Source organism: Macaca thibetana, chromosome 6 (genome assembly GCF_024542745.1).
Source record: "Macaca thibetana thibetana isolate TM-01 chromosome 6, ASM2454274v1, whole genome shotgun sequence".
In the NCBI taxonomy this organism is placed as follows: domain Eukaryota; kingdom Metazoa; phylum Chordata; class Mammalia; order Primates; family Cercopithecidae; genus Macaca; species Macaca thibetana.
Genome location: NC_065583.1, coordinates 90,034,501 through 91,187,933, shown reverse-complemented (window position 1 = coordinate 91,187,933; position 1,153,433 = coordinate 90,034,501). Strand labels below are relative to the sequence as shown.

General features: G+C 37.8%; 6 protein-coding genes, 2 long non-coding RNA genes, 1 other non-coding gene and 3 pseudogenes across 31 annotated transcripts; 6 read left to right on the top strand and 6 right to left on the bottom strand.

The window, feature by feature from the left end:
• Positions 1-75,564: 75,564 nt before the first annotated feature.
• On the bottom strand, positions 75,565-91,316 carry CETN3 (centrin 3). The gene is made up of 5 exons (XM_050795507.1): positions 91,150-91,316; positions 89,192-89,327; positions 87,176-87,290; positions 81,184-81,375; positions 75,565-75,966 (listed from the first exon to the last, which is right to left on the bottom strand). The coding sequence occupies exons 1-5, from the start codon at positions 91,164-91,166 to the stop codon at positions 75,923-75,925; spliced, it is 504 nt and encodes a 167-aa protein (XP_050651464.1). The 5' UTR covers positions 91,167-91,316; the 3' UTR covers positions 75,565-75,922.
• A 51,310-nt stretch (positions 91,317-142,626) lies between these two features.
• On the bottom strand, positions 142,627-161,322 carry MBLAC2 (metallo-beta-lactamase domain containing 2). The gene is made up of 2 exons (XM_050795496.1): positions 160,869-161,322; positions 142,627-145,973 (listed from the first exon to the last, which is right to left on the bottom strand). The coding sequence occupies exons 1-2, from the start codon at positions 161,320-161,322 to the stop codon at positions 145,588-145,590; spliced, it is 840 nt and encodes a 279-aa protein (XP_050651453.1). The 3' UTR covers positions 142,627-145,587.
• POLR3G (RNA polymerase III subunit G) lies at positions 161,265-206,845 on the top strand. Of its 9 annotated transcripts, none has more exons than XM_050795501.1 (8): positions 161,265-161,348; positions 172,926-173,085; positions 175,426-175,555; positions 183,144-183,200; positions 185,148-185,198; positions 189,361-189,443; positions 194,271-194,417; positions 200,195-206,845. In XM_050795501.1, the coding sequence occupies exons 2-8, from the start codon at positions 172,969-172,971 to the stop codon at positions 200,279-200,281; spliced, it is 672 nt and encodes a 223-aa protein (XP_050651458.1). In that variant the 5' UTR covers positions 161,265-161,348; positions 172,926-172,968; the 3' UTR covers positions 200,282-206,845. The 9 variants fall into 9 exon arrangements, with proteins under 9 accessions (XP_050651458.1, XP_050651459.1, XP_050651456.1 ...); XM_050795502.1 differs by having other exon boundaries at positions 161,272-161,348; positions 172,936-173,085; XM_050795499.1 differs by lacking the exon at positions 161,265-161,348 and adding an exon at positions 161,540-161,659 and having other exon boundaries at positions 172,936-173,085.
• LYSMD3 (LysM domain containing 3) lies at positions 206,845-218,175 on the bottom strand. 2 transcript variants are annotated; one of them, XM_050795494.1, is made up of 3 exons: positions 217,903-218,175; positions 213,189-213,454; positions 206,845-207,596 (listed from the first exon to the last, which is right to left on the bottom strand). In XM_050795494.1, exons 2-3 carry the CDS (start codon positions 213,441-213,443, stop codon positions 206,931-206,933), a joined length of 921 nt encoding a protein of 306 aa, XP_050651451.1. In that variant the 5' UTR covers positions 213,444-213,454; positions 217,903-218,175; the 3' UTR covers positions 206,845-206,930. The 2 variants fall into 2 exon arrangements, with proteins under 2 accessions (XP_050651451.1, XP_050651452.1); XM_050795495.1 differs by having other exon boundaries at positions 207,271-207,537.
• A 23,314-nt stretch (positions 218,176-241,489) lies between these two features.
• ADGRV1 (adhesion G protein-coupled receptor V1) lies at positions 241,490-835,168 on the top strand. 5 transcript variants are annotated; one of them, XM_050795446.1, is made up of 91 exons: positions 241,490-241,736; positions 289,481-289,665; positions 292,457-292,606; positions 293,740-293,835; positions 296,015-296,119; positions 298,554-298,667; positions 300,329-300,894; positions 301,573-301,843; positions 302,216-302,545; positions 308,093-308,269; positions 310,725-310,948; positions 313,785-313,817; positions 315,591-315,717; positions 315,810-315,995; positions 316,765-316,945; positions 317,650-317,813; positions 318,917-319,040; positions 320,429-320,695; positions 324,700-324,826; positions 325,440-325,657; positions 326,291-327,034; positions 330,975-331,348; positions 339,199-339,375; positions 349,626-349,806; positions 350,785-350,987; positions 351,619-351,748; positions 355,093-355,170; positions 356,867-357,006; positions 359,137-359,746; positions 361,312-361,527; positions 363,244-363,459; positions 364,185-364,429; positions 365,988-366,169; positions 367,302-368,113; positions 370,381-370,590; positions 377,456-377,586; positions 378,171-378,270; positions 379,197-379,376; positions 380,030-380,193; positions 382,456-382,549; positions 384,621-384,699; positions 384,811-384,949; positions 385,904-386,045; positions 390,113-390,375; positions 392,554-392,729; positions 393,468-393,592; positions 396,994-397,151; positions 397,248-397,394; positions 397,713-397,820; positions 400,882-401,146; positions 401,862-401,984; positions 417,013-417,232; positions 417,564-417,768; positions 422,553-422,699; positions 425,583-425,838; positions 426,971-427,173; positions 428,445-428,621; positions 428,989-429,171; positions 431,131-431,310; positions 435,315-435,479; positions 446,226-446,343; positions 448,506-448,629; positions 449,950-450,088; positions 450,449-450,631; positions 457,077-457,309; positions 460,133-460,281; positions 462,141-462,342; positions 462,853-463,072; positions 467,085-467,324; positions 468,729-468,878; positions 469,911-470,384; positions 481,086-481,229; positions 483,817-483,991; positions 486,141-486,276; positions 488,443-489,548; positions 493,500-493,617; positions 494,500-494,671; positions 501,088-501,330; positions 512,734-513,141; positions 519,287-519,471; positions 523,902-524,151; positions 524,682-524,821; positions 526,352-526,512; positions 535,146-535,246; positions 633,677-633,793; positions 649,167-649,345; positions 741,478-741,635; positions 770,083-770,204; positions 821,538-821,729; positions 824,222-824,399; positions 834,732-835,168. In XM_050795446.1, exons 1-91 carry the CDS (start codon positions 241,715-241,717, stop codon positions 834,848-834,850), a joined length of 18,951 nt encoding a protein of 6,316 aa, XP_050651403.1. In that variant the 5' UTR covers positions 241,490-241,714; the 3' UTR covers positions 834,851-835,168. The 5 variants fall into 5 exon arrangements, with proteins under 5 accessions (XP_050651403.1, XP_050651402.1, XP_050651405.1 ...); XM_050795445.1 differs by having other exon boundaries at positions 355,090-355,170; XM_050795448.1 differs by lacking the exon at positions 313,785-313,817 and having other exon boundaries at positions 355,090-355,170.
• Positions 694,822-695,319, bottom strand: LOC126957014 (transmembrane protein 251-like; annotated as a pseudogene).
• Positions 835,169-945,546: 110,378 nt separating the features above from the next.
• LOC126957844 (U4 spliceosomal RNA) lies at positions 945,547-945,687 on the top strand. Its single transcript, XR_007726989.1, has one exon. It is a non-coding gene; the product is annotated as a U4 spliceosomal RNA (small nuclear RNA).
• A 30,173-nt stretch (positions 945,688-975,860) lies between these two features.
• On the bottom strand, positions 975,861-987,975 carry LOC126956435 (uncharacterized). 8 transcript variants are annotated; one of them, XR_007726339.1, is made up of 4 exons: positions 987,575-987,975; positions 985,800-986,694; positions 977,568-980,352; positions 975,861-976,703 (listed from the first exon to the last, which is right to left on the bottom strand). It is a non-coding gene; the product is annotated as an uncharacterized LOC126956435 (long non-coding RNA). The 8 variants fall into 8 exon arrangements; XR_007726343.1 differs by having other exon boundaries at positions 975,861-977,733; positions 979,605-980,352; XR_007726346.1 differs by having other exon boundaries at positions 975,861-979,673; positions 980,245-980,352.
• A 40,220-nt stretch (positions 987,976-1,028,195) lies between these two features.
• LOC126956152 (40S ribosomal protein S18-like) lies at positions 1,028,196-1,028,699 on the top strand (annotated as a pseudogene).
• Positions 1,028,700-1,041,876: 13,177 nt separating this feature from the next.
• ARRDC3 (arrestin domain containing 3) lies at positions 1,041,877-1,056,907 on the bottom strand. 3 transcript variants are annotated; one of them, XM_050795776.1, is made up of 8 exons: positions 1,056,366-1,056,907; positions 1,052,308-1,052,389; positions 1,050,203-1,050,350; positions 1,049,097-1,049,199; positions 1,048,116-1,048,372; positions 1,047,315-1,047,477; positions 1,046,881-1,047,035; positions 1,041,877-1,044,622 (listed from the first exon to the last, which is right to left on the bottom strand). In XM_050795776.1, the coding sequence occupies exons 1-8, from the start codon at positions 1,056,643-1,056,645 to the stop codon at positions 1,044,566-1,044,568; spliced, it is 1,245 nt and encodes a 414-aa protein (XP_050651733.1). In that variant the 5' UTR covers positions 1,056,646-1,056,907; the 3' UTR covers positions 1,041,877-1,044,565. The 3 variants fall into 3 exon arrangements, with proteins under 3 accessions (XP_050651733.1, XP_050651735.1, XP_050651734.1); XM_050795777.1 differs by lacking the exon at positions 1,041,877-1,044,622 and having other exon boundaries at positions 1,046,915-1,047,073; XM_050795778.1 differs by lacking the exons at positions 1,050,203-1,050,350; positions 1,056,366-1,056,907.
• On the top strand, positions 1,053,847-1,145,959 carry LOC126957665 (uncharacterized). The gene is made up of 3 exons (XR_007726857.1): positions 1,053,847-1,054,483; positions 1,091,917-1,091,979; positions 1,145,104-1,145,959. It is a non-coding gene; the product is annotated as an uncharacterized LOC126957665 (long non-coding RNA).
• A 4,019-nt stretch (positions 1,145,960-1,149,978) lies between these two features.
• LOC126956151 (ras-related protein Rab-5C-like) lies at positions 1,149,979-1,151,363 on the top strand (annotated as a pseudogene).
• Positions 1,151,364-1,153,433: the final 2,070 nt, after the last annotated feature.

Here is a 1,153,433-nt window from a genome sequence, read left to right as displayed (position 1 = left end):
TCTCTATTGTAATCCATAATTCCTCTAGTTCTAATTTCAAGTTATTATTTCTGTTTTCTTACCTTGTATTATCCAGGAGACTTCAGAATAGTTTGATAAAACTTAGAGCTAGATCTCTGGAAGATTGTAGGAAACTAAGGGAAGCATCTATGCCCACACATGTGATCAAACAGAAGGTATGGAAGAGCCCTTAGCAGGCTGAGGGAGGTCAGCCATCTGACACCAGAGAAAGCATTATGAGTGGAAGGAGACTAGACTCAGAAAGTTTATCTGCAGTGTGGAAACAGACAGCTGAAAACAATACAAGATGTGTTATTTATAAAATTAGTAGGCACACTCAGGCATTCACTCGAATTCTAGTGGAAGAGAATAATAACAGCAACAACAGTTAACACAGAGCACCTCTATGTGCCAGGCACTGGTCTAAGTGCCTTACACACATCAACTCATTTGTGTCTCACAACAACACTATATGATAGTTACAGTTTTTATCCCTATTATACAGATAAGGAAACTGAGGCGTAGAGCTTATGAGTAATTTGCTAAAGGTGAATAGCAAGTGAACAATGGAGCTGGAATTCAAATCCAAACAATCTGCTCCAGATTCCATGCTCTTAACTAGTAAGTTATTTGTATTCATCAAAATTTTGAAAGAAGTAAGTCATCTTCGGAAAAGCTGACTTTTAAGGTGTTCTCAATATAAGACTCTATGTTCTTTAGTGTCTTGATACGCATGCTCAAAGCCACCATAATTTGAGCAACAATGTTAATCTGACCTCATGTGTGCCATAAGCCATTAGGTCAGGGAAATTCTGCTTTGTACATATATATTAAGAATAAGTATTACTTTGGTACTTTAGAAATCAATGGGTGAAAAATTCTAATCTGGAATATAGTTGTTTAAGTAAGAAAATATATGGTTTACTTCAAGATGGCAACGATTTCATGTGATCCACATTTTAAATAGAAAAGCTAATTATTTTAATTTTGAAATCAAATTAATATAAAAAATAAAGTGTCTACAAACTGAAAGCCATATCTCTCCTGCTTATAAAAATGGCAACTTTTATTTGTGTTCTACATAAGGTAGAAAATCTTGCTTCCTTGAAAATGGCCCCATATTGAAAAATGAGGTTTTGTTTTGTTTTTTTGGTTTTTGTTTTTTGTTTTTGTTTTTGTTTTTTGAGATGGAAGTCTCACTCTGTTGCCCAGGGTGGAGTGCAGTGGTGCGATCTCGGCTCACTGCAACCTCCACCTCCCGGGATCAAGTGATTCTTCTGCCTCAGCCTCCCAAGTAGCTGGGACTACATGCACGCACCACCACACCTGGCTAATTTTTGTAATTTTAGTAGAGATGGGGTTTCACCATATTGGCCAGGGTGGTCTCAAACTCCTGACCTCGTGATCCGCCCACCTCGGCCTCCCAAAGTGCTGAGATTACAGGTGTGAGCCACTGCACCTGGCCAAAAAAATGAGACTTTTTAAAACAACCACTAGTATATAACAAGTACCACTGAATAATTAGTGTCACAATCACTGGAGATACAGACATTGCACAGATAACTAATGTTCCTTTTTCTTAATTTTTTAAAAACTTTTAGGTTCAGGGATACAAGTGTTGGTTTGTTATATAGGTACATTGTGTGTCATGGGGGTTTGATGTATAGATTATTTCATTACCCAGGTAATAAGCATAGTACCTGATAAGCAGTTTTTTGATCCTTTGCCTCCTCCCACCCTCCACCCTCAAAGGAGCACCGTGTTTGTTGTTCCCTTCTTTGTGTCCATGTGTACTCAATGTTTAGCTCCTACCTATACATGAGAATATGCAGTATTTGGTTTTCTGTTCCTGCATTAGTTTACTTAGGAAAATGGCCTCCAGCTCTACCCATGTTGCTGTAAAGGAAATGAACTTACTATTTTTTATGTCTGCATAGTATTCCATGGTGTGTTTGTATCACATTTTCCTTATTCAATCTACCATTGATAGGTATTTAGTTTGATTCTATGTCTTTGCAAATATATATATTTTGTTATATACCTAATAATGAGATTGCTGGATTGAATGGTACTTCCATTTTAAATTCTTTGAGGAATCATAACACTGCTTTCCACAATGACTGAACTAATTTACACCCCCACCAGCAGTGTATAAACATTTTCTTTTCTACTCAACCTCACTAGCATCTTTTATTTTTTGACTTTTTAGTAATAGCCATTCTGACTGGTGTGAGATGGTATCTCATTGTGGTTTTGATTTGCATTTCTCTAATGATCAGTGATGTTGAGCTTTTTTCCATATGTCTTCTTTTGAGAAGTGTCTGTTCATATCCTTTGCCCACTTTTTAATGGGGTTGCTTGTATTTTGCTTGTTAATTTGTTTAAGTTCCTTACAGATTCTAGATATTAGATCTTTGTCAGATGCATTGTTTGCAATAATTTTCTCCAATTCTGTAGGTTGTCTGTTTACATTGTTGGTAGTTTCTATTGCTGTGCAGAAGCTGTTTAGTTTAATTAGGTCATACTTGCCAATTTTTGTTTTCATTCCAATTACTTTTGGCATCTTAATCATGAAATCTTTGCCAGGGCCTCTGTCCAGAATGGCATTCCCTAAGTTACCTTCCAGGGCTTTTACAGTTTTAGGTTTTACATTTAAGTCTTTAATCCTTCTTGAGTTTATTTTTGTATGTGGTGTGAAAAAGGGATCCTGCTTCAATCTTCTGAATGTAGCTAGCCAGTTATCTTGTCAACGTTTATTGAATGGAAAGTCTTTTGACTATTGCTTGTTTTGTTGACTTTAAGATCAGATGGTTGCAATTGTACAGCTATTTTCACTCTGTTCTATTCCATTGGTCTATGTTTCTCTTTTTGTACCAGTACCATGCTGTTTTGGTTACTATAGCCTTGTAATATAGTTTGAAGTCAAGTAATGTGATACTTCCAGCTTTGTTTCTTGCTTTGTTTTGTTTGTTTGTTTTTGTTTTTGTTGTTTTTGCTTAGGTTTGCCTTGGCTGTTAGAGCTCTTGTTTTTCATTCCATAAGAATGTAAAAATTTTTTTTTTAATTCTGCAAAAAATACCATTGGTAGTTTCATAGAAATAGCATTCAATCTGTAAATTTCTTTGGGCAGTATGGCCGTTTTAACACTATTGATTCTTCCTATCCCTGTGCGTGGAATGTTGTTCCATTTGTTCGTGTTATCTCTGATTCCTTTGAGCAGTGTTTTGTAATTCTTATTGTAGAGATCTTTCACCTCCCTGGTTAGCTGTGTGCCCAGGTTTTTATTCTTTTTCTGGCTATCGTGAATGGGATTGCATTCTTGATTTGGATCTCAGCTTGGGCACTGTTGGTGTATAGACATGATAGTGATTGTCTTACATTGGTTTTGTATCCTTTAACTTTGTTAAAGTTGTTTATCAGATCTAGGAGCTTTTGGGCAGAGACTATAGGATTTTCTAGGTATGGAACCATATTGTCTGCAAATGGAAATAGTTTGACATCTTCGCTTCCTATTTGAATGATCTTTATTTCTTTCACTTGCCTGATTGCTCTGGCTAGGACTTCTAATACTATGTTTAATCAAAGTGGTGACAGTGGGCATCATTGTCTTATTCTGGTTTTCAAGGGGTATGCTTCCAGCTTTTGCCTATTCAGTATGATGTTGACTATGGGTATCTCATAGACAACTCATTATTTTGAGGTATGTTCATTCAATGCTTAGTTTGTTAAGGTTTTTAACATGAAGGGATATTGAATTTTATCAAAAGTATTTTTTGCATTTATTGAGATGATCATGTGGTTTCTGATTTCAGTTCTGTTTATATGGAGAATCACATTTTTTTGATTTGCTTATGTTGAACCAACCTTGCATCCCAGGGATCAAGCCCACTTGATTGTGGTGAATTACCTTTTTGATGTGCTGCTGGATTTGGTTTGCTAGTATTTTGTTGATAATTTTTGCATCTATGTTCATCAAGAATATTTTTACATCTATGTTCATTAAGGATATTGGTTTGGAGTTTTCTTTCTTTGTTGTGTCTCTGCCAGATTTTGGTATGAGAATGATCCTCATAGAGTGAGTTAGGAAGGAGTCTCTCCTTCTCAGTTTTTTGGAATAATTTCAGTAGGAATTGTACCAGCTCTTCTTTGTACATCTGGCAGAATTCAGTTGTGAATCCATCTGGTCCTTGGTTTTTTTTTTATTGGTAGGCTATTTATTACTGATTGAATTTCAGAGCTCATTATTAGTCTGTTCAAAGATTTGATTTTTTTTTTTTCTATTCAACCTTGAGAGGCCATATGTTTCCAGAAATTTATTCTTTTTTTCTAGATTTTCTAGTTAGTGTGCATAGAGGTATTCACAGTAGTCTCTGAGGGTTTTTTTTAATTTCTGTGGGATCTCTGGTAATGTCCTTTCTGTCATTTCTGATTGTGTTTATTTGGATCTTCTTTTTTCAAAATTAGTCTAGCTAGTGGTCTATTTTATTCATTCTTTCAAAGATTCTACTCCTGAATTTGATGACCTTTTGCATGGTTTTAGGTTTCTCAATTCCCTTCAGTTCAGCTTTAATTGTGGTTATTTCTTGTCTTCTGCTAGCCTTGTGGTTGGTTTGCTCTCGTTTCTTTAGCTATTCTACATGTAAAGTTAGGTTGTTAATTTGCGATCTGTCTGACTTTTTGATGTGGGCATTTGGCACTATAAAATTCCCTCTTAACACTGCTTTATCTATATCCCAGAGTTTCTTGTATGTTTTGTCTTTGTTCTCATTAGTTTTGAAGAATTTCTTGATTTCTGCCTAATTTCATTGATAACTCAAAGTAAACTCATTGTTTACTCATGTAAGAGCAGGTTGTTTAATTTTCATGTAATTGTATAGTTTTGAGTGATTTGATTAATGTTGATTTCTATTTGTATTGCCCTGTGGCCAGGGAGTGTGGTTGATATGGTTTCAGTTTTGTTGTTTTTTTAATTTGCTGAGGATTGTTTTGTGTCCAATTTTGTGGCTGATTTTAGAATATGTACCATATGGTGATGAGAAGAATGTATATTCTGTTGTTTGAGGAATGGAAAGTAATGTAGGTATCTATTAGTACAAGTGTTGAGTTCAGGTCTTGAATATCTTCTGCCTCAATTTTATGCCTTGATGATCTGTCTAATACTGTCAATGGCATGTTTAAGTCTCCCACTATTATGTGGAAATTTAAGTCTCTTTATAGGTCCTAAGAATTTGCTTTATAAATCTGAGTGTTCCTGTGTAGGGTGCATATATATTTAGGATAGTTCTTTTGTTGTTGTTGTTGAATTACACCTTTTACCCTTATGGAATGCCCTTCTTGTCTTTTTCTAATCTTTGTTGATTTAAAGTCTGTTTTATTTGAAATTAGAATAGCAACCCCTGCTTTTTTCTGTTTCCCCTTTGCTTTCTAGTTTTTTTCTCCATTCCTTTACTTTGAGCCTATAAGGGTTATTGTATGTGAGATGGGTCTCGTAGAGACAGCATGCCATTGGATCTTGCTTTTTATCCAGCTTGCCACTCTGTGCCTTTTAATGGGAGCATTTAGCCCAATTGTATTCAAAGTAAATACTGATATGTGTGAATTTGATCCTGTCATCGTGTTGTTAACTGGTTATCATGCAGACTTGTTTACGTGGTTGCTTTACAGTGTCAATGGTCTGTTTACTTAAGGTGTTTGTGTTTTTGTTTTTGTTTTTGTTTTTGTTTTTGTTTTGTAGTGGCTGGTAACAGTCTTTCCTTTCCACATTTACCACTCCTTTCAGGACCTCTTGTCAGAGAGGTATCATGTAATGAATTCTCTCAGCATTTGTTTGTCTCAAAAGGACCTTCTATTTCCTTCACTTATGAATCTTAGTTTGGATGAACGTGAAATTCTTGGTTGAATATTCCTTTTGTTAAGAATGCTGAATATAGGCCCCCATTATCTTCTGGCTTGTTGGGTTTCTGCTGAAAGATCTGCTGTTAGCTTGATGGAGTTCCCTTTGTAGGTGACCTGTTCCTTCTATCTAGCTGCCTTTAACAATTTTTCTTTCATTCGACTTTGGGGAATCTGATAATTATGTGTCTTGGGGATGGCATTTTGTATAGTACCTTGCAGGGGTTCTCTGCATTTCCTGAATTTGAATGTTGGCCTCTCTAGTGAGGCTGGGAAAGTTTTCATGATGATATCCTGAAATATGTTTTCCAAGTGGCTTGCTTTCTACCCATCTCTTCCAGGGATACCAATGATTTGTAGATTTGGTCTCCTTTCAAAATTGCATAATTCTCAGAGGTTTTGTTCATTCTCTTTTATTCTTTTTTCTTTATTTTTCTCTGGCTGAGTTAGTTCAGAGAACCAGTCTCCAAGCTCCAAGATTCTTTCCTTACCTTGATCTATTCTGCTGTTAATAGTTACAATTGCATTATAAAATTCTTTTAGCATCCTTGTCCACTCTATCAGATCAATTTGGTTCTATCTTACAATGGCCATTTCATCTATCAGCTCCTGATTCATTTTATTGTAATACTTGGATTCCTTGAGTTGGGTTTCAACTTTCTCATGAATCTCAATAATTTTCATTCCTATCCATATTCTGAATTCTATTTCTGTCATTTCTGCCATTTCAGCCTAGTTAAGAACCCTTGCTGAAGAACTAGTACAGTCATTTGGAGGAAAGAAAACGCTCTGTCTTTTTGAGTTGCCAGAGTTCTTGTGCTGGTTCTTTCTCATCTGTGTAAGCTGATGTTCCTTCACCGTAGTATAATTTGAGTACAATCAGCTGACTTCTTTTCTGGATGGTTTCAGAGGGCTGAGGCTTTGTGCAAGACCTTTATTTGTAGCTGAGTTCTTGTCCTTGGTGTCACGGGGGGGTATATTAGCAAAGTATTTTTGGTGTTGATGTTTGGGCCGTGATCCAGCAGATGGTGCTTAAGCATAATGGCCAGTAGGTAGATTCTTGCTCAGTCACATGACTCCTCTGTATTTCTTCTCAGTTGCAGCCATGCTGTCTCTTAGTGCTCTGAAAGTGTGGGCTCCTCTCCCACTGGAATTCTGGCTGTGCATCTCAGGTTGGTACTCCCAGACTGCACACCACAGACATGGTGCAAATTCAGGCTTTCTGTTCCCTCCCCATCTTGGAGCAGCAAGGGATGTGACTGTGACTGTGGCTGAGAGCCTTTCACTTGTCTCTTGGGATTTCACCACAGAGAAATGCAGAGCTCCTGCCAGTCAGTGCATTTGGCCCAGGGTGGGGCAGCTGTGTTGTGGGCCCCAGTCAGGTGGCCCTGCCTGGTAATGAGCAAGGATGGCAAGGGGCTTATTAAGGAGACAAACTGGTCTCTTACCCTTAGGGTGGCTGTGGCTCGCCAAAAGTGTGGCTAACGTACTAGGGTCTTTACTCCTTTCCCAGTTCAAGGGCAGTACCACTGCAGTGGCAGTGGCAGAGGGGCTTTCAGTTGCTTCTGGGAGCTCCACCTCAGAGAAGCACAGAGCTGCTGCTACTGAGAATGTTCAGCCAGAGGATGGGTTTGCTGCCCTGCTGGCTCAGGCTGTGGGTCCCTCTTGGTGAAGAGTGGGGAGATAAGGACTCACAGGGAAGACAGAGGGGGCTCCTCTATGTATGGTAACTATGCTGTGCTAGCAGTGAGAGTAAAGCCCTCAGGCCCTTTGTTTCCTCTCCAATCCTTAGGCAACAGGGAGAACCACTGCCATGGCAGTGGATGAGGAGTTTTTGATTGCCTCAAAGAGCCCCTCCCCAGGGAAACACAGAGCCACTAACAATGGGAATGCTCAGCCAGTGTTGGGGTGGCTACTCTGCAGTCCTAAGCTGACGGTCCTGCTTGGTGAAGAGTCAGGGATGGAGGCTTACATGCAAGAGACACTGGGCTCCTCTCCAAATAATGGATGCGGTGTGCTGGAGCTTCCAGCATAGTGACAAGGCTCTCTGTTCCTTCCCCAGCCCCAGGACAGTAATAAAAGTACTACTGCAGCTACAATTGCAGAGGGGTTGCGGGATGCCTCTGTGATTTCCTCCTCAGAGAAATGCAGAGGGTCATTGACTGAAGTGTTCAGCAGGGAGCAGGGTGATTATGTTGAGATCCCAGGTGGAGAGGGACTGCCCAGTAAAGAGTAGCAGAGGTGGGGACCCATATGGAAAACAGTCTGGCCACTTTTTCATAAAGCACCTGCACTGTGTTGGGGGTTCACATTGGTCCGCAACTGCTATGCTACCTTCCAAGCACAGAGGAACAAGGGCTGTGGGCAGCAAAGATAGCAGCCTCCCTGCTTCCTCTAGGACCTCCATCCCAGGGAAGTGCAGAGCTCAAGAGCTCAGGCAGGGAGTAGGTGGAGTCCTTTCTCTATCAGGTCCCCTTATCCAGAGAGCAATAGTAGAAGTGATGACCCACGTGAAAAAGTCTGGCCACTTTTCTGAAAGGCAGCTGCATGGTACTTGGGGTCCAAGATAGTTCCTAGTCACTGCGCATACTCCTGAGCCTGAGAGCAATGGGAGTGATAGCTGCAGAGCACCAGAAATGACAGCCTATCTCTCCCTCTGGGAGCTCCACCCCAGGGAAACTGCAGAGCTGCTCCCAGCCTAGGAATGAAGGCAGAACTGCAGTGGCCTCACTAGCATCTCAGGCCAGTAGGTCTTTCCCTGTAATTCTTCTTATAGAGATCATTCACCTCCTTGGTTAAATATATTTTACTTTGTGTGTGTGACTATTGTAAATGAGATTGCTTCTTGACTTGGTTCTCAGCTAGATTGTTATTTGTGAACAGAAACATTACAGATTTCTGTATGATAATTTTGTTTTCTGGAAATTTACTAAATTCATTTTTAAAATCTAAGAGTTTTTAGTGAAGTCTTCAGGGTTTTCTAGATATAAGATCATATAATCAGCAGATAGGGATAATTTGACTTTTTTTCCAATTTGGATGCCTTTTTTTTTTCTTTTGCTTGATTGCTCTGGTGAGGACTTTCTGTACTATAAGAGTGGTAAAACTGGGCATCCTTGTCATATTTCAGTTCTTAGATGGAATGCTTTCAACTTTTCCCCATTAAGTATGATGTCAGCTGTGGGATTTTCATAGATGGCCTTCATTATGTTGAGGTAGGTTCCTTCTGTGCCTAGTCTGTTGAGGAGTTTTATCATGAAAGTTGCTGAATTTTACTGAAGGTTCTTTCTGCATCTAATGAGATGATCATAGAGTTTTTGTACTTAATTCTGTTTATGTAATAGTAATATATCATATTTGTTGACTTGCATATATTGAACCATCCTTGCATCCCTGGGATAAATCCCAACTGATCATGGTTTATTATCTTTTTGCTGTGTTATTGGATTTTATTTGCTAGTATTTGAGGATTTTTTGAAAGTAAAGAGGTGGAAAAAGAGATTCCACACAAATAGAAACCAAAAGCAAACTGGAATAGCTATATTTATATCAAATAAAACAGATTTAAAAAAAAAACTATAAAAAGACAAAAAAGTTCATTATATAATAATAAATATATATGTTGAGGATTTTTGTATCTGTGTTCATCAGGATATTGGTCTGTAGTGTTCTTTCTTTGTTGTGTCTTTGTCTGGTTTTGGTATCATTTGGGCCTCATGGAATGAGTTAGGGAGAATTCTCAACTCTTTGATTTTTGGAATAGTTTCAGGAATATTGGTATTAGTTCTTCTTTATATGTTTCTTCTTTGCATGCACAATTCAGCTGTGAATCCATCTGGTCATGGGCTTTTTTTTTTCTTGGAAGTTTTTTTAGTATTGATTTAAAATTATTACTCATTATTGGTCCATTCCAGTGTTCTGTTTCTTCCTAGTTCAATCTCAGGAAATTGTGTGTTCCCAGAAATGTATTCACTTCCTCTAAATTTTCTCGTTTGTGAAAGTATAGTTGTTCAAAACAGTCTCTGATGATCTTTTGTATTTCTGTGGTATCAGTTATAATGTCTCCTTTTTCATCTCTGATTGTGTTTATTTGGATCTTCTCTCTTCTTGGTTAGTCTAGCTAGTGACATATCAATTTTGCTTAGGTTTTTGAAGAACTAACTTTTCATTTTATTGATCCTTTGTGATTTGTGATTTGTGATATATTTCACTTAGTTCTACTCTGATCCTTGTTTCTTTTCTTCTGATAAATTTAGGTTTAGTTTGTTCTTCTTTTCCCTATTCCTTAAGGTGCAATGTTAGGTTGTTAATTCATGATCATTTTACTTTTTTGATGTAGGCATTTAATGCTATAAATTTCCCTCTTACCACTTTTGCTGTATTCCACAGCTTTTGTGGAGTATTATGTTTTCATTTTTATTTACTTCAAAAAATTTTTCAATTTCCATCTTAATGTCTTCATTAACCTAACCATTATTCTGGAGCATGTTGTTTAATTTCCTTATATTTGTATAGTTTTGGGAGTTCCTTTTACTATATATTTCTAGCTTTATTCCACTGTGGTATGAGAAGATACTTGATATAGTTTAGATTTTTTTATGTTTGTTGAGACTTGTGTTGTGGCCTAATATATGCTCTATCTTGGAGAATGTTCCATGTGCTGCTGAAAATAATGTATATTCTATAGTTGGGCAGAATGTTCTGTAAATGTCTGTTAAGTTTATTTGTTCTATCTCATGAGGCAAATTGAATTTTTTAAAAAAGTGTTGTTCAAAAGTCCAATTTAAAACCAATGTTCCTTTGTTAATTTTCTGTCTCAGTGATCTGTCTAGTGTTGTGAGCAAGGTGTGTTAAAGTCCCCTACTGTTATTGTATTGCTATCTATCTCTTTAGATCTAGTAATATTTGTTTAGTAAATTTGGGTGCTCTGATGATGAGTACTTATATATTTATTATTATATAATGAACTTCTTTGTCTTTTTATACTTTTTTTTAATTTGTTTTATTTGATATAAATATAGCTATTCCTGCTTGCTTTTGGTTTCTATTTGTGTGAAATCTCTTTTTCCACCTCTTTACTTTCAAAATATATATATCTTTATGGGTAAGGTGAATTTCTTGTAGGCAGCATATAGTTGAATGATGTTTCTTGATCCATTCTGCCAATCTGTCTCTTAAGTGGAGTATTTAATCCATTTATATGCAAGGTTAATATTAATATGTGAAGCTTTTTTCCTGTCATACTGTTGATTATTTTCAAGTTGTTTTATAAATTCTTTCTTTCTTTTTCTCTTTTTGCCTTTGTGTTTTGATGAAATTTTGTCATGTTGCCATTTGATTCCTTTCTCTTTCTCCTTTGTGTGATGATTTTATACAAACTGTTTTATATGTCCATGTGTTTTCATGGTGGTGAATATTAACCTTTTGCTTCCACATTTGAGATCATTTAGAGTATTTCTTATAGTCCCAGTCTAGCGGTGACAATTTCCCTCAGCATTTGCTTATCTCAGAAAGACTTTGTTTCTCCTTTATTTATGAAGTTTCTTCTGGAAGGATACAAAATTCTTGGGGGATACATTCTTTTTCTCAGCACTTCAAAAATGCCATTTTCTTCTGGCCTTTAAGGTTTCTGCTGAAAAGTCAACTGTTAGTCTGATGGGATTTCCTTTATAGGTAACTAGGCACTTTTCTCTTGCTGATTTTAGAATTATTTCTTTCACTTTGACTTTAGACATTCTGAATATATGTTGTAGTGGGGTCTTTTTTCAATGTCTTTCCTTGGGGATCACTGGGCCTCTTGAATCTGAATGTCTCTCTTAATAGACTTGGGAAGTTTTCATTGATTGTTTCTTTAAATGTGTTTTCTAATCACTCCCTTGAGAACACCAATAATTCATAAGTTTGGTTGCTTTTTATAGTCTCAGATGTTTCAAAGGCTTTGTTCATTCTTTTTATCCTTTTTATGTTATTTTTGTCTGATTGGATTATTTCAAAAGTTTTGTCTTCAAGGTCTGAGGTTCTTTCCTCTGCTTGGTCTAGTCCATTATTGTAGCTTTAGAATGTATTTTTTATTTCCTTCTGTGAATTTTTTAGTTTCAGAATTTCCACTTGGTTGTTTGGGTTTTTGTTTTTGTTTTAAATATCTTCATCTCCTTGGTAAATTTCTCATTCATGTCCTAGATTGATTTTCTGATTTCTTTGCATTGGTTTTCAGATTTCTCTTGTATCTCATTGAACTTATTTAAAATCAATATTTTGAATCATTTATCTGGCATTTCAAGGACTTTTTAAATTGGTATCTGTTGCTGACAGTTGTTTTGTTCTTTTGATTGTATATTGGCCTGCCCTTTTTTTTTTTTTTTTTTGAGATGGAATCTTGCTCTGTCACCCACACTGGAGTGCAGTGGCCGGATCTCAGCTCACTGCAAGCTCCACCTCCCGGGTTTATGTCATTCTCCTGCCTCAGCCTCCTGAGTAGCTGGGACTACAGGCACCCGCCACCTCGCCAGACTACTTTTTTGGTTTTTTTAGTAGAGATGGGGTTTCACCATGTTAGCCAGGATGGTCTCGATCTCCTGACCTCATGAGCCACCCGTCTTGACCTCCCAAAGTGCTGGGATTACAGGCGGCCTGCCTTTTTATGTTTCCTGTGTCCTTCTGCTGATTTCAACCTCTGCCTCCTGGGTTCAAGCTATTCTCCTGCCTCAGCCTCCCAAGAAGCTAGGATTACAGGCATATGCCACCATACCCAGCTAAGTTTTGCATTTTTAGTAGAGACAGGGTTTCACCATGTAGGTAGGCAAGGCTGGTATCAAACTCCTGATTTCAAATGATCTACCCGCCTCAGCCTCCCAAAGTGTTAGGATTGCAGGTGTGAGCCACCATACCCAATCTTTATTCCAGTTTCTTGAAATTGCTTTTGTAGGAGAGAATTTTTTCCTCAGGATGTATGTATATTGTTGATTAAGATACTTTGGCTTTGATTTCGGGTGCCTGAAGTACTGTGATCTTTGTATGACTTCTTCAATAGTACATAGGGTCACTGGTCTGTGTGATTTCCTTGGCGATTTAGGTTACAGTTATTAGTTGAGGTTGTGATGAAGTTTAGCTGAAGACTTGGATGAATTAGCCTTCAGGCCCTAGTGGTGGCAGCAGTGGGTTGACTATGCCTGTTTTTAGGCCTCAGGTCAGCCTCCACTGACTCTGGTGTTAGTGGGTCCTGGAGAGCTGAATTTTAGGCCTCCAGGTGGCTTTCTTAGAACCCAGTACTGAGAGTGGTGGGCCCAGTATGTGGTGTGAGTTCTAAGGTTCCTGGACAACTGGTATTTCATGTGGATGATGGCAGTGGAGAAACCCACTGGGACCCAAAAAGTCCATGTTGGTGTTGCTGGAAGTTGCAATAGGTTGGGCAAGTTAGTGCCCAGTCCCACAGACACCTGGAGCATGGCAGAGTGTATTGTCCTAAGAGTGCTTAAGAGAGCTTCATCTTCCCTGTCCCTCCCTGAGCTGGGTGGTGACTGCAGCTTAATTGCCTCAAATTCAGCCCAAGGGTGGGGCACAGCCCAGCATTAAACTCTCAAAAAGGTACCAGCTTGTGACCTGAAAGGGCAGGGCCTATCTCAGGCCAATAGCATGAGCAAGAAGCTGTGGGGAGTGTGATCCTCTTGAGTCTCAATCTTACAGAAGCCAATCTTACAGACAGCCTGGCTTCCTTGTTTCACCTCAACCAAGTGGTGGCTGCAGCTATGTCAAGTCAAACTTGGCCAGAGGGTGGGATGTAGCCCAGCATTAAACTCTTAAAATGGCACCTTGGGCCTGTGACCAGGGAGGGCAGGGCTCCTCCCAGGCAGACAGTGTGGGCAAGAAGCCTTGGGGAGTACGGTCTACTCATGTCTCAGTCTCAACAGTAGCCAGCAGGGGTCCTTCCAGGGGTGAGTGAGAGTGTTTGTTCTCCCTTCTCCCTCTTTGGAGCAGCTCAGCAGCAGCAGCAGCCATGTCTGTAGATTCCCTGATCTCTCGGCTCAAAATGACTCCCAGCTGAGATGCTCCAGGCTCAGATACCTACAAGATTCTGTGTGGGTTACTTTTCTGGAGCAACATCTCTGTGCAATCTTTAGGCAGCTCTGTACGTCAGGCCCATTCCCTAGTAGGTCAATGATTTCTCCCTTGGCCAAGATCACAAAACCCCATTTTGGAGCCCTGGAGTTTTCTCTCTTACTGTTTCCTCATGTGCAGGAGCCTCTCCCAGCTCTCAGTCAGTTCCCAGCTGAGCAAGCTGCCTTAAACCCTCTACTTACTTACTTTGGGTGCTTCCCATCTCTTCTCTTCTCTGGCTTATCCTAGCATTCTTTTCTATGAAATCTGTTCAAAATGTGTTGAGATTAGCATTTAAGTCAATAGACTGAATAAAGCATCTTGCCCTTCCCAATGTGGGTGGACATTATGCAATATGTTGAGGACCTCAATAGAACATAAGGAAGAGGAAGGAGGCATTTATTCCTTTTATCTGTCTCACTGTTTGAGCTGGTACATCTCATCTCTTCTGCCTTGCAGCTGGGCTTTACATCATGGGCTGCCCTGATTCTCAGGCCTTCAGACTCAGACTCTGAGTTATATCACCAACTTCCCTGGGTCTTCAGCTTACAGATGGCAGATAATGAGATGATGGGATTTTTCAGCCTCTATAACCATGTGAGCCAATTCCTATGTGTATTAACTTACGTGTGCTTATATGTGTGTGTATATTTGTATACATATATGTATATCTGTATACATATATGTGTATATTATATGTATAGCTGTATACATATATATGTATATGTATAGCTGTATACATATATATGTATATGTATATCCTATCGGTCTGTTTATCCAGAGGAACCCAATATATAACCTAATGCTGTTCAAAGCATCTGCACTCCTATTTGGAGTTTACAGCAGTCTAGTAAGGTGAGTGAAACTTTAGCATTCTCATTTCCCAGATGAGGAGATGCAGGTTCTAAGAAGTTAAGTGATTTTCCAAGGCCACATGGAGACTTAAATTGTTAAAAGAGATGAGGACCTAGGGCTTCTGCCCCCCAAATCTAGTGTTCTACCCACAGCACCCCACCAACATGGACATGTGAGAGACAACTCAAACGCTTGCAAATAGTAGACAACTCTGTCTACTATTACAGTACACAACTCTGTCAGGCTCCCCAGGTTGTGTCCAAGATTAATAAAAGTCAGACACCCAAGAATGTCACCCTAAGTATCTGGAAGCCCCTGACTTCTGATTTCTTGTCCAGTAAAGATACTATAATTGATTTGGTTTTCTGTATATTTGCCTTCTGAAGTCACTCAGCTATTCATTCAGTCAATAGTAACTGAATATTAATAGAAAATGTGTTATGTTTGTTGATTAAACATATGGCTACATTTTCTTGGGGCAAATAAGAGACTTACATGGATTAAAACTATTAAATTTACATTTACAAGTATATGCCAGTAGATTAAAATCAGTTGACCCAAACCCACACAAGTTATCCACCAACTTGATATCAAAGTATAATACTACATTCTATTCTAGTAGTTTATTTTTACAAACATTTATTTTTAAAATAAATTAAATAACTCTTAGATTTTAAAATATCAGCAAAAACATTGTTTAAATTTCCTGAGAAATTAATCATCATTAGGAAATAATACATTTCTATTTAGAGTCAAATTACATTTGACTAAGACTTTATGGATTCAATAACCTACTTCAGGAAATACTATCCCACAACATCGTTTCTTCACATATAATTAATGTTTTCTAAAGTTCTTATTTGTTTATTTATTTTTTTTTTAAATATATTATTGATTTCCTGCCCTGAGCCATGCTGGACACTGGGGACACAACAGGGAATAAAACAAATTTAAACAATTTTTAGAATCCCCCCTCCTCATGGAGATAACATTGCAGGAGGTGGCACAGGGACAGATACTGAAAAAGATAGGTAGATAAAATGTAAAGTATGTTAGATCGTGATCAATACTGAGAGGAAAAGTAAAGAGGGCAAGCCAGATAGAAGGAGCTGTTGTTTAGATAGGGTGACCAGGGCTTCTCATTTGTCCAGAAAAGTTTCATGTCCTAGGAATCCTCAGTCCCAGGCAAAATAGGATCTTTGGTCACTCTAAATCTGTATTGAGAGGCAAGGGAAGACATACTATGAAAATATTCTTTCAGTGAAAAGAACACTTCCAGTAGAGGAAGCAGCAAGTGGAAAGACCCTGAGGCAGGAATAGGCCTAGCTTATTACTTGGGCAAGGGCAAGGATTAATGGGGGTGGGGCAGTAGTGAGCAAGATATGAGATGAAGAGAAGTATGAGGCTGCAAGTTGCTTCAGAGAAATGCTCAGTGTCCTCCACAGGAAGAAGGAATACCCTCAGTACTGCTAGCTTTGGCTGGGAAGAAACTTACTCTGAATTCTGGCTGTTCCTAGTTCTTACTTCTGGTACTTCTGGAGAAGCCAAGGGGCAAAAGGGATCAAGAATAATAGTTTAGGAAAAAAGGGAAAAGAAATGAGCCCAGCCACAAGGAAAGACTCCCTCCCATAAATCCATCTCCCTTTGGAAAGTCTTAGGTTAAATCCTTGAAAGTGCCTGCCTATTTATCCCATCTCTCCATTTTTTCTTCTCTGATCTTGCTCAACTGGGCTCCTTCTGTTTGTTGACAACTCAGGATTTTAAAGTTAGTACTACCACCAGGCATTCCTGCTAATGGAAGAAGTCCAAATTCTATTTGGCCATGAATACAATTACACCCACAGAAGTGTATTTTTGCTCCCAGCTTCAGTCTTCTTTTTGCCAGGTAGATAATTTATACAGAACTAGAAAAAGATTGTTTGGGGGCAAATGACACAATACATTTGCCACAGATAGACACAGCCTCCTATGTGAAACCACGACAATGAGCAGTTCACTTAACTTTTCAACTCCCGTTTCAGCATCCTTTTTAATTTAAATGGAGTTGATATTTCTTTACCACCTACTAGCACCAGAAGGGTGTCATAAGGACACTTTTAAAATGCTTTCAACTACTCAGATGAAAGATACTTTATGAATATTATGTGATGCTGTCACTGAATCTTCATTCTCACTAGCCTATTTATGTGTCTTTCTTTTTTATTTTCCACAAACATAATCATGCAGTATACCCATTGTCTGCATACTTTGCAAATTTGCTAACTAGGCATTCGTGTGCTCCTTCAGGTGTTTCATCCATATTTATTGATATTCATCAAATAAGCAGGGATAGTAGTGTAGCCTGTTTGCTTTTTTTTTTTTGTTTTCTGCTACTTTAGTTGAAGACAAATTAAATTGTCTCTCAGATGTTATCAGCAGCTGTCAAAAAGCATCCCTTACTCAAAGATCTATTTTGTATTCAGAAAACACAAAATCACATAACGCAGTCACTCCAGCAGCAACCTCAGTAGCTATCTATAGTTGTTTATTGAGGGCCAACTATGTGTCAATCATCAAATTTTTTATTGCATCTAGGAGAATTCCAGAAATGGGTAACCACCATGTGACATGTATGATTTCAAAGACTCCCAGCAATAACCCCTTCCCTTTAATGTACTTTCCAAAACAGATTCCCTCTAAATAATGTGAGAGGGCACATCAGTGGTGCCCAAGGCTTTGCGTAGAGACTTCACAAGTAATGTGAGCCCTAAACACTGCCATGTGAGGAATAACTTAGGTTAGGGAGGGGTAAGAGTATGAAATAATAAGCATAAGAAATGCATTTGATGGAGATTACACAAACTATCACTGGGTATGTAAGACTTCTGCCTGATAGGAAATAAAGTGCAAAAAAGCAAAAACTATATTTTTAAAAATATTTCAAGTCATTTGATTTCTTTTTTTTTTTTTTTTTTTTTTTTTTGAGATGGAGTCTCGCTCTGTTGCCCAGGCTGGCATGCAGTGGCACAATCTCGGCTCACTGCAACCTCTGCCTCCCGGGTTCAAGCGATTCTCCTGCCTCAGCCTCCTGAGTAACTGGGATTACAGGCATGTGCCACCATGCCCAGGTAATTTTTATATTTTTAGTAGAGATGGGGTTTCACCATGTTGGCCAGGCTGGTCTCGAACTCCTGACCTCAAGTGATCCACCCTCCTCGGCCTCCCTAAGTGCTAGGATTACATGTGTGAGCCACCATGCCAAGCCAAGTCACTCCATTTCTAAAAATTTACAATTACTACCTTGGGAGAGCACTGAATCTGGCAAACATCTATTCTTTAGAAATTGATCACTTTGTGTGTTTAACATGGCAGGGTTTTTGTTGTTACTGTTCAACTCTCTTTTTCTTTTTTTCTTTTTTCTTTTTCATATTTATTGTTCTCTTTTTTAAAAAAAGATGAAGTGAAATATTTTACTAGAAAACACACACACACACACACACACACACACACACACACACGGGGAAACAAACCAAAAGTTTGAGTTCCTAAGCCTGGTTGTGCTACTTGAGATTCATATAACCTCTATACATTTTAATTTCCTAATCTGTGAAATGCTTATATTACCAGCCCTTCCTCATCACAGGGTTACTCCATTATATGAAATAATGTATACAAAAACAGTTGGAAAAATATGTCACTGTGCAAATATTTGGTAGAAATTATTATTTTCTAGTATTTAAGCTACTAATTTTATCTCCTGTTCTGGCCATCAAAGGTTGCCCTGAAGAAACTTAGAAAAAAAAAACCTTTTGCATTTGCTTATGCAGTTCCACTCTGCCACTCCCATACGGGAATGTGTTTATCTTTGTCCAGCCTCTGGCAAGCACATCACTCCATCCTGTGTAGCCAGAGGGAAAGAATAGTGCTGAATAAAAAATAAGGGTCAATCATCCAATTGACATTCACTTCTTCTGGTTCAATCATCTATTTGTCATGACGAGAAGCCACAAAACTGTACTTGCATATGAAGTACAACAAGAAAATACAGAGAGATAAATTAAAAAGAAAAACCTGAGCAATCATCACCTATTTTTCCTTTGAGGGAATATTCCTCAGTCCGTGTTTCAAGAACAAGGTATTTTTATTAAGAATTTTTTTGTCATTGCCCCAATATGTAACCTTTTAATGATGTAACCTGTATCTCTATAAATTACATAGCATGTGTCAAAATCAAATATTCCTAAAATATTATCAAAAGTTGCTAAATGTATTTTGCACATTCCTTCCTAACTCTATGTTATATGATAATTGATACACAGGCCACAAAACATCTAAAAATACTTTTACAGCAAAATAAATGCCTGCAATTTCTTTCTACTCTATGGTAAATGTTGACCACAGAAACCAATGTAGAAATTCATAAGTATAATTCAGGAAGTAAAAGGAAGGAAGAATAAGACAGCGGTCTCCACAACTCAACGTTTACTTCATCTCTCTTTGTTTACTAATTCACACATAGTTCAAGGAGTTAGAGCCCATTAGAATTATGCCTTTTTCCCCCAGTGATATGGAAGGGTTTTTTGGGTTTTTTTACTGTCTGAGTCAGGAGATTGCTTTCTATTTGAATTTAACGAATATCAAGAAACGGCAAACAACTTGGCTTCACACTGTTACCCCTCCCAAAACCATTTTTCCGTTCTCCTTCCAAACAGAGTGATGATTTCCTTAGGTATCTATGCCTTTCCCCCACAATTCAGGGGGAGGATATTCCGACCTCTTGCCCTCTCTATATGTTATCTCTCCATTGAGCAAACAAAACGTTGTATAACCTTGAAACTGCTTTTGGGCCAAGGTAGGAAATGACCTAAGTCATACCAATCTGACTGAATGGAACAATCTGATTTCATACTTGAGCTATGGGATCTCAGTCTCTCCTGTTGGATGTGAATATGATATCGCTTAGACGTGGAAAATAAAAAAATCAAACCCGTGGAAGTTAAGAGTAGAATGAATGATAGGTATCAGTGGCTGGAGGATGTGGGTGGATAGAAAGGGAAGATATCCATCAAAGAGTACAAAGTTTTAGCTATACAGGAGGAATAAGCCTTAGTAATCTATTGCATGGAATGGTGACGTACTTAATAATAATGAACTCTATACTTCAAAATTGCCTAAGCATTACATTTTAAATGTCCTCACCAGAAAAGTTTGATAAATATGTGAGGTTGTAGATATGTTATTAGTTTGATTTAATCATTCTAGAATGTAAGCATATATCAGACATCATCTTATACATCATAAATGTATGTAATTATTATTTGTCAATTAAAAAGAAAATACAATTTTTCCAAAAAGAAAGAAAAATATGAGAAATAAAAAGAATCATGTAGACCCAATGGCTCTAATGGCAACTGCAAGGGGAAGCAGGATGGGATGAAGTTGTTGCTGAATACGGCAGAGCATAGAGGCAGAAAGAACCTGAGACTTTAAAGACTTACCTCCAGCTATTATATGACAAGAAGCCTGCCTTACTCCTGGCAATTATGTGAAGTGACTTTCATAATTGTTTCATCAATTTAGATTGTGTTGTCATTGTTACTTGCAGCCAACACCATCCTAACTTATCAATCATGTTCCTTACAATTTTTATTTTATTTTCCACAGTTTAATAATGAGTAGACCTGTTCGGTATATATAAGTAAGCTCATAGACATAGGTTTGCTTTATTGTACTGTATACGAATGATTAGTCCATCAACGTGTCCAAGTTGCTGTTACTAAGGGGACAGTCAGCAATGAGAAAGCTTCATGCATCTCGGAGTATCAGTTTTAGCACTTCTTTCACGAAGAAGAGAAAACCCGGAGAGTTTAAGAGTGTACATGCTGTTTCATCTTTGCATGGAAGAATCTTTGCACTCTTCTTCTCTACCTGATCTGGCTGACCCCTATTCACCCTTCATGGTGTCCCTTCTCCTGAGAAGCCCTTTTTGATCTACAAGGACGACTAGACTAGATGCCCTTCCTGTGTGTTCCTACAGCACTTTCATTTTGTCTCAATCCCAGCTCGTTAGCATATGGTAATTACCTTTCTCTTTGTATTCCCCACTAGCCTATAAGTTCCCTTGGGGCTGGGATGGTTTCTATTTTGCTGTTATATCTATAGTCTTTGGCATAATACCTGTTCCTCATAGGTTCTCAATAAATACTTACAGAATGAACACAGGCCCAGAATGCTTTGAATAGACTAAGACAGAATTTCAGCATAAAATAGCCATTGCTTTTAGAAAATTTAGTAGAAAATATTTTGGAAAAAGCAAAATTTCCAAAATAAGACTTTATGTGGGGTAAACTTTGAGCATTTGTAATTACACACTTCAAATATTCTAATAAAGGTCCTATGCAAGAAAAAGATATGCTAGAAAAGATGCTGCAAGATTCTTTAAATTCAGTAAACTATGAAAGGAAAAATAATTCAGGCTGATAGCAGAGAAATTACCCTTTGTCACACTCTGAGTATTATCACCAGTTTATAATGAGAAATAACTGAAGATCGAGATCAGAACTCATTCTGTGTCCTTTATAGTTGTTCTAAAATATGCTTCAGTCATTCTCAACACTTTTGTGGTGTTCATGAAACCCCAGATTTTAGAATCCTTTCAAGTCGTTTCATATGGGACAATCCTGCTTCACGACTTTACAGTCAAGATTCTGTTGCCCGGAAATGACCATTTCTATTACGTAAATGACTTTAATAATTATCTTTTTATATTTCCATCACAAGTAGCATTATTCTGGATGCATACCAATATAGAAGCCAATTACTACTTAAATTGAAAGTAGGGACTACCAAAATTATTTTATTACACCATAATTTTTGGTATCAGATAATAAACTACAAAAACTCAAGCATCACTAGAACTTAGAAATCTCCTGAAAGCATGTTCCTAATATAAGACTTTGTTAAAAATAGAACTTGCTTTATGCCATTAGAAAATGTCAAAATTTTAATAATATAAATTGTAACAGAAGGCTTTCAGTTTGCCTAATTAGAGCAAAGAAAGTTTTGTTTTGTTTTGAAAGTAATATTTTTACTCATGAGCACCAACACTCCAAAGAGGCCATAAAGGGTGTGAAGAGCAGATTTTAAGAGAATAAAGCAGAGTCATACTACATCTCCAGAGTATTTGCATTTTGTTTTTATTTGATACCTATTTTCATGTATTTCTAGTTTTCTGGTGATAACAAGATTTTCCAATTTTACTTCTGTTGAAAGATAATGATTTCAGTTGTATACCTCAAGATGACACCCACAGAAGTTTTTAAAGCCCAGTAAAGCTACTCCTAGAAAGGAGTCCCCATGTATAATTTATTAAAAGCAAACAAGCAACCCAACCAAGTTAATTGAATTCATTTTGCAATTTTACTTACCTATCTATAAAGTTTTATTGGAAATCTCTTGTGATTATGACTCCGCTCCTTGGGTAGAGGGTTGAAGAAGTGATAGTTAAAGATTTTCACCTTGCATCCTAGCATCTAGGGCCTTAGCTTATGCCAATAGAAAGAAAGAGCAAGAGAGATCTAAAAAGGAGAGATGACAGAGTTAATGATCAGGGGTAGCCTAGTAAAGTCCTAGAACTCTGATCCTGGCATAACTATCATGAAAAGTCTTGGTTCACCTTTATTGGCCATGTACCCACTGAAATCTGAGCTCCCTTAATTGTCACAGTCTATTCTGTTATTGTGTGGTTGGTTGATTGACTGACTGGTTGATTTTTGTTGATAGTAATGGAGTAGTTCCTTATTCTTTATGCCATTATATGTGCTACCATGTTGCCAGTTTGTTGCTTTACCAGTATTTACTCTGAAATAGTATTTTTCTATGCCACCTTAATGCTTCCTCCCATATAGATTATATTTGCCTTGCAGTCTCTTGCTCTAGCTTTCTGTCTCTCCTTTATTCTCCACAAGTAAGTCACATTAGAAGAAAATTGCTAAGCATATTAAATATGAAATGATATACCCTACAGTTATATGTAACCTGTTTTAGAGGAGAGGTATAGATAGGAAAGAAATCCAAAGGCAGCCACTAGATTGTACCTACATAACAGAATAGAAAGAAGAGACTTGGGAGGCTGAAGCAGGAGTATGGCATGAATTCTGGAGACGGAGTTTGCAGTGAGTCGAGATCATGCCACTGCACTCCAGCCTGGGCGACAGAGTGAGACTCCGTCTCAGAGAAAAAAAAAGAAGAGACTTAAGATTATCAAGTCTTATCTAGTCTTGAGATTAAATTATCAACTCTTACCTAGTCTTGATAAAAAGACTATGTAAGGTTCCACGAATGATGGCATTTGGGGCCTAAATGTCCATGAAACTATATTTCATGGTGTACCACATAGACCAAAAAGTTCATGTAAGGGGAAAAAACGGAAAGATTAGAAACCTGACCTCTGAAAGGGAGGGAGAAAGGTAAAAGCTGGTTACAATCCAGATATTAAATAGGAGGAAAGTAACATTAAGAAGCATGAAATGGAAGTAGATGGTAATTGGAACCAAAAGAGAAGAATTTATCTTAGAAAAGAACAATGTCATCATCAAATGTGGAAAGAACAATAAAGGAAAAAATTAAGGTGATTGGAAGAGCAAATTATAAGAGTAATTAAATGGAATTTTGAACATTTAGATACACATATATATGAAGTGTCTGTTTAACAAACTGAACACAGAACAATGGAGAAGAGGGTCACTTCAGAGCACCTCTATTGAGTGGAAGTGAATCTTAGGTTCGCACCTCCATGTGCTTGCTAAGACATTAATGTCAAAACCTAATATTGATATTAAATAAGTCACTAAATCTTTGCTAAATTCTGCAATATGTAACTAGAAATAATGATCTAAAGATGTGTGGAAATGTGAATACTCATAATAGTATGCTGTGAGTACTACCATAAGCACTTTTTCCTTTTCCGATATTTCAATATCCAGCAGTGTATAATTATATAATGTCAACCTGTTATGTTTGAAAATAATACCCCCACAGGGGTTGGCTTATATCACAAGATCTTTGAATATGAATATGGTTATAAGAATTCCCCTTTTGATTATACCTATGTTGAAGTAGTTTGTTGCTATAGGTTGTGGTAATAATACTTCAAATTTCATAGCCCGTTCATCCAAGGATTTGGGGAGATGTTGCTAAAAATAGGAGAGCTAAAATTCAGTAACTAGAAAGCCTAATGTTGTTCTTTCTCTACTTATTGTGAAACATTTTAAAGGTAAGGATTTGAGGGGTTTCTTGTTATTTCTCAAATTTTGCTTTGCTATCACAGAGAAAAATTATGCTAATATAACTGTAGAGGCAATTATAAGATGCATACAATTGCATAATGAACCAGGTTATATATAGTTGAAGAAAAGTTTGTATCTAGAGCAAAGAAAAAACAGCAAAGATTGCTCTGAACTCTAATGAAAGCATGTCATATTTAAAAACATAACATGACTGAGCTTTTTGAATTGCCTTCTGAGAATGTAACTGGATTCATGTTTGCAAAACAGCAGGCTATGTATGGAGTGCTAGGGTAACTCACGTCTTAGAAGTGAATCTACAACTAGTTCATAAACATAACCCACTAAGCTCATCTATGACGCACAAAGGCAGCATATCTGCAATACAAAGGGTAGACCAAGGGGAAGGAAGCCTTTAAAACCAGCAAAGGAAGAATATGATTTAATCTGCGAAGCACAAAAACTGTTGTACAAATGTTGGTCAATATATTGATTTGTAATGAAAATTATAACTCTAGAGTAGTACAGCTCTTATTTTAAGAATGAAAATATCATATTTCATGTCAACTTCTGTGCATCTCAGTTTGAAATTGATAATATGTTTTCTTCTCTCCTCAGTTGTCAACCTAAAATGTCTCATGTAATTCCGTATGTTGATGGCTTTCTTTTAGTTGTGTTTTGTTTTGGTTTAATAATACATTTGAGTGGTAGAAAACTCAGAGTACCTGAGAATTCAAAACCTCAATTTTGAATTTATGTTTCCAATTCCATTACTTAGCTCTCTAAGTAGCTCTCAGAATAGCTCTCTAAATGCTCCATAAGTATTTAGAGAGACCCAAATGTGGCCCAAGCATTGGAGTAAGGGCTGAGGCAAGAGCTGTGAGTTGGACAGGTGCAGTCCTGGCCTTCATGGACCTGATGGTGGGGAGATGAAGACAGACTCCAAAAAAGCAAGTGCTGTGAGTTTCATGAAAAGAAGTGCTGGAGCCATGAAAGCATTGCACGGGGTAGCTGGGGAAAGGGCAATATAAAATAAACCCTGAGGGATAAGTAGGAGGTAAGGATCAGCTATAGGCAAAGAGGGGAGACTGAGAGAGGGACCAGCATACTTAAGGGTCCTGAACCAAGAAATAACATGTAGATTCAAGCTAGGCCAGAAGGGCTTCTACTAAGGAAGGAGACCACCCCTCATATTGTCTTATGCCCAGTTTCTGCCTCCAAAGAAAAAAGAAGTAAAAATTAAAAGTAGAAATGAAATCTGCAAGCAGACAGCCCGGCACCACGCCCTGGGCCTGGTAGTTAAAGATCAACCCCTGAACTAATTGGTTATGTTATCTATAGATTACAGACATTGTATAGAAAAGCCCTGTGAAAATCTCTGTCCTGTTCTGTTCCGTTCTAATTACTGGTGCATGCAACCCCCAGTCACGTACCTCCTGCTTGCTCAATCAATCACGACCCTCTCACGTGGGCCCCCTTAGAGTCGTGAGCCCTTAAAAGGGACAGGAATTGCTCACTCAGGGAGCTTGGTTGTTGGGAATGTGAGTCTTGTCAAAGCTCCCAGCCGAATAAAGCGCTTCCTTCTTTAACTCAGTGTCTGAGGGGTTTTGTCTGCGGCTTGTCCTGCTACACTACTACTCAGTCAGCACTGAGGGCAGTAGCTGTGTCCATTGCCTGTGTTCATTGATACATCATCGTAGTGCCTAGCACACAGTAGTCACCCAATAAGTATTCATTGGACGAATGTGGCTGAAGGATAGATAACTAGAAGAGTAGAACAAAATGATCCTACAGAGGTAAGCTAGGAACCAAACATGCAAAGCCTAGTAGGCATGTTAAGATGTTGAAGTTTATCTTAAAAACAATGGGATATTATCAACGGTTCTATGTAGGGCATTAGCAGATACAGAAAGACTGTTTTTTCTATTATTGTATTTCATCAAATCTAAGATGTCATTGATTATAAAATATACCATTATTTTATGTGTGATTTATTTAAAGCAAACACTGTTTATTAAACCAGGATACAAAATAAATTGTAATACATATTCCAATTTTAGAAAAGTTAAAGTGGAAAATAAAAAATGCATTTGAAGTTGACAAAATGTAATATATGTGGAAAGAAAATAAATTAAAAGTGGGAAAACTGGGTGCAAAGTGACTAGTTAGGAGGGTATTATTATGGCTGTCTGTTGCTCAATCTGTTGCAGAAGTTCAATACTGGACTAAAGCAGAGACAGCTGGGATGGAGAAAAATGGACCGAAATGAGAAATATTCAGAATGCAGAACTGCCAGAATTTGCAACTGGTGTGTATTAGAGTGAAAAAGTCAGAGGTATTGGGTGGATGCTGGTATTGTTTATTGAGTTGGAAAGATTAGTGTGGAAGCTCTGAAGAGAAATCTGACTAGAGATATAAATTTGTGATTTCTCAGCATACAGATGGTGAATGAGGTCGTGAAAGCAAAAGACATTTATTTCTCCCCTAGGGCAGCAGTTTTTTAACTGGGGCAATGACTCCAGCTGCATTGCAGAAGTTGCTTTGGAGATGGCAATGATGGGAGACAATTAAACAAATCAAAAGGTTCTTGAAGTAGTACAAGAGAGGAAAATGAGTGCCTGACAAAGGCATCAGAAGCAGGAATAGAAAGAGGATTCAGACTCCAGAGATATTGTAGAGGTGAAAGTTCAGGACTTACTGACTAAGTTGGCTGTGGAGGCTGTGGGACCAAAATAATTTACAGGTTCCTGGGTCGATTATGCTGCCATTAGCTATAATAGAGGTGAAAAAAGGAAGTGGCAGCAAAAAAAAAAAAAAAAAAAAAAAAGGTTTGCAGGCAGGATAGTGAGCTCAGTTTCAGGCTCTTTAATCGCTATCACCTATGGAGCATACAGATGAAGATGTCCACTAGGCAGGTAGAGCACTGACAGAAAAAAAAAAAAAAACAAATTCTATGCCATGCTACAGCAGAAACTTGTTCATTTTATAGGCAGCAGTAGAGAAGTTCTGCCCTTACTCATCTTGTTCAAGAAGAGGTAGAGTCTTTTTGCCTGACAGCTCAGGCTCTACAGTTAGAAGGACTCGAATTTTAGTCTTAACTCTACTGGTTACTGACTGGAAGATTGTGGGGTAGACACTTAACATCATTGAGCTTTGGTTTCTTTATCAGTAAATTGAGAAAAAAAAATATTTAGCTACTGAAATTAATTTACAAATTAAAGAAGATACAAAAATTCCCAGAACAGGGCTGGGCATGTGAAAAGGACTTGATAAATGATAGCTATTTTTATTATCCATTTTGTTGTGTCTATCAACTCTGGGACAGTTCCTTCCAGCATTTATAATTGTATTCATTTGTTTAATTCTTTCATCAACTATTTATTGGATCCTGCTGTATGGGAGGGACTGGTGACCATTTGCTTGCATCATACCTCTCCATGTCTTATTCAATCATCTGAGTTCCTATCTGCTATTTTAGTGTTTGATGTTTCACCCAGCAGGCTGGGCTAAAATATCAAGTCCTCACACATGCCAGCAGAGGGTCATATGAGTTTTTTCCTCACAGACTAAATGAAAGGACATGAGGAAGACACACATGAAGCAAGGGAGAGCAAACCTAAGCTTGAACAAAGAACTTGTATTTCTGAAGAACTTATGTATTTAAAAGAGAAAAGTAATTTCTACATCAGAAAGAGACAATTCCTCCAAATGATTTACATCTCTTTTTCTGCAACACTTAGGGAAAAATTATATCATTAATTTGTAATTCTCTTTTTCTAACATTTGTAATTTTAATCATATTTGTACCTTTCTTCCTTCAGGGATTTATTCCTGTTTGCTACTCTTTTGTTATCATTACAAGGCTTTGAAACGGAGTCATTTTGAAGCTATTCTTGCTTACACTCTTATTTTTCTCTACTTGGCTTTAACGCCAATTTTTAAATTCTACGCAGAGTTACCTGTTGGAAACTGCCCTTGTTGTAGAATAGGTCACCATGATTTATAATACATCTATATATGTATTCATTTGTGGTTTCTAGATTTCCCTTTGCTAACTTTCTTAGAAAATTCCTCAGTATGCCTCTTTCTGCTAATTGATCACTTAATGACCTAGGATTTCATTACTCTACTTTGAAATGGCTTCTTTTTATTTAGTTAGTTTTTATCTTCTTCTGGTCTGTGTATATCAATAAGTTATTAGAGAGAATGCCCTAAATGTCACTCTTCTATTTTACAAGACTCCCGACAGACAGCCACCTGTTATCTCTTCACTCATGGCTGACCATGAGCAGACATGGGAATCTTTCATCAGTTCCTTCACTAAAGAACACACACTATAAAATTAAAACAAAAACATACATTTTCTATATTTAAGGGAACTTTTTTTTATATTTAAGTTCTAGGATACATGTGCAGAATGTGCAGGTTTCTTAAATAGGTATTTATGTGCCATGCTGCTTTGGTGCATCCATCAACCTGTCATGTAGGTTTTAAGCCCCATATGCATTAGGTATTTATCCTAATGCTCTCCTTCTCCTAGCCCTCCACCCCTCAACAGGCCCTGGTGTGTCAATGTCTGCTCCCTGTGTCCATGTGTTCTCATTCAACTCTCAATTATGAGTGAGAACATGTGGTGTTTGGTTTTCCGGAGAACAATATTTTTCAAGAATATTTTTATGTGATGTCAGCATGGCATTTTTTATTAACTGTAAGAACTTGTAATCTAGCTGGGGATACAGAACTTCATGGAACATTCAGGGATCACCACAAAAATAATGAAGTGCCAGTTTATAAGAAAACTCAGTAGAGCAAACTGAATACACAAATCACTCAGTAGGGATTTGAGCAAGGGAGTGTTTCTGACCTGATAGGGTGAAAGAGTTTCTAGGGAGTAGAAATTTGAAAAATAAGTGAAAAACTCTACTGGACATTTAACAAAAGAAAATCATTTTTATTCCTTTAAAACAGAAAATGATGCACAGGTTTCAGAGTACCAAGAAACCTAAAAGACCAAAGAAATAATTTGACTCAGGCTTAAGTTGTTCTCAATCCAAACAACATTACACATCTGATGCTTCTACATTGGTTTCAGCTCCCTGATTATCTGGATATTTGTCCTATAAATGTTTAACAGATATAAACCGCCACACCTCTTGAAAGTAGGCGAGAGGTGGGGGAGGTCAAAGAAAGGTTTTGCCTGAAGTTGATGACACCTTCAAAGGGGGAACACATGTTTCTTTAAAACTCTTATGGGACAAAGATGTTTGAAAGTGAAGACAGCCCATCATAACTCCATTTCCTCATGTGAAACTTTCCCATAAGCAGAGAATTCTGCATTCTTTAATAGAAATATGAAAGCATATAGCCAGGCACAGTGGTGTGTGCCTGTAATCCCAGTTACTAAGGAGGCTGAAGCAAGAGGACTGTTTGAACCCGGGAGTTCAAGACCTGTCTGGGCAACATAGTAAGACTCTCATCTCAAAAAAAAATGAAGAAATATGAAAGTACAAGCCAACACAATTTTGAGTTGGGTATTTCTTACAGAAATTTTCCAAACATTATATGTTCCATTTGTTGCAAAATGTATGAATTATCTTTTGAAAAAGCTCTTACTAGTGTCACACAAATTTAAATTGTTTCTCATAAGAAAGAGTAAATTATTAATTTATGGTGAGTATGTGGGGAAAATTTTATCATGAATCTCCAGAAATAGGGCCAAAGATATGCTAAGAGGAAGCAAAAGGGAATTCCTGAACAGCCCAAAGGAAACGGAATAAGAAACTTTCTGTAAATTTTCTACCTTTAGCAAAGAATATGTCAAACCTCAAGAAAGGAACTTTATTCTCTGTAAAATAAAAGAGAGGTAATCTATTGGGAAATGTAATTATGACATAGAGAAAGGTCTCAACTAGGGAATAATTTCTCCAGAGTTTGGTTTTAGTAATTTCAAGTATAAGACAAAAAGCTACAATGAAAAACATATGAGTAAAATTACAATAGGTTTTCAAAAATGTATAATTCATTATACTGTGATAAGTGTATAAGAATTTATACCATTAAATCAAGAAAATAATGGCATGTTGTAAAAATGCCTAAATTCATAAATCAGTTGGTTTTGAAAATACTGAATCTTTTCATACTTGTGAGTAAAACTTGGAAATTGCAGTTTAAAAAAAGTCATTCCAAAATGAGGGTTTTAATGCCAGATAGACTGAGTTTTAATTCTCACTCTGTCATTTACTATGTTACTTCAGCATTTTCCTTATCCGTAATAATATCAACTGTGGAAATTTCTTGTGATGTACATAAGGCACCTAAAACTTCCTGTTAACTATGGTGAATTGAACACACCTGTTCTCTGCTTCTTCTCCTAAAATTCTAGATTTTTTAAAAAAGAAAAGGAAAAGAGAAAAATTAAACGTAAATCCACAAGGACAACAAAAATGGGAGAGAATATAAGATACAAAAGATTACAATGATTTTAAAATCTGAAAAATAAATGGATAAAGGGTAAGTGTCATAACATATTACAGAAAGCTGAAACCTAAGTCTGCAATCTAGTTGTGCCACAGAACCTGGAAAGTCTCGAAAACTGACAACAGAAGTAATTCCTGAAGGATGGGGATAGAGTGGGACCGAAAACAAAATTTTAGACAGATCTCCCTCCTTCATCTGTGCTGAAGACTGAGATTTACTCTCTGCAGGGAATGAACCAGACTTCTGCATTCAGGAACAGAAGATACAACTGAGTGTATAGGCAAGGTACCCAGCTGAACACAGGGGCATAAAGTAGAAGTCTACATTCTGAATAGCCTTTCTCCCTACTCCATCCACTACTTACCTCTCAAAACACTGGCAGCCAAACTTAAGCCCCTAAGGCATAAGATTGGAAGATTCTTCTCTTAATAAACTGAATAAGCTGGCTAAAGGGAAAAGACATAGAAATGGAAACAAGGGAAAAAAACTGTTAAAAAAATTAGAGGTGCTATGTCAAAATGTCAGGAATTGCAGAAAAAGAAAACAAATAAAACAAATAAAAAATTGAGAGACACAAATCATTAAAAAACTAATACAAGAACAATTTTCAAATACCAAAAGTCATGGGTTTCCAAACTGAAAAGATCTGTTGAATTTATCATATAATAAGTGAGAAAGGGCCTACACCAGGATACACTACCACGAAAAGTATACCGTCTATAAATATAAATTTAAAAAAATTAAAACTTTCCGGAGAAAGGAGAAACAAAAACATCATATATGAAGTAACAATTAAGGTCCACTTCCATTATGTATCTTTCCACCTAAGCCTGCTACCTAAAACAATTATAAAACCTGGGTGAAAACAGCTACTTTAAGGCATTGGAAATAATTAAGGCAGCCAGGACTTGGAGAGCCAGGATCACAAAGAAAAGGAAAATACATTGAGGTGAGTCTCATATTCACCAGTGCTTTTTCTCCTCGGGGCATTTGCTGATTTGCACATCTTCTAACTGCCTACCAGAGGAAAAAAATTCTTTCTGAAAAAAGATAAAATCATCCAGAGCTTCTATAATTTTTAACTTACAATGTCCAGCATTAAGTCAAAAATTATCAGAAATGCCAGGATGACAAAAAATAACTAAAAACAAAAAAATAAAAAATAGAATCCCACGCCTCATGAATAGATAGTCCAGATATTAGAGTTATGAATACACATTTTTAAATAGCTATAATAATATATTCAAGGGAGAAAAATGACAAGATGAAGAATTTTATCAGAACTGAAATCTATGTTTAAAAGGCATGAAATGAAAATTCTAGAACTGAAAAACAAAATAACTGAGATTAAGAAATCAATAGATGGGTGTAACAATAGATTAGCAAGAGAGAAAGGATAATGAATTGGAAAACAGCTCTTTAGAAACAAATAATTCAAACTGAAACATAAACAGAATAAAAGAACATAAAAGCCAGAAAAAGCATGAGCATCAAATGGAGAATAGTAGAAAGGTTCAACAGGAATTAAGTGGAAATCTCAGCATGACAGCTGTGTGGCCAGCATAAAGAGCAACCAGTGTGGATTAGAGCAGGAGACAGAGGGCTCTAGAAGGGATTTCTACACTGTCAGAATGCCAGTTCTATTCAAGAATTGGGATGGATTAATGATACTTATGTAGAAAAGTAAAAAACAAAAAAAGAGGAAATTTTTAATTTTAGAGAAAGCATACTATAACCAGAAATGAAATATAGTGTATGGTTCATTATTTATACATAATAGTTATGTAGTCATAATAATGTAAATAAATATTAATTTAAATAAGAATGATTATATAATTTTGGAAGCATGAGTGAAGGGCTAAATATCTACATGTTAGAGAGATGAGTATATAAGAGAACTAAACCATATCTTCCATAGCAGGACGTACAAGAAACAATATTTAAAACTGTCAAATGAAGAAATAGCAGTATTTCTATTTAGGTATATGAAAGCAAACATTAAAATAAGCAGCTACAAATAATTTTAAATAGTAGCCATTGGAGAAAACAAGAGAAGAGAGAAATAAAACAAGAGCTAGCTTTTTATGAGTCTTGAAGCATTATTTGATTTGTTAAGCATGTGTAAGTATAAATTGTGTAAGAAAAATTTACCTTAAGAATAAAAAGTAAAGAGAGTCTCTAAGAAAGTGACTGATACACATTAGGTTTTCTATAAATATTTCTTATATAAATTATATGATTTCAAGGAATGTGGTGAAGGTAGGTGATCAATATTTGTTGGCCCAGGATCTTTTTGAAGGAAGAAAGCATTGCCTTGTATATTCCCTGAGTGTGTCTTCTGCCTCCATTTGCTGGAGTCTCTCTGACAATTATTCAGCAGAGCTATGCCTCCACAATACAGAGTGGGCAGCTGCATACATAAGGCTTGTGATGGCTAATATTGAATGTCGTCTTGATTGGATTGAAAGATGCAAAGTATTGTTCCTGGGTGTGTCTGTAAGGGTGTTGCCAAAGGATATTAATTAACATTTGAGTCAGTGGACTGGGAGAGACAGACCCACCCTCAACCTAGGTGGGCACCATCTAATCGGCTGCCAGGGCAGTTAGAAGAAAGGAGGCAGAAGAAAATGGAAGAGAAGACTTGCTGAATCTTCTGGCCTTCATCTTTCTCCTGTGCTGGATGCTTCTTGCCTTCGAACATCAGACTCCAAGTTCTTCAGCTTTTGGATTCTTGGACTTACACCAGTGGTTTGCCAGGGGCTCTTGGGCCATTGGCCACAGACCAAAGGCTGCACTGTCGGCTTGCCTACTTTTGAGGTTTTGGGACTGGGACTGGTGCACCACTGGCTTCCTTGATCCTCAACTTGCAGACAGCCTATCGTAGGACTTCACCTTATGATTATGTGAATCAATTAGCCTTAATAAACTCCCTTTCATATATACATATATCCTATTAGTTCTGTCCCTCTAGAAAACCCTAACTGATACAAGACTGACTACGCTAAACTATTACTTGCCTATAAGTAATAACCACCTAATGACCTGCCATAGGCCTTATGAGCTTCTTCCAAGCTCGTAGTCCGGCTACTGGTCAAAAAATGAGGTCTGTTGGCTTTATTTAGCTGATAACTAAATCCTAGAGAAATCTCAATCCTCAGATGATTATGCTGAGTGATCCAGAATTATGGGGGCAGGCAAGAAATCCTCTGCAGCAAAAAGCTGAGATCATTTATCAAAAAAACAAACAAACAAACAAACAAACAAATCCTAGCTGAGTGCAGCGGCTCACACCTATAATCCCAACACTTTGGGAGACCAGTCTGGGGAACATGGCAAAATCCCATCTCTCCAAAAAAAAAAATTAGCCAGGCATAGTGGCATGCACCTATAGTCCCAGCTACTCAGGGGACTGTGGTGGGAGAATCACTTGAGCTCAAGAGGTCAAGGCTGCAGTGAGCCATGTCCATACCACTGCACTCCAGCTTGGGCAACAGAGTAAGACCCTGTCTCAAGAAAAAAAAAAAATCCCATAACACTCATATTTCACTTCCAAGTAACAATTAAGTTTCCCTAGGTGATCATATAGGGATCACCTTAGTAATGACATTTGTAGTGTGATTATTTATAGTTTTAAATAGCATGGCAAATCAAATATGTACCTGAAGAAACAAAGCTAGTATATAATAATGGTTGGGTGTTTGTTCTTAGGATGGATGGATAGATGGGTAAATTTATATTAGAATGAATAATGACTCAGATGACAAAATATAATATAATACAGCATATAACAACTTAATCATAAACATAAAGGATCTGAAAACATGATAGTGAGGTAATATTTCATGTACTTCTTCCTCCACAATTTTGGGTCTTGTTAGGCCAAATAGCTACTAACAGTTGGAAGGGATATTAGGAAATCATTCAGTTCTCTTTATTTTAACAGATGAGGAAACAAAACTATTACTGAACCAAACTTGGATCCACTCACCCGGCACAATAAAGCCAAATACCAACACTGAGGTTTGCAGGAAGAGAAAGAAGGACATTTATTGCAGGGCACCAAGTAAGAAGAACAGGTAGCTAACACTTAAGACCCAGCCTCCCCAGTCACTTACAATAGCAAGGGTTTTTAAAGACAGGGGGACATTTCAGGAAAACAGAAGTAACAGGCAAACTCATAAATCAATACGTGGAGGTTATACATTGACTTGCTCTGCAAAGACAGGATATCTTAAAGCAGGGGCTAACAGGTCCGAGGTGGATTTAGAGATTCTCTGATTTGAATTGGCTAAGGGAACAAGACTTTGTTTAAAACCTTGGGGTCAGCAGAAAGGTATGTTAAGCCTTGGGGTTAACACATATTCGTTAAGATGAGGAAACCTGTTAATCATCAAGTGGTGCTATGTCAGACTCAAGTCATGAGAGCAAGTCACAACAGACTGGGTCAGTGTGATCAGTCTAGCAAGATTGGTTGCCTGCACGTGTGACTCTCTCCAGGCCCCTTGGGAAGAAATTTAAAACAGCCTGAGTTCAGTCTTCAGTTTCTTTTTGCCTGAGGTCTACCTGACAGTGGGCAGCATTCTCCATCAATGGGGATCCTGGTTTCTGGAAAACAAACCAAGAAAGTATGTTAATATGTTATCTTTTCGTTTCTATGGGGAACCAAACACCTTATGGCCCTGACTTGCTTGGATGATTACTGTTTAGGTTATTATTATTCTCTTCTTACTTATCAGGCTATTCATTTACTTCTCAGGGCTAGCTAGATGCCTGGAATTTCCCTTGAAGGGACTCAGAATTTTCCCTTTATTTCCATGCTTGGGTGATTGCAGCAGGCCCCTAAGATTGGTCCCTTTTCCATCTCAAAAGCTTTAAGAAGCCAAGGTAGGGGCAAATTCTGGAAAGACAATGGTGGCAGTTGGGTAGTAATGAATGTTCCCAAAGTTCAACATACAAACAAAAGACAATTATGACAGTAAAGCAAAAACACCCAGATCAACATCTAAAACAAGATAGGCAAAAGAGGTATCCCATTGAGCCCCCAGATCCAGATGCAGAGAAAATGTCAACAGTTACAATGTGTGGGATCAGCATTTGTGTGAAAAGAGGTGGAAGAGTGTCTGATAGACCTGAGGACAGCAAAACCTTCAAAGCATCAGAAAGTGTCACCAGCTAAAACAAAGCTTCTTCCTAATAAAAATTAAAATGCTGTTTTAGAGGTATATGTTGACTTAATTGACATCACAAAAGATTCATGAGATATTCTTATGCCTAATCTGGAGATTAGGCCACAGAAAATTTAAATATCATTAAGTAACCAGGTAATAACTGTCTATTAGTTGCCAGTATTTTAAATTTTGGTGAGAAAATAAATAGCAACCCAAAAGACATTGCTTGTGTGTATGTAATATTATCTATATCAATATATCAATATTTTAATATAATCTTTCTTTTAAACAATTAGTTTCATACTCTTTCTTGGCACTAAAGCAAATGATTCTAGAAAATCACTGTATTTTAACTTTGAAATTGTTTGGAACTGTAAAACTGACCTTTCAAAACACTAATCTTTTGGCTAAATGCTAAAGTATCCTTTTAGCATCAGGAACATTTTCTGTCATCTTGGGGATATTGCAACTGCTGTTTCCCCCTCAAAATGTATGAGAAGACCCTCTAGTATACATTGATATGGTGCCCCAAGGACATCTCTGTTTATAATGTGAAGTATCTCAGGAACAAATCTGTTTTCAGGCCATAGTGCTCCAAGGCAGAACAGTGTGGTCTGTCCCAGGTGAGTTTCTTAGGTGGCCCCCTACAATGCAAATTGAGCTGCCCTGAAGGCACTCTATAAATTTATTATAAAAATCTAAAATAAAAAAACACAAAATAGCAAAAAAAAAAAAAAAGTTTGCCTTACTAAAATTAAAACTATTCCCCTCACTCAATGCAACTTTAAAATAGAGTAGAGCAACAGTTACCATAAGAAACAATGGAAAGGCCTCTAGCACTCCACAAAACACCTTCTTATATATAACTGACTAAAGTAAAACATTCTGATTCAAGGAGCTAATGTGGTTACAGTGCCCTATGTGCTTTACAATTATTACATTGCTTTGTGATGGGATAATATGCATTAAAAAATTTTACAGTTAGTTGTGTCCAAACTTGTTTTGATAACCTTCTTATTACTTACTTTCCTGTCTCCAGACACATCTCTTGGCAAGAATGTTGAGTAAACAGTTAAAATAAAAACCTTAAACTACCTTTTAAATTCTAGCTATTTAACACGTCAGTTCTGACCATGATAGAGTAACAGGGAGATATCCTCCTTAAACAATGAGAAAACTTTATAAAAATATTGGAAAGAATAATTTGCCCCAGCTTACTACCTAAAGATAGTTTCCAGTCCTCAACAAAAGGAAGCCCTGTGGTCTCATGAGGAGAAGAGACAGAGGATGAAATTTTGGGAGGCTGAGACAGCTAGAATTTGTGATCAAAATACCAGAAAGGAGAGAGCTACAAAGAAATTTCCAGAGATCTGTGGAGGGTTCTCCTCAAATCTTTGGCTAGCTGATCTGTACATGCAAGAGAAGGAAGTAACTCTGGCCACATAAGGAAGCCACAGAAACCATAAGGCCAATCAATTCCCACAGTTCCTACAGGACTGGAAATAGTCCGTGTTCCTACCAGTCAGAGTGGAAAGACCACATAATTCACAAAGCATAGGAAGGGTCTTCGAGAGCGTACTGCTTAGTAGTGAGGCCAAATTAGTCCCAGACTAAACCCTGCTCTGGATCTACCTAACAAAGTTTTAAAACAAGCTTCAAACGAATCTAACTGATTCCTAAGAACTTAACTGCATTCCAGGACAATATTCAACAATATTTAAAGGAATACCAAAAATTCCAGCACCCAAAACCAAAAACACAATATCCAGTATCCAATCAATAATTAGCAGACACAAGAAGCTGCATGCACAACAGAGATGATGGAATTAGTGACGGTGAATGTAAAGAGGGGACAAATGGAAGAAATTTTTTTAAATGATACTTTTTTGACATGAAAAAATTTAGTAGCCGAGATTTAAAATATGCCAGATATGTCTTAGCAGCAGATTGGGAAATGCAGAGGAAAAAAAAAATCAAGGAATTTGAAGAAACAATAAAAACTATCCAAATGAAGCACAGAGGCAAAAATAAAAACAGAAAAAAGTATCAGTGACCTCTGGGACACTGTCAAGTTGTCTAATGCATGAAGGAAAACTGAGAGAAGGGAGGAGAGAAAAAATATTTGAAGAATTGATGGATAAAAATCTTCCAAATTTGATAAATTCTTCCTACTTTTTAAATTTATAATATCTTGGAGAATAGTCCACTTTCCAATGATTGATGAGCCTAAGACTTGGCTTGGGCAGGGAAAAAGCCAAAAATTCAAAGCTGTTACTGAGAAATTCCACGTGACATCTTAACTATTTTACTAAAAAAAGAGAAAGAAAAAGAAAAGAAATAACAGCCCTAAGAAGTGAATTAAGGCTGAAATGTCATGTGGTATTTTAACCTTAATTCTGAATTTCCTTGTTCTAATCAATCTAAATCAGGTCCTAATGATATTTAAATGTAGCTACTTACAATTCCCATAATAGGCAAACAAAAGGGAGGTTAAAATAATTCTATTATTTCACAATGATGAAACAGACTGAATATTTCAATTATTCTACTTATTATAGTACACATAGAACAATGTTCTGTAATCTGCTTCGATATATATAGGCTCTTTAACCGCACCACAGTGGGACTAATACAGTCACTTTGGTTGAGCTGCACTCGCTGATTCAATGTTGAAATAAAGTACTTCACAGATTAGCTTAGTCTGCAGCACTTAAAGGTCAGGATTTATTGTAATGTAAATCACAAAGCAATTTTATCTTGACAGAGATTACATACTGTTACAATATTTCTCGCTGAATCTAGTGATGCGTTTGCTTTTTCTTTGCAACTGCTGTGCAAATTGGACCGTAGCCCAGAAAAGAAAAAGAGATGGCAGGCTGCTTTGGCTTTTTAGAAACAACTTAATTCTCTTCATTTTTCAAAGTTCCATGAGAAAAAATAACTCCGAAAATACACATAAAATCATACATAAATACTTGTAAACCTTTATAAACTCTGAGCTCCAGTGCACACAGATATCTGTAAATGACCATCTCTCGAATATTTTGATGTGTTTTAGGAAAGGATATAATTGCTAATGACTCACTTCTGATCATTCATACCAAGTAGCTTGATACATTATTTAAATTATCTCCATTTTAAGCAAACAAAAACAATAAGAAGCGCTCATGTTTTTATTAGCAGAAACCACAAACAAAAATAAAATTGAGTGTAAACAAAGAAAGGTGATGATTAGAATGTCCACTGCTGTCATTGTCTCTATAACCAAATATGAAGAGGTGGAATAGCAAAACCTTCCCAATTTTTCTGTTTCTTCAGAGATTGTACTTAAAGTAGGAGGGATTGGGGCCAGAAATCAGAAGAACTTTTTGATTACCACAGAATCAAATGAACTACTCAAAGAGTTTGAGGAGTCTTTATTTCTGAAATTCTCAAGACAAGGCCAGCTCATTCTTTGTCCTGCACCATGTCTCTCCAAGAATCATGCATGCATAAAACATCCCCACAAAGAATCAACTGGCATATATAAGAATTCTGCCCATTTTTATCAATTCTTCATATATAGTTGACATTAATAATATACAAAAATGATGGTGAGTCCCAGGACCTACCAGGAAATGTAACCGAGGCTAATCTGAAGTTGCAATTATTTCATTTCATTTCTATTTCTCTAATTTGGGCCACAAATAGGTTTGTATTTCCAACCCTGGCAAAGCACTTTTCCTTGAATGAAAGTCGTAAGTTATTGTGTGTTTTATTCAAATATTAAGCAGCGTGTTCTTTCCTTCTGGCTGTGTCTTATAAAGCAGGGCTTCCCACATATCAGTCATTCCAGGTCAACCTTTATACATCTATAATCCAATTATTGCGTGATTTGCTCAATTTTTTGTTTTTGTTTTTGTTTTGTTTTGTTTTTGTTTTTAAAGACAAGGTCACTGAGACAGGAGTGCAGTGGCACAATTATAGCTGACTGCAGCCTCTGATTCCTGGGTTCAAGTAGTCCTCCTGCCTCAGCCTCCCAAGTAAATGGGACTACAGGTGTGCACCACCACACCTGGGTTTTGTTGTTGCTGTTGTTGTTGTTTTGTTTGTTTGTTTTTTGTTTTTTTGTGAGACAGGGTCTTGCTGTGTTGCCTAGGCTAGTCTCAAACTCCTGGGCTCAAGCAATCCTCCCACCTCAGCCTCCAGGATTACAGGGGCGAGTCAGTGTGCCTGACCTGCTTAATTGTTTTCTTTAAATTAATTCAAAATTTTACTTAGGTAAACTTATTTTAAAACAAAAATTTTCACTTTAAAATTATCAACTTGACATGATAGATAAAAAAGTTAATGTTTGCTGTCTACCACTTTAAGTGGTTTCATGTACCACCAATTGTCCACATTATCACATTTTGGGAAATGCAAACTATACATGGTATTGAAAATAGGAAGTATGTATTACAGATTCCAGTGGCATGTGGACAATAAATGATATTCATAGAATGCAAGCATTTTAATAAATTGCATTTATTCTTACAATGCAAACATCCCTGTCCACAATACCATGCACAATTAGGCACATACACTTCCCATCCAAAGGTTTCCTGTATATGTCGGATGAGCATACATCCTGGTTTACCTTGGCGTTGGTATTTATGGGAGGTTTAATGACTTATGCAGTGTTCCTACAGCTATTACAGGACACAGCTAGGACTCACATTGAGGTCTCTGCTCCATATCAAGTGATCTTTTCTAGGGAATTGGGAGAAGCAAGGGTCTTGGAAGGAAAATGATGGGGTTTGGGAGGGAGAATTATTCTGAGAATGAGCCATTCCCTTTCCCTGTGTGGATCTGGAGAGATTAGGGCAGGCAACGGCATGTTTGCAATGTTCCACATTCCCGTTTTATAAGAACCCATTTTCCTTTAAAACTATATTATAAATACTGATTAGATTGCTGGGATTATAATCAGCAGACCTTGTGTTTTAAGTGGACTCTCATTCTGTCCTAAAAATCTAACCAGACTCTTAATTACAAATTAAGTTTTATAACTCAGTTTTCACTTTTGATGCTGAAAAGAAAAGAATGAGATGGAAGAATAGGAGGCACCCCTGTGTGGCCTTGGAGACATGAAGAGAAGGGGAGGACACATAACAAAATAGTCAGCCTGTCTTTTCTGCACTACCCTCCTTTCCCTTTGCGCCACTGTGAGTGTTATGCCAAGCACGTCTATCCTCCCAGCTCGCATGGGGGAGGGCCAAAAGCTTTACATTACACCACTGGTTTACACCCTGAGAAACGTCTCGTGAGCTGCAAAATACACTTTGAAGCAACTTTCTAAAAGGCACATCTATATTTACCAATGTGTTCCACATGATTAAACTGTGAAATTTGTCTCCAGTTTGGCAATACCTTAGAGAGATGTTGTGAGGTTTAGAAAGAAAATGCCTGTGAAGTGCTGTAAGTTCCATACAAGGAAAGCACTCTACATCTAAGGTGCTGTTACACTCCTTGATGCTATATTGGTGCAACAGCAAGTAAAATAGCGTAAGCCATGATGTCACAATGTTGTCATGCAACATCATCCACAGTGAGAGCAAGAAAAATCTGTTTTTAAAATGCCTCTTTCCCCCCTCCTCTTCAGCTTGTTAAAGCATATGGTATCCAAAACTAGTTCACAGTGAACTTCATTTCTGCCACTGCTGTAAATGAAGTTTCTTCTCAGGCAGATGTCAGTGCTAAAAGTTTGGTGCTCATAAATACCAAATTTACATAAAATCTATATAGCTTTTTTCAAAAGTCTTTCTTGGTTGATGTAGGCTGATTGGCTGGGATACACAGTTCACTTACTTATTCCTGTAACCATAATACATTTCTAGATTCACTAATTGGAAAAACAATGATTTCGACTGAGCCACACAAATGACATTCCCCAAGGCCTCTCTGGTTGTAAATGCCGTGTGTCAGATTGAAAGAAAGAGACGAATTTAGAAAGTTAACTGAGATATTCTTGGACTGTTAATTTAGGCCTATGTCTTCAAACTATAGGTTATCATTTATGCAAAATGCATCGTTTGTTGGTGGAATAAGAAATGAATTTTATAGGTATTTTACTGCCTGCAAACACCATCAAACCAACCTGTCGATAAAGCAGATCTGAGTTACTGTGCTTGCCACCTTGACAAGAATCTTTATGGTATCTCAGAAGAGGAAAGGGCAAAGAGAGGGTATTTATGAGATTTGGGGCATCTGGTTTAAGGTGGGTCTCTTGCTGTGGGATGTGGGGGCTTGATTATGATTGGTCAAGTTTGTAATGTTTTAGTATTAGTAGACATAGAGAGGGAAGGGTTTTGAAAAAAGGGTTTTAACACAGTCCTTGAAGAGTAAACAGCTGTTTGATGCTGCTTTAATTTGAGTAGTTTAATATATGTTTAAATGGATTTCCGGGAACGTTTTGAAATGAACGATAAAGTTATCAGCAATTTTATCTCCCTGGGCAAAACTTTTCTGAAATAATAAAACCAAGCTTATGAAGATAGTGAAATAATAATATCACATTAATGAAGCAACATAATAGTAAAATCAAGTTAATGTAAATTTTAAGCTGTGTAAGTTTAGACAGCTTTGGATCCCAACACATATACTACGAGTGTTCTTCAAATTCAGCTGAAAAATCTCAGCATACCAAAAGCAGCTCCTTTTCTCTGAAAAAGATTCATTTTCAGCCACTGAAGCAGACAGTCTACCGCTAAGATATCCCCCCTTCTTTTTTTTATGGTGATTGCTGACTACCTTTCTTAAGATCACTGTAGAGCCGCTATTGGCCACGGCCCATCGAAAAAAAAAAAAAAAAGATCACTGTCCATTTTTGGCCTAAGCATCATTCCACTTTTCTAATTGATTTAGCATATTTCTATGTATACAATGTAGTTTAATGATTTGAGGACAAACCTTGAGTTCCTTGGAAACACTGAATTGTCAGTCTCACAATAAAAATTCTAATCATAACACTACTCAGCTTAAAACTTTTTAGTCGGATCACAAGGTCAGGAGATCGAGACCATCCTGGCTAACACGGTGAAACCCCGTCTCTACTAAAAAAATACAAAAAAAACTAGCCGAGCGAGGTGGCGGGCGCCTGTGGTCCCAGCTACTCCGGAGGCTGAGGCAGGAGAATGGCGTAAACCCGGGAGGCGGAGCTTGCAGTGAGCTGAGATCCGGCCACTGCACTCCAGCCTGGGCAACAGAGCCAGACTCAGTCTCAAAAAAAAAAAAAAAAACAAGAAAAAAAAACAAAAAAAAACTTTTTAGTAAATCTTTTAGACTTCTGGATGAAGTTTAAGTTTCTATACATGCTTCTTGGGTCATATTTCCTTCTGCTTCTCTCTCACTTCACCCTATCTATGAGTGCATACATGAATGTTATACACCAATTACACTAAACTCTTGACAATTCCAGAATGTATTTGTCTCTCTCTTCCTTCACTTGAAGGTCTTGTACATGCACAGTTGTGTGTATCTGGAAAGCTTACCAATTACTCCTTTCTTCTTTTTTCCACTGGTTAATTCCATTAAAGATCCTCTCAGAAAAAAAAAAAGAAAAAAACAAAAACAAAAACGCTTCCCCCAGGACACCCCTTGCAAATAGGAGGAAACTCTTCCCTTTTGTGCTTCCTTAATACTTTATACTTATTTCCATCAGCCCACTCCCTCTCAAATAATAAGGTACTTATTACATTGTATTATAATTCTCTATTTATTTACTTACCTTATCCTATCTGTTAGTAAGCTTCTTGAAGGCAAGTGTATTGTATGGGAAATAGAGAGCCCTCAAATATATATTTTGAATAGTCAGTGAGTTAATGAATAGATAAAACCTTAAGATTGTAACAAAAAAATTATAAAACTTGACAGAATCTCAAAGAAATTACCTGACAGATCCTAAAAAGTAAAGAATTCTCAAAGTATTTGTCTAATAACAATAAAATTTAAAGGAATTAAACTTAAAATCTTCACAAATAATATAAAAGTGTGAGAATGTATTCTGCTAGTGAAGCTGTGGGGAGGTAGGCACTTTCAAACATTACTGGTACAACCCTTTTGGAGAAGAATTTGATAATACCTAACAAAATTAGATATGCACTTACCTATACGCACTTACATTTTAACCCAACAATTAAACTTTTAGGAAGTTACCCTGAAGATGCACTTACCACAAAAGAGAAACATATATGCAAAAGATTATTTGTTGCAAAATTGTTTATAATTTTAAAATACTGAAAGCACAGTAACCAAATCAGGAAGGTACTGGTACAGAAACAGACACATAGACTGATGGAACAGGTTAGAGAACCTAGAATTAAAGCCACACACCTACAACCATCTGATCTTCAACAAAGTCAACAATAACAAGCAATGGGGAAAGGATTCCTTATTCAATAAAATAGCGATGGGAAAACTGGCTAGCCATATGCAAAAGATTGAAACTGGAACCCTTCCTTTCACCATATACAAAAATCAACTCAAGATGGATTAAAGACTTAAATGTAAGACCTAAAACTATAAAAACTCTAGAAGAAAACCTAGAAAATACCATTCTGGTCATTGACTGTGACAAATAATTTATGACTAAGCCCCAAAACCAATTGCAACAAAACCAAAAAGTGACAAATGGGTCCTAATTAAACTAAAGAGCTTCTGCACAGCAGAAGCTAGCAAGAGAGTAAACAGATAACCTACAGAATGGGAAAAAAATTTGCAAACTGTACATCCAACAAAGGTCCAATATCCAAAATCTATAAGGAATTTAAACAATTCAACAAGCAAAGAACAAGCAACCCCATTAAAAAATGGGCAAAGGACCTGAACAGACACATCTCAAAGAAGACATGCTGAGACCCCAAAAGCAAATGCAACAAAAACAGAAATAAATAAATGGAACCTAATTAAACGAAAAAGCTTCTGCACAGCAAAAAAAAAATCAGCAGAGTGAACAGCCAACCCACAGAATGGAAGGAAATATTTACAAACTGTGTATTCAACAACAGACTAATATCCAGGACCTGCAAGGAACTCAAACACTCCAGCAAGAAAAAAAAAATCCCATCAAAAAGTGGGAAACGACATGAATATATATTTCTCAAAAGAAGATATACAAATAATAGCCAAGAACCATAAAAAGATGCTCAGCATCACTAATCATCAGGGAAATGCAAATTAAAGCCACAGTGAAATACCAGCTTATTCCTGCAAGAATAGCCATAATTAAAAAGTCAAAAAACAATAGATGTTGGCATGGATGTGGTGAAAAGGAAACACTTCTACACTGCTGGTGGGAATGTAAACTAGTACAACCTCTATGGAAAACAGTATGGAGATTTCTTAAAGAACTAAAAGTAGATTTACCATTTGATTCAATAATCTCACTACTGGGTATCTACTCAAAGGAAAAAAAGTAATTATATGAAAAAGACACATGCACTTGCATGTTTATAGCAGCACAATTGACAATTGCAAATATATGGAACCAGCCTAAGTGCCCATCGACCAATGATAGATAAAGAAAATGTGGTGGGTATATATATATGGAGTATGACTCAATCATAAAAAGGAACAAAATAATGTCTTTTGCAGAATCTTGGATGGAGCAGGAGTCCATTCTAAGTGAACTCAAGAATTGAAAACCAAAAACCACATGTTCTCACTTATAAGTGGAAGCTAAGCTATGAGAATGAAAAGACATACAGAGTGATATAATGGACTTTAAAGACTCAGGGAGGAGTGGGTGGGAAGGGTGAGGGATAAAAGACTGTATATGGGGTACAGTGTATACTGCTCAGGTGATGGGTGCACTGGAATCTCAGAATTCACCACTATAGAATGCATCCATGTAACCAAAAACTATCTGTACTCCAAAAACTACAGAAATTCTTTAAAAGACATAAATGTGGCCAACAAATATATGAAAAAATGCTCAACATCACAATTAATTAGAGAAATGCAAATCAAAACCACAGTAAGATACCATCTCACACCAGTCAGAATGGTTATTACTAAAAAGTTAGCCAGGTGCAGTGGCTCATGTCTGTAATTCCAGCACTTTGGGAAACAGAGGCAGGTGGGTCGCTTGAGCAAAGGAGCTAGCTAGAGAACAGCCTGTGCAACATGAGGAGACCCTGACTCTACAGGAAACTACAAAAATCAGCTGGGCATGGTGGGTCAGTCCTGTAGTTCCAGCTACTCAGGAGACTGAGATGAGAAGATCATTTGAGCCTATGAGGTGAAGGCTGCAGTGAGTCGTGATCACACCACTGCTCTCCAGCCTGGACAAAAGAGTGAGACCCTGTCTAAAAAAAAAAAAAAAGTGTTAGCGAGGTTCTGGAGAAAAGGGAACACATACACTGCTGATGGGAATGTAAATTAATTCAGCTACTGTGAAAAGCAGTTTGGAGATTTCTCAAATAACTTAAAACAGAACTCCCACTCAACCCAGCATTCCCGCTACTGGGTAAATACTCAAAGAAAAATAACTCATTCTACCAAAAAGACACATACACTTTCATGCTCATCACAGCTGTATTCATAATAGCAAAGACATGGAATCAACCTAGATGCCCATCAGCAGTGTAATGGATAAAGAAAATGTGGTACATATATACCATATAATACTATGCAGCCTTAAAAAAAACCAAAATCATGTCCTTTGCAGCAACATGGATGCAGCTGAAAGCCATTATTCTAAATGAACATATCCTTCTTCTCATAGTGGCAGGAGGGAGAAGAATGAGAGTTGAACAAAGGGTCCTTATAAAACCATCAGATCTCATGAGAACGTACTCACTATCACAAAGATAGCATGGGGTAAACTGCCCCCATGATTCAATTACATCCCACTGGTTCCCTCCCATGACATGTGGAGACTATGGAAACTACAATTCAAGATGAGATTTGGGTGGGGACACAGCCAAACCATATCAATAGGATTCAGAATTAGATCCTGGACTAGAAAAAGAACATTAATGGGATAATCTGAGAGATTTTAATAAGGCCTGTAAATTAATTACTAGTATTTTTTAATGTTAATTTTCTGATTTTGATTATTATACTATGATTATATAAGATTTCAGGAGTTTAGGAAGTGAGTATGAGCAAAAGTGACTTGTGTGTAGTCTTCAAAATTTTATTAAAATTTAAAATTTAAATATGTGAAAACCAGTTTGATATCCTAGTAAAAAAAAATCTATTTTAATGAGACTACTCAATATATCTGGAATATTCTGTATACCTTAGAATTTCATGATTGTTTTTTCAATTGCTAAGGCAAAATTTCAAAATCCCAAGGAAAATAGTTTTCCTTTCTATGATTTTCTAATATAATACCAACAATAATTACACTCCACATTTTGTAGTGCTTTAAAATTTCTAAATAATAATTACTTATATATGAGATTATTGTGTTGCTTCCATAGATAATGTTTGGACTACCTAAGATATTTTATATGGTATTTTATGTTAACCAAAGTATCTTCTACACATTAAGTGATTAATAAATTACTGTTATTATTACTATTATCCTCTTCGCCTTTTGTTCTAAATCACAACTTTATAAGGTTTGTAGTACACCTATTATTTTATCCATTTTGGAGAATAGAAAAAAGAGTCATGTAGGTAATAACAGGGGATCCAGGATTAAAGCCAGATATTCTGATTTACACTGAATGTCTGATCTCCCCATGACATCTGCAAGGCAGTGACCAAGCCTTATATTTCACTTCTATAAATCTTCCTCAGAGTCTAACACATAGCCAAGGTCCAACCAAGACTGCCTTTTAAAGAGACACAACTTAAGTGTAGATTAATTTCTTAGAAAGAAAAAAATATTAAACCAAAAATAGAACAGAGGTTCCCTGATTTCAATGGTTATACACCCCTTATATATGTGACCGGCATCAGAGTAATTTAAAAGAAAAATGTTGTTATAAAATATTAGTACTAGGTTATAAAGGAGTTGGATATATTAATCAATTAACCAAGAAGGTTTATTTTCTGTAAGTAGTAGCTTGTGACATAGGGTGGGAATAGCAAGGTTGAGTGGGAAAGCATAGCAAGGGTGTATGAATCAAAATGTCTTAGAGATAATTTTCAGATCATTTTCAAATGCATTCTCCTAGGACCTGCCACAATCTGTAAGGGGTTGGACTCTACTTTGCAAGGATGTCTACTTTAAAAAATCTCCAGTTTATTCTATGAGATTATTTTCTTTCATTTGTTTTTGTATTCCCTTTTCTTTCACTGTTTCTTTTATTTAATTTAAAATAATTATATAAAATGTGCATCTATTTTAACATGTCAAACAAGAAAATACCTTTTTAAGTTAATAATCCCCTTTCTCTCTCATCCTCCTACAAATCCCAACCCCTTGTATTAATTAATGTTAATATTTTAGACTTTCCTCATATTTCTCTGGTCTTATATAGGTAATGTTGATAGTTCGTACAAGCACACATATACAAATCTCCCAAAACCTAAGTAAAAAAACAAGATGGGAAATACGTAAAATAAAATAAATTACTAGTGGCAAGGTAGAACACAAAAAATTAACAGGCATATTCAAATTAGTTGACTAAAAAATTAGTTAATTTAACTTTTACTTGACTTTTGATTTTACTTTGCCTGGGTAAGCATATTCAGTTTCCTCACCCTTTTCTGAAGGGTGTTTAGTATCAAAGCATACACATTATTTTATATCATATACTCTAATACCAGAAGTGGGAAAAAAGGAATTATTTCATCTGCTTCATTATTTAAGTCCTTTTTCTCTTTACCTAGTATGACCATTACAAATAAAGATTAAATACTGCATACTTCAATGTTATTCTCAGGAATAATTTCCAACATAATGAAGGAAGGTACAGTTTTCTGTTTTATGACCTTGTAATAGAGATTGGTAAATAACTAGAGACAGCATTCCTTTGCCCTCCATGGGTTGCCCTGGAAACAGGAGGGGAGAAATGTAATTCTGGGCTCCAGTATCAGCTTCAGATGAATTCCTTTATTTCACACAAAAGTTGACCATTCTTTAGAGAGTTACATTAGTGCATACTCATGCTAATGGTGGTGTGACAATTACTCAGGTGCTACCTGGAGCAGCTCTTCTAAGGTTGCTTTGCATATTATTTAAATCCCCTGTTTTTATTTAACTTTCTATTTGTTTATCATCTCCCCAGCTAGTGAATCAAAGTTACCTGAGGAAAAAGATCATATCTTCTAACCTTCTTCTTTTCACCTCTGGAAGCATGTGCCACAGCTCTTGCTTACAGAAGGAGATATGGTTTGAGTAAGATGTGCTCCTTACCTTGCAAATTTAATGCTTGTTTCCTTACAAAGGAAGATAAATCAATATTACATACTACAAAAAGAAAGGACAACCAATTAATCAGAAAAACACCTCTTTGATTCAAACTGCCTATTAGAAAAATGTAAACGCAAATGGGAATTTGAAAATGATAAATACCTTTAGTCAAATTGAATTAATACACACAAACTGAAATTAGTTGAAAATGTTATAAGAAAAAAAGTAAACAAGAATGTAAGCATTTATTTGTTTCATCCTTACAATTACCTTATAATATAGGCCTTATTATCCCTATTTAACAGGTGAGAAAACAGTGAGATTCAGAGAACTTACTAAATTTGCTGAGACATTTAGCTAATAAGTGGCAGAAATGGAATTCACATTCAGGTTGATCTCAAAGCTAGTGACCTTTCTACTACACCACAAAAAGAAACACCCCTAATAAAATCTGAAAATAATAAAATCAAAATATTTGAATGAAGCTTTAATTATATTAGAACTAAAAACCGCATGAAAGACACACGCACATTAAAAAAAAAAAAAAATTGGCAAAACGAACACGAATTACACTGTACTAAAAGTAAGGGTGCCTGAGTTCTAGACTATATTTATCATTCTATACTGTTTCATTCTTAGCATAATGCCTGGCTTATAAAAAACAGTCATTAAATATTCATCATCACTCACCGTATGACTAAAATGTACAAATAGAATCTTTAAAATAGAATCAATCAACCAAACATTTTACAATAAAGCTTCAATCAACAAAACAATTAGAAGATTGTTTGTTTTAAATATGATTCTTGGTTAACTAGTCATGAATGAGTAAATCCTTTTTGTATATTCAAGGTTGCCACTGGAAATCTTTCAAACTCTGTTTTACTATATAGAGCAAACTTTATTGTATAGAGGAATCAATTAATTCACTTGCTACAAGACAAACTCTTATACTCCACTTCAAGAAATTTCACTCAAATTTAGTATATATGCCTAGGGTAGAACTCTGGAGTGATTCTGATTCAGGAGAGCCCAAGACGAAGACAAAGCTTTGAGAAGCATTAAGTAAAGAACTTACTATATTGCGTTCCAACTGCTGTCTAAAGCATATACATTCTACTATGTCAGCCTCCTTCTTTTAGAACGAATATTCCATCTCATTCAGAGATGGGTCATATCAGCCATATGTTGTTCAGTGACATGATCACATGGGCCACAATTAATTGGATCAGGTAATTGTGGCCAAAGCTTCTCTTTTCAGGAAATCAGATTCTCTTTTCAGGAAAGTGTTTTTAGAATTAAGTAATTCTAGTTTCTCTCTTATGGTGGTAAAAACTGAGGACATGAATGCAAATACTTGTGGATGTGACTATGGGACTCTATGGATGTTCTCTTCAACTTTTTCAGTAAGGTAGGAAGAAAAGTCTTTAGCTGAGAAAAAGTATTAGAAGTATGATATGAGAAGAAGTGTGAAATAATCATCTGTTTGTTCTCCCACTTTCTGGACTAAGGATATATAGCATGGTTACTAGGCAGTATTAGGGTTCCACTTGAGGTTTGTGATCATAAGTTAAAATGAAACCCATTAATAAGACTGTGTGATTTTTACTAACCACATTCAGCTTCACGAGTGCAGGCATGGAACAAGTGGAAGGTTGGATAAACTAGGAATGTGGCTTTGGCTCAGCAAGGACAATGAATCAAGAAAATCAAAATGGTATCAAGGGTATGTGCAAGGGAGAATTATAATTTATTTAAGCTAAGTAAGGAAGGGAGAGAGGATATGAAGATGTTGAGAAGTGAAATGGTGAAAGATCAATGGATTAAATGGATTAAAGTTCGTAATGGGGTTAAAGAATTATGATTATTGGATACTCCGGGTACTAGAGGGAGAAAGATGGAAATTTAGCACATGATGGTTGGACAGTGGGATGCATGAAATTGAAATTATGAAGAAGTTGTAGTAATTAGTCAAGATCTAAGTTATGACTATGGGGATTAATGATTAAGGTAAGTTGGAAGGCAAAATCACTGAAGGAGACAAAGTCAAAGAACTGAAAGATCAAAATGTTGAAAAAGTATGTGACTGACATTACCAAGAATTAAGATCAGAAATAGTATTGATGAAGGGGGAAAGGTGATGTGAATTATGTGTAATAAATAATTTGGCTGGCTTTTGTTTTCTAGAAGGTAGTCCTTAAAATTTCCCAAGTGATAAGAATGTCTTTGTTATTCACGACGGGCTCTGATAGTTTATGCTAATGAGGTGACTTATGGTGGGTTTCTAGATAGTTTGTGCCAATGAAATGACTCAGGATACAGCTGGCTACTCCAGAAAGATGAACCATGTGATTACAGGGTTAGTGATTTGAGCCATGTGATATCACCTTTATGAGGGAGAGGATGAGCCCTGGAGACTGAGTTCAATGTTGGCCAGTGATTCAATCAGTCATGCCTACATAATGTAAACTCAATAAACACTCTGAACACTGAAGCTTTGGCAAGCTTCCCTGGATGGTAACACTCTGTGTATTGTTACACATACATAGCAGGAGGATGCCAGGAGGGTGATGTATTCTGACTCCATGAGGAGAAGACACCAGAAGATTTATGTTTGGGCGTCTCTTAGACCTATACATTGCTTCTTTTGGCTAATTCTAGTTTGTATCCTTTTGCTACAATAAAACTATAAACATAAGGAAAAAAACAAAACTGAGGCCATATAAATTCTGGAACTTTGGAATAACTATTAATATATTGTATTAGTCCACTTTCACACTGCTAATAAAGACATACCCGAGACTGGGCAATTTACAAAAGAAAAAGTTTTACCAGACTTACAGTTCCAAGTGGCTGGAGAGGCCTCACAATCTTGAAAGAAGGTAAAAGGCACATCTTACATGGCAGCAGGGAAGAGAGAGGGCTTGTGCAGGGAAACTCCCATTTTTAAAACCATCAGAGCTTGTGAGACTCATTCACTCTCATAAGAGCACAGGAAAGACCCACCCCCATAATTTAATTACCTCCTATTGGGTTCCTCCCATGACACATGGGAATTGTGGAAGTTACAATTCAAGATGAGATTTGGGTGGGGACACAGCCAAACCATATTATTTTGCCCCTGGCCCCTCCTAAATCTCATGTTCTCACATTTCAAAACCAATCATGCCTTCCCAACAGTCCCCCAGAGTCTTAACTCATTTTAACATTAACTCGAAAGTCCACGGTTCAATGTCTCGTCTGAGACAAGGCAAGTCCCTTCTGTCTATAAGCCTGTAAAATCAAAAGTAAGTTAGTTACTTCCTAGATAAAATGGGGGTACAGGCATCGGGTAAATACAACCATTTTAAATGGGAGAAATTGGCCAAAACAAAGGGGCTACAGGCTTCATGCAAGTCTAAAATTCAATGGGGCAGTCAAATCGTAAAGCTCCAAAATGATCTCCTTTGACTCCATGTTTCACATTCAGGTCACACTGATGCAAGAGGTCAGTTCCCATGGCCTTAGGCACCTCCACTCCTGTGACTTTGCACAGTATAGCCCCTCTCCTGGCTGCTTTCATGGGCTGGCATTGAGTGTCTGCAGCTTTTCCAGGTGCACAGTGCAAGCTGTCGGAGGATCTACCATTCTGGGGTCTGGAGGACATGGTCCTCTTCTCACAGCTCCACTAGGTGGTGCTCCAGTAGGGACTCTGTGGGACCTCTAATCCCACATTTCCCTTCTGCACTGCCCTAGCAGAGGTTTTCCATGGGGGCCCTGCACCTGCAGCAAACTTCTGCCTGGACATCCAAGTGTTTCCATAAATCCTCTGAAATCTAGGCGAGGTTCCCAAACCTCAATTCTTGTCTTCTGTGCACCCACAGGACCAATACCACATGTAAGCCACCACCAAGGCTTGGGGCTTGCAACCTCTGAAGCAATGGCCTGAGCTGTAAGCAACTGGATGCAGGGCTCTAGACCATACACAGCAGAGGGACCCTGGGCCCAGCCCATGAAACCATTTTTCCCTCCTAAACCTCCAGTCCTGTGATGAAAGGGGCTGCTGCAAAGGTCTCTAACATGCCCTGGAGACATTTTCCCATTGTCCTGGGGATTAACATTTGGCTCCTCATTACTTATGCAAATTTCTGCAGCCAGTTTGAATTTCTCTGCACAAAATGGGATTTTCTTTTGATCACATTGTTGGGCTGCAAATTTTCCAAACTTTTATGCTCTCCTTCCCTTATAAAATGGAATGCCTTTAACAGCACCCAAGTCACCTTTTGAATGCTTTGCTGCTTAGAAATTTCTTCTGCCAGATACCCTAAAACATCTCTCTCAACTTCAAAGTTCCACATGTGTCTATAGCAGGGGCAAAATGCCACCAGTCTCTTTGCTAAAACATAACAACGGTCATCTTTGCTCCAGTTCCCAATAAGTTCCTCATTTTCATCTGCGACCACCTCAGCCTGGACTTTATTGTTCATATTGCTATCAACATTTTGGGCAAAGCCATTCAACAAGTCTCTAGGAAATTCTAAACTTTCCCACATTTTCCTGTCTTCTTCTGAACCTCCAAGACTGTTTCAACCTCTGCCTGTTACCCAGTTCTAAAGTCGCTTCCACATTTTTGGGTATTTTTTCAGCAACATGCAATTCCTGTTACCAATTTAATGTATTAGTCCATTTTCATGCTGCTGATAAAGACATACCAGAGACTGGGCAATTTACAAAAGAAAGAGGTTTGATGGATTTACAGTTCCATGTGGCTGGAGAGGCCTCACAATCAAGGAAGAAGATGAAAGGCATGTCTTACATGGCAGCAGGGAAGAGAGAGAGCTTGTGCAGGGAAACCCCCATTTTTAAAACCATCAGAGCTTATGAGAGTCATTTACTTTCATAAGAAGAGCACAGGAAAGACCCACCCCCATAGTTCAATCACCTCTCACCAGGTTTCTCCCAAGACACATGGAAATTGTAGGAGTTACAATTCAAGATGAGATTTGAGTGGGGACACAGCCAAATCATATTATACATGGAAAAAAATCAGACTGCAGAGAAAAACAGTAAATCAGACATATCAAGGAAAGTGTGTCCAATCTTAGAAAATTGCTTCATAATTATCCTTTTTATAAGAGCATGACATTCCTTAGTAATAGATGCTTTACAAATTAACAAAGAATAGTCTTTGCAGTTTGTGACAATTTACCTGAAATACAATAGGATAGTAGGTAAACCATGAGTCACAGAATCATACTTGGAAACTTCTAGCTAACATAAATGAATTAATTAGTTTAATAAAAATAAGTAAAGAAATAAGTAAATAAAAACACTAAGTATTCTCCATTCTCCAAGGTCAATGTTTCAAAGATCCTTTATCTACCGACCATATGTAAAGCAATGACCCTATTTGTAGATGGCTTTTGTGACTGTGGCACAAAAGTGTTCAGACTGTTCTCCATGTGTCTATTGGTAGTTCTGAGTATAGAAGTTGCTGAAGCAACTTCTATTGTCTTGTGAACTGCATGTGACAATAAGGCCCATATAGAATGCTGACGTTAAAACTTAGGCACTTGCTACTCTAGAAGGGGTGGATATTGAAAGTAAAAACTATTTGATGTCTGAGATTTTAAAGATTAGCATCTCTTCCTAACTCACCACTGTATGATAACCTATCACATTAAAAAATAAATCAAACTATTCACCTAAAGACCAACTATTCAGTGAACCATTTGTGAATGAAAGTCTGTAGTTATGCTATCTAAAAATCATAATTTTTGCTTTTTTAACTTTTTTTTTAATTTTTTGCTTTTTTTGATCCAACAAAATTAGACTATAATGTGATGATAAACAACCTCTAAAACATAGCACTTTAACACAACCAATTTAATTATCTCCATGCTAAATATTAAAGGTGAATCACAGGAGATTTCAATCCTAAGTCCCTAAGAAATCAAGGCTGTGAAAGCTCCATTTTAACACATAGATTCATGATGATCACAGCAAGGAAACTTAATAGACTACACACAGACTCTTCACACTCACTCCCACCTCTGGTTGACACAAAGCACTTCTGCTCACATTTTATTAGCCAAAACATGTGACATAGTCCACCTAACTTCAGAGGGGGTAGGAGTTAAACCCTTCCACATTCCTGGAAGAGGAATGGAATACTTGTGAATACATAATGACATGTTTTGCATTTGAGCACCTGACAATTTACATTTCTCAGTGAGAAGTAGGAAAATGCTCCTGCTCTTTCTCTCTAGTCTCTCCTCACTTAAGACTCAATTCTAGCCCAAACATATTCGGCACCTAAAACACTTTGAGCTAGCTTCTTATGATATGGAAGAATCCAGTCAGGTATTCTGGCACAGGAACTGGCAACCTCTCAGAAATCAGGGGAAGACAATTTGTATAGGCAAGAGATATAGTGAGCCCTTGCTCTTCACAAATATCTTCTACAGTCAGTCTACCCACTTTACATTTTTAGATTAAAACCACCAGAAAAACATTTTTAATTTTAAAAAGCTTTGTGTGATCAGAAATTTCAGAAAGGGCAGAAAAGCTACAAGACAAAAATAATTCAGATTTCACTACCTAGATATATCCATTTCTTATTGCAGAGAGTTTCCAAATACAGTTGACCCTTGAAAGACGCAAGGGGTTTGGAGTACCTATTTCCCATGCAGTTGGAAAATTCATATATAACTTTTGACTCCCTGTATTAGGCCCTTCTTGCATTGCTATAAAGAAATAGCTGAGACTAGGTAATTTATAAAGAAAAGAAGTTTAATTGGCTCACAGATCTACAGGTTTTGAAGGAAGCATGATGCTGGCATCTGCTCAGCTTCTGGTGAAGCCTCAGGGAGCCTTCAATCATGGCAGAAGGTGAAGCAGGAGCAGGTATTTCACATGATGAAAGTAGGAGCGAGGGGCAGGGAGAGGTGACTTTTAAGTGACCAGATCTCGCAATAACTCACTATCACAAAGGCAGCACCAAGCCATGAGGGATCCTCCCCCATGATCTAAACACCTCCCACTAGGTGCCACCTCCAGCAGTGGGGAATTAAAATTCAACATGAGATTTGTGCAGGGAAAAATATCCAAACTATATCACTCCCCAAAATCTTAACTACTGATAGCCTAATGTTGACTGGAAGCCTTCCCAGTAACTTATACTCAATTGACACATGTTTTATATGTTATATGTATCATATACTGTATTCTTATGATAAAGTAAGCAGATAAAAGAAAATATTATAAAGAAAATCATAGGGAAGAGAAAAATATTTACTATTCATTAAATGGACTTGGATTGTCATCTTCACATAGAGTTGACCGAGGAGGAGGAGAAAGAGAAAGGTTCGTCTTACAGTCTCATGGATGGTAGAGGCAGAAAAGGTGGAGAAGGTGGAAGAAGAAGCAGGAGAGGTAGACACATTTGGTGTAAATGTATAGAAATACATCGTAATTTCTGTCTGATGTTTTGCTTTTTCATTTCTCTAAAAATGTTTTTATACAGTACCAATCCTTCTTCCACCATTTACTTTAGTTTCAATGTCTGTATCATTGAAGAATTCATGTCATTAATGAAATTAAAAGTAGTCTTGAATCATTTGTACCCTTCTGCCAAATTGTCTAACATCGATTTGTTTTCTGGCACTGCTTCTTCCACATCTTCTGCCTCATCATCTGGCACTGGTCTGGAAGCACTTATCTTCATCAAATCATCTCCTGTTAATTCCTCTGATGTGATGTCTATTAGCTCTTGAATTTCTCCAAGATCCCTATCTTAAAACCCTTCATTCTTGACCTATTTTGCCACATCCATGATCTCTTTCATGATTTCCTTGATGGACTCTGTCATAAGTCTTGTGAAGTCATGCACAACATCTGGACACGGTTTTCTCCAGCAGGAACTTAATGTTTCAGGCTTGATGGTTTTCACAGCTTTTTCTATAGCAACAATGGCATCTTCAGTGGTGTAATCCTTCCAGACTTTCGTAATGTCCTCTTTATCAGTGTTCTTTCCCAAAGCCTTGAAAATGGTTTCCACAGAGTATTGCATATAATGAGCCTTACAGGTCCTTATCACCCCCGATTTAGAGCCTGAATTAGAGACACTGTGTTTGGAGGAAAGTGGACCACTTTAGCACAGTTGATGTTGAACCCATGGGGTTCTGGGTGGCCAGGGGCATTGTCCAATATCAAAAGAACTTCAAAAGGCAGTCCCTTACTGTCAAGGTACTTCCGGACTTCAGGAGCAAAGCATTGATGGAATCAGTTCTAAAAATGGAGTTCTTGTTGTCCAGGCCTTCTTGTTCTACAACCAAAAGATTTCCAGCTGTTTTTTAACTTCCTCTTCAAGGCTTGGAAGTTAGCAGCTTTATAACTAAGGGCAGTCCTCATCTTAAACCCAACTGCATTTACACAAGAGTAGAGTTAGCCTATCTCTTCCTGCCTTATATTTCGGTACTTGTTTCTCTTCCTTACTAATGGGTGTTCTTTATGCCATTTTTACCCCAAAATAAGGCACTTTTATCTGTATTAAAAACTTATTCAGGCAGATAAACTTTCTCCTCATTGATTTTCTTAATGCACCTGGGAATTTGTATGCTGTCTCTTGGTCAGCAGAAGCTACTTCTCCTCTTATCTTGACATTTTTTAAGCCAAACCTCTTTCAAAATTATCAAACCATCCTTTGCTGGCTTTAAATTCTGCAGTTGTAGATTCTTCACTTGCCTTTTGCTTTCTGTTGTCATATAATGACCTTGCTTTCTCTCAAATCATATTAGAGTCTGTAGATGTGCCTTTCTTATAGCAATCCTATAATCACATAAAAGTTGCATTGTCAATACTACATAAAAAGGTATTTCACAATAAGTGAAAAGTTTTCACACTTGCTAACCTAGCTGTAATAACAGCTTCATGAATTTCCTTTTCATTTATTATAGTGGTGCTTATGCTGGACTCATTTATTGAAATGGTACACAACTGCGGCTGCAGACCTCTATCTATGGCACACTTTAAGCAATTCAACTTTCTCTTGTAATATCATGATTTTTCTTGGCTTCTTGGGAGCACCTGCAGCATCACTAGTGGTACTTCATATGGGTCCCACGGTGTTATCCAAAGTTTACAGTAGTGCAGAAAACATGATGAAAAATACACAAGGATCACAAGAGATAACTTTTTACTTCAATAAGCAACTTACTGGAGAGAGGTACTGCTCACGTGGAGATGATTGGTGTCACATAGCATTTTAAGCAGATACTTGCAGCACTTCAGCTCACCACAATACCAAAAGATGGGGGCTAAAATATTATTAATAGTAGTACAATATTATTATAGTTCATTGTATACAGTTATGATTTAATACTGCATCTTTATGTTTGTTTACATTTCTTTTTTTTTTTTTTTTTTTTTTTGAGACGGAGTCTCGCTCTGTCGCCCAGGCTGGAGTGCAGTGGCACGATCTCGGCTCACTGCAAGCTCCGCCTCCTGGGTTCACGCCATTCTCCTGCCTCAGCCTCCCAAGTAGCTGGGACTACAGGCGCCCACAACCGCGCCCGGCTAATTTTTTGTATTTTTAGTAGAGACGGGGTTTCACCGTGGTCTCGATCTCCTGACCTTGTGATCCGCCCGCCTCGCACCACACACACTCTGTGTGCATAAGTTCTGATACATTTTAACTTTCTATAATAGATTAGTATGTATTTTTTGGCCATTAATAATAAAACAGACTAGTGTTTACATGTATTTTATGCATTCGTGGCATATCTTACTTTTTCTAATATTTTTATATTTCTAGGCAGTGTGGTTGGTCTAGGAGTTTTTTAAACTGTCACAAATGTCCAAAACATTTTCCAGTATATTTACTTTAAATTACTCATATAAGTGGACAATGTTCAAATCTACATTTTTCAAAAGTAAACTGTGCATGGAAAAATGTCTAGGCATTTGATACATGCCATTCTATTATGCATTTGAGATTATAGTTTTTCTGGCTGAGCGTGTTGGCTCACACCTGTAATACCTGCACTTAGGGAGGCTGAGGTGAGTGGATTACCAGAGATCTGGAGTTCAAGACCAACCTGGCCAGTATGATAAAACCCCGTCTCTACTAAAAATACAAAAAATATTTGTATTTGTAATCTGTAATCCCAACTACTCGGGAGGCCTGAGGCAAGAGAATCACTTGAACCCGGGAAGTGGAGGTTGCAGCAAACTGATATCACATAACTGCACTCTAGCCTGGGCAACAAGAGCGAAACTCCATCTCAAAAAAAAAAAAAAAAAAAAAAAAAAGATTATAGTTTTTCTTCATTATGCAAAAAAACCATAATGATGCAATGGGAATTTATGTATATAAATCTTTATATGTATTTCTAAGATTAAATTAATTAAAAAAATAACTAAGTCAAAAAGTATGGATTTTTTTTCTTTTTTTGAGAAAGACTTCCTCTGTTGCCCAGGCTGGAGTTCAGTGGCATGATCTTGGCTCACTGCAACTTCTGCCTCCCAGGTTCAAGTGATTCTTGTGTGTCAGCCTCCCAAATAGCTGGGATTACAAGTGTACGCCACCACACCCAACTAATTTTTTTTTTTTTGTAGCAATGAGCTTTTGCCATGTTGGCCAGACTGGTCTCAAACTCCTGGCCTCAAGTGATCAGCCCACCTCAGCCTCCCAAAGTGCTAGGATTACAGGTGTAAGCTACCATGCCCTGCCAAGTATGGACATTTTTAAAGTTCTTAATGGATATTGCCCACTTGCAAAATCCATGAGTTTAGGAACTTTATCTTATTTGCCTCTGGGTCAGTAGAACCAGAAAAGTGATGAACATATAGTAGACACTCACTGAGAATGTACTAAATTAATGAATTAATACATTACCCAAGGGCTTTACAAAATAAATAGCACTTTCAAATACAATCATTCCCACAGGAAGTTAAGTCTATCACTTGTCGCCATCTTGGTCTGATTCATTATTTAGCTGATTTATTTCTTCCTAATACTCACTAAAGGAATTGCTATGTTTAATAGGAAATATTTCCCGGGAGGTAACTGAGGGGAGGACACAAACTTACTTTTCCCCGCAATTCCCCAAAAGCTTCTCTTGGGACTTCAAGATTCAACAATTTATTTGATAATCTGGCAGTAAGAAAAAGAAATACATTCAATAGGCTAGAAATAATTGTAGTTTCCTAAAGCCTGGGTAGGGAATAGATGCTTATAGATAAGTATAAGTAGTATAAGTAACTGTGTGTATGCCCATGCCTAGGGGTGTGTGCATGCTTGCTAGTGGCTACAATAACATCAACTACATTTTGTTGCAGATTAAATACTGCTCATATTTCTCAAATTAATCCACATCCGAAATGCATATGTAGCTTCCCATTTCTACACAGGACCATAATCCCAGAACAATCTTTGACAAAACCTTCAACTTTCCTGGTTCACTCTTCTCTAATAATAGACAAAGTATACATGTAGTAGTTTGATATAGAACTTCTATATCTCAGTTCCTAAATTAAGGCCTTTCACAGAGCTTTTAATAATACAGTCCCATGCTCCTGGAATTATAGGCAAAGTTAAAAATCATTCCTCCTTTGCCTTTCAACAAATTTCAATTCTCTCCTCTATGTGCATGTAAATTCTATTAATGCTAATGGAGGCGATGTACATGCATACAGAGTGGAATATATCTCTAAATCACACTTTAATCTTTAGCTACATAACTCTGGCACCTGTTCAAATGATACATGTGCCTCAAATACACACTGTATGTCTGTTGTTTCCTGTCTGGGTATTAAAATTTATTCATGTATTTTTAGTAGCTATTACAACATTTTGGCCAACAAATTTTGTTATTATTGTTATACATGTGTTGAGTTTTAACTGGGTGAGAGATGTGACCATAAACATTCCTGATTTATTATAATGCAATTAGAATGTAAATTTGATTCCTGACCAGGTTATATTTATTTTTTAAAATGGAAATTTTCTGTTGTTTTCCACCTGGTTAAACATATGTAGTAAAAAGAAAACATAACGCAAACAAAATAAATATAAGTAACCTGGTAGCTTGTTTCTGTACTGAATCATGGTTATCTTTAATTTAAAAAAAAAAAACATTTTAATGCATGCATTTTTAAAAACCCAGTTGAATGAGGTTATACTTGGTTTATTTATACTAAAATATATTTTATTAACTGTATTAATGTTTTAGAGAAAAAGTGGATAGCTAAACCATTTTACATTATTTTTACGTGTTTGATGTTCTCTGGACACTTGGAAATCTAGTTTTAGCCACTTCTCAGGAGGGCCTCCTGCACCTCCACCTTCACAGTCTTTCTTTCCTTTTCCATCTTCCCACAATGTTCCCTCAAAAAGTCAAAAAGGTAGATAATACTGAAACATGTACACTATAGCAAGGTCAGAAGCTGTATACTTTGAGGTGAAAAAAAAAGGTCATATTCTTCCTAACTGATCTCTTACTCTGGAGCTCCAAATCAATAGATACAGAAACTTGCCAATTAAATGCATTCAGTCTCTTTGCATTTAAAACTGTAAATATTCAGTCAATGCAAAGTTCAAAGTCCCTCCCAGGACTATTTTCACTTTCTTTTCCCCTTTCCCCTTCCTGAGAGAATGGGGCAGGGTGTAAGCCTTGAATCCTCAGGCAGTGGCAGTACAGATGCTCCCATGTGGTGCCACAGATTTTGTGAATTTGTTTGAATGTAACCCAGAGAGCCCCTGGCCTCTGCCATATCCTCTAGGCATAAAATCCACCTTTTGTATAAACTTTGAATTATATAGAACCTGAACCCTAGGCCAGACCCATTCACCTATCCCCATCCTTCAACCATCTTATCCTCTACTCAGTGGCATGATTGGATGTGGTTTCATTCCAATTTCTGGACTTCTCTGAAAGACTTGCAACTTCCCGGGCTATGTCTCAAGAAACTAGGACTAAGGATCCCATCACTTGAAATTCAGGTGTTTCTATCCTCCTCAATCCCTCCCTACAATGCTCCTCCCCAGGCTTAAACCTTAAGTAGGGAGCCAGGCAGGACACTCATCTCTGACCCCTCCCCTTGTCTCTCTTCTCCCAGTAAAATAATGTTTTACTTTCCCTTCCTATCTGACCAGAACTGTCTCTAAAAACTTCTATTTCTTCTTCCCTATTCCATGGCATTTTCCCCTTCTCCTCCACATTCTCTACTGACGTAATCCTGACTTTGTTCAAGTATGGATCAGAGGTGTGTTTAGGGGAGCCTGAGCCCCTCCTCAATTTCAGAGAGTAAAATACAATTCAGATTAAGCCAAGCATGGCAATTTAATTTCTCTGGCTAGTTGGTTTAGGAATGGCATGTGGTATAATTATGGCCACTGGGATATGAGGAGAAGCATGCCGGGGGCTTCTGGAAAAGTGTTTCTTTTGTTCCGGCAAGGGTCCTGATTCAGACACCAAAAGAGGGTTCTTGGATCTCGAGCAAGAAAGAAATTTGAGGCGAGTCCATTGATTAAAGTTAACGCAAGTTTATTAAGAAAGTAAAGGAATAAAAGACTCCACAGACAGAGCAGCCCCGAGGGCTGCTGGTCGCCCCAATTTTTTTTTTTTTTTTTTTTTTTTTAGACAGAGTCTTGCTCTGTCGCCCAGGCTGGAGTGCAGTGGCGTGATCTTGGCTCACTGCAACCCTCACCTCCCGGGTTCAAGCAATTCTTGTGCCTCAGCCTCCTGAATAGCTGGGATTACAGGCACATGCCACCATGCCTAGCTAACTGTTGTATTTTTGGTAGAGACAGGGTTTCACCATGTTGGCCAGGCTGGTCTTGAACTCCTGACCTCAGGTAATTCTCCCGCCTCAGTCTCCCAAACTGCTGTGATTATAGGGTTGCCCATTTTTATGGTTATTTCTTGATTATATGCTTAAAAAGGCATGAATTATTCATGTCTCCCCTTTTTAGACCATATAGGGTAACTTCCTGATATTGCCATGGCATTTGTAAACTCTCAAGGTGCTGGTGGGAGTGTAGCAGTGAGGACAACCAGAGGTCACTTTCATTGCCATCTTGGTTTCTGTGGGTTTTGGCTGGCTTGTTTACTGCAACCTGTTTTATCAGCAAGGTCTTTATGACCTGAATCTTGTGCTGACCTCCTATCTCATCCTGTGACTTAGAATGCCTAACCTACTGGGAATGCGGCCCAGCAGCCCCTATTCAAGATGGATTCACTCTGGTTCAAATGCCTCTGACACTTTCTTAAAGAGAGACATGAAGACAAATGACCTCTTCTCCCACGCGGCCTTTGGATATTGTTTATGAGGACCAAGGCCTGCGACTGCTGCAGTCATCTTGCAGCTATGAGGAGAGTAGCCAGCACTCTAAGGATGGCAGCCAAGACTCCAGAAAAACACCTGGTCCTTAATAATGTCATTGAGTCACTGAGCTAGACACCCTACCTAGAACCACCCACCTCAAGGTTTCTTTTCACGTGAGATAATATTTACTTATGGGTAAACACTTCTAGTTGACTTTCTGTGGCTTGCAGCCAAAAGTATACTAACTTCCCTGAGGTAAAAATGTTGAGAGGGCCACAGGGAGATAAGACAGAGGTCAGATAAAGGAAAATATATTGAAATATAATATAAAAATACTACTTCCATAGCAAATGTAAAATATTTCTTGTCAGATGATATGAGAGAGGTGTGGTATTACATCACAGTTTTTTTCAGAGGTGGCTTGGCTATGAGAGTTACTGGTGAATCCGGGTTCCTGTCCATGAACAATGAGTCTCAAGTAGCTACCAGGATATTAATAAGCTAGACTAAATGTAGCCTGCATTTATAGAAAGTGCCTAATATGCCATTAGTCCCTATCGATGGCTCCTCTATAGAGCCCCCAAATGTCCACAGTGCTTGAGAGTCTCACCTGAAGAAACTTCACTATCCAGATGAAAGAGACAAAAAATAATTCTCATTTATCAGACACTACCTTTTTGGTTTGTGTTTTTATCAACATTATAAATATACATAGTTTAGGCCGGTCACAGTGGCTCACGCCTGTAATCCCAGCACTTAGGGAGGCAAAGGCGTGCGGATCACTTGAGCCCAAGAGTTTAAAACCAGCCTGGGCAACAAAGTAAGACCCTGTTTCTACAAATAATCAAAAAATTAGCTGGGCATGGTGGAGCACACCTGTGGTCCCAGCTACTCAGGAGGCTGAGGCGGGAGAATCATTTGAACACAGGAAGTCAAGGCTGCAGTGAGCTGTGTTTGTGCTACTGCACTTTGGTCTGAGGGACAGAATGAGATTCTGTCTCAAAATAAATAAATAAACAAACAAACAAACATAGTTTAAGGAGTCAAGTTTTATAAACTTTTTATTAAAACAACAACAACAACAACGACGATAACCTCTTTCCCTGCCCTTATAATCTGCTTCCCAGAAGCAACCTGTTTCAGTTTTTAAAATTTAATCTTTTGGTATTCATTTCCAAATCTTTCCACAATTTAATACTGTATTAGATTTCAAGAGCTGCCATAACAAAGTACCATAGACTGAGTGGCTTAAACAACAGAAGTTTATTTTCTCACAGTTCTGGAAGCTGGAAGTCCTAGATCAACGTGTTCTCAGGTTTGGTTTATCCCGCAGCCTCTCTCATTGGCTTGGCGATGGTTCCCTCACTATGTCCTCATATGGTCTTTTCTTTGTGCTCAGGCATCTGTGGTGCCTCCCTCTGTACTCATTGCAATTCAGGACTAATCTCCTTTTCTTACAAGGACAACGGTCAGATTGGGTTAAGGTCCATCCTAACAGACCAGCCTTTGAATATGGGCTGCTTCGGAGGAGAGGATGTAACCTCGGGCAAGGTAGCACTTTTTTTCGCCATTCAGCTGTGACCCCTCCACTACAGTCTTTAACTTTTGTATTAAAAGCTTTCTTCACGGCCAGGCACAGTTGCTCATGCCTGTAATCTTAGCACTTTGGAAGGCCAAGGCAGGGGGATTATTTCAGACCAGGAGTTTGAGATCAGCCTGGCCAACATGGTAAAACCTCGTCTCTACTAAAAATACAAATATTAGCCAGCCATGGTGGTGCATGCCTGTAATACCAGCTCCTGGGGAGGCTGAGGCACAGGAATTGCTTGAACTCAGGAGGTAGAGGTTGCAGTGAGATCACTCCACGGCACTCCAGCCTGGGCAGCAGAGCAAGACTCTGCCTCAAAAAGAAAAATTGTAAAATAAAGCTTTCCTCACTTACTTGGTGAGTTTTAACTTTTTGTGAATTACTAAAAAGTTATCTGAAAGCTCTGAGTGCAACGTGGAGCCTGTCAACTGTGATCTATACTATGGGGGGTTCTGGCTGGTCATTTCATTGGTCCTTCAGTTGTCTTTTCTCTTGACCAGTCAGATTTCCCAAAGAAGCACCTTTTGCCTCAACTGTATTGTGGACACTCTGAGAGCTGAGTGGAGAAAGAAAGATTACAGAGAGAGATCTGAATATTCAGTATGCAAATGTTCAATTAATCCCTTTTTTCCGCAAGTTATTGCTCCCCCGACCTCCCCAACACCCCATCCTACCACCACTACTCTTGTTGATACATCTCAATGCAGAGAAGTTTTGTTTTATCTGCTTTGGAGACTAACCCCATCAAGTTGGGTAAAGGAAGTTGCCCACCTGTGCAATTGGGGATTTATTTAATGGCCTCTTAAGGAAGCTTTCAACCAATCTTCCTATTTTTAGCTCCATTTTCAATCTCATTTTCAGAGGTACCTGGAAATGCCAATTCCTGAACCTTCTGGATATTCTGCAGTGTAAAAGTTTCTCAGCTTTTCCCACGTCAGCAAAAAAGAATCTGGCTTTCTAGGTTTGCTGAGTCAGTATTATTCATTCATCTGCCTTCAAGCTTCCAAAATTTTTGCTATTCCTTTCTCCTCCATTCTTTTTGTCCTTGCTGGTACGTACCTTTTAAAAAATAGCCCTTTACTGTCATCTTAGGGAGTAAAAGTATATGTGTCTACTTGAACTCGACTTATACATTTTCTCTTTCCCTCTCTCTCATTTTCACACACACATACTTTTTAAAATGTAGGTAGAATATTCTACCAAAAGAAAATAAGTGTCTTTCCCACCCCTGTCTGTCAGCCATCAGTTGCCTCTTTGCCTCCAATCCCAAGCAGGTAATCACTTTTATTAGTTCTCTATGTGTTCTTCAAGAGTTTCTTTATGTACATAAGATGAAATATAAATATATATTCTTATTGCTCCCTTTTTACACAAATAGATTATTATAAGACTGTTCTTCATTTTGCCATTTTCATCTAATATTGCTTGAAGCTCTTTGCATATCAGTATAGACCTCTTTCTCATTCTTTTTAATAGCTGTATAGTATTCCAATTAATCAGCCTCCTATCAAGGGACATTTGATTTGTTTCCAATTTTTACTATAAAAAACCTGTAATGAATAGTCTTAAACATAAACAATTTTGCATGTATACAAGTATATCCATAAGCTAAATTCCAAGAGATCTGTTAGATCAAGTGGTGTAGGCATTCATAATGTTACCAATTGCCCTCCGTGGGAGTTGTACCAATTTGTAATGCCAGCAGTGGATGGATTCTGGTTTATTTCCCCTCCTCCTTGCATTTAACAGAGTATATTACAAAAATAATTGAATAAGTAAAAGTGGTACCTCAGTGTACTTTAATTTTGCATTTCATTAGTATGAGTGATTTCATATGTCTAATATAAACTTTTATTTCATTATGATTGAACTTTATTCAGTTCTTCATAATATAGAGTTAATAATTTTATTTGGAGAAAAACGTAGTGTGTGTATTTATGTATCTGTGTGTGTGTGTACATGTAACCAAAAGTTCAAAGGCATTATTACACCTTGCTTGGCCAAATGTGTAACTGCAGTATATATATTAAAAAATCTCTTGCTACATCTAAAGTATTGTATTACGTATTTTAGTGTTTATTCAGGACAAGGAAAATTATCCAAACAAGTTATCTGGAACAAGGAATTTATCATGCAGAAGAACATGTCTGGGATAGAAGGCCCATTAACACTCAAATTGTGAGTTCACTAGTCTGGTCTAGGTTGAGAAAGTATGTTAGGAACAATAGCTTGCTCATATCTGAGATGTGTTAAAATTAACTGTGTTTAATAATATTGGGTTTAGAATCATATGGTAGAAAACACTACATTAGCTGAGTAATGTAATCATTCTCAGCATCAATTTCCTGATCTGAACAATGGACATGGTAATATCTGTCCCACAACGTTTGTAAATTTTGTTCACCACTGACACCCGTTAATATAAATCACTTCTAATCAATGAACTCAGAAAGGAGGTAGTCATATGAGTCAGATAAAAACATCTAGAATTTAGAAAATTATACAGCTCTCAGAAAGAGAATATTTGAAAAATAAAAAATAAGGAATTTTGAGATATATATGACTATAAATAAATAAAATAGCATCTGATGCTAAGAAAGCATGCATAATCTGAAAGCACAAAATAGAATGTCCTCACAACTAGATGTGAGGCAAAAGGATAGATTTACTAACTTTGTGATTATAGAACTTACCTATTTTGTAATTATAAATAGTATGGTACGAAAATGTTTCATAAAAACTGTAAGCCTTTAAATCTTAGACAAAGCCAGTGGAGTAGGGAATAAGATATATTGAATTAGCAAAATTTAGAAAGTTATGTTTTCATGAAAAAGAGTTTTTCCTGCTTTCTGTAGGTAATTATGTAGATATATTAAACAGAAATTCTTCTCAAATAAAGACTGAATTTATATTTTCACTTAATAGTTACTCTACTTAAAAAAAAAAGCTTAACAAATCAAGAAAACCTCATCTTTTATTTCTTTATTTTTATATTTTAATTACTATATATAATGTAAAAATAAAATTATACCATGAGAAATACCATTATGTGGAATCTAAAAAGCACTTTTTTCAAACAGGTGTATACACTTAAAAAAAATAAAACTCTAACGTCATGGAACTGTTGTGTAAAACAAATGTTCTTCCTCAGATTCATTTTTTTTGTTGCAGCAATAGGTCCCCCTGCTGGATATTGAAAGTATATTTTGTCCTATTTTTCTTTTTCCAAGTCACTATCCTAATTTGAGTAATTAAGTGCCATTCTTCCTTGAAGAAATGAATAAAGAAGTTTAGAAGGCCTGTGGATTGACTGTCATCCCTTCTACAGATGAATTCGTACCTAGTAACATTCATAATTGCAGGAATTAAACGATTCTGCCTAAAAAGAACATTCCCCAAAACATAAAGTCTTAGCTGATAGAGACTAATAAAATTAAATATGCAAAATAATGAAGCTTTTAAAAATCACACTTATAGATTATAAGAATCTAGTTAATAATTCCTCTTATTGGTCTATATATATTCATGTATACAAGGCAAATGGCTCCTTAACTGGGAAAGAACAATCGTCGTTCATTGAAGACTCACAAGAAAATTACCATATGGAAGTATGAAGAGATACACCTTTCATTGTTGGGTTACATGAGATGATACCTTAACAAGTGACATGTAATGGAAGGAAAAAGTGTGCCAACTTCTATGCATGAATAAAACAGGAGTTCTTGAAGAGAAACCAGAACCACGTGTTCCCAGTCAGTTCCACCAGTGGATGCCCACCCAGAAGCCTAATCACCTTGGAACAATATGGAACCCAGATTTCATTCCATACCCTCTTGAAAAGGAAAGTTCCAGCAGTGTCAGCCTGGGGCAAAAACTGAAATTTAGATGATACTATCTTTTTTTAACTGTTTCCCACACTGTTGAGGTCCTGGAGATCCCAGAACATCCAAGATCTAATTACAGAGTTGCAAATCACTTGAACCTATAGGTCAATAACCACTCCATGGGTCATTTCTCTGGCATCAGTGTCCCACTGCCGCTCACCATTTCCCTGTGACTCCCATAAGTTTCCCCTGCATTAGCCCTAAATCTCTGGCTTCCCTGAGGCTTACGAACAACTAAGCAGCTATTGATATGGATGGTGTATTCCTCAACACTTAATTCATCAGAATCCTGTGCAATGTTTTCAGATGGTCAAACACTACAGCAATCTTAATCTCTTTAATTTCATGTTTCTTGATTTTTTTTTTCAGTAAGTAGTATATGGAGTATGTCATTGAACTGATAAGGAGTATGTGAATTAATTTACACTTCAGAAAACTTCTACATCCATACTGTAAGCTGTATTCTAAATCAAGCTCTCCTTTACTTCTAGGCCCTCACTCACCTTTTATTTCATCCTGGGTTCCTAGAACAAATTTCTTGATTATACAGGAGCAATTTGACTGGTCTGTAGACTAACAATATTAAAGTACAGCAGATGTCTTAGCATTTTCCTTCCCCTGTAGTGGTGGGAAGGGCTCCTTTGGGTTCTCATTCTTACTTTAACCAAACATGCTTCTCAGTTAACTCAGCACTTCTCTAATCTTGTGGGAGACAAGGGGGAGAAGGTGAGAGCAAAAGTGGTAAAATGCAGCAATTACTTGATTGGGAGATGAGCCTTGTCCAGGTCTCTGCTATGTTTAATATGGTTAATCCGAACACTCCTCCATCTGACCCCAAATAACTGAAGTTGACTGCATTTGTCTCTTCTTATTTCTATATAGTTTGTGATCTATTATTTCTAATTTAATAATCTTACTGAATTTGTGTTGGAGAAGTCTGCTACAATCCTTTTTTGGGAAAAAAAAAGATGTTACATAAAGTATAAATAAAATAGAAACTAAGAACTCTTAAAAAGATTTGCCTTTTCTCTTTTTCACAAGAATTAACTCCTTAGACCCTAAAAGCTGCTAGCAATCAAGTTTAGCATTTTGAAAACAATGTTTTAAAAACCATTGACTTCAATATAACTTAGGTAGAAATATAAACCATGATTTTTAAGCTGATTTCAACTAAATGTTAATAGCATATAATTTATCCATGCTCCCTAAGAATATATTTCCTCCAAATGGACTGAACACTGCCTTGCTCACCTGTTTATGAATACTCCAAAGAAACTAATCTGAGTTTAGAATTTACCCCCAAGCAATATCCTAGCTACCTAGGTCTGGGTACAACCAACAGCTCCTTAGAGGCCCTGAAGACCCCAGAACTTCCAGGATCAGATTGTAGAACTATAGGCACTTGGGCCCACAGGCCAATAATTCAAACTACACAAGAAGTGTAACTATAACAATTAATTTTAATATAACTTCGCAATTCACAAAACACTTTCACAAACATAATTTCATTTAATTTTTCCCCAAACCATATGAAATACAGTAGATTGTTAATTTTCTAGTTTTTAAAAATCTTCTCCAGTTTTGTTTTTCTTGTATCTTTGCTACCATAGTGAAAGCAACCAATTAGATATAAACAAAGTTTTCTTTCACAAGGAAAATTCTTAGAATCCAAATCTTGCTTCTCCCTCTTTGAAAGAGTTATTTTGTTTTTATTGCCAGTGTTGAAAAACATCCCACTATCCCTTAGGACTTAGATTAGCAACAATTATTTCCCAGCAAGACCGGTATAGAGAGTCTCCTGAAAAGCTCAGTTTTGGCCAGCTACTCAGATTTAATGGAACATTTTTAATCTTGATAGGAAAAGGAAAATGTAATCTAGCTTAAAGTATGGTTATATCTACCTGTTTGGCAGGAATCTTAAATGTATAAACTTTCAAAACAATCAAAATGTATATTTTCTTAAAAAATAATAAGCCAACCCCAAACCTTTAACCTGCTGTTAAATTTAAGGAGGTCCTAAATGGTAGGAAATATAATTTGAAGATATTTTTGTCACTTAACATTTAGTTTATGTATATTGAGTGGTCTTTAAAAAGCTTCGTATCAGAAATAGGCTTCCATCAATAAGTCTCTAGAATTTATGCTCCACAACAGTACACGTCTCTGTGCTGTCAAACATACACGGACCTTTTGGAAGACCCTGGAGATAGGCAGTCTAGGTAATACCATACAGTGAAAAGGATCGCCCTTTTCAGAGAGCACAGTGGTGTGTTAGCAAATGTTACAAGCATATTAAAATCAGAAATGTTGGACTCCAAGGATTCTATTAAGTATCTCTTACTTATTTTATTGTAGAATAAAGAAAACCTATTTTAAAATATTCTTAATGAAGTATAAAATGGAGGTAACCCTGCTGCTGTTTGATTCTATAAAATGTCAGTAATATTCCTAAAATCATTATATAATGAAAATATATTTTACATAGTCTCAGAATAGCACAAGACATATAGGTTTCCAGAGTTCTCATGAAAGAGATAATTTGGATTTCTGTAGACAATTAGATAAAATTATTAATAAAAACACCTAGTATTTAGAGTATACCTCACAAAGGTAACTTTTAACATACAATCATAAAGTTCAGATAAACCAGAACCTGGTTTTATTTTAGATTTCATTTGGCAATTTTTCATAGCATCTAGGATGAAGTTTTCAATGCATGGTTTAACTACAGTATATTCTGAATTCAGAATCAGGAAAGGTAAACAAATTATGTATTCCAACTGCAAATCTATTCCAAGAACTCCAAGATGCAACTAAGCTCTCATCCAGTAGGCTACCATATTTCATTCTGAGATGTACTGCTTACAACCCAAATTCTGCACAATTCTAATATTAAAATCACCTTTACTGACCACCCCTCTCCTCCAACCAATGCACCTCAACTGAGACCTACAAGAACTTTGCTTTAAGACTATCAGCTTCAGGTCCACAAACCTTGCTCCCTCCTCCTCTTTGGCTTAATGCTTAAGACCACCCACACAACCTTCTATCAACCATACTTCTAAATCTAAAGTTCCTTTCATTTTAAACAGTCCCTAAAATAAAATCTTCTCCACAAAAATTAAGTGATAAAATGTTTCCCTAAATTTTACCCTCAAAATGAAAATCGTTTGCAAGTCTTCACTACTCAATAATGTGTACTTTCTCAGTAAGTATTTGCTTAACACTATTTTTAATGTATTTCTTTTCCAAACTGATTTATTCTTTCAATATGTTGTCTCCACGACTATATAATTATCTAAGATTATAAGCTTTCAGAGGTCTGACACAAAACACTAACTTACATGGAATAACACATAATATAATGCCATGCTAACTTAAACAAACATGTTTCACAAATGTTTTTCAGCTGAGCTCTGAAGCTCAAATTCTCTTTCATGTTTTGTGGTTCTAAAGGTGTGATGTATTACATCTTGAGAGAGTACATAAAAGTCATTGTTAAGAAGACAGCATCAGTTATGAGTGGGCTCTAGAGTAAAAAAACTTGGGATCATATTCCAATTAAGTTACAACCTGTTACCTTCAACATGTTATTTAAACCCTCCAAATGTTTGTAAAAGACAATCCTACAGTATCTACCCCAAAAAGTTATTAAGGTTAAAATGTGTAACTTCTCTAAAATAACAGTGGTTACTATTCCCAGAGATCAATCATATGATTTGCCTAGGACAGTTCTGGTTTACATCTGTTATCCTAGTGTAAATAATAGCTCCTCCCTACCCTCTAGCTCCTTCGTTCTCAAAAGTAACCTGGTTCAGATAATAAAATACATAATTAGCTGTGCTAGTTATTGAACTACTTTTTCTCCCCACAACTCCAAACCACTATTCTATACTCAAACTGTGTAATACTAGGGCTAGGACTATGAAAACTACATTTCTCCCTTGCCACCTGAATTTTTGTTAGGCTCCACTAATAGCAGCACTAGAAGATAAAGACATAAAGGCAGGAGAGGGAAAGAATCTTGCTGTTTCCTGTTTGCTTGTTATTCCTGCCAGCATTCCCAGAGCAACAGCTCTTCATTCCAGTAGCGACACTTAGTTCGTCTCCAGCTTTTCTCAGCATTCCCCATACCAGCCTCATCATTCCCTATCTACACTACTACCACTTACCAGTGGCCCCTCCTCAGATGTCTGAGTCCCTGCTCTGCTGAAGCTCTCCCCAAAGTGTCTAGTAACCACAACCTCTATCTCGGTTCCCTAGGCCTAGGGGTGGTAGCTGCCACCTGAAGTTATGTGTCCTTTCTGCTTTTGTTTTGGTTCTCCAGTACCAATGTAACCCATTCCTTATATTACACTGTTAAAATTGTAATACGTTACACATCGTGGTTTTTTAAATTATTTTTTCTTTTTCACATTGGTCATCAGAACATTGTAAATGATCTTTAAAAAACACATCACTATTAAATCCCTAAGAGATTTTATTTCCAGTGACTAGCATCAAAGCTTACCAGGAAACCAGAGTAGCAATGCACTAAGCAAGTTTAGTAGGTAACAACTTTCTCACATCATGAAATGCCACTGCATAGTAAGCAGGATCATAAGGATAAATATGACAAATACCTACTTCCCTCTTTTAACAGAAAAAAATCACTCTTCATACAGTCAACTGCACTAGCCAGGATTTTTTCCTTTCCACTCTATAGTTACTGATTATGAATACTAGAAGAAACAACAATAATTCATATCCTACTGTAAGGCAAGTCTTCCACAAACATAAAGAGCCCAAATGAGCACTCTTCTCTAACCCACAGTAAGAGAAGAAACAAAGGTGCTAGTATCCCAAGGAGAAGTATACTAAGAAAAAAGATGGCCGGGTGGGGTGGCTCACACCTGTAATCTCAGCACTTTGGGAGGCTGAGGCCGGCAGATCACCCGAGGTCAGAAGTTCAAGACCAGCCTGGCCAACATGGTGAAACTCCACCTCTACTAAAAATACAAAAATTAGCTGGGCGTGGTGGCAGGCGCCTGTAATCCCAGCTACCTGGGAGGCTGAGGCAGGAGAATTGCTTGAACCCAAGAGGCAGAGGTTGCAGTGAGCCAAGATCACACCATGGCACTCCAACCTGGGGGACAGAATGAGACTCTGTACCCCCCCCAAAAAGAAAAAAGACAAAATATCTATAAAGTGGCAAAAAATAGCTTCACTATTCCAATAAAGTCATAGAAGACTCGCAAAAGTAGATTTACTTTTACTGTTTTATTTTTCACTTTCCTGGAAATCAATATATTTCATGATCAAGACAGAGGCAACTCATCAGTAAGTGTGATAAAAATGTTTTAATTTCAAGGTCTGTTGCCCTGAATGTTGTTATGACTGTGACCATTGAATTTGTATTCAAAATTAAGTTTTACTCTAGTTAACTTGCTGATATAGTTTGTGTATCTATCCCCACCCAAATATCATGTTGAATTGTAATCCCCAGTACTAGAGGTGACGCCTGGTGGGAGGTGATTAGATGTCCTCACAATAGTGAGTTCTCACGAGATCTGGTGGTTTAAAAGTGCTTGGTATTTCTCTTACTTGCTCACTCTGGTTTTCACCACGTGATATGCCTGCTCCCCCTTTGCCTCTACCATGATTGTAAGCTTCCTGAGGCCTCCCCAGAAGCAGATGCTAGCACCATGCTTCCTGTAAAGCCTGCAGAACCGTAAGCCAATTAAGCCTCTTTTCTTTATAAAATACACAGTCTTGGGTATTTCTTCATAGCAATACAAGAATGACCTAATATATACTTGCTTTCTAGATAACTGTTTGAAATGTCACTACTGCTGTAGTGTTCCCTACTGATTTTGTGTTAAATTTCTAGTGGACAGCCCTTAATGTAATACTCTTAAAAGGCTCACGTTTAAAGTGCCTCAAATTATACTGTACTTTAAACTTAAAATTTAAAACAAGAATTCTAAAGAAAGATTGCTGAAATAGACAACTCAATTCCCTTCCTGGGACAGCCCATAACACCAAGTACTAGATTATGAGTGAAGGATCCATATAGGTACTATTTTTCCTATGATCCATCTCCATAACCACTTGTTTCCCCCTAACATACACTTCTACAAGGCAGAAGAGCCCACCAATGCTTGGAAAGTCTGTCTCTACTATTTCCTGGTGAATCACAGACTGTTCCTTTATATAGGTTAAACATAGACTTAAATTATTTCTGTGGCTTACAGCTTTCTATTTTCACCACTGTGACATTTAATTGAATGATAATTATCTTAACAAATCAAAATTCCAAAATTTAAATCTCTCACTTAGTCAAGAAGTTAGAGAATTCAAATTGTATTCATTCAATTCCTTTGAGGAAATATTCAGAAAAAAATTAACTTTCATACTTACATTGATACCAAAAGAGTTAAGAAACATAATACACAAGGATAAATGGGTCTATCTAGACAATACTTATTCCCTCTAAACTCAAAGACAGGACTCTTAAAAAAGGAATTAGGCTTATATTGAGTCATCTTGTATTAAAATATAGACTGTCAAAATTGATGAAATGTTAGGTAATGGAAAAATGTGCCATTCTATTGCTATTTGTATTTCAATTTTTGTTTCAGAAACTAGTAAAATTATAAAGAGGAGATTTAAGAAATACACTCTTGAGGGTTAACAGATACTAGGAATAAAAACAAATTTACCAAACTTTAAAATACTAATAAAATAAGTATTTTATTAATGAAAGTCTGGAAAACGTGTGCACCAAAATAAAAGTGACTATTAATGTTAAATTAAAAAATCTTCAAAGAACACATATCACATATTCAATTTTTAAAAACTTTATATAAAAGCTCTATTATAAATACAAAGCTAAACTATCTGAGTACTAACAACATACTTCATACAAAGAAACTTAACAGTAATAAAATACAAATACATAAGATGCTTATTTTTGGTCCTTTTGGATAAAAGAACTAAGTTGGTTTTTTTCAAATGGCTCCAGGCACAAAAATAGAATATAAGATGATAACTGCAACATTCTTAGTGTTTATCCTTGTAATTCTTTAAATGTCACCAGTCATAATAGCAATGAACTCCTCTTGGTTTACTGTGGTAAGAAAGAAAATGAAACAGTCAGAAATATAAACATTTTATTTTTTCAGAGTCCAGGACTACCATTTTACACTAAGTATTTAAAAATTTTTACATTATGCAAAATTGTTACATCAAGACATGGCTTTTTGCTTTTACTTCGTTAGGCAGTGGAACATGTTTATTAAATGTAACTTCTTGAATGCAAAAGTACATATAATGTGATAAACATTATAAATTAGTATTCTATAATATTAACTGGGGAAAAGATAATGTTACCAAAAAAGTCAATCACAGTCATATTTGTATATACTTGCTAAAACATTTTAAATGCTTGACATTTCAAAGTTCTTTAAACAATCTTCTTTATAATCTTTATTCTACTAGTTCATTTAGCAAATTCTTCCTTTACAAGTAAGCTTGAACATATCATGCATGTAAATTAGATTTCTAAAGAATGAAAATATATTAAAATTATAAAAATAAGAAATTATTATTTTTTGAACTTTTATATGCTTAAAAGCCTATGTTAAAGAATAATTAAAACCAGGTCACCATACCTCAAAAGTATCAATAAAAATGGCAATTTGAAAAGATTACAGATTTAATCTTAATCGCCAAGGTAATCCAGCAACTATATAGATGTAAATGCAGAAAATAATCATGGATAAGGACTAATATTTAGTTTGCCAAAATTATAAATATAGTAAGAATCTCCAATTTATAAAACATAATGTTTAAGACAGCAACCTAGAAATAAGAAATCAGATAATCTTATTGAATATAATTTTGAAAACCCAATATATGCACACCTATCAATTAAGAAAAATGTTCAGAAGATACTTCTACTAAGTATTTAGCATTTAGCCCTAAGACTTAATACATACCTAAGCAAGACACAAGTTATGAATGATAATTTTGATAATGCCAAAAGAAAACTACAGACATTAAGACCTGGTTTCTAGTCATAGCTCTGCACAGAACAGTTCTGCATCTCATTTCCTTCATCTCAAAACACTGAACTATGAGATGATGTTTTAGATTGTTTAACTCTTATTTACCATAGAAGGTATTATATGAAAATACTCCATTGAATCAAACATTTTTAAGTGGCTAGTGAATGCTAACACCACAATAAGTGTTGTGTAATATACCAAAACAGACACCAGGCTTCCTATTCTGGTACACATTAAAACTGAAATGAGAAAGATACTATATGATATTATAAAATTATTGTTAACTTTCTTAAGTGTAACATTGGTATCATAGCTTTATGAAAGATATATCCTTGTTCTTAGTAGATGGATATGCTAAAATATTAAAGGATCAAGCTTTTTTCTGTTTTATTATTAAAATTTAATTAATTAATTAATTAATTTATGAGACTGGCTAACTTTTGTATTTTTGGTAGAGACGAGGTTTCACCATGTTGCCAAGGCTGGTCTTGAACTCCTGGGCTCAAGCAATCCACCTGCCTCAGCCTCCCAAGGTGCTGGGATTACAGGCATGGGTCATGGTGCCTGGCCTAAAGGATTGAGTTCTTAATATATGAAATTTATTTTCAAATGATTGAGAAAAAAACATACACACGACAGATAAAGCAAATGCAGTAAAATACTAATTATTGAATCTAGGCAGAAGGTACAATGGTGTTCACTGTAGTAGTCTGACAATTTTTCTCTACGTTTGAGAATATTCATAATGAATAGTCAGAAAAAATTAGCCAATTAAAAAATGTTGAGGAGATAAAACATGGTCACAGGGAATGGAAAGAATATATACTGCACTGGTTTTAGAAACCACATAGAAAACCAGTTTCGATAACTATGTTAGTTTTTATACTTGAAACAGAACAAATGTTTTATAACACAAAATACTATTTATTATTAAAATAAAGACTAAATCAGTGTTGAAAAAAATCCTTCACAATGGTAAAAATTATTACTAATGAGAAAAATTCAGGTGAAGGTAAGTCACTACTTGGGCTCTAAAATAAAAATACAGAATTTGGAAAGGATGTAGAAAGGGAGCTGGGGTGGGAGAATACCATCAGAAATACAGTCAAGAAAGAGAATAGTGTATGCCTCACAGAAATAAGCTACGAGTTAGGAAAAATGCACCCTCCAGAAGCTGACAGGGAACTACGAATCCATGCAATCAGTATTTAACATCTATAAAACACTATGACAGACATAGAACGTAATACAAAATCTATAATACTCTCAAACTACTTTCAAGAATCTTACAAATTGAAGTAGTGATCTTTAACCTTTGCAGTTAAATAGCCATGTCTGCATATCTTAGGAAAGCTATGATCTCTCTCTGTTTCCAATAAATAAAGCTCAAATATATAAAATTATTAATCAATTCAGCCAGTGTGCACCTTCACTGAAGAACCCCCGATTTAGACTGAGACATCTAGACCAAATAGGAAGCAAGAGTATGTTCTTAAGAACTGTATTAAGAGAAAAAACATAAAACAGTCTTAGAATGATTTGATTACAAATCATTTTAACAGTGTAATACAGCCATGATTAAAATATTCAAAATCCAAAAAGTACTTGTTACTTAAAGATCTAGAACTTTTTCTTGATCTGTAAAATTTCAATACTCAAACTGCACATTTTAAGCTTCATATAGAAGTTTGAAAAACACAAAACACTTAATTTTTATATTGTTTATACATAAAAACTTTAAATTATAATAGCATTTGAAACGTATTTAAAACTACAGTCAGTCTTCTGTAACCACAAGTTCCTCACATCTGCAGATTAAACCAACTGCAATGAAAAATATTTGGGAAAATAATACAATAAAAAAATACAAATAAAATAAAGTATAACTATTTACATAGCATTTACATTGTATTGGGTATTATAAGTAATCTAGAGATGATTTAAGGTATACAGGAGGATATGTGAAAGTTATATGCAAATACTATGCCATTTTATACAAGGGACTTGAGCACCATAGATTTTGTCATCCTTAAGCGACTTGGAACCAATCTCCTGTGCTCATCAAGGGACAACTGAATTCCATGATTCATACCTAAAAACATAGTACTTAAACCCCAAAAAGTAAAAATTAGAAAGTGGCTCAGGAAATTAAACTAGCTACTTTACTATCAGAGAGTCTTGTAGGCAGTTAAAAAACAATCTCCTATACCTCTGTATATTTGGTTTTATAACCTTCTCTATTAATATCTTAAATCAAGTTCCTATATCTAATAAATCTACCACAATGCCTAGCTTAAAATAAGCATTTGTTAAAACATTTATTGAATCAAGAAAATATGACACTTTGTTTCCTTTTATATTGCCTTCAACAAAATTTTTCATAAATCAACCATTTCATAGAGCAAATCTTATTATAAGTTGCTAACAATAGGAATTTTAGAGAACCAAGTAGATTAAGTACCTTAGAGACCATCTGGCTTTGAAGGGGAAAAGCAAATCTTAGAATTCAAAATTCCAACTGAGTATGTTGCTAATACACTGCTTCCTATAATAGTATGTAATTTTTAAAACTCCATAAACATAGAAGTCTAGTTAATATTTTACTTCATAGCCCAAGAGGCAATACAATATTATATTTAAAAGCACATTCTTTGCCATTATGGAGATCTGATTTTGAGTTCTGGCTCTACCATGTACAGTATTAGCTTTGTGATAACCTGGGACAGACTATTAATCTCTCAAAGCTTTAGTTTCCTCATCTATATATATACATCTATTACACGCATGTATAGGTTATTATATCTACTTTACAAGTTATTATGGAAATTAAGTGACATAATTCATGCTAATATCCAATACAGTAACTGCTAAATAAATGTTAACAAACATCATCATTATTTAAAAGATGATCCATTCTGGCTTTTCAAAACGTTCCTTCCATTTTTTCCAAAAGATGTGCTGTGTTTTATTTTATATATGTTGTGGGCGGGGGGGGAAGTGACTCTTTCTGTATCATTATTACAGCTTTATGTCTATCTTGTAGTACATCTTATTTATCTTTAACTTCACATTCGCCATGTTTATTATTTTATATACCCAGTATTTTTAAAATTTCATTGCTCTTAGATACCAAAAAGCATGAAAAAGTCACAAAGACAGAAGAATACTAAAGTTCACAAAAAAACAGCAAGGTCTAATCTTTAGCAGTTTAACATACAAATAAAGTGGGTTTTATCTCAATAAAACTTAAGTTTCCAGCCAAAAGATTCCATATTAAGTGTATGAAAGTATCAAAACAATCTGTTTCTCTAAATGCTATAGGCCTTCAATGGAAGTCTCATGATTCATACACAGAGTGTTATGGGAAGCTTTTGAGAAAAAGATGGTGTTTAATACGTACCTGAGAGAATGAATCACATTTCAGCAGGCAGAAATTAACAATTAGAGCATTCTTAAGAAACAGCATGATGAAATGAATAGCATAAAAATGTGTTTTCAGGATAGAGTATTTTGACAAAATGTGTACATACAGGAGGTGAGGGTTAAAGAAGAAAAGTGGAAGAATACACTGGGAAATAAAATTACTCAAGGTGGGACAGATGATAGAAGGCTTTGAAGTTTACTCTGTAGGCACTGAAGAATCGTTCCAAGTGTTCGAACAAGGAAATGGCATTATCAAATGTATATTTTAGGAAAAGAATGAGACCAAGAGACTGAAGAAGAGATTAGAGACTTTTATATACCTGAAGGGCAATCAGGACACTACAAGAGACTGCAAAGTGAAAGCAGGAACCACATCTACCTTTTTCATTGTGTAGCACCAGTCAACACACAGGACACTGCACCCAGTAGGCAGCCAAGGTAAGAATAAATGAGGCCATTATAACATTCCTAATTAGAAATTAGGGCCTGAACTAGGACAGCCACAGTGGACAAAGATAAAAACAGATTCAAAACATTTGAAGGGGAAAATCAATAGAACTTAGAACTTAGCATGTAGGTTGAGGGAGAAGCCATTAAAGACTGAAATTTTATTGAAAGGCTGAAATTTTGGTGATGTTTCACCTTCAGAGAAAAGTGAGGTACCTTCTTGAAGTGTAATTGGTTTTAGAGATCTGCTTCATTCTAAACTGAATATGTGAATTATTTAGACAGAAGGCCCATTACAAGAAGCGGTAAGTTTACAAAAAAATCTTGCAAGTCATTTGTTTTTAGAAAAATGTATTACATGTGAAGCATCAGGAATACTTGGAACATATGTTTCACTTAAAACTTACTTTCTCCATCACCATCTTTGTCAAATTCTTCTATCATAGCTCGAAGCTCTTCATCACTCATGTTTTCACCCAATTCTCTAGCAACACGTCGCAAATTCCTCAAGCTTATTTTACCTGAATCATCATCATCAAATAGTTTAAATGCCTTGAGTATTTCTTCATGGGGATCTCTTTCCAATATCCAGTCTGTCACTACAATTTAAAAAAATATATATTTTAATAAACCTGCATAGTCACAAAGGCATTCATTTGTGATATCAACTAAATATTAGATGAGAATTAAAGCTGTGACTGTCAACATTTAGTCTGACAATAAAATGTCAAATGAGATCCCCAAACCCCGAGATAAACCTGAAATTAGAAAAACCAAATCCATATTTTGAATGTTAACCTTTTTATTATGAGCAACTTGTCTTATTAAAAAAGTAAGCAAAACTATATCACATAGAGCCAAAATTAAAAGACTACATTTATTCCATATTTATTTAAGATCTACTATAATCAAGAATTGTACTAGGCTCCACTGACATCAAGCACACAAGGAGTGTGTCATCTACTTGTGGAGAGACATACCAACAAAATAACTGGAGCTAACTAAATAAAAGCTGCTTGCTAACTAAATGTCATACTAACACTGATTCTTCCTCAAATTTAATCCAACTTCAAAACAAGAAAAACTGCAAAAGACAAAAAGTACTGCCATCGCAGACACAGGCACAATCTCAAGAGAGCAGATGAAAATTCCACTAATACCTTCGTGATTAGAAGAACAGCTTGGTTTTCCAAAATTTAGAAAGTAGTAAATAGGATCAAATCTGACTATAGCAGGAAAGCCCACCCAAAAAAAAACCTCTGGAAAGAAGGTCTCCTTAAAGCTTACCCGTTTTGTTTGGATAAATCACTCTCAGACAACTAACTAAAAATAAATGTAGTTTCAAACCTCAATGGTAATTGTGTATTTTAATACACTAAATATAATCATATATAACAACATAGTAATAAGCTTAAGTATTTTCAATTTTACCAGTCTTCAATCAATAGCCACAATAAAAATTAAAATAAAAATCTGTGGCATAAAAATTGTTAAGTTACTAAATAAAATTCTAACAATATCTAAATAAATATCTCTGAAGTAATTATATACACTACCTGCCACTACAAGAAAAGGTATTTATGGCCTTTACTATGCTATTAAAAATAACTCGGTCCTGTTAAAGGTTACAGAATCATTAAAAAAAAAAAAAACAAAAAACTGCTTATAGATGGAAAATACTGGAATGTTTAAAGAACCCAGAATGAAAAAAATACAATCAAAATCTCCAACAAGTTATTGTTTTGTAGCTGTTTCACCTATATTAGGTTCAATAATCACCTATTCAAATGACTATTATATCATCTACACATATTTTCAATAGTTTCCTTTTATCCATTAATTTTATCCCAAAAGGCTGCCAAGTAACTAATTGAAGTATATTACTGTAAGTATGCAAATCATCAAAGCTCATAAATATTCAGTCAAAAAGGAGCTGGCATATCTACAGCCATAACACCAAAATAAAATACCACACTTAACTCTATGGCACATACTCAACTTATTTTGAATTTAGTCCCAACAAAAAAGCAGGACAAGGAAAAAAAGTGTTAAGAAATTTTCTTCACCAATTAAATAATTTACATGACAGGTGAACCAAAAAAGCAGCTTGCTGAAAGTATTAATGTACTTAAAGAAGCAACAGGGTGATTGGGGAACAGATGGGGCTCCAAGATGTATAAATTCTTATCCCACTGGTACTTTAATTGTGTTAGTTATTTCAGAGCTATGTGTCTATATATTCTTTTTATCAATATTCTTCCTTAAAATGCAGCTTTTCTTGGGAATTATAAATGCTCATCATTTTGGACAGCAAAAACATTACCTAATATATAACTTTATAATGATTCTCCTCCATGCCTTCATGTTCTATTCTTGTTCCACAAAGTAGAATTTAATTACAAGAAATATATTTATTTTCAATGAAAATATTAGTAAACTGATATAGAGGCAGTTAAGGTGGGTTTCATTTATTTCACAAAACTCCAAATTTCTGTCCATGTAACTGTATTTTCAAATGATTTAATTACACATACTATCAGAAATGTACTTCTTCAAAACACTTTCTTAGACCTTTCATGTGTAAAAATCACTTAAGAATACGGCAAATCCAAAAACATCACATCAAAAGTAAATTAAAAATCATTGTAGGTAATGCTAGAAATACAGCTTTAACTGTATTTCTCAATGTCTTTTGGAAATTTCTATCCAAACACACCAGTGAGACATGTTGGACTCCAAACTCATTCCACTACCACCACAGTAACTGTAGCTGCCTCCTCTACCCCCACCAAAAGACAACAGCAACATTTACAGCCAGATTCCATATGTGAAAAGTATAAATCATTTTCGGTCCCATAAACTTAATCAGGTCCTATAGTACTGAGAATACTATTTTTTTTATTTTTATTGTTTTGAAACAAGGTCTCGCTCTGTTGCCCAGGCTGGAGTGCAATGGCATGATCCCAGCTTACTGCAGCCTCAACTCCTGGGCTCAAGCAATTTTTCCACCTCAGCCTCCAAAGCAGCTGGGACTACAGGCATGTGCCATCACATCTGGCTAATTTTTTTTTTTTTTTTTTTTTGTAGAGACAGGATCTCACTTTGTTGCCCCGGCTGGTCTCAAACTCCTGTGAGCAAGCAATCCTCCCGCCCTGACCTCCCAAAGTGCTGGGATTACAGGCATGAGCCACCAAGCCTAGCCTCTTTTTTATTCTTAAATGTATTTTCTTTTCACGCTCGCCATCCTCAGCATAAAAAATAGTATTTTCTGTCTGCAGTCTCTCTTCCTTCCAATGCATCATCAATAATACTCTCATCAGTTTTCTTTCTCAAATATATCATATCCTCTTCCCTTAAAAATTGTGAATGATCCTCTGCTAACTAAAATTCAAAATCTTTTAAGTTTTGCAAGACTTTACCAGTCTGGCCCAATCCTACACTTCCAGCTATTTCCCTATCGTCTAGCCCAGAACACTATCTAGTTTCCCAAACATGCTATGCTTCTAGTACCATTCTTTGTTGTTGCTGCTTTCTAAGCCTAGAATGCTTTTTCTCTACTCTTCCTGGCAATCTTGGAATGAAATCCTACTCACGTTTCCAAAGGCCTAAATTTAAAATCTCCTCTGCAAAGTCTTCAAAATTCCTCTATATCAGGGATTAACAAATCTTTCCTGTAAAAGGCCAGACAGTAAATACTTTAGGCTTTGTAGAGGGGCATAAAGTCTCTAACTACTCACTCTGCCATAGCAGCACAAAAGCTGCATAAAAGAATGGGTGTGGTGGTGTACAAGCAGCAGCTGAATTTGGTCCAAAGGCTATAATTGCTGACTTCTGTCCTAGACAAAATTACAATTTACCACATAGTACTATAGCCTGTTGTCGTCACCTATATGTACACTGTAAACTCCCTGAAAGAAGAACCTCTTAGTAACTTTTAATTACGTCTTCTTCCCAACCCCAGTACAGTACCTAATACCAAAAAATTCAGTGTTAAATAAGCAAAATGAAGACAATAATACACTATTATAATCTGAATCAGCAATAAGTAGTACATGTCAAAAATAGTGTACAAACGTTTGACTTATGTTGGTGTTAAAGACAGAATTCCTAAAACATCTATGTTACTCACTAGCCTCAGGTTGTCTTGACTCTAAACTTACATTAAATATATTTTAAAGCTTTTTTCCAGTACTAGGAAGAATCTATAATAGTTAACTGCCAAACTTCATCCAGATATATCTGTGGAACAGTATCCTTGAGTAGTTCATAAAACTAGGACTCAAATGTTAAGATTTAGAATCATTTGTCCCAAAGTACAAAACATATTAATCTGTGGTCAGTGATTAGTTAAAAATAATCAACAAAAGGGGAAATACATAGTTCTTGACTGATTCCCAAACAGTAATAAATTTTTATTTTACACCTGGTACTCTCCATAGGTAGCCTTAAGATAGCTAAGATAGGTGTTGACCCTGTCAAAAGGTTAATCTTTGAGTGTCAAAGCTGAAGTTTAGCCACATCTATTTATTCTAAAGGAACCCAGTATTTCTGCTCTGTTAATAACATAGAACAGATAAGGCGTCAGGAAAAAGTGGAGGTGGCATGGGATTCTGGTCCCAACTGCCAATAAAAAATCACAATTTCAAAATTGTATTCATTTAAGATGAAATAAAATATTTTGTAAAATTATTAGTGATGATATAGTGCTTACAATAGCCTTTATGAAAAAAAGTCAATAAAAAGTATACACAGAGTCTATTTTATGTCCCAGTGATGCATATATGATTATTTTGAGCCCCTGAAACAGAGACAATTTTTTAAAGTAATAATAATAACAAATGCTTAGTAGCACTTACAACATGCTAGGCCCTTTTCTAGGTACTTTACATGTTATTAACTTAATCCTCAGAAGAATCTCATGAGACAGTACAATGATCCCCACCTTATAGTTGAAAATGAGGCACAGGGTATTAAAAAGACCAAGTTCCAGAGCTATAAAGTGGCAAAACCAAGGTATGAACCAACAGAATCTGGTTCCAAGTGCTAAACCACTATACTGTACTAAACATACCTGGATTATAGCTCCTTCCTAATAGTATCATTTCCACTGTATCCTAACATCTTGTTTCTACAAATAAACAATCTAAGGTAAAACTAGGAATACTACGATTATAAACTTCAGGAGAGTGTCCATTCTGGGAGAACAAAAGGTGGCTCTCTCCTTCTCCTCAAATAAAAAATTCTACAAATTAGAGGAAAAAAGGAAAATGTCCCCAACAGACAAGTTGCCTCTCTAAACAGTCATATATTAGTTCGTAAGTTGAGTATCTTCTGTGCTGTATTTTTTCTCTTAGGTTTATCATTTATTTTCCATCTCAACTGCTTTTGACTTGAGCGTTTGGATTCAAAAAACTGACTAATGACATGAATCTAAATTTTCTCTGCGTATACTAATTGCCATTTCTTTTTGCTTCCCATATTGCTTCTTGATGAATATTTAAAAGAAGGGGTTTGTGTATATAACAGAATTTGTTTCCAAATATCTTAAAATACTTATATGATGTGCTTATATCGTGACCCATTGGTTTAGGGGGAAAAAAATAGAAATAAACCTGAATATTTATATATTTTGTAGGTAATATCCTAGACAATAGTAACGCCCTTGCCTTCCAGACTCTTCTATTTTGAAAAAGCCTGCTCTATGTATGCTATAAATAATTCACTAAAATCAACTACACAAAAATTTAGCCATATTAAGCCTATGACACATTATCTTCAGTTGGTGGTACCAGGATGTTTTCTCCTGCTTGCAGTATGCCCACTGCCTCCTTTACTACTACCCTCTAAACAGATGACTTTATCCACTAAGATCAAGGTCATCCAGAGGATGTAGCCTCTCATAAACTTTGTCAACCTGAAGTCATGCATTTCATCTACGGCCAAAGATACCAACTACTACCAGTTCCCTCTTCTCCCACTTAGCCAGCAAAAATCACATACCAGAAAGGTCTTGGGAAACATTTTCCAAACAGCAGGATATCAAATTTTCTGTTTTACTGAGCAAAAATAATTTTTTGATCACCCTTCAAGTTTTATCACATAATATAAATACAAATAACTTGGAAAAGCATCTTTCCATAAAAAGCTACACAGTAGTTCCTTGGTTAGAATCTTCACAACAAAACAAAAGACAAAACTATAAATCTCAGAGCAAAGCCATATTTTTTCTTTGAAAATGAAAAAAGTAAAATAACCCAAACAAAACTGAGTAAGAGTCACATTATACACCAGTGTTCTATAAGAAAATTCCATAACCTAGAGAATTTAAAATTTAAAAAGTCATATTAATCAGACAATTTCCTAACAGCTGCTGATTACAAAGACTATTAAAATACACACCAACTTCATTAAAATCTTCAAAGGTGATTTTCCCTGTGGCTTCTCTGTCATAATCTTTAAGAATCTTCAGTACATCAGCTTTTTTTACATCAAACCCCAAGGCTCTCATTGCCACCTTTTGGATTAAAAGGGAAAAGCAAATTATAAAGCAATCTTTACAAAAGAATTTCTAATTATTAAGTTTTTACATCTTAAGAGATAAAAACACATTAGTAAAATATAACTTTTTTGCATGTTTTACCTCTTTAAAATAGCAGTGACAGTGTAATTGTTCTTCACTACTGAAATTACGTATAAGTTTTTTCATTTATAAATTGCATTTTTATATGACAAAGTAACCAACAAGTGTTTACTATATAAAATGCACTAACTTACTGCACAGATAATTTGACTGCTATTTGTTATCACGGGATTAACAACCAAAATGAGAAAAAGGCATAGCATAAATATTAAAGTTATATGATAGAAGAGATAAAACATTAAAATAAGAATTATCATCAGTATCTCCATGATTAGTTATTAGGTTAATAATAGGGCGAAGGACCCTGAGTTTAGCCAAAAAAGAGACTTTGTTACTAGTAACAAGGAAGGAAACATGTTACTGACTAGATAAGTCTTATTTGGAAAGATTCAAGTTGTTCCTTGAAGGACAGATGAAGAGGAGCAGTAGGGCATTTGGGAAGGATGACTAGTATTAAAAGAAACACTGAAATGAACAATAGGTTTGAAGGACAACGAACAGAGCAGTTTACCTCACCTGAATTAGAAGAGTTCAGGTGAGATAAACTGCTCACCTGGATTAGAAGGTGAATTCCACGTGAATTAGAAGAGTTTGGGAGGAAGAAAGCAGTTAGCAAATGAAAAAAGTAGTTGGCGGCAAAAGTGTAGAGAACATTCAGTAGAAAGCAAAGGAATCTGAACTTTAAGTAGTATATAATGAGGAGTTATTAATAGTAAAGGCTTATGAGCAACGAACAATTTATAAGCAATGGTGAAAGATTTTTTAAACTATCTAAATTCAGTGGTAGTAGTATACAAGGTGAACTACAAGTAGACAAACCATTTAGGAAGCTCCAGGTATGAAATAAGGTCTGAAACCAGTCAATGGTTACTAATGGAAGAGACACTATAAAGGAAGAATTGATCAAATCTGGGTAACCAAAAACAAAAAACAAAAACAAAAAACAGTGGGAAAAGAGAGCTAAAGAGGACTGCAAGATTGAGAAAGCTAGACTTACAGGCCTATTAATTGTTTTTATACATTCTATACTGTCACTGCATAGTTCGTATCCCTACTTGGAATTCTAATGCTTAAAAATCCCTTAAGAAATTACAAAAATTAAAACTATCAAATAAACACTTACATTCACCTATCCATTAAGGCTATTAAAAATCTCAAAATACTATATTTCCCACTGTGCTGAAAGTAAGTCCCATTCTACCCTAAACCCAAATCTCTCCTTATACCGTGACAAATAATAATTTACAAATCCCTCTCTACAACTTGACATTCTAGGTCTTAAAGTTGACATTTTTACCTATTAGCATGTGTCAACATCAAATAGCACTGAAGTTGTTTGTACCACAGAAAGTGGATTGAGACTATGTTACTAACAAATACAAATTATAAGATTAAAAGACAACAATCCCACAATCTGAAAACAGTATGAGTCACCAAGAAACAAAAACAAAAAAAACAGTGAAAAGAATATGGTAATAGTTTAAATTCCAGTTTGAAATCCTTTAATTATGTCAGTGAAAAATAAGCACCTTCCCTAGGAATGTATTGTTACATTTAAAATGCTATTCGTTTTATCACGTGAAAAAGATTTTCTAAAAACTGTGTTAGGAGTTCTATTCAGTATTATTATAGAATCTAACTATGAATGCTTAAAATGCCTTCATAGTTCCAAAACCAATTTAGTTAAAATAATTACTTAGAAATGTAATGTAAAGCAACTGTCAAAATGCAAATCATTTTAACACAGAAACAAGTATTTTAAAGTATACCATTACCTTTAATTCATGATAATCTATTGCTTCATCTTTGTCTGTATCAAATAGTTCAAAAGCATCTTTAATTTCTTGTTTCTGTTCCTCAGACAGTTCTCTTCTTTTTTTCCTCTTTGTTTTGTCTACTACAAGCTCACTTCTATGAAATGGAAAGAAAAAGCCCTTAGTCCACTTTAATTCTCTTTACTAACAGAAATTAGCCAATCAATAATTATTTTCTAAATTTCAAAAAAGAAAGTACTTTGGAGAAAGACAGGGAAACTTTCCCTTTATGAGTCAATGCCCTGTTTATTCCATAGTCTAAATTGCTATAAATATGAACTTCCCAAAACTAAAGAGTGTTACAGATTATTAAAAGAAATGAGGACCAAACTTTTCCTTTTCCCAGCTTTTTATTTATTCCCACTTTCCCTAACTTTTTATTTATTCAAGAACTGTGAATAAGCAACATTACTTTTATGTCTGAAACTCCAACCAACTCCAACCAAAAAAAAACAAAAACACATTATTCTACAAGAATGTTAAAGAAACCAAAAAATCTCCAAATGAAACCAAAATTCGTAACTGACAATCACCATATATCGGTTTACTTTTGATAGTTCTGATAATTAAGTTCATAAAATTACTACAAAAAATACAACTGGATTAACTTATATTTTGGGACTGTTGGTTCAAAATGTTTTTAGATTACACGTTTCTAACAGTTTGGCAATTTATGTGTCATTTCCTCCACTGATATTAACAAATCACCCAAAATATTAATGAGTCTAAACATATGACAAATATTAGATGTCAAAAAAGTATACAATATTTGTGCTTCATAAGTCTTGTCTCACTTAAGATGTAAACTGGAGGTTAAACTTCTCATAAACTCTGGAAACGCTTAAAGAAAAAAGCAAAAATTACTTTAAAGCCAGAAATGTTTTCCGTAAGAGCTGCCCATCTAAATGTGCTCCAAGTTTTCCAATGGAGCCGCAACACTGGTATAAGAACAAGTTTTGAAACACACAATCTGGTAACACATTAACACGTCAAAACCAGTTGACTGTATTTAAAACACGTATCTAGCTGCATTTGAAAGTCGTTTTGGTCTCTGAACAATACAAAAAAAAAAAAAAAAAGGCTAGGAAGTGACCAGTAGATGCAGTATGACAAAGCTGAGGAAGATCTTCCTTTCATGAGACCTGACTTGACACAAACTTGGGTATTCCTGGGGTCAGTCTTTTCCTTCCTGAGACTTTTAGAGGCCAAGTCCAGAACCGACCCACCCCTGACCCCATCCAAGGGTACCATGATTATCCCTTAGCAGAACATGGAACATTTTTAGAGTGTCCTAAGTATATGTATAGTTTTACGGTACAACGTCTACGTAGGGGGAGCGGGCAACAGACAGAGGGTTAGAGGTTAGAACTGAAAGGTAAAGAAATGAAAGAAACAGGAAATCCAAGAGACAGTTTGCCAATTAGTCACTAAAATGGGTTTCTAATTACACCGTAAAGCAGGACCTTGGGAGAATAGCAAAGAGTTTTTTGTTATTTCCAAAATTTATAGGTGGATGATTGCATCAGCAGCAGAGCAGCCGAGGTGGGGCCCTGGCCAGGCATACGAATTGAATGAAGGGATGTTCCGCGGCCTGATCTCTCAGAGCAACAGAGTAGAAGCCTCGCGATATTTCATTCCCTCCTCCTCGCTCGCAACTAAGCCCATTTTTTTGGTAGTCCAAAGCCCTACGCGCTGACAGAAATAACCTCCTTAGTAGAAATGCACTGGAAGTCTCGTTCCCTGCAGGGCACCGGAGCCCAGAGGGTGAGTGATCCAGACAGGCTGCCCTAGGCTCCTTTCCCGCATCCCAAACAGCATCCCCTGCCTCGCCACGGCCCCAAACGGCCTCCCTTCCACACACACCCTCCCTAGGTCCCGCTCCGGGGTGTGGAGAGCACTGCCGCCTCCTTATTACCGACCTCAGAGCTAAACTCATTATCTCTTCGGACAGAGTCGTTCCTCTCAAGAAACGATTTTAACCCCCTACCCAAAGCAGCAAGACTCCCACAACCGTTCAACAGACACGAACGACCTAAGCGGCCTCAGGGACCTCCCACAACATAGACACTTTTGAGCTGGATTGGTTGAAATGTCGCTATGGTTCTACCCATTATGGCGGAAGCTTTACCAATTTTATTTTCATTGGGTACGCTTTACGTCAATCAAGGAAAAAAAAAAAAACTCTCTCTCCCCGCCCCCCCCCCCCCGCCACCCACCCCGCCCCTCCATTCCTAGGGCCGCTCTCGCCCTTCGGATTGGCCTGATGCCTTTTTCCCCGAATCCTTTGCGGGTCCGGCCTCCGATCCCTGTGTGGTGGTTTGCGTAGTGGGAGCTCCTAGTCTCTCGCGTATTGTCCTGCGGTCTGTGGGCCGACGTTCGAAAACTGGATAGATAACTTGGACGGTGGGAAGGGAAGGGACACGCTGCAGGCCACCCTCCGGCTAGAAGGAAGCAGTAGTTGAGGAACAAGGTCTGCGAAGCGTGGCTCTGCTCTGTTCTAAAACTTTGGATGGCTTCAGTACCTGGGGAATGTGTTTAAAATGCAGACTTAAATGCCCCTTTCTCCATTCTAATTTCAGTAGGTATGAATCTGCGTTTGTATTCCTCACAAGCCTTCCAAGTGATTCTGAGGCAGGTGCTGTGACTATACTTGGATTATCACAGGGTTAGATTATCAGGCTATTTATGGTGATGCTGTATCTAAACCGCCCTTCCCTCTCCTTTTCCTCCTTTGAACTGTTTGAAACGGATTTGTTGGCTTCTGTCTCTTATTTTACGGTGCTGTAAATTGTTAATACACGTGAGACTGTATTCACTACCAAACCAAGTCTCCTAAAGCTCTCTTGAATGTCTACTTATTCGTTTCCCTTACCAGGTTCAGTTTCTTGAAGGCCATGATTATATCTATTTAACGCTTTTCCTTGTACCTAATAAAATGTCTGGTGCATAGGTGCTCGGTAAATTGAGTGGAATCTTTTGAAAACCCACAAAATACTGAGCTAAACAGCAAATCTCATAAACGGGAATAAAATAGCCTGAGAATGGGAGTTGAAGGCGGAGAATATGTAAACATATGTTTAAGGGATGTATATAAAATTTTAGAGAAGGGAGAGAGCACAAGATAGGCTTCCTAAAGAGGTGGCATAAACGTTAGACCTACAAGGATGGGCTAAATTTGCACAAGTAAAGATAGTATGATAGAACAAGCTAAAAATTAGCTAAGGAATAGCACCCCTAAAAAACAAAAGCGGAACTTTTATTTTGTTCGTATTTTAAATTTTAAAGTACCTTTATAAATCACCTTTGAGTCTAAAAGGAAAGAGAAATTGTAATTACTAGAACATAGTGATATTGAAAAAAACTATATGTTAACATTTTAAGACACAGACCAAACTATAGGAGAACATTATTTTAAATAAGAAAGAATAAAAATAGACCAGGCATTTATTTGAAGATGTTAGAAATGAAGAACAAAATTGTATAATTGAAATTAGGAAGAGGAAATTAGTAAAGTTTGAGAACAACGTTTTAAAAGGAAACTGGTCAAATTGATAAAGTGCTCATAGTCTGGTATAAAGCTGCTTTTTGGCAATACCAGTGAAATTCAAAGACAGGAAATGTAACAAGAAAAGGAATAGTGCCACTAGTAAGGTTAGTAATTTAACAAAAGGGAGGTTTAAAAATTATTAAAATATTTTATACAATTTTATACTGCCAATAAATATTAATAGAAAATGAAATAGTCACTTTTCAAGGAAAACATAACTCAAAAAAGATGGAAAACTGAAATAAGTCAATAACTACAGACAGGACTGAAAAAAAGATGCCAAATTTCTGTACCCTCAAATAAAAAGCCTCCAGCCCACTCAGATTTATGGGTAAAAATCATAAGAGCTAAATCTTGTGCTTTAAACTCAAGTAATAGAAAATGATGGAGAGCTTCTTAGCTTAATTTTTGAAGCTGCCATAATATTTAACATCCTAAAAGAACATTTAAAGTCACTCAGTGTAAGCTTAGTGATGATGAAGGCTATACATGTTGCTCACCATTGTATCCCCAGTGCCTGACTCATATTTGATGTTCATTTGTGAATTTAAGTGCAAAATTCCTAGATGTTAGCAAAATCAGTTTGATACTGTCTTAAAGGAGCATTTCTCTATAACCAAATTGAGTTTTTTGTTGTTTTTGTTAAGTGCAAAGATAATTCAAAATATAAATCTGTGTTAAATATAGTGTTAAGGAAATCATCTCAGTGTCAAAAGGGCACTGAATAATAGGCAACACTTTTTCTACTAGGATATAAAGTGGGTTTAGAAAATACTTTTTAAAATATGATCGGCAAAATACTTAAACACCAGTGTTTCTCAAACCTCATTCCTGAAACACTAGAATTTTGTGAGATGCTTTTGGTCTCAGAGTGAGTTTTATAAGCAAATAATTTGGGCAAACAGATTTTAACATGTTTTCAATAGGGTATCCTTTTAAGAGTGACAGGGAATTTACACGGATCACTTTTATTATATTTAGTGAGAACTAGTGACAACCACTTCTTGCTTCACAGGAGTCAGACAAATCTCTAGATGGAAAACTGCTCTGCTGAAATTTGGGGTCGGATCATCTATTTCTAAAGATAAGACAGGTGATTACACGCATTTAAATCTAAATTCGATGCAATCAAAATTCTCATTTTTCTTGAACAAAATTATTCCAAAGATCCAACAACAGTTGCATAAAAATAGCTTACTAAACTGTGAAAAAGAATAATAATACAAAAATTCCTCTATGGGACAGTAAAATGTATTTGGTACAATGGTAATCAGACCAGAAATTCCAGAGACAGCAAATGTAAATAAAAATTTCTGCTTTGAGAAGGTAGTGACATGAGTGTTTAGTCTGCCTCCTAAAGCCGTAATAAAGCAAGAGTTCCTCTATCACCCACGCTGGTGTACAGTGGCATAGCTCACTGTAACCTCGAACTGGGCTTAAAGGATCCTCCCGCCTCAGTCTCCTGAAAAGTTAGGACTACAGAAGCATGCCATCATGCTCAGCTAATTTTTTTTTAATTTTACACTATGTTGCTATGTTGCCCAGGTTGGTCTAGAACTCCTGGTCTCAAGTGATCCTCCAGCCTCAGGCTCCCAGAGTGTTGAGATTACAGGAATTAGTTCCCATGCCTAGCCAATAAATTTGTTAAGCTGAAGTGACCTGGAGAGGGGCCATCAGCAGACTAGGTATTTCAAAAATTATTGGAAAGATCAAAAGAAATGTGGAAACTTGTTGACAAATGAAACAGATCACGGAAGTGGCATCCCATAATTTTTCCGGAGGTGACTGATGTTTCACAGAGAGTTGATCTGCCTGGCAAAGTCCCAGAGGGACTCCAGGAATGGAGTTCTCTTTTACAGTAGAAGGTGAAATGAGAAGGGGGCTAAATACAAAATGTCAATTTAAAACCTCTTTAGGAAACCACTGTACTTCCATTCCTCCAGATTCCTCTCCCCAGTATTTTGTCTCTACCTCTATCTAGAACTCCACTCTTTTTTTTTTTTTTCCTTTTTTAGAGACAGGGGTTCTCTCTGTTGCCCAGGCTGTAGTGCAGTGACATGGGCATAGATCATAGCTCACTGCAACCTCACTCAACCTCCTGGGCTCAAGCAGCCTCCCACCTTGCGTCTTGGCCTCCTGAAGTGCTGGGATTACAAGTGTGAGCCACTGCACCTGGCCCAAGTCTTTAAAATGAATGAAGAATGAAAAACCATCAGAGATGTGAAAATCAACAACATGAAAGATGAAACTAAAAACTATTTCAGGAAGACTCTGAGTCAGCTAAGGAACCAAAATAAAATAATAAGAAATTAATAATAATAAGCTTCCTAAGAAGTACTCAAGAAAATATTAGAGAACAAAATACTCTGAAAAAGGAACATCAGATAATAAGAAAAGTCTGTTGAAAATAAACATATGAATGTAAAAATTAAAATGGCAAGATGATTTAATTGAAAAAATATCACAGAACCTGCAGTATTCAAACAAAAACATGGAGAATTTTGGAAAAAAATATGGAAGACTAATTCATTATTTGACTAATAATTTCTGAAAGAGAACAACAAGAGGAGGAGGAGAAAAATATCAGACATTGAAAAGATATTTCAAGGAACTGAAATACAGGTCTCTAAATTGATAGAACACATTTAATACTGAGCAAAATAATAGTAAAAGAACACACCTAGACACATAAAGAAGACATTTCAGAGCATCAAAAATAAAAAGGCCTAAAAGCTTCCAGACACAAGAATCTGACCTTTTATAAAAGAATAAGAACTGAGCTAGTATCAGATTTCTCATCAGAAACTTTAGATACCAAAAGATAATACCTTTAAAATTGTAACTGAAAATTATTTTGAACTTAGAACTCTATTTCCTGTCAGAACAAAAAATAAAGTGTGAGTACATAATAAAGAGTTCAGAAAGTTCAATTATCATATACTCTTTCTGAAATATGTACTTCAGAAAAGTAAGAATGAAATCCAAAAATAAGGTAGATGTAAAATACAAGAGTGTGGCATAGAATGACTGACTCATCAAAAATGTCCATGTCCTCCTAATCCTTGAAATTTGTTAATGTTACTTTGCATGGAAAAAAGAACTTTGTAGGTGTAATTAAGGTTATTGAATGGTTTTACTAGGCTTTGGGCTTTTAGGTCCTTAACAATCTTTTGGAGTCCTTGTTGGGCCTCAGGTCTAAGCAGGTACTGGCTTTGGTAGGGAAAGGAGGCGGAATCCTTTAGTTTAACTTGAATGGGACAGGATTCTTTGCTCGTCCATATTGTCCTCCTGTTGCCCAACTTCCGGATTAATTCCTTCCTCACGTAGGGGACAATCAACTGTGTTCCTTCTCTTATGTTCAGGTGTATAATGGCCCCTGCTTTTGCTAGGATGTCTTTCCCTAACAAAGGAGTGGGCTTTCAGGCATAATTAGAAAGGCATGTGAAAAGAGTAAAGTTCCCCAGTCACAACTTAGTGGCTGGGAGAAGTATCTAGTGACTGCCTGTCCTAGGACCCCTTGGATAGTGACAGATCTGGAGGACAGTTGTCCGGGACAGGAGAGTAAGACTGAGAAGGCTGTGCCAGTGTCCAGGAAACAGTTAACCTCCTGGCCCTCAATGGTCAAGCATACCTGGGGCTCTGCGAGGGTGATGGCATGGGCTGGCGCTTGCCCCAGGCACCCTCAGTCCTGCTGCTGGATCATCTGGTTAGTGGCTTCTGACTCAGAGGACCTTCATCCCCTGGGGTAGTGGGCCTTCCAGTGCTTCCCTTGACATAAGGGGCATGGACAAGGGGATGGCTTATTTCTATTCGGACAGTCTTTTTTAAAGTGTCCTTGTAGACTGCACTGGAAGCAAGACCTATTAGGCATTCGATTTGCCCAGCCTTTCCCTTTTCCAGAGCCTCCAAAGTCTGCCTGCCTGAGGGTCATAACTAAAGCAATGGCTTTTTTTTTTTTCAATTCCATTTGTCCCATCCCGCCAGCTCCTCCTGATCTCTATTATAAAAACCGAGGTTGCCAAGTTCAATAGGGGTTCTAAGTTTTTCTCTGGGCCCAAGGTTTCCAATGTCTGCAGCTGACTGAGTGATAAACTTATCCTTTAAGGTTACTTGGCCTTCAATAGAGTCAGGTGACAGAGAGGTATGCTTCCTCAATGCCTCCCTTAGTCTCTCCAGAAAGGCAGTAGGATTTTCTTCCTTTCTCTGTGTTATAGTGGACATCATTGAATAGGCTTCTTCCAGGTTTTCCTTAGTCCTTCTAGCACGCAAGTTAGCAAACGTCTGCTGCACCAGTCTCCATGTTCTGATTCTGTGTCCCAGTGAGGATCTATACTGGGAACTGCCTGCTGGCCTGTGGGGAATTGCTCACATTCTTCTGTTGTCATCCTATCACTGACCTGACTTAGACACCAGAGATCTCCAGACTCTCGGGCTGCAGTTATGGTGGCACTTCTCTCATTTGGGGTTAGTGTCTGATCTACCAGTAACATAATAGCTCTCCATGTCAGATCAAAGGATTGTCCTAACCCTTGTAAAACATCAATATAGCCATCAGGGTTATCTGAGAATTTACCTAGGTCTGTTTTAATTTGCTTCAAGTCTGAGAGGGAAAAAGGTACATGGACCCTGACTGGGCTGAATTCTCTAGAATACATCTTAGGGACGTTTTAGCCTTGAGGGGAACGTTTCCCATCTGAAAAAAGAATGTAGGGATGCCAGCACCCCTAGTGATTTTCCCATGAGCATCAGTCCTAGAGCTTCCTCTATGGTCCTAATGCTTATTCCTTTCCAGGGTGCATAACCACCCATGGACCTCTGCTTATCAGATTAGTTACGCTTACTAACGTAGCAGTCCTGCACCTGTTTTCCCACCTTTCTTGACCACAAAGAAAGGGGTATGGGCTGCTGGAGTCTAGTGGTCCTTTACAAGCGTGCCCAACATTGCCTTTACACTCACGGGGGAGTTCTAGAGCTAGGCTGGGTTCCTGAGTATTTTATAACAACCCAGTTGCCCCATCAAGATGCATTCCCATAAACAACAATTCTTACGCAAATTTGCTTCAGATAACCTTTTGAGTCAGGATTGAGATAGAGTTTTTTTGAAGATGATAACCATTTTTTTCCAAAGCGAACTTCCTTTATGTCTGTAGACTAGACTGTGTAAGGCCACAAGATTAGAAGTTAGGATAATACAGGTTACACTGTTAACTTTTAGCAAACTTTACTTTTGTTGAAAACCTTGTAAGTTTGGGATTTCAATTATTCTTTGCTATTAATAACACCTTGTTTAGTCTAAATTAACTTAGAATTGGTATAGATGGTTTTTTTGATTCCGCAAGTACTTTAAGGCTTGGCTGAGTGCAAACAGCTTGCACATTTGAACGTTTGAACCAATTATTAGGCAATTTTCCTAACTCTGCTCTTACAGGAGTTTCCCTATCAATTACGGAATACCCATTGTGTTTTCTCCCTCAATCACCTGGGAGGAACCGTCTACTGTCCTGTTCTGAAGAGAGTTCCTCTTAGGTCTTGGTTGGACCTTTGTATGATAATTAAGATTTAAATCCCCTGTTAGGAAATTTGCTGGGTTAAGGGAATTTTCAGTGGTTAATATTAAATCATCTTTTTCTAACAGAATAGTTCTATACTTTTAGATTTTTGAGTTAGTAAGCTGCTTTTTTGCCTTTTTTTTTTTTTTTTTTTTTTTTTTTTTTACTTAGGATACTTCTGAACTGGTGAGGTGTGCTCACAATGAGGTTTCCTCTAAAAGTTATTTTTCTACTTTCTTCTGCTAGCAAAGCAGTTGCCGCTACAGATTGGATGCATTTGGGCCATCCGCAGTTTCCTGGGTTAAGGATTTTTGATAGGAAGGCTATGGGTTGTGAGTGGCCTCAGTACTTTCGGGCTATGCCCTTGTTTGCACTGACAAGCAGGTGGTATTGGAGTGTTACAGGGTCACAGAGAAGACCTTCAATTATAAATTATAGGTTTTAAATTTACCCTGGCTTTTAAAGGAATAGGGTACACTGTTTTTTCTTTACTACTTCTATCCTCTCTCTCTCTGCCTTCTCTCTTTCCCCTCTTTTCTCTCTCTTTCTCTCTGCTTTCTCTCTTGGTAGATGGATTTTGGGAACACAGTGGAAAGACATTCACTCGTTGCCCCCCTTTGCCACTATAGGAATATGCGTGCCTCCCTGGCTGGGCACAGTGGCTCACGCCTGTAATCCCAGCACTTTGGGAGGCTGAGGCGGGTGAATCACAAGGTCAGGAGATTGAGAGCATCCTAGCTAACACGGTGAAACCCTGTCTCTACTTTAAAAAATACAAAAAATTAGCCAGACATGGTGGCAGGTACCACTAGTCCCAGCTACTCCTAAGGTTGAGGCCGGAGAATGGTGTGAACGTGGGAGGCGGAGCTTGCAGTGAGCCAAGATCACCTGCGCCATTGCACTCCAGCCTGGGCAACAGAGCGAGACTCTGTCTCAAAAAAAAAAAAAAAAAAAAAAAAAAAGGCACCTCCCTTTAATTTACTCAATTTGCTTTCATCCTGATCTATTATGTTGTTGTAGACACAGTTCCAGTTGTTAAAGTACTGGGTCATCAGTTCTAAGGCCCTGGCCAAAGAGCTGAGGCTTGGAGATTGTATTGCAGCGGGGGTAAGTTGGGTAGAAAATGGGGGAGGAGAGCATCTTACACAATGGGAGAGCAATCCTCTTGCCATTTACAAACTTGGGACCCTGGCAAGGGTGGTGGGGAACAGGTCCCACATAACTGCCCATGTCGAGAGCTATATACCTAAATTGGGAGTGACACTAGGGGCAAGACTCCCTGGGTTCATAGCCTAGGTGCGTAAGGATGCAGCGTAGAGCTTCCTTAGATCCCTTTGGAGATACAACTTGCTCTGATACTCGGGAGAGGAAGTGAAAGTCTGAAGCATTAGTACCTACGAGGCAGGGATTGGAGGAAGTAATTCAGAGGTAAGCAGAATTTTGGGGCTACACTTTCAAGAGAGTGGTGGTTGGGACCCAGGAGGTATGGGTCAGAAGGAGAGGTAGGGGCGTACACATGGGTGACCATGGAGTAGAGACTTCTGGCTGTGCCATGATCTCAACCAGCCAATGCTGGGAGTTCAGGATGACAGCTTTCTACCTCTAGTCTGGCCCTCGGCTTCCCCAGGAAAATTGTGAAAGTGGAAGCTGCTTCCAGACAGACCATGCTCCCAACCCAGAAGGGTTGGCGATAGTTGGAAAGCCTGTACCCAGAAAGCCTCACACCTGAGTCTTAAGTCCAGTGGCCATGCTAATCATTTTTAAGCAGCTGATAGGTGCCTGGTATTTTCCTCCAATTCTAAGAATAGGACAGAATAGCAAGTGAAAGTGGTCCAGTATTACTCACCGCTTTGGAGAATCCCCATGCAGGCCACCAAATGTTACCAGCGCGTCTTTGTTCTTAGAGCCCCCAAGATGGTGGCGGGCCGCTCCCAAGATGTCAGCAAGCCTTTTGCTCTCTGACCTGGGGTTCTTGGCCTCACAGATTCCAAGGAATGGAACTCTGGGCCATGTGGTGAGTGTTATAGGGCCATGTGGTGAGTGTTATAGGGCCGTGTAGTGAGTGTTATAGCTCTATTAGAAGCTGTGGGTCACGGAAGAGAACCATGGAACCCAGTGACTAATGTTCAGCTCAATTAGGATGAACCTGGGCACTTAGCTGCGCAGGAACAATGGCGAGCCTTTAGCCCAATCAGGAGTGGCAATGGGCACCTCACTGGATCAGAAGCACAGTGGACACCCTGCCAGATCCAGAGGGGTGGAAGTCAGCGGTGGATCTGCAATGATGGCGATCAGCAATGGTGGATGACGAGCAAAAGTTCACCTCAAGCCAGAACAAAGATGGACCGGAAGAGTGTGCAGTTGCAAGATTTAACAGAGTGAAAACAGAGCTCCCATACAACAGGAGGGCACCCAAAGTGGGTAGCCACTACCGGCTGGAACACCTGGATTTTTATCCTGATCACTGTCCCTTCCCCTGTGCCTTCAGGCGATAGATGATTGGCTATTTTTTGCCTCTTGCTTTTAGCCTAATTGGCATTTTAGTGAGCTGAGTTAAAAGCCCTGTGTTTGAAGGTGGGTGCGATCACCTTCCCCAGTTAGGCTTAGGAATTCTTAGTCGACCTAGGAAATCTAGCTAGTCCTATCTCTCAAACATCGGTTCATCAGTTGCCATAAATATACCTGTCTCATGCAAGATGTTGATAATAGGGGAGAGGTTGCACAAGTATAGGGGCAGAGGATACATGTGAGCTCTGAAATTTCTGCTCAATTTTGCTGTGAACCTAAAACTGCTCCAAAAAAATGGTCTATTTTCTTAAAAAGATGAGACTGTTGGAGTATTTAAAATGGATTACCTCTGGGAAATGGGAAATGAGATACTGATTTCCTATTCCAACTGAGACCAGTTGCTTTTTAGATCTGTCAAACAATAGTTGGGTTCCTTGGTTAAACCCACCATTTCTCATATTTCACATCTTCATCCTGTTACTATGTTTCACTCTTACTTTGCTGGAGTGTATCTTTAGGAACTCAGAAATGGTATATGACAGGCAAATTTTCTAAATTCTGTATTTTGTCCCCACAACTGCTTTCACAGTTGAAATGGAAAATGGAAAAGAATGAGACAGGTGACTTTTACCCTTATGAACTATATTTAGTAAACCACACTCATGAAGTACTTTGATAAAAATGCAGAATGGAAGGAAAAATTCATCTGGTCAAAATGTATTCTACAGTCCATTAGGAAAATAAAGTTAGATCCACATTTCAGATTTTGTATCAAAATACAATCAAGACAAGTTGAAAGTTTAGCTATAAAAAAACTTAAAAGAACATATACTTAGTTTCATAATCTTAGAATTCAGAAAGACTTCCTCAGCATAATTATCAACATTAGAACCCATAAATAATGATAGATCTGACTACACAAATGTACTTTTTTTTTTTGAGACAGAATCTTGCCCTGTCACCCAGGCTTGAGTCCAGCAGTGCAATCTGAGTTCACTGCAACCACCGCCTCCCAGGTTCAAGCAATTCTCCTGTCTCAGCCTTCCAAGTAGCTGGGAGTACAAGCCCATGCCACCAAGCGTGGCTACTTTTTGTATTTTTAGTAGAGATAGGGTTTCACCACGCTGGTCAGGCTGGTCTCGAACTCCTGGCCTCAAGTGATCCACCTGCCTCAGCCTCCCAAAGTGCTGGAACTATAGGCGTGAGCCACCACACCTGGCCCAAGTGCACATTTTTATATAAATAAAATATCCTTATATAAATAAAATACACACCAAGCTATATAACCAGTGTTTAACTCTGGAGAGAACAATGGCAACTGGAGAAAGGGATTAGGAAAGATCTTCAGTGGAAAGCACCGAAACAACAAAACAGAAAATAATAAATTGGGCTTCACCAACAAAACAGAAAATAAATAAATTGGGCCTCACCAAAGCTAAAAACTTTTGGGCATCAAAAGATACTATGAAGAGAGTGAAAAAGAAACCCACGTGGGAGAATGGGAGAAAATATTTGCAAATCGTATATCTGATAAAGGGCTGATATTCTGAATGTATAAACAACTCCTATAACTGAACAACAGAAAAACAATTCAAAAATAGGCAAAGGACTCGAATAGACATTTCTCCAAGAAGACATAGGAATGAACAATATGAACATGATAAGATATTCAACATCACTAATCACTAGGGAAATGCAAATCAAAATCATGATAAGATAACACTTCACATCCATTACAATGACTGGTATAGAAACAAACAACATCTGAAAACAGCAAATATTGGCAAGGATGTGAAGAAATTGGAACCCTATGCATTGCAGGTGGGAATGTAAAATGGTAGAGGTGCTGTGGAAAACAGTATGGCAGCTCCTCAAAAATTACATGTGATTCATATGATTCAACAATTCCACTTGTGGGTATATACCCAAAAGAAATGAAAACAGAGACTAGAACAGATAGCTGTTTACCCATATTTGTAGCAGCATTATTCATAATAGCCAAAAAGTAGAAACAACCCAAATGTCCATTGGATAAATCAAATATAGTCTGTAAATACAGTGGAATATTATTCAGCCTTAAAAAGTAATGAAATCCTGATACATACTACAACATGGGTGAACTTTGAAAACATTGTTAAATGAAATAAGCCAGATACAAAAGGACAAATATTATATGATTCTACTTATATGAGGTACCTAGAATAGGGCAATTCATAGAGATAGAAAGTAGAATGGTGATTATCAGGGATTGGAAGAAGGGGAGAATGGAGAGTTATTGTTTAATGGGCATAGAGTCTCAATTTGAGACTATGAAAATATAGGAGACAGAGGAACCACTTTCAAAAAAAATTTTAAAGGTACACTGTGAGGAAACAATCAGATGAATCCAGAAAGTAAAACATTCCTTGGGAACTGGCCATTCCCTTCAGTAAGCCAGTGCAAGAAAAAAGGCAGTAAATTAGGTTGAAAAAGATTGAAAGGATATTACAACCAGATAAAATGTCTTGCCCCAGATTAGATATTAGTCTGGACAAAGCTGCTGTAAAAGGCATCAGGGAGACAATTGAGGAAATTTGAATATGAATTAGGAATTCGGGGATATAAATAAAATATTATTAATTTTTTTCAGGCATTATAAGAATACTTTGCTCACGTATGAAAATGTTCTCTTTTTAGAAATGCAAACTGTGTTAAGAGGTGAAATGTCCAAAATCTCTATAATTTACTTTAAAATAATATACAAAAATACTTTAAAATAGGGATACAATGATAAATAATGTTATGTCATCTAATTCCTAATTCATATTCAAATTTCCTCAATTGTCTCCGTAAGACCTTTTACAGTAGTTTTGTCCAAACCAATATCTAATCTGGGACAAGACATTTTATCTGGTTGTAATATCCTTTAAATGTCTTTTTGAGTTGGTGCAAAAGTAATTGTGGTTTTTGCCATTATGAAGAAACTAAGGGGAATTACATAGGAGGTGACCACGGATTGAGTACTATAGACTTGCAGTCTCTGAGAAAGTGACATTTGAGCTGAGATATTAAGTGATTGCCAGCTATGTCAGTTAAGGTCCTCCAAGGTCTAGATGACAAGACAGGATTGGTTTTAAAATAGATCAGAAAACACCTGTGAAGGATAAAGTTGTGGCAAGCAAGAGAAGGCAGGAGAGTCTTCAAACCGCAATGCAGTTCTGGCACCTGGGAAAGGAGAGCAGGAAAGAAAGAGCATTGGATAGGAAGAGTTTTCAGAGTGCAGCACAGTTGTGAGAAAGTCTCAGGCCAATGGGAGCCCCAAGCAGAAATTGCCTATCAGAGGAGTCCTGCCTTGAGCAAGAATGGCCCAGCTCTGGTGTCCCCACTGACCATCCCATTGTTAGTGCTCAGTCCTTGGCTGGATGTAGTTAGCCTCAGTATGAATGCCAAGGTGGATCACAAGTTATGGCCACTAGAGGGTGCCAACTCTGCTCTTCACAGCAGGTTCTCTTGAAGGGAAATCTGAGCCGCACACCTTCTTAGCTGTCTTTCCAGCCAAAGATCTGGAGGAAGAATCTATCAAGAGGAGGAAATGGCAAAGGCAGAGTCCCTAAAATATAGGAAAATTGTTGGTATATTTGAGGAAAAGAGAAAACTGAGTAAGTTTGCAGCATAATGAGAGTGGCAAACTGGCACAAGAAGTCAGATTGATAAGCAGAGGCCCCATCATATGGAGCTGAAAAGACTATGATAAGGGGGTAAATTTCATTCCAAGTGTAATGGAAATCCATCAACCAGTTGTTTTAAGCAGTGACTTATTATGATCTGATTTAGGTTTTAGATTCAAACTTCCTAAAACATTAATCTGTATTTATAGCATTCATTTCTTCATATTTCATTTTCTCCCAACCCACAGCAAGTCTGATTTACATCCTCACCTCTCTATTGAAAATGCTTTTACTAGGTTACCAAAGGCTTGTTAATTGCTAAGTTCAATTGCTTCTTTCTAATTCCCATCCTAGTTGTCTCCTGGGTCACATCTACACATTAGCCACTCACTCCTTAAAATTGCTCTCATGGCTGCTTTTCACTACTCCTTTCTAATTTCCTTCTATGGCTTTTTAAAATCCATTCCCTAAATTTTTTTATTGGCAATTATGTCTTTAATACTTTCATGTTATCCCTAGGCACCCTCACCTGCTTAATTTCACCTACATGCTGATGACTCCAAAATTTCTAACTTTTTTTTTTTACCTCTAGCCCTCTATTCTCACTCTTCAAACCCATATTTTCATCTGTGACTCATGCATTTCCACCTCAGAGCATAATATACCAAAACAAAAATCATTACCTTCCTTAAAAAATGCTGCTTATGGCCTGGTGCAGTGGTGCGCACCTATAATCTCAGAATTTTGGGAGGCTGAGGTGGGTGGATTGCTTGAGCTCAGGAGTTTGAGACCAGCCTGGGCAACATGGCAAACAAAACCTTGTCTCTACAAAAAATACAAAAATTAGCCGGGCATGGTGGCACAGGCCTGTAGTCCCAGCTAGTTGGGAGGCTGAGGTGGAGAATCACTTGAACCCGAGAGGTGGAGGTTGCAGTGAGCTATCATCATACCACTGCGCTCCAGCCTAGGTGACAGAGTGAGACATTGTATCAAAAGGAAAGAAAGAAAGAAAATTCTTATATATTCTCTTTCTTGGATAATGACATCACCAGTCACACAATTCACATAACTTCTTGGAATAACATTTAACTCCTCACTTATGGTCAAAGTATAATTTTCAAAATGTAAAGACATGACTGTCATATAATTATGGAATGAATAGGTCTCAAATGTCTGTCTCTTTGATGAGAAAACAAGCATTATGGTAAAGCTGGCTTAAAATTAGGGAAATTGAGTATACATAGCGAGTCACAAAAGATGTTTAAACTTATAAGCTGAAATAAGTTTGCTAAATTACAATGTCATACAAGTTACTGTTCTATAGGTCAAAATAAACTATAGCCTTTGGAGTTATGTTCTCTGCTAGATAAAAATGATTTGCATCTCTGTAGGGCAAAAATCTACGAGTTAACTTTTTGCACACTATAAGTTCTAATAAATGGCATATAAATCAAACAAAGGTATATCTCCTGGAGAATAAAATAATCATTGGGGAGATCTATTAAGCAATGCTCCAGTATGACATGCAGTCATTCCTTGGCCTTATTTCCAAGTTCTGGATGTTTTTTTTCTCATACTTGCCGTTGATCTTAAATCGCCATTATGTGGTGATGGAGCTATATTTTAAAGACAAATCTGTCTGACTTCAATGCCTATGTTTTTCCCCACAAAGAATGAGTTGCTGGCTAATTCAGATACCATACATAAGATGAGAAGTAAGGACTGGGAAGAGGTCTCTGCTTTTCAAAATCAGTAGGACACAGTGATTAAAAGAGTATGGCATTAGACAAAGAGAGAAAAATATATCAATAGATAGACCTATTTATACAGTCCATATGATCTACTACAAAGGCAACAGTACAATTCAATGGGAAAAAGAAGACCTTTACAATAAATGGTGCTGTAGCAACCAGATATAACACATACAAAAAGATATGAATTTTGATTCCTGCCTTGTACCACACACAGAAATTTACTTGAGAATAATCATATACCTATATGTAAAAGAAAAAGCTATAAAGATTCTGAAAGAAAGTATCAGGGAATATCTTTATGACTTTGGGTCAGGCAAAATTTCTTAAACAGAACTTAAATAGCTCCAATCATGAAATTGAAACTTGAAAAATTAGACATTATCAAAACTAAACATTTCTGGTCATCAAAGACACCAGTAGAAAAATGAAAAGGCAAGTCACAGACTGGGAGGAAAAATTTACAATATACATACCTCACACAGCATTACAAATCAATTATAAAAAGACTAAACATCCTATAAGAATAATGGATAAAAGATTTGAACAGCACTTCACAAATGTGGCTACCTCAATAAACACATGAGAAAGTATTTAACATAATTAGTTAAATACAAGTTAAAACAAGTTAAAACCACAATAAATAATGTCATGCAGGCACCAAAATGGCTAAAATTAAATTTAAAAAATTTTAGGTCAGATGCAGGTTGCTCATGCCTGTAATTCCAGCACTTCAGGAGGCCAAGGCGGGCGGATCATTTGAGGTCGGGAGTTCAATACCAGCCTGGCCAACATGGTGAAACCCCAACTCTACTAAAAATAAAATTTGCTGGGCGTGGTGGTGGGTGCCTGTAATCCCATCTACTCAGGAGGCTGAGGCAGGAGAATCACTTGAGCCTGGGGGGCAAAGGTTGCAGTGAGTTGAGATAGTGCCACTGCACTCCAGCCTGGGTGACAGAGCGAGACTCAGTCTCATTAAAAAAAAAATAAATAAAGACTAATGATATCAGATGGTGGCAAGAATGTGAATCAGCTCTCAAAATTGCTGGTATCAGTACAAAATGATACAACCACTTTGTAAAATTGTCTGTCTTTCTCTACTAATGTTAAACATTCAGTTACCTTATGACACAGCAATTTCAGTTGTAGGTATTTACCCAAGAGAAGTGCATGTGCCCGCAAAAAACTTTCACAAAACTGATCATTGCAGCTTTATTCATAATAACCCCAAACTGAAACAATTGAAATGTCCACTGACAGGCAAAAGAACAAATAAGTTGTGATATATTCCTACAGTGGAATAGTATTAGTGATAAAGAAAAAAAATAAAAATAAAACTTCTGGTATAGTCTACAACCAGGTTGCCCCTCATGCATTGTTTTGAGTGAAGTAAATCAAGTATAAAAGATATATAAAAGAATACACACAACGAATATGTAGTATAGGATTCCATTTATAGAAAGTTCAACAACAAGCCAAAGTAAACAATGTTTATAGAAATCAGAGTAGGGGTTACCTCTGGACAGGCAGGGTTGGAGGTACTCGTGATAATATGTTCTGAAAAGAAACACAGTGGAGTTTTACGGGGTGTTGGAAATGTTTTGTGTCTTGATCTGCATGGTAGTTACCTGGGTGTATAGATGTAAAAATAATCTAACTGTTCATTTAAGATTACTGCACTTCAGCAAAGGAAAATGTCAACAGAGTGAACAGACAACATACAGAATGGGAGAAAAATTTTGCAACTATGCATTTGACTAAAGTCTAATATCCAGCATCTGTAAGGAACTTAAATTTACAAGAAAAAACCCCATTAAAAAGTGGGGAAAGGACATTAAACAGATACTTTTCAAAAGATGACATACATGCGGCCAACAACCATATGGAAAAAAAGCTCAACATCACTAATCATTAGAGAAATGTAAATCAAAACAACAATGAGATACCATATCTCACCAGTCAGAATGGCTACTATTAAAAAGTCAAAAACCAGCAGAGGCTGGTGAGGTTGCAGAGAAAAAGGAACGCTTATACACTGTTAGTAGGAGTGTAAATTCGTTCAACCATTGTGGAAAGCAGTGTGGCAATTTGTCAATGACCTAAAAACAAATACTATATGACCCAGCAATCCCATTGCTGGGTGTATACCCAAAGGAATATAAATCATACTATTATGAGGGCACACGCACACATATGCCCATTGCAGCACTATTCACAATAGCAAAGACATAGAATCAACCCAAATGCCCAACAATGGTAGACTAGATTAAAAAAATGTGATACACATAGCCCATGAAATACTATAAACCCTGTGAAATACTATGCAGCTAAGAAGGAATGAGATCATGTCCTTTGCAGAGACATGAATGGAGTGGGACGCCATTATCCTTAGCAAACTGACAGAGGAACTGAAAACCGAATACCACATATACTCACTTATAAGTAGGAGCTACATGATGAAACACATGGACACATAGAGGGGAACAACACTGAGGCCTGTCAGAGGGTGGAGGTTATAGGAGGGAGATGATTGGAAAAAATGACTAATGGGTACTAGGTTTAATACCTGGGTGATGAAATAATCTGTACAACAAACCTCCATGACACAAGTTTACCTACATAATAAACCTGTACATATACCCCTTAACTTAAAATAAAAATTAGATAAATAAATAAGGATTGGCACACTTTATGCATTTTACTAGATATGTTATCCATCAAAAAGTCTTAGTTTTTCATGGGGCCTTGGTTTGCAATTTTTGTAGAACCAGGGAAAATAGTCTAGATTATAAAGGATCAATGAATAATGATGTAATGAAAATTAACTTCAGTTTCAAGAAATTTGATTTGAAAAGAAGGAGAAAATTAAGGAAGTAACAAAAGACATCAACAAGTCAAAGAAAAACGTTTTCAAAATTCCTTTAGAATTGGGAATGACTATGAGGGAGAAGAAGCCAGTGGAGAAGCGTAAGTTAAAGATGGGAGCAGAGAGAAGAGAAAGTTGATATCTTTGAGTCAGAAATGGAAGAGTTACCTAAATAATGAGAAGGAAGCTGTCTACCTCATCAAATAGAGCAAAGGAAGAGAGTAGGTAAAGAAACATAGACACTATGCATCTGACAAAAGTCTAATATCCAGCATCTATAAGGAACTTAAATTTGCAAGAAAAAGACAACCCCATTAAAAAGTGGGCAAAGGACATGAACAGACACTTTTCAAAAGAAGACACCTTTCAAAAGAAGACATAATTTAGGGACTTTTACTGTACCTGGCCTCAACCTTCTTACTAAAATGGGAAGTAAGAATATCTACTAAAATTCAGGAGGTGTAGGGAAAAGAGGACTGGAGGTAGTGAGCTTGATGAAGTCAAGTAGCTATGTCATTATCTGTGAAATCCTAGGCAAGTTACTTTGCTTTTTGAGTTTCCTGACTCATATGATGGAAACTACATTCACTTCACAGAGTTGCTATGAAGATGTAATGAGCTAATGTCTACAAAGTGTCCATATAAGGCAAACAGTGAATATTAGTTCCCCTTTTAAAGGAGCAGAGATGCTGAAAATTACCCTTCCTGAATAGTTTGGTGAAAACAACGAATAACCTGGAGTCAGCATAAAAAAGACCCAACAGAGAAGGATATAGAATCTAGTGCAAAGCACTTTCCTAACATTTGTGAGGGACAGTGCAAATGAAGTCCAAAAAACTTTGTCTAAATATTTACAACTTATAAATCAAGCTAGCAAAGTATTCAGTAAAAGATGTTCTGTCCTCCTCCTTTCATAAATATAGCTTAGAAATGACTTGAAGTCCAGTTTCGAAGTTAGAATCTCCAGATTCCTTGGAGTTCACACTGAGTCTTGGTGATGTGAGAAGAGCCAGAACAACTCTGCCTTCTTCCACCTCTGTCCCACACTGAAAGGGGTCTCCGGTGTATGTATGAGGATACTCCAGCCTGCAAATCCAAGCTCTGTTCTCACCGTTGGCACCGTTGGGTCATTTTTGGGCTTAGGGTTATACATTCCTATGGCATGGTCTTTGCCTTACAAAAAGCCCTACCAGCAAGCTCAGAGCCATTTGGGCAGAAAATTCTGAGGGTCCGAGTACCTGGAGCTTTCTCTGGAAGGGAGCACTGTGGGCTTTGGGTGCTCATTAGGCCCCAGAGGCTCCTCACCTCATAGTGGAGGAGTGTGGCTGAGGAAGGGCCAGAGTGGCTCCAAAGTATGGGCCCCTGAGCAGGCGCCTCTCATGCCCAGAGCCAAGAGCTATGTAGCTAGTCACATTTAACTCTTAAGATTACTCACACTTCGAGTCCCAATAGTAAATACAGGTAAACTCCAGTACTCTGACTAGAAAGAGCAAAAGACTCAAAACCAGAATATGCTAAAAAACAGAAAGAAAATGAAGTACAACCTATAAATCTTTATTAAGAAGCTCTTTTCTACTTAAAAAGTAAGCAATGTAGCCTTCTGAGTTATTGTGATCAATTGAAAACTTCCCTATAAAGCACTGTGTAAAACTGAAAATGATATCTTAATCTCAGATATGCTCTGCAAATCAGGATACTTAATAGCTAGCAGTGACCTGAAAATGCTTTGTGAGCCTTGGCTGGAGAAAAAGAAATTTTCTACCCTGTATTCTTTGTCTGGCTTTATAGTTCTTAAAATCAAGCAAGTTGTATTTACATATGCATATTTGTACATTCATAGGATGTCTGTGAACTCAAATGGTGTTCTTATTACAACAATCAGAAACAAAGAATTTTGCATTTTTTTGACAAATTCTCATTAGTAATGAGGCACTAAACATGCTAGTGAATACAACATAGAGGAGAATATTAATCAGGTTATTTTTAGCTACCACCTACATACACCATCAAGGCAACATCAAGAGCAGGAGGGAAATAATGATTCTTTTAGTTTAATAAACCATGATGTTTCTGAAAATTTCCTCTTTCCTTTCCAAATCAGGCATCTAATTATATAAGTTATTACTGTGGCAACAGATTAGATACAAGGAGAAAGAGAAAGAGTTGGGGGAAGAATGAAGGAAGGAAGAGAGGGTGAAGGAGAGAAAGTGAAGGTGGGAGGGAGGGAAAACTAGGCTATGAAACAAACAAGAAATAATCATTAAAAGAAGAAAAAAAGTATTTTTACTGAGGAGTAGAATGTGGGAACTAGTAACCAGAAGAAAAAGGGAACACTGAAAAAAATGTGTTTAGGATTCAAACCAGTCAATATCAGAATAAAGTAAAGGTAAACTTTGTGAATGTTGATAAAAGATGCTACAAATCACAGTAGTAGCTTGCAAAAGATAGGATGAGGAAATATATACATACATTTCAAAACTATGTAATAAACCCTGCAAGTAACATTCAACAGAAGATACAAAGATTACATATTTTATATAACATTTTATATAACATATACATTATATATTGTTACACATAATATGTGTTAATTTTACAATTATTTGAGAAGACAGCTCATATAAAAAGATCTACAAATCCTTTTTAAACATAGAACTCAAACAACATCTCTAAAAATAAGATGAAAACAAACTACTGTGAGATAAAAATTTTTACCCAATGAATTTGCAAAGACCTCGGTTTGGTAATACAAATTTACTATAGAAAGTGTAGCAGGACAAAACTTCCTTAAATATTGTAGATGGTTAAATCATTTGGGGCAACTTTTTTGGAAAGCCTTGGAAACAGTATGTATCAAAATTTAAAACGCACATACCCTTTGAACTAGCATTTATACTTTTGAGAAATTATCCTTTAGATATACCTGTACTTGTACAGAGAGTATGTAAAAAGCTATACATGTAGATTATAAGAGGAAAAAGACTTGAATGTTCATTAATATAAGGCAGGTTAAATATATTCATTTACATTCATATTGTACAATTATTATGCCCTTGATAAAAGGTAAATAAGGTAAATCCTTAGGCACTAATATGCAATATGTTTGAAATATATCATTAAGTGAAATTTTAAAAGTGCAGTGTATGTAACATACTATCATCTGAGTTAGAAAACAGTAATAAAAAGGGGTTGGGGCCACTTCATATTGTCAATGCTCTTCAGCCAAAGATCCCCAGAAGTACTTAAGTTAAACAAGTTGGGTTTAATATTTTGTGCCGCAAGGGAGAAAGCAAGGAATTGTGTGATCTCTCAGCGAAAATGTGTAAAAAGAACTTCATAAGGATTTGGCTTTGGTTTGGGTTTATGGAAGTAAGGGCAATTTCATGACTGAATATCTTAAATTTTATCTACAGAGAGGAAAGACTATAGGGGGACAAAGCTAGAATTGGGTAAAGTTCAAATTTCTCCACTTGGCCTTCACTGGTACGAGTGAGGATGGAGCCATAGTTTTGATGTTTGGCAGCAATAAGTTTGTTATTTTTCTACAAAGTTTTCTGTCTTGCTAGACTGCCTTTATCCTTGTCCTTTGACTCGAAGGAGCAGACTTTTGCTGGGACATTTTTTTTGTCTGTGGCCATTGGCATTTCCAGGTTGCCAGCTTTGCAATTACCGCCTGTGACATGTAAAGGGAAAACAAAGACTAAGGAACTCACTATCATGTCATTCTTCAGATTGTGAAGTTCTCACCTCTTCTGCCTTCTCTATACTAATCAGAATATTCATGTTTGTTTTGTATATTATGCCCAGGGTTTTTTGTTGTACTGGGAAAAGTATATCTATTGCATCTTCCTGGAAATGGAAGTCCTCCTGGATATACTTTTGTTTGGTTTGAATTTTTTGTCATAAGCATGAATGCCATAGATTATTACATGCTTTTCGAGGACTGATAATTGCTCAATCTTAATGAAAAGAATAATGGGATAAAGTTGGGGTAAGTAAAACTGCTTAGTTTAGGTGATCAGGAAAGGCCCCTCTACAATACTTGAGCTGAGATTAGAATCTAGGCTTGTGAAGAACTGCAGAGCAGAGGAAGGGTAAAAGCAAAAGTCCTGAAGTAAGAACAAGCAAAGTATAATCCGGGACAGAGTGCTAGTGTCAGTGAAATGCTAGAGCCAACTTGTGTCAGCTCAGAAGAGCCAACTGTTAAAATTTTAGGAATTTTGTGAGCTGATACACAATTATTATTAAAAATTAAATTATATAAACTTATAATTAAATATTTGAAACAAAAGCAATAAATAATTAAAAATTTATGATTTTTGGATTATTTTACATTTTCCTATTATCTATGTTTTTGAAATTATTTATACCTAATACACACACACATTGTGGAAATACTATATAATACTATAATACTACACTGCTGTGCAACTTCAGTGACCTTATACTGATGTATTTAAGTTGGTGAGAGTATTTACACCTCAAATACTGGCAAATGTTACAAATCAGGGCTTAATTTGTGGTTTTTCCAACTGTCTAGATTTAAGAACATGATGAAGAAAATGTTAATAATACAGATTAAACTTAAAAGTATGTCAAGTTAGTAACCATTACATTATGCATAGCATGAATAAACAAGGAAATAGCCTTCCAGTATTTAAAAACTATCATTTGATTCAGCCAAGAAGTCACTCAGATCATCGATAAAGGCATTAAGTTTCAACATATGTCTTCATTGTTTTACTTTTATCTTACTTATGGAGGAAGGAAAAAGAGGGGAGCAGGAAAGAATAGCACTTGTAAATTTTATATTACAAGTGCAAAAATTTATAGACATTATCACTGCTTGCCTTATTTATTGTATCTGTGTCAGATGGGCACCTGTAACTGTAAGGGAATCTGCGAAACATGCATTTTAAACATTGCTGCCTCTAAACAATGATTCTGTTAATAAGGAAGGAGAAGAAAGTAGTTGGCTAGAAAAGTAGACAAGGCAGATGGGGCAAGAATGGAAGCCCAGAAACCAGTAGAGGCTATGCTAGTGGCCCAGAATACAGAAGATGGAGGCTTATACTAAGGTGGGGGTCATGGGAAGGGAGAAGACTGGACAGATTCAAAGTAGCATTTGGAGACTAAATGAATAAAACAAGATTGGAGGAGACTGAGGAAGGAAGAATTAATAACTTTCTTAGGTTTGGGGTTAGAGCAACTAGGTGGATGGTGGTGCCGTTTACAGAGATGAGAAAGACTGGAAGGAAAGTATGGGTGCAGAAATGGGGAATGAGTTTGAACTTAGAGACAGTAACTTTCAGATGCCTTTTTAAAATCTATGTGGGGCCTGACACCGTGGCTCACGCCTGTAATCCTAATACTTTGGGAGGCCAAGGCGGGTGAATCACCTGAAGTCAGGAGTTTGAGAGCACCTGGCCAACATGGCAAAACCCCGTCTCTACTAAAAATACAAAAAATTATGCCAGGCGCGGTGGCTCATGCCTGTAATCCCAGCACTTCGGGAGGCCGAGGCGGGCGGATCACGAGGTCAGGAGATCAAGACCATTCTGGCTAACACGGTGAAACCCGTCTCTACTAAAAATACAAAAAAAATTAGCCGGGCGTGGTGGCGGGCGCCTGTAGTTCCAGCTACTGGGGAGGCTGAGGCAGGAGAATGGCGTGAACCCGGGAGGCCGAGCTTGCAGTGAGCCGAGATTGCGCCACTGCAGTCCAGCCTGGGCAACACAGCGAGAGACTCTGTCTCAAAAAAAAAAAAAAAAAATAGCAGGCATGGTGGCTGGTACCTATAATCCCAGCTACTCAGGAGGCTGAGACAGGAGAATCACTTGAACCCTGGCGGGGAGGCTACACTGAGCCGAGATAGCGCCACTTCACTCCAGCCTGGGGGAAATTGTGAAACTCCGTCTCAAAAATAAATAAATAAATACATAAATCAATAAATATGTGGAACTGTTAAGTAGGAAGTCATTTATAAGAATCTAGAGCTTCAGAGAAAAGTGAAATCTAGGAATAAATTTGAATAATCAATATTTAAATAGTATTTAAAGTAATGTAACTAGACAAAATCAACTAGAAACAGTGTGTATGTGATATATATGTGTATATGTGTGTGTGTGTATATATATATCTCTATAGTTCAAAACCGCAGCTAGCATATTGTAAGAGGTATGACCAATGTATTAGAAAGAAAACCAGGAGAAAAAAAGATATATATATATGATGTGTCTACATATATATAGATGTGTCTATATATTTATGTATGTGTGTGTGTATATATATATATATAGAGAGAGAGAGAGTTCAAGACCAAAGCTAGCATTTTGTTAAGTGATATGACCAATGTAGTAGAAAACCCAGGAGAAAACCAGTCATGCTGAAAACCATATAGGAGAAACTGGTCAACTTAGCTGGGCTTGGCAAAATTGGTAACCTCATCAAAAGCACATTTTGTGAAATGGTGGCAGCCAGAATGAATTAATTAAAAGTAGTCCCAGCATGTCTGTTATCAACCAAGATTTATGTAAAATGTATTCTAAAATTTTTTTCTAATTATGAGAGCTCTAAGGTGGAAACCGTTTTAAACTCACAAGTTTACCTGGCAATTGGAGACCGAATTCCTTTAAATTGACTCTATTATGAGTCTAACCCTAGTTGATTGCCCCTTTCCCCATTTATCATTTATGGCAAAGGTTGCACACTTATGGCCTGATGTCCAGATTGTGCCCACATATTTTGTTCAAGCTGTATAGTATTGGCTTATGCAGAATTTTTAAATTTTTAAATCTTGGAAAGAAAAGAATCCTCATCTTTGTAGGATATATATTACTAGTCTGTCTCTCCTGCTTGCCCTCTACCTCCCCATTATCATTAATAATCTTTCCACAGTATCTTTTTGTTTCTCACACATTCCTTAAAAAGCTGTGTAACTATTGAAGTATTTACACGTGAGATGATGTGATGTCTTTAACAGGCTTCAAAATAATCCAGTGTCAGGGGAAATTGGTTAGTGAGGGTGTAGATGAAACCAAATCGGCCATGCATTGAAAATTGTTGAGGGACCAGGCATGGTGGCTCACATTTGTAATCCCAGCACTTTGGGAGGCCAAGGTGGGTGGATCACCTGAGGTCAGGAGTTCGAGAACAGTCTGACTGACATGGTGAAACCCCATCTCTACTAAAAATACAAAAATTAGCTGGGCATGGTGGCAGACACCTGTAGTCCCACCTACTGAGGAGGCTGAGGCAGGAGAATTGCTTGAACCCTGGAGGCGGAGGTTATAGTGAGCCGAGATCAAGTCATTGTACTTCAATCTGAACAACAAGAGTGAACTCCGTCTCAAAAAAAAAAAGGAAAGAAAAAATGAAAATTGTTAAGGATGGGTCAGTATGCAAGGGTTGATCCCTATGCTATTCTCTCTACATTGTATGTGATTGAATATTTCCAGAATAAAACCGTTTTTTAAATGAAGGAGGGGAAGAACTCGAGTAGTCTTTACCATCAAGAAATTTATACTCAACTTGAGAAGGCACATTACTCAACAAGTTAAAACTCAGAGGCTGCGGGGAGAAGAGTGTGCACTGGCAGAGGAGAGATGGCACAAAGGTGTTTAAAGGTATGCCATCTTGATGCAGAAAGCCAGATCGCAGTATGGTTGCAGCAGAGCAGGAGCAAACATTTGTGGAGTACTTTGTGTTAACTTCTGTGTACCGTGTTTTACAGGATTTTTCTCATTTACTGTTTACATACATCCTATGAGGTTGATGTCATAGGGAAGAAAGCTATGATACTCAAACAAGTTAAATTATCTGCCTTGGGTCACAAAGCTGGTGTAGGATACCTTTTGGGAAAGTAATCTCACTGGAAAAGCCAGACTGCAATTTGCTAAGGAAAACTTGTGGAACAGAGACCAGGGGTCACCTACAAGCTAAATAAGATGTATGGAAAGTATGCTTAAAATGTTTCATTTTGTTGCTAACATTTAAAAATCAGGAACAAAGACTTTAGATTTCTGACTTTTCTTTAATAACTGAGAACCTATCAACATGGTTGCTGTACCCCCTTCACAGTCAAGGCACTGCTGCCCCCTTTAGGTGGGACTTACGCTCTCTTTTCTGCATGAGTTCCTCCACTCATTATTGCAAACCTACTGCTTCACTTTATGCAGTATGGCCTACATAGGTATTTGAATTCATTTATATACTAATTATATTCATCCTGGAGTGTTATGACATGCTGGCATGGGTCTGATCAGTGAGACAGAAAGGAGTGCAGTCTTAGAAACTCAATGTGATTTGACCACCACATGTTGAGAACTACGCTCCAAACCACTTCTCTGGCAATTAATCGTGTCCTCTATGCCTACTATAATGTCTCTTGCAGTGTTTTCTTGTGCTATAAATGCTAAGTGCCATATGATGAGTGGTGTGATAATAAACGCTTAGGGTTTCAGAGGAGGGCACAATTATTTCTGCAATCATTAAGACAAAAAGTTATAAAAGTTGAATTGAAATTTTGTAAGAGAAGACAAACCATTACATATGGAAGGAAAATCAAAGGAAAAAGCCTAAACTTAGGAAGGTGCAAATATGTGCAGAGAGTAGAAAGTGGACCAGTGTACTTGAAGCTGAGGTTCCCTCATCCAAGCAACTGTAACTCAGGACTTGATAGAACCACAGAAATGTTTAAACTAGAAAAGAACTTACAGCCCATCTATACTTGAAATTATTCTTACAGATGACAACCAAGATTTGTTTTTTACAATTTTTTGTAGAGGTGGGGTCTTTCTATGTTGCCCAGACTAGTCTTGAACCGCTGGCCTTAAGTGATCCTCCTACCTCGGCCTCTCTAAGTGTTCATATTATAGGCATAAACCACTCTGCCCAGGCACGATCTTTAGAAGTTAGGTGATTTGCTTAATGTCACATCGCTAGTTCATGAAGGAATTGAGATTAGATTTTCTGCTTTCCATTGTTCTCCTCTGTACTTCCCTTCAACATGAATCATTTACATTATAGACAAGGAGAGAAAAGTCTGAGCTGCTGCTGGGTTCTGGACACATTATTTTTCTTGACCTCAAGTAGCAGTTGCCCTTTGCCTTTCATCACTCAATTTCGCTTCAAATTCTTAACCAGGAACTGAACCAAGAAAATACTGCGGGCAAATCTGACAAGCAGAAAAAAGAATTAAGAAGGGTTGATGCATCATACCACTTTTTGCCATTATGTGACTACATTTGACCTTCTTCAAAAATGACCTGGCCAGCTTCTAATTCTATATTACTACCAGGCTCAGAAAAGGGGAAGAAACTACACAGTGAATTTTTAACCAACTAAAGTGGGCATGAGGAAAGGGAAGATGTGCTGGCAGGCAAGTCTCAGGCTCAGCATTTATAATAATAAGAACTGAAATCTGAAAAGAGTAGTCAGCTTCAGTGCTGTCTAAAAGGCACTCAGGTTTCCTCTGGCTTTTGCTCCACAGCTAGTGATGCCTAGTTTGTATCTTGGAATTCAGGACTGGCAGTATAGCCTAGTGTTAAGATCACAGCCTTTGGATTTGAATCCAGGTTTTAGCATTTACCAGCTAAGTGATAGGGATAATTGATTTAACCTCTCCAAGCATAAGTTTACACACACATAAAATGGTGACATGAATAGTTCTTACTATCCTCATTGGGTTGTAATGATGATCGAGTACCTTAATTTAGGTTTCCCCCAAGGCACAATCTGAGATGAAATTTTGAATGCAAGTAGTTTATTTGGGAGGTGAGAGTGTGATGATGTGAGACAGGGAGAAGCCAATAATGGCTGAGTTAATAAGCACATATCCCCTGTGTGAAGAAGAGGCCAAATCCTACCAAGGATTCTTCATCACAGGGCTAGGAAGCTGGGAAGGTTGGTTATCCTTAACTTCCCATTCCTTGCTGGTTGAGAATTTCTCCTGGGCAAGTGTACCAGACACTTCTGGCCTCCCTGAGCACAGGTCAGGTATAGTCCAGAACACAGAGAAAGCCCTCTCACAGAAAATCCATGGCTTGAAGTAGAAAGCATTGTTTTCACAGGAACTGTCCACTAAGGCTGCAGATGACTTCTAGATGGGGCCAAGGGGATATGGATAGGGCATTGACAGCATCTTCTTTAGTGAGATAATGTATTTATCATATTAATTCCTGGAACACAGTAAGCACTCAACAAATGATACAGCTACTTAAAGTACAAGGTGCTCAGCACAAAGATGGCAAAGGGAAGGTCTTCCCAATTAAAGAGGAAACACTGTCACTAAGGAGATGAGATGAGTAGACTCAACCCAGAAACCTGGAAGTCATCCTTCTCTCTACCTTCTTCTCTTCACCCGGCTCCCCCGCTGACCCCACCTTTTTCTCCATGTCTCATCAGTTTAATCACTTTAGCATCTCTCATTTCTCTCTTCTCCATCCAGCAACACTACCTTAAGGTAGGCTTTCACGTTCCTTGCTTTAGGTATCATATCAACCTTCTATCTACCTGACCTTCCTGTTATTCTCCCTTTCTTGAATTAACCAACCCATTCATTCAGTACTATCAGAATGCTTTTTCTAAAACCCAATTCTGACAGGGTCAAACTCTACCTCAAATGCTTTGATGATTCGCCATTTATTTCTGGGTAAAGTTAAAACTCTTTAGTTTAGGACACAAGACTCCTCATAACCTGGTCCTGCTTATTTACTCAATCCCATCTGCACTGTACTTTACCCTCAACTTCCACACCCAGACATAAGATTTAGTGCCTAATGTATGGTACATTTTCTCATCATTCACTGCCATTGCCTGACTCCTACCTTTTTTCATCTAGAAAGCTCCTTGTTTTCATTAAGGAATTCAAATCGGTATCATCTTCTACAAAAAACTATCCCTGATATTTCCCCTTCCCTCTTGATCTGGATAGGTGATCAAATGACCATCTCTGTATATCTTTTTTTTTTTTTTTGAGACAGTGTCTCACTCTGTCACTAGGGCTAACGTTTAGTGACACCATCATGGCTCACTGCAACCTCTACCTCCCAGGCTCAAGTGATCCCTCTGCCTCAGCTACCAGAATAGCTGGGACTATAGGCATGCAACACCATGCTCAGCTAATTTTTGTATTTTTTTGTAGAGATGGGGTTTCATCATGTTGCCCACGCTGGTCTCGAACTCCTGGGCTCAAGGGATCCTCACACCTCTGCCTTGCAAAGTTCTGGGATTACAGGTGTGAGCCACCATGCCCAGCCTGTATATCTCAAAACCTACCACTTGTATTATAAGTATTGGCTTACTTTGTGTCTTACTAATTAGACTATCATTCTTCATAATCAGATACCAAGAGTCTGCATTCATAAAAAGTATGCAAAGTGATTTTTATCCACACTGAAGTCTAAAAACAATTTTTTACAATAAGTGCTTCCTAAAGGGAAGGATCTTTTTTGCTTGTAATTCCAGTGCCTAACATAGCTCCTAGCATGTATCTGATGCCCAGTATGTAACACTTGAATTAATAAATAAAATTGCTTCTCTGGAATATTTCCACTCTTTCACAGAGATTTTATCAGGTTGCTACATGTGGTAGTAAGACTTATTAAAGAATGCTTCCCTGCACTGATGGTATTGTAATTTGAGCATCTCATTGTTGATCTGCCAGTCCTCCAGCTAAGTGGTTATTAAATAAGACCTGTTGTTCTACTTTTTCACCCTTGATTGCCTTAAAATCTTTTTAAAGTATTTAGTCTTATCAGTTTTGGTAATGAAGTCTAGAAGACTGGTTCTTAAACTCAGACACATCAGAATGACCTGGAGAGCTTGCTAAAAATAGAGTTGTTTGAACCTCAATCCCAAAGATTCAAATTCATTATTTGAGCGGGAAGGAGCCATGCTCCGTATTTTTAATGAGATTTTGAAGAAGAAAGTATCCCCTATAATAAACAGAACTACAGATTGTATAATTTAGAGAAAAGGATGGCATTTTTACAAACAGATACACCTTTATGACTTATTTCCTCTGGACAAATACCATGACCTGTTTCAAAAGAGTTTATCAGCACACTTTACAAATAGCTCTTGAAGTTTGGCAGTGTTACAATATTTTGCCTTGATTGACTTGCCTAGTAACTTAACATACCTAAAGAAAAATCCACTGTCTATTTTTTTTTCTTGTGAATGTAAAGGTAGGTTGCATATTTAACCAAGAAATTGGGAGTGTGGTCATCCAACTTTGACTTGTGTGTGCTCACATGTTGCATGTTGCCTTCTTACTAGATGACAAAATCGAATCTTACTCCAGACCTTGTGTCTGTTCTCACTTCCCACAACAGGCTCTGTAGTTACCTGAACCCTGACAACAACTGAGGGGGCTGCTGGGTGAGGACAAGTATACACCTTCCTCCCTTTACTGTAAACTATCCAGGGTATCATGTTAGTCTCTGCCCCAGACTGTTTTCAGAGTAAAGGTTTTTATTATTTTACACAGGAATCATAAAGTGAGCCTATTTGTTCCTCTGTTTAGTTCATCTCCCCTTTAAACTTGTATATCTACTCTAGAAGAATACTAGAAAATCTAGATTACTCTAGAAAAGACTTGGCATCTTGTTTGTCTCAGGCTGTATATTATTCCACCATGGTACTCTCTAGACCAAGGATGAGAATTAAGCTCTATTCTGTTTAATTCAGTTTAAGCTATTATAGTCTCCAAAGTAAAAAAATTGCTTTAAAAGTGGTATCAGAATACTCAGGAATTGAAAAAAAATAGTTTCCTCTTGACAATACTTGAGCTAATGGTGATCTGAAATGTCCAAGGAGAACCTGGGAAAATCTTTGTCATGGTCAGATGGAGTCCAAACATCTATGGGAGCTTTTGTCTCTCATGCTGTTATTAGAAATAAAATCGCTCTATAGACTAGAGTGATTCCATTTTACTTAGGACTACGAAAACATATACCCATGCAGAAAGTAAATGATGCCTGTGAATTTTCTGAGTTTACCTATAAATAAAATTTTGCTGGACTTACAGATGTAATTTTTATAAGTATAAACGTCAAAGGTTTTTGGATTGAATAGTGTTACAGAAATACATTTTAAATTTTGTGATAAAAGTCAATGATAAATTAATATTTAATAAAATATACTTTTGTAGCCAATTTTGCTATAATAGTGTATTTAACAAAAGCAAGGGACTGTAGCTTTAGACTATACTTTAGAAAACATCACTATATAACTGTATATAACATATACCTATTTATTTTATAAGGCTCCTTCTAAAATTTTGTTAGAACTATTAATTTCACCATTAATTTAATTTTGGTTTTGGTTTTGGCTGTCTAATATCTGTCAATTTCTTCAGTGTAACATCATCTTTCATTAATATTTTCTTCAATTATGAGGTTTTTGTGTGTTTTAATTCAAATCCTACTTAATAGAGAATATAACTTGAAAAGAAAAAGGTAAGTGGCCAAGTCTGAATCCTTAATTTGAAAAAGTGTATTAAGAATTGCTTTCTACAAACAAATGTTTTTATATTCAGGGCCACACGAAAATATTAATGTGAAACTTCATGGGAAAAACTTGCTTTACTGAATGTCTTCAATTAAACCACTAGATGGCAATAGCTTTGTTTCTTTGTGAATGAACTAGACAAATGGCTCGTAAAACATTTGTTTTGTTAAAAGCTCTTATTTCAGCTACCAAATTGCAATTCCTCAATTCTTAAAAAAGAAAATTACAAACGAGAAAACCCTAGAACAGTTAGAGACTATTATATAGTGTTGAGTTGTAGTAAATTAATGTCCTTCCTTAGTAATCAGAAAGTCGCTGGGTCACTGAGGTGGAAAAAGAACAGCTGGCTTCACTTTGGAGCCCGCAAACTTCCAAGATTTTAGGCCTGTAAAGATACTTCATACAGGAAGACACAGCTGAACCAGGGATCATGAATATGTCTTCATTACTTTCGACTAATTTTTTTCCTTTCTCATCTAATTTCACCTACTCTAAAACTTATTTTTGTTCTTTGTGGATGTAAAAAACACAGCCAAGGGTAGAACGAAGGTTTTCAGAGCAGACGACTCTGATGGATTTCCTCTACCATAGAAGATTTTACACACTGCATGGAAAAACTATAGTCACTGTACCCAAAATGCATTTTCTACCTCAGAATTACTACCAAGTTTTTATCGTTCCCATACCATGTGATATATTATATCCAGCTAGCTTTACTCATTTTACTTATCTGTCTTCATCTTCAAAGCATTTGAGTTTGCAAACTTTGACCTTTTCACAGTTCAAAAGTGTACTGTGTTCTCTTATTTATTTCCAAATCTAGTCTCTGGAGAAAGTAGGACACATTTCCAGATTTGAGAATATTGAGTGGCACCACATCCCATTTAGAATAGTGAGCCAAGTCAGAGATAATTTATTTCTATTCTCTTTTAATTTAAAAACAATTCTTCACTCATCTTCTAGGACATCTACTTCTTTTTTTTTTTTTTTTTTTTTTTTTTTCCTTGAGATGAAGTCTCGCTTGGCCACCCAGGCTAGAATGCAGGGAAGCGATCTCGGCTCACTGCAACCTCTGCCTCCCAGGTACAAGCAATTCTCCTGCCTCAGCCTCTGGAGTAGCTGGGACTACAGGCGCATGCCACAATGCCCAGCTAATTTTTGTATTTTTAGTAGAGACGTGGTTCCACCATGTTGGCCATGCTGGTCTCGAACTCCTGACCTCAGGTGATCTGCCTGCCTCGGCCTCCCAAAGTGCTGGGATTACAATTTTTGAGCAACTTAGGTTTACATATTTAGTAACCTATCTGAGTTTTCTTTTTTTAATTGAAACTGCTGAAATATGATCATCAAAACTTTAAGCATTTTACTGCTAAATTATAATATTCAGAAGAAGCAAAAAGATATATATAATTTTTACTGTCATGCAAATATAAAATGAACTAATATGAAAGATTTTATTCTATTCATTGATTAATGAATCAATTTAAAGAAAAATCTCAAAAACATATACATACATATACACAATTAAAAATGCTGAAAAAAACTAGCTAACACAAACAAAACTGGTAATAGTCTGTAGGGCAATAAAAATATTTGTGGTAAACTTTTCTACAAGGCAAAAATCAATTGTATCTCTAACAGACAGAATTAATTTGCATTGCTATAGATAATAATTACTTCCATTACTATTAATATTAGTATTGTCCAAGTAAATGTCTACCTATATTAAGATGTAAAATAGCCTTTTTAATAGAAAGTCGGTCAAAGATACATAACCTTATATAATCAGATAATTTCCAGAAGGTCTGCTAAACTCAGTAATCTCATTTTGCCCATTTCCAAGTGGTAGACAATTTTTCCAACACTGCCATTTTTAAAAGTTATTATGTTGTGGAATGAGCAATATAATCTCAGAAAAGAGCCTATTCCATGTGCTGCAACAGAGCAAACTACAAAGAGAAATTTTTTGTTCTAAATTTCCTGCACAAATGATGAATATGACTAGTGATAAAATCAGGGATACTGTCATTAAGCTTTGGAACAAATTAAGCAGGCAATGAGTTGCCTTAACTCTAGAAGTAATGTCCAGGCCAGGTGCAGTGGCTAATGCCGGTAATCCCAGCACTCTGGGAGGCCGAGACAGGCAGATCATCTGAGGTCAGGAGTTCGAGACCAGCCTGGCTAACATGGTGAAACCACGTCTCTACTAAAAATACAAAAAATTAGCCAGGCCCGGTGGCAGGTGCCTGTAATCCCAGCTACTTGGGAGGCTGAGGCAGGAGAATCGCTGGACCCTGGGAGGCAGAGCTTGCAGTAAACTGAGATCGCGCCACAGCACTCCAGCCTGGGTGACAGAGCGAGACTTCGTCTCAAACAAACAAAAAGAAGTAGATGTCCTTGAAGATAAGCAAAGAATTGTTTTTAAATTAAAAGAGAATAGAAATAAATTATCTCTGACTTGGCTCACTATTCTAAATGGGATGTGGTGCCACTCATTCTCAAATCTGGAAATGTGACCCACTTTCTTCAGAGACTAGATCTGGAAATAAACAAGAGAACACAGTACATCTTGCAAACTGTGAAAAGGTCAAAATTTGCAAACACAAATGCTTTGAAGATGAAGGCAGATAAGTAAAATGAGTAAAGCTAGCTGGATATAATATATCACATGGTATGAGAACCATAAAAACTTGGGAGGCTCAGGACTTATCTAAGAGAGAGACCACTATTCAGGTCCAGCCTCATCTAAAGAGAGAGACCAATATTCAGGTCCAGACAATTGATAATGTGGGGAAATACATGCCCTAAATTGCCAGATTTTCAGATTTCTCAAGAGAAACAAGAAAACCAAATTTTGCGTTCTTTTGGTTTTTTAAGACGGCCTTAAAAAAATTCAACCTCCCAAACAGGCAACTATGTATCTTGCCTTGCCCTCACAAAAATCTGCCTAAGGAGCCGGGCGCGGTGGCTCACGCCTGTAATCCCAGCACTTTGGGAGGCCGAGGCGGGCGGATCACAAGGTCAGGAGATCGAGACCACGGTGAAACCCCGTCTCTACTAAAAATACAAAAAATTAGCCGGGCGCGGTTGTGGGCGCCTGTAGTCCCAGCTACTCGGGAGGCTGAGGCAGGAGAATGGCGTGAACCCGGGAGGCGGAGCTTGCAGTGAGCCGAGATCGCGCCACTGCACTCCAGCCTGGGCGACAGAGCGAGACTCCGTCTCAAAAAAAAAAAAAAAAAAAAAAAAAAAAAAAAAAAAAAAAAAATCTGCCTAAGGAAGTTTTCTAGAAGTCCTCTTCCATTTAAAGTCAGTTGAAAGGGAAAGTCAGTTGAGAAGTAAGAGTGTAATTGGGGAAGTGGCAAGAATTGAGCAGCAGTAATGAGCAGGCAAACAGTAAGAATATATAGGCTATAGATAGAATATATCTATGAGTCAATTGGGAACCATCACAAGCGGCGGGTCCTTTGGGAGTTGGGAATTCTCATGACTTAGGAAAAACTTGAGTATTAAAGAGTATCAGTTATCAATTTTATCATTTGTTTATTGACACTCAAAAAAATTGAGTATCAGTTTCATCATTTGTTATTCTCATCCTCCACTCCAATGCTGTCAGTGCTGAGCTCACTTAAGGGAACCAATAAATATTTGCTAATTGGGTTCTCATTCTTATAACAGGTCAAGGATTAATATAACAACTTTAATTTTCTGTCCACTGTTTTACAACTCAGACATTGTGCATGTGTGTATGTATGTGTGTGTGTGTCTTAATTTCTTAAAATCAGTGGAGAAGTAAAGGTGTGATTAAATTATTAATGATAAAATTCCAGAAAGGAACTGGGAATATATTATCACCACAGCCTGCTTTTACTCCTTTACTCCCTAAGGATTTCACAAAACTTTGGATAATAGAAAGTATATTTTAACTGGTCACAGTTTCTGTAAAGATGTATACCAAAGTCTCTACCACTATCACTGTCTATTAGACCACTTGGAGAACTCTGACCTAAACTGAACCAATCAGATTCTTTTTCTTGAGATGCTGAACATGGATATTGAGCCGACTAGTCAGACAATGCTAAGTACTTGAACTGAAAGGTCAGGGCAAGACCTGACAAAGGACAGCAAATCAAAGCCAAGTACAAGATAATTTGGGGGGGGCAAAGAGATGCCCAGAAGTACAGAGAGAATCAGGGCCATGCCACTTGGAGAGAGATGAAAGGAAGTATTGGGGTTTTAACACTTTTTTTTCATTTTCCAGGTGGACCAACTATATTTTATTTCTTCAAATGCTTTTGAAGTGACCAGTTTTGTCCTCTTGATAAACTCTTCCTTTATTGGTGCTGATTTGTGTATATTTGCTACTTATAATCATGCAATGGATAATCCCTGTCTACTAGCTGCAGCACTGCCAGATGCAGGAAACTCTTGTTTGGCAGAATGGAGAGACCTCATTTTTGTGACCTGAGAACATGCTGTGATCTCTATGGTGATTTTTACAGCTGATTCTCAGTGCTTTTTACCATCATGATGCTGAAGGTTAAATTAAAATGTTGCTAAAAATAAGATGAAATGGAACGTCAGGGTCATGTTGAGTCTTCCTTGGCATTTCTGATGTAATTATCTCCACATCATATATTTCCATTAAAAATATCAAAGTTGTGGTGGCTCCTAGGCCTACATTTAAAGGTTGCAGGCTGGGCGTGGTAGCTCATGCCTGTAATCCCGGCACTTTGGGAGGCCAAGGCAGGCAGATCACCTGAGGTCAGGAGTTCGAGACAAGCCTGGTCAACATGGTGAAACCCCATCTCTATTAAAAATACAAAAATTAGCTGGGCATGGTGATGGGTGCCTGTAATCCCAGCTACTCGGGAGGCTGAGGCAGGAGAATTGCTCGAACCCGGGAGGCGGAGGTTGCAGTGAGCTGAGATGGTGTCATTGGCACTCTAGCCTAGGCAACAAGACCAAAACTTTGTCTCAAAAAAAAAAGGTTGCAATTTTTGCATTTTTAGCTATAAGAAATAGTATCATTTTAATATTTAAAACGATCTCATTTTATTGTCTATTTAATGGGCAGTTTTTTAAAGCTTCAAATAAGATAACTAGCTCAATGGAAACAATTTACCTCAATATAAACGTGTTTTTCTTCGATTCATTCATCAATGATTCAGTTACCTTTTTTTCTTTTCACCACTTTGTATTTATTTATTATAAATAAATAAGAATTTAAATTAATTATAGAAGATACATATATAAGTATAAAATATAGTTTATATTTAAAAAATCATCTTTTTTCCCACAATCTTCTACTGGCAACTAGCTTTGTAATCATATCTAATTATTATCAACTGCATGAACAATTATGGTACAGATCATTAAATTTCATTATATTTTGCTATGAACTTAGAGTACAACAATAAGAACAAATAGACTCTTCAACTTCTCTACCTCTAATAACAAGTTTCATTTCACATTAGTTTTTTATCATCAGTAAATAAATATATAAATGTTAAAGTATACTGAGCTGAAGAATATCTGTTAAAACTGGTATTTGAGGGAAATTATTCAAATGGTAGTGTTCAGGATTAGAGAGATGAAGAGAGAGGAGTCAGAGAGAGAGACAGAGAAACGATATGAAGCATAGTAGGAGGTTTCTATTGTAATCCATGTGTGAGATGACAGAATCCTGAAATAGACTGAAGGTAGAGTGATGCAAAGTAACAGACAAGCTTGACAGACATCGGAAAGATGATGACATTTTTAATAGGAAAGAGTCAGGATAACTGAGCATTCGGCTCTGGATACCTATGAGAAAAGTGGTGAAATCAAGAAAGCTATACCATAGACTGAATATCTGAGTCCCCTCCAAAATTCTTATGTTGAAATCTAACCTCCAGTGTCATGGTATTTGAAGATAAGGCCTTTGCATAGTGATTAGGTAATAAGGGTGGAGTCCTTATGAGTGGGATTAGTGATTTTTCTACAAGGGACACCAGAGAGCTCTTTTTCTTCCTTCATCTTGTGAGGTTACAGTGAGAAGATAGCAGTCTATAAACTAGGAAATAAACTGTCACCAGACACCAAATCTGTTGGCACCTTGATTGGATTTTCCTACCACACGATTTCATTGCTGGTTCACCCTCCTCTCCTCTCCTCTCCCCTCCCCTTCCTTCTTCTTTCTTCAAATGCTCTTGAAATGACCAGGTATTTTTTTTCTCACTCTGTTGCCCAGGCTGAGTGCAATGGTGCCATCTTGGCTCACTGCAACCTCTGCCTCCTGGCTCAAGCGATCCTCCCATGTCAGCCTCCCAAGTAGTTGGGAGTACAGGCACACACCACCACACCTGGCTAATTTTTTTTTTGTTTGTTTTTTTGTAGAGACAGGTTTTCACCATGTTTCCCGGCTAGTCTCAAACTCCTGAGCTCAGGTGATCTACCGGTTTCAGCCCCCCAAAATGCTGGGATTACAGGTGTGAGCCACCATGCCGGGCCTCATTGCTGATTTCTACAAAACATTAAGGAAGAATTAATACCAGTCCTTCTCAAATTCTTCCAAAAAGTTGAAAAGGAAGAAACTGGAAGAGGAGGGACCAAAAGTTTTAGCCAGAGCAATTAGGCAAGAAAAAGAAGGCATCCAAATAGGAAAGGGAAAAGTAAATTTGTCTCTGTTTGCAGATGACACAATTTTATATATAGAAAACTCAAACAACTCCACTGAAAAACCAAACTAATAAACAAATTCAGTAAAGTTGCAGGATACAAAATCAGCATATAAAAATTAGTTGCATTGCTGGGCCAGGCGCAGTGGCTCAAGCCTGTAATCCCAGCACTTTGGGAGGCCGAGATGGGCGGATCACGAGGTCAGGGGATCGAAACCATCCTGGCTTACCCGGTGAAATCCCATCTCTACTAAAAATACAAAAATTAGCCAGGCGAGGTGGTGGGCGCCTGTAGTCCCAGCTACTCGGGAGGCTGAGGCAGGAGAATGGCCTAAACCCGGGAGGTGGAGCTTGCAGTGAGCTGAGATCCGGCCACTGCACTCCAGCTTGGGCGACAGAGCGAGACTCGTCTCAAAAAAAAAAAAAAAAAAAAAAAAATTAGTTGCATTGCTATACACTAACAACCAACTATCAAAAAAAACCACAGAAATTAAGAAAAATCCACGTACAATAGCATTAAAAATAAAATACTTAGGATTAAATTTAACCAAGGAGGTGAAAAATCTGTAAATTGAAAACCATAAAATATTAATGAAAGAAACTGAAGAAGACATCAATAAATAAAAACATATTCAGCCTTCATAGATTGGAAAAGTCAACATTGTAAAAATGTCCATACTACCCAAAGTAATCTACAGATTCAATGCAACCTCTATCAAAATTCCAATGGTACTTTTCACAGAAATAGAAAAAATAATCCTAAAATTCATATGGAACCACAAAAAAACCCTGAGTTGCTAAAGCAATCCTGAGCAAGAACAAAACTTCCTAATTTCAGATTATATTAGAAAGCTCTAGCAAACAAAACAGTATTGCACTGGCATTAAAACAGATTCACAGACCACTGGCACGAAATAAACCCATGCCTATATGGTAACTAATCTTTGAACAGGCTTAAAAAATACATTATGGGCTGGCTGGGCACGGTGGCTCACGCCTGTAATCCCAGCACTTCAGGAGGCCGAAGTGGGCGGATCACGAGGTCAGGAGATGGAGACCATCGTGGCTAACACGGTGAAACCCCATCTCTACTAAAAATACAAAAAATTAGCCGGGCGTGGTGGCAGGCGCCTGTAGTCCTAGCTACTCAGGAGGCTGAGGCAGGAGAATGGTATGAACCCAGGAGGTGGAGCTTGCAGTGAGCTGAGATTGTACCACTGCACTCTAGCCTGGGTGACAGAGTGAGACTCCGTCTCAAAAAAAAAAAAAAAAATTATGGGAAAAAAAAAATCTCTTCAGCAAATTGTCTTGAGAAGACTGGGTTTCTACATGCAGAAAATTAAATTAGATTCTAATCTTTTTTTTTTTTTTTTTTTTTTTTGAGATGGAGTCTCGCTCTGTCACCTAGGCTGGAGCGCAGTGGTGTGATCTCGGCTCACTGCAACCTCCACCTCACGGGTTCAAGCAATTCTCCTGTCTCCAGCTCCCCAGAAGCTGGGATTACAGGCGCCCACCACCACATATGGCTAATTTTTTGTATCTGTAGTAGAGACGGGGTTTCACCATATTGGTCAGGCAGGTCTTGAACTCCTAAGCCACTGTGCCTGGCTCTTCCCTCCCTCCCTCCCTCCCTCCCTCTTTTCCTTCCTTTTCTCCTCTCTTCTCTCTCCTCTCTCCTCTCTCCTCTCTCCTCTCTCCTCTCCTCTTCTCTTCTCTTTCTCTGTCACCCAAGCTGGAGTGCAGTGGCATGATCTTGGCTCACTGTAACCTCTGCCTCCGGGATTCAAGCAATTCTCCTGCCTCAGCCTCCCAAGTAGCTGGGACTACAGGTGCACACTACCACGCCCGGCTAATTTTGTATTTTTAGTAGAGACAGTGTTTCACAATGCTGACCAAGCTGGTTTCGAACTCCGGACTTCAGGTGATCTGCCTGCCTCAGCCTCCCAAAGTGCTGGGATTACAGGTGGGAGCCACCGTGCCCAGCCTAGATTCTAATCTTACACCATACACAAAACTCAACTCAAAATGGATTAAAGACTTAAATATGAGTACTGAAACCATAAAGCTTCCCATTTCCCCAATTTTCTTGTATGGTTATTTGTAGTAACTTTTCCTTTCCTAAACATGGTTTTTCCTTAAGTTTATAACTATTTTTTTTTATATACTCAATTTTCTTCATTTATCACTATTTCATCATCCAAATATTCCCCAGGTATGTAAATCTCTTCTTAATATGGGTAAATAAATATATTAAGTAGTATTCTAATAGTTTTATCATCTTGAAGAAGTTTCTTCAAGAGCCATTTGAACTGCTCCAGTACAACTGGGTTGGTTTCTAGATTCCTGTGGATTGAGCAGCTCTTTCAACATTATATTGGGAATGCCTTTGTCTTGCTTTTGTGTTGAAACCATGTGCTTTAAATCATATTTCTTCACATTTTAGAGTTTACTCTCTTGTTTCAGTAGAAGGCATTCCAGTGTATAAAAAAGTTTTTGTTCTAAACTCACACTTGACTAATAGTTTGGCTGGGTATATAATTCAAAGTTGAAAAGCATTTGCCTCAATTTTTTTTTTTTTTTTGAGATGGAGTCTCACTCTGTTGCCCAGGCTTGAGTGCAGTGGAGCGATCTCGGTTCACTGCAAGCTCCGCCTCCCAGGTTCACGCCATTCTCCTGCCTCAGCCTCCCGAGTAGCTGAGACTACAGGCACCATACCCGGCTAATTTTTTTGTATTTTTAGTAGAGATGGGGTTTCGCCGTGTTAGCCAGGATGATCTTGATCTCCTGACCTCATGATCCACCCGCTTCGGCCTCCCAGAGTGCTGGGATTACAGGCATGAGCCACCACGCCCGGCCTCAAATGTTTAATTAATCATTCCTCCATTGTCTTCTAGCATCCAGGGTAACTTTTGAGGACTCTAAAGTCATTCTGATTCCTTATCTTTTAAATAAAGTCTAATTCTACTCCCACCCCCACCCCCCCGCATCCCCACCCGCCCACAAACTGGAAGCTCGTTGAGTCTTTTGTCTGTATCTAGTATTCTTAAACTTCATGGCTTGTATCTTGGTGTGTATCCATCTTCATTTTGTAAGCAGTCCTTTCAGTCTAGAAATTCATATTTTGTACTCTCATAAATCCTGCTGAATCATTTCACTGATAATATTTTCCCCTTTGTTTTCTCTTTTCTTACTTTTTAGGATACTTACTATTTGAATTTTAGGCCTCCTGGACTGATACTCTGATTTATTTATCATCTCCATCCTATTTTCCATTCCTTGGTTTACTTTCTAGGTTTTTTTCAACCATATTGTCCAAAATATCTATAAAGTTTCTACTATCATCTTTTTTTAAGAGTTATTTTTTCTTCTTGTTGCTTATTTATACCCCATTCTATTCTTTTATGGATGCCAAGTTTTGTCTTACCTTTGAGGAGATTAATGATATGTTTCTTAAAGTATTCCTTTCTTAAGAAATTTAAATCCATGCAAAAGTAGAATAGTATAATGAGCCCACATGGATCTATCATTCAGCTTCAACAATTATCAACTCACAATTTTGTTTTATCTATACCCCCAGTGCTTTCCCAACTCCCCTCCCCCTTTGAATAATTCTGAAGTAAATCCCAGACCAGACATTACATTATTGTTTTTGGTATAGTTGTCTAAAAAATACGTACTGTTTATTTTTGTATAACCGTAATATCTTTATCTTGCCTTAAAAAATTAACAAGAATTCCTTTTAATCTTCATGAAAATAATACTCTATTAAAACATCAGTCTTACAAGACTAATAACAATGGCAAAAATGAAAAACCAGCAACTCTTTGCCTTATTCCTGCCTACCCATAAATCTTACTTTCCAGAAGAAACCAGTTTAGAGTCCTTAAGACATTTCTTCACATTTTAAGATATTTAGTTATCTTGCAATTTATGGTTTATGTTTTTAAAGGTTATGTGTTGATATCCTATTGTAATAGATGTAAATTTAGCACTCATGTGACAACGCTCCCTACTATTTTCCCCAGAGTTACATAAAAATTTCTGGTTATATCAGTGTTTGATATATACTTTTTTGCTATGTACATTTTTCAAAACTTATTATTATTGAAAATTTCAAATATATGTAAGAGAATGTAATGTAATAAATCCCATGTATCTATCATCCAGTTAACATTTACAACTGCATAGCTAATTTGTTTCTTCTTTGTTACACCGTTTTTTAAATTTTTTTTTCCTGAAACAGGGTCTCACTCTGGAGTGAGTGCTGGATTGCAGTGGCACAATCACAGCTCACTGCAGCCTCGACCTCTAGCCTACTGAGTAGTTGGACCACGGGTATGTGTCACTATGCCCACCTAATTTTTTTTTTTTTTTGTAGAGATGAGGTCTTGCTATGTTGCCCAGGCTGGTGTTGAACTCCTGGGCTCAAGCTAACCTCCAGCCTGGGCCTCCCAAAGTGCTGGGATTACAGGCATGAGCCATGGAGCCAGTCTGTTATACCCATATTTTGTAGCAAATCCCAGAAAGATATCCTTTCATTTGTAAACAATTAATATGTATCTCCAAAATGACTTTTTTTCCAAAAGTGTAATAGTTTTACCATGACTAAAAAACACACAAAAAAATACGTTTGTAATAGTCTCAAATGATCAAGTCAGCATTGGCATTTCTCCACGTTTAATTTGTTTCTTTCTCTTTCCTCTGCCTCCTCCTCTTCTTTTGTTGTTATACTGGTTTGTTTGAATCAGGATCTAAACACTCTCTAAACCTGCAAGATTTGCATTCCATTTAAATGTTTCTTAAGCCTTTAAAACTACATAGGTTCCTGGCTGGGTGCGGTGGCTCACTCTGTAATCCCAGCACTTTGGGAGGCCGAGGCGGGCGGATCACGAGGTCAGGAGATCAAGACCATCGTGGCTAACACGGTGAAACCCCGTCTCTACTAAAAAAATACAAAAAATTAGCTGGGCGTGGTAGCAGGCGCCTGTAGTCCCAGCTCTCAGGGAGGCTGAGGCAGGAGAACGGCGTGATCCCGGGAGGTGGAGCTTGCAGTGAGCCGAGATCGCGTCACTGCACCCCAGCCTGGGCGACAGAGTGAGACTCTGTCTCAAAAAAAAAAGAAAACAAAAACAAAAAAAACTACATAGGTTCCTTTTTCTTCTGTCCTTTTTTTCCTCTAGTTTATTTGTTGAAGAAACCATTATGTTTATCTTATAGTTTTCCACATTATGAACTTCGCTGATTACATTTTGATGATGCCATTTAACATGTTACTCTATGCTTTATGTTTTCTATAAACTGGCATTTAAATGTAGAGGCTCAAATCTAGGTATTAACCCTTTGTGGCATAAGCTGAAAATAATCTTTTCCAGTTTGTTATTTATATTTTTGCTTTGTTTATGGTCTTTTTATCATGCAAAATTAAAAAATAATTTTTAATGTATGCAAGTGTATCCATTTTTTATTTTATTGCTAGTATTTGGAATAAGGATCAGAAAAATTTTTCGTATCCACAAGTTATACAGGAGTTTGCTTCTGTTTTTTCTGAAATATATATGGTTTTATTATTTTACATTTACATCTCTTGAGAAGAATGAATCTGATTTTATCTTTTTCCATTTCACTGCTACCCCAAGACCACATATTGAAAAATTTATGTTTTCTTTTGCTAATTTAAGGTACCACCTTTATTGTACACTAATCAATATAATAATTGTATCTATTTATATAAATTTTTACATTTTGTTTGATCAGTTCTGTTCATGCAACAATACCATAATGTTTTAATTTTACAGAATTTGTAATATGATAGGATAGGACTCCTTTTATTTATTCTTCCTTAGCATGGTGTTTCTGGCTATTTTGTTTGTTTGGTGTTTGTTTGTTTGTTTGAGACGGAGTTTCGCTCTTGTCGCCCAGGATGGAGTGCAGTGGCACAATCTTGGCTCACCGCAACCTCCTCCTCCCGGGTTCAAGCGATTCTCCTGTCTCAGCCTGTCAAGTAGCTGGGATTACAGGCGTGCACCACCATGCCCTGCTAATTTTTGTATTTTTGGTAGAGACGGGTTTCATCACGTTGGCCAGGCTGGTCTCGAACTCCTGACCTCAAGTGATCCACCAGCTTTGGCCTCCCAAAGTGCTGGGATTATAGGCGCGAGCCACTGCACCAGGCCATTTTTCTGGCTATGTTTGCTTGCTTGCTTTTCCTAAAGATCTTTATAATTAACTTGTTAAGGTCTAGAAAAAAAATGGTAGGAATTTTATGGTATCATGTCAAATTTAAAGTAACTTGGGAAAGATTGATATCTTTATAATACAGAACCATCCTTGTCTAAACCTATGAAAAGTATGAAATTTTGCCCTATTTACAAGCTAACTAGTAAGCCTACCACAGTTTATGGATGCTGGTAGAAAATATGAAATGTCTGGGTCGGAGACAAAGGATTTCATTATAGCAATGTTAGTAGCTAGGGTATTAGAATGTTTTTGCACTGTTTTCCCAAATTCCAGTTGCCACAAGGTGATGTGAAGAGGGCAAGGTGACAGTGGCGCAAGTAGGGAGCTGTTAAAAAGAAAAAATACATATATAAGCTTAGGAAACCCAGTGTTTTTATACTGGACATTAAGAAGATACACCCTTTGCTCTGGAGGGAGACACCATCTGTATTTTTGAAAACTTTTCACTATACAGACATCTTTGAAACTATGAATTTTTTTCCCATTTTTATTTTAGAGACAGTGTCTCGCTATGTTGCCCAGACTGGCCTTGAACTCCTGGGCTAAACAGATCCTCTTCCCCTCAACCTCCTAAGTAGCTGGGACTTCAAGTGCTTACCATCATGCCTAGCTAAAAAATTGATTAAAAAAATTTTTTTAGGCTAGGCACAGTGGTTCATGCCTGTAATCCCAGCACTTTGGGAGGCCAGAGCAGGCATATCACCTGAGCTCAGGGGTTTGAGACCACCCTGGGCAACATGGTGAAACCCTGTCTCTACTAAAATACAAAAAATTAGCTGGGTGTGGTGGCACATACCTGTAGTTCCAGCTACTCGGGAGGCTGAGGCACGAGAATTGCTTGAGCCCTGGAGGTGGGTGTTGCAGTGAGCCAAGATCGTACCACTGTACTCCAGCTTGGGCTACAGAGTGAGACTCCATCTAAAAAAAACTAAAATAAATAATAATAATAATAATAAAAATTGAGGTAGGGTCTCATTGTTTCACCCAAGCTGGAGTGCAGTAGTGCAATCACAGCTCACTGAAGCCTCAACTTCCCCCAGCCTAGATGATTCTCCCACCTCAGCCTCCCAAGTGGCTGGCACTGCAGGCATGTGCCACCACACCCAGCTAATTTTTTCGTAGAGATGGGGTTTCGCCATGTGCCCAGGTTGGTCTCAAACTTCTAAGTTCAAGCAATCCATCCACCTTGGCCTCACAAAGTACTAGGATTACAGGCATGAGCCACAATGCCCAGCCATAAAAAACTGATTTTTGCCTAGGGTATAAAGACAATAATGAGAAAGAACACTTTCAAACGAATGAAGATTGGACAACTGGATATCCTTTTGCAAAAGAAGGAAGTCAAACCCCCTACCTCATATCATATACAAAAAATAACCCAAAATGGATTAAAAAACTAAATGTAATGGCTGGAACCATAAAGCTTGTAAAAGAAAACATAGGCATAAATCTTCATGACTTTGCATTAGACAACACTTTCTTAGATATGTTACCAAAAACACAAGTAGCCCCCCAAAATCTAGATAAATTTGACTTCATCCAAATTAAAAACTTCTGTGTTTCAAAGAACATTACCAAGAAAGTGAAAAGATAATCTGTACAATGAGAGAAAATATTTTAAATCCATATATTTGTAAAGGGCTAGTATGCAGAATGTGCAAGAATCTCTTAAAATGCAACCAAAGACAATCCTATTAAAAATGGGCAAAAGATATGAATACTTGTTCCTTCCAAGGGAAGACACAAATAGCCAATGAGCATATAGAAATGCTTGACATTTTTAGCCAATAGGAAAACGCAAATCAAAACTACAATCAAAATCTCATGCTCAATAAGATGGTGTCTTAATATATTTTTGCTGCTGTAACATAGTACCCGAGACTAGGTAATTTATAATGCACAGAAAGTTATTGACTAACAGTTCTGGAGGCTAAGAGTTCAAGATCAAGGGGCTAGCATTTGACAAGGATCTTCTTGCTGCATCATCCCATGGTGAAAGGTGGAAGGGCAAGAGAGAGTCAGAGAGGGGTGAACCCTCCCTTTTATATGGGCACCGATCCTGCCCATAAGAGTTAGTACTCATTGCCTAATCATCACTTCCTAAAGTCCCACCTCCTTTTTTTTTTTTTTTTTTGAGACTTCCTGTTCTTCCTGCTGCCCAAGCTGTAGTGCAATGGCGCGATCTAGGCTCACTGCAACCTCCACTTCCTGAGTTGAAGCAATTCTCCTGCCTCAGCCTCCCAAATAGCTGGGACTACAGGGGCATGCCACAATGCCCAGCTGACTTTTGTATTTTTAGTAGAGACAGGGTTTCACCATGTTGCCCAGGCTGGTCTCAAACTTCTGATCTCAGGTGATCTGCCTACCTCGGCCTCCCAAAGTGCTGGGATTACAAGTGCGAGCCACCTTGCCTGGACAAGTCCCACCTCTTAATACTGTGACCATGGCAATTAAATTTCAACATGAGTTTTAGAGTGGACAAATATTCACATCATAGCAGATGGTATAATAAAGAAGATGAAAAATAATGGAGAAATTGTAACCATCATACATTGCTGGTGGGGAATATAAAATGGGACAGCCACTTTGCAAAAGAGTTTGGCGAGTCTTCAAAAAGTGAAAGGTAGAGCTGCCATATCCAGCTCCACTTCCAGGTATGGAACTAAGAGAATTGAAAATATATGAATACACAAAAAATTATTATTGAATGTTCATAACAGCATTATTCATAATTGTTAAAAAGTAGAAACAATTGAAATGTCCATTAATTGATGAATGGATATTCAAAATGTGGTATATTACACAAGGAAATATTCATCAACAAAAAGAACTACTGATACATGCTACAACGTGGATGAATCTTGAAAACATTATGCTAAGTAAAAGAATCTAAACTCAAAAGGCCATATGTTATATAATTCCATTTATCTGGAATTCCCAGCATAGGCAAATACCTAGAGACAAAAAGTAGGTGTGGTTTCCAGGAACTGAGGGGTAAAGGAGAATTGGTAGTGATTACTAATAGGTACAGGGTTTCTTTGGGGGCAATAAAAATGTTCTGGAATTAGGTGATGGTGCTGGTTGCACACATCTGTGAATATAATTAAGACCACTAAATTGTACACTTTAATGGATGAATTTAATGGTGTGAGAATTATATTTTTATAATTTAAAAAAATTTAACATATGGAACAAAAGTAGTCAGTGCTTGTTTGCAAGGTGCACAGAAATGTGAGAGACCCCATGGAGAATTGTTTCTCAATATTCCTATCCAAATATTAATACATAGTATTTGTTGTTTTTCTTGACATAGTTTTCTGTAAATAATGTTGAACATTTTTTATTATTTGTGCCTAGGTATTTGAAAAATTATTTATTGTAAGTATATACTGTATTATATATTATAAATAATATTTTGGGGCCGGGCGTGATGGCTCACACCCGTAATCCCTGCATTTTGGGAGCCCAGGCAGATCGCAAGGTCAAGAGATCAAGACCATCATGGCCAACATGGTGAAACCCTGTCTCTACTAAAACTACAAAAATTAGCCAGGCCTGGTGGCGCACGCCTGTAGTTCCAGCTACTCGGGAGGCTGAGGCAGGAGAATCCACCGGGTGGAGGTTGCAGTGAGCCAAGATTGTGCTACTGCACTCCAGCCTGGCGGCAGAGCGAGACTCCATCTCATAAACAAAAAATACCTACATAAATAAATAATATTTCTGAACTCGTTGTATGTATAAAGGAACTCTCGATTTTTAATGTTAATTTGATGTCCTGTTACTTTATTCTCATAATGCTTTTAGTGTTTGTTTTCCACTTATTTCCTTCCCCTTCCCCCGTAGGTTGTTTGCTTTTGACATAGATACTTATTATCAGTAGAAGACTTTAGAGTTTCTGGGGTAGGAGTGGCAAGAAAAGGAGTCTCAACTGTGAGCTGCCTTACAGGGTAATCTCTCTGGGCCCTTTCCTTGGGGACTCCAGATTCAATATCATGAAGTTCTTTCTCTTGAGTCAAATTTCTACAAAAAGACTCTTTCAGCCTTCTGCTGGGAGGGTGTGATGCTACCTACATGCATTCTTTGAACTACGTCAAAAGAGTCTGGGAATGGTGGGTCTTTAGTTTGTATACAGACTTTTTTTTTTTAGATAGTTTTGCTCTATCGCCCAGGCTGGAATACAGTGGCGTGATCTTGGCTCACTGCAATCTCCATCTCCCGGGTTCAAGGGATTCTCATGTCTCAGCCACCCGTGTAGCTGGGATTACAGGCGTCCGCCACCACACCTGGCTAATTTATGTATTTTTGGTAGAGACAGGGTTTCACCACGTTGGCCAAGCTGGTCTTGAACTCCTGACCTCTGGTGATCCACCCACCTGGGCCACCCAAAGTGCTGGGACTACAGGTGTGAACCACCATGCCAGGACTTTTGTTGTATATTAACCTTTGCCAAATTTCTCTTTTTTTCAATATAGGGCCCAAGTCTTAATAAAGTTTAGTCTCCTCAGAATAAAAATCCACTGTTTTACCTTTCTAACTAAAAATCCTCTAGCCTGGAGCAGATCTCAGTTTTATGGGCCCTGAAGCATATGGAATTTGGGGGCTTTGAGAGAATGAATACAAAAATAACTTACCTTTGCAAATTAAAAAAAAAAAAAAAAAAAGACTTACCAGGCATGGTGGCTCATGCCTATAAAATCCCAGCAATTTGGGAGGCCAAGGCAGACAGATTGCTTGAACTCAGATTTCGAGGCCAGCCTGGGCAACATAGTGAAACCCCATCTCTACTAAAACTACAAAAACTAGCATGCCTGTAGTCCCAGCTACTTGGGAGGCTGCAGCGGGAGGATCACCTGAGCTCCAGAGGTTGAGGCTGCAGTGAGCTGTGATCAATCCACTGCACTACAGCCTGGGTGATAGAGTCAGACCCTGTTAAAGAATAAAAAAAAAGACTATTTTAACACATATCTCAGGCTCTTCCTGGGTTCTTGGAAGGGGCTCATCCAAGTGCAGTGGCCTGAAACTATAGCATATTTTACTTCATGGCAAATCTGTATTGACTCCCAATAGTCCCTGAAGTTGGGGAGAGAAAATTGCTTAATAGCGTAAGGGAGGAATTTGGTAGTCTAAATCACAAACAAAATTTGAATCAAGATCTTTAACCTCCCTCTCACAGTCACCTAGTAATATCAATTTCTAAGCTTTTTATGGGGTTTTGTGCTAGAGGATCAATTCTTGGCTTTCCTCATCCCTGGCCTAGTTTTCAGCTTTCTTGGGTTTGTCAAATCAGTTTTCATTCATCCATCAGCTTTTTGGTGTCCAGAAATGTTGTTGCTGTTGTCTCCTTTGCCATTCTTCTTGTTCCTGTGAGTTTATGCCATTAAAAAAAAAAACTCTTTCCTGTCATTTTATTAAGTTTTAGAAAAGAGCAGAGGGCAGTGTGTATACTCAAACTGCCCTTCTTAAGGCAAAGTCTGATGGTGCCAAATCATACTTCAAAACTGCCCCCCAAATGGTGCAGCACTTTATACTTCTGGCAGCACAGCATGAAATAGCCACTTACTCTTACCAGTACTCCATATTCTTAAAATTTACCAATCTGGTTAAACTATCTCATTTACTTTAATTTGTATTTCCCTGGTTACTAGTGAGGTTCAGTGTTATTTTATATGTTTATATATTTGTTTTTCCCCTTCTATGAGTAACCTGTTCATACAATTTACCCCAACCCATCTTTTTTTTTTTTTTGAGATGGAGTGCCACTCTCTCACTCAGGCTGGAGTACAGTGACGTGATCTCAGCTCACTGCAACCTCCGCCTCCCGGGTTCAAGCGATTCTCCTGCCTCAGCCTCCCAAGAAGCTGGGACTACAGGTATGCACCACCAGGCCTGGCTGATTTTTGTATTTTTAGTACAGATGGGGTTTCACTATGTTGGTCAGGCTGGTCTTGAACTCCTGACCTCATGATCCACCTGCCTCAGCCTCTCAAAGTGCTGGGATTACAGGCATGAGTCACCGTGCTTGGCCCAATTTACCCATTTTTTATAGTATGTAGTGAAGGGGATCAGAACATGCTGCCCCCAAATATGCCATTTTGGTATACTGAATATTTTGAACTGAAGGTAACTGAGAAAATGCAGATGCCCCCTTACTACCCAAAACCAGGGCATACACTTCCCATGAGAGAGGTACCCTTCTCCACCATACCATAAAGAGGACATTCTTCTCACTAGAGATGAAGAGTTATGCCAAAATAAATCTGCATAAACAAACCTAAAGTAATCCTTATCTTCCATTGGTTTCTCCCATATATTTTCTGTTCACTTTCCCACAATTTACCACCCTTAGCCAAAACTCCACTTTCCTTTGTCTTGTCATATCTCCACAATTTGTCATTTTTTGTTGAAATGGTATATAAGTGCTCAGGCCTATCTGCTTCTATGGGTCATGAAGGCCTGTGTGTACACATAAAAATATTAACATTAAATAAAATTTGTATGCTTATGCTTTTCTCCTGTTAATCTGTCTTTTGTCAGTTTAATTCACAGCCACAGCTATAGAACTGAAGAGGGGAGAAGAAAGGTCTTTCCTCCCTTACAGTAGTTTATCTTTTGCTTACTGATTTGTAGGCATTCTTTATATTTGTTAAATTATGTTATACAAATTGTGATTTTTAAAAATCTCTTTTATTTCATCTAAATTCTAAGACATTTAAAATTTTGATGTAATTTTGCTTTTTGTGTCTATGTAAGGCAGATCTTCCCCATTCCAAGGTGTTTAATATGATTTTCTTTTAATACATGTGTGGTTCTGATTTTCACATTTAGGTCTTTAACCCATTTGGAATTTACTTTTATAATGGCAGGGGCCATTTTTCCCACATCAACAATGGTAACATTTATTGCACAGTCTATCTTTTACCCATTGATTTGAATTGCCATATTTCTTAATTACAAAAGGCTTATATGAGTATTTTTCTGTTTCTGGGTTCTCTATTCTTTCTCACAAATTTAGTGTCTTATTGACCATAAGCTTCTCAAAACTGCACGTTGTACAGGAAATATCCTTGCAAGAAATTAAATGGAAACTTGCTAATGTTATAAAAATATCAATTATAGATTGAAATAAAATGACTACTTTAATATTTATTACACAAATTCTTAGTTACACTTATCTGAAAATTATAATAGGACAATTGGTGCATGTCACATTCATATTACTATCCATATAAGAACAAATACAGTCATTTAGTCAACTATATCAGGATAACACACAAGGTTTTTGTTTGTTTTAGGCTTCCCAGTTGAAAGAAAACATCAAGTAAGGAAAATGAATTTCCAATGATTAAGCATTAACAATATAAATAATAAAATTACTTCTAAATGTCTTAACATTTTGACAACTTTGTATTATACTTACATACTAGTATTTCCAAAATCGTAAGTTACAAGGGTCACTGTCAGGATGAAAATATATTTTGAAAAGCTTTTTAAAGATATGTTATTATTATGCTTTGTTTGATTTATTCTTGGCACATGTGGCATCTTGGAAAGTAAAAATACACTTTGCCAATTTTCTGCTATTGTGCAGATATAAGAGAAAGAGAAGTGTGGGGTAGACAGACCTGTGTTCAGTTACCAGCTTTGTCCAAAATTGTGTTGTCTGAGGCTGGTCAATTACCTTTTGGTGCTGGGAGTAGGATTAAATTAAATAAAGCATATTTTAAATGTACAGCATGGGCACTCAATAAATGATACACTTTACCCAATTTATTCACATTGAAGTAATAGTAAAATATCACAGTTCCATGTTGTCGTACAATTTGAAAAACTGAAAAAATTGGGAAATTTTAAAAAAATCAATGTGTTTTGAAAAATTGCCCTTTTTATAAATAAATCCTTCAGCAGGTTTAAATATTTCCTAATAAAACTTAGTGCCTACTATACCCTGATTTTTTTTAAAAAGGCCTAAAATATGATAAAAATGATCAGTGGTTAAGGACTTTTGGTTTTCCTTTGTGCTACTGATATAAAAATAATGGCTTTATTTAAGGCTTAGTAAGTGATTATTTGTAGTTGCCCTGAACCAAATCATTATTCTCAATGTTGCACTCAGTTGAAACAGACCTACTGCCTTGAATGACCATCGTAGAGAAATGCCCATGATATCCTATTAATATAATTGAACCAATCATATCCTCCTTTTTGATTGAAGTAAAGGTTCATTTGGTGGCATGTGGCAGTTCAGCTTGTCTCCCATTAAGAATGACTCATATACACAATCACAAATCAATTTTTCTCATGCTAAATATCTGGTGTTTGGAATATACTGGATTCCTGAAAATTAAATTTATATTTTCACAAGGAATAGACTATTCTAGACTAGCAATGCTTATATCCTTGTTCTTGGATTGTTTTGTTTCCTACCCTGAACATCTAACAAGCTCATCCTTCCAAATTTGATTCAAAAACCCCTCCTCCAGTAAACTTTGCCTAACCAAAGTTCACACCCCTCTATTTATGTCCCTTACATGCACATATAATGTACATTAACTTGCATATACTATTATTTATATTTTGTGTGCTTTCAACTTTTAGCTATAATGTTGTCTTTGACTTTTTTAAGCCTCCACAGTGTTTAGCGCTGTGCTACACATGTATATATGTGACTGTGTGTGTTTGCATGTGGGGTTGTGTTTGTGTATGTATATGTTTATGTGTGTGTGAGTTGAATGAATAAAAAACTAAAGAACCTGGGCATCTGTAGGGTAGAAAAGTTTCATAATTTTTCAGAAACCAAAATTGCTGGATCTTCCTAACATTAAAAAATCTGATTTCCAAAGCGATTTCAGTTTGGTTTTAGTTATGTCAGTAATAAAAAGGCAGTGGGAAAAAACTGTTTAAAACCCTTTATGAAATATTCTAAAAGGCCTTTTAACAAATTATTAGGAGCATCGAACTAAAACATTTTACTAAATAGTGGTATAACCTTTTCTATGACTTTACGAACGTAGACTTCTCTATTCAAGACAAAGAATACTGAACAGGAATAGGTGTTGTGAATCAGGATACAAAAGGCAATTCACTCTAAGTCAATAGCTAATGCACATTTTGCAATTAATTTAAAAATCCCTCTGTAGTACATATGCATGTTAAGTAAAAGAATAGTTGCAGATCTTCATAGTAGTTTTAATACTGTAAAACATAACACAATACTGAAGTCGCTATTTAACAGGAAAAATTTTGTTTATAATAGCTGTTAATATTAAAATAGGATATAATAATAAAAAATTATTCTCAATGTGTATATTTTCAAATTTGCCTGACAGTGTCCTTTTAAGAATCTGACAATTTGTAGTTAGATTACAGACATTTGCATTTCACTTTCATAATTGAAAATATTACTTACACAATAACAAACAACAACATATAGTAGCTTTATACTGAAGCACTCTGCAATTTATATTTAAAGCTTTGCAATAAAGCAAAATTCACTGTACTTTTCATAAGTTATATTACATGTCATGTATGCTATAATTACACAAAGAATAAATAAATGAAATGAAGCATAAAAAATTCAGAACGATAACAATGGAATGTTTTAGCTGTCATTCTCAGTGTTACTTCATATGTCTGCATTAAATTCTGATGTATTTTAAACCCAAGAACCTTTATCTTTAAATAATACACCAAAAATATCAAGTTTAACGTATAAACATAATACTCTATATGCCTTTTTTCCTAGGTCATCTAGGAAATAAAACAAGACAAACAGAGGCAAGAGCAGTTCTTTCTCTTGCCACAGAATTTCTCTTTACTTCCCCATAAACCTTTATGTCATTTCTAGAGCATACATTACAAGATGACAGCTTTGGCAAAGTATAAGCGTATTAAATGGCTTCTTTCTTAGGAGAAAGAAAACAATTTAAACTAACAATTTTCTTTTTGGCTTATTCATTCTCAATCTTTCTCTGATATATAATAGTGGTATAAAAAGCACTTCATGAAATGCTCACTATTAATCAGTTAAATAGTACAGAATGAATTAATGTATGTAATTAATCAAAATATATTATCAATATAGATACTACGGTGAGGTCCTAGAATTTGTTACACGTAGAGCTAAACTTGCAAGAGATCGCACGGCAAAAGTAGAAACTTTGTGACATATCCCAGCTTTTGAAATATAGTTAGAAGCCAATCGAAAAAGCCTTTCAGCACCAAAGGTATTGAAGTGCCCGGGAAGCACCTTCTCTACCAGACCTCTGTCCACTAATTCTATTAGACGTTCACAGGTCCCAACATAGTCACTTATCCTGCTGTATGGGAGCCAGTCAATCAGTGATCCATCATACACGACGTCTCCACTGAAGAGAATCTTTCGGTCTTTGTCATGTAAGCAAATACTGCCCCTGGAGTGACCTGGCATGTGCATAACAGTGAGCTGTCTGTCACCAAGGTTGATCACATCCCCTACAAATGGAAACACAGTTTACAGATAAACATGTTGTATACTTGACTTAGCATTTGAAGCACAGAAGAGCATTATATGCTTCCAAAGAAATTGGGAAGGATGACACTTTATTTCATAAATACTATATTTCTTAATGATGATTTAAAAATAAGCTGCCTATGGTTCATTCCTATTGTTTGCTAGACCAGTGTTTGCCAAAGCAAGTAATGTGGAACACTATTTCTACAGGCTATCATGAGACATAAATGAAAAGGAGGTAATTATGTGGTCAAATAATTTGAGGAACTCTCAGTTTAAAGAAAATTCAGCAGCTTTCTTTTCAGAAAGACTTCTTTGAGCTTTTATTATATGAATGTATACTGTGGATATACACAAAGTAGATATAGTTGTACAATTTCTCAAACTTATTTGATCATGAAACTTTTAATTTTCAGAACATCTGTGGTACCAGTATCCTGTTGACACAATTAATGAATGTTGCTCTAGGGAATTTTGTTGTATTTTGCCTCTTGTTGTATCACCCTGTCAGAATTAGGGCTTGAGGAATTGATATAAATGATGATGCTCTAATATGTGAGTAATAATCTCCATAATCTCTGACCCAGGAACCTCAAGTCTTCTGTCAGAATACATCAAACTCTAGCAGGCTAACTTGCAAAGAGGGTTAAATCTCAGACTTCAGTTACCGACAGCAGAGAGGAAATGGAGCTACATGGGTGCAAAATCGCTCTGTTTCACTGGAATTACATTAGTATAAACTTGAAGTAAATAATGGCAAATTAAAAGATTCATACTGTAATCTCTAGTGCAAGCACATACACAGGAAAAAATTTAAAAATATATAGCTAAAAAATTAATAAAGGAATCAAAATGGTGTAATAATCAGGATTTGGTAAACATAAAAAGGCAGAGATTATCAGACTGGATTAAAAATCACGATATATGCAGCCTACAAGAAAGAAACTATAAGGCCAAAGACACAAATAGGTTGAAAAGCTTAACCATATTAAATATTACTTTAAGAGAACTAGAGCAGCTATATTAATGTAAGACAAAATTGATTTTTACATGAAGAATGTCACTAAAGTAATTGTATGATAATATACATTAAATCAATACACTGACAAATAATTATAAATGTACATGCACCTAAAATATCACCAAAAATACATGAAGCAAAAACAAACAGAAATAAAGAATAAACAATTCAACAATTATATTTGGAGAGTTCAACATTCTTCTCTGTGTAATTCATAAAATAAGTAAACAGAAAATCAAAAAGGATATGGAAGACCTGAACAACTCTATCAACCAACTTGACCTGACAAAAATAAAACACTTTACTCCAAAATAGCAAAGTACACATTCTTTTCAACTGCAGTTGAAATATTCAGCAGGCTATAAAGCTAGGCCATAAAGCAAGAATAAATAAATGTAAAAGGAATAAAATCATACAAAGTATGTTCTCTGACTATAACACAATTAAATTAGAAACAACAAAATGAACAGAAAATTGATAACGTGTAGTCTTTGTGTTTGTTTATTTTCTGAGACAGAGTTTTGCTCTCTCGTCCTGGCTGGAGTGCAGTGGCGCAATCTTGGCTCGCTGCAACCTCCTGCCTTCCAGGTTCAAACAATTCTTGTGCCTCAGCCGACTGAGTAGCTGGAATTACAGGCGTGTGGATCACGCCTGGCTAATTTTTATATTTTTAGTAGAGATGGGGTTTCACCATGTTGGCCAGGCTGGTTGCCATGTTGCCAAGGCTGGCCTCAAGTGATCCTCCCTCCCGGGCCTCCCAAAGTGCTGTATTACAGGCATGAGCTACCACGCCCAACCTTATTATGTGTTTTTAATAGGCAAAAAATAACAAATTAGGAAGAACAAAAATAAATATGGGCAATATTCAAATATATGTAAAGCAAACATCAAACTTCTATATAGTTTATGAATCAAAGAAGAAATCCAAGGGAAATATAAAAATATTTTGAATGAATGAAAACAAAATCAAAACATATCCAAATGTATAGAATACAGCTGAAGCAGTACTTAAAAGAAAATTTATTGCTTTAAATGCTTATTTTATAAAGGATTAAATGTTTAAAATCAATAATCAAATTACTATCTTAAGAAGTTAGGAAAAGAAGAGCAAATCAAACACAAAGTAAGTGTTAATGGAAATAATAAAGGACAGGGCAAAAATAAATGAATACAAATACCAACAAAGAAAAACAGATGAAACCAACAGTTATTTACTTGAAAACTACAACAAAATTGGTACACCTTTAGCTAGACAAATCAAGAAGAAATTAGAGAAGATACAACTTGCTAAAATAGGAATGAAAGAAGGAACATCACTATAGACCCTGAAGAAATTAAAAGGAGAGTAAGGGAATATTATGAACAATTTTAAGCCAACAGATTTGACAACTTACTTGAAATGAACATATTCTTAAAAAGAGACAAATTATCAAAAGTGATCCAAGAAGAAATGAAGTCTAAATAAATGTATATCAAACAAATAAATTGATTAACAATTTAAAGTTTCCCCACAAAGAAAAGTCTGGGCTCAAAGAAGACTTCATTGATCAATTCTGTTAATCATTTTAAAACGGGACAATTTCAACCCTAAATAATTTCAACCCATATAAAGACTTTCAGAATATAGATGAGAAATCTAACTCAGTTATTACTCTCATAAATGCGAAAGACAATATATTAAAATAACAACAACATCAGGCCTGCTGCAGTGGCTCACTTGTGTAATCCCAGCACTTTGGCAACATGTGGGAGGACTGCTTGAGGCCAGGAGTTCGAGACCAGCCTGGGCAAGATAATGAGACCTCCGTTTCTATAAAAATTAAAAATAATAATAATAATAAAAAGCCAGGCAGGGTGTTTTGTGCCTGTAGTCCCAGTTACTTAGGAAGCTGAGGTGGAAGGATTGCTTGAGCCCAGAAGTTTGAGGCTGCAGAGATCCATGATGGCACCATTGCACTCCGGCCTGAACAACAAAAGGAGACTCTTTCAAACAAAACAAAACAAAAGCCTGTACACAAATATACCTAATGAATGCAATCTTAAAATTATTGACAAAATATTGGCAAATCAAATCCAGCAACTTATAAATAGGAAAATGACAAAGTGGAGTTTATCCCAGAAATATTAAGTTTGGTTGAGCTAGTGAAAATAAATTAGTGTAATATACTGTATTAATAAAGGAGAAAGCCATATGATTATCTCAATAGATACATAAAAAGCATATGACAAACTCCAATTCTCATTCATGATAAAAACTTCCAGCAAACTAGGAATAGTTGGGGAAGGTCCTGAACTTGATAAAGGTCACTTATGAACACCTATAGGTAATACCTCTTTGAATAGAAAGTCTCCTAAGATAACAAGGCAAGGATGTCTGCTCTTACCATTTCTATTCAACATTATACTGAAGATCCTAGACAGTGTAATAAGCCAAGAAAAAGAAAGTAAGGTCACACAGATTAGAAAAGAAAAAGTAAATCTGTTTTTATTTAGACATAATCTTACGTACAGAAAATCCTACGTAAAGTAGGAAAAAGCTAGAGAACTAAAAAACAAGTTGAGGAATGTCACAGGATACAAGATCAACATACAAAGATAAACTATTTCTACATGCTACAAATTACTATCAAAAATGAATTTTAAAACATTCGACTCAAAATAGCATCAAAGAGTAAAATACTTGAGAAAAAATTTGGCAAAAGATGTTTTGTAATATATGAACACTGTATAATGAAAACTACAAAAACACTGTCAAGAGAAATTAAAGAAGACCTAAATAAAAGGAGAAATAGGCTATGCTTACTGACTGTCTCAGTATCACTAAGACTCAATATTGCTATGATGGTAATGTAACCCAATTTTTCCAATAGCTACAGTGCCTAAGAAAACTTTCTGCAATGACTGAAATATTGGTTCTCAATACTGTTCAGTATGGTGTGGCTAATGGTGCTTGAAATAAAGCTAGTACAATAAAGGAATTAAAATTTTAATTCTAACCAATCTTAATTATCTTTTTTAAAGAGATGGAATCTCTGTCACTCAGGCTGAAGTGCAATGGCCTGCTTATAGCTCACTGTAACCCCTGAACACCTGGGCTCAAGGGATCCTTCCAAGTAGCTGGGACTACAGGTATATGACACCAGTCTAGCTAACTTAACAACTTTTTTTTAGAGACAAGATCTCACTTTGTTACATAGGCTAGTCTTATACTCCTGGCCTTAAATGATCCTCCATCCTCAGTCTCCTAAGTAGCTGGGATTACAGGTGAGCCACCACATCTGGTAATCTTAATTTAAATTTGCTAGTCATACATGGCTAGTGGCTACTGTAATGACCAGTAAAAATTCAACATAATCTCAATCAAAATCTTGATCTTTTTTCGAAGAAACTGAAAGTCTGACTCTAAATTTCACATGGAAATGCAGCACAATTTGCAATTGCAAAAATATGGAACCATCTTAATGTCCATCAATCAACAAGTAAATAAAATGTGATACACACACACACACACACACACACACACCCACACACACCATAGACTACTACTCAGCCATAAAAAGGAATGAAATAATGGCATTCATAGCAACCTGGATGAAATTGAAGACTATTACTCTAAGTGAAGGAACTCAAGAATGAAAAATCAAACATCATATGTTCTCACTCATTATGTGGGAGCTAAGCTATGAGGGAGCAAAGGCAAAAGAATGATACACTGACGTTTGGGGGCTTGGGGAAAAGGGTGTGGGGTGGTGAGGGATAAAAGACTACACATTGGTTCAAGACCAGGTTGGTCAACATGGTGAAATCCTGTCTCTACTAAATACACAAAAATTACTTGGGCGTGGTGGCGGGCACCTGTAATCCCAGCTACTTGGGAAGCTAAGGCAGGAGAATCACTTGAACCCAGGAGGTGGAGGTTGTAATGAGCCAAGATCATGCCATTGCACTCCAGTCTGGGCAACAAGAGCGAAACTTCGTCTCAAAAAAAAAAAAAGACTACACATTGGGTACGGTGTATGCCGCTCGGTAATGGGCACACCAAAATCTCAGAAATCACCATTAAAGAACTTATTCATGTAACGAAACACCCACTTGCTCCTCCAAAAACCAATTGAAATAAAAATGTTTTTTTAAAAGAAAAAGATTTGGAAAAATTGGAACCCTTACACACTGTAGCTAGGAATATAAAATGGTATAATCACTTTGAGAACCAGTTTGGCACTTTCTTAAAAAATTAACGTACATTTACAATATGACCCTGGAATTCTGTTAGTAGGTGTCTACTAAGGGAAATAAAAACATGCATCCACACAAAGACTTGTATGCGAATGTTCATGGCAGTATTATTCATAGTAGTTCCAAACTGGAAAGATTTAAATTTCCTTTAATAGGTGAAGAGATACATAAAATGCTATATTCACACAATGGAATATTTATCAGAAATAGAAAGGAATGAATTATTAATAGATGCCACAATATGGATGAATATCCAAAAGAAGCCAAAAAAGACTCTATCTATCTATCTATCTATCTATCTATCTATCTATCTATCTATCTATCTATCTATCTACGGCATGATTGTATTTATAGAAAATTTTCAGAAAATCAAAACTACAGCAACACAAAACAGATCAGTGAGGCCAGGGGTGGGAGTAGGTGACTGAAAAAAAAAAAAGCAGGAGGAAACTTTCAGGGTTAACAGAAGTGTTCTTGAACTAAATTGTGGTTATAGTTGCATGTATGAATACATTTCCTAAAATTCATCAAACCATACACTTAAAATGGGTATATTTATGGTGTGTAAATATACATTAATAAAGCTGTTAAAAAGATTTAAGTGGAAACAATCCAAATGTACATCAATGGATAAATGGGTATTAAAATATGATACATATTCATAAAATGAAATACTATTTGGTAATAAAAATAAATGAAGTACTGATTCACCCTTCAACATGGATAAACCTTGAAATCATAATGCTAAGTGAAGGCAATTGTGAAGGTCCACACGTTGTATTTTTCCACTTTAATGAAATGTCCAGAATAGACAAATCTGGGGTGGGGATAGGGGGCTGGGGATGTTGAGGGGGATGATGGCTAAAAGAAGGGGCTATTTGTTTCAGAGGTAAGAAAAATATTCTCAAATTGACTGCAATGGATGTACAACTGAAAAGATTAAAACCACTGAATTATACATGTTAAATGGGTGAATTTTATGGTATATGAATTATATCTAATTCATAAAAAGCTATTAAAAGGGATATAATAGAACTGAATGCAAAAAATTCAGTAATTTTAAAGATAAGCATAATGCTTCAAATACATTTTCTGAATATGCTGGTACTTCTGGCTTTTGCTTTATAAGCCCAGGGATTCACATTATTTCTTTTCTGAATTTAGGAGTAAAGAAATTCCTTGTTATTTGGGAATCATTAGTACTTAAATAAGATGATTTAAAACGAACTGAATTTTTTGGGGAGGGGGTAGAAAGGACTAAAATTTTACAGTACATAGTGAGAAATGGAAAACAGTTTGGTTAGAATTTCATTTTAAAGTTTTACTAAATTTAATCAGTAGAGAGTCTCTTTGGTAGTTTGCTAATCTACCGTGGCCACAGTTCCTAGTGAGATGAAATGTAATAATATTATGCCCTGTAAAGTGCTATTTTCTTCTCATACAGAAGGTCCTTTGGGCAAAAGTCAAGAGCCTTAACAATTTTCCAAACGGCCTTTCTTAATACTTTGAATTCCCAATTATTGGCTTTTGAAGAGCCATTTGTGTCATTATCTGTATCATTTTCCCCTTCTTCCATTGTGAACTGATCTGTCTCTACAACAGTACTGCTCAAAGCATGATCTGAAGACCAGTAGCAGTAGCAGCAGTAGCAGCTTTCCAGGTGTTTTTCATGCATGCAGTAGTTTGAAAAACAAATCTAATCCAGACTTCTAGAATTTGCCTGTGATAACGGTCAGGCATAAGCAGGGCAGGAGAGGGATCTCCGCAACCCCACACACACATCAGGAATGTCAGGTGATGGTCAGGTGGTTGCTGAAACGCTCTCTCTAAAATAAGAATCAACTGCAGCTCATGCCAGGTTAAAGCAGTCTCCCAATAGACAGAAACACCTGAAACTGGTGATCAGCAGCTTCCCAATAAGATTTTAAGAGGTGGGTGAGTGGGCTCAAGCATGTGCATTAAGAGGCAAAACGGCGTTTAACTGGTATGTGACCTTCCAGGGACATTCAACTGGTAAGGGAAGAATGCCTCAAGTGAATATGTATAAAACTCCAGTAAACACATTGCACACACTCACCTCCCAAGCACTGGCAGGCCACTGCACATGCAGAAAGCCCACCCCAAGGGAAGAATTAGGGGAGAAGAGATGCAAGACCCCAGAAGTATGAGAACATATAAAACCCCAAAGCAAAAAGTCAAACTGCGCACTTGATCTCTCAAGTTGCCCGCCTGGCCTTCTTCCAAGTGTACTTCCTTTCATTACTGCTCTAAAGCTTTTTAATAAACCTTCGCTCCTGCTCTAAAACTTGCCTCGGTCTCTCCTTCTGCCTTCTGCCCCTCATTCGAAGTCTTTCTTCTGAGGAGGCAAGAAGTGAGATTGCTGCAGACCCATATAGATTCACTGCTGGTAACAATAAGAATCACCTGTAATACATGTCAAACACACACGTTTCTAGACCCACTCCAAAGTTTCTGAATTAATCTTTTGGGGAAGAGTCTGAAATCTGTATGCTGAACAAACAACCAAGGTGATTATGGGAAAGAAAGTTTGGGAAGCAAGGAACTATGCTAGTAGTTTTCAAACTTTAGTGTGCATCGGAATTCCCTGTAATGCTTGTTAAAACACAGACTGCTGGGCCCCACCCCCAATTACTGCACTGATAAGACTAGTGCCCGAGAATCTACATTTCTAACAAGCTCCCAGGCAACACTAAAGCTGTTGGTGAGGACCATGCTTTGAGAACTACTGCTCAGGCAGCATTGCCTCTTCAGTTATGACAACATGTAAAGAAGGATGAAGTAAAATACTGCATAGCCATAACTGCACTATACAATGCTATGCAATGTAATTCTGTAAAATAATATATCTCACAAATTATGGTATGCAGAACTTCTGCATCAGAATCACCTGGGGACTGTTAAAGGATTCCTTTGTCACACACAAGCCCTACAGCATCCAAACTTAGGTGTTAAAGCCTAGAACTTGCTATTTTTAACAAGCTCCTGCATACCAAAGATCTAGAACCACTGTCATCATGCCTAAATGACTTTTCTAATGGATGATGCCAAGCACTGTATAATCATAGGGCTAAATTCTCTGAAAGAATTTTTGTCCTGATGGTACTGCCAGGACACAAGAGCAAAAAGCCAGCTGGCATCTGTCCTGGGTAGCTGAAATCTACGTCAGGGCAGCGCCTCGTTTGCTGCTTCATCTGCCCATTTTGTCTTGTCTGAATCCCAGTAGTGACATTAAGATGGTTTCGGACACTCCCAGAGTTCTTCACATTCCAGTCGTAAGGGACCAGAATTCCTTTATAGGATAATTAGTCCAGATTTAAGGCACCTCTAGTGATTACAAACCACTACCATTTCCTGTATGACTGGCAGGTAAGGCAAATAAATTATTGCTAAGTTGATTTAGTAATAGAGCTACTGGAGACCAACTGTTTAATAAACGTAGAGAAAGGTTAAATGTAAGAGAAGACTGATCCTAAAAAGAAGCTATAGAGAATTACCAATTCAGGGACAGAATCATATTGATCTTTGGTTATATCCAAGTGATATTAAAATATTTAGCAATAGATAAAATGTAAGTACCCGCCCATCAAAATAGATACCAACTATAAGCAATCAATAAGGCCATGGTTGCTGAATATCATTAGTTCTGCCATTATCCTGTGGCTTTAAAAATGCTTTCAATATGCTGATAATGCTCACACATAGAATTTCATGAGCACCTCTCTTACAAGAACCAGAAATGCCTACGAAGTGTATCATAAACACACAAGCACACACATACACAAAATCCTTCCAACTTCATCCTGATTTAATTGTCCAGATTCCAGTCCTTCTAGACTTCTCTTATACCCTCTTCCAACACAGCATCCTCTATCTTTTAAAATTTCAGTTTATACACAAAAATATTTATGTGCATATTTCAAATAAAATATTTCAGAGGAGCTTAAAATGTATTTCAGAGGGGCTTAAAATGTAAGAAAAAAATTTACTTGCCCCATTTTTGCTCTATCTCCAATCTTGCTTCCATGATGCACTCACTTTTAACAATCTCAGCTATTTCTTCTGGTAGTTACCTCTCCCAGATACAGTTATCTCTAAATAATGGTTATACTCCATTTCCATATTTATCAATTGGGTATACTCTGATTTTATGCATGTATTATATCTTGGTTTTAAAATTTTGTTAGCCATTGACTTCACTGTGAAATAGGATTTTTAGTTCTCTTTACTCCCCACTCTCCACATACCATCACATCCCCCTGAGAAAGAATTATGATTCAACTGCTCCGATCTGGACCCTCTAAGTCTGGGGTACTATCATTATTAGAGTGTCATCTGTTGCATCTTCCTGATGCTTTCTTTTGAATTCTATTTCCTGTTTACTATAGTACTTCTTTCTTGGTTCACTCCCTTATTTTGAAGGGGCATATCCTAGTAGCTTTCTAAGTAACAGTATGTGGGAAATAATTTGAGAACTTGATTAATAGTGGGATATCGAATTCTAGATTGGAAATCATTTTCATTCAAATTGGAAGGCAAGATTTCTTCTTTGCTAGCTCCAAAACCATTCTATTCTGAGTATATAACTCTTTTGTTTACATTTCTTAAAGCTTGTAAAATCTTTGATCTCAGTGTTCTGAAATTTTACAGTAACATGCTTAGGTTTGGATGTGTTTTCATCTATTGTCCTGTGAATTCTGTGGGCCCTTTCAATCTGGAAAATTTATATCCTTTAATTGTGTGATATATTACTGGATTACCTCTACCTCTACTATTTTTTTTTTTCTTTTTCTTTGAGACAGAATCTAGCTCTGTTGCCCAGGCTGGAGTGCAATGGCACGATCTCGGCTCACTGCAACCTCTCCCTCCAGGGTTCAGGGGATTCTCCTGTCTCAGCCTCCTGAGTAGCTGGGATTAGAGGCATGCACTATCACACCCAGCTAATTTTTGTATTTTTAGTAGAGACGGGGTTTCACCATCTTGGCCAGGCTGGTCTTGAACTCCCGACCTCAGATGATCCGCCCTCCTCGGCCTTTCAAATTGTTGGGATTACAGGCATGAGTCACTGCACTCGGCTGCCCTACTATTTCTTTTCTTTCACTGTCTCTGTCCTCTCTCTGCATCCATTATTCTAAGGCTGGATTTTCCAAACTGATCCTCCTACTTATTTTAGTCTTTTTCTCTCCTGGTTTCTATTTTCCTTTATTGCTCTTTAGTAAGTTTTTCAACTTTATCTTCCAGACCTACTGCTGCGTAATTTCTGATGTTTTAAATTCCGAGAGCTTTTTTTTGGGGTGAATATTGTTCTACTATTTATTTTTAAAGCATCCTTATTGACTCTTAGGTATCTTGAATGCAATAGCTTGTCTTATCCCCTGATGATATTGATGATAGTTCCCCACTCTCGAATTGCTTTATGCTGTTTAATAGTTGATATCATGTTAGAGAATTTTCTCAGATTTTTTTTTATAATGCTTGGTTGCCTATTTAAGAGTTCGGGGGCATGAGTAAAAATGGCTATTGTCAAAAAGACAGAAAATAACAGATGCTGACAAGGATGTGGAGAAAGGGGAATGGTTGTACATTGGTTAGTGGGGATGTAAATTAGTACAGCAACTATTGAAAATAGTATGAAGGTTCCTCAACAAACTGAAAATAGAACTACCGTATGACCCAGCAATCCCACTGCTGGGTATATACATCCAAAAGAAAGGAAATCAGAATACTAAAGAGATAACTGCATTCCCATGTTTATTGCAGCAATATTTACAATAGCCAAGATGTGGAATCAACCTAACTGTCCATCAGCAGATGAATGGATAAAGACAGTGTGGGACAATATACACAGTGGAGTTATTCACTCATAAAAAATAATGAAATTCTGTCACTTGCAGCAACACGGATGGAACTGGAGGGCATTACGTTAAGTGAAATAAGTCAGGCACAAAATGACAAATACCTCATGTTCACACTCATATGTGGGAGGTAGTGCTAGTATGGTGGTTACCAGAGGCTGGAAAGGGTGGGGGAAGGGAATGAAGAGATTGGTTAATGGGTACAAAAATACAATTAGATAAAATAAATAAGTTCCAGCGTTTGATAGACTAGAGTTAATAAGGATTTATTGTATGTTTAAAAATAGCTAGAAGATTTGGAATGTTTCTGATACAAAGAAATCATAAACGTTTGAAGGGTGGTGGATATTCTAAATAACCTGATTTGATCATTACATTGTATGCATTTATCAAAATATCACACGTACCTCACAAGTAATTACAACTATTAGGTATCAATTTAAAAAAAGAAGGGGGGACAAGAAGGCTGCTTGCAGCACATGCATGGGGCCTGGTGACTGAGGCTTCACAGTAGAGAAAGAGGCCAGGATTTCTTAGGTATTCCTCTACATTGGTATCTTCGTCTTTCCTCTAGGAGGCAGATTCCCTAGATAACATTTTTCTAATTTCCTACCTGGGTGGGGAAAGGCCTGGCTCTCATCCTTCTGGGAAACTAGTAGGACGGACACACACGCACACAAACACACTCTTTCTCCTGTTTTCCATACTGAGCCCTTAAGCTCAATAGTAATTTGGCATCCTTCAATCAAGAAACTCCTTTGTTTTACTATCCCTAGAGAATAAACTAATTGGATGGGAAAGGGAGGGGCATTCACTAGAGTTTTAAGAGCTTCTTAAAAGGTTTTCAAGAAATTCTACTTACTCTTCTTCCCTTTGCCGCCACTGAGGTACTGCCTATTGCTAATTCCTGTGTTTTTTAAGGCTTCTGCGGTGGAAACTGAATTGGCTCTTAATTTCCCTTTGCTGGCATAGTATAAAACTGTTAACTTAGTCACCACATCTACTTTCTAGCATCCGAAACAGTTCCCCCAGCCAATGGGGATTTACATTTAAATCATGGTTTCTTTACAGTACATTAATGGTGCTTCGGAAGAGAGCCAAATTAGATGTGTCTGTTCAATTCACCACCTTCCTACAACCTGTTTTAGCCTCTGCAAATGACTTAAGTCCGCCTGAAATCACGCCTCTGAGATATCTTGGTGACACTGGGCATATGGTTTAAACATGTATGTAATAGGGATCAAAATGCCAGAACTTTGTATCACTTTAGTGAAAAATGGGCAAAATGATGTTTGCCCACTCAAGAGGTATGTGCTATGTCAATTTAGGGTCTACTGCTATCTTAGAGGAAGATAACCATTTCACTATTAATAAGGCGAGTTGCTTTTTCATCCAGATAATGCACTGGATTATATGGCTATTCTCTCCTTGTCCCTCATTTACAAGTTGGCTTTTGGGTTAGAGATACAGTGCACAGATTTTTGCTTCTCCATGACAAGCAATCATCAATTCATTAAAGGAAATGTAATAAATGATTTCAGCTCCTTGCATTCTACCAAAGCAATGAATACTTTATGCTGTTCATGTGTGTAACTGTATACAAATTTTTAATACAAATATTTTATGTATCCTCCCAGGCATCTGGATTATGTTAACAGCAAGTTAGCAGGCCACATCATTCAGAAGATATGGGAAATTAATATTCTTGAGAAGAGAGGAAAGTAGACACTGCTTGAGAGGGTGGGGCATCCAGCTCCTCATGAAAAACAACTTTTGATAACACAGTACTATCACCTTCAAAGTGTCTGGTAAACATTAAGCTTTCTTTTCACCCTTTTAAAGGCTTAAAGTACCACACAAGTAGTTTGCAGGCCCCTTTCAGCTCCCAAAATGTTAGGATTCTACCATCAACTGGTAAACCTGGGTTCTAGTCCCAGCTCTTTCCGAGATGGGCGATGTGACCTCTTGCATGATACTCAGGCCTACATGGGTTCTTTCTTCATCTATAAAACAATCCCTATCATTCTTTCACCTTTGATTTCCCATTGCTGATACAGAATCAAAAGTCAATTTCAAAAGTAATTTATTCTTTTCAATAATTTAAGTATATTTTAATACTAATGTAAACATTTTTGGTCTGGGTGTCAGAATTTAGTCTGAATACCCATCAACTGCATGGAAATCTTACCCCTAAAAGTACCCATTTTTGTCAAGAAATACAGTAATTAGGTGTGACTTTAATGTAAATTAAAATTTAATGTACATGTACTTTCATCTCATATTGTCAGATAATGTAAGACTCCCATCTAAACCAGTTTTTTTTTTTTTTTTAAATTTTAGATTTAAAACTTTAATGAAGACTTTTGTTGGGTGGGGTTGAGGTACAGAATCTTGCAATTTTTTTTTTTTAGCACCGATAAGTAATACAATATAATACTGCAATTTTTAAAATATCTCAAATGAGTAAGATGTCATCTGTGAGATAAACTGATTTTTGTAAAATATTTCATTATTTGCCATATTGTTTGGTCATAAAGTGAGCTTCACTATACTGCAGCAACTGGCTTTTTCTACTATATAGAGGCATGTTTTAATAAACCAAATTGGTAATTAAAATAGTCTCACACTAAAGGAAAGAAGGGGCCTTTCACATTCTACTCAGAATTATCATCATATATTTATGAGGTAGGATTTATGTACGTTCTGCATGCCTTGATCTATTGTGCCTAGATTCATATCCTAGCTTTTATCATGATCTGTCTCAGGCAAGCCATTTAACTGGGAGGTCAGTGGCCTCACTTTAAATGTGTTGTGAGGATAAAATGAAATCAAAAGTATACTAAAAAGAAAATAGAAAACTAATATACCAAATATTGCTGATGTGGCAAATTAGCTCAATTATTTAAGTCCTTGCGTAGGGAAATGGGCTGAGGCCCTAATCTATTTATTTTCATCCCATGAATTTCTCTCTGAATTCCATATTTGTCTTTCACAGAGCCAAAGAGGACCATGGCTACCTATGCATTAGTCCACATAATTTACCTCTAACGAAAATTACTTCCTTATTGATCATTCTCAGGCTTTGCTTTCAGCCGGACCAGATATCTGTCATAAAGTTAGACTCAGACATATTCTACGTTTATGATTACTATTAAGCTTTTGCAATCGTGAGTCAACATCAAGAACAGAAACCTATCTGAGAGGTTTCCAATCGCATTAGCGGATTGGAATCGCTGCTCTGATGACTTTCTAAGGCTACAGGTGGGAACTGCCCATACCCGGTGGTGACCAAGCTGATGAAGTCTGCAGTTCTCAAAAGCACAGATCATGACATGCACTCCCCGTGGGGCGTCATTCCTTAAAAGTCTACTCACTACGAAAGCTCCTGGAAATGTCGGGTAGGTGCTTAGGGAAAGAATAAGAAATCCCTAGTCAGTCACAAGTCTCTGTAGTGTTACTACTACAGCCGACTCAGGAAACTGGCTAGGGAGGGGTAGTGCCGGCTTTCAAAGAAGTACTTAGAATTGCTATACGGTGCCAGAGCTGGCCTCTGGCAGGGAAGGCTGTGATGGCTTTGGCTCTGGTCAAGTAGGTTTTTACTTAGGGAAGGGTGTAACAGAAGTGGTTCTGCGAGGTGCCAAAATAATCCCCTTTATGGCCACGCAAGTCTGCAACATGCGGCACTCGGACAGTCTCTTCCCAATACCCTCCCTTAACGAGAGCGCGCGCCCGCGGGGGCCCATTACCATCCTGCAGGATGAGGGTGGGCTGCACCGCCTGTACCCGGAACTGTCTGGCCCTCCAGCCGGGGCTGGGCGCCCGCACCACCTCGCTATCGGAGAGCCAGGTCACGGTCTCAAAGTTGTCCCCGCGAGCCAGCGCCTCGGCCTCGGCGTGGTGCACGGCCACCCGGTCGAACTGGTAGAGGCCGCCGGAGTGGTCGAAGTGCACGTGGGTGGCCACGGCAAGCAGCGGCCGGCGCGCCGCGTCCTCTTTGGCCCCGCGGTCCTGCAAGAGGCCGGAAGAGTACAGGTACTCCGGGAGGCTGCGCAGCCCCAGGCCTGTATCGATCACCACGTCCTGCTCGGAGCCGCGCACCAGCCAGATGTTGGCACGGTTGCCCGACTCGTAGAAGCGTTCTTGAATCCAGAAGATACCATCGCCTAGAGACTTGTGGGCGTACCACTCGAGCGCCGACATGCTTGGCAGGGATGCAGCCAGGCGGGGTGAGTGGGGGCGTGCGAGTCTCCCACAGGCTGTGTAGACACCGGGCGCTGCGGCTGTGTGGAGCCGTCTGCCTGCAGCCAGGGAGGAGGCGTTGAGTGAGGCGGGGGCGGGGGATGCGGGAGTCAGAATAGGAGGAGGAAGGACGCAGACCGACGCTGCCAGTAGCGTGCGCTCTCGCACCCTCCCGCCAGGTCGGCAGCAAGCAGAGACTGCGCCACCAGCACGGGGGCGCAGGAGCTACCGCAGCCTCGGCAGGCGCACCACGAGGGAGCTGTAACGCAGGGACCACTGCAGCAGAATGGAGACTCAGGTGGCGACCCTTTCGCCACCCCGGGCGTGTGACAGCAGAGGCCCGGAGCAAGGGTGGGAAGCGCTAGGACCGCCCACCCACTGGCTCCCCACGGCGCGCACTCCTAGCTGGCGCGGAAAGTGTGGGGCCTAGCAGGTTGTACGGAGACTACGGAGCCTGCCAAGGGCAAAAAAGCTCTTTGCCGAGGGGGTGGGGCCTGCCTAGGGAGTGGGCGGGGCTAGTTGGTAGGGCTCACGCCGCGGTCCTGGGGCCGCGTGGAGGGCGGTGCGAGTTTCTCCTGAGGTGGAACGAACGGCACTCGAGCGCCGGTGTTCTCTGCTAGCACCCCTTACTTGCCGGCTGGCGCTTCGGCTGCAGAGTTTTGCCCAAGCTTCGAGACTTAGGGAACAGGTAACCGAGGAAGCAATCGAAGACTTGGGAGGGGTGGTGAGGGTAGAGGGGAGTTAAAGGGGCATGTGGAGAAGTTGTGGGGGAAGTCGGGGGTAGAGATTCATTAAAGCGCCTCTGGGTTGAGGGGTGTTTGGAGATAGCTTGGTACCTCCCCTCCTTGTCCTGCTCCCTTCAGAATTTTTTTAAGTCGAATTTCCAGATCTTACCCAGTCTCCACTCCTGGGACTGTTTGCAGTGAGTTAGAAGGGTATTTATGCTCTTACTGATAGTAGGTTATTTTCCAAATCCAGTGACTTTATGATTTGTTGAGGCACTAGTCATTGCCGCAGATTGCAGCTAAGGACCGACTGTTCAGTATCTGTTTTCGTAACTGTTGGCATTTTGTATCGTAGGGAAGGAAGTTGTTAATATGGTTTGTCTTTTCTTCTAAAAAATAAAATTCTGTATCCACCCTCTTTTTTTTTTTTTTTTTTTTTTTGATTTGGTCTGTCCTTGGAAGAGAGAAACGCGAGTTGGTAGAAAGGCTCAAATAGAGAAAAGGAGCACCTGGTAAGGACGGGAAAAGTGAATAATGACTGGGTGTGGCCCCGCCAGCCTCTTAAATCATCCGCTCTGTTAACATCAGGTCACTGTCTCCACTCCCCACTTCCCAGCTATTGAAGCATCTATTTAGGTTTTTTTTTTGTTTTTTGTTTTTTTGAGACAGAGTCTCTATTGCCCAGGCTGGAGTGCAGTGGCGCAATCTCGTCTCACTGCAACCTCCGCCTCCTGGGTTCAAGCGATTCTCCTGCCTCAGCCTCCCAAAGAGCTGAGATTACAGGCGCCCGCCACTGCACCCGGCTAATTTTGTATTTTTAGTAGAAATGGGGTTTCACTATGTTGACCAGGCTGGTCTTGAACTCCTGACCTCAAGTGATCCACCTGCCTCGGCCTCCCAAAGTGCTGGGATTACAGGCGTGAGCCACTGTACCCGGCCAGAAACATCTATTTAGGCTTCAGAAATTCCCTTGAGAACTTGACTAACCTCCCAACTTAGCCAGGAAAAATGATAAGGAGACTCATGAGACAGCATTACAAAAGAATTATGAAAACCGTTACTGTGACAACTACTAATAAGCCTTCATGGAAGGAGAGGTATACGCTCTTTTGCTACCCTCCTGAAGTCTTTGGTGGGCATGCAGCTTTTCTAAATACTTTGCTAATCTTGGTAGAGATTATTCGGTTACTCAGTTGGGGGCTATCCTTATGCACAAGTCGCTGAGCTAGATAATTCATGAGAGAATTGTGTAAAAAGGTCATAATCTGGATTCTCAGGAGTTTGAAGGAAGATAATGTCTGTACACAATTACTTGGAAGATAAAGCATTACAGGGTATGTACCACAGAGACAGTAAAAACTAGATTCAATAAGAATACAGATGGAAGGGATTCTTGAGGAGTGGCTTTTGAGCTGGCCTTAAAAGACTACTTTTAGGGCATTCTCAGCAGAGTAATATAGGGCCCTCAGTAGTCTGGGTACTTTTTCTCTAGGCAGAAGTGAGCCATTAGTGGTGAAATGGAGTGATATCTCTACCAGGCCATGAGCTCAGCAATAATTTGCACAATAATCATTGGCCTTTTGCCGGGCTTTGGTTAGTAATGGGGACATAAAAAGGAGAATAAGTTTCCAAGGAGACTTTCACACTTCCAGGTCCCTCTGCCTGCATCCCACATCTCACTGGATATCCTTTTTTAATTCTCTGCATGGCTCTTTGCTTTACTTTTGTCAGGCTTATGCTCAGATATCACTGAATAAGAGAGGACTTCTTCAGCCACCTTTTCCACAATAGCATCCATGTTTCCTGTCTTTATTTTTCTTCTTGTCACTTCCTGACATTTCCTATAAAATATATTTTGTCAGTTTCTTACCTCAGACTCTGAGCTTCATGAGAGGAGAGATTTTGTTTTGCTCACTACTGTATTCCCAATTCATAGAAGACAGCCTGATGATGAGGGTGCTTAATAAATACTTGATTGGATTGAAGAGCCTCCCTGGGAGACAGATAAGAGCTGACAGTTACAACATGATTGTAAATGGGCTTAAAAGCAGAGTAGTACTTGGGAAACAGAGAAGGGAGAGGCCTATCTCCATGTAGGGTGGAAGAAATTGTCATGGAGAAAGTGTTATTTGCATGGCATCTGAAAAGAACCTGGGGCTTAGGTGGATGTGGCAGGAAGGGCACTCCAGGCATGCACTGGTTGATTTGGCCACAGCGTGGGGTGCATGTAGTGAGAGGCAGAAAGACTCCAAAGCTCTTTTAAGGAGAGTCACATGTCAAGATTTGTATTCCAGAAAGATACCCTAGACTGCAGAGTGGATTGAAAGGGAGAGTCTGGCCACAGGAAGTTTATTTGTTCTGTTTTAGAGGTCCAGGTGAAAGATGAGAGGGTCTGAACTGAAGCAGAGGTGGAAGAAACGGAACATGGGAGAGAGAACAGAGCTGGTAAACCTCTACTTTTAGATGGGGGATTGGAAGTAGACAGGTCAGGATACCTATCCTGATTGTAGCAATTTAGGGGTCATTCATCAGGAATAATACTGTGACTTAACTTTCACTGCCTCCTCTAGCTTCTGTGTCTGCTTCTATCTGTTTGTGCATTTATTGATGGAGCTGATGTTGTTACTGGTGGAGGGTGTCCAGGTTCTTGGCATCTTGAACAAAGAATTGGACAAAATGCACAAAGCAAAGAAAGAATGAAGCAACGAAAGCAGATATTTGTTGAAAATGAAAGTACACTCCAGTGAAGGAGTGGGTGGAGCATATGGGCTCAAGGGTCCCCTTACAGAATTTGTGGGGGTTTAAATACCCTCTAGGGTTTCCATTTAGTTACTTGGTGTACACCATGTAAACGAAGAGGATGAAGTAAAGTTACAAAGTCATTTACTTGGCATATGCCCTATGAAGAGGGTATTTCCTGTCATAGATGAAGTGTGAATCAGCCTTTTTGTTCCCTGCCTCCAGACCCTGTTTTCCTGCCTCAGTGTATACAAGGAACTGTGTAAAACGTGGAGGACAAGACATTTCGGTTACATCATAACTCATAAAATGTTAGAACTAGGAGGAATTTCAGAGATTAGCTCAGCATCTGCTAGGGGTTGTTTTTGTAGTTGATTAAAATTGACTTTTTTATTTCATCTCTTGGATGCTTAAACTATACCCATTTTTAAGCCTCTCAGAACAATTCTGAATAGGAATTTTCAGGAGACATCCTGAAATGGAAGGGGCAATGCTACTGATTTTACATTTTTAATTGAGTCTGTTTTGCAGTTATTAATTCACTTCATTGAATAAAGACCTCCCTGGGATTAAAAAAGTCTTCTAACCAGCCTAGACTATGCTTCCTGAAGTGTAATGCAAATGAAAGAATAGTGGAAAGGTTTTCTGAGGCCTTAAAGCTGTCCTGCTTTTGTTAGGAATTAGCTTTGCATCCTTAGGTAATCAAATAACCGCTTAGGGTGTCACTTTCCTTTTCTGTAAAATGGGAGGTTTAATCTGCAGTGGTTCTTTTTTTTTTTGAGACAGAGTCTTGCTCTGTCGCCCAGGCTGGAGTGCAGTGGTGTGATCTGGGCTCACTGCAAGCTCCACCTCCCGGGTTCACGCCGTTCTCCTGCCTCAGCCTCCCAAGTAGCTGGGACTACAGCCGCCCGCCACCACGCCCGGCTAATTTTTTGTATTTTTAGTAGAGACGGGGTTTCACCGTGTTAGCCAGGATGGTCTTGATCTCCTGACCTCGTGATCCGCCCTCCTCGGCCTCCCAAAGTGCTGGGATTACAGGCGTGAGCCACCGTGCCCGGATTTATTTATTTTTTTTTTGAGAGGGAGTCTCACTCTGTCACCCAGGCTGGAGTTCAGCGGCGCAATCTCAGCTCACTGCCATCTCCACCTCCCGGATTCAAGTGATTCTCCTGCCTCAGCCTTCTGAGTAGCTGGGACTACAGGCGTGTACTACCATGCCCAGCTAAGCCTGTAATCCCAGCATTTTGGGAGGCCGAGGCGGGCAGATCAGGAGATCAAGAGATCGAGGTCATCCTGGCCAACATGATGAAACCCCGTCTCTACTAAAAATGCAGTGGTTCTTAATTTGGGTTGCACACTGTAATCTCCTGGAATGCTTTAAAAAGTCCTGATGCTTAAATAGTACCTCTAGAGCTTCTGATTTTATTGTTCTGGGGTGAATCCTGGGTTTTCTTTTCTTTAAAACCTCCCAGTGATTCCAGTGTCCAGGTAGGTCCCACTCAAAGAAAGGGGGAAAAAAGCCTTAATAATGGGCTAACTGAATTGTACTTCTGTGGGTAGATTTGCTCCTCAAATCACAGTGCACAAATAGGGTAAGCTTGACATTAATTGTGGAGCTGTTGCTATATAGGAAGCACTGTGCTAGACAGTAGGGAGGATAAAATCTCCACTTAATAGACAGTAGGGAGGATAAAATCTCTACTTAACACAGTCAGAACCAACAAACAGCCAGGTGCAGTGGTTTATGCCTGTAATCCCAGCACTTTGGGAGGCTGAGGAAGGCACATCACCTAAGGCCAGGAGTTCAAGAGTAGCTTTGTCAACATGGTGAAACCGTATCTCTACTAAAAATACAAAAATTAGCCGGGTTTGGTGGTGGGCACCAGTAATCCCAGCTACACTGGAGGCTGAGGCAGAAGAATTGCTTGAACCTAGGAGGCGGAGGTTGCAGTGAGCCGAGATCGCGCCAATGCACTGCAGCCTGGGCGACAGAGACTACATTTCGAGGGGCGGGCGGGGGGAGGGAAACAAACAAACAACAAACTAAAAACGTAGGTGAAACTCCTCTCCTTTGGAGAAGGTCCATTTCCCAAAAGTGGTATTCTCTTTATTTCTTTAAAAACTGATGAGTGTGGTAACATGTATCACCTGATTTTTTTTTTTTTTTTTTTTTTTTTTTTTTAATCTATGTGTTTTAACAGGAGGATCTTTCCAAGAGCAATGTGGGATGAAGTGACTGTTGTGGTTGCTGGGGACTTAAACTGGCTTTTATGGTAAAAGGGGATGTAGCAAGTCAGGGAGGCAGAGGGAAAGACTGGTATTCAAGAAATGACTATAGACTAGTGAGTCAGGAAAATAGGGTGCAACCATCTTAAAAGGGCTCTGAGTAAATAGGGAGTTTGGATTTAATTCAATTAGCGAAGAGGGAAGATGAAGAGAGTAGCAGAATTAAAACTGTGCTTTAGAATGAGTAATGTGGATCCATAAATTAAACAGGAAGAACAAGGGATACCACAAAGTTTGCAGTTAATCAGAAGTGAGGTGAAAAAGGACTGAGCTGGATTATGGTACAGAAATTGCAAAGAAAGTGACATTTAGAAGGAAGGCATTGATCAGTGCTCTCTGGCTCCTAGCACAGTGCCTAGAATGCTCAATATTGGTTGAATGAGTGACTCAGTGAAATTGGGCCATATGAAGTAGAGAAAGATTTGGAACATGAGGAAATATAGAAAGCACTAGAACTCAAGAGTTTTTTTTTTTATTCAAGAGTTTGATGTATTGAAAAAGGAATGAGGCAGTGTGAGTTAACTCAACCACAGTCTCACTTGTAGGTCGTTTCTTTCATGATGTATTTACCAGGATCCAGGGACTCTCTCTGAGCTCTGCAGGAGAAGAAAATGAATTTATCAGCTCCTCTGTGTACAGGGGAATGAATTCATGAAAACTAAACTTAAAGAGATAGGTTTGTAGACTGGAATGCCATATAATTATTAAATGTGTCAACAAACTAGGAAACTTTTCTGTCAAGGGTGGTACATTCGCTAATGATAGCAATTCATACACCCAAAGATTGCTTGATTAAAAATGGAAATTTAGAATCAGTAAAGTTTGTTATTTTTCAAGAGCTATTCCATGAAGCCATGCTAGCTGGTATCCTCTTTTTTTAGAGTGAGTTTTCCAAACTTTTCCAGGGCCCACCTCCAAAGATTCTAGTATAGTAGGTTTGAGGGCTTGAAGAAAGCCTAGGACTGTGTGTTTAGCAGATCCTCCGGTTAATTCTCATGATCAGGAAAGTCTGGTAAACTTTACCTGGAATTGTTTTTAATCTTTCAGTAGTGGCAGATCCTGGACTGGAGTGCAGCCCAGTGGTTTTGAGTAGGGCTAGTGGGCTCTTGTAATTGTTTCTTAGAGTGAAAGGTGTGACCCCTTCTGCTCAGCAGTTTGGATACTTGGGAGATAACGCTTTCTCTAGGCTCAGCATATGTCTTGGTGACTCAGCAGTTGAAACAAGTCCATTTGGATATTTTCCTGCTTTTTTAATGTAGAGAGCTGGAATAAGCTTGGCTCTTAAAATAAATACAGTTACTGTATGAACTTTATTTTAAGGTAACTAAATAATAGATAAGAGAAATTGATTCCTGGTGGAATTCCAATTAATAAAACAGAAAGAATGATAAAATTTGTATACCACCATTTTGCAATTCATAATGGAAAAATGGATGTAGGTGGTGATCATCAGTGACTGCTAAAATCATTAGGTGAAAACTGATGGACACTTTATACTTAATGAAATAGACCAACACCTGAACCCATGACCAGCCTGATCAATACCAAGAGGGAGACTTTATGTTCATCGTGATATAATGCAGAAGGAAAGAGAGAGCATCCTTTTAAGTATTCTTGAAAAAAAAGAAAATCAAACCCTAATCTAAGCCTCTAGTTTACCTGTTTATTGGAAATACACCCAGTGAATAGAGGAATATGTTAAACCATATCTCAGGTATAAATCAGTCAAATCCAGAATACGGGAAATTGTATAGCTTTGCTACTTTCAAAGTATGGTTTACAAATCAGTTGATGTCTCCTGAGACCTTGATAAAAATGCAAATTCTCAGATTCTGTCTGCGGCTAACTGATTCAAAATCTGCATTTTAACAAGATTCCTAGGTAATTCTCTTGTACCTAAAGTTTAAGAAGCATTGTACAGGGCACTGACCTAGTTTTTTAGACAAATAGACAGAAAAAAGAAAAAAAAGGAAAACGATTACAGTTTAAAAGAAAGTAAAATGTCATGTATTTTTTATATCTTGATTTGAACAAATTAACTGTAAAAACATTTATGTGATAAGTAAAAAATGTGAATGTTCTATATAAGATGATGGTATAGAGTTATTGTTAAAATTATAGATGCAATGTTACTGTGATTTTTTTTTAAAAGCCCTTAACTCTCAGAGAAGATACATACTGAAGAGTTTAAAACAATCTGAAGCATGGGAGTAGAAAAGTATAAAGTACAATAGTCATATACTGATAATTTTGAAGCTGAGTAGTGGGTATATGGGGATTTAGTATACTGACTTTTGTGTATGTAAGTATAGTAAATGTAAGTATTAAAAAAAGGCATGGAGTTGTAGTTTAAAATGGCAGCATTAAAGATGATAAATCAACTTTTAGTGTTCAAGCAGCTATGAAGGAAAACTCAAATATGGAGGCCTGCAAGGATAAATTTACAAAATGAATAATGTAAAACTATGAAACCCAAAGGGAGGGATTGAAACCAACTTTGCAAAAATCATAACTGAGAAAATTATGACAGTGAAAGATATCAGACCTAACTGATCCCATCTTGCTTCTAACCTCTAAACTGTCCTTGTTCATTCTTGGGCGTGAAACCACCTTTGCAAAATTATGACTGAGACAGCGAAAGAGATCTAAACTAACTGTGACTCCATCTTGCTTCTAACCTTTAAGCTGTCCTTGTTCATTCCTGGGCATAGACTGAACTAACTTTGGGAGGAACTTAGTTTATGGTTTAAAACAAAGATGGTAACAGACTTTCCCAAAACAAACCTCCTCCTTGCTTGGGGACTAGACTGCCATTGTAGGACTAAGAAATTATTCACAAGATTAGAAATTATAGTTTAGGAGTCATGCAGCTGGAGGCTACAAGATTCTGACCCTCCCTAAACCGAAGATCAGTGCTTGAAATATTTTGCAGACCCTGCCCTCCCTAAAGCGAAGATCAGTGCTTGAAATATTTTGCAGACCCTGCCGTTGATGGATCAGGGGGCACTACCCAGAGTGATTAACTGACTCTTCTGATCTTGTGGCCTCCACCCAGGAACGGACTCCGCAGAAGAGAACAGCTTTGACTTCCTATGATTTCATCCCGGAGCCAACCAATCTGCACTTCCAATTCACTGGCCCCCTACCCACCAAATTAACCTTAAAATCTCTGATCTCCAGCCAGGCGCAGTGGCTCACTCCTGTAGTCCCAACACTTTGGGAAGCCAAAGCAGGTGGATCACCTGAAGTCAAGAGTTCAAGACCAGCCTGACCAACATGGAGAAACCCCGTCTCTACTAAAAATATAAAATTAGATAGGCATGGTGGTGCATGCCTGTAATCTCAACTACTCGGGAGGCTGAGGCAGGAGAATTGCTTGAACCTGGGAGGTGGAGGTTGCAGTGAGCTGAGACCGCACCATTGCACTCCACCCTGGGCAACAAGAGTGACACTCCATCTCAAAAAAATCTCCAAGTTTTCGGGGAGACTGATTTAAGGAGTAATAAAACTCCGGTCTCCTGCACAGCCAGCTCTGTGTGAATTACTCTTTCTATATTGCAATTCCCCTGTCTTGATAAATCAGCTCTGTCCAGACAACAGGCATGGTGAACCCCTTGGGCAGTTACAAAATCATATCTGAAAATGTTCTCAGTATCATAGCCATTATGTCAAATCAAATGCCATATATTCTACTTGGGTAATTCACAGAAAACAGGAAACAATGTTTCATTACAAAAAGATGTTGAATATATGATTTGCTTCTGGGGCCTTAAATGTAGAAGGACATTAAAATTGGCCATCATTGGCAGTGTGTCATTGGCTGGGCGCCGTGGCTCATGCCTATAATCCTAGCACTTTGGAAGGCTGAGGCAGGCGGATCACTTGAGGTCAGGAGTTTGAGACCAACCTGGCCAACATGGTGAAACCCCGTCTCTCCTAAAAAAATTCAAAAATAAGTCCTATAATCCCAGCTACTTAGGAGGCTGAGACAGGAGAATCACTTAAGCAAGGGAGGGAGGTTACAGTGAGCCACAATTGTGCCACCTGGGTGACGGAGCAAGACTTCATCTGAAAAAAATAAATAAATAAATAAATAATTTTAAAAATTAAATTGGCTGTCTAAAAGTGCAGTACCTTGTTACTGCTATTCCTTGTAAATGAATTAAAACTTGGACTGCCACATCCTGAGTGTTACGTAGATTTACAGCAGTTACAGTTATCTCACCTTTAAGGCAAATATTTTTAAGTTGCTAAGGCTAGTTTGTATAATTTTAAACCTCAAAGATGAGACCTATGAAGTCCTTGATTCTACATGTGTATTTTAACTCAACTACTCCTTAGTTGCTAAGACTTCCACCAGAACGGTTCTCTCAATACTCTTAACATTTGCTGTTAGAATCACCTGGGAAGCTTCTAAAACTGACTCTTGCCCAATCCTCACCCCAAGAGATCTGGATTGATTGGTTCAGTTCAGTGATTCTCAGAACTTAGCATACATAAGAATTATCTGGAAGGCTTCTTAAAACACCAGTACTGGGCTCACCCACAGTTTCTTTTTTCTTTAGGTCTGTGGTGGAACTCACAGTTTGCATTTCTACCAAGTTCTGAGTGATGCTGCTGCAGACAGCACTCTTTGAGAACCATTGCTCTAGGTTTTTAAGCTACCCAAGTGATTCTAATGGCAGCCAGGGTTGAGAACTGAGAGGCGCTTGCTTTGTAGTTTGGCCCTGTGATAAAGTGAGCTGGGAGTTTTCAGCCTTTTGGTCCAAAGAACTGCATATATTCAAATTGTAGACAGTAAAATTGATATAAAGAAGTAGCACCTTGTTGGTTTTAGGTGGTGTTCCTTCACCATTAATGTGGCAGACTAAGAGGGGTGACATTAATGACGAGGCAAGAAACCCTGGTGAAGAGTAGAGCAGCTGTGTGAAGTACTGTGACTTGCATAATTTTGTAAGGAAGGCAAGTGAGAGTGAGTGGATTCAGAAATGAGACTGAGCTGATGGAGCCAAAACCAAAGCCACTCCTCTGACTTCCTCCAGGTGGACTGGAGGACATATAGTTTCTGTCTTGGGTTCACAGGCTTAAATGAGGCTCAGTATTACCAGCGGGAAAAGAGATGTAAAGAGTGTGCATTATAATCATCACTACAGTTGAATGCAGACTTCTGTTGGAAGAACTCTAGCGTAGGGAACCCTGTTTTTACATTGCCAGCTCAGTTCTCATAGTATAATCAGAGGATTCAAAAGTTCATTACAACTTGCATGTATGATGTCACTCCTGTCCCCAAAATTGAAGAGTACAGGTTTATTGTAACTTTAATGATTTCAGCTGTTTTCCTCTGAATTTTTTTTTCTTGGACAGGCTTCTTTCGAGTCTCATCAAACGACCATTCCCATTTCTAAAAGGGAGACATTAGACTAGATCTCAGGGATTCTTCCTAACACTCACATGCTAAGATAAATCATTTAAAGTCTTAAAGTATATATGACTAATGATGATGTGAAAAAGAAAGATTTTTTTTTTTTTATGTTTTTATGTTGATATGAAAAAGAAAGATTTCTTCTCCTCATCAGTCTGGATGTGGGACAGTAGTAGTGGGTGAGGGAGTTGAAGCCATCATTATCTTACCTGCCAAAGATGTGTGTGTGTGAGAAATTCAACAGTTACTTGTCAAATGTTTATTTCTCCATGTTTTGCTTTCCAAAAGTATTTTAAATCAACTATGCTACTTAAGGGATGCAGTTTTATATTTTGCTTTAAAGTGTTGATTTCTTTTTTATGTGTGATCCAGTAAATCTTAATCATTAATAGTGCCTTTCAGAATTTGGCTACTCATCTGGTATAACTATTTCTGATGGCTGGGAATAAAGGAAGAGGACGTGCTGCTTATACCTTTAATATTGAGGCTGTTGGATTTAGCAAAGGCGAAAAGTTACCTGATGTAGTGTTGAAACCACCCCCACTATTTCCTGTAAGTATATGAACTGTTGAATTCTCATAGTGTGTTTTTTCATTTTTCAGAGAATATTAAATTCTATATAGGACTTGATATATGATTATAGTATCCTCAAGTATAAGAAAGTAAAGGAGAGTGTGTTTCACTTACCTTTAAATATTTTCATGATCTGCTTTCTTAAAATATAGAAAACAAAACTGTATACATCTTTCTATTAATATATTTAGTACTATGTGAACCACTAAAGAATTAGTTTTCAATTCTTACAACTCCTGTTGGTGTTACTGATAAATTCCAATATGAAAATAATAGTTTTAAAAGTCATTAGGTTTTATAATGGTTCTAAGTTCCCACCCTACCGCACCTTCACTTAATGATTTTCTTCTCGTCTTGTATCTATAGAACTTAAGTTTGCTCCTTAGTATGCCACTTGACTTTGTCCCCCACTGAACTTTTTTTGCTTATTTTAGTGTTGTTTTAAAATTTAGTGAGTATGCTGCAAGCTAAATTTGCATAATATGTAATGTTTTCACTTTATGTTTAGTTTAGAATGTATCCAGGGATCTAGATATCTCACACAAGGGGTCTCCGCTTTTTGCTGTTGATATTTTACCTTTTTGATATTCAGCGCAGCATAAAAACAAAGACAAATATCTCAGGTATTGGCATAATGTCACTTTACAGTGATTTTTAAAACAAGCTCTTTTCCATGTGTGAGATTACTTCTAAACACTGGGGATGTTAGTACATAGTATTTCTTTATGCTTGGAATGAAATTAAAATTCCTTACTACTGGGTAAAAGGCTCTTCCTGATCTCTCCGTTCTGATGTCTCTCTGACTCTTTCTACCACTGTCCTTCTCATTCCCCAGCTACGCGGGCCTCCTTGTGTCCTCAGGCCTTTGGGCCTGCTGGTTCCCTACCATCTCTTCTCTTTGCATGGATGGCTCCCTGATTTTATCCCAATCTCTACTCAGATGTGACTTCCCCAAGAGGCCACGCGTGCTCACCCTGTGTAGACTGCACCTCCATCCTCCCTGCACTGTCAGTCACTTTTCCTTTACGCACCTTCGTTTATTTTTATGTCATTTATCACTATGTGAAATTGTATGTCACCTCATTTGTTTACTAATTTGTTGTGTGTTTCTCTCCTAGAATGTAAGTTCCCTGTGGGCAGGGACTTTGACTTGTTTATCATGGTATCTTCTATAGTCTAACCATGTTGGGTACTCAATAAGTAGTTGCAGCATGAATGTATATATTCCTAATCAAATTTTGAAAATGTACCTTATCTTTATTCTCTGAAACCAGAAATGTCTTTACTATGTACCCTAGAGATCCACTTGTTAATGAATATATTTGTGTAAATATATACACACATACAAATGCATATTTGTGTATATGTATATGTGTGTATAATTTTAAAAACTGGAAATGCAGCTTCAAACTCCATCTTGCCATTTATTCATTCTATGGGCTTATAAATTACTCACTTCTCAATTTCTTCACTGTAAAAGGAGAAATATTGGTAGTCCTTTCAATGAGATAATGGATATTGGATATTGAATATATCATAGTAACCATACACTAAATTATAGCTGCTGCTTTTTTATTTATTTTTTCCCAATAACACCACCACTAGTTGAGGTTAATAAGGACCTAAAGCAGCTGCCCTCATTTGGGTACCTTAGTTTTTCTTTTTCTTTTTCTTTTTTTTTTTTGGTATGTTAATTTTTTTTTTTTTTTTTTTTAATTTGGTGAGACGGACTCTCGCTCTGTCACCCAGGCTGGAGTGCAGTGGCACGATCTTGGCTCACTGCAAGCTTCGCCTCCTGGGTTCACGCCATTCTCCTGCCTCAGCCTCCCGAGTGGCTGGGACTACAGGTGTCCACCACCACACCTGGCTAATTTTTTTTTCTTTGTATTTTTAGTAGAGACGGGGTTTCACCGTGTTAGCCAGGATGGTCTCGATCTCCTGACCTTGTGATCCGCCTCCTCGGCCTCCCAAAGTGCTGGGATTACAGGCGTGAGCCACCGCGCCTGGCCTGGTATCTTAATCCTTAAAGTAGATAATCACATAGGTCAACAGACTGTATGACAAAATGATTATTGGTGTAGTTTTCAGGGCCAATAGGAAAATTATGCGTCTTTTTTACCTCTAATATGAGAGCAAAGTAGGAAATGGGTTAACAGGTTAAATAGACTACAGAAGTTCATCTTTTAAGTTGATTGTAAAACTTAGTGCCTGTAAAACACAGTATTTCAATAAAACTGCTCTTTTCTACAATACAGATAAAAGGGATATTAGAATACATAATTGATTTGAAAAAAACCCTTTGTGTCTTAATTTAAACAGGATACAGATTATAAACCAGTGCCACTGAAAACAGGAGAAGGTGAAGAATATATGCTGGCTTTGAAACAGGAGTTGAGAGAAACAATGAAAAGAATGCCTTATTTTATTGAAACACCTGAAGAAAGACAAGGTACCATATTGGAGTCTTTGATTATGTGTCTTAATGTGTACAGATGAAACAGTGTTTAAGCACAAGATATATAATCATTGAATGTTGATTGATTCTATTCAATCAAAAATTATCAACCACTTTGAAAAAGCATATTTATGTTGCTTTAACAGAAAAAATACTTTAAACTTTGATATTTTATTTTTAGAAATAGCTTTCACAATAATTTTATATGTTCAGTGAAAATTATGAAAAACAGGAAAATTTTGAAAAGTAAAAATTACCCATGCTTATGTCTAGAGAACCACTATTAATATTTTGTTATATAGTCCAGATTTTTTCTTATGCATGCATATTCTCTTTACAAAATTAGATTCATATTACTTTGTATCTTTTTTCAATCAGTAGCATATTAGCATTTTCACATATCCTTATTATTCTTGGCAAACATGACTTTTAATGACTGGTAGTCTACTCTGTGGATATAATATTAATTGTAACTAATTTCCTGCTTTTTAAAGATTATTTCCAGTTTTTTGCTTGTATATATAATGCTGTGATTATTATTATACATAAACCTTTATGCATGTCTCCAATTATTTAATATTTAGGTTAAAAAAATTTTTAAGACTTGATTTTGTTTGGTTTTTCATTCAGGTATTTGATATGATGTAAAATATGTGTTCATTAGTGCTGCTTAGTGAAGAAAGGGAACATTATAGTTGGAGAGGGCTCAACAGTCTCAGACTAGAAGTGGGAAGTGGTTTTATAGGAAAGGAAACGATTCCTGCGTAGCTATTTAGCACAGCAGTACTATATTGATTTTTTACTTTCTGCCCTTGATTGTTGAAATTAGAGAGACTGATACCATCTTTGAGTTCTCAAAACAACATCATTAAAACATGAGAAATTAATAGTGTCATCTCATTCTATTAGTATTAAAAATACATTCCATTTTTCCTCTCTCTAGAATAGTTTGAATTGGCTGAGTCAAAAAAGGAAGCCTTGTGTAATGATCTTAGCATGTGCTTATAATTATAAGAAGCATTTTAGACAAATTCTTTTAATTCTCAAAACATAGCTGCTTTGAGTTATATAATGGTTTGATAAGAGATATTTTATCTCAAAAATACTTAATTGTTTTTGGTTTTTTTTTTGTAATAGAATGGAGTCTCACTCTTCTCACCCAGGCTGGAGTGCAGTGGTGCAATCTCGACTCACTGCAACCTCTGCCTCCTGGGTTCAAGTGATTCTGACATCTCAGCCTCCTGAGTAGCTGGAATTATAGACGTGAAATACCGTGCCCAGCTAATTTTGATATTTTTAATAGAGACGTTTCACCGTGTTGGCCAGGCTGGTCTGGAACTCCTGACCTCAAGTAGTCTGCCCGCATCAGCCACCCAAAGTGCTGGGATTACAGACAGACGTGAGCCACCGCGCCTAGCCTAATACTGAAATTTTTAACTTCCATGAATATGTTGTATGCTTTCATCTGTTTGAGTTCTAAAATAAAACTTTTCATTTTAAAGATTTCAAAAAGACCAAATGAACTAATCAGTATTCATTCTTACTAGAAAAAATAGTAATGCAGGGTATACTTTAGTGCTTTTAAAATTGATCTTTTCTCTATGGTACAGATTTACTTAGCTGAATGTGGTTGTTATTAAAACACATGTCTAATTTAAAAGTACATCAAATTAGACCAGGCACAGTGGCTTACTCTTGTAATCCTAGCACATTGGGAGGCTGAGGCAGGCGCATCACCTGAGGTCAGGAGTTTGAGACCAACCTGGCCAACATGGGGAAACCCTGTGTCTATTAAAAATACAAAGATTAGCCAGGCGTGGTGGCCCGTGCCTGTAATTCCAGCTTCTCAGGAAGCTGAGGCAGGAGAATCGTTTGAACCGGGGAGGTGGAGGTTGCAGTGAGCTGGGATTATGTCACTGTACTGCAACCTGGGCAACAGAGTGAGACTCTGTCTCAAAAAAAAAAAAAAAAAAAAAGTGTATCAAATAATTAAAGCATTTATGTGAGTGTTTTAGACAGGGATATTAAAAACATAATTTTGTTGGTGGGGCGCGGTGGCTCACGCCTGTAATCCCTGCGCTTTGGGAGGCTGAGGCAAGCGGATCACAAGGTCAGAAGATCGAGACCATCCTGGCTAACACGGTGAAACCCCATCTCTACTAAAAATACAAAAATTAGCGGGGCATGGTGGCAGGTGCCTGTAGTCCCAGCTACTCGGGAGGTTGAGGCAGGAGAATGGCGTGAACCCGGGAGGTGGAGCTTGCAGTGAGCCGAGATCGTGCCACTGCACTCCAGCCTGGGTGACAGAGCGAGACTCTGTCTCTTAAAAACAAACAAACAAACAAACAAAAAACTATAATTCTGTTGTTGGTCTATGGGAATGGTTGGCTTGTACTTGGATTAAGGGGCACTTTATCTTTGATAACTAGGCAATAAAGTATTTTAAAAATAAGGGTTTTTTTTTGCTTTTATTTCTTTCAGGGGAAAACTCTTATATAGAAATTTCCAGATTGATACAAGTACATTCTCCCTGAGATCTTCATGTTTACTTCTGTCTTTTTTTTTATTGTTTTATTTTGTATTTTAGAGATGAGGTCTCGCTCTGTCACCCAGGCTAGAGTGCAGTGGCACGATCACAGCTCACTGCAGCTTCCAAACTCCTGGGCTCAAGTGATCCTCCTACCTCAGCCTCTTGAGTAGCTGGGACTACAGGCACACACCACCATGCCTGGCTAATTTTTTATTTTTATTTTTTTTGTAGAGACAGCGGTCTCGTTTTTTTGCTCACAGTGGTCTCGAATTCCTGGCTTCAAGCGATCCTCCCATCTCGGCCTCCCAAAGTGCTGGAATTACAGGCCTGAGCCGTCACACCCAGCTTACCTCTCTTTCCTGATATAGTGTTTAAAAAACACTCATGTTAAAAATAAAGGTTTTTCTATAAAATATATACATTTATATGTGCGTATATAGGTTTATATAATATGTGTATATATGTGCATGTATAAATTTATATAATATCCATGCTATGAGTGAAAAAGAATTGGCCAGACTGAACAGAACCACCCTACTGTCAGAATCATATTCCGGATAGAGATACTGCATGACTGTGCCTTCGCCAGGTGCATCACTTGCCACTTGTGTTCTTTAGGAAAGAGAGACTTAAGGGCTACTGTAAAGAACTAAATCATTAGACACTAGGACAGACAAATAGGGTGGGAGATCTCAAGACTTCCTGATAGTCAAGTGGCTGGTGGCTCAGGGCATTGAGATCAGTCCTAAAGAACTGAAGGCATGGAATGAACATTTTTCATGTTGCAATGTCTTCAAAGTTTGTTTTTAATGTTTTCAGGTAGAATTATAGAAATGATTAGTATTTTGCATCAAAATTTGTTATATAATAAAGGAAAAACACCAATGAATATTATTTAGTGAATTTTAGCTGTAAGAGGATGTAGAGATCGTCCAGTCCAGTGGTTTCTAGCTCAAGCTCCTGAACTACAGAGTCCTTTGAGGTAGAAACATGATTCTGACAGTGGTGATGGTGTCATAAGTCATTTTCAGAACCTCACAGCTTAATGGAAATAATACGTTTACTTAAATACGTCCATAGGTTTGTTACTGAATAAATGGAATTTGGCTTACTAATTCTTGCTATACCATCCGTGTCCATGAGACTCAATATAAATTTTTGACGGTATTTTTGGAGCAGTTCTTATTGTTTGTGTGATTGATATTCATAACTTTTATTCTTGCGTAGAGGTTTTCTAAAGAAGAAACAGAAATTTACTTAAAAAGGAAAACTCGTTTTATCTTAGAATACCATATCAGCCCATTGAACCCTTTTATATATCTAAGATAACTGTGGAATCTGAGTGATCTTATTTTTTCTCTATCTTGAAATACCTTCCTATTTCATCATCATAGATATTACCTTATCATTATTCATCAGACATTCCCCACTATACTGAAAAAAAGAATAAATATAAAAAATGGGAGAATGATGGAATTGACTGTGCAATTGAAATAAATTATCAATATTATGTCATCATATAGTTTTCCTGTTGCATTGTCCAAAGTATTATATCTGTGTTTTAAGAAGACATAAAGTCTTCAGAGACCTTCATATTTGTAGTTGCTCTGTTTTAATTTTCATTTAATACAATTGAAAATTTCAAAATTTTTTAATTTTCTGCTCATAATGTCCAAAATTGACAGTAAAACATATTCCACAGTTCTTAGATGAATCAGAAGACAAATGCAAAGAGATAGATAGCTCTCTGGATGCTAATGATGATGATTAAATTGATTGTATAAGCAAAATCTCAGACTGAGTCTTCAGATGATATTGTCTTCAGTGAATTTTCTCAAATTCAAGAATCAATGAGTAAACACTCTCTCCAAGAATTAAAAAGGAATTATGGTGACCTTGTACAGTCAATCTTTGAAGAAGAACTCATTGTGTAATACTTCGTATCAAAAACCTGGAACATCCCATTTGCTAAAATGAGGTGATCGTTTTTGTTTTGTTTTATGATATTTATGCACCAAAATTAATTTGTTGTGTTTTGTAACTGGCAAATGTTCAACATAAAGGCAGAGACAATAATGATCAAAAGGAAATTGATTATATAGACATGAAATTGTTTTTTTGATTGATCATGTTAATTGGTGATTTTAAATTTAATAATGAAAATATTTTGCAAGTATAGAGCAAAGAAGATGGCTGGGCCATCCTCTCTTCAATAGAAATATGAGACATGAAAGTTTTTTAAAATATTGCATTTTAGATATGTAAGTACAAGAAGACTTGGAAGTAGTGATAAGCTAGATTGTACTAGAAATGCATTTGTAATATGAAATTATTTAGATGATACACCTATGAGAAAAAGAACCAGAGGAAATGATAAGTTAGAACCTATTAAAGATGCATTTGGAATCTGGGATCAGGAAATACAGAAGGCATATATTCTAGGTTTGTGTGTGGCAGCTGATGCACAGAAAACTGCATTCAAATGACTTTGCCCATTTTGGTTAAATTTACCTTCAAAACCAGTAAAACATGTAATATAAATTTGGATTTGCTATAGTTAATTGCTTAGTAAAATCTCCAATAGCTTTATTTATTTTTATTTGAGACAGGATCTTGTTCTGTCACCCAGGCTGGAATGCAGTGGCATAATCTCAGCTCACTGCAGCCTCCACCTCCCAGGCTCAAGCCATCCTTCCACCATAGCCTCCCAAGTAGCTGGAACCACTGGCATGAGCTACCATGCCTGGCTAATTTTTGTATTTTTTGTAGAGATGGGGTTTCACCATATTGCTCAGGCTGGTCTCAAACTCCTGGACTCAATCCACATGCCGTGGCCTCCCAAAGTGCTGGGATTACATCCATCCTGAGCCACTGTGTTGGGCCTAGTTTTATGATTTTTAAGTAACAGCTTTACTGAGACACAATCCACATGTGTAAAATTTACTTCTTGAAGTGTACAATTAAGTGACTTTTAATATAGCTACAGAGCTATGCAGCCAACACCACTATTTAATTTTTGTTTGTTTTGAGACAGAGTCTTGCTCTGTTACCCAGGCTGGAATGCAGTGGCATGATCTAGGTTCACTGCAACTTCTGCCTCCTGGATTCAAGTAATTCTCTTGCCTCAATCTCAGTACCTGTAATCTCAGTACCTGGGATTACAGGCACACGCCACCACACCTGGCTAATTTTTTTTGTATTTTTAGTATAGATGGCATTTTACCATGTTGGCCCAGCTGGTGTTGAACTCCTGACCTCAAGTAATCTACCTGCCCCAGCCTCTCAAAGTGCTGGGATTACAGGTGTGAGCCACTGCACCCAGCCACTCTGGGATTACAGGTGTGAGCCACTATGCCCAGCCACTATCTAAGTTTTTAGAAGCTTTTCGTTATCCAGAAAAGAAATTCTGTAACCTTTAGTAGTCAGTCCCTACTCTTCCCTCCTTCCAACCCGTGGCACCAGAAATCTGCTTTCTGTCTGTGGAGACTTATCTGTTCTGACCATGTCATATAAGTGGAATCCTGTAATATGTGTCTTTTTGTGACTGGCTTCTTTCACTTGCCATAATGTTTTCAAGGTTCATTCATGGCTTAGTGCATATGAGTGCTTCATTCCTTTTTATGGCTGAATAACATTCCACTGTATGGATATATGCCACATTTTGTTTATCCACTCATCACTTGATGGGTATTTGGGTCGGTTCACTTTCAGGATTACATAAGTTATCCTGTCATGAACATTCCTGTACATGTTTTGTGTGAACGTATGTTTTCATTTCTGTTGAGTATGCACATAGGATCATATGATAACTCTGTATTTCACATATGGAGGAACTGCCAAACTGTTTTCTAAAGCGGGTGTACTGTTTTACATTCCTATCAATAATATATGAGGGTTCAAATTTCTCCATATCCTTGCCAATGTTTCTTATTGTTTTTTTGATCCTAGCCATCCTAGTGGTTGTAACACAGTATCTCATTGTAGTTTTGATTTGAATTTCCGTAATGATTAGTGATGTTGGTCATCTTTTCATGCTTTTTGTCCATTTTTGTATCTTCTTTAGAGAAATGTCTATTCAAATCCTTTATACCCCTTTTTAATTGGGTTCCAGTGATTAGTTTTCAATAGCTATTCTTTTATCTGTTATCTTTTTTATTTATTCTCTGTATTTCATTATTTGAAATTAACCTAAAAATATTTTAAAATATAAAAAATGGTCTATTGTACCCAGAGGAAAAAGGCTAAAAATTGTTTTTTCTGGTATACTGAAGGTTAAAATTATTTAAAATATGGAATCTGTTTTGGAGAAAATTCTTCAAAAGAAGTCGTTGTGTTACAAATGCTAGGAATCTCTCATTTGTGCTGACTTCATTTTACAGGTGAAAAACTTGGCAAGATTAGTTAAAACATTTGACCTGAAGTCAAGCAGTTAAAATACCTAGAAAAACCTGATCTCTTGGTCTCTGATCTACTGCTTATTTTAGTTACCTTTCTGTCATACGTGGTTGTATTATTTGGAAGCATATTTTTAACATAGAAGAAAAATCAGTACGTATTTGGTCCCTGGTTTTTATCTATTCATCTTTAGTATTACCTTTCGCTTTTCATGACTAACTCCTGAACTACTTTTTATGATGAACATGGCTTCAAGCTTTTGTGTGATAGTGTTGCTTTCCAACTTGTGCTGCTAGGAAAGAGTTTGTGCCCTCCTTAAGGGTGTTTCTTGTGATAAGGTGGACCAGTCTGAAGCAAGAGCCGCAGTTGTGGCTTTACTGGTTTTGGCAAGCTCAGAGGATCCCTGTAGAGTTTTCAGCAGTTGGCATGTAGGGCTTGCAGGTTACTCATTTATGCCTCACATTGGTAACCCCTCACCAAGTCCAACCTTGCCTACCCTTACCCTTTTTCCCATTCTCTTATGTACAAATATAGGAAACTCCCTGCATGTGAAATAAAAAATGTTATCTCTTGTTTTCAGTTATCTTAAAGGAATGGCTTAAGTTCAGGGTTACTCTTGATTTTCCTAATGAGTTCTTTATTCTTTTTTTCTCCTAGATATTGAAAGGTATAGTAAAAGATACATGAAGGTATACAAGGAAGAATGGATACCAGGTAACTGCAAAACACACAATATGGAAACAATTTTTAAAGGCTGTCTCTCTCACCTCATATTTTTTTTTAGGCTAAGTTTTCTATTTTTACCATAGGAAAATTGAGTCTGGTTCTTTTATTGTGATTAATTAGTAATATAAATCTGTTAGAAACTAAGGTGAAAAGATTTTTATGCTAAAACAAGGACGAGTTGAAGTGCTTTTGTGGAAGTTCTTAAACTATATATATGTGTGTGTGTGTGTGTGTGTATATATATATTTGTTTGTTTGTTTTGTTTTGTTTTGTTTTGTTTTGTTTTGTTTTGTTTTGAGATGGAGTCTCGCTCTGTCGGCCAGGCTGGAGTGCAGTGGTGCAATCTCAGCTCACTGCAAGCTTCACCTCCAGGTTTTCATGCCATTGTCCTGCCTCAGCCTCCCGAGTAGCTGGGACTATAGGCGCCCACCACCACGCCCGACTAATTTTTTGTATTTTTACTAGAGACAGGGTTTCACTGTGTTAGCCAGGATGGTCTTGATCTCCTGACCTTGTGATCCGCCCACTTTGGCCTCCCAAAGTGCTGGGATTTACAAGCGTGAGCCACTGTGCCCAGCCCTTAAAATATATTTTTTATAAAAATAGGACAGGCCAAACAAACCATTTGGATTTTCCAATTTAATTAGCCACAATCACAATTTTAATTTGTAGTACCAAGAAGCACAAATACTATGCTCCTGAGCAATTTTAGAGCATTTGAAGAGAAAACAAAATTCTTGTTTTAAAGGTATTTTAAGCCAAGCTCATGGATCTTCCTTTCTTTTAAGCAGACTAGTTTTAGTTGTTAGGTTTCTTTTTCAAAAGAACTATATCTAAAAAGAAGCTTTACCTTGAGTATGGACAAGTTAGAAGGGGCCGTAAAGGAGATCTCATCCCACTCATTCATTTTGCAAATAAAAACAGTTGTCATAGAAATAAAGTGACCTGTCAGATACTGTTAGAACCCAGGTCTTCTCATTTTAATTCACATTCTTTTTATGTCTCTGTCCTTGGTCTTTTATGGAAACTGCCCTTATGTAAAAACATAAATGGCATTAATAGCATTATCGTTTTCACAGATTATAGTACTATCTTTTCAGTGTTGGTAAGGTTGGAAACAACTTAGGTCTCTCATTTCTTCCGTTTCATTAGTATTCATCTCTCAAATGATTCTCTTTATATATTCCCGTCATGATCTAAAATGAATAGTTTACAAAAACTAAAATATATTCAAAGCAAAATTTATTTTTCAGGTAAAATGACTTGAGATTTAAATGCTTTGTAAAAATGCTCCGAAATTTCTTTATTAGCAGGCAGTATTTTTAAATCAACTTTTATGTTGCTTCAATTTTCTGTTTAACTCTGTGCTTAAAAATTAAAAGAAAGTGACACATTGGAGGAATTATTTAAGTAATATAAGCAAAATTATTTATTGGAGGAAATTTATTTTTGACAGCTATTTATATTTTTAATTTTAAAGTTTTCAGATGTTAGAATTGTTTATTTCATTTTGCATATGTTGGGATTGTGGTAACATACTTTTGAAAAAAAAATTTGTTGCATAAGAAATATATCAACTACAGAAAACTTATGAAATACAAAGTAGTCAAATAAATAAATATAAATAATACTTAAGAAAAACTGTCATAATTCCAGCACCCACAAATAATTACCGTAAGATTTTCTTCCCCAAAAAATTTTATAGCACTGTTTCAAAGCTATTGTGATAAACTTTTCTTTATAGGAGAAAATATATCATTGTCTGTTATGTTTGGATTTTGTTTTTTTATGTTTCAAGCTAAATTTGTAAAGTCAGATACTAAGGCACTTTATTGTCATTTCCTGGACAACTATTGTGTCCTTCACATAGTTATATTCAATGCCACTAATTCCTAGAGGAAACTGCAATTTTTTTATTTTTTATTTTATGTACAGATTGGAGAAGACTTCCAAGAGAGATGATGCCAAGAAATAAATGTAAAAAAGGTACATTCACTAATATAATAGTAATTCAGGTAGGAAAAGGTTATTTCTTACATTCTGTTAATATGGACTTGTCAACCCAAAATTATACTCAACTGTTCTTAATGCTTTTCTTAAAGTATTTTGTGCTAGACAAGAGGGCTCATGCCTGTAATCTCAGCACTTTGGGAGGCTGAAGTGGGAGGATCACTTGAGCCCAGGAGTTTGAGACCAGCCTGGGCAACATAGTGAGAACTTGTCTCTACGTAAAGTTAAAACAAATATTAGCCAAGTGTGGTGACATGCATCTATAGTCCCAGCTCCTTGGGAGGCTAAGGTGGGAGGATCACTTGAGCCGAAGAGGCGGAGGCTGCCGTTAACCCAAATTGCACCACTTCACTTAAACCTGGAAGACAGAGCAAGACCTTGACACTCTAAGACCCTGACTCTCTTTCTCCCTCTCTCTGTCCCCCTGTATATATAAAAATGCATTATAACTATTTGGCTAAAGCTTGTTTTTTGTTGTTTATCTTTTGGGTGTTTTTTTCCCTTAGTTGTTGCCTTTTCTTTGTGTCTTATTTTTTAATTTTTAAATTTTATATCTTTTTAGAAATTTCAGTGTTTATTTTACATACAGGGGTACATGTGCAGGTTTGTTAACATTGGTATATTGCACCCAGGTAGTCAGTGTACTACCTAATAGGTAGTTAACCCACTCCACCCCGTCCTCCCCTCCCAACTTTAGTAGTTCACTATGTCTATTGTTCCCATGTTTATGTCCATGTGTGCTCATTAGCACCCACTTATAAGTGAGAACATGCAATATTTGGTTTTCTGTATTTATTCACTTAGGATTTTCCTTTAGTTGTGGAATCCTGGAGATGCTAAGAAAGACTCTTCAATTACTGTGGACCTTTTCATTTGCATAATTGCAGATTTTTTATTATAGTGGCTACAGTATGAATTATTACTAAAACATTTTAAAATTGGGAAACCAATAAAATAGAGTTTTATGTTGTATAGAAGAATGCCAAAGTGAATGTTTGCAGTTTGTTTTTCTTTAGTAATTTCATTCAGTAAATAGGTATCTGTTATTGCCAGACATTGTGTTGACAGGAATAAAACTGAGCAAAGTGGGAATAATCCTTGCCCTCATGGAGCTTGTAGTCAAATGGGGTAACATCATTAAACAAAAACACACTGTCCTCATTGGGAAGGGTTCTTTGAGGAAATGGAACTGGAGTTGAGATTGAAGGATGAGTAGGAGTTTACTGAGACACAGTTGTGGAAGAGGAAATAGGGAAATAACAGGTGTGTGAGAGAAAATCAGAAGTTCAGTTCAAAGGTGTTACTTATGGTTCCTTTGAAATATACAAATAGAAATGTTAAATATATTGTTGGACACAGGGGAATGGACTTCAAAATGGAGACTGTAGTCATTATCAGAGATACGATCATTGAGACCAAAAGAAAGGGTAAGATGGTCTAGGGCAGAATTAGATAATTAGAAGAAAGGAGGGCCTAAACCTGAGCTTACAGGAATGCCAACATTTAATGCGCTGGTAGAGGAGACTGAATGGCAAAGAAGGAAACTGGAAAGAGGGAGGGAGGAGGAGAACCAGGAGAGCAGAGTTACACAAGGTAGTCTGGTATTTCGAAAGGTGGTCAACAATGTTAAAAGATGTTAGACATTGCTGCTAAGAGGTCAAATAGGATGAAGACTGGAAAATGTTCGCTCATTTTTGGCGTGTCAGTTATTGGTGACCTCAGTGAGAGCTTTTTGAAAGATTCGCAGAGGTAGAATCCATATTGGAAAGGCTTAACCGGTAAATGGAGCTTAGGAAATGGAGACAGCTAGCATACATGAGTCTTCTTAGAATTTTGCTATGAAGAATGAAGAGTGAAAAAGGAAGGTAGCCAGCGAGGTTAAGAACAGTGGGGTTATCAACGAACAGAAGAGAAGGAATTCCCATTCCCTGTTTTAACACCTTTATTGAGATATAATTGACATACAATACAATGCACATATTTGAAGTACATACACAATTTACATGTTTTGCACGTGTATTTTTATTTTATTTTAAAGATACAGTATATAATCATATTTAGCTTGCGTGTAGAATATTTTGAAATATGACAATTTATCTTCTGTCTTTTATACTGTTGGTTTTTATTGGGCAAATATATTATTTTCATAATAAAATACCTGTGCATGAATGATACTGGTCATGTCCTAGAGGATCACACATCTGTAGTTGACTTTAAAGCTGAAAAGAATGTGCTCATTTTGGAGGAGTTAACGTTTTCAAATATGTCATCCCTGGGATTTTATACCCACATTAATCATTAGTAAAAGCTCCCAATGTATCAGGATTTCCATTTGTTAATAAACAAAGCAACAATGAAACTTTGTTTCTCATGTTGCTCTAGTATTTTTTATTACATATGGTGTAATTTTTATGTCTTGTTTCTGATAGGCTTGGACTCTCCTTTTTGTTAAGATGCTCTCCATTGATTTACATAGAAGTGAACAGTAACAATAGAGTCAAAGGCTGAAAACAGTTGTTTCTTGAAGAACCAGCTACTGCCATGTGTTAAAAGAAACTATTCAAATATATGCAGATACTTGGTCAAAGATGGGAAAAAAAAATTAGTTTACTTACCTGACCATATTCTTTAGTATCCCTTTAACAAAGGTTTATGTTATGAAATTAAATAATTTGATAAAAAGTTCTTAGAAAAAGACTTCATGATGTAAGTAGAATACATTCTTAGCTAATGTTTTTTGGCATTAATATTATATTTCTTGAGATCTTGTTCATATGTGATGCTATATTTTATTTGTTACAGTTCATATTAAACAGTCTTTGCCCCCAAGGGGGTCAGAGAAAGTTACCCATCATTAAATTTAACTACTACTTTTGTTTGAGGAATCACTAATACATATGTTTGGGAGCTCTGAGCTCAGTAATTCCCTGAGGGGCAATTCAGTATAACACAGTAAATTGTAATTCCATCAGTTATGGGTCATCTACCACAATCTAAAAATTTTCTTTTGTAGGTTAAATGTTAATCTTTAACAAAATTACATCTTCCTGAGCCACATTTTCCTCTTGCAAAGTAATTTCTAAGTGTTTAGTTTTATTTTGGAAAAGAACTGTAATACTCTCTGACCACAATGGGACAATTTTGTCGCTTATCATATTGCTTTGGTAACTGACTGGCAGAATTTATATGTGAAATAGTTCTCTAGACCCTGCACTTTCAGAAGAGCCTCAAAATGCAATATTTTTGATAGGAGTAGAAAAAAAAATTATGTAGCCCAAAGCCATTACAACATTTTATTTCACTTATATGCTTTTGAGTTTTCAGATTCATATGATGAGTATATTCAGTTTAACTATTGTAATCTTTATTCCAAAGATACTGTGTGTTGCATTGTCATCTCTTTCACCATTGGCAAATGCACATATTTGAAGTACATAAACAATTTACATTTTTTGCACATATGTATTTAAGGCAGACATATTTTTATTTTATTTTAAAGATACAGTATATAATCATATTTAGCTTGAATGCAGAATTTTGAGATATGGCAATTTATCTTCTGTCTTTCATACCATTCATTTTTATTGGGCAAGTATATTATTTTCATAATAAAATACTTGTGCCTGAATGATACTGGCCATGTCCTAGAGGATCACACATCTGTAGTTGACTTTAAAGCCGAAAAGAATATTTATCCTGCACTTCCTTTTTATTTTGCACACCTGGTAAGATTCCTCTGGTTAGAATGAAGTACACTTATCAGTGAAGGAGAAGCCAGTGCAGGTGGATTTGTGGGAGCCTTTCACTATACTCTTGGTACTTCTCTATCTGAGGCAACATTTTAGCAGTTTTGGCCCTAATGATATTAATTGCCAGTACCAATTTTCAGTACTAGTAAAAAATATACTTCAGTCTTAAGAAAAGAAAAATCCTATTAAGTGATTATCATTTATTCCTTATCATTGGAAAATTGGTAAGGTGTGATTTGTTTATTCTTTGAGAAAATTAATTTACTCTGGAAACTATGTGACTGCCTAGGATGCAGTAGCACAATGCTGGACAGCATACACAAAGACAAGGAAATATAATACATAGTTGCAGTTGCAGAAAAATGTGTTAACTGGTAGTTTTACTTCAGCAGGCCCAAAACCCAAAAAGGCAAAAGACGCAGGCAAAGGCACATCACTCACTAATACTGCAGATGTGTTGAAAAAAATTGAGGTAAGGTTTTCTTCTTACTATACAAGTGAACTGAAAAAATGTAAAAGATCCTACCTCCTTTTGCTTTCTTGTCTCAACCTTTCAGCATTCTCTTACTTTTTAATAATGAAAATTTGGCAGAAGCGAACCCAGCGTTTAAGGTAACTGGGAAGGTTTGAACTTTGTGGGCTGGGAGATATGGAGGGTCTGTCCTGTCCTTCGTTACCACTTGCCTGGCCACTTACCTCATCTTCTGTCACCTCTTTCTTTTTCACTGTATCCCCCTTTCCGCTTGTATTTGAATCATGCAGGGGGAGAGAAACATGAAGGCCGGGCGCGGTGGCTCAAGCCTGTAATCCCAGCACTTTGGGAGGCTGAGGCGGGCGGATCACGAGGTCAGGAGATCGAGACCATCCTGGCTAACACGGTGAAACCCCGTCTCTACTAAAAAAAAAAAAATACAAAAAACTAGCCGGGCGCAGTGGCGGGCGCCTGTAGTCCCAGCTACTCGGGAGGCTGAGGCAGGAGAATGGCGTGAACCCGGGAGGCGGAGCTTGCAGTGAGCTGAGATCCGGCCACTGCACTCCAGCCTGGGCGACAGAGCGAGACTCTGTCTCAAAAAAAAAAAAAGAGAAACATGAAAAAGTTTTACAAAGAGTTACATATGTAATTCTTTTAAAAACTTCTCATTTTTCCTCCTGTTGGTTAATATGTACTGTTTTAATGCTTTTTTTGGTCTTATGTTAAGTATTGAATATTGAGGGAAAACTGTATTTTTATAGAACTTATTTTTATAGCTTTCTTTATCTAAATATTTCACAAATAAAAATGTAAGATTCAGAAGGTTAAAACACAGAAAATTTTAAAAATTTAAATATTTCAAAAATTTAAAAATGTAAGATTCAGAAGGTTAAAACACTGAAAAATTTCCCTCCTATTCCTTTCTTTAGTCATCCAGTTCCCTTCTTATAGGCAACCAATGTTACTAGTTTCTTATATGTATTTTTCAGAAGTATTTCATACATAGCAAATACGAGGCTGTTTTTTTTTTCTTTTTAAAGACAGAGGTAGCGTATTACATTCTGCATTTTCATTTTATCACTTAACAAAATACCTTGGATGTGGTTCCATATCAGTCTGTGTAGAGTTACCTCATCCTTTTTTTTTTTTTTTTGGCTGCACTATAAAAATGAACTGTAATTTATTTAATTAATGTCCTACATAATTGGACATACAGACATTATGTTTCATCTAGTGTTTTGCTGTTATTAACAGTGCTGCAATGAATTTATGTTAAGTATGTCATTTCACATGTGTAGGGTAGCTTTCTACAATATTTGTTTGGTCAGTACTTCCGTGCACTGTATGAAATGGATAGCTATTGTTACATTGCTCTTTATGGAGATTATACCAATTAACTACCATTATCAGTGCATGCATTGTCTTGCTTTGATGATGATGATGACAGTAACAGCTAACACTTTATTGAAACTTATTCTGTGCCAGCCTCCTTGATGAACATATATGTTATGTTCATAAAAGTTCGTAACAACAAGGAGAGGTGGGTATTATTCCTTCTTTACAGATGAGGAAGTCAAGGCTTTAAATTTTTTACTTGCCTGGCCAAGTAGGCACAGCTACTTGGTAGTGGAAACTCATATTTTTATTTTATTATTTGACCAGTACTTGAGTTAGAGATAACATGTCTGAAAAATAAAGCCAGAGTACTGACGAAGGAGCAGTGATAACTGTCAAGTTTAACTATACTGGAATGATGGGACTGCAGTTCTAGCCAGTTTGTATTGATTGAACTCAGGTTCTGGCTATGCTTAAAGCTTCCTGGAGAAAACTTACTAAGATGACATGTGCTGTAAGGAAGATTGATCTGGACCTCTGGGTGTGGTTTCTCCTGGCAACAAATTGTGTTTCCATATTCTCTACATTTAAACACCTTTTTCAGGACACATACTGGTAAAACTGGAAATTTAAATCTAGAAATACCAATGAGTTTAGTAGAGCAAAAGTTGTTCCCAGATGACTCTCTTATTGCTGATTTTTTCAGCAAAAACAGTTCCAAATTTTTTTATAATAGTACATTAATGGATGGATAGGGAGTGACATACATTCAAATCTCATGATTAATCTGTGAGTAATTAGTGGTAAACTAATATCTGAGATTTCTTTTTTCTGCATAACAGGAGGCTCTGTATGGTGGCTGTAAGGCTGTATAATATTTAAACCAGAAGAACTGCTCTCTGTCCGTAATTGAACACTGTTTTCAGTGTCTTTATATTATTCATTTTATTCTTAAATCTGTAAAGTAGTAAGGTTAGATGGTTAAATCTCAACAGGAGAGAAAATGGAGACTAGTAAGTAGAAGAGCTGAAACTAGTAGCTTAATGCAAAAGGAATGAAGCAGTGAGACAATGTATGTGACTTTGAGATCAGTTTTTATTAAAAAGTTGTATAAATCTGCTATTTTTAACCTATTTTATGAGTCTGATTTAGATCTCTATGGTGGAAATAAAGATGAGAATTTTTTTTAAAGATATTTGAGATAGCAATAATAGAAATATAGACTTCCTAGTTCCTATGTGGCACTGAATTTAAAAAGTACTTTTGGCCAGGCGTGGTGGCTCATGCCTGTAATCCCAGCTCTTTGGGAGGCTGAGGCAGGTTGATCACGAAGTCAGGAGATCGAGACTGTCCTGACTAACACAGTGGAACCCCGTCTCTACTATAAATACAAAAAAATTAGCCGGGCGTGGTAGCCGGCACTTGTAGTGCCAGCTACTCGGGAGACTGAGGCAGGAGAATGATGTGAACCTGGGAGGTGGAGCTTGCAGTGAGTCGAGATCGTGCCACTGCCCTCCAGCCTGGGTGAGAGAGCAAGACTCCTTCTCCAAAAAAAAAAAAACGTACTTTTACATAACTGGTTTAAATAACTATGTTCTTAATTATAAAATAATAGCATGATTTTTTAGACATAGTGTGTACCCTGCACAGAGCTAAATAAATATGGCACTACAGTTTCCTATTAACTACACAAACTTATTGGTTGCAGGTCTTTTTACTGTGATCTGATTAAAATATAAAAAAAAGTTATAATATTAACATAGCATCATATATGTGTGTCTATCTTATTATAGATGCTGCAAAAGATCCATAAGCACGCTTTACTTGCACTTTTCCAAAAGGATTTCCATTTGGAAAAATTGCACACATTATATTGTAGTAATAACTCATGTAAGACAACATATGAGTCAGTATCAAGATAAATCATCTTATGTCTATTACCTTGGTGTTATTTGTTCTGCCTGAGTGGGTTAAGCAGACAGGAAAGGTAGAGTTTGAATTTTGATTAGAAATTGAGCCTATCTAATGTAGTCTCTCTATTGTCTTTGGTTTCCTTAAATTCAAATTTGAATTAATTACAATTTTTAAAGATACGCATTTAAGAACCAATAAAGGAATAGCTAAGTTGTAGTTACTCCAGATATAAAACCTGTTTTCTCTCTATATGTAATCTACAAAGCAAATACTTTATAATAGAGATGGAGTGTTTGCAGATTCATGCATTAATATTCCAATTTCTGTTTAGGGGACTAATCACATTTTAGCTGAGGTGATTTATGCCTTAATTATGAGTATTAATATGTGAAATTATTGACTCCTGGAAAACTTGTGAAATTCTCTCATATGTGCAAATTGAGCATAGTACAATTTAGTGAACAGATAATGACAGTAATGAACATAGGTCACTTTTTATTAAATGAAAAAAATTGTTGGTAGTCCTAATAAAAATACAAAGATGTAATTTTAAAGTTAATTTTGTGTACTATTCCCTGATGGTTCCACTTGTGGATAAGTGGAACTCTCATGGAATCAAAGCTTTCCAAACTGCATCTCTCTTTTGTCTTCTCTTTTAGAATTTCTAATAATTGCTGGTATTGACTGTGATTTGAGTTTTAATTTCTCTCTTTCTTCTCCATCTGCCAGATATATTAAGAAACAAGAATTCCTGGCAACAGGAAGTAAATAATGAGAGAGAAAAGAGATAAAGACACAGATAAAATGCAACTAGGATAATCTAGCCCAGGATGACTTGCTATTATAATAATAGTGTTAAATGGTCTCATGTATAAAGTGAAACATAGACATTTTGAAATAATACTATTACCTTATTTTGTTTCCTTTTATGTTAGAAGGAAAACGAAATAACATTCTAAAAGTTCTCCATAAACTAAGTCACCTCAAATATTTTAGAAGGAGGTAGGGTAGACCGCGAGGCACTGTGGCTCATGCCTATAATCCCAGCACTTTGGGAGGCTAAGGTGGGCAGATCTCTTGAGACCAGGAGTTCGAGACCAGCATGACTAACGTGGAGAAACCCTGTCTCTACTAAAAAATTAGCCAGGCTTGGTGGTGTGCGCCTGTAGTCCCAGCTACTCAGGAAGCTGAAGCAGGAGAATCACTTGAACCCAGGAGGAGGAGGCTGCGGTGAGCCGAGATCGTGCCACTGCACTCCAGCCTGGGTGACAGAGCGAGACTTTCTCTCAAAAGAAAAGAGAAGGTAGGGAAATTAAGCATTGTGCATTAGAGCTGATAAGCCCAGTATTAATCTGAAACCCAATTATTAAGTAACAAAATCAAAGAAAATGCTGGTTTCATGGTGAGATAGTAAATTCCTTCTTTCTTGAGTTGACTGATAGTTTCCTAGTGGTGACCTGGAGGTGGTGTTAAGATGGGATTAGAATAAGGTGATAGATAACTGTTCCCTTAAGGCTAAGCAGGGAAGTCAGCAGTCTAGTGGTTTCCATACAAATTAATGAAACATGCTTATACCAGGAATTGGAAAAAAGAGACGATGGTGAAAAATCAGATGAGGAAAATGAAGATAAAGAAGGCAGCAAAGAGAAAAGTAAAGAAGGTGATGATGACGATGAGGATGATGCTGCAGAACAGGAGGAATATGATGAAGAAGAGCAAGAAGAGGTAATGGTTCATTTGGGGATGGCAGCAAAATAAATAAGGTTTATCTAATAAGGAATCATATATATAGTATGTACTAAAATCAACAAACAGAAACCAAGATGATGGGAACCAGAAGTATATTATTATCAATGGCATCAATTCCTTGCTATCGAGAGAACTATTATAGCATTGAAATTATAATGATGTCAAATTGAATATAGGAGATAAAAATAACTTGATTGGCAGCTTTGTAAGTATAAATCTGCAAGTTAAGGAGATTGATCAGATTAGTGCAGTTAAGATTTAACAACATAAAAATTTAAGTCAGCAATTCACGTAACGGAGGGCTTAACCACATAGGTCTAGAGGAGAATCCCTGCAGTGTGTTTCAGATTCCAAAGTGCGTGTGGACACTATCAGAGAAGATTGATAATTTAACCTCAGGTATCTGGCTGAGTCAGGACCCTGTGTTTTCGATTTGGGATGCCTAACTTTTAGAATGAAATGCACATAGTACATTTCAGAAGTAGCTTGAGTCAATCAGGTATTTTTAGCAGGGTAACTTTGCAGACCACAGCCTCATTGGGACTTTGTAGACACCTCAGACAGTAACCCTAGGTGGAGAGTTTCTTCTGTATTCTGGTGACCTTTGTCTTCATTTCATTTCAGCCTCTTATACCACATTCTCAAATTTTGCTTCTCCAGAAACTGTTCCAACTATGAAATCTTTACTATATTTATTTTGCATTAAATTTGCTATCTTTTGAAATTTATATTGATATAAACAGAGTAGTGTGGATACATTTTTTATCTGTTTCCGAGTGGCTAGCCAGCTGCTAACCTCATTTCTTCAATAATTTGCTTTCCTCATTGATTTTGAAATTCTTCCTGTATCAGCTATTAGATTCCCATTTCTACCTCTGTTCTCTGTTCCATTGATCTATTTTGAATCAACACTAAGCTGTTTCAAGTAGTGGAAGCTTCTGATTATTTGTTTATGCTTGTAGAGCATATCTTCTGTGCTACTCTTTTGTTTTCACAATTTTCCTGAATATTCTGTCTACTCTTTCAGATAAATTTTAAGTCTAAACATTTAAAAATTGAATATGTCACATTTGTGGTAGATCACATTTGTCTCCAGCCTTCTTTTCAGATCATTCATGTTTTTATTTCTATTGCTCTCTGACACGATCGAGACTGTCAGTACTTCTGATCATCTCTTTCCCCTTTACTGGTTCTCTGTTTTAATTTTCTTTTCTAAGAAACTTAGACCCTTGCTCACCCTTCATCTTCTTTTTTGCCATTATTCTTGTCTCTTGTCCTCCCAGCGCACACTCTAGACCAAAGCCAACTTTGATCATATCCATTCTCTATCTCTTTCCCCTTTCAAATCTGACCTATTGAGCATTTCTTGGGAATCACAGAAATAGATGCCCCTCAAAAACACTAGCCCTATTTTTCTGGCTAACATGTTTTCTGTTTCTCTTTTTAAGTCAGCTCTTTACAGCAATTATTTTAGATCAACTTCTTTCTTCTTATTTCCCTTTGTTTACTACCTTTTCTTTCACTCTTAGCAGGTGATAGTACCTCCATACAGGAAATGAAGTCATCAAGAGGAAACTCTATTAATTTCATGTTTTCTGCCTGCAAACTCAGTGTCTTCCTTCCTCCTCCTCTTTTTTTTTTTTTTTAATCGAGGGAGGAAATCCCCTTTATCCTATTTGGGGCTAATGGTCCTATCCTTTTTTGGAACCATAGTCCTCAGGTCATTTCCCTTTCCATATTTTTGACCTCTTTTTCTGTCTGTCTCTTCCATTCATGAATTAAAATATGTTCATTTCCCATTGTAAAATATGGTGTCTACATTCTCCTTCATGCCATCTCTTGGAAAGCTGCTTTAGCTGTCATCACCCTCCTCCTCCCCCACCATTAGCTCTTTTCAATCTTAGTTTCACCTCCATCCTATTCAAATTATTGCTTTTGACAAATAGAAGTAGCTTAAAGAAAGAAATTATTGCTACCATGCTCACCATAGACAAATTTTAGCCTTTATGTCACTTAAGTTTTCTGTAGTATTTAACACTTCTGATAGCTCTATTATTAAAATACTATTTCCTGGCCAAGCACAGTGGCTTACTCTGTAATCCCAGCACTTTGGGAGGCCAAGGCAGGCAGATCACGAGGTCAGGAGTTCGAGACCAGCCTGGCCAACATGGTGAAACCCAGTCTCTACTAGAAATACAAAAATTAGCCAGGCATGGTGGCAGGTGCCTGTAATCTCAGCTACTTGGGAGGCTGAGGCAGGAGACTCACTTGAACCCAGGAGGCAGAGGTTGCAGTGAGCCGAGATTATGCCACTGCACTCCAGCCTGGGCAACATATATATATACTTATATATATAAATACATATGTTTATAATTTCCTTTAAATTCAACAATTTTCAGCAATTATATGCATCTTCTGTATGTCAGGGATTGTGCTAATTGCCAAGTCATAGACAAACATGGTAGCTTCCCTTCATGTTTGTTACATGATGCTTCTCATTTTTCTCCTATTTCTGATACATTTTTGTAGTCTTTTGAGTTATTTCTAGTCTTTAAATGTCAGTGTTCTTCAGGGTTCTTCCCTTGGGCTTCTTTTTCTTGCCATAATCTCTCTGATTGATTGCTTCCCTCCCCATAGTTACCCTGTATAGACGTGTAACTCCTCAGTTCTTTTTCATTCAACCTATAGTAAGTGTACACTAAGTATATGCTTGGAATTGTACTAGGCAATGGGAATATGAAGATAAGATACAGTTCTTCTCTCAGGGAAATCACTAGAGAGACAAGAAAGGTAACAGTTAATACACAGTGAATAACGCTATGATATGTTAGTACAGGATGCTATAGCGGCACATAAGAGATGCTATGGGCACACCAAAGTCTATTTTAGGCATATCAAAGATGATATTTTAAGGAAGACAATTTAGGTGATCTGAAGAGCTAATCACATCAAGATAGAAACATGGAATGGAGTGGACACTTACAGGGAGAAAAAAGAACATGGAGAGAGGCTTGCAGGTGATGAGAGTGTAGCATCTTAATTTAACTGATAAGATAAATCGGTATGGCTGAACTAGAGGGTGTAAGTGGGCTTATGTTAAGAGATGAAGCTGGAGAGATGAGCAGGTCATTAAGGACTTTGAATGTCAAGCTGAGAAATTTGACTTTATCCTGAGCACTGTGGGGAGCATTCAGGGGTTTTAAACAGTGGAATGGTATAATGATGTTTATATTTTAGAAAGCTCAGTTGCTTTGAATGGAAGAGCCAAGTTTGGGTCATATTTGAAAGCTTATTGCTGTAAACCAGTGATTTTCAATACTCTTGAAGGGATATTTAGTAGTGTCTGGAGATACATTTGGTTGTCACACTGCCATGGGGGTAGTAGAGTGGTGGTGCTATAGGTTCTAGTTTGTGTGGTCAATATTCTAGACAAGACTGGCATTTGCAATGCTCTGTTGACAATGTCTGCTTGCACTGAGTTGAGTTGGAACTATATCTGTGTTGAAATTAAGATCTCCTCTAACAAAAACAACAAACATTGGGATTCTAGTAGTTTTAGAATTCTTCATTTAGCCTTAGCAGAATATTAAACAACACCAGTGGGTTTATTATAACATTTCATTTAAAACAAACAAAAAAAAAACAAAAACAAAACAACCAAAAAACTCCCCATTTTAATAGATGTGTGTTCTGCATGTATGGCTGAGTGAGGGTTGGAAAGGAGATCTTCATTAACACCTTTCTACATTTAAAATTATTCCTCTCTGCTCTTTTTAGCAATTATTAATTAAAATTTGTGGTAATTTATCCAATGTATTGAGGATTTGATGGCGCATTTTCATTTGAAGAATAAAATGCGGCAAATTATCTGGTAACACCTATTAGTAAAATCAAGGAAATAAAAACTTGTCTTCTTCAATCTTTTGAATGTTGTAATTGAAGAAAAACACAAGGGCTCAAATGGGAGCCTAGAACCATTTAAGCCATCAGTTTCACTACTGAAATTATAGGTTTCACTACTTTGTACCTGTATCAAGATTACTAACATTACACAATTACCAAATTTGAACCACTTAAACAGAACTTGGAGGAGGTACTCATGTCTAAAACACAAGTGACATATGCTTGATTTAGAATACTAGAGTATCATTTCCTTATTCATCTCCACTTTATGTACAAATCGGCTTACTTTTATTTCTACACAAGTGTTTTTACCAAAGGTCTCCTTTACGATGAGACCTCATTTGAACTCTCAACCATGCCACCCTCCCCTGGTATACAGGCCCCAAGCTTCACCCAGATGTCTAAATATTGCCAAATTTTTTGGGCACCAGAAAAGCCAGGCCAACTTTCCAGAGATGGGAATGGTCTTAGCTGGATGCAGAAACTTACAGTATCTAGGGAAGAAAAAGTAATGAGATAACTATCTAAATAATGCATATACAGTGAATAATACATGTTACTTTTCTTGCATTATGTAAATACATTTATATTAAAAATCCCACTATCCAGATAGTTAAAAAAAAAAAAAAAAAAATCTTTGGAAAAAAGTCAATAAAATTGATAGGAGAAATAAAATTTATTTAAAAAATTAATAAAATTTGAGAATAGTCTGTATTTCTTACTATAGATAGTAGAGATGTGGAGATTAATCTCTTTTTATAGCAGATCTCAATCATGTGCAAAAATGTACTGACTAGTAAAAGAAACACCCATGGTCTTATCACTCAGCTTTAACAATGGTCAATTCATAGCTAACCTTTCAACCACTCATTGATCTACCCAATCCCTCCCTGTCCACCCATCCCATTCCCTGTGCCCCATGTGCCTTGGATTGCAAAGAAAATCCTAGGCATTGTATCATTTAATCTACAAATATTTCAGTATGGATTCAAAAATAAGGGCTCTTTAGCAACATCACTGTATCATTATAACATACATACAATGAAATGTAATTCTTAATTTCATCAAATACCAGGCCAGTATTGAATTTTCTTGGTTGTCTCAAAAGGTTGGTTTGTTTCAAACAGAATCCAAATACAATCCATACATTGCAACTGATTAATAACTCGTAGGTTTAATTTATATCCAAAGTGGATTTTTGATTGCAAGATACTGGAGGCCCAGAAAAATAAATAAATAAGAAAGTAAGATTTTGAATTTTTGATAGAAAGCACAGATATTTTCTGAGTTATTTGCATGGACGATAGTCTTATTCAGCCACAAGAAAAAGAAACTAAGAAGCCCTAAATAGTGTATAATATAGGCATCTTTAGGATTTGGTTTGGTATCATGAGGCTTTTTTTTTTTTTTTTTTTTTTTTTTTTTTTAGGAAGTAAAAGTGTCTCTGGCTTATGCTCAGTTATGCTTTGTGACTAAAAATCTCAGTACTGGGGTAGTCTAATGGATGTTAATGTAAACTGGCTTTTTTTCTTGAGTGTCTGTGCATTTTTTGGGTAAGTGTTTAGAGGTTTAGCTAACTAAACTATGTATCATCCCAGTAAGCTGTAATGTGTTAGTAGCTATATTATCCTATCGAGATGGTATGGGCAACCGTTCATGTTCTCTTAGCTAGTTGGTGCCTGACAAGAGTGGGAGGTGGTGGTCTTAAGGAAGAAAGTAGCACAGGTAAACACAAGCGAAAACTGTTGTGTTTTTGAAGCTGATAAAAAAGCAGAGACTTTTAAGCCTGGAATATTTTCTTACTACTCATTCATTTTAATATTGACAAAGGAATGTATCATTTCACTTAGGAAAATGACTACATTAATTCATACTTTGAAGATGGAGATGATTTTGGCGCAGACAGTGATGACAACATGGATGAAGCAACCTATTAGGCATGAAATTTTTCAAAAAATATTTTTATGACGCAGCTTCTGAACATTTGGACAGACTTGATTTGTATTTTGTCTCTGATGAGGAACAAACATTTATTTTTGTTTTGTTTTGTTTTGGACAAATATTTGTTACCAAAATATTCAAAACCACTTTGAGTTTACATACTAGTTACCTTACAAATTAGTCCCTGACATTCTGACATTCCTTTTAAACACCTCTGCCATCTCTCTCACGTACTCTCATGGATTTTTTTTATTATTATTTGAATATGAATGTGCCTAAAGAATTTTTGCTCTATTATAATCTATGTATATGTACTTGAAGAAATCATTCTTGCTTAACTGCCGATCTTTTGTAAAACTACTGCTAGTCATAATGGATTTCTATAACCTGAAAGTTGATATAATACAGCACATGGAGCACTTTAAAAACAAAGAAACTTGAAAATAATTTTATTTTTTACCTTTACGTGGTGTGTTCTAGACTACTGCATTATGACTACATAAACCTACCTGAGCTCTTACAAGTACAGAATTGTGAGATAGAGATTTTGTGATGGAAAACATACACACAGGGAAAAATACCAAACTGAGCAATATAAATGTCACAACTCACATCTTAGCCAGTACAAAGAAACTCTCACATGGGGTGAATATTATAAATACTTGAATTTGGGACTAACTTAATACTATATGATATATGAATTAATCATCCCACTGTAATAACTGACATCTTCAAATAGTTGGGCTTATGAAAAATTTGACTAAGACATTTTATTTAATTTTATATCTTATGTAAATGTGAAGTAAGTTCTGGTCATATAAATATCATGTAGAATGCATGTGTGTGAACTCTATGAAGTGTGGTGGCCTTTTATGTTTCAGAGTACTCAAGCTGTACAATTGATTTATATAAAAATGCAAAGTGAACTCAGGTCATTTTGAAATTAATTTTTTTGTTGTTTAACTTCAAAGCTAGCTCTCTTAACTTTATATTTTGGGAAAAATACCTAAAAACCTGAGCCTACAAAGACTCTCACAAATGCCAAAGATTTTCAAGGAAATTCATATTATATATTTCAAAAATGATTTATCAATGTTATCTACCAAAAGAAATAATTTTATTTTTCCCTTTTGGGAAGATATTATTATCCTCTAATGTGAGAATCAGATCCCTAGATTCTGTTTCTACCTGTACTATTAAACTCAACCTTGAACCTGAGCTTGGTTGTTTCTGTGCCTTAGTTTCTCTACTCGTAAACAATTTCCTATAAAAATTGTTTAAACACCAACCAAAATTTACCATATGTATTCATTCTCTTGCCTTAAAGATCTGTTCTTAATTTACATTTGGCCCTCACCCTCTAAAAATTTGTAGTTTGGAGAGTAACTGAAAACACAATTTTAAGAAACATGTTTTCCTCACAAAATATAATCTTATTTTCCTATCTTGTATTCATGCAGAAAATTGGAGAAAATGTGTATTGTCTTGCGCCATTTTGCAACATGAATTTCTCAGGAAAAAGATCACTTTCAATGGCAATACTTTCTTAAATAATTCAAGATGGGTGTGAGGACCTATCTTATTAGTTTAGAGCTGTGTTAACCATTTGTGAATTACTTCTTGTTTAAAGGAAGTTGTCAAAAAATTTTTAAGATTCTAAATGGAATATATGAATAAAGTAAGCTGTAGAATAGAAACCTCACAAAAAGTTGTCATTTGCGGTTGGTAATTAACATAGGTGTTTTATTCTTTCAACTCCTTAGTACCAGAGCCAAATACCATTTAGTTCTCGGAAATCTTATCAATATTGTTCTGTTTACTTATTATAAATCTGCAGATAACCACTTGAACCAGGCAAATACACTGAAGATAAAGGTTATTTCTTTTTTTAGCTTTGAATTTGTCATGACCGTTTTAATCTTGCAGATAGTAGGGCAGCCCCTTGGGGCAAGGATTTACTCTGGGAGGTACCAGCCATACCCTTTAAGAGCCTTCTTTCCCCCTTTGAAAGATCTTTTTACAATGTTAAAGTATAGTAGTTGTGAGAACAAGCAGGATTTGCAGGTTGCTTTACCAGCATGAATCTCATTTTTCTGGCTTAAAATCTGAGACTGTGAAATTATTCCATAGGAAAGTGAATGTTATTTTGCAGAATTAGCCTGTTACATAAAAGTATTTGTTGAAGTGTCTTTAAAATTGCTATCATGAGCAAAACTGTTTGGTTGCTGTAATGCTTATTTTTCTGTATTTATTTACACATTAAATTCTTACAAAATTGCGTTCGTTTTATAGTAAGATATTTTGTTTTGAACTTATTTAAATGTTTATTTGGTAGAGAAAACTAATTTGTTAATACAGATCTTACCTAGTAACTATCTATTAAGCAGGAATGCTTGTTCCAAATATTCTTGAATAAACAATCACCACAAACAACAAAACTCTGGGTAATGATTATTCAAAAAAGTTGTGAGATGGGCATGCTGGTCTGTGCCTATAAGTCCCAGCTACTCGGGAGGCTGAGGTGGGAGGACTGTTTGAGCTCAGGAGGTCAAGGCTTCAGTGGGCCAAGAGGAAGCTGAGGTGGGAGGACTGCTTGAGCCCAGGAGGTTGAGGCTTCAGTGAGCCAAGATGGCAACACACACACACACACAGTTATGACAACAAACTTAAGAGATTTGGCAGACAATATAATTTAGTGTGATCATTCGTGCTTGGGCTGACTTATACTGGATACCAGAGAATGTTAAGACATTCAGAAGATTCTTGTTAAACTTTTCACTTCACTACCTTCAAATGTACAATGTCCATGGCTTTGCTTTTACATGGTTAAAATCTCAAGCCTGTGTGGTGGCATGTGCCTGTAGTCCCAGCTACTTGGGAGGCTCACATGGGAGGATCAATTGGCCCCAGGAGCTCGAGGCTGCAGTGAACCATCATGCCACTGCACTTCAGCCTGGGCGACCAAGCAAGAGTCTGTCTCAGAAAAAAAAAGAAAAAAAAAATTAAAAAATAAAACCCCTGTAGTAAAAATTTCCATTTTATTTAAAAAATACAATTTTAAGATCAAGATGCATTTGAAAATGGGAAAAAGAAAAAAACAGGGTTTATACACATTCCTCCATTAAATAAAAGCTCCAAAGACCTTTCTCAATTTTTCTGCTAAGAATCTTTTAAACAGTATTCTTGAGGTTGTTTTATAATAAATTAAAACTACATATAAATAGAGCAGGTTATAATCTGTAGATAATGACTCATCTACAACTTCATAGCAATTCCTGGACCATGCCTTACCAGATCTTACCCTGAGGAAAATCCCCCAAAGAACATTCATCTAAAATGTTTTATCTATGTCTTAGAGATAATCCAGGGTATTCTGCCTCACTGTAGCAAATAGGAAATCTGAATTGGTAAACCTCTGGCAATTTGCTGTATCTTACATAACATCTCTGTATTAGTTTAAGAGTAGAGGAGAAAAGCTTTGCTTTATTCAATTAAATTCACTGGCTTCCATTTTAGATTGAATAATAGAAACTTTATTACATGTTACAGATCTTTCAAAATATGAAAAATAAGGGGCAAAAAATTTTAAAAACATTTTACAGATGTACATGCTAACATAATGTTCTAGTTACATTTGTATAAAATACATTATACAAAAGATTTATAGATTTTACATACATAAAAATTAAAGCATTCAGATATTTCTATGATCTAACAGTGCAATATGCACATACATGGAAGAAAATACTGATTACCTGAGCAACATTTTTGTAATTCAAATAAAAAATGAATCCCATCAGTGCACCATTTAAATACAGACTTTAAAAGACTCCACTTTTATCCTGTAACACTGACTAGATCCTTTCTTCATGATATTTCTAAAACTAAGCGTATCCTTCATATTTCCAACTAGGTAATTTTAGAAGTAAATACTTTAAATAAAAAAGAACTAATTACTAAGTAGTGGTTCATTTAAAAAAAACTTCAGGACACTGAGCCAAGCAGGTAGAGTCCAGCAAAAGAAAAGCTGTAAATAAAAAGTCCTTTGGAGAAGATAATTTAACATGAGTCTTCTAATTTTTAATGTGGCCAGCAGAGTCTATAACCACTTTTAACATACCTTTTGAAAACAGGAACCCCATAACTTCCTAGGAGTGGGATAGCAATTTTATTTTAACCCAGACTTCATAAAACTATCAGCTTTTTCTTTACTTGCTAACTCCAAAATTTTAAGTGAACCAAATGCAGTAATTCTGCTGTTACTTTTACATTGCATACAAGTGCATGCGTGCACACATGCAGACACACACACAGGCCACATGTAAAGCAGCAGATTCAAATAAGGGTGTCAACACAATTAAAATCACAATGTTAAACAATAACTGTGCTTGTTAATTAGTTATACAAGGTAATTTGCATTTGATACAAACTTAACTTACATTAGTACTTTTTAGAAACTAAAATTATTCCAAATGTTTTAAATGCTTAGAAAATTCTTTTCTAAACGGATAAGAACTGTAATTCAATAGGTAACCTTTATACAGAATTATATGTAACTCAAATTATATTCAATTAATTCAAAAATATATAATTTAAATATAGAAAAAAGAAAACTACCTGATGTGTTATAAGGATGTATATTTCCTTCAAAAAAGGATACTCTGCAAGACAAATGGTTTTTAATCAACAAATACACAGCACACCTTATTCCTTTAAAAATAAATAACATATTTTGGAAATCGAACCCATAACAATTTCAAAGTACAACTAGCAAAAAGGTAAGGATCACTGACTGTAATTTCATCAATTTGATGTAAACAAAGTTCTTCAAAGGACACCTGGCCTGTTTACCCTAAAATAATCTGCATTTTCTTCCTTAAAACCTCATTTTTCAGCAGGCTTAATAAATACAATGTAAACTGACCAGTTAACACTGAGCATAAATTATATCACACTCTTCCTTTCAAGATGCCCAAGGCACATTAAAACTATTTTTTTAATGTTTAATTTGCTAAGAGAACCAATTTGTAACTTCCCTATTAAATACTTGTTGGTAATTGTCTAAGGTCCTCTAATATTTGCAAAGGCTTTAATGTTTGACTTCTTTGTCCTGTCTTTTCCTGATGGTCTTCTGAAAGTACATAAAACTCCACTTGCCATAAATACTTATTCCAACTGAAATTTGAAATATATAAAATGACTTATCAAAAGCCTGAAACATCAACAATTAGGAAATAATGCCCAGAAAATGAGGTGGTATTATATATCTTAAGTATATATTATATACAAAACAGGCAATCCAGACTCCACCAAATCTCATTTCTATTGAAGAATCATTCTGGTTACATTTTTAGAACACATACTTTCAAAGATTAAATGATGGAATCAGTATGCAAACGCTTCTTCCTTAGCCAGACTATAGCCGACTCAACAGATCTTAAAAAGAGGCACTATCACGCCCTTTCAAGCAATCTATACACCTTTGGCCTTTGTTTCCCAATTTGATGCTATATGTATAGTTCAGGAAAAAAGTCTAAATTGGGTATTTTCTCTTTGAAAACAGAGGTTAAGGGATTACTAATTTGTCTGTTACAGTTAATATAAAAGACCTCTACTCATTTTTGCCTAATGAACCGTTTTCTTCAACAGACCTCAGACAGTTTTGACCCAATTATTTGTGCTTGATGGTGAAAATGGAGACAAATTTATATAGCCTATGTAACGCATCTGACTGGACCATCTGAAATAATGCTTAATTTTAATTCTGAAACTTGGATGTACTTATATAAAGCAGTAAGGCATTAAATATAATTAAGGCATGTTACTGTATGTAACAGCAATGATTTATCACAGTATGTAAGGAATTATTTCTTAAATAATGGTAATATGTACATGTTTAACATTTTTCATCATCAAAACTACAAAAGTGCTTTCAAATATCAGAGACAAATATAATCATTTTAAAAACAGATGCACAGAGGTGAGGTTAAAGGGTCTGTCCTAAAGAAAGCATTCTTAAGACAAAAATTACTGTCAGGTCTTCACCTATTCCAGTGTTCTACTGACTTCCCAACCATAATACATTATTTTGGGGTCTTGAAAATATTTTAATCTATTTCTTGGCCTCTGTTGTAGGAATTATAAATCACTTTCCCCTTTCTCTTTGTATGTATGCTTTCATAGTACATGTACTAAATGTAATTTTTAAAGGTTTTGAAGTGGTGTGTTACGTATGCTACCATGAATAATTTTAGAATCAAAATTTCTTGCAACTGAATATTTTGGGGGTTCATAGTAGTAAATTTTTTTCAGCTGCAGATAACTGATGCTATCATTCTGCATCATAAATTTAACATTAATAAACTTTTTAAAAATTACCATAAAAAAAAAATTTAAACATACATCTTAAGAAAAATGATACATCTTCCAAGTTAAGAACTTCCTAAACACACGTTTAAATTAATTTCTGCTTGAAACATTGACACACCAGATTTATGGATCAACTGCTCTCAACATCAACTAGTTGCTCAAAAAATGTTCAAAGTGTGAAATCCTTTTGTGCCTTTGAAGTGATTATTGGATATAACTGATTCACCACATTCCAGATGCACATGTGACTACTAACGTTTGATTACGAACTAATTGCTATGTTTCGTGTTGAGCAGCAGGTGACTGAGAATCTTGACTATACAGTTTATTATCATCTTGTTGGCCGAAATGTATTCCTTTAGTTGGCACAATTCCATTTTCCATTTCTCTCTGCTGTGATGGGGGTGTGATTTTTGAATGTAAATGTGAAGAGTCCACTGTTGAATGATGACTAACATCCACCTTAGCTAAAATTTCATAATACAACAAATAAAACACTGGTGTTATTATACCTACTATCAACATTATCACAACAGCTGTCCACCACCCTATTCCCCAGTCTGCTCCATAATAGGGATCTTTACGTTGAGTGTTTTTGTTATCAGGTTCAAAACGTATTTGTTGTGCTGTTAAGGCCGATACTACCTCATTGAGGTTCTCTCTCTTATTGTCTGTACACTTTACTATTTGTTCTATGTCTCGGTCTACTTCTTTTAAAAAGCTACCAGCTGAGTCACTGTAAGCAAGAGAATCATTAGCTGGCAAAATTTCCTGTTGTTCGGAAGAGTATTGAACAGATGAATGACGTGAAGTCTGTCTTCCTTTTGGAGGACAAAGCGTTTCGGTCAAGGAACTGAACTTTTTTACTGGAATTTTGATAGACCTAAGGGCAAAAAAGTCTTGATCACTGATGAGATTGTTAACTCTCTTGATATCTGCTACCTGTAAAAAAAAAAAAAAAAAAAAAAAAAAAGCAACATACAACTGAATTCTAAATCAAAATAAAGGTAGCAATAGTCATTCATCCTAGTTACTTTTGGAGGAAAAAAAAAGTTGAACTTAATTATTAGTAGTATTAAGTTGCACCCAGAGAAATTTTAATTTTAGTTGTAGATGAGAATTCTACACCACTTTAGATCTACCAATCTTAGGAAATCACTACTTTCTACTATCACCCACATATATTTGTAACACTAATTAATGCTATTTAAGTAAATCCTAGAATCCTTTGCTGCTTCCCTTTGTGCATCATGCATAAATACCACAGTCCTTCTACTTGTAAACAATTTGTGAAGGAAGGATTATGGGTAGTTATCTTCTTTATTCCCATTTGGAAACTGGAATATAGACAAATGCTACCCAACTAAAACTACCATATTTTATCAAAACTAAGATGCCATAACTCTTAAGATGCAGCATTATTTTATGTATATCTAGGGGGAAAAAAAAGCTTCACCAAAAATTGAAGACGCCACCATTCCAAAAAAAGATGCTAAAATGTGTGGAAAAGCATATATACCTTAGAATTTAAAAAACTGGTAATTTATCCCCCTTACTTCTGAAGCCATTTCCACTCCCCCCCCCCCACAAACTTCTCAGTGTAAATGCATTATTCAACTACCTTCAAGACTAATCACATAAGCTTTTTCTCTATATGTTATCTATTCCTCAACCTGTTTGTATTATCCCATCCACTCTGAGATAACCTGTCTGTACATCCTATTCCACTGTGTTGGGGGAAGAGGGGAGTGTCTGGCAGATTACCAATTGGTATGCCAGGTTCTCCCACCATCTATTAGTCCCATTCATTTCCATCAATGCTTTAATCTAAAACCTAATCATGTAACACCTGATTGATGTCAGAGAGATAAAGTGGGTCTAGTATGAAGCTTAGATTTCTGGTTTGGTCAACTTGAGGGATGATGGCATTCATTAAGAAATGGAACACTGTGGAGGGTAAGAAGAGGATGAATGCAGATTTTAGACATGCTGACTTGGAGCTGCTTGAGATACACAAGTGGAAGATGTTCAGGACAGAGTTGTAGATATATGTCTGAAACTCAAGAATGATCTCAGCTGGAGACACAGATTTGTGGACTATCAGCAAAAATGTAATTGAAGTCGGCCAGGCATGGTGGCTCATGCCTGTAATCCCAGCACTTTGAGAGGCCGAGGCAGGTAGATCACTTGAGGTCAGGAGTTCGAGACCAGCCTGGCCAACATGATGAAACCCCATCACTACTAAAAATATAAAAATTAGCCAGGCATGGTGGTACGTGCCTGTAGTCCTAGCTACTCGGGAGGCTGAGGCAGGAGAATTACTGGAACCCGGGAGGTTGTGGTTGCAGTGAGCAGAGATTATGCCACTGCACTCCAGCCTGGGCAACAGAGCAAGACTACATCTCAAAAAAAAAAAAAAAAAAAAAAGTAATTGAAGTGAAAGAGGTCAAAGAGTAGACAGATTCACTAGAAAAAGCCTGGGAGAAAAAAACAAGATCCCTAAGGAACTCCAACATTTGATGGGTATGCTGAGTAACAGAAATCCACAAAGGAGATGAAGAATGGCCAGGAAGGGAATATACAATAGTGGTTAAAAGCATGGATAACTGGGTTTGAAGCATGGCTTTGACACTTTCTAGCTGTACAGCCTGGGGCAAGTTGTTTAACCTCCTTGCCATTAAGTTTCCACACCTGCAATAAGGCAGTAATAATACTACCTACATTATAGGGTTGAGGTGAACATTAATGATTTAAATTTTGCAGGACACTCAGAACAGTGATATATAGTATGCCATATAAAAGTTAGCTATTATTAAATGTTAACAGTAGGAAAACCAGAAACCTGAAAATTCAAGGTGGTCAAGCAGAGAGGGTCTTTATGAGGGAGTAGTGAACAGAATCAACTGTAGATTCGTGATCAAGTACAATGAAGACTAAAAGAGGTCAAGCTGGAAAAATTATCTTGCAGTGTATGTGTGGGGGGATTAGAAAGGGTTGAACAATAACTAAAAGATGAAACAGTAAAGATAAAGGGTGTTTTATCATCTTACTACCTTCACACTGTTTTGTCTTACAGCAAATGAAGATTCACTGACAAATCCCAAAGTTTGACCCCATTCTCTTTAAATGCTCTTTTGCTTGGTATTGTGTACTCCTACTAATCTACTTAATACTCTTTTTGAATTAGAGTTCCAAGGTTTAGTATCTACCTAAGTTATCTCTCTGAATATCCCTATAATGATTTCTATGCTATGCCAACTTCCTTGGTTGCATTCAAGATTCCAACCTTGGACTTTTTATTCTTCTCATCAGTTGTATAACTGACAGATTTTTAATAATTCTTAAGATTATTTCTAAGTGGAATATACCACTAACTACTTACTGTATTTTTTAAATGATAAATCCTTTTATAATAAATTTTTTAATTTTTTTGTTGCTCATGCTCCCATCAAAAAGATGCACTGCTTATCTTAACTAATTCTGTTCATCACCTTTCCCACTATAGTGGCTGATATGGTTTGGGTATGTGTCCCCACCCAAATCTCATGTCATCTTATAATCTCCAGTGTTGGAGATGGGGCCTGGGGAAGGTGATTGGATCATGCAGGTGGATTTCCCCCTTGATAATGTCCTGAGTTCTTGTGAGATCTGGTTGTTTAAAAGTGTATGAAACCTCCTCTCTCACTCGCTCTTCCTCCTGCTCCAGCCATGTGAAAATGCCTGCTCTGGCTTTGCCTTCTGCCATGAGTAAAAGCTCTCTGAGGCCTCCCCAGAAGCAGATGCTGCCTCCTTTATGTAAAACCTGCAGAACCAATAAACCTCTTTTCTTATAAACTACCCAGTCTCAGGTATTTTTTTATAGCAATGTGAGCACAGACTAATACAGAAGCCAATGCCATCTCTCCATTAATGTTAAGCACTTTTCATCATTCTCACTTCACATAAGCAATCAGCTGATATATCCTGTGATTTTCCCCAATACATTTTTTAACACTTCTTTATCCTTATCACAAATATTTTAGTCTAAGTCCTGATCATCTTTATTATTCTAGTAATCTCTTTATTGGATCCCCTTCAATTCATCAGCAGGCCCCTCTGTTGTTCTGCATCAATCCTGTTAAAACCCTACAATAACTGTATTCTCTTACTATATGGATCAAACTTTTCCATTCTGTATCACTCCTGTTAAAATCTTACAATACGTATTCCCTTACTGTATGGATCAAACTTTTCCTCAGTGTCTCAAAGCATTTCATCCCAAATAGTCTGTGCCACTCATTTCTGAAATACCTACAAAAATTCCCTTTGTTGTTTACCATATTTCCTCCTTGAAATCTTCACATCACTGTTGAATGCCTGAAACATCTTTGTACCTCATTGGAAATATGACCTATTTTTAATTATTCAGATGGTATGTTAAATTTTCCTAAGATAATTTTCTAGGTTCATTAAAAGAAAGCTAATATCTTATAAAACCTCTGAACCACAAACTCTCCTCTTGGATCTGTACCTTGATGTTTTTAGCCTTGTCTCTCATTTTGAAGTCTATTCCACCATCTACCTTCTATGACATATTCTGTAATTTATTTATCAATGGTCTTATTTCTCTACAAAACATTTACTCACATATTTATTTACATTTAGAAATAAACTTAGATATATTGTGATGTAATAATGGCAATAATTGATGTTGCCATACATGAGCAAGGTAGGAGGAAAAAACTACCCAGCTCTTTTACATCAAAAAAATTCATTTTAATAAAATATTTTAATAAATTTTAAAATCAAAATTTGTAATGTTTTGATGAATTGTGAATTGTAATAAGAAATGTGAATTATTGCAATAGTTGCAAATGTAGAAAAAAATACAACCTCATGACCATAATTTTTTTAGAATATAAATATATATAAATACATTTATATAATATAAACTTATAGATGTGTGTTCCTATTGGAGAGAAGTATTACAGGTAGTCAATAAGAGGTTTTTCAAGTATAAAAATACTTTACATCATGAAAAATTTGGGGGGAAGATGAAAATATTAATGAGAAAAAGGGATGATATAAAATCTCATGCTATTAATAAAAGAGCTCTCATATACACACTTTCCACTTTTTAAAAAAATACAAATTTCAGGTAGCAAATCCTGGAAGTACTTCGAATTCTGTGGATGCATTTAAAGAGCACTCTAATAGTCTTATTTTTAAATGTTAATACAACATTCTGAAAATTATACACTTTGTAACTATTTTAAGTCATGAGGAAGAATTTAAGTTCACTTAAAAATGTGCAAGGAGGTACACAGTACATATATTTCAAAATTCTGTTGGGAGTATAAGAACAAAAAGTTTGAAACAAAATATTCTAACCAGTTTCCATATCAATGTGTATATAAAAATATCCTGCTAAGGCCTCAAGATGGACATAACAACACAGAAAAAGGGTCCAAATAGAGTACAGTATCTATTAAAATTAAAAATACACCATTCCTCTTATCTGGCAATCCCACTTTTGGGATCTATCCCACAGAAATAAAGGCACTGCCATTTAAAGATACAGTTGTGATGATATTTGCCACATAAGGTAAAACACCAAGAAAATCCTGAGTATTAATTAATAGGGCAATGGCTTAAAAATACTGGAACATTGATACTACAGACATTATACAACCATTTAAAATAATAAGTTAGATCTATAAGGCTTTGAGGGATGGTCATGAAGGTGTCCATGATACACTAAAAAATGAAAAATGCAAGTTGCAGAGTAAAATGCGATACAATCCACGTTTAAAAATACAAAGATTACTAACTCCCCAAAACATGAATATATACTTATGAGCACAAAAAAAGGTACAGGAGCATGCCAAAGTGTTAACACTGGTTCTCTCAAGAAATTGGGACAGGGAAAAACTTTTCCTTATACATTTCCACATTTTTTTTACCACTTGAATAAGAAGATAACATAGTTAAGTGTTGATTTCAATACTGAAATCTGTGGATTTGGAAATACACAGAAATTCAAGTATTTGTTAAAATTTTAAAAAGTAAACATTTACAAATGTGACACACACACAGATTTTTCTCTTTTTTTTTTTTTTTTTTTTTGAGACGGAGTCTTGCTCTGTTGCCCAGGCTGGAGTGGAGTGCAGTGGTGGGATCTTGGCTCACTGCAAGCTCCACCTCCTGGGTTCATGCCATTCTCCTGCCTTAGCCTCCCAAATAGCTGGGACTACAGGCGCCTGCCACCACGCCCGCCTAATTTTTTTGTATTTTTAGTAGAGACGGGGTTTCACTGTGTTAGCCAGGATGGTCTCGATCTCCTGACCTCGTGATCCACTTGCATCAGCCTCCCAAAGTGCTGGGATTACAGGCGTGAGCCACCACGCCCAGCCCATGTGATACAGATTTCTATGCAAAAAATAATAAGAGCAAAAAATGGAGAAAGGAATAAACAAGGTAAAAAAGGACATGGAATTTATTTCAGTGTGGGTAAACAATTTCTTATGGATTGCATTATGTGATATTAAAACTTACCGTACAACAGTACTGAAGGGCTATTGCATTTAGTGTATCTCCTTCTTGTATATCTTTTGTTAATACTATAATGTCATCAAGTCTATCTCTTGATGTACTTCTTCGGACCTTCTCTTTTCCTCTGGATCGAAGCTCATACATTTCAGCATCCTCTTCCAACATATCATTGTCTGAACAATTTCCAAATGCATGTACTTGACCACTTGACTGAACTCCTGGAAGAGGAAAACTACGATTCTGATGCCTTCCTGCCATAATGTTAAAATCTAGAGGAAAAAAAAAGCAGAGAAAATTTTGGAATGTAGCTGATCCAACTGACTGACTGCATGTATCGTACATTCAGGAGACAATCTTTTGTTTTTGTTTTAATAGTATTAGTTATTTAAACATTAGGTTTAAGTTTTTTTTTTTTTTTTTTTTTTTTTTTTTTTTGAGACGGAGTCTCGCTCTGTACCCCAGGCTGGAGTGCAGTGGCCGGATCTCAGCTCACTGCAAGCTCCGCCTCCCGGGTTCAAGCCATTCTCCTGCCTCAGCCTCCCGAGTAGCTGGGACTACAGGCGCCCGCCACCGCTCCCGGCTAATTTTTGTATTTTTTTAGTAGAGACGGGGTTTCCCGTGTTAGCCACGATGGTCTCGATCTCCTGACCTCGTGATCCACCCGTCTCGGCCTCCCAAAGTGCTGGGATTACAGACTTGAGCCACCGCGCCCGGCCTTTTTTTGTTTTTTGTTTTTGAGATGGAGTCTCACTCTGTCATCCAGGCTGGAGTACAATAGTGCCATCTCAGCTCACTGCAACCTTTGCCTCCCAGGTTTAAGTGATTCTCCTGTTTCAGTCTCCCGAGTAGCTGGGATTACAGGTGCCCACCATCATGCCCAGCCCATTTTTGTATTTTTAGTAGAGGCAGGGTTTCACCATGTTGGCCAGGCTGGTCTCGAACTCTTGACCTCAGGTGATCCGCCGACCTCAGCTTCCCAAAGTGCTAGGATTACAGGTGTGAGTCACCACGCCTGGTCTAGGTTCAGGCTTTACAACTGTTAAAGTACAACAAACATATTTGGCAGTGGAGGCAAAGGTATGGGAAGAAGAGGTAATCTCCTCCTCCATTAGATCATATATCACTAAATACATGGAGTAATTACATACTAACAAAGGCAAATTGCTATAATTTTTTTGGTAAAAATAGAACTTATAAAATTAAACACTATAAAATATTACATTAAATATAATTTATAAATATAAAATCTTAAATTCCCCTTATTCTGAGTATGTGAAGAAAATCAGAGAAATAATTGTGTTATGTATTAAAAACTTGTGACTATACAACTTATAGCTCTGATGGAATCAAAGCACGTTTTACATACACATACACTTTTATGAATTCAAAACTTTCCGGCTTGTTCTGCATTTTAAATTCATTCAGATTTGGAGTATCTTTTGTATTACTTCCTCCTGGACTTCGGTATTTATATTTAGTGCAGATATGCCAACTATACAGGTTATGATTCTGCTTCCCTGGAAGCCTTTTAGCCAACTTAAGAGTCCTCATCAACTTCAATTGATGGTCCATAAAGGCTGTGAACAGATCTTAGGTCACTGTGTTCATTTATACTTTAGAAAAAGCATTGTAGGACTGACTGGGAGCTGACCTAAGTTAAAAACATGCATCAATGAATACTTTTTGTTTACTTGCATACTCACTCTCAACTCACCATCATCAAGTTGATCTACTCTCATTAGGAACACAAGAACCTAAAAAACTAATCCCACATTCAGTTTTGGCTTCGTGTTAATTATTCACATAAGAAAGGGAAGATTGCTTTCTGTTCTTGTTGGGAAAGATGGAGAGAAGTAGTAAGAAGCACTTTGGAGATAAAATACTTTGCACTTAAGGTGGTTCAGACATGAAGAGAGGGAGTAAGTTAAGTATCACACCAAGATTTCTGATTTACATAACAAATTGTGGTGCCATTCTCTCAGATATGGAAGAGGAGCTGGGGCAGTAGGTGCATGGCTATGACTATGAATTCCTCTAAGATAGTAAAAAGGAATGGCAAATAGACAAATGGGCTATACAGTCAAATTCAGAGGAAAGGTCTAGGTTAGAAATAAAATTTCATGACCAATCTGCACATAGGTGAAAATGAATCTGTGAGTACATATGATATTACCTAGAGAGTATAGAAAAAGAAAAGAGGGCCCAAGACTGAGCCTTAAAGAAGTCCAACATTCAGTATCTTGGTGAAAGGAAATCAGCCTGAAAATATGGACAAGGAGTGTCCAGAAGAGGGAGAAACCATGGAAGTGTTATGTCATGGAAGCCAAAGCAAAATAATATCTCAAAGACTCACTATTTTTTAATACTATGGATGAGCACCAAGTGAAACAGGAAAAAACAAACAAACAAAAAACAGAAAAGACCAGCTCCAAAAATCTGAGTACATAAAATGGATGACAATAAATTACAAAGGCTGAGGATCCCTAACCCAAAAATCTAAATTTTAAATACTCTGAAATTTGAAATATTGTGAGTGCTGACATGACGCCACAAATGGAAAATTCCACGTCTTATATTTCAGATTTCAGATTAGGAATGCTAAACCTGTATAGGTATTCTGGTGATGTGCTTAAGTACCCTGAACACATCATTTTTTCACTGTATTAATGGTATGTCTTTTTTTTTTATTTTATTTTTCCTGTTAAGCGCTTATGTGTGAGTAACTGTAAGAAAATGATTGCTTACTAGTAGCACATAAATTCAGAGTTAGGAATGATGGTAATGCCAAACCACAAATTTTCCATAAGGGTGGCTGAGATAGTGACACTTTTGCCTGCTGATGGTTCCAGGTACAAAAACTTTTGTATACGAATTATATAAAATTACCTTCCGGCTATGTGTATAAGTTGAACATGAAACACAAATTTCATGTTCAGACGGGTCCCATCCCCAATATATCTTATTATGTATATGCAAACATTCCAAAATCCCAAGAAATCGGAAACACTTCCGGTCTCAAGCATTCCAGGTAAGGACTACCCAACCTGTACTTTCTATGTAGGCGTATACTTATCATAAAACGCTTTAAAACCATTTAATATAGTTGAATCCAACTCTTGAAAGCCAGTTTCTGACCCTGCTCAAAGGGCAATATTGTAATGCTTTAAAAGCTCAAGATTTCCTATTAAGATAACACAGAGAACTAATAGCTATATGTTAAGTAGATTATTTCAACTGTTCTCTTAAGTGCTACATTACCACCAAGAACTAGGATTCCTAACTTGACAGCTATCAAACTAAAGAAAACTATCACATTTTGTATCTCCAAAGTAGTTTTGAAGTCATGACCACATCTTTTCCTCCAAGGATAACAGTTTTATTTCCACTCATTTAACCAAGTCTTTTTTTAATCTTGTGTCTTTAATCTAGGGAAAGTCTATGAACCCTGTAGATTCCAGGCAAATTTTATACATATGTATATTTTTCTGGGGAGAATTTTTATTGCTTCATATTCTCAAAAGGCATCCATGATCAAAAAAGTTAAGACTTAATATACAGCAATTTACACGTGGCTATACCGAACTACTTATGCTGTCCCGTTAGACACTTTCTCCCTAATAATTTGTTCTTAGAACTTAAAAATTGGTTTAGTAGTACAGCTAACTGAAAATCACTAAGCAATGCCCCAAAGCCATTTTAGCTATTTGTTTCTATCAACCTCTCTCCATGATATATTTCTAAATAATAATTTAAAGGTCAGAACTTCACCTGTCTCACTATCTCTCCACTCCCCTTTATAATGAAATGCAGGCAGCTGGCTATACCTAGTTACAAAACTGGGTATTCTGAATGATCAAGAACTGGCTGTGTCTCCAACCGAAGTGAATAGACAGACCCAGGCAATCACTCCAGTCTACTACTCAGAGATTAGAAAGTACATAATATTTAACTCATCCGGCTCAATTCTATTCACTTCTCTTAATTCTCTTAGTGCAGGAAAAAGGCACGAATTCCCTCTTCAGAAACCTGGAACAAGCCAGCGCGCTACGTAGATTACGAGGGGCCACAAAACAGTGTTAAAGCATTCATCAGCTCAGTCTGTAACTGAAAATGGTTTCCCAAACACCTTCGTACGGTAGAACGGCTGCTTCTGGGTGTTTCGCCTTGACCTTCTTTAAGCAAGAAGCAATAAGAGGGTCACAGGGCACAAGTTAAAGTTGCAAAGGGACAGAATCAAAGGCGCCTTATCCGCTGCCAGGGCCAATTTTATTTTTTAAAACTTAACTTCCTCCCCTCTGTATCGCACGCCTCAAGTTTTTCTTTCCCTGCTATCGTCAGCGAGGATTACGTCTCAGATTCTTCGGTCACGGCATGACACTTAAGCGATGTGACAAGATGCCGTCAGCGAATACTTCACGCCAACATAAAGTTGTGGGAGAAATGCTGTATTTGGGTGGGAAATGAGCTGCCCCAGTAATAAAGCCGGTAGGTGTCCTTCTGAGCCTCAGTTTCCCCGACAGTGTGACAAGAGGGCCTGGCAGGGCTGGTCTGGAAGTTCTTCCCTTTCTCGGGGGTGTCCTCCCTGCCGGCCGAGCCCCGCCCTACAGCACCCACCACACCTGTGGCCGAGGGCTCAGCCCCTCCAGTGAGGACGCAGGTGGGGCCCAACCCCGCCCTCCTGGACCGGGCCACCCTCACCTCCTGCCACCACCTTTACCTGTCCTCGTTAGCAGGGGACACACTGCGACGAGATGACCAAAAGGTCCGTCGCCCCCGCTGTCCCGGGCAAGTTCATGGTCCAGCCTCCGCCTTGGGCTGACCCAGTCCGCCTCCGCCTCTGCCGCCAACGTCTCCGCCTTCCGGGCCGTACGCCGCCGCCACGTCCGCAAACCTGAGGTGCGTCATCGCGTCAAGTGGGCGGAGGTGGGAAGGGGCGGGGGAGGAGGCGGAGGGCAAGCCCAGAACGGGGGAGTCCAACCACAGGTCCACGCCCAGCACGCAGGCGCAGGGACTCCGCAGGGGCCCGGGGGCAGGTCCAATCACCGGGTCCAATCCCCAGCCCTGCCCTTACTTAACTCCTCTCCTTCTTCCCCGTCACCTCACTCCCAGCGGAAAAGATCTGGTGGTCAAGTCAGCAGACCGAACCCGCGACCCCCAGCGACCTACTGGCTGCGTCTTTGTCCAGCGACCACACGGAGCTGGCAGAGACTGTCGGAGGCACACTGAGGACGAGCCGTGGCTCAGGATGTGTCCGGGAGCTGTCTTGCATTTTTTTCTTGCTGTGCATCTCGAATTTTCTTTAGGGTGGGGAAGGACACCTCAAAAGCACTGTTGACATCACAGTTTCAGAAAATTGCACCATGCTTGTTACCCTTTTCATGCTGAAGACTCCAGACTGTTGCCGAAGAAGCAAAATACTGGAGAGAAACCCTTGGGGGACCAAGGACGAGGGTTGGAGGGGGGTTGTTTCAACTTTTGTGTTTTTAGGTGAGGAAAGTGAGCCACCTAGAGTCAGGCCCCAGGAAATGTTTTCCCTGGCTGGAGGAGTCAAGGGAGTCAACAAATTGTAATGTAACTTATTTTGGTTTGAAAATTAACTGAGTCATTGGTAGTCACCATTGGACTCTATGAGATGTTACCTTGTTAAATAACAAACTCATGACTTCATACATGATTTTTATCACAAATGTATTAAATGAGTATGATAATGTGTTTGAATTTATGTATTTGAATAGCAAAACCCGCAATTACTTTTGCACCAACCTAATGAATGTAAAGCATTTTAATGAATCTGATGTCTCTCAGTGTTGACATTAGAGATGTTGCACTTTGACGACCATACTAACTGTTAACGACAATACCCATTTTAGGCACAAATAGCTGGGGTGCAGGGTGCACAGCAGTGCTTTTCAGAATGTCTGAATATTTATACATTAGAAAGCCTTTGAAGCTTGGTTTTAAATTGTTTTTCAAAGGGTATGTTTTTGGTTTTCTGGTAAGTGCCTCTGCAAGGTTAGGAGTTTTGCATTGCAATAGTTTTCTTTTATTTGCAGGGATAGGAACTGTGCTCCCCAGCGCCACAAAAAGAACTGCAGGAGAAGACGACTTTTGAAAAAAGATTGTCTGAGTTGTTCTGTGTGTTGTTGCCCTCATGACATCCCTGTCTGTAACCATTTATCACTGAGACATTCTCTCATCAGCAGACAAAGGATATATTCCCTACTTGATATGTAGGACTTCGGCTGCTTAGCCCTCATGAATGTTAATGGGAATACAACCTTCTTTCTGTCTATAGGTTATTTTTCTTATTTTAATGTCAATAGACAGCGGAATTAATGTGAGTCAAAGTGATAAGATTTCAAGCACCTCTATAGGACCAATACCTGTATCCTTCATATAAACAACTTTCTCAAAGATATCTGCTTGAATCGTTATTTGTATTTAACAAGGATGCAAATATTAAGCTTTTTATAAAAATGCAAGAATAGGGTTATATTTTATTATTAGAATATACAAAAGAAGCGGTGAGCGTGAATTTTGGCGAAGTTCCAGAAAGCTGGCCAGTAGGAACAAGCATTTTGTCTTTAAGAAAAAGGATGTCCCCAGTGCTCAGCAGAGCCAAAAGGATTTTTAGTGCTTCAAGATCTCATCTGACACAGTTTCTGTTAAAAGGCTATAGATGAAATAATATGTAATTTCTAGGAATATGTTTTAGTGACTAACGTTTAGTTTTTGTAAGTTGCCCCAGAATAGAAGTTGTACTGAAGTGAGAGTGTAAATTGATGCATCCTGTTAGGCAGTATGTATCAAAATTAGAAATGCAATTGACTGAACTATTACATTGCTAAGTAATTACCTTAGATTTACTTACAGATACACGTGTAAGATTTAACAGATATGTTCAGGAATGTTTGCACAGCAATAGCAAAAATCTAAAAACATTCTAAATGTTTATCAGTAGTTGACTGATACTTCTGGTACATTAAAACAATATAATGTTATACTTGGGTTCAAAAGAGTGAAGTTAATCTGGCATTTGCTGATTTATTCATTCATTTACCTAAGAAGTTTTTGTTGAAGAAAAACAGTGCTTAAAAAGACAAATTCCACTTACTTGTGGAGCTTGAATGACTAAAGCATATAGAACTTTAAAATGTTTTTAGTCTATTTTCAGAAGAAAAGATAGGACAGGAGGTATGATGTTATTTCTATGGAATAAAATTTTAAATAAGCATCTCCCATCCTACCCCCCGTACCCTGCCGACACACACACATACACATTCACACACACACACATGCAGAGAGATGCATTTAATTTTTCCATTTGGAAAGTTACTCAAGGAATTTTAACAGTGGCTGAAAAGGACTAGACATGGCAGGGGAGTAGGCAGGAGATTTTGCCTTTTCCTCTTAGAACTTTCTATATAGATTGAATTTTTATTACTACATGCTTTTATTATTATATTAAGAATTAACGCATTTTATTTTTAAGTAACTGGACTTGTTTATCTGGAGCTAACCTATAATTAACCATCCATCTCTTAGTCATTCCTGAGTCTGTTTGTACTTTGTATTCAAGTGGCAAATGTCTGGAGAAAAGAACCAGATCAATTCTCTCATAAATCAAAAAATGAAAGGGTAACAAAACATTGAATTCTTTTTACATGTCTTCTTGATTTTCCTCTTTCTGATTTCTTTCAACCCTGCTCTTTTACTCTCTCCTCCTTCCTATTATTCCTATTTCTATCCTCTTAGCAGCCTTTTCTGTCCAGTTTCTACTTTTCAGAAGCAGAACTAGAAAGAACTGTTGGACAATAAGGAAATACTGTAAGTAATCTGAAATGAAGTTAAAATTGGATTATGGAGTGAAACTTTTAAAAAACAAACAAACAAACAAAAACCTCCTACATCTCTGATCTTCAAATAACCTATGTAGAGAGAAAATTATTGTGTCTTTTCTCTCGAAGTCTTGGAAAAAACCAGACTGGATGATTTGGATATGTTCTGCTAGCATATGTACTACGTGACCTCTCTAGCTGCCTTTAATCCTGTGATTTTTAAACATAGTGATTATTGTAATCATGGCTTTGCCATAATGTGGATAAAAGAAGAGTCACGTATGCTTCAGGAATCCAAAGCTGTTTATAAATGCTAGTAATTAATTCATGGATCCTAAACATGACTTGAAAACAATCATCTTCACATCTTCATCCATGCAGACACGATGAAAACTAGCCTCACAAATACTATCCTTACACTCTTTAGCTAGGTGATTGGTACACATAGAAAGGAACATTACATATTTATATTTAAGTTGACTGTAATTTGAAATGCTTTGTTTCCCATGGTCTTTATAATCACTACTGTCACATAGATCAGTGCAGGTGAATTCCCCCGGAACCTTCATCCTGCTTGTTTCTGTGCCTACTTCTTCAGAGATTTAAGATGATAAGACAGAACGTAATTAAGTTCACTAAACCAAAGGAAAACCTGAGGCATGACCCAGTCTATGGAATTGGGTAATGGTAGATAGTGATAACCCAGAAGTGGAGAGCAAGTCAAAATGGAGTACAGAGAGTAGACATCCAGTTTGATTTCTTAGGCCTTCAGCACTGCATTCACAGAGACAGGAAAGCTAGCGAGTGGGGAAGAATAAAAAGAATGGAAGAGGCAACAGCATCTTCTCTTTCTAGTCTAGGCCTTTCCAGATAGAGACCACTTCTGTGACCATCCTCAGCTTAGTCAACACTGACAAAACCAAAAAAGAATTTCAAAAGCAAAACTTCCATGCTCAAAAAATAATAATAGTGAGGTGTATATGCATACCTAAAATGAAGGTAGTTGCTTATCTGACAAAATATAGACAGAAATTACATCTATTCATTCAACAAATGTTAATTAAGCAGCAACTGTGTTTCAAATCCTGCTTTAATAAAGCACTAGGGACATGCAATGAACAAACCCAAATCTTTGCCCACGTGGAGCGTATATTCTTGTGATGAAAGATAAATAAATGAAATTGTGTTAGATGGTGGTAAGTGAATGGAGGAACACTCAATAGGGTAGGAGCTGCAGTGTTTTGGGTTGGGGGAGAGTCTCCACCCTATGAAAATTCTCTCTCCCTGAGAAAGGAGCTGTGCCTGGAGTATTGGAGGAACAACAAAGATACCAGCATGGCTGGAGCAGATTGCCGAAGGAGGGAGCCTTAGGAGAAGAGGTCAGAGGGAGCCAAATGGGATAGGACTCTATTGGCCATTGCAAGGACTTGAGCTTTCGCCCTGAGCAAGACGGGAAACCACTGGAGGGTTCTAAGCAGAGGAGGTCATCATCTACCTTTTAAAAGGATCCCATAGGAAAGTGAGGGCAGCAGCAGGGAGATCAGTTAGGAGGAAATTGTAGTAATTCAGGCAAGAGGGAAGATGTCTCAAATTAGAGAAAAACATCAAATATCACATTGATGTGGATTAAAAATACTTGATTTAAGAATTTTTTTTCAAAGCCCCCGACTCTATGAGGATGCTCAATTTTAGTTTTAAAGATATTTTTCACTAGTTCCTTCTTGCATACTTTGATTAATGACTCTATACTGGGGCCTCTTTTCCCCATTAATTCTAAATAAGCCAGATTTACCACTGTAGCAATTGTTGGATCTAAGTAAAGTTTCCATTCCGCCCTCTCACCATGTTTTCTTTTATTTACAGTTAAGATTGAGCTGAATTTTTTCCCCTTCTTCCAAGCCTTAATCCTATCTGGCTTCTAAATCCCTTCAGAATTATTTGAAGCAAAGAATGCCTGCTGATTTCAAAGAAGATTTTACACTTGGACTTACTCGGTGGGGTATATAGCAAGGGTCGTGGAGGCTTCCTTCCTTTCCATCCAGAACAATGTGTTTGGCAATGATACACACTGATCAATGAGCAATCTGTTAGTAAGAAACATACAAAAGCTCATTTCTTTGATTTGTTGTTTTGAAAAGTACTTATTTTTGTTTGGAGTATTTTTCAGTTTAAAATCTAATCTGTTATTTTGTAGAATAATCAATTTATATTAGTTGAAACTTGATTAACTTTTCTTTTATTACCCTGTCCTTAAGCTCATACTACAGATTTGGTTATATATCGCATAACAATATAAATGAACACTTGTTTTATAAAGATCTCAAATTCTATTGTCTCAATCATTTCATTGAAAGATAAATATTACTACACCAATCTTCTAAGGAAAATTTCTTGTGTGTTATTCCTGGCTTTGGACAGGATAATGTTTATAGGCTTTGTATTTAATGCTGATGCAATAGAAGGCATATTTTAAAAGAATCACTTTTCTGTATACAAATATTAGGATTGCTTGTAAGGCAAAGACATAAAAGCATTACATAATCTATTCTAGTAAAATAGAGATGTTAGCCCTTTGACTGTATTTGGTTTTAGCAACTGAACAGAATAGAGTTTCAAAATGAGTATGGTGAAAATAGACAAAGGATTTATAGTAAATTTTTTCCCCCTACTCTGGGTTACCTCTCATGAGCCTTGTTCATTTTTTTCTCAATATCTGCCATTACTCATTAAAATTCTAGTTTCATAAAAACTACAAGTAGAGACTGCTGTTGCTGGTTGTATGTGTGTAATAAGAGCACTCAAATGCATTGCTAAAGGACTGGAAAACAACAAGGAGATTATGATAAGAATGGTAACCACCACTTCCAACATGTGTAAAGTTAAGGCAGTCTGTGCAAAACTGACATTTTGATAACTATACAAGCTGTTGTCAAAGTATGATCTCAGGACCCCTGCCAATCCTCAAGACTCCTTCGTAGGGTCCTCAAGTATTTTCACAATAATTCTAAGAAGTTATTTGCTGCGTTCACTGAGTTATCACTTGCGTTCAAGTTATTCTTGTACAGCCATAGGAGATGAGCCCATAGGGAGTCAAATGGAATAGGACTTTGCTAGCCATTGTAGGGACTTGGGCTTTCACTCTGAGCAAGACAACAAACAACTGGAGGCTTCTGAGCAGAGGAGATTATCATTTACCTTTCAAAAGGATTTTATAGGAAGGTTAGGGCAGCAGCAGGGAGATGAGTTAGGAGGCAACTGCAGGTCGGGTGCAGTGGCTAACGCTTGTAATCCCAGCACTTTGGGAGGCCGAGGCGGGCGCATCACGAGGTCAGGAAATCGAGACCATCTTGGCTAACACAATGAAACCCCATCTCTACTAACAACAACAACAAAAAATGCAACAAAAAAAAACTTAGCTGGGCGTGGTGGCGGTCGCCTGTAGTCCTAGGTACTCGGGAGGCTGAGCCAGGAGAATGGCGTGAACCCAGGATGTGGAGCTTGCAGTGAGCCGAGATCGTGCCACTGCACTACAGCCTAGGTGACAGAGTGAGACTTTGTCAGAAAAGAAAAAAAAAAGAGGCAATTGCAGTAACTCAGGAAAAAGGGAGGTTGATTCAAATTAGACAGGAACACCATATACCACTTTAAAAATGTTACTCGATTAAGCAGTAAATATATATTTATTGTATTAAGTCTCACTCCTGGAGGCAGGATACAGTGGCTCACACCTGTAATCTCAGCACTTTGGGAGGCTGAGGTGGGTGGATCACCTGAGGTCAGGAGTTCAAGACCAGCATGGCTAGCCTGGCAAAACCCTGTCTTTTCTAAAAATACAAAAATTAGCTAGGCATGGTGACACACGCCTGTAGTCCCAGCTGCTCGGGAGGCTGAGGCAGAAGAATCGCTTGAACCCCAGAGGTGGAATTTGCAGTGAGCAGAGATAGTGTCACTCCACTTCAGCCTGGGTGACGGAGTGAGAGTCTGTCTCTCAAAATAAATAACTCTCAGTCCTTGAATATATGTTTTATTATTCTTTCTTACGAAACAGGAAATGCACATGAAGTTCTTCTGCTGCATATCAAAGTAATACGGTTGTCTGAGAAAAAAAGTCTGGTGGCCTTGTTTGAGTTGGGAACTGAGCAAATCGTTTTTGTCAAACGACACTGTTTTTAACATAAAGAATGACTGACAGAAAAACTATGGTTGGCTGGGAACAGTAGTTCATGCCTGTAATTTCAGCACTTTAGGAGGCTGAGGTGAGAGGATCAATTGAGCCCAGAAATTTGAGACCAGCCGGAACAACACAGGGAGACTCTTCATCTCTACAAAAATAAAAAATTTTAAAAATTAGCTGGTCATGGTGGCGCATGCCTGTGGTCCCAGCTACTCGGTAGGCTGAGGCAGGAGGATTGCTTAAAGCTGGGAAGTTGATGCTGCAGTGAGCTGTGACCATGCCACTGGATCCCGGCCTGGTTGCTAGACCTTGTCTCAAAAACAACAACAAAACCAAATATGATCAATAAGACTTGGATATTTGATGGACATTTTCTTGAAAATGAGCAAAGCAAGCCAGTTACTTCCAAAAAAAAAAAAAAAAAAAAAAAAAGACCATAGTAGCTACCATTGATAAAACTCAAGTTCTCAAGCAGAAATTAGATTTTTAGAAAATGTTTATTGCCTCTATGAGAGTTGGCAGCTTCCCAAAACTATAAGGATTTTGTGATGAGATTAGCGGTGATATTAATAATGTAATTTTTCAAATATCGTATATATTGAAATTTGTCAAGACTTGGAACTTGTGCATAACTCAGGGAACAATATTTTCCAAATAATGTAATGTAAAATGCTAAAAAATCATGCACAGATAAAAGATCCATTCAAAGTGTTAAGGCCAAGGATTTTAATGTGGCTGATTTGAAGCATAAAAGCTTACTGCTATGGTTTTATAAACCAAAAATTGACAGAGGTAAATCTAATTGAATAGAGGTTTATTTTGCCAAGATTGAGGATGTGCCTAGGAAAAAGAAACACAAGTTACAGTAAGATCTGTTACTTGTACTTTTTCCAAAGAGGGTTTTGGAAACATCAATATTTAAAGTGTAAATAACAAGCAGAAGGGAAAGAAAAAAGAAAAAAGAGGATGGATAGGCAATGAGGGAAGTGGTTACATTGTTATAACCACTTTGATTAGCACTCAGTGAATCTGTGTTTTACATGCAAAAAGGAGGAGGTAGATGAAAAGTCAGTTATGCGTTCCTCTTGTGCTCCCTAAGTTTAAATTTTACACAAGATAAAGTAAGCATGCGAAATGACAGCTCTCTGTTGGGACAAAAAAGGAACGCAGGTTTTGTGTCACTCAGTTCCCTAACTTTGCCTTGGGCATAGTGAGTTTGGGGTCCTGAAATTCCTTTTTTCCTTCACAGCTTCAAATGCTACATTGCAACTTACCTTTAGGAAGCTATCAGTGAGTCTTGGTATAGTATCAAAGAAGAACATTCACAGTTTTCTGAAAAACTATTAAAATATTTTCCCTTATCCCAACCATGTATCTGTATGAGGCCAGATTTTTTTTTTATCTACTTCAGCCAAAACCACATATAGCAACAGACTGAATTTGGAGCAAATACAAGAATTACTGGTCATTGCAACTAATAAATGACTTAAGTAAAGTTGTAAGATGCAAGATACACACACGCACAAAATCACTAGTAGTTCTGTACACTAACAACGAACAATCTGAAAAAGAAACTAAGATTGTAATAGCATCAAAAAATACTTAAAATATACTCTTATCAAGAGGTGTAATATTTGTACGCTGAAAACTACAAAATAATGCTGTGGGAAAATAAAGAATATCTATGGAAATGGAAACACATGATGTGTTGATGGATTGGAAGAATTAATATGCGTAAGATGGCAATGCTCCCTACAAATATTTACAAATTCAATGTAATTCCTATCAAAATCTTACTGGCCATTTTTTTATAATTGAAAAACTGATCCTAAAACTCGTATCAAAAGCCGAAGATCCTGAATAGTCAAAATACTCTTGAAATAGAAGTACAAATTTGGAGGATACACACTTTTGAATTACAAAACTACAATAATCAACAGTGTGGTTCTGTGTCCGGCATTGGTGGGTTCTTGGTTTCACATACCTAAAGAATGAAGCTGCAGACCCTCGCAGTGTTACACTTGTTAAAGACAGTGTGTCCAGAGTTTGTTCCTTCAGACGTTCACCCAGATGTGTCTGGAGCTTCTTCTTTCTGGTGGGTTCATGGCCTCGCTGTCAGGAGTGAAGCTACAAACCTTAGCGGTAAGTGTTAAGGCTCCTAAAGGCAGCGCGTCCTGAGTTGTTTATTCTTCCCAGTGGGTTCCTGGTCTCATCGGCTTCAGGAGTGAGGCTGCAAACCCTGCGGTGAGTGTTACAGCTCATAAAGGCAGCATGGACCCAAAGAGTGAGCAGCAACAAGACTTATTTCAAACAACAAAACCACAAAGCTGCCACGGCCTGCAAAACCACCCAAGCCTGTTGGGATGGCGGGGGGGGGGGGGGGGGGGGGGGGGGGGGGGGGGGGGGGGGGGGGGGGGGCGGGGGGCTGCTTTTATTCCCCTATCTGGCCCCACGACATCCTGCTGATTGGTCCATTTTAGAGTGCTGATTGGTCCACTTTACAGAGAGCTGATTGGTCCATTTTGACAGAGTGCTGATTGGTACCGTTACAATCCTTGAGCTAGATACAGAGTCACAGAGGCCTAGTTAGCTAGATACAGAGTACCGATTGCTGTATTCACAAACCCTGAGCTAGACACAGAATGCTGATTGGTGTATTCACAAACTCTGAGCTAGACACAGAGTGCTGATTGGTGCATTTACAATCCTTGAGCTAGACACAGAGTGCAAGACCGAAAAGTTCTCCAAGTACCCACTAGGTTAGCTAGATACAGAGTGCTGATTGGTGCACATATGATCCTCCTGCTAGATATAAAAGTTCTCCAAGTCCCCATCCAGTTCAGGAGCCCAGTGGGCTTCACCCAGTGGGTCCTGCACCAGGGCTGCAGGCGGAGCTGCCTGCCAGTCCTGAGCCATGCCTGCACTCCTCAGCCCTTGGTCTGTCGATGGGACTGGGGGCCACAGAGCAGGGGCGGCGCCCATCAGGGAGGCTCGGTCTGTGCTGGAGCCCGGCTGCAGGGACTGAGCCCGGCTGTGCCGGCGGGCTGGCACTGCTGGGGGACTCTGCGCAAACTCCGTAGCTGCTGGCCCGGGTGCTAAGCCCCTCACTGCTCTGGGCCGGTGGTGCTAGCCGGCTGCTCCGTGTGCTGGCCGGCGGAGCGCGTACCCACGCCCACGCACACGCCCGCCGGAACTCGCATTGGCCCGCGAGTGCTGCGCACATCCCAGTTCTCGCTAGGGCCTCTCCCTCCACACCTCCCCGCAAGCTGAGGGAGGCGGCTCTGGTCTCAGCCGGCCCAGAGAGGGGCTCCCACGGTGCTGTGGCGGGCTGAAGGGCTCCTCAAGCGCCGCCAGAGTGGACTCCGAGGCCGAGGAGGCGCTGAGAGGGCTGCTAGCACATTATCACCTCTCAGTTCTGTCATAAGGGTGTTCCATGGTGGCAGGTTTATGCAAGACTACCCTTAAAAGTCTGAGGAAGCTGAAAGGCCGAAGAAAGAAAATAAGGGCCAGTTTTTCAGAAATGAACATTTATTAACGATTTATGAAGATAACCATGTCTGTGTCTCAGGTGGTGGTGAGACAAGATGGTGGATACCAGCACCTTCACTCCTCAGGCATAATATACCATAGGGAAGGAATGTATAGGACAACTGTAGAGAAAGGCAAGAATACCATAGTAATATCCTGAGGCACAGGATTTATGGTCAAGGTTGTTTTGACCTAAGGATGGGATTTATGGTAAGTACATGCTCTTACACATTTGACCATTTTAACATAAGAAAATACCAATTTCATGTGGTTCAGCCTAATGATGTTTTAAAGACATTGCTGATAGTATTTCTTTGCTGTAATGCTTTTCTACTTAAATGATACTATACGTTAGTCAATTTTTCTTTTGTATTATTTTTAATTACTTCACACTGCCAGTAGAGTGCGTTGGCTGTGTGGTGATATCAATTGAAATTTAAAAATAAAATGTAGGCATATACTCATCTGGTTATGATTTGCCTTTCTGGCTCTCCAGTTGCATAATTCAACTTGATACTGCATAATTCTTTTTCCTTTTATTCGATTCCATGTGGTGGCAGAACTACTACTAAAGATGAATACTTTCAGTACCTTTCATATCAAAGCTGCAGCTTTCACATTCTGTTCTATTGATACTGCATTTTGGCAGTGGATAAAGGGATACAGTTAAAGTCTCTGCTCATAATTGGTTTTATCTGGGAAAGATTTTCTTTGAACTAGTGGCCACCCGTGCTTTTATAATTATCAGAAATTAACTAGCTCAGCATTTCTTGTAGGAAATATTCACAATTCACTTCCTTGCTTTTGGAAGAAGAGAAAAAGAAAGACAGAAAAGGAAAGAACTAAGGAATATTAGAGAACTCCATTTTGTTTGGGAGTATTCCATGTGGGATTGCTCTAATGCAATGCTAAAACTCTTTTTCTGCATGGTACTCTTTGAAGCACAATCTTAATCTTTTTTCAGAACCCTACAAAAGAAGAAAACTTAAAAAGAATTTTTATTTTCTGAAAAGTGAGACAATTTCAGTGTAAGTTTTCTGATATGACCTGACATTTACAAGCCACAAAGTATTAAAGCTTTGTAGAGTATGTATATGCATTTCAATATGATTTGAAAGGTAGAGCACTCCTAACTTCAAGTCTAAAACTGTTAGCAGAGATGTCTGTGTCAAGTGGACCAGGCACCCACACATAAGATGTAAACTTTGCAAGGTCTTGCATGATCCCCAGACACACCATAAGTCAACCCTCTCTTCCCACTGGGCTTGATTTTCCCACCCATGAGGGAATAGACAGTGGGAGCTTTGTTTGCAGTGTCTTTGTTTACTTGCAGCCACTGGTAAAATAAACATTACTTCAGATTGAAGAAGTCCTTGGTTGAGCTTGGGGGCTCTGGGAGAACTTTTCCTATAACCCAACACAGATGACTTCATCAGGTTATCTGGTTTAGACTTGCCCCACTTGGGAAAATTGGATTGCAGCATCCTGTGCATATCCATGTAGGACTGGATGTTAAGTGAGAGACTCCCCACCCACTGGAAGGGATCTGAAAGAGGAATATTGAAGAGAAACGCCCTCTTTCACTTTAGCCTGACCCTATCTGTCAATGAATCTTCAAAGGCACTTCAGGGTCTTGTCAGGCAGCATTGTAGTCTAAACATTTCTCGTAATTTCATCTTTGGACAGTACTGATGAGCTTTGCACTCGACATAGCCCACTGATAGCTGAAAATGTACACAATGAGTGCTTAAACTGAGAAATCAGTCTCATTTTGTGACCCAATCTACTGGAAACTTGTGTGATTATAAAAAAGTATTTGAAGAAATCTCAGTATTTTACAATAGGAAGGGTCAGTTTTATAAATTTAAATTTATTGAATGATGAAGGCATTAATGTGTGGAAGTGATTATTAATAAATAGATTTGGTAGATAACATGCTTCTTGTTACTTCTGTTTCCAGATAGATTATATATAGAAATTGAATTTAATATGTTTTATATCAAAGATTTAAAGATTTTATATCAAAAGATTTATACTGTCCCCTCATTTCCATCCCCCCTCTCATATACCTCCCAGGAAATTAACTATTTGAATTCATTGTTGGATAAGTTTACCATGGCCCACAGATGATTTCTGGAAAATGTTAAATTCGTTTTTACTGTAGTATCTGGAATGTAAATGCAAACTTATTATAAGATAATTATGCAAGGAGTGGAAACTTTATATTCTATCCTCATAAATAAAGTGTAGACAGAAATAATAATCTTGGTTCAACTGGAACTCGAAGTTAGGAATGAAGGATTTGTTTGCCTTGTCTTCTCCCAAATCTCAAGTAATAAATCTCAAAAGCTTCAATATTGATTCAACAAAATGAATGGCTGAGTCATTTCAGAAGGACTCTGACAAGTGGACAAACGCTGCCATGGCAACGTTTTGATATGCAGCTTGCTTACTGAGCCTGGCTGGCTTCCTCCCCCTGCCATTAAAGCAAAATGACAAACCACGGGAAGTGCCACACACAGCGTGCCTAAACCAGAGGCAACTGGAGGAGAAAAACAGATTTAATTAGCTGTTCTCAAAAAGTTAAAAACTTGATACACATTTATGTTTGATTTATGGAGGAATTCCTTTTAAAATATGAGAAAAACTGCTCTGAGACATGCTTCTTGCTAAGAAATAGAAACTATTACTGATTTTTAAAAGTCTCAGACAGCATTCTCTGTAAATGTTTTGTAAACATACTTTTGAGGATAAAATATTTTTAGCTTGGGAAGATAGATTTAAAATATTTCCCATAGGAAATAAATTCTACTCAATTCATCTTTTACTAAATAATGTAGTAAAGTATTACATATGGCCAGTAAAAAACTAAAATACAGTATGTGTAATCACAAACGATTACTGCTGCATATATTTAGATTTGTAAGGAAATAAATGTCAGAAAGTAATATGTATACTTGGATATTAGTTGATCTTAATACTCATTTGATGGAGCTAATTAGGAATTACATATGTGTTCTTTATTAGTATAAAGTATATCAAGATATATTAAAAGCAGGTGCAATTCACATCAATGAAAAGATGTTATTTTAAAATTTTTAGTGGGAAATTGCTGTTATATATGTGATTATGAATTTGTTAACTTTATGTATAATTAACACTATAGTTTTTTTGAATAATGAATTGGTTAACTGAGAAGAAAAACTGTCTCAATTGCATCTAAAATACAGCTAGAGTAGGCAATAACTGTTTTGTTTTATTTTACTGTTTTTCTGTTTGTCAATTATTAAAATCTCACTATGTAGCAGGCTTCATTATATTATTCAATCCACACACAAGCCTGAGCAATGAGTCCTGGGAGACTCTCTATTTTGCAGATAAGGAAACTAAAATGTGAAAGGTTAATTAATTGATCTAAGTTCACTCCACCTGTCTACACTACATGATCTCTTGATATTATCTGGACCTAACCATATTAAATATTTTGATTTTTGCTATTCTGTGGCTTTAAAAATAGAAACCGTTTTAGTGACTGACATCACAAAGTCTCAGACATCATGTTCTATAAATAGACTTCTTGAAAAAAACATTTTTAACTTAGGAAGGTCAAGATTTAAAATATTTGCAGTAGAACATGAAGATCATACTTAATTTATCATTTGTATTTTACTTATTAATTTTAGGACATTTCATGAGAGTATAAAAATTTAGAAAAGAGAGAGATAAACAAGTACAAAAAAGTGAAGTATTAATTTCACATGAAGAAGCAAAGCGAAAAACCTTTTTTGTTGCGTTTGTTTGTTATCACGTTTGTGGTTTAAAATTATAAAATGCCACCTCAACTTTTGTTGTCTGTGAGGATCTGGGTTGACTACTGGCCTATCAAACATCTCAGTCTTAAAGAGGAACTACTTTTTGTATACTTCATCTATATAGGGAACAACTCATTTACAGAGAAGGTTTTGTCACATCACATTAAAGATTTCAAAATAGTCATAATAAATTACCATAAATTTGTCACCGCTAGATAACCCACACATAGTCTAAGTAAGATCCAAAGGCCTTGTCAAGACAGGAAAATGTGGAGACCAGACTTCTAGACGCACTTCAGATTCTTTGCTCTTGGTCACTGCATGAAGCTTTCTGAGAAGCAGCTTTCAGTGGGCCTACCTTGTCCAAACAGAACCAACCTAGGCTTGAGATGCTGCTCACATCTTAACTCCTTTCTGGGAAAGTGTGGTGTCATGTCTCACTGGAGCTATTTTTGAGCTCTTGAACTCTTTCTGCTGTTCTGCTTTATACCTTCCAGAAGGACTTACTCCTGTCAATTTTCCAAAATCTTCCCCTGCTTTTCTTTTCTTTTTTTTCTTTTTTTTGGGGGCAGGGGGAGGGGATGGAATCTCGCTCTTGCCCAGGCTGGAGGGCAGTGGTGCTGTCATGACTCACTTCAACCTTTGCCTCCCGGGCTCAACTGATCCTCCTATCTCAGCCACCCAAGCAGCTGGTACTACCGGCCTGCACCACCACACTCTGCTAATTGACTTTTTTTTAGAGATAAGGTCTCACTGTATTGCCCAGGCTGGTCTCAAACTACGGGACTCAAGTGATCCTCCTGCCTCAGCTTTGCAGAGTGTTGGGATTACAGGCGTGAGCCACATGCCCAGCCTTTCACCAGCTTTTCAATCCCCTCATAAAGTACATATTTTCTTATGTAGTCTTCATTGGAGAGACAAACTCCAGGAGCACCAGTCACATAGATTTCCACGTAAATGGGAATTACATGAACAAGAGTTGCACAACTCCTGCACCCATGAAGGGACTGACATGGACAGGCATGGCCCTAAGCCATAAGGATGCCAAACCCCAAGGAAACTCAGTCCCTTTCCATTAGCTGCCACACTGGAATTCATATGACTTTGATGTTAGACCCACAGTAAGGCTTTAATACTTCTTTAAAACAGCACTTCCAAAGTCTATTTTGAATATTAATTGGAATAAGATAGAAAAAAAGGTTTCTATCTTGCTATTTCATAAATTTATTTATGCAATAGCAAGTTAAACAAATTTAAACTGATTTTAAGAAAGCACTTTTATTTTATTAAATTATTAATTTATTGATTTTCTAAGAATGTTTCCCACATTTGTGGTTTGAGGCTTTTGCCCTTTGCAAAATTGGGGAACTGAAATTCGTAGTAACTTTTTTTTTTTTTTTGAGGTGGAGTCTCGCTCTGTTGCCCAGGATGGAGTGCAGTGGTGAAATCTCAACTCACTGCAACCTCTGCCTCCTAGGTTCCAACAATTCTCCTGCCTCAGCCTCCTGAATAGCTGGGACTACAGGGGCATGCTACTATGCCCATGTAATTTTTGTCTTTTTAATAGAGACAGCATTTTGCCAGGTTGGCCAAACTGTTCTTGAACTCCCGACTTCAGGTGATCTACCCACCTCGGCCTCTTAAAGTGCTGGGATTACAGGTGTGAGCCACAATGTCCCACCTCATAATAACATTTTTAGAAATAGTGAGACAACTGGTTTACTGAGGAATTTTAATTCAGTGGAGTTCAAACATGAATCAGCATTGTGATCTCCAGTATCTTCTGTAGGTGTCCTATGCCAAATCATTCTTTCTCATTGGGTAGCAAATCCCTTGGGCAGATTTCATAACTGCAGTATAATTTAAAGCATCAATCTCAAACCATATTTAAAGCTTTCCCCTCCAAGAGACCAATTTGAAGAGAGAGAGAGAGAGAGAGAGAGGAGAGAGAGAGAGAGAGATTGTGTATGGTGATTCTGGTTTTAGGAAGCCCCTTTTCTACCTGTTCCTTTTCAAAGCCTAACTCTTCTGGATAGTGAGGGAATATAGGAAAAGGACAAACATCCTTTTACTTAACATGCTTATAGGAATAGTGCCTTTCTTTAGGGTTGTGGTTGCTTCTTTTGATAACAGACTAGCTCTTGCCTGTGTGAACAGCACACTAACTTTCCCAAAAGCACACAGGTAAGTTAGGTTGGCTTCTGCAAGCCTAACCCATAGTATGGTTGCTTGAACTGTGTTTTTCCTTAACTACCTCCTTCAGCTATTGCCCAGCAGTACACAGTCTCTTATTCCTGGGATCTTCCCACTGCATAGGCTGTTTTCTTGTCAGGTATTGGCAAGATTTTGCTCATAAGCAGCTTACATGGTATCACAATTCATGGGAGATCTATACATCCTTATACAAAGGTATGAGTGAGGCTTCTCCCTTGCAGTCCTTCTCTGGGTCCTACCATCTTTCTTTCTTAAATTCTCTTTCCTCTTAGTGGTAGGCTTAGGGCAGATAAATAAGTTATTGACATCCAATGAGAGAATGAGTTGCTGTTTCTCACTCTCTAATACAGTCTCCAATCTCTACCACAAATTTTCTGGGCAAGAGAGAAAAGCCAGAACCTCCCCACTAGGTGAACTACTTATGACTTTTTCCCTTCTCCTTGGCGTGACTATGGAGGCCTCTTTCCTTTTTCCCTTCTCCTTGGGGTGACTATGGAGGCAGGTAATTGTCCTATATTCAACCCTTTCACCTCTAAGAAAGCTCTGGAAGTAGATTCTGTTCTCAGTGGTTGGCAGATTTCTTTAGAAGTCATGTACTTGTTTCTTTGGTCCTAGCTTGTACCTAATCACCAGTTCCAGGGGAGCAGAAGATGGCTCATTTAGTGCATTGGTTTATAATATCATATAATGTTCATAGCAGTTGGACACAAAGTACCAGTGGGTGCAGATGCTGATCATACTTGTTTGACTTTTTTTAGAGGTTGAGAATGAGGAATTTGGCGTAAGTCTGGTAAGAGTCAGAATTTTAAGTCAGATCAAGCAAGAAGTTAACCAGAATCTGGAGATATTACAGGTTTGAGAGTAAGGTGAAAATACTGATCAGAAACTAGGCAGAGAAAGAAGAAACAGAAGATTACAAAAATGAGGACCTAGAACAGAACAGTGCAGATTTTTTTTTTTTTTTTGCAAAGTATCAGAGCTAGAATGTATTTAACATGTAACACATAGAGGAACCTTGTGGGACAAGCCAGCAAATTCTGCTACAGAAAGCTTCTTGTTGGCTGGGACCATGTCCTTACTCAGCTTTACATCTCTGAGGCATTATGCAATATTGGCACTTAGTAAATGTTTGTTGAATGAGTTAGTCAATTTAGGACAGACACCCGTATCAAAAAACGATTTGATAATTAAGTAATTTTTGCTTCTGCAGAGAGTAGGCATTGGTACACTGTGACCCTAGGGCCCTTTCTGACTGCCACTTTTTGTAGATGTTCTATTAGCACACAGTCAGGCTCATATGTTTACATATTGTCTTTGGGTCCATTCACACTACAATGAATGACAAGGCTGAATAGTTGCCACAGAGACTATGTGGCCTATGAAACTGAACTGAAATACTTATTATCTGGCTCTTTATATTAAAGGTTTCCTGATGTCTAAGCATAGAGGTTTAAAACTGTTTTTACATGTTTCCTGGCAGCTCAGTTATAGCATGGCTAACCCAGGTCCTACAGGTAGAGGTGATTGGGAGCACCTGGCTGTTCTGTCCGAAGGATAACAGTAGATCCCGGAGCTGAAACAGGGTGGGTGTGAGAGTTCTCTCTGAGCCAAGAGGGAAGTCATCTTGATTCAAACAAGTAATATCTTCCCTCCTTTCTCTGAACCATCTTTCCTTGTATATCTCTGATAGTACTGTTCACATTGTACTTTGAACTATGTCTTCTTTCACTTACTTGAAGTGGACTAGATGAAAGCGGAGATCATATTGTGCTCATGTTCATATTCTGAGTGACTAATGATGCTTCTGAATAAATAGGTACTCATTTAAAATATGCATTGCAGCTAGCTGGATTATGATACTATTGGAAGAAGAGGAAAAGCAAGGTCTGGCAGCTTGGAGGCAGCAGGCTATTAAGTATTATTAAGTAAGAGATCAATTAAATGAAAATCAGTTTGGAGCAGAGTGTCTAAGTGGCAGTACCAACACATAGCTCTGTGTGAAAGACTGTTTAGGAACTTCCTCAGACTTGCGGAGGCTTTTTATTTCCAAAAGGCCCAAGAATACTCATGTTTTTCTGACACTGGAGCAGATGCTCAGGCTGAAAGTAGTCTTAGTTGTTAAACAGATTCTCTGATCCTTTTGGGACAGGAAATTCTTTGACTCACAAAATCTGAATCAGGTTCTGACAGTGGGCCCTCCTCACTTTTTTGCCCAGTCATATCGCTCATTCAAAGAAAGTTAAGAGCCTATTTATGTGCCTGACTCTTTGAGATAACTTGGATTTAAGTTCTGTTTGTTTTTTCATTATTGCTATAGTTTGGACATTTGACCTCTCCAAACCTCATGTTGAAGTCCGATCCCCAGTGTTGGAGGTGGGGCCTAATGGGAGGTATTTGGGTTCACCAGGAGGTGGATACTTCATGAATAGCTTGGTGCTGTCCATGAGTGAATTCTTGCTCTATTAGTTGCCGAGACAACTCGTTGTTAAAAAGAACCTGGTACTTCCCAGTTCTCTCTCTGGCTTCCTCTCTTGTCACATGAGTTCTGCACTTGCCAGCTCTGCTTTACCTTCCACCACGAGTGGAAGTAGCTGAAGCCCTTACCAGAAGCAGATTCTGGCACCATGCTTCTTGTACAACCTACAGAACTGTGAGCCAAATAAACCTCTTTTTTTTATTATTAATTATCCAGCCTCAGGTATTCCTTTAAAGCAATGCAAAAATGGATGAAGACAATTATAGCGTTCTAAAATGACAAACACTAAAATTTATTGAGAATGTTACTATATATTAGTGTGCAAATGCAGTGGGGGTGGGGGACTGTTGAGGTGACTGGGTGCCTTCTTTTATCTTTTTTTTTTTTTTTTTGAGACGGAGTCTTGCTCTGTCGCCCAGGCTGGAGTGCAGTGGCCGGGTCTCAGCTCACTACAAGCTCCGCCTCCCAGATTCACGCCATTCTCCTGCCTCAGCCTCCTGAGTAGCTGGGACTACAGGCGCCCGCCACCTCGCCTGGCTAGTTTTTTTGTATTTTTTAGTAGAGACGGGGTTTCACCATGTTAGCCAGGATGGTCTCGATCTCCTGACCTCGTGATCTGCCCGTCTCGGCCTCCCAAAGTGCTGGGATTACAGGCTTGAGCCACCGCGCCCGGCGTCCTTCTGTTATCTTTAGATTCTAGGTGGTTCTGAACTTAAGAGTGGAGAGAGAAAGAGGAGTTCAAGTCTGTGTCTCCTGACAATCCCAACTTTTTCTTTTCCCATCTGGGACCTAGGGCCCAAATAGAAAAAGCCTTTGAGAGGCAGATTCGGGTACTCTTGACGTATTATCCTATTTTTACTTTTGAGGGGTAAGAGGGAGTAGATACTGCCTAAGCTTGATTTTGCTGCTTTGGTGAAATTCCTTTATGCATGCCTAAACTTAGATATGTGAAACCTAGGATATGAGAAATACCTTTTTCAAGGGAATAAAAAGATTCTTTTCAGACGATTTATAAGGTTTACTTAGTATGCAAGACTAATTAAATTGGAATAGGAAGGAAAATTGTATGATATTAGTACTTTTCTTACTGGGTTTAAGAAAACTAATTTCTCTTTACAGTGTGAAATTTGGAGCTATTGAGTTGATTTTGACAAAGATTACCTGTAGAAGAAAAGGTTACATTCTACCAATGTTGCTTTTCGGCAGAATTGGGAATTGGGCTAACTTTGTCTTTAGAACCTTCAACTTTCCTTTCAACACTCTTATCTCTCAGTGGCACCTGACACCTCCCACCTCCAGGTGCCTGGTAATATGCTTTTCCTTTCTTTCTTTTTTCTTTCTTTTTTAATCAAAGCCTTTGAAGAACAAAGGCTCTCTAAGTTGTAATGATGGGTGAGGTTTAAAGTATCTCTGATTCAGGCATATTTGTATTTTACATGGGATCAAGTCTTATGTTTTGTAAGGTTGGATTGTGAAATATAAATAAATGAAAAATGAGCCCTGGGAAACTTTTTAATATGATAGGCTCTCAGGTCTGTCTGTTCTTTCTTTCTTCCTTCCTTCCTTCCTTCCTTCCTTCCTTCCTTCCTTCCTTCCTTCCTTCCTTCCCTTTCATTGCTTCCTTCCTTCCATCCCTCCCTCCCTCCTTCCTTACCACTTCCCTCCCTCCTGCCTTACCACTTCCCTCCCTCCCTTCCTCCTTTCCTTCCTTCCTTCATGTACTGAGTTTCTACTATATCCCAGAGACTATTCTTGCTACTGAGTATAGAGCAGCAAATGACAGACACATGCAAGCTACCCCCATGGAGCTTTCATTTTTATGGGGAGACAAAAACACCTAAATATCTTAATAAGTAAACAGGGTATTTATTAGGGATAAATTATGGAAAATAAATAGAAGAGTGTAGTGGCTGCGAGTGGTGGTGAAAGTTATCAGGGCAGGTGCTTCCAAGGAAGAGATAGTTAAGCTACCCCTCAAATGAGGTCCATGATAGAAAGAGCCAGCCATATGAAGCTCTCCAGGAGCAGTGTGCCTGGCAGAGGAAAAAACTTGTGCAAAGTCTTGGAGGCAGAAATGACTTTGCTGTGTTTGAGCCAAAGAAAGGAGTGTCAGTGTGATAGGAATACAGTGAAATAGGGGGAAAGTGGTACTAGATGAGGTTGGAGAAGAAAAGAGAAATAGAATTATGTGAGGTCTCTTGTTCCATGTTAAGAAGTTTGGATTTAAGTTCAGTGAGCATTTGTTTAATAACTTCAGCATTTGAGAGCATCTACACTACTTTGTCAAGTATTTGTACCACAATTACCACCTATGTTGTTTCTTGTGGTTTTATTCTTCAAAGCAAAGCTTTTTGGAGAAGCCTTCAGCAATCCATACGCTCTCTTCTTCCTAGGGATTTCTAGCACTCTGAGTGGCTCGTTTTTTTGCATGGCATATTCTGCTTTTTGGTTGATTAACTTTCACCCCAGAAAGAGTGCAAATCAATGAACTTAGAGTGGTTTTAGAGATCACTGTTTTTCCCACAGTGTCTTCCAGAGTCTTCTGCTTCCTAAACACTTAGTAATAATTGTTAATTACCTAGTTCTCTGAGGTAGATTGGGTGAGGTTGTACATTTTCATTTACTCATCACAGTGCCTAGGGTAGTGTCATACACTAAGTAAATATGCAAGCTGAGTAAGTCCAGTTGTGGGGAATGTGTTTAATCATGAGACTTGGTGAAACAAGAATTAAGATGGAATATTTAGTTGGTAGACGTTGACTCTGCCAGGGTCTTAATCAACTAAAGTAATATTTAACCACAAATAAAGCCTTTACAAATGCTAATAAAACAACACTGTGGGTTGAATATTCATTTTAGTAAGATGTTTTAAATAATCTGTAAGAAAACATTTTTCTGTTACTGTTTTCTGTTTTACATGTGACTACATGGATAACTGATTCACAATTTTCTCTTTAAGTTGCTTTGAAATTATCGTTCATATACGGCAGGATTTAGTAAGGATGTCTGTCTATGTCTACTCTGTTAAAATGCTCGTGGATTTAAAGCTTCCAGACCCAGGTCTGACCTTTGTAGTTGCCTCACAGGAAAGCTGTTCAATCTCCCAGATCACCTAGGTTGCTATTCTCCCTACCTTTTGCAGCGCCTTGATGTGCCATTTGCATTCCCACACGGTTTCTGTATAAGAATCATTTAGTCTGAACAAACTTGCCCTTTGATACCCAGCTGTTTGTTGAGTATTGTAGCTTTCAGAGGAGGTGCTCAGCAACAGCTCATAATAGCGCTAAATTAGTGCCCCTGGACGGCAGTATGTAACACGAAGTATCTAGTTATTCCTATTCCAGTTAGGAAGAGTACTTGTGTGAGCTGCATTTAAAATGAGGAGGCTGAGAACCCATTTTTTTTTTTTTTCTATAAAAAGCGGTGAGTTGGTGTGGGAGTGCTAATCTTTCTCTTTGCTCCCAGTTTGAAACTTCCGTGATTCGAATAATGCTGCATTTGCTTTAAAAATCTCTGGTGCAGGTAGGGATGTGCACATTGCTGATGGTATGGTCTGACATTGGGCCTTTACCTTTGTGCACTGGGAAAGATAAGCAACATTTGCTGAGGGTTTACCACCTGCCAGGTATACTGTAGAGTTGCACTTCACACACAGTCTCATTCAACTACTCCTAACAGCCTTATGAGTTAGTAATTAATAATCCTGTCTTATGAGGAGACAGACAGTTCATCTCAGATGTTGACCTCAATCCCTGCTTTATAAATTCAGTTGAGGGTAGATCCTTCCTTTCTAATATTTCATCAATTTATGCTCAAATTCTTATGGGGTAAACTTAGGGAGTGCTTCGGTCAACATGCAAAGAAATACTCTCTTAGGAACGGAACAAGACTAGTAAATGGGTTTTCTTCCCAGAAAGAAAACTAGGAATTGCTTACAGTGGAGTACCCAGGGCGGTGTGCACCGCTGTCCATGGTGAGTTACTTGTGCCCAAGGGGCAACTAGAAAGTTTAGCCAAACGAGACGATTAGAAAGCTCTGACCGCGCACTCTGACTGGGACGCGCAGGCGGAGGCGGGACGCGCAGGCAGAGGCAGGACTCGCGCGCTCCTAAGCCCCGGCAGGTCAGCTTAGGCGCCTCGCTGATGGAAGAGTCCATTAGGGATGGCCAAGGCAGGGTGTTCCCGACGCCGGAGCGCGGACCTGGCTGCCTGCTGCGCAGAGCAGTGTGCGCTGCCCTGGGCGGCCACCCCCGCTCCGTTGGTCAGGTGAGCGCTGCCTGGGGAGCCATGGGGTCCTATTGGAGCAGAGGAAGGATGGAGAGGGAGGAGGCAAGGGACGGGGAGAAAGGGGAGGAGAATGGAGCCCTCCTCCTGATCGCGTAGTGGGAGTAAGAATCAGCAGCCCGAGCAGGGAGTACGGACGGGACGGGAGCGAGAGGCAGAGCGAGGGTGTGTGGAGGGCCGGCGGGGACCGCTGGGAGCGCGCGGATGTCGGTGTTTTTGCGGCCAGGTAGGCTATGACTGAGGAGTGGTGCTGCGAGCATCGCGGTGCCCCAGGGGAGCGCCTCAGCACCAGCACCTGTTGCTGGAGGTGGGCGGCGAGGGCGGCCCGGAGGGCGGGCCACAGCCGGACGCAGGGAGGCTGGGCGCGCAGCCGGCGCCGCGGCCTGCGGGTAACGGGGCATAGCTGCCCGTGTCGGTTCTGTCCAAGGCTGCGGCTTTGCAGGGAGCGTTAGGTTCCTGCACCCCTTATCCGCCCGTTCCAAAGATGCCTGATCTCAAGAAGGTGAGAAGTGAATGAGCAGAGTGAAAAGTTTCCTTTCTTCTTTTTTCTGCCTGTTTGAAACCCGAACCCTAGCTTTAATTTTAAAAAAGTCTAGCTGAAAAATAACCGACCAAGAACGGCGCGCCATAGGTAATAATTGATAACGGGAAGGGTGAGATAAAGAGTCTTGTTTGTGTTCCAAAATAGCCACTGCGTCGAAAAATTTCAGCGAAATATATTGATTTTAGGGAGCTTGGGATTAACATGGAGCTATAGCATAACATATATATGTATATATATTTAAAAGCTTATACTTTAATTTTAAAAACTATCTCAAAATTGATTTTTTCTTAAAACCAAGAAATTATAGCTGTGTTCGTCAGGGGAAAATTGATTTTAAGGTGTGTTATCTTATGTAACTTGTTTTAAACCAACTTTTCCCACTTCATGAAATCCACAGCCTTTGAAATGTGTGTAATATATTTATTAGTATGCTGCACACTCTTGTAGAAACTGATACCAAATTTTAAAGATGCATAATTACTGAGAATTAGGATGAAAGTCAAAAATATACCTTAACTAGTACAGCATGATTAGAAATTCTTACTGAAGTTATGATTACTTTAAATTACTAAAGTTTTTTTTCTCCCTTTTTGTGTAGTTGATCAAAATAATTATATCAAACAACAACAACAGAAACCCAACGGATCATAAGTAAGAGAAAAAAATGATATCTTAGGCAGGATACAAATGAGCACCAATAATTTATTCTGGGTTAATTTCATAGAGTAAGTGGAAACTATTCCCGCCTATGAAATTTGAGAAAAATGTAGGTTACAGGGAGATGTCAAAAACACTCTGAACTATGTTATGATAAAATATATTAAATATATGTGATTAGATATAATGTTCTAGCTCTGCCATTAACACACAATGACTTTGGACATTCACCCATCCTTCCAGGCATTAGTTTCTTCATTTATAAAATAAAGTAATTGGACTAGGTGATTGCAAAGGTTTATTTCAGCTAAAAATATTATCTCTCTCAAATTATTACTTTTAGAAGAAGTAACCAAGATGTACACACTTTAAAAATGTACAGCTGAAGTACGACTGAATCTTATGTCCATTTTCTCATTTCCATGAAGAATAAATATAGCAGTCATTCGTTAATGAATGCCTGCTAGGTAGTGAATTCTTAGAAACTCTTTACATAGATTATCTTATTTAACACAGTGCCATCATAAATTGAATAGTAGTATATCCCAATTTATAGATAATGATACTGAAGAATGAAAAGTTTAAGCTCCTTGCCCAGAGTTGCAGTTTATAAGAGCTGGGTCAAATATTTTTTCGGAATGCTCTTAGGACCTTATTCTATACTGAATGTGATGATTAAAAGCTAAAATTGTCCGTAAACTGAAGTAATCTTGGACTACTATGAGAGTCCATAATGGGGCAAAGGTAAGTTATGTAACACTGAGTCTTGATACGATTGAATATATAGGTGCTGTATCAGTCTCCATTTATTATATCTTAATAAGTTACATATTTATGCTGTATATTTATGGAATGCCAGTTGTATTCTAAGAAAGTGATAATATGAGATATATTTGGAACACAAATGGTTTTATGGTAATATAACTACTAGAAAAAATGTGAGAGGGCAGAAACTAGTATTAAGCAAATGCTATTATTAAGTATGTCAGATGTCTTTCTACTTGAAGGTAGTCATGCTTGAGACAAAAATGCTTACACCCAAGGGAAAAGGGTGTTGAGAGCGGAATTAGCTGCGACTAAACTCTTTTGTTCATATCCCATGATGAATCATAATAGTATGTCACATTTATTGAATTGTATGCCAGGAATTCTCTTAAGCCCTTTATTAGTGTAATTTTATATTGGATCATGAATTAAATTGTTTTATCCTGATTTGCAAATGAGGAAACTGAGGCAGAAAGATCTATGTCCTGGGAGGACCCACAAAGAAAATACTTTTTATCTTAGATTAAATGTGTGATCATTCATTGTTCTGAAATTCTTAGGCTGTTAACATAACATGAAATCTTGAAGCACTGGAAGGAGACTTGGAGCCAAACTAAACCAACCTCTTTATTTTATGTTTGAGGTAACTGAGACCTAGAACAGTTAAGAGACACACTTAAGGCCACATGTTTTAGTCACCTATACATTCTTGTATACTGCTAGGTAAGAAGTATCCTAATGGGTTAACTTGGTCATTAATTGTTTGATTTATTGTCACTCAAACAAATGCCACCTCGTGCCGTTTCTTATATTGCTGCCCTACTTTTATTTAAAATTTCAAGGTTGCCCCAGTTAGGATGCAAAATCCTTGAAGACGATGACTGTATTCTACATTTCTCTTATATAGTGTCTATATATATGTGATTATATCTATAGGGTTTAGCATAATGGTTAATCTATTGAATAAATTGCCTTGTTGCCTATTTGCCTTTGATAAGTCGTTATTTTATGCACCAGGTCTGAAATCTACACAGTGGAAGCACAATGCCATCACCATTTTTCACTTCAAGTAGAGGGCAACTAGACAATTTACAGATGCTTACAAAGTGTAATGAGCTTCTTAGAAAATTGTTTAATTTGGTTATAAAATGCAGTGTGTTACCATGGAGAGATTTGGATGTGTATTTACCTGATTTTGGTGGGGCGGGGAGGAATCACATAGCTGAGTATCACACACTGTTCAATTTACCTCCCCACCATTCTGGAAATAACTTTTTTTCTGAGTGCAAAGATAATGCAAAGTCATGCAGGAAATTTAGACAGTAAAGAAATAATGAAAAATCACCAGAACCTCCCCAGTCTAAAGGTTTTGGTGAATATCCAGCCAGAGAGGTCTTTCTTCTCTTAATTCCTGTCGAATCAGGGTGAGAGCTGAATTATTTATTGAAACCATGTACAGTAAAGTTCTATTTAGTCTTAGTATTCCATTACTCCTGGGTAGTTCAGACTTTATGTAAGTAAAGATATTTGTTGAGCAATGAAGGTAAACATACTACTAATAAACTAGAGTCTACTCCATGTAGAATGGAATAGTACAGAAAAGTTGATTTCCTCACATTGCATGCCTAATTTTTTCCTTTCACAAGGTAGGATTGGGAACACAGGGAGCATCTTTTGCATGCATGGAGGGTTCCCCAATATGCCAGGATGTTAGGCCACACATGAAGCCACAGCACCCCAGCTCTGTTGCCCTGAGTGAGGTGTGGCAGAGGAGGAGAAGGGTGGAGCTGAGGCACAAGCGACTGTGGTAATACAAAGGCTTTGTTTTCCGATTCTACTGTGACACACTATACACTTAAAAATGTACCAGACCAAGTCCCTCCCCCAGCTGCTGGGCAGGTGGTCACGGGGCCCTTTTCTGGTGCAGTCGGGCGTAAGTCTGGCTTTACCCCAAAGCGAGGGCAAGATGCTGATAGGGCATTTCTCATTCATTTATTCAGGATTCTGAAAACGTAGAATGGACCCTCTTTTATATTAAAGGGAAACACTGGCTGCTGGAATCATTGTCCATAAATGAGTTTTGAAGTAATACTCACAAAATTATTAAGTGTAAAGAAAAGTTGTGGCATTTCTTTGAGAGAAACGATAACTCTTTCTGTATGCATTTGCATGTAATTACACTGAAAATAGTTGTTTTGAAGATTATGTTTTCTGGTTATTTTAATTTCATAAATCTATTTGTTATTCAAAACTTACTTCCCTAGGCATATTTTCTTGGTTTAAACTATACGTTTGAGCGTAGAGATTTTTCATGCTTCACTTTATTAGGGGCTTAACATGGCTTTAATCCAACCATCTGTTCTCATCTTGGCACATCAGCACGTCTGAGGTGCTGGCAGGGGCCAAATAAATTTCCCACATTTTAAAGGTTAGGGAAAGAGCTACCTTTATGAATAGATTCCAAATGATTCTCAGCAAGACAATGGTATAGAAGTGGAGTAAAAATGCATTTCATTCTCTGAAGCACAAGGTCCCCCTGTCTGTCTTCAGTTTTGCTAAAAGGCAATTAGCATTTCAACTAGCCAATTTGGTTACATGCAACGAAGTACTTGGGTTTATAATTTGCTGCTCTCTGTCTGAGGCTGTTGAGTGCTAGGTCTTATGTAATCCTTTCCAAGTAGTCTTCTCTCCAGCATAGTTATTGTTGCTGGTTTTAAATAACTAATCAACAGAGAGTTTTCCTTGCCTTCAACTGTAGGGTGCCATAGGGCAAGAAAAATGAAATACCAAGCAAATAAGGGGATGACTGTAATTATAAATAGTCATTATTGAAATGTGGCACAGGTTGAAAGACATAGAATAGCTTCAAATAAAATGCAACTCCAAAAAAGTCATTGTGTGCGCTGTTAATGGTTTATTTCTCATGCAGTATGCACAATAAGCATAGGGCATACATACTGGGATTAATTCAGTTACCATGACTCACAAAATTAACAAAGAAGGTGCAATTCCTTTATGCCAGAAAGAATTCTGTGGGGAATAAGTTTAAAAGAGAAAAGATTCTTAAGTGTTACAACAAATGAATAAGTGCTCTGAGGCATGTTGTGGAAATAAAGGTTTTGTACTGTGTGCTGATTGAAAATAAGATTTTTGTCAGCTTCTTTAGTCATGAATTTTGGCAATTAGGTAGTATTAATATGCTTCATGTATACACTCATATTCCTCTGAAGGAGCCACTGTATGGTATGGTAATCCTTTTGTTAGGATAATTAGGATGATATTATCCTGTAATCCATGTCATGGACCAGTAATTCAGTGTAGCTCTATCTTTTAGTGCAATACTGTTTTTGCATAACTGTACTTGTGTAAATATTTGGAAGTAAAATAATACATTTTTCATTCTTCAAATAATGTTTAACCAAAAGAAGGCATAATAGAAGTGTTTTAGATATGTCTTACAAGTGATCAGTATAGTTTTGAGAACATATGTGAAATAATTCATTTTCATCTATATTTCCAATCTGTGATTATAAAGCTTTTATTACAGTTATAGTTAGAATCATTCGTTTTATTTAACTAAATTCAACAGTGTTAATGAGCAGGAATGAAACGAAGAGAGCTTGTTGGTTGGTTCTCTGGCAGACTAGTAAGCTAAGGTTGGAGAGTGTTCTGGAAAAAGTGGGACTTCATTGGGACTTTGAAAAAATAGTGGAGGAGAGGGAGTGGAAAGAGGTAGAGAGAATTGGGACTACCTTAGATTAAAGTTGCAGAAGCATGAATAATACAAGTGCCTTGTCCCAGACCCATATTAGATTAACTTGACTGGAAATGTTGAAGGAAGAGAAAGAGATGACTGGAAGTACAGAGAAGGTTTGATTGTTTTTTAAATTGATAATTCACATATGAAAAAAAAATCACCTTTCAAAGCGTACATTTCCGTAACATTTAATATGTCTGAAAAGTTGTGGCTGGGTGTGGTGGCTCGCTCCTGTAATCCCAACACTTTGAAAGGCTGAGGCAGGAGGGTCACCTGAGGTCAGGAGTTTGAGACCAGCCTGGCCAACATAGTGAAACCCTGTCTACACTAAAAATACAAAAAAATTAGCTGGGCGTGGTGGTGGATCCAGCACCTGTAGGCGGGCCTGTAGTGCCAACTACTTGGGAGGCTGAGTCAAGAGAATTGTATGACCGCAGAGGCAGAGGTTGCAGTGAGCTGAGATTGCACCACTGCACTCCAGCCTGGGCAACAAGAGCAAAACTCCGTCTCAAAAAAAAAGTTGTGCAGCCATCACCACTGTCTATTCCAGAACATTTTCATCACCTCCAAAAGAAGCTCTGTACCCATTAGCGTTTGCTCTCTATCTCACCTTTCTCCACCACCTTCCAATTCCTGGAAACCAGTAATCTATTTTCTATCTCTATAGGTGTGCCTATTCTGGGCATTTCGTATAAATGGAATCATACAATATGTGGCCTTTTGTGTCTGCTTTCACTTAGCATGATGTTTTAAGGATTCATCCATGTTATACCATGTAGCAATACTTCAATCTTTTTGTAATTGCCAAATAGTATTCCAGAGTATGGATATGCCACCTTTCATTTATGCATTTATAAATAGATGGGTGTTTGCATTGGTTTTACTTTTTGATTATTATAAATAATGCTGCTTTAAGCATTTGCATACAAGTTTTTTGTGCAGACATACGTTTTTTGTTCTTGTGGTTGCACATCTAGGAGTGGAATTGCTCGGTCATATTGTCACCCTGTGCCTCATTTTTTGAAGAATTTCCAACTGTTTTCTAAAGTGTGTTTACCATTTTATATGCCCACCAGCAAGTATGAGAGTTTCCATTTCTCTCTTTTTTATGTTAACCATCCCATTAGGTGTGAAGTGATGTCTCATTCGGGTTTTGATTTGTATTTCCTTAAAGACTAATGATGTTGAGAACCTTTTCACATGCTTGTTGGTCATTTGTGTATCATTTTTGGAGAAATTTCTATTCAGGCTTTTTGCCCATTTTTAAAATAGTTTTAAAAAAAAATTTTTTTTTTATTCAGTTATAAGAGTTCTTCCCATACTCTAAATACTAATCCCTTATCAGATATATCATTTGCAATTGTTTTTCATTGTGTGGGTTGTCTTTTTACTTTCTTGATGGTGTCATATGAAGCAAAATATCTTAATTTTGTTGAATTAATTTATTTAACTTTTCTTTGGTTGCTTATACTTTTGGTGTCACAGCTAAGCAACTGTTGCCTGATACGAGGTCACAGAGATTTATACCCGTGTTTTCATCTAAGAGTTTTATAGTTTAAGCTTTTACATTTAGGTTTTTATTCCATTTTGTGTTAATTTTTAATATGATATAAGTTTCCTTCATTTGCGCATAGATATCCAATTATCCAGGTTCCATTGGCTGAATAAATCATTCTTTCCTCATTAACTTGGCTTGGCTCCACTGTCAAAAATTAATTGACTATAAATGTATGATTTTGTTTCTGGACTCAACTCTATTTCATTGATCTAGTTGTCTTTCTGCCAGTACCTCACAGTCTTGATTATTTTACATCTTTTGTTAAATTTCTTCCTAAGCATTTTATTTATTAATAATATTGTGAATGCAATTATTTTCTTAATTTTATTTTTGAATTCTTCATTACTAATGTGTAGAAATAACAATTGATTCTTGTATATTGCTTTTGTATCCTGTAATCTTGCTGAACTCTTTTATTTTTTATGTGTGGAGTTTTTAGGATATTCTATATCCAATATCATGTCATCTGTAGATAGAGACAGTTGAATTTATCTTTCCCAAGGATACGTTTTATTTATTTTTTTCTTGCTTAGTTGTCCTGCCTAGAACTTCCAGTAAAGTGCTGAATAGAAATGGTGAGAGCTGAGATCCTTGTCTTGTCCTGTGATCTTAGAGAGAAAACTTTTGGTCTTTTAGCATTAAGTATGATGTGGATACCCATTATAGACACCCTTTGTCAGGTTGGAGAATTACCCCTTTATTCCTACTTTGTATAATAAAAAGATGTTGAATTTTTTCAAGTGCTTTTTTTGTGTCTTTTGAGATCATCATGTGATTCCCTCTGCTTTTTTTCTATTACTTTGGTACATTGCATTAATTTGTTCTGGATGGTGAACAAGTGTTGCATTCCTGGATAGATCTAATTTGGTTATATAGTGTATATTTTGTTTTATATGTTACTGGATTTGGTTTGCTAGTATTTTGTTAAGAGTTTTTGTGTCAATATTCATAAGGAATATTTGTCTTAGTTTTTTTCTTAGTTCTTTTTTGCCATAATGTCTTTGTCTGGTGTTAGTATCAGGGTAATACTGGCCTCACAAAATAGTTTGGGAAGTCTTGTTCTTTACATATATATTTTTAAGTTTGTGAAGGGTTGATGTTAATTATTCCTTAAACATTTGGTAGAATTACGAGTGAAACCATCTGGTCCTGGACTTTCTTCATGGTAAGTTTTGCAATTACTAGTTCAATCTGTTTAATTGTTGTGGGCATATTCAGATTTTTAATTTATTTTCGAGTCAATTTTGGATGTTTGTATCTTCCTAGGGATTTGTTTAGTTTTAGGTTATCCAGTTTGTTGGCATATAATTGTTCATGGTTATGCTTTGTATACTTAGTTTTATTTCTGTAAAGTTGGTGGCAATGACCCCTTTTGAATTTGTCATTTTAGTAATGCAAATATTCTTCCTTTTTTTCTTAGTCTAGCCAAAGTTTTGTCAGTTTTGTTATCTTTTTTTTTTTTTTTTTTTTTTTTTTTTGACAGAATCTTCCTCTGTTGCCCAGGCGGGAGTGCAGTGGTGCGATCTTGTTTCACTACAGCCTCTGCCTTCTGGGTTCAAGCGATTCTCCTGCCTTAGCCTCCTGAGTAGCTGGGATTACAGGCGCCTGCCACCACGCCCAGCTAATTTTTGTATTTTTAGTGGAGACAGAGTTTCACCATGTTGGCCACCTGGTCTGAAACTCCTGATCTCAAGTGATCCACCCACCTTGGCCTCCCAAAGTATTGGGAGTACAGACGTGAGCCACAATGCCCAGTCACTTTTGTTACCTTTTCAAAGAACCAACTTTCACTTTTGTTGATTTTCTCTATTGTATTTCTATTCTATATTTTATTTATTCTCACTCAAATATTTTTTCTTTGTTTCCTTCTGCTTGATTTGGGTTTAGTTTGCCTATTTTTCTTCTACTTTCTTAAGGTGGCAGTTTAGGTTCTTTATTTGAGATCTTTCTTTTTTTAAATATATGCATTTATGCCTGTAAATTCTCTTCCAAGCATTGCTTTAGGTACATCCCATACGTTTTGTTGTGTTCTGATTTTATTTTTATTAATCTCAAATTATTTTCTAATTGACATTGTGCTTTCTTTTTTGATCCTTTGGTCATTTAGTAGTGTGCTGTTTAATTTCAACATGTTTGTACATTTTGCAGTTTTTTTCTGTTATTAATTTCTAATCTCATTCTCTTATTGTTGGAGAATATACTTTGTATGATTAAAGTCCTTTAAGTTTATTGAGACTTGGTTTAGGGCCTTCCATATTATCTGTTCTGGAGACTGCTTCATGTGTACTTGATAAGATGTGTGTCTGTTGTTCTGGGGTGAAGTGTTCTATAGATGTGTATTGAGTCTAGTTAGTTTATAGTATGTTTTAACTCTTCTCTTTTCTTGTTCATCTTTTATTTAGTTGTTATATTCAGTATTGAATGTGGAGTACTAAAGTCACTAACTATAATTGTTCAATTGTTATTCTCCTCAATTTGGTCATTTTTTAATTCATGTGTTTTGGGATTGGATTTTTATGTACCTGTAGATTTATGATTGTTACATCTTTCTGATAAATTGAGCCCTTTATCTTTATAAAATATCCTTCTTTGTCTCTAGCAACATTTTCTGTCCTAATGTCTATTTTGTCCAATATTAGTGTCTTAGTCCATTTTCTGAATACCAGAGATTGGGTAATTTATAAGCAATAGAGGCTTATTTAACTCACAGTTTTGGAGGCCTGAAAGTGCAAGAACTTGGCTCTGGTATCTGGCAAGGGCTTTTGTGCTGTGTTATTCTAGGATGGAAGGTTACAGGGCAAGCAAGCATGTGAGACAGAGAGGGGAAATTAGACCAAACTTATCCTTTTATCAGGAGGCCACTCCTGTGATGACTAACCCACCCCCCTAATAGCAGCATTATTCCATTCATGATGGCAAAGCCTTCATAATGTAATCACCTCTTAAAGGTCCTACCTCACAACACTGTTAGTTACAATGACAATTAAATTTCAATACGAGTTTTGAACAGGTCATTCACACCATAGTAATGAATATAGTCACTTCAGCTTTCTTTTGGTTTCTGTTTGAGATATATATATATATATATGATTATTATTTTATTTTATTTTATTTTATTTTGAGACAGTTTTTCTCTGTTGCCCAGGCTGAAGTGCAATGGCACAATCTTGGCTCACTGCAAGCCCTGCCTCCTGGGTTCACGCCATTCTCCTGCCTCAGCCTCCCAGGTAGCTGGGACTACCGGCGCCTGCCACCACACCCGGCTAATTTTTTGTATTTTTGGTAGAGACGGGGTTTCACCATGTTAGCCAGGATGGTCTCGATCTCCTGACCTTGTGATCTACGCGCCTCAGCCTCCTAAAGTGCTGGGATTGATTACAGGCGTGAGCCACTGCGCCCGGCCTATATATATATTCATTCTTAGTTTCAACGTATTTGTGGCTTTGAGTTTAAAGTGCATCACTTATAAAGAGCATATAGCTGGGTCATTTTTTCCAATTCATTCTGATGACTTCTGCCTTTTAATTGGAGTATTTAATGCAGTAATATTTAATGTAAGTACTGATAGCATAGGATTGATGTCTGCCATTTTGCTATTTGTTTTTTTGCATCTATGTCCCTTTTCATCCTCTGTTCCTCTTTTACTGCCTTTTATTTTACATAGATATTTTCTAAGGTATCAGTTTAATTTTGTGGTTGTTTCTTTTATTATATTCTTTTCATTAATTTTATTATTGGTTACCCTGGGGATTACATTTACTATCCTAACCTATAGTAGTGTAGCTCAGATTAATAACAACTTAATTTCAATAGCATGCAATAATTTTGCTCCTATATAGTTCCATTTCTGCCCCTGCTTTTTGTTATTGTTGTACAAATTACATTTTTATACAGTATATACTCTTTAGCACAGATCTATTATTATTGCTCTATGTAGTCATCTTTTAAATCAGAGAGGCTAAAAGTAGTTATAACGAAAGTACATTTATGCCATCTTTTATATTTATCTGTCATGTGACTTTTTCTGGCATTTTACATTTTTTTCTGTGGATTCAGATTACTCTCTAGTGTTCTTTCATTTCACCCCGAAAGACTTCTTTTAGTATTTCTGGAAAGGAAAGTTGCTAGCCACATGGTCTCTCACTTTTTGTTTATCCAGGAATGTCTTAATTTCTTCTTAATTTTGAAATGACAATTTTGTTGTATATAGTATTCTTAGTTTATTGTCTTTCAGCACTTTGAATACATCGCTGCCTTCTAGCCTCCTAGGCTAGAGGAGAAATCAGGTATTAATCAGAATATCACTTTTATGTGATAATTTTCTTCTTCCTTCCTTTATGATTCTCTCTTTGTCTTTTGCTTTGGCAGTTTTGTTACATGTCTACATGTGGATCTCTTTGTGTTTATTTTACTTAGAGTTTACTGAGCTTCTTAGATATGTAGATTAATGTTTTTAAATCAAATTTGGGAAGCCTTCAGCCATTATTTCATCAGCCATATTTCTTTAATTCCTTTCTGTTTTTAGTCTTCTTCTTCTGGGACTTCCACCAAGCCTATGTTGGTATATTTGGTGGTGTCCTACAGGACTCTGAGACTGTGTTCATTTTTGTTCCTTGTTTTGTTCCTCAGCCTGGATAATTTCAGTTATCTTCATGTTCACTGATTTACTCTTCTGGATGCTTCAATCAGCTGTGGAGCCACTCTAATGAATTTCTTAATGTAGTTGTTTTACTTCTCAACTCCAGATTTCTGTTTTTTTTTTTTTTTTAAACAAACAGCTTTTTGATATCATTCATTTGATGATAAATCATTTTTATACTTTTTATTGTTTATATAGACGTGATTTCCCTTAGTTCTTTGAAAATACTTAAAACAGTTTGTGCAAAGTCTTTATCTAGTAAGTCTAGCATCTGGTATGTTCTCCAGGGACAATATTTATCAATTACTTTTTTGCTGTGTATTGCTCATATTTTCTTGTTTCTTTCCATGCTTGGTGTTTTTCTTTTTTAAGAAACTGTATGGCTTTCAAGTTCAGATTCCCCCTATTCCTAGGTTTGTTGTTGTTACTGCTTTTATTGTTGTTTGTTTAGTGAATTTTCTGAAGTCTGTTTAAAGTATGCACTCTTTGTTATGTGTGGCCATTGCCTTCTCTGCTTGATTAGCTTAGTGATCAGCTAATGATTGGACAGAGATTTTCTTAAATCCTGGGAAACAGTAAGTCTCCCAGTTTTTGCTTGGGAGCTCCGTGTGCATTTTGAAGAATACCTTTAGCATTCAGCCAGAAAATTTTCAACTTGGCCTGACCTTCACTTCCTCTTTGCACACAGCCTCAAAGCCAGCCAGAGGTGAGAATGTAGGGCTTTTACAGGTTTTTCATGAACATGTGCACAGCCTTATACTTGTGTGTCATCTTCTAGGTTCTAGGAATATGTCAGAAATTTTTAAATTTGCAATAAACTTCTCATTGCCCAGTCTTTCCTTTTAAGCTTTTAGTTAGCTTATTGTTTTTCCCAGCGGTTATCTACTACCTCTGGCAGCTGTTATGTTACATAATTGCCTATAAATATTTTTGACAAGTGCCTCTAAGGAAAAGCCTTTCATATACTGGGCAAACTTTGAGTCAGGGCAAATAAAGATACCGTGGTGAGCGAAGTCTTCAAGAAACCACTAGATAGATCAAACAATGACAACTCTGTGAATTGGGCTTTGATGGCTTTCCTGCCCCATTCTGTTCCCTTCAGTGGCTGCCAGGATGCTGGTTTTAGCTGTGATTGCAGGCTGTTAGTTTTTAAGGTGACTTTGGAGGCTGGGAGAGTTGTGTGGGAATAGGTCAAGTTTAAATATAATAAAGTACACTGATTTCCTGGAGATTCAGCTGTTTTTCTTTAATAAATGCTCCTTGGAATCCTGCAAGCCCTTGGTTAATTTCCAAAGTTCTGCCAGCATGGATTCTGACAATTTTTGCTAGTGTTCTCATTTTTATGGAGCAGAGGATTTTAGGAGGTCCTTACCCTGACATTTGCATTGGTTTGGATTTTCAGAGCAAGAGTTAGGGTTTCTCCTACCTCTTGTTAGACATTATGGAATCTCTGTCAGTTTTTGTATTACAGACTGGTATAAAAATAGTCTTTTGAAGACTATTCTCTTGGTAATGTAGAGAAGGCTTATTGGAATGGGCAGAAGAGAGCAAATTCATAAAGCCAATAACAATGGATGTATGTTGATAAGCTCTTGTTTTGGGTAGCAGCAAAACAATGTTAAATGAAGAATAAAGGAGGCATTTAAAGAAAGTGTCGGAAGTACGTGGTGACCTTTTGCATGACTTTTGTGTTTAAGCAGGTTTGATGTCTATAAAATAAAATAAGATAAAAAAGTTCTTCTGAAGAATATGCCATTCATCCAGTCATCCATTCATTCACCAAATATATGTGAATGAACTGGTACAAAAGCAGAAACCAAGACCAATGGAACAAAATAGAAAACAGAATAGAAATAAAGCTGCATACCTACAACTATCTGATCTTTGACAAGGCAACAAAAACAAGCAATGGGGAAAAGACTCTCTATTCAATAAATGGTGTTGGTATATACGTGCACACATGATCACATGCACGCATGCACACACACATGAATTAACAATGACAAATTATGCTTTGATGGATGCAGAGAAAATAGTGAATAATTTTCAAAGGAAAAAAAATTGAGACCATAGGATATGTGTTTTAGGACTAACATTGGAAAAGGGAAGGATTTCCTGTACTGAGAGAGAGGAGAAAATAAAATAATTGGGGGAAATTGGAATTAGAATGGACTAAATAGGAGCAAGGATGCATCAGAGAATGTATTCATGCCCTTCCTCACCTACCAGGAAGCGTGGATAAAACAGACAAGTGGCATTTAAAAGGAATTTGTCCCCATTCTTCTATATATCTTGTTAAACTCAGGATCAAGTTATGGGGCAAATGCATCACAGATGGCTTGAAGGTTTCAGTTAGATCTCTCCGTGTATAGATCTACTAATTAAGTAAGAAATTTAAGGCCACCAAATTGTGAGGAAACACAATAAAGTAATGCTTTCCAATTCACAGTTTTCCCCTCAGCACTGAATGTAGGTTTTCCTAAGAAAGGAAGTGTGGTATTGGCCAGCATAATGATTGAGTTCTCCAGGATATTGCTGAAATCAGAAATGTGATTGAATATTATCTGATTCCCACTGAATCCATTCCCTGATGGCTTCTGTCTTTTTGGTGGAGACTTATCTAAATTACAGTCATGCATTACTTAATGATGAGGATATCTTTTGAGAAATGTGTTGTTACGTGATTTTGTCATCATGCAAACATCATAGAGTGTGCAACACAACAAACCTAGATGGTATAACCAACCACACAGCTAGGCTATATGTATATCCTGTGGATCCTAGGCTAAAAACCTGTACAGCATGTTACTGTATTGAATATTGTAGGTAATTGTAAAACCAAGGTAAGAATCTGTGTATCTACACATACCTAAACCTAGAAAAGGTATAGTAAAAATACAATATTATAATCTCATGGACCACCATTATATACCTGGTCCATCACTGACTGAAACATCATTATGCAGTCTATGACTGTATGTTAGATGAACTGCCAAAATGAGAAATAATTATTATTTATATAATAAAATATTATTATTTTCTTCTGAGACAAATTATTAAAGTTTTAAAATGTTGTTTTTTAATGAGGGAAATTTAATAAATCACTTGATTGAGAACTGGGCATTAAGTAAAAATTAAGTCCCAGTTACCAAAGCATAATTTGTCAGATATTGTTAATTCATGTGTGTGTGTGCATGTGAGCATGTGTGCACATTTATACCAACACTATTTATTGAGTAGAGAGTCTTTTCCCCATTGCTTGTTTTTGTTGGTCTTGTCAAAGATCAGATGGTTGTAGGTATGCAGCTTTATTTCTATTCTGTTTTCTATTTTGTTCTATTGGTCTTTGTTTCTGCTTTTGTACCAGTAACAAGCTGTTTTGGTTACTATGGCTTTATAGTATAGTTTGACATCAGGTAGTGTGGTGCCTCCAGCATTGCTCTTTATACTTTGGCTATTCAGGCTCTTTTTTGGTTCCATGTTAATTTCAGAACAGTTTTTTTTTTTTTTTTAAATTCTGTGAAGAATGATATTGGTAGTTTGATAGGAATTGCATTGAATCTGTAAATTGCTTTGGTCAGTGTGGACATTTTTATGATACTGTTTCTTTCAATCCATGAGCATGAAATATTTTTTCATTTGTGTCATCTGATTTCTTTCAGTAATGTTTTGTAGTTCCCCTTATAGAGATCTTTCACCTCCTTGGTTAGCTGTATTCTTAGGTATTTCATTTTCTTTGTGGATATTGTAGGTGGGATTCTGTTCTTGATTTAACTTTCAGCCTGAATTTTGTGTGTAGAAATGCTACTGATTTTTGTACATTGATTTTGTATCCTGAAAGTTTACTAAAATTATCAATTCTAGGAGCCTTTTCATGGAGTCTTTAGGATTTTCTAGATACAGAATCATATCAGGTTGATGCCAACTTCATAGAATGAGTTAAGGAGAAGTCTATTCTCCTAGATTTTTGGGAATAGTTTCAGTGGGATTGGTATCAGTTCCTTGTATGTCTGTTAGAGTTCAGCTGTGAATCCATCTGGTCCAGGGTATGTTTTGGTTGGTAGGTTCGTTATCACTAATTTAATTTCAGAAGTTGATATTGGTCTGTTCAGGGTTTCAAGCTCCTCCTGATTCGATCTTGGGAGATTTTGTGCTTGCAGATATGTATCCTTTTCCTCTAAGGTTTTCTAATTTGAGTGCGTACAGTTGTTGATAGTAGGCTCTGAGGATTTTTTATATTTCTCTGGCATGAATTGTAATAAAACTTTTGTCATTTCAGATTGTGCTTATTTGGATCTACTCTTTCTGTTTCTTTGTTAATCTAGCCAGGGGTTTATCAATTTTATTTATTTTTTTTTAAAGATCCAATTTTTGGTTTCATTAATCTTTTGTATGAATTTTGCATCTCAATTTTGTTAAGTTCTTTAATTTTTAGTTATTTCTTTTTTATGGGTAGCTTTGGGATTGGTTTGTTCTTTTTCTCCTAGTTTTCTTAGGTACAAAGTTATATTGTTGATTTGAGACCTTTCTAACTTTTTTTTTTTTTACTTTTAAAAAAGACATTTTGCTATGTTATGTTATGTTATGTTATGTTATGTTATGTTATGTTATTCTTTGAGACAGAGTCTCACTCTGTCGCCCATGCTGGAGTGCAGTGGCATGATCGCAGCTCACTGATTCTCCACCTCCTGGGTTCAAGCAATTCTCATGACTCAGCCTCCTGAGTAGCTGGGATTACAGGTGTGTGCACCATGCCCAGCTAATTTTTGTATTTTTAGTAGAGATACAGTTTCACCATGTTGGCCAGGCTGGTAAAAAGGGACATTTGAATACGAAGGAAGTAATCAAAGAATTCTGATCTCAGATTGCAGGCTGGCCCTTTTCAAACAGAGGCAGCTGGCCATTTACCTTGCCTTCATTTTCCAGGGGTTTTTCCTCCCATTAATGCACAGTGAAAGTTTCATCCTAGACTAATCCTGTCTGCACGATGGCTTTAGGGACCTGCCTTGCCCCAGGGTTTTGTCTGTGGATGTCCTTTCTGTTTGTTGGTTTTCCTTCTAACAGTCAGGTCCCTCATCTGCAGGTCAGTTGGAGTTTGCTGGAGGTCCACTCCAGATCCTGTTTGCCTGGGCATCACCAGTGAAGGTTGTAGAACAGCAAATATTGCAGAATAGAAAATATTGCTGCCTGATCCTTCTTCTAGAAGCTTCGTCCCAGAGGGGCACTCACCTGTATGAGGTGTCTGTCCGCCTCTTCTGGGAGGTGTCTTCCAGTTAGGCCACACAGGGGTCTGGGACCCACTTAAGGAGGCAGTTTGTCTATTCTCAGAGCTCAAATGCCATGCTAGGAGAACCACTGCTCTCTTCAGAGCTGTCAGACAGGGCTCTAACTTCTTGATAAAGGTGTTTTAAGGCTATTAACTTTCTTCTTAACACTGCTTTGGCTATATTCCAGAGATTTTGGTAAGTTGTGTCTCTATTTTCATTAGTTTCAAATAATTTTTACATTTCTACTTTAACTTCAATGTTCACCCAAGAGTTATTCAGGAGTAATTTGTTTAATTTCCATGTATTGTGTTATTTGGAGAGATTTTCTTGGTATTGCTTTTCATTTTTATTGCACTGTGGTCCAAGAGTGTACTTGGTATATGATTTCAGTTGTTTTTTATTTATTGAGGCTTGCTTTATGGCCAAGCATGTATTTTTGTTTGTTTGTTTGTTTTTGGAATATGTTCTGTGTGCAGATGAGAAGAATGTACATTCTGTGGTTGTTAGGTGGAGTGTTCTGTAGACATATATTAGGTCTGATTGCTCAAGTGTTGAGCTTAATTCCAGAGTTTCTTTGTTAGTTTTTTGCCTCAATGATCTGTCTAACACTGTCAGTGGAATGTTGAAATCTCCAAAATCTCCCACTATTTTTGTATGGTTTTCTAAAGTCTTTTCTTAGGCCAAGAAGAAGTTGTTTATAAATCTGGGTGCTCCAGAGTTGGGTGTGTATTTATTTAGGATAGCTAAAGCTTCTTGTAGGATTGTACCTTTTATCATTATGTAATGCCTTTCATTGTCCTTCTTAACTTTTATTGGTTTAAAGTCTGTTTTATTTGAGATAAGAATAGTGACTCCTGCTCTTTTTAATTTTCTGTTATTGGTAAATCTTCCTCCACTCTTTCACTTTGAGAATTTTTTGTAGAAATGGGATCTGTCTCTCTCACCCAGGCTGGAGTATAGTGGGTATCATCATAGCTGATTGCAACCTTGAGCTCCTGAATTCAAGAGATTGTCCTGCCTCATTCTCCCAAGGAGCTGGGACTATCGGTGTGCACCACCATGCCCAGCTAATTAAAAAACAAAACATTCTTTTAAGATATAGGGTCTTTCTGTGTTGACCAGGCTTGTCTCAAACTTGTCTTCAACTGATCCTCCTGCTTCAGCTTCCCAAGTAGCGGAGATCACAGGCTCAGTCCTCCATGCCTGGCTTAGTTTAAAATGAATTCACTTTGTATCTTAAATTTTCTAATATAAATAAGTGCATAATCACAAATACATCTGTATTAGGTATTTTCATTGGATAGTGTTACATTGAAAACATCACTATAATAAAATATATTTCTAAAACGTATCTAGGATTTTTTATTTTGCTACCAGAAGTATAAATAATTGGAAATAATCTTTGAGTATTACTGTAAAGCAATTTGATCATTGTGTGGCAGTTTTATATAGTATTTAAGTAGTAAAGTCAGGAAACTTTGGAAACTGTTCATGCTTTCAGGTGACTAGAATGCCCTAGCTTTTATGAGTCAGTAGCATACCTAGTAGTTGAGACCTTAGTATAATATATGATTAATAGACTTTCCTGAAACTGTTTTAGCTTCCAAGAGATTTTACTTCATCACATTTTTTATTTCTCAGTAATATTCGTGAGTGTTATATATTGGGAATTGGTCATTAATTCATTCTTTTTTTAACTGAAGCACTCTAACATGAGTTTGAAAAAAACATTGAGCTGGTGATTTCTGCTTTCACATTTTATTACAGCCTCAAAACTTGTTTTATAATGATTTTTAGTGATATTTTAACATCTTTGTGATTTCATGGCTCTGTACATCTGGAAGTTCCATTCCTACTCTTGTAGCTACCAAAAACCTTTCCCTCCCTCCCCTGGCACACTTCTTTCAGCACAGGAGATGAATGTAACCATAGAATTAGGGCCCCATACTTGCATTTTTTCATTACTTTTGTTCTATTGAAGTATCGTGATAGCCACAAAAAACATCTGGGCCTACAACTAATTACCTTGCAAATGGTAAATCACTGTGGGTTTAAAATTGTTTGTAATATGACCATTCTTATTACATAGTTAATCGCTAGATGTAAGGGTTTTTCTATTCATTAGTGCTGGAAATAACAGACTGTGCTGCCCATAAGAGACTGAGTTTGATTATAGAGAAAAGAGAGTAAAATGTGAACTTTTCATTCAATGGTATTTTTAATATGATAGGTGCTATATATATAATGACTTTGAAAATGATCTTTCTTATGTGACTATTTGTAAGATTTCTTTGTTAATAGAAAATGTGTATTTAGAATTTTGGTAAGAGTGTAAGATCTGGACTTCGATGGTTTGGGTTTATATCCTGGCCATTTCCAAAGTACAATTTGGCAAATATATTTAATCCCTCTGTATCTCAGTTTCCTCATTTCACAATTGGCATACTAATACAATATTTTAGATGGTTATCAGGAGGATTAACTGAGTTTAATGTAAAGCAGTTAAAACAGCATGTAGTGCTTGGTAAAGTTAGCTGCTATTAGTGAATACTGTAACACATAAAAATTCAAATTATTAATGATTTGGGTGCCTAAATGAAACTTTTTTTTCCCTTAGCTCCTGTTTCTCCTTCTAGAATCCTGAAGAATGTTTAAATTTACCTTGAAGCTGCTAGAGCTCAAGCTTCAGCCCCTGAGCATTTTGGTTTTAATTTTTACTTTTCTGCTTGAAGCGGAGTCCCAAATTATATGTATGTGCTTTAGGCGTAACCAGCTTCTCTAAAAATTAATGACTTAAAATAACCACTTATTTTGCTCATGAATCTGTAATTTGGGTCGAGCTTGCAGGGGACTGCTCGTGTGTGCTATATACAGGGTTCCTGGGGCAGCCCACCTGGGGCTGGAATACCCTTTTCCAAGATGTCTCACTCAAGATGGCTGGCCGGTTGATGCTGGCTGTTAGTTCTCCATGTGAGCCACTCTGTGGGGTGACTTGAGCTTCCTCACAGAAGTGGATGCTGACAGTTTTTAAAGACTTGGGCAGGAAAGCCAGCCTGTCTTTGCTAGAAGTAAATATAGTATTAAGTTCTACTATATTTTATTATTCAAGTGGCTATAGAACCTACATTTAAGAAGAGGGGACAAACAACCCACCTTTTAATGGAGAAGTGTCAAAAAATTGTGGTTCCATATTTTAAAATCACCACACTGCGTTTGCTATTAATTAAAATAATAACAAGCAAGGTAGCTATTATGGACTACTTTGTTGGAAGTGTACCCATTTGACAGAGGATGTGGTTTCTGGGTTACTTAAGGAAAAAGTCACTTTGACCTCCTGATGATGATATAGTCATACTTTTTTTTTTTACACTGGAAGTTTCAACAGAAGCACCAACAAATATATCAGAGGTCAAAATGAGTTGTGAGAAATTATCCAAACACAAAATTTCAAAGAATATAACAAAACCAATTATGTAACTTTTGAATTCTCTCACTTACATCGAGTATATAAAAAATTCAAGTGTAAAATCTGAGAGAGAATTTTCTGAGGAGAATTTATAGTGGGAGAACTGTAGGGGTGCTGTGAGCATCCCCTGACCCTCTGCCCCTCATGTGTATCTGTGCATCATCTTAAGTGTGGTGAGAAGGGCTTCAACAAACCCCTTGGAGAGTATGATGTTTGCTTCAAGACAACAATGACGAAAGTCCTGATCAGTTTCTGAGGGATCGAAGGAGGCCTGTGGTTGTAGGATGGAGGGCAGAGTCTGGATGAACTATATCATCTCCCACAGCAAGGCAAATGGAAGTGAGCCCCAGGGCTGGCTGTGAAACCCGTGGTAAAGATGTTAGCCTGAAGTCATTTTAAAGGGATCCTGCCCAGAGAGCAGCCTGTCAGGGAAACGGGAGCCCAGGAGTACATTGCTGTGGGCATACTGTCAGAAGCTGAAGTTAAAGGAGATCTAGTTTAGTCAGCTGAAAGAGAAGCAGCCCCTGCATGTTGGGATTGAAGTTGATGGGTCCTGCAGTGAGACCTCGGTAGAGACTTAACATGCCACTAGAATGATTCAGCCAAGGACATAGAGAACAAAGCCATCTTGTGGCAGTCCAGTCAAGTAAGAACCTTTCTAACCACTTCTCAGTTCTGACCTTATTCAACCCTCACCTTGCTCTGCCCTTAGTGGGGATGGGAAACCAATTGGCCAGCTGAGGGAGGAATAAAACTATTGACAGGCAAAAAGAAAAGATGGACATTAACTTTCTCCAGCTGTAAGCCACCAGCTTGCAGCAGTCCCTAGTTGGGGCAGAAGAAGGGTTAATGTTAAATTTAAGTTAGAGCTTTGATTATTATGTGGAGTGTGCCATTAAATATTTTTATTATAAAAGGTTTTCTACATGCACAAAAGTAGAGAGAATAGTAAAATGAGCCCCTTTTTACCCCGACTCAGAATTAGCAATTATCAAGATTTTGCCATACTTGTTTCATGTATGTCTACATAATATAGAGTACAGCTATAAAATGTATGGATATTTTCCTACATAACTACAGTGCTTTTATCCTACCTAACAAAACTAACAATAATTCCATGGTGTTGTTCAATAATAAGTCCACCTTCAAATTTCCTTGATTGTCTTGAAAATGTCTTTTTATAGTTGATTTCTTCTAATTAGAATATAATTAAGTTGTAGATATTCTATCCGACAGCAGTCTTCTTGCATCTCTAACCCACCAACTGTGATTTGTTGAAGAAATGTGGCAGTTTGTCCCATAGAATGTCCATGTTCTGAATTTGTTTGTTCTCTTTTTTGGATTACTTCACATGCTTTTTTAGCCCCCATTTTTCCTGTAAACTGGAAGTTAGCTCTAAAGCTCCAATTAGATTCAGGTTCTGCTTTTTTGGGCAAGAATGCTACGTCGATACGGTGCTGTGAATTTCATATTGCATTACATCAGGAGGCACACCGTGTCTGGGTCTACCACTTCGGTGGCATTGGGATTCAGCAGTGGGTTCAGGTGGTGACAGCTCAATCCCTTCATTGTTAAGTTTCCCATTATCTTTTTATCTCGTTGTTTCATCCACGCATGCTGGCTTCCTTGATTATTTTACTAAGAGTTACAAATAGGTGCTTTTCTAACTCTGTCATTCTTACCTCATTAGCTGGAATTTTTCTGTAAGGAAAAACTTTTTCCATAACAACTTGGCTATTTGGTTACCTGGAAAAGGAGTTTACCTAGGATAGACAGGATAAATGTTTAATTCTTTCCCTTTAAATGTTAATTTCAGAGTAAGTAGTTTGTGCCCTAGTTACCTTCAGTGGTGGCCATTGAACTGACTTTCTTTCCATCTTTCTTTTCATCCCTATGAACATATGGATTTATATATTCAATGTGTTTCAAACAGTTACATTCATTATCCCTTTAGATACTCAAAAATTTTAATCTTTAGCCAATGGGAACACTTTCATGTTTCTCTTGTGACGTGACCCCATTACTCTTACATAGTTTCCTTGCTCAAGATGTTCAGTTTGTTTTGCATATTTCTTTCCCCAGATACCAGTCGTTCCTCTAAAGAGTCCTTTTTTCTTGTAGTGGGGAATGATGGTTAGAGTCTAAAGTCCGGTCCCTTATGATCCTTATTGTTATTGAATTGTTCATTACTTGGAAGTCTTTTTAGTGGACAGAGCCAGGAAATATGTATTTTTACCAAGAAAAAAAGTCGTGATGTGATACTGATATTTCCAGTTTAAGTTTAACCTTACAGAAACTTTACATAATTTCTTTGATTTTATTGTCATTTCTCTTTTCTGTCTCTCTTCTTTTTTTTAAAAAAAATGGAGTCTTGCCCTGTCATCTAGGCTGGAGTGCAGTGGTGCAATCTTGGCTCACTGCAACCTCTGCCTCCCAGGTTCAAGCTATTCCTCCTGCCTCAGCTTCCTGAGAAGCTGGTACTACAGGTGCACACCACCATGCCCAGCTAATTTTTTTTGTATTTTTAGTAGAGATGAGGTTTCACCGTGTTGGCCAGGCTGAACTTAAACTCCTGACCACAAGTGATCCTCCCACCTCAGCCTTCCAAAGTGCTGGGATTACAGGCATGAGCCACTGTGGACGGCATGTTTTCTCTTAAGTAATTATTATTTGCTGTATCCTACAAAATGTATAGTTTCAAAATGTATATCCTACAGTATATAAAATATGGTTTCAAAATGTCTATTCTGCAGCATAAAAATTTTAATTTCAAATAATTATACTGATATTACCACTGAGAATATTTAATGAAATATAAGCTTTCTTTACAGCTGTATTTGTCTTTAGAATTTATTCTGCTAGGTATAGACAGTCAAAATACTGTATTCTATAGCCACTAGAATTAATTTGTGTGTGTGCTATTATCACTACTTTATATTCAGTAGCTTTATTTCAGTTATTTGCCAGTATATATGCTTTTATTTATAAAAGAAACATTGGTGACTTAAAACCTAGTAGAAATGATTATACAGGGAGGAAAAGAATGGGTAAATGAAAGTGAGTGTTCTCTGAATATACATTCTTATATAGGTTTAACTTTGGATTCATATAAATGTGTTATGTATTTAGAAAATAAAAATTAGATTAAACAATCTTCACCTGGAGATGCCCAATAGTCTGATGGAGATAATGAGTTTGGAATTTAGGGGAGAAGTTAAGCTGGAGATGTAATTTTGGGAGACAGTGTTTTAAATTACAGATGAGTGAATGAGACCAGAGTGAGTCTGAATGTGGATGAAGCAGTCTAAGCCTGAGAAGTGATATGTCTCGTCACGTAGAGGTCAGAAAGAAGGCAAGAGTTCAGCAAAGGAGGTGGAGGGGCTTCTAGTGAGGTGAAAAGGAAACTCAGAGGAATGTGGTGTCAGGAAGCCACATGAAAACGTGACTCAAGAAGGAGGAACTGACCATGTGCCCTTCCAGTCACTTTTTGTATTGCTATCCTTTCATATGTTCTAAACCACAAATGAATATCTAAAGAGTCGAAAGAGGTAGTTGAAGTTAGGGAAGCGGGAGATATTTAGAGTGGGAGGGGACTGCTCTGATAATGGCAAAGTGAGTCCAAGTGAGAAGTTGAAGTAAACCAATTCATTGAAAACTTTAATTCGGCGCCTAACTACCTCCTTATAACCTCAGAATTCTCAGCAGATTTTGCAGCTTAGATGGAAGTCAGGAATTAAAAGAACATCAAACTTAAATTTTAAGTCAGAATAAGAAGAAGCTAAAAAGTATTATCTTTCATGAATTGTATGGGTAAGAAACAAAAGAGAAAAATAAAGGTATCTTCTATTTTTTTAAAAGTCAATTGATTAGCCTACATTTTATGATTGAAGGAAAAGACAATTATCTTGATAGAAAGTGAGGGCGGAGTGGGTGGTATAACTTCAAAGTGTTCTGCATGCTGGACACATTGATCAAAGGCAAAATAATAAAAGAAGCAAGTCTGAGGAGTCATTACATTATTACAAAAAGACTCCCTGTGTTTCAGTTTATGACACCAGAGTTCCTAAGGCGAAGTCAAGAGATGAAAGATACCATAGTTGATGGACTCAGTGAATTCTGTTAATGGCTTCCTTTTCACTTGTGAATTTTCTTCAAAGGTAAGTTTTAGGTACAAAGGATTTCACAGAAGGATGTGAAATACATGTATATGGAGGGAAACTGGCTTCTCTCCTCAAGCAATGTATTGTGGCTGAGAAGGAATGTGGGGAATGGAAGAAAAGGAGAAAAACAGCTTGGTAGAAATACAATAGATGATCTGTTATTTGTTTCAATGTCTGTATGCTTGTGTTGACTAAATGATATTTTTGCCTTTTCTTTTTATAAAAACATTTGACATGTACGAAACAAGAAGTTCCCTGTTTGCTTATGGGTGGAGAACACATTCATCTAATTCTCACTATAAGGTTGTAATTAAGCCCTGGGTGTTTATACTCACAATTCAGGTGCTAGATTATGGGTATTCAATGATCTTAGTTTTAAGGTTTTGGTTCAGAGTTCTAATTTTTGGAATTTTGCTTTTCGAAAACAGCATCAGAAATGACCAAAAGTAGAATATATTCAATGTAGAAACTATGGAAAACGTAGAAAAGCACAAAGAAACACCAAACTTACTGAAAAAATTACCTAAAGATTGACTACTGTTCTTCCAGTGCTTTTCTATGGATATACTCACTTTTATACATAAATATATATGCACATTTATTCTATTTTAATGTAAAATATTCCATTTTAGATTAACATGCTGCATCATAAAACTCATTTAAAATATACTCTGATATTTTGTGATACCACTTATTATTTTAAATAATTATATAGTAAGTATTAAAACGACACATTTTGTTGTATTTCATTTGAGGAATTAATGTGTATTCAAACAGCAGCATCAGAAACAGAGATGTTTCATTATCTATTGCTACGTAAGAAGCCATGTCCAAACTTCGTGGCTTAAATTAATTTATGATAATCTTTCACAGGTCTAGGGTTTGAAGGACTTAGCTGGGCTCTTCTTCCTTGGGATGCGTCATAGAGTTGCAGCCCAATAATGGCTGAGGCTGATGTCATCTGTTTAATCATTCATGTGTCTGATGTCTGAGTTGTGATGTCATGTCTGGACATGACATGTATGGATGGCTGGAGGCTAACTAGGTATGTCTCTTTCCATATAGCCATTCCATGTGGCTAGCTCTATCAGATCCCTTATACTGTGGTGTCTTCCTCTGGGACAGGCATTCCAAGAGGACTGGGCAGAAACTTCAAAACAACTTAATGACGTAGCTTCAGAGACCAAGAATGTCACATTTCTGCTACATTCTTTTGATTAAGCAAGTCACCAAAGCCCAGATTCAAGGGGAGAGGACTTAGACTCCATTTTCAAAGTGAGGAATACCAAAAAATTTGCAGTTCCTGTTATATATTAAAAGTGGCCCCATCCAATTTGAAAGTATAATAATGCACTGTTATTTTAATGTTCTGTAATAACAGACGTATCAGTCATGTTATATTTTCATTTAAATACTATTATGGAAAAATGGCACTTGTGTGTTTTTTTTAATAAAAATGCTGTCATAGTATTTTTGTATTGTATTTATCCTACTTGTTACCCTTGAACACTTCCCAATGTCTATAGTTTTCGTAATTTTTTTAATTTTAATTTTGTGGTTATATAGTAGGTATATAATTTATGGGTTACATGAGATTTTTTTGATTCAGACATGCAATGCATAATAATCACATCCGAGTAAATGGGGTGTCCATCAGCTCAAGCATTTATCCTTTGTCATAAAATACTTTTAATGAGGCTGAGCATGATGGCTCACGCCTGTAATCCCAGCGCTTTGGGAGGCCAACGTGAGTGGATCATTTGAGGCCAGGAGTTCGAGACTAGCCTGAGCAACATGGCCAAACCCCGACCTTACTAAAAATACAAAAAATTAGCCAGGCGTGGTTACAAGCCATACTTGTAATCCCAGCTACTTGGGAGGCTGAGGCATGAGAATCGCTTGAACCCAGGAGGCGGAGGTTGCAGTGAGCTGAGGTCACACCACTGCACTCCAGTCTGGGCAACACAGCAAGACTCTGTCTCAAAAAAAAAATATATATATATATATATTTTATATATATATTATTTTTTTCATATTTTTCTGATATATCACTTCTGAAATTATGTAAAGATTATCCACTGGTTAGATAAAATAGTTACTATAATAATGACAAAATAATTGTTCACTTTAAATTGAAGTGGGGTTAAGCAAACCAGTATACAGTATAAAGAGCTAAAATAACTAGAGATTTGGTAAAGGAAAGGCATAATTGCTGATGGCTCAATGCTTAACTGACCACTAGGGAATTGTAAATGATTGAAAAAGTCAACCAATCCGGGACACTTAAAGTGAATTATTGTTTTAGTAGCTAAAAATACTTTGAACCTGAAGTCCCACTTGTTGAAGCATTCTTTTAGTAGCAATGGTTTTGTTCATGTAAATGGGGTGAATTAATAAAAATAACACAAGTTATTGAATGGTTAACATAAGTTAGGCATTGTGCTAAGTATATTACATAATTATTTCAGTGAATCCTCACAACTGCTTTTTGAGGTGGATTATTTAATTTCACATTTTCAGATGAGAAAACAGGTTTAGAGACACAACTGAGATTTAGAGATGCTAAGCCACTTGCCAAACTAATATAGATAATAAGGAGTGATTCAGGATTTAACTTAGGTGATGTGAACTCAAATGTTTGGAGTATGAAAAACAGTGTGGAGATTCCTTAAAGAGCTAAAAGTAGGTATGCCATTTGATCCAGCAGTCCCACTCCAGGGTATCAACCCAGAGAAAGAGAAGTCATTGTACGAAAAAGATACTTGCACACGCATGTTTACAGCAGTACAATTCACAATTGCAAAAATATGGGACTAGCCCAAATGCCCATCAGTCAACGAGTGGATAAAGAAAATGTGGTATATATGTTCCATGGAGTACTACTCAGCCATAAAAAGGAATGAAATAATGGCGTTTGCAGCAACCTGGATGGAATTGGAGACCATTATTCTAAGAGAAGTAACTCAGGAATGGAAAACCAAACATTGTATCTTCTCATTCAGAAGTGGGAGCTAAGCTATGAGGATGAAAAGGCATAAGAATGATACAATGGATTTTGGGGACTCAGGGGAAAGGGTGGTAAGAGGGTGAGGGATAAAAGACTACACATAGGGTTTAATTAGATCCTGTTTGTCTATTTTGGCTTTTGTTGCCATTTGTTGCTTTTGGTGTTTTAGTCATGAAGTTTTTGCCCATGCCTATGTCCTGAATGGTATTGTCTAGGTTTTCTTCTAGGAAAGAGCTTCTGCACAGCAAAAGAAACTACCATCAGAGTGAACAGGCAACCTATGGAATGGGAGAAAATTTTTGCAGTCTACCCATCTGACAAACGGCTAATATCCAGAATCTACAAAGAACTTAAACAAATTTACAAGAAAAAACCCAACAATCCCATCAAAACGTGGGCAAAAGGATATGAACAGACACTCCTCAAAAGAAAACATTTATGCAGCCAACAGACACATGAAAAAATGTTCATCATCACTGGTCATCAGAGAAATGCAAATCAAAACCACAATGAGGTACCATCTCACGCCAGTTAGAATGACAATCATTAAAAAGCCAGGCAACAACAGATGCTGGAGAGGATATGGAGAAACAGGAACGGTTTTACAAGGTTGGTGGGAGTGCAAATTAGTTCAACCATTGTGGAAGACAGTGTGGCGTTTTCTCAAGGATCTAGAACTAGAAATACCATTTGACCCAGCAATCCCATTACTGGGTATATACCCAAAGGATTATAAATCATGCTACTGTTAAGACACATGCACACGTATATTTATTGTGGCACTATTCACAATATCAAAGACTTGGAACCAACCCAAATGTCCATCAATGGTAGACTGGATTAAGAAAATGTGGCGCATGTACTCTATGGAATACTATGCAGCCATAAAAAGGATGAGTTCATGTGCTTTGCGGGGACATGGATGAAGCTGGAAACCGTCATTCTGAGCAAACTATCATAAGGATAGAAAGCCAAACACCACATGTTCTCACTCATAGGTGGGAATCGAACTATGAGAACACATGGACACAGGGAGGGGACGTCACATTCTGGGGCCTGTCATGGTGTGGAGGGCTGGGGGAGGAATAGCATTGGGAGAAATACCTAATGTAAATGATGAGTTGATGGGTGCAGCACACTAACATGGCACATGTATACCTATATAACAAACCTGCACATTGTACACATGTACCCTAGAACTTAAAGTATAATAATAATTAAAAAAAGACTACACGTTGGGTACAGTGTATATACACTGCTTGGGTGAGGGGTGTATCAAAATCGTAGAAATCCCACCAAAGAACTTACTCATGTAACCAAATACCACCTGTTCTCCCAAAACCCATTGAAATAAAAAAAAAAAATACAGTATTCAAAGAAAAACTTTTATCATTAACTATGATCTTGATAGGAGTTTTTTTGATACAAGCTTTTTGTCAAATTAGCAAATTCTCTTGTATTCCAAGCATGCTAAGAGTTTTGTGTTTTTTACATAACTTTATTGATATATAATTAAATTAAAATAAACTTCATGTTTAAATTGTTTAAATTGTACAATTTGATCCACTATTACAGATGTGTACATCTATGGAAACATTACTACAATATAAATAATGAACATTTTTATAATCCACCCCCCAAAAAAACACAAGTGTTTGTAAGTCTGTGTAATATGATTTCTTCTTAAAATAAAAAAGTATAAATTGGTAATTTGGAATATGATTAGGTTTAGGGTAGAAGAGGATGCAAAGGTAAATAAAATATGACACTCTTTGTTATGGTTTGGCTGTGTCCCCACCCAGATTTCATCTTGAATTGTAGATCCCATAATCCCCACATGTCATGGGAGGGGCCAGATGGGAGGTAATTGAGTCATGGGGGCAGTTACCTCCATGCTGTTCTCATGATAGTGAGTGAGTTCTTATGAGTTCTGATAGTTTTTTAAGGGGCTCTTCCTCCTTCGCTCAGCACTTCTCTCTCCTGGGACATGTTTGCTGCTGCTTCTGCCATAATTGTAAGTTTCCTGAGGCCTCCCCAGCCATTAAGAACTGTGTGTCAATTAAACATCTTTCCTTTATAAATTACTCAGTCTCAGGCAGTTTTCTATAGCAGTGTGAGAACAGACTAAACACCCTTCTTAAAAAAAAAACAAAAACAGAGTAGTGGGTGATCTATGTAGTTATAAGACAAAGAATAATATTACAGATGATTTATAGAAAAGATACGATCAACTCGTCTTCACTGTGGGGACACAGGACAGAGGCAGAGGGTAGTTGGGAGGTGTTAAACTTAGTTTTGGTTTGATACATGTTTGAGGGACTGGTAGGACGTTTGTTTGGAGATATGCAGAAGTCAGTTTAAAGTGTGAGCATGATTGGGAATTTATTTCTTTAAGAATAATTATTGCCACTATAATCAGAATAGCTTGCCAGAAACTTCGAGGTAGCTCAGTGGAAGTGTCTTGATAGCTGACAATATGAGTCTTGTTCTGCAAGATGTAAATATCAATGGGGAAAGTTGTTCTGTGGCTATTATAGATTTTGGAAATGTTGAATAAAAGTTGTATTCTTTTAGGCCTTTTTAGGGTTTGTTATAGACTTTAAGTATTTTGAATATTTAAGAAGGTTGTTTAGTATCTGCACAAATGTGTTTCCTATATGTATTTCTGACAGAATTCTTTCATGTGATCAAAATGTGGGCATAGCATTGCATAGACCACACTGGGAAATATTGGTTGGAACTTAAATGAAAGGATAAGAGTTGTATAGGGAGACTTTTACAGGGACCAGGCAAAGCTGAGATTGCTCAGAGGACAGGGTTAAATCTGATATTGAAGGGAAGGAGGGAGTTGAAGTGGAAGCTTGAAGAGGAAACCAGGTGAGAATGGGAAGCTTTTTGTAGGTAAGAACAGTGCATTTGTGAGATAGGGAGCAAAGGAGAGAGAGAAGGAGGGAGAGAAAAGAGAGGAAGAAGATAAGAAGAAGATAAATTAATAGAGGTAAAATCTTAAGTATGAAAGAATGAGGTCAGAAGCATAGATGGTGGGTTGCTCTTAGAGAAGAGTATGGGTGTTCCATGTTTGGAGACAGTCTATGGAGATAGAGGTGGATAATTTTGAGGGAAGGGAAATAAAATCTTTTAAATATTTGAACTATTACAAAAATTTAAGGGTGGACAGTTAATATTGATGGGGAATCTGATGCAATAAAAAGCAAATAAGAATAAACATTCTTATTTTAAGTGTATGAAGATATACTAATTCATTTTTCAGTAACTGTTCATGCAGTAGTGTGGAGGGCATAGTTGGGAGGCAAGAACAGATTTAAAAAGGATTTACTTTTTCTTAGGAAAAAACTCACTCAAGATGGGATCCGATTTAAATGCCTTGATTTTAGTCATGTTTACTGCAGTGTATCCACGCCTTCAATTATGCCTGGCAGATAGTAGAGAGTCAGTGAGTACTTTTGGAATGCCATTGAATGATGAATGAATGTTAGACACAGCCACAGCACATCAATAGTGCCCACATGCCACACATGGCTTTCCTTTAAGCTCTTTCAAACTTGTGTCCATGAACGAAAAGACTAAGCTCTTGAAAAGACTTGGCACTAAGCCCTGTAGCCAGAGGGAGCTGCTTAGGGACCCTGTGGGCTAAAGATAGCACTAAAGAAGTGGCATAGGCATCCAGCAACATGACACAAGTATACATATGTAACAAACCTGCCCGTTATGCACATGTACCCTAGAACTTAAAGTATAAAAAAAAAAAAAAAAAAAAAAAAAAAAGAAGTGGCATAGGCAGTGGAGCATTTCTCCTCTGAAGAATTGTGCTGACCTGTGCCAGGAGTTGGGGCTAGCGAGGCACAAGGGACACAGCCTGAAGTAGCAGACCTGGACAGATGGAAGAAGACTGACTTAAGACAGGGCATCAGGTACCGGAGGTTAGTGGCAGCTGAATTACTGTAGTCTGGGAGACACCAGACATCCTTTAGGAATGCATTAGCCACTGAAATTCTTAGAGCATACAAGTAGGGGAACTCCAAGTGGTAAAAATGGATTTCCTTCCAGCATGATGCATGGCATCTTGAGTAGGATTTAATTTAATTTGGAAAATAATGGAGTGCTGACACATTTGCACTATGGGTGTTGTGGACTAGTTCATACTTGTTACATGCTAGGTATTCCAAGGAATTAATAATCTTTGTTACATCACAGCTATAAGACAATTTTAATCAAATGTATCAATCTAACCCTATTATCCCTCCAATCCCAGCAGAGTAATGAAAGAGGGTTTTGGCTGCATTTAAAACAAAAAACTCCACCAAATCCTTTAAGAACAGGAAAAGAAGAGAAACATTTAATTTTGGAATATGTGTAGGTAGTAGCTCGTGGCCATAAAAAAGCCCAAAGAGTAGAGGTTTAAGGTAAGAAAAGAAATTAGAGGGTTAGAGTAAACTTACGAAGTATGTTCATGAAAGTCAGAAAAAGTAAAGCTAGTATAGTATTAGGCATTCACTTCTCTACAAAGATGAATTTAAATCAAACCTAATGAATACCTTATTTAAAATTTTAAATAAAAAGTTTTACAAAATGTTTTGTACAGCTCTGACCCATCTAAATGATCAGTTGTTGATAAACTCTTAGGCACTCCCTAAACTGGAACATTTTCATCCCTTGACATGGAATTTTTAAATGTTCTGACCGATGTTATTAACATTTTTATAAATACATCAGTCTGAAATGAGTTTACCCTGGAGTTAGTGTCACTTCTAGAGGGTACTTAACAATCTTCAATGGATTTAGCAAAGAGTATTTTCACATTTGGTTTTTACCTGATTGATAAATGCTTTTGTAATCTTATCAAGCATTATAGAAAGTCATTAAAAAATTGATTTCAGGCTTTATCATCATATTTTTTATTTGTAAGCTTCTGTGTAACTGAGAAGTCAGAGAAGCCCAATCTCAGAGATTTTTCCTTAGAGATATAAGCATATCAAAACATTGTAGCATACTGAGATGACATGAAATCTCACAAGTTCAATGTGAGAAATAGTACTGTAAAGTCATTGGCTTCAAACTTCCTGGGATGGAAATGTTTGTAATCCAGGCTTAGGTTTTACAAGTTTGAAATTGGTGGAGGATTGTAGAAGTTGGGGGAATTATAGAGCATGTTCAGGTATTTTGGTTACAAATTAAGGTTCTTATTTTAATAGAATTTTGTACAGTCCTTGAGGCCCTGTGGAAAATTGTTAGTTGAAGGGATTGAATGTCTATAAAATACTAAATATCTTGTTTTAGTTTGGTAAATGGCTCCTGGTAGTGACAATAGATAATATGACACGCAAATACCTTGCAAATGGGAAAGAGGTAGTACTTAGCTGGACCATAAGTGATCTTCCAGAGCTTTACCTAATTCATTTGAGCATCAAATATATATTTATTATTATTATACTTTAAGTTCTAGGGTACATGTGCACAATGTGCCATTTTGTTACATAGGTATACATATGCCATGTTGCTTTGTTGCACCCATTAGCTTGTTATTTACATTAGGTATTTTTCCTAATGCTATCCCTCCCCCTTCCCCCCGCCCCACGACAGGCCCCGGGGTGTGATATTTCCCGCCCTGTGTCCATGTGTTCTCATTGTTCAACTCCCATTTGTGAGTGAGAACATGCAGTGTTTGGTTTTCCGTCCTTGTGATAGTTTGCTGAGAATGATGGTTTCCAGCTTCATCCATGTCCCTGCAAAGGACACGAACTCATCCTTTTTTATGGCTGCATAGTATTCCATGGTATATATGTGCCACATTTTCTTAATCCAGTCTATCATTGATGGACATTTGGGTTGGTTCCAAGTTTTTGCTATTGTGAATAGTGACGCAACAAACATACATGTGCCTGTGTCTTTATAGTAGCATGATTTATAATCCTTTGGGTATATACCCAGTAATGAGATTGCTGGGTCAAATGGTATTTCTAGTTCTAGATCCTTGAGGAATCACCATATATTTAGCCAGAATAATAAAATGTTTATTTTTCTTCATATCATTGGTAAATTCACACAATTCCATTTTGTGTCAAAAGTAATAAATGAAAGTGAGAACCAGAAAACCACACATTTGTGAACAAAATTAAATAAAAACCTACATCTTTTTAAAAACAAAAATTTTAAAAAAGATGCATTAAAAAACCAAACAGACAAAATATCCTTTCACTTAGAAGCAAGGGAAAACCCGGCCGGGCGTGGTGGCTCATGCCTGTAATCCCAGCACTTTGGGAGGCTGAGGTGGGTCGATGACCTGAGGTCGGGAGTGCAAGACCAGCCTGACCAACATGGAGTAATTTTGTCTCTACTAAAAAATACAAAAATTAGCCGGATGTGGTGGCGCATGCCTATAATCCCAGCTACTTAGGAGTCTGAGGCAGGAGAATCGCTTGAACCCGGGAGGCGGAGGTTGTAGTGAGCTGAGATCACGCCATTGCACTCCAGCCTGGGCAACAAGAGCGAAACTCCGTCTCAAAAAAAAAAAAAAAAAAAAAAAAAAAAAAAAAAAAACCACAAGGAGCAAGGGAAAACCAATTTTTCTAAATAAGCCTTGTGTTAAATAGGAAATCATATCTGTGGCAGTAGGCTTTTTAGAATTTCATAATATAACAGACTTTTTAGAATATCATAACACTAGGAACTCCACTTACCAAACCTGAGATGCAGCCAAAACTATACATGAAGCAAAACCATATCTTTTAAATAATAAAAAGTAACTTGGTTTTCAATTTACGAATCTTAAAAAAATACCATACTAAACCAATCAGGATAGAGAATTGATAAAGATTAAAAATGAAATTGATGAATTAGAAAACAGAAAAGCATTGGACTTAATCCCAGATCAAAATAACCAAATAAAGTCAGTAGTCTTATAACTTCATTTTACCCTGCTGGTAAGTGTCAGAGTACTCTAAGGGCATAGATGCTAGACCCTGCTGCATTTTCTTCAGTGTGAAGGTTGGAATTATCCAACTGGCCAATTAGTCTAAATTCTGGGTAACAGTTTATATCTTTAATGGCTAGAAAGTGGTTTGCAGGTGATACTGCTGGAGACTATAATTGCTTGAGGAAGCCAAGGAAATGGAGTAAAGACCATCAGTCTGTTGGGGATTGCTGGAGGCTTGGACAATAAGGGTGTGCAAGCATCACTACAACCTGGAACATTATGATCAAGAGCCTTATTAACAGAAGAAATAATGAACGTAAACACATGATTTCAGAGAGTATTTGAAGACGAAAATCTGCAATTGTCAATTAGCCTTTTGGCAACATACCTCCATAAACATATGCTGTAATGATCCTGTATTCCATAAATTCTTTTAGGCTACCATGCATGTATCCTGTTCATCTTCCAATTAGATTCCATTCCCAAGTTCTGCACATTTACAATACAACATCCTGACAATGTTTCGATGCCTGGTACAGTTTTTAATAAGTGGGTAGATGGATGGGAGGAAGTAAGTTTGTTTGATTTAACGGAAAGCAGTAAGAGATTTTCAAAAGGGGTGAGGGGTGTTATACATAATGACTTCCTTCCAAAGTATTTGATATGGAAAAGAGGGAAAGAGTAACTTTGCAGTGGAGCACCCTGACAAATACTTCCTCGGCCAGGTAACCAAGCTCAACATCAGTAGTGATAAGTTATGTTGATAGTATGTACCTTTTCTGTAAGTGATGAGAAGGTCTTTTTGCCTTTTTTGGTCTTCCCCAAAACCAATAACCCCAGTCTAATCATGAGAAAGTTATCAGACAAATCTTAACTGAGGGACATGCTCCAGAATACCTGACTGCATTCCTCAAAAGCGCCAAGGATCGAAAATAAGAAAACTCTGAGGAAATGTCACAGCCAAGAGGAGCCTAAGGAAACATGACAACCCAACGTAATGTGGTGTCCTGGATGTGATCCTGGAACAGAAAAAGAAAATTAGCTAAAAACTAAAAAAACTGGAAAAAAGTGTTGACTTTAATTAGTCAAATTGTATTATACTTTGTATTTCTATTTTGTTATAGAAATGATTAATAGACATTAAAAAATCGAGATAAAAAGTAATGGTGGTAGCTCAGCAGAAGATGGGTGGTTAAAAGATTTGTGGTGTTTAAGCCTGAAGACAGACTGGGCACGTGCAAAGTGGTGTGGCAGTGGTTTCCCTTTCAAAACACTTTCAGGGCCTCTTGATCTAACTTTTGGTGTCTATCATTTCTTTTTCTTTTTTTTTTTTTAACCTGGAGGAACCACCAATTATTACAGATGAAATACAAACATTTTTTTTCTAACCATGAAAAGTACTGTTCTCCTTCTCTGAGGTCATACATGTAGCTGGGAGGATAGGCATCTGCAAAGTTCCCAGACCTCTACCTGTGCTTCCCATGCCAGTTGCAGTGTGTAGAGGTGGCAGATACTGTGGTTCAAACTTTGGGGGTCATCCAGGAACATCAGAAATCCCAGCATTTTGTTCTTTCACATATAGTGTTGTAATTAATTTCTCTTCTGACCTTGAAGTCCATGATGAGTTTTCATTGTTCTTTTCAATTTTCCTGAGCTCTCAGTGTTTCCATCTACTTCAAACATTCCTTCACTCTAATGTTGCTACTGTGAAGGGTAGGCAGGAGATTGTGGGTGGACGGGTGGTGCTCATATAAGACAGTCCAGGATGCCCAATGCTGTTTCCTTTGGTCTCTTGACCATGTGGAGATTGAAGGTCTAGAGCCTAGAAACTGGCACTTCATGGTGCACAGAGATGGATTCCCTCATTCCCTCCCCTGGGCCTCATGAATACTTCAGTGCTATAGCTGTTCATTTTGCTTCCCTTTAACAATTGAGGAAACTCAAGGCCATGTGAAGGGAAGTGACTTGTCTAAACTTCCACAGCTGGGACGATGGCAGTGACTAGATTGGAGCCCAAGGCTGAGTGGAGTCAGTGCTTGCCTCCTGCTTTGGAGGTGACTCAGGGCTCAACACCCCAGGAGGCACTTGCAGTGTCCAGCTAAAGGCTTCATGACATCTGTGGTAGGATGCCCATCGAGGCACTGCCAGAAATTCTTCCCATTGTCCTATAAAATCAAAGTCCTGGGACACTGCATGGAGGCATTCCACAAGGTGGTGAGCATGCATGTGTGTGTATGTGCATGCACACACGTGTGGGTGTGCACATACACATGCACGCTCACCACCTTGTGAACCGCTTTTCCACTTCTGAATGACATGGAGATAAGAAATGTCTTACTTTCCTCTTTGACTCTACTCTGAGGAGACATTAGGTGGGTATAGGAGAGCAAATTCTCTGTCTAACTGGCAGCTACTGCTTAGCTCCAGGCAAGGGATGCCATGCAGAAATGTGGACCCAGATTTGCCAATTGGTAATTTTTCAAAATAATCTAGAAATCCATTTTTTAAATGTGAAATCTACAAATTTTAAATCTTGGCAAAAATGATCTTTTAGTATTGTTTTGTAAACACAGTTTGGACTAAAAGACACATATCCCTCGGCATCTGGGTTTATAACATTAAATTCCCTCTTTTGCTTTCTTTCTTACTGGCAGTGAGTGCAAATAATTCATTTAGAAAGCATAGGCACCTAGATTCTTCAATAAAAGCAGACTGTCTTCAATGAAGAGAAAGAAACTCACAAAGAATCCAAAGAAACAATTTTAAAAATTTAGATAATACTACTAAATCTCAGGAGAAAAAAATAATTTTTATTTGACTAGAGCTAATTAAAGCTGTTTTCAGTGAGATCTTAATTTCAAGAAAACTGCTTTCATGACTTTTTAAGATCTATGTAGGATTACAAAATTATGTTTGTTTGAGAAGAGTTATAGGGGGCAAAAATCTATCCTTAGATCCTTAAGACCTCTTCATAATTTGGGAAATTGTTGTGGTTGATTATTTTTGTAGATGGAGGGGTGCCATCTAATGGTGGTTTAAGAAATCTTAGTTAAACGTATGATCCTTACTTTTTAAAGGACCTAAAAGACAAGTAGTATCTTACTACTTGACAGAGATACTGTCACATACTCAGATTTATAACGTATATGAGCAAACTTTGACTTATTTTGTTGCTTCTAAATTGGCCTCAAAAGATTTAGATTAGTGAGATTTTCATTTTGTGCTTTGCAAATGTGGGAGAGAGAAAGCGCAATTGAAACCCATAATCTTCTAGAGCTCCACAGAGCCCTGGAATTAAAGCTTCTCTACACTGTTCTTCCTGTTTCCATGGTGGGCATATGTAGTCCAAATATAAACAGCTTGAATGGCTTTTGTGATCTGTTTCTTGATGACTCATGCAAGTGGGAGTACATGATCTCATGGAAAATGTCAAGCTTAAATATTCCAGAAAGAAGATAGAAATCAGAAGTCCAGTTACTTAAGTTAAAAGACTGTATGTAACCCCAGCACTCTGGAAGGCCGAGGCGGGCAGATCATGAGGTCAAGAGATCGAGACCATCCTGGCCAACATGGTGAAACCTTGTCTCTACTGAAAATACGAAAATTAGCTGGGCATGGTGGTGTGTGCCTGTAGTCCTAGCTACTCAGGAGGCTGAGGCAGGAGAATCGCTTGAACCCAGGAGGTGGAAGTTGCAGTGAGCCAAGATCGCGCCACTGCACTCCAGCCTGGTGATAGAGTGAGACTGCTTCTCAAATAATAAAATAAAAAAATAAAAAATTTTAAAAAATGACTTTATGTATTAGATCAAGTATTTACTTGCCCTGTTTCTGTTATGTAAAATGTTACTTTTCCTGGAAGTATTTATCTATACTGCATCATTGTTCATGGAAATGGCCATTGTAGAATCAGTCTTATGTATGTACCATGGCAATTTGTGATATCATGGTTACTTTTCTGAAAAATATTATTGTGTTTAGGTACATTTTTTGAAAGTTTATAAGCGTAACTCTCACACAAACATGAAATGAACGTGTCAAGATTTTATTCAACCCATTAGTTAGTGAGGAGACTAATAGAGTGTTAATACTGGTTCAAAGAGCATTTTTGGAACAAAGTATTTACAAGAAAATTAATAAAGAAATGTTAAGGTAAGGTTTCTGGGTGAGATGTAAAACTAGTTAACATCCTACCGGGAAATAAAGCTGTAACCTGTGGATTATCTGTTTCACTGTACAAAAATTACTTGCACATTTCAGCCAAGTAAAATGATGAAAAAAAAAAAAAAAGAAAAAAGTACTTGCACTTTTATAGGACAAATTTTTCCAAATTTACATGTGACTTCACTAAGTCTGAGATCTTTTATCAATGGTAAACAATTGTTGATTTGACTAAGTGTGTTTTATTGAGTGGGTCTGTGTCCTGTATGATCATTAAAAGCATAGTCCAAACACTACTCTTTGGCTTGTATTCAAGTTTTGGATACCCTAAGAAAAAATCAAACGTGAGCCTCATGTCTGTGCCTGTGCCATTGTCAGAGTAAAATAACTGTATTTGTCTGAATCTGACAAAACTAAATAAGGCAAGGGAGGATGAAGAGAGTCTCTTGCTTTCTTTTTCTATACCGTGCTTTTCCTACCTTCTCATTACTCTAAGAAGGTGGGTTAATGTATTTCTTTACTTGGTTTTTCATTAAATAAGTATGTCTTGAGGGTCATCGTATACCAGGGACTGTACTAGATGGTGGGTAGGTAAAGCTATTCAAGATGGGCAAGGTCATTATCCTGCAGGCGTTTTTGTTCTAAGGAAAGAAACACAATAAATGCAAATTGTGACAACTACATAGAAGGAAACAAAAGGGCATTGTTTAAAAGAGGAATATTAGGCTCCCAGGTAGATATTAGTGTTGTAAATGTATTTATTGTCTCAGCTACACACCATAATTATTGTAGAACTCATCAATAAAATGGCAGTTTCCATTGACTTTCACTACACCTATCCGTTCATTCTCCAGGGAAGGGTAGACACAATTATGGTAATTTACACTTTCCTAGACCACATGTTGTCAAATGCACATCAGTCAAAAGTGGTTGCCCTCTACACCTGGGGGGCAGCAGACATCCTGGTATCCCCCTTTATATCATCCTGGGATTTCCTTTGATGCTTTGCTGTGTTTGACTCTTGATTACTGATCCTGTCTTTTCTTCTTTCTTAGTTTACTTGGTTTATTCCCTTGTTTTGATGGAGAACACCCTCCAGGAACATATTTAGAAAGGGTATGTAGAGACGAAAGTTTTAGGTCTTGTATATTAGGAATTATCATGACATTATCCTTCCACTTAACGAATAGTTTCATTGGGTATAGAATTTTAACTATTAACTTCAGGTAGTTACCTTTAATGTAGCACTTTACAGAAAAACATTTTCAAACAATTAGATAAACCTCCAAGGGCAAAAGGAAGGCGAGAAGAAACAATTGCAACTCAGTTCTGGAGCCAGAAGGCAGATGGATGAGTAGTGATTCCCTTAGCAGACCCAAGAAAGCTTAGCAGTAAGCAAGGAGGCTGAGAAATAGTCAAATTTATATAGAAATCACCACTAAAGGCACAGGAAATAATAGTATCAGGTACCTTTACAACTTTGGTGGTGTGTGAGCAACTAGATGGGGAGAAAACTGCTCCAGGATATCCTTAAAATCATCATCCCTTCCATCCTGTGCTGCTGCTGACCTCCTGCTTACCCCTCCAAATCTGGTGTTCATTCTCTAGGAAAGGTAAAACAGGATCTCTTGAACGATGATGTGAGCCATGTTTGTGGGTTAGGATCCCTAAGCAAAACAGGGGATTAAGTGACCATATGATGACTGAATTCAGAGAGTCCAGTTTTTTACCACTTTCTATTGGGTCCCAGATGTCTTGGTAATTATATCTGTATCCTTTAGATGGGAGTATGGAAGATTCTTCTTTGGGGAAACTGATCGATGTAAGAGTAAAGTTTTTTCTATAGATACTAAAATTGGGACTTTCTAATAAGTGGTTCACTCGTTCACCCAAAGTTGACAAGCCACATTCTTCTACACATGCTCAGAACTTTCAAATACTATTTTGGTCTCTTATCCTTGATCATATGAAGATATGAAGATCCAGATATTCAGAGCATCCAGTCATCAGTTTAGTCTCATAATTTTAAGTATATACAGATGATCAAGAATTACCAGATATAGAAGATAGATTCCAGAATAAATAACAAATTTTGTTTTTGTTAATTTAGAGGTAACAAAGAATATAAAGAGGGAAGATTTTTTAAAAAATCAGTATTTTCTAAGATATTTTACAAAACCATTGGATTAATAGAAAAATAACAGGATACTGTTAAATTCTTAGAAATTGAAAACATGATAGCATGAATTAAAAAATACTAGGATAATTGAAATTTAATGTGAATTAAATTCTTGGAAAGCAGAGCAAAAATAAAAGAATTGGAAATTAGAGAGAATAAGATATAAGAAAATGAGAGAACCATCCTCAGAATAGCAGTACCAAATAATAGGAATTCTGGGAGAGAGATCAGTGAAAATGGAGTTGGGGCAGAAATCATTGTGAAATAATAAAGGAAACTGTCTGTCTGAAGGATATGAGTGGCACATTGAAGGGAATTTACAGAGTGTTCAGCCAAATGGGCAAGAATGAACTAATTCCAAGATACATCATTCTGAAGTTTCAGAACACTTTACAATGAGATGAACCTTCCAGAGGGCGGACAGCACAATCAGAACGGGTCACAAACACTTCAGAATCAAAACAATTTTAGATTTTTTAGTAGCAACACTAGGTGTTTGAAAACAGTGGACTGAGGCTTTCAAAATTCTGAAAGAACATTATTTTTACCTACAATTCTATACTCAGTTAAACCGTTAGTTAAGTGGAAGGATATTATTGTGATAATTCCTAACATACAAGACCTAAAACATTTATCTCTACATATGCTTTCTCAGGATGTTACTGGAGAGTTTTCTCCATCAAAACAAGGGAATAAACCAAATAAACTAAGAAAGAAGAAAATATGGGATTAACAGAGAATGAAACACAGGAAAGGATTCAAAGGGATTCCAGGATAATAGAAACAGGGATCCCAGCATGACTGTTGCCCATCATGTGTAGAGGACAAACACTTTTGATTGATGTAGGTTTAAGTTACCATAATTGTGTCAGCTGTTCCCCAAGAGTGAATCGGTGGGTGTAGTGAAAGTCAATGGAAACTGGCATTTTATTGATGAGATATACAATGATGATGGTATGTGTCTGAAACAATAAACATATTCCTAACACAAAGGTCTACATGGAAGCCTGGTATTCCTTTGTTAACTGACATCTTGGAAAGGTGTGCTGATTTATATAGTCTGTTTTCTGTAGGAATACATATATGTACACACACACACACAGATTTCTATGGTCTGTCTTCTGTAGAAATACATATATGTCTGTATATATATACACATGCATAAACAATCTCTTGAGAGATATAAATGAAGTTGATAACTGGGATTCACTGTGGGTAGGAGCAGCATATGGCTGGTGGAGGGTACTGTGAGGGAGGCTTATTTTTTACTGTTTATCTTTTTGTTCTTTTTAAATATTTTGCCACGTGCGTATATAAGGTATTTAAAAATGAATAAAATAAAATGTATTTCTTAAAAATTGAAGATAAAGACAAATGACATTAACTACAGTCTGAGTAAGAGACTATTCGTTTTATTTATTACTTTAAAAATGTTTAGCACTTATTCTATTTGTAACATTAGAGTACTTTGTTTTTGGAAGTTGTAAATTTAAATTCTGTTTTGGTTTGGGAGAGGGCAAAGGTCATTTTTTTTGGTAGTTCTTGCCAAATACAAATAAGACAGATTAAGAATTCTTAGAAGCTGAATAATTGATGATAGGAACGATGAAGCTTCTCTTGTTCCACAGGAGTAATTCTATAGTTTTAGAATGCCCCTTAGTAGATGTAATAGAATTCAAGTAATTCTAAACTTGAAAACCTTGTTCCTTTAGGATCATATTTTCAGTATTAATTACCTGGTGGTCACTCCGTGGGAAGATGCTTGCTATGGCATTGACAAGGCAAAAGATGAAGCTAAAAGGTCAATGCATTCATTCAGTTCTGCACTAGTAATGTTTGTCTTTTCAGGTCCTTGTCCCATCACTCATAGATACTGTACAGTTGTTTATTCTGAAATGTAAAGAGATGGAGTTAACTTTCAAATTGAGGGAAGGTTTTTTTAATCGAAGTTGATTAATGCAAAATTAATTGAATTATGATTTTCTTTCATTGTCTTCTATTGGGTCCTAATTCTTATTTTTTTATTTTACTCTCTTCCTTATTCTACTCTGTTTCTGCATAGTTATTGAGACATAGAAAAAAACACTCTTTGACTCTTTCATTTTAATCAGAATATGCTCTACCTATTACATTTCCTTAGGGGCCCATCACTTGTTTGAGACAAGATGGGAGGAAGGTACTGTCCTAGATAAACAGAATTTAAATTTATTGGTTATAATGAACATTGTTGATGAATTTTATAGTATTTGATGCTTTTATGGGCTAAGTAATCCAGGTAAAAAATAAAGCAGGGAAAATAGGATTATGTTTTTAAACAGGAACAATGAAGCATCCTGAGAAACAGCAATAGGAATAAATTAATGTCAGACTAATGTAAAGAAGCAAGATATTGGGGTTCCTTGGTGACAATCAGAAGGGGCTTAGCTTTTTCAGACACTGAGTCAGTATGGTACATTCTTGTCCTGCTGTGTTCCATTCTGAAGACATCCTTAGTTTGTCTAAGTGTCCTATTAGTCATTGCCAGTTATGAGCTGGAGGGGAAAATATTAGACTGTGAGTACAGATGGTGGTAAGAATTGCATGGGAACAGAAGATAGCTAGCATGGCATCCTTTCATGAATGCTTAGAGAAGAATAATACTGTTGAATGTTATAGTGGGACAGAGGGGACTTTCCAGTTTGTTTATCGTAATATGAGTTTTCAGTATCACAAACTGGAGATAGGCGGATAAATATTGATGTTGAAAGCAACAGAAAACCCAACCCAATCCAGCTAGAGCACAAAATGTAATTTATTGTCTCATTAACTGGAAAATCCAGGATAAAGCTGAATTCAAGAGCTTAAGCTTGATTATCAAAATGTGGCTCCTTTCATCCCCTTGGCTCTGTCTTTGGCTGTGTTTGTTTCATTTCCAGACTGTGGGAGAACTTGCCCCAATTATCACAATCCCAAATACAGTGGTAGAGGGAATTTCCATTTTTATGCTTAAGGGAAAGTTTCCTAATTGTGTCTTCTGTCTTCTTGGCTTTGACTGACCTGATCTGAATGGCCAACCCTATGATTCTGTTTGAGCCAAGGAACATATTTTAAGTATCTTTGTGTCCTCGGTGATAGATTAGCACAGGGTGTTGCATGACGTACAGGTACACAATATACAACTGTTATATTAAACTGTAAGCTGCTTTTCTGAAAACAACGATTTTACATTGTAAGAGCTGCTCTAATATAGTCCAGAAGGTAATTCTGAATTTTTTTTTTGGAGCAAAATTAGGTGACTTGTTGGAGAGACTGAATATGATTACTAGAATTCAAGAATTTGAGATTTTCTGCCTGTGTGCTATCAGGACTTATCAAAATCTCACAGTAGAATTCAGGAAATAAGAAGCAAGAAATTAAATTACATATCATCTTAGCATGATAAGAGATCTATTAAGAGATTAGGGAAGAAAGAGTTTTAATTTCTTTTGAATCATACAAAACAAAAGTGAGAGGTGCGAGGAGAACATGGATGATAGCTGGAAATGAGAGGACTTGAATATTGGAATGTCATCCCATTAGAGAAGAAGAATGATGTCAGTGAAGCAATTATTCTTTCACAATTGCAACAGAATACAAATTATGCACATCATGATCTTAAAACATACGTTTGAAATTCATTTTATAGAGAAGTTTAAAAATAAGTGGTCTGACGGGGCATGAAAAAATTTTGTTAAATCTAATAAGAGAAAAAAATGACCTAAAATAGATTTAAGACTTATGCACTGCATCATTTATTACTAATGCCTTGTCTTCTGAGTTTTATTTAAAAAAAAAAACGGAATTCCAAAGATTAGATTTTTAGTATGATAGAGGGAAGTGTACCAAGCTACTCTAAAAAATAAACTATTCAGCATTTGTGTAATTATGCGTGTCTTGTAATGGGAACTTCATTTTCAAAGCTTTTTTTAATCTTTAAATTCTATTGAATGCCAATTTTGCCCCAACAACTTTTCATACAGTGTGAAAAGATGAAAGCAAAGGAGATGCAATTATCAATGATGTCACAGAATTTGAGGCATTTCCAATCATGCCTGTGTGCTCATTTTGCATAATCTCAGAACTCACTGATGTGGACCAATTTCAAATGAATTTATTGACTTAAACACAGGATCTTGGAGCTCTAATTGCCTGGGAAACTGTAAGAATGCAGCATTTGAGCTATTGGTCCTGACATAAAAAGATGCTGTTAAATATTTAAAGTAGTCAAGAAAACTGTAGTGTCATTTAAATAAATGTAATGTTTATTAGAATAATAAAGTGAAACTTTTAGGAGATTCAAAATTATGCATTCTTATGGGAGTTTTGGTTATTGTGCATGAGCTTGAAATATCTGAATGCTTGGAAACGTAGCATAAATGATCTATCATATTATTCAAGGTGGTGGTGTGTGATTTGTTGAAATAAAATGTAAATGGCAGTATGGTGTGGTTATTGGGTAGAGAGTTTGGAGTTAGCCTTCAAAGCCTACATAGCCACTTAACTGAATAATATTGCATATGTTAACTAACCCATTTCTGCTTTAGTTTTCTCAGCTATAAAATGGTACTAATGCTATGCTCACCTTCTTCATAGAGATATTGTAAGGATTAAATGTGTTAATGTACATAAAGTACCTTAAAACAGTGCTATATAAGCATTTGCTGTTATGATCACTCTGTAAAAGGCATTACAGCTTTTATTCAGAATGCACAAAATCTTAAAATGCGATATCAGAATATGAAAAAACATATGAGGAAGTTTGCACATATAGCATTGAAAAAGTTCAGTAGTTAACTCATAACTACAAATGTGACCTTTTGTATGTTCACTCCAGGACACACTTCTAACACTATTCCTCACACTCTAGGACAGTAATTCTTAAAGTGTATTATACCAAGGATCAGTTGCATCAGAATTAATAGGGCTACTTGTTTTAAATGCATATTCCTGGGCCTCACTCTAGACTCACCAGATCAGAATTTTTGAGAGTGAGAATTTGCATTTTAACGAATGCCTGAGGTGATCTTTATGCCGGACAGATTTTGAGAACTGTTCTTACTTGTTTGTGATTCCCTCTACTCATGCTGTAATCTCACTTTCACTCTGTCTCACATTGCACTTCAGATGTCTTATTTCTCTCAGTTCACGGTTCTATCACATCTCCCGTTCAAGGACTTTAGATTTTTCTTTCAAAATCACAGTAGACCATAGTTGATTTCTTTTTCTTTCACATCCAAAGCCTAGGTTGCCACCTTCTTTCTCCCTCTTCCATTTTGTATGCTCTTCATTGTACTTTGTTCATTTCCTTCCCACTATTTGTCCTAAGTGGGGTGTAAAATCATTCTGGCTTTGGGATTCCATAAAAAGACCTTCACTTGGCTTTGGTTTAGCTCAGAACTGCTCCCACTTTCCTGTCTCACAAATGCTTTGCTTTTTTCCCTTCCCTTTCTCTCATCTTTTTCATTTCCTTTCTTTCCATGAACATTACTGGATTAGAAGACAGGGAAGAGTTTGCAGCTGGTCAAGGAAAACTGTTTTATTTCTTCTTCAGATTTCATTAGTCTTCTGGCAGGTTTGCCTGGAGAGAAGAAGGGACAGGTACAAAAGAAGTCCCAATCCTTCAGCATCTCTGTCCCTGTTAGCTTATATCCCTTTCCTGGACTCCATTTGAACTCAGCATCCCTGTCTGGGTTTTGCAGTCAGAAGTGTGTGAGACATCATTGAGCAGTCTCAGACTGCATTATCCGTATATACTTAACTGAGAACGTTGCATTTAAATCCTAAAATATATCAGGAACTCATGTATTTGGTGTGTCTAAATATAAAGCCATGTGTAGCCAAGTGGAAACATCACAAACAAGAAAATTTTATTACTTCTTGGCCAAGGTAAAGATTAATAGGAAGCATTTTGGCTCATAGAATATGTAATGCAGCTCTTTAAAACACGTGAACTTTTTATGTTCGTGTGACTGATCACATAGATCCATTGGAATCTTAATGATCCATGAGGGAAATTGTTCACATTTTTAGAGGTACATCTACATTACAAAACAGCAGCATTTTCAGGAGACCACTGCACTGTTGTGCTTTTGAAAGCTCTTGAATCCCAGAGTGCTGAAAGTAGGAACAATATTGATGACTCATACATATACATATCGTAGTAAAAAAAAAAAAAAGTATCATGAAAAAAAGGAAATATACACTTTGATAAACTTGCTTATTTTAAAGCAACATGAACATTTTCTTAGATGTGGTCTTAGTATTTTAGCTAGTAAAATGAAAGAAATTTAAGTCCTGGAAATTTATCCCTTCTTTGAGAGGCTTAGAATTTCCTTGCAACGACTAAGAATTAAAAAAAATTCTCAAAGGAGACAAATTTAAGGAAAAAGTAAACACCAACCAAGAAATCAATTTGTTGCTAGAAATGTAGCTTCAACTGTTTCAGTTTTGGCTGGTATTTCATAGTTTTATTTGTATAAATATGGTCTTTAATTAAATTTCCATGTTGCTGCTTAGGTTTTTCTTAAAGTGTGGATGTCAATAAATTTTTTACATGAACTAAATTTAATAAGTAAGTTTAACTTATAACTATTATCTTGGTATAGAAGCTAAAAAGCAAAAAGTATTTCTGAATGGTAGAAAAAGAACCGTAAGAGTACAATCGTGATTTTTTTAACTTCTGTCATCACACATCTGAGTTTGATGGCTTAGTAGTTGACATATTTTTGTCTTAGTTGTTTGCTGTCTAACTTTTCATACTGTGTTTATGTCTGTAAACATCACAATCTAATGAAAATAGATTAGATATATTTTGTGAATTTTATACATATATACATTTTGTTTTGTTTTGTTTTGTTTTAGGGATGCCCTTTGCATCTTTATTAGTAAATCTTCTTTCAGCTTTACTCATCCTGTTTGTGTTTGGAGAAACAGAAATAAGATTTACTGGACAAACCGAATTTGTTGTTAATGAAACAAGTACAACAGTTATTCGTCTTATCATTGAAAGGATAGGAGAGCCAGCAAATGTTACTGCAATTGTATCGGTAAGAAATTATTATAGTTCTATTTTTACTGAAATAGATATGAAATTTCTTAGTTTTAATGGCAAGGAATTTTTTTTTCCGTTTGAGATTTTGAGCAGTTTCATTATGGTAAATGATAGATGATTTGCACATAACACTATTCCATTTTTATCTCTTATAGGTTTATAGAGTGCTCCAACATAACCATGTGCATTTGACAGTACTATTTTTAAAGATATAGACTGATCATTTTATAGTGTTCATATATTTATTTTAGAACAAGAACTTTTCATTTTGGGTAATTTGGATTGTAGTTATCTCTGCTCAGATACACTATCTATTGTAAGGTGGTGTAGAGAAAATGTATGGAATATTTAAAAGTAGAAAACTGACAATAGTAAAAAAAACTTTAGTTATGTCTGAGAACTCTTTTAGTGGGAAAAATTAAGAATATTAACTTAAGTGAATGTTAGGTAGAATTTGTTAAACTATAGATCTACCTTGCACACAGTTTAGTTACTGGGTGGATTGTGTGTGCGTGAGTGTGTATCTACTTTTAACCAGAAAGTTATGTTATATGACCACTAAGAACATTGCTATATTTGAGTCTCAAAGTACTTAAACATTTTGTTTGTAAAAATAAAATTTTAAGTAGTAGGTTTAATAATCACATTATGAAATATTATAAAAAGAGAAGATGCAGAAAAATGACCTATGAACAAATCCAATGCTATAATTTTAGTTATTTGTGACATACAGCTATATAGAGAAATTATTTTTAGAGTATGCATTATATTAGATAATCTTTTTCACATAATTTTCATTGAATCTTAACAATTTTTTCAGATTCCTTTATCATTTTCACAACTTTTCTTGATGGTGTTGTAATTACTTCCTTATCATTCTTCCTTTTCATTGAGGTTGCTTCTAATTTTTACTACTATGAATGTTATTCTGGTGAATATATATATGTGTATATATTTTGATTTTTACTTATTTTGAATTGTTAATTATTTGATTAATTTGCATTTGATTAATGAAATTGATGAAATGATTTTCATAGGCTGAATTACTGTGCTTTTCTGTTTGTTTCAGTGGCTCTTGATAATTCTTTCTTAAAGTTTGTGTCATTTTCTATAGTAAGGTATATTTCCAACACCCTTGACAACTTACTTGGATTTCTCAACTATTTAAAACTTATTTTTATGTATGAGAACTAGGAATTGACTAAAATTTCCCTGTACATGTTTTTTATTGGTACTAAATCAAATATTTTTTCTAGTAGTTAAATTACTCATTTTGTGCTGTTTGGTGAAAGAGATCGCATGTTGATCTGCACAAGGTCATGCAGAATCTTACTAATAATGTGGAGACTCTTACTAGTCATGCTGATTTTACAGAATAAGATCTTAAAGAGTTAAGGAGAAGTTTATGATGACTAAAACATTTGAAATGCTAAAAGAATTAGATCTTTATTGGAGATGTGGGAGAATATGAGTACAACTTTAGGTTGAGTTTGGGAAAGAGCAGTTTCTTTGAAACAGATAGAGAAATAATTGATTTTCCTGACACATTTTTTGTCAGGCCACATACACCTCTTTCTTTTCCTTCTCTCTTTTTTGTCGATATATAATTGTTGTACGTATTTTGGGGGGTATATGTGATATTTTAATATTTGTATACAATGTGTAATGATCAAATTAGGGGAATTGGGATATCCCTCACTTCAAACATTAATTTTTTCTTTGTGTTGGAAGCATTACAATTCCCCTCTTCTATCTATTTTGATATATTAAATTATTTGATACAATAAATTAATGTTAACTATAATTTTCCTACTGTACTATCGAATATTGGAACCCATTCCTTCTGTTTTTGACTCCTTAACCAACTTCTATTCATTGTCCTCTTCCCTTCTCAGCCTCTGGTAACCACCATTCTACTCTCTACCTCCATCAGATCCACATTTTTAGCTGGATGAGAATGTGTGGATGAGAAGATGCAATATCTATCTTTCAGCGCCTGGCTTATTTCACTTAACATAATGACCTCTTTTTACATTCATGTTGCTGCAAATGAAAGGATTTCGTTCTTTTTGATGGCTGAATAATATTCTGTTGTGTTGCTTTGCATATATACAACATTTTTTTGAGAATTTTAGTTATAATTTGTCTTCTTGTTAGGTTTGCTGTAGTCTACTCCAGATCAATCAAGAGCAGAGAAAAAAATTCACATAATTGCTTTCCTATATATTATTATTTTTCTGTGTAATATTTGTTTTCATTTCACAACATGAACAAATGATTTTGTTTAGAATCATTTCTTTTTTCTTTTTTTTTTTTGAGGCGAAGTCTTGCTCTGTTGCCCAGGCTGGAGTACAGTGGTGCGATCTCAACTCATTGCAACCTCTGCCTCCCGGGTTCAAGCGATTCTCCTGCCTCCGGAGTAGCTGGGACTACAGACGCACACCACCACGCCCAGCTAATTTTTGTATTTTTATTAGAGACGGGGTTTTACCATATTGGCTAGGCTGGTCTCAAACTCTTGACCTTGTGATCCGCCCACCTTGGCCTCCCAAAGTGCTGGGATTACAGTAGTGAGCCACTGAGCCTGGCCTAGAATCATTTGTTTATTTCTGAAGATAAGTTTTTTCAGTTGTTAAATATTTATGATTTTTGTTTTTGTACACTCTGTTGATAAATATAAAAGTCACTTGATTTATGCTTTTTCTCTTGATTGCTGTAATTAACATCAGTTTTACTTGTCCTAATACTGTGTTAAGTAAGAATGATCTATATTTTGCATTTCATAGCTGTATGGAGAGGACAGTGGTGACTTTTTTGATACATATGCTGCAGCTTTTATACCTGCTGGAGAAACAAACAGAACAGTGTACATAGCAGTATGTGATGATGACTTACCAGAGCCTGATGAAACTTTTATTTTTCACTTAACATTACAGGTAAGTCCATGTTTCCTCCTTATAGAAATTATAAGGAGGACTTATAAAACTTGTAAAAATCTTTTAGTGCTTAACAACGTATCTATCTAGAGATGAGCCAATTCAGATAACTGGTGGTGGTATTCGTAGAATCCAGAACTGACAACCTCTTCAGCATTTCCATAATCTGGTTATTCCTTGATCTTGTTCAGAAATTCCACAGCTAGTTTTTGAATCCATTCACCTTACTCGGGAATTGCCGTGACACTTGCTCCAGAAAACTTTGCCTTCCCTTTGGCCTTTTTTTCTTTTATTCCTCGCCTGCTACCAGATATGCAAAGAATGACTGTGACTTCTGAGTTCAAAGGACGAGGATACAAAAAGCAGGCATGGAAGTGGGAGGTCCCTGTGACTTAAATTCAGAGTACCGCTGGGTAAAAAAACTTGAGTAGTCTTAGGTTTAATTGAACTTTATGGCTTCATCTATTAGGTTGAGGCAATGACTCACAACATTCTGGTGGTTTTTTCTAAAGAGCATTAAGAATTTTTTTTTTTTTAATAATTGTGTCACTACCATTAAAATATTTGTGAAAATGACACTTGAAACAGTTATGTTTTGCTCTTTTAAGTCATTCTTTAAAAAATATACTTTTGTGCTGCTCTTGAACATCTGTGCAAATGTTACAGAAAACTCTGCATTTTATAAACATAGTTTTAATGTTTTATCTTCAATTTGGTTCTGTGATTCATAGAATAACTAATTCTAAAGTTCCAGTACCTTCAATAGCATGAGAAAAATTACATTGAATTTTGTACTGTGTGTGTACTTAATTCTGTTATATTAGTGACAACATAGTAATTATAACTAATTTATAATATAGTATTACTAGCCAGTGATGATTTATAATTATACTATCATATATTATTAAGAGTCAGTGACTTATGCTTTTCAAAACTTTTTTGAAAATTTTTCATTTGGAACTTCTTAACCATATTGATGTAATTGGAATGTTTACTTAATCTGTACATTAAGATTACATATGTATTTTTATTATATTCTGAATAACTACTTGAAGACAAATTCTACAAAAATAAATATTTAATTTATTATTTTATTTTTAATTCATTATTTTATTTTTGGGATTTTATTTTAGAAACCTTCAGCAAATGTGAAGCTCGGATGGCCAAGGACTGTTACTGTGACAATATTATCAAATGACAATGCATTTGGAATTATTTCATTTAATATGGTATGGACACAATTTGATGATACTTGTGGTTGCTAGATAATAGTTTATTAAATTTTAAAAATTAGTTTTCATGATGTTAGCAGTATCATGCTGTCTTTTGATATTTAAATAAAATTTGCTTTAACTTTATCTCGGTTTCACATTCTGTAGACCATTCATTTGTTCTACCCAAGATGTTTGTGAATTGAGGAGGCTTGTATGATCGTGGTCATCTGTTGTCCTAATCTCTTTTTGCTGATTGTTCCACCTGACTCCTTTGTTTCCACTTTTGTCTTTAATTCAGATATACCACCCATTGCTTTTGCCTGATTTCCCCAAATGTCACCTAAATAAAGTGTTGATTGTTTGTCAGACTCTTCTGAAAGTTTGGAGTTAATGGGAGATGAGAAAGCATATTGAAATAATACTTTTCAAAAAACTTACTATGAACTTAAATTGAATAGCAGGTGTTACATCTCTTTAAAATTCTGTAGTCATCCCAACTCTTAAGATTTTCCCATTAATTGATATTTTCTGAAGGTTGAAACTTCATTTCATCCCACTCACTTTTGCTCAATAGTTTATTTTCTGTTCCTTAACTAAATTCCTGTGGCTCTGGCCAATCCTATGATCAGAGGGTTTTATGTTTGGAAACAAATACACAAGATAGGGCCCTTCTTTAGATAAATTGTTTCTAGCTCTTAAAATAAAACCAAGTTTATCTCCAATACAATTGAATTTGGCCACTAAATTTTAGACTCCAGTAACATTCCTGACTTGGAGTCTCTTTGAATCACATTACTAATTATAATTAATAAAACACGTTGCAGTACTTCCCAGCTTTTCATTTATTTTTAGATCGCTACTACAGTTGGTTGTATGTCATTTTCTTGGTACCTTAACTTATCTTTGAAACAAGTGGGCTATAGGTAAATATGATCTTTATAATGCAGTATCTTCATTAAAAAGTGTATTTGACCAACCTCAGTTTAGTAGAAATTCGGTAACCTCCATTATACTGTCATTTACAAACATTAAGTTAATTAATCAACCATCTCTTATTTGAATGATAAGGAATTATTAATGATGAAGCAGGCTCCCTTAATTGCTTAATTTCTCTCCATATGGCTTTCCTGCTACACTAACTCCCTATGTATCACCTCTGACCTCATACTGATTTGTTTAAAGGTTTATTTTGTTGTTGTTGTTGACATTATACATCTTAGCCTCTGGGAAATGAATCCTAGTTTCTGGCATGAGTCCCAGGTCCCTGACTGGTGGGGGTCTCAGTGCTGCCAGGCAGCCTTTGACATCCTTAAAATTAAACTAAATAACCATTGAGCTCACAGTGGTGCTCAATAGGCTGGCTTTGGTTTCCACCCTGAGGATGATTATGTTGGTAGTGAAGATGACATTGATGATGATGATAATAATAGCAACATTTACTGAACCCTCAGTATATGTCAGGTAGCAACATTTACAGAAGCCTTAGTATAAGCACTTGATTTGAACTATTGCATTGAAACCTTATCACAACCCTTCAAGATGGGCATTCCTAACCCCAGTTATGGATGGAGCTACTGAGTTTTGCTGTCACCCGGAGAGTTGGCCACTGCTTCTATAACCTGTGTGCACTTGGCTGCGTCTGTATTCCTCCTCTCCCACCTTGAATTTCCACCAGCCAAATCAGCATATTTCTTTTGAAGTCCTCACTTTCACCTCCTGCAGAGATCCTGTCCTGAAAGTTGTTAGCAGTGTCTGCTTTTCACTGACAAGCTGGCTGATGTGGAGAAAGAGGGGTTGTGGGCAAGGCTAAGTGGTGGTCCCAGTGACCTGCTGCCTTGGTCTGGAGGCTTAACTCATGTCTGTCACCTCCTGGGCCTCTGTGAGCATTTGAGTTTGTCACCTTTCAACTAAAAAACCTTTAAATTCCTCAGCAGAACAGCTAGTTGATGGTAGAACCAGGACAAGAAACTGCATCTTTTGCTTGACTAGTTTTTATGTTCCCTTTACTCTATTATTTTTAACTTTTTCAGCATTTTAAAGCTATAGTTCATTGAGGCTAGGAAATATCACATTCTTATATACAGTGTAGATTGATTTGTCTGTGGAAATCGAGCGTTTCTGAGGTAATAGTTTTTACCGCCTCATACCTCTGATTGCTCAGCTCCTCATCATCTGTGCTTGCTCTCCTCAATAGCTTCCCTCAGTCACAGTGAGTGAGCCCAGGGGCAGAAATGAGTCCGTGCCTCTTACTCTCATCAGGGAAAAGGGAACCTATGGAATGGTCATGGTGACCTTTGAGGTAAGTTTACTCCGAAGTAATTTTATTTTAGTTACTTTTATTTTTATTTTTGAGACAGAGTCTTGCCCTGTTGCCCAGGCTGGAGTGCAGTGGCATGATCTCAGCTCAGTGCAACCTCTGCCCCCCGGGTTCAAGTGATTCTCCTGCTTCAGTCTCCCCAGTAGCTGGGATTACAGGCATGCTCCACCATGCCTGGCTAAGTTTTGTATTTGTAGTAGAGACAGGGTGTCACCATGTTGGCCAGGCTGTTCTTGAACTCCTGGCCTCAGGTGATCCGCCTGCCTAGGCCTCCAAAGTGCTGGGATTACAGGCGTGAGTCACCGCACCCGGCCCTGAAATCACTTTAAATGCGAACACTGGAGTTCATACCAGGTGGCTACAGTTTTGAAAATCAAAGTTCCTTGTATAATAAACACGACACAATACAATTAAAATAAAGATGAATACTTTTCTGATCTGATACATTTCATGATTAATATAAAAATGTTTTCCTTGCTGCTTGTGTATACAATGCTTACATGAAATACAAGCTAACATTTTAGTTATGTGGGAAAAATAAATCATAAGATAGAATAATAATGTTAATTCTATAAATTTCATAAAACTTTTATGATAAATGTTTTCAAAAATAGGAAATTTTAAAATACCCATGGATTACTTAGGTTTATGTAAAATTATTTAATATGTTGTCTTTCTCCATTTTATTTTTATTTTAGTTTTTTTTTTTTTTGAGAGAGAGGATCTTACTCTGATGCCCCGGCTGGAGTGCAGTGGCACAGTCATGGCTCACTGCAGCCTCAACCTCCTGAGCTCATGCAGTCCTCCTGCATCAGCCTTCTGAATAGCTGGGAATACAGATGTGCATCACCATGCCCAGCTAAGTTTTAATGTTTTTTGTAGAGATGAAGTTGCATTATGTTGCCCAGGCTGGTCTCGAACTCCTGAGCACAAATGATCCTCCCTCTTCAGCCTCCCAAAGAGCTGAGATTACAGTCATGACCCACCATGCCTTTCCCCTACCCCCCATTTTTTTCAGTACACCAAATGGATGGTGTTTATTGCCATTGCACTCCACCATGGGAATCCATAAATGTTACAGGATGTGGCATGAATATGATAAGCTGTGGGTGACGTGTATTTTTCAGATACTAGATCTAATCATGTGATTTGATTGCTTACTGACCATGTGCCAATCATTGTGTCACCACATTGCTGTTCCGTGAGATACACATTTAAATCTCCAACTAATTTTTGTGTTTTCTGTGTTTTTTAGGATCCGCAACATGATCATACACTATTTTCAAACATTAGAGTGGTAGCAATTTCAGACACCAGTTTCTTTCCTAATTATCAATTGTAATATCAATAAAATGGAAACTTATATTTATGTAACACAATTCTATGGAAGCATAGAATAGTTTTGTTCATGCTTGTGGGTGTCCACATCATACGGTAGTTATGTTAACTACACAGAACATAGAACAGCAGAAGGCAATAATGCATGAAAAACATAATAAACACTAAATATGCAGTAGTCTTGCAAGTTCTACACTGGAAGTCATACACAATTTTTCAGGTACTTAGGAATATGCATTTAGACAATAAATTTTTGAAAGTTTTTCTGATAAATATTGGAAAAATTAGAAAATAATTGGCTGTAGAAAGAATAAATCATCCAGGTTAGAGTGTTTTCAACTTATCTATGGACGTCTAAAGTTATTTTATCAGATTTGTAGCCTGTTTTCTGTTTAAATAATTATAAGTAACATTTTTGGAGTGCTTAATATTGCCATATATTGTTGTAAGTGCTTTATATTGATTATAACTGCATGCAGATAGCACCCCTCCCTGGCACTCGATCTCTCTCATGCTATTCTTAATTTTTTCTCTATGATACGTATTATCATATAACACACACCCATTCATTTATTTATCATTTATTCCCTTCCTTTAAATGTCAGGTCTATATGGTGCGGAGTTAGCGCTATTCACTGCTAAATCTTTAGTACCTAGAAGAGATGCGGCATGGAGTACTCAACAAATGCTTTTTTAAATGAATGATTTTATTCATTCTTCACATCTTCACATCCAGCTTGTGAAGTGGAAAATATTGGCATTTGATTCTGTTACTTGAGGGAATTTACTAATCTTGAATACCCTTTCTTCCAAAAAGAAATATTTATAGAGTATTTCTCCCCTCAGGTTTAACGTAATGCTTGAGAAAAAGCAGCTCATAGAAACCACGTACTTTAATGCAGTTATAGTCAATATCTATAATTACGTTATAGGACCTATTAATTTGAAGGGCAGAATGATGTAATTCTTTCAGAACATATTTAAACTTCAGATTTTTGTCAGCTGACATCACAATGATGCTTTCTCAATCTCGAGAAGTATTTTGTATTTATTGACGGCATTGTGTGTTTCTTTTCAGGTAGAGGGTGGCCCAAATTCCCCTGATGAAGATTTGAGTCCAGTTAAAGGAAATATCACCTTTCCCCCTGGCAGAGCAACAGTAATTTATAACTTGACAGTACTCGACGATGAGGTTGGCTAATGTTACATACCCAAATGGGACAAGGACCCTGTGTTGCAGGACACAGTCCTATATAAACTTAGTGTATTGTGGCCAGTCATACCTCAGCTATAAATAGCTGACTATTTTGGAATACATGTTATTATTATTTATCTTACTTAATTCACATTAAATGGTACATCTAAAAGCTGATGAATTTGAATATAACTAGCAACCATACATAATACAAACATTTAAGCATTTTGTATACCCTGATAATCTATTTTTGTTCGTGCTTTCAATTTTGAGCAAGAACAGTACTAACCTGCAATAAATATTTTACCACAAAAGCAAAGAAAAATTCTACTTAAGTTGATATTCTTTTGTTTGGATATTTTTAATGTTCACATTTATGGGAAGGTTTTTATTATTTTCATATTTCACATTGAGACTACCAAGGATAGAGATACATGATACAGCTAGCTTAACTGCTAAGAAAAGAATGAATCTGAGCAATAATGTGCAAGGATGTCCCCCACATGAGCTAAACAAGAGAAAACATGACTTTTTAGAAAAGAAACTAAATTTTGCCAGAAAAGAAAACAAAAAGAAAATAGCTGGGAGTTTGTAACCCTCCCTCTACCCTCCTACAAATATTCCGAAACTAAATCACAAGAAACCTCAAGAGAAGGAAAAAAAATGTATTAGAGTATTAGAAGACATTATGAGAAAAGAGTTCTTCTCTTGAAAAAAATAAAATATTTGGAAGCATTGATATCCCTAGTTCCTCTGGTTCTGGAAGCAAGCAAAAAAACTTTTGTTTTAAGATCTCAGAGCATTGAACGGGCTATAATTTGGGGAGATGATTAATTATACATTTTGATTGTAAATTTGAAAGATCAATCAAATCATAACATTTTATTTTTAAGATAAATAGCTTTGCTTTTTGTATTGCTACTGATGGAGGTAAAAGTATGCATTTTTTTCTTCACTTTTATTTCTAAAATAGAGTTTGTGGTGAATGAAAAGCTCACACAGCCCTGTGGAGATTAACCCCAAGATTTCTCTGCAGGAGCATAAAAAAAAAAGAAAAAAAAAAAACCAAAAAAGCAAAAATTGCACTTTAACAGTGTCAGCATTTTTCCTAGTAGTGACTCTTACAACTTTTTCTCCAGAGAGGCATGATGTGTATCTCGAAAAGCATATATTGGTGTCACATGTTTAACTCCTGAATTAACAACCATTTGGAGAAAAGCAAGAATAATTCACAAGGAAAACTAACAATTTTTATGTAATGTTTAACGTACTTTCCAGATTCTTAGGTATTATTAGATTTTCAGTACTACTTCTGACCCTACCAAACTGATAAAACTGATAGAAATGTATGACAGTTTTTTACTGTTTAATCTTTGGAGTTATCCAAGGACCAGTTAAGGTTGAAAGACATTATACTTATACTTCATTAGTTGTACTGTTGCTTCATTACGTTTTCTTTTCCTGTCTAAAATACGTTATTTACCTGTGGAAAATATTTTATTAATTGGAGACTAAACAAGCCTTTCTATTTGCTCCCTCAGTTAGAGAATTTTTATTTCTATGTGATTGTATTGAAACATAATGACTTGTTACACTTTAGTTTCTTTCCAGGTGTTTTGGCTGTTGATGTTTTGCCTCTGTTTATATTCCTTTAACAGGTACCAGAAAATGATGAAGTATTTTTAGTTCAACTGAAAAGTGTAGAAGGAGGAGCTGAGATAAACACCTCTAGGAATTCAGTTGAAATCATCATTAAGAAAAATGATAGTCCCGTGAGATTCCTTCAGAGTATTTATTTGGTTCCTGAGGAAGACCACATACTCGTAATTCCAGTAGTTCGTGGAAAGGACAACAATGGAAATCTGATTGGATCTGATGAATATGAGGTTTCAATCAGTTATGCTATCGCAACTGGGAATTCCACAGCACATGCCCAGCAAAATCTGGACTTCATTGATCTTCAGCCAAACACAACTGTTGTTTTTCCACCTTTTATTCATGAATCTCACTTGAAATTTCAAATAGTTGATGACACCATACCAGAGATTGCTGAATCGTTTCACATTATGTTACTAAAAGATACCTTACAGGGAGATGCTGTGCTAATAAGCCCTTCTGTTGTACAAGTCACCATTAAGCCAAATGATAAACCTTATGGAGTCCTTTCACTCAACAGTGTTTTGTTTGAAAGGATAGTTATAATTGATGAAGATAGAATATCAAGGTATGATTTATTTTAAATATATTGCTACCATTATTTTAATATATTATTCCAAGATTTAAGTTTTGTGATGTTGGACACAACAACGAACTGTTAGAATATGTGTCATTTTTTCTACCATGGCTTCATTGTTTTCTTTCTTATTTGGAGTGTGATTTAATTATGCAAATGATTTATAGTATAGTAGTTCCCTAGGACACATTCACATATCTACACCTTCATATTAAAAATGTTTTTTTCCACCAGGCATGGTGACTCACTCCTGTAATCCCAGCACTTTGGCAGGCTTAGGGGAAGGATTATCTTAGGCCGGAAGTTCGAGACCAGCCTGGGCAACAAAGTGAGACCCCCGCCCACAAAAAATAAAATAAAATAAAATAAAATGAAAAGATTAGCTGAGTGTGGTGGTGTCCACCTGAAGTCCCAGATACGTGGGAGGCTAATGCAGGAGGATTGCCTGAGTCCATGAGGTTGAGGTTGTAAGCTCTGATCACACCATTGCACTTCAGCTTGGGCAACAGAGTATGACCCAGTCTCAAACAAAAAACAAATCAGTTGTTCTTTTGTTACATAGATTCTGTTTTTATCAGTGTCTAATGGACAACTTGACATTGGGAAGGCTAATCTAAGGGAAATAAAGTGTACTATGTGACAATATGTATTTCTTTTAAAACATTTAAGATTTGAAGAAATCACAGTGGTTAGAAATGGCGGTACCCATGGGAACGTCTCTGTGAATTGGGTGTTGACACGGAACAGCAGTGATCCCTCACCAGTAACAGCAGATATCACACCAAGCTCTGGAGTTCTCCATTTTGCACAAGGGCAGATGTTGGCAACAGTTCCTCTTACTGTAGTTGATGATGATCTTCCAGAAGAGGCAGAAGCTTATCTACTTCAAATTCTGCCTCACACAATCCGAGGAGGTGCAGAAGTGAGCGAGCCAGCAGAGGTATAACTCTTGTTACGCTTTACACTTGTTAATATTTCTGTGCTGTAGAAGAACCAAAGAGTTTGATCATACACATCAACTTTATGTTTAGTTTGAAGGGACAGGAAAAACACTGGCTTTGGAAAGATAGTTTTCTTGTTCAGTATTCCTTCTGAAAATAAATATTTTACTCTCTAAAAACTTCCACAAACTGATTTAGGAATATTTCCAAATCTGTTTTTGGTTCATCTTTTACTCTATTATGTGTAGGAAGTCATCATTTTTAGACATGAAATATTAATATTCAAATTAGAATAACATGGAAAATACAGAATTTGATAATCTCAGATGTGAGAATTCTATACTTTTAATATTTTATTCCTTTATCTGCAGCTTTTGTTCTACATTCAGGATAGTGATGATGTCTATGGCCTAATAACATTTTTTCCTATGGAAAACCAGAAGATTGAAAGCAGCCCAGGTGAACGACACTTATCCTTGAGTTTTACAAGACTAGGAGGGACTAAAGGAGATGTGAGGTTGCTTTATTCTGTACTTTACATTCCTGCTGGAGCTGTGGACCCCTTGCAAGCAAAAGATGGCATCTTAAATATATCGAGGAGAAATGACCTCACTTTTCCAGAGCAAAAAACTCAAGTCACTACAAAATTACCAATAAGAAATGATGCATTCCTTCAAAATGGAGCTCACTTTCTAGTACAGGTACTTTTAGTATTAAAATAATCATAATTTTGGTTAACCCTCAAGTGTACTAATCTGTGTGAAAGAATTAACTAAAATTATTTTGACTTTGTTATTTTGCTGTCATTTATATTTTGTTACTAAAAGTTATTTAGATAGTTGGAAGAGAGATGATGCCTGCTCCTGAGGTGTATAAGGATAAATAAGACAAGAATTTTTACCAAAGTTAATATTTTAATTACGTGACATTAAAAGTACACCAGACGTGAAATGCCAGTCATGCAAGTCAGACTGTCATGGATAACATAGTAGAGTAACTTACAAACTATTACAGGGGAGGGCAAGAGAAAGAGAGGCTAACTATGCTTTGAATTGATTTGGGAAAATATGACATAGGAATAGGATTTGTAGGATAAGTGTGTTTTCATAATGAATATTACAAGGAAAATATTTCAGAAATAAAGCAATATGAGAATTTATTTTTCTTTTTTTTGAGACAGAGTCTCACTCTGTCACCTAGGCTGGAGTGCAGTAGCACGATCTCAGTTCACTGCAACCTCCACGTCCTAGGTTCAAGCGATTTTCCTGCCTTAGCCTCCCGAGTAGCTGGGATTACAGGTGCCTGCCACCACACTCAGCTGACTAATTTTTGTGTTTTTAGTACAGATGGGGTTTTGCCATGTTGGCCAGGCTGGTCTTGAACTCCTGACCTCAGATAATCCACCCGCCTGGGCCTCCTAAAGTGCTGGGATTATAGGTGTAAGCCACCGCTCCTGGCCCAAGAAAAATTTTATAAATACTTTTAAATAATATACTAAAAAATCAATTTCTTTGTCTAGGTAGAATCTCTGTACCTTCAACTGTTTAGTAAAGTCCCCATAACATATCCTTCCATTTTACATATTTCATTTCTTCTGCTAACCAAAATATTATTTTTATGGCCAAAGTGTAAAATATCTGCACTCATTTATGATACTGTTGTTGTTTTCCATGTGTTGATTGCTTGACACTTAAATTCCAAAATCAATAAAGAGTGCTTATTAAATTATGTAAACCAATTAAATACAGAATCAGATAGTGTGAATGGACTGACAAGGAAAGAGCTAAAATCTTATGTTGCCATACATTTTGCCAACTGAAGTATATAGCAAATGAAATATTCTATTTCACTAAGTTTCTTTGAATCTTACCACATTTAAGTATGTTTCATATTTTGTCTAGATTTTCTTTTATGATGGATTTATTATTCCTTTCTCTGGAGTTTCTGATTGTCCCTTTTCTATATGTTATCTTCACTATATTTTTGAGACCTTGCTGCTATCTTCCTGTGCGTGTTGAATGTTGAGTTTAGCTAAACTAACTGCTTTCTATGCTTGTTTTATATCTGTTGTCTGGGATGCTTTTTACTGAACTCCTGAATTTTCTTAATCTCTTGCCTTTTCCTTCTGGGATTATGTTGTAGTTTTATTGTACTATATCTACCCTCAAACACATGTGTTGAAATTATATATGTAAAGTAAACTTTTTGAGTCTTTGAGCACCTGAAATGTGAAATTTTATACTCATATTGATAGTTTGGCTTGGTAGAAATTTCTAGATTAAAATAATTTCTTCTTCAGAACTTGAAAGGAATTGTTGTTAAGCTTCCAGAGTTGCAGATGAGAAATTTGAAGGGAAGGAAATGATTTATCTTTTAGATAACTCGATCTTTGTCTCTGAAAGCTTTTTACAACTGTTTGTTGGTGTTCTGAATTTTGTAAGACTGTGTCAGCACTTGGTAGGGTGACTGTTTTCATTTTGAAGACTCCCGCCTTTTTTTAAGCTGAGCCTCCAGGCATACTTGTGCTGTTAGTGCATTTTTCGAGAACTCTTGTCCAAGGGGCTTAGTGGGTAACCTGTTGTGGGGATGTAGGATTTGTCAGTATGTAGGTGACACCTTTTTGTAATATATCTACACAGAGGGAGGCATTTGCCATCTTCCCCAGAGCCCTGCACTAATGGCAGTAGATCCTGATCTTCACCTTTATTATTATTAATTTTTGTTTTCTTGCATCTCCTCCAAGTGGGAAAATTTTCATGTGATGCGTGCTTCTACTTGTGAGGATAACTCACTCTCTGGAGGACCCTTGGATTTTTCTTGGAGTGGAAAGATGGGGAAGATGGCTGTATTCACAATTGTGTCTGGTTTGTCCTGTGGCTTGTGGATGCCAGGGAGTCTGGATCTGTGAAGTGAAATACTGCAAATGGCCATGCAAATGGCCATGCACATGACTTGGGCCCTTGTGAGCATTAAGTTAAAACAACTAGAAGGCTGCCACCAGAACACATTTAGAGCTATATTTAGAAACTAAAAAACAAAACCAAAAAAACCCTCTGGCTTTGTACAAAAACATGACATAATTTGTTTGCTTTTAAACATTGATTTTATTAATATGGAAATGCATACTGATTTTACCAGTTCACACTTACAGTAGCATTTCTGAAGTTTCAAGACTGTCTGGGATACAATTTGTTGAGTTTCAGAATTTAATGGAATTTTTTTGATGTCAGCACTTGTTTGTCTTCTGTGCTGTCAGTGTCCTCAGGTTTCAGGGTTTCAGAACATTCTCATAAGTATATGTTCAAGGATTTTTTGGAATGTTTTGGTGCCTAGTGTTCTCCCTTTTGTTTGTCTCCAGTCTGGCATCATCTATAACTCATACAAGAACCAGATTATTAAAACAAGTGGAATGAGGCCAAGATTTTACACAGTTGCTTTTGCTTTCATGGAGGCCTGGGCATTCTGGCATATGTGGAATAGTTGCGGTGATGTGATAAAAAGTTTTGAGAATTGATGATGCAGAAACGTTGTTCTGGAGTTACAGAGAATGTTTTTGTTATTTTAGCTTTCTAATTTCTTTTCTCATAATGCCTCAAAAGTAGTTTTTACTATGAATAGAGACAGTAAAAACTGTGCTAATATATATAAAAAATCTGTACCAATATCAGTATCCTCTATGTTAAACTTTTAATCTTTTGAAAAAGTCCAATATTTCTGTCCAAGTAGCTGCAGAGAATTCTTGTATAAATACATCCTTTGTACGAGTCAGATATTATACTAGCTACTCTGCCTCAGTATTCTATATAAATATGACAATTAATTTTTGATAACACTTGAAAACGAAGAAAAAGTTGCAGAAGGATGTAATTAATATCTGATTTTTGGTGATCCTGGGTTAGAAAGTTGCACCACTAATTTCAGACTCAATTCTTTATGTATCTCTCTATATAGTTAAAAAACATAGGTCTTACGGTGCAGTTAATTTAACACTTGCTTAGGGGGAAGAAGGCATTATTAGTCACTGACATAAGTCATTGAGGTTCAAAACAGTTGTAGGTTCTGGAAGGCTGGTTGGAATAAGAGGGTTGTGTAGTTTTCATAGTACGTAATGGATGAGCAACTCAAGAATAGGAAGCCTCAGCCTCTGCAAGCAAAGTTGAATGAAACTAAAGAAAGGAGAATTCTTTAGTTGCTCCTCATTCTTTAGTAACCCTCTCAGCTAAATACATTAGTCTGAGGTGCAGCTTTTGGCAAGCATGGGGTTACTAATGTGCTGTCCCAGTGGAAAACTATTTGAAAGTAAAGAACGATTCTTTATGAATGAATAGAGCAGTTTGATTTAGCAGATGGAACCCAGACAAAAAAAGGCTTATAGGCTAGGAAATAAGCCATGTACAATTAACATTTTCTTTTCCATCAGTTCATTTCATAACCGTCTATATTTTCTTTCTAATTTGTCAAAAATACTATATGTAAGATTAATTGTATAACATTTTTGATAAGTATAGGGAAATATGACTTACATATTTCTTTCTTTTTAGAAAGTTTTGAGTAAAAATATATTGATTTTTTCTTGATACTTAACACAGTGTTATCCGTTTAGCTCTTTTTGAATATACAGCAATGAGAATGTTCATTCACAAACATGTGCTTGGTCATACGTGACCAGTGTATTTTAGAAATATCTTTGCCTTATAACAATACACACCCTTATATTTATATACCATTCAAATATATGTATTTTATTTAACTTTGTGCTATTTTGTAAGATAAATATATATGTGTGTATATATTCCTTTTCTCTAGAAAGAATGACAGTTGCATGACTTTATCTTTATGTTTAATTTACATTGCAAAGTAAATGCAGTATACTAAAAATCATGTTTTATTTTATGTGACTTCATCTATATGCCAATACTTGACAAAATTGATCAATCTAATTTTTTTCTTTTTTTGAATGAGTATTTACCAAAACCAAAATTATTTATGTCTTTCTCCTGTATGTGATTTTTTTAAAGCAAAATGTGTGACATTTAAAAAAGACATTTACTTTTATTCGTTAACATGTACTATTCATCACAAAGTAGGAGGGAAATCAGTACCAGTCCTGTCCACGTGTGGAAAATCAATTTAAATCACAGTTCTACTGGTGGTTACTTAGTGTCATCATTTCAATATTATAAAGCCTAACAGAGGGCTTTAAAGAGTGGGAGAGACATGTTTTATTAAGTTAAAAATTGCATTTTAATATTTAAAATCCCTATGGTTTTTGTAGTCCTGTAATGATTACCTATTCCTGCACTCTTGAAGTGAACACTGTGTCCTTTGAGAAGTTAGATTTTGAAAAGTTAGAATATTGAAAACGTTGAATGTTTGTGATTTATCAGAATTCTTATAGAGCTCAGATTGTGTAGAAGGGAGGAATTAACAAATATTTATTGTGAAGCCGCTGCAGTTTCAAGTCTGTGTCAAGCCTATGTCATGTATTGGGAAAATGCTGAAAAGGACACAGACCCATAAGAGTTCTACAGACCTGTTGGGAAGTAAAAATCTGGAATGCATCAAATGATGATAAACCAGCAATATGTAAAGTGTATAACTACAGGGATACTATATGTTATACATTGCAGTTCTTTAAATGTAAAGAAGCATGAAGTTATAAATGGAGTTGTGAGTGGTCTTCTGATACTGAATTTTGTCTGGAGGAGAAGGGAAATGGGGGATGATTAGAAGTCTGGGTCAGTGGAAGACAGGAAGGAGATGTGGATGACTGATATTTGGCTTTAAGGTCAAGGTAGTTGGATGTAGGTGGCAAGGAGGAAAAGCAGGTGGTGGCACTGGCGATGATACTAGTGAAGGAGCCTGGAACAGGGACAGTGATTTCTGTTTTGGATATTGTATATGTAAGGTGTTTGTGTGACATTTATATGATGTCTGGTGGCAGTTGGCTATAATGATTTGGAATTAGAGGGAGAGATGCAGAAATTATTAAGGAGCAGGCATAAAATTATAAGATAAAGAGTTTAGGGAGACCCCTGGGGAATAATAATTGAGGGGCAGAAAGAGCTCCAGAGGCCAGGGAAGGAGATTGAAAAGGGATGGTGAATGAGGGAGGAGGAGAATAAAATTGCCAAGTTATTGGTGACCTCTACCTATGCTTACTTTGTCGCCCCATGCTGTTACGCTTTTAAAAAACATTTCTATTCTATCAATTCTTATTACTTTTTTTGTGTTTTTGTTTATTATAGTTGGAAACTGTGGAGTTGTTGAACATAATTCCCCCAATCCCGCCCATAAGCCCTAGATTTGGGGAAATCTGCAATATTTCTTTACTGGTTACTCCAGCCATTGCAAATGGAGAAATTGGCCTTCTTAGCAATCTTCCAATTATTTTGCATGAACCAGAAGATTTTGCTGCTGAAGTGGTAAGTAGGCTCTTTCTTACTGATGGGGGCTAATGAATATGAAGTAATGTACCAACACTATTTTTAAAATAGGATCAGCATAACACTGTTTTAAAAATAGGATCAGCATATAGGGTTAACAGATCTTAAACAGCTTCACCGTGTACAAGAAAGTTTCAGTATGTCATTTGAAATAGGTAACTGATGATTATGTGATTTTCCCATCATGTTTTACATTATTAGATAGAATGAAATTAGAATTAATTGCTCACAGTGAGTGTAGGATATTTTGATTTGACAGCTTTCAGACAGTTCTATGACATTTGATACTACAGTGGTAGCCAAACATAAAGTTTTTTTTGTTTTTTTTTTGAGAGAGGATTTTACTGTGTCATCCAGGCTGGAGTGCAGTGGCGTGATCTCAGCTCAGTGCAACCTCTGCCTCCTGAGTAGCTGGGACTACAGATGTGTGCCACCACTCCTGGCTATTTGTTTTATTATTATTATTTTTAGTAAAGATGGGGGTTTCGTCATGTTGCCCAGTTTAGTACCCAACTCCTGAACTCAAGTAGTCAACCTCCCTCGGCCTCCCCACGTGATGGGATTACACACGTGAGGCATGGTGCCTGGCGTATAAACCTTTTCTTTCTTTTTTTTTTTTTTTCTTAATGGCCAAGACATGGCACCACAGGTGTGCTTGACCTACTTCATTTCTGAGCATTCCATATGTTTGGGTTGGAGTGAGGTGGCCAGCTTGGGTCTTATGCTTGATGATGGAGATGATGGTGGTAAAGCTGTGGAATGCTAAATCTTAAGAATTTTTTACTTTATATATACAATATATGTAAATTTTTGCATATAGACATATAAAAATTTCACATGCAGAGCACACCATCCCTCCCCTTCAACCATGCCCTGGTTGAATTTCTCTCTTAGGGAGGGCTCTTCCTTTAGCCTTACCATTTCCTGAGTCATAGTTTGTCCAAGACCTTCTCCAAATCCCCCACACTTAAATTTGATTTAAACTGAGTTGAGGTTTAGATCTGAAAGCAGGAGAGTTGTTTTCGTTATCAAAGCCTTATGTTAAAATATGGTGACCTCAATTTCCATTGTATATTAACATCTATAAATGGACAGAGACGTTTCATTTTTCAAGATGGTTTTGATTTTTCATGTTTTTCTGAATACACTTCTAAAAACAGGAAAGCATTTAGTTTGCTCTTAAGGAATGGATTGCTTTTATTTATCTTAGATAGCTGTAAATTTACCATTTCATATTTTTCCCTTAAGAAAAATTAGCTTTTAGGAAGTTTTGGGCTCCTTGGACCTGCATTCTTCCCCTCTTGGGAAACAGCAGAAAAACTAGGAGTTTTCCTTTGTTTGTTTCAGATACAGCTTGGATGATGCCCACTCCCTCAAGGTGATTCAGGGTCCCAGCCCTCTGTTACTTCTTTTGTCTTCCCTAAGAATCTTTGCTCACTAGTCTCAGGTTATGACCATTGTTAGGTGAAGTAGCAGAATGATTAATGGTGAAAATTAATCATTTTTTTCCCAAGATGAGCTTAAAGGGCAAAGAAAAAATAAAACAGCATACTCGTCTTTTAGGAGCATAAAAGGAATAGCGTAATCTAACCATTAAATATTCCTTTATATTCTTCCTTTGAAAAAACTTCATCATGATCTATAGTGATGCTTTTATTATATATTTTTAAAGTGTACTCCCCTTGAATAAAACCACCAAATACAATTTGTTTCAGAATTATTATAATAGCTTCTATTTATTTGACTTATACTGTAGAGAGGCACTGTTCTAGATACTTTACTTAATTAAACAATTTGTAATCCTCACTGCAAACTTGCAAAATAGGAAATCATTAGCTTTATTTCACATGAGAAAATTAGGATCAGAGAGGTTAAGTAACTTGCTCAAGGTAACCCAGAGTCATGATAAAAATATCTGATTTTATTTCTATGGTATTTATCCTACTGGTTAGAAACATTTTTTTAAAAATTTTGCCCCCATCACTTAGGATGTATTTTATATGACATAATTTTCCAGTTTTAATCACTGAAGTTTATTTTTCAGTTTATATTGTGATGGTAAGTTAATTCTATCTTCAGAGAACCTCTAATGGAAATTTATTCTTTAGCAAGATAGCTCTATGTTTTTCACAATTCTTTGAGTTTTAAAATATTTGTCTTTTATCAAGAAAACTCAGATTAGACACATTTTTGGGTGAGGGGTGTTTTGTATATAAATTTGGTTAGCAAAAATTAATAAAAATATATTTAAAGTTATTTTCGTGCTTAGAGGATTGTTTGGTTGTGTTTTAATGCATTTAATAGTTCACTTCTCTATATAGAATACATATGTTCACACAATAATATATGTACAAACTAATAGCAATACCAAAGCTTATATAATTTCTGAACATACATTTTAGAAGAAGTTGTTCTGTTCTTTTATTTTTATAAGGTATACATTCCCTTACATCGGGATGGAACTGATGGCCAGGCTACTGTCTACTGGAGCTTGAAGCCCTCTGGCTTTAATTCAAAAGCAGTGACCCCAGATGATATAGGTCCCTTTAATGGCTCTGTTTTGTTTTTATCTGGGCAAAGTGACACAACAATCAACATTACTGTCAAAGGTGATGACATACCGGAAATGAATGAAACTGTAACACTTTCTCTAGACAGGTAAGAACAAAACAACCAAATGTTTAGTAATATTTATGTTTGAGTTCTCTTCAATAACTTTGATTTTTGTTTTATTCTTTTTTTCTATATAAAGTAAAAAAGAAAAATCAAGTAAATAGTGTTATACTGGCCTTCAGACTGTTCTGTTATTTGTTGATGGCTTCTGATTAGACTATGAGTATAATTGTATGTTTCAGTGAATTTTTACCCTGCTATTCATTGTGAAGAAGCACTGCAGAGAGAATTTATGGAAGGTATCAGATAAATATGAAACATAGCTAATATGTTGTTATATTTAAAAAAAAAGGCACAAATCTAAATCTAAAACGTTAGGTTAAGCAAACAGTTCTGCTGGCTTTATGTTCAACAGAAGAGAGGACTAGAGCTTGTGAGTAAAAAGAAAGCATTAATCTTCATATAATAAAATTCTCTTTTTTACATGGATCTTAAACATTAATTTTATGATTATTTTCCAGAGAATCAAAAATTGCACAAAATTAAGAGATCCTCTTCAGTAATAATTAATAAGAATCGATTTAGCTTTTCTCAGTGGGTAATTTATATTAAGAAAATTTCACAATCTCTCAAGGAGTTTTTTTTTCAGTAGTTCAGAAAATCCTTTCTAAATATATAAAATACTGTGTTTAATGACCTCATAATTTTAAAAAATTAGGATCAGTCTTATCCCTGACACAAGTCTCTTTATATGAAAGTTGATTCATATTAGAGAAGGTTACTGTGACTTTTGGAGGGTTTTGTGCAATTCATGTTTAGAAACAATAAAATTCACAGATAAATTCAAGGGACATTTTGTGTTACATTATTCAAGACTAAAGTAGTAAAAATTATTTTATATAATCCCTGGATGTCTCTATATCAGTGTCTTATAGATTTCTCTTTGTAGGTGTTTTGTCTAAACACATTTTTAAAAATCTGATGACTAACTGATTTTTATTTTTATGTGAAAGAAAAGTATAGAATGTAGGCAACAAATTATTGAATGTCCACTGTTCCTTTTGCTTTCTTTCAAAACCACATTGTGTTTACTTCCTTTCTTACATAAAGAGTAAAACAAAACAACAACCAAAATACCAAGCAAACAAAAAAAACCAAAAAGCAAAAACCAATTTACAACACACACACACACACAGAGTCTAGATGACTTATGGTTTTAATGTATGTTTCAGACCTTTTCTTAAGAAAAGGTGTTTCATACGATAAAAAAATCAGTAAAATATAATGCAGTGTAAATTGGAAATTTAAAAAAAAATTTTTTTTCCTTAAGTAAGGTGTAAGCATTCAGTGGACAATCTTGAAAACAACTAAAGAAACAGAAACAGTGATGATAAACCAATGCTGTAGGAATCCATACAAACTTTGTTAGCTTAGTTGACAGTTTCTACTCTCAACTAAATGTTTAAAGAGTGATTTCGATTATCCATCTGCAAATTGATAGTGACTATTCTTTATATTATTTCAAACTATTCATTTTAAAATCTTAGGTAACATTTGAAATTAAGTATAATTTTTAAGGGTTTATTTTGTTCTTCTTTTTCTTTCTCCTATGGGTAAAAATAGTACATAAGGAAGTACAAATCATGAGGTAGAAAATTTCAGAAATTATTGGGTCTTTTCAAATAGAGGAAGTTAGTTCATATATATATTAAAATGTTTTAATTTGATTAATAATTGGTGCATACTTGTATTATCTCATTTGTGTGTGAACAAGAATGAGCAAATTACATTTGAATGTTCAAGGACATTTAGTTAAATAAAATCTAGATACCATATTTTATGAAAAACTCCCTCTTAGTTTTGCAGTTTTAATGAAACTTGAGTGAAAGAATAAATGAATGCTAGCAAGTGTGATTACAATAAATCACAATACAATATTGCAATAAAAATAGTTAACAGTTTATTGTGATAACAGTTTGTAATTTTCTCTCAATGTCAAATCCGAGTTCAGATTCTCTATTTCAACTCAATATAGACAAAAGTTGCCCTGGTACTAAAAAACCTGTGGTGCTTTCAAATAACATGCTGGTTAAAAATATTCTATTTAGTTTTCCTCAGATCACAAACAATTTCATTATGCCAGTTTATTTCAGAAAAATTTTGGTATATGTGGTATATAACCCTATATTTATAATTGGTGCATTTGATTTTGAAAATGAAGCTATAGGGCTCTACATTTGACATGTGCTTTCAAGGCTGTTTGAAAATGGAATACACTGCAGATTTGGAAAAGTGTTTTGGTTTCCTGATAAAAGTTGTATTTAAGTAATATTTGACGTAATTAAAAGATATAATGATATGGCTTCTTTAGTATATTGCTGTGCAAATGATATAGGTATAGATTTCTCTAGTTACACAGTTTTGTTTTTTCTAACTCAAAGAATAACTGGCTTTCGATCTGAGAGGTTTTTATATTTTAAAAACCTAATTAAAGCTACTAAGTAATTATAAGCAGGGCTGAAAGAAATTTGTTCAGCTGCTGCGGTTTGTGAGCCTGTACAGTGCTTGGCAGGCACAAGCGCCTTGGAGGAGGCCTGGAAAGGAATGTTTTGAATGGGTCTTGACAAGCTTGCTGGCCATGGGGTCATCTTCCATAAGTGGGAACTGCTGAAGCTCTTGCTAGCATTTGTCAATAGCGAAGAATCCAGGGTGCAGAGTTCCCATAAAACCAGCATTACTAGCTCTTGGGAAAAAAAGGAAACCTTTCTTTAGCTTTATTTTTCCCTTGCCATTCTAAGTTTCTCGCAGTATTAGTGAGATTTTGGCAAATGGTGTCCTGCCTCCTGTTTTCCCCCTCCCACACTTCTTTCTATGTTGACAGGGTAGAAACTGAAAGGTTTGTCGTGTATTTTGGGTAAGTGTACAAAATAATACCTTGTTTTTGGTGATTCAGTATTTTGTTTTGCAAGTGATTGTTTTTGGACAAGGCTGCTGTTCTGCATGATTACAGGTCTTGGGAAATTTTGCCTGTCCACCTGGCTGTGCATGCTTTGTGTGCAGTTTCATTTTCTAATGATAAGGGGAGCTTACACAAAGGTGTTTATTTATTTTTGGTCCTAAGAGTTTTGCACTGTGAATGCACTTAAAATATTTTGAAATTTGAGAATTAGTGTAATGACATTAAGAAGAACTTAAACTTTTTAACTTTCCTTGTAGGTACACATAACGTCAAGAACAATTATTGTGCTGTACTTCTGAAATTTTTACCCAACATATTTTATGAATCTTGTAGATTGTTTAACAGAGAATTAGCAATCAATTAACTGAACGGTTCCATTGGTTTTCTGAGTGCATCTAAGCAATTTCTTGCTTATATCTCAGAGTCGTATACAGAACTTTTCAGAATTTACATTTCACGTAACAGTGGCATATTTTAAGAAAGTTTAAAAATAAATTTATTTAATGTTCAGAATGGATTTTTATATTTTGCATTCTGAGCCAGTTTTTTGTTTCCTAGCTTATATGGATATAATAACTTTTAATTAATGAGGATATTGATATAAACGATGGATAAATTTGCTATGAAAATCATAAGACTGTTTTAACAGTATAAAATAACTCTCCTATTATTTAGACTCTCTCTCTTCTGTGGTCACTAGCATGCTAGATATTATCAGATTTCTAAAAACTAGGGAAGGATGTCAATTCAGATTCTCTGTTAAATAGGAAGTGAGCTTTTCTTCTACATATTTCTACTTATGAATTGTGGTTTCATTGTGATTTGCGGTCTGAGCATGAATATATTTTTGGTTCAATAGGATGTGACATTTGGCAAGGTTTAGAGCAGCTTGCAGGATTGATAATTCTTAAGAGCCTGCTGGCTTTTTAACTCTCAGAATCTTGCAGTCCAAGTCCCTTTGATCATTCTAATTATGCTCTGAATGTTAAAACCAGAAATTTGAAAAACATATTGTTTTAATATGTTCTTTTGGAGATACATAGGAATTGGTATAACATGTCATGCATCTCAGATCTATTCTATTCTTTTTTTCTTATATTCCCTACATTTTCTTTTATACTAAAAGAAAAAAGCACAGGTTGAAAATTAAGGAGAATAGAAGACAGTTGAAGCCACAACATATTCCTAAGATGTAATTACAATTGTGTTTATTTTTTTTATCAACGTGGCTTGCTTTAGTCCATTTAGTTATCCAGCTATTATGTGCTCTATTCAGTTAGTATGATCTTATGTAATGAGTTTTAAAAATAAATTCAAGTGTATGTAAAATTGAAACATAATTTTGTTTTAAGATATCTTCTAACTACGTGTTACAAATTAAATTTGTCTAAAACTGGAATCAAATCTGCAAATTTTGATACTTTATTTAAATAAAATATATTGATGACATTTGGTTACAGTATTCTTGGTGTACATATGTAGTGTTTGCTTTTTATCAAATAAAAAAGCTGTAATGAATTCAGAAATAGAAGTTCTTTCATAACTGTTAGGAGTAAAACTGTTTTGATCTTAAATGATTTCAACACACGTAAATTCACTTAAGGTCTAATTCCTCATAGCCTTCCTTTTCTTAATCCTGAAGAGTTGCAAATATTGCCTTAAAAGCCTGCAAAATTCAGAAGTAAAACTGGAAGTAGCAGGTGCTATTTTTCCCTCTGACTTCTCTAGGGTTAATGTGGAAAACCAAGTGCTGAAATCTGGATATACTAGCTGTGACCTAATTATTTTGGAAAATGATGACCCTGGGGGAGTTTTTGAATTTTCTCCTGCTTCCAGAGGACCCTATGTTATAAAAGTAAGTATGAAAAAAACTTCCATTTATTCTGTGCTCACAATTTTAGAAGAATGATCTCAAAGGGTTTGAACTTTTGTGGATTTTTTTTCAAGGAAGGAGAATCTGTAGAGCTCCACATCATCCGATCGAGGGGGTCCCTTGTTAAGCAGTTTCTGCACTACCGAGTAGAGCCAAGAGATAGCAATGAATTCTATGGAAACACGGGAGTACTAGAATTTAAACCTGGAGAAAGGAAGATAGTGATCACCTTGCTAGCAAGATTGGATGGGATACCAGAGGTATGGGATTTTATTTTTTCTTTCTGTTTCTCTGTAAGATTGATAGTATTTGGTATATTATGAATATAAGTATTTTGAACATTGCAAAGAGACAGAAAAGAGGTGGGCAAGAAAAGATTGAGAAGTACATAGATTTGGAAAATTTTTAACAAAAGATTAAAAAATGAAGACTCATTCAAATTAGAATGGTGTATTTTTGCCCCACATAAAGAAATAACAAACAGTCTTAGACTTTCAGTGTGTGATCAGTTTTCATCTCCTTTTAGCTTTATTCATGTTAAGGCTTCCTTTAGGTAATATGTATTGACTGAACTTTTAATGATGTGGTTTTAAACTGAAGAAATTTTGCTATAGCATTACTTTGTTGAAAAAAAGAAATTCGAGTTTCATATTAATGGAACCAGGTATAGTTCCGTTATGCTTACTCAGCAATACATGTGTAACTCTCAAATTAATTTAGTTTTATTCACTTTTGTAAGTTTAAATGACTAGATCATCAGTGATAACATCCACTTTTCTTACCATTTTAGAGTAGTATCATTGTTTCTCTTTTTCTCTTTTTGGACAATGTATACGTATTTCTGGTGTCTCTCTTAATTGATAGGAGAATGTTAATTTTAAAAGAAATAATATCACCTCTTTTGTCCTTTCAGTGAGTTATATGCTTCTGAAAATTTGAGTATATTAATAATCTTGAATATTTATGTTTTTTAATTTGTTGTGAAAATGTCAACTTTATAATTTCCATACTTTGACACATTCATTTTAGTTGGATGAACACTACTGGGTGGTCCTCAGCAGCCATGGAGACCGGGAAAGCAAGTTGGGAAGTGCCACCATTGTCAATATAACGATTCTGAAAAATGATGATCCTCATGGGATTATAGAATTTGTTTCTGATGGTCTAATTGTGATGATAAATGAAAGCAAAGGAGATGATATCTATAGTGGTAATTTATTCTGTGTCTTCTATTGTATTTCTGTTTACTGAAGAAGAAATATAATTTTTTTAGTAACTAGTTATTGACAGTTGCTCACCCTGCCTTAGAAATTATACATAGTGCAGAATATTTTAGAATCATATTTAGGACCACGATTTTTATTTCTTACATAATATTGTGATGATACTGATGACTTCAGTTATATTTCGATACCATTTAAGCATATGCAGTGCAACTCAAACACTCAAGAATGAGTCCATCCAAATAGGAAGAACCTTAAAACTAAGAACTATTGCTAGGGAACTATTGAGCTGACAGGAAATTATAAAGTTTATTTTTAGAGCAGTGTCTGTCTGAGTAAGGAAATCGCACTTGAGCATGCAGCTTCCTGTAACTGCTTTTAGCAGATATTTTTATGGGACTTTATGATAGGTGTGTCTAATTCATCATCCTTCTGTTTCCCATTCCGACTGACTTCTAAAATCCCAAACTAGAAGAGATCGCGTCCATTTATTTAATTAATTATATAGCTACAGAGGGAGGAACAGGCTAATATATTTTTATATGTACCTTAAAAACTGTGCTAAGCAAATAGTTGGCAGTTACTAAAAAGAGGTGTTGTTTTTATGTTTGTTTATTTAACAAATTTCTTTACTCATCATTTTAAAGTTTTGTATGTGTTCATATATATTATGTATGCTTCCATTTCACAGCTGTTTATGATGTAGTAAGAAATCGAGGCAACTTTGGTGATGTTAGTGTATCATGGCTGGTCAGTCCAGACTTTACACAAGATGTATTTCCTGTACAAGGGACTATTGTCTTTGGAGATCAGGAATTTTCAAAAAATATTACCATTTACTCCCTTCCAGATGAGGTAAATGTTGCATATAACTTTCTGCCTTACTTGTTGTAGTTGATCAATAATTATTTTTAATTAAATAATTAAACATCTGGTAACGTATTTTGTGATAAAAGTTTGTGATAAAGAACTCAGGTGTGACAGTGTCTGACCATAAGCCAAAAGAGCAGTATTACGTTTTGGTCCCCCTGAAGACATGTTGAACTCTAGAACTGAGAGTGGTCAGTGACACTGCTCATGTATCCAGTATCAGGGCTTCTTAGTTGGAGAGGCGAAGCCCTTGGCTTGTATTTAGTCCCTTTGAAGGCAAGGTCAGCTATCAAGTGTCCTGTGGTGCAGTCTCAGCATCAGGACACGGGGTCGCATGAGTCATGGACCAAACATGGCATTTCTTCTTACTGATAGTAAAGAGAAAGATCTTAGTAACAACAGGGAGTGAACCTTTCCTAGGAGAGTGACACTTAGAACGGCTATGGAGACCAGTCCCCTTTCCCTCAGACCCATTCCTCAAGAGACAAAATTCTGACACCTTTCTGTTTTAGGGGGAGGGGAGCACCAGTTCACAGAGATGACGTGAAAAAGAAACAGTGTCCACCTGGGGATCCATGTAGGCTCAGAACTGTGGGGAATCAAATCTTGTTAGGACATGGAGTGAGGCCTTTATGACCCATGCAGGTGAAACTTCAGTGAGGTTTGTAAGAGGCCTTTGTGAGCTGGCTGAGCTTTAGTTACTATGACAAACTGCTCTAAGTGTTCAAAAAGTTATTTTTATGTTTCATCTTAAAAATCAACATGTTTCCCATTTTCCTGCAGAAATAATATGACCTCTGTGGTATATCTGTTTTTAGCTTATATAAGGCAAAATATCTATATTTCCATTAAATTTCATAGTTAGTCTAAATGAAATGGCTGTTTGTATGAATGCACATGAAAATTATTGTTTGGGGGGTCTGAGTCTTACCTGAATATGTTAGGGGAAGTTCTGCCTCTGAAAAGGAAATGAATAATAGTAGTGTTAATGGTGCTTTTTAAAAAAAAAATAGTCAATAATTTAAGAATATATAATGTAATTTATGTGTATAAGTCACCTGACTTAAAATATGTAACATTTTCCAAAGATTCCAGAAGAAATGGAAGAATTTACTGTTCTCTTACTGAATGCCACTGGAGGAGCTAAAGTGGGAAATAGAACAACTGCAACTCTGAGAATTAGAAGAAATGATGACCCCATTTATTTTGCAGGTGGTATTGCTATCTTATTTGAATGAGTTCACATATTTATTAAACAGTATATATATATATATACACACACATATATATGCACATGCATACATACATTTATATACATATATTTAGCAATTTTTTTCATTGAACATTTTCAATAAAGCACAATTGATGTTTGTTTAAAGATGATTTTGTAATTCATTCGAGTTACATTGTTATTTAATTTGTTTGAAGTTTTAACTAATACTTCAAAACTTTTTGAAGCAAAAAAAAATAAGTACTGTTTTGTTATCTTTTTCCCCATTTCAAATTTCTAGGTATTTTTTTTCTTTTGTGCAGAAAAGAACACTTCTCCATGTGATTTCTTCAAATAACACAGTCTAGCTGGTTCAGGGCTAGATTATGTATTAGAAGGACCTGAGTATTATGCCTAATGGATAGCCATGTACTATAATAACTAAACTAATATTTAAGGGAAATATTAATTAAAATTTCTTCATTTCGCCACTTTAACGCTTTCTTTAGAACTGTCTTTGGCCACCTGAGGCATCTTTTGGTTTTGTTTATGAAATGGTTGATGTGTAACTCTTTCTTGAATCCTTTTTGTCAGCTATATATGGATTAATTTACCCAATGCAGGAATTTTGTAGCCTTTTGTATTTTATTGATTTGTATTATTTCTGTCTTTTTTTTTTTTTTTTTTTTTGAGATGGAGTATCGCTCTGTCATCAGGCTGGAGTGCAGTGGTGTGATCTCGGCTCACTGCACCTTCTGCCTCCTGGGTTCGAGTGATTCTCCTGCCTCAGCTTCCTGAGTAGCTGGGACTACAGGCTGGCACCACCACTCCCAGCTAATTTTTGTATTTTTAGTAGAGACAGGTTTTCACCATGTTGGCCAGGAGGTCTTGGTCTCTTGACCTCGTGATCTGCCTGCCTCGGCCTCCCAAAGTTCTGGGATTACAGGCGTGAGCCACTGCGCCCAGCCTGATTTGTATTCTTAACCTTCAGTTAATGTGTACTTAATGAATTAACCTTATGTTCAACCTTCTGGTAACTGCTGCTACAAATATAAAACATAAGCTCTCTGGGCCTGTTCTCAAGGAAGTTACATCCTCAACTTGGAAATGAGGTTTATGAAATAGTAGGCAGAGGATTTGAAATAGCATGCAATTTGCTGACAAATTCGATGTTGAAGATAATGGATTTTGTAGGACTTAAGGCAAGAGGACGGCCATTGACTGTTGAAGTAATCAGAGGGGACTCATGTCAGAGTTGGGAACAGCTAATTATTTTGGCAAAGACACAGTAGAAGGTGTCTCTCTTGGAGGGCAGGGAGAAGCACAATGTGATCTGAAAATATGTGGTGGAATCAGAAAAGCTCACGTATTTTCTTTGTCGATATTTCAGAACCTCGTGTAGTGAGGGTTCAGGAAGGTGAGACTGCCAACTTTACAGTTCTCAGAAATGGATCTGTTGATGTGACTTGCACGGTCCAGTACGCTACCATGGATGGGAAGGCTACTGCACGAGAGAGAGATTTCATTCCTGTTGAAAAAGGAGAAATGCTCATTTTTGAGGTTGGAAGTAGAGAGCAGAGCATATCCATATTTGTTAATGAAGATGGTATCCCAGAAATGGATGAGTCCTTTTATATAATCCTCTTTAATTCAACAGGTAAGTAAATTATACTTTTTTGTGTGGCATATCTGCCTCAGTGCTTTAATAAGATGAAATTAAGCACTATAGTCCAATAATGAGGACAAGTAGGGCCTAACTGTATTTGTACAGTTCAAGAGCAAAATTATTTCATTGCTTTCTTGAGAAATGGGGTGAAGAATATATGTGTTGAACCTTTATGTATTTCATATACTTTATGACATCCTTTTTAACATTTTCTTTACAATATGGCACAAATAGAAAATTCTGATATATAAGTAAGTGAATTCTTACAGCTAAAAGTAACAGGCCTTGGGAATATGGCTTTTCTAGGTATTGCCTAGTCACCCAGCGACTTAAGGGATAGGTATCCTGTAGCATTTTCCTTGGAGCAGGGTGCTGGCATACTTGGTTGGGAAGCTTAATTCTGTAGGCAGCTAACCTCAACTGTTTGATAATTCTCTGGAGCCATGGCCAAAATGAATGACAATCTGCAAGGGAAAAAGATGTGTTCATCCTTCTTCTCCATACTATAAATGAAACAGGATGTTTTCACCCTACTCTTTGGGATTCGAGAATGTTTTGGCTCTACTTTCTGTAAATTGGAAAGGCCTATGGCTTCTCTTGATATTTATTTTATTCTTTTAACAGTACCAGGAGTTTTTTTTTCCTTGAACCTTTTGAGAGTGAGCTAAAGACATGATGCGCTATCACCCTAAATACATTAGTGTGTGTTCTCCCATAGAGATGCCCTCATGAGCTCTAACGTTTGCATCGGGTCGCCATGATGCCCTATCAACCTAAATACGTGTGTTCTCCCACAGAGATGCCCTCATGAGCTCTAACGTTTGCATCGGGTCGCCATGATGCCCTATCAACCTAAATACGTGTGTTCTCCCACAGAGATGCCCTCATGAGCTCTAACGTTTGCATCGGGGCTCCGTGATGCCCTATCTGCCACCCCCAGTGTAATGCCAACGTTGTGTTCCACCTTGTGCCTTGTGGACTGAAAGACTGAGGAAGAGAAAGAGATCTCTTAATTATTGTTTTAGCTGTGTCTTTCATTCTCCCCATCTTCTTGACTTTCTTCACTGCTGTCTCTCTTTCTATTCCCCTTTCTCTTTTTCTCCTTTTGTCTTTCTCTGTCTCTCATTTTTCACATAGCTTAACTAAGAAAACACAAAAGTTAAAACTAAAAACTATTGTCCTGTGAGGAAAATTTGACTTTGTAGAATAAACCCACAAGGGCAGTTTCACAATTGCAAAAACCATCGTCAGCTCTTACGTAGACGAAAAACATTTGGTGAATCTGATCGTTGTTCTAAAATTTAAATGAAAGGAGTTGCTACAGATAAAAATAATTTTAGTGAAGTAAAAGTGGAAAACAAAGTTTTACTGTGAAATACAGAAAAGCGATGAAGGAATGACATTAGTAGTAGTATTTTTTAATGGAGTCTCGCTCTGTCATCAGGCTGGAGTGCAGTGGTGCAATCTTGGCTCACTGCAGCCTCCGCCTCCCAGGTTCAAGTGATTCTCCTGCCTCAGCCTCCTGAGTAGCTGGGACTACAGGCACACACCACTATGCCAAGCTAATTTTTTAATTTTTAGTAGAGACGGGTTTTCATCCTGTTAGCCAGGATAGTCTTGATCTCTTGACCCTGTGATCCACCCGCCTCAGCCTCACAAAGTGCTGGGATTACAGGTGTGAAAAATGATATTATCTTAATAGAATTTATTTACTCTAGAAATAAGTTCTTGATGATGTATATTAACTTAATATGATTCAGGTAAACATTTTTGTCTCAAAAATATCACTGTGGTTAAACTATCATTAGGAAAAAAACACCAATATGGTTAAATAGTGAATGAATCAAAACATCCTGAACCTTTTGTAAAGAGTAGGGGAATTGACTTTTTTTTTTCTTTTGAGATGAAGTCTCACTCTGTTGCCCAGGCTGGAGTGCAGTGGTGTGATCTCAGCTCACTGCAACCCCTGCCTCCTAGGTTCAAGCGATTCTCCTGCCTCAGCCTCCTCAGTAGCTGGGACTACAGGCTGGCACCACCACACCCAGCTAATGTTTGTATTTTTAATAGAGATGGAGTTTCGTCATGTTGGCCAGGCTGGTCTAGAATTCCTGACCTCAAGCAATCCGCCCGCCTGGGCACCCCAAGGATGCTGGGATTATAGGCGTGAGCCACTGTGGCTGGCTAGAAATTGACGCTTGAAAAAGAGGTTTAGTTTATTTTGTGAACTATGTCATTGGGAAAAAATATATATTAACATTTGATTTTGAGAGAAAGAGGGAGGGAGAACACAAGGTGTGATTGGGTTGCTGGCCTGAGGTATGTGTGCTACTTCATACTGCTGCTGCATTTGTCTTTAATATTTTTCCAGAAATGATGGCATTTGAGAATCCAATTACTTTAGTTAAGAAGGCTCAGATGACAAAAATCCCTAGAACTTGTGATTTTTAAATGCATCCTTTCTTAGCTCTTTCCTCCTTTTCTTTCCTCCTTTATGATATTGAAACATCAAGGACTGGTGGGACCCATGATGGGACACTGTAGAGGCAGCATTTCTGACATGACCTAGTGCTGGCAGTGGCTGTTTATCCTGATACTTATCATTTAGAGCATGTGCTCTGATACTGGGTCAAAGGATATGGCCATCCTTCAAGGCCTTGTTAAATATTGCCAGTTCATCTTGCAGAGAAACAGAATGAATTTTCAGCACCACTAGGACATGTTGCATTACAAATGCACATGATGATAGAACCCTGCCAAAATTAGGTTTTATTATTTTTTATTCATTTTTGTTAGATTTTATTATATGCTCTTTATTTATTGTCAGCATTTTCTACACAATGATTTGCTATTTTTATGTCTTTTTTTCCATTGAATTATCAAGTGAAGTTGAGTACAGTTGTATATTTGTATAATTTTTTTTGATGAACTGATTTGCTATATATAATTTGTTTCTGTAATTTTAGCTGTAGGTGTTGTTGTATATATCTGTTTTTGAAAGTGTTAGTTGCATCAGTTCAGCAATACATAAATTCTGTACAACAGTTACTGAGCATCTATTTTTCTAGGGCATGGAATTGAATAAGAATCATTAGTCCAAGGAGCTTATAGTAAAATTGTGTGTATGACTGTATGTGTGTGTGTGTGTGTGTCCCAATATAGTATGATCATTGTTATGATAGATTGACAAAGAACAAAGTGCCATGGGAGCACTCTGGAGAGGCACTTAGCTTAACCTGGGGATTCAAGGAAGAATTCCTGGAAGAGTTGTTGCTTGAGCTGGGTTCTCAGGAATGATAAGTTAGGTGAGTGAAGATGAGAAGGACTTTTGCTCCCCTGTGCAACAGCTGGAGTAAAGGTGAAGAGATAGACACCACAGGGAAGTGATGAGAAGAGATCTAATGTGTAGGCAGTAACAGTGCCAATATGCTGTGCAAAGAACTGGAGTAGAAAGGAATCAAGCCCAGACCATGGAGATTGCTTTGCTCTATGTACAACCAGATCAAACTTTGCTGCCTGAAGGCAGAGATGTAAAGGGAAACGCTCAAGCCAGTGATTCCAGTGAACACAGACAGTAGTATTTTATGTTATCAGGTAATCCTTTATTATTTTAATGAAATAAAATAATCCACCTAAGAAATTTGAAAATAGAAGAAATTATGTTTTTGATTTCTAATTAAGCTATTGAAGCTATATTCCTTTTGTGAAGAAAAGTGTGTTTTTCAATAAAATAGTTGACTTGTAACTAAAAAACAAAATGGAAACTGTTTCATCTTGAAATTAGGCATTTCTCTCTCTTTGTATGTATGTTTGTACATATGTGTGTATACGTAAACGTCTTTGGAAATATGGAGCAGTATTTTGCATTTATTGTATGACCTTCAGTGAGGAAATTCTCGCTGAAAATTTCAACTTAATTGTAAAATTTCTTAATTTAAAAACATAAATTTAATAACAAGTTAGCTACTTCTTTGTTATTTTGTCGTTTCCACTTTTAGGTGATACAGTAGTATATCAATATGGGGTAGCTACAGTAATTATTGAAGCTAATGATGACCCAAACGGCATTTTTTCTCTGGAGCCCATAGACAAAGCAGTGGAAGAAGGAAAGACTAATGCATTTTGGTAAGCATATTTAGATAAGGCAAGTTTAAAATTGGATGAAATAAAACCATTAAGTATGTGAAATTCTGAAATATTCCTTCAAAATTTAAAAATTGGTTAAGAATTGAGTAATTTCAAAGTTGGCAGTCTGAATGAGTTGTAAACTTTTTTTATGCTGTTGCCGGTTATCTTAAAAAAAAAATAACTTTAGCTGGTAAGCAGAAGTTATTCTCCCCACCCCTCTAATTCAAACTTCAATCCTTTTTGAGACTGAGAAACTTGAATTATTGAACATCTTCAGGAACTCTTCTCTCAGATGATATGTGAGTACCCCCACCCTGTACTTTGCTTTTGGAAAACTTTTTCCAACTGTCATTTAGTATTTTTTGATGGAGCTTAGAATTTATCTTTCCGTTTGGATTTTGAAGACAAGACTTTTAAGACTGGTTCTCTTTATTAAAGTTCTACCTCATTCTTCTCTTCCCATGAAATTCTTCATAGCTTGCCTCATAGAACCAGCTGGTTGGTTTATTTAAAGATGATAGATAGTAAAAATATGTTTCCTTGATAACACAGGAAGCTCTCATTAGAGTAAGATTCCCTACTTATAAATTTTCTTTAATTTATTTTGTAGGATTTTGAGGCACCGAGGATGCTTTGGTAGTGTTTCTGTATCTTGGCAGCTCTTTCAGAATAACTCTGCTTTGCAGCCTGGACAGGAGTTCTATGAAACTTCAGGAACTGTTAACTTCATGGATGGAGAAGAGGCAAAACCAATCATTCTCCATGCTTTTCCAGATAAAATTCCCGAATTCAATGAATTTTATATTCTAAAACTTGTAAACATTTCAGGTACTGTGTTTTTCTGTGTCTTATTTTATTTCCATGTCTTATTTATACTAAATTTTATATTTTTTACTTAGATAATTAGAGCCATATACAAAATGCAATTGGTTTAGTATTTGTGTCATGACTATCTGATTTTAAATGTTAAAATACCCTTCTTGATTCAAGTGTTATTCTTAACATTCACTTTTTTGATATCTTAGTTTGGTTCAGTTTTAGGGATGGAGGCCTACATCCATCCTCAAACTTGCAAATAGACTTTCTCCACACCAACTATACTGTCTCCAACAAGATATTAGTGGAAGGTGGGAGGTAAGGATTCATGGTAGCTTAAAGCTTGGTCTTTGTGTCATAATTTAAACAATCAATTTTCACATCACTTTTGGTTTTAAGCACAGAATTAAACCTTTCTAATTCATATACTCTTTTCAGGCTTGACTGATTATCAATAAAATTATGCTGAACCAATATTATTTTATATCCTGCTCCTAAAATGTGGTGAAAGCCACATGGTGACACTACTATTCATTGATAATCAGTAAATTATTTAACCAGAAGTTTGCTAAGCAAATTCTTTTTTCTTTATACTAGAAAGTACTTGAAATTCTAGTTTCTTACTCATAAATTTTCTTATTACAGGTGGATCCCCAGGTCCTGGGGGCCAACTAGCAGAAACCAACCTCCAGGTGACAGTAATGATTCCATTCAATGATGATCCTTTTGGGGTTTTCATCTTGGATCCAGAGTGTTTAGAGAGAGAAGTGGCAGAAGATGTCCTGTCTGAAGATGATATGTCTTATATTACCAACTTCACCATTTTGAGGCAACAGGGTGTATTTGGTGATGTACGACTGGGCTGGGAAATACTATCCAGTGAGTTCCCTGCTGGTTTGCCACCAATGATAGATTTTTTACTGGTTGGAATTTTCCCCACCACTGTGCATTTACAACAGCACATGCGGCGTCACCATAGTGGAACGGATGCTTTGTACTTCACCGGACTAGAGGGTGCATTTGGGACTGTTAATCCAAAATATCATCCCTTCAGGAATAATACAATTGCCAACTTTACATTCTCAGCTTGGGTAATGCCCAATGCCAATACGAATGGATTCATTATAGCGAAGGATGATGGTAATGGAAGCATCTACTATGGCGTAAAAATTCAAAGTAATGAATCCCATGTGACACTTTCCCTTCATTATAAAACCCTGGGTTCCAATGCTACATACATTGCCAAGGCAACAGTCATGAAATATTTAGAAGAAAGTATGTGGCTTCATCTACTAATTATCCTGGATGATGGCATAATCGAATTCTACCTGGATGGAAATGCAATGCCCAGGGGAATCAAGAGTCTGAAAGGAGAAGCCATTACTGATGGTGAGGGTTATCATTACAACTAGGACACTGAAATTTGAAGTTTGCAAAAATTTTCATTAAAATTTAGATTTTTAAAAAAATGCTAACATGTGTTTGAAAACTCTACTTATGCATTGGTTTAATTTATTTAATCAAAACTGTGTGCCTACCAAGATCATGATCAATTCTGTCCTGAGTGTTACAGAAATGAATCAGAGTTTTGCACTTGAAGAACCTGGAATAGGCACTAGCAGAGAGATGTGTGATATATCATGATACCTTGTAGGAAGAAAGAAAAAAATATGAAAGACGAACATTTGTCCTTCTGTGGGTAGTAGGAGAGATGGGAAGTGATATTCCTGGCAGAGGAATGAGCAAACGAATAGAAATGTGAAACGGCATGCTGTACCTGGGGAACTGCTGCTAGTTCAGTGTTGCTGGAGGTAGAGGGTGGTGGATGTGAAAAGAAAGCAGGAGAGAAAAATCACAGTGAAAAGTGATTATGGATTTATACTATCAGGAGGTAACTTTGTGAATTCTGTGGAGTGCTTTGAAGAGATAATCTTTGTTGTCTTTAAACTAGATCATATGCTGATTCCTGAAGAAGCACATTTGTGTGTGTGTGCACACAAATACTGGTTATCCGCATTATGGTCACCATTTCCTCTCAGCCCCTCCATCCTATGATTTTGTTCCTTTTTATATTTAGTGGAAGATAGAGTAGAGCTTATATGACTATAGCTTAATAGAGTATTTTTCTCTGAACCTCTTACATTAGTTATTTGGTTTTTTGGTTTGTTTTTTTTGTTTTTTTTTCTCCCAGAGTGGGAGAAAAAGATAGGCAATGGAAACATGCACATATCTACCAATTTCAATCCCATGGATTTTGCTTACAAGCACTTTGTGGTATTATCCACTTTTTGGCTGTGTGAATACCTGCAAGTATCTGTTAGCTTTGATTCTTTTGGTGATGGTACTGGTGGTGGAATGAGAATGGAAACGATTGGGGGAAGTGGGAGCTGGTGTTTTTTCCTCTGGCTTACTGCAAAGGAACTTGTTATTTTTGTAATTTGCAACTTGGAAAGATAATTTTTAAAATATATATAAAGTTATTGAACTGTAGTTTACTTTATATTATAAAAATATAAAAGTATGCATATTGTAAGTGTACAGATAAATGAAATTTTTAAAACTTAAATTAATCAGTTTCAGCACTCATGTAATCAGCCTCCAGACCAAGAAACAGAGCATTCCAGAAGCCCCCTTTGACTCTTCTCCGGTTGCTAACTCACCATCCTTCCTACTGACTATTGACATTTTTAAGAGCTTAAGATTCGCTCTTCCTGTTTTTAAATTTACATAAATAGAGCTGAACAATATATACACTTGAATGTCCGGCTTCTTTTGCTCAGTATTGTTTGTGAAGTTCATCCATATTTTTGCCGGTTGTAGATACTCATGCTCATTACCATATAGAATTCTCTTACGTTACTGTAACATAATTTGTTTATTAGTGCTACTTTTAATTTCTGTTTGGGTTGTTTTCAGTTCTGTCTATTACATATAGTACTTCTATGGATACTCTTATACATGTTTTTTGATGAACATATGCCTGCCATATGCATTTCTGTTGAGCCCATTCCTGGGGATGGAATTGCTGAATGACAGTGTGTGCAAATATTCGGTTTTAGTAGATAATGCCTATCCATTTTCCGAAATAGTCGAACCTAATTATACTCTTACCTCTAGTGTATGAGAGTTCCACTTCATTAATGCTTAGCTTCTTCCATCTTTACTTTTGGTTTGTAGTGGTATCTCACAGTATCAAAAAAGTGTATTTTTAAAAAAATAATTCTATGTTCAATATAGAAAGATTGTAAAGTACACATATACAACAAAAATAGAAATCATTTACAATAAAAATCATTTACAATCATTACAAGAATCATTTACTGTCATTCAGAGATAGCCACTATAAACATTAAGCATACTGTTAACATGTTCATATACACACACTATATACATATTTCACAATTTTTCTTCTTTATTGTCAGAACAATACAGGTATATTCCATGAAATTTGAGAAGTACAGAATAGCATTAAGATGTAGAGTGAAAGCTACCATATTCCTTCCATGAACCACTGTAACATACTGGCATTTTTATAACTTTTATTTTCAATGATTTAGCATTGTAACTTTAGTAGTTAACACTACAAGTAGAGAAATAATGATCACGTTTGTTCCATAGAATTAGTCATAGAAGCAAAGTGCTTAGAATCCTCAAGTTTGTATAGTGTTTTACATTTATAAGGCATTTTAATTCAATATATTAAATAGAGGTCAGAGTCAGTAAATAAATTCGCTAGCATCACACAGGCAAGTAATAGAGGAACCAAGACCTGAAAATAAGTCTTTAACTCCTAGGTCAATATTCCTTTTAACATATCATAGAAACAAAACCAAAGGAGAAGTGATCATTTCTATATCCTTGACTCCAGATAGTATCCTAACAGTGAGAACCATGATGTGGTTTTGTGAGAATCAGGGGAACTTGAATCATTTTAGTTGCCAGATAATTCAGTAGAAGAGACAACATCGTAGGATTTCCCATCCAAACTGGAGCTCCAGTGAACAGGTGTTTCTGGTTTGCTGGGCAGGAAGGTGTTCTCTGTAGTCGGTATGGGAGCAGTCATGACAGTAACATGCCAGACACTTGTGACTACCCTGAAAGCCATCTGGGTGGAGATTTGTGAACAGCCTCCATTGAGGTTATTGACAAGAAATATTGTTTGTACTTTTTTTTCCAGAATCTCTGCCAATATCTCATCTTACCTAAAGATCTTACATAAATATCTTAGTTGAGTTATTAGAGTACAAACAAGTAAAGAAAGGCGAACTAGTGGAAACATGAAAAGGGTAGTTATTGAGATACAGTGACACAGTTGGGCTGCATGTTATTATTATTTTAAAAAGTCCCCAAGACTTACATACAATGTTTCTGAGAAGAAATATTTCTATTTCTACATCTATTCTATTAGTTGTTTGGATAGAGAGATGTATTTGTCCTGTAGAAATACTTTTTATGAATTCTCACAACTTTTAACTCAATGAGTGTCTTAACATATCAAGCCTTGAAGTTCTTAAATAATAGTATAATACTGAAGTTTAAAAATTGTGATGAGGCTAGGTGTAGTGGCCCTTGCCTGTAATCGCGCCTCAAGCGATCCTCCCATCTAAGCACTTTGGGAGGATTGCTTGAGGCCAGGAGTGTGAGACCAGCCTGGACAACATAGCAAGACCCTGTCTCTTAAAAAAAAAAAAAAAGAAATTAAAAAATTAGCCAGGCATGGCAGTGGACTCCTGTAGTGACGTCCTTGCTACTTGTTAGTCTGAGGTGGTTGGATTGCTTGAGCCCAGGAGTTTGAGGTCACAGTGAGCTATTACCATGCCATTGCACTCTAGCCTGGGTAAAAGAGCAAGATCTTGTCTCTGAAGTAAATAAATAAATAACTTAATTAATTAATTAAAATTGTGATGAAATTAAGTCAATTTTTAAATGCGCAAGAGTAAATTTTAAAATATAGAATAAATTTATATCTAAATACACACATGCACATACATGTATACATGTGTATGTATGTGTGTGTATGTATATGTTCAGATACTTTTTTCTAGAAATGTTGACAGACTGATATAAGTTACCTTTAAGGATATTATCTAATTTGAAGATAGTTACCAATTCTTTTAGTACAAAATATCATAAATCCTAGTGATTATGGATTCGTTTTTAAAAATCATAATAGAAGATAATATCCAATTTATTGTATACTAGTTACAAAAAAGTTTTATTTATCCAAGAATATCTTTCAGTAAAATTGGCTTACTTTCTGAATCACACTTATAATTTAGGACAGAACATTTGAAGGTATTGTAGCATTTACACTTGTCTCTAATTTCAGGTCCTGGAATACTGAGAATTGGAGCAGGGATAAATGGCAATGACAGATTTACAGGTCTGATGCAGGATGTGAGGTCCTATGAGCGGAAACTGACACTTGAAGAAATTTATGAACTTCATGCCATGCCCGCAAAAAGTGATTTACACCCCGTTTCTGGATATCTGGAGTTCAGACAGGGAGAAACTAACAAATCATTCATTATTTCTGCGAGAGATGACAATGATGAGGAAGGAGAAGAATTATTCATTCTTAAACTAGTCTCTGTATATGGAGGAGCTTGTATTTCTGAAGAAAATACTACTGCAAGATTAATAATACAAAAAAGTGACAATGCAAATGGCTTGTTTGGTTTCACAGGAGCTTGTATACCAGAGGTAAGTAGTGAGCTTGGAGAATTTTGGAGTTAAAAAATTCATTGTAGGTGAATTTGTTTGGGACTCGGCTTTCTTTCGTTTGGTAAGATTGATTGCGCATCTACTCCAAGTCCAGAAGTATGCTAGGCCAGTGATTGCAAATATAAATTACAAAATTCTTACTCTTAGGAGTTCACCCTTTGAATCAACCTAATGAGCCAATAGAAATAGTAAGTTAGCAAATGAAACTTCAGCAATTCGCCTTAAAGTTAATGCTCTTCAAAGAATGCATGTTTATATTCCACCTATTTATTTTTTGGCTACTGTTTTGGATGCCATTTAAGTGAGTGAATGAAATAATATATGTTGAAAGCTATAATAATATATCACAAATAAAAATATATCACAAATAATTGTATTTGCAACTTTATTAAAATATGATTTTTTGAGGTTTTATTTTTTTACACGTGAAATGTACTTGAGTAGTCAGTTATAACTTTCTTCCGTGTTGGGTGTAAATGCCTTTCTTATCAACCATCTTGGCCAGCTTAATTCATTAGGCTGTCTTACTGTCCTTATCAGTTCTTTCCATGTTTTCAAAGATTCGTAATCATCTTGGTTTCCTGTTCAGTAATGTGAGAACTCATGAAACTACTTCCCAGGTGTTGTGTGTGACAGCAACAGCTTGGTGGCCATGAAAGGATGCCAAGGAACAAGAGTCTTTCTTTTTGCAGTTGATTCTAATTGGTTTAGAAGGGTGTATAAGTAAATTGAAATGATTTTTAAAAAATGGATGAGTAGAGTTTGAAAAAAAAAAACTAGGTCATAGGCTCATTCTAGCTTAAACTGGGATGCCTGCCTCTCTGGAGTGTCTTTCTTGCCACTTGAGCCCTTTGGTTTAGTGACAGTCATAAGAGATCGTCAAATAGTGTGATCTTTTTTTTTTTTTACATCAGAAATAGAATATCCTAGACTAGCAATAGCAAATGTCATACAAATCTACAACTTGAAAAAGAAAGCTGTTTACATATAGTGGATAATACCTTTAAATAAGTATTTAAAAAGCTATCAAAGAATTTTCACATATTGCATTTTATGCACCTTTCTGATAATCCATAATATAGGTGCAATATTAACCAGTGTGATAGTGATATTAACCAGTGTGATTATTTTGTATAATGTGTGTCAACATTTTGAAGATCTGTATAACCAGTAACTAATATTTTTTAAGTAATCAATGCATATTGTTGCAAATCATGCCTGAGTAAAAGACTGTTTCCAAGTACAAGGTAGACCAGTGGATTTTAAAGTACTAGAGTATGTTTCCAGGTTGCAACTAAATGCTAAGAAACTGCCACTTGTCAAATTTTGGATTCTGGTATAATATCAAGGAAAAATACCCATAATTATCTGAAAAGACTAGTAAAATCCTCTTCCTTTTCCTGTTACACACATGTATATATAAGGCTGGATTTTCTTTATACCCTTTAACCAGAGTAAAAGATAGAAACAGACAGGCTGGGCGCGGTGGCTCACGCCTGTAATCCCAGCACTTTGGGAGGGTGAGGAGGATGGATCACGAGGTCAGGAGATTGAGACCATCCTGGCTAACACTGTAGTTCTTTCCCATAAAATATGTTGTTTATGTGAGCATAACTTATTATTGCTGTCTTAAAATGAGTTATCAATCAATATTTAAATTTTTTAGTTTTTCATTTGTAATATGGAAAATATCAGCAGATTTTAATGACATCAACAAAAAACTCTCTGGGATTCTCAGTAGTTCTGATGTGTACATCTAAACATTTGAGAACTGCTGGTTTACTCTGTGCTTGTAACTATCTTCAGAGTTTAAATTTTATGATCACTTGCCTAATTTTTAGAAATAAAGACTACAGCCACTTCCATAGATTCTTCTCTATTATGTTGTTGCAATGACATTGACAATTTAACTTTTAAAAAAAATTCCTTCAAAATTTCTGAATGCAGTAGAGACCTGTAAAGACTCTGGGCTGGGCACGGTGGCTCACGCCTGTAATTCCAGCATTTTGGGAGGCTGAGGTGGGAGGATCTCTTGAGCCTAGGAGTTTGAGAACAGCCTAGGCAACATAGTGAGACATCCTTGTCTATTTTAAATTGAAATAAAAATTTTAAAAATTTAAAATAGGCCTTCTGAGTTATGTTATGCTTTTACCTTTTCTGTAGATTAATATGACATAAAGTAATATTAAGGTTAAAATGGTAGCATAGTGAAATCTTAAATAGTGAAAATATGTAGACTATGGCATAGCTTGCTATTTGGCACATTGGAAGAGAAGGTAATTATTCTGTGAATTGTTTTCTACCAACCAGGTACACTATGTCCTGGCAAAGAGCAGGTGGTTAATAAACTATAATTAAAAGAATGAATAAAACCTGTGAAGCCGTTTAGCATCCTGGTGAGGCATGCCAGATAGTGCTTTGGATTCCCAGTGGGATCTGTGTTGAACAGAAGATGGATTTTGTTAGTTCTATAGCCTACTAACCACATTCTCATATTTCTTCCCCATATTTCGTTATTCTGTATACTTCCTATATTATTTTCTCTCTACCATATTTTAACACTGTTTTTACGTGTCTTGCCAAATTGTATACCACATAATTATAAATTAATGAAGTTGCTTTCATAGTGACTCACAGAACTTGCTAGTCTTATTACTTGAATTATATTTTATATTTATAAACTGTGGCTTTATTTTATATAAAATATATTTTATATTTATAAACTTTGGGAAGATCTTGTGAAAATAAGAATATCATTTCGACTTGGACTGTATTTGTTTTTAAGTGCCTACCATATGCTATGTGAATAGATTCCTTTGGATGTAAGTGATATTGGTATAATCCGATATCACCAATCATCACCCATGCATGAAACAAAATTAAAAATTAATTGGATTTGTAGCTTTAATTTTCTGTTGCAATAGAGAAGGCCGATTCATGGTTCAGAATACTTTTTCTAAGAAAAGAGATTTCAAAAACTCTTCTTACTGTTTCTGTTTATTATTACTGTTCTGATGATCTGAATATTTGGTAAATTCTTGACTTAAAAGAGGAGACGGTAGTGAGTATTATTGTTTCTAGTGAGATACTGTGTGGGGATAGTTTGATGATTATTATGGATGTTAGGCCCCTTCCTCTAGTGGCCTAAATGTTTGTTTGTATCACAATTCTAAACTCAATCAGATGAATATTTTAATATTAGAAAAAAGGTTTAGATATTTATTTTCTATGTCTTGTGCGTTTCTGTATTAATAATTACATACTGGAGTCCAATATTTCTAAAAGTGTTGCCCTTGGATGACCTTGTCAGAAATACCTAATGCTTATTACTGGACATCATTCCTGACTCAGGACCCCATTCCTGGATCACAGTCTCTGGCTGGGGGACAGGGGAAATTTAAGCTGAATTAGAAAATCTGTTTAAATGAAAGTTTTCATATATAGAGTATACACAAAAACAGAGAAGATAAAGGAATGAGTCCCAGTGTACTAGCTTCAATAATTATCAGCCTTTTGTCCATGTTGTTTAATCATTTTTGGTTAAAGTACTTTGTTTTTCTTGAGACGGAGTCCCTGTCCCCTAGGCTGGAGTACAGTGGCAGGATCTCGGCTCACTGCAAGCTCCGCCTCCCAGATTCATGCCATTCTTCTGCCTCAGCCTCGTGAGTAGCTGGGACTACAGGCGCCCACCACCACACCTGGCTAATTTTTTGTATTTTTAGTACAGACGGAGTTTCACTGTGTTAGCCAGGATGGTCTTGGTCTCCTGACCTCATGACCGCCTGCCTCAGCCTCCCAAAGTGCTGGGATTACAGGTGTGAGCCACCGTGCCTGGCCGGTTAAAGTATTTTTTTTAAAGCAAACCTCAGGCAATGTGTGATTTCTCTGTAAATTCAGAAATATTAAAGGTGAATTTGCACTGAGAATCCTGGTGGTTTTTTTAATAGACCCTTGACATTAGAAAGCTCTTTTATAACTTAAAAAGTTTACTTTATTGAACAAAATATTACTTCATTAAATTTTCTATAAAATGTTGATATATAGCATATAACTGTACATTCTTTTATTAGATATGAATAGTGATTTTGTAAAACTGAAAATATTCAGGAAGCTGTAGGTTTTGATGAAGGTTTTAGTAAATAAAAGTATAGTTAGGTAACTTTTCCCTGTAACTTTTGCAAACAAAATCCTCATCTTAGTCCTAAATGCTATCTGGTAATGCTTACTGACTTGATAAAAGTTTAAGTTTGTAAAAGAAACCATCACACATTTCTTAGTATCTCTTTGGATCTATTTAACTCCTGCGTCTTGCTGAAAAGGGAAAATATTTAATATTTACGTATTAAGATTAATGGTTTATTAATTTAACTCATGAGATGTTATGATTTCCATTTTCAGAAGAGACTGCGAATGCTTGATAAGTGGTAGAATGAGGAAGCTCAGGACTGTTTGACCTTAAAGCCATACTCTTTCCGTCACACATTTGCTCATGTACCATTCTGCTAGCATGAAAATCCTGACATAGATCCCTAAGTGGAAATTAAATCTGATGTTGTATTGACACATGGGTCTCAAGCTGCATCTTCCTCTTCTGTCCAACATCTTAAGGTTGGAGTGCCCCACCTTCAGGACAGTCAGTTCTGCTATGACATGATGGATGGATTCTTAAAAATCATCACACTTTGCCAGATGCATAATGAGAAACACCGAACTTATGGAAAAGATGGGGTTAGGAAAACACTGCTCAAGAACTTGGTCATTGACACTCAAAAAAAATAGGGACCTGATAAAAATGTGCACACTAAGTATTTAATACTTATAAAACACAATAAATATGACATATTAATTTAAAAACTTTAAGTTTATTTGTAGAAGTGGGCATCAGAAGGAGTGCAGCTTGTGTGTCATTGTGAAGTGATAGAATGAGCATTATCTAAAATTGGAGGAAAATTATAACACTAGATGTGGTTAAGTGTGGCTAGTAACACAGATGTTGAACTGAGTAGCTGGTAGTTGTTGGAGGTATGTGTTTGAGGTTTGTGGCTTGTTTCAGGTGGGCATAATTTTCTGTGTCCATCACGTTTCTTATGGATGAAATAGCACTTACAAGCAAATGCAAGTTGCAGCTGTTTTCAAATTGTTCCTTAATATATTATCAATTGCATTGGAACAATTTCATGATTTCAATATAAGGGTTATAGCAGAATTGAATGTAGTTGGTCCTCTTCTCCTCTCCATCTACACTCCCCCGTTCTTGCAACTGGTTTTCAAATACCATTTGTATAATTATATATTTATCCAGCGATTTTATATGGCTTTAAATATCATTTATATATTGTTAACTTCCAAATTTATGATGTCAAGCTCATCTTTTCTCTAAAATATCAGACCCATTTCTTTAGTTACAACTTGATGCATTTCTAGTATGTTTATTTCATAGACACTTCAAATTAGACATATTTTAAGCCCTTTGGTTCTTACCCAAAACCTGTGTCTGACTCATACAGTAGGAAAGTCAAGCCCACTTCACAGATGCCTGGGCTTCATATGTTGCTACTTGCTGTAAGTGGGCTGATGCCTCTCTAGTGCTCTAATCAGAGGTGTTTCTTAAGGTCAGAGGGCAGAGCCGTAAACCATCCACTTAGCCATTCATCTTTTGTGATTGGAGAAATGGCCTGAAGTATGAAGCTACATTCAACCCTGAGCAGTGTTCGTGGTGTAGTTGATTGGTCAGGTGCTTGAAAGAATCAAGACTAGAGACAAAGATGTTTGGGGAGGAGTCATGTGAATAGATTGCCAGGAGTCAACACTGAATATGAGGGGGTGTTTCCCAAAAAGTTCTCAACCGTGAAATCAGAGTAAGGCACCATAGCATATCGGCCAGACTCTCCTTTGTCACCACAGTGCCATTAACAGCATGATGGCAGGGATGGAGGTTATGCATAGGTCTGACAGCATGAGCTCCCTCTTACCAAGACTAATGTAGCAAGTGGTGGTTGCTGAATGTCCAAACAGTGAGCAGCAGATACCAAAGCTAAGCACTTCTCAATAAACCATTTACTGATACATTGATCCCAACCAGACTTTATCACTTCAAAGGAAACAACAATTCATTCTTACTGGAGTTAATACTTTAGCTAATGTATTTACTTTAGCCTCCTAATACATCCTAATACAAGCACCATCATCTGAAGGCATAAAGAATGCCAGCTTTAACCACATGGAGACCTGCATCACATGGCCTCAAAAGGACTAATATGAAGGAGGTGTAGCAATGGGTACGTAGTATAGGACTGATTCACTGGCCTCACCATATACCACGTTACCTGAAGTAACTGGCCTCATACAATTGAATGGCCTGCTGAAGACCTAGCCATGGTGCTGGCTTAAGGACAGCTTCTTGGAAGGTTGAAGTATTGTCCTCCAGGATGCAATATGTGCATTCAATGACTGGTATCTGTTTCTGTGTCCCCAATAACTAGAATACACAGGCTCAGGAAACAGGAGGTAGAAGTGAGACTGACCCCTGTCTCTACTACTTTTAGTGACCTGCTGCCTGAATTTGTTTCCCACTTTAGGCTCCACTGGATTAGAAGTTCTCGTTCTGGCAGTGGGGCTGGGGGAAGAATGTGCCTGCTAGGAGACACCTGAGGGCACCACTGACCTATCACCTGCTTGTTTTGGGCCTCTCATGCCCATGGACCAGCAGGCAAATAAAAGAGTTAGAATGTTGCCCCAGGTGTACTTGATCCTCTTTACCATGAGAACACCTGGGTTGCTGTGCTGCTCAGTGAAACTCAGAGGATTTGCTCGAACGTCTCCTGGTGACTCCACATTCATTGATAACTTTCGACTATTGTCGATTTGTAGACAAATCCCAAATCTGTCCTCTCCAAAATGTCAGCACCAAAATGGCTCTATCTTATGCTGATCAGAGATGCTTATGGTTCATATGAAAAATACAGAATGACATTCTATATATTAAAACTTGTATTTTTATCTGTATTCATTTTTTGTTCTTTTTTCTCCAAATTATATATTTGCTAACATAAAAATAAAATTGAATTGAGAAGCTGAGGATTTGACAGTAGGAAGGCCTTACTCTAAATGATATTCCAACTGCTTCCACCATAGAGTTTTTAAGAATTATCTTAAGTGTTTAGATAAAAAATTTCCCACTTGAAAAAAACACCTCTAGGTTTATATGGTAAAAACACCAACAAATATATTAAGCATGGCATAAGATACCTTCTTTGATCTCACTGTTGTTCCCATACTAGGCACTTCTCAAGGCTCTCCCCATTTGGCACTTCATGCACCCCTGCCAAAATGATACCACCAAATATACTATATTGCTTCTTATGTCTGTGCCTAGAAAGTTCTCCCTGATGTCATGTTCCTCCCCCTACCCCGAACCCCCACCCTTATTTGGTCTGTCTGTGCTGAGCCCATTATAAAATTGCAAGTTTGTCTTTCTGTTTAGAATTATACTTATCCAGAGAAAGGACTACACATTAAAAAATATTTTGCAACCATACCATATGGCACGGTGGTTGGAACACAGAGACATCAGCGAATGAATTACTTGTGCAGTTCAGAGATTATAATTCTTTTTCCTTTATCTCTATAAAGGAATGGGAGAAAATGAATGATTGTAAATATGTCTTAGCAGTCAAAGTTTATCTGGGGGAATGCACAGGCCTCTTTAGTCCCTTTTAGAGAGGTAGAAAGTTGTAGAATTAAGTTTATGGTAAAAGGATTTCATTAAAGCATTGTAATTTTGTCACTGATTTGAATTGCTATGCACTTATTAATAATTTACATTTCAGATTGCAGAGGAGGGATCAACCATTTCTTGTGTGGTTGAGAGAACCAGAGGAGCTCTGGATTATGTGCATGTATTTTACACCATCTCACAGATTGAAACTGATGGCATTAATTACCTTGTTGATGACTTTGCTAATGCCAGTGGAACTATCACATTCCTTCCTTGGCAGAGATCAGAGGTAAACCCTACCTTTTTTGTTCCTTTGAAAGCCTCCTGGAAAGCTTTCCCTGACATGTTTGTTCTGTAATTTCTTTGCAGCTTCTTGTTGTGTAAGCAATTTAAAATATTTAGATTGTTAGGTATACATCATGGTATAAAATATTTTTGTATTTATGCGAAAGAAAAATTAATAATTTTGAATAATGTGTGTTTCTGTTTTGTTTATGAATCCCAATGTAATAAAAATTGTATAACTGAAAGATGTATTTCTATGGATTTGTTGTTATTACTGATGCACTGGGAACCCACAGAATTCTTTTATTATTATTATTATACTTTAAGTTCTAGGGTACATGTGCACAACGTGGAGGTTTGTTACATATGTATACATGTGTCATGTTGGTTTGCCGCATCCATCAACTTGTCATTTATATTAGGTATTTCTCCTAACGCTATCCTACAACAAGCCCCAGTGTGTGATGTTCCCCTCCCTGTGTCCATGTGTTCTCATTGTTAAACTCCCATTTGTGAGTGAGAACATGCGGTGTTTGGCTTTCTGTCCTTGTGATATTTTGCTGAGAATGGTGGGAAATCACAGGAATTCTTTTTTTGTTTTTTTTTTGAGACAGAGTTTCACTCTTGTTGTGCAATGGCATGATCTCGGCTCACTGCAACCTCCGCCTCCTGGGTTCAAGTGATTCTCTTGCCTCAGCCTCCCAAGTAGCTGGGATTACAGGCATGCACCACCATGCCTGGCTAATTTTGTATTTTCAGTAGAGACGGGGTTTCTCCATGTTTCTCAGGCTGGTCTCAAACTCCTGACCTCAAGTGTTCCGCCCGCCACGGCCTCCCAAAGTGCTGGGATTACGGGTGTGAGCCACCACGCCCAGCCCAGAATTCTTTTTTTTTTTTTTTAATTTATTTATTATTATTATACTTTAAGTTGTAGGGTACATGTGCATAACGTGCAGGTTTGTTACATATGTATACTTGTGCCTTGTTGGTGTGCTGCACCCATCAACTCGTCATTTACATCAGGTATAACTCCCAATGCAATCCTTCCCCCCTCCCGCCTTCCCCCTTCCCCAATATAGGCCCCGGTGTGTGATGTTCCCCTTCCTGAGTCCAAGTGATCTCATTGTTCAGTTCCCACCTATGAGTGAGAACATGCGGTGTTTGGTTTTCTGTTCTTGTGATAGTTTGCTAAGAATGATGGTTTCCAGCTGCATCCATGTCCCTACAAAGGACACAAACTCATCCTTTTTGATGGCTGCATAGTATTCCATGGTGTATATGTGCCACATATTCTTAATCCAATCTGTCACTGATGGACATTTGGGTTGATTCCAAGTCTTTGCTATTGTGAATAGTGCCGCAATAAACATACGTGTGCATGTGTCTTTATAGCAGCATAATTTATAATCCTTTGGGTATATACCCAGTAATGGGATGGCTGGGTCATATGGTACGTCTAGTTCTAGATCCTTGAGGAATCGCCATACTGTTTTCCATAATGGTTGAACTAGTTTACAATCCCACCAACAGTGTAAAAGTGTTCTTATTTCTCCACATCCTCTCCAGCACCTGTTGTTTCCTGACTTTTTAATGATCGCCATTCTAACTGGTGTGAGATGGTATCTCATTGTGGTTTTGATTTGCATTTCTCTGATGGCCAGTGATGATGAGCATTTTTTCATGTGTCTGTTGGCTGTATGAATGTCTTCTTTTGAGAAATGTCTGTTCATATCCTTTGCCCACTTTTTGATGGGGTTGTTTGTTTTTTTCTTGTAAATTTGTTTGAGTTCTTTGTAGGTTCTGGATATTAGCCCTTTGTCAGATGAGTAGATTGCAAAAATTTTCTCCCATTCTGTAGGTTGCCTGTTCACTCTGATGGTAGTTTCTTTTGCTGTGCAGAAGCTCTTTAGTTTAATTAGATCCCATTTGTCAATTTTGGCTTTTGCTGCTGTTGCTTTTGGTGTTTTAGACATGAAGTCTTTGCCCATGCCTGTGTCCTGAATGGTACTACCTAGGTTTTCCTCTAGGATTTTTATGGTATTAGGTCTAACATTTAAGTCTCTAATCCATCTTGAATTAATTTTCGTATAAGGAGTAAGGAAAGGATCCAGTTTCAGCTTTCTACTTATGGCTAGCCAATTTTCCCAGCACCATTTATTAAATAGGGAATCCTTTCCCCATTTCTTGTTTCTCTCAGGTTTGTCAAAGATCAGATGGCTGTAGATGTGTGGTATTATTTCTGAGGACTCTGTTCTGTTCCATTGGTCGATATCTCTGTTTTGGTACCAGTACCATGCTGTTTTGGTTACTCTAGCCTTGTAGTATAGTTTGAAGTCAGGTAGCGTGATGCCTCCAGCTTTGTTCTTTTGACTTAGGATCGTCTTGGAGATGCGGGCTCTTTTTTGGTTCCATATGAACTTTAAAGCAGTTTTTTCCAATTCTGTGAAGAAACTCGTTGGTAGCTTGATGGGGATGGCATTGAATCTATAAATTACCTTGGGCAGTATGGCCATTTTCACGATATTGATTCTTCCTATCCATGAGCATGGTATGTTCTTCCATTTGTTTGTGTCCTCTTTGATTTCACTGAGCAGTGGTTTGTAGTTCTCCTTGAAGAGGTCCTTTACATCCCTCGTAAGTTGGATTCCTAGGTATTTTATTCTCTTTGAAGCAATTGTGAATGGAAGTTCATTCCTGATTTGGCTCTCTGTTTGTCTGTTACTGGTGTATAAGAATGCTTGTGATTTTTGCACGTTAATTTTGTATCCTGAGACTTTGCTGAAGTTGCTTATCAGCTTAAGGAGATTTTGGGCTGAGACAATGGGGTTTTCTAAATATACAATCATGTCATCTGCAAACAGGGACAATTTGACTTCTTCTTTTCCTAACTGAATACCCTTGATTTCTTTCTCTTGCCTGATTGCCCTAGCCAGAACTTCCAACACTATGTTGAATAGGAGTGGTGAGAGAGGGCATCCCTGTCTTGTGCCAGTTTTCAAAGGGAATTTTTCCAGTTTTTGCCCATTCAGTATGATATTGGCTGTGCGTTTGTCATAGATAGCTCTTATTATTTTGAGGTACGTTCCATCAATACCGAATTTATTGAGCGTTTTTAGCATGAAGGGCTGTTGAATTTTGTCAAAAGCCTTTTCTGCATCTATTGAGATAATCATGTGGTTCTTGTCTTTGGTTCTGTTTATATGCTGGATTATGTTTATTGATTTGCGAATGTTGAACCAGCCTTGCATCCCAGGGATGAAGCCCACTTGATCATGGTGGATAAGCTTCTTGATGTGTTGCTGAATCCGGTTTGCCAGTACTTTATTGAGGATTTTTGCATCGATGTTCATCAGGGATATTGGTCTAAAATTCTCTTTTTTTGTTGTGTCTCTGCCAGGCTTTGGTATTCAGGATGATGTTGGCCTCATAAAATGAGTTAGGGAGGATTCCCTCTTTTTCTATTGATTGGAATAGTTTCAGAAGGAATGGTACCAACTCCTCCTTGTACCTCTGGTAGAATTCAGCTGTGAATCCATCTGGTCCTGGACTTTTTTTCGTTGGTAGGCTATTAATTATTGCCTCAATTTCAGAGCCTGCTATTGGTCTATTCAGGGATTCAACTTCTTCCTGGTTTAGTCTTGGAAGAGTGTAAGTGTCCAGGAAATTATCCATTTCTTCTAGATTTTCCAGTTTATTTGCGTAGAGGTGTTTATAGTATTCTCTGATGGTAGTTTGTATTTCTGTGGGGTCGGTGGTGATATCCCCTTTATCATTTTTAATTGCGTCGATTTGATTCTTCTCTCTTTTCTTCTTTATTAGTCTTGCTAGCAGTCTGTCAATTTTGTTGATCTTTTCAAAAAACCAACTCCTGGATTCATTGATTTTTTGGAGGGTTTTTTGTGTTTCTATCTCCTTCAGTTCTGCTCTGATCTTAGTTATTTCTTGCCTTCTGCTAGCTTTCGAATGTGTTTGCTCTTGCTTCTCTAGTTCTTTTAATTGCGATGTTAGAGTGTCAATTTTAGATCTTTCCTGCTTTCTCTTGTGGGCATTTAGTGCTATAAATTTCCCTCTACACACTGCTTTAAATGTGTCCCAGAGATTCTGGTATGTTGTATCTTTGTTCTCATTGGTTTCAAAGAACATCTTTATTTCTGCCTTCATTTCGTTATGTACCCAGTAGTCATTCAGGAGCAGGTTGTTCAGTTTCCATGTAGTTGAGCGGTTTTGATTGAGTTTCTTAGTCCTGAGTTCTAGTTTGATTGCACTGTGGTCTGAGAGACAGTTTGTTATAATTTCTGTTCTTGTACATTTGCTGAGGAGTGCTTTACTTCCAATTACGTGATCAAGTTTGGAGTAAGTACGATGTGGTGCTGAGAAGAATGTATATTCTGTTGATTTGGGGTGGAAGTTCTATAGATGTCTATTAGGTCTGCTTGCTGCAGAGATGAGTTCAATTCCTGGATATCCTTGTTAACTTTCTGTCTCGTTGATCTGTCTAATGTTGACAGTGGAGTGTTGAAGTCTCCCATTATTATTGTATGGGAGTCTAAGTCTCTTTGTAAGTCTCTAAGGACTTGCTTTATGAATCTGGGTGCTCCTGTATTGGGTGCATATATATTTAGGATAGTTAGCTCTTCCTGTTGAATTGATCCCTTTACCATTATGTAATGGCCTTCTTTGTCTCTTTTGATCTTTGATGGTTTAAAGTCTGTTTTATCAGAGACTAGTATTGCAACCCCCGCTTTTTTTTGTTCTCCATTTGCTTGGTAAATCTTCCTCCATCCCTTTATTTTGAGCCTATGTATGTCTCTGCGTGTGAGATGGGTCTCCTGAATACAGCAGACTGATGGGTCTTGACTCTTTATCCAGTTTGCCAGTCTGTGTCTTTTAATTGGAGCATTTAGTCCATTTACATTTAAGGTTAAGATTGTTATGTGTGAACTTGATCCTGCCATTATGATATTAACTGGTTATTTTGCTCGTTAGTTGATGCAGTTTCTTCCTAGCCTCGATGGTCTTTACATTTTGGCATGTTTTTGCAATGGCTGGTACCGGTTGTTCCTTTCCATGTTTAGTGCTTCCTTCAGGGTCTCTTGTAAGGCAGGTCTAGTGTTGACAAAATCTCTAAGCATTTGCTTATCTGTAAAGGATTTTATTTCTCCTTCACTGATGAAACTTAGTTTGGCTGGATATGAAATTCTGGGTTGAAAATTCCTTTCTTTAAGAATGTTGAATATTGGCCCCCACTCTCTTCTGGCTTGGAGAGTTTCTGCCGAGAGATCTGCTGTTAGTCTGATGGGCTTCCCTTTGTGGGTAACCCGACCTTTCTCTCTGGCTGCCCTTAAGATTTTTTCCTTCATTTCAACTTTGGTGAATCTGGCAATTATGTGTCTTGGAGTTGCTCTTCTCGAGGAGTATCTTTGTGGCATTCTCTGTATTTCCTGGATTTGAATGTTGGCCTGCCCTACTAGGTTGGGGAAGTTCTCCTGGATGATATCCTGAAGAGTGTTTTCCAGCTTGGTTCCATTTTCCCCCTCACTTTCAGGCACCCCAATCAGACGTAGATTTGGTCTTTTTACATAATCCCATACTTCTTGCAGGCTTTGTTCATTTCTTTTTCTTCTTTTTTCTTTTGGTTTCTCTTCTCGCTTCATGTCATTCATTTGATCCTCAATCGCTGATACTCTTTCTTCCAGTTGATCGAGTCGGTTACTGAAGCTTGTGCATTTGTCACGTATTTCTCGTGTCATGGTTTTCATCTCTTTCATTTCGTTTATGACCTTCTCTGCATTAATTACTCTAGCCATCAATTCTTCCACTTTTTTTTCAAGATTTTTAGTTTCTTTGTGCTGGGTACGTAATTCCTCCTTTAGCTCTGAGAAATTTGATGTACTGAAGCCTTCTTTTCTCATCTCGTCAAAGTCATTCTCCGTCCAGCTTTGATCCGTTGCTGGCGATGAGCTGCGCTCCTTTGCCGGGGGAGATGCGCTCTTATTTTTTGAATTTCCAGCTTTTCTGCCCTGCTTCTTCCCCATCTTTGTGGTTTTATCTGCCTCTGGTCTTTGATGATGGTGATGTACTGATGGGGTTTTGGTGTAGGTGTCCTTCCTGTTTGATAGTTTTCCTTCTAACAGTCAGGACCCTCAGCTGTAGGTCTGTTGGAGATTGCTTGAGGTCCACTCCAGACCCTGTTTGCCTGGGTATCAGCAGCAGAGGCTGCAGAAGATAGAATATTTCTGAACAGCGAGTGTACTTGTCTGAGTCTTGCTTTGGAAGCTTCCTCTCTGGGGTGTACTCCACCCTGTGAGGTGTGGGGTTTCAGACTGCCCCTAGTGGAGGATGTCTCCCAGTTAGGCTGCTCAGGGGTCAGGGACCCACTTGAGCAGGGAGTCTGTCCCTTCTCAGATCTCAGCCTCCATGTTGGGAGATCCACTGCTCTCTTCAAAGCTGTCAGACAGAGTCGTTTGCGTCTGCAGAGTTTTCTGCTGTGTTTGTTATTGTTTACTGTGCCCTGTCCCCAGAGGTGGAGTCTACAGAGACAGGCAGATTTCCTTGAGCTGCTGTGAGCTCCACCCAGTTCGAGCTTCCCAGCGGCTTTGTTTACCTACTTAAGCCTCAGCAATGGCGGGCGCCCCTCCCCCAGCCTTGCTGCTGCCTTGCCGGTAGATCAGACTGCTGTGCTAGCAATGAGGGAAGCTCCGTGGGTGTGGGACCCTCCCGGCCAGGTGTGGGATATGATCTCCTGGTGTGCCTGTTTGCTTAAAGCGCAGTATTGGGGTGGGAGTTACCCGATTTTCCAGGTGTTGTGTGTCTCAGTTCCCCTGGCTAGGAAAAGGGATTCCCTTCCCCCTTGCGCTTCCCAGGTGAGGCAATGCCTCGCCCTGCTTTAGCTCTCGCTGGTCGGGCTGCAGCAGCTGACCAGCACCAATCGTCCGGCACTCCCCAGTGAGATGAACCCAGTACCTCGGTTGAAAATGCAGAAATCACCGGTCTTCATTGTCGCTCCCGCTGGGAGTTGGAGCCTGGAGCTGTTCCTATTCGGCCATCTTGCTCCGCGAGCCCAGAATTCTTTTTTTTTTTTTTTTTTTTTTTTTTGAGACGGAGTCTCGCTCTGTCGCCCAGGCTGGAGTGCAGTGGCCGGATCTCAGCTCACTGCAAGCTCCGCCTCCCGGGTTCGGGCCATTCTCCTGTCTCAGCCTCCTGAGTAGCTGGGACTACAGGTGCCCGCCACCTCGCCCGGCTAGTTTTTTGTATTTTTTAGTAGAGACGGGGTTTCGCCGTGTTAGCCAGGATGGTCTCGATCTCCTGACCTAGTGATCTGCCCTTCTCGGCCTCCCAAAGTGCTGGGATTACAGGCTTGAGCCACCGCGCCCGGCCGAGCCTAGAATTCTTAATGGTAGTCTTCTAATCAGCCAGTGAGAAATTCTTATAACTGTAATCTCGTTTTATTTGCATTAAACTTGGAGAGATGAGGGTTTTTTAAATATATATTTCAAGAGTAAAGGTGACCTCAGTTTCATAAAAAAACTTTCCATGAACAAGAGTCACATGTCTGAATATATACTCCATAAATAAATGATACTTTTTATAAGTGAGATTGGGATGAGGCTTTCTCCTGTATCAGAATATTTAAGTATTGATCATGTTGGAATATGCATGTCAATATAATTTTTACATTAAAATATAAGTCTCTCATAAGTCATCAGGGATACATAGCAAACTAAGTTAAGGTTTGTAAATAATAAGTAATTTTTGAGGACACTTTTGAGGGATTTAGAAGTTAGTTGGATTAAAAAAAAATTGAGGAAAAGTTTAAAATGTTAAGATCTAAAGAATAAAAGCTAAGGAAAAGTGACCAAATTTCTATAATTTGGTGGAATAAGGAAGCAAATTAAATAGTGTAACAGCAAAAGTTCCTTGATACTAGTCTGCGGACAGGCCCATGATAAAGGTTTTACTAGTACTTTACCATTGTTTTATAAATTAAATTTATATACATTTTGAAAGATATAAGAGTTAATCAAATTTAGTAATTAAAACAGTTCTAAATGTTCCAGTCGAGTATCATATAAAGTATTTTGACTGGACATGGTGGTGTGCACCTGTAGCGTAAACTACTTGGGGGCTGAGGTGGAAGGATAACTTGGTCCTGGGAGGTTGAGGCTGCAGTGAGCTGTGATCACACCAGTGCACTCCAACCTGGGAAACAGAGCCAGACCTTGTCTCACATATATTTGATTACCTAAGTTAACAATTTCTTTTTCCCTTAGTTCATGAATTCTGTGATTTAGGTAGTGCATGTTATTTTTGCGCTTCTCTGAGCACATGTGTGATGTATTACTCCTTAATTTAAAATACGATTAAAATGTACATTAAAAGCCAAATTTAAGTTTGAACTCAGATCTAGTGAACCAAAATCTCTAGAAAAAGAACATTTAAAAAAAAAAAAAAAAGCTCTCCAGGTGTTTTTAGGACCAATGATTAGTATTCTGGAGACTATATTTGGATTTAGAGTTTGTTTTCAGACAGTTGTCACTCTTTTCTGGGAGAAACCAGGAAGTCACCATTCTTACTTACATAGCCTCTCTATTTCTTACTCTCCATGTTAAGTGCCTCATCAGGCCTGCATCTTCTCTCTCTAGACAAATTTCAAATCTAACAATTTTTCCACATCTCTTTTGTTACTGTATTAGTTCAGAATTTTATCATTTCTGGTCAGTCACCTCCTAACTTATCCTCTTGCATCCTTTTTTGTTTTGTGCACTCTGTTTATTCTGCCATGGTACTTATTCTAAAGCAGAATGCTAATTTGGTCAGTCCTCTGCTTATGATTCTTCAATTTATCTCCACTTTCTATGGAATGAAGTCCAAGTGTTTTATGATAGCATAAAAGATCCCTATGATTTGGCTCCTGATTATTCATTCAGCCTCATGTTTTCCTCTTGACTGGTGATCTGATTGCAGATGCCGTGTTCTTTCATGTCTCCTTGCCTTTGTCAGTATTGTGTCTTTTGTTTGGAGTGTCCTTTCCCATTATTATTTACAACTGTAAGTGATCAATCAGAATTTGCTTCAAACACATCTGCTGTAAAACCTTACCAGGTAGAATTAGTTTCTTCATCACTTTATTTTGTACAGAACTCTATCATGATATTTTCGCATTGGGTTTTAAGTGATTTCCTATAGACCTGTCTCCTGTGATACATCAGGACTGGGGTCTAACCCCAGCATACTGCATATGTCGAAACATGTTTGTTTGATTAATAAAGAAAGGAGAAATTGTTTTTTCACTTTAAATTTTGAGTTAAATTTTGTAGAGCATGGCTGAGTTATTCCTATTCCTTTTATAACCTTTTTTGGATTAATTGCTTGTGCTGGACTCCTAAGGCCTATATGAATCTACTTTCTAAAATACTGCTCCTGAGCACGTCAGGCGCTCCTTAGGCAGACACTAGACACAGGTACATTGCCCTTGCTTCTTATCCTATCACATCTCATCATAGAACTTGCAGTTTCTTAATTGGGAAGTCTCTACCTGATGTTGGTAATACCATGGTCTTTGGTACAAAAAATATATGATATTATATTGGTAAATCAACATATCATATATGATGTGATATTGATGCATGTATAGGCTACTGTCAGAAAATGCTACTGCTCAGCACCTGCCTTAGTCTGTTGGGACTGTTATAACAACATACCTTAGACTGAGTAACTTATAAAGAACAAAAAGTTACTGCTTACAGTTTTGGAGACTGGGAAGTCTGAGAGCAGGGCGCCTGTAGATTCTGTGTCTGGTGAGGGCTTACTCTGCTTCAAAGATATGGTGCCTTCTCAATATGCCTTCCTCATGGTGGAAGGGGTGAACAAGCTCCCTCAACACTAATTCCGTTCATGAGGGCTCTATCCTCAAGCCCTCAACACCTCCTGAAAACCCCACCTTTTAATAACACTACTTAGGGGATTAGATTTTAACATGGGAATTTGGGGGGCGGGAGGACAAGACATTCAGACTATAGCAGCACCCATTATTTTAAAGGAATTAATCTATTCAGACTTCTCTTTCTCTGTATATGTTTGTATACACACATATGCACACACACATACAATGTTTTAATGTTTAAATTTATGCAGAAATAAGTCTTAAGTGTTTAACTTCATTTAAATATAATTTAGTTGCCTTTTGAATTTTCTTCTGGTAAGTAATTTCTAAATGCCTCATTGCTTAGTGCCTCTGGATATTTATATTTATAGGTTCTGAATATATATGTCCTTGATGATGATATTCCTGAACTTAATGAGTATTTCCGTGTGACGTTGGTTTCTGCAATTCCTGGAGATGGGAAGCTAGGCTCAACTCCTACCAGTGGTGCGAGCATAGATCCTGAAAAGGAAACGACCGATATCACCATCAAAGCTAGTGATCATCCATATGGTAACCTGCTCCTTTTGCAAGAAAAATCTTCTCTTCTCTGGGTGTACTTAGTTTTGTTAAGAACTTCTTAAGGCAGTTTTTGCAAATGATAGAAGTAGAATGCCTTCGACCTCCTGATTTCTAAACTCTTTAACTTGTATGCTGCCATTTTGAGGGACATTGTTTATGAGAGAAAATATAAAGATCAGTTTCCATACTTCAATAATATATTTTGAAAAGTTTTTGCCCAATTATTAAAATGGAACAAATTATTTCTGTTCATAGCTATCACATTTCTTTATTAATTATCCTATGGTGATTTGTTAACACGTAAGTGAAAAACTTTGTAATTTATATTTTATTAAGCTTCAAGAAGTGAAGCTATCACTCTTCATATTAATTTCTTTTTGTCTTATACTAAATAGTGACAATTTTTTCGACTGGGGAACTATCACAGATGTCTGTCCTAGTAAACTGAGAATGTTTTCTGTATTGAAAAATAGTATTTCTTCTACAGGAATGAATCAAGAACATCTGTTAAAAGGTTTGGGTAGAATCTTGAGAGACTCTTCACCTTTAGTTTTCATAGTTAGGTTTTATTTGTTTGTTTTTAAGTGTTGCAACTCCTTTAAGGTGCCACTTAACCTGTTCGTTCTAGAATGATTTCTGGAGATTCGAATAAAATATGAGTAAAAGTTAGAAAATATATATTTTAAAATGCTATCAATGTTCCTGCTATTGATGCTGCTGTGGGAAGAAAAGCTTTCTTTGAGTAGAGACATGGAAAATTAACAATTTAACTTTCATTATTCTGAAAGCTTATAAATATATTCGGTGTCAAAAGCATGTTAGTTAAATCTTTGCTAAAATATTTTCTAAATAAAGGCCCTCAGATTTTTGGCCTGGTGATCAAAATAATTGTGTAAGATCGCTTTAATTGAATAAGAAATTCTTGCACAATTCATTGGGAGAATGCCCTGGCCCCTTTGTCTCCACTAGGCTTGCTGCAGTTCTCCACAGGGCTGCCTCCTCAGCCTGAGGACACAATGACCCTGCCTGCAAGCAGTGTTCCACATATCACCGTGCAGGAGGAAGATGGAGAAATCAGGTTATTGGTCATCCGTGCACAGGGACTTCTGGGAAGGGTGACTGCGGAATTTAGAACAGTGTCCTTGACAGCATTCAGTCCTGAGGATTACCAGGTAATTCACTGAGTCCTTTTGAAGTTGTATTTGCACTTGTAAAACAGACATAATCCTTCTCTGGAAAGGATTTACACTGTACCTGGAACATGGTGACTCATGCCTGTAATCCTAGCGCTTTGCGAGGCCAAGGTGAGAGGATTGCTTGAGGCCAAGAGTTGTTGACCAGCGTGGGCAACGTAGCAAGTCACTTTCTCTACAAAAACAGAAAAAAAAAAAATTAGCTGGGTGTGGTGGTGCATACCTGTTGTCCTAGCTACTCTGGCGGCTGAGGTAGGAGGATTGCTTGAGCCTAGGAGTTCAAGGCTGCAGTGAGTTATGATCCCATCACTGAGCTCCAGCGTTGGTGACATTGTGAGACTCTGTCTCTAAAAAATAAAATAAAAAAGAGAAAGAAAAAAAGAAATAATCTACTTTATCTAATTGGAGAATATTTATTTAGAATTTACGTTGAACACTATTCATACACACTGAAGTGTTTTCAATTTTGTGTTTTACTTGTCTTCTTAGTATTTATAATAATTTGGGATATAACAAACATTCTGATTTTACAAATTTGTATACAGAATGATTGTAGTCTGTTCGTATACAGAATGATTGTAATCTAACGGATCAGTCTTTTATATTTCAGAATGTTGCTGGCACATTAGAATTTCAACCAGGAGAAAGATATAAATACATTTCTGTAAACATCACTGATAATTCTATTCCTGAACTGGAAAAATCTTTTAAAGTTGAGTTGTTAAATTTGGAAGGAGGAGGTAAGGCTGGTGATGCAAAAATATTAAATATTTGCTTGTCTCCCCATGCTGATGACAGTAGATTCCTTTAGGGAAGTATGTTCCTTTGAATTAATCTTACTTAAATAAATGAATAAATTATTAGTTTTTGGAGAAGGCAGCCTGAAAGTTAATAACTGCTTAAGATACATGATAATGTATACCATAATATATGTGGTAATATAATCTATATGAATCATTTTTGATTGATAATTCCTTTCTTGGTAAAAAGAAAATCCTCCTGTTTACATACACTTTTAGTATTAGTCTTATAAATTAATATTCAACCCATAGTTTCACATTGATATACTTTCGCTATGAAGTTTGGTTAATTCTGAGTAATATCTCTGTTTATTATATGGACAGCATGTTTGTGCTGTTTTTTTTCCCGCTTATTATTACCCACTGATATTTTACTAGAAGAGATACTTTTAGAATGAAACGTGTAAGTGTACTAAGTCACCAAATTACAGGTTTCATTCATGGTAGGTTCCCGTAAGATCACCTCTCTCTTTTCCGTTTTTTGCTATAGCTCTGCTAGGTCAATCTACAGATATAACTGTAGAATCTAGTCCTTTTGGATGATCTATTATCAGTTGATTATTAATAAAAGAAGTCAACAATGCCTTAACTTCAGTTCTGCTTTTCAGAAAGCTCTGATTATCAAGGGTTATTGGAATCAAACTTATTTCATGACAAAACTCATCTGTACTAAGTGAGGCTATTGATAATATGTATCCCAATTAGATGCAATACTTCTTTGCAAAAGTGTTAATGTGTTTATCAGGTGCTACTGGGAGTGTTATGGAATACGTACGATATGCATTGTATTACCTTTATAAGTACAAGAAATTGAGAGATGATATGGTGTTCATCAGAACAGTCCCTTTCATTACAAAACTTGGTATCATTATCTCATTATTATTATTTATTATTTTGATGAAGAAAGCTATAGTATATAAGCCATCCAAAGGAAAAATTGGTATGACTGAGATATTAAAATTGTCTTTATATATAAAGTCGGTATTTGGGGTAAATACGCAAAAATTTTTCTTTCCTATGTTCCCAAATCTCAGGTGAGAGCAAGGAGACCAAGCCAGTATTTGGGAGCAGGGAAATGGTTAAGCAGTGTTGAGCTTGGTTGAATGCATAAAACAGTAGAAATGTGCTGTCTAGTAGGTGGCATATAAAAATACCAGCTTTTCTTGTCTTCCAGAGACAAGTCCTTGCATCTCCAAATCACTATTTGCATTACTAAAAAGGTTACTATAAAATATTTGAAAAGTTGCCCTTTGTATCCCTTATAGCTAAAAATCCTTATGTAACAGAAAGAGAAAATGTTAGTCACCATTAGCTAATACTGATTAGTAATTGTACATGAGATGTTATTGAGATGATACAAATACTTGTGATTATATGACCACTTATAGTGATACTTGTTGTATTATTGAGAAACTTCTCCCCATATCTCTAGAATATGCATTCTTATATATTAATTGGACTTGAATACTCACTAGAAAACCAACCTTGCAGTTTCGTAGGAAGCAATAGTGGCAGAGATCTGATTTATCCCTCAGTGAGTTTGGATTGGAGGAAAAGGAATTTATACAATGACCTCTGCTCCTGGACTCCTATGTAGGGACTGTCTAACATGCCAAGTAGCTTATAGAGCTAAATTCTTTGGAGAGTCAGGGACTTATTTCATGCTTTTTAACTATAAAACTGATGAAACTGATGATTCTACATAAGGTAGCCACAACCTGAATTAGACGTCTTACGCTAGCCAAAGTATATATGGTGTTGAACTTCTTTTTTTATGACTTCTGGATAATGTGGGAGCAAAGCCATGTACCAGATATTTGCTGGAAATCCATTTTGCCTTTTGGATCTGTGTGATGACTTCAGGTTCCTCGTGCCATACATTCTCATGTCTGGTATATCCCAGTCTTATTGACAGGCAAAAACACAGGGCAAAAGGATAAGAGAGGGCAGATCTTAAACTAGCATGTCAATCAAGGATATTGGTAGAAGCATATATGTATGGATGTGGCTTTGCTATTTTTACTCTCCTTTTCTTCTATTGTTATCATCACTGCCCTTCCTATCTTCTTTGTTTGCAAACATTTGGTAAAATAATGGTTGGGGTACAAGATGTATTAGAGGGGAAGGTATAACCATTTTCTCTTTATTATTGCCAAAGTACTTTATATTTTATATTTTTATAATATTATTTATTTTCCATTATTTTATTTGATCTTTACAACTCTTTAGTCCATTTCGTGCTGCTGTAACATAGTACCACAGACTGGGCAATGTATAAGCAATAGAAGTTTACATGGCTCGTGGTTCTCGAGGCTGGAAAGTCCAATATTGGGGGACTGCATCTTGTAGGGCATTCTTGATACATCATAATGTAGTGGAAGGCTCCACATGGTCAGAGAATGCATATGAGAGGGCAAGAGAGGGCTGAACTTGCTTTTACAAGAAATCCATCCTTGCAATAATGAACCCACTCCTGGGATAGCAACATTAATTTATTCATGAGGGCAGAGGTGTCATGACCTGATCACCCCTTAAAGTTCCCAGTTCTCAACATGGTTGCATTTATGATTAAATTTCCAACATGTGAACTTTGGGGAACACATTCAAACCATAGCAACAACATATCTATAAAAGACAGCACCTTTCATAGGTGAGGAGACTGAGATACCAAGAAGTTTTGTGACTTGCTGAAATTTTTACAGCTGGCATCTTTCACAACCAGGAAAGCAGAATTTTTAGATGGCTTGTCTAGGACTCTTTCCACAATGCTGGTGGCCAGAGGGTGATCAAGTTTGAGAATGGTAAATAATTGTGGTGGGGATTTGAATGTGTGGATAGAAGGAAAGGTTAGATGCATTTCCCAATATTGAACTGGTTGTTGCAAATGGTGAGGTGGTTATCATAGGCATATTAGGCCTAAGCGTATGATTACATAATCAGATAAATATATTTTAAATATCTAAGATATTAGAAAATAATTTACATTGCTGCAAAAAAAGTGAAAATTTAAAAATAATACTAGATTGGCAGAAATGGGAAGTAACAATTACAGTCTACATGGAGTGTTTCATGAAACTGTGAATGAAATTTTGATAATTTGATAGCTTGACTGGTGCTATAATTTTGCTATTTAAAATGATCCGTTTCCTGTGGAAGAAAGCATGTTACTGGGTTAATACTACTGCATTTTCCTCTTTGCTTGATATGTTTTAAGACCTCTCAATTTTCTCATTGTGTCAATGTGTGTTGTGTGGGTTGTGTCTCTGTGTCTCCTTGTGAAGTAGCTGAACTCTTTAGGGTTGATGGAAGTGGTAGTGGTGATGGGGACATGGAATTCCTTCTTCCAACTATTCACAAACATGGTAAGCAGCTTTTCTAAGGTCCTTTATTATTATACGTTTTTATTTTAACTTCTCGTTTTAGAGACAATACTGACCACTTATTGACACCTACTATGTGTAGGTCGTTTACATATTTTGTTTCATTAACTGTCACAGCAACTTATGAAGTATAATTTACTTCATGTTGTAGTCACCCAGCTAGAAAGGGATCAAGTCAGAATCACATCCTTGTCTGCTTCCAAAACCCAGACTCTCCTTCCTGTATGAACGTAATGCAGTTTCCTGATTCTAATTGTGATAGAAATTTCACTTGAATGTCATTGGTAAAAATGATTGTTTGGAAACATTTTACGTAGCGTCAAATACCTAAAAAGAGGTCAATAGAAAATTTGTATTTTCATTTTAAATACATCACACTTATTCTCTGTACAAAAAGAACTATGAATCGTTATATGTAAAATTTAATCAAAACAAATGGGGCGTAATCCCAGCACTTTGGGAGGCCAAGGCGGGCTGATCTCCTGAGCTCAGGAGTTCAAGACCAGCCTGACCAACATAATGAAACCCTGTTTCTACTAAAAATACAAAAATTAGCCAGGTGTGGTGGCATGTACCTGTAATACCAGTTATTCGGGAGGCTGAGGCAAGAGAATCTCTGGAACCCAGGAGGCGGAGGTTGAGTGAACCAAGATTGCATCACTGCACTCCAGGCTGGGTGGCAGAGCAAGACTCTGTTCTCAAAGAAAAAAAAAAAAGAAAGAAAAAAACAAATGGGAAAAAGAAATTAGGAAGAAAATAAATGGAAGGATAGTTGGCAATTAATGAGGGTGATATTGAAAAGAGGATGCCTTTTGAAGTAGATTTATATACAAACATGATTCAGCTTTTTACCTCAAATATTTTTTCATATGTGAAAAGCGTACTTAGAATATTTGTTTCTTGAAGAAGAGCATTTTCTAATCCTCAAATCCTTCTTTTTTCACAATGTCAGATTTCATATTTTAGTGTCAGAACTCAATGATTTCACCCCCTTCATTCCTATCTTCCATCAATGCCTAATGCAACCTCTGTAGTTAATTACTCTATTACTTTTAGAATTGTTCATTTTCTAGTCTGCAGACATTAATGCAACATAAAATTTGAACAGTCTTTTTAGGAAAAAATTAAATGCTGCTTTAGATCTTGGCATCTTTTTAGCTGCATAATGGGACTATTTAGGATCAGGAGAGAGAGATTTATAGCATCATCCCATGATGAAAAAATAGGCCTAGAATTCATGCACATTGGAAACCAAGAATCTGTTCAGCCAGAATGACTAAAATCATAGGGAAACTACTTATTATTTCATGAAGGTAAGAGTCATTTTGGCTCAAGTTCTTTTGAGGTCAGCAAAGGTCGTGGGAGACCTTCCTCATATACTCAGTGTGGAAGAATGTTCTCTTTCATAGAGAAGAAAAAGAAAAACAAGTTTTCCTTATTCATCTCCAAGTGCTTATGCAGCACTTGTACATCACGTTGGTGCCAAAGTAGAGAAAGGTCATAAAAGCATGAATATGTGTGGCACCCATTTGTGTCTGCCTTTCTTTCTAAAACAAATTAGAATGTACTCAATGAATGTACGGACTCTTTTCAAAAAGTTGTTCCTTGGCTTTTCCTTTGGTTTGTAAATTACTCATTAACATTTTTTTTTTCTATTTGTTGGAACTTGTTCATGCAGCCAGTCTAGGAGTGGCTTCCCAAATTCTAGTGACAATTGCAGCCTCTGACCATGCTCATGGCGTATTTGAATTTAGCCCTGAGTCACTCTTTGTCAGTGGAACTGAACCAGAAGATGGATATAGCACTGTTATATTAAACGTGAGTACCTTTTCTTCCTTCATTCCTAGATATTTTCTGTTGTTTTAAAAACTGTACTATGTTATGAAAGTGTGTTTTATGTTTTCCTTTTTTTGTGTAGGCTGAGGGGAATGAGCCTGTTGGCACAGGCAGTACAAATTGGTGATCGAACAGTGATTTGGCATTTATTTTTGTCTTTAGTGTTGCACATGGAGTCATTGTTTAATTCTGAGGATCCTTGACCCTTTAAGGAATATAATGGAGCTGTACTACAAGTATTTATCTTACATAGATTTTTGTGTTTATTCAGATGGGCTGTGGTAACAAACATCTGTAAAATATCAATGGCTGATACAAGAAAGATTTGTTTTTGTTTTTCTTTCTTTTTTTTTTTTTCTGTTTTGGAGACGGAGTTTCACTCTTGTTGCCCAGTGGGGTGCAATGGCGCGATCTCAGCTCACCACAACCTGCACCTCCTGGGTTCAAGCGATTCTCCTGCCTTAGCCTCCCAAGTAGCAGGGATTACAGGCATGCGCCACCACACCCGGCTGATTTTGTATTTTTAGTAGAGACAGGGTTTCTCCATGTTGGTCATGCTGGTCTAAAACTCCCAACCTCAGGTGATCCACTCGCCTTGGCCTCTCAAAGTGCTGGAAAAGATTTGTTTTTCATTCACAGTATGTATATGTCCAACTTAAGTTAGCAAGGGGCTCTGATTATTAGACACTTTAGGTACCACGGCTATATCTCAGCAGGTGCTTTTATCTTCTTGGTGGAGGGAAATGTGGATGTGAAGAACGGCATACCAGCTCTTATAGCTTCTTTCTGGAAGTGATTTACGTCATTTCTACTTAACTTCCTTGGTCAAAGCAGGTCTCCTGGCTGTGCCTAATGTCAGTGGATGAAGTGCAGTCCTATCCTGTCTCTCTCCCATAAGGAAAGACAATCTAAAACATGGGTGAACTGGCAATAATAATAACTCTATATGATATATGTCTGTGTTTGAATGGCTACTCTGCTTTGTTCCAGTAGAAATTAAGAAGGATTCGTTGTTCAGTGACTCACAGCAACTAGCTACTTGCTCAGCTTCCATATGAATAATGAAGAAATATCACTCAAACATACTCTTCTGTACTACTATGGCAGATTTTCAATAAACTATTGTGTGATAAATTGAACAACCTTAGAAAGGATAACTAATGACTCAGGAAAGATTTAAAAAAAGCCTTAAGGGAAAGGATCAACTTTTGTAAAATTACTGTCTCTAATTTCATTTTGATGTAACCATCATATTTCAAGAACAAATAAAAATTACTCTTAGTTGGGATTTACTTGGATACATTTTTAAGCTTTTCATTGTTAACATATAAATTTTTAGGCTTTTCATTGTTAACATATTATTGACAGAAGCATATCTTCCTTCTTAAATGTATTTTCTTATACTTTTGGTCAAATATGTTTTTTGGTGAGTTTGTTTGCATAATATATTGAAGATAAAAGTAAATGTGATTTGTTTTAAAATGAGTTTTACAGCTCACTTTTCAGAAAACACCATTTATATATAACTTGCAATGAAATATATACCATTTTTGCAGCAATTGTGAAAACTTTTATGAGTGTGCCTAAATGTAATTCATTGTTAATCACATTTGATTTGTTGGGGATAAAATAAAAGATACACAAAAGATAGTTATAATTTGAATAGAAGCTACATTTTTTCGTCAATGTATACTTTCACGCAACAATCACTTTGAAATTTTTATTTCAACTGTTTTTTATTTATTTTTTTTTTAAGAGATAGAGTCTTGCTGTGTTTTCCAGACTGAAGTGTGGTGGCACCATCATAGCTGACTGTAACCTTGAAGTCCTGGGCTTCAGTAACCCTCCTGTCTCTGTCTCCTGAATAACTGGGACTATAGGCATATGCCACTGCACTCGGCACAGTCACTTTTTAAATATCCTCCATTTATAAGACTCTCTGTGGGCCTTCAAAGATTGATAGTATATGACCCCTGCCTGCAGCAGTCTTGTAGTCTGGAGAAGAACTTATATAAAATAAAATTGTGCTGCTATCATTAGTGTATTTGTAAGCCTCTAAGTAACTGGCTTTAATCTCTCTTTTAATAGATTTTAATATTAAATATTTTGTAGGTTATAAGACATCATGGAACTCTGTCTCCAGTGACTTTGCATTGGAACATAGACTCTGATCCTGATGGTGATCTTGCCTTCACCTCTGGCAGCATCACATTTGAGATTGGGCAGACCAGCGCCAATATCACTGTGGAGATATTGCCTGACGAAGACCCAGAACTGGATAAGGCATTCTCTGTGTCAATCCTCAGTGTTTCCAGTGGTTCTTTGGGAGCTCATGTTAATGCCACATTAACAGTTTTGGCTAGTGATGATCCATATGGGGTATTCATTTTTTCTGAGAAAAACAGACCTGTTAAAGTCGAGGAAGCAACCCAGAACATCACACTATCAATAATAAGGTTGAAAGGCCTCATGGGAAAAGTCCTTGTCTCATATGCAACACTAGATGATATGGAAAAACCACTTTATTTTCCGCCTAATTTAGCGAGAGCAACTCAAGGAAGAGACTATATACCAACTTCTGGATTTGCTGTTTTTCGAGCTAATCAGAGTGAGGCAACAATAGCTATTTCAATTTTGGATGATGATGAGCCAGAAAGGTCTGAATCTGTCTTTATCGAACTACTCAACTCTACTTTAATGGCGAAAGTACAGAGTCGTTCAAGTAAGTATCCCTTAGTGTGTTGTTATTATTAGCCATCAGAATCCTGAAACAATCAATTTTAAATTTTATTTAATAGAGAATTCTATAAAAAAATAGTAAACTCTAACTTTGAAAGTGTCCTCTTTCAACAGTTTACCTGTAAGGCAACTGGAAGCCAGACACATTTTGTCTTCGAGATTATGTTTTAAAAGTCAGTAGAAAGTAGGACGGGAACTTTAAAATTATCTAGCACACTCTATTATGACAGGGTTGATGTAGTCTTGAGGCTGACTCTGATTTCTGGATGAGTGGATTCGTCCACTGGGGTTGCTGTAACAAACTGCCATAAACTGGTTGGCTTAGAAACAACAGAAATTTTTCCTTATAGTTCTGGAGACTGGGAAGTGCCACGATTAAGGTGCCAGCAGATTCAGTGTCTGGTGAGAGTCTGCTTCCTGGGTCTTGTGGAGGGTTGAGGGGTCTCTGTCTCTCTCAGGCCTCTTTTACATGGGCACTAACCCCGTTTACAAGGGTCTCACCTCCTTAACCTAATCACCTTCAAGGGCTCCACCTCTTAATACTATCACCACAGGGATTAGGATTCAAACATATGAATTTTGAGGTAGGAGGACTTCAGACCATAGGAACAAAGTAGTTCAGTGACAATATTAATTAAGAATAGGCAGTGCAGAACAGGTTTGTCAGGGAAGAAAGCCAAGCGGTTAAAGAGGCAGTAATTTAGAGTAGGATGATTTGTGGCTGGTTTTTGAGGTCAAGGAACTAAATTAGTTTCCTTCTCAGTCTTGTAACTGAAATGCTGTTTTGTTTTAATTGCATAGTGAACTAATTAGAAGAGCATCATTCTGTAGATTTCATCGTTATCTGTTGTAATATTATGTAAAGTGATGATTAATTATACTCTAATGATTTTTTCCTTTTTGATAACTTTTCAACACATATTAAAATATTTCTGTAGGTAACTGTTCTTTTGTTATCAATTCTGTAATAAAAATTTCTCTAGAATGTAAGCTACAATAGAGCAGGGACATTCCATTTAGTTTATTTTTGAATCCTGAATGTCTAGATTAATGCTGGTGCATATTAAACAATACATATTCTTAAATATAAATAGTAGGGCCGGGCGCGGTGGCTCACGCCTGTCATCCTAGCACTTTGGGAGGCCAAGGCAGGTGGATTGCCTGAGCTCAGGAGTTCCAGACCAGCCTGGGCAACATGGTGAAACCCCGGCTCTACTAAAATACAAAAGAAATTAGCTGGGCATGGCAGCGTGTGCCTGTGGTCCCAACTACTCGGCAGGCTGAGGCAGGAGAATTGCTTGAACTCAGGAGGTGGAGGTTGTGGTGAGCCGAGATGGCATCACTGCGCTCCAGCACTCCAGCCTGGGTGATAGAGTGAGACTCCATCTCTATAAATAAATAAATTAGTTAAATAAATAGTAGAGGGAAAACCCCAAATGAGAGTCCTGTTTGGCTGATGGAATCTTGCTGAGATTTCTTGATGACTTTTGGCCAGTTCTTAGAATTTTGATAGCTTTCTGTGTTCTATTTGGATCTTCTGTCTTTCAGTTCCAAATTCTCCACGTCTTGGGCCTAAGGTAGAAACTGTTGCACAACTAATTATCATTGCCAATGATGATGCATTTGGAACTCTTCAGCTCTCAGCGCCAATTGTCCGAGTGGCAGAAAATCATGTTGGACCCATTATCAATGTGACTAGAACAGGAGGAGCATTTGCAGATGTCTCTGTGAAATTTAAAGCTGTGCCAATAACTGCAATCGCTGGTAAGAAAAGACATCTAAAAAGCAGTACCTACAGAGGGACATATGCACAGAGGGACATGTATCCTTGATTAACAAAACCTCTGGAAGTTGCAATTAGGATAATCAACTAGAAAACTAGAAATACTCTTGTGTCTTTTTCAAGGGACAAATCTAGAGTCTTTTTTTTTTGTTTGATTTTTTGGTTTTTGTTTGTTTTTGAGATGGAGTCTCGCTTGATTTTACATTTTGTTTTGTTTTGTTTTGTTTTGAGATTGAGTCTTGCTCTGTCGCCTAGGCTGGAGTGCAGTGGTGTGACCTCGGCTCACTACAACGTCCACCTCCCGGGTTCAAGTGATTCTCCTGCCTCAGCCTCCCAGGTAGCTGGGACTACAGGCGTGTGCCACCATGCCCAGCTAATTTTTGTATTTTTAGTAGAGATGGGGTTTTACCATGTTGGCCAGGATGGTCTCGATCTGTGACCTCATGATCTGCCCACCTCGGCCTCCCAAAGTGCTGGTAGAGTTTTTATATATTTATGACATTAAACTTGTAGATGTAGCAAAAAGTTTTGGCTAAATTATCTATGAATTTAAAAGGTCGATATGCACAAATCAGTGAAAAGTAAACTGAGGAAAACACTGGTTTTCTCTGAGTGTACTCCTCGTTTTTGAAAGGGATTCACTTGTAAATGACTACTGAGGAATGCAGGGAAAATGGGCAGCTTCATGCTTTCAGTGCTTGGCAACAGCCTTGTCTCTGGATCCCTTTATCTTGCTTGCTTATTTATTTGTGAAGAGCGAGGAAAAGGCAATAGTTAGTATTAACTATTTCATGTATAAAAAATGACTTCATTGCCAGATGTGTGTATTAGAAGACTGCCTACTTTGATAGTTCTGTCCCAGCATCCAGAGGGAGATTTGACTGAGAACTATTCAATTAGAATCTTTCTAGTGTGCTCTCAGAGGAACAGGAATGTGAGTGGGTGGGATACTGTGCTTGATTTTAAAAAATAAATCATCTGGACATAATACTTGCTTGAAAAGACAATAAACCAGGCCCATCTAATACCTAACTGGTATAGGCTGGGGTAGCTCCTAGGAGTACCTGGCTGCCTGTAGAGGGCCTCACACACTGACAGATGGTGGGGTTTGGTCAGTGTTCTAAGAAATTAGCTCTCAGTCTTCACACAGAGCACCCCTCCTTTCCCCACCCACTTTTTTTTTTCCTCCTGCCATCCTGAGCAGTACTCAGTAGCAGCTTTCAATCTATGCAAGAAGGTCTTTTCATGTCCAGCTGCATCATTGATGATGCTAGCGTTCCCCTATCTGTGCAATGGTGTAATTTATCTCTCCAGTGACATTACAATTCTAGTTCTGTTCTTTCTTCTAAAAGTACACCTTTTTTTCTTGTAGTTAAGAGGGCCTATCTTGTAATGAATGATTCTCTCTCTATTTATATGTATAAATAGACCAAATATGTATGCATTTTTCTCAAAGTGAAGGAATGAACTTGAACAGCCCTAGGAAGTCTTTTTCATTATTTTGTGATATTATCAAACCCATTTTTCTACTGAGAGGCATAAAAGTCTTCTTGCTTAGAATAAATGTAGTCAATATCCTCAAAAAAGTATTTCCAAGTAGATCCGTAAAGTTTGATACCAAATAGTTTTTCCGTAGTATATGGAATGTTTGTCATCATATTTTAGAAGTCTTAGCATTTTACTTTTGGTCTTTTCAGGTGAAGATTATAGTATAGCTTCATCAGATGTGGTCTTGCTAGAAGGGGAAACCAGTAAAGCTGTGCCAATATATATCATTAATGATATCTATCCTGAACTGGAAGAATCTTTTCTTGTGCAACTGCTGAATGAAACAACGGGAGGAGCCAGACTAGGGGCTTTGACAGAGGCAGTCATTATTATTGAGGCCTCTGATGACCCCTATGGATTATTTGGTATGAAGACCAATTTGTGTCTCTCTTTGACTTGTCTGTATGTATAGATCATAGATAATGATCTTTTCTTTACTTTTAGAGACACAGAATTGATCTGATCATGTTTTCTTTCTTAACCTGCTGTTACTGACATATAGGACATCTGTGCACAGTCATTGGCAGTGGTTAGTGATTGTTTTAAAAAGAAATTAAATCAGTCTCTTAGCATATATGGAAAAGTCACAGACTATTGGCTTTAGGATGTGACCTGGCTCCTATATGTGTTTTGTGAGTCTTAGGCAATTCTTTAGAGAAATAATTTAATTTATAGAAATTTACACAAAAATTTGGATTTCTGGGCTTTCTTGATAAATAAGAAATCTGGCAATATCAAGTTCCCTTTCCTGCATAACGTCAGTCATGGGAACTAAATAGTAATTGCCCCTCTGGAGCAGGCTTGCACTGTGCAATCAGTTTCTGTACTCACTGGACCTGTCACTCATGTCTGGTATAGACTTGAGCCCTATGGGCTTTGTGGTTTCTACTTCTATCACAGTGAAAACTAATTTGAAAATTTTGGCAGGGCAGACCAATTTGTATCACAGCATGTTACTCTGGTTTTCGTGGGTTATAGCTACTTAGATTGCTTAGGGGTAAAGAGAATCCACTATAGAATGGTGCTTGGTTAACTGTTATCTCTGTTTCACTTTGTATTTGAAGTGAACTCTGCTCTGTCTACCCTTCAGGTTTTCAGATTACTAACCTTATTGTAGAGGAACCTGAGTTTAACTCAGTGAAGGTAAACCTGCCAATAATTCGAAATTCTGGGACACTCGGCAATGTTACTGTTCAGTGGGTTGCCACCATTAATGGACAGCTTGCTACTGGCGACCTGCGAGTTGTCTCAGGTAATGTGACCTTTGCCCCTGGGGAAACCATTCAAACCTTGTTGTTAGAGGTCCTGGCTGACGACGTTCCGGAGATTGAAGAGGTGAGAGGAATGGCTAGTATAGAATGACACTGTAAATTGTACCTTATCTATAGTGACTAGAACAGATGGCCATTGTGACATTTTGGAGAGGATGTCAAATAAATTATTCCTGCAAGAATGTTCAAACTATGCTAGTGTGAAAGTGATCCTTACAATTGACAAAAGCAGGAATATTCTAGAAATAGATTGTGTACATATGCCAGTTTACTACTATAAGACTTTTTTGTACAATTACATTGCATTGTTCAACATTTTGGTTAAAAGGTTAAATAATACACACACACACACATATATATATATATATCTGTCATAATTTATAATACATTTGTTCTGTATAAACTCTTTTTTCTTTCTTTTTTTTTTTTTGAGATGGAGTTTCGCACTTGTCACCCAGGCTGGAGGGCAGTGGCACAATCTCGGCTCACTGCAACCTATGCTTCCCGGGTTTAAGGGATTCTCCTGCCTCAGCATTCCAAGTAGTTGGGATTACAGGAGCACACCACCATGCCTGGCTAATTTTTGTATTTTTAGTAGAGACGGAGTTTCACTGTGGTGGCTAGGCTGGTCTTGAACTCCTGACCTCAGGTGATCCACCTGCCTTGGCCTCCCAAAGTGCTGGGATTGCAGGCATGAGCCAATGCACCTGGCCTGTTCTGTGTAAACTCTTAACTTATTTTATACTCCCTTTTGGCTTGGGTGTGAGCCAGTCAATCTTAAGTATTACTGTGGTTTTTCTTTCATTCATTCATTCATTCATTCACTTATTCTTCAACCATTGTTGAGAATTTACTATATGAAAAATACTATGTGAAATATATCTTCCTGATATTTCCTTTTCATGATGAAGCAGGAAGGTACAGTATCAGTGGAAAAGTTAATCACTAACATATTGGCTGAAGATAATTTTATTATATGAAATTCAAGTATTATTAATATTTACATATCATAAAATTACTTTGGATAGCATTTATTCTTTAATAGTATAAAATTTTATAGAAGTTCATAAAATTTATTTTGAATGCTAATTGTGCCATTTTTCACTTCTAAAATACTAGATATTCATTAGCACATAAACATTTCTGTTTTTGTCTCTGTAAATTTAGGTGGCATTACAGTATGTTTTTGTTTTAAATTTTGTCAAATAGTTTTATTTAAGATAATGTGGGAAGTAAAGCATAGTGTATTAACTCTCCATTAAAATGTATATTTCAGATTTTTTTTAAAAGGGTATAGGATGTAAAAGTCCTATTATTGAAATGGTAAACATAAACAGGGATATTAAAATTCAGTCACATGATTATATAACGATATTAAGGAGTTTAAACAGCCTGTATGTCCTATATATAACTAGGTTCTATTATTAAATGTTGATGATGGGTTATTCTGTTACATGCTGGGTTTGTAAGTGTAATTGGGGGAGTTTCTTTTAGTCCATTTATATTTCATTCCATTTTGTTCTTGTACTTGTGTGTGTATGTTTGATTTTTTTCCCTTGAATCATTTTTATTCTAATTTCAGAACTGTGATGCTGTTAAGGAAGTTTTCACTGTATTTTTAGGTTATCCAAGTGCAACTAACTGATGTCTCTGGTGGAGGTACTATTGGGTTAGATCGAATTGCAAATATTATTATTCCTGCCAATGATAATCCTTATGGTGCAGTAGCCTTTGTTCAGAAGGTTTATCGTGTTCAAGAGCCTCTGGAAAGAAGTTCCTGTGCTAACATAACTGTCAGGCGAAGGTATATGAGATAGCTACTTGCATCTGTGGGAGTGATGAGAGTTGTGGGGTGGTGGGGAAGGATCCCTTGCACAGCTAAATCATTTAGGTTTTGTGGGTTTTTTCCTATGCCATAAATTATTTTATAGGTTATTTTTATGTGTTAATTGAATTATGCTTATTAGTATAAAGGGCCTTTCATTTATCATACCAATTGTTAGTGAAATGGGTAATAAATTTTATATCACTGAGCTCTCTAACCCCAGAAATGCATTGCTTTAATCTGTAATTTGTTACAATTAGTACTTAAATATAACTGGCTTCTAAATTAAAGAACATTTGTATGATGTATGAAGGAGTTGATTTCCAGGTCTGTTTTTTCTCACTTTTTTTTTTTTTTTTTTTTTTTTTTGGTGAGGCAGCATTGGGCTCACTGAGATCCTTCAGAAATAGAAAACAGGATCTTGGGAAATTGTGACGAGTACAGTCAGCCCTCTGGTATCCACAGGGGATTGATTGCAGGGTCCTTGGATATAACAAAATCCTTGGATGCTCCCCTTATATAAAGTGGTGTAAAATATAAAATTTGCATATAACTTATGCACAGCCATCCATATACTTTAAATCATCTCTAGATTACTTATAATACCTAATACAATGTAAATGCTATGTAAATAGTTGCTATACAGGACTGGTTTTTCGAGTTTGTATTTTTAAAATTTTTTTTTCTGAATATTTTTGATCTGCGGTCTTGAATCCACAGATGTAGAACCTGTGGATACAGAGGGCTGACTGTTACTACATTTCCTCAAAATGTAGTCATGTTTGTTATCATTGTTACTTTGTTTCAGTTAAGTATAGCAATAAAAATTAACTTTGTAATTTTGTTTTGAAATCCTGAATTTGCATACCTTGGAAAATATTTTCATAGCTTGATTAAAAATAAGTGTTGTTTGATTGAAAATTAGCAAGGTTTCCTTACAGGAGAAAACAAAATGTTGGGAGACAAGTGTAATTAAGAAACAGGGTTGTGTTTGTACTACGACTTTAAACATTTAAAAAAAAAATTGAAAACCACAATCAGCATTCCTCTTCCCTATGTGTGATTACTTTGAGTGCTTAACCTGTCTTTTAATTGTCACTCCACATTTTAGCGGAGGGCACTTTGGTCAGCTGTTGTTGTTCTACAGTACTTCCGACATTGATGTAGTGGCTCTGGCAATGGAGGAAGGTCAAGATTTACTGTCCTACTATGAATCACCAATTCAAGGGGTGCCTGACCCACTTTGGAGAACTTGGGTGAATGTCTCTGTCGGGGGGGAGCCCCAGTATACCTGTGCCACTTTGTGCCTTAAAGAACAAGCTTGCTCAGCGTTTTCATTTTTCAGTGCTTCTGAGGGTCCCCAGTGTGTCTGGATGACATCATGGATCAGCCCAGCTGTCAACAGTTCAGACTTTTGGACCTACAGGAAAAACATGACCAGGGTAGCATCTCTTTTTAGTGGTCAGGCTGTGGCTGGGAGTGACTATGAGCCTGTGACAAGGCAATGGGCCATAATGCAGGAAGGTGATGAATTCGCAAATCTCACAGTGTCTATTCTTCCTGATGATTTCCCAGAGATGGATGAGAGTTTTCTGATTTCTCTCCTTGAAGTTCACCTCATGAACATTTCAACCAGTTTGAAAAATCAGCCAACCATAGGCCAGCCAAATACTTCCACAGTTGTCATAGCACTGAATGGTGATGCCTTTGGAGTGTTTGTGATCTACAGTATTAGTCCCAATACTTCCGAAGATGGCTTATTTGTTGAAGTTCAGGAGCAGCCCCAAACCTTGGTGGAGATGATGATACACAGGACAGGGGGCAGCTTAGGTCAAGTGGCAGTTGAATGGCGTGTTGTTGGTGGAACGGCTACTGAAGGTTTAGATTTTATAGGTGCTGGAGAGATTCTGACCTTTGCTGAAGGTGAGTGATCGTTCTAAATGAATTTCAGTTGCCACTGGTAAAGTCATCATAGTCCATTTTTATGATAAAATTTATAAGAATTCTTACTGTGTACATTCTTGTTAATATATAAAAATGTAGTTGGCTTTAGAAAAAAATAGAAGTTAATTGGCTTGTTAATGGTTGGCATGACAATACATAGCCTGACATGACTGTACATATATATCTTTTTAGTTTAAAAAACAGATTTTCTGGGAATATGTGAATTTTATCCCTTTATGTTTGATAGTAGTGTCTTTAACAAAGCACGGAGGAAACTACAAGGCAAGTTCTGATTTTGTAAGGGAACTTTTAATAATGACCCATGTACCTACAACCATACATGTTGGTAAGAAGCAGTGGTAGCTAGGAAAATGAGTATTAATTGATAAACATTTTCATATGCACTAGACAGATCAGGAAATATCATCAGTGAAAATTATTTGTAAATAAAAGTAGCATAAACTTTGGTGACTGCATTTATATTACATTAATCCTAGTGATCAATTTATAATACTGTTCCTACACTTGCGATCACTACTGTGAATTTTCATAAACAATATAATGATATTTTTACATGACCAGCTAATTAGAATTAGGATCAGATTGAGTGGTTCTTTTTCAGGACTGGTTGACTTCTGTGCTATTTAAAATTGGGAAAGTTAGTATGTTTAAAATAGTTTTCTTTGGGTGTGGGAAAGGTATCTTTACTGAGATTATTGATTAAATCCTCATTTGGGCAATTATATATTCCATAGAATTTTAAAAAACATAGTGCTTTTCTGATTGAAAAAGTAATGTATATTCTAAAAACTTCAGAATATACAACAAAATGAAGGAAATAAACTTTATTCATAATTCCGTATTTTAGAACAATCCATTGTATTTGTTTAACTTTTTAAGGCATATACTTTTTTTTTGGAAACTAATTAGAGGTCATGGTACACATATAATACGCTTTTTGAAACATATAATAATCATTATGTTTTAGAGTAAATTTTTTAAATTGTATAAAATATTTTTATTATGGTTATTTTCTAGTCAGTGATTTGAGGATTTAGTGGGATATGATATGCTTGACAGAAGATGGGAACAGGTTAGTAATTGGTAACTTTTCTATTTCAAAAGGAATAATGAAAATGTAACGAGGAGGGCGTGGGAATGAAAATATAAAGTTAGATTTTCCAGTGGTTTTGTTAACTACAAAGAAAGTTATATATAAAGAAATAGCATTATATAAATTACTATTACCATGAATCGTAACCTTAGCATCACACAAAATGGACTCTATTTTATAGCTATTGCTAACTTAGATTCTTAGATAGTGCAGACTGTCTTAAAGCAATCGTGACACTCCTGTATTGATGAAAATGCACCAGGGTCACAAAAGAGAGAACATGCATTTAATCTCCTTTCTCCTTTTTCCTGCCTTGTCTTTTCTCACTCTTTCATTCTCTCTCCAGAAAGTGGTGAGAAAATAAATAGGGGGCACCTTAGACTGAACAACAGAAACAGTATTGGGTTTAGGGACATTCTGTGGTGCCCTATCTACTAGATCAAATTGCAAAGTAGATTGCTTGGACTTTGTGGCTGTCACTTGTCCCTTTGAGTTCCTCTTTTGTTTTCTTCCTTCATTGCACTACTTCCTGGAAACTGGTACTTGATGCTGTTATCTAATCTAGTTACCCAAAGATGCATCTCATTCAGGCTGGTTCTTTTGCTCAGAATTTGACATCCCTTTTTAGTTCCTCATTTTGACCAGCATTCTGTAAGTGTTCCTGGTTTTTCAGGAGGGTATTGTGTTGAATATCTGATTAAAATTGTCACAGTAATGCCAGAATGAGAATGAGACCCCACTCTCCTAAAGGGAGTTGTTTCTAAACAGAAGATACCTTTGAAGCTCTTTTCCTAGCTAGGTGTCTGTTCTTGGCTAAAATCCAGGAGGTAAAGCCATGATTCTTTGAAACAATTCTACCTTTTGACTTTCCCATAATTGAAAATGTCCTTCTCCCCAATCTGTCTTCATTAATGAAATTTTGCAGTGTTTGGTGTATGAAAAGATATATATATAAAATATATATGTATATAAAATCATCAAAATTTGCTTATATTGCCCATGATATGGAGCTGTTATAATTCACTCATATTTTTACTTAACTTTTAAAACTAAAAATTATTTTAGGCCTTTCTGAGTTCTCTATGTTGGTGATTTTGTTACTTTGGTTTTTATTCCATTGGTGTTTTTATAGGTGAAACCAAAAAGACAGTCATTTTAACCATCTTGGATGACTCTGAACCAGAGGATGACGAAAGCATCATAGTTAGTTTGGTGTACACTGAAGGTGGAAGCAGAATTTTGCCAAGCTCCGACACCGTTAGAGTGAACATTTTGGCCAATGACAATGTGGCAGGAATTGTTAGCTTTCAGACAGCTTCCAGATCTGTCATAGGTCATGAAGGTGGGTTCCTTTTTTTGTTAAGCATATTAATTTTCTTTTCCATGGATGTCATTTTTTGTCTAGTTCTTTAAAACTTCTGATATTTTTCCCTTTCATTATTTTGTTGAACTGTGTGTGTGTTAATCTGCAAAGAACTTCTTTGGAAGAAGGCTTTGTAATGAACTGTTTAGCCAGATTTAGGAGCCTTGCAAACCAATTCCATGTTCTAGCTTGCCATTCTCTACTGGTATGACTTTAAGGAAGTTAAACCTGGAATGCTTAGTTTTCCCATCTGTTAAATGATACAAAATATTACTTACTTCATAGGTTTCTTTGTGAGGATTAAGTGAGGTAATAAATATAAAATGCTTAGCATAGTTCCTGGAAAGTATAGCGTATGCCCAAGGGTAGCCGTTGGTATCAAACAGTGAAACATTGGCAGCCGGTTAAAAACAAGTAATAGTTTGTAATCAGTGAATATCTTAGCCTGGATTTTACATTGTGTTTGTATATTTTATGAACAAAGTGCCAAGCTAGAAAACCTTATAAAATGTCTTTCTTCCTTAAAAAACAATAATTTTCTTGAATTCTTACTTAATGTTTTATATCACATGTAGGGTTTTACACAGAGGGGCTAATTTTTGTGTGTTTAAAATATAACAGTGTTTTTGTCTGTTTAAGCCTGTTTTGTGATAAAATAGGTATTGATAGCCTGTGTTTCATTACTTAGTTTATATCTGGAATTAAAAAAATAATTTTACCTTGAATAGTTAGTAAATGAAAAGAATATAGATTAGGTACTTGGACATCTATTTAATAGATGAGAAAACAAATTGAGACACAGAGAGATTAAAAAACTTGACAATGTCAGACAGTTAGTGGCTGTGCTAGAAACAGAATGTATTTTACTGTATTACCTTTTCTTTTTCCCTCACTGTACTTCCAACTTGCAAGTTTATTTATCCATACAAATATTCGAGCCATTTTCAGTACTCTACTTTTATTAATGGTTTGGAATTGCATGTTGTCATAACAGTAATTAGTAAAAGTGACTAACAAATTCCATAAATCTAACATAAGGACAGATCAACTATCAAAAAGTTATTTGTAACATAATACAAAGTTACTGCAGGAATAGTTAATAATAATGACAACAGTAACACTTATGGAGTGTTTTCTGTGTGCCAGACACTCCACCTTCATTATTTCACTTAAGTTTAACAGCAGTCCTATGAAATAGGTATAATCGTATACACCAGATTTTCACTCAAGGAAACTGAATTTGAGAGAGACTAAATAGCAACAGTTATTCAGTGGTAGTGCTTAGGCCCAGCTGTGTCAAATCCAAAGCCCGTGTTCTATAGGGCACCTAGTGAGGACAGAATTTATTTTGCTTGAACTTGTGTCTTCTGTGGAACCTGACAATGCAGGGACTTTGGGTAAATATTTGAAGTTATTTGAGTTGGAAGCAGAATGAATTTGAGTAGCAATGCCTATGTGAGGGAAGGAAATTAGTGAGAGAACCTGACTCTGTCTCAGGTTAAAGGTGGACATTGGTTAAAGATGATAGCTCAAATCTGGAAAATGAATATGATGATTTTTGCGGACAGAGGATAAAAAGCAAATTATCGGAATGGAACCATGCAAAACATCAGACTAAGGTGATGGGAAAGAAAAATTACCCGAGAGGAGAGAGAAGCCTTTGCTGGAGAGGCAGGGAGAAACCAGGGAGAGCGTGTGTTTTCAATCAGTTACACTGATTACTCAGTAATCGATGTGTCTCATACTAATATGGCCAAAAAGGGGAGTTAGATCTCAAATGGGCCAAACAAGACAGTAGCAATGGTAGATGAATTTTAAAGGAGGACTGGGGATAGGAAGCAAATATCTAAGGATGACAAACGTAGAGGCCTTCAGCGGGTGCTCCTCAGTGTGGCTTTCAAGAGGCTGCCTGTTCAGTGTTTGCTTCTGGTCTGTGACAAGAGGATTGGAAACTTATAACAATTTCACTTTGCTGTGATATCCGAAAGCAGTGTCTATGGGCTGGTATTTGTTTTTTTGTTTGTTTGTTTTTTGTGTTTGTTTTTTGGCCGTTTAACTTATCTAGTCATTTATTTTATTGTGTTTTACAAGAGGGTCAGCCTCTGATGTATTGAGGCAAACAAAGCAAAAAGCCCTGTCCTTCACAGCGTGAAGTTTTGAGAAGCACTGCTTATTGGCTGTGACAGCAAGGAGAGGAGAAACATTGGAGAAAACAGATGAAAGGGGAGCATTTTGGATTTGTTTTGTTTTGTTGAAGAAATATAGGAAGGAAAAGAAGAGAATCAAAGTGTTAGTGGTGTGGAAGGTACAAATAAGAGCTGAGATCAGGAAAGGATACATGGGATTTAAGGAGGGATTTAGAACTAGACTAGGCATGTGCTTTTCAGCAATATGATGAAATTTCTTTTCTGAGGAATACAAAAGAATTTGGATGTCTAGGATCAATTTAAGGAGATTTTAACTGTAGGGCCATTAATTTTGTGAAAGTGCATTCTGTGAGCCTGGATGGTGGTGGTAGTGGTGAGTTGGAGGGCTCTGAAGACACTGAGGCCCTCCTTCTAGGTACCACAGCGTCTTGGAGAGACTGCAGACATGAACACCTACAGTCTCTTTGGCCCGGATGAACTTCGCCTGAAAACAATATTGTGGCCTCGTCAGTTTCCAACAGCTAATTATCTGCAGGAGAGGCAAACAGGAAGGATTAGTAATTAAAATAAATGGTCCAAAGGTGTTATGGTTAAAAATCTGCTTTAGCATTTCAATCTAAAACACCAAATTGCTTTTATTGCAGGTATGCGTGCTCCCTAGATTTTTTACATTTCCTACATAAAAGTTGGGGTCAATTTCTATTTTTTGCTTACTTTTTCTCTTCATTCCTAAGCCTTTTCCTGCAATATAAATTATTTTTTTCAAAAACATATTAAGCCACAATAGTTCTGTATTTTATGTATGCTTTATATTACCATGAAAATTGCACAGAGAAATGTGTATGTATCATGATGAGTTTATGAAAGTGAATTAATGAAAACATCATGGTGATTCTTCAGAGATAACCGCTAAACCAATGGGGTAAAAATAACCTTGCCATGTGAGCTTTTAACAGTGTTAACATTGCTTTTGGCCTAGTGTTGGAGTTTCATTTATGTGATTAGATTTAAAATGTGGACTATGCTGAACTTCTGGCTCTAGAATGCATTTTTGATTCATGGGGAGGATTTGCCTTAGTCTCTAACAATGTATTGAATTCTGTAGAATCCTATTTCTACGTTTTGTCCTAATGCAATTGGAGAGCTGCCCAGTGATAAATATTACTTTCTTTCAAATGTAATGGACAGAATTTAGAAATATAGGACAATGGATTTTACTGTGGTTGCACACTGGGTATAAATGGGCTCTTTATAAATCTGTGCTAGGTGTTTCTCTCAGTCACCCAACTTAGCAGCATCATAATCATCCTGTCACATTCGATGGATTTTAAATTTTTTCTTCTCTTAGGGACAGCATGTATCTTTTTTACACAAAGATTTGAACAAGAAATGTGATTCTTTAAAGAAATATATAGAACTGCTATATTGGAAATATTCAACTTTTTCTTAACTCTTATTGACAATCTGTGCTTCCCATTATTCATATTCCTATAATTGTTTTAACCCATTTTCTTTTTTATTATAGAGGGCAATTTGGATAGTATACGTATGTCATGTATACATGTATCTATTAAAATATATTTTCTGTATTTTGGTTTTCCATTATTTTTATGTACATTGTAGTTGGTGTTTATCTTTGTAAAAAGAATTCAGGCCTTGAAAATAAGTGCCTAAAACACTTAGGATTATTAAAATACATTCTTCATTCATATTCTTTATCTGCATTAAGTTAGTCTTAGACACTATATGACAGATCTGCTTTAGAGTTGAAATGTGTCACTAACTTTTGGTAAACTGTGGATTTCATATCAAGATGATCTTCTGGTTTTGTAGTCAGACACTTGGTTAGGTAAGGGCTCTTCTGGTTTTCATCTTGGGTGAAAACTAGAAGGCTGTTTGCTGTTTAGTACCTAGTAAAGTCTTTGTCATCTAAAAATTATACTCTCTCTTAAGACATTTCTTCTGTCTTTTCCCTTAAATTTGGAAGACTAAGTACTTATTTTTAAGTTTTTCTTTTTCCTGTGACTGTTTGACTTTTCACCCTGGCAGAAGGTATCTTTCTGAAATGTCCAGTCATTTTTTCCAGGAGGCATTTTAAATGGACCTGGCTCCTGGAAGTCTGCAATAAAGAGACAGAATCAATACCTCCCTTTTGATTATTGCTTAGAAAAAATTTCACACTATTCTTGCTGTTGACATGATACATTTTCACTGGGCTTACAAGATTATGTGTTTAAGAAATACTTCATTTATCTTTTATTTATACGTGCTTCTCTATGTGTGTGTGGGTGTGCATGTGTTTGTGTGTATGTGTGTTTGTGTGTGTGTGTGTTTGTGTGTGTCATGCTTCAAATTATATTTTTGCAGTATTTTCTTGCAGGTTACTTTCATGGTAACTTTTTTTCAGAGGGGATATTGATGAAGTAGTATTAGACTTGGAGTGTTTTTACATGTAGTAAGTTTGTCTGAACATTTTACTTTATTTTCTCCTAAGCATTTTATTTTTACTTTTACCTAAAAGTGATGTATTTATTCCCAAATCTCTATGTGTAAACTTGCAACTGCAATTTTATTATTGTGATTATAGGTTACCCTTCAACATGGAAATTTTTTGACCTGCATTTTGTTTTCTTGCCATTTGTGTTCTCTTTGCACTTTAGTACTTCATTAAACTTCCATAATTTTCTTTTTGAACCATTAACAAGTTTTGTGATTTGAAAAGTTTGAAAACCACAACTCTTACGAAAGAGTCACCAGACAACACTGTAGGTGAAATAACTTAATAATTTCAAGGATTTTTCTATGCTCTTTGGGAATAAATTTTTGTTTTTCAGTGTTCCAAACTTGCTCTATAAGAAATTTTATATATTGTACAATAGACACCAGAGTTTCATAGTAGTGTCTATATTTTGTTCACAAGTTTTACAAATACAAAATTTTTAAATGGTATGTTAGCAATGGCTGACTATACACAGTCTTTCAGTTTCATCCCAATCTTTGGACAATCTGATCTAAAAATTCCTGTGTTTTTGTTTTTTTGTTTTGTTTTGTTTTTTTGAGACGAAGTCTCGCCCTGTCGCCCAGGCTGGAGTGCAGTGGCCGGATCTCAGCTCACTGCAAGCTCCGCTTCCCGGGTTTACGCCATTCTCCTGCCTCAGCCTCCGGAGTAGCTGGGACTCCAGGCGCCCGCCACCTCGCCCGGCTAGTTTTTTGTATTTTTTTTAGTAGAGACGGGGTTTCACCATGTTAGCCAGGATGGTCTCGATCTCCTGTCCTCGTGATCCACTGGTCTCGGCCTCCCAAAGTGCTGGGATTACAGGCTTGAGCCACCGCGCCCGGCCAAAATTCCTGTGTTTTTAAAAGATCAATCTAAGACATAGTCTACTAATGGCAACTAAGGTTTTTTGTATTGACACACTTAAAATGTGTTTTAAAAAGTCTTTCTAATGCTTTTATTTATATTATCCACTCTCCTTAAAATGTTCATTTTGTTAAAATTGTGTTTAAATTTAGTAAGAAAAATTTATTTTATTTTTAAATTGAAATTAAGATAGTTTCTAAATTAATTAATTCATGATATTTTAAGAAACCTTCCTATTAGAAATATTTGTTTATTGACTTCAGAAATAAAAAACATGGCAGTTTAAAAAATACTTGAAAGCGGTATTTAAATTTTATTGCTTTGTTTCTACTCTTTAAAAAGTGTTTGAAGATATTACTTATATACACAAAAGTTACTTGGATAACTAACTAAACTAAACTAACTAAAAGTGACATTTTTAGTGAATGTGATTTTTAACTATATGTCTATGCTATACAATTTGATTAAGGATGTTGTCTTCTCAATCTTTTAAAACATCATTCTATCTTTGCATAATAATAATTTTTTTAGTGATATAGTTCACTGGTATTTCTTAACTGTGTTCATCATCCTATAAATCTAATGAATTGAGCATATTTTCAACAAGTCATATGGCCATTAGCACACTCCCTAACAGCTTACTTTATGCTTTTAGCAATTTGAAAGACATGTTATGATTTTCTTCACTTTTGTAAAGTATTATATGGGGATAAAAGCCAGGAATAGAAAAGATCTAAAATATCTCTATCATCCAGGAATGATAACTGTAACTTTGGCGAAGTTACAGATGTTGATGTACAGATTTGACACCTTTCCTTTGTATTTCTTTTTATAAAACAAAATCATTGATGGTAATATGTAAGTTACAACTATAGAAATGTGATTTTCAGGTATTTGCAAGCATTTTTATGCGTGCATTGTGTAAAATCACATTGCATATCAGTGTAAGGAATTTGTGCCCTTTTGAAAAGTGAAGGAAGAATTTACTTGTGTTATTACCATGAGGACTTTATTATTTTCTTTAATTTACAGAACACTTACGTTCTGGTGCATGTTTTGGAGTGTATAAAAGTTTGTGTTTCCCATTTTAGCATGTGCTTTTGTAACTTTTACATGTTGAGTTTCCTGAAGTTCTACTAAATGGAAGTATTTAGAAGTGGGATAATAAACAGTAAGCATGTGTAAAACTTCTAGAAAATTCAAAACAGAACAGCTTTGTAATGTTCTTGGGAAAGGTGCTGTAATAGTTGCATGCTTGGGGTTTGGGTTTTGTTGAGTTCAAATGTGAAGTTTATTTTCCATTAAGCATTTATCAATTTACACATTTTACTTGCAGGAGAAATTTTGCAATTCCATGTAATAAGAACTTCCCCTGGTCGAGGAAATGTTACTGTTAACTGGAAAATTATTGGGCAAAATCTAGAACTCAATTTTGCTAACTTTAGCGGACAACTCTTCTTTCCTGAGGTAATACTGCAAAGAAAAGTCAACCACAAATATCTAGAAAGAATGGTGTATTTTGAGGAAAATGGGATAGAAAAGCAGCACTATTGTAGTTATTATCTTTCTCTCTTCTCCAGACCTACGTGCTATGAAGTCTTTGACGATGTATTTAATTGTTTTTATCTTCCTTCCCATTGCCTCAATATTAAGCCAAGCCGATATTACTTTCTTCTTGAGTAGTACATTGAACTTTTAATGACTAGTGTCCCTGCAGCACTTGTCTTCTTTTCTCTGCTCCAGTTTTTTCTATTCACCATTGTTGTAGAAACCTCCCCAACTTTATGCTTTGAGATTTCTGGTAGTGCCACATTGCTCAATGAATAAGATTTACATTCATTAGCTCAGCATTCAAGATCTTCCACAATTAGCCCCTGTCTGCTTGGAGCTTACATTCCCATGAGTCAGTGGCTTTTATTTATATATTTTTAAGCCACAGAACTTTTGTTTAAATGAAAATATGTTTGGCTGAATTATTTATAATAAAAATAAAGCAGGAGATAACTCATTCGATAACAATAGAGGGATTGATTTCTTTCTGTATGACATAGGGGTCGTTGAATACAACATTGTCTGTGCATTTGTTGGATGACAACATTCCTGAGGAGAAAGAAGTATACCAAGTCATTCTGTATGATGTCAGGACACAAGGTAATTCAGAATTTAATTTTATTTTTTTTGATATATTTTTTTCGTAAAAGAAAGAAAATTGTTGTTATCTCTGTATTTAACAATTAGATGCATACCAATTTTTAAAATGTTACTTTATTATGTGTCCCCTAGAAATGTTAGATCCAAAAAACATTAGCATCATATGGGAATACATATCTTTATGGACTAGAGAAAAAAGCCCTGAAACGTTTTGCTAAATGGTTACTTACAGAATAAAAATCATTTCCAAAGGTAGAATTTTTTTGAAATTAATTTGAGACTTACAGGCCAATTTGAATTTTGGACCAATTATATGGATAATTCAAATTTAGTCTTCCTTTTTTTTTTTTTTTTTTTTGTGACAGGGTCTTGCTCTGTCGCCAGGCTGGAGTGCAGTGGCACTATCTCGGTTCACTGCAGTCTCTGCCTCCCGGGTTCAAGCGATTCTCCTGCCTCAGTCTCCCAAGTAGCTGGGACTACAGGCGTGCACCACCACGCCCAGCTAATTTTTGTATTTTAGTAGACAGGGTTTCACCATGTTGGCCAGGATGGTCTCAATCTCTTGATCTTGTGATCCGCCTGCCTCAGCCTCCCAAAGTGCTGGGATTACAAGCGTGAGCCACCACACCCGGCCCAAATTGAGTCATTTTTAAGCAAATTATCTGGGTACCTTCCTCAATTTCTACTCAGTTTCTATATTCTGATAACCAATATAAACTAATAATGACAGTAATATATGAAGTGAAGAAATTCATGATCTTCCACCTGAAAGAAAAATGGAATGTGGTTTTTGTTAACCTGAAGATTTGTTAGAGAAGTAAATAGAACACTTTTGATTACCTTCATGTTTCAGAGAGTGAGGTTATATTTCCAATGATTAAAAGCTAATGCCAAATCACTGGTAGATTCCTCCCTGACATTTTTAGGAGTTCCACCAGCAGGAATCGCCCTGCTTGATGCTCAAGGATACGCAGCTGTCCTCACAGTAGAAGCCAGTGATGAACCACATGGAGTTTTAAATTTTGCTCTTCCATCAAGATTTGTGTTACTACAAGAGGCTAACATAACAATTCAGCTTTTCATCAACAGAGAATTTGGATCTCTAGGTTTGTGTTGTTCTAGAATGAATGGGTTTTCCAGGCAGGTGCTTATTAATATTCTACTTGTGTGGTTGAAAGCCATTGCTAAAATAAATCAGGGATAAGAGAAAATTAATATTTTTTTTCATTCAGGACAGAACTTTATAACTTCCTTATTTTTGAAAAGATTAAATGAATTTTCTGTTTTCACAGAAATGCTGTGTAATTAACAAACATAACACTTCAGCAGCATATGGTAATTTAGGCTGTCTGTGGGTCTACTAATCTATGCTGGGCTTGGTCATAGGTGGCTGTATTTCATATGTCTGTCATTCTTCTCCTGGAACCAGTGGTAGCACAAAAGACCAAGTGAAAATGTGTAAGGCCCCCTGAGGTCTAGGGTTAGAACCAGCATATCATCATTTTTACCTTGTTCTATTAGCTAAAACAAGTCACATATCTAAATGCAAAGCCTAGAGGCAGGGAAATATGCTTTTCCCACAGTGAGACACCTGTGAGCCATCATATGGTAAAGATTATGGATATAGGAAGGGGTGAGGAATTGGGAGCAGTAATACTAGCTACTGAAGGTGCTTTTCGGAAAGGCAAAAAATCCACAATGGGACATTATTGTAAATGTTTAGGGAATTACAAAACATTTTTCCAACCTATTCAATTAGGAGCTATCAATGTCACGTATACCACGGTTCCTGGAATGCTGAGTCTGAAGAACCAAACAGTAGGAAACCTAGCAGAGCCAGAAGTTGATTTTGTCCCTGTCATTGGCTTTCTGATTTTAGAAGAAGGGGAAACAGCAGCAGCCATCAACATTACCATTCTTGAGGTAAAACTCCTATTTTTTTCCTTACTATTGTATTAAACCTGAAGTAACTACATAGAAGGTAGAAATTGATGGAAGAGTCTATAACATATAAGTAGTAACATTTAGTAAGACACTTCTAGTAACTTTGCATTTTAAGACATCAAGTTTCGTGAAAACTAAGTCTACCTGAGTTTTTTCTTTTTGTTAAAAAAAAAAATACTCTGACTTTAATATCAGGTTTGGATACTCTACAATTATAATACTAGAAACTTAGTGAATTCTTTTCTGCTTGATTCCCCCTGATGGTACCTTTAAATCGTCTTATTTCTTTTCTTGATTTTGTTGTTATTGTTTGTTTTTTTTTAATCGTACAGGGGTTTCTGTTCTTGTTTAGATCGACTGGCCTGCTGTTACGTATTTTATTATAGACATACCCATGATAAAGAATTTTCTTAGGGTAATCCCCTTTAAGATATTATAGACCTATGAGGTTTCAAGGAGTATTTTGATTACTCCATAGGATTCTTTGGACCAGAAAATCCATGTATGTCAGAATCTTTGTTGGTAGTAGGACCGTTTACATTAGAGATAGGGAGAGACTCACTAGAGGCAGATGGCACAATATGCAATTATGATTACGTTAAGCTTAACATAATCATTAGTGATTGAAATTGTATTTTAAATAATTTTTCACATTGTGGAATCTCATGTTGTTTTGGGACTTAGTGTATCAGTTACCTAAATACATTTCCAAGAGGTTTATAAAAATGATACTTATGGAGGGAGTAGGAGATGGTGTGTAGGACAGGGGAAGGGAAAGAGGGAGAAAGCATGAATATTGCAGTTGAAAAAATATTTTTCAATTCCTATGTATTTTGGGAGTTCTATTTTAAAATGTATTTTATTATCTTGGAGGCCTGTTCTTTTACAAAATTATAAGTGGTATAAACCATCTACCTTCTGAAGTCAGTAACTTACTTTGTTGATTACTGTGGCACTGTGACCTAATACAACAGTATAAAAATTCCAAAGCTGTAAAATTAAAGGTAATATTATGTCAGTATATGGGATATAACACGAGATTTGATAAAGCTTTCAATTAAGTTATCTTTCAAATGTATACTTTATTAATAACAATATAAATAAATGGATTGATTATTCCTTAGATATGTTAGGTTTTAAAGCAGAGAATACACAGTTGCCCTTCTTTTCTCTGAGGAGTCTAGGTTTTTTTGAACATGGGGTTTTTGGTTCCACCTTTGTTTCATCCTAGCTCTTTGCAACCCTTTTTGCTCCCCTCAGTAGCACTAGATTAAGAGACTGCAGGGCTATGTATATAGGAACAAACTGCCCTGGGGAGTGGTAGGGAGGAGTTATTGCATGGGGGATGGGTGACAGTAAGAGTAGGTACAGCAGTCCTTCTGTGTCACTGACCTTATAACTCATATTGGCCCATATATTGCATAAGACAATCTAGAGATCATGATTTTCACATATTTGTTCACATGGAAACATGACTCCATTAAATAAAGTGAGGAGAAAAGCATATGTTGGTGAGTGTGTGCTGACATTATATACGCATAAATATATACACACATTGTGTTTCTTTGTAAATATTGACAGCTGGCTGATCATTCTTGACATGGATTTTGCTAATCCTTATGTTTGTAGTACCTGCCTTGTTTTCATTGCTATTATATGGACTAGTGATTAATAATAATAGCTATTAATTTTAAAGCATTTTCTCTAGGCCACTCTACACACATGATTTGTAATCATTATTACAGTCTCCCACCCAAAGGACCTATTATTGCCCCAGTATAGAGATAGTAGAATTGGAGTCCTAAAATTTAAGTTACTTACTTAAAATTATAGAATTTGGTACTAGGCCTCCTTGAACTGCAAAGCCCCCTTTTTTTTTTTCGTGGTATTCTATTCCTGCTTCTACACATTGGATATTATGGTAATTTAAAGTGTTTTGTTCATATTATGCTTAAAATAATTAGGCCTATATATTTATAAGATTGGTTTACATATTATATAAATCTAGGTTAAAAATGTTAAAATATTTAAGTGGTTTCATATGTGTCAACCTAATTACTTCCTATACACCCAAGTATAAGTTTAGTACTTTTATGTTTATTTTTTCTAATTTAGATGTCTACTTTATGGTTGCATGTTTGTATCTTCTGTATACTAATTACACAGTTTAACTTAAAAATGGTTTCTGAGGGTTATTTTGAGAATATAATTAAAGGAATTTAATGGTGTGATTTTTTTCAGGATGATATACCAGAGCTAGAAGAGTATTTCCTGGTGAATTTAACTTATGTTGAACTTATCATGGCTGCTTCAACTTCATTTCCTCCCAGACTAGGTATAAGGGGTTTCTTGTTTGTTTCTTTTCACTCACTTCAAATGAAATGAAGAAACTTTGTTTTTGAATCAGAAGTGATCATTGTGCTGTTTTGTTAATCTTGGCTATGTGTCAAAATATGATGGAATTTTATATTTATTTTGATACTCTCATATATTGCAGTTTTTACATTGAACAGTGTAAAGACATTAAAAATTATTGTGTGATGTCCTTTAAATTTTACAACTATTTTATAAACAAATTTGTAATCCTCAAAATAGTTCTTTGGAAGGTACTTTTCTTTCATTATCTTTTAAAATTAGCTGTTTTCATTAGATCTCCAAACTCTCAGATGTTTTTCTTTTCTTTCAGGTTAAGCAGTGCTGTTGTTTGCTTCTTTGTTGCTTTGTTGTGTTCTCTGCTTCTCTTTTGACCTTTTTTCTTTTTCTTTTCATGCTTTTAGAAAAGAATCAGTTAATTCATTACAGACTGAAAGGTAAAACCTGAACCTTGGTACAAACTTATCTAGATTCCTTTGAAAAGATGTATTCCTGTTTAAACACAAACTCCTGTTTTCAGTGTGGACATTTACTACTGGGAAATTTTGTCTGAAGCCTGTAGGTGTGATGGCCCAATAGAGGGTGGTGCTGAACTGGTTAGAAGCAGTGCTGGACAGGGGAAAGTTAACTTGGGTTAAAGGAAGAGAAGCATGGCCAGGAGCAGTGGCCTGGGGAACAGGCATTCCTTATTCATTTCTGAAGCTCATTGTGATAACTTTGAAAATATTGAAAGGAAATAATCAGTTTCTAACCTATTGTTTGAATAGTTTCAGTTCTTTTGCTAAAGAAATAGATGATTCCAATGACTAGGCTGTTTACATCGGGTGTTATTACAAGATAATTATTATTCACACTAAGACAACTAACAAAACAATTCAGATTTCTTTCATCCTCTTACTGAGATAATTTAAATAGTTGACTTCTGTTGAGTGGTTTCTAATGCTCCTATTTCAAGTGCTTTGTACCTTGGTAATGGCATTACTTACATCTTCTCATTTTACAGATGAGGTAGCTTAGGCTAAGAGAAGCTGAGTAACATGCCCCAGATCACAGAACTATGGAGTGGTAGAGCTGTCTTCAATGGTGTGGCCTGATTTTAGAATCTCTGCTTTTTAGCCTCTTGTCTGGTAGACACAAACCCTGATTTTATATGCTTTCCTGGACAGTGTTGTTCTTTTCCCTCTACAGAGAATTACACTCTCCCTACCCTTTCCCCATCCAGGCAGCTATCGTAAGTGTCCTAGACTAAGGTGGTACCTCTGAAATTTAAAAGGTAAAGAACAAAATATTAAAAACAAAAATCAAAACAAAACCAAAAAACCAATCAGGAGCAGGATTCGTAAATATTTTAAGACTAGCCCAGGAGCAGGGTTAGTAATATTTTAAGACTGAAACCAAAAAGCCAACCAGGAGCAGGGTTAGTTTATTTTAGGGTATTGGTAACATACTAAGTTTGGTGGACAGAATAAAAATAAAAAGGGAAAGATAAGTTTACTTTGATATTAATCTCTCTTGAGTTCACCAAACCTTTTCCCCATCTTTCCCACGTGTCTCAGCTTCTGTTTGTGTCCCTGTCTCTCTGTGTCTCTTTTGCATGCCTGTATTTTTCTCTGTACCATTCCGTGTGCTTCTCTTCTCATTTCTTTTTTTTTTTTTTTTTTTTCTTTCTGCTCCTTCCAACTGTCCCCATTTTCCTTTCCTCCTGAAACAGTGATATTATAGAATAGAGATGCCAAATATGTTTTAACTAATTAAAATAATAGAAACAAAACAGTAATCTCAGTTGTTAATTATTTTATACTGTTCTCAGTTGATTAAATTTCTATAAATCAGTGGCTTTTGTTAGCCAAAAGTGTCCTTATTCAGATGTGATAAACATTGTCTCTTTATTTTCTTAAATATCTTTTGAGTAATTTTGATAATACCTGTACATTAGGAGTTATATAATTTCAAAGGGACTGTCTTTAAATCCTATATCAAAAAGTATTTTTAATCATTTTTATGTATTTTAAGATATGCTTCTATTTTTTTAGATTCAGAAGGTTTGACTGCACAAATTATTATCGATGCCAATGATGGGGCCCGAGGTGTAATTGAATGGCAACATAGCAGGTAAGGCCAAGGCTGCGTGAGAGTCCTCTTCTGGGTTTCATATTCTTTAGTGTCTACCAAATAAAAGTTTATAAGGGAAAAAATAATGTTTTTTTTAAAACTATATTATAGGTTTGAAGTAAATGAAACCCATGGAAGTTTAACATTGGTAGCCCAGAGGAACAGAGAAGCTCTTGGCCATGTTTCCTTGTTTGTGTATGCTCAGAATTTGGAAGCACAACTGGGGCTGGATTATATCTTCACCCCAATGGTGGGTCTCAAAATCTATCACAGATGACTTTTACAAATTATTTTATAATCATTATTCCTTAAGAATTACAGTGATTTAGTTCCCATATAAATAAATTATTCTTAATAAGCCATTACATATTTCAAAGTAAATTAGGACAGAAGATTTCCACATGGTAAAATAGTTCCCTTCACTATTTTACTATTCTAAATATTATTCTGTATGCATTAACTATTTCATTACAGTATTTGATACTGGAGAACACAACCTGTAATATTAAAGAATTTATATCATTTGATAGTCTTTCCAGAATGTTTCTCATACTTCTCGAAAATTTTAGCTCTTATTTCTTTGTTTTTGCTCACTGAAACACCTTTAGTGTTTTAAAATACTTTTATTTGATCCCTTCATGCCTTTTATTTCTTAGCCAAATGTTTACTTTCTTCTCTTCCCTCATAATTTTTTTGGAGACAGAGTCTCACTCTGTCACTCAGGTTGGAGTGCAGTGGTAAGATCTCGGCTCACTGCAACCTCTACCTCCCAGGTTCAAGCAATTCTTCTACGTCAGCCTCCTGAGTAGCTGGGATTACAGGTGGCCACCACCATGCCTGGCTAATTTCTTTTTTTTTTTTTTTTTTTGTATTTTTAATGTATTTTATATTTTTAGTGTACTTCACCTTGTTGGCCAGGCTGGTCTCAAATTCCTGGCCTCAAGTGATCAGCCCCCTTTGGCCTCCCAAAGTGCTGGGATTACAGGCATGAGCCACTGTGCCCAGCCCCCTCATAATTTTTACTTTTTAGACTTAATGTTGACAGTTTAAATAAAAAGATATAAACCAAAAAATAAGGAAACAAAATTCAGTGTAAAATAGCTTATTCTTTACACTTGCAACTATATTGTATTTCTTTCCAAACATTCTATAGAAACTCAGTGTATATAAATATAATACTGTCTGCTTTTACCTTTTCGACCAGATTCTTCATTTTGCTGATGGAGAAAGGTATAAAAATGTCAATATCATGATTCTTGATGATGACATTCCAGAAGGAGATGAAAAATTTCAGCTGATTTTAACAAATCCTTCTCCTGGACTAGAGCTAGGGAAAAATACAATAGGTAATTAATAATTTCTTATAAACAGCTTCCTTTCCTTCATGCTGGGTTCCTTAATATGGGGGAAGATGTAAAGGGATTAAAAAGTCTTGGTGGTTTTCTGTGCTTACAATGAGAGTGATTTTAAGTTAGAGAATTTCAGAATTTCTGTGTCTCTGTAACAGTGCCTCTAGCTTGTATGTGTTGGTGTATATAGGCATGTATGTAAAAGACAAAAAAAGTAGGTTGATACTAGAGATAATACTATTTCTTCAGTTATTGTAGGGTTATTTAATTTGTAGATGTCTTTTCTTTGGAATTTCAATTTTGCTCTGGTTTCCTACTTAGCAATAGAAGGAATTACAAAGGTAATTCCTTTAGTGTCATCTACTCTGTAGTATTTCCGCATAGTGTTGAGGTATACTGATACTTCAGACAGATTATGGGAGCCATAATTCTTTGGTTGGAACAGTTAGGTATTGTTGCTAAGAGTCGTTCTACTCCATTGCTTGATAGGTATTGTGCTGACTGTTTAGAGAAGGTAAGAAAGAGACAAAGGAGAAAACTCGGGAACATACAGAACTTTAAGGTTGGAAGAGCTCTTTAAAAGTCACTTCCATTCCTTCTGATGATAGACAAGCCAGGTGAATTTCAAGGATTGAATGCTGACTGACCCTTCAAACTCCTGTTTTAGTCAGTGGCTGAGCAGGTGTTTTTTTTTTTTTTTTTTTTTTTTTTTAGTTAATTTGATGAATATTTGCATTCCTAAATTATTGGTCTTTATGGAGATATTTGATTTGTAGTAGAAAATATGAAAGAATTCTGAGTAGCCCCAGGATTGGTTTTTACTTTTCTTGCTATATTAATAAAATACATTGATATTTCTAAATCCCCAGAAGCCTTTTTATTTTTTATTTTTATTTTTATTTTTTTATTTTTTGAGGCTTTGGCTGTTTTTCAAATTCAGAGTATACATTTGAGATCAAATCATTTTCTTGTAAAACATAATGGGTTGGTAAATGGTTGTATGAATGGATACCATGTGTTGGTTGAGAATAGTCTAGGTACAAATAACAGAAAACTCAATGCAAATGGATTTAAACACATATAATTTATTGGTTTATTTAACCTGAGGGTACAGAGACATATGGCTTTAGATGACACAGGAGCAGGACTTAATGCTGCCAAAGATCCTGAGGTTTTCTGTCTCTTTTCTTGCCTTTTGGAATATTGGCTTCATTGCAAGGCTAACATCATTCATTGTTATGAGATGGTGATCAGGATCATTCTTCTGCATTTCATATAACAGGAGAGAGTATTCACATTCATGCATTCCTACAAGGTCCTCATATAAATCTGATGGAAATTACATCGGTTACATGCCCACTTCCATGAGTAGGAGAAATGAATATATTATTGGGCGCTGCCAAGGTTACTTTATATTTGTAATTTTCTATTTTTAAAGATTAAAAAATTCCTCAGAGCAATAAGTGCTTTGACAGTGAGTCGTTTCTTAAACCATGCCCCATTGATTGACCTTGAAACTATTTCCAGATCCTTATAAAGTTTCAATAAATATCCTTTTACATAAATCTTTGTATTTGTGGATAATTAAGATCATCTGTTGAGTACAATGCATGTTGAGTGGAAAGGACTAATCCACTGCCTTCTGTGTTAGTTACACTCCAACTGTGTACATACACAATAGTTTCTCCATATCCTTCCCAGCAATTTCTTTAATCTTTAAATTTTCATATGCCATTTCTAATGACTGAAAAATATGTGGTTGTATTATGCATTATTGTGATTTTTTCTTTCATTGTCCTGTTTGTTAGTAAGCTTGACACGGGTTTGGTTTTTCCTTTGTGATTCTGTGTTTTGTATCCCTTATATACTTTCCTGTGGTTTTTGCTTTATTGGTTTGTAGGAATAGTCATATATTTTGAATTCAGCCCTTTGCCTCTTAAATATATTATAAAGATATTTCTCCCAGTCTGTCATTTATCTTTTATTATAATGTCTCATAAATTTTTTTAAATTTAAAATATCAAATATTTTGATACGCTTTTAAATCCTGCTTACTTAGGTCTTTTCACCCAAATGCCATAAAATATTTTACTATATTTTTCTACTATTTTCATAGTTTTGATTTATATTTACATTATTGAACATATAAGGAAGGTATTCATTTGTAGTGTGTGAGGCAAGGATACAACTTCATTTTTCTTCTAAAATGTATAAAACAATACCCTAAAATATAAAACGTATACCCTAAAATGTATAAAACATATACCCTAAAATGTATAAAACAGTACAGAGAATGAAACAGAGAGTTGAAACATCAATTTTCAACATGAAATATCTACCCTTCTTTTTTTCCTTCTTTTCTATCCATCTACCTATCGTTTTTCTGGACTCTGTTTTGTTCTATTTGCCTATTTATGTGCTAATAGCATGCTGTTTTATTTATCATAGCCTTGAAGTACATTTTGCTAGTTTTGCAGATCAAATATTTTTCTTTTTCTTTCTATAAATTATCTCACCTATTCCTTAAAAAAGTCTCTTTCATATGAACATTAGATTCAAGCTGAGATCTATAAAACAAACAATTTTGATTGGTGTTGAATTAGAATTATGGATTAATTTGGATAGATTTGACATCACTATAATATTGAGTTTTCCAATTTTAGAAATATAAAATGCCTCTCCAGTAATTCAAATCTTTAATACCATTGCCTTCCCTTGTGTTCTCTCAAAACCAAACTATAAGACAAGGATTCGGACAAGGATTTAGTTTATTTGAGAGGTGATCTGTGGAGGCCTGATGAGAAATAAGGAGGTGAAAGAGAGAGAGGAAAGTTGATAGGTGATGTCCTAATGAACAGTACTGCTGTGGGCAACTGACACTCAGTCCTGCTGGGGTCCCTCTTAGACACCAGGTTGAATAAAGCTTAGGATTGTCCCATGACAAGGAAGGAAATCTGGGCTGTTCATTCACTGGCTCTTATTTCTGATCATTTGAGAGTTGCTCTTGAGTGTTGAATTTGCAACAGTTGTGATTTTACTCCTGCATGGGCTGATGCTCTCTTCAGGTAAAGAGAGATCACTGGGCAAAAAGGAACTGCTGCAGATCACTTTAGTGAAGGCGATATAGGTGAGGTGCTGACAGTGTCTGCTACAGTCATACATTAAAAGTTTGTGATTTTCTTCATATAGGTTTTATAGTTTTTACATTAGGCTAATTTGTAAGTATTGTTGCTATTGTGAATAAGGTCCACTTTTTTTTTTCTAGATAGCTGATCTATAGAGATATTATAGTAGCCTTTAAGAATGTATGATCTGAAGCGGACTTCCTGACTTTGTGCACCAGGTCTGCCACTTCCCAGCTTGTAAACTTCTTCAAATTACCTGTCTATGCTTCAATCATAGGTTCTGTAAAATGAGAATAATGATATAATCCATATCATAGGGTTATTGCAAGAATTAAAAGAGTTAATATAGGTTAAGCAATTAGCAAGTTCTTAATAGTATTAGTTTCAATTATTATTAATATAAGTGACAGTAAAAAACAGAACACTCTTGATTTGTGAAGGTTACTCAGCTTGCTTTGTGTATTTACTATAGTTCTAATATTTTCTCTTGCTTTTTCTTAGTAGACCATCATGTCATCTAGAAAATAGTGACAGTTCTGACTCTTTCCACTACTTTTACAAGTGTTATCTGGTTGGTAGCCCTGGGACACTGTTAAATAGTAGCAATTATGACAGACATTATTATTTTGTCTCTGTTTTTAGTGGGAATGCTGCTAATGTTTCAATATTAAGTTTGATATTTGCTGTTGACTTCTGAGAGATTGCTTCATCAGGTTAAGGAAGCTGCCTTTTATCCCAAGATTACTGAGTATTTTTCTATCATGAGTGAATATGGAATTTTATTAAATGCTTTGAAAAATTCTGTCATTTTTAAGATCCTCTTAAAACAATCACCTTAGGTAAAGAGTTGGCCTAGTTTTCAATTAGACATCCACACTTTTTTCAGCATTTATAACCAATCTATTTTCATTTGTTGCTTTAATATTTTTATTTTGGCAGCCTTAATTATTATCCTTGCTAATGATGATGGCCCTGGAGTTCTATCATTTAACAACAGTGAGCACTTTTTCCTAAGAGAGCCAACAGCTCTCTACGTCCAGGAGAGTGTTGCAGTGTTGTACATTGTTCGGGAACCTGCACAAGGATTGTTTGGAACAGTGACAGTTCAGTTCATTGTGACAGAAGTGAATTCCTCAAATGAATCTAAAGATCTGACTCCTTCCAAAGGCTATATTGTTTTAGAAGAAGGTATTCGATTCAAGGTACAGTAAGAAGCTTTAATGAGAATGGAAGTTTTTCTTTAATATTTATAAAATAAATTTCTCTTAGATGAGCACTCAAGTCCTAGAATGAAAAAACAATTCTGCCAGCTTAGGTGATAGATAAAGACATGCTTCAATTACTATGTGACAAGTGCTGTAGTTCTATTTACTCTGTATAAAGTGCAAGTGGAACATTTTACTATTAATAGGGTAGAAGAATATGTAAATAATAAAGAAAATATATGTATGGCTATTTTAAATTTTCAGCACACTTAAATTGCATATGTCACTTTATATTGTATATAAACCATATAAAAGAAAACCCAAGCCAATTTTTGTAAGCATTAAGTCCCAGCCAGTCATTTCGCTTTTGCCACATTTTTGTTGAACAAAATGTAACTGCTTGCTTCAGACTGCTTGTTTGACAACAGGAATAGTTTATTGGAGAAAAATATTGGGGATTTGAGATTAATTATAAATATGATCTATACTCACAGTTTACCTTCCAAAACCTCTTTTTCTATGTATTGACAATTTTCTGTTCCTGCTACTAAACTTTATTTTTTTAAACAGTTTAAGTTTAAAATAGCTAATTATGTTAGCTTTAGGCATTTTTCAAGCCAGCTATATCAAGTATAATAAATCTAAAATAATAGATTTAAAGCTATTTTGTCTAAAACAGTCCATCTAATAATTATTTTTTTAATGATCAGTTTATGTGACTTCAGCACATTTGCAAATGCATATTCATTTTCATGGTTTTTTTTCACATTTTGGAAATTTAAAACCTTAATTGGTTTGTGCAAGGTCACTTACATTTAAATCTTGAAATATGTATATAAAAATTCAAATTTGAAATATATTATTAATTTTCTGTTTATTCATGTTTTTTCATCTTTTAAAATTTTTCTTAAATTTATTTTTTTGTTTGTTTTATATTTTTTACTGTGACTTTTTTCATAAAAGACTCCTTTTTCACAGTATATGTATGTACTTTTATTTTTATTAGGCAAATTGAATGTTAGAGCAAATTGGATTAAATAAATTTAACTGACATAACTGCTTTTATTCCAAAAAGTTTTTGTTTTGAAGTATAAACAGTAAAATACGCAAATCTTAAGTATATGGCTTAGTGACTTTGAAGATATATACATACACACATGTGACTACCACTTAGATTAAAATATTTAACATTAAGACTGGGCATAGTGGCACACACCTGTAATCTTCAGGAGGCTAGGTGGGCGGATCTCTTGAGGTCAGGAGTTTGAGATCAGCCTGGCCAACATAGTGAAACCCTGTCTCTACTAAAAACACAAAAATTAGCCAGGTTTAGTTGTGCGTGCCTGTAATGGTTCTCAGGAGGCTGAGGCAGGAGAATAACTTGAACTTGGGAGGCAGAGGTTGCAGTGAACAGAGTGCCACTGCATTCCAGTCTGAGTGACAGAGCGAGACTCCGTCTCATTCATAAACAAACAAACAAACAAACAAATAAATAAATGTGTTTAATATTATCATCACTGAGAAGATTCCCCTTGTCTCCTCCCCTTTCCAGAGGAAACTACTTTATGATTTCTATCATTGATGACTCATTTTGCTTGAGCTTCCTATAAATAGAATCATACAGTGTATACTCTTTTGTGTCTGCCTTCTTTCACTCCATATAATTTTTAAGTCTGTGTGGTTGCATGCATCAGTAGTTGGACATTTTTTTAAATCACTGAGTAGCGTTTTATAAAATAGACCATTATTGGTTTGTCTGTTCTCCCACTGATGAACATTCGGGATGTTTCTAATTTGTGCCTGCTATGACTGCAACTGTTTTTTTAACAGTGAAGCCTAGATTAGAATGAGATTAATCAAGTTATGTAGCCAGAGCAGGACAAAAAGTTCACAAAAATGAAGACATAGATGTAATTTTTAATCAATGTTATTTTAAAATGCACTAAATGTTTTCTGGACACTTCAGTGCAATATATCACAAAGTTGAAAATCCTAAAAGTAATAACCTGAAACAGGTGTAACCATCACATTATAGGAATCAGTGTTAAATCAAAGTGAGATGGTATTTTTCAAAACATAGTATTTTGTTGTCAGAAATGTTTAGTAGATTTCTCTATATGTGTGTTACAAAAAATACTGTATTCTAGTAACCTTATCTTTTGATTTTGTTTTCAGGCCTTACACATATCTGCCATATTAGACACGGAACCAGAAATGGATGAGTATTTTGTTTGCACCTTGTTTAATCCAACTGGAGGTGCTAGACTAGGGGCACGTGTTCAAACCCTGATAACAGTTTTGCAAAACCAGGCCCCTTTGGGGCTATTCAGTATCTCTGCAGTTGAAAATAGGTATAGTTTATTCATAAGGAAATTATCCCTTCTGAACCTATAAGTAGGGAATATTTTTTGCATAGGAAAATGCAGAAGGAAATTGATGTCTAATTATTTTTAAAAGGATTTTTAAAATGAACTCTAAAGATAGGTCTAGAGAGACCAATTACTCTCCTAACTGGGAGTATCAAAAACCTAAACTCACCCTTTTATTAGAATGGTGTTATTAGAATTCTTATTTTCTTGGAATTCACAGTTTCAGGTAAAGGTCTGTACTATTTTGTGTTTTTAAAAATAATGAAAAGCAAGAAATAATATAAAGTAGACTTCGCTGCTCAAACCAAATGAATGACTCTTCAAACATATATTAACATGATTGTGGTTTTAAAATTTCTTCTTCAAACATATATTAACATGATTGTGGTTTTAAAATTTCTTCTAGAAGCTGACAAATATTTATTTTTTATATCATAAAAATATTTTAATCTAGTTTCATTAATATGTTAATTTACTGACTCATTTTTTTCCTATAAAGTGTTTTTCATACATATGTGAAGAAACATAAGAATGACAATTTTATTTGTTTTTCAGAATATACAGTGTGAAGTTACTGAAGTAACTGATTTTCAGTATTTTCTTATCTTGGATTGTATAAATTTAAAAGTGTATTAAGTATATGCTAGCAATATGATATATATTTTAAATATGTAGAATGTGTACTTTTTCTGCTTTCCACAATCCATGTATTTCTTTCAGCGCCACCTCCATAGACATCGAAGAAGCCAACAGGACCGTGTATTTAAATGTATCTCGAACTAATGGCATTGGTTTGGCTGTGAGTGTGCAGTGGGAGACAGTATCTGAAACAGCCTTTGGCATGAGTATGTTTCATTTCTTATGAGAACAAAATTCTGTAACCAAGAAATATCGCATGTATAAGATTCTTATTTTTTCCCATGAATTGTATGTTATTGATCATTTGAAAATGGAAAACAGATAATCTGATTCTTTTATTGCACCTATAAATATGTATTGAGGCCAGGCACGGTGGCTCACGCCTGTAATCCCAGCACTTTGGGAGGCCAAAGTGGGCGGATCATGAGGTCAGGAGATTGAGACCATCCTGGGTAGCACGGTGAAACCCCATCTCTACTGAAAATACAAAAAATTAGCCGGGCGTGGTGTTGGGCACCTGTAGTCCCAGCTACTCAGGAGGCTAAGGCAGGAGAATGGCTTGAACCCCAAAGGCGGAGCTTGCAGTGAGCTGAGATCGCGCCACTGCACTCCAGCCTGGGCGACAGTGTAAGACTCCATCAAAAATTAAATAAAATTAAAATTAAATAAAATTAAAATAAATAAATAAAATAAAGTATGTATTGGGTGCCTGTCACATGCCAGGCATGGCACTGAACTCATGGATCTTAGAATTTAGGGGGTGACAGAAATGAATCAAATAAGTAAAAATCAATGTATACTTTAAACTTTAGTAAATGCTTCAAAGGAGAAGTTCTAAGTGTTGAAAGAATATAGGGGAATGCTTTTAAGGGGTATTGATCTTTGAACTAAGACTGAATAATAAGTAGAATTGATTATGCAAAGGACTGAGTTGGAAGAACATGGAGGTGAGAGTGAGAAGCTGTGAAGGCAGAAAACGGAGGCATAAAAAACACACATAAGCGAAGAACTTGGGTGGATAGTAGGTACAGAAATAAGGAGGAATGTTGAGCTTGGATAGCTGGACAAGACCAGATCATTCAAGACCTTAAGGAATATTTTATAGTTGCCAGTCTTTATAATAGTATTAACGGAGAGCCTTTGAGTGGTTTAGGAATGGAGGAGTTACCATATGTAATGTGGTATGGTATAATCATATTTGGATTTTGAAGATGTTATTCACAGTGCCATGTAAATAATGGGTTGGCACAGAAGAGAAGTGAAGATACAGGGAGGCAAGATGATGGTGGCTTAGACTAGATGTTGAATATGAGGGTGAAGGAGAGGGAAGTACCAGAGATGATTCAGGTTTCTAGCTTTTGCAGTTGGATGGGAGAAGGAGTTCATGCTATTCACTAAGATGGAATTCCAAAAAAAAGAACAGATGTATTTTGGTAAGGGGAGTAAAATAAATGTGGTTTAACACATTTTGAATTTGAGTTACTTTTGAGAATAAATTTCTCTAGACTCAAAAGAAGGTCTCTGCTGGAGAGATAAACCTGGGAACTTTAGCTATATATATTGTATTTGAAGTCATGGAAATTGATGTAAATCTGAAAAGAAAGGCTGAAGATGGAGAAGGGAAGAGGATGCTATAGACTGCACTATAAGAAGGTTCAAGTTGAATGGCTGAGGATATGGGATGATGGCCTAGCAAAGGAGACTTAGAGGACCTGGTAAGAAACTTAGGAAAAAACAGGATGGCAGATACCAGCAGAAGAGTGCTTTAAAATGGAGGAAGAAGTAAATGGTGTCAACCCCTGGTGAGAAGTCCAGTAAAATGAGAACCTGAAAAATAACTATTATAGTTAGCAACATAGAAGGCGTTAGACCATAGAAAGGGCTATTTGTATAGAAAGACAGAGACTGAATACCAATTTGAATAAAGGTGAAAGAAGAGAGACCTCAACTATATGCAACCATTTCAAGAAGTTTGGCTGGGAAGATAGGACCTGGAGAAGGTGGTAGTGGTGGGGTGTAGGATTCAGAAGGTTTTTTGCATGTTTAGTTTGGAGAGACCCAAGCAGGTGTAGGTTGGATGGAAAAGGTACAGAAATATTAAATATTTAGAAGAAAAAGGACATAATTAATAGTGGTATGGTTGTCTAGAAGACAAGTAGAGATGGGATCTAAAAAAAGAAAAATTATGGTTTCTAATTTAGATTTCTCCATTACTGCTTGGACTTTGCATGTATTTTTTTGGAAGTGCTCATGAGAGCATATGTTGGAGATTCTTAATCGTTAGCAGTCATTGCTTATTCTTCATTTGTGGTCATCTTGAGTTACTGTAGAGAAGGATTTGTCCATGTGTCAGGACCATTTGGGACTTTAAATGAAAAATCTGCAGTATACCCTTAAAAGGGAGCAACATAAGAATTTAAAATGCTGGATTTTTTAGAAAAGGAAATTGCTATTGGATATTACATGTAAGGCATTGACAAATTCTCTTGAATTGGTAATCTAAAAATGATCAATCATTTATAGGGAGCTCAGGTTTCAACCTTGATAGTTGTACTTGCTGCATCATGTTCACACCACTAACCAAAATTTAAAAAGAACTTAATGTTTTGAAGGGAAACAGCCATGTTAAGAGATTATACATTTTTTAAAAAATTTTACTCTTCATTAGTTAGGGGATTTTTATTTTTGTCCTGTTTTTTTTTTTTTTTTTTTTTTTGTAGTACAGAATTTTAAAACATATACCAGTTGTAGCAGTTTGATAAAACCTTGACAGCCATTTGAAATATGTGAGTCTGCTTGGCATTCTTAAAATAGATAAAATGTAAAGTGAAAACTTAGATGGGCGTAATTTCAAATTAATAGCATAAATTTTTTAAACCAAATATTTATCATGCTTCTATAAAGATATTTATTATTATAAAATTTCTCAGTTATATTTTTATCAACTTTACCGAAGTTGATAAAAATCATGTTCTGCATATTTCCCTTTAAAATATACATTTAGTATTTATTTAGTTAGTTTTTGAGCCAGGGTCTGTCCCTGGCTGGAGTGCAGTGGCACTATCTCGGCTCACTACCACCTCCGCCTCCTGGGTTCAAGCAATTCTCGTGCCTCAGCCATCCGACTAGCTGGCATTACAGACACACACCACCACACCCAGCTGATTTTTGTATTTTTAGTAGAGACTGGTTTCACCATGTTGGCCAGGCTGGCCTCAAACTCCTGACCTCAAGTGATCCACCTACCTTGGCCTCCCAAAATTCTGGGATTACATGCGTGAGCCACTATGCCCAGCCACATTCAGTATTTATTTCTAAATACACCTTGGAAAAGTGTGTGTAGGTATAAAGCAGAATGTTAAAACATTTTCTTGGTTTTTAAATTAGAATTTTTAGAAAATTCTTATTTGTAGTACAAATTAATTATTTGTTGTTGTTATAAAGTTTTCTCGCTTGTGTCTTGTCTTCACACTCATACACACATGCGTCATGAAAGGATCTTCATTTGTAGTCACAAATGCAGTAGTCTCATTGTTTAAACAATAAATTAGAAAGATAAGTTTTTGAAGGAATAATAAAATAGTAAATCATGATTTGTGTTTTTCAGGGGGAATGGATGTTGTGTTTTCCGTATTTCAAAGTTTTTTGGATGAATCAGCTTCTGGCTGGTGTTTCGTTACTTTGGAAAATTTAATATATGGTATAATGTTAAGAAAATCATCTGTTACTGTTTACCGATGGCAGGGGATTTTTATTCCAGTTGAGGTAAACATCAGTATTTTTTTATAACACAAAAATAAAATGTGCAGATAAATTTTAGATGTATCATGAATTACTGTATTCTTATTCCTCATTTTCTAGGATTTAAATATAGAAAATCCTAAAACTTGTGAGGCCTTTAATATCGGTTTTTCTCCCTACTTTGTGATTACTCATGAAGAAAGAAATGAAGAAAACCCTTCTCTTAACAGTGTGTATACATTCACGTCTGGATTTAAATTATTCCTGGTAAAAAAAAAGTTTCATTTTTAAATAGATTGCTTTCTTTAAAAGTAATTAGGATTTGTAAGATTGTTCAAATTTTAAGATAATGTATGTTCTATGTTAATGTGAAAAAAGACTTTTTGTGAGTTGATATACATTTTAGCAAAGTATCTTAATCCGGGGATATTTTTGTCTTTTTAAAATGACACTTAGGTATGCGTAACTTGGGATTAAAATTTCTTAAGTCTTGCACTTCATATAGTAACTCATGCTATTAGTGTGTTTGGTGGCTTTCTTAGTTCAAGTCTCCTTTAAGTTTTCATTTCCACTCTGTCCTTGCAGGTACAAACAATTGTTATTCTGGAAAGTTCTCAAGTAAGATATTTTACTTCAGACAGCCAAGATTATTTAATCATTGCAAGTCAAAGAGATGATTCCGAATTAACTCAGGTTTGATTCTTTTAAAATGAAGTGGTGTTTTGTTTGTTTGTTTGTTTGTTTTGCTTTTCTTTTTAACATTATAATTGAAATTTACCAAAGGTATGGTCTGCCAGTTTAGTATAAAAGAAAAACCATAATTTGATTGTAGTAAAGTAGAATGTAAAGACTGGTTAGTTAAAAGTTAATTTTTAAACACCAGAGTCATAAAATATTATTGTCTTCAAGAGCCAAGGATAATGTAATAATAAATATGAACATTTAATTAGAATTTAACTGAATTGCAAAACATTGTGGAGAAAAATCACACAGCCAGAGAGTATCACTAAAAATTCATGATTAGCATTGCCACACAGGTGTTCAGTATCACCTCAGAAATCCCACATTTCTTTTGTAAACTAGATCTTGTAATCCTAGTAATGCTTATTTGATAACTTTTGTGACTCCTTAAACTTCCATACATGCTTCACATTTCCATTTTCAGCTAATTCCCTTGTTGAAATGAAAGCTACCAAAAGGGGTATTACTCATTTTCCCAACACCAAATTCAAAAACCCACTTGAAACCCAATCTTATTCTTCATTCCTGCTACGACAGAGAAAGTGTCCCTTCTAAAAAGCCAGGCCTCTCACACAGGTGCCCATCTTGCCATCATAAGGTTAGCTATTCCTCCATCTCTGGCGTCTATCTCTCTCTATTTGGTTACTACAGTCAGCGTAAATGTTCTAGCTTCACCCAGCTTAAAAAGCTTAAATTCCTCCCCGATCTCATTCCCTTCTAATTTTTGTTTCATTTCCTTCCTCCCCTCTATAGTAAGACATCATGAAATAATTATCTATTTGTTTTGTCTTTACTTCCCCATGCTCACCGATGACAACTGGGTTGCCAATTCCAGTGGGTGTTTTTCTGCGTAATCATTATACATTCCACCAGCATGTGACAGTCACCTCATCCTCAAATATAAATCTTATCTTGCTTTCTAAGACACTACACAGATTTTCCTTTTCCCTTTCTCTCTCTCTCTCTGTGTATGTATGTGTGTGTGTGTGTGTGTGTGTGTTCCTTCTCATTCCCCATTCCCAGTGCCTCTTCCCTTTTGTAAACTTAGATGTCTTGGAGTTTTCCAGAAAGATTCACTTATAGTTCAAATTTCTTTTTTCTTTCTCTTCACTCACTCGGATACTGTTATCAATCATATGGTTTAAATATCAGCAATAGGCTAGTGTCTTTTAAATTATATCTATAGCCTTTCCCCTGTATTTCAGGCCTACATACCTAACTACCTATTGATATGTTCACTTAAATGTATTTTTGGTACATAATATTTAACATATCCCAAACTGACCTTTGATTTTCACTATGAAGCTCGTTACTTCAGTGCTAGCTTCCATCTCAGGAAGTAGCAACCCCACAAACTCAATTGCTTAGGACAGAATCCTGAGATATTTCTTCCTTGATTACTCCTTTTTTTTTTTTTTTTTTTTTTTTCTTTTGTGGACAGGGGGGACGGGGTCTGGCTCTGTGGCCCAGGCTCCAGTGCGGTGATGTGACAGGTCACTACAGTCTTGACCTCCTGGGCTCTGGTGATCCTCCTACCTTAGCCTCCCAGGTGACTGGGTCAACAGGTGTGTGTCACCACACCTGACTGATTTTTTGTATTTTGTAGAGATGGGGCTTCACCATGTTTCTCAGGTTGGTCTTGAACTTACTCCTTCTTATTCTTTCACATCGAGTTTATCATTAAGTATTTTTGATTATATGTGTCAATAAGTGAAGACATTTCGTCTCTACTCCTCCCTACTTCAGGTCCCCATTATTTCTCTTCCACACCATTATAGTATCCTCCTAGCTGTTCTCTGAACTTCCTTGACCTCCTCGGATCCATTCTCCATTGAGTAACTGGAGGCATTTTTTGAAAATATTAATTGACTAATGCTATTTCTAATTTTAAAGCTACTCAATGATTTGCAATTATACTTAGAATAAATTTGAAATTATTTAATATGGGCTTAACAGCATAGCTACATTTCCGGATTTGCCTTGGAAGGTACTGGATTATGCCTGTTGTTCTGGTATTGTTATTGCCCCTTTCACTCTTTAAAGGATCCCTGTTTAGATGATAAATTTTATGGTCACCCTAATGGGAGGTTCTCCATGATCTTACCTCTCCAGCCTTAACTCTCATAAATCTCCCAGCACTATCAAATTCCTTCCTGTCTTTATTCAGATAATGACAAACTTTTTCTGTCTTAAGAACTTTGTCATGTCATTCCTTCTAACTTGATTTCCCTAATACCTTCATAATTCTCTATCAGACCATCCTAATTGTCCTCTTCAGTACTTGACCCATTTTATACTCAGACATTTATTTAATTATTGATATGTTTCTTGTTTACCTTTTCCTAATAGTTAATAAGATCCATAAAGGGAAAGGCCGCTGTATCAGTAGTTCCTAGCATAATGTCTGTGGCTTAAAAGTTCCTAATTGTTGACTGAATAAGTATAATTTTCTGTGACATTGACTAGCTTGCTTTCAGGTAGGGTCTGAATTTTAATTTTGCATTTATGAACACTTACCCTGAAACCTTGTGTGCATTGACTGCCACCATGGGGACAAAAAGGATTTAGGTGTTTCTCTGTATTCTATTGCTCGAGCAATTGATAATAATATTGCAACATTAGAATGTTTCTTATTCATTTCTAAATTTTTCATATTTAGTTTATTTCCTGGTTTTAGCTTTCCTTTTCCCTGCTGTTACCAACCCTTACCCAGATGTACATTTGATACTGATTTCTTTTCAAATAACTTCTCTTTCATTCACTGTGTGTGTGTGTGTGTGTGTGTGTGTGTCGTGTGTACTCATGTGCATAGACATAGATGTGCACACTCACACAGATTAGATAAGGGAGAGAGCAGCGAGGGAGCATCAGTTTTAGTGCTTTCTTTTTTTATGAAGGTACCTTTTTAACCAAATAAAAGGATCCAAGAGAGTAAACATACGATATTGATTACATTCTTGCAAGTGCTAAATTCCTAGTCATAAAGGGTTTTGTATTTCAACATTTCCTTCAGGTCTTCAGGTGGAATGGAGGAAGCTTCGTGTTGCATCAAAAACTCCCTGTCCGAGGTGTGCTGACCGTGGCCTTGTTCAACAAGGGAGGCTCTGTGTTCTTAGCCATTTCCCAGGCTAATGCCAGGCTAAACTCCCTTTTATTCAGATGGTCTGGCATTGGGTTTATTAACTTTCAAGAGGTGCCTATCAGTGGGACAACACAAGTTGAGGCTTTGTCTTCAGCCAATGATATTTACTTAATATTTGCCAAAAATGTCTTTCTAGGTGAGAAGATAAAGTATTTGTAATGTATATATAGTTGTTATTGAGCTCATCTAGCATTCATATGGTATATTTTATATGAAAATGCTCTTGTAATAATTTTTTACTAATCCATATAATATTTATTGATAGATGATAAGTATTAATTGTTAGCTGTAAATGGATTTTTGAGAAATATTTAAGCAGTATGCCCCTAAGCTTGTGTTCTGACTACCACCTTAAAGTTATATTAAAACAAAATTGGAAGTAGATAGGTAAAGTTGTAAGATACATGAATATTTTATATCCAGGATGCAAACAAGTAACTTTTTATATGTATTTACTTGAGGTGCCATGAATAATTCATAGTATTAATAAATAATATTCAGAACTTTTTATAATACTCTTTCAGAATATTCTTGGAAGGAAAATTTGCTTTTTGCTGCTGAGTAGAACTTTCATAGGTAAAATTGCAGCATTCCTAAAAAATAAAAAAAAATTGTCCTTGTTCTTTCTTTAACATTATATCATGGTTAATGACTAATAATGTATTTGTGTCATGCAGTAAATGCAAAAAAGACTTTTGACGTACTTCCTATTAACTTGTATTTTTATTAGATTAAATGGATTCTGAGGAAATTTGTTTCTTGATATTTTTATTGTAGTTTTATTATGTAATTTTGTCATTTTTTTTCTGTAACTTTTGTGTTAAGATTTGACTTTTATTCCATTATTGTAGGAGATCAGAATTCAATTGATATTTTCGTCTGGGAGATGGGGCAGTCTTCCTTCAGGTATTTTCAGTCCCTAGATTTTGCTGCTGTTAACGGAATCCACTCCTTCACACCAGCCTCAGGAATAGGTAAGGACTTTTCAACTGCTTACCAATTCTAAAGGTAGTATGGAAAGCCAGAATGATTTTAATCTCATTGATTTAGATTTAGTGTCACATTGCCAGACACTGGGTGTTTTTGGTGTTTTTTTTTTTTTTTTTTTTTTTTTTTTGAGACAGAGTCTCAGTCTGTCACCCAGGCTGGAGTATAGCAGGGCAGTCTCTGCTCACTGCAAGCTCCACCTCCCAGGTTCACACCATTCTCCTGCCTCAGCCTCCTGAGTAGCTGGGACTACAGGTGCCCGCCACCATGCCTGGCTACTTTTTTTGTATTTTTAGTAGAAACGGGGTTTCACCCCGTTAGCCAAGATGGTCTCGATCTCCTGACCTCGTGATCTGCCCATCTTGGCCTTCCAAAGCGCTGAGATTATAGGCGTGAGCAACCGTGCCTGGCTGACACTGGGTATTTTAATGGGAATGTAACATCAAGATCTTTACAAAACTCCTTCCAGAAATCCTAGAATTTTTTGAAATTCTTTTGAATTTCAGTTCTCCTTTTGCAGATTAATACTTTCAAAATGGACATTGGCTTGAGAATAATCAGAATAACTAAAATATGGAGGAAAATATTAGTGAAGAATAAAAATAATATATTTATTTTGTCTAGAGAAACATGAAGAGGGACATTGACATTAAATATATATTTTTAAAATATGAAAGTATGTGTCTAGCAATAGCAAGTATTTGCATTTAAGAATTTTTTTTTAAGTTGGAGAATGACTATGAGAATTCTTCCATTTTCGTTAACTCTCCCAACCTCCTCTACAGTCTGAAATCCTTTCTTGGTCTTCTGTACTTTAATCCACACATCAGAAACATAAGCAATATTTTTAATCACTGTAGTTTCAGAAACAAAGTCAATTGGAGAGAACCCAAGGTATTATTGCTGTCTGCAGGTTGTAGGATTATTTTAGGGTTGGCAAGGAATCCCTTGGGAGGGCCAGTGATAATAAGGAGATGAAGCTGAGGCCAGCTGGCATGGTGAGCTTATCAAGCTGGCTCATGGGGTGGGTGTTCATAGCATAGGAAGCAGACACAGACAGTGGGTCATCATGTCTCCTGTCAAGGTCTTTAGAGAATTTGTGAGCCAAGCCTGAGTGACTCCACAGGTGACTCTGGATGAATCACAGTCCTGCTTTTAAATTGAGATATGGCAATTCTGTATAAATTAAATGGCACACAGTTATTAATTTGATATTATATGTAAGTCAGTGTTACAACGCTATGAAGAATTCCTCTAGTTAAAAGCCTTAATGTATGGTTGGAGAAGCAGGAAAAAATATTAAGATACTAATTCAAGGTATACGACTGTATTAGTCCATTCTCACACTGCTTTAAAAAAACTATCTGAAACTGGGTAATTTATGAAGAAAAAAGGTTTAATTGACTCACAGTTCCACAGGCTGTACAGAAAGCATGCTTTGGGAGGCCTCAGGAAGCTTACAATCATGACGGAAGGGTAAAGGGGAAGCAAGCACCTTCTTTACATGGTGGAGGGAAAGAGAGTGAAGGGGGAGTGCTGCATACTTTTAAACAACTAGATCTTGGGAGAACTCCCCTGCTATCACAAGAACAGCAAGGGGGAAATCCGCCTCTATAATCCAATCACCTGCCATCAGGTCCCTCCGCCAACACTGGGAATTATAATTTGACATGAGATTTAGGTTGGGACACAGAGCCAAACCATTTCAACAACCAATACCATTTGCTCTGTGAGGGGTAGAATTGGAGTGATTAAGAGAGATAAGAGAGAGCTTGAGCTATGGTTGGGTGGATTGGCAGGACACACTTTGGGCAGACGGGAAGGTGTGAGCAAAGGATAAAGGCAGAAGTGTTTGTAGCATTGAGGGAACCATTGGTAGGTGAAAGTGCCAGGGATAGAGGATTTGACCAGAATGTTGTGGTGCTGAGGTTGGAGGTACAACATTGGAATCTAGAGAAGATGGCCTGGAATGGCAGGCACATGGTGTGCCTATGCCTCAAATTATCCAGCAGTTTTCACACATTTTGGTCTTAGAATCTATTCATATTTATTGTATAAAAGATTAAAACTGATAAATTTTAAAGTCATTTATTTTAAAGTGACAACAATATACTCATGTGTAAATGTAACATGTTATTTTTAAAAGACATTTTCTAAAACGAACACTTTTATGAGAATGGCATTGGTTTTATTTTAATTTTTGAAAATCTTTAATGGCTGGTTTAATACATGGTATGTATATTCTACTTTTTATTTATGTATTTAATTAATTTTTTAGAGAGACAGCATTTTGCTCATTTGCCAGGCTGTAATGTAGTGGTGCAGTCATAGCTTACTGCAACCTTGAACACATGAGTTCAAGCCGTATTCCTGCCTCAGCCTCCTGAATAGCTAGGATTACAGGCATGCTCCATCATGCCCACATAATTAAAAAATTTATTTTTTGTAAAAATGGAGTTTCTTTATGTTGCCCAGGCTGGTCTTGAGCTCCTGACTTCAAGAAATCCTCCCTCCTCAAAGTGCTGGGATTACAGGCGTGAGACACTGTGCTCAACTGATTCTCTTAATTAACTTTTTTTCCAGCTTTATTAAGGCTTGATTGACAAATGAACATTACATATATTTAAGATATACAATGTGATATTTTGATATACATATAGTGATATGTATTTCCTCAATTGAGCTAATTAACCCATCCATTACCTCACATATTTACCTTTTTTTAAAGGAAAACACTTAAGATCTAGTCTCTTAGCAAATTTCAAGTACACGGTACATTATTGTTAACTGTAGTTATTATGCTGTAGATTAGGTCCACAGAAATTACCCATCTTATAACTGAAAGTTGGTACTCTTTAATCAAAATCCCCTACTTCTCCCAACCCCTGGCCCCTGGCAAGCACAATTCTACAATTTGCTTTTGTGAGCTTGACTTTTTCAGTTTCCACATATAAGTGAGATCAGGCAGTACTTGTCTGAGTCTGGGTTCTCATGTCTGCATCTGAATTCAGTCTACTGCAGTATTATCAGTCATTTAGCCTCTGCTAAGTCCTATACACTCATGAAAGAATGAGAGTGAAGTAGAAAAACAGCATTATTATGAAAACAGCATTATGCTCATATTATTATGAAAATAGTTTTGACCTCTGAAATCCTCTAAAAGGGTCTCAATGTCTCTTAGATCCCTGGATCACACTCAACAGTAGTGAGATAGAGAAATCCTTGAAGGCTTTTCAACGGCAAATGATGATCAAAGGCATGTTTTACAACTCCTCATAGCTTTGGTGTATAGAATATGCTAGACGAAGTAACTTGCAACTGCCTGGGCAAGTGTTCAAAAGGGCCTTTAGCTGGGGTGAGAAATTAGGAATGAAGATTCTTGTGGGAAAGATAAATTAGAAATGAAAATCCTTGTGGGAAAGAGAAGTTAGAAATGAAGATTCAACAGCACTTGATGTCTGTTCAAATGTGGGGAGCAAAAGTTATTATACCTTGGCAATTGGGAGGATAATGGTGTTAAATTAGGAAAAGATACAGAAGACGTCTGTAGTGGGAAATGTGATGAACTTGTTTATAGGTGTCTAGTTTGAGATAATAGAGAAGCATGTGTAGATGATTAGTAGAGATGTGGAACTAGAATCAGGAAGAAATTGGGAGTTAAAGGTTTGGATTTTGGAGACATCCATGCGTGGGGATAGTTGAACGCACAAGTGTTAAAATGTACAAAGTAAATTATATTGATTGCGAAGACTGGAGGATTTAGCACAAATACAGGAGTCAGTATTTGGAATTTTTCCCTTAGGTGCCCAACTACTGCTTTCTTTATCAGACATTTAACATATAGGCAGTGTTAACCTTCAGTCACCTCAACTACTGTCCAGGAATCATAGGTTATTTATGTCTAACTTTTAATTTAGTATTATTTTTAATTTACAAGTTGTAATTGTATTACATATATTAAGTGTAGTATGTTTTGATAAATGTATACAATGTGGAATATTAAATCAAGCTAATTAACATATCCATCACTTACTTAACATTTTTGTGATGATGCAGTTGAAATGTACTGTTAGTTATTTTGAAATATACTATACATTATTATTGATTATAGTCACCCTGGTGTGCAGATCTCAAAAATTCCTCCTGTCTAGCCAAAACTTTGTACCTTTTGACCACCAACTTCCCATTCTTTTGCTCTTCCCTACCCTGGTGACTATTGTTGTACTCTTTGCTATGAATTCAACTTTTAAAAGATTACACAACTAGTGAGATCATGCGGTATTTGTCTTTCTGTGCCTAGCTTATTTACTTGGCATAACGTCTTCCAGATTCATCCATGTTGTCCCAAATGACAGAATTTTGTTCTTTTAAAGTTGAATAGTATTCCATCATGTATATATGCCACATTTTCTTTATCCATTCATCTGTTCATAGATATATAGGTTGAGTTCACATTTTGACTATTGTGAATAGTGCTGTAATGAACATGGGAGTGCAGATATCCCTTTGACATATTGATTTCAATTCCTTTTGACATATTTCCAGACAGAAGCAGGTATTGCTGGATCATTCTTTTTCATTGTTGGGGGAACCTCCATACCATTTTCCATGACGTCTTACTAGTTTGCATTTCTACCAACAGTGCATGTGCAAGGATTTCCTTTTCTCCTCTTCTTCAACACTTATTTTTTGTAAGATTTATTCTAATAAGTGTGAGGTGATAGCTTATTTTGGTTTTAATTTTTATTTTCCTAATGATTAGTGATCAGCATTTTTTTCCATGAACCTCTTGGCCATATGTAAGACATCTTTTGAGAAATGTCTTTTCAGACACTAGACAATTTTATTTTTATTTTTATTTTTATTTTTTTTGAGACAGAGTTGGTCTGTCGCCCAGGCTAGAGTGCAGTGGTGCAGTCTCGGCTGACTGCAACCTCTGCCTCCCAGGTTCAAGTGATTCTCCTGCCTCAGCCTCCCTAGTAGCTGGGATTACAGGCACCCGCCACCATGCCCAGCTAATTTCACCATCTTGGCCAAGCTGGTCTCAAACTCCTGACCTCATGATCCACCCGCCTCAGCCTCCCAAAATGCTGGGATTACAGGCGTGAGCCCTGCCTAGCATATTTTTTAATTGGGTTGTTTCCTTGCTATTGAGTTATATTAACCATTTATCAGATAGCTGTATGGTTTTAAAATGTTTTTTCTCATTCTTTGGGTTGTTCCTTCATTTTGTGAATTGTTTCCTTTGCTGTGCAGAAGCTTTTTAGTTTGATGCAAACCCATTTGTCTATTTTTGCTTTTGTTGCCTGAACTTCTGGAGTCAATCAAAAAAATCCTTGCCCAGATTAATGTCATGAAGATACTCCCCCTGTTTTCATAGAGTAGTTTATAGCTTAACGTCTTTAATTTATTTTGAGTTGATTTATGTATTTGGTGTGAAATATGGATCTAATTTCATTCTTCCACATGTGGATATCCAGTTTTCTCAACACCATTTATTGAATAGACTCTCTTTCTTCATTGTGTGTTCTTGGCACCTTTGTCAAAAATCAATTGGTTGTAAATGTGTGAATTAATATCTGGGCTTTTTATCCTATCCCATTTGATCAGTCAGTCTGTTTTTATGCCAGTACCATGATGTTTTGATCATAATTGCTTTATATTTTGAAGTCAGGTAGTGTGATGCATCCAGCCTTGTTCTTTTTGAGATTGTTTTGGCTATTCAGAGTCTTTTGTGGTTTCATAAGAATTTAAAGATTTTCTTTTATTTCTGTGAAAATAGAAAAATGATATGGAATTTTGATAAGGACTGCATTGAATCTGTAGATCACTTTGGTTAGCATGGACATTTTAACAACATTCATTCATTTCATGAATGTGGGATATCTTTTGATTTATTTGTGTTTTTTTCTATTTCTTTCATCGGTGTTGTACAGTTTTCAGTATACGAGTCTTTCATTTTCTTAGTTAAATTTACTGCAAAATATTTTATCTTATTTTTTTATTGCTGTTGTAAATAGGATTGTTTTCTTAACTTTTTTGGATAGCTAGTTATTAGTGTGTAGAAATGCTACAGATTTTTGTATGTTGATTTTGTATCCTGAAACTTTACTGACTTCAGTTATCAGTTTTAAGAGTTTGTTTTAATGCAAGCTTTGGGGTTTTCAAATATAAAATATGTTGTCAGCAAACAGAGACAATTTAATGTCTTCCATTCCTGTTTAGGTATGTCTTATTTCTTTCTCTCGCTTAATTGCTTTGGCTGGAACTTTCAGAACTATGTTGAAAGGAAGTGACAATAGTGGGCATCTTTGTCTTGGCCAGGATCTTGGAGAATACCTTTTTCAACTTTTCACCATTGTGGATAATGTTGCTTACTTGTTTGTTATATGTGACTTTCATTGTGTTGAAGTACATTTCCTCTATACTTATTATTTTGACAGCTTTTATCATGAAAGGAGGTTGATTTTTTTCAAATGCTTATTCTGCATCGATTTAGATGATTATTTGGTTTTTATTCTTCACTTTCTTAGTGTGGTGAATCACATTTATTGATCTGCATATATTGAACTATCCATAAATTCCAAGAATAAATCCCACGTGATCATGGTGAATGATTATTTTATTGCATTGTTGAATTTAATTTGCTGTTGTCTTACTAGGGATTTTTGCATCTGTGTTCATCAGAGATATTGGCCTGTAATTGTTTTTCTTACAGTGTCTTTGGCCTTTATATCAGGCTAATGCTGGCCTTGTAAAATGAATTTGGAACTATCCTCTGTTCTTCAGTTTTTTGGAATAATTTAAAAAGGATTGGTATTTGTTCTTTAAATGTTTGGTAGAATTCAGCCATGAAGGTATCAGGTTCTGGGACTTTCTTTGATATGAGTCTTTTTATGACTGATTTAATTTCCTTATTCATTATTGATCTGCTTAGGTTTTCTATCTCTTCATGATTCAGTCTTAGTAGGTGCTATGTGTCTAGACATTTATTCATTTTTTCAAGGTTATCCAATTTTTGGCACATAACTGTGGTAGTTTCTCTTGATCCTTTGTATTTCAGTATTTCTGTGGTATCTGTTGTAATGTCTCCACTTTTATTTCTGATTTTGTTTGAATCTTCACTTTTTTTCTTAGTTGGTGTAGCTAAGGGTTTGTCAACCTCTTCTTTTCAAAAAAACCATTCTTAATTTTATTTTTTTTCTATTGTTTTTCTAGTCTGTCTTTTATTTATTTTTGCTCTTTGTTATTTGCTTCCTTCTGTTAACTTTGGGCTTAGTTTGTTCTTTTTCTATTTCCTTTAGTTGTAATATTAGACCGTTTATTTGAGATTTTATTTCTTTTTCAATACAGGTGTTTATAGCTATAAATTTTCCTTTTTGGACTGTTTTTGCTGCATACCATATATTTTAGTATATTATTTTTATTTTTGTCTTAAGGTATCTTTTTATTTCTTCTGCAAGTCATTTGTTGTTTAGAGTATATTTAATTTCTATGAATTTGTGAATTTCCCAAGATTTCTTCTGCTATTGATTTCTAGCTTAATGCCCTTATGTTCAGAAAGCATACTTGCTATGCTTTCAGTGCTCTTAAATTTGTTAAGACTTGTTTTGTGGCCTAACATACAGTCTATCCTAAAACATGTTCTGTTTTCTTGAGAAGAAAGTATATTCTATTGCTGTTGGATAGAAGATTTTGTATATGTCTGTAGGTCTGTTTGGTCTACAGTATAATTTAAGTCCAGTGTTTTCTTATTGACTATTCTCTAGATAGTCAGTTTATTGTTGAAAGTGGGGTACTGGGGTCCCCTACTATTATTGTATTGCAGTCTATATCTCCCTTCAGATCATTTAATAATTGCTTTATTATTTAGGTGCTCCAATGTTGGGTGTATATATATTTATAATTGTTATGTCTTCTTGATGAATTTACCCTTTTGTTATTATATAATGGTCTTCTTTGTCCCTTTTTATAGTTTTTTACTTAAAGTCTATTTTACCTGATATAAGGATAGCTACTCTTCTCTTGTGACTTACATTTGCAAGGAATACCTTTTTCGATTCCTTCATTTTCATTTTATAAGTGTCGTTATTGGTAAATAGTCTCTTGTAGGCAGCATATGGTTGGATCTTATTTTTTTTTAAATACATTCAGCCATTCTGTGTCTTTTGATGAATTTAATCCATTTCATTCAGGATAATTATTAATAGGAACAGACTTGCTACTGCTCTTTCATTAAGTTTTGTAGATCTTTTGTTTCTTTCTTCTTCTCTTGCTGTTTTCCTTTGGGGTTTGTTTCCTCTGGTGGTCTGCTTTGAATCCTTTCTTTTTATAGTTTTTGCTTCCACTGTAGTTTTCTGCTTTATGATTACCATGAGGCTTACATAAAACGTCTTGTACTCAAAAACAGCTATTTAAATTTGATGAAAACTTCATGGCAAACAAAAACTGTATTTTTATGTTCTCTCCCCTAAAACTTTTTGATTATGATCTCAGAATGTTTTTTGTAATTTGTATTTCTTAACAATTTATTATAGCTACAGTTATTTTTAATAGTTTTGTCTTTTAAACCTCATATTAGAGATAAATTTGCTTTATATAATCACCTTACATTATTAGAATATCCTGAACGTGACTATATTACTTATACCATTCAGTCTTTTTTTTAATTTTCACATGTTTTATGTTATTAGTTATCAGACTTTAATTTAAGCTTAACGAACTCCCTTTAGCAATTCAGTAGAGCAGGCCTAGTGGTGACAAACTCTCTAAGCCTTCGTCTGGGAAAAATTTATTTCTTTCTTGTTTCTGAAGGACAGCTTTCCTGAGTAAAGTATTCTTGGTGGAAGTTTTTTTTCCCCTCCTTCATTACTTTGAGTTTATTATTCTACTGTCTCGTGGTCTGCAGGGTTTCTGCTGAGACTTCTGCTAATTAGCCATATTGAGATGCCTTTGAATGTGATTATATTTTCTATCTCTTGCTGGTTTCAGTATTCTTTCTTTGCATTTGATTTTTGTCTTGGTGAACTCTTCATTGAGTTGAATTTGATTGGAGAACTTTGAGCTTCCAATTTCTAGATAGTGTTGTCTTTCCCTAGATTTAGGCATTTTTCAGCCATTATTTTTAAAAATAATGATTCTTGGTATTTTTTCTTTCTCTTCTTTGGGAACTCCTGTTATGTACTGTTTAGTTCTCTTGATTGTGTCACATAATTCCTATAGGCCTTCTCTATTCTTTTTCATTCTTTTTTATTTTTGCTGCTTTGACTGGAGAACTTCAAGTATCCTATCTTTTAATTCACTGATTTTGTTTCTTCTGCTTGGTCAAGTCTGCTGTTGAAATTTTCTACTGAATTTTTAGAAAGTCATTATATTCCTTATCTCTAGTGTTTCTGATTTTATTGTTTCTTTTTATTTCTTGATCAGATTTCTTATTTTGTTCATGAATTGTTTTCCAAATTGCATTTACTTTTTTGTCCGTATTTTCTTATAGTTCCCTGAATTTCTTTAAGAGAATTATTCTGAATTTTTTAATCATTCATTTTATAGATCTCCATTTTTTCAAGATTCATTATTGGAACTTTATTAATTTCTTTTGGTGGTGTCATATTTCCCTGATTTTTAAAAAATCCTTGTGTTGGCATCTGCACATGTGAGGAAACAGCCACCCTTTTCAGGCTTTTCTAGTGTTCTGTGGTGGTGATAGAACTTCACTATTTAGTCTAGCTTGGGATTCTGGTTGGGTTAGTTGGTAGTGACCCCAGACAAGTAGACTTTGTTATCATGTTTTGTACTTGGACTGGGCTGTTACCTGTAACCTGGGATCAAATGGAAATGCTGGCTGTGCTCTGAGATCCAGTGAGATCTCTGGTTGGGGTCTTCAGTAAGGCAGAGCTGTTGCCTGAGCTTAGTAATTGCCTCTGATCAGACAGTGTTGTAGATTGTCTTCCCTGGCTGGCCAGTACTGTGGTTTGGGATCTGTATCTGGGCAGGGCCACCTTGGCTGGGAGACTGGGCGAGGTGTCTAGATTGCTATTTAACTACTCGGGGTAGGCAGAACCACAGACTATGCTGCATAAATATGCATGGACATGGGCTTGCCTCCCATACTAGTGTATCCTTAAGCAGAGCACTGAGGTTTGGTTCAGTAGCTGTTTAGCTACTGGAGTTGAGCAGGGTCAGATGCTCTCCTCAGAAGACATTCACATACATGCACTTGACTCCTAGCCTGGCAAGGGCTTAAGGAGAACCCCAGGATTTGGTTGGATTGATGCTCACTAGCTAAGTCTGGGCAGGACTAGATTCAAATAGTCACTCACCTGCTTTTAACTTCTAGCTTGGAGTGAAGTTAAGGAAAGTACTGGGGCTTGGCTAAGTCACAGCTCTGCAGCTGGGTCTGAGTAGGGTCAGATGCTCTCTTTGGATAATCAGTAGGTCTGGGAAGGGTCAGAGGGTCCCTTCGTGGATAATGCTGACCTGCCCTTGCTTCTTGGCCTGGAAGTGGCTGTGAAGGAGATCACCAGGGCTTGGCTAGGTCACAGCTCTATAGCTGCATCTAGGTGGTGTCAGATGCTCCCTCTGTGAATGATCACAAATGTACCCCTGCCTTCTGGCCTGAGAAAGGACTTAAGAGTACACTAGAGCTTGGTTGGGTTGCAGCTCAATCACCAGGCTTGGGTGGAGCTAGATGTTCACTCAGCAGATAATTATCAACATGCTGCTATCTCCTGGTCTGGGGAAGTTTTAAGGAGAGCACCAAGGCTGAGTGTGGAAGCTGGCCAGGGATTTGGGCCTGGGAGGCCTGTCAACTGTGCCTCATGCAGAGCAACGCTATTGGGTATCCTTTCTGGTAGTGTGCCTCCACTGGCCACAAGGCAGAGCCACCGCCAAGATCTGCATGTCCGTCACTGTGAGCCCTACCCCTGTTCGTTGTTTCTAAGTGACCTCAGGTGGTCTAGCCCTGTTGATACTGCCAGTGTTTCCAGTGGGGCAAGACAAGGGAGTGTTACCTGTGAATGGGCCCAGAATGTTGGGGAAGCTGAATGTCTGTCTCCAACTCAACTCTGTCTTCCCTCTGTAAAAACCCACAGTTCCTGGGGAATCTCTTGTGTGCCAGACTGTGCTGGCTTGGGGGAGGGGCAACATAATCAAAGAGAAACTGTTCCTCTTACACTTCAAGTGTAGCTGTTCTTTGTGGTCCAAGGGGTTGTTTCATCCTCACTCCCATGTTCTGGGATATTCATCAAGGCATTCTTGTCTCTGAATAGCTGCAAATTGGATTTCTGTAGAAAACAGTAGAGCCAGAGAATTCCTATTTCACCTTCTTGGTGATGTCATTCTATTTACCTCTCACTTTCTATAGATTGTTTCTCACATTGTACTTTGTTTCCATGTTTTCTACTCCTTCCTCCTCATCCCTGTGGAATGCCCATACCACATTCTCCCAGTCTCCAGCCACCTCCTACCTGAACTATTACATCACTTCCTGGCCTCCACACTATCTTTACTTTGCCATTAGAGTCCTCTACGTGTCTCTGTTCTGCTCATTCTTTCCTTAAATAACTTCTCTTTACATTGCCAACACTTTGGCTAGTCATAAATCTGTTATTATCCTAAGATATACAACTTGAGTGACTTATCATTCATTCAACAAGTGATTTGTTGAGTAAATTATGTGTCTTTCATCATATATTTGTTTAGTTTTTACCTACTTGTCCTTTAATTTTTTGCCTTTATTATGTTTACTTTTCTTATTCCTCACGTATTCAAGTGGACTAACTATGTCTCCTTGAGTCACTTATTATTATTCAAAATAGTTGCCTAATGAATATTTTTAAGGATGATGAGTGCTGCCTGAAAGGACCATTAAAGTTATAGAATTCTCTTTAAAGATTAAAAAAATATATAATAGGCATACTTTCTAAAAGAATTTGCGAAAAATTCTGCCAGAGGCTTGTTAAAGAACCCATTGTGAGGTCTCTTTATTTCTTTTGTTTCTGTGACTTGAGGCTGTAGAAGTATGAAAAGATTGTAGGTAATTATTTGGAATGGCTTATTATAGATCTCCTGAAAGCTGAAATTATGCATTAAATAATGTTCAAGGGCTTTCTTATTTTGAATGTGTCAAATATTTTATTAAAAGTATTAGATTGGAGCCATAACTATGAGGATCACATATTTATTCTGGTTAATGACTTGACAGATTACTGGGTGGTGACTGAATGCTTTAAATGGAAGAAGAAGAATGAATATGACAAAGATCATGAGGACATATAAACTTATCTTCCCTCTCACCCTTTTCTCCTTTAGTAGTTAATAGATATTTTAAGTGCCAATTATGTGCCAAGCCCATTGGTAGACCCTGGGGAAACAAGGGTAAGCAAAACTACATATAAACCCTGCCCTGAAGAAGTTTCGTATGTAGCAGGGAAGAGACATATTATGTATAATCATACATATAAGTTTCTAGTTATAAATGGATAACTGCTATGAAAGACTACAATACTTTCATACTACAAAATGAGAGGGCTTGCCCTGGTCTAAGAGATGCCCAGAAACCTTACTTAAGGAAGAATCATTTAATTGAGAATTATATGTTGAGTAGGAGTTGAAGAGGTAGAGTTAATGATGGAGCAGGCTCTAGACAAAGGGAACAGCATGTGCAGAGAGGTCAGGTGGTGGTGGTGAGCATGTGCTTTTAGGTAAGAACTAAAAAGGGACAAATGTGGCCAAAATACAGACAGTAAGGGAACAGTGATACTGGGCTTAACTGAAGATGTAATCAGATAGGGACTTAAAGGATTATGGTCTTTATCCTAAGAGTATTGGGATGCCTTTCTTGAGGAGGGGATGGGAAGGTAGAGATAGAGAGATGGGCAGAGAGAAAGAGAGTTTGTGTGTGTGTGTGTATGTGTGTGCGCACAGGTGTGCATGCATGTGTGGCTGCCATGGAAAAAAAACTTAAATGTTAGAAGAGAAGATGTCTGAGAAAGAGCTGGAGGCTCATTCTTTAGAGATGTTGAATGATGAAGCTTGGAAAGTGGTAGGTGATGCGGGTTAGAGGAGATTGATTCAGATGGTGTCTCACAAGTAGAACCACGGGGTTGGTGATAGATTAGATATGGAGGTAGGCAAAAAAGAGGATGTCAAAGATGAGCCCTAATTTTGGCATTTGGTGGGTGAATGGTAGTGCTGTAACTACCGTGGTGGTGATTGCCTGGGAGAGGACCAGGCTTTTAGGGGCACAGAAAATGAGTTTGGTTGGAATATGTTAAGTTTGCCATTCACATGCAGAGTAAGCACTACTGATTATAGCGCTTAGAGTAGGGTCTTGGTTTGCTCATATACATTGGAAATCCAAAGTACAGAAGGTCATTTTACTGCAGGCAGAGATTATCTTGGTTGATACTATTGAATCAGCTCATTTTAAACTTGAGGGATGTTGAGATCCCCCTGAATTCATTTTTTTACTGAGTGTCTCCGGTCTCATAAAACTTTATGCAAATTATATGGCCATTTAAAGTGCAAGTTTATTGATAACCCTTTTTTTTTTGGCTGTGTTAACTTTTTATGCAACATTTTCTAAAGTGTGATAATACTTAAATCCATTACTATAAAAAAGCACAATCAATAGTTCTTGATATGTAAGAGTAAGGATATGGGGCTTCCCATTGTAACCTATGGGCTGAAATTGTAGAAGAGGCTCATGCTTTCTTATTCTTGGTGCTGTTTTAATATCGAATCAATCTCATTTGATATCTTTATGTTCCAATGTGGCTATCTAAGTACTGGAATTTGTTCATGTTTTTGTATGATTTCTCATTTTTTCTCCCAGTTTTATTTAAGTCTGAAAATTATTTAGTATTGTATATAACATAGTAAGCCCCTTTCCTTCTAAACTTGTGTAGATATAAATATGTCCTTTCAGCTATTTTTTACTTCTTTTTTAGGCATAACCCTATTAACTGATATGTATATAGGGACAAGATCTCACCCTGCTGCCTAGGGTAGAGTGCAGTAGCATGATCATGGTTCATTGCAACTTTGACCTCCTGGGCTCAAACGATCCTGCCACCTCAGCTTCCCAGGCAGCTGGGACCACAAGTGCTTGCCACCATGCCTGGCCAATCTTTTTTATTTTTTGTAGAGACAGGCTCCCACTATGTTGCCGGTTCTCGAACTCCTGGGCTCAAGCAGTTTTCCTGCTTCGGCCTCCCAAAATGCTGGGATTACAGATGTGAGCCACTGTACCCAACCTTGCTTTGAACTATCAAAAGTATGGTTTCCTGGTAACATTTCAAAAACATTGGAAGAATATACTTTAAGAGTCATAAATTTGTTCATATCCTTTGGCCTAATTAATTAACTTGAAGAATTTATCAAGTGAAGATAATTAACATGAAGAATTCTGTTTCTACTTAATATTTAATAATTATACAATAACAAATATCAAATGTAGGGAAATTATTAAATATATTTTGATCAAACATATGTATTATTTATGCACTGAAATTATAGACTTGAAAACTATGTAGAAACATAGAATACTATAATAGTATAGACATGGTGTAATATTGTTAATTAAAAGTTTTTTGTATTTATACTGTTTATAACTGTGTCAATTATGAATTCATATGAATGGTAACTAGAAAGGAAAATGAAATATTTCATGATGGGATTATAAGTATGTTTCACTTTTTAAAATATCCTACTATGCTATCTAATAAATATTAAGATGAACATAAAGGAGTTTAAAATTAGTTTGAGTTTTAGCAGCTAGTAATTTCTTTTTTATTAAATGGGTATAGATACCTCATCAAGCTGGCTTGGTCATCCCAAAGCACTTAAAAAAATTATTATTTACATCCAGTTATTTCAGAAATTAAAGCATATTTAGTTACCTCAGGAATCACAATGGAACTTTGAGACTTTGGAAGATTTTGCTTTGGAACCGATGCAGGGAGTGTGGGAGATGACGGTTTACATCTTAAGTTGTCTTTTCTTTCCTTTCTGCAGCCCACATACTTCTTATTGGCCAAAATATGTCTGCTCTTTACTGCTGGAATTCAGAGCTTAATCAATTTTCTTTTGTTCTGGAAGTACCTTCTGCTTATGATGTGGCTTCTGTTACAGTAAAGTCCCTTAATTCAAGCAAGAATTTAATAGCTCTAGTGGGAGCTCATTCACATATATATGAGCTAGCCTACATTTCCAGCCATTCTGACTTTATTCCTAGGTAGGTTCAACATTTCATGCTAAGTATATTTATGCTCACCATAATTTTATATGACAGTTCATTTCCAAGACTTTATTTAGTGACTGAAAAATATACAAAATGTAAGTTATTTATCAGCCTGAAATTTGGTTATTATCCATATTTCTAATATCTATTCTACCAAGTTAATCAGTATTACATGAATATTTTGGATTAAAATTTTATTTATGAAATGTGATTCTTCCAAACCTTTAATATCAATTAATGTAATGGTAACTTTATGAGTACTCTACTATGTATATATCTTAAATTTGTTGTAGTTAACTTATTTTGTATATGCTTCTTACGGTAGTTCAGGTGAACTGATGTTTGAACCGGGTGACAGAGAAGCTACAATAGCAGTAAATATCCTTGATGATACAGTTCCAGAAAAAGAAGAATCCTTCAAAGTTCAACTTAAAAATCCCAAAGGAGGAGCAGAGATTGGTATTAATGATTCTGTAACAATAACCATTCTGTCTAATGATGATGCCTATGGAATTGTTGCATTTGCTCAGGTAATGATACTGAAGACCCCACACTTGCAATGCAAATGTTTGATTTATTGTATTTGTGTATTAGCTATTATTAGCACTCAGCAAGTCATAGTTTGAGTATCATCAGCCTTTCTCCCTTCCCTTTCCCCTGCCTCCCTTTTATGCTGCATTCTAGGGTGAATTCTACTGACAAAAATTCTGAATTTTGCAATTTACAGTCTTACACACTGGACTCTTGAGTCAACTTGTCCTAATCTTTTTGCTATTTTCAGATTCCTTTTATAGGATTGACTTTGAAATGTTACAGGTTGATCTTGGTCTAAAAGTTTGACTGTGCTGTTAGTTCTGTTACCAGAGAGAAAGGATGACATAGATTCTAAATACAATATATACTGTGTGATATACACATCACGTACAAATATATTACTGTCATATTATGCTTTTGTTACTTCTGTGGAGAGGGGAAGAGAATGAGAGGTGGGATAGGGGGAGGGTGGAGGAGAGAGAGAGTGTTGTAATTGTATGTACGTTGGACGTGTAGATGTCTTTTCCTGAGGAAAGAGAACCATGCAAATCCTAAGTCAATCCTGTGCCCAGACTTCATATTTCTTTATCAGCAAGCAAAAGGACATCTCTTATTTACATCATTTAGTCCTTTTGACAAAGTGAATTCTTACTTCTGAATTCGAGTTGTAACTGCAGCTATCATGTATCTTTCTCTGAAATATTTTTCATATAAGGAAAACCTAACCCAAATTTGCCTACACACCAAGAGCATGTCCTAAAAGAAGGTGAGCTTCGGGGTTAGTTGGATACTCTACCATGTCATTATGGCTTAGATTGTTTCCATCTCTCTACTTTGCCATCACAAAATTGACTTTCATTTGGTTGTTTGAAAGCTGATGTTATTGTTAAGGTTACCATGTTCCTGTTTATGTTCATTTGGGGAGAGAGAGATATTTTATGAGATTCTCAAAGTAAGGAAGACATTTCCCAAAAGACTCTAGAAAATGGCTTATGTCTCATTGTCCAGAACTGGGTAACAAGCCCACTCACTCATTCATTCATTGAATCATGCAGCAGTCGTTTAACAAATGCCTGTTATGTACTAGATACTGTTTCAGATGCTAAATCATGACAGAAAATAAAAACAGCAAAATTCTTTATTTTCATGGTCCTTAAATTCTAGAGAGAGCAAGGGGAGAAAGACAGTAAACACAGACATAAGAAAATATGTGCTATATTTGATGGTGATGAGTGTACTATGAAGAAACGTTAGGCAGGCAAGGCAGATGGAGAATGCAAGGGAGAGAGTGGAGGTTGCATGTGGGGAAATCTAAAATAAGATGATCAGTAAGGGCTGTTTGGAGGAAATGATAGAAGGACAAAGACTGGTGGGGGATGAGGGTGTGAGCTATGTAATATCTGGGTAGGAACATTTAAAGCAGAAGGACCCATCAGCAAGAGCAAAGGCCCTGCAGTGCAGCCCTGCCCATCTGGAGCAACAAGGAGGCCACTGTGGCTGATGTCTGCATGTGATAGGGGATGAGGTTCAACAGGTGCAGGGCCAGGGCTCTGTGTCAGGAATCCCCAGGACCACCCACAGTTTTGATGAGTCACTAAGAGGACTCACAGGACCTAGCATTTAGTCATACCCAGGGCTATGATTTATTACAGCAAAGAATGCAAAATACAAATCATTGAAGGGAAAAAGCTCATGGGATAAAGTCCAGAGGAAGCCAGGGCAAGCTTCTAAGATTTTCCCTCCCAACCCCACCCATTGACACAGGACACGCTTAATTCCCCTTTAGTTGTCACAACATGTATAAAATGTTGCCAACCAGGGAGGCATACTAGGGACTCAGTGCCCAGGATTTTAACTGGGGTCTGATCATGATCATGCAGGTACCCTCTGCCTGGCACATACCAAAATTCTAGACTCTCAGAAAGAAAATGAATGTTCAGCATAAACCACAATTATTATGCAATTTAGGCACTGGGAGCTGCTTAACAGTTCTGGGAATGGTGGGAACTCTCCTGAAATCCAAGTTCCCAGACACCAGCAGAGAGCCGACCTGTGAACAATGGCTTTTGTCTCGTTGTCCAGATGGATAGCAGTCAGGTTTGCTGTGTGAACAATTTCCTGCATTAGCCCGCTAGCATTGTAATGAATTTGGACCCTGAGGGAATTAGAGAGCCTTTGAAGGGGGTAGAGTAGAAAAGTGAATGATCCGACTCACATTTTAGAAGGAACAACTCTGATCATATTACAGAGAATACATTGTAAGTGGGCAAGGACAGAAATCGACCAGTTAGGAATTATTACAGTAACAAATGATGGAGCTATGGGAAGCGTGTTCACTGACTTACGGATATAGGAAGAGCAGGTTTAGGGGATAAGATGAGGAATTTTGGATGTGCTTAAAGTCTTGTGTCTATTGCCTGCAAGGGTCAGAAGTTTACACTGCTACTCAATCTGGCCCATCCCTGGAGCTAAGTAAGCATACATCAGCTTCTTCTGAGGCATCTCTGCCCAATATGGATATAATGTGTGCCACATATGAAAATGTAAGTTTCCTAGCAGCCTACATTTTTTAAAAAGTAGAAAGAAGTAGGTCATTTGATTTTAATATATTTTATTTAACCCAATATATCTGAAATATTTTTTCAACATGCAGTGAACATAAAATCATTAAGGAAATAGTTTACATTTTTCATATCTTGTCTTCAAACTCTAGTGTGCATTTTACACTTATAGACTAGCTACACTAACTACATTTCAATTGGTGAATAGCCACATGTGGCCAGTGGCTATTGTGAAGGAAAAGGCAACTCATAAGACATGAACTGGGTCGTGGGTGGGGAAAGTTAGAAAGAAAGAAGAGGACCCCTATTTTTATTAGGTACTCACTTGTGTCTTCACTTTCTTCAGATCTCTGCAAAATGACACCTTACCAGAGAGATCTTCATTGATGGAAAATTGCAGCTCCCCACCATCATTCTGTATCTTTTTATCATTATAAAGTTTCTTCTTTATGACACTTATAATTTCCTAATTTGTCTATCATCAAGGTGTGTTTTTTACAAGAATTGAAGAGTATGAGAGCTGGGATACTGCTGTGTTCACAGCTTTATCCCTGCACCCAGAGAAGTGCCTGGCACACATTAGAGGCTTAGGATGAACCTGTCATACCTGTCATTCTGTGGGAGAAGCACAACACTTACAAGGCCTTCTCAAGGCCTTGTACAAGTCTGTAGGGCAGAGTTGGGCTTCTTGGGGTGAGAACTGACATGCTCTGCTGTGTGGTTCCATCTTCTCACCCTGCAGCCTTGTGGCAGATGGAGAGCATGTGCTATTCCTCAACTGTTTGAGCATGGTAGATTTCCCTTTATGAAGCTTGTTCCAAAATTGTTCTGGAGACATAAAATTACTGTTAGTTAATACTTGCCAATAGATACTGAATTCTTTCAATCTGTTCAGTAGAATTCTTCATTACAGGTCTTTTATGTCTGGACAATCTCATTTCAAAATGAGATATAGTAGATAATGAGAATTTCTCAAATATTTTCTGGCTTCATGAAGTGCTTATTTTATTAACCCTCATTAATGGAGGGCATGAAGCCAGAGAGAGCTGGCTTTTTAAAAGGCATTGTCTTTTGTGAATAAATTATGTGCATATTTTAAAATCAGGGCATTTTATTTAGGAATGCTTGATTGCCTGGAGCAAGATTTTATTACTATGTAACATCTGTAACAACGTGTTAAAATACTGTGTAAAATATTGCTAAAGGATAGAACGGCTACTCAAATTAGCATTCTAAGTAGAAGCTCTCATAAGTTTTAAGAAATTAATGGGGGAATCTCTTTTCAGATTATCATAGTGACCTGAATGGAAAGATTTTAAAAAATCTTTACACTCCTTATTCTTGCTTTACTGATATGAAAAATCCAGGGGTATTGCAAGAAGAGATTGCCTGAAGCATTCATTTTGAGGAACAGTTCGTGAAATGGCTGACAAGAGATGTTGTGTATGTTTGGTGAAGAATGTTGTAGTCACACAGAAATAGATAATTAGTTTGGGACAAAAGAAAGAGGCTAGGAAGCATAGATAAGAAGAACAAAGAAAGTAAGGAATTCCATCATAAGGGAAAGGGATATTTCAGGCAGGAAAACACAGTTGTAAAGGCCATGAGCTAAGGATAAAACACCATCAATGGAGACAGGATAGCCCACAGAAACATTTCAGAGGATATGAATTTAAGGATAAGAGACATTTGCGAATGATCAAGGAGAAAGCTCTAATTCTCATGGCATCGTTGCGCATGGATGGGATGTTGGAAACCATATAGGTCAAGCTTTTGTTTTACAAATAGGAAACAAAGACCTAGAGGGATTGCCAGAGGTTACAAAGGGGAAAAAGGCTTCCCTGCTCTCCTGACTCTATATCCTTTCTCTTCTACAAACTTTTTGCGTGCTATGAATACTTTTACAAAAGTACATGCTTTCTGAGTATTAATGTAATATATGTTCACTGAGCAAAATTCGAAAAATATAGAAACAAACAAAATAATCCTATAATAATAAACCTTTTTGTTTACTTTCACTTAGTCTTTTACTTATTCAAACATGTATGTTTTAAATCATGGTCATTCTATATGACTGTTTTTTAATTGTTGTTTTCACTTACTATGTCATGTTGCTTAGGACCGTGAAGTTTGCAAATTCATAATAACATGAGACAAAAAAAGAAATCTGATTATGTAATTTCAGGTAACCCCCTGTGACTTTCTGTGTACTTTTTCAGAATTCATTATATAAGCAAGTGGAAGAAATGGAGCAAGATAGCCTAGTAACCTTGAATGTTGAACGCTTGAAAGGAACATATGGTCGTATAACCGTAGCATGGGAAGCTGATGGAAGTATTAGTGATATATTTCCTACCTCAGGAGTGGTATGTAATTTACGAAGTTATAGGATACACTTTTAAATTATGGTTACTAGTGGTGTATGGGGCCAAATCCTGCCTTATGGATGAAGTGTTTGAGTTTGACCATGTCAACACTGGATTCCTACTAATCATCGTAGAGAGGGATACAATTTTAAGGTTAGTTTTCTTTTTGTGGGTATTGTTCTTTTTTTAAAATGTAAAACCAAAATTTTCCTTTAAAAGGTCATTCTTTTTGAGTTTCAGTACATTCTTTGGCCACATTGTGGGTGCATTACATTGTTAGATAAAATCAAAATGTGGTTTCCAGATTTAGGCACAATGGAAGTAGTAAGTAGGGAACAATTCTGCATAAAACAGTCAGACATATGAAAAAGTAGATCTGAGTTGTGGAGTGATACAGGTTGGGTTTCCTGTAAATAGACTCTGAGGTTGAGAGTTGTGGACAGAAGGATTTTAAGGAGATAAATCTATGAGGCTATGAGGAAGGTGAGGATGTGCAGAAGAAGTTGATCCACAGGCAATTGCAGTTGAGGTTGATTGCAACTGAGTTCAGGAGATGAGCTGGTCCTTAGGAGTTGTTCCCAGTTTAGAGCTGAGCCATTGACATCCCCATTTTAGCAGTCCTTGGCTTCGGTCCACCCTCAGGGTTGGGTATAACCTTGAGTGAGACCTTTGCTGTAGCACAGGGTGATTCCCAATGTGGAGTGCAGAACTTGTTGTTCCTAGTAGCCACGGGGTGGGTACATCAGCCCCAAGAAGGGATGTGGCCAGACGACAAGATTATCCATTACTGGAGAATAGTATAAAGTTGCAGCTGAAGTTCAAGCATGGAATCAGAATGAGCCAAATAAGTACATGATTAACAACAAGAGGGATCAGAGAGCCTTTCGTTCCTAGCTGGAAGATGGGTTGTCTTCTTGGCTTGCCTTCGGTTTCATAGATTAGTCTGTGTATATTGCCCAAATGCTTCTCTGAAGAGTTCTTTTAAAGGAACTCTCATGGAACTGTCTCAAAAAAAGGACAGGTATATATCATGGTTCATCATTTTGAGGTTACTGTATTATTTCAAAGGTGATTGGCGCTTCTGTATATTAAGAATGTTATAGCAAATTCTGTTGCATTTAATATTTACTTTAGGTAAGCTACCAAAACTGTAAGTTATGTCTGCCAGGTTCCATATGTTCTGATTTATATTTCCCCAATTGTCATTTCTTATATAAACATGATTACAATTATTTCTAATTTAAATATAAAATGGTACCTTAAACATAGACTATATTTTGGAAGAATTAATTATTTCATTCAGGGAGTTAGTACATTTTTTTTCTGTAAAGGGCCAGATAGTAAATATTTTAGGCTTTGTGAGCCATTTGGTTTCTTTCACTACTACTTATCCTTTGTAGTAGAATTGTGCTAGACAGTATAAGCAATATCAGCAGACAATGTAGGCAGCAATAGACAATATGCAATTGAATGAGCTTATTTGTCTTCCAGTAAAACTTGATTTATGACAAATGGGTTTGGCCATTGGGCAGTAGTTTTCTGACCTCTGATTTTATTAATAAAGCTCTTGAATTTATTTTTGTAACTTTTATTTTAAGTTCTGGGGTATATGTGCAAGTTTGTTACATAGGTAAACTTGTGTCATGGGGTTTTGTTGTACAGATCATTTCATCACGCAGGTATTAAGCCTAGTACCCCTTAGTTATTTTTCCTGATCCTCTCCCTTTTCCCACCTTCCATCCTTGAATAAGCCCCAGTGTGTGTTGCTTCCCTCTATGTGTCTGTGTGTTCTCATCTTTTGGCTGCCACTTATAAGTGAGAACATGTGGTATTTGGTTTTCTGTTCCTGTGTTAGTTTGCTAAGGATAATGGCCTCCAGCTCCATCCATGTCCCTGCAAAGGACATGATCTTATTTTTCTTTTATGACTGCATACCTAAAGAAAGAAATACCATTCAATACAGCAATTCCATTACTGAGTTTAAAAGGCATATAAATCATGCTGGGATAAATACGTATGCATATGTATGTTCATTGCAACATTCTTCACAATAGCAAAGACTGGAATCAACCTAAATGACCATCAATGATAGACTGAATAGAGCTTTTGAATTTATATTCTCCATTGCCTTTTCCAGGTAGAAAGATGAATGTCAGCAAAGGTAGATAATAACATCAGCCTATAATGCTAGTTTGAATAATTATAAATAGTTTGTAGCTGCATTGCTGGAGAGTGGTGTGTGAGGTGAGAATCAGTGGAAAATGACATTCAAGAAGTCCTATCAGCAAGGATTTCAGATGCTTTTTAGCAAATTTGAATTTGACTCTTTAGACAGGAGAGACACAAAAGGAGAAGAGAGATGCTATGATTTGCATCTCTCCCTATCTTTCTCTCTCCACCTGTGTTTTAGTTGATTCATTGCTTAGTGATATATCTGTTCAGAGTTTAGTCAAAGGAAATAATCTGGGCAAAAGTTTTGTAGAGAAAAATCTTTAAGCTAGTATGCCACCTTATTTTATTTTTATGGATCTTTGTATAGGGTATCTAGAGCTTAGATTCCCAGACAGACTATGTACTTTATCTTAGAATGGAATTCAGGCTCCAGTATTTGACAATTTGGCTGCATGGTTTTTGTTTGTTTGTTTGTTTGTTTGTTTGTTTTTTTAGCTTAAAGTTTATAAATGGTTTGCTTTTTCCTTTTTCCTAACAATCTTCTGTTAATATGAAAGGCATCTGATTATGTAGAATCATATTATTATGTTGCTTAAATATCTCTTGCTATTTAAGTTATGGGTTTAATAAAAGAAAATCAAATTTTTAAATATTCTTGCTACATAGTGACAATTACAAAATAAGTAACATCTTCTTTCTTTAAAATTCTAGATTTCATTTACTGAAGGCCAGGTACTGTCAACAATCACTCTGACTATTCTTGCTGATAATATACCAGAGTTATCAGAGGTTGTGATTGTAACCCTCACCCGTATCACTACAGAAGGGGTTGAGGACTCATACAAAGGTGCTACTATTGATCAGGACAGAAGCAAGTCTGTTATAACAACTTTGCCCAGTGACTCACCTTTTGGCTTGGTGGGCTGGCATGCTGTGTCTGTCTTCATTAGGGTAGCAGAGCCTAAAGGTAAATATTGTTAAGTATCTTTCAAGTTTTAATGAGAAGCTTCATTGGATAATTTAATTCTAATATTTATAAGGAATGTAAATTTCTGTTTTTATATGGCTTTTTCAGTTTGACAGGTCATACTCAATCCTTGTTGTTAAATTTGGTAATCATGTGAAATCACCTAGCAATACTGTTAAAGCAAATGTATCTTTTAAAAGATACATTATAATAGAAATATTAATATTTTAGTTGTGAGTGCAGTAGAGGCGACTTTTTTTACTTTTTCTTTTTCATCATTCATCTGTTCTCTTCACTCAGCTATACTTTCTGTAGATTTTCTATAGTTACAGAGAACAATGAGCAACACAGTGAAATGTACATGGCACTAAAGGTATTAATTGTTTAATCCAAAATAGTAATTAGAATAATTTTATCCTGGGAAGTGTACAGTGGCCAGTTTCTCTTTTGAGTATAAAATCATCACCCAAATAATTATTCATATTAGCTGCTGGTGAAGGTTCTAAACTTTTCACATGATAACATGGACATCCAGCTTTCCAGTACCTTTCATTTGAATAGTCAATGGGAAAAATATGACATGTAGTTATGTTCCTGGGTCTTTAATATGGCATATTAAGTTTTTAAAATCTAAACAATGAAATAAAAGTTAGGTGCTGTGAAATACTTTGAGTCTCGTGATAGGCACATCACTGTAAGAACAAAATCACTCTTAATGATTAGTCATTAAATGATGACTTTGTATACATAATTTTTCATTTTTTGAAGAATCTTTTGAGCATTTATAATTATCACCTCTGTTCAACCTGCATATCTGTACTTCCCTAAGACTTTGCAGCAATTTCTCTTAATGTGTATGACATGTGCAACATAGAAGGGTGCTTAGAGAATCAGAAGTGGGGGGTTAGAACTGGGATATAATGTTAGGAGTGGGTGGTGATTCTCTGCCCAACTTTGGGGACCAGGAAGACCAAGCACAGAATAATCCTTGGGAGTATACATTGTCTTTGTTTCACTTCTTTTTCCTTAACTTTCTACAAGGGATAGAGTAGAGTGTTCCACTCTAGGTGCTTGGAACAGCATTAGCAGCAAATAGAAAAGCCTATTTATTTGTGGCATGTTTCTCTTACAGAAAACACCACCACTCTTCAGTTACAAATAGCTCGAGATAAAGGACTACTTGGGGATATTGCCATTCACTTGAGAGCTAAACCCAATTTCTTACTGCATGTCGATAATCAAGCTACTGAGAATGAAGATTATATATTGCAAGAAACAATAATCATAATGAAAGAAAACGTAAAAGAAGCTCATGCCAAAGTTTCCATTTTGCCGGTAAGTCAAGGCTGCCATGAATGTGATCTAAAGTAAAGGAAAATGCTCTTAAGTAAAATTGTGATGCTCTTCTAGGTAAAAATGTTTTTCTTTTTTCATAAAAGGATGCTTTTAAGCATAAAAAAATGTAAGTATTCTAATGTTCCCACCCACCTAAATATTTAATAATGAATGAATATTTTATAACTGGCTGACAAAAATGATGTCTATTACTTGTATTTATCCTTGAACTGGAATATTGTTTGAATGAATTTTGAAGCACTGAATTTAGATTAATTATATCTGATTGGATCCACTGTAATTTTGTTTTGTCAGTTTTTAAACTAATGACAACAAATGAAATGCCCAAATCAATCTCGTTATTTTTATTATTCATTTAATAGGACAGTATTTTTCCTTTCATGGTATGATTACTTGAATCAAGATTAGTCTTCAGATGGTTTAGATCTGGTTTTAGCTATCTGTATTTATCCATGTATGTCCGGAGAGAGAGAGAAAAACAGAGAAAGAGATGGGGAGAATGTGTGAATATATCCGTAATGATGCACAAGAAATTGAAAGTGTTTAATAGTGGATTAGTGTTAATATTATTATAAAATAATAACAAAATGTTGTTTTATATTATATAAATAGTATTAATCTTATATATTATATACCATAGAATATATTACATTATTAAATAAATATATAATGTTAGTGTTACTAATAGTGATATTAGTGGTTTTAGGTAATAGTATCTTCTGAAGATTATAATTTGGGAAAGATATAAGGGATGGGATAGAAATGAGGGTTTTTTCCTCCTCTTTTTAGAGTATTTTTTATCTTTGGAAATTTTTTATTATGCGAAAACAAAATAAGAAATTTTAAAAAATTAAATATAGGCTTATATCTAGATTTTCAAGTCTAGAGCACTTTAAAAATGTATGTAGCATTTACCAGTGTTTCCTAAATTTTCTTTTGGGATATTAAATATGTAAAACATACAATAGAATATGGTCAAAATTTCAGGATAGATTTTTAAAAATTATTTTATTTGCTAATGAGTGTGAAGTTTCCATTGAAACATCACCAGTGAGCTAGGATATTCCATAGATTCTGAAGTTGTCAGTGGGAAGATATTAAAATATAACAAGAATCTTTTGTATGTGTGACAGATCTGCCCATTCCCATGAACAAAGTCAATTATTTCCTTACTGAAAAATATCCAGTATTCAATGCAAGTTAAATGTCTTTAAAAAAATGAAACACCATCTTTTTCCCCCATCCCCCAGGATGACATTCCTGAATTGGAGGAAGGATTTATTGTCACTATCACTGAGGTGAACCTGGTGAATTCTGACTTCTCTGCAGGACAGCCAAGTGTGCGGAGGCCTGGAATGGAAGTAGCTGAGATAATGATTGAAGAAAATGACGATCCCAGAGGAATTTTTATGTTTCATGTTACTAGAGTGAGACGAACTTTCATTTGTTTACAGTCATACAGAGGCCTCTCCCTGCTGATTTGGCCAGTGTTTTGTAATGTTTTCTGCAAAACATTTAGCTTTGTCTCTATTTTTAAATAGATAAGTAACCAAATTGCTCTTATAAACTAATTCTTAGATCTCTTTGGGCTAGACCAAAGGATTCAACAAGTTTACTTTCATTAAATTAAACGTAAGAGTTCAGAAGACCTTTTATGCATACTTACATCTGACTGTTAATTTCTACTTTGAAGGGTGAAGTATAGAAAGTTAAGTAGAAACAATACCTTTAGAAAGATGACTTATGAGAGTTACCATTTTATCTTGCCTTTCAACTGATATTCTTTACTTAAAGGGCGCTGGTGAAGTTATTACTGCCTATGAAGTGCCTCCACCCTTGAACGTTCTTCAAGTTCCTGTAGTCCGGCTGGCTGGAAGCTTTGGGGCAGTAAATGTTTATTGGAAAGCATCACCAGACAGTGCTGGCCTGGAAGACTTTAAACCATCTCATGGGATTCTTGAATTTGCAGATAGACAAGTACGCCAGTCACTAACATATTAGTCTTTTTGCATTGTACTTCAGACATTTTGTAGGCATCCATCAAATGAATGTACATTAGTGACTGCTAAATGCATTATACTCTAAATGTTTCTGTGTTGAGTCAAACAAATATTATTAATTGAAATACAATTTATTAATGGGCATGGGAAGAGACTTATAAAGATACAACAATCTTACCCTTTTCTGAACCCCCTGGCCCAGTTTTATTTAAAATAAATAGAAGTTACAAAACAGGATAATAATTAACTTAGAAATGCCTAACAATATATAGAAAACTGTCTGATGAACTAGACTATTCCTGTGGACTTTAGTTTATCTTTTATTTTGTTTCTTAATGCCAGTAAATATAGATATTTATTTAGAATTTGCACTAAAAGTATGGACAGTTTTTACTTAATATCTAAAATGCCCTTTATAATTTAAAAAAATGACTAAGAGAAAATGAAAAAAATAGTTAAAACTTGAAAAACTGAAAAACAATATTCTACATTTAGGCTCACTAGTCTTAAATGTTATGAAACATTCCCCAAGAATTACAAATTTTGTAAACTTGGCATTTTTAATATGTAAGAATAAGATGTTTTCATACAAATTTTTTTTTAATCAGTAAGTGGAAAAGGCTTATGAACAACCATGAAATGTTAGTAACTTCAACTAGCACCTCTGTCTACAGGTAGCCTTATTTTGGCTAGACAGATTACCAGAGTATGCGTCAACTTACTAGTTGCTCATGGTGAGCAGTAGTAAATGCTGTTAAAAGGTAAGCATACAGATCTAGATTTTCCTACACAGAAAAACATATTATTGTTAATATTTTTGAAATTCTGAGCTTTTAAAACAGTTTTAGAACTTGAAACATTTCCTAGTAAAAAGAGCAGAATGCAAGTCAATGAGATTCTTATGTTAAAAACAGAAACAAATACATTGATTATTCATTGAAGCAGCCTTCCAACTTTAATGACATTATCAACTCTTTATCTGTGCATGAAGTTCAAGTTCCATCATTAACCAGCATCCTGAGGATCAGGTTTATTCTTAAAATTCACATCCTCTAAGGAAGGGACTCTATTTTACAGCACAGATTTGAGGTGCAGGCAATTTAATTAGCTTCTATTTGAGCATTTGATTTTATTCATGTTTCCACCTGTCTGAGTGTGATATCCAGCTTTTTCACTTTTCTCTGTTGTTAAATTAAAGACTTTAGGTAGATTTAGATAGAAAAACTTCATTTTCTGATAAATGTCTGTGTCAGAAACATTGGAATATTTTTATGACCAATAGTGAAACTGCAAGCTGGATCAAGGTTTATTTATTTATAAGTTTATAAAAATTTTTAACATAGAAGATTGAACTAAATCCTGATTATAAACATCCAGGAATAGCACATTTGGGTCTTCTTTCTGCCTTTATTTTTGACTGCATTGCAAAAACAATATCTGAAACCATTGGGATTTATTTTAATTGTAGAAGACAATGGTAATTTTTATGTTAAGTTTCATATCATGTAATATTAATACCAAGCATACTGCATTTTATGTTTGTGCAATGATATTAGAACCTGCATGACATTAAAAAAATTTTCAGAATAAGGATTTATTGTTTTTAATGTATAAATAATACTCTCTTATCACATCAATAATTTTTTATCTTGAAAGTAATAGACAGCAAATTTCTGATTTTAAAATACCATAAATATACACAACTTTAAAATGCCATAAATATATATGCCATAAATATATACAACTTTAAAAGTATTACGAATATTATAAGCAAAAGAACTACTTTTTTGTACCATGTTTCTAAGTTTTTTAGTTTCAACTAAAAAATTAAAATATATATAAGCAAAAACTGTTACTACATTATTTCTCTCCTCATTTCCTATCTTCCTCCTCCTTTTCCTCCTTCTTTTTCTCCCTTCCTTCCTTTCTTTCATAGGTTACTGCAGTGATAGAAATGACCATAATTGATGATGCTGAATTTGAATTGACAGAGACTTTCAATATTTCCTTGATCAGTGTTGCTGGAGGTGGCAGACTTGGTGATGATGTTGTGGTAACTGTTGTTATTCCACAAAATGATTCTCCATTTGGAGTATTTGGATTTGAAGAAAAGACAGTAAGTTAAATATATCAGGGGGATGCATGCCTTATTTCAGGCTAGTGTTTCATGTAATTTTGAGTAGAAAGTGTCTTGCATTTTTGTTTTGAAAGTCTTGGCCAGGCGTGGTGGCCAGTAATCCCAGCACTTTGGGAGGCCGAGGCGGGCAGATCACAACGTCAGGAGATCAACACCATCCTGGCCAACATGGTGAAACCCCAGCTCTACTAAAAATCCAAAAATTAGCTGGGCATGGTGGTGTGTGCCTGTAATCCCAGCCACCTGGGAGTCTGAGGCGGGAGAAATCGCTAGAACCCAGAAGGCAGAGGTTGCAGTGACCCGAGATCACGCCATTGCACTCCAGCCTGGCGACATAGACTCCATCTCAAAAAAAAAAAAAAAAAAAAAAAAACAAAAAAACAAATCCCGGCATGGTGGTTCACGCCTGTAATCCCAGCACTTTGGGAGGCCGAGGCGGGTGGATCACAAGGTCATGAGTTCGAGACCAGCTTGGCCAATGTGGTGAAACCCTGTCTCTACTAAAAAAATACAAAAATTAGCCTGGTGTGGTGGCGCATGCTTGTAGTCCCAGCTGCTTGGGAGGCTGAGGCAAGAGAATCGCTTGAACGCGGGAGGCAGAGGTTGCAGTGAGCCAAGATCACACCACTGCATGCCAGCCTGGGCAACAGAGTGAGACTTCATCTCAAAAAAAAAAAAAAAAGAAAGTCTTTATTACCCTTCACGTATGAGTCTCTTCTCAAGGATCTTTTGAGTGGGCTATTGAATTAGGGGCCAATCCTCCAGCCTGTGCACACAATTTGATAGTAATGTGAGCCTTAATATCAGGAAATTACGAAGGGGAACAGATTCCTATTTATTGGGTGTAGTAGACCAAGATGTATTTTTTTTTTTTTTTTTTTTTTTTGAGACGGAGTCTTGCTCTGTCACCCAGGCTGGGGTGCAGTGGCCGGATCTCAGCTCACTACAAGCTCCACCTCCCAGGTTTACGCCATTCTCCTGCCTCAGCCTCCTGAGTAGCTGGGACTACAGGCGCCCGCCACCTCGCCCGGCTAGTTTTTTGTATTTTTTAGTAGAGATGGGGTTTCACCATGTTAGCCAGGATGGTCTTGATCTCCTGACCTCGTGATCCACCCGTCTCGGCCTCCCAAAGTGCTGGGATTACAGGCTTGAGCCACCGCACCCGGCCCAAGATGTAGTTTTCATCCACACCACCTATTCTCTGCCTGCTTTACTGCCAGACCACCATTCTGGTCACAGGCAGGATTCTGTCATGGGTCTGGGTGTTACATCCCACAATGGGTTTACCTGGTGAGGGATTTATATTACCCACTGTTATGCTAGTCTGTTGTGACTTATGTAGAACAAAGCACCACAGTCACCCCCCACCAGCTCATGTATTTCTCTGTATTTCTTCTCACTTCTCATTGGCTGTTTACTTCCAAGACTTGAAAGAAGGAACCCAATTATTATTGATTCAGCCACAAAGAGAGAGAGAGAGAGAAAAAAAAAGCCTAATTAATCATGAAAACTAAGTGTTTGTGCAGCCAGATTTGGTACCCAGTACTAAATTGTCACTACATCTTAAGTGTAAAACACTATAAATTCCATTATAATTATTATTACATAATTATGACATAATATTATGACCTTACCTTTCAAAAGAAATTCCAAGGTATGAATTAACCATAAAAGTACTTAGATAATCCCATATACTCAGCAACTTTTCCGGCTCCATATGTCACCATTCCCTTCATTTAATCACTTATAGGTAGTCAGTAATTCACATAGATCGCTTTTAATTAATAAACCAATTGCCGTAATTTTCTACTGTCCTGTGGATGCAGGGCTAGACCCACAGCTTGCCTGCAAGGGCTGGAGTTCCCAGATGCTCTAAAATTGAAATATAACAAATAACTGCCTAATGATTTGGCTATTTAATTTCAATTTCATAAGAAAATGAAACCTGTAAGAGGGATAGAACAAACTTTCACTGTAGCCCAGTGAGCTCTTCCTTCAAAAAAAAAAATGGGCAGCTGTGTTTGTAAGGAGTGTTGGATTGGCAAAAGAGTAACTGAATATCTTCCAAGCAGCAGAAAATTACATATGAATATGTAATTTATTTTTTATAAAATGATTAAAAGTTCAGGGTTTAGTGTTCAAATCTTCAATTGATGAAACTTCACAATAACGTTTTTCATCAAACTTTTGGACTTGGGCACTGGACAATGTGTTTATAATCTACTCTTACTTTTAGAGTAAATGAATACCTACACTAGTATTCATAAATAATTTTTATTCATTTTATTGTAACTGCGATCATAAACTCTAGTGTTTTAAACCTAGTGTTAAGCACACTTGGTCTGGGAAATAATATCGTTACAGCTACAAATTTTCAATTTGTCTTAGAGTCTAAAGGAAAGATTTAGGTTACCCAATTCCTACTGTATTGTTGAATATGTAAAGCACACGTGCTTGGGCTTTAATTCATTAGATGTTGATGGCTATTTTGATTGTTGGTGATAATAGTAGCTGCATGATGCTCAGCCCTTTGTGACTGCTTCCCTTGCTTATATCCTATCTTTCCTATCACAAAAGTTTCTTGGTAACATGGAGTTTATCTTTTAACCTTAATGAGATATACAATATTGTGCACACAATAAACATTCTGTTAGCACTATTTGGTGACACAGATTAGATTCACAGCTGAGGTACATTGAGAAAAGACTGTTAGTATAAATCCATCAAAATTAACAAGCTGTTCACAAGGGCAATGTGGTAAGTACATGAAAGCCCTGGGAATAGCAGAGACCCATGGAAATCTACCTGTGAAACCTAAACTAAAATGTTACATCTATAGAATCAAGAAGACTTATATAATGGATTTTCTCTATTTTTTTCTTGCTAAATATCTCTAGTCCCTGAGGAGTGGTATGAACAGTTTGGAGTCAAAATATCCTAATTAGATTCCAGGCTCCTCATCTCCAAATATATGTATATATCTGGCCCTCAGATTTCTGTGAGTTTCTGTGAGGCTTAAATAAGATAAGGTATATGTAAGAACTGACACACAATAGAAGCTCATTTCAGTTTGTTCTAAATCTGTGCTCTTGACATCAATACAAATCTCATGAAGAAAACAAAACAAGATTGTATTGCATGTTAAGCTTCTATCTGTCTTGAAAGTGGAAAGCATTGTGTTATGTTTTCTATTTATATAGCAGATGGATGATATAGGTTCAATGAGGACTTTGCTTCACAGAGTCAACATATGTACTTCACTTAAACTAGATCTGTTAATAAGGACTTGTATAAAAAATAAATAGTGCTGGTAAATGAATGTATTGAATCTCCTCTCTTTATCTCAGATTAATAAAACCACTTTTAAACTTCGACTCACTAAAGTAGGTACACTACAGATAATTCAGAGGACAGTTTAGGTCTGTATTATGTGGGGAGCCTCATTGTAGTAACAAAGATCCCCCCATATCCAGTTTCTTCATATAGTAAATGTGCATTTCTTCTTCATGCAGGAATCCTGCATCAGAGTGCCCAGTCGGCTGATGCTTATGGACACCTCTTATTCAACTGGCAACTCTCAGGCCCTAGACTCTGTCCATTTTGGGGTTCTGTCCTCTTCTATGTCCTGGGCATCCTCTCTGTTCACCTGCCAAATGGAAAAGTAGAGGATGTGGGGTCTTGTGTGGAAGTTTATGGCAAGAATATTAGCAGCATAAGTCATTTCTGCCTCTATTCTCTCGGTCAAAATTCAGTCGCATGCCCTACCTAATTGCAAGAGAAGACAGGAAATGCCAACTAGTTGAGCATCTAGGAATAGAAAGTGGGATTTGGTAAAAAAAAAAATTTTCTGCCACACGATCATAACATGTAACATTCATTCTAAACTTTAAAACTGCAGTCATTGTAAACAGAAATAAGATTCTTTTTGTTTATCCTGCTCTTTTTGTTTGTTTCTTTTGCCTTACTGGATTTTCTTCTTTCAGGTAATGATTGATGAATCCCTTTCATCCGATGACCCAGATTCATATGTGACATTGACGGTTGTCCGGTCCCCAGGAGGAAAAGGAACCGTACGACTTCAGTGGACCATAGATGAGAAGGCTAAACATGACCTTAGTCCTTTGAATGGGACCCTTCATTTTGATGAGGTATAGTCAGCATTAGGACTCGTGTGTTTTTTCCCTAATTTGTCTTTGAGTTTCTTTTTCCTTTTTATTGTAAATTCAGGGAGCACATGTGCAGGTTTGTTACATGGGTATATTGCATAATGCTGGGTTTTGGGCTTCTGGTGAGCCCATAACCTAAATAGTGAATATAGTACCCAGTAGGTAGTTTTTCAGCCCACACCCCATTCCCACCCTCCCACCTCAAATAGTCCCCAGTGTCTGCTGTTTCCATCTTTATGTCCATGTATATTCATTGTCTAGTTCCTACTTATAAGTGAGAACACATGGTATTTGATTTCCTGTTTCTGCATTAATTCATTTAGGATAATGGCTCCTAATTGCATCTATGTTGCTTTAAAGGACATGATTTAATTATTTTATATGACTGTGTAGTACTTCATGGTGTATATCTACCACATTTTCTTTATCCAGTTCACTGTTGATGGACACTAAAGTTGATTCCATACCTTTGCTATTGTGAATAGGTTGACAGATATCTGATGTTGAGTGGAAGCACCTGCCCTGGTGTGGGGTGCAGGCAGGGAAGGATGGTAAGAAGCGATCATGTTGGAATGTGTTGGGGTCTCTTGGGGAGTGGTAAGGGGGTACACCAGCTTCTAGTCCTGAGCCAGCAGGAATGAAGTTTGCTTCCCTCTCGTGCCCCTGTTTCAGGACTCATGACTTTCAATTCATATAGACTGTCCTTTGGCTCCGCAGTGCAGCTGCAGGCCACAGATGTGCCCCTCTAGGAGCTGCTACCAAAATGGGTTCAGGGCAGGCCTCTTCCCCTGCTCCAGGGCAAGCAACTTCACAACTTGTCTGTCCTCCATTGCTGGGACACTGTTGCTCTGTGTAAGGAGGGGGAGTTGGGCCCTGTTCTTCCTGTAAGCCCAAGTGGCACAGGCTCACTTTGAGCAGGGATAGAGTCACTGAAAAAAAGCACACAAAAAAGCTTTCTTTGTATGCATGCATTAACTCCCAGTGGGAAGAACCACAGCTGTGTCTGCAACAGTCTAGAGTGGGAGATGACCACCTCTCTACCACTGTCCCTAGGCGTTGGTGCTGCCCTTTTCAGTGACTGGCCCTATGCCTGCATTTCCTTTGTCCCAAGGAACTTTGGTGGGCTGTGCTCCCCCTCCCTAATGGGCAGCCTGTATTGTTTATCTTAGATCTCCAGAAGTCCTTTGGCTCCCTGGCACCCACCCGTCCTCCGTGCTTCCCAACGTCAGAGCCAGTTGTGGGGTGTATTTGCAGGAGATCTGGTGGTGCAGGGACTCTAGAGCAGAGAGGTCTCAGGCAGGGCAGTGGCACTACAGGTACACAACCACTATGGCACCCTCCATCTCATTTTGGGTCTGAGGGGAACATAGACATGCCTGCACAAGCTAGCAACCCGGTTCTCTGTCCCTGGGAAGTTCCTGAATAGCCACTTACAGCATTGTCTTGTGTCATGAGCACAGAGTGGCTCCTGAGAAGCTTGACAGTCAGGAGATTGTCAGAGGAGTGAGGAGAGGAGAGAAGCACTCCCACCTACTTTCCATGGGGTTCCGAGCTCCTTGGGGTCAATCTCTGCGGACTCTTGCTGCTTCCGTTTTCTACACCCCAGCTTCTTCCCACTGGCCCTCTGACAGATCCTGGCTCTCTTCCACCGGTTTTCTGTTCAGAACTTGTCCTTTCACCAGTAACTTTGGTCATCTTCCTGAGGAGAACTGGCACCTGATGTCCCTAGAGAGTCATTTGCTAGAGGCAGTGGGCGCTGTGCTGTCGCTGCTGAGGGGAATGGTGACTGTAGTCACCCTGTGTGGCCACACCTCGCGAACTGTCTTTGATTTTCTTTTGCATAGTATTACTTGTGAATGCATGCTATAATATTTACTATGGAATTTTTTTGGAAATCTATATGCATGATGGGGGGGAGAAATCACACACAACACACACACACACACAGAGAAACTCTAGATATCTGAAATCAAATTCTTTTTTTTGAAGTTTTTATTGATACATAATTGATATACATATTTTCAGAGTACATGTGATAAATTGATACATTCATATAATCAAATCAGAGTATTTGAGATATCCATCACCTTAAGTATTTTTTCTTTATGCTAGGAACAGTCTAATTATTCTGCAGCTGTTTTGAAATGTACAATAGATTATTATTACCTATATCAAAAAAAATTTTTTTTTTTTGGAGACAGGGTCTTGTTCTGTCACCCAGGCAGTAATGCAGTGATGCGATCATAGCTCGTTGAAGCTTCAGCCTCCCGGCTCAAGCAATCTTTCTACCTTAGCCTCATGAGTAACTGGGACTATAGGCTTGTGCCACCATGCCCAGCTATTTTTAAAATTTTTAAATTTATTTTTTTATGTTTTATTTATTTTTTTTGAGACGGAGTCTCACTCTGTCATTATGGCTGGAGTGCAGTGGCACGATCTCCACTCACTGCAAGCTCCACCTCCCAGGTTTATGCCATTCTCCTGCCTCAGCCTCCTGAGTAGCTGGGACTACAGGCACCCGCCACCACGCCTGGCTAATTTTTTGTATTTTTTAGTAGAGACGAGGTCTCACCGTGTTAGCCAGGATGGTCACGATCTCCTGACCTCGTGATCCACCTGCCTTGGCCTCCCAAAGTGCTGGGATTACAGACGTGAGTCACTGTGCCTTATCTATAGTCAAATTTTAAATTCAGACTCTGCCCCCATTTTACCATCAAAACTACCCCTCTCTCACATTTTTCCTCTCCTGATTGAAGGCAAAGCCAATCAACCACACTGGATGTCTGGGTGTCATTCCCAGCTGCACCCTTTCTGTAATTGTTACATGTATTTGATTACCAAGTCTAGTCAGTTTTCCCTTTAAGTGTGTTTTCTGACTATTCTGACTGTGCAGAACTTCTATACTGACTCAAAATACTGATTGTGTAACATAATAAGACAATGTCAAACTTACAAAAACTCATAGGTTGTAACATCCATGTACACTTTGAAAAGAAATTAAGGAAGTATTTCAGCCAATCAAAAAAACTGAAACACAATAAGTAGTTTGAGAATAGCAAGCATATTGCAGTCCATCTGTATGTGTCTCAGCCTCCCACACTGATAAGAAGTGAAGGTGCAAGGTCCTATCTACTTTGAAGTAGGAACATAATCTTTTGGCCCATACAGTTGGTTTCTGTAAGTTGTAAGAATGACTCCCCTTTTCAAAGTTTGGTCGGACATTTACAGATCTGTTTCTGTTTCTTTATGTCTTCATCAACATGAGCCTGAGAACCTTGGCTGGAGTATCAACCAACCCACCGTAGGATGTGATTTTTCTGGTTGCCTGTGTTCATTCAGTTTCTTCCTCCTCTTTCCATTCTTTGGCTAGTTTTAATAATCAAAAGAAGTGAGGAAGCAGCATATGGAGCCCAGTTAAGCTGAGCACAGAGTTTTTTGTTTTTGTTTTTTAAAATGAATAATTCCAACCTAACCACAGGACAGTGGTATTTACCAGTCAAACTCCTAAGTCTTTTTCTGGAAGAGAGGATGTGGAGGTGGAAGAGACAATCTGATTCTAAAATATACATGGAAATACAAAATGCCAAGAATAGCCAGCAGCTCGCAAAGAAGAATTTGGAGGGTGGCCCTACTTAGCCAGTGTGTCATATAATACACAGTTAAAGTAAATAAGACAGTGTGATATTTGCTCTGGGATGAACAAACAGGCCAAAGAGAAGAAACTAGTCCAGATTTGTCAGTCTTTTTATACTTTTTGCTTTTAGAATCATGTTTAAACAGTTTTCTTAATTTAAAATCTAAACAGCTTTCTTAAATTAATAAAGATGAAACCAGAAGGCAATTAGTTAAAAAACAAAAATACCAATAAAACCTGATTCATAAATTTAAAAAACTTAGAAAATAAGAATTGACAAGAAGGAAGTAATTTCTAAAAGAAAATATTGAAAATTGTAAGAGATTATATAAATATAGACAAATAAATTTTTAAAACCTATGTGAAATTGGCTCTAGCAGATATACAGCAGATATAGAAAGTCTAAACCTATGCACTTTTGAAAATGAATAGAGAATAAATATTACAAACATTAAAATATCTGTAGGGGGTTTTCCAAAGGAATTCCAACAAATATGCTTACATTGTCCATGTCTACATTTTTTTTTTCAGTCTAGTGACTCTTCTTCAGAGCCTGCAACATGAGATGGCACAGAAACAAATACCTTTTTGCCCTTCAGTATTGCAATATGTGATTAAGGAGGTCATCAGTGATGCTCTCTGGCAGTCTGTTTGCCATGCACCTGTTCTGCCATCATTTTTGAGGTGTGATTACCCTGATGGCATTAAATCTCAAGGCAGATGTTGCAAGTATATCATCCACTTACTTCTCAGATTCTGACAAATTATGACTCATGAAACATCTAGGTTGTGTGCCCTAGCCATGATCTGAAAACTTCTCACCTGAGGAGCATTTAGAATTTAGAAATTAGTTTCAAATGTCTATAAAGATTTTCCTCAGTAATGAGAAGCAATAATTTTCTGGTTACCAGATTCTTACTGCTATATACACTTCCCAGGTGATTAAAAAGGTTTTCTTGTTTTGAGCATAAAATCTACACTAAAATGGCAAATAGTCTGATCTTTTCCTCCAGCGAATAAGGTCATTCGTTTTTAGAGTACTGCATTAGGAGGGATGGTGTTGTTTCTAGATTCCACTCTCTCCATCTACTTGTTTAGTCATCTGCCTGGTATATTTCATGTACAACTGTGTAACGGCTCCATTGTTTTTGTATGTCTATGTCTGAATATGTGCAAAGATCTGTGTCTCCCACAGGTTCTAATTGGTTTTGAGGATGCCTTTCATCATCTCTCAGTTCTACTCATGGCTAGTGGTATCCACTGCATCAGTAATGCCTAGGTGGATCTCCATTCCCACAAATCGTTCTCGTAGCAACTTAGTATTCACATTGGCAATAGGGAAACCTAGTCTATAGAAGCTGTTGTACCTACTGTACATACCAGGTTGTACCAATACTTACTGTGTAAATATTTCCTGGACTTTCTCAAAATGTAACAGTGACTGTAGATTCACCATTGCCCATCTTACAGGGAAAGTCTCACAATAATTCTGTTCAATCCTACCTTGGTAACAGGGCAAAGTTCTTCTTTCCTATTTCTACTTTATGCAGGACAACTAAGCTCCATACTCAGTTTATAGAAACATACAACTCTCTGGAACTGATGAATGGTCCATAGGTGATAAGTCAGGGGGATATTGCACTTTACCTTCCTTGGGGAGAAAATTATGAAGTGGAGATTGGTGTCCAGATGCTTTTTAGGAAGTACTCTTGAGGTCAACACCTGTGTAAGTGGAAGAAGCAGGATTGGGCAGGGATGAAGGCAAACCATGAGGCAGTTGAAACTGACACTATAGTATACTACAATTTATTTTGAAATGGGACTGACCCTTCAGAGCTGTCTGAGTTAGAATGATGTTAAGTTTTATAATCTTGTGTTGAGCAGTCATTGTGTGTGGAGCATGCCAGGAAGAGCATTTGACCATGTGGGAAGGGGTTGTCTTCAGATGAGGCAATTTGCAAAGGAGCCTGACACATGAGAGTTGTCTGCTGGAAATGCTTCCAGCAGACAGGATAATGAGTCCTTTCCAGGAGGGGAATCTTAGTGAACATCAACGCGTCCACCACAGAGATGCAGGGTAGGGCCACGTTCAAGAGAAGATTGTTCTGAAAAGTTCTCCCTCTCTTTCCCTTGGTCTTTTATGATATAACTTATTCTTTCACTGCCCACTTTGACTCTTTGCCTTCTACCCATTCCTGCTTCCTTCCTGCCCCATCCACTTTTGTTGGTCCCAAGAGTATTCCCTATTATGTCTTTCCTCTCTTGTCTTTCTCTTAGCAGAGTAACTTCTAGAAACTTTGTTAAGTATCACTGTAGGCTGGTAAAAATAAAATGGTCCTGGGAAGATAAGAGGAAAGGAAATATACAGAGAACAACTACGCCAATACTTTGAGAATCATGATGCTTATCATTTTTATCTCTACCTTTTCCTCCACATTCTAAAACAACTTTAATTTGTCCTATGCATCACTGATTAAATTTTCTGCAGTTTGAATTCTGCGTTTTATTGTTTCTCATGAACATTGTAGTTTTGCAATTGCATTTTTTCTTTGAGATTTTTATTATTAAATAGTATTAATCTCTTCACTTAAGCTTTTGTTTCTTCATATTTGCTTATTGTTAAGCTTTTGTTTCTTCATAGTTGCTTATTGTTATTTTTACAATATATGCATTTTAAAAAATTTTGTAAGGGCTTCTAGGAAAATATGTACTCCCTGCCTGAGACCTCATTAGATGTACTTATGAAAAATCCGTAATTCTGGGATGCAGTGCATCACTGTCATTCCTTTTACTCTCTACATATTATGAATTGGAAACTCAGAAGCGATATAAGGAGGAAAGAGCTGATAACAGTGGGAACACTAAAGCTCTGAGGTAGGTGGCAACCAGTTATTCTTGGTTAGCGTAGTCTCTGTGGCCTGGAGTTCAAAGAAGTCAGGAAATGGGTCTTACCCGCAGTATTAGTTTGTTCTCACACTGCTAATAAAGACATACTCAAGACTCAATAATTTATAAAGGAAAGGAGGTTTAATGGACTCACAGTTCCACATGACTGGAGAGGCCTCACAATTATGGCAGAAGATGAAGGAGGAGCAAAGGCATGTCTTACATGGTAGCGGGCAAGAGAGCATGTGTAGGGGAACTGCCCCTTATATAAAACCATCAGATCTTGTGAGACTTACTCATTATCATGAGAACTGCATTGGAAAAAACCCACCTCCACGATTCAACACCTCCCACCAGGTCCCTCCAATGACATGTGGGGATTATAGGAGCTACAATTCAAGATAAGATTTGGGTGGGGACACAGCCAAACCATAGCACCCCCTCTGTTGTTCTTCCTGTTATTTAGGTTCATGGCATGAAATGTGTATCCTGTGGTCTACTCCAAATTGATTCCTTCATTAGTGAAATTGTACCTATATTTTAGAAACATTTTAATCTTTAGTTTCTTTCTTTCTGTCAGTCTTGGCCCTTTATGGTGTTTACATGTGCGTTTGAAGAAGACATAATTCACTCAACCAGTCTCTGCCAGTTTAACTCAGAAGTCTCTTTCCTCCATCTTTGTTTAAATTTGCTATAAAAATATATGTGCTCATGGAAAAAAATAAAAATAAAAATAAACACCTCAATCCGTACACAAGGATGTAGAAAAACAAATAAAATTCTCCTGACTCCTTCTGAATCTTGCATTCCTACTCCTAGAGGTAACCGCTATTGACAGTTTTTTATATACCCTTTGAAAAATTTTCTATGCATATCCAAACATATGTATCTTATTCTTACACAAATGGAATTTTACACTGCAATCTGTTCAGTAGCTTGCTCTTTTTACTTTATAATCTATCTTAAACATTTATTTTTCATACTAGCCAAAATCCATTGCACTAAAAAAATTGGTTACATGTTTTTCATTGCATAGATTCCCCTTATTATTTGATACTATTGACATTTCTTCATGAGCACTGGTTTACTGTGGTGTTTATAGTTCTCTTACATTTTTTTCTGTCTTTCTGGGATTCATATTTCTTGTTTAGTATTTAATTCTGTCTAGTTCTCCTTTCCCGAATGTTTATATACTTTCGCAGACTTCTATCACCTATAATTTGTATTATTTTCCTCTCCTTTACTATCTTCACAATCTTGGTTCTCTTGAGATATGGGAAGTAGCCACTGAAAAGTAAAAAGGATATAGATTTTATAGCGAGCTAGACCTTAATCCAAATCTTCACTCTATTATTTAATGCCATGTGACTTTAGGAAAATTAATTTATCTCACATTTGGGTTCTTAGTTGCAAAATGGCGATAATAAGGCTTAATCTAAACAAAGGCTCTGAGCATTGCATGAAATAATATTTGTGAAGAAACTAACCAATTTACACACATTTAGAAAGTGTTTGATACAACAACTGTAATTTAGAAACATTTTAATGAAATAGCAGGCTGCTACCTCAACTTAATATCTACATCATAGGATAAAAACTAAACGCTTTAAATTTTTGAAGTTCAACACCTTTTCTACACCATAGGATAAAAAAATAAAGGTTTTAAATTTTGTAAAAATAGGAAGACTTTGTATTTCTATTTTCCTGAGATAGCCTATATGTAGTGCCATTTCTCAAACTATTGCTCTGCACTGCTCTTCAGCAGAACAGAAATAATTGTTCTGAATTTTAAAGAAAAAAAGGGATTCCAGGTTCACATGGATTTGGGAAAACCTTGATTGAACTAAGTAGGCTCTTTTTATGCAGGATTATTTTTAGATACTTTAATGTACTTAAGTCCATTTTGAATCTCTAATAGAAGAAATATTCTGAATTTATTCCTCTGTGAAACTTCCCCATCACCTTTTTATCCGAGAACATTTATTACTATCTTCTATAACCATTGGCTGGAATTTTCCACCTGTAGTCACCCTTTTCCCCCTCTTACTGGTTGTAGATTTCTTTGAGAAATGAAGAGCATATGGTATGAAGAGCTGCCTTACATATACAGTAGATAAGGTGGAGGGCAATATAAACATAAAATATAGTTGATTATCATGATTCACAGTAGCCAATCCTTATCATTCACAATCCCCCACTTGTGAATTTCCCTACTCACTAAGGTGTATTTGCAACCTTCAAAGTCGATACTCCTGGTGTTTTCATGGTCATTCAGGGACATACAGAAAGTGTTGGAGAATTTGATTCACCTGATTTGTACATTTACAGCCGAGGTTGAACAAGTCAACACATTGACTTTTTGTTTCAGCTCTCATGTTGCAAACAAATGTTCTTTTTACAGTCCATTTATTATCACTTTTTAAAATTTTTGTGCTTTCTGTTGGTGAGTTTACTGTTTAAATTTGCCCCCAAGTATAGTGCTGAAATATGGTGTTCCTAAGCACAAGAAGGCTGTGATGTACCCTAAGGAGAAAATATGTATATTAGATAAACTTTATTCAGGTGTGAGTCATAGTGCTTATTAAACATGAGAAATGTATTTGAATGATTCTAAGTTTTTGCTAATATGCACATGTCTGCAAATGACCACAAAAGTTCTCAATATTGATTTTGGAGTTACAAAATTGGATGAGTAAACAAATGTGCAAATAAGGAATCCAAGAATAGAGGAACCAACTGTATATAAAATCAGTAGCACCTTGGAGAAATTACTGTACATATAAATACGTATGTAAAGATGTTCATGGCAGTATTATTTGTAAGAGTAAATAGCCATTGTCAGATAAATCTTGCAAATAGTTTAAAGGCAAACAATGGAATCCCCACAGCAATGAAAATAATACATTGAGTCTGAGAGCGGTGGCTCACGCCTGTTATCCCAGCATTTTGGGACGCCAAGCCTGGTGAATCATTTGAGGTCAGGAGTTTGAGACCAGCCTGGCCAACATGGCAAAACCTCATCTTTACTAAAAACACAGAAATTAGCCGGGCATGGTAATGCACACCTATAGTCCCAGCTACTCGGGAGACTGAGGCAGAAGAATAGTTTGAACCTGGGAGGCGGACGTTGCAGTGAGCTGAGATCATACCACTGCACTCCAGCCTGGGTTACAGAGTGAGACCCTGTCTCAAAAAAAAAAAAAATACATTGAATCTACATATGAAAATATGGGTAACCTCAACAGTGTGCATTGAAGGAAAAATTAAGGAGACATAATGCATTTTAGAGTGAATAATAGGATGGGAAGAGTTTTGAAAAGGGACATTGAAATGGGCTGATAAAGGGGACAAAAAGAATAAATTATAATAAAAGACCATTTGTTGTCCAGTAGAAACAATGCTGCTGACAGAAGAACCAATTCAAACTATACACTTGAGATCCAAGAAAAAAAAGTAAGAAAAAATAAAATCATTAACATTCTTATGAATTACCAGTAATGAAAAACAATGTACTATGAGAAAGAAGTATAAAATACCTAGGAATAGATTCAGCAAGAAACAAGTGGAACTGATTAATAAATAAAGATAAAAACAAAATCTTAAAGGTGAAGGTAAAAGAAAACTGAAACATGCATATAAAATACCAAGTTCCTGGATAGAAAAACTACATTTTCATATGAATTAGGCCCTTTACTGCTACCTTTAGATACTTTTGTTAGCTGGAAGGTGCCATTACTAATTTAACATCAGCAAAATATACTATGAGTTGGATATCCAGTGATGATGAACAACGGCTGACATCTCAGGACTGTCGGTTGTCCCTACAACTGTAATCTAATGTCATTCACACTTTTTTTCCTCCTTTGAATGGAGCTGTTTCTTATAAATATTAAGTCTGTGGCCTTTGTTTACATAATTGTGTGATCATTTAGCTTTCTTTAAAGATTGGATTTTCAACGGTTAAAATTTTTCAGTAAATTTAATGGTTGTATTCTTTTCCCATTTTCCCCATAAAGAACCCAAATGGAATTTGTATTCAGAACTGATTTTCGTGGAGTAATTCTTTCTAGGTGCAACTTATAATTCTAGTGACAAAAAAGACACCCTTAAAAGTGATTATGGACATAAACATTATTCTGCTAATGACAACATTCAAACTTTGGCTTTGGTTAATCTGGAAAATGCACTGTTTCTGTCATTGGATGTAGACTGAGTCCCAGAAGACCATTGTGTTGCACACACTTCAAGACACAGTGTTGGAGGAGGACAGGCGTTTCACCATTCAGCTGATATCAATTGATGAGGCAGAAATATCTCCAGTAAAAGGTAAGAGAAATTCACATTTTTGGAAATTAAAAAGTAAGTTCTCAGAAAAAAATGTAATAAAATAACCCATAGTTACAAAAATGGGCAGTGTTAGGTTTTATAATTCCTAAAACATAAAGATACCATTTTCCACATGTATTAAAGGTTAAGAATGTTTTAAATTAAAATTACAATACCCAATCTTGGTAAGATCATAGGTCAAAGATTTCATACTGCTTAGTTGTGTAATTTTTTTTTTAATGAAGATGTTTATTGTAGCAGTGTTTATAAAATGTAAAATAAAATATGTCAGCTTCCTAAGTGGTCCAATAGTAGGAGACTAGTTAAATGTGTTAGAATACTATGCAGCCATTCAACATGATGTAACAGGAAAAACTGTTAATTACATTAAAAAATAAGAACACATAACTACATGGATAACAGTCACATTAAGAAAACAGATTTTACAACAACATGCTAAATGTAATCTGTTTTGTCATGTGCATGTCTTACATGAGGTTGGAATTATTGATTTGAAATGTTAATAGTGGTTTTTGATTACCTGTATTTTTAAAACATATTTACAATTATCACACATTATCTTTGTAATAAAACATTATTTTTAAACGGTTCATATTATGTTTAGCATTATAGCCTATGTACATCTATTTTCATCTGAAAGTAGTTACTCAGATATTTTGACATTTCAGAAACAGGCATTTTAATTCTCATTTGCCTCCAGTTGATATGATGATTTGTTTCTTGGATCCATAGAGAAAAAATTAATGATTCTAAAATGGTTTTATTGTGCTATAAACAATAATAACCAACCATAAAAAACTGGTTCAGAAACTTTTAGCATGAAAATTTGGTGATTGTTACATTTCTTTTTTGCCATCAAGAACTCCATTCTATGCAAGGGTCTGTGGCTAAAAGCAGATTTCATGTCCAAGGAAATTTTTAGAATTGTAGAGTATCTATCACTATATATACTTAGGGTAGTTATTCTTTCTGCATTTTTGTTTAGGATATTTTCCAACAAGGGAATCATATCATTGCACCATATTCTTTTATAAGTCTTTAGTTAGCTTTAGTTAACTCTTTCATAGGTCTTTAGTTATCCATATCATGTTAAAATGACAGATGTCACATCGGCTAATTAAACATAGAAGAATATATCATTGGATCAGGATAAATCATTTACCATACTAAAAAATATTTTTTGAGGCAAGATCTTGCTCTGTCACTCAGGCTGGAGTTCAGTGGTGTGATCACAGATTCCTGCAGCCTTGAATTCCCAGGCTCAAACAAACCTCCCACCTCAGCCTCCTGAGTAGCTAGGACTACAGGCATGTGCCACTATGCCCAGCTAATTTATTTTTATATTTGCAGGGATGGAGTCTCCCTATGTTGCCCAGGTTGGTTTTGAACTCCTGGGCTCATGGGATCCTCCCACCTCAGCCTCCCAAAGTGTTGGGATTACAGGTATGATCCACTGCACCTAATTCTTAATATATTTCTGTCTGACTGTGACACTTGCTGTGACAAGCCACTGTTGATTCCATTAATCCATTTTCAAGCCAAATGAGAGTATAATGATCTAGCTCTTTGTGTCATGAACCCCTAATGTGTGTTTCTGGAAACAATTTTCTTTAAGTTTCTGCTAAGTTATATGGATACTCAAATACTTGATACAGTTTTTTATTTCATCTTAGTAGAAATATTTGACACAGGTTTATAAATGCTTACAGTCAAATGATAGAGTCAGAAAATTAAAAATGAAAAAGTGCCCCCAAGAAGTCTTGCTTTTGCCACATAGCCAGTTGACATAGCTGTGTAGCCAATTGCAGTGAGCTGCAAAATGGTTACTATAGAAGCAAATTAATGCCAATGGTAGAGGAGCCCTTGCTTTTCATGAGAGTGATAGGGAAATTACTGCCAATTTTCTTTCTGCCCCTTTCATTAAAATGTAATCTTGGGCAAGTGATTTGCATCCATGTCTTCAAGACCTCATTGTGCTTCAGTGTCATCACAGGTAAAATGAGGATTTTAATATCTAACTTACATGAGAGTCATGAGAATGAACTAGATTCCTGTGTGTAAAGTGCTTAGAAAGTTGCCAGGCATATACTAAGTGCTTGTGTGCATCTGCTACAAAGCGGTCTATATCATCTTGAATTTAGGTAGTGCATCAATAATTATTCGGGGTGATAAGCGAGCATCAGGAGAAGTTGGGATAGCTCTGTCATCTAGGCACATCCTCATCGGGGAACCCTCAGCAAAATATAATGGTACCGCTATTATCAGGTAAGGACTTCATGATTTTTCTTTGCCTATGTGGAGGTTACAAAGTTTTATTTAAATAATTAGTCTTAAATACATCATTCTCAATACATACATAGTCTTCAAGCATTAACATCCTATATACTGTTAACATGCTGTGGAGAGGAGAACAAATTTTGGGCAGAAATTGAAGTAATATCCTGACCTATCTTGATGTTAGATCATGAGAAGGTTTCTGACTCTTGAGTGATTTGCACAAATTACACCAAGGAAAACACATGGAGTTCAGATCAGAAAATCTATGCTTTCACCTCTGTTCTGTTACTAAACATGTGATATAAAGGAGTTACTTCATCTCTGCAAGCTTGTGTGTCTTAGCTACAAAATCATTCCTTAGAAAATCATAAGGGCCAAACATTTTGCTTCCAAGTGTTCTAAAATCGGTCTGTATTAGTCTGTTCTCACACTGCTATAAAGAGCTGCTTGAGACTGAATAATTTACGAAGAAAAGAGGTTTAATTGGTTCAAGGTTCTGCAGGCTGTACAGAAAGCATGACTGGTGAGGCCTCAGGAAACTTAAAATCATGGCAGAAGGCAAAAGGAGAGCTGACACGTCCTACCTGGCTGGAGCAGGAGGAAGGGGTGGAGGGGTGCTACTTACTTTTCAACAACCAGATCTCGTGATAACTTGATCACGAAAACAACAAGGAGGAATTCCGTCCCCATGATTCAGTCACCTCCCACCAGGCCCCACCTCCAACATTTGAGGTCACACTTCAGCATAAGATTTATGTAGGGACACAGAGCCAAACTGTATCAGGGCCTATCATATAACTAAATTAGTATGATCATAGGCTAGTTTGTTTCTCGTAAATTTTCTTATAAGGGATGGGAAGCAACTATCAATGGCATAGCTGAGTTTGACTTTATACTTTATCCTCATGGTAGTTATCCAGAAGTAAGGCTATCCCTTCCCATCAGCATGCCCTTATGTGAAGGGTCTTCCAGTCTTTAGATAACTTAAGACTTTTCATATTTTGTACCTTTCGTGTTAAGTGAAAAGCCTATAAATATTAATACTTTTTTATTTCTTTAAACCTTCTGCTTTTAGTGATAAATTTTTGCCTGTATTCCTGTCAAGATAGATTTACACTAGCTTAATACTTTGGATGTTACTGTCTTGGAACTTTAAGACTTTCTTTGGTTTATAGTTGGTAGATGAGGTTATGTAAAAGGGAACTGTTACTGAAATGGATGAAAATTTATTATTGTTAAAAGAGAAAATGTTTAAGAAAAGTACCTTCAACTGAAATGTATTGGATATACATTTGTTTATTGTTGTAGCCTTGTTCGTGGCCCAGGAATTCTGGGGGCGGTCACAGTGTTCTGGAGGATATTCCCTCCTTCCATGGGGGAATTTGCTGAAACATCAGGAAAACTGACAATGCGAGATGGACAGTCTGCAGTCATTGTAGTAATACAGGTATCAAATTAGCTGGTTTCTGTTATGCCCTTTACTGTGTGTGCTGGTGTGTGTGCAGGTGTGAGCATGTGTGTGTGTGTATGTGGGTGGGGGGGTTAGAATTAGGGAATGGGGAGGAGGTAAATATTCCAGCATTTATGGTTGTTGGCATGCACATGCGTGTGTGTGTGTGGATGACAATGGGGACTAGAGAGAAGGTTAATATGACAGCATTTGTTGTTGTGGAGGCGCCTGTGTGTGGGGTTAAAAGTGGGAATGGGGAGGAGATTAATATTCCAAAATCTGTTATTATTTAGAGGTTAGGAGTTTTTCTTGAAATTTCACAGATTCTACTGTCGATGACTCTTTGTCTTTCTCTAGGCTTTGAACGATGACATTCCCGAGGAAAAAAGCTTCTATGAGTTTCAGCTCACTGCCATCAGTGAGGGAGGAGTTCTGAGTGAATCCAGCAGCACTGCCAACATCACGATGGTGGCCAGCGACTCTCCCTATGGCCGATTTGCCTTTTTACATGAGCAACTTCGAGTGTCAGAAGCACAGAGGGTATAGTATGAAATGCTTAAGACTTTAATATCATTTTTATTTTTACATATTAAAATGCTTTCTTAGCAAGATGGCTGAATAGGAACAGCTCCAGTCTCCAACTCCCAGCGCAAGCAACACAGAAGACCGGTGATTTCTGCATTTTCAACTGAGGTACTGGGTTCATCTCACTGGGGAGTGCCGGACGATCGGTGCTGGTCAGCTGCTGCAGCCCGACCAGCGAGAACTGAAGCAGGGCGAGGCATTGCCTCACCTGGGAAGCGCAAGGGGGAAGGGAATCCCTTTTCCTAGCCAGGGGAACTGAGACACACAACACCTGGAAAATCGGGTAACTCCCACCCCAATACTGCGCTTTAAGCAAACAGGCACACTAGGAGATCATATCCCACACCTGGCTGGGAGGGTCCCACACCCACGGAGCCTCCCTCATTGCTAGCACAGCAGTCTGTGATCTACCGGCAAGGCAGCAGCGAGGCTGGGGGAGGGGCGCCCGCCATTGCTGAGGCTTAAGTAGGTAAACAAAGCTGCTGGGAAGCTCGAACTGGGTGGAGCTCACAGCAGCTCAAGGAAACCTGCCTGTCTCTGTAGACTCCACCTCTGGGGACAGGGCACGGTAAACAATAACAAACGGAGCAGAAACCTCTGCAGACGCAAACCACTCGGTCTGACAGCTTTGAAGAGAGCAGTGGATCTCCCAACACGGAGGTTGAGATCTGGGAAGGGACAGACTCCCTGCTCAAGTGGGTCCCTGACCCCTGAGTAGCCTAACTGGGAGACATCCCCCACTAGGGGCAGTCTGACATCCCACACCTCACAGGGTGGAGTACACCCCTGAGAGGAAGCTTCCAAAGCAAGAATCAGACAGGTATACTCGCTGTTCAGAAATATTCTATCTTCTGCAGCCTCTGCTGCTGATACCCAGGCAAACAGGATCTGGAGTGGACCTCAAGCAATCTCCAACAGACCTACAACTGAGGGTCCTGACTGTTAGAAGGAAAACTATCAAACAGGAAGGACACCTACACCAAAACCCCATCAGTACATCACCATCATCAAAGACCAGAGGCAGATAAAACCACAAAGATGGGGAAAAAGCAGGGCAGAAAAGCTGGAAATTCAAAAAATAAGAGCGCATCTCCCCCGGCAAAGGAGCGCAGCTCATCGCCAGCAACAGATCAAAACTGGACGGAGAATGACTTTGACGAGATGAGAGAAGAAGGCTTCAGTCCATCAAATTTCTCAGAGCTAAAGGAGGAATTACATACCCAGCGCAAAGAAACTAAAAATCTTGAAAAAAAAGTGGAAGAATTGATGGCTAGAGTAATTAATGCAGAGAAGGTCATAAACGAAATGAAAGAGATGAAAACCATGACACGAGAAATACGTGACAAATGCACAAGCCTCAGTAACCGACTCGATCAACTGGAAGAAAGAGTATCAGCGATTGAGGATCAAATGAATGAAATGAAGCGAGAAGAGAAACCAAAAGAAAAAAGAAGAAAAAGAAATGAACAAAGCCTGCAAGAAGTATGGGATTATGTAAAAAGACCAAATCTATGTCTGATTGGGGTGCCTGAAAGTGAGGGGGAAAATGGAACCAAGTTGGAAAACACTCTTCAGGATATCATCCAGGAGAACTTCCCCAACCTAGTAGGGCAGGCCAACATTCAAATCCAGGAAATACAGAGAATGCCACAAAGATACTCCTCGAGAAGAGCAACTCCAAGACACATAATTGCCAGATTCACCAAAGTTGAAATGAAGGAAAAAATCTTAAGGGCAGCCAGAGAGAAAGGTCGGGTTTCTTACCCACAAAGGGAAGCCCATCAGACTAACAGCGGATCTCTCGGTAGAAACTCTCCAAGCCAGAAGAGAGTGGGGGCCAATATTCAACATTCTTAAAGAAAAGAATTTTAAACCCAGAATTTCATATCCAGCCAAACTAAGTTTCATAAGTGAAGGAGAAATAAAATCCTTTACAGATAAGCAAATGCTTAGAGATTTTGTCACCACTAGGCCTGCCTTACAAGAGACCCTGAAGGAAGCACTAAACATGGAAAGGAACAACCGGTACCAGCCATTGCAAAAACATGCCAAAATGTAAAGACCATCGAGGCTAGGAAGAAACTGCATCAACTAACGAGCAAAATAACCAGTTAATATCATAATGACAGGATCAAGTTCACACATAACAATCTTAACCTTAAATGTAAATGGACTAAATGGTCCAATTAAAAGACACAGACTGGCAAACTGGATAAAGAGTCAAGACCCATCAGTCTGCTGTATTCAGGAGACCCATCTCACACGCAGAGACATACATAGGCTCAAAATAAAGGGATGGAGGAAGATTTACCAAGCAAATGGAGAACAAAAAAAAGCAGGGGTTGCAATACTAGTCTCTGATAAAACAGACTTTAAACCATCAAAGATCAAAAGAGACAAAGAAGGCCATTACATAATGGTAAAGAGATCAATTCAACAGGAAGAGCTAACTATCCTAAATATATATGCACCCAATACAGGAGCACCCAGATTCATCAAGCAAGTCCTTAGAGACTTACAAAGAGACTTAGACTCCCATACAATAATAATGGGAGACTTCAACACTCCACTGTCAACATTAGACAGATCAACGAGACAGAAAGTTAACAAGGATATCCAGGAATTGAACTCATCTCTGCAGCAAGCAGACCTAATAGACATCTATAGAACTCTCCACCCCAAATCAACAGAATATACATTCTTCTCAGCACCACATCGTACTTACTCCAAAATTGACCACGTAATTGGAAGTAAAGCACTCCTCAGCAAATGTACAAGAACAGAAATTATAACAAACTGTCTGTCAGACCACAGTGCAATCAAACTAGAACTCAGGACTAAGAAACTCAATCAAAACCGCTCAACTACATGGAAACTGAACAACCTGCTCCTGAATGACTACTGGGTACATAACGAAATGAAGGCAGAAATAAAGATGTTCTTTGAAACCAATGAGAACAAAGATACAACATACCAGAACCTCTGGGACACATTTAAAGCAGTGTGTAGAGGGAAATTTATAGCACTAAATGCCCACAAGAGAAAGCAGGAAAGATCTAAAATTGACACTCTAACATCGCAATTAAAAGAACTAGAGAAGCAAGAGCAAACACATTAGAAAGCTAGCAGAAGGCAAGAAATAACTAAGATCAGAGCAGAACTGAAGGAGATACAGACACAAAAAACCCTCCAAAAAATCAATGAATCCAGGAGTTGGTTTTTTGTAAAGATCAACAAAATTGACAGACCACTAGCAAGACTAATAAAGAAGAAAAGAGAGAAGAATCAAATCGACGCAATTAAAAATGATAAAGGGGATATCACCACCGACCCCACAGAAATACAAACTACCATCAGAGAATACTATAAACACCTCTACGCAAATAAACTGGAAAATCTAGAAGAAATGGATAATTTCCTGGACACTTACACTCTTCCAAGACTAAACCAGGAAGAAGTTAAATCCCTGAATAGACCAATAGCAGGCTCTGAAATTGAGGCAATAATTAATAGCCTACCAACCAAAAAAAGTCCAGGACCAGATGGATTCACAGCTGAATTCTACCAGAGGTACAAGGAGGAGTTGGTACCATTCCTTCTGAAACTATTCCAATCAATAGAAAAAGAGGGAATCCTCCCTAACTCATTTTATGAGGCCAACATCATCCTGATACCAAAGCCTGGCAGAGACACAACAAAAAAAGAGAATTTTAGACCAATATCCCGAATGAACATCGATGCAAAAATCCTCAATAAAATACTGACAAACCGGATTCAGCAACACATCAAAAAGCTGATCCACCATGATCAAGTGGGCTTCATCCCTGGGATGCAAGGCTTGTTCAACATTCGCAAATCAATAAACATAATCCAGCATATAAACAGAACCAAAGACAAGAACCACATGATTATCTCAATAGATGCAGAAAAGGCTTTTGACAAAATTCAACAGCCCTTCATGCTAAAAACGCTCAATAAATTCGGTATTGATGGAACGTACCTCAAAATAATAAGAGCTATGTATGACAAACGCACAGCCAATATCATACTGAATGGGCAAAAACTGGAAAAATTCCCTTTGAAAACTGGCACAAGACAGGGATGCCCTCTCTCACCACTCCTATTCAACATAGTGTTGGAAGTTCTGGCTAGGGCAATTAGGCAAGAGAAAGAAATCAAGGGTTTTCAGTTAGGAAAAGAAGAAGTCAAATTGTCCCTGTTTGCAGATGACATGATTGTATATTTAGAAAACCCCATTGTCTCAGCCCAAAATCTCCTTAAGCTGATAAGCAACTTCAGCAAAGTCTCAGGATACAAAATTAATGTGCAAAAATCACAAGCATTCTTATACACCAGTAACAGACAAACAGAGAGCCAAATCAGGAATGAACTTCCATTCACAATTGCTTCAAAGAGAATAAAATACCTAGGAATCCAACTTACAAGGGATGTAAAGGACCTCTTCAAGGAGAACTACAAACCACTGCTCAGTGAAATCAAAGAGGACACAAACAAATGGAAGAACATACCATGCTCATGGATAGGAAGAATCAATATCGTGAAAATGGCCATACTGCCCAAGGTAATTTATAGATTCAATGCCATCCCCATCAAGCTACCAACGAGTTTCTTCACAGAATTGGAAAAAACTGCTTTAAAGTTCATATGGAACCAAAAAAGAGCCCGCATCTCCAAGACAATCCTAAGTCAAAAGAACAAAGCTGGAGGCATCACGCTACCTGACTTCAAACTATACTACAAGGCTACAGTAACCAAAACAGCATGGTACTGGTACCAAAACAGAGATATAGACCAATGGAACAGAACAGAGTCCTCAGAAATAATACCACACATCTACAGCCATCTGATCTTTGACAAACCTGAGAGAAACAAGAAATGGGGAAAGGATTCCCTATTTAATAAATGGTGCTGGGAAAATTGGCTAGCCATAAGTAGAAAGCTGAAACTGGATCCTTTCCTTACTCCTTATACGAAAATTAATTCAAGATGGATTAGAGACTTAAATGTTAGACCTAATACCATAAAAATCCTAGAGGAAAACCAAGGTAGTACCATTCAGGACACAGGCATGGGCAAAGACTTCATGTCTAAAACACCAAAAGCAACGGCAGCAAAAGCCAAAAATTGACAAATGGGATCTAATTAAACTAAAGAGCTTCTGCACAGCAAAAGAAACTACCATCAGAGTGAACAGGCAACCTACAGAATGGGAGAAAATTTTTGCAATCTACTCATCTGACAAAGGGCTAATATCCAAAACCTACAAAGAACTCAACAAATTTACAAGAAAAAAAACAAACAGCCCCATCAAAAAGTGGGCAAAGGATATGAACAGACATTTCTCAAAAGAAGACATTCATACAGCCAACAGACACATGAAAAAATGCTCATCATCACTGGCCATCAGAGAAATGCAAATCAAAACCACAATGAGATACCATCTCACACCAGTTAGAATGGCGATCATTAAAAAGTCAGGAAACAACAGGTGCTGGAGAGGATGTGGAGAAATAGGAACACTTTTACACTGTTGGTGGGATTGTAAACTAGTTCAACCATTATGGAAAACAGTATGGCGATTCCTCAAGGATCTAGAACTAGATGTACCATATGACCCAGCCATCCCATTACTGGGTATATACCCAAAGGATTATACATTATGCTGCTATAAAGACACATGCACACGTATGTTTATTGCAGCACTATTCACAATAGCAAGACTTGGAATCAACCCAAATGTCCATCAGTGACAGATTGGATTAAGAAAATGTGGCACATATACACCATGGAATACTATGCAGCCATCAAAAAGGATGAGTTTGTGTCCTTTGTAGGGACATGGATGCAGCTGGAAACCATCATTCTTAGCAAACTATCACAAGAACAGAAAACCAAACACCGCATGTTCTCACTCATAGGTGGGAACTGAACAATGAGATCACTTGGACTCAGGAAGGGGAACATCACACACTGGGGCCTATCATGGGGAAGGGGGAGGGGGGAGGGATTGCATTGGGAGTTATACCTGATGTAAATGACGAGTTGATGGGTGCAGCACACCAACATGGCACAAGTATGCATATGTAACAAACCTGCACGTTATGCACATGTACCCTACAACTTGAAGTATAATAATAATAAGTAAATTTAAAAAAATAAAAAAATAAATAAAAATAAAATGCTTTCTTGTTTCTATTCCAAACTTTTCACAAACTGATTAATTTGCTCCAAACATCATTATTTTAGCATATAATGTATATAATTTTACAACCTTATATTCAATTTTAACACAATCCTGGTAAATAGAACCTTTAGTTAGAGATAGTATTGTCTGGTATATTAAACATCCAAATCAAATAAGAAAATGCTTTTTGCATAGGTTAACATCACAATTATCCGTTCCGGTGGAGCTTTTGGCCGCGTGCGACTCTGGTACGAGTGGATGAGCGGGACAGCGGAAGCAGGCTTGGATTTTGTTCCTGCCGCTGGGGATCTCCTCTTTGAAGCAGGGGAGATGAGGAAAAGTCTGCAAGTTGAAATCCTTGATGATGACCATCCTGAAGGCCCAGAGGAATTTTCTCTAACAATTACAAAGGTGGAACTCCAGGGAAGGTAAAGTAGAAAGGAAATTAGGAAAAAGAAAGCAAAAAGCAGAGAGAGAGAAAGTTCTATGGTGTAGAGATTGATACTGAGGTCTAAAGCAGTTCTTTCCCTACTGTTTCTCAGATTTGTGTTACATTAGAACAGGTCATAGAAGGGAAATTACGGCAATGACTGCTTTTTTTTTTTTTTTTTTAATTTTCTCAAATATAACTTCCCTCTGAAAGTTGAAAGTATGTGTTTCTATTGTGTGGACTCATTCTGGGTGGCCAGGAAGTTGAATATGATATGGGCTTCTAATTGGTGAAGAAACAGCCTAACAGCTCTCTAAATCAGAGGTCAACTGGTGTGGCTGAATTTGCTGCTTTTGATTTCCATACTTGTGAAAGGGCTAGAGGGAGGGATTTCTTTCCTTGGTGCATCTGAAGGCTGGATTGTTTTCTCTGTGGGTGAATGACATAGATGCCCCATAGTTTTAAAGTGGGGAAAATTTTGAGTGAAAGCTAGTTGGCCATTAATGTGCACCATGTTTTCAAGGAAGATCATGAATTAACCATAATGAGTCTCTTTTATTCCCTGATTTAGTGGGGCAGATTTGATGAGGTGGAAAAACATCTTTAGCATGTTTAAATACTCACAGGTTCTGCGGCGCACAGGTTGAGAGAGACCTACCAGCACCTCTGTCCGGATAGCAGATAGGTGGGCCCTTCAACTAGAATAATGCCTGCGTTTAGAAGAATCACAAAGACATTTTTCTTGTGCATGAAAATATTTTTGCATTTGTAATGTGACTATCATGCTTTAAAAACTTTTTTAAACTAAAATATGTCACTCAGTGACTTAAGTGTATATCATCCCATCTGGGAAAAAAATATATTGTGGGCTCACATACCCTTCAAATTTTAAATTTCCCAAAAATGCTTCTGTGCCTGGCAATGAGAGTGAATTTGTATTCCTAGTAAATATAGTAAAAAGTTTGAGCTGATCACTATTTTAATTAAATAAATGCAATTTGGTAAAAGCTCATTTAGTGTGAGATCATATTTGTGTTATTAACCAGCTAGAGCTTGAGGATTTTGTCTTCTTTGCTACTGTTTTTTTAAAAAGCAGTTTCTATGTAAGTTTAATTCTGGGGAAACAAGTTTTGCCTTCTAGATAAATTTCTAGGTTTTCTTTGATCTCAAAAGGTAAGTAGTACAACTAGCTAATCTACAGCCCATCTCAGACTACTGATAACAGTTACTCATCATTTAATAGTCCAAACCTCAATTTTCTGATTTTGCCTTATATTTGATTCACCAACTAAACCTTTCAACACTAGGTAGCATATAAATACCAGAATAGAATTTGGGAATTGAATGAAGGACTAAAATGGTTTATTGCCATTTTTTAGCATCAGGAATTAAAGTCATATTTTGAAGCCCTGGAAGTCGATGCTTTGATGGGAATAATATTAATCTAAAAAAAAAAAACTTCTTTTGCAGAAGTATCATTACAGAAGTAAACTACCATCTATATAAAGATAGAGGAATTGGTTATGATTGGTTTCTGTAGAAATTGAAATACTTTTCTTTCTTATTTTTCTTTCTCCTTCCTTCCTTCCTTCCTTCCTTCCTTCCTTCCTTCCTTCCTTCCTTCCTTCCTTCCTTCCTTCCTTCCTTCCTTCCTTCCTTCCTTCCTTCCTTCCCCTCTCTCTCTCCTTCTCCTCCTTCTCCTCCTTCTCCTCTCTTCTCTTCTCTTCTCTTCTCTTCTCTTCTCTTCTCTTCTCTTCTCTTCTCTTCTCTTCTCTCTCTTCTCTCTTCTCTTTTCTTTTCTTTCCACAGTCTTGCTGTGTCACCCAGGACAGAGTGCAGTGGCATAATCATAGTTCACTGCAACTTTGAATGCCTGGAATAAAGGGATCCTCTCACCTGAGACTTCTAAACAGTTATGACTGCAGACATGTGCCATCATGTCTGGCTAATTTTTTAAGATTAGTTTTTTTTTTGTTTTGTTTTGTTTTTTTTTTTTTTTTTTGAGACGGAGTCTCGCTCTGTCGCCCAGCCCAGGCTGGAGTGCAGTGGCGCAATCTCGGCTCACTGCAAGCTCCGCCTCCCGGGTTCACGCTATTCTCCTGCCTCAGCCTCCCGAGTAGCTGGGACTACAGGCACCCACAACCGCGCCCGGCTAATTTTTTGTAATTTTTAGTAGAGACGGGGTTTCACCGTGGTCTCGATCTCCTGACCTTGTGATCCGCCCGCCTCGGCCTCCCAAAGTGCTGGGATTACAGGCGTGAGCCACCGCGCCCGGCCAAGATTAGTTTTAAGTAGAGATAAGGTCTCACTATGTTGCCCAGGCTGGTATTGAGAGATATTTTTTTCAATCTTGATGTTTTCGTTTGAAATTTAATTAGTGTCATGACACTCACTGTTTCTTTAAATAAATCATCTTAACCTAACACTATAAATCTCAAGGCCTCCTGCTTACCTATCTCTGAGTGCACTAGGTCTATTACTGCACCTGTATTCAGCCATGATTCCCAAAGGTTCATTTTACGACAGCATCTTTACGATTTTCTCACAGTTTATTATCTTCCCATTGCCCACGTTTAGTAACTTTGTATTAGTTTTGGCTTCGTATAGGCACCAATAATTGAGAGCAGTACAGAAATCTGTTTCAAAGTATCATTTCAGAAAAAAAAAAGAGTATTTTAGTGTTGAAGATCTTTAAAAGTATTGCAGTTCTTTATAGAACTAAGTTGTAAGAGCTAAGAGGACCTTTTAATTCATGCTATGCAATTATGTATTTTTTGTTTTGTTGTATTTTATTTTATTCTAATTCGTATGACTTTGGAAGAGGGTATGATTTTACCATCCAAGAAAATGGACTTCAGATAGATCAACCTCCTGAAATAGGAAACATCTCCATTGTTCGAATCATGATAATGAAAAATGATAACGCAGAAGGCATCATTGAATTTGACCCGAAGTATACTGCCTTCGAAGGTAGGTTCAGTTAGCTAGCTTGTAAGTAAGTTTACCACCACTTTCCAAATTACATTAGTTTGAATTTCAGTGTGTACATTTTTTTTAGTTTGCTGTGGGTGTGTGTGTGTTTACACATATGCACTTTTATACTTATTTACTTATTTGAAGTACATTTTCAGTTACCTTTGGGTGGTCTTGAACTTTGCTGTGCATGGCAATGTTAGGAACAAGGCTATCTAGAAAAACTGTATTTAACATTAGGATTATTAAAATGTTTCTGTTTCAAACATTTTAATGAAAGCCTTTGTAATTTGTGCATATTTAATTTCGTATATGACTAGAAATCAGTGAATCTTCACTTCCTAATTAATAATCATCTTTGAAATGAACATTTTACTGGCCTAGAGATGCAGGTAGTATCTGAATCCTTGATCTTGCTTTCTCGAAACAGTCCCCAATAACAGGTTGCCTGATATTCCCAATCCTTCTCCTCTTGTAGAAGCACAATACAGAATATATGGTTATATTCCTTCCCAGGTAGGAAGAGATGGCTGCCTTTCTAGGAAATGATTTTATTAAAATACAGAATACGAATATGACTTTAAAAATAAATATCTTATTGCTGCAATTAACCTGATTGGCTTCATTGCCTCTACCAAAATTCTTTGGTTATCTAGCCATTTTTAAAGTTCATAAAAAATTGCCTTAGAGGCTGGGCGCGGCGGCTCAAGCCTGTAATCCCAGCACTTTGGGAGGCCGAGACGGGCGGATCACGAGGTCATGAGATCGAGACCATCCTGGCTAACACGGTGAAAACCCGTCTCTACTAAAAAATACAAAAAACTAGCTGGGCGAGGTGGTGGGTGCCTGAAGTCCCAGCTACTTGGGAGGCTGAGGCAGGAGAATGGCATAAACCTAGGAGACGGAGCTTGCAGTGAGCTGAGATCTGGCCACTGCACTCCAGCCTGGGCAACAGAGCGAGACTCCGTCTCAAAAAAAAAAAAAAAAAATTACCTTAGGCATTGGTTTATAATGACTTTATGGGTAAGTCATGGAATGCATCACTATTTGTGAACTTCAGTCTCTACCTGGTAAAAATCTTATTACATTTTTGCATCAAGAAATAAATGAGACTTAGAATTTTTTCAGTTCATTGTTTTCTGTTAGATTCATTGTCTTTGGGGAATTTTGGTCAGTGCATATTTATATTTATAATGTACATTGGGTATTGTTTAGTCATAGCTCATATGAACCCTATTAAATTATATTTTAATATGCAGAATTTAGCATAGTTTAAGAAACATATTTTTGAAAATAATGTTTAAGTAGAAATCAAACACTGTAGATGCATTTTCAGATTCACAAGTAGATTTCATGGGAAGTGAAAATGTAATCAAATTGTACTTATATCTAGACTTTTAAAAAATTCATATGATATACATATCATAAACCTCATTTATTTATATTACCATGTTTATATTTCAATTGAATGTGTGGAAGCAATCCAGAGTGGTTTCCTGTGAGCACAACCAACTTAAATGTTTCCTTGTGTCCATCTAACATTGTCTTAGAAAGCAAGGATCATTTATTGGTATGTAGTACACAGAGGGAGAATGCCAATGCTACCGATTAAATAGGTTATTTAAATGCTAATTGTACTGCTCACTGTAACTTCCAACATCTCATAAACTATGTTCCTCCTAAAAAATAAGTCAGGAGGTTTTTCACTAATCCCCTTTGAAAATGATAAAAGAACTATGAAAACATAGAGTGCTTACTTTGTGCCATTATATTTAATTGCCAGGTTTAATTTGGCTGAATCTTATAAGTTAGTTGCTCTGTCTGGCTTACCAGTTAATTCCAAGTTCCCATTACAGTGGAGGAAGATGTTGGGCTGATCATGATTCCAGTGGTGAGGCTACATGGAACTTATGGCTATGTGACAGCTGATTTCATCTCTCAGAGCTCCTCTGCCAGTCCTGGAGGTGTTGATTACATTTTGCATGACAGTACAGTCACCTTTCAGCATGGGCAAAATTTAAGTTTTATAAATATCTCCATCATTGATGACAATGAAAGGTTGGTATATAGAAAATAATGTGGGCATACATCAGACATAAGTATTGTGTTCTAACCCTTACATATGTTCCGCACTGACAATAGAACTTTAGATAATATGTGTCCATTGAGAAACAACAGGTGAAATACTTTTGGGGTATAGGGGTAGGGAAAGGGGCTAGGAGACAATGTGGTTGCATATGTCACTTCATTTCAAATAAAGGAAATAATATTTTCTGTTTCTCTAGACTTAAAAAAATCTAATCAGAATGTGGAAACATCCTTTAATTCGCTTGCTTTATGCATTAAGCAATTAAAAAGAGGGCAAGAAAGTCCCTACGACTGCCCTAGGTCATATAATATTGATGTTAATCATTCATTCTTTTAGCTAAGCACCCACTTCTTACCACTTGATGTGTGACTACTGTGCCTTGAATATGTATGACCAATTTGGAAAATTACTGGTTATTGGGATTTTACAAGCACTTTAATATGTTTAGACTCACAGAATTGCTCCTTCTTGCCATGCAGTGAATTTGAGGAGCCCATTGAAATTCTACTCACTGGAGCTACTGGAGGAGCGGTCCTTGGGCGCCACCTAGTGAGCAGAATTATAATAGCCAAGAGTGACTCTCCCTTTGGCGTTGTAAGGTTTCTCAATCAAAGCAAAATTTCTGTTCCTAATCCCAATTCCACAATGATTTTATCACTGGTTCTGGAGCGGACTGGAGGACTCTTGGGAGAGATTCAGGTAGATTTATTTTACCCATGAGTTTAAATATTTTTGATAGACTGAGTATGGTGTGTTTTTTCATTCCCCAAGTATATTTATTTCTTTATTCACAATCAATCAATATTTATTAATTACCTTGTATATGTACAGCAGCTTTTGAGCCAGATGAAGTACATAAAAATGTATGAGGCATACATCTGTCCTCAGAGAACCTTGAGGGCTTGTTAGAAATGAAGTAAATGATTCTGATAAAATTCAGTAATTCAACAAGTATTCGTTGAATGCTTTCTGTGTGTCACACCCTGTTCTAGGTACTGAGAATATACTGGGGAACTAGACAGACCTCCTCTCCATTCTTACAGAGTTTTCATTTTATTAAGCAGAGCTGAGCAATAAACAACTAAAAATAAATTGATCTGATAACAGTAAGGGCTCTGCTTGTAAAACTGGGAGACACAATTGCGAATGCTGTGCTGGATGGTGAGGATGTGATAATTCAGCTGAAAGATGCGTTATGAGAAAGAGGTTAGAAGAGTGAGCATTTGAGCAGAAGGAATAATAGCTTCTGCAGAGGCATAAGCTGGCATGTTTCAGGCATGGAGGGGTTCATGTGGTTGGGACCTGGAGGTAAGGGGATAATAGCACAGGATAAATCAGAGAGCCCAACAGATGTTCGATCACACAGAATTTCCTAAGCCGGGTTAAAGATTTCATTGCTTAGCGAAATAAAAGTGGACACAAACAAATGGAAGAACATTCTGTGCTCATGGATAGGAAGAATCAATATAGTGAAAATGGCCATACTGCCCAAGGTAATTTATAGAGTCAATGCCATCCCATCAAGCTGCCAATGACTTTCTTCACAGAATTGGAAAAAAGTACTTTAAACTTCATATGGAACCAAAAAAGAGCCCACATTGCCAAGACAATCCTAAGCAAAAAGAACAAAGTTGGAGGCATCATGCTACCTGACTTCAAACTATACTATAGAGCTCCCATAACCAAAACAGCATGGTACTGGTACCAAAACAGAGATATAGACCAATGGAACAGAACAGAGCCCTCAGAAATAACACCCCACATCTACAACCATCTGATCTTTGACAAACCTGACAAAAACAAGCAATGGGGAAAGGATTCCCTATTTAATCAATGGTGTTGGGAAAACTGGCTAGCCATACTTAGAAAGCTGAAACTGGATCCCTTCCTTACACCTTATATAAAAATTAATTCAAGATGGATTAAAGACTTAAATGTTAGACCTAAAACCATAAAGACCCTAGAAGATAACCTAGAATACCATTCAGAACATAGGCATGGGCAAGGACTTCATGACTAAAGCACAACACCAAAAGCAATGGCAACAAAAGCCAAAATTGACAAATGTGATCTAATTAAACTAAAGAGCTTCTGCAAGGCAAAAGAGACTACCATCAAAGTGAACAGGCAACCTACAGAATGGGAGAAAATTTTTACAATCTATCCAGAAACTATAAAGAATTCAAACAAATTTACAAGAAAAAAAAAAAAAAAAAAAAAAAACACCATCAAAAAGTGGGCAAAGGATATGAACAGACACTTCTCAAGAGAAGATATTTATCCGGCCAACAGACACATGAAAAAATGCAATCATCACTGGTCATCAGAGAAATGCAAATCGAAACACGATGAAATACCATCTCACTCCATTTAGAATGAGGATCATTAAAAAGTCAGGAAACAACAGTTGCCGGAGAGGATGTGGAGAAATAGAAACACTTTTACACTGTTGGTAGGAGTGTAAATGAGTTCAACCATTGTGAAAGACAGTGTGGCGATTCCTCAAGGATCTAGAACTAGAAATACCATTTGACCCAGCAATCCCATTACTGGGTATATACCCAAAGGATTATAAATCATGCTACTATAAAGACACACACACACGTGTGTTTATTGTGGCACTATTCACAATAGCAAAGACTTGGAACCAACCCAAATGTCCATCAGTGATAGACTGGATTAAGAAAATGTGGCACATATCCACCATGGAATACTATGCAACCATAAAAAATGCTGAGTTCATGTCCTTTGCAGGGACATGAATGAAGCTGGAAACCATCATTCTCAGCAAACTAACACAGGGACAAGAAACCAAGCACCACATTTTCTCACTTATAGGTGGGAATTGAGCAATGAGAGCACTTGGACACAGGGCAGGGAACATCACACACTGGGGCCTGTTGGGGGGTGGGGAACTGAGGGAGAGATAGCATTAGGAGAAATACCTAATGTAAATGACGAGTTGATGGGTGCAGCAAACCAACATGGCACACGTATACCTATGTATCAAACCTGCACATTGTGCACATGTGCCCTAGAACTTAAAGTATAATAATTTAAAAAAACATTTCATTCGAAGTGGAAATAGGATGCCATTAGAAAATCGTAAGCCAGAGAACAATGTCACCAGATTGTCTTTTAAAGCAGCTATTTAAGTCTACTGCAAGGAAAACGGATTCAAGAAGTTGGTGGGGCAGCATAGGAGCAGGAAGGATGGCTAGGAGGCTATTTATTTCCCTCTACCGTCCAAGTCAAAGCTGACAGTGGCTCCGACAAGGTGGTGAAAATAAAGATGGCGAGAAGTTGGTATACATTGATATTTGGAAGAAACATTCACTAGGTTGGAAGTAGAGGCTGAGGAAAACACAGGAATCAAGGATAACTCCTTGAATTTAAGTTTGAGCAGCTAGATAATTTGTAGGGTTGTTTACTAAGATGCAGAAGCTCAAGGAGAAATTAAAAGTTCTGTTTTCTTCTGTTCTTCTGAGATACTACTGGACATTCCAGGGGAGCGTGGTCATGTAGGCAGGTCAGCGTGCGAGTGTGTGTTGTGGTTTGGAAGGTGTTGACACATGGAGAGGCGTTTGAACATGTGGGGCCTAAGGGGTATATCTGGAAACGGGAAGGATATGGCGCTGAGTCCTGAGCTTCCACCATGTAGAGATCAGAGGAAGGAGAGCCAACAGAGAAGCTTGAGAAGTAAAGGAGGAGGAAAACTAGAAAGGCAGGTGGCACATTAAGTATCATGTAAGCCAAGAAGATAGGACATGGTGTTTGAAGGAGGAAATAGTCAGCTGGCACGCTGCTGATGAAAGATCAAGTAAGAAGCAAAAACAAGTGCCCAACGTTCTTTGTAGACTGTGTGAGAGGCATACCATTTCAAATCATAGAAACATAGAAATCTTCGTTTCTTATAACAATGTATGAAGATTTCTGTGTCTTTTACACTAGGAATGTAAGTATCTTTAACGTTTTCGCATGGTCTACAGCAGAGTTTTTGCATGGTTTTGTTGTCTTATTTATATAGGTTTTGATTGGCACAGCCTGTGCACACAGCAGGACAGTATTGTACTTATATGTTTTTAAAATGTTTATATTTCTCCAATATGTATTTTAATATAGATTATTACATGTTTTTTATCCTATGTGATGACAAATTACTGGTTATTAATACTTTTCTTCTGTTAGACAATTTTATTCATGAATATTATAGGTATGTAGTTTATGTTTTCAAATATCTTTTTTTTTTTTTTTTGAGATGGAGTTTCACTCTTGTTGCCTAGGCTGGAGTGCAGTGGCATGATCTTGGCTCCCTGCCACCTCGGCCTCCTGGGTTCAAGCAGTTCTCCTGTTTCAGCCCCAAGTAGCTGGGATTACAGGCATCTGCCACCACGTCTGACTAATTTTTATAATTTTAGTAGAGACACGGTTTCACCATGTTGACCAGGTTGGTCTCAAACTCCTGATCTCAGGTGATCCGCCCACCTCGGTCTCCCAAAGTGCTGGGATTACAGGCGTGAGCCACTGCACCCTGCCGCAGATATCATGCTTTTTAACAACAAAAAACAGTTTATGAAACAGCAATTTGATGGAATTATCCTAGAATAATTTTCCTGTATGTGTACATATTTTCTTAATACTAGATATCCTGAAATAATTCTTTGCTTAAAATTGATCTCTATTAAATACCAAAACCAAAAACATCCTATAGGTGAACTGGGAGATAGTAGGACCCAACTCTCAAGAAGCCTTACTGCCACAGAATGGAGACATTGCAGACCCAGTGAGCGGGCTCTTCTCTTTTAGAGAAGGAGAAGGCGGAGTGAGAACCATAATTCTGACAATCTATCCTCATGAAGAAATTGAAGTTGAAGAGACGTTCATTATTAAACTTCATCTTGTGAAAGGAGAAGCTAAATTAGACTCCAGAGCTAAAGATGTTACATTAACCGTATGTATGACTTTATTTTTCTCACAAAATGTGGATTTAATGGATTTATCAGAAAATACATTTACATTTGTTGAAACTCTACATACTTGTGATGAATTGGAAATTATAAAACCAAATAAAATCATAATAATTCTGAAGGGTCAAACTTTTTGGTTTTCATGTCAGCTCATTACATAGCCTGACAATTGGTAATTAAAAAACATTTTAATATATGATAAGTACTTATTTTACAAGCTTGGAGAAAATTTGGTGTTTTTGGAATATTTGGCTGTTTTAGAGCAGAGGTATTTGTTATAGCATACCAGAGGTATTTGTTATAGCATACCAAACATTGGATATCTTTGTCATCAGAGAATGTAAAAATTATTAACTAGTTGTATTCCAGATGGTTTGAAGGAAAAATGGTACTTGTTCAGTTAAGGCAAAAAGTGCTGGGACCAAGACTACTGAAAATAATGCAGATGGATGACCCATTTTTTAAAGTTTATAAAATACTTGTATTTGGGATCTATATCATTCAGAGTTTTCCAGAGACCCAAAACCAATAGGACAGACATGGCGCGCGTGCGCGCACACATACACACACACACACACACACACACACACAGCGGGGTGGTGGGAGAGAGAGAGATTTGAAGGAATAAGCTCACATGATTGTGAGGGCTAGCAAGTCCAAAATCCATGAAATAGGCTGGCAGACAGGAAACTCAGGAAAGAGTTGAAGTTGCAATTTTGTGGAGCGGTTCAATAAGCTAAAAACTCAAGCAGGATTCCTAAGTTACAGTCTTGAGGCAGAATTCCTTTTATTCCAGGAAACCTCAGTTTTTGCTCTTAAGGCCTTCGGTTGTTTAGATGAGGCCCATTCACATTCTTGAGGGTGATCTCCTTTACGTATAGTCAGCTGATTGTAAGTATTCATTGTATCTCCAAAATACCTTCACAGTGACATCTAGATGAGTGTTTGACCAAACAACTGGGCACCATAGTCTTGGCAAACTGATACACAAAATTAGTCCTCACAGGACCTATTTGCTTCGCTCCATGTATATCATAGCTAGTAGGAGGAATTTAGCTAAAATTAACTGATTAAATGTAGTAAATATGAGATGAATAAAGCAAAATTCAGGCATCAGATTACTGTTCTCTTGGGATTCTACAAATGGGAGTTTTCTGGGTTCTTAATTCCCATCATCTTTGGGGAATAAGAACCTACTTGTTTTAGGTAACAGTCAATGTGATAAAGAAGTTTTCAAAAATCAGGTAGCTAGGTAGATTATATTCAAGTGTCATTTTTATGTTTCTTTAATTTCCTCAGCTTCTCCGTTTGTTAATATGTTGGATACTATAATTTCATCCCTATTGTTTTATATATTATTTCCTCTGTTCTCTGTTTATATTTTTTAGATACAAAAGTTTGGTGACCCAAACGGAGTTGTTCAGTTTGCTCCTGAGACTTTGTCTAAGAAGACTTATTCGGAGCCTCTGGCTCTGGAAGGGCCCCTGCTCATTACCTTCTTTGTCAGAAGAGTCAAGGGCACCTTTGGAGAGATTACGGTATTATTTTTCATTTGATTTTTCAAAGTACTGTTTGCCTAACAAATGTGGTTAAGAGGGACAGAGAAACTGCATATTCTAGTTAATTAAAGTTTTTGATAAACTAAAATTACATGAGTCTTCAGAGAAACAGAGGCTTTGTTTAAACATCTTTGGGCTCTCTCAGCATCAACCACTAGCTGTCTTTCTAAATTAAATTGGTTACAGTTACTTCGAAAGATTTTCCTCACACTTAAAAAAGAACCAAATGATTTTACATTTTATTGTTTACTATAAAGTGAAGCCTTTCCTACTTAAGCCTCTCAATGATTTGTGTAAATTCTCCCGGGGCTTATTTCTCATTAGAATTTTTCCATTTAGCAACTGTTTTTTAAGAAATTGTATTTGCATGTATATTTATATAGAATGTTTGGCCTTGTAAGTTTTCATGATTTTTGATTAACAGATCAAGGTAATTTGTTTGCTAGAAAAACATATTTTGTGAAATTTCTCTATACACTGACTTCTCTTTCTGTATTGGATATTAACTGGTACTTCTTCAGTTGAAACTTCGTAGTTTGGAGGCCAGCAATTCCTGAAAAATGATGATTGATTTTTGACATCTCCTAGATAGTCCCTTTTTATTAAAAACAAACAAAAATTCTGATTTGAATTGTCAAATTATCTACTTTTTACCTTCAAATATTGTGTGTGACTAAAGCTATTTGTGGAACTGGAATTTTTAAGGTAGCTTGCTTCTCTGTGTCCCTTCAAATTGTGCTATTATTTTAAATAATGAGATTTTGTAATCTTGTCCTGCAAATAGTATTCAACAGCCTGAAAGAGTCAATATACGTCTCAAGCTAACATATACTTAGAGAGTTTGGTTTGAATATAGTGATGCACAATTACAATTTTTTTTGTATATTATAGAGAAAAACATAATTTAAAGGAATTTGGTGCATATATATATGATATATATATACACAAATATATATATATATTTATATACTGAATTATATAACTTTGTTGAGTTTTTTTCTTTTATCTTAGGTCTACTGGGAATTAAGTAGTGAGTTTGACATTACTGAAGACTTTCTTTTCACCAATGGATTTTTCGCCATTGCTGATGGAGAGAGTGAAGCTAGCTTTGGTGTTCATTTGCTACCAGATGAGGTACCTGAGATAGAGGAAGATTATATGATCCAGCTTGTTTCTGTAGAGGGAGGAGCAGAACTGGACCTGGAGAAAAGTATTACATGGTTCTCTGTTTATGCAAATGATGACCCACATGGAATATTTGCCCTGTATTCTGATCGTCAGTCAATACTTATTGGGCAGAACCTTATTAGATCCATCCAAATTAACATAACCCGGCTTGCTGGAACATTTGGAGATGTGGCTGTTGGGCTTCGAATATCATCTGATCATAAAGAACAGCCGATTGTTACTGAAAATACGGAGAGGCAGCTGGTGGTCAAAGATGGTGCCACATATAAAGTGGACATGGTGCCAATAAAGAATCAGGTTTGTGACATTTCTTCAGTTTTCTGATCATTCCAGTAAAACCCTTTCAGGAGTGCCCATGCTTTTACCTCATGATCAGTTTGAAATCTTATTCAGATATTTAAATGGAACCACAAAAAAATGCCCTTGAAAATGTTTAGTAACTACTGGATAATACATTTGCAGATTATAATAAGTGTATTACTATTTGGATGGAGATAATAGATTTTAGTGTAGAGAGTAACAGACACTTACTTACAAAGTTCTAGGAAGTGTTTGCAGTGCTGTGCATATACACCTGCACACCCATGCACATGTGTACACACACACGCACGCACACACTGCTTGTCAAACGGGAGAAATTTGTAGGCTTCTTTGTGCTTCTAGCAAAGAGTAGTGCAATGAAATAGTTTACATGAAAAGGATTTGCGAATACAGAGACTGGTACCTGCTTCTCTCTTTGAAAAGTTGGAACATAGGAAATTGGCTATGATATTCTCTAATGGTCGTGAGGAGAAATCACAGCAGGCTGCTCTGCCAACATCTGGGGTGAGTGATCAGAATGCATGGATTTCCTGTGGGTCAAGCAGACAGCCCAGCAGTCTTTCTCAGTCTGAACCACAGAAAGTGATTTGACTGTTTTTTTAAATCCCCCAAGGATGGTACATGTCATATCATCCTCTGTGCATGCATTATGGCATTCATTGCCACTGGATGCATTATGGCATTGGTATTAATTATCTCACAGGTAAGAAAGGCTATCCAAGAAGTAGACAGATTGGAGTCATCTTGAGAAAAACTTGCAGGGTGAATTGTGAAGCTAGGAGAGAATGAGAAAGGATATATATTCTCTCTGTTGAGGAATGGTGAAGAGGGGGATTCTGAAGCCTTTGGGAACACCCAAATCAATTCCATGAATGCTCGAGCATTTGGGTGCTGCTTTCATGGAGGTGTGGTGTTCAGCCAGTGTCAGCTTAGTTTCATATAAACTTGTGATCCGTAGAAAATAGGTTATCATTTCTGGGTAAGGAATAAGCCTATTACACTAATCCATATTTACAGTGCAATGTTTTGATGTGTTGTGTACCTGAGCGTTTTGTTGTTGCTTAATACAGAAAACAAATGGGGTCTTCTTAGTGAGACATGGGTTTCATAGTTATTCCTACATTCCTGTGCAGTATGTCCTCACTTAATGTCCACAGGTTCTTGGAAATTGCAGCTTTAAGTGAAATGATGTACAGTGTAACCAATTTTACCATAAGCTAATTGATATAAACAATAGTTAAGTTCCTACAGCATATTTCTGGTCACAAAAACAGCACCAGACTTCTAAATAAAGACCACCTACTTTGAAATTAAACATTGAAATAAATGTGAGCTATACCTACGTTTGAGAAAGAGTAATGAAAGCAAAATAATTAGTCACAAGAGTAATAAAAACAAAATAATTAGTCACCCTATTATTCCAGTTCAAGGTCGTGGGCTGCCAGAGCCTGTCATGGTAGCTCAGGGCTCAGGGCAGGGATCAACCCTGGATAGGACTCCATCCCATCGCAGGGCATAGTCACACTCATACCCACACTCACTCAGACTGGAATCATTGACACATGCTGATTCAGCCTCACGTGCACATCTTTGGAATGTGGGAGGAAACCAGAACACCTGGAGAAACCCATGCAGACATGGGGAGAATGTGCAAACTCCACCCGGACAGTGGCCCTGGCTGGGAATTCATGTTTTCCTCATCAACATTGTATGAAACAGCATTGAATGAAATCGTGTGATTTGAAGACCTGTTGTAGTTCTTTGGGAAACTGACTCAATGTCATGACCTTGCTTGATCAATTTCTAACCTCCATTTCCTGTATCCAACAGCTTTCAAGGCTAAAGAGTACAAAAATGGAAAAAGAGAGGTGGATTAAGTTAACCAGAATATCATGTATCAAGTCTCACTTACAAATTAGAAAAATTTTTTAAAATACAGTATGCCTCAATTGTGTAACTCGAAACATTTTCCCATATATTTGTAGCATTACATTCTGAACATATTCAGGTTATAAGCTGCTAAAGAACACTAGGGGACAATCCTTTAACTTTTCTGGGAATAGTTTGGTATCATTTTATAGTAAGTTTTCATTTGACAATAAGGCATGCCAAAGAGAAGATTAGATGTTGTATTATTTTACTAAGCAATGTGTAGTACAAAATTGCTCTCAGGTGTAAGAAAACCAAAATATGTGATGTTTATTACACGGACTAACACCCTTGATCTGCCTAGTTGTTAGACTGTTTTTCACAGTACCTGGTAGTCCCCTTTTCATTTCATTTCAAAGCTTAGCATTCCTGTTTATAAAAAACTTAGCTTTCCTAATACGATAAATGAAGTATCATTTATGAATTTCTTAATATTGTCTTTGAACCCATTTTAATTGTTTTTATGATTTCTATTTTCATAAAGAGTAACACAAGTTTACTAGTTTATGCATGCAAAAAAACCCTCTTTTTTGCTCACTTTAATGCCTCTCTTTAACCTATTTCAAGTTGCATATCTTCTTTCTTTCTGGCACATTCCAGGATTGTGGTGTAAGACTTCACATAGATTTTTAGGTATTGGTGAGTTAGTCTTCCAAGGAGCTGTTTGGGGAAAGGTGTGACATGCCCTTAAACCAAAGACAAGAGTTTTTTCAGTGGTCCCTTTCTTCCTTCTCACCCGGTATATAACCCATTGCTCTTTGAAGATTAGGATGTTAGTTACAAGAGTTTACATCCTGTTCTCCCTCTTCTACCATCTGGGATAAAATTGAGACTTTGGACAGGTAAGCCACAGAGAAGGACCCCAAGGGCCATGATGTATCTAACCCCTTGTGCTGTGGCTTGTAACCTTCAAATGGGTCTTTGAACAGGGTAGGTTTCCATTAGACTCTAAGAACAAAAGAGTCTTGATGTAGGTTTAACACCAGAACCTTGGATTGTCAACTGTTAGCACCTGGTAAGTTGTTAACACCTGGTTAACAACTGACTTTTTTTTATGAGGCACAAACTGACAATAAGAATCATTGGCCTGCTAAAGAAACAAGTCTAGGTTTGAAATACTTTTTCAGAATGCAAGAGGAATTTTATATTTGTGGCTGGGTCATTTATTGAGCACTTATTATGTGCCAATCATTGTGAGAAGCTCAGCAGATACAAAGATGACTGAGAAGCAATTCCTGGTGCCATGTTGCTCCCTGTGTAGTGTATGAACAACCAGTTATAAAAGCATGTGGATAAACAGTGTTGGCACGTTCACAGGATGTTATGGTACCATAAATTGTTTCTGTTTGTGCCCAATGCCATCAAGAACAATAGGCAGGAATTGCTGGCAAGATGGCCGAATAGGACAGCTCCAGTCTGCAGCTCCCAGTGAGAAGGCAGGTGATTTCTGCATTTCCAAATTAGGTACCCAGTTCATCTCACTGGGACTGGTTGGACAGTGGGTGCAGCCCATGGAGGGCAAGCTGAAGCAGGGTGGGGCATCGCCTTACCTGAGAAGCGCAAGGGGTGGGGGAATTTTCTCCCTACCCAAGGGAAGCTATGAGAGACTGAGCCTGAGGAACTGTGCATTCCGGCCCGGATACTGCGCTTTTCCCATAGTCTTCGCAACCTGCACACCAGGAGACTCCCTCCGGTGCCTACACCACCAGGCACCAGGGCCCTGGGTTTCACGCACAAAACTGGGCAGTTGTTTGGGCAGACAGCAATCTAGCTGCAGGAGTTTTTTTTTGTTCCCCCCCTGCCCCATATCTCAGTGGCACCTGGAATGCCAGCGAAACAGAACTGTTCACTCCCCTGGAGAGGGGGCTGATGCCAGGGAGCCAAGTGGTCTTGCTCAATGGGTCCCACCCCCAAGGAGCCCAGCAAACTAAGATCCACTGGCTTGAAATTCTCACTGCCAGCACAGCAGCAGTCTGAGATCGACCTGGGAAGCTCGAGCTTGGTTGGGGGAGGGGCATCCACCGTGGCTGAGGCTTGAGTAGGCGGTTTTACCCTCACAGTGTAAACAAAGCCAACAGAAAGTTCTAGCTGAGCTGAGCCCACCACAGTGCAGCAAGGCTGCTGTGGCTGGACTGCCAGATTTCTCCTATCTGGGCAGGGCATCTCTGAAAAAAAAAAAAAAAAATGATGATTGACAGAAGTAGGCTTCAGAAGGTGGATAATAACAAACTTCTCTGAGCTAAAGGAGCATGTTCTAACCCAATGCAAGGAAGCTAAGAACCTTGAAAAAAGATTAGATGAATTGCTAACTAGAATAATGAGTTTAGACAAGAACATAAATGACCTGATGGAGCTCAAAAACACAGCACAAGAACTTCGTGAAGCATACACAAGTATCAATAGCCGAATCGATCAAGTGGAAGAAAGGATATCATAGATTGAAGATAAACTTAATGAAATAAAGCAAGAAGACAAGATTAGAGAAAAAAAATAAAAAGGAATGAACAAAGCCTCCAAGAAATTTGGGACTATGTGAAAAGATCAAATCTACATTTGATTGGTGTACCTGAAAGTGACAGGGAGAATGGAACCAAGTTGGAAAACACTCCTTCAGGATATTATCCAGGAGAGCTTCCCCAACCTAGCAAGACTGGCCAACATTCAAATTCAGGAAATACAGAGAACACCACAAAGATACCCCTCGAGAAGAGCAACGCCAAGCACATAATTGTCAGATTCAACAAAGTTGAAATGAAGGAAAAAATGTTAAGGGCAGCCAGAGAGAAAGGTTGGGTTACCCACCAAGGGAAGCCCATCAGACTAACAGCAGATCTCTTGGCAGAAACCCTACAAAGCCAGAAGAGAGTGGGGACCAGTATTCAACATTCTTAAAGAAAAGAATTTTCAACCCAGAATTTCATATCCAGCCAAACTAAGCTTCATAAGTGAAGGAGAAATAAAATCCGTTACAGACAAGCAAATGCTGACAGATTTTGTCACCACCAGGCTTGCCTTATAAGAGCTCCTGAAGGAAGCACTAAACATGGAAAGTAAAACCGGTACCAGCCACTGCAAAAACATACCAAATTGTAAAGACCATCGACACTATGAAGAAACTACAACTAATGGGCAAAATAACCAGCTAGCATCATAATGACAGGATCAAATTCATACATAACAATATTAACCTTAAATGTAAATGGGATAAATTTCCCAATTAAAAGACACAGGCTGCCAAATTGGATAGAGTCAAGAACCATCAGTGTGCTGTATTCAGGAGACCCATCTCACATGCAGAGACACATAGGCTCAAAATAAAGGAATGGAAGAATATTTACCAAGCAAATGAAAAGCAAAAAACAAACAAAAAAAAAGCAGGAGTTGCAATCCTAATCTCTGATAAAACAGACTTTAAACCAGCAAAGATCAAAAGAGACAAAGAAAGGCATTACAGAATGGTAAAGGGATCAATTCAGCAAGAAGAGCTAAATATCCTAAATATATATGCACCCAATACAGGACCACCCAGATTCATAAAGCAAGTTCTTAGAGACCTACAAAGAGACTTAGCCTCCCACACAATAATAATGGGAGATGTTAACACCCCACTGTCAATATTAGACAGATCAACGAGACAGAATATTAACAAGGATATTCAGGACTTGAACTCAGCTCTGGACCAAGTGGACCTAAGAGACATCTACAGATATCTCCATGCCAAATCAACAGAATATATATTCTTCTCAGCATCTCATAGCACTTATTCTAAAATTGACCACATAATTGGAAGTAAAGCACTTCTCAGCAAATGTGAAAGAATGGAAATCATAACAAACAGTCTTTCAGAGCACAGTGCAATCAAATTAGAACTCAGGATTGGGAAACTCACTCAAAACTGGGTAAATAACAAAATGAAGGCAGAAATAAAGATGTTCTTTGAAACCAATGAGAACAAAGACACAATGTACCTGAATGTCTGACACAGTTAACACAGTGTTTAGAGGGAAATTTATAGCACTGAATGCCCACAAGAGAGCAGGAAAGATCTAAAATCGACACCCTAACATCAAAATTAAAAGAACTAGAGTAGCAAGGGCAAACAAATTCAAAAGCTAGCAGAAGACAAGAAATAGCTAAGATAAGAGCAGAACTAAAGGAGATAGAGACATGAAAAATGCTTCAAAAATTCAATGAATCCAGGAGCTGATTTTTTGAAAAGATCAGTAAAATAGATTGACTGCTAGTCAAACTAATAAAGAAGAAAAGATAGAAGAATCAAATAGATTCAATAAAAAATGATATAGGGGATATCACCGCTGATCCCACAGAAATACAAACCACCATCAGAGAATACTATAAACACCTCTACGCAAATAAACTAGAAAATCTAGAAAAAAAGGATAAATTCCTGGACACATACACCCTCCCAAGTCTAAACCAGGAAGAAGTCGAATCCCTGAATAGACCAAATAACAGGCTCTGAAATTGAGGCAGTAATTAATAGCCTGTCAAGCAAAAAAAGTCCAGGACCAGACAGATTCACCGCTGAATTCTACCAGAGGTACAAAGAGGAGCTGGTAATACTCCTTCTGAAACTATTCCAAACAAAAGGAAAAGAGGGAATCCTCCCTGACTCATTTTATGAGGCCAGCATCATTCTGGTACCAAAACCTGACATCAAAAAAAGAAAATTTCAGGCTAATATCTCTGATGAACATCGATGTGAAAATCATCAATAAAATACTGGCAAACCAAATCCAGCAGCACATCAAAAAGCTTATCTACCACGATCAAGTCAGCTTCATACCTGGGATGCAAGGCTGGTTCAAGATATGCAAATCAATAAAAGTAATCCATCACATAAACAGAAGCAATGACAAAACCATATGATTATCTCAATAGATGTAGAAAAGGCCTTTGACAAAATTCAGCAGCCCTTCATACTAAAAAAAACTCAATAAACTAGGTGTTGATGGAATGTATCTCAATAAGAACTATTTATGACAAACAACCAACATCATACTGAATGGGCAAAAACTAGAAGCATTCCTTTGAAAACTAGCACAAGACAAGGATGCCCTCTCTCACTACTCCCATTTAACATAGTATTGGAAGTTCTGGCCAGGGCAATCAGACAAGAGAAAGGAATAAAAGATATTCAGACAGGAAAAGTGGAAGTCAAATTATCTCTGTTTGCAGATGACATGATTGTATATTTAGAAAACACCTTCATCTCAGCCCCAGATCTCCTTAAGCTGATAAGCAACTTCAGCAAAGTCTCAGGATACAAAATCAATGTGCAAAAATCACAAATATTCCTATATACCAGTAACAAACAGAGAGCCAAATCATGAGTGAACTCCCATTCACAGTAGCTTCAAAGGGAATAAAATACCTAGGAATCCAACTTGCAAGGGATGTAAAGGACCTCTTCACGGACAACCACAAACCACTGCTCAAGGGAATAAGAGAGGACACAAACAAATGGAGAAACATTCCATGCTCGTGGATAGGAAGAATTAATATCATTAAGATGGCCATACTGCCCAAAGTAATTTATTGATTCAGTGATATCCCCATCAAGCTACCATTGACTTTCTTCACAGAATTGGAAAAAAGTACTTTAAACTTCATATGGAACCAAAAGAGAGGCTGCATAGCCAAGACAATCCTAAGCAAAAAGAACAAAGCTGGAGGCATCACGCTACCTGACTTCAAACTACACTACAAGGCTAAGTAACCAAAACAGCATAGTAGTGGTACCAAAACAGGTATATAGACCAATGGAACAGAACAGAGCCCTCAGAAATAACACCACACATCTACAACCATTTGATCTGTGACAAACTTGACAAAAACAAGCAATGGGGAAAGGATTCCCTATTTAATCAGTGGTGTTGGGAAAACTGGCTAGCCATATGCAGAAAGCTGAAACTGGACCCCTTCCTTACACCTTATACAAAAATTAACTCAAGATGGATTAAAGACTTAAAAGTAAGACCCCAAACCATAAAAATCCTAGAAGAAAACCTAGGAAATACCATTCAGGACATAGGCATGGGCAAAGGCTTCATGTCTAAAACACCAAAAGCAATGGCAGCAAAAGCCAAAATTGACAAATAGGATCTAATTAAACTAAAGAGCTTCTGCACAGCAAAAGAAACTATCATCAGAGTGAACAGGAAACCTACGAAATGGGAGAAAATTTTTGCATTCTATCCATCTGACAAAGGGCTAATATCCAGGATCTACGAAGAACTTAAATTTATAACAAAAAAAAACTCCATCAAAAAGTGGGCAAAGGATATGAACAGACACTTCCAAAAGAAGACATTTATGTAGCCAATAAACAGGAAAAAAATGCTCATTGTTACTGGTCATTATAGAAATGCAAATCAAAACCACAATAAGATAACCATCTCACACCAGTTAGAATGGTGATCATTAAAAAGTCAAGAAACAACAGATGCTGGAGAGGATGTGGAGAAAGAGGAACACTTTTACCACTGTTGATGGAAGTGTATATTAATTCAACCATTGTGGAAGACAGTGTGACTATTCCTCAAGGATCTAGGACTAGAAATCCATTTGACCCAGCAATCCCATTATTGGGTATATACCCAAAGGATTATAAATCATTCTACTATAAAGACACATGCACACATATGTTTATTGTGGCACTATTTACAATAGCAAAGACTTGGAACCAACCCAAATGTCCATCAGTGATAGACTAGATAAAGAAAATGTGACACATACATACTATGGAATACTATGCAGCCATAAAAACGGTTGAGTTCATGTCCTTTGCAGAGTCATGGATGAAGCTGGACACTATCATTCTCAGCAAACTAACACAAGATCAGAAAACCAGACACCGCATGTTCTCACTCATAAGTGGAAGTTGAACTATGAGAACACATGGACACAGAGAGGGGAACGTCACACACCAGGGCCTGTCAGGGGATGGAGGCTAGGGGAGGGGTAGCATTAGGAGAAATACCTAATATAGCTGATGGGTTGATGGGTGCAGCAAACCACCATGGCACGTGTATACCTATGTAACAAAACTGCATATTCTGCACATGTACCCCAGAACTTAAAGTATAATAATAATAAAAATGAAGAAAGAACGATAGGCAATATAGAAAATGGTATTGGTGACACAGTCTTGGATTACACAAATGGAAGAGCATATTGAGAACACGATCAACTCCTAAAAACTTTCAAATTCATTTTTAAATTAATCTAACCTATTTTCTTCTGTAGATAAACCAGCTTTTCCTCAAATCTGCTCTAACTCATGTTCCATTTTAGCATTTAATGACTGCTCCCTGGGGATCTGCCACATCATACAAGTCTGCGTGTACTGGATGGGCCCATGAGCAGAGGAGCTAGGCGAGAAGGCACAAGTGACCTGGTGCTTTAAGTTGACACCTGGCTCTTCACTCTTGGGAAAATAAAGATAAAGAAAAATCATTAGCTGCCAAGCCAGTGACCTTCATGGGGGAGGGGTACACTCTTATAGGAGAGGTGGGATGTATATGATTAAAGTTTTTCTGTGATTTATTTGTCTTTTTTAGCACTTGACCCATGATTCATGCAGTGAATGTCATTTTGAATGAATAAAACATCTGTTACCCTCATGGTGCCCAGTATTTGAAACCACCACGGTATATATTTTGCAAATTTGAGGATGTGTTGTCTAAATTCATTACTCTTAAAAGAAGAGATTTTACAGAAACGGCTGCTTATTACATTCAATAAAGATATGCGAAGTTTTTGGGAATATTCTAGGTTGTAAGATAACTTGGGGATTATTACCAAGATCAATGTTTCTATGGGAAAATGTGCTGTAAGTTTCAAAAATAACTTTTAGCATAACATCAATACATAAATTCCAGATTCCCCCTATTGTGTTGGATTCTAAAATTTTGAAAATATGTAATACATAGCATTAATTTTTATTTATCCAACATATTCAAATAATTAGTATACTGAAATTACTCATTTTGAGTAAATATGATGAATTGTTAGTAATTATTCAATGATGAGGAGGAAAGTGAGTTTTGCCAAGTTTATGGGAGCTGACACTTTCGCCAGAGTGCCCCTTCCGTTTTCTTGACACTTGATTCCATCATGAACACTGCCTCTGTGACTACTGTCATTGGTCAAGCCATTTGGGCACATGTGAAAAATTTGAAAATTTGTATTTTTTTGTTGTTGTTGTTTTTCCTTTTGGGGGGGGGAGGGGGAGGCAGAGTCTTGCACTGTTGCCAGGCTGGAGTGCAGTGGCACAATCTCAGCTCACTGCAACCTCTGCCTCCTGGGTTCAAGTGATTCTTCTGCCTCAGCCTCCCAAGTAGCTGGGACCACAGGCTTGCACCACCAAGCCCAGCTAATTTTTTTTTTTTTTTTTAAGTAGAGACAGCGTTTCACCATATTGGCCACGCTGGTCTTGAACTCCTGACCTCAAGTGATCCACCCGCCTGGGCCTCCCAAAATGCTGGGATTACAGGCGTGAGCCACCACGCCCGGCCCATTTGTAGTTTTTTATATTCTACATCTTCCGCTCCTTATCTCACAGCTTACATACTGGTCATTTGTTTTGTGATGGGGGAAAGTGCATATATTGATGAAACTGTTTGCTACTAAAGCAACCTCAGGTAGTATGCTAATGGCTCAAGTCAAATAACAGCATTTTTCTCTGAAAATTATTTCTAAATCACTGACACTGTTTGTTTATAGGTATTCCTATCACTGGGCTCTAATTTCACTTTGCAACTGGTGACTGTGATGCTTGTCGGTGGACGTTTCTATGGAATGCCAACAATTCTTCAGGAAGCAAAATCTGCTGTCCTTCCAGTCTCTGAGAAAGCTGCCAATTCTCAGGTAATTGGCCCTGGGTGTGGTTCTCTCAGCAGACCACTAGAGAGCAGCTTTTACAGGAAGGACGGAGACTCTTAGAGCTAGCATTTCTCATGAGTAACTATTTTCTTAAATATAAATAACTCTGTGAATATCACAGTAGATGTAACCGATATATTATATAAAACTACTTAGTCTATTTTCAACATTCAGTAGGAAAAAAAGAGATATGTCCAGATCTCTTCTTGATATTATGTATCTAATATTGAGGTATTTTATGTTAAATAATTAAAATTATAATGAAGCACTAATATTCCAGACTTTTTCTTGTACTAACATTGTGAATGTTTATCTTTAATATTCAGACTTTGGTTTACTGGGGCGAGTTTGTGCTGATGTAGATAAATGTTGATGGTCAGATCCTGTGATACGGTTGTATCTAAGTATTTGCATCTTCTGTCTGAGGTCGTTGTAGGAAAGATTATTTCCCAATCGCTTCATAAATGCTCATGAGAACAAAGAACAACTTGAGGGCTTTCCTTTCCTTTCAGGCAGATTCTGTCAATATAAGAAAAAGACAAGGCTGTTGTCTGTGGCTATGGTAACGTGTATTTTTGAAGCCATTGTGAGATATAATTCTATCCTGCTCCTTCAGGTGGGAGCTGAAGTGACGTGGGCAAGCCTGTCTTAAGATGCTGAGGTGGAATCTGTACAAATGAATGGGCAGGAATATGGGCAGATATAGTCTCTGGCCACTACGGGATGCTCTTCAGCTACTCCCTCCTGAGCATCTTCTCCAAGGATAATGAATGCTTTTTATCTTAAAATGGAATGCACTGGCATTTAAAATAACTGAGAGGAAGAGGTTTTTATTTTCTTTGCATCCTCTTCTTTAAGAGCGAATGAAGAAATAGAATTTATTAATGCTTTGAATTTTGTTGTCTTCTTTTTGTTCATGGGTTGTTATAAAAAAAAGATTCAGCAAAACCATGCATTTGGAGTAAAACATTTCCTACTGCTTATCCATGCATATTGTCACAATACTGTATCACCCCAAAGGGCAAGGCTAGAGTCCATCATGGTACATTCATGTCTTTGGTGTATACTCTATACTCGTATCAGTGTTTGGGGTGTGTGTGTGTGTGTGTATGTGTGTTTGTGTGTGTGATGTGGCTAGGGCATTTTAAAATAGCCCTCTAGCCATGTAGCAAGAATGAGCTCACTCAAAGCTTTTGGCATTTGCTAAGCAGAAGCCTCACTGGGCTGGGCATGGTGGCTCATGCTTTTAATCTCAGCAATTTGGGAGGCCCAGGTGGGCGAATCCCCTGAGGTCAGGAGTTTGAGACTAGCCTGATCAACACGGCGAAACCCCATCTCTACTAAAAATACAAAAGTAGCTGCATGTGGTCACACACGCCTGTAGTCCCAGCTACTGGGGAGACTGAGGCATGAGAATCATTTGAACCCGGGAGGTAGAGGTTGGAGTGAGCCGAGATCATGCTACTGCACTCCAGCCCGGGTTACAGAGCGACATTCTGTCGAAGAAGAAGGAGAAGGAGGAGAGGGAGAGTGAGAGGGAGAGGAGGGAGAGGAGGGGAAAGAGGAGGGAGAGGAGGGAGAGGAGGGAGAGGAGGGGGAAGAGGAGGGAGAGGAGGGAGAGGAGGGGGAAGAGGAGGAGGAAGAAGAGGAGGAAGAGGAAGAAGAGGAGGAGGAAGAGGAAGAGGAGGAGGAACAGGAAGAAGAAGAGGAGGAAGAAGAAGAACAGCCTCACTGTCAGTAACAGAGAATCTAGGCTGGAGTCAAATTAAAGTAGTTGTTGCTTTTCCTCTGTGGCTCCAGAAGTTATCCTGCGGAACCCTCTCACATTTTTCTATTATTCTTCGTTACAATTTAAGAAGGGGAGAATGAGTTTTAATATATAACTCTTGATTAAATGGTATCCCACATTTATAGCTATTGAGACCAAAAGAGGTAAACTGAATTGTTCAAATCAAAATGTGAAGCCAGGAATCTGCTTTTCTTCCTCATTGCTCAGAACTTACTTCATCTATAAATCACATACCCTGGGAATGTTGCGCATAAAACAAAATCTTACTTGATGCTTGTGATAGAGATGGGTATTTAAAAAAACTTTGAAGTCTTCTGGTCTTCAAAAAAAGGTATAAAATTAAGTTGGAGCTGAAAAGAACCCTAATAGAAGGTCTAGTTCATGGTGCTTATTTTATAAATGACAAAATATACTATTCTCTCTTAGAAGGCAAATTTTAGTTCTACAAATGAGGTTCTGGAAAGACCCATGAACAAGTCCTGTTAAATGCCATTTAAAATAGTTTCCTTTCATTTAACCATAATTATGCTTACCTTTTTTTGGATGTTGTTCATTCAAAAGATAGCCTTTTGATTAAAAAAGAAAAAGCTATCGACTATAACCTAAATAATAAAGTAAAATAAATTTTAAAATCTGAGATGTTATTTCTTAAGCACTTCTCTTTAATTCAATATAAGACAAGGATATATATTATATAAACCAAGGAAAAGTTTATGTTTAACCCATTCCTCAGAAAACAGGAAGGTTTAGAGAGAAATAAAATAAGCATGATTTTTCCCTCAGGTCGGATTTGACTCCACTGCTTTTCAACTCATGAACATCACTGCCGGCACAAGCCACGTTATGATTTCTAGGAGGGGCACATATGGTGCTCTGTCAGTTGCCTGGACCACTGGATATGCTCCTGGGTTAGAAATTCCTGAATTCATTGTTGTTGGCAACATGACCCCAACACTGGGTGAGTTGTAGTTTTTCTAAGATGGGTCCTGTAGAATATTGGAAGGATATCATTGACCACTAATTGTCTTGGGTTATTCTTATTCTGGACACTGAATGTAGTTTTCTAATACAATACTCCCATATTTAAGTGATCAGAGTAGTGCAGGTTGCTTGGTGAGAAAAGGAGAGAAACTTTTTTCAGTCAAATTAACAACTTCATGCCTTACCTCAAAAGAGTGGGGTCACTAAGCAAACTACTCTGTCTATACAATAGGAGCTTGTTGAAAGTAATTCTAAGAATCTAATTTGGCAAATACAGTAATAAGAAAAATAAAAATACGTACAGCTCTTCTATGCATTTCCATGTTCACCTGACTATTTCTGGCAGTAGGGCAGCTGTTACTTTAGATACTTTATTTTTTAAAGTATACCATTAGCTCTTTGAGAGTTAGTGAGATGCGAATGTTAGATGGTTTGACCTCTAACGTGTTATAGAAAGCTCATTGCAAATTTAGATAATGAGAGTTTATAAAGAACCCTCCAGTGGGCTCAGAATCTGAGGATCTCCCTCCTTGATTCACAGGGTCTTGTTGGTCACCAGGCAAACACCATTTACACTCAGTAAGAAACCTAGGGAATCCTGCGGAGGACTGAGATCCTTAGTCTCTCAAAGAGGAGGGAATGATTTTCATTTTCCCAAGATCTTGGCATCACTGAGAGATAAGAAGGAATGAAAGCTAAAGTCCTGTAGAAGATGGGGGGTGAGGGCTAGGCCAATGAAAATGACATTTTCATGCCAGCTTCCATCCTAACAGCAATCCCAGAACACAGAGAGAAATTAGCTGCGCGATTGAGAGACACCATAGTGTGATAACTGCCTTGGATACTGGGGCTTCTTTAGCCACTGGATAGGTGCCCTAATCTGATGTCTGAGACATTGGCTCCTCTTGTTTTCCTTTTGGCATGTCCCCTAAGTTAAAGATATTTTATTATCTTTTCTTTTTTATTTTCTAGCCCCTTTTTTCCTGCAGAAACTCTTATCTTTTACTTCCTTACTCCTCTGTCACTTTGGGTGATATGCATAGCTCCATACAATTTAGGGTGATTTTTAAAAAATTTTATGTTAGTAACTACTTCTACATATGAAAAGATTTATGTGTAGAAATATTGCTTATTATGAGTGTGTATACGATTTTGTGCTTACATATCACATTAATCTTCAAACGCTTTTGTGAGTTTATGTTAACTTGATTCAACTGAAATAACAGGAGTTCCCAAATAATAGATCTGTATCTTCAAACAGGTTCATTTAGTTTTTTTGAGGCTTTGTAATAAATTTTCAGACACAATGAAAAGTACAGTATACACCCATAAACTCACTGACTAGATTTATTTATTTATTTTATTTTTAATTTTTTTTTTCTTTTTTTTTTGAGACAGAGTCTTGCTCTATCACCCATGCTGGAGTGCAGTGGTGCCATCTCAGCTCACTGCAACATCCACCTCCTGGGCTCAAGGTATTCTCCTGCCTCAGCCTCCTGAGTAGCTGGGATTACAGGCTCGCTCCACCATGCCTGGCTAAGTTTTGTATTTTTTGTAGAGATGGGATTTCACCATGTTGGCCAGGCTGATCTCAAACTCCTGACCTCAAGATCCATCCTCTTTGGCCTCCCAAAGTGTTGGGATTACAGGTGTGAGCCACTGTACCTGGCCTTGACTGGATTTAATAGTTGTTACAGTCAGCCATATTTGTGACATTTTTTCTGAAGCATTTTAAAGTAAAATACATAGATTATGATATTTCACCCCAATCTACTTCAATATGTATCCTAAAAATATTCTGGGGCCAGAATTTAAACCAAAGCCTGACACTAAATCTGTATTAAAGCCTGCCTAACACCAAGAGACTGCTCTTTTCACTATTGGATTTTGTCATTGAGCCAGGAAAGAAAAAGATATAAAGGAGAAAAGTAAACAGGGACTGACAGCAAGATTTGTGTGGTCCCCTGTAAGTTTACCTCTCCCCTATCCCTTTATAAAAATGTTTTACCTTTTGTAAACTATAATTGAATTTTGGATAAGAAAATATATTACTACAGTTTTAAAAGTCAAATCCCAGTTTAAGATAAGAACTAATACCCTACTTTCCTTTTCATGTTTTCCTTCAGGGAGCCTTTCATTTTCCCACGGTGAACAAAGGAAAGGAGTTTTCCTGTGGACGTTTCCCAGCCCTGGTCGGCCAGAGGCCTTTGTTCTTCATCTATCAGGAGTGCAGAGCAGCGCTCCTGGTGGAGCTCAACTCCGGTAAGACCAACCTAATTCTCACCCAAGAAATTCTCTGAGGAATAATCTGGAATTCATCCATCAAAACAGAAAAAGGCACAAGGATTATTCTCCTTGAAGGAAACGCAAACATAGTTTTAGTGTAGAGTATCACATGGCGTGCATGCTGGAGAGGGAGGCGGCTCTCAGGAGCCCCGCCACCCACTGCTTGCCTTAAAGAGAGTTCCTCATGCTCCATCTTGAGAATGGGGGCTGGGGTACCATCTCCACTAAAAGCCATGATGGCAGTTCTCCTCTTGTTAAAGGAAGCTGTCTTCTGAGAAGCTGAAAATACCTGATTGCTCCAAGTGATTAAGAGTAAGAATAAGATTAAGTAAGAATAAGACATCACAGTGGGGTGATAAATATTACCTGTTTGGATAAGTGACCCTTTGACTTTAATTTAATTTTATTGATTTTTACTATGTATCTGTAGTGACTCTTTCTGCAAATACAGTATATTTGCAGGTAAATACATACCAGCCAAAAGCAATTTACTTTCCTTATTTCTGGGATAGACTCAACCAGAGCAGTAGAGGGCAGACCTGTTATTCAGACTTAGGGATTTAGTCCTGGCTTTGCCACTTACTCACTGTGTGACTTTGAGAAAGTTACTTGATCTTTCTGTTCTTCGGTTTGTTTGTAAAATAAGATTTGGGAGTATGAAAACTAGAGTGTATTCAAGTATGTTTGTATACATGTTTATGTGTGGGAGATGTCCATTGGGGAAATCAGATATGACTTTATACATATGCCATTTTTAAAATGTTCGTCATTTTAAAACATATTTTAGAGTTACAAATTCAAATGCTTTAACAGCAACAATAGTCATTAACAGTATTATAGTGCTTGGCCAGTTGTGGTGGCTCACACCTGTAATCCCAGCACTTTGGGAGGCCAAGGCAGGCCGATCACCTGAGGTTAGGAATTCAAGACCAGACTGGCCAACATGGCGAAACCCCATCTGTACTTAAAATACAAAACATCTGCCAGGTGTTATGGCATGTGCCTGTAGTCCCAGCTACTTGGGAGGCTGAGGCAGGAGATTTGCTTGAGCCCAGGAGGCAGAGGTTGCAATGAACTGAGATCGCACCACAGCGCTCCAGCCTGGGCAACAGAGTGAGTGAGACTCTGTCTCAAAAACAACAACAACAAGTAGTATTACAGTGCGTACCCTAGGTCAGGCATAAATCTTATAGTGCTTACTCTAGGCCAGGCATAAATCATACACACACACAAACACACACATGCACACACATATTCTGTCTCTCTCTTTACTCTCCCCAGCAGCCTTACGAAGTAGATTCTATTATTTGTCCCATTTTATAAATGACAAAAGTCATAGATAGATTATGCAATAACCCAGAAGCACACAGTTTATACATGTTGGGGTCATGATTTCAACCCAGGCTGAATGACCTCTGTCTGAGGTGTTAGCCACTGTTTTATGTAGTGAGTGCTAGCTGCTTGACAAGAGAGAGTGATGGGATCTGAAGAATCCTCCCTAAAGACATTTAAATTTATATTAAAACCAAAAACCTGTTGGCAAAAGAAATTATACCTGTAGACAGAATTAGGCCAAGAGGCCACCAGTTGTAACCTCTGATATAGCTGTTAACTCACAACAAAAATCTATAGGAAAAAAACTGAGGATAAATTATTCTATCATCGGTGTCTATCCTACTTCACACACAAAGTTTTAGCTACATTTGCATGAGAGGATAGTCCCATTACTGGCAGCTGAAGGAAGCAAGGATTTTGCTGCTAGTGCCAGTAACTATTTCTATCTGGTAGATAAGAAAGCTGGCAGAGGTCCAGAACATTGTAGTAATATTGTACCCCTTGTACTGATCCTCTATTTTCAGATCCCTCAGACAGTTGCTCTGGGATGATGGAGAAATACAATAGAGACCTATGAGCTTTTCATTTAGCTCAGACTTGTTAGGTCCTGTCCCTGCTTTTGTAGCTCCTGTTCTTACATTTCTTGTGCCCTTATCAATAAATAGGGTTTGATGGAATTTGAAATGGCACTTCATTGTTAAGTTACTGCCCTCACAAGCAGAATTTTAAATATGTGAATGATGAATCTCTACAGTCATATTCCTATTTTTTAAAATCAATTTCTTCTTGATTTAATTTTTTTCCCAGATCAGGTTTCATCGTTGCTGAAATTGAACCGATGGGCATCTTCCAATTTTCCAGTAGCTCAAGAAATATCATGGTGTCAGAAGATACACAGATGATCAGATTACATGTACAAAGACTATTTGGGTTCCACAGCGATCTTATTAAAGTTTCTTATCAGACCACTGCAGGAAGCGCCAAGCCACTGGAAGATTTTGAGCCTGTTCAGAATGGGGAACTGTTTTTTCAAAAATTCCAAACTGAGGTTGATTTTGAAATAACCATTATTAATGATCAGCTTTCTGAGATAGAAGAATTCTTTTACATTAACCTTACTTCAGTAGAAATTAGGGGATTACAAAAGTTTGATGTTAGTTGGAGCCCACGCCTGAATCTAGATTTCAGTGTTGCAGTGATCACAATATTGGATAATGATGACCTGGCAGGAATGGATGTTTCCTTCCCCGTGACAACTGTGGCTGTAGCAGTTGACACAACTCTCATTCCTGTAGAAACTGAATCCACCACATACTTCGGCACAAGCAAGACGACTACCATTCTGCAGCCAACCAATGTGGTTGCCATTGTTACTGAGGCAACTGGTGTATCTGCCATCCCTGAGAAACTTGTCACCCTTCATGGCACACCTGCTGTGTCTGAAAAGCCTGATGTGGCCACGGTAACTGCCAATGTTTCCATTCATGGAACATTCAGCCTTGGGCCATCCATTGTTTATGTTGAAGAGGAGATGAAGAATGGCATATTCAACACTGCAGAAGTTCTTATCCGAAGAACTGGTGGGTTTACTGGCAATGTCAGCATAACAGTTAAAACTTTCGGTGAAAGACGTGCTCAGAAGGAACCAAATGCATTGCCCTTTCATGGTATCTATGGGATTTCCAACCTAACGTGGGCAGTTGAAGAAGAAGACTTTGAAGAACAAACTCTTACCCTTATATTCTTAGATGGAGAAAGAGAACGTAAAGTATCAGTTCAAATTTTGGATGACGATGAGCCCGAGGGGCAGGAGTTCTTCTATGTGTTTCTCACAAACCCTCAAGGGGGAGCACAGATTGTGGAGGGGAAGGATGACACTGGATTTGCAGCTTTTGCCATGGTTATTATTACAGGTATATCTTTGAAATGATGGAGATAAAAATGTACTTTTGTGGTACATAATTTGTATTAAGATGAATCTAGCTTAAATTTAATAGAAGGTGAAGTACTTAAGTTATTCATAGGAATGCATTAAAATGTTGTTTTTCTGTAGCATGGACCCATGACATGAACTCAAGATGTGCTGTTCTGAGGGCCCTGTAATTTAATGTACTATAAATGTCACTAAGATCAGAGCCAGTAATACAATCTATAAATCCATACTTTCACAATATAAAGAGCATTTAATTTAATCATCCAAACACGTGATTGCCTATCCTGTTTTGAAACTTCATTCTAAATTTACCAGCCACTTTCAGTAATCCATCCTAAAGTCAAAGATCTCATTGGCAGGAAATTTTTTTTTTCTGTTACCAAATAGATTTAAACTATTGTGTTTTGTTTTGCTTTTGACCCAATGTAGATGATATAGCCATCATACTATTGCATATATATGTTACAATAGCTTAAAAATTTAATTATTTTTTGTTTCTCAGGTATCTTATGCAATCTTTTTGTGACAGTTTGCAGTTTACCTCTGTAAATACATCCTGTATTTCTTTTTTCTCTTGTTTTTTTTTTTTTTTTTTTTTTTTTTTTTTGGAGATGGAGTCTTGCTCTGTTGCCCAGGCTGGAGTGCAGTGGCACGATCACGGCTCACTGCAACCTCTGCCTCCTGGGTTCAAGCAATTCTCTGCCTCAGCCTCCCGAGTAGCTGGGATTACAGGCACCTACCACCACCCCTGGCTAATTTTTTTGTATTTTTAGTAGAGACGGGGTTTCCTCATTCTGGCCAGCTGGTCTTGAACTCCTGACCTCGTGATCCACCCACTTCAGCCTCCCGAAGTGCTGGGATTACAGGCATGAGTCACTGCACCCGGCCTGCAATCATACTGTATTTCTTCAAATGAAATACATCAGCATGTCAATACCTTTTATGAGTTAGTGACAGGCTATCTCATGATTCTTTTTTCATTTTTATATTTTATTGTAAAGGGACAATTTATAATTATACATATTTAAAGGGTACAAGTAATGATGTTATGATTTATAAATACAGTGTAGAATAATTTAATCAAGCTAGTAACATGTACATTATCTCCAACATTTTTTGTAGTGAGAATATTTCAAATTTACTATCTTAGAAACTTGGAAATGTACAGTACTCTGTATTAACTGTATTCACCATTCTGTGCAATAGACCTCAAAACATATTTTTGAGATTTGATGCTTCCTGGAGTTCATATTTTATTTTAGTCACTCAGTTTTAATTCAGTCATAATTTTGCAGTCTTTTAACTTCCTTTCATATGCTCAGCATTATCTCATTTAGTTAACCTACAAATTTGCATCAATTAGTATGATTTATTCCTATTTCTACAGTTTATGTAGTGTATTGTAAATTCTTATTCTATTCTACAAGTTATTTACTGATTTTGATTCAAATTGGCTTAATACCATCTATATATTTCTATTAAAATTAGTTTGGCAGTCAGCATCCTCCTTCTCATTCTATGATACAGATATTTTATTACAGTTATTTGAATATGACCAGGGCTGATAGTTAAAACATGTAACAATTAGTTTGGCACCGGCCAGGCCCATTAAAATGGCTTCTGGAGGTTCTTTGCTGTTCTAAGCGATACTCCATTAATTAATGGATCACGAGGAGGTCTTGTAGTCCTGGTTAAGGAAGTGGCAGTGGGCTCTTTGAGGGGGGCTCAGGACAGAAGTTAGGTACCAACTGGAATGGAAGTGCTTCCCTGTTTTATGAGATAATATAGCCTACCAGTGCCTATTCCTTCATCAGCTCTGAGCTTAGTTTTAACTCACCAGGCAAATGGTAAGTCAGCTGAGCTCTGTGAGATTCTGTGATGTTTACCTTCCCTACATAAGGCACACTCATCACACACCTGTTGCAAATGACTGACACCCTGCCATAGCTACCACTAACGTCATGTGATGTAATTGGCCTGACTACACCACCAGGCACATTCACGTGGTCATAATACCTTAAGTTCCTTTACTTGCAAATGTTGCCCTCATCTTTTCCCTATCTGGCATTTTTTTCTTAATAATATTTCTCACTTAACTGGATAATTAATTTTGCTGCATCCACCCATCTTTATAATCTTTTTACATTTAGATTTTAGAGCAAACTTTCTGAGTAAGTCAGGGAAAAAATAGTTTATTTAGTTTTGATTTCGATCATTGGCATATTATCAGTCTGGAATCATCTTACTAGAAATCTGAAATCAAATTTGTTATTGTAAATGTGACAAGGGAAGTGTTATTTTCATTAGAATCATGCTAATTGCTATTGCCTTGGAAAAGGAAATGAGGGTTCTGCTGTGATAGTCTTGTAATCTACTTGAAGAGCCCAAATCCTCACTTAAGGTGACAAGAAAACAATTGCTGCCAAAGATAAAAAGTCAATGTCAGATTCTGATACCAGGTTACGAAGTGATTGTAGTGATTAATGGGTGAGGATGAGGACTGGCAGTCTGAAACAAAACACACATGAGATCCTAGGACAAATGTAACCCATCACTTGCATGTCCCTAACAAAGGGGCTCCACATTTACTTTAAGACCAGGGAAATGGTCCAGAGGCTGATGACTACTAGTTCTTCCCTATCAGGACAGTTCAGTGGTTTCCTGTTTCCTTAACCCAACCTACTCCCTAACTTCAGAAGTTCTGTCTCCTTAGAATGCCAGGAATCAGGTTTCAGGGTGATGGGTACACATGATAATATGGTTTGGCTCTGTGTCCCCACTCAATTCTTATCTCCAGTTGTAATCCCCCAAATCCCCGTGTGTCGAGGGTGGGACCTGGTGGGAGATGATTGGATCGTGGGGGCAGTTTGCCCCATGCTGTTCTTGTGATAGTGAGTGAATTCTTATGAGATCTGATGGTTTAAAAGCAGCACTTCTCCTTGCTCTCTCTCCTGCCACCATATATGATGTGCTTTGCTTCCCCTTCCACCGTGATTGTAAGTTTGCTGAGGCCTCCCCAGACATGCAGAACTGTGAATCAAACCTCTTTTGTTTATAAATTACCTAGTCTCAGCTAGCATCTTTATAGCAGCATAAAAATGAACTAATACACATTGTTTTTCAGGCTGATTGCTTTAGGATCATTGCTTCTAGGATCAATGCAAAACTGGGTCATGGAGAAATAGAAAGCAGTCAGAGCTGTGCACTGGTATTTCTCTAGTCTGAGAAGCTGGTTTAGGGGCTGCCTAGAATTTGAAGTGATGATTTCTGTATAGTATGGGCCCTAGTTTTGTTCCAGTTTAAACATTTTTTTTTAAGTATAATGGTACCTCTAACCTCAAGTGTTGCTTAGCAAAGTTTCTGATACCCAGAGATGCTCAGGAGTTCCTTAATATTTCTGTTTTGTTCTGGGGCAAATAGCTTAATGGGTAGCATAGATGGTCTTTTAGTCAAACCTCTTATGTGAAGGTAAATCCGTTGAGCAGAGTTCATTTATTTGACAAAGATTTATTCAACACTTACTATATGCTCAGTTCTGTTCTCGGAGCTGGGGATACAGTAGTGAATAAAAGTTGTTGCTTGAGTAGGGCTTACATTCTGTGGGGGATATATAGTCTTAAAACAGATAAATATCTAAAATTTCAAGTACTGTCAAATGTAAAGTAGGATCTTAATAGAAAAATGAATATGTGTGTCAGGGGAAAGAGTGGGATTTGATTATTTATTTCTTCTTTTCTTCTATTCCCAAACAGCCACCTTGATGTTATCACCGTTTAGTTTATTTTTAATAAAGATATTTTAACAACTCTAGCTCCCCTCACCACCTGTGAATTTCTCACTTTTAAACCATGTGAGCTGGCAAGATTAGTGGAGCATGGGAGGTCTTTTAAATAATTCTTGAATATATTATAGCCCTCCATTCTTTTTTCAGGGAGTGACATTCACAATGGCATCATAGGATTCAGTGAGGAGTCCCAGAGTGGACTAGAACTCAGGGAAGGAGCTGATATGAGAAGACTGCACCTTATTGTCACAAGACAGCCAAACAGGTAAGTATATATATAGCATGTGGAAGATGTAACATTCTGTGTGTCTGTATAAATCCAATTTTAATTCATACAATGGTAGAGGCAGGGTAAGATAGAAGGAAGTAGTGTGGAATTTGGCATGTCTTCAGATGCTGTAGTTCTTAATCTGTGATTATGATACTTCGTTTATGATCATAACTTAGGGTTACCTTGAGTGTTTTATACTTCATGAAGTACCATACAAATATCAGACTATGTAGGTCATCACTTCATCTTACTGCCTGTTACCTGCTCACTCTACATACATACCATTTTCCTGTAAGGAAAACTTGGAGTACCAAAATTTTATTTGCAACTTAAAACTGTATAGTAGCATCTTTGGATACTAATCACATACATGTGCTTGGCATGCACACATGCACATGTGTATATATTACAATTTCCATTTTGGGCCTAAAACATCTGTGAGAATGTAAGTCTCCCTTTGCCCTATTTTGCAGAAACAACCATTATGAGTGGAAGTGTTGTTTCTTTATAAAAATTCTTTTTAAAAGAGAAATGAGGAACGTTTACTTGCCTTTAAGAACTCCCTGTAATTCTCATTTTCACATCTTTTGGACATAATAGAAAAATATTATTTGTTTTTACATTCCTTATATAGAGTATCAGGATACTTAGTCATTATCGAATGGAATGTAGTCAAAGAAAACCACATAAGCCCTGAGGCTTAATTTAATTCTCTCATTTGTAGTGAGGAAAATTGGTCATTTTCAGCATCATCAATGGTAAAGTAAGTGCTATACTTTGGATGAAGAGGTACCATTTGGCACAGTGATAATAAACTCTATTAGACATGGGGATGACACCCTCTGTTAAGGCATTGGGTGGGTTTCTTGCTCACAGGGCCTTTGAAGATGTCAAGGTCTTTTGGCGAGTCACACTTAACAAAACAGTTGTCGTGCTCCAGAAGGATGGGGTAAACCTGGTGGAGGAACTTCGGTCTGTGTCAGGGACCACAACCTGTACAACGGGTCAAACAAAATGCTTTATCAGCATTGAACTCAAACCAGAGAAGGTAAGAAATGAAGACACACATTAGTGTCAACTTCTAATTGTATTTCTTTAGAATTAATCATTTTAAAACCACTATTGAAACTTATACATTGTTAATATGGAGATTCTTTGTGTCTTTCTTAGCCACAATCTCTAAATCTCTTTGCCGACAACAAACTTTAGACAGACTTGATTACATTATGAATTTTGTAAATAAACTTGTCATTTTTCTATTTTTTTGTTTCTTGCCATATTGTAAAATAACAACCATGTAGGTTTCACTTCTTTTATTTGTATTCTTGGTACAGTTCTTTCCTTTTCTTGAAATAAATGTCTTCTTCACAATTCTTTTTATTAACGCCTTCCTACTTACATACAAAGAAAAAAATGTTTATCATTGCTTAATAAATGAACACATGCTTAATAAAAGATGTGTCTTGATATGCTAACTCTACACATTAAAATTAATAAAATATTAAGTATATACCGTTAGAATCATATTTATCTTGCATGCTATCTCTTTTATATAATGATAACATTTCTTCTTTCAGTATCACTATAAATTCAAATTCAAATAATTTTTATTACTTACTAAGTGATTTTCTTTTCGGTATTCAAATAGTCATGGCATGGCCACTGATAGTCTTATTATGCTGGTCTTTTGTCTTTTCAGTATTACTTTAAAAATATCTGGAAGCATACTTGCTTTATAGCAATAACAAGTATTCTAGAGCTGTCTTGATTTTTTCCCTAATGTAAGACAGCCAATTAACTAGTGTCAAAGGACTTGATTTCTTTGATCAGAAAGATTTTAGAGATCTATATGTATGTACTAGAGCTATGCAGGGAAGTTGATGCAGGCAAATGTGTTGCTCTTGTGGCCACTCTGGTGGTGGTAGCGCTAGAAAATATATTTTCCTTAAGGTCTTGAATCCCCACTCTTTTTTTTGTAGTTCAACATATCACATCATTGTTTTTTGCTTTTCTTGAGTTATCATCAGCTACTAAAACTTTCTGTCACACTGACAATGAGGAACTGAAATTTCAGTACTCAAGGCATTTGATCATATAGTATGTCCTCACTTCACGTACTCAATAGGTTCTTGGAAACTGCAACTTTATGTGAAACAATGTGCTGTATAATGAAACCAGTTTTACCATAGACTAATTGATATAAACAACAGTTGAGTTCCTGCTGCACAGTGTATGTCCTTTCCTTTAAAGTTGCTGTTTCCAAGAATCTGTCATGGTTAAGTGAAGACTTACTGTATTCTACTTGAAAACATTTAAACCCTTCTTCACGCATTTCTTCCAAATATTTTTATGCTTCCATCAACTCTTTCAACCCCAGATTTCTTTTTGTTATTTTCTTTTTGAGACAGAGCCTCGCTCTGTGGCCCAGGCTGCAGTGCAGTGCTGCAATCTTGGCTCACTGCAATCTCTACCTGCTGAGTTCAAGCGATTCTCATGCCACAGCCTCCTGAGTAGCTGGAATTATAGGTGCACACCACCATGCCCAGCTAATTTTTGTATTTTTAGTAGAGGCGGGGATTCACCCTGTTGGCCTGGCTGGTCTCAAACTTCTAGCCTCAAGCGATCCACCCACCTTGGCCTCCCAAAGTGCTGGGATTGCAGGTATGAGTCACCGTGCCCAGCCTCCATATTTCTTAACTATAGCTTTCTCTTAATCAAAGTACCACTTTCTCCATGGAGCCTCCCATGAAACCTCTAGTTGGAGTTGTTGATTCTCTAAATTTACAAAACATTATCTGTACGTTTCTTATGGAAGTTATCAGTTATATGCAGTGTTACAACTTATGCATAGTTTATATAGACTATAAAACTGTTAGCCGTTCAAAAATTAGAATGTGGTTTTACATCCTCCATAAATATGTTTTGCATACGTGCATTACTAAAAATTATATTGTGCATTTTATCTCGAATAGAATTTTTGGTGAATTAGAATACTGATAAGATTTCACTAGACTTTAAACATCTGTCTCGTACAGTAGATGTTAACCTTGTAATTCTAAGAAGAGAGACGAGAAGAGCCATCAGGAGTGGGCTTGGGGAAGCTGAATAAAGAGAAGCAGGAAAGTTAAAGTATAGATGGGGTTAGGGAAGACTGCTTCCTCGGAGCTTGCCCTCCTTGCAGAAGAATATATAATTAAGGGGTAAGGGAATGTTGCATGCAATACATGGGGTGCTATCTGTATATATTTGTTATCCTAACTAGAGAAATGCTGCTGAGCCCATCATCAAATAGTTTCAGTTAGGTAAGAGAAAAAAATTACTCGCACCTCTTCTTTCTCTTTCACATATGATATTCAAATCATAGAGTTTTCTTCTACATTTTGAGAAGCAGCTAATTTTCAAGACATTTTTTCCGTCATTATCTTTTCACCTGTTAAAAGGCAAGGTACAAGCAAGGTTAATATACACTCTAGTTTCATTAAGAGGAAATTTGAAAAGAGAGAAGATGGAAGATGATTATGTTCTCATGAAAATGGAAAAATATTTTTTAAAAAGTACTTTTGCCATACATTTTAACATTTTACCTTCTTTGAGTAGAAGGGAACTTATTACTCATCCAGTTCAAATTATTTTTATGTCAGATAAACTGAAACCTAATGATATAAACAACACATGTTCTGTGACAATATTCTTCTGTAGTGGGCTTTGAGAAATTATTTGGAGGTCCTAGTAGAGCCCCCCAATTATTGCTAGACTTTTGACCTAAACACCATCTTCTTCATTTTTTGTCAAAGGAAAGACATCAGTTACCCTGAACTTATTCTTGGAGTCACTGGAGTCAGTATAAGAGCTAGGGTTCTGATAATGGAAGACTTTGGTTCAAATCTTAACTCTTCTACCAATTAACTGGGTGACATTGGACAGGTTGCTCAGCCTTCCTGAGCCTCCCAGGTTTAATGGGGTTAATAATATGGCTGTGAGGCAAATAAAGAAAATAATGAATAAGAAGTTCTTAGCACAGCTCTCGGCAGAGTTGGCCCTTCATAAGAGATGGTGAGTATTGTGATTATTCAGAATGGATGGAGATGGAGCCCAAGGGAATGCAGTGACTTGAGTAATAACTACATCAACACAAGTGATAGAAGAGTTACAGATATTGCAGACACAACAAATGCATCCACAGAATTACACCATGTAGGGACCAGCCCTACAGGATCTGTGGGTTTTTCTTCTCATGTGCAGAGACAAGAGATCATAGAAATAAAGACACAAGACAAAGAGATAGAAGAAAAGACAGCTGGGCCCGGCGGACCACTACCACCAAGACGTGGAGACCGGTAGTAGCCCCAAATGCCTGGCTGCGCTGTTCTTTATTGGATACAAGGCAAAAGGGGCAGGGTAAGGAGTGTGAGTCATCTCCAATGATTGATAAGGTCACGTGAGTCACGTGTCCACCAGACAGGGGGCCCTTCCCTGTTAGGTAGCCAAGGCAGAGAGAGAGAGAGGACAGCTTACATCATTATTTCTTGTATGCTCTTTTCAGAAAGATCAAAGACTTTAACACCTTCACTAATTTTGCTACTGCTATTTAGAGGGTGGAGCCAGGTGTACAGAGTGGAACATGAAAGTGAAACAGGAGCGTGACTGCTGAAGCACAGCATCACAGGGAGACAGTTAGGCCTCTGGATGGCTGTGGGTGGGCCTGACTGATGTCAGGCCTTCCACAAGAGGTGGTGGAGAAGAGTCTTCTCTAACACCCCTGCTAAGTAATGGGTGCCTTCCCTAGGCACTGATGCTACTGCTAGACCAAGGTCAGCTAAGTAACAGTTGCGTTCCCAGGCACTAGTGTTACTGCTAGACCAAAGAGCCCTCTAGTGGCACTGCCCAGGCATGACAAAGGGCTCACACTCTTGTCTTCTGGTCGCTTCTCACCATGCCCCTTTAGTTCCTTCTTTGTATGCTCTGGTTTTTCCTAGGTTATAATTGTAGAGCAAAGATTATTATAATATTGGATTAAAGAGTAATGCTACAAACTGATGATTAACAATACTCATATATCATCATATCTATAATCTATTTCTAGTACAACTACACTTATTTTGTATATTTTCTTTATTGTACTGGCACAGCTTGTGCCCTCGGTCCCTTGCCTTGGCACCTGGGTGGCTTGCCGCCTACAACACCATTCATTAATGGCAGTGTCCCTTACCTCAATCCAGTCTATTGGTACTCAAAGTTTTTTGACTCTGTCCTGTCTCAGATTATCATCTCCGCAGTTTTTCAATACTTTCACTTTCGAATTATTAAGAATTTAAGTGACTTTCCCAATTCAATTACTGGGCCAAGATTATAACTCATCTCTTGAATTTCAGTCCATTTCCCCTTTTCCTGATGATTTATCTTATGATTCTGTATTAGCGAAATGTGAAAGGTTAACAATTAACTTAGGAAGCATGCCCTTAACCACAAAGTCTGTTTAAATCCAGTGTTTAAATATTTGTTGCAAATATTTTCAAAAATATTTAAGTAAAGTATTGTTTCATTGTTACTTTGGTTTTTCTATTGCTGAACAGTTCTGGTCCTTGGAAAAATCATCTTATACTAGTTAGGGCAAAAGATCATCCTGGGACCCTTCTGACCTAACCAGGAAAAGAACCTGCTGGGAATTACGCATGGAATGGGCTCTTATGAGGTCTCTGTCATTTTTAGGAGTCTGGGGAGGTTCACATATGATCTATGAGTCTTGATTTCTCATGAGACTTCAGAAATGTTGTTTCAATAGACTGTTTATTTCTAAGACTGGAAGACTCTTTATGTTACTAGTCTAATGATGTGTAGGCACCCATCTGTACACTCTTCAATTTCAGATGATTCTTTACTTAGATTGTAACATTATTTTGTTTGTAGGTGGCTGTACGTAATGTTCTAATCATCATCACAATGAAAAAGAAATATTTTACTAGAGAATAAATAAAAGTCTCTGTTAGACAATAATATACCGAAATCCTTAGTTAAAAGAAACTACTTTGAATTCAAGCTCACTTGGTCATACTAGATCTTGAATATAGTTACTATACTTTGATAGTGCTTTAGTTTATTGTGTTTGCCAAATGTAGTTTCTCAAAAGTGGAAATATATGATTATTTCCATATTTCAATATTGACTGACAGTTGATCAGCAACAGTAAAGAATGATACATGCCATAGGAAAAACTAAATATTTCTTCAGAAAACAAAAGGAGATTAAGTTGATTTATGCTGTGACTAAGATATAACTTACTTATAAACACTTGGATAATTCTGAAGGGTTCATTGTATCATTTCATGATGTAATAATTATCATTAAAATGATCACAAAACATAATGGCAGTTGCTGGTAGGTAAAAATGATACATTATATCAAATTAGACAATGTTACTGCAGTTATAAAGGCATCAGCTTAGCTCCTTTGAGTTATGCCCGGAAGGTAACAATATTACTAAGACTCGTGGATGATTTTGTTAAGAGTGAATCATTAGTAAAAACAGGTGATTGCCAATATGTTATAAAATTGAATTCAGGCTTTAGAAAATAAATTATTTGAGACTATCGAGAAGGAACTAAGGTGAAACATTAGCAAACTACAACCAGCAGACTACATTTAGACAATAGACTGAATTTGGGGAAATTTTGAAAAATACATAAAATTTCAGAATTGACTATTATAAATATTTGATTATATTTATTTAAAACACTTAAAAAAATGAAAGAAAAATAAAACCTTACAAAATTGAAAATCCATTTTTTTCCCTCTCCCCAGTAATATTCTCCAACTCCACTCCCTGCCCTGTCCCCTACCCAAACCCTCCACCCAGAGCAACTGCCGTCAGAGTGTGGTAGTTAAAAAAGAAAACTTTACATAAATGTGTATCTATTAATAAAATATACTAAGCTTTGTGTAGTTTTAACTTTACCTTTATGGTATCATGCTATACATATCATTATACAGCTTGATATTTTCACTTGTCATATTTTGAGATGCGTCTGTGTTAAAAAATATTGAATTAGTTTATTCCTTTTAACTACTTTATAGTGTTTTGTGGTATGAATACATTTAATTTATTTTTTTGCTGATCATAGTATACATAGGTTATTTCCTGACATTGATTTTCTAGTAAGAAGCTCGCCCAGAGAAAGTGAATGTATTTTTAAAGAAAGACCAAAAAATAAATGTCATGATAATCTAAGAATTTAATTCCATAATTTACAGAATATATCTCTAGATTTATATATTTATTTCTCTAATAATGTGTATGAATCATAATCTAAGAATTTAATTCCATAATTTACAGAATATATCTCTAGATTTATATATTTATTTCTCTAATAATGTGTATGAATCATACAATTTTTAAATATCAGAACTATCTACAGATAGAAATATATTAGCAATAGTTCTTTTTTTTTTCCTTTTTCTCATTGTCAGATACCACAGGTTGAAGTGTATTTTTTTGTGGAACTATATGAAGCTACTGCTGGAGCAGCAATAAATAACAGCGCCAGATTTGCACAGATTAAAATCTTACAAAGTGATGAATCTCAAAGCCTCGTGTATTTTTCTGTGGGTTCTCGGCTGGCAGTGGCTCACAAGAAGGCCACTTTAATCAGTCTGCAGGTGGCCAGAGATTCTGGGACAGGACTAATGATGTCTGTTAACTTTAGTACCCAGGTAAGCATGGAATATATACTCATACACGTTATGGTTTTCTTCTTTAACTGCAGCTAGAGTAATGACACGGAATAATTGATACATTATTTTCTGAGGATAACATCGTAATTCACTTTTTGTTCATTACATTAAGCTTTATCCTTGAAACAGCTCAGCTTTTCACTCATCAGTAACAGATCATGTTTTAAAATGACAGACTTTTATTTTTTCTCTCTTTTGACAAGATTGGTTACACAGTGCAAACTATATCTTACATAAATCTGTTTTATAAAATCTCTAGGGAGTTAAAATTTCTTCAGAATGTAACTGTGTAAGGCCAGAAGCAGAAAGTAAGGATCTTATTATGTTTTGTATCCAAAACAGTTGAAAATTTTCTTTTTCAGAACCTCCAGTACTAGCTGATCTTTACACTTCTTCACATCCATGCGTTCACAAAGCCTCGCTGTCACTTTTTTCACATCCATCCTCTTAGGTTGGATAAAAGACAGGGAGGCTATCTGGGGACTCAGAAGATCAATGCTGCATAACACTAAGTCACCAGACCGTGGGCTTGGCCCCAACAATACCATACACCTTTCAGCCTTATTTTTTGCTTTTGTTTTAGCAGTGAAACTCTAATATAGTAAAGCAAAAATGTATCTCTACTCTGCTTGAAGCATGATTGTTAGGATCATAGCTGACCCACCTTAGTCCTCTCTTTGTTCCCCTTACTTTATGTAACTTCAGGAAACCCACTATTTGAAAACTACCATTCTGGACAGCTCTTCTATTTCCCATGTTTCAAGAATCCAAACCAGATGACTCCTTGGGCCTTAAGATTTCACAGTTTCATTAAAAGTTCCCTTAAGTACCTGCTTGGTTGTGTCACCATTGGGTGACTCAAACAAACAGGACATTCTGTGCATAAAAGAGAACATGTATGTGGCCAGTATGCTGTAGCAGTTGCATGAGTCAAGATGAGAGAATAGGCCTCAAGCTGTGGATATTAAGCTGTTCTGGAAGTTTGCCAGGCAGTAAAAGTTATCTTTATGACAGAGTCCACAGCTCAGCAAACAAAAAGAAAACTCTCTATTATATGAGACCCTAGAAATAAAGTCTTTTCTAAATAGCACAAAGAGAAGTATGTTCATTTACAGTAGGAAGACTTGAGTATTTTTTTATTGGAGTATTTAAGATAGAAGACAAATTATAGAAAGTCTGTTTCATTCTTCCTCTTCTCCCATAAAATGTGTATTGTCATAACTTACTACTTTGTAGAATGGAAGAAAGAGGACTGGAGATGAAAAAACAGATGATAAAAGAGATTTGAGGCACATCTTAAGCGAGTTTATGTGCTCAGTCAGATGAGAGGGAAATTGAAGTTGCCAAAAGAAGAATCTGAAGGCCAGCATCTCTATCATATATATTTATATCTTTTATAGATTCTTTATAAGTGATTCTTTGCAAAATGCATGCTGTCACTAGTGTATAAATCATAAAGGGCACTTATTTATGGAACAATATATTTTTAGGAATTTCCAGTTTTCCCTACCATAATGGTTAATTTTACGTGTCAACTTGACTGGACCACAGAGTGCCCATATATCTGGTCAAACATTATTCTGAGTGTTTCTGTGAGGGTTATTTTTTGGAATGAGATTGGCATGTAAATCAGTAGACTGAGTAAAGCAGATTGACTTCATAATGTGGGTGAGCCTTATTTAATCAGTCGAAGTCCTAAATAGAACAAAAAGCCAGGCCCTCCAAGAGATAATTTTTCCTATCTGATAGGCTTTGAATTGGAATAGTGGCTTTTTCAGTCTTTGGACTCAAAATGGAACATTGGCTTTTCCTGGGTCTCAAGCCTGCTGGCCTTTGCACTGGAACTACACCATTGGTTCTCCTAGTTCTCAGGCCATAAGGTTTGAACTGGAACCACTGACTTTGGTCTCCAGCCTGTGAAATCATCCTGCAGATGATCTTGAGTCTTCTCAGCCTCTATAACTGCATGAGCTAATTTCTTATAACAAATCTCTCTCTCTATATATATATACACAGACACACATATATACATACATACATATATATATACACACACACACACCCTATTCTGACCCTGACCCATAAACACACTACCCTGAGATTATAGGCTTTGTAGAGAATGTTTGTGGCAATGAATTAATACCAGTTTTTTTTAATTTTTAATTTTTGTAGGTACATAGTAGGTGTATATATTAATAGGATACATGAGATATTTTGTTACAGGCATACAATGCATAATAATCACATCAGGATAAATGGGGTATCCATCACCTCAAGCATTTATCCTTTATTTTTGTTACAGACAATTCAATTATACTTTTCTAGTTATTTTTAAATGTACAATAAATTATTGTTAACTATAGTCATCCTCTTGTGCTATCAAATACTAGATTTTATTCATTCTATCTGACTATTTTTTGTACTCATTGACCATTGTAACTTCCTTCAACCCCCTCCACCCCACCGCCACCACCCTTCTCAGCCTTTGGTAACCATCATTCTACTCCCCATCTTCATGAGTTCAGTTGTTTCAATTTGTAGCTCCCACACATAAGTGAGAACTTGTAATGTCTGTGTTTCTCTGCGTGGCTTATTTCACTTAACATAATAACCTCTAGTTCCATCCATGTTGTTGCAAATTACAGGATCTCATTCTTTTTAATGGCTTAATAGTACTGCATTGTGTATATGTACCACATTTTCAATATCCGTTCATCTGTTGATGGACACCTCGGTTGGTTCCAAATCTTGACTGTGGTGAATAGTGTTGCAACAAACATGAGAGTGCAGGTATCTCTTCGATACAGTTTCTTTTCTTTTGGGTATGTCCCTAGGATTTCCTTTCTTTTGGGTATATACCTAGGAGTGGAATTACTGGATTACATGGTAGCTCTATTTTTAGTTTTTTGAGGAATCTCCAAACTTCTCCACAGTGGTTGTACTAATTTACATTCCTACCAGCAGTATATGAGGGTTCCGTTTTCTCCACCTTCTCACTAGCATTCATTATTGCCTTTCTTTTGCATAAAAGCCATTTAACTGGGGTGAGATTATATCTCATTGCAGTTTTGATTTGCATTTCTCTCATGATCAGTGATGTTGAGCACTTTTTCTTATACCTATTTGCCATTTGTATGTCTTTTGAGAAATGTCTATTCAGCTCTTTTGTCCATTTTTAAATTGGATTATTACATTTTTACTTATAGAGTTCCTTGAGCTCCTTATATATTCTAGTTATTAATCCCTTGTCAGATGGGTAGTTTGCAGATATTTTCTCCCATTCCTTGGGTTGTCACTTCACTTTGTTGATTGTTTCGTTAGTTGTGCAGAAACTTTTTAATTTGATGTGATTCCATTTGTCCAGTTTTGCTTTGGTTGTGGGGTATTACTCAAAAAAAATCTGCCAGTCCAATGTCCTAGAGAGTTTCCTCCAATGTTTTCTTGTAGTAGTTTCATAGTTTGAGATCTTAAATTTAAGTCTTTAATCCATTTTTATTTTGATTTGGCTTTTTGTATATGGTGAGAGATTGGGATCTAGTTTCATTCCTCTGCATATGGATATCCAGATTTCCCGGAACCATTTATTGGAGAGACTGCCCTTTTTCCAATGTATGTTCTTGTCACCTTTGTGGAAAATGAGTTCACTGTAGAAGTACGGATTTGTTTCTGGGTTCTATTCCATTCTGTTCCATTGGTCTATATGTCTGCTTTTATGCCAGTACCATGCTACTTTGGTTACTATCGCTCTGTAGTATAATTTGAAATCAGGTTATGTGATTCCTCCAGTTTTGTTCTTGTTGCTCAGGATAGCTTTGGCTATTCTGAGTCTTTTGTTTTTCCATTTAAGACTATTCTTCCTACTTCTGTGAAGAATGTCATTGGCATTTTGATAGGGATTGTGTTGAATCTGTAGGTTGCTTTGGGTAGTATGAACATGTTTACAATACTGATTCTTGCAATCTATGAACATGAAATATCTGCATTTTTGTGTCTTCTTCAATTGCTTGCTTCAATGTTTCTCATAGATTTTTTTTTGTTTTTGAGATAGGATCTTGATCTTTTGCCCAGGCTGGAGTGCTATGGTGTGATCATGGCTTACTACATCCTCAACCTCCTAGGCTCAAGCAATGCTCCCACCTCAGCCTCTCAAGTAGCCATGACTACAAGTGCACACCACTACACCTGGCTAATTTTTTAGTTTTTGTAGAAATGGGATTTTACCATAATACTCAGGCTGGTCTCAAACTCGTGGGCTCAAGCAATCCACCAACTTCAGCCACCCAAAATGCTGGGATTATAAGCATGAGCCACCATGCCTGCATCCCAGTTTTATATTTTTCATTTTAGAGATCTTTCACTTGCTTGGCTAAGTTTATTCTGAGGTATTTTATTTTATGTGGCTATTGTAAATAGGATTGGTTTTTTTTTTTTTATTTTCCATATGGTTCACTGTTGGCATATAGAAATGCTACTGATGTTTGTATGTTGATTTTAAATACTGCAACTTTACTAAATTTGTTTATCAATTCTATTTTTTTTGTTGTTGAAATCTAGTTTTTTCCAAATACAAGGTCATATCATCTGCAAACAAGGATAATTTGACTTCTTCCTTTCCAATTTGGATGGCCTTTATATCATTCCCTTGTCTGATTGCCATTAAAATAATTGCCATTTAAAGTAATTGTCATTATTTTAAAATGATGACATCTTATTACTGATTGCATAAACATACAAATGAACTAACAAGCAAAGACAAAACTGATAAAATTTGACACCTTAACTTTGTACCCCACTTTTTAACTTTTTGTTGTTTCTAGTTGTATCTTATTATACTGTCTATGTCTAGAAAAGTTGTTGTAGTTATTATTTTTATCCGTTCATTGTTACTCTTTCTACTCAAGAAATGAGTAGCTTACACACAAAAATTACAGTGTTATAATATTCTGTGATTTTCTGTGTCCTTGCTATTAACCATGAGTTTTGTACATTCAGATGATTTCTTACTGCTTATTAACATCTTTTTCTTTTAAGTTGAAGAACTTTCATTAGCATTTCTTGTAGGATAGGACTGGTGTTGATAAAATCTCTCAGCTTTGTTTGTCTGGGAAAGTCTTTCTCCTTCATGTCTGGAGGATATTTTCACTTGATATACTACTCTAGGATAAAAGTTTCTTCAGCACTTACTAAATATGTCATGCTACACTCCCCTGGCCTGTAAGGTTTCCACTGAAAAATTTGCTACCAGATGTATTGGAGCTCCATTCTATGTTATTTGTTTCCTTTTACTTGCTGCTTTTAGGATTCTTTTTTTTTTTTTTAATCCTTGACCTTTGGGAGTTTGATTATTAAATGCCTTGAGGTAGCCTTCCTTGGATTAAATCTGCTTGGTATTCTGTAACCTTGTTGTACGTGAATACTGATATGTTTCTCTGTGTTTGGGAAGTTCCCTATTATTAACCCTTTGAATAAACGTTATCCTTCTGTCTCTCTCTTTACGTCCTCTTTAAGGCCAATACCTCTTGAATTTGGCCTTTGAATGATATTTATAGATCTTGTATGCATGTTTCATTGTTTTTCATTCTTTTTTCTTTTGTTTCCTCTGTCTGACTCCCTTTCCTTCCTTCCCTCCCTCCCTCCCTTCCTCCCTCCCTGCTTGCTTGCTTTTTCTTTCTTTCTTTCTTTCTTTCTTTCTTTCTTTCTTTCTTTCTTTCTTTCTTTCTTTCTTTCTTTCTCTTTTTCTTTCTTTTCTTTCTTTTCTTTCTTTCTCTTTCTCTCTCTCTCTCTCTCTCTCTCTCTTTCTTTCCTTTCTTTCTTGATTCTTCCAATCCATGAACATGAAATATCTGCATTTTGTGTCTTCTTCAGTTGTTTTGCGAGGTCATCTTTTCCTGGATGGTCTTGATGCTTGTGGATATTTGTCAATATCTGGGCATTGAAAAATTATGTATTTATTGTAGTCTTCGCAGTCTGGGCTTATTTTTACCCATCCTTCTTGGGAAGTTTTTCCAGATATTTGAAGAGGCTTGGGTGCTGTGATCTAAATTTTTGGTTATTGCAGCCATGTCTGCATTAGGTGGCACCCCAAGCCCAGTAATGCTGTTGCTCTTGCACACTCCTAGAAGTACTGCGTTGGTGGTCTTGGATAAGATCTGGGAAAATTCCCTGGATTACCAGGCAGAGACTCTTATTCTCTTTCCTTACTTTCTCCTAAACAAAAGGAGCCTCTCTGTCTGTGCTGAACTTCCTGGAGCTGCCAGAGGGTTGATTCAAGAACTCTTGTGGTTATTACCACTGGGATTGTGCTAGATCAGACCTGAAGCCAGCACAGCACTGGGGGTCTCACCTAAGGCCATGGTGACCACTGCATGACATATATCATAGTATAACTAATAAAAATTAAAGGCAAGAAAAATATTGAAAGAACTGAGAAAGAAAAGTACCTTACCTTTATGGCAAAAGCAATAGGAATGACAGGAGATTTCTCATGGAAAACCATGGGTCCCAGGTGGAAATGGTACACTATTTTTCAAGTGCCGAAGGAAAATAAACTTCAGCCCTAAATTCTATATCCAGTGAACATGTCTTTCACAAGTGAAGGGGAAATTAAGATATTCCCAGATGAAAGAAAAACAAAGAATTAGTTGCATACAGACCTACCCTGAAAGGACGGCTAACCTAAGATCTTTAAACAGAAAGGGAATGATAAAAAGGAAAAAACCTTGGAACATCAGGAAGGAAGAAAGAACACAATAAACAAAAGTGGATTTCACCAGAAAGGATGTACAGATAAAGAATAAGCATGTAAAATGATGTTCAACACCATTAGCTATTAGCAAAATGAAACCACAATGGGATATCACTAGATGCCTACCAGAATGGCTAAAATAAAATCCATGACAATACCAAATGCTGGTGAGAATTCACAGAGACTGGATCACTTATTTATTGCTGATGGGATGAAAAATGGTAAGCCACTCTGGACAACAGTTTAGAAGTTTCTTCAAGAATTAAACATGAACTACCTTATGACTCAGGAGTTGCAGTCCCAGGCATTTATTCCTGATAAATGAAAATTTATGTTCACACAAAAACTTGCACATGAACATTTATAGTATCTTCTTAATAATAGCCCCAAAGTGGAAACAATTCAGGTGTCCTTCAATGGGTAAATGCTTAAACTGTGGTACATCCATGCATGGAACACTACTCACTAATAATAAGAAACAAACTATTGATACATATAACTAATCTCCATATAATCATACTAAGTAAAAAAAAAAAAAAGCTGATACCAAAAGATTATATACTGTGCGATTCCATTTCTATAATATTCTTGAAATTACAAAATTATAGGAATGGAAAAGAAATTGGTGGTTGCCAGAGATTAAGGAGGGAATGGGCTGGGGTGATGCGAGTGTAGCTATAGAAGGTAACATACAGAAGTCTTGTGGGGGTGAAAATGTTCTGGCTCTTGACTGTATCAATGACAAAATCCTGGTTGTGATATTATATTGCAGTTATACAAGATGTTACTAATGAAGGAGATTGGGTAAAGGGTATAGGAAATCTCCTTCATTATTTCTTATAACTGCATGTGAATCTGCAATTATGTCAGAATAAAAGTTTAAACAATTAGAAATGACAGTTTCACCTCTCTGGTATTATTTTCCTGTTGCTTAATTGCTCTTATGTTGTCCTCTAAGTGCTAAGCATATTACTAGAAAACAGAGACATATTAATTCTCTTTTCCAGTAGCTGGCATGGATGAAAAAAATAATTATGGATCAAGTTGTTATTCTATTATGATATTGATTTTCATTTTACTTTAAATAGATTAATGCAGTTAAAACAGTCATTGTAACATAGATACCCTTTGGTAGACCAGCATTCCCATGTACATAAGTACTGTAGCCTTAGCATCAGTTCTCTTATATCTAAGTTTGTGATATAAAGTTAAGACGGAATTTCTGGTCCCTCCTATTTGAGACAATGAAGACATCTGTTAATCTAGTTATCTTTCAATTAAATACACCTATAGCTAAAAACAAATTTGAAACTGATTCCAAATACTTTCTTTTATATATGTGTGCTAGCTGGAAGCACACAAATTCAAGAAAGACCATATTTTTCATTCTTATTTTCACATTGCCTTTTCTATTCAAAGACTATTTCTATATTGATTTTTTTTTTTTTTTTTTTTTTTTTGAGATGGAGTCTCGCCCTGTCACCCAGGCTGGAGTGCAATGGTGCGATTTTGGCTCACTGCAACTTCTGCCTCCTGGGTTCAAGCTATTCTTCCAGCTCAGCCTCCTGTGTGGCTGGGATTACAGGCACCCACCATCATGACTGGCTAATTTTTGTATTTTTGTAGAGATGACATTTCACCATGTTGGCCAGGTTGGTCTTGAACTCCTGACCTCAAGTGATCCACCTGCCTCTGCCTCCCCATTGTCACTTTTAAATTGCATAGTGCTTATTTGTGTTTATTATATGTATTTTAATAAACACAAAGAACACAAGAACATTTTGTTTCATTTCCTTTAAATATTTGAACTGTGAAATAAGTCCTGCCAAAAAACAGCAGGCCAAATGTATACATACAGTTTATAGTAATCAGATCACCAACACCTTGTTTCAGAAATTCAACTTTATCAGAATTTTATTATAAAACTTTTCATTATGAACCCCTCTGATGCCATCTTGCTTTTTCCTTGACTATTCCCACCTTGCAGATAATTTCTATCTTGAATTTTATGTTAAATTATTCATATGCTTTTTAAGTAGTTCTGTTCTTATGTATTATTACCTGTTTTGGAAATTGTGCAAATGAAATTAATCCAATTATATTGTTCTATGGTCCTTGTTTTGTTCAGTCATATGTTTGTGAACTATCCATGCTGATGTGTATAATTAAATTCTTTCATTTTAACTGTTATATCGTATTCCAGGGAATATTTTAATGTATCCATTCTAAAGCCATTACATTTTTGAGTTATTTCCTTCAGTAAGGCTTTCTGTTTTATCATTACACTGCAGATGCTCTTAAAAAGCATTCATTGATTTTTTTCATTTTTTGACACAATCAATCACTTCCTCCTTCCTGAAGAATGCTCTTCTTTGGGCTTTTGTAATACCACACCTTCCTGCTCTTAATCCTTACCTCACTTGGAGCTCCTTCCTGTTGTCTATGTTGGTCTTCCTAGCCAGTAAATGTTGGGATCCACCAAGATTCAATCTCCAGGCTAGACTATGTAGAACTGTTTGTTAAATATCATCTGTAAACGGAGGACTTCCACATTTTTATCACTAACCTCATCACCTCTCCTGATCCAGACCCATGTATCTGATTGCTCTTACTTGATGTCATCACTTGAATGTCTAAGAGGCATCTCAGACTACTGTGTGTAACAGATAACTCTTAATTTGTCCCTTAATAATATTTTCCCCAGTTTCCCACCATTCATTATCCATTTACTCATTCATCCAGGCAAGCAACTAGGAGTTACCTTTACTTCTCCTCTTCCTTCCACCTAATATCAAATTCATCAGAAAGTTCTATTGACTCTAAGCTGGGCATAGTGGTGAAAGCCTGTGGTCCCAGCTACTTAGGAGAATCTCTTGAGGCCAAGAGTTGGATACCAGCCTTGTTGATATAGCAAGACCTTCATCTCTAAAAAAAAAAAAAAAACCAAAATCAAACAAACAAAAAGTCCTGTTGACTCTACATTCAAATTTATTTCTAGTCTGAGTACTTCTACTCATGTGCATCTCTAGTCTGATATTTCTACTTATGTGACCCTATTTATTCTACCACTGTTTCTTGCATGAACGAATGCAAAAACCTCCATGCTCATCCCCTACTACATCCTAATATACACAATAGCCAGAATACTCATGAATAATGTTAAATAAAATGTGTCATTCTCCTGCTTGAATCCTCTAGGGTCTGCCTCCCACATTTTGAATAATGAACCTACATGCCTACATGATCTGACTCCTATCCACTTCTCTCTTTTTTTTTTTTTTTTTTTTTTTTTGAGATGGAGTCTCACTCTATTGCCCAGGCTGGAGTGCGGTGGCACAATCTCGGCTCACTGCAACCTCCGCCTCCCAGGTTCAAGCGATTCTCCTGCTGCAGCCTCCCCAGTAGCTGGAATTACAGGTGCATGACACCACGCCCTGCTAATTTTTTGTATTTTTAGTAGAGATGAGGTTTCACTGGGTTAGCCACGATGGTCTTGATCTCCTGACCTTGTGATCTGCCCGCCTCAGCCTCCCAAAGTGCTGAGTTTACAGGCGTGAGCCACCGCACCTGGCCTCCACCTCTCTTATATCAGCATCGAGCACTCTCCTCCTAGTCACATTGGCCTTAGGTTCTTCCTTGAACAGACTAAGATGGTTCCCACCTCCAGTGCCTTTGTAATTATTCTTTCTCCCTAGAATATTTCCTGAGATCCTTATGTAGCCTATTCATTTATTTCCCTGCAGTCTCTGTTCAAATATCACAAGAGCTTCTGTGTCCAGTTTTATATAAAATGGTACCCTTACCATCACCCTGCATTCCCTTACCTACTTTTGTTTTTCTTCATAGAACTTGTCTTCATGTAAAAATCTATCATTAATCCCACAGCCCTTGTGCAACCTGTATCTTCTGCTACAATAGTAGGTTCTATGAATGCAGGTATTCTGTTGTTCAAATCTACATCCGTAGTATGCCACTTGGCTTGTACTAGGAGTTTAACAGTTCTTGGCTCAGTAGTAAATAAATGCACATTCCTTTGATTCTTCCTTGGCTAAAGTGTTCATGCTTCACGTTCCAAAACACTTTTTCCAAGAAAACTTTTCAATAACCGTAATTTGAAGAATAGCAGAGGTATATATGTCCAGGACCCTACTCCTTAGGATATTTCCATATTTGAGTGTAAACATGAAACCAATTTCTTCTACTTCTTCCTTCCTCCCCACTGCTTTCTCTCTACTCTCCCCAGCCTGCCCCCAAAAATTTCTATGTGACAGTGAAAATATAAATATTCCCCCTTTTCCTGCATACTTAAATTTTGCCACATGTGTTATTTGAAGCCCGATTTTCAGTCACAATTGGAGAAATGGAGGCAAGAGTGACATTTCTGGTCTAATTTGCTTCCTTGGTCCATTTGAAGGCATCTTTTTCCTAATCTCATCACTATATATTATGTATTTATCTCTCTAATTTATCTTAGAAGATAATAAAAAGTATAAAACCCCATATTTTGGTAGTACTGTTGTCATCATTGCCCTCCAGTTTGTTTAAGAGAAACTGAATTTGTTTAAGAAACAAGAATTTGTTTAGGACAAGATCAGAGGTGTCATAGATTCACTTAAATGGTGTTGTTTAATTTCTAGGAGTTGAGGAGTGCTGAAACAATTGGTCGTACTATCATATCTCCAGCTATTTCTGGGAAGGATTTTGTGATAACTGAAGGTACATTGGTCTTTGAACCTGGCCAGAGAAGCACTGTGTTGGATGTCATCCTAACGCCAGAGACAGGATCTTTAAATTCTTTTCCTAAACGCTTCCAGATTGTCCTTTTTGACCCAAAAGGTGGTGCCAGAATTGATAAAGTGTATGGTACTGCCAACATCACTCTTGTCTCGGACGCAGATTCGCAGGCCATTTGGGGGCTTGCAGATCAGCTGCATCAGCCCGTGAATGATGATATTCTCAACAGAGTGCTCCATACCATCAGCATGAAAGTGGCCACAGAAAACACAGATGAACAACTCAGTGCCATGATGCATTTAATAGAAAAGGTAAGTTCTTGTGAATATTAGCACTTCGTTTAGTGAAATTTTGTAAATTTAAAAACCCGAGTAAAACCAAAATTACATTCTCTTTTAACATTGGTTATTATGAAATTATGATAAAGTTAGATTTCTGAATATAGAAATAGAATGCATCATATCGAACACTGTCCTCTTGCTTGGATATGACTGATGCCTCTTTGGAAATCTCAGTCTTAGTCTTGGAGAATGACCTAGTGCAGTAGTAAAGACAGCCTAGTGCCTGAAAAAAAAGGCTGCAGAGGTTGGAAGCTATAGGCAGTTGGCGATTCTCCAGAAACTGGCCAATTTACTTTGTAGTTTCAGCCTCAGTTTTTTTAGTCCATTAAGAAAAGGACTTGAACTAGATTATCTACATAGCCCTTCCAGTTTAAATGCCATGGAATAGGATTATTGCCCTCTGCTTGTTCTTTGGTCCTCATGGGCACTGAAAACTCACAGAAAAGAAAAATTAAGAAATGACTAGATAATTTCAGACTTTCCATTTGGTTTAGACTTGTACAAAACAGATTTTATTTTAAACATATTTACTTATACCTCTGCAAATGATGGAATTAAATGGAGATGTGAGAGCCTAAGAATATAAATTTTGAAAGATATCTATAAAGTTATTACTTTAAAAAAAGCCTCCTTTAAAGGTTTACTTTGGGCTTTCTTATAAATATATTTCCTATCAATATATTTATATAGAAGAATTGAATGTTTTGAGTACATACACATGAGTGTATAATTACTACATCTCTCACATAGTCGCCTTTAAATACTTTAGATGTTTACAATGGGGTTTTAGATGGTTGTGCACTTTCCATCTGGTGCTAGCTCTTAAAATACAATGCTCGAAGGATAGAAAAGAAAATTATAAAGTACAGAGGTAAAAAGAGCAGACCATGGCAAACATCTTATAAAGCAAAGGAAAGCAATTCCTATTTCATGCAGAGAAAATTCTAGCAATAAAACTCACTCCATAAAATATTATTACTTGAATTTTCTAATGGCCCAATGGCATAGAACAATGCCAAGTTGTTTTTGGTCAGGGAAAGAGAAAGAATGTACAGTAATTACATTTTAGGGAAGAAAACAGGACCTCACTTCATATGATTTAGGGAAAATATATGCAAATTCTGCTACTTTTTGTTCTCAATAAGTTATGTGTGTTAACCAAGTTATTATTGGTTAAGAATCAACACTTATTTCAGTAGAGTTGTCAGATAGTACATCTTGACTGTTACTAGTACTATCATGAATAATACAATTGAATTATAAAAGTAGCACCTATGGGAAAATATAATTAACTTTTTTTGAGTAACCATTAGCAAACAGTACAATTTTCTCATACATGAAGATACTTAAATAACCTGGGAATACTTGGAGGAAAAAAATAAATTTTAAACGTTATAAAAATATTGTAATATTATAAAATATTGCCTGTAATCCCAGCACTTTGGGAGGCAGAGGTGGGTGGATCACTTGAGGTCAGGAGTTCAAGACCACCCTGGCCAACATGTGAAACCCTGTCTCTACTAAAAATACAAAAATTAGCCGGACGTGGTGGTACACGCCTGTAGTCCCAGCTACTCGGGAGGCTGAGGCAGGAGAATCCCTTGAACCCAGGAGGCGGTGGTTGCACTGAACGAAGATTGTGCCACTGCACTCCAGCCTGGGCGACAGAGCAAGACTCCATCTTAAAAAAAAAAAAAATTGTAAAATCAAACGCCATTCTCCTGCCTCAGCCTCCCGAGTAGCTGGGACTACAGGCGCCCGCCACCACGCCCGGCTAATTTTTTATATTTTTAGTAGAGATGGAGTTTCACTGTGTTAGCCAAGATAGTCTTGATCTCCTGACCTCGTGATCCGCCCGCCTCGGCCTCCCATAGTGCTGGGATTACAGGCGTGAGCCACCGCACCCGGCCTGAATTCTTAAAAGAAAATGACTAATATTTGATTTCAGCTGAAGCCTTCTTTGCTCTGGTTATTTTCAAATCAAGTTTTTGTCACTACTTTTTAAAAAATAGAATGGTATAATGTACTCTCAAATTCCTTTTTTATATGTACATCAATACTGGAATCTATTGATTTAACTGACATTTAATAATTATAGAAATATATAATACATAGGTACATACAGAAAACATATAAAGAAAACAAAAATTCTACTAACATAGACTTCAGTAAATGGAAATTCATACCTTGTTCTGCAATAAGAAGACTCAATATATGGCCACAACAGTTTTCTGTAAATTAACCTATAAATGCATCATAATTCCTATCAGTATATCAGTAGGTTGTTTTGGGGTTATTTTTACATTGATAAAATGATACTAAAGTTTACCTGGAAATGTAAACATGTGAAAATGGGCAGAACTTTCCTGAAAAAGAAGAAAAAGGAGAGGGACCTTACCCTAGCAGATATGAAAACATATTTGAAATATGATGTTACTGTGATTAAAGGGGCACTGGTGCAGACATAAACATTCACATCAATGGAATAGAACAGAAAGTTCAAAAACTGAAGCATATATGAAAATTTTATATGTGATAAAGGTGCTATTTAAAAATCAATGGGTCGAAACTATTATTCAGCAAATAGTGTTGAGATGGCTGATGTAACCACTTGAAAGCAAAAAAAAAGAGCTGAACTTTATCCTAAACTCTACCCCAAAATAAATTCTAGAGAGATCAAATATTTCAGTGTAAAACTGAAACCATGAAAGCAGCAGAAAACATGGATCAGTCATTTCATCGTTTTAGTTTAGAATGAGGAAGATCTTTCTAAAGCATCAGACAAAACCCAGAAGCCACAAAGGAAATGATTGATAACTTGACCACATACAGTTTAAATAAAATTTATCTTAGCATACACCAAAGCAAAGTGAAAAGACAACTAATGAGTATGGGGAACATTTTTGCAAATACACGTGTGATGAGAATGTTTATTTCAGCATTACTTATTATAACAATAAAAACTGGGAAAAACGATAGCCATTATGAAGGGCCTGACTAAATGAATGCATAAAATGTATTTAAAAATGCAAGAAATACATATTTTATATTTTAAACATAGCAATAATAATGAGAATAATAAAACAAATACTGAAAATGTAGATTATCACATAAAGATAAGGTTGCAAAATTTACCAAATAAAAATAAGGAATGCTCAGTTAAGTTTGAATTTCAGATAAACAACAAATACATTTTTTAGTATAAGTATATTGCAGATACTTATTTGGGAAATACTTATGCCAAAAAGTTAGTGCTGCCTGTCTAAAATTCGAATAAGGTCATTTGTACTTTACGTGGCAAACCATTGATATATGCCATATGAAACTATATACACTCTAAAATAACCTCAAATTAAAAAGGACAGAATAGAACTTCCAAGTACTGGAAGGTACTTCATTTTATAAGATCTTATATTTTAAGTGAAATTGTTTTATGTTTTTAAATTTTATTTTCCCCCAGATTCTGAGTTATTTGAAACAAAATCTATTCTATACAAGCATTTCTTTTAAAAAATCTCAATAAATCTGAGGAAATATTATTACACATGCTAGAAGTGGCACAAATATTGTACTGAAAAAGAGCATTAGCTTTAAATGCCTCACTATAAAGACTTTCTATATGAAATCCAGCTGTGGGTTCAGGCAAATTTTTGCTATGACAGAATATTCTATCCCCTGATTTTCCTAGGCATAGTGAAATAAAAAACATTTTAGAAGTTCTCAGTCGCCTTAATAGCAAGAGCAGTCTAAAACCCCCCTGAATCTGATATGCTAACTTTGAATTTCGTCAGGTTTTGATTTTGTGATTATCAAATCTTGGCAAAGCCCATCAGGAGGTGCTGACTCTAATTTTTTGTCTGAAACACTTGAAAGAGCACAGGAATCATTAGTTCTGTAAAAGTTTGATAGACTATCCCCTGCCTCCAAAGACCTCCATCTTTGTCTTCTATCCTGACAACTTTTTAAGTTTTTTTCATGGTTGATTCAGGTCTTCTACTTGTTCGTAAGGCAATTTTAATAATGTTGGGAGTTCTTTTGTTGTTTGTGTAAACTGGCCTTGTGGAACCAGCCTATTCTTTTCATCATATACTTTTTAATAATAGGTACCTTATATTTCAATAATTGCTTTTTACACTTGATTTAGTTTGTTATCATACTAACAAGGATTTTGAGTTAACTTTGTACTTTACTGGCTGGTTTTGTGTTTCATGCTCGAGGTAATTTTGACTGACTTGTCTGTGAACTGAGTCAATCCAGGTGGTTGCTTTTGGACAAGCAAGTGGAGAATGTTGCCAGGCAGTGTAGGGCGGCTGTCAGGAGCACCTCCGAGGCTTCATGGTCACCAATTGTGTGCGAACAAAAAGGACAAGTTAGTCGTCCTCCTTCTGCCTTAGTTCCCCTAACTGGAAACAAAACAAAGATAATAGGACCTTCCTCACAGGTTGTTGTGAAGATTAGTTGCTAGAAAGTGCCGAAAACTACAAGGTCCCTGTACTAACTGAGTGTTATAGAAATGGCCTTTTTGTTTCAGTTTTGTGTGCTTTACTAAAAGAAACTTTCTATCTTTTTTTTTTTTTAATATGAATGAAAGTGTGGGTAGCCATATAATCTCTGGATTACAACATTTAATTCTTACAATTCTGCACATATTGCTTTGCTGACTTCTGACATTTCATTTTTAGGAAAGTCAGAAGTTAAACTAAATTTTTGTTTTTCTGTTGGTAATTTTTTTCCTATCTGGTTTCTGGTATGATTTTTTTTTACTCTTGAAATAGTATTTTTTAAAATCACCAAGATAATATCTGGTGTTGTCTCTTTTTCTAATTTTCCCTAGTATAAAAGCAATCTCTACATTTTTAGACATGAATATTTCTTCAGCATATTAAGGAGCTGTGCTATTTTTTGCCTCTGCCTGCTCTTTTATATATAAAATTGTATCTTAGGGATTTATCAAGATTTGTCCTACTAGCCTGTTATCTTTTCTCTAAGTTCTGGGAGATTTTCTTGAACTTGTTTCCATTTATCATATTCAATTTGCTTGTTTCAGTATCCAGTGGTTGTGCTCTGTCTCCATTTGTAATTTTTGCATTGCTAAATTTTTATTCTGTGTCTTTTACATTTCCCTGTGGGTTATTCTCCACTCTGCCTTACTAGCTGGAAGATGACTATTCTTATAAATGCCAATCGTGAGCTCTCCTGCAAGCTTGGAACTGTACTAGATGACAAAGCCATAAAAAAAAATGGGTGACATGATCCACTTTCACGATGAGCTTGACACAGACAAATCATTTCTAGGTTGTCATAAGTTCACTAATAAAGGTACATGCAAGTTACAAAGAGAGTGAAAATGTAGGTTGGCAGATGGGGCATAGTGTAAGAATCATAGAGAAAGTGATGACTTTTAGAGTTTGAGAAAGTAATAGGGACTTATCAGAAGGTAATGGAGTAAGGGGCTTCACACCAATGCTTAAACAATAAAGATGTGGTCCCCGTTCATTCTGGATTTTTCCTCCTTTTTTTCCCCTGTCTCTCAAAAAAACAAATAACCCAGTTTTTTTTTTTTTTAAATTTATTTAGTAGGAAGGATCATACTTATTGAAAAAGGCAAAAGTGACCGGAGCTCTTAACTAATCTTGAAAAGGATTTTCTCATTTGGTGCTTTAAATATTTAGTGATTATGGTAGCTTCTGTTTACTGAAAAAAATAATTTTGCCACTATTATAAACAAATATTCTTGAGGTATTTATTTCCTTATTTGTTGGTCAAAAGAATAAGAATTCCTGGGATAGATGTAAAAGTGAGACTAATTTTAACTCATGATGTTAATTATTGTAGTTAAAATTAAGTAATCTGTGCAGCCATTTAGGACTTTATCTAATGATTAAGTAGAAAATATTTTGGTGATTATGCCTTTTCTTTATAGATGATTATGTCTTTTCAACTGCAAATATATATATTTGAAATATAATTTTGATACCAATTTCTCTTAAATTTTCTTACGTTTATCCTTACTAATGTTAGTAACTATTAATAAAGAACACACACATGTATATAGCATATAATTTAAGAAATTTCTTTTTATAGATATATTTTTATACTTAGATTCTTTTTCCAGATAACTACTGAAGGAAAAAATCAAGCTTTCAGTGTTGCCAGCCGAACTCTTTTCTATGAGATTCTTTGTTCTCTTATTAACCCAAAGCGCAAGGACACTAGGGGATTCAGTCACTTTACTGAAGTGACTGAGAATTTTGCCTTTTCTCTGCTGACTAATGTTACTTGTGGCTCTCCTGGTGAAAAGTAAGTATCTTTTAATATATTAGCAGTACTTTTTATGCATTTTTCACTGTTTACAAAGCAACATGTAATGCAAAATGACATTTAGATGAGGTAACTAAGAATGATACAGTCAATGCATTGTACCTCTTGGGCAGTTGAAGTTAATTATTTGAAGGAAACATAGCAGGTACATCAAAAAAAATGAATGTATACTGTCAACAATATATTCCACTTATTATGAAGTGTTTTTTGAAAATAACAAAGTCTTACTGTTTTACTCTTATTTATTTAATGAGTGAAAGGTACATTCTGAATAGAAAAAAAAAAAGTGATTTCAACCTTTAGGAGTGTTTTGATGTGCTATTAACTGTGCTTCCCCCAATCACAAACAATTGTGATTGTTTTGTCCATTTGGAGACAGCTCTCAGAATGTTGTTGAACTTCAGACTAGTTGTCGGAAAGCTAGCAAAAGGAAAAGGAAAAAATAAAATGTGGCTCATGTTCATTATTAACTACATAATTAATTTTATAACTGTATGGTAACATACCTCTCTATACTATAGGTACTATACTAATACCTCTATATTAACTATATATATTTTTTTAGACGGAGTTTCGCTCTTGTCGCCCCAGGCTGGAGTGCAGTGGCAGGGTCTCAGCTCACTTCAACCTCTGCCTCCTAGGCTCGGGTGATTCTTCCACCTCAACCTCCCTAATAGCTGGGACCAGAGGCGTGCACCACCACACCTGGCTAATTTTTGTATTTTTTGTAGAGACAGGATTTCACCATGTTGCTTAGGCTGTTTTTGAACTCCTGGACTCAAGCGATCCAACTGTCTTGGCTTCCCAAAATGTTGGGATTACAAGCGTGAGCCACTGTGCCCAGACCAATGTTAGTTCCTAGGTCACAAGACATACGAAGTTCAAAGAGATAGTCAATCCAGATAGAAAAAAGTTATAAGAGAGACCAAGGGATAAAATAATAATAATACAAATGATATTAATTATGCCTCTGCTATAGTCCTGACACTGATTTAAATTGAACAATATCAATTGCCCTTGTTAATAGGTAAAAACAGTATAATGAAATTTCCATGTGGTTCAACCTAATCCTTGCTAAAAGTTGTGCATATTATTTTGTCCTTATAGAGATTATTTTAAGTAGCTATTCAGGATTTGAGTGAGGGCTTTTAGTACCCTTATTTACAGATGTAGACACTAAGGCTAGAAATCTTACACAGCTTGCCAAGGATCACACAATTAGTCCATGGTGAGACCTGGACCCAACCTCGGACTTACTTGAGTCTACAGCCCCTGCTGGACAGTTGTGGTCAGAATAGATTGTAACCCCCTCCTTCATAGCAAAATCTGCCTTCTCCAACCCTATGGCTCTGAAGTGCCCTAGACTTTCATCCCAGATCAGTTCTAAGGTGTGACTTGAGGTAAACGTACAGAATCAACATATCCCTATACTCTACTCTTCCTTTAATTTTGATGAGCGGGTCCTGGAAATTGAGGTTTTCTTAATGTGCAAAATCAGAAAAGCCTCACAGGGGCCTTTTGAAAGGATTCTCCAATCCTCACCCCCGCTCCTAAACGTCCATCTGAGAGCAATGATTAGCAGTTCAGCTCCTTAGTGCGTCTTATAAATGTCTCTAATGCTGTCTTCAGAAACCTCTGAAATGGATCATTTATTTGCTTCAAGTAAGTTTACACTCACTGAGGCCACAGCATGCATTTGTATGCTTGTGTAGTCAAGAATACCTGTCATTATTTTCCCCTGTTGAACTATGTTCAACTATTTTGTTCAATGAAATCAAGCAGTTCATAGCTTTGCAATCCCCACAATCTCATTCTTCTTTTCCATTTTCCCCGTATCTCTATAAGAACACCAGCATGTTAAAATCACCAGGTTGTCTTAGATGTGAACCATCTACCTTGCTGTGGACATTGAGTCCCATATCTGTGCCTTCAAAGGCCCAGTGAAAACTCAAGAGCATATAAGATGTACAAAAAGAGTGGCCTTTTCTGTTTTGTTGACTACTGTATTCCCCAGGCCTAGAACAGTGTCTGGTATGTGGTAGATTCTCAGTGGTTACAATAAAATGAGAGAATAGAATGAGTAAATGAATCAACATGTTTTCTGCCATGTGCTTCCACTAAATAGACTTACCTTTCTTTTTGAGTTGTCCAGGAAAAGGAAACAGCGTGTATAATGGCAGGCAGGCAAGAATTAGCATGGTATGTTTGGGGAGATCATCAGTTTTTTAAAGATTGTACATGGAGTAAGCTAGGTAGGGTGTGTGTGTGTGTGTGTGTGTGTGTGTGTGTGAGAGAGAGAGAGAGAGAGAGAGAGAGAATGAATCAAACTTTGGATTTTAGAGACATTATGTTGAGAAGAGTGTTAAAGGTTAGAGAATAGGGCAAAGAAAGAAACAGGAAAACCACATAGAGGATTACTGTTCAGGTAAAAGAAGATGAGGACTGAAATTAAGGCAGGGACGTGAGAGGGTGGTACCTTGAAAATAATTAGGTGGTAGAATTAATATGAAGATGACAAATTGAACACAGAAAATAAGAGAGAGCTCAAGACTAGTTGTTTACTCAGGAAGCCCTAAAGATGCTGAACATTCTGATATGCATTATTTATACATTGTCTTGAGCAATATCAAGGGTGTCTGCTGAGAGTTAAGCATTTGGGGAGTGAGCAAGGATATTGAGGAGAATGATGAAATCTAGAACAATCACTTGGAAGCCAAGTAAAAATAATGCCAGGTGGCACTGAGGGTCCAACTGAGGTTGGTCACAGTGAATTTGCAGTGGTGCCAATCTACATGTCAATGTGGGAGTTTTCCCCCCTCATACCAACCTAGGTATAAAGCAGACTGTGAGATTGATCAGGGTGAGTGCATTTGAGGGACATAGGTGTCACCGGTTAAGGTGTCAGGGAAATTATGGTTATCAGCAAATAGGAGGGGTCAGGAATTTCTCATGCTTGTGTCAAGGTTAGGTAGAGTCACTGCATACGGTGGTGTTCTTAGTTTGCCAAGATAGCAGAGTCCCTGACTGGACTGACTCTGAGTAGATGACAAAGGGTGGGAGGGGAAAAGGGATGTGGAGTCATGTGTCTGAGGTTCACTGATCTCAACCACATTGTGTCTGGTCAGGGTGTCTGCAGTAACACCTTTTAGGCTGAGAGTCACCATTGTCTTCAGATTAAAAGATGAGATTTTGACAAGCTATGGTGGAGGTGGAGGTGAAGGTATGTGGGGTCCATACAAATTGAGGTGTTTCAGTAGGAGGCATGGACAGAGGACCTAGAGCCCCAGGTGAATAAGTGGATTCAATTCAGATATTTGAAGGCACCAATTTGAACAGGATAGCTGAGGTTGCAGAGGAGATTTTTTTTAGAGAGGATGTATCACTACAGGAAAAAGTTGGCCCTTACTCTTTCTTTTCCTGACTCAGTTTAGAATTCTCTGCTCCATTTCCCACGTCTGGGGTCTTGACAAGATATCATGTAAATCTATGATGTAGTTATGCATACTCTACATCGATTGTGACATATATAACTTTTAACATTTAATGCATAAATCTTATTCTAATATTCTCTCAGCTTTTCCAGGCAGGTTTAAGATCTGATTTATCTATGTATCTCCTGATTGTTTGCAAACATGATGGGTCAGCCAACAGGATGCATCTGATTCTCTGGGGGACTGGTTATAAATATAAATTCCTAGAACCCCTAATCCCCTCCCTGGGTAGGGATTCTGATTTAGTAAATCTGCAGTGTAATCTAGAAATCTGTACTTTAAAACAAATTTCCTAGTAATTTCAATGCACACTGAGGTTTAGAAGCAATTTCACTGAGCCCAGGTTCTTATTATGCCTAGTAGATCTTCAAAACAGACTTGTTAAGTGAAAAAAGATCACTGTTCAGTGCTGTTTCTCTTGTCCGTCAAATAAGATTATATTAGCCAGGCTCTGGTGGATTAGAAAAGCATGAGGTAAACTCTTGTTGAAAACATGGCTCTACGTATATAAGGTTTATGCTGTTCTTAAAGCAAAGGGCTTTAGCTCAGTGGGGGGCATGCTTTTCTCAACCTCTTCCAGCAATGCTGATGTAACTGACATAGAAAAGCATACTTTATAGCCACAGATTTCATCTTTATAGCCACAGATTTCATCTTGATATCCATAAAACAGTTTTCAAAAACCCATGTTTTAGGTTACTAGGAGCATAAAGCCAGAGGATGCAGAAAATTCTATGCAAAAAATCATGACAACCACAAAAGAACTGAAGGCACATTCTATCTACTGCTTCTGGGTTTGTTGTGTTATTGTTATACATAAAGATTAGAACCCAATTGTAATGCACTTTAACAGATATAAGTGGATATATGTATTCAAATACATGCCATTTTTACAGACCCTTTGCTTTTCTGTTGTAGAGGCAAAACCATCCTTGATAGTTGCCCTTACTTGTCAATATTGGCTCTTCACTGGTATCCTCAGCAAATCAATGGACACAAGTTTGAAGGAAAGGAAGGAGATTACATTCGAATTCCAGAGAGGCTACTGGATATCCAGGATGCAGAAATAATGGCTGGGAAAAGTACATGTAAATTAGTCCAGTTTACAGAGTATAGCAGCCAACAGTGGTTTATAAGTGGAAACAATCTTCCTACCCTGAAAAATAAGGTAATCTATCATTTAAAACACTTATATGGTTGGAATGTGATTTATTTCTTTAGCAGGCACACTCGGAATGCGTTTGTTTAATCACAGTTTTGGTAAGTGCTACACATGGTGAACTAATATGAAATGTGTTCCATCTTTATGAACTATTTGTAGAAAGTTTAGTTTCTAAGTGAGCTGGAAATGTTTCCTTCATGTTTTAAGTAAAATACGTATTATATATGTGAGGAAAGTAAAATATATATAGCTTTCAAAATATAATATGCTATTCTTTACTTTTAGTGAAGTCATCCAGTTAGAGTCAAAGTGAGTGTTGTCAGCTGAAGACTGCTGAATGACTAAGGCAGGTTAGAAAGGGCACAATGGAAAACCAATCGGACATCCTGCATGCCTAAATAAGCTAAATACTAACAATGAGAGAAAACAAGTGACTGTAGCTACTAGAAAAATGAGCTCAAGCTCAGGGTAGGAGACTCAGTCATTACACCAATTGTAAAACATCATTATATGTTCTGTTGCTTTTAACATTCTAGGTATTATCTTTGAGTGTGAAAGGTCAGAGTTCACAACTCCTGACTAATGACAATGAGGTTCTCTACGGGATCCATGCTGCTGAGCCGAGAATTATCCCTCAGACATCTCTGTGTCTCCTTTGGAATCAGGCTGCTGCAAGGTACTTATTAATACATTTTAAAAATCAGAATTTGGTCCTTCCCCATTTCAGTACCACTGAGCCCAATGTTTTGTACTGAGCATAGATGGTGGCCCCAGATGACATTAGACTAGAAAATAACCTCCATAATAAATAAGAGGAAGCAACATAGGAAATGGTCTAGTATCGTTCTGATGGCAAATGCAGCCCAGCATTTCAATAGTCATGTAGCACATTATTTACTTCTTCATTTTCACTACTTTCATGGGATGTAGCATGAGTTCTGGCCAATTCTGATAACCTTGAAGTTATCAGTAAATTTACTGGGCAGGAAAGAAATTCCTTCTTTTACCATTTCCATCTGGGCTTGTGGTTCTGGAAGCTGATGCCTTGTGTTTAAGAGGAATCAGCAGGAATTTATAATTCTAGTCCACATGGCTTGGAGTACATTTTGAGATTAACTCCATGGACACAAATGGAAAGGGGAGAATGATTCTTTCTTTGAATCTCCTCGGCCTCAGGCCTCAAGTTTTGAGCAGTTACAGTCACTAGGAGCTCAGTCAGTGCTGCAGGATCAGGCAGTGCTGGCCTAGAAGGGTCTAGGGTTCGTGTCAGCCACTTGATTTTGTTTATTACTGAATTTCAGCCACGCAAATTAAAATTCTAAATAGGTGTAATATAATAGCTTAGTTTGGTAACCAAGTGTCCTCAAAAACACTGAAATTTCTACTTTCTTTTAGAAAAATTCCACTTGAAATTTCTTCCTAGGTTTAAGACAGATCTTAAACCTAATACGTAGATACTCTGAAATCTTCAATATATAATTAATAGTGAATGTTTCAAGCTGCATCTGGAGTTTGGGTCAGGAAGTTTTAGGTCCTTAAAAAAGTAAAGAAACTAAGAGGCATTAAAAGGGAAGAGGCTCAAGCGATAGTCACTGAGGAAGGCTCAGATGGCTTGGCATTGGATGCAATGTTTGCTAAAATCATGACATGGTTTTTCTGCTAAATTAGCCAGAATTCATAAAGGAAACACTTGAAAGAAGCTTAGAAAACATATACATAAGTCACTGCAAAGTAGAAAAAAATTGAGGAAGAAATCTTAGAAAACCATACAAATAATTGATATGGTTCAAAATACAAGGACTTGTGGGGAAAATAAAAAGAAGAGTAAACACATATCACAGCCATGTTGTTCTTGTGGGCATTTTGAATGCTAGAGAAGAGTGCCTTCTATTGAACATGTCAGGTAGGTTTGCTAGATTAGGTAGGAATTTGTACTGCCCTGTTGAGAGGACAAGCTCCTTTGGTACCAACAATGCCTTCAAAACTTTGGTTGGTATTTAGGCTGCTTCTTAAGACATCCTGTGGAATCTGTTATGTCATGTTCTGAACAAGATGTTCCTTTCACTGTTTCTTCTTGAAAATGTGGTTTACTTAAGTATTGAGTAAAGAACACTTAAGTTCAGTAAGCTATTTTTTCTTTAAAAGCCATCTCAACACCTTAAGTATTGATGAAAGAGGAAAAATGACTATTGTGTTTTTGCCCTAGCTGGTTGTCTGACAGTCAATTTTGCAAAGTGGTTGAGGAAACTGCAGACTATGTGGAATGTGCCTGTTCACACATGTCTGTGTATGCTGTCTATGCTCAGACTGACAACTTGTCTTCATACAATGAAGCCTTCTTCACCTCTGGATTTATATGTATCTCAGGTCAGTGACAGTATTTTTGAATCAATAGTTATAAATGTGTATGAAAATGGAAATCTGTTTTTCCATAGTCCTTTTATATATGCAGGATGCAAACATACCATAATTCCATCAGCACTAGGATAAAGCAAACTTTTTCATTGTCTTATTCATTAATTCATTCAACAAGTATTTATGGAGGGCCATCTCTGTACTGAGGATACAGTAAAGAATGAGATGCAGTTTCACCCCTAAAGAGTATGTACTACAGTGTAGAATAGAAGCTAGATAATAGGTAAGGAAAGGCTATAGTTTACAATACCAATGGTTTAGAGGGCAGGTTCTGCAGTTACAATGTGATGACTATGTGAGATATTAAGAAATACATACAAAGAATTTTCAAAAAAATACATGCAAAGATTTTTGTATTTTTTATTGTTTTTAAAGCTACCCCATGGGAAGATTTTGTATTCTACAACTTAAGAGTTGTGAATATGCCAACCACTGTGTTAAAAAATAAATCATCTTTCACATTCCACATCTAGGCCTCATATTTGGCAGTAAGAAGAAATTAAATTGTATTAATGTCTGTCAAACTATTTACCTACAGCTTAACAATAGAAGTGTTATTATTTGCTGTATTAATGATACGGTTGGACATCTGAGAATTCCTTAAACTATAATTCTATGCCCCACCCTCACCCATTCTGTGCCCTGATACTCTTCTTACAGCCCCACAACTTTTTCTATGAACAAGGTGCTATATAGTGAATTAAATTAAGAGCTGGGTATAGGATAATGGTTAAAAAATGCAAACTTTGGAGCCAGACTGCTTGGGTTCAAATCCTAATTATGCTGTTAGCTAGTTGTGGGACCTGGATCAAATTACTTAGTTTCTCTGTACTTCATTTTTCCCACCCATGATATTTGATTACAAATTGTATCTATGTAACAGGGTGGTAAATATATGAAGTGAAACTTTTCTAACATTCTGCTTTAGTGATATTTTGTCCGTAAATGTGATTATTATTGAATGCATATCTCTTGTATTTGGTATGCAAACAGTCTCTAATAGTCATTATCTTTTAGGAAGTTTTTCTGGAGATAGAATCAAGTAATTAATTAATATTCTTTGTTCTGGTTGCCAGTCTTTCCAATATAACTTTATTTTATATAGTTATAAATTTTCTTTAATGTGTTTTAATTCTGAACCTAACTTCAATTCAATAGCAAGTTAATAACTTCTTATTCTTAATATCTTTCATAAAGGATGACATTTCTTACTTAATAGAATCTTCTAGGTCCATATGGTTCCAAAATCAGATGGAGACATCCTATTTTACTTTTATGCTAATATATTTAAAGAGCAAATCAATTTTATAGAATGATGAAATAATATCAAAAGGTACAATGTTGAAATACAATCTAGATGTCACTTTAAATGTTTTCATCGAGACATAGGTTTATGTGCTGCTATGACCCACAAAATCCCTTGCTTGTTCCCAGAGACTGAACATCAAAAAAAAAAAAAAAGAGTTTTAAAAACTGAAGAGAGAATGTTATCTGGATTGTATAGAAAACTAGTAGGACTGACTATAATGGGTTTCCTGGAGAATCGTTAGTAAATACCTGTGTATATTTTCTGCAACTTATTCTAGAAAAGGCTACATGGATTTGCTCATGTATTTGAGAATCAACACCTAAATGTTAGTATCTGCTTTTATCACTTTTGACTTGGCGTCATATTTGAAATTATTTTATTCTCTCTGTCCATGTCATATTGTTAGGTAATTGCATGTTCTGTCGATAAGGAAACACAAAGTCTTGTCTTTGTACCTCAGTTCCGGCTCATCCCTCAGAGCTGGATGAATTCCCATCCCTCTGATGGATCCCCAGGAACCAGAAAAGAGAATGTTATATATCTTATATACATATTCTTTATATATCTTATCTATATATTCTATAATTTAGGTCAGGACACATCGAATATCCCTCTGAACTTGATAGCAGTTTGCTAGTACTTTTCCTGAAATACAGCAATATACAAGGAATTTAACCTTTTTTTAAAATACAGAGTAGATCACAATGTATCGGTCCCAATTCTAGTTTGCAGTTCTATTTACTATACTAGAGCAGAACTACCTTAGTGTGTGAAATAGTTGTAAAGGCCAAAAAGCTTACCACTTCTCAGCTTAGAAAGATGAAAGGAAAGGGCATATACATGTGACTTAAATTTGTAAACTAGTTTGCCAACTATCAGAAAATTAAACTAAGATCATTCCTTGAGGTTAAAATGAAAGGACAAATCATCCATCGCTGTGTGCATTAGAGTGCAGCATTATGGAACTCAACACAAAGATGGCTTGGTAGAAGTATAACTTAAAATAATCAGATAATAAAGCCATAATTTTGTAGTATAATTATTAAGAAACTTCAGCATGGTTTGAGATACACATCATTGCTATTTTGAGGATGTCAAGGAAGCCTACTCTGCCTTCCCCTAACTCTTTTGATATTGTGCTATCAAAGATAAGACTATTGGTTAGGCTACTGCATTGAGTTTAACTCTGAATACAACTCTTATAGTCTTGTAATCTTTTTTTTTTTTTTTTGAGATGGAGCACCACCATACTTGGCAAATTTTTGTATTTTTTATAGAGATAGGGTTTCGCCATGCGGCCCAGGCTGGTCTCAACTCCTGGACTCAAGCGATCTTTCCACCTCACCCTGCCAAAGTGCTGGGATTACAAGTGTGAACCACCATGCCTGGCCAATATGGACATATTATTTGGGATGAGTTTGGCTACAAGTAACAGATGACAGTTCAAAGATATCTTAAACAAACGGATTTAATTCCCAGATTGATTAATTCAGTACCTTAATGGTGTTGTCAGGAGCCCAGGCTCTTCTCTTTTTATCCTCAAAGATTTTTTTCCATCAGCTTTGTCTGTACATGATCTTAAGTTGGCTGTAGCAACTCCAGGCATCACACTAGCAATGTCCAGGCTTGCCAAGGGAAAAGCTCTTATTTGGGTCCAGTTTTAACAGCAGTGAAAACTTTCCTAAAAGCCACCCAGAATGTTTTCCCTTGCTTCTTTTTGATCAGAATTATATTCTGTGCCCTTTCATAACTAGTCTTTGTCTTGGAGAAGATCCAGATAGAAATAGAGAGACAAGCACTGAAAGAGCAGCAAGGGTTTATCTTTCTGAACATTGTCCAGCAGTCTCTGACATATACTAGTTCATTGGTTGTTTTGTAGAGATGGTGGGAGTGAGGCAAGTGGGCGCAGGAGTTCCTACTGTTTTGCTCAGGCTGGTCTCTAAAACGTCTGGCCTCAAGCGATCCTCCTGCCTGAATCTCCCAAAGTGCTTGAATTACAGCTGTGAGTCACCACACCAGCCTGACATACAATAGTTTTAATAGATGTTTGTTAAGTAAATAAATATACAGTATTGATCTGATGATATCCTCCAATAATGAGATGTATTTTTGCTATGTGTCAAGTTCATACTTTCAAGTGCCAATCCATATTATTGTAGCCATTTTTAATAAAAATTATTTTATTTATTTTGAGATGAAGTCTCTCTCTGTTGCCCAGGCTGGAGTGCAGTGGTGTGGTCTCGGCTCACTGCAACTTCTGCCTTCTGGGCTCAAGCGAGTCTCCTGCCTCAGCCCCCTGGGTAGCTGGGATTACAGGCACGTGCCACCAAGCCTGGATAATTTAAAAAATTATTTTAAAATATGGCATATTTTTTCTTGCTTTCACTTAGGATAGTTTAACACAACACTCTCCAACAGAGTTTTCCAGGATAATGGGGATATTTTACACTGTCTACTATGGTAGCCACTAGCCACCAGTGGTGCCTGAGCCCTTGAAATATGGCTTATACAATTGGAAAGCTGAATTTTTAATTCTATTTCATTTTAATTAATGAAAATTTAAATTTAAGGCTGGGTGCTGTGGCTCATGCCTTTAATCTCAGCACTTTGGGAGGCCAGGAGTTCAAGACCAGCCTGGGCAACATAGTGAGACCCTCTCTCTACAAAAAGTAAAAAAAAAAAAAAAAAAAAAGCCAAGCATGATGGCACGTGCTGTAGTCCTAGCTACTCAGGTGGCTGAGATAGGAGGATTGCTTGAGCTCAGGAGTTCGAGGCTGCAGTGAGCTATGACCATGCCACTGCACTCCAGCCTGGGTGACTGAGCAAGACTCTGTCTCTTAAAACATAATAATAATAGTAATGAAAATTTAAACTTAAATGCCCACATGTGACTAGTGGCTATTGTATTGAACAGCGTTAAGTTCAACCACCTGTTTATCTGGAGAGTGATCTCCTGGAAACCTCATCCCTCTAGAATAACTCCTTTCCCCTAATACACAGAACTTTTATACTGTAAAATCCTTCATGCTGACTTTTGTTCATACTAGAAATCTTTTTTTTTTTTTTTTTTTTTTTTTTGAGACAGAGTTTCACTCTTGTTGCCCAGGCTGGAGTACAATGGTCCGATCTCTGTTCATTGTAACCTCCACCTCCGGAATTCAAGCACTTCTCCTGCCTCAGCTTCTTGAGTAGCTGGGATTACAGGTGCCCGCCACGATGCCCAGCTAATGTTTGTATTTTTAGTAGAGGTAGGGTTTTGTGCCTTTAGCTTATTAGCAGCAGTAACGAAAAGGCATTATGCTGAGGACAGAGGCATTATGCTGATGAGAAACATGGGAATCAATAGTGATAAGCACCAAAAAGTAGAAAAAGTGACAAGCACAGCAGTTTAGGTTGGTGCAAAAGTAACTGCAGTTTTTGAAATTAAAATTAATTAAAATTAGTTGCCAAGGCCGCACGCGGTGGCTCAAGCCTGTAATCCCAGCACTTTGGGAGGCCGAGACGGGTGGATCACGAGGTCAGGAGATCGAGACCATCCTGGCTAACACGGTGAAACCCTGTCTCTACTAAAAAATACAAAAACACCTAGCCGGGCGAGGTGGCGGGCGCCTGTAGTCCCAGCTACTTGGGAAGCTGAGGCAGGAGAATGGCGTAAACCCGGGAGGCGGAGCTTGCAGTGAGCTGAGATCCGGCCACTGTACTCCAGCCTGGGCGACAGAGCAAGACTCCGTCTCAAAAAAAAAAAAAAAAATTATTTGCCAAAACCGTAATTATTTTTGCACCAACTTAATACATTAGATAGGATAATAGATAAAAAAGCCTGGCCGCGGGCGCGGTGGCTCAAGCCTGTAATCCCAACACTTTGGGAGGCCGAGACGGGCGGATCACGAGGTCAGGAGATCGAGACCATCCTGGCTAACACGGTGAAACCCCGTCTCTACTAAAAAATACAAAAAAAAAAAAAAAACTAGCCGGGCGAGGTGGCGGGCGCCTGTAGTCCAGCTACTCGGGAGGCTGAGGCAGGAGAATGGCGTGAACGCGGGAGGCGGAGCTTGCAGTGAGCTGAGATCCAGCCACTGCACTCCAGCCTGGGCGGCAGAGCGAGACTCCGTCTCAAAAAAAAAAGCCTAAGCTGAAAAGCTAATAGTGGACTTAATAATGAAATAATGATAATTTGGTTTTATTTGAATTTATCTGTAGAGAAGGCAGACAGATAAACAGATAATTCATAAATATTTTAAGGAAAATTTCATGAGAAAACGTACTAATACTTGTCTTGTGAAGGAGTAAACTTAAGTTATTTGGAAAGTATCTCTCATTCTTAAGTGATACCAAATAATAAAGATGTTTACAAACATATGTAATGCACATATGTAATTTATGTACAAATATTTCATATGTTTATATGCATACAAACTTTCAGATATTGTGTGGATAGACAGGGGAATCTGTAGTCAAGTGTGATAATAAAAGACTTTAGCTGTTCTTTACTAATTAGATGTTCTTTTAGAATCAAATCTGTAATCTACATAGTGGTAGGAAAAAAAAGAAAAGGCAGATTACTCAATTAGCTGCTTGTTTTGTCTACATCATTGCCAAGAAATCTGTTTTTTTTTAAAACTGTTCAGAGTATACCTTTAAGTAATACCTGGAATTGTGATACTTTGTTTTTTAAAATTTTTATTTATTTATCTTTTTTTTTTTTTTGAGACGGAGTCTTGCTCTGTCGCCCAGGCTGGATTGCAGTGGTGCAATCCTAGCTCACTGCAACCTCTGCCTCCAGGGTTCGAGTGATTTTCCTGCCTCAGCCTCCCGGGTAGCTGGGACTACAGGTGCATGCCACCACGCCCAGCTAATTTTTTTATTTTTAGTAGACACAGGGTTTCACCGTGTTAACCAGGATGGTCTTGATCTCCTGACTTTGTGATCTGCCCACCTCGGCCTCCCAAAGTGCTGGAATTACAGGCGTGAGCCACCACGCCCGGCTATACTTTATTTTTTTAAAAATCATTCTATTTATAGTTATAACACTTTATGCTTTGTAATTTGCATATTTATATTAAGGAATTTAAACCGAAAAGTTTCTGCAATTAAAAAAATGATTTCTAAGTTTAAATAGATGTTAAATATAGCTATTTAATTTCAGATGAAAAAATAAAAGGTAAGTATTTAGTTTATAGTGTCTTAGAAACCTGATAATTGAAATAATTATTTCTTTAAATTTTAGGTATTTAATACCCTCACCCAAGCTAGATGAGTTTCCCTAGACTAGGACCCGGTCTGTTTGAGGTTTTTAGCAATATTCTTCCCCCCTACGTAAAAAAACGCATCTAGATAACTATGATGCGTTATAGGCTAGTAGAATCTCGCCTGTCTTCCTGCCACTGGCTTTGAATCTTGAACTGCCACCAGGTGTCATGCTAGCATTTTAATTGAAGCCTAATATACTTAATTAAATATTTCTGAGCTGGTCAAATTTAGTATACTAAATGTATATCATGAAACAGGAGTATAATAGAGCATTACTAAATTAAAGGAAAGGCTATAAATAAGCTCTTCTTGTGCACTAGAACAAACAGTTGACTTGTGTATTTCTCCTTGCTCAGCACTAATCCCTTGCCTCGCATTGTTATCGTCTACCGCAGTAAACTTACAGCAGAGCACATATTTGTGATCATGTGCCTTAAAATGAAAAAGAAAACCTTGCAAGCCCTGCTTTAAAGTCGATATATTACTCACACACACACGGAGACACACGCATGCACATTCACACACTCAAGCCTTGAATTTAAACTGGCTTTTATCATCCTAGGGAATTCAAAGTATACATTACTTGAGTTCTGAGCATCCGCTCTAATAGAATATAGACTACCTGGGTCAAGATGCACAATATCTGGCATGACTTTGCAGTTTCTGAAGATACACTCTGTACTTATGTGGGTGGATTTTGAAGCCAGCCCCAGGACCTACACACGTGTTCCAGAACACCCCATGGAAGCCTTCCCAAAAAACGGATTGCTCCAGATATCTTGGCCCAATTTCTAGGCCAAAAGCCTTGACTAATGCAAAGCCTCCCTTGTTGTGGAGAGCCTTGTCTACCTGGTTAAAATATAACTCAAATGGTTTCTCAAAAAGAAATTATGACAAAATGAGTCACAAGACCCCATGTAGACCTTTTGCAGATGCCCAGTCCACTTATGCCAACATGCAATGTATTCTGAAAGTTTGTTCCACAGCTTCAAAAGAAAACAAAATGTTTAATGAGTGCAGTGCCTCCTGTTTATTAAGGAGGCATTGATATAACTAAACAAGGTAATATGTGCAAAGTACATGGCAAAGCAGTATACATATGTCAATTGCTGTTGTGTTTCAGTAATCCTTAGATGAAATAACCTACTGAGAATAAGAGTGGGGTAAAATACTTAAGGGAAAAAGCAAATAGGTTATCATATGCAGCACATTTAAGTCTTAAAAGGCAGAAAATATTTTTAAAATACGTGTATATTCTGCCTTTAAAAATCTAACATTAAAAGAAATGTATATGAATTGCAAGATAAAAGATTTCTTGGATTAGTGCTAAGGTTCTGACTATCCCCTTAAAGTTGTGTAAACAGGCGAATTCAAACAAACTCAAAGATAATAAGAATAATTTTCTTCATACAACTTAGAAATTTAGAAGTTTAAGTTAAAAGTCATTTTGGAGAAAATAGCACATTTTCTTCCTGGTTTGGGCATCCAGTAGTGCAAAGTTGCCTTTAAAATTCATAATTAACACTATTGTAATTACATAACTACTTCTAGTGGATAAGAAAGGGTTAATTACCAAACCTGAGTTTTGGTAGGACCATTCAAAATTTTATGACTGAAAAATCCTATTCACGTACCTGAATATTTCTATTTCCCCAAGCCACCTGTTCTTAGAAAGTTGGATTCCAATTTGATTTTTTCTTAAACAATAAAACTTGACTTCTGTAAATATAGAAAACCAAGGGCCTAATAAAATTATTAATCTGCTTAATTTGTAATTTATTTTTAGTGGAGAAGTGAACATGTAGATATTTATAGTTATCCATTGGGCTTGACTGCTAAGTGTGAAGATCTTACTTGTCATGGAAAATGGAGTAGATTACAATTGCCATGTCATCTTTTCCAGAGGTACTGGGCAGAGGCAGGTGGCAGACCTGACATGCCTAGCTGCTGCCAAAGATTCTTGCTATGATGCTGTTAGAATCTTCGTGGATTATTAAGCCATACGTGGACTTTTTTGTTCCTACAGGTCTTTGCTTGGCTGTTCTTTCCCATATCTTCTGTGCCAGGTACTCCATGTTTGCAGCTAAACTTCTGACTCACATGATGGCAGCCAGCTTATGTACACAGGTAGGAGAGTGCTGGCATTTATGATTTATCATGAGATGTCTGTGTTTCTTCTTCTTTGGTCCTTGAACTGAGTGTAAAAGTAAAGTTTAATCTCAACTTAGTTGAAATAAACTTGTTTACTTTTGCAGTGGAAGAGAATGGGGCTAGGAGAGTCATGTAAGGAAAATTAGGCCTAAAATGCTTCTTTCTACAGAGAAGCACCTTAATATCAAAGCTTACAAAAAAAGCTTCTTATCACAAAGTATCATTTTGTCAGCTAATATATGCTGAATGTGTTTGTAATTTATATATACATTAAAATTAACATATTTTATTCATCTGTTTGAAATATGCTGTGTTATAAATTCTTTATGTGTAGGACGTTAAGATGATGTAAACTTTTGAAGTATCTGGACACTTTGTATTGTTTCCTATAATATAATAGTTTGATAGAATATTTTCTTTTGAAAAATCAATCAGTTTTCTATGATAGAAGAAACTGTGAAAAACATTGACTTATTAGCAATGTTAATTTAAAGTATCTAGTTTAAAGCACTGTGTAAAGCACAGAAACCAGAACAAAAGATGAAATTAGATGCTTTTTCTATCCATACAGTGTTTATAGTCTAGAAAAGCAGATGTACATATAAGTAACTATAATTCAGTGTGATGTGTGAACATAGACCATTTGCAAACTACTCTATGAAAATAGATGAAGGCTTAATTCATTTTTTTTTTTTATTTTTCTCTGAAGGTCAAGAAAGTCTTCTTAGAGGAGATGATATTGAGCTGGGACTCAAATGAGTGAAAATTCAGTTTGTTGATAAGGACTAAAAAGGGCCTAGACATTTATATAGGCAAAGGAAAAAAAGCATAATTACTTCTACTTTAAGGCTGAAATTATAGATCCAGGCAGAAAGAATATTCTATATAATGTTCTTATTGAGATACTTTTTAATATTGTTTTATAAAATTAGAAAATCCCACTCTTCTGGATGGAGAGACACTACTGCAATGCAGACAATACTCTATTGATTGGGTGCTGGTCATATGTGTGTATTCAATTTGTGTGCATTTATTGTGCTATAGACATGATTTGCATAGTTTTTTTAGAATGCTAAAGTGCATTTATTGAACTCTGATAGAACTTGAAAAAAATAGCATTTGTGGTGGAGCTGAAATATAAAATGGAAAATTATCTTAAATATTGGGATTCTGTCACACTTTTTTGTTCTAAGAGTGAAAATGGCCTGTAAATTCCACACTCTATTTTTCAGGGAATAATTAAGTGCTGGATTCTACACAGAGGTCTCTGATTGGGTTTTTAAAGGCCCTATGAGCTATGAGAAGTAGCAGTGGTTACCAAAGGGGCTTGCTTTGAATTTCACAAGGCTATTTATATTGCCTTTGTGACCTGCCTTAGCTGTTTGATCTCGCCTTTGCTTCTTGAATCTAATATATTAGAAAACCCGCCTTCCATAATTAGAGTTTACTTGGCTGTATTCACTACCCACTCTGGTGATTTTTTGGCAGCAGAATTTGTGCAAGACTTAATTATAGCACTATAGAATTACAGACAACTCTTCAGTGTCCTAGCAGACAAATTTGCTCATGTCTAGGGGTGTGAAAGACAAAACCAGGATTTCTATGTTGGAGCATTAACTTTTGATTCATGTTGTATTTAACATTGATTTTGGAGAAAACGGTTAGTCATATCCATGTTTTTCAGTATATTTTTAGAATAAATGAAACAAGGTAGCATGAACAATCATGTAATGTATGACTTGTGACATGAAATAACTAAAAAAGCATTTTCATATCTCATTTTTGGCAGGAAGAATTGGTATATTATTGATAGAAGATAGTTTATTTCAAAATGCTTTATCTACTTAGATTTAAAAATACCCTCTGAGTTAAGAAGAATAGTTATCTCCCTTAAAACCTTTTAGATAAGGCTTTAAAAAATTCTTAGGCCCCCAAAACAAGAAGCTGACTACAGTAAGTTGGGCCCCCACCCTACATAAATTTTAAAGTCATGTTTATAGCTCCAGTTATAGAATCTTCCAACAGGAGTTATTACAGTTCCAGACTTGGATCTTTCATTTGGGATCCGCTGTCAATGTTATATTGTCATTTTTGGAGATTGAGTTTAACTCTAGAGAAGTCTTCAAAAAATACAGGCTTGGCCTATGGTTCTTTAGCTAAGAGGGAAAATTCTGTAGCTGACCTAGAGTGTTTGAGTTGTGAATACTTTGCAGACAAGTCTGCCAAGACCATTCATTTTCAAATCTTTATTAATGAACTAGGACTAAGTAGAATGGCTTTTGTAGAGAAGGGAAGAATAGAAATGCAATAGTCCTGGATTTCCTTTTGGAGCAATGTGGTATAATGGAATCAGAAAGTCAGGAATCAGAAAGTCAGGAAAATATGCTCGTCTAGCTCTACTTTCCACTTCTAGAAATATGTGGACTATTATAACCATAATTTATTGTGTGTATGTGTGTATGTATGTATGTATGTGTGTGTGTATATATATATATTTTCATGATTGGAGGAATATAGATACAAATCCAAAGATGATTCCTGCTTTAAAAATCAAGATTCTGCTTTAATCTGGAGTTTGTCATTATAGCCCCTTTGAAAATCATCCACTATAAAATACCAGTAGGTGGCAGTAGAAGATTTATTTTTCTCCCTTAAATTTGCCAGTCTCTAGCCGTGACAGCATTCAGTAAAAAATTTGAGAGATGCTTTCATAGTACTTCTTTAACTGGGCTAGAGGGTGTTGGTCTGCAGCATAGCAAATACATATTTGTGGTTTCCTACCTTTGTCTTTTTATCCTCTTTATTCAGAATTTAATTAAATGCAAAAGTGCCATAAGAAAAGGTTGTACTCCACTGGTTTGAATATATCTTTCTACTGCTTATATATGTTCAAATTCAGGGACATAAAATCACTTTCATCACTATATTTATGAGCATTAAGTGTGTTATTGATACAGAAAAATGTGTTTATTATGTCACAGAAGCTTTGAGATAGAGGTCTCTATTTTCAGTTTATCAAATGCATACATATTTCTTCAATACCAAGTTATTTTTTTCTCACTTATATAAATGAAAATGATTAAATGGCAAGAAATTGTGGAGCGCTTCAAGTATGATGTGAAAAAACAGCAAACAAATTTGCATGGTATTGGGTGATATTTCTGAGAAAAACATCTAATTATATCTTTGGGATTTTTATCTTTGAATCACATTGCCAACCCATGTGTCCCCCGATAAGGCTGGTAAACAACTAGTCACAAAGGGCAAGTTTGCAGTTCAGGGTTCTTAGTTCTGGAGGTTCTGTCAGGAAAAGCAATCTTCCAAATCTAAAAAAAGAACAGAAGTTTCCTCATAGAAAACATGATGATAAGATAGAACTGTATTTACTCTGATTAATAATACTTAACAAGGGAAAATATTTGTTTTTCTTCTCTATGGTTTGTTATTTGTACAGCGTAAACATATTTTCTGAAACTAAATAGCAAATTCATCTAGAAATGATGTGTGTAAGTCTGTACATTTACCAGCAAGACTATAGCTTAGGGACCTATTCTCTGGAATTTAAAAAAGTTGGACTGTTACTGTCTTTTGTCCACTTTCTCATTCTGCAACATTTTGGGATGTCATTTTGCAATGTCCTGTTTCCCAGGAAGGATCCTACTCAGACACCCTTGCGAAAAGCTTCTGCTTTAATCTGGAATTATGTCATTCTTGCTTTGAGTATCTAGCATCTTTGGGAATCTTTGACCGTGCATGACTAAAGGCAGAAGTCCTGTTTGACTTCCCAAATGCTGGCTCCTTCTGGATACTATGAATCCTGGTTTCTGTTCCAGCAGCTTGCGCTGTTTTGTTGAGATTGCCAACACAAGAAAGTCATTGTGTGAGTAAGGCTTGAAGACACATATGTAACAAGCATATTTTAACTGAAGCAGAGTAAGATAGAGATGGTAAAATGTTCATTAGTCAGAACAGAATTTTCCTTAGTTGGAAGTTTTTGCTAATCACTTATTAACCAGAATATCCTTTGTTGTTTCTACTTTTTTTGCTAAAAAAAAGTATGTAGGAGTTTAAGTACAAGGATCAAAATTAAATCTTGCTTTGAAGATTAGGAAATTGAGAAGCAGAGGGTCATTTTTCAGTAGAACATTTATGATTATATGTTAGTGCAGATGTAAATGGATGAAGAAGGTAACAACGAAGTGTTTCCTAAACTTCAATGTCGGCATCTTGTTACAATTCGGATAGTGCATCAGTGAGTCTATGGTGGGTTTCCAGATCCTACTTGTTAAGATATTAGATTAGCTATATTATGACCCCAAAACATCTCTGGTGGTTGTTGTTGCTGCTGCTGTTGCTGTTATTATTATTACTAAATCCATATAATCAAGCTCTTTTTCTTAGTATGAAATTTTCTTTAAGACATCCCATTTATTAATTTTTTTTAGTTTCATTTCAAATATTATTGCCTTTAAAATGACTTGCACACTTGTATCTTTCCCTAATTAATGAAAGGCTGCTGCTGTGTCCTTCTGACTTTTTTTTCTTTTTTCTAAGAAAGGGAAAGGTTCTTAGGCAAGTGGACTAAGAGATAATTTAGAGTATGAACAAGGCCTTTATTCTGGTCATTCTCATAGCATTTGAAAATTTGCAAAACTTCTCAGTGTTGTTTTGGACATAAAATAAACTACTAGAAAGAAGATATAACTAGTTCCCCTGCCCCAAGTGCATTCTTTTCTACCAAGATCTCGTAGGTGGCCTCGCCCTACTACAAAGGTATTGAGTATGTAAGCCTTTTTTTTTTTTTTTTTAGTACAATTAACTGTATTTAACTGTGTCTTTATGTAGATATTGGGGTATTTAACTGTATCTTTTCTTCATGTAGAGATTAGTTTGGTGAATATGAATAAAGACATTCTGCACACAGATATGAATATACATTTAAGTTGAGTTTATTAAACTATTTGACTCAATTTAGGTATGCTCAATGTATGGCGAAAATATTATTACATTCATGACTGAGTGACCATTCAACATTCAATAGTGAAATTAAAACTAAAAAATTGAGCAAACCCACATCTCAGGTCAAGACCATTGTTCATCCAGCAGCTCGACCACTTCCATCTCATCTATCATATGCACAGTATTGAGACTGTGCAATGAGAAATACCAAGCAAGATGCATACACACACACACGAAGCATGTAAATAATAACCTAAAACACTAACCTCATAGTAAGAACCAAGTATATAAAGAGAAAAAAATATCTTCCTCTGTAGTATACTATGTAGTACTACATAGGCTGAGAATAAGGGATCCCAGCTTACAGAGTCTCTGGGGAGGAAATGGAATCTGACCTGGTTGTTGAAGAGTACATAAGATTTGAAGACTTAGCATGTGACACATTCTAGGCAAGGAAAAGAACAAGAACAAAGACATCGTGGTTATAGTGATCCTGGCTGCTTTCACTTGAGTAAGGCTTGAAGATCCCACAGAGAAATAGGTAAGTTTTGACTGCAGGTGAGGCAGCTCCCCCTTGTCTGAGAACCATGAGGAGTTACAGAGTCACCAATGGAGTTAGTCCAAAAAGTCACAATATGAAAGGAGTGTTTTTAAGGATTAATCTGGCAATGAGGGATTAAAGGAAAAATGAATTAAAGAAGATAAGAGACTCTAATTAGGGAGAGTAGAGAGGTTGGGTGGATTGCTTTTACCATCATCCAGTTAGGATGGGTTCTGAGCTTAGACAATGGTAATGGCAATGGGAATTCAAAGGAAGGAATAAGGACTAATAAAAATATCATATTTTGCTTTATTAAATTTCTGCACTTTCTTGTCTTCTGTCTTTAAATCAATAAAAAAGCCACATTGCAAATTTTATTTACTAAACATTAATGCAATACTTATTACATATTACAAGAGGTAGGGATTATGAGGTAGGTATTAATATTATTCTTATTTTACAGATTAGGAAATTGCAACATAAAGAGTTGAATTACCTGCCGTAGGTCACATAGTGGTAAGTAACAGAGCTAGTATTTGAACACAGCAGCCAGCCTCCAGTCCTTTTTTAAACTGCTATACTAAGTTGCTTCATAAATGAGGAATTAATGAAATTTACTCTGTCACCAAATGAGAGAGATTTTTAAGGTGACTGTGAAACTAGTGGTTTCATTTGACTTAAATAGGAAAGTGGAAAGGTTTAATAGTTGGAGAGTGGTATGTGCAATTTTCAGCGTGAGGAGTTTAAGGATTCCATAGCATAGAGATTTAGATGTTATCTACATAAATGTAGAACTTCTTGACACTTTAAAATAGGTTCTCTGAGACAGGTTGGGTAGAGAGCCTGTGTAGATAGAATACATATATCTAATGTCATTAAGGGCTGGACTTTATGGCACTGAATTTAGTAATTTACACATACTACATTATTTACTCTTATAACAACCAAATGAGGTGGATACTCTTATCATCCCTAAAGAGAATAAGAGATATTCAGTTACCTGCCCTAACCTACATAGGTAGAACATTGAAGGAAGAAGAAATTGAAGCCAGATGTGTCTGGCTCCAAAACTCGTGCATTTAGAGACCATGCTATGTGGAATGAGAAGGATCACTACAAGAGGATTGGAAAAATGTTAAAGTTTTTGAAGCCAAGGAAGGAAAAAGGTTTCAAATGGAAGGATTTGTGCATCATGAGGAGATTAGTTCTCAAATTTGGCAAGAACAAGGTCCCTAGAAACTTGGAGAGAAATTATGAAAATTAGAAGAGGTTAAAGAGTAAATGGGTAGGAAGAAAATAGATGAGACTATCAGACCACAGCTGTGAAGTTTGTCAATGAAAGAAGAAGGCAATCAAAGCACAGGAAGTGGAGAACAATTATGGCGACTCTGATCATAGAAGGTTTGCTGGAGGGAATCTGGCCCCTGGGGCTGCCACCCAAGGGGCAGGTCTTCCCCATCTCCTCCACTGGTATTTTCTTTCCTTGAAAGAGAACTTCCTATTGAAGTTTGTTGAAAGGGTAATAGGAACTAGTAAGTTTCTCTTTGATCCATGTGTTTATTTATATGTTGTGATTAATTTGAATTATTTAGGTCTAGGCAAGTGACTCCCTGCTAGTGCACCTCACCTAATCACGTTATATCTAGGAGAAAATTAGAACTCTAGTTTGAGCTTTCTTTTTCCATTTCTTGAATCCAAATTTCTGTGACAGCCTTACATTTTTGGTGTTGTTACTATTGAACTTTATGTAAACTTGCAATCAATCATGAAACAAATTTATAATTAGCAATTATCAAATAATTATATAAGTCATTCTACAACCAAAAATATTAATGTTATGCTATTCACAAGTGTGTGCTTTGGAGTATTACAATAATTTTGGTACTCAAAATAGAGTGAAATTTGCATATTGATTAAGGTATTGAATTCTCCCCCCAAAAAAATGTTATTTTATTTTTGCTTTCTTTTTATTTAAGGCTGCATTTTCCTTTATGTATCAAATTTGTCTTTCTTAAAGTCTCTTAATAATAAAATCAAATTCCTTTCCTCAGCAAGCTTTCAAAATTCAGCTCAAGTAGACTGTTCTCGCTAAATTGAAAATAAGTGGACACTGAAGATACAAAAATAGTATCATGGTCACAATACTGGGAAATTCAGACTTTCCCAAGTGCTGAAGTAGCAAAGCAACAGAAAGAGTGAGTAATGTTCTGAATTAGGCTACAGTGACATTATCATGTTTGCAACATGGCTTTTGTTACTAGGAAAATTTGTGAGGCAAATCCAGACTTTCCCAAAAAAATACCGGTTTGGAACCATCTATTACAGCTTCAGTAACATAAACTATCCTTGACTTTTAAAAGACTTCCTTGATGTCTCTGACTAGACAAAATCAGCATATGAAAAAAGTTGTTTTTATGAATATTTAATGAGTGCTCTAAAGAACTGTAACAAATATGGAGCGTAGGGGGAAGCGTCTCAGTTTTGGAATTAGAGAGACTGATGGGGTAACATCTGTCAACTACAGTGGAAAAAAATCACTAGGAAAATAATAAGAATGCCTGATTTGCAGCGTTGTTGAGAAGATACATAGTGGATCATGTTCAAATGCACAAAACACAAGAGCTGGGGAAGGAGATTTCAGAAGAGGAGGGTAAGGAGGATTCCTGCTGTCTCACGATGTGCAGAGGCCCTTCATGTTCTGCCCTGAGTTGAACACTGAATCCTTCTGGAGAACCTGAGCCCTGAGTCTGCTTTTCTGTGCTTCAGGTTTTCTTAAATCAGCTGCAAGGGAGGAGAGAATTTGGGGCCCCATCCTTTTTCAGTAATTGACTCTGTCAAGCCTGTAACTGTGCCTGTCATTGTACTATAGATAATATAGACCATGAAATTTTTTTCCGTTGGTCTGCATTATCTGTTGTAGACACCATCAGTAATTTTGTTTATAGTTTTTAAGAGTTTCTTTCCCTAATCTGAGTATTTTCTAAGTGTTTGTGTCCTCATTGCTTGTGTTGAATTGTTATAACCTTAAAAATTGCGTGCCTATCTAGAAAAATATATATGGTGTGAGCTTGTGTATGTGTGTGTGTATACATTTGAAATTTGACATAGACCTATATTTTAAAATACAGAGACACTTGGCTCCAAAGCTGAAGGGCTAGAGCACTGGTCTTGTGAAAATACAGAGACACTTATTTAATGAAACAGTACTGCTAAGGACTATGATAAGCACTTGATATGTTAATTCCAGCACTCGATGGCATAGTCAGTATTTGTATTATTGCCTCTGCATTGTGTGTAAGAAATCTGAGACACTAAACAGTTCTGTGACTTGCCCCAGGTCTCAGATCAAGTAAGTCTATCTCCAAAGGGTGTTTCTGTAACCCCTTCTCCACCCCTTTACAGAGGAGCCCTCAGACACCCTGGTAGCCTTTTTCCATCCACTTCCATGGAGCCTAATGACATGGTCCTCTTGCAGACAGTTTTAGCATTCACTCTGTTACTATACCAAGCGTGCTAGTAGGCTTCTCTTTAGTTTCCTTTGTAACTCTCTGAAATCTTGCTTCCTTCTGTGAAACTTTTAAATGAGTGATCCTTATAAAATTGGTTTTTAGATTTACATTGACCTCAACCCCATGAAGTTGTGTCTCCTGAGCTTTATCTGCTTGCTGTACCAACAGAGTGCCTTTTATGTAGTTGCCTACCTGCCTAGCTGAGCTTTAAGTTCCCAAGGGAAGAGACTATTCTTTTTTATATCACATCCAATGCCAAAAGGTAAAAGACCAAAATAACATCAGTCATAAAGACAAAACAGCCTTTCCATATTCTTTGCGTGCAGTCTAGAACTGCCTTTCTGGCAGAGCCCTATTCGGATACCACCTTCCGGGAACATATACTCTGTGTTCTGCCAGGAGTGGGAAGGAGCTTGGTTTCAGGCACTATATTTTGGTTGTAAGGGCGAATGTTATTGCCAAACTGAAAAACATGTCAAATATCAACAACCAAGTGGGTTTTGTGGTCACAATTCATCTGTAGGTGATGGCATGTGCCGGTGATTTTATGGGGTTTGATGTGGAAACTGAGAAATTCCACAACTCCAGAGCGCACCTCTAAGCCCCATCCCCCGATTCTCACTCTTCTGCAAGACAGAGATCAAGGTTGAATGAAAATCTTTGAGTACAAATTCTCAATTTTTGCATTTTTTAAAACTTTTAAAGTATAGATTTCTTTAAAAAAAATGCTCAGAGAAAAAAATTTAAAAAGCCAGACATGGTGGTGCACACCTGTAGTCCCAGCTACTCTGGAGGTTGAGGCAGGAGAATTGCTTGAGCCCAGGAGTTGGAGGCTGCAGTGAGCTGTGATCGTGCCACTGCTCTCCAGCCTGGGTAGTAAAGACCTTGTCTCTTAAAAAAGAAAGGAAAAAAACTTCAGTTAACCATATTTGGGAATTAAATGCTTTTCTACTCTCTATTTTTTGGGTTTATCCCATTTGTGATCCCTTCTCTCAATTGTCACCATTATCTTGCTCACCTAAGCCACCTTTCTTCTTTTATGGACTCCAAACTCTTCTCCATGGTTTTAACCTGACCCCTTTCTCCTTAATCTGTTCTCCTCTCAGCAGCAGGAGTGGTCCTTTTAAAGACTAAATTGACTCTAATCATTCTCTCTCAACCCCTTCAGTGTCTTCCTATTGCACATAACAGAGGGACTCTGACCTCCCTCTTACTCAGGATCAGTCTCTGACCATTCTCCGATCTCATCTTGTACCATCTCCACATTCACCCAGCACAGCCACAGTGGGCACAGTTCTTTAAATATGCCCAGCTTCTTCTTGTCCTACATGCTGTGTTCTAGTTAATACCTAAGCCTGGAAAGTTCTGCCCCAGTGTTTTGCTCATCCATGTTTCCATTTATACAGCATTCACTCACACTCAGCTCTTATGTTACCACCTCAGAGTGGCCTCCCCAAGAAGCCCCGCCCCCATGGTGTCTCATCACTGTTACATTTATTCATATCATATATCAATATCTAAATTTTCTCATTCATGTGTTGTATTCTGTCCCCTTTTCCCCTTTCTGCTTCTAGAATGTCAACTCCATTAGATCAGGAATTGCCTATCTTGTTCATTGCGGTTTCTAGCATTCATAAAAGGCCTTTTGGCTCACACTAGATTTTCAATTAAAAAAAAACTGTTTAAATGAATAAGAAAGACAATGAAGTTAAAAAAAATCTTAGGCTTTCTTATGAAGAACATTCTTGGCAATCTGAAACTAACCTATCACCATTTTCTCATGAAAATAAGCACTTCCTATATTCTCAATTCCTTAAAGCAAAACAAAACCAGAACTGGGTATGAGGCACATGCCTGTAATCCCAGCTACTGGGAAGGCTGAGGCTAGAGGATCCTTTGAGTCCAGGAGTTTGAGCCCTCAATGAGCTATAATTGCACCACTGCACTCCAGCCTGGGAAACAGAGCAAGACCCTGAATTTAAAGTCAGAATTTTAAAGAAGAAATTATTCATATTCTTTTTTTAAATTATTGTACTTTAAGTTCTAGGGTACATGTGCACAACGTGCAGGTTTGTTACATATGTATACATGTACCATGTTGGTGTGCTGTACCCATTAACTCATCATTTACATTAGGTATATCTCCTAATGCTATCCCTCCCCACTCCCACCACGCCGCAACAGGCCCTGGTATGTGATGTTCCCCTTCCTGTGTCTAAGTGTTCTCATTGTTCAATTCCCACCTATGAATGAGAACGTGCGGTTTTTTGTTTTTTGTTTTTTGTTTTTGTCCTTGCGATAGTTTGCTGAGAATGATGGTTTCCAGCTTCATCCATGTCCCTACAAAGGATATGAACTCATCCTTTTTTATGACTGCATAGAATTTTATGGTGTATATGTGCCACATTTTCTTAATCCAGTCTATCATTGATGGACATTTGGGTTGGTTCCAAGTCTTTGCTATTGTGAATAGTGCCGCAATAAACATACATGTGCATGTGTCTTTATAGCAGCATGATTTATAATCCTTTGGGTATATATCCAGTAATGGGATTGCTGGGTCAAATGGTATTTCTAGTTATAGATCCTTGAGGAATCACCACACTGTCTTCCACAATGGTTGAACTAGTTTACAGTCCCACCAACAGTGTAAAAGTGTTCCTATTTCTCCACATCCTCTCCAGCACCTGTTGTTTCCTGACTTTTTAATGATCGTCATTCTAACTGGTGTAAGATGGTATCTCATTGTGGTTTTGATTTGCATTTCTCTGAAGACCAGTGATGATGAGCATTTTTTCATGTGTCTGTTGGCTGCATAAATGTCTTGTTTTGAGAAGTATCTGTTCATATCCTTTGCCCTTTTTTGATGGGGTTGTTTTTTTCTTGTAAATTTGTTTGAGTTCTTTGTAGATTCTGGATATTAGCCCTTTGTCAGATGAGTAGATTTCAAAAATTTTTCTCCCATTCTGTAGGTTGCCAGTTCACTCTGATGGTAGTTTCTTTTGCTGTGCAGAAGCTCTTTAGTTTAATTAGATCCTGTTTGTCAATTTTGACTTTTATTGCCATTGCTTTTGGTGTTTCAGACATGAAGTCCTTGCCCATGCCTGTGTCCTGAATGGTATTGCCTAGGTTTTCTTCTACTAGGATTTTTATGGTTTTAGATCTTAACATTTAAGTCTTTAATCCATCTTGAATTAATTTTGGCATAAGGTATAAGGAAGGGATCCAGTTTCAGCTTTCTACATATGGCTAGCCAATTTTCCCAGCACCATTTTTTAAATAGGGAATCCTTTCCCCATTTCTTGTTTTTGTCAGGTTTGTCAAAGATCAGATGGCTGTAGATGTGTGGTATTATTTCTGAGGGCTCTGTTCTGTTCCATTGGTCTGTATCTCTGTTTTGGTACCAGTACCATGCTGTTTTGGCTACTGTAGCCTTGTAGTATAGTTTGAAGTCAGGTAGCTTGATGCCTCCAGCTTTGTTCTTTTGGCTTAGGATTGACTTGTCAATGCAGGCTCTCTTTTAGTTCCATATGAACTTTAAAGTAGTTTTTTCTAATTCTGTGAAGAAAATCAGTGGTAGCTTGATGGGAATGGCATTGAATCTATAAATTACCTTGGGCAGTATGGCCATTTTAACGATATTTATTCTTCCTATCCATGAGCATGGAATGTTCTTCCATTTGTTTGTGTCCTCTTTTATTTTGTTGAGCAGTGGTTTGTTGTTCTCCTTGAAGAGGTCCATCACATTCCTTGTAAGTTGGGTTCCTAGGTATTTTATTCTCTTTGAAGCAATTGTGAATGGGAGTTCACTCATGATTTGGCTCTCTCTTTGTCTGTTATTGGTGTATAAGAATGCTTGTGATTTTTGCACATTGATTTTGTATCCTGAGACTTTGCTGAAGTTGCTTATCAGCTTAAGGAGATTTTGGGATGAGACGACATATTCTTAAATGTAATCCGTAGTGATCTACATCTTTTATAAACAAATTGTATTATAATTCTTGGTTTATAATTTAGACGTGTTCAATGCAGAATTAATTTTCCCAGAAAAAAATGCTTATAAAGAGAAGTCAAGATCTCAAGGCAGCCACCAAAGCTTATTTGACTCTTAATCTGTCTGACTGTTCTGGATCCTAATTGAATTTGTAACTTCTCTTCATGTTAAAGCACATTCTGATTTCTAATTGGGAACTTCAAGAAAACCCATACTGCTCCCACAGCCTCTGTTATATGCCTCTTCTTCCTTCAAAAGTCCATAGAAGCAGGCTACAAGGAAAGCAGGTGGTGGCAGGGTCAGGAAAGGTGAGATGGAGGGGAAGAGGGAGACTTCTGGACACTAGCTTCCTGGGTCAGATAGGTGCTTCTGCAAGTGAGTTGGATAGCAAACGGTAATGTTTCTGAAACTTGTGGTCACAGAGTGTGCAAAGAGAATTGGCTCTTAAAGCAGCTTTAGTAACTTATTAAGAAGCAAGGTTGGAGATGAGAGAACAATTTTTTGAGTACAGAAAAAGTTTTCCTAAGTAATGTCTATGTTTCAAAGGAATGAAATTTTGTGTTAAAATTTAGATACTCCAAGATAGATAATTACTAATTGTAAAAGCTAATTTTAATAGTGTTAACTAGTAAATGTCTATAGTACCAAAATAACTAAAATGGGCCATTAAAATATGACTATAAATATCAAGGTTATTATATTTTTAGTGTGTTGAAATTGACAAATGAAATACCCCAACATGCTGCAGGATGTCTAGACATAATGAGCAATCCTGTTGTGTTTAGGTCATGTTTATAATTGTGATTAATCTACTCTGTTTCTGAGTTTATCGTATCTGATACCACACTCCAAAAGTCTTTTAACCTATGAGTAGTTGAAAGCATTCATGACGGTGCCTGGTATTTCGTAAATAAATGGATTAATAAGATATAACAATCACAAATCCTAATCCTCCTCTCAGAAACATTTAAAAAAACTAAAATCTTTGCATTTAAGGAGCATGGTTTTGTACCTTAGAAATCTTTAAGTTAAATTGTTGGTTTAACTTCTGGAACACTTTAAAAGTGTTCAATAAATTTTTATTTCAGAAGGACAATATAAGCATTTACAGTTATATAAAAATATCCATGTAGGCACTGCTAACACAGTTTCTTCACTTCACAGGCGCACAAAGGCTGCAGGCATCTAAGAGATTAACCCCAGGAAGCCAGAGGAGCTGAATTACCCGTGCTTTAACTGAGTTTGTGGTTATCATTATTGTTAACTCACTAGATACTCGTGAGAAGCCATTAAAAATGCCCTTGTATTATACAAACAATCCACACTTCAGCAACCTTTCACTCTAAGATTAGGAAATGCTCTTTGACAACCTCTGTTGGGGTTAATTATTGAAGACTTTTGTGTGAATATAGGAAAGTCAGATGAGGTCAAGCAAGTCTGTCTACCACCTCCTGTTTCAGTCTTAAAGTAGCAGAAAAATATATTTGTTCTCCAGGTAATGAAAAGAAGACCTTTTCTGAAAATTTTGTTGAAGCACAATTTAAATTTATCTCGTGTTTGCAGTTATTCATTCGCTGTTCCCATTCTCCAACTATTTAGTGTCATATGTACTATGACACAGTAATGTCATATTATGTAATATGTAGTAATGACACAGTAAAAGACATAGTTTACACCCTCAAGTGTAAGCGTACGATAGCAGTCTGTATACAGTAGGAACCAAAAAAGAGTTATTAATTCTATCCAAGTTGAGGGGTGGAGTCAGAAGAATCCTTATAGAGATAAAAATGCTTAGCTGTCTTGAAAGATGAGATGTTTTCACCAGGAAGAATCTACATATAATTAAAAGACAGACATTAGTAAAGGCAGAGGAATGGGCGGTATCTGGCAGGATTAGTGACGCAAAAAGGATTGCTCTACCTTGGATTATGTTTTGTTTAGTTTGCAAGGAATCTGGGTTGGTTCAACTGGTTAAGAGCTGATGGCGAGGAAAAGAGAGCTACTCCTGAGCAGACCTGTTGGAAAAGTAGAATAGTCGCCAGACCTGAGCAGAACTGATGTATGGAGAAGCAACAGAAAATGAGAATTTTTTTGGATAAGAATTTGGGTTCCACAGATACATTTTAGTGTCTCACAAGCATTTTTTTTTTTTTGAAATGTGTTAACTTGTCTAATCTGAAAAGGCTGAAGTATCTAGTTCTGTACTACTGTTTATGGAAAAATGGAAAGTTTCTGTCTGTTAGGCATCAGTTGGGTTTCAGTGTGTTTTTATGTTTTGTTTTTTTCATTTAATGTCTCTTACAAATTTAATATTTTAAAGAATGATTCCTCATAACATCCCCCAATGAACCCTTTGTTATTAGTTTAAGTGAAGAGATAGGAAAAAATAATCAGGTATAAGGTATATTTTTTCAGTGTTATTTTTTTCAATGTTATTTCAAACACAATGTACTGCTATCACATATTGAAGACTCATAAGACATAAATCAATATTACTTTACCTTTTGAAATATTTAAATTTATATAAAAATATTAATACTACCTCATAAATGCCCTTTTGTGAAATTCAGAAAAAAAAAATGAAACCGTAAAAACTGCAACTGTGTGACTGTAGAAATTAAATCGTGTATAGTTTCTGTGATATTACCCTTTGTGAATTTGCTATCGAATTCATATTCTTGAGGTAAAGATAGAATTCGGACCTTAGAAAAATACAGTGAAAATGCCACAGGAAAATATTGTGGTGGTGTTTAAAATTCAGCGTGTGTAACTCTTTTCTAGGTTATTAATAGGCTTGGGAAAAACAATATAAGCAATTTCTCCTAAATAGAAGCAAGTCTGAGAGAATAGACTTCCGTCAGAATTGGCTACTGTTAGGGAGAAGGGAAGCTGAATTCAAACAGTTTTGTGAGAAACTGGAAAAGAGGAAGCAATTGAGCTTCACAATCGGTCACTGATATTTGATTTACTTTCTTTGGAGTTTACAAGTGGCTGCCAAGTTATGTCTAACGCACACTGCCTAATCCTTGGAGGCCTCTCTTCCAGCTGATGTCTGCGTCAGTGGTGGCCATGAGAGAGGAAGCAACTTGAAGAAAAGATTGTTTACCACTTAAATTTAACATGGAATTCGAAGGCTAACGTAAGTGGTTTAGAACACCACTGGAATGCTGTTTTGTATGTTTGTGATTCCCGAAACATCCACCCAGCATCTAGTCCTAAATATTAATTAGGATCTCATTCCGAAGAACACCTTCTTATCACTTCTTTGAAGGTAATTATGAAAAGTCAAAGACATACTTCTAAAAAATACCTCTATGTTCACAGTCATTTACGAGATTAAACAGATAACCAGCTGACTAACAAACTCCAACCTAGTCATGATGGTGTCCTTAAGCAGATTATAATCTTAGGAGTGCTGGGGAGATTTATACAGATATGAAAGGAGGGCAAATCAAGGAAGTATGAAGTCAGCTACATGGTGTAGTGTAGCTGTCACACATTATTAGTTGTTGCACATTTACACTTTCCCCACTTACAGGTTACAATTTGCTTGAAAATTAAAAATTCGAACCATATTTGGTTGTTAATTCTCCTCCTGTGGACAGACTGGAACAAATGGCAAGAGAAACCATCGCCCAGCTACAAGTGAGTCATTCTTTACTGCGATAAGGCTACTTCAGCTTTAAGTGGAGAGTGGCTTGGGGAAGCTGTTGTGGAAGTAAGGTCACAGAGTCTGAGACATGTTTGAAGCAAGACTTTTGCTCCACTTCTTCCAGTCTGCATGCAAAAGGAAGGAAGTAGAACATCCACTGACAGAAGCTGAATGAGGGCTTCAACCTCACCTCCATGGTTGCCTACACAGGAGCAGAGCCCAGCCAAGGTTCCCACCTAATACCATCTTTCCAGAAATTGTTTTGAGATACATGGAAGTGAAAGGCCTTATATTCACAAAGAAACCTAGCAATCATATTCATTTGAAAAGCAATCCATATGAACATTTTGGAAGCAAAAGAAAGTATCAGTATACAGGGTGACATAAACTTGAAAGGAGATTTGAAAAGAAAAGAACAAGCAGTGTTCATTCAAAAAAACAGAAGGTAGGATGTTATGGAAGTAAAACAGTTAAGATACTTTATTTGTTTAGGTTTAAATTTTTTAACTTTTAAAATTTGTGATATAATTTTGATTATGGGAAGCATAGATTCCTGTTATCAAAGGAAGAATGACCTTTTCCCACTTCCTTTTGAGTTTCTCAAAATTTCAATTTTCTCCTTAATTATGCTGTTTTGATTTGTTTGATTTTATGCTTTTTTTTTCCTCCAAATGGTAAGGGACATGTTTAATTTAAAATTTTAATTTAAATTATCTTGGCCAGGCACAGTGGTTCGTGCCTGTAATACCAGCACTTTGGGAGGTCAAAGCAGGCAAATCGCTTGAGGTCAGGAGTTTGTGACCAGCCTGGCCAACATGGTGAAACTCCTGTCTCTACTGAAAATACAAAATTAGCCAGGTATGGTGGTGCACACCTGTAATCCCAGCTACTTGGGAGGCTGAGGCAGGAGAATCAATTGCTTGAATCCAGGAGGCAGAGGTTGCTGTGAGCCGAGATTGTGCCACTGCACTCCAGTCTGGGCAACAGAGCGAAACTCTGTCTCAAAATAATAATAATAATAATAATAATTACATTATTTTAAGAAGCAATTTTTAGATTTCTATTTTTTCCTTTTATTTGCATAATTCCAGAGAGGTAATGGTGTTGTTAATAATATTCTTTTTGAGCTCCTGTTATATTCCAGAGACTTTTAAGTAAGCTACTTTATTTTATTCTCACAATAGTGCTACCAGTAGACGTTGCCATCCTCATTTTATACTAAATAAACTTAAATCTGCTTAAGATCGCATAACTCTGAAGCAGGGCTAAGATTTGAACCTCTGTGTGTCTGATTCTCTTTTAAGCACTAAATTACAAACGTGTATAAAAATGTGTGTATAAATATGTATATCATATCTATATGAATGTATGTTATGTACAGTATCTGCTGTTTCCTTTTCCTGAAAATTGCTAAAGGCTTTAATCAGATAGATGGAATTTGAGCAGTCAGTGGTGGAGGTTGCCTGTCAGTGGGGAGAAAGCATTTTGAGCAAAGAAAACATCAGTGAGACACCTTGGGTTTAAGAAAGTACAGGACATGTTTTAAAATACACCAGAGTAGGACACTGACTGACATGTACCATCTTTGAATGAGAATGTTGGGGGGAAGCTTGAAAAGCAGATTCAGATCAGCCTATGGGAGGTCATCAAGGCTTAGTTTAGTAGTTGGGGCTTTACTTTCCAGGCTTTAGATGATTTTTATCAAGGAAATAATAGAAGAAGTTTTATCCTGGAGCCACCTCTCAGCTCAGCTTCTCTGAACATTGTGGAATTATTATACTAACTTGCACAAACTCATAACAATAGCAGCAACCATTCCAATATGTCAGCTTTCCGGAGAATGTTGTCCATATGTCAGGATATGTAAATAATTTCAAATTTCTCATCCTTAGTAGTGTCCCATCTGTATAAATAAGCTTGCAGTGAAAAGTCGCCAGATTTTAGCAGTGAGCTTTCCTATGTAGTCCATTCCTGTTCAAAGACTGCTTTACAGGATTCATGGTTCTGTCCGGTATACTTAGTATTGCTTTCACTCTTTGGGGAAGCTTGACCTCTATCTGCTCAATGATGCATTCTTTTCTTCATACCTGGATAATGTTTTGGAGTACATTTTAACAAAACCAGATGATGAGGGTAAACACCAATGTGAGAAGCTTCACTGTGCATCTCATCTTTAGTTGATAATTGATGGAATATTTTGTATTTCTTGGATCCTACCTCAGTACATGGCCAAGAAACTGCTGGACTCCACTTGTGCAATTTTTGAAAAGAAATTAAATGATGCGTTCCAGGAAGGGTTTACATTTGCTCATTATTTCTGGCTTAATCAAATTAAAGGAGAAGAATGAAAAGCAGCTAACTCCAGAGCACCTGTAACCAGTGTTGCCGGAAATTATGACCCTGTTAGCTTGACACTGTGTGGTGAAGGGGTCTAATTATTGGACTGTTAATAATATTATTTAAGTCCTCATTAAATGTGCTACCATTTAATAGGATTTTCTGATCACAAATCTTCATTAAAGTCTTAGAAAGTTTTTTTTTAATCTTGTATTTTTCCATAAATTCATCCCATTGAATAACTCAAGAGAGGTGAACTTTGGCCAGTGGGTCACAGCAAAGGATAAAGATTGGGTAATATGTATCAGGGATGGCTGGAATTTGTAATCGTTTCCAGCTGTCTCAGCAGTATTAATGAAAGTATTATACAACAAATATGGAAAGATGATTAGAAATTGGAAAGAAGAGACATCAAGTATGCAATGTGGGACTTTTAAAAAAAAAATACAAAGTCTTGCTCTGTTGACCAGACTGGAGTACAGTGGTATGATCATAGATTATTGTATCCTCAAACTCTTGGGCAGTCAAGCGATCCTCCTGCCTCAGCTTCCTGAGTAGTTGGTACTATAGGCTCAACTTTTTTCTTTTTTTGTAGAGATAGGTCTTGCTTTGTTGCCCAGGCTGGTCTCCACCTCCTGGCTTCAAGCGAACTGCTGGCTTCAGCCTTCCAAAGTGTTGGGGATTACAGGTGTGAGCTACTGCACACAGCCTGCTTTTTAACTTTTGAAAATAAACCAACATTTATACTAAGGACTGAGCCAAAAGAAAAACTTCTAAATTTCATATATGGTAGAAAATTGCAGATTTCCTCACAGATGAAAAGAGATTACCTTTTATATTAATATACCCACCTTCAAACAGAAAGTTATCTATAGATTTTAAGATTGAAGTTGATATTTTGCTGTACTATAATTATTTTAAAAGATAGACTTTTTGCCTTTCTGAGAGTAGATTTCACAAATCTTTTCAGTACTTCTTTTTGTATCTTTCTCATTAATTTTGAAAGAGAAGAAAGGAAATATTGAATATTCTGTTGAGAAAGGAAATACTGAATATCATCTTGAGACCCATGTCTTTTACCTTTTAATTCCTATTTCCTGATATGGAGAGAAACTTGTTCACAGTCTCCTGTACTGATGGAGCTGTAAATCTAATGGACGTCCAGATCATTTCATAGCCTATTTTTTCTCACTACACATACGCCTATCTATTTCTTCATTACAGCCTTTTAAATACTTTTCTCTGTGATAATTCCCACCTTAAAATTTCAGGAAAGCTATTGTTCTGGATGGGGAAACTCCCTTTGTGCCCTTCAGGGCCTTTGGGTACACTCACCCCCTTCCTGCTTAACCAGAATAAAGTGCTAAGCTTGCATTTCACATATAGAAAATGAATACCTTTTCTTTTTCTAAAGAAACTAGGGCATATGGATTAAGGTAAAGAAATATGAGAAACAACATCCAAAAATACACATATTTTAAAGAAATAGTCAACTAGTAAGTTGTAATAAAAAAATGTAAATAATACACTATTTTTAACATGAACGTAATTGTGATTTCAAAATTTCAAAAATTATAGCAATGTCCTTAAAATAGTGTTGAATTTAAAACCTTCACTTTACAAAATGTCTGTGACCATATTATCTATTATGCTGTTAGTAACTAGAGATTTTTAAGTAAAGATAGCTTTTTTGCGTAGTAATATTTTCATCAAAATTGCAGTGCAGTAAGAAAAAAATTTCAATCTCTACCTTGAAAGTTTAGGCTTTGAACATAATCTTAGTGAGTATATCTATAAAACTGTTAGCCTCAATTATCTCTGAATTGATTTTGTTTGATCAAAGACACAACTGTGAAGAATCATTATTCTTTCTCCTGTGTTTTCAGATGAACCCTGACAGATTTTTCATGACAGATAATACTAAAAATTACATGTTCATCTGTGGGAACCAGAGGGAAGGTCATATCTTGCTTCTACCTCCTAGAATATCTGCATGGTATTTCAGGCTATCGAAGAGGATTTTTGTGCTGGAGAGGCAGCAAATATGTATTGATCCTTAAATAAGTATCTAATTTCTTCTCTCTTCCTATTACTTCAGTAGGTATAAAATCTAGTAGTGAGGTATGCTGAAAATGATGGTGTTTAGACTCCTGGTTAGTACTTTGAACATTTTCATTTTAAATAATGATTCTCTTGGAAACTCGTCACTCCTGTGATTCATATTTCCCTTTCACAGCTTCTGAATATAACTTGGAGGGATACTGGTACAATGCTGGCTTTCTCTCCCACCTCCCAAATGTATTTGCACATGTGCAGACTATTCCTTCTTCTAACTGCTACTTCTCTGTTTTTTACTTCTTCAGCCTTTAACCTTCTCACACCCCCATTTCCTAACTCCCCAAGGCCATCATTCTCACCTGCATTTTGTAGCTAGCAGACATGTCCACGTGCATATCATCCTTCCACTCATGGGACTGTGGCATGGAGAAGTGTTTTGCAGTAACTAGACCTCTGCGTTTCTGAGTGGAATGTTACAGGGCCTCTGCAGAAGTTGATGGGGATGGGCCCCAATGAACTGGAAGGTTGTATTGTGACAGTCGAGTCGTCTTCTCCTCCTTGTATGGAGCCCTTAGTTTGTGCATCATCCACAGCATTCCTTATTCCTCATTACTTCCCTTCTTGTCTCCCTTTATTGCTCTGTGTCAAGTTAGGAATCACACTCATAGAACTAAATTACTATCATGCACGTTAACATCACTGGCATTAACTAAATGGTTTTTATAAAGGATTTATAGCCTTAGACTAGGATTTCTCAATTCAGGCACTATTGACATTTGGGACCAGATAATTTGTTGTGAGGCACTGTCCTGTGTATTGTAGGATGTTTAGCAGCATCCCTGCCCTCTACCCTTCAAATGCCAGTAGCACACTTCCCCTAAAACATTTTGCAAAAGCTAAAAATGTCTCTAGACATTACCAAGTGTCCCCTGGAGGCCAGAATCACCTCCAAGTGAGAACCACTACTCTAGACAGCCAGTCTATTCTTTTCATCATTTTTTGCTGCACATTTTATGAAATGTATCTTGTTGTTTTTAAATTACAGAACAGTTATCTCCTTTGACTTTAGGATGTTGGTTTTAACACAACTGGGTCATTAAATTGCTTCTGACTTGTTTCATATTATGGTCTCTTCAAGAGCTGCTACTACATTTTTACAGTATTGTTTTTGTGTGAAATATTGAAAAGACAATGTTAGTGGTATATATCAGGTGCCTATGACAATTAATTACCTGATCACTCTAACTATTCTTTGGAGACTGTCTTGGTGATGACTCTGCCCTCTTCCTTATGTGCTTTGTGACTCGAACCAAACTACCAATTTCAACTTTTTGTAAAAACTAGACCCCACATTGTCATTATGTTTTGTTTCTCCAGCCCGAAGCATAGCACAATAATTGTCTTGATTTAAGGTGACCAGTTATCTCCACCTGCCTATGACTGTCCTGGGTTTAGCATTGAAAGTTCTACATATCGGTAAATCCTTCAGTCCCAAGCAATCTAGGAGAGTTGAGTACCCTAATTGATAATTTCCTTTTTGTTTCTTTGGCAACCAAAGTAATGAATCCTGCTCTCATTCCTCTACAATGGCCTGGGGAGTTTAGTGCAGGGGCACTGAGGTCCTGTGGGTTGAGTTTGGCTCACTATCGTGGTATGTATGTTCTTACAGTATGCTTCCCATGCATGGACCTTGCAGGCCCATGTTGTTTTATATCTAGCTCGTCTACACATGTATGTTAATAGTTTTGTACCTGATAACCTTTGCTTTGCAACCCTTCATTTAAGGACCAGTTATATTTGTTGAAGAAAATCTTTAGCTCTGTGTAATTTTTTCACAAGACAGACTCATAGATGTACTTGTTGTTCAAGATGTTTTTCTGCTACAACATAACAAGAAATCAGCTTTCTGAAGCAATTTAATAATCTCTTGGCAGTCTTTCTAAAGGTTTTCTTGTTCCCAGGTGATTAACTCAAAGACTTCTTAAAGTCTCAGGACTTTGCAGATGAAACAGATAGCAATCTGTTGGGTGATGATTAAGAACTGTTAAATTATCTTCTCCATACTTACATCTTCTCCATAATGATATGGAAATACTCCAACTTTAGCTTAACTCCTTCAAATTAAAGTTTGTCTCTACAAAAACTCCTGTTAAAGTGCAAATCTGTGGGAAATAACAAACCCATCAGCATATAGTAAGTTTATGGATCAAATGGTTATTACACAACCCTAGGTGAAATGTGATAAGCTTTGAGAGGAGATGGAAGGAAGTGTTCTGAAGCTTAATTTGTCTGGCACAAGGTGAGGACTGAAAGGTGACAGTTCTAAGCAGTTAAAATACTGTGGAGATAAGGAGTGCCAGGAGAAGGGTTGGAAACAGAATACTGGTTAGAGAAAGAGATAGAAATGAATCTGCCTCATAATTTGTCTGGACCTTTTATTCTTAGCCTGTTGTTTTAAGGAGTTGCTTAATAGTCACGTCTTGAGGCTACTGCACATAACATGAAGAAGAAAGGGAAGGAGGGAAAGAGGGAAGGAGGGAGAGAGGGAAGGAGGAAGAAAGGGAGGGTGGTGGTGGTATTGCTCATTACCCACCCCCAGTATATGGAAGTGGCTTGGTCAAGATCTCATTAACTCTAAAATATCGAATACTAATCCCATGATGCCCTATCCTGATTTTAGTGTAGCAGGATTAATAATTTTACTTAGAAGGCACCAACAATCCTGTTGCTGACATAATCCATATTTTTTTCGTATAGTGACAATGCACAAATTTATTGAGCAGCATCAAGCACTTGCACCAACCTATCATTCTGGAGGCTGGCTATTGGCACTATTTTATAGGAAATTGCTCAAAGGAACTCTGATCATATTCTTACATGTATTACCTAATAGTCAGGAACCTTTATTTTCCCTTTGAAGATGGTTCAAAAAATTAAATAGATCACTCACTCCTGGTTGGTCTTTGGCTTCAGCTTCTCGGACTCTTCCTCTTCTGGCCAACTACCAACTGCTAGAGGTTGTCAGCTCACTACTAGGCTCGCTTATTTTCTGTCTCTATAGCAGTATTTAACAAAGTACTGGGATGAGACATGCCTGGAGAGTTTAATAAAAATGCAGATTCAAAGCCTCCACCCCAAACATACTGAATCAGAATCTCCTTAGGAATCGTATACTAAAATTATAGAAATATTACTCCATACTCTCTCCATAAATGATCTCATCATTAGCCATAGCATTAAGCTTTAACCATTTTTGTATACTTCGTGACTCATAAACTTTTATCTCCACCATAAACCACTCTTTTAAGCTCTGGTCTTATATACTCTGTTGCTCCTTGATAGCTCTTCTTGGATATCTCACAGGTATCTCAAATTTAATATGTCTGGATGACAAGTTTAACATCCGCTTGAAAACCATTCTTCCCAGTTTCCCATATCTTAATAATTGGGGCCATCATTCACAGAGTTTCTCAAGCATTATTCTTTCCTTCCTATATGTGTATTCAGCCTGCCAGCAAGACTTTCATCTACCAGCAAGTTCTTTTAATTCTACCTTTAAATGATACCATGAGTTCATCTCTTTTCTGAATCCATCTACTACCTTTTGCGAAATGTACCACATGTCTTATGTGACAGCTGAAATAGTGTTTTAACTGATCTGCCTGCTTCACCTCTTCTCTCTACTAGTTTGCTCTCTAGTTAGGAGCCAGTGTCATCTTTTAAAAATGCCATGCATGTCCTCTGTTGAAACCCTTTTACAGCTTTCCACTGCTCTTCAAGATCAATTCCACATTATAATATGGCTGTTAAGACTGCACCGCCACGCCACACTGACCTTGCCTTGGTTCCCTAAAGGTGTCATGCCTTGGAACCTTTGTGGGTGCCATGGTCCCTGGTGTGCTCTTTTCCCTGATCCTTGGCTGTTTGTATCAGAGGTTCCTTCTCTCACTTCAAGGATCAGGTTAAATGTCACCTTTTATGGAGGTCTTCATCACTCTATTTCACTCTATTTAATCCTCCCATCTCTCCAACAGACTGTATTCTTTCAGTTCATTTTCCTGTTCTCTATAGTACTTAGCATGTTGTGCGTCTTGACTTATTCATCTCTGTTTTCTCATGGATGGTACACTCCATGAGGGCAGAAACCACGGCTGCTTTCATTACTGCTGTGCACTCATTTTCTGCCGCAGTGCCTGACAAATGATAAACACTGAATGCATATTAGTTATTAATTATTAAAGTTTTATTTCTTTGTCTTTAATACAAGGGCAAGAATGTCTTCAGTGTAGGGCCAAGAAGTGTTTATATGGGAAACAAGTTGGGTGAGATTTTATAATAAGTAACAAATTTGATAGTGAAAGTGTAAACCTACAAACTAAAACCTAACATGGAGTTGTAATAGTTCAACTGTACCTTGTCCCTCCTCTCTCATGCTGTTATACAGATTATATGTCAGTCTTTGATAACATTTACTAGCCAATGCTTTCTTTAGCTGTATAATTCACAATAGCATTTTTGTACCAGTTTTTTTAGTCAGGATTCTAGACACAGTAACTAATTTTTTTTTCTTATATGTGGAAAAAGAACACAGGGTTGATCTCAGAAACACAGATAAAGTAGATATTTCCCCACAGAGTCTGACTTGAGGGAGATTATAAAAGCAAATAAAATGAGAAGTATTCTTTAATTCCTGTTTTTGTTGTGTGCCCAAAATTTCACCGTTTTGAATATTATCCTGTTCTGTTAAAATTATATATGCATGAAAGTGTCATTACAGTATCAAACTACAATGTGTATGAGATCTGTCATATCACATTTATGTTGACTAGTGGAACAGGGTAGCATTAAATAATTTTTTCCCTCTAGAAGGAAGAGTGAGCTGTAAGTGAAAACTGACTACCATATAACTCTCTGAGAGCATAATTTCATTTTTAAACAGAAATGTTTATGTGGATTTCTGCCTCATCATTGCACTGTGAGCTCTTAAAGAGAAAAAAGGTGGGGTTTTTTTGCGTTTGAATCATTAGGACGTAAAATCATAGGTGTTCGTAAAATTATATTAAAAATTGGTAACTACAACAAATATAAAATAGCAATATCTTCTGGCTGGCAAAAGTGTTTAAAAACAAAATAATATATCTTGGCAAAAGTTGGAATGATACATTCAAACATATAAATGTGCTTGTGGACTTTGCAGGAAAAAATGACTAATGGGCCTTTGTCCTTTACAAATGGATAATGTATTTGATGTTGGATATCATATATCATTTGGTGTTTTTATCATTGTACTGCAGATTTGCTTAGTCAACTTTATATTAGTTGCCTTTGTTTTCTCCTTTCTTATCTAGCCATTTTCACCTTCTATGCTTGGCTTGTTTTGGTTAAGTGGTACAAATATTGAGTAACAGCTGTTGATGTTGGCATACTTTTCACAACCCCTCTGTGGCCTTTCTCCTCGTTACCTTATCTGACACTTCTTTCACTGTATTTTTACTATTCCCGCAAAACAGACTCTAGTGAAATATAGGAGCCATAGTGTAATCCCCTGTCTACTATTTTTCTCATACTAGAAACTGTGGCTACATCTGGGATATCATTAGTAAGCTAAATGCTGACTATCAAATCTTGGATTGTGGCCTTCTATGAGTCATTTGTCTTTTGAATAAGGTGTGTACAATGTTGGAAAGAAATCATAGCAAGGTCTACACTGGAGTGCCAACAAGTTTTTCAAAAAGGGATACCACACCCAAACAAGCATTTTTTCAAGAGCTAACATTAAGAGTAATTAACATTTAATATACCCCCACTTGTTTGGCCATTAAGTATTCATGAAAACTAACATTTTAGCCATGTGTGTCAGTGCTCAGTTTAACCCCTTGATCTTTCAACTGTTTGTCTTTATTAGGTTTGTCTTCTCTGAAAAGAGACCTTTTAAAATATTAATTGCTTTTCATAAAATGTGAACCTACTCTGTGGAGGTTGATGGTTTAGATGAATTAACATCAGCATTGTGGTCTCTTAACAGGCCTCATTATAGAGAAGACTTACTCAGGGAATGAAGAATTGCTCAGGGCTCTTCCTTGTACAGACCATTGTTTTCAGTACTAGAATATCCCCTTAAGTATATATTCTTAGGGTATTATACTTTTTTGTTAATAGTCTTTAACAGTAAGAAGAAACTTCTTGGTGGATCTATCATCTACAACAATATAAAAACTATGCAATTTTAGTTTTTCATCATTTTTTCACCTTTTGTGGTCAGATACAAATAGCCAGATTTTTTAATTATTACATGATTTTCCATGAAATTTTTTTGTGCACAATTTGTTATTAATACTCTTCCATGTACTTGAGAATGCCATATTTAATGTATATCAAGTTAAATGATGTTATAATACCATTTGCTAATGTTTCATATGAGGATAATTGCCCTAAGTCAAACAGATAAGCCCTATCAAAGTATGTACTGACACATTTGATAGGAAGCCTGTAGAGAAAGAGAGGGCTGATGGAGACCGAGTTTCTTTCTTGCACATAAACAATTATTCTCTTACTTGAAAGACTTTGCACACTTGTTCTATACAGCTACAAAACCCTTGCCCATTCCAGCTGCTCACTCCTAAACCCAGTCTGGTTGATAAGTCTTGCAGCTCATTATATTGATACACCATTTTAGGTGTGATCAATCCTTAACCCCAAGGAGGGAAAAAAAGAATCCCTTTCTTTGTTCGATTCCATATTTTTTAATACACCCTAAGATTGCTTTAGCTATTTTAGCTATTGAAAATAAATCATAAGACTGACTTCAGTTATTACACAGTGCAAATCTTTTTGCAGCTCACCTTTTCATACCATGTTAGGTTTCTGAAATGTACACTAGCTGTGTGTAAGTCTGTTTTATGCATTTGAAAGGCTATACTGTTCTGCCTTGTATGAATGTCCTACCGTGTGTTCATTCCTTCCTAACTGGATGAACTCTGAATGGTTTCCACCCTTTTGCTCTTACACATGGTGTTTCAGTGAGCCGTACAGCACAGTGGTTAACAACACTGAGCTGGATTCCTTGGGTTTGTAGTTCTACCACTGCTAGTTACAGGACCTTGACAAGTCGTAAAACTCAGTGCTCAGTTCACCCACCTGTTAAATGAAGCATATTTCCTGTGAGGTAGGCATATTTATGAAGATAGCAGAGTAAAAACACATGAAAGACTTAAACAGTACCTGTCACATAAGAAACACTATGCAAGTGTTCCATTTATTAACATGACCCTTTTACATGCCTCCTCACATATAAATGTGACACATTTTCATGTGTAAATGCAAAGAAGGGTAATTTCTGGGCCACAGCGTAAGGATATATTCAGTTTTGCCCCCAAATTGTTAAATGTTCTCTAAAGACATTGTAACAACTTATATTTCTACCAGTGCCGTATAAATTACTGTTTATCATCTTCTCCAATGCTTCGTGTCATCAGATTTTTTACTACTTTTTAGTCTGTTGATTTTAATTAGCATTTCCTGATAAAGAGTAAAGTTGAAAATCTTTTTAAATTGGCCTTTCTTGTAGTTTTCAATTAACATACTTTGTACGAAACAAAATGTATGATAGTGGATATGAGCATATGAAATTAAAAGGAAATTCACTTTTTACCTCTGGGAAGAAGGAGCAGGAATGGAATGGGAGAGTGGGTTTATATGCATCTGTAACATTTTTTTTTCTTTAAGCAAAAAAGTTTGAAAAAATATGGAAAATTTTTATTGTTTTAATTTGAATGATGAGTAGCTGTTTATATTTTATATTATGTTGTTCTTTTCATAATATTTTCAGATTTTCATAGTTTTTTGAAAATACATAAATTTAGGTTTATTACCAAGCCAGCATTTAGCCTTCCTTTTGATTAGACATACTTTTGTATTTCTCATTTTTTTTTTTTTTGGATTGGAGTTAGCAATAGATGTGTGTATGGGGGTAATGATGTTATAGGGGTGTTAGACAACACAAACTGAAAGGTAATATCGAAATAGCCTTTTATAAAATATCACCTTCCTATAGATGACTGATAAGTGATAGCTGTATTCTAAATATAATTAAGAAAATTAGTATGTGCAGGGAAGTAAATTACTTATGGTAAAACTTTAATTATAAAAGTATAAATGGGAAAATGAAAAGAATATCTAATTTACAAGAAAAAACATGGAAAGTATATTTGGAGCATAATAGGAGCAAAAAGGAGAGATTTTTTCAGGTACTGATAATCATCACATCAATTATGGTGTAATGATAAAACAATAAAATATCCTATGGAATATCATATTTAAAATGTTTTACTACAAAATTAATTAGATCAATAAAATTTTGCTTGGCTATAGCATAAAAGTACTTTTCTTTTCACTTTTAGAAGAATTTCTGTTTTAGGTAATATCATTAAAATAGGTTAGATGTTATTGACACTGAAGGGAAGCAAATATCATAAACCCACCTGCTATCATGACTTATCCATGTAAATATGTAATATTTAATTTGGGGAAGCAGTAATATATTTGTAATTATTAATATAGTTAATATGGAAACTTTGATTCTAACATGGACAAATTATATATGGTATAACCTCATCTAGGTAATTTTTCTTTAGTCTCTATTGAAAAATTATGAGTTCAGAGTAGAGAATGCACCTCAAGTTTTATCCTTTAGAATGTAAAGACTAAAGGATAGATTCTTTTGAAAAAATTGACTAGAACTCTTGATTCTAGTTTCAAGGGGAAGTGTCATAGAATCTTTCATAGAACTAAGAAATCATTAGTGTAGATTTATCGACTTCTTTTGCTTTGAATTGCTCACCTCTCTCAATGTTGCAAAATTTCATGTGAATGTGAGGTCACTTTTCCATTGTATTTCTTAACATATTTTATATAATAAACTTTTATTATTTTGAGAAATTTTCCAATTTGTTCTGTTCTAGTACTTTCTGATTCAAATTGTCCAACACAGTGTTATAATAATTTATGAGACTGTTTCAGTGATATAAAGATAGAATAATATGGGATAAAATATGGTTTTCTTAACTTCCCAGATCCCAAAGAACAGTCTTATGTCATCCAGGCCTGGCAATTTGAAAATCATAACCATTTGAAAATTAGGTCAGTTCTGGATCCATTAATCAAATACATTTTTAAAAAATTCAGTGAAGTAAATTGGAAAAACAAAGATACTCATTTAAAGTGTACAATTTGATAAGTTTTGACATATATATATATATACACACACGTATATAATTATTAAAAATCATCAGCACAATCAAGGTAATAAGCATACCCCAAAAGTTTTCTCTTACCCCTTTTAATCCTTCACCCCCACTCTTCTATCTCCAGTTAACCAGTGATCTGTTTTCTGTTATAAAATATGAGTTTATATATTCTTGAATTACGTATTTTTGTTAATGAAGTGTATTCATTATACTGCAAAAGCAAATTCCAACCCAGTTTGTAATAGAGTGGTATACTAATTCTAAATTTTTCTATATTCAATCATGTCCTTGGGAAGTATCCAAAACACAGCTTATTTCTCTCCATAATCTTTAATCAAAACTTACCCAATTGACTTCGGCTCGGCCAAGATGGAGTAACAGGGGTAGATGAGTTGCAAGTGGATTCGTCTATTAGTTATCTATTGCTGTATGACAAATTATACTAAAACTTGGCAGCTTAAACAACAATCATTTATTATGACACAAAATTTCTGAGGTTTGGGAATCTAGGAGTGGCTTAGCTAGGTAGTTTTGGCCTCTGCTGTTTCATGAGGTTGCTGTCACTATCAGTGAGGGATGAAGTTAAATGCTTGACTGAGGGTAGATAGTCTGTTTCCAAGATGACTGACTAGTGTGATGATTGGCTAAAAGCTCCAGTTCTCTGCTTTAGGAAGGCTTCAGATTCTCACCTTTTGGGCGTTTTAGAAGACTGTTAATGATAGTATCAGCTTCCCCCAAATTGAGTACTCTGAGAGAGAGAATGAGCATGACCAAGATAAAAGCCACATTTCATTTGGCAATCTACTATTAGAAGTCACATGCCATCTCTTCTCCCGTATTTTACTGGTCACACACAACTACCCTAGTCTGCTGTGGGAGGGGACTTACGCAAGGGTATACCAGGAGGTGGGGATCACTGAGGCCATTGTGAAGGCTGGCTGCCGTGATATGTTTGGCTATATAAAGTCAAACTGTTTGACAAGTTTTAAGACTCTTGTGTAATCAGCCCATAAAATCTATTTTAGCAGTATCCATTTGCTTATAATTTATGGGCTGACTACACAATAATTTTATAGTTTTATTGAATAATAATTTTTTAAAGAGCATATGTATTTAATAATTTCCTACCATCAACCATGTTGCATTTCTTTAAATGTACTCTATATTTCAATAGCTTTGTTCAACCTGGTAGGTCTCATTCCTCTGCACTTTCTTTTTAGTATATATTTAAGTACTTACGAGACTTTTGGAACAAAAGAGAACCAACTTTATAGGTTAAACCTTCAGTGTGTTGTAAAAGAATCTGAATCTTATTTACTCATAAGGATTACTCATAAGGACTAATAATAAACATTAAATTAAAGATTAGCTAATTCAATATTTATTTTTCCCATGCCCTGCACTGACAAAAAGTTGTTCATTTTGGAGATTATTAATATGTTGTTCACACTGTTCAATGTATTTGCAATATTTTAGGTGTAAATATATTTTAAAAATTAATGTTGCTTTAAAAACTGGTATTGGGAAACACAAAGAGGATATCATTAAATCCCACGGACATTCAACATACTTTTAGAAGATCATCTTTAGCTTGTGGCTAAACCCTAATAAAGACTCAAAATATTAATGGATGTTCTCACATATTAACGGTAAGAGAGTACGTGACTCAAAATAAGCCCCCAAATGCAAACAGTAAAAACTAAATTGAACACAGCATCAAAAAATCTGTCAGTAAAATCACTGTGCCTCACCCTATAGCACATGCTGTTCCCAAGGCAGAGCAGCAAGCTCCAAAGCTTAAGTTTTGGCAGAGATTTTCATAATTCTCAAACCTTTTTCCAACTCCAAGATCTGTGTTCCTTTTCATTATTATTTTTATGCTCATATCCCACTGCCTCATTCTCTGCTGTTACTTATCACTTTATGACATCAGGATTACCTGCAGAATTGGATATAATTTTAACTGCACCCAAAACCAGAGCAGCATGTAAAATGAGTAGGTGAAATGGCTTGCTTTTGCTTAGTGACTTGTGGGGATGGCTGGCTGTGGGGTGGGAGGGACTGTATTTGTCTGCTAGCTGACAAAACTGAGCAGATTAATAAATTTTAACTGTTCTGCTCCCATGACAACACTTTATTTAGCTGATATTTCAGTACCTTGTTAAGAGCACAGCAGTCACCGACTCTACAAGGCAGCAAAGTGACTTCCCAGACTCCAGTGAGTTCCCTGAGTTTGACAGACAGATTCATTCAAGCATGGACACAAGAAATGGCAGAGTGCAAGACACTGGGTATCTGTTTCTAAAAATGAGTATGGAACCTGGTTCATTCTTTACGTTCAACTTCTTCAAGGTAATTTTTGATTAAATGAGGAATGTCAATATTAAGAAGCAATGTTTTATTTCCTAAGTCTGGTCCTTAAGTCAAAGTGCTCTAATTAGATCAATTTTAGCCATTCATTACATTAATCAGTATTTATTAAGGTTTTCTTTCCTTTCTTTTTTTTTTAGACAGGGTCCTGCTCTGTCAACTAGGCCAGAGTGCAGTGGCATCATCATTGCTCATTGCAGCCTTGATCTTCTGAGCTCAAGTAATGGTCGCACCTCGGCCTCCTGAGCAGCTGTGACCACAAGCGTGCACCACCATGTCTGGCTAATTTTTTTATTTTTTATTTTTGTAGAGATGAGGTCTTGCTACGATGCCCAGGTTGGTCTTCTGGGCTCAAGCGATCCTCATGCCTTACTGAATTTCTAATGTGGGCCGGGTAACCATGTTCACAGTGGTAAACAAAAAAGGACACGGTCTCTGCTCTCTGAAAGTAAATACCTTGGCATTTGAGACAGAATGAAGGGGTACATAAACACACTTTAGCTAGTGGTAAGTGTAACAGTGAAAATCAGAGAGTAATTGAAGGGATGTGGGGTCAGAAAAGGCATCACTGTGGGGCTGACATGTGAATTGAGAAGAAAGAAAAATATCTAAGACAGTAACAATCTTGGCAGAGAAAACAACAGGTGCAAAGGCCCAGAGGCCAGAAAAAGCTTGGCATGCTTGAGCAACAAAGCGGACATTGTAGCTGGAATTTAGGGAACAAGATGGGGAGTCTTAGAAAATGGTGTCAGGAGGTGGATAAGGTCTTCATGTAGCACATCTTTAAAACTTCACCTTTCTTTTCTCTTTTTCTCAGTTAAGTAAATACATGGAATATCTCGCCTTTTCAGCAAATTTCAAGATAGGAAACTGAGGAGAATGCCATTATTTTGGCTACTTCAGAGTCTAAATAGCTTCTAATTTGCTGATAATAGTTTTAACTTGCTGTCCTCCAGTTGAGGAGATACAGTGTAACAGGGAGCATACAGCCAAAATCTGAGACATCTGTAAGCAAGCAGTCAGGAGTAGCTTGACTATACATCCAAGAGTATAGTCTTCATAACTTTGCTTTAATTGTGAACTGCTTCTGTTAATTTTTTACTAACGGTTGAACTGCAAGTTGTTTATTTATAAATTTGTGTCATTTATTAGAATGAGATGTGCTCTATTCTGTTTAGGAGTGCCAATGGGGGTGCCGATAAGTGCTTGAATTCCATTTTCAGAGGTCATTGACTATCAAAATGATCAAGCTAACTGGATTTCACTGTAGTTGAAAATGTAAATTGTTGGATTCTGTCATTGTTATTTTTTAACTATGATAAATATGATAAGTTAGTTTAAATGCAATAGATCTGGAGTTTCTTCCTTAGAAATTTCAGTCTAAGGAAATTTATCTGTTTATGATTATTGGTCTTACAAATTTATTCTGAAATAATCAGATTTAAAATAAATAAATCTGATATTACAGTGACCTGTTTTTGGTTTTGGTTTTGTTTTTTTGTTTTTTTTTTTTTGAGACAGTCTTGCTGTGTCGCTGGCGCTAGAGTGCAGTGGCGTGATTGCAGCTTACTGCAGCCTCAACCTCCCAGCTTGAGAGACTCCTCCCACCTCAGCCTCCCAATAGGTGGGACTACAGGCATTTTCCACCATGCCCAGCTAATTTATTTTTGTATTATCTGTAGAGATGGGGTTTTGCCATGTTGCCCAGGCTGGTCTCAAAATCCTGGGCTCAAGTGATTGACCCCCCTCAGCCTCCCAAAGTGCTGGAACTATAGGTGTGAGCCACTGCACCTAGCTGATTTGTTATGTGTTATGTAAGCATTGAAGTTATTTCTTGAGAAATAAGTAGATAACAATTTACACTCTAATAGGTAATGTATTAGGCAAGTTGATACCCATTCATCTGGTTTGGCCCTTGACAGCTAGGCTTTATTGTATGGTTTAAATATATTTGCAGTAGAAGTGAAACTATCATAAAAAATAAATATCTCATGTAAATGAAAAAGTAAATACTATGATCTCTCATGAAAAAGATTATAAAAACGTAGCCTTATCATGAACTCCTGGTGCCTGTACCAGCACAAGACAGCATTAAATGAGCAAGAAGGGGCCCATCAGGCTGGATGACATTCCCCTATGGCAGGTTCTTGTTGGTGGGCTGACCCACATGGAGTGTAGACCATGAAGTCCCACAAAGCACTGACCTCTATGGACAGGTTAGGAAATTGGAATCCTTGCTTTAGGGAGTGATTCTTTCACGTGTATTTGCTTCTGAAATAGCTATTTCTTACTGACTCCTTATTGTTTGTTGTTTGAACGCATTTTAAAGAGGAAAATGTCTCACCTTAGAGAAACAGAATTGAATACAAAATATCACTGAGATAGCACAAAGTTTAGCACATTGAATATATACTTACATATAATATAAATATAAATTTTTTTTTTTTTTTTTTTTGGAGACGGAGTCTCGCTGTGTCTCCCAGGCTGGAGTGCAGTGGTGCGATCTCGGCTCACTGCAAGCTCCGCCTCCCGGGTTCACGCCATTCTCCCGCCTCAGCCTCCCGAGTAGCTGGGACTACAGGCGCCCACCACCACGCCCGGCTAGTTTTTTTTTTGTTGTTGTATTTTTAGTAGAGACGGGGTTTCACCATGTTAGCCAGGATAGTCTCGATCTCCTGACCTCGTGATCCACCCGCCTCGGCCTCCCAAAGTGCTGGGATTACAGGCTTGAGCCACCGCTCCCGGCCATAAATATAAATATTATGTAAAGTTTTAATTTTATAGATTAATTTAGTTCAAATAAAAATGAATTGTGACAGACAGGATAATGATTCATAGTTCATATTTAAATGATTCAATGTTGAATTCAAGAGGTCTAGATTTTTTACCCTTACCTACCACTTGTTAATTTTGTCCTTGTTTCACCAGCTATAAAATTTGAATAATATAGTGTTAATTATTTAGAAGAGCAAACTGTGGATGTAGATATATGTGTGTAATACACATATATTATAGAATTACATGTATTATATAAGGGGTCCTCGAAGTACTGCAAGCATTAGCACAGTGCTTGGCAAAACATCAGCATTCAACACATACGAATATCATTAACAAAAAGCATATTTTCTGCTTTTTGTGCCCCCAAAGAGTAGTTGGACATTTTGCATTCTACCGTTGTAATATCATTCGGGACTAAATCAACTCTAAAATAAGTTTTTACATCTATTTATAAACCTAGATCTTCCTTTTTTGAGGGCTGTCATTTTGCCTAGGAGGCCTTCTTTGGCTTGGGTTAGCTATAATTAAGAGGGCAAGAAAATGTTTCCCTTCTGCCATGCCTTTAGAGTATGTGTGGGTGCGAACAATGTGCTCATGTAGCCTAATAGCATAGGAGAGGGAATTGCAGATTCGGTGAACTTGCCTTGCCAAACCCCATAACAGTAGCAGATGGATGAGGTTTAGAGGGTGTTGTGCCCTGTCTCCAGACCCTGCTAACTTTAGCCTGGTTTTTCCAGATTTCAGAGTCTTTGCCTTTATCCAGTTCCCTACAGGCCCAGGAGGATCTTAAAAGTAAGATAGAGGTTTTCTCATGAACAAGATTGCTTGATGTGTCCCCTAAGAAGCACTCCTCTTTTGTGTAGGCATGTGTAGTATTACTTTGGAAAGTGTTTGTTTCATTCCCATGGCACATTTATACATATGAATCCCTGAAGGCACTATAAAGTGTAATATGAATTGCAAGTTCATTTTCTTTTCTGTTTGACTATTTGGTGCTAAAGATCTTTTGCAAACAAAGAGAAAATAATGGGTAACACTTTGTGTTCAGAACTAGAACATGAGTCTCCAATGACTTTAATTTTTATGCTTGGGCCAAAAAGTAGAGGATCCTGGCAATTTCAGTCACCATTGTTTGGTCTTCAGTGCTCATACCATTTCCTTAGGTGGTTATCATATTTTAGTTTAGCTCCTACATTTTAAATCAGTAGTAGAGATTCATTTTTAATGCTTGATAAGCAGCCAAGTTTCAGGCTTAATTCACTTAGTCAGTCTTGAGTCATTGCTCTATCCTCACTTTCATAGCAAATATCATCATTGGGACTTATACCGCAATGTTTTCCTTCTGAATAAACAGTTTCACAGCTTAATATATGTTAGTATTTTCAACATGCTTGATTTTCAAGCATGCTTGAATAAGTTTACATGCTAGAAACTGGCTGGGTACGTGGACTCACACCTGAATCCCAGCAATTTGGGAGGCCAAGAAGGGAGGATCACTTGATGCCAGGAGTTTGAGACCAAGCTTACAAAACATAGTGAGACCCTGTCTCTACAAAAGATTTTAAAAAATTGACCAGGTGTGGTGGTGCACACCTGTAGTCCCATCTACTCAGGAGGCTGAAGCCGGAGGATCTTGTGTGCCCGGGGGCTCGAGGCTGCAGTGGGCCATGATCACACCACTACACTCCAGCCTGCACAATAGAGTGAGACCCTGTCTCTAAAAAAATAAAATAAAATAAATGCTAGAAACTGGTTGAAAGTAACTGAACAGGAGGAACTGAGGATGTGGCACTCACTCTTGGAAATCAGTTGTGGTTAAAGATTAAAACAGACTCTGCTGCTGTCTTTCTTATGTAAACATAAAGTCCAAGGGCCACACATGACATATAAAAAAATCACTTAGCTTCTGTAAAACTTTTTAAAAATTCTTTCTTTAAGTGTTTTCATGATTATATATTGTTTGCAAAGTAAATGAAACAGGTTAACCTCCTGGATGCTTACTTTTAGCAGAAATATATCAGATAGCAAACTTGCTGACAGATGAATCACAGCTTTGCCCACCTGTAATGAGGGTACACTGCTTGATCCCAGGTTGGTCCCAGACTTTCAGGATGGTATTTCTGGCCTCCAGTCCACTTAGGGAATTGATCATTCTGAATACCTCTCTGGGTTTATGTTCTCCACTTCATCTGGCCCTTGATAGGTAAACATCCCCTGCCTGACCAAAAGTAACAAAGCTGAAAAAACTTGGCCAAATCTGGAAACTTGTTAGTCTGCCTCTTCCTGTACCAGAACCACATTCCAGATTGCTTCCCAGGTCTGACTTCAGGCCACTGTTCTTTGCTGGCCTTGACCTCAGTACCTGTCTTATACATGACTTTATGCTTTTCTCCCTCTGCCTCATCCGACCCTCGTTCTTTGTATCCTACCTCTAGTTTTTATCCTTCAGACACTTTTTATTTTTTTCCCTTGTTAGAATATATTTTTAGGTTTTCTCTAGGCCTTGCTTAACAACCTGTCATACTTTCCAGACTCTCATGCTCCATTCCTTCCACTCTTTCCACCTCAATCTATTCTACCTCACCTGAAGACTCTGATAACAAGATCAAGGTCTTCCACCTGAGCCTCATGGGGTTTTGGCCAGCCGACATTCCTCCATCACCTAATGGCCTTAGCTGCCTTGTGTTCTGTCCACCGGGGATGACACTCCTTGCATCCAGTTCTTTGAGAGAAAGAATTCTTACCATAGATTTGTCTTAATTGCTCCCTCAGGTTTCCTTTCTCTGACTCATTTAGCCTTCATTACTTTTTCTCAGCAAATTTTATGTTGGATATACAAAATAACAAAACAGAACATACTTATTTCATTTACAATTTTGGTAAACTTTTATTATGACACCCCATTTTAGCTGTCACTCCCATTATCTTGTTTAATCTGTTAACATGCAATAAAGACAGTAATAAATAGAAGGGAATAAATTTTATGAGCAGAAAGTAATATTTGAGAATTTTCTGTCCATCCTCCATTTAGATAGAGATTTAATAGTTCTCTTAAAGGCATTGTTTGTATGCCCAAATTCTGCTTATAGACCATTGCTAGTCTTTTTTTAAAAAAATCCAGATCTGTGCTTCTGGTGTGTAACCATGAATATAGGTTTGTATATCAAAACAGATAAACAAATATGTGCCTTGTGCTTTATGAGCAAAATCACCCTTGAAAATCCTTTACATTTTGCTCGATACCTCACAGAGTTTGTTCTGTTTTGCTTTTTTATTTGCTTAGGTTTTTAAAATTTAAATAAATTGCTACAATTTAAAAATCAGAAAGTTTCAACAAAAATACAGATTGCAAGTGCCAAAAAAAATGTTAAGATCTCTCAACAATGCTACCTGCATTTCTTTGCCGCAGCTATGTGCTTGTGCTAAGGAGCAGCTGCCTCTTGACATGGGAATGTGCTTGCTGCTTTGACACAATTCATCACTCACATTAGTTGCCTGGGCTTTCTAGGCATGTGAGTTTGTACTTCTTGTCTTAAAGGAGAAGCATAGCTGGAACCAAAGAGGTAAAGGCATAGACTTCCACCCAGCGATGCTTTTCTTTTAAAACAACATAAAATAAGCTGCCTACCCTAAAATACAAAGAATAAAATAGCAGTCTTTCATAGTACCACCACCCAGAATAAATCACTACTAATATTTTGGCATATTTATTTCATGATTTTTTCCCCTGACTAATCCCATTTTTGTCCTGCAGAATTTTATTTCTATATGCAGGGGTGAATTTCTTCTCAAGAAGTCTCCCTCATTCTTAAAAATTTGCTACCTTTTTCCTCAAGAGATATAATAATCTCGGTTTTGTAAAGTCCAATAGTTTTGTGCCTAAGGCATTAGACTTTCCCCAAATCACAGACTCTCATGGTTCCTAGTCAGGCCATTAGGCCCAAGTCAAAAACATGGTTATCAGTTAATTTCATAGTGATTTAAATAGGATAAAGGCACAGCTCTAAATTCTTTAGTAGTTTAGTTTGTAAGTATTCATAAATATGGAGCATTTCAAGCCAGATTCATCTTAGTCCCAACCTTACTTGGTTAGAGAGTTGTCAGACCAACTTCAAGCCAATGGAAGTGAGATGTAAGTATAATCAAGTAAGCATCTGGACCAAAGTTGAGAAATTCAGCTGCTCTTCCTTTGTGGTACCATATCCACAGTCCCAAGTCACCTCTATTGCCCCTAAACCTTTGTACCCAAGAGTCCTCCCCTTAGGAATGAATGTGAATCCATTTGACTTTTGCTCTAACTACTTACATAATTATCAACCTCTGATTTGTAATTGCTGTGCATGTTAGCAATTCTATCTCAGGTGTTTAGGATGCAAATAATTTTTTAAAAATTAGTACTTGGTCTCCTTTGCTTGCTCCCAAAGGAGAATTTAGTACATAGTATGACTGTGACATATGTATATATTAAATTATAAAATATTTTTTCAGTAAGATGAAATATAGAACTCAACACTCTGGTATATAGTTGGTGTTCAACTGATGTCAATTTCTTCCTTTTTAAAAACGTACTATTCTAGCAATATCATGGATTAAATGGGATTCTAATAGCTTCAGTTTTTGTTTTAGTCTAAGTGTTCTAAGTGTGATAAGTCATTATGAAGTTTTGGTTCCTGGGTAGACGGTAGACTGTAGTGTGAATAATGGCCTCTGGGGATAGTAGAAGCAGAGAAGACAGTTCAGAAGGCTTTGCAGAAGTCCAGGTGAAAGATGCTGCTGATTTGAACTAGGAGATTAGTAGTGGGGAGAAGAGGTTTCAAGGTTGCACTATATTTTGAAGGAAAAGAAAGGAGTCGAGAAAGAGCCCTGGGTTGAATCATTCAAGCTTTGTTGATTTCTTTCCCTCAAGACACCAATTATCCACATTATTTCTACCTTTAAGAAATCACCTTTGTACCGTTTTCCATTATTCAGTGGCTTTCTCATTCCTCCTTTTCTGTCACCACCTACCTGTGGAAGGTTACAGATTATACCTGTTCTGTGAACTTCCTAACAGGTTTTGAAATCCCTGTGCTTTCATCAAACTCTCCTGATTAACCAAAGACCAGACTATTTCCACATAGTTTATTCAGTTGGAAGGAAGGGTTTCCATAGCTATTCTGTTCTCAACCCAGTTACATATGTTGCCCCTTGCTGCGGTGCACTTACCTTTTATTTGGACAATTCCTGTTTCCATTCATATATTTGCTCTGCAAGTCTTAATTCAGTGTTTCAATATGCGTGCATTGATATAAGTGCCCATCTTTGATTGTTAGCACGTAGAGGGCAATCGCTGCCTTACGTGTGCAATTAGGTTCTAAATAAATCATTTTTAAGTGATGATAACATTTTGATTCCAATGTACTGGCTGTATTTGATAAGAACTTTAATCACATTTTCACCAGTAATTAGGCTCTTTTCCGCTCACATTTAAAGTAATGGAATGGTATCTTTAGAACATCTGGATTTTTCAGAAGGCAGCCTCTGCTTTCAGTTTTCAAGTGTTGGCCTCTTTACCATGTTGAGTTCACAAGTTCTCCACTTATGACAGCATCATGCCTTTGCCATTCTGCCACATGCATCACGTAATTCTTGTTACTGGAAAGCCACTTTTGTGTTTGAAACTATTAGGAAAGGGATGAAAAAATCCCTTATTTTAAGAAAAATTGACGTCTTATGGTAGTAATCTAAAATTTTCATTGACTTGGCTTCCATAATATGTTTTTATAAACCATGTGTAGCAAAAGGAATTAATTTCCTTTGAGTATCACCACACGGACTTTTAGGAACCAAGAATGATTTATTTGCTTTGTGTCTAAGATTAACCAACTTAAGAATGGAAAAATCCTATTAGATCATAAGAGACTGTTCCCTTCCCCACTGCAGGATTATGTGCTACAGTGTATTTCCTAATCTTTGTTCTTTTTAATAACTTTCTTCCTGTATTCATTTGAAAGTCATTACTCCAAAATATTTCCATGAAATTATAATATCATGCATGATTTTAGATGGAGATAAATTTTTGATGTTTGTTTTATAATATCCACCAAAGTTTATTTTTAAAAATATTGAGTAATATTTATCTCTTTAAAATGGGGCAGTTATACTAGGCCCTTACAAGTTGAAATAATAGCAATATTTTCTTTTACTTTACTAACTTTATTATTTTTGGATTAGTGATATTTTGCTTGGAACATACTATGAACTGCAGATTATTTCTCAGATATACTTTAGAAAGAAATTAGAATGGGCCTCAAGCCAACAGGCAAGCAGATCAGAGTTTGTTTTCTTTTAATTTTTTTTTTTTTTAATTTTTTGGGTACCTAGTAGGTGTATGTATTTATACAGTCATGAGATGTTTTCAGACAGGCATGCAATGTGTCATAATCACATCATGGAAAATGGGGTATTCATTCCCTCAAGGATTTATCCTTCATGTTACAAACAATCCAGTGATATTCTTTAAGTTATTTTAAAGTATACAATTAAATTATTAATGACTATAGTTACCCTGTTTTGCTGTCAAATACTAGGTCTTATTCATTCTAATTTTTTGTACCCATTAACCATCCTTTCCTTTCCGTCCAACCCCCAACTACCCTTCCCCGCCTCTGGTAAACATCCTTCTACTCTCTATGTCCGTGAGTTCAATTGTTTTGATTTTTAGATCCCACAAGTGAGGGAGAACATGTGATCTTTGTCTTTCTGTGCCAGGCTTATTTCACTTAACACAGTGATCTCCAGTTCTATCCTTTTGTTGCAAATTATAGGATCTCATTCTTTTTATAGCTGAATACTACTCCATTGTTTATATGTACCACATTTTCTTTATCCATTCATCTGTTGATGTACACTTAGGTTACTTCCGAATCTTGGCTATTGTGAGTAGTGCTGCAACAAACATGCGAGTGCAGATATCTCTTCAGTATCCTGATTTCCTTTCTTTTGCGTATATACCCAGCAGCGGGATTGCTGGAACATTTGCTGGCTCTATTTTTAGTTTTTTGAGGAACCTCCAAACTATTCTCTGTAGTGGTTGTACTAATTTACATTCCCAGCAACAATGTCTGAGGGTTTCCTTTTCTCCACATCCTCACCAGCATTTGTTATTGCCTGTCTTTTGGATATAAGCCAGTTTAACTGGGGTGACCTGATATATCACTGTAGTTTTGATTTGCATTTCTCTGGTGATCAGTGATACTGAGCACCTTTTCATATGCCTGTTCACCATTCGTTTGTCTTCTTCAAGATATGTCTATTCAAATTTTTTGCCAATATTTTAATAGGATTATTATATTTTTTTTCTAGAGAATTGTGTGAACTCCTTATATATTCTGGTTATTAATCCCCTATCAGATGGGTAATTTTCTTCCATTCTGTAGGACCTCTCTTCACTTTGTTTCCTTTACAGAAGCTTTTAAATTTGATGTGATCCTATTTGTCCATTTTTGCTTTGGTTGAATGTGCTTGTAGGGTGTTACTCTAGAAATTTTTGCTTAGACCAATGTCCTGGAGAGTTTCCCCAGTGTTATCTTGTCAGAGCTTCGTAGTTAGGGGTCTTAGGTTTAAGTCTTTACTCCATTTTGATTTGATTTTTATGTGGTCGGAGATAGGAGTCTAGTTTCATTCTTCTGCATATGGATATCCAGTTTTCCCAGCACCATTTATTAAAGAGACTGCATTTTTTCTCAGTGTATGTTCTTGGCCCCTTTACTGAAAACAAGTTCACCGTATGTGTGTGGATTTGTTTCTGGGGTCTCTATTCTGTTCCATTGGTCTGTGTGTCTCAGTTTATGCTGTACCATACTGTTTTGATTACTACTGTGTAGTATAATTTCAAATCAGGTAATGTAATTACCCCAGTTTTGTTCTTTTTGCTTAAGACAGCTTTGACTAATCTGGGTCTTTTCTGGCTCTATATTGATTTTGGATTTTTTTCTATTTCTGTGAAGAATGTCATTGGTATTTTGGTAGAGATTGCATTGAATTTTTAGATTGTTTTGTGTAGTATGGACATTTTAGCAATATTGATTCTTCCAATCCATGAACATGGAATAGCTCTCATTTTTGGTGCCACCTTCCATTTTTTCATTAGTGTTTTATAGTTTTTATTATAAAGTTCTTTCACTTCTTTGGTTACATTAATTCCTAGGTATTTAATTTTATTTGTGGCTAATGTAAATGGGATTACTTTTTGTATTTCTTTTTCAAACTTGTAGCTGTTGGCATAAATAAATCCTATGGATTTTTGTATGATGATTTTGTACCCTTCAGTTTTACTGAATTTGTTAATCAGTTCTAAGATTTTATTGTGCAGTCTTTAGGTTTTTCCAAATATAAGATCACATAATCTGTAAACAAGGATAATTTGACTTCTTTTTTTCCAATTTGGATGCCCCTTATATCTTTCTCTTGTCTCATTGCTCTAGCTAGGACTTGGAATACTATGTTGAATAACAGTAGTGAAAGTGGGCATTTTTGTTGTGTTCCAGATCTCAGAGGAAAGGCTTTTGGTTTTTCTCCATTCAATATGATGCTACCTGTGGGTCTGCCATATATGGCTTTATTGTGTTGAGTTGTGTTCCTTCTATATCCAGTTTTTTGAGGATTTTTATTATGAAAGAACATTGATTTTTATCAAATGATTTTTCAGCATTAATTAAAATGATCATTTGGTTTTATTCCTCCATTCTTCTCTTGATATGATGTATCATATTGATTGATTTACCTATGTTGAACCATTTTTGCATCCCCAAGATAAATCCCACTTGATCATGATGAATAATGTTTTTAATGTATTGTTGAATTCAGTTCGCTAGTTGAAAAACCCTTATTGAGGGTTTTTTCATCAATATTCATTGGAGATATTGGCCTATATATATATATATTTTTTTTTTTTTGATGTGTTTTTTTTTTTTTTTTTTTTTTTTTTTTTTTTTTTTTGAGACGGAGTCTGGCTCTGTCGCCCATGCTGGAGTGCAGTGGCCGGATCTCAGCTCACTGCAAGCTCCGCCTCCTGGGTTTACGCCATTCTCCTGCCTCAGCCTCCCCAGTAGCTGGGACTACAGGCGCCCGCCACCTCGCCCGGCTAGTTTTTTGTATTTTTAGTAGAGACAGGGTTTCACCATGTTAGCCAGGATGGTCTCGATCTCCTGACCTCGTGATCCGCCCGTCTCGGCCTCCAAAAGTGCTGGGATTACAGGCTTTAGCCACCGCGTCCGGCCTTTTGATGTGTTTTTGTCTGGTTTTGGTATCAGGGTAATATTGGCCTGGTAGAATGAGTTTGGAAGTATTCCCTCTTCCTCTGTTTTGTTTTTGTTTTTTTTTTTTTTTTTTCCAGAACGATTTGGGTAAGACTGGTATTAGTTCTTATTTAAATGTTTGGTAGAATTCAGTGAAGCCATCAGATTCTGGGCTGTTTTTTACTGGGAGAGATTTTATTACAGCTTTCATCTCATTACTTGTTATTGGTCAGTTCAGGTTTTGGACTTCTTGGTTCAATCTTGGTAAGTTGTATGTGTCTAGGAATTTGTCCATTTCTTCTAGATTTTCCAATTTATTGGCATGTAGTTTCTCATAGTAGCCTCTAAAGATCCTTTGAATTTTAGTGGTATCAGTTATCAGTTGTAATGTCTCCATTTTCAACTCTGATTTTATTTATTTGGATCTTCTCTCTTTTTTCTTAGTCTGGTTGAAGGTCTGTCAATTATGTTTAACTTTTCAAAATACCAACTCTTTGTTTCACCGATCTTTTGTATTATTTTCTTCATTTCAATTTTATTTATTGCTGCTCTTTTCTTTATTGTTTCTTCTACTAATTTTGGATTTGGTTTGCTCTGCTTTTCTAGTTCTTTAAGATGCATCATTAGCTTGTTTATTTGAATTTTTTTTGTTTTCCATTGCTTTAATATAAGAAAAGGCAGAATTGCTAGACTCATGATCCGGACATGAATAACTTGAGTAATAATATACATAATTAATGTTCTAAAGCAGTTTAGAGGTGCACATCTAAACCTGCTAAGACTCTCTGTAGGTGGCTTCTGTTTACGGTCCATGATTTCCAGAAGATAGTACACTAGCACTTAATTGCCCATCTTTTCCAAGTTAAGATACGTATATGAAACATAACTAGGAAATAGTTTAAATTAATCAACATATTTCTTATTATGGGCATTATGAATACATTACATGGTGGCGCCATTGACATTTCTCTTTTTAACCTCATGGTGTACATATTTTATATTCTCAAATATAGTTTGGAAATCAAATGACTCATAAAAAACAAAATAGCTAACTTTGGAAACAAAAGAATAAGCCCTAATGTTATGTATCACTTTGGCTGGATTCACATATTGTCCTAAAGCAGTCTATAATTAATCACTTAAATTAATAAATATTAATTTTTGTCCAGCAAATCAGATAAAAATCTGCTAATTTGCTACTTAAAAATTGGCAGTGGCTCTTCAGTGCCTCAAAAATGAAGTCTAAACTCCCTAACATAGTGTATGCCCTAGTACCAGGCCACATTTTAGTCCTACCTTCCATCCTTTGTTTCTCACACCTTCTTCCTGCCCCACCCCCGTATGTTAGTTGTCCTATGTCTTTTTCCTTGTGGATTCCACAATCCAAATTTTGCCCTTCTGCCAACTGTGATTTCTCTTATCTTTACCTGGTGAATTTCTATTCATCCTTCATACCCAATGTCAAAGGGATGGGCATTTGAAAACTTTCTGGACTTGATTAGGTAGACGTGAAATATTTTATATTCTCTGGGGTTTTCTAAGGCAGAGATGAAACTTTCTTCATCTCTGTGTTCCTCTCTTCATCTAGTACCTACCACAGTATCTGCTAGGCGTTCAATGGTAGGCATATTGTAGGAGCTTATGGAATTTGCCAAATCATTTTTTTTGTTTTTAAGAGTCTTACTCTGTCACCCAGGCTGGAGTGCAGTGGTACAATCTCAGCTCACTGCAACCCCCATCTCCCAGGTTCAAGTAATTCTCCTGCCTCAGCCTGCCGAGTAGCTGGGACTACAGAGGTGCGCTGCCATGCCAGGTTAAGTTTTGTATTTTTAGTAGAGATGGGCTTTCAACATATCACTCAGGCTGGTCTTGAACTCCTGACCTCAGGTGATCCGCCCACCTCCGCCTCCCAAAGTGCTGAGATTAAAGGCGTGAGCCACCACACCAGGCCAGAATTTGCTGATAAATTAATGTTATGGTAATCATTCATGGATAGATTATACTTTTTTATATTATTTAATTTAATTTTTATTTTTAATCTTTAATTTTTGTGGGTACATAGTAGGTGTATATATTTATAGGTTACATGAGATATTTTGATACAGGAATACAATGAATAATAATCACATCAGGGTAAATGGGGTTTCCATCTTCTCAAGCATTTATCCTTTGTATTTCAGACAATTCGATTGTGTTCTTAGTTATTTTAAAATGTATAATTATTTTTGATGATAGTCACCCTGTTATGCTAGCAAATACTAGTACATACACATTATTTCTATTTTATATCCATAGATTATAATGTTTTAATGACAACTTGCCAATATTTCCTATTCTGATTCTTCATATTTCACATACGTAAAGAAATCTGTGCCTATTGTATTTTGATACAGACTTTTTGCTTGCCTTTACTTTGAATTCAATGGTAGAATTTTATTATAATAACATAAGATAAATTACCTACTCTTATGTAATTATATACTAAATATTGTGTACATGACCTTCTGTGCATATCCCTGAGTGAAGAGTGATGTATTATTAAAGAGAATCTCAAACATTTAAGGAGCATTGCCTATTAAAAAACAAAGTGTAACATGAATCCATAGCTCTCCAGGTGTTTGGAATCTCTTTGGGGGAAACTCATACATGAAACAAACAAACAAAAATGCAAGGCAGCACACAGTTGAGTTAAAATGCTCAGAGGAATAATCACTATAGGAATTCAGAGAATAGTGTGTTGAGATTGTTAAAGAGTAAGGGAGGAAGTAGGATTTGAGAGTGATTTTAAAGATGAGTAGGAGAGGAGGATATTGCAGGAGGTTGGGAGCATTAGAGCAGAGGCACAACGTCTGAAGAGAATGAGAAATCTTTCCTTTCCTTGGTCCCTTCTCATGCTGTCTTTTCTCCAGACACTCTTCTTTGCCTGCTGCCTTGCTGCTCAGGGTCACACTAGCCTAGTTCTGGGAAAGCATCCAGTAGGAAACGTGTAAGAAACTTCCTGGCCATAGCAGAAAATTGCTCTAGTATCAAATTGCTTTGTTGCTTGGGCCTCACATCTGTTTCCTTGCCCTTTCACCAACCCCTGTGCTACTAAAGTGGATCTCCTGATTCCTGAGTCCTTGATCTTTTGACCATTCCAAAATTTTGCTATTATGCCTTGGTGCTCTCTGCCTGCTTGATTTCTCTTCTGCCTTTCGTGTCTGCCCTCCCGTGACCTGTGTGTTGTAACTTTTGCCTGGCTGAAGCCTGAAGACTCAGACTCTTGGCTGGTTAGTATAGCTGGCTTACTCTTCAGCTAGTGCTGACCTACTCCATAGGTGATATTCCCAACCAGACAAATTGGAGTCCTGGTCTCTTGCCCAGCTTCTTGTTCTGTCATAACAAACAGCTTGCTTGGTATGAAGGGATCGTTTGTGGGAATACTAAAAACTTTGTGAGAATACGCAAAAATATTAAAAAAAAAGAGAGAGAGAGAGAGATAAAGCTAGGCTGTGAAAGGATTTGCAAGAAAGGTTGAAGTTTGTATTTCGTTCTCTAGGCCATTGACCTTCAAAGTTCAAGGTCTGCACCTCAAAAATAGGCAAGGTGATCCATGGGGTGTGGAAAGAAATTATTCTAATGACTGGTTCAGTGTGTTTCTATCTTTAAAAACTTTTTTCTAAGAAATACAGTTATTTAAAATACAGAAGAAACAAAAAACTAAACATTTAAAATATAAAATAAATTAAAAATACAAATGTTTAAATTGTGGATTGACCCAAGACACTCCATATGTCAGATGGTCACATACCAACTTTGGTAACGGGCTTCCGGAGGGAAGAGTGTGAACTCCGCGTCCTGGAGGCGCTGACAGCAGGACCTTCCTTTCAGCTTGTTTGAGGTATTGCTGTTTATGCGTGCCTAGATTTGCAAATTGTTTTTAGCCTTAACCAAAATAACATTTGTAAAGTGGTCAAGTGCCTTTAAAAGATTCCTGCCAAGAACCTGCAGGTGGAAGCTACTACTTGTGACGCAGTCAGACGGAGGAGCTGATGCTTGTACTCCTAATACTAGCTTTAGCCATACTTAGAGCAAAAATCAGTGGTATTTTAATCAGATATAACTGAACTTCTACCACCAAAAGTTGATAATTTCCAAGAAAACTATTAGAAAAGTGAATGTATCCAAATATCTTTGACAAAGAACCTCACCCTAAGTGTATATTCTACTTTGAGATAATACACATTGTGAATATAATATTATGATTAGTCAGCCATTTAAAAATCATTTTTATTTCATTTTTATACTCAGCCTTTAAAATACCCACTTTCAATGGACACTTTTACTGTCTGTGTTTAGTTTTTTTTATATATATATCCACACACACCTGTATGTATTTAATTTTGAGAATAAACATCTATATTGTACATAAATATTTATATTTTGGGCACATGATCAAAAAGTTTTCAGGGGATTATTCTGTGGTCATCCGATTAGAAATTTTTAGAGAATACAGGTACTCCCAGTGAGGGGTGGTTTCTTTAATAACAAGAAACTGAAAACTGACTGAAAATATAATCTTTTAGGAAAATTATTTCTTAGATGCTTTCAGAAATGTTGCTTCTTACCAACGTGATACATAAAACTAAATCTTGTTTGACAGTGGTGATGACATGTTTTGTAAATCAGTTTTCCTATCTATTCCTATTACAGTTTTGGTTGTTTATCTGAACCTTGAAACACCAGCGCAAAAGGAGGATAATATTAACCTAGTTGACATGGTTCTTGTATTAGCTGAGTAGTTGCCATGTCTTATTCAATATTAAAAAAACAGAGTTTAATTCATGTGTTTTCTGTCCATTCTACAAATAAACCTGGTAAAGGAGTTTTTTCAGAGAACCATAACATCTTAAACACATTTGATGGGTTTACCAAAGAAAGTAATTATGGCTGTAAAATCTGTGTGACTCTATTTTTAAATGAAGTTCTTCAGGAAAAGGGGGTAGACAGCATAATGAGAATTTATTTTTAACTTAGGTCACTTTTTTCATGGACTGACAATGCTGTGACTTTTTCAGACAGACAATGAGCCACCTAGCTTTTGAACTCTTTCCTATTCTGTAAACATTAGGAAGCACCAGTGTGTGTCCTAATGCAAACACACTCATCCAGACCTCATGTTGTATATTCATGATCATTTACGTTTGTTTATTCAAAGGTCATTAAAATATGTGATTTAGATTTGTTTTCTTAATGTTTCTGTGGGAACTAAAAAACTAATCTACAATGTTGTTTTTACATAGAGGTTTACCTGAAGGGAAAATAAAATGTATTTTAGCTTTTGGCAATTTTTATTAATATAAACCATATAAAGTGAGTCACACAGAAGTTGACCTTGAAACTTCTCATTTTTTTATATTAGTGGTTTTAATACTATTGCATTTGAAATTTTAAACTTTTAATAAAACTGGGTTAAAATGTATCCCTCCTTTTCTTTATATATTTATTCCGCCTCTGTTATTTGACCTTTCTGCATCTTTAGAAGATTATAAGCTTTTGGAATCAGAAACAATGTCATAGACTTTTCTGTTGTCTTCCCAGGAAATTGATTAAAGTAGGAACTGTCATGGTCCCACAGTTTCCTTCAGTAGCTCAGGTTAAGGACAGATTATACATAGGACATAAGGAAACAGCTACTAAGTCTCCTGTTGAGCAGCAGCATAAAAGCAGCATATCAGGTCTGCAGTACTGGGTTCAAATGTTGGCTCTGCTAATTCTAAGCTTTATGGAGTTGTGCAGTTGACTCAATGAGTCAATCTCATGGAGTTCTTGTGAAGCATGTAAGTTTCCTAACAAGGTGCTTGGTAAGTGGTGAGTACTTCATGAATGCGAGCTGTTTTTATTATCAATATGATTATGTGGAAGAGAGAACCTTGTTAGCAGGGGTATTTAAGGAGAAAGTAACTTCTCAAAAAGACCAGTGGTGAAAGCAGAAAGCCTATTGCAGTATGGATGCCAACGCCCCTTCTAATGAAGCAAGCAGGAGGGAAAGGGGAAGGAGAAGCAGCTGAATAGAAGCACCTGTGTCAGCTTAAATGAAACTACCAAACATTTCTTCTGACCTCCTGCCAGCATCATCTTTCTTAAAAAATTATTCAACTTTTATTTTAGATTCAGTGGTTGCATATGCAGATTTGTTAGTTACAGGGTATATTGCATGATGCTGAGGTTTGGGATACAAATGATCTTGTCATCCAGGTAGTAAGCATAGCACCCAATAATTAGTTTTTCAAACCTTTCTCCGCTCCCTCTTTCCACATTCTAGTAGTCCCCAGTGTCTATTGCTGCCATCTTTATGTCCATGAGTACCTAATGTTTAGCTCCCCCTTACAATGTGGTATAAGTGATATTGGTTCTCCATACCATGGAGAACATGGGTTATTTGGTTTTCTGTTCCTGTGTTAATTTGCGTAGGATAATAGCCTCCAGCAGCATCCATGTTCCTGGAAAGGACATGACTTTGTTCTTTTTTATAGCTGCAAAGTATTCCATGGTGTACCACATTTTCTCTATCCAGTCGACTGTTGACAGGAACTTAGTTTGATTCCATGTCTTCGCTATTGTAAATAGTCCAGCATCATCTTTTGCTCAAAGTTAATTAAGTCCACTTCTCAAGCCTGTATTTTCCACATTTATTACTCTGTAGTAGAAATTTGGGACTTTGATGTTGGGTTTCGAAACATATTTTTATTTTTCTTCATGAAATACTGCATGAGAAACAAGACTAGGCAAACATTGTAAGTTGTAAGTAGTAAGTTTCTCATCATTAAAAGGTTCAATGTATAAATGATGTGCCACCCTTAGCCATGGATTCATGTTTTCCACTGGGTAATCTGGGGCCCCAGGAAAACTGAACATTATAGACTGTGGAAATATAGCCAGTGCCTTCTCAGTGATTAGTTATGACTGAGGGCAGGGCGAAATCAGTGCTCCGCATTTATCCCATTACAACTTTGGAATGAAAATGTCACCCCTTCCCATAGCAACAATTACACTAGCAATTAGAGAATCAACACTTTTATGAATTTCACGTCTGGCCCAAAGTACAAGCCTGAAGTTCTAGGCTTTTTACAATAATTATGCTGTTATATCAATATTTATCATTTTCTTAGTGAGAAGTCTTATTTTTATAATTTGGTAGAAGTTATCTAACCAATTAGTTCTAATAGAAGTTTAACATTAAAAAGTGGTAGCATAAAAATAGTTTTAGATTTAATGATTGATATACACATGACATTATAAAATGTCTTTTGCAGTAAAGTTAAATAATAAAATATTTTAAATGTCTGAGTTTTATTTTTTTTCTTGAATGCAGGAAATTTACATTTGATGAGGAAACTAAATATCTTCCATTTAAAGTCATGGGCCTAATTTATCATAACTCATGCCTCTCTTCCCGTTTTAGAGTGGTTTTCTAAATATAATCACAAAGTATGAGGTTCCTTTCATAAAACCTTATTCTGAAATGAGTTCCATGTGAGTGTTTACAGGGAAAACCAAGCCAACCAAAAGGCACTTCCAAGATTCATGTGTTTGCTTTATTTAAAAATATCTATAATTAGTTGCTCATAGATAAATGATACTTTTGTCCTGCCTCAACATCATAAATCTTTGCAGGTGAATATTGTGCTATAATGTTTTTTTCACCATGACATGAATTTTAAAGACTTAATAAGCCCCCCCTTAGCACTGTTACTTTAACAGGGAAAATTGAATCCTTGGTTTAACATATGAAGTAGTGAGTGGGGCTACAGTAATGGATCCAGATTTAGCTGCATAATACAGTTTGAGTATTCCTTATCCAAAATGCTTGGGACAAGAAATATTTTGGATGTGGGGTTTTTACACATTTTGGAATACTTGCATTATACTTATCAGTTGAACATCCCTAATCCAGGAGTCCAAAATGTTCCAGTGAACACTTCCTTTGAGCATTATGTAGGTGCTCAAAAAGTTTCAGATTATTGAGCAGTTCAGATTCCGATTTTCAGATTAGGAATACTCAACCTGTAACACTAACCTTAATTGAAACTTTACCTTATTCTAGACGCTGTGCTTAACCTTTCATGGAGACTTGTCTCACTTAAACCTCACAACAAATCTTTGAATGAGGTACTCTTCTTGTCCCTATTTTTAAAATGATGAAACTGAGTTTAAATAAAACTGTGAATGTATTTAACTTTTCTAAGGTCACACAACTATTAAGTGGAGATAAACCTTAAGGCTAGATGAAGAGTTTTAGTTTTATGTTGAGTGAAACATAACTATACAGCAAATGTACTATTAATATGTAAGTCAAAATTTTGTAAATGTGGTTTTATCTAATAACCTTTAATTAACAAAAGAGATGATTTCCCTATTTTTGATTGATTTTTACTTGCCAGCAGCTGCTAGATCCTTTCCATTAAGTTTACAGGTCAAGTTGTTAATAATCTTTAAACAGAAGTTTAAATCTACCAGCTAAGTTTATTTATTAACAACAGAAACAAAAACAACCTGTTTTTCAAGGTTCCTTTTATAATAAACAGTTGTCATAGTACCACAGTGGAATATATTTTAATTGCCTTCAAGATCTGTTAAAAGACAAATTCTCTAAGTAACCATTGGAGCATTTATGAACAAAGAGATTTTATCGTCCCTGCCTACATGCTCCCCTAAAAACTGGATGAGTTGTGATGTAACTTTTTTTTCTTCTTTTAACTTTAAGAAATTTAACAGTTACAGAAAATTCAAAGAATATAACAAATATCTCCATAATAAAATATTACTGCTGTTATATTTTCTTCCAATTATTTTGTTTAAAAATATTGCAAACAAACTTTTAAAAAATGTTCAGTATTACTAATTTGTGGGAATTATTTATTACCTAGAAAATGCTCACTTACCCAGACAGTGTTCTAAAAGTAATCATAGAAAAGGTATTCCAATGTACTTTAGTATAATGAATTCTTAATTATCATTTGTATAGAGCAGTATTTATCATTTTAAAACGGCAAGTAAAAAATTTAAAATAATCAGTAATCTGGTTTAAAGGACTCTGATGCTAAAATAATTATTTTGAGATTTGTTGTGTGGAGTGGCTATGGATTTTGACTTAAGAATTCAGTGGCTGTTTAATCTCCCTGACTTTAGTATTACTTATTAATCTCTGTGTCCTTTGGTCAGGAGTTTGGGGAAGAGCCACATGAGTTGGGCATGACTAGGTCCACAAGATTGTTTGTTTGTTTTTCCATTGTGACTGAAGGCTAAACTCTTAAAAAAGGCAAAAGCATTCTGCAAAAATTAACGTTGATTGTGAGATTGGTGGGAAGAGGGTGGGAACAAAGTAAAAAAATACACATCAAGTTCTAAAATTAGCCACTGTGATCAATGCATGCTGCCAAGGGGGTGCTGCTGGCTGACCTATGATGGGAAGACCCTTTCCCAGCCCCCAGGGGTGCTCTGAGGAGGAGGAGGAGTCAAGCCTCTAGATCATACTAAGTTGGCACGCTTCATCATTAAACAAAGTACTAAGATTAATTACTTCAAAGGGGAAGATTAGTTGATTTTAACTGTAAAAATGCACATATTTAACAGTTCAGCATTTCATGATTTATGTGTATAAACACTGAAATTCTAAAGGTAAGGCCTTTGGCCATACCTAACATAATTTATTTGTTCATACTTTCAAGCCCTGGAAAGTTTTTGATCCCCTTATATTTAAGGTGGATGTTTTGGTTTAGGAGGGTATGGGCAGAGAATGTTGGCCTTTCTGTAGCATTTCTAAGAGGTTTTCTTTGGGTGTGAATTAGCACCAGGGCTTAGGGAATTGGAGATAGGAAGGAGAGGGTATTTGAATGCAAGATGTCATTGGCCTCTCACTGAGTATTCAGTGTAGGGGCAACCAAGCCTTAATTATGTTTTTATGACATTGTTTTTTTCAAGAATCCCATCCCAGTGAGTTGTTTAGAAGCAGGATTATATTTAATAAGGCAATGGCAATTTTTTAAAACATGGATTTAATATAATAATTTTTCATTTCATTTTAAATGACATTTTAATAATTGTGACTTAATATTTAAATATATGAAGATTTTTTTAAATTGGTAACATCATTACAATGTTTTGTAAATCAAAAAGAAATTTAAATTTTCAACAAATTCACCGCTAATACTGGGGGACAATGCTAGATCAATTGATCAGGCCTCTTTTTTGATGAGGCCTAAGCATTGAATTTTTAGGAGCTCTGCTGATGATTTCATGTGCACCCCAGGTAAAGAAGCAATGTTTTATATAGTTTCAACCACAGTGTACATATTATTCTGCATTCAATTTATATATTCTATTTCACTTAATTTTATAGGGAATATTTTCTTTGTTTCTTCAGGGTTCACAAATTTTTAATTAGAATGTATATTTGTGTATCTCAATTTATTAAATTATTCATATAATATTGAACATTTCATTGTAAGTTAGTAGAAAATAATGGTGCAGTATCATTTGATTTCTATGTTGAATCATTTCCAGACCAAATCAAAAAGAATGAACAAACCTTGCTGTTTCCAGTTGCCACGTTATTTTCATAAGGGATGTAGCAATCATAATACTGTCAGCAATGAGTGCTTGTTTCACCACAGCTTTCCTGGAATTGGGAATTATCGATTACTAAACTCATTTCAAATCTTCATTGTTTTCAGGGCTCCAAAAATGAAAAGAAGGGGAAAATGCCACAAATAGCTGTGTTTATAAATGGAGCCATTGGTAGTTCCCTGGAAGTAGAGAGATGTATACAGTGATGTGCCTACAACTAGATCCACGTAGGTTATTCTAATTTAAATGACTTTCTAAGTCATTACCAATACAAATTTTAAAGATATAAATTACCTACAACAATCAAGAATGGATAAAAATTAACTACTACAGCTTATGCCAACCATGTGCTAGCAGTGGGAATAGTCAAAATAAGCAAACAAAACTTCAGTGAATCAAAACAAAATCAACAGGTGTAACCTGCTTCGCATTCTTCAAGTTTATATCAAGCTCTGAATCTGCCAAACTCCTGAGGAAGTCAGTTTCCTCTATAATTGAGAGATAAGCTCTATTATTGAGAGAACCAACTTCTTTCCTTAAAAGAATAAACCAGCTAGAGTCTCATTTTGTATTGTTTATTACCCCTTGACTACAGAAGCGTGCTACCAAGCAGAAAGCAGGCTTTGTCACAAATACCAAGAAATCCAGATGCTCAGAGAATCTCTCTGAGTTGTTTTTATTGTTCTCTTTCTCCTCTTCCTCTCCCTCTCCCTCTTCCTCTGTCACTTGTACCATCATCATCATCACCACCACCATAACCACTATCACTTTTTTAAAAAAAGAAGCATTTTTATCTGCCTTCTTTTATTTAATCTTTACTAATAGTAGCTCTTAGGGAGATATATTTCAGTATTTCATTTTTCAAATGAGGATGAGCTGCCAAAGGATGAATACCTAATTCAAGGTTACACAACCAGTAAGAGCAGAAACTGGAATTTGACTGAGGCGTATTAGACCCTACGGTCTGAGTAGACTTGCTAAAGCTGTTTGACTCTCACAGTTCAGAGCAGTTCAGAGTGCTGGGTCAGTCCAATCTGGAGGCTGTGGCAGGCGCTAAATCTTGTAGGAAGTAGTCCCAATGTTTGGGACCAGTTCTGGTTTTAGTGACCCCACAGAAAGCCTAGTCTGACTTTCAGGAAGCCTGCAATGGTTTTATGACAGACCACATCTACTAGACTAAGTGAAAGCCCAGATCCGGAGATAAATGTTCTAAACCTCTATTTCCCAGTGGCCAGATCTGTTTTATTAAGAATCACATTATTAGGTTTCAATGTTCAGGCTATTTTCAGCAATTTTATCTCTTGCATCTTCTACATCCATGAGTCACCAAGTTCGGTATGAGAAGTAGATAGCAAACATTAGTGGAACAATTACAGAATTCAAATGTACATATGTCTGAGCTTGAACTCCAGCCTTAGTAGTTAGTATTTTTATAACTTTCGATACTAAGTTTCTTAATGTCTGTGTGCCTCAACTTTCTTGTGTTTACACTGTAAATAATAGTAAGTTTCCAGAGTTGTTATGGAGATTAAATGAGATATCTATATATAAACATGTTGTACAATGTCTTGCATATGATAGGCTCTCTTCCTCCCATGTATGTTTACTCCACAATGATTATTTAAACCATTATTTTATATTTCCACTTCTTATGTTACTATAACCAAGGTCTCCTTCTCTTCACCTCTTAGTGGAAGAAATTTACACGAGCCATAAGGGTCTTTCTCAATTCCTCCTTTAATTGTATCTATCCCTAGTTTAGGAATTCACAGTGTGTATAACCCAGAGACCTAATCAATCTGACTGTAGAACATAACCCTGCCCTACCCTGCCTGATGCATCTTATACGTTTTGAGTAATATTTCTCTAAAAACTTTGTTTTAATTTGCCTACTAAAGATCATCCTCTGGTTTTCTGGCAACACATAAAACATTTCAAATTATGTGCATCCTCAGATAACAAATCCAAACCTCTTTTTCTAATTTTTCATATTTTCCAGCTGCTATTAACTTCCTTCCTGTCACCCAGATCAAGAACCACAGAATCATAAAGGAGCATAGAACTCATCTAATTATTTCCTTTTAGCCCAAATCCGCTGTTCCTATCTCATATATACTTCTCATCAGCATCTGTATATTCCCAAACAATGGATGAAAGAGAAAGCCTTGACCAATCATAAAAAAAATGTTTCCTAATAACTAGAGAGATGGTATTTAGATAGGATTGGAGACTTCAAAATGACATTGATAAGAGAAAATAATATTGGGAGGTGTAGTGGATACATACAAAATTCTGTTATTACACCTTCTAATTCATTCACTTTATTTTTCTGGATCTTACAGTGATTATGACTATAAATGAGATATAAAAAAACTGGACTTTGATAAATCAAAGTTATTCCTCAAAGTAATCTCTTTTCTTTCTAAAATGTACTATAATTATTAAATGTATTTGTGATTCAGGTGAGTTTTAGTTTAAACTTTGAGTGTAGTTTCATTAACAGAAATACAGATAATTGCTTGAGAGCTCATTAAATGTATGTGCTACTAGAATAGAAAGGAAAATATTTTGGGCTAGGCATGGTGGCTCACACCTATCATCCCAGCATTTTGGGAGGCCAAGGTGGGTGGATCACATGAGGTCAGGAGTTCGAGACCAGCCTGACCAAAATGGAGAAACCCCGCCTCTACTAAAAATACAAAATTAACCAGGCATGGTGGTGCAGGCCTGTAATTCCAGCTACTAGGGAGGCTGAGGGAGGAGAATCGCTTGGACTTAGGAGGCAAGGGTTGCAGTGAGCCAAGATCGTGCCATTGCACTCCAGCCTGGGCAACAAGAGTGAAACTCCATCTCAAAAAAAAAAAAAAAGAAGAAGAAGAAAAATATTTTGAAAGAGTAATATTTACACTACTGTCTTAGCCTGTTCAGGCTGCTATAACAAATTACCATGGGCTGTGTGGCTTATAAACAACAAACATTTATTTCTCACAGCTATGGAGACTGGGAAGTCCTAAATCAAAATGCCAGCAGGTTCAGTGTCTGGTGAGGGCCCACTTCCTGGATTATAAACGTTTTTTCTCTATGTCCTCATGTGGCTGAAAGGGCCAGTGAGCTCTCTTGGGCCACTTTTATAAGGGCAGTAATCCTATTCATTCAAGAGGAGCCCTCATGACCTAATCACTTCCCAAAGGCTCCATCTCCTAATGCCATTGCTTTATGGGTTAGAGTTTCAACATATGAATTGGCGGGGACACAAACATTAGAACATAACAAATACTCTTTTGAAAATGGTTTACTGGCTTCCTAAATTTAAAACAAAATTTCTCTTCAGAGTCTTTTTACTTTTCATTATTTTACATACAGGTGCCCACTAGAATTTATGTACATTACCAGATTTAAGAGTTATTTCTAATATACTAGTTGGAAATGATTAATATTTTATAGCTGATTTCCATAATAAATTAAGCCAATAAAAATATTTTATTAGATGAATGAGAGCAGTTATCATCTCATTAGTATCTTTTCCTCTGATTACTGCAGAATATAAAATTTATTTATTTCTCCTCATTATAAGGCAATTTCTTAGAGTGAATAGCTCAACAAAAATAGTGTAATGTTTAAAATGTAAATGTGGAATTTTACACATTCCATTTTTTAAAAAGCTAACTCAGTTCCCCTGTACTTACTTTTTAAATTTTTATTTATTTATTTATTTATTTTTTGAGAGGGAGTCTTGCTCAGTCGCCCAGGCTGGAGTGCAGTGGCACGATCTCGGCTCACTGCAAGCTCCACCTCCTGGGTTCACACCATTCTCCTGCCTCAGCCTCCTGAGTAGCTGGGACTACAGGTGCCTGCCACCACACCTGGCTACCTTTTTATTTTGTATTTTTAGTAGAGACGGGGTTTCACCATGTTAGCCAGGATGGTCTCGATCTCCTGATCTCGTGAGCCACCTGCCTTGGCCTCCCAAAGTACTGGGATTACAGGCATGAGCCACCACGCCCAGCTTGTACTTACTAAAATTCCTCTTCTAAATGTCGTTAATTAACTACTGGCTGTCAAATTCAATTGTCATTTTCTCTTTCTCATCTTCCTTTGATATTGTTAATCACATCCTGCTTTGTAAAACTCTCTTTCTTTTCTGTATTTTAGTTTTAAATTTTATTATCAAATCATGTAAGCTATTTAAAAAGTGAGCACTTCTGTACTTGCTTCCATTTTAATAAATAAAACACTATCAACAAAGTTCAAGTTCCGTCTGTGCTCCTCCCAGATTGTATATTCCTTCATGCCCAAATGGAAGTGTAACCATTATCCAAACTTGCATATTTACAATCACATGCATTTTAAATATTCTTTTGCTACATAGTATGTACCTGTACATAATGTGTCATATCATATTTTGGTATATTTTAACTTTTATTTAAATGATACCACACTGTGTGAATGGGTGTGTTTTTTAGCACCTATTTTTTGTTTCATCATTTAACATTGTTTTTATGAGAGTCTTATTTATTTATTTATTGTTTTTGGTTTCTGGGGGTCTTGTAATTGACTGCCTTCTCTTCTAGCTGCACAACCTCTCCCTACGTATTCCCTGCCTCATGTGGCTTCTATAAACCTTTCATATTTTTCTTAGATCCAGGCCTGTTTGTCTAAAAACCTACTGAATATCTCCAACAGGATATCCCGCAAATAACATAAACTTCATCCTTCAAAATATGGGTTTATTATCGTCTCCCCAGATCTGCAATTTCTTTTGCTTTTTCTTTAATTCAAATAATGGCACACTATCAATTCTGTGATCTGTGCTCTTAAATTTAGTCATTGTGATATCTCTGGTATTCTTTACCATAACTTCATGGCTACTTAAATCACTAAATCCTCTAGAGGGTAAAAGTAAAAACTAAGCTGCTGGAACAAGATATATTAATGTAGTAATGCGTATATATAATAAGTAAGACCCAACCCAATAAAGTTGTGTCTTGTTTTGTTTGTTTTTGTTTTTTTTTTTTTTTCTACACGAGTCTGAGGTGTCTGAGCCCCAGGTCAATGCAGCACTACAACATGTCTTCCATCTTCAAACATATGACTTCCGAGGCCATCCTTCCAGCCTGTGGGAGAGAGGACAGTGCAAGTCAGGGGTCAAAAACTGACTCATAAGAAGGGCCTAAGTTGTTCAATCACTTCCCTTCACACTACTGGTTGCAAGGGGTCTAATAAAAACAGTCCCTAAGTGGGTAGCCACCCCCTCGCCCTAACTCTATCATTAAAATATAGGAGGATAACTTTGGTGGACAGTCCCTTATCTGCGCCACACATAACTTCATAAATGTCTTCCAGGGCCTTTCCTTCTTTACCTCATTTCACTGCCACACTGTATGGTGTTAACATTGCTTGCTTAAACTATTTCAGATAGTCTTTTGGCTGATTATATTTTCTTCTTCCAATCCATCCCCTATGCTAATGTCAGTTATCTTTCTAAAATATTGGTGTTTTGTTGTTGCCCTTCAGGAAAATTTTAAAAAGTCCAGTATCTCTCTGTGGCCTCTGAAATATTTATGGGATAAACAATATGATGTGTGACAGGTATATAGAACAGTTACAACGTGACCTTAGGTTATTTCTCTGGCTTTGTCACTCATTGCATATATTCTATACTTTGAACAAATTTGCCAGCTCACTGGCACTTACTATGTCGTGTATTTTCATAGCTGTGTGTCTTCATTTTTGGAGTTTCCTGTGTCTGGAAAGCTCTATTTCCCTTTTTTCCTCTACAGTGGTCACCTCCTATCAGTAGGTTTCCTAGATAACCTTCCAATTAACCAAAGCAGAGCCCATTGCTGCTTTACCGGTGTTATCATGTATATAAACCTTTGCTACTCAGAATGTGATCTGCAGACCAACGGCACTGGCCTCACTTGGAAGTTTGTTAGAAATGCAGAATGCTGGGCCCAACCTGACCTACTGAATTAGCATCTGCATTTGTAACTGGTTCCCATGTGATCTGACACTGCTGGTCCTCAGGCTTTAGAAATGGCATTCATCATATTAGTGACAGTTGTTTCCTGATGCATGGTCTCCTGTAGGCCTTAAGTTTCTCAGGCAGGAACTGTATCTTGCTCCATGTGGAACCTTTCAAAACCTTCCACAGAGTATCTGCTACATAGTGGCTCCCTCTAAATTTACACTGAGTGACTTGATTTGTATTTTGTCTTATCTAATGGTCCTGTAAGAAGTTATGCTTAGAATTTGGGTGTTTTCAGCACTAAACCCACCAAATTATTTATCTTTATGAGAAACAGAAGCATTTTTGCACCTTCTAAACCATATCCTTTCAAACTTATGAGAATTACATGCATGTGCACGCATCACATAATTTGGAAAGAATTTGTTGCAGTTTATGATTATAATTTTTCATTATGCCTCTAAAGGAACCATTAGCTAAAAGGATATTTTCATAAACAAATATTATAGTAAGGGCTAGCCTAATGTATATAAAGAAGAATGTACATTTTTAAAGTTAGAAATTGCCTCTGATTTTTAATATATACTATAAAATCTGGCCAGGCGCGGTGGCTCAAGCCTGTAATCCCAGGACTTTGGGAGGCCGAGACGGGCGGATCACGAGGTCAGGAGATCGAGACCATCCTGGCTAACACGGTGAAACCCCGTCTCTACTAAAAATACAAAAAATTAGCCGGGCGAGGTGGCGGGCGCCTGTAGTCCCGGCTACTCCGGAGGCTGAGGCAGGAGAATGGCGTGAACCCGGGAGGCGGAGCTTGCAGTGAGCTGAGATCCGGCCACTGCACTCCAGCCTGGGCGGCAGAGCGAGACTCCGTCTCAAAAAAAAAAAAAAAAAAAAAAAAGAAGAATGTACATTTTTAAAGTTAGAAATTGCCTCTGATTTTTAATATGTACTATAAAATCCATCACAATTTAGAAATTTTCTTTGAAATCAATTTAAAATAAGTTTTTTTAAAGTATGTGTTTAAACATATAAAATTTAAATATATACCGAAATATAAACCTGAAATTTGAATATTTACTAGGACATATACATAAAATAGCTTGCTTCATTGACCTGGGGCTCATACACCTCAGACTCTTGTAGAAGAAAAAAAAAAAACAAACAAAACAATACTGTCACTGTTGCAAATTGCATTGTAGAACAGTCCCAATCTTGCCTTAGGTTATTTGTTGTAAGTGCCGACAACATCTCAGGTTAGAAGTTGTTGTCAGTGCTATTCTTTTTATGTTGCTGTTAATGATTAGGCACATCTTCTTTAAATAGCTTTTGATCATATTAGCTGGTACACTATGGATTATACTGCACTGACTATATTTAAGTTGTTGACTAATATATAGGTATGTTTCTTTTTTTCTGTACAATGTTAAGAAAAGTAGATAACTATATCCTACAGAAACATTAAGAAATCATTTTTAAGAAAAGTTACCATTTCTGCTTATATTTTAGTTTAATTTTTCATCCACATTCTGTTTTATAGCAGATGAATTTTAAAAGGCCAGTCTATATTTCAAATAGGCATTAATTTTAGCCATGGGTGTTGGCTTTCCATTTTAATGGCCTGACCAGTAAACATCTTCTTTTGTTGTTTCTTTTAAAAAAAATATGTGGTTTGTCTAGCAAATCTTTGGTAAAGAAACACATTTCTTAACAGTACTATTTTAAGGACAGATTAAACTGTGATTTTGCTGCAACAGCCTCCTGACCAATAGAGTCAGATGTTCTACTTTCTTATTAGAAACATCAATGCCAATATTTACTTTTAGTACTGGTCTAACAAAATGAATATGTTGCCAAAGGCATGTCATGAGTCCTTTTGGCAAACTCCAAATAAGAAACAAACAGAAATAGTGAATGAGAATGCCAACTTTAAAAAAAAATACGTATTTTTATTATAGACTTAATTGGCCAAGAACATTCCTACATAATCTTCTAAAATTCATAAGGACCAAATAGTAATACTTTCATTGACTGGGTGGTTTTGTACATGGACTTTTATAACTCGGTATTCGATGTATGAATTCTTGTCAATGAAATAGTATCATTTTGTGTCTGAGTATTTATGGGGCTTTTTTTAACCAAAGAAAAAAAGACCAAACATTAGTGTTAGCCAAAATTGTAATTTTTAAATACTGGAGAGTTATTTCTAAATTTACGTGAGTCCAAATTTCCAAGCAAGAACTATAATCCTCCTTTGCTTACCTGATAATTTTTATTGCCCTAATCAACTTGGTCTTGCACTACTGTAAATAACTTTAAAGAAATGAGGAAATATTGTGGTTTCAAGTTCAGTAACAATAATTTTACCTAGGTTTTAATGAAATATCTCTCACAATATGAGAGCCTGCATAATATAGAATATCCAATTCATTAAAACACTTGCAGAGGATCCCCTGTGGGCCATCTGGGATGACTACTGCCTAACTGTGAAGGAGAAACCTAACCAGAATATTTCAGTATGTTGCATCAGTGATAAGAAAACTTCTGAACTTCTGCCATGAGAGCTCAGAGAAGAGGCCACTTTGTTCATCCCAAGGTGACTCGGAATAGATGACACCAAAGCTGAAGGATTTGTAGATTTTTTTATAGGTGAAGAGAGAGAGAGGAGGGAGAAGGAGGTACTTGCTCGAAGTGTGTCCTGATAAAGCAAGCAGCACTGGTAAAAGCAGGCAGATCTGACAGAATGTCGTGTGTGGATGGAGGAAGAGAATGAAACAGCAGTTTAAGATGACTGGTGGGTAATGCAAATTTGAGGAGTCATGGAGGATGAGGCTGGACTGGTAAACAGGAGCTAAGTCATCAAGGGCCAGATATCAAAGAAGTTTATACAATGAAGATTTAGGGTGAAGGGGTGATATGGAAGGGATCAGTTATCCAAAAAGTTAGTCAATTATCCAAGCGAACTGTATCCAGCTCACTTAATGGAGCTAGCTCACTTATGGAGCTAGATACATTCAAATGGTTTCTATAAATCAAATTCCTTGTCTTAGTTCAGTTCTCCTAGTGATGCCCAAATTGATAAATTTCACTAGGTAAAGTGTTTGCTGTTCTCGAAGTAATAATTCTACCTGGAAGCATATTTTTAAAAATCACAAATTGTAAGAAAAAAAATCATTTTGATTATGTGCCAAATTTTATATGTGATTATGTTGAAGTATGGAAAACAGCATGATTCAACAAACATTTTATTAAAATTGACAACACAATTTCTTGAAAGAAATATTTTAATAATTGTTAATTCCTACTTATTAGTCTATAATTAGGCATGTTTCCTAATTGATGAAAAGAAATGAAATCACTCTCTCTGGACAGGCATATACTTGAAAATCCTTTACTGTATATTGGCTTAGAGAAAAATTTATGTCAATTTGCTGCTTAAATAAATATAAGCCCCTAAAATCTGAAAGCTTAATTGAATATTTAGTGGACATAAAATGAATGGTCCATGAGAGCAGAGGCACAAAGTTGAAACAGCAAAGAGAAGCATGAAGGACTCTAGCTTTGGATTTTTACTTTATTCCCTATGTTTTATTTTCCTTCTCCGCATAAATTGTTATAAATTTTCCACTTGCTAGAAGGGATTTCTCAAGCATTGCGGGGCAGCTTAGTTTATTTTCTTCGTGCGTAAATCTGTATGTAATCATTTTAGCAGGTGAGAGAATTCAAGGAAGTGGTAACTTGCTAGGAAATGAGTTCGCAGGGCTGTGAATGTTTTTTCATTAGTGGTATGATTTCCCAAATATCCCATTTCATTTTCGTGTGAAAGGTACTTTTCCATCTCATCACGTCTACACTGAGTTAGTTTGCCCACTAGGAGGCACTCTTTCCAAGCTCTATTTCACAAGGTGTCCAGCTGACTTTCCCCAGTAAAAACCTGTGAGCATTTACTCATCTTTTGTGTTTTTGTTACTAAGCTAAGGTTTTTGTACCTGGCTTCTGTTTGCTAGTGGAAATGGCCTTTTTTGTTGTTGTTTAAAACAAACCAACAAAAACGACTTCCAATTGTTTCGGTTGGTACCTGTTTTTCAAGGTACTAGTTTGTGGAGAGATGTTTAACTTATTAGAAAAACACGATGTGTTTGATATCAAGTGTTCACTAAAAGTTCTACTATTACCTTTAAAATAGTAATTTTCTCCCTGATATTTATTTTCAAATGTAAAAACGTATAGATCTCTAAGTACAGCTCAGTTGTGAACAATTGAAAGCATTAAGTCATCATAGAATGCATTGCTGCAAAAGACAAACAGTGATTTGTGTCAGAAAAAGCTTTCGGATCAAAAAAATCATCAGAGAATATAGGCTTGCCGTGAGCTGTGTGTGTGTGTGTGTGTGTGTGTGTGTGTATACATACACACAGTATACACACATACATATATGTATACATGTAAAAACACACAGATGGCAACAAGACTATATAAAAAGGACACTTGCTCAGTGGCATGTGAAAGTCAGTCTCATCACACACTGTGCTGGTCACACATTCATATGCAGGCCCCACGTATGTAATTATACATATAAAATTAGAGTTATTAGTGATCCCAGAATAATCACTCTCTGAAGACTTTTAATGAACTTCAAATTGAAATTGGTTGGTTTGCTTAAAAAACATGCTTTTTCAAATTTTTTAATGTCAGAGCTTGAGACCTGGTTCCATCAATTCATTCACTTATTGAGTGTCTGCTCTGTGGTCAGGACTTGTTCTCTATTTTGTTTATGGCAGTGAACATAAAGACAAAATTTACTCATGGTGTTTATGTTTGGTGGTAGTGGTGGCAAGGCAGGGGTGCACACCAGACTAGGATTCGTTGCAGTGACAAAGGGTAATGTTGTAAAAGGATTAAGAGTGCTAGAAGCAGAGCTATTTTATATAGGAATGCCAAGGAAAATGTGTCTGAGAAGATACTATTTGAGCAGCGATCTGAGGGAAATGAGGAAGAAAGCTATACATGTAGCTGGGGGATAACATTCCAGATAAAAGGGGAAAGCAAATATAGTCCTGAGGTTTATTTTAAGGACAGTGAGTCTGGTTCTGGAATGTGAGGGGGAGTGGTGGGAGATGAAGTTAGTGAGATGTGCCAGGACCTAGTAGAATTTTTCTCCAAATGAGATAGGAAGTCACTGGCAGGGTTTGTGCAGAAGAGTGGGCTGATGAGACTAACTTTTCGGAGAATCTTTCTTTCTAGCTTTTGAGTTGATTTGGTATTCAAAAGCCTTCACTATTAGGACTCTACTTGGTGCTCCCGGGAAGTTCTCTGCCCTCCAATCCTTCTGGTTTTTATTTAGGTTCCTTCTGCCTGGAATGCCCATTTTCTTGTAGAGGGTGTGAATCCCAGTCCACACACACAGATATGTGAGGAATATAACCATTTGTTCGCAGCTGAATTGAGCCCTATTCTGTGGGTGGTATGAACAGTCTGTCAATTCTGGTCTCTTTTGGCCTTATTCTGTGGCTGCACGTAGGCCTTTGGGGACTCTTGTAACAGTGAGCCATCCAGGGAGGTAGGCAAGGGCCCTGTCTCAGGCACAACTGCCTAGACACAGACTGTAGCCTTTCTACTCCAGAAACTATTTCAGAAAAGTAGCCATGGGTTCTTACTGACCTCAGATCCCTAAACCTCTGCAGGGGTTTTGTCTATTCTTCTTGCTGGAAGTTGGCATAGTCTCACCTCATTTCTTCACTCTCTTCATCTCTCCCCTTCCGACCCTACAGGTCTCTAGATCTGTTCTGGCCTAGCATGGGAAGTTTTGCCCTTGCTCAGTATTCTTCCAGGCCTTTGATCTCTTCCTTATCTTTGTTCTGCTTATAATTGATGTCTTCTCTGAGCAGTGAATGCTGCTCAATCTTGCTATTGCTTGAACGGGTGGAGACTACAACAGATGAAAAGGAAAACCAGAGGAAAAAAAACCTTGGTTATTTCAGAACATTATTCTGCCACTTACGCTTCTAAGTCTGATAAAGTCCTGCTTGTCTTTTCAGGCCCGTCTTGTTTATCAGTTCCTCTTAGCAACCTGCCCACAGCCACTGGTCTCTCTCATCGCAGGAGACAAGCACTTCCTCTTGTGTACTCCCTGGGCATTTTGTTTGTGTCCTCCATCCTGACCCTTGTCCACTGGTATCGTGTCACCTTTTGAATTGTTGTTCCAGACTTTCAATTGTTGGGTCCTTGAGATCACAGGGACCACTGCTTCTTCAGGGGTGTTTTGTTTTCGTCTTAGTCAGCTAGGGCTCCCATGACAAAATACAACAGACTGTGTAACTTAAACAACAGAAATTTATTTCTCACAGTTTTGGAGGCTGGCAAGTAAGAGCAGGGCACTTAGAAGGTAGATTTTGATTGGGGGCCTCTTCTCTTGGCTTATAGGTGGCCTCTAGCTCACTGCGTGCTCACATGACCTCTTCTCTGTTTGTACTTGGAGAAGGAAAGAGAGCAAATTCTCTGGTGTGTCTTACAAGGGCACTAATCCCATGATGAGGACCCCACCTTCATAACTTCATCCAACCTCATCTAACCCTAATTACCTCCTAGAAGCCCCATCTCCAGTTACCATCACAATGGGGGTCAAGGCTTCACATATGACTTTTGGAATGACACAAATGTTCAATCCATGACAGTTTTGTTTTGTTTTCTTTTGTTTTCATCTCTGGCATTTATGATGGTGCCAGTTATAATGGAGAACAATAAATGCTTAATCAGTGAAAATATGAAGCATGTTCACCTAGGCAAGAAATCTTTCCTATTGCTGTCAATAAGGTTCAAGGCTCTCCAAAGAGAAATTAGATTGTTCAGCTCTAATGTTTGTCAAAACAGAAGTTAATACTTTCCCATACTCCATAGTTTTGCTTTTAAGCCTTTTTGATGTCACAAGAAATACAGAAAAGTATTTTTGTTGACAATAACGCTGCTCATGGCCAGGGGTGAGTAGTTCTAGAGCTTTGCATCTCTCTGCTACATTCAGTCCCAACTTCCACACCTCCTAGACCCTGACTAGTACCAGCTGGCAGAGGGGAATAGTTGTAACCTATTTGGTCACGTATTGCTTTCTAATATAGAAAATATTGATTATGCTTTTAAAAATTATGGAAAATCATAGTTATTCAACAGAAAAAAATCTGTAAAAAATGGGGCATGTGACCTTCTGATACTGCTTTTGTTGTTGCTGCTGTTTAGTTTATAAGTCTGTGGGCCCCACAAAATTTATGCCCTTATACCTATACACATAACTCTGGTATGTGTTCAGCACAATTAGGAAGGACAGATGTGTGTCCAAATGTCATATGACTGGAGGCAGTGTTTCTCAGAATGTGGTTTGAAGGCCACCTTGATTGCAGTAGGTAACCTGGATTGCTTGTTACAAATGAAGTTTTTCCAGCCCAGGCAGTGACACACATCTGTTGCCCCAGCTACTCTGGAGGCTAAGGCAGGAAGATTGCTTGAGTCTGGGAGTTGAAGGCTGTAGTGTGTTGTGATGGTGCTTGTGAATAATCATTTCACTGTAGCCTGAGCAACATAGCGACAACCCCACCTCTAAACAAAACAACAAAAAAATGCTTTTCAAGAGTTTGAAAATAAGACTCTTCCATGATGAGACCTGAAAATCTGCATTTGTAATAAATTAGCAGGATGCTTTTTATGTACCGTAAACTTTATGAATTATTGCTGTATGTGGTGCGGAAAGACAATAGTCGTGTTTTGCAGTATTCTTCCAATCTTCTTGATTTCTTCTGGGCCAAGATATTTTGGATTATGGATCCAATTTAGTTATTACTGGATCATTCTGTTTTTTATTTTCTGTTTATTTCTAACATTAATTATGGTGTTCTCTCTCTCACACACACACACACTCACATTCTAGCTGTATCTAAAAATCTATCTATCTATTACTTTCAAATTTGTAAACATATTTTTGTATCTCTTTAGGATTTTTTTTAAAAATGACATCAATTGAATCTATAAAAATCTTCCCCTTTTTAAAATGTGTGCTTTTTTTCTTAAGCTTTGTTCAAGTTTTATCTATTTTATTGATATTTTCAAAAACTGAGCTTATGGTTTTGTTGACTATCTCTACTTTTATTCTAATAAATATTTTATCTTCTTATTATTTATTTTCTTCTACCTAATATGTTTATATTTTTATCTTTACTTGGCTTTTAAATTAAATTATCGTATTTAGTTTTGTTTTGTAAATACAATTAAATCTAAATTTACCTTTAAGTATCACTGTAGCTGCTTTCCAACAAATTTTGGCAGATAGTACTTTTCATGTCATTTAGTCCTAAACAGTTAGTAATTTCTATTTTAATTCCTTGAATTAATTTAGGAGTGCATTTAAAATTTCTTAAACGTATGGTTTTTTTGCTACTTTTTAATTGTTGATTTCTAATTTAATAATGTTGGATAAAAATGTAATATGTCTAAAATGTCTTTATTTTGCCTGCAATCTTACATCATGTAATAGGTTGACAGGGTATAAAATTCTAGGTTAATACTTATACTTCCTTAACACCTTGAAAATATCATTTCGTTGTTTCTTACCATCTGTTGTAACCAGTAAGAAGTTTATTGTCAGTCTATTTTTCTAATGTAGATAATTTGTATTTTCCCCTTCTAGTAGACTTTAAGATTCTCCAGTTTCATTACAATATATATTGATGTCGGTTTTACCTTACATATTTGATCCTTATTTTTTCTACTTAGTACTTTGTACTTTCAACCTAATGACTTGTGTATTTCTTTAATTCTGGAAAATTCTCAGCAATACTTTACATATACTTTTACTATTTCCTTCATTCTCTTTTTCTGGAAGATTTGTTGGAGGTCTTTTCTGTAGCATGAATATTACATCATAATTTTAAGCCTTATCTTTCTGTGCTACATTCTGGGTAAGTTTCTCAGTTTTCATTACCCCTTCATTAATTCACCCTTTGATCCCAGTTTAAAGATATCACATTTATTGTATCTTTTAATTACAGTGACTGTATTTTTTTCAGTTTTAAGCTTTGTGTTTTTCATCTTTACCTATTCTTATTTCACTTCTGACTGTGTATATTTTATGAATTCATTCCTTTTATTGATGGTTTTGTCTTTATTAATCTCTGGCCATTGTTAGCATATTCTTTTAATACCTTTGTCAGATTGTTTCATGAAGTTAATTTTATCTAAAGTGCATTTACGTTCAAACTGTTGATTTTATTAATTGTCTTTTATTTGTACCTGCCCAGTGTCTTGATTTTTATTCCATTTCTGGTTCACAAGAATGTTTGCTTGTATTTGTCCTTGGCTGTAATTTTTATTCCCCAACTTTATTTTTTTTAATCCATCATTGGTATGTATTTACAGTGGATTTTCCTGTATGAACTCATTGTGCATCTGGAACTGAGAGTCCCAAACAGCTTGGTTGAGTGAGAGGGGAAAATTAAAAAAAGAATTTTATTGGAGTTGTCATTCAATAGTTTTTAATGTCAGTTAGGATAAAAGCAGCTTTTTCTTTCCTTACATCCATGTTGGTACTCATGGCTCTGAAAAGTTTACTTTGAATTCACTTGAAGCTATTCTTATTTAGATTGGCTTAATCTTAGAACTGTTTGGCTGTTACTTATATTTTACTTCCTAATGCAATATACTACCATAAACATTGGAAAGTATGGTTTTTTGGAGGGAAAAGATAACAGTGAGACTGGCAATATTTGAGTGCCAAAAGATATTACTTGAAGACTTTCCCAATGAATACTTCTATAAAAGCTTTCTGTGATCTAGTCTGGATATGACAGTGCTCCCTCAGCCAGAACCTCTGCTTAATTCCCCTCTCCCTTTCACTCAACACATATTTAATTGAGCACCTATTATATTCCAGGCACTCCTCTATGCTCTGGATATATGACAGCAGAGAGATCATATAAAATCTCTACCCTCTTGGAACCTACATTCCAGCTTATTGTTAGTAATAGCTTTGCTCAGAGAAAATTTTTATTAATCACTGAAACACTGAAGAAAGTATAATTCTAGGATTGTTTATTTTACAAAGTATTGGTAGGAAAAGTAAAGTGATGATTCTAGGATCTGCTTTTGTTATCTTTCAACCCAGGAAGTATATCCAGGGTAAGCCACTTTTATTCTTATTACATTTCTAGAAAACTGCCACAAGAAATCCTAACCACATACATATATACTTGTGTTTCTCTATTTTCTATAGTAAATCTATGCTGGTGGAAGACTGTCAGTTATTCTAATGTTATTGTTATGGATTTAAGATAAAATAAGCCAGGAGAAGATTGATAATCTGTTTTATTTCTCTATCAATCAAAGGTGCCAGTTTTAGAAGACATGTTCACTTCTTCCAGCTTTGAAAACAAAGTTAAACTAAAGCAATGAAAGGGAAGCACATTGTCAGTTTAAACCTCAAAGTCACATTTTAAAACATAATCAAAGAAGGGACCCATATTTAATTAGATACAAAATACAGATTAGAGTTTCTCTCATTAGTTAGGTAGCTGTGTGAGGAATCACTCTTAAAAGCAGTTTTATGGTATTAGTTTTCACTGACTTACACATTTTGCTCTGATCTGCTGCTGTGATTAATGAATTTTTGAGCAGTGATGATTAGGTTAATTTGAGTTCATTGTTCAAATACCAGGGCCTAACAGATGGAACACTAAACTGAAGGTCAGGAAATGTGAATTCCACTCTAGGCTCATGGCTGACTTTCCATGCAATTTGAATTTCTTCTGCTTTGTGCAGATATTTGGGGATTAATGTTACTGTGAATAAAATGCTCTAAATGACAAGGATATAAAGTACTATGAAAGCAAATGTGGAAAAAATTATAATTTAGGATAAAGAATCTCTCTTGTTCATCTGGGAATAATATTTAGAATTCATAAACAACCTTTTAGGGGGAATTTAGATGCTGTACAGGTGGCAGAATTGCTTTTTTTTACTTGACTTTAAAATAATAATACCTGATACTTGAATAGTGATTTCCAGGTTTTTAAACTCTTTCTCGTTCTACTGTTATGTGAACCTTAGAAAAGCCCTGTAAGTTAGACAATTATTCTCTGAGGCCTCATGTGGAAAACAGACAATAATCTGTTTTCCTGGAGAGATTAAGAGAGATTAGACACATATATGTTGTCCTTCAAACCTGATGCCATTTTAGAGCTCTCCATGTAAGATGATCCTGTTATTCTTACCTAGCCTCATATCTTCACGTAGTTCAGAAATAATTTGTTTTCTCAAGCATATAACTTGGTCTTCTTATTTTCCTTAGGCCTTCAAAATGCATTGTCGACTTGTTTTCTTCTTAAGAACTGTTCCTGTAAACAGCTCCCAGCATTTATTGTAGATTAGCAGAGGAGTAAAAGAACTGCAGTTATTTCAGGGAAGGAATGTAAATAGGCTAAGAATCTACCTCCCCTCACTGACTGTCTTTTGAGGACTTGGATATAAATCTGATGCTGTCTTATCCAAAATATTAGTTGCTTTGATTTTGTGAAATACAAGAGCACACTCTATGTTCAAACTATTCCACGAAGAGAAAATATATTATCTGTGTTACTGTCTAGTGTTCACTAACAATCCAAGCTAAGTCAAAAGGCCAGGTATAGTTGGCATTTACTGTGAATTTATGAATCATCCGTGATTTTGATGCTGCTGCTTCTTATTCCAAATTTGGCCGTTGCCAGCAATGGGACTTTACACAGGTGAGTTGGCTGAGTTTCAGTACAATTCTCTGTTTAATTGTAAACATATATGCACTGGGTATAAATAGGGTGGTATTTTGTACACATTGCCATGTCTACTGTCAGAGTAAATTTGCTTCTAAAAACAAAATTCCTAAAATAGAGAGGGAAACATGTATCAAGAGCTTGGAAGCAGGCTGTAGGATGTAGCTAGCAGAGGTTTTAGTCACAGGACTCATCTTAGGCTCTGCAGTGGGGGTAGAGGCCTCCTTAGTTCAGTAGAGCCCATTAAATTTGTTAAGGGCATATTAGCACATAAAAGGGTTCTAATTTCTGGACTGAAAGAGTCAGTGACCCTGTCACATTACCCTTATCTTTTCTCTGTTACTCTTCTACCTTCTCCAACGCATGCACACAAACACACACACAGTCACATAGTGCAGGTCTAGAAATACAGACGTCAGAAGCCAAAACTTCACTCACAACAGGTGTCATTTTGTTCTTCAGCACTAGAAGGCATACTGTAGTTAATATGGTGTGGCAGCTGTTTGGTGTGACTAAATAATGTTACCTTTTGTTTCATCAAAATACAATGTTTCTATCCTTTAAACTGCTTTTTTTCCCCCTTTGAATTTCCATAATAACATATACTTACTCCGAAAACAGAAACTGCTTTGGAATAGTTTTTCATCTCACAGGTACTATAACAGAAGAGGCATGACTATTCAGTGTTCAAAATAATTATAAAACTAGTGTACTGCTTAAAATGATGCCACTGTATCAGCAACATTTTCCAGTTTTCCCTTTGTTGGATGACTCAAGACTGTTCTGTTTACTCCTCCTCTCTGTCTAGTGAAAAAAAAAAACCAGAAAAAGTTAGGATATTCGAATGAACTTTCTTTGGATTGTTTTCAAATGATTTATTTCTTTAGAACCTCATAAGCAGCAAACAGAACAATTATACAGAATGACTTACAACTAGCCAAGGGATAAAAGCTATTGAACTACCAGAGCTAGGAAAATAGATGAAATGCAAATATATATGATAATAAATAAACATGCAGTTACATTTACCTTAGATTAATTTTTTTTTCAGGTAACCAGATCAATAATAAATTATTGAGTGATATACTGTGATGTTTTCTAGTTTGTGGATTAATTTCACAAACTACATGGAAGCAAAAAGCTTGCTCTGTTCTAACTCAAACAAAAGCCCACAGAAGGAGAGAAAGGATGCTGCAAAGGCTGGAGCCAGCCAGTTTGAACCGGCACTAGTTAGTAATGGCAGAGAGAAAAGAGGTGGGACCAGCGCAGGAAGGAGGAGCATTCACACTCAGAGGGGAATTACATTCAGCCACTGCCTCATTTCTCAGGTTCACTGTAAAGGCCATTTAGAGGATGTAATTTAACTATGTGGTTATAGGCCTAATGTTTTCACAAACTTCTTATTCTTCTGTGAAGGAGACACAGAAATAGCTGTTGGTGCTACAGCAGTGCTTTCTGCATTTCTCCTCCTGGGATTTGCCTTTTTTCCCCCTCCCATTTAGAATTGAACGTGGACATTGGTAAAATAGCATCCTTAGTTTTGGACATTTCCTGAGAAAAAAATGAAAACAAAACCAGCTTCTAGAGAATTTCTAAGATCGTGGCAAGGAAAATTACATTAAAAAAAAAAAAAAAAAGTCTAGGCAGATAACACCATCCAAAACAAATAAAACTCCTTCAAAATGATATCTAGTTATGATATTGTAGAATGTGCATAAAGAAACTCTATTTGCTCTAAATAAATTGAGACAGGATATCTTTTATAACACCTAGTGAAAATTAAAGTCACAAAAGACTTTCTTAAGTAAAGGCAATCAAATTGGGTAACATTATATGATCAGTCTTGTGAACATTTAAAATACAAATAGCCATTTTTAAAAATGAGAATGACTTTTAAGAATGAGTTAAATTGAGTGGGCAAGAAGGTGATTATAGGGCTTCTGGTATCTTTCAAGCTCATCATTCTCAAATCAGTTCTGTCTCATTAATTTCAGGGTTTACTACTACTAGGCAGCAATCCAAAACTATTTAAAACCTGCTGGATGGTTTTTCACTATAGAAGTCATTGCCAACCCCATCCCCCAACCAAAAATACAGGGACTGGAGACAAAACTGGGAGAAATGTTTAACACAAACACTCTGCCATGCAGACATCCTTAGGAATTTAAAGATTCAGCAACTTAAGGGTAGATTCTCACCAGCTGAGTTCAGGTGCATATGAAATAAAACCCACAGCTAAGTTAGAAGTGTATGTTGACGTTTCATTTAGTAGATGCTATCCAGAATTAACTCATAATATTGTAATGACTTTGGAAGTCAAAATGTGATGATACAATTGATTTTAAATTTTCCATGGTAATTGTAGTCATGAAAAGCCTGAATGATCTAATAATCTTTTCTTAGACATTGGTTTCAGTTTTTCTTCTCACAAAGGCTTATATTAGAGCAATTTGCAAGAAAACCATGTTCTTCTTTATTCTTCCTAACTCTTTGCTAGATACCCATGGGGTGGAACTGTCCAGAAATTAGAGGGTCTACAAGAAGCCTATCTTATCTAAACCAAAAGTGAATAATTTGCATTGTTAACTAGCCACTTTTTCTTAGTTGTTCACTCATTGACACCATACATTGGCCAAAGCTAATCTGTACTGTAGCTGCAAAGTGCTAAGATGATAGCAGGTGAGTTGATGATGATCCCATAATCTTTGAAGAAACTTACATACTGGACAGTAAACTAACAATACCAAGTAGTAATCAATTAAGAAAACCCTTAAGTAGCAGACACAGTAAGGAGTTAATTCTGGAAAAATAGTGGACTAGATGTATTTGGAAAAGGCTATAACTCGAGTTATTCCCTGGAAGAGGGGTCTCATTGGCTGAAAGGAGAGAGGAGGGGGAATAGTATGAAATAGTTATGGAAGATTGGAGAGTTTCTCAGGGTTAATAGCGGGTTCTGAGTTTGAGACTAGTGAGAAGCTTGAGTGTACAGATACAGTGGGGTCAGGTTAAAGAATGTAAAGTTAATCTTTTTATAGATCAGGGCCTAAAAACCCAAGTGCCTTCTGGGGCCAGAGAAGCTACTTCATCAAGGCTCTAGGGACTGGCAGAAGGGGTGGTAACAGATGAATATGTGCCCTAAGAGGAAGCCATTATTTACCTCCACCTAATCATTCCTTATGGCAAGGACTTCTTATTTTTTAAGAGAAATTGATTATATGAACTATTATGTGAAATACCTGGATTTTTAAAACACTAAGCAAATCAAACAAAACCTATATTGACACAGATTTTAAACTACACCCATAACTGTGTAGGAAAAAGAAGTCTTAGAGCTTTTTAGTCAGGCCAGAGATAATGATGAATACTTTAGGAAGGTTATCACAGTGGTTACCTATTGGTGATTTTGAATGGAGAAGACCTGTGGACCCAAGCCATTGACTCCAGGAAGCCTTTTCTGCCCCTTCTACAATTAGGAGTTAGGAAGACATTTAAATAAGTAATCAGCAAGACTTGATGACTGATTAAACTGGCTGTCACATGTGTTCTCTAGGATGCTTTGGCTGGGGGGACAGATTGTAGTTACTTACAGCTGGACTTCCCCTGTCTCTCATAAAAGTATTCTTTGTCCACAATATCTGCACCACCTGCCTCTAACTGGTAGTGGTGTCTCTACAGCTTCACCTGTAATTGCTCAGAAAATTGAACAGTGAGGGGTGGGTGGGTGGGTTAGTTCTTAAGGTTCTTCTGAGATGTGGGGTGTAGTGGGAAAAGCTTTAACCACTCATCTTACAATCAGAAGACTTGGAACCAAGTCCCAATTTTGCTACTTCCTGGCCTTATGACCTTGGACAAATCACACACACCTTGAACCTGGCAAATTCTTCGTCATCTTGGCGCTGTGGCACATGCTGTGTTTCCCGACCTGCAAAATCTCTCTTCACCTTTACCTGACTGTCACTTTCTTGTCCTTAAGATCACAGCTAAAATGTCACTTTCTCAGAGAGGCCTTCCATGACTTTCCCATCTAAAGTGGAGCTTCTATCAGTTTCCTTGGGCTAAGGTAACAAATTTACCACAAACTGGTGGTTACATGTCCAAATTCAAGATATTTCCAGCAGCTAATTCATCTAAAACTTAGAGAAGAATCCTTCCTGGCCTCCTTCTAGCTGCTGATGGTTCCCGGCAATCCTTAGTGTGCCTTGGCTTGCAGCTGCAACACTCCTACCCCTTCCTTTGTGGTCACATGGCTTTCTTCCCTGTGTGTGTCTGGGTCTCTTCATGTGGCCTTCCTATAAGAATATCAGTCATTGGATTTAGAGCCCACCTCAATTCTGCAAGACCTCATTTTATCTAATGACATCTGCAAAGATGCTATGTCCAAATAAAGTCAACTTCTAAAGTTCCAGGTATACATGAATTGAGGTGTGTGTGTCGGGGGGGCACTATTCAACCCAGTACCAACCCCGTTTTAAAATTATCTTTATTGTATTTACTATATTTGTAGTTATACATTAATTTGTTGGTTTATCTTTCTAACATGGGAATTCTATGAAGGCAAGCTTTAAATCTGTTTTATTTATTTCTATATATTCAATGCCTGGGTAATTTTTGATATCGAAAAGCTAGGAGGTCGAGGTTGCAGTGAGACAAGATCCTGCCACTGCACTCTATCTAGCCTGGGTGACAGAGTGAGACCCTTTCTCAAAAAAAAAAAAAAAAAGAAAAGAAAAGAAAAGGAGGGAGGGAGGGACAATTAGCAGACTGATACAATAAAAAGTAATACTAGGAGTATGATCAAGGATTGTCTTCCAAAGGAAATGACATTTGAACTCAGACAAATAAGATGGACAGGAGTCACCTAGAAGGAGAATATCCCAGGCAAAGGGAAGAGTATGTGCAAAGAATCTAAAACAAGAAAGAGCTTGGTTTGTTCAGGAAAATGAAAAGAGACTGCAGTGCCGCAGCTGAGTGAGTAATAGGCACAACGGTATAGATGATGAAGTGACAGAGTAGATAGGGCAAGATCATATAGGGCATTGCAAGATCATGGTAAGGCTTCTTAATTACATTGTAAGAATCACTCCATTAAGTGGAGATGGACAGGTAGAACTTTGGTAAAAGATAATATAATGAATTGAGATTTGAACATCATTATTTTGCAGTATCTGTGTGGCTATACTTATTGACTGGATTTTTTTAAATTTAATTTTAAGTTTCAGGATACATGTGCAGGACATGCAGATTTGTTACATAGGTAAATGCGTGCTGTGGTGGTTTGCTACACTTATCAACCCATCATCTAGGTATTAAGCCCAACATGCATTAGCTATTTATCCTGATGCTCTCCCTCCCCCAAGTCCTCCCACACAACAGGCCCCAGTGTGTGTTTTTCCCCTCCTTGTGTCCATGTGTTCTCATTGTTCAGTTCCCATTTATAGGTGAGAACATGAGGTGTTTGGTTTTCTGTCCCTGTGTTAGTTTGCTGAGGATAATGGCTTCTAGCTACATCCATGTCCCCGAAAAGGACATGATCTCATTCCTTTTTATGGCTGCATAGTATTCCATGGTGTATATGTACCACATTTTCTTTATCCAGTCTATCACTGATGGACATTTGGGTTGATTCCATGTCTTTGCAATTGTGAATAGTGCTGCAGTGAACATGTGCATGCATGTATCTATATAATAGAATGATTTATATTCCTAAGAACATATACCCAAAAATGGGATTGCTGGTTCTGATGGTATTTCTGGTTCTAGGTCTTCGAGGAATCACCACACTGTCTTCCACAATGATTGAACTAATTTACATTCCTACTAACAGTGCAAAAGTGTTCCTGTTTCTCCATAGCCTCGCCAGCATTGGTTGTTTCTTGACTTTTTAATAATTGCCATTCTGACTGGCATGAGACGGTATCTCACTGCGATTTTGATTTGCACTTTTCTAACAGGCAGTGATGTCGAGCTTGTTCTTCATATGTTTGTTGGCCACATAAATGTCTTCTTTTGAGAACTGTCTGTTCATGTCCTTTGCTCACTTTGTAACGGGGTTGTCTTTTTCTTGTAAATTTTTTCAAGTTCCTTGTAGTTTCTGGATATTACATCTTTGTCAGATGGATAGTTTGCAAAAATTTTCTCCCATTCTGTAGGGTTTAGTTTAAGTAGATCCCATTTTTCAATTTTTGCTTTTGTTGTAATTTTTTTATGTTTTCATCATGAAATATTTGATGGGTGGATTATTTTAAATGTTGACATAATTCTGAGGAAGAAATTGAAGCTAAAATGCAGGTGTAGGCGGCATTAGAGTATTGGTGGATGAAAGTGGGGATATAAAAGACATATGAAAGAAGGCCCAGAACACCAATATTTAAGGGAAGTAGGAGGAAGAGAAAGCAGGTCCTGAAATAGGGTGAGGAAGGTCAGTACAGGCACTGTGCCTAAAAGTCTTATCAAACAAAGGTATGTTTATCCTCCAGACCCAGAGAATAATTTTTCAGAGTGAAATGAGAACCCACGTGTCCTATCTTCCTATATCATCAATCATTGATGTTATTTTATGGCATAATGACATTAATATATAGTTTAAATAAACATATCGAGAAAGCAACAAGTATTATAAAATGCAAATGAGTTTTAAAAGATTCAATGTGACACACACATTCACACATACATACAAAATAAGTCTTTGGCAAAGATATAGCCCAGACTTCCTAGGAGAACTCGGACATTCATATCCTTTCCTTACAGAGGTGCTTCAGCAGAAATGTTTGAGACATACTAAATGAATTATAACTTATTCTACACAGCTACTCCACAAGGTAGATATAATTAACTTGATTTTAAAGCTATCATTAATGAAGTTCAGAAAGTTAAGTAACTTCCGTGACATTATTCTGTTAGTTACTAGGTGATATTAGAATTTGAATCCAGGACTCTGCTTCCAAAGTCTGAAATCTTTATGTTTTATAAGGAGGTGAGCTAGGAGCAAGTATAAAGAAAGAGGACATGGTCAATAATATAAAATACCAAGCAGTGCGAGTCGGATGAGGACTAAAAAGTTACCTTGGCACTTGGCCTTGGGTGACCGTAGAACCTAAGTTAAAGGACATTGAAATATGTTGTATACCACAATGACATACAACTGTTCACCTACTAGAATGACTAAAATTAAGAAGAACTACCAGTGGATAACGTAAGTGTTACCAGTAGGAATATTTGCTAAATGAATAAACACATGGTATCCTATGACCCTTCAACTTTATTCCTAGGTAAATACCCAAGAGAAATGTCGTATAGAAAACAAGTAGGGATTGTCCTTGACTTACAATGGGGTTACATCCCAAGAAACCTATAATAAGTTTAAAATGCATTCACTATACCTTACCTATCAAACATCATAGCTTAACCTAACTTACCTTAAACAAGCTCTGACACTTACATTAGCCTACAGTTGCACAAAATCATCTAACACAAAGTCTATTTTATAATAAAGTGTTTAACCTCTCATGTAATTAAGTATTGTACTGAAAGCGGAAAACAGAATGGTTGTATGAGTACTCCAAGTAGAGTTTCTACTGAATATGTATCACTTTTGCACCATCATGAAGTCAGAAAATTGTAAGTCAGACATCATAAGTTAGGGGCCATCTGGGTATAAAATATTTATTGCAGCTTTATTAATACTAGCCTGAAATAGTAAACAACTCAAGTGTCCATCAGAAGTAGAATGGGTACATTTTCATGTATTCATTCAATGGAATGCTATACAACAATAAAAAAGTGAAGTGTTGCTACGTGTAACAATATGAGTTAATCCCACAGATACTTGTTAAGAGAAACCAGGCATGAAATAGCACATACTACATGGTTCCATTTATATGAAGTTCATGAATGGGCAAAATTAATGATGATGATGCAAGAATACTTTAGGTTTCAGGGTAATGAGTGAGCCTTGCAAGGTGTTAGAAAAGTTCTATACCTTGATCTTGTTTGTGGTTACATGGGTCTATACTTTATATGGGTCTATACTTTATATGGGTCTGTGTGTAAACTTTAACTATAATTTAAGGTGAGTGCACCCTACTGTGTGAATGTTAAACTTCCATCTAAAAAATTTTTAAGGTGATGGTAAAGGGAAATCCCAGGTAGCAGTTGTTTTAATAACCTTTCTGTTATAACCTTATAAAACTATTCGATCTTGCAAATCATGTAGTACATGTATTCCTCTTAATGACTATAAAATTAAAAATTAATGGGGAATTAGTAAGAAACATTATAGATATAGATGTTAGAAGTAATAAATGGAAGAGCAAGTTCCGAAATAGGTTACCGAAAGGACAGGTGGTGGGAAATATAGAGAGGACATCACCTTCCCACTACAGTGAAATTCTCTAGGGGCTTTTTGCGTAACAGGGTGCCCTTTCTCATAATGGCTAGATTTGGTTAGAGTCTGATGCAAGTATTCTGAAATGCTTTTGAATGATAAGCCAGAAAGAAGCAAAAAATAAAAAATAAAATTATAGAATGTTAGAGCTGTAAGACAAGGTATATTACATTTCATCCAGCCCAACCCTCTTATTTTAAAATGGACTATGTTGCATTTACTCTTTGGAAGTCACCCAGTACAGTACAGAGTGCTCTGATGTGGTGTTTCTTTGACAAAGGAGGGACGCCTTTACTGAAGTTTCATTAATTTCCAGAATAAAGCATTGTTAAACGTGAACTTTGTACAATGCTTGGTCCGTGATCCCTATCAGCATCTTAACAATTAAATGTTTCTGAATGTCGGAGAAGTGGAGATACATTCACTAAAATGTGGTAGCCATTTCAGTGAAAAATATGGCAATGAACAGATTTTAAGGTACCATGCCACATCTTAAATTGCATTTATCTCCTGGATGAAAAGGAATGTCTTATTCCCACTTTAAGATATATTAGTATATCTCTCTTAGTGTATATATATTGCTTATATCAATGTAATTACACTGTTCACTGTGGAGAGGAAGTATTCTAGGTGAGAAATAATAGTGGAAAGGGGTAGGGATGGACATATTTAAGAACTATTTTATTTATTTATTTTTGAGATGGAGTGTCGCTCTGTCATCCATGCGGGAGTGCATTGGGGCGATCTCAGCTCACTGCAATTTCTGCCTCCCCAGTTGAAGAGATTCTCTTGCCTCAGCCTCCCGAGTAGCTGGGATTACAGGTACCCGTCACCACGCCCAGCTAATTTTTGTATTTTTAGTAAAGACAGGATTTCGCCCTGTTGGTCAGGCTGGTCTCGAACTCCTGACCTCAGGTGATTCACCCGCCTTGGCCTCCCAAATTGCTGGGATTACAGGCATGAGCCTCTGCGCCCAGCCCTTAAGAACTATTTTTAAAATATACCTGATAGAATTTGAGAACCAAGTACACAGGATAAAGAAAAAAAGGGAGTCAAAATCTTGAGTAACTTAAACTATTGAGTGATACACAGATGCTGGAGTAGCGGGAGTACTTTAGTTGAAGAGGAACAAAATTTCAACTTGGCACCTTGTAGTGCGTGCTTAGGCTTCAGTATGTATCTCTGATCAACTTGCATAATAGTTAATGAATTATAAATAATGTTCTTCTGTTACCTGTATCTCTCTTTTTCCTATGGATGATATGGCTAATTTTAAAAAGTTGAATATTTCATATTATTGATCTCAACAAAGATAGGCCTCGCTCTTCGTTTGTATCCTCATTCCCACTTTGCAGAACAAGCAATTGTGTTATAAAATTTGTGGTGAAAACATAAAAACAATAGGCAAAAGGGAAGCTGGTATGGAACTCATGCCTTGATAATGGCATTTGCTCATTTTTGCATCTAGATGGTCAACTCTTTCCCAGTAGGAAACATTTCATTGCTCCATAATGTCTTCCATAGAGCCCTACTCAGTGCTCGGTAGTTTCTGCCTGCTAGGGAAGAACTAGTTTAATTGGACTGTAGAGAGGTAATAAGAATGCTTGTTCTCCAAAACTGAACTGGGGACAAGTCAGCATTCTGGATTATTTTTAAAGTAATACATGTTTTGAAGATACCTGTGGCCATTTATTGAGGAAAGAGTGAATGACATTTCTGTAATTATTGTGGATTCTTGAAAATAGACAATAGGATTTTAATCATTTTCTGACATTTTAAAGTTTTAAACCTAATACCATCTGACCTTGACTTAAACAGAGCCTAGAAACTAAAATTTTATTTTATGTTTGTCACTGTTTACTCCTAAAAACTAACATTTTACTTATGTTAATACAATTTCTGTTTTATTAGGTGCCACGGCTATCAGTAATTGACATATACTATAGCTAATAATGTATTTGTTAAAGTAAATCACTTTTAATGGGGCTACCAATAAGTGAATGTCTCCAATTCAAACTTAAATTTTAAATCATCGGTTTGTAAACATTTCTAAATAAGTTAGAACACTGCATATAACAAATGTTTATTCACCAACTGTATATTAAATTATCAGATCTTAGCCAATATGCTCAGTGCTAGAGATACATCAATAAATAAGATCCCTGCCCTCAAAGTGCTTAAAATCTGAACTTAGAATTCATGAAATCCAAATTATAAAGAGTTGATATTATTTTTAAGACATAAATTATACCGTATATAAAGCTATAATAATTTTTCCAGTCAATAGCTAAATTGCCATAATAGTCTCATGCAAATCAATGGGAATACTGATAAAGCTCAGTTATTTGTAATTATTGAAGTAAGAATTTTCTCTAAAGACTGAAGACTGAAATTTCTACACAGATGTAAAATTAATAAAAATTGTGTGTGGCTATCCAAAACTTCATTATACTAACTATTTATATTTGCCCATAGTCTGCATTGCACTTTTAAAATTCTTTCTCTCTTTTTAGTACTGGTTGTCACCACTGCCAAGATAGTGCCTCCACTGCTAATCTCTATGACCTGCGCTACCACCTCCACCTCCCTGTTTTCTCTTTCTTTTGATTTCTGCCACTTCTCCAGAGAAAATTCACCTTCATTCAAAACAACTGATTGTCTATGGGTGTTCTTAGGCAGTTGGCATGCTCTTTTCTTTCTGATCAGCCAATTGTGGAATACCATTAGTTATCTTTGTGCCCTTTTCATCTTTCTTCCTACTTGCTGTTCAAGAGTACTACCTTTGTGTTAACTTTCGTTTATGATGGAGGGAGGGGGTTGTGATAAACACTGGAGTGTGTGGCAGGATGGGCTATCTTGACGTCTGGAGCATTCTGGATACTTGAAGTTGCTGAAAGGCTGATCTATAGATATCCAGGATATGTAATATGATTAAAGTACAGTTGAGCTTCCAGAAGTCCTTGTCTTACTCCAAATATTGTTTTATGACCTAGGAGAACCCAATTTTCTATTTGGGACTTAACTCAGGTGAACTGTCTGTATAGGTAGTAATAAGTGGAAAGTGTTCAAATCTCCCCTAAAATTTCCGCCATTTAGATTCTGAAGTGAACTTTTATGTAGATCTTGACTTGTCCCTTGATTTGCCTTGTTTTCTTCTACACAGTGCTCCTTTATTTTATTTCCTATTTGCTACTGGATTGTCTGTATCAGGACATGTTTTTTTAAGATAACCACTTGAATTTTCTGTTGATAATTGTTTTGTCACCTATTTTGTCAGTGAGAGAATATAAATGTTAGTGTTCACATAAATGGAAAACCAGTTTAGTAATTATTCATTGAAAAGACCACAGTTTTACTCACCAGTGAGGTTCATTGGTTAGCTTGGACCAAGTGTACGGGAACACTGGTATTAACAGAAATATTTTTGAAAGCCATGTGAAAAAATCTCAATTGTGTCTCCATAAATTCAGAGAACTCATGATAGCCCTTGCTTGAGTTTCAGAAGTTTTCATAAAGCAGCATAACGACAGCAGAGAATAGCAGAAAGAGAACTGAGCTGAGGTCGGGTAGGCCCAATGCAAGTTTTGTCATTGGTTAGCTGTGAAACCTTTGTTACCTTTGCTATCACACAGGACAATAACATAAGACTATTATGAGGAGTCAAATGAAATAACCTATCTGTAGAAATCACAGAAAAGCCTACCACTGTAAGAATCCAGTAAATGTTGATTTCCTCCTCATTTAGTTAAGTCAAAATATTACTTCAGTGTTCCCACAGTGTTCATTTTAGGACAGTTCTAGAATTTATATGCTTATTTCTCCAATTCTGGTAATACTGGATTTTCTTGAAGGATCTAGTTTATTTTTATCGGTTTGGGAGTTTTTTGTTTTGTTTTGTTTTTTAACTGACCTACTCAGATAATGAAGACTCTTACACATCATAAATGTCTTGATATTTCTTCTCTAACAGTCACACAAAATAAAAACAGCTCTTGCAGAAAACAATTCAAAGTTTAAAACATATAAAAATTTTTAGGCATTTAATTTAATTTGAAGTAAAAGTTTGAATTGAGAATGATTATAAAACTAATGTATGCCATTTCTTTGTAATAATTGTTATAATTTTCTTGCATAATTCTTAAAGGGGAAATGGTGCAAAGAACAGCATAAGAGAAGAGTATGGTAATGGTTGTAGGAAATTTATTTCATTTTTCATTCCTTAAAAATCTAGATAAAAGATAAGAACTGTTTTCTTTAAAGACCTATAGGCATGTGTTTTATTTTTAAATGTTAATCAAATTTCTGCTATACTCCTTTATTTTAACTATGTCAACTGACTGATCAAATAATTACCAATAGTAATTTAAAAGTACTTTCTATATTTAAACAAATATTAAGGTAACTAAGTGGTAACTCAGCTAACGTGGCTTTTTAATGATAACAAAATATATTAGATATCCATATGTTATGTAAAACCTTGTGTAAAATATCAGGCTGCTTTTCCCAGCCTTGCTTTTTTTTTTTTTTTTTCTTTTAACATCCTATTTATAAAGATTAAAAAGCCTGTGGGTGAGAGTGGGGGATGAAATTTAGTATCCCTTAAAGCACTTTGCTAATGCTTTGATTCATATATATGTGCTCACTAAATGTTGGATCTCTATGGGGTAGCATATTTTCTATCATATGTTAGAAAATACTAATTCACTTTTTAAAATAGTTGTACGAGATATGAAAAGGCAGAACTGGTGAGTTAGTAGCTGCTGCTTTTTAGGCATGCCATGCTATCAAACCAAGATAGAACATTATCAGTAAAAATGTTTGAACAAAATCCTAAAGACATATAAAGGAAGTCACTTTATGAAAAATGTAACTGCTTTTCAACATCTTTACCTTTTCTTGTACTTGCCCAAATTATGACTATGATGCATTACCTATAAACATAAAGTGTAAAAAGTATAAGCATTTGATATATTTGTGCATATGTTGCATTTTCTTTTATTATCTCTATTCCTAGTATAATTCAATTTAGGCCAAAATGTTAAGTTTAGTCGTGATTTTATATTTCCTTAGGTTAACTTGAGACATGTGAACAAGTAAATTATTTATGTGCTATATAATCCCCTACCTACTAGGATATTTACTTAATAGTGGTTTTGTGGCTTAGGAAGCAGAGTAACTAATTAGAGTAAATTAATGGTACACACTGGTTGCTCTGTGTTTCTGATTTGCTTTGGGCTGAATCTTTATGTTGCTCAAGCATTGTTTCTTCTGTGTAGCAGTTGCCTAAGTTCATATGTCGGAGCCTAATCCCCAGAATGATGGTATTTGGAGATGGGGCCTTTATTTGGGAGCTAATTGGGTCATGACAGTGAAGCCCTCATGACCGAGATTTGTGCACTTAGAAGAAAAGAACAGAGAGAGCTCGCTTTTTTTCTCTGTGTTCTCTGCCATGTAAGGACACAATGAGACGACGACCATCTGCAAACCAGGAAGCGGGTTCTCACCAGACACCAGATCTTCTGGCACTTTGATCTTGGACTTTCCATTCTCTAGAACCATGATAAATGTTTGTTGTTTAAGCTACCCAGTCTCTATAATAATATTTGTCATAACAGCCCGAACTGACTCAGACACATTTATTCCTCATTTATTAGCAAATAAACCAAAATCATAATATTTTTCTTGCTTTCTATCTGAAAATAATGCATTTCCCAATTTTATATGCCAAAGACCTATATATTTTATTGTCTATACTTCTTGCCTGCTACCCCAAAGCAGAGAGTCTTGTATATGTTTGTTTATTCATACATCCCAGGCCTTCTCAAAATAACCCTCAACCTGAAATAGAATGTGATTTAAAATAACAGAACCTTGGCTCTGGAATCAGGCATGTGGCAAGCACACAGAATATATATGTTGATGGAATCTCAGTCATGAGGGCTTCAGTGTCATGACCTAATTAGCTCCCAAATAAAGGCCCCATCTCCAAATACCATCACTCTGGGGATTAGGCTCCAACATATGAACTTAGGCAACTGCTAAACAGCAGAAACAACGCTTGAGCAACATAAAGATTCAGTCCAAAGCAAATCAGAAACATAGAGCAACCAGTGTATACCATTAATTCACTCTGATTACTCTGCTTCCTAAGCCACAAAACTACTATTAAGTAAATGTCCTAGTAGGTAGAGGATTATATAGCACATAAATAATTTGCTTGTTTACATGTCTCAAGTTAACCTAAGGAAATATAAAATCACGACTAAACTTAACATTTTGGCCTAAACTGAATTATGCTGGGAATAGAAATTATAAAAGAAAATGCAACATATGCACAAATATATCAAATGTTTATACTTTTTAGACTTCCTGTTTATAAGTAATGCATCATAGACATAATTTGGGCAAGTACAAGAAAAGGTAAACATGTTGAAAAGCAGTTACATTTTTCATAAAGTGACTTCCTTTATATGTCCCTTAGGATTTTGTTCAAACGTTTTTACTGATAATGTTCTATCTTGGTTTGATAGCATGGCATGCCTAAAAAGCAGCAGCTACTAACTCACCAGTTCTGAATAATTAGATAAAGGAATGAAAAGATAATCTGATTTGTAAAATGCTCTCATATTGAAATACCTTCTCCCTCTTTTTTTATCTTTTTATAGATCATGCAACACTTTTGTACTTGGGAAAGTGTTCTAACTGAAGCAATTATGCAATAAAAGTAACCTTGATGTTGGCTTCTCTGTCAACTTTACATTGGATGAAATATTTGGGAATTGTGCTTTGTAGTTAAAAATATAGGTGTACGTAGCAGGGAAATGATAACTCTCTCAATAATTAAGGACAAGCAATCACATCCTCGATGTGAAATGGGAAGGAATAGTAATTTTTTTTTTAAATTTTTAAGAAACATCTAATGTCACTCCACTTAGAAAAATACATTAATTTCTTTTATGTTGTCAGGCAGAGAAAGTATAAACTTTGGACTTTGCACAGTAAGGTTAGGCTATGGCCTGTGAGTTAATAAACACTATTGTTAGATTTATATAGAATTCTATTAGTCTTGCTCAGTTTCTCTTCAATTCTATCTAACAAGGTTTCCTTTCCAGCTTATATGTATGCTTATCTAAGTCCAAGGAATTCCATGAGAAGTTGAATCGAAATGTTTTCAATTGATAACTTATGAAGCAAAAACAGCAATTTCCCACTATATATTTCAAATAAGTTTATTGTACAATTTTGAAGTGACTGTAGAGTCTGAATTATATTCAGACCATGTATCTGTTGTATTCAGATTCTGGCCATGTATCCACTACCAAAATAAAATGAAAAAATGAACATAGTTTTGTCACAAGTTAATTGTTCAACAACAATAATAACAACAACAAAATTATCTAAAATCTGAATTTTCCGAGTAATGACTCAGTACCATCAGTAAAGTAGTAGAATGCAAACCTCAGTGTGCTATCTATGTAAATAATTTAATTATGTTCACTCCAGTTATAGAGACATTTTTGTTTCCACGGAATTCGTAAACTATCATTACAGAACTAAGAAATGTAACTTTGAAAATCCAAGTCTACATGTAAAATTTAGTTCAAACTTTGTAATATTCAAATGATCTTGATGTTTCAGCTTGATATTTCAGCCAGCCTTTGCACTCGTTGTTCTTCCTTCAAATAAAAAGACTTTATATACTTCTAGAGAATCTCCTATACAAGCAGGAAGTATGAGTATGTGGCTTTAGTGATTTTTGGAGTACATGCTAGCATCATTTTAAGTGGTTATTTTAAGTATTAAAAGTGGTTATTTTAAGTATTAAAAGTGGTTAGAAGCACAGGCTTTGAAGTCAACAAACTTGGCTCAAGTCCTGAGTCTGTTGTATCTTAGGTATAGCTGTGTGACATCAGTGGTAAGAGCTGTAATGTTAAGCAAGATGCTATCAATAACAGCAAATGTTAAGATTTGGAATTGACAGAACATTCCTGACAATTAAATATTCTCTTAAGGGACAGAGTAGAAACACTAGTGAAAAAGATGCTAGCCCAGGAAAAAAAAAAAGAACATAAACATGCTATGTGAGCACAAGGTAATGAAGAAAAGATACAGAAAATGCAAGAAACTAAGTATGGCATTATTCCAAGTGGCACATGATCCAGGCAATCTCTACCAAGCATAATTAAGCAGGAAAAAAGAAATAGTCTTTCCTTAGGTCTGTGTCCTTGGCAAACGTATTTACTTTTATTAAGCCTCAGTTTCCTTCACTATGAAATAAAACAGCAGTGATCTCTAAATTGCACAGATTATTTAAATATGATGAAATAATATCTCTAGGGCCTTTAGCACAGTACCTGGCACATGAAAACCATTCATTAAATGGTAACTATTATTATTGTTGCTGTTACTATTTCTTATAAAAATAAATCAGTACTTCTTTGGCTGTGTACCAGATGAAGAAGACTAGTCTTGGTGTTAATGACTCATAAAGATCTGTTTCTCAGAAGATGACTTTTTAAAGAAAAGAGAAAAAATAAAAGCATACTAAAATAGCTCTATAAAAATTCTGTAGTGCAGGCTAATTTTGCTTCCTTTTTTAAATTTCAACTGTTTTATATATATACACACACACATATATATTACATATAGTATATATAACATATATGTATATATTTTAATTGTGTATGTAATATATTTCACATATATGTATATATATTACTATATGAAGTTTTTCCTACTATCTAAATCTATTTTAAAGATAATTAACTATTGAAGAAAAAATAATGGCAAAGTAGTGTGAGGTTTGCAACATATATAAAAGTAGAATATATGCCAGGAGATCAGGAGAGAAAATAGTATATTCTTGTGAGGTTTTCATTCTATATATGAAGTAGTATACTACCAACCAATGTCTTTGATAAACATAGATGCAAATATTCTTAATAAAATATTAGCAAATCAAAATGATAATATATCACGACAGAATGATAGCTATCCCAATAATGCAAGGATGACTTAAAATTCAAAAGTTAATCAATGTAATTAATAGCAAACTAAAATAAAAAATATTTTTTATTTGGGAGGCTGAAGCAGGTGGATCGCCTGAGCTGGGGATTGCAAGACTAGCCGAGGCAACATGGCAAAGCCCTAACTCTACAAAAAGAAAAAGAAAAAGAAAAAAATACAAAAATGAGCCAGGCCAGTGGTGCATGCCTGTATTCCCCAACTACTTTTGAGGCTGAGATGGGAGGATTGCTTGAGTTCAGGAGGTTGAGGCTGCAATGAGCCAAAATTGTGCCACTGCACTCTGTCCTGGGCGACAGAGCCAGACCTTGTCTTAAAAAATAAAAATTAAAAAATAAAAAAAGGGAAAAAGAAAAGAAAGAAATGTTTTGGATAATTTCTATAGGGAAATATAATTAACAAAATTTAATATCAATTCCCATTAAAAACTCCCAGCAAACAGCAAAGTAAGAAGAGAAGGAATGTTCTTAACCTGATAAAGGTATCTACAAAACTATGTAACTAACATGATACTTGTATTAGTTTGCTAGGGCTGCCATAACAAAGTAACACAGACGGGATGGCTTTAACAACACTAATTTTCTCACAGTTTGGAGGCTACAGTCTGAATTGAAGGTGTCTTTAGGGTTGACTTCATACTGAGGCCTCTCTCCTCGGCTTTTAGGTGGCCATCATCTCCCTTTGTCTTCACATGGTTTGTCTTCTGTGCCTGTGCGTGTCTGTGTCCAAAATTTTCACCTCTTGTAGGGACACCAATCATAATGGACTAGTACCCATTCTAAAGACCTCATCTTAACTTAATTACCTATTTAAAAACTTTATCTTCAAATACAGTTACATACTGAAGTACTGGGGTTTGGGACTCCAACATGTGAATTTGGAGAGGAAACAATTTAGCCCATAACAATACCTAATGCTGAAAAACTGAATGCTTTCCCCCTAAAATTAGAAAACAAAACAAGGATGTTCATTTTTGCCACCTCTATTTAATTGTGTGTGTGTGTGTGCATATATTTCTCCCAGCAAGTACAATAGGCAAGATAAGACAATTAGAGCATTCTAATTAGCAAATAAGTAAAACCTTATTTATATAGAGATGACATGATCCTATATTTAAAATACAATGTTATCTACAAAACAGCTACTCAAACTAACGTAATTCTGTAAGTTTACAGGGTACAAGATCAATATATAAAAATAAATTGTATTTCTATGCGTCGGGAAGGAATAATCAGAAACTAAAATTTAATAAAAATATAAATTACAATAATATCTAACATATAAAAGAATTAGGGGTAAATCTTTTTTTTTTAATGTGTGAAGGAGATGTATGTGCACAACTACAAAACACGCTGAGAGAAACTAGAGAAGACCTAAATAAATGGAGAAAGACACTGTATTCATGGGATGCAAGAGTGAATGTTGTTAATATGTCATTTCTCCCCAGGTTGAGATTCAGCTTTCTTTTGTAGAAATTGACTACCTCATCATAAAAGTCACATGGAAATGCAAATGACTAAGAATAACCAAAACAACTTTGGAAAAGAATAAATTAGAACCTAACACTACCCTTTTCAATAAATATAGCTACAGTAATCTAGATGATGTAGTATTGGTGTAAACATAGACAAATAGATCAAGGGAACAGTTTAGAGAGTCCAGAAATAGACTCCATCATATATAGGCAAATACCTAAAGGCAATTTACTAGAGGAAAGATGACAGTCTTTCAACAAATGGTGCTGAAAAAATATTGGTACATTATTTTGGAAAAAAAATCTCAAAATATGCTGAGTGAAATTGGACACAAAAGAGCACATATGCCTATATTTATATAAAATTTAATAAATGCAAACTAATGTATTAGAAATAGATCAGTGGCTGGGCGCAGTGGCTCACGCCTGTAAGCCCAGCACTTTGGGAGGCCGAGGTGGGCGGATCACGAGGTCAGGAGATCGAGACCATCCTGGTTAACACAGTGAAACTCCGTCTCTACTAAAAATACAAAAAACTAGCCGGGCGCGGTGGCGGGCGCCTGTAGTCCCAGCTACTCGGGAGGCTGAGGCAGGAGAATGGCGTAAACCCGGGAGGCGGAGCTTGCAGTGAGCTGAGATCCGGCCACTGCACTCCAGCCTGGGTGACAGAGCAAGACTCCGTCTCAAAAAAAAAAAAAAAAAAAAATACAAAAAATTAGCCGTGTGTGGTCGCGGGTGCCTGTAGTCCCAGCTACTTGGAGGCTGAGGCAGGAGAATGGCGTGAACCCAGAAGGCGGAGCTTGCAGTGAGCCAAGATTGCGCCACTGCACTCCAGCCTGGGTGACAGAGCGATACTCATCTCAAAAAAAAACAAAAACAAAAACCAGATCAGTGTATGCCTAGGGTTGTAGGGGTGGTGGTGGTGCAGGGAGGTACTACAAAGGGCACGAGAAAACTTTTGGGGCTGATGCATTGTTCATTATTTTAATTGTGATGATGGCTTCATAGGTGCAAAAACCTATGAGGTCAAATACTTTATGCACCTTTTATTGTCTGTCAATCATACATCAGTAAAGCTGTTTTATAAACAAACACCTACTGTGTTCAAACTCATGATAGAATCTGTACAGGATGCTTGCCATGTTCTCTTTTTTACAAAAATATACTTTAAAATAATTATAAGAATGGATAGGATCAAATTGTTTTTAAGAAGTTGACAGTTTTCAAAGACATTAAAATTAATTTTATTTAAAAGTTGAGATTTATGAGAAAAATTCTTATAATAAAATCTTATTTTAAAAGTTCAGAGGAGGAAAAGGTTGTTTATGGTTGAAAGGAATAACCAGGTATTAAAAAATAGGAAAGTCTAAGAATCTGCCATGATCAGAGTAAGCAGGTAGAATTTCCAGGTATTCATGACAGAGTTCTACCACATTTTGAAAGGTAAACATGAGTTCAACCTGGGAAGATGAGAAAGAGAAATTGTAGATAAAAGGAAGAGGAAGAACAAAGGCAAGAGTCCAGACATGAAGAAGTATGTTTAGGGAATAGCAGTAAATGCATTTGGATAGAATGTTTGGTATACAAAGAGTCTTATGGAAGATAAACTTAGGAAGAGAAGGTGGGGCAGATGGGACTTGGGTTTCCTCTCTGAAAGTTTATTTGAATCCCCACAAGCAGTGCTAATACTCTCAACTCTGCATTCTCCTAGTATTTTACTCCATACCCTGCTACAATACTTGTCACATTGTATTGCATCATATGTCTAGCTTCACCCTTAGGCAGCCTTCTATTAGAAAGAACTACATTTGGCTCATTATAAATGCTCAATAACAAGGGATGTCCCACTTTAAAAAATAGGAAAGTCTAGGAATCTGCCATGATCAGAGTAAGTCAGGCAGAATTTGAGCTGGTCCTTTAAAAACTGACTAGTTTTGGTGGTGCGCAGTGGTTCACGCCTATAATCCCAGCACTTTGGGAGGCCGAAGTGGGTGGATCACGAGGTCAGGAGATCGAGACCATCCTGGCTAACAGGATGAAAACCCATCTCTACTAAAAATACAAAAAATGGTGCCATGCCCTGTAGTCCCAGCTACTCGGGAGGCTGAGGCAGGAGATTCCCTTGAACCCGGGAGGTGGAGGTTGCAGTGAGCCAAGATCGTGCCACTGCACTCCAACCTGGGCGACAGAGTGAGAGTCCGTCTCAAAAAAAAAAGGGGGGGGTCATTTCAAGAATAATAACTTTTATAATTTTTAAAAGAATAATTTACCTGGAGTAAGAGTATCTGTAATTCTGTAGTAAAGTGAGGGAGGAGGGTGTATATATTAAGGAGCACTGAGAATTGAGGTTTAGAGGAAAACTAATATTTATCATTAGTTGTTATGTAGCCCAAGCAAGTGGGGACATATGCTGTATATATAAGTTTTCTAAAAAAGTATTTACTCTTCATTTCCTTCATTAGCTGGCACAGTAGAGCTCTAATCAATCAGAATAAGCAGAGAATTTTATAAATCATTTTAAAAAGAATATCTCAAATACTTTTGAGGGGAAATATATTTATTATTCTTTTCTGTTAAGTTGTATATATATCAAAATGGAATTGAGAATAGTATTATATTTGCTATTGGCATTATATTCGATTGTCATTATGAGCCTGTGGTGGGCCATGGAGTAAAACGACTTGAGAAACAGTGACCTAGAATGTTAGCACTTTGAGAGGGGACTGTGTTTGATTTAGCTTTGTAGGCAGTGGTATGGTGTTCAAGAAAGAATGCTGGGCCGGGCCCAGTGGCTCAGGCCTGCGATCCCAGCACTTTGGGAGGCCAAGGCGTGAGGATCACGAGGTCAGGAGATCGAGACCATCCTGGCTAATGCGGTGAAACCCCGTCTCTACTAAAAATACAAAAAATTAGTCAGGCGTGGTGGCGGCGCCTGTAGTCCCAGCTACCAGCGAGGCTGAGGCAGGAGAATGGCATGAACCCAGGAGGCGGAGCTTGCAGTGAGCCGAGATGGCTCCACGGCACTCCAGCCTGGGCGACAGAGTGAGACTCTGTCTCAAAAAGAAAAAAGAAGGAATGCTGGTACTGCAAATCAGGATACCAGAATTTGAATCCCAATTTAAATTTAAAGCTTGTTTAAGGACCTTTAAACATGTTAATTATCCTATAGTTCTTCCTTCGTTATTTACTAAATTGGGGTAAAAACAATAATGACTTCACATTATTAATATATGAGTTATACACAAAAGAACGAGGGAAAACATGTAGCTCCATGCTGGTATACAGCAGTTTTCTGCCGTCATGTACTTCATCTTGCCCAGCACAATAGTTTGTAGATAGTGGATACTTAAGCACTCATTCATACTGAATAAATCAACGTACGAACAACTGAGAACCTTTGAAAAATTCCTTTTTTTTTGTTCATGTTCAACTTAATGCTTTCAGAGAACTGACTTTGAAAATAACCTTTTTTTCTGGTAATCTCTGTGTTTGAATAAAAAAGCAATGGTGAAACTCCATCTATTTTTAGGTTTTGTAGCCTTAAAAATGAGAGAGCTAAATATGCTGGGAGATTTTATTTATTTTGTTTTATTTGGTCTCATTTTATTTCCATCTTAAGTTAATGAAATTTTGGGTAGTCCTGGTCACATGTAATACCTAGTCCTCCAAGTATTCTTTGTGCATCCCTTTTATAGCAATGTGCATTGTGACAGCTCAGCCTCCTCTTGCTGACTAATCTCCTGTACAGACAGAAGCAATTCCCATAATTCAGATAATAACCTGGAACAACTTTCATGGTTTACAAAAGTAGATTTGTAACTGATCTTCTTATAATTTAGAAAAGGAAATTAGAGTTTAATAAAATATCAAATCATACCTTAAGAATAGAATTTTGGATGTTAAAACTATTCTGAAAGTAAATACAGTTTTAAACAAGAATCTGTACTGATTTAGTTGCTTCAAAGAAAACATATTGAAAAAGAATTTAAGTTAGCATATACTTATAGATTCATAGAATGCTTAAAGCTCAACATAGTCAATTATAATTTGGATTACACTATTCTATTACCTAACAACCTATTTAAGTTGATTAGAACAAAACTATTAGGTAAACTTCAACACAATCCATATAATAGAATCTGAATTAGAAAGGCTTGAATTTATTGTACCTACATTTATGAAGACTTTATGGAAATAGATGCACCTTTGTGAAAAGACAGAACATGAAATGTTAAAATGATTGCTTTTTTATCTTTTTTTTTTTTTTTTTTTTTTAGCTAAACCATACCATACTCTTAATTCATAGTTCCAGTGCTTAGTGCATAGAAGGTGTTCAAGGAATAATTGTGGAATTTAGGAAGGTTTAATTTATGACCTATAATAAAGGTCAGAATAAATGGTAAAGTTAGACAAGAAAGTCAAGGAAAATCTAAGCATAATCGCTAATAATTCAAAAGCTATGTTGTGGTGTGTTCTAGGAAGGTGAATTTGTGGACTTTATTTTTTTAAGGGAACACATTTGTCAGGAAATAATGTTACATGAATTTCTATTTTCTGCTTTAAATGCTGGCATGCCTTCTTTTTAATAGTGTGTATTACAAATGCACCAAATCCAAGACTAAGTAAACAGAAAGTTGAATCAAGGTACTTCTCATTTTAAAAATTATTCTGGAGTCTTGGAGTAGAAAGAGACTCTGGAGTTGATTTTTTCCAACTTCCTTCTATTATTGATGAGGGAAGTAGAAGGGGAAAAGGACTTGTTCACTGTCCGTAGCTTAAAAAAAAAGATTTTTTTAATTCTATACTTGATCAGGCGCAGGAAGGTACTCAATGAATAATTTCCAAGAAGAAAGAGTCACTTCAGCATAAGAGACACATATTGTAGATTTATTAATTTACAGTCAATATCAATTATAGTAATAAATTGGTAATTATTAATAATTATTAATTTTAAATTAGCATGTTGGGTCTTATGTAATTGAGGAATCAGATTAAGGTACATCTTTCATTGTGAAATTGAGATGTTGGGAACATGCAAAGCCTCACTGCAGATCCTAACGAATTTACCACAGGGATGCTGCCCTACCAATACACTTGAGTAGAAATTTTCAAGGGGAGTTGAGGGACATGTCCTTGGTAACAAGAGGATTGGGGAGGGGCACATTTCACTTGAAATTTAACAACATTTTGTCCCGTGGTCTTATTTATTTTTGGGCACATTATTTATTTTTTAAAATAAATTCAAATAGCATTAAAGGCAGTCATGTTTTCTTTTTAAAAGAGAGATTTTAAGGCATAAGTCAACTAGTTTTCTCCTCTGTGCTTTTGGAATAAACCATTCATTTTTATAATAAACATTTATTGATCACCTCTATATTCCAGGCACAGTGGTACTCTCTGAAAATATAGTCAAAAAGTTGATTCCTGTCTGTAAGGGGGAGCCAGAGTTTATTCATTGAGAATTTATAGCCCAATATTATTGCTCCAAGTTTCCCCCTGCCATCTACACTCATCCTTGCAATATTTGACACAGTAGTCATTTATTGGAGAAAATACGAAAAGATAGAAATTATAAAGAGTCTTTCACTTCACTTGCTTATTTACTCAGCAAGTATTTATTGAGTACCTACCATGTGCCAGTCACTAAGCTATGTGCTTGGGTTACATTAGTGAGTAAAACAGTCAATGATCCTGTCTTTGCGGGGGTTATATTCTAGGAGGTGAGACTAATAGCCAAAAAAAAAAATGCAAATACAAAGCACGTTAGAAGGTGATGTGTGATGGTTAAAAGAGAGAGAGAGAGAGAGAGAGAGAGAAAAGTAGAGTTGGGGAATTATGTGTGTGAGAAGAAAATTTAAAAGCAGGATGCAATTTTAAATAGTGTGGTCAAGAGAGGCCTCATTGTGACTTTTGAACAAAAGCTTGAAGGCACTTGAAATAAAAATCCAAAGATTAAGATAATTATAGAATTTGAATTTTTAAACTCATTTTAAGTCCATTTTGTTGTCTGTGTTACTTCCTGGCAAGAGGCTGCAGGTGATGGGTAAAGTCAAATATTTGATTTATCTTTCTTTTCTCTCCCATTAGCTTTGATTTACACAAGGAGTGGTATTTCCACTATTTTCTACTTTGCTAAAATAAATGTATTTCATGGGATTTTTACTCATCAATGATAAGAACACAGTTTACTTTGCGAATTTCCTTATGAGAGCCTAGAGCAACATGTAGCATAATTTCATATCATGCATTATTTCTTAGAAATATAAAAATCCATATATTGCCATTTTTAGAATGACTCTTAAAGTCGTATCAGTTTAGACAACAAGTCAACTTACTTTCCCATGGAATCACTGAGTCATAGGTTTAGATAAGAAAGCATTTACTTTCTTAATATTCTTCATCGATTTTAGCATATTTTAAAAATAGAAGTATCTGTTTTTTACAGATTCTGTTTCTGGCGTCTGCATATGCAAGTCCCCAACTCGCTGAGGAGAGCTGTTCAGCTGTGGCTGCTGTCACACATTATCTGTACCTTTGCCAGTTTAGCTGGATGCTCATTCAGGTTGGTACCTCATTCCCTCTCCCCGCCCCTTTAATCTTATGATGAATCTGGGTGGAGTGGTCTTAATGTCTGATACTCTGTACTGAAGTAGAAGTAATTCCACATGTCCATCACTGCATTCTTAGGATATAAATGCCAAATAAAAACACCCTGTAAGCTGTACAATGGTAAAGAGCATTGTGAGTTTGAAGAAATTACAGAAATCCAGTAGGATTTGAAACAAGGGAGAGGTTAGAGATGAAGTCTGCAATGCGGGCCCTATAAAGCACAGTAGGAAATTAGAACATTTTTCTAGGAAAAGTAATAGAAGGTTTTTAAGGAGTGACATGATAAGATTTAGATTTTAGAAAGATCTCCCTGTTTGTAGTGAATATGAGACAAGAAAGGGTGGATAGGCAAGCCAATTAAGTAGATTTAGCTGTATTCAAGGGGAAATCATGGTAGCGTGAACTAGGGAGGTGGCAGTAGAAGCAAAGGGAAGAGAACTGCTTTGGAGATTTTTTAAAATTAGAACTATAGGATGTAAAGACTGGTTGTGAGGAATGCAGAAGTTGGAACCCAGGATGCTCCCCAAATTTCTGGCCTGGGTATCTGGTGGATACTGGTAACTGAAATTATGATCGCTGAACAATGGGGAAAAGCTGGTGAGTTTCGTTTGGGACATGCTGAATGTGAAGTGCCTATGAAACCTCCAGTGGGAACTTTGAGGAGACGGGGACACATGAAGCTAAAGCTCAGAAGGGAGGCCTACATTTTAGAAATGCACTGGGAATCACAGCGCTTTGAGAAGCCAAAGCAGGCAGATCACCTGAGGTCAGGAGTTCAAGACCAGCCTGGCCAACATGGTGAAACCCCATCTCTACTAAAATACAAAAAATTAGCTGGGTATGGTGGTGGGCGCCTGTAATCTCAGATACTAGGGAGGCTGAGGCAGGAGAATCATTTTAACCCAGGAGGCGGAGGTTGCAGTAAGCCGAGATGACGCCATTGGACTCCAACCTGGGCAACAAAAGCGAAATTCCGTCTAAAAAAAAAAAAAAGCACTGGGAAGTTATTGGCTTAGAGTTGGAAAATGGAGCCATTGGTTTGGAAGAGATTACTTGGGGAGAAGGTACTGAGTGAGACCAGCAGAGTCCTAGCATACTCACCTGAGGAACTAGTGCATGTTGGCAGAGAAATTTCAATTCTTTTCTAACTAAAATCCCAAATTATCTCCATTATTCTTTGTTGATTTGGTTGATAAATGGCTGATATGGTTGATAAAGAGGAGGACAGTGCATAGTATTAACGTCACTAATTAAATGGCTCAACTAAAATGCTGCATTTGATAATGCATTCTGTGTAATGGTATTGTTAAGTTTTCCATGTGATACAGTTTCATATGCATTTCTGAGTATGCATGTAAACTATTTTATGAAAACAGATGCATTCAGTCCCTTGCATATTCTTTTTTCTTGTTGAAGAAGAAGGTTGTAGGACTTGATTATGTAGCAACAGTGAAATAATGGTAAAAGGAGAAAGAAAGTGAGGTGGTGATATTATGAGAGAATACCACACAGGCTCAAGGAAGGGTTGTTTTCCCCAGTATGATATGATAGTAGTGGGGGCTGAAGAAGAGGACTGAACTATTTAGCTAATAGAACTAGTTGAAACAAGTGGCACCCTGGATCTGGGTTTGAATTCTGGCTCGGCTACTATCTGTGTAAGCTTAATTGAACTATTGACTCTCTCCAAGTTTTGTTTCTAAATCTGCATATAGAGATAATAATTCCAAACTCATAGAATAATTATTAATATTTTATAGCTCTTTCAACGGTTTTAATCATGGACAATTTATGGTGTTTTCAAGCTCCCCTCTCAAAAAAATTTACAAATAAAAGTGAATTTAAAGCATATAACATAAAACTTACATATCTGCTGAAATTAGAATAACATTTGCAAGATTTTCTGATGGCAAAATTCTTTAAGAGTTTATCTGAGTTAAACTTTTTAAAATGTGCCCTATTTATGTTGTTATCTATCTGCCTAGATTGAGGTCCCCAGTGCTGTGCTAAAGGTCTTTGTCCATGCCCCTGACCTATTCAGAATTTTTGATTCATTACTTGGATGAAAACACAGGAAATTGCTTATCAGATATGCATGTGGTACAGAACTGAAAGGACAGCTGCAACAGAGAGCTGCCTGCATTAAGATTACAGGTAGAGCTAATGAAGAGAAACTGTACTGTGATAAATTAAAAACTAGAATGAAAGAGACATCATCTGATGGAAGTTAATGTAAATTACTCAAAATTATAATTTAACATAAACTTGGCAGCAATTAAATATGTGACCAGAATGCTTAACAAGAACAACTACAGTAACTGCAAAAACAACACACACCTAGGTTGCATTGATAGCAGTATGGAAGCAGACATGGTTACACTGTAATCTACAAAATTCAGACTATTTTGGGACACAGCAACCACTCTCATGGGTCATGTTTCAGCAGGAACATTAATTATCCAATGAGAAGTTGGAAAACAACCCTCTAAGAAACTTTGAGGCAGCTGGGCATAACTAACCTGGAAAGAATTTAGGGAGATGTGATGGCTGTCTACAAATACCGGAAGGGCTACTACAGGAAAGGGTGGACTATGTAGCTCCATTTGGCAGAACCAGAGCAAATGGGTCAAAAATTAGGGAAGGAAATTTTTGATTCAGGTTAAGAGTTTTCATAGCCAATAAAACTGTCAAAGTTGAAGAGGCTTTTCTAAAAGTAGAGTGAATTCAATCACTGAAATATATTGAGAGGGAAATGACCAACTTTCAAACATGTTTTAGATGGATTTTCTGCTTTCAGGGAGCATTAGACAAAATCATATATAAGATTTCACCCAAGTTAATGAAGATTGGTATATTCTACATCTCTTCTTCAAGTTAGGTAAATATGACTGTGGCTGATTCACATTTAGTAGACCAATTAGATTTCTGGATGGCTAATGGCTTAGGAAAGCTATTTAAAGTACCAATGAAGTTTAATGTATTTCAGATGGTACACCACACATTTTTCATGGTTTGTGGTGTGACCACAAGGGGAAAAGTCAATAAGTTCTGAATTCTAGTTAGGTTACTTTTAATGAATTATTTTATGTTCAGAGGTTGTCACTTCACCAACCAACATTTTCCCATTCATAAAAATAGTGACTGCTAAATTTTTTTTTTCTAAAATCTGTTTTAAAAACATTATGTAGGTTAGACTATTATTAGCTCAATCCCATTGGTTGAATTAGGTTGAATAAAATCGAGAGAATTTTTACTTCAATGATTCTACTTCATTTTTTTTAGTAATATAGGAGTGAATATGATACTACTTATGTCTGTGCATAGCTTATGACAATAAATTAATCATAAATTTGTAATTACTGAGTTAAGCATGTCAGAACTGTTAATGTTTATTTTTATCTGCATTATATCTTCAGTCTTAGAATACATTTTTATGACTTTATCTTGAAAATTATTTTACTTTTATATCCTATACTTTTAGTGCCTTATAATAAATTTAGATTAATTTTAGAGTAGCTTAGGGAAAATTTTATTGGTAAACAAGTTACATAAGCTCTCTAAGCCTAGATTTTCTTATTTGAAAACTCAAGTTGTAATAATACTACCTCTCTTGGCAGACTACATAGAATGAGCTTGAAGTGGTGTCTGGGACAGACTGCATACTCTGTACATATTTACCCATATTATTTGTTAAGATAATATGTTGTGGCTAAAATTTCATAGATTTGAAAACATCTTGACTGCTCCGCTTTTCCAATATAAATTACACCTTCTTTTTAACCAAAGAAAATCAACTTCATGTAGTGGAAAGAGGTCTGACTTTGAGTGAGGTGGACACTAACTAGCTATAAAGCCTTAGCAAGCTGGAGAACCTTTAACCCTTTATTAAAGTAGATGCATTGCTCATAACAGGCTCCATAAATAACAGCCTTGCCTCTGTTTCTTCAGGCTTCCCTTTTCTTTGACAGAAAAGTCACACAGTGCAAGGCGAGGATGTAGTAACAAATTATTTTGCTTATTTTTTAAAAGGAAACAAATCATAAATTCCTTTCTTGGCCACACATATTGAATTATCCTTCTGTTTGCTCTTCATGTAAGAGCACTCCCTTGGAACTATTGAAATCATTTCTCCCTTAAGAAGGCAGGGTTATATCTCCTTTAAGAAAAATTGACAATGAGAATTTAAAATCTTGCAGTATCTTTACTCTGTTTTGCGAGTTCTATTTTTCCTTCTTCTGTTCTGATTTGGTTTCATTTTAGACATAGCAGATACAAAACATAATTGAATACTAAATAAAAAGTACATCTTTTTCTCACTATTTCTTGCATTCTCCGTTCTCTGCTCTACCTTCAATACCAATTCCTGAAGGTAAACACTACTGTTTTCCTGTGTATCTCTCCATAAATATCCCATGCATAGACAAATATTTATGAATATTTAAATAAGCACATGTGTGTTCTTGTATGTATGTGTGTGTGTATATATATACAGTGTACATATATTTATATATAGTGTATATATGTGTTACATGTATATGTATATGCGTGTGTGTGTGTACATATATGGACATCTTTAAGTTTACCATGCATGGGTATATCTTTTTCCTATGCTTTAATATGGTTATGACGTAATTTATTTTTCTGGGCTCCAGTTGATGACATTACATAATTTTTTGGTTATCGTGTTACTTTTTGCTATAGTAAACAATGTGTCCTTGGATATCCTCACACTCTGAGTATTTGTTTACTTGGGCCGTATCCATAGAATAAATTCCTAGGAATTATGCTTTTACTATTCATGTCTACATGAAACATGCTCTCAGTTGGATTTCCAGATCATGAGGTAAATAAATTGCAAATAAATTATTTGAGATATTCGTATATGAAATAGATAATTTTTGCCTGTATATTCATTTGGCTCAATTTTATGATCACTTCCTGTCACCAAGTTAAATGATTGTATAGCAATCTGCATCAGTTATGAAAAATATACAAACCTTGCATTGTTCTTGCAGTCTGCTCATCGCATGCCTAGAGTTACAGCTTAATTTGAAATATAATCTTTTCTTTTGAAATTACAGCTTAACTGAAGAACACATTTTTAAAATGGTAGAATAAGGTTAGAAATCATTTTACAGTTGTACTTGAGCATTCGCATCTTGTGCGTTAATTTCTCAATGTAACCAGACTATGAACAAGCAAATGTACATGTTATTTATTCCTTGGTAGAAAGGCTACTTAGTGCCAGAGCATAGCAAAACAGGAAGGGAAATGCTAAAATTAGCCTTGTTTCTCCTTTATCATTGATTTAATTTGGGGGGACATCAAAGGTGTTAAGGACAACAGACTGGTATCAAGATAAAAATGACACACCCAGAAAATACTGACTTCTCCAGTCCTCAAAAAGTCTTGCAATTTATTTCATGCAATAAATGTTAAGAAAGAGGGAGGAGAATTGGGGCAAGGACCAGTGATAACATTTCTTAGACTCTCATCTGAAATGAATGATTAAGAGCATATGGAATAGATAGAATTAATAGCATCTATGATCTCTGACTAAACTTGATGCTATAGGTCAGTTTAAGGATTCTGGTGACACAATTAATAATCAACTATTAAAAAACAGTCAGGATACCGATCTTTATTTCATATACCATGAAAATTATGGAGTTCAAATAGCCGATTTTTAACTTTAAAAGGCATTTCTCCTTTATGTTTTACTCATATGCTAATATGCATTTTATGAAGATATATGAATAAGTGAATGAATATGTGTTTATGGAACATATGAAAGCATAACTATGGCTTATGACAAAACACTTTAACAAGGTATGTCTTCAATTTTTCTATCTGGACATTGGGAAAAATAGTAGGGAAAATGTTATTGTAAAAATAAATAGATTTGTGTAGGAATGTAAGTATATATGCTTGTAGACACAGTCTTTTAGTTTACTGCTATCTATATTTGACTTAAATTATATCTGGGTATTACAATTGGTTGCTTGCATTTAACACAGAATCAGTTTAAATTCCAATAGCCTGAATTACTAATTCTGAGAAATACACTTCTCCCATCCTCCGTTTCCTCTGGTGTAAACAGAGCATAGTAAAACCTAGGAGAGAAGTCTTGATTAAATGATATATAGCTTTATGTTTGGTCTACATTTATTAACCAATTAATAAATATTTGTTTCGACTGGGCACAGTGGCTCATGCCTGTAATCCCAGCACTTTGAGAGGCTGAGGCAGGCGGATCATGAGGTCAGGAGATTGAGACCATCCTGGCTAACATGGTGAAACCCTGTTAAAATATCTACTAAAATACAAAAAATTAGCCGGGCGTGGTGGCAATTGCCTGTAGTCCCAGCTACTCGGGAGGCTGAGGCAGGAGAGTGGTGTGAACCCAGGAGGCGTAGCTTGCAGTGAGCTGGGATTGCGCCACTGCACTCCAGTCTGGGTGACAGAGCGAGACTCCGTCTCAAAAAAATAAAATAAAATAAAATAAAATAAATATTTGTTTCATTCTTCCCGTTAAACTATTACCTTCACCGTTTTTCACTTTTCACCAGTTAACTTTTGTCCTTCATTATGAGTTCAGCCAAATCAATTAAAATTATGGAGTCTTCTAAAATTATTTATGGAGGGAGTGGTTAATGGGTGAAAAATATAGTTAGGATGAATAATATCTAGTATTTGATAGCACAACAGGGTGATTGTGCTCAACAAAAATTTATTGTATATTTTAAAATAACAAAAAGAGTGGAATTAGAATGTTCCTAATGCAAAGAAATAATAACTGCTTGAGGTGATGGATACCCCAATTACCCTGATTTGATTATTACAGATTGTATGCCTGTATCAAAATATCACACTTACCCCATAAATATATACCTGTTATATACCCATTTTAATTAAAAATTTAAACACATTTAAATCAAATTATTTTTAACAAGGTGGCATATATATGTATATAAACAAACTCAGAACTAAACCGAATTATTAAACCAAATTATAAAATTAGTGTTAAAGTCAATAAAATGTTTTAAATGCTCAAAACGAATTGTGTGCATCTTCATTTATTTCGTATTTCTCAATTAAAATTATATGCAAAGCATTTCAGTAGGTACTACAAGGTAAAGAAAAATTAATCCACAGTTCACAATTGTTTTAGGTATTATATTCTGATAAGCCTTTGTAAGTTTTCCTTAAGTCTTAGAAAAAAAATGAAGATACAGAACAGGTTTTTTTTACTTATATGAGTAAAGCGTATCTCCACTGGCATATAAAGTGATTGGGGAAAAAAATGAGGACAAGAAACTGTCACGTAATAATAATATTGTCAATATTTGTGTCAATTTCTTTTTTGTTTTTTCTTTTTGAGATGGGGTCTTGTTCTGTCACCCCAGCTGGAGTGCAGTGGCACAATCTCAGCTCACTGCAACCTCTGCCTCCCAGGCTCAAGCAATCCTACTGCCTAATCCTCCTGAGTAGCTGGGACTACAGGCGTGCATAATCATGCCTGGCTAGTACTTTGTGTTTTTTGTAGAGACGGAGTTTCCCCGTGTTGCCCAGGCTGATCTTGAACTCCTGGGCTCAAGCAATCTGCTTGCCTCGGCCTCACAAAGTGGTGGGATTACAGGTGTGAGCTACTGTGCCCAGCCTATTTATGTCAATTTATATGGAAATAAATCTTAAATATAATCAGTCTTTACAAGGGAGTTTGGAGTTATGTTGCACTCCCAGTTCTGTAGCTAACCAGAAGATGAAAAAGCTATGCTGTTCTTTCATTACCTCAGTTTCCTCATAAGGGGCCATGGTAAAATGACCTGTAAGATCTGTGTTGCTGCTAAAAAAACATAGTCTGTATACATCCATGCCATTAGTGTTTTTACTTAAAGAATTGTCATTTTTGCAATAATCAATCACAAAGTGTTAGGAAATTACTAATAACTAAAAATTTAACCTCTCCTCTTACTACAGAAGGAAATTAAAACCCAGAGAAGCCAAGTGATACTGGCCAAAAGCAGTTTATCCATGCAGAACCATGTCAAAGATGCAAATCAAGTTACCGATCATCAGGTCCTTTTGAATTTTGTAGATTTTTAAAAATATGTAACATTTATATTACTTATTATGCACCTGGAGCTTTACTTTTGGATGAGTGCTTTGCAAATCTTCCTTTTCTGTATTTGTATAGATTGTGTTTGTAATAGGAAATTTTCAAAAATAGCATTACATAGTTTTCCTTACATTTATTAATATGAGCTTTTAATTAAGTACACCCAAGTACAGTTCCCTAGGTGATCATGATGGGGTGTGACAATGTGCTAGCAGTCCTCACTCTCAGTGCCTCCTCGACCTCTGCGTCCACTCTGGCTGCGCTTGAGGAGCTCTTCAGCCTGCCACGGAACCGTGGGAGCCCCTCTCTGGGCTGGCTGAGGCCAGAGCCGCCTCCCTCTGCTTGCAGGGAGGTGTGGAGGGAGACACGCTGGCGGGAACCAGGGCTGCAAGCGGCGCTGGCAAGCCAGTGCAAGTTCGGTGGACATGGCTCTGCCGGCCCCGCACACGGAGCAGCCGGCTGTCACAGCCGGCCCAGGGCAGTGAGGGGCTTAGCAACCGGGCCAGCAGCTGTGAAGGTTGCACCACCGGTCCCCCAGCAGTGCTGGCCCGCCGGCTCCGCACTCAAATTCTCACGGGGCCTTAGCTGCTTCCCCACAGGGCAGGGCTTGGGACCTGCAGCCCGCCATGTCTGAGCTCCCCACCTGTGGTGGGCTCTCGTGTGGCCTGGGCCTCTCCAAAGGGCGCCACCCCGTGCTCCATGGAGCCTGGTCCCATAGACAGACCAAGGGCTGAGTGCAGGCGTGGTTTGGGACTGACAGGCAGCTCTGCCTGCAGCCCTGGTGTAGGATCCACTAGGTGAAGCCAGCTGGGCTCCTGAACTGGGATCGGGACTTGGAGAACTTTTATATCTAGCGGGAGGATCCTATGTGCACCAATCAGCACTCTGTATCTAGCTAACCTAGTGGAGACTTGGAGGATTAGCACTCTGTGACTCTGTGTCTAGCACAAGGATTGTAAATGCACCAGTCAGCACTCTGTGTCTAACTCAGGGTTTGTAAATACACCAATCAGTACTCTGTGTCTAGCTCAGGGTTTGTGAATACACTCTGTATCTAACTAAGCTAGTGGGGACTTGGAGGACTAGCACTCTGTGACTTTGTGTCTAGCTCAAGGATTGTAAACACACCAATCAGCACTCTGTGTCTAGCTCAAGGTTTGTGAATACACCAATCAGTACTCTGTGTCTAGCTCAAGGTTTGTAAATACACCAATTGGTACTCTGTATCTAGCTCTGTATCTAGCTAACTAGCACTCCGTGACTCTGCGTCTAGCTCAAGGATTGTAAACTCACCAATCAGCACTCTGTCAAAACGGACCAATCAGCTCTCTGTAAAATGGACCAATCAGCAGGATGTGGGTGGGGCCAGATAAGGGAATAAAAGCAGGCTGTCAGCGCTAGCCACTGGCAACCGGCTTGGATCCCCTTCCGCAGCCTGGAAGCTTTGTTCTTTTGCTTTTTGTAATAAATCTTGCTGCTGCTCACTCTTTGGGTCCACGCTGCCTTTGTGACCTGTAACACTCACTGCAAAGGTCTGCAGCTTCACTCTTGACAGCGAGACCAAGAACCCACCAGAAGGAAGAAGCTCCAGACACATCTGAACATCTGAAGGATCAAACTCTGGACACACCGTCTTTAAGAACTGTAACACTCACCGCGAGGGTCCGCGGCTTCATTCTTGAAGTCAGTGAAAGCAAGAACCCACCAATTCCGGACACAATGATATGCTGGTAATTGTGAGAAGTGTGAGAATTCAAGAGTACATCATCTTTCCTGATAAGCAACAATGAAGATAAGAAAATGGTAGTTCTAATATCCTAATGTTTAGAGTTATTGAAGATGAGACCGTTTAGTAACATCACGGATTTTTAAGCTACAAAAAATTTCATTTAATTGTCTCTTTCCAAGTGACGAATTTGGTTTATAATGCTGAAAATATTTCGGAATTTTTTTGTACTTGTCTTCAGAGACTATATCCCATCTGTTTAAATGACCTTAATGGTAGGAAACTTTGTATTCTGAGTGTGTATGAAATGTAGAAACAATCAAGTAGGATGGATGTAGTTGGTTAACTTTGGGCATAATAACATTTTGGCTAAAAATGCCATGACTACATTGTGAGGATGGGTGGTCTTAAGATAGTTTATAAGATCCTTCTAACAACATTTTAAAAACTTAGAAACAGAAGTGTAAATAGAGACCTACAGATTGAATATTTTAGAACAGTCTTTAGCAGAGAAGTATAAGATAAACTGTGAACAGTAAGCTATGTTTAGTTAGCATGAAGCATATTTGGGTGAGCGACACCCTCTAATTTGTGTTCTGTTAATTCCACATTGGATAAACGCATAGTCAGTCAGACACATAGATCATATTTGCTATATATCTGTTAACATAAAATTGTCCAAACATAATGATCTGTTAATACTCTTAAGTTAGATTATGAAGGAAGAACAATGATTTCAAGGAAAGGAATACAACAGGTCATCAATATCATTTCATTCAACATCATTTTGTTGTAACATTGATGAGAAAATAAATAAATTGCTAGCCTTGGCTACTCTGTGAGACGTGAGCCCTGAAAATCTGAGACAGGTCTCAGTTATTTTAGGAAGTGTATTTTGCAGAGGTTGAGGACACACGCCCATGATACAGCCTCAGGAGGTCCTGATAACATGTACCCAAGGTGGTCAGAGCACGGTTTGGTTTTATACATTTTACGGAGACATGAGACACCGATCAACATATGGAAGGTGAACATTGGTTTAGTCTGGAAAGGCAGAACAACCTGAAGCAGAAGTGGGAAGACTAAGTAGGGAGGGAGCTTCTAGTTCATAGGTAGAAAAGATACACTTTTTGAGGCATTGTTTTGAGTTTCTGATTAGCTTCTCCAAACGAAGCAATCAGATACGCATTTATCTCAGTGAGCAGAAGGATAACTTTGAATAGAATGGGAGGCAGGTTGGCCCTAAGCAGTCCCAGCTAGACTTTTCCCTTTAGCTTAGTGATTTGGGGGCCCCAAGATTTATTTTCTTTTCACAGTGGAGTTTGAATGTTCTCCCCATGTTTGCATGGGTTTTCTCTAGTACTCGGGTTTCCTCTCACATCCTAAAGCTGTGTACACTGGCTTAATTGATATGTCTAGATGTTCCCGCTCTGCATGTGTGTGGGTATGTATGAGTGCACCCTGAGATGGGATGACGTCCTGTCCAGAACTGGTTCCTGCCTTGTGCCCTGAGCTGCCAGGATGGGCTCTGGTCATGCTTGACCCCGAACTGGAATAAGCAGATTATAAAATGAATGAATAAATGAATACAAATTATTGTAAAATAAAAATTTATAAAGTATATGAAGAAAGTAAATCAGGTAAATGCAAGACAAGAAACAATGCTGTACGGAAGTGCACAGGGAGCCTGCCATGTTTGTAATTGTCTTTGACCTGCATAGTGGTAGAAAGTGCTCCTGACAATTTTCACTTTGCAAACATTTATTCCTTGATTTAACCCACCATAATGACAACAAGTGGCACTCATTGATTCACTAAAACCTGGATAACTAATTACTACTCGAGAGGCTGAGGTGGGAGAATTGATTGAGCCCAGGACTTCAAGGCTGCACTGAGCTATGATTGTGCCACTGCACCCCAGCCTGGGTGACAGAGCAAGACCCTGTCTCTAAAAAATAATTTTGTAAAAATAATCATCTCACTTGTTTTTATCAGTCTTTCTTAAAGGTATGTATAGGTCACATTTAATTCAGTGTTTAATATGAGAAGCATTTAAGTCTTTAGAAGCTTGGTCATTGTTTTGTGACCAGAAATATGCCATAGGAACTTAACTCTTTTCTACATCAATTAATCTATGGTAACGTTGGTTTCGTGATACTCTGTTTTGCTTAAAGTTGTAGTTTCCAAGAACCTATTGACGATTTTAAGTGAGGACATATTGTATAGTCAAATGCTCCAGGGTCTTCTTTTGGTTAAAAATAAAATGGCAGTAACTGGAGATTTTAACCCCACTGCTTTGGGAAAGCAATACATTAATACATCTCATTCAAGTTTTGGGTGGAAGAAGAAAGAAAAACTAAGTTACCTAAGTCGAGCTAAAGTAAACAAAATTGAAATCCTAAAGGCATTTTGGATAACTCATTGAACCTAAGAACTGTACCTACAGTTGGACTTCACAAGGGACTGTGAGAATTCTTCTCTAACACACCTCTGCTTCACTGTGCTCATGGCTACCCCCTTTCTATGTCCTCTTACTTTAGTTGACCAGCTTAGACTGTCATGGAACATCAAGGAATTCAGTGCAGATGATTGGCTCAGCCTGGGCCAGGCTTCTCCCCTGATCAAATCAGCTGTGGCCAGGGGAGCAGTGTCAGGGAGTACACAGAGCACACTGAACCCACTCAGCCTGTGGTGGGAGGAGGGTTAGAGAGGCAGAGTTTGGAAAAGGGGTGCTCATGAGCTAGGCATGTGTCCAAAAATGTGCCTACCACAGTACATTACAATAAAATTCAAGTAAAACTTGAAATGAGGTAGTCAACACAAATCTTATGTTTGGGCCATAATATTTCTAGAATAATTAAATGTTGCGTCATTACATTCTAGTATTTCTAGTCCATAGCTTTAAAAATGATATTATTATGGAAAGTACTTCTCTTAGAGTATATTTCAGTGATCATATTCTTTTTTTGTTTGTTTGTTTGTTTTTTGAGATGGAGTCTTGCTGTGTCGCCCAGGCTAGAGTGCAGCGGTGCGATCTCGGCTCACTGCAAGCTCTGCCTCCCGGGTTCACACCGTTTTCCTGCCTCGGCCTCCCGAGTAGCTGGGACTACAGGCCCTGCCACCATGCCTGGCTAATTTTTGTATTTTTAGTAGAGATAGGGTTTCACCATGTTAGCCAGGATGGTCTCGATCTCCTGACCTCGTGATCCACACGCCTCAGCCTCCCAATCAGTGATCATAGTCTTTTAAGAAGAAATTTAAATTATTTTTTATTTATAATTGGCAAAAGCTTATGACATTTGAAGCTTGTTTTGCTTAACCAAGTATTCAGTAATTCAGCCACACTGGGCCTTGAGCTGTTTGGGACAGAAGCACTGCATGTATAAATCTAACAATTACACTTGTCTCAGTCTTATCTGAGCCTGTGGTCAAGGCCAGACAGCTGCTGAAAGGTTGAGTAATTCTAACTGATGGAACGAATGTCCATCTGCGTAAAAGCAGACATTTTGAAAATGTCTCAATCTTTATCATGATGAATCAACTTAGAGTCATTTACCAATCTGTACCCTCCTCCTTGACTCTTCCACCTATTGCACCACTGAGTTACGATGTTACATGGATGCACACAAGCATCTAACCAACATAAATAATTAGTACTTTTGTTTAGAAAATGGATTAATCAATGATCCTTGCTTTGTATGAATTTTCATTCTTTAACAGGCCATATTGACTACCCCAGCAACAACACTTGACACAACCCCACTTATTTGAGTCCACATCCCTATACTAATTATAAAAAGAAAAAAAAAATGCTGGATCTAGTAATTTTTAAAAATGAGTTGGAACAAAGTTATATAAGCAACAACTCAAAACATGCTTCATAATTACAGATATAAGCAGATGTACATAGAGATATGGAGTGCTGGCAGGAAATAAAATTCAGAGACACAAGTCTCTAAGTAACCAAACATTTTTATCCTTCTCTGGTTTAGCCTAATACTAATCCCTCAAGGCTAATTTGGTACAGATAAAATCTTACTCAGAAGCCTCAGTAAATAAAACATCTGAAAGCCTTCCCACAAACATTAGGAATGCTTATTTTTCAAATAGAAAAGTGTTTATCTTTTGCCTTTCACACTGTCTGACCTCCTAATAGGAGACTTAAGAAGAGGCAGTGACATTTTCCAGCATTGACTATGTATGTGTTCAGCACTTTGCGTGTAGTATCTCATTTAATCTTTATAATAACCTTGTTGTACACATGAAACTGAGGCTCTGAAAATGTTGTCACTTGCCCGAGATTATCCACTTAAAGTATAACATTAATGAGTATGAATGAATTATATAGACATATAATAATATAGACATAATATATAATTCATTCATACTCACACTCTTTCTACCATGCAAAATTGAGATGGTGGATTTATCCAGGCAATAGGTATTACTGTTTGAAATATGTATGGCATGACTTTCAATATTGTTTCTGTACTAAATGATAATTAAATATAAGCATCCCTCATGGAAAGAAGACACTAGAAGACTTAGATCCAAGTTAGGTGTGGGATTTGGAGCCAACATAACATTTATAGGCCTCAGTTTTCTTAGTCTATTTATTTAATGTGTCCCCTCATCCCCCCTCACTCTCTACACACTTGTCCCATTTATATGTTTTATCTCAGTAAGAAGTAACAGATATAAGATGCAACGTAAATATAATATAAAAGAAATATTGCCCTTAATTATTTATGTCCTACTTATTTGGAAACCAAGGTTCAAAAAAGTAAATACCACCCCATCTCTTTCACTGCTGTATCCCCAGTGCCTACACTGCTCTGTGAAATTTAGTAAGCACTCAATAAATATTTGTCATGTGAATGAACAAAAGGGAGAGAGTATAAACTGGGAAACATGGACCACAAAACAAACCCTGCTATAGTACTTTCTCTCTGTGTGATCATTTTCTGTTTATTTGTCAACACCTTCCACTGGTTGTCTTCAACGCTATTTTCCCGCTAGAACAGTATCTGGCCCTGCCATATGATAGGCCCTCAATAAATAAAAATTGTCAAAAAGTTTGAAAATATAGGGCTTTTTACCTCATTATCACCTGGAAGTTAATGTGGGAAGTAGGTTTGCATATCAGTGTATGTTTCTTCAAAGACACATTTACAAAGCAATCATAGAAGATTGTAACTGAGAGTAAATCAGAGCAAATTAAGGCAAATAAAAAAATACAGAAAATCAACTAAATATTTCACTGTGTTTCCAGAATTTGAGGTATCCTGAATTTATTGGGTAAGAATGAAGTTCTTATGAAAGAATGAATGTATGAATTAACTAAAAAAAAAAAAAAAAAAAAAACTAATCATTAAGTAGATCCTGACCCTTTGTTGGTCAGTAACTTATTGCCTAACCCAGGTGAATTTGTGTTCTGTGCCATTAAAAAAGAGCCTGTTCATTTTATGTTGTTTTCTTCCTTAGTCTGTGAATTTCTGGTACGTGCTGGTGATGAATGATGAGCACACAGAGAGGCGATATCTGCTGTTTTTCCTTCTGAGTTGTGGACTACCAGCTTTTGTGGTGATTCTCCTCATAGTTATTTTGAAAGGAATCTATCATCAGAGCATGTCACAGATCTATGGACTCATTCATGGTGACCTGTAAGTACATCCAGGCAACACATTGCCCTGGCTTTCATGTACCTAAGCAGATTTTGTTGCCCTAAGAGCTGTGATTGAATACATACTGGGAAGATCTTTGTTTTTCTGCCACAGTGTCCAAAGCTCTGCTTACTCTAATTACTCTTCTAAATAGGAAACTATGGCCTCTCAAGTTTCTTTAGTAGATGCAGTTTCCTCAAGTGAGTTGGTGTATCAAACAGTTCATGGTAATTTGTACATTAGCATTTAGTTTATTAGATTGAAGTAAACAATAATATTTAGCAAAATTAGGGCACTATGAAATATTTGATAAAGAACTAGTAAAAAAAGTTGGAGTGTTGGCACATTATCTAAGCAGTGTGTTTTTGGTGAGAGAGGGGGATGGCAGCCACCATCACCCATAAGATCCCTGAATACCAAACAACTGCATCACAGTGAATGGAGAGTGTCTGCAGAAGTGCATAGGAACAAGACAAGGTCAACTTGGTCTTAGATATTCTTGTTAAAATACACTTTTAATCTTAAAATCTTAACACTTTTTATGTACATATGTATATATATATATGTGACTTAATCCTAAATCTGGTGTCTTGTGGCTTTGAGGACCACTGAGCCCTTCTTATTAGCTCCACATGTATGGGGTGGAAAAACACTTTGCAATAGTAAAGCTCAACCAACTCTCTTGGTATAAGGAGGAGAAAAAGTAAAATTCTAAATAAGAAAAAACAGCCTATTCACAGTCTTATGAAGACAGTATTACTTAATTGTCTAACAGGTTATTATGAAGATAAAATTAGTTAATAGACATGAAAAATATTGAAAGTTAAAGTACTATATCAGCAGAAGTCATTTTAATAGAATTATTGTTTCTGATCAGTTATATACATAATAAATACTTGTTATTGATATATACAAATGTATTGCACACATAGGCAATCACAAACACATACCCCATACCACATTCAGATGAAGGAGGCTAGCTATGTAAAACACACACTGAAACACACAAACATACACAAACATACAAACACAATGCACACTAATATACCATATATTTTTGTAATTCTGTCTTTTTATTGAAATTCAAAAGACTCCCTAATACTGGTTATTTTATAATATTATAATGTGTTTTATGCATATACAAGTCTATATTCCTATAATCTTCTAAAAAGGAACGATGGCATCTTTTCAGAATTATATTATGATTTTTTACATTTTACCACCCCTTGCATTAATTTAAATCTTGGACTGCCAAGGTTAATTTCAGAAAATTTTACATCATTCCTTGTGACATGCAAAGTAACCATGAAGCAAGTCGTGGTGGCTAGCAGACTGTTCTTTTCATGAGCTTCCTGGCAAGACAGGACTTACTTAATTTTAGCATTACATGTATACCCATCCGGCCTTGCTAAATGGACCCAATGAATGTAATATTAATTAGAAAAAACTATCTTGTTCGTTTTAAAAGGATTTCTAAAGGGAGAAATAAACTATGATCAAAGAATGTCCAAATGAACTTACTCAAAGTATTTGCCTTCTTAAGCTTTTGGCAAATGTTCTCTATGACCAACTAAATTATAACAAGTGAAATGTAAAATATAGTTACTTCTACCTGGTTTTAATCTTAAGGAATTGTTAGACCAGAGATCGGGCGTGGTGGCTCACGCCTGTAATCCCAGCACTTTGGGAGGCTGAGACAGGCAGATCACAAGGTCAGGAGATCGAGACCATTCTGGCCAATGTGGTGAAACCCCGTCTCTACTAAAAATACAAAAAGTAGCTGAGCATGGTGGTGCATGCCTGTAGTCCCAGCTACTCAGGAGGCTGTGACAGGAGAATCACTTGAACCCGGGAGGCGGAGGTTGCAGTGAGTCAAGATCACACCATTACACTCCAGCCTAGGTGCCAGAACAGGACTCCAACTCAAAAAAAAAAAAAAATTATTAGATCAGCGTGTCTAACCATTGCATTACAGGTTACTTTTCTCCTTAATTCACAAAGAATATTCCTAAATCATTCCCATATGAATTTATTCTAGCTTGTAAAAATTCTGTATCTTTAATATTACTTCAATTTTAATATAAGGTTATAAACTGACATATTATGGATACTAAAATATTGTATACTTATATCATCATTTTAAAGCGTGCCATTTCTCTAGAGGTCATGATAGATTTATGGTTGTATGAACTAATGGCTCATCTGTTGACCAGTGGTTACTTCATAGTATTTTGCTTTTCTTCTAGGCTCTTCCCTAGAAGAATTTTAAAATTCTTAGCTCATTATGGAAGAGCTAAGAATTTTTAAAAATGCCTCAAGGGGAAAATCTCCAAGTATCTTGTTCACTTCTTTCTGGAACGTGTTTTCTCAAGTTCTCTTTCCTGCCAGCCCTGAAGTCTAATTTTTGTTTCCTTAGCTCTTTGAGATTGCCAAATAATTCACTGGCTTTCCTGGTTCTCAGCATCTTTCCTCATCCTGGATTTTCAGTCTCCCTTTCTTCTCCAAGTATTAATAGGCAAATACCCTGGAGGGAAAAGTGGTATGCTGAGTGTAGCACTGATTTCAGTGAGCTTCTCTTCTTTACAAGTTTGGCCTCTCAATCTTGCCTGCCTCAACAGCTTTATAGTGCCTTCAAACAAAAGGTTTTGTTTCGTTGATTTTGCTTTAATTTTATTTTTTCTGATTATTCTAGATAGAATTATAAATCATGTACAAGCTATTTCACTAAACGTAGTTCAGTATTTTAAGATGGATTTTATAGATAGTGTGAATGTCTACATTTTAAATGGTAATACGCTGGTTAAGTGTTACTGATTAAATATAGCCAAAGTCCAAAATTTTACCAAATAATTTATATAATCAAGTGTTAAATTTCTTATGGAAAGCAGTGAAAACACTTTAAATGCTTGTGTTTCCTAAGTGCTGACTTTGGTCTACTTTTCTCCCTATACATTGTTGTCTATTCTTAGGGCTTGCCATTTTCTATATAATAACCCCAGAAGTTGTGTCTCTAGCCTATAAAACATTTTTCTGAGCTCCATACCCATATTATATATTCCATACCCATATTATATATTCAAATGTCTCAGAAACATCTTTACCAGAGTGACACACAGCTATTTCATATTTAGTATGTTTAAAATTGATATCCTAAAATGCTTTGACCCACATTCTTTATGAAATGTCCACTGTCCACCCACATACACAGGCTGTGAACCCAAGTTACTTTCTACTTCTTTCACCTTACACTCAATATTCTACAATCATGAATTATTTTCTAGTCTAACTCCTAAATGTTTGTTTTCCTAATCCAGTTTCTCATTTCAACCATCATCTCTTACTTCATCACCATCTCTTCAGTTCAGCCTCTGTCTTCTTTGGTATGTTGAGTTGCCTCCTAACTTGTGCCCCTACCTATAATTTCTTCATTTTATAATCTATGCATTAAATTCTGAAATATGCAAGTGATCGTATTACTCTGATGCTTAAAACCCAGTGGTTGCCTTTCGTTACCTTCAAGGTCATAGCTTGATAGGTCATCCATGGTTTGACACTAAACTGCTGAACCGGCTTTTTAAAAATCATTCTTCCCACTCTCCTCCCTTGTTTTCCTTTGTAACTGAATTGCTTGATTTTTCCCATGATCTCTTATTTCTATACCTTTGAATATATCTTTTATATCTCAAATGCCTTTCTTTCATTTGTCTGCCTACAAAGTCCCTATTTTTCCTCGAAGCATCAGCTTAAATATCAACTTAGTAAAGCATCTGTTTTCAGATTAAAATGCTACCTCTTATATATAGCCTTGGTAGACTCATAACTTTTCATAAATCCTAAGATTGTACTAATTATACTATGTTGAAAATACTTGTTTATGCCATTCATGTAACTTGAAATTCAGCCTGGAGAACAGTGATTACTTACCGACTATATGGAAAGGGTTGGTAAGTTTATCCCTTAGTGGAAATATCTCAAGTAGAAAAAGGAAGGCCTTAACAATCCAGTGTAAGTTTACACAAATAACAGTTTAGAAAAAACTTTCATGTTTCCTCTACACAATAACATACACATGCACAATAAAGATTTCATACAACAATATGATTAGTAAAGATATCTAATATATTTAGAGGTCACCAAATGATATATCTCAATATTTTAAACACCACCTGAGGTGTCAAATCTTATAAGAAAGAAATTTTCTTATATGTACATAAGAGATCAAATTCTAATTTACCAAGACAAATATGTATTTTTCAACCTAGATTTAAATTGCACAACCTGATTTGGAGAAAAGTCAAAAGTACCTATAAAATTTAAAATGTCCTTTTTTCTATAAAGTAGAAAACCCAATATAAACTTAATATTGCTGCTTTGCCACTGAACTAGATGATGCTATGGATCTATGAGGAATCATACTTTACTCAAAGTTAATAGGAGGAGGCACCTACACTTTCAAAGTTTTCTAAAGCAGCATTCCCCAGCCTTTTTGGCACCAGGGACTAGTTTTGTGGAGGACAGTTTTTTCACGGATAGGGCCTGGGAGTGGGAAGTGGTTCTAGGATGAAACTGTTCCACCTCAGATCATTAGGCATTAGTTAGATTCTTATAAGGAGCACTCAACTGGGATCCCTCACATGCACCGTTCACAATAGGGTTCACACTCCTATGATAATCTAATGCCTCCACTGATCTGACAGGAGGCAGACCTCAGGCGGTAATGCTGGCTCGCCCGCCACTCACCTCCTACTTTGCGGCCCTGTTCCTAATAGTCCACGGCCCTGGGTTTGGAGACCCCTAAAATATATATTCATTACTTTTGAATTTAGTGCTAGAAATGCTTCCAACTTCCTTTCTATCTTATAATTGAACAGTGCTTAAACTGAAACAAAGGCAAAAGTAAATGAATCTGCCCCTGAATGATTGCTATTTGTTACCAGAAATAACTATTGAGAGTACCTGGAAGTAGTCTATTGGGTAGTTTTATATGGAATATCTTTGGAAGTAGTCACCTACTTTTCTTGGGATAGATTTTTGGCTACTTTAGGTAAAGAAAACAAGCTAAAGGAGACCTTATCATGCAAAGCGTAGGGGAAAAGAGAATATAAAAAAAGTCAAGACCCAGGGTGTAAGTAAAGGGAATGTGGTCCTGAGTGGTGTTCTTACGTAGAGAATATGCCTTTTTTCTGGAACCCCAGTTATGTGAATATTGATAGAGTGATTGGAATGAGTGCCAAAGACATGCCATACAGAGGTGAGGACAATGAAGACATTACTTACTTTTATCTCAGTATTCTAACTTCTAAACAACCCCAACACATTAATAAATGTCAATAGCAGTAAAAATGACACAATAAAGATGATAGGTTGTTTTGTACTTCCAAAATGCCTGCTTTTTTTCATCCTTGCTAATTCGTATGAATTCAAACTTAAGAAAAATCAACAAATAACTTATTGAATAATGACTATATATAAAGGCTTAAGTTAATTCTCTTCTAAGCATAGAATTTGATTGTAATGAAAAATTGCATAGTTTCATAAATTAATTTTAAAAATGATTACAGTTTTTTTGTTGTTTGTCTTTAATTTGTGGAGACAAGGTCTTGCTGTGTTGCCCAGGCTAGTCTCAAACTCCTGGGCTTATGCAATTTTCCCATCTCCCAGAGTGCTAGGATTACAGGCATGAGCCATCATGCCCAGCCTAGTTTTTTAGTATTTTAGTTTTTTAGTATTTTAGCATTATGTTTTACTTTAGATACACTAAACAAATCTTTATTAAAACCTACTCTTATTATCCTGCTTCTGAACTGAATTACCAGTTTTGCTAAATCCTCTGAAAACAATCTAATTTTGCAAGCTGTATTAGAAGAAATGTTATTAATATAGAGGACAAATCTCTATTTTAAATTAGAACTAAATAGAAGTAATTGTACTGTATGGGAAATATGATATAATACGAGAGTCTTTATTTTCATTAAATTACTTTAAAAGAGAATCATGAAAAAAATGTTTTTTAGAGAGCATGTTTACTTGTTGTCTGAGGAGTGAACAAAGTCGCCATATATCTTTGAAAAGGAATGTTGTCAGGATCTCTTCATGCATTTGCTCAGGTAGGGATATAGTACTGCCTGTGGGTGCACATGCACACACATAAAGAGATAAAAATACATCCACATAAAAATAGCAACCTCAGACTAGCATTTTCTATCTATTCAGACCCTAAGATTAAAAAATATTGAAAGTACGTTTCCCCACAAAGTCTTCTTAGAATAATGGAATCTAAGGGTTAGAAAATGTCTAGCTTGCTCTAATAAAGTCTCCCCCACATCCTTAAAAACATGATTCAAATTCTTGTTCAAAGGCTTGTTAGCTCCTTCAAATTTTTATTCTAAACGTGCTCAGTATATCTGACTTTTTATGGTGATTAATTATACAATTTATTCTGCTAATACCTTGTTATCTTAGTTTGATTTACAGTATTATCACTCTAAACAACAACCTTAGCTTTTCTGATTACCGCTTTGTGTCTCTGAGAAAAATTCCAACTAATGTTTTGAGTTATGTCTCGCTTGGCTTCTCTTAGTTCCTGGATCCTCCTCTTTGCACACAAGGTAGAACCTAGGTGTAAAAAGAACTTTATCAAGCTTTTAATGCAATCTCCATGTAGTTCTTGAGTAACCTTGACAGCATTGCTGACATTCTTTCACTTTATGTTTGAACTCTTCCATGAGAAAGAAAATACTTTCTCCCAAGACTTCTTTGTGTAGAATAGGAAACTATCTCTTTTAGATTCTGGTTTAATATCTAATTGATGGGTTCATTGCAAATAAGCAAAATAATGTGATATTTTCCACATGATAATCCTTTAAATATTTCTCCCAGTTCTGTTTTTCAATCTAAACATTTCTGATTGGTTTATATAGTTTCTTATGCAACATCTCTTCACTGTTTTGATCGATCTCTTCTAAACTAGGTCTATGTCAATTCTTCTTTTTAGCTTTTATTTTAAGAATTTTAAACTTATAGAAATATTGCAAAAGTTATACAGAGTTTACATATACCTTTTATCCAGTGTGCATGCATACTTACATAATTATAGCACAATGATCATAACTAGGAAATTAACAATGATAAAACCCTTTAAACTGCAGACCTTGTTCAGATTTCACCAGGTTTCCCCCAATGTCTTTTTTCTACTCTGAAATCCAATGCACTATGTCCCATTATCTTTAGTGCTTCTGTGTCCTTGGTCTTCAATCTGACAATTTCTCTGTCTTTCCTTGGTTTTCACCTTTTTTTTTTTTTTTTTTTGACAGAGTCTCACTCTGTCACTCCAGCTGCAGTGCAGTGGCATGATCTTGGCTCACTGCAACCTCCGCCTCCAGGGTTCAAGTGATTTTCCTGCCTCAGCCTCCCGAGTAGCTGGGACTATAGGCATGTGCCACCACGCCTAGCTAATTTTTGTGTTATTAGTAGAGACAGGGTTTCACCATATTGACCAGGCTGGTCTCGAACTCCTGACTTCGTGATCCGCCCACCTCGGCCTCCTAAAGTGCTGGGATTATAGGCATGAGCCACCAGGCCCGGCCGGTTTTCACTTTTGAAGAGTACTGGTCAATTATTTTATAGAATAACTCCAAACTTCTCTGATATTTTTTCAAGATTAGATGGAATTTATACATTTTTGGCTAGAATGACACAGAGTGTTAAAGTACAAGTTTTTTCATATGAACATATGTTTTCAATTCTCTTGAGTATATGTCTAGGAGTAGAATTTGTTGGGTCATATGATTTAACTTGCTGGTTTCAAGATTATCTCATTGTCTTTGGCTTTCAACAATTTATATGTCTAGGTGTGGGTCTGTCCGTTAAACTTCTTGGATATATGGATTAATGTTTTTCATCAGTTTGGAGAGTTTTCAGCCATTGATTTATCAAATATCCTTTCTCCTCCTCTCCTCTGAGTCTTTTATTATGCATATGTTGGCACATTTGATGCTGTTCCACAAAAATCTAAGGCTGTGTTAATTTTTCTTTGCTCTATTTTTTTTTCTGTTCCTCAGTTGTGATAACCTCTATTGACCTGTCTTCACATTTACCAATTTTTTTTCTTCTTCCTGGTTGAATCTGTTGTTCAGCATCATTAGTAAAATTTTCATTTTGGTTATTTTTCTGTTCTTTTCTTTCTTTCTTCCTTTCTTCCTGTCTTCCTGTGTTCCTTTCTTCCTTTCGACAGAGTTTCGCTCTTGTCATCCAGGCCGGACTGGAGTGCAATGACATGGTCTTGGCTCACTGCAACCGCTGCCTCCCAGGTTCAAGCGATTCTCCTGCCTCCGCCTCCCTAGTAGCTGGGATTACAGGCAACCACCACCACGCCCAGCTGGTTTTTATATTTTTAGTAGAGACGGGGTTTCACGATGTTGGCCAGGCTGGTCTCTAAGGTGATCCACCCACCTATGCCTCCCAAAGTGCTGGGATTACAGGTGTGGGCTGCCATGCCCACCCTAGTGGTTGTACTTTTCAATTCAAGAATTTCTATGTGGTTCTTTTTTATGATTTCTATCTCTTTGATATTTTCTATTTGATAAGGTGTAATTCTCATATGTTCATTTAGTTATATGGATATAGTTTCTTTTATGTTTTGAACATAATTAAAATAGCTAAAGTATTTGTTCAGTAAATCTAACATCTGGTTTTCTTGAGGGATAGTTTCTATTCATTATTTTCTTGTGTATACATCATACCTTGGTTTTTTGCTTATTTTGTAAATTTTCATTGAAAATTGGACATTCTATGTGGAAAATTTAGAAATCATAAATTTTTCTCTCAGGGTTTGTTGTTTCTGTTCATAGGAGTAGTTGCTGTTTATTAACTTTTCTGAATTTACAGATTTGATTTCATAAATCTATATTCTTTGTCACACGTGACCACTGACATCTCTTGTTTCATTAATTTAGTGGTCAGCTAATGATTGAACAGAGATTTCCTAAAATGCCTGTAACCAATAAATCTCCCAGTCTTTGCCAGAAAGCTCTATGTGCATGTTGGGGCGTGACTTCAGCACTCTACCAGGAAGTTAGTAACTGTCTTAGCCTTCGCATTATGTACATCCTCAAAGTCAACCAGTGGTGAGAGAGCCTAGGGCCTTCTCAGGTCTTTGCTGAACATGAGCAAAGCCTCAAGCATGCCCATGGCCTTTTACATTCCCAGGAATGTATTGGAGCTTTCCAAAGCCTATGTGTATATCTCATACTCCAGCTTTTCTTCTAAGCTTTTGAGGTTTTTTGCTCAATTGTTGTTATCCCCTGGCTCAGATAGCCATGATGTTAAATCATGTGCTTTTAGTTGTTTTTAACAAACAACCCCCTGTCTCCTTACCCCATACCCAAGGAATATATTTTTTGCATTGACTGAACTCTGAGATACATGAAATACAGAAAGCCTTGCAAGTTGGGATTTTCTTTGAGACTGAAGCCTTGAAAGAGCTCCAGCTTCATTTTGCTCCCCAAAGCCCCTCTCCAGTGGGTGCCAGAGTGTACCCAGAATGCAGACTATTTTTCAAGGCTATATGAGTCTAGAGAGTTTCCCCAGCCATGCCTTCTATACAGCCTGTGGAACTGTGAGTTAATTAAACCTATTTTCTTCATAAATTACCCAGCCTCAGGTAGCTTTTTATAGTAGTGTGAAAATGGACTAATATAGAAAATTGGTACCTGGAGTGGGGCATTATAATGAAGACACCTGAAAAGCTGGAAGCAACTTTGAAATGGGGTAACAGGCATAGGTTGGAACAGTCTGGAGGGCTCAGAAGACATGAAGATGAGGGAAAGTTTGTAACTTTCTAGAGACTTGTTAAATTGTTGAGACCAAAGTGCTGATAGTGATATAGACAATGAAGTTCAGGCTGAGGTGGCCTCAGATGGAGATGAGGAACTTACTGAGAACTACAGTAAAGGTCACTTTTGCTAAGCTTTAGCAAAGAGACTGGTGTCATTGTGCCCCTGCTCTAGGGATCTCTGGAACTTTGAAATTGAGAGAGATGATTTAGGGTACCTTGCAGAAGAAATTTTTAAGCAGCAAAATGTTTAAGATGTGACCTGGCTGCTTCTAAAGGCCTATGCTCATTTGCATAAAGAAATGACCTGAAATTGGAACTTATATTTAAAAGGGAAGCAAAGCATAAAAGTTTGGAAAATTTGCAGCCTGGCTATGAGGTAGAAAAGAAAAACCCATTTTCAGGGGAGAAATTCAAGCCAACTGCAGAAATTTGCATAAGTAAATAGGAGCTGAGTGTTAATAGCTAAGACAATGGGGAAAGTGCCTCCTAGGCATTTCAGAAACCTTCACAGCAGCCTATCCCATTACAAGCCCAGAGGTCTAGGAGGGAAAAATGGACCAGGCTCAGCACCCCACTGCTGTGTGCAACCTCAGGACATGGTACCCTGCATCCCAGCCCCTCCAGCTCCAGCTGTGGCGAAAAGGGCCAGAGATATATCTTAGGCCACTGCTCCAGAGGGTGTAAGCCATAAGAATCCTTGGCAGCTTCCACATGGTATTAAGCCTGTGGGTGCACAGAGTGCCAGAGTTGAAGCCTGGGAGACTCCAACTAGATTTCAGAGGATGTATGGAAATGCCTGGATGTCCAGACAGAAGTCTGCTGCAGGGGTAAGACACTCATGGAGAACCTCTACTAGGACAGTACAGAGGGAAAATGTGGAGTTGAAGTCCCTACACAGAGTCCCCACAAAGAGTCACAGAGTCCCCATTGGAACACTGCCTAGTGGAGCTGTGAGGAGAGGGCCACTGTCCTGCAGACCCCAGAATGGTAGATCCACAGACAGTTTGCACCATGTGCCTGGAAAAGCAGCAGGCACTCAATGCCAGCCCATGAAAGCAGCTGTGGAGGCTGTACCCTGCAGAGCACAGGGTCAGAGTTGACCAAGGCCTTGGGAGCCCACGCCTAGTGTCAATGTCACCTGGATGTGAGACACAGAGTCAAAGGAGATTATTTTGGAGCTTTAAGATTTAATGACTGCCCTGCTGGGTTTTGGATATCCATGGGACCTGTAGTCCCTTTGTTTTGGCCAATTTCTTCCTTTTGGAATGGAGTATTTACCCAATTCCTGTACACCCGTTGTATCTTGGAAGTAACCAACTTGTTTTTTTATTTTAGAGGCTCATAGGCGGAAAGGACTTGGCCTGACTCTCATTAAGATTTTGGACTTGAACTTTTGAGTTAATGCTGAAATGAGTTAATATTTGGGAGGTTATTGAGAAGACATGATTGTGTTTTGAAATGTGAGGACATGAGATTTGGGAGGGGACAGTGACGGTATGATATAGTTTGGTTATGTATCCCCACTCAAATCTCATGTTGAATTATGATCCCGAGTGTTAGAGGTGGGGCCTAGTGGGAGGTTATTGGATTATGGGAGTGGTTTCTAATGCTTTAGCACCATCCCCAGAATGCTGTCTTGTGATAGAGTTCTCATGAGATCTGGTTGTCTGAAAGTATGTAGCTCCTCCCCCTTTGCCCTCTCTTTTTCCTGTTCCTGCCATTTAAGACATGCCTCCTTCCTCTTCACCTTCTGCCATGATTGTAAATTTCCTGAGGCCTCCCCAGCCATGTTTCTTGTATAGCCTGCAGAACTATTGGTCAATTAAACCTCATTTCTTCATAAATTACCTAGTCTCAGGTAGTTCTTTACAGCAGTGTGAGAATAGACTAACACAGCTTCATATCTAGAATACCCAGGTACTGAAATACGAAGACCTAAAATTACATTTTCACAAACTCATTGTATTAAATATGTCTTAAGATATGCCTCTAAAATTATCCTTGATTGGAGTACAGTGGAAAGAGTAGGGGCTTTGGAGGTGGACAGATGAGGAGTCAAATACCGACTGGGGCATGTTCTAGTTGTGTGACACTGAGCAAATTAGTTACCCTCTGTGAGCTTGAAGTTTTCCATCTGTGCAATGGGCATCATAAAACCTGTGTCCTAGGATTGTGATGTGTATTAAGTGAAATGATACCTGTAGGGAAAATGCATATACAGTACCTGGCACAGAGGAGGGGACAATAAGTGAAAGCCACATGTATAAGTCTATGAATGTGTGTCTCATATGAAGTAGTAATTACATGTAAGCAATCAGACAAGCCCAGTTAAACATTGTTGACCCTGTAAGTCCTGGAGAGTTGCTTACCATTTTGTTATCTCCGGCTATTTTGAAAGTATTATTTACATCATTTCCATCCTTTTCTTCTTTACTCATGTTTGACATAAGGATTGCAAGCACTAAATTCTTTAATATTTCTGAAACTCGGAAGCTTCTACCAACGTAAGTTAGGAGCTTGTTTTGTTTTTGTCATAAATGAGAAAGAAAAATGTCTCTAAAGCTTACAATCTTCTATGAGACTGTCTTGGTCGGTGAGTGCTGCTGTACTAGAATACCATAGACTGGATGACTTAAAAAGTGAGCATTATTTTTTTTTAGCACACAATCACAACAAGAATGGGATATCATGTGTACTTTGCAATTTACTTTATGTTTACTGGTAAATAAATAAAATGTTTACTTTTTATCAGTATATAATTCCCGGTATCGGTATGTAATACTCATTTTCTGTGTCAGTATGTAATACCCATTACATGATAATTTATAATATTCTATTGTGTTGATTTAATCAATCTTTTTGACAGACTTCTGAACTATTTCCAGTTCTTCTTTATATCATTGTTGTGATGAATATCCATATATAGGTATCTTTGTATACTTATGTTAATATTTTTGTAGGGAAGATTTCAAGCAGTGGAATGACTCAATGATATATGTATACTTTTTTACTTTAAAAGATATTGTCAAAGTGTTTTCTAAAAAAGATGCACCTGTTTATACTAAAACAACAAATGATGACAGTGCCTTTTTCCCCACATTCTTGCCAACTCTGGGCATAATAAGTTCTTTTTAATGTTTACCAGTGTGATTTACACACACCTAAATATACACATATATAGTACCTTAAACTTGTATTTCTTTAATTATTAGTTATGTTTTAATAGCTTCATTTATCATGTTACCAGACACTATACTAAGGGCATACTCATATAGAACGCTGTGAGTTTGAATATCTTTGCACAGATCTATATAGCATTTGTTTCTTTTTTGAATTACTTGTTCATCTCCCTACATTAATTTTTCTGATTGTTTGCTCATGTTTTTCAATGATTTGGAGAGTGCTTTGTTCTTACTCTTTTCTCGTTTCCTTCTTTTGGCACTGAGGTGGGCTATATTATAGCTATTAGTTTTTGTCTCTCTTGAATTTTTATTTCTCTATTAACATATCTTTCTCTTATCTATTTTTAAGGAAATTTACATCTTATATGAGATGAGTTTTTGTATATCAAATTGTTTCAGATAATTATTTTAAATATTTTGTGTGCTAATTCAATTTTCCATCTACAATAATAGTACAGTTAACATGTTGAGAACATTTAAAGTTATGTTTAACTTTAACTCAGGATCAAAATGGTGAAAACATATGTTGCCATAAGAACCTCAGTCTATATTCATCGTAATTTATTAACTAGAGGCAGAATCAGGAAGATTAATGATTAGTTTTTAATGCAAAGTGCTAAGAATTTAGGCATTTGAAATATCAAGCGGAATAGAGCATTAGGAAATAGGTAATTGTAAAACTGCGGATGATGAACTTATAATGATAGAGATGTTTATGAGATTACATTTCATCTTTTTTATTCTCTTTAAAAATTTTAGTGATAAAATGGAAAATTGGGCACCTTTTATTGTCAGAAGCTCTGTAATACAAAATTTTTTTCAATATTTCAAAGATTTCCATTTGGAAAACTGAAAAAAGCTCATGCAGCCACAGATGGTCAAGTGTGTATTATTCAGGAAAGAAAACAGTTCTTTATAGAGGAAGTTCTGTTGTAGATGTCTCTAATGAAAAAGGGAATACACACAAACGTAAGCAGCTTGTTAAACAGGATACTTCATACAATTTAAGAAAAACCATTCCTGGCTCAAAAGGATTTTCTGACAACTGATTTTGGGTTTGTATTATTTACTTTGTAGCTTCTCAGAAGCAAGGATCTGCCTACTCTTTCTTTTTCTTAAAATAATGTTATATTTTTCTTATAAAATTAATCAATTTTTTTAGAAATTATGGAAAGCAAAAAAATACAATAAAAATTAAAATCAGAGGTGTATCCTCATCATTTAGATATATACACTTGATGTGTTTCTGTTTATGTCTAGATTTATACATTTTTGTTTTATAATAGAAAATTGAGATCTCTCAATTTTATCTCCTGCTTATTTCACTCAATGTCATATTATTAGAATTTCCCATGCCATTGAGTATACCTCAACACTTTTTAATGGATTCACAATGTCTATCTCATGACAGATTTATAAAACATGTTTACCTTTCTTCAGCATTGAACATTAAAATTCTCCCCATCCCCATTTTTAATATTTAAAAACCTGTAGTGAATGTGCTACATTGTATTTCCACTTCACAGATTCCTTGAAATGAAATTACTAGATTAAGGATATAAGACTTTTAGAAATATTGGAATTACCAACTGTCTTCCAGAAAGATTGAAAATTTACAGTCTTAACATTTTTTGAAAGTACCAGTCTCCCAACGCAAGAACTAGTCCTGATTTTTTTTATTAGTGTTATGATTTTGACAGTAAATATTGTATATTAGGTTGATGCAAAAGTAATTGTGATTTTTGCCATTACTTTCGGTGATTCTCCAGAGAAACAGAGCTTACAGGATCTCTGTGTGTGTGTGTGTGTGTGTGTGTGTGTGTGTGTGTGTTTATAAAGACATTTATTATAAGGAATGGCTCACATTGTCATGAAGTCCAGCTCAAGATCTGTAGGGTGAGTTGGCAAGCTGGAAAACCAGGAGGGCTGATGTTTCAATTTGAGTACAGGGCAGGGAAAAAAAAATGATGTCCCAGTTTGAAGGCTATTGGACAGGAAGAATTCTCTGTTACTCGGGGAAGGATCAGCCTTTTTTCCTCAGGCCTTCAACTGATGGATAAGGCCCACCCACAGTAGGGAGAGCAGTCAGCTTCACTCAGACCACCAATTTTAATGTTAATCTCATCTAAAACCATTCTTACAAAAAACACCCAGAATAATGTTTGACCAATTATCTGTCAAGTTAGGTTCTCCTTTGTGTCTCCATTTTTCTTTTATTTTTGAGACAGGGTCTCACTCTGTTCCCAGGCTGGAGTGCAGTGGTGCAATAATGACTCACTACAGCCTCAACTTCCTGGACTCAAGTGATCCTCCTGCCTCAGCTTCCCTAGTAGCTGGTACTACAGGCATGTACCACCATACCTGGCTAATATTTTTATCTTTTGTAGAGACCAGGTCTCACTATGTTGCCCAGGCTGGTCTTGTATTGCTGACCTGGAGGAATCCTCCCACCATGACCTCCCAAAGTGCTGAGATTATAGACGTGAGACACTGCACCTGGCCATTTTTCATTTTTTAGGAAGTCTGCAGTGAATGTATTATGTCAAATAATTTAATTATGTCATATAATTTCAAGTTGACACATGAAATTAACCATCACATGTCATGATATGTTATTGTTTTTGTTGCTATTTTTTTAATGAGACTGGGGAATTTAGGCATACTATTATTTATTCATTGGCCATTTTGGACTTATCTTATAAACTGTATTTTTGTCCGTTTTCTTGTTTTGTTATTGATTTGTGAGAATTTTGTTCCTATTAAAGATATTACTTTGTAGTATTCAATGAAAATATTTGCCACACTTTGTGATTTACATTTTTAAATTGCAGTAAAATCTATCCAAGTTTTTGTATATTTTTATTGTATTGTATGTTTCAGAACGTTTTTCTTCTATTAGCTCTTTCAATACCATTTTATTCCATTTCATTTTGGAGGGTTCTTTTTTTCCTGAATATCAATTAACTTACTTGATCTTCCTTCTATCTCACACATTTGCATTATATTCTCTCTAATTATTTTCTCTTTGTGTCTTTTTCTCTCAGTTCTTGCTAATTCAGTTGCAAGCTGTGTTTATTTCCTACAGCACTAAATATTGTAACATTATTTTTCTTGATGTTATTCACATCAGAACTCAGAAAATATATTATTATTTTCTAGCATTTTGTGTTACAGCTTAGACTGATATTATTTTTCCATTTAGGTAAATTTTTTCTTCACCTTCATGAATGCTTATAGTTCTTTAAATTTTTATTTCTATAATGTAAAACTTTGAGATGAGTATATGTAACTGTAACTATTTTTTCTTAAACTTGTCTGATCTTGGGCGGTCTCGTAAGTCAACAGACGTGGTGTGTTCTGCTCAATGAAATTTTTCAATCTTACACAGTCTATTTGCTATTTTTCCATTGTTCTGGAATCAGAGATATCAAAGTATTGTGAGTACTTTGTCTTTCATGTTCATAATAATCATGTTTTTTTAAAAACAGTGCTCAGCTCTTTGACTTTACCCCATGCATCTGTCACAGTTTCTCCAGTTTGTCTGCTATGAAAGTGATTTTGGATTCTGCAGTGTCATTCTGCTTATTACTGCTTCCAATGCAGATGTCAGGTGTTATTTCATTTTCCCCCATTTCTTTTCCTCTTTGGTTAAATCCCTCAGTCAACCTTTGTCTGAGTCTTATTTTGCTTCTTTTCCTTTGGGTTTGTCTTCTTGGATACTATTTAAACTTCCAAGCCATTTTCTAAATTTTTTCTAATTTTCTAAATTATAATCTTTTCTTCTGAATTTCAGGGCTTTCACTTTTTCTTCTCATGTACCCATGTTGATATTTTTTGTTGAATTTATTGACTCATTCTAGAATGAGATCCCCATGGGGCTTCATGTTGTCCAATACATGAAGTTATGACTTCGGTTCTGTTCACTTTCTTCTTAGAATCTCCATCTTTAAATATACAGCCTAATTTTAAATGTATATACGTTATAATAGCTCAATTAACAATGATTAAGTATTCATTTACTACAGATCTATAGAATGGATGTGGTATTTACCTACTGTTACCTACATAGTCTAGTTATCTGATACTTTAAAAACCAATGAAATATATGGAAAATGTCAGCCCCCTAGTTGTCTCTGTACCTGTGTAATAGATCTTTCCTTACCTCCCAGGGTACCACAATCTAACACAGTCCCCTTTACTTCAGCTACTCCTGTGGAATTGGTGAGCTGCAGCCTCTAAACAATGTATAAAGGTAATTAGGATTGGTTGAAGAGATGAACTGCTAGCAGAAGAAAAGGTCGTACTCAGTCTCAAAAAGAAATTATTTGAGCTGCTCAACTTTTTAGTGAATAGAAATCCTGCACCTTTTAATTGAGTGAATACCAGGTAAACCATTAGGTAACTTGTTTCTTCTTGGGAAATTAAGGTGTAATGAGGTACAAGGGCAGAATAATTATAGGTAGCACAGCTAGAATTAAACCACGTGTATCTGACTTATCCACAGATCCATAGCTGCTCTCAAACATACGCTAGAAATCCTGTTCTACTTAAAACACAGTCACTGGTGATATTTTATGTGAATATCTGACAGTTTCTCTGAAGGTGGAGGAAGCAGTGAGGAAAACTGCTTGACATAATTCTGTTCAGTTCTAGAAATAGAAATGATGAGATCCCAGGAGATAACAGTTCTCACCTTGTGGAGCCCTTGATAAACAGGGAGGGAAATCCTGAACGTAATTAGATGTGTGTACACACTAAAATTTAGGAAGATCCATTTTTAAACACTCAGACGAAAATGAGTATTTCATGAACAGAGGTCCTGAAAGGAACGAGTGCCAGAGGAATAAAAGTTTCAAAAGTTAAGTTCCAATGGAATGGTTGGGAATAATTTTAAAGAAAAATATTTACAGTCATCAAATCCAGTATGGGCACATGTATTCTTCCCAGTGGACTCAGATGTAAGAAGGACAGGTATAATGAAAGAAAGTAAGAAAGTATCATTAATGGGAAAAGAATAGCCAATATAAGAAAAAAGGAAGCTTAAATCTAAAACAAAGTGAGGCTTGCTAAAAAATGATGAAATGGTAACTGTAGGAAAGGAGAGGCCATTTAAAGTTTGTGTTCAGATTAAACATGCACTCAACAGTGGAGAAAATGTCGACTATAAGGAGACATTATAGTATTAGAAAAAGGAAAAATGATTAAGTCCTATTTTGCTTTAATCTTCTCTGTCAAATAGAATATTTGTGGACGGGGGAAGCCTCCGTGTAAACTACTTCAACTATCAGATAAGTGAACTGATGTAAAAGCATCTAGATGTTCTGAGTAACATTATATATTCTTCCTGCATGAATGATAATATTCACATATGAGAGAACCTGATGAACTGACTTTGAGGAATGTAGAATGCAGGACAGTTTGGTAATGGAAAACAAATGAAAAATAAGCAAATATTTTTATAAATCTGATTTATCAATCTCAACCATCTTATGAATCCTCAATGTCTAATTTATCAGTTTTATGAATTAGATTCTGAATCCTCCCAGTCCTGAAAAAAAATTTCCTAAAATATCTTATTCATCTGATTTTTGGGGAACACTTAGGAAAAGAAAGTGGTGATAAACTAGATTACATATACTATTAGACCAATTTCCTTTGCAAAGGGGTATACCAACATAGGAGAATGCTATAGACATTGTAATCTTTGACTTTGACTCTCATGACTTTCTTAAGGATGAGATGGTGAAATATAGGACTGGATATGGTTGAGTTGTTTTGTGATTGGTTTAATGTATCTAAGTATTGGTTTAATCGTTCATTGTGAATTCTAAAGCTAAAGAGAAATGCTGGAAAACAGTGGGGCTTCAGGAGGAGAATGGCCATGATGGTTAGATCACATGCCATCATGTAGAGGGTCATGGATAGAAGCAACGGGGAGGGCTCAAGTGTGAGAAGTCCTAGGGGAGACAGCGTGGCTCTCTTCAAATGAAGAACTGACATAGCCAAAAAGGAGGCCTGGAGAATCAGCTGGGAGAGGCAAGCATTGAATGGAAGTTAACTGAATGAACTCTAAAGTTCTTCCCTCAATGTTTTATAATTTGGTTCTCTTTTATAAACCTAAAGTACAGTCATATTTTTTTAAATTGTTATTAAATACACTACATTCAACCCTACACTAAATTTAAGTGGATATTTTGTATATTTTCTCAGAATTCATCTTAAACTTTATAGCTTCTTTATGTTGGTTTCAGAGTAAATGCTCAAAAAACTATTTTATTGGCTAATTTAAGTTTCTAGTTGCTAAAATATCACCTAGATATGACTTGTAAACCAAAATTACTTTCTCTTAACAGAAAAAGACAATGTAAGATACTTAGGTAAAGAAATTTAACATAATTTTAAAATTATATCTTAAAATTGTATCATAACTTTTTAAGGCAAAAAAATTCAGTTTGTTTGCTATTGCTATTTTCTTTTGGAGTGCAGTAGTGCAATCTTGGCTCACTGCAATCTCGCCTCCTGGGTTCAAGCAATTCTCCTGCCTCAGCCTCCCAAGTAGCTGGGACTACAGGCACATGCCACCAAGCCCGGCTACTTTCTTTTTTGTATTTTAGTAGAGACAGGGTTTCACCATGTTGCCCAAGCTGGTCTGTTGCTATTTATGTTGTGAAAAATCTGCTTATGCTGCACTCTCCCACTTTATTATTCGCAGTCTTGTTCCTCTAATTGCTCAAGCTAGATCATCTGGAGTCATCTTTGGCAGCACTCTCTCACCTATTTCTGTATCCTGTTAGTCACAGGGTTATTGATCCTTTTGATAACACTTAAAACCTGTCCTCTCCTGTCCATTCTTATTTCACAGGCCTAATTCAAGTTCTCATGATCTTGAACAAAGTCTAGTGCAATAGCCTCGAAACGAGTTATATCACTTACCCCCATTCCAATCCTTTCCCTGTACCATCACTAAAGTTCATTCCAAAACACAGATCTACTTAAAACCCTTCAGGAATTTTTAAATCCCTGGAGGGAAAAATCCAAACTCTTCTACACAGTATGCAATGTCCTTAATTCATTGGCCCAACCTATATTTTCACAGCCACTCATGCCTGCTAAGCCCTGAGTCTATATTTTTCAAACTAGAATACTTGTAGAGTGGCCAGAGTCACAGAGCCACAGGATGGACATCACCCATGTTCTTGAAAGTTTAATTTTATTTACATATCTAGGATCTTTTAAAGTAGTCAGCTGGTAAATAAGTTAAAATACCATTTTTATACTACACAAGTTATACCTGTGACGTCTGAAAGGGAATACAGGTACAGAGCCTTACAGGGGCAGATGCGGGTTTCAAGGAGACTGACACATCTGTGATTTGGAGAGCCAACTATAAGAAACATGTACAAAATTGCAAATCCAAAATTAGATACGAAAATGAATATTCGTTTGTAAAGAGAAAAAAGTCACGACATAGTTTGTACTTAAAATTTTGACAAACACCACAAATATACAAAATCCAGAAATAACGTAACTGTATTATTAGTTGTCAGACATACTTCTCTAATTTTTTTCACAAAATGTTTGTATACTTTTTGATCACCTCTTTGCATGGTATCAATTAATAAGACATTCTGTGGAGAAACCTGAATGATAGATGAGTACTTCCTCTAACATGGTCAATTGAAATTTGTTCCTATACTCATAGATGTTCTGTTTGCAGTGTTGCTACAGATTTTTCACAACAAAGACAGAATTCTCATAAATTCTACTTTATGTGATTTTTAAATTAAAAATAGGTATATTAAGCATTTATAATTTAATATACTAGATATCTTTCTGATAAAAAGAGAAATAGGGGTATGATAATTGGAAGCATTTTTCTTAGATAACCTCTGGCTATGTACATTTTAAACTTTATTTTTCCTCTAGTTCTTCTGTGTCTGGACCCAGTTGGACATTTTCATATCATTGTATAACCTCTGACCCTGCATGTCCTTGTCACCGATGCCATAGGAGGTGGTACAGTGGGTGATGGCTAATAATGACTTCATGATAAGTGGAAGCGCCTGCAAGCCACACAAATATTTCCCACACACTCCAGCAAAATTAAATCCCATCTGCACTTCCCCTTAACCACACTCCAAATTACCAGTCCTTCCAATATACCCAATGCAAGAGCGGTTATGCCAGAAGGAAAATTGAGATTGAAAAGAGAGTGGCCTTAACTAATCATTTTACAAATTTAACAAAAACTCATGACCAGTTGAACATATTGCTGGGGCCACTCCTGGCCCTGGAAGGGGCCATGCCAGTGAGTGGCCCTGACACGTAAGCTTCATTACCTTCAATGGTACATCTACCTCTAGTTCATTAAAAGAAAGACCACACTTTACTGGCTCCTGATAATTAATACAAAACGTTTTTTAACATATACTCATAGTGTAGCCTTCAGTGCTTAGAGTCAATCCATTCTTTTCCTCCTTTGATCTCCCTACTTCTTTTTCTCTCCCCTGGGTCCTGCTCCATCCTGCTACTGTCTCTTATGGTCACGGATAAATATGCCGATTTCTGTCTCCATTCTGAAAGGTTACTGGTGAATCCTTACACCCTCAGAACAGAGCATATATAAGACACACAAATGTTATTCTTGATAATATTGATTTTTCTCTCATAGCTTTAAATATTAGTATTTTGATGTACTGAAAGACTTCCCCCTGCCTTGCAGAGAGGTTGAGATGGAAAAGAGAACAGAGCCATATCCCAAGTGAAAATACGTAGGAAAGATAATGGAAAACTCCAATGCATGTTTAGGATGAAACAGAAGAAATCAAAGAATCTCCATCTTAGCATTGGGCCTTTTCAAGCTGCAACTTCAGTTCACCAGAATTACCCATTCGTTCTTTGCCACTTTTCTAAGTGGAAAAATCTGAGAAACACTGCTGTGTACATATTCAATTATACTACTAATAGTATTATTTCATATTTCACTCTTTGTTTTTTTGTTTGTTTGTTTGTTTTTTGAAGAGCATTTCCCATCTCTGTCAAATGATTTTTTACTCAACTTTCAAGGTCTAGTTCAAAGGTTATTATTCTGTGTTGTTCTATGTGACGTTCTCAGGACACTTCAGGCAAAATTAATTGTGTCTCTCTCTTCTTTTCTAATGCCTTTAACCCCTATTTTATCATTTAGAAGATATCTTACAGTCAAATATTTATCTCTCATAAATAAATATTAGGTCATAATATTTATAAAAGCAATGTCTCATTCTTTTTTGTAATCCAGGAACCTATTCTGGCAGTGTTATCCTGGTAAATGTTTAACAGCTGACTTCTGTGGTTAGGCGACAACTGACTTGGAGCATCAGTTAATTTCTGTGTTTTAAATGCTCCCAACGTGGTAGCTTCCAAGCTACCAATGGAGAATCGCTGACCACAGCATTGGGAAGAGATGCATACGGCACACCATTCTGCAGTATTTCTACTAGACAGATATAGTAGATGCATGAATAATAATAAAATGTAGGAAAATAATTAGGAAGTCATGAGTTTTGAGTATTTACTGCCTTTGCTTTTAATCTAGTTAATTGTAAGTCTATACAATTTTATTATTTTTTTTTTTATTTGAGACAGTCTCACTCTGTCACCCAGGCTGGAGTGCAGTGGCATGATGTCAACTCACTGCAACCTCCATCTCCCAGGTTGAAGTGATTCTTGTGCCTCAGCCTCCCAAGTAGCTGAGATTACAGGCATGTACCACCACGCCTGGCTAATTTTTGTATTTTTAGTAGAGAGAGGGTCTCACCATGTTGTTGAGGTGGATCTCAAACTCCTGACCTCAAGATATCCTTCTGTCTCAGTTACTTGAAGTGCTGGGATTACAAGTGTTAGCCACCATGCCTGGCCTGTATAATTTTATATAATGGATGTGTTTAATAACTGGTTCACCAAATTCTTGAAAATGTAACAATCGGTTCTCATAGAGCTAGTACAAACCAGCCCCAGCACAGTATTTTACATGGCTCCTTGAAAGTGAATATTGACAAATCACAACAGACATTTTCAGAGGATTCTAGAAAAAATTCATATTTGTAGTGGAGGAGGAACACTAATACTGACCCTTAAATTGATACTGATGTTATCCTCAGATAATCTGTTGCATTTATATGCAGCTTGCTATCTCTTCAATTCATAAAAATTCTGAAAATGTGTTGTTCATAGAAGTAAATCACAGAGTAACACAAAAACTGTTCATCATTCCCTGAGTTCTTTCAAGCTTGACATTTTCCTTTGTATAGATATGAGGTCAAAGGGAGCAACTATGACTTTCCACTCACAGTATCTGGGCAAAATGATCTTTCATCAAAGCAGATGATAAAGAGAATAGATGTGGTATCAAGAATTGTTGGGATTTCCTCAGATAAAAACTCTTATAAACTCATTATTGCAATTCTGCCACAAGTCTCAGATTGTGCTTACTGGTCCTGTTGGAGACAATTGAAACAAGACGAGGCAAATAATACAGCTGTAGTGTGTTCCAAGAATAACAGAATGACTTACTGTTATCTGTCCCATGACATGTAATTAGATATTTCTGAGATATTTCAGAATAAATTTTATTTTTTATTCTAAATGTTCATACCTGTAATCTTTTCTCTGTCATATAGTAAATATCTGTCTATAACAGACATTTAGAACCAGATAATGAAAAATAATTGGAAATTTTCTTTTCTCAAAGCTGTAACTTTTGAGTAAGATTTTAATAAAAGAATTCCATTTAAGTTTTTCTCTATTTTGCAGTAGCTAAAGAGAAATTAATTAGTCATGTCATGAACCCAAGTTGTATAATATGTGTTTATAAAATTGTACTAATCCACCACACTAAATTGAGTGGATTTGCAAACATTCTATCATAGCCCTTCAGGTATTTAGAGTCAAGGAGAAAGAGAGATTAAAAAGCATCAGAAAATAAAGGACATACACTTGTGTGTTTCAATAAACTAAGGATAGTCACGTGAATTATTAGTATAAATTTCATGTGTTTCTTAAAACATAACAAGTTGGTTGAATTTCTGAGTTCCATTAAGGCATTACAGAGCGCAAAAAAAAAAAAAAAAAAAAATGTTGACTTAATCAGGGTCACCCTGGTAATTACTCTTATCATCTTAGCATTTCATTCATAAGAATTGGCCTGTGGTAGATTACAAACATAATAGTCCTTAAACATGAATTACTGAAAACTGGCCGGGTTAGGAAGTCTATGTTAATAGGGGAACAAAATGAATGGGAATGCATAAAAGCTAACTGCAACATGACACACAGGCTTCCTAAGAAATAAATAATGAGCTAATTCACCATTTCTGAGAAGCAGTAGTTTCATACGCAGTTCCTGGGGTGGATCAAAAGAACCACCTAAATATGAGCACACATCTATCCATCATCTAAAAGAAAAGGAAATGCTCAACTATACACAAAGGCTAGGTTAAAACACCAGGCTTGTTCTCAGAAATCAGATGATCTTGGAGGCACTTTTCATTGACTTTTGTTTGGCCTGTGCAGACATATTTATGAATTGTAAGAGAAGTTTAGCTTTTCTCTGAGTCCTAAAATATTTGAAATAGAGATATCAAGTTCTCATTTGTTTAGATGAATTTTTAGTGGACCGAAAATGAAATGAAAGGTTTTAGGCCAAAGATATTTTCATGTATTAAACCCACCAGGAAATGAGTACTTTAAATGACAGTCACCCCATAATACAAAGAAATTTTGTCTGATTTATCTGAAATGCTAAATCATGTACTACTTACAGTGGAAACCTTCTGTAAATTTTCTATAAGTTAATCAAATTTGCATCCTAAGAATCACTTTTCATTCATTTAAACTGTATTCATCTTAATCTCTGAAAATGTTCTGAAATTTTTGAAATTTATTTAATAATTATTAGACAAAGTAATAATTTCTTAGTGATGAGTGGTGTATTTTAATAATTGATTTACCTTTCTTTCCCACTAGACTATGAGTTCCCTGAAAATAGGATTTCAATATCATTTGACTTTGGATTTTCAGCATTGTGCACTTAAACTCACTATTTGAGTGAATGATTTCTTCGAAAAAGATACTGAATTCAATTTATGTTACTAATGTTAATATGCATAGAAAAAATATGGAACAATATACGTCAATCTACTAGCAGTAGTTTTCTCTAGAAATGGGATGGGGAAGGGGTATCAGGAGTATTTTACTTTCTGCTTTAGATATGCATGATTGTCTTCATCACAACCTTGCTTTACTACTTTTATAATAAAAATTATGAGGACATAAACAAGTAGCACCTTAAAGTTAGTAGATGAAAAACTTGGCAACTATCCAACTTTTTGTTGCTATTTATGGTAGAGTCTTCACTAAATTGTATTACCAGTTATTTTATTTTCTGAGGAAGAAAAATTAAATTTGAATACTTTTATAGTTAAGAACATGTCATTTTTAGTTCTTTTCTGATGTTTTGGATTTGTCTTCTCTTCACAGTTCTGTGTCTGCTTCTCTTTCTTCTAGAGTTACCAGTTTCCTTATTTAGCCATCATCACCCTAATAAGTGGCAAACAAGCACTACTGCCTAGATTCTAGGGAATTTCACTCCACATTTTACCTCATCTATTTAGAACATTATGATGTTCAGAATACTTTTGTAGACCCTCTATATATATTAACATATTAATACACTGTGTACATATCCAACATCCCTAATCTATAAAACTAGAAAATGGTGAATTTAAATTTCTGTGTTCTTCCTCTAACTAGTATCATCATTATCAAGTTGTATGTTTATGACATTGCCTGTATTTTCCATTCACAAAGGCTTTTCCGGTTTTGTTTTGGTAAGGCCAGGGGAAAGAAAAAAAAAAAAAGCAATGCTAACAGAAATGGTTTCGTAGTTAATAAAGCTACTTTATTAGCTTGAAATTGCATTTTATGATAGTAGTAGTAATTAACCACTTTGTCCATTTACACCAAAACACTTTTCTCCCTGGGAAACGAGCTACAATCTCCTTCAATACTGAAAATTCCCCCAGGTATCTGAGCACTTCATTCCCCACCCATCTCTTCACGGCTAATAAAATTACCCTTTCTTTTTGATTAACTATTATAGTGTATCTCACATTTAACCTTTCCTTTTCATTCACACTATTACTGCTTAAATCCAGGACCTGAAATACAAACAACTTCAATAGCATGCTAATTGTGTTCAGTTTTTCTTTACATTGGGGCTAGGTTGTTCTACCTTCCCCTATTGCCATTCCCCTGGTAGCTGGTTTCCTACTTACTCCTCAACAAAATTTGATGTCCCTTAAACCAGTATTCAAGGTCCCTGGATACCTTTCAGTTTGGTCTATGACGGTTAGACATTCCATTTGTTCCAGTCTGGTTGCAATACTTGTTATTATTGCCCATTGAACAACTTACACTTCCCTTTCTCTGCCCACTTTCTTATACCATTTATATTCATAAGTTGCCTTCAGTTCTCCTTTATCATCTGTCTATTAAAATCATATTATTTAGACCTTTAAATTATTTAGGGTTCCATGACCTTCTAGAAGCCTTGCTTTATTTCCATTATAGCTGGGTTCTCTCCTCTATGAATAGCTTTCTATTTATTTGAACCATCTTATGTCACTTACCACTTGTTTTCTTGTATCATCATTTATGTAGCTCTCCTCCCATTACTTTCTTTATTTCCTGTTTGTCAAGTAATGCGCTCAATGCTGAGGGAAAAGCGGAAAACAAAAAGCAGTTTGCTCCCTCTTGAGACAGCGTCCATGGTAACGTATATTCATAAATATTTAAAATACATAATTATATATATGTTTTTAATTCTTTTCTAAACTTTTACTTTAGGTTCAGGGGTATATGTAAAGGTTTGCTATAAAAGTAAATCTGTGTCACGAGGGGTTGTTTAACATATTATTTCAGGTATTAAGCCTATTACTCGATATTTTTTCTGTTCCTCTCCCTCCTGCCACCTCCACCTTCAAGTAGACGCCAATGTCTGTTGTTCCCTTCTTTGTGTTCATGAGTTCTCATCATTTAGCTCCAGTTTATAAGTGAGAATATGTAGTACTTGGTTTTCTCTTCTCACGTTGGTTTGCTAAGGGTGATAGCTTCCAGCTCCATCCTTGTTCCCACAAAAACGCAAACATGATCTTGTTCTTTTTTTATGGCTGTATACTATTCCATGGTGTATATCACATTTTCTTTATCCAATCTGTCATTGATGGACATTTAGGTTGATTCCATGTCTTTGCCATTGTGATCAGTGCTGCAATGAACATCCACATGCATGTGTCTTCATGATAGAATGATTTCTATTCCTATGGATGTCATCCCCAGTAATGGGATTGCTAGGTTGAATGATAGATCTGCTTTTAGCTCTTTGAGGAATCACCATAATGCTTTCCACAATGGTTGGACTAATTTACATTAGCATCAACAGTGTATAACTGTAACTGTTCCCTTTTCTTGGCAACCTTGCCAGCATCTGTTTTTTTTTTGTTTTGTTTTGTTTTGTTTTGTTTTGTTTTGCCTTTTTAGTAATACTCATTCTGACTGGTATAAGATGGTATCTCATTGTGGTTTTGATTTGTATTTCTCTAATGATCAGTGATATTGAACTTTTTTTTCATATGCCTGTTGGCCACATGTATGTCTTCATTTGAAAAATGTAAGTTCATGTCCTTTGCCCACTTTTTAGTGGGGTTGTTTTCTTCTTGTAAATTTAAGTTCCTCATAGACACTGAGTATTAGACCTTTGTCAGATGCATAATTTGAATTTTTTTCTCCCATTCTATAGGTTGTCTGTTTTCTCTGTTGATAGTTTCTTTTGCTGTGCAGAAGTTCTTAAGTTTAATTAGATCACATTTGTCAATTTTTGCTTTTGTTGGGATTGCTATTGTTGTCTTTGTCATGTAATCTTTGCTCATTTCTATGTCTAGGGTGGTATTGCCTAGGTGGTTTTCCAGGGGTTTTATAGTTTCGGGTTTTACATTAAGTTTTCAATTCATCTTGAGTTGATTTTTGTGTATGGTGTAAGGAAGCAGGCCAGCTTCAATCTTCTATGTATGGCTAGACATTTATCCCAGCACCATTTATTGAATAGGGAGCCTTTTCCTCGTGGTTTGTTTTGGTCAGCTTAAAGATCGGATGATCCTAGCTATGTGGCCTTATTTCTGGGCTCTCTGTTTTGTTCCATTGATCTATGTGTCTGTTTTTGTACCAGTACCATGCTATTTCGCTTACTGTAGCCTGGTAGGCAATCTCATTCACAATTGCCACACACACACACACACAGACACACACACACACACACACACACACACACACACACACACATCCCTAGACATACAGCTAACCAGGGAGGTGAAAGACCTCCCGGGGCTGAAGTCTACCTGATCATGGTGGATTGGCTTTTTGATGTGCTGTTGAATATGGTTTGTAGTGTTTTGTTGAGGATTTTTCCATCGATGTTCATCAAGGATATTGTCCTGCAGTTTTCTTTTGTTGTTTCTCTGCCAGGTTTTGGTATCAGGATGATGCTGGCCTCATAGAATGAGTTGGAGAGGAGTCCTTCCTCCTCAATTTTTTTGAATAGTTTCAACAGAAATGGAACCAGCTCTTCTTTGTACATCTGGTAGAATTTGGCTGTAAATCCATCAGGTCCTAGGCTTTTTTTGTTGTTATTGGTTGGTAGGCTATTTATTACTGACTCAGTTTTGGAGCTTGTTACTGGTCTGTTCAGGAAATTTATTTTTTCCAGATTCAGTCTTGGGAAGGTGTATGTGTCCAGGAATTTATCTATCTCTTCTAGGTTTTCTAGTTTGTATGCAAAGGTGTGTTTGTAGTAGTTTCTGGTGGTAATTTTTATTTATGTGAGGGCCAGTGGTAACATCCCCTTTGTTACCAAATAAACATTTCTAATTATGTTTATTTGGATCTGTTTTCTTCTTTATTAATCTAGCTAGTGGCCTATATATCCTATTAATTTTTTCAAAAAACCAACTCCTGGATTAATTAATCTTTTGAATTTTTTGTGTATTGATATCTTTCATTTCAACTGGAATTTTGGTTATTTCTTGTCTTCTGGTAGCGTTGGGGTTCATTTCTTCTTGCTTCTCTAATGTTTGAGTTGTGATGTTTGGCTATTAATTTCAGATCTTTCTAACTTTTTGATGTCGGCATTTAGTGCTATGAAGTTCCCTCTTAACATGACTTTACCTGTGTCTCAGAGTTTCTGGCATTTTGTATCTTTGTTCTCATTAGTTTCAAAGAATTTCTTTTAATTTCATTATTTACCCAAAAATCATTTAGGAGCATATTGTTTAATTTCCATGTAATTGCATGGTTTTGAGCAATTTTCTTAGTCTTGACTTCTGTTTTTACTGCACTGTGGTTTGAGAGTGTGTTTGGTATGATTGTGGTTCTTTTGCATTTGCTGAGGATCGTTTTATGTCCAATTATGTGGTAGATTTTAGAATATGTGCCATGAAGAGTGTATATTTTGGTTTTTTTTTTGGGTGGAGAGTTCTGTAGAGGTCTAGCAAATACATTTGGTCCAACTTTGAGTTCAGGTCCTGAATATCTTTGTTAATTTTCTGCCTCAGTGGTCTATCTAATACTGTCAGTGGAATGTTGAAGTCTCCCACTATTGTTGTGCGGGAGTCTATGTCTCTTTGTAGGTTTCTAAGAACTTGCCTTATGAACCTAGGTGCTCCTGTGTTGGGTGCATATATATTTAGGTTAGTTAGGTCCTTTAGGTGAATTGAACCCTTTACCAATATTTAATGCCCTTATTTGTCTTTTTTAATCTTTGTTGGTTTAAAGTCTGTTTTGTCTGAAATTAGAACTGCAACTTCTATTTTTTTCTGTTTTCCATTTGCTTGGTAGATTTTCCTCCATCCCTCTATTTTGAGCCTATGGGTGTCATTATGTGTGAGATGGGTCTCTTGAAGACAGCATACAATTGGGGCTTGCTTTTTTATCCGGCTTGCCAGTCTGTGCCTTTTAAGTGGGGCATTTAGCTTGTTTACATTCAAGGTTAGTATTGATATGTTTGGATTTGGTCCTGTCATTGTGGTGTTAACTGGTTGTCATGCTGGCTTGTTTATGAGGTTGCTTTATAGTGTCGCTGGTCTATGTATTTAAGTGTGTTTCGTATTAGCTGATAACAATCTTTCCTTTCTCTATTTAGTGCTCCTTTCAAGATCTCTTGTAAGGCAGATCTGATGGAAATGAACTCCCTCAATGTTTGCTTATTTGAAAAAGATCTTATTTCTCCTTTACGTAGGAAGCTTAATTTGGCTGGACATGAAATTTCAGTTGAAGATTTTTATATTTTTTAAATTATTAATTAGCCTTTAATTGGCTGATTTGGACCATGCCATGCCTTAACAATGACAAACAATATCTTGTGTTTTTTAAGGATTTATTCATTATCTGGTTTCAGGTATTGTGTGGTAGGAAGTTCTTCAGAAATTACCAGACCCTAGAGGGTCCTTGTTCTTACACACTCCAGCCCCCATCCTGGTTCTCAGTCCCTGCAAGCTTCACACACATGTGAACAAATGCGGAGAAAAATTTCTTGTGACCCAGGTCATTTACTTGGTCTCTTTTTTTGTCTTAATTTCGTTAAGCTGATTATTGATTACAAAGAAAACCTTTGGACTTTGGGGGGAGGGGAAATGCTGGCCAATATTTCATGAAAACCATTCCCTGTCCTCTGGATCATTAGTAGAAGAAACAGACATGCAATCCTATAAGCCTACCGAAGGTGAGATTGATGAATTTTAGGTAACCTGTGGCAAATGGTGAAAATCAGAGATGACGCTCACCTGCTCCAGCTTGAGGCTACAGATTAAGTTAAAAAGGAATAAAAGATAATGTGACCAAAGAAAAGAAAGTCATTTAGTTCACTTTTTTGTTGTTCATTAATTCAATAAATATTAAGCACCTTCTAAGTGCCAATTGCTGAAGTAGACACTAGAGATACAGTAATAAAAGTAGTACCTGATACTAATCCTTGGTGCTAGTAAAAAGAAAAAGTACAGGGATGAAAAGGGAAGCTAATGAGAGAACAGAGAAACAGAGAAGAGAACTTTAACATTAATCTAGACTGTAATATGATTGGAAGACATAGGGATATTTAGGATATAAGTTGAAGAGTTCCAATGGGAGAACTATTTATGAAACCATTGTTCCATTGCACTCAGTAGTACCAAACAGTCCACAAGAATTGATACATATTTCATATTTCAATTGATACATGGCTTACTACAAGCATGGCTTACTACAAGCATGGCTTTCAATCTACTATTGCCAAACTTTCAATTTTGACATATATTTTTCATTACGAGGTGCTGTTCTCTCTTGCAATACTGATTGACCAGCTGCCAACCACATGAACTACATTTGGACCACAATTGGCAGAACATATTCTAATGTGAAAGATAATACAGCAAGTACTTCTTTGTAATTCCATGTTCAAAATGAAAGTAAAAAATAAGCACCAAAAAAAAAATGACAAATTTTCAAATTAAAATGTTCCAGTGGATCCGTGGGGGTCTCTGAAATGTCTTTTGCTTTGCTATCTGAAGGAGAGGTGAAGCTGTTTATATTGTGCTGCCACTTCAGCAGTGAGTCAGGAACACTTTATCCTCCTGTGGCATGAATACAGGGGGTGATTGCAGACAAAACAACCAGTCACAGCAATTATTACATGCTCTTTGCAACTCTGTGCCGTGCCTCTTGGTAAATAGGATTTTATGATAAAAGCATCAAGATGTAGATATATCACCAGTGATGTGAATTGTTGTTAAGTAGATTTATAAGGTACAAATGTGTGTATGCCCTTGGATGTGAATTTACCCCCACGACAGTGTTTTCCAGTGTGTGGTTTCCAGGTGACTTGTGTCACTAGAAAATTCCTATTTCTAGGCTCCTTCTACAGAGATTCTTATTTCTCAGGTCTAGTGTGGGCCCTGGGTGTCAGCACTTTGAGTAAGTCCTCAGAGGATTCTAATGCAGATTGAAGTTTAAAAGCTATGGACCTAGAAGAAAAAGAATCACTTCCAATCAGTCAACATAACTAAATTGTTAACAGAAAACTATAATTTTATATATTCAGCAGTATAAAGTATATATGATATTCTGAAAGAATGTAAAACAAATATATTGAGAGTATTCATAGTCTACCCTACTATGTTTTTAACAAGTACATGCTGGATCTTCTATATTCACTTAGAAAAAGAAAACAATATACAGAGACCTAATAAAGAACCTGGTTCTGAAAGGGAAAGAAATACCTTTTCTGAAAGTCTCTGAGCATCTTTTCTCTTCTGACCTTGTCTGTTCTGAAAGATGAATGGCCTACAGGCAATCCCAGGTGGTCTTCCTAGACTGCAATTCTCCCTGCCCTTAAGTATGTGAAGTTAACTGAAGCTCCAGACAGCTCATCACCAGATGAATTTCTCAAATAGTTCCCTCTGCTGTCCCGGGACTTGCCAGAGATTCCTTGGGAGATGCCTTTGGTAAACTGGATATGGGAGATTTACATAGCAGCATAGTGGGAGAGAGGTTTTGGCAGAGCCTCTTCAAGAGAGGTGTTGAAAGAAAAGCTGAGATTTATGTTACTCAAGTAGTAGTAGATTTATGACCTCAAGTAGTGTTTGCTTTGAGTTCTTAGGTGTGAAAGGCAACTTTTGCCTTTCTAGAAAGAAGAAACTTATAAGTCTTGCATACCATGTTTGCTGTAAGTCAGCTAAAGGGGAAAATGCAACTGGACATTCATACAAATAAAGTAAGAAATTAATCTTAAATCCTTTTGTTAGTCACATTTGGATTCCTTTGTGAAGCTGTCTTCTAAAGCAGAGTTATACTGATTCAGTAAATAAATATACCTACATTTTATGAAGCAAACTTGGGATTCATGTTAATACAAATGACAGAAATCCGATGTAAACTGCCATGGCTTAAGCCTTAAAGCTTAAATAAGTTGTCTGTGAATGACTGGCTTCAATCATTGCTGAATTCAGAGGTTCAAGATGTCACAGCATTCTGACTTTCACCATCTAGGTGTTGAGCCTATGTTATAGAAATCAGTCATTTCATCACTGTAAGATGCCTCCCTCAGGCTGGCAACACAATGACTGGTGGCTTCAGGTTCTCATCCTTTCAGCCTACCAGTCCAGAAGAAAGATAGTTTCTCTTTTCAACAGTTCCAGCAGAACTTCTAAATAGGAGTCCTGTTGGCTGCATGGATTCAATATTCACCCCTGAACTTATCACTGTGGATAGGAGAGCAGATAACATTGATTGTCCAGGTCATATGCCCATGGCTGGAGCAAGAGCAGGGAAGAATGAGGTCAGTTATGATGAAATCACATGGATTTCAAAGGAAATTCTAAAGTGCTGTTACCAGAAGAACAGGGAATAAACGTCATACTGGCAACTGGCATCTATGTCTGTTACACAGGTACACCATAATTAGTAAGTAGTAAGGAAAGTAGCGGTGGGCTTTTTGTGCATTCACCCTTGTGATTGTTGTCTACTTTAATCTGGTATGGATGGTCATTTTGGCCAGAACACCTTTAACCACTTTTTCTTGCCTTAAGACTTAGACTATTTGATAAGTGTGTTATACTTTAGTGCAAAGTGAGACCAACATTAAGACAACTCTTCTTGCCCTTGGCTAACAGTAACAGATCTGCTGTACCAGAGAAATACTTGGTTATTTCTCTTCTGTGGGAAAAAAAAATTGGATATGCTGCCACTTGATCCCTCTTTTTTTCATAGAAGTCTGATAATTTGGAAACTGTTTTACAATTATTTTTTAATCCTTAAATTCCCAGGATTTTGGTGATAGATGTCATTCAGATAAATTGGTTGTTAGTGAAAATACTGCTATCTGAGCACATGACCCTTTAAAAAATGATTATTTTCGATTTCTTCACATCTTGTTAGCTCTTCAGATTCACTATGATTATTTAAATATATGTATAGTGAAATCGAATTCTTCTGGTGCAGAAAATTTTTTCCTTCATTTGTTTAACTATTTCCTACTCTCTGTCTCTCTTCCACCCCCAGGTCTCATGCTTTCTCCCTGTATAATTATTTGAGCAGCTAGAATGCTAAAATTTTCACCCAATAATTGGGCCTGTCTAAGCCTTAGTGATCAAAGTATGTCATGTTTAAGAAAGTTTTAGAAGAAATATAATGTTTCTAACTTTAATTTTTAAGGCTTATAGTTATGGCATATTGACTATGATTTCTTCCCCATGGATGGCAAATGATGCTCCTATCTGTATAAAGTTAACTGGTTTACATTATTTCTGAGTAAGTCCCAGCAATTGTTTTTGTCAGGCTACCACTGGTGTATGGTTTTGTAAGCTGGCCTTGATCCTAAAGAGTAGGGCTAGGAATCCAACATGTGTCCAGTTCTATTTCTCAACCCTCTGAACTATGTAACTTTCTTAGTGCTGACATACTCACTGGCCCGCATTATTTAATCAGCTGATCACAGAAAAAAGAATTTGCCAGATAGCTTCCATTTACATATGACTTTTCATTTTAGAAAATACTTTCATGTACATTATCTCACTTGATTCTCATAACAGATGAAGTCTTATTGTCTTAAATTTGCAGGTCAAGAGTAGAACTTAGGTACCTTAATGATTTGCACCAGGTTACATAACTAAGAAATGACAGAGTCAGGTCTTTGACTCTGAACTGTCTGTGTTCTTCCAATCACACCATTGCCTGGAATCCATTCCAGCATTTGCAGACTGTGAGACAGAGCTAAGCATGTGTGAAAGACCCACTGCCATTGTTCACATCCATCAAGACATCTTTAAAGCTGAAGAATGTGCCGGCATCTCAGTTGGAAGGCATGGGAGCCTCATAGAAACTGAGACACTAGGAAGCCACTGAAAGAGGAATGAACCAGCAGAAGACATTTTAAAGGATATTAAGCCTACTGAATACCACTGCTTTGACGTCTAAATCTTTGAAATATTATTTAAGGGGTACTGACTTTGAGTACAAGTTAGTTCTTGTGCTACCTGTACACAATTCAAATAAAATAAGTATTTTAGTTGAATGTCATTTCATTTGAAATATGTTTAAGTTTGAATACTTTCAAGCTTATTCATTCCCAGTTTGCTAATATGTAAATGAGGGTTTACTTTTTCTCTTAATCCCTTTTTATATGTTTTCAAATTTCAATAGAAATTAAGGCAAATATTTCCGTATCAGAAGCAGACACAAACCAATGCTTTGGATCCCTAAGAGCAGTTATTTAAAGTCAGTTAACTTATTGTTGGAACTTTGAATTGCTAAAGGAAAATATTTTATCTAACCTCATTTTTGTCTCATTTCTAGAATGTCAATAACAACTGTCACAAATGATATTTTTGAAGAGCTATAATGTAAAATGGCATTAGGCTGTCATTTTCACTTACCAGCAAGTAAGATATGACTTGAATTCTAAACGAGGCCTCGCCTACTGTCTTTCCCTTGGTGGTATTATTTTTCTCTCAATTTCCTCACGATGTTGTATTTACAAAGTTAAGTACAGAAAATCCAATTTGAGAGGCTGGAAACAGATCAAATGGTTTAATGAGCTCAGCTTTATTTATATTAGGTGGAGAAATCAAAGCTGAGACTAATAATTTCTGTGCCCATAAAAGAATAAGAGACCTAATTAAGCCCACTCAGTGAACCAGGTTAGAGACTGCTTATCTTCCACATTTCCTGTGTGAAATAGTCCTGTCCCATCTCATCAGCTTTCATGTGAATCTTTACCAAGGAAGTGCAAATAGAGGTATCTGGCTATCCTGAAAGGATAGCAGCGGTAGATCCAGTGTGATTGCATGCCTAAATTATTGTATCTGGTGTGACACAGACACACAGTGATCCTTGTCCTGGCTTTTGAGAAAATACCTAGGCAGATATGAACTCTGTTTCAAAAGAAGACTGGTGCCTAGATAGAAGGTATCATAATGTCTGCATCTGAAACAGCTGTAACATTTGGAATTCAGATCTAGCTGCTTAGTGTGAGCAAAGATATCATACATCAGAGAAACAGCCAATGACCGTCAACTTGTAACTGATTGCCTGCCTGTAAGAATGGGTCAGCACCATATTAGCATAGTCTTCAGTCAAGAAAGGTGGCAATTGAGAGTATCAATATAGTGACACAGATTCTAAAATCATACAAACAAATAATAGAGCATGCAACTTGAAAACTTTTTGAAATTGAAAAAACACAGTGGAATACCTGATATAGTTACTAATCACAGTCCTCCAAACAATTTTATTTTGAACTAGTTAAAATAGCATAATCATTATCTTTCTTCTAGCTTGATCTGCCAGATTCAATTGTAGCAGATGCTATCCAGTGGATTTATCAATGTAATCTAGGATCTGTGATGACAGATCTTCATGAGTAGAATTTATAACTGAGGAAACCTAGTATTTCTGCTAAATCCAGACTTAGGCTTAGGTACATCCAACTGCTCAGAGTGTCAGTGGAGCCCAAGTGGTGAGACCACTAAATTTATCATCAGGGAGAGTTTAGTATGAGCTCCAAAAATTCTCTATGGCTTTTTGCTGCAGGAAAAAAAATATTTCAGTAAAAGATGTGATTCCGAGGCTCAGTAGGTTACCTACTCCCTGTGCTTTAAGGTTTCTGGAAAAAAAAAAAAGCGTCTAAGCAATTTTATAAGTTCTAGAGACATTTGTAGTCTTATTTGTGTAACTCCTGTAATCAAGGCTAAATGCAGACAGCTAAGAGTTTGGTTTGGCCTGTATTTACTTGAAATGGCTAGCACCCATTTACAGGCTCATAAATCTTTCGAGTGTTTCCACCACGTGAGTTTATGGAACCCCACCCCCCACTCATGAACAACTAAAATTGGGTCACAGATAAGCTTGATTACTTGTGGGGAAACAATTTGGGGGAGGTGAATATGTAATTTAGTTTCCCTTAATGTGAGGGATGAATTTGTTCCAACAGGTTTACAAGTTACAGTTTTAGCCTGCAGCTTTCTGTGTTGCTATTTTAAAATGTCATATTTAAAGGAGACACAAGAGCTAAAAATAAGTAAATTTAGGTGTGAAGTCCTAGGACCTTGGGGTAGGATATTTGGGATCCTATGGCTCTTTCGATGACTATGAAGCCCACAGTTGTCTCAGGACTTACTTCTTTTTGTGAGTGGGTTAAAATAGAAATGATTGATTTTTCCCCATTGAAGATTCCACAGATAAAAACTAATTATCTTAATGGAAAATTGATGCTTAAACAGAAACCTTTCTTTATAAACAAATGTATATTGAATTTTTGCAGTTAACAAAGCTAGTGCTTATATATTAAAAACACTCTTGTGATTCAAAACACCATAATGTGTAGCTAAACCATGAGTTTTATACAAGTGCTATGCTATATACTTTGAGTAAGAAGATTAATCTGTAGCAATTCACAAGCTGAGTTAGGGGTAAGATACCAGAGCCGGATGAAAAGCAAGGAGGTCCTTGTGATAGTGTAAGGAAGTGAGGAAGGTGAGGTGATAAAGTGGGAATGGAAAGGAAAGCAAATACCTGATACTGGAGATTAAGTTATTGCTGTGTAGTCAAATGAAAAGGTATATATGTGCTCTCTTTTCTTTTGTTTGGTTTTTGAGTTAGGGTTTCTTTTCCTGAATTGTTTAGTTGCCAGAATACTGGGTGAAAGATATTTGGAAATGCTCTCTGGTAACAGGTTTGGAAATACACCATATCCCCATCCATGGTTTCTATTTCAGAATGGCAAAAGGATCCTGGGCCACCCAAGCTCCAGGGCTGGCATGGTGGGCAGGGAACTCAGGGTCCTAGCAGTGCTTTCCCCTGAAGCCATGAACAAGGCTGTTGTAGTTACATTTCCTTTTTCGGAAATTCAAGTGGCTATGCTGACAAGAGAGAGGATGAAAGCAGGGAGTATCACTAAAATGCTTCTAAAATATTAATTTTGTTTATTTTTATGACCTAAATGTAATAACTGATGTATAGTAACTTTTAACTTATCTGTAACTGACCCTCAGTTCTCTCCAGTTCAAGTTTATCTTTTCATGTTTTTCATCTTAAATAACCACTATATCTCAAACTTGAGTACACAGTAGAATCACTTGGAAAACTTTTTAAAAGTAGTACTGTTTCATAGGCCCAATCCTAAACCAATTTCTGCGCCTAGGGCCTTGGGGCCAAGCATGGGTAGGTTCTAAAATTTCCCCAGCTAATTCTAATGTGCAGCAGGATTGAGTTCCTCCTCTCTAGACATTCACACCTGTAACATCTGTTTATCTCAGTTGATTCTTGGTGATCTTAGCCATTTCTTCCATTGTATGGCCAGCCTGTCTGGTGTTGGATGACTTCGAGTCAGAGGAGAATGACAATGAAATTGAAGGTTTGGGCATTTTCAGCCTAAGGGAAGAAAGGAAGCATGTTAATAATATCCTGTTTTAGAAACAGAAGCAGCCTCTGTATGCCTGAATCATTTTAGTAGGTTAATAAACCCTAAAGTATTGCTCTATTAACTACTCTCCTTACTCTGCCAACAGTTAGGATTTGGAAACATTAAACCCTTGTTTACATCCTCTGTAAGTCAGCATTGATTTGTTTCTCTTCTGGGATTTAGTTAAAAGCAATGCTCAGTGGCACACACATTTTACAAAACGGAACTACACAAAATGATTTAAAAATATAAATAAAATTCCTAATCCCTAAAAAATGCCCCTGATTGTAGGCATACTTCATAATGAAGGATCCAGGATTCCATCAAAATTTTTTTTGTTGTTAAAAAAGTTACTTTGTTATCTCAGAATACAAACTATATAGCATGTGCGTTCTCTCCATAAGGTTTAGAATGCAGCTTATTGCTTTAATGGGTTAAAGTTAAATCTTTCTTTTCAGTAGAAGGCATGCCCTTTAAATTCTTGCCAGGCTAAGTAACACATGAGACAATTTACATCCACTAAGATTTCGGTAACTTGATGCAATAGCCTTGGCAACAAAATTCTACCAAATGAAAAGTGTCAAATTGCGCAGAATGGTGTTCATAGCCAGTGGGCTCCTCATCCACTTCCCTGGGAATTGTGCCAAAGTAAAAGGCTTTAGAGTTTCCATTGGTTATAAACTGCAGCTTTTTGAGCTCTCTTTAGACTAGGAAAGTTGATTACCTATAGCAAGGTTCTCTGGCCAACACTGGCAACCTTGAGACCACTCCCAATCCATCTTCACAAAAGACCTGCCACACATTAATTACAGTATAACTCCTCTTCTGCATAATTCTCCTTCTCTCTAACATTTCCCTCCTTTTCTGTTCTGTTTTCCACTTACGCCTTCTCTTATTCACAATTTCCCACCTCCTCCCTCATGCAGAATTGCATAAAAATCACACAAGTAGTCAAGGGGCAAAGTCGGGAGCTAGCATATTAGAGAAGCAATAATATTGCCTAAGGGCAAAAGAAAGATTTTTTTTTTTTAGGTCACGTCTTATCTAAGCCAAATAGTTGAGCATTTTAATACAAATTATCAAAATAGATGCATAACTACTACCCAAAAACAATATGGGATTTAGTATAAAAATCAATGACCTTTGTGGGCATAGAGGTGAAATAACAGATATAATTACTTTTTAATACAAAAGATCATTTTTTCTGTTTGTGAGACATAAAGGAAGGGCATGCGTCAGATAAACAGTTTGTTTCAGCTGATCTCTCAAGAGACTGCCACAGGCAAAAGACAGCCGGTACAGTACCCATCTCCCCACCCTTCTGTTGCACATTCAGAATTGCAGCCTGGGAACCAGGGGCATCACCAATAAGCAACAGTGAAAAGGGCTGCAAAACCCACACATTTTCATTTCCATTGTATTTATTCTAGTTACCTTCACTGATAACCAAAACAGAGAGGTGAAACAAAGCTGTTTTACTGTTGTTTCACTGTGATCAATCCAAAAACCATGAATATGCTGTTAAGAATAAGCTTGGCAGGTGAACTTCAACACGTGAAAGCATCTCAGTTCTCAACAAGGCAAGAGTGACAGACTTGAAGAGTCAGGCACAGTTTATTGCTGAGATAATAACCAAGAAAATGCCATCTAATAATAATGACAGTAATACTTAAGTGCTTACTACTCAGTGCTACAGTGAAATTGATAGTACTGTTATCATCACCATCCTCATTTTAAAAATGAGAAAACTGAGGTACAAAATTTACATAAAATTAATACAAAGTCCCACAGCTAGCAATACACAGCTTAGCTGGTATTGAACCTGCTCCAAGGTCAGCGCTTTGAACCGTTAGGCCATGGTTCTGTTAAGCTTTATGAAACTTCTGTGCCTTACAAACAAGATTAAATATTTGCAAATGCTTTAAAGCTGAATAGCCTGATGCCAAGAAAGGAAATATGAAATACTTCATTTGAGCAAGGCGTAAAACAATGCCTTTCAAAAAAATAAGCCAGTCAAAGATCATTTCACTGCTTTGTTGCTTTGTAAATGTTAATTAAGCCTCCATTCTAAAATCCTGCCATTTAATTATGAAATAATATTTTTCTTCTATCTCAGTACAATTCCCTTTCCCTACATTCCAACACAGTCCTGAAAAGTGAACAATTTCAAGATTAGACCTCTATTCTTGATATTGAGGAACAGCAGGAAATAAGTACACACTATTAAGTAGACATGACCTTGTTGTTTGTTTTTTTTTTTTTTTTTTTTTGAGACGGAGTCTCGCTCTGTCGCCCAGCCCAGGCTGGAGTGCAGTGGCGCGATCTCGGCTCACTGCAAGCTCCGCCTCCCGGGTTCACGCCATTCTCCTGCCTCAGCCTCCCGAGTAGCTGGGACTACAGGCGCCCACAACCGCGCCCGGCTAATTTTTTGTAATTTTTAGTAGAGACGGGGTTTCACCGTGGTCTCGATCTCCTGACCTTGTGATCCGCCCGCCTCGGCCTCCCAAAGTGCTGGGATTACAGGCGTGAGCCACCGCACCCGGCCAATAGACATGACTTTGGATTGGTACCTCCTTGGATTTCAGTTATGGAGAGAAAGTGGAAGCTCTTGGGGAGGCTTCATGACACTTTAAACATGAGCATTCCTGAATCATAGGTGACAGAGCCATTTGTGTTGTGAGTGGATTTTGGAGGAGTGCCAAAAAGACTTGGCAGGTAACAAAAGTTGGTGACACCGAAGGCCTCAGTTAAAATGTGTAAGAAATAAGTAAGAATTTAATGTCTTCATAAAGATAAGCTAACCTCAGCTTTTATACTGCAATGAGAATAGGATCAGAGACCCACAGAACCAGAAACTAGTCCTTGCTGTCTAACTAGGTCGGGTGCAGTGGCTCACACCTGTAATCCCAGCACTTTGGGAAGCCGAGGCAGGTGGATCACTTGAGGACAGGAGTTCAAGACCAGCCTGCCTAACATGGAAAAACTCCATCTCTACCAAAAATACAAAAATTAGCCAAGTGTGGTGGTGCACGCCTGTAGTCCCAGCTACTCGGGAGGCTGAGACAGGAGAATCGCTTGAACCCAGGAGGCAGAGGTTGCAGTGAACCAAGATTGTGCCACTGCACTCTAGCCTGGGCAACAGAGCAAAACACAGTCTCGAAAAAAAAAGAAAGAAAAACTAACTAGAGGAAAGGAGCAATCTCTCCGTTCTTCATCTTCTAATCTATAAAACAAATAATGGACTAAACAATAGTTGCTAACCTCTTTGATAATCTAACAGATGGAGTCCCTGGACTCCTCATCCTACAGGTTAAAAACTTGTAGTTTAAATCCCTCAAACTCTTTGTAATGCCTACAGTGGTGATTTCTGTTAATTTGCAGTACTGAGAAGGTGAGATACAGCGAGTGTATTTCCTTGTTTGGCAAGATGGCAAGGCCAGCCCAGAACATTGAAAGATACCGAAACAGCATAAGAAGGAAAGTCAAAAAGGCTACTGGGCTAGTTAGCACAGGCACTCTGGAAGGAGGGCAGTCACTGAGGAGATGCCTCTGCTCTGTGCTGAAGGCAAACTGGAATGAACTGACAATTTTGCTTTCGGGGAGGGGGTGATGAAGAGTTCAGTTTTGCTCTCCTGCTTTAGTGTACTGTGCTTTATACATTGGTCCAGACTATCTAATCAGGATCTCATTAAGGGAAAGCTTAGCATTGTTTGAGTTCTCTTTCCCACAGCAGAGCTAAAAGTAAACAGCGGCCAAAGATAAACAAGGAGCATTGCTTTTTCCTGTGTTGTACAATAGTAAGTCTAATTTATTGACAATTATTGTTGGTAGTATAAATACTGAATCTGAGACGAACTTTGCAAAGAGCCTGCTGGTTTCTAAGCTTTACCAAGCCAGCAGACTTTCTTTTGTTGCTAAGGGATTTTTTTTTTTTTTTTCCAAATCAGGATTTCTTAAATAGCAGGCTTTGTATACTGGAAGACACAAGTGACCCACTCGCTACTCAGGTCCAGCTTTTTTTTTTTTTTTTTTTTTTTTAATTCTTTAAATCAATGAATGGCTGAACTTCAACATTTCTCTGCTGTTGTTTCGTATAAAAGAAGTAGATGAGATAGATTTATGAGTAAAAGAATAGAGCTTCTGCTTCTGAATCCTCCTTTGGGGTCATCTGAGTCATGGTTTAGGAAATAATTCCTACAAAAATCCCTGAAACAATGGACCAATTCCACTATTCCCTCTTCTCCCTCATATCCAGCTATCCCCATAAACCCAGAGAGAGGACCTGACCCCATAGAAGCAAAGGTGCCCTGGAATATATTCCTAGTTTGTGAAACAAAATTGCATTTACCAAGATCTGCCTCACAGTTCTTTCTTGACTGATTGCTTATTTACTCCTGGCTATATTTACAAAAGACTTCAGACTGACTTGATATCCTTAAAGTTGGTCTTGTTATCTTTTCATTTTGCTTTTTTTTGTCTGGCCCAATCCACACCCTGCCCTAAGCACATTTTCTCAATAATAACGCCCATTTACACATGACCAGACTTATGTAACATACTAGATCTATCTTAGTCATGCCGCAATGCCTTGCCCTCCTCCAGTTTAAGACATCTCTACCATCAAGGACCAGCCTCTTTAAACACAACCTGTGCCAGGCAGATGTACCATGACACCCAACATGTCTGAGCCCAAGTCCAAGTGAAAACACTAGACTTTTCTTTTTTTTTTTTTTAATAGAGTCTTGCTTTGTTCTGTCGCCAAGGCTGAAGTGCAGTAGTGCAATCATATCTCACTGCAGCCTTGAACTCCTGAAGTCAGGGAGTCCTCTTGCCTCAACCTCTTGCGTAGCTAGGACTACAGGTGCACATCACCATTTGGCTAAGTTTTTTTTATTTTATGTGGAGACAGATTTTGCTATGCTGACCAGGCTAGGCTTGAACTCCTAAGTTAAGTGATCCTTCCACCTGGGCTTCCCAAAGTGGTAGAATTACAGGCATGAACCACAACACCTGGCCAAAGCATTAGAACTTTTTTCTTTAGAGTTTTTACAAAAAAATTTATCATATGTACAATTCCACTCCACATTCTACTCCTTCATATTATGAAAGTTGGTGTATATTTTTTCCGTCTTTTTATATTCTTCATGAACTACAAAGAAAATTAATGTATGCAAATGTACCTATGCTTCAGCAATTTGCCTGTTTAATCAATATAATGTCTTAGATGTGATTCCAAATGATATGCATACCTTTAGTTGACTCACTTAATCTATTACTTTTTATGCCAAGGTATGAATATGGTACAATTTATTTCTCTAATTTATTAGTTATTAATAGATAGAAACGTAGATTTTCCTGAATTTTTCATTATTATAAACAGTAGTTCAATGAACGCACTTCCATAGACATATGTACAAGTTTCTCTGGAACATGTAACTGGAAATGAAATTGCTTGGCTTCATGTAGATGTATCTTAAATATTAGTAAATATTGACAAATTACTCTAAAAAATGGTTGCAACAATTTAAACCTAACCAGCTATTTTGAAGCATATCCCCACAGCTTCACCAACACATGGTGTCTTGCTCTTTCAGATAGTTGTCCAACAATTTTTTCTAATAGGTTGTTTATTTTTTCTTATTGATTTGTAGAAATTTTATTTATTTCATGAATATAATCATTTGTCAATTAAATACGTTGCAAATATCTGCTTCTAGTTTTCCTTGTTTTTTAAATTCTGTATATCAAATGAAGTATTCAGATTTGATACAGTCGTATTAACCAATATTTTCCTTAACTTTTGATTTAGAAAAAAATCCCCCACAGTATTTCAATATCATACTCTCTTACAATGTTTTGTAAAATATTTACAGTTTTATTTTTTACACTTAGATATTTTATTCATCTGGAATGTATTTGTGAATGGTGTCAAGGAGGGATCTACTTTTTAAAAATAATAACCAATTGTTTCAAGAGCATTTATTAAGTAATATCTTTCCCCATTTACTTGTCATATACTAAAGTTACTATTCACGTGTGGGTAAACTCTCTCTTCTGTTCCATTTGCTTATCCCTGCATCAACACCATACTCTTTTAATTGTTGTATGATATTTCTCCTTTAATCTGCTAATGATGAGATTATATTGATAGATATTCAAATATTAAAGTCTTTGAAATGCTTAGATAAACCCTTTCTTTTAGTCCACTGTTGGATTCAAATTATTAATACTTAATTCAGGTTTTTGCATATATATTCTAAGCAAGGCCGGTTTATGATGATTCTTTCTCATATGTTTTTGGTATTTTGGTATCTAAATTATGATAACATAAAAAATGAAGTGGTAAGAAATGGTACCATTTTTTTAAGATGGGATTCTTTGTGCATAAAGATTTGTTTAACTTTTGCTCGTAAAACTATTGATTTTAGAGGTGTAGGGTGAATTTTGACTCTAATTTCTTCAGTAATTTTTGGTCTAGCCATGTTTTCTGTTTTTATTGAGTCACTTTTGAGAGTTCTTTTTATTTTTATTTTTTGTTTTTGTATAAAATTTAAATTTTATGATCATGTGTGGACCTTTTTACACTTAACACAGTGGGAATGTTCATATTTATTCTTTTCCCAAAGGAAAAATTTCTGAATCATCACTATGTTGCACAGTAGAATAGAAATTCAGGTACTTAGTCAAGTTAAGAATGCAAATAACAGACAAGATTAACTTCCAAAATCTGAAGTCATCAACATGATTATATAGTACTCTATCTCAGGCTTTACCTAAAAATTCATTATTATTCAGATAAAGAAAGCCCCTACTTATGTTTTTGAAAAGCCTCTGCCCCACCACAATTTCCCGAGATCTATGAAGAAACTGCAGTCTTGTGATCAGAGTCATATAGTACTGGCAGTTTTGTAATCAAAGGAAAAAATGTCGACTGATTTTATATGTCAATCAGTTGTAGTCAGTTGATCTGATTAGAAACCTTGACAAATGCCTCATGGCGATTGCAAATAACTGCCAATAATATAGGGATGATACAGTAGCTGTTTTGGGATCAGCTCTTGTACAAGAGTAAAGGAACAAAAACATCTGTAAGTAAGGTATCAGAAAAATAATTGTCCACAACCAAAAAGACAAGAAAAGTAATCGAGGTTTCCAGGAATGTGTCCATGTGGTTCCTTCAAGGGGCTCCTCAGGGTGCTGTTGAATGTGTTCCAAGGCCAGCCTGTTGTAGGTCTCACTGATTTCAAACATAGTAAAATGCTGCTGCACTTACTGACAGATACAATCCCACTCCAATCTATCTCATCCGCTGATGGAAGTTCATCATTCTCCATGCTCTATGCAATGGTCCCGAAAACCTTCCTGTTACCATGGCCAGCGTTAAAGAGTCACTCAGCTCTGAATAATCTGGTGGCTTTGGCATTTCAGAGAAAGCCACCAGAAAGTAAATCCCCTGGGTCACTAGGCTCAGAGAAAGGTGAGTGCCACCAGTCTGGAGCACCAGCTACTAGTGATTAAGAACCTTGTGACTGTGGCAGGTCATGCGCGGCCCTGGTCCCTGTGGCCGCTCTGGCACCCCCACCACCGGGCGGCCCCGCTTCTGAGAGTTCTTTTTAGAAAATAGTTTATAATCTAAGTATTCAAATATGTTAGCATTAGATGAGTCATATTATTTTCTGATATCTAAAGTTGTATCTCATTGTTTTTGTGCCTGCCTTCTTCTCATGATCAGTAATGCCAAAGAATGTTAGTATCTTTTCAAAGAGTTAACTCTTTAAACAATTATATTTCATTTATGTGATCAATAAATTTTATTAACTGCTATATGCCAGACTGTTCCAACTAACTGGGTTTCTTTTTAAAAAGTAAAGATTAAACAAATCCTAGATCCCAGCATTGTGGATTTTATGAGGCAGAAACAGGTTGTTCAAAAAAGAAAAAATAATTAATTATCTGATATATTAAGAAGATAATAAATGCTATGGGAAAATAAAGCAGAGTGAGGAGAGTCAGAAGTGCCACATGTTGGGAGCAGCATGCAGGCTGCAATTTTAAAGAAGGTGGGCAGAAATATTATTGAGAAGATGAGATTTGAGCAAAGATTTAAAGGAGGCAGGGAAGTTAGTCATGTGAGCATCCCAGAAGTAATATTCCTGGTGGAGGGAACAGCCAGTGCAAAGGCCCTAAGGCAGGAGCATGCTGGGCATGTCTGGGGATTGCGAAGAGGCCAGTGTGGCTCCAATAGAGTGAATGAGAGGGAGAAGAGAGAAGTCAGAATAGGTAAGGGTAATGACTCTGAGTTTAAGAAGGCTGTGGGAGGAATGACATAATCTGATTTATAGTTTTAAATATAAACGGAAGCAGAGTAGAAAAGTTATGATGCTATTGCAATGTAAAGGCAAAAAATGATAGTCACTTGGATTAAGGTGGCAACAACTGACATGTAGTGGTGAATTTAGAGTCACCTATCTCTGTTGCCTTCATTTGTCTTTATTTCACCAGTGTTGGCTTATATCATTAGTATTGTCTTCCTGCTTTCTATAGTTGAGTCATTAACCACCTTGTCTTATCTGTTTTGTTCTGCTAATTATAATTATATATATTTTATTAGTCTCCTAATTTTATAATTTATTCTTTCTTTGCCTTACTAAGTTTTGTTTTTCTCAACTTTATCTGTCAGTTTCTGAAAGAAAGTCTTCCATTATGGTTTTGGATTTGTAAATGTTACTTTATATTAGTGTTTGAATTATATATTTTGAGGCCATTTTCTCTTAGATGCATATAGATCCACACTGTTATATCTTCCAGGGGAAATCATTTTTTGAACCTTTTTAAATCTCTATGAATGTTTTAAAGCCTTACTTTGTATACGATTTCCTATTAGTATTACTACTCCAACTTTCTGTTCTGCTGTGGCATTTCCTGGCCATTTACTTTAGACTTTAAGAGTCATTCATTACTTTAGGGAAATCTTATATAGCACAGATCTGGAACTGTTTATATCCAATCTAGAGCCCTGTTAATTAGTGGGTTTTATACATTTACAGTTATTTTGATTGCTAATAAACTTTGAGTTATTTCTACTAACTTACTTTGTGTTTTCTATGAACTGAGCCTTTTTGTTAGCTTCTGTTTTTACTTTTCTTCCATTGATGTGATTAAACACTCCACTTTTTTGGTTACTAATGTGTATGGTTTTTAAAATACATATACTTAAAAATATTTTAAGTTAATAATGTATTTAACTTGTTCTTGAATGATACAAGGACTTTTATTTCCTTGTGTGGTTTATAATTTTTTTATTATAAGCATGGCTAGAATTCTCTGTAGGAATTCCTTGTGCCCTTTGACAGGGTCCTACATGATTTAAAGATTCCAGACCAGTTTTATCTTACTTTCTCGGCTTCATGTTCCTGGTCTATGTGAATAGTGTGAATTTGGATGTCACATCTACATGGGGCAAGGTTTGGAGTTCAAGTTTCTGACTGGTAACTATTTGCCACTCTCCCAGAGCAGTGAACAAAGATTTTTCTGATTCCCTATTTATGATTTTGGCAGCCGTTCATGGCTGCTAGGTCTCTGCATGTAATTTAGTCCTGGCAATGTGCAAACAGGGCCCTGACATCTCCTCACAGGCATTAAACCCTGCCCTTCCCAGTTCTGATTGCTCTGTGAGCCACAGGACTTCAGTCCTGTTACCCAGTGTGACATTTTGTTGTGGCTTTATTTTTGGCACATGAGGATTTATGATTCCAAATTTTGAGTTACACTATAAATTCCAAATTGTACTATTCTTATTTACATTTTAAGCAATTTATTTGTTTGGAGCAAGGGTGGGGGATTCTTATACATCAGTACTGTCTGCCATATTGACTTGAAGTTCATCTTTCACATTTTTACATTTAACAGATATTCAAATCTTAGTGATTGTTTTTTTATTCTGAGTACTTCATTATACAGAGACATTTTTCATTTAACATTTCTTTTTCTCTTAAAGTCACCAAATATCTTGATTTCTTTATGTAAGAGAAATGAAGCATGCAGAAATTCCTAATCAACTACAGTTTTGTGATAACCTGATTTTTTCTACAGATACTAAATTTTAAAAAATTTAAAGTTTGTATTTAATGTGATTGCTTTCTGTCCTTCAAATCTTCCAAAATATAGCTGGAAGACCAAATCTAGTGTAGGCCGGGAGGTTACCTAAACATTTTGCTGAGGCTTGTGAAAACCAGCTATGGTCAGTCTAAGTACAAACACATTCCACTTCATTCTAACAAGGTTTGGTTTACAAACTTCAAGCAGGTTAAAGTCTACATAACACAAAACTCACGGAGAAATCTGCCTCACTGGTTAGACTGAGCAAAGTTTCCTTAAAATTTGAAGAGAGATTCAAGAAGGGTAATATGTCATGGTAGATTATTAACATTAATAATTCCGTTTTATTTTAGAAAAGGATGTGTTTTTAGAAGTTTTGTTATTAAGTACTACATCCTCCTAAAGTCTTCCTTCCATTTAAACGTTTTGAGAGCTTACCCTAATTCCTTATCACAAGAAAGGCAGGGCGTACAGTGTCCTCACCAGTATCTCCATGGAAACTTTTGCTTTGAATTTCTGCTTTGCCTGTATTCTCTCTCTCCACTCTTGATTCTAGCTTCTTTCAGGTGTTTTCTTCTCTCTGTCTCTTATCCACAGAGCCATGAAGCAGTCTCCTTTTGTTTTTGTTTTTTTCTTTTCTTTTCTTCTTTTTTTTTTTTTTTTTTTTTTTTTTGCATTCTGCCAAATTCTAAAAGTACAAATCAGAGTGACAAGCAGACAAAACAGCATAATGGGTGTTTTGGTGAACATTCTTTTTATCCCCCTGTTATGCTGCCAAGGCTGGAGTGCAGTGGCATGATCATAGCACACTACAGCCTCAAACTCCTAGGTACAAGCGGTCCTCCCACCTTGACTTTCCCAGTAGATAGGACTGCAGGCATGCTAATTTTGTTATTTTTTTTTGTAGAGGCAAGGTCTCACTATTTTGACCAGGCTATTCTCGAACTCCTGGCCTCAAGCAATCCTCCCACCTTAGCCTTCCAAAGCACTGGGATTTCAGATGTGAACCACTGCATCCAGACTGACATCCTTATTTTTAAAGCTTCCTCTGCCGTCTGTAACACAGGAACTTTTGCAATGGCTCTGTTTCTCCTTCTAACCCTATCATTCTTCCACCATCCAGCCTGCCACCATATGTTGTATGCCATCCACCCTTTTTGATGTCCTTAATTCTCACTGCCTCCCTCTTGAGCTGTCTTTGGAAAGAAACCAAATTTTCCTCACTTTCTGTTGAAAAGCAAATCTGTCTTCTCTTGATGTCACCTTGTCTTTGTCTTGAGGTCCATGCACTTACTTCCCAATGGACTATTAAGGAGTTTTGCTGAACAAATTATTTCCCCAAGAATAATTCTGTTTATAAGATTTTAAAATAATATTTTTCTCTTCCCCAATATATGTTTTAGAATGATTTTACAACTTTTTGCTTAACTCCAATTTTCTGAAATATTACTAACTCAGGTTTTGTTAGATAATGAAAATTTCAAGAATGTAGTTCTTGTGAATGGTAAACTATTCATTTATATTTATATTATTTACTAGGCTAATTTAGTTAGAGCAAAAGGAATCTAAAAATATCTTGAATTGAGAAGCCAATATAGCTTGGGTATGAATAGTATAGATGAAATCATGTATCTGCCTGCCTAGTTTCAAATCTTCCTCCATCACTTACTAGCTGGGGTGACCTTAGACAAGTCATTTAACCTCTCTGTTCTTTGGTTTCCTAATCTATAATATCTAATAATAATAATAACAATAATCGTCTCTCTCTCTCTCTCTCTATATATATATATATACACACACACACACACACACATCTTACAACAATGCCTAGCACCTAGTAGGCACTATATACATGTGTCAGCTAAGATTTACTTACTTAAACACAGATTCTCAAGAACAAAAATATGAGATAAAGGAAGCTGACAGATGAGGGTTTCAGATTAAGTATTATAGATATCTGATGTTAAAAAATATACTTAATGAAGAAATCATTATGTTTCATTATGTTTCATTATATATTCTAATATACTCTAAATGAATTCACAATGTTCTTGACTTAAGGATGTAAGGCATATATCCTTAAATAGCTCTTAGTATTTTTTTCTGGCTCCTTAGGAAATCTGATAAAAGTAACTTACTCCTTTCAAGAGCTCTGCTAATGCTGGGTACAGTGGCTCACACCTGTAATCCCAACACTTTGGAAGGTTGAGGCAGGAGAATTGCTTGAAGCCAGAAATTCTAGACCAACCTGGGCAACAAAGCAAGAGCCTGTCTCTACAACAAATAAAAAAACTTGACCAGGCATGCGGGTGAGCACCTGTAGTCCTAGTTGCTAGAGAGGCTGAGGCAGGATCACTTGAGCCCAGGAGTTGGAGTCTGAAGTGACCTATGATTGTTCAACTGTGCTCAAACATGGGAAACAGAGCAAGACCCTGTCTCAACATGTGTGTGTATATATGTGTATATATATTTATACATGTATATATTTATACATATATACACATTTATACATATATATTTTTTGAGACAGCGTCTTGCTCTGTTGTCCATATCTATATATTTGTGTGTGTGTGTATATATATATATGATTGTTTTTAAAAGGAACTATGTTAAAATATTGGTTACCCAGGGGATTCACAATGCCCGTGAAGCCCATTCTTATACCTCAGATTAAGAATCCCTGGCTTAAGAGTTTCTGGCAGGAAATTAAATGCAAGAAAATAAAATATTTTTAAATGTTAAAGATTATACAACTTAGATGACCTTTTTGTTGCCAGGGACTCTGATGGATCTAAAATGCTACCCTACTTGCTAGCCAGTAAGTTAGCCTGCCACAGTTTCATGGATACTGACAGATACGAACATTCTAGGTCAGAGACAATGCAATTTTATCATTCATGGCACAGCACACAGCACTGCTCCATGTTCGCATCAGTTCTCCTTGCCCCAAAGACCCAGACAGGCAACACAAAGCAGCCCAGTAGGATGCTGTGCATGCAGTGGATTTGCATCACAGCTGAGGATATCCAAGTTTAGGAAAGCCCAATCTTTTATAACAAGTACAAGCAAACATGCCTTATCTTTGCAGTAGAAGGACATGTCTTTTTTATACTAGACAGTAAGCAAATCTGCTGTCTGCTTTAGAGGAAAGCAACTGTGTCTATCCTCCAAAGTGGATCATATATTCTTAAAAAAAAAAAAAAAGTCCAGAATGAAAGCTGTCAGTGCCTCTGCTTGCAAGCCATGCAGAAACAAAGAAAAAGAATTGTCTACCAATGTTTGTCCCATCAAGTCAGGAAGGGAAAATTTTGTCATATATTAGTTGGGAGAGGGTGGATAAAGTTAGTTATGTGGATGGATAGATAACTAATAAGCTCTTCGCTGTAATCAGAAATAAGAAAAGAACAAGACGTATGTGATGTTTGCCTTCAGGGAGCTAACAGTCTGGTGATAGTGACAGGTTTTAAACAGATAAGCCATAAAATGATTAATTGCAATTTAGATAAGTTTCACCAGAAGAAATGAAGATTTATGAAACTATATATTGAGGGACTTGATCTAGTTTATGATATCAAAGAAAGTGTCCCTGAGGAGGTAACATTTGAAAACAAGGCCTAACAGACAGAATAAAGTTGAGCATCTCTTATCCTAAAACCCAAACGCTACAAAATCCAAAACTTTTTGACCGCCAACATGACATTACAAGTGGAAAATTCCACACCTGACCTCATGTGATAGGCCACAGTCAAAATGCAGTCAAACTTTGTTTCATGCACAAAATTATTAAAATTATTGTACAAGTTACCTTTAGGGTATGTGCATAAGGTATACATGAAACATAAATGAATTTTGTGTTTAGACTTAGGTTCCATCTCTAAGATATTATATAAGCAGATATTCCTAAATCTGAAAAAAATTCAAAATCTAAAACATTTTGGGTCCCAAGCATTTCAGATACTTCACTTGTGGTAGGAATTGTCAGGTAAAGAGTAGGGAATACAATATTCTGGGTAGAAGGAAGACCCTATTGAATGAAGGAACCCTGTATTATTAGAGAAACTACAAGAAAGTCAGGATTACTAGAGCATTGTAAGACAAGCAGGAGCCAGATTGGATTTTGGACTTGATTTTGATGGCAATGCAAAGGCAGTAAAGGGTTAAGAAAGAGAATTACCTCATTATATTAGCATTTTAAAATGCCCCTTCATTGTTGTACGTGGGATTGGTTGTAGGGAAAAGGATGAATGCAGACATTAAAAGAGCTTATTGCTACAAGCCCAGCAAGAGGTGATAGTGCTCTGGCTACAGACAGTGACAGTGTGGATGAAGAGAAATGAATGGATTCAAAAAATATGTTTATAAAGTGTAGTTGTCAGACCTGCATGATTGATTTCATCTAGAGGGAGTAAAAGAAAGTTGTGGATGATTCTCAGATTTCTGGCATGGGCAACTGTGCAGGCAGAGTGCCTAGAATTAACTAGCCTCTTGGGGATTCATCTCATAAATTCACTTCTATTTCAGTGACAGCAAGCATGCTAGATATATACTCACAGGGAACCTGATTCTCTCCAGAGCCCTAAGAACTAACTTTGGTACAGATAAAAGATGAGCTGTAGGGAATTGAGATGTCACACTCACCTCAATATGCTGGTAGTTTTTACTTGAATTCATAGAAGAAAGAATACCGTTGTGCTCTCAGTTGGTTACAAATTGCACCTCAAATTTTCCTACCAGTATGATCCCTTTTAAGCTGTATAATTTACACTGGGGTATGATGCCATCATTAATGCTCCCCATGTTGATTCTAATGAGGCATATGTCCTTTTCTCATGCGGAGAAAAGAATGCTCTTACTACCCACAGATATTCTGAATATATAGTTGATATTCAACCATATCAAATATTGAACCTGGTGCTTCCAATATGTAAGTTATTCCTTAGGATTAAGAAACTACTAAAAGCATTTTCTTGGAGTATTTAAAATACAGTTGACAAAAATCCAACTCAAGCTAACATAAGAAAATGTGTAGCTCATATAAGTAAAAACTTTCAGAGCAGGGTAGGACTCAGGCAGTCATAGATACCCAAGATGTCATCACGCTGCTGTCTTGCTCCATGAATCCCTTCTGGAGTCCTTTGTTACCCTCGTTATTGGGCAGGCTTTCTTCATGAAGTACAAAAGGAAGTCACTGGCAGCTCTAGGCCTACAGTCCATCTGATTTCCCCGTGGAAAAGTGTCTCGCTTCCTGACCATGAAAACAGGGAAGACTGTTTGAGTCATGTATTCACCTCTGAGCTAAAGCTCTGATTGTCCAAGTTGGGTCACCTGCTTGCCTTGGCCAGTCTAATTGGAATCATATTTGGTTCTGGTTCTAATCTGTTCTCCACAAGAAGAGGAGATTTTATCCCAGAACATGAGGAAATAAAGATGGATGGGCATGCAAACAAACAAATAATAAATGCCCACTTCAGATAAGTAAATTGGGGAAGAGCTGAAACATCACAGAATGATTTCAGTACAGGCTAGTGTAGAATTGCAGATGTGGAAGGTTAAAACAAGGTACATTGATATGAGATGAAGAAAAGATAATTATGCAGTAATACACATGAAAAGATAGAAAGACTGTAGTATGTTGCTTGTGAATCCATAGGTGTCAAAGTTTTAAAAACAAAGATGTACAAGGATGAATAAAAACTATGTCTAGAATGTGGGAATGATGGTTTAATTTTGGTATTTTACTACTCTTAAATTAGATCCTTGTATCTGAGGTGGAACTCCTCAGCTAAAGAAAACTGAAAACAATTAGAAAGATCCGGAAGAGCTCTATGAAGATGAGTAATGGGTAGAAAGTAAAATTTAAAAATCAATAAATTTGTATGTAGTGTTTTGTCCATGCAAAATAAAGCTCTTTGAGGAGGATAAAATATATACAATTATTGCAATAGCAAAAGAGAAATATAATGCTTTTACATATATGGTTTCAATTCAGAAAAAAAATGCAGCTATTTTTCTCTTTGCATCCATACTCAAAATAAAACAGAATAAAAGAAGTTCAAGCAGGTGCACGAAATATTTGTATGAGAGATAAATATTTTTAACTTGGAGTTAATAACTGTTAGAATGAATTTCAAGCCTTCTCTGGGATCTTTTAAAGTAGAGTTCCTTCTCATATGTTTGGACCGTGGGGCACTGTACTGCTCAAGGGTAGAGTAACCAGTTAGATGACTATATGCTTCATGAGGACGGGAATCCTCTGTTGGGCAAATTCACATCTGATGGGCTGGAGCATAATGGTCTCTAAAATATTTGCTAAGTATGTGTTGATGCTAATTTGTATTTCACTTAGTTGTTAATTATATGTTTGGAATCTGGTTTATGGATCTGTTTAACAAATATTACATTTATATTAGTGTTGTCGTCATACATACATGGCATCATACGTAGACTGCAACTTTCTAGCTGCTGTGTTTTCAGTGAGTAGAAGCTAGATGTGCTCAGTAAAAGATGATGACAAGAAGAGACTGATATAATTTCCAGTTATCTGCAATTTTGGATCATCTGATCCATTGTCTCCATCTATTGTCAACTAAGTATTCATTTCAGGAGTAATTATGGAAGATGAGGTTTGTTAATATTACAAGTTATAATGAATATGAAGGACACAGTCATAACACCTTTATGAATAGACTCAATATTGCATTCAGGTCTTTAGGGAATTAAGCAACAGAATTTAGGTTCAGTAAAAAAACTTAAGGACCATCTTCCACCCAATCTTATCTTCTTCTCTAGTTATCTCATTATTTAAGTGATGATGTGATTGAGACCTAATTATGTTAAGAGACTTGCCCATTTACACTGTTGGTGGGAGTGTAAATTAGTTCAACCATTGTGGAATACAGTGTAGTGATTCCTCAAGGATCTAGAACCAGAAATACCATTTGACCCAGCAATCCCATTCCTGGATATATACCCAAAGAATTATAAATTATTCTACTAGAAAGACACATGCACGCGTATATTTATTGCAGCACTATTCACAGTAGCAAAGACTTGGAACCAACCTAAATGTCCATCAATGATAGACTGGATAAAGAAAATGTGGCACATATACACCATAGAATACTATGCAGCCATAAGAAAGGATGAGTTCATGTCCTTTGTAGGGACGTGGATGAAGCTGGAAACCATCATTCTCAGCAAACTAACACAGGAACAGAAAACCAAACACCGCATGTTCTCACTCATAAGTGGGAGTTGAACAATGAGAACACATGGACACAGGGAGGGGAACATCATACAGTGGGGCCCATTGAGAGGTGGGGGTTTAGGGAAGGGATAGCATTAGGAGAAATACCTAATGTGGATGACAGGTTGATGGGTGCAGCAAACCACCATGGCACGTGTATACCTATGTAACAAACCTGCAGGTTCTGCCCATGTATCCCAGAACTTAAACTATAATAATAAAAAAAGAGAGGGAGAGACTTGTGCAATTTGAAATAACCTCTTTATGGCAGAAACTGAACTAAAACCTACTTGAAAGAATTTCAATTTCCTGAAGCTAGAGGAGAGTTTTCAGAGGCCTATCTTAACATCAATATTGATTTCAATTGGTCAATATAATCTCTACCTTCATATCATCTTGAGACTCAATTGGTTGACCATTTTCATAATGCTCTAAGAATGAACTCAACACAGACATTAAACACATGCATACTATGTTTGTTTTTCCTTATGTATATTTAAGGAAAGTATTATATTTGAGGAGAACTTAGGGGATGTGGCTAAAATTAGCCCTCCACTAGGAAGTATTTTTGAGGATGAAGAAATGTGGAAGTTATTTAACTGCTTTACAGATGTTTTAAACTTGAGGCTCTTAGTTTTATTGATTTACTGTGATCTAATTACTCTAATTCGTTCACCACTGACCAAGGAAGACATAGTCGTTCAGTTCAAAGATCTCCCCAAGCCCTGCCTGAACTTCTCTGAAATCAGTAGAGTAGTTAATGCATGATGAAAAGATTGTGGTTTGCTACAGCAAATTATTTTTATCTTAGATAATAAAAACAACCAAGGAGTCATAATGGTGGGAGTCACCAGAAATGATAATGAATTATAATAAATATCACAGTGCAATTGATATATTAAAAACAACAGCTTTCTTACAGCCACCAAGTAAACTGTTTTATATCATTCACAGCTAGGCCAGAGTTGTTCCTTGGACCTAAGGAAACATGCCTACCTAGGATGTTCAAACAAATGTTATATTGCCTAAGTGGGATATGTTCAGGGTTTTAGCCAATCACATTGCAGACAGCTATCTTTAAATATTAAAGCAGGATAATTTAATCTGAATTGAATTTCAGTATTAGAAAATAGAGCAGCCTTTTAAAAATAATACCCTCCACATTACCAAACAATCTCTGTCCTGTTTCCTTTATGCAGTTATAAAATTATGGAAGTCAGGGTTTTAACAAACTTGTGCTTGTAGACCCATAAATGGAAGGCACCCTAGAAAGCAGCCTCCATGACAGTTTCACATGTGATTCGGAGTGCTGAAAGGGCTTACTGTTTGGCTTCAACTCTTTATTGAGATCCTTAAAACTTGATTTCTGGGTGTTTTTTTTTTTCCTTCCCAAGAGAACAAACAAGCTATAGTTCGAGGCAGTACTAACCCCAAGCATTTTTATTAATGTTTACTCAGCAACAGTCTGAGCTTTGTATGGTTGCTTTATCCCCAATTCACTGTGTATCTGCAATTTCCTGTTCACCATCTGGGAAAATCAGATGTAACTCTTATGAGAAGAGGCACCAACGTTCCATCTCTACTTCATTATTTCAGATATAATCAAAGGAGTAAATCTACAGTGTGTTCTTGGCTGTAATGCAGTAGAGTTGTCCATTGTCTGGATACAAATCCATTCGTGTTCATCTTCTTCTAAAGGAATCTCTTTTCCAGATATAGTTCTATTAAATACTCTATCAATAGTTAATGCTTAAGGTTTGTCAGGTTCAAGCTGATAAGCCATACTTCTTAAAAAACTAGTATTCTTTTATCTTGATGCTGATACTCTTCGGGGCTCTAGAGGTTCTTGCTACCACTTTTGTAAGGAGACATTGCTCAGTGCTCTGCCCCAGCAGCCATTTTGTTCAGAGAAACCGTGTACACAGTGGTTACAGCAGGGACTCGGGAGCCAGACCAGCTGCTTGGGTTCAAACTCTGGTTCTGCCTCCTCCTAGAATTTAACCTTGAGAAGTTAAATAACCTCTCTGTGCCTCAGTTCCTCCATTTATAAAATGGGGATGATAATTCTAGTAATTACCTCTTAGGATTATTGTGAGGATTAAGTAAGTTATTCTAAGTATTACTGAGAAGAGTGCTTAGCACTTAGTGGGCAGTACTTAAAGGTTAGATATTTGTATAGCTGCTCTTATCTCAAGGCTTTGCATTTGCTGTTTCTTCTATCTAGAATATTCTTTCAGACTTCACATGGTATGCCCTCTCCAGATGTCACTCCTCAAATAGGATTTTCCTGGTCATCTTTTTCACTGTTCCTATTTGCTGCTTTATTTTTTTAAAGCCTTGATCACCATCCAATATTATATTTTATATTTATTTTATATTTTGAACTCCCTGATTCTAGAGTCTAGAACAGTGTCTGGTATGTACATAGTAGATGCTCAACAAATATTTGGAGAATGAATGAAGAAATTATTATAGAAAGATATTTATATTAGAATGCATTTCTGTAGATGTATGAATCTCTCTATCAGAACTCTCCAGAGCACAAAATAATCACAATTACTACAAGATAAATTAGATCTTGTTTTAGGCTGTGCTTGCAATGCATTGAACACTAGCCTCATGTGAAACACTTAAGAGTGTCTACAGGGACTCACAACATAAGCCTGATCTTTTAGTTTGACTTCTCAAAGTCAGTTATATTTTCAATATAAATGAAGTAAAACATACCCTTGAAACAGAAAAAAATAGTACAAGTTTAAAAATTTAAGACAGTTCTCTACATACAAAAATGATAATACTTTCTATCACTGGTCAAGAAAAACTCACTATTTTAAGTAGTAATCACTTGTGTGCATTTTTTTCAGTATTGCTATTAGAAGAACTTTCTCATTTTCAATTTTGAATCATTCAACAATGAATTGTTAGAGCTGTTGCTTTGCTTTACCACATACCACCGGGTAAAATAGCCAAAGTCTGTTTAAGCAGGTTAAGTAAAAATGGAAAATGTCAGAAAAATGGAAGACCTCCTAACCCACACCAGAATTGCACTTGCTTTGATACTATTATCTCAATAATGTCAAACAAAAATGAATTGACTTTGCCTTTTGAAATTTTATTTAGCTACGCACTGTCAGTACCTTAAAGATAAAAGAATAAATGTTTCTTCTTTCTTGAACCCTTACTGTGTACCAATATGCTTAACATTGAGTGGGATACAAAAATGCGTAAAGTTATGTTCTTGAAAAGTTTATAGTCTGTTTAGAGCAACAAGACAAAAAAACCCATAAGAAATCAGTGCATATCAGTAAATCATTCGTTTCTAAAAAAATTCAGGTGTAGGAAGATTATGGTGGGTGGTTGAGAACACAAGAAGAGAGTGATGCTTTGCCAAACATTAAAGGATGAAAAGCATTTTATTAGGTAATTTGGAAGGAGAAGAGAACATTCCATGCATGAAACACAGCCTGAGCAAAGATAAAAATGACAAATTATGCCAGACATTCAAAAAGAAGATTTGGTACCATTACTGTTGACACTATTCCACAAGACAGAGAAAGAGGGAATCCTCCCTAAATCATTCTATGAAGCCAGTGTCACCCTGATACCAAGAACAGGAAAGGACATAACCAAAAAAATTTCAGACGAATATCCCTGATGAACATACATGCAAAAATCCTTAACAAAATACTGGCTAACTGAATCCAGCAACATATCAAAAATATAAGCCACCATGATCAAGTGGGTTTCATACCAGGGATGCAGGGATGGTTTAACATGTGCAAGGCAGGGGGCGTGCCCAAGATGGCCTAATAGGAACAGCTCCAGCCTCCAGCTCCCAGTGTGAGCAACACAGAAGATGGGTGATTTCTGCATTTTCAACTGAGGTACCAGGTTCATATCACTGGGGTGTGTCGGACAGTTGGCGCTAGTCCACGGGTATAGCCCGACCAGTGAGAGCTGAAGCAGGACGAGGCATCGCCTCATCTGGGAAGTGCAAGGGAGAAGGGAATTCCTTTTCCTAGCCAAAGGAAATTGAGACACACAATACCTGGAAAATCAGGTAACTCTCACCCTAATACTGTGCTTTACCAAGGGTCTTAGCAAACGGCACACCAGGAGATTATATCCCACACCTGGCCCAGAGGGTCCCATGCCAACAGAGCCTCCCTCATTGCTAGCGCAGCAGTCTGAGATCTAACTGCAAGGTGGCAGCGAGGCTCGGGGAGGGGCGCCCGCCATTGCTGAGGCTTAAGTAGGTAATCAAAGCCTCCAGGAAGCTTGAATTGAGTGGAGCCCACCACAGCTCAAGGAGGCCAGCCTGCCTCTGTAGACTCCTCCTCTGGGGACAGGGCATAGCTAAACAAAAAGCAGCAGAATCCTCGGCAGAGGTAAATGCCCCTGTCTGACAGCTTTGAAGAGAGCAGTGGATCTCCGAGCACAGAGGTTGAGATCTGAGAATGGACAGACTGCTTGTTCAAGTGGGTCCCTCACCCCTGAGTAGCCTAACTGGGAGACATCCCCCACTGTGTGCAGACCGACACCTAACACCTCACATGGCGGGGTACACCCCTGAGATAAAGCTTCCAGAGCAAGAATCAGACAGCAACACTCACTGTTCCACAATATTCTATCTTCTGCAGCATCCGCTGCTGATACCCAGGCAAACAGGGCCTGGAGTGGACCTCAAGCAAACTCCAGCAGACCTACAGCTAAGGGTCCTGACTGTTAGAAGGAAAACTAACAAACAGAAAGGACACCCACACCAAAACCCCATCAGTACATCACCATCATCAAAGGCCAAAGGCAGATAAAACCACAAAGATGGTAAAAAAGCAGGGCAGAAAAGCTGGAAATTCAAAAAATCAGAGCACATCTCCCCCTCCAAAGGAATGCAGCTCATCGCCAGCAACGGAACAAAGCTGGATGGAGAATGACTTGGATGAGTTGAGAGAAGAAGGCTTCAGTCGATCAAACTTCTCAGAGCTAAAGGAGGAACTACGTAACCAGCGCAAAGAAACTGAAAGCCTTGGAAAAAGAATGGATGAATGGCTAACTAGAATAATCAATGCAGAGAAGACCTTAAAAGAACTGATAGAGATGAAAACCATACATGAGAACTACGTGACAAATGCACAAGCTTCAGTAACCAACTCAATCAACTGGAAGAAAGAGTATCAGCGATTGAAGGTCAAATGATGAAATGAAGTGAGAAGACAAGTGTAGAGAAAAAAGAGTAAAAAGAAATGAACAAAGCCTCCAAGAAATATGGGATTATGTGAAAAGACCAAATCTACGTCTGATTGGTGTGCCTGAAAGTGACGGGGAAAATGGAACCAAGTTGGAAAACACTCTGCAGGATATCATCCAGGAGAACTTCCCCAACCTAGTAAGGCAGGCCAACATTCAAATTCAGGAAATACAGAGAATGCCACAAAGATACTCCTCGAGAAGAGCAACTCCAAGACACATAATTGTCATATTCACCAAAGTTGAAATGAATGAAAAAATGTTAAGGGCAGTCAGAGAGAAAGGTTGGGTTGCACACAAAGGGAAACCCATCAGACTAACACTAGATCTCTTGGCAGAAACTCTCCAAGCCAGAAGAGAGTGAGGGCCAATATTCAACATTCTTAAAGAAAAGAATTTTAAACCCAGAATTTCATATCCAGCCAAACTAAGTTTCATAAGTGAAGGAGAAATAAAATCCTTTACAGATAAGCAAATTCTTAGAGATTTTGTCACCACCAGGCCTGCCCTACAAGAGATCCTGAAGGAAGCATTAAACATGGAAAGGAAGAACAGCTACCAGCCATTGCAAAAACGTGTCAAAATGTAAAGTCCATCAATGCTGGGAAGAAACTGCATCAACTAGCGAGCCAAAGAACCAGTTAATATCATAATGACAGGATCAAGTTCACACATAACAATATTAACCTTAAATGTAAATGGACTAAATGGTCCAGTTAAAAGACACAGACTGGCAAATTGGATCAAGAGTCAAGACCCATCAGTTTGCTGTGTTCAGGAGACCCATCTCACATGCAGACACACATAGGCTCAAAATAAAGGGATGGAGGAAGATCTACTAAGCAAATGGAAAACAAAAAAAAGCAGGGGTTGCAATACTAGTCTCTGATAAAACAGACTTTAAACCATCAAAGATCAAAAGAGACAAAGAAGGCCATTACGTAATGGTAAAGGGATCAATTCATTAGGAAGAGCTAACTATCCTAAATATATATGCACCCAATACAGGAGCACCCAGATTCATAAAGTAAGTCCTTAGAGACTTACAAAGAGACTTAGAGTGCCATACAATAATAATGGGAGACTTTAACACCCCACTGTCAACATTAGACAGATCAACGAGACAGAAAGTTAACAAAGATATCCAGGAATTGAACTCAACTCTGCACCAAGTGGACCTAATAGACATCTACAGAACTCTCCATCCCAAATCAACAGAATATACATTCTTCTCAGCACCACATCACACTTATTCCAAAATTGACCACATAGTTGGAAGTAAAGCACTCCTCAGCAAATGTAAAAGAATAGAAATTATAACAAACTGTCTCTCAGACCACAGTGCAATCAAACTAGAACTCAGGACTAAGAAACTCAATCAAAACCAGTCAACTACATGGAAACTGAACAACCTGCTCCTAAATGACTACTGGGTACATAACGAAATGAAGGCAGAAATAAAGATGTTCTTTGAAACCAATGAGAACAAAGATACAACATACCAGAATCTCTGGGACACATTTAAAGCAGTGTGTAGAGGGAAATTTATAGCACTGAATGCCCACAAGAGAAAGTAGGAAAGATCTAAAATTAACACCCTAACATAACAATTAAAAGAACTAGAGAAGCAAGAGCAAACATATTCAAAAGCTAGCAGAAGGCAAGAGATAACTAAGATCAGAGCAGAACTGAAGGAGATAGAGATACAAACAACCCTCCAAAAAATCCATGAGTCTAGGAGCTAGTTTTTTGAAAAGATCAACAAAATTGATAGACTGCTAGCAAGACTAATGAAGAAGAAAAGAGAGAAGAATCAAATAAGTGCAATAAAAAATGATCAAGGGGATATCACCACCGACCCCACAGAAATACAAACTACCATCAGAGAATACTATAAACACCTCTATGCAAATAAACTAGAAAACCTAGAAGAAATGGATAATTTCCTGGACACTTACACTCTCCCAAGACTAAACCAGGAAGAAGTTGAATCCCTGAATAGACCAATAGCAGGCTCTGAAATTGAGGCAATAATTAATAGCCTACCAACCAAAAAAAGTCCAGGACCAGACGGATTCACAGCCGAATTCTACCAGAGGTACAAGGAGGAGTTGGTACCATTCCTTCTGAAACTATTCCAATCAATAGAAAAAGAGGGAATCCTCCCTAACTCATTTTACGAGGCCAACATCATCCTGATACCAAAGCCTGGCAGAGACACAACAAAAAAAGAGAATTTTAGACCAATATCCCTGATGAACATCGATGCAAAAATCCTCAATAAAATACTGGCAAACCGAATCCAGCAGCACATCAAAAAGCTTATCCACCATGATCAAGTGGGCTTCATCCCTGGGATGCAAGGCTGGTTCAACATACGCAAATCAATAAACGTAATCCAGCATATAAAGAGAACCAAAGACAAAAACCACATGATTCTCTCAATAGATGCAGAAAAGGCCTCTGACAAAATTCAACAGCCCTTCATGCTAGAAACTCTCAATAAATTCGGTATTGATGGAACGTGTCTCAAAATAATAAGAGCTATTTATGACAAACCCACAGCCAATATCATACTGAATGGGCAAAAACTGGAAGCATTCCCTTTGAAAACTGGCACAAGACAGGGATGCCCTCTCTCACCACTCCTCTTCAACATAGTGTTGGAAGTTCTGGCTAGGGCAATCAGGCAAGAGAAAGAAATAAAGAGTATTCAGTTAGGAAAAGAAGTCAAATACACAAAATGACATGATTGTGTATTTAGAAAACCCCATTGTCTCAGACCAAAATCTCCTTAAGCTGGTAAGCAACTTCAGCAAAGTCTCAGAATACAAAATCAATGTGCAAAAATCACAAGCATTCTTAGACACCAGTAACAGACAAACAGAGAGCCAAATCATGAATGAACTCCCATTCACAATAGCTTCAAAGAGAATAAAATACCTAGGAATCCAACTTACAAGGGATGTAAAGGACCTCTTCAAGGAGAACTACAAACCACTGCTCAGTGAAATAAAAGAGGAGACAAACAAATGGAAGAACGTATGTTTATTGTGGCACTATTCACAATAGCAAAGACTTGGAATCAACCCAAATGTCCATCAGTGACAGACTGGAGTAAGAAAATGTGGCACATGTACACCATGGAATACTATGCAGCCATAAAAAAGTATGAGTTCATGACCTTTGTAGGGACATGGATGCAGCTGGAAACCATCATTCTCAGCAAACTGTCGCAAAAACAGAAAACCAAATACCGCATGTTCTCACTCATAGGTGGGAATTGAACAATGAGATCACTTGGACACAGGAAGGGGAACATCACACACCAGGCCCTATTGTGGGGAGGGGGTAGCGGGGAGGGATAGCATTAGGAGATATACCTAATGTAAACGATGAGTTAATGGGTGCAGCACACCAACATGGCACATGTATACATATGTAACAAACCTGCACATTGTGCATATGTACCCTAGAACTTAAAGTATAAAAAAAAAAATGCAAGGCAATAAATGTGATATGCCACATAAGCAGAATTAAAAATAAAAATCACATAATTGCCTCAACAGATACAGAAAAAGCATTTGACAAAATCCAGCATTGCTTTATGATTAAAACTCTCAGCAAAATTGGCATACAAGGGACATACCTCAAGGTAATAAAAGCCATCTATGACAAACCCACAGCCAACATAACACTGCATGGGGAAAAGTTGAGAACTAGAACAAGACAAGGACGCCCACTCTCACCGCTTTTCTTCAACATAGTACTGGAAGTCCTAGCCAGAGCAATCAGACAAGAGAAAGAAATAAGGGCATCCAAATCAGTAAAGAGGAAGTCAAACTGTTGCTGTTCACTGATTATATGATTGTTTACCTAGAAAATCCTAAAGACTCCTCCAGAAAGTTTCTAGAACTGATAAAAGAATTCAGCAAAGTTTCTGGATACGAAATTAATGTACAGAAATCAGTAGCTCTTCTATACACCAACAGCGACCAAGCTGAGAATCAAGTCAAGAACTCAACACCTCTTATAATAGCTGCAAAAAATAAAATAAAATAAAATACTTAGGAGTACACCTGACCAAGGAGGTGAAAGACCTCTACAAGGAAAACTACAAAACAGTGCTGAAAGAAATCATAGACAACACAAATAAATGGAAACACATCCCATGCTCATGGATGGGTAGAATCAATATTGTGAAAATAAACATACTGCCAAAAGCAATCTACAAATTCGCCACAATTCCTATCAAAACATCATCATCATTCTTCACAGAACTAGAAAAAACAATCCTAAAATTCATACGGAATATAAAAAGAGCCTGCATAGCCAAAGCAAGACTAAGCAAAAAGAACAATTCTGGAGGCATCACATTACCAAATTTCAAACTATGATATAAGGCCATAGTCACCAAAACAGCATGGTACTGGGATAAAAATAGGCACATAGACCAATGGAACAGAACAGAAAACCTAGAAATAAAGTCAAATACAGCCAACTGATCTTTGACAAAGCAAACAGAAACATAAAGTGGGGAAAGATACCCTATTCAACAAATGGTGCTGGGATAATTGGCAAGTCACACGGAGGAGGATGAAACAGGATCCTCGTCTCTCACCTTATACAAAAATAAACTCAAGATGGATTAAGGACTTAAATGTAAGACCTGAAACTATAAAAATTCTAGAAGATAACTAACATTGGAAAACCCCTTCTACACATTGGCTCAGGCAAGGATTTCATGACCAAGAAACCAAAAGCAAATGCAGTAAGAAGAAAGATGAACAGCTGGGACTTAATTAAACTCAAGAACTTTTGTATGGCAAAAGGAACAGTCAGCAGAGTAAACAGACACCCCACAGAGTGGGAGAAAATCATCACAATTTATACATCTCACCAAGGACTAATATCCAAAATCTACAACAAATTCAAACAAATTAGCAAGAAAAAGCAATCCCATCCAAAGTGAGCTAAGGACATGAGTAGCCAATTCTCCAAAGAAGATATACAAGTGACCAAGAAACATATGAAAAAATGCTCAACATCACTAATGATCAGGGAAATGCAAACCACAACCACAATGCCAGTACCACCTTCCTCCTACAAGAATTGCCATGATCAAAAAGTCAAAAAATAATAGATACTGGCGTGGATGCGGTGAACAGGGAACACTTCTATACTACTGGTGGGAATGTAAACTAGTACAACCACTGTGAAAAACAATGTGGTGACTATTGTAGAATAAAATAATACTAATCTGGGAGTTCAAAGATCTGAATTTGAGCTCTAGTTGCCACACCTAGTAACTGTGGACAGATTTCTTAGTCAAACAGTTCCCTTGTTGTTATAAAAAAAGATAATATCCTTTGTTTATCCATAATTTTTCTCTTTACATGTATGTATTAGTCAGAGTTCTCTAGAGGGAGGGACAGAACTAAGAAGATAAATATATATATAAAGATAAGTTTGTTAAGGAGTATTAACTCACACGTTCAAAAGATGAGGTCCCACAATAGGCTGTATGCAAGCTGAGGAGCAACGAAGCCAGTCCAAGTCCCAAAGCTGAAGAACTTGGAGTCTGATGTTCGAGGATAGGAAGCATCCAGCATGGGAGAAAGATGTAGGCTCGGAAGCTAAGTCAGTCTAACCTTTCCATGTTCTTCTGCCTGCTTTTATTCTGGCTATGCTGGCAGCTGATTAGATTGTGCCCAAGCAGATGAAGGTTGGGGTCTTCCTTTCCAAGTCCACTGACTCAAATGTTGATCTCCTTTGGCAACACCCTCACAGACACACCCAGGAACGATACTTTGATCCTTCAAACAAGTTGACACTCAATATTAACCATCACAGTGTGACTAATGTGTTAGGATTCATGAGGTCTAATCATAAAGTGCTACTTACTATTTTGCCACTGATTGTTTCTTTATAGTTTGTTCAATGAAAGAAGTCTTCTGCCACTAAATAAAACCTTAGAAAACTTCTTGAAACTTCTAATAATTCTTTGGAAATAGAAAGCCTTGTGATTACTGTAAATCACAAAGATAGTCTTAACTCAATTATTTAAAAATCTGATCCCATGGGATTGTCAAAGTTGCTAACTTTATTTGGTTAAAACTACTATCCTTCCAACAGCAAGGATTTACTAAGGCATAAAGTTTACAGATAGAGAAAAGCATATGGTTAGCCTCTTTTTCCCTAACTCTTTACACTTCTGCTAATTAATCTTTATTTCTCTCTCTCCTGAGTTGGAACATGGGGAGGAAGAATATGGAAGAGAGGCAGGAGAATACTGGCACATTTGTTTAATTGGTACTGTCATAAGTTGGCTGCCATCCTCTGGACGGTTGCTTATGATTTGCACAATCTCTAGCAACTCAGTACTTTTTGCCTGTCTCTGCTGAGGCCTAATGGCGCTTCCAGAAGGCTCTATCAGACAAGAACTAGGATCATATTATTCTGGTTCTCTCTTGTGCAATGTATCAGATAAATCTGTGCAACACATTGACCCAATAAACTTTTGAAGTGCAAGTTTACCCAACCTAACCACCTCTTTTTCTAGCCTGCTGCTAGAGTAGCAAGCCAGCCTGTCTCTCACACTGGAGATTTTCCAAAGAGGGTCGGAACCAGAACTCTTCATCCCTTCCCCCTAGCTCCAGGGGGCACACAGTTACTTCTACATAGCACAATTGTAGGTATCTTGTTCTCTCTTTTTCCTATACAAGTGCATGCCAAAAATAATTAAATAAATAAATAAATAAATAAAACCTTTCCTTTTCTAAACTTCCTTTCTCTCTTTCTGACTGTTTAATGCCTTTGACATGTAAAGATATCTAGCCTGTTCTCAGCCACATAGTTTCACAAGTTGCTCTGATGCGTTCTGTCTTCCAGCTTACTTCGATATCTGATGCCTTAGGTTCTTGATCAAAACTTCCAGTTTAACAACAAGATCTATCGATGTTTGTAGAGTGACTTAAATAAATGAAAGTCACAAAAAAGGTACGGCTTGTTTGCCATAGTTAGGCAACTCAGTAGTTAGGCAACACCAACAGAAGTTTATTTTACTCTAGTTTCTTTGCCTACAGTGCCATTAAGTCACCTGCAGATGGGTGATGGTAACCGGATTATGAACAACTTATCTAAAAACCGCCTATTGGTGTGACTTTCATATTACAGCCTATATTTATTGTGCATTCTGCTTTTCCTTAAAAAAAAAAAAAAACCAAGACCACTGAACTGAACCAATTGATAATTATCTGTGTTAACAAAATATATCTTAAAAAGTGATATGGTTTAAAGATTTAAGAATAATTTCTAGGTAAACTAGTAAACCTTTCTCCTTTACCCTAGAGTTTATGTGACACAGCACTGGTTTATTCTCATAAATCTTGTGTTTGTTTATGGATTTATCACTGGTTTATCCCCATAAATTCACATTTGTTTATGGATTCGTCAGGACAATTCTCTGTTTAAATGCGTTGTCTGATGATCCAGGATGTCTCCTTCATTCTTTTGAAATAGTTAAGTCTAGGCTCAGTGGACCTTTCACAGTTAGGATCACAGCAGATTATTTCAACATTTTTTAAAAAGTCTTAAAACTTTCCATGTGGTGGTCTCCTTGGAACAAGTCAGCCCATTTGGAATAAATGATTAAATACTTAACTAAATACATGAATTTTACACTAAATGGCCATACCTGGACACTTGTTGCACTTTATATTAATTCAAAATCAAGACAAATATTATCATTCAAAGTAATTCTGGATAGCTTGTGTTTAGGCAAACACCAGAATTTAAGGGATGACTATAATCAAATGAAATGAATTTTCACAAGAAAAATATCAATCTTAGACAAATATAAAACTCAGATAACCAGTATCTCTTGATTATTTTTGAAGGGGGAGTGCTTTAGATGAAAGAAACAAACTGGTTATAAACAAGAATGACAATAGAGTGCTACGAGTTCCACCGGGCCAACTTTAGGGCTTGAGCATCCTTAGATTTTGGTACCTGCGGGAGGCCCTGGAATCAATGTACCACAAATACGGAGGGACAACTGTGTGTGAAGTTTGGAAACATCTCATAAAAATTTACAAACTTATCAGTTGTCTAATGCAACTGTTCCTCTGACATGAGTCATGTGCGGGCCTGCCAGGGAGAATTCCAGATGTCCTCCTCCAGATCCTGCTGGTAAAGAATTAGAAAAATAATTAACCATACCAATCTGGGTACTTATGCTGACAGTGAGGATCTACATTTTTTGGAAATAAAGCATTTGGACTCTTTTCCAGTTGGGTGAGGTATTCCTTGGGTGATATCTTGACATTTGAGGACTAGCATTAATTTGCTTGAAACAACAGCATATTAATAAGAACACTGCAATATTAATTCAGTACATATTTTCCTGTTGTTCTGAAAGAGACATCAGTGGTCTAGCTCTTTGTTTTGGTAGTAGGAAATCTTAAATCTCAGTTTGGCTTCTAAATAGGGTACTTTGTGCCTGTGACCCTTTCATATAAAATCAACAATTCTCAGCACTTCACAATGACCTTATCCTATTTTATTTTTCCATCATGGCATTGTTGATATCATTATCAATATCAAGTATAGTATGTATTTGTTTATTTGTATGCATTTTCATATTTTCTGTATTTCAGGTATCTGTGTGGGATTCTAGCTTAGGTTTAAAAGAAAGTTTTTTGTGTTTTTTTAAAGTCTTTGTAATAACTTAGCACTGAACAAGGTTAGACTAAAAAGAATTTGGGAGGCTGAGGTAGGAGGATTGCTTGAACCCAGGAGTTCAAGACCACCCTTGGCAACATAGAGAGAGCCTGTCTCTACAAAATAAATTAAAAATTAGCCAGGCATGATGGTGTGTGCCTGTGGTCCCAGGTACTCAGGAGCTGAGGTGGGAGGATTGCTTGAGCCCAGAAGGTTGAGGCTGCAGTGAGACGCAATTATACTACTGCACTCCAGCCTGGGTGATGGAGTGAGACCCTGTCTCGAAAAATAAAATTAAATATTTAAAAAGGATCTAGACAAAGTGATACCCACTAGAATGTAAGCTCCAGGAGGGCAAGGACTTTTTGCAGCTGTGGTTGTTCACTGCTCTAACCCTGGAGCCTCGAATATTCTCTGACCTAAACCAATGCTCAATAGTCAGGAAAGAATGGAGATTATAATTAAGGCTTGTCCTATGGATTTCTTGTGAAGATTAAACTAAAGATTGCATATCAACTTAGCACAACATGAGATACAAAATCTCTAAAAGTCTCCTTATTGCACTCAGACTTTTAAATATATGAATTTCAACCCATAAACGGAAGATACTGATTATATGCATGTTTTAAATATATTCAACTTCTAAATATTATACAGGAAGTCCCTGACTCACAATGATTCAACTAAACAGTTTTCCAACTTTAGAATGATACAAAAGCAATATATATTCAATAGAAACTGTACTTTGAGTACCCATACAATCATTCTTTCACTTTCAGTGTAGTTTTTAATAAATTACATGAGATATGAAACACTTTATTATTAAATAGGCTTGTTTTAGATTACTTTGTTCAACTGTAGGCTAACGTAAGTTTTCTGAGCATGTTTAAGGTAGGCTGGGCTAAGCTATAATGTTCAGTAGATTAGGTGTATTAAATGCATTTTGACTTAGGATTTTTTTTTTTTTTTTTTTTTTTTTTGAGGCGGAGTCTTACTTTGTCGCCCAGGCTGGAGTGCAGTGGCGCGATCTCGGGTCACTGCAAGCACCGCCTCCCGAGTTCATGCCATTCTCCTGTCTCAGCCTCCTGAGTAGCTGGGACTACAGGCACCCGCCACCATGCCCGCCTAATTTTTTTGTATTTTTTAATAGAGATGGGGTTTCACCGCATTAGCTAGGGTGGTCTCGATCGACTTAGGGAATTTTTGACTTAAAATGGGGTTACATCCCAATAAGCATCTACATTTGGCATCCTTGTTTATGTAAGTGGACTTTTTTACAATGATGAGAACCTCACTCTGATATTATTAACAATTCACCTTATGTTTGCTATATAAAAACGTCTTTCATATAAAAGGTGGAAGAATATCCTGTTTAGGATATTCGTTTTACCTAATCATAGACTGAAGACCACTTGTGACTTTATTTGATCTGTATTTTGACACTCTTTGTTTAATAATTATTACACCCAAAGCTAGGGAACAAACTTACTGGCTTTTCTTTTTTAAATTAATCTCCTTTTCTTTTTTTTTCAAAGGTTAATCTAGAGGCAGTGCTCCACTTTGAACTTTAAGCAAATATAAGCCTTAACATCAGTGTCTCTGCAGTGAGTTTTTATAAGGATTGAAGAAAGGGAGTTACAGGAAATAAGACATCAAATATTAGCTTTTGTGGTAGCCTGATACCTTCTATGTTTTCTTGAACATTTCTCCTAAAAAAAAAAAAAAAAAAAGGTGCATTTTACAATCTGACTTTGCAACATTGCTTTGTAGTAGCATTTACTGAATTGATTGTACTGTTTTGTTAATAGCACTGTTTTGTTGATAGCACTGAAAAAAGGGAAAACCTCTGCATATTTCTTCTTCTTCTTCTTCTTTTTTGATAGAGTTTTGCTCTGTCACCCAGGCTGGAGTGTAGTGGCACAGTGATCTCAGCTCACTGCAACCTCCACCCCCCGGGCTCAAACAATTATCATGCCTCAGCCTCCTGAGTAGCTGGGATTACAGGCCCCCACCACCAGCTCGGCTAAATTTTGGATTTTTAGTAGAGACGGGTCTCACCACCTTGGTCAGGCTGGTCTCAAATTCCTGACCTCAGGTGATCCACCCGCCTCGGCCTCCCGAAGTACTGGGATTACAAATATGAGCCACTGCGCCCAGCCTACACCTAGCATTTTAAGTATCTTGAGGTTTGTTAAAGATGTCTATGTCACACTCCACTTATAGTTTAAGAGAAACTTTTCTATATCAATAAAGGACAAATTTAGATTTTAAAAGACAGGAAATAAACAGTGTCAGAGGCCTCTCCTCCCCCCAGAAACATGCTGCTTTAGTATTCTTCAGTTTGCTGATCTACCCAATATTAATGCTTTCTTCAGTTGTTAAGTTTTGATTCATTAAAGGCTAATAAAGGAAAGTGGAATTTTTCAGGGAGTGGTGAATTATTTTACCTCTACTGCACTTCCCAAGGCCCCACCACTCAGCTTTGATCTTATGGTTCGTTCCTTGTCATTTTCACTGGGTTGAAGGGACCTCCAAAGGGAACATTGGTTTGATCACTGCTTCCTTCCTGATGTAGCTCTGATTTTTAAACTGTCTGGGGTTCTTTTGAAATCCTTATATTACAGCTCTCTTGGGCTTTCCTCGGCAATCACCCTTCACACAGTCTTTATTGGAGGGGTTACAAAATGATATGTGTCACTCAGTCTCTCTAGGCCCTTTCTCTAAAATTAGTAAAATACACAGTCCTTGTGTCTTTGGACACTCAAGCCTTTATTTTAATTCTGTGTGTTTATTAATTCTGGTCCCTACCCCCAAAATCAGAGCATATTACAAATCCTTGACCTTGAAAGTTTTATGGCCCCAGAGAAACAAAGATTAATCATAATTGTTATCTTCCTGAAAATCTCAAGCCCTGCTTCCCTTTTTAAGTGCACAGATGATTCCTGAACCAACAGGAAACAAAGTTGAGAAATTTTTGAGCCTTTCTTTTCTTTGCCATTGTCCAGAAAGAGAATATAGTTCTCCAAAGACTATCCAATTCATTTTCATATTGTTAAAGTAACAAATGTCCTTCTTGATTCTAATCTCATCTTGTTCTTGGCAAATAAGATTTCACTGTCTTAACTTCCCTTCACATAATAATTCACTCCTTTCCTTGTGCTCCAGTCACACTCCAGGTGGTTTTGCTATCACATTTAAAACACTAAACTAACTTATGGCATAATGTGAGCCTCTTCTCCATACCAGACTGATCTCCAGCTCAGGAAGCATGTCTTATTCATCACTGCATGTCCAAGCATAGCAAATAGCATGCACATAGTTATTGCTTAATAAATGCATATAAAATGAATAAATAATGAATAGCAGTCAAGTAAAAGTCAGTGGTGGGTTTTCCATTAATATAAGATCAAGAATTTTTTCCATTATGTGACACAAAAGCCCTGCTGCTTTCATACTGGAAAAAGTTGTGCTTCATTTCAACTACTCTATATGTGTGTGTGTGTGTGTGTGTGTGTGTGTGTGTATGAGAGACAGAGACAGACAAAGACTCTGAAACAGCTGCTAAAGAGAGCAAATTGGGATGAATGCATAACCCATTATTAGAGAATAGCATTTTGATACCCCACTCCTAGTTCAATCTTAGTTTATTTCTTTTTTGCCTCATTTCTCTCATTTTTAATTTTTTTATGTTGAGCAACTTTATAAGCAACTTCAAACCTTTTTTGGGCACATCAATTAATCTTTTGTATTTTGTAGAAAAAATAAAAAAGCATAACAAAGATCTAGTGCCTGTTTGCTGAAGAGGAAAGTATGGGCAAAAAAATCATGAGGATGCTATTTACTGCTGCCTGGATATTGAAGTAACATGTTAGGAGCCTTCTTAGTCCATTTGGGATACTATAACAAAATACGATAGACCAGGTAGCATATAAATAATAGACACTTATTTGTCTTGGTTCTGGAGGCTGGGAAGTTCAATATCAAGGCACTGGCAGAAGGACCCCATGTTGGTTTATAGACAGCCATCTTTTTACTATAACTTCCCGTGGCAGAAAGGCAAGAGTCTGTCTGGGGCTTCTTTTATAAGGGTACTAATCCCATTCATGAGGGCTCTGCTCTAGTGACCTAATCACTCCCCCAAAGCCCTACCTCCTAGTACCATCACGTTGGGGATTTCAACATGTAAATTTTGGGAAGACACAAACATTCAAACTACAGCAGGCAGAACCTTTACTAGAACTGCCTCATCTTCAAAGTCACAGTAGAGGAGGCCACTGAGATGGTGTGTGCTTCCCCACCCTTCAAAACAGCAACCAGAAAGAACACATCCCTGAGTAGGTAAGTAATCCCAACATGAAGGCTTCATTACCATCTCCCCCTTCTGTGATTTGAAACCTTGGATTTACTGTAGACAATTTTGAGTTACCTCGACAGAACCAAATAAAGATTTAAACACATATTACAAAAAGGTTGTAGGTTTTTCTTGCTTTCAAATGACTAAGCACTGACCCAGAGCCTTCACATTTAAGTCACTGCTATGAGTGCTCTAAAGGAAATGTTTGCTTTTCTGAGAAATGGTATTAGACACTGGATTAGAGGTGATGACAACTTTATGGATTAAGACCTCTGATAAGCTTGTTGTTGCAAAAAAATGGGGGATATTAACCAAACATTTGAGTAGCATATGAAATGAAATATGAATACAGTTAAGTGCCATATATGATTTCTGTACATGAGGAGACATTACAGTGCTACAGCAAAGAAATTAAATCAATTTGCATACTAAAGTTAATGATAATAATGACTGTCCTTTACTGAGTCCTTACCACATGCTAGGTACATGCTAAGCATTTTGATTACCTCATTTATCTCTCACAACAAATTTGTGGGGCAAAAACCAGATTTTATTTATATTTTACAAATAAGGCTACTGAGGCTCAGAGAGGTAATTTCTTTCACCCATAGTCACAGAGCTATTAAAAAGCAGTGCAGGTGCTCAAAACCAGGGCTATCTGATTCAGAGTTCACATCAGTAAGCACTTCACTTCTCACTGTTTTGTGAAATCATCATGTTCTTCTTTTCTTCAATTCAGAATGACCCAGACAGTGGTGAGTTTTGGTATATTTCCGCACATAATCCAACCCAGCAAGATTAGTCTGTGTTCTGGGTGACAGCAGGCAACAGGATCTTTAAGCAAGTCTTTAATTTAGAGGTTGGTGCAAAAGTAACTGTGAATTTTAAATCACTGTATAACTAGCCTCAAACACATCTTTATTAATCAAAATAGAATCCATTACAATCGACACATTTTTGCCAACAAGAAATAAGTTTGTTTATTCCTGTAGCATAAAAATCTGTGCTTCAGGATGTGATGAACTGTTGGAGAGCATTTTCTGCGTCCTGCTGGTTGTGGAAGCATTTTCCCTGTAAAAAGTTGTCAAGATGCTTGAAGAAGTGGTAGTTGGTTGGCAAAAGGTTAGGTGACTATAGCAGATGAGGCAAAACTTCAGAGCCCAATTCATTCAACTTTTGAAGTATTGGTTGTGCGTTGTGCAGTTGGGCGTTGTCATGGAGATGAATTGGGCCCTTTCTGTTGCGCAATGCCAGCTGCAGGCATTGCAGTTTTCAGTGCATCTCATCGATTTGCTGAGCATACTTCTCAGAGGTAATGGTTTCGCCAGGATTCAGAAAGCTGTAGTGGATCAGACCAGCAACAAACCACCAAACAGTGACCATGACCTTTTTTTGGTGCAAGTTTGGCTTTGGGAAGTGCTTTGGAGCTCGGTCCAACCACTAAGCTGGTCATCACCAGTTGCCCCATAAAATCCACTTTCATCGCACGTCACAATCCAATTGAAAAATGGTTCATTGTTATTGCATAGAATACAAGAAGACTACACTTCAGAATGACAATTTTTTAAAAATTTTCTTTCAGCTCATGAGGCACCCACTTACCGAGCTTTTTCACCTTTCCAATTTGCTTCAAATGCCCAACGACAGTAGAATGGTCTCCATTGGGTTCTTTGCCAACTTCTTGTGTTGTTGTAAAATGATCAGCTTCGATGGTTGCTCTCAATTGGTCATTGTCAACTTCCGATGGCTGCCCACTAGGCTCCTTATCTTCAAGGCTCTTGTCTCCTTTGCAAAACTTGAACCACTGCTGCACTATACATATGTTAGCCATTCCTGGGCCAGAATGCATTATTGATGTTGCAAGTTGTCTCCACTGCTTTATGACAGATTTTGAACTAGAATAAGAAAATCACTCGAATTTGCTTTTTGTCTAACATAATCTCCATAGTCTAAAATAAACATAAAACAAACAGCAAGTAATGTCATTAACAAAAAGCCATAAATCGAGAAATGCCATTAAAATGATGTATAATATAACCACATTTATTTAAGAATGTATTCCATTATCAAATGGCAAATTCCAACAATGGAAATTCCATTTGTACCAACCTAATATTTTCTCCTGACTCCTCTCCACACACCTAGGTAATAGGCCACTATATGAGTAAAGAACATCCCTGACCTTTAGGAAAATTGTATTGTTTAAAAGTACTTGATACCTTCCCAGATGGGATGCATCTCACACTCTTGAATTTTCAGTGTGTTTTTAAGTTATTTCTGTTTTGTAGCACATGCAACATTTATTTGAAGAAAGAAAAAAAAAGAAAAGAACAAATAAACTATTGTACCATCATAATGGGAAGTGTTTGAAGATATTAGTTGGCCCAGCTCCACAATTAAGAAGTTTGGCTACAATTAAAACCTTTAGAATATCGGTCACAAATATTTACTGTCTATTAGATCATCATTTTTTTAATGAGAAGAAATTTAGAAAGTTCGTAAGGAGACAGCTTCACATTCTTTAAAGCCAGTTTTAGACTATTTGGACTTTTCTTATACATGCATGAGTATGCTCAGAAATTCAAATTACTCTGCTGTTCCTATTTTATTTCGCTACCCTAAAATCCTGTTGTTGAAACTACAAGACTTAAAAATAACAGGAACATCGTGTTGACAAAAATAAATTTCTTATGATAAAATATTTTTCAACTGAAGCCAAATTTTTTTTTTTGGATGGGGAAAGGGCCTTGGTGGGAGAGAGGATTGTGAGCGGCAGAATGCTGATTTGGGTTCATTGCTCTTTCCTCCTGGCTTTGCTCTCTCTCCCTCTAAGGGAATGAGTTGTATTATTTTACATGAATTTTTGTGTTATGCAAAAATGTTGATGTGTGATGTCTTTGAAAACTGTTTTATGGAAGAAATATGTGTGTCTGTGCTGCCCAGGTATTACTAGTGAGTATTATACTTAGGAATGAGCATGTTTAGTGTGATGTTCACTAACACTTGATTTATTCAATAGTTCCCTAACCCCTGGGAATGCATATGCAAAGAATAAAACGTTTGAGACATTTGCTTGACAAGGGATTTAGATTATTAGCAGAATCTGATCCCTGAAAACATTTTAGGTTATTTTTCCATAGAGTCTGACTTACGCTGTGGAGCCTCATGACAGCACTGACCAGGAGTTTAAACAGTCAGGTGCTGGGCAAGCCTCAGAAGTCCTTGCACTTGGTTTCTTCACCCATGATGCTGGAGGGAGGGTGGTATGACCTCTCCTATCCCTTCTAGTGCTAAGAGTCTATGAAGGAACTTATTTCTTAAAGAAGGAAGTGCTGTTATCTTTCTAGTGGGCAGCTCAGAATGACAGGGATATTAATAGTGGCCTGCATTCCAACAGTCAACACTGAGATCCTCCAGCAGTCACCCCATCCAGAATGCAGGCTTTGAAAGGCTAGAAACCCTCCCTCTTACATAAAATCATTAGGTAATTGACCTTTTTTTCTTTTTTGGCACTTTTTGCCCTCTTTTTGGAAGCTTCGTGGGAGTGGGACAGGAGTATGGAAGATAAGAAACCCTAAGTTTAAATCCCTAGAAAAGCCCCTGCACCAACAGCTCAATTTACTGCTGCTAACACCACTGGCCAGACTGGTTTGTCAGCCATTGGTGGTATGATGGTGTCATGTTGGGCTTCCTTGAGTAGTACGTGCCTCTTTTTGAATGACCCATAATTACCTTGACTTTTCAAATTGGACCAAGTTTCAACACTGATTTTGCAGAAACACACATGAGTCATGAGGAAAAGCAGCAAAGGGAAAGTTTTCCTGCTTCCCCTCATGCGAATGTGCTGTGGACACAGGCAGACAATCATAATTGCATGACTGAATCACCTTAAACACCTGCTGATTGGTAAGGAACTCGGGAGAGAAAGAGCTGGTTTCACCTACCTCTTCCACAGTCTACCCTGACCACCCCAACTGAGAGGCTGTTTTCTTTCACTGAACTCATACTGCACAGCACTTTTCTCTGACACATAAAGAAATGTGATGAATGTTCACACTTTCCTCTCTACTATTTGATATCTTCTCCTTTTTAATGCAAATTAAATCTTGTATATTGTATACATAAGAGGATTTGGGCTTAGCAATAGATGACAGTGATCCTAGTTATCTTTTATTGAGTACCTACAGCATGCCAGCCTCTGATCCAAGATCTTTACATGTATTCAGTCATTTGGTTCTCACTGATGCCATTGTTTTCCCCATTTTATTTTTTGGAAAACTGAGGTGTGGAGAAGCTACATACTGAGGATGTGGAGAAGTTACATAGTTGCAAAGTCAATAAGAGGTGTACCTGGGATCGTTCCAAATATCTGGCCTCGTAGCCTTCATTATTACCAGTATTTTTTTGTGAGCAGAATTATTCTAAACCATCAGTAAAAGGCTTCTCCTCACTCTGTCCTTCCCCCTACATTATACCCTCAACAGCAAGATCATTTTCTTTTGAGAAGCTTCTTTTTTTTTTTTTTTTTTTTTTTTTTTTTTTTTTTGAGACGGAGTCTCGCTCTGTCACCCAGGCTGGAGTGCTGTGGCCGGATCTCAGCTCACTGCAAGCTCCGCCTCCCGGGTTCCCGCCATTCTCCTGCCTCAGACTCCCGAGTAGCCGGGACTACAGGCGCCCGCCACCTCGCCCGGCTAGTTTTTTTTTTGTATTTTTTAGTAGAGACGGGGTTTCACCGTGTTAGCCACGATGGTCTCGATCTCCTGACCTCGTGATCCGCCCGTCTCGGCCTCCCAAAGTGCTGGGATTACAGGCTTGAGCCACTGCGCCCGGCTGAGAAGCTTCTTTACGAAAGTCATAAAGGAGCTCTCTTGACATCTGTCTGTCTAGCTTAGGGCAGTTCAAATTGGGACTTTTAAAATGTTGCCTCTACATATGTATGATCTAATTCTTACCACTTCAAAGCTTCTGGGAAAGCTTCAGGGAAAGTGAAATGTGTCATTTCCCCCTCAATATTGGGAATTCCCCATAAAGTGGATAAAATTTTAGCTTGTATTTCCTTTACTTTTAGTTTTACTTTCCTCTTCTGAAATTAATTAATGACCTCTATCTCAAGTTTACTCCAGATTTTTTGTCCAATATTTCTTTTTAACATTATTGAATATCCCTTGCACATTGGCCTTTTACATTTCTTAAGTTTCCAGTTTTAACTGTAACATTGCAGGACACATAAAAATGATAAATAAATACTAATTAATAGTAACACCATAGACTAACTAGCAACAATCCAATATGAGCATATTTAGGGTTTAGATATCTTAGTACATTTTTATGTACTAACCTGTTACACAGCAAACACCAACGTCCTTACATACTTACTCAAAAAAAAAATTAGGATACCAGAATTGAAATGGGCTCTGCAACAGAGCTGAGTATTGGATTTGAGACATAACTAATCTACAACTTAAGATAATAACCTTAAAATGATGGACATATAACCTCATCTACTCACACTGTCGCTGTTTTCCTGTTGTTTGTTTGTTTGTTGCTGGGGGGCGGGGCGGTAGTTTTGGTTCTTTCGCTTGTTTGTTTGGTTGGTTTTTTGAGACACTCTGTCGCCCAGGCTGGAGTGCAGTGGCATGATCATGGCTCACTGCAGCGTGTCTCCCAGGCTCCAGCCATCCTCCCGCCTTAGCCTCCCAAGTAGTTGGAACTACAGGCATACTCCACCATGCCTGGCAATTTTATATATGTATGTGTGTGTGTGTGTGTATATATATATATATATATTTTTTTTTTTTTAATAGGGATGAGGTTTCATCATGTTGCCAAGGCTGGTTTCAAACTCCTAGCCTCAAGCAATCCCCCAACCTCAGCCTGCCGAAGTGCTGAGGTTACAAGCATGAGCCACCACACCTGGCGACTGTTTTCTTAATAATTGAAAATTACCTTACTATTTCCAGAATTTTATGATTAAAATTTTAATAATAGTGCAAAGAATGTGTAGTGTATTTTAAACAGAGTATGACTAACTTTAACCGATGATTTCTTAATGATTTTTAAGTTATCATTTAGGATCACCAGTTATTGCAATGTGCTGCAAATGTTAATATGACTAAAGATGGCACATATGGGCATGACTGAATGTTCACCCCTGCATGGAATGCTCTAGAAGTTTTTTCTTGGAGCATTTGTAACTATCACATAAAGCCACATACGGGGCTAATTTCCAGGTCAATGTAATGTGGCTACTGTTCTGTAAAATGTGATGAATAATTAAAAGTTGAATTATCCTTCTACAAAATGATGTTTGCCCTTTTGAGGAATCAAACCATTGCTGTGAGGATTTTTTTGCCAGTGAGACATCTGCATCATCAATAGTGGCCAAGAGTGACACCCCTTGGGCATAGACCCATCCAAAATGCAGGCTCTGAAAGGCAAGAAACTCTCCCTTTTCTAGGAAATCATTAGGTAACTGGCCTTTTCTTTCCAGGTACCTTTTGCCCTCTTTTTGGAGCAAGAGGTAATAACAGGACACCTTGAATACTCTAGGACAATGACATTTTCCAGTACCAAACAATTTTGTTTTCTGAGAGAACATAGAGCATTCATACACACAAAAAAAATAACAAGTCAGCCTGACCTTATTCTGATGAAATGCTGATGGGGCTTGATTCACTGGAACCTACCTGGAATGAAGTTGGCAAGCAGTGTCCAGTGGATTTATTTCAGCAGTTTTATCGAGTTACTTAGGGAACAGGCTGCTCAGACTTCAGTTTCTTGGAAAAAGAAAAAAAAAAGTATATTAATTTTTGGACTGTTTTTCATCAACTGTCTTTAACCTACTAATACTTGGAGTCCATTATTTGCCCTTGGAATTATATGTAAATATATTTAACTCCTTAATGAGCCAGGGATGTGGGCAATTCTTCCTTATTCACCAAGAGCTAATTATTTACAATATAAGGTAGTATTTTAATGTAGGCAGTGTATCTGACTACTTCAAAATCTTAGTTTAATATTAAATGAAATCAAATATCTGCTCCTTTCAAATTAGATGAAATAATATTGCTGTAATAGGTCCGTTTTTTCTTCCGTATCTTTTCAAGCAATATAAGCATATGAGTACATTTTAAGTACTTAAAAATGAGCCAAATTCTTGTTCCTTGGTCCTTTGGCATTTTTTTGAGGCATTTGTCAATATGTAGAGTCAGCAACTCTCACCGTGGTGTGGAGTGTGCTCTAAAACAGGTAGACATGGTAGTGATCCTATGCATCTTTAAGAGCAATGTTGTTGAAAGAGCAGGTGTGTGTTCACTCCCTTTTTCTCTCTATCACTTGCTCACTAGCTGTGTTTTAACTATGGTCATTGGAGTTGCATGTAAATCCACAAAACTTATTTCAGGTCGAAGGGAGGTGGGGATACAGAAGTATACCACAGGCATCCACGTGAATATTCAATAGCGGGAAATGAGGTACAGTTGGACCTCCGGAGACCTAGAACTAGCATGCCAGAAACCAGAGCCACATTCTTCTTCTTTTAGGGACCACAGAGTCTCTCACTTCTGTGTTGTTACTTGCATTGGAACCCTCTTCTCTCCCCTTCTCTCTTGCTTCCTCTTCCCCTTTCTCTGTTAATTTCTTCTGAAGATTTGTGTATTTGCTCCAATATGGCCATTTGCCCTGACATCAGCTCTAGTGCCCACCAGTAATGTGCAACTCTCCCTGTCAGATTCTCAAGGGCAAAAGACAGATTGGCTCAGCTCAGCTTTTAGAGCAGAGTCACCAAATTATAAGTCAGGGGCAAGCAAGAATGGTTGTCTGAGGCAGGTGTTCATCTCAGAGCTAGTCATCTGTGGCTGGGGGAGTGGGGGTGGAGGACGTAGCACAGGGATCCCCCTTTCCAGAAACTTTGAGCAGCACAGGTCACTGTGGAACATGTCTGTTGCACTCACACAGAAACCTTATTCCTTCAACAGCTGTTTAGATGCAGCAGAACTGAATATTAACATCCTACTACACCCACTGCACCCCGGCACTTTCCTTCCCATCTCGTTCGGCCGGTCTGCAGATCTGCTGTATCCTCTGTCACTTTAATGCTAGCTCTCCTTTTCTGCAACATTCAGATTGCTTCTGAACATTGCATCTGAAGAGCCCAGACTTCTAAATACCACAGATCTCTGCTTTTCTATCCCTTTTGCTTTCAGCTGTTTTTCTTTCTCACTGGTTCTTCAGGCTGTTGTGACCACCTTGTGCTGTGAAACCTCTGTCTGCTTCTTTTTGGAGTTCCATAGCCCCTTGGCTCCCTACCAAAGAGATGTAAAGATTAGCTAGTTAATTAGACTAAGCTACTTTATGTCTAAAGAGTGTGCTAGAAGAGTGTTTCTCAAACTTTTTTTTTTTTTTTTTTTTTTTTTTTTGAGACAGAGTTTCACTCTGTTACCCAGGCTGGAATGCAGTGGCACTATCTTGGCTCACTGCAACCTCCACCTCCTGGGCTCAAGCAATCCTCCCACTTCACCCTCCAAGAAACTGGGACCACAGGCATGATGCCACCGCACCTGGCTAATTTTTGTATTTTGTAGAGATGGGGTTTCTCCATGTTGCTCAGGCTGGTTTTGAACTCCTGAGCTCAAACAATCTGCCCACCTCGGCCTCCCAAAGTGCTGAGATTACAGGCATGAGCCACTGCACCAACTGTTTTTCTCAGACTTTAAACCGTTTTCCTGTTTGCTCCAAGAATGCCGGCAGCGGCACTTGTGGCTACAGCGTTTACCCCAAGATAACTTTGCCACAAAATATCTCGCTTTTATTATTTTCATGTCTGTCTAGTATATGGATTTTAGAAACAAAAGACATAATTCTATTTATAGCATTCTATTTTTAGTAGTGGTATTTTCATTTACAATATATAGTAATTCCCTATCGTTTAAGTTGTCAAATCCTAGAAAATGTAGCATTCCTACGCATGATGTTAACATCATTTTGGAACAGTTGTTGGCGGAAGATTCATTCGATGAGTCAGATTTTTCCAAAATAGAAGATTCTGATGATTCAGACGATTCTGATGTTAGTTCTGTTTAGAAATAACTCCAAGAACAGTTTTCATGTTTTCTTTTCACATTGAAAATCAGTCAAATTTGCTTCAGCCTCAAAGAACATGTTTATGTAAAATTAAATGAGGCCGGCAGTGAAGTGCACTTTTTTTTCTAAACAGGATTAATACGCATAGGAAACACCTGGGGAACTTGTGAAACTGCAGATGAGATTCAGGAGCTCCATGGGGGAGCTGATGGTGGTGATGCTGATGGAAGAACAACACAACTTCCAGTAGAAGACTAGATTCAGAAGTGTTGTGCATTGTTGTAAATATATTCTCCTTGACAGGAGGGACGATGCCTTAGGCATCTTTATATGCCCTTCCGTGCCCAGCACTGTAGCTGGTATGTGATTGATATTTAAATGTTGATTGGATTATGATTGAGCTGAGGACACTTGAAATACAGGATTTTCTATGCCATATTTTTAAGTGAGAGGTTTTCAAAGACTGCTAAGAACCAGTTAAATCAATAAGCATTTCTTAAGGATCTGATTGTGCAAAGCTCTGGGAGAAATATAAAGAAAATGTTACAGTCCCTGTCCTCAAAAGAACACTGGCATATTTATCACTAACTTGAATATGTCTATACTGGAATTGTGGAAATAATTTTCAAATTGTAGAGGTACAGTGAAGGGCAGTGAGCCTGTTTATGGTCCTAGCAATTTGACGTTTTATAATTTAGGCGTTATTTTCCCCATATATACATAACAATAATGGTTTCTAGTTATGTTTCAGTGGGATAATGCATGTGAGGATTGGGTTTCATACCCTGCACACGGTAAAGGATTGCTAGCGGTAGTAGTAGTGGCAGCAGTAATACTTAATTAGTCTTAATTATCCAGCCAGTTCAGTTTAGGAAAACCTGTTCCCCTCTCCCTCTCTAAGTGCATATGCTTTCTTAATGTTCCATTTCACTTTGTAGAGATTATCTGCAGTTTAAGCTTAATGTTATTCAAAGCATAAACTTAAACAAAAATGCATTTTAGAATTTAGTTGATTCCCCTGGATATGATAACAACTGCTATATGCTCTGCAACAGAAAGACAGAAAGAGGAATGTTTTCCTACCTTACAGTTGTTTAAACCCAAACTGTATTTCTCCTTTTCTTTGATGTTTTCATAAATTTATTCCTTTTTAAAAAAATAATGCACTTAAAGTGTTTCTCTAAGTCTCTCCAGCCCATTTGGATTGACCAGGAAACACATACATACACACACAACGCATGCACGCATAAATTCGCAGGTGAATAAAAATGTATGTCAAATAAGAGCATTATCTTTGGAAAGAATGTAAATTGAGTATACAAGGAAAGGAATATTGAAATTATAAATAGTGTCTTAGACTTTACAAAGGATAAGCATCTATAGAATAACATCTGTATTCTTCAACTGATAAAACCAATAAGCTGATATACTGTACTCTCTATACAAATTAGAAACCAGTTTGTGATAAATGGTGAACAATTCTTGATTGCTAGACCATCCCATGTACTCCCCAGATAAAGTAGGTCATCACTATAAATTTCCACGTAGAGAAGAAAAAGGTAGTTGAAGTGACAAATGAGTCTTTTAATGTAGAGGCTATCATTGAAGAAATACTCAGGAGACCTCTGAGGGAGGCTGGTACCTGAGCCTGGGAATCATGACTATTATCCTTGTCTTAGAAGTACTCACAAAGAAGACCTTGGACACATTTATTGTCCTTACATTACCTGAGTCCTTTTCATTACCTATGTAACCCAGATATAACCTGGCTGTCCAGCTGCCTGGATTTCTTCAGATTTTCCAGTTTGCCAGGGTCAACTTTTTCTTTAAAATATAATTTAAATGGACTCAAATCACAGTCTCATGCACAGGGAGTTCCCAGCATCCATTCCAGTATTTTCAGTGGTTGTAAGTGGAGTTCATGTCTCTCCTAGACCCCTCTGCCTCTGAGTTCCTTCTTACAAAGATTTCAGACAGGAATAAAGAAATTGAAATACTCCATGCCGCCCACATGAATTTTTTTTTTAAATCAAGTTGGGTAACGCGAGTGAAAATGTTTCAGTAAGTATAAAGCATTACCGAGGAGAGATAATAATCTTACTAACTTAGAAAGTGAGTAAAAGCATTATGAATACTCCGAGGGTAGACTCAGAAGAGGAAAAACTGAAGGTAATGAAACAGCATCTACTTGTTTCATCTGGCTAAATATAGAGAAAAAGATGAAGTCCTGACAAGACTTTGAAGTGAATTAGAATTGTCTGTAGATTCTAACAAGAAAATCTATCCATGAAAGTTTAAAAAGGAACAGTAATAGTTATGTGGTTGTAAGACCCCAAAAGACTATTTGACACCCAAAGTGAGAAAGATTCCTGAAGTTCTTTGAAGGTGGTTGAGCTGTAATTACAGAGAACACATTCTCCTCACCTTTTTTAAGGAAGCAAATCTACATGGCCTTTGTCTCATTTTCTCTTCTCATATCTGCCAGATGTGTTCTTGAAGCAATAGCTGCATGTTAATCAGCTACTTCCACAGCCCTGGTGCAGGCATTGCCTTCTGTCTGCTAATTTCTTATGTTACTTTCAATTTTTCTAATAATTCATTCCCAGCCTTATTTCAGAAGCTATTCTAACATGATATTCACAGTTTCCTAACACCCCTCATCACTTTCATGTGCTCTAATCCTCAAACTAACTACCTGAATATACTGTACCTCTAATTTGGGTGAACTGGAGGAAATTCTGGTTGGCAAGGCTACTTTTTTTTTCTTTTAAGGGTAGAATATAGTTCATTTATCTTGAACATTTTTAAGTATTTGGGAGAAATTTTATTGTACACCAATAGAAATTTTATTCAGACAATATTGCTCAGAAAATCAGAATAATGCCTATGAGCTTTAAAAGAAGAGTTAAAAGATAATTTAAAACAAGAAGGTGTTAAGTATATGAGACATGATTTGGGGATGTGGAATCATAGCTGGTCCCAGCTCCTCTCCATGGACCATCAGGGAGTGGGAGCCCGTTTGTTATCTGCACCATGGATTACCCTGGTATCCCTGCCTCCTTTGCAAATGTTAAGTGTTTCATAACACTGTCTGACTCCCTGATCCCTAGGAGGTAGCACACAAGGCAGGCAGTTTTTGTTTGAAGGAGACTGGGATGGAGTCCCAGCTGGACAGCAGTGAGCAAGGGGATTGGCCCTGCGGTTCTGCAATGCTCTAAGTAGAGAAGAAGGCAAGAGGAGCTGCCAACAAGAACAGGCATGCTGTGGGAGCAAGCCCTCCTCCTTAACATTCTGGTCCGACATTGACCAAGTGGAGGATGAACATGGAATAGGTACTCTCAGGGGCCTAGTACTTCTGAGAAGTCATGACTTGTGGAGCTCTGAATAAAAGGAGAAAAGGGGATGGCTTCAGGATTGGGTCATTTTCCTGCCCCTTTTCTGAAAGGATGAGCCATCAATGTCAAGTCATCCTATAAGCAGGGAGAACTGCAAAGGAGACTTTATTTATTTATTTATTTATTTATTTATTTATTTATTGAGATGGAGTCTCGCTCTTGTTGCCCAGGCTGGAGTGCAATGGTATGATCTCAGCTCACCACAACCGCTGCCTCCCAGATTCAAGTGATTTTCTTGCCTTAGCCTTCCGAGTAGCTAGGATTACAGGCATGCACCACCACACCCAGCTAATTTTGTGTTTTTAGTAGAGAAGGGGTTTCTCCATGTTGGTCAGGCTGGTCTTGAACTCCCAACCTCAGGTGATCCGCCCACCTCGGCCTCCCAAAGTGCTGGGATTACAGGCATGAGCCACTGCGCCTGGCCACAAAGGAAATTAAGATTAGCACTTAGAGAGTTCCCTTCTCTTCCTGAGTGGAGCAGTGGACATGTCTGGTTACTTCCAACCTCTCAAAGTTTCACGTTGCTTGTTTAATTTTTTAATCAAAATAATGTGTCATCAGCTGGAGGTCACCTTTCAAAGTCTGTTCTTACAGCACTCTGTACGAAATCTTTATATTCCTAGAGCAACTCAATAATTGAGTCAGTAATTTTCCCTATTTTGCTATCCCAAATTGAATTGTGATGACATTTTTCAAGACACAAATAAGGCAGTGAAACCTATGTGTGATTCTTCATCAGTATCTGAATTTGTATAAGCGTCTGTAGGCTACTTGCTGTCAATGGATTCCATAATTCACATGAAAAAAATAAGTGACCTTTTGAAGCCAATATACATAAGAATGAGTAACCAACATGGCCATTATTTTTAGTGCAGGAGTATGTTCAATATTAAGACCATTAATGTTTGCCCATTTTATTTAATCATGTGTCCTTCATGTGGAAGAATCAGGTCTTATTGCATACAGATGAGTGTTCAGCTAATGATTCAGGCTTCATGCTATCAAAATTCTAAAAGCCAAGAAATTTATTATTTTTATATCCCTTTGCAGATACACAGTATGTGTAGAAATATCTCTTGAAATATGCCTGGTTTACATGAGAAATACATTAAGCAGATTATGTTAATTAGAAATAGTATCTGAGTGGCCGGGTGCGGTGGCTCATGCCTGTAATCCCAGCACCTTGGGAGGCCAAGGCAGGTGGATCACAAGGTCAGGAAATCGAGACCATCCTGGCTAATATGGTGAAACCCCATCTCTACTTAAAAAAAAAAAAAAAAAAAAAAAAAAAAGCTGGGCATGGTGGTGGCGCCTGTAGTCCCAGCTACTCAGGAAGTTGAGGCAGGAGAATGGTGTGAACCTGGGAGGCAGAGCTTACAGTGAGCCAAGATTGCACCACTGCCCTCCAGCCTGGGTGACAGAGCGAGACTCCGTCTCAAAAAACAAACAAACAAAAAAGAAATAGTATCTTAGGCCTTTAATAATATATTTCTTTTTAATATAAAATTGAGGCACTCACATACACAAAAAAATAAAATACCTAGGAATACATCTGGCCAAGGACATGAAACATCTCTACAAGAACTACAAAACACTGCTAAAAGAAATAATACATGACACAAACAAATGGAAAAGCATTCCAGCTTGTGGATTAGAAGAATCAATATTGTTCAAATGGCCATACTACCCAAAGCAATCTACAGATTCAATGTTATTCCTATCAAACTACCAACATCATTTTTCATAGAATTAGAAAAAAGCTATTCTGAAATTCATATGAAACACAAAAATAGCCTGAATAGCCAAAGAAATCCTAAGCAAGAAGAACAAAGCTAGAGGCATCACATTACCTGGCTTTAAACTACACTAAAAGTCTGTAGTAACCAAAACAGCATGGTACTGATACAAAAACAGACACATAGACCAATGGAATAAGTTAGAAAACGGAAAAATAAGGCCATACACCTACAAACATCTGATCTTCTGCAAAGCTGACAAGAACAAATGACAGGGAAAGAACTCTCTATTCAATAAATGGTGCTGGGATAACTGGCTAGCCATATCGAAAAGATTGAAATTGGACCCCTTCCTTACACCATATACAAAAATTAACTCGGGTTGGATTAAAGACTTAACTGTATAACCTAAAACTATAAAACTCCCCAAAGAAAACCTAGGAAATATCATTCTGGACATAGGCCCTGGCACAATGTCCATGGAGATTTCATGACTATGACCCCAAAAGCAATTGCAACAAAAACAAAAATTGACAAGTATCAACAGAGTAAACAGACAACTTACAAAATGGGAGAAAATATTCACAAACCATGCATCTGACAAAGGTCTGATATCCACAATGTATGAGGAACTTATACAATTGAACAAGCAAAAAACAACTCCACTAAAATGTAGACAAAAAACATGAACACATACTTCTCAAAAGAATTACAAACAGCCAACAAACATATGATAAAATACTCAACATCATCAATCATCAGGGAAATGCAAATCAAAACCACAATGAAACACCATTTCATACCTGTCAGAATGGTCATTATTAAAAAGTCAAAAAACAAGAGATATTGGCAAGGTGGTGGAGAAAAGTGAATGCATGTACACTATTGGTGTGAATATAAATTAGTTCAGACCCTATCAAAAGCAGTTTGAAGATTTCTCAGAGAACTTAGAACGTAACTATTTGTCCCAGCAATCCCATTACTGGACATGTATCCAAATGAAAATAAATCATTTATCAAAAAAGACACATGTACTTGTATGTTCGTCATAGCGCTATTCACAATAGCAAAGACATGAAATCAATCCAGGTGCCCAACAATGGTGGGTTGGATAAAGAAAATGTGGTACATATAAACCATAGAATACTATGTAGCTATAACAAAAAAAACGGGAAATCTTGTCCTTTGCAACAGCGTGGATGGAGCTGGAGGCCATTATTCTAGACAAATTAACACAGAAACAAAAAACCAAATACCACGTGTTTTCACTTATAAGTGGAAGCTAAGCATTGGGTACTCTTGGACATAAAGATGGCAACAACAGTCACTGGAAATTAATAGATGGGGAAGGGATGGAGTGGGGCAAGGATTACAAAACTAACTTGGATATTTCGCTCACTGTGTGGGTGATGGGGTCATTCATATCCCAAACTTTAGCATCATGAAATATACTCATGTAACAAACTTGCACATGGACTCCCAGAATCTAAAATAAAAGTTGAAATTATTTAAAAAGACATTAAAGCACTATTTTCCCAAAGCAGAAGAATGAGTGTTTCCCTGGTTACTTATATTTTGGATTCCTTCTAAACAGGCTATGTGTGTTTCCCCTTGAGTTTTCTTCAAAGTCTAGTATTTATGGCTGTATTATAATCTAGGTTTATAGATATTATATTTTTGAAAAATAGAGAAAGTGGGGAAAATAGTTTAAAAGAGACACTTCTTACTAGTAAAATTTCTTGTAATTAAAAGTATAGTCTTGTAACTTGGAGGTATATCCCTTATAAGAATACTTCAGAAGCAGTTTTGGATATTGAGAACCTGTTTAACATTCCTCCATTTTGAGATTTTCATGCAAGATTTTATGCAAAGCACAAGTGGATGTTATGTTCCATAAGTAAAAATTTCTAGTTATATCTCTAAAACCATTTTGCTGATAATTTCAGTGTTACCAAAATAAATAAATAAATAATCTAAGTTTGCCTTGGACCCCGTTGTCCTATCTAAACTCTGGTAATAATAAATATAATTGTGCAGTGTAGCTTCTAAATGGATAAATTATCTTCATTTTCAAGAGAGAATACATGGCTCTTGGGGAAATGTATAGTTTAGGAATAAGAAAACTGTCAGTCACTCAAAAAACAAGATTGTGGAGATGACAAGAGTGGAGCCCTGGGAATCCTCAGATTTGCCTTTAAACAATACCTTCTCTCTTATGGTTCACAAGGGATGCTGGGGCTGGAAAAGCAAGGCAAACCCATGCTTTGTTATTAGCTCCCTAATTGTGACATGATCCTTCATCCTTTATTTCCTCTGTTAGGAAGAAAACTCCTCCCAGGAAGAAAACTCCAAATGGAGAGAGAGGGAAGGAAGGAAAGAGCAGAAAGGGAGAGAAGGGAGAGGGGGTAGAGGGAAGAGAGCAGGTGGCTTGGCCTCCTCCTATGCAGGAGCAGCAATGGCCTCTGTGACCTTTTACCATGAGGGGCCAAAGAGGTCAAGAGAAGTCCCTCTGACATGATCAGTCATTGACAGGACACAGTGACTTTGTCATCAGCCCCATGGCCATAAATCCTGATGGAATTCTTCTTTTGAGGTTAAATAGAGGAAGGAAATAGAAAGGAACCTGGAACTCTCCCTGGAATCCACCAACTAATTTGAAACATAAGCTGGGCATGACTAGATCAGTGATTCCCAAAGTGTGTTCCAGGGCACATTAGTCCTGTAGCATGACCATATGTCTGTGTATCTCTGTGTGTGTGTGTGTGTGTGTGTGTGTGAAAAAGGAGAAGGGTTTAATTTTCGTTGAAGTCTAGAAATGATGGGTTAAACCAAATTTACTAAATGCTTTATGTGAATTATTTCAGTTAATCTTGACAACTAACTTTTGTTGTGGATACTATTATAATCCTTATTTTATTTATTTACTTATTTATTTATTTTTATTTTATTATTATTTTTTTAGATGGAGTCTCACTCTGTCACCCAGGCTGGAGTGCAGTGGCATGATCTTGGATCACTGCAACCTCACCTCCGCCTCCCAGGTTCAAGCAATTCTCCTTCCTCAACCTCCCAAGTAGCTGGGACTACAGGCACCTGCCACCACACCCAGCTAATTTTTTTGTATTTTTAGTAGAGACAGGGTTTCACCACGTTGGCCAGGCTAGTCTCAAACTCTTGGTCTCAGGGGATCTGCCAGCCTCAGCCTCCCAAAGTGCTGTGATTACAGGGATGAGCCACTGCACCCCACCTGTAATCTTTATTTTAAAGATGAGTGTTCAGAGAAGTTAAAAAATGTATCTAAAGTGACTTTCTTTTTTTAAGATGTGGTGCTGGATTCAATAGCCTGATTTCAGAGCCCAGATCTCTTGACTCCATGACTTTCTGTGGCTTTTTAAAAATGAACAGATATGTACCCTTAACTTCTGTGAGATGTATGTAGTGTGCATCTCTCAAATTTATTTGGCCATAACCTTTTTTTGCAGCTTTCTGAACTTTACACGAGGCGAATGTTCCGGGGAACCTACTGTGTGAAGCAGTGGGTTAGATTTAATCGGATGTTGTACTCAAACAAAACTTAAGTTTGGCAAACCAAAAATCTGATGTTGCCAGCATCCAGATACAAAGAGCTAGTATAAAGTAGTGATGTGATACATTCTGAATTTAGAAATATCTGCACCGAAACGGTCTGAGTTACCTCTTCTCATTTCTCTTCCAGGTGTTTTATTCCAAACGTCTATGCTGCTTTGTTCACTGCAGCTCTTGTTCCTTTGATGTGCCTTGTGGTGGTGTTCGTGGTGTTCATCCATGCCTACCAGGTGAAGCCACAGTGGAAAGCATATGACGATGTCTTCAGAGGAAGGACAAATGCTGCAGGTTTGAAAGGAACTATATTTGTACTTTGGAGATTGAAACGCTTTAATGGTGGGAAAATGTCACTGCATTTTTTTTTATCAAGAAGAGGGAAGTTCGGCTCAGCTTTCAGCTCTGAAGCCACAAGTTAAGCTATAGCTCTCCAGTTTCTCCTGCTTCTTGGTACCTCTGATGTCTCTCTTTCTCCAGGGCTCTGTAGGTTTTATTGCTCGTTCCAATTTTGTCCTTAAGATATTGATAGCCAGGTAAATGAGTCACAGCCTTGGGAGCCACTTCCCAAGCCTGCCTTAAGTGAAGCAATAATGACTTGTGTTCTCCCTGTGAAATCTGTTCATTTCTCTCCGATTCTGAGACTTCTGCACAGTCGAACAAACATCCACAGTGCTCATGAGTGTGCATGCGGAGGTCTGGTTGTGCTGACAGATGTTTAAAAACATGTAATCAGACAGCTACATAAGTGGCTACACATGTCTGGTTACTTAAGAATGCAAGTCTTTCTAGTTCAAATTGGCTTTCACTGCAGCTCATTTTTTCCCTTTGAATCATACCTAACAGAGGTTTTTATGATCTGATTCTTTTAATTATTGTTTTTAGATTACAGGACCTCAGGAATTTTCTTAACTAGAAGCAGTAGGCACACACCTGCATACAGAAAATGCTCTGTAAAATGTTATGTGAGTGACTGGGATATTAGGGAGCAGCTTAAGAACTGGGAGTAGAGGATCCCTCTTGGGCCAGTGAGGAAGAGAAGTCTCCTTTTTTCTAAAGTTTTACAAGTCTAAAGTCAAATGAATGACAGTCTTAGAGGAATTCTTCACATTTTAAGTGTGTGTCAAAGTTTAAGCAAGTAGCATATATGATGTCTCTAGACTAGTGTCTAATACATTATTAGGGGCTCAGTAGCTACAGGGTGTCACTCTAATGTAATGCAGTTCTAGTTCCTGAACTTGATCAGTTAATATGCAAAAGGATTTTCCTTGTAGTATAAAGAAAAGACACTCATTTGTATTACTTTGTGGGATAGTTTGTAGGATAGCAGTATCTAGCCAGCTCTTTTCTATTCTTTCTCATTTAGCATGCAATCCTTGTGTTGGCAGAATTTTTTTTTTTATTTTTTTATTTTTTTCCTGAGACAGGGTCTCACTCTGTCACCCAGCCTGTAGTGCAGTGGCACGATCTTGGCTCATGGCAGCCTCTGCCTATAAGATTCAAGCAATGCTCCTTCCTCAGCTACCTGAGTAGCTGGGACTACAGGCATGTGCCACCACACCTGGCTAACTTTTGTATTTTCAGTCGAGATGGGGTTTCACCACATTGCCCAGACTGGTCTTGAACTCCTGAGGTCAGGCGATCTACCTGCTTCGGCCTCCCAAAGTGCTAGGATTACAGGCGTGAGCCACCATGCCCCGCCGAGGAATATTGTTTAAGGTTATGATTAATCTTGACTCCTTTAATAAAAAATATTCAATATATAAATTCTACTTTTTCATGGGACACAGAATTTATCTAGAAGCTATGCTTGTTTTTTTCAGTTTTAATACTCTTTTTTTTAATTACTTTTTTTAAAAATTTAACTTCTTTCTTTTTACATTTATTTTAGGTTGAGGGGTACATGTGCATGTTTATTGTGTAGATAAATTGCATGTCACCTCATGGGGGTTTGATGTACAGATTATTTCACCACCCAGGTAATACACATAATATCCAATAGGTAATTTTTCAGTCCTCACCCTCCTCTTTCCCTGTACCCTCAAGTAGGCCCCAGTGTCTCTTATTCCCATCTTTGTGTCTATATGTACTCAATATTTACTCCCACTTGTAAGTGAGAACATGTGGTATTTGGTTTTCTGTTCCTCTGTTAGTTCACTTAGGATAACAGCCTCCAGCTCCATCTGTGTTGCTGCAAAGGAGATGATCTCAGCTTTTTATGGCTGCATAGTATTCCATGGTGTATATGTACATTTTATTTATCCAGTCTGCCACTGATGGATATTTAGGTTGATTTCATGTCTTTGCTATTGTGAATAGTGATGTGATTAACATGTGTGCATGTGTCTTCATGGTACAACAATTTCTATTCCTTTGGGTACATGCCCAATAATGGGATTGCTGGGTCGAGTAGTAATTCTGCTTTGAGTTCTTTGAGAAATAGCCAAGCTGCATTTCACAATGGCTGAACTAATTTACATTCCTACCAGCAATGTATAAGCATTCCCTTTTCTCTACAGCCTTGCCAGCATCTGTTATTTTTTTTAACTTTTTAATGATAGCCATTCTGACTGGTGTGAAGTGGTATCTCATTGTGGTTTTGATTTGCATTTCTCTAATGATTAGCAATGTTGAGCATTTTGATATGCTTGTTGGCTTCTTCGTGTCACATATGTCTTCTTTTGAAAAGTGTCTGTTCATGTATTTTGCCCACTTTTTAATGGTCTTGTTTGGGTTGCCTGTTAATTTGTTTAGGTTCCTCAAAGATTCTGAATATTAGACCATTGTGAGATGCATAGTTTGCAAAAATTTTCTCCCATTCTGTAGGTTGCCTATTTACTCTGTTGATAGTTTCTTTTGCTGTGCAGGAGCTCTTTAGTTTAATTAGGTCCCATTTCAGAAGCTATGCTTTTAATCAACTTGGGATTCATCTTATTAAAATGTACATTCTTTTTGGGGGAGAATGGTCATTTGTTTTTTCCTCTAAGTGACAAGATTTGTTGTTTTATATGTAATGTAAAAGTGCCAGTGCTTGCATGTTTTCAATAATGCTAACATAAGATAGGGGCCTAACATAGTGAGTTAATTCTTTGAATGCCTAAATCACCCCATGCACCTCTTGAATATGCTTCATTACTGATATAGTAGATAAAACAGTACCCTGATTATCGGGAAAAGATAGCCCTCAAGCATTGAATATAAGGCAAAAGTTCCAGCACAGTTGTATCTTAACAAGGGAACCCTCTCTTACATAAAATGTGAATAGAAACATTGCCCTATTGTTGTGTTACAAATAAAAAAGTATAATATTTCTAATTCCCCTATTCCCATGGCAATTCATTCTAATAGTCATTATACTTGGACTTTTGCCGCAGTTTTCTGATTAATATCTCTGGTTCTACTCTTTTTATTCTCCATTTCATTATCTCAGACGTCTACATTTTAAAAATATAAAGTGGATTTCCTCATTCTCCAGCATTTCAGTCAAGGTTTCTCTCGTTGTCCCCAAAAAAAGTCCAGTCCCTTTAGCTTACAAGAGTTTCCACAGTCCAACCCGGGACCATGTTTCCATCCCCAAATTAGTTACTATTATCCTGCATTCTGGCATGCCAATCTATTTACTTTTTCCTAAATTTGCCTGACATTGCCATCTTTGCTCATTTAAAGAAATCTCTACTTTGAGCTCCTCCCCGTTAGTTGATAAAACCCACGTGCTCAATAAGTGATATGGGAAAATGTAGATGAGTGAGAGACTGGTGCAAGGGCCTTATCACCCTCCCGTATTCTTTATTAGCTCTACAAAGCTTTCCAAAATAACTTCAGAATCTAAGCAACAGTGATGTGCTTGACAATCACAAGTTAATTCTCCTAGACATCCCTTTACTTCTTTACAGAAATTCTAGAAACTTTCAATATTCTCCCTCTTTTGTGAAGCTTTACGAATTGCCTCTTTACAGAATCACACCAAATAAGAATTACTCATTTCCTTCTCTATGCCTTTAAAGTACTTGTCCCTTTAGTCATTGTAGCACTTATCTTAGAATGGAGTGGTCATTTGTTTTGGTGTGTGTGGTTGGTGGATTTCCTTAAAAAATTATTAATTCCTTGAGGGCAGGAACCATTTAGTATTCATCTCTGTATCCCCAGGGCCTTACAGAGTGCTCAGTGGATAGCAGGAGCGTAATTAATATTTATTAATTAAATGAATAAATTAATAATCATCAATGTACCACAAAATTCTATAATTGTAAAATTGGGTACCCAAGCTAAAGATAGCATTAAGAAGGAGAGAAACTGTAATATTATCAAAGTAGAAATTAAAAGATTTAATTCTCTGATTTGTTTGTTAATATTCCTCAAAAGTTATTATTATTAGGACTATTTTTATAAGAAATATTTTTTAAACTTATATAATCCCAAATTCTCTGTAATTCCCAATTCAATTAAATTCCCAGTTCCAAAACTCTATAATTCCCAAAACTCATGTTCAGCTTTGCTCCCAACCTGATCTTTTGTGTTTTTATTTTCAACATACTATAACTCACCTCTACTTGAATATGCTCCACTTAACTCAAATTCAAAATTTCTTTTTTTTCTTTTCCAGATAATTCTTTTCTTTTTTTGTAATTATACTTTAAGTTCTAGGGTACATGTGCACAACGTGCAGGTTTGTTACATAGGTATACATGTGCCATGTTGGTTTACTGCACCTATCAACTCGTCATTTACATGAGGTATTTCTTCTATTTACTCTACCACGGAGCAGTTGACACTCTCTGTGAATCTTTTTGCTAAAATTCTCTTGTGCTAACCTGTTAAACATCCAGTTAAGATGGTACTATAAATTCACGTTTTGCCCTCTGCCTTACTCTATATACAGAATAGCCAAAGAATAATATATAACAAAAGAATGTTAAAAGTACCATGAGCATCTCTATAGAACAGAAATAAAGCAGAAACACCAAATGTACCGGTAGAATAGGCCAAAACCATAGACCTGATATATTCTGGGGTCCAGAAGCAGGTAGACGCAGGACGTCTTGCTGGGCTCAAAATCTTCCATGATTTCTGTAGAACTGAGCTCCAAGCTAATCACTCTCTTTGTGGATTAAATGTGCCTGACCACAGGAGCAACTTTGCATCACATTTGTTCACTGGTTGTAATGAATACAAGTAACCATCCCTTACACCGTGTATTTTGAATGACTTTTTTGTTCCCAACATCCCTTCATTTCAAACAGAGTTCAGATAAACTCAGTGAAACCCAAAGGAATGGGGAGAACAAAGAATAAGCACCTCATAAATGGAATACACTCAGTGCTATAGATGCCCACCATCAACCCCTTCCCTCCCTGAGCATGGCCTGGGACAGGACAACTTGGCTTTTTGTGGCCCATTGACTGCCATGGACCAAATTGTTGAAGGTCAGTGACTCCTAATGAGAATCACTTGCCTCCTTCTCCCTTCAGTGGGTGGATGTGCAGTGAGAATGAGTTTTGATAAAGGTATGTCCCTGAACTAAATTTCAGTGTCTCAAACAGCATTTTAAACAAAGCCTGTAATTTTCGGGCTTCGTTTTGATCTCTGGCAATGATAAGCTTGTCTCTCTTTTTAGGCTCATTAGAATTTACTGACTCCTTTCTGATTCATGATTCAGTTCTTATATGAGGAATGATTCATAGATCAGGAGAGGAAAATTCATTTCAATCAACAAAGGAAGTAGATGATTACAAATCCCTTTCTTCTAAAAATCCCACACATAGGTTTCAATATGATATATGAAAATGGAAATGTGGCTTGATCCAACTAGTCATGTAATGTGAACCTGAGACATTTAGAATCTCTTGGTACTGTAATGGCCACATCTCTTACATGGGAGCCTTATTTGAGGATGAATGCTTCCATTTCTTCAACCTTAGAGTGAACAACAATAGTAATATAAATCAATATTTTATTATTATTATAAAAATTATTGAAAACTTTTTATAGTGAATATTGTAAATGCTCATGCCTTACATCCTAAAGTTGAATGCCTTTTTTACTCTTGTCATTTTTTAAATTTCAAATAGAGTTCAAAGGAAATGAAATCCAAAGGAAAAAGCGGGAAAGGAAAGAGCTCCTGGTAAATAAACTGTGTTGCAGTCTCCAAAGATGGCTGCCATCAGTTACTTTTCTCCTTTTATGTAGGTGCTACTCCTCACATCAAAGGATGGAGACTGCTTCTCATCCTTTTACATCTGGGCTGGCTTTGGACTTGCTTAGACCAATGTAATGTGATGGAAGTGGTGCTTTTTCATAATGGGCCGAGACTTTAAGATGAATGGCAGTTTTGGATTCCTTCCTCTCGGAAGCCAGCCACCAACTAAGTTCAATTACCCAGAGACCACCACGGTGGTAGAAACCCCAAACTAGCCATGTGGAGCAGACATGTGCAAAGGCAGGTTCAGCCAGCCTCCAGTTGTGTCAGGCAAACCAACTCTGATTCCGGAAATGGACATGTGAGTGAAGAAGATTTCTTGTAGGTTCCATCCCCAATGGACACTACACAGAGTTGAAAATCTGCCTATCCCAGATTGCAGAATTGGGAGAAATAGTACATTATTTTAAGTCACCAAGTTTGGTGCTAGCTTATTATGAAGCAATCAATAGCTGAAACATTCTGGTGTTTCAATATTCTCATTATTCTCACATCAAACTTGTAAGTATATCATTGTCCTTTTAAATGTTACTGCTTGCAGAAACCTTCAGGATTTATAAATAAAAATGGAAAAACATGATATGGTTTTTTTTTCCTGAAGCAGAATTGGGGCTTCTGCTAAAGTAAAGTAAAAGTGATCTTACCCAGTAACAGTACGTACTTGAATAGGATCCAGAATGACCAACATAACAGGTTTCACATGTCCTTGGCAGTTAGATGCCTGTTTGAAGTCTACTCCCAGTTCCATTTCTGAAAATAACATTTTAATAAAACAATGCCTTGGGGCCTAAGGAAAACCCTAGCTTCTCGCTCGACCATGAACAGACACTCCCACTCAATCTTGAAAAAATCTTTGTGAAGCACAGTTCACTCTTCCCACATTTTGCCAATAGTGGTGGGGGAAATCCCACATATTAAAAACATATACATGTGGATGCCCATTCTCTGCTTAGGTTTTTTACCTCATTCCTCAAAGATTCATATCGGAAATCTCTCTGCCTAGAAGATGATGTGTAGTCATTCAGCATTTGTTTTCTTCATTATTGTTTCTGAAAACACTTGGGATTTGATATTGCTCATGAAAAACTCCTAGAACAATAACATCAGGAGTTTCCTAAGGCTTTACATATTGACATGAAAAGTAAAAAGGAAAATCATACTTTGGAGAGAAGGCTTAAATTTCTGTTGAAACAGCCCTGATTTACACGTGTCGCCAAAAAGGAAAAGGGGCTGACCACTTGCGGCAGACCTGGACCTTTCTAGAACTCAGGTTTCCTGGATTTCTTACTTTGGTGCCTTTTACCAGCCTCAATTGAAAATGGATGAGGACAAAGGTAATCCCCAACTCAGGCTATCTCAGTACTAAACTATTATGTTTATTTGACATCTTTTTTCTAGGTGGACAGAGGGCATAGAGCATGGATATGGGACGGGGGTGAGAGAAAGAGTAAAGGGCTGGCACTGCATGTAAGTGGCAGGTGCGCATCTCGCTTTGCACCTTGGTGATCCACATCATGGTTGTTGTCATCATCATTACTGCCACCCATTAAGATTCACCATTCACCATTCATCAGGCACTGTGTTAAGAATTTCACGTATATTATCTCAATTTAATATATACTTATGTATATAATATCTGTACATATTTATGGGGTACATGTGATATTCTGTGACACACATAGAATGTGTACTGATCATGTCAGGGTACTTGGGATGTCCATCACCTTGAATATTTATCATTTCAATGTGTTGGGGACATTCCAAGTTATCTCTTCTAGCTGTTTTGAAATATACAGTACATGTTGTTAACTATAGTCAACCTAGTTTGCTATCAAACATTTTATCTCAATTTTTACATGAAGCCTATGAAGCAGGTATGATTTCCTCTAGTCAGACAAGAAAATCAAGGAAATGAGAGGCTTAGAAACGCTTTCACATTTACAAAGCTGTTAAATTGTGGGATTAGAATCGCAGGTTGATTCACAGGCTCTCCAGAGCTGCCATTGTTGTTAACACCAATACTTTTGCCCTTACCATTTTGTTTTCAAAACTCTTCTTGGTAATAGTGACATATAAACATTAAATATTAAACTTAAAGAACTCTAATTTCATAAAAGTAGTATTAGACTTCACACCCAGCTCCACCCCACCCTGCAAAAAAAAAAAAAAAACAAAAACTTGAAGCTACCAGGGTTGGAAAATTAATCCTTCATCTTCTACTTAATCTTCTGATTTCCAAGAAAGATTGCCCCTCTTTATGGTGTACCAAAACATCCCTAGTTTTCTTCACTATTCTCATATGTAATGCAAGTATAATAACATTATTTAATTTTGTAGGGTTGTGTAAAAGATAAAATTTTAATTCATATAAATATTTAGTATAGTCCCTGAAACATACTAAGCACTCAATATGTGTTGGTATTTTTATTAGTATAGGAACCCTTTCAATATGTAATTGGTGCAGAATACAGTCAGATATATAACTCCTTTCTCCTGTATACTTCACCGGTATCTCTCAAATGTTCCCCTCCCTTTCTTCATGACTTTGCCTGGTGTATTCGCTCAGGCTGCCATACAAAATACCATAGAAATACCATAGACTGGGTGTCCTAAGCAACAGACATTTATTTGTCACAGTTCCAGAGACTGAAAGTCCAAGATCAAGGCATCAGCTGATTCAGGTCCTGGCAAGGCTTGCATGGATATTTTGCTGTCTCCTCTCTTGGGTGAGAGAGAGCCCTCTCATGTCTCTTCTTATAAGGACACTAATTCTATCATGGGGGCTCCACCTTCATGAGATTATCACCTCCTGAAGGCCCCATCTCCAAATACCATTGCATTGGGAGTTCGGGCTTCAACATACAAATTTGGGGGATGGAGGAAACAATTCAGTCTGTAGCATCTTGGTGATGTCTCCCATCATCTCATCCTTAGACTATTACAGCTATCTTGAGACCGATATTGCTCAGTTCTCATCTATCCCCATTCCACAGTGAAGCATTCTAAAAAGCAAAATTGACTATGTCATAAAATCATCCAATGACAATCATTAGACTATAGAATAAAAGGAAAAATTCAGGAGCTGGGCATGGTGACTCACATCTGTAATCCCAGCACTTTGAGAGGCCGAGGCAGGTGGATCATCTGAGGTCATGAGTTTGAGGCCAGCCTGGCCATGATGGATTCCCAGCTACTCTGGTGGCTGAGGCAGGAGAATGTCTTGATCCGGGGAGGTGGAGGTTGCAGTGAGCCGAGATCACCCCATTGCACTCCAGCCTGAGCAACAAGAGTGAAACTCCGTCTCAAAAATTAATTAATTAAAAATTTAAAAAATAAAACAAATGTTCACTACTTCTCCACAGTCTTTAATGTCCTAACCATACTTAACTGGTGCTGCCACCTAAAAGTGATATGACTTCTGATAAAACTCAACTTAAATAACACAACTAAACTCACTCTTGCTTGCTGAGTTCATCACTTAATGGTGATGAGAGAAGAGACGGAATAGAATTGAAACTCATTTCCATCTTGATACCCGTGATAAATAAGCTTCAGTAGGGTGTTAGTGGAAGATACGTTAACGTGATACACACTTAAAGCCAACGTCTAAGAGTATCAAAGTGATGTTGTTGTTTAGGTGCATCGCACACTCTTTGACCCTTAATGTGGCTGGCATCTCTTGTTGACATGTGCATATCACTGCCATGCCATACGATGTTTGACCCAGAGAATTAATGGAACATTCCCATTGTTTATCAGTTTTGTACTCAGGCTAAGTAAGTTTCCTATCTATTTTCTTGTCATTGTTCTCCAAATTAATAATAAATTTTAATTTTCCTGGCAGATCCTATTTTTTTCTAAGACCAAGTCTTACTGTATTGCCCAGGATGGAGTGCCATGGCACAATCATAGCTCCCTGCAGCTTCAATCTCCTGGGCTCAAGAGATACTCCCACCTTGGGCTCCCAAGTAGCCAGGACTATAAACACATGCTACCATGCCCAGCTAATTTTTTAAATTTTTTTACTTAAGAGCACTTTTTAAAAAATGGATCACTAAAGTTTTCCATTCAACTCTTGGCTAATGAAAATACAGTTACTGATTTTTTAAAATGTTTCTCTCCAGGATTTTATTCAGAATGAGTATATATAAAACTTGACTAGAGAGCAGAAAAATTAGTCTCTTGAGGCTGTTTTATCTTGGAATAAGTATGGCATTGAAAGCACTGTGTTTCTCTCTCGAGCTGGTCTATGAGCCATCTCAATTGATATCAACATGGTGATACTGTAACACACTATGGTTCTCTCTCCCAAGTTCTTACCTGTATTTCCATTCTTGGTTTGCAACTTTTTCCATGAATTATTTGTTGTTATTTTCATTATTTAAAGTTACCTCTAATTTATGATTCAGTGCCTACACAGTTCTTTAAGGAAATACATAGTCCACAATCCTTTGTATGATCATACTGTAGTTACACGAATCAACTGGTACATTATTAAAGAGGAGATCCAGAAACAAAGGAAAATGGGTGTACTAGTACTACAGAAACAGGAAGTAGGGAAAGGTAATTTGGGGAATTAGCAATTGCATCATACATTTTTTTAAAAATGAACGGTTAGCACAATACCCATGATCATAATGCTATACTCAACAGTTTACATAGTATAAAACTCAAGTGAATAGAAGAAAGTGACATTTTTACAGTATGATACACATTTCTAGATGGACAAGAAAGACCTACAGGAGAGAGAAATATTTAAGATGTGAGGCAGTTGTGAAAATTCAATGAAACAAGTTCCAAGAGTAGGCACACGTATACCTATGTAACAAACCTGCACGTTGTGCACGTGTGCCTTAGAACTTAAAGTACAATTTAAAATATATATATATATAGGCCGGGCGCGGTGGCTCATGCCTGTAGTCCCAGCACTTTAGGAGGCTGAGGTGGGTGGATCACGAGGTCAGGAGATCGAGACCATCCTGGCTAACATGGTGGAATCCCGTCTCTACTAAAAATACAAAAACTTAGCTGGGCGTGGTGGCGGGCGCCTGTAGTCCTAGCTACTTGGGAGGCTGGGGCAGGAGAATGGTGTGAACCCAGGAGGTGGAGCTTGCAGTGAGCCGAGACTGTGCCACTGCACTCCAGCCTGGGTGACAGAGTGAGACTCGGTCTTAAAAAAAAAAAAAATATATATATATATATATATATACACACACACACACACACGCGCGCACACACACACACACATATATAGAAAAAAAAGAAATTTTGCCAATCACCAACCCGCTCTTTGCCACACAGTTCTCTTTTATCAGCCAATTAGTGCTACTGTGTAATGGATACTAATTTATTATAAGTACTCTTAACTAAGCCATCTCTGCTTCTGAGACATCCTTTGGATTATTTTTAATTGATAAGTCTTAAGCGATCTTTGAAACAGATTCTACTACCCTGAAGTCTGTGTTTTATACATTCTGTCCTCACTGTCTAGTCAAGACATGAAAACAACATGGTGTTACCTCACACAACTTTCCTTATGTTCTCTGATCATTTCTCTTTGCCATCTCTCTTCTTCACCATTTTTCATTTCATCTTAGATGAGAAAGTAAGTGGCTCATTCTCACCAAAGCCAGCTCTCCCAATTGTGTCTTTCATGTGTTTTTCCTACTCTTGGAACTTGTTTCACTGAATTTTCCACAACTGCCTCACATCTTAAATGTTTCTCTCTCCTGTAGGTCTTTCTTGTTCACGTAGAAATATGTATCACTTTACACTGCCTGGAAGAGCTTACTTGTAATGCTGCTGCTTTATCAAATTACTGCCCTGACTCTCTTCTTTCTTTTACCAACAACTACTCTTGAAGAGTAGTTCATACAAGTTGCCTGTTCTCATCACCTTCTGTTCACTGTTAAGCCTTCAGAGCACCTTGCTTATTCTCTTTCATTCATCACTCATGACTTTGGGCACCAAATCCACTGACCACTCTTCTCATCTGCGTTATCTTTGAGTTCTTCTGTAGAAATCACTACTGATAACCAGCCTTCCTTGAAAAGTCCATCTCTCTTGGTTTTCACGACACCCTATTCTTTTTACAAGTATTTTCCTGCTAACTCCCATGTCATAACCCTTTCTTCTTATGCCTGAAAACTCTGAAGTTTATGTATATTCCAGGGATTGCCTTTGCATTTTTTATGTCATAGTGATAGTGTTCAAATCTATTAACTTGAGCCTAACTTCTCTCTCCACATATAAGCTCACATTTTCAAATGTCTTGGGATACATTTGCTTGGGTTTCTCTCTGATAGCTTGTCCTCAAGATGTACAGATATTGTCATCAACTTTGCTCCTCTGCCTTATCTTAATTGCTCTGATCTCAGTGTTATTCTTTCACTCCTTTCTTCTCTTCTTCCTCTTGATACTTTTTCTGATTTTCCTAACCTGAAAGCTAGGGTAATTTCTTTCACTTCATAGTCATACTCTCAGATCAGTGGCTGTCAAAACTAACTGATCATCAAAATTACTTATGCTTTCAGAAATTATGGTTTGATGAGTCTCACTATAGTGAGACTTACTAAATTAGAATCTCTGGTGATGAAGTTCCACAATTTGTATATTTTTAAACTCTCCTACTCTTTTCTGATTTGAGGGTACTACTAGAGATTCTATCTCTACATTTCTGTGCCTACCCCTTCATTATATTGCGGGGGCCACTCCTATGCCATTCCCCTACCTCAGGCCTTCATTACTGAGACCACAGCAATCCTTCCCTAACTGGTATCCCTGCCTCTAGCATTCTCTCCACCAACCTATTTTCTTTCCTATGAGTTTAAGCTATGTGAATATGCCACACCTCTTCTCCAAAATTTAAAATGGCTGTCCATTTCTCTGTAAAGTAATTATGTATTGTTTAACCTGGCCTTCAGTATTCCTTCGTGACCTAATGCTACAAATGTTTCGTTACTCACCTTCATGGACCTTTAACACCAGCCAAAAGGAACAACCTACACTAATTTATGCATTTGCTTTTTGCCTCTCTTTATGCTGCTGTCACTGCCTTTGCCTCAATATTTGGATGTTCAAATATGGCCCATCTTCATAGCCCAGCCAAAATTCCTTCTTCTTCCCCCAAAGTTCCCTGATAATAATCAATAGGAAGAACGTCTTGTTTTCCCTGAACTTTTATGTAACTTTTGTAAATCTCTCTTATAATACTTATCTCCTACCTTTTCTTATAGGGTATATACAAATGTATATGTAATATTTACAAATATATAGTCTTTTATTTGTTTTGTTTTTTGTTTTTTGAGACGGAGTCTCACTCTGTCACCCAGGCTGGAGTACAGTACACTCAACTTGATCTTGGCTCACTGCAACCTCCGCCTCCTGAGTTCAAGCAATTCTCCTGCCTCAGCCTCCCAAGTAGCTGGGACTGCAGGCATGCACCACCATGCCTGGCTAGTGTTTTTTTTGTTTTTTTTTTTAATGGTAGAGATGGGGTTTCACCATGTTGGCCAGGCTGGTCTTGCGCTCCTGACCTGAGGTGATCTACCTGCCTCTGCTTCTCAAAGTGAATGTATATAATCTTTGAGAGCAGATCCAAATATAATTGAACTTTTTATCTATCACATTTTATCTAATACATTTTGGTGCTAAAGAAATATATTTCTTGAATAACAAACAGAAGCCAAAGTTTATCTGGAACTGTTCATAGTGTTCCACTTTTCAACCACTAAATCCTCACAATCCACAAAACCTTATTTGGGAGGCCTAGTATATTCAATTTACAGATGAGGAAATTGAGCCTCAGAGCAGTTAAGTAACTAATACAAGGTCACACAGCTAGTGAAGGCGCTCAAGTAGCCTGGTTCCAGAGTCCATGCTTGTAATCACTGTACTATTCTGCCTTTTTTTGTGAATAAATTCCACCCAGTCATATTTTTTAACCTCAGTCCATCTTTTAACATTTAATAGGCTGAGGGCTCATATTCAAAAGAGATATTTTTCTTTTAATTGAATTTGACAGAATCAAGCTTTAAATTTTATCATAAATAACCTTCAAGAAAGCAAATAATGTGATTTACAATTAGGATTCATCAACTTCAAGGAAGAAGTAGAAATTTGCTTATAGGAAAGATTTAAACGTGTTGCCTAGTTACATAAAGCTCTGTTGTACAATTTTATAAAGACTAAATCAGAATAGTTATAAATTAATAAGTAATTGAAATGAACAATATTTGATTCTTATACTCATTTAATTATACAATCTCCGAGACATGTGATTTCCTTCTCCCCATCTTTTTCCCCCAGTGCTAGAGTATTTGCAAATAAATATTTAATCCATGGTTATATTAAAGCTGCTTTGCTACCGTGAAAAAAAGTTTTTTTTACAAACATCTTTCACAAACTTTGTCACTGGACAGACTCCACCAGGTAAAAAAATAAGTGAATGGAAACAAAACAAGAAGGTAGCAGGATCTGCCTAGCTTATTAAAGATAAAATTGAATAGTGGAAATAGCTCCATTTTGGAGGCTTAGGAAGCATAGTGACCAAAAAACTGTATGGCTGCTCATTTATTAGTCTTAAACTATTAATGTCAAACTCATAGTATCCAGAGTTAAATAAGATTCTAATGCTCCTTTTCTTAAAAAGAAAAATGGAAGCATATAGTTGTGAGCCTGGGGCAAAAAGAAGCTATAACATCAACCATACATTTGCTAATAATATCAGACACACCTGTGAACCAGTTTAACCATTAACAATTTAAACTCTACATTTTAAAAGGAGAAAAAAAAACCCTGGAATTAAAATACCACAAAAAGTAAGGTCTACATGTAATATTGACAGACAAACACAGAAATAAAATTTAATAGTCTATCACTGGGCACAAATCACTTTGATCAAATCACTTTGATCACTAATATACAAGTATTAGACAGCCTCTTTCTCCCTAGAGTATATATATGGCATTCAATCTGGGAATTGCCTTTTTTTCTGAACACCACTGTTTTCCTTTTTTCTCTGTAAGGGCTTGGTCCAATGTTGCTGGTAAGAATGAGCAATAAAATATTAGTTCACTCCCTTACGCATTAAAATCCCTGCCACACCTGTGGCTATTGTACCATTGTTTAAATGGGTAAAAAACAGCTCTGCGTGAGTTATGTATCCATTTGCTTAATTAAAAATATAATTATTTAACAACAGAGAGTAACTAATATACCTACAGCTGTTGGGAAATACCATTATTTCTAAGACCAGACAATGCCCTGATAATCTGATAGCTGTTGGGAAAAGAGATGCAGTTAATCACATTGGTAAGAGAATCAAAGGATTTAACTCAAGTCGAATTTTTAGAATAGTGATATGGCAAGGGAAGTAAAACAATTTAATCAAATTTTAAATTTGTGTTACAGTTTTGTGTGTGATGGTTAGAGAACGAAATTAAAGAAACAAAGGCAGCTTTGAGGTATGCTGGCATTTATCCAGTTTGAGGGTCTACCAGAAAACAGTTCTGGGAACTGACATTTATGATAACTCATTCAAATATCTTCTTGCACAATTAGGGTTATCTTTAGGGTTAATTTTCCTGAGACATCATGCCATTTCTGACTCAAGATTTCAGCATTGAATTTGAGCCTATTAACTCTTAATGAGTGCTAACTGATGTCTTATCAAACTATCTATAAAAGATAACTGGCTATTCATGGCCAAATACATAGTCATCTAATGTCCAAAAATTAGGAGACCATCTAGTCAGATTCAAAATACAGACATAGGCAGGTTTAAAGATGCATTGTACATTTTCATTGTATTACAAAAGTTAAGTGTGTTGGAAAATTGCTGTTAGCTGCCTGAGCATGCCTGTAGCTGCATCTTGAGCTCCTTAATGGTTGAGTAACCGGTAATGTAGTTAGAAAACTAGGTTAAGCCAGTCTTCAGTCATTAGTTGGCTGACTTCATATTTGTTTTAGAACTCTAATCTTCTAAGAACTTGTTTTCATAATTCTACCTTATGAAACATTTATGAAATGTGTAGAAAATTACTAAGATAGCTGTAAATCCAAATGATAATTCCTTTTCCCATAGTTTCAATAATTTTTTTCTTCACTAGAAGAAAACAGAGCACTTAACCTTTTCCTTAAGAATCACAGATCTATTTGATCCCCCCTCAGCAGAATATTATCTGGCACTTTCGAAGTACATGGTTCAAATAGAATTACTCTAATAATAGTTCTTGCAAGGTCTGTGTGGGTCTCATCTAACTTGGTTATTCTCCTTAGATTTGAAATTATAGCCTGCAAATTGAAAATTATATATAGCTTTTGCAAGGCAAGACCATAATTCTAGGTTTGAACCATTTTTTTTCAACCCCAATAAATCACATTCAAAGTAAACCTGACACTGGACTGTCTTTTAGCATCCAGGAGAGCCCTAAGTCAGCTGTTGACAAAGTAGTGCATTTTAAGTTCCCAGAAAACCTTGAGACTCCACTGAGAATTTGCTTACATTCTCCTCTTTACCCCTGGAAAATATACTCTAGGCCAATACTGATTCACTTCTCTGCCTGCAGATCCAGTATGTCACCTGCACAGATCTTTCCATATCATGCTTGTATCCTTCACATATCAGTAAGGGTCAGGGTAAATCCATGTCAGAAGGTAGTCGGTGGAAGCCTCCACTATGGTTATGTTTACTGTTCCTACCTTTACCTCTAACGGACAAGCTACTTAAATTACCTTCTAAGGCAAAAGTTTAAAAATTGTGGGTCACACAGTACATTGATGAGTCCCACTGCCAACATATTTTACATGGAATGAGATGGCAAGGGAGAGAGTAGAGTGGATGGGATAGTATAGGAATGGGATGGGATGGGATAGAGTGGAGTGGATAGGATAGGATAGGATAGGATAGGATAGGATAGGATCGAATCGAATCAAATAGAATAGATCAAAGTGTGTCATACATTAACTTGGGTTTCATAAAAGTTTTCTTTAAAGATTGTGTAGTTCACATGTAAAATGCATTTCTCACTGCGGTTTGTGTTCAGAGTTTGAAAGTCAATATTGTACAGTAAATTTGACTCATCAATGGCCCTGGAACTGACATATGTCTGTGAAAATCTTAGATAAGGTGGATTGTTTCTGGGAAGCATTTAATGCTTCCATCACACTTTTTCTCCTTCCCTCTCTTTTTCCCTCCCATTAAGAAACAATCCCATTAAAGTGTCTCTATGGAAATGTTACTCATGGGCAGCTTTGTTTACAAGCCACAAACTCCAATTTTTTATCAAGCCCCTGCAGCCCAAAAGCAATTCTCTCACTGCTGTGACATCCACATTTCTCTCTGCACCTTCCCTACTCTTTAAATAAAGAGTGAAGGGGATAGTGGGGGTACAATTTCTTGTCAATTTTACTTTTAACTGTAGTATGTCTTCCTAGCCAGTCCCATAAGGCCTTTTTTTAAATTTATTAAACTAGAATCAGAAATTGTCTTTTTAAATTCATTAAACTAGTGCTTGAGAATTATCTCATTGCTTTTGTGAGCTCACATTCTAGGAGAGTATTAAGCAATAAACAAATATGTAAATTGTGTTAGGATTCTCCATAGAAACAGAACCAACAAGAGATCACTGGCAGATTGGAGACTGAAGAAGCTGGTGGTATATTTCAAAGGCCTGAGAGGCAGAGGTGAATGGTGTAGATTTCAGTTTGAGTTTGAAGGCCTGAAAACCAGGAATGCTAAAGGTGGAAGAAGGAATGTTCCAGCTCAAGCAGTCAAGCAGAAGATAGGTGAAGCTAACCTTCCTCCACCTTTGTGGTTCTTTTGGGGCCCTCAAGGTGTTGGGTGATGCCCACTGACATCAGGGATGGCCGTCTGCTTACCCAGTCTGCAAATTCACATGCAAATCTCTTTTGGAAACACCCTCACAGACACACTTGGAAATAATGTCTAATCAGATATCTGGGCTTCCTTTAGTCCAGTCAAGTTGACCCACAAAATTAACCATCACATAAATCATATAGTGAGTTAGATGTCAGTAAGTGCTATGAAGAAACTAAGTCAGAAAAGAGAGAGTGGGAGGGAAAATAGAAGATGCCGAGAGGTCTTTTTTTTTTTTTTTTTTTTTTTGAGACAGAGTCTTGCTCTGTTGCCCAGGCTGGAGTTCAATGGTACAATATTGGCTCACTGTAACCTCTGCCTCCCAGGTTCAAGCGATTCCTCTGCCTCAGCCTCCCGAATAGCTGGGATTACAGGCGCCTGCCACCATGCCTGGCTAATTTTTGTATTTTTTAGTAGAGATGGGGTTTCACCATGTTGTCCAAGCTGGTCTCAAACTCCTGACTTCAGGTGATCCACCTGCCTCAGCCTCCCAGAGTGGTGGGATTACAGGTGTAAGCCAGCATGCCTGGCCCAAGAGGTCCATTTTTAGTTGGTTAGTCAGGAAGTTTTTAGTGACAGTTTGAATGTGATAGAACTTTGAGTCTGCATGTTGAAAACAATCCTCAGAGTCTAGACTTACACATGATTACATCAGGATAAACAGAAGGGTTCTATAGCCAAACAAGTATGGGAGATTCTAGTGTATATATATAAAAAACTTAAACATGTTTATCACATATTTACTATGTGATATTTTAGAACTTCAAATCTACAAAGGAAGAAATAGAATGAGACAAGATGAGAAGCAGCAAGGTAATGGGAATGGAGGGAAATTTAGAGGTGGAGTAAAAAAAATAAAGTTGGAAAAACTGTAGAAGACGAGAGATGAAGCCAATTAAACAGGGCCATGGTTGCTCTTTGAAAAATACTACCCACATCAGAACAAAACAAGCAACAATTGCAGGGTATCTATAGCTATGTGCTCTTTCCCTAACGTGACTAAACTCATGATGGTGGTGAGAATCAGGATAATAGTAGTTGATGCTTATTGAACATGCGCCTGATTCCCAGCCTTATGCTGAGTGCCTTGGGTGCGTGGTTTCCCTCTCTGGAATGCAGATCCACACAGGTAGAGGCTGCCTCTGCCTTGGCTCATCTCTTTACTTCCAGCGCTTAGCACAATAGCTGTTCAATAGGAACATGGAATTTGACCTATCAGCGTTACCTAATACTTACAAATTGATCCATGAATTATTAAAATTTCCACAATTATCCTTTACTTTTTTATCAGGAATTATGGCACAGAGAAGTTAAGGAGTTTGGCTGAGACCCACTCAACAGGCTCAAAAGTGATAGAATTGGAAGCTGGATGCAGATCTATCTATCCCTCACGCTCATCCCCATTCAGAATATTGCCTCAGAGCAGTTATTTTCCTCCATGGATCATATCTTAAAGGACTAGTGTACCTTAGACCTACTGCTGCAAAGCAAATTAACTTTTCCCTGAAATGCATTCTCTTCATTCTTGTACTTTCAAAGTCCAGGGCTTCTCTAAAGAGAAATTCAAGCTTTCAGATGAAAAGAGCAGCAGTAAAAATAAAAAGCAGGGTCATACCGACAAGTCACATCAACAATTCTTTTATTGAACAAACATTAAGTGACTTGCTTATGCCAGACCATGTGCTAGGCACTGGGAATATAAAGATAAATAAGATAGACTGAGTTACTGCACTTAATAACCTCTAATGAAAGAGATAGACACGTAACAAGTAATGACAAAGAGCTACACGCATGAAGAAATACAGTGTGGTCAGGGTGCCTGGAAGACTAGAGAGCATTCACTGGGAAGTAGGCAGGAACTGGTGGTGAGGTTTATCTTTTATGATATGGGAGGCAGTTGAAGGATTTTTAGCCTTTAAATGGCATGATCATATATGAAAATACATGTAAACATGCACTTTTATGTATACATACATGTATGCATACATACATACATAACTTTTTTTTTTTGTCTATCACTCTGTCACCCAGGCTGGAGTGCAGTGGCACGCTCTCTGCTCACTGCAACCTCAACCTTCCAGGTTCAAGCAATTATCCTGCCTCAGCCTCCCAAGTAGCTGGGATTACAGGCATGCACCACCATGCCCAGCTAATTTTTGTATTTTTAGTAGAGATGGCGTTTCGCCATGTTGACCAAGATGGTCTCGAGCTCCTAGCCTCCAGTGATCGGCCGGCCTTAGCCTTCGAAAGTGCTGAGACTATAGGCATGAGCCACTGCACCCAGCCATAATTTTTTAAAAGATGTTTCTCTGGGCCGGGCACAGTGGCTCATGCCTGTAATCCCAACCCTTTGGGAGGCTGAGGTGGGCGGATCACCTGAGGTCAGGAGTTTAAGACCAGCTTGGCCAACATAGTAAAACCCCATCTCTACTAAAAATACAAGAATTAGCTGGGCGTGGTGGTGGGCATCTATAATCCCAGCTACTCGGGAGTCTGAAGCAGGAGAATTGCTTAAACCCGGGAGGCAGATGTTGCAGTGAGCAAAGATCATGCCACTGCACTCCAGCCTGGGCAACACACTGAGACTCCATCTATGTAAAAAAAAAAAAAAGATGTTTATCTGGCCATAATAGGAGTAGGAGGGGTGAATTGGAACAGACAGCTCTACCTACAAATCTGTCAAAATAGGCTCACTAAAAGAGATGAAGTCCTCAGGAAGGACAATGTTCTAGGAAGGATTGTAGAGGACAAATTTCAGAGCAAATTAGTAGATAAAATATGTCGACTGATTTGAAGCACTGTAGGAAGGAAAATGCGGCATCAGGGTAAATCAGTGTGAATGGTGATACCAGTACTCAGACAGAGGAAAAAGTGTGATGAGAAGAGGAATACTAAATTCAGCCGTGGAGGAACTCTGTTTGAAGTGGTTTGGGGATCTCCAGGCCTGGAGCTTAAGAGAAGTGAAGATGCAGATTCAGAAAGAGTTGGCCCTAATGTGCTTGGAGGAAGGTAACATTGGAGATTATGAATTTAGGAAGGATATCGTAATAAAATGAAGAACCTGGCACATAATAAGTGTTGATACAGTCTAGCCTGCTGCAATAAATATTTGCAACCGTATCTGGAGATAGAGGCCAAAGGACCTAGAGTGAGTTTCTTATTATCCGAATGGGTTTTCAAGAGCTATTTTGGAAATGTGTTGGAGAACTGCTGAAGAGAAAAGGAAATTCTAAAATTAGATCCGAGTATAGAACTAGTGGCCAAGGATTAGGAATGCCAGTTACCCAAATGAGGTGGAGGGTGTTTTTTTGAACAATTTGCAAACCCAGTCTTTTTTTTTTTTTTTTTTTTTTTTAACACGGGGTCTCACTCTGTCATCCAGACTGGAGTGCAGTGGCACAGTTAGCTCACTGAAACCTCCACCTTCCAGGCTCAAGAGCGCCTTCTACCTCAGCCTTCTGAGTGGCTGAGACTACACGCATGCATCTCCACACTTGGCTAAATTTTTGTATTATTTGTAAAGACAGGGTCTTGCCATGTTGCCCAGGCTGACCCCAGTCTTTAACTCTGTTGTTCACTCTCCCATGCACAGTGTCCTCATGATGATTTGGCAGTGCTGTGAAATATGTGCCTTATTGTCTTTCTGTATGACCATCAGTTTATTTGCTGAGAACAGTGGTGGCTGACTGCTGCGGAATTGGTGTTAATCCTTGTTAGGAAACCTCGAGGACACCGATATTTTCTCACCAAGAAAATATTCAGATCACGGAAACATCCTTGTCTCTAAGTATCTGTGAATTTCAGAATAAAGACCTGTGTTTTAGAAATAAAGTTCTTTGATACTCTTTTGTTTCAATTTATCTTTCTTTTCTAATTTAAAAATAATGTGTGCCCACTGTTGGAAATAGATCCATTAATATCTTTTCATTTAATTTTTTTTTTTTTTTTTTTGAAATGGAGTTTCACTCTTGTTGCCCAGACTGGAATGTAATGGTGCTATCGTGGCTCACTGCAACCTCCACCTCCCAGGTTCATGTGATGCTCCTGCCTCAGCCTCCTGAGTAGCCCCCATGCCCAGCTATTTTTTGTATTTTTAATAGAGATAGGGTTTCGCCACATTGACCGGGCTGGTCTGAAACTCCTGACCTCAGGTGATCCCCCCACCTCGGCCTCCCAAAGTGCTGGAATTACAGGCATGAACCACAGCACTTGGCTGATATCTTAAATCCACATTATTTCACAGTTGTGTTCTATGTTTTACATTGATAGGTTTGTTTAAGTAGCACATTAAACTTTTTGTTAGAATCAGAAGGTCAGTGAGGTAAAATTAAAACAAGTACTTTGGAAGATTGTAAACACAGAATAAATTTCAGCTTCATGTAAATGGAGTGTGATTTCCATAATAAAGCCATTATTGTTGTCACTGGTGCACAGCAATAAAGCCAAGGCTGCAGTTACAAAGAAAACAGATAATACAACACCATACTTTCTTTAAAAATGGCAGTTAAATTCATGGAAATAATATTTTTCACTAAAAAATAAAGAGATGTGATGTAATCTCAATGGAATCTATTAACTCCCATGAGTAGACTTTCTTAATGATAGTAGCACTAATTGACATATCTACTTGCTGGTTTGTTGTTTGTTGTTGTCGTTTGTTTTGTCTTCTTTGCCTTTCAAGAAGTAATTTCTTTCACTAAAACCTTTTCAAACTACTTTGGTTTTCACATTTGTGACTCCTTGTTAATTTAAGTATGTAAATTAAGTACTGTGATGATTTGATTTTTTTTTTTCTCCCTTCCGTGGAACTTCATCTTGACACAGCCTGATTACTTGGCATAGTCTTTTTTCTTTTTTATTAATTGTAGCAAAATATACATAACAAAATTTAGCATCTTAAACCATTTTAAGTGTACACTTCAGTGTCACATAAGTACACTAACAATGTTGTGCAACCGTCACCACTATCCATGTTTCCAGAACTTTTTCATCACTCCAAACAGAAACTCTATATCCATTAAACAATAACTCACTATTCTACACTCCTCCCAGCCCCTGGTAACTTCTGTTCTACTTTCTGCCTCTGAATTTGCCTATTCTAGGCACTTCATGTAAATGAAATTATTTGTCCTTTCGTGTATGGCTTGTTTCCTGTAACATTTTCAAGGGTCATCCATGGCGTAGCATATATTATAATTTCATTCCTTTTTAAGCTTCAGTATCTCAGTCTGTTCAGGCTGTTACAGAATACCCTAGACCAGCTAACTTATAAACAGCAGAAATGTACTTCTTACAGTTCTGGAGGCGGAGAAGTTCAAGATCAAGGTGCCAGCAGATTCAGTGTCTGGCAAGGGCCCAGATTTCTTGTCCGTAGATGGTGCCTTCCCAGCGTGTCCTCACATGGTGGAAGGGTCAGGGCAGCGCCCTGGGGCATCTTTTATGGGTGCACTAATCCCATTCATGAGGGCTCTGTTCTCACAACCTAATCACCTCCAAGCAGTCCAACCTTCTAATGCTATCATTGGTGATTAGGTTTCAACATACAAAGTTTGGGAGAACACAAATATTAAGAACATGGCACTGAGTAATATTACATTATATGCAAACAGTATATTTTATTTATCTCTTCATCTGTTGATGGACGTTTGGGTTGTTTCCACCTCTTGGCTATTGTGATACTGCCATGAATATTGGTGTGCAAATATCCATTTGAGTGCCTGTACCTTCACTTTTTTTGAATATATACCTATAAGTGGAATTGTTGGATCGTATGGTAACTTATGTTTAACATTTGGCGGTTCTACCAAACTGTTTTCCACAGCAGTTGTGCCATTTTACATCTCTATCAGTCATGCACAAGGGTTGCAGTTGCTAAATATCCTCACCAACACTTACTATTTCCTGGTTTTTTGATAATAGTCATCCTAGTGGGTATGAAGTGGTATCACTGTGGTTTTGATCTTTGTTTCCCTAATGACTAGTGATCCTGAGCATCTTTTCATGTGATTATTGACCGTTTGTATATCTTCTCAAAAGAAATGTCCTTTGTCCATTTTTCAAATGGATTGAATGGGTATTTTGCTAAGTTGTAGGAGTTCTTTATTCTATATGGCACATTCTTTTATATAGATACTCATTTCTTGGGTGCAACACTGTGTTTGTAGGGCCTCCTTTTATTGAGAACACTGAAATGATTCTGTTTTATCTTCACTAATTCACTTCTAAACACAAGTTGTTTCCAGTATTACCAATTACAGATGCTTTCTTTGGTAAATATTGAATTATAGACAGCAGAGAAGTTATTAGTAGTTCATCAAATACGAAATGACAGCTTAGGAAATATAAAACCAAAGTGATTTTCAGTTGAATGAAGCACTGTTTTTCAGTTTGCCAAATGAAATTTATAATCACTGTTTAATAACCACATGCTCCCCAACTAACTTTCATCACCATCACCCCCTCCCAATACCTCTTTTCTTTTGACTTAGGCCCCAAAGAGAGTTAAAGGTGCCTCCTCAGAGGTAGATTAACCATAAAGCTGATGAAGCTTAAGTTTCAGGTCCTTTCACCAGCCTTGGCTGCTTCCAAGATCCTGTACCTAGTTATGGTTTTGTAATTTTTGTTTTTTAAACAAGCCTCCCCAATATAAGCCTCCCTAATATAAGAAGGCCCACAAAATCCGAATGTGCCTCTGGATATGTTTCTTCTATCTGAAATCATTATCTTAATCATTGTTGTACTTCTGGAAGGCAAGCCTGGGATCTATTAAGTATGCCGAGTTATTTATGACTAGCTTTTTTCCTTACAGAGTTTCTAGTCTGGAGTGCCAAACTACTATTCTACAGAATTCAAGGAAAATATAAGCCATGGACATTCTCATGAGCCCCAGTATGCTCCCTTAGCTTCTCCACTAAGCTCTGTCAGCACACACCACTTGCTTTGCTCTAAGAACTTACAGGAACATACAGGCCAAACTTTGAAAATTGGTTCCTAGTTGTTCATATGAAATGTGTGTGTCCCTTTGTACTCTGCACAGAGCCATAAATAGAATTTTGTTCTTACACGGTGGAAGAAAAGAATGCAGTTGCCAGACTTGATACCTAATCTTTGAAAATTTTGTGACCACAGCTTAGGGGTTTTCTAAATATTAGGATATCTTGTCAGAAGTAAAAATGAGCCTTCTGGCCCTTTATCAAATTGTATTATTTCATTAAATAAAAATGAATTTTTCTAAAAATTAAATAAATCTTAATATATATTTTCTTGTCCTGCTGCAAAGCATTAGTGACAAAGAAATTATTCATCTATGTAAATCTTCTTGTATTAGTCTTATTTTCCCTGTAAAGTTATAATAATAATTTAGACAATTTGTATACATTGTGATGAAGGATATATATCAGCACAGTCCCCTTCTAAAGCCTTCTTTCTCTCAAAAAAAAAAAAAGTGTTCAGTTTCCCTCTTTCTCCTCACCACTTCCCTTCTCCCTCTTTGCCTTCTCTCCTTGTGCTTTCTTTTTCCTCCCTTTCCCGAACAATTCCATCTACAGCCATCAGTTGGTACAAAGCAAGGTGTGCATCTGCAGGAAGGGGCCCAAGCGTGGGTGTCAGAATCCAATCATTGTGAGGAAGGAATCCATGTGAGGAGTGCAGTTCTGCCCAGCAGGAACTGTGGGACGCTGAGTGAGTTTGGGAGGCCACCTGAGCGAGAGAATGGATAACAGCAATAGGAAGTTGGTTACATGCAGAGGAGTGGATCAGATCAGTAGATATATTAAGAATAATAAGAAATAGCGGGGTGCAGTGGCTCATGCCTGTAATCCCAGCACTTCGAGAGGCCAAGGTAGGCAGATCGCCTGAATCTAGGAGTTCAAAAATAATGAGAAGTAGATCTCTTACCAACACAGAAGAGTTACAAATATGGAAAGGAAGAAAACTGGAATTAACCCTGTGATGTTGGGTTGGAATTAGAAGCATTGAAATGAACTAATGAATTTCATTATATAAAGATAGATAGAGTAAAACAGATCTAAATGCATTTGTGTGTGCATATGCATGTGTATCCTCTCACTCTATCTACTGAGAGAGCTTAGGAGCAGCAACAGCAGTGACCATACCTAGCCCCAGATCACACTTTCTAAATATCATTCTCCCCTAAAAGAAACCAGGACTGGGACAGAGAACATTTGAAACATCTTGGGCCAAAAAGCAAACAACTGCTAGTAGAATGATGAGGATATAACCACAGGCACAGAAACCATCTTGAAAGGTTTCCCACTAGGGACAACTTGGCATCAAAACAATGATAGTGGCCGGGTACCATGGTTTATGCCTGTAATCCCAGCACTTTGGGAGGCCACGGCACGTGGATCGCTTAAGCCCAGAAGTTCAAGACCAGCCAGGCAACATGGCAAAACCCCATGTATACAAAAAATACAAAAATTAGGTGGGCGTGGTGGCATGCACCTGTAGTTTCAGCTACTTGGGAGGCTGAGAGGTGGGAGGATGGCTTGAGCCCAGGAAGTCAAACCTGCAGTGAGCTGTGACAACACCACTGCACTCCAATCTGGGCAATGGAGAAAGACTTTGTATGACCCTATGCGAAGGAAAAGGAGAAGAAAAAGAAAAGAGAAAGAAAACAAAAAAAGAAATAAGGAAGGAGGGAGGGAGGAAGGAAGGAAAGAAAGAAGGGTAAAAGAAAGAATAATGGATAATATGCTAAATAAGCAGGAATCTATTAGTCTATATTAGAAAATAAATAAGTGGATAAATCAAACATTTGGTAAGGAAAAAGATATTTACATAGTTTCAAAGAAATAGCACAGATAAAACTTCTTAATTACAAAGGGAAATATGCTAACTTTATAGTGAAGAATTTGTGCAGCCACCATCTTAATCAAGTGACCAAAATGAACATCTTCAGTAATGGGACAAACTGAGTTCTTGTGCCACCTGATAGAATGCTGTAAGATGAACGCAGCATCTCTTCTGTGATTTCTAACAGTTCATAATCTAAATCTAATCATGAGAAATATCAAATAAACTCAAATTTAAGGACACTCTACAAGAAAAACTGGCTGGTAGTCATCAAAAGTGTCAGGGTTACAAAAGTCAAGGACACACGGAAGACCCATTTGGGATTAAGAGTCTACAGAGACTGTAATCCCAGCACTTTGGGAGGCCGAGACGGGTGGATCACAAGGTCAGGAGATCGAGACCATCCTGGCTAACATGGTGAAACCCCATCTCTACTGAAAAAGTACAAAAACTAGCCAGGCGAGGTGGCGGGTGCCTGTAGTCCCAGCTACTCGGCAGGCTGAGGTAGGAGAATGGCATAAACCCGGGAGGCGGAGCTTGCAGTGAGCTGAGATCCGGCCACTGCACTCCAGCCTGGGCGACAGAGCGAGACTCCGTCTCAAAAAAAAAAAAAAAAAAAAAAAAAAAAAAAAAAAAAAAAAGTCTACAGAGACATGTCAACTATACAAGGCTGGATCTCTGGATCTCTCTGCTAAAAAGGAAATTACCGGTATAATAAAATGGAATCTGAGAATGATAGTACTATATCGGTGTTAATTTCCTGATTTCATGGCATCCTGTTTATGTAGGAAAATGTCTTTGTAGAAAACACATTATTCAGAGGGTAATGGGGGATCAGATTGACAATATTCAATTGATTCAGGAAAAAAAAAAAACTTTCTCATTGTACTCTACTTGCACCTCTTCTGTATATTTGAGATTGTTTCTAAATAAAATTAAATTTGAAAATTGCTAAAGTTGTAAGCAACTGTTTCAATTCCATAGTGCACAAGGATTTTAGGTGTTAATTGATGGTAGTGGGTAAAGAAGGGCTTTGAGGTCTGTCATGAAAGTTGTCAGTGGTGTGGTCTACCCTGATGTCTTTCAACAGCTTGAAAATGTGTTTATTTGTGACTGCAAAGATCTGATTCACTTTCTAACTCTTATATAACTTGTCATTTAAATATTAAAATCACCTCTGTACGGTTATTATTCTAAAACTCAGATAGCAAAGAAAATTCAAAATAAACAAGTGGAAAGGGTAATAAAGTCCCTTGAGCCTGAGAAAATCTATTCTGAAAACGTTTGAAACAAACTGCATTAGAACATGTGTAAAATAAACTTAGTTGATCATTATGAATCAGTCACTTCCTCTTTGCTCTTAAACTTACCAATAAATTTTGGTGTCTTCTCGGTCAGAAAAAGGATGTGAGTACAGGTTTTTCCAACACACACACACACACAACGTTATGTAATTTCTGTTATTAAGTGCCTGGTTGGAATATGCTAATTTCAGGAGCACACTACTGACTGCCATTTTCTGGTGGAACACTCTTTTAAGGAGATTTCTACAACTCCATTGTTGCTTGTGGTACTTTCTGAACAGTCCAGCAGGTGGTAGTCTAGGAGAGGAACAGTTCTCATCCTCCCCCATCCATCCCTGGACCTACCAGCAGCCCCATTTGCAAAACAGAAAGAATGTGGACTCAGCAATGTGCCTTCTCTCCTCTGGCATAAGAATGGGATTTCCAAGGTTGTTCTCTCAAAATGGGCACTTAGAATACCACAGAAAGAAGCCAAAAATAACTTTGTGTATACATGTGACTGTGCAGTATTCTGAAGCTCAAAAATTCTTTTTTTTTTTTAATTTCTAGAAATTCCACTGATTTTATATCTCTTTGCTCTGATTTCTGTGACATGGCTTTGGGGAGGACTACACATGGCCTACAGACACTTCTGGATGTTGGTTCTCTTTGTCATTTTCAACAGTCTGCAGGTAAGCCTTACAGTTTGGTTAGTGACAACAGACATTTAATGAACACAAGGCATAGAATTTCAATATTAAAGAGTCAGGCATCCACACACAGGTGAATTTGTGTATACAGTAACATCATATAGAGTTGTAAAATAAAATGATAGGAGCCTAAATCTTTAACATATGAAATATGACTGGGATTCTAACTTGCTCATTATACAGTTAGGGAAGACAAATATTTATTCTCCTTCATTTTGACAACATCGAAGTAACTACACAAACATATTTCTTTTTCAGTAGGATTGATGTTTATCAACTTTGCAGATGGCAGCCATGTAAGATCAATGCACATATTTGGATTGTGGCTGGGTCTAGAAATTAGATCAATTGAGGAGTGAAATAGTGATGTTCAAGCAGTCCCCTCTTAAGTGTGATGCTTAGTGAAATGAGAGTGTTTGGTTCACTAAAACATGACTGACATCTCCTAAGTCCAGCAGTGCCCAGCTTAAATTAGTTTTATAAGCATGCTTGGGTAACTAGAAATTATATAACTGCAGCAAAAATGAAAGCTGAAATTTTTAGTACTTTTGTTAAATGGAAAGATGTTGCACCCTGATATTAACAAGGAACAAGTGAACACATTTTCCTTGTTTTCCAAAGTAAAAAGATCTGCCCTAGACTAAAATAATTTCTTAAATTTACTAAAATTATCTCTAAATAGTCCTTCTTTTGGCTACCATCTTGCAAGGATCATGTGCGGCAAACATACAGACATATACACACTTTCAGAATTGTAGCATGCAATTGAAATGTGACTCCGATCATTTTTTAGGTTTGCACCTGAGCAAATTCTTTAGTTAGATCATAGCTTACATGATGGTGCCTAATCAAGGCATATTATCAACTTAGGAAGGGGAAAATACAAAATAACTAAAATTTTAGAACCAAGTTGGTACAAGTTTCTATATAGGAAACTGTCTGTGGTTATAGTTACAGGTGAGCACTTACTATTGCCAGGTGGTAAAAAGACAGCTCGGCTTCTCTGGGATTTGATGATTCAAGGAGTAAACAATTAACTCTTAAGAATCCAGTGTGGCAGGTGCCATTTAAACAGAGCATTTTGAAAGTGAGTAGGGGCCTGTTGACCATCAGGGCAGAGGCTCGGTCTTGGTTATCTTTGGATCCCTAGGGCCTAGTGGAACTAAGAACAAGGTCCAAACCAACAACCTGCAGGTGTGTTGTGCTTGTCAGACACACAATGTTATATAAAAGATTTTTTTAGATTTTCAAATATTTGCTTCAAACTTTTAAAATTAGGAATTTTCACATTAAAAACCTGAATTGCTGGCTTTTTTTTCAAGGCAGTATTTACGTGGCAGCAATTTCCAAGCCCTGAGCAGACCTGATATACTTCATTCATTTTACTTGCCCCTGAGATAATCACACATTTAATGCTTATTAAATAATAAATGAGTATATGGTTAGAGATGGGAATTTCAGGCAGAGAAAACTGTTAGCCAAGGCTGCAAGGGAAAATGACTAATCTCGCCTAGATTAAGCAATGGGTTGAGAAGGAAAAAGAAAGGTCTTGCAATTAGAAAAGAAGTGGTGGGAGAGGAGACAGAAAGCATAGATTGGTTTAAATGCCAGCTTTCTATGCTCAGGATGCTGAACTTTAGTCTTTAAGCAAGGGGAAGCCATCAAAGTTGTGTTTTTTCTTTGTTTTGTTCTAATTTTTTTTAATCTTGTCAATTAATTTTTTTTTTTCATTTTGAATGGGATGACATGTTTGTACTGGAAAGATAATGAAATGTTTATGAGAGGATATTGAAAAAAAGAGCAGCTCTAAGTAGGTAGGTTATTGTCATATTTTAGACTATAGATGTTCTGGCAGTGTGCCTGGGAATAAAATGTAGGTAACAGGTTTGGGAGTTGTTACAGAGATAAACACTTTTCATTTTATTGTTTAATTGATATGTAATAATTGTATGTTTATGGGTACATAGTGAAGTATTGATACATATAACATGTAATAAAAGAATTAGCATATCTATCATCTCAAACATGTATCATTACTTTGTGTTGGGAATATTCAATGTCCTCCATCTAGCACTTTGAAACTATAAAATATTGTTAACAGTAGTCATCCTGTAGTGCTATAGAACACAAGAACTTAGTTCTTCTATCTAGCTGTAATTTTATATCTTTTAACAAATCTTTCCCTATCCCCCTTTTCCCCCTACCCTTCCCAGCTTCTAGTACCCTCTGTTCTACTTTTTACTTCTATGAGATCAACATTTTTTAGCTTCCACACATGAGTGAGAACATGCAATGTCTAATTTTCTGTTCTTAGGTTATTTCACTTACCATAATGTCCTCCAGTTCCATCTGTGTTGCCATAAATGATATTGGGTTGATGCAAAAGTAATTGTGTTTTTTGCCATTAAAAATAATGGCAAAAACCGCAGTTACATTTGCACCAACCTTTTCTTTTTTTTTTTTTTTTTTTTTTTTTTTGAGACAGAGTCTCACTCTGTCATCCAGGCTGGAATGCAGTGACACGAACTCAGCTTACTGCAGCCTCCACCTCAGGCTCAAGCAATCTCCCACCTCAGCCTCCCAAGTAGCTGGGACTACAGGCACATGCCACCATGCCTGGCTAATTTTGTTTGTTTGTTTGTTTGTTTTGTAGAGACAGGGTTTCGCCGTGTTTCCCAGGCTGCTCTTGAACTCCTGAACTCAAGCAGTCCACTCACCTTGCCTCCCAAAGTGCTGGGATTACAGCTGTGAGCCACCGCACCTGGCCATCATTCTTTTTTATGGCTGAATAGTATTCCATTGTGTATATTTACCATTTATCCATTCACTGGTTATTGGACACCTAGGTTGATTCCACATCTTGGCTATTGCAAATAGTGCGGCAACAAACATGGGTGTGCAGATGTCTCTTCAATACACTGATTTTCTTTCCTTGGGATAAATGCTCAGTGGTGAGATGACTGGATCATATGTAGTTCTATTGACAATTTTTTTAGGAACATCCATACCATTCTCTATAGTGGTTATACTAGCAGCGTAGAAGAATTCTGTTTTCTCTGCATCATCACCAGCATTTATTTTTTGTCTTTTTGATGATAGTCGTCCTAACTGGGGTGAGATGATAATTCACTGTGGCTTTGTTTTGCACTTGCCTGATGATTAGTGATGCTGAGCATATTTTCATATATTTGTTGGCCATTTGTATAACTGTTCAGATCATTTGCCTGTTTTATTCAGATTGCTTTTGCTGTTGAAATGTTTGAGTTCCATGTATGTTCTGCGTATTAATTATCTGTCAGATGAATAGTTTACAGATATTTTCTCTCATCCTCTAGGTTGTCTGTTTTACTTTGTTTCCTGTTGTGCAGAGGCTTTTTAGTTTGACATAATCCCATTTGTTTATAAACTAAACATTTTATAAAAATGCTTCAGAACATTGGTCTAGGAAAATATTTTATAAATAAGAATCTTTAGATTCTTATAATTTTGTAAATAGATTCTTATTATATTTATAAACCTTTTATTTATATTTAATAGCCTTTAAAACCTTTTCTTTATATTTAATATCCTTTTATATTTATAAACCTTTTATAAATAAGAATCTATTTATAAAATTATAAAGTGAAGCATTTCACCTTGTTTTCTTCCAGTAATTTTATAGTTTTGGGTCTTATATTTAGGTCTTTGATCCATTTTTTTTTTTTTTTTTTTTTTTTTTTTTTTTTTTTTGAGACGGAGTCTCGCTCTGTCGCCCAGGCCGGATCTCAGCTCACTGCAAGCTCCGCCTCCCGGGTTTACGCCATTCTCCTGCCTCAGCCTCCCGAGTAGCTGGGACTACAGGCGCCCGCCACCTTGCCCGGCTAGTTTTTTTGTATTTTTTAGTAGAGACGGGGTTTCACCGTGTTAGCCAGGATGGTCTCGATCTCCTGACCTCGTGATCCGCCCGTCTCGGCCTCCCAAAGTGCTGGGATTACAGGCTTGAGCCACCGCGGCCGGCCTTTGATCCATTTTGAATTGGTTTTTGTATAGGGTGAGAGTTGGGGGTCTAGATTTTTTCTTCTGCATGTGAACATCCAGGATTCCTAGCAACCTTTATTGAAGAGGCTTTCCTTTCCCCAATTAATGTTCTAGCTGCCTTCTGTCAAAAATCAGTTGGCTGTAGATAATGTGGATTAATTTTGTGTTTCTCTATTCTGTTCCATTGGTCCACTTGTCTTTGTTTATGCCAATACCATGCTGTTTTGGTTACTATAGCTTTGTAGTATATTTTGAATTCTGATAGTACAATGCCTTCAGCTTTGTTCTTTTGCTCAGGATTGCTTTAGTTATTTGAGGTCTTTTGTGATTCCACACAAATTTTAGGATTTTATTTTATTTTTTTCTATTTCTGAGAAGAATATCATGGGTATTTTGGTAGGGGTTGCATCGACTCTGTAGATTGCTTTGGCTAGTATGGTTGTTTTAACAATATTAATTCTTCTGACCCATGAGGAGCATGAGATAAATATTAATGAAATTTGGTTAACCAATTAAATATAGGAAGGTAAAGTGTGAGAGAGGAACATCACTTAGAAATTCCTGGCTTGAATGAATGGCTGGGCACTGATATCTTTAGTCCAAGTGGAGATCACATAAAGAGCAAGGTCTGGTGAATAAGCAGTGAAGTTGGTGAGATTTAGGAGACATTGCTAAGTACTGTATACCAATGTTTTAGTAACTGGGTACAGAGATAGGGCTAATGAAAGAAATTGTTAATGAGTGATCAGAGAGCTAGGAAGAGAACCTGGACAGGGTTTGCAGTTGTGGGTAGAAAAGAAAGTTCAAGAGGACGCAATGCCTAACTCTGGCTAGTGTAGCAGAGAAGTTAAATAGGATGAGAACTGAGGAACAATGCAGTCTACAGCAGCGGTTCCCAAAACCGTTATGTGCAGCAGAATTCCATGGGGAACTTGTTAAAACACAGATGTTATGCCCCACACCCAGAGTTTCTGATACAGTAGGTCTGGGTGGAATCTGATCATTTGCATTTCTAATAAGTTTCCAGGTGGTGCTGATTTGGCTGGTATAGGAGCTACCGTATGAGAAAAAGAAGTGAAATAGAGACTGCAAAGAGACAGAAATCGCTTAGGAAGGGAGGTTGGTTGGTTCAAAGGAGATTTTTTGGTTTTGTTTTCTCGTGACAAGAACTAACAGAGGAGAAATTGACATCTATAGGAAAGATTTATTGTCATGGCAAGATCATGGATGAGGCAGGAAGAACAGAAGAGATAGAGGGCTTCTCTGAGGGAGGAGTAGCAATGTTTTTTGTTTTGTTTTGTTTTGTTTTGTTTTCTCTGAGGCTGGGGAAAGAATAAATGATTGGTGAACATGAAAAACTACTCTGGAGCTGAAAGTGTGGAATGTTGGCATTTGCATGTAATGCCCTCTCTTTTGTCTTAAAGGCAAGAGGCAAAGTCATTTGTTGAGAGGAGTGGGTTCAAAGCATGAGATAAAAATTTTAAAAAGGTATGGAGCAGTTTCTAGACAGAACATACATAACTTAAACTATGTTGAAAGATCATCAATAAATGGATTGCTTAGAGAGAAATCAGTGGGATTCAGTGGAGATTAGACAACTTAAATCTGTAATTGAGCCAGTCAGCAGTAATTAAATAAATGTAAGCCTTAGGATTATAATGGTAGCCTGGGTAACCTATCAAACCACATGCACAGGAAAAGTTTATTGAGCTTTTATGGAGGTTTGTAAAGAAAGGAGGACTGTGGAACATAGTAGTATATATCACTGGTACATACAAGAAAACATTTTGGTCTCTTTCTTTGAAGAACTTACTAGAAACTAAGAATAAGTAAAAACTAAAAATATTTTAAACTGATGTTTAATGAGCTTAATTCAATCCAGGTGACATTACTGAAGCAGCAATGATTATTTGTACTGCTGTTGGTTGGTACCTGGCACACTGGCACATTCCTGGTACCAGGTGCTCAGTGAATCAGTCCTAAAAGTAATGTCTATTAAGAAACACCTGGAAAATATCCTTTCTCTAGAGTTTATTTTGGTTCATTTAACTTATAAATCGCTTGAGGTATTCAATTTAGGCCTTTCCATGGAATATGGCTATATAGTATTAATAGTAAGATTTTTTAAGTATGTTCCATAAACACTTGTTTGTTTCCTCCCCTGCCCCCCCCACCCTCAGATGGCTTTCATATTTCTCTACTGACTTTTGTCAACACCTATGACCATAAAAGCATATTATGTATCTTATGCTTGTTTACTACATTTTGCTTAGAGGAGATTACTGACTAATTTTTTATCCAGATTATTATGATGTCATAGGTGCTCTAAAACTGATTATTGAAAGGTGATATTTCTATAATATTCTGATCTTTTTAATCTTTTAAGTTTTTTAAAAGTATTTTTCAACACTCTAGAATCTGAGATCTCAGGATCTCTAGCCACCTCTGTCCTCTTTCTCTACAGTCTCTTTTTTCCTTTGAGACTGGGTCTCGCTGTGTCTTCCAAGCTGGAGGGCAATGACATAATCATAGCTCACTGCAGCCTTGAACTCCTGGGCTCAAGCAATCCTCCTGCCTCATCCCCACAAGTAGCTGAACTACAGGCACACACCACCATGCCTGGCTGTTTTTTAATTTTTATTTTTTTGTAGAGACAAGGTTTTATTATGTTGCCTGGGCTGGTCTTGAACTGCTGGCCTCAAGTGATCCTCCCACCTCAGCCTCCCAAAGTGCTGGGATTACAGGCATGAGCCACCATGTCTAGCCTGATTTTTTGATATTTAGTGTCTGATGTATTTTAAGTAAGAAAATCTTGATCACTTAAAATATTATCTAAAATATTTACCTGAAATTTATCACTTCCTAAAATTTTAAAGTTGAACTACCAAACTTATAATACATTTGCACATTTAGGAAAATGTATGTGAGGTATTTTGCAAAGCATTATGGATACAAATGCAAATATAAGGTTTAAAAATCATCATTCTAAACATTTACTGTTAATTTTTATTGCTGAATACTCTTCCTTGAACTATAAGGACTTCTTCTCGTCCAAGAAGTGAACTTTTACTCAAAGTCTTACTGGTCTATCCTTATTCTTTACATTTTCTTGATCATTTAAAAAAATTAAACTGTTGGATATCAAGGGTGAGCAGAACATAGAGAATGAAGGTGAAAATGCCCTTTCAGCTTATTCAATCAGAATTTGTTCCTAATTCCAGTAGCTACTATATAACATGTGAGCATGGTCTTGATAATTGTGTTTTTGCCACTTCCCCATGATGTGAGGTTAACAAATCCTGATTTTCATTGTGCTTTATTTTTTGTCAAAAGAAGGACTCTGACTTCAAGAGAGAAGAAAAGTACTTTTTTACCTACATGCCTAGTGAGCCCAGATTCCAAAGGCCTTGGGGTTCTATGTTTCCTTACGCTGAATGGGCTTTCCAAGTGCATTGATCATGGTGGCCGCCACAGCGCAAGACTCACCTCCTGCCAGCTTTCCAGCCCCAGCAGGAGAGAGCTTATTCCTAGATAAGAAAATCCTATGGAGGACTGAATGGAACCATCCTGGGTTGCATCCCATGCAGGAACCAATCACAGGGTAACAGGTACTCTGGCCAGGCCTGGGTCATGAACAGAGTCCAATAATGGAAAGACTCAAGCTGGTTTCATAAAAAACCACATGGAATGGAATTCCTGCCAGAAGAAAGGATTCTCTTACCAACAGAAGGGGGCAACAGTGCTAGGCAGGCCAAAGTAACAGACATCCACTATACTTACTTTCTAAATCTGCTTGTTCATTGATACAAGTTTGGGACAAGGCCAGCAACAGCTTCTGTCACAAAATTAGGAAACTTTATCAGTGTGATATCAGTTTGTTAGAATAGTGCTTGTGATCTATCATATAACCAATGTCTCTATATTGTCCACAAGAAATTCATAAGAAGCTATGTTTAATATTTTTTATTTTCCTGTTCCATTAATCCAATAACCTCTATTTAAAAAAAAAAAAAAAACTGAGCTGAGTTTGTCATTTCTAAGGGGATTCATGCTAATACTTACAGGTTGTAAGTTTCTTAAACTAATCAGGCCAAGGTATATCCAAATTTGTATCATCATTTATTGGTAACAATCACCAGGTTTATACTCAGCTGGAAGACCCTGGCAGAACCCTGTCAGTTAAAATATTGAAAATAGCTACTGTCCAAAGCTTGCAGGTGTTCCAGGCTTCCACCCATTGAGATTAGAAGCATCTCTAGGCTTCCAGACAGGGATCCTCCAGGATGCTAGTGCAGCGCTAGACCTGCAGCCATTCTCATTGGGCAATGCTTATGCCACACTCATTATTAAATATTTTGCATGTCACTCCTAGCTGTAATTATGTGCTGAAATATTTCTTCTAATTTTAACATGAACCAGTCAGATTCAGGCTGAAATACAGCATTTATTTCAGGTTTTCTTCTAGGAGGTCTCTCACACTTACTGTGTTAGAATTTCACTGACAATTTTCTCACATGTAGAGAGAATCCCATGTAAGATAATGAGAGTAGCCAGCAGTAACAGACGTGTGCTGCTTGGAGATGCTAGAAAATCCATTTGTGGAGAAGGTTCATATGCATAGAAGCTTTCCAAAATCTGAAACGCATTCTTCTTGGAATGCATAAGCTGGCAAGTGAGCAGAGCTTTGCACAGTGTTGGGATATGACACTTCTCAGTATGTCAGTTATGAGACTGCATTCTCCAGAGTACTGTTTGACTGTTTCTCTGTGACTGACTTGTACATGTTCGTTTGTACAAGCATCTGGTCTCGAGATGTTCCCTGGCACGTTTTGAATCATTCCCTATTTCAGAGAGGGGAGTTACAACATGGAATTTGTAGCTAAAAATATGTAGTCCATATTCAGACTTAAAGAGCCAGTTGGTTAAAATCATTTTCATTCCTAGCCCCGTGTCTTAAGCTACTAAATGACTGGGAAATAAGTGATTGAAAGATGGAAACAGTTTATTCTGTTTTTTAAAAATTGTTTTTTGGTGGTCACTAGAGTGCCTTAAACACAGAAAACATTTCTCTTATTTTAAAAAAACAAACAGTTCTCTCTCTCTCACTCTGTCTCTCTCTCTCCACCCACCCTGCCTTTTACCCTTTCTTTTCTTGTTTTCTATGTGTCTCTTGTTGATATATGTTGAATTTCAGTTTTAAAATTAAAGCCATCTTTTAGGAAGAAATTTTCCCAAATGAAAATAGTTTTTGAGGTATCATAAGAAATGGAACATATTTCTTTGCTCATAGAAAATATAGATTCCATCCCAAATGGAATACTGGATCAAATTAATAATCCCCCTTCAATTCTCACTTAGTATCCAGAAGGGTTCAGTGCAGGTGTCTGCTTAGATACAGTACATATTTAGTCTTGGCTGCCTCCTTTTGAGGATAAACAGCTCTTGGGAAATACACATTGTTAAATAATCGGTTACAGAGGACTAATTGTTTCAAGGCACTCCCTTTCCAATTGCTTTCCAACAGCCAACAGTAATAAGAAATGTCACTTTGTTTCCATTGGAGACTAGCACATGAACTATTCATGAAGAGCAGAAAAGCAGTCTTCCCAGAAAACCCTGGAATAAACATGTAGAAGCCAGGGGAGGCTGGGACTCTATCATTGATTTGTCCCAGAGCCATGTCAAATTCAGTGGGAAAAAAAATTCACTAAATTTGTTTTGTAAAGTGAGAATTCAGAGAGACTAATGAATGCCTCATGCGCTCTTCAGAACATCCCCAAAGGTTTCTATAACTTCACAGATAAATACATAGAAGCTGAGACAAGGTGTACTTGAATTTTCTTAATCAGGTTGTGCCACTGTGCCCTGTGTTGAGCAGCATCTGGGCTGGTGAAACATCTCTGTGTTTTTGAGCAACAAGCTAAGTCCATTTCACAATGAGTGACAGTGTCTGACATTGCCTGCTCATTAGCCTGTTGATTGGCCAGGCATCATTCTTTAGATAGACTGCAGGATTTTCACTTTTGTTTCATCTGGGTTCTCTAAATAAAAGTGTCAAGGTCTGATCTGCCAGTAAACATCTTCTACAAATACAGTTTTAGTAATGAGAGGCTTGAACTATACCTTTTCATACCTGGCTCCCTCCTTCCAAAGAGGTGCCTCCGTTTCTTCTGCTCTAATTCATGCTATCTTTTAATCTTTTAGTTTTTTTTTCCTGTGATGTTTCCATTTTCCGAGCGTTCTATGATCACATTTATTGCATTTTAAACAATGTATTAATAACGTGCTTTTCCTGGGCTCTGTGAGCCTTTACTTTGCCTGCAAAAAGATCTAGCACACTCCAATACTTGAAAGAGCAAACGTACAAGATTTAAACTAAACAAGATGCATACGTCCTCTTCAAAAGAGTTCGAGAGAACAAAGCAAATGGCATTTGGGACTCGTTTTTACCTGGTCATTCAAATTCATTGTCTTCATGTTAACTGATAATTTTTTCCAGGATCTAAAATTTTATTCTTATCTCTCGTATTACTCAAATGTTGGGGTGGGGAGAATACATTTTTAAAAAAATACTTTTATATGAATATTTTACACCAACATTTTGTAATGTTCAGCCGTCAGATTTAGTAGAAGATGCCTGTAGTTAAGTGTCAAGCAACCTCTATTTTACCGAGCAACATGCATTATCCGCTTTTCAGAGGTGCTGATTTTGGCCCTAAATTTTGTCCTAAGGACTGTGTAAAAATATATGTGTATAAATAAAATCTGTAAACTATGCAATATTTTACAAGTGCAAATCATTATAGATGAATAAATGAGCAAAAAGAAGTGTTTATCTCAGGATATATATAAAGAAAACTGAGAGGCCAACGAGCTGAGACTGTAAACCTAGTCTTTGACTCTTCTCTTACGGCATAGGCTCTCCCCATCAATGGTCGCATTCACTCACAGGTATTTCCTTCGTGCAGCTCCCGTAGCTCCTCTGTAACTACCATCACATTCCTTGGTTTACAGTGTAGATCTGTTGTATGTCATTCATCTGCTGTCAGATATGTACCAAACACCTTTAGGCTCAAGCAGGTAACTTATATGGCTGAAATGTGCTTATTGTGAGACTATAGGGATCAGTGGGGACTGCAGAAGAACTGGAGAACTCACACTCCTCCTAAAAGCGCTCAAATGCAAGTGAAAAAAGCGAACACTGTGCGGGCCAAGCAAAAGCTATTACAGGCTAAATTTCCATGGATGGCAGTCAGTGTGCAATCTCAGGATAAGTTCAAATTTTTCCCTCTTAAGAGAATTTAATTTCTTTTGGAAGGCAAATTGAATATAGGCAGACCACCGTGATCCAGTAGAAAATGGGTTTCCACAGCTCAGAGATTACCTCCCCATTGAGGCCTTCCTTTACCTCCTCTAAGAGAGTCAGTTGTTCCATAATTATAGTCCCTCAGTATATTGTCTATATATTCCTAATAAATCCTAGCATATTGTATCATTAAAAAAAGAAAGAGGCTGTGCACAGTGGCTCATGCCTATAATCCCAGCACTCTGGGAGGCCGAAGTGGGTGGATCCCCTGAGGTCAGGAGTTCGAGACCAACCTGGCCAACATGGCGAAACCCCGTCTCTACTAAAAATACAAAAATTAGCTGGGCATGCTGGCATGTGCCTTTAGTCCCAGCTACTCGGGAGGCTGAGGCAGAAGAATTGCTTGAACCTGGGAGGCAGAGGTTGCAGTGAGCCGAAATCACATCGCTGTACTCCAGCCTGGGCAACAGAGTGAGACTGCATCTCAAAAAAAAAAAAAAAAAAAAAAAAAGCCAGGCACAGTGGCTCACGCCTGCCATCCCAGCACTTTGGGAGGACGAGGCGGGCAGATCATGTGGTCAGGAGTTTGAGACCAGCCTGGCCAACATAGTGAAACCCCATCTCTACTAAAAATAAAAAAAAAAAAAAAAAACAGCTGGGCATGGTGGCAGGAGCCTGTAATCCCAGCTACTTGGGAGGCTGAGGCAGGAGAATCACTTGAACCTGGGAGGCGGAGGTAGCAGTGAGCCGAGATTGCATCACCGCACTCCAACCTGGGCAACAGTGCGAGACTTCACCTCAGAAACACAAAACCACACAGAAAGATGGCTGAGTGCAGTGGCTCAAGCCTATAATCCCAGCACTTTGGGAAGCTGAGGTGGGTGGATCACCTGAGGTCAGGAGTTCGAGACCAGCTTGGCCAACATGGTGAAACCCCATCTCTACCAAAAATACAAAAATTAGCCAGGTGTGGTGGCACACGCCTGTAATTGCAGCTACTCAGAAGGTTGAGGCAGGAGAATTGCTTGAACCCGGGAAGCGGAGGTTGCAGTGAGCCAAGATCACACCACTGCACTCCAGCCTCGGCAACAAAGCAACTCTGTCAAAAGAAAGAAAGGGAAGGAGGGAGGGAGGAAGGAAGGGAAGGAAATGGGTTTCAGGCCATGTGAAGGTTAACCAATCTATTTATAGTTTTCTCTCTCTTGAGACAAAGTGGAAATTTGCGGAGGGGACCCAGGACTCCAGTGAAAGCCTATTGTGTTTTCTAGAAACCTCCCCTCCTTGTCTCTGAACTCCATTTTTTCATTCCCCAATACTATGAGACTCTTGAATTCATTACTCAGCTTCTTAGCTTCTGAGCAGCTGCTTTCTGCTTAGTCCCCATAGCCTTTCCTCTCATGCACAGGCAGCTTCACAAGTGTAACATGCCGTCATTTCCTTTTTCTTTGGAATCGTGGCTCCTCAAGTCCTGGCTGCCTTGGAGGACTTGAACTCTGTTATTTATCTCCCCAACCGTGTCAGATTCCTGCAAGTCTCAGGCTGCAACTTTCTGTTCAGCCTCTAGGCATCTCACTGCAAACTACAAGATCTCTCATAGGAAAAAAAACAGCGCTGAATATAGGGCTCCCCAATAAATGGGTTTTGCTTCTCTCCAGGATCTTGGCCCCTCAACTACTGGCTGTTTTGAGTACTCCCTGATGCCTTTCAACCCCTATTTCATTATTGTTCTTGTTCTTGTGTTATTGGTTTTGTTTGTGTTCCTATTTTTGTTATTGTATAAGTGTGTGTGAAAACATTTTTCTCCAGTTTAAATAGTTGTACTCAATGAGGTTAATCTGACATACACTACTCCATCAGAGCCGGCAACAAAAATCTCAATACATTTATTTCAACAAATTATATCTAATAATTTTTAACATATACTGATTGCATACTAATAAATGAAGATATTTAGAGGTGCTGAAATGCATCAGGTATTTAGTGGATACCTTTTAAGGCATATACTCCTGGGCCGGCATCCTAAGAACATCATGATGAGGAAGCCTGTACATGCAACGTCTTATGGTCAGCTGATGAACTGTACTTTTTCTTGCATTCACCAAAACTAAAGCAATAAATATGGAGGTTGAGTAAGATCTTAGAATCTGTAATCCATCAATTGAAGATTGAGATTCAGAAATGATATTTCAGCTTCAGAATGGCCACACCTATTTCACAAAGCTGAAATAAAACAATAGGAAAAACAGACTGGCCAGGTACAGTGGCTCATGCCTATAATCCCAGCACTTTGGGAGGCCAAGGTGGGCAAATCACTTGAGGTCAGGAGCTCGAAGCCAGGCTGGCTAACATGGTGAAACCCCATGGCTACTAAACATACAAAAATTAGCTGGGCACGGTGGTGGGCACCTGTAATCCCAGCTACTTGGGAGGCTGAGGCAGAAGGATCGCTTGAACACAGGAGGCAGAGGTTGTAGTGAGCCGAGATCATGCCATTGTACTCCAGCCTGGGCGACAGAGTGAGCCTCCATCTAAAAAACAAAACAAAACAAACAAAAACAAACAGACTAATAACACAAAGGGCAACTACAACTAAAGGTACATGCGCCAAATGGATAGTACTCCAGGAAACAGATCTGCCGTCTCAGAATACGGATAGAAAAATGTCAACTACAGTTCTACTGAAAAAAATATAAAGAGCATGAATTCAAATATAAACTGAACTTTCTTTTTAAACTCTTTAGATAGATGGGTCTGGGAAGTTCTATCTTTAGTCCTGCAGAATAAACCAATTCCATGTCACTGTTTTCCTCTGCAAATATTTTAAATATGTTCTCTTTACTTTGAGAAATGGCATGAAACAGCAAATTGATAATACCTTGAAATACAAATCCTGTCTTATTAATTTTTAGTTTTGTGATTGTAGGCAAATTATATAATTTCTCTGAAATGAGGCTAGCACTACTTATTTTACAAGGCACCTATTGGAAATCAATCAAAGAATGTGAAATTTCTAGCACTTACCTGGTGTATATTAACATTAACTGCCTTTCTCTTGTCCCTAATATGATACCATAACTGCATATGCATTTCATGTAAGATTACTTCACTGAAATCAGTTAGCAGTGTTTTCTCTAATTCCCTTCGGTTAGTCTAATTGTTCAGTCTGTTCAGAAGCCCGATGATGTCACAGGCTGCATTTACTAAGCTACCAACTCAGTTATCTTATTTGGAAATAAGACCTCAATGTATGGGTGCCATATAAATGTGATGTAGACATAAAATCTGCCTGTTATATTTTGTCCTTTGTTCCATAGTTAATGTTTTGGGACATGTTGGGCCAGTACCATACTGCTAGTCTTGGAAACTCTGTTATAAAGTGGTAATATAGTCAAGCATTGCAAAAAGGGGGCCACTACGCTAGGCAGATATATTTGATTTGGCATGTGATACTTAGGAAGAAAATTGGTAAAATCAGGATTGGCTCATTACCTTCATAAAGAATTTTCAGAAAGGTTTGTTTGCATGTTGATTGCTAGAATAGGGAGTACCCAGAGGAGTACTATGCAGCATCACCTATCAGGAATACAATTATTAGCTAAGACTAAATAATAGTAGGTAAAAAGTAGGTAAAGTAGAATGTTAAGATGGTCATTTAAAAAGGTTTGCAAGAAAAATCTAATATGTAACCATTTGAAGAAAACAAAAGAATTTGAATTCATCAGAGTACTCCTCATAGCACAATTGATTATAAAATTTTATAGTAAAATTTTTATTTGGAAAATTTGTAATGTCAAATATATAAAGTAAATTATACATAGTTTATTGTTGGAACCAATATCATAACACTGGAAGTCTTATATTTATTTATGCATTCATTCAGAAACATTAATCTATCCAGACTATGTTCATGTATGTATTTGTAGACTGATTATTCTATGCCCTCAATATATATTATAATAAAAATCAGAACAAGAACAATAATATTGATTAAGTGTTTATTATGTGGAATTGTACTTATTTCATTAAATCTTTGCAGCAACCTGAATGGTAGGGACTTTTTTTCCTGCCATTTTACACATGGAGAAACAAAGGCTTAGAGACTTTTAGGCAAGGTCACATACCCAATAAATAACATATGAGTGGGGAATCTATAATCAGTTTCCTCATCATGCACTGCAACGCTGAAAGAAGAGGACATTTTGTATTATATTGGAAACCTCAGTTTTGCTTTTTACTAAAACCATTTACTCAACTACTACACTGAAAATATTTGAATAACTGCACAATAAATAGCAACTCAAGAGCACAAGTGATCACTTCATAGTTAAATGCTAAACTGATGATACTAACAATAATTCCCTATCACTTATTCTGGGAATCATTGGGAAAGTTACTCAATTGCTGTAAGCCTCAGGTTCCGTCTTCAAAAAATGAGAATAATAATAGAACCCACCTTAGGATTAGGATTGTTGAGAGGACTGAGTAGTATAAATAATATATGTGAAGCATGGCCACGTGTGCAAAGCAGGAACGGTGCTCAGAAAATATTAGCTACTCTTATTGTCATTGTGGTGGTTGCTATCTAGTGTTATTTGTAATTATTCTTAGCAATAATAATAATTTGATAAGTTCACAGGAATATCTAGAAAAGTCAGAGATGGCTTTAGGAAAGATGTGGTCCTTAGCCAGGCTATAATGTTACCAAATTTGGATGAGTCTAGAGGCAAAGGAAGTCTCTTCAGGTTCTTCAGATAGAAGTCAGGAATGGGAAAATGTACAAGGTGGGGAGAGCATAGTCATCCTTGTCTGGCTGGAATTAAGCTTATGTAGGATAATAAAGAGAAATACTGTTGAAAAGGCCTTGGGGGAGGGGGATGGTCACATGAGCCAAGTCTTTGTGTCACACTATTATGGGATCTATTTAAACAGTTTAAAGTAATTGGGGGAAAAAGCTTCTAGAAAATTATTTTTTTGTAAATACCATAACCCCTGCAATTATTGAATTCTGGCCTTTTACATTCTATCTATAAAGACAAATCCAAAGACAGTCACCAGGGAGTTTATTCCGCTGGAGGACAGAACCATTATGATGGATGCTTTGCTCCTTGCACTGATACTGACTCTGAGAATGAGCTCAGAGCAGCATGAAAAGAATTTACCATAAATAAATAATACATAAATACACAAACTGTAATCCAGAGTGTAATCTTCTTGAGATCAGGGGCCATGATTTAAAAATCTCCTATGCCTCTCATAGTTGTAACACCTCTTACAGTGCTAAGATCGTACTGAATTGAATTCCTGGCACACTTTTTTTTTTTTTTTTTTTAAGACACTGCACAAATGAGCACTGAAGTGAAAGAACCTTATCTAATCCTTAAGGCATAGAGAATGGCACCAATCAGGGGCCCTCTGAACTTGGCACTGCTTGTATCTCTCTAAACTCACAGGGAAATCTCTTTTTTCTTTTCCTGTCTCCATCTCTGTTTCATCAACTGGAACTTCTTATCATTTTCTTCTCCTTTGAACATCTGTTTTCTATTGCATCCCATTGTTTTCATTTTTCATCTATCTTGATCATTCTCATACAGTCACAGCTCTGTTAGTAATCCCACAGATAACTGTGTATGACTTGTTCTCTGAGAGAGCAAGCCTTTAGCATACAAGGACTCATCTCTGCTTTAAAAAAGCAAACAAAGTTTTAAAATCCACCTAATAGTGTTCAGCAGGGAATTCTTTTATTTTTAGAAGACATGGTGAATTTTCCAATTCAGTAAGAGCAAAAAGAAATAATAAAACACCCAGATTTGTGCCATTTCAGAATGCCAGTGCACATTCCTAGTGGCAGTTAATACTGGCAGGTGCTGTGAGGAATCATACATAGGCAACTGGATTCCTGAAGTCAGCCAAGAGTTGATTGCTTATGTTTTTAGAGCTGTGTGAAGAAGAAAAATGTAGGCACACCACTGCTGTGCAGTCCACGGGAGTCTTACAGCTGCAGGCCCTGAAGCACTTTGAAAATCGTCCCTAATTGTCTTTTGCTTCTCTGTTACCAACTTATCACCTACCCCCATGGTGGCTTTCATGCTGTGTGTCACCAAAAGTTAGCCTCTGCTATTTTCTAAGGAAGGAACTGGCAACTGTCCCACAGATGAAATCTAAATGTAATCTCCATAGTTGCAGGTAGAAGCAAACAAAATGTTTTAGAACTTTTCTTATCTTGACTTCAGGCATCATACCTCATATTTATCAACTTTGTAGCCAACTTTAGGGCAAACATTAAGAAGTAAACCACACACATCCACTTCTCCTTTGGTTCCGGAAAGTCTCTCCACTGGCGTGACTTTGTATCTTTATATTGGCAAATACTTGGCTCAATTATAAAAGTTATAGATCTTCCTCACTAGCACAAGTCTTTTCCAGCCCAAACAGCTATTGGATTTGCAGACACAAGGACAGCAGAGACTGCAGGACCTTGGCTTTGCTTGATCATTCAGAACCTTTTGGCAAAGGAAAAGGCACTAGTGAGTGCCTATCCAGCCTCAGGGCAACTCAACAGGAAGTAGAAAAAGTGTAGAAAAGGTGAGACTAGCAAGAACCAAATCTTGCTAGAGAGCTACTGACAAGAGGATAGCACTTACACCAGGTGCTCACTTGGATACTCAGGGTATCCAAGATGCTGCAAACTCCTGTGTCTACAAAGGCTGGAAGCAAACTCGCCTGGAGCCTGTGGTCAAGTGGGAGCATGCCTTGTAAGGGGGGAAGAAGGGAGATAAAGGGGCAGCAGCTATGTGGCTTCGGTTAAACATCTGCTGGTCAGGAAGCAGATCCAGTGTCAGTCAGATCTTCTGATTTTTCTAAAGAAGCCAGAAACCAAATTTTTTATTTGAAAGCTCCTAATTTGTGAATGGTGGCAAGTATTTAAGACAACCTTTAAACACTATGCGGGCCAATGAAAACCTGCCAGCAGGCAGTATTCAAGCTGCCAGTTTGTAGCCTCTGGCTTACCTAGTAGGCATTCCCTCATAGTCCATGTGGATCAGGAAAAAGAAATTTGTCCAACTTTGTCTATCTTTTACAGATTTTCTACACTGAACATTTTTTTCTAATCAGAGTTGTTTTTAGAGCTTTTGGACCCCTTTTCTGAACACAGTCTGGAACAAACCCCAGTTCCCAGGGTGGCCTCAGGATGATCCATCCCCTCGAGTGACCTCAAGTCCATAGCTGATCTGAAAGGAGAGAACAGAGAGTCTGGACATTCGGGGCCTGTTCTAGACTAGTGCAAAACACTGGGCTCCACGTGGCTCAGTACTACAGCTGCAGGGAAGACAAAAAGTCACTCATTCTAAGTCAGGTCAGAAGCTCTTCAGCTGTCCTTGGCAACGTGGAGTATAGCCATACAGAAGGGAATGAGATGCTGTGGGAGACAGAAGAGATATGAAACTATAGAATGGGGCCAGGCGCTATGGCTCACACCTGTAATCCCAGCGTTTTGCAAGGCCAAGGTGGGCGGGTCACTTGAGGTCAGGAGTTCGAAACCAGCCTGGCCAACATGGTAAAACCCCATTTCTACTAAAAATACAAAAATTAGCCTGGCATGGTAGCAGGCACCTGTAATCCCAGCTACTCGGGAGGCTGAGGCAGAAGAATTGCTTGAACCCCGAAAGAGGAGGCTGCAGTGAGCCAAGATCATGCCGTTGCACTCCAGCCTGGGCAACAGAATGAGACTCTGGCTCAAAAAAAAAAAAAAAAAAAAAAAAAGAAAGAAAGTACAGAGTAGAATGGGGAATATAGGGGAACACTATTTATTTCTAGTCCTCAACTATAAGAAAAAGAAATCAAAAGTAGAGGTGCTAAATCATGAGACCATGGGAGATGCTCAGTGCCCCTTTCTAGCTTGATCCATGAATGCACCCATCCTTATACCAGACTATCGGAAATCTTCGCCACAACCAGAAGCCATGCCAGGGGTGCAGTGGCTAGAATGGAGACAGCAGGCTATTTTTGTTCCAAGTGAAACAAAAGGCCAAGTGAACAGGTAAATACATGGGGCAACTCAAAAGGGATGTTAGCCCCGGAGCTGACTGGTATGTTTCTTCTTTATGGTGTGAAAGTCGGGCCAGAAGTCTGAGTAACCAAGTCAGGACCTGCAGTTTGGACAGGATCCGAGCTGCGGTTCAGAACCACAGCATTGGAGACAAAAGCAAGTCCTGCATGTCCAGTGTCATCTGGGCCTTGTGGTGTTTTCCTTTCTTCCTTTTGATAATGGATTTTTTTTTTTTTCCCCAGAGAGGAGATCACGTCAGCCAAATATGAGGTACAGGCTCAACTAATTAAATATTTTTTGGTTTATTTACTTGTGATTTTAAAAGAATATGAAGCATGCTTGGGAGACATTTGTGTCTGGAAAGAGTTGAGCAACTCTAAAGCCGTAGCATGCAGCAATTGGTGAAAAATTGCTAAATTATGTTTCTTTTTTTTTCCGCAAAATGTCAAATTTTGTTCTTTTGCTTCTATAAAGGTCATTATGGTTTAAAGAGAAGAAAAAAAAACAAACTTGGACCATTAACTTGTTATTGAACTTCAAAAGTGTTGTATTTACCAGTAAAAATAAATATAAAAATGTTTTGGTGGCTCTGAAACAAGAAAGACTGGATTGTAATCAAATTAGTGAATTTCTGGTACTTTCCTCTTCTTTTTGGGTCTTTCCATAAAAACAACAAGGAGAAAACTAATTCAACAGCAAAAGTTGTTTCTAAATACTCTATATGTTGCCTTGTTGTGGAATATGAGTTACCATACTAGATGAATGGGATGTCATACTTTTTTCCCTCATGCTTTTCTGCCCTTTGATGTTTTTGAACAAGAATATAGCTGTGGAAATATAATTCTTTTAATGAATACATTTCATAGTGGCATTTCCCAAATGGTAACAAGGGACTTACTCCTTCAGCAGAAAAGTCCTCTCCTTTTTATAACTGATGATGTACTTGTATAGACACACACACGCGCGCACACACACACAAAGAAAAAGAGAAAGTACTATTTGTTCAAGTTTATTTTCTAATAGCCATTGTTATTTATTAGCACTGTCTGCTCTAGTCATAGCACATTACTACCTCATATTTCTTTTTGGGAAAATTATTTTGGGGGAAAAAATAAAATAGCATTACTTAACGGTGTGAAACCATAAGTTTTTATTGGATTGTATCTTATAATCTTATTTCAAAGGCAGAGGGTAGGCTGGCAAAATGTAGGCCAGGAAATGATTATTGTTGTCACTGACAGAACACATACTAGTGACATTTTCAAAATAGAATATGCAGAAGTTTATCTTTAGTAGCTCTGCACCCAATTGCCAATGTTTTTCTCCTTCTCTTGCCCTCTCCCCACTACTCTCTACCTTGTGTTCTTTTGCTGAACTTGGCTTACTCTCAGTTAATCCCTGCTAAAGATTTCACAGTGCTAGTTTCAGATATGTTTCCTGCCAGGATACTGGCATTTTAAAGAGGGAGTCCCAGACTTCCTGCCTGTCTCTCCTGCTCCTGGAGCAAAAGTGAACATACAAAAATCAGTTTCCCCTGGTCATTCTTTTTCCATGGGGGTAGGAAGCACAGCCTCTCCACCATGCTCCTGGATTCAAATCCTGGCTGTGCTACTTGCTAGTCCTATGATCATGAGCCAGTTACTTAACATCCCTGTGTCTCAGTTTCCTTATCTGTAAAGTGAAAAAGATTGTTATCTTACAGGGTTGTTGGGAGATTGAATGAGATAATATATATAAAACATTTAAAAGAGTGGCTATACATAATAAATACCGATAACTGTTCATTATTATGTTGTTACTATTATTCTGTCTTAGTCCATTCAGGTTGCTATAACAAATATATGGGTAATTTATAAACAACAGAAACTTATAGCTCATTGTTCTGGAGGCTGGGATGTCCAAGATCACAGTGCCAGCAGATTTGGTATCTAGTGAGGGCCTGTTTCTCGTAGACGGCACCTTCTTTGTGTCCTTACATGGCAGAAGAGTAAAGGGAAAAGGAGGCTAACAAGCTCCCTCAGGCCGTTTTATATCAGCACTAATCCCATTGATGATGGTAGAGCCCTCATGACCTAATCACCTCCTAAGGCCCCACCTTTTAATACCACCACAATGCCACAATGGGGATTAGGTTTCAACATGAATTTTGGAGGCAATTGCCAAACCATGGCAATTCCCAGCATTACCATCCTTGTTTTATAAGTCTCGTTTTCTGAATTGACTTATAATTACTTCTCCATTCCCTGAGCTGTTTATTGTATTAGAGTCAAAAGATGCTTCATTTAAATTAATTAATTAATTAATTTATCTATTCTGTTGCAGGAACTGTTGTAGGTGCTTTAGCTAAATCACAAAATAGACAAAATATCTGTCTGTTAGCAAAACGTACAAAAATGCCTGCCCTTGAGAAACATACATCCTAGCAGGGTGTGGAGGGTGGGTGAGGTAGAGACAATAGATAGATAATTCAAATAAACATAACTAAATTATGTAGTATGTTAGAAGATGATAAATTCCAAGTCCAGGAGAGCGAGGGGCAGGCCGGTAGGATAGGTGGCCAAGGAGAAGGCCTTGAAACCTTTGAGAAGGCCATTAATGAGCACGGGTAGAAGGAAGGCAGGGAGAGTCTCAGTGTCCATCTTCAGTTGCTTTTACTTCCTTGCATGAGTCACATAGTTATTTTTAAACTTTTTTACTGAGTAGAAATTTTGGTATGTAGTATTTCTGAGTACGATTATTCATTACAGTGAGTTCCATAACATTACTAGTACCACAAAGATAATATCTTTGAAACTAAACCTTTTGGTCTGTTTTTTGGCCTTTATCCTAAAATTTTCTATTGTGTTTATTATCTAGTATATTTGAATTTACCTCTCCAAAATCACCACAAAATAAAATTTTTAAATGTTTGTCTTGTTTTTCTCTCACCATTAAGTGGGGTTAATATTAGTTTCATTAGGTAAGGTTTCATTTTAAATTGTGGCCATTTGGTATTGCTACATCAAAAGGAAGTTAAAATTTGGTTGCCTAACATCACTTACCAATGTAGGTGTACTGTGAGCAAAAATAGAACAAAAATGCTTTATCTGGAGATTGAAAAAGTCCCAGTGGTGACTTTAGCATGACTGGAAAAAATCGTGTAGCCCTCTAGTGAAAACCTCTGAAGTTAACATAATGAAGGATAGAAAAATTGACAGGACAAAAGCAAACTTCATGGTAAAATGTGGAAGTATTCCTCGAAAAAGGCTGTTCATAATAAACGTGGGTATTTTAGTTACAGGGTCGGGAAGAAAAATTTTAGATTGATTTATTTAGTTCAGATAAATTACATGAAAATATAAAACTGTAAAATTTTCTATAATGCTCTCTTTTATTTGAGCCTATATTTTTTCTAATTAATTTCTAAAGACATTTTAACGATTAAATACTAAAATGAATTATCACTTCAAAAGTGAGGTTCAAGACTCTCTAGAACTATGCTGTTTGTATTTATGAGACAGAGGAGAAGGTATAAGAGAGACAGCCAAAGACAGTCCCTTGGAGACTTGGGGTTTCAGCAGCTGTGCCATGGGGCAGTGCAGACCTCCGAGTGACCAGGTTTTCAGTCCAGGATCTTCAAGACTATCTGGAATAAAGCCAGCAGAGTGGACAGAGGGGAAGTCACACACTGCTTTTATTTCTCCTTCCTATTGCGTGTATTCTCAACATTCAGGACTTGCCTTCTCTGAATGGGTGAGAGTAGAGAAGCACAGAGGTTGACATCCCCGAAACTTGTACGAGAGTCTTTTAAACTCTGCTGCTGATATGATGTACAAACAGTGGTCTTTAAAAGTGCATATCATTCACTTTGGGTAGGTCATGCATTATAATATCCTTTGCCCCAAAAGTAGCCATTACTATTACTTCCTGAAAGGGCCAGGAATATGCTTGGAAGATACAGTGAGAGCTACAGTCTGGAGCATCACAGCACAGAGCTGTTGCCTGATCCCTGAAAATGCATTGACAATCGCTAAGGTCCACAGAGAATCCAGGCAACACTATTCTTGGGCAAATCACAGCATCGAGTTAGACTTGGAATCAGACAGGCCTAAGTTTGAATTCCAGGTAGAGAGCCATCCCTAAATCCCAGTAAATGAAATAACACATAATGTGCTTAGCCCAGTGCTTGCCACGTAGTAAACACTCAGTAAAGGGAAACTTTATTATTTTCTTCAAAAGAATAAAGAAGAGAAGAATTGCATGGCCTTAAATAATTCTCCAAATTTATTTTGAGCGAATGCATTTTGTGCTAGAGCTTTTCATTGGTAACTGGATCAACAGAGCTTAGAAAGCACTATTTTGAGGTATATCAGATGAAATGAACACATGCAGTGATTATGTTCATATTTGATACAGAGGGATTTTATTTCATTGTCATATTCCTTCTACCATGCTATGTCCATCGGTAATTCTGTTTTCCTTTTTAAAATGTTTTCAAACTTTACCTTTCTTTAAATCCAGCTTTAAATGGACTACTTCCTTGAAGCTTTCCGTGCCTGCTCTAGTTTATAGTAACATCTTCTGATGCAACCCCCACACTGCATTCCATATCTTCACTCATTTGGCACTTCATCCTACATTGCCTGGGGCAGTTCCCTAACCAGCTCCCTGAAGACCCACTCTCTTGGTTCTTTTGTACTGCCTGTAAAGCTTAATTACAGAGCTGGCACAGGGTTCCCAGTAAATTCTTGTCGAATTAAATCTCTTATTTGCAATTTCCAATGCCTCCACTCCCCTTCCATAAATCCTCTCAATGTAGGGAAATCTCTTTAGATGACTAACCAGTGTTAACACCTCAACCCAAACTGACATTTTCAAATTAGGATGCTTCATAATTTTCCAGTGTGTTCTACCAAAACGATGTTTACATGAAAAGAACATAATTATCCAACATTTTTCCTAAGACCATGGTAAAAGCCAGCAGCATTGTCCCACTTAGAAGAGCTCAAATAGCTGAAGGTTACATGCTTTGCCTCAAATAATAGACTTAGCGAAGGGGGTAGTAGTAGAAATGAGGTCAGCCCCCAGAGCAGTCTGGTGGCCTTGAGCAACCAGGAAGGTAAAGCCGGTACCTCAGTTAAGTCACCAAGTTTACTGGAAGTGCATATTTTTCATGTGCCAAATTCAGTAAGTCATGGAGCAAATGTTTATTTTGCTATGCTTTGAAAAGTTGCTTTGCTTCTTGTAAGTTTTCTCAGTGGAAGAGTTCCAAGTTATGACTTAATCTATGTTTGCAGCATTGCACTGGAAACAGGATTTGTCTGTGAAATGGCTCTGTCATTTGCGGACCACTTTTGTAGGGAAACTGTGGGTTTAGGAAGGGCGGAAGCAACAGCAGAAGTGCCTGGTGTTTGAATGGATGTGCCTTTCTCGGAGGCAGCAAGCAGCGTACCCATATTATAAAGTTTTTGATTTTCTAACATCTGAAGACAGGCATCCAGCCTTGCAGAACAGCCAGGTGTCTGTTCTATAGAATATAATTCCTGGTTTCCAGAATTACGGTAACCAAATAATACATAAGGTCACCTGATTGCACTTCCCAACAACCTGAACTAACAGCACCTTTGCACTTACTGGTAGGTGCCGTACTAGACTCTTTGTAAACTGCCTCAGGTCAGAGAAGAGCAAGCCATTACTAGTATGGGAGTCCATCCCCAGTCAGGGCTAGTTGCTATTATCCCTTGCATACTCTGCAGGCATCCTACAAGACATTCGAGACTTCATATTTGTTAAATAATAGAAATCTGGCTGACCTAATGGCTCATGCTGTAATCCTAACACTTTGGGAGGCTGAAGTGGGCAGATCACTTGAGGCCAGGAATTCGAGACCAGCCTGGACAACATAGTGACAAAAAAAATAAAAATTAACCAGGCATGGTGGTGTGCCTATAGTCCCAGCTACTCCAGAGGCTGAGGCAGGAAGATCACTTGAGCCCAGGAACTCAAGGCTACAGTGAGCTCTGATCCTGCCACTGCACTCCTGTCTTGGTAAAGGAGCTATCCCTGTCTCGCACACGCAAAAAAAAAGAAAGAAAGAAAAAATCTTACTAGAGATTTGGGTTATTACAAAAGGGATCCCTTGAAGACTTTATGTCTTAGAGAAATATTTCTTCTGCTGGATAAACAGTCCATATAGTCACACAGTAGACAAAGCAAAAGGAAGATCTTAGTGACAGTTTAAATCCGGGATAAGAAATTAGGAAGCTGGCTTTATAGAGACACCAGTACTTGCCCCGAACCATTTTAATTCTCCTGTGTTTTCATAATACAAATTTAAGATGCTTTCAAATTCGACAGACCAACAGTGCTTTTGATTCACAACCTAAACAAGCTTGTTAACCCTTTCCAAAATAGAGTCACTCTGCTTCTTGAACTCACTGGAAGTATGCTAGTTTTACAAGTCTTCAGAGTTTATTATGTTTCCTGGAAGTGTGTCTCTTTAACTTTGTGTTAAATCTAATCACTCTGGTTAGTATTTTAATTTTAAACAATCAACAGCCTTGTCCTCAAAAACAAAACAAAAGAAAGCAAGCTTTTGGATATATTGTCTGATCTGCTTGCAGTCTTTCTCCCAGTGCCCTCCCCTCCCTCTCTCTGCCTCCTGCCTAGCTTTCTGCTTGTCTTTTTAAACTCTCCAACGTCAAATCTTTCAAGGCAGCTTCTCTGTTGGGCCCCAACTACCCCTAGATTTTTTGTCTCTGAACTCCTGCAATATAATATTTCCCCCTTATCACAGCATTTATGTATAGACAGTCCCTGACTTAGAGTGACTTAAGATTTTTCAACTTTATGATGGGTTTATCAGAGTGGCAAATGCATTTGGATTTACAATATTTTCAACTAAAAATGGGTTTATTGAGATGTAGCCCCATTGTAAGTCCAGAAGCATCTGTAACGTAATTATTTTTGTCTTTCCCTCACTGAACTAGCCACTTGAAGACAGGTGCTATGTATTTAATCTCTGTGTTCCAACCCTAACAATACTTGTTCTCAGTAAATGTTTAATGATTGAATGGATCCCTGGATGAATAAATACTTGGATTAATGCTAAGAAGAATGAAAGGCTTATTGTACCTTTCCAACATGTTGACTTATGTTGGCACATCCTAAATTCAAACAACTTCTCCACCACCACCATCCACATACACACCCTGGAAAAAATAGTAATAGCATGGGTGGGGGGAGGGTCATTCTACTGTCCTTGCGGCAAGCTAATAATGGCCACACTAATTTCAGAATGGTCCATCCTGTGTTCCCAATACTTAGTACTTGAATCGTCATCATTGTTCACTCTCAGGCAAATCAAGCAGGACAGGATTCGCTGGGAAATAAATGCTCTTTTTAAGTTCCTGGAGGATTATTATAGAACACAGTGAGGCAAAGATTCTTTAATGTTGGAAAAATGAAACAATACCTCTGTAATTAAAGCCAAAAGCTATAGTATAAATGAGGAAAAATGGTAATCAGCCTAAGCGAGGAAAAACCTCGGTTCAAAATACTTAATTTTCTCTGTACTAAGAAATCAATGCATACTTGTGGGTGTTTTAAGATCAAAATGATTTAGAATGTTTTCCTGTGACATTTATGAGTTAGAACAGAATTAGAGCTATCTCTGAAATTCATTTCCTTTCTTTGTAAACAAATATGGTTAACGTTTACTAGAGGTGTTCATTCTTCTCTAACACATATGATTTTCATGTATATTGTAAGAACAGCAAAAATCATTATTGAACATCTACTTTTAAATTTTCTCCCCACTATGATTATCTGTCATGCAGGCCATGAGCAGGCTAAATTAGAAAGCATTTTGGAAAAGGTAGAGTTCTCCCCTGCCTATGAGTTCTATAATTACTTGCCCTTATTGTATTCACCACTAGTTTAATGATGCGTAGGGTGTGGTATTGTTTGTTGGTTTTCTCTCAAGTATATATATATATATATTTTTTTTTTTTTTTTTTTTTTTTTTTTTTTTTGAGACGGAGTCTCGCTCTGTCACCCAGGCTGGAGTGCAGTGGCCGGATCTCAGCTCACTGCAAGCTCCGCCTCCCGGGTTCCCGCCATTCTCCTGCCTCAGCCTCCCGAGTAGCTGGGACCACAGGCGCCGCCACCTCGCCCGGCTAATTTTTTGTGTTTTTAGTAGAGACGGGGTTTCGCCGTGTTAGCCAGGATGGCTCTCAAGTATATTTTAAAGTCTGCCTTTATTTTGGGTGACATCATAGATCAAAGTTTGATCCTTAGTTTTACAGGCTCAAAAACAATTTCATTTCAACAATACTGCAGAAAGCTGAGCACAATTCCAGTATTCAGTATGTATTAATTTACAATGGGATTTATGCTTGGCTAAAGAAATGGATTAGTTGTCTATAGAAAGTAAAATTCAAAGGTTTAAGCTTCTTTGTGATATGCTCCAAGAGGAGACCTTGATTCTACAGATGAGGAAATTGGAACCCTGAGTTTTTAGCACTACTTAGTGTCAGAGCTGAGACTGGAGTTCAGCTGAGACTAGAGTCCGAGAGGACACAGATCTCTATTCAAAATACGCTTCTTACTAGTCATAATTGTAATAAGAAAAAGAAAAAAATGTTCAGAAATACTCTTCTTAGACATTGGCCTATTCGAGAGATCTGTGTACTTCTCATAACTCTTGCTGCCTCCCTGATTTTTCAGTGGGATTGATGGTCAGAAGTTGAAACTACAGATAATCCAAATTTTTTAGTGACTATAGAACAAAATATGAAAGAAAATGCTCTGTAAAATTAGAAAAAAATTGAATAGGAAAAAAGGGATATTTTCATGAAGCTAAAGTCATCTGATAAAACCCCTTTCTCTCCACTTTGGGAGATAAACTGGTTTATTTCTAAATTAAAAAAACAAAAAATGAAGCAGGGCATGGTGGCTCATGCCTGTAATCCCAGCACTTTGGGAAGCTGAGGTGGGTGGATCACCTGAGATCAGGAGTTTGAGACTAGCCTGGCCAACATGGTGAAGCCCTGTCTCTACTAAAAATACAAAAATTAGCCGGGCGCGGTGGTAGGCACCTGTAAACCCAGCTACTTGGGAGGCTGAGGCAGGATAATTGCTTGAGCCCAGGAGGCAGAGGTTGCAGTGAGCCAAGATTGTGCCATTACACTCCAGCCTGGGTGACAAGAGCAAAACTCCATCTCAATGATGTCTTGAATAGGAGACATCAAGACATAAAGTATCTGGGTTACTGGTTACTGAAAAGTAATCTATGAATGACAGACTCTTTTTATTTTTTAAATTTTAGATTCAGTGGGTACATGTGCAGGTTTGTTACATGGATTTATTACATGATGCTGGGGTTTGGGCTTCTATTATCCTGTCCCTCAAGTAGTGAACATAGTGCCCTATAAGTAGTTTTTCAATTGTTACCCCTTCATCCTTCCCTCTTTGGGGATCATCAGTGTTTATCCTCATCTTTGTGTCTACGTGTACTCAAAGTCAGTTCCACTTATAAGCAAGGACATGCAGTATTTGATTCTATTTCTCTATTAATTTGGTTAAGATAGTGGCCTCCAACTATACCTGTGTTGCCACAAAGGATGTGATTTCCATTTTTTATGGCTGTATAGTATTCCGTGGTATATATGTACCACATTTTTCTTATCCAACCCACCATTGATGGGAACCTGTGTTGATTCCATGTCTTTGCCATTGTGAATAGTGCTGCAATAATCATATGAATGCAGATGTCTTTTTGGTAGAAAAATTTATTTTCCTTTGGGCTTATACCCAGTAATGGGATGGCTGGATAGAATAGTAATTCTATTTTTAGTTATTTGAGAAATCTCCAAACTGCTTTCCACAGGGACTGAACTAATTTGCATTCTCACCAACAGTGTATAAAAATTGCCTTTTCTCCACAACCTTACCAACAGCTGTTATTTTCTGACATTTTAATAATAGCCATTCAGATTGGTATGAGATGATATCTCATTATGGTTTTTATTTGTGTCTCAGATGAGTTGTGATGTTGAGCATTGTTTCATGTTTGTTGACTGCTTGTATGTCTTCTTTTGAAGTGTCTGTTCATGTGCTTTGCCCACTTTGGGGTTTTTTGTTTGTTTGTTTGTTTTTTGTTGTTGTTGTTTTGAGATGGAGTCTCACTCTGTTGCCCAGGCTGGAGTGCAGTGGCATGATCTCAGCTCACTGTAACCTCTGCCTCCTGGGTTCAAGGGATTCTCCCTCCACGGCCTTGCCAGTAGCTGAGATTACAGGCATGAGTCACCATGCCCAGCCTTTGTCCAATTTTTTTTTTTTATTTTCTTCCTTACATTTTTTTTATTTTTTATTTTTTATTATACTTTAAGTTCTAGGGTACATGTGGACAACGTGCAGGTTTGTTACATATGTATACATGTGCCATGTTGGTGTGCTGTACCCATCAACTCGTCATTTACGTTAGGTCTATCTCCTAATGCTATCTCTCCCCCTTACCCCCTCCCCACAATAGGACCTGGTGTGTAATGTTCCCCTTCCTATGTCCAAGTGATCTCATTGTTTAATTCCCACCTATGAGTGAGAACATGCAGTATTTGGTTTTGTGTTCTTGCAATAGTTTGCTGAGAATGATGGTTTCCAGCTGCATCCATGTCCCAGCAAAGGACATGAACTCATCCTTTTTTATGGCTGCATATTATTCCATGGTGTATATGTGTCACATTTTCTTAATCCAGTCTATCACTGATGGACATTTGAGTTGATTCCAAGTCTTTGCTATTGTGAATAGTGCTGCAATAAACATACATGTGCATGTGTCTTTATAGCAGCATGACTTATAATCCTTTGGGTATATCCCCAGTAGTGGGATGGCTGGGTCAAATGGTATTTCTAGTTCTAGATCTTTGAGGAATCTCCACAAAACAGCCACACTGTTTTCCACAATGGTTGAACTAGTTTACAGTCCCACCAACAGTGTAAAAGTGTTCCTATTTCGCCACATCCTCTCCACACCTGTTGTTTCCTGATTTTTTAGTGATTGCCATGCTAACTGGTGTGAGATGGTATCTCATTGTGGTTTTGATTTGCATTTCTCTGATGGCCAGTGATGATGAGCATTTTTTCATGTGTCTGTTGGTTGCATAAATGTCTTGTTTTGAGAAGTGTCTGTTCATATACTTTGCCCACTTTTTGATGGGGTTGTTTGTTTTTTTCTTGTAAATTTGATTGAGTTCTTTATAGGTTCTGGATATTAGCCCTTTGTCAGATGAGTAGATTGCAAAAATTTTCTCCCATTCTGTAGGTTGTTCACGCTGATGGTAGTTTCTTTTGCTGTGCAGGAGCTCTTTAGTTTAGTTAGATCCCATTTGTCAATTTTGGCTTTTGTTGCCATTGCTTTTGGTGTTTTACACATGAAGTCCTTGCCCATGCCTATGTCCTGAATGGTATTACCTAGGTTTTCTTCTAGGGTTTTTATGGTTTTAGGTCTAATATTTAAGTCTCTAATCCGTCTTGAATTAATTTTCGTATAAGGAGTAAGGAAAGGATCCAGTTTCAGCTTTCTACTTATGGCTAGCCAATTTTCCCAGCACCATTTATTAAATAGGGAATCCTTTCCCCATTTCTTGTTTTTGTCAGGTTTGTCAAAGATCAGATGGCTGTAGATGTGTGGTATTATTTCTGAGGGCTCTGTTCTGTTCCATTGGTCTATATCTCTGTTTTGGTACCAGTACCATGCTGTTTTGGTTACTGTAGCCTTGCAGTATAGTTTGAAGTCAGGTAGTGTGATGCCTCCAGCTTTGTTCTTTTAGCTTAGGATTGTCTTGGCAATGCGTGGTCTTTTTTGGTTCCATATGAACTTTAAAGCAGTTTTTTCCAATTCTGTGAAGAAAGTCATTGGTAGCTTAATGGGGATGACATTGAATCTATAAATTACCTTGGGCAGTATGGCCATTTTCACAATATTGATTCTTCGTATCCTTGAGCATGGAATGTTCTTCCATTTGTTTGTGTCCTCTTTTATTTCGCTGAGTAGTGGTTTGTAGTTCTCCTTCAAGAGGTCCTTTACATCCCTTGTAAGTTGGATTCCTAGGTATTTTATTCTCTTTGAAGCTATTGTGAATGGGAGTTCATTCATGATTTGTCTCTCTGTTTGTCTGTTACTGGTGTCTAAGAATGCTTGTGATTTTTGCACATTGATTTTGTATCCTGAGACTTTGCTGAAGTTGCTTATCAGCTTAAGGAGATTTTGGTCTGAGACGATGGGGTTTTCTAAATATACAATCATGTCGTCTGCAAACAGGGACAATTTGACTTCTTCTCTTCCTAGCTGAATACCCTTGATTTCTTTCTCTTGCCTGATTGCCCTAGCCAGAGCTTCCAACACTATGTTGAATAGGAGTGGTGAGAGAGGGCATCCCTGTCTTGTGCCAGTTTTCAAAGGGAATGCTTCCAGTTTTTGCCCATTCAGTATGATATTGGCTGTGGGTTTGTCATAAATAGCTCTTATTATTTTGAGATACGTTCCATCAATACCGAATTTATTAAGAGTTTTTAGCATGAAGGGCTGTTGAATTTTGTCAAAGGCCTTTTCTGCATCTATTGAGATAATCATGTGGTTTTTGTCTTTGGTTCTGTTTCTATGCTGGATTACGTTTATTGATTTACGTATGTTGAACCAGCCTTGCATCCCAGGGATGAAGCCCACTTGATCATTGTGGATAAGCTTTTTGATGTGCTGCTGGATTTGGTTTGCCAGTATTTTATTGATGATTTTTGCATCGATATTCGTCAGGGATATTGGTCTAAAGTTCTCTATTTTTGTTGTATCTCTGTCAGGCTTTGGTATCAGGATGATGTTGGCCTCGTGAAATGAGTTAGGGAGGATTTCCTCTTTTTCTATTGATTGGAATAGTTTCAGAAGTAATGGTACCAACTCCTCCTTGTACCTCTGGTAGAATTCCACTGTGAATCCCTCTGGTCCGAGTTGACAGAAGAAGGCTTCAGTTGATCAAACTTCTCAGAGCTAAAGGAGGAACTATGTAACCAGCGCAAAGAAACTAAAAACCTTGAAAAAAGATTTGACGAATGGCTAACTAGAATAACCAATGTAGAGAAGTCCTTAAAAGAACTGATAGAGATGAAAACCATAACATGAGAACTACGTGACAAATGCACAAGCTTCAGTAATTGACCCTTTGTCCAATTTTTAATGAGGTTGGTTGTTTGTTTTTCTTGTTGATTTGTTTAAGTTCCTTATAGATTCTGGATATTAGTCCTTTGTCAGATGGATAGTTTGCAAATGTTTTCCCTCATTCTGTAGGTTGTCTGTTTCCTCTGTTGATAGATTCTTTTGCTATATAAAAGCCCTTTAGTTTAATTAGGTCCCAATTGTCAATTTTTGTTTTTGTTACATTTGCTTTTGAGGACTTAGTCATAAATTCCTTGAGGAGGACAACGTCTAAGAAGGGTATTTCCTAAGTTTTCTTCTAGGATTTTTGTAGTTTGGGAGTCTTACATGTAAGTCTTTAATCCACTTTGAGTTAACTTTTGTATACGGTGAGAGTTAGGAGTTTCATTCTCCTGGATATGCCTATCCAATTTTGCTAGCACCATTTATTGAATAGGTATGCTTCCCTGTTGTTTATTTTTGTCAACTTTGTCAAAGGTCAGTTGACTGTAGGTGTGCAACTTTATTTCGGGAATCTCTGTTCTGGTCCATTGGCATGACAGATTCTTGACTCTCACTGGCTACCTAAATGATCATTTCTCATTGGTTTACTGGATTTTTTTCCTTATAGAACAAATCGTTGAATTTAATTTAACTATTTATATTAAAAATCAAAAATCAGTGTGGCTTTAATTAGAAGGTTCTTTGGAATTTTTTATAAATTTGAGTTTTATTGTTATCTTCATCACTAATACATTTACAAATCACATTTTAAGTATTTCTGAAAAGATTTCAACAAGTATCTTCTCTCATCATTTATTCATTCAAAGGTATTCATTATGTACATGACCACATTAGGTTCTGAGGCTACAATGGAGAACCAAACAGGAATGGTCCCAAACAGAATGCATAAAATCACAGAGGTTGCATTCTACTGTGGGAGAAAGATTTGAATAAAATAATCACACAAATATTGTTATAAACTGTGATAAGTTCTACAAGAGAACAGTATGGGGTGTTGTGAATACATAAACAGAAGAATGCCATCTAATTGGGGGAATTCCTGAGGAAGTGAAATCAGATGGCTGACAAGGTGGCACCAGGCCCAGGAGGGACTATCCATTCAAGAATAGTGTTCCAGCCAAAGGGAGCAGCATGTGAGAGGGAGAGGGCAGCACCTGCATGATAAATATTCATGGAATGACTGAGTTAATGAACATGCAAAGGCACTGAGATGGAGACTTGAAATCAGATGAGTGGAGCTAGACGTGGACAGTGAAGGAGGTGTAATGATGACCTTGAAAAAGTGGGCAGAATGCAGGTCATGCAGAGGCCTATAAGACAAGCAAAGATTTAGGTTTTCATCTTGAAAGTAGTGGTAATCATTAAAGTGTTATAGGTAGTGACGTTGCATCTTCTATTACGGAGAATTATTGTAGGAGAGGAAGGGAGGAGACTAGGGAGTGAGCTGATAGGGAGATTTTTGTCTGAGTGAAGGTGTGATATCATGGTGTTTTCTTTTTCTTAACCTTTATTTTAGGTTTAGGGGTACATGTGCAGGTTTGTTATGTAGGTAGTAAAGACTTAAATGATTATTGTGTTTTCAACTAGCATATTAGCAATGTACTTGAAGAGAAGTTGGAGGTTCAAGAGTTAATTCTGAGGTGATATTGACTAGACTTGGTGATAGATTGGATTTGGGGCTGAGGGAGGAGAGAGAAGGGGTCACGCTAGGTGTCCTGGGCCATCCTGGTGACTCAACATCTATAGATGATTCATCTGGCACTCTCCTGCTCATTACTGCATTACTGAATGCCACCTCTGCTACCCACACCTCTGGTCCCACCCTGGACTTTGCCACTATCCTAAGCTACTCCACTGCTGAAATAGAAGGGAACTACAAATATCCTTGTGCTTCCAGCCACCTCACATCCAGGTTTCTGAGCTTGCTAAGGAGAACAATGTACTTGAAGAAGTTACTGACCCTCTCTGAAGGCTCCTAGGATGAAGGATGGTAATGCCTACTTCATTGGACTGTTGGAAGATATGGGCAACAATGTTACAAAGACCCTGATATAGTGTGTGGCACATATAGAAATGCAATGAGATAGAAATCCTTTCCTCTTTTGTGTGCTGGTTCTTATATCTTAAACTTTTGTGAGTCCGAGTAACTTTGATTTGCCACTGCCATAAGTATGTTTTTAATTCAGCACTTAATTTGTCAGGATTTTATACAGAAGTTACCCCATCACACAGTGTATTAAAGAAATATACCTATCATTAATTAGGCAATAACTGTGCTTTCAGTACCAAGAGGGTGCCCTTTTCCAAAAGTGTAGCTATGCTCTAAAAAAAAAAAAAAAAAGGAAATCCTCAGTATGCCACTGACTTCAGTTCCATAAACTAATAATTTAATAAAATGAAAATTACCCAACTGCTACTATATCAAGCCTATTAATTTCACACATGTGTAAAATCTGTAAGGAAGAGGAAATAGCATGTAAACTGGGAAGATAAGTGTCTTGATTCTTCAGGAGAAGAAAAGTAGGCAAGCACAGAGAACTCTGTTTTTTCTGGGTCATATATTTTAAAGGAATGGCCTGCTGTTTCTTTCTCTTTTTTTTGTTTTTTTCTTTTTTTGTTTTTTTTAAGACACATTCTGTCACCTCGGCTGGAGTGCAGTGGCCTGATCATGGCTCACTGCAGCCTCGACCCCCCAGGCTCAAGCAATCACCCCTTCTCAGCCTCCCAGGTAGCTGGTATTATAGGTGTGCACCACCACACCTGGCTAATTTTTTGTATTTTTTGTAAAGACAGGGTTTCACCATGTTGCCCAGGCTAGCCTCAAACTACAAGGCTCAAGTGATCCCCACCCTGCCGGCCTGGGTCTCCCAAAGTGCTCAGATTATAGGCGTGAGCCACTGTGCCCAACTGCCTGTACTGCTTCTTTGTGCCCAGACTTTGCTATTATTGACAAATCATATAAAGGATCACAATCATCCTTTTGCCATGGGGAGGAACATATAGATTCACTATTTTCACTAATGATGTATAAATAAATATTAATGAATTATTTTTATTAATTGTACAATCATTTCCTCATACAGACCTAGAATGTTTCCTTATGTTAAGATTATTTTTTCAGAGAATATGAAGATTTTATTTCTTTGTCTTATAAATCCCAAAGTTTTATTTGTTCTAAAAATTACAACCTATATTAGACTAATTTTATAAAATGTATGTTCTAAGAGTGGTAAAATTTAAAATCAAGGTATAAATAACTCTCTGAATGAAAGACTTGCAAAACTACCTAAAGAAAACCAAAATTGGAAATTTGGGATTTAATTTTTTAATTTTAGAAAATTTTCTTTTTCTTGGGAGGCCAAGGTGGGCGGATCACTTGAGGTCAGCAGTTTGAGACTAGCCTGGCCAACATGGTGAAACCCCATCTCTACTAGAAATACAAAAATTAGCTGGGTGTGGTGGCACAGGTCTGTAATTCCAGCTACTTGCGAGGCTGAGGCAGGAGACTCACTTGAACTGGAGGGAGAGGTTGCAGTGAGCCAAGATCGTGCCACTGCACTTCAGCCTGGGAGATAGTGTTAGACTCCATCTCGAAAAAGAAAAAGAAAAAAGGAAAATTTTGTTTTTCTACATAGACACTGCGTTGTGTACTAAAATTAAAATTATTTTAACGCAATAAAATAGTAAAATTTGACATGCTTTTACATATATTCCCAGGGGTTTTAAACATGCACATGCATACATACACACAGAGTTCAGCTTTTGTTGCCTTTCCTATAATATGCCTTTCATCCCTTCCAACTATAGGTGTTTTTAGTCCCAGCCTATAAAATCTGTGGTTACATACCTTCATACCCTTATTTACTAGGGATCTGAGTCTTAGGAGCAGCTTGCAAATAAAGCATCCCAATTTAAGTATTTCAGAATTTCTGGAAAGATGTATTATGGCATAGATGATACAATTCGACCCATTTCTTAGTTAAGAGTGAGCTTTTAATTCATAGAAGCTGTTCCTATAGGGAATCTGGTTCTTCCTACCCTTGTTTTTCTAGGCCCCAGGCAATACAGGCTTTTCTAGAGTTCATATATTCGCTCATCTACCCAACAACTATTTATGAAAAACTTGCTATTTGCAGGGCACCGTGCTGGCCTATGACATTGCAGAAATCCAGCTTTCTTGCTTGAAGAAGTTGATGGGCAATGATGTGACATTAGGGTACAGCATAATAAGGGCTGTCAGCAGGGCGTGGGCAGAGTATAGTATTAGGTTACCTAACGCATTATGGGGTGGTGGGGTGGCCAGAGAAGCATCTCCACACCCTGGAGGAAGTTGATACTTAACTGATAAGTAGGATTAGCAGGTAGTTAGGGAAGAGCAGCAGAGGGAACCACAAGTCCATGGGGCAAACCTAAGGAGAAGCACAGCACATCTTGATGAATTGAAAGTATGGCTGTTTCAGTATGCTTGGAGTGGGGAATCTGAGGCAGTGGGTGGCCTTGTTCAGTACACCTGCAGTGGAGATTCTGAGGCAGGGAGTGGTGGCAGATGAAGACCAAACCACAGAAGCTTTATTAGCCAAATTACAAAATTATGTTCTCTATTCCGAAGGTATTAGGGAACCACTGAAACATTAACACCTCCCCCATTACCCCCTACCATTTTCTGAAATGACTCAATAAAGAATAAACCTTATTGGTGAATCAAAAGAGCTGCGAATGCCTTAAGGAAGGTGGTCAATACTTGTATTTAGACCTACACTTAAGGCAGAACAGCACCTTGGTTTGCGTTCTCTACCAGTTCTGGGAAAGAAGTGATTCTTAGCCGTGTGAAATATTCAACCACAAAGATCCTGCTTGGCCTTGTAATGTTACGTTATTTCTCAGAAGACAGCCTTGTGGCAGGCCACCTCAACTGGTAGGAATGTGCTGTACAAAGAAATCAATCAACCAGGTTAAGGATGAGATCGACTTTGTGCAAATTCTTTTTGTAGTAAAAATAACAATATCACCTTTCTTTATAAATTTGATCTACAGCTTACAAATATATATGGTACATTTTATTTGAGACTCATAAAAATCCATGGAAGTAATTGGTACTGAAATTCCCATTTCCCAGATTTAAAAAACTGAGGTTCATATAAATAAAATATAGGTACACATAATAATAATTAGCAAGCAGCAGAGCTGAGATTCATTCCAAGATATCAGACTTTAAACCATCCTGTTCTTTACAAGAGACTGGCTATTTTCAATGAAGAAAATTAAGTTTGGGGCTGGACTAAAATCCTTATTTGGATTTTTTTGGTCAAGTTACCGATTACAAGAATTGATCACTCCATTTCCTTTAGAAGTAGAAATAATAGTCATTTTGCCGATTTTCTTTGTTATGGTCTAAGAAAAAGAAATGCTCTGTTTAAAAAATGTACTTTTTAAAAAAAGATTGATTTGAGGTCATGGCAGTTAAAAGTGGCACTACCAGAAACTGAGTTATGAAAAATTGGCTATAGAATAAATACATATATGAAATTCTTGTTATCCCTTTTCTATTATCCTTTTTTCTTTTCTTTTCACTGTGACCTTGAACTCCTGGGCTCAAGCAATCCCAAAGTAATGAGAATACAGGCTTGAGCCACTGTACCCAGCCCTTTGTTTTCCATTTGACTTTCATCACAAGATGGGGTGATACAGGACCTCATCTAAAACTTACTTGCTCTTGATAAAGATGAAAATTTTCTGTTGGGAAAGTAATTCAGGAGTGTGGACCCACATCATGGCAGGCATTCTAGGCCACAGGACTTAACTGTATTCATATGCCTCATATTTTTAACTGCCTCATATTTTAACTGAGTTAGGCTTCATATGCCTCATATTTTAACTGAGTGTCGCTCTTTGAGGCAGGTACCATATATTTTACATCCTTTTATGCATTCACAGAGTTTCCAATATAGTAGACACTCAAAAACTTTTAAAGAATGGTATACAACATTATTTTGTTGAGGAAAGATTAAAAAATTTAGAAGAACTTCCCTAAATGTAGGCAAAGCCTTCACTTGGACCCATCTTCCACTTTACTGTTTTCCTATTCAAGCAGTGGTCTGAGATTCAGGGATCAGAGGAACTCCTGGTAGAATTTCAATCATTAGACTACATGAGTGGCCATGAAATACTTTGAAGGTAAGACCAAGTCTGTTCTGTTCACTGTCTGCAAGGAGCTTACAGTGCATTACCAGGTAGACCCTTAGCTATTAGTATTTACTCAGTGAATGAACCAAAGATGGTTAAGAGAACTTAAATTGCAGACCATCCTCATTTAAAAGAGCTGGTTAGAATCTGGATTTATATAAGGATAAAGTTGCTAGTCCTGCTGTATCAAATAGGATAGCTTCTACAATACTGGTCCCTTAGCAAGCAATTACTAGTTTGCCTTATAACTCACTGTCATTGCCGGTTGAATGAAATGGGGTGATGTTAATAAAAATGCTGAGACAACAGGCTAACCCAAGAATCCCAGGCAAACCAGGACTGTCACAAGCAAACCAGGATCTGAGGTTATCCTAGTGATTGCCCAACCATAAATCCAACCTTCAGCTCTTATTCCAAAAAAGTGCTTACATATGAAAGCATCTCATTACATAATTAACGGGTTGGAGGGGGAAAAAAAAAAAACCTTCTGTAGAAATTGTAATTTTACAAAAGTTTACATCCAAGCTGGAGTGGTTATTTCTGAATGCTAAAATTTGATATCAATTTTGGGGGGCTTCTCTGTATTTTCTTTCTTTCTTGTTTCTCCTTCTGCAATAAATATGAACTTGGTTTGCTTTTAAATTTTTATTTTTTAAAATTAAAACATCCATTGAGTCTTAGCATTTTACTAATAAATCAGTGATTCTATAGAACATCCTTAGAGAACTGCTAGGGCCCTTGTTTCACTGATAAGAAAATAGCAACAAAAATATATAATGATTTGTTTCTACTAAACCATCATCAGAAAAGAGTATTTGAAAATAATAACATAATCTTTTGACACTATATATGCTGGAATTATTACAATATTTATTTTTGTTTGGATGCTGTATTATCTCAAATCCATAAATGCAAAAATTCCAAGAAGTATGATATCTCAAGGAATATTTATCCACTAGTGAGACTAACCAGAATTTGTCATTTTGCCAATTGTATTGGTAAACATTTTTTAAATTTATTTAATGGAGACTCGCTCTGTTGCCCAGGCTGGAGTGCAGTGGCACCATCTCGGCTCACTGCAACCTCCGCCTCCTGGGTTCAAGCAATTCTTGTGCCTCAGCCTCCCAAGTAACTGGGATTACAGGTGTGCACCACCACACCCAGCTAATTTTTTATTTTTAGTAGAGACAGGGTTTCACCATGTTGGCCAAGCTGGTCACAAACTCCTGACCTCAAGTGATCTGCCCCCCTCAGCCTCCCAAAGTGCTGGGATTACAGGCGTGAGCCACCACGCCCGCTTTATTGACAAACCTCTTATCTCTTTGGGGCATAATTTACACCTGTGTCTTTCGGTACCACAAAGCATAGCATGTGAAGTTGCACATTTCTATAAGAGTCTGCATGGACTCTATCATTGTCTTGGAATGTATGCACATGAGAATGTTCCTAAAACAAGGCCATTTAGGTCATCTTTGATATTTAGTTACATTATAATGAAGTCAATAATTTATTTAAAGTTTTTGAGATTTTTTTTTCCTGTTAAAAGCAATATAAAAGCTTTAGAAGCCCGGTATATATGTATCTTGGCAGACACTCCCTTCAGCAGCTTGTGGGACAAGAATAAGTCAGGAATACAAAAACTGGGCATCTCTAGAAGGGATGTTGGTGTGAGATAAGGCATTTCATTTGCAGGAAAGCACACCGCACTGGTCTTGCATTGCAGAGAATGTGAAGTTTGCAGTGTGCATTCAGTATTGCTCTTCAAATGGAACACCTGATTCAGTTTGTATTTTAAAGGCATTTAATTCTGTGCTATATAGTCTTTTGCTCTGAATAAGGAAAATAATGATTGAAATGGATGGGTTAGAAGGAGTAAAATAATCCTGTCAAGTGTTAACATGTAGTTATCAAACTGGCTGATTTAATGGACCAAGTCGGATTATTCCCCTAACCTGACACCTTTTTTTGACACTAGTACATATTACATAGTTCAGCCTATTCTCATCACTCTCTCTATTGTAATTGTGGTTTTTTTCCAGAGACATCAGTTACTTCTGAAATGAACAAATGCCTCTTTCTCTTTCTCCTTGATGTCTGTTTTGACAATGTGGAACACCTCATTCTCCAGGAACAAAATCTTCCCTTGGCTTCCCTGATATAGTTGTGGCTGTCCTTAATCTGACTTGCCTGACCAGTCAGTTGTTCCTTGTTTACTTCACTGGTTCTTCTTCCTGTTCATGTCCTCCAGCTGTGTTTAATCCTGAGCACTCAGCTTTCTTTCTCTATGAAGTGTCTTCCCTTAAAAAGTCATACACCCATGTGGCTTCAGCTTTTCACCACTACACAGCTATTTTCTACACTCGCATTCTAACCTTGCCTTCTCTCTTCATCTTCAGTGGGGTACTTAAAATATCTCACATGTTTTCACCTCAAACATGTATGAAATTTAATTTAGCTTCTACAGCAAAGTGATCCCTTCTCCTCCCTTATTTTTGTTGGAACTGGGTCATCCAATTTTCCCCTTTCATCATCATCAACACTGTTCTTTGGTCACCTATCACTGGCCAAACAATTATGCTGATCTATACAATGAGAAGGATATCTGAAGGCTAAACTCTTAAGGCCTGTTTTCAAAAAGGTAATTTAAAGGACACTGACCAAAACTATATTTAAGATTACTTATAACAAGATTTAAAGAAATAATCTTATTTATTATAGCACAATGTGGTATTTTTATAATTTTTTTAAAAAATTCCTATTGAAAGACAATACCAACTCAATTCTTTCCTCCACTTTTTATTAAAACTTTTAAAAAAATTATCCTTGGATGCCAAACCTTTTCTATATTATTAAGTCCCACCTCAATACCGTTTGACCACCTCCAATCTTCTCTGCCCCTCAATCCAACTACCCAGATTTGTACTTTGGAAAATTTTTAAATCTAGGAACTATCCAAGCAGGGTTAGTGGGGTAAGGGAGTTTGGATTCTTGTAATCTGTTAAAAACTCACTTTTCAGTTCCTTCTATCTTGTCAGAAATAGTCTGGCTCCTGATCAGTCCTATCATGACTGATTAGCATTCCATGCTTTGAAACTTAACAGAAACATGAAGAATATTGAGAGTGTCGGAGACAAAGCACTGTAAAATAGGCTCAAAAGGAAAGGATCATATTATCTGAGATCATATTATCTGGAGATGAGATTACTGAAGCATGTCCTAATACTTACCTTTTGACTTATGGGTATTTACCACTAAGAGGCTCTAACCTAATGTTTCTTATGTCCATAAGTGGCACACAGAGAAATATATTCTTAAATTGCAGATAGAAACTTTGGCATATAAAAAGAAGAATACCTTGTCCATATACTGGATATTTATAATTCAAAAACTGCAAAATTGTTGTTCCTAGGAATTGCAAAATTTAGAATAGACATCTGTCCAAACCTTAAAAGTGAAGGCCTGCTGCCTAGGTATTTAATGATAGACATGTCTGAATCCAGCAGACTTCTTTTATTCTCTCTACTAGTTTTGAATAGATAGTGTCCCCTAAGTTATTAAGGAATTATAGAAGAATTTGACAAACCCATGGTGAATACTAGTTACTTAAACCATGCAAATATTTTAAAAAGCATTTGAGCAAAATTGCTTACATAGATTTCCAAATATTTCAGTTGTACTAACCTATAGCTATCAAGATGAACTCACTTGTTTCCTTTTTCCATATATGTAATACACAGTTAGATTGTGGATTCTTATTATAAATAAGACCATAACCAAAAGCAATATTATAAATAAGACCATCAACAAAAGCAATTTTAAATGTAAAAACTAAGAGTAGGCCGGGCGCGGTGGCTCAAGCCTGTAATCCCAGCACTTTGGGAGGCCGAGACGGATGGATCACGAGGTCAAGAGATCGAGACCATCCTGGCTAACACAGTGAAACCCCGTCTCTACCAAAAAATACAAAAAACTAGCTGGGCGATGTGGTGGGCGCCTATAGTCCCAGCTACTCGGGAGGCTGAGGCAGGAGAATGGCGTGAATCCAGGAGGCGGAGCTTGCAGTGAGCTGAGATCCGACCACTGCACTCCAGCCTGGGCGACAGAGCGAGACTCCGTCTCAAAAAAAAACTAAGAGTAGTTTTTAAAGATGAAGCAATTAGAGATTAAATGCCTACTCTTCACACACCTGAAAAATATACAAATGCAGAAATACTGTACATATTTGTTTTTTCAATTCTGTCACTGGCACAATATCTGTTATCTTTGCTGCTAAGTCATTGGTGATGCAAAACAGCTGTAGGTCAGCAACCCAAGAGCTGTTTGAATCCAGAAATAAGAGATCACAAAGACTTCCCAGGGGTGTCTGCCAAGGAGACAGCAAAAGCAACAGGCCCTCTAAGGAGATGTAGCCATGGGAAAGAGCATGGCAGTATGCAAACTCAGTTTCAGCAGAAAAGCCAGATAGCCAGGATGTCACCTGAGGGCTCAGCACAAAGTGACCATACTGCCAGGGAGACACCAACCCAGAAGAGCATTGACCTGTTCAGGAAGGGATGCTTCATTCTCCCATGAAGCCATGACACGTGTTACATGTTGCAACAGAAAGACTAAGCCGAAACAAAAGTTGTATTGAACAACTAGAGAAATACCTGGCTATAGTGGTGATGGAATTAGAGGACTAAAACCAACACATCCCTCAGACCCATGACTGTCCGTACCCCTTCCTACTCTGCTCCTCTAATGAAATTGAAAGCCATAATCCCTTATTTAACAAATATTTCCTAAACTCGTGCATGTCAGGGACCGTACTATAAACAAAAACAAATAAATAAAACAGTAAACTGGACATGGCCTCTTACTTTCTAGGAGGTTACAGCTTAAAGGAAGGTCTTCCTTTTTTAATCCCAAATTTGTAATTTTTGAGATGAAGAGAGCATAATTTGAATGGAGGTTTCATTCCTCTGAGTCCCTTATTCCACATTGTCTCAGGGATCCACATTGATTTGGAGAACTCATCTGAAATCTGAAGATGTCTCTCAACTAGGAGTTGTTGAACCTTAGAGAACTTGTAAAAAGGTCTCAAAAGACTGTAAAGCCCAGCTTAATCTCTTTGCTGTTTTAACCACTTCTTCCCACCCCACTTCCTGGTTAAATTTGTACAATGGTAATACTGATTCTTTCCTATCTCATATGGAACTGATAAAAATTTTTGAGATAATCGTCCAGAATCTCCTGTACTTATTTTACTCCTTGATGATGTCAAGAACATTTATTAACTCCTTTAGACTATTATGATTTCATTTGTGTCTCACTGAATGTTTGCTAATAAGTTTAAATTCTTGAATCAAAGAAATACAGAATTGGTCATAGTGTTACGGGATCCTTGGGGTTTCACTTTGCCAACTGGAAACCTCTGTGGCCAATGATGCCTTTGTCTGAGTTTTGCTCAGGCCCACTGGGCCTGCTCAGCCTGGCAGACTGCGCTTGGCTCATGCTACTGGCCTGGATCCCATGCCTGCTGAAGGCGAGTGGAGTGGCGAGGGGTGTGTGAATGAGCAAGTATGGGGTCTGGCCACTGCACACAGTGGTGGAACCGGCAGCTCCAGACACCGCCACAGGCACTGGCTCTCTGTGAGGCTGTGGCTGGACTAGGCATCCCACAAGTAGATTCCATGGCTGGCACCAGGGAACATGGTCATGCCCAGAAGCTTGGAAATTCCAGGAACTGCAGAGCCCCAAAGAGGGTGTCACTGCCCTGGCTTGGGGCACTCCTAGGTCTGGGATCCCCAAGGAGCCACAGCTCTTCTCTCCTTGTTGCCTGCAATATGGCAAGGAAGTGGTGTGTTTCAGCCCTGTGTGTGTTACAGCTCTTTCAGCCCTGCCATTCGGCACGTTCCAAGTTCTCGTCCCATGCCCAGGTAGAAGGAGGTATGCAGACAAGTGGAAGGTGAGAAAGGTGAAGAGGAGCTTTATTGAGTGGTAGAGCTCAGAGGAGACTCACAGTGCTCCTCTCCGCAGCTGATCGTCCCTACGTCTGCTCAGCTCTCAGCAGAGAGGAGACAACAAAGTAGGTAGCTTATTTCCGCAGGCAGGTCATCCCATCAAGTGCTCAAGTCTGGCTGAGTCTGGAGTTTTTATGGGCTTCAGAGGGAGGAAGTGCATGCTGCTTGGTTCATGGGTGGCCATGGGCAGGCCGAGAAAAAGCACCATAAGTTCCCACTCCAGTTTGCAGGACTGACAGCCTGGTCCCCAGGCTTCAGGCCTTCCCCAGCTTAAAGTTGGGGCCTCAACAGGGACCTTCCCCCTGTACTCCAGAGCCTGTCTGCCTGCTGCCACTGTTCATGATGCCCAGGCCGTTTGTACAGAGGGGAGCCTGCAGGCCAGTGCTAAGCTGCCCTCAGCCCCACTCAGCCTCCCTCCCATGTTCATTGGCATTCTAAGTCTGGAAGGGGTCAAGGCAGCAGGGGGATAGTATGTCAGTGCTGCCCTGAGTGTGTGTATACCTGACTGGGTTGCAACTGTGCCTGGGCTTGGCCTCAACTTTGCTCTGAGATTGGAGCAGGCACTGGGAGTGTGGAGAGGCCAGGCAGTGGGAGCTGGCACTTCTGAGCCTGCAGGGGCAGCAGGGGGCTTCCTGGGCCCTTGAGAGTGTAGATATGCCCAGGTCTGCAGCTGCAGCTTGGGTGGCTGCAGTGGCACCCAAAAGGTCAGGGCTCCTGTCTTCTGCCAGCCCCCACCAGCTCTATGGAGTTCAAAGCCCAGCCATACCTCCCCTTTTGCAGCCAGCTTCTCCACAGCAGCCACTCCAGATGGGCCATTGCTACCATCAGTAGTGTGTATGGTCAATCCAGATATTACTGAAGATATTTTCTTGTTTGTTTTTAGAGGCAGGTTCTGGCTCTGTTACCCAGGCTGCAATGCAGTGATGCAAACATGGCTCACTGCAGCCTCAGCCTCTTCGGCTCAGGCAATCCTCCTGCTTAGCATCCTAAGTAGCTGGGATAGCAGAGGTGTGCTACCATGCCTGGATAATTTCTTTTTTATTTTTTGTAGAGATGGGGTCTCTAGGTTGCCCAGGCTAGTCTCAAACTCCTGGTCTCAAGTGACCTTCCCATCTTGGTCTCCCAAGCCATTGGGATTACAGGCATGAGCCACTACGCCCAATCTAACTAAAGACTTTTGAAAGCATTTTTTATGATTGTAGTAGGAGAACCAACAAAATAATCAAAATCATAATGCATAGAAAGAATTCCCTTCCCTGTCAGCTTTCACTAGGTAAAGAATAGGAAGAACAGATGGATTATATAGGTCCTGCTTCTAAAACAGTTAAGCTGTTATATTGTAAACAGTTAAGCTATTGTTGTATTTGTGAGTAACTTGAGATTAGGAGCCAAATATTTTATATTTACATCTCAGTGCTTGGCAATGCACATAGTGGGTGATCAGCAATCTTGGATTAAATAATTGAGAATCCAGATTCTCTCTTATAATTCTTTCACAGACTGGCATACAAAAGGGAGCCTGAGATTTAATGTGCAGTGTTTGGAACGGGGACTTGTTTTTATCCTGAGGTCAGAAACCTCCACAGCTGAGTACTTTGGATAATGAAAGTTCATTTTCTATATTTGCCCAGCTTGGGCTGGACACAGGCAAATGTCATACGATATGCATTTAAACATTCTTTTCTTTCCATTTTAAGCATTTGTGTTTACTGCAGCACATCTCAAAGATTCACAATATTTACTGTATATTTCTATGCTTTTAAGAAAAAAAATGCAGCTTTCACATGCAAGTTAATTTCAGCAGGCAGATCCTTTCCTGAAGCAAAAAAGGCTAGATATAAAAACAAACAAGAGGGAGAATACACTGTTTTAACAAATGGGTCCTTAGAGATGGATTTTAAAGCATGGATTTTGTTTCCCGATCTAGATTTTACCCTATCACTTCACAACACTGAGAGAAATCCTGAAATAAATCAGTAACATTTGCACAATTTTTAAGGCTGACAGTTTTATTTTTTTCCTGTTTTGTCTATTGCTGTAGCCAATGTAATTAGGTCATACCCATGTGAAAAGTTTATTGTACAAGAAAAATTTTGGATGTGTGTGAGTATTTTCAGGAAGATTTGTTTCTGCTAATGTTCATGATGTCCTTTGCACATGAAACTAATTCACTTATTATCGTACACAATTTAGAATATTATTATTGTTTCCAAAAAAACAAACAACTCTAATTCAAAGGGAAACACATGTTTGTTTGCTTTTCTATCATGGTTAGAGCAGTTACACTTAAAAGTATTTTTAGCAGATAAACCACTGATTTTAAAACATATTTTTTAACAATACAGATTAGATGCCAACCCAAGCAGGGATCATTCGAGTAGAAAGGGGAGAAAGGACTAAATTATAATAGTATTCCAGAAATGGCAGCAGAAATCAAACGCTAGCCTACATACCTTGAGCATTGCCCTCTAATTTCACTTTTATAAAAGTTGTTTGTAATTCTTAGGTCCTGGGTATTTTCTAACAGACTTTTTATGATTATATCAACAGATGTAAGTTTCAGGCCCACATGAAAATTATTGCTTCTACACTCCCAGAAATGTTAGGAACCATGGGAGAATGCCATTTTTCACAAAATGAAGATACTTATTCATGTTTTCTGAAAAATCTTGATGTTAACTCATTTTCTTCTTTAATAAGCTGAATGCCTTGCTTTTATTTTTATGTATTAATTTAATAATTTTAGTAACTATTTAATTGAGATTCTTACTTGCTTCCGAAACATAAGCACCAGGATGAATAGATACAAGAGTCATAATTTAACATATTTTATTGGCTGAGCATAAAGGTCACAATTACCAAGCTTTATAGACACACCATTAGAAGTATACAATAGATCCTTTGTAGAGACCATGAAGGAGAGCTAGTGTAGGCGATGTCAGGAACAGCAATACAAATTTTGAGTTGCTGTCTGTGACAAAAGCAGAGCAATTGTCAAGAATTTGACTGGGTCGCAAAAGAATTTAAAGGGCCAGCAGCTCTTTAAGAATGCACGCATTAGCATTAGCTTTATCCTTACGTAACATTTACTATGAGGCAAGGCATGCCAAATATTAAGCAATCTGCTGAATTCCTCTGAGTCCCTACCCAGTGATTCTATTTTCAAATGAGATAGGTAGGTGAGATATACAAATGAAATCAGGAGGCTTGATTAATGCTGCCCTTTCAGAAATCTACAATGTGAATGGATCACTATTTGTACCCCAGTTTATGCATTTTGCTAAGAAAAAAAGGGAAATAAGTGAAATAGATGGGAAAATATGGTACTTTTTTGGAAAGAAAGAAGTTTCCGTTCTAAAACAAAATGTACATGGCTAATCAGATATGCTTCTGCAATTCTGTTTTCATGTATTAATAGAGCTAGATTTCAGCTTCGCTTAAGTTTTTACCAAGAGAAGAATTTGAGGGCATGGTGTCTTGCACCTGTAATCCCAGCCCTATGGGAGGCCAAGGTGGGCATATCTCATGAGCTCATAAATTCAAGACCAGCCTGGGCAACATGGCAAAACACCATCTGTACAAATAAAAAATAAAAATAGAAAACTAGCCGAGCATGGTGAAACATGCCCGTGGTACCAGCTACAGGGGAGGCTAAGGTAGGAGTATCGCTTGAGCCCAGGAGGCAGGTAGCACCACTGCTGGGATTGCACCACTGCACTCTAACTGAACTCCAGTCTGGGTGACAGAGCAAGACCTTGTCTCAAAAAAAAAAAAAAAAAAAAAAAAAGATTTGTTAGTGAGAGGTCAGTTTTCCTAAATTACATTGACTAAATTTTTTGTGACATTCAGAATTTGCCATGGTCGCTTGCTAGACTTCTAACATGTTCTGTAAATTCTCAGCTTTTAGTAGAATTTGAAGAATGCTTGTGGAAAACCAGTGATGCTTTCAACCATTGGTATGGTTTGGTTCTGTGTTCCCACCCAAATCTCACCTTGGATTGTAATAATCCCCATGTGTCAAGGGCAGGACAAAATGGAAGTAGTTGGATCATGGGGGCAGTTTACCATGCTGTTCTCATGATAGTGAGTGTGTCTCATTAGATCTGATGGTTTCATATGCATCTAGCATTTCTCCTGCTTGCACTCATTCTCTTTCCTGCCTCTCTGTGAAGAGGTGTCTTCTGCCATAATTGTAAGTTTTCTAAGGCCTCCCCAGCTACGTGGAACTGAGTCAATTAAACCTCTTTTCTTTATAAATTACCCAGTCTCAGGTATTTCTTTATAGCAGTGTGAGAACAGACTAATACAGTAAATTGGTACCTCAGAGAGTGGGGTGCTGCTATAAAGCTATCCAAAAATGTGGAAGCGCCCTTGGAACTGGGTAATAGGCAGAAGTTGGAACAGTTTGGAGGGCTCAGAAGAAGACAGGAAAATGTGGAAAAGTGTGGAACTTCCTAGAGATTTGTTGAATAGCTTTGACCAAAATGTTGATAGTGATGAGGACGATGAAGTCCAGGCAGAGGTGGTCTCGGATAGAGACAAGGAACTTGTTGGGAACTGGAGTAAAGGTGACCCTTGCTATGCTTTAACAAAAAGACTGGTATCATTTTACCCCCTCCCTAGAAATCTGTGGAGCTTTTGAACTTGAGAGAGTTAATTTAGATTATCTGGTGGAAGAAATTGCTAAGCAGCAGAGCATTCAAGACGTGACAAAGCATAAAAGTTTGGAAAATTTGCAGCCTGACGATGCAGTAGAAAAGAAAAACCCATTTTCTGGGGAGAAATTAGAGCCACCTGCAGAAATTTGCATAAGTAATGAGAGGCCAAATGTTAATTGCCAAGACAATGGGGAAAATATCTCCAGGGCATGCACCGCAGCCCCTCCCATCACAGGCCCAGAGGCCTGTGAGAGAAAAATGGTATCCTGGACCTGGTCCAGGGCCTCCCTGCTGTGTGCCATGTGTCCTTGCTGCTCCAGTCATGACTAAAAGGGGCCAAGGTACATCTCAGGCTATTGCATCAGAGGGTGCAAGCCCCCAGCCTTGCCAGCTTCCACATGTTGCTGGTCCTGTGGGTATGCAGAAGGCAAGAATTGAGTTTGGGAACCTCTGCCTAGATTTCAGAGGGTATATGGAAATGCCTGGACACCCAGGCAGAAGTTTGCTGCAGGGGTGGAGCCCTCATAAAGAACCTCTGGTAGGGCAGTGCAGAAGGGAAATTGGGGTTGGAGCCCCCACACAGAGTCCCCACTGGGGCACTGCCTCAGTGAGAAAAGGCCCACCATCTTCTAGATCCCAGAATGGTTTATCCACAAACAGTATGCACCATGCACCTGGAAAAGCCACAGACACGCAAAGCCAGCCTGTGAAAGCAGCTGGGAGGGGGTCTGTAATGTGCAAAGCCACAGAGGTGGAGCTGTCCAAGGCCGTGGGAACCCACCTCTTGCATCAGCATGAACCTGGATGTAAGACATAGAGTCAAAGATAATTTTGCAACTTTAAGGATTAATGACTGCCCTATTGGATTTTGGACTTGCATGGAGTCTGTAGCCCCTTTGTTTTGACCAATTACTCACATTCGGAATGGGTGTATTTACACAATGTCTGTATCCCCATTGTATCTAGGAAGCAACTAACTTGCTTTTTGAATTTACAGGCTCAGAGGCGGAAGGGACTTGCCTTGTCTCAGATGAGACTTTGGAGTTGGACTTTTGGATTAATGCTGGAATGAGTTAAGACTTTGGGGGACTGTTGGAAGGACATGATTGTGTTTTGAAATGTGAGGACATGAGATTTGGGAGTGTCCAGGGGTGGAATGATATGGTTTGGCTCTGTGTTCTCCACATCTCACCTTGAATTGTAATAATCCCCACGTGTCAAGGGCAGGACCAGGTGGAAATAATTGGATCATGGAGGCAGTTTCCTCCATGCTGTTCTCATGATAATTAGTGAGTCTCATGAGAAAGTCTCTTGGTTTTATAAGCGTCTGGCATTCCCACCTCCTTGCACTCATAGTTTCTCCTGCCACCCTATGAAGAGGTGCCTTCCACCATGATTACAAGTTTCTTGAGGCCTCCCCAGTCATGTGAAACTGTGAGTCAATTAAACCTCTTTCTTTATAAATTACCCAGTCTTGGCTGGGCACGGTGGCTCACACCTGTAATCCCAGCACTTTGTGAGGCCAAGGTGAGTGGATCACATGAGGTCAGGAGTTCAAGACCAGCCTGGCCAACATAATGAAACTCTGTCTTTACTAAAAACATAAAAATTAGCCAGGTGTGGTGGCACACATCTGAGGTCCCAGCTACTCGGGAGACTGAGGCAGGAGAATCACTTGAACCCAGGAGGCAGAGGTGCAGTGAGCCAAGATTGTGCCACTGCACTCCAACCTGGGTGACAGAATGAAACTCCATCTCAAAAAAAAAAAAAAAAAGAAAGAAAAACAAATTACCCGGTCTTGGGTATTTCTTCATAGCAGCATGAGAATGGACCAATACAACCATGCTTATTCTTCAGCTACAGTAGCAGGACTGCCTTTGACATACTGATGTTCTTTTTTTTTTTTTCAGGGACTTTATGTTTTCGTGGTTTATTTCATTTTACACAACCAAACGTGTTGCCCTATGAAGGCCAGTTACACTGTGGAAATGAATGGGCATCCTGGACCCAGCACAGCCTTTTTCACGCCCGGGAGTGGAATGCCTCCTGCTGGAGGGGAAATCAGCAAGTCCACTCAGAATCTCATCAGTGCTATGGAGGAGGTGTCTGCTCTTGCCCTTTCATTCTCTCTCTGTCTCTGTCTGTCTGTCTCTCTCTCTGTGTGTCTGTGTGTCTGTCTGTCTGTCTGTCTCTCTCTCTCTCTCTCTGTCTCTCTCTGTGTCTCATTGACAGGCTGTCTACCTCGTAAAGAGTACAAGATGAATGACACTAGGTGATTTTTAAATCTTACATACTGACATCTTCTGACCTATAGTACTTGATTTCCTTACTGCAGCATCAGCATTTTAAAACATCCCTGAATTCCTCTGGCCAGGAGGAGATAGTAACAAAGGCCTCAAAAAATTTCTGCAGTGTCCAAGATGTGCTTGGTTACCATTTTTTTATGAGCTCGTATTGCCCTCTTTGTATTAAGGAGCCAAGGAAAACAGTATTTGTGTTTACTTCCTGAAAAATGGCAGGAAATGAAGGTACACCTGTCTGAAAAGGTAACAGTTTATATTAATAGATAGATGGGTGGAGAGATAGGTAGATAGATAGATCAATAGACTGATAACTTACCTGCCCAGAGATAACTTTTGTCCTTTGTAGCAATATGGAAAGTAATTTTACTTATGTTAGGTTAAAGTTAAGGTAAATATTCACAATTCAAGTACTGTATGTATTTTTAGTTTTAATGAGAAATTTTAATATACAGAATTATTAACTAGTAACAGAAACAGAGTAGAAAGGTGGTTATCAAGTGCTGGGGGTGAAAGAAATGAAGGATTTTGATCCAAGGATTTTGATCAAAATTTCAGTTATAAAATGAATTAGTTCAAGTACAGTTTTTAAAAATCAAGCTATATCTTTAGTATCCTTAAATTTTTGGAAATCTAGTATGACTTCTCTATCCCCAAAGTTCTTAAAATAGACTTATTTCATCACAGCAGGTCCAATGGAAACAGGGATTTTTTAGGATCAAGAATTCAGAAATGAATCTTAAAATTTTTTTGAATGGTTGCTCAGTCTAGCATTTGTTTAGATCTGAACTGTCCAATACAATAACCATTAGCTGCATGTGGCTATTTAAATTTAAACTAAAATTAGGCAACATTAAAGAGTCAGTTTATCATTCACCCTCACCACATTTTAAGTGCTCAACAGCCACATGTGTTTGGTAGCTGCCATATTGGAGAACACAGATATAACACATTTGTATCACTGCAGAAAGTTTTATTGGACACTGCTGGTCTAGATGTTCAACTTCCTAGTGAAATTTTTTAAGGTTCATCTTTTCCTCTCAAGTTCATTTCTAAAGTTCTCAGATCGCTGTTCTCAGAAATGAAGTGTCTTTGCTGTCTCTCAGAACACCCTATGTTGGTAGGCAGTAGCTGTTAACAGTCCAATTCTTGGGCCAGAGCCACCACTTGGGTGCTCATTTGGGTGTTGTGCAACAGCAGAGCCTGAAGTGTGCTCTGCATTCCTCAGAGGCTCAGAATTGGCCTTGATTCAGCTGTCAGTGAGGTGCTGTCAGAAACATTCTAAAAAGCCATGCAGAGAAGGGAAAGTATAGGAAAGAAGGATTAAGAGGTTGTTTATCAATAACCTAGAGGGATGTAAATACATTTAATCATTCCAGGATAGAGCTATCTTTTTAATCATTCAATCCAAAACAAGGAGGAATGCTATGAAAGTATTTTTCTCAATTTAGTATGTCCTTATAGATACCTACTATATTTAAAATCCTGTGTGGCATTTTAGATAAAGGATTAGGAGGATTCGTCTCCATTTCTTATATTTTTTAACAGAGTTTTCTTTGTACACATCTTCCCAAAAAATGTATTTATTGGGTTAAAAATTAGTTTTCATTCCCCACACGTGACAACATAGAAATCTATAAGTAATTCAAATAGAGACATTGTTTAGAATCACAGATTAAATTGTCTCAGGGAGAGACATAATTTTTAAAGAATAAAGATAAAATTAAAGTTGTTTTGTTTTTGTTTTTGTTTTTTTAGTAGAGATAGGGTGTCTCTCTGTCACCCAGGCTGGAGCATAGTGGCATGATCATAGCCCACTGCAGCCTCGAAGTTCTGAACTCAAGTGAGTCTCCCACCTCAGCCTCCTGAGTAGCTGGGAATACAGGTGCACACCACCACACCCAACTAATTTTTTACATTTTAAAATTTTTTGTAGATATGGAGGTCTCACCATCTTGTCCAGGCGGGTCTCTAACTCCTGGGATCAAGCAATCCTCCCACCAAAATTTAAGGCCAGGTATGGTGGTTCACACCCGTAATCATAGCACTTTGAGAAGTTGAGGCAGGATCTCTTGAGCCCAGGAGTTTGAGACCAGCCTGAGCAATGTAATGAGACTCCATCTCTACCAAAAAAAAATTATAAATAAGTAAAGGTCTAGTTTCAAAATAGTGCCACCACCCTTTAACAAGGTCTTTGTAAGGAAAGGCAGAGATCAATTGTTCATATGGGTTTCATAGTGAATGTGTATGCATTCATATTATGATTTCTTTTTCCCCCACCCCAATCCAAAAAGGTGCCACCTGACTGGGAGAGAGCATCCTTCCAACAGGCCAGTCAGGCCAGCCCTGATTTAAAGCCAAGTCCACAAAATGGAGCCACGTTCCCATCCTCTGGAGGATATGGCCAGGGGTCACTGATAGCTGATGAGGAGTCCCAGGAGTTTGATGATTTGATATTTGCATTGAAAACTGGTATGTATGAACCCGTGAACCACATTACAAGTAGGCACTCTTGCTATGTTAGAATTTATATTTTCTTCCCATGAAGTTGCAAAGTACTATCAGTCACCCTTAGCACATCCTGATTCTCATGACCCATTCCTAATCCCGGGAAAACTCTAGGATATTTTGTTCTTGGCACAAAATATAAGACAACCTAAAAATAATTTACAACTTGCTTTCAAAAAAGGCATACTCTAACTAAATGTAAATATCCCTGTCCTGGAATCTTGCTAGAACACCAAGATACTATTAAGTTTGCTATAGACAGTTGATAGGGATCTCACTGAGGGAGTTTTGCCTCTGGCCTGCCAAAGAGACCTTCTTATGGAGTTCCTTTGAAGCAGAAACTTTCAAAGGCAACATAATGAGCATGGTATAGTTCTATAATTTCCAAGGGCTATCACATATAATAATTCTTTGACCCTCCTATATATTCAGTCCCACTCAACTTTGAGACCCCAGTGAATAGTTCTTACAGAATGAGAGGAAAACAGTCCTAAAGGTCCCAACTCATCAGCATATGATGCTGGAAACAGGCTAAGGCAATAAAAGACCATGAAACCGCCTGATTAAAGGTCACACGCTCCTGGGTGAAACAGTTAGTGGATATCATTCTTTCCTGTGTGTCTAAATGATAGCTGCATTCATAATAGAAATATAGTGGATATTTTATTGGGGAAATTCTATTTTGAACATTAAAAGAAAACCGTAAACTAATTGGAGTTGTTTTCAAATCAAATATGCAGTTTAAAAATTGCTTCTCCTCAGAAAAATTTTGAACTGACACCTATAAAAATCACAGTGCATTTTAATTTCTAGATATCCACATGAGCAAGAAGATATGTCCATGCCCGTTTGAAGTTATTAAAATATTTATTCGAAAGTGCATTTTACTATCTTATAGTTTTATTGTTTGGCTCTAAAGTATATTGCTTTGCTAAAACATTTTTCTTCATTATTTTGAAGTTAAAAGTTTACATTATATCTTGAAAATACTCCAAAATGCCTAAGAATAACAGCATATTTTCACGTATCATATTTTACAACCTTCCCAAGGTTGCATAGTTAAGAAATGGCGGCGGAGCAAAGCAGCAGAGGCAGGCCACCTGACCCTGAGACCATGCTCTCAGTCACTGTGCCACAACCGCCTCGCAAGTGCTTTGTTAAGAATGGCAAATCCGATCTGTATTAGTCCATTCTCACACTGTTATGAAGAAATACCACAGACTGGGCAATTTATAAAGGAAAGGGGTTTAATTGACTGACATGGCTGGGGAGGCTTCAGGAAACGTACAATCATGGCGGAAGGCAAAGGAGAAGCAGGCACCTTCTTCACAGGGTGGCAGGACAGAATGAGTGCAAGCAGGGGAAATGCCAGACACTTGTAAAACCATCAGATCTTGTGAGACTCACTCACTATCACAAGAATAGCATAGGGTAAACCGCCCCCATGATCCAATTGCCTCCACCTGGTCCTGCCATCCACACGTGGAGAATATAGGGCTAGAATTACAATTATAATTGAATTGTACAATTACAATTGAATCTTACAGTTCAAGATGAGATTTTGGGTGGGGACACAGCCAAATCATATCACTATAGAAAGGAATAAGAACTCAACCCTATACTCAGATTAGTGCTTAGAATAACCTTTGCTAGATATTGTTGAATGCTGAGTGAGTGGATGAATTTGAACAATGAAGCTTAGAGTTTGCTAGGAAAAATAGGCATTCACACAAACATGACATAAGAAAGAATAAAGTAATGGAGAGAGTTATAAATGACAGAGGAGATGAAGAGGTAACAGAAAATTCTCTATGAATTCTTGAAGGATGTACAGGTTTTAAACAAGTAAAGAATGGAGGAAAGGGCATTAGGAACTGAGAGAATAGAATTAGCAGGAGCCCAGAGGCTTAATGGCATGTGGCCTCTTTTAGAACCAGTGCTGCTGTGGCAGGGGCAGAGAGTGAGAGAAGCCAGGCAGCAGAAGGCAGGCCTGACAGGTAGCTTGCCGGCACCATCGATTGTCTACTAGAGTTCCCCAGCTGGGTTTCAGCAAATACCCGCCCTTAGCTATTCATAGTCATTCCTCAGTGGGAGGATCCCTGACCCAGTATATTTGAGAAATTGCAGAGATTCACAATTCACATTAGCATTTTAGCAGCTCTGAAATGTTCCAGACAAAGGAAACCCATTTTGCTTAATTTAACCTGGTCTTTCCAGAACACTAGCAATACATTCATTTTGGGGGAGCAGAACACTCACTGATAACTTTGCGTCATATTAAAATGCTATTCGGACGCCATGGTAAGGAGTGAGAGTTTTATAGAGTATAGTGAGCCATGTAGGCTTTGGAGAAAAGGAATGGCATGTTCCTATTGGTTTTGAGGCAAAATAACTCTTATGAAAGTATGAAGAAATAAATTTAGAAGCAACATCACAAAGGCTGGGAGGTTATTACAGTGTTCCAAAAGAATGAGGTTAAGGCCTCAAATCTGGAGAGTGGAAATAAAAATGAGAAGACGAGCTTCCCAACAAGAGGAATGCTGAGGAAAAACTGAGGGACAATCTTCCAAAGCTCATGCTTCTCACCATGATGGCTGACTGAAGGAAAAGTATATAGAGCATTTGTTTGTTTATGCTAATAAACAAATAGATTTGGTTCAGCCAACATGCAGGAGAAAACTGATAAGTTTAGATGTCGACATCAGGCCTGGTGGCTCCTAAATATTCAGGTTTGGATCTTAAGTGAGGGACCAGGGTAAAAGGGAATGATTTGAAATGCATCAGCACAGAGACTATATTTGAAGCTATGGAGATGAAAAAAGGTTGATCTGGGAGAATGGAAGGAGAGAGAAGAAAGGAAAAGAGATGAGGAAGTCAGGGGAGAAGAAGGAAGGGAAACAATATTGTAGATAATACCAACATTTAAAGAGTGAATTAGAAGACAGTCTCACAAAGAAACTGTAGCAAGTTCAGAAAGAAAACCAAAGAGGAAGGAGTTTCAGGAAGTAAGAAATGATTGGCTGGATAAAACGTTCCTTAAAGTCAGGGCTGAAAAGGGACTTTCAGACTACAAGTTGTTCTCAGGGCAGATTATGTCCTCACTGCTACAGTGTCATCAGTTGTTGAAGTTATGACACCGGAAACATAAAGTGAATTCTTGGAACATAATTAAATTAGATCTATATTACATTACATCTTATATTTATATAACAACTATGAAGTGCATTCGGTTCTAGAATGTAAGGAATGTCTTGCTTACTTATAGATTTGGTTCAGCATTCCTTTAGAGTTCCCTGAACTCACTAGGAAATAAATACTTTAAAAGACCAAAATAAAAATCTCTAACACTTGGTTCCCTATATTTTTAGAAAAAGTACTGTAGTAATCAAGTATCAGCCACTGGACACTTTCCCTTCTAGAATATGGTCAAATAAAGGATCAGTCTACATGCCATTCCATCTACAGCAGTTATAATTGACTCATAAGGCCAGATTCAGCCCAACAAAGTGCTTTGCTTGATCCATATAACATCTTAACATTTTTTAAGCCAATATTAAAATTTTAGAGCTATTTTCTAAAAATGTAGAATTTCTAGAAAAATCTAGCAAGAGTCTTTGAAGTCGAGCACAGCACTGCTTGCTTGGAACTGAGTAGTAGCAGCCCCTTTGGACATGAGCTCTTCCATTTTCTAGTGCCTACTGGGCCCATGTCACTGGTTTATGAAAACCTCCTTGGCCGCTAGGACATTTGAGTTTTCAAACCTTGATCTGTCTCAGGTCCACCTTCACTATGGCCCACTCCAAGTCAAGTACTGAAACAGTGGGTCTTCCATGTCTCTTTCATTTGAACCCCTAAACAACTTGTCAAAGCTATGGAGCCTTTTGCATATGTTTAAAAAGTTTTTCACAATCAGTTTAAATAGTATCAAATAATGTAATTTCCACCGTATCATACATTTTGGTGTTTGAAAATAAAAATTTTACATTATTTTTTTAAACTATCCCAAAGGCTCTTTGCTAACTACCTTAGCAATGTAATATCTAGTTATTCATTCTTTAAATATATGAACAGGCTTTTTTTTATAATTGGAAATTTGACATCACTTTCTTTTCTCCTTGAACTTATATTTCCATTCTACTTTCTCCATGGAATTTTATCCTACTATAATATATTTCATACTTACAATTCATTTTACTCATATTTCTCTCCAACAGAACATATTTTTAAATTAGAACTTAATTTTTTTCTGTGGCCATAAGACTCTAAGGTGTTCAAAATTTCTTTTATACTGTGACCATCACAATTATTCCTAGTGTACAGTTCAACATATCAACATGAGTAACAGAAACGTCTGTTTTGGTAAATGATTGTCAAAAATGAAAAAGACTAATCAGAATAATAGATATGGAAATTCAAGATCTGGGAATGTATTCCTTTAAAGCTGTCCTTCCCATACCACCTTGTACTCCTTGAAAAGGAATCATGTACCACAAGTTAAAGGAATCCCAGCCTGAAGACTTCTACTGCAGGTGCTTTACATCCTGCAGAGGCATTGACCTGGAGTGATGTGCAGCATTACATTATGAGGAGGGGCGGCCAGCTCCCACATTCACCACTGACTTTAGCCAAATCGTTAACCACCTCTTCTCACCTATAAAAATCCTACATTGCAAAGATTTCCATATTCTCAAATAACAGTTTCTACCATGTATCTGATAATTTTCTACTTGAGATTATGTGACAGTGAGCCACCAATTTCTGCCCATGTCCTAGGCTTTCTGGCAGGCCTCCAATCTCTCCTTACATCTGCAACCAACCTTAGAGAACACTGTAAATTTAAGGCAAAAATGGGCCTTTGGCATTCAACAGCCATTCTTTTTAACCTCCTCCTTTCTTAGCTATAGCATCATTCATAATAAAGTTTTCTATAAACAGGTAAAAGATAAAAGCTTTTTCTGTGGTTTTTACATCTTAATAGAAAACTCTTAAAAACCAAAACCTACAAGGTGGAAAAAAGTTCATTTTTAATTGTGGGACTTCAGGCACTGTGGTAGTATCAGATGAAAAGTTATTTGTCTATCCTTCTCAAATTGTACCACCTGTTAATCAGGTTTGTTCTATGTACTTCCCTTACCCTAATATCCTGCACTAAAATATGTGTCGGAGAGTATGTAGGAATCAAGACAGAGGTTAATAAGTCACAAATGAGCAAGTAGGTCACAAGAATAGGAAGCATGGTCCATCCAATGCAAATTCCACATAGAAGCAGGAAGGGTGGCCAGATGAACATGTAGAAATAAGAATCTGGCCTAGTCCTGGGCCAGAGTTTATGTTCTGAAAAACCGGGATTCATCTCAGTATCCCTGGATATGTAACAGTGCTGAGTATCTCAGTTGATGTTCCATATTGGATGGATGGATGGATGGGATTCAGGAAGAGTGACTAGGCCTTTCAATAGCCACTGATACTATTTCCTGTGCCCTTTTAATCTCCCTTAGAATTCATCATCTTTCAGTTAGGAATAATGTTCAGATATTCAAGCACATACTAAAATGCTTGTATTAATTCAGTAGGTAGAATGCCTTTACTGAGTGCAATAGAGAGAATTTAATGTCAGAATGCCATAATAAGGGGCAAGCAGGAGAGCTAACACTCTTTAGCTAAGACATTCTCTTTTTAATTATGTTAAGATTAACCGTGAGAAAGACTATATCTCTAAAAGAGAAAGCTTAAGTAGTCAGTTTCCAGATTAAAAAACATCATCACTTCTTTACAAGCATTTACAAATGTGTCAGCAAACTCCAAATTCATGTTTAATAGCTGCAAATGAATTCTGATGTGAGCAAGACAATGTTTTTGAAGCCACTGTGTTAGTGCATACTTAGTTGCATACTTCAAACTTATATTAAAGGCAAGTATATTAAAATTGTTTGATCTAAAGTAGAAACCCTGGCCCATAAACCAGTCATGGACTTCTTTTTCAATCTAATTTTAGCCATATTACATTTTTTAAAATTTAGAAAAAAACACTATTGACATTTCTAATTTTTAAGTTAAAATATTTGACTTTCTATGAGAAATCCACATTTCACTCTAAAAAAAGATGACATAATGTCTTTCAATTATTTGTTCTTGAAGTACATCAGCACTTCCACAGGCAAGTGAGACACTGAGTTCTAGACTAGTGGTATCCTGATTATTATTTTTTTGTTTGTTTGTTTGTTTTAATAGAGCTATGTAATGTATCATCAGTGTCCCCAAGACTTTAGGAGAATGGGGACAGTCACCCTGGGACAGCCTCCATTTTAGGGAAGAGGAGAAAGTTCCAAGCAAACTAGTACAGAGACTCAGGGTGAGGGTAGGATGGAAAGGAATGTCTCTATTTACGTTCTTAACAAGGTGTGCCTTGAGTACTGGCATTTCTGTGTTGATCCCAAGTTGACAAGATTCCTGAAAATGTCAAGCTTAGAACATATTGGGCTTAGAAAGGAGTCTTTCTTCAGCGGGGGCTTCTCCCAGAATGACTAACCTGATTCCCCACCATCCCCAGCCCCCTGGCTTCCTGGTGTTATCCGAGGCCGATGACATCAATGTCATGGTAAACATTTCCCTATCAGAAACCTAGACATGATTTATTTTTCAGTTAGAAGAAAATAGATGACAAGTCCTTGAACACAAATGAAAACATTCAGAATCAAGGCCCAAAATACTCAAACCTCTCCAAGAACTCATCAATAAATTTCTCTTTGCAAGGTATCACATCAAACCACAATGACTTATTTAACTTCAAGAAATTCTGCAGCCCAGTGTAGTAAACAAAGTTAGGTGAGAATCAAAATGGAAAAGTGGAATTTTGAAAGATTTTGATTTTTTTCCTCAGAAAAAGATGGAAGGGGTGTGGTCTTTAGATCATTGTCACATTGATCATTGTCACAGAGGCCACTCAACTAGCACCTCTCATCCTCACTCAGTCCCTGCATCTGTAAAACAGGACTGATAGTCACCCTATCCTAACCAAAGTATATTAAAATGTTAAGAAAGGTGAAGCTCATGATGAATGTAAATTATTAGTTTTAGTTCCTTTATGATTGCCTGTTCTATCGACCAAAGGAAAGTGTCCCTGTTACCACAGTCGCTGGATTTTTCTTAAACTTTTGGTTTGAAATTTAAGCATGGAAACACCTTTCAGAAAATCAGGATACTTACTGCAAACTACCCGCCTATATCATTTAATGAATTGCAAAGAGATGGGAGACCTGGTTTGTGCTCCCAGGTCTCAGCTTGTTATACTTGTGTGTAATATATGCCTTTTCTGAGTCTCAGTGAGGGATGAGAATTTGGATATTTGTGCATTTCTTTGAACTGGGAAGAAACTGCAAAAGATGATGAGGTGGGTCAGGTAGATGTGGTGACTCAAGAGGAGTCTAGAACTTGCTTACATATCTTGAGTTGCTAAACAAGCTCAGCATGCTTGCAGTAAGGTAGAGCTTGTCTTTCTAGTGTGCTTTGTCCCAGGTGTCATCACACGCTTTATGATGATATTCCTAGTGGGATCTAGAGTGGGCAGACACTGAAATCACTGGGAGTTGGTACTAGTTAAACGATTTGGCCTCAGTCTTCCCTGAGGCCAATCTTGGGGTCCTCTCTGTTCCTCCCTAGTGCTTCCATATTTAGCTCTTCCTTGCTACAGGCTCCAGGGCCTTAGTAACCTCCTTATAGAATGGCCACTATCTTACAATTCACTGAGGTTCTTCCAAATAACACAGTTCTCCTGTTCACAGCAGAGAAACGTGGGCCATTTGTCCTTCGAAGGCCTGGAAGTAGACACAAATGTTACCTTCAGGGGCCAAGCATTATTTATGGTATTCCATAAATGATTGAAGAGGGCTGGGTGAAAACAGAGACAAACTGAAGGACTGCCTGGTCCATGGGTTTTTTTGTTGTTGTTTTTTGTTTGTTTTGTAATGCAGAAATGCAGGCCCAGTGTTGCCTGATCTTCTGGTTGTTTTTTTGTTTTGTTTTGGTTTTTGTTTGTTTTGGTTTTTGTTTTTTCAAGAGAAACCAGAAATCTGATTTTTTTATGTGAAATTGTTAAATTTTAGCAACTTACTAAATTTTTAAAAATACATTGTCATTGGCAATATTCTGTTTCTTGAAGAAAAGAGTTTATGGGTGTTTGTTAAGCATTTTACTTTATGGCTTATGTATACATTATAGATAGGAGTATTATTAAATTTATCATCGAAACCTGGGCAGTGTGAGAGAATAAAGGGGACGTGATTAATGATTTTGTCAGGGATGAGAACTTTTCACATTTTATGTCCTCCAGCTCCCTATTTTAATAAGATGGAAAAATAAGTATCTGTAAAAAGGTATAGAGATGGGCCTTGATGGACAGGCAGGAAGACACTCAGGCTGGAATTAACATGCTGCATTCAGGGCATCAGGAGACCTGATCAGTTTCAGAGAAAGCTCTCCAAAAGGCAATGGTTGGGATGCATCTATTTGATAGGCTAGAGACAGATTAAGGACTGATTTGAGAGCCAAAGCAGAAGGTTCCCAACTCAGTGCAACTGGCAATAGGAACTAACATTTGTTCTTGAGAAGGAGAGGGCAGCGGAATACAGAACAGACCAGAGGAACAGAACAGGAGATGAGATGGAACAGGCAGGTTCACGACTTAGGATGCAGAGCACAGTTTATTACTACATTCAGCAGACATTTACTGAACACCTACAGTGTACTGAGCTAGGAGACGAAGATAGGAAGGACATAATCCAGTGGGGGAGTCAGAAATTTTAAAAGAGAATCATCCTGTTTCAAGGGGTAGCAGGGTTGATACTGGTAGGAAGAGTGGAGGCAGCCACATGAAGGAGGTGGGAAGTGAGAAGAGCATCCCAGGCAGAGGTGCCAAAATAAGAATGTGGTGTGAAAAGGCAGTGACCTGCTGCTCCATGTCCTGAGCTTGGAAACCCTAGTGAGACATTAGGAGAGAATGCAGGCAAGAGGATCCTGCAGGCCTTGAGGCAGGGCAGAAGACAAGGCCTCCAGAAATGAGGCAGCAGGAGGAAATGTATGAGAAAGCAGAAGAGGTCTAGAAAGAGCCAGCAGATCAGAGGATGAGATGGGCAAGTACCATGTCACAGAAGCAAAGGGAGGAAGTGGAGTTTCAACAGTGGCCTTTAACAGAGAGAGTGCAAAGGTCAGAGACCCAGAAGAAGGGCTTGGCTAGAAGGTCACTAGTAGGCTCTGGCTTCCATCTCCAGACAGGCTAAGATTAAGCTAATTCACCATTTTCCCACAACTATCAACTCTGCAGAATTGCCTTTTCTTCATCTCAGAAAGGGAAATCCCAGCTGCCTAAGCAACCGGCTTTTCACTTTCCTCCTTGTTTGCAGAGTCTAGTGGGGCTGGCCCTGGTAAGCTCTGGTGATTCATCCAGCACGCCCTATGACCACATCCCCATTGTGTGTGTGTGTAGAGAGGATGAGAGTTAGTGTGTTCCTCTGAACTGTATTACAAAAGAAAAGAACATTGTTCTCTAGAAATATGAAAGAAAAAGAAAAGAACAAGCTGTTACTCTAGCATAGTTTTAAGTTTTCTCAATTATCTGAGTTGTAAAAAACAAAACAACAAAAAAACAAAACAAAGTAGCAAATAGTGGAGCTTCCTCAAAACAGATTCTGAGCACTGTCAGTAGTTAACTGCTGTGGTGGAATTCCCGTGTGGATCTATTTTGGCACTGTGTTATGTAATTATTTTTATCTTAGGATCAGATCTGAATCATTCAGAGCCAATGTCTTCAGGGCACTGGTGTGACTCCAGGTGTTCTCACATACCTGTCTTTCTTCTCAGATCACTGCCCAACACTGAATCTCAAGTGATGGACCTCAGTGCATATGAGCTCGGGGCCTATATGTTTTGTAACAGCAAATCCTACCCCACTGGTGAAAAAGTCTAATAACCTGACTGGTTTTCTATTTGGATGAGACCCCCATTGAGAGATTATATTCTGATAGTAGGTTACACCTGTCCACCATGTGGAAACAAACAATAAAGATTGAGAACCCAAATGTGTGTCTTTAGAAATTAATCTGTACATTTTAAAAAACTCTCAAAGGAAACGTAAAAGATAGTTTCATAATTGTTAGGTATTAATAATATCTATTCTAAATGCATAGCTTATTTTTTACTAATATAATAGAAATAAAAAGAATTGACCTAATGTAAATTGATTCTTAAGAATGCACTGCATTAATAGTTTGGATTTTTGTGTTCATTCTATTTCTGTGGCAGGTGCTGGTCTCAGTGTCAGTGACAATGAATCTGGTCAAGGCAGCCAGGAGGGGGGCACCTTGACTGACTCCCAGATCGTGGAGCTCAGGAGGATACCCATCGCCGACACTCACCTCTAGCACCTCACTAACCATTCGACTGAGCCCACTTTCATATTTGTATCAGCTTTTGTGCTAAAACTCTCTAAGTACATCCACCTGTGTAATAGGAACCTGTGAATTGTACTGGATGATTAACACAAAAGTGACTGTTGTATTTGGAGTATAAATTACTGATTGTGTGTGACCTGAAAATTCACTGCTATAAGAAAGATGGAGTCAGTTTGTATCAGTTAATAGGATGTTCATATTCCAAGAATGTTAGTTGTTTTTTTAAATCATTCCTATATGGCTAACATTGTTTAATGAAAGTAATGCTCAATAAAGCAATAGAATCTATTTGGTATCATCCAGCTTCATTATTCATAAAGAAACATTGTGCATAGGCAAAAAAAGCTAACTCTATATGTAGATGATGACAGGCACCCTGTGCCATCTTGCATGAATCCAGGTGATCCAGAATCAAGACTTCATTGCAGCTAGAAGACTTTAGTTCCTGAAAACTGTAAACTGGTCTGTCTGTTGATGATCCTGCACCTAAATGTTGATGGGAGTACTGAATTTGGCCTAGTCTTTCAACAGTATGTATTTCTGCTCATTATAAAATTAGGGATCTGAACACTTCTCAGAATGAACGTTCTGTCCCCAGTTAAAAATAACTCCATCAAGCATTTTTTCATGCAGTTAAGAAGAGGATCTTTCAAACAATACAGAGTTTGTTTTAGAGAAACATTTCTCGGTTTGGATTTTTCAGTCTTTCTTTGTCTTGGAATGAGACATCAGAAAGTCTATCCCGGAACAAACGCTGTGGTGTTTGTGATGATTTCATTGACTGTGGTTCCAGAAGAATCATCAGGAACAGAACAAGTTTGTCCTGAGGAAGGCATTTTGATTTTTTATTTTGGAATTCTTAAGTATGTTTGAGAAAATCAGTGTCATCTCAAGAAAGGTTAAAAAGGTTAGCTAAGAGAAAATTTGGTTCTGCTAATAATTTTCCTTAGAGCCATAACTAAAAGATCCAAGTGCTTTTTCGTCGCTATTAAGGGTGGCTTTATTTGTTATAAAACCTGAGGTGGCATTATTTATCTTGATAAATTATAAAATGTCTCCTTTTCCTGTGAGTCCTCCCCTTCCCCTACCCCATTCGTCTTATATCGAGTTTTGATAAGTAGACTATCACTGTAAGTAGAAAACGAAGGGTCAGAAGCAGTGGCTTATGCCTGCAATCCCAGCACTTTGGGAGGCCAAGGCGGGGAGGATCCCTTGAGTCCAAGAGTTCAAAACTAGCCTGGGTGACATGGCAAAATTCTGTCTTTACAAAAAAAAAAATACATTAGACATCTAATTATCTAACAAGGGCAATTGTTGATAGCTCTTTTCTATATGTTGCCAAAATTTGAGAAAACCTGACCAAAAAAAAAAGGGTTGCTGGGTTTCTATTGCTATTCAAATTGCCATCTTGATAAAAATCAAAAAGGCTACCTGCCACTGTTCAGCTTGATTCTTTTAAATATTGGAAGGAAAACCCAAGGTTTTACAAGCCACAGTGCTAAAAACAAATAAGATTCATATGCCAATAGCAACAATAGTTTGCCATTCTGTTTCCTCCAAATGTGCATTAAAGTGGGACACCTGCCATATAGTACTGTGTAGGGAGAAGCAAATAAAATCAAATTCTCAAAAATGAAAACCGAAAGGCTAGGACTCTAACACATCACCTGTGATCTTTCTCTTTCAGTAGGCTTGATCCTCTTTCTCTCCATGACATTTCCTTAACACCTTTACTGAGATATCATTCACATTCCATAAAACCTATTTAAAGTGTACACTTCAATGGTATTTGGTATATTACTTTATTGGAGTTTTTAAAAATTGTAGTAAAATACATATAAAGTGTATTATTTTAACCATTTTAAGGGTATAATTCAGTGGTTTAATTACATTCACGATGTTTTACAACCATCACCTTTATATATTTCCAGAATGTTTTCATCACTCCAAACAGAAACTCTGTATACCCCATCTCCATCACATTTTATTTCCTCTGTAAGAGACACCTAACATTTCCTTGGTAATGTCTTCATTTTTCTACATTTTTGTGATTACTTTTTTGCATTTGTTTCTGTTTTACATTTTTAGTATTTTAGAATGTCAAAAATAAAAAGGATTTTTCATAATTTGGATACAAGTACAGAGGGGTATGCACATGGGTTACAGGATGGTGATAGAACTGGTGGAATTTCAAGACAGGAAATACCAGTTGAATGAAAATCTTAGTAAACAAGACACAGAAAGCATTTCATTCTGGAACTTGAGTTTTGCGCTGATTTTCAATCTCTTGAAGTACTTTAAGGTTTAATCAACATTTTCCATGCCTCCCAAATCTGATCACGGAAGTTTAAACATAATGGAGGTATGAAAACAAAATGCCATTTGGGAACTGAACTCCCAAACAAATTCACCTTGTTTACCAGCACTTAAGATCCTAAGGCCTCTGGGTAGATTCGTTTGAGGTTAAGTGTCAATCAGATAAGTAAGTGGTGTTGACCTCAAAGTGTCTGGATGCCAGAGTGGATCTCTCTTGGACACCCTGACTTTGGCAGAAACAAAGAAAGCACCAAGGCCATGCCTGTGTTCCATATGGCCTTCTAATTGTTAATGTCATAGACCCAGTCCTTCCATTGCTTCTCTAGCAGGATCCAAGTCAAAGGACCACATATTCCATGAGTAGTATTTAAAGAATGGACCAAATGACTGAGGCTAGGAAACTCTTTCATTATCTTGCATCTCTTCTACTCTTTATTGTTTGTTTGTTTGTTCGTTTGTTTTTGAGATGGAGTCTCACTCTGCCTCCCAGGCTGGGGCACAGTAACGCAGTCTTGGCTCAATGCAACCTCTGCCTCCCAGGTTTATGTGATTCTCCTGCTTCAGCCTCCCGAGTAGCTGGGATTACAAGCATACGCCACCACAACCAGCTAAGTTTTTGTATTTTCAGTAGAGACAGGGTTTCACCATGTTGTCCAGGCTGGTCTCAAACTCCTGACCTGAGATGATCTGCCCGCCACAGCCTCCCAAACTGCTGGGATTAGAGGCATGAGCCACCACACCCGGCCACTTCTAGTCTTTTTGACTGACTAGTGAAATAAAATACAACTCAGATGAGTGATATTGATGAAATGTAGTTGGTACATTCTGATTTTATTCTTACTCAATTATTCTCACCTACCCAAACAACACTGTACTAGAAAAGCAAACTCACTTTTATAAACATTAGAAACACCCAGATGCTTTACTAAACTGGTGCATAGTAGCTAGCACACGCATTAATACATGCACAATATTCCTAAGGAAAACACATTATTTTCATGGTAATCTATAACTATTCAAGCCACCTTGACAAGTTAGGCAACTAATTAGGAATTGACTACACTGGAGATAAAAGGGTTTAACAAAGAATTTACTCAAAACAACCCGGATACTTACTGATGCTTCAGTATCATTGATTTATGGTTAACAAACATCTTTTATAAAGTAAATTACATGGTTTCAAGAAGAAACACAAATGGCGAATAACCGTGTTTCCTATCATCTGTGACAATGGGATACTATTATCAAGTATTATTGTCATGGTCCTTGGGAGTACTATGGATGTCTCAGTTCAGTTCCCAGCCTGGCCCTTGCAGTGGACTCAGCAACTGGATCTAACTATGAGAACCAAGGTTGGAGCCAAAGTTCCTAAAACTGACATAGCTCAAGAAATTTATGAGCACTTTCAGTACATGAAATAGTATTTTAGGACTGTGAAAAAACATAAGTAATCACTGCTTTCTAATAGATACAATAATTCAAATTTTAGCAAGGTCAAACTTTACTTTTTGCCTGTAATAAACCTTTATGAGTTTGTAAACAAATCACAAATTTGATTTTTTTTTAAATTTAGGATTATACTCCTAGCATTTGTTTTGTAACACTAATGAAGGAAAGAGACAATTTCAACATCACTATTTTGAGTTTTGGTATGATTACATTTATTTCAAAGGGGTGTGTGTGAGAGAGAGAGAGAAACAGAGAGAGAGAGAGATTGAAAAGTTCTGGAGGCTGGGTGCAGTGGCTCACACCTGTAATCACAGCACTTTGGGAGGCCAAGGCAAGCAGATCACTTGAGGCCAGGCATTTGAGACCAGCCTGGACAACATGGCAAAACCCCATCTCTACAAAAAATACAAAAATTAGCCAGGCATGGTGGCAGGTTCCTGTAAAGCTGAGACAAGAGAATTGCTTGAACCCAAGAGGCAGAGGTTTCAGGGAGCCTAGATTGTGCCACTGCACCTCCAGCCTGGGCAACAAAGATAGACTGCCTTAAAAAAAAAAAAAGTCCTGGGAATTCAGAGCAAGAAAAGTAGGAAAATTACAATAATATTAGTTTCCATGATTAAAAGATGTTTTCAAAAGCTGATTTGTGAAGTGTGTGACCTGTACCACATTATATATCCTTACTCTGTGCATTCATCAAAATCATTTTGAAGACTTTTGTACATTACAGGAGGGGAGTAGTGGTCATTTAATGAAAGACTTGAAAGAGTGGGTAAGAACACTCACACAAACTAGAAAGATACTCAGGAACTATCGGGGCACTACGGTTTCTTTCCTGAATGTTCTATCAGATAATACACAGGTGTTACATAGTAAAGGAGTTGTTTCCCCTTCCAAAAGATCACCTTTATCCTCAAGGTCCTTCTGTGCACATTTTGCAGAATTTCCTTTTTAAAGGCTGAGTAGTATTCCACTGTATGTCTATGCAAACTCTGTTTATCTGTTCATTTGTCAATGGACATCTGGGTTGTTTGCACATCTTGGCTATTGTGAGTAGTGCTGCAATGAATATATAAGTGTTAATGTCTCTTCAAGATTCTGATTTCATTTTTTTTGGACAAATATTCAGAAGTGGGATTGCTGGTTCATTTGTTAGTTCTATTTTTAATTTTTTTAGGAAGTCCCATACTGTTTTCCATAGCAGCCACACCATTTTGCATTCTCACCAACAGTGTACAAGGGTTCTGGTTTCTCCACACCCTCACCAACACTTGTCTTTTTGTTTTCTCATAATAGCTGTCCTGGCAGTTGTGAGGTGAAATCTCATTGTGGTTTGGATTTTCATTTCTCTGATGACTAGTGACATTGTGCATTTTTTAATACACCTGTTAGTCATTTGTATGTCTGCTTTGAAGAAATGTCTATTCTAGTCCTTAGTCCATTTTTAATTGGGTTATCAAGTGTTTTTTGCTTTTGAATTGTTGGAGTTCCTTAAATATTTTGGAAATTAACCCTTTATCAGCTACATGGTTTGCAAATATTTTCTCCACTCTATAGATTGCCATTTTACTCTGCTGATAAGTGGAATAAGTCAATCACAGAAAGACAAATACTACATTATTCCACTTATGAGGTATCTAAAATAGTCAACTTCACAGAATTAAAGAATGGAATAGTGGTTGCCAGGGGATGGGGGAGAGGAAATGGGGATTTAAATCAATGGGCATAAAGTTTCAGTGAAGCAAGTTGAATAAGCTCTAGAATAAGCTCTGGAAATTTGGCATACAACGGTACAACATTGTACTTATAGTCAACAATAATGTAATGTAGACTTAAAATTTTGTTAAGAGGGTAAATCTCATGTTAGGTGTTCTTAACACAATAAAATAAATTTTTTAAAAATTGCTTACAGGGGCCGGGCGTGGTGGCTCACGCCTGTAATCCCAGCACCTTGGGAGGCCAAGGCGGGCAGATCACAAGGGCAGGAGATCGAGACCATCCTGGCTAACAGGGTGAAACCCCATCTCTACTAAAAATACAAAAAAAAATTAGCCGGGCGTGGCGGCAGGCACCTGTAGTCCTAGCTACTCGGGAGGCTGAGGCAGGAGAATGGCGTGAACCCAGGAGGCGGAGCTTGCAGTGAGCTGAGAGCGCACCACTGCACTCCAGCCTGGGCGACAGAGCAAGACTCCGTCTCAAAAAAAAAAAAAAAAATTGCTTACAAGGCAGTTTGATCACTATTTTAAGCTCCTTAAGAGTGTTCCCACTTTCACTTGTCTCTGTCTCATTTGCTTTGTTATCCTAGGCAATTAACACAGTGCCTGAAACAAAATGATGCCCAATAAATTTGTTGAGCTGAAAAAAAAGTCACCTTTACCCTAGTAGCTAAATTAAAGCACCTTTTTTCTTGATTTTAAAAAATTGATTTGGTTACAGAAGTTATGCCTTTAAAAATCCAAATGCATAGCAATTATTGAACAAATAAGATGCCATATCATCTTCGTGTTACCAAACAGCTTTCATTTTCAAGGCTACAGTTTATTGAACTGCATCTGTAATTCACTCTGCTTCACAATCATCCAAGGAGTCTTGAAAACCACTAAAGATCTATGAAAAACTTGTTGTTTTCATTTTGGCAGTAGTCTATATAACAGGTTTCAAACTAGAATAGATTTTTAAGGATTACTGGGGTTAGGAGAGGACAAAAGGAATAAATGAACAACAAAAGATGATATTTACTTTTTGCATCTCATTCTTGTTTCAAGACCTGTTAGTCATAAGGGCTTTGTGTGGAAAATTACATATGCATGAGTATTTCATAACCAAATGGTTGTAATCGCTTCTACTTATCTGGTTCCACAGTATGAAGTCAAAGAAGTGTGTATTTGTCATTTCATGGTTGATTCATTATGCCTGTACTAAGTATGTTTGAAATAAGTCCGCTCCGTAATACCCAACTCTAGATAACATGTAATTTCTCATTGTAGTAAACCAAGTTATTAAGACTCACTGTACTCTGAAGATAAAGCAATGTAATCAGTTTAACTGTTTGTGTCCAAGGTTCAGAAGAACACACTGTCATCTTCACAACCAAGCAATGACTCTATTCCACAATTTTAGGAACTACATATTGATAAGAATCAAGACCTTTCCATATCCAACCACATCATGATTTCTCAAGACAACCCAAAGGATTCTGAGTCAAAAGTTATTGCTTCTTGTCAGTCACCAAGATAAAGACTAACCTGTGGAAAGTAGACCCCTTTTCCTGGAAAAAGATAAAAAAGTTTGAAAAAGAAAATAATTTTTTAAAGAATAAACTTTAAAGTCAGCACAACAGAGTTTTGATAAAATACACAAAATTGCAATTTGCCAATGTAGATTATAGAGCAAATACAACAGAATTGACAAATTCAAAGGATGAACAAAAAGATAAACAGATTTTACTTTATCTTTGGTCCAGTTATTCAAAACCTCTATAAACTAGAACAGTATAGGCACTTTTGAAAGAGAGAAAAAGCCTTTTCTTAACCCTACAAAATTTCTCTTGGAAGACTGGTCACATAGTAAAGTTTGGAATCTTTGCTCTTTGTCTTCTTATTCATCCTTCCCTCTTCCTCATACTTCATATTTTATAGGGGAGAGAGTTTTTGAAAATTTATATTGAAATTATTTTTAAATAAAGTATATTATATTTTTCACACTATGTGGGCATGTCTGATTATTGTTAAAAAAGAAAAATGTCAACAAATTCAGTTTAATGAGTAATTGGTTTTTATTAGTGATTCATGAACTGGACAGCATCTCATCTGCAAAACAGGAAGCCCCATTGGGTATGGCAGGACAACTGATTTTTGTAAGGAAACTTGAGCAGGAGCAAAGAAATGGCATAATACAAAAAAGCAAATTGTTTAACCTCAGGTTACTTCAGAGTACTTTCCTCATAAGGGTTAAAGCAGAAAGGACTTTGTTATCATGCTGGCTCAGGTCAACTGGACCCTTTAGGACTGGTTGCTGTGAATCTCGTGTTTTTTGGAAAAACTGGCCTATTTAGAGATTTTCCTGTTCTTTTTCATTTCAGTTTGATTATGTGGCACTTAACACAAGTGACTCCATTTTGGTTTGTTCTGCTGGGGCCTTGTGCAGAAGCTCAGTTCAAAATAATGGCTACCTTTAAATTTTATTTACCATTATAAATCAAAATACCAATAAAATATTAATTTATATTAAGATGAAATCAAGAAATAATTTTAAAATAAAAAATAAATGCTTTGGAATTGGAAATTAAGAATTTTTAAGAAATAAATAATAAGATGAAGTTCATCCATCAGCTCATTAGAGGGAAAAGAATAAATTCAAAAATATTAAGATGGATGATGTTTAGCCAGTTCTCCACAGGGCCTAAGTCACTGCCAGTGATGATTAAGCAGCTGGATGGAGATGATATGAAAATTCAAGTGCCAAGGCACAGCCTAACTGAGGCAGGACAGAGGATCAAGTGAAACAATGAGAAAGAATCTCTTTCCGTTTCTCGCTTATTACCCAGAGTTTAAGCCTGATAGCAGTTCTTAAAAGTTCTAGTTATTTTTTAACCCAGAGATGTTGAAAGTTATATTGGATAAGCTGCTGGAGTAGAGGCGCTGTTTGAGTATTCTGTCACACTAAAATATTCAGGGAGGGTACGGGTCTCTGTCCCCAGAGAATAGGCTGAGATTGCAGCATGAGAATCCCCTTCCTTCCTGCTCCAGCCCCGCCCCAACGGCAGCACCTGCATTTGTGCATCAGGTGCTTGGGATATTAGGAAGTGGAAGAAGTCCCATTTTGATTCCTGATTCTGATTAGAACATTAGTAAAGAATCAAAATAATTGGCATATTCTTCTCACAACTACCTCCCACCACTACCTCTACTCGCAGAGGATTTCTTTTTTTTTTTTTTTTTTAGGCAGAGTCTTGCTCTGTCGCCCAGGCTGGAGTGCATTGGTATGATCTCAGCTCACTGAAACCTCCACCTCCCGGGTTCAAGTGATTCTCCTGCCTCAGCCTCCCGAGTAACTGGGATTACAGGCCCTCGCCACCACACCCAGCTAATTTTTGTATTTTTAGTAGAGATGAGGTTTTGCCATGTTGGCTAGGCTGGTCTCAAACTCCTGACCTCAAATGATCCTCCTGCCTTGACCTCCCAAAGTACTGGCATTACAGGTGTGAGCCATTGCTCACGGCCACACAGAAGTAGTTTTTAATACACATCCCTTCACTTTTGAGCCAGAAATACCAGATTAATTTTTCCTCACACAGCTCCCTCCTATATCCTTTCTATCCTCTCTATCAATCAATACCAGCCCTGTTTCTGCCTTAAGAGAGATGATGAGCAGTTGGCATTTTCTGCTTTGTAGGAGTTTCACCAACAAAGTACATACATTTCATCCTAGATGAGATAGAAAAACACTCAATGTAAGTGTTCTCAAAAATATTTGTATTGTGGCAAAGGCAGGGAAAATTTTTTTTCTGAACATAGATGAATTACTTTGATGTGAGACAGAGGTAGAAGCAGGATGGAATGAACCATTTTGCTCTCCACACAGCACAGGAAGACTGTGTGATTTCTCTTTTGCACGCATGCACACTCTTTGTCTCTCTCATAAAAGCACCTTAAAACTGTAAGTAGTCTGAAGTAGTTCTTAGGGGTTAACAAGTCCAAATAATTACCATGATAGGTTCAATAATAATTCATTTTATTTAGATGAATGCTCAGTTTCCTTTGAAATTCAGACTAGTAGACTATGCCTGCTGATAGTATAATAGAAAATTGTATAAAGGAAATTACTTTCCTGGATATGAAACAAAGAAATTTATACAAGTAAATATGACCAATTCTGTACTACACAACTAAAGAAAAATATATAGACCATATTATGGATTTTTATAATAGGTCTAATATTAAGAGCAAATAATAAGAGGAATAAATACTACTCAGGTTGAGAAATTATTTTTTAAAGCGTTACAGGTTCATGTCGTTATTAGAAAGGGAGTAGGAATTGAGCATGCCTTAAAAACAAAAGGTAAATTGGAATTCTTTGGCAAGGCAAATATTGAAGTCAAGGAGTCAAGGACACAAGCATTATAAAATACTTAACAAACTTCAAACACAAGAGTTACTGGGAGATTGGAAAATTGTAGTACAATTCTAGATTAATGTCTGCCTGGTTTCCCGAAAGGAGATTTTACCGAGAGACAGAATTATCCACTAAATGGTTGCACTGGAAAGCTTCCCTTGCAAACACCCAATTTTTTTTTAACTATTAAATGTAGCATACCATGATACTATGTAAGCAAACTCAGATACTGCTTCATTGCTATTATTATTATTATTATATTTTGTTACATTTTCTACTAACAAACTGCATAGTATTATATATTTTCTTGTTTTCTGGGCACTATACTTGTGATTATATTGTTCTATCTCATCAAACCTATAGAAGTCTACAGGTAAAGTTTAGTGGATTTTGTATTTTGCCCAATACTATTTAGAATACAAAGCTGTCCAGTTGGAATTGCAAGATTCGCTTATTTTGCAGAATTTAAACTCTTTGACTAAGCTGGACGTGGTGGCATGCACCTGTAGTCCTAGCTACTTGAAAGGCTGAGACAGGAGAATTGCTTGAGTCCAGGAGTTCAAGGTTGCAGTGAGCTATAATTGCACCACTGCACTCTAGCCTGGGTGACAGAGTGAGACCCTGACTCTATGGAAAAAAAGAAGGAAGAAAGGAAGGAAGGAAGAAAAGGAAGGAAGGAAGGAAGGAAGGAAGGAAGGAAGGAAGGAAGGAAGGAAGGAAGGAAGGAAGGAAGGAAGGAAGGAAGGAAAGAAAGAAAAAGAGAGAGAGAGAGAGAAAGAGAGAAGGAAGGAAGGAAGGAGAAGAAGAAGAAGAAGGAAAGAGAAAGAAAGAGAAAGAAGAAAGAAGAAAGAAAAAGAAACAAAGAAAAAGAGAAAAAGAAAGAAAAGAAAGAAAGAAAAAGAAAGGGAAACTATTTGACCATTTCCAAATAGAGAAGAACTCCAAAGTTCTTCTCTTTGGAGAACAACCATTCTTCACAGGATTTAGATTGTGATAAATAAAACTGTGACCACAATTTTACAACTCCCTAAAAGATGGCAAGCCTTTTAACTTCAGTGATTTGTACTTCCCTTAGCATCCACCCCTTCTCCTAAGCATGGTTGCTGAATACTTAGACCTTCAGAATAGACAAAGACCAGCTGGAAGTATAACACATTTCCACTTGGTTCCAGGTGTCATGTGGTAAAATGTATAGAACCCAAGGCCCTGAATGACTTTTGGAATAAACAATAGTTGCTTTCTGTTTTAGGTCTAAACTGTGAACATGAAACAGAGGAATTGCTGACACTCTGCCTGCTTCAAGGCAAAGTAAAAATTAAGCTCAGCATGCCATCACATACTTACAAGTGACTTAGGTGAACATTCCTTATAATAGATTTTGAGAGTGCCAAGGTTTCCAATGAAATGGAAAATCATTAAAATGGCTTATCATTTATCATTTTGGGAAAAATGGAGAGACTACTGAATCACCTCTAGCAGTAAGTGACCCTTCATGGACTCTAAAGGCATCATAGACAATGGCCAAAACTATTAAATTCATGGCCAAATCAGGGAGACTTTTTAAAATATGGCTTCTGCAGTCACCCCCAATGGCAGTACAACACACTTATAGTATGTAAAGAAGTACACATGACACTTGATTTACTAAGCCTCGTTTTGCAGATGTTGATGAGCTATAGTTCACAGTTCTCTCTAATAATGCTAAAGCTTCATTTCAAAGAGAATACCATGTGTTTTAAAGAAAAATGTAATAGTGGTAAAATAAGGTTATACAGGATACATGGTCTTCCATCATACAAATTTTTTGGAGAATAAAATAAATGACAGAAGAAAGCTCTTGCGTAGGCACTTGAAAGAATATTTTTAGAAGTTCTTAAGAATATTAGCAATTAAAGTGAGAAAGCTTTTATAATATAACCCAAAGTTTATCACTAATAAAAATATGTATAAAATTATAAATATGTACATATATTTACATATAAATATACAATATGAATATAAAAATTATACATTTATAGAAATATATAACATATACCTTTACATGTTATATTTATAATGTAAAAGTATACACAAATCTTCACATACAATTATACGCATACATGTATATAACATGTTGTTAATAGTGTAAGTACAGAGATTTTCAGTTTCTTCTTTGGCTTTTCTGTATTTTTCAAGTTTTCTACATAGAATGTATATTAAATTTGAATTCTGAAAAAATATACATATAGTTTGCTGGAAATTATTTAAGTCCCAGGTTTAGCACAAGTGGTGTTTAAGGCATCTATTCTTTTTGTTCAGTCAATCTCCAGTGTAGCGATTATAACAGATAAGATTTTTAGTCTAAAGGCCACAGGCTTCCTGTTCCTGATAGAAATGACACCCCTGTGAAATCTGCTTCATAGATGACAGTAGGTGACCACAACGATTAGTGTACTATGAACCTCAGAACCCCTGGACCTGTGGGTGCCAAACCCTGTGGGACCTCTGTTTGTAAACTAATAGACAACTTCTCAGTCCAAGCAAATCTCTAATTTGGGCATGGGGAGTAAGAAAGAAGAAGTCCCAAGCCAAAGGAATTGTCTGTCACTGACAGTTTGTGGAAGGAATACAGGAGTGCTTTTATTCTAATCAATGGGTGCCACAATGTTAGCATATTTAAAAGATAATGACATAGACTTGATGGTCACAAAGGAATCATTTATGGAAAAATGAGCATTTGGGGTATTATTTCAGACTTTCGTATTTGTTCCATGTTTCAGAAAAAAAAGAAAAAAAACTCTGCTAAATTTCAAAGGAAACTTGAGCCTTACCATTCACATGTTCTGTAATTTCAAATAACTGTTCCAAAGCTGATAATGAAATTTTGTTTTCATTGAATGAAGATTGACTTCTAAGTCACTTTATTTAAATACTAAAAGCAAAGAGAAAAACCAGTCCTCTCCTGCCACTTTCTCTGGGCTCCCAGGCCCTGCATGCTTCCTAGTTAATCACACACAATCCAAACATTCTGCACATACAGTGCACAGCCTCACAGCACTCCCCAGCTCAGCAAGCTCAGGGTCTAAGGCCTCTCCTATTCTTCCACATGGTATTCTAAAATACATATCGTGTACTTTAGCATTTTTAAAAAGTCTTGGTATATACATAGGAACTTGATATTTGATATCCGATTTTTTCCTATTTCATATTTTTAATAAACTTAATTTATTGTGCCTCGTTTACACTTGCATAAACTAGAAGGTGGTATATCCTTTTAATTGTAGTTGTCAAAAATATGTCACTCTACTTTCACGCAAATCAAGGTACATTTAGAGGCATCCTGCTCTGTTCTAAAATTAGGTCAGTTCACCCACACAATGTTTCCTATTTCATGAGGCCCTCCATGCCCAATGCCATCTGTTTTCTGCTGCTCCCTCCCCCATCCACTAATACCCTCTCCCCGAGTAATATTTTTCTGCTTCTGTATTCCTTTTTTATTCTCTTTCTGTGACAATGTCAAAGACAATAGCAGAACCAAAGAGATATTGTATTAATCAAGAGAACTGATACTAGCTACCATAATAAACAAAGCCCAGTTTTCAGTGATTTGTCATAATATCAAGTTATTTCTTGCTTATGCAAAGTCCAATATCCTCGTGTCAAAGCAATGACTCGGAATCCCTTCTCCTTTCATTCTGTAGTGTCACTGTCCTTTAGGCCCTCAGAATCCTTCATTTCTATCAAGGTGGATGGGAGAAAGAATGAAAGAATGGAAGCTTTCGTGGAATATGTGGTCATCATCACTAGAAGTGCACTGGCCAGCACTCAGTCATGTGGTACTGTCTAGATGATGGACTGGCTAGGAAATGTGTGTCAGGAAAGAGCAGATGTAGGTAAATACCAACTCCCTAGGCCACATACAGAGCCTCTCTCAATTCTTTACACAATCGTATCATCTCAGGTGGACCACTTTAATCCAGTGTGTATCTTCATGCATGCATTTCCCTTACCACTCCAGCCACCCTGCTTCCTTCTCTGCCTTATATATCTGGCATTATCTGCATTGGCCAGGCTGGAGTGCAGTGGCACAATCATGGCTCACTGCAGCCTTGACCTCTCAGGCACAAGTAATCCTCCTGCCTCAGCCTCCCAAGTAGCTGCGACTACAGGCGTGCACCACACGCCCGGCTAACTTTTAAAAATATTTTTATACAGATAAGTTCTCACTAAGTTGCAGACCAGTCTCAAACTCCTGAGCTCAAGTGATCCTCCCACTGCAGCTTCTCAAAGTGCTGAGATTACACGTGTGAGCCACCACACCTGGCTCTGGCATTATCATCTCAGCCCACCCAAAGCTATGCTTCCCACAAACCAAGTGTATTACTCCCTGCTGACTCACCACTCTATCTTGAGTTTCAAAAAAAAAAAAATCAAAGGTTTCTAAAGTTAAATACTTGCCTTAGATTGTGTTAATTTCTTCAATTTTTGCAAGGAATAAAAACTAAGGGTGAAATAAGCTGATAGAATCACCACTGGCTACCATAACAAAAGCATTCATACCAAGCGCAAGGCAGGGCTCGGTGGCTCATGCCTGTAATCTTAGCACTTTGGGAGGCCCAGATGGGTGGAGTGTCTGAGCTCAGGAGTTCGAGACCAGCCTGGGCAACATGGTGAAATCCCATCTCTACTAAAAATACAAAAATTAACTGGGCATGGAGACCCACACCTGTCCCAACTATTCGAGAGGCTGAGGTGGGAGGATAACTTGAGCCTGGGAGGCAGAGGTTGCTGTGAACTGAGGTCATATCCCCGCACTCCAACCTGGTTGACGGAGTACGACCCCTTCTCAAAAAAAAAAAAATTCACACCAGGTGCAAGAAACAATACAAACACAATAAAGAAAAATCCAGAAGAGATAGAAGCAGAAATAATAACTTAAATTTTTCATAAAAGACTAATACAATAATTTTGGATAATCTGATACACGTTTACAATTCTTCAAAATTTCCTGAGATGAAAAGATAAATCCTCTGCACCAGGACAGATAGCCCGAGTTACTAGTTTCATAACTAGAATTATGAAAGAGGAGTGCTCAAAGGAACAAGCTGCATTTGGAAACATTTTGCAATCTTCGGACCTGAGATCAGTGACCCAAAAGATGAGTTAAAATATTCTGAAAAACAATCTCTTACAATAGACGTCACTAAGCCAGATATGATCCTTCCGCAGGAAAAAAAGGAAAAACCAACCATGAAAAGATCTTACCACTTCCTCTGGAATTCAGAATCATCTGAAACACTGCTGGGGAAGAAAATAGAGGGAAATATTGCTGTATGTCTTAGTCTTTGCTTGTATCCATTCAATTAATCTTACAGTTTTTCAAACTCATTTTTTGGTTTATCTTATTAACTCTTTTATCTGTATTTCATATGGGAATATGACAGTCCTTTTATTTAAATTACCCTACCATTACTATTGAAACTTTTTAAATCAATATTGTTCTAAAGCTTTATTTATATCAGGTCAGACGTTTTTCCTGGCTGGATAGGGTAATAGTAGTTGTAATAATTAAAAGTGAAGAAATAACTTAGATCAGAATTTTTAAAAATGTCCTTGGCTTTTTTACTTACAGGAAATTGTGGATTATTCTTTTCCAGAAGGTAAAAAAAAAATCTTGTGTGAGTAATAAGACAAATTTTCACACAAATAACCAATAACATGAGCTAGACAGATGTTGTTTATAAATTCTTTTACTTGTGCCATTTCTTTGGGAAGTTAGGAAAAAGAAAATCCCTTAAAGTACAAAATAATAGATGCTTTGCCATTGGGACCCTATTATAATATGCAATTGACAAAGTTCAAGTGGATTTTAATATTAGTAGTCTAAACTGTAAATTCATGAATGCTACTGTAATTGGGTTCTTTTGGTTGCAGAAAGATCTACTTGTAACCAGCTGCTGTGATAAAGGGCAATTAACAAATAAAGTTACAGGAATATTTCATGGAAGCTATAGAACTCTCTCCCCTCTCTGTTTCTCCCCTTTGTGTCTCTCAACTAGATGTCTATGCTTCCCAGTTAATATGGAAGAAAATGACTGGCAACATATACCAATGTATCCTCCATTTAAGAAAGTACCCCAGGCTAGGCATTGTGGATCACGCCTGCAATCCCAGTACTTTGAGAGGGCCAGGTGGGCAGATCACTTGAGTCCAGGAGTTCAAGACCAGTTTAGGTAACATAGCGAAACCTTCTCTCTACTAAAAATACAAAAATTAGCCAGGCGTGGTGGCACTCTCCTGTAATCCCAGCTACTCGGGAGGCTGAGGCATGAGGTTGCTTGAATCCAGGAGGGGGAGGTTGCAGTGAGCCGAGATTGCATCACTGCACTCCAACCTGGGTGAAAGAGTGCGACCCTTTCTAGAAGGAAGGAAGGACAACTAAGTCCCAATTCTTTTTCCTTTTCTTTGAGACAGGGTCTCTCTCTGTCATCCAGGCTGAAGTGCAGTGGTGTAATCTCAGCTCACTGCAGCCTCGACCACCTGTACTCATATGATACTCCCACCTCAGCCTCCTGAGTAGCTGGGACTACAGGTTGTAGCAGTATGCCCAGCTAATTTCTTTTTTTTTTTTTTTTTTTTTTTTTTTGTAGAGGTGGAGTTTTGCCATGTTGCCCAGGCTGTTCTGTAACTCCTGGACTCAAGCCATCTGCCCACCTTGGCCTCCAAAAGTGCTGCGATTACAGGTGTCAGCCACCGCACCTGGTCTAAATCACAATTCTAACTTCCTGCGAATGGATCTGATTGTTCCAGTTTAAATCCGAATTTCAGTCTCTAATCACCTTTGACAGTGCTAAGTCATTTTGTACAAATGGTGATCAGAGGCCCACTGCTGGTACAGTTCAAAAAAACACAACATACAGCAATAAAAAAAAAAATGCCAAGAACAGACAGGGCACAATGGCTCACGCCTGTAATCCCAGCACTTTGGGTGCCTGAAGTGGGAGGATCACTTGAGGTCAGGAGTTTAAGGCTAGCCTGGCCAACATGGTGAAGCCCCCTGTCTTTACTAATGATACAAAAATCAACCAGGCATGGTGGCGCACACCTGTAATCCTCAGCTACTCAGGAGGCTGAGGCACAGGGATCAATTGAACCTGGGAGGTGGAGGTTGGGGGCAGTGAGCCAAGACTGTGCCACTGCACTCCAGCCTGGGTAACAGAGTGAAACTGCATCTCAAAAGCAAGCAAACAAATGCCAAGAACAATGTTAACATTAAAGCCAAGAAAACTTAACTTGCGCAATGAATAATCAGCTACTTTAATGGCAATTTTTTATTGATCTGTTTTCATAGGATGCTGAATGCAATCTCAGTGAGTTAATTATAGATCCAGATTAATGGATCTTTATATATATATATCTTTATATATCTTTTTTTATATATATATTTTATATATATATATATATATATATATATATATATATAATGATGTGATGGAACTACATCATTGGCTTCAACAGACATATCATAACTATGAGAGGTTCCCAAAGACATATCTTGAGACTTGTATCGTCTTCTCACTGTGTCTATCCAAATCTTATCAATTCAAACTTTTATAACTTTGATTTCTTCCTTTAAATTATTACTTGTTGTCAGGTCCACAGTGCTTCAGGACATGCAATTCATGAAGACCATCATGTGGATGTCATCCCCTGGAGTTCTACTCCACAGCAGTTCTGTTCATCTGATAGAATGTTTAAATTCTTTTGTAGTTAGTTATGATTTTTGTGCCTATAACCTACTTTTCCAACTACATTGTAAATTTGTAGAGGCCAGGGATCATGCATTCCTGTATTAGTTACCTACTGCTGCATAACAAATTCCACCAAGATTTAGCAGCCTCAAACAACAAACATTTATTATTCACATAATTTCTGAGGGTCAGGAATCCGGGAACGGCTTAGCTGGATCAAACTGTCAGCCAAGGTTGCAACCTCATGAGAAATCATCCGATGGCTTGACCATGCCTACAAGATCCACTTCCAAGATGGCTCACTCAGATTGCTGTTGGCAGAAGGTCTAAGTTCATACCAATGTGGGATTCTCCACAGGGCTACCTGAGCATCGTCACAGTATGTCAGCTGTTTTCCCCAGAGTCAGTGATCAGAGAGAGAGAGAGAGAGAGAGAGAGCGAGCAATAATCAGAGTGCCTTTTTGTGACTTAGTCTCCAAAGTTACATACCACAACTTCCACTTTATTCTATTGATTAGAAGCCAGTCATTAAATCCAGCCCTCACTCAAGGGGCAGGAAATTAGACTCCACCTCTTAAAGGGAGGAATATAAAAATATTTGTGCATGCAATTTTAGAAGTACCACACCATTTTGACGGCATCTTCAGAGTCTACATTTGAGCCAGTACTCAATTTTTATTTTTACTCTGACTGATCACGGTGTACAATACTGAGAAAATCCACCCAAGTGAAATATAGGAGCAAATCAAGCTCATATCTCAGAATATTTGCTTTTGTTTCCAGCTTTCTAGAAAAAGGTTTGACTTACATGTTTATCAATTAATTAACACATTTATCCTTTCCTGTTATAACCATTATTTAGGGGGCCTTATTATATGTCAGACACTGTTATATAGTAAAGGGACACAAATAAATCTTTGTGTCTCTGCTCTTACTGTACTTTAGAATCACCCTGGAGAAATTTAAAAAATAATTTTGCCAGACCCCAGCCCAGAAGATTAAATAGAATATTTTGGAGAGTAGGGCTTGGAATTGGTATTTTGTACAATTCTCCAGATGGTTCTAATATACAGCAAGGGACAAGCTCCACCGAACTAGATAATTTTGGATGTCTTTTCCATGACTTGTTCTCTTCCATAACAGTCTTCTGACATTACAACAGTTACCCTATGCAAGACCAAGGAGGTCCAGCTGACAGTTCGGGGGGGCGGGGGAAATGTGTGTTTCTTGATCCTTTGGCACAAGGTGCATGTTTAAATGTTTGGGTATATGAAAATTATATTTCCTATTGCTCATTATTTTCCTAGATTGACAGAGGATGCCCTGGATGCCACTTGTATCTCAGAACTAAGATTGTAACTAAATGGGAGATAGAATTTCTCTCAGCTTGGGTTGGAACAGGAGTTCAAGAGATCAAAGAGGCCTCCTCAGAGATTCACCGAAAGGGAGGACCTGGGATACAAACTTTCTTGGAGTTTGCTTGCTGAGCTTAAGACTAGATGGTTGCCCGTCTCATATAAACATTGCACCCCAGGTAAAGATGGAAGCATCAGCTTCCTCCTCCAGCTTCCTCCTTTCTTATTTCTCTATTTGTCAAGCTTTACAAAGTCGTTTCTCTTTGACTGGCTACTGACAGTCAGAGTTCAGTCAGCTCCTGGGTGGAGCTGAGTTTAGTGAAAAACAGGGTAACTTGAAAACACCACACCTATAATTGAAGATTTCTGAAGGCCTTTTATGATCTATCTTTTCTAGTTATTGCCTCTCACCTATCCAACATCAAACCAGCTGAGTCCACAATCCAGGTAACAGTTGTTCAGGCTTGGCATCAAACAACACTTGGGACTCAGGGCATGACTCTTCAGTGAGATTAGTCGTAACCTAAGAGGCATCTCTGGCTATTTTCGAATTACTTCCATTGCAAAAAGTACTGAATTATTTGTTGAATCATGTCATTTTCTTGGAGAAACCTCCGCCTCCAGAATTCAAGGGATTCTCCTGCCTTAGCCTCCTGAGAAGTTAGGATTACAGGCAGGTGCCAAAACACCCAGCTAATTTTTTTGTATTTTAGTAGAGACAAAGTTTCACCATGTTTGCCAGGCTGGTCTCAAACTCCTGGTCTCAAGTGATCATCTGCCTGCCTCGGCCTCCCAAGGTGCCGGGATTATTAGCGTGAGCCACCACACCTGACTCCACTAACTTTCCTAAAAGCTATTTATAATGATCATCTCTGTGTTACAGAAGAGGAAACTGAAACCAAGAAAAAAATAAGACCATTGCCCAAAAGTCATTTCCACTTCAATCTTTTCCTCTGGCTTCTTTTCTAGCTTTCTTTCTGTTCTAGCATCATTTTTTTTTCTATTTTTTTTTTCTCGATTGTTCTTTCCCTTTCATTTGCCTCTTTGACTTTCAGGAATAAGAAATTCATTCTTAGAAGCATAAATGTTGAACACAAGAAAAGACAAGTAAAACCTGAGTCAACTTGAAGCTGCTGCTCAAAGAGGGGGGAAAAAAATCCAGAACAAAGATTTATTCCTGACCCAAACTACTGTCTTCATAAGTTGGCTGGCTCACCTGACTGTCAAAACAAGTTTGGGAAGGAGGAAGAAATAGGTTTGCAACAACACTTGCCCCACTGCCCGCCCACTTACTTGAAGAGGAAGTTGGTAAACTTCACCTTTGGGACTCCAAATGGCCTAGCTGCAATTCAGCTCTAAACATTGTACTATCCTGTGGCCAAGCGCCCCAAGAAATCTGAAGGATTCAGACTGGTGAAGTGATAACCATAATAATGCCTTCCATTTGTATAACTCCTTGACAAAGAATGTTTTCATGTGTCATCTCATATACCCACTTATGTCATTCATTAAAGTATATGGGAGATCTAACATGAAAGTGATGATAGTGTTCCCCTAAATAAGCTCAAGACCTTGATTTTTTTTAAAAAAACCATACCTTTCTTGTCTATTTTGATAGTTTTCTAATGCAGTTTCATGGGGGAAAAATCACAGAGATGACCTGTTGGTACAAACTAAAGCTATCTCTGGAGACATCTGCCTGAAGAGTCATGGGTAGTTTCCTCTTAATATTTGCAAGTTGGCAATATTCCACTGAAGTCTTGGACTCTGTTGGCTGCCTGTAAGACCTCTCCCTCAAACACCCCATAAGTCTCTACTGCTTTTCTACAGAGCTCATGAATGGGAAAGAGCTTAAAGTTATAAGGACTTGGAAATACTCTTTATAGAAAATCGGGGAAGTGAATCGGAGTAATTAACCTAAGGGTTTAACTAATCTTCACAGTTGGTTTGTGACCTATGATTGCATTAGTCTCTTTAGGATTTGTCAAGAGAACTTGCATGAGATTAATATCCTCCCCTTAATCCCTACTTTTAATAGAGTTTTGTTTAGCCTCATGTTCTCAGCTGCCCTGTGCCCCTGCGAGAAATCCTTCCCAGAGGTCTGTTAGAGGTGGTTCATCAAATGGGAAGAATGAAATGGTAATCCCTACCAAACACTGAAATTTCTAAATCGAGGCAGAGTTTTTATCATTATATGTAAAAAAAAAAAAAAAAGTTGGGAAGTCCTCACACCTCCTAGAAGCAACACTCATTTAGAAGGTTGTTTGGTTTGTTTCCAAATGAACAGGAGCTCTACTTTTGCAAATCAGACAATTTTAATTAGTCAACATATAAAGCATCCTTCATCTAACTTTACATACATAGGATGAACATTTAATGTGTCATTTAAACCAAGACATTGTGAAGAGCAAAGGAAGGCATTAAAAACAATCACAACAGGATGACACATGCAAACATGGACTATCCAGGGTAAAACAGGGCGTGTGGCCAACCTGCATATACATCAATACTTGAAACAGTTCTTCTCTAGTCCTCATGTTTTTTGTTATATTGGAATATGGCAAGGATATTGTTCACTTTCTTTTTTATATGGAGAAGTAAATTTATTCAAGTTTCTTGAAAAATAATCCTACATTCTAAATCTCCGCTAATCTGTTTTGAATCTCATCATGTATTTTATTTCTATGAAACTGAGATGTAGGCTTTCCACATAGCTATATTTTTGTGAATCCTCCAGAAGATTATTTAAAAATACCTACAGTTTTTCCCACTATTTCAACATTTATTCAAAGACACTTAGTTTTATTTTGAACAACTTTGAAGTTTATTTTGGAATAAAAGTGTCAGTTTTTCCCCAAAATTCTCCAAGTTTTCATAGAACAATGGATTTACTTTTTAGAAGAATATTGAGTATCTGAATATAACAACACCTTACTGTTGGTTATCAGATGTCAAAACCGACAATCTCCATCCCCCACCCCATGAGTCAGTTGCCTGCCTAATTTATGATAGAGATGTAGAAACATAGACAGAGATAGATAGTGCTGGGGCTTAGAACACAATATCCCAAAATACGGCACTTCGGTATGCTGTGTAGTTGGAACTGAAGGAGACTGGAAGGGCTTCAGAAGCAAGAAGTTCTCTCTGACCGTCTCCAACCCTCCTTTCTCCTTTCCCACTTCACCTCTGAGCAGATCACAGAAGCTAGAACTCCTCGTCCCAAAGCAATTCATAAAACCCGGGTCACTCTTTGCCCTTTTCCCTTTTCTCCTGAAGACCCTCATGTGACAAGTATCCTGCCCTATACCCAGAGGAAAGAATGCCAGGGAGGCCAAAAAGAATCTAATCAAACAGGACTTCTTAAGTTCCCCTAGTTTATGACCATTAGATCATAACCTTTTTGTCCAATTACATTTCTACATGCCTGTCCATTCTTCATTGAACCGAAACATAAACGTACTCGGTTTTCCCTGTGCCTTTAGGTCTTGATTTCTGAAGGCTCCCTATCACATAAAACTTTAATTAAATACATTTATTATGCTTTTCTTTTGCTAATTTGTCTTCTGTATTGAAGTGTCAGCCATGACCTTAAAAGATATTACCTTCTCACTTTCTACCCGTACGTTTCTGGCACCCAACATGGAGTGGCTGAGGCACTTGACTCACTCCGGAGCCTGCAGTTGAGATCCTGGGACAACTGACAAAAAGTCAGCAAAAAGGTTTAAAAAAAAAAAAAAAGTCTTTACCAAGGTCAGTATTTCGGGATCTCTGCCTATAGTGCCCGTGGAGGGAAAGTGGAAGGTAAAAATTTATCTTTATCCTTTCCTTTCCAACTTCAGATTAGCAGAATAAAGTATTTGTTTGGATTGTAATTTGTGTGTAAATTTGGTTTGGGTGTACTCATTTGTTATTAATCCTTTAAACAAATGTGTTATGCTTTTCTCTTGTTAACTTGACTTCTGTTACAGGGTGTTGGGTATCGACCTTGGAATGGGTGAGGAAGAAGGACCTTGTTGTCCCTAATTTCATAGACAGATGATGGATGCATTTTATGGGTCTAATTCAAACACACACAGGAAAAATTGGTTTGAACACTCCAGATTTTAAGAGAGCTCATTTTGCTCCAGTTTTAATTTAATTATATTTAACATGGTGCTATGTATTTATTTTTCTCCTGCTATACATATATTTGTAAGATCTCTGAAATTCTTTGGAAGTAGGAGAAGTACAAAAAAAAAAATAACCACACACAAGATTGTGATGGGGGGAAGGAACCAGGGAGTTTAGAACTGAGAAATTCAGAGATTTAAGCAATGGTCCACTGGGGGCAAAGATGACACCACATTTGCAAGAAATGGAGAGGATGTCCAGCATGTGATCCTCCACTCTGAATTATAAGGTCTTCTTGATTTATCTATTTTCCCCCTGTATTTGGGTGCGAATATTACCTTCCCTTTCTGCTGTAGTGTACATGGTTGTTTAAGGTAAGGGCACTAAGGAATTTCTGGAATACCTGTTCTTCAATAAAGTCATCAGCCATTTATGAACATTGTGCTCTAACTTGTTGGCATTGGAAAGTCATTCTGGATTTTGAGTGGGTAATGACATGATACAATATGCCTTAGTAAGATTAACTCATCAGTGAGTAAAATAATAACAGCTAACATTTTATATCATTCTTGCTCTTAATGGGTACGATTTTATATCTCCTCTATCATTGACTCTTCAAAAGAACCATATGTGAAATAGACACTTTAATTATCTCCATTTTCCAGACAAAGAAATGGGAGCTATTTCTATTGAAATAACTTGCCAATTTCATATTACTATAAAGAGGTAGCACTAACAGTCAAACCCATGCAGTAAAGTTCTAAAGCTTATCTATCTGCTACATGGTCAGGACTACATTGACTAGAAGGAGACACTGAAAGCAGGAAAACTATGTAACAGATTATTGCATAATTCAGACATAAGAGGATGAAGCAAGGGGAAAGAAAAGGCAAGGGTGGTGCTACAAAGGAAGAGACAGTAGGATCGTGAAGTTCTTTGAAGTTGTCAGGTTGTAAAGAGAACAAAGACATATTTAGTTTGATTAATAGGAGTAATGTGGCTGGTAAAAAACACTGAAGAAAGTGAGACTGTTGCCAGGCACAGTGGCTCATGCCTGTAATCCCAGCACTTCGGGAGGCTGAGGTGGGTGGATCTCTTGCAGTCAGGAGTTAAAGACCAGCCTGGCCAACAAGGTGAAACCCTGTCTCTACTGAAAAAAAAAAAAAAAAAAAAAAGCCTACAAAAATTAGCCTGGTGTGGTGGTGCATGCCTGTAGTCCCAGCTACTTGGGAGGCTGAGGCAGGAGAATTGCTTGAACCCTAGAAGTGGAGGTTGCAGTGAGCTGAGATCGCACCACTGCACTCCAACCTGGATGACAGAGCAAGATTCTGTCTCAAAAAAAAAAAAAAAAAAAAAAAAAAAAAAGTGAGACTGTTGAGTGAGGGAATAACTTCTTGCTGGATATTTGGAATTTAAAAAAATCTAGAATGAACAAAGAAAGCTGGCATATTAATCTTGTTTACAAAACAAAATGAAACACCCAAATAAATGTTAGCTGTTTCTGCATTATGTTCCACTTCACTGAGAGGAAATCACATTGGTAGAATGTACAGGATGTCTCCTCACAAGAATCATTTAAAAAAAAAAAAAAGTATAATTTTGCTGCAGAAATGAAAGGAACAGACTCCTGAAAACTTAATTTGTTCAAGATCACACACTTTGTGAATAGCCAAATCTTTTCTGTTTCCTTGATAATCTGTAATTATACATCAGAATATTCATCACTAATGATGATTTTCAATCCCTTAGGCAAGGAGAGCTCAGAGTGTGAAGAAATATGGAGAGAAGGAATGAATAAACAAACAAATAGATCTATGAATGGATAATATGTAAGTTTTAAGAATAAAAAAACCTCCACCTGAAATTCTCTTTTCCTACTTTTCCATTAAGCCACGTAGGTTCTTTTGTTCAAAACATTTCTCAAAACTTACCCTTTATTTAAAGGAAAAAAAAAAATCTTTAAATGGAAAATCATTGGTCTCTAGTTCTTTTGGATTTAGGTGTTTTGGGTTTTTTTTTTTTTTTTTTTAAAGCGACCCTTAAAACACACTGATGTGATCTCAAGATATTTCCACTAAGCACCTATATAGGGGTTGGGCATAATCTCTTTCAGGAACCACAGCTATTCTAGAGAACTGGGCAGCAACTTTAGATCTTCAGTTTATTTGGAAATCTCTGTTAGGCCATATGTTATGATTCATTGGGCAAACATATCTTATACACTGCATGAGTCTTTGTATTTGTGCGAATATTGACTTATCCTTTAGCTTTTAAGGCACTAGTTGCAGGAACAGAGATTTCTTTCTGCTAAATGAATCTTGACAGGTGAACTTTCCATTGTTTGAAGGCATTTTTATTCCTTCCAGATATACATTAATTTATCTAGTTTATTGACTGGAAGTTGTAACTGAATTGCAAAATGAGAGCAACATGTTCTTTTCCTTCAGACAGATTCATGTCCATCAGAGTACATCATCTTCAACAACAGGTGACCAACCCGCTAGGTAAGTGTGAGGATTAATACGGCTTGGTCATGTTTATATAATTTTCAAAGCTCTCATTAGAAAAGTGTTATGGTGGCCATAAAAAGTTGGTCTGCATCTACCTATGCTCAGGCTAAAAATCTGCTTTCCTAAACCCAACTTTTTTCTAAAGATATTGAGGAGTGGTAACCAGCTGTTTTCCAAATCAAGTTAACGTGTCCGTAAAACCAGTTAAAATTATAGCTGATGTTACTAGAACAGAGATCTTCAAATTTTAGCATGACTCAGAATCACCTGGAGAGCTGGACTCCATCCCTAGAGTTTCTGATTCAGTAGATCTGGATGGAGCCTGAGAATGGACATTCTAACACATTTCCAGGTGGAAGGGTTTCTCCTGGCCAGGGCATCACACTTTATGAACCACTGCCCTAGGAAGGCGCTCTCTTACCAGTGGGACTGCAAGAGCAATAATATCAAAGAGCAATAATATCAAAGAGTAATTGTGGAAACTTCTCTAGACAGATTAAGATGTGCTCATTTAAAATTAGATCTGGTTTTCTTGTTGTTTTCTTATTGTTTATTTGTTTGGAAGGAAGTTGTGAACTAAAAAACAGAGATTGCTCCTAATACTCCTCCTGTCTTGATCTAAAGTTACTTGATTAAATTGCTGTCAGTGTCTGCATCTGAATCCAGTACCTCTACTCTCACATCCTCTCCCTCAACTAAAACCAAAAATAAAACAAAACAAAGCAAATATCTAAACAAAATGCTGTGGTCTCTTACCAGCACTTAAAAAGTTAACAACAGCGCCAAATAGAATTGCTCAAGGCAGTGGAGGTTAAACCAGCATTTGGAAATGCTGTGAGAACACAGATAGTTTAAACTGTAGAAGAGGCCTGAGGAAATAACAGAGGAAAACTTTCCGTTCAAGGTTCCAGTTGCCAAGGAGTTTGTGTAGGTTGCCGGAGACCTCACCCCTCCGTGGCTCCTCCGTGACTCACTGTGTCCCTGGGAAGCCTTGGACTCAGCAACCAGCGAAAACTCAGAAACTGTGCCTTTGATCTTACCAGGATGAAATGCCCCAGAGAGCTTTGGTTTCTAAAACATGGATGTTTTTGATCAAATAGACAGTAGCAGAGCCTAGACTCCGATTCCTAGAACTCGGCCTGATTATGACCCAGGTGGAAAGGTTGAGATTAGAGAAAACCAAGTAATGGATCCCCCTGGAGGTGCAGGAGAGAGCTGAGATTAGAGAAAACCAAGTAATGGATCCCCCTGGAGGTGCAGGAGAGAGGGAGGAAGGACTCACATACCCTTAGACCCGGCTCAGATGTTGGGTGGCTTGACGCTTCAAGGTCACTCCTGCTATGTTTCTGAAACCTAGTTCTGTGTGAATCCCCTTTTTTGAGAGTTGAATCACCTCCTACAGGTAGAAAATGACACACAGATGAAATGGCTTTTGGTTCTGGATTTTTATCCTTAGCCACTTCACATCTTGCCCTTGCAGGTCTGAATCCAATTCTAACTAGAAGCAAGTATATCCATTTTCCTTTCCTCCACAAAGAAGAATCCCTCATGCCGCAGTGCTTAATCAAACTTTTAGCTGGTTCAGATCAGCGCTTCTCACACTTTAATGTATGTACATATAAATAACCTGGGGATCTTGCTAAGAAGCACGGGCTAATTCTGTAGGTCTACACTGGGGCCTGAAATTCTGCCTTTCTAACCAACTCCCAGGTGATATAGAGACTGCTGCTCTGAGGACCAGGCTTTGAGTAGCAAGGGGATGAGTTTTCAACTTTGGTTATCCAATAAGGTCACCCTGAGAGGCTGATTGCTGTTTGCTGGTTTTTAAGACTAACACTCAGGTATCCAGAGACTGATCTGGAGTGGGGCTTCATATTCCTTAAGAACTTCCTCTGTTATTTATGATTACGCAACCAGGATTGAGAAAACAAATCCAAATGAATGTTTTTCAAACTGTAAGTAGCAATCATTAGTGGATCGGAATGAGAAATAACATTTAAAATATTATTTAAATGAAACAGAATGGAGCAGAACACAGCAGAGCACATTATAAGAGTGTAAGTATTGTTTTGTGAAACTTTTTAGCTACGTACCTATGTTACTATAAAGCTCTCAATGTTTACTACTAAGAATTAGTCAAAAAACTTTGAAAGTCTGTTGCAACTACTTAACTCTGTCATTGTAGTACAAAAGGAGGTATAGACAACATGTAAATGAATGGGCATGGCTGTGTGAAATTTGTATTTCATATAATTTTTACATGTCACAAAGTATTTTATATTGATTGCTTTTCAACAATTTAAAAATGTGAAACCATTCTCAGGTCATGGGCTCTACAGCAAAACAGCAAATTGGCCAGCTTGGCACTTGGGACTTGCATAGGTTGTTGACCTCTTACCTAGATTGAGATATATTCTTTGTTTGGAGCCTAAACTTGATTTGATCAGTTCAGTTATAACAAATTGCCTCAGGCTTGGTCCCAAATTAGTCTCCTATTATGATTGGCTACTACAGCCTTTGTATTTTGATTTTAAAAACCTGGATTTAGAGGCCAGGCCTTTTGTGGTTGTTAGTAATAACAATAATTGTTGCTGTTAAGATAGTATGATACTTTGGGCTTTAAAAATCTATGTCAAAATCCTGTATTAAATATGCAAAGTAGTTTTGGCTAAGAATAACTGAGTAACTGGATGAAATATGTGTGTCTTCCCACCGCTTTATGCAGCAGCATTTCCCTTTGATAATAAAATCTCAACATTTCCATTAATAAATTGGCAGTTTATCCTAAAGAATAGATGTTTTAAAAGGTATGCTTTCAAATAAAAAATTGATGACATATAATGATCAAATGCAAGTAAGTTCCTTACGGGAAAATATGGTTCTTTTTTACTGTTGAACAGAAAACTGAACAATTTCAATGAAAGCCATGGTTAAAACATGCTTCCCTTTTCTCAGTTACTGGGCATATTATACATTTTGTAGTAACTTGTTGGAACATTCTTTTTTAAGCTTTTCAATGGACCAGAGTTAAAAGCCTATTGGGTAACTTTTTGGGGTGGTGGAGAGTGTCCCACTCATTTTTGTCTACAATTGTAAGTATGTATTATGTTTCCACTGTGTACTTGGTAATTGGCTCAGCCCTTGAAGATACGGTGTTAAAAATACAAACTTCCCCTGTAATCTCAGCACTTTGAGAGGTTGAGGCAGGAGGATTGCTTGAGGGCAGGAGCTTGAGACCAGCCTGGGCAAAATATTGAGACCATCCCCCCAACCCGCCATCTCTACAAGAAACAAGGCTAACAACAACAACAACAACAAAAATTAGCCAGGTGTGGTGGTGCACGCCCAGTACACCTGTAGTCCCAGCTACTTGGTAGGCGGAGGCAGAAGAATCACTTGAGCCCAGGAGTTGGAGGTTACACTGAGCTGTGATGGTACCACTGCACTTCAGTTGGAGACAGAGCAAGACCCTGTCTCGAAAACAAACAAAAATTTTTAAAAACCATGGCTTCTGAGCACACAGAGCTTACAAGATTGTAAGCAGATGATGGCAGAGGCCACTCTTAGGCAGTTACAGATAAATCTTTAATTACCAACTGTGATAAAACCAAATGTAAATGCTGTGAAGAGTGTGTTAGACACGACTCAGTTTTTAACTAGGTGTCTCATGGGAAGCATCTCTGACGAGTAACATTTTAGCTTTTATACAGCTTTTTGTAAAAAGTATAACTTTTATATAGGGTAGGTACATGAACAGATTTCCATTTTAATCTGTGAGAAGATCAAAATTCATGTTTGGTTTGGTCATCGTCAAGCACCAACAGAGTATGGGCATGTGGTAGAACTCAATAAGGTTTCACTATTGCTGTTAAGTACTCAGAATTACTTAGGCTACTGTTTCAAAAACAGGTAAGGAGCGATGTGCGAGAAATGAAAGTGGAAAGACCTGTTGAAAGATGTTGCAAGAAACGGTGGTATTTTGGACAAGAGTGCCATTGGTAGAGATGGGGCAAAGAAGAGAGTCATGATGTATTTTAGAGATAGAATTAACAGTATTTTGTTATTATAGGGAGATGAGGAAGGGGGAAATTAAAGTCATTCCCAGACTGTGTGAAAAGAAACATGAAAAAAAACTCAGGTTTCATGAGATGGATTAACCAGTTTTGAAAACTTTGCATTTGAGATGTTTATGAAGTAATCAGTTGGAGACAACCAAGTAGACAGTGGAATATATAGGCCTGGAAATCACAGAGAGGACTGGGATAGAAGTACAAATGCGGAGTCATTTGGCATGGGCATAGTATTTTCTTTATTTTTTGTGATGAGTGCTAATTCAGTACCTGCTATGTATCAGGCACTGTTCTAGCTATTAGGAATATACAGTGAAAGAAAAACAACAAAGTTTCATATGAAGTCTTTTGAAGATAGAGTAGTCACGTCGACCAGAACATATAGTCAGAGACAATTGGGGAGAAATGAGCATTTTAAGAAGTTGACAGGCGGGGCATGGTGGCTCACATCTGTAATCCCAGTGCTTTCAGAGGCCAAGGCAAGAGGATCACTTGAGGCCAGGAGTTTAAGACTAGCTTGAGTAACATGGTGAGACGCCATCTCCACCAACAAGAAAAAAAAAAAAATTATCCAACCATGGTGGTGCAGCATGTATAGTCCCAGCTACTCAGGAGGCTGAGAACAGAGGATTACGTGAGCCCAGGAGGTCGAGGTTGCAGTGAGCCATGTTCATGCCACTACACTCCAGCCTGAGCAACAGGGCTAGACCCTGCCCCAATCAATCAATCAATATCTGGAAAAGTGTGTTCCAGACAAAGCGGACAGCAACTGCAAAGGCCCTCAAGGTGAAGTGCATTTGATGTGCCTAAGGAATTCCTAGAGACCGGTATGTTAGCAGTGAAGTAAGCAAAGGAGAAACTAGAAGAAGGAAGGGTCTGAATCATGCAGACACTTGTAGTCCACGGTATATTTTTCTAGATGGGATGGCAGTTACTGGAGGATTTGAACAGGGAAGTGATATAATCTGCATTACGTATCTTTAAAATTATATCTCCACTGAGAGTAGATTGTAGGGGTCTAGTGAGGAGCAGCAAGATCCATTAAGAAGCTCCTCGAGTGCTCCTATTCATATATTATGTTAGGGCTGTGCGCTGAGTTATGCGCCCAACATTCATATGTTGAAGACCTCACTCCCCTCATCTAATGATATTTGCAGATGGACCCTTTGGAAGATAATTAGGTTTCAATGAGGTGTTCAGGGTAAGGCCGCGTGATGAGATTAGTGCCGTTAGAAACAGAGGCATCGGAGAGCACTCTCTCTCTCTCTCTCTCTTTCTTTCTCTTTCTCTCTCTTTCTCTCTGCTCCACATCCCTCCTGTGAGGACACAGCAAGAGGACAGTCATCTGCAAGACAAGTAAAACGTCCTCACCAGAACTTGACTATGTTGGCACCCTGATCTAAGACTTCCAGCCTCCAAAACTGAGAGAAAATAAATTTCTATTGTTTATGCCACTCAGTCTGTGATAGTTTGTGATGGCAGCCTGAGCAGACTAATACAATTAGAAAGAAAAAAAAAAATCTCCGGAGGGTGGTAGAGACCAGAAATACCCACTTACTGTGTTAGCTCGTCTAGCGCTATGCAGAGTTCCAATTCCCAATGTGAATTGGCTTGGCTTGAAAAAAAATTACTATGAATTTGAATAAGATTCAGTTCCTGAAGAGTACAGACAAAAGAACAGCTCTAAGCTCTGGCAGCTTGCTTTCCTCCTGTCAGTTTCTCTGTCTTATTCATTTATGGTCTCTGAAAAAGGCCGAGGCAAAAATGTAAAGAGAGCAGTTCCACAGGTTGGAGGATTAGTCAATTCTCCAAGGAGACTCAAACTCCATCTGCTGCTATTTATTAGATCACTCTGTGCCATAAAAACCTATTGATGAGTGGTAGCCAATGATATGCCATTACAACAATAGAGATAATGCAATAGCCATGTCATAAAATGGTTACCCCTCATCACAGCTATGTTTCAATTGTTCCTCAATGCACTGAGCGCATTAAAGGGCTGTATTCCAACCGCCAAGCAATTCTGGTGCAGGAGCTCCTTGGAGGCACCTGCTGTGAGTGAACGGTAATATTGTGACGATTATTACTGCTTGGAGAGCGATTGCACAGACACGTGCCAACTGCCTGTGCCAGTGCTGGACTGTGTAACAGAATGGATCTAAATTAAACTGAAAATGAAATCAGTTAACTTTAAATTGTTTAAGTTTCCCAACCAAGCAAAATTGCAAGTAGGGTGACTTACCCTGTTTAATTTTGTGACTATACTTTTGGGGACCAGCTGGAATGCAGCTGCATTGAGGCATAGAGTGTCCACTTTTTCTTCTGAGGAGTGAAAAGCCTGGAAAAAGACAACCCATTTGTTTTCTGGATGCTTGTATCCATCCAATCTTATTTCTCAATCCAGATCACTGAAGAAGGTGAAGTATCTTCCCCCCAACATATTAAGTGAATTACACTGATAGCAAATAACTTTCCCAGAGCTGAGTCAAACCTGCAGCCCAGGCTCATTGGCCAACTGATCCTAGCTTGGGACAGGTCAGAAGCCAACAAGAAGCCCCCAGATCTTGGATTCTACCCCAGCCTTTGCAGTCCTGGCACCATGTCCACAAAACCTGAAGAAGTCCTAAAATCCAGAGCCCCAGAACCCCAAATGGGATCGCTGCAGTCCTAACTCTGTGATTCTACCTTCATGCCACTGTTTCTATTCTCTCCAATACCAACTGCTCAGGGAACCCACTGAGAGGGAACATGCCCTTTCCTAATGCCGCTCAGTTCTAAAGGAGCTACAATGAGAAAGTTGCTGAGGTTTTCCCAAATACTAGTTTAAAAAAAAAAAAAAAAGATGAGGTTTGGATTAGAGGACAGAATGTCAGAATGTTCAACAAATATCCATGTGCCCTCCACATTCCCCAGTCTCCCTGAGGGTGAGATCTGGGCCATGTGACTAGTTCTGCAAATAGGATAAGAACAGAAGGAGCAGAGTCATTTCCAGCTCTGGCCTCTCAAGACACCCCATCCTCCAAACCTTCCCCTGCCTTCCCACTTGGAGACAACTGGCCCAACTATAACTACAAAATGGCGGGAGCTGTCAGATCTGTATCAGACCAGAATGTGAGGAAGAAATGTAGATATCTTTGTTGTAGGAAACCACCGAGGCTTCAGGAGTCTGTGTGTTGTTGCTGCCGGCACTGATAATCCTGAATATAGACTGTCTTCTGACTGCCTCACTGAATTGGTATTCAGACACTGTACCTTGTGGTTTGGCCAATCTGATGCATGATTTTGAAGTCCTGGTAGCAACCATCTTTACGATGTCCAAGAAGTAGTATTCTCAAAGTTTGTATTAATGGGAGAGAAAGCTCCATTAAATGCTTAGTTAAATGCATTATGCATTACTGACTATATGTACAAAGCAGTGAGCTGAAAAGTGGGGTAAACACCAGAAAAGTACAAATCATATCAAGGAGGTGACCTGAGAGGCATGGAGCATTTCCAGATAAAGCAGTTAAATAACAATGGTTCTCATAAAGAAATGCAGAATATGGGAAGACCAGTGTGGGTTGGACGTACGTAAAAATTCTTCAGGTGTAGGGGGCCCTGGAGGTCAGGTGTGATGGGCTGAATTGTGCTCTCCTCCCCCAAATTCATCTGTTGAAGCTCTAACCTTTGGTATCTCAGACTGTCACTGAATTTGGAGATAGGGAATGTAAAGGGGTAGTTAGTTAAAATGAGGTCATTAGGGTGAGCTCTAATTGACATGACTAGCATCCTAATAAGAGGAGGAAATCAGGACATAAACACACACAAAGGGAAGATCATGCAAAAACACAGGGAGAAGATGGCCATCAACAAGCCAAAGAGGCCGGGCCTGGTGACTCACGCCTGTAATCCCAGCACTTTGGGAGGCTGAGGTGGGTGGATCACTTGAGCCCAGGAGTTCAAGACCAGACTGGGTAACTGGCAAAACCCGATCTCTACCAAAAATACAAAACAAAATTAGCCGGCCATGGTGGCTTGCGCCTATTGTCCCAGCTACTCAGGAGGCTGAGGTGGGAGGATTGCTTGAGGCCAAGAGGCAAAGACTGCGGTAAGCAGAGATCACACCACTGCACTCCAGCATGGGCAATAGAGTGGGACCCTGTTTCAAAAAAAAAGAAAGAAAGGAAAAGAAACCAACCCTACTGATACCACAAACTTTTAGTCTTCAGAGCTGTGAGAAAATAAATTCCTGTTGTTTACGACGCCCAGCCTGTGATACCGTGCTGTGTGGTGGCACTCGCAAACTCATGCAGGCAAAAGTTTCTCCAGAGAAAGAGTGAGACAGTAGTCTATGCAGTATTATTTCGCTGAACTAAAGCACAGTGGGGAGAATAAACATCCTAAATTTGGAAGAAAGTAGGGAGAATATCTTCCCTGAAGATATTGAGAATTATAATTGGATGGATAACTTGGAGTAATATTTGTGAGGGTCTTTATTCCCTGATTGAGAAATTTTGATGTTATTCTACAAGTGAGTTGGAGACTGCAGTACATAACAGTTTAAAAATATTACATCGAAATCTCCAGGGTGGGGTCCAAACATTAGTATTTTTAACAAGCTTCCAGGTTATTCTGACAGACCATCCGTAAATTTGAGAACCATGGCTATAAGCAGCTGGGAATTCCTAAAAGGATTGCATAGGCATTTTGCTGTATGGGTGATAGATAAAGAGGTAGGGGCATGCATATATTCCACAGTGGAGCACTCCTTTATCTCTGATCTAGCCCTACCCAGAATAGTGGAAGCCTGCAACTACTGGGACTCAAAATATTAAATCCAGTGCCTCCTGGCATGTAAAAGTTCACCTCCACTTAGTTAATATTCATTCTTATTTAAAATAGCAAGCTTGTTTTTCTCTCTAAACTGTTTTATTGTTTTTAAATGTGTATACACAAAGTAACCCCAAAATAAATAAATAATACTTGAATTATCACTATCTTGTCATAAGCATTTTATTAAACATTCCTTCTGTGATCTATCTGTGCATTTACTTGCATTGTATAAGAATGCAGTTCACATAAATGTGATGATGCTATTTGTGCTCTCTTAATCTATCACCCACTTCTCCACTCAAAAGTAGATTGCAAAAATACCTCCAAATCTTTATTTTATATCTACATCAAAAGTAGATATTTTATATCTACATCAAAATATTCCATTGTTTAGATGTTTTCTAATTATTTAGCCAGACCTCAACTAATAAGCACATAAATCACTCCTCATTTTTGACCCCTAAAAACAACACTGACTGGGGGTCACAGGGGAGAAGAGTGATAGCTAACATGTGCAGGGTTTCTTTTTGAGGTGGTGAAATGTTCTAAAACTGACTATGGTGATGGTTGCACATATCTGTGAATATACTACAAACCACTGAACTATATACTTGATATGGGTAAACTGTATGGCATGTGAACTATATCTCAATAAAGCTGTTTTTAAAAAAGACATCCCTTGCCCTCTCTCACCACTCCTATTTAACATAGTATTGGAAGTTTTGGACAGAGCAATCAGGCAAGAGAAAGAAATAAAGGATATTCAAATAAAAAGAAAGGAAGTCAAATTATTTTTGTTTGCAGATGACATTATCCTATATGTAGAAAACCTCATCGTCTCAGCCTAAATGCTTCTTAAGCTGATAAGCAACTTCAGTCAAGCCCCAGGATTCAAAATCAATGTGCAAAAAATTGCTAGCACTCCTATACACCAACAGGCAAGCAGAGAGCTGAATCATGAATTAACTGCTGTTCACAATTGCTACAAAAACAATAAAATACCTAGGAATACAGCTAACAGGAGAAGTGAAGGACCTCTTCAAGGAGAAATATAAACCACTCCTTAAATAAATCAGAGAGGATACAAACAAATGGAAAAACATCCCATGCTTATGGACAGGAAGAATCAATATCATGAAAATGGCCATACTGCCCAAAATAATTTATAGATTCAATGCTATTCCCATTAAACTACCATTGACATTTTTCACAGAATTGGAAAAAAATACTTTAAAATTCATATGGAATGAAAAAAGAGCCCGAATATCCAAGACAATCCTAAGCAAAAAGAACAAAGCTGAAAGCATCGTGCTACCTGACTTCAAACTATACTACAAGGCTACAGTAACCAAAACAGCATGGTATTGGTACAAGAACAGACACATAGACCAATGGAACAGAATAGAGAACTCAGAAATAAGGCCACATACCTACAACCATCTCATCTTCAACAAACCTGATGAAAACAGCAATGCGGAAAGGATTCCCTGTTTAATAAATGGTGCTGAGAGAACTGGCCAGCCATATGTACAAAACTTAAACTGGACCCCTTCCTTACACCTTATACAAAAATTTACTCAAAATGGATTAAAGTCTTAAATGTAAAACCCAAAACTATAAAAACCCTAGAAGAAAATCTAGGCAATATCATTCAGGACATAGGCATGGGCAAAGATTTCATTATGAAGATGCCAAAAGCAATTGCAATGAAAGCCAAAATTAACAAATGGTATCTAATTAAATTAAAGAGCTCCTGCAAAGCAAAAGAAACTGTCATGAGAGTGAGCAGACACCCTACAGAATGCGAGAAAATTTTTGCAATCTACCCATCTGACAAAGGTCTAACATCCAGAGTCTACAAGGAACTTAAACAAATTTACAAAAAAAAAATACAAACAACCCCATTAAAAAGTGGGCAAAGGACGTGAACAGACACTTCTCAAAAGAAGACATACACGTGGCCAACAAACTTATGAAAAAAGCTCAACATCACTGATCATTAGAGAAATGCAAATCAAAACCACAATGAGATACCATCTCACACCAGTCAGAATGACTATTACTAAAAAGTCAAAAAACTGGCTGTGTGCAGTGGCTCACAACTGTAATCCCAGCACTTTGGGAGGCCAAGCTGGGCAGATCACCTGAGGTCAAGAGTTTGAGACCAGCCTGACCAACATGGTGAAACCCTGTCTCTAATAATACAAAAATTAGCTGAGCATGGTGGCCTACACCTGTAATCACAGCTACTTCGGAGGCTGAGGCAGGAGAATCACTTGAACCCAGGGCCAGAGGGTGCAGTGAGCTAAGATCGCATCATTGCACTCGAGCGTACAATGGGCGATCAGTGAAGCTCCATCTCTAAAAAAAAAAAGGCAAAAACAACAGATGCTGGCAAGGTTACAGAGAAAACACTTTTACACTGTTGGTGAGAGTGTAAATTAGTTTAACCACTGTGGAAGACAGTGTGGTGATTCCTCAAAGTTCTAGTGGCAGAAATACCATTTAACCCAGCAATCCCATTGAATTGCTAATGGATGCTGGGCTTAATACGGAAGTGATGGGATGATCTGTGCAGCAAACTACCATGGCACACTTTTACCTATGTAACAAACCTCCACATTCTGCACATGTATCCCTGAACTTAAACAGTAAAGATTAAAAAAAAAAAAGACATCCTCACAACTACATTTATTCACCCTCTTCAGTTATCCTAATGCAAATTCTGAAATATGTACTCATTAAGAGGCTCAATAATTAAGTATTAATGGATTAATAATTAAGTATTAATGGATTAATAATTAATTATCCAGGGAATTTCATTTTACAGATGAATACATGCTTTTAAAAAAATACACCTGAGGCCAGGCGCAGTGGCTCATGCTTATAATCCCAACATGGGAGGCCAAAGTGGGAGAATCACTTGAGCCCAGGAGTTCAATACCAGCCTGGGCAACATAGGGAAAGCCTGTCTCTACAAAAGAATTTTTAAAAGTTAGCCGGGTGTGGAGGTGTGCACCTGCTTTGGAGGCCAAGGTGGTAGCATGGCTTGAGCCCAGAAGTTTGAGACTAGCCTGGACAACATAATGGGACCCTATCTCTACAAAAACTTTAAAAATTAGCCAGACAAGGTGGTACACCTGTGATTCTGCTACTGAGGAGGCTGAGGTGGGAGGATCACCTGAAATTGGGATGTCAAGGCTGCAGTGAGCTATGCTCATGCCACTGCACTCTATCCTGGGTGACAGAATAAGACCCTGCTCTGGAAAAAGAAAATAATAATAATACACCCAAAATACACTAATATGAGAATATGTATTTCCCCTCATAATTACCAACACTAGGTTTTGATGACCTTTTTTTCATTTTGAAAATCTAAGTTGTAAAAGAAAATGTTTGTTATGTTAAAAATTTGATTCGTATCTTTCCTTATATTGGTTATCTATATTTCTTCTTTGTGTATTACCTACTTATTTATTTACTTTGCCTCTTTTCTTAAATTGAAAATCGCTTTCTAAGATTCTTTTGAATTTTAGAGAAATTGTCCCATGTCTTTGAACCATAAGGATGTGATATTTTTCAGGAATATCTCTGTAAAATTAGTACAGTTGACCCTTGCACAGCATAGACTTGTAATGCATGAATCCACTTATACATGGATTTTCTTCAGTCTCTGCCACCCCTGAAACGGCAAGACTAAGCTCTCCTATTCCTCTTCCTCCTCAACCTACCCAGTGTGAAGACAACAAGGATGAAGACCTTTATGATGCTCCACTTCCACTTAATGAACAGCAAGTATATTTTCTTTTTGTTATGATTTTCTTAATAACATTTTCTTTTCTGCAGCTTACTTTATTGTAATAATACAGAATATAATACATACGTGTACAAAATGTGTGCTAATCAATTGTTCATGTTATTGGTAAGGCTTCTGTTCAACAATAGGCTATTAGTAAAATTTGTGGCTCATGGGGAGTCAAACGTCGTACACTGGGTTTTTTGACTGTATAGGTGGTCAGTGGCCCTAACCCCCATCTTATTCAAGGGTCAACTGCAGTTGCAAAAAGTAGCAATGTTTCATCAAATCTAAAAACTTTCATGGTTTTTATTTTTTATTTTTTTAATTTTTTTGGAGATGGAGTCTAGCTCTGTCACCCAGGCTGGAGTGCAGTGGCGTGATCTCGGCTCAGGGCAAGCTCCACCTCCCGGTTTCACGCCATTCTCCTGCCTCAGCCTCCCGAGTAGCTGGGACTACAGGCGCCCGCCACCACACCCGGCTAATTTTTTGTATTTTTAGTAGAGACGGGGTTTCACTGTGTTAGTATGGTCTCGATCTCGTGACCTCGTGATCCACCTGCCTCGGCCTCCCAAAGTGCTGGGATTACAGAAATGCATTCATATTTTTATAGTACAAAAAGAAAAAAACTGCTAAGATATAAAGAGTATTAAAAATTAAGCTCAAAGTAAGTAGAACTAAGGAAACAAGGACTAAAAATCAATAAAATAAAAAATAAATCTTAAAAATCAACAAACTCAAAAGTTAGTTCCTTGAAAAAAAAGTGTAAACATGATTAACTCCCAATAAAACTGATCAAAAAAAGAAAACAGGAGAGGAAGAAGGGGGAAATTAAACTGCTAATATCAGGAGCAAGACAGGGAATATCACTACAGAGCTATAAAAATTAAAATGATAATGGGAAGACATCGTGAATAATTTTATGCCAATAAGGTAAAGGATCTATATGAAGTTAACAAATTCTTTGAAACACACACTGTATCAAAATTGACTCAAGGACAAATAGAAAATTTGAATAACTTTACCTCTGTTGAAGGAATTGCATTTGTAATGAAACATTCCTAAAAACAAAATATCATGCTCATGTGGCTGTGCTGGTGAATCACATCAAATATTTAAGGAAGAAATAAAACCAGTCTTGAATAACCTCTTTCAGAAAATAGAGGGAGAGCTTAAGCATAAAAGAAAGCAAATACGGTGGATTGGACTTCATCAAAATTAAATATCTCCGCTCATTAAGAGATACCATTAAATAGATGAAAAGACAAGTCACAGATTTGGAAAAATATCTGCTATATGATGGCACAGGACTTATATTTAGAATATTTAAAGAACTGCAAATCAATAATAAAAAGACAATAACCCAATTTCAAGTGAGCAAATGATTGCAACACTTCACACACATTAAAAAACATAACTACTAAGTTCAATATGGATAATACTTGATTCAGCAAAGGTAAAAAGCAACAGGAACTCTTCAACATTGTTGGTGAGGGAGTGAATGGCACAATCACTTTGGAAAACTCTTTGGCACTTTCTTATAAAATTAAATATATATCTAATTCATTACCCAGCAATTTCACTCCTAGGTAGTTACTCAGGATAAATGAAAACATGCATCCATAGAAATACTTGTAAAAGAATACTTGTGGCGGCCAGGCGCAGTGTGGCTCAAGCCTGTAATCCCAGAATTTTGGGAGGCCGAGGTGGGTGGATCACTTGAGGTCAGGAATTCAAGACCAGCCTGGCCAACATGGTGAAACCCTGTCTCTACAAAAAATTAGCCTGGCATGGTGGTGGGCCCTGTAGTCCCAGCTACTCGGGAGGCTGAGGCAGGAGAATAGCGTGAACCCATGGGGCGGAGCTTGCAGTGAGCCAAGATTGCGCCATTGCATTCCCGCCTGGGCGACAGAGCGAGACTCCGTCTCAAAAAAAAAAAAAAAAAAAAAAAAAAAAGAAATATGCGTGACAACTTCATTAATAATAGCTAAAAAATAGAAACAGCCTAACAGGCTATCAACAGTAGACTGGATGAATAAATCATGGTATAACCATACAGTGGAATAGTATCCAGCAATAAAAACAATAAACTAGTGATGCACACAAGATGGAAAGATCTCAAAAATATATGGAATGAAATAATCCAGACACAAAAGTAAACACTGTGTAATTCCATTTAAGTGACGTGCAAAACTAGACAAATTAATCTATGCTGATAGGAAGCCTAACCATGGTGGCTTCTGTGTAGGCGGCCCGTGTGTGGGTGCCAGGCAGGAGAAACTTTCTAAGGTGATGAAAATATTTTGTCTCTAGTATCTGTTTCTGTATCTTGATTAAGGTGTGAGTTACATGAAAATATTCATGTATCAAAGTTCATTGAACTATTGTATGTAAATTATGCCTTAATTTTTAAAATATGATACTCCAATGGTTTTAAAGCATCGTGATTTTAGGGCCATTAAAGTGTTTCAAATGTACAAAATGTACAAATCTTTGAAATACAGGATACATTGTAACTTTTAAAGTAAAGGTATATTCACAGTAGGCAAAAGGTGGAAGCACCCCAAGTATTCATGGACAGGTGAACGAATAAACAAAATATGGTCTATACATACCATGGAATAGTATTCAACCTTAAAAAGTATGGAAATTCTGACTTATGCAACAACACGGACGAACTCTGAAGATGCACCAAGTGAAATAAGTCCATCGCAAAAGGACAATTACTATGATTTCGCTTATATGAGATACCCAGAATAGTGAAATTCATAGAAACAGAAAACAGTAACAGTGGTTGTCAGGGGCTAGAGGGAGGGGAAAATGGGGAGTTACTGTTTAATGGTTGTGGAGTTTCAGTTAGGAAAGATGAAAAAGTTCTGGAGATGAAGGATGGTGATGGTTGTACAAAGATGTGAGTGTACGTGGACTTAATGTCACAGAACTGTACATTTGGAAGGACTGAAATGGTTTTCTATTACATACATTTTACCACAGTTTAAAAAAAAAAATTGAAACTAGTCCAGACAATAAGTATTTCGTATTTCAAACTCGGGTCCAAGTGAGTAATCAAAAGCATAGCCCCAAACAAAACAAACGCAAACAAAAACAGTAAATAGCTAAGTGATTCGGAAGAAGCTGTTTCTGTTTGGATCAATTTATGTTGGGCACAAACACTTTCAAAGCTGATGAACAGGACTCACTGTCTTCCCATTTGGCTTTCAGGCCTCAGAGTGGCTTACAGTTCTTCTCAAAATCAAGAGCCTATCCTCCCACCAAACAGCCTTACTTCATAATGCAACTTCTCAAAGATAAAAATATACAGACAGCACATGATTTTAACTCAAAAAGAGCATAACGTTAACAATAAATCAGAAGAAACACAAACACTGTAAGATAAATATAACTATAACATGCTATATGGATTGGAAATGGTGAATTACACTAATTATTACTCCAACACAAGTCCAGCATTTTCCTTGGAGATGTGAGCAAGATTTTGGAATACATAAAGTTCTGTTTAAAAAAAAAAAAGTAAAGTACATAAAAAGTGTAGAAAAGTGTAGAAAAGCCCTGTATCAGAAATATGTGTCAGTATGAGCTCATTTTTAATTCAAGAATAGATTGTCCCCGAACATAGAAAATGAAAGAGATGTCCTAGAGACCGTTCTAATTTCATGTTATAATAATCATTAGAATCATTATTTAACTGGGGAGTAAATGTTAACTTTTCTAACAGAGCAAATAAAATTGATTGCAAGGTGTTTATTAAGGCTCTATAATATGTGTCAAATTGCTTAAGACACAGATGTTGCCTTGCCCTCTGAGAAAATAAAAACACAGACTACAGGCAGTGTAAGAATAAATAGAAACTAAGTATTTAATAAAGAGGTGAGATTGGGCATATACATTGTTTAAAGATCAAAGTTTAAGTGAACTCTGTGGCAGCCAGTGAACTATAGTTGGGTTTATACTGTGATAAAATAAATAAAAGCAGGCTGAAAGGTAAATGATCACTCATATAACAAATATTTATATAGGCCAGGCATGGTAGCTCATGCCTGTAATCCCAGTACTTTGGGAGGCCGAGGTGGGTGGATCACTCCTGAAGTCAGGAGTTCGAGACCAGCCTAGCCAACATGATGAAACCCCGTTTCTACTAAAAATACAAAATTAGCCATGCCTGGTGGCATGTGCCTGTAATCCCAGCTACTCAGGAGGCTGAGGCAGGAGTATCACTTGAACCCAGGAGGTAGAGTTTGCAGTGAGCCGACATCACACCATTGCACTTCAACTTGGGCAACAGGAGCAAAGCTCCATCTCCAAAAACAAACAAACAAACAAAAAATTGTATAAAAACATAAAAAGCCAATCCACAAAGATGCTTAATCTCTTCAGATCACTGTGTCTTTTTTTTATGTTTATGTTTTAAATACTCAGTGCAGTCAACATTTCATCTTGAAGGACAGAGCTTGTTTGACCACATCATACTTCTCTTATAAGGCTCAAATATCAGCAGTCCCCACTGAGAATTTCAAAAGAAGCTTTCTTGAAAGTCACTTAACTTTGCTGGTTGATTTTTGTTGTTTACCTAGTGAAATACAGTCACGTATGGCTTTATGACAGGGATACATTCAGAGAAATGCTTCATTAGGTGATTTCATCATTGTGTGAACATCATAGAGTGTACTTAGACCTAGATGATATAGCCTATTACACACCTAAGCTGTATGGTATAATATATTCTGTTGCTCCCAGGTTAGAAACCCGTACATCATGTTGTGTTGAATACTGTAGGTCAGGGGTCCCCAGTCCCTGGGTTGTGGACCGGTAGAGTTTGTGGTCTGTTAGGAACCAGGCCACACAGCAGGAGATGAGCAAGGGACCAGGAAGCATTACTGCCTGAGTTCTGCCTCCTGTCAGATCAGCTGCCGCATCAGATTCTCATAGCAGTGTGAATGCGGTTGTGAAGCGTGCACATGAGGGATCTAGGTGTGAGCTCCTTAGGAGAATCTAAAGCCTAATGATCTGAGATAGAACAGTTCCATCCCGAAACTGTCCTCCCCATCCCAGCCCTCCCCCGTTGCCCTCATCAGTGGAAAAATTGTCTTCCACAAAAGGGTCCCTGGTGCCAAAAAGATTGGGGGCCGCTGCTATAGGCAATTGTAACACAATGGTATTTGTGTATCTAAACATGTATAAACATAGAAAATGTATAATGAAACGTGGAATAAAAGATTTAAAAAAAAAAAAAAGCAATACCTATATAGGGCATTCACCATGAATGGAGCTTGTAGGCCTGGAAGTTGCTCTTGGGTGAGTCATTGAGTCAGTGGTGAGTGAATGTGAAGGCCTAGGACATTACTGTACACTATTGCAGATTATAACCACTATATACTTATGCTACACTAAAGTTATTTAAAAATTTTTTTCTTTAATAATAAATTAGCTTACTGTAACTTTTTTACTTCACAAACTTTCATTTTTTAAACTTTTTGACTCTTTTGTAATAACATTTAGCTTAAAATGAGAACATTTAGCTTAAAAATTTTTTTCTTTATATCCCCATTTGTAGCCACTTTCTGGTAATTTCTCTTTTTTTTGTACTTTTTAAACTTTTTTGTTAAAAATGAAGACACAAACACACACATTGGTCTAGACGTACACAGAGTCAGGAATACCAATACCACTGTCCGCTACCTCCACATCTTGTCCAATGAAGACATTGGAATGTCTTCAGGGGCAGTAATACACATGGAGCTGTCATGTCGTATGACAACAGTGTCTTCTTCTGGAATCCAGGCACACTTCAGATATACCACAGTGCCAATATCAAAACAAAGTGCGTCACACACTTTTTTTGGTTTCCCAGTGCATATGAAAGTTGTCTTCACACTATACTGTAGTCTATTAAGTGTGCAATTGCATTGTCTAAAAAAAAGTACGTACCTTAATTCAAAAATACATTGTTTCTAAAAATGCTAATGATCATCTGAGTCTTCAGAGAATTATAATCTTTTTGCTGAAAGGTCTTGCCTCAATGTTGATTGCTGCTCACTGGTCAGGGTGGTGGTTGCTGAAGGTTGAGGTGGCTGTGACAGTTTCCTAAAATAAGACAATAGGGTTTGCTGTATCAATTGACTCTTCCTTTCACAAAAGAGTTGTCTGTAGCATGTAATGCTGTTTGACAGCATTTTACCCACAGTAGGACTTCTTTCACAACTTGACTCAATCCTCTCAAAGCTATTGCTTTGTCAACTAAATTTACATAATATCCTTCATTGTGATTTCAGCAATGTTCACAGTCAGGAGTAGATTCCATTTCAAGAAACCCACTTTCTTTGCTCATCAACAAGAATTAACTCCTCAGGTGTTCAAGTTTTATCATGAGATTGCAGCAATTCAGTGACGTCTTCAGGTATTCTAGTTCTCATCCTGTTTTCATCACATATGCAATTATTTCCTCCATTGAAGTCTTGAACCCCTCGAAGTCATCCATGAAGGTTAGAATCAACTTCTTCCAAACTCCTGTTAATGTTGATATTTTGACCTCTTCTCATGAATTACAAATGTTCTTAATAGCATCTAGAATGGTGAATACTTTCTAGAAGGTTTCAATTGACATTGCCCAGATCCTTTAGAGGAATTACTATCTATGGCAGCTATAGCCTTATGGAATGCATTTCTTAGCTAATAATACTTGAAATTCAAAATTACTCCTTGATCCATGAGCTGCAGGGTGGATGTTGTGTTACCAGGCAAGAAAAGAACGTTAATCGCCTTGTATATCTTCAGAAGAGCTCTTGGGTGAACAGGTGCATTTTCAATGAACAGTAATATTTTGAAAGGAATCTTTTTTTCTGAGCAATAGGTCTCAATACTGGGCCTAAAATATTCAGTAAACCATGCTGCAAACATATTTGCTATCATCCATGCTTTCTTGTTTCATTTATAGATCACAGGCAGAGTAAGTTCTGTATAATTCTTAAGGGCCCTAGGATTTTCAGAATGGTAAATGAGCATTGGTTTCAACTTAAAGTCACCAGCTACACTAACAAGAGACTCCGCTTGTCCACTGAAGATTTTAAACTAGGCATTGACTTCTCTCTAACCATGAAAGCCCTGGATGGCACCTTCTTCCAATAGAAAGCTATTTCATCTAAACGGAAAATCTATTGTTGAGTGTAGCCACCTTTATCAATTATCTTAGCTAGATCTTCTGGATAATTTGCTACAGCTTCTTCAGCAGCACTTGCTGCTTCACCTTGCATTTTTATATTCTGGAGATGGCTACTTTCCTTAAACTTCATGAATCAACTTCTGCTAGCTTCACACTTTTCTTCTGCAGCTTCTTCACCTCTCTCAGCTTCGTAAATAGAAGAGAGTTGCGTCTTGGCTCTAGATGAGGCTTTGGTTTAAGGGACTATTGTGGCTGGTCTGATCTTTTATCTGGACCACTAAAGCTTTCTTAATATCGGCAACAGGGCTGTTTCATTTTCTTATCATTCATGTTCACTGGAGTAGCACTTTTAATTTCCTGCAAGGAATTTTCCTTTGTATTCACAGTTTGTTTGGCTTATACCACTCAGCTTTTGGACCATCTCAGCTTCTGACATGCCTTCCTCACTAAGCTTAATCATCTATAGCTTTGATTTAGAGTAAGAGATATGAGACACTTCCCTTCCCTTGAACATTTGGAAGCCACTGTAGGGTTACTAATTGGCCTAATTTTAATATTATTGTGTCTCAGGGAATAGGGAGGCCTGAGGAGAGGAAGAGAGAAAGGGGAACAGCCAGTGAGTGGAGCAATCAGAACACATACAACATTTATCAGCTGTTTGCTGTCTTCTGTGGATGCAGTTTGTGGCACCCAGAACAATTATGACATTAACATCAAAAATAAAGAATATTATAATAATAATGAAAAAGTTTGAAATATTGCAAGAATCGCCAAAATGTAGCAGAGACATAAAGTGAACACATGCTATTGAAAAAATGGCACCAATAGACTTGATCAGTGCAGGGTTGATACAAATCTTCGATCTGGAAAAAATGCATTATCTTCAAAGCATAATAAACCAAAGTGCAATAAAACAAGATGTGCATGTACCATCTGAAGGACCTACCTGAGGCTGTTTTGTAGACTATTTTTTGTAAGTAAGATTACACTGTAAAATTATGATTCAACATACATTATAGTAAATACATCAACCAGTAGCATAATCATTCATTACCATTATCAAGTATTATGTACTGTACAAAATCGTATGTGCTATACTTTTATATGACTGGCCGCACAGGTTTGTTTACACAAGCATCACTACAAACACATGAGTAATGAATGCAGTGTGCTATGACATTATGACGGCTATGATGGCATGGCACTAGGTGAGAGTAATGTTTCAGCTCCATTAGAATCTTACGGAAGTTTATGTGCTCCATTGTTGACCAAGATGTCATGATGCAGTGCATGACTATATGTTATCTGTAGAAATGAGATTGTTTGGGGTCAATTAAGACTACTATACCATTACGTTTTTTAGAACTGTAGAAATCTAAATTAACTAATATTTCTACAGGACTTTTCCACAGATATTTTCTCATAATAACCCAATTCTTTTAAAGAAAATAAGAAGTGGCATGTTTTCATCACCATTAATCTACAAAACAAAGAAAGAAATAAAAATACAGTTGGTTTATACTTCAGATACATATCTTTGGTGATTTTCATAGAATCAAAAAAAAATGTGGCCTCAAAAACAATCATTTTAACATTAATTTTCCCAAATTAAGCTCCCTTAATAATTTTTGAAATTGTGTTTATTTTCAGTTGAGTGGGGTATATTCAGTAAATCAATTTGCAATGTATTTCTTGCATCTACATCTCTCTTGCTGGTATTTCTCCTCTCACAAAATGATTAGCACAGAAGATACTTCCTCCATGGGACCCTGGCTTAGAAATGGGTGCATTTCAGAACCAAAGTAGTATAAGCTGCCAAAATGTTTCTGAGCAATGGAAAAAGGGTCCTCCTGTGTCCCTCACAGCTCATTAAAGAGTTTGCCCCACCATTATCCCCAGGCTTTTCCATCTTCAATGTCTTCCCCCTAATCTTGGTGGACAATTGCAAATGTTTCTTCTCAAGAGAATCTTTCCTCCATCCTGCATTTTTTGCTATCTCTAGCCATTTTGGAAAATTTCTTGAAAGAAGACATTTCCACATCTGTGCCTTCTTCTCATTCACCATAATCTGGCCTCCACTCCCACTCTTCTACTAGACTTTTCTAAAAGGTCTCCAAGGACTTCTATAGGAATAAGTATAGAAGCCTCTTCTGGGCCGGGCGCATTGGCTCACACCTGTAATCCCAACATTCTGGGAGGCCAAGCTGGGTGGATCACCTGAGGTCAGGAGTTTGAGGCCAGCCTGGCCAAAATGGTGAAACTCTATCTCTACTAAAAATACAAAAATTAGCTGGGTATGGTGGCGCACACCTGTAACCCTAGCTACCTGGGAAGCTGAGGCAGGAGAATCGTTTGAACCCGGGAGGCAGAGGTTGCGGTGAGCCAAGATCACACCACTGCACTACAGCCTGGGTGACAGAGTGAGACTCCATCTCAAAACAAACAAACAAAAAATGCTCCATGGCAGGGTTTCAGGTGCCTGCTAAGATTGTGCTGTTCTGGATGCCAAGCCTTGCTTTGGTGCTGTTTTCTTCCTACTTTTGTCTCTCCTTTTATTTAATTGGGTGCCGAAATGTAAGAGGCCTCTAAGCTTCCTTACTTAGCGCTCCTTTTACCTAGGCTAATCTCTTTTGCTTTCATTCAGGCTTCTACTGGGACTGCTGTAAACTGATAGCACTCCACAATTTATCCTTCCCTTTTTTGATCTGTGAGAGTCTGAGCATTTCATTTTTTCCGAATGAAAGCTCAACATTTCCACTCAGATGAGCCTCAGTTACCTCAGAATCAGCATTCCAAAAACGAAACTTTTATCTCTTTTTTGTAGAGACAGGGTCTTGCTCTGTCTTCACCCAGGCTAGAGTGCAGTGGCATGATCATAGCTCATGGCAGCCTTTAAACTCCGGGGCTCAAGCAATCCTCCCGCCCCAGCCTCCAGAGCAGCTGGGACCATAGGCGTACACCACCCTGTTCAGCTAGCAACCTTTTCTTTCTTCTGCAAATTTTTCTTCTTCCTATGTCTTGGGCCCTTCTTGGGTGAGTAGCAACATCATCTCCCGACTCACATAAAATAAAGAACTGAAGTAAGCTCTGATGTTTGTTCCCACCTAAGCCCCCTCTTTAAATTGCTTAGTCTGTTTGTGAATTCATCTCCTCTTCTCTCTTTCCTCTGACTCTGCCCTTGCTCAGGCTATCATCATCAATGTTCTGGATGATACTGGTAGCTCCGAACATGTCCCCTCACTTCCAATCTTTCCTAATAGAGCACATCCTGATCCATACACAATGAGAGTTTTATCTCTTAGCAATGATAAAATAGAATTCCTTGGAAAACATCACAAAACATTTTTGGTAGAAAAAAACAAACACCGCTATGTTAAGAGACTACATAAACCCTAATCTGTATTCCGCATGATTTTTCACCAGAGGAATATTTCTGAAGTAAAAATATGTTCCATTACTCCCCTGCTGAAAACTCCAGAATAGCACTTTGCTGTCTTCAGAATCAAGATAGGAAAAAAAAGGGTCTGATTTTCCACTCCTACGTTACTCCATCTATGCTAATTTGTGTTAGAGATAACTATACTCTGTAATAACTCTGGGCTTCGGACGTTCAGTTTTTTTCTGCCCGGAATGCCCACTTCCCATCCAGTCAGCTGTCTGTTCATCCTTTATTATTCAGTTCCTCTTTACCTCTCGAGACTCAATATCTCACCCTTCTCCTCAATGCTGACTCACTCACACCATGTCCACATTGAACCCCCTCCTAAACTTCTTTTAATCTTTTAAAATTGCTCTTTCTTGCCTGGGGAGCCTTTGTACACACATTTCTCTCTGTCTTGAATACTCCTCCCTGCTTACCTTGCCTGACACTTACCTAATCTTCAGAATTCACTTCAAATGTCATTCCCTCTGTCTCTGACTCCTCAAGCTGTCCTCTGTACAGGGACCAGAGCGTGCTTGATCACTTTCAAAGCACTGTACTGTATGGTGGTTTTTTAAAAATCTATTTTCCTATTTGATTTTGAGCATGGCATGTTAATTAGGGTAATGCTACTTATTGCAGGAGACAAACTCCTACGTCTGAGTAGCTTAATATAATGGAGGTTTCTTTCTTTCCCATAGAAAGTCCAAACAGATGTTCCTAATTGTCAGGTGGCTCTACTCCAAGCATGAGTCAGGGTCCTAAATTCCATCCTGTGGCTCAGCCAGTTTCAATACATGTTCACTTTGAAAAAGAAGCTTTATGGGCCAAGCCTGCTGGTGCCTCACATGATCACTGCCCATAAGTCACATGGCCACACCCAATTATAAGAGAGACTGGAAAAAGTAGTTAAGCTGTGCACCTAGGAAGAAGAGGAAATACTATGATATACAGACATCTAGTCTCTGCTGGAGCTAGGCTCTGCTTTTTCTCTGTCTATCGCCAATACCTGTCATGGACCTGACCCATATTTATTGAACAAATGAGTGAATGAAAAGCAATAGATCTTATATTTTAATTCAGCACTTTCAGTAGCTTTTAAAGAGCACTTAGACTCCCCAAATCCACTTTAAAAAAAAAAAAAAGTCTTCTCTTTTTTCTACACCCAATGAACTAAAAATAGGTTTTTAAAGGAAGAAATATAAAACAAGTTGTAATTGGTGGCACGTACTACCATAGCAAAAGTCCTTATTCAAGTGACTGACACGGAAAAATCACCCTGATGTGGTTTGGCTCTGTGTCCCCCTCAAATTTCATTTCGAATTGTAATCCCCACATGTTGGAGGAGGGATCTGGTGGGAGACGACTGGATCATGGGGGTGGATTTCTTCTTTGCTATTCTCATGATGGTGAGTTCTCATGAGATCTGATGGTTTAAAAGTGTGGCACTTCCCTTTGCTCTGTCTCCTCCTGCCACCGTGTAAGATATGCCTTGCTTCCCCTTCACCTTCTGTGATTGTAAGTTTCCTGAGGCCTCCCCAGCCATGCAGAACTGTGAGTCAATTAAACCTCTTTTGTTTGTAAATTACCCAGTCTGGGAGTAGTATCTTTATAGTAGTGTGAGAACATATTAAAACACACCCCTCCGGAAATTTAATAATGATGGTAGTTGTATTTGTTTTCTAGGGCTACTGTAACAAAGTCCCACAAAGTAGGTGGCTTAAGTAGGAGAAATTCATTGTCCCACAGTTCCAGAGGCTGGAAGTCCAAGATCAAGGTGTCAGCCAGATTGGTTCCTTCTGAGGGCTGTGACGGAGAATCTGTCCCATGCCTCTCCCCTAGCTTCTGACGGTTTTCTGGCAATCTTTGGTGTTCCTTGGCTTCTGCAATATCACCCCAATCTCTGCCTTCATGTTCATATGGCATTCCCCCTATGTGCATATCTGTATGCAAATTTCCCCCGTTATAAAGACATCAGTCATATTGGATCCAGGCCTACTCTACTCCAGTAGGTCCTCATCTTAGCCAATTACATCTGCAACAACCCTATTTCCAAATAAGGTCACATTCTGAAATGCTATGGATGAGGACTCCAGCATGTGAATTTTTAAGGGACAGAACTCCACCTACAGAGAGGGGGTTTATGAAGCTCAGATGTGTTAGCCTCCCTGTTTGTCCTTACTTTGCGGTAAAGCTTAAAAATAATCTTGTCATCCAAATTAGACTTTTTTCTGCCAAAGGGCAGCATTCTGACTGAAGAGGAAGGATGGGATGGAAGGCAGCCATGGCATCCGAGGCACGGGCCCCATGTGAAACAACAGTAATACTAAGAATTTACTTTCGTAACTGATAGCTCTTAGAAGAAGAGGCATATTTGTAACCCCAGTTACAGTACTTTGCTTTGACTGAAAAGTCAATTTCAACTGTTCATTATGAGCACATTCCTTTTCCCTGAAGTTCCATCAAAATGCAAATACAGACATGTGGGACATGAGGGATCTTCTTGCTTTAACAAACACATATGCAAAGTGATTTCTAGCAATTAAAATGGTGGCTTCAATAGTCATCTGATCTCTCACATTATCTTTCCCTTGAATCATAAATATAGTCATCAGAGAGCCTTCAAAGACATTAATTGGAGCAAACGATGTATTTTCTCATTTTCTTTAGAGTTTTCCTCAAAAACTTCATAGAAGCATCAAATTAATGAGCTTGAAACAATTGTGGGAATTGTTCAGTCTAAGGATTGACAGAGGTGCTCAGGAAAGCCCTGAGAGTTCATTCAAGTCCAGAAGGGTAGAGGCAGGTGGGGTGGGTGGGTAGAGTAGTGAGACAATGGGGAGGAGATTGGAAGGAAAGAAATTCTGGCCAGTTGGCCCACCTTCAGACCAACCCAATCAGGGCACTCTCCTTTCATCTAATGTACATATTGTAGCTTTGTTTGAAGAAAGTATTTCATGTTTTATAAAAGTAAGAAAATTTAGACCCAGAGAAATTGTGATTTATTGAAATTCCGGTAGCTAGCCAAGTGAGCAGCAGAGCTGAACGAGAATCAAAGTTTTCTTCTGTCCGTCCATACATGCTAAGCTACATCTCTCCCAACTTCATACAAATGCAAGAAGGAAAACTCACTACAGGTTCATTTAAGGCAAATATGTTGTCTGCCTTGATCTGGTGATTTATGACAACTCAATCCACGTCTTCATAAAAATAAGCCACGCCAGCTAGGTACAGTGGCTCTCGCCTTTAATCCCAGCACTTTGGGAGGCCGAGGTGGGCAGATCACAAGGTTAGGAGTTTGAGACCAGCCTGGCCAACATGGTGAAACGCCATCTCTACTGAAAATACAAAAATTAGCCAGGTGTGGTGGCAGGTGCCTGTAATCCCAGCCACTCGGGAAGCTGAGGCAGGAGAATCGCTTGAACCCAGGGGGCGGAGGGGTAGTGAGCAGAGATCACACCATTGCCCTCCAGTCTGGGAGCCTGGGTGATAGAGCGAGACTTTGTCTCAAATAATAATAATAATAAATCATCATCATCATCCAAGTCTAAATTGGGGCATTTTTAGCTTAGCCCTTTCAACATAAAATATTTTTATGATATAAGGATGTAACTTTTGTATAATGACTATTATATTTCAAGTTGATCACAGATCTAGACCTTTATTCCTCACCTGAAATTCTTTTCTTTCAGCTCAATAAAGAGCATCTAATTTTTAAAGGCCCAGTTAGGGCCGGGTGTGGAGGCTCACATCTGTCATCCCAGCACTTTGGGAGGTTAAAATGGGTAGATCACTTGAGGCTAGGAGTTTGAGACCAGCCTGACCAACATGGCAAAACTCCATCCTTACTAAAAATACAAAAATCAACCAGGCGTGGTGGTGCACCCCTGTAATCCCAGCTATTTGGGAGGCTGAGGCACAAGAATGGCTTGAAGCCAGGAAGTGGTGATGGGGTGAGCAGAGATCAAGCCACTGCACTCCAGCCTGGGTGAACAGAGTGAAACTCTCTCTCTCTCAAAACAAAAGGCCCAATTAGCACAACTGAAACTGATCCAACCAGAGAAGTGTTCCATCACGTAAAACATTACATAAGGTTAAGTTCACTGGGCATTTGTTAAATGGGCTATTTTGAACAAATATACTCCCTGTGTTACATTTTAATATGAGCAATCTCTTTCTTACATGTGGCCAAGTGGTCCTGGAAATTCCCTCCTCTTCCCTCCACATCGCAGCCACTCATTCTTATTCAGGGTAGAGATGAATAACACTTAGAGAGAAGCAAGGATGGGAAAAGGAAAGGAGGAGCCAGGCACAGTGGCTCATGCCTGTAATCCTAGGATTCTGGGAGGCCGAGATGGGAGGATCACTTGAGGCCAGGAGTTTGAGATCAGCCTAGTCAACAGATCTCATCTCTAATTTTTAAAATTGACTAATTAATAATAATAATTTAAAAATAACAAAAGGAAAGGAGGCTCTCTTCCTCTTTGCAACGAAGAAGAGGAAGGAGTTAAACACAAAAAAGGAAAAGGATCAAGGATTTGGAGAGAAGAAAAATCATTTTTTCATTCCCCTAACAATCTTGGTTGAGGAAATCCGGGTAGAAAGGGGAAGAGAGAATGGAGAAAGATTGGAGGGAGGAAGCAGTCACAAGAATAAGACACAGCTCATTATAGCTGTGCTTCCCCTTAATTCCTGGTTGTCCTCTCACCCAAGAACACATTTAAATTAGCTTGAGCGAGACAGAAGAGTTTACTGGACAGATACAAAAATATCTTATAGAAAACACACTCAGACCACAGGAGGAACTAGCATCTACAGCAGCAAATTGATAAGCTCTAGGGAAAATTCTTTCCCTCTGGCTTTCTTGCTGGTTTTCTCTATTTCTCCCTCCCTCCTCTACTCCTTCTCCCTCTCCCTCCCCATCTCCAACCCATGGTTCCTCATCTCTTCTCCCTGTGTGTTTTTCCTTCTTCCTCTATGTGTGCTGTTCTCTGCCGGTCCATTCAAAAGAGAGGCCTGGCTTCCTGTAGCTCCGGGGAATCTCTTCATTTCAAACAACCAGTAGTTAACTGGTATTCCTGTCCCAGGTCCAAACTCTTAAGTTGAAATATTTAGTTGGCCTGGCCTAGGTCACGTGTCTACCATGGTTCCATGAGATCTGGTTAGTTGGTTCCATCTAACTGCCAAGGTATCTACTTTTGTTGGGGAGTTGGGAGAGATACCAAGTAGCAGAGAGGGGAATTATGGACTAAACAAGCAACTTCATGTAGTTCTACAACCCTGTGCAACCCTGTCCCAGGCTCTCAAGTGGTGTCCTTAGTCTCCAGCCCTTATCCCAAGAGTCTTCAACCTCTTACAATACTGTTTCTAACGGTGTTGTCCAGGTCACTTGCATCAAAGTGTGTTTACTAAAAATGTAGATACTTAAGCCCCTTACTTCAGACCTCTTCCAGAGGCCTTGTGTGTTAAATACACTCTGGGGACTGGTTTGAAAATCTCAGTGCTAAGAAGAAGACTGCATTGGAAAACTTACTCTGAGTTTTAAATAAACTTTTGAAGTAATAATTATAGATATTATGATATTAATAGATAATATTTATTAAATATAATAAGTATCCTATAAATAATTATATATTGTATAATTACAGATTATATATTATTTTATAAATAACTATTTTAGATATTTATTGTAGATAATATTACAGATAATATTTATTATAGATAATAAATGTAAGACACTAGTTAGGAAAAGTATATAGCACTCTCTAGATTAAAAGGATATTTATTTTTGAATTTCACAAAGTAGAAAGAAGTTGCTATTATGCCAAAAGTAATATGCAGAATTTTCTTCTTTATTTACATGCCATACCATTTACTTTGTGCATCCACAATTTCTATAAGTGTGTAAGGAGCCCAAGAAGTCTGAATTAGTGTTTATCACATTTCTGCCTTTTTCACAGCCATCCTGATGATTCCATATTCTGAGGTTATTTTCTTTTCATTTCTGGCTCTATCTAGATAATCCTAACATCTTCATCTCAGTACAACTATGTACTAGGTCTCAACATCAAATGCCACTGCCACTCTCCTATGAAAGTCATCTACAACAAAACTTACACTAGTCCTCCTTATCTACAGATTGACCATCAGTACACACTCATTTTTCTCTGACTGGATTCTCTCCTTCACTATTTCTCCGAGCTTGTGCTTCTCAAATTTAGATACATACATTCCCGGGGAGGCATAATTTTAGATCAGGAGCCATAAGACAATGTTTCTCACTGGAGCATTTATTTAACTGAGGATTTGGATGATTAAATAACTTAACTGGAAAGCAACTATGTGAGTTATCTTTGTCTTAAATAAGACCTGGATATGTTAAATAGAAAGATACAAATTTCACATTACATTTTAAGAAAAAAGGTGGGCCTTCAAAAAATGTGTGCTATGTCCTCCAAGTTCCCAATCTTGGGTGCCTTATTTACTTGATAATATGTTATCAGTTTAGCTGATCTTCTTGAAACACACACATTCAACAACTATGCAAATACTAGTTTAAACAATAAGAAAAGCTTGTCACTGAGCCTGATTGACAGAAAAATGTCAATCAGGTCTGGCATATCATTTCCCCTTTCTGTCTCATTCTAACTGAATCCCAAGGGTCGCTGGTTTTCAAGGGGCTGGGTCAGAGCTAAAAGAAAGCAATTTCATTTTCAAGTAAGCATAGCATTCAGTAGATCTTGAGCAAAGTAAATATCCTCGGAGCTGGTTTCATAATAGGTTCCTCCTATGAAGACTGGCTCTAACCAGTTCTTGGGAAACGTGCTTACAGACAAGAATTGCCCAACTGATTTCAGTAGACAAGAAAGTACACAGGGCAGCAGAGGTCAAGCCAATGACTGTACAACCTATACCTATCTTTATGGATAAATTAATCCCCAAAACAATGGCACATACTTCCTTACTATTAAGACTTAGATAACACAATCTAAAGAGCTCAAGGCATTCTTCATAAAAACTTAAAAGTAAACAATGATGTTCATTCTTTTCTGGCTGACAGGGTGAAAATTACCTCCATGGGGCTTGGCCATACAGATAGCTTGAGTAGACAGCTGCCCACACAGTGTAATTTGAGGGGAGCCACAAGGTTCTGTCTGTTGGAAAATATATTCCCCTTTGATTTCCCAGAGCATAGCCTTCCCCAGATTCCTGGCTTCCATTCTCAGCATTAGTCACCAGAGTTAGATACTAAATAGAAGTCGTACATCCATAAGGTCATTGTGGAAATGTACACTTAAATGACTGAGAGGGGCGTTGGGTTTTTTCCCATTTATACGATAAAATACATTCACACATTAACATGGATTAGTTTACCTGGGTTCATTGTCAATCTGGAAAGCAAACGCTAGGATTCTGATGGCATGTGACATAAAATAGTAAGTTTCTGATGACAGTTGAGGCATGGGTTTCATGGGAGTCAGAAGACCTGGTTGGGCCCAGCAGAGGGCACTCTAGGAAACCAGCACAAGAAGATTAGACACAACATAGTAGAGATAGACTTGCTAAATTTAGCTTTTTATTCCTTTGTAATTTTTGCTAAGCCACCCCCGACCACCACAAAGCAAACAGGACCACTTTAAAGTTAACTGGCCATGAGTAGAGTGCCCAGGAGGCAGCAATTTGCTTCTGAAATCTGAAAATGCCAAAACAATTGTCCTCATCATCATCATCATCATCATCATCATCATGACTACTAAAAGCCATATACATTTTTCAATAGCTTCTGGTAGAATCAATCGCTTTCATCCCTCTGGTGGGTAACATAAAGGAGCTGGAAGAAAACACAGAGAAAGAGAATTAGAAAGGCACAGAGGAAACTCACAACTGATAAGCAGAGGCTGGGGATGGTAGTAAAAAGACAGCTAAGGCTGAACACCGTGGCTCACGCCTATAATCCCAGCACTTTGAGAGGCCGAGGCAGGAGGATTGCTTGAGCTTGGGAGTTCAAGACCGGCCTGGAGCCGGGTGCAGTGGCTCATGCCTGTAATCCCAGCATTTTGGGATCCATCCACTCAGGTGGGTGGATCACCTGAGGTCAGGAGTTTGAGAGCAGCCTGGACAACATGGTGAAACCCCATCTCTACTAAAAATAACAAAAATTAGCCAGGCATGGTTGTACGTGGCTGTAATCCCAGCTACTTGGGACGCTGAAGCAGGAGAATCGCTTGAACCTGGGAGGCAGAGGTTGTAGTGAGCCGAGATTATGCCACTGCACTCCAGTCTGGGTGACAGAGTGGGACTCTGTCTCTAAAAGAAAAAAAAAAAAAAAGAAGAAGAAGAAGAAGAAAAAAGAAAAAGAGCAACCTGGACAAAATAGCGACACCCCATCTCTACAAAAAATACAAAAATTAGCCAAGTGTGGTGGTGCACACCTGTAGTCCCAGCTACTAGGAAGGCTGAAGTGGGAGGATTGCTTGAGCCCAGGAGGTCGAGGCTGCAGTGAGCTGAAATTACACCACTGCACTTCAGCTAGGGTGACAGAGCGAGACCCTGTCAAAAAAAAAAAAAAAAAAAAAGGCAGCTAAGATAACATCCTCACTGATTGCCACGTAAAGTAGATTGCTGGAATGGCTACCAAATTCCTTTACTATCTGACACTGGTTTGTTCACATACCTGTAAAGTATTTATAGAAATTCACAGATAGATCAGATAGAGCCAGATCAGTTAACTCTTAGAGAGCCAGAGGACACTTTCTCCACACAGCAAATTAAATTGTTCCTAAGGAAAAGCATGGAGTTCACTTTAGATACACAAAGATAATCCCAACATAGACTTGACAGGGTGCTTGCTGTAGACTAAAGAGTAGAAAATGAGTTTTGAAAAATTGTCAAAAAAATTAATAATCAGTGATCATATAGAGCAAAACACAGGTATCCAACACATTAGGTTAATGCAAAAGTAATTGAGGGTTTTGCCATTTTGAAAGTAATACAGCAAGGCCAGACACGGTGGCTCACGCTTTTAATCCCAGCACTTTGGAAGGCCAAGGTGGGTGGATCGCTTGAGGTCAGGAGTTTAAGACCAGCCTGGCCAACGTGGTGAAACCCTGTCTCTACTAAAAATACAAAAATTATCTGGGCGTGCTGGTGGGTGCCTGTAATACCAGCTACTCGGGAGGCTGAGGTGGGAGAATCACGTGAACCCAGGAGGCAGAGGTTGCAATGAGCTGAGATTGCACCACTGCAGCACTCCAGCTTGGGTAACAGAGCGAGACTCCATCTCAAAAAAAAAAAAAAAAAAAAAAAAAAAGCCAGTTGCACCTATAATCCCAGCTACTCAGGACGCTGAAATGGGAGGATCGCTTGGGCATAGGAGTTTGAGGCCAGCCTGGGGAACAAGGTGAGACCCCATCTCCAAAGTAAAATAATAATAATAATAATAATAATTTGTCTTTAACAATGATCCTATCTTCTGACCTAATCCAATATAAAAGTGTTAATCTTTGATGAGAAAAGAGGATATAGAGAAAGTCAAGGCCTAGAATTGTCCCTGTCACTGTACTTATTATACCTTTGGTTGTTTGTCTTCCTCCACTGTACTGTATACATTTTCTGTGTGCAGAGACAAAGCGCTTGGGTTTGGTAAATGCTCAGTAAACACTGATTGAATGAATAAACACAATACATTCCTTAGGGCTGAGGTAGAACTTGAGTGATAGCACAATTGGAGGTGATAGGAGGAAATCTAGTCAGGCTGATGGAACTTGGTGCACAGTATGTGTGCTTACGGGCGACAGGTGTCAGTGATATCCAAAAAGAAGTTCTCGACCAAGCCACTGGTCAAGCGGCAGAAGCCCAGATACAGGAAATCCAGAAGTGGCAGCACGCAAAGGTACATGTGCATGGAGAGATAAGATTAGGAAAATCTGTTAGCCAATAGCCGAATCCCACCATTGGCCTGGTGTCAGAGGAGATTATAGTCATTGAGAAGGCATCCATATCAACAGGGCAGAGGCCAGGTTCTAGAATAGAATTCAAGATAGAAATACAGATTTTTTTAGAGGTGGGAGCTTCCAAAACCAGGTTAAATGGGATCAGTTGTTCGGTTTCACTAGAAGAAAAGCAATAATAGCAGTCTGGCAACAGGTGTTATTGGTCTATTTTACAGATCAGAAAGCTGAGGCTCAGTGAGACTATGTAAACTTGTCAAAGACCATACAGCTAATTTAAATTAGTGATTCTGGTTTAAAAATAAAGCCTACCTATGCCGGGTGTGGTGGCTCATACCTGTAATCTCAACATTTTGGGAGGCTGAGGTGGGAGGATCACTTGAGGTCAGGAGTTCAAGACCAGCCTGGCCAGCAGGGTGAAACCCCATCTCTACTGAAAATACAAAAATTAGCCAGGTGTGGTGGCACGCACTTGTAATCCCAGCTACTCAGGAGGCTGAGGTAGGGGAACTACTTGAACCCGGGAGGCAGAGGTTGGAATGAGCCGAAATCATGCTGCTGCACTCCAGCCTCGGCAATAGAGTGAGACTCTGTCTAAAAAAAAAAGATGTCCAAAAAAATAAAATAAAGCCTGGCTAAATCTGAATCCAATTATTCCTCTTTTTCTTACTTCAGCCTGTGACTCTTAAAAATTTAGTCACTGGAACTGGTAAGTCAGACTAGCTTTGCAACTCAGTTTTGAATCTTTCAGACATCTTGGAGCACTGGACTAGAACTCTTCAAATCAGCCCTTCATGGTTGCAGAGCTGGGGATGGAGCTGAAACTACAGCAATGGTTCTCAACCTTGCCTGCACATTGGAATTATCTGCAGTGTTTTAAAAACATGGATGCCTAGGTTCCACCACAGACATGATAATTTAATTGATCTGAGGTATGGCTTGTGAGTCAAGATTTTTTTTTTTTTTTTTAGACAGAATTGCACTCAGTCGCCAGGCTGGAGTACAGTGGTGCAATGTCGGCTCACTGCAACCACTGCCTCCTGGGTTCAAGCGATTCTCCTGCCTCAGCCTCCCAAGTAGCTGGGACTACAGGCATGTGCGACCACGCCCAGCTAATTTTTGTATTTTTAGTAGAGACGGGGTTTCACAATGTTAGCCAGGATGGTCTCAATCTCTTGACTTCATGATCTGCCCGCTTCGACCTTTCAAAGTGCTGGGATTACAGGCATGAGCCACTGCGCCTGGACACTTCAGGATTTTTTAGTGTTCCCCTAGATGATTCTAATGTGCAGCCAAGCTGGGAACTACTGGCTTAGAAGCAGAGGTCAAGAGGCCTCAGCTGTTTGCAGAGGAAGGCTATGGTGGCTTGTATATTTCAGTGGGATAGGAAAAATACTAGAAGACTCATGGGCTTGTATTTCTTTTCTTGAACAAGTGGACCATAACTGACTCTTTGTTTTTCCAGTTTAACCTTAGAAAATATGCCCAAAGTCAACAGGTATACAATTAACCTTGCAAGTCAAATGGTTCCGTGTTCTTAGATTCTAAGTGCTAGTTGTGTGTGACCCAAGGCAAGGTTTTAGAACTGAATCTCCCAAATTGCTCATTACTATTCTATGCTTGGCTAAAACTCTTACATCACCCCACAATGGAATGTGACCCAAGTCAAGAAGAAAACAGAAACATTTGTGTTGTTTTCATGATTAGTAATGGGAATGAAGAGAGATTGAGGTATCTCAAAACAACTTGTACTTTTCCCAACCTATTTAAGACCTGATTCATGTAATACTTACTAATCTTGATGCCTACAAATGATATAGTACATTTATAATTTCTGGATGTGTAAATTCTAGACATTTAATTTGCCTGGACCAAATCCTAACCATAGAACTTGTTTATTACTGAAGGCACACACTTAATACAGCAAATACAACAAGCTTCCTATCGTCAGCCTCCATGATCAGAATTCTTGTGCACAGTTCCCTAATAGGAAACAATTAATTATACAATAAATACATGTTTGTTTAGAGTCACTATACATCTTTGTTTGCCTGGAATTGTCCTGGTTTACACCTGTCATTCCAGAATAATTATTAATAGCACCCTCTCTCGCTCTCAAAAATGTTTCACTTTTGGTGATAAATTTTCTGGGTGCCCTTACAAATAGCTCACTCAATCTGCTCTTCCTCTGCAACCACTATAGTGATACATCATGTTTGGAATGTGGTCTATTTCTATTTTGGACACTCCTATAGCTATTCAGGAAAATAAGGCCATTGAAACATTAGTCAGTTGATCAATATGTCTTCTTTACATTTTTAAAGAAACATAGAACTGCTTGAACAAATAGGAAACAAATAGTAAACTGATAGATGTAATTCTAAATATATCAGAATTACATTTATTGCAGCATAAATGAACTGTAAGTAATTGCATTGTCAGTTGATTAACAGTGTGATGATAGAACATAATTTCTTCAGGCACAAAGTGTGTTTCTTGTGGCTGCATAGTTGTCCTTCTCCTTGAACGTGTTCCATCTGGCAGCATCACAAATATCACACAGTCCTCTAATTAGACTACTAGACAATGTTTTGAAGCATTATTATCTAGCACTGATCAAGCAAAAGTACATACTTGTCCAGCATGGAAACTCCTTGACTCAATCAGCACATCTTACCTGGATGAAATCCAAAACTGAACAGGTTGTAGGTTTTACTACCTCTGGCACATAGCCAAAACTTGTGGTATGATTTATTTCAAACTATGGACAATGTATGCAGATAGTGGTTCAAGACTAGCGTGACCAAAATAAGGTTTTGAAAGAGAAGGGGGGCACCATAATAATTACACTAGCCGAAAACGGATACTTTGAGACTGTCTTGGGTAAACCAGACTACAGTCACTCTAGTCAAGGCAAAAAAGGAAAGAGAAAAAGAAAGCAGGCCATTGCATTTTATTTACTTCTGCATCCAAGGATTGCTCTTCTAACCAAATCAGGTTGCATGTAGAGAGATGGGTCACAGTTAATAAAATGATTTTTGTATTTCATGGTGTACTCCCATTTCCTTGTTTTATTTATCTTCCAAGTATGTTCTTTTATAGAAGTATATTTTATATCAATGAATGAGAAAATGTCTTAGAGAAAAGTGTCCAAGATAATAAAGGTCCTGGAGAAAAAGAGTCATTTGAGAAATGGGCTACATGATTTGTATGAAATCTGACCTCAAACACTGTAAGGAGTGTCATTTTTAAGTGAGAATGGGCACATGCTGAACTCCATAGAGCAGAGCATAGACAGAAGTTTTTAAAATCCAAGGAAGCAAATTTTCATTCCACGTAAGGAAGAACTTTAACACTTACTGGCAACAGAATAAGTTGCTGAATAGGATAGAAAATATATCAATACGGGAAGTATACAAGTAGAAGCTCAGTAGCCATCAGTAGTGTTACAGAGGAATTTTGTTTGTTTGTTTGTTTGTTTTTGAGACAGAGTCTCATTCTGTCACCCAGGATGGAGTGCAGTGGCACAATCACAGCTCACTGCAGCCTCAGCCTCCCAGGCCCAACCAATCCTCCAATCTCGGTCTCGCAGGTAGCTGGGACCACAGGTATGCACCACCATGCCTGGCTAATTTTTAAATCTTTTGTAGAGATGTGTCAGGGTAGGGGGAAGGGTTGGTCTCCCTATGTTCCCCAGGCTGGTCTGGAATGCCTGGGCTCAAGCAATGCTCCTGCCTCAACCACCCAAAGTGCTGAGATTACAGTGGTGAACCACTGCACCCGGCTTCAGAGGAGTTTTGATGCACCAGGTGGCGCTGGTAATTTAAGGTTCTCTTGTGAAATGGGTCTTTTCACCTGGCCAGCATCTTATTCCTTCTTCTGGTAACAGCATCTCATTGTTCTTTGTTGAACCACCTCTCCCCTATTTCTACGAGGTATGGTTGAGCTAAAATTATCCTCAGCTTCCGGAAATGGGCATCTGATCCTTATATAGACATTCAGTGACTTTTATCTCCTTGGCCAAGAAAGGGCACATGGTCCACACCTGGAAAATTTGAAGCAGTCCTAAGACTTTTAAGGAAACTGTTGGGAAAAAGAAATCTTTTTCTTCACAGGTTGCTGAAAGGGTAAGATGTAGGCCCAGAACTTCTGGCAACTATCTTGCTAGCAAGTGGGGGAGGGCTTGCCTGAGAATGACACCAATCCACAGGAAAGCATAGCCAAGCAGTGGAGAGAGGGAGACTGAGTCCTGGCTCTTTTTTTTAGCCCATACATCTAATAATGTCTGAAGCCAGATTAACCCCTAGAGTTTTAAGTCCTATGTGTTAAGACATTCCCTTTTATTTTTAAGCCAGTTTGAATTTTTTAAAAATTATTTGAAACAGAGAGAATTCTGAATAATACAGGTCCCTTCCAAGAAAATACAACTTGATTATAGTAACATGTACTCTCTATATATAGTTTGGCAGATTTCTGGTTATTTCTGGTAGATTTCTAGCATTTCTAGTAATGCTTTGATGGTAGTTAGATACAATTACTTGCTATAAGTAATTGGAACTAATAAAACCTCATTGTTTTAAAAGTGGGTATTTCACATGGATATAGACAGTCTTTCCCATTTCATTTGAATTAATGAGACGTTGCTGCATAATATGTACTTGGTTTATCTTATGCTGGTGATCCTCAACCTGGGGCTCCTAGAAGTGGTAATGTTAATGAATGCATTTTACTTAACATTAAAATATTTTAAAGTATGAGGTCCGTGGCTGCCTTTTAAAAATAAATATTTTAAAAGGGGTTGTTTAAAAAGAATTTTTTAAAAGGAATTCATAACAGTGGTAAAATATTGGGAAATGCCTCAACAAATGCTATGGTAGTTGATGTCATGGTTTCTAGCAAGTCTAACTGGAGTTAAGCAGGAAAGGAATTTATTAAAAGGATAGTGAATAATTTGTAGACTCACTGGCAGGGCCGGAGAGCCTAATTTCAGGATAAAATCTGAAAGTTTCACACCAAGTTTAGCTTTATTGTTGATAAGGAAGTAATATTAATAGTGTCTTAGCCATAGTCACAAGAAAAAAGACCCCTGTTCTTGGTTTCTTCCATCACTCACCCTTAGTTAAAGTCCAGTTCTGAACCTATCTAAGTCTCATGACAATATACTGTCTTCAAAAGAAGCTGTTAAGTGTCTGGCATTCTTAGCCTCCTTAGCAACAGACTCTTTTTGCCCCACACCAAGATTCATGAGTGGGAATTCTCAAATACAGTATAGAATGGGACTTGGTTGCCATATAGCCAAAATGAATCACGAATGTCCACTATAAGCCAAACTTTTGGCAGTTCAACACCAACTTACAAGCTTCTCCCTATGCTTAACGTTCTAGGGAAAAAAAAAATGTTCCTACTTAACTTAAAGTAACTATTCTTCCTCATATAAAAGGAACCAGTTGAAGTTTCATCCAGCTTGAAATACGGCTTTCTGGAAGATGTCCAGTTCTTCTGGAATTGTGCCATGGTATTGTCTCAATATTCTATAAACTATGGACTAATTTGTAAAAGCCAATACTAATAAATAAATAATAGAACAAAAATACAATGTAGGAAAAACGGTTAAGATGTATATATGTACATGAAAGAAAATATGGGTAGATGTTACAGTCTTATTTCTGTAATTCGTCTTGGTGCTGTATTTGCACTGATGACTCAACTCCTCTATTATCAATTTTAATTTTCTTTTCCCCTCAAACAAGGATTTACTCATACCTTGATCCTGAAAAAGCTGCCCCTTGATCATTCTTCCCATATTAGGTTGCTGTGAATTTCCTTTAACTTTTGATGCTGGACTTGACAGTATTAAGAAGCACCCCAGAGGACTGCTGGATTTCTACCAACACCCTTCTTGATCCTATTGTGTAATAGCAACACTGTTTCCCCATTATAGCTAGAATCATCATTTCTGTCATATCATAATCTTCTTTTTGACTTTTCACCCTGTGGTTTTAGAATTGGAAATAAAAAAGTGGCAAACTCAGCTTCCAGTGCTGTTAAGCCAGTGTTTACTTGGTACTCTGTGGAAGCAACCTTCCTTTGGCTGCTAAGACCCCCTAAACCAGCAGAGCCCAAGGGGACTGGAGTGAGATGCACACTTTTGTGATTCAGCCACTATGTGATTTCGTGAGAGGTGTCATTCCAGTTCTACCCCTTAATTACCAAATTCATGCATTCAGGCCATGGAAGCATCAGTACCATAAAACTGTCACAGCTTCAGACCACACACCATATTTCATATGCTAGCACCCCAACTTCACAATGTGTTATCTTCTGGCTGGCATCATAGTTGAATATTTGGTATCCCATCTCATCGTTTTGTAAGGCAGACTGCTACCATGTATCATGAGATACATGGTAAAGTCAGTAATCCCATCAACATTAATCCATTTTCTTATTTTTAACTTTCTCAATTAGAAGTTATACTGTATGGTCCTTCTGATGGAGAATACATTTCATAAGTCTATAAATGGTAAGGCCGACAGAAACATATGGGGAAGAAAAAGCAAATACAGTAGTCCGCCCTTATCCATTGTTTTGCTTTACCGTTTCAGTTATCTGTAGTCAATAGTGGTCCAAAAATATTAAGTGGAAATTCTAAAATAGACAACTAATCAGTTTTAAATTACACACCATTCTGAATAGCATGATGAAATCTTGCACCATCCTGGTCTGTCCTGCACGGGACATGAATCTGGACATGAATCATCCCTTTGTCTGATATATTCACACTATACATGCTACCTGCTTGAGACTGTATAGGAAAAAAACATAGTGTATGTAGTGGTCCTTTCTCATGCTGCTATAAGGACACACATTTTATAAAGAAAAGAGGTTTAATTGACTCACAGTTCCACAGGGCTGAGGAGGCCTCAGGAAATTTACAATCATGGCAGAAGGAGAAGCAAACATGTCCTTCTTCACATGGCAGCAGGAAGAAGAATGAGTGCCTAGCAAAGGGGGAAACCCCTTATAAAACCATCAGATCTTGTGAGAACTAACTCACTGTCATGAGAATCATATGGGGGAAACCACCCCCATGATTTACCTATCTCCACCTGGTCCCTCCTACAACACATTGGGATTATGGGAACTACATTCAAGATGAGATTTGAGTGTGGACACAGCCAAACCATATTATTCTGCCCCTTGCCCCTCTGAAATCTCATGTCTTCACAATTCAAAACACAATTATGCCCTTCCAACAGTCCCTCGAAGTCTTAACTCACTCCAGCATTAGCCCAAAAGTCCAAGTCCCAAGTCTCATGTGAGACAAGTCTCTTCCACCTATGAGCCTGTAAATTCAAAAGTAAGCTAGTTACTTCCTGGATACAATGAGGGTACAGGCATTGGGTAAATACACCATTCCAAATGGGAGAAATTGGCCAAAACAAAGGGGATACAGACCTCATCCAAGTCCAAAATCCAATAGGGCAATCATTAAACCTTAAAGTTCCACAATGATCTCCTTTGATTCCTTGTCTCACCTCCAGGTCACACTGATGCAAGAGGTAGGCTCCCATGGCCTTTTGCAGCTCTGCCCCCGTGGCTCTGGAGGGTACAGCCCCCCTCCCAGCTGCTTTCATGGACTGGCATTGAGTGCCTGCAGCGTTTCCAGGTGCACTCTGCAAGCTGTCCTGTTGGTGGATCTAACATTCTGGGGTCTGGAGGACAGTGGCCCTCTTCTCACAGCTCCACTAGGCAGTGCCCCAGTGGGGACTCTGTGTGAGGAATTCATCCCCACAATTCCCCTTTCACGCTGCCCTAGCAGTGGTTCTCTATGAGGGCCCTGCCCCTGCAGCAAACTTCTGCCTGGACATCCAGGTGTTTCCACACATCCTCCGAAATCTAGGTGGAGATTCCCAAACCTCAGTTCTTGACTTCTGTGCACTTGCACACTCAACACCATGTGGAAGCTGCCAAGGCTTGGGGCTTGCACCCTCTGAAGCCATGACCTGAGCTGTTCCTTGGCCTCTTTTAGCCGTGACTGGAGTGGCTAGGACACAGGGCACCAAGTCCCTATGCTGTACACAGCAGGGAGGCACTGGGTCAGGCCCACAAAGCCATTTTTTCTCCTAAGCCTGCAGGCCTATGACAGGAGGGGCTGCGGTGAAGTTCTCCGACATGCCCTGGAGATACTTTCCCAGTGTGTTGGCCATTAACATCCAGCTCCTAATTACTTATGCAAATTTCTGCCCTGGGCTTGAATTTCTCCCCAGAAAATAAGTTTTTCTTTTCTGTCGCATTGTCAGGCTGCAAATTTTCCAAACTTTTATGCTCTGCTTCCTTTTGAATGCTTTGCCACTTAGAAATTTCTTCTGCCAGATATCCTAAATCATCTCTCTCAAGTTCAAAGTTCCACAGATCTCTAGGGCAGGGGCAAAATGCCTCAGTCTCTTTGCATAGCAAGAGTAACTTTACTCCAGTTCCCAACAAGTTCCCCATTTCCATCTGAGACCACCTCAGCCTGGACTTCATTGTCCATATCACTATCAGCATTTTAGTCAAAGACATTCAACAAATCTCTAGGAATTTCCAAACTTTCCTGCATCTTCCAACCTTCTGAGCCCTCCAAACTGTTCCAGCCTCTGCCTGTTACCCAGTTCCAAAATTGCTTCCACATTTTCGGGTGTCTTTGAAGCAGCACCCTACTCTGCAGTACAAATTTACTGTATTAATTTGTTCTCATGCTGCTATAAGGACATACACAAGACTGGGTAATTTATAAGGAAAATTGATTGACTTACGGTTCCACAGGACAGGGGAGGCCTCAGGAAACTTACAATCATGGCAGAAGGGGAAGCAAACATTTCCTTTCTCACATGGCAGCAAGAAGGAGAAGAATGAGTGCCCAGCAAAGGGGGAAGCCCCTTATAAAACCATCAGTAACCATCAGATCTCATGGCTGTGCACAATGGCTCACACCTGTAATCCCAACACTTCGAGAGGCTGAGGTGGCAGGCAGATTACCTGAGGTCAGGAGTTTGAGACCAACCTGGCCAACATGGTGAAACCCCATCTCTACTAAAAATGCAAGAATTAGCCGGGTGTGGTGACAGGAGCCTGTAATCCCAGCTACTTAGGAGGCTGAGGCAGGAGAATCGCTTGAACCTGAGAGGAAGAGATTGCAGTAAGCTGAGATCGTGCCACTGCCCTCCAGCCTGGGCAACAGAGTGAGACTCCATCTAAAAATAGATAATAAACAAATAAACAAACAAACAAACAAAAGATAAAGCCATCAGATCTTGTGAGAACTAACTCACTATCACTACAACAGAATGTTGTTGAACCTCCATGGTTCAATTACCTCCACCAGGTCCCTCTCCCAACACATGGGGATTATGGAAGCTACAATTCAATATGACATTTAGTTGGGGATACAGCCATTCCATTTCAGTGTATATAGGATCCGTTACTGTGCAGTTTCAGGCATCCACTGGGGTCTTGAAACTTATCCCCTATGGATAAGGGGGCACTACTGTACAAATGCTATCCCAACTTAAAATTATTTATTTATCATTTTACTTATTTTTTATATCTTTCCCAACTGGAAGATAAACTCCCTGAGGACAAGAACCTCCTCTCTTCTGTGTGCCACTCTATTATAGATACATTCCTGTGGGAAATTATGATCTTTCAGACATTATTTATCCACAATTCAAAAAACCTTTGCACATGAAACAGCAGGCAAAGGTTTTAAAAGTACAAATTAATCAGAACAATAAAAACTCTCTAGGAAAAATCAGTAACATTTTAAGTTAGACACTGCTTAAAATACAACACTGCAGAGTAATAGATGGCATGGCTTTGTGAAAAAGAGAAAGACCTCGCCTTACTACTTACGATGGAAATACCTACAACATTCTTTTTAATGGGCTATAAAAATAGATGTTCAAATGTAGCTGCCTTGAACAATTTCTTTATGTGTTTATAGCTTTAACCCAGGGCCTCATCCCAAGAATTTTTGCTACTGATAATGAAGCTGTATTTTTTTAAAAATGAAAATGGTATGCACCTGTGATCTTTTAGGATGACAGTCTAATTAAGATTAGCAACTAGAGAGAAAGAAAACCCAAGCTAAACATTTCTATACTTTAGTAAATTCTACCCTCTATGGTCCTAATAGCAAGAGCATGGCCACTTGGAGCAGTGCTGCAAGGCAGTTGCTCACACAAACACTACTTAGCCATGAATGGGTGGCTTGAAGCCACCAGGAAGATAGGTTTAAATTGGCAACATCATTTTCCTGATTCTACCCTGAGACTAAAGCATCCTGCTTTAGGATTTGGGTCAGTCAATCAGCAGGTACTTATCTGGTGCTTACTTTGTGCCTGGGACGCTGTTAACTCAGCAGAAAAACGTAAGCAAAGACAAAAAGTTAGAGGCAAAAGAAAAAAGGCCAAAATAACAAAAACTTAGATTACAAAACACTGAAGGCAGTGTTAGTACTGCTGCAAGGAGAAAGAGATAATTATATGTTCACAGATACAAGAAGTGAAGAATTACTTCCACCTAAAGTCTTTTGATTTAAATCAAATATACCTGATAAACATATGCGAAGTGCACTGGATATATATTTTTAAAACACATGTTTTAGTTGTTATTCCCCAGAGAGAAGTATAGGTGCAGCATAGCCTTTTATTATGATAATAGGCAATTACATGCATTACCCTTCCCTAAAAGTTCTCACTCCATTCAAACTTAAACAGTTATTTGACAATGTTTATTAGCTCAAATATGAGGTACAGACAAGCATTATCAGATAGTCCCTAGGACTGTAACTGATTCCTAAATCACTCTACTGAAAAGAAAAAGGTAGTATCCAGGCCTGATAGTCAGTCACTGTGAGGGTCTGACATTTACACTCAGAGAGGATCTCACCTGCTGTTGCAGCTACTTTCACATCCTTGACCTTCAAATCTTCTCTGGCCTTGCATCCCTATTGCTGGGCCAGGAGAGACCAGATCAGACCATGTGCACACATCTGCAGGAATATCACAGCCTTGAATATTTTATTTTATATGTAGGCCCAGTCTTCATAGCCATGAACCCTTGACGTGTTAAACCACTATGATTTTGTACCAACAGGTATCTTAGCTAAGTTGCTGAGATGAGGCAGCAACTTACCACGTTGTCTAGCCTCTTAGCAGTGGCCACAGCTCCTACCTCACAGAGGAAAATTGCAGACAACAGCTGCATAACCAGGCCGTGACTCTTTTCTCTTTTCTACCCATCTCAGAGTTTGTTCCTCTACTAAATTCTTCTTAGTTTCAAAAGCAGATTCCCTACCCTCTCTTGCAATATTTTGTTTCATAAATTGTTTTCTCAAATATCATATTTCAATCTTACCTTCCTTCTGCCTATAAAACCATTAGCCTTCTCTAATCTAAAACATACAAATAAAACAATTTAACTCCACCCTGTACCCACATCATAGTTCTGTACCCACTTCATAGGGGTTCACAGGAACCACTCTGTTCCTCTGCTCCCTCTCTCCTCTTTCACAGCCAAACTCCACAGAAGAATGGTCTTCAATCTCCAGCTACGTTTCTTGATATTCCAGTTTCTCCCCAATCTCCAGCTACTTTCCTCACATCTCAGTTTCCCACATTTCCCTGGCAAAGCTCATCCATGACTTTCCTATTGCTAAATACCTTAAAGTCCTTTTAGTTCTCACATTAAATTATCTATGTTTTTGCTATGGATAACTTGAAACTCTCCCCCTCCTCGCTTTCAGAGACATCAACTCTTCTGACCATTTCTTGTCTTCATTACTGATGCCTGTTTTTTTTGAGATGGAGTCTCACTCTGTCGCCCAGGCTGGAGTGCAGTGGTGCAATCTCGGCTCACTGCAAGCTCTGCCTCTCGAATTCATGCCATTCTCCTGCCTCAGCCTCCTGAGTAGCTGGGACTGCAGGCACCCACCACCACGCCCGGCTAATTTTTTGTATTTTTAGTAGAGACGGGGTTTCACTGTGTTAGCCAGGATAGTCTCCATCTCCTGTCCTCATGATCCACCCGCCTCAGCCTCCCAAAATGCTAGGATTACAGGCATGAGCCACCATGCCTGGCCTGGTGCCTGCTTTTTAAATGTTGGTGTTTCTTTTTGTATTACTCTAAAAGTTTTCCCTGGGAAATTGTGCTGGTAACTTTTAGATCTACATGTCCTCCTCTACCTTTTTAGACAACTAGTCCAAATCCTTCCCCACATATCCAATTGCCTATTCTTCTCTCCATCTTGAAGTCCCAGAGAAATCAAACTCAACAGAAGCAGAGTTCATCTTTCTCTCAAAACTTCCTCCTCAGTCTTTTGTCCTTATTTTAACAAATGTCATCATTACTTTTATCCCAATCGTTTCCTGCCTTCCATATTTTAATCTAGTCTGTTCCCTCTGCTGAGATTACCCTTTTGTCCCACTTGTCTGCCTATGAATGCTCCCTCAACTTCAAGCTTGAGAATCACCTCCTTCATGGAGCACTACCAGCCTGGCCAGGTAAAAGTGACCACTGCTGGCTGCCTGCTACCACCCTTAAAGAGATACCTCAAACAATATGTGTAGCACTGAATTATGAAGGAGGAGCATGTTTTAGGGAGAAAGAAGAGCACATGGAAAAGCCCTAGGATAAGAAGGAATTTGGGTGGGCTTTTGAGGGACCACAAGAAGCCCTGTGGCTGGGGCACTGGGCCAAAGGGACAGTGGCATGAAACCACCTAAGATTGCTGGAAATTTGAGGGATGGTGGAAAAAACAAATGGAGAAGAGAGGTGGGGTGCCAGCCATGCAGGAGCTTGCAGGCCATGGTAAAGCTTTTTTCATGCTATTCTAACTACCATGGGAAGCGAAGGACATTTCTAAAGCTGGGAGTGACAAAATCCAATGTAGATTTTAAAATGACCTCTCCAGCTGCACTGTGAATAGATTTCAGAGAAGCAAGATTGTTAAAGAGGTGACTAGTTAGGAAGTCATTACAATAATCCAGCCAGAAAATGATGGTCACTTAGTGTGGAGTAGTAGTAGGGATGACAGAGAGCATAGTCAAAATTTTTGTCAAACTTTCTCGTACATGCAAACAAATGAGACTATGTTGCTTGATTAAACTAATAATCAGTTTCAGGATGTTCCATGGTCATTACTGGCTGCATCCTGTGACCATCTGGAGACCAGAATGACCAGCCAAGCCCTATGTCTTTGCACACACACAAAAACAATTTTTACAGAATTAATTGGCATGCTCCACAAAGTTTGCTGTGTTCTTTGAACTCTCCTGACCTTGGGAAAATGCTTTTCCCACAGAAAACTTTTCAGCCAATTGAGCTTGGACTCTTCTTAAAGGTCACATGGACTCTTGTATTGGAAATACTATTTGTACATTTCTATTTCCTTTGTTAGTTCCGGAGTCTACGTTCCTCTCATAGAGCAAACAAAGGCTAAAGGAAGATGAATGAAGAAAAGAAATGAAGGACATATTGGAAATAAACTTCCTGAAGAAACCACATGGGAAACAAATGCCACTAAAACTACTAGGTAGAAATAATAGCTATATGCCAGATACAGCAATAAAAAATTGGTAATCACATACAGACAATTTTCATGAGATCTGTGTTCCTAGGAACAGAGTAATAGGTAGTGTCAGAAGATAAAATTACAATAAATTCAGTTTAAAGATTTCAAATGGCTTAGTTGTGATTCTAGAATCAGGCAACACTCCATCCCATAAAATAGAATAAGTGTTCCAATGAGTTGGGCTGAGGAGGTTGGCTTCATAGATAGAAAATGAGCTGAAGAAGGCAGACATAAAGAACAAAAAGAGATAGATCATTTCAAAGTTACTTTCCTTGTAACACAGGGACAGGGACACAGAATAATAGAGAGATAACTGATTGGTTAACACCAGTTTACTTCAGATCACTCTTTAGCATAAGGATTAAAACAAGAGGAACTTCATTATCATGCCAATTGAAGATTGCAACAGACCTGTTAGAAAAATTAAGCTATTTGTCCCTCTTGATTTCATGGAAGACCAGATAATAACTCAGTTTTAATTTGGTGAGTGTGGGTGACTCCATTTATCATTTCTAGTCTAATCTGCTGGGGCCTAGTGCAGGAGTTAATGACCTCCTCTGTTTGTTTAACAATTTCCCTCTTTTGATGAGGTTCTCCCCCAGATGAGAGTGTGATCAAAACTAAAGGCATTGGCTGGGTGCAGTGGCTCATGCCTGTAATCCCAGCACTTTGGGAGGCCAAGAGAGGCAGATCACCTAATGTCAGGAGTTTGAGACCAGCCTGGCCAACATGGTAAAACCCCATCTCTACTAAAAATACAAGAAATTAGCCGGGCATGGTGGCGGGCACCTGTAATCCCAGCTACTTGGGAGGCTGAGGCAGGAGGAACACTTGAACCCGGGAGACTGAGGCTGCAGTGAGCTGAGATCACGCCACTGCATTCCAGGCTGGGCAACAAGAGCAAGACTCCATCACAAAACAATGAAAATTTAAAAATAAAAAAAAAATTTTAAGATCAAAACGAAAGATATTAACACTACTCTTAGTTACCATCATTCTGGGTTTCCATTCTCAACCTGTCATTGGTAGGTTACAGTGTTCTCATGCAAATGCATTTCTTTGGGCTGAAGGAAAACCATTTGATATTCGACAGATAGCTGTTTGCAAAAAGTTAAAACTTTTTAAGATGACATAATGCACCAGGGAGACTATTTGTATAACTATTAGGAAGATATTACCAAGAGTTTGGAGTATGCTCCTAAGCCAGGGTCTTGATGAATTGAACCACCTAAAATTGAATAGATCAAAGAATGAATCAGATGAGGAATCTACCCATTTTAACCAAGTAGCCTGATCATTAACTTTTTGCAACTGAATGTCCACAATACCCTATGTATTTATCTATGTGCAACAAGAAGTGTCATCAACTGCACAGATTCCTCCCTGTTCAGTAAATAGTAGGCAGCAATTCTATCATCTAGCAACACAGGAAAATGTCAGATTAAAGCAGAGAGTACTAACTCTGTAAAAGAGACCACTAGTACAATTTGAACAAACATCATGTTAGGAATGTTGCTAATGTTACCCGTTAGGTATACTCAAAGATCTCTTAAGTCCTGTAAAGGTTTAGGTTTGAGCCAGGCACGGTGGTGCATTCCTAAATTCCCAGCTACTCAGGAGGCTGAGGTGGAAGGATTCTTGTGCCCAGTTCAAGGTTGTAATGTGCCATGATTATGCCTGTGAATAGCCACTGCACTCCAGCCTGGGCAACATAGCAAAACCCTACTTCTTTAAAAAAAAAAAAAAAAGGATTTGACATGACAGATCCAATGCTTTGTTAAGTTACTCACAAAAACTACTGACTGAAATTCTAACTACAGCATTATCCTGTCAAGTGAAAGAGGTAAGCATAAATAACGAAAAATTAAGAAGGGTAAGAATTGTCTGAGCTCAGGCATTTTAGACCAGCCTGGGCAACATGGTGAGGCCCCATCTTTACAAAATATAAAAGAAAAAAATTATTAAAGAAAAATAAGAAGGGTAAGAGTCTTACTATGATATGGAGTCTTGTTCCTCTGGTTTTGTGATAAGCTATCCACAGCATGAAGTCAGCGACTTATCCTAGTTTGCAGTTTGAGTATCTTCAGTTGTGGCATCAGACATTCTGACAAACTATCTATGTGGCTCAAACATCAGGCATGAGACTTGTCCCTTGGAATGTATATTGAATCGTCCAACTTTGGCCATAGGGTTTCAGGAACAGAGCAGTTCTTATTCTTTGTTGAAGAGTTGTACCCAGATGCTAGAGGTAACTAGAAAGAATTTGGAATCCAGTCTACAGATAGATCATTAAAACTCAAAAGCAATAAACAGGTCTACAATCAAATAACAGATGTACTGTACTTTTCTTCTGAAACATAATTTTTCTCTCTACAGTCACCCCCGTTTTTATTAAAGATAATCATGGTAAGACCAATACGTTTGTAAAATAAGTTTAGCCTCAAACTTGGCCTGATATTTACATAAGTATAGCAAGAATAGCCACATAAGCTCACTCCTTTTAAATTTGCTTTGCTGTAAATTTTCACAAGGAAGCTAAATTTGGACTTTTAAAAACCTCTTGACACTAGGAAGTCAAACCAAAGCAGATATCAGACTTTGCCTACAGTAATATCTTGTAATATCTTGATGTTCTCTGGCCTGCCAAGAAGTGACAACTTTTTACTCACTCTCTGAAGGGTTGAGAACTCCTGAAGCCAGGCATTCTATGCACATTTTCAAATATGACATTCCAGTCAAAGCCTTAGTAATAATATATTCAATATTTCAACTGTACCTTGTTAAAGGATACAGTTAAATTCTTATTGAACTTATGTAAATACTCATATTTGACATAAAAATAAGAATACTCACCAATAGTTTCTGAACTTTGGAGAGATCAAGTAGGCAAGAAAAGCAAATGTTTCCATTTTATGTACAAAAGAATACTTTATCAAATTGCTGTAAGCTGTACATAGCTGAAAAGAAAAAGAAATTCCTTAAATTTGAAAAACAAAACATAAAAAGAACCAGCATTGGCTCAAATTTTTAAAAGCCATAAAACCTCATATGTTGTCTTCATCAGTTAATTCAGTCTAATGTAATTAATGTTTGCTCTGTTTAATCTTGGTTAGCAGCTTCACAAACCCATCAGTTTTTGATGTTATTGTTGCTGTTGTTGTTTTGAAACAGAGACTCTCTCTGTTGCTGACGTTGGAGTGCAGTGGTGCTATTTCGGCTTACTGCAAACTCTGCCTCCTGAGTTCAAGCAATTCTTGTACCTCAACCCCCCAAGTAGCTGGGATTACAGCACCACCACACCAGCCTAATTTTTGTATTTTTTTCAGTAGAGACGGGGTTTCGCCATGTTGTCCATCCGGGCTGGTCATGAACTCCTGACCTCAAGTGATCTGCCCACCTCGGCCTCCCAAAGTGCTTGGATTACAGGTGTGAGCCACCATGCCCAACCCCATGTTTTTTCACTAGAGTTTTAGAAATTCTTACCCAGTTTAATAATATCTCAGTTATCAGAAACCTGAACTTGTCAGAATTATTTCCATTCTTTTCATGAACCTCCTTGAAGATACAATGCTGTAAGAGTATAGTTGCTTGCAAAAAGCTTTCAGAAAAGCATCAGAACAAAGCAATTAACTGCAGGCAACAAGGCAACAATTAAAATGGCCATGGTTCAAAATCTGATGAGGGTCTGTAGTGACCCACTTGACAAGGAAATTTGTTTTTTCCTGTGGTGTACAAAATTGGAACATAATAACCAAAATTATGACTTATAACATCATAATTTTTGAAATCTCCTACAATTTTGGAGCACATATTAATAATATATCCATACAAATATAACTCGAAGAAGATTAAACATTTCTTATTTGACAATATTTCTCATATAATTTAATGTATGAAATAAGCCTACTTCAGTTTAATACTTCTTTTACACATCATTTGAAAAGTTCTAGAACCCTGTGGAACATCTCAAAGTTAGTTCAAGGTTAAAAAGACTTAAATTGAGAATTTGATTTGGGGAAGTCTGTAAAAATAAAGGTTTCAAATGCTTGATCAAAAATAGGATCACACGGCCAGGCACGGTGGCTCACTCCTGTAATCCCAGCATTTTGGGAGGCCGAGGTGGGCAGATCACTTGAAGTCAGCAGTTTCAGACCAGCCTGACCAACATGGCGAAATCCCATCTCTACAAAAAATACAAAAATTAGCTGGGCATGGCAACACACACGTATGGTCCCAGCTATTTGGGAGACTGAGGCAGGAAAATCGCTTGAGCCCAGGAGGCAGAGGTTTCAGTGAGCTGAGATGGCACAACTCAGCCTGGGGGACAGAGAGAGACTCTGTCTTTAAATAAATAAATACATAAATATATGAAACTTTGAATATTTTCCAATTCTGAATCTGACAAGTCATTCTGAACTCCATTTTCAAATTCCATGGCCTTTCTATAACTAAAACCACTTCCGTGTTTCCTTTTCTTTTTTTCTTCACATAACATAATTGTATACTGGTAATGTCTAACAGACAGCTCTTCCAGGTAAAACAACAACAACAAACCCTGATTTATTGTGTTCACCCATTTCTGTGGCATAACTACTCCTGTCTACCATGACTGATTTCAAATTATCAATATGACGTCACTAAATGTGGAGTTGGAAAGACACGCTCTTAACTGGTTCTCATAAATCAGTTTACGGAAACTCCAGCACACCATTGATATAACATACCTCTATGCATCCCACTACAAGGCATGCAGAATTTGGTCTGTGAAAAATTTTTCTTTAACTGTTTAAGGCAGCTTTTGGGGTTGTAGTTGAGGAGATTGGACATAAGATATTTAGATCTGGAATCTAGTTAATAAATAAGACAACTGCCAAGGTACAGTTAATAGTGTTAATAATAATGATAATTTTCTACCTCAAAGGAAAGAACTAAAATTTTATTTGAATTAAAAATTCCTAATATCTAAATTCCCCAATATACATTCTAAATTGATAATAAACTATTATTTTTCATTGGAAGTAAAGGCCTTATGAAATTTTATTCTTGGCATTCCTGTACAGAAATACTGGCCAGTTTTCTATCAGCTGGCCAGCATATGATTAATATAAAAGTTTTATAGACATAGCAATATTTAACTATAATGACTTTGGGGTTTTTTTTTTTTTTTTTTTGGTCAAAGGAGAAAACTGTGTTTTTCTTGACTATAACATAAAATAAATTATTTTTAAATTTTTCACAAAATCCCCAACGACAAGAGTTTTAACTCTTGTTAAACCTGGTAAACTAGGTTTAGAAATAGCAACATTTTAAACCTCCAAAATATTATGCAATACATTAAGTCCATCTCATGTTTATAAATTACACATGAAATCATATGAACAAATAACTTTTTTGCCATTACACAGATATGCTATGACTTTACAATCGTAGTCCCTGTATAAGCCAGAGAGAGAGTAGATAGTGAATAGTGGCCTTCGACCACACATAACTTGTTTAGTTATACATGCACACACATGCATGCGTGCAAGCTCTTTTGGGATTTTGATTAGGATCAAAATCAGTTTGGAGAAAATGATATTTTTATAGTGTTGAGTCTTCCAGTTCATGAACATGACGTATCCCTCTGTTGATTTTGGCCTATAAAAACTTCTCTTAATAATATTTGATACATTTATGCATAAGGATCTTGCACATGGCCAGGTGCAGTGGTTCAGGCCTGTAATCCCAGCACTTTGGGAGGCCGAAGTGGATGAATCACTTGAGGTCAGGAGTTCAAGACCAACCTGACCAACATGGTGAAACACCATCTCCACTAAAAATTCAAATGTTAGCCAGGCATGGTGGTGTGCGCTTGTAGTCCCAGTTACTCGGGAAACTGAGACAAGAGAATCACTTGAACCCAGGAGGCAGATGCTGCAGTAAGCCGAGATCATGTCATGGCACTCCAGCCTGGACAACAGAGCAAGACTCCATCTCAAAATAAATAAATAAATAAAAAGACCTTGCACATCTTGATTGGCTCTAGGCATTTTAAATTTTTATGATGTTGTGAATTTTATATTTTCAAACTTATATTTTGTAAATGCTGCTGATGTGTAAATACAACTGATGCGTTCTCTGGGTCATTTTAGATGCCTTTTGCAGATTAGGAAAGTTCTTATCCATTTCTTTTTCTTTATTTTTTTTGAGATGCTGTCACCTCCGTCACCCAGGTTGGAGTACAGTGGTGTGAGCTCGGCTCACTGTAACCGCCACCTCCTAGACTCAAGTGATCCTCCCACCTCAGCCTCCTAAGTAGCTGGGACCACAGGTGCATGCCACCATGCTCAGCTAATTTTTTGTATTTTTGATAGAGATGGGGTTTCACCATGTTACCCAGGCTGATCTCAAACTCTTGAGCTCAAGCAACCCACATGCCTCAGCCTGCCAAAGTGCTGGGATTAGATAGCTAGCACACCTGGTGCCTATCTATTTCTAATTTGCTAGAAGTTGAAAATCATGTATGAGTATTGAAATTATTATTATTATTTTATTTATTTATTTATTTTAGACGAAGTCTCGCTGTGTCACCCAGGCTGGAGTTCGGTGGTGCAATCTTGGCTCATGGCAAGGTCCGCCGCCTGGGTTCACGCCATTCTCCTGCCTCAGCCTCCCCAGTAGCTGGGACTACAGGCGCCCGCCACCTCGCCTGGCTAATGTTTTGTATTTTTAGTAGAGACGGGGTTTCACTGTGTTAGCCAGGATGGTCTCGATCTCCTGACCTCGTGATCTGCCTGCCTCAGCCTCCCAAAGTGCTGGGATTACAGGAGTGAGCCACCACACCCAGCCCCAAGTATTGAAATTATTAAAAGATATTTCTGCATCTTTTGAGATGAAATCATTTTTCTCTTTTATTCTGCAAGTGTGATGAATTACATTGGTTAATTTTCAAAAGTTAAGTCAATTTACATTTCTTTAATAAACCTCACTTGAATGTAATATATATGCTTACATGGTAGTGTTGTGTATTTTAATTCTACTCACATATTTGTCAAGAACTATGAAAGATATGAGATTTTACTCTACTTGCAAGCTAGCAAGTAAGCCTGCCATAATTTCGGGGATGCAGGCAGAAGCTACGACATTCCTGAGTCAAAGATGAAGGACATTATTACTCACGGCACAGGAAGAAATGTGAGCTTTGTGTTTGTGTCAATTCTCCTCACCCCCCAAAGCCCACTGGGGTGACATGGAGTGGTCCAGGTAGACACTAGGCACATAGTGCATTTGAATCATAACTAAGAAATCCTGAGCGGGCGAACTTACTCTGCTTTGAAGGGAGGCACTATCTCTACCCCAAAGCTCCTTGCTGTACAAATATTCATTAAAAATAGTCTGAAACAGGCCGGGCGCGGTGGCTCACGCCTGTAATCCCAGCACTTTGGGAGGCCGAGGTGGGCGGATCACAAGGTCAGGAGATCGAGACCATGGTGAAACCCCGTCTCTACTAAAAATGGAAAAAATTAGCCAGGGCGCAGTGGCGGGCACCTGTAGTCCCAGCTACTCGGGAGGCCGAGGCAGGAGAATGGCGTGAACCCGGGAGGCGGAGCTTGCAGTGAGCCGAGATTGCGCCACTGCACTCCAGCCTGGGCAACAGAGCGAGACTCCGTCTCAAAAAAAAAAAAAAAAATAGTCTGAAACAAAACTTTCAGTGCCCTTGATCACAAATCATGCAGAGAGGCCTATAAAGAATTGTCTTCTAATAATATTTAAATTACACAAGATATGATCATTATTATATTTAATCAACTTTCATTTAGATATACCCACATATTTATTTACCTTTCTCATTGCTCTTCTTTCTTTCTTGAATAGTTGATCTTCCATTAGGAATGATTTTCCTTCTGCCCAAAGAAGTATTTTCTTTATTGTGGGTCTGCTGGAGATCAATTATATCAGTTTTTGCTTAAAAAACAAATGTCATTATTTCATCTTCATTCTTGGAGGATATTTTCCCTGTGTATAAACTATAGGTTATCTTCTTTGGGTTCTTTGGAAATATCCCATTGTTTTCTGGCTTTCATTGTTTCTTTTGGAAAGTAATATGTCAAACTGTTTTCCTTGAAAGTAATCTGTCTTTTCTCTTCTGGCTGCTTTTAAAATTTACCTTATTATTGTTATTTACATCAGCTTTACAATGATGAGCCTAGGTATGAATTTCTTTTTATTTATCCTTAGGAATTATTGAATATAGGCTTATTGTTCTTTATCAACTTTGGAAGATTCTTAGCCATTATTTTCTCAAATATTATTTCTGCCCTATTTCACTCTCTTCTACTTCTTGGATTCCACATGTATATCATATTTTCTCACTGTAATCTCATCATTTCTCTCTCTTTTTTGTCTGCCATTAATTGTGATTTATGATTTTCTGCATATTTTCTTCTGTCCTACCATTCAGATCATAGATTCTTTCTTCAATTGTATTTAGTCTGCTGTTAAATCCATATATTTTGTTCTTAATTTTAGTTACTGCATTTGCAAATTCTAGCTTTTCTATTTGATCCTTTTTCAATTTACCATGGTTTAATATTTTTAGCTCTCAGCTATAATTCCAAATCTTGTCTTTTATCTCTTTGAATGTAAGAAAGCATAGCTTTTAAAATCAATGTTTGGGGACCCTAATTTTTGGAGTCCTTGCAAGACTGTTTTTAGTTATTTTTCATGAAGTTCTGTCTTCTTAGGGGCTTGGTTATTTTCTATTGTGCATCAGAACTTATATTTTAAAAATTGTATGTTGACATAATTTGAGGCCTAGCACATTGTTAACTTTACCCAGGAAAAAGTTTGCATTTGGGGCATTGGGGATCTCTAGCAATCTGGAAATGCTTAAGATAATTTCAGTGATAAAAGTAATTTGGAACTGGGCTACAGTCTTTGGGAGAGCCCATTGGCTTCTACTTCACCCTTAGTCCTGGCTATAGTTCTTTGGAGTTACGATTTTATGTGCAAAGAGTTTGATAAGCTTCCACTTGGGAAGGACTTTTATACCCCAGATACCTTTTCTGGAATTTTCAAATGTCTCTAGGAGAAAAGCGGCCTCAATCATAAGGCACAAGTCTCTTGATTTTTATTTTTTCCAAATCCTGAACTAATGATGCCCTACTTCTTTAGCTTTCAGATACCTTCAAATGGATTTTCCCCTTATCTTTTCTATTAAAACTCAGTAGGAGGTTTGGTCTGAATTACTAGTTTGTCACTACTGGAAATGAACATCCCTATTACTTAGTTTTTGTTGTTGTTATTGTTGTTAATCTCCAGATACTAAATTCTGATGTATAGTCATTGTTGAAGAACATAGAGTGGAAACAAGCTGTCATGTAACATTACTTGTCCCCCACCTAAGCCACGTACACTTACCACCACTATCACCACCAACACCACAACTGTAACAACAGATATGATTACTCTTCAAGATTCTAGTCAAGGCATTCAGCAGTCAGGCCCATAGGTCAGCAGTAACAGTTGATTGAGACTGACAGGATTGGAATGGGAGGTGAAAGGGGGTGCCGAGGGAAGCAGAATAGACAGAAATTGGGTAATTTTCTGGGGCTTGTGTTGGGTAAAGTGGTGGTTCCCACCTACAAACTTGTGCTGCTCTGCTAAATTGTATCAGGAAAAAGGAAGAAAAACAAAAAACAGATGTACTTTTTCCTCTAGGAAGCTCAACTCCTCTTTACATAAAATTGTTTCCCTGGAGTAGCTTAACTCCACCACTAGGTCTCCAAAGATGGTGATGTTCACTTGGTGTCATTGATAAAGAGACTGATAATTAGAATTAGAATTTCCTCATTTGGTGGAAAAATCCATGCTTAGTACCATGTTATTTCAAGACCGCCTGATAGAAGAATGATATTCACTTAAAAAAAAAAAAAGAAAAAAAAAAGAAAAGGCCAATAAACTTTGCCTTTTAAATTCTTTCTGATGAGATATTAAACTCATATATGACCAAATTTCCAGTTTTCCATTTTAGGGACTGTCAATCAGGAGCAGCATTGAGGAGCTAAATGTGGTCATGTCTGCATTCCAAGCCTGCTAAAAATGTTTTAGCTTCCAAACAGACAGAGTGACTGTTTCGTCAGCATGCAGCTGAGGGGTGAATGAGGACAGCCAGGCTGGGTACACTGCCACAGTTGCCTGTGCATGTTCACCTCACATCATAGGTTTTCTTTTACCCCGATGCACTCCATCTTTCCCTCCTTTCTGCTTAACAAGCACTCATACATTCAAATGTAATTGTAACTTCTTTGTATATCTGTGTGTATACTTGGATGTGTTTTATATCTCTTTTTTAGAGATAAAGTTTATTAAAGGTAGAGATTGTGTCTTCTTCCCTTATAATTAAAGTGATCTGACCACAATAATGTGGATTATGGAGCAGTTAGTTAATCCCCTCAGCTAGACTGAACCGAATAATTTCACCATGTGCATGGAGAACTCTGTTAAGCTGGAGTTATCACTGAGCCACAGATATTTATTGAGCACCTTCTATGTGTCTAGAACTATCCTAGATGTTGGAGAAAGAACACAAAAAGACTCAATCTTTACTTTCAATGTGATCACACCCTAATTATGAGTATACCTGTGTTGTAAGGAATAAGGCAGTGTAATGAGGGCCACAACCATATAAATAAGTAAAACCAACAATGATATTTGAAAACAGGCAAAATACAAGCAATTCTTTTTAGAGGACTCCAAAAAGACTTCTGAGAAAAGATTACATATAAACTTTTGGTGATTACATGCCTTTCATGAGGGCAAACAGTAATAAAGAACTCCAAGTATGGAGAACAAGACATGTACAGATTAAAAGGTGAGCGAGAGGACTATATATTTGGGGGTTAGGCTAGTGGGTTTCATGAAAAAACCATAGAAGAATAGTAGGGGTCAGAGGTTTAATGCTTAACAAAATCTGTTGATATCTCCCAGTAATGTAAGTCCAGAAAATTCATCTTATTTCTGTCCTGATAATTCTCAAAGCATCACCATACTGGTTCCCAAACTAGTTCATAGCATGTCATTAACATGAAACAGCCTTTGAGCAGGGATGCTCAAGGAATCTGGGAATCAATTCTCCTAGTTTGAATCAGATTTGACATATTATAAATTCAAATGCAGTAGATGGGTTATAAACTATTTCACTGATTTCTTACTCATTTTTTTCTTTTCATTTCATAAATGTACATTTTCTAGATTCATTAGAGCCCCCAGGCACTCCTTGGTGACAGAAATAATGCTATATGTTCACTAATTCCTTTTCCTCAGCACATAAGACTATATTTCTTGGCCTCCTATAAGTTTATTTTTATTTTATTTTATTTTTTGAGATAGATTCTCACTCTATGGCCCAGGCTGGAGTGCGGTGGCACAATCTTGGCTCACTGCAACCTCTGCCTTCCAGGTTCAAGTGATTCTCGGTGCCTCAGCCTCCTGAGTAGCTGGGACTACAGGTGTGCATCATCACACCCTGCTAATTTTTGTATTTTTAGTAGAGATGAGGCTTCGCCATGTTGCCCAGTCTCGTCTCGGATTCCCGACCTCAAGTGATCTGCCAGCCTCCATCTCCCAAAAGTGCTGAGATTATAGGCATGAACCACCATGCATGGCCTATTGGCCTCATATAGAGTTAGATCGGGGCAAAAATCTGGCAATAAAACACAAGCAGAAGTGTGGCCTTGAAAATATCCTTCTTGATCCTACAATTTTTCCTACAGACACTTTTGTAATACCTTTGAAAGCTCAATGTTCCAGGTAGTGGAAAGCTTGGAAGAGAGTCTCTGGGAAGACCTGACTATTCCATAAAGAACTGTGATGTGAACAAGAACTAAACACTGCTGTGTACGCCACTCATTGCCTGGAGTGGGGGTGGGATGTAGCACATTGAAATCTACAAATTCTAGGGGGTCTAAAGCTTCGGATTTATGGTTTAGTACAAATGATAAAAGGCCAAGTGTGGTGGCTCACACCTGTAATACCAGCATTTTGGGAGGCCAAGGCGGGCAGATCAGGAGTTCGAGACCAGTGTAGCCAACATGGTGAAACCCCATTGCTAATAAAAATACAAAAAACAGCCAGGGTGTGGTGGTGGGCACCTGTAATCCCAGCTACTTGGAAGGTTGAGGCAGGAGAATCGCTTGAACTTGGGAAACAGAGGTTACAGTGAGCCAAGATTGCCCCACTGCATTCCAGCCTGGGCAACACAGTGAGACTCCTTCTCAAAAAAAAAAAAAAAAAGATAAACATGAGGGCCTATTAACTATTGCAATTCTTATTTGAGACCCTCCTCCAACCAGAAACAATTTTGTTCTCTTTAATAAGACAACTAAGACAAAAGAAAATAGTAAAGAAACTTGCTTTCCTTGGTCTTAACTATGGATGAGGGTGAGAGATCGCTCTTGATAATATGTAACCTCAAGTGGCCCTGAACCTGAACTTAAGGTCAAAATTTACACTCTCTGTATGGTTTGAAATGCCCAAACTAAAAATTTATATTAAAATGGTTCTAGGTTGGCAGTGTTTCCAAGTGGTACTGATAGAAGAACTTGTAGATGTTTTAAATCTAGGTCTCAAAGAGTTTTCACAGATAAACTTCCAAGGAACGGGAGTATAGATTAGAAAAATCTCAAAACAACAAAAGAAGACACTGAGAGCAAGAGAAACAAAAACAAAAAGAAAGCAAAATGCTATCACCACAACAGAAGTAAATCTGCAAAGACATAGATTCTGAAATGATAATAAGCATGTCAAATGTGTTTAAAGAAGTTATTTTTGGCCAGGCACGGTGGCTCACACCTGGAATCCCAGCACTTTGGGAGGCCGAGGTGGGCAGATCACGAGCCCAGGAGTTCGATACCAGCTAGCCCAACATGGTGAAACCCCGTCTCTACTAAAAATACAAAAAATTAGCTGGGCGTGGTGGTGCGTGCCTCTAGTCCCAGCTACTCAGGAGGCTGAGGCAGAAGAATTGCTTGAACCCGGGAGGCAGAGGTTGCAGTGAGACGAGATTGCGCCCCTGTACTCCAGCCTGAGTGACAGAGCCAGACTTCATCTCAAAAGGAAAAAAAAAAAGGTGGCTGATAATATTCTGGAATTGATAAAAGGCACAAATCGTCACATTCAGGAACATAAGGAACACAATGCAAGGTAAACGAAGCCTACAATTTTTTTTTTTTTTTTTTTTTTTTTTTTTTTTTTTTTGAGACGGAGTGTCGCTCTGTCGCCCAGGCTGGAGTGCAGTGGCCGGATCTCAGCTCACTGCAAGCTCCGCCTCCCGGGTCTACGCCATTCTCCTGCCTCAGCCTCCCGAGTAGCTGGGACTACAGGCGCCCGCCACCTCACCCGGCTAGTTTTTTTTGTATTTTTTTTTTTTAGTAGAGACGGGGTTTCACCGTATTAGCCAGGCTGGTCTCGATATCCTGACCTTGTGATCCGCCCGTCTCGGCCTCCCAAAGTGCTGGGATTACAGGCTTCAGCCACCGCGCCCCGCCCGAAGCCTACAATTAAACCCATCCTAGTTAAACTGTAGAACACGAAGACAAACAAAAAGAAAGATTTGTCTACAAGCACAGAAAGAATGAGAAATTTGAATAGCAATCTGAAACCAAATGGGTTTAGCATAATTCAAAAAACTTCCTACTCTACAATGATTGTAGAGAAATTTAAACAGCAATGCAACATATGCCTCAAAATCCACAAACAGCTCCCAGTAATTATGTCTGGTAATTTTGGAAGTGGGAATAAAGTTGGGCCTTAAAAAGGAAGATTGAGTCAATGTTGAAGAAGCAGTTATATATCCAGAGCCTTGCAACTCCTTGTAGTCAAGGGATTGCCATTTTCTTACTTCGGCACAACACGGAAGGTTCATCACCTAGAGAGAATAGAACTTGACTAGAGGGCACAAGGCACTGTGAGAGCAGGCTACCATATTGAAAACAGATTAAATAAAATGGTTACATACTAAATATTGAGACACTACCATTTCTCCACCAGCCTTCTGACTGAAACATCAGCCACCAGTTTTTACCTGCAAGGCAGGAATATGGAAAACTCTTTTCCAGGTCTCATAAAAATACTTACAGGCACTATAAGATATATATATTATATATATATATTATATAAAACTATATATAATATATATTATATATATTGAAAGGAATGAGGCACATCCCCCATATATCTCCCAACTTCCTGAGCCCAGCACAAACACATTCCTCCATATTTCTTTCAAACTTCAGAAAAACATCACCTGGGAGATCTCCGATAAGGAATGCTAAATGTATAATGTTAACCAATTGTAATGCTGTAACCGAGAGAATTACCTTGTTCCCTGTAACTTTACATATCCTGTTTACATCGGGCTATAAAAAGCAAGCACTCGCATTGTTCGAGGCCCTCTTATATGCTGTGGAATGGAGGGACCAAGTTCGAACTTGTAATAAAGATCCTTGCCGCTTGGCTTTGACTCTGGACTCTGGTGGTCTTCTTTGGGGAACAAACGGTCTGGGCATAACAATATAACTATTAATATAATATATATAATAATATAACTATTAATATAATATATATAATATAAGGTATAATACCTATAGTCAGGGCTTCCCCAATAAAATGTTGTAGCCAAAACACCTCATAATAAAGCTCCTGGTCAGTAAGTCTCCCAGACATGGATATGGAACTCCAAATTATGTTGTTGTTTTTTTTTTTTTTTTTTTGAGACAGGGTTTCACTGTGTCGAACATGCTGCAGTGCAGTGGCACAATCACAGTTCACTGCAGCCTCCCCCTTCAGGGACTAAAGTGATCCTCCCACCTCAGCCTCCCAAGTAGCTGGGACCACAGGCACGAACCACCACACCTGGCTAATTTTTGTATTTTTGGTAGAGATGGGGTTTTGCCATGTTGCCTAAGTTGGTCTTGAACTCCTGGCCTCAAGTGATCCACCCACCTCAACCTCCCAAAGTGTTGGGATTACAGGCATGAGCCACCATGCCCGACTCAAACAATCTCTTAAATACCCCATTTTTAGTGAAAGCAGGCAGCCAAGGATCACTATGAAATACTGAGGAATATGTGAAAGAGAAACCAAAACAAAGAAATGACAAAAAGAAAAAAGTTCTCAAGGAAACAGAGATCGTGCAAAGAGAAGAAAAATAATTTTTAAGTTGCTTGTATCTCCAGAGAGATAATACAGAGCAGCCATAAAAGAATAGGATACTTTATTTAAGAAACAGGAATAAAGGAGCTATTAGAAATTACAAATATGGGCAGGGCATGATGGCTCACACCTGTAATCACAGCACTTTGGGAGGTTGAAACAGGTAGATCACTTGAGGTTAGGAGTTCAAGACCAGCCTGGGCAACATGGTGAAACCTCATCTCTACCAAAAATACAAAAATTAACCAGGAGTAGTGGCTCATGTCTGTGGTGCCAGCTACTTGGGAGGCTGAGGTCAGAGGATCACTTTAGACCTGGAAGAGGAAGGCTTGCAGAGTCAAGATCACGCCATGGCACTCCAACCTGGGCAACAGAGCAAGACCCTGTCTCAAAAAAAAAAAAAAATTATAAATATGCTAGAAATGAGAAGTTAGAAGGGCATGAATATAACATTGAGAAAATCTCCCAGAAAGTAGAACAAAAAGACAAAGAGATAAGAGAGAAAAATGAAAGAAAGTTAGGACATCAGCCCATCATGTCCACCCTGAAATAAAAGTAGGGAACATAGGAAATGTTCTGGAGAAAAATCTTCAAAAAAGTAATCTAATAACATTGAGCAGAGCAGAAGCTCATGAATTTCCAGATTGAAAGGACTCATAGAGTGTGCTTGGCACATTGATAAAAATAAATCCATACCAAGGTACATTGTTGTGAAATATCAGAACCCTGGGGGCAAAAGTTTCCATAGAGGAGAAAAGTAGGTTATATACAAAGGAAAAAGAATCCAAATGGCATCAGGTGCCTGAACGGCAAAATTGGAAGCCAGAAGACATTGAAACAATGGAAACAATGTCTTTCTTTTTTTTTTTTTTTTTAATAGAGACGGTCTTGTTATGTGCCCAGGCTGATTTTGAACTCCTGAGCTTAAGCAATCCTCCTGCCTCGGGCTCCCAAAGTGCTGGGATTACAGGCGTGAGCCACCACGCCTGGCCAGAACAATGTCTTTAAAACTTCTGAGGTAAAATTATTTCCAACTTAGAATTCTGTACTCAGTCAAACTATCAACCATTAGAGAGGGAAACACAGAAGCCTCCTAAGACAGAAGGAATGTTCTGTTTTTTAAAGTTTGCTAAAGAGTACATGTGCATTCATCTTATTATTCCTTAAGCCATTATGGGTATGTACTATACACTATTAAAACTGTCTATAGGCGGGGAGTGGTGGTTCATGCTTGTAATCACAGCACTTTGGGAGGCCGAGGCTTATGGATCACTTGAGGTTGGGAGTTCAAGACCTGCCTAGCCAACATGGTGAAACCCTGTCTCTACTAAAAATACCAAAATTAGCTGGATGTGGTGGTGGGCGCCTGTAGTCCCAACTACTGGGGAGGTTGAGGTTGCAGTGATGCAGTGAGTGGAGATTGTGCCACTGCCACTGTACTCCAGCCTAAGAGACAGAGTGAGACTCCATTTCAAAAAAAAAAAAAAAAAAAAAAAAAAGAGGAAAAAAAACTGTCTATAACATAATTTAAAAGTAATTTTTAAAAGAGTTAGCAAATACGTCAAAAGGTTAAATGATGGGTACATGTATGTTTTGTGTGTTATTCTCTGTACTTTTAATATACTTAAAATATACTCCAATTTTTTTTTTTTTTTTTGAGACAGGGTCTCACTCCATCACCTAACCTAAAGTGCAAGGCATGATCATGGCCCAGTGTAACCTCAAACTCCTGGGCTCAAGTGATCCTCCCACCACAGCCTCCCAAGTAGCTGGGACTACAGACACGCACCACCATGCCGGCTAATTTTTGTGTTTTTAGTAGAAACGGGGTTTCACCATGTTGGCTAGGCTAATCTCGAACTCCTGACCTCAAGTGATCCGTCTGCCTTGGCCTCCCAAAGTTCTGGGATTACAGGCATGAGCCGCCTCACCCAGCCAAACTATGCTTTCTTAAAGTTGCTTATATCTTCAGAGAGATAAGATGGTACAGCCATAAAAGAATAGGAACCATAAATTCATATCATCTTAATTTTGATTTATGTATAAACTTCTGCCCTTTGAGCACCAATACACATTTTTTGAATTAACTCTAAAATCATAATACTAGGCCCTTATCTCCTAGACCTTTTTTTTTTTTCTTTTTTCTTTTTTGGTAGAGACAGGGTCTTGTTATGTTGCCCAGGCTGGTCTTGAACCCCTGAGCTCAAGCAATCCTCCTGCCTCTGCCTCCCAAAGTGCTGAGATTACAGGTGTGAGCCACCACTCCCAGCCCCCTGGGCCGTTTTAAACTTGAAAAATTGAATTATATAGTGTTTCTTCCACCAAAATGCATCATTTATAGAGGTCAACATAAACAAATTTTGAATGTTAAATCTGGAATACTTTGGTTATGACCCTGATTCAATCCGAAGAATGGACTAAATGAACTCTTATCCCCTTCTAGCCTGTACAATTACAACACCTTTTTGAGTTTGAGCTATAATATAGTTACAGATACAAACGTAAAATACATAATATTCTTCCAAGCCCATTATCTTTTTCTGTTTGCCCAGACTCCTTCCCTCATTCTCAATCCTAAATGCTGACACAAAACTTACACCATCCTCTGACTAGAGTGGGACTCTGGAAAGCAAAATAGAAGCACATCCTCTTGGTTAGAGATTGGTTTTCTTCCTGGAGCTATTGAGAAAGTCTCCCTTTATCTGCTGAGGTTTCTAAACTGCTAGCATGTAAGCTTGAAGTTGCTTCTTGCCTGCTTGCTAGGAATGCCTGCCTGAGAATGAAGTGGCTCAGAAGACAGGAGAGCAGATCAAAGTGGGGAGATCATTTCTTAATGACAGTATTTGAATTGTGAGTGAAAATAGGTCGATTCTTAAACTTTCAAATCTCACAAATGAAGACATAAGACAAAGATTAATTTAGAGGAAAGCAAAAGCTTATATGGGAAACAGAGAAATTGTAAAATGCTACATGTCTCAGCTGTGAACAGCTTTTATGTAGTCATAATAATGTAAATTATGAATACTGGTTTAGCCAAAATTAAAACGTAATTATACGAGGTGAATGGTAGGATGAGAAGGATAGATACATATGAAGAAAGCAATGAGTCCAACAATGCTCATCCTAAAATAGGAAGTCAATAGATGATACAGTTTGGCTCTGTGTCTCCACCCAAATCTCATCTCCAGTTGTAATTTCCACGTGTTGAGGGAGGGACCTGTAATCCCCACGTGTTGAGTGAGGGAGGTGATAAGATCCTGGGGGCAGTTTCCCCCATCCTGTTCTAGTGATAGTGAATGAGTTTTCATGATATCTGTGGTTGTTAAGTGTTTGGAAGTTCCTCCTCACTCTTCTCTTTCCTGGCAACTTGTGAAGAAGGTGCCTGCTTCCCCTTCCACCATGATTTTAAGTTTCCTGAGGTCTTTCCAGTCATGCGGAAATGTGAGTCAATTGAACCTTTTCCTTTGTAAATTACCTAATCTCAGGGGAGTTCTTTACAGCAGTGTGAAAATGGACTAATATAGTAGATGATGTCTAAAGCTGAAAAGTCACGAAGCAGCTATATAACCATTTTATTTAGAAATAAAACATGGCAGGTCATGGTGGCTCATGCCTGTAATCCCAACACTTTAGGGGGCTAAGGCAGGAGGATCACTTGAACCCAAGAGATCAAAAGCAGCCTGGGCAGCATAGTGAGATCCGTCTCTACAAAAAAAAAAAAAATTTTTTTTTAATTAGTCAGGTGTGGTGGTGCATTCCTGTAGTCCCAGCTACTTGGGAGACTGAAGCAGGAGGATTGCTTGAGCCTGGGAGGTCAGGGCTGCAGTGAACCGTGACTGCACCACTGCACTCTAGCCTGGACAATAAAGTGAGACCCTGTCTCAAAAAAGAAAAGAAAATATGACCAAAAAACTCTCCCCCAACCTCAAACAACAACAACAACAAAAAACTCCCACTGAGGCCAGACATGGTGACTTGTGCCTATAATCCCAGCACTTTGGGAGGCCAGGGTGGGAGGATCATTTGAGCCTAGAAGTTCAAGACCAGTCTGGACAACATAGTGAGACCTTGTCTCTGAAAAAGCAATCTTTTAAATTCCACTGAAACAATTAGAAATTACTGCTTGGGGCCGGGCGCGGTGGCTCAAGCCTGTAATCCCAGCACTTTGGGAGGCCGAGACGGGCGGATCACGAGGTCAGGAGATCGAGACCATCCTGGCTAACACAGTGAAACCCCGTCTCTACTAAAAATACAAAAACTTAGCCGGGCGAGGTGGCAGGCGCCTGTAGTCCCAGCTACTCGGGAGGCTGAGGCAGGAGAATGGCGTAAACCCGGGAGGCGGAGCTTGCAGTGAGCTGAGATCCGGCCACTGCACTCCAGCCTGGGTGACAGAGCGAGACTCCGTCTCAAAAAAAAAAAAAAAAAAAAAAAAAAAAAAAAAAAAAAGAAATTACTGCTTGGGTCCCTTCGTAGTCCCCTTTTAATGTAGAAGTTCATACCCTTCAGTTCTGACAAATGCTCTTGATTTACTTATTTGAATATTTTCTTCTATCCATTTTCTCTTATCTCCTTTTATGAATATTGTTTTCTTCTTAAAAAAAAACTCCTCAGATTCCTATTACTATCTGAAATACCCGTTAGTCAGATATTGAACTTCTTGCACTGGTCCTTTAGTCCTCTAAATCTTTTCTCTATGTAATTATCCTTCTCGTTGTCTTTTCACTCTACCTTGTGAGAGATGTCCTCAATTTATATAGTTATCTTTCCACTCTTTTTGTTTGTTTGTTTTTGTTTTTGAGACAAAGTTTCACTGTGTTACCCAAGCTAGAGTGTAGTGGCACAATCATAGCTCACTGCAATCTTTAACTCCCAGGCTCAGGTGATCCTCTCATCTCACCCTCCCGAGTAGCTGGGATTACACACATGTGCCACTATGCCCAGCTAATTTTTGCATTTTTTGTAGAGACAGGCTTTTACCATGTTGGCCAGGCTGGTCTCAAACTCCTGCCCTCAAGCGATCCACCCCCTCTCCCGCCCTCGACTTCCCGAAGTGCTGGAATTACAAGCGTGAGCCACTATGCCCAGCCTTCAACTCTTCTATTGAATATTTTTTTAATATATATTCTTGTGATTTGAATATTGAGGATATATTTCTTACTCTTTTTAGAGACAGACAGATAAATAGATGATAGATAGATAAATAGACAGATAGACAGACAGATAGATCATCAACCTGTTCTCTTTTATGGATACAGCATTCTCTCTTGTCTATCAGAGATACAAAAGTATTTCCATGTTCTCCTCCTGCCTGTATCCATCCCTTCAATGTTGTCTTAATCTCCTTGTTGCCCTCTCTGTCTTTCACATAAGAGGATCCTCTCAGATGTTGAATGACCTTGGATTCTCTAAGAGCAGGTGACTAGAAAGCTAATAGAGAGCTCTGAGCATCTTCTGGATGTACTACATTTAGGGGGTCCTTTACTCTTGGTGGGTGATATGGGTGGCCTGTTTCTTTGGAGGAACTCTGATATCAGGATCTTTAGGTCTTCTTGACTCATCAGGTTCCCCAGAGATGACTTTTCCACTCTTCAGCCTAGAGAGAGTAGAGGCTGGAAGCAAACATTCTGGGAACTAAGGATAGGAAGACAAGCTGACTGCTCTTAGAATATATGTTAAAAATCACTCAATTCCACTGTTCTTGGCAGAGTAGCCCCTAGCTTCGATGTTGCCTAGTGTCTTCCATTTCCAATATTCTCTTTCGAATAAACCTGCAATATTTTGTCCTTGTTGTGCCTGCACTTGATCCACTATACAGAGCAGGGGAAGAGCTCTGGGGTGAGAGGTGTCCATTGCATCTTATAAACACTTTCAACACAATCTCCTATTTATAGGCTCACATTCACCATAGTTCAAAAGCACCTAGTGCCAACAATTTTGAGCCTCTAAGAAAACTGACATAAAATGTATTTACTTCTCTATTTTCCCCACAGCTGCTTTTTTTTTTTTTTTTTTTTTTTTTGTTGTTGTTGTTGTTGTTGTTGCTGTTGTTGAGACAGAGTCTCTCTCTTCTCTGTCACCCAGGCTGGAGTGCAGTGGCACAATTTCGGCTCACTGCAAGCTCCACCTCCCAGGTTCACACCATTCTCCTGCCTCAGCCTCCCGAGTAGCTGGGACTACAGGCATCTGCCACCATACCCGGCTAATTTTGTTTGTATTTTTAGTAGAGACGGGGTTTCACCATGTTAGCCAGGATGGTCTTGATCTCCTGACCTCGTGATCCACCTGCCTCAGCCTCCCAAAGTGCTGGGATTACACGTGTGAGCCACTGTGCCCAGTGCAGTTTTTAATCTAGTCTTGCTGCATGGTAATTATGCTGAAATAGCAATTGCACAGTCATTTATTGTGCAAGGTCAAGGTACAGTACACTGTATTAGACATGGAAAGAAATACATGAATATAAATATTAACCTATTTTTGATGTCCAAATACTTATAACCTAGCAGAGATAACTCTTTTTTATGACAGTTTTGCTCTTGCTGCCCAGGCTGGAGTGCGTGGCACCATCTTGGCTCACTGCAACCTCCACCTCCTGGGTTCAAGCAATTCTCCTGCTTCAGCCTCCTGAGTAGCTAGGATTACAGGTGCCTGCCATCACACCCAGCTGATTTTTGTATTTTTAATAGAGACAGTGTTTCGCCATATTGGCCAGGCTGGTCTTGAACTCCTGTCCTCAGATGATCCACCCACCTCTGCCTCCCAAAGTGCTGGAATTATAGGCGTGAGCCACTGCACCTGGCCAGCTCTATAAAGTTTATAAACATTGAATTTATACTAAGATGTACCTGAAAGTAGTCCTTTGAATAAGTGATTGGTAAAATAAGTAAAATAATATAATTTTTATTATAAAAAAAAGAATAGAGATGCTATTGAAAATACAATTTTTAGGGCTTGCTCATTGTTTGTATGCCATAAAAAAGCAATTTAATATACTGTGTTATCTGTTTGCACTGCTAGAAAGGAATATCTGAGACTGGGTAATTTATAAACGAAAGAGGTTTCTTTGACTCACAGTTCTGCAGGGTATACAGGAAGCATGGCACTAGCATTTGGTTGGCTTCTGGTGAGGCCTCAGGAAGCTTATAATCATGGCAGAAGGCGAAGGGAGTGCTGGCATATCACATGGCAAGAGAGGGAGCAACAGAGAGAGGAGAAAGTTTCAGGCTCTTTTAAACAACCAGATCTTGTACAAACTCATACAGCAAGAACTCATTCATTCCTGAGAGGACAGAACCAAGCCAGAGAGATCCACCCTTACGACCCACATACTTCCCACCAAGCCCTACCTCCAACACTGGGGATTATATTCCAACATGAGATTTGGAGGGTGGATTAGGGTTCTCATGAGGGAAATGTATATATAAAGATGTATATATAAAGATTATATATATATTTATATATATAAATGCTCCTTTATATTAGGAGCATTGACACACATGATTACAAGGTGCGGTTCCACAATAGGCTGTCTGCCAGCTGAGGAGCAAGGAAGCCAGTCCAAATCCCGAAGCTAAAGAACTAGGAGTCCGATGTTTGAAGGCAGAAAGCATCCAGCATGGAGAAAGATGTAGGCTGAGAGGTTAAGCCAGTCTAGTCTTTTCGCATTCTTCTGCCTGCTTTTATTCTGGCTGTGCTGGCAGCTAATTAGGTTGTGCCTACTCAGATTGAGGGTGGGTCTGCCTTTCCCATTCCACTGATTCAAATGTTAATCTCCTTTGGCAACACCCTCACACACACACCCAGGAATAATACTTTGCATCCTTCGATTCAATCAAGTTGACAATATTAACCATCACAGAGGGAAAAAACATCCATACCATATTTTATAGATAGATAATAGATAGATAGATAGATAGATAGATAGATAGATAGATAGATAGATAGATAGATGGATAGAAAGAAAACATTTTGGTGAAAAATAGATTAAAGAATAAATTTGCCCACATTAGTGAAAAAGACTCCCATTGAATTCAAAATGTGAAGGAAATTATGTATAGAACAATTCAGTTTTAGGACCTACAAAATCAGAGGGTAGTTTTTTCTGAGACAACTTAAGCAATGCATAAACTGCTGTATATGTTAATAATAGCTTAGGAAAATTTTGAGAACCAAATAGGAGTTTTCATAATTAGCCTAGATCTGCCTAACGTAAACCACCTTGAAAGATATCTATCTTTGGACATTTCGTAAAATCCTACTACCCATAGCTTCTGGACTGGTTGCTGTAATAACTAAAATAATGAAAAGTAAAGAATAGAGTTCTAGGTAAAGATAAAGAATCAAATACGTGTTTGTGTTTACTTTCTTTCTAAAATTTCATTAAAATGACAGAAAAGTGATTTAAAAAGAGGAACAAACCCATAAAGACAAAGAGGACAAAAAAGGAGTCAATATAAGGAAATTCTGGAAACTGAAACGCAAACACAGACATAGTAACTGCTTATTAAAACTTTAGAAAGTAACTGTGGGCTGGGCGCGGTGGCTCATGCCTGTAATCTCAGCTCTTTGGGAGGCCAAGGCAGGCAGATCACGAGGTCAGGAGATAGAGACCATCCTGGCTAAAATGGTGAAACCCCATCTCCACTTAAAAAAAAAAAAAAAAAAAAAAACCGAAAACTTAGCTACGCAGGAGGTTGAGGCAGGAGAATGGCGTGAACCCAGGAGGCGGAGTTTGCAGTGAGCCGAGATCTTGCCACTGCACTCCAGCCTGGGCAACAGAGCAAGACTCCATCTCAAAATAATAATAATAATAATAAAATAAAAAATAATAACAATAAAAAATCTAGTAGACTGATAAGTTTTTAATTAATTTTTACCAAAAATTTGGCACAACAATTATTATTTTTTCCTTGAAATGAATACCACAAAGAAGTGTTTTGCGCTGTGTAGGAAAAAAGAAAGATGATCGGGCAGAGTGCCTAACAAAGTTGAATAATTAGTTAAATTTTATTTTTGAGCATTTTCCCTAAAATTCAATTGCGTGGTTTAAATGCTTGCTCTTTGCTGCTTTGGAAATCTGTTGAAAAATGACATTGCAGTCCTTTGTATGCACTTACACAGGCATTCATATGTTTCTTGCCAGTGCCAGGAGGCAGAGTCAATATTTTATTTCCTTTCTGAGGGTGAAGGAGTTCACAAAGATCACCTGACTGGTCAAGGCCTTTTCTACACTGGGATCTTTCTAACAGGTCACTGAATCATCACCAACTGAAGAAAATAAGGACTTTTTGCAGTATATGTTTTCACTATCCTTCATTTACTTCTTGATAACTTCCAAAAGAGATGAGCGATTTTTTTTCTCTTTCTTTAGGGGGATGGGGTGGGGGTGGGGGTGGGGTCTCATTCTGTTGCCCAGGCTTAAGTGCAGTTTCACAATCATGGTCCACTGCAGCCTTAACCTCTCAGGCTCAAGCAGTCCTCCCACCTCAGCTTCCCACCATGCCCAGCTAATTTTTAAATTTTTTTGTGGAGACAGGGTCTTGCTATGTTGCCCAGGCTGGTCTTGAACTCCTGGGTTCAAATGATCCTCTGACTTCAGCCTTCCAAAGTGTTGGGATACAGGTGTAAGCCACGGTACCTGATGAGTTGAATGATTCTGACAAAATTTGGTTCTTTAAATAAAGGTATCAAGAAGCATCTAAAGCTTGTATTGGCCACCCTGAAATGAAATAGTCAGGAAGAACTAGATGATAAATTCTTTGAAGGCAAAAAACGCTTACTTTTCTCTCTCATATCTCATCACCCTATACCACTGGTGGACATAAAATAATTGCTCAGGCCGGGCGCGGTGGCTCATGCCTGTAATCCCAGCACTTTGGGAGGCCGAGGCAGGCGAATCACAAGGTCAGGGGTTCAAGGCAAGCCTGGACAATATAGTGAAGCCCCGTCTCTACTAAAAATACAAAACATTAGCCAGGCCTGGTGGCAGGTGCTTGTAATCCCAGCTACTCAGGAGGCTGAGGCAGGAGAATCATTTGAACCTGGGAGGCAGAGGTTGCAGTGAGCTGAGATCACACCACTGCACTCCAGCCCGGGCGACAGGGCAAGACTCCATCTCAAAAAAAAGTACGTGTTCAATACCATTGTTGTTTGCATAGGTAACAGAAGTTTCCAAATTGGGTTATGTTCTCCAATTTTAAATGATTTTATTGAAATTTGCTATCTGGTTGATGTTAACTAATGTTATTCCACAGAGAATAATCTTTAGTTCACATTTCTGTTGGCTAGTAGGCTTCCCAAAGCTGTTTACTAACATGAGCATGATACTGCAACCAGCCATAAAATCTGGAAGAGTAACTAAGAAACCTTTCTTCACTTATTAGTTTATTGATTGGTTTATTTATTCTGGTGTTCCAGAATTATATGAATCTAGACTGTGCTTCTTTTGAAAGCCTTGACTTTATTTGGAAAAGGTGATCTTTTCTAGTAACATTTTATTCCACTTTCAACTTATACCATATAAAATGTGCATTTGGAATCTCTCCAACAGCAAATACAGATGTAGTTTAATCCACCCTGACTAAAGAACAGTCCAGAAACAAAACTATTCTGGGGCTCACTGATCTGTAAACACAAAATTAATGAATCATGCTCTGGTACTCATTCTGCTACTCATGTGATTTAGCCTATTACACATTTAAATATTCATACTTTTGTCTGTAAAATAGAAATAGAATTGCTTATTACCTTCTGAATAGTTTTAAGGAAAAACCAATAATATACATTTTAATACTAAAATATATGTGTGTATAGATGTCATGACATCTATTTATTAAACATTAAATAGTATATGGCATATGACTGGGCACTCTGAAGGTTAAAATCACAGCTTTAGAAAGAAACAATTCACCTTTAATTTCCAAAATTTGGTTAAAAGCTTTCTTTACAAAGTTATGTAGCTATGTAGTCTTAAATATTTAATAAAATATATTTATATCAAGTAAACAATAAGAGTCTTGCTAGCCATCTTAGTCTGGTAAACAATGCTCCCAGAATTATTGAAAAATCTAATTATCATTAACCTTTGCAAATACACACAGCTGTAGTCTTTAAGAGTGACAAATTACGGGCCGGGCGCGGTGGCTCAAGCCTGTAATCCCAGCACTTTGGGAGGCCGAGGCGGGCGGATCACGAGGTCAGGAGATCGAGACCATCCTGGCTAACACGGTGAAACCCCGTCTCTACTAAAAATACAAAAAGAAATTAGCCGGGCATGGTGGCGGGCGCCTGTAGTCCCAGCTACTCGGGAGGCTGAGGCAGGAGAATGGCGTGAACCCGGGAGGCGGAGCTTGCAGTGAGCCGAGATCGCGCCACTGCACTCCAGTCTGGGCGACAGAGCGAGACTCCGTCTCAAAAAAAAAAAAAAAAAAAGAGTGACAAATTACGATTATGGCCTAATTACCGAGGCTTACTCTAGACAAGTGCAAAATATTTACAACGGAAGATAAGAATCCACACAACCCTATTGCTTCAGTACAGATAAATTCTATGGCCGCCTCACGTCTAAACATTTTCTTTATTTTTTTTATTTTAGAGGAAAAACATAATTGTCATTTTATGTGCTCAACATCATAGAAGTAAAAATCATAGTCTCCAAACAAGTTTGTTTAAATGTGTTTGCAAATGTTCCTTCTGTGTGCATTTCTAAACACCCCCCACCGAAGAAACACCCATATATTTAAACAGATTTTGCCACTGCAGAGTAAGTAGTAAGGAAATCTACACAATTATAGATGTTTTTATGGCCGGGCATGGTAGTAGATGCCAGGAATCCCAGCACTTTGGGAGGCCAAGGCAGATGGATCACCTGAGGTCAGGAGCTCAAGACCAGTCTGGCCAAGATGGTGAAACCTCATCTCTACTAAAACTACAAAAAATTAGTCAGGCATGGTGGTGCATGCCTGTAGTCCCAGCTACTCAGGAGGTTGAGGCAGGAGACTCACTTGAGCCCAGGAGGCAGAGGGTGCAGTAAGCCAAGGTCACACCACTGCACTCCAGCCTGGGCAGCAGAGTAAGACTCCATCTCAAAAAAAAAAAAAAAAAAAAATTATAGATGTTTCAAAATAATTAGGATAATTGATATAGAACATAAAGACTTAGAAATTGGTTCTTCCAAGTTATTTGTACTTCAGTGAGCTATCCTTTGGTGGACACTTCTAAATCTAACATTGTGTAGGATCTTCTTATACCATCTATTGGTGCTTCAAAATGCTTGTCATGGGTATGGTATCAAATATTTGATACCTTTAATTAAAAATAGGCCAAAAAGGCAGGCAATCTTGAGCATGAGTCAGCAATTGATCAAAGAGTATCTCTGCTCTATAATTAGAATCCATAGACCCTGATCCTAGTGCTTGATTAATTGGATTTGACCAAAGGGGCCATATATTTATCCTGACTTTAAATGTATAACTTATGGAATAGTAGGACTAATAGTTGTTCATCTTGTACTTCACAGAATTGTCATGATCTCATTTTACTTTTAGTTATTTTTCAAACTTGAGTAAAGTATTTTTATATGCACAGAATCCTAAAGTATTCACAAATTGGCATACACTCTGTATATTATCCGTTTTCATAACAAGGAATGTACTTCAGGTTGACACACTGGGCAATTCAGTTTGAAGACATTTTGGGTGATTAAAATAATTTAGAGTTGCCAGTGACCGTGAGTTTCATCTTAGTTTCTTACCAGTATGTATAACTGTACAAATTGTGCATTTTTCCACTGCTTTTCTTCTTTAAATAGATTTTTTTTTCCTGGCACTTAGAGGAAGTGTGAGTTCAGAATTAGCTTGACCTGAGTTTGGCTCTTCTTTCAAAAGATACTTCCAATTCATTGGGAATATTGTCAATACTACACACAGAATAAGTTCAGAATCCAAATTCTTCTCTCCAGCTTCACTGGCCACAATGCTGGTCCAATCTCCTACCTGAGCAATCGTAATAATCTCCTAGCTGGTCTATGTGCTTCCACCCTTGCCCCATAGTTTATTTTCCATACCAGAGTGGTTCTTCTAAAATATAAGACATAATATGCCTCTCTAATGCTCAAAAGCCTCCAGTGATTTCCCGCTTCATTCATTTCATCCATTCAAAAGTTCATTGGCCTACAAAGCCCTGAATGAGCTGGGCTCCCCTAGCTATCTCATCTCATCTCCTACCATTTCCCCATCTCGCACTGCACAGCAGCCCCACTGGCCTCCTTCATATTCCTCATACACACCAAAGAATGCACTTTTGCATGTGCTGTCCTCTTTACCTTCTGAATGCTGTTCCCCCAGGTATTTTCATGGCATCCTCCTTTACTTCTTCCAGATCTTGCTCAAATGTCTCTTTAAGAAGACTTTTCTGATCATCCTCTATATCTAGTAACATATCACCTCCTTGCCTTTTTAATTTTCCTCTGTAGCACTTATTGCCAATGAAAACATCATATATTTATGTGTTTATTGGTTTGTAATCTGACTTCCCCCATTAGAATGTAAATTCCATAAGGCCAAGGACTTTATGTTGCTTATTTTTGTATTACCCAACACCAAGAATAATGTCTGTCTGGCATGTAACAAGTGCTTTAAAAATACTTGGTGAAGGAATGTACATAACTTGTTAATTGCTTGACACTGGGCAAATTGAAAATTATTTTTTCTTATCTCTATAATAGGGCTAATAATTAATATTTCACAGTTATTAGATAATAACATGAAATATGTAAAATCTCTATAGCATAATGCTTGCCAATTATAGTTTTTAATACATAATTTTTCCTTTCAATTCACTATGATTTATTCTGCAATACAAACTTTGAGAATGACTACTTAATTTATAGAAAAATGTATGATAATGAATTTCACCAAAACCTTATAAAGTTGGGCCAACAGCTAATCATCTTTCAAGACTCAGCTCTCAAGTATTACTCATTCCTTTTATTTGTTGGTTTATTTAACTTACTTTTCTTTTTTAGAGAAGGGGGTCTCACTATGTTGCCCAGGCTGGACCTGAACTGGGCTCAGGTGATCCTCTCACCTCAGCCTCCCGAGTAGCTGGGTTGCTAATTCTGTAAAGACTTTCTCCAACCTCTCTGAGGTCTTGACCCTTAACATTCATTGTGATCCATGGTACCCTCTAACCACTTCTGGCATAACAGCAATTCATTATACATACTCCACTATTTATTATTTTCCCACATTAGACAAGTCCTTAATGCCAAGTTTTATTTACCTTTGTATTCAAGTCAAGCAAATATTAAATAAATTTATGTGCAATAAAATTAGGCATTTAAGGCACATACAAATAAAAATATCATTCCCAATACCTATAGAGAGAATGGTCCGATCAATCTGTGGAAAGCACACATATAAGAAACAATTTCAGTGTACGATTGTAAAGCCAAATGCTGAAAGTCGAGGGTTAAGTTTCTAGCTATGGCATTATAAAGTGGTCAGGTGAACCCTTATGCAGGTAACAATGATAAAAGCTGGACAAACATTTATTTAAAACAATGATTTGAAGACTCTGGAGAAAACCAGAAGTTGCACACAGTTTATTCTTGAAAGATTGTAACAGCAGCAGGTAAGAATTGCAATTTTTGTGTGTGTGTGTATGTGTGTGTGTGTTTTGCCTGAGGACAGTTTGCAATGCCCAAAGCTCCTGGGACAGAAAACTACAGTATTACTGGTGGAAGAAGACAGAGTACAGAGCTTTCAGAGTAGCTGGAACTTTAGGAGGAAATCTTAGAAGGAAGGAAACCACAAAAGATAAAGGCCCAAATTCTGAGTATAAACTCTACCCAAATCCCTAGCTCACTGCTAAATTATGGATAAGTAGAAAAGACCACATGGGGATAGCAAAAGATAGGTAGAAAAGAGAGAATAATGTATCTGAACATTGTATCAGAACTATCTCAGGCAAGATCTGTGACTTTGTTGGTCCTTGACAGAGTATATTCCCAACCCGAATGCAGCGTGAGGCAGCAGAAAGCTGAAGGCTTAATGGCCTGAGATGCTGGAGGAATAGTTGGAAATTTGTGGAGAGTGAGAAGGGGTAGCTCTGTGATTAAGGGAACTACAGAGAGTGCTACTCCAGATTGAATTTTAAAAATTTCTGCAATCCTTGGCTAACACCTAAACTACGTAGATCATAACTGGAATCTATAGGTAGGAAAGAAGAATGCTGGAAATGGTAACTGTGTGGGTAAACAGATATGTAGTATATTGTACACACATACATTTCCTCACTTTATTTAAAAGATTCATAACTCCTGAAAGCAAATATTATAGCACTTTGTTACTCATATGAAGAAGAAGGGGTGGCACTACAGACCTACAAACATTAAAATAGGAATATTTAAACATAAAATAAGGGAATATTTAAACATCCTTTTGCCAATAAATTCAATGGTTAGGTAAACAAATTACTTGAGAGACCCAAATTACTAATTTTGTTAATAGAAAATAGAAAATAGAAATAGTCAAATATGTATTAGAGAAATTAAATTCAAATTAAAAACTTTCACACACATAAACACACACAACTCCAGGTCTAGATGGCTTTACTAGTGAACTATATTAGACAGTCAATAAAAGAGTAATACCAAGTCCACAGAAACTGCATAAGAAAAACAGAAGGTGTGACTTCTGTTTTTGACTTATTTTACAAGACCACTGTTATGTCAATACCAAAACCAGTTGAAGACATCATGAGAAAGAAAACTATAGATTAATCTCTCCTGAACATAGACAAATGGAAAAAAATCTTTAAACTATTAGAAAATCAATCTTGCAATACATAAAGAGGATTAATATGTCATGACCATGACTATGTATTTGTAATTGCAGGATTTCAAACTTGATTTGACATTTAAAATCAGTTGATATGGCCAGACACGGTGGCTCATGTTTGTAATCCCAGCACTTTGGGAGGCCAAGGTGGGTAAATCACCTGAGGTCAGGAGTTCAAGACCAGCCTGGTCAACATGGTGAAACCCCATCTCTACTAAAAATACAAAAATTAGCCAGATGTGGTGGCACACACCTATAATCCTAGCTACTTGGAAGGCTAGGGCAGAAGAATCACTTGAACCTGGGAGGCAGAGGTTGCAGTGAGCTGAGATTATGCCATTGCACTCCGGCCTGGGCAACAAGAGTGAGACTCTGTCAAAAAAAGAAAAAAATCAGTCGATGTAATTCACCATATTAATAGAATAAATAAGAGAAAAATATATAATCATTTCAGTAGATACAGAAAAGGTATCTGGCAAATTTCAACACCCTTCGTGGCAAAACTCTTAACAAATAGGATAGAAAAGAGCATCTTCAATCTGATAAAGGGCAACTGTGGAAAACCTAGAGGTAACATCATACATCACATTGAAATATTGAGTATTTCTCCTCCAAAGATGAAGGGATAGTCTGCATTTATCATATATATTCAACAAAGTACTGGAAATCCTAGTCATTACAATAAGGCAAGAAAAAAAATACAAAGCAAGATTGGAAAGGAGGAAGTAAAACTGTATTTACCCATCAACAATATGATTGTGCATATAGAAAAGTTTAAGGAATTCCAAATAAACTACTGAGACAAATAAGTGAATTTAGCAAAATTATAGGAAATAAAGTCAATATTAAAGAATAAATTGTATTTTAGATACTAACCAAGATCCCTTGGATATGAAATTAAAGAAACAACTACATTCACAACAGCATCAAAACATATGAAATAGTGATAAATTAAATTGTTCAATGTCCTTAATCTTATCCTTAGTCTTCGGGAAGCTGCAAGTTAAAATCACAATGATATACCTCTACAAACCCACTAAAATGACTAAAATTATATACTTAATCATACAGCCCAGGCATTTTCTCCTAGATATTTGCCCAAGAGAAATGAATACTACATAAAGATTTACGTACAAATGTCCATAGCAGCTTTACTCAAAATAGCCCTAAAGTGGATACAATCCAAATGTTCATCAACAGGCAAATGGATAAACTAATTGTGGAGTATTCATAAAATGAAATAAAACTCAGTAATCAGTAGCGGAAAAACAAAAAACACAAGTTACAGATGCATGCAACAACATTGATGACTCTCAAAAAGTTTATGCTAAGTAAGAAAGCCAGGCCAAAAAGAGTACACACTGTTTACAGAATAATCTGAAAAAGGCAAAAGCAATCTGTCATGATAGAAAGCAGATCAGTTGCTTGGGGCTGAGGGTGGAGGCAGAATCGACTGAAAAGAGACATTAGGGAGGCCTGTGGGTGACGGGGAGGATGCTCCATATCTTGTAGTAGTGGTTTACTCAAGCATACACGTTCATCAAGATTGTATGCTTAGAATGGGTGCATTTTATTGTATGTAAATTATAACTCAATGTAGTTCTTTAAATGTGGCTTTGTAATTAATATTTCACAGTTATTGAGATAACATAAAATGAAATATATAAAATCTCTATAGCATAATGCTTGCCAATTATAGTTTTTAATACATAATTATTTCCTTTCAATTCACTGTGATTTATTCTGCAATACAAACTTTGAGAATGGCTACTTAATTTATAGAAAAATGTATGATAAGGAATTTCACCAAAACCTTATAAAGGTGGGCCAACAGCTAATCATCTTTCGAGACTCAGCTCTCAAGTATTACTCATTCCTTTTATTTGTTGGTTTATTTAACTTACTTTTTTCATTATAGAGCTTAGAAAAGAGGGGCTCTTAGGGGTACATCACTGAAAATTTTCTTTTCTTTTTTTTTTTACCTGCAAACCTAATTCCACTGTGTGTTACAAATTAACATGGCTGATAAAAGCATTCTGGTTAGCCTGATAAGAAAGATAAATAAATCACACTGAAATGAAACCACTAGGATTCTTGTTAGGCTCAAGAGCTAGTAGAGAAGCCCTGTCCCTCACGAATACAAAAAGTTGTGGTGCTGGAGATGCAATCACCACAGAAAATAAAACCTGAAGGGCTGGGGAGGAGGTGAAAAGAGGATAGTATGAATACCAACCTGGCTCCTTTGCTGGGAACTCTTGTTATCTTGTTCTGTATTTATCCAGTGCTGTATTTAGAAAAGATTAAATCAAAACTGTGAAATTAAAACATGATGAGTGACAGTTCTGAGAGACAACAGCTGTGGCATTAGATTTTCATCATGTCAGGCCTGAGATCTGTATTTCAGGTCACTTTTTTCCATTGGCACTGATCCTGAAGGACAAAAATTATCTTTCTATTGGCTCTTTTCTAAACCACCTGTTGCCTCCATGAGGTAAAAGATTAATAGGGTTTAAATGGGAAGTGAGCCATTTCAAAGGTCTGGGTTGAATGGGGTCTTCATAGAACACTTACCTCAGGAGTTTAGGCAAAATATCATCCGGTGTCATCAGCAATAATAATCCCATGTGTTGTACTCCCCTTCTAGGTAGAGAAAACTTTTGAATCACAATACACATTTCAAATGCACACTCTAATACAATTAGAGAGTTGAACAAATATCTATTGTTTTCTGCAGTATATGAAAAAACATATCTTTTGAAACAGTTATATCTAATACATAGTCAAATAAATCCCAAGTAACTAACGAATTTAAGGCATTTTGAGAATGCACCTTTCTTCCTTCTTTTTTTTGAGACAAAGTCTCGCTCTGTCACCCAGGCTGGAGCACAATGGCGCGATCTCGGCTCACTGCAACCTCTGCCTCCCGGGTTCAAGCGATTCTCCTGCCTCAGGCTCCTGAGTAGCTGGGATTACAGGCGCCCACCGCCACGCCCTGATAATTTTTTTGTATTTTTAGTAAAGACGAGGTTTCTCCATGTTAGCCAGGCTGGTCTTGAACTCCTGACCTCGTGATCTACCCACGTTGGCCTCCCAAAGTGCTGGGATTACAGGCGTGAGCCACCACGCCTGGCTCCTTTTTTCCTTCTTAATAAATGCATAGGCCGGGGGTGGTGGCTCATACCTGTAATCCCAGCACTTGGGGAGATGCAGGCACGTGGATCACTTGAGGTCAGGAGTTGGAGACCAGCCTTGCCAACATGGTGAAACCCCATCTCTACTTAAAATACAAAAATTAGCCAAGCGTCGTGGCGCACACCTATAATCTCAGCTACTTGGGAGGCTGAAGCAGGATAATCACTTGAACCCCGGAGGTGGAGGTTGCAGTGAGCCGAGATAGTGCCACTGCTTTCTGGCCTGGGCAACAGAGTGAGACTCCATCTCAAGAAAAAAAAAAAAAAGTATAATTTCAAAAGTCATGAAACTAACCTCGTCTATAAAATAAGGTCTTGATAAATGGTTAAATATCAATATTTGGGTAAGCTGACTCTGGCATATCTATAAGATGGAATACTATCAGCAATAAAAAGGAACAGACTACTGATATACTGAGGAAAACTGATAAATCTCAAATTCATTATGCTAAATGAAAAAAGACCAAATTCAAAAGTCTGCATACTCTTTGATAATATTTACATGGCATTCTGGAAGAGGCAACGTTATATAGAAAACAAACAAACAAACAAATGGGTGATTTCCAGGGGCTGCAGGGCAGGGTTGGGTTTGATTTCAAAAGGATGCGAGGTGGGGGGAGGTAGGAGGTACTTCGAGGAGTGAAGGAACTACTTGGTGTTTTGATTGTGGTGGTGGTTACATGACTCTATGCATTTGTCAAAGCTTACAAAACTATGCACTAAAATGCATAAAAATTACTGTACATAAATCATCTTATCTTTTTCAAAATAATATTTCAAAGAACTATTTTTTAAAATGTGCTTTAATTTGAAGGAGGTATTTATGGTCATCACAGGTATTGCAGATCTGGAAATCCTCATTACACTCTAAATGTGCAAAATGAGTCATCAGGCTGTTCTATTAATAGAAAGTGAACTGCATGAGCTACAATATTTTAGTAAGGATATAAGCCTTATGAAGAGTTGTACATACCATTGTTGCAGGGAGTTTGTTGTTTTGTTTTGTTTTGTTTTCACCTGTGTTTAGATGTAGTGAATAAGAATGGGATGTATACTTGAAATTTGCTCTTTTACATTTAAGGAAGTAGGACACTTGATTGAAAGAAAACTAGGAATTTTTCACCAGTAGATTGCTACATTTAGTTTTGGAATGCTCTATGTGTGTCTTTTAATTATCTTCACAAATTGTTAAAAGTGGATAGATTGTTTAGCTTGTGCCTATAAATCCTAGCTTTACAGCCTGAAAATGTATTTACACACCTATTTCTTCATCTTTTTCTCTGATAAAGTGCTAATAAGTTTATCAGAGAAATTCTATTGAAGAACCATGAATTTTCCAACTGAAAGTTTCTGCTAAATGGTGAGCAGAATAAATGGAATACCCTGTAGTGAAAACAATACCCTAAAATTACAGAAAGCTAGGAATAGCTAAACTAAAAATAAAGAATAGGCTGCTCTGTCTACGCAGTAGCCATTCTTTTATTCCTTTACTTTCCTAATAAACTTGCTTTCACTTAAAAAAAAAAAAAAAAGAAAAGAAAAGGGTAAAGAAGGCTGGGTGCAGTGGCTCATGCCTGTAATCTCAACATTTTGGGAGGCCAAGATGGGAGGATTGTTTGAGCCCAGGAGTTCAAGACCAGATTGGGCAACACAGCAAGATCCCCTCTTTGAAAACAAGAGAAAAAAAAGAAGAAGAAAGAGAAGAAATTCAAAGGTTAGAATGGAAAAAATAAAGAATTAAAATTCAAGCTTTCATCTGACTTCTCATCTGCAATACTGTTAAGACAATGAAGCAATGTTGTCGGTTTTTGAAGGAAAATGATTTCAATCAAGAATTCTAGATAGCTTAAAATATCAATTAAATGGGCCAGTTGCAGTGGCTTATGTCTGTAATGCCAGTATTTTGGGAGGCCGAGGTGGGTGGATCACCTAAGGTCAGGAGTTGAAGACCAGCCTAACCAACATGGAGAAACCCCGTCTCTACTAAAAATACAAAATTAGCCGGGCATTGTGGCACATGGCTGTAATCCCAGCTACCTGGGAGGCTGAGGCAGGAGAATCATTTGAACCTGGGAGGCGGAGGTTGTGGTGAGACAAGATTACTCCATTGCACTCCAGTCTGGACAACAAGAGTAAAAGTTCATCTCAAAATAAATAAATAAATAATCAATTAAATGTAACAACAAAAAACATATTTAGATATGTAGGCATTAGTAAGTTTATCTTTTAGGCATTTTCTCTTTAAAGATACTTGAGAGTAGAGGGAATAAGTCAAGGAATGAAGATATGGGATCTAGAAGACAGTGGCTCCAGCCTAATATTGAATGTACAGAAGTCTCAAAGTAATAGCTGTTCAACAGGGCTAGAAAGCAATCAGTTCAAAGAGGCCAGAGGGATACCAGAGGCTGGAGGTCTCCTAGAAAGAAAAGTTTCCATAGACCAAGTAGTATGTTGGAGAACTTTGGAAGAAATTACAGTCGATAAAAAAATTTTTTAAAATTAGAAACGCTAGGAAAAATAATAGATTGCAGAAAAGGACATGCAATTATATATCGATCTTAATCCACAGTTCCCGGCTCATAACTCTCATAGCTTTCGTTATAATATTTTGTTATAATGTTGAGGCACTTAAGGCCTCAGAAGCAAGCCTCAGAAAGCAGAATCTTTTTCTTTCATCTTCTCCTGCCCTTCTTTTTTTTTTTTTTTTTTTTTTTTTTGAGGAAGCGTCTCACTCTATCACCCAGGTTGAAAAGCAGTGGTGCAATCTCAACTTACCGCAATTCCGCCTCCCAGGTTCAAGCGATTCTCCTGCCTCAGCCTTCCGAGTAGATGAGACTACAGGCATGTACCATCATGCCCAGCTAATTTTTTTGTATTTTTAATAGAGACAGGGTTTCACCATGTTGGCCAGGCTGGTCTCAAACTCATGGGCTCAGGTGATCCACTCGTCTTGGCCTCCCAAAGTGCGGGGATTCCAGGCACGAGCTACCGCTCCCGGCCTTCTCCTGCCTTCTTTCACCTGCTCCTTTTTGTCCCCAAGGAAGGACCCTAATCTTCCCCTGCCTTTCAGAAGAATTCATGCCCCATACCCTGGAGGAAAAAATGCTGCACAGAAAGGTCAAGAAAAATCTAAACAGACAGGCCTTGCTGAGTTTTCCCTCTCAGCCCATTACCATGAGATCATGCTTTGGTGTCCAATCACATTTCCACATAGTTAGCAATCATGCCAATCCAATGTAGTCTCCACAAAAGACCCAAGAGAAGGATTCACAGAGTTTCTGGATAGCTGAACATGCAGATGTTCTACAGGGTGGTGTGCTCAGGGTGGGCGTGGAAGCTCTGCTCCCATTGCCCCAGGCCTTTCCCTATGCATCTCTTCATCTGTATCCTTTGTAATATCCCTCATCATAAGCCAGTAAACAACATAAATGTTTCCCCTAGTTCTCTAGCCTGCTTTAGCAAATAGATAAACCCAGGAGGAGGCTGTAGGATCCCCAGTTTATAGCTGGCTGATCAGAAACACAGGTAGAACAAGCTGCGGCTTGTGACTGGCAACGGAAGTGGGGAGAGGGGCAGTTTTGGGGATGTAGGTCTCAGCCTGTGGGATCTGACACTATCTTCAAGTAGATAGTGTCAGAATTGAATTAGAGGACACCCAGCTGGTATCCACTGCAGAAATGATTGCTTGCTTGTTGTGTGGGCAAACCCCTCCCCCACACTCACTCAGAAGTGTTGATTGTTGTGGCAGAGGAGAAACAGTTTGTGGTTTTGACTTTGGTCAAAATCCATTAACGCATTCTGTTTAAGTGTGGAGTCCTTATCATGGCATTCATGATTCCCTGTAATCTCAAAATCAGTTACCATTTTGGATTTACTTTCCTGATATGCCCCCTACACTCCAGTGAAATGAAACCATATCCACCATGCAGCCATTGATGCAAGCATGTCAAGAGAGGGAGACTTATAAGAGCAAGCAGTAAGGATTCTGAGAAGCTGATATACCTTGGTCAAATTCAATTCTATCAGAAAGCTTTGAGCAGTGGCAGTATGGTAGCCAATGCAGTTTATCCAAGGTGCGATTATTATTAATTGAAAACTGTTCCCAATACTTCACTGTAATGACCTGCAATATAGTCAGCACTGGCAATTTTTTGTTTGTTTGTTTAAGAAATGGTCTCACTCTGTCACCCAGGCTGGAGTGCAGTGGTACAATCACAGCTCACCACAGCCTCAACCTACCAGGCTCAGGTGATCCTCCCACCTCAGCCTCCCAAGTAGCTGGGACTACAAGCACCTAACACCACGCCCGAATAATTTTCATATTTTTTGTAGAGATTGGGTTTACCATGTAGCCCAGGCTGGTCACGAACTCCTGGGCTCAAGCGATCCTCCCACTTTGGCCTCCCAAAGTGCTAGGACTACAGGTATGAGCCACTGAGCCTGGACTCCAGCATTGGCAAATTTTGACCATCTCTACAGAGACTGAATAATAAATAAATAAATGCTAAATTTTATCAGGAGAACTCAAAGCACACACAATTAGCGTTAGTCAATATGAAAGCTTTAGGCTAAAATTATTTCTTGGCTTGCAGAAAAAAGATCGCATTTAGCCTGGCAAAACAATGACTCTGTTTCTATTATGCCAATTAGACCCTTAGTAAACTAGCTCTAATGAGGAAGTTTGGAGCACCTTTTATTAATCTTAATATTGCAATTATCATGAAAACCATTTGGAGACAATATAAAGAAGATTATTGGGGCTAGGTGCAGTAACTCATGCCTGTAATCCCAGCATTTGAGGAGGCCTAGTCGAGAAGATCGCTTGAGCCCAGGAGTTCAAGACCAGCCTGGGCAACATGATAAGACCCCATATTTACAAAAGAATAAGTAAATAGGCCAGGTGAAGTGGCTCACGCCTGTAATCCCAGCACTTTGGGAGGCCGAGGCAGGCGGATCACGTGAGGTCAGGAGTTCGAGGCCAGCCTAGCCAACATGGGGAAACCCCGTCTCTACTAAAAATACAAAAATTAGCCAGGTGTGGTGGCATGCACCTGAAATCCCAGCTACTCAGGAGGTTGAGGTGGGAGAATCGCTTGAACCCAGGAGGTGAAGGTTACATTGAGCCAAGATTGAGCCACTGCACTCCATCCTGGGAGACTCCATCTTAAAAAAAAAAAAAAAAAGTAAATAAAATTAGCTGGGCTTGGCGGTGTGCCCCTGTGGTTCCAGCTATTTGGGAGGCTAAGACAGGAGGATTGCTTGAGCCCAGGAGGTCAAGCCTGTGGTTAGCCATGTTTGTGCCATTGCACTTCAGCCTTGGCAACAGAGCAAGACCCTATCTCAAAAAATAAAAAATAAAAGGTTTAAAAGATTATTGTTGTCTTCCTGTAGCATGATAATAGAGAGTCTCTCATTTTCACCCACTGGCAATTTGGGTAGTTAGAAAGGAAAAATGACTCAACTTGAAATATAGGGCTAGCTGGATGCAGTGGTGCATGTCTGTAGTTCCAGCTACTAAAGAGGCTGAGGCAGGAGGCTAGCTTGTGTGCAGAAGTTCAAGGCTGTAATGTGCCATAATTGCACCTGTGAATAGCCACTGCACTCCAGCCTGGGCAACATAGTGAGACCCTCCATCTCTAAAATAAATAAATAAGTAAATACATGTAAAAAATATATAGGACAATAATGGTAAAATCCATTGAAACAAACTGAAAAGAGCTTCATTATATTTCAAGAGTGCGTATTTTATTTATCATGAATGCAGACTACTATTTCAGGTGTCTTAGTGTGGGAGCAGTATGTATTCTCTCCACCAGTATCTTTGTTGCTTAGGTTTCTTTGTAAGCAACAGAAATGAACTGAGGCTAGCTCTGGGCCCATTAAAAATAATTTAAAATAAATTATAACTAACTAAAAATAACAATATACAAATTAAACATTGACACTTAATTTTTTTTAATAAAATAACATTTGGAAAGATACTAGGTAAGATTTCAAACAAAAGAAAATAGCTAAACAATGGGGACTAGGTGGGCAGATCATCGGATCTCAGGAGTTCGAGACCAGCCTGGCAAACATGGTGAAACCCCATCTCTTCTAAAAATACAAAACTTAACCGGGCATGGTGGCGGGCACCTGTAGTCTCAGCTACTTGGGAGGCTGAGGCAGGAGAATCACTCGAACCCTAGAGGCAGAGGTTGTCACTCTACCCTGGGTGACAGAGTAAGACTCTGTCTAAAAAAAAAAAGAACCAAAACAAAAAAACAACGGGGACTTGTGGAGGATAGCAATTAGGGTTGCTCTCAGATTCTCAGTGGTAAAACAAACAAAATATCTGGTTTGTGTCTCTGATCACTACCACTAAAATGACTCAGCTTCAAACACCTTCTTCATTTTTGAGACTATACTCCATATTTAGATGCCTAGGACATAAATAGCCCTGTGTTTCAACCTTGGGGGAAGGGACAAGGAGAAGGCAAGCACTGTGGCTGAGAGTCCTACATAGAAATGTTGGCCAGGATGACTTGAGGCTTCTCAAAGGAAAGAGGGAGAATTAATGCAGGGCAGACAAAAAGAGATTCCTACTACAAACTGTCAAGGGCTTTTAAAAATACATTATTACCTTGAAGCTGCCCCTCTGGTCCTACTCTTATCCTTTCCCGGGATTATAAGGATTCCTTTCTCTTTCTTGCCCTGGTCCTACGATATTTTTAGTTTACCTGTTAATGTGATTATAATTTTAGCTATAATTATTTTTTTCACTTTTTCTTCTTTTTCTTGAGAAAGAGTCTTGCTCTGTCACTCAGGCTGGAGTGCAGTGGCGCAATCTCAGCTCACTGCAAACTCCACCTCCTGGGTTCAAGCAATTCCCCCTGCCTCAGCCTCCCGAGTAGCTGGGATTACAGGCATGAGCCACCATGCCCGGCTTTTTCCCTTTTTTTTTAGAGCTTACTTTCTATGGTCAAACTAATCCTTTGTGGTAGAAGTTTGTCTTGCCTTGTACCATACATATTTAAACATGTGCGATTTTGTATGTTTGTCCAGAGGTATGCCATAGCTTTGACTATTATTATTAATAACTACTGAGTTCTTTCTTTCAACTCAGCATCATGTTATAAGAGATGCTAAATTGCCCTTGAGGCCAGGCACAGTGGATCACACCTGTAATCCCGGCACTTTGGGAGGCTGAAGCAGATGGATCACTTGAGGTCAGGAGTTCGAGATCAGCCTGGCAAACATGGTGAAATCCCGTCTTTACTAAAAATACAAAAAAAGAAAAAAAAAATTAGCCAGGCACGGTGGCATGCACCTGTAATCCCAGCTATCTGGGAAGGTGAAGCAGGAGAATCACTGGAACTCAGGAGGCAGAGGTTGCAGTGAGTCGAGATAGTGCCACTGCACTCCAGCCTGGGCAACAGAGTGAGACTCTGTCTCAAAAATAAATAAATAAATAAAATTTAAAAATAAAATACGATCAGGTTATTTTAAAATAATGCTTATTTTTTAAGTTTTTTTTTTCACATAATGCATTTCCACTTATTGATAATAAAATCTCCACATCTCCCTATTATGGGATAAATTGGGTCCCCCAAAATAATTTATTGAAATCCTATACCCCAGTACCTGTTCAGGTGACCTTATTTGAAAATAGAACCTTTGCAGATATAATCAATTTACAACGTATTCACTGGGCCCTAATCCAACATAAGAAGACAACATAAAAGAAAGACACTCAGGGAAAATGCCATGTGACCACAGGAGCAAAGACTGAAGTAATACAGCTACAAACCCAGGAACTGCAAGTATCCATGGTCACCTCTGGAAGCTAGGAAGATACAAGGAAGGATTCTACCCAGAGTTTCAGAAGGAACATGGCTCTGCCGACTCCTTCACTTTGGACTTCTGGCTTCCAGAACTGTGAGAGAATAAATTTCTATTGTTTTAATCACCCAGTTTGTGGGGTATTTTGTTATATCAGCCCTAGGAAACTAATACATGTCCCCTCCACAACCAGACTTATTTCTTCTTTCCTCCTCCACCAGCCTTAGATTGTAACTCTTACAATTACTGTAAGACAGTGGTTCCTGAATTTTCACACACATCACCTGGGGGATCTTGCTAACATGCAGATGCTGATTCAGTAGTTATGGATGGGGTCTGAGAGTCTGTTCCCCAGTGATGCCCATGCGGCTGGACCAAGGACCAGGCTTGGAGAATCAAGGCTATAAAAAAGCCAGGCCCAGTGTGGGAGCTCACGCCTATAATCCCAGCACTTTGGGAGGCCAAGGCGGGTGGATCACTTGAGGTCAGGAGTTTGAGACAAGTCTGGTGAACATGATGAAATCCTTACTCTACTAAAAATACAAAAACTAGCTGGGCATCTCAGCTACTTGGGAGGCTGAGGCAGGAGAATCACTTGAATCCGGGAAGGAAGGCAGAGGTTGCAGTGAGCTGAGATCGTACCACTGCACTCCAGCCTGGGTGACAGAGCGAGACTCTGTCAAAATAAATAAATAAATAAATAAATAAAACTATATTAAATTCTAAAAATTAGCTGGGCGTTGGCTGGGCATGGTGGCTCATGCCTGTAATCCCAGCACTTTGGGAAGCTGAGGTGGGCAGATCACGAGGTCAGGAGTTCAATACCAGCCTGGCCAACATAGTGAAACCCTGTCTCTACTAAAAAGACAAAAATTAGCAGGGCTTGGTGGTGTGTGCCTGTAGTCCCAGCTACTCAGGAGGTTGAGGGAAGAGAATCTCTTGAATCCAGGAGGCAGAGGTTGTGGTGAGCCGAGATCACACCACTGCACTCCAGCCTGGGCAACAAAGCGAGACTCCATCTCAAAAATAAAGAAGTAAATATATAAAAATTAGCTGGGCATGGTGGCGTGTGCGCCTGTAATTCCAGTTACTCTGGAGGCTGAGACAAGACAATCACTTAAACCTGGGAGGTGGAGGTTACAGTGAGCTGAAATCACACAACTGCACTCCAGCCTGGGCAACAGAGTGAAAAAAAAAAGGTCAGCAAGGAGATGTCTTTGTAAGGCATGTTTCAGAGCTAGGCTTTTTGGCTTTTTGCCACAATGCTAACAGAGATTGAATGGAAAAACCCAGTGAAATGAAAAGAAAATAAGTATTCATGGAACTTGTGTCTTGTGCCTCTCCCCTAAAGAAGAAAGAAGAAGGAGGAGGAGGAGGAAGAAGAGGAGGAGGAGGAGGGGAGGAGGAGAGGGAGGGAAGGAAAAGAAAAGAAGTAAACAAAATATCCAAGGAGAAAACAATTACTTTTTTTTCTTTCTTTTAGAGACAGTGTCTTGCTATGTTGCCCAGGCTGGTCTTGAACACCTGGGCTCAAGCAATCCTGCCTCCCACCTTGGCCTTGCAAAGTGTTGGGATTGCGGACATGAGCCACCACACCTGATCTAAAAATTTCAAAATAGACTTGAAGATTATTGTCCAATCAACCTGCTCTCCCCACCTACACAAAAGATTTAGAATACAAATATTTCAACCTTGTTTTCTAAATAAGTGAATTTATGAATATAATAGTGAGCTGATATTTTATGTGGTCACTTTTAATTTTTATCTTTTTCCTTTTATCTCATCAGATTCCTTTTTAGCATAATTTTATTTTTAAAATGGTGATTTCAAAATGAAACACTGCAGACGGAGAGATGAATGAGCACCACAATGGAACAATATAGGCCAACTACCCTGGAGTTACTGATGTTACTACTTGGGAATAGTGGTGACTTTGAAAAAGTTCAAAGACTAACTTTGAAAGCATTTCAAAATGCCTATTTTTGGCTGAGTGTCATGGCTCATGCCTGTAATTCCAGTACTTTGAGAGGCCTAGGTGGGCGGATCACTTGAGCTCAGAAATTTGAGACCAGCCTGGGGAACCTGGAAAAACCCCATTTCTATAAGAAATACAAAAATTAGCCAGGCGTGGCACGCGCCTGTAGCCCTGGCTACTTGGGAGGCTGAGGTGGGAGGATCACCTGAACCCTGGGAGGTTGGGGCTGCAGCAAGCAGTGATCACGCCACTGCACTTTAGCCTGAGCAGCAGGGTAAGACCATGTCGACAAAAAAAAAAAAAAAAAAAAAAAAAAAAAAAAAAAAAAAAAAAAAAAGCCTATTTGGGGGGCTTTACCTTCAGAGATAGTGTCTTCAAGCCTGAGGGCTGGTCAAGGAATTAGAGTTTTTGTATAACTCTTTGGGTAATTCTGACACAAAGTCAGATTGAAGAAATATTACTCTGAAATAAAGAAAATTTATAGAAACTTGATTTTATTTTATAAACAAAGTTATAATTAAAAAAAAAAAAAAAGAGCTGGCCAGGTGTGGTGGTGTACCCTTGTAATCCCAGCACCTTGGGAGGCAGAGGCAGGTGGATCTTTTGAGCCCAGGAGTTCAAGACCAGCCTGGGCAACATGGTGAAACCCTGTCTCTTAAAAAAATACAAAAATTATTCAGGCATGGTGGCACACACCTGTAACCACAGCCACTGAGGAGGCTGAGGTGGGACTATCACCTGATCCTGGGGAGGGTGAGGCTGAAGTGAGCCGAGATCCCACCGCTTCACTTTAGCCTGGGCGAGAGAGACCATGTCTCAAAATAAGTAAATTAAAAAAAAAAAAAAGGAAGAAAGAGAAAAAGAAAGAGCCAAGTGGTGGTGCACGCTTGTAGTCCTAACTACTGGAGAGGCTGAGGTGGAAGGGTTCCTTGAGCCCAGGATTTCGAGGCCAGCCTGGGCAACGCAGAAAGACCCTCTGTGTCTTTAAAGAAAAAAAAAAAAAGAAAGAAAATTTGTCTATATTAATATACAGTTAAAGCAAACAATATAATATATAAAACCAAATTTGGAAATATTTTTTCCTTCCATCAAAACTTAAACATCAATTTTAGAACACAGTGTTCTATATTGTAAGGAGTCCTAGAGTCTACCCAGTATAATGTCTCACACCCTCCCCCTCTTGCTAGTAGTCTTCAAACCTAAATATACCTAAGAATCACTGATAGGTAGTTGGTTAACACGATGGATTATTTCTAGGCCCCGCCCTCAGACAGGTGCCTCCATGCCTCCACCCCGCCAGAACATTCCGAGTCTGTAATTTGAGGTGAGCTTCAAGAATCTGCATTTTTACCGCGGCGCTTTTGATGCAGGCGGTCCATGGTAAAGTTGGAGAAATGGTGCCCTACTGCCGCGTTGCAGATTGAACTCTGGGGAAGAACAAATGAGCACGACAGCTCCTGAATACAGGTTTCATCTAAATCTTTCTCAGGAACTTTCAAAGGGGAGTGGCTGACAGAAAATGAGCATGGTATCTAATCAGCAAGTGGGATGGCAGATAAGAACGCCTTTATGAAGGCCCCAGTTTTTACAGTAAGTCCCTCACTGCCTGCACACGCCGATGCCAAGTTTCAACCTGATTTGCGTCACCACAATTGTGGGTTTGCGCCAACGTTAGTTATCAAGCCTGGTGAGAGGATAAATTCACAAAATGAGGGACAAAAATAAGACGAGAGCTGGGCACAACGGAAGTGAAACCTGGGTGGAGGTCACCTCGAAGTCACAGTGGAAGGACGATGTCAGGGATTTGTCCCAACACGCTTTTGATGAAAGAATTTGATTAGTGGACTATTGCACTCTTACAGGCAAAGAAAACAGAGCACGGCAGTGCCCCGCTCGGTAGGGATTCAAAAGCAGTGAAAGCTGGCTAGCTCTGTTTAAAGCGACAGGACTGCTCTGCTGTGCAGAAAAGACTAAGGAGGCAGCGGTATCTGCGAAGTCCTGCGAGCTCCCGGCGACAGGAGGAGCGCGAGCAGCTGACTGGGGAAATCCACTGGCAGCGAGTCCGATGAGTCAGCGCTGAGTCACGCTCGGCGCTACGTGCCGGCCTCGGCGGCCGCAGCCCGGGACCCGCAGCCGCGGAGTCAGCCGAGGTCCGCCGCTTCCTGGAAGACCCTCCCTGCGCCTGAGGGAGGGGGCGGCGTCGCCTCCTCGCGCCGCCAAGGCCCCCTGCAGTCACACACTCGCCCGCACGCACGACCTCCTCGCTCCATCCTGGGGACATCCAGGATTCACCCCGAGGGGAAGTGTCCCATGTGACAAATGGTTAGAGCTTGGGCGGATGCTTTCATCCCATGTGTTTCCTCAAAGCTGAGATTCCAGCGCTCTTGCTTTTTTCGTGTTGTTGTTAGGTTTTTAACTTTTTTTCCCCCTGTTTCCTGGCAGAGGATTAACACGCTGATCTTTTTATAGTTTCCAATGTTTTAAATGAAGCACAAGAAGAATAGATTAATAAAACGTGTTGAAACTTATGCATGAAATCGTCACACTGCTCTGGGGTCTAAAATGACTAGAAAGTGGCTGCAGTAGAAGCTTTGAATGTTGGGTAACTGGGAAGGATAAACTCGGTTTTGATGTGCCCTTTGTTCATGAAAAGCAAATCTTTGCTATTTGTCCAACCACCTTTATAATAATTAAATTTGTCTAAAGACTGGAGACGTATTTGGTAATAATTAGATATGGAGTCACCAAAGAACAGGGTAGCCATTCCTTTTGTGTTTTCTATGCCTTAACTAACATTCTGTTGTCCTGATGTGCAAATGATACATTGTTGGTTTTAAAAAGTATTATGGCAATGTTTATATCCATGCTGAGAGTTAATAGCAGGTATTGTGTCATCAAGTGCAGCTAGTCAGTGAGATAGTCCTGCTACAGGTGGGGTAATTATTATTTAGGGACAATTTGAGGCTGTTTTTCAAGACAGACTGAGTCTTTAGAAGTTTTGCCAGCTGTTACCGGTGGTTCTGCTTCATTGGGAGAATTATTTCCCTCCTTATCCCTGTGTGCTTGTGAAATGATGCAAAACAATAGAGAGTTCGTGTAGTTTGACTGCTTTTCTTGCAGGGAAGGAGACTGAAGTAATTAGAGGTTGAACTGACTCACCAAGGTTACTGGAGAAGCATGACTACCCAATTTTGTAAAGGAGAGAAAAGCTGCCAAACAAATACAAATAGGAAACATGAAAATACAAGAGATGATCAGAACCCAGGAAAGCAAAATGAGTAATATGGACCAGAAATGGAATCTCATATACTTGAACTAGTTGTAATGGGAGGTATACTTAATGTGCTAGCCTTAAAAAAAAAAAATCAAATTATTGCATAACAATTTAAAATTTTAAGTAATTACATACATTATTTGATGTTTTAAAAACTGTGCCTGATTCTGATTCATTATTCTTAGCATATCCATATTGATATTGCCTTGGCATTTACCAGTCAGACTTCAGTTCGAAACCCAAGTTCATCTTACAACAGTGTGAACTTGGGCTTGATACTTAGCTTCTCTAAGCCTATAATGTAGATTATCACCATTTCACCTGTTTACAAAGCAGGATTAAATGAGATGATGCCTATAAAAGGTTTAGCACATTTCCAGGCAAAAAATTTCTCAGTAAACGAAGCTTGTATTGTGTATCAGTATTATTGAACTTGACTAAACTATTGATCAGGTCACAAAGAGGTAGTACAGGTACTTTGTCCAGATCATAGAACTAAGAAAAGTTTTAGGAATGTACATCACAAATGTGGTGGTTCAGTGACTGGTATAGTTTGGCTCTGTGTCCCCACCCAAATCTCATCTTGATTTGTAATCCCCACATGTCAAGGAAGGGACCTGTAATCCCCTTGTATTGAGGGAGGGAGGTGATTGGACGGTGGAGTCAGTTGCCCCCATGCTGTTCTGGTGATAGTGAGTGAGTCTCATGAGATCTGGTGGTTTTATAAGTGTTTGGTAGTTCCTCCTTCATTCTTCTCTTTTGTTCCACTTTCTGAAGAAGGTGCTTGCTTCCCCTTCACTTTCTGCCATGATTGTAAGTTTCCTGAGGCCCCCCCAGCCATGTGAAACTGCGAGTCAATTAAACCTCTTTTTTTCCTTATAAATTACTCAGTCTCAACTATTTCTTTGTAGCAGTGTGAAACCAGACTAATACAGTGACCTTGGGCAAGATCCTTGGACAAGAGTCTAAAACACCTGAGCAAGCACTTAATGTTCTTTGATTATGAGAGGAGAGATGAAAGAAATAAAGGAAATCTAAATAAAATGAATGCCCTACAATCATCAGTTGGCCAGAAAAGTGGTAGGTGATGCAAAACAACCAGGCAAGAACCCTTTTCTCCCATCCTCAGAGAGAGTTCCTTGACAAAGTAGCATAGCAGTCACGGGGCAGAGAGGATGTACCATGGTACTAATGCCCTTTAAATTATAGATCAATCCCTTTGCCATACAGAAATGCATTATTTAGCTGAGACAGAAATTTTGTTCTGTCCAGATATAAGGCTGATGAGCTTAGCTGTTGATAGAAGTTAGTGACCAATCTCCCATCAACTTCCCCAAGCAGCTCATAAAAAGTAAGTCACTAAGTCATTTTCTTTTTTCTTTTCTTTTTCTTTCTTTCCTTTTTTTTTTTTTTTTTTTTTTGAGATGGGGTCTTGCTCTGTTGTCCAGGCTGGAGTGCAGTGACACGATCTCAGCTCACTGCAACCTCTGCCTCCTGGGCTCAAGTAACTATCCTGCCTCAACCTCCCAAGTAGCTAGGACTACAGGCACACACCACCACGCCCAGCTAATTTTTTGTATTTTTAGTAGAGGTGGGGTTTCACCATATTGGCCAGGCTGGGATCTCAAGCATCTGCCTGCCTCCACCTCCCGAAGTGCTGGGATTACAGGTGTGAGCCACCGCACCCAGTGATAAGTCACTTTCTCAAAATAGTATTTGTCTTAGTCAGCTCGGGCTGCCATAACAAAGTACCATAGACTGTGTAGCTTAAGCAATGGAAATATACTTCTCACAGTTCTGGAGACTGGAAAGATCAGGGTGCCAGCAAGGAAGGTTTTATTCTGAAGCCTCTTCTCTTTGCTTGCAGGTGGATGCTCAAATGACGTCTTCTTTGTGCATACACAGGGTGGTGAGGAGAGAGAGAAGGGGTGGCTTTTAGGCTTCAATATATGAATTTTAACAGTGTTAAAAGACAAAATTACAACAAATTTAAAGATCAAACTGGCTTTTATTTGGGATTCTAGAATCAGACTGCATTTTATTCTATAAAATAGTGAGTGCTCTACTGGGTTTAGCAAAACGGTAACTTTTTTGTTTTTTGCTTTTTTTGAGACAGGGTCTCACTCTTGTCCAGGCTTGAGTACGGTGGCATGAGCAGCGCTTACTGCAGCAGTTTTTATATGAGAACAAGGAAACAAATATAGAAAAAAGCAGAATGGTTAACATCAGGTTACTTCAGGTTACTTTTCTTATAAGGTTTAAAGCAGAAGGGACTTCCTTATTAGGGTGACTCAAGTTGACTGGGTCTTTTCCAAGTGATGGCTGTGAGTGAACCTCTTGTTTTCGAGAAAAACTGGTGTGTTTGGGGATTTATCTGCTTCCTTAAAGTTTTAGCTTGATTATGTGATTTGGTCTATTGTTTCCTACTATGGGATCTCAGTCCAAAATAATGGCCTCCCATAAATTTTATTTACCAGGAGGGACATGACTCAGAACACAGCAATTTCTTTTTATTCTTTCTCTTATTTTTTTCTCTCTTTTCTTTTTCATTCTCTAATGTGCTTCAAAGAAAGGGATTTCAGCTGGCACAGAGGCTCATGCCTGTAATCCCAACACTTCGGAAGGACAGGGCGGGAGAATCTCCTGGGGTCAGGAAGTCGAGGCTTCAGTGAGCTATGATAGCACCACAGCATACCAGCCTGGATGACAGAGTGAGACCCTGACTCAAAACAAGACAAAACAAAACAAAACAATACCAAAAACCCCCCCAAACAAAGGAAGATATTTGTTTCAAAATTACCCCCCACCAAAAGAACACAACTCCTTTGCAAATGAAACAACAGACTCCATACATGATGATGATGCCATAAGATTATGATGCAGCTGAAAATTTTCTAGTGACATCATAGTCATTGTAAGGTTGTGGCACGATGTGTTACCTTTTCTATGTCTAGATATGTTTAGAGACGCAAACACAACTGTGTTACAATTGCCTATAGTATTCAGTACAGTAACATGCTGTACAGCTTTGTAGCCTAGGAGCAATAGGCTATGTAAACCAAAAAGTGTCTGAGACAAATCTCATCAATTTAGAGGCTTATTTTGCTCAGATTGAGGACACACCAGGAAAAAGAGACACAAATTACACTAGAATCTGTGGACTATGTTTTTTCCGAAGAGTCTTGAGGACTTCAGTTTTTAAAGGGGAAAGAGCAGGCAGGTGAGGAAAGAGGAACAGTCAATTATATATTCCTCTCACAAAGTAAATCTGCATTTTACATAGTATAAACATGGAGTAGAGAAAGAAGTTGTATTAGTCCGTTTTCACGCGGCTGATAAAGACATACCTGAGACTGGGTAATTTATACAGGAAAAAGAGTTTAATGAACTTACAGTTCTACAATGGCTGGGGAAAGTCTCACAAACATGGCAGAAGGCAAAGAGGAGCAAGTCATGTCTTACATGGATGGCAGCAGGCATATAAAGGAGATTTTGCAGGGAAACTCCCTCTTCTAAAACTGTCAGATCTCATGAGACTTATTTGCCATCACGAGAGCAGCATGGGAAAGACCTGCCCCCATGATTCAATTACCTCCTACAGGGTCCTTCCCAGAACAGGTAGGAATTCAAGATGAAATTTGGGTGGGGACACAGCCAGACCATATCAGAAGTCAAACATGCATTTGTCTCAGGGTGAGCAGAGGGATGATTTCTAATCTTGTCTTTGTCCAGTACCTGTGAAGATAAACTGTTCATCTACATTATCAGGATGTGATTCCACAGAACTCTGTTTTAGGGTAAAGACTTGGGCCCACAAAGAATTTCCTTGTGTGCAATCTGTGAGGGAGGTCACATGGGGAGATATGAGGCCCCTGTGCTGCAGCTATCTGTTTTGGAGCAAAAGGAAGGCAGTTTTTGCATGACTCATTTCCCAAGCTTAACTTTTCCCATTGGCATAGTGAGTTTAGTGTTCCAAGATTTTATTTTCCTTTCACAGCTATACTATACAGCCTAGGTGTGTAGTAGGCTATACTATCTAGGTCTGTCTAAATACTCTGTGATGTTCACACAATGACAAAATCACCTATGGATTTGTTTCTCAGAATGTATCTCCATCGTTAAGCAACGCATGACTGTATTGACAGACTCAGAATTATTTCCTTTCATAAATTCATTCAGTAATCTCTGCAATTTTCAGTACTAAATTGTGGGACACTTAATGGTGACCATCTCTGCCTCTGTACTTTTGCACTAGTTCAAGGCACATGATGTCTTCCCTTCTCCTCTCTCTGTATTCAAATCCAACTCAGCCTTAGTGCACAGATAAAACTCCTACTTTCTCTTTGAAGCCTGATCACTAACACTTCAAGCCAAATGGATCTCACCCTCTGCAGGACCTTGTGGCATATGTTGCTGTTCATGTATTATCCTTTTGACATTTGAACTTCTACCATGTCAAGTGGCTATGTCAGTGGTTTACATGTCTCATAAATATCTATATAAATGTCTCTCCAACTAAACTGTAAGCACTCTTGAGACAAGAGACAAATTCTTACATGCATGTTATAGTATCCACAGTAGGTAGCAACATTCTGTGAACATTGGCGCTCAATAAATAGCAATTCAATCTTTGGCATTTTTCGATGGATACAGAAACTTTGTGATTATGAAGTTTAATATTTCATATATTTAGTAAGTAGGAGAACGGATCAGAAAGATACCTATTCCAGACCATAGATCTCATAAAAGCTTTGGGAATGTTCATCACAGGCATGCTAATTCAGTGACTGTGGGCGAGATCCTTAGCTGCTGGGGCTCCGTTTCTCTTTTTGAAAAGTAATAGGAGTTGGTGCAGGGAGGGGTAGGGACACACACACACACACACACACACACAGAAAAGAAAAATAAAAGGGTTTATACTTTGTGATCCCAAAAGTTCTTTCCAGATTTGTTTTAAAAACACAGCTTAATGAATATTGTTATGAGCCAGATAGATGCTAAACACTTGGTCAACATTTTAAAATCTGATCTTGTAAATACAACTTTGTGAGGTGAGGTAGTATCATTCCTATTCTCACAGATAAGGTAACTGAGAAATAAGAAGTTTAAGGAACTTTCCCAAGGACACTCAACTAATAAGCAGCCGAAAAGAACTGGATTGGAATCCAGGCCTGTCCAACTGCAAAGCCTGAGATCTTATGCTATTCTGCTTCATTTCTGCACTCTTCATTTTTATAGAGAGACTGTAGCTGAGAAAAGTTAAATATTTCACCCAGAATTTCACATCTAGGAATTGGTAGAGGTAGGACTGGATTCCAAGACTAGCTTTCTTTCCCCTATCATATGCTTCAGGTATCTATTTTATCAATCAGAAGGGGATTGTTTCAGTCGATTTCAGCGAGTTAATTGGTATTGAGTATAATTCAACAGTGAATGTAGTTGATTGTGTTTGTTGAATAAATAAATGAGTTTATTTTCTAGTTTAGAAAACTTTTCTGTCTGGGCACAGTGGCTAATGCCTGCAATACCAGCACTATGGGAGGCTGAGGTGGAAGAATTGCTTAAGACCAGGAGTTGGAGGCCAGCCTGGGCAACATGGCAAAACTCCATCTCTACAAAAAATACAAAAATTAACCAGGTGTGGTGGTGCATGCCTGTAGTCCCAGCTACTCGGGAGGCTGAGGTGCAAGGATGGCTTGAGCTCAGTAGGTCGAGGCTGCAGTGAGCCATAAATGTACCTGGGCAACAGAGCACTCCAGCCTGGGCAACAGAGTGAGACCCTGTCTTTAAAAAAAAAAAAAGGAAAAAGAAAAATTTTCTGACGTACCTCTGTGCTTCACCAATTCTAAGCAAAAGTCGGTAAGAAGGTTGTTAAGGATTTCAATAACATAAATGTAGGAACACGCCAGGGTGTGAGGAGTGGCAGTCACTATAATATATGAAACAGCCTTTATAGGGATGTTATTGAGAAAAGTAGAAGAATATAAAATATATTCCCTTTTAATCAAATCCAAAAGAAATAATGACACAATTCACATCATTGCTGTCTCCAAGGAAGAATAAACATAGCTGCCTGTCTTAAGTTCAGATTACAATTTGAATCTTCACAGAAACCAGTTTTCCTCAGCGAAGAATCTACGTAAAAAAATCAACTACGTAAAATAATTGCCACGGCCTCCTGCCTACAGGAGTTTGTTTTCTACTTTAAGGAAAGTCAAGAGAGAAATTCGAGGGCTCCGTGGCACAATCTTTGCCTATGTTCTTTCCTTGAGTAAGCCCCAGAAATGTCCTTGTGGGGTACCTTGTGGAGCCAGGCAGGCCTTAACCCATTAGGTGATGAGGGCCTACCTGAGAGCCCGCAGTGGAAAAGAAAAAATATGGAAGGCCAGGATCTGTACTGGAAGGATGAGGACAGTGATGACCTAATTATTTGCCCCCAACCAAGATATTCTTAGATCTACTCTGGGATTTTCTACAGCCAGACCAGAGCATAAAGCTGGCATTCATCCCAGAAGAAAACTTAAGCAATTCCATGGACCCTGAGGAAACAAGTAATAGAAAAAAAAAAAAAAAAAAAAAAAAAAAAAAAGCCAGACTCTTTCCCATGTCTTGAAATGTCAGAGAGTTGCCTTAAAGTTAAAGTGATAAGGCCGGGCGCGGTGGCTCAAGCCTGTAATCCCAGCACTTTGGGAGGCCGAGACGGGTGGATCACGACGTCAGGAGATCGAGACCATCCTGGCTAACACGGTGAAACCCCGTCTCTACTAAAAAATACAAAAAACTAGCCGGGCGAGGTGGCGGGCGCCTGTAGTCCCAGCTACTCGGGAGGCTGAGGCAGGAGAATGGCGTGAACCCGGGAGGCGGAGCTTGCAGTGAGCTGAGATCCGGCCACTGCACTGCAGCCTGGGTGACAGAGCGAGACTCCGTCTCAAAAAAAAAAAAAAAAAATTAAAAAAAAAAATAAAGTTAAAGTGATTATTTACAACCTTGCCGTGTTTATTCCACGAGTGTACTAATATATGTTTTTGTTAAATATGATGGGGAGAATGATTCACTAACATTTCTAGGTAAGTTTTGAAGAATACAGGAACTTTTAGGTACTCTTAATACCATATGTACTTGCCAAGGAACAGTTCTTCTTATTATATTAATAATTATAAGAAAACACAGTATGCTTATTAATACTTGCCAAATGTTGATGTACATAGAGCTTTTCTTTTCAACAAGATAGTCAGATCACGTAAAACATCTGTGTGAACCAGGGCAGGCCTAATTCAGCTGACATTTGGCCATGTGCATCTGTCGTTTTTCATCTAGCTAAGCCTGCGCCTGCCTCTAAACTGCATGCCTTGTAGGAGAGAACCTCCTTTCAAATGGAAAAGGAGGATCTTTGTTTCAGGACCCAAGAATGAAAGACTCAGAGATCCAAATGAATTAAAGACCTATCTGGAATAAAATCTAGGAGTTGCCAGCCATGGTGGAAGGCACCTGTAGTCTCATCTACTCGAGAGACTGAGGACGGAGGATTGCGTGGGCCCAGTTCTGGGCTGTAATGCCTTATGTATGCCCATCAGTGTCGATGCTGGAGCTGGGGCCTACCAGGTGGCCTAAGAAGAAATGAACCCACCCAGATTGGAAACAGCAAGTAAAAAGTCCCATGCTAATCAGTAGTGGGATCATGCCTGTGAATAATCACTGCACTCCAGCCTGAGCAACATAGGGAGACCCATGTCTACAAAATAAAAAATAAAAATAAAAACCCAGAAGTCCACTGTTAAGATGCAGCTATCCAGACTTTACACTGCTGTAGGGAATGGCTGTAGTAAACAACACACTAAGCAGTTAATGATTTTATTCATATGATGAATCATTTACATTCCATTAACCATTATCTGAATAATGATAATCACAGCATTGCATAGTTTGCCCTTCAACCTGTATTTTGTTGTTGTTGTTGTTGTTTTGTGTATGTGTGTGTGTGTGTGTGTGTGCGCACGAAGTCAAGTCTCTCTATGTTGCCCAGGCTGGCCTTCAACTCCTGGCCTCAAGCCATCCTCCCATCTTGGCCTCCCAAGCGCTGGGATTACAGGTGTGAGCCACCATGTCTGGCCTCAACCTATAATCTTTAGCTTTTTATAATACCTCTTGAGGCAAACTATCACAGAATCATTATTCCCCTTATACAGATAGATGCCTGTTTTTTTTTTTTTTTTTTTTTGGATGCTTTTTTGAGGCCACCCAGAAATCAGGAAAAGACTTTATGTCCTTCTTCCAGATACAGCATAGACCACTAGAGATTATTACTGAGTTTTTTATTGCCTGAGGATGGGGATACCTGTAGGCTTTTCACCTTGTTAGTATAGAGGGTGGAACTAGGATTGACAAACCACCATTAAGATGCTTAGGCCAGAAGCACCTTGGAGAATCACAAGGAAGTCCCAGAGACTTTGCTGTAGATACTGCTCTCGTATCAGAAATGTTCAAATATAATAACAGCTTGGTTACTATTTAAGTGCTGTTGCATTAATAAACCCACCTCAGGACCAGACATCCTACAGGAGCCTTGGATGAAAGCCCTGCATGAAGCAGTGCTCTTCAATGGATGCCAGGTTAAGGACCAAGTATGCAGTGCCTCTGAAGACCTTGGCAAAGAGGAAAGAAACCTCCTTGAGCCCACCCATCCTGGTTTCACCTAAGTGATGAGAAGTGAGACTGGCGAACAGACTTTCCTCATTTAAAATGTAAGTTTCTATTCTGGCTCAAAAGGAATTTTACCCCAGATTTCCCCAAATCTAGAGGTGCATATCCCTCCCTAAGGGCAAATTCTCAAAAATAAAGAATTAAACGTATAAACAAAAATGTAAAAGGGGATACATCTTATACACAGACAATAAAGGCCTGTCATGAATGTTCCCTTAACCTCTGTGCATGTATAATATTGGTAGCTGAATGTGACATACCATAAGCACAACAGGTAATTATATCCTGCCAGTCAAAAGTTCAGCCTCACTGTCAAAATGAGCAAACATACAATTATAATAACAATTATTTACTATTCTATAATTATAATTATAGTAATCATGATCGTGATAAATAACATATATTAATGGCTTACTATGTGCCAGGTCGTTGGGTAAACTATGTATCTCATTTAATCTTTACAACTATCCTCTGAGGCACTATTCTTATGACCAGTTTACAAAAGCGGAATCTTGGATTAAGAAATTTGCCCAAAGCCATCCAGTTATTAAATGGATAAGCCAAGATTCAAGCTAGGTCTGTTTGCCTCCAGGGCTTACATTTCAAAAAGACACAGATGGCTGGGCACGGTGGCTCACGCCTGTAATCCCAGCATTTTGGGAGGCCGAGGCAGGCAGATCATGAGGTCAGGAATTCAAGACCAGTCTGACCCACATGGTGAAACCCCGTCTCTACTAAAAATACAAAAATTAGCCACGTGCAGTGGCGCACACCTGTAATCCCAGCTACTCAGGAGGCTGAGGCAGGAGAATTGTTTGAACCCGGGAGGCGGAGATTGCAGTGAGCCCAGATTGCGCCACTGCACTCCAGCCTGGGCGACAGAGTAAGACTGCGTCTCAAACAAACAAACAAAAAAGACACAGACACACTTAGTCGTGCATGTACCTGTATGTATCTACACAGCAGGCAAGCAGGCATGGAAAGTCCCGACACAGACTCAGGTATCCTAGCATGTAGCTCTGTTTCTCTATCACTGACCTTAACCTAACTCTAGAGCCCAGTTTCCACTGCCAGTGGAAAACTGCATTTTACTGATTGAAAACTCATTCTATTTTGGGTAATTCTCACTTAACTCAGGATTACCCTTTCTCTGCCTTTTTCCATCCCCTCTTTGGGGTATGAGATAGGAGGGGGAAGAGGAGAGTGACGATATGTATATCATCCTGATATCAGGTGGGAAGGGGCCCTTGGCCTTCCATCCTTCCCTATTCCTACTGGTCCCCTTTGAAGTTGAACCAAATCCACTTCATGTCACAGTCCATACACTGCAGAGGTAGATGTAACCTCCCTAGTCTACACTAAACTCCTTTGGGTCCCTTAGCTACTCCCAGCTACCCTGGTGCTCCTCTTAAGAACTGTGGGATCTGATGGATACCCTCCTGCCCTATGTAGGTGTTACTGGAAAGAGGTCCCCATCAAGACCTCAAGAGAGGGTTCTTGGACCTTGTGCAAGAAAGAACTGGGGGCAAGTCCACAGAGTAAAGTGAAAGGAAGTTCATTAAGAAAGTAAAGAAGGCGGGCGCGGTGGCTCAAGCCTGTAATCCCAGCACTTTGGGAGGCCGAGACGGGCGGATCACGAGGTCAGGAGATCGAGACCATCCTGGCTAACAGGGTGAAACCCCGTCTCTACTAAAAAATGCAAAAAAAAAAAAAAAAAAAAAAAAAAAAAACTAGCTGGGCGAGGTGGCGGGCGCCTGCAGTCCCAGCTACACGGGAGGCTGAGGCAGGAGAATGGCGTAAACCTGGGAGGCGGAGCTTGCAGTGAGTTGAGATCCGGCCACTGCACTCCAGCCCCGGCGACAGAGCAAGACTCCATCTCAAAAAAAAAAAAAAAAAAAAAAAGTAAAGAAATAAAAGAATAGCTATGGGCCAGGCATGGGCTGCTCAGTTGCTTATACTTACTGTAACTTCTTGATTATATGCTAAACAAGGGATGGATTATTCATGAGTTTTCTGGGAAACCGGTGAGCAATTCTTGGAACTGAGGGCTCCTCCCCGTTTTAGACCATATATGGTAAATGCCATGGCATTTGTAAACTGTCATGGCGCTGGTGGGAGTGTCTTTTAGCATGCTAATACATTATAGTTAATTTATAATGAGCAATGAGGACGACCAAAGATCACTTTTGTTGCCATCTTTGTTTTGGTGGGATTTAGCCGGCTTCTTTACCGCATGCCGTTTTATCAACAAGGTCTTTATGACCTCCTATCTCATACTGTGTCTTAAAATGCCTAACTTACTGGGAATGCAGCCCAGCAGCTCTCAGCCTTATTTTACCCAGCCCCTATTCAAGATGGAGTTGCTATGGTTTAAACGCCTCCGCCTCTGACATAGGGGTGAGGCTCCTCTCAGTTCCACCCACTCAGATCTTTCCTCATCCACTGTGCTGGACAAGGCATTTCTCTGAAAGACTCGCAGTTTCCTCTGGCTATACAATGAGAATAGGACAAAATTCCCCATATTCTCCATCTTCTTAAAGCTTTTTGGGGTTCCTGCTGCCCATCTCTGGGATGCAAGCAGCATGTAGACACTAATCAGGTCTCTTTTAATCCCTCCCTCCTTTAAGCTGGAGAAACTTTTATCTCCCTGGTGAAAAAACCAGCCATTTTACCTACACTATGATAGAAACTCTGGTGTTCTGCCTGTTTCAGGTTCTTCTTAGTTTTATGCAGCTTTAAAACCCTTTCTTCTCTTCTAAGTGTTGACTTTCAAGATGATTTTCTTTAGCCTTCAGAAAAGCTACTGAGTGCTTTGATTTACTTCTTTAGTTAGCCTGTATCCTCTTCCTTTCTGGAGCCATATTTTCTGTTAATCTACTGGTCCATGTGAGTAACAAAAGAAATGTAGGAAAGTAAAACCTAAGACATTATCCCAAAATAGTAATTCACAATACTTCTGTACAGAGACATGTGTATTTATGAGTATGAACTATAATTTTTTATAATTGTCTTCTATGAGAGCAGTGTTTTAACCTCAACTTTCCTCATCAATATGAGTTCTAAAGTCACTTTTCATCAATAGTCAAGATACATCATCTGCTGATGAAATGGAATTAACGTGTTGGAGGATGTTATAATTTTATGACTTGCAGTTACACTTTCTTTAGCAGAAAAGCAATTAAGATGTGTGAAAAGCACTTCTTTGTGTGTGTGAACAACTAATCAGACTACCATTTTTCACACACATCATAATTGCCTTTTGTGCTAACAGCAGTGCAAATGTGAACCAGAAAATTTTATCCGCTGGGAAGTTTCATTGCAATTTCATTGCAGTTAAATCATTGAAATCTTCAGCTGGATCATTTATTACAAATTTATTCACTAGCTGGTTAAAAATCAATCTGACATTGGACTATGCTAGGCCCTGAAACCCAAGCACCTATGTCTTGGCTATATGACTTGTATTTGAAAACTACAAGTTGGTTGTGTCAGTGGCCAGACCCCTGCTGCATTGCCTGAATGCCACCGAAAGCTCTCCTGACATGAAGTCACACAGAGCCACAGCATGGGGCAAGCAAGACTCAGAGGGAGGGGAGGGAGGTAAATTTACATCTGGCATCTCATCCAACTGTCATCTGCACACACATTTTGACAGGTAAAGAGAACATTGAAATCTCATTTTTGTAAAAACAAAACAAAACCAAAAAAAAAAAAAACCCAAAAATCCCATAGACATACCTACATACATAATATTTGCACATATTTAGAAAAAGTCCAAAAAAACACATTGAAATATTCATAGTAGATCAGATATGGTGGCTCATGCCTATAATCCCAGCACTTTGGGAGGCAGAGGTGGGTGGATTGCTTGAGCCCAGAAGTTTAAGACCAGCCTAGGCAACATAGTAAGCCCCCGTTTCTACAAAAATTTAAAAAAATTGCTGGGCGCAGCAGCACAGGCCTGTCCCAGCTACTTGGGAAGCTGAGGTGGGAGGATCACTTAGCCGAGGAGGTCTAGGCTGCAGTGAGCCATTATCATGCCACTGCTCTCCAGCCTGGGCAACAGAGCAAGACCTGGTCTCTTAAAAAACAAAAAATTCACTGTAATATTTCCTTCAGAGAGGGAAGGTGAAACGATTGGTGAGGTAAACTTTGTCTTCATTTTTACAACTCAGTTTTTTTCCCCCGTAAGTATAGTCTGTGGTATACTTACCACAGTATACTTACCAAGTATAGCTGGGTGCAGTAGCTCATGCCTCTAATCCCAGCACTTTGGGAGGCCAAGGTGGGTGGATCACCTGAGGTCAGGAGTTCGAGACCAGCCTGACCAACATGGTGAAACCTCCGTCTCTACTAAAAATACAAAAATTAGCTGAGTGTGGTGGAGCGTGCTTGTAATCCCAGCTGCTTGGGAGGCTGAGGCATGAGACTCGCTTGAACCTGGGAGGTACAGGTTGCAGTGCACCAAGATCACACCACTGCACTCCAGCCTGGGCGACAAAGTGAGATGTCATATCAAAAACAAACAAAAAAAGAAATCTATATGGTCTTTGTCTCTGATTCCTGTCACAGAGGTCCTGAAACACTTGGAATTTGTGGAGTGACAAGAGTACCTTTTTGTTATTTGCAACATGCAGCTTTGATAGCACCTGAGTTCATGCTAATGAGGTTAATTAGGGTGGGGCCCCTCGGGCAGTCTCAGGATGGGGGTGGTCAGCAGAAAGACCTAGTGATTAGAGGTTTGGAAGCTCCAACCTCCAGGAAAATCGGGGAGAGGCTGGAGATAAAGTTCTATTAATATAAAACTTTTTTTTTTTCTTAAGAGATGCTCTGAGACCAGGCGTGGTGGCTCGCATCTGTAACACCAGCACTTTGGGAGGCTGAGGCAGATGGATCAAGAGGTCAGGAGATCAAGACTATCATGGCTAATGCGGTGAAACACCATCTCTACTAAAAGTACAAAAAATTAGCCGGGCATGGTGGCAGGTGCCCGTAGTCCCAGTTACTCGGGAGGCTGAGGCAGGAGAATGGCATGAGCCCTAGAGACAGAGCTTGCAGTGAGCCGAGATCACGCCACTGCACTCCAGCCTGGGCGACAGAGCGAGACTCCATCTCAAAAAAAAAAAAAAAAGGGATGCTCTGTTACCCAGGTGTTTGCATTGGCACCTCAACCTCCTGGGCTCAAGCAATCCTCTGGCCTCAGCCCCACAAGTAGCTGGGACTACCAGCACATGCCACCACATGCGGCTACTTTTTGTATTTTTTGTAGAGAGGGGATTTTTGCCTTGTTGCCCAGGCTGGTCTGGAACTCCTGAGCTCAGTAGTTCACATGCCTTGGCCTCCCAAAGTACTGGAATTACAGGGGTGTGCCACCGTGCCCAGTCAAGTTCTATAAAAATTATTAAATAGCAAGATTTGGTGATCTTCTGGGTTGCTGAAGATGTGAAGGTGCTGGGATCAGTGTGCCCAGAAAAGGCATGGAAGCTCCATGTCCCCCAATACCTTGCCTCCTCCATATCTTGTCCTATCTGTCACTTCATCTGGGTATTCATCTATATCCTTTGTAACATCTTTTATAATTAACCAGTAAGCATAAGTAAAATGTTTCCCTGTGTTGTCTAAATTATTGAACCCAAAGTGGGGAGCAGGGGATATTGTGGGAATCCTGATTTATAGCGGGCTGGCCAGAAGCACAGTTCACAACCTAGGACTTGTGATTGGCATTTGAAATAGGGGCCAGTCTTCTGAGATAGAGACCTAAATCTGAGATCTGACACTATCTCTAAGTAGACGGTGTCCTAATTGAATTAGAAGACACCCAGTTGGTATGTGCTGGAAAATTGCTTGGTGTGTGGCAAAAATCCTACATGTCTAGTCAAATAAGTGTTATTTTTTATTATTATTATTTATTTTGAGATGGAGTCTTGCTCTGTTTTCCAGGTTGGAGTGCAGTGGTGTAATCTCAACTCCCTACAACTTCTGCCTCCTGGGTTCAAGAGATTCTCCCACCTCAGCCTCCCAAGTAACTGAGATTACAGGTGCCCGTCAACACAACTAGCTAATTTTTATATTTTTAGTAGAGACGGGGTTTCACCATGTTGGCGAGGCTGGTCTTGAACTCCTGACCTCAGGTGATCCGCCAGTGTCGGCCTCCCAAAGTGCTGGGATTACAGGCGTGAGCCACTGCGCCTGGCCTGGTCACTTAAGTATTCCGTGTTGAGTGTGAGAGTAGACAGAAAAAAAACTGCTTTTCTTTTCCATTTACCTCTATCATTGCAGTTTTCTAAAAACTTACTTTTATTAACGAGAACATCAAATGCTGCATTATAAGGGGATAGGTTATGTCAGAAGGGGAGATTGGGATATGTTTGCCTCTTTCTGATGCAGTGTGGGAACCACTACTATGAAAGTATTTGGTCATGCAAAAGAAGCAAAGGGAGAGGCTGGGCACAGTGGCTCACGTCTGTAATCCCAGGCGGGTGGATCACTTGAGGTCAGGAGGTGGAGACCAGCCTGGCCAGCATGGTGAAACTCTGTCTCTACTAAAAATACAAAAATTAGCTGGGTGTGGTGGCACATGCCTGTAATCCCAGCTACTTCAGAGGCTGAGGCAGGAGAATCACTTGAACCCAGGAGGTGAAGATTGCAGTGAGCCAAGATTGCACCATTGCACTCCAGCCTGGGCGACAGAGCAAGACTCCGTTTCAAAAAAGAAGCAAAGGGAGAAACATGAGCTGTTTACTCTGAAGAAAGATGAAACAAAAGGGTTCATTTCCAGGTACAGTGGAGACAGAGGCCTAATTTCTGCAGGCCACAGCCTGACTTTCATCTAATATGTGCCCCCCCAAGCTGACATAATACACCCAGCATGTAAATCACATCTTGATTCTGTCTCAATAGTGTCTCTGCCCAGTCACCCAGAAATCCACTATACTAATGAAGTGAAGGATGTGTGGCAAGCCCAGCTCTGCAGTTGGGACACAGCCCTGGCACAGCTCCTGCTGACATGTGCCACTCCTGGAATGCTGGGCCACTCCACCCTCAAGCTAACTTCTGGCTGAACTGGGGTTAACCTGGCTTCAGAAGAGGAGAGGCGTCAGTCCTGGTTTTCACACTTGAACTTTTGGTTCAAGAGCAAAAGCCAAAAAATGCAACCTATCCCAAGTAACAGCCAGGATGTTGATGCTGCCAGGCAATTCCTGGCTCACTGGACCACCACCTCCTACTTTCTGGACCAAGAGGATACACCAGAGACCAACCTCCTGTGATTCAGACCTTGGTGACAAATCATTGATCCAGCCAGCTTTCTTCTTTTGCTTAAGTTACTACCAAGTAATGAGCTATGCACTTTGCAGAGTATTAATACTTTTAGAGTAGCAAGATGTAAAAGAAATATTGCAGTGTTTATGAAAAATGATGGCCTTGGAGACTGGAAGAACTTTAGAGGAGGTGGGATTTTATTTTTAGTACCATATCTGCTCTAATAAGTTTAATGCTTCATATAGTGAGATTCATCATATTGTCATCTATTGTCATCAAAATTCTGGTGTGATGTTCTTTTTCTATACAGAAGTGTTAAGTGCATAGGATTAAAAATGCTGTGATACGCTGTGACCCAAAAGGGGTATGATCCAGACCCCAAGAGAGGGTTCTTGGATCTCACACAAGAAAGAATTTGAGGCAAATCCATAGAGTGAAGTGAAAGCCAGCTTATTAAGAAAGTAAAAGGCTGGGCACAGTGGCTCACGCCTGTAATCCTAGCACTTTGGGACGCTGAGGTGGGTGGATTACCTGAGGTCAGGAGTTCAAGACCAGCCTGGTCAAGACAGTGAAACCCCATGTCTATTAAAAATACAAAAAATCAGGTGGGCATGGTGGTGCATGTCTGTAATCCCAGCTACTCAGGAGGCTGAGGCAGGAGAATTAATTGCCTGATCCTGGGAGGTGGAGGTTGCAGTGAGCCAAGATCGTGCCACTGCACTCCAGCCTGGGCAACAGAGTAAGGCTGCATCTCAAAAAAAAAAAAAAAAAAGTAAAGGAATAAAAGAATGGCTACTCCATAGAGCAGCCCTGAGGGCTGCTCGTTGCCCATTTTTATGGTTATTTCTTGATGATATGCTAAACAAGGGGTGGATTATTCATAAAAAACTTCCCCTTTTTACACCATATAGGGTAACTTCCTGACGTCGCCATGGCATTTGTAAACTGTCATGGTTCTGGTGGGAGTGTAGCAGTGAGGACAACCAGAGGTCACTCTCATCACCATCTTGGTGTTGGTGGGATTTAGCCGGCTTCTTTACTGCAACCTGTTTTATCAGCGAGGTCTTTATGACCTGTATCTTGAGCCAACCTCCTATCTCATCCTGTGACTTAGAATGCCTAGCCATCTGGGAATGCAGCCCAGTAGGTTTTAACCTCATTTTACGCAGCTCCTATTCAAGATGAAATTGCTCTGGTTCAAACTCCTCTGACAAGGCCATAGCTGTATACAAGAATAATTCATAATCTAGGTCTGGTGTTGTGGTTCATACCTGTAATTGTATCACTTAGGGAGACCAAGGCAGAGGACTGGACATAATCCTAGCTACTCTAGAGGCTGAGGCAGGAGCATCACTTGAGCCCAGGAGTTCCAGGCTGCAGTGAGCTAGCCAGACTTGGGGACAGAGCAAGACCCTGTCCCAGAAAAAATAAATAAATAAATAAAAAGGATAATTCTTAATCTATATGGAAAAGTTGACTATGACTTGAAGTAAATAAACATATTTGTTGCACCCATTAATACAATGTAGTATAGTAAAGATGAGAAAAATCTAAGAATATTGAGAGAATGCACAGTGATGGGTCCTACAATAATAAAGATTGTCTTAAAGTCTTGATTCTGGAACTGGCAATAAAACACTTCATTTGACTTTTATTTCTGTATAATCTATTTATACTACTTTGTATTTAATTGGCTAATTTACTTATTTAAATAGCTCTTTATTTTTAATTGCCAAATAATAATTGTACAGGTATATATTTATAAAGTGTGACATTTCCATATATATATATATATATATATATATATATATATGAATGCTCAAATCAGGCTAATTAGCATATACATCACCTCAAATATTTATCATTTCTTTGTGGTAAAAATATTAAAAATTCTCTCTTTTAGCTATTTTGAAATACATACAGTACCTTTTTTTTTTCTTTTCTTCTATTGTTTTATTTATTTATTTATTTATTTATTTATTTATTTATTTTTTTGAGGCAGAGTCTTCACTTTGTCACCCAGACTGGAGTGCAGTGGCGCCATCTCGGCTCACTGCAAGCTCCGCCTCCCGGGTTCGCGCCATTCTCCTGCCTCAGTCTCCTGAGTAGCTGGGACTACAGGCGCCCGCCACCGCGCCCAGCTAATTTTTTGTATTTTAGTAGAGACGGGGTTTCACCGTGTTAGCCAGGATGGTCTCGATCTCCTGACCTCGTGATCCGCCCGCCTCGGCCTCCCAAAGTGCAGGGATTACAGGCGTGAGCCACCGCGCCCGGCCTCTTCTACTGTTTTAAAACACAGAGACAGGGTCTTATTCTGTCGCCCAGGCTGAGTGCAGTGGTGCCATCTCAGCTCACTGTAACTTCCATCTCCCAAGTTCAAGTGATTCTCTTGACTCAGCCTCCCAAGTAGGGCGGGACTACAGGCATGCACCACCATGCCCGGCTAAGTTTTGTATTTGTAGTAGAGACGGGGTTTCACCAGGTTGCTCAGGCTGCTCTTGAACTCCTGACCTCAAGTGATCTGTCCTCTTTGGCCTCCCAAAGTGCTGGCAATTACAGGTGTGAGCCACCACGCCCAGCCTATTTATTTAATTTTGGGAAAGAGTCTTGCTCTGTTGCCCAGGCTGGAGTGCAGTGCCACAATCTTGGCTCACTGCAACCTCCACCTTTCTGGTTCAAGTGATTCTCCTGCCTCAGCCTCCCGAATAGATGGGATTATAGGCACATGCCACTTGCCCAGCTGATTTTTGTATTTTTAGCAGAGACAGAGTTTTGCCATGTTGGCCAGGCTGGTCTTGAACTCCCGGCCTCAAGTGATTCAACCACCTTGGCCTCCCAAAGTGCTGGGATTCAGGAGTGAGCCACCACGAATATTTTATGTAAACAATCTGCCTCACAGCCAGTCATTTCCTATATTTTATTGCTGCTATTCTTCTTCTTCTTTTTTTTTTTTTTATGAAGGAGTCCCGCTCTGTTGCCCAAGCTGGAATGCAGTGGCATAATCTCGGCTCACTGCAACTTCCACCTCCCAGGTTCAAGCAATTCTCCTGCCTCAGCCTCCTGAGTAGCTGGGACTACAAACATGCACCACCATACCCAGCTAATTTTTGTATTTTTAGTAGAGATGGGGTTTCACCATGTTGGCCAGGCACCATGTTGGCCAGACTGATCTTGAACTCCTGACCTCAGGCGATCCACCCACCTCGACCTCCCAAAATGCTGAGATTACAGGCGTGAGCCACCACGCCCAGTCTTATTGCTGCTATTCTTAATGCCACTTCAGAACTTTATTTTCTTTTCTCCTTGACTAATATTACCTAACTATGTATACTGTACCAGAAATGCTCTCAACAGAGTGTGGAAAACATACAGAATCTTGGAGACAGTGAGTGGGCTACCTGGTAAGTACCAGCAGAGATTCTCATAGATGCTCATCATAGGTGCTCAGAGTGGGAACATAAAAGAACAATAATCTTTTATCTTATTCATAATTATATTGATCTTTTCATAACATGAGAGCATATACTTTATATCTGGGACTGTAAGAGATTAATAGCTTTATTTTTATATCTTTTCAATCTAATCCCCAGTTAATTTTTTTTTTTTTTTTTTTTTTTAAGATGGGTTGTTGTTCTGTTACCCAGGTTGGAGTGCAGTGGTCCAATCTCAGCTCATTGCAGTGGCCCAATCTCAGCTCACTGCAACTTCTGCTTCCCTGGATCAAGCTATCCCCCCACCTCAGCCTCCTGAGCAGCTGGAAATACAGGTGTGTGCTACCACACCTGTCTACTTTTTTTATTTTGGGAGAGATGGGCTGTATTAGTCCATTTTCATACTGCTATAAAGAACTGCCAGATGGCCAGGTGTGGTGGCTCACGCCTGTAATCCCAGCACTTTGGGAGGCTGAGGCAGGCGGATCACTTGAGGTCAGGAGTTTGAGACCAGCCTGGACAACATGACGAAACCCCGTCTCTACTAAAAATACAAAAATTAGCTGGGAGTGATGGCACACACCTGTAGTCCCAGCTATTTGGGAGGCTAAGGCATGAGAATTGCTTGAACCCAGGAGGCAGAGGTTGCAGTGAGCCGAGATCATGCCACTGCATTCCAGCCTGGGTGACAGAGTGAGACTTTGTCTCAAAAAAAAAAAAAAAAAAAAAAAGAGCTGCCCGATGGATCATTTGAGGTCAGGAGTTTGAGACTAGCTTGGCCAACATGGTTAAAACCCCATCTCTACTAAAAATACAAAAATTAGCTGGGTGTGGTGGTACGCACCTGTAGTCCTAGCTGCTCTGTCTCAAAAAAAAAAAAAAAGTTTGCAATCTTCATGAGCACACTGACTGCAATAATGTTGAACACTGTCAAGCAAAGAAAAGTCATTTTCCCTTCATTTCTTCCAAGTTTGACTTTGAAGGAGACAGAAAGTTTTCTTATTAGGCATTGTTTTTGTTCATGTGCTCAGATACAGCAAGCTAGTAAATCTGTCAGAGAAAAGATTTACATTTCTCAGGAGACTGAACATTCACACCAGCCAGCATTCCCATCAAGGAATATGAATACATAAATGTACATATACTTGAACCTCTACAGTTGCTGTTTCCAGTGTTTTAAGCTTCAGTTCATATGCTCGTTGACATATGAGAGTCTTCCCTTTTGAAAGTCCAAACAGATTGAAAAACAAATTGTGAAATCACAGGACAACACTAAGGAATATTGCATCACTCTCCTCCCTGCCTCAACACCCCCACTTCCATTTTCTGCTCAAAAGATTTCCTAATATCTGAGAGCATCATCAGTGTATGCTGGCATTTTAAAAGGCTGAAATGTTTTTTAAAGCTTCCAAAGCATTTAACCTTAAAAATCATATATGGAACAAATTTACTACCGAAAGCTAATCTCAGATATATTGGTGTCTTTTATTTATTTATTTTTTGACATAGAATCTTGCTCTGTTGTCCAAGCTGGAGGGCAATGGCACGATCATGGCTCATTGCAACTTCGACCTTCTGGGCTCATGAGATTCTCCCTCCTCAGCCTCAAAAGTAGCTGGGACCACAAGCACACACCACTACACTCAGCTATTTTTTTATTTTTTGTAGAGACATAGTTTTGCTATGTTGCACAGGCTGGTCTCAAACTCATGGCCTCAAGCAATCCTTCCACTTCGGCCTCCCAAAGGGCTAGGATTACAGGGCTGAGCCACTATACCAAGCCTGTTTGCGTCTTATTCCATTTGAAGCACAACTGAAAGGAACACTGTTTTGTCATCAAAACAATATTAAGATGGCATTTCTTTTATTTTACATGTTGTTTTTATTATTTTGGTAAGTAGGAAACAAAGAAGTAAAGTTGGTTCTAGTAATGGAGTTGGTTCTAGTAATTTAAAACTAACAGTAAAAGAAAATCACAATGCTGTCAGTTCCAGCTGCCTTTACAGGAAGAACCACCATAAATTCATTCTCATTGGTGGATGCATCGCCAACTAGAGGCAGGCCCAACACAGCTTCTTCTGTCAGAGAGGCCCAAAGCGGAAAATTTCAGATAGATTAGCTGTGTTACAGTCAACGGATACAGCCCCAAACAGAATGCTGTTCACACTGAATTTTGACATTTTACTCAACAAACAGTCATTAGTACCTGCTATATTAGCTATTATTGTTATTACTATTGTCAACTTTGGTCAATATTATATTTCCAATACAGAGATGAGTGCTCAACACATAGAAGGCAATCAGTATGTATTTATTAAATGAATGAGTAGGTGACTTAATCAAGAGATAAGAATTAGTACTTAAAGAAGAGTAATTTTGCCCTTGTTTTACTGTGTAAGAACAGCGCTTAATAACTAGCTATACTTATTTTCTTTCAGAACCTTCTTTGCTAAAACTTTACTTTTCTTCTGTCTCTACTACTTAGAGTCAGTGAGGCCACACACTCAGGTTCAGGTTGATTTTCTTCCTATTTGTGGATGTCATCTATGTATCTGCCTTTTTAGGCAGTGAAATCATTCCAAAAGTTCTTGTTGACTGCAAGAGCTTGAAGGCTCTTTATTTGTAAGGGGATGAGAATACTGGCATCCATTCTGTCTTATTTAGTGACTGAAATGTGTGACACTGAACAAGGGCTTTATCCTCGGGTTGCCTCTGTTTATCCATCTGGAAAAAGAGAAGGACAATACTCACTTGTCTGGTATGGAAGTGATTGCCAAAGACTTTGTGATCCCCACAGAGAAGGTGACATTTTAGTTGCTACATATTATAAATGTTTTCCTTTCATTAATTAGGTGTTCAGATACAGATATTGAACAAAAAATAAAAAAGCAGAGATAGTCATATAGATTTTAATAATATGTACATGCCTCCTTTATGTGTTAACTTTACATTTGATTACTATTTTTTTCTTCTTTTGAGACAGAGTTTCACTCTGTCACCCAGGCTGGAGTGCAATGGTATGATTTTGGCTCACTGCAACCTCCACCTCCCAGGTTCAAGCAATTCTCATGCTTCAGCCTCCTGAGTAGTAGCTGGGACTACAGACATGCACCACCACACCTGGCTAGTTTTCTGTATTTTTAGTAGAGAGGGGGTTTTGCCAGGTTGGCGAGGCTGGTCTCGAACTCCTAACCTCGTGTGATCCACAAACCTTGGACTCCCAAAGTGCTGGAATTACAGGTGTGAGCCACCACGCCTGGCCAACACTTGATTATTCTTTAATCTACAATCACAGAGACCATTTAGTCCAGTATTTCTTAAACAGGTCATGCCTATATTCCCCTGTGTAATTTTTAAGTCTGCACATGCCCTGGCCCCACTTTATTTTCCCCTGGTTAAGAACCAGGGATCAGGACCAATCTCTTTTTTTTTAAGAAGTAGAACACTGAGGGGCAGCTGGTAAGTGTAGCATCAGGACAAAAATCCTTATCTTCTGACATCTTCTGATGGGTTTTGTTCCTGTACAATATGAAATATCAATTTATTTGAATTTATTTGTTTGTATTGATATATTTTAAGGTAACTTACATTTTTTTTTTTTTCTGGAGACGGAGTTCGCTCTTGTTGCCCAGGCTGGAGTGCAATGGCACGATGTCAGCTCACTGCAGCCTCTGTCTCCCAAGTTCAAGCGATTCTCCTGCCTCAGCCTCCTGAGTCGCTGGAATTACAGGCATGCTCTACCATGCTCGGCTAACTGTGTATTTTTAGTAGAGATAAGGTTTCACCATGTTGGTCAGGCTGGTCTCAAACTCCTGACCTCAGGTAATCTGCCCGCCTCGGCCTCCCAAAGTGCTGGGATTACAAGAATTAGCCACCTTGCCTGGCCAAGCTAACTTTCTATATACACATTGGCAGTAACCATTGAAAACTTGTCTGCTCTGCTTTATAGTTCATAACTATGTTTTCCCCTTTCCATTTCTTCTCTAATCTATAAAAGCTTCTGAGAGTCACCCTGGTGGAAATAAATTCAACCTTTCATAAATATTCAAAGCACATGTAACCTGTATTATATTCAGGTATTTATCAATCAGTATCATTCTGCTTTAAAGAATTTTTGTCTTCCTTTCTCTAGTTCTCCAAGTCTTGAACTCCTGGAAACAGAAGTCAACATACACATTGTCCTTGGAAAAACAACAACAACAAAATAAAAGCTTATGTACCAGGCAATGTGTTAGACCAGTGGTTCTCAAACTTTAACAATCATCAGAATCACCTGGGGATTAATCACCTAAGTACTTGTTAAAGTACTTAGTCCTGGATCCCATTCCCAGAGTTTCTGATTCAATGGGTCTGGCGTGGTAACAGGAATTTGCATTTTTATCACGTTACCAGGTCATGTCATTTTGAAAAACATTCTTCTGCCTGGTCTAAATTTTAATATCTGCTACTGCTCCAGTAAGTACGTTTTATTATTCCCATTTTCTTTTCTTTTCTTTTTCTTTTTTTTGAGATGGAGTCTCACTGTCACCCAGGCTGAAGTGCAGTGGCGCAATCTCGGCTCGCTGCAACCTCTGCCTCCCAGGTTCAAGCGATTCTCCTGCCTCAGTCTCCTGAGTAGCTGGGACTATAGGCACACGCCACCATTCCCGGCTAAGCTTTGTATTTTTAGAGGAGATGGCGTTTCGCCATGTTGGCTAGGCTGGTCTTGAACTTCTAACCTCATGTGATCTGCCCGCCTGGGCCTCCCAAAGTGCTGGGATTACAGGCAGGAGCCACCGTGCCTGGCCTATTATTCCCCTTTCAAAAGAGTCACACAACTAGGAAATAAAAGAGGTAGGATTGAATCCACCTCGATAGTGATTTGGTCTTCCCCTTAGCATACCCTCCCCTTATTTTAGAGTTTCTCTTATATATCATAAGCTCTCAAGAAATGTACACAGGATAGCCGGGTGTGTTGTCAAGCCTGTAGTCCCAGCCACTCGGGAAACTGAGGCAAGAGGATCACTTGAGCCCAGAAGTTCAAGGCTACAGAAAGCCACGATCTCCATGATCAAGCCACTGCAATCCAGCCTGGGTGGCCCAGTGAGACCCCGACCCTAAAAAACGGAGAGACAGAAATGTACACAGGAGGTCACTGAATTGTTAGACCTGGAGATAGGCTTTTGCCTAGGTTCAATTGTGATATTGGGCAAATTACATAACCTCCCTCCCAGCACATGCCTCAATTTTCTCATCTGTGAATTGGAAATTCATAGTATTTACCTGTAGTACACATTGTAGTTGACTCCCCAAAATTCAATCTATTCCTCTTCTACCTTATAGCAATCAATGTGGTTCAAGGAATTGCCACAGCTCTGAGAGTAAATTCTAATGAATTCAAATCATTCCAGATAACCCTAATCTTCTGTATGAGCCTTAGTTGATTACACAATAGTATTCCTTCCCACCTCCTAATAGCTACTGTTTAGTAGCTAAGCAACTGACTAAAGTTAAACTGACTAAAGTTAAGCTAACTAAAGTTATAAGGAGGAGAAGGATTTTTTTTTCACTTTTTTCGTTGTCTGTAGAGGCATTCTCTCTCCTTTGCTCAACATAAATAAGGAGGTAGGGTCTTGATGGCCCAACCTGCAGAGAGGAGTTGATGTGAAGAGGAATCCAACACTGGACGTCAGGATGGAGGCAGAACCTGGGGACCTGGAGACAAGGCAGACATACAGGATTCATCAGCCAAACCTGAAGATGCCTTCTCTCTAGACTCTCAGTTATGTGAGCCAAAAAATGCCCCATTGTTTTAGTCAATTGGAGTTTGTTGTTTTTTCCTTCCTGTAACTCATAGTCAAACACTCTGATAACCTATGACAAAGGATTAGTATACAATTAAATGAAGTAATGCATAAAGAGGTTGGGCATACAATAAAGACTTACCTCATGTGGGCTAAAACCACTATCAAGGCAGTTTCTAGGCCCAAGAGCACAAGTGACCTTAAATGCCATTGAAAGCTCTCTTGGAGGTGTTCTCACCAGGAGGATTAGAGAAGCCAAAACCACCAGGTGAGTATCTCTGTCAATGATAGACAACTTGGCTGTAACAGGAAAAGGGTCTAGAATTTATGGGATTATGGAACAACGAATAGAGTTAACTTTAGAAAGGAGATTTACAAAATAAGTAGCAGGTATGGATATTGTTAGTCCGTAGCTGATTAAGGCTCTGATTAAGTGAATTGCCCCAAGCCTCATAGCAGACATGGGCCTCGTCCAGACTTACGGCTCATATTACTTGCAGCGGACGTCTGTTCTCTTGGCAGTCCAGCTGGCCACCTTTTCCTTCAGGGCACTGCTCTCCCACTGCGTTACACATGTGACTTGTTTGGGGCTGCCAAAAAATATTTGGTTATCTTTTTTTTTTTCCAGTAAGCTAATACAAAATTATTGTTTCTTCAATAATTACTTTGCATTTATTGTCATTTATTGTCATACATTTCACTCCCAAATGTATCAAAATTAAAGTTTAAAAGGAAGGAAAAAAAGGATAACTAGAAGATACGATTACCTTTTAGTCATAGATAGTTTCATTATGTTATCTTTTAGGGTCTGGAATACACTAACCAGTGTATTAGACAAAAATTTTATGAGAATTGGTTAAAGATATAAGCAAGAAATTTGTTTGGAAAAAAAAAAAGCCATTATTTTGAGAGTAAATACTAGGGAGGAAGAAGCTTGCAAGCCACCCAAATATGGCCTGGACTCTGGTGTGTGTGTGTATGTTGGGGAGTGTCTTGGTGGTGGACTCTGGTGTGTGTGTGTATGTTGGGGAGTGTCTTGGTGGTGGACTCTGGCGTGTGTGTGTGTGTATGTTGGGGAGTGTCTTGGTGGTGGACTCTGGCGTGTGTGTGTGTGCTGGGGAGTGTCTTAGTGGTGGACTCTGGCGTGTGTGTGTATGTTGGGGAGTGTCTTGGTGGTGGACTCTGGCGTGTGTGTGTGTGTGTGTGTGTTGGGGAGTGTCTTAGTGGTGGACTCTGGCGTGTGTGTGTGTGCTGGGGAGTGTCTTGGTGGTGGACTCTGGCGTGTGCGTGTATGTTGGGGAGTGTCTTGGTGGTGGACTCTGGCGTGTGTGTGTGTGCTGGGGAGTGTCTTGGTGGTGGACACTGGTGTGTGTGTGCTGGGGAGTGTCTTGGTGGTGGACTCTGGCGTGTGTGTGCATGTTGGGGAGTGTCTTGGTGGTGGACTCTGGCGTGTGTGTGCATGTTGGGGAGTGTCTTGGTGGTGGACTCTGGCGTGTGTGTGCATGTTGGGGAGTGTCTTGGTGGTGGACTCTGGTGTGTGTGTGTGTGCTGGGGAGTGTCTTGGTGGTGGACTCTGGTGTGTGTGTGCGTGCTGGGGAGTGTCTTGGTGGCAATGTTGTGTCATTGCTTCATTTTTGGCACTCAGTCACTACTCAAGAAAACCAGATTGAAAATTTGGAATCTGCGCTTCAGTGGATTGAAACTGGCCTCCAGTCACTAAGGAAAAAATCAAAACAAAACACACAAGAATTTAGAGACAATATTTTTCTGCCAAAAAATAATTTTTCCTTGATGCTATTTCTTATTTGGGTCAATACTCCAATGGAAAAACTAGATAGATTGGTCAAGAGTTCAATATAATTTTCTGTGACATTTGAACTAAAGTAACATCATAAAAACGTAAACACAGGAAATTGCATCCTCTCCTGCCTATGTATGTGTGACTATTTGTCTCTCTTAAAAGAAAGTAGAAGAGAATTAATTGAATGGTATTCTGTTTTATTTGAAACGTTAAGTCTCAAACTAATTTATTTATTCAATAAATATTTATTAAGCACCTATTACATGCCGGTACTATATGCCATGTTTAGATGCTTGGGATACATTAATGAGCAAAACAAAACCAGTAGCAAACTTGAATATGCAGATAAGGGTTTAAACTATTGTTGGCATGGGCCAGGCGCAATGGATCACGTCTGTAATCCTAGTACTTTGGGAGGCTAAGGTGCGAGGATCACTTGAGGTCAGAAGTTTGAGACCAACCTGGGCAACATAGTGAGACCCTCATCTCTAAAGAAAAAAGAAAAAATATTATTGTTGGCACAGTCATAGAAATGGGAACAGTAGACACTGGGGAATACAAGAGTGGGGAAGGGAGTGAGGTAAGGGTTGAAAAAAACTATCTGTTGGGTACTATACTGACTACCTGAATAACAGATTTGATTCATGTATACTCCAAACCTCAGCATCATGCAGTATATCCGGGTAACAAACGTGCACGTGTATCCCCTGATTCTAAAATAAAAGTTCAAATAATAGAAATAAAATAAAAATCACTGGACTTCTGAGACTCATTTGTGAACCAATTTATTTTCTTGCTATTATTGCTATCATATTTCTTGGCTAAACAGCTGTTATAACTGCCTCAATTTTGAAAATATCAGGGGTTTTTTGTTTGTTTGTTTTTGAGATGGAGTTTTGCTCTGTCACCCAGGCTGGAGTGCAATTGCATGATCTCAGCTCACTGCAACCTCCGCCTCCCAGGTTTAGGCAATTCTCCTGCCCCAGCCTCCCAAGTAGCTGGAATTACAGGTACATGACAACACGCCTGGCTAATTTTTTGTATTTTTTGTATTTTTGGTAGAGATGAGGTTTCACCATGTTGGCCAGGCTGGTCTTGAACTCCCGACCTCCAGTGATCTGCCCGCCTCAGCCTCCCAAAGTGCTGTGATTACAGGCATGAGCCACCACTCCCGGCCTCAAAATATCAATTAGAATCTAGCTGCCTGCCCTTTGTTGGGCCAAATGATACGATAGGTAAGGAGAACTGGGAAACTTAGAGGAGGTTACACAGATCTTTACAAAAACAGAGGGGCTGACTCTGGGATAATATGGAGGATACTGGGGAAGAAAAGTATTATTCAAGTGAGGAGGAATCTACATAAAAGAAGAGATTGGGATTTCTTCTCTTTCTTTCTTTCTTTCTTTTTTTTTTTTTTTTGAGACAGAGTCTCACCTAGGCTGGAGTGCAGTGGCGTGATCTCAGCTTGCTGCAACCTGCGCCCTGCCAGGTTCAAGCAATTCTCCTGCCTCAGCCTCCTGCATAGCTGGGATATAGGCAGAGTCTCCCTTTGTTGCCCAGGCTGGTCTCAAATTCCTGGACTCAAGCAATCCGCCCACCTTGACCTCTCAAAGAGCTGGGATTATATGCATGGGCCACCGTAACTAGCCTAGTTTTCTGTTTTTTGTTGGTCAAATGATGATAGGCGAGGAGAACTGGGGAAACTTACAAGTTACACTGATCTTTATGAAAACAGGTGGGCCAACTCTGGGATAATTCAAGTCACAACTCTTCTGTGGGGTGATTAGATTACTTGCTCAACATTACACAGCTCTTCAGCCATTCTTGGATGAATCTTTTGGGCATGGACCACTAGAGGAATAATAGATGCTCTATCATTAGGGATTCTGATCTATTCTGAGGAGAACAAAGAGCCTTTTACTCTCAGAATCGATTCTCAGGACCTCTACCTAGTTCAGAAGAGGCCTCCTCTGGTTAAGAGACCACATGCTGGCAGGGTGCGGTGTTCACGCCTGTAATCCTAACGCATTAAGAGACCAAGGCAGGAGAATTGCTCAAGCCTAGGATTTCAAAGACCAGTCTGGCCAACAGAGTGAGACTCTTATCTACAAAAAAAAAATTGAAAATTAGCTGGGTGTGGTGGTGTGCCCCAGTGCCACACCTGTAGTCCCTACCTTGGGAGGTCGAGGCTGCAGTGAGCTGTGATCAAACCACCACTCTCCAGCCTGGGCAACAGAGCAAGACCCTGTCTCAAAAAAAACAAAACAAAACAAAACAAAACAAAAACCCAAACATATGTAAGCATATTCATCTACAAAAAAATTGTTTTAAAAGTAAAAAATAAAAATAAACAACAACAACAAAAAGAAAGCAACCAAGAGACCACATGTGTTCTGAGGTCCTGAGGTACTGCAGAGTCTCCAGACCCACCTAAGAGCAGAAACTTTTAGTCTATTGGAAAATCTAATTACAGAAGGAAACAAGTACCTTGGTGCTTTTGTCTTTGCTTGCAAATACAACAAAAAATTAATGGTAACGTCCTTAGTTTATTCTTTTCTTTTCTTTTCTTTTTTGAGACAGAGTCTCACTCTGATGACCAGACTGGAGTGCAGTGGCACGATCTCAACTCACTGCAGCCTCCGCCTCTTGGGTTCCAGCAATTCTCCTGCCTCAGCCTCCCAGGTAGCTAGAATTACAGGCGTGTACCACCATGCCCAGCTGATTTTTGTATTTTTAGTAGAGATGGGGTTTCACCATGTTGGCCAGGCTGGCCTATGAACTCCTGACCTCAGGTGATCAGCCTGCTTTGGCCTCCCAAAGTGCTAGGATTACAGGCGTGAGCCACCGTGCTGTCCATAATTTCTTTCTCTTCCTTTTTCTGCTTCTTTCTTCCCTTCCTTTCTCCCTTCTTCTCACCCTTCTTTCTTTCCTTCCTCCATCCTTTCTTCCTTCCCTCCTTCTTTCTTTTCCTGTATCTATTCAACAAACAAGTATTTAGAGCAGGAGTCTTCAATCTTTTGGCTTCCCTGGGCCACATAGAAGAATTGTCTTGGGCCACACATAAAATACACTAACACTAACAATAGCTGATGGACTAAAACACATACACACAAATCTTATAATGTTTTAAGAAAGTGTACAAATTTGTGTTTGGCTGCATTCAAAGCCATCCTGGGCCACATGTGGCCCGTGGGCCTTGGGTTGGACAAACTTGATTTAGAGGTGCTTTATGCAAGGCCAGGTGCTAGATGCTGGGGTTGCATGGTGAACAGAGGAAGGTCCCTGCCCCGAGAGACAGAGCGTAATTCCCTTATGATGTGGAACACATGAGCCATGAGGTCAGGAGCTGTGGGGTCTTGTTCGCCACTCTATCCTTACTCCTTCCTAGCACAGCACATGGCAATAAGTACATGCTTAGAAATATGTTGAGTGAGTGAATACAAGTTGAGTGCTGCTTCACTGAGTAAGGGGTGCTCTTGAAGTCCCTCAGCTGGGAAACGCCACCCTGAAGACTGCCCAAGTTCCCCTCAGGATAAACAGAACCAGTGTACATTCGGATCTTAAGAGTGGTCATCCGGAATACATACCTTATGAAAAAGTAAGGCTATTCAGGTTCAGTAATGATACACTTGGTTTGCAAATAACACATGTTCGTTTTCATGTTGCTAAAGACTCCTTGCTAGGAAACGAAACACTTGTAATTTAATATGCAATGTTCTCAAGAGTCTGAGGCCAAACCACCTCAAGCTGTGAATGCCTTGGCTCTGAAGAGCCAGTCAGGGTCAGGGCAGGGCAGCACTTGGCCTGATGCTCCTCCAGAATAAACCAAACAGCCACAGGAAGTGGTTTCCGTGATTCAGTAGGTGGCACACTTCCTTTTGAGTCAGAACTGAATCACAGCTGTGAGAGGCGAAAAAGACCTATTTCTTTATCCCATACTTTTTCCCTTTTCCCAGTGGTAAATTTATCACGGACTGTCGTATAATGTATCCTGTTTAGTTTAGCGTATTTAAGCAAACAAAAAAAATTTGGCAAATCAACTATGGGGAAGCAAGAAAGGAGGAGGAAACACGGCCGACTGAAATGAATCCAAGTGTCATTATGTCGTCACAGGGCCATATTCTCAGAGGTGATTGAAAGAAATGCCACAGTGATTTTGCTGGGGTCATTCAGGCCCCTGGTTCTCTCAACTGGAACCTGACCCATTTCCAGTGAAAGCAGTTAGATCACACTTACATAAACTGTGTTGCTTCAAATGGGCCTGCCCTCCTCTTCACTCAGTGACCCTGGCTTGCTCCTTGGCATGTCTGCTGGAAGGCCATTCTCTGTCTGTCCCAGGCATGGCCCTAGTTCAGCTGCGGGTGAAATGATCCTGTTCTGAATGTACTGAATGCTGCTGGCAATGCTGGAAATTGTTGTGAGGCTTAAGGAAAAACCCCATAGATATCAACAAGTCATAAAAACAGGCGTATTTTCTCTTCGTCTCTTTCCCACTGTGTGTTTTATTCTTCAATATGAACAGTTCTGGGAATGTAAATGTATTTAACAATATTTTCCTCTGATGAACTAGATTTTAGTATAATTTGTGGCTTCCTTCCATACCAATTTGTTCATATTGATAGCATGCTTCAGAACAAAGCTTCAGAGACTCAGGCTATACATCCTACAACACTCTTGGAAAACCAATAATCAGACTGGAACCAGAAATGTTATTGCCATGTTAATATTTCATTTTCCTTCTGTGAAATAGTCCACTAAGGTAAAGAACACAAGATTCAAAGTCACATAGACCCATGTACACATTCAATCTACACAAAAGTTTGTGGAGCTGTGATCTTCAATAGGTCTCTTAACCTCTCTGAGCCATAATTTCCTCAGTCTAAAAACTGGGATAATAACATAAGGCCAACATTACAGTGAGAACTAAATAAAACTTTTACATAGTGTCTAGGACAGCTCCTAGCTCATATTTAGTGTTTAAAATAAGCTTCTGACCTTTCTCTTTATTTGCAATACCTTTCCATTGGGAGATAAGGACAGCATTTGGACACAACTGTACGGGCACGCTAAGTCTCATCCTTCCAAAGATGTCAGTCATATTCAGCTCCTTTGGCAGTTTCATCAACAGCACCTGTAGCACATGTGATATCAAACAGCAAGTCAGGTTCCTTAATAAAGCAGTAAAGAAGGTCAGCCAGGATGTAGGCTTTAAAACCAAGGCCAGCTCCTCTGGGCAGGACAGTTGTGGCTGATGGATGACAGTCAAATGTAATGGGAGTCCTCATTTGACATATTGAAGGGAGCACCTCAAGGATGGGCAGGGAAAAGAACCATCAACAGTACTCACCACCAAAGCAGCAGTGAGTGCCCAGGTCAAACTGGACAAGGGCTGGCAGACAGGTGGAAATGCAAATACATCGTTAGATTTGAAAAGCCCTTTGGCAGGGCGCGGTGGCTCACGCCTGTAATCCCAGCACTTCAGGAGGCTGAGGCGGGTGGATCACGAGGTCAGGAGATCGAGACCATCCTGGCTAACAAGGTGAAACCCTGTCTCTACTAAAAATACAAAAAATTAACCAGGTGTGGTGGCGGGCGCCTGTAGTCCCAACTACTCAGGAGGCTGAGGCAGGAGAATTGCGTGAAACCGGGAGGCGGAGCTTGCAGTGAACCGAGATCGCGCCACTGCACTCCAACCTGGGTGACAGAGTGAAACTCTGTCTCAAAAAAAAAAAAAGAAAAGTCCTTTTAAAATGTCCATCCTCTCATAGCCCTTAGAAGCCTCCCACGTCCCCCTACTTCCTCCCAAATGGCATATAAAAAGGGTGATGGCTTTTAGACAAAGGCAGTGGTATTCCCCAAACAGTTACGGTCCAGAACATCATCTTGTATATATCTGTCTTAGAGCTATCCCATTGTGTATGGGGGTTTCCTGATTACTTGACAAACTCTTCTGCTAGACAAACTCCTGAAGACAAGGAGTGGGTCTTATTCATCCTTTAGCCAAACCTTACCTGTAGCTCAGCATGTAGCCCGTGGTAGATGCTCAACCAGTTTTGTTAACGTGAGAGAAATACAAGAAAGCCAAGTCAGAAATACCAATGATGCTGTTAGAAAACTTCAAAGAGGAATTGGTGGTCTCTGGTGCCAAGGTCCCATAAGAGTTCCAGCTGGGTGAGCTTCTTGTGAGGAAAGGAGCCAGAAGTCAGAACCCATAGTGTGACAATATGAGAGAAAAGAGGATGAAAGCTGTTTTAAAATTGCACCTGTCTAAGGCAATCCAAGCTTGACACATGATTTCTGGAGGTCTGGGCATTGTCTGAGTGGAGTGTTGATTGTATGTCTCCTGGAGGCTTCTGTTTAAATAACTGCCAGAGCAGGATGACTCAGCAGCCGGAGGATGAGATGCTCTTGATCTGCCTCCCTCTTTAAGTGACAAATCATATTGCCCTGGGTGTCTATGGCAATCTCTGATATGACACACTCCTTCCTGCCAGCCCATCAGCCAGGGTGGCAAGTCACAGTTACTAATCTGGAGACTGACCAAAATTGCTGACAGGCATGATTCCATGCTCTAAGTGTGGAGAATGATCTTTAAAATGAACTCTTATCAATAGATTTTTGTTTCTTTTTCTTTTATTTTTTATTTTTTATTTATTTATTTTTTTTGAGACCTGTCTCACTTTGTAGCCAGGCTGGAGTGTAGTGGTGCGATCTCGGCTCACTGCAACCTCCACCTCCCGGGTTCAAGTGATGCTGCTGCCTCAGCCTCCCGAGTAGCTGGGACTACAGGCGCATGTCACCATGCCCAGCTAATTTTTGCAATTTTAGTAGAGACGTGGTTTCACCATGTTGCCCAGGCTTCTCCTAAACTCCTTACTTCAGGTGATCCACTCACCTCAGCCTCCCAAAGTGCTGGGATTACAGGCGTGAGCTACCACGCCTGGCCTAGATTTTGTTTCTGAGACTGAGTCTCACTCTGTTGCCCAGGCTGGAGTGCAGTGGTGTGATCTTGGCTCAATGCAACCTCTGCCTCTTGAGTTCAAGCGATTCCCTTGCTTCAGCTTCCTGGGTACCTGGGATTACAGGCACCCACCACCACACCTGGCTATTTGTATTTTTAGTAAAAACGGACTTTCGCCATGTTGGCCAGGCTGGTCTCAAACTGCTGCCCTCAAGTGATCCGCTCGCCTCGGCCTCCGAAAGTGCTGGGATTCTAGGTGTGAGCCATGGCACTCAGCCTTGTTTCTGAAATTTAGAGACTGATTTTACATTTCTAGTCTGTCTCCGTATGAAAGACTCTATGTCGTCTTCAGGATAAAGTCTAAATTCAGTATCCTGGCCATTAGAGTCCTATAGGAACTTATCTATACCTACCTTCCTAGAAGAATAGAATCTTAATTTGTTTTGCTTTTTCTCCTACTTGATATTGGCTTATTTCTGTTTGTTTCTTTGTTTTTGTTCCTGGCAGATAAATGGTGACAAGACAAAGCTTTAAGAACATGGCCTAGAGGCCAGGTGTGGTGGCTCACTCCTATAATCCCAGTACTTCAGGAGGCAGAGGCATGCAGATCACTTGAGGTCAGGAGTTGGAGACTAGCCTGACATAATATGGTGAAACCCCATCTCTACAAAAAATCCAGGTGTGTTGGTGCACTCCTGTAATCCCAGCTACTCGGAGGCTGAGGCAGTAGAATCGCTTGAACCTGGGAGACGGAGGTTGCAGAGAGCCCAGAACACCCCACTGCACTCTAGCCTGGGTGACAGAGGGAGACTGCTTCTGAAAGGAGAAGAAAGGGAAGGGGAAGGGGAAGAAGGGGAAGGGGAAGAAGCGGTAAGGGAAGGGGGAAAAAAGAAAAGAGAAAAGTGGCCTAGGAGGAAATCCTACCTAGTAGCTATTTCCTGAGAATTGCAGAAGTTACCATTATTAAAATGTAGTAGGCTGGGTATGGTGGCTCACACCTATAATTCTAGCACTTTGGGAGGCCGAGGTGGGAAGATCTCTTGAGCTCAGGAGTTTAAGACCAGCTCGGGCAAGAGTGACACCTCTGTCCTTACAAAAATATCAAAAAATTAGCTGGACATGGTGGTGTACACCTGTGTTCCCAGCTATTTGGGAGGCTGAGGCTAGAGGGTGACTTAAGCCCAGGAGATGGAGGCTGTGGTGAGCCATGATCGTACCACTGCACTCCAGCCTGGGTGACAGAAAGAGACCCTATCTCCATATAAATAAATAAATAAATAAATAAATAAATAAATAAATAAATAATTTAGTAGCACAGCACTTTCATGTTGGCCATTAAAAAGCAGTATTCTCTAGATTTTTTTGTTTGACAAATGTTGGTCGACTTTCAAGTAGGGATTCAAGGATAGCTTAGATACAAGAATCAAAAACTATCCCTGTAGGAACAGAAAACTTAAATTTGTGACTCGGACTAGCTGCTCTGTGCTACGCCTGAAATGAGCTAAATAGGTTTCTAACTTTTTCGTTTGTTTGAGACAGAGTCTCGCTCTGTCATTCAGGCTGGAATGCAGTGGCACGATCTCGGCTCACTGACTCCCAGGTTCAAGCGATTCTCCTGCCTCAGTCTCCTGAGTAGCTGGGATTACAGGTGCATACTGCCACACCTGGCTAATTTTGTATACTTTTTGGTAGACATGGGGGTTTCACCATGTTGGCCAGGCTGGCCACTTCTGACCTCAAGTGATCTGCCTGCCTTGGTTTCCCAAAGTGCTGGGATTACAGGCTTGTACCACCACACCCAGCTGGTCTCTAGCATATTTTTAAACATTATAAATGCTTTAATTTGTCTGCAGGGATGATTCAAATTTCAGATTATGTTTTTGCAACCCCTGGTTCAGATCAAGGGAATGACCATCCACACTACCCACAACCCCACTATTCACCTCTACACCATCCTTCCTACTCACCGCAAACCATTCTCTAACAGGAATTTCCTCGGCTACATCAGTATTGTCTCTGGCGAACAAGGACTTTGGGTCACACGTTTTGTGTTTCCTCGGAGTTTAGTTCAGTGGGTCCTGTCCATGCTGTGGTGCTTAACACCGTTGATTTGATTTGACTTTGAAAGAAGAGCTCTCCACTTACCTCCAATCTCTGCAGATTCCACTCAAGGATAATTGTGAATTATGGTTTTTTTATTTACCCCCCAGAGTTTTCATTGTTAGCCTAATTATTATTTGCAATATTAATTTCTTTTGGCAGGCAGTAGCAATTTTACAAATCTCTTTTGGAGCCCAGAGAGAAGTGTTTCCACTTGAGATAAATGTTTGGGTAACAACAATGAAGAGAAAATATTCAGACTTTTTGTGATTCTAATTTACTTGCAAGTTTTACTTTTTCTGCTTTGAGATTTTCTGTAGCTATGAGTCCTTAGGAAATCCACTTTGGTTTCCTTATAATAATTTTAAACAGTATTTTAAAATGAAACAAAGTAAAACAACATGTTGTTTCATCAGTTTATTGTAGACATGTAAAAATACATATATAAGACCAAGCGCAGTGGCTCACACCATTACACTCCAGTCTGGACAATAGAGTGAGACTCCATTTCAAAACAAACAAACAAACAAACAACAAACCGTAGATAAGCACACAGAAGAAACTCTGAAACATCTATAATCTCACAACCAAGCAATAATAATGGTAGATATTCTGGAGTACACACACTTTACAAAGTTGTTTGTTTGTTTGTTTTTGGAGTTGGAGGTGAGGAGGGGTTGAGAAGGTGAAGTTGGAGGTGAGGTCTTTGTTGTTGTTGTTGCTGTTGTTGTTTGAAGCAGGGTCTCACTCTGTGGCCCAGGCTGGAGTGCAGGCCGCTATCTGGGTTCACTGCAGCCTCGTCCTTCTTGGGCTCAAGTGATCCTCCCATTTCAGCCTCCTGAGTAGCTGAGTAGCTGGGACTACAGGTGTGTGCCACCACGTTCAGCTGAAATTTTTTTTTTTCTTCTATTTTGTAGAGATGGGGTTTCATAATGTTGCCTAGGCTGGTCTTGAATTCCTGAGCTCAAGCGATCTGCCCGCCTCAGCTTCCCAAAGTGCTGGCATTACAGGAGTGTGTCACTGTGCCCAGCCATTAGAGTTTTACCTTGTGTAAGGAATACTGATCATGCTAGTTTGTTACCTACTTTTCAGATTTAATAATAGATGGCATACCCTTTTCTATAGTGATTTAATTGCTCTAACAATTTTTTTTGCTGTAACAATTTATTCTTTTATGGCTTCATAATATATTTAACCAAACCTTATATTTCCCATTACTATATAATGCTACAAAGACACTTTTGTAAATGAATATTTATCTGAATATCCTATTCAACCCTAAAGGTAGGCTTCTTGAATTGAATGTCATGATATTTCTGAAGCTTTTTTTTTTTTTTTTTTTTTTTTTTTTAGTAGATGGTGGCCGGGCACTGTGGCTCCTACCTATAATCCCAGCAGTTTAGGAGGCCAAGCGGGGCAGATTACTTGAAGTCAGCAGTTTGAGACCAGCCTGGCCAATATGACAAAACTCCATCTCTACTAACAATATGGAGAAAAAAAAAAGATCATAACATTTATCTTTAGAAAATTTGTATCAACTTGGCCGTGATACAAATGTGATACAACTTGGCCGTGATACAACTTGGCCGTGAGCACAATGGCTCACTCCTGTAATCCCAGCACTTTGGAGGCTGAAGCCGGCGGATCACATGAGGTTGGGAGTTGAAGACCAGCCTGACCAACATAGGAAACCCTGTCTCTACTAAAAATACAAAAATTAACCACGTGTGGTGGCACATGCCTGTAATCCCAGCTGCTTGGGAGGCTGAGGCAGAAAAGTTTCTTGAACTGGGGAGGCAGAGGTTGTGGTGAGCTGAGATCGTGCCATTGCACTCCAACCTGGGCAACAAGGGCGAAATTCCATCTCAAAAAAAAAAAAAAAAAAATTTGGATCAACATATACTACTATGAGTGCTACAGATTTTTAGAATCACCATGATAATCTCTCTCTGCACCAAATACCATGTGTGTCTGTGTGTGTGTGAATTAGCAAATATTTATTGTGCACCTCCTAAGTTCTAGGCACAGGAAGAGTGAACAAGGTAGATAACTTACTTTTATTTTTAAATTTTTAATTAATTAATTACTTGTTTTTGAGACAAGTTCTGGCTCTGTCACCCAGACTGGAGTGCAACCTCTGCCTGCCAAGTTCAATCAATTCTCGGGCCTCGGTCTCCCAAGTAGCTGAGACTACAGACGCCCGCCACCACACCCGGTTAATTTTTGTATTTTTAGTAGAAATGGAGTTTCCCCATGTTGTCTAGACTGATCTCAAACTCCTGACCACAAGTAATCAGCGCGCCTTGGCCTCCCAAAGTACTGGGATTACAGGCATGAGCCACCGTGCCTGGACTATTTTTATTTTTTTATTTTAAGACTAGTCAAGTGCACTAGTGAGAAGCGGGGAAAAGTAGAACAGAGAACTTGAATCTTATTGATGGAATTGTGCAATGAACGAATTATCTAATTTCAGGCTGAGTTATATGCTATGAAGAAGAGTAAAGCAGTATGTGTATGCATTTGTGTGAAACTGCATTGGGGAGTGGGTTATCATTTTTTTTTAATTTTTAAAATAATGTACTATTTTTATTTTATTTTATCTCAACAGTTTTTGAGAAACAAGTGCTTTTTGGTTACATGGATAAGTTCTTTAGTGGTGATTTCTGAGATTTTGGTGCACCCATCACCTGAGCACTGTGCACTGTACCCAATGTGTAGTCTTTTATTTCTCACCTCCCTCCCACCCTTCCCCCCAAGTCCCCAAAGTTCATCATATCATTCTTATGCCTTTGCATACTCATAGCTTACCTCCCACTTAGGCGTGAGAACATATGATGTTTAGTTTTCCATTCCTGAGTTCCTTCACTTAGAATAATCATCTCCAGTTCCATCTAGGTTGCTGTGAATGCCATTATTTTATTCCTTTTTATGGTTGAGTAGTATTCCGTGGTGTATATATACCACATTTTCTTTGTCCAGTCATTGGTTTATAGGCATTTTGGCTGATTCTACATCTTTGCAATTGTGACTTATGCTGCTATAAACACATGTGTACAAGTGTCTTTTTTATATAATGACTTATTTTCCTTTGGGTAGATACCTAGTAGTGGGATTGCTGGATCAAATGGTAGTTCTACTTAGTTCTTTAAGGAACTGCTTTCCATAGTGGTTGTACTAGTTTACATCCCCACCAGCAGTGTAAAAATGTTCCCTTTTCACCACATCCCATCCAGGTCAACATTTTCTTTTCTTTCTTTTTTTTTTTTTTTACAGATAGGGTCTCACTTTGTTGGCCATGCTGGTCTCAAACTCCTGAGTTCAAGTGATCTGCCCACCTTAGCCTCCCAAAGTGCTGGGATTAGGGGCATGAGCCACCACACCTGGCCCAACATCTATTATTTATGTTTATTTTTATTTATTTTTATTTTATTTTATTTGAGACGGAGTTTTGCTCTTGTAGCCCAGGCTGGAGTGCAATGGCGCCATCTCAGCTCACCGCAACTTCTGCCTCCCAGGTTCAAGCAATTCTCCTGCCTCAGCCCCCGAGTAACTGGGATTACAAGCATGAGTCACCACGCCTGGCTAATTGTGTGTTTTTAGTAGAGACGGAATTTCTCCATGTTGGTCAGGCTGGTCTCGAACTCTTGACCTCAGGTGATCCACCCTCTTTGGCCTCCCAAAGTGTTGAGATTACAGGTATGAGCCACCAAGCCCAGCCTCTTTTTTTTTTATTTTTAAATTATGGCTATTTTTACGGGAGTAAGGTGGTATACCATTGTGGTTTTAATTTGCATTTCTCTGTAATTAGTGAGGTTGCGCATTTTTTTCATTTTTTTCAGATGTTTGTTGGCCATTTATATATCTTCTTTTTTTTGTTTTTTTGAGACGGAGTTTTGCTTTTGTTACCCAGGCCGGAGTGCAATGGCATGATGTCAGCTCACCACAACCTCCGCCTCCCGGGTTCAAGCAATTCTCCTGTCTCAGCCCCCCGAGTAGCTGGTACTACAGGCATGCACCACCACGCTGGGCTAATTTTGTGTTTTTAGAAGAAGCAGGGTCTTTCCATGTTGGTCAGGCTGGTCTCGAACTCCCAATCTGAGGTGACCTACCCACCTTGGCCTCCCAAAGTACTGGGATTACAGGCATGAGCCACCATGCCCGGCCAGCCATTTATATATCTTCTTTTGGGAATTGTCTATTCATGTCCTGTGCCCACTTTTTGATAGGATTATTTGTTTTTTCTTGCTGGTTAGTTTGAGTTCTTTACATAGTCTGGATATTAGTCCTTGGTGGAATGCATAGTTTGTGAAGATTTTCTCCCACTCTGGATTGTCTGTTTACTCTGTTATTTCTTTTGCTGTGCAGAAGCCTTTTAGTTTAATTAGTTCTCATCTATTTATCTTTGTTTTTATTGTTGCATTTGCTTTTGGGTTCTTAGTCATGAACTTTTGCCTAAGCCAATGTCTAGAAAAGCTTTTCTGATGTTCTTTTCTAGAATTTGTATGGTTTCAGATCTTAGACTTAAGTCTTCAATCCATCTTAATTTTTGCATAAGGTGAGAGATGAGAATTCAGTTTCATTCTTCTACACGGGGCATGACAATTATCTCAGCATCACTTATTGAATGGGATGTCCTTTCCCCACTTTGTTTTTGTTTGCTTTGTCGAAGATCAGTTGGCTGTAAGTATTTGGCTTTATTTCTGGGTTCTCTATTCCATTCCATTGGTCTACATGCCTATTTTTAGGGTATCACTATTTTAGATAGATGGTCAGGGAAGCCCAGTATAAGCATGCAGTATCAGAATAGAAACTATTTCTAAAACTAACACCTTTTTTTTTTTTTTTTTTTTTTTTTTTTTTTGAGACGGAGTCTCGCTCTGTCACCCAGGTTGGAATGCAGTGGCGCGATCTCGGCTCACTGCAAGCTCAGCCTCCTGGGTTCACGCCATTCTCCTGCCTCAGCCTCCTGAGTAGCTGGGACTACAGGCGCCCACTACCACGCCTGGCTAAATTTTTTGTACTTTTAGTAGAGACGGGTTTTCACTGTGTTAGCCAGGATGGTCTCGATCTCCTGACCTTGTGATCCGCCCACCTTGGCCTCCCAAAGTGCTGGGATTACAGGCGTGAGCCACCGCGCCCGGCCAACTAACACTTTTTTATTTCAGAAACCTTTGAATTGGAACAAGTGCATAGAGGAAATAAAAGTTCCCTAATTAAATAATATTTAACCCTAGCAATTTGGTTTATCTTTAATGTGTTCAGTTTTTGTTTTCCTATACACATATTGATATATTCTTAGAATATTGCTGGTCCAGGTGCAATGGCTCATACCTGTAATCCCAGCACTTTGAAAGGGAGGCTGAGGTGGGTGGATTGGCTGACCTCAGGAGTTTGAGACCAGCCTGGCAGCATAGTGAGACCCTATCTCTCTCTCTCTCTCTCTTTTTTTTTTTTTAGATGGAGTCTTGCTCTGTCGCCCACGCTGGAGTGCAGTGACTCGATCTCGGTTCAATGCAACCTCCTTCTCCCAAGTTCAAGCGATTCTCCCACCTCAGCCTCTCAGGTAGCTGAGACTACAGGTACGTGCCACTACGCCCAGCTAATTTTTGTAATTTTTAGTAGAGATGGGGTTTTGCCATGGTGGCCAGGCTGGTCTTGAATGCCTGACCTCAGGTGATCCGCCCACCTTGGCTCCCCAAAGTGGTGGGATTACAGGCATGAGTCACCGCTCCTGGCCAAGACTCCATCTCTACTAAAAATACAAAAAAATAACCTGGCCTGGTGGCAGGCGTCTGTGGTCCCACCTTCTTGTGAAGCTGAGGTGGGAGGATAGCTTGAGCCCGGAAGGCAGGGGTTTAGGGAGCTGAAATCATGGCACTGCACTCCAGAGTGAGACCTTATCTCAAAAAAAAAAAAAAAAGATACTATTGAGCATACTGTGCATATGCTCAGCATATGTGCACCATAGTAGCCATCATCATTTTTTCCGGCCAGTGGATCTAGTGAGGAGGCTCTGTGCTTGGAAACTTAAGGTTTTGTTTTGTGGGCTAATATGTGGGTTGAAATTGTTACAATTGCAGCAGTCCTCTGTAATTTGGTTTAAAATATTCACTTTCCTCCTTCTCCTAAAGAGGCGGAGTGGGATATATACTTTTTTTTGTTTTGTTTTGTTTTTTATTTTTTGATATGTAGTCTTGCTCTGTCACCCAGGCTGGAGTGCAGTGGCACAATCTTAGTGCTCACTGCAACCTCCACCTCCTGGGTTCAAACAATTCTCCTGCCTCAGCCTCCCATGTAGCTGGGACTACAGGCGCACTCAATCACCCCCGGCTAATTTTTGTATTTTTGGTAGAGAAGGGTGTTTCAACACGTTGGCCAGGCTGGTCTCAGACACCTGACCTCAGGTGATCCGCCTACTTCCACCTCCCAAAGTGCTGGAGTTACAGGCGTGAGCCACCTGGCCAGGCCAGGTTTATTTATTTTCTTTAATAAGTGGGTTAAAATGTATTCCCTTGGGTGAAAGTATATGTGCAACATTTTAGATATCACTGGAGAAACCACAGAAGACCACAGGATAGGGACTAGGCATTAATAGTGTTGAGATGAACACTACCAGTAGGAAAAGAACTTGCCAAAGCAATCTTGCAAATTCTTGGAGAATATCCTGCCACCTCTGGAAAAAAGGGAAAAAAGCCACAGTCAATTCTGTTTCTGTCAGATGTCTAAATAGCACCTTTCTCTTCCACAGATTTGCAAAACTAGGGGTCTTTTTTGACATTTTTCTTTTGTGTAGTCCTTATCCCAATGCATCAGCAAGTCCTGCTGCTCTACCTTCAAATTAAAGCCTGACTCCAACTACCTCTCATCACTTCTGTGGTTACCACCAGGGTGCACAGCACCTTTGTGTCACCTGATTATTGAAATCGCTTCTTTAAAAAAAAATTTTTGTTAATAGATTAATATTTTCTTTATTTTCTTCTTTCTTTTTCTTTTCTTTTTTTTTTTTTTGGAGACGGATTCTCCCTCTGTCGCCCAGGCTGGAGTGCAGTGGCGCGGTCTTGCCTCGCTGTAAGCTCCATCTCCCGGGTTCCCGCCATTCTCCTGCCTCAGCCTCCCAAGTAGCTGGGACTATAGGTGCCCGCCACCATGCCCGGCTAATTTTTGTATTTTTAGTAGAGATGGAGGTTTTGCCATATTGGTCAGGCTGGTCTCAAACTCCTGACCTTGTCATCTGCCCACCTTGGCCTCCCAAAGTGCTGGGATTACAGGCGTGACCCACCGTGCCCGGCCCATTTTGTTTATTTTTAAATTTTTAAAATAATTTATTTCTATTTTTATTGTCTTTTCCCACACATTCTGGAGATTATTGCAATGAAATCTTTTTTTTTTTTTTTTTTTTTTTTTTTTTTGAGAATCTGGCTGCAGCACTGCTAGATTCTAATTGGCCTGCTTTTGTGCTTGCCTCCTCTCTCCAACCCTCATCCCAGGCCCCACACGTCCTTCTCCCATCAGTAATCTTGTCCTCACAAAACATCAAGAGTAACTATATCTACCTATCAGTTAAGGTATACACAGGAAAGAGATGCCCACACAAACTGACTAATTTCAAGACAGTTTAATAAAAGAACAATTTACAAAGGTAAGGACAGATTTGAGGGAAATAAAAAAGGAATAGAGCAGTATCCCAGAGTGCAGGCAGTGGTTACAGGGAATGTAGACAGAGAAATAGCCAGGCCTTGGATGGAAGCTCTTTGATTTCTTTCCGACAGTCCAACCTCTCTTCCCCTCACCCCTGGCACAGGGCAAGGGGAGGAGAATAAAGAGTGGATCTGGAGGGCAAAAATAAGAAACTCTTCTAAAATGTAAATCAGAGATTTTTATTCCTTTTTCTGAATCCCCTAATGTATGCCCATCTCAGAGTTTAGAGGGATATATACCTTTTCTCTTCTTATGGTTTTCTTTTTTCTTTTGAGACGGAGCCTCACTCTTGTTGCCCAGGCTGGAGTGCAATGGCGCAATCTCGCGTCACTGCAACCTCCGCCTCCCGGGCTCAAGCGATCCTCGTGCCTCAGCTGCCCAAGAAACTGTGACCACAGGCGCCCGCGACCACGCTCAGCTAATTTTTTGTGTTTCTGGTAGTGATAGGGTTTCACCATGTTGCCCAGGCTGGTCTCAAACTCCTAAGCTCAAGCGATCCGCCCGCCTCAGCCTTCCCAAAATGCTGGGATTACAGGTGTGAGCCACGGCGCCTGGCTGCCTTCAACTTTATTCAGAGCAATGTGCTCATTAAAATACAAAGTTCTGGCCCGGCGTGGTAGCGCTAGCCTTTGGTCCCAGCTGCTCGGGAGGCTAAGGCACGAGGATTGCTTGAAGCCGGGAGGTGGAGGTTTGCAGTGAACCGAGATCCCACCACTGCACTCCAGCCTGGGCGACAAAGCCAGACCCTGTCTTAAAAATAAGTAAAGAAGGAACGAAAGAAAAAATAATAATAAAATAAAATAAAATAAAATAAAAAGAAAAAGAAAGTACTTCTCATAGCCTACAAAGCTCTTCCTGGTATGATCCCAGCGCCTTCTGTCCTCGTCTCTGGCCTCACTCCTGCTCCCTTTCTGGTCATGTTGGCCTTCGTGCTCTTGTTTGGTCACGTCAGGCATACTCCCTCCCCTGTCCTTTGCACATGCTGTTCCCTCTGCCTGGATGGCTCTTCCTCTACATAACCACATGATCTGGTGCTTCGCTTCTGCCAGGTATCTTTTTACCTTCACAGAGAGGATTTTCCCATCCACCTACAGAAAACGAACCCATCTCTGTCTTTGTCTATTTCCCTTCCCCAATTTCTTTTTATTATTTATTTATTTATTTTTGAGGCAGAGTCTCGCTCTGTCACCCAGGCTGGAGTGCAGTGGTGTGATCTCAGCTCACTTCAACCTCCACCTCCCCGGTTCAAGAGATTCTCCTGCCTAGCCTCCCAGGTAGCTGGGACTACAAGTGCGTGCCACCATGCCCAGCTTTTTTTTTTTTTTTTTTAATAGAGATGGGGCTTCACCATGTTAGCCAGAATGGTCTTGATCTCCTGACCTCGTGGTCCCCCGCCTTGGCCTCCCAAAGTGCTGGGATTACAGGCGTGAGCCAGTGCACCCAGCCCCCAGTTTCATTTTTCTTCCTATCACTCATCACCACCACATATACATAAATGTGTTCCATTTTCCTCCTTGTCTAACACAGGGGAAACACTTTATCTGCTTGCTCTGTTGACAATGACTGTGATGATGCACGTATACTTGTATCATGCTTATTTGTTAGCCAGACAAGGTTCTAAATGTTTTACAATGATTAACTCATTTAATATTATATCACATCACCTCATATCAACCTTCTAAGGTAAGAACTGTTATCATCTATACTTTCTAGATAAAGAAACTGAGTCACAGAGAGATTACAAAATCTGCCCAAGGTCACAGAGCTAGTAAGGGGTGGAGTAGATATTTAAACAGAGTCAGATTGTATCCTTGATGAGAATTACAAACTGGAACAGAGCAACGACTTGGTTTTGTTCATGTTCTACCCTCAGGGCATAGAATAGTGCCTAGCACTTAGTTTAAATGAATGAATAAATGAAAGAATGTTATCTGTTTCTTAGAATTGTTTTGAAGATTAAAAATAGTTATTCATGTAAAGGGCTTAAATCAGTCCATGGCATATAGTCAGAGCTCAATACAGGTTAAGAAAAAACAGAACTTCTGGTTTAACCTTGGGCTGTATCAATACCTTCTCTCTTTATGTTCTGAACAGTAATTAGATATCGTAATGGGTTCTCAACTTAAAATTTGAAGAATAGTTCTCAAGCTATGCTCAAATCTATCAAATGTATAATTGCTGGACTCTGAAATGGACTAATGTCTTCAGTGCTAAAATCAAATAATGGGATTTTTCTCAACTCTCAGAAAACATCAAACAAGTGAATAGGATTTTCTAAATTTTAGGTGTTTCTCCCATATATTTTTCTTAAAACATCAACTACTGCATCTTATCTGTTGGGTACAAAAGTGAGTGAATAAGTAGCAAATACTAACAGGAAAAGATGGAAAGAGGCCTAGTTGGAAATAAGAAAGCAGCCATGGTTTATTTATAAATATAAGATCAAGGCAATGTGATTTACAAAACCAACATTGAATATTCTTGAAAAAGAAATTAAATAAATGCATAAATATTTGTTTATCTGTCTAGGTATCTCCATTTAGATTTAGATATGTAGATACATCTTTCTGTACTAAATCAGAGTTTTTGGGATTGAAATAAATACATCCATATTTTATCATAACACAAGGAGCACCTTTAATTTCAGGATATTCTGCTTCCTGAACAAGTTAAATAACCATTGAACTAGGAAAGCAAAAACAAAAAGTAAAAACCTGGCAAACTCAGTGTTAGAGATTTCCCGCTGGCTCCCTCTCCACTTAAAACAGGAAACCCACAAGAACTTTAGCAGAACTGTATTTGCAGTGTAACTTTGGTCTGAAGTTTCTTCTCCACCCAAATGGAACTCAATCAAATATCTGGATTGCCAAGAAGTATAGTTCTATAATTTTATTTTATTTTATTTTTTGAGATGGAGTCTCGCTTTGTTGCCCAGGCTGGAGTGCAGTGGCATGATCTCAGCTCACGGCAACCTCCACCTCCTGGGTTCAAGCGATTCTCCTTCCTCAGCCTCCCCAGTAACTGGGATTATAGGCGCACGCCACCATGCCCGGCTAATTTTTGTATTTTTAATAGAGATGGGGTTTCACCATGTTGGCCAGGCTGATCTTGAACTCCTGACTCCGTGATCTGCCTGCCTTGGCCTCCCAAAGTGCTGGGATTACAGGCATGAGCCACCGCACCTGGCCTAGTTATATAATGGTATTCAAAGACTGTAAAGATAACTCACATAGACCATTAATTTTTTAAGTATAACTATCAAAAAAATTATAATTTTTGTGTTTAATTTATAACTGTTATAAAAGAAAAAGCAACATACATTTTTCAGAAGTTATTCAGAAGCCTACTGTTATCTTGCTTAATTATTTTTGCAAAGTGATAGTCTTAATCCAGGCACTGGATGGCAAGAAAAATTTGCACCTTGAGAGTAAAAATGTGAAAATCACATGTCATTTGAAGGGCCTAATTTTACTTTTGTAAAGGGCATTGAACTGTAGCTATTTTCATTAGTGGGCACTGACTGTGCAAATTCCCACTTCAGTAGAGCTTTGCTATTGCCCCCAAACCATGCCCTTCGTGTAAATATTAGTGCAATTTCTACCGCAAGCAAAAATCACGGGGATATTAACCAGATCTCCTTGAACAGTTTCACTGAGTTCCCCCTGGCTGTAATGAATCTCCCCTAGCAGTCAGCTGAAACATGTTTATTTAAACTATTTAAACATTCACTTGGTGCAAGATAGAGGAGCAGCAGCAGCAGCAGCAGCATGTTTAACGGCAATTTTCTTAGCAAAAAAGGGAGAAATACACATATGCTTTTATAATAACTCCTTCTTACTTTACAGTAAGGTGATACGTCCCAAATCTAAAAAAGGGAAAGATATAAAATTTTCCTCAAAAATCACTTTTCAAAGAAACCAAAAAGCAAACAAATAAAACCCCCAAAACTTGGAATGTCCTCGTTCACTAGTTTTCCTTTCCTCTTCAGTGTTGGAATTTCATGTCTTTCCATTGTATCTTTCCTGTTGGTAAATCCCCTTAGATTTAAACAAAAACAAAACAAAAAAAAAAGTTTCTTCCTTAGGCTATGTTATTGAAACCAGTCTAGTTTCACCTGTAAGATCTAGGCAGCCATGGGAGTAATTTCTTCTTCTAACAGAATGAGTCTCTCTAGCTCAAAGAATCAACCTGGCTTTCACAAGCAAGCCACAAAAAAACGTTATCAGGCCTATGGATCAGTCTGAGACCTGCTCTATCTTCCTGGAACGGTTTCCACATCTGGTAAGAAGTGCATAATATGCTTCAGAAAAATGTATATAGAGATGGAGCTGGAGGACTCCCTGTTTAAAATGTGGATTAATGGAAAAAAATCGCAAGGAACCATGTATTGTGATCACAAGATACAGCTGATCCTCACAGGTGCCCAGCCTCGTGAAAGACACAACTCAGCTTCTGTTGCATTTTATTTTATTTTCTAAAATATTTGTTGTTTTGTATTCCTGGTAGAATGACTATTCTGTTGCATTTTAAACACATCTGGTCACATTACACAGTAAAATAAATAATTTCCATACCTCTGTTCCAGTTGCCTTATATATTTGTGGTTCATACATGAACTAGCCCGTTTTGTGGTGCCTCAACTTTGCCTAGAATGTAACACAAATGTAAACCTCAATGTATCTGAAAAACTAATGCTTATATTTCATTTTTTCCTATATCTCCATTCATTATAACTGATAACGTTTTCTATAGTTATGTAAAAATAATCTTTATGTTTCTACACAGAATGTAAAAGAATTAAAGATTGCATTTCTTTTTTTTTTTTCTTTTGAGATGGAGTTTCACTCGTCACCCAGGCTGGAGTGCAATGGCACCATCTCGGCTCACGGCAACCTCCACCTCCCGGGTTCAAGCAATTCTCCTGCCTCAGCCTCCCAAGTAGCTGGGATTACAGGCATGTGCCACCACGCCTGGCTAATTTTTTAATTTTAGTAGAGACAAGGTTTCTCCATGTTGGTCAGGCTGGTCTCGAACTCCCGACCTCAGGTGATCTTCCCACCTCGGCCTCCCAAAGTGCTGGGATTACAGGCGTGAGCCACTGCGCCTGGCCAGAAGATTGCACTTCTAAAACTAAAGTTGAAATATTTAGTTTACCATGTAATTAAAAGTTACAAATAATTGTAGCAAGTTAGGAAATTGCACTTGTAGCATGTAATTGTTATTGACAATAAATGCAAAGGTTTATAAAATTCAATTGCTATTCTAATACTTGGACCTTATCAGCCAGTCATAAGCCAACCTCTAGAAAATTTTCAACACAAACACATGTTCTGCATTTATGTACCCTGAATCTCAATCATAAGGTATATTTTAAATTCTAAACTCAAGAATAGTCTCAATTTATTTATTTATTTGTTTGTTTATTTATTTATTTATTTATTTATTTTGAGATGGAGTCTTGCTTTATCACCCAGCTGCAGTGCAGTGGCATGATCTCAGCTCACTGCAACCTCTGCCTCCCAGGTTCAAGCAATTCTCCTGCCTCAGCTGCCTGAGTAAACTGGGATTACAGGCACCCGCGACCATGCCCTGCTAATTTTTGTATTTTTAGTAGAGATAGGGTTTCACCATGTTGGCCAGGCTGGTCTCGAACTCCTGACCTCAGGTGATCTGCCTGAGACAGCCTCCCAAAGTATTGGGGTTACAGGCGTGAGTCACTGAGCCCGGCCATCAATTTTTCAATAATGACAATGAGGTTGGCCAGAACCACTAAGTCTATTTCACATTTATTTATTTATTTATTTATTTATTTATTTATTTATTTATTTTTGAGACAGGGTCTCACTCTGTCACTGACTGCAGCCTCGACCATCTGGGCTGAAGCCATCCTCCCACCTCAGCCTCCTGAGTAGCTGGGACTACAGGTGCGTGCTGCCTCACCAGCTTATTTTTTATTTTTGTAGAGACTGAGATCTTGCTATTCTGCCCAGGCTGGTCTTGAACTCCTGGACACAAGCCATCCTCCCACCTCAGCCTCCCAAGCTAGTGAGATTACAGGCTACTTCACTTTTAGAGTTTAAGATGGTTGCTACTGCCTTCATTATATCTCATTGACTTTATGAATCCAGTTCATAAAAATTTTACAGTGAAGAACACAGTTTAACATATGTGCTGGTATCCTCAAGTTTGTAGGTGAAAATGAGGACAGAAAGAAAAACAAGTGTACCGAAAAATTTATGGGTGAATGAGTTCTCTATTTTCACCCCTCACAATCTACCATGAAGTCCTGCCTGTTCTACGTTAAAGATCTACTTCTCACTTTTCTTGTTACCATCTGCCAGACCTAGTTATCATTATCTCTCACCTGGACTAGTGCAGAACTTCCTGACTATCTTCTCACCTTTACTGTTGCCCCTGTTAATTTATTCTGCATGCAACAGCCAAAGAGGTATTTAAAAATGTAAACGAAATTATCTGACCACTTTCTCACAAAGGTATCTCTTTGCACTGAGAGTAAAATCCATACTCCTTGGCATGGACCACATTGCACTACATACCCTGGCTCCTCTTGTTTTTCCACACTAGTTCTTTTGTTTTGTTTTGTTTTTGTTTTCTGAGAGAGGGTCTCACTCTGCTGCCCAGGCTGAAGTGTGTGGCATGATCACAGCTCACCATAACTTTGAATTCCTGAGCTCAAGCAATCCTCCTGCTTCAGCTTCCCTAGTAGCTAGGACTACAGGCACATGCCACCTCATCCAGCTATTTAAAAAAACTTTGTCATGTAGGGATAAGGTCTTACTATTTTGCCCAGGCTGGTCTCCAACTCCTGGCCTCAAGAGATCCTCCTGTCTCACCTCCCAAAGTGCTAGGAGTACAGGTGTGAGCCACTCTGCCCAACCCCTCACTGTTTCTCATTCACAAGCTATACATCGGTCTTTTTCCTGTTTCTTTGATGTGCCAAACACTTGCTTCTCCTTCTGCTGGGAGCAATTGCCTCTGGTTTTTATTTTTTCATCCACACTAAATTTATTGATATTCCAATACAGATAGTATTTTCAAACAACCAAGTTATTATTTTTGTCATTCCCTTTTTCTCTGAGCCATTGAGGAGCTGTTGCTGGTTAATCATGCTCTGTTTTCCCTTCCTTCTTAGGCATACAGGAGACTCTACTTCTTAACCGACCAGTAGTCAGTTAAGGCCATGTGGTCAGTGCTAGACAATGAAATGTGAGCCTAAGTAAGATATGTCACTTCTGAGCTGAGGTCGTGGCCCCTTTGGTATTTGCATGACTCATTTCCCATTATCATTCAGGTCTTGGTTCAAATGCTGCTCACTCAAGGATCCCTCTCACCTTCAACCCAGTCACTCTGCTCACATATTTCATAGAACAAGGACCCTTTAAAAATTGCTTGCACTGCTTTATCTCCTGTGTCTAGTACAGTGCCTCACACACAGCAAGTGCCCAAGAAATATGTTAATTGCACAAACAAAGTGGAAATTAGAAACATACATCCATCTATTTATCACCCATCTATGCATCCATTTACAAATTCATTCAACAACTTTTACTGAATCCCCATTATGAGTCAGGCACTGTGCTAGACAATGCAAAAGTAGATAAAGTAAGATCCTAGCCCTTGAGGTGCTCATAATTGCATTGGGACAGTAAGATATGTGAGCGTATAATTATAACGCCATGTAGTATGTGGGCAACAAGAGCGAAACTCCATCTCAAAAATAAAATAAAATGAAATGAAATAAAATAAAATAAAATAAAATAGTTCCCAGTGCAGTGGCAAAGTGCTGTTTAGTGTTCCTAAGCACAAGACACCTGTGATACGTCTTACAGATAAATCCTTGCATTAGATAAGCTGCATTCCAGCATAAATTATAGTGCTGTTGGATATAAGTATATTAAGTAATTGTCTTTCTTTTTTCTCTTTCCTCTTCTTTGGAGACAGAGTCTTGCTCTGTTCCCCAGGCTGGAGTGCAGTGGCGCGATCTCGGCTCACTGCAACCTCCGTCTCCTGTGTTCAAGTGATTCTTGTGCCTCAGCCTCCCAAGTATCTGGGACTACAGGCGCATGCCACCACACCTGGCTAATTTTTTCTATTTTAGTAAAGACAGGGTGTCACCGTGTTGTCCAGGCTGGCTTCGAACTCCTGAGCTCAGGCAATCTGCCCACCTTGGCTTCCCAAAGTGCTGGAATTGCAGGCATGAGCTACCGTGCCTGGCCAAGTAATTGTAAACCAAAAATAAAATTCTAAGGCCCCCCCAAGCATCTGCACGGATCTCTCCTCTCAGCCAACGGCATTCCAGAGTTAACCTGAAGATCCAGTTCAGGTCATGATGGAAGCTGTTTTAGACATACCTCATTATACTCCTCCAGCATCAACATCAATACAGCCCTTCAGTTTGATAAGACACATTTACAATCTATTCTCTCTGAAGCCTGCTACATGGAGGCTTCATCTGCATGATAAAACTTTGGTCTCCACAACCCCTTATCTTAACCCAGACATTCCTTTCTAGTGATAATAACTCTTTCAATCAATTGCCAATCAGAACATATTATAATCTTCCTATGACGTGGAAGCCCCTCCTCTCTTTGAGTTTTCCCGCCCTTACAGATCCAACTAATGTAAATCTTACCTGTATTGATTGATATTTTATGTGTCCCTAAAATGTATAAAAGCAAGCCGTACCCCAATAACCTTGGGCACATGTCAGAACCTCCCGAGGCTGTGCGATGAATGCATCCTTAACCTTGGCAACATAAACTTTCCAAATTGACTGAGACCTGCCTCAGATGCTTTTGGGTTCGGATCTTTAAACAGAAAAACATATAAAACAAGGTTATGTATTGATCAGTTGACAAAAACATTGTTACCAAGGGCTGTAGCAACCTAATCTTGTATTTTTCCTAAGGAGCAATGCGTCAGTATTCACTAATTCAGTGTTTGTGGAGACTTTACATAACATAACTGCCACGAATAATGAGAATCAACTCATTGGAGACTTGCTTTAAAAACACTTGCAAGAGGCCAGGCACAGTGGCTTACACCTGCAATCCCAGCACTTTGGGATGCCGAGGTGGGTGAATCTCTTGAGCTCAGAAGTTCAAAATAATCTGGGCAACATGGTGGAACCCAGTCTCTACAAAAAATACAAAAATTAGCTGGGTGTGGTGGTGCACACCTATAGTCCCAGTTACTTGGGAGGCTGAGGTGGGAGGATCAGATGGCTTGAGTCTGGGAGGTGGAGGTTGCAGTGAGCAGTAATTGCACACTGCACCCCAGCCTGGGTGACAGAGTGAGAGCCTATCTCAAAAAAACAGAAAAACAAAACCAACCCACTTGCACTTTAGTTGATTTTTTTTTTTTTTTTGAGATGGAGTCTTACTCTGTCACCCAGGCTGGAGTGCAGTGGCGTGATCTAGGCTCACTGCAATCTCCACCTCTTGGGTTCCAGTGATTCTCCTGCCTCAGCCTCCTGGGTAGCTGGGATTACAGATGTGCACCACCATGCCAGCTAAAATTTGTATTTTTAGTAGAGACAAGGTTTCACCATGTTGGCCAGGCTGGTCTCAAACTCCTGGCCTCATGTGATCCACTTGCCTCAGCCTCCCAAAGTGCTGGGATTACAGGTGTGAGCCACCACGCCAAGCATTTTTTTTTTTTTTTTTTGAGCTAGGGTCTCACTATGTTGCCTAGTCTGTGTTCTCCCACTCCTGGGCTCAAGTGATCCTCCCACCTCAACCTCCCAATTAGTTAGGACTACAGGTGTACACCGCCATGGCTAGCTTCTTTAGTGAAATTCCATACCAACAAGAACACTGGGATATTCAGAGTAACTTTATTCTTATTAATACCAGAAGTACCAACCTAGGTCTATATTTGACCTGTAACCTAGCAAATGCTAATATAGATCCAAGGACAAATCTAATTTATGCCACTCTAACTAGGGTTTTTCTGGTTTTGTTTAGGTCAGCCTGGTACGTGGTGAAATCAAATGTAAACATACTGTACAAAAGCATAGATTTATTTCCAAATATATGACTTAGAAGACATTTTGGAAAAAAAGATTTTTTTTTTCTTTAAACAGGGAAGCATTCTTTCTCTCAGTCAAACTCACATCCAGGACAAGACATTAAAGAAGAGTTGCCTTAAAGGGAGAGAGGCTGTCACAAATGCTCTCCCCATGAGCCTGCGGGTATATGGATAGTCCTTGCCACTGGTTAGTAGTTTGTGTAAAGGTATTGAATGCAATTATGGAGACACCTTGGGAGCAAAGAGGTAAAAACATCAATAATTATTGCCTGAACATCTCTCACATGATTAACTTTGGCAGAGAATTGGGTACAGGCATGTGATAATTGGCATTGTGTGGTGGTTCATGCCTATAATCCCAGCATTTTGAGAGGCCGAGGCAGGTGGATTGCTTGAGCTCCCAGCTTGGGCAAATGTGGTGAAACTCTACACAATTAGGTGAATTTTTTTTCATACACATATACGTGTGTGTGTGTGTATATATATTTATATATATATATATTTTTTTTTTAATGTGTGTGTGTGTGTGTGTGTGTTTTCTTACCTAAGAGTTAAGTGAATTTTGATTTGGGAGAAAGGTCAGGAAAAAATCTAGACCAGAGCAGTAGTTCTTAAATGTGGAAGACATTTAAGAATCATAGGCATTAGGAGACATACGTAATGTAAATGATGAGTTAACGGGTACGGCACACCAACATGGCACATGTATACATGTGTAACAAACCTGCATGTTGTGCACATGTACCATAGAACTTAAAATACAATAAATTAAAAAAAAATCATAGGCTAGGCAAGGTGACTTACGCCTGTAATCCCAGCACTTTGGGAGGCCAAGGTGGGTGGATCACAAGGTCAGGAGATCAAGACCATCCTGGCCAACATGGCGAAACCCCGTCTCTACTAAAAATTAAAAAATTAGCTGGGTGTGGTGGCGTGCGCCTGTAATCCCACCTACTCAGGAGGCTGAGGCAGGAGAATCACTTGAACCCAGGAGGCGGAGATTGCAGTGAGCTGAGATTGCACCACTGCACTCCAGCCTGGCAACAGAGCGAGACTCTCTCAAAAAAAAAAAAAAATCATGCCAGAATCGAACTAAAATGCAAATGCCCAGTCCCACCTCCAGAGATTCTTACTCAGTAAGAATAGCTGCAGTCCCAGAAATACACATTTTCACAAGTGCCCCAGAAACCCTGATGTAGATTGTCCTAGACCACACTGAGGTGCTGATGGGATGGACAGCCAGCTTCCAGTAACTGGAGCGCCTGCTGATAGTCCTTCCTGCCACTTACTCTGATGCAGGTCTATGCTGTGTTCTGAGGACATAATGCATAGATGGAGTGACTCTGGAAGAAGAAAACTTGCAGGATGTGCTGAGCAATCTGGAAGTATGACAGGTCCTGAAAATAAAATTTGTCCATGTATACATTTTCCCATAACTCTTCCTGTTCTTTTGGGCACCTAGAGCCACTATTTTCTGAAGAAAATAAACAGACAGTATGTTGCTATTGTGTTGGAATGAGGCCTTTCACAATTAAAGTGGTGATAATCATTGTTTCTAAATTTATATTTTAATGTTAGTGATTCATAGGGAAAGAAATTTTAGTCTTTAACAGTCCAAATATCTGCATGCCAAAGAATAAATTTGCCCAATAGTAATACATTTCATATGCTTTCGTGGAGAATTTTCTGACTTTAAAAGCCAACTGCATTCATTTCTCAGGGTCACTATGACCACTTTTTCATTCATTCATTCAACAAATATGTATCAGCCCAGTGCAGTGGCTCATGCCTGTAATCCCAGAACTTTGGGAGGCCGAGGCAGGCGGATCACCTGAGTAGTCAGTAGTTCAAGACCACCCTGGTCAACGTGGTGAAACCCTGTCTCTACTAAAAATACAAAAATTAGCTGGGTGTGGTGGTGCACACCTGTAATCTCAGCTACTTGGGAGGCTGAGGCAGGAGAATCGCTTGAACCTGGGAAGCAGGGGTTTTAGTGAGCCAAGATGGAGCCACTGCACTCCAGCCTGGGCAACAGAGCAAGAGTCCATCTCAAAAATTTAAATAAATAAATAAATAAACCAACACAAATATGTATGGCACTTGAGATACCTTAGCATTCACAAACTTGAATACTAATAAAGACAGAAAATAAATATAATGAATAAGAAATACAATAAATTACATGTTATACAGTGTTAATGCTATGGGAAAATATACAAGGAGAGAGAAAGAAGAAAGAAATGAGGCTCAGTAAAGACTAGTACAGTACCAGTTTATATATATATATATTTTTTTTTTGAGACAAGATCTTCCTCTGTCGCCCAGACTGGAGGGCAGTGACGCGATCTTGGCTCACTGCATCCTCCGCTTCCCAGATTCAAGTGATTCTCCTGACTCAGCCTCCCAAGTAGCTGGGATTACAGGCACGTGTCACCATGCCAGCTAATTTTTGTATTTTTAGTAGAGACGGGGTTTTACCATGTTGGCCAGACTGGTCTCAAATTCCTGACCTCAAGTGATCTGCCCACCTTGGCCTCCCAAAGTGCTGGGATTACAGGTGTGAGCCACCTCGGCCAGCCCAAAATTTAAAATAGAGTTTTTAGGGTAGGCCTGTCATTTGAATAAAGACTCATAGAGAGTGAGGAGACAGGGTATGCAATATTCCAAGTAGAGGAAGTGGCCTGTGCAAAAGCTCTAAGGCAGCAAACCTGCACGGAATATTTGAAAAAGTGCCAATAGTCAGGTGTAGCCAGAATGCCATGTGCAGGGAGGAGGTCACCACAGTGATGGTGATAAGGGAGGAAGTGCCGAGAGCAGAGGGCCTCATATACCATTGTAACAAATTTGGCTTTCACTCTGAAAAAAATAGGGAGGCACTATTGTCAGAAGACACGTGACTTGATCCAGCTTTTCATTTTATTTTATTTATTTATTTAGTTAGTTAGTTATTTTTTTTGAGACAGAGTTTTACTCTGTTGCCTAGGCTGAGTGCAGTGGCACGATCTTGGCTCACTGTAACCTCCGTCTCCTGGGTTCAAGCAATTCTCCTGCCTCAGCCTCCTGAGTAACTGGGACTATAGGCATGCACCACCACGCTCAGCTGATTTTTATATTTTTAGTAGATATGGGGTTTCACCATGTTGGCCAGGCTGGTCTTGAACTCCTGACCTCAAGTGATCCTCCCGCCTTGGCCTTCCAAAGTGCTGGGATTACAGATGTGAGCCATCGCACCTGGCCCTGGCTTTTCATTTTAAGTGATATCTCTGACTACTGTGTTGCGAATAAATGGTTAAAGGGGCAAGGGTGAAAGCAGAGATAATGTCTGGAGGTCAGTGCAATAATGCAATGTCAAGGTGACAGTGACAAAGACCAGGATGGTAGTTGTGAAGATGGTGAGAAATGGTTGGAGTCTGGGTATATTCTGAAAGCAGAGCAATTTAAGTTTCCTGACAAGTTGGATACGGGATGTAAGAGAATGACAGAATTCAAGGATGCTTCTTTGAACTGAGCAAACCAAGTACAGAGGTGGCATTCACTGAGATTGTCATTCTTTGTTTTACCTAACACTGTACTGTATTCAAAAGCCAACCAGTCAGTATGAACTTAATCATGCTGAGGCATGAATGCACATTGCTTAGCCTCTGGAATGGATAACTTTCAGAGGTAAATTGCCTGTTTTCTAATCCTGGCTCACTGCCTACTGGCTGTATTACTTAACCTCTTAAACTTGAGCAAGTTACTTAACTTCTCTGAGCCTCAGATTCCTTCCCTGTGAAATGGGGATAATAATAGTACTATCTTGTGGTGTTGATAATGTTCAGGGAACTGATATATGAAAGAACTTAAAAACAGAACCTGGAATATATTTCAGCTAACAGTATGATTAAAATAGTAGATGAGAAGAGATTGCTAATTTTTTTTCCCGTATTCCATTAGAGTTGGTTTTCCCCCTTTTCTTTCCAGAATGAGTCACTTGGTGGCTTTTAATTAGGGAGTTGCAAACATTTAGATAAAAGGGTAACTTTTGTCTTAGATGAGACGGAGTCTCGCTCTGTCGCCCAAAGTGGGTATCTCAGCTCACTGCAAGCTCCGCCTCCCGGGTTTAGGCCATTCTCCTTTGTCTGTCAGATGACGGGGTTTCACGGTGTTAAAGTCTCAATCTCCTGATGGCCTCCCAAAGTGCTGGGAACATCGTGCCACTGCACTCAGCCTAGGTGACAGAGCAAAACTCTGTCTGAAAAAATAAATAAATAAATAAAATGAAATGAAAACAAAAGAAAAAAAACACTTGGTCATATGAGAGGAAATGTATACACACTCAAACATTAAAGATTAAAAGCAATTATTCTCAGATTTATGCTTAATGGTGTTAACGATGTTAGAATGAATAAAGAAAGCAAATTTCAAAAAAATAAAAGAGAACTTAGATATCATGTGACTCAATCCTTTCTTTATTCATTTTACATTATTATGTAATCTGGATGCCAGTGCCTGTCACCTGTTTGGAGGCAACTAGACCTCTAATATTTAAATAACTCGTGCCCTTTTTACAATACAGTGGAAACTCAGCATCTATCCCAGTAATCCTCGAGGGGCTAACATTTTAGTCATTCTACTCCAATTTGCTGTTATTTGTTGGCATCTCAGGCTCTGCCCTCTCTGATGCCTTTTTTCCATCCTGTTCCCAGCATTTATTTATTTATTTAGAGACAGAGTCTCGCTCTGTCACCCAGGCTGGAGTGTAGTGGTCCGATCTTGGCCCACTGCAATCTCCGCCTCCCAGGTTCAAGTGATTCTTGTACCTCAGCCTCTTGATTAGCTGGAAACACAGACATGCACTACCATGCCTGGCTAATTTTTAAATTTTTAGTAGAGACGGGGTTTTGCTATGTTGGCCAGGCTGGTCTCAAACTCCTGACCTCAAGTGACCCACTGGCCTCAGCCTCCCAAAGTACTGGGATGACAGGCCTGAGCCACCGCACCAGGCCTCATGTACGCAACATTGGACACAACCTAAATCACTCCCATTTCACAAAGCACCACTAATACAAGGTCAAGGGTGTAAGTTTGACTGGGATTTGTATTAACTGTAAAGGGTTGCGGAGCTGCACAGTACGGGAAAAAAGTTCAAAATCATTACAATGACTCTACTAAAGTCTACTAATTAGTCCCTGTCATAAAGAATTTCTGTATCTCCTTAATAGATCACTTCCAGTTATATTTTTGCTACAGGTCTCTCCTCCCCAGCCACCTCCCATTCCCAAGCCTTCTAATTCTTATTTTATTATGCAAAGCAGTTTAACAGTTTAAACTCTTCCTACCTATGCTTTTCAGTGTCTCATCTTTAATAGCAAGCAGATTCATTAAGGTATATTGATAAATGTAAGTGACATTTACTCCAATACATGTCACTGCGAATAGCAACTGTACTCTAGCCTGGGCAATGTAGCAAGACCCCATCTCTAAAAAAAATAAAATAAAATAAAATATATTTTTAAAAAAGAAAAGCACAGAGATAAGAGAACTTAGAGCAGACTCGCCTTATCTAGTGATGATGGGTTAAGGAAGGCTTACTGGAATTAAGATAGATGTGAATGATAAGAAAATAAAGAGGCGACTGGGCATGGTGGCTCATGCCTGTAATCTCAGAACTCTGGGAGGCTGAGGTGGGTAGATCACTTGAGGTCAGGAGTTCGAGACCAGCCTGGCCAACATGGTGAAACCCAGTCTCTACTAAAAACACAAAAATTGGCCAGACATGATGGCGGGTGCCTGTAATCACAACTACTCAGGAAGCTGAGGCACCAGAATTGCTTGAACCTGGGAGGTGGAGGTTGCAGCGAGCTGAGATCACACCACTACACTCTAGCCTGGGTGACAAGAGCCAAACTCAGCCTCAAAAACAAAAACAAAACGAACAAAGAAGATATAGAGGAGTCAGACAAAGCTATTGAGTAACTTAAAGAAAGCCAGTATGGCTCCAGGGTACTTGGTGTGAGGCTGCAGAGAGAGGCAGGCGGGCAATCCTACAGAGTCTCGTAAGATAGGAAGCTTATCATGATCTAGACTAGCAATGGGAAACCCCGACTCCAGCGGCTCTAGCAGAGAAAGGACTAGAGAAGGCAGAAGTAGAAACAGGGAGGCCAGTGGAGAGACTATTGGAGAAGTCCAGGTAAGAATTTACAGCAGCACAGTTGAGGGTTCCAGCAGTGCACATGGCAGAAAGGGTTTGTGCGGAATTATTTTCTCTCCCGGTGCACTAAATTATGTCCCAAGGGCTCTGGGGCACATTGCATATTTCAAATAAAATGAAACAAAGCGATTTCTGCATCAAGGTTTCTCAGCCTTGGCACTATTGACATTTTGGATGGGATGTATCTTTGCTGTGCTGTGCATTGTGGGATGTTTAGTAGCTTCACTGATTTCTACCCTCGGGTGCCCATAGCAGCTCCCACCCCCAGTATGACAAACAAAAATGTGTTCTAGACATTACAAAATGTTCCCTGGGCCTGGGAGTACAGAGTGAGGAGGGCAAAATTGCCCCTCTTGAGAATCACCGTTCTATAGGGACATAGATATTCATTTGTTTGAAATTATCTGAGACAGCCGGGTGTGGTGGCTCACGCCTGCAATCCCAGCACTTTAGGAGGCTGAGGTGAGAGGATCACTTGCCTGGGAGTTAGAAACCAGCCTGGGCACCAGGGTGAGATGCCATCTCTACAAAACATGTTAAAAAAAATTAGCCAGGCATGGTCGCTTGTGACTATGGTCTCAGCTAATAGGGAGGCTTAGGCAGGAAGATAGCTTCAGCCAGGACGGCCAAGTTACAGTAAGCTATGAGCACACCACTGAACTTCAACCTGGATGACAGAGCGAGAAATGATCTCTCTGTCTCTCTCTTTTTGAGACAGAGTCTCGTTCTGTCACCCAGGCTGGAGTGCAGTGGCCTGATCTCAGCTCACTACAGCCTCCACCTCCCGGATTCAAGCGATTCTCCTGCCACAGTCTCCCAAATAGCTGGGATTACAGGTGCATGCCACCATGCCCTGCTAATATTTATTTATTTATTTATTTATTTGAGACAGAGTCTCACTCTGTCACCCAGGCTGGAGTGCAGTGGCCTGATCTCAATTCACTAGAGCCTCCACCTCCCAGGTTCAAGCGATTCTCCCACCACAGTCTCTCAAGTAACTGGGATTACAGATGCTTGCCACCATGCCTGGCTAATATTTATTTCTTTATTTGAGACAGGGTCTCACTCTGTCACCCAGGCTAGAGTGAAGTGGCATGATCTTGGCTCACTGCAACCTCTAACTCCTGGATTCTCCTGCCTCAGCCTCCCAGGCAGCTGGGAATACAGGCATGCACCACCATGCCTGGCTAATTTTTGTATTTTTTTAGTAGAGACAGGGTTTCAGCATGTTGCCCAGGCTGGTCTTCAATTCCTGACCTCAAGTGATCCGCCCACCTCGGCCTCCTAAAGTGCTGAAATTACAGGTGTGAGTCACCATGTCCAGCCGAGAGAGTTTTTTTTTTTTTCCTCTTAAAAAAAATTACCAGATACATGTTAACAATTAAAATTTCTAGAATGGCTTCTCTGAAAATAATTGAGATGAAAATTAAGACAACAGGAATGTTTTTGAAAGGATTCTATAATGAAATTAAGGTTTATATGGGTAATAAGGAAAAAAGAAGCTGAATTGAAAAGGGGGTTTTGTCCATTTATTCAATCTTATGTTTCATTATGTCAAACTAGGTGTTGTACAAGTCTTATGTTATTATAGGAAAAAAATACCAAAATAAACCCCTTTTTTGGCCTCAACCTTTATAAGAAGATGTTTCTCAAGGTTTTCTTCTTTCAGCTCTGGCATGATCTCCCAGAATGACTGAGATGTACTCCTGATTATTTACATAACATTTCCTTAAGAGGAATCAGGCACATTGCAAAGGCAGATGCAGAGAGTAACTTAGAAGAGTTTTGGCTGATAGTTGTTTTTTCCTCTTCTTGATCATAGGGTCTGAATATTTCAGATTCACACAAAAAAATAATTTAGGTTTAAGAGTATTAGAGGCTCCATTTAAGCCTTCATTATTTAAAACTGGCAAAAAAAGTTGTGTTGAATAAATTACTATCTGAAAATCTCTAAATTTGACTAGCTGCTAAGATCACATTGGGAAAGAAATCTGGCCCTATGTTAGTTTTTTTAAATAGTCATAACTTGTTTTTAAAAGGGGAAAATTAAATTAGTGTGAGGATTTTAATATCTTTGGTCTTATTGGAAGCAGATCTGCTAGTATTGTTGTAGAATGTAAAACTTTTTCTTTTCCCCACCCCTCTCCTTTCATCCCCAAGCCCCAGCTCTCTTCCCAATCCACACTCAGTATAACCCATAAACCGTCAGTCTGGGCTGGGCACGGTGGCTCAAGCCTGTAATCCCAGCACTTTGGGAGGCCGAGACGGGCGGATCACGAGGTCAGGAGATCGAGACCAGCCTGGCTAACACGGTGAAACCCCGTCTCTACTAAAAATACAAAAAACTAGCCGGGCGAGGTGGCGGGCGCCTGTAGTCCCAGCTATTTGGGAGGCTGAGGCAGGAGAATGGCGTGAACCTGGGAGGCGGAGCTTGCAGTGAGCTGAGATCCGGCCACTGCGCTCCAGCCTGGGTGACAGAGCGAGACTCTGTCTCAAAAAAAAAAAAAAAAAACAAAAAAAAAAACCGTCAGTCTGGCAGCCACTCTCAAAGGTCTCATGGCAGGAAAAGTTCTCTTGGATTTTATCTTTTCCTCCTATAGACATGTTCATCTGAATGATCTGTGATTTAGTTTCCAAATCATTATTTGCAGATAAGTGGACTTTAAAATACTTATTGTTTTTAATTTAAAGCATTGTAGTCCAAAAACTTTTTGTAGGTGTGGAGACAGAGTCTTGCTATGTTGCCCAGGCTATGGGCAACCACTATGAGTGCAGTGGTACCATCATAGCTCACTGCAGCCTTGAGCTCCTGGCCTTAAGCAATCCTCCCACTTCAACATCCTAAAGTATTGGGATTACAGGTGTGAGCCACTGCATCTGGTGAGAAGGCACTGCATTCTGAATGTGTAAGTATAATCTTTGATAGGCTCCACTTCAGCGTGGGCACACAGTATTTTCTGTATTGTTTCAGACTTTTCTTCTAGGACCTTTTTTTTTTCTTTTTCTTTTTTTTTGAGATGGAGTCTTGCTCTGTCACCCAGGCTGGAGTGCAGTGGTGGGATCTTGGCTCACTGCAACTTCAGCCTCCCTGGTTCAAGTAATTCTCCTTGCTAGGCCTCCCGAGTAGCCAGGATTACAGGTACCTGCCACCATGCCCAGCTAATTTTTGTATTTTTAGTACAGATGGGGTTTTGCTATGTTGGCCAGGTTGGTCTTGAACTCCCGACCTCAGGGGATCCACCCACCTCGGCTTTCCAAAGTGCTGGGATTACAAGCATGAGCCACCGTACCCAGTCAGCACAAATTAAATACATAAATGCTGTATCTGCTAACAGGTCTACAACCCGTCTACCTCCAATAAATGACTATTTTAACTGGCCTTAAAAGTCTTGAGATGGACAACTGATCCTGGAATGTTTTTCATATCTGTTACTTCATATCCCCAGGGCATTTTAGAAGGTGACTATGTGTTCTTTAAAAACGTGGCTATTGGTCGGGCAAGGTGGCTCACACCTGTAATCCCTACACTTTGGGAGGCCAAGGCTAGTGGACCACTTGAGGTTAGGAGTTTTAGACCACCCTGACCAACATGGTGAAACCCCATCTCTATTAAAAATACAAAAAAAAAAAAAAAAAAAATTGGTGGCAGGCACCTTTAATCCCCCTTACTCGGGAGCCTGAGGAAGGAGAATCACTTGAACTCGGGAGGTGGAGGTTGCAATGAACTGAGATCGCACCGCTGCACTCCAGCCTGGGTGACAGAGCAAGACTCCATTTCAAATAAATAAATAAATAAATAAATAAATAAATAAATAAATAAATAAATATGTGGCTATCATAGTATAGTGGATAAAGAATAGGCAACTCCCTGAGTGTGACTTTTGGAAAAGTCCTATGCTTGTTTAGGCCTTACCTTCCCATCTGTAGTGAAGATGATAACCATACCTACCCGCATCCATGAGCATGCTTTTCACTTAGTTCTCTACTGGCCTCCCTCATGGTTTTCAAATGTGTGCTACTGTTTCTGGCATCACATGCAGACAGAACAACATTCAGTGCAAGAAGATAGGTTTTCTTCCTTTTATTTTACTTTAAGGGAGAGAGAACATTTCCCAGATGTCTCATGGTTCACTGGCCAGAACTGATTTGTGTCCTCTTCCTTAAGCAGTCACTGGCAAGGGGAGAGGGTTTATTTGATTGTCTTTCTCTCTCTCTTTTTTTTTTTGAGACAGAGTCTCAGTCTGTCACTAGGCTGGAGTGCAATGGCGCGATCTTGGCTCACTGCAACCTCCACCTCCTGGGTGCAAGCAGTTCTTCTGCCTCAGCCTCCCAAGTAGCTGGGACTAAAGGTGCATGCCACCATGCTCAGCTGATTTCTGTATTTTAGTAGAGACAGGGGGTTTCACCATGTTGGCCAGGATGGTCTCAATCTCTCAACCTCGTCATCCACCTGTATCAGCCTCCCAAAGTGCTGGGATTACAGGCGGGAGCCACTGCGCCTGGCCTTGATTAACCAGGATTCACCCTCAAGTCAGCTTTGAGGGATGGATGCCATGAATAAATTAGAAATTCTGTCAGCATATAAGTGATAATTGTAAACCGGGCCACGCAATCGTTTTGCTATACTATCTTATAGGATTATTAGAAAACTAAATGCTTTACCTCCTGCCAAGTACTTAGTAATGATGATCATGGCACTTGCTGTGTGCAATACATTGTCCTTTACACATACAGCTTTACATGTACGGCAATCCTTAGAAACATCCCATTAGCTATGTGTTTATTATTATTGTTGTTTTTCTTTTTTAGAGATGAGGTCTCACTGAGTGGCCTAGGCTGCAGTGCAGTGGTTACTCACAGGCACGATCATAGGGCATGGAAGCTTTAAACTCTGTATTAGTCCATTTTCATGCTGCTGATGAAGATATATCCGAGACTGAGTAATTTATACAAGAAAAACATTTTTTTGTTGTTTTTTTTTTTTTGTTTTTTTTTTGAGAGGGAGTCTCGCTCTGTCGCCAGGCTGGAGTGCAGTGGTGCAATCTGGGAACACTGCAATCTCCGCCTCCTGGGTTCAAGCGATTCTCCTGCTTCAACCTCCCGAGTAGCTGGGATTACAGGCACGCACCACCACACCCAGCTAATTTTTTTGTATTTTTAGTAGAGATGAGGTTTCACCATGTTGGCCAGGATGGTCTTAATCTCCTGACCCTGTGATTCACCCACCTCAGCCTCCCAAAGTGTTGGGATTACAGGTGTGAGCCACTGTGCCCAGGAAAAAGGGTTTAATGAACTGACAGTTCCACATGGCTGAGGAGGCCTCACAATCATGGTGGAAGGCAAGAAAGAGCAAGTCACAGCTTTCGTGGACAGCCAGCAGGCAAAGAGAGAGCTTTTGCAGGGAAACTCCCATGTTTAAAACCATCAGATCTCGTGAGACTTATTCACTACCGTAAGAATAGCACGGGAAAGACCTGTGCCTGTGATTCAATCACCTCCCACTGGGTTCCTCCCATAACACAAGGGAATTCAAGATGAGATTTAGGTGGGAACACAGTTAAACCAGATCATTCCATCCTTGGCCCCTCCCAAATCTCTTTTCGTCATATTTCAAAACCAATCATGTCTTACCAACAGTCCCCCAAAGTCTTAACTCATTTCAACATTAACTCAAATTTCGTGTCCTTTGTAGGGACATGGATAAAGCTAGAAACCTTCATTCTCAGAAACTCTCGCAAGAGCAGAAAACCAAACACCGCATGTTCTCACTCATAGGTGGGAATTGAACAATGAGATCACTTGGACACAGGAAGGGGAACATCACACACCAGGGCCTGTTGTGGGGTGGGGGAAGGGGGGGGGAAAGCATTAGGAGATATACCTAATGTAAATGATGAGTTAATGGGTGCAGCACAGCAACATGGCACATGTATACATATGTAACAAACCTGCACATTGTGCACATGTACCCTAGAACATAAAGTATACATTAAAAAAAAAAAAAGTCCGCAGTTCAAAGTCTCATCTGAGACAAGGCAAGTCTCTTCTGCCTATAAGCCTGTAAAATCAAAAGCAAGTTAGTTACTTCCTAGATATAATGGGGGTACAGGCATAGGGTAAATACAGCTGTTCCAAATGGGAGAGATTGGCCAAAACAAAGGGGCTACAGGCCCCATGCAAGTCTGAAATCCATCAGGGAAGTCAAATCTTAAAGCTCCAAAATGATCTCCTTTGACTCCATGTCTCACATCTGAGTCACTCTGATGCAAGAGGTATGTTCCCATGGTCTTGGGCAGCTTTGCCCCTGTGACTTTGCAGGGGATAGCCTCCCTCCTGGCTGCTTTCACAGGCTGGCAATGAGTGTCTGTGGCTTTTCCAGGCACACAGTGCAAGCTGTTGGTGGATCTACCATTCTGGAGTCTGGAGGATGGTGGCCCCCTTCTCACAGCTCCACTAGGCAGTGCCCTAGTAGGTACTGTATGTGGGGGCTCTGACCCTACATTTTTCTTCTACACTGCCCTAGCAGAGGTTCTCCATGAAGGTCCTGCCCCTGCAGCAAACTTCTGCCTGGGCATCCAGGCGTTTCCATACATCATCTGAAATCTAGGTGGAGGTTCCCAAACCCCAATTTGTGACTTCTGTATACTCGCAGGCTTAACATCACATGGAAACTGCCAAGGCTTGGGGCTTGCACCCTCTGAAGCCACAGCCCAAGCACTTTGTTGGCCCCTTTCAACCACGGCTGGGGTGGTTGGGACGCAGGGCACCAAGTCCCTAAGCTGCACACAGCACAAGGACCCTGGGCCTGGCCCACAAAATCACTTTTTCCTCGTAGGCCTTTGGGCCTATGATGGCAGGGGCTGCCGTGAAGACCTCTGACATGCCTTGGAGACATTTTCCCCATTGTCTTGGGATTAACATTAAGCTCCTTATTACTTATGCACATTTCTGCAGCCAGCTTGAATTTCTCCTCAGAAAATGGAATTTTCTTTTTTATCACATTGTCTGACTGCAAATTTTCCGAACTTTTATGCTCTGCTTCCCTTATAAAACTGAATGCCTTTAACAGCACCCAAGTCACCTCTTGAATGCTTTGCTGCTTAGAAATTTCTTCTGCCAGATACTCTAAATCATCTCTTTCAAGTTAAAAGTTCCACAAATCTCTAGGGCAGGGGAAAAATGCTACCAGTCTTTGCTAAAACATAACAAGAGTCACTTTTGCTCCAGTTCCCAACAAGTTCCTCAACTCCATCTGAGGCCACCTCAGCCTGGACTTTATTGTCCATATTCTTTTTTTTTTTTTTTTTTTTTTTGAGACGGAGTCTCGCTCTGTCGCCCAGGCTGGAGTGCAGTGGCCGGATCTCAGCTCACTGCAAGCTCCGCCTCTCGGGTTCACGCCATTTTCCTGCCTCAGCCTCCCGAGTAGCTGGGACTACAGGCACCCACCACCTTGCCTGGCTAGTTTTTTGTATTTTTTAGGAGAGACGGAGTTTCACTGGGTTAGCCAGGATGGTCTCGATCTCCTGACCTCATGATCCGCCTGTCTCGGCCTCCCAAAGTGCTGGGATTACAGGCTTGAGCCACCGTGCCCGGCCTTATTGTCCATATTCTATCAGCATTTTGGACAAAGCCATTCAACTAGTCTTTGGGAAGTTCCAAACTTTCCCACATTTTCCTGTCTTCTGAGCCCTCCAAACTGTTTCAGCCTCTGCCTGTTACCCAGTTCCAAAATCGCTTCCACATTTTTGTGTATCTTTTCAGCAGCACACCACCCTACTCATACCAATTTACTGTATTAGTTCATTTTCACGCTGCTGATAGACATACCAAAGACTGGGTAATTTATATAGGAAAAAAGGTTTAATGGACTTACAGTTCCATGTGGCTGGGGAGCCGTCACAAATCATGGTAGACGGCAAGGAGGAGCAACTCACATCTTACCAGGATGGTGGCAGGCAGAGAGAGAGTTTGTGCAGGGAAACTCTCATTTTTAAAAGCATCAGATTTCATGAGATGTATTCACTATCACGAGAACAGCATGGAAAAGACCAGCTCCCATGATTCAATCAACTCCCACTGGGTTCCTCCCACAGCACATGGGAATTCAAGATGAGATTTGGGTGGGGACACAGTCAAACCATACAAACTGCTTGGCTCAAATGATCCTCCTGCCTCAGTTCCCCCAGTAATTGGACTACAGATGTGCACTGCCACACCTGTCTATGTTATTATCTTAGTTTCACAGATAAAAAAGCTGTGGCCACAGACAGGTTAAGTAACTTGCCCAAGGTTTCAAGTTTGTAACTGGCTAAACTGTGGTTAGAACCCTGACAATCTGCCTCTGGAAGCTACACACTTAACTCATGTTCTGGTCCTGGAGCAAATGTGCTTAACCATACTCCTGATGTTATCATTTGAATTTGTCCCCTGAAAAATTCAGGTGTTGAAACTTAATGAACAATGTCATGGTATTAAGAGGTAGGGCCTTTAAGGGGTGGTTATGTCACAAGGGCTTCTCCCTCCTGAATGCAATTAGGCTCTTTTAAGGGAGGCTTCACACAGCATTTTCTTGTCTTTTGAGGTTTGCTTGTCCTTTCACCTCATACCATGTAAGGACATGGTGCTCCTCTCCTCTGGAGGATACAGCAACAAGGTGTCATCTTGGAAACAGAAAGCAGCCCTCACCAGACAACCGCACCTGCCAACACCTTGATCTTGAACTTCCCGAACTTCAAAATTAAACTTTTGTTTTTCAAAAATTACCCAGTCTGTGGTGTTCTGTTATAGCAGCACAAATGAACTAAGACACCTGGCAGATAGTAAGTACTCGGCCCCTGTTAGCTGTTGTTATAATCTCTGCTGGCCTGTTTCTCAGGCAATGTTTACAAGATCTTTCTTCTTTTTCTCTCTGTCCTCTGAAGACATGGAAAGACATTCACATTAAAAAAAAAAAAAAAAGTGGGCTGGGTTCATGGCTCACATATGTAATTGCAGAATTTGAGAAGCTGAGGTAGGACGACTGATTCAAACCAAAGTCGAGATCAGCCTGGGCAACACAGGGAGACCCGTCTTTACAAAAAATTAAAAAAAAAATTAGCCAGGCATGGTGGTATGTGCCTGTGGTCCAAGCTACTCAGGAGTCTGAGGTAGAAGAATCGTCACAATTCACTTAGACAGAACCTGCCTTGTCACTGAGGCACCTAAATTGATGACCTCTGGGCTACATCCCAGTTTAAAATTTTTTCTCACAGATCTTAATTAATCTGTTGGAGCCCAGGAGGTTGAGGCTGTAGTGAACCATGATCACACTATTGCACTACAGTCTTAGGGAACAGAGAGAGACCCTATCTCTAAAGAAAAAATTAAATTAAATTAAATAGTTAAATGAAAAAAGTAATAGAAAGGGTTTGAACATAAATTTAAAAGAAGTGTTTTGCAAACTCTATATCATAAGTTTTTTTTTTTTTTTTTTTTTTTTTTGGAGACAGAGTCTCACTTCATTGCCCAGGCTGGAGTGCAGTGATGTGATGATCTTGACTCACTGCAACCTTTGTCTCCCTGGTTCAAGTGATTCTCATGCCTCAGCCTCCTGAGTAACTGGGATTACAGGTGCAGGCCACCACATCTAGCTAATTTTTGTATTTTTGGTAGAAACAGGGTCTTGCCATGTTGTCTAGGCTTGTCTATATCATAAGCTATTAATGAGCCATAAAACCTATTTAGTGAGTCATGACCAACATTTAAAAAATAAAATATAACATCATAGAATAGGATAAAACAGTGGGACTGAATAAAAAACATCAGCGTACACTCATATAATGCAAAAAGTTTCATCTTTTGAAATTTTTGTCTCAATTATACATGTACATTTATATATGTATTCTAGCTTGCCAAGTAAAATGTAGTGGTGGTCAAAAAAGCTTGAAAAATCTGCTCCAAAATCTTGCTGCTCAAATTGTGAACCAGCAACATCATGTCTGGGAGCTGCTTGGACAATGCTAATCTCAGGCTCCACCCAGACCCGCTTGAATGAGAAACTGCATTTGACAAAATCCTCAGATGATTTTCCTTTGCATACTGAAGGTAGGGCTGGTCATTACCTGTTAATTCCACGTGCCCCCACAGTGTGTTCTCCAGGTGCTGGGCGAAGAGGAGAAGTGATCATAGGTGCAAAATGATGCCCTGGTGATCCGTCTGATCCTCAGGCTCCTTTAGGATGACTTCGTTAAAGGAAAATTCTGAGAACATGGCTCATTGGCTCACTGACTTCCTTTTTTCTTCTTTCCTTTTCTGTCCTGAAAATGATTTTTTTTTTCTGATCTCTCTTTCTCAAAACACACACACACACACACACACACACACACACACACACACACACACATTTCCAGCTTTTGAAAAAAGTTGAAAAAATCCAGCAACACAAGCTGATGTTTCTAGAGGGCACCAATCAGCTGGAATTGAGTAGCCCCTGTGTACACTGGACAGATCCCAAATCCCCTGTTCTACCCCCTGCACACAATTCACTTAGACAGAACCTACCTCGTCATTGAAGGCATTTAAATTGGTGACCTCTAGGCTACATCATCCCAGTTTTAAACTTTTTCCTCATAGATCTTCATTAATCTGCAGTAATTAGATCCTCTTTGGATTTGCTCACTCAAAATGATTTGTTTTTTAAATTAAACTTCTCTGAGCTACTCAGGAGGCTGAGGCAGGAGGATTGCTCTAGCCTAGGAATTCAAGGCTGTAGTGCACTATGATCATGACTGTGAATAGCCACTGCACTCTAACCTGGGCAACATAGAAAGATCTTTTCTGTAACAAAAGAAAATGAAACAAAACAGAACAAAAAAAAAAAAACAGGTGCACTTGGTCTTGCAAGTCATCTGCTTGGCCTTCTTCCAAGTGTACTTTCCTTCCTTTCATTACTGCTCTAAAGATTTTAATAAGCTTTCATTCCTGCTCTGAAACTTGCCTCGGTCTCACCTTCTGCCTTATGCCCCTTAGTCGAATTCTTTCTTCTGAGGAGGCAAGAATTGAGGTTGCTGCAGATCCATATGGATAACTACCACCAGTAACATATTTGATGCCACATGACTCTGGCACACTTTAGCATTGTTATCTAGTAAATTTCCTTCTTGCCTAAGCCACTTTGAGTCTTGCCTTCAGTTGCTTGCAGCCAGAAACATCCTTCTTATATAAAAAGTGGTTAAGAGATCTCTATACCTTGCCTTCTTCACCTGGAGGCATCTGACCGCCATGCACGGATTTTCTTCTTTTTTTTCTCTCTCTTTTCTGCCTACTAACCAACTCCCAGAACAATTCCTCTTGGTCATAAGTGACTCTGTTTCTCCTGGCTGATTTCTCAGCACACCCTGACAAGTGGCTCATGGGGTGGGAAGGACTTTAGGGTTCGTATTGAGTAGATCTGAGGCACTAATGGCCCTCTTGGACAGGGTTAAAGCCTAAACTGTGCAATGTCTGGGGCTTCCTCTGCTTTTTCAACTAAAATCCGCTGCTTCCCAAAAACCTGCATCACCCATTCTCTTTTCTCTGTATGTGTTCAAAATTTATTTAAAAACACACACATATGGCCGGGTGCGGTGGCTCACACCTGTAATCCCAGCACTTTGGGAGTCCAAGGTGGGTGGATCACCTGAGGTCAAGAGTTCGAGACCAGCCTGGCCAATATGTTGAAACCCCGTCTCTATTAAAAATACAAAAATTAGCCGGGCAAGGTGGTGGGAGCCTGTAGTCCCAGCTACTTGGGAAGCTGAGACAGGAGAATCTCTTGAACCCAGGAAGTGGAGGTTGCAGTGAGCTGAGATCGTGCCACTGCACTCCAGCCTCAGAGACAGAGCAAGACTCCGTCTCAAACAAACAAAAAAACCACACATAACACACACAGACGAAAACAAACAAACAAACAAACAAACAAACACCTTCTGATCCTTGAGTCAGCAAGAATTTAGCTAAAGTGTGTTATTCCAACTACAACAAAAATATATCCCCCTGGGCCTCCTGTCATTTGTAATTGGCTTCCATTTATTACATTGTGAGCTCCCACTCTGCTTCTAAGGCCTTTTTTTTCAGTGATCTTACAATCATTTCTCAACTCCTTTTAGTGGAGTTTTGATCTTCTTCCGTATACTCCCTTGCAGTGTCTCCTCAAATGTTCATCCTGTTGTTCCATTTAGTCTATCAGAGACTTTAGTTTGTTGATCCGAGAGGATAAATTAATGTACGTTCCAGTTTAATGTGCTCCAGAGTAAAGTGCCTCAGGCTATGAGATGGACTAGCAATTAGCAGAGATAGAATACTTGAGAGGACATACAAATGTATTTTCAAAGAAGGCATTTGGGGTCGAATTGGGTCAGGTGCAGATACAAAGAGTGACAAGAGCTGAGTTTTCTCCTGTGAATAATAATTGTCTCGTTGTGATGGGCTTAGCCTTCCCTTCTATAATAAGGATGTTTCTGGCTGCAAGTAATTAAAGGTCAGACTCAAAGTGGCTTAGGCAATGATGGAAATTCATTAGCTCACAAAGCTAAAAAGTGCAAGAGGCAGTCAGGTTTCAGGTAGAATCAGATCAGGGCTCCAGCTTGACTTCTATTTTGAGTCTCTCAACTCTGCTTCTGTCTGTGTCTGCTTCATTTATATCCTGGCTTTTTTCACATTAAATAACAGCTGAAGTAACTCCACATACAACGATTTCCAGAAGAAGAGAGAACACGTGTCCTGACAACTCTTTGGCAAGAGCAAGAAAATTTCCCAGAAATCCTCCCCAAATTATTCTTGTATCCCTCTGGTGAGTACTGGGTCATTTACGTATCCTCCAACTATTCATGGTGGCCAAGGTGATAAGAATAAGCTCACCAAGGCTCACTGTTTATTAGCTCACATATACCTCAAAGTTAAAAGCTGTGGAGTAGGGAACACTATTACCGTTAAGGAGGGGTACAAAGTTGGACAGAGACACCTATGTTAGAACCTATGCAGTCAGGAAGAACCTTCATTTCTTTTGATAATCCTCTCAGTTGCTATTTCATATACAGAAAAAAATTAAAAAACACTTTTAGGCCCTTCTCTTTCCTTCACAAGGATGTTTTTTTTTTTTTTTTTTTTTTTGAGAAGGAGTTTTATTCTCGTTGCCCGGGCTGGAGTGTGATGGTGCAATCTTGGCTCACCTCAATGTCTGCCTCCTGGGTTCAAGCGATTCTCCTGCCTCAACCTCCCAAGTAGCCGGGGTTACAGGCATGCACCACCATGCCCGACTAACTTTGTATTTTTAGTAGACACGGGGTTTCACCATGTTGGTCAGGCTGGTCTCGAACTCCTGACCTCAAGTGATCCACCTGCCTCAGGCTCCCAAAGTGCTGGTATGACAGGTGTGAGCCACCATGCCTGGCCAAAGATGAAATTTTAATAGTAAAAGGAGAAGAAAAGCAGCACTGGTAATGACAGCATCCCCACTTTCTCGTCTTTATCGGCTTAGGCTGTCATTACAAAACGCCATAGACTAGTTGGCTTAACTAACATGAATTTATTTTCTTCCAGTTCTGGAGGCTGGGAAGTTCTAGATCAAGGTGCAGGCAGTTTCCACAGGAGGCCTACACGCCGCCACTGTGCTGCCACCATGTCTCTAGTGATCCCTGAAAAGTTCCAGCATATTTTGCGAGTACTCAACACCAACATCGATGAGTGGTGTAAAATAGCCTTTGCCATCACTGCCATTAAGGGTGTGGGTCAAAGATATGCTCATGTGGTGTTGAGGAAAGCAGACATCGACCTCACCAGGAGGGTGGAAGAACTCACTGAGGATGAGGTAGAACGTGTGATCACCATGATACAGAATCCACACCAGTGCAAGATCCCAGGCTGGTTCTTGAACAGACAGAAGGATGTAAAGGATGGAAAATATAGCCAGGTCCTAGCCAATGGTCTGGACAACAAGCTCCGTGAAGAGCTGGAGTGACCAAAGAAGATCTGGGCACAAAGAGGGCTCTGCCACTCCTGGGGCCTTCATGTCCGAAGCCAGCACACCAAGACGACTGATCACCGTGGCCATACTGTGGGTGTGTCCAAGAAGAAATCAGTCTATAGGCCTTGTCTGTTAGTAGTTTATATACCTTAAAACAAGCAAACAAACAAAACAAACCAAAAAAATGGTGAAGGCTGACTCAGTTCCCCAGTGAGGGCCCTCTTCCTGCCTTGCAGACTGCCACTTTCTTGCTGTGTCCTCACATGACAGAGAGGTCAGATTTCCTTCTCTCTCTTCCTCCTTTCTTTTTCTTTTTTTTTTGAGGTTGAGTCTCACTCTATCACCCAGGCTAGAGTGCAGTGGCACGATCTCAGCTCACTGCAACCTCTGCCTCCTGAGTTCAAGCAATTCTCCTGCCCCAGCCTCCTGAGCAGCAGGGATTACAGGCGTGTGCCACCACGCTCGGCTAATATTTTTGTATTTTTAGTAGAGACGGAGTTTCACTATGTTGGCCAAGCTGGTCTCGAACTCCTGACCTCAGGTTATCCACCTACCTAAAGTGCTGGGATTACAGGCGTGAGCCACTGTGCCCGACCTCTCTTCCTCTTTTTAACAAAGCCATAGTCCTATCAGATTAGGGCCTTACCCTATGAACTCATTTAACTGTAATTATCTCCTAAAGATTCTCTCTCCAGATACAATCACATTGTGGGTTAGGGTTTCAATATATAAATTTGCAGGGGACACAATTCAGTCCATATCAGTAACCCAAGTGTTAATCACTGTGAGAACTGAAGGGTAGGGTGGGATGAAGTACAAAAGAAGTAATGAATCTGTTTCCTGTTTTCAGGAGCTTATGGTCTTGTTGGGGAGGTAAGACAAATAAATTATAAATAAGAACAAATGCTGTGAGGTAGAGTGAATGCTGAGGGCACTCCAGAGCGACAGGGATCAATAAGGGTTGGAAGGGGCCGGGAAACTTTTATTTATGTATTGAAATGGGGTCTTGTTATGTTACCCAGGCTGTTTTTGTTTGTTTTGTTTTGCTTTTTAACACAGTGTCTCGCTCCATCACCAGACTGGAGTGCAATGGCATGATCTTGGCTCACTGAAACCTCTGCTTCCCAGGTTCAAGCTACTCAGCCGCCTGAGTAGCTGCGATTACAAGTGCATGCCACCATGCCCAACTAATATTTGTATTTTTAGTAGAGGCGGGGTTTCACCATGTTGGCCAGTCTGGTCTCGAACTCCTGACCTCGAGTGATCCGCCGGCCTCAGCCTCCCAAAGTACTGGGATTGTGGGCATGAGCCACTGAGTCCAGCCCCAGGCTGGTTTTGAACCAGGTTCAGGTGATCCTCCTGCTTCTACTTCCCAAAGTGCTGAGATTATAGGGATGAATCACCAGTGGCCGACTGATCAAAAAATCTTCATGGAGGAGTTGACACTTAATCTGGGTTTTTAGAATGGTTGGAAGGGCGTGAGGAGTATGTGACAGGACAGAAACCTAGACCAAGAGAGTGGCAATGGCGGGCCAAATACCACCTTGTTCTTAGAGAAAACGGACTTTCTAATTGAGGCAGTGGAGTGAATGGGTGAAGAGAGTGGTTCCTTTAACAGAAATCAGAAATTCCAGGAGGGAAGATGTAGGGATGTGGTTAGATATATGAGGAAGGATGAGGAGTTCATTTTAGAAATATTTGTTTTGAGAAACTGGAGAATTTACCAAGTAAAATATCTGTAATGTTATTAATAATAAGGGCAAAGAGATGAGTGAAAGTAGGACTGATGATAATAGATATTTAAATCTTCAAAGGGTTGATAATTTAGGCTGAGGGAATGAATGATCTTTTTGAGAAAATGCGAAGGGTGATGTATGTAAGAAAAGACCTTAGAAGCCATCACCATCACCAGGAAGGATCCAGCAATAGTTAATGGCATAATAACTTGAAACTATTGGAAATGTAATGGATCCAGTTCTAATTTTCTCAGTTTATACACAGCATTTAGTGTTAAGTAAAATAAATGTTTGTTGATTTACTTGATAATTGAACGAATGTTAGAAGTTTAAAATTCAAAAAGCCTAATGTGCATTAGGGATTTAAAGAAAAAATATATATGTATATGTTATATATAAGTGCGTGTGTGCATGTATTTTAAATTTAGAGATGGGATTTTGCCATGTTGCCCAGGCTGTGAACTGCTGGGTTCCTTTTTCATTTGTTTGATTTTTTTTTTCAGGGATGTTTTGAAGTCAAACCAGTTTTTCCACTTCCATTTAATTAAGTGTTTTGAGCATTATTTATTATTCATAACACTGAAGAAATGAAAAGCAGAAGAGGTTCTCCCATCACGTGAAAGGATTAATTAGTTCAGTTTTCCGAGGCGTCATCTGACTGTCAAGACAGTTCAGGTACATTCACTGAGGCATTTCCAGTGGGCAAGGAGCCTGGGAGAGCACTGCGCTGTGACCTAGTTTTCCCTTTGGAATCAGGTCCTCTCTCCTGCGTTTACCTTGGCCTCTCCCACCCCTTGGCAGGTCCACTCCCATTGACCTTTCTCTCTGTACCAGCAGCTGCTGCTGACTGTCCAGCCTTACTTACCTCTGTGAAAACAGTGTATAGCGGTCTGCCTTTAAATTTCCTATTCCCATCTGGACCTCCCTTAGGAGCTCAGCGCTGCTCACAATTGAACCTGAAATTCTGGGTCTTCTAATCTCTTCTCTCCAACTGGCAATATTTACCACTCTGATGTCTAGTTCTTGTGGAGTCTTGTGGGATGCATGAGTTTTATGCTAATGGGGGTGTTTCTGAAGACAAAGCCTTGGGTCAGATAAAAGGTTAATTGATATGTGTAGTGTGACAGTAAAATGCAAGGACTTTAAATTCAGATAGTCCTGGATGTGGATTAGTTTTAATTTGGCAGGTGTGTGATTTGGGAGAGTTGCTCAATCTTTTTGTGAACATTATTTCCCCAACTAAAAAAAATAGACAAAATACTAATCTTTGAAAGTTGTTGTAAGGATTAATAAGATAATGTACATAAAGAGACCTTGCACAATACCTGGCATATTGTAAGAGCTTGATAGGACAATATTTATATGACAGGCCAAGAAAATATGTGTGCCATTTTCCACTTCCCAAATCATTTTACATGGGTTTAGAAAGGAGATTAAAAAAGACAAACAAATGATCTTTTCCCTAATTTCAGAATATACGCTCCGAGTACTACCTGGTCATAGCTTTTTGATTCCTATGTTATTTTGTAAGCTAGTGCTTCACAGTGCTAAAGAATAGTACCTTAGAGAACTTAATGCATTAATAGATTTTCCTTACACTGGAACTTTTTTTCTCCTTTATTGAATCAAGAAAGCTAAGTGTCAAAGAGGCATATAGATTATACTCTAAGGTAACAAAACTCTATTACGTTGTATTTCATTAGAGCTGAACCAAAGGCATTTTGGAAGAAATCGTGCTGTGTAATAAGAGGGATTGGTAGCAGAGACTTTTTGCTACCATTTTCTCCAAGCTTTTCCATTCCGTACTTGAGTAGCATTGTCCCAAATAGAAATATCCCAGGGCCCTTTTTTCCTCTTGAAAGACTCTAATGTTAAGACTAAATTGGAGATTACCATGGAAGTAAACGACGTTAAGGTGAACAGAGAAATATTCAACCTCCCTTAGAAGGAATGTTTCTGCTTACCTTATGGTCTTCCTGTTTCCCTCCTTCATTATGTAAGCCAGAGTCAGCAGTACCTTTACCATAAATAAGCAGGCAAGTGGCTTTGCAGTGGCTCCTGAGTACCAGCCAACTCTTATACAACTACAACTCAAATGTTGTTTCCACAAATTAGTTTCCTAAGTTTTTTGTGTGTGTAGACACACACACACACACACACACACACACACGTTATAATGTATAATCAAATATATTTCTGGCCGGGTGTGGTGGCTCATGCCAATAATCCCAGCGCTTTGGGAGGCAGAGATAGGCAGATCACTTGAGGACAGGAATTCGAAACCAGTCTGGCCAACATGGTGAAATCCTGTCTCTACTAAAAATACAGAAAATTGGTCAGGCGTAGTGGCTCACGCCTGTAATCCCGGCTACTTGGGAGGTTGAGGCAGGAGAATCGCTGGAATCTCGGAGGCGGAGGTTGCAATGAGCCAAGATCGTGCCACTGCACTCCTGCCTGGGTGAGAGTGAGACTCTGTCTCAAAAAACAAAACAAACAAACAAACAAACAAACAAACAAAAAACCCCCAGAAAATTAGCCTGGTGTGGTGGCCCATGCCTGTAGGCTACTTGGGAGGCTGAGGCAGGAGAATTGCTTGAACACAGGAGGCTGAGGTTGCAGTGAGCTGAAATCCTGACACTGCACTACAGTCTGGGTGACACGGTAAGACCCTGTCTCAAAAAAAAAAAAAAACAAAACAGAAAAAAGAAAAATCAAATACATTTCCTGATACATAATTATGTAGTAGTAAATACATAATTATTTACTGATAATTTCCTGGAGATTTTAAAATTTATATCTTGGCTTAAAGAGTATACATTAAAATTACTTAACACTCGGCAAAAATACATATCTTCATGCTGGAATTAGGAAGATTTTAATTACTTTACGTGGAATTATGACTAGATAACCAAACTAACCCCAAATTACATAGTATGTGGCATTATAAAAGAAAGATCTCTCCTGAATTTCATTTCCATTGAAAAGACGTACAATATTTGGCTAGAAGAAATTTCAGAAGTCATGGAAAACTTTCACTTGTCTTGAGAGGAATGAAGAAGCTAATATCCAGGGAGTTTACTGATGGGTGCATTGCACTGTGATTGGCTGGCTATAGGAAGACTGGGAGTTAGAATTTAAAAAAAACATTTTATTAAACAAATTACTTAAAAAAAATAAATAGAGTTGGGGTCTTGCTATGTTTCCCAGGCAGGTCTCAGGCTCCTAAGCTCACGTGATCCTACCGCCTCAGCCTCCCAGAGTGCTGGGATTACAGGCGTGAACCACCAAACCTGGCTAAAGATTATTAATTCTTAATTCAGTACACTTCCCAGAACACTGTGGTCACTGGATAATTTTGTGGCTAGCCTTGAAAGATGTGGTGAGCTTCAACTGTTTTGAAATAAGGTAGTGGCCTACATAGTAGTACAAATTATTTCATAGAGTAAAATGAAATTGTATAAGTTCTCGTTTTAATTTTTAATTTATTTTTATGTGTTTTTTTTTTACTTTTTTGTTACTTATTTTATTAAAATTTTTAAATTATTTTTTATCTTAACTTTTAAAAATTTTTTAATTTTAATTTTTTATTCTACTCCTTTATTTTTTATTTTTAAATTAATTAATTAATTAATATTTTAAGCCAGTGCCTTATCCATTAGGTGACTGGGGTTAAATTGTGCAAGTTTTAAGCTGCAATATTGGTTAAAATCTAGGGAAATTATGAATGTTACAATAATATGAAATCTTAAAGCCTGGATACAAGGCTATGGTATTTTAACTCCATTGTATCAGGCACTCGAAGTAGAAAGATATTGCTGGAAGGGTCTTTGTTTTATAGATTAGGAAACAGGAAATGGGGCCCCCAGAGAACTTAAATCACTTGTTCAAGTTCATTGGGCCACTTAGTGGATGTGGACTAGAATTTAGATTTCTTACTTTCTTTTTTAAATTTTAGACCCAGTGGGTACATGTGTAGGTTTGTTCCAGGAGTACATTGCATGTAACTGAGGTTTGGGCTTCAATTGATCTCATTACCCAAAAGAAAACATAGCACCCAATAGGTGGTTTTTCAACCCTTCCCGCACCCACGTTTTGGAGTCCCTAGTGTCTGTTATTGCTATCTTTATGTCCTTTGTACCCAGTGTTTAACTCCTACCTATAAGTGAGAACATGCAGTGTTAGCTTTTCTCTTTCTGTGTTAATTCACTTAGGATAAAGGCCTCCAACTGCATTCATGTTGCTACAAAGGACATGATTTAATTCTTTTTTATGACTGCACAGTGTTCCACTGTGTAGATGAACCAGATTTGCTTTATTCAATTTGCTACTGGTGGGCACCTAAATTGATACTATGTCTTTGCTATTGCGAATAGTGCTGTAATAAACATGTGAGTGCTGGTGTCTTTTTGGTAAAATGATTTCTTTCCCTTTGGGTATATATACAGCAATAGATTGTTGGGTTGAACGGCAATTCTATTTTCAGTTATTTGAGAAATCTCCAATCTGCTTTCCATAGTGGCTGGACTAATTGACATTCCCACCAACAGTGTATAAGTGTTTTCCTTGGCTCTGCAACCTCGCCAGCATCTGTTATTTTTTGACTTTCTAATAATAGCCTTTCTGCCTGACAGGAGATGATATCTCATTGTGGTTTTTTTCTTTTTTTCCCCACAACAAAAACCACATTCAATCTCATTGTGGTTTTGTTTTTCGTTTCTCTGATGATTAGTGACACAGAACTCAGGTTAGTTATCTCCCATTTTGAGTACTCACCCACCACAGTACCAGTGTCTAGAAAAAAAAAAGTTTCCTTTAATCTCTATTGATTTTATGGTTCAGGATTGAGTCTGCTCTGTAAAGTTAGGAATAGCTAACTATATTTACTCTAAACAGGAAGCTCTTCCTTATGGATACTATACTGTTATCATGTTCTGTTTTGGGGAGAGAAGGAGAGTGTTATGGGCTGAATTATATCCTCCAAAAAGAAATATTGAAGCCCTAACCCCTAATACCTCAGAATGTGGCCTTATTTGGAAATAGAGTCATTGTACATGTGATTAGTTGATATGAAGTCATGCTAGAGTAGGGTAGGCCCTTAATCCAATATGACTGGTATCCTTATGAAGAAAGAGACACAGGGAGAAGGAAGCCATATGGAGAGACGGAGATACACAGGGAGAAGGTGGCCCTAAAACAATGGAGGTGGACTTTGGAGTGATGCAGTTACAAACCAAGAGATGCCAAGGATTGCCAGCTGTTAGTCCACTTTGTGTTGCTATAAAGGAATATTGACTGGGAATGGAAGCTTGCGCCTGTAATCCCAGCACTTTAGGAGGCCGAGGTGAGAGGATTGCTTGAGGGCAGGAGTTCGAGGCCAGCCTGCACAGCATAATGAGACACCGTTTCTAAAAAAAAAATAGCTGAGTATAGTGGCACACACCTGGAGTTCCAGCTACTGGGAAGGCTGAGGCAGGAGGATCAGTTGAGCCCAGGAGATTGAGTCTGCAGTGCTGCAGCGAGTGAGCTATGATTGTGCCAGTGCACTCCAGCCTGGGTGACAGAGCCAGACTCTGTATTTTTAAAAAAGAAATAAAGTAAAGAAAGAAAAAAAAAGAAAAAAGAAATACCCGAGCCTGGGTAATTTACAACGAAAAGAGGTTTATTGGGCTCATTGTTCTGCAGGCTGTACAAAAGGCATGCAACCAGCATCTGTTTCTGATGAGGGCCTTAGGAAGCTTTCAGTCATAGTGGAAGGCAAATGGCAAGCATAGTGAAAGAAGGAGCAAGAGAGTGATGGGAGAGGGAGGTGCCAGACTCTTTTTATCAACCAGATCTCCCATGGACTAATAGAGTGAAAACTCACTTATTACCTTGGGGAAGGCACCAAGCCATTCTTGAGGGATCTGCCTCCGTGACCCAAACACCTCCGGTTGGGTTCCACTTCTAACACTAATCACATTTCAGCATGAGATTTGCAGGGGACGAACATCCAAACTGTAACATCAGGCACTACCAGAAGCTAGGAGAAGCAAGCAAATATTTTTTCCCTACAGGATTCAGAGGAATATGGTCCTGCCAATACCTTGTTTTTGCCACCTCTAGTCTCCAAAACTGTGGGAGAATAAATTTCTATTTTTCTAAGCTTTGTGGTGATTTGTTATAGCAGCCACAGGAAACTCACCTAGGGAGCAAGTCAATGGAGAATTTATCGGGATTTTCCCCATCAGTCTGCTGATCAGTTTGCTCAAGACTCATGAAAGTTCACCAGCCTGGGGCATTTGTCCATGGCTTCCCTTACACAGCATAGATTCCTATGGCTTTTCCTCACAAAGGTTTTCTAGAATTGGCTTTCCAAATGGGAGGAAGAATAGTGAAAGAGAGGGAACATAACATTTTCTCCTCTGCTTTTGTATTTGGAATTGACAAACTAGAAAAGAAAGCATATATGATTTTATTGCCGTAGGTTCTGTATATGCATTTATAGGCTACCAGCATACTATTAGTTTGCATGATGTGTGTGCTGTTATCTTAGTTTCTTGCTATTTTCCTTTTATTCTAGCCATCTTAATACTATTCTTTGGGATTCAGACTTGTCAAGCTATCTGGATTATAAAAGTGTGCCTTGCACTAGAAGGTGGAAATGTGGAATTTCCCTAAAAAAAAAAGCAAAAAAAAAAAAAAAAGCAAATAAACCAGATCCTCCTGACTGCTTATTCTAACGATTTGCCTATCTCTTATTAAGTTGTAAATTAATTTGACAAAAATTACCTAATAAGTATAAATTCCTATATTCTATAAGAATCGAACAGCTTTTCCTTTGGCAAAAATTCACATTATCTAAAATAATTACTGCATAATACTTTGACTATCATTAGTTTTATTATCACTGTTAGAGCTATGAGTTGGTGAACTTTGTTTGTTTTCTGAGACAGGGTCTCACTCTGTTGCCCAGGCTGGAGTGCAGTGGCATGATCATGGCTCACTGCAGACTCCACCCCCCAGGGCTCAGGTGATTCTCCTACCTCAGAATCCCAGGTAGCTGGGACCACAAGTAAAATTAGCCACAGTGCCTGGCTAATTTTTGTATTTTTGGTAGAGACAGAGTTTCTGCGTGTTGCCCAGGCTGGTCTTGAACTCCTGGGCTCAAGCAGTCCTCTCTCCTCAGCCTCCTAAAGTGTTGGGATTACAGGTGTGAGCCACTGCACCCATGAATTGGTGAAATTAACATCATTTTTTAAGGTTAAAAATTAAGAGAGTATATTTTAATCTCTCATTTCCTTCTATTCACTGGTAAGACTGTTCTATGTAACTAGTAAACAGACTTCCAAATTATACAAAGTTATGTCCTAACTTACTGTCTTATTAACTTCCCCAGAGACCTACCAATGCCAGGAGTAATAATTATTATTTGGACAGGAAATTGATGTGAGAACTTATCTAGGTCTTGAATTCAGAAGTAGCAAAAATCCATTTCCAGTTAGAATTAGCTATGCTGTGTTAGAGATTTGTAATATAAACATTGTAAACATTTGTTTTCTTGAATAATGTTAGGATATATGTTTTTGACATGTAAATGCTAGAAACTATTCCAAAGCAACTTTATTGCTTTTTTGCTATGTCAAGATATACTATCTTGACATCATTTAAGTTGGTATTTGCAAAGGTGGTTCAAAAAAATTTTTTTCCTTATATGTTTAACTTTATGCTGTCCAACAGTCAAATACAGTGATACTGGTTCCATTTCCAGGTAGACATACCTTTGGATTTTCAAACCACTGGTTGTCTTGGATTTGTAGTGATCCTTCCATATTCATTCATTCATTTCATTTCCTCATTATTTTTCTCAGTTTTTTTGTTAAATATTGCAGATTATATTTCTCAAAAGTCAAAATAAACTATATTAATAAAGTTTTTGTCTAGTTGGAAACATTTGTCTCCCTTCTGTATTGACTTTGATATCAAAAAATGAAAAAGGTAGAATTATGTCATTATTTTGTCATGGAAGTTTTGAGAAATGTTGATTGCTGACTTAAAAATTCCAAAGGTAAGACTGGGCGTGGTGGCTCACGCTTGTAATCCCAGCACTTTGGGAGGCCGAGGTGGGCAGATCACATGAGGTCCGGAGTTCAAAACCAGTCTGGTCAACATGGCGAAACTCCGTCTCTACTAAAAATACAAAAATTAGCCAGGCATGGCGGTGTGCACCTCTAATCCCAGCTACGGGGGAGTCTGAGGCAGGGGAATCACTTGAACCCGGGAGGCAGAGGTTGCAGTGAGCCGAGATTGTGCCACTGCACTTCAGCCTGGGCAACAGAGTGAGACTCTTTCTCAAAAAAAAAAAAAAAAAAAAAAAAAAATCCCGAAGGTACAACTGCCTACTGTCTCAGTGGTTACAAAGTTCTATCTCAAAAATGTCATCTGGGTCATGTGGGTCAGTGTTCTAGGGTAGATCTTGACAGTTGATTTTTCTCATGAGCTTCTGTGGGATGCCATTGCTGCTGGTTTGGACATCACTCGAAATAGCAAGAATGTAGTAATCACTTTGTGCTTTCTGGAAACAGAACTCTTTCTACTGAGAAACCCATTTTATGTGGTATAAAATATGACCCAGGTATTGGCCAATCATAATCTCTCTTAAGAAGTGATTTTGGTGCCAGATGCGGTGGTTCATGCCTGTAATCTTAACACTTTGGGAGGCCAGGAGGGAAGATTGCTTGAGGTCAGGGGTTCAGAACCAGTCCGGGCAACATGGCAAAACACCATCTCGACCAAATATACAAAAATTAGCTGGTGTGGTGGTGCATGCCTGTAGTCCTAGCTACTTGGGAGGCTGAGGTGGGAGGATGGTTTGAGCCTGTGAGATGGTGGAGGTTGCAATGAGCGGAGATTGCACCATTTCCCTCCAGCCTGGGTGGCAGAGCGAGACCTTGACTCAAAAAGAAAAAAAAAAAAGTGATTTTGGGACTCTAGGTGGTATGTCATCCTTCAAGTATAAAAGGGGTGATCTTTTCTGGTCTATCTAACATGAAAAAGTAAGGCTAATATGAAAGAATAAGGCCAATATAAAAAGGGATAAGATGAAGCAATAAACAAGTATGTCCCCGGGGCATTGTTTGGATTCTTGGATTCAGATGTGTTTAATATATTTTATTCCTGGAATTACAAGTTAATATATTCAGTTTTTTCTTAAGCTAGTCTGAACTTCTCCCTGTCCTACAACCAAAAGTCCTGGTAAATATACCAAGTTCAGCCATTCAACACATTATAACTAATGGCAATAGGACTTTGATAAAAGTGTAGTTGAGTTAATACCAAAGCAGAAGATAATTCATGCTCTTATGTAACCTAAGGGACGTGTGCTGAACTCACCATCTCTAAGTATTCTAATACAGTCCTAGAAGCAATGCGGTGACTGTCCAATATAGCTGATTTACAGCATTATCTTTTTACTTAAAAGATGTGTAACAACGCTTTGGGAGGCTGAAGGGGGAGGATCACCTGAGACCAGGAATTTGAGGCCAATCTGGGCAACACAGCAGGACTCTTGTCTCTATAAAACACTAGCTGGGCATGGTGGCACATGCCTGTGGTGCTAGCTAATCTGGAGGCTGAGGCAGGAGGATAGACACCCAGTCTTGGGAAAAAAAAAAAAAAAAAGTATAAGCTCACACCTCCAGTGGTGAAAATGACCTTGGGTAGCTACTTTTCCACTTTGTAGATGAGGAAATCAACTTGCATTTTGTTCAATGCTCCATCTAAAGTTACTGAACCCAGAACTTAGGTCTACCCTTCTCATTCTACAAGTCCCCTCTTCCACACTGTCATTGTTATTCCTTATTATTTATTATTTATTTTTAGACAGAGTCTCACTCTGTCACCCAGGCTGGAGTACAGTGGTGTGATCTTGGCTCACTGCAGCCTCTGCCTCCCAGGTTCAAGTGATTCTTGTGCCTCAGCCTTCTGAGTAGCTGGGATTACAGGCACATGCACGCCTGGCTAATTTTTGTATTTTTAGTAGAGATGGGGTTTTCCCATGTTGGCCAGGCTGGTCTTGAACTCCTGACCTCAGCAGATTCACACCTCAGTCTCCAGAGGTGCTGGGATTACGGGCCTGGCTTGTTATTCCTTAATGTATTAAGACTTTACTATGCTATCGCTGGCTTCTGGTTGAGTGAAAAGGATGACAGTACTTCCTAAAATTAAGTGGCTATAAATGTATACAAAATGTATACATTTGTATGTCTATGCCAGGCTCTGTGGCTCTTGCCTGTAATCCCAACACTTTGGGAGGCCAGCAGGATTGCTTGAGACCAGGAATTTGAGACCAGCCTGGGCAACATAGCAAGATACCAGCTCTACAAACATTAAATAAAAATTAGCAGGCATAGTGGCATGTGCCTGTAGTACCAGCTACTGGGGAGGCTGAAGTGGGAGGGTCTCTTGAGCCTGGGAGGTAGTGAGCTGTGATCATATCACTGTATTCCAGACTGGGCAAAAGAGCAAGATCCTGTCTCAAAAAACAAAACAAAAAAATCCGAAGTGTATGTCTAGATGCCTCTTTGTAACACACTTTGCATGTGAATATATATTTGGGAAGAAATATTGGAGAATCATATAGTAAGGCCTATATACAACTTGATAACTCATGCATGAATGTATAAACACTGAAAGAAAAATTCTAAATGTGACTCCAAAAGTACTTCTAAGGTTATCAGACACTATAAAATTGATTCTTTTAAGACAAAGAATATTCACTGTTTTTAACATTTAAAGAAATTTAGAAACATTCTTCAAAAATTAGAAATTAATGTAACTTTCACACCAGGCGTGGTGGTTTGCGCCTGTAATCCTAGCACTTTGGAGGCCAAGTGGGGTGGATCACTTGAGTCCAGGACTTTGAGACCAGCCTGGGCAACATGGTAAAATCTCATCTCTACAAAAAACACAAAAATTAGCCGGGCATGGTGGGGCATGCCTGTAGTCTCAGCTACTTGGGGGTCTGAGGCAGGAGGATTGCTTGAACCTGGGAAGTCAAGGCTGAAGTGAGCCGAGATCCTGCGACTGCACTACAGCCTGGGCTATGAAGTGAGACACACTCTTAAAAACAAAAAAAATGTAACTATGTTTATGTACTCTTGAAACACTGGTAATTTCAACACAACACAGTGAGGGAATTGGTGCCTGTAAGTGAATTATTTCACGTGGTTAAGTTTGCTTCATATTTAAGACTGAAATTTAGAGTCTGGACATAGTGTCTCACGCCTATAATCCCAGTGCTTTGGGAAGCCAAGTTGGGAGGATTGCTTGAGGCCAGGAGTTTGAGATCAGCTGGGGTAACATAGTGAGACCATGACTACAAAAAAATTAGAAAATTAACTGGGTGTGGTGGTGTGCACCTGTAGTCCTAGCTACTTGGGAGGCTGAGACAGGAGGACTGCTTTAGCCTAAGAGTTGGTCAGTAATTTTCTTTAGTACAGACCTAGATATAATTCTTACCCAGAATGGCTTAAAATAGAGCTTAATTATAAGTTTAATGTATTTGCATGTATGGTGAGTTAGTAATATGATCAAGATTCAAATAAATCTCCAAACAATTATACAAAACAGAAAAAAACAAAACACTTTATTTTCCACAAGGAAGAGCAATAGGAAAAATTAAATCATTTCCCACATATTGTTTTCTTAAAACAGAGCCTACAAGGACATATTCAGCACCAAATAAAAAAGGAAAAAAAAGAGAAATTACAAACAGCCATAGAATATAATCTATAAAGCAAACATTTAATATTGCACTTTGTTTTGCTAACATTTTGGATTTTACTTTTCCTAATTGAAAAATCAGGAATCTATCTTGAATACTGGAATACAACTGTGAACCTCACATCTTATGTCAGGAATTGACCAATATTTTTTAAAAAGTAATGCCTCTAAAGAAATACTTTTTAATGGGGAAAATAAAACTTTATTTGATAAAGTTTTATACATTTTAAAGTTTTATCACATTTTGTGATCCAGTGCCAATTATCAGAATATTGGCCATTCTTGCTTCATGTGTTATTTGTAAGAGTATATAATGACAAGTATTCCAATGCTATGCATATCAACAATTGTTCCCTAGTCAGACATAAGAGAGAAAAGGGATTTTCTGACAATCCCCCCCAAAACAAAAATAAAACCACCAAATGCCCTTTATGCCAAATATTCCATTAGCTTTTTTTGAGGGGGACATTCACAAAATGATTTAACAATAAAAAAATACTTCACCCCCATTTCCTTATTATCTAGTATTAGTTTGCTACGGGAGCCCAAACCCTTTAACCGAATCACTTAAAACGCGATTCATTTTTACACTGGGCTTTCTTCACCCTGTCAGCATTTTTCAAACATGAATTGTCTTCCATGTTTTCTTAAAGGCCACTTATGGAAAAGCCTATTTGTTTTGTATGAGCTTTAAGACAGTATTTAACCAGGTCAAGCACCAAGCCAGAGCTACTATTATTTTCAGCCACTTTATTAACTGTGGGGTTAAATGGCAGGATAGATGTAACACCCATTTTACACGTATGTTGCAACATCAGAGATGCTGGTTTTCTTTAAAAACATCAGAGCTGAATTCCTTCTAAAATACAACAACAACAACAACAACAAAATAAGTACACTTGGTACCTTGGAAAATGCTGAAATGCTATCATGAATGCTGGTATATTTGTTATGAGCCAACAGAAAATTACCTTTAATATAAACTATAATTTACTTATGTGATTGTTCTTCCTATGTAATCTATACATGATCAAAGTGAGTGATTTCTCATGTTTAGCAAATTGTTCTTTAGGTAATGAAAAACAGTATTCTCATTAGAAAAACACAAAAATACAAAAGATTTATCGCAGCAAACGTTCTAGTATTTTAAATTTTGAAGTTATACACTTTTGGAATAAAGTTGAGTTTTCATGCTATATCAAGCTTGAGCAAGATAGCAAAGGTACAAATTGAGCTCTCTAATCATAACCTTAATATATGTATTCCTGCTCATTAATATACTTTGCACCAGCAAAAACGATTTCCAACATATGTGTTTTGGAGGTAATTAAGTAACTCTGTATAAAAATAAATGCACTTCTCCCTCCTTTCCCCAGTGAATGGAAAACTTCCATACTTTTAAAATAATAATAATAAAAATAATTTTTAAGAGCAACAGCCCTCAACTCTTTGCTGGTGCCTGCCATACTGCCTTTCTTCACTCCATTCTTAGCTCAGCTAGTTTCTTCTTGCATGTCATGATAAAAAGGGAATGTGGGTGGGTTATAACTTTTGTGTATGTCCCGTTTCCAAATTTCCCTCTCCAAAAAGCCAACCAAATAAACGAACAAACAAAAAAAAAACAGTGCAACAAAACACAAATAGCATTCCAACAGTTTGGCAAGTGATGCGTTCACCTGAGATTAAGTGATTTTAGGCAGTCAGTAACAAAATGCTGCTTTGCTGTAATAGTAGAAAGGCAACAAATTTTTAAAAGAAACCAAGAAGGTATACAATCTTGACAGTCTCTTATTAGCTTCCTCCTCTCATCTCTTTTTTCCCCACATTATCTGTTGCGTATCTACTACAGTAGGCTGCAAAACATACAGCAAAAAGGATTGGCTTGAAGGCATTTGATGTTTGTAAATAAATCCACAATTGGATCCAAGCTGAAGAGGTGATACATGGTCAGCCTAGTAGGACAATTCTGAGCATGTGCATACGCAGGTAAAGTCCAGGCTATATTAAATTAAAAAAAAAAATGTCAGTGCGTCTTTTCATGTTAAAGTTTTTTCAAAGCTTTCTTTTGTTCCTTGTTGTGCTGACCACAAACAAGTTTTAAGAGTATCAAGAGTCTGGCAAAAATAGAAAAAAAAAAAAAAAAAAAAAAAAAAAAAGCTGTAGTGACATCGAACCGCACAATGTAAGCATTGAGCATGTGCAAATTTTCAAATCAAAAGAAGGAGATCATCCCTCTTTAAAACGTGGTGTCTTGACACGTACGACCATAGGCTAAGAAGACTGCTCTGAGTATGTGCCAGTTTTAAAAGAGAAAAGCTTAGATCTTCAAGCATGTTGGAGCAGTCCCAGAATGTTGCTGTAGGCTTCTAAAGCATGATCACTGGTTGTTTCATGTATTCGCCATTTTTCTGGGCAAAAGCAATTCCACTTCCTCTGAAACGTGTCTCCAAGATACTTCTCTGTCCTCAGCCGGAAGAGATACAGTTCAGAACCCACATCAACTTGATTCAACCAAGTGTTCCTTCAACGAGAGGGACAGGATGGTCTGTCATCTGCTGACTGATCAGGATTTGGATCAATCTAGAAAGAAATGAGAAGAAAAGTTTACAGAGTTATTTCATGAGGTCTAGGAAGAATGCAGCAAATGATTACAATTCTGAATACTAGTCAAGAAATGTAATCAGAGAGAGCATACATAGCTTGTTAGCATATTGTAGCCAATTATAGCATATTGTATCCAATTATTCTCTTTTCATATCTGAAATGCTATGTGGGGAGGAAAGGGTGCTGGTACCTATAAAGTACCTGATATTTAATTATTAGATTAACAAGATTAAGGTATGTCTGAATAGTCGCCTATTTCATAAAAATTAACAGTAAAATTTTATCATTGAATGAAGACTTACTCAGTATTGTAGTAGTACTTAATTAAGACCTAAATACACAATATAGAATATCTTCATAGCAATCATCTCCTTTTGTGAAGTACCCCTTTTCATCCTTCTACAAAAAAGTTAACCCATTGCTTCCTCTGACTTTGGAAAAATGAAATTGTGTAAACAATTCTCTTTGTTTATACAATGTGCAAACAATTTGTTTACTTACATAAACAATGTGCTTATGTGAGGTAATAACTCATGGGTGTAAAACTCCAGAGATGGCCAAAAAATGCAGTGTGTGTATCAGGAAGTAAAACTACTGAACCCAAAATACTCAAGAGATTTTCTCTCACCTTCTTTATCTTTGGAGTGACTTTCATATGTACATATTTTTAATGAAAAGTTGCTTCTCAGGTACAAAGATAATAGAATGGTCACAGAAAAGCAAATTGTTGGGTTTAATATATTTTTTACTGAAAGAGCTTTTGGATGAGACCCATCCACTTGCATTTAAATGTGGAACAACCCAAATTGCCTCAGAAGCTTTAGGTAAAACACATTTTTGAAGGAAAAAAGTCAAATAACTCTTAGTTAAATCACACCCTGAACATATTTTAGAGTTTTAAAAGTTGCAAATTATCTTTGGTGCTTTTTAAAAGGTGGCAGAATTTTCCCACAAGTTGCTTAAAAGTGAACTATACTTAGATTGCCATTCTTTTTAAAATGCCTCCTTGGACAGCCAGGGAGCCTCAAATCAAGCCAGAAATGACTGACTTATAATAAGCAAGAAAGAAATATCCAAGTAATAATGTAATGACAAAATCTGTAGCAAGTGACAGAACACTTTTAGCATCTAACAGAAATTTTATGTATTAGAAGATAGAAAAAAATTATGTCTCATGAAGAATTCTGAACATTCTATAATCAATGAATGAAGAAGATCTCATATTATTGCATCCCAAGGAAAACTGACCCTTCCAGTTATGGTGTTAAAAAAAAAAAGAGAGAAATTTGATGAACAATCCCCCTGATGTTTAATTTGGGAGTAATATTTCAGTGTAAAACAGCTATGTAAATTACAGTAACCAAAAGAAAAAGCTGATTCTAGTAATTTACAGAATTATTTTGGTATCAAGACCAACTCCAAAACCCCTTAAAAATGTGTACTAGTGGCTAAAGTCACTCTGAAATATCGTGAAATTGCTAGATACCCTACCTACTTACTCCTTGTCTTTACATATACTGTTCTTTCTGCCTTTTGAGGACTACTCATTCTTCACAATTCAGCTTAACGGTCACCTTTTCAAGAAGCCCCACCTGATTCCCAAGACCCAATAAGCTGCTCCTCAAATGAGCTGTGCATTTTATCACATTATGATGTAATATTTTGCTTCTTAGCTTGTTTTCCTCAGTAGTCTGTGGGCTTCTCCTAAGAGCTATGTTTATTTACATTTAAGTGCTTAGCTGCCATCAATGAGATAAATGAAAATAGTCTAACCATGTGGGAATGTTGTTTTAAGATGTTATCACAAATACATTATTTCTTATGACTGAGAATGTCAAAATACTCAAGAATTGGAAAAGAATCATGAATAAGATAAATTCTAGCTATTTAATCACTGTTTGCAAAATGCCAGTTCTTCCTATTGATGCTTGGATATACAAAATTCTTCCTTCAAAAAATGTGTCTCAAGATACAAGTTTAAGAGAAAAAAAAATTAGTAATTCAACATGAGGTTAGATCATTGTCTTAATTCCCTAACAAGTGAACAGTCCTACCTCTATCTCAAACTTAGTAAATATTGACAACCTTAATCTTAACTTTTACTCTGTTGTTTTAAATTATTTGTTCTGTTATTATCATGATAATCAAGATCTAATTACATTAAAAAAAAAAATGCCTGCAATGCTATTTCTCAAGACAGCCAGTTCATTGCATACTTAAGAGTAGGTACTTACTTCTGAATAAAGAGGCGGAGGCAAGAACCGAAACTCCTGGATATATGCAAACAGTGGTCCTTGAAGCGCTCTCTCAAAGTCATCACAAGCATTCACTGGTGCAAGATTGTTCCGCCTTTGTTCCTCTGTTACCACTTCTGCATAGCTGGGTGGTGCTGAAGGAAAAAGATACACGCAATTCGAACAGCATGTTCTTATGCATGTCAAAATACACAAAATAGTAGGTATTAAAAAGCAATGTCAAGGTAAAATAATAATTATTTGTTTGGTGATTAAAACTATGAAGACATATAATCAAAACTGAGTATTAGGGGCACATCTACTTTCTTTAGGGGAAGATTACATTCATCTAGGGTCATAAAATATCAGAAGCAAAATAATTTTCTTGATAATAATAGTAAGAAATTAAGCTTAGATATGTATTATCAAATTACCTTCAGGTCTTTCAGGAAGTGATAAACTGAGCCAGTTCATATTCATGCTACACTGACTGCTTACACTTGAGGTTCTGCTACCAAATGGATGTAGAGGAATGGTACCGATGACAAGTGGCAAATTAAGAAATAAATCCATAGCTCCAGGAATATCCACATATACCTAAACATTGCAAAGAAATATTACGTTTAGAATGCCAAGTATGATTTCCTTTTCAAAAACTAATAACCAATTTTAATGTTATTTGAAACCCCCATTTACTTCATTTTTTATCTTACATACATGAAAAGTTTCTCTTTTATGTATAATTCTATATAGTACATTTACATATAAGGTATAATTATAAGTCAAACTATATAAAGAGTTATGTATTTCATATGTCACTATATATGGAATTAAAAAACCTGGATGTAAGACAAAATTATGTCTCCATAACTTAAGATTAAAAACAAAACAAAACAAAACACCAAAGACTTCTTGGGCCAGGCACTGTGGCTCAGCCTCTAATTCCAACACTTTGGGAGGCCATGGTGGGTGGATCACTTGAGCCCAGGCGTTCAAGACCAACCTGGGTGACATGGTGAAACTCCATCACGACAAAAAATACAAAAATTATCCAGGCCTGGCTACAGGCACACTTGTATTCCCAGCTACTTGGGATGCTCAGGTGGGAGGACCACTGGAGCCCAGAAAGCAGAGGCTGCAGCAGAGCTGAGACTGTGCCGTGGCACTCCAGCCTGGGTGACAGGTGTTTCAAAAAAGAAAAAAGAAAGGAAAAAACCTCTTAAATGTGTACATACCATTAGTGAATATTCCACACGGATTATACTACAGTCGAGGATAGAGGGAGAAACTGGTGGAATTTTCAGCAACTTGCCATTCCACGTCTCTGTCTTTCCAGATGATAAGGATTCCCCACGCAAGTTAGCCACAAGCTGTTTTACTTCCTTCATTTTCCCTTTGGCATAGAAGGCCTGTGTTTGGTAAATGGCTGCCTTTGGCACTACCATTCGGGAAGAGCAGTTCTCAATCTCAGCAAATATCTGAATTGATTCACCTAGAGAGGGAAAAATATATACATATCTACTGTTAGAAAAAAATAACAAAAGAAATCAAGAATCTTTTTTTTTTTTTTTTGAGAGAGTCTCGCTCTGTCGCCTGGTTAGAAAAAAATAACAAAAGAAATCAAGAATCTTTTTTTTTTTTTGAGAGAGTCTCGCTCTGTCGCCCAGGCTGGAGTGCAGTGGCCAGATCTCAGCTCACTGCAAGCTCCGCCTCCCGGGTTTACGCCATTCTCCTGCCTCAGCCTCCCGAGTAGCTGGGACTACAGGCGCCCGCCACCTCGCCCGGCTAGTTTTTTTTTTTTTTTTGGTATTTTTCAGTAGAGACAGGGTTTCACCAGGTTAGCCAGGATGGTCTCGATCTCCTGACCTCGTGATCCGCCCGTTTCGGCCTCCCAAAGTGCTGGGATTACAGGCTTGAGCCACTGCGCCTGGCCAAGAAATCAAGATTCTTAAAGCTAAAGTAAGAAAGAGCAACTAACATGCACGAAAAGGTGTCCTAGGAACTGCAAATAACTTAAGAGTCATAGAAATGAACTCATCAGTAGCTATTTGAAAAAGGAAACTACATTCTATTTTGTGAAAAAACAAATGGAAAAGCACAATTTGTAATTTCACAAAAGAATACGATATTATGTTGATATTTAATAGTTATATTATAAATTTATACACAAAAGCTAAGTGAAGAAAGTTTTTTGTGGGAATCTACCTCATACATACCTGGGGTATAGCCCTTCCTTTCAATTTTGGCACTTAAGGATATTGGGCCTGAGGTACAGAACCAGCAACAGAGTGTCTTTTCTTTTGTGCCTGCTTGGGGTGACTGTAAGAAAACAATTTAGAGAAAAAGGTCAGTGTATGGATTGGTACAATCAATACCAGAATATTTTAAAATATAATCCTAAATTTGTGGAAAAATAAAAATTAAAACTGGTTTTGCTTTTTTTTTTGGATCCAGATATACTTCTTATTTTTTAACTAATCGATGGTTTTGAATTATACCATTACTTTTATTTTTATATAAATTTCCATTCAATTAGAAAAAAAAGGTAAAGGGTGTACAGCGTTTCCCATAAACAGTTTTTTAGTTCACACTATTTACAAATACAGTAATGAAAAACCAACCAAATAAAAAAAACCCTTTCCACATTCCATTTAAACTGCCTTAAAAAGGCAGCACAGAAAGCAATCTGACTATAATTCCAAATGTTAACATCTTTCTCTGAGAATATAAAAAAAAATGTAAAAAAAGGAAAATGCCCATTTCTTATTTGCTTTAAAGATGTTATCATTTGTTTAAACCAAATACAGTTTTAAGTCAAATTTGATTTATTCTCAGACAAATGCAATTAAAAATAGATTCTTTTAAAAAAGGAGTTTTTTTAATGAAACGAATGATTCCCCATTATTTGACAACTATCCCTCTATTGGAATAACAAAGTATAGTACAAATTTTAGATTATGATATTGTCAAGTTAAGTGATACTGTATTACAATAAAAGATACTACTGTCCTTCTTCCACTTAAATCATCCAAGGACCAGATCTGTTTGTTGTTATGGCTTTTGTTACTCATATTGTGAGTAAGAGATACTTCATATCATATACTGGTCTTAGTTTCATATTTACTTAAAGGTACTACAATGTCAAAAATATGAGCATATTTTTCATTAATTTCAGTGTTCTTGACTGTATTTAAGAAAATGTATATTTATGGAATTTTAAAAGAAAACCAGTATTTTTAAATTATGACAACTGCATAGTTTAGGTGATTGATTAATATTTATATGCCAAAAACAAAGAATGAATAATTCAGTCAATTCTTACCAGTAATGAAGGAGTGTTGATATCTATATGCTCAAAGACTGTAAATTCCTTCTTTAATTTTACTGGTAGTAGCCAAGGCCTGTGCAATTCGGCTTTCACCCAATAGCGCACACTGCCATGTCGGCCTTCGAATGAGGTAGCAAGTGGTCTGTGCAGAATATAAAGGTCAATATATTAATTTTATACCTCTTTCTAACAATTACACAGTAGGTCAGAATAGAAGTGTTAATATATTGTATCGTTTATGTACCAATGAGGTATCAAACATGTAATTTAAAAAATTTCCAAAGGGATAAGTCATTGGGGAAAAAACTTTTTATTTCCAAGTAACAATAAACAATAAGTATCTTTAAAATTTTACTTTAAAAAGCCAGAAGAATACAATCCATTTAAACTAAGAGGAGGCTACTTTTAATGATGGTGGCAAAATTATGAAAGTTTAATGGACATTTTTTGAAAAGGCCAAGAATTCAAAAACAAAGTTGAGAATGGTTTAACTATTTCTACTGATAAATTCTAGACACTGGTTAAACATTCAGACCAAAATTCCCTATAGTACTCCACTTCTCATTAGTCAGATTATCATCTTTTTATAGCAACTAATTAAGGTCTAGAAAAGGCCTGGAATAGTCATTATAGTTTCAAAAATTTCACATTTCATAAGTTTACTGAAAAACTACTTTTGTATCTCTCAGTTTACTCATTTTCTAATTCTTGTTTGGCTGTTCTCTAACTTTACAGGCTTCAAAAGAAAAAGAAATAGTCCTCTTGATCTATGTCAAGAGAATCAAATTTTTTTTTTAACTGTCAGATCTTACTTGTGAAAGGTTTTATTTTAGCGAGTTCAGTCTCTTTTTCATAATTTCATTAGTAAAATACTCAGTGTTCACTTAGTTACAAGGAAGAGTGCTAGCTTAGATTAGTATAAGGAACACTGGTGTTTTCACATTTTTTTTTGTATTTTAGACTCCCATATTAACTTGTATATAGCAGAGAAATAAAATCTTAAACTGTATGCTAATAATTATCCAAAGTTTATGTTAAATGACTTTGGTTTACAGATAGAACTTTAACATTAAATGACCCTGAAAATACTCAGGCCCCATATTAGCGTTATTCTATTGACAAACTTTAATATTTTTCTCAGAAATTAGATGAGGGCATTATATTCCAAATAAAATTCTCAAATAATATAGTAAATAGAATTTTCTAAAAAATACCATTTATGACTTCTCTCTTTATATAACATCTCAAGCACTAGAATTAACAAATGTAGAATTATGTACATTTGTCACCTGACAAAATCTTATGTAATCTGTTTATTCTCCAGAATAATCGGCACAAGTGTCATTTTGCAGGTTTTAGTATTTGCTAAAAGGCATTATTTTTTTAAAAAAAGTTTGTATAATCTCTTCCAACAATCTGTCATTAATTCAAGAATACACCACTTTCCTTTTTCCTTTCTTACTAGATTCCAAGTTTTGTATCAACGTATCCTTGATGTATTTTTCCTTTTAAGCTTGGGTCATATCTCTTGTGTGACCTTCCCAATAATTCTTTGTACAGAAGTTATTAAGTTCATATCAGGAGAACAACATTTCTAAAGTTAGGATATTCCTAATTATTTTTACTTTTGAAGCTTACTGCTATCGGTTAGTTATTGGTTAGTATTAGCAGAAAAGGTGGAACACAGAACTTTTTATAAATTGAAGCTACTGAGACTTGATAGGGTCTTTTCTCATAATGACAATTGATAATAAACTAAGTATAAAGTGGTTATTATTTGACTAGCACCTTCCAATTCACTCATGTTAAAGGAAACACTATTCCTATTTTAAAAACCTCATGAACATTGGGATAGAAGACTGAAATTTGAGTATGCTTTCTATAATTTTGCCACGGTAGATTAAAAAATAGCTTCTTATGTTTAATATATTGTTTTCCTCTAGCAAGTTCCAGTCATGAAAAGGGTTTTTTTTTTTTTTTTTTTTTTTTTTTTTTTTTTTTTTTTTTAACTAAAAGTGTTTAAATTTAGAATACTTAATTTTAAAGTAATGCTCTGATCATGGGTATGTATAAAAATGCCTATTATTTATAATACTTACGTCTGTGGAAGCTCGAAGCTGAATGCATATTCATGCCTTCCTGAATGAATAGTGTGGAAGCCTTCTTCGGAATTATCATCATCTAAAAGAAACATAAAAAGAAAACAAAGAATTTATTATTTGACATTTACATACTCCGCAGGGTGGCATAACTTTAAAGATGCTTACATAATAATTAAGACCACAAAACAAGCTTTGGAGTCTGAGAGAGCCGAGTTCTAATTCTAACTTCATCATTTCCTCTGGACGAAATAAAAATCCCGTTTTCAGCTGCCTTATCTGTAAAATGGGGATAATGAATACTCACACCCCACAGACTTTTATTTTTTAAATGGAAAATGACCCAAACTGTAAAGCATCTGTTGATAAAATAGTATATATACTCAAAAGGCTCGGGTCTCACATCATGGTAAGATAATGTTATCTTTGTCTCCAGCTGTTTGCTTAAATTTATCTCATGAAGACTACAATGTATCAAATAAAAACTGTTCGTGCAACCCTTTTAAAAATATGTCAGTTTAGGGGGAATAATGCCAAAGATGTGAATAGAATAGATACTCCAAAACCACTAGAAAACTTTGTCAAATAGATGGAGTTAAAAAAAAAAAAAAAAAAAAAAGCACACACATTGATTTTAATGTCAGTTTTGTAATTAAAAATAATTATTTATTGACCTAAAGTGATCACAACACTCAGTCCTAGCAACGATTAAAATTTGCATAAACTATACCTTAGATCATTACCAAGAACCGCATTTAGGAGGTGCCTGCTTATAAGGAAACAATATTGTCGGACATTCTTGAAGAAGATGAAGTCTAATTATTAACAGTTTCCAGTTTCTATAAAAAAGGAATGACCTTTCATTTTACAACCATTTTTTTTGGTCAAATTTGTTTTTCAAGTGGCATGAAAATAAAGAAATATAATCGAAAATATGGGAGGGGGTTCTAGATAATTAAAATGCTTATTTAGCGTTCTAAATAATTACAGAAATATCTTTTAGTTTTCTCGGTGTAGAAACCTTTACGATTAGCCCCCAGAGTAGAAAAAACTGGCATATTATTTTAACTTTCCTTCAGCAAAGTATTGAATATACACAAAAAACGTGATGCCTCCCTGATATCAAACGAGAAAAGGGGGGAAAAGCATGTATACGTCGATACTTTTATTTAAAAATCACGGTAATTCGCATATGTCTCCATACAATTTTCCTCGTCCCCTGTGCAAATCCCCTGAACAGATTTCAGAACCAAAAACTAGCTGATGAGCTGGGGGCCATTTAAATTCGCTCCCCTCGAAGGCGCCCAAAGTTCGCCTTCCTCTCCCTTTCTTCCCTCTTCGCTCCCTTTTTGTGCCAGCTCAGCAGTCTCATTGAGGCGAGCGGCGGCGGCCGCGCCGTGGTAAACAAGTGCCGGGCTGTCAATCAAGAACTAGACCGGAGCAGGAGAGGACCGGCCTAAACCGGCGCGAGCAGATCCCAGCCGGCCTGCTCGCGCGCCGCCGCCGCCGCCCGCGCGCCCCGCTATACATACGGCATACGTCGCGCGGCGCTCGCGCCCGTGCCCGCACAACCTAGCCTGCTGGACGAGGGGCGGGGCGAGCGAGCCGCGGCGCTTCCGCTTTACACGCCCCAGCCGGCGACCGGTTCGATCTGGCTCGGGCCACTCTGACACCTTTAGTTTCCGCGAGGGAAACTGGGGCGGCCGAGGGGAGGCGGGGGCCTGAAGCTTTCGGAAAACAATGGGGGAGGGGGCAGAGGATACCTTTCGAAGCCCCCACCCAGATTTCAATATTGGAATCATTTTCTTTCTTCCCCGGGCCAGCCTCTGCTCTGTCCCCTCAGGTCAACTCAAGGTAGCCAGTGTGGCGACTGGAGAGGTCGGGGAACACGCTTTGTTTCAGAAGCGTTCACAGGAGTCCCCTGACACCTCCTACCCGGCAGATAGCTAACGGGGGTCCTGCCAACCCTTCCCATCCAAATTCCATCTGAAAAGGATTTTCCACTAAAGTTGGGTCCCGGGCCATCCGGCACCTGTAAGGCCGGCAGGAGCGTCTGCCCTCAACTCAGCTAAAGCCTGAAGTCGTTTCCTTTCGATGGTCCTTAGCAGGCCCAAAAGAGGGGCGATAGAACGTGATGTGACACGGGCCGGGCGCCCCCAGAAGCCCGGGAACAAACGTGAGTATGGACTGGGTGGGGGTGGCTCTGGAGGGACCTTTACCGGCGCACGCCGGTTTCCTAGCCTCGCCCCAGCAGCGGCGCGAGCCCCCTCTCCCCACCCGCCCGCGCCCAATCCAATCAGCGCCTGCCATCGCCTTAGCAACAGGCTAACAAACCTGGCTCCGCCTATCCCGGGCGCCCGGGGCGGGGTCTCAGTTACCAGGCTAGTTTGAGAGCTCCCAGTTTCAAGTCATTGAAACTATTCCAGACTGAGCTCGTCTACGCGTTGCAGGGTTTGGGGGGGCATTTTGTTGGGGGTGCAGGGCATTTAGTTTTCTTTACCATGAAATCATGGTGTAACTAATGAAATATTTGTCCTCACAACTCATTGTTCTACTTTTCCCCCATTGCAAGTCTCAACCTCTTGAAGAAAAATCTGTTTCTTTCACCCATTTCATAAAAGGCTGCAATATTCAGAAAGGTAGAAACACAAACTCATCTATCTGCTTTTCAACAAATACCAAGACTGTCATTAGGCATCTGCATCTCCTATCAGTGTTAACGCTTGGAGACATTAATTAGTTATTTCAGGATGCAAAGTACCTCTATCTACGAAAATCCTACTAAAGAACTGAGTTCACCTTAATAGTTTCAGAAATCATGCATTAATACTGTCCCTCAAAGCATCCTTCATTTCTCACTTGCCTTAGTTCAGTCATCAGCACCTCTCCAGGATGTACGTTTTTAATATAAAAAAGAAGGTAAAATATGGCTCTAATTTTTTTCTGAAAAATCGCCAACATCTGAACTAAATACTGCATTAAAAAGGAGAGGCACAAAAATTACATAACCAGTTTTAACATTATATTCTTCTTGGGCTAGGAATTAAGTCATCGCCACCACCTGACGCGTGTAACCAATCTGCTGAGAGCAGAACAAGCGCCCCTCCTCACCACCCCCCAGAACTGGTCCGAAACAGGATTGAACCGCTTCTAACAAAGGGTGGAAACTTAGAAAAACAAGCCTAGACTCTCCTATATTTCCACAATGTAACCATTTAAACAATAGATTGGAAATCTCAGGACTCCTTCTCCCTTTGACAACCCTTTATCTCCCTCTTCTAACCAAAAATCAAATCCAGTGTGCCCTATACTTTTCAATTCCATTTGACTGGCATGGGTTTCATTGAATGCACGTTCCAAAGTTAGACATGATGCTCGGAAAAGAAAATTACTGATCCTAAATGGCTTCTAAAACTGACTCGATACCTATCATAATGACAGACAGTACCCTTTAAAATAAGGAATGCTGGGTGTAAATTTTTAAAGGAATGGGAAAGAATAGAGAAAAAACACGTGGGGTGTTGATACCATATGTCAAAATAAGCCACATAAACCTTTTATGAAAGCACAGTGATCAATTCTTTAAAGTCTTTTGCATTCCAAAATTAAAAATGAAACACGCCCATTAAGCCTCTTAAAAATGTTATTACATTTCTTGATTGAAGTTTAGTTTTTACATCTTAGGTTGCAAGTAAAAGGGCAAAAATCTAAGACTGCAGCTTTTAGCAATTCATTTGAAAATATATTAGTAAAACGATTGCATTGGATTCAAGCAGAATTTATAAGGTGCAAATGGACTACCAGCGCGTATGGCACAGACCAAGCCGGGTATAGAGGTAGTTGAATAAGTGTAGTTTGCAGTCACTTTGCAGATGCCTGCATGCATTACGGCTTAACACACGATGAACGTCAAGGAGAATCCAAACCTTCCAACTTTGCTAACCTTTATCAAACTGCTTAGTTATACTATGAGTAGAATCACGTTAATTCAGAAAACTGAAAAGGTACGTTTCCAAAGAAAATGAGTCCAATGACTTCTGAATAACAGAAAAACTTACCTCTTTCGTGCCCAATTAAGATGTCTTTATGGTTGAAATATTCTACTTCTTCAGTGTAATTCTGTGTATAGGCAGTATTGGAGCCGGCGTTTCTAGATTCAGTCCAGCGTACTTTCGCATGTCCTCTTGCATGAATTTTAAGAGATTTTACTCTGATTTCCCCAGTAACTTCTAAATTTACCCTTCCTGAGACAGTATCCCCACTAGAATACACAGGGACATTGCTGTCATTAAGACAGTCAAAGCTTATTGTCAAACTCTTCACCTTTCCCAGCACCATGTTTATAACAAAATCTATAAAAATATAATGTAAGACAAAAAAGTCAAGATCGCATATAAAATGTGATCTTCACTTAACACTGATCGATATTTTTGCCGTGCAAAATGCTTGCAGGCCGGATCAGTGATTCTCTACAAATAGTTCATTGAGATTTCTTAAAAAGTCAGGGCAGCAGAAGCTGCTGCTCCGCGCTCCCGCTCGACTCAGTGGTCTCCTTACAAAGACGGGCGGCTAAAGGCTGCCAGCTCACTTTAAGAGCAGCTTTGTGAAAAACAACCCCAATGCGCAGGCGCAGGCCGCGGCTGCTGTCCGCCCTCCCTGCGCGCCCCCTCCCGCGCCGCGCCGCGCCGCGCCGCGCTGCGCTCGCTCCCTCCCTTGCTCGCTCGCTCCCGGGTACAGTAGGTGTAGAGTTAGGGGAAGGAGATACTGGAGCTGCCGGCCGGCTGAACCTGACTTCTCTTCATTGTGGGCTCCTATTGGTAGGCAGGCTGCCGTATACCCTCGACGTGCTATCTGGAGCCCCTTACCGAGCACACTTTACTGGAAAGATAATGGCAGAGTGGGGCGCGAGGGGACAAGGCCTGGGTGGGGAGTTTGCAAAGCCAAGTAAGGATAAACTGCAGTGACCACCCCAAAGCGTGCGTTACTGGCACTGCAGCGTTTTACCAACTGCCTGGATGGGAGGAGGAAAAAGTGATGTGTGAAGAGAGATGGGGGAAGGGAGAAACCGGTTGGGCAAGCGGCCGATTGTTGAGCATAATCTAACGAATTTTCAAAGAAAACGTAATAAAACTGGACAAGAAGTATTGTTCATAGGCAAGAGCATACTTGGCTTGGATATATATATATTTTTTTAAACCAGTACTTTGTAGGCAGGGTGGAAATGAACTCAGTCGAGGTCAAAGGAACCTTAGTCCTTTGAAGAGCGAGGTAGAGAAGCAAGTACAATGTAATCAATAGGCTTTTTTGTCTCCTCAACTTCTTTCTCCTACATCGCTTAATTAGATAGCACCGAAAAACAACCAAGTTGTTTCCAGGATGACACGGGTGGGGGCTGGGGGGAAGCTTGACCACTTCCTCGAAGGAAGAAAAAGTCCTTTTTAAGACACCACCTACGGCTAGATTTGCAGAGTAAGACATGATTACAACTCCTGTGTCCAGAGGAATAAGAATAGAGTTCGGCCTAAAAAAGTACCACCTTATAAAAGGCATAGGACATAGTGGTTTAGCTGACATATTGTTTGCAACAGAATCGGAAAATCTTTGTTAGAAATTAGTGAAGCGCATAAAATTGTTTTTAAAAAGCATGATTTGGTATATAAATAGGGGTTAACTGTGAAGCTTTAATTTTCGGCCGAAAGAGCCTTGGACCATTTAACGTAGTAATTCTCATGATACATCTTAAATATAGGTACATTTCTCTTTTTATTGTGAATGTTTGGTAAAAAATAGCAGTGCTTTCGTCACATCACACTGGGATTCAGAGCATAACAGCATAAACTCATCTAGATTACTGGCAATCAACAGAACTGCCTTACAAGAGAAATGTAGAAAGAAAAAATATGAATCTGGTGCTATCTCTCTCTCTATATATATGTATGAACAAAAATACCTTGGAAGATTTTTGGCTGTCCGTGTCTAAACATTTTAGATTCTTTTGCGTAGTGTATTTGGGTAGGTTGAGCCTATGAGTCACAATAAACTAAACTTATTGGTCTTGCTGTTTTCTTTATTTCAAAAGAAACTAAGCTTTTGGGGGCTGGATTTTAGTTGACAAGGCAGTATCTTGGACTCAACAGCAATATATAAAAAGTATAAATATGCAAACTAGACAATGAGCAGGCCATTTATTTCAGAGTTCAGATCGCTATGCGTAAAATTATAAATTTGCATATTTAAGTGGAAAAAACAGTCTTATCTTTTTCCCCCCCTCTTGGTTGACACCTGGTGGAAATTCTAGGTAAAGTACCTGAGTCCTTGTACTAGCTTTGATTACAGATACTACTTGTGTTTTTTCTCCACCTAGTGGTAGAAGTGGTGAATTTCCTAGAATGACAGCTTTTCCTCAGCATAATGTCAATGATACTTAATAAGCATTCAAAAACCACTGAGCAAGGAATGGATTTAAAAGTGTAGTCCACAATGAATACATAAATTCATTGCACATTTGTGTCTACATTTATGTTAAAAATTATTAAGGGTTAGTGAACAATAGCTGAATTCAGATTTTTTTAGTAAAATTTATTTAATTAGAATATAACTTATTTCAGAAAAAAGAATTAAATACACCAGAATTGCATTTAATAAAACAGAACTCTAAGAAATTTATCTGTAGTTTGGAAAATTGTTTTAAAATATTAAATGTTTCATTCCTGTTACTGTATAGTACATTATTCTTTGTGTTTGAAGCTTTCAGGATCTTTTGAATAGTTGTCTTTATTATTTATTTTGCTATTTTTTAAATTTTCTTTTTACTGTGTCTTCTTAAATACTTAGGTAACTGGCAAATTTCCAAGAAATTCTTACCAGCTACCATTTTCATTTTGGTTTTTTGAGATGGAGTCTCAACTCTGTCACCTGGGCTGGAGTGCAGTGGCACAATCTTGGCTCTCTACAGCCTCCACCTCCCAGGTTCAAGCGATTCTCCTGCCTTAGCCTCCAGAGTAGCTGGGATTACAGGCACGCACCACCACCCCCGGCTAATTTTTGTATTTTTAGTAGAGACGGTTTCACCATGTTGGCCAGGCTGGTCTCGAACTCCTGGCCTCAAGAGATCCGCCCGCCTTGGCCTCCCAAAGTGCTGGGATTACAGACCTGAGCTGCCTGCTCCTGGTCTCTCTTTATCTTTTCATTTCTTAAAAGAAAAACAAAAACACTTGGACCAGATTTTGAATGTTTTCTCTTGTTGCTTTCATAACTTCCCCCTTTCAGATTTTTTGTCTAAATATCTACTTCTTAGACAGCTTGAAATGCTGTACTGTAGACATTATCTTGGGCTTCTCAGCTTTCTTCACTGGGCCCTTATTGTATTTTGTATTATATTTAAACTATTTGTCTTTACCACCAAGGCTCTTTCCTACTGCTCCCCAGCCTACGTCTCATATGCCATCTCCGCCTACTCATCTGCTAACTCTTCTATATTCCTGTCAAGTACATCTTCTGTCCCCTTTGTTAGCTTGTCTCACTGTTGCCAGTGTGCACTTACACGTGCTTTTGGTGCCCAGAATAACATCCCACTACTATGTTATCTCCTTTGCTTTTTTCTAATCCCTCCACTAGATGCAGTTGGCACAACTGAGTAAAATTCCAACTAGACTGAATAACTAACTTCCCATCCCCCTTTCATTGCTTCTTCAGAGCTTAAGTAGGAATCTCTTTTCATATTTGCTTTTTGGCTTTTGAGTCAAATGGCTCTTTCACCTTAATATATTAAAGTTTGAACTCAATCTCAAGAACTCTATCAAAGACTGATAAATGATCATTGCTATCAAGGTGTATGATATTGAGGAGATATGTCAAGATTACTGCCAAGTTTGGAGTTTTTTGCATATTATATCAACATGCACAATATTTTTATTTTTTTTAAAAAAGGAAGCCATCTCAACTGGAAGTTTTGTTGTTTGGTTGTAAAAAAAAAAACAACCAAAAAAAAAACCCTACCAGTAGTCAGAATCTGTTTCATAAAGAAAAATATGAAATCTATGCTTACTGTATTTTAACTAGCAGCTGATAGGCTGAGTGCTATGAAACTAAGGGTTTTTTCTTCCCCTTTGGTCTTAACTCTGTATTTCAAGATTTTGTAACTCTGACTTAACTCTTTAATATTCTCATGCTGCAGCAAATTTGGCATGCAGACTGGAGAGAAGATTTGCTATTATTAGCAAAATGAGTAGATTCGTTTTCTATATTCTTCATAGTTAATAGACTTTTATATATGTTATGGATTTTGTGATGAAAATTACTATCAAATTTGGATTCTGTTCTCCTTCATTAATAAATAGTGTAATTTGTGTTATGTGAACACCATTTAATCTGTTATATTTTGTTTCTTGATTAAAAGAAAATCACCCATAATTCTACTGTCTGTCCATTCAGAGACACCACTGTTAACATTTTGGTGTATTTTCATCTAGATGTACAACTAAAGAAAAGCATTGCCAGTTAAGCTATGACAGTGCATATTATCATGTAGAAGATGAGTTGGTAAGGTTTATTCATCTAAGCTCAAATGGCGTCTGTCTACAGAAAGAATTAGGAATGCTAAATTTCTTTTCTGAACTATTTTATAAATTTTGACTATGCACAACTTTGTATAATGAGGGTAAAATTTTACTTGCTATAATAAAATATTTTCTGGCTGAGTGTGGTAGCTCATGCCTGTAATCCCAGAACTTGAGAGGCTAAGGTGGGAGGATTGCTTGAGTCCAGTGGTTTGAGACCAGTTTGGGCAGCATAGCAAGACCCTGTCTCTACAAAAAATACAAAAATTAGCCAGGCGTGGTGGCATGCGCCTGTAGTCCCAACTATTCAGGAGGCTGAGGTAGGAGGATCACTTGAGTCTGGAAGGTTGAGTCTGCAGTTAGCTGAGCTCGTGCCATTTCACTCCAGTCTAGGTGACAGAGTGAGACCTTGTCTCAAAAAATATTTTAAAAAAAATGTTTTTCAAACATTTGACTTTTATTTTGAGACAGCTCTGTTGTGCAGCTGGAGTGCAGTGGCACAATCTTGGCTCACTGAAACCTCTGCCTCCTGGATTCAACCTGGGATTACAGGCCTGTGTCACCACACTCTGCTAATTTTTGTGTTTTTAGTAGAGACAGGGTTTTGCCACATTGGCCAGGCTGGTCTTGAACTCCTGGCCTCAAGTGATCTGCCTGCCTTGGCCTCCAAAAGTGCTGGGATTACAGGTGTGGGCCACCGTTCCTGGACAACATTTTGATAATTTTATATAGCATATGTAGCTTATATAGCATATCTACTTTGAAAAATTTTACTCTCCCAGGGATGAAAGGGCTGAAGAGACCCATTAAAGTCATTAAGTCAACCCCCTGCCTTTAAGCAACCGTAGAACCCATTCTATTTTTGTTTTTATTTTCTTATTTATTTAAATTTTAACTTTCATTTTAGATTCAGGGGTACATGTGCAGGATTGTTACATGTGTATACTGTGTGATGCTGTGGTTTGGGGTATGATTGATCTGATAACCCAGGTAGTGAGCACAATACCCAATGGGTAGTTTTTCAACCCTTCCTACTCCTGCTGCAGTAGTCCCTAGTGTCTGTTGTTCCTATCTTTATGTCCATATGTATCCGGTGTTTAGCTCCCACTTGTAAGTGAGAACATGCAGTATTTGGCTTTGTGTTTCTGTGTTAATTTACTTAAGATAATGGATTCCAGCTGCACCCATGTTGCCGCAGAGGACATGATTTCATTCTTTTTTTATGACTGCATAGTATTCCATGGTATATGTGTACCACATTTTCTTTATCCAGTCCACCATTGGTAGGCATCTAGGTTGATTCCATATCTTTGCTATTGTGAATACTGCTATAATGAATGTACAAGTGCATGAGTCTTTTGGTAGAACAATTTCTTTTCCTTTGGGTATATACCCAGTAATGGGATTGCCAGGTCGAATGGTAGTTCAATTTTTAGTTAATTGAGAAATCTCCAAACTGCTTTCCACAGTGGCCGAACTAATTTTCATTCCCACCAACAGTATATAAGCATTCCCTTTTCTCCACAGCCTGCCAACATCTGTTATTTTCTTATCTTCTTCCTTCTTTGTTTTTTTTTTTTGAAATGGAGTTGTGTTCTGTCACCCAGGCTGGAGTGCAGTGGCATGATCTTGGTTCACTCTAACCTCCACCTCCTGGGTTCAAGCCATTCTCCTGCCTCAGCCTCCGGAGTAGCTGGGACTACAGGTCACCACACCTGGCTAATTTTCATATTTTTAGTAGAGACAGGGTTTCACCATGTTGGTCAGGGGGGTATCAAACTCTGGACCTCAGGTGATCCACCCACCTTGGCCTCCCAAAGTGCTGAGATTACAGGTGTGAGCCACCACACCTGGTCATTTTTGTCTTTTACAAAAACTACTTTCGTGATGCATATTGAGTTTTAGTGGTAAAGTACAACAGAAGGGAACCGGTTCCCAGTTTTTAAATATCAAACTTACATATAGCTAGCTGGAATTTCATATTCAATACGTTACCTGGACATATTGCCCTTCTAGGTATCCACATTTTCTATGTTGATGAAGGGGATCACTATTATAAATGATTTTTTAAACCCCAAAACTTGTTATTTACTGCCACTAACTTCTCAGTACTGCTTAATGGAATATTTTTCCAACAGTTTGCCACCTAAAGTTAGTTTTATGTACTATTAATTATTATCTTTATGTTATAATTTTAAAATTGTAAGAGAGAATTTTTGCTTCTCGCCCATCCTTAATCAGCCCAGTTTTTATGTTACTGTCTTTCCTAGTGTTAGGGACTTTTACTTGAAGAAGTAGCAATTGCAGCACTATTCACAATAACAAAGACATGGAATCAACCCAAATGCCCATCAATGATAGACTGGATAAAGAAAATGTGGTACAAATACACCATGGAATACTATGCAGCCATAAAAAGGGATGAGATCATGTCCTTTACAGGGACATGGATGATGCTGGAGGCCATTATCCTTAGCAAACTAACACAGAAACAGAAAACAAAATACTGCATGTTCTCACTTGTAAGTGGGAGCCAAATTATGAGAACACATGGACACACAGAGGAGAACAACACACACTGGGCCTTTTAGAGGGTGGAAGACAGGAGAGGATCAAGAAAAACAACTAATTGATACTAAGCTTAATACTTGGGTGATAAAATAGTCTGGACGACAAACCCCCATGACATAAGTTTACCTATGTAACAAACCTGCACTTGTACCCCTAAACTTAAAATTAAAGTTTTAAAAAAGGCCGGGTGAACTGGCTCGTGACTGTAATCCCAGCACTTTGGGAAGCTGAGGTGGGCAGATCACTTGAGGTCAGGAGTTTGAGACCAGCCTGAGCAACATGGTGAAACCCCGTCTCTACTTAAAATACAAAATTAGCTGGGCGTGGTGGCAGGTGCCTGTAATCTCAGTTACTTGGGAGGCTGAGGCAAGGAGAACTGCTTGAGCCTGGTGGGTGGAGGAGGTTGCAATGAGCTGAGATCGTGCCACCACATGCCACCGTGGGCGACAGAGTGAGACTCCATATCAAAAAAAAAAAAAAAAAAGGAAGAAGTAGGTGTGATAAAGGAAGTGTTTGCCAAGGGAAAGCTGTAAGGAGGAGGGACAATTTTAGTTTGTTTGCTGAGAACTCGCTACCCTGAAAATTCTAAGTATTTTGTTTCAGGGTCAGGAAATAGGTTAGGTGACAACTAAACCTTAAAATCACACATTTAATTTATGACCTAGCAAATTTCCTTGATGATCAGCAATTTTTTTTCTTTTTTTCTTTTTTTTGAGGCAGAGTCTCACTGTGTCACTCAGGCTGGAGCACAGTGGTGCGATCTTGGCTCACTGCAACCTCCACCTCCCAGGTCCAAGCGATTCTCCTGCCTCAGCCTCCCAGGCTGGACTGCAGGTGGTCTCGGCTCACCACAACCTCTGCTGCCCAGGTTGAAGAGATTCTCCTGCCTCAGCCTCCCAAGTAGCTGGGATTACAGGCGCCTGCCACCATGCCCAGCTAATTTTTTGTATTTTTAGTAGAGATGAGTTTCACCATGTTGACCAAGTTGCCCTTGAACTCCTGACCTCAAGTGACCTGCCTGTCCAGGCCTCCCCAAAGTACTGGGATTACAGACGTGAGCCACCATGCCTGGCTGATTGTAACATAGATTCTTGATGCTTAAGAGGATAATATGGGAAAAAACAGAAGGTGATACTGTTAATTCTATTTATAGTAGTAACCTTTCTCATTTTCACAAGCCCTAGTGATTCTGTGTTCTAAACACTTTGCTTTTTTATTTTTGTCTGTCTCTGCAGTGATTCTTGATTTTACTTTGTAAATGTTTTTGTTGTTATATGTTCATTTACACATAATTTAAGTTATTTAAAATTTTCTGGTCACCCCAAATGAAATAAAACGTTGGCCAGTAGTTAGGAGATAGTGGTGGCGAATAACTGCAAAGATAGTTTAGTGGACTGCATAAAAATTACCAAAATATCATTAAGGAAGTCCCAACAGTGGAGCAGTATGGGAGTGAAGGGCAGACAATGATGTCTCCTGGTGGATGTGGGAACAGAGAGGGATGAGAAGACAGTCGTATTAGATAGTCCAGAGACACCTCAGGTGGTTAGGCTCACATTAAACAGTGAACATGAGGCAGGCATGTCTGGTAATGACAGGAAGTCAAGAAAACTTTTCAGGGGATTGGGAAGCTTGGCTGATAACAGATGACAAGAGGAGTGGGAGGAGTGGCAAGTGGTGGTGGAGTGAAGCAGTTTTTTCCCTTTATAGGTGTATAGGACATGGATACATTGGCTAAGAAGTCCAAAATCCATGAGGTTATTTGTTGAGTGGGGTATGTGTGCATGCGAGAGAGAGATCACATCATATTGTTAACAGCTGCAATAATGGCCTATTTTATGGCAGTCACTGTGCTTTTCACTCATTATCCTGTTTGGTCCTTGTAAGAGTTCTATGAGGTAAATACTGTTATACCCATTTTATAGAGAAGAAAACAGGCTTAAGGTGATTAAGTAATGTGCCCAAACTGAAACAGCTAGTAAATGGTGGTGGTAGGATTTGAACCTTTGTTTTTGATCATTATGCTATAGTGCAAGCAAGTACTATAGCACCCTTTATCAATAAGATATGGCCTCTTCTGAGAAGGCTTCTGTAACCATCCTCCCCTCTCTTAGTTTGGATTATATGTTTCTCTTTTGTGTTCACAGCACCTTTTAAAATCCTATTCCTTAACAATTTTATACAGTTTGTACATATTATCTCTTCCATAATATTCCAAGCCTCTCAAGGGCACTTTCCTTGTCTTATCTAGTGCCCAAATGTCAAACATTTTCATATCTCCAGCTTGTAGCATAGTGCCTGTCACATATGCACTCAATAAATGTTTATTGATATGCGATAGATTGATAGTGGAATGTTATCTTTAATAAATTTTTCATTGTATCATTGTAGACACTGATGAGTAGTTTTTCTGGATAACCACATGAAAACCACGAGACTGATGAATTAGATAATACTTAGATTCAAACTATCATTTTTATAAATGTATGCTGATTGCCACAGGGTCAGTATGGTGAAGTAAGTATCTAATTTCAGTTAAAGTAAATAAGGATTACTAGCTTAGGCTAAAGTAAAGTTTTATGGTTAAAAAGCAATATTAAAAATACATATATTGGGCTAGCTGCAGTGGCTCATGCCTGTAATCCCAGCACTTTGGGAGGCCAAGGCAGCCAGATCACCTGAGGTCGGGAGTTTGAGACCAGCCTGACCAACATGGAGAAACTCTGTCTCTACTAAAAATACAAAATTAGCTGAGCATGGTGGCACATGCCTATAATCCCAGCTACTCAGGAGGCTGAGGCAGGAGAATCGCTTGAGCCAAGGACTCAGAGGTTGTGGTGAGCCGAGATCGTGCCATTGCACTCCAGCCTGAGCAACAAGAGCAAAACTCCGTCTCAAAAAACAAACACACAAAAAACATATATTATCCTTTAGCATTTTTCTGCTTATATTACACTTGATACATTATTTAAAACTGATGAACAAGGAATCTTTCAGCTTGCTTTTAATTGGACCTAAGGAAAAGTGCAATTGTGTACCACAGCAAAAAGCAAAATACCTGAGAGGAAGCTAATTGAAATTTGTAATATTGTTAATCTGTGTTTTTAACATAGTATATAGCTTATATAGCTGACGTTTAAAGTATTCTGAACAATTTGCATCTAGATAATAGGTTTATTTCAAAGGTCTTGATTACTGAATATTTTGTTATATATAAATATATATATTTTTTATATATATATATATGCACACACACACACACATACACGATGTCTCTCTTAGAAATTAAAATCTCTAAAAACATTCTGTGTAGAGGTACTTCTTTATTCATAAGTTTGGTAAATTCAGTAGTCAGGTATGCAAAACCCTGGTCACTAAAATATATATGATTTCAAAACAATCTTATATACATTTTTTAATTTTTAAAATTATGATTATTTCAATTTTTTAATTTTTATTTTTTTTCCAAGATGGAGTCTTGCTCTGTTGCCTAGGCTGGAGTGCAGTGGTGTTTTCTTGGCTCACTGCGACCTCTGCCTTTTGGATTTAGGTGATTCTCCTGCCTCAGCCTTCCGAATAGCTGGGATTACAGTCACACACTACTGCGCCTGGCTAATTTTGAATTTTTAGTAGAGACAGGGTTTCTCCATGTTAGACAGGCTGGTCTCGAACTCCTGACCTCGTCATCTGCCCTCCTTGGTCTCCCAAAGTGCTGGCATTACAGGCATGAACCACCATGCCTGGCCTAAAATTATTTTTTAAAATAATGAAATAACTAGGTAAAATAATCAGATTTTGGTGTGTAATTGAATATGGGTATAGAGGAAGAGTGTTAATTGAATGTTAGAGGTAAGAGGAATCAAGGGTGACACTGGTTGGCCTAGGCAACTTGCTAAATGGTGGAGTTCGTCGATGAGATGTGGAACATGGGGAAGGAGGATGATGATGAATTTCAGTTTTATATTTTTTAAATTTTGAAACAATACAAAATGTACAGAAAATTTGCAGGTACAGTACAGAAGACTTTTTTTCCTGGACCATTTGAAAGTAAGTTGCCAGTATGATGCCTCACTGCCAGTAAAGACTATGCCTTCACAGCCATAGTACAACCATGGAAATCAAGTCATTAACGTTACACATTACTACCATGTAATACTCAAATCCCAATCAAGTTTTGTCTGTTGTCTCAATACTCTCCTTTAGGGCAAAAGGATCCTGGTTAGAATCACCTGTTACATATAGTTTTCAGGCCTTTTTAGTCTCCCTCTGTTGGGAGCAGCAATATAACCTTTCCTGGTCTTTAATGATCTTGACCCTTTTGAAGACCAGATATTTTGTAGATTGTACCTCTGTGTACAATTCAACCTGTTTTTTTTTTTTTTTTTTTTTTTTTTTTTCAGCCATGGTTCTGGGTGAGAATTAAGCCTTAACACCCTTAGAAATCTGTATTAGTGAGTTCTCCAGAAAAAACGGGATTTATTTATTTATTAAAAAATAACAAATGCCGGGTGCGGTGGCTCAAGCCTGTAATCCCAGCACTTTGGGAGGCCGAGACGGGCGGATCACGAGGTCAGGAGATCGAGACCATCCTGGCTAACAGGGTGAAACCCCGTCTCTACTAAAAAATACAAAAAAACTGGCCGGGCGAGGTGGCGGGCGCCTGTAGTCCCAGCTACTCGGGAGGCTGAGGCAGGAGAATGGCGTAAACCCGGGAGGCGGAGCTTGCAGTGAGCTGAGATCCGGCCACTGCACTCCAGCCTGGGTGACAGAGCGAGACTCTCTTTCAAAAAAAAAAAAAAAAAGAAGAAAGAAAAAATAACAAATAAATGGCTCATGATGTTATGGAGGCTGAGAAGTCCCATGATCTGCTGTCTGCAAACTGGAAATCCAGGAAGCTTGTGGTGTAATTTAGTATTAGGTTGGTGCAAAACTAATTAGTAAAACTAATTTACTTTTAATTAAAAGTAATAGCAAAAATCGAAATTTTTTTTTTTTTTTGCACCAACCTAATTTTGCACCAACCTAATACCAGTTTGAGTTCAGAACAAGTCTTAAGATTCAGGAGTGCTAAGGAGAGAAATAGATCCACATACCAGTGTGAACAATCAGAAAGCAGATTAAAACATCCTCCATCTTTTTGTTCTCTTCAGGCCCTCAGGGGATTACATAATGCCCACCTACACTGGGGAGGCCCATCTGCTTTACTCAGTCCACCAATCCAAATGCCAATCTCTTCCAGAAACACCCTCACAGACATAACCAGATAACCTTTAGCTAGATATCTGGGCATCCTGGGGCCCGGTCAAGTTGACAGACACAGTTAACTACCATAGCATGTATTGGATGAAATAATTAAGTTTTAAAAATACATTTAGAATGGCATTAATTATATGCCATTCTTGAGAGAGTTGAGCAAATGGTCACTATGTGCTGGGGTTCAGCTGAAAAAGGCTGAATGATTCGATTTTGATAGGAACACTTCAAAAGTGATGCTGTTTTCTCCTCACTGATTCCTATCAGATAATGTACAATTTTGGTTTGTCCCATTACTAATGATCATTTGAATAAGGATGTGTCTGTCCGAATTCTCAACTACTTGGTTCCCCACCCTGACCTTAGGGAATTTGTAAGTATTTTGTATGGTAGTTTTTTGAAACTTTGCAAGTATCCCATTTCTTATCAAACTTTCTATTTGTTTGTTTATTTATATGACCATTGATTAATATGAGCCTTAATTTATTATTTATCTTGATCTTCAAATTGTGCCCAATTTAGCTAGTAGAAATCCCTTCAAAGTGGCTTATGACATATCTCCATCATATTTCAACGACCTTCTTTTTTTCTGGCACATGAAACAAGCTCATCTTACACTTCTCCTGTACTTCTTGTACTTAACAAGCTCATCTTGTAATTCCCCTGCCTAGCCCTGGAATCAGCCATTGCTCCAAGTTAGCCCTGAGTCTTTGAAGGAGCACTAGGTATACACCTTGCTTTGAGAGTGTGGTACTTTCAGGCTGTCCCCAGTGGAGAGGGCTATCATATATATATATGTACATACGGATGTATAGACACACAGTTGAAAATTGCATCTATATTTCTGTCTGTCTCTCTCCCTGGCTCTATCTCTATCTGTAAAACCGTGAGTGTATAGTGATACCATAAATTCTAATCTGACACCTCAGGGTTTGTTAGTGTTATAGCTCTATTAGAAGCCATGGGTCACTTAAGAGAACCATGGAACCCAGTGACTAGTGTTCAGCTCGATTAGGATGAACTCAGGCACTTAGCTGTGCAGAAACAATGGCAAGCCTTTAGCCTGATGGGGAGTGGCAGTGGGCGCCTCGCTGGATCAGGAGCACAGCGGACACCCTGCTGGATCTGGAGGGAATGAAGTCAGCGGGGGGTCTGCGACGGACGCAAACAGCAGTGGTGGACGGCGAGCGAAAGCTCAGCTCGAGCTATAACAAAACATGGACCAGAAGAGAGTAGTTGCAAGATTTAATGGAGTGAAATAGAGTGAAAACAGAGCTCCCATATAAGGGAGGGGACCCAAAGGGGGTTGCCCTAGCCGGCTCGAATGCCTGGATTTATATCCTGATCCTGTCCCTGCCGCTGTGCTCTTAGGCAATAGATGATTGGCTATTTTTTTTACCTCCTGTTTTGCCTAATTAGCATTTTAGTGAGCTCTCTGACTGGTTGGGTGTGGGCTATGCTGCAAGCCCCGTGTTTAAAGGTGGATGCAGTCACCTTCTCAGCTAGGCTTAGTGATTCTTAGTCAGCCTAGGAAATCCAGCTAGTCCTGTCTCTCACTGGGACTGGCAGTCCAGTTTTTCAACCTCAGACGGGGGGGGGGGGGAGGGGGGGGGGGGGGGGGGGGGGGGGGGGGGGGGGGGGGGGGGGGGGGGGGGGGGGGGGGGGGGGGGGGGGGGGGGGGGGGGGTTTTAGTCTTGAAGGTGAGATTTTGCCGGGGGACCCTTGGCTGCCTTCTTGTCTCTATCACCATCCTTTACATGCTGAGTAGATACCACTCTAATTTAGTAGAGAATGAGAAAAGAATAATAAAGCAGTAGCTAAAAGGAGACTCCTTCAAGAGTTTTTGATGAAAAAGGATGGCATTCATCATATTTACCTGTAATTGCCTTGGAGCCAATCTAGACAGTGAGGTTAAAGATACAGAAGAGATAGAATAATTGATAAAACCACTTCTCTCAGAAGGAAGAAAGGGATAGGGTCTGGTGCACAATTCTGAGGATTAGTCTTAGACTGCATTCCCACTTAAATTCAGAGTGGGAGAGAAGAATGGCTTGAACACAACTTGGTTTGAGAGTCTCCTGGCCGCAAGAAGAGTGAATTTCCATCCCATGGCTTTTACTTACTTTGTGCAAACATTGCTGAAAAGGAGTGATCTAGTTGGAGATTAAGGAGATTGAAGAGAATTCTGAAAATCCTGTGGAGAATGAGAAGTGAAATGAGCAGGAAACCAGAAAGGCTTCTGATCACTGTGGAAAACCTAACTGAGAATAGAAACTGAAAATGAATTGAGACACCAACCCTAATGACTGTCAGGTTTTCTCCAGCAGCCCCCAGGGCTGGGAGTGGATATGTCAGTTTTTTTATTAGGCAAACAATTAAGTAGAAAGACCAAGGACAAGTGAGTTGAGGATATTGACTAGAGAGAGCTTAAATTGAAGGAAATGGATGTTGAAATGTTGAACAGTTCTGTAAACTATTAGGAAAGTAAAGAGATAGAATCTGGAAGAAGGACAGTAGATGAGTCATGTCCTATCCCAAAGGTTTTTGTGTGGTTTGGTCTTAAACAATCAGAAACCAACTCTAACTTAAGAGTGAAGTGGAGGTTGGAAAGTGGAATGTTATAAATATATCAGGTAGCTCACAGATTTAAAACTCAGTCTGAAGTGACTCAGTATCACTACTGGGAAAAATTAGTTCTACTATTTGTACATTCTTGTTACTGCTTAGGGTTCAAGTACTGAGAAGAAAGATTACGGTTTAAGTGGTCTTGCTTAGATTTTGTGCCCACCCTCATGGGCAGGAGATTGACTATTCTATCAAGACTATATGAAATTGGCTGGGTGCGGTGGCTTACACCTGTTATCTCAGCACTTTGGGAGGCTGAGGTGGGTGGATCACTGGGGTCAGGAGTTTGAGACCAGCCTGGCCAACATGGTGAAACCCCATCTCTACTAAAAAAATACAAAAATTAGCTGGTCTTAGTGGTGCACACCTGTAATCCCAGCCACTCGGAGGCTGAGGCATGAGAATCACTTGAACCTGGGAGGTGGAGGTGGCAGTGAGCTGAGATCATGCCACTGCATTCCAGCCTGGGTGACAGGGTGAGGCTCCATCTCAAAAACAAAAACAAAAACAAAACAAACCCAAAAAAGAGTATACGAAATGGAGTTTGGGAAGTTCCTCAAAGGAAAACAGAGATGCTGTTTACAGAAGAAGGAGAATGGAAGCACCACTGGCAAAACCAACAGATGCTCAGCATTTGTAGATTTTGTGTGTGGGTATTGAGCTTATGCAAATTAAAGCATGAGTTGGTATGAAGAGGGAGACATTGAATAAAATGCAAATTCTTTTTAAAGTTTAATTTTTCTGAATTACAAAATAATACATGTACATTGTAAAAATAATTTGTCCACCTTCTCTGATCTTCAATTAATATGGATTAATGACCAAAATATGCTATATATGATAGCAAAGGGGAGAAGTAGGTAGGAAGTGATAGATTAATTTGAAAATCACTGTCTGAACATTTTCTATGGTCTAGATTATGTCGTGTACACGGTGGATAGGAAATGCGAGTTTGTTCTCTTGCTCATAAGTAAAAGTATGAAACGGTGCTTTGAAAACTAAGATCATATACACAGCCAAGATTTATACTACTAAAAATGTCTCCTTTTGGGAAAGATATAGATAAGTTTGTGTCTTCAACTTATGTAATGCAATCAAATATGAATATAGTTTTAAACTTATTTTGAAATATGCTTCCATAAGCCCTATATTTCACTTTGGTTTTGTTTTGTTTTTTTTCCATTGTCTACTATTATAAAGACTATATATAACTTTTCCCCAAAAACACACCCCTCCCAGCCTGCTTTAGAAAGTCAACATGTTAGTATAACCAGTATTATTGAGTACATTTTGCTTAGTAGATAGTAATACAATAATGTTTGTTTTTCCTCCAATCACAATTCCCAACAGCGCTTTGTAGAGAGTCTCCCAAGACAGTTTCTTGGTCACATTCCACAACTTTCTCATCGTTTTTAGTTTTTAAAAACACAAAGCAAAGCCAAACTAATTTCACTCCAGTGTAAAAATTCAATCTTAAGTCTGATTCAAATATAATCTCCTCAGCTCCATTCATTAGTATCTGACTAGTACCTCTCCCTTTGTCAGGGAGGAGGAATATTAGAGATGGTGGGGTTGCTTTTTGGAGATGAGGCAGTGTCCTTCCCCTCAAGACTTCACATGATTTTATTGCTGTTGGTGGTCTCTTTATAACTTGGTGCAATTTTTAGGATTGTTTAGCTTCATCTTGATTCACTGTATCACTGAGGATGCCTGCAGAGAGAGGGGCCCATGTCGCCCTTTAGTTTTGCCTTTGGTGTGCGTGGTAACTCCATTAAGCAGCAGCTGTTAGTTAACCCCAGGGCTTGAGCTTTTCTCCTCCCTTCTTTTTTTTTTTTTTTTTTGGGATGGAGTCTCGTCCTGCTGCCCAGGCTGGAGTACAGTGGCACATTCTTGGCTCACTGCAACCTCCGCCTCCCGGGTTCAAAAGATTCTCCTGCCTCAGCCTCTGGAGTAGCTGGGATTCCAGGCGCACCCTACCATGCCCAGCTAATTTTCTTTTTTTTTTTTTTTTTTTTGTATTTTTGGTAGAGATGGGGTTTCATCATGTTGGCCAGGCTGGTCTCGAACTCCTGACCTCGTGATCTGCCCACCTTCGCCTCCCAAAATGCTGGGATTATAGGCGTGAGCCTCTGCGCCTGGTCTTCTCTTACCTTCTTTATATTCCTTCAAATTGAGTCAAACTTGAAAGTCCTCTGCACCCGTTGGTAAATGAATGTTTTAGTCAGTTTGGACTGCTATAACAGAAAACCATAGACTGAGTGGCTTAAACAACAAATGTTTATTCTCACAGTTGTGAAGGCTGGAATTCTAAGATCAGGGTGTCTGCAGATCCCGTGTCTGGTGGGAGTACTTTTTGTGGTTTGCAGATGGTCACCTTTTTGCTGTGTCTTTAGATGTTGGACATCAGAGAGGGCAAGCTCATGTCTCTTCTAATGAGGGTACTAATCCCATTCATGAGGACTCTACTCTCATGACTTAATTACCTCCCCAAAGCTCTACCTACTAGTACCATCATACTGGGGATTAGGATTTCAGCATGTCAATTTTTGGGGATTGGGGGACAGAAACATTCAGTCCATAAAAAATAAGGAAACCTAGAATGGGATGGATGTTTTCTCCACCTTCTTTTAAAGTGCCTCACAATATGGTCTTTTTAAAAAAATTCCACTTTTCTGGGATTTGTCTGCAAGTCTTCCTTCTTCAAAATCTTCAGGAAAGAATCAGGCGCAATTCTTGATGTTCAGATATGCTTCCAAATTCCAAAAGACACATGTCAGTTTCTCCCACAGACTCGCTCACTTGGCTTAGTGAACTTTGAAGGCAGGCTTGGGGTGAGTCTCTAGGTTCCCAACTCTGTAAGTATTCATCTAGGTAGTAGCTGTCAGTCTTTCCTCTGTGCAAGCACTCCCACTCTGTATTCCTTTGAAACTCCCTCTTCACTTGGCTTCTAGTGGGTTGAGGGAAAATATTTTCCTGCTCACTCACTCAGGGCTGAAATGTTGATTGGGAATAGCAGAGGTGGTTCCTTTGCATCTGAATAAGCCCTCAGAGAGGTTTCCGGCCCAGTGGTTAGAGAGGCCTTTAATAGCCTAGAATCTTTGTGACTTTTTATCGTCATTTTTTCAGTCATAACAACAATTACAAGACAACAGAAAAAAATCCCTTTTAACAGTTTATTATTTATTTAATTTAATTTAATTTTTTGAGATGAAGTCTTGCTCTGTTGCCCATGCTGGAGTGCAGTGGTGCAATCTCTTCTCACTGCAACCTCTGCTTCCCAGATTCAAGTGATTCTCGTGCCTCAGCCTCTCCAGTAGTTAGGATTACAGGCACTTGCTACCACACCAGACTAATTTTTGTATTTTTAGTAGAGATGGGGTTTCACCATATTGGCCAGGCTGGTCTTAAATTCCTGACCTCAAGTGATCTGCTCGCCTTGGCCTCCTGAAGTGCTGGGATTACAGGTGTGAGCCACCATGCCTGGTAAAACTAAATTAAATGATATCCATTCTTATTTGATACTGTGGTCTATAATGAAAAGCAAAAAACAAACTCTAACCCACAGGATATGGTAAACCAGATCCTTTCAGTGCTTAAGATTTTTAAGTTAGGAAACTTTGAAGTAGCATTAACTTTTCAAGGTCCCCAAAAGTACTATTAATGAATAATACTATAGTTGTTTTGTTTTACATTCTGTCAGAACATAGTAGGTATAACATGGGTGTCAGAGTGAGGGAGAGAGGTTAAGCCTATCATGAAATCATTGGTCAAGAACATAACTCAGTAAAATGTTTAACGATTTTTATTAGAAGGCCTTTATATATAAGCAGATTTGGGATTAATTAAAAAAAAACAGATTTCCTTTTAAAACTTTTGATAGGCAGTTTTAAAATTTAAGTTAGTGCTAAAATGTATTTGTTAATCTTAAGCCTCATAGTTCCCTTAAAGAGGTTTGAGTAAAGAAGTATTTTAGGTTCTGGCTTAAATATGAAAATGACTTTAAGCATACCCAATGGCTAACAAATATAACGATTATCATTCCCAGTGCAGTACTGTCTTCAAACTTTCTCAGCTGAATTTTTTCTGAGTGACATTTTTGCTATCCATATCCTTCTTAAGAACTCAATAATGGACTAGGTTAATTAGAGATAGGTAATCTTACCTAGTGTTAATCATCCTTCTGTCGGAATAAATTAACCTTTTTAGCTCCTATTTTGTAGAATTCCCAGCCTCCACAGACAATGTTCTCGAGGCATTAGATAGCCTTATAAAATTTTAAACTCATTTGAACTTGGAAATACCCATTACTAATAGAATCATTAAATTTAATAATCATACAGATTTACTCAGATCATTGAAGATAAGCCTAATTTAGGCACCTTGCAGACTTGCTGCTTCTTCATTGTGTGATTTGGAGAAATTCGTTATCATCTGAGTCCTCATTTCTTGACTGATAGAATGGGGATAATTATATCCAACTCAAATTATGGAAATCAAATGGGACAAAGCCTATAGAAGGTTCTGAAATGCATTGCTAAAATGTTTAGGATCATTATTATTAGTATTGTTTTGAAATATCAAGTCAGAAGACTTCACTTTCTACTGTTGATGTCCACTGATCCCTAATACACTGCGATCCTTTCCCCGGGCTCTTTTGTATTATTTTAAAATTAAATTAAATTATTAAAAAACAGAGATGAAGTCTCACTATGTTGCCCACGCTGGTCTCGAACTCCTGGGCTCAAATGATCCTCCTTGGCTTCCCAAAGTGCCAGGATTACAGGTGTGAGCCACTGTGCTTGGCCTCTTCTGTATTCTTGACAGTGAGAAAAATAAAGGTATAAAATTGTGTGAGATTGTATTCTGACCATCTCTGGTTCCCACAGTTCTTTGGTACATGTGTGGCCCATGGAGCAGATTAGTCAACCCATAGTGGAGATTTATGACACCTCATGGCAAATAAAATTAAAAACTAGCATGCATTGAAATAAAATTATTAACTGTAAATATAAACTTGTTTGCTTTTATAAGATGAAATGATACAGTAGATTTCATCAGAGGTAATTTGGGAAATATTCAAACATTTGGCTTTAATTAGAAAGGCAGGAAAATACATCAAACTGGATTCCATTTGGGCAGGGTTTGTTTATCCTTCTCATCTTGAGTTTGAGCCAAAAATCCTCAGCTTTGTCTAGTTCTTAAATGTTTCTCCAAATTTGGGCAGTGCCTTTGGCCTATTTAGAGACAGATGCAGCTTAGCTCAGCATTAGTTAAGAGGGATGGTGGTACATGCAGATCAGGACCCACCAAAATGAAAAGCAGGAGAGGGTCCTAGGGTGGATAAAACTGTGTGTGTGGATAGAGGGGCACCACTCATGAGTAAAGGAGTGCTTCATTGAGGTGGAACAAATCTCATTCATCAGAGTTTCTCTTTGGCAAAGATTGTATGTATTGTATTTAGGAAAAAAACATTAATAAACTGCTTGTGGGTAGTTCTCCTTTACCCCCCAACCTATCCCCAACCAATAAGGACAAATTGCCTTTCAATTAGGAGCCTGTGTTTTGTTCATTTCCTTAAAGATTGATAAATAGGTTTGGAGGTAGCATTTGGCACAGGGCTGTGTTGCTGGATATTTATGAGGAGAATGGAGTGTGAGATTCTGGGGGAATACTGAGAAAAGAAATGAGGGCCAGCTTGCTGGACCATTTATGTGGGGAGGAACGGGAAGTAGCTGCTTGGTTAAAGGAAAGAATTTGGGAAACAAAAATGTCTAATGAGAGATTTTCAAAATTAATGTTGTGAATAGATGATAGAGACCTATATTTTAACAGAAGTATAAAAATGTGGGCCAGAAAGTCTCCTTACCATCCTGGGGCCTCACTGCTCTCACTTGTCCATCCACCAAGTAACATTTACATATGTACATTGGTAATTACTTATCTCCATATATAAACAACTACTAGTTGATGTGTATTCCGTCAACTCCTAGCCAACATCACCAGATCCATTCTAATTTTCTCCCATTCCATATTTTTAACACTCTTCTCTCACAGTGGAAGTCCTGGCTCATGTTATTCTTAATGTACTTACATATTTCATCAACATCCCTGTAGGTAACAAGTCCCACACTGTTGCCTCCTCCCACATAAATACCTTTCTCACTTTGATATTTCATCCACCAAGTTTTCTTATGTACTTTTCTAGAATTTCTTTATGCAAATATAAGCAAACATGCATATTGCTTTTTATTTTTCTCTGCCTTTTTGACACTTAATTTAGCATATTGTATATACTGTTCTGTGCCTTAAATTTTTTCACTATGCTATATATTTTGGACACCTTTCCTATGACTAAATAGAGTTTTCTAATTCTTTTTCATCACCCACTTCTATTCCATTTTATCAATATATCATAATGTAACCTATTTATGAACTTTTTTTCCTGATTATTTGCATTTGCAACAATATTAAAATGGGTAACGTTATACAGATCTTATTTTTCATTAGTGCATGCATACCCATAGGGTAAATTCCCAGTAGTGGTATTGTTGATCAAGGACATATGCTATTGTAATATTAATAAACATTTCCCTCCTAAGGAGTTCTGCTGATTTATATCCTCAAAATAAGTAAATGAGTGTTGGGTTGGGTGCTGGAACTTATGTCTATGATCCCAGCACTTTGGCAGGAGGATTTCTTCAGCCCAGGAGTTTGAGACCAGACTGGGCAACACAGCAAGGTTTTAAATAATTTTAAAAAATTAGTCAGACATGGGGGTACACACCTGGAATTCCATTTCTTTGGAAGGCTAAGGTGGGAGGAGCCCTTAAACTCAGGAGTTTGAGGCTTCAGTGAGCTATGATCACTGGAATGCCACTGCACTCCAGCCTGGTTGACAGAGAGCTACCATATCTTAAAAAAAAAAAAAAAAAAAAAATTGGGTCTATTTGCCCACGGCCTTGCCAATACAGTGTATTGTTAAACTTTTACATTTCCACAAATCTGATAGGTGACAAATGATATCTTAATTTTTAGTTTTTTAAGTTTAATATTAAAAAATGTTGAAGCTACTTCAAAGGTATCCAAAAGTTGCAAGTACAAAGAACATTTCCCCCATGGAACTGTTTAAGAGTAAGTTGCCAACATGATATCCTTGTACCCTGGAATACCTTAAGTTATATATGTTATAAACAAGTACATTCTCCTACATATTCAAACTACAGTCTTCTCTTGGTATCTATGGGGGATTGGTTCCAGGATCCGCCCTCCGATGCTCAAGTCCCTTATATAAAATGGTGTCATGTTTGCATAAAACCTATGGACATCCTCCTGTATACTTTAAATCAGAGGTGTCCAATCTTTTGGCTTCCCTAGGCCACATTGGAAGAAGAAGAATTGTCCTGGGCCACGCACAAAATACACTAATGATAGCTGATGAGCTAAAAAATAATTGCAAAAAAACTCATAATATTTTAAGAAAGTTTACGAATTTGTGTTGGGCTGCATTCAAGGCCATCCTGGGCTACATGTGGCCCGTAGGCTGTGGGTTGGACAAGCTTGCTTTAAATCATCTCTAGATTACTTAAGATATATAATACAATGTAAATGCTATGTAAATAGTTGTTATACTGTATTGTTTTTATGTTATTTTAATTTTTTTCTTCAAATATTTTTCAATCCACAGTTGGTTAATTCTACAGATGTGGAACTTGTAGATATGGAGGCTCAACTGTGAAACCATCAATATCAGGAAATTAGCTTTGATATGTTACTGACATCAAATGGAGTTCAGACTCCATTCACAGTTTGCTTGTTGTCCCTAATATGTCCTTTATAGCAAAAGTATCCAGTCAAGAATCATGTGTTGTGCTTAGCTGTTGCCCTACCTCTTCAATCTCCTTTAATCTGAAACAGTTCCTTCTGCTTTCCTTCATTTTTATGACCTTGGTACATTTAAAGATGATAGACCAGACATTTGTAAAATGTCCCTTAATTTGGGTTTACCTGACATTTCCTTGAACTCAATTCAGATTGCACATCTTTGGCAAAAATATGACAGAAGAGATGACTTGTTCTTCTGGCAAGCTATCAAGTAGTTCATGATTTTGTTTTATCCTACTACTGATGATAGTTCACTCTGATCATTTGACTAGGGTGGTGAGTGCCAGGATTCTCCACTCTAACTTAGTCTTTTTTTCCTTTGTAATTAGTAAGTGTTTGTGGTAGGGTACTTTGAAGTTATGTAATACATACTTTGGCATTAAAAATTCAGTTGATAAATTGGTTCTTTTGGTTACATCACTATGTACTAATAGGTTTCTATAATAATCAATAGTCATAATCCATTCCTATCATTGTTTATCTTGATGTTCAAACTGTCCCAGATTTGTTTGGTGGGAGCTCCTTCAAACTGGCTCCTGTGCTCTTTTAACTTATATCTATCATTCTGTCAGAACTTCCTTGCTTTCTTGTCTAAAGGGAGATTCTAGGCTCATCTTATACTTGTCCTGCACTGGACCTGGAATCAGCAATTTCTTCAAGGAATGTTTTAATGGAGAATGATATTTAGAAGCCTGAGTGTGGCTGGGTGCGGTGGTTTACACTTGTAATCCCAGCACTTCGGGAGGCTGAGGAGAGTGGATCACCTGAGGTCAGGAGTTTGAGACCAGCCTGACCAACAGGGTGAAACCCTGTCTCTACAAAAATACAAAAATTAGCCAGGCATGATGATGAGTGCCTGTAATCCCAGCTACTTGGGAGGCTGAGGTGAGAGAATCTCTTGGACCCGGGAGATGGAGTTGGCAGTGAGCCGAGATCGTGCCACGGCACTCCAGCCTGGGCAACAGAGTGAGACTCTGTCTCAAAAAAAGAAAAAAAGGAAAAAGAAAAAAAAAGAAGCCTGAGTGCTATGTGTGTTGCTGGCTATTGGGGTGTGTCTTTTCTAAGGCCCTCTTAGTAAACAGATACATATTTACATTGGTAATTACTTATCTCCATATATAAACAACTACTAGTTGATGTGTATTCCGTCAACTCCTAGCCAACATCACCAGATCCATTCTAATTTTCTCCCATTCCATATTTTTAACACTCTTCTCTCACAGTGGAAGTCCTGGCTCATGTTATTCTTAATGTACTTACATATTTCATCAACATCCCTGTAGGTAACAAGTCCCACACTGTTGCCTCCTCCCACATAAATACCTTTCTCACTTTGATATTTCATGTCAGGCACTTGGGTTTTGTGCCTGGCATCTCCCTCCTCCACACTCTAATCTGTAGCAGAAGTTCTCTTCACTCCTCATAGCCTCCAATACCTCAGGATTCTTGGTGCACTTTTAATTTGCATTCTTTTTGTTACCTATGAAGTTGAGCAATTTTTAATGAAGAGTGCCAGTATAAATCCTTTCTCCATTTTCTATACAAAATCTTTAGTAAAATCAATATTGCCCAAAAATATTTTTGTGTAAGTGAATTGTTCAATAGTTCTTGAATGAAAGCTGAGTTTTGTGTTTACCTTCACAGAGTGAATACATTATTTAAGCTATTTATTCATTTAACAAGTATTTATTGAATTCACTGTATGTTCCAGCCACTTTTCTAGGCACTGAGGATCAAGTGGTACAAAACAGACACAAATTGCCTTCCCTCATGAAATTTATACTTTTAATGTTGGAGTTAAATAATGAGCAAGCTAACCTGTAAGCTTAGAATGTAATTTCAGGTAGTGGAGAAGCTACAAAGAGAATAAAGCACAGAGACAGTGTGAGCAATTGCAGGTGCTGGAGTAGCAGAGAAGCATCAGTAGACAGCTGGGTGACAGAATGGAAATAAATGTTTGTGCATGTATCCCAAGTATCAGCATTTGGGGAATCATGGCTACTTGGAAGGAACAAGCCAATGTGGGGGTCTGAAATCCTGAGTCAGAGATCCGAACTGGATAGGAGGCCTATCACTCAATCTAGCTTTGTAGACTTTTTGGTAATTAACCCTGGAAGGTCACTTCTCAGACCCTGGCCTGTGCAGCACTGTCTTCTCAGCTTCAATTCTAACAAAAACAGCAGTAATAAAACTTCATGAGCAACCAATAAAGCTCTGTCTTTTAAAAAAGATACCTACTTTTAATCTTTATGACATCATCATTTTAAGTTAGGGAATATTAGTTCCATCTCACAGATAAAGGAATGGAGGCTCTAGAATAATAATAACTTGCTCAGCATCATATAACTAGTAAGACACTGAGCAGTGATAGATTGATTCCACAGCCCAGCTCTTTCTACTGTTGCCCATGGTCAATCTTCAACTTTTTATTTTGGCAAAGTGCCTTCCAGAGGAAGTTCCACTATAAGGCAAAGTAGGGCCTCCTGAGCCAGCATTCCCTAGACCATGGGCCTCTTGTTAAAACTTAAATAAATATACTCCTGTAAAGACTGAGCAGTGATTGACTGATTCCAAAGCCCAGCCCTTTCTCTGTTGCCCATGGTCAATCTTCAACTTTTTATTTTGGCAAAGTGCATTCTAGAGGAAGCGCCTCTGTAAGGCAAACTAGGGCCTCATGAGCCAGCATTCGCTAGATCATGGGCCTCTTGTTAAAAGTTAAATAAATATAGTCCTGTAACATAGATATGTTTCCATTTCAATCACAATAAAATATAAACTAATTTTTATTTACCTTTTTAGGCTGACACATTATCTTCTAGTGTCCAGAATCTAGGGTATAGATGGTTAGTCATATACTTAGAGTAAACAAAAGTTATTACATCTTTGTAAGATATAAAATTGCACAATAGTATTTCACAGCAAGTGCAGCTACCACTTGATACTCTTGTAACTGTGCATTTCTGAGACATCACAGATAATTTCAGTCAGTGAACTCAGCAAAGCCCTGATTACAGACAGACAAGTCACTTAAATAGAAGTATTTGGATTAAATAAGAGAACTCAGTGACTAAACTGTAGTAGTGGTTATTTTGTCTTAATTTTTAGTTCTTCAGAGATCCCTGTTCTGAATAGTAGTTGTTGTTAATACACTTAGGAGCATTCTATAATTGAAAAGACAAATTGTCCATGTTTAGAGACTAAATAAAATAAAGTAATAATATTACACCCATCAAAAATAAAGTTTGAAAAATAGGAGAGGTAATAAAAGCAAAGTATTTGAATCGTTTTATGTATAATGAAAAGGAAATGCCAATATGTAAGAATGCAATGTGCTTCATTTGTGATTTGGCCTAAAGCTGGTATAGCATAATCTTAGACTATGTAGATATAGAGGGTCACTTGGGAGTGGTTTCTCAACACTGTGTTGAGAATACAGTGAAACCTAATCAGATCTCAGCAGTATAGAGTGCAGGGATTGATTAGTGATGTCTGCCTTGGGAGCAGAGCAGGAAAGAGTGATGACTTTCATCTTACTCTAACCTTGGAGTCACCATCTGGGCTCCATTTGACACTGAAACCAGCTCAGCTGTTCTTCACTCAAGGAGGCTGCAAAACACAATGAAAACAAGCCCCTGACTGAGAGATAATGGCTATTCAAATTTACTTTGACTTATAGTTAGTCTAACACCCACTAGCCTATGAGAAGAGCTTCTAGGTACAGTAAGTTCTCACTTAATGTGGATAGCTTCCTGGAAACTTCGACTTTAAGCAAAACAACATGTAATAGAACACAGTTAGGCTAGGCGCTGTGGCCTCACACCCATAATCGCAACACTTTGGGAGGCCGAGGCAGGCAGATCACTTGAGGTCAGGAGTTTGAGACCAACCTAGCCAACATGGTGAAACCCTGTCTGTACTAAAAATAAAAAATTAGCCCAGCATGGAGGTGCGCACCTGTAATCCCAGCTACTCGGGAGGCTGAGGCAGGAAAATTGCTTGAACCTGGGAGGCGGAGGTTGCAGTGAGTTGAGATTATGCCACTGCGCTCCAGCCTGGGTGACAGAGTAAGACTCTGTCTCAAAAAAACCACCAAAAAACCCCAATTTTACCATAGGCTAATTGATATAAACAAGAGTTAAGTTCCTACAACACATATTTTTGTCACAAAAATATCACCAAACTTCTAAACAAAGACCCAAGACACTTCTAATATTAAACGCTGAAATAAATGTGAGCTCTCTCTCTCTCTCTCTCTCTCTATATATATATATATGAAAGATCAATAAAAACAAGTAAGATAATTATTTACCCAATTTTTGGTGAATCAATGAGTGATATTGATATAGTGGTGGGGGGTTAAATCAAGGAATAAAAGTTTGCAAAGGGAAAATTGTTAGGAACACCTCCTACCACCAGGCAGTTCAAAAACAACCAATATGGCAGGCTCAATGAGCACCTTCAGATGGCATCATTTATTGTCATGCATTTGTATGATTACAGGAGACTTTAAGCATGTTTATTTTACAACCATTTGCATTCATTCATTCATTCATTGCTTTTCTAGCCCACTTATTCTAGTTCAGGGTCACAGGTGGCCCAAGCCTATCCAGGTAGCTCAGGGCTTATGGCGGAAACCAGCCCTGTCCAGGCCGCCATCCCAAGCTGGGACCATGTAGACATTCCAATTCACCTAACATGCACATCTTTGGAATGTGGAAGGAAACCAAGCTACCCGGAGAAAACTCATGCAGACATGAGGAGAATGTGCAAACTCTACATGGACAGTGGCCCTTCTGGGAATTTATTTTTTTCCCCCTACCAACATTACAACAAAACGACGTGGACAAAACGATGTTTTTTGAGGACCTGTTATATACACATCATGTATATGATGTAGTCTTTGAAGCTATAGAAAAGGAAATGGCCTGGCAAATAGAAGCACTGCTAGGGTCTTCAGGAGCTGGGCCTTTTGCAGGGCAGAATGAGGGCGCTGGCCTATTACAAACCAGGCAAAAGAGGATATATGAAAGTGGAAAGGAATCCTGCCTAGGGAAACTGTAATAAATCATGTCAGAAATAGCAGCAGTTGGTAAAAGACAAATAGTCACTTTGGGGTATCTTTTTTAATACAGGAGAATGATAATGACTACAACACATCTCTAAAGTGTAAAAATATGAAAACTTGAATAGAATATTATATCAAATCTTTTCTGAATTCTGGCTCTCCTATTTGTAAAACCTTGAACTGCAGTTCCTTATCAGTAAACCGGAGATAATAATAATCCTTACCTCATAGAAGGTCTCTGGTACATAGTAAGTGCTATGCAAGTGTTAGCTTTCATTATTAAACAAAAAAAATGACCTCTGTGGGTGGTCAGGGACATGTGAAACATATTCACTGATTATACAGAAATGGATGACCACACATAGCCATTCAAAAATATGAAATGATATCCAAGAAATATTGTTGCTTAAAAGAACCCAAGGTGCAGAACTCTGTGTACTGTATGTTTGCATTTTTTAGAAGGATATTTAAATGAATATATGGAGTGGTACGCAAGAAACTGTTATGATCTGAGGAGACTGGGAAGTCTGGGCAGGAGATAAGCCTATTTCTCATTGTGTACCTTTTTGTACTGGTTGAATTTTTAAGTCATGCACATATTTTTTTTAATTGACAAGAACAAATTCAAAGTTAATATATAGAAATTATTATCCCTCAGGTTAGGCATTTTTCCAATATAGTGTTTCACCTATTGAAATAGAAAATTTTCATTAGCCATTTGTAGAAGTGAGCTATTGCTAACAGCATGACCTTTAACAATTCCATGAAATCTGCATAAAGTCATCTGTAGTCAATCATCACATGTAACAATTTAAGATATCATATTATGGTGAAATATTTGTTGGATCTCATTTTAATCCTAATGTTTAATTCAGTAATTTGGATTATAAATGTATTCAGATTCACTGAAATATATCATAATTGTAACATTTTTCATTTGAAGCATGTGACATGTTTTGGCCAATAATAAGCTTAGATTTTTAAAATGATCTAAGCCACCAAAAGCTTCTGGTGGCTTTAACATGAATAGTAGCACAAAACTTTCTTTTCTTTCTTTTTTTTTTGAGACACGGTCTGGCTGTCACCCAGGCCGGAGTGCAGTGGCGCGATTTCAGCTCACTGCAGCCTTGACCTCCCTGGGCTCAGGTGATCCTCCCACTTCAGCCTCCTGAGAAGCTGAGACTTGCCACCACACCCAGCTAATTTTTGTATTTTTAGTGGAGATGGGGTTTCGCCATGTTGCCTAGGCTGGTCTCAAACTCCTGGGCTCAAAGCCATTTACCTATCTCGGCCTCCCAAAGTGCTGGCATTATAGGCATGAGCCACCACACCCAGCCCCACACTTTCTTATTTATTAAAATTATATATATTTGTTTTATAATATTTGGAAATGATAGAAATAACAAAATTGGCCTCCCTATAGGAATCCTACCTTGTATATACTTCCGTGAATTTTTTTTTTTAAAAGCATTTTTCCTTTTATTTTTTATAAATTACATAAGGGGATACTGGGAAGATGGTGACTGGAATATTTTTTGGTACACTTCCACACCCAGTTCCGGTCTATGTACTTTCTTAAGCCCAATTCAGAAAACAGAGTACAGGTAAGCTGTAAAGCCCTGGGGCTGGGAGGGCAGAGAAGAACCAGAAAGCCACGGATCCAGGGGAGACTTTGGCCGTCTCAGGGAGAAAGTGCAGTCTCAGCACAAGTATACTCAGTCTCCTTGGCCTCCAAAAAATCAAGATGGAGTTTAATAGGTTCGCTGAGTCTTCCCTGCTATCGAGGCTGGGAGATCCTTGAGAGGCCAGATAAGAGGGTGGCTTCCTTCCATTGCTGCAATAGGGCAATGGCTTTCTGCCTGCTCCTCCACTTGCCACTTTGACACCATCTTTGCCTTGCATCCTGCAAGACCACTGCCATACAGAGTTCTCTAGCAACCAGAAACGAACCAACTGAGCTAAAAGGAAAAATAACATCCTATTTAAATGGGGTCAGGAGCCAGAGGGGCTGACCCAGCAGACCAATCACTGAAATAGAGCTTCTGGGAGAAGAAAAAGAAAATCTTGAATTCAAAAATAATAAGAGCACCCAAGGAAATAAAAGTGTTGCACAAAAGAGGCTCTCTGGAGCTAAGAAAAAATTCCAAATAAATAATTTAGTAGAGGAACTGGGGGAAGAGATGCTATGCTCACTGTTGAAATCTGAAATAGTTGTCTAGAAATCAGGACCAAGACATTTCTTGAAGTACAGAGTAAAAATATAAAAAGATGGAAATATGGGGGAGATACTTAGGAAATATGTCTAGGAGGCCTAACATGTGAGTAATAGTAGTTCCACAAGAAGAAAAAAGGAAGCCAGTAATAAATAGGCAAGACAGTTTCCATAAGATGAAGAAAAAGGCTTGGAGTGGTGGCTTATGCCTATAATCCCAGCATATTGGGAGACCAAGGCAGGCATATGGCTTGAGCTCAGGAGTTCAAGACCAGCCTAGGCAACATAGTGAGATGCTATCTCTACAAAACATACAAAAATTAACCAGGCATGGTGGTGCACACCTGTAGTCCCAGCTATTCAGGAGGCTGAGGCAGGAGGATTGCTTGAGCCCTGGAGGTGGAGGTTGCAGTGAGCTGAGATTTGGCCATTGCATTGGGCCAGAGAGCCATTGCATTGTCACCCATTGCTTGGGTGATAGACAGAGACCTTGTCTCAAAAAAAAAAAAAAAAAAAAAAAAAAAAAAAAAAAAAAAAAAAAACGAAAAAATTAGTGCTTGTAGATGGTAATATCTCACCAAGTTCCAGACTGGAGACATGAAGAAAAACATACTTAGTATATAATGATAAAATTCCTATTGCTAATTATTAATAGAAAATGTTATAAGACTTCAGGTGGAAAGAACAAGTCCTAGATAGGAAAACATTTCAGACTTGGTTATCAGTTCTCTAGTACCACCCAGGCAGCCAGAAGACAGTGGAGTAGCATCTATTGATACTTATGTTACTTCTTCAGTGCCTTAGATATATTAATTGTACCAATTCATTTGTTCCTCACAATAACCCTGTGAGGTAGGTTCATTTTTATCTACACTTGACCAGTGAGGAGACTGAGGCACAGAGATGTTATGTAATATGTCCGAGGTCTCACAGCTAGAAAATGACAGAGCCAGGACTCAATGAAACTGATCTGGCTCCGGAGATTCCATACTACATCATCACTCAGCCTCTTAAATGGGGTATCACATTTGAGGAAGACACGTTGGAAAAAAGTCTAGCAAACAACAGAAGAACCAGAAGACAGAAGAAATAAAGTGAGCAATGAACCCAAACTGTGGTGTGTGTTCTTTCCTTGCTTGTCCCCTACTCTTCCTCGGCAGATTTTACCATTGTGGAAAAGTGTTCATTTCATTGACTGACACCCCAGGTGGAAAAGGAAAAGGAAAAACATCTCAAATTGATTGTTTTAACCTCAAATGATCATAAGAATGTGGAACATTTCTTAGGGAATCAGAGTTTTGTATTAAAATTTATACCAATAAGTTGGTGAAACTAAAGCAGAGACCTATTTTATCAAGCTCATTTCTCATACTTTTTGAAGATGTAAAGTTTCTTGTAATTTATATTTAACTTACAGAAAAATTCAGATAATGAGTGATAAGAGTGAGATAAAGATTTGCTCCTTTTAAGTTCCCTGCTGGTTGGAAAAGAATAGAGAGCTCCGAAACAGATGCTTACGTATCAGAAATGTGATAAATGACAGAGATGCTATAAAATTCAAGGAAACAACGAGCATTATTCAATAAATGATGCCAGGGCAATTCTTCACCCACATAGAAACAAATAAAATTAGATTCTTACCTAACATCATACTAAAAAAAATACATTTTAGGTGTATAAAAGACTTTAGTGTGAAAGAACAGCTTTAAAAATTCTAGAAGAAAATTCTTTATGCCCTCAGAATAGTGATTTAGGAAAAAAAAAAAAAGACACAAGACATAAAAAACATCATAAAGCAAAAGAAAGTAATCTGCATAGTGAGTATACACATGGGTATTCCTTTAATATTACTTCATGTGCATTAAGGACAAGCATTAAGAAGTAAATATATGTGCCGTAGATTGAGAGAGAGATTTATAGCACTTATTATTGGCTTTCAAAGAAATGGTATTGCAAATATATAGAGATACCTACAAAATTAGAAATAAAAGGCCCGGCGTGGTGGCTTATGCTTGTAATCCCAGCACTTTGGGAGGCCGACTGGAGGATCGCTTGAGCCTAGGAGTTTGAGACCAGTCTGGGCAACACAGTGAGACTTTACCTCTATAAGAAAGTAAAAAATTAGCTGGGCAGTGGCTTGTGCCTGTGGTCCCAGCTACTCGAAAGACTTAGGTGGGAGGACCGCTTGAGCCCGGGAAATCAAGGCTGCAGTGAGCTATGATTACGCCACTGCACTCCAGCCTGCACAACAGAGTGAAACCCTGTCTCCAAAAACAAACAAACAAAAAAACTTAATCATCAACTCAATAGAGAAACAGGTAAAGAGATGAAGAGGCAAAGATGCTTAACCTCCCTGGTAATCAGGAAAAAGGAAATTAAAATCTTTATGCGACATCATTTCACACACATCAGACTGCATGAAATCAGAAAATTTCATAAAAGGACGTGTTGGTGTGGAGGAGAAGAAAGAAGTTATACTGCTGGTGAGAGGCTGTACAGGGTGATGATGTGGAATTTAGAGAAAGTCTTGCATGTGCATATGAGAAGATTGGGACAAGACAGTGATGGCAGTGTTGTTCATAATACAACTATGGAAAAATATCTAATTGTTAAATGGGGAGTGATTAAGTAAATTTTACGTGATGGAAAATATGAATGAACCATAGTTATATGTATCAACCTGTGGCTAAATCTCAATGTTATGTTGAGTGAAAAAACGAACATGGGAAAGGCTGTATATAAAGTTTTAAAATGTGCCAGACAGTATTGTATATTGCTTATGGATGCTTACGCATGTAGCAAAGTCACAACAGCATGTGTGATAATAATGACACACACATCAAATTGAGGTAGTATTTATCTCTGGGATGGGAAAAAAATCTAATTAGTGTGTATGTGGAGGTGCCCAGATTATTTTATTTTCTGTTTTAGGTTTACAGCTTATGGGAGGCACTTAGATTTTCTTTCTTTCTCTTTCTTCCTCCCCTCCCCTCCCCTCCCCTCCCCTCCCCTCCCCTCCCCTCCCCTCCCCTCCCCTTCCCTACCCTTCCCTTCTCTGGAGTTTTGCTCTTGCCACTCAGGCTAGAGTGCAATGGCGCGATCTCGGCTCACTGCAACCTCCACCTCCTGGGTTCAAGTGATTCTCCTGCCCCAGCCTCCCGAGTAGCTGGGATTACAGGCGCCTGCCACTGTGTATGCCCAGATAATTTTTGTATTTTTAGTAGAGACAGGGTTTTGCCATGTTAGCCGGGCTGGTCTTGAACTCCTGACCTCAGGTGATCTGTCCGCCTCAGCCTCCCAAAGTGCTGGGATTACAGGCGTGAGCCACTGCTTCTGGCCTGGATATTTCTATTATTCCCTGAATGTTTTGGTGAGCTTGAAATATTTTACATTTAAAACAGAGGGGGAAATTTACTATTGTTATTGTTTAAAAACATATGACAGTAGGCATTTTCCAAAATGATGCATAACATTATAATGAATTTGATTGGATGTTGGATTTTTATTCATCTTAAAAAAATGATGCCATCTGTTGATTTATTTGCAGTGGAGAAGAATGCCCTGTATAAAGAAATATGTTTTAAAAGTTAATTAATGCAAAAAAGGTTTTTTTCCCCAGAAAAATAAAGTATTATTTTACTACAAAGAAAAGTACTGTGATTTACTTAGGTTAAAACTACTTGCAGATCTTAGTTTAATAAATTCTTCTTCTTCTTCTTCTTTTTTTTTTTTTGAGATGGAGTCTCACTCTGTCACCCAGGCTGGAGTGCAGTGGCAAGATCTCGGCTCACTGCAACCCCTGCCTCCTGGGTTCAAGCAATTCTCGTGCCACAGCCTCCCGAGTAGCTGGGATTACATGTTCCCACCACCACACCTGACTAGTTTTCATATTTTAAGTAGCAACGGGGGTTTCACCATGTTGGCCAGGCTGGTCCTGAACTCCTGACCTCAGGTAATCTGCCCACCTCGGCCTCCCAAAGTGCTGGGATTACAGGCATGAGCCACTATGCCTGGCCAGTTTCAATAATTCTTGATAAGTACTTGTAGCCTAAGCTAAGTAATGCTTTCCTTCTTCAGAGTTGCACAGGTAGAAATAACTAATCATCTCATACTTTAGTGCATGGCTGTTCCTAAGCATTGTTTTCATATAGTTGCGTGGTTGAATGGGTCACGATAAAAGTAAAAACCAAAGTGAGATTAGAGTTACATAAACAAGATCAGTTTGCTGCCTTCCCCAGGGGTCAAGTCTACCAGATGAAGGTTTAAGTATTAGCTCCCAACCTGCGGAAGATGTTGAAATACTTTTCTTTCTCATTGCTGGATTATAGCTTTGTTTATATAGCATTTTTTCAAGATCTATGGAACATTTTGATGTGTTGGACATTTAAGAACTCTGTTTGTTATACAAACCATTAAAACCAAACCAAACCAAACCAAAACAAACCTTTCCTCCAGTGTGAAAATAGGTTTATTTTCAAGATTTCTTTTTGGTTTTCCTTCTAAAATGCCCCTCTCCTTTTTCTCTGTCTGCACCCTAATCTAGGTCCCCATAACTTTCAGGGTTACATCAGGGTCATTTTGAATGTTCTCACTGCTTCTAGATTCTTTCTTCCAGCTCCATCCCCCAATTCTAGGCAGCTCTCTACTTAAAGATGTACAGTAGTTATTCATTGCCAACTGGATGAAATTATTAATCTCAATTTGGACTTTCCATTTCAGGTCAGCTATTCACAGAAGCTGGCTTGTGACAAAGTTTTTACTGGTCCACAGTAACATGATAAAGTTAGGGTTGTATAAAGCTAAAGTTATTCATAATTAAAATTTCAATATTATTTTAGCTTTTTGTGATAAAATATTCTTCATAAAATTGAGTTGATAGTCGATGGAAGAATTTTAAAAAAATCTTCCTTGGGAAAAGTGAGTTGACTCTCTCTCTCTCTCTCTCTCTGAAAATGTTTGCTGGTCTGGGAAATTTAGTGAAGATTTTGTAAAATTCTTCCTTAACAGCCTCATTTATTCCTATCTCTCTGTTTTTTTCTAATGTCCTCCAGTTACTTAAATACAAATGCTGCACTTCTGGTGACACCCAGATAAAATCTCCTTGCTTTCAGTTAGTCTTTAACTAACACCTTGTGCTTCCTCACTCATCTGCTTTAGCACTTATGAGAATATTTGTCAAAATTTCTGGCATTGGTTGTCGCCAGAATTTTTGTTTTTCATATATGTCTTTTCTCTCCAGTTTAAATATCTGTAAAAAAAAAGAACTTTTTTCATTTTCTTTAATCTTTTACCCTACATAGATTGAAAATACAAAGAAGATTTGGTAAGGACATAGAAACTCTTATAAAATGTTTTGTACCATAGTATCCCCAAAACATTGTTATATATGGGTATAATGATTTAATATTTATGAATTATAGCGAATCTTCATCATCTATTTCCAGCTTTCTACTTTCCAGGTCCACTGGTGTTTGGTGTACCCATGTGACTAGTTTGTCCAAAGAGATGTGAGTGAAAGTGATGTGTCACTTCCAGATGGAAGCTTTTTGGGCAAGTGTAAATTTTCTAGCTCTTTTCTTCTGTGCTTTAGAAACTAGGAATATTCCAGTTGGTGACTGACACCTTAGTTGGGTCCCTAGAGTGAATTTGATGTGGAGGAGCCCAAAATGACCTTCAGTGAAGTTGGAGTGTGAGCAAGAAATAAACCTTTGTTTTTTAATTTTCTGAGGTTTTGGAAGTTATAGATTATAACTGCATAACCTATCAATATCGATATGTTTCAATTCTTAATGAAAATTTTGAATATTCTTTTTTGATTATTTCTAACTTATTAATTTAAAATGTCAGATATCTATACTTTCAGTATATTCTATATCCTACATTTAAAAATAAAAAATAGAATGTTGAAAACTAAATCATTTCAATGAGATGACAACTCAAAATCTTATAGTATCATCCAGAAACATGTAGAACAGATTTAAAAATACACAGTACTGAAATTGGCAGGTTGAAAAGAAGACACATATGAAAGGTAACTTCTTTGGAAAGAAACAACTATGCAGAGTACTTAAGAATGAAATTTCCATGTCTCATTAATACCTCTGAAACAGTTTTACTTTCTATCCCAAACTTTAATGATCCTAGAAAGCTGGTTTGAATCCGTTTTTACAGAGTTGTTTTGGATTTAAAATAACTAAAATTTGAGAGCTGGGAGAAATTATATTTAACACTTTTTTGTCATTCATGGTTTAATGTTTAATGAATAAGTTCTTCACTAAACTTATGTGGTGAGGGTCTGGTGGTGAAAAGTACTTTTTCAACTGGATATATTAGAATGAGAACAGCAAAGCAAGAATCTGGTAGAGTCACATAAAGGAGTCATGATCTGTGGGAAATTATTTTGTATGATTCTTCAAGATGACTGTACATATAAGCATAAAAGTCAATAAACAAGTGCCTAACCTTTAGCTCTAAATTAACTTTTGAGCGCTTTGAATGCCTGGCACAAAAATAGTTGGAGGTTTGGCGCCATCTGGTGGCCAAATATCAACTTTTCAGATTCTCTTTTAAGGCTTAAATGAATTATTCTGCACTTTCCAATAAACACTATTAATAGATAAAATTATTTAAAATGTTGATTTCAAGAACTTGAGAACAAAAATCAAAGACAGATTTCTGTTATGTTACCTATTGTTATATGACAGAATTTCAGTCTTGAATGGGTTCTTTTATACTTGTATTTGATTTATTTATGAAAGCATTATACACATAAATCTGCTATCTTTTTCTTAATACAAGAGAAGATTCTTTCGCCAAAAGAAATCAGACTAGTTCAATAAAATCTAAATTTATTTTTTCACAATTCTATAAAAGATTGAGCTAGGGGTATGTGAGTGTATGAATATCAGAATTTATTTTAAAAATGCAAGAGGGAGAGGGGGAAGGAGCTGGTAGTGACATTGTTAATTGTCTGCTTTGCAATAGCAAAGACTTGGAACCAACCCAAATGGCTATCAATAATAGACTGGATTAGGAAAATGTGGTACATATACACCATGGAATACTATGCAGCCATAAAAAAGGATGAGTTCATGTCCTTTGTAGGGACATGGATGAAGCTGGAAACCATCATTCTGAGCAAACTATCACAAGGACAGAAAACCAAACACTGCATGCTCTCACTCATAAGTGGGAATTGAACAATGAGAACACTTGAACACAGGGAGGGGAACATCACACACCGGGGCTTCTCGTGGGGTGTGGGGAGGGGGGAGGGATAGCATTAGGAGATACACCTAATGTAAATGACGAGTTAATGGGTGCAGCACACCAGTATGGCACATGTATACATATGTAACAAACCTGAACGTTGTGCACATGTACCCTAGAACTTACAGTATAATAACAATAAAAAAAAATGGCCTGCTTTGTACCCAGGTCTGGGTTGGACTCTTTCAGTGGATGGTCTCAATGAATTTCCGCAACCATCTTTCCAATGGGAAGTGTTGTCCCAGCTTTACTGCTGGACCAGTGTCTAAGAGGTTAAGGACATAAATGCTCAAGTTTCGTGAGAAAGCTGTTTATTTTAGCAGAATGATTGCAATTGCTCATATTAAGCTACGACAGAAAAACTGGATTAACACCTCTTTTAGTCTTTTTTTTTTTTCAGCTTTTCAAGATAAAAGTTTCCTGTGTCTCCTGATTAAAGTGCTTCTGTGATTGTTGCTCTGCATTAAGTTGTATACTGCCTCGTTCTTTCCTTAGAGCTTCCTTTCACAATCCAGAAAGCAACTGGGTGGGGCACAGCATGGGGTAAACAAAATGCCAAGGGAGGGAAGAGTTCATATTGGTGGAATTTTTTAGTTACCTCTCTAGAAACTAGTGGAAACTTCTTTGCTTCTCTTCTTTTTACTGACGATTTTAAAAAATAAATTGTTTTATTTTACATTCGGGGGTACATGTGTATGTTTGTTATATCGGCATATTTTGTAGTGGTGGGGATTGGGCTTCTAGTGTATCCATTATCCAAAGAGCGAACATTGTACCTGATAGGTAACTTTTCAATCCTTGCTCCCCTCCCACCCTCCTTCCTTTTGGAGTCCCCAGTATCTATTATTTCCATCTTTTTGTCCATGTGTACCCATTGTTTAGCTCTCACTTATAAGTCAGAATATGTAGTGTTTGGTTTTCTGTTTTCTGAGATAATTCACTTAGGAGAATGGCCTCCAGCTCCATTTATGTTGCTGCAAAGGACAAAATTTCATTCTTTATGGCTGCTTTTAAGTCATTTTTTTTTCTTTTGTAGTGACTCACTTTTATCATTGTTAATTAGATTAAGTGGGTCTTTGGTTTAATTCTATTTTTAGGGTAATGTAAACCGTAAGATTGCTTGTGTTCTGTGCTACTACACTTTTGTTCATTGCTGTATCTTCAGTGTCCAAAAGAAGCATTATACATATAGGTAGCAGGCACTCAATGGGTTTCAACAAAAAGACACATACATACATACACACACACACACAAAGAGAGAAAGAGAGAGCACACAAGACAGCAACAGGGAAGGAAGCAAAGGAAAGGAGGGAGAAAGGCAGAAGGGGAAAGGGGCTGCTTGGTAAAGGTGCAGTAGGAAGTTTCACCTACAGCACTGGGTATTGTGGAAGTCAGAGGGAGGAAAGTTAGTATCTACTGGAGGCTGTTGTGTGTCATTCACTGTTAAGCACTTTATAACTGTAATTTCATTAATCCCAAAACCAACCAAGGAGTTGGTTATTATTGTTTCCCTTTTCACAGATGAGAAAATTGAGCTGACTGTTCTTAAGTGATTTACCGGAGGTCATACAGCTCACAAGTGGCACAGTCAAGATTTAAACTTTTGTCTCTCTGACTTATGACTTACATTTTAAATGAGGTTTCATTTATTCATTCAGCAAATATTCATTGAACACTGTAGCACTCTTCTCCGGTAATGTCAGACCCTGCAATCCTATAGGCTAAATATTCCCCTAAAGTATTCCTATAGGCTAAGTACTCTCCCAAAGTATTTCTTCAGTCAAAACCTCTTCTCTGAACTCCAGATTCATATACCTACATGCCTTTTTGACATTCCCACTTGGGCTTTTGTACATACCTCAAGCTAATACCAGTCAAATTTTAGATTATAGATCCAAACTTGTTTTTTCCTCAGTCTCCATTTTCTCTGCAAATTACACGTAACCATCAATCCTTTATAATAAAAAAATTGGGAGTCAGCTCCAACTCTTATTTTTTTAACTCTCTAATTGTATCTTCATGTTCTCAGGGCTTTACATGACTTGCACCCGCTTCCGTCTCTGACCCCATTTCCATTCTGCCTTGTGTCTGTTGGTCATGCTGGCAGTTTTGAAAGCAGATCAAGTTCTTTCTCACAAAAGGATTTTGCACTTGCTATCATCTTTTTTAATGCTTTCTCTATCTTTCCTCTCAGGTCTCAGCTGAAATGAAACCTCCTCAGAAAAATTTGTTCCTGGCAAACTATAACTCAAAAGAAAAATAAAAAATTTCTAAGACCTTTGTTACTGTCTTTATCATAGCATTGTACTCATTTTCTTCTTAGTACTTAGAAACATCTATAATTGTTTTACTTCTTTGTTTACTCATTAAATGTCTGTATCCTTTATATACTGTAGGTCCTATGAATTCATCAAATTTATCTAGTGTTTGTTTGTTTTTTGTGGTAGGTGTGTGGCTTGGCACTGGGCTTGGTACATAGGAAATATTTGAGAAATATTGGTTTAATCAACAAATATTTTTCAGCAGACTGTCTTGAAGCCTATCTGTGTATTCAGAATGCTTGCTCTAAGGCACATAATTATATCCATTTTACAAACAGGAAGGTTTTTGTGTCTATCTCCAGCATCTAGCAAGGGGCTTTTTGCATAGTTGGTGTTCAATGACTATTCTATAAATGAATGATGATCAGAGAGGTTAGGTTGGTCCCCTACAATACTGAGCTTAGATTCTTTGGTACTCTGACCCTTTTACCTGCTATAGTGCGGGCATAAAGGGAAGCTTTGAGTTCTTCTGTAATCTACAGCATTTCTTCCTTTCACCCTGGAAGCCAATTCCGAGTAAATTCCAATCACAATCTATACCTTTTTTAAAATTATTTTTATTTTTTTAGAGACAGGGTCCCACTCTGTTTTCTAGGCTGGAGTGCAGTGGCATGATCATAGCTCACTGTAGCCTCAAACTCCTGAGTGCAAGCAATCCTCCTGCCTCAGCCTCCTGAGTAGCTAGGACTACAGGTATGTGGCTTCATACCCAGCTAATTTTTTGTTTTGTTTGTTTTTTGTAGAGATGGGGACTCACTATGTTCCCCAGGCTGGTCTCGAATACCTGCCTTCAAGTAATCTTCCCGCCTTGGCTCCTCAAAGTGTTGGGATTACTGGCATGGTCCACCCCGCCTGACCCAAGTAAATTTACAATTTAAAGAAAAGTAGTCTGGGTGCAATAGCTCCTAGTAATCTGGGAGGCTGAGACAGGAGGATTGCTTGAAGCCAGGAGTTTGGGACCAGCCTGGGCAACATAGCAAGATCCCCATCTCAAAAATAAATAAATAAATAGAATAAGGAAACAAATGTGTTTGTTATGCAAACAGCCCAAGACAAAGAAGCCCCAGCTTCCAACCAGTTTAGTGATATCCTTTTATAAAATGACATTCTGTAGTTGCCTTTTTTTTACTGTTCATTGCAGAGCAGGGCTACCGTATAGGCAGTGTGCCCAGTGTAGTCTGCAGTTGCCTTTTAAGATTGCATTACTTAAACTTCATAGTTAATTTAAGTATGCAAATTAACACAGTGCACTTGAAAAACTTTGTGATGTAGTCATTCAGTTTTTTTTTTTTTTTTGAGACTGAATCTCGCTCTATCACCTAGGCTGGAGTGCAGTAGCATGATCTTGGCTCATTGCAACCTCCGTCTCGGGGATTCAAGCAATTCTTGTGCCTCAGCCTCCTGAGTAGTAGATCACAGGCTCCTACCACCATGCCCAGCTAATTTTTTGTATTTTTAGTAGAGATGGTGTTTCACCATGTTGGCCAGGCTTGTCTTGAACTCCTGACCTCAAGTGATCTGCCTGCCTCCCAAAGTGTTGAGATTACAGGCGTGAGCCACCATGCCCGGCCTCATTTTTGTTTTAGTAGTCATCAGATATAAGATTACTCTACCTTAAAAGAACAAGTTAATGAGATGAACTCTATCAGCTTTTAAATCAGTCTGAGATAATTTGTACCAGTTGGATTTTCATATACATGTTCATTTCATTTAATAATTCATTAGTAACTCCAGCATACAGCAGTGAACCAACATGAAAATAAATTACTTTTTGAAACGCTAGGGCTATTTTGTGTTCAATTGGTTATTAAATGTTCTCATGTGATATTCTTGCAAATTGAATGTCATCTCCCTTGAGATTTTATAAGTGCTTGGTAAATATCTTCATAGTCTAAAACAGGGATTGGCAAACTGTGGCCTGAAGGCTAAATACAGTCTGTTTTTGCGTGGCTGCAAACTAAGAATAGTGTTTGCATTTTTAAATGGTTGAAAAAAGTCAAAAGAAGAATAACATTTCATAACACATGAAAATTCTATGAAATTCAAATTTGTATCTGTAGATAAAGTGTTGTTGAGACACAGCCGTACTCATTTATGTATCGTCTGTGGCTGCTTTCGTGCTGTAACTCCACAGTTGCATAGCTGTGACAGAGATTGTAATGGCCTGCAAAGCCTAACATATTTACTCTCTTGTCCTTTATAGAAAATGTTTGCTGACCCCTCCTCTGAAATATCTCATATCAGAGACTGTCCATATGTCCTCAGGTCCTACCCCTGTAGTGCAGTGGTTTTGCTACTGCCTTAGGGCTTTCTTCCGGTCTTAGCACCCTGCCTGTGTTCCCAGCAGGTGGGAAGGGTCCATGAATCAACACTTCTAGGGAGTAGCCCTCAAACAATGAGAGCCAATGGATAAATACCCCAGCTCTCTTGCCCCTAGGTTGGGCATGTTCTACACCAACTCCGAGTCTCCCACAGTGGTAACTGCTTTGATAAAACACACTTCACTGACTTACCACTTTACCAGTGTCTCCTGAGATCTCCTCCCAAATCAACAACTTGCAGAGGAATCTTGGTTGCAGAGTGTGCTGCTAGGGGAAATCCAAACTAAGACAAATGTGGATTATTCTCATGTATATTATTTATGGTGTCACTTTGATGTGTAAGTTACTCAGGTGTGATGAAAAATTTATAACCAAACATTTGGGCCATTTTTTTCTTACTACTGAAGGAAAGAGAGATTTTATTAATTGATAGTTTTATTTTGTATGACGTTTATTGGCCAAATTTATCCTGAAAGATGCAGTTTGATAATTTTCTCATATTTTGAACATAAATGCCTATTCCAGGAGAGTGATTCTTGAAGTATTGAATTAATCTTTCATATTGCAAAGTCTTTCTTTCATCTTTTGTAAAATTTATATTTTCTTGTTTTATAGTAATAAAATTTTCTGCTACCTCCGCAGAAAACTTCTGTTCAAATTTTATTTTGCATCAATAATAGATGGAAGCAAACCTATCTAAGAGGCAGTCAAGGTAATTTTTTTTCATATGATGATTAGCAATAGGTTCAGAATGTTTAAAAAGAAGTATTTCAGAATCTGTGGAAATGTTTATATTTTTTCTTTTTATATTCCTCATTTCCCCTGCATAGTGGTTAAAATCAGTTCAATAGCATCAGACTACACCTCTGCCATTTATCCTTTGTTTGAGACTGCATAGGTGTCCATACTTTGAATATAACTTTGATATTATTACTTAAGTTACATCACATATTTTATCCATTTGCTTAGTGAACCTAATACTTGATGTCCCTTGACCATTACAAGGAGTAGAACAGATAATTTAAGAGATTTCATTGAAAAAACCCTGAGGAATAAAATATTTGATTTATTTTGACCACATTAATGTTTTATTGTTTAAACTAATAAACAGACTGCCTCAAATTACTATCAGATTTCTAAGTTTTTACCTTTTTTTGGTATATGAGGATGTAGTATATTGTTTAAAAACTTTGGAGGACAGGTTCAGTGCCTCACACTTGTAATCCCAACACTTTGGGAGGCCAAAGTGGGAGGATCACTTGAGCCCAGGAGTTCGAGATCAGCCTGAGAAATATAGTGAGACTCCCATCTTTACAAAACAAACAAACAAACAAAGAAAACACACACACACACACACACAAACTTAGCCGGGTGTGGTGATGCATGCCTGTAGTCCCAGCTACTCAGGAGGCTGGGATGCGAGGATCACTTGAGCCTGGGAGATTGAGGCTTCAGTGAGCCTTGATTGTGCCACTGCACTCCAGCTAGGGCAACAGAGTGAGATTCTGTCTCAAAAAAATAAAATAGTATAGTTGGATTGTAACACAAAGAATAAATACTTAAGGGGATGAATACCCCACTTTCCATGATATGATTATTACTTTTTGCATGCCTATTAGTCTGTTCTCACATTGCTAATGAAGACGTACCCAAGCCTGGGTAACTTATAAAGGAAAGAGGTTTAATTGGCTCACAGTTCCATATGGCTGGGGATGCCTCATAATCATGGCAGAAGGTGAATGAGGAGCAAAGTCATGTCTTACATGGTTGCAGGCAAGAGAGCTTGTGCAGGGGAATTCCCTTTTATAAAACCGTCAGATCCCGTGACACTTATTCACTACCATGAGAACACTATGGGGGAAACCACCCCATGATTCAATTATCTCCACCTGGCCCCACCCTTGACATGTGAGGATTATTACAGTGTAAGATGAGATTTGAGTGGGGACACATTGAAACCATATCACCTATATCAAAGTATCTCATGTACCCCATACATATATACACTTTTTATGTACCCACAAAAATAATAGAAACTTTGGAGACATCTTGTAATACGAAAAACGTTGAATAACTGTATTTAAAATACTATCATTTGTGTGAAAAAGGATACACACATATACTTGTATATATATATGATATATTTAGAATGATACACAGGAAACTAATAGCAGTGCTTTTCTTTGAGAATGGGAACTGGGAGACTAGGGTCAGAGGTAGGAAGAAGCTATCTTTTTCACAGAGTATACTCTTTTGCGATATTTGTATTTTTCTTCTGGCTGTATGAAGGACGTTAAAAATAAGTAAAGAAAAGAAGAAAGCCAGCAAGCAAGAAGATGACGGGCATTAGAGGGACTCAGGGTTGAACACCAATTATGCTACTTACTAACTGTATGATTATAGTCACATTACTTAATCTCTCTGCTCTCACCTATAAAGTAGAGATAGTTATATTTATTTCATATAATAGTTATCAAAATTGTATACACATGTAAAAACACTTAGCATACTGCTTGGCACATAGTAAGTCTTCAGTAAATGGTTATGTGACCATATGAAATGATTAATAATTAAAGTAATCCTCTGCCCTGACTTCTACAGAGGGTAGGTTCTTCATTTGTTGATCTGTTCCACAAGTGTTTTCCAGTATTATGTCACTGATAGGCACAATAATTGGTCCAGGAAGTCACATTGCTTCACTTTTGTCATACATAGTTGGTCAAAACAGTCACAAGATTCAAGGGGAGGGGAAGTAGCCTCCACCTCTCATTGAGGAGACTAGCAAAAAATTTGCATTCATCTTTAATCTACCACAGCCTTCCTTCTGCTTGCAAATTATTTATATCTCTCCCACATGCAAAATATACTCACTTCCCTTCTAAGGTCCTTTGAAATGCCAATTTATTATAGCATCAGCTCGAAATCCTCATTTGAATCAGATCCAGATGTGGATGAGGCTTCTCATGTGTTGTTCCTTGGATACAGCTCCTAAATTCAGTTCTAGTTGTTCTGAACATGTGTACATTAAAGAGCAGATTATCTGTCCCTCTCCCACTCCTCCTTGTGCCCACTCCCTGCACATAGTCTGCTAGGACAGAGCCACAACAGATGTTCCCATTTGAAGTTTGGCATGGTGGCATGGATCTGTAGTTCCAGCTTCTTAGGAGGCTGATGTGGGAGGATCAACTGAAGCCAGGAATTTGAGGATATAGTGTGCTATGTTTGCACGTGTGAATAGCCACTGCCCTCCAGCCTGGGCAATGTAGTGAGCTCCCTCCTCTTAAAAAAAATTTAGAAAGGAATTTCCATTTAAAAGGAGGACAACAGAAGGCTTATAGCAGTTAGTTATTATGACAGGAAGAAAAAGCCTCTTCAAAAATGTCCAGTCCTAACCCACAGAACCTGTGAATATGTTACCTTACACAGCAAAAGGGGCTTTGCAGATGTGATTCAGTTTAAGGACTTGAGATGGAAAGAATATTCTGGTTTGTCTGTGGTCCAAATCTAATCACCTGACTCTGTGAAAGTACAAGGGGAAGACAGCACGGTGAGTCAGAGGCTGCTGCTGGCTTTGAAGATGGAAAAAGGAGGCTGTGAGTTAAGGAATATCATGACATCTAGAGGCTGGAAATGACCCTCATTTTACAGCTAGCAAGAACGTGGGGAACCCAATAGTGTAATCTCAAGATACTGAATTCTGCCAATATTCAGAATGAGCAGGAAACAACTTCTCTCTTAGAGTCTCCAGAAAGGCAGCCCTGCCAACACCTTGGTTTTAGTCTGGTAAAAAATGTATATAGCTTCTAATCTAGAGAATGGTAAGATAAAGAATATATGATGTCTTACTCCACTAAGTTTGTGGTAATTTGGTATGGCAGCAATTGAACTCTAGCTGGGCACAGGTTGGCAATTCCATGATCGGGTCCCGGTTCTGGCCCCTGAGTATGTTTTTGTGCTTTGGGCTCTATCCTCTGGGCTCTATCCTCTGGGCTCCTTGGTTCTATCCCCTGGATCATCCTTCCTTTGGTTTACCATGCTCCATGTAGATAGTTGCATAGATTTCTCATGCTTTCTAACCTCTGTAGAACATGGGTGGCCTATGGGCTCTTCTTTTTAACTTACTTGTCTCCTTTAGTCTAAGTCAATGGTGTTTTGTTAGTACAATTTTCTTAAAAGTTTTGTGGGTTTTCTATAAATTTTGTTGGGGTTTACTCTGTTAGATAACACCACACCCTCAAATCTGTTCAAGAGCAGTTCCTCTTCAGCTTGGGTTGACAGTCAAGATACTGTGAGACAAAGCCCCTATTAGACATAGAAGTCTGTTTGTCTAATGGAGAGGGTCAACAGAAAGTCTTATAGCCACATCCTTAAAGTAAGTAATCTCTATCCTGAAACTCCTTCTTATTTTGAGAGCCTTTTGTCATCTGGAGAGGCTGGGAATGAGAAAGAGTTTTATAGTGAAACCTAACTTGTGCTGGTTCCTTTATCGTTCCCCTGAATTTTGCTTAAAAACAGAATAGTTCCTTTCTCAGTTCATCTTTCTGTATTCATATCTTATCATACACAGCTAAAATAAACTAGTTAGCACTTTTAACATTTTGCCTAACAAATCTTGGCCAAATCTACCACTTCATTAGGAATATTTTCTATTTTCCATGTTTTCATAGGTGACAGCGTTGCAAACTTGCTTCTTCTGCATAACATGTCACCTTTTTCCAACCTCCAATAACAATTTCCTCATTTCCAGTTTTGGCCAAACTCTTTGAGGCCTGTCCAGAGTTTACTAACACCCTCCTTAAGGACTTTCCAGCTTTTGCTAATGGTCACTTTAAGGGCCTATATGTTTTTGACCCCATCTGGTCCTAAAGTCAATGTTGTATGTTTTAGGTTTTGTTGTGAAAGCACCCCCACAACCAAGTTCTGGTTCAGTTAACTATTGCTGCCTGACAAACTAACCCAAACCTCGGTGGCTTGAAACAATGACCCTTTTATTATAGCTTGCATTTTGAGGATCGAAATCTTGGACAGGGCTCAGCTGGATGATTATTCTGTTTTATATAACATTGCAGAAGTCTCTCAATGCTACTCTATAAATGGTCTGGTCTCTGAGGCCCACATTTACTTCACAACATGTCTGAGGCCTTAGCTGGGTTGGCTAGGAAGCAGTACATAGCTGGTATAGTCTACCTAAGTGAGTGTACCACACCTGTTCTGTGTGGAAGCCCCAGGGTAGCTGAACTTCCTACATGAAGGTTCAGGGCTTGAAGAGCAAGTGTTCCAGTTATTAAGGAGGCTGCATGGCCTTTTGTGACCTACCCTCCAATGCCATGTAGCATCACTTATGCCATACACTATTGATTAAACAGTCATAGTATTCTCAGATTCAAGTTGAGGGACATCAACTCTTCCTCTCAGACAGAGCATCAAAGAATGTATAGCCATCTTTTATCTACCACAGACATATTTTTCAATGTTTTTCAGATATTATTACATTGGTAAGAAATCCTTGAGCCTCTTACTGAGAACTAGATTAATTTGTGTCATGTCAGCAAACAAAACAGAGCAAATTCTTTTGGAGATTCATCCATAGATGGCTGAGGGCAGACCTCCTTCCATGGACCTATGAATTAGCAGTTATGGAAGGGAAAGAAAGATACTCATGGAATTAGAGAACCGTTTTAAGAGCATGAACTATTAGTCACCTTGCCTAAATCCCTATCTGGCTATTCCATTTTCTCTGTGTGACCTGGAGCAAATGAATGATGTGTTTAAGTTTTAGCCTCAGTTTACTCTTGTCTACAGATAATAATAGTAACAATAAAAATAATAAAGCCCTTATAGGATTGCCTGAACAGTTCAGTTAATATACAAGAAGCAGTGTTTTTAGTATTCAGCTGAGACTTGCAGTAAGAAACATATTTTACATTATATATATACATATGTGTGCTAAATGAAACAAAAGTATCACAAAATAACCCTTCTGCTTGCTAAGTATGATAATGATATACTCTGATATTTTCTAATATATTCTATTTTTAAAATTTATGTTGGTAAGACCCACACTACCTTGTTTTCCCAACTGACCAATAGGTCATAATTGCAGTTTGTTAGAAATTTATATAAATGAGTTTTCAATGTTGATTACTTGGATCCATTGCATCTTTATGTAAGGCCATTCATAAATAAGTGATGCTGAGACTGAGTCTAAAGATTAATAAACATGACTTTGTGGCTATAGCTTTCAGTCAACTTGGACCTCAATTTTAAAACAATTATTTCTCATTTTGTGACTTTAAAAATTCTATGAGTATTCTACTTTTACTTCTAATATTTAAAAAGACTCAGCTAAAAAAACTTTAAACAACTTTATTTTAGAAGAAAAACGTGTTTCCTTTCTGTAAATGGAAAAGCAACACTTGCCATAATTGTAAAATACCTGCTAAATATATAATGAGACAATTATTAAATTCTCATTTGATACTCTGAGCCCAAGGCTGGCTCTCTCATTCAAAAGCAGTATTAGTAAGTCGTGAAGACGTTCTGCAGGAACACTGGCACTGCCATCTCCTTGTGACTAGAAGAGAAAGAGAATTGAAGAGGGATTTCTTCCTCACTAGCCCCACATGTACCATCATATGATGGATCCCACTTTGGGACACTCCTCATAGCATTTGGGCCTAGCCTACATATGAGCTTCATTATTATAGTCAAATCAGATGGTTCATTATTTCTGGAATGACTACTTTTCCCAACTTGGATACTTTGTACAGTTTCCCCCTTTGAATTAAATCATAGCAAATTAAAGTGCTTTCTTTTGCCCTTTCTAAAATGTATTTGTGTCTGCCAGCTGATTATAAACAAACTGTGAAACAACTGTTCTTAGCTTTGAACACACTTTGGAATTACTTGGGACCTTTGAAAGCACTGATGCCTGGGACTTAAACAGAAATTCTTATTAATTTGTTTGAGGTGTGATCTGGAGAGTAGGACTTTTAAAAGCTCTCGGTGATTTTAATATGCATCCAAGATTGTGAATAGCTGACTTTAAGTAACATTTTACTATTGTTTATAATCAAAGAGAGTTTCAAAACATTTGTCTTGTCCTGAACTCCTAAACATTTTTTTTTTTTTCCAAAAGGAATTTTGTAAAGGACTAAATGCATGATAAAGAAGCATTTTTAGGTCTCTGTATTTCAGTAAACTATGAAATTTAGAGTAAGAAATGCCTATAGAGCTTTTTAATTTTATAAAATCAAAGGATACAAATCAGAAACTTCATAGCCATCATAAGAATAGTATGAATGGATGCTTTCAATTAGCTCTATGGAAATATTATTTTTATTTTGTGGTTTTATATTTATTTATTTATTTTATTTTGAGATGGAATCTCACTCTGTTGCCCAGGCTGGAGTGCAATGGTGTGATCTTGGCTCCTGCAACCTCCGCCTCCTGGGTTCAAGCAATTCTCCTGTCTCAGCCTCCTGAGTAGCTGGGATTACAGGTGCGTGCCACCAGACCCAGCTAATTTTTGTATTTTTAGTAGAGATGGGGTTTCGCCATGTTGGTCAGGCTGGTCTCGAACTCCTGACCTTGTGATCCACCCACCTCAGCCTCCCAAAGTGCTGGGATTGCAGGCATGAGCCACGATGCCTGGCTATTTTGTGGTTTTAAAATCTAGCTTCAATATTATGCACTTTGGGAACTATTATCAATTCTTTAGTAAATTGTGTAGTTTATGATAGAACATACAATTTTATAAGAAAAAAATAACATGAAGGGTACAACTTTCCCTATAATCTGCAAATGAACACGTGTGCAACTGCCTGCATTGCTACATGTAACTTTATATGTAGGATATTCTGATTCATTACTGTGTCCCCCCCACCCAAAATCTCATCTTGAATTGTAATCTGCATAATCCCCAAATCCCCACGTGTCAAGGGAGAGACCAGGTAGAGGTAATTGAATCATGGGGGCAGTTTCCCCCATGCTATTCTTGTGATAGTGAGTGAGTTCTCACAAGATCTGATGGTTTTATAAGTGTTTGGTAGTTCCTCCTGCATTATTTCTTCTTCCTGCTGCCTTGTGAAGAAGGTGCCTTGCTTCCCCTCAGCCTTCCGGCATGATTGTAAGTTTCCTGAGGCCATCCCAGCCATGCTGAACCATGAGTCAATTAAACCTCTTGCCTTTATAATTTACAGTCTTGGGTAGTTTTTTATAGCAGTGTAAAAATGGACTAATACAATTACATTCACTCTTTCTGAGCAATGTCTTTGTAAAACTGGTTTTGGTTTATGTAAGAAGGAGTGCTTTTCTTGTTCAGCACCTGGGTATGAATTTAATTAGTGAAAATAAATATGATCTAATGTTTCATTGAGCTTTATGAATAATTGGGTAATTTGGTTAGCACTGTTACCTAAAAAGGCCTGGAAGAAAGCAGAATCAGAAAAACCAATGGCTCTGGTGAGGAGGAAGTTATTGGCATAGTCATGTGATTTACTCTATATAGAATATAATTAAAAGTAGGTGTACATCTGTGTGTTACTGTAAATGCTTCTGTATTTTGTGACTTGGTTCAGAGAGAAATGTTATAAAAATAAAATAGCTACTGATGTATGTTCCACATTTAAAATGTGGTTTCAAAACTAAAGGGTGTGTAGGAATGGCTTCCTGTAGTGTGCCTACTCACCAGCCAGCTTGTTTTGAAGGCGTAAGACCAGAGAACATATTGTGATGTAAACCTGTCCTTGGCTCTGAAAATATGTAGGCAGCACAGATAAACAGGTTGGAACTGTATAGAACCCAAAACTAGTATAAAAGAAACTTAAGGAGAGGTTTTCTCCAATTGGCAAACAACCCTAAAAATTTGCTTGATGTTACAAATTAGGTAATGAAACTGAAAGAAACGTTTAGAATCTATCGGTAAAAAAAAAAAAAAAAAAAAAAAAAAGTGTGTCAACCAGGCTAAAGGAAGATTGGATTACTTTTCTATTCTCTTTCTAGACAGACCAAATTATTGCCATTTGAAAAGGTGATCAAAGAATATGTAAATAAGAAAGGTGGGAAAATGTATTAAAAAGGTATGTCATGTATGTCAGCTTTTAAAAATAAGCAATTCATTATTTCTTTTTTCACGCTAAATCAACATTCACTTTTATCCCCAATTTTATTTGTAACTTTACATTCCACACAAATGTGGACCTTCCCTCACCATTCTCATGGAAGCAGTTCACCTTATTGCACCGACTTTTAAAAAAATCTCCTCCCAGATTATAACTTCTTATGCCATCTAATTTCTTCATTTCTGTCTTTCAATCTGTGATTCTGCTGATAACTGATCACATCACAGCTAAATGTCAAGGTCTATGCTATTTGCTGCTGAGTTTTTCATTCCTAGCATATGAGCCCCTAACATGTGAATGTCTATTTATGTTCTAATTTTCCAGAGCTGCCGTATTTTAAGAGTTGTTCTAGAGACACTAGCCCTTAACCTTCTCTTACGGTTATTAGTAATGGGAATTTGGGGGCAGTGTTAACGGTTACATAAATGGAAAAAGCACCATAGAGGTTTTTAGCATCTCCTGAGTCATAACTATTTTGTCTTCCTGTACATTTCTATTTGGGAACTAATGTGTTGAACTGAAATTGATTGATCCAGAACACTGAAGTGGAAATATTCATAAATAGAGATGAGGAAGGAGGGGGGTAAGGGGAATGAAAAAGGGAGATTTTGATTTGTAGATATGTAGTTGGGTGAAATAAATATTAGCTCTGTAGCTGGTAGTGGAGATACCTGCACACTTCCTTAGGTATAGGACATTATAATAAGGCTTCCTTGCTAACCCCACTAGTTAACTTACTTTGGGAAGTGATTTACTTTATTGGAGTGTAAAAGGTCATTCCTAATACTTGCTAATTAAGGCAGCAACCTGGCAGCATGAATGATGCCAGTTTTATGAATGATCAAATCAGTTTGGATTGTGGCTGATAAAGCTTTGGAAAACTATTGTAGCAGTTCATCAATGGGGGAAAAAAAAGCAGAAACCACAAGTAAAAATCTTCCAGATAGTAGGGAAAAAAGTAATGAAATTTAATTGTTCAGATTGAAGGAGAATGGAAAAGTAAATAAAAACTGTATTGATGTTTTAAAATTTAAGCAGAAAAAGGGTTATGTTAACTCAGTGATTTAATTCTATTATCTGGCTGTAGATGATTTTTAAAATTGTGAATGATTAGTGACTGAGAGAATACATTTATTATAAACTCGATGCTAACAATGTGACAGTGATATAAATAATAAATGCAGAATAAGTGATTTCCATAGTGGGAAATCACTGTTTTGGCACAGATAGAACTTCTTTGCATATTACTTGCCTAGGGATAGAGAAACATTACTATTAAAAATGATTTTTAAAATTCTTTTACCAAGTTATGATGTTAAGTCACATTGGTGATGAGGTAGCTTCTCTCTGTAGCAACCATCTGGTTTTGGGTTGTGATAGTTCAGTAGGGCAAAGGTACCATTGCAAAACCCCTGCACTCAGTCACTCTCCATCTCCATGTTAGCTGTGTGCCATAGTGCACGCAGGTACAAACTCTGACTTGCATTTCAAATTTTCCACGTCCTGTTTTCTCTTGCCCTTAATTTTCCTTGTAGGTTCTGGTGGATATGTTGCAGAAGTTTGTTCATACATTAGCATCTGTTCTTTGACCTTCCTCATCTGTGAAACAGTGTTGTTACATACCTACATTGGATAGGTATAATGGAGAATTTTATTTTGCAAGATATTTTCAAATATTTTTTTCTTATGGAGCTGAAGAGTATACTATTAATTCATTTATGAAGAGACTATTATGGGAGGAACCTGGCTGTACAAAATAATATGTGTATTACTGAGGTGTTTTTGGCTGCAGAACCAACACTCTCTCTAGTGAGTTTAGGCCAAAAAAGGGAATGAATTAGAAGTATGCTCCACAGGCTTAAAAGCAGAGGGAGTGTTGAAAATTCAAGGCCTTGGGAAGGTCAGCAAACAGGGCCTCAAGGGACCTGTATGATGATCACTCACAGAGAATCTCTGTAGGGCACTAGCCTTCAAATGCCTCAGCTCCAAGTTCCTTCTGTCCTATGTGACTTTACTCAGATTTCAGATTCTAGGAGAGAGGCTGATTGCAAGCTTGGGCTGCGAGTCTTCTCCAGGGCCAACATGCTCACCTTTTGTTTGGAAGACCCATCCTGACTTAAATAGAAGCTCATGGGAAGAGCAGGGTACTGTTAACAGAATACAGTGAAGAGGGTGTAGGGCCAGACAAATAACAGATATCCATTACAAGTCCATTGAAGCACACTACCAGTTCTTAAACCTCAAAAGAATCTGGAAGTAGGATAAAATAATTTATCTACTTGATGATGACAGTTTTCTACTGTTACCATAACAGGTACCACAGACTGGTGGCTTAAACAATTGGAATTTATTTTCTTTACGATTCTGGAGGCTAGAAATCCAAGATCAAGGTGTGAGAAGGGTTGGTTTCTTCTAAGGCCTCTGTCCTTACCTTGTAGAGGGTCGTGGTTCTCTGGTGTCTTCACATGTCTTTCCTCTATGCGTCTGTGTCTTAATCTCTCCTTATAAGAATACCAGTCATACTGGATGAAGGCTCACCCATATGGCCTTATTTTACCTTAATTACCACTTTAAAGGCTCTATATCCAAATAGTCACATTCTGAGGTAGTGGGGGTTGGGATTTTAAAATATAAATTTTGGGTGTGGGATACAATTCAGGTCATAACAACTACCTAGTAAGTTGTAGGTTCAATTACAATGTCTTTAAGTGGCTAGCCTGGTAAGTCTTTAGCCAACAATAGTTAATAAATATTGTTACATAGCTCAGGCATTTGTGTTGAGAACTAGGTACCTGATACTGCACAGGGTACTCTGATCCAAAGATGGCTAAGTATGGTTTGTCCTTTTAGGAAGCTTACTGATATATAACATAAACATGTGTATGTATGTGTGCCTATGTCTAGCTATATATATTTACATTTGTGGCACTTGATAATAACATTACCTAACCTCAGAAGACAAACATCAGTTCCAGCTTTGGCAAACTGCAGCCTCTCTTTTGTTCTCAGAGAATTTATAATCTTGTATCCATCTTCCACAATACTTACTGTTTAAGTCTATTTCTACAAATGGCCCAGAGGTAACAGCAACTCAAGTGAACCAAGAATGAAACTTAAAGTAGGAATTATTTTGTGTTTTATCTTTCATTATCTTCTTTTAAGGATGTTTTTCATAGATTCTCATATTTCTTGTTGAATTTTTTTAGGAGAGGGAGAGTTTGGTTTAAATAAGGCCACATATTTGCTTAGGGAAACCTCTGGTGTGTAAGATTTTGTTTCTTAGATTTTTGACATTCAGCAAGTTATTTTTCTGTGTATTAAAAACTTTATCTTTATCAGTCAGGTGTGGTGGCTCATACCTCTAATCATGGGGCTTTGGGAGGCTGAGCAGAAGGATCATTTGACGCTAACAGTGTGAGACCAGCCTGGACAATATAGTGAGACCCCTATCTCCACCAAGAAACAAAGAAACAAACTTTATATTTATAAACACTTGCACATAATACATGAAAACATGCTCATTGTAAAAATTCAAACAATGTAGAGGAAAAAGTCACAGAAGAAACACAGAGGAGAAAGTCAACACTTCTCTTCACATTTTCTCTCTTTAACTCCTTTTGTCCTCTTCTCCTCTCTAGTGACAGGCATAATTCAAGAGTGTGGTTTGTGTCTTCAAAAAATTATTTTCAAAATCACTGAAGCATATACTCAGAATTTGGGAACATATTTATTTAGATAGAAATAGACTTATAATGTAATTCTTCAATGTTATTCTTAGAACATTGTTCTAAGACTTCTCTTTCCTCTATTAAAAATATTTGTTTTTGGTTGGAAATTTAATACTAAATCCTACTGCTGACCTGCCTTTTCTCCAGGACTCTTGAATAAGAAACAACAGCCCAATAGAGGGCAAAGTACAAGTAATAATTTCTAAAACAGAATCACAAAGCAAGTGTCCCATATCTTTAAATCAGATTTACCTCAGAAGACACCTGTATAAAAGGAAGATGTCCCTATGAAGTGGTGATGGTCCATGAGGAAGAGGCCTGGAAATCTAAGCAGGGCTTCTAGCTCCCTGCTTCCTGTTTAAGTCCAGGTACTTACCCCACCTATGGGTGAGCATGGCAACCTGCCTCAGAGGCCAGACTTTGCTCTGTGAACTGACAGTGTAGGAATAGGCAGCAATAGAGTAGATGAAACCTACTCTTGCCTTTAAGAAATAGTAACTCTGGTCAGGCACAGTTGCTCATACCTTTAATCCCAGCATTTGGGGAGGCTTAGGTGGGTGGATTGCTTGAGGCCAGGAGTTTGAGACCAGCCTAGCCAACGTGGCAAACCCTGTCTCTACTAAAAAAAGAGAACAAAAATTAGTCAGGTGTGGTGGTGTGTGCCTGTAATCCCAGTTACTTGGGAGGCTGAGGCATGAGAATCGATTGAACTCGAGAGGCAGAGGTTGCAGTGAGCTTAGTGACAGAGTGAGGTTTTGTCTCAAAAAAAAAAAAAAGTACCTCTGCCACTAGTAAGATTTCATTCAAGAATGAGGCTGACATTAGCAATTCTTCCTCCCATAGCAGGCAGAAGAGTAGCTAGAACATGGGTGGACACATGGCTGGGAAGCATAGGTGGTATTAAATCCTCTCCCAGGGGCTGATATAGAAATACAAGGCAGAGGATAGAAATTTCTTTTCCAGCAAACATATCTTGGAGATTTTACCATCTCAACACATAGAGATCTAAATCATTTAAAGTGTCTTATTATTTTATAACTTACATTTATGTAGGATTTTAGGATTTCATAATTTTCCCTTCATTTCACTCTCACAACAACTCTGCAATAGGTCTTGTTTCATAGATATAGGAGTAAAACCTTTACATGGACAAGGGATTTGTCTATGAATTCAGGATCTATGGATGCTTGGTTCAGTTTTCTTTCCATAATAACATAACAGTTTTTTGTTAAATGCAGTTTATACTTAAATGAGATAGAAATAGCTACTGTTAAAGTTCATAAGAACTGCTTTTCTGAAAGTTCTGATTTCAGCTGTCTGAGTAAATCTGATTCAAGTATTTATTGAAAACTACCATTGACATGTTTATTTTTTATTCATTTTGATTTCCAGTATCTGAACCTATTCCTATGTTGGAGATAATTCCCTCTTTATTAATGTTGTTAGGGGTAGCATTTGCTTGTCATCATAAAGTCAAAACAGACACTCATCTTTCCAGCCTCCCTTGTAGCTAAGATGGGTGTACATGATCTAGGCTCTGCTAATCTTTTGCACTCACCTTAGAGTTCAACTTGGTAGCTAGTGAACTAAGAAGTAGGGGTGGAAAAGCTCTCTGGTGGCAGGTGGTTGCCATGAAAGTATCAATATCTGGTCTCTAGGGGAAATAGGGAAATGGGGGTAATGAACCGCAAGGGCAGCTTCTCACATTCTGTGCCCTGGATGGTGGTGGTTGTGGTGCAGTCCCTGGCACCCAGTGTCCAACAGCCTTGCTTTCTTTATTTCTGCTCAATTTCTAGGCCTAATTCTCCAAATATCACAGTGATTATGTGAGCTCTTTAGTAGCCTTTTATTTTAAAAATATACATACAATAAATTCACTCTTTGAGAGATGCAGTTCTATGAACTTTAACAATGTATAAAGTCATGTACCCATCACTCTCATGTTATAGAACAGTTCTATTATGTCTCATATTCTCTCATGCTGAACCTTTGTAGCCAACTCTCATCCACCCCAATCCCTGATCTGTTTTCTATCCCTATGGTTTTACATTTTCTAGAGTCATAGAATATTACCTAATAATTTCTTAATAACATGTTATTGTAATATTAACATTTTAAATAAATATTAATACATTTGTTTTCTGCTTAATGATAGCTAAGATTTATTGAATGTTTTACGCTATTTTGTTCTTACTAAGTGCTTTACATGAATAAACTTACTTTACCCTCACTAGAGTTCTAATAGATGGATCCTCTAATTATTCCCTTCTTATATATTAGAATGCCATGGCACATGAAGGGTTAAGGAACCCATCCAAAGTCACAAGCTAATAAGTGGCAGTCAAGACCCAGGCAGCTTGATGCCAGATGTAGGATTTTAACCACTATCTATACCAGCTTATAAATCAGCTTAATTGGTTTTTGCTGCTTGCAATTGTGAATGATAGGATTAAATGATAGTGTTGAATGAGAAGATCAGTAAGCAAAAAGTGATAGTGTTGAATGAGAAGATCAGTAAGCAAAAAGACTAAAAAAGTAAGCAAAAAAGAATTAGGAAGCAAAAAGACTCAAAGTCCACACTCACGGATAGTATAATTGAGTTGAGGAGACAGATATTATTGAAATAATCTTATCAGTGAATATAATTTCAAATGTAGGTAAGGGAAGGAAAGGATCATAATCTTTAGTGTTCATCAGAAAGGAACCTGACCTAGACTAGGGGTTATTGAAAGCTTTTCTGAAAAAGTGATACTTTGACAGTGATGTGAATGAATGAACTAGGTCAAGAGTGTTTGTAGATCTATGGCACATGCAATTGGAGTCTTCTGGAGGAATCCATGGGTACCAGGACCCTGAGACAGGAGGCAAGATGCCCACTCTAATTGGAGCATGGATGGTGAGGAGGAGCCCCACTGCTAGCTGAAGTAGATGAAGCTAGGGAGTTAAGCAGGTGACAAACTCATGCAGGGCCTTGAAAGGACACATCAAGTACTCATGAGGCTTTGCCTCTCTCTGGCTCTACTCACCTACACAAGGCAAGAAAATAAAATGGAGGACAATGTGCATAGTCCTTGGTTTTGTTTTCTCATGGGCCCGGACTCATACTGGGAAGGTAATAAGTGTAGGATCTTTTGTATAGATGATTCCTGGAAGGTATTCCTAGACCACATGCCATACGTCCAGAGGTTTCAGGGAATGTAATGGGATCCATGTGATATGCACCAGAGCACTATGGGGTGTGAAGTTGTTTAAGAATTTCGACACTTTGCATCTGTAAGCTGCAAGGAGTACAATACCTTGTATTTGGTGTCCTTGAGTGATTGGTGAGTATCTCAATAAACACAATAAAATTAATAAATAGATACCATCTTTTTTCTCTGTAGGCTTCATAGACCAAGATGTCAATGAACCATGGCAATTTAAAAGTGCAGCATAATTTTACAAATAAGGGCACCAAACACAAAGGTACAGGTTAACGTGACCAAGGTTGCACAAATGATTAATGGAAAGAATGCAACTAATTCTTATATTTTCTGACCCCCAAACTACTTGATGAGTATTTTGACACACATGTTTCTAAAACAGATTGACAAACATTTTTGTTTAAATGACTTAACATTAACACCAGCCAGTGCATTGCTATTTGATAGGAAGAAACTTTAGACATCCAAGAAACACAAAATTGAATTTTCCCTAGATACTACACGTGTATTTTCAGTAAACAAATTTAAAAATCAGTAACAGAGGCCTGTGATAAAATATTTTTAACTTTTTTTCATAATTTCACATTTGACTAATCTTTTATAACATCTGAATGTGTGGGCATTAAGTTAGTGCTGAGAGGAAAACTTTCACAACTCTATGAATTCAACAGGACCATAAGGCTTTGAGAAAATAAGTTAATATTCTGAAGCACATTAATTAATACTTTTGACTACCCTGACCAGTTAAAGATCCTTGGAGACATATACCCCAATTTCAAATCCAATTAAAATGATATCCATTACTAAATTAACCCATGTACACTCAAATCTTGATATAAAATGACATAGTCTCAAGACACTGATTAATTAATCAAACATGCAAAAATATGTCAAGAAAATTATTAATCCACCTGTTTCAATGTTATATCTCAAAGGTCTTCAAGCTCCTCATATATTAGAAGTATTATATACTACATCCATTCTTCTTCACTTCATTTAAAAGATAACACTGAAAAATATTTCACCATATGCTTGTTTAAATGCAGTGATAAATATGTTCTTTTCAAAGCATATGGTGATATTATTAGGTGTCTTTGAATATAGCAAGGTTGAAATGAGACAATCTGAAACAAATGGAAATTATTTGCTGCTCTAGTGTCCATACATCAGTATCATCTCTGGGTTGTTATTGTTTTAATAAAGAAAATCTAACCACTTGAAGATTAGAAACATCTGTTGTCACCTACCATAGCCATGGTGGGTAGAATTCCAGGACTGCTTTTCCTTTGACTGTGTAAGCCTACTTGACTCACGTTCCCAGACTCTGGCACTGAGAACTTTTGCTCTCAATTAATCACTGTTGACATTTGTGTAATGCTCCATAGCAGGGAGTCTACTTTCATATGTGGCTTAGCCACCTTGCTTCCACGCTATGGGATTGTCTTCTACTAATGGTGAGAGGCCTTGAGATTCTTCTTCTCCAATAGAAGGGTTTGTTTCCAACATTTCTTCCTGTTCTTGCTTCCACGCTATGGGATTGTCTTCTACTAATGGTGAGAGGCCTTGAGATTCTTCTTCTCCAATAGAAGGGTTTGTTTCCAACATTTCTTCCTGTTCTGATGTACTCAATCTTTGAGGAAAAGAAAAAACTGTAGATTCTATTTGGAGTGATGACAAAGACTGATTATTTATTATGAGAAATATAAATCTAAATATTAACGTATTGAAATCTGGGAAGCAGAGAGGTTTGGTCATGATATTGTATACAATTTTTTTCTTCATTTATTCAACTAATTAGAATGTATGAACATTTAACAGTGTATTAAGGACTTCTTATATTTTAAATAAGTTCATGGGTATATTTGAATAATAAACCTTTCATTTTATAACATCAGTGTCTTATGTTGATAGCCGTAGTCTGGATTTTATTTTATTTTTCTTTAAGTGTCTGACTGGAATGAATAATATATATTGATCTTAGGCATATGTTGTTTTCAGCCAACTTCATTGCTATCTGATATGGTAAGTTGCACTAATCTTAAGTCCTATTTTTATGTCAAAGTGAGTATTCTTGGTTTTGGTTAACAAGTACAACTGTCGGCAAACAAATGTGGATTGTACAGCAGTATATATAGAAGATAGATACTATTGAGAATGATGACTCATGATCATTCAATGGATTATTTGCCTTGCCTTTCTTGTGACATTTTCTGCTGGCAAATATATTGAATAAATGAATCATTTTCTCTAGCTTTTTCCGGCACAGTTACCTTCTAATCAACTTGCTTTTGTTTTTACCTTTTTTCCAGGGGAATAGTACCTCCTGCAGTGAAATGCTATAATGATCCAAATCCTATCCCCTAGTGCAATGGTTTGCAAACTTTCCTGTGAATCATAATCACCCAGAACCTTGTTAAAATACAGATTGCTAGCCCTAATCCCCAGAGTTTTGGATTGAGTAGGTCAGGAATGGGGCTGGATAATTTGCATATCAAATGAGTTGTCAGGTGATGATGGTGTTACTGGCCTGGAAATCACTTTTTTTTTTTTTTGAGACAGAGGAGTCTCGCTCTGTCGCCCAGGCTGGAGTGCAATGATCTCGGCTCACTGCAAGCTCTGCCTCCTGGGTTCAAGCCACTCTCCTGCCTTACCCTCTGGAGTAGCTGGGACTACAGGCGCCTGCCACCATGCCCAGCTGATATTTTGTGTTTTTAGTAGAGATGGGGTTTCACCATGTTAGCCAGAATGGTCTTGATCTTCTGACCTTGTGATCTGCCTGCCTCGGCCTCCCAAAGTGTGGGGATTACAGGTGTGAGTCACTGCACCCAGATTTTTTTTTTTTTAATAAAAAAGGTCAGGGTCTCACTCTGTTGCCCAGGCTGGAGTGCAGTGGGTAATAACAACTTACTGCAGCCTCAACCTCCCAGGCTCAGGTGATCCTCCCATCTCAGCCTCCTGAGTAAGTGGGACTACAGGCACATACAGGCATGCACCATCACACCTGGCTAATTTTTTTTTGATTTTTTTATAGAGATGAGGTTTTACTACGTTGTCCATGCTGGTCTTGAACTCCTGGGCTTAAGTGATTTGCTTGCCTAGGCCCCCTAAATTCCTCGGATTACAGGCATAAGCCACTGTATCCAGCCTGGAAACCACATTTTATTATAAGAATATGAAAGGAAAATAAATCTTGGGACCCCCAAAATCACTAAGCCAAAGGAAAAAGTCAAGCTGGGAACTGCTTAGGGAAAACCAGCCTCCCATTCTATTCCTACAAAAGATAAAAAGGTACATACCTCCCTCACAATTTATATACAAGGAATTTCCTTGTGGAATTGCTTCGTTTGAAAAGGCTAATCAGAAACTCAAAAGTCTGTAACTATTTGTCTCTTATCTACCTATGACATGGAAGCCCCTCCCCGCTTCGAGTTGTCCCACCTTTCCGGACAACTGTATACGTCTTACATATATTGATTGATGTCTCATGTCTCCCTAAATTGTATAAAACCAGGCTGTGCCCCGACCAACTTGGGCACATGTTGTCGGGATCTCTTGAGGCTGTGTCACAGGTGCATTCTTACCCTTGGCAAAATAAACTTCCTAAATTGACTGAGACCTGTCTCAGATATTTGGGGCTCACAAGAATCACTCTTTTAGTGTAACTCTGAGTGCCTGTCCTGTGGACAATAATCAATTATCTCTGTGTCCCAGGGGAGAGAGTGAATCGGTCTCCTGCTTATTGAGAAAGATCCCACATAGCTCCCACATAGCTCAAAGTTCGTTCTTTCCTTCCCCCTCCCACCCCCCCACCGCAGGGCTTGGCCACTTAACCACTGCAGTTAAAAGTCCTCTTTATTCTCCTCATTAGGCCTGGTTGTTATCAAGAGTAACTTTCTTTTTCTTTACTGTGCCCAAAGCACCCAGGCCCTTTTCTCTTTATGGGGTTTCAACTAATCATTTTAGGAAAAGGAGAAGATACACAAGATAGATACATTTAAGAAAATTCCAAGGTTTGCAAATTCTTCCAGCAGAGATCTCTGGTTCATCCTTCTGAACTCCCTTTCAGATGGTAACTGGAAGTCACAGTGGGTTTTGCTCTTGGCTTTTGACCTAGTTTTGAAAGGGTATTTCTTATTCATAGTAAGGCCATAGGAAGAAGAGTGACCCCAGGAAGGTGAGTTTCTTAGGATAATTTTCTGAGGTGTCTCTTGATAATATCATTAATTTTCTTTACCTTTCCTGAGGATTGGAGTCTCCAAGCACAGTGGAGATGGTATTCTATCCCTAGTCCTTTTGAGACCCCTTGTGTGACAGCTGCCTTAAACGAGGATCCATTGTCACTTTGAAGATACCTACGTAGACCAAAGTGAGGAGTTATTTCATTAACTAACACTTTTATTACCTCAGAGGCTTTTTTCTGTATGGCATGGGAATGCCTCTACCCAGTTAGTGAAGGTTTCTACTCATACCAGCCGGTATTGGATACTCTTTGTCTTTGGCATGTGGGCGAAGTCTATCCCCTGGATGCCCTCCTATTCTTTGGGTTTGAGGAGGAAGGAGATTATTTTTAAGATAGACTTCACAAGCATTAACCACTTGCTTAATTGTTTTTAGCAAGTTCTCTCCTGAAAACAATCTCTGGGCACATTGATACGTCTTATCCTTTCCCAAGTGACTTTCCATTGGCTAGAGGCTGGAAGTGGAACTTGCCAACCTCTGACTGTAGCTATCCTGAGGGCTGAAATGTATACCCTCGAGAAGTGGCCCATTCTACTTCTATATGGGAGTACTGAGGTTTAATTTCTCTTATGGAGCCTTCCCAGATTAGAGGGGTTTGAAGTGTGTTGATGTCTTGAGGATTTCTTGCTGCTGAACTAGATACCTGATCGGTGAATCTATTTCCTTTGGCTACCTCATCTGTTCCCTTTTGATGTCCTGTACAATGCATTATTGTGATTTCTTATAGAAGGAAAACTGAGGATAATAACCTGTTAATTTCCTGGTTATATTTCACAGGAGATCCACTGGTGGTAAGAAAATGCTTTTCCTTCCAAATGGCCGCATGAGCATGGAGAACTAGGAAAGCATACTGGGAGTCCGTGTAAATATTAGCTACCTTTCCTTTGCTTAATTCAATTGCTCTTGTAAGAGCTATTAGCTCAGCTAATTGAGCGCTTGTGCCTGAAGGGAGAGACACACTTTTAATGACGTCATTTACAGTGACTATTGTGTATCCTGCCTTGTGGATCCCTGTTCTTTTTCTTTTTCTTTTTCGAGATGGAGTCTTGCTCTGTCACCCAGGCTGGAGTGCAGTGATGTGATCTAGGCTCACTGCAAGCTCCGCCTCCTGGGTTCACGCCATTCTCCTGCCTCAGCTTCCCAAGTAGCTGGGACTACAGGTGCCCGCCACCACGCCTGGCTAATTTTTTATATTTTTAGTAGAGATGGGGTTTCACTGTGTTAGCCATGGTCGTCTCAATCTCTTGACCTTGTGATCTGCCTGCCTTGGCCTCCCAAAGTGCTGGGATTATAGGCATGAGCTACCGCACCAGGCAGCGGATCCCTGTTCTACAAAAGAGCTCCCATCTGTGAAGAGGGTCCAGTCTGGATTCTCTAGAGGAGTTTCCTTGAAATCCTCCCTGGCTGCATAGGTCTGTACTATGACTTGTTCACAGTTATACTCAGGTTCCCTAGTTTCTTCAGGGAGGAAGGTGGCTGGATTTAGGCTAGAACAAGTTTTTAATTGGATGTTGGAACCCTTTAACAGTAGGACCTGATATTTAAGGAGTTGGCTATCTGGTAGCCAAAGGCTTCCTCTAGAGTACAGTAGTTCTGCCACATTATATAGGGTGTAAACAGTTAAATCATTCCGCAGGGTTAATTTGGAGGCTTCTGGGACCAGCAGAGCCACCGAGGCAATGGCTTGGAGGCATGCTGGCCACTCTTTAGCCACCAAATCAAGTTCCTTACTTAGGTAACCCACTGGCTGTTGAGCTGGTCCTCCAGCCTGTGTTAAAACTGCCAGGGCTATTCCTTTCCTTTCTGATACATGCAGATTGAAGGCCTTCCTTACAGGAAGGCTGAGAGCTGGTGCCTTGAGCAAGGCTTGCTTTAGCTGGTTAAAGGCCTTTTGAGCTTCAGGTTCCCAGGTTAAAAGATGAGTTTTAGCTCCTTGAGTTTCTTTTATGAAGTTATATAACAGACGGGCTATTTCATCATACCCAGGTATCCATAGCCTACAGAATCCTGTAATACCCCCAAATCCTCTTAGTTGCTGGAGAGTTTTGGGGAGGGGGAAGTAGGAGATAGGCTTAATCCTCTCTTCCCCCAACCCCAATGCTCTGGTCCCCTTAGACAGCTAACGTTGTCAGGATGTGTCAGTTATTATAAGCAACTTCCTCTAAAAACTTGGAAATAAACGTATTGTCTGAGAGTTAAATTTTAAAAATAGTATAATAGATGACATTATAGATATGTACATACTCCCCTTGTAAGCGGTTCCAGGCCTGCAAAATTGGACTGTATTCAAGAGGTTGCAAACTCATATGCTCCAGACAGCTAGATAGTTATAAACACATAGAGAAATACTTCAAGGCCTATATGCATATAGCAGCACAATTTGCAATTGCAAAAATGTGGAACAAGCCCAAATGCCCATCAATGAGTGGATTAAAATAAACTGTGGTATGTATATATAATGGAATACCACTCAGTCATAAAACAGAATGAATTAATAGCATTCACAGCAACCTGGATGGTACTGGGGACTATTATTCTAAGTGAAGTAACTCAGGAATGGAAAACCAAACATCATATGTTCTCACTCATAATTGGGAGCTAAGCTATGAAGATGCAAAGGCAAAAGAATGATACAATGGACTTTGGGGACTCAGAGGGAAAGGGAGGGAAGGGGATGAGGGATAAACAGTGTATACTGCTTGGGTGATGGGTGCACCAAAAGCTCACAAATCACCGCTAAAGAACTGGCTCATGTCGCCAAATACCACCTGCTCCCCCAAAACCTACGGAAATAAAAAATAAATTAAAAAAATTAAAAAGAGAAATACTTCAAGGCCTATAAAAGGGGTAATTTTTCTTAAACACCATTAATCAGAGTTATTATTTTGTTGAGTGTTGGTTCAAAGTCATATTGATAGTAGGAATATACTTGCCTCAGATGAACTAGATTATATTGTTGATGTCAGAAAATTAATACTTGGTGATGTTGTGGGTTGAATTGTGCCCCCCCAAAAGATATGTTCAAGTCCTAACCCTTAGTACAAATGAATGTGACCTTATTTGGAACTAGAGTCTTTGCAAATCTAGTCAAGTTACAATGAGGTCATACTGAATTAGGGTGGGACCTAATCCAGTGACAGGTATCCTTATAAGAAGGAAATTAGAACATGGACAGACAGAAGGAGAATGCCATGTAACTATGGAAACAGAAATTGGAGTGATTCATCCACAAGCCAAGGAACCCCAAGGATTGCAACCACCAGAACCTAAGAAGAACCACAGAAAGATTCTTCCTTAGAGCTTTCAGAAAGCATGGCACTGCCAATGCCGTAATTTCAGACTGTTAGCCTCAGTATGGTGAAATAATACCTTTCTGTTGTTTTAAACCACCCCAAGTTTGTGGTAGTTTGAAATGAAAACTGTAGGAAACTAGTTCACTTGGTGTTGGGGCTGGTGTGTTTGCCTTTAGATAATTTAAAAGGAAATGTGTTGCAACTATTGTTGGTAGAAAGATTGGTATGGAATCTTGGCACATACTTTCTTCCTTGTGTTCACAGGATTAAAGTCCACTCTTTTTCTTTTGGGGAAGGCAGCAATTAGAGCAGAAAAATGAACATTAAAATCAAGACAAAATTAAAAAAAATTAAAAATCAGACTGAGACCAGAGGCATCAATGTTCAGAAGACACAAAAAAGGACAGTGGTGTGGGACTTATCTCATTTGAGGAGAGGCAGAAATTCTTCCGAAGGGAATTGGAGTTTCTGGACCAGGGAGGGACCTAAAGAAGGCCTGAGACTTGATGATTAGAAAGCATAAGGGTGGTTGAGAGGAAACAAGACTGCCTTTCAAAAATATACTTCTTCACCCCTTCTTCTTTTATAGTGTAAGTGCACTCTTTAGTTAGAGTATGTTTACTTCATACATTTTGGATGGAATTTGGAAGTAGTTTTCATAAGTAAAAGAACTGCTCAAGCTATCACACCTCTCCTAGAGTTCATATGAGTCTGGAAGAGACAAGCATGGCTGAACTTAAGAAGGGAACTAGGCAGAATGGACATAGGTACTCTGTCACACACTACTAGTTGGAGTGGGATCTAGACTAGCAGAGAACTTTTAAGTAGAAGGCACTTAGGCTGTTTCTCAGGCTTCTTCCCATAGAATAATGAGGAATTCAATTTCCATCCACTCCTAAGGGGCAAGAAGAATGAGTACTGCCAGCCACTAGTCCATATAGTTTTATATAATTTACTACAAAAGAAACCCCTTACTCTAGATATTTGACTTCCATCTGGTTAGATAAATGCCATAACAAATATACAAATATATGAAATCCATGTGAATGGAGGTATTGTTGCCTTATATGTGTCCATTGTACATTGTACAGTTCATTCAATCTGTATTACTGTTCATGGTGACCTTACCTGGCAAATTTGGATTGCAAGAATATCCCGAAAAGAACATGTCAATCCAAAAAATTTGGTCACCTTACCTAGGAAACACAAGAAAGAGAGTACCTGGGGAAAACATTAACATTGTCCATGCAGTCATTGTTCTGGAAGAGTTGGATTTGCAGCTCTGTCTGTCCCCATAGTTTGATGGTCACATCAAACTAACTTACCCTAGTTCTGCTTAGCATCTGAATCATGCTGTAACTCCTTTACATTGGCTGCTTACTCACCTGCTAGCTGTAGTTTGACCTCCATGACTTGACCTGACTAGGCTAAGTCACCTGCTCTGTGTGTTTATTCTATCCCATTTAAATGCCTTCATTTTGCCTTCTGGTGCCAATGTTTTTGTTATTTTTTAAATATGTGTCCCCTCCAAAACTCGTGTAAAAATTTAACCTGCAATGTGGCAGTATTGAGAGGTGGGGTCTTTAAGAAGTTACTGGGTTATGAGGGCCCTGTCCTTGTGGATTAATGGATTAATGGGTTAATGGGTTATCATGGGATTAATGAGTAATCATCTCTGTGTCCCCGGATAACTTTGTATAGCAAAGTTTGCCAGCCCTGAAATGCTCACTTTTTGGATGGTTACTAGTGTGTACTAAACTTATGCTTTATTTCCCTAACAATATTTTGAAGCCTCTTCATTACAGAAACTTAACTTATACCTGACAAGTAGCAGTTCCTTCTACAGATAGACTGCCTCAGCATGGTGGGTCACATGGCATTTCTTAAATCATGAGAACTTCCTATTGACCAACCTGAACTGGGGGATAGGGTAGGAGACAAAAAGCAAGAAATATCTACTGCAAAAGATTTTATAAATTTTTATATTAAAAAAAAAGCTCTGAAGCAGATACTCCCAATTTAAAAAGAAGAAGAAGGTAGCACCTTAGTGAAACTTTTATATGAAAGAAAGACATCAATTTATAAAAGCTGCTATGGGAAAAAAAAACCCTAGTTTCCAATATTAACTTAATTCTCTTGGCATTTTTAAGGATTAAAAATCATTAATTATTTAAGTAGAAAACTGTTCTACTTATCTATTGTTGTGTAACAAATTACCTCCAAACTTAGTGGCTTAAAACAAGAAGAATCATTTTATTTTTTTCTAGTCATGATTCTGGGGACAAACTGGGCTCTACTAGGTGGTTCTTTTTTTTTTTTTTTTTTTTTTTTTTTTTTTTTGAGACGGAGTCTCGCTCTGTCACCCAGGCTGGAGTGCAGTGGCCAGATCTCAGCTCACTGCAAGCCCCGCCTCCCGGGTTTACACCATTCTCCTGCCTCAGCCTCCCGAGTAGCTGGGACTACAGGCGCCCGCCACCTCGCCCGGCTAGTTTTTTATGTATTTTTAGTAGAGACGGGGTTTCACCGTGTTCGCCAGGATGGTCTCGATCTCCTGACCTTGTGATCCGCCCGTCTCGGCCTCCCAAAGTGCTAGGATTTCAGGCTTGAGCCACCGCGCCCGGCCTAGGTGGTTCTTACTTGGGATCTCCATGTGGCCAGATGGTGGCTGGGGCTGAATCGTCTCCAGGCTCACTTCTCCCACATCCCTGGAGGTTGATACTGGCTTTTGGTTAAGACCTTATTTGGGACTATTGGCAAGAACACTTTCTGTAGTCTCAATGAAGTCTTTCCTCTTCTTCATGACACGTGACTGGTTTCAAGAAGGAGTGTCCCGTGAGGTCCAGGTAGAAACTGTATTCCCTTTTACAACCTATCCTCTGAAGTGAGGTCACTCCATTTCTGCTATAATCATAGACCTGTCTAGGCTCAAGGAGGAGGCATATGATCTGTCTGTGGGAGAAGTGTCAAATCACATCCCAAGAACAGATCTGGAATGGAAGATCTTGTGGTCATGTCGGAAAGCAGTATCTGTCACAGTCCCCCCTTTGGCCATAATAATTTACATCCCTCCTCTAGGCAAAATATGCTTGTCTTTTTCTCTTCTGCCAAATCTCATTTCATTATGGCATTTGCTTGAGGTGTAGGAATTGCAATCAGGCCCAGGTGCAGGTGAGGCTCTTTCATTGTGGTTCCTGGGTACATCTCCTGGAGGACCATTGCTCTCAGTTCGAAGACATTGCTCTCAGTTTAAAGAAACAGGATGTCTCTCTTCTACATCCCCAACATATAATGATAGAATAGTTCACAAAGGGTAGGACAAGGGCACAGAGCAGCCACTGATTGTTAGCATGTTTCTATATCCTTGATGAGGGCTCAGTCCACCTGCCTGGGAGGTGTTCATCATGGCTCTTGGCTCTACCCTCTGGGCTCTAGGTGCCCTCAGAATCATCCTCTGTTTTCAATAAGAAAACCTAAGTTTGCAATTTAGTAGTCTTCTTAGTCTGCTTTCTGCCTGTAGAAGGGTAGAGGTTTAAAGTCATCTTGTTACTAAATATTTAGTATTTATCTGTCCTTTACAGTCCAAGCTGACAGTGATTCCTCCAGAATACTTCTTTTGAAAGCATTGTGTGTTTAAATATATCACTTTATAATCCTGAGGCACACCCTCCTATTATTCCAGATAAACCCCTTTCTCCCTCAGGCTCATATGAGACTGCAGGACACAACATCCTTGAGATTCTTAAAGCCCAATCGTTTAACTGAGAAGATCTGCAAAGCACACTCTTAAGATCCTTAAATGGCTTTTGGTCTGACTGAAAGGTTCTATGAGCCATCACTTTAAATCTTTTTAAAATGTTGAAGAGTTTTACAGTCATGCCCTATGTTTCCCTTGTAGACCACGTTTTCCAGACAGTGCACTGGATTTCATCTATGCCCAGAAGCTACTTTTAATTTTGGAATCCTTTGCATTGTAAGAGATTGAGAACAAGAAATAGTTTTATTTTCAAATCCAACAAGTCTTGGATCTTCTATATTTAACAGTATATTCTTTAGCCCGTCTTTTTCCTCCTGCCTTTTATCATAGGCAGTGAGAAACCAGGTGGCAATTTCAATATTCTGCCTAAAATCCTCTTAACTAGATCTTCACATTCATTAGGTACATTTTCATTTTTTCACATTACTAGGGATGACAGTGTTGTCAATTGAGTTTCCTGTACTTTGCTTGAGCCCTGATTGACAGCCTCCTTCAGCCCTCTGGGCTTCCACTAACACTTTGCTGAATGTTAAGTTTCTACTAATAGTCTCTTCAATGTTCTGCCACTCTCTGCTCACTACCTGGTCCTAAAGATAATACTACATGTCTCAGGATTTTGTCATGGCAGTGCCCCACTTCCAGGTGCCAGAATCTTTCTTAACTATCTACTGTTATGAAATAAATCATTCAAAGGTATTATGACTTAAAACAACAGTCAGCTCATGATTACCTCTTATGGTTCTGGCATTGATTAGGCCCAGCTAGGCAGTTCTCATTTGAGACTGGTCTTGTGGTGGCAGTCAGATGGTGGCTAGGGCTGGGACCTTAGCTCCAACTATTTGTGGTAACTCCTGCTACTCATGGCCTCCCTGTCTCTGTGTGGCTTTTTTGCCGTCTCATGGCATGATTATTGGGTTCCAAGAATGAGCATCCCAATGGTTCTAGGAGGAAGCCAGCCTCTGAAGTCACATACTACCACTTCTGGCTTAGTCACAGGCCCACTTCAAGAAAAGGGAATGTAGATGCCATGTCTGGATAGAGGAAGGGTCATATTATAAAAAGAAAATGTTGAATGGGAGATCTTTTTGTGGCCATGTTAGAAATACAATCTGACACAGTAGCTGTATCAGAATAGTTTAAACTATGGCACTGTAGGATGACTACAGTTAACAATAATATGTATTTTCACATACCTGGAAGAGAGAATATTAGATGTTCCCAAAACAAAGAAATGATAAATGTGTGAGATGATGGATATGCTAATTACCACTCTCTGATCACTGTGCATTGTATGTATCAAAACATCACTACGTACCTCATGAATATGTACAATTATTATGTATTAGTTAAAAATAAATAAAAATACATTTTAGATCCTATGTAGAGACTTTCACTGGTTCATTGAAGCAGGAACAACAAAAAGAGGGAACTTACTGGAATCAAATTGTTTAAATTATAGAACTGATGGAATGGCAGAAAACCAGCCTCAGAAAATGCAAACCAAAAAGCCAGTAGAAGGTAAAGACAATGTTGGACTGGCTGGAGGATGCGTGAGGAGAAAGATGTAATCTTCAGTGAGACAGAATCTACCTGGCTTCTTACCTGAAAATATGGAGGTGGTGGGAGGATGTACATACACTGAGGAGAGATTGATATGTGTTGGTAACCTTGTGCTTTACTGAATTTAGACTTTTATTTTGCTGCTTCTTTTATTGTAATATCCACTATTGTTAAAATCTATTAATCTTTAAAGAGTCAGCTAAAATGCCAATACTCTCTAATGCTTTGCGGGGTTTGTTGTTAAAATTGCTTTATTTCTCCACTATTCATATTACACTTTTCCCTTCTCTTATAAAATTTATTGCACAATGGTTAGTATTTAAGTCTGTGTTAACCTGCCTTATCAACCCAACCAGGTGTAAGTTCCTTGAAGGCAAATTCCTTGGCTTACTTTTATTTCCCTAGAATATCTCAAAGCAACAGGTGTTCAGATATATTTGTTGAATAAATACCAAGTTACAGATTCTACAAATAGTTTAGTGATAAATTCTGAATGAATATTTCCTTTTCATTTATGTAAAATCCAATAAAGATCATTCTTTTCCTTTCACATGTCATTAATAAAAAGCTTTTATTTGTTTATTAAAAAATAGTTCCAGATTAATGATTGATATTACCTCAGAATATTGAATGAGATGAAACAATAAAATCTCTCTAAATAATTAGTTTCCTGATCTGTAATTTTAACCAACTACTTAAAATGATTTTAGCTTTCATCATTGGGTAAGTGCTTCCAGTGGGTTACAAATAGCTGTTGCTTTTAGATCAGATACATTTTTCTTTTGCTGAGTATGGATATGTCTATAATTTTTAGATTGATTAAATTATGAAAGTTGAGAACGTTTTAATTCTCATCCAAGACAGAAAAATGAACATATGCAAAATCAGATTTCAACCAAATAAAAGTGTATATGCAATTGAAGCCTATACATTTGAAAATAAAATTTATTTAAGAGTGTGGTAGCCAGCCTTCAGGATGGCTCTAATGATCCTCATCTCCAACTTTCAACTTCCAAGATGGCTCTAATGATCCTCATCTCCTACTTTCCTTGTGTAATCCCCTTCCACACTGTACCCGGTTTGGTCTGTGTGACCATGCAAGTGATGGGGTGGGTGTTCTATGGCTAGGTCATGAAAGGCAGTGCAGTGCCTCTTCTACTCTGCTCCCTTAGATCGGCCACTCTGGGAGAATCCAGCTGCCATGTCATCTGGATATTCAGGGAGCTATCTAGAGAGTTCCATATGAAAAGTACTGAGACTTCTTGCAAAAACAGCCATAAACAGCAAACTAATAACATGAGTGAGTCATCTCGGAAACTGATCTTGCAGCCACAGTAAAATCTTAAGATGCCTGTGGTCCTGGCAAGATCCCATAAGAAATCCAGAGCCATAACTGCCCAGCTAAGCCATTCCTGATTTCCTGATTCCCAGAAACCATAAGATAATAAATTGTTATTTTAGGCCACTAAATTTTGGGGTAGTTTGTTACACAGCATAGATAACTAGTACAAAGAGATGTTTGCTAACTTTACAAAATTCAAATACAAGGTAACTTGCTGAGACTGAGGACATTGTAAAGAGTTCTTAGATAACCATAAAGCTCACAGCACATATTTTCCCAGTAAGTAGTATAGTTGTCAAGAACTGAGTAGAAAATGTGTTGGACATAGATTTGGCATGGAAATTATTGTTTTTTACTGTATGATGACTTGAAGATGGGTACCATACCGTACATATGTTCAACTGTGACAGCTAAAGTTATTTCTCCATTAGAGACTTTTGCAACAGGTTCCACCTATATACGCTAAGCATATAATTCTATTCACAAAAACCCAATATATCCATTTTTAGATAAAAATATTTTAGTAAAAATACAATTCTTATTATTTTTTGAAAGTTTTGCTTCACAGTAAATGATGCATGGGATTTGTGATATTGCTGGGTGCCTCTCCATATGGGGAGCTGAGCCTGCACACATGCGGTAATGCATGCATCACCACATACTCACTAATGAAGCAAGGTAAAGAAATAGAAAAGCTTTTCATTCCCTCAATATGCAGCTGGTGTGTGATGCCAGATGTAAAATCATTGATGTTCTTGCCAAGTTCTCAGGATCATGTCATGATTTATTTAAACTAAGACAATCAAGAATAGGTTGATTTTTGTAAAAAATAGTCAAATACAAGGAGGCCGATGAGTAGGTGGATAGAACGTATCTTGTCTAAAATATTGACTGTATTAAATGCAAGATTATTTGTATCCTTCATTCTTTCTTTGTATGTTATTGTGGTTTTCCTCTGAAGAGAGTAAATGGCTCTACATTGTAATCCCTTAACTCCTCCAGAATTACTTTATAATGAGGCACATAAATTCACTAGAGCTGTAATTGAAAAAAAAAAAAAAAAAAACAACTATGTTATTTTGAAACAAATGTTACAGATGCCTATCCAAAATGGAAAGTAGATGGCATGTCTTCTTTTAATATCTCAAACATTTCCTTTGACACTTTGTGATTCATGATATTAGAATTGATTATAATAGAGACCAAGCTTTAATGTTTCTTCTGGCGGGGGGCCGGGGGGGAGGGGGGGCGGGGGGATTATTGCCACCATCCACAGTGTCAGGACATGAAGCATTACAAATGTTGATTCCCCCCTCCCCATCCCTAGAAAAATGTTTTCATCTGGCAATAGAAACTACAGGGGTCATCCTTCATGACCTGTCACCATCAGGGGCAGTTGTGATTCAGAACTTGTGGAAAGGGAACTAACTTTTGTTGAGCTTCTGCCATGTGCCAGGCACTTGGGTACCTTACTTGATTTTCAAAAAAATCTTTGAGCAGCATGACTTTACTTTCTTCTCACCATAGATCCTTGGCAGACATATTTAAAAAAATATACATAACACAAAATTAGCCATTTTGACTATTTTTAAGTGTACAGTTTAGTGGCATTAAGTGCACTCACATTGTTAGGCAACTATCACCATTAGCCTTCTCCAGAACTCTACAGGGGCACTGAAAATAATGCAAAGCTTCTCAAAAGCTCTTTGTCTTTCAAGGAAAAATCATACAGGAAGGAACAATAGTAAAATTACAGTATAATGTTTCATGTTTAAAGCAACTAATAGCAACTCAGTACATATTTTGGTACCTACCAGAAGCAAGTTATCACACTAGGCAGTTCAGAGGATATACAGACTCATGAGATGAAAACCCTACTCTCAAGTATAGACTGGAATTCTGCAGTCTGACCTTGATTCTTTTAGTAAATAAATTCATTCAACAAGTCAAGAATGCCTTCTCCACGCCCAGAGCTCTGCCAGGTGTTTGGTATATATGCAGAGGAGTCATAGCCCTCTTGAAGCTGCATTCACATAATTATCAGCGTGGCTTGTCTGCTCTTCCCTGCCTTGAAGGAAGAACATCAGAAAGGCAATCCTGAAATCTGTGTAGAAGTCATAAGAGCAACTTTTACTTGAATATTTATTTATTGACTTCACTATAAATAGAATTCTTACAATGACCCTAAAAGGAGGCTATATTTATAATCTCTATTTTACAGGTGAGGAGTGTTAAGCACACAGGTGTTAAATAAGACCTATGGTCATGTAGTGGCAGAACTGGAGTTAAGCCCAGGTCATTTGATTCCAGAAGCTCCATGTTTAATCCTACCCCACATGGCCTTTGTTGTGTCAATGTGTGAGTGTGGACACAGGACGTTTATGGAGCTGCTTCCAAATTAGTCATCAAAGATAAATCACTCTTCAAGGGAGGATTGATTGAGAGTGAGGAGGGGCAAAGAGGGGCCTGTGGTGTTACTGTAGGAGAGTCCTTTCCATATGGAAGGAAATACCAGATTAGGGAAAAGTGTTTCCTGCCATAAAGCAACACTGTTAGCCCAAATGGTCCTTTGTGAAAATCAGAAAAAGGCAAACCTTTCATAGTGGCGGGAAAAAAGGCAAATCTTTCTCCAGACACTTTCTGTGGGAAAATTTTTATTAAAAAATATAAAAGCTTATGATAACTGCTATGTGAATGGCACATCTATAGCCTGTGCAATGCATAAGTGGCACAACCATGTGTGGCAACTATGCCCCCCAACACCCTAAGCCTTTAATATCCTGTCATGGGCTGAATTGTGTCCCCTACAAATTTATATGTCAAAATCCCAACCATCAGTATCTCAGAATGTAACCATGCTTTGAGATAACATTTTTAAAGAGGTAATGAAGTTAAAATGAGGTCATTAGGGTAGGACTCTAATCCAATATGATTGGTGCCCTCTTAAGAAAAGGGAGAGACACTGGGGGAGCATGTTCACAGAAGGATGACCATGTGTCATGTGAAGTGGCAGCAGGGACCGCCATCTGCAAGCCAAGGAGAGGCCTCCCAGGAAGTCAACCCAGCTGTCATCTTGATCTTGGACTTCCAGCATATGGAACTGTGAGAAAATAAAATTCCATTGTTTAAGCCACCCAGTCTTTGGTATTTTGTTATGGTAGCCTTAGCAAACTAGTACACACCCCTAACAGTTTCAACTGATTGGGTTAAAGCATGGGTGTGGATATACCATGATGGGCATTTACAAGAGAAAACACACACACACTCACACATACTCTCTGTCTCTTACACATACGCATGTACACATACACACACAGGTGGTGGGGGGAGAGGAAGGGAAGGTGGGGAAGAGAGAGCAAAAGAGAGAGAAGGAGAGAGACCACTATCCCGTGAGAGAGAACTCAGCGTTGTAAAATCTCGCTGCTTCTTTTTTTAAAATTTATTTTAATTTAACTAATTAATTAATTTATTTTGAGACAGAGTCTCACTCTGTCACCCAGGCTGGAGTGCAGTGGTGCTGTCTCAGCTCACTTCAACCTCTGCCTCCTGGGTTCAAGCGATTCTCCTGCCTTAGTCTCCCGAGTAGCTGGGATTACAGGCGTGCGCCACCACGCCCAGCTAATTTTTGTATTTTTAGTAGAGACAGGGTTTCAACATGTTGGCCAGGCTGGTCTCGAACCCCTGACCTCAGGTGATCTACCCACCTCAGTCTCCCAAAGTGCTGGGATTAGAGGTGTGAGCCACTGGCCAAAGCTTGCTGCTTCTAATTCCACATCCTCCACTCCTCACTTAGAACCATGCCACCTCGCCTTTGTAACTTTAATTATGTTATAATTACATAACTATTTGTGTTCTTATTTGAATATTTTCCCCCATTATGTGTCCTCACAAGAAGAGACCTTCCTTGTATCCTCCTATCTACACAGTGAATGTCACATACTGAGTGATCAATAAATATTTCTTGGGTGAATGTATGAAGGAAGGAATGAGTGGATCTCTGAACTTGTGACTCTCTTCAATCAGATTTTTACCTGATTAATGCTGACATATATATTCCAGAAAAAAAAAAAATATAATAATTATACAGAATAACAATTTATATTTCCAGTTAACATGACTGAAATATACCCAGAAAAAATATTTATTCATTAGAGTATCTTACTTTAAGGATTTTTTTTTATTTGATGACATAAAAATCTGAGGTCTGGACTGTTTTCTATCATTAAAAGTCCCATGACTTTTCTTCATGCCCCAGATTCAATATGCCAGCCAAATTCTAGTAATTACGTGTTTCCTTCTTAGAATTCCCAAAGAGTATGAATTAGGAAGATAATTCTTTTCTTTCCTCTGTTGGCCATGATGGTCATTTACTGAAACTACCAATGTATAATGCAGCTGATGGGAAATATTAACTTGGGCCACAGCTGTAGTTACGTTCTTTGGCTCAACAAACCTCCACAAGTTAGTGAAACAATGATTTGATTTAGGAGAGTTTGAACTCAAGGGTAAACTAACTAAATTGTTGATGGCTAAAATGATTAAGAATAAAAGACGAGGGGAAACTTGAAATTCCTCTACAGCTCTTGTAGCTTATCTTTTCAAACTTCCATTTACTCATGTACCAGTGCTAAGAATTTTACATGAATTACATTATATAATTATTATCCAACCCTAAAAGGTTGGTACAATTATTGCTCCAGATTTTTAGATGAAGTATCTTTGGCTGAATGAGCTTAAGCAACTTGCTCAACGTGACCCAGCTATCATTAGAATCCAGGCATTTTCTTATTTTTGTTCTGGTTATCAAAATATTACATGTTTATTATAGATAATGTATAAAGTAGACAAAGTATTACAAACAAAATAAAATATCAACTATAATCTCCAAGTTAGAGACGAATATAATTAACATTTTGGTGACTGTCTTACTAGTGTTTATTTTCCATGATTATATGTGTCACAAAATGTTACAAGTATACCATGTACAGTCAGGCACCGCATTAATGATGTTTTGGTCAATGACTGCATATACAATGGCGGTCCCATAAGATTATAATACCATATTTTTACTGTACCTTTTCTATGTTTAGATACACAAATACCATTGTGTTACAACTGCCTCCATTATTCAGTACAGTAACACGCTGTACAGGTTTGTAGCCTAGGAGCAATAGGCTAGACCATATAGCTAGGTGTGTAGTAAGCTATACCATCTAGGTTTCTGTAAGTATACACTGTGATGTTTGCATAACAAAATCACCTAACCACACATTTCTCAGAACATATTCCCATAGGAAAGAAGCACATGACTTTGTAGTATTTTGCAATCTGCTTCTTAAAAATTTGAATTTTATTTTAGTTAATATACTTCTACAGAATCACTTTTAGTGATGATACACTATTCTGATTTATTAAATTAATATTGTTTAATTTATACATTCAGTTTGTAGTTACTTTGCTATTAAAAATTATGTGACTATATATAATGACACTCAGACTCAAAATAAAGTGATGGAGAAAAATCTACCAAGAAAATGGAAAACAAAAAAAAGTAGGAGTTACAATGCTAATTTTACATAAAACAGATTTCAAACCAACAAAGATCAAAAAAGACAAAAAAGGGCATTACATAATGGTGAAAGGTTCAATCCAAGAAACCTAACTATCCTAAATATAAGTGCACCCAACACAGGAACACCCAGATTTATAAAGCAAGTTCTTAGAGACCTACAAAGAGACATAGATTCCCACACAATAATAGTGGGAGACTTCAACACTCCACTGGCAGTGTTAGACAGATCACTGAGGCAGAAAATTAACAAAGATATTTGGGACCTAACTTCAGCATTGGACGAAATAGATCTGATAGACATTTACAGAAATCTTCACCCCCAAACAACAGAATATACATTCTCCTCATCACCACATGGCACATACTCTAAAATTGATCACATATTTGGACATAAAACAATCCTCAACAAATGTAAAATAACTGAAATCATACCAAATACACTCTTGGACCACGGCACAATAAAAACAGAAGTCAAGGCAGTGAAAATCTCTCAAAACCATGCTATTACATGGAAATTAAACAACATGCCCCTGAATGACTTCTGGGTAAATAATGAAATTAAGGCAGAAATCAAGAAGTTCTTTGAAAATAATGAGAACAAAGATATGACATACCAGATTCTCTGGGACACAGCTAAGGCAGTGTTAAATTCATAGCACTAAATGCCCACATCAAAAAGAAAGATTTCAAATTAACAACCTAACTTCACAACAGAATGAATAAGAGAGACAAGAACAAGGTCAGTGAAGTGGCTCATGCCTGTCCCAGCACTTTGGTAGGCCGAGGCAGGAGGATCATTTGAGGTCAGGAGTTCAAGACCAGCCTGGCCAACATGATGAAACTGTCTCTACTAAAAATACAAAAATTACCCAGGTGCGGTGGTGCACACCTGTAATCCTAGCTACTCGGGAGGCTGAGGCAGGAAAATTGCTTGAACCCAGGAGGTGGAGGTTGCAGTGGGTTGAGATCATGCCATTGCACTCTAGCCTGGGCGACAGAGTGAGACCCTGTCTTTAAAAAAAAGAAGAAGAAGAGAAAAAAGAAACAAGAACAAATCAACCCCAAAGTCAGTAGAAGATGACAAATAACAAATACCAGAGCTGAACTGCAGGAAATCGAGACACAAAAAAACCATTCAAAAGATTAATGAATGCAAGAGTTGTTTTTTTTTTTTTTTGAAAAAAGCAATAAAATTTATAGGCCACTAGCTAGACTAATAAATAAGCAAAGAGAGAATATCCAAATAAATGCATTAAAAATGATGAAGGAAATGTTACTAGTAACCCCACAGAAATAAAAACAACCATCATAAACTACTGTGAACACCTCTGTGCACACAAACTAGAAAACCTAGAAGAGATGAATAAATTTCTGGACACATATATCCTCCTAAGACTGAGCCAGGAAGAAATTTATTCCTTGAACAGGCCAATAATGAGCTCCAAAATTGAATCAGTAATAAATAGTCTACCAATTAAAAAAAAGCACAGGGCCTGATGGATTTACAGCTCAATTCTATCAGATGTACAAATAAGAGCTGGTACCATTCCTGCAGAAACTATTCCAAAAATCCCTCCTCCCCAACTCATTCTATGAGGCCAGCATCATTTTAATACCAAAACCTGGCAGAAAAACAACAAATAAAGAAAACTTCAGGCCAATATCCTTGATGAATATCAATGCAAAAACCCTCAACAAAATACTGGCAAACCTGGCATATCAAAAACTAATCCACCATGATCGAGTAGGCTTCATCCCTGGGATGCAAGGTTGGTTCAACATACACAAATCAATAAATGTGATTCATCACATAAGCAGAACTAAAGACAAAACCACATTATTATCTCAATAGATGCAGAAAAGGCTTTTCATAAAATTCAACACCACTTCATGTTAAAAACTCTCAGTAAACTAGGTATTGAAGGAACATAACTCCAAATAACAAAAGCCATCTATGACAACCCCATAGCCAATGTTATATTAAATGGGCAAAAGCTGGAAGCTTCTCTCAAAAAACTGGCACAAGATAAGGATGCCCTCTCTTACTACTTCTGTTCAACACAGAATTGGAAGTCCTAACCAGAGCAATCAGGCAAGAGAAAGAAATAAAGGGCATCTGAATTGGAGGAGAGGAAGTCAAACTATTTCTGCTTGCAGAGGACATAATTCTGTATCTAGAAAGCACCATAGCCTAGGCCCAAAAGCTCCTTCAGCTGATAAATAACTTCAGCAAAGTTTTAGGATACAAAATCAATGTACAAAAATCACGAGCATTCCTATACACCACCAACAGCCAAACCGAGAGCCAAATCAGAAAGGCAATCCCATTCACAACTGTCACACACACACACACACACACACACACACACACACACACACAAATACCTAGAAATATAGCTAACTAGGAGGCCAAAGATCTCTACAATGAGAATTACAAAACACTGCTCAAAGAAATCAGAGAAGACACAAACAAATAAAAAAAAAAATCCCATGCTCATGGATGGGAAGAATTAATATAATTAAAATGGCTATACTGTCCAAAGCAATTTACAGATTCAGCGCTATTCCTATCAGACTACTGACGACATTCTTCACAAAACTAGGAAAAACTATTTTAAAATTCATATGGAACCAAAAAAGAGCCTGAATAGCCAAGGCAATCCTAACCAAAAAGAACAAAGCTGGAGGCATCACATTACCTACCTTGAAAATTACAAGGTTACAGTAACCAAGACAGCATGGTACTGGTACCTAAACGGGTACATAGACCAATGGAACAGAATAGAGAGCCCAGAAATAAGGCCTAACATCTACAACCATCTGATCTTTGACAAAGCTGACAAAAATAAACAATAGGGAAAAGACTCCCTATTCAATAAATGGTGCTGGGATAACTGGCTAGCCACCTACAGGAGATTGAAGCTGGACCCTTTCCTGACACCATATACAAATATCAACTCAAGATGGATTAAAGACGTAAATATAAAACCCAGAATTATAAAAATCCTGGAAGACTACCTAGGCAGTACCATCCTGGACATAGGAATGAGCAAAAATTTCGTGACAAAGTCACTAAAAGCAATGGTAACAAAAGCAAAAATTGACAATTGGGATCTAATTGAACTTAAGAGCTTCTGCACAGCAAAAGAAACTAACAACGGAGTAAACAGATAACCTACAGAATCGGAGATATTCTGCAGGCTGCAAACTATGCATCTCACAAAGGTCTAATATCCAAAATCTATAAGGAACTTAAATTTACAAGAGAAAAACAACTCCATTAAAAAGTGGTCAGACTACATGAACAGACACATCTCAAAAGAAGACATGCATGTGGCTAACAAGCATATGAAAAAAAGCTGGCCAGGTGTGGTGGCTCACGCCTATAATCCCAGCACTTTAGGAGGCCGAGGCGGGTGGATCACCAGAGGTCAGGAGTTTGAGACCAGCCTGGTCAACATGGCGAAACCCTGTCTCTACTAAAAATACAAAAATTAGCTGGGCATGGTGGCACACACCTGTAGTCCCAGGTACTTGGGAGGTTGAGGCAGGAGAACTGCTTGAACCCAGGAGGCAGATGTTGCAGTGAGCCAAGATCATGCCACTGTACTCCAGCCTGGGCAACAGAGTGAGACTTGGTGTCAAAAAAAAAAAAAAAAAAAAAAAAAAAGAAGGAAAGAAAGAAAGAAAAGCTCAATATTATGAATCATTAGAGAAAGGCAAATCTATATCACAATGAGATCCCAATGAGTAGTCAGAATGGCTACTATTAAAATGTCAAAAAATAACAGATGCTGGCAAGGCTGTGGAGAAAAGGGAACGCTTATACACTATTGGTGGGACTGTAAATTAGTTCAACCATTGTGGAGAGCAGTATGGTGATTCCTCAGAGAGCTAAAAGCAGAACTACATTTGACCCAACAATCCCTTTACTGGGTATATACCCAAAGGAATATAAAACATTCTACCATAAAGAGACATGCATGTGAATTTTCACTGCAGCACTATTCACAATAACGAAGACATGAAATTAACCTAAATGTCCATCAGTGACAGATAGGATAAAAAAATGTGGTACATATACACCATGGAATATTATGCAGCTGTAAAAAAGAATGGGATCATGTCTTTTGCAGGAACATAGATGGAGCTGGATGCTATCATCCTTAGCAAATTAATACAGGAACAGAAAACCAAATACCACATAGTCTCACTTATAAGTGGGAGCTAAATGATGAGAACTTATGAACACAAAGAAGAAAACAACAGACCCTTGGGCCTACTTGAACCAGGAGGGTGGGAGGAGAGAGAGGAGCAGAAAAGATAACTATTGGGTACTGGGCTAAATACCTGGGTGATGAAATAATCTGTACAACAATCCCCATGACACATTTACCTATGTAATAAACCTTCACATGTACCTCTAAACCTAAAATAAAAGTTAAACATTTTTTTAAGTAAAAAAAATTATGTGACTAGATCTTTATAATCTTTTACATATCTATGACTATTTATTTTGACTGTGTTTGTTGAACTAGAGTTAATTATTATTATTATTATTTTTTGAGATGGAGTTTCACTCGTTGCCCAGGCTGGAGTGCAATGGCACGATCTCAGCTCACTACAACTTCTGCCTCCCTGGTTCACGTGATTCTCCTGCCTCAGCCTCCAAAGTAGCTGGGATTTCAGGCATGCACCACCATGCCCAGCTAAGTTTGTATGTTTAGTAGAGGTGGGGTTTCACCATGTTGGTGAGGCTGGCCTCGAACTCCTGACCTCAGGTGATCCACCCTCCTTGGCCTCTCTAAGTGCTGGGATTACAGGTGTGAGCCACTGCACCTGGTGAGTTAATTCTTTAAGGTTGCAAAATTATTTTTTCCTCTTAGTTGGAATGAAATTTTGTAATAAAATATAAATTGTTAAAATTTCTACAATTCACATTGCTCATGTATAAATTCTGAAGAGAAAATTAACTCTCTTCAGAATGTACGATAATTTCTTGCCTCTGTATCTGTTAGAATATTAGAATATTCTTCTAAAGGCCATTTGGGAACTCATGATAGTTTTGTTTAGGTATCGTTTGATGTAGAAAAGTGTGAAGAGAGGTAAAGATGCTATGAGATGACAAAATAGAAAGTTTAAACATCCCAGTTCAATTCAATTCTCCCTCCCTCCCTCTCTTTATTCCTTCCTTCCCTCCTTCCTCCCTTTCTTCCCTCTTTCATTTCCTCTTTCTTTCTACTTCCCTCCTTTCCTTTTCTCCCTTCATTGCAATGTACCAACACATTATCATGGTCTTTCTCTGTAAGGAATGGGACCCCGTAGATGGCTTTCAAAAAAGGATTCCTGTGTACTAGATAGTCCATTGTTTAGTTTACTATAACCAAGTTATTAAAATTTTGGACCTATGAATATTAAGTGGAACACAGAAACAATGTTGTAAGCCAGAACCACTTCACTATTATGAAATTCATTGAAAAATGTTTGACTTCATCTGTGTAATACAAAGAGCATGTAAATTAGCAGAAGGAGCTATAAAATGTTTAGACAAATATCAAAGTTGACTTTATAAGGAAACAGAGAGAGCCTGATTAGATTCTGGCTCTATGGGAAAACCAGTTGTTTAGAAAAGATGGGTCTGGATAAGAAAAAAACTGATGGTGATTTCTTCCTGAAGCCACCCTTGACTAATTCACCTGCACAGGTCTTTTTGAATTCCTCTAATACTTATAGGCCATCCTATGAATCCAGCAATTTTTTTGTTTTTGTTTTTTGTTTTTCAGATGGAGTCTTGCTCTTGTCACCCAGGCTGGAGTGCAATGGTTTTGATCTTGGCTCACTGCAACCTTCGCCTCCTGGGTTCCAGTGATTCTCCTGCTTTAGCCTCCTGAGTAGCTGGGATTACAGACTCGTGCCACCATGCCTGGCTAGTTTTTGTATTTTTAGAAGAGATGGGATTTCACCATGTTGGCCAGGCTGGTCTTGAACTCCTGACCTCAGGTGATCTGCCTGCCTCGGCCTCCCAAAGTACTGGGATTACAGATGTGAGGCAACGTGCCTGGCCAAATCTAGCATTTTATATTGCTGACAAGATTTAGGTGAGTGAGAAATACAAGTAAATAGTCTATAATAGACCACGACAAATATGTTCTGAGTGCACCATTAGGGTCATGGAAAAATTTCCCCAATTTTTTTTTTCAAAGCAGAGAGATGATTATGGAGATGCACTTTATTACCACTGCTAATATTTTCTTTTCCTTTTTTTTTTTTTTCTTTTCCTGAGGGGTTTTTAAATGACTTTCTTACATTCTCCTGCAAATGACCTTGCTTTTCTTCCAACTGAACTTGGTATCTGGCTCTCCCCTTGACTCTCTATTTAAAGACTGTGTCTTTTTCACTTTTAAACTTTCATGATGTGTGTCACCTAATAGGTCAAGTATAGATCTGGGATTAGAATGAGGTAAAATTGCAATTTTATCTGTGTTTACTTAATCTGTATTTGAAGTTCCTTGTATGGACAGTGGCTTTCCTAAGAACTAATAAGGAGGCTAAAGTAGACTGACTCAGTGGTAGAGCTTCCAAGGAAAGGTGACCTTTACACAGATAGGAAATACTCGCAAAAAAGCATGGTGAGACCAGAGCGCAAATAGACAAAGAAAAGACTTCATTCTAACATAAGTTAAAACAAGTCTTTTTTTTTTTTAACCTTCTACTACTCGCTGTTGTACAATAGTAAAGTATAAGTTATTTGAACTTTTAGGAACAATAAGAAAAGCTGTATAGCAAACCAAAATCATTTCTGTAAGAAAATAGACTTATTTTTGTGCATTTTTTGATAGTGCATTATAGTAAATATTGTAGAATTCTCTTTTGCTAGGAGTGCAAATAATTTTAAACAGACACTATCAACTAAAATATTACTTTGCTTGATTTATTTGATCTAAAAGTCCTCTAAAGCATAACATTTTGTTTTAATTTAAAAAAATTGCTTTTGTAGAGATGGGGGTCTCACCATGTTGCCCAGGCTAGTCTCTTGGTTCCAAGCAATCTTCTTGCATGGGCCTCCCAAAGTGCTGGGATTATAGGTGTGAGCCACTGCGCCTAATTTAAAATGTAAAATTAAACTCCAAATGATATCCATTTATTAGTATTATTGAACATAAATTTACTATTAAGTATGAATTTATTTAACATCAATCTATTATTAATTGCTTTGCTGGGTTGAATCATGCAGTTGTAGTAAGAGTATTTTTTTCTTTTTTTTAAGGAAGACTGTTTTGTAGGGGCTCTATCTCAACATCTTGAACTACCAGTTGAGCTGGTAAGGTGTCCGGAATTGGTGGGTTCTTGGTCTCGCTGACTTCAAGAATGAAGCCGCAGACTCTCGCCATGAGTGTTACAGTTCTTAAAGATGGTGTGTCTGGAGTTTGTTCCTTCAGATGTTCAGATGTGTCTGGAGCTTCTTCCTTCTGGCGGATTGGTGGTCTCACTGTCAGGAGTGAAGCTGCAGACCTTCGTGGTGAGTGTTATAGCTCTTAAAGGCAGCGCATCTTCCCGGTGGGTTCGTGGTCTCGCTGGCTTCAGGAGTGAAGCTGCAGACCTTCGAGCTGAGTGTTACAGCTCTTAAAGGCAGTGTGAACCCAAAGAGTGAGCAGCAGCAAGATTTATTGCAAAGAGCAAAAGAACAAAGCTTCCACGGTGTGGAAGGCGACCCCAGCGGGTCGCAGGTGCTTGCCTCTGCAGCCTGCTTTTATTCCTTTATCTGGCCCCACCCACATCCCACTGATTGGTCCATTTCACAGAGAGCTGATTGGTCCGTTTTGACAGAATGCTGATTGCTGCGTTTACAATCCTTGAGCTAGACAGAGTCACAGAGTGCTAGTTAGCTAGATACAGAGTTACCTAGATACAGAGTACCAATTGGTGTATTCACAAACCTTGAGCTAGACACAGAGTGCTGATTGGTGCATTTACAATCCTTGAGCTAGACACAGAGTCACAGAGTGCTAGTCCTCCAAGTCTCCACTAGGTTAGCTAGATACAGAGTGCTGATTGGTGCACATAGGATCCTCCCGCTAGATATAAAAGTTCTCCAAGTCCCCATCCGGTTCAGGAGCCCAGTTGGCTTCACCCAGTGGATCCTGCATTGGGGCTGCGGGCTGAGCTGCCCACCAGTGACGAGCGGGGCCTGCACTCCTCAGCCCTTGGTCCATGGAGCAGGGGGCTGCGCCCTTCTGGGAGGCTCTGGCCACGCGAGAGCCTATCCTAGGGCAGGAGCTCAGATATGGCGGGCTGCAGGTCCCAAGTCCTGCCCCGCGCGGAAGCAGCTAAGGCCGGGCCAGAATTTGAGTGCAGCGCCGGCGGGCCGGCACTGCTGGGGAACCCAGCGCAATCTCCACAGCTGCTGGCACGGGTGCTAAGCCCCTCACTGCCCTGGGCCGGCAGCGCCGGCTGGCTGCTCCGTGTGCGGGGCCCACCGAGCCTGCGCCGCGCCTGCCAGAACTCGCACTGGTCCGCGAGTGCCGCAGGTGGTCCCGGTTGCCTCCCGTATCTCTCCCTCCACACCTCCCAGCAAGCAGAGGGAGGCGGCTCCGGCCTCAGCCAGCTCTGAGAAGGACTCCCACGGTGCCATGGAGGGCTGAAGCGCTCCTCGAGGCCGAGAAGGGCGAGGGCTGCTAGCACATTGTCACCTCTCAATAACACCTTTTTCCATGGAAACTCATGGAGTTTTAGTTTAAAAAACACTTAAAATACTTATTTTTCGGTCTTAGACATGACTTTTTGAATAAAAATATCTGAACAAACATTCACAGGTGAATTTGTGGCATTAACGTTTGTGTGGGCAGCGTGCTTGGAGTTTCTGAGGGTGCAGAGATTGTATTTCAGAAAAAGGAAGTGGTAGGAGTTAAGGCAATAGAGTATGGTGGGGAGTAGGATGATAGCTAGCTTGCCTGATGCCCAGGAAAATAGGAGAAGGTAAGACTGAAAGGCAGTTTGGGGTGCATTTGGAAATAGCTTGCAACATCTTTGTTCAGTAGACAAGCAGGTATCACAGAATCTTTTTGCTAAGGAGCAGACCTAATCAAGGCAGAGCTTAAACTCAAAATGGAAATTACCAGCCACATTGTTTGGAAGAATAGTGGGCCTAATATGGGGTCAAAACCAAATAAGAGATAAAGCATGTGAAAAGAGAGCAACAGAGAGTTGCAAAAAAGTGCTGAAGAAAAAAATAGATGCAACTTGGTGTTTAATTAGATATGGTGGGGGTGGGAGAGGAATAAAGCAAGATGACTCATGTTTGGAGCCGGAGAGAACAAGTGTACCCTTAACGAACAGGAAGTCAGCAGAAACTAGTTCTTGGAGAAGTTTAATTTTAGAAATGTTAAGTTTGAGGTGCTGCCAGGGCATCCAAATTTAACCCCTTTCTTGGGCCTTTTATTGTAGGGGATAAAAGGCAAGTCCATTCTTTCAGAAAGTGTCCTGCTGTTTACCAATCGCCTACCTTAATTTTCCCAGTGAGCTTCTGACCCTGTTCCCCAGGGTTCTTTGTTTTTTTTTTTTTTTTTGGACGGGCAGGATGAGGTCTTTTCTGTACATTTTTGGGTTTAAGATGTTGGTGAATCTGCAAGATAAGACAACATTTTTCCTTGTTAGTACGGATTATTTTTCATATTAAAGTGACGCTGGTTACTGTGGTTCTCTTCACTAGAGCTTACCAAAGATGCCTTCATACCAGCAGTAAAGCTGTGGAGGAAGGACAGAGTGAGTCACAGGAAAGAATATCCTATCCACCCAGTTCAATTTTACAATCGTGTAGGTAGAACTGGAACTCTGCACAGAGGCCAGGGTTAGAGAGAGAGATGGATTGATCGATTTATCTGCGTGGAAGTGAGTGGAAAGGCAGCGGTAGATCTTCTGAGCGCATGCTTGAGCATGTTCTGCTTTACAACTCACATTTTGTTGGTGGCTGGCTGTGTCTTCTAAAACAGATCAACTGTTCTGGGGCACGGTGAGTCATTCCACGTTGTTTTCTTCCCCGGTTCGACTCTGCATTTGTCCCTAATCAACTTCCTCTTATCTCTAACCATTTTGTCAATGTTTCTGTCTAAGCACTTCTCCTGTCTCCACTGAGGTCAGAAAAAAGGGAAATAGACTGAAATCAACATCCCATCCACAAGGGTATATGAAGTATTCTGCATGTGTGGAGCATCATTCCAGGTTTTTCAATCATATTATGTAAAGAACTGAAGTTAGATAAAAGAAAAGCTTACCTTTACATGACAATTACTAAAAGCTGGAATGAGTTATTGAAAGAGGGCACTGATTCTAAGTATAGAAGAAATGACTAGGTTGGGTACTACCTGCTAGTTGATAATGGAACATAAGATCTTACATATTCTTGGGATAATGTGAATTTTTAAAAATTCTATTTCTTGTAACATATGGGCTGAAGATTGTTTCCCATTACTTTCCGTGCCTGTGTAAGCAGACCCTTATCATTGAGCTTGTGTCTCTCTTTATATATGATTATTTTGTATCTGCCACCTCCTCCATATTGGTTTATACGTTGGCTGATGAAAGTGGAAATTCCATTCTTTCACTTAAGTCTTATTTGCAATCATGTTTTCACATGATTATTATGTATCATAATCAATTCAGAATCACTTTTTTAAAGTGAAAATCATAAATAATTGTCTTTCTATATGCAGCAGGTCATTATGCAAATGACAAAAATATTTCTTTTACAGTAAATAGAGGGAATGAGGAAATAATGTCCTAATTCAGCAGGAACTATTTTTGTTTTGCGTAACTAAGACATTTCCAATTTAGGGAATGCTGGTAGGTCAAGGATCAAGGAAGCTTGGTCAGCAAAAGACTAATGTAATGCATTTTCTCTTTTTCTGCAGATTTCTGTGAATAGACCAGAAGCTGACCTTTACAGGATGTTTGGGTGCAGGTGAGGCTGATTTGAGGCAAATGTGCTTTACAGATCTACAATCTCGTACCTCACTCTGGCTGAAGCACCAGTCCCCAAGTGCAGACTTCTTGCCTGTGTCCTGTATAATATTGTCCAACTCTGAAGCCTCCTACCCTGACCTTGGCCCTTGCTATTTTCTTCAGTGGTTCTGATGATGGAAGAATCAGAAGCGCCTTGTGTATACTGGAAATAGGATCGTGGCGAGGGGTGGCGTGTGTATTTTTGGGTAGTATTTTTCCTTTTTATCATCTCTGTTCTAACTACTTTCTCTGGGCACAGCTTTGCTCTAATTATAGCAAAGGCTAAACAAGGTGAACTTCAGTCTAGGAAATTTTAGTTCTATAATTTTATGGAGAGAAGGCTTTTTCAAATAATTTCCTTGCTTATTGGTTACTTTTTAACCTGCTTTGTGGGATCCATGCAGTTAATTGATTAATCATCTAATTATTACTGGCATGGTTATGGATGTTACTTAGAATTTCAAGGCTTATTTTCCTATAAGTGGGCATAAAAACACAAATCATAGGTTTGTTTTGAGGATTAAATGAGATCATGGCCAGTGGCTAGAACATATATTTCATGAAAAAATCAATTCAGTTCTATTGACACCAGCATTGAGATATGCTAAATTCAATGCTAATTTGGAGTTTCAGAATTCTGAGACTGGCTTGAATAAGTTTATACTAACTTATAGTAGCAACAGTTGTTGAATGCTTACTATGTAGAAGGCATAGTAAGGTGTATGTTAAATACGTTGTATTAATTTAATTCTCTCTACAGCATCAGAAGGTAGGTTCTACCACCTATATTGTTTAGCTTGAATAGAAATAACTTGTCTAGGGATAGCCTGTTAGATCTGTCTGATCCTGAGGTCTGTACTCCAAACTATATTATACTGCCTCTGTGTGACCATTTTCTAATTACAAGTATCATATTTTGAAAGTGAGATACATAAAATTGAGCAGTTGTTCTGTGATTACTGTGAGGTAGACTGTGAGGTGGGAAATGTTACATTTGGAGTGGAAAAAATTATGATTGTGGATTCGGAATTCCATGATCAGGGATGTCTGGGGACAACTTCTTTTCTAGAACGTGGGTTGGGAGCATGGACTCTGGTCCCATATTTTCTGTGTTTGCATCTCAGCTCTGCCACTTTGTAGCTCTGTGACCTAGGACTAACAACTTCCTGAGCCTCAATTTTTTTGTCTATAAAATGATGAAAATGCTGCCCATCTCAGAGTTATGAGGATTAAATGAGTGAATACATGTAGATTCCTTAGAATAGTGACTGACACTTGGCAAGCACCATTAGATATCACCAGCATTTCTATATCTTTCACTTTATATATCTCTTCTGGCTGTCTTCATGTGTGCATAGTTGCACTCTTGCTAAGAAATGCATAGATTTACTTAAGGATGTTGTGAAGCTTGTCCACAGAATTATAATGTGGTTTTGGAGTCTTTAGTATATTATAATAGAGGGAAAAGTTATTACTGTCAATTTTTCCACTTTCAAAAGCAATTATTGCTTAAGAATTACTGGGATTAATTATCTTTCAAATATATAATTCTGAATTTATATTTATAAAATTGATACCTGTTCAAAATCAATATTAGTAGAAACCAAATATATTGAGTGACTTACTTGGCCTTATCTTTAGTCATAATTTCAGATTAGAAGTGAAAGTGAATTTAAAGGACGTGGTTGTGTTGAACCGTCTCTTCTGTTCTTTTCACGCTTGCATGTGAGTGAGGTAAATGGTTAGACAATTCTTAGCCTTTTTGCCCAGCTCAAGGAAGAGTTAATAAAATAACGTTATGTAAAGTGCATTGAACTCCTCAAGAGGGAAGTGTTATATTAATACCTCCCTCACAGTGATGTTCTCAGACTTAATGTTTGTAAATTGCCTTGGTACTCCCAGTAACATCCTGATGAAGCATCATTTTGTTTTATTGCAAGGAGCTCTAAGTTACACAGAATACAAGTTAAGGGGGAAATAATATCCCAGTCTTTATTTTACAATCAGAAGTACATGAAATAGAGAGAAAACATTTTGTTCCAGTTGTGAACGGTAAAATTGATCATTTGTTTTTTTTCTCTCTGTTACTTTTGGGATGGGGTAGAGTTTATAATGTAGTTTAATTGAGTACTCATGGTTAGAGTATTTAATGGCAGAATTGGTGATCACGATACAAAGAGATCTTTAAGGACACTGGTATTCAAATTTTTAAAGTTAAATTCCAATTTTAAGAGTCAGTTTTTTTATATGATTACTATTAAGTTTGGCATTTTTGAGACATGTCTTAAATCAATATCTGTAATACTTACAAACATCAGTAGGGAGAATCATATTGTAAACACATATTCTTGCTGTAGGGTACATTTTAAATGTCTAAACACTAATCAATATAGCAAAATTAAGTATTGACTAAAATAGCTTTATAATAAGTAATTATTGGTTTGCTCTTTTAGAAATTAGACATTTTCACTTTGGGAATAAAGAGTAAATTTACTGTCATGAAATTAAAGTGTTTTTGACCTTTTTGTACAACTTTCCTCTGTCTATGAAATGATTAGGTTTAAATATGATTGCACAGCTGTATTATGTTGCAAGCATCAATTTTTAATTATTATAAGGTCAATGTTAGAACAAATGTGATTAGAACAGTACCTCAGTGCAGTTATTTGCTTTCTACTCAGAAACCACTCTGTGTTTACTAAAACTAACCCAAACCTCTCTCGGTTGATATGGCTAATTAGATTCTTGCCAAATCCTTTGTTTTCCTCAGTGTTCATTCTACGTATGTTATTTTGTTGATTCTTTCAGTTTTTTAAAATACAAATTTCTTGATTTATTTGTTCCCTTCATAGGGGGACATTTATTTTTCTATGTGTCTATGTGTGCACATCTCTCTGTGTGTATAACCGCAGATAACAGTAGCTTCACAATCCTCCTGCCTTGTATAGCACAAATATTTCTTCCACACAATATTATTGGGCACTGATTTGTATGAAGCACATCTAAATAGAAAAGGAGTTTCCTTGCCAAGCCTAGGTTTTTATGATTCTATGTTCACAGAGATTTGCTGCTTTCCTGAGTTTTTAGTTTCTTCAAATTAAAAGTTTCCTGCTACATAAAAACATGACAAAAATTTCCTGCTACATAAAAACATGACACATTATTCATTAAAATTCCCAAGATTTTCAGCATTAATAGTAATTCAGGTTTTAATCACAAAAGTGGTTTTCTAATTCTTAATTAGTTGTTCAGATTTCATTTACTGTTGACATATTATCTACATTTTAAAAACAGCAATAATACTGGGCAAAAAAATTTGTTGCCTTTAGTAAATGAAGCAGCCTAAGATTTTCTGCACAGAACACACAGGCCGAATAGTCCATCTTTGTGGCTTGGGGAATGAGTGGTCAGATGTTGCCTGGGCTCCACTGAGGGTCTTAAGATGTAGCAGTAAAGGGAAATCACTTGGCTATGGCAAGTGGAAGAAGGGCTGGTGGAGTAGTGATGCATTAGCAGGAATAAGCAGAATGTGCTACTAAGAAGGTAAGTCTTACCTTTGATTCATTAATAATTCTTCAGTCGATTTCATGGGAGTATAAAGGAACACTTAAGAGAACTTACTCTTATGTTAGATGATGCAGCTTTCACCCCATAATCCCTTCTCATCTGTTACATTATTTTTGAGTCATATATTCTGAAAACAGTTGCTTTTGAAAAATAAATATGTAGGGTCCTCTTGTTGAATACTTTCAAGTTCTATGTAGGGTCTAATGATATAATTCCCCACATTGTAACAATGAGGGAGAAGATATTTTGGAATTGGATGGTTCTTCCCCAAATCTCTTAAATTATATTACCCAAGAGGAAGCTAATTCTGAGTGGTGTTGTGGAAGCCTAGTTATGGTAGTCAATGCTGAGAGTCTCTTGGAAACATCTTGACATAAATGTCTCCAGAACCTCTGACTGTAAAGGTTCATGTACAACAGAAGCCCGTGACAGGCTTGCATTTCAAAGTTTCTAGTTTCAGGAACTGCTCTTAGCTACTGGGCTCTTAGTTACTAAGCTATTTAGACCCAGCATATTTATCATATTTATAGTTATTATACTTAGTTGCTCAACAAGTCTAAAAAAAGATAGCTACAAAACTGTTTTTATGTTTCTGCCAATAGCTTAAATATCATTTTTCACATTTTCTAAATCATATTGAATGGAGAGATTCTATGATTAAAAAATAACGAATCTAATCGCCAAGTTCCTCTTATTCTCCAGCCCTTCTACTGCCTCCACCATCACTACTTATTGACCAAAATATTTATGAATAATGCACTGCAAACATTTCTGCAGAAATTCCTCTTCTTATAAACAAGGCACCATAGAAAGCTCATGAATGAACAATTTTATAGAGTGTAAAAGCCAAAGAAATGTTAATCAAGGTTAAAATTATGCCTTCTTCCTGTCAGCCACAGAAATTAGGTAAAAGCTTTGTTTTCTGATGCGGCAATTTCATGGAACCTTTCTCAGTTACATGGAGCCTTTCTCAGTTACCTTCACTGAGCCCAACCCTTTTTCCAAGATGTCATTAAAACATTTTCACAAGAGAAGAGGGCCAGCTGTGACACTTCATTTTTCAGTCTCTAACTGCCTCTGGATTTGCTTTACCTTTCAAGTCTGCACTAACATCCAGGTTTTGGATAATATGACAATTTGCATGGATTACATATTTAGAGCAGATTATAACATGTTTGGTTTGGTGGTCAGATGAGTCTAGTGTAGGGAATATAAATATGGCTCAGTATGAAAAGGTACAAGAGTAGCATACTGCTATATTTCTAAATTGAATAAAATTGATATACTCATTATCCACCTTAGTTTGGCTAGATATTCAGTAATGGCTGTAATTGGTTTGTTCCTACCCTCTTTTTTGGTACGATGCAGGAAACTTCTGTGGCCTACACACTAGGAAAAAGGCAGGGAAGGACTTTTGGTCCTCCGTTTACTTTTTTTTTTGCATTGTGATAGACGCTTATAGTTATAAGCCTTGATGGTCTAATTTTAGGTGCTCTACTTACTCCAAGCCAAGCTAGGAGAGGATAGGAAACTTTGTCAAAGCTTAAAGGCTACTAGGAAATGAAATTTTTGAATAGCCTGGAATCACTTTCCCTACCTGGTCATATCACCTCTTCTAGGGTGTGGTGAAGAATTTTCATGAAGCCGCATGAGTAGCCAATTATTCTATGAAAATTGATCAGCCACATCATAAAAATGAAAAATAACATGATAGGAGGATGAAGTCTGGAACACTGCCTTTGGGGAGAGAAGCAGAGCTGGTCCAAGCCCTGGCCCCAAGTAAAGCCACTGCCCCGGAGCCACCTTGGAGGTCCCTCTCCCCACTAGATGCCTTTTTGCACAGCACTGGGCTCTGGTCCCTGCTCCCACCTCTCTGGACCACTGCACCTGGATGAGCAGTGGCGAGTTGGGGAGGCACAGCGTGACCCAATAAGATCTGTCTATTTAAGCTTGTTCTGCTGGATCTGCAGTGGGCAAATCCAACCTGTCCTCTGCCTTGTGAAGGGACAATTTCATGAGTACCAGGAGAGCACAATCGGAGCAGCCTTCCTCACACAGAATGTCTGCTTGGACAACACAACAGTCAGGTTTGAGATCTGGGACATGGTTGGACAGGAGTGGTATCACAGCCTGGCCGCCATGTATTCTTGGGAAGCCCAGGCTGCCATCATGGTCTATGACGTCACCAATACAGATACATTTGCTGGAGATAAGAACTGGGTGAAGGAGCTATCGAGGCAGGCCAGCCCCAACATGGTCCTTGCACTCACAGGTAACAAGGCAGACCTGGCCAGTAAGAAAGCCCTGGAATTCCAGGAAGCACAAGCCTATGCAGACAACAACAGTTGGCTGTTCATGGAGACATCAGCAAAGGCTGCAATGAATGTGAATGAAATTTTCATGGCCATAGCTGAGAAGCTTCCCAAGAACAAGCCCCAGAATGCAGCTGGTGCTCCAGACAGAAACCAAGGTGTGGGACCTCCAGGAGAACCAGCCGGCCAGCCCCAGCCAGTGTTGCAGCAATGGAGTCCCCCTTGCCTGCCGCTGCCCCCACCTTCTCCACCTTAACGACCTGAAATCCACTCTTACCAATCGTACTTAACGACTTGGGCCACCTCTTGGGTAAGGGGGTAGGAGTAGGAGTCCACCATGATTTCTCCATATAATTTTGGTCATAGGCCATAGTGAGTTATTTCACCTATACCTTTCTGTACAAATGCTAATTCGACTTAAATCTGAAGTCACTTTTTAAATATATATGATCTTCTGCTCTTCCCACTTCCTCCTCTTCCTACTGCTTTCCCACTTTTCTTTTGCTGGTTGTAGCCACATGCTCCCCTCTGGGAAACCACAGCATTATCACAGCATTATTGTGACAGCCACAAACCCGTTGCCTACAACTCCTCCACCCTCGGTCACCCTGACCTCTGGCTCTGAGCCAAGTTCTGACCAAATCATGATGAGTATTTGGGGGTGGCTGGGTAGAGGGGATAGTGGGAGGGGACAGAACCAACTTCTTCTTGTATTTTGTATTGTATGTTTTCTTCAAAATGTAACCAATCAGTATCTTGTCAATATAGTCAAAATGTGGTTGATCATATTTTTGTAGGATAATTGGCTACTCATGTGGCGTCATGAAAATTCTTCACCACATTCAAAAGGGGGTGATATGACCAGGTAGTGAAAGTGATTCTGGACTATTCAAAAATTTCAATATAGTTAGATAAAAAATTAATATGACAATGAGGTAATAGTTTATACTCACTACATAACAAAAAATAAAAATTAGGGCTATAACAAGTGATGATAAAGAAAGGGAGTAATGAAACACATAAGCTGTCAGTGGGAATATAAGCAGGTGCAACCACACACAATGCTCACAACACTTAACCACTGTGTCAGGCATTAATGCTTTAGTTACTGAATTGTGAGAAAGTCTCTGTTGGCTAAGAGACTGGCTAGGTATGATGACCAACTTGTCCTGTTGTAACTTTTCTGGCTTACTGAAATGTCCTGTCCTGGAAGCCCTCTCAGTCCCAGGAAAGCTGGGATAGTGTAGGTTACCCTGTGGACATAGCAATTGCAAGGGGATCCTCCAGAGACTTAGGGCAGCAGTTGTTTATTAAGTGTGGAATTATTTCAATATTTTACAAACAGGTCAAGTCATCCTGGTGTGTAGCAGCCTGGATACATGCACTTTGGAAAACATTTCGGCATTTGGCGTTCTGTGAACTTCAATATACACATGCTCTGTGACTCCCAAGTTCCTCTCAGTGGCATATAGATTAGAGCAACTCTTGAGCATGTTTGTTAGGAAATGTGTACAAGAATTTCATGGCCGCATTGTATGTAATAACAAAAAAAGTTGGAAACAAACATTCTGCAACGAGACATTAGATGACTGTATTGTGCTTTTCATACAATGGAATACTATGAAGCAGTAGCACTGAAGGGACCAGCATGAACTCCTCTCACAAATGATATTGAGCCAAAGAAACAAGTCGAAAAATACAGAGGATATGGTTGATTTATATAAAGTTAGAATCAGGCAAAAGTAAGTAATATTTTAAAGAGATACAAACATAAAATTATAAATAATAGCAAGTAGCTAATAAATACAAAAATTTCTGGTGGTGATTACCTGTGGGATACAGGAAGGGGCTCACAAAAGGCTTCAAAGTTCTTGCAATATTCCATTTTTAAGCTAACTAGTGATATGTGGTTGTTCTCTTTATTCTTTTCACCTAATGCATGCTTTATAAATTGTTTAATATGTTTACAATATTTAATAACAAATTTTAAATCTCAAAAGTTAAATTTTTGGGGGGCCCTGTCAATGTTTACATCTTTCATATCCTTCAAAAGCAAATAGAAAACCAATCATTTAACAAATATTTATTGATTCATTGCTGTGCACTAGGTACAGAAAGATTAAAAAAATAAAAATGCCTCCCTTGAAAGGCATAAATTCTAGTGAGGGAGAATAACAATAAGTCTCTATATAAATAAGTATGTAAGTAAGTAGGTACAATATATCTGTGATAAAATTCAGTTTGAGATTATCATTAGAAAATAACAAAAACCAGCCCTGGCATGGTGGCTTATGCTTGTAATCACAGCACTTTGGGAGGCTGAAGTGGGCAGATAACTTGAGGTCAGGAGTTTGAGACCA

Coding starts and splice junctions, on each gene's coding strand:
- CETN3 (XM_050795507.1), bottom strand. Junction 87,291..89,191: donor TAGATTATCATGAATTAAAG/GTAATGGTATAC, acceptor TTAATCCAAAAG/GTGGCAATGAGAGCCTTGGG. Junction 81,376..87,175: donor TGAAGATTTTAATGAAGTTG/GTGTGTATTTTA, acceptor TTTAAATTGTAG/TGACAGACTGGATATTGGAA.
- MBLAC2 (XM_050795496.1), bottom strand. CDS start 161,322: ATGTCGGCGCTCGAGTGGTACGCCCACAAGTCTCTAGGCGATGGTATC. Junction 145,974..160,868: donor CACCCTCATCCTGCAGGATG/GTAATGGGCCCC, acceptor TTCCATTTGTAG/GGGATGTGATCAACCTTGGT.
- POLR3G (XM_050795501.1), top strand. CDS start 172,969: ATGGCTGGGAATAAAGGAAGAGGACGTGCTGCTTATACCTTTAATATT. Junction 175,556..183,143: donor AACACCTGAAGAAAGACAAG/GTACCATATTGG, acceptor TTTTTCTCCTAG/ATATTGAAAGGTATAGTAAA. Junction 183,201..185,147: donor CAAGGAAGAATGGATACCAG/GTAACTGCAAAA, acceptor TTTTATGTACAG/ATTGGAGAAGACTTCCAAGA.
- LYSMD3 (XM_050795494.1), bottom strand. CDS start 213,443: ATGGCAGGAAGGCATCAGAATCGTAGTTTTCCTCTTCCAGGAGTTCAG. Junction 207,597..213,188: donor CCCTTCAGTACTGTTGTACG/GTAAGTTTTAAT, acceptor TTTTTTTTACAG/GTAGCAGATATCAAGAGAGT.
- ADGRV1 (XM_050795445.1), top strand. CDS start 241,715: ATGTCGGTGTTTTTGCGGCCAG. Junction 351,749..355,089: donor GTTAAATTTGGAAGGAGGAG/GTAAGGCTGGTG, acceptor CTCCTTGTGAAG/TAGCTGAACTCTTTAGGGTT. Junction 397,395..397,712: donor CTGGATTTAAATTATTCCTG/GTAAAAAAAAAG, acceptor CTGTCCTTGCAG/GTACAAACAATTGTTATTCT.
- ARRDC3 (XM_050795776.1), bottom strand. CDS start 1,056,645: ATGGTGCTGGGAAAGGTGAAGAGTTTGACAATAAGCTTTGACTGTCTT. Junction 1,052,390..1,056,365: donor CTTAATTGGGCACGAAAGAG/GTAAGTTTTTCT, acceptor TGTTTCTTTTAG/ATGATGATAATTCCGAAGAA. Junction 1,044,623..1,046,880: donor CTCCGCCTCTTTATTCAGAA/GTAAGTACCTAC, acceptor ATTTCTTTCTAG/ATTGATCCAAATCCTGATCA.